The sequence below is a fragment of the Topomyia yanbarensis genome, chromosome 3 (assembly GCF_030247195.1).
Source record: "Topomyia yanbarensis strain Yona2022 chromosome 3, ASM3024719v1, whole genome shotgun sequence".
Classification (NCBI taxonomy): domain Eukaryota; kingdom Metazoa; phylum Arthropoda; class Insecta; order Diptera; family Culicidae; genus Topomyia; species Topomyia yanbarensis.
This window is the reverse complement of record NC_080672.1, coordinates 424,299,268-425,117,683: the sequence shown is the minus strand read 5'-3', so window position 1 is coordinate 425,117,683 and position 818,416 is coordinate 424,299,268. Positions and strand designations below refer to the sequence as shown.

Below are 818,416 nucleotides of genomic sequence, written 5' to 3'. Positions count from 1 at the left end.
TCGTTTAGAGTGACCGTATACTCGTAGACTAACTAAACAACTACAAGTATGCTTTACAGATCGAATAGCGGAGCGAAACCTAATCCTTAACCCTTTTAAATTTCCTACTCCGTAACACCTATGGAAGTGTCTGATGAATCGACGTCGTTCTTCTATTAAGTAACTGAAGCATGAACTCTTCCCATCTACCTCATACTCTATCCTTCACTGTCACGATGTAGATGGGAGTGGCCTGTGATTTGTATTTGCATTTTATTTATTTATTTTAGTCAAGCATATGTAGACTACATAGAATGGTATTATAGTATTTAAACCGCCATAATATCAGTTGTAATTGCCGATCTTCTTCATGAACTTCTATTTGTCGAAACATTTTCTTTATATCGGCTGTTAGCACGTATCTATGACACCGAAATCTCATCAGTATATCGAAAATATCTTGTTGCAATGAAGGTCCTGTCATCATCACATCATTCAATGATATTCCATTGGATGTTGCAGCTGATCCATTAAACACGGTTCTCCATTTGGTGGTGCTACTTTCAGGACTAAGCACTGCATGATGTGGGAAATAAAATATGGGTTCATGTTGCATTATGTGTTGGGCGTCTAACTTTTCCATATGATTCAATTTCAGAAAGTCAGTCATGAACGCTACGTATTCCTTTTGTAACTGAGGGTCCTTCTCAAATCTTTTCTCTATTCTCAACAGCTTGTCCAGAGCCAAACTTCTGGAATCGCCGAGTTGAGTAACAGTCGATTTTAGTGGTAATCTAACATTGAATCTACCATCCGGAGTTCGTGATGTAGTTTCCACAAAAGGTTGTTCACATAGAACCTCTTCCTCCGTCCAGTCTCTGCACAATAAGTTAGTTGTGTTTTCATTTATGAATTTGGTCACTGTGTGGTTCGCATTTATCTGTGTTACTGTTCCTCCTACAACCCAACCTAACGCTGTATTCTGCATGAATGGTAAGTGCTCGTCAATTTGTCTATTTCCACTACGAAGGATATCGAACACTACTGAAGTTCCAAGTAACATATCAACTGGTCTGCTCAGGTGAAAATCTGGATCGGCTAGATTCTCATCTATAATATCCCAATCGCCTATGTCCACGTTAGTTGGTGGTAGAAATCCAGTGATATTGTCTAATACTAGTACGGAAATCGTTTTGAGGTAGTTGCTTAGGCGTGACCTAAATGACACCGCGGCTCTTTCGTGAATCGATTGTGACAGCTGTCCGAATCCAGCTACTTGGCAATGAATGCGATTTGGTCTAATGCCCATTCGGCGTATAAAAGAGTTGGTAATAAAATTGGACTCTGACCCAGAATCAAGCAACACGCGACTTGCTACTGATGAACCGTTAGTCGCAACGACTAGTATGGAAGCAGTAGGTAGGATTGTCTGGGCTAATATATCACTCACTCCTTCAAGTTCTGTAATATAGTTTATTGTACCAAATGCATTATTATAAAGAATTGATCAATTTCCCTTTATACATTTACTCACGGTGTTCATTTCTGTTCCGTTGATTGTATTCAACAGAGCATGTTGGCTGCTTTTCGCGGTGGATAGACGTATGGTGTTTGCGTTCGCATTTTATGCATCCCTTGCTCCAGCATTGCTCGGCATTGCGCCCAGGTCTTAGACAATTGTAGCACAAAGAAGATCTTTTGATGATCTTGACCATTTCCTCGATAGACTTCGCTCTGTACTGACTGCAGCTTCCAATGAAATGGTTGGCTCCACACATGCAACATCTTTGAGAGCCGGTTGTCTTTGTTGTGGTGAATGCTTTGACTTCCGCCCAGAACCTCTTTTGTGTGTTGTTGGAATCAACCGTGGATTTTCGTTTCATAGGTATCGCGTCTAGCACTTGGCACCTATCCGATACGAAATTTTCCAATTGATTGTACAGCGGTGGTGTTGTTCCCGACGCAACCGATTCCCATTCTCTGCGGGTGGTAGGATTCAGTTTATTGGCCATGAGGTGGATTAGCATAGCATCCCAAGATGTCACAGGCTGTTTTAAATTTTCGAGACAGCGAAGATGTTTTTTAGCATTATCAAATAGACTTCTGAATTCCGCAGCTGACTCTACTTCTACCGATCTCAATTCAAACAATTCTCGCGTGTGTTTTTGAACCAGCAGCTTTGGGTTGTTATATCATAGCCAATTGAATAGTTGTCAACGGTTGTCGGTAAGGAATCAATCAATACCGAGGCTGCACCACGGAGGGATAGCTTCAAATACTCGAATTTCTGTATTACAGGAAGTGATTCGCGGTGGTGAATCAAAGCATTGAATTTATCGAACCATTCCAACCAGTTTTCGCCGTGGCCAGAAAATACTGGAAGATCAATAATAGGAAGTCTCACGGAGTCCTTACTGGCTGCACTGCAATCCGTGTGCTCTTGGATGCGATTGTCCGTTCGAATGTAGTAAGGCCATTGATGTAATGAATTTCCACTTCATCGCGATTCTGGCTTTCCTCGGAGTTCCATTTCTCCAGTGTACTTTGCGCTTGATCGTACGATTTATAGCATTCTTTCAGCATATCACGTCGAGCCTCAAGGGCCATTCGATCATCTTGAAAAGTTGTTATTGTCTTGATGATATTAGTTATTCTGGATACGGCATGATTCCTCTGCGCGGTGATACTATCGTATTCCGATTGCATAACGTAGACCATCGGACTGGTAGGTTCAGACGGTTCTTCGATGATACCGTCGAGTTCGTTTTCGTTATCCGACATTTCTGCACCTGTAAAGCAGCAAGTATTATTTACCCTTTTGCGTTAACCTCTTTGTCTTCAATAATTAAATCCCGTAGGAATTTTATACATGTATTGATTATTCATTCATTGTTACTTTCAAACTTCAAATTAAGAGCCATTTTTAGATTTTCTTTTTTTTAGCGCGTCCTAACTCACTTGCTAGACTGCTTACTAAAGCATTGAAATTACTTTACACAGCGTTCATATTGATATCTTGAACTATGTATCGAAATTTTCGTTGGCATTTCTCATTCTGGTCAATTTGTTGAATCGACCCTAGCGTCAGAGCTATCTCAGCCGACCCGCGTGTCAGCTGCATTATTAAATCAACACAAGCATCGAAACTACCCTGCCAACCCACATGTTAGCCATATTGTTTAATAACCACCATAATCTAAAATGGTTGTATCAACCCACATATCGACCATTTTGTTAAATCAACCCAAGCACCAAAACTTCTCTGTCACCACACATGTTAGCCTTATTGTGCAATGAACACCATCATAAATTTTTTCTTTTAAATCACATGTCGGCCATTTTTTTTTTGAGTCGGCCCAAGCGTTGAAGTTATCTTAGCCAACCCGCGTGTCAGCTACATTATTGTATCGACCCAAGCATCGATACGGCTCTGCCAACCCACATGTTAGCAATATTGTGCAATCAACCCCATCGTCGAAAATTTTTCTGCTAACCCGCTTTAGCCAACATCAGAAGCTCTTCAGCCAACTCACATGTTAGTGTTTTACTGTATTAATTCCTATTAGCGATTTCTGTTGCTAACCCATAGCTCACTGTTAACATAGCTGAATCCCTGAAATGCAAATAAATTATTCAACTGAAATTACCTAAGGCGGAGCCCCAATCCGGTTCGAAGGACCAGTGAAAATGTTTTTTTTTGGTTAACCACCTCGGTTCTAGTAACGACTGTTGCTCGATTGACGTCTGAAAGCGGAAAGAAAGAATATCCAGTTCTCTAAACTAGAGAAGCTCGCAGTAGAAAAAACTCCAAGAAAGGCCTACTAGATCAGCTATAATGTATTTCAACGGTTTTCATGCTGTAGTATAATAGGGTGCCCAACTAAAGAGAAACAATACTTCACACAGTATTGAAAACTGCTCAGAATTTGAAGGAGGGAGGTGTAAGGGTAAGAGGGGAGGAGCGATGCAACACTCAACTGCATATTACATTTAAGAATTGGTTTGTGAAATTCGGCTCAGTCATCACCGAAGAACCGTTATGTGACTTTAATTGTGGATTATTCCAGGAATCCTGGACTTCCGGAACGGTCGATAGTGGATAATATATTCAAAGAATGTTTCATTGGCAATCAGTGATCTAGACCAGCGAATCGAATTAATTTAGTGACCTTTTCAATAGATGTTTAGCCTCTGAGGTATTACGATTGAAACGGTTTGTATGGGAAATTCCAGTGAAACCTTACTAACCAACTACTAAACTTCGGAACCAAAAGTCAGAATCGAATAAAATTCAGTAGCAACCAATAAGATTACTGTATTTTTCATTTGAAATTAAGTTTGTGAAAATCGGTAGAGAATTCACTGAGAAATAGGTGTGATATTAACTAAGTAACTTGGCAAGTTCCCGGGGGGCTCAAGAATCGTCATAGGTGGCCAATGTGGTCACAGCTACTTAGATTGATTGTTATTGATCTAGATCCGCAAATCCAAGTCATGTTGGACCCTTTTTGATATGTATTACATCACTAGGGGACCCGGCAAACTTCGGCCTGGCCACATTAGTATCCATGATTGAAATTATTGCGAGCATTCACTATATTAACAAAATGACGAACAAATTACGCAAATCCATCATGCCGTTCTTGACTGATGCGTAGCCTTACGAACGCCAACTTTGTTTTATATAAAATAACCAAAATTAATTTATTCGTCGGATAAAAAATGTTTTTAATTTCCTCCATCTGAGGCATAAATAAATGCCCATAAAACAAACATGCACTAACAAATTGATATCGAATTCTTTGATTGTCCTAACATTTTGTTAATGGCTATTGTAAACGCAAGTCACACCGCAATTTATACACATTAAATTCTAATAGTATGTGAGTTATCATTTTAATGCACGGATGTGTACAATAGTATTTGGCATTAACGTTTTACTGACAATCTAATAACATTGTACAATTTCGGCGGAAAAAAGTTTCGCAGCACTATAATTCGTAAATCGAGTTCCAAAAACAATTGATGTGGAGGTATTCTGGATGTATTCAATGAACTCGAGAACTGATTTTGTTTATTGATTCGCTACCCCAATAAAGTCTGATATCACAATTAAAGCTAAACTTTATGATGTGATGTTACAGGTTTTAATCACTTTTGTCGGTTCTGCTACAAAAGTCTGGAAAATATCCCAAGTAACAATTGAAGTTTTATAGCACGCGACAAGTACAATCTAAGTTTTATGAGTGGCTATAAATCTATCATAAAACCTCAATTGTTACTAGGGATGCCATCTTTGAAAACGGAAATGATCGTTTTTCTCCATACCGTTGGAAACAGTTTCATTGAAATCAATAGGGTAAGGTGGGGCAAATCCGACCGTTGGGTAAACCCGACCCCCTCTGTTAACGAAAATCGGCAGCACAACGCGAACTGATATCAATGTTGTCATATAGAACATCGAAAATAATCATAATTTTTTTTATATAAAACCGTTTATTGCGTTAGTTTAATGATTATCTACATAAAATCTATAGCTTCCTAAATTTATATCCGGTTGTCTGGTTTTTACAAAATACACAAAATAGTCTGCTACTGTGGTTACTAGATATCGTTTCGTGTTTCTGTTGAAATTTCGGAAGTTAGGATAGATAAACTCTTCTGGTTCCAGTCGTGCTAGTCTTCTATCACGCGTAATTAGCTGCTGTCTTTGATAACGCCAGATGTTCCTGCTTCTGGAACATCGAAATAGTTGGTGTACAACAGTTTCTGTTTCTCCTGGGCATATTTCGCAGTTAGGGTTGCCAATTACATTCCGCCGAAAAAGTAATTGCATCACTAAAAACCAATACGACCGCTGTTCAGAGTTGAGTAGTTTGCAGTGAAGGTGCTGGAAACCCGCTTTCCAGTCTCGTTGCTCGGCCGAAACAAACCCAGGATCTGGTAATAGCGACACAATATGTTGATAAAGCACTTGGGATGAAGCAGCATTAATCACAATTTCCAGTAAATGCTGCATTTCCTGTCGGAGTAGGAGCATATGAGTGCAAAATGACGGAATTATGGTATCCGTATTTTCCGCAACACTGCTCAGAAATGGAAGTTGGCGAGTAGAATTTAAAAGTCGGTTTACCAGTAAAGCTTTCGACTTCATTTCAGGACAATGTAAGTTTAATCCACCTCGTTCCTTTGGCAGTATTAGGTTTGTGTAAGATACTCTCTGCAGCTGTTGTCCATGCCATAGAAATTTTCCTATCCCAGTTTTAATTTTTCGAGCAAATCCTATTGTAATTGAGATGTTTGATGCCATGTACCATATTTTGGAACTTATATAAGCATTTAGTAGGATGATTTTTTGAGCAAGGTTCAGCTTTCTTGGTTTATGTAACCATAAACGTGTGCGCAAGCCATTAACAACAGATTGCCAATTCAGCTTTTGAGCTTGTCGTATGTTATCACTGAAAATCACACCTAGTATTTTAACACTATTTTCGATGTTTAGCCATTCTGTTTCCGCTGTTAGATTTACATTGCCAATCATTACACCGACAGTTTTTCGTATGTTGAGAACTGCACCCACAATTCGACCGAATTCCGTAAACATGGCTACGACCTGTAGAAGTGATGACTCATTTCCAAAAAAAACATTGATATGTCATCAGCATAAGCGCTCAGTACAGTATTCGGTAGACTAAATCTAGTAGTGGTTGCAGATAAATCACGAACAGCATCATGGAAAGGGGGTCTCCCTGTCTTACAGATCGATTTATTTTGAATTCATGCGTAAAGCTCCCATTTATAAGCAATTTTGAGTAAGATTGTTCCCAAATTGTTCCAAGTAGGTTTACATAACCTACGTTGAAATTCATTTTGAGAAGTGTTTGTCGTAGAAAACGATGACTAACACGATCAAATGCGTGATTTAAATCAAAAGATACCAGTATCGCGTTTAGACGCCGATGTTTAAGATTACAGATCTCATCAAGAGTTCTGTTAGTGGCTTCATAAATGTTTCTCTTTCCGTTTGAACATTTTTGGTTGTCTGACAGTACGAGCGGTAACAGATTTTGCGTTCTCTGTTTTAGAATTCTAGCTAGAATCTTATAGTCGAAATTTATAAGAGATATCGGTCGATACCCTTTCACGCTTTTATCGCTTCCTTTTTTCTTGACGAGGATAACGATTCCATCGAAAAACTTTCTTGTGGCGCTGCCGTTAAGTGCATCATTTATTATGTGGCTAAATTCCGCTTCAATAATGTGCCATGTTTTTAGGTAGAATTCCTTAGGCAGTCCGTCACCACCCGGTGATTTTCGTGAGGCACTGGTTCTTATTGTGTTGAGAATTTCAGCTGCTGTGACTGGTCGCATCACCGTCTCGTTTTCAACCTCGTTCTCCGGTATTCTTTTTAAAGGTGAAAATTCATCGGAAGGCTCCACATTTTCCGAATTGTAAAGCTGCTCGAAGTAGGATCTGACAACTTCTGCTATCTGAGAGGAGCTCGTAATTTCAGCACCATCATCGGTTTCCAGCGCGGTAATAGTGGTTTTGGTTCTTCTAAAGTTGGTTTGCCCTATATGAAATAACGTGGTTGACTCACCGGCTATAAATGTTTCGTTCGCTTGCCGAAAATTTGAAGAAAAACTGCGCTGATGGCTTAGCATTTGAGATTTGATCCTGTTTATGGCAACTATTTGTTCGGGATGGCCAGGGTATCCATCATAGGCGGTCTGCAGTATACCACGGTATAGTTCCAAAGTATTGCGGAAATCTCGATGTGTGATAGACGTTTTCCATTTTAAGAAAGACACCCCTTTCGGTTTTGTGTATTCCAACCACCAGAGTAACCATGATCGGTAGTTGGGGCGGGATCTGATCCAGTACCGCCATTTTCTAGACAGTTCCTCGATTATCTCTGGGTCAATCAGAACCTGCGGCTGAAGTCTCCAAATTCCCCGTCCCGTACCAGTTCCCAAGCTTGGTAGCACTATCCTGATAATGTATGCTTTATGATCAGAGAAAGAAGTTACTGCAAAATGTGCGGATCGAAGTTATGTTTTCATTGACCTCGATATCAAAATACGATCGATTCGTGACGCTGTATTTGATCGAATGAAAGAAAACTCGACTCTATTCCCATTGAGGATTTTCCACGTATCGTTCAATCGTGCGGCTTCCATGAGACGCCTACACATAGGACTCATGTTGCTGCCGCCGGTGGCATCTTTGCTATGTACCACTGCAATAAAGTCCCCGCCCATCACTATCTGTTGTGTTGAGCGTTGAAGATAATACGCCACTGTCTCATTGAAGAACTCCTCTCTAGCATTCCGGTTCAAAGCTCCGGAAGGCGCGTAGATGTTGATGAATGTCACTGCGCTGATCCGTATCGAGATGATTCTGTTGTCTATACTTTTTTCGATGTTGGTGTACTACATCAACATTGGATATGACGTTGAATCCCGGGATATAAAGAGCTGTGTTTTGGACTTCCTGCATGAAGATAACATCCAATTCAGCTAACCGAATGAACGATCGCAGTGCATCAAGTTTGGTGGGGGATGATATGTTGCACACATTAATTGTTGCAATTTTGTAACCGCATAACGCCATTGAAATTTAAATGTGTATCACTAAACTGATCTAACGGTTCGAGTCCCGACTATACACGATCGTGTGAGTGTATCAGCGTACGCAGCCATTTCCAATATAGCATAGGTGTCAGCTTGTGATGAATGTAGTATATCAGCCGGGCATGAGATGGCCATCTCGATGATAGATTTGTTGTGATCTTCTCAAGTAGTGTCGATAGTATGCATATTTCGGTGAAATCAATTTATCTGGTGAATGTTGAGTTCGAATTAGGGGAGCAGTATCTTGTTGTGCTTCGGTAGGGCATATACTAAGTGTAAAGCTTACCGTGACGATATTATTAAAGTTGTTCATTTTGTCGATATTTACTTCTGCCTCTTCTTTTGGACTCGATGTTGGATGCTTCTGCAAATTTCGGTGATCCTGGTCGTTTGGCTGAAAACTCACGGTTCTTTCCATCGTTATTATGTGTTTCGAGGCGTATTGATCCAGTTGAATTTGTTCTTTCCAACAGGTTGTTGGTTTTTGATGTTTCAAACGCACTTGGTCCAGGAACTTGTGAGTTACCTTGGTTGCGAAAGCGAGGAAGTGAAGGTTCGCGGTTTATGTAAGATGCCGATACTGTTGCTGGAGTTGTTGTTTGCTCTGCAGCTGGAGCCTGATCCGATGTTTGACCTGTTACTCCTATGTTAGTGAGCTTCGTTCTGGCTACTGATGATGATCGATGCAAGCTGGCCGTTTCTGCTGTTCGTCTGTATTTGTCGTGATTCCTTGAACGACTTGTGCTGCGGTTAGTCGTTTGTTTATGTCCACACTTAATTCCTTTCGAGCATCAGCGCATGATCGGCCGATATGCAGTGGGCGTACACAGTATCTACACGTGCGAATTTGATTGCGATAGATTATGTATGATGTTTCACCATCCATGGAAACATACGAAGGAATGTGTTTCCTCAATTTTATCCGCACACTGCGAACTCCATTGCACGGAAACGCTCCCGATCGCATAGCAACTAATATATTAGTCGAATTTCTGAAATCGATTGGTTAAAATTTGGTACAGCTAAACGATTGTTGATTTTTCTAAACTTTCATTTTTGTTTTTGAATGAACAAAACAGTTGCTGAAACAACTAAATCATCTAGTTGAAAATGCGATGCTGTCAGTTAGCAAAGACACACACCATCCGAATCAGCTCATCAAATAGCTGTAACAACTAATATAATTGTCGATTTCAAGATTGGTGCGAGTTGAAACTGAAAACCGAGATGGTTGTTTCAATCAATTGTATTATTGAAAAATATCCCAACCAGTTGTAACAGCTAACGATTTTGTTAATTATAAGGAGGATTTGTTACCCAGTAATAAAAAGCCAAATTATCTTCGAAGAAGTTTATTGCTATCATATCAATGGTTTGATTTATCCAAACGCGTTGCATCACTAGGAAATATAAATATTAACACTGTTCAGCGCCAATACGTTTACATTAATTCTATTTTATAAAAAAATATATAGCATTGACTTTCTATACGAATTATGATTCCATGTTCCACTAGATTCTCTATTTGCATGGAACCATTATTTATGCAATGCATGATAGAATATACAGATCAATTTACTGATGGAGACTAATGTCCTATTCTAATGTCTAACATTTGTTAACATGTGAGAAAATTGGATGGCTGATTTGTAAAAACACACGAAACATACACACCTGGTTCCAGAAGATTTGCTCACGTTCGAACATCAGTCGAATCATGCAATTTGTTGTCTACTTGATGTATTATATAAAAATACTTCCATAAATTCACATATATATCACTAAATTAGGTAGGCACTTCTAAGTATTATAACTGGTTTATTAATCTAAACTTCAAAATCAAGCTCTTTTATGTTAGCCTCAAAAATTTTACAAAATGGACATAGCGAGAAAACTGACGTATCCTTTTCAACTAAAGAAATGGTTAAATAAAATTTGCAAATTTTTGTTTTCTTTTTGCTGTCTTTATTTTCTGAAAACTGACAGCTTTCAAAAACAACTAATTTATTCAGCCAATTGATGATGCGAAAATCAACAGGACAGTTAGTTGAATCAACAATTTTTAGTTGAAACAGTCAAGACAAAAATCAAAAATTGCAATATTCATTTTTTGTGATTGCGGGGTTTTCCGTGTGGGGACTCCAGGAAAATATTCTTTCCATATCTCGTCTTTAATCGACAATACCTCTCCGTAAGAGGACAGGTATCTAGCTATGATGCTGTTCGGTAGCTGAGGAGGCAAATCATGCACCTTAACCTCAATCGCGTTGTCAGCAGTGAATAAAGGGATAGCATATTGTTTACCGTTCTGTTCCAGGCTGTGTTTCTGGTCATGTTGTGTCACTAATTCCTCCGCTAGTTGTGCTGTTTCCATCTCGATGAATACTTGGGCTTTGGCGATGCTGGTTTGGATGTTTTTTACCGTTTTGAAATCAATTTTCATTTGCTTGTTTAGAAAATCGCTGACTTTCTCTAGTTTTGGTCTGATTGGCATTACGCTGAAATCAATTACGAAAGAATTCTTGCGATACTCCTTCATTTTTGTATCTATGTTCGCTATTTCAACGAAATTGCACTATTAAGCGAAATTAACCAAACGGACAATGTCCGAAGGCAAAACTCGAAGAATATTTAGCTCAGCAGGTGTGTTGAACGCGTCTGTTTTGCACGCAAGCTAAGTGTCAACTATAATGGTGGCATGACAGCAACTTATTAGTCTACATTGAGATGCTCAAACGACAATAAGTGTGTTTTAAATTCTTTGATTAAAGTCCTACAAAGTGCATAGATGAATTTGGTCCAACTTTTTTCATTATTTTTTTCAATTAATTCGTAATGAAAAATGACTAAACTAGAAAAACTCTAGAAAGAGAACTGCGGACACTCAATTTTGGATCGATTGGATTCGCGTTTGCCTGTCAAAAAACGAATCCAATCGACAGGCCCGTAGCCAGGATTTTGTTTCGGGAGGGGCTTGAAAATTATTGCATAAATGTATAAATTCTGATGACTTGAGATAGTTACAGTAAACTGAATGTAATTATGAAATGTTCTTAGTGAAAACAATTCCATAACTAAGACAATAGACACTAAAAAACCCTAAAAATATGTTGTCTGTTACAAGAAAAGCTATAGTGCATCGACGAATTAAATTTGATAATTATTAGTTTATAAGTTAGAAATTTCTCTCAAGATTCTTCAAGAGATCAAAGTATTTAGGGCTGATTGAAAATGCTATGCATTCTAGACTACTCGTTTACAAGGTGTAGAAGACGCTAAATTGGAATGAGTACAAAAATATCCAAAAACCCGCCTAACGAAACTTTACACGCATTTGCTAAACAGGAGAACGAAACCAACGTCAAGGTTGTCTCCATGGAAATGTATCAGTGTAAAATTCAAGTTTATCGTTGCCAAGAATGTCCGAACAAAGTGAACTTCAACTCCTATTTTAATGATCATTACTATTACTAGTTCTGTGACTTTATCCGAAATATGCGTTAACTCAACTTTATGAAATTTTCTGTTTAAATGATACTGATCATGTCGTAATTATAACAATCCTGAGAAAAACACATGTTTTTTTCATTTGACTCTCGTGGGGGAATGGGTTAAACACTATCTTCGACAATATTATCAGGTAACTGAGAATAACTATCTATTTATTTATTTAAGTAGATTCTTTTTAGATACTTTTATATCATTGGACTTACGAATTAAAAATATCGTAGACTGATTTTCCTAGATCCCCGAAACTATAGTAAAAGTCAAAATGTAAAGTAAGTGCAAAAAACTACTGATTCCACTACAATGCAAGAATAAGATCATTAGCTCATTGACGTTCAGAATTTTGCAAAACCGTTGGAACTTGAGAAGATTGCATAGATTAAGTAAATATTATATTTGAACATTTGAAGGTATTATTTCGGATTTCATGGGTTTTTGGACAATGTAAAATATATATTTCAATGATTTAATCTACTAATGAAAACTACCCAGAATTTAATCTACTGAGCGAAACTGCTCAGAACTTGTTCACGAATCGAAAGAAAATTACTTAGCACTGATTAGTGAATGCTTCTAATTTACGTACAATTAGGTAAATACACTTAAGTTTTTTTTACGCGGTTTTTTTGCGCGGTTTTTTTTACGCGGATTTTGAAATTTACGCGGTTTTCATTTACGCGGATTTTGAAATTTACGCGGTTTTCATTTACGCGGATTTTGAAATTTACGCGGTTTTCATTTACGCGGTTTTCATTTACGCGGCCTGTATCCCCCGCGTAAAAAAACCTGAGTGTATATCATTGACACCACCAAAATAACTAGAAACTATAAACACAGCTGAGCTTAATAATTTCAGAATCACTTGCTTCCGACACATGGAAGAGAACACATCGCACTTACATCTAATTTGCAAAAGAAGCTTTCTTTTAGAGTTGTATGTTTTCAAATCACAGCAAATTATCCGTTTCCTGTGAAACTTTTGCAAAACTTTATGTCAATTCGTCAATTTTGCCTTTATGTTTGCGAATATCTGATTTCTTCCTTGCTTCTCGCTCCCAATAATTACCCGTCCAGGAGAAAATAGCTGACTAATAACCCGAGCATACTATTTTCTGGTATCATACCAAAACCTGGTATTAGTTGATTATTAATACCTCATTCAGGTAATAGGTAGGTATTGAAGAAACATTTTTCAATACCTGCTTAATACCTCAATGAGGTATAATACTTTATTTTCGTATTTTCATGTACTCCAGTAATTTTTACAAATACCAAATCAATACCTTATTGAATACCTCCATACAGTGAATTTTGTTATTGGAAAGTTGAAAAGGTTTTGTTTTAATTCAGGTATTATAATAACTCGTTTCATTATCAACTAATTATTCGTAGTACATGTCTCAGTTATTATTTCAGGTATTTTACCTCTTATGCAAGGCTTCTTAATGCCTTATTGAGATGTTCAAATATTGGGTACAATATACCTAAATTTGCTATTCTGAAGTTATTTTATTCTGCTCGGGTATCCTTCGAAATGGATTCCATTTCTCCCAAATGTGACATTAATCTGCGAGTAAGCGGTATCCGATCTTGTAGCGGAACATTGATGTTCTCATCGTCCATATATAGGAGGATCTTAATTATAGCATTGTCACACTCAACCATGTGTTTTAAGTTGTTCGAAATGAATGGCTTCGTCTGGGCTAATTTGTTGAGCGCTAAATGCCTGACATGGTAGAACTCGCTTCCGAAAGTCCAACCTCCATTTACACCTTCAGGAAATGTTCCACATTATGAATACTCGGTCCTAAGCGAATCATCAATAATTGGTGGTTAGAAATAGCCTTCTTCAACTTTTTCTCAAAGATTTGTTCAAACCAAATGAGCAACAAATTTTGTTAAACATCGCCGGTTTTTGAAATTCATTTTTGAAAAATTTCGGGAGGGGCTTTAGCCCCCTAGCCCCCCCTCTGGCTACGTGCCTGCCAATCGAGCATTGCCTGGACGTGTTGCCATACAATTCCGGGGCATACGTTGCCAAAAATGCTGTTTTTCTCTCCGCAATTCTCTTTCTAGAGTTTTTCTAAGGTGAACCCGACCGCCTTTTTTGCTAAGAAAATGTTTATTTATCAAATTGAAATATATTTTTATTATTATTGTTTTGTGCAATGCTTCATAATTACACACGAATTTTTTTACGCGCTACTGCTCGTGATTTTGACATTCTAAGAATGACATAACATTCATTGATTTATCATTGAAAAATCAAAAAAATGGATAATATCTGTACTAAATCAACAAAAAACATAGGCGGTCGGGTTTACCCCACCATTTTTGAAAACAACTAAAATAAACTTTTTCGTGAAACGCTTGTATCTCAAAATTTTCCCAGGATTCGAATAAAATGCTATATACAGAAAGTTGCCCAGAAGTCTAACCTTTAATTTGGTATATAAAACGGCTTGATCCGATGTAAAATAAGCATTTTATAGCCAAAACCATTTACTAGGTCGGATTTTCCCCACCTTACCCTAATTAATACACTATCAATTCCCCGAATGATATTCATAAAGATTGTGTGAAGTTCATCGAAAAAACTGCTTTCTTAGTTTTCAACTGAAGCATTCTCAGTTTAACATTTCGTGTTTTATTGAACTTGTTATTAGAAATAAAAATCTGGTTTTGGGCTATCGATTCCCTAGCTGATAAAATAACAGGAATCCTTCCTTAAATCACGATTTAAACTGGCCTTTTAAGGGTTAACACACTTAAAGCATGTACGATAACTTAAATGATATCAAAATTAGATGTCATATTTGATAAACATAAGCCGAGATCAAAATAAGATTTCATTGTGCTACTGATATCAAAATATGGTTCCTATTTGTAATTTCGATATTCGGTCGGGTACGTTGTCATTCTTTAGTGCAAACCCGTATTAACATGCACAGCAATAAAACTAGAATCCAATAGATTCATGAAATTTTTCTGGAAAATTCTTTTGAAGATACTCCGGGACAGTTGCCCCCTCTGACCCTTCCTCTCGTCGGACCTGTTAATCACCCTTGTCGTAAAGGTATTGATTTGTTCTGCGCACCTTCAAATTTTACTGTCTTGCAAAATGGCGAAGACACTATATAGTTTTAACAAAAAAGTTAAATCAATATAGCTGACATAAAATGGCCACCTTAAAGCCGCCAATATCACGTGGATGATTTCGCGCTTTGCCCACTGTTTTTAATAGCAGGAAAATAGAAGTTCTGTTGCGAAATAATGCAGTAAAATGATGAAAATAAAGTGAATTCTAACTCTTAATTCAACTGTAATAATATGACCAGAGAGAGCAGGTTCATGTTGTGATTATACACGGGATCATTAATAAATTACGTAACTCCCCCTCTCCCATGTAACAAATTGTCACAAATTTATCTAATCCCCTCTCACTTATTACGTAACAAATTCTTTAAAAAAAATTGTTTTTCTTCGGTAAAAACATGTTACGTAACGTTCTAGCTTACTCCTCCTCCCCCATATGTCACAATTTGTCGTACCCCCTCTCCCCTAAAAGTGTTACGTAATTTATGAATAATCCCCAAGAGAATATTTTGACTTGCGATTTTTTTTTCATAAAATATTTGTTTAGCATTTCCCGAGCATTCCACACATTAAATGAACCACCACCTAAACTAAAATGTGTCTGTCAGCTAACCTGACCACAGTATAAAACACATTTTGAGCCTGAGTTCTGCAAATTCCATGAAACTAAAAAAGAAAGCTGAATGCAATGGAACGTTTATTGTTTTTTTGTTCTGATATTTTACGGCAACCGCATAAATCATGTTGATGGTTATCTCTATCAATTGCACACTCAAATAAGTTCCTCAGTCACGTTGAGCTAATCTGAAATTTATTGTTTTTTACTACCCCTATTAACCGGTATCCACGCACAGGAACCCTCCCCTACTAGTCTTGTATCACCGGTATCCGAAACGCATCGTTTTCCAGCAAAAGCCACGCATGGCTCATAAATTCATTGGCCGCACTGTTTCCCTCCTGAGCCACGGTTCCCGGCCAAATAACGCACATCAGCAAAAGCGCTTCTGAAAATACCACCGGAAAATCATTACGAATATTTGCTCCTTCTGTCGCCGGGAGTCTGTCTGATTGCCATAATCGTCTGTTAGTAGTGTGCGGGGGTGTCGTGACTTTGTGATTCTTTGGCGGCAGTGGAGCCTCCTCACCATTCGAATGATTCAGCATATGAACAGGAGCAACAGGAGCGGCAAAGCCCGGCCGGCATGACAATCGGAATTCTCGAGCTGCGATGACGTCAACTACGAGTCTGTGCACAGATAAAAGGGTTCAAAACATGCGAGAAACACGAGCGTCCTACGTTACATCCACCCCGTTAACGTGTAGAAAGCCTTCCCATCTTCTGCAGTCGAGTATGTGTATCAGCGATGAACGTGCGGGGAAACTGTATTGTCTACACGACATCGTCATCACTGAGTGGCTTTGATGGCTGGGATAAGGTTCGGAGTGGGAGGGAGACAATTTTCCAGCATTCCATTCCACGGCAAGTCAGGCGGCTAATCGCAAAGGGAAGAAAAACATACCTGCGTGTCAGCAAGATGTTTTTGAAGCTAAGAAGTCAACCAACTAAATATGGTTGGTTTGCAAAGAAGTGTTTAATTCTGTAGAAAATTGAATTAGTGGGAAAAACGTTGTGTTTTTCAAGTTCAAATTATTTAAAATCATAATTAAGAAACTTTAACTGGAAATATCGGTAAATTTCCTTGCTTCAAGCGAATGTATCTCAGAACCAGAAGCGCACAATCGCTACCCAAAGCAGCAGTTAATTCACTCCTTACCACAACGGACCACTGCGGCCGCACCACCGGTTATCAAACCGAGAATAATGAAGTTGCTCCAGCTGAGCATAATTGGGAATTGGTAGCGCCGGGCAATCATGATTATTATTACAACCCGGAGCAGCTTCGTTCGTTCGTGATGGTGATACTCAATTCAACCTGATCCGGTCCAGGCAGCACTGGTTGTTAAACTGTTGCTTCACCCGAATCGGAGGAAATTTTTTGCCTACCTCGCACGGTAGTTTATCCGCTAAATATTACGACACCATTGAGGGCGATTATTTTGGTTGCTCTCCGCCTGACCAAGGCCGTTCGTTTTTGGATTGCTTCGAAGCTCTCCGCCGTTGGCAGTAGCTGTAAACCGAAAGCGGCGATGAATTATTGTGGTAAGCGTAAAATTTATTTCTTTTATTTAGGTCATAATTATTCTTGAATACTCGCTGCGAGACTATTCGGTTGTCAAAAAAATATAAACGGTCACGGATACACTCATTACAATCGTTCCACGCCTGGCAAAAAAAATCCCTTCCTGTGAGTAAGCTTTAAACTTTTCCGTTTCCTGGTGAAACCTGCTGCAACTCACGTGTACAAAATCCGATACTCGTCGCGAAATTCAGCGAAGCCAGCTAATTTTTCCACTGCACAGTCATGTTCCCAATTTCTCCGGCTTCAGTAGAGCAAATTGCCATGATTATGATCCCCAACCTACCAGAACCACCAAATTCTAGCGAATTTCTTCCTTCCGCTTTCCGGAATGTGTAAAGTTTTCCACGGAGTCTCAGCCGCTCGTCACACACATACACACACATATACTGATGATTATTATACGGAAGAAGTACGAGCATACAAAAGGATGCCGAAATTTACTGAACGCGTATGAGAGAGGGAAGAATTCCCGGCTCTATTCGAAAAGGGAAAAGTCTTCTTCCCTACGGTACACTATAGAAGACGTGAGCGCGAAAAGTGCTAGCGTGCAGCCAGGCCGAAGAACGTCTGCCCATTTTTCCCGCTCCGTTGCGAGCATATATAACATAAAACATAATTAAAACATAAAGATAATATTTCATTCGCTCGCGCGTTCGCTTGTTTCAGTTTTTTTCCTTCTCGCGCCGTCGTTTCTTTTTTTGTCGTCTGTTCGACGCCGAATAAGTTTATCAATTATAGTTTATCGATATTGTTATTAAATATTATAATTATTAAAAAGTTTGCCGTTGGGGATCGAATTCTTCGATTTCGGTGAAAGGATTGGTTTCCTCTCGGATGTAAAGGCCACGCCTTGATACGACTGCTTCAGTTTGGATAATCCATAAAATATCTATGGAACACATAAATTTGATGAAATATAGGAGGAATATAAACGAATTTTATGTACTAAATCAATTACGGCTCCAGTTCGTTGGTAAAGAGGGAGCGCTGCGTTCTATCCTGAAGAAACATATCTCGTTCCAGATTTCGGAAATGAAATTTTAATTTCCAAAAACCCTGTTTTTGTAATCAACCAGAAACACGCAGCCTCTTCGTCGCTATTTTTTGAACTTTGCTTTCTTCGAACAAATATGCATGAAGTCTATGTTATGAAGAAGCAATTCAGTTGTTGCCTTGTGAAAGCTTCCATTTCCCGATGGTTTTTAAGCTTCCCGGGATTCGGGAAACAAAAAAAAAATATTTCCCGATAGGCGATTACTCCGGTCTTCTTTTCGATATTCAAATTAACACACAGAATTTTTTATTGCTATTGTCTGTTTGATTGAAATAATCTTGCACGTTCATAACTTGTCACCATAGGCGGCTCCAGCTGGCTGACAAAGGAGGGGCACACCTTTCTGACAAAATATTTCTTATAGACGATTTAGAAATCGCTATTTTTTTATAATTCTTTTATTCGATGCGGTTCATTGAGGTCTCTTAACGGAGCCGAGGGTCTTTTATATATTTTCAAAATGTAACTAAAAACAAAACCAAATGTTATTGAGTGTTCGTCGGATTTCGTACGTGTTACTTTCTATAGCTTCTTTCGCGGGAAACACTTGTCTGGCCGCCTGCTACATCTTGAGGTTCATTTATTTTTATTTTATCATTCACGTAAAGATGGGAAATCCGTTCGCGATCGGTTCAGGAGAACTGGTTCTTCGAACAGAAAGAGTGAACGAGAGGTCCTTTTAAAAGCACAGTTGTACTTACTTAATTTGCTTGGAAACGAAATGGTCAGTTCACCCAAAGCAGGTCGCCAAATTCAAGGGACGATTTTTTAGGGAAACGAATGACAGTGAACTGACCTACCGTCCCACAAACTATCCTGGATGCTCTCTTAATTTGGAACTGAACGAATAATGAAATTCAAGAAGAATAGAAAAATTCCTCTCACTCTCTATTTCTGTCATTCCATCATAAACAACTAACCAACGAATCTGTGTGAACTGTTCAGCTGGCAAACGCTCAACGAGAGTTATAGAAATTATACTGCATGTGTCTTCCGGACTTTCCAGATTAGACTGTTTCGATAATCATTCACTATATACAATTAAAAATTCAACTGAACGAAAAAATGGTTCATGTGATCTAGTTCTTTTTACAATAAATTAGTCTGCCCATCTCTAATCGATAATGCCGTGTTCGTGCTCTCGATCAGATGTTTTTCGTTACCTCTTGCACTTACAGGTGACAAAACCAGCATTGAAGGTGCTGGCTGTTGATGTTGGGGTGCTTGATGCTGTGTTTTCAGTTGAATAGTTGCCACAAATTTGGCAACCTTATGTGGTCCAGGTGATGGTAGTTGGATTGATTTGCCATAGCTAACAATCGGTTGTGAGGTATTCTCCTGACCATCATCCGCACAAGATTTTCCAGTATGTCCCGTTTAATTACAGTACTTGCACATAGGAATGTGCCCATCATGGATGCATATCGTGGTTTGTTCAATTATAGTTCCGTTGTGTTTGAATTGTATAGTCAAGAGGGGATAGATCTTTCGACCCGCATTCTCGCCACAAGAACATCATTAGCCATATTCGGGAAAAGTTACTTCAAATATCAGGTGAAACGGATTCTACATCTCCAAATTATGATGTGCATTTTGCATTTGATTTACGGGGTACGCGTTGATAGCTCAAAGCTCATATAACCTCACCTCTATACTGTCATTTTCTATATACACGGGATGCTGTAACTTGCAGCCACGTATTTCAAGTTGTTCTTCAAAACGAATATTTCTGCTTGGTCTAAAAAGTTGAATGATATCAGTACTGCAAAGGATTTTGATCTTTTAACCGCTAAAGCGACCAAAACGATATCAACCACATTTCATTACAACATCAAGTTTATTTTTCAATTTGCTATCAGACTCACGTACGCTGAATATCAAATATAAACTTAGAATTTCTAAATAACAGCGTGTACTGTTATGTAACTATATTGCTTCCGTGTATCCTGATGTTTTGCTGAACTGAAAAAGGGAGAATACCAATCTACCATTCGATCAAACAAATTCAAGTCACCTTAAATTAGTAACCTTTGCATTCCATTGATTTTTGGCAGATTCCTCGTTCAACGGAATGCAGATACGCGAGAAATTAGAAAATTTGAGCTCATCTCAGCAAGATTTTGCAAGCCTTTTATTTTTTGTAAACACTTTTGCTCGGTCTATTTATTTCAGTTTAAACCAACATGGTGCCGAGTTATTCCTTATCTAGGAGGAGAAAATAACAATAACTATGAACAGTTACTCGAAAAACCTTCAGTGTCGACTCGGGAACTGGCAGTTATGTTTGATTATCCTGAATGTACTCTGGCTCGAGTTAAAAAAAGTACAAGGAATTTTTCAGTAATGCTATTCATTCTCGTCAACTGTGGTTGAAGGTCATTCGAAAAATCAACCCTGATCTCAATACCTGGGATTATGATTTGGCGAAAAAACCTGTACGCCGTTGCTTGGTACTTACTCGATTGAAGTGTCTTCATCGACGATGAAGTCTATGGGAATTTCAAACAAATCGGGGTTCAAACTCTACAAGGCTCCTGCTCACGATAAGGTTCCTAGAAGATGCAAGTTTATTTTCGTGGGTTCACGGAAAAAATGATTTGGCGAGGGATCTGTTCCTTCAACAAGAAAACCGGCTTTTTTGTGATGGATTAGGCTATGAATTTGGAAGTATTCAAAAGGGAGTGCTTCAATAAACGGATTTTTCGCTTCATTAATTTTCATGATGATCCAGTTACGTGTTGGCGAAATCTAGTCAGCTGCTACAGCAGCAAGGACGTGCTAACAGGTCTGTGCGCAAAAAATCCCCAATGGAAGGCAGGGTTTTGATTTATTTTTTTACGTTTCTTAAAAAAGAAAGATACAGAAAGATTATATCCGAGCCGCGGAGGGCCGAGTCTTGCGTATCAATTGATTCAGCTCAACAAATTGAGTCAATGTCTATTATCGAGAAGGATTCTTCAACAAACGTCACTGCCTGCTGGCTCATAGTAGTATCGGATTCTTACTGCAGTGGTTTGTAGTAGTTAAGCCTACCGACTAAACCTAAACCTCTTGTTTATTCTAATCCTCGTTCCCCGGATCCATCGTTAGGTATTACTTCAGGATGGATTGTGCTCCTGCTCGTTTTATTTTGTGTTAATCGTTCATGTTTTGTCTATTGCTACTTTTCTAATTTAATAAAATTGTAATCCCTCTTGGTGCAACTAGTTCCTATTTATATGCTAGTTGGTGCTGAGAATTCCTCGGTGGCGGTATTTCTCTCGATATCGATTCTCGTTTTCGTGAGCCATATAGCTCTCAACTACTCCGACGGAGATATCATCGACAGTGAAATTTCTCCTGACAACGATATCCCAATTTTCTTCGACTTCATTTTGTTCGTTCGTGTTTTTCCTTATCACTAGTTGCTATTTCGCTGACCGACCTTTACTGTGTCTACTCACAACTATTGCTAATATCGCAACTTGTCGAAGCAGGAACCGATCCGTAAATGCACACCAGTTTAACTTACATCCCTTCCAGCTACCCTCGCAATATTTCTTCTTTGATTTCTTTAACGGCTTGTTTCTAGAGTGTCTAAATTCAAATGACATTTTATGTTTCAACTGCTCGCAGTATTGTTTCCTGTTAAGACATTTTTTAAATCCCCGTGAGAGGAGTCTGAGGCCCCAAAACCCTCCCACTGCGCATGGGCTGCATACTACAATTGTACAAAAACATCGAAGTCATTTCATCTCAAACTAGCTGAATCCGCAAAATTGTTACCAGTTCCATCCAATTGATAAATCTTGGGCGATAAAGAAACTCGAACTGAAGATGAAAGGAGCAGTCACCAGTGACGTGGGACAGATGGAGAATTGGTGGAGTCGGTTGGTCGAGGCAGTGACTAAAAGAAGGTGTGCTGATGGCAATGAAAAATGAGAGCATATTTAACAAAACGAATTAATTGTTTCCGTTTTTCCCATGAAATAAGCTCTAATTGTTTATGTTCCTACCTTAGACTGTTTATAGATTGAAGCGTAAAAAATACACGAATTTGAAAGTGTACATGTCTAAAAGATTTAGCCTTTCATGCGTAGCATCTTGATAATGATAACACGGTGCTACAAAACAACAAAAATTGAATGTTCTTTTCAAGTGATCTGGTGAAAGTAGATCTACTGTTGAGTGTGTCATTTGACTACCGTTATTACCGGATATATTTCTGAAGGCGATGGTATTTTGATTCTCGTCAAGTTTTTGCTCTACGTTAGATATATAAAATAGAAATAATTTAATCAAAAACTTTGCATGGTACCGAATATACCAGTACCTACTTATTTTTATTCCGAACCAATATTTCGGTACCAAAAGTGGATCTGTATTACCCGGATTTTTGATGCCGGTTTTACTGGTACCAGTCCTAACAGAAACAATACTTTGCTTATTGTACAAATTCGAAATTGCTTTTTTACCAAATTTAATTAAATAGCTTTTTCTTGGTTAAATAAAGTTTTACAAAAAGTTAAATAAAGTATTATTTAATATTATTATTATTATTTCAAGTTATTTCAAAAAAGATAACTAATAATTTAGAGCATTTGAAAATATTTGCTCAGTTAAAGCGCATTTAATACGCCCTAGTTTCCCAGGACATGTCCTAGTTTTTCACTGAATGTTCTGGTGTCCTGGGAAGTTGAGGAAAACGCTTGTTTTGTCCTGGTTTTTTTTCATGTAAGCCCAACCTGTGGGATCTACCCACAAACAACTCAAAACAGGTAATCATGAAAACCCATACAAAATCAATAGCAAGGACAGCATGGACGAAAACGATATACCGAGAGAAAGCAGACTAGGTGATCCACATGTAACAACAGGCGATGCAGCTAACGGATCTCCAATAAGAAAGAAGATCTTTATGCGAAGTAACAAATCGCATACACAACATCCGATGGATATACCACAGAGAACAGACGTCCAACTCCAGCGTTAAAGTTGTGTAAAAATCGAATACATTTTCAAATATAGTTGAAATATCATCACCAGGTGCGCTAGTGTCGTCATTTCGTTTGGTGGCTGAGTTCGACTGAATTGACAGCGTTCGGAATTCTGAGTAGATTCCAGTTCAAATTTATCAGTGTTTTAACGTATATTTATTCAAATATTTACACCAGTTTTATTAATATATGTATTCGATTATGCATGTCTGTTCTCTGTGGGTATACAACAATATTCGATTTATTTATTTTTATTTACACATTGTAAATATTAAAAGATCCACGGCCCAGGCAAGCTAACGAATTGAGCCGTGTCAAATAAACGAAATAAAAAACTTCCTAATCTGCGATTAATATGGCTTCATACCTGGAAGCTGAACAGCGACGAACACGCCGAGTCTAGCGGAGTTAATCGATGTTTTACGGATTATGTAATGTCGCACTCAAACTGATATTCTATACAGCACCCTATCCGCCAGTTTTCATAAATAATTAAATATACAATTGATAAAATGAAGAGATTTGGAATCATCGGTAGGTTTTGCAGCTATTTCGATCATAGAGATCTGATATCGAGAGATAATGGCTGTCATTGGAGATTGCCAGGCATAGCACAGGGAGGGTACTTGGCACCGTTGATGTTTCAGCTTGCCGTCAATGACGTGTATTTAGTGCTGAAAGCTCCTGCACAAACGATCTAAAAATATTTCATCTCATTCGTTCAATTTAAGAGTGCTGATTCCTCCAACAACAGCATGGTGGTATAGCGAGAACTGCGTGTTTGTAAATCCAAAAAAGTGCTCGGTGTTCGAATTCCCACGAAAGACTTTTTTAGCACTGTTCTCCCTCGCATACCCCCAGAACTTTTATATTGCCGAAGCTCTGCCTGGCAGATCCCAGAATGTTTTAACAGCCAAAAACCTGTAGAGAAGGCACAATCGTTTTAGAGGTAACGGTGGGAGGCAGTCCTCTTTCGACTGTCCTGGGTTTTTACACGTCTGATATGGTCACCCTAATTTAAGATGCAATTATAATTAAAATTTCATTCCTACTGCGAGCAAAAAACGATATACGTTTTATTAAGAGCAAAACCAGTTTAAGTACCAGTCAGAGCAGAAATGGGATAAAAAAAACCTTAGCGCAAAAATGGGTTAACAAGATATACCACTTTTGCCCTGAGAGGAAAAATATGCCATTTTTATCCTAAGAATGGTCTTGTCCAAAATTTTCCCCTTTTGGGAATTTTGCATAGTTCCAGGCGTTTGGTACTTATAACAAAAGACAGTTTCGGTTCATATTCCTCGTCGGCAAACAGAACCTCTGTGCTTACTATCGAGACATCACTCGGTATAAGTCAGGGGTTTAGTGTTCACGCAAGACGTGTGACTTTTTGGAATTTAGTGTCTAACAAGTGCTAATTTGGGTACTAGTTAAGATACATAGTCTAACTAGACACCCAGATGGTGCTAGTTACTGATGAGAAGAATCCGAAACACTAAAACAAAAAACCTATACTTTATGTAAAGTATGTGTTCTTAAGCACAAAAAAATTGGTCTTGTCCAAAATTTTTCCCTTTTGCGATTTTTGCATCCTAAGAATGGTTTCAGAAATTAATTATCACAAATGAATGAAAGCCATTATAAATATGGATGTTATTTGAAATGGAGTGTTCAGCAGACACCGAAAAGGGGTTCAGGTTTCTACAAAATAGTGAAAATATAGGTATCATTGGAAAGAGAGTGGTCAGTATGTAACGATTCCTAGTGCACAGGATGTTACATGTCTAGCGTTGCAATCTTACTAAAACTATAGATCCTTTCTGATTGGAGTTCGTACATAGGACAACATGATATGATATTGAATAGATAACGTATCGAGGACAAAGTGGGTTTAGGCCCAAGTTCTCTCTAGAGGTACCCTGGACTTGGCGACGAGCCCTGGTTCGGAACTCTTTTAATCTTTGAATGTCCCACACCAGGACTGCCGAAGATAACAAAATACCAGATGATCTTTGGGGGCCCTTCGCGATCAACCCCTCGTGCATACGCCTGCGATCTTCAAAACAGGATAACCCTCCGGTGATTAAGTGAACCGTTCAGCACTTATTAATTTTCAAACACGGGGTGTCAAATGTCAAACCTACAAAAGCTCGTGTTCGCACGATCATGAATTGATTACGTCAGTAAGTCTCTAATTTCGGCCTCGGTTTACAAACAATAAATAGCAAAATGTGTTCTTTCGAGCGAAAATAAAGATTTCGCGATTTAGCTCATTTTTTAATGTTTTCTGCTAGTTTCACAAAAAACTTCATGATAAGCCACCTTGTGGAACTGTCAAAATTATGAATCTATAACTGAACCACTTCTGAACATGTCTTTTGGTCGTTACATGACTCGAAATTATTTTTCCAAGTAGAGCAATTCTGAGTGTATGTGTTGAATACTGTTTATTCAAAGCAAAGTTCTAAACGTATTTCAAATGAGACAACAAAGAGAACAACAGTGTAATGATGCTGTAACATTTGTACCTTAAAGCTCCTATATAAAATACTATGCTACTGAACATGGAATTTGGAAGATATAAAATATTAATGCTTGTAAACCTGCTATAAAAATTGCTCTAACATAACTCAATTTTTTCACCCAGAAAAATCTCTAACTAACCCCCGCCGTTCAGTAGGCGCAAACTCAGTGGAGTCTGCCCGTTCTTTAGAAATACCTAGAGAAGCATGTTGTCAGATGTCTTAAAAATACATAAGGTACATCCGAAAAATGGAACGTGTGCCAATAAAACAGAGAAATTATATAAACTTATCATCCTAGGCACATACAAAAATATTTTGACATAAGACGTGGCTGTAACTTCTATGGATATCTTTACACATTTTTTAAAAGTTTTAATAAATCAGTAACAAAAATATAATGTATCGTATCTAAATGTTAATAAAAGAAGAGAAAAAGCAACAATTATCGCGGTATCATATAGTTATTCAAATAACATTAAAATCCCAAGCAACATATGTGCCAAGCCTAAGAAAAGTGAAGTTAAGAATCAAATAAAATAGTATTTTTGACTGCAAATAGTATGAATTACAAAAATATGTCAAAAGTTATTAGGAAAACTTTTTATAGAAAGCTTCTCCATGATCCAAATACACGGAAAAAGTTCCTTTTACGTCTTTAAAACAATAAACATTAGATTTTTGACATTTTATGATGGGATAACACGAATAACGTTTAAAAAGGGCATAGGCACACGAATTAATTGTTCACGTTGGAACAAAATTCCAAATACCTCGGAAACCATTTTGGAAGATTTGTGTTAAATGCATTTTGATTTAAAACGATACTTAGAAATATATTCTGTAATAAAATTACAGTTTTGCATGTCAATCAGTATGGAATTTAAAAATATGTATAAAGTTATTGTTAGAAAAAATTTTATACTGATAAGTTCTCCATCATACAATTATATTTAAAATGTTTCTTTTCTCTTTAAATTTTTGTTGACAAAATATGAAAAATTAGAATAAATGGTTTTTTGTAATTTAAATTTTTAATACAAATTTTTGTTATTATGAAAAATGACACATTTTTTCAGTGTATATTTTATTTCGTGCTGAAACATTTATTCCCTGTAACTCGTTCTCAGAAAATTTTTCTGTGTAAACTACAGTAATCGACCAAACAAATTTTGAAACAAAAGCACGTAGAAATGTATACGCCCTTTTAAAAAATTGCTCTTGTGTCAAAACATTGCAATTGTTAGAGACAATCAAGGAGATTCATAAACCGGACTCATCTTCAAAGTTTCGTTCGAATCGACGATGGTCATATTTTGTGGTCGGCCGATTTCGCAAGGAATCATATGAAAAAAAAAACATTTTGAAAATTTAATTTTATTTCAGAATATAAGTATCATTTTCTATCAAAATTCAATTAATAAAAATCTTCTGAAATGCGATAGTTTTCGAGATATCTGGAATTTTGCTTCAACAAAAACAATTACTTCGTGTAATTATGCCCTTTTAAATTGAAATCTTTGAGGGGGGAAGTAAAGCAGTTAATTTTGGTTCGTGTATTGATTGGGGGGTCTAGATGGTGAAGACTTATGCAATGTTTTCCAAATTTTTATCACAATTAATTTAAAGTGGCTTTACTGCAGATATATGATTTCTTTCTCTATTAATTTGTGTATTAATATCTCGCCATCCTTTGGTGATGCAAGGTTAATGAAACTTAATAGATATCTCTCCTAGTTGATTTGTAGTTTACTCTCAATTAACTTTTAAATACTTCTTTGAAGGGTAAATATTTTCAAAAAGAACATATAGTGTTTAGGGGTAGTAAATTTGAAGCATTGATTTAGTTTAAAGAAGGTCATTGAAGATCTAGGGTCTCGGAAGTCTTTCCGTCAGAATCGCTTACTACAATAGCAGACGATACGGGAAATATCACCAACAAAAACATTGCTTAAGGCGAATTGCAGCGGGTCGTGATTCTGAATGTGATATTCATTGTAGGATTCGGATATGTGCAAGTGTAGGGACTTTACGATCGCGTGCACCATCGCGAAGAGCTCGAGCGTTTGTATATTAAGGTGTTCGATCGTGTGGGCGTTTGCATGTCGCGTGTGCTAGCGTGTATGTAACTAACACGTGAATAAGTTCTATTTGATGACCCTGTGTCCATTCGCATATTCGCTTGTGTTCATGCAAGATCACGCGAGAGCGATGAATCTGATACTTTATTTTCAGTGCATGGTTCAGACGCTAGAGGAAAGTGAGTTCTTCCATATCACCTGTTGTCTAATGGATATAAGCGTCATTTTTAGTGCATTTTTATGGACCTAGGCTGCCAAGACAGAAGCAGGCACGTAGCCAGAGGGGGGAGGGGGAGGGGGCCATGGGCTAAAGTACTGATTTGCCAGTACAGGGCTTGCTTTGAAAATATTTTCATTTAAATAGACTATATCAAAAAATGTGTTAGCATGATGGAATAGAATTGATAATAGTGGCGAGACACCACATCAAACGCTTCTGTGCATCTACAAATCGCCTGCTAAATCAGAACAAAGTCCTGGCTACGGACCTGGACTGAAGGTAGCGATTTCCAGACTTGACCGATGCATTATCGGGCGAACATGAGCGTTTGTAGGTTCCCGTTTGAGACCGCGTGTATAAACTTACTAGTACTAACACATTAACTTAATCATCGGGGTGGTTTCAAGTTTGCGAGACCGCGGACTTTGGTGTGCGTGGATGATCGCGAAGATCTTAAGCGTCTGTATGTTAACGTGAATGTTAATATTATTAGTGTTGTAACCATGGAACACGTTGTTTAGTGGAGTTTTAAAAAAGTCATTGTTTTCTAACAAAAATTAGTCTTGTTTTTCAAGTAAAAGTTGTAGCAACTTGATAACTTCAGCAAAAATGTTAATTAAAAAGGTTTAAAAAGTGCCCAGTACTATGTATTTACACGAAATTGATCCATTGCAAAACATTAGATGAAACCCAATTGTACCAAAATAAAATGTAAATCATAAAAAATGACCTATCAGAGAGAAAAATTTGGTTTCTTTTGTAAAGTTACTTCACATTGATTACTTCACAGTTTTGGAGAAGATTGCACAAATAACCGAAAAGATGAAATTTTGAACTTGTATAACAGATTCAAATATATGAAAAGATCAACTGAAAATATTTCTGATTAGCTAACATGTGTTTTTTTTTTCTGGCAGCACTGCTGCTGACAATCAAATTATACGCAAGTTGTTTAGTTCAGTGGTAAGCCGAGATCGTGGGGATTTCCTGAGAGGTAAAAAATATATGGTCATTTCTTCCTTCGGAAGGTAAGGCTGTTGGTCCCGGTACATGTGTTGATGGGCCGATCACGTTACACATCTTTAATTTATTATTTGATACCAACTACAGTTTCTGAAAGAATATTTGCTAAAAAATAATGAAAACTTCGTATAAATACAGAAATTTTACTAATTTAGCTTATACTTTTAAATTCGATGTGATGACTTACATACTTTCGTACACCAATCAATTACAATTGATACTAGCTACAGTTTTTGGAGGACCACAATTTTATGTTCTCAAAATATATTCACAAAAATACGTAGAAATACAAAAAATTTCACACTTTTACAAAAAAATATTTTTTTTCTTCTATCCCAATATTTAAACACAAAAATCGATATCGATTTGAGAAATACAGAAATTTCATTAAATCAACAAATATTTCAATTAAATGCAGTGTGCTATAAAATTTTATACACCAAATCGATTGGCTATAATTTCCTGTAGATGCGAGCTATAATTAAAAAAGAAATTTTAAAATCTGTGATTTTCTCAGTAATTTTTAGAATTAATACAAGGACCGAATTTGTCAACTCAATTTTGTCAATACAGACTGACAAAATCTGAACCTGTTGTTTCATATTGATTGGGACTATCAAAAATATGAAGTAGATGCACTGAACAGCCTTTAAGGTTCAACTGAGAGTGCCTCAATAAGCGGCCATCTTGGAAAACGAGAAATGCAGTCTCACACCGTTGGGAAAATCTTCATGGAAATTAATCAATGTACTCGGGCCATTAATATTAATGATTCATTTTCAGGAAGATTTTACCAACAGTGTGAGATAAAACTACTTTTTTCGTTTTCCAATATGGCCCCTTATTGAGGCGTTCTCAGTTGAACCTTAAGCGACTCGGCTACGCAGAACGCGGAACAATGGCCAATTGAAGACCACCAAGCAAACGAGAGAAAAAAGTTTACTGTGCAACGATGTTATTTTCGTATCTATTAGTCAAGTGTTTTGTTTTTTGGCCCTAGTAGGCAAGGGAGCAAGTTACTAGACATTTTCACAAAACCTTCATTTTGGCATGATTTTTAAAACTGTTCGTATTACTAACAGAATAAGGTATTTGGATTTACACATTATTCACAGCTTCGAATTGACTGTAAAATGACGAATTCTGCAATCATAAATTTTATAATAAAGAATGTAGATGAAAACATTGTGCGTTTTCATATGTGATTTCAAGCGGATTGTACTTCGTTTCCTTCAATTTAATAATTTATAGAACTTGATATACCCGCCGAGGAAATCTTTCGTAAAAACCCCAAACCACAAACTATTTTGCAGCAGCATCAAAACCCCACGATTGGATCAACATTTATACGCTCGGTCAAAATCTCCTGCAAACTTTTATTTATATGTCCTGGAGGACAAACCTCAAACCGGCAACTCTTCCGCCAGATACCCGGTACAGTTGTTCTGCTCTGTCGAAACATAAATCCAGCAGCAGTAGGCCACGGGTTATGCATCACACTGCGAGTTCAGAGCTGCAGAGTCGACCATTCCGACATACAGACGGCAACTTTGTAACTCCTCCCCCATCCCTTTATCCCAGATGCATGCCCAGAAATTATATCACTTTATCAAATCATAAGTTATATCCCTGTAGTTTTCCTATTTATCATATTTCTGCATGCGAGTTGCAAAGTACGAAGTACAACAAACACCAACTTTCACCTCGGTTGGAGTCGTCTGTGAACTTTTTTTTTGTTTCATTCTCACCACCACCAAGCCCAGAACCGCTCCCTTCGAATAAGTGTAACCATTCGGGCGGTCGGTTCCTACCAGTGGTGTGGCTTGGGAATTGAAATCCTCGCACTGGCTTACATGGTTGTTTGCTATTTATTCATATGAGTCTAGTTGAACACCGTCCATGAAACGTATCGCTTGGTGGGTTGGTGGAAAATGAACCGAGCTTATTTTAACAGATTACCTCAAGTTTAATGAACCGACAATGAGCTTTCGAAAAAAAGGGATTACCTCATCATATATCACAATGTTTTATTCGTTTGATTATTACTGCGAGTTGGTTATAAATGTTTTTTTTGAGCCTACCTAAAATGGATAGAATGACACAGACAAAAAGTCAATTATGTCGACAAAAAACAAACATCATTCATCAGTAGACCATAATTTGTCTTTTATTGTTCACTTTCCCAATTTCCAGCTATCTGTCCGTGACAATTCACTTACTGGTATCGAAAGTTCAATGTCAGGACCGTAGTGAAGCGCACTGTCTGTCAACATCTACAAAAATGACAACTTTCTCTCGTTGCTGAGGCGAACGCTTTCCATCGGAAGATAGGCAGGCTAAATACTATTGATCATTCACCCCACTCAAAAGGCACGTGAGCCATCAAACATTAGCACCGGCAGTGAAGGAAACAAGGCAATTCATTTTGTGATGTTGCAACTTCCAGCGGAGCGTGAATGACTCGGTGGCGAACATTTATCACGTTGACATGGCTCGGAACATCCAATTCTGCCCCAATCGCGTCCCGTCGTCGGGGGCTTCCGACCCGCCCTTAGCCCATCGAACCTTCGAATCGATCCGTTTAACCTTACACCAATCGACCGACCAACCGACCAACGGACCGATGGACCGACCGAAGAACGGAAGGAAGTAAATTGATTCGACCGCTGTTTCCGGCTTGCCACCGTTTGCCGTCGATCATCTGATGGGACGATGCTCTTCGCCAAAGTGGCACTTGGTCGTGTAAATGTTTGTTCTGGGTCAAGTGGCTTTTGGGCTGCGGGGGTGTGTGAAACTTTGGAAAATGGGTGACTGGTGGAAGAAATAAAAAAATATTCGCAAGATTAGTTTCAATTGTTTTTGGCGTCAGCTTGTCACTCGGGGAAATGATAGGCAAAAAACTGAAGATAAAATTAGATAATAAAGAGTAAAGAGTAAAGAGTAAAGAGTAAAGAGTAAAGAGTAAAGAGTAAAGAGTAAAGAGTAAAGAGTAAAGAGTAAAGAGTAAAGAGTAAAGAGTAAAGAGTAAAGAGTAAAGAGTAAAGAGTAAAGAGTAAAGAGTAAAGAGTAAAGAGTAAAGAGTAAAGAGTAAAGAGTAAAGAGTAAAGAGTAAAGAGTAAAGAGTAAAGAGTAAAGAGTAAAGAGTAAAGAGTAAAGAGTAAAGAGCAAAGAGTAAAGAGTAAAGAGTAAAGAGTAAAGAGTAAAGAGTAAAGAGTAAAGAGTAAAGAGTAAAAAGTAAAGAGTAAAGAGTAAAGAGTAAAGAGTAAAGAGTAAAGAGTAAAGAGTAAAGAGTAAAGAGTAAAGAGTAAAGAGTAAAGAGTAAAGAGTAAAGAGTAAAGAGTAAAGAGTAAAGAGTAAAGAGTAAAGAGTAAAGAGTAAAGAGTAAAGAGTAAAGAGTAAAGAGTAAAGAGTAAAGAGTAAAGAGTAAAGAGTAAAGAGTAAAGAGTAAAGAGTAAAGAGTAAAGAGTAAAGAGTAAAGAGTAAAGAGTAAAGAGTAAAGAGTAAAGAGTAAAGAGTAAAGAGTAAAGAGTAAAGAGTAAAGAGTAAAGAGTAAAGAGTAAAGAGTAAAGAGTAAAGAGTAAAGAGTAAAGAGTAAAGAGTAAAGAGTAAAGAGTAAAGAGTAAAGAGTAAAGAGTAAAGAGTAAAGAGTAAAGAGTAAAGAGTAAAGAGTAAAGAGTAAAGAGTAAAGAGTAAAGAGTAAAGAGTAAAGAGTAAAGAGTAAAGAGTAAAGAGTAAAGAGTAAAGAGTAAAGAGTAAAGAGTAAAGAGTAAAGAGTAAAGAGTAAAGAGTAAAGAGTAAAGAGTAAAGAGTAAAGAGTAAAGAGTAAAGAGTAAAGAGTAAAGAGTAAAGAGTAAAGAGTAAAGAGTAAAGAGTAAAGAGTAAAGAGTAAAGAGTAAAGAGTAAAGAGTAAAGAGTAAAGAGTAAAGAGTAAAGAGTAAAGAGTAAAGAGTAAAGAGTAAAGAGTAAAGAGTAAAGAGTAAAGAGTAAAGAGTAAAGAGTAAAGAGTAAATACAGGCATCTGGAAGGAGCCACCCCCTATTTCGCAATCAAGGCCCTTCTCGGACTCTACACCATCAATCTCTACTTCCCGGGCGGGTACGAAGACAAAATACTTTTTCGTACTCGGTCGAGTGTTGTTTAGTCAGATCGCGCGATTTATCGATGACGTTAAATGGCTTATCTTTGGTCCGAAAGTAGAGCATCCGGGGGTCGGTTGTATTAGATATAATTTGTATCGAAAATGAGGCTTATTGGTATTATTTTTGCCATCGGAGATATATTCAAAACGACCCCATTTAAGCCTGAAAAGATGTCGATCGCCGGAGATACCCATTGGCTCACACTCAGGTAGCTTCAAAGCACAGTCAGAAAAAAGCCGACTCGGAATAGTGGTGGGGTATTTCGGTCGTAGTTAAATAGAATTTTTTTTTCCATCACGAACGTCAACAGCAAGGTAGCGACTGCACAAAACATCAACAGTCTGGATCTAAGTCTGAACAAAACATCAGACTTTTGTCTGGATCTAAGCACCAAATCTGGGCCTGGTTCAAGTCCTGACCTGGTAAGGGGTAAAGAAGATAGGCTATATCCAGGGACTGGTCCATTACCGGGTATTGGTCCAGATTCGGGAACTCGTCCGGATCCGGAAACTGGTCCGGATCGGGAACTAATCCAGATCCGGAAAATGATCCAGATCCGGGAGGTCCAAATTTGGGAACTGGTCCAGATCGGGAGCTGTGTCGGATCCGGAAACTAGGCCGGATCCGAAAACTGCTTAAAATTTTTCTTTCACTATCCAAGTTACCCTATAAAAAATCCGTAATTCCGCCTATTTATTATCCTACATCGTCATTCCAACGTTTACTACCTTTGCGGTAATATGAGTTTAATACCGCAATGCGCAATTGCGTGGTCTGTTACCAGAAAGGCAATAGAGTCTTACCCAAAAGTAATAGAAACATGCCCGTTGGATTTTGGGTGTAGTATTCAACAAACACATTTTCACTGAGCTGTCGGACAAACAGCCCTGTTAACAAAGAGTGTTTCCAAATAGCCACCAGATATTATCAGGGAATTTTCATTTTCACTTACACACGCCATATCTGAACTTTCGTCAGTACGAGGAGAAATAACTTCGAATCTTACTACCCACTCGGGAAAAAGGTGTTCCGCCGGCCCTGCTCTACGCCTGTAGTTGTATGCGCCTCATCGACCAAACGTTGATGTCATGGGCTCTGACAGGGCGCTGCAACAAATACCTTGTTACTTATCGAAAGTTTCAGATCCAAACAACATGTGTCGTCATGAAAGATAATTATTAACTAGCATAGTCTGGCACAAAAACTTTCACCATTATCAATTTTACAGCTAGCTTTCCCCATAATGGATATCCTAGCGAAGAATTAACTCTCATGTCTGCCAACCTCATTATCGAACATAACACAGTTAGAAATCGTCCTGAGACGCTAAACTTGCCATGGTTCAAGTTAATGAAACTCGCACGATCTCTGTCTCATTCTCTCTCTCACACACACACACAAATCTCGTTGAAAACTATTCCCCATAAAAGTTCTAAATTTCCTCGGATTATTATGCGTCACTACACCAATTTCAAACTCTCAAATCCCCGTCAGCTCTCCAGGATTGACCTCCTGGATGATGATGATACTGGAGACATAAGTCGCCCGGAAACAAGCTTTACTAAGTGCTAAAAAGCGTTCAAAATTTTCTCCGAATAGATAATTAAATGACAACGAGTAGAGCGACACCATCGTGCTATCGCTGCGAGACAGCACACAGTCAGCGCATTGGGAAACTTCCACGTTGGTTTAATGGGACCGTGGGGAAATCTTCCGCGGATGAAAATTTTATGCAAATTTTTGGGTGAGTTTCCGGAAATTGGTTAAAGCGAACATTTTTGGAATGAGTAAAACTTTTGTTAATATCAAGTTTTGGTGGAAATTTAGCAAAACGCACATCAATTGGAAGAACATAATAATTAATTTCAACTTTGTCGTCGCAGAAAAATGCTAGACTTTATTACCCCCCTCTCAGATCCGATGCTATGCGGTGAAGAAGCAAAACTTTTCAAAGAAATCGCCCAGGAAAAACATCTCCCGGTAGAACGGAGCAACACGGGAAGCATCAAAACTTCAAACTATTCCAAACCCGTTTCCTGTTCCGTGCACACACACTCACTCACCCAATCATTCGTTGGATGACAATTTTCCGGAACAAAACTTTCCGCTCGCCCACTGGAATCGGCTCTGAATGTGCTTTATAAATTCATCGAGAGTCGACACCGCAAAGGCAGACTTACTCTCGGCACCGAAGTGGAACCACTTTCATTTCATAGCAAATGTCTCAAGAGCAGCCAGCCAGCCCATTCCCACTCCCCATTCCTGAACGCTCAGGAACCGAGGCCCGGAAACCGCAAGTTGCCATAGCGGAGAAGTTGGGAACGAATATGTCGTCCGCACTGAAAAAACGTTTCCATTTTACCCCAACGAGTCCTTTACCAGGAGCCGGAGCAGATAAAGCATATACACTAGTGAATCCTCCTCCTTCTTCTTCCAGACCAGGAATGCGCCTCCAAGTCGGAATCACCGTTTGCACTGCATCCGACAATAGTCCGAGACGTCCCGACACAGTAGTGTACGACGTATTCCAAATGCTGCTGCTGCTGCTGCTCCGCCGACATACCACACACTGATCAAATATTTAATTAGTTTCCTTGCAGAAAACCACATTTTTCTCCAATTTTCGCACACATTTCCTCGGTAAAAGTGAGGGGGAGGTACTCGAGTTAGTGTTTGATCGCTGGACGCCCGCGGGGACTGAGGAGGTAGCAGAGAAAGAGAAAGGGAGTAGAAAGTGGCTACAACTAGGAACTTGGTCCTGTTTCTGGCAGTCTGCTGTTGCCTTCGTTCGATGGCCCCGGTAGTGAGTCGGATAATGCCTCTCTCTGTCACGGTGATCGGGGAAAAAGCATCCCAAAAGTGGTGGCGGTGGTGGTCCATTGGAAAGAAGAATCAAACATGTGGTGTGGTGGGAACATATCTGAGGGAAAGGGACAGGGGATAAAAGTTTCCTTTCGAACAAGCCACACCACTAACCTCGGAGAAATTGTTGAGTGATGGCACCGAATTCGACATTTCCGGAGGTCTCCACTAACTGCTGTTGTAAAGGGCCACTCTTCGGAATGTAGATTGTTTTAGATTTACTGGTTTGGTGATTTCGGTTTATTTGTGCCGGGCCTTGGAGGACGCTTCAGAGCTATTTTCAAAATTTTGATATAAGTTGTAGCGAAATTCAGCTTCTTGAATTGAAAATACAGGAGTAATTGACATGTGCCAAGCTCGAAGATCAGTGGTTTTCAACCGGGGGTGAATTCACCCCCAGGGGTAAATTAGCCTATTGTAGGCGGTGAATTATGCGGCACACATTTAACCTTGTTATGCTACCATGCCGTCGAAATTGTGTCTTTATATATTGTTTCAGTGTGTCAAGAATTAAGATGCTTACTCAGAGTGCTCAGAAACTGGTTTCAAACTGGTAAATTATGGTTTTCATCTAAGTGAAAATCATTTTTTTTCTGGGAAAGTAATGATGGTAAACAATTTTTAGAAAAAGGTACACGGAACGAAAAGGTTTGAAAACCACTGTCGTAGATCAATGGGCATAACAATTACACGGCGTTATAGTGATTTTGTATTTTTGAAGTGACCTAGTATAGGTTGTAAATCTCACTAAATGAAACACAAAGCAATGTTTGAAAAATGTAGTATGCCCTCGATATCTTGATTTATGGCAAAAACAACTTTTTTGGACATTCGGCACAAACAAAAATTGGTGACGCTTAGCGTTACGGTACCGGGAGTACCGTTACTGTTAGCGACAGTAACAAGGACTGTGTCCGGCTTGTACGGTGCACCTCTTGGCAAATGAGAAATGAAAGACTGGTTCGGTATATAAACTATATTTTGCTTCCGATTCAACCACTTGTTCAATTTATAACGAAAATTTTCTAGGGAAAACGCCTCCTGGGATCAACTGTGCTATAAAGCAAATCTTAGCTATAATTATTATTTTGTTTTGAATTTTCATGGCATACTTATTTATAACAGTTACCGAAAATCCGAAGAATATCGGCCAATTTTTGGTACTTAAATACCGATACTAAATAAAATAAATACCGGTCTGTTCAGTACAATGTAAAACTTTTGATAAAGCCACCATCTCGAGAAATCTATTAGGTAATAAGGGGAGTCACATGACATACTCATCAGTAGAATGACGCCGTTTATCTAATCTCAATTTATTGTTATTTGTCTCCGAGTCTCCAATTCACGCTGGACGTTGAGAGGTGTTTATAGACATGGTACTTAGAGGCGACGCGAAATTTGTAAGGAATGGATTATGAAGGCAACGCAAAACATAACAGACTTGCGTACAGCAAATGTAACGTTTGCTTCGTCTTTGAGAAAACTGTGAGCATTTGAGTGGAAAGCGAAAACCCGTTAATAAATTCATGAACAAAAAATCACGATTTCATGAACTGAATAATTTACGAAAATCGTGAACAAGTTCTGGAAATTATGGTTAATAAACCTCGTATTCGTTAAGCTGTATGTGTTTTCTGAAAATTAGTTCGCGCAAAAATTTACATGGTGTTACATTGCAATGTTTGATTGTATTCCTGGGGTTGTTACCTGGAAATGTTTAGTTTTCGTTATGATTCGTGTTCGTTCTTTTAAAGTAAACTGGTTTGTATAATTATATCAACTAACATTGCTGACATTTAAACGATGTTTATGACCTTAGGATCTCAGTCACGATATCCGTAATTTCTATTCACGTTATCATGATGTTGTTTTAGTCACAAGTAGAGTGATTTTTATGATTTTAGGACCATAGTCACGATTTTTGATATTTTAGTAATGAGTATTGCAATTTATGTTAATATTTTCAGGAACTTAGTCACGATTTTCGTGATTTATATGCACGTTATAGTGATATTTTATTCTTGAGCCCACTTTCGAATTTGACACGTAGAGTAATGTGACTTATGTTAATGTTTCATTATTATCGGATTTTTTACTCGAAGTTTCGTGACAAAATGAATTGGATCATAAAAGCGTAACTGATTCGCTGTATCTTGTGAACCACATGACGAACACGATATGACACCTTTACAATATAAATTTGGTTCTCAGGGCAGTTTTTGTTTTCAGTCCGGATATCACATTAAACCATATCAAATGAATAATGATGCTCTAGTTGCTAATTGACTTGTTTGACGTCTAGGACACCAACACAGTTGCAATGTGTATAGACAACATACATATAACGAGAGGTTTTCAATTCACCATCTGATTTAACCTTATTCGGCAAAAATTCCACCCGATTTAACCTCAATCTCGCACTAACACAACTACACATGGATTAGTCAATAGTTTTCTTATATTTGCTGCTTGCACCTATTACTAGTCACTCTGGACATAACTATATGATATTTCATGACAAAACCCAAATTTCGTGAAATAGTTCGCGTGAATTTCAAGACCATGTGCAGAGTTGCATGAAATTGAAAATGATTAAATGTTATTCACGAATCCATGAATAACACACTTTTTCACGAGCTGATCTATCGTGAAAATTATACTAGGAATCATGAACCAGTTTTTGAAGACATGAACTACATTTTTTCTTTGTGTGAACTATTTCACGGGCACGCATGGTCAGGTGGATTTCATTATTTTGAAAACTATTTCATGGGCATGAATGGTCAGGCGCTAGCAATCACGAAATCGTATGTGTGGATAATGTTTTATGATTTTGTGAGCTCTTTCACGATCTCGAATAATAAGTTGTGACTATTATACTAGGAGACACGAATATACAAAAATATTTCAAGGTTTTGTGAACTATTTTATGAGCATGAATGGCGAGTTGTGTCTTATTCGCTAGAAATCACGACGATTGAAAGAATTTGTGAGATGTTCTTGGTTTCGTGAGACAGTTCACGAGAAACAATGTTTAGAGAAAGCAATTTAATGATCCTCCATTCCCAAGAGAAATAAATTTATATTCGAACAAGTTAATTTTTTATGCGGTTTTTCATGAGGTAAATTTTTCGATTCGCGGAATTACAAGTTCACAAAAATACGAAAAGATATTGTATGCGGATTTAACTTGCTACATTAGCTAGCAAATGTTGCTAACTAGTAGACTTAGTTTGGAAGCTGAATTAAATTTTTACTTCGGATTCAACCAAACAAACTTTAGTAATTTAGATGAACGTATGCTTCTTAGAATCATTGGCAGCTGCAGGATTGTGAACTGAGAGAACTTCTCTTCATGCTCCCCTTGACATCTAAAATTCAAAACAAAACTATCAACACTATATTTGTCATGAAATGGGCTTATTTTGCACGCAATTTTCTGTTATAATGAAAATGTTGATAAAAGTCGTCAAACATTTTGAAAGGACATGTATTTAAAATAATTGAAAAACATATGTAATTTTTTTTTCATCCCCCGGCCGCTTTGCATGGGATGAGGGGGGGGGGGTAGGTAAATGCTACGTTATTTACGAGGGGGAAGTTAGAATTTTGTGACCAAATGCTACGAGGGGGGAGGGAGGGGTCAAAAATCGCTGAAAAAAGCTACGTCATTTGTGTACGGCCCCTTATTAGTTCCCATCATTCGCTGTGTTCCGACATAATTAGTTTGTGGGGTCATGTCTGTTTTCGGGTTGCAGTTTAATCTTTATCTATACGAGAACCTACTCCGATTTAGTACATAATTAGTTTGTTTTTGGTATCCGCATTACGAAAATTGTAACTTGCTGACAAGTGAAAAAGGCAGTAGCAGTGTATGTAAGAGGAAGGAGCCATGGAGTGCAAAAGATAGGATCAGTCAAACCGTAGAATTCCATCTAGTAAACTGAGGACAGCACATAGATTTATTGTTGAAATAGGCTTTCTAATATCTACTAACTTTGAATTTGAAGAAAGTATTGCCGCTAAAGAGTAATTAAATCTAAAAACACGCCAAATCTTTGTTACAGTTCCAAAGTAAGTGACTTATTAAATATACTTTGTTGGTCAGAATATGTGTTATGTATACAAAATCTGATCAATAAAATTACGATTTTAAACATCCAATTGCAGTATGGCAAAAATCGAGTAGCAGTATTTTCCCGGTACTGCCAGTACTGAGGGTGTCAGTACCGTGGAACTGGTACTCGCCAAAAAGGGTCGGTACTAGGAACCCTGGATGCTATCATTTTTTAACCGATTTTCAATTCTTTAATAGTTCTGAAAAGAAGAAAAATAGACCTTTCCAATTTTGTATTCTTTCATTAAAAATATGTTATTGTAACCAATTTTTGCCCTGAAGATGATGGCGTAGACCTTTGAAACGTAGGCGATAGACAAAATAAAATAATATTTGCTAAAACCGTGACCAAAAGCCATCTCCATCTGTTGAAAACATTGTGGTCATTCTTCCAGTTAGCGAAAAAAAACTAACTCTTAAGGTATTGTGGTACACTATGGGATTCTATAATTACACTTTCCGTTATTTTTTTCCAATTAAGCAAAAAAAAATCGATTTTTTGAAATTTTTATATGAGACCGTCCCCTTAAAAATACATACGGGCAAGTTACAAATTTAGAGAAAAAAATCAATAACTCTGGCATTTTCCAACCGATTATCATGATAAACAGGTTGATAGATTCAGAATTAGATGTTCTCTCTAAATTTTCCTACAAACGAAAATGCTTCTTTTTAAAAATGTTGCGGAATGTTCAAGTGTTTCACGATTATTTATTTAAATAATGATTATTTCATATTGCTGTCCCAAAACTGCGTAGTATTTATAACAAATATAGCAGAGGTCTCTTTGCAATATTTCTAGAACAACTGAAAGATCAAAAACCGGTTTCAAAATGACAGCGTCGCTAATTTTTTAGTGCCGAATGTCCCAAAAATAGTTTTTGCTACAAATCATGCATTTAAGAATATATTAAATTTATCAAACGTAATTTTGTGTAGCATTTGACCAGACCTACAACCTTTACCAGACCCGTTGAAAAGTACATCCATTTTTTATTTTATTGCATGTTATTGTTATGTTAAAAGTCATTCACACACAATAATACGTAGCAGTGACTTTGGAACTAGTTTCAAGATCATTGTCATCTATAAATAGGGTGTTACGTTTAAAGTGGGTAAAGGGTAATTATAAGTGCCATAATGAGGTACTAGACGGGAGTGTGTAGCACGCACGTGAACGCGCCCCATCCGCGATGGGTTGTCGAAATAACGGCAGCACTGGAGCTGTCAAAAAAGCAAACCGCATATTCATAATTTTTCTGACCCGGTGGAGTGCGGACGGGCAGTGGTGAGGAAAACTTGTTGTGCATCTCTGGCTTTTCCCGCCTGTGTGGAGTGTTAACGATCTTCGGACGGTCTCTGTCTCGCCCGGCCGCTCCATTATTAATTCTGGTGTGCTAGTTTCCCTAAAATTCATATTGTGGATTATTGAAATCGGTGGAGAAGTGTACAGCAATCGCCACTGTGTGACAACGGGTTGCGGCGTTCTGTGGGACAACATCGAAGGAGCCATTGAAAATTTTCTTCTTGTCTCTGCTGCTATGGAACGGTTCAACGTACGGGAGGTGGATAATCGCGCGCCCAGGCCGCACGCCGAAACCCCTGCACCTAAGGGACGGACGAGGAAACAAAGACGGTAGAGCGGTAAGTCTGCACAGATTCGCGTTCCTCAGGCACTTTGTTCGGTTTTGTTAGTGGGTCAGCGAGCCTTTTTTCTCTCAAGATATCAAGGGTTAAAAGCGGAAAAAAATCAAACAACCATAAAAACAACATTTTTGGCTGTTACCGTTCAGCTGGAACGCAGTAGGCAGTGTTTGGCAGTAGTCCAGCCGTCTGTTGTTTGGCTGCTTCTCTGTGTTTCTGGTCCTCTTGTACCCAGTTAAACTCATTCCGGAACCGGTTCGGATTTCTGAATGGAGTCACTATGGATTCCAAATCAAATGCAACAACCGATTCCGACTCAGAATCGGTTGTTGCATTTGATTTGGAATCCATACTGACTTCATTCAGGATTCCGAATCAAATTCCGAATGGTTTGACCGGGTAGCAGCTATCTCCCTAACCCTCAAAAAGGTAATCTAAAATTGTGACTTAAAGAAGCATTGCTCCTAAGATACAATGAAATCAAAGGTCTTTTTTGTCGTTTTATCAGAGAGAGAATCGAAAGCCCGAAAACACTCGCTCATTTGTATTTCAAATTCCAAGTTCATTGAAACTAGAGAACTGTAACTATCCGAGCCTCTGAGACCCGTTGCCTTTTTGAGAGTTTAAGCAGCGTTCCATTTTGTTTTATTCAAAGAATTTATTTGACACGGCACGTGCGTTTGTTTTGAGGTACCGGTATATTTTTGTTTCAATTTATTATAGCTAAGGTGAACAGTATGGAAATTTCTTTAAACTAATAATAAATTTTAAGCTATTTGAAGACTGTAGAACTTTAATTTTGGGATGTTATCGGCTAAATCAGTCATAAAAATAATCGAAAACGACGTATTGTCTCTTTATCCGAGAGTCGCCTAAACTGTCGGATAAAGAGACAACACGTCGTTTTCGATTATTTTTATGACTGATTTAGCCGATAACATCCCAAAACCAATAATAAAATTTTAAAATTAAAAAAATAAATAAATAGAATAGTGGAATTAAACGGAAAAAGTCAGAAAAAAGCCTTTCATTTATATTAGCTGAGGTGAATGTAATAAATTTACTTAAAACTAGGTGGACAATATAGATTTGTTTTTTTTTTCGGCATTGGATTAAGCGTAAATAATTTTTTTGTTATATTATAGCATAGACTTATGACCAGATCTAGTAGTATCATAGTCAAAGGGCTCCGAAGTTTCGTTAAATTTGCTGCAACGTCTATCTACCAGATTATTATACATCTTATACATCTACAGCATCATACATCCATTACACTAGTTTACAACATTTCTGAACTCAACAAGCTGGTGGTTATTTCCAATGAAAGTCCACAAAATTGCAGTATAACAGTTTTTGAGTTAAAATATGAATTTCACCTTTAAAATAAAAAGGACGTTTAGTAAAATCCAAATATCTTCGTTTGTAGCGCAACGATATGAAATAATATTATGTTAAATTAAAGGTAAATGAATGTACTTGCGATCGCCTGAACATTTGGTTTTAGTGTGACTAATGGTTCGGGTGCTATTTACGAGTTTTTTTACTTTTTCTAAAGTTTTTCTCATATTTTAAAGCAAAAGAAGCGTCTGGTCAAGATTTTGGGCAAGAAGGAACAATTCCAAAAATTATATTCTTAGGTGAAATTAAAGCCTATTCACCAACGAAAATACACTTATTAGTTTAAATCGGATGAAAATTGTGAAAGTTATTCACAATTGCAATTGCAATTGCACAATGGCACATGGACGTCTGCCCAGGGTGTGTGCATAGGGTTTGTTGAATGTGCATGATAACTTAAGCAGATATGAATTCGAAGGTCAAGTAAGATGCAATAGGTTGGTGCAGCTGCACCACACGAACCCCATTGAGATTTCGTAGAAAATTTTTTCTCCAGGTGTCATTTGTAACGGATTCCGCCTCTCCGTATGTCCACATGAGTTTTTTAATGTACTCAGAGCTGGTAGACGGTGCAAAATCATGTAGGCCGATTTCAGTAATATTCTTGTCAATATAAACGGAGATCTTGGTTTTAATGTTGTATTCGATGTCTTGTTACATGCTATTCACAATACTAGAGAGATCAGCATCGGGTAGCATATTTAATTTTATCAGTATCACATTTTTGTATGATATAGATGGAGGTGTGCTATTAACGTAAGATCGAGGTCCATTTTCATCTTTAACAACTGTTCTACCTTGCACACCATGGGTCTTCTTCTAGTTTGCGCAAAACCGATCACGACAGCATTTTCCCTTAATGGGCGGTTTTACTTCACTCTTCTTGTTCACCGTGGGACAACGGCACCTGGAAGCATAGGTCCAATGCCTTCAGGTAGACCAAACAAAAAATGATGCACATATCAGCTAAACAACACGTTCCATGGCGATATGACCGGGAACTCTATCTCACTTTTTTCTAGTATCTGACCGTACACTGATAATTAAGTATCAAATTCACGATCCGCGCAATCATCCAACAATATACGCGAATATGCGAAAGGCACACGTTTATTATACAAAATTATACACTCGATGTTATGTACACGTTAGCATTCACGACGTACAAACGCACATGCCATCGAAAACGTTAACGTACAAACGCTCGAGCCCTTCGCGATTATACATGCGATCGCGAAGTCTCTACGAACCGTACAATGAATACCACATTCAGAAACACGGCCCGCTGCAATTGGCCTTAACCCTCCGACACTCGCGCCGTTGTGTTTAGTGTAACGCTTTCAGAAACTCTAGAGAAATCTACTTTCTGTACCTGCGGTTTCAGGGAGCCATTCGCGTGAGTGCCGGAGGGTTAAGCAATGTTTGAGTGGGTGACATTTCCCGTTTGCAATTATAGTGTGCGATTCTGACGGTGAGCCCTACCGAGTACCTAGCTCTACAGCTCAAGTAGGACAACTCTCGAAAAAAATTAACATTCATTGATCAATATTATCCAATCAACAACAGAGCATATAGCATGTTGAACGTTTTAGCTACCATTTTAATGATTCGTATGCATGTCATGTGAGGTCAATACTGGAATATTATATTGGTCATAAACTGGGGTTGTGGGGACAATAATGAACAAGGTGGTAGAACAGAATGGCAGAAGTTAAACGAAAGACCCAGCTATTAAGATTCGTTCAACCAGAAACTTAGCTAAATATTGTTTTATGTATTCTATACTAATTGCACTTCAAAAATAAAAATAATATGATACCATTCGATCGATTTACACACATTCTTTTTTGACCTTAACTAAATACTTCGATAGTAAAACATTGGATAGTAAAAGCTGGTCATTTAGTGAATAATAAAGCGGTTGTTAATTTGTATGATACTTTTACGTATTTGATATCAGTGTTGTCTAAACCAATATGAACAACAGAAAAGAATTAGGCCCATCGATAGTTCGCCTTGATTTTCTATTGATTTAAATTTAAATAAAAAAACTTCACTTATATAAATCACCGACACAGGGCATTTCATACGAGTGCGAAATTTGGTTCAATATTTTGTTCGTCAATAGCTTCAGTTCAGTTCGTAGCCGTCGCCATCCCCGATTTTAGATTTGATTGCCTGCCCCATTTAGTACCCATTTTTCGCGTCCGTGATTTACGATCACATCAAAGCAATCCATTTCGTCACGTGTCCATAATCATTTCGTCCCGTTTTAGAGCGAATCAATCCGCTCGAAATGAGTCCGATGCAGACCGGGCCCGCGCATAAAATTTACTGTTGTTCGAATTTTTAATGGTTGCGTTTGCGTTTTCCATTTTTTTCGGAAGCCCATAAATCAAATTGTCCCTTGCGTCGCACACGACACGGCCGGAGGCCCTTCACACAAAGGTAGCAGCACTCAAGCACCTGAGCGTAAATCCTATACCGAATGACCATAAAATAAATAAAAAAGTGGAGCAAAAAAAATTCATCCGAATTTTTATCGATCCAATATTTGGCGCATTCCTGTCGAGCATAATACTGTGACGTTTCGTCGCTCAGCTTTTATCAGCCGGAAGCGAGAAATAGTCCGAAAGAAAATGTGAATTCTCATTATCGTATAATTTTACAATATCGAAATTGAGTCATTAAAAAGTGCTCAGCAGCGACCAGGTTTTCCGCCGTTAACTGTGGATTTGAATAAAGGATGGTTTTACAGCTTCTCGTTTTAGTTTTTTGTTATCCTTTTGATTTTCCCGCCAGCTCAATCTAGCACCAAACCAGCTGAGACTGCTACCTCTACCGGGGGGGATCGGAATGAGACTAATGCATCCTTGGTGGTGTTCCGTGGTGGAAGCTAGGGACGACGAGCATGTGCATGTTTTCGCTGGCTTAGACAAAAGCTTCCGTCCTTCCCGGTGGGGATCTTCTTGCACCTCTGACAGTAAAGATATAAAAATAAACCAGCAAATGTCTTTTATAGGAGAACGTAGAGCATCCGCGCGCAGTGGAAGTGGAAATTTTAGATGGCTGCTGGCCTTGGCTGGGCTTCAGTTCAGCTATTCCATTTTGATGGGTTTTCGATGCCATATACTTGTCGGATGTCGGTGCTGCAGCAGCACCACCAGAGAAGACACCTGTGAAACTCGATATCGATGAAATAATACTTCGCGGTTGTAAAGTAACAAAAAAAAGTATAACGAAGACGCTGTCATGCACGGGGCTGTCATTGGCTCGTCTATCGTAATGGTTCACGTAATTTGAGCTTCCCGAGTTGAGCTTTTTCGTGATTTTCCTCTGCCAGCATTACGGCGGAGGGATTTTCTTTTTACGATAGTGATATAGTGGAGGATATTTTCGTTGATAGGATTTCTGAGTGACAAGCGAATGCAAATATAGTCATTTCAACCGTATAAAAGAAATGTATGTCATTTTTGGATTTTGTGTCTAACTAAGAACGCTACCGATGAGGGGAATCCAAAACACAAAAATCCAACTTTACACAACTTTGGTTTTAACACGATGAATATACACACAGAAAAGCGGTCTGTAGGCTCGATCTTGGTACCCCACTGTCCACGAAAGTCATCTTCATAAACACTCACCTTTCACCATAGCGTCTAAGGAAAACTCTAAACCAGAAGGAAATGATGTGAAAATTTCATTTTTATTACTCTATTGTGTTAGTGCCCATATCGCGGCTAGAGGCACCCACCGTCGTCGATCGCAGCGTGCCTCGACTGACTGGTGGTCATGTAGTGGGGTGCAAATTGACAAGTGATGGCGGTTACTCTGCAAGTCAACCCTACACTCAGGCAAAAAATGCAGCGAATTTCATAGGAATATCGTATAATTTTTAGCCACAAGTAGCACGTATGTAAATCATAAGATTATCTTATGAAACGGCATTTATGTGGTCAAATCGGTTTGCTATGATTTCATGTTCCATAAGGCATCTTTGAATTATCATAAGACAATATTATACATTTCTCTTATGTTTATGAGAATCATAAGATGCTCGTATGAAACTCGAACGACTGGCATATGCAATAACTTGTAAAATGTTAAGGTAATCAGACAAGTCGTATGTTTTTCATATTAATCTTATCAAAACATAGTTTTGTTACTTTTCTACTCATCATAAATTGAATCTTATGAATTTCGCTATGCATTTTGCCTTAGTGTAGAAAGCGTGTTCGCGCGTTACCACGGGCAAAGCCCGCTACGATGCCAAGCAACGAGATGTACGTGACTGGGTTTTTTTTTCGTGTGTTGCTGGACGGTTAAATTCCGCCGCTATTTCCTATCAATTTTATGTTTATGGGGCGTAGCTTCGCTCTCAGGGTGCGTTACTCCATCTTAGGCGCTGTAGAAGAAACGGGTAAAGGAAAGGCAAAAAATATTATGCATGAAAATTCCGCCGAAAATGGTTTCCACATCGACGGCGTACTAGCTATGGTGATATTTATTGTTATGATTATAGGGAACAATTTCGATGATATTTTTATTAGATTTCGTAAGACGATGAGAGAAAAAAAAACAATCAACTCAGATCTTCTTCTCTTTCAATATAATTCGATGAAATAATCCCAAATGAATATCCGAAAATACTCACAAATCTAACACGTTTGTCTCAAATATGACATTTTAATTAGGACGCAATGAAAAAAGTTTTACGTTAGACACAGCATCCCACAATACAACGAAGACTAGAACTAGGAACCAGACATAAAACTGTTCACTAGATAATCTGATATCATTCCCACACTTTCCCAAACTTCCAATGATCCCCATCGGCTACTGCAGCCAGTAGAAGATTTAATTCCGGACTTACTAACAAGATTCAATCTCAGCTTCACCCGACCGAGCCATCTGCCTTTCGACCTACGAGAAGATAACGAATCTTTCTCTCTCTCTCTCTGATAAAGCGGTGGCAAGAGTTTTCCTCCGTCCTGTCGGGGTTGTGTTTTCTTTTATCCTTTCCGAACTGACGGACGGATGGACGGATGGGGATCGGATTGCTGTTTGAATTTTCAGATGGTTAATTAATTTTGTTTGGGCTACTCCCATGCTCTCTATCTATCTCTATCTGTCTCTCCTTTGATATTCTCATACACAAACACCCATACGCAGACCAATCCGGATTGATGGAGACATGTGCTATCGGAGATCAGAGACAGCAGAAACACGTGGCACTAATTAGTTGTTTTCTTCCGAATTGCTAATGCCTGATGAAATTAGGCGGAAATTGTGATAATTATCAATCGTTACGACTAATGATCAAAGCGAGAGACGACTCGGGAAATCGACAGGAAACGGCTCTGGATGTGACTCCTTTAATCGAATCGATGATTGTGTGATTTGTTTTACGCCCAATCCCGGGGCAGAGGTGATAGAAAAGGCTTTTGCGACGTACGTAGATAAACGCGGATCTTCGAATGACGGTTTAATTACAGCCAGTGTCAGAGGGATGAGCGAACGTCACCGATAAGGACGATAGTAATTAATCTGGCAGTTGTTTGAGACTAGATTCTTTCGAGATTCGTGGGATCTAGAAAGATGACTGGCGTCAGTTGTTGGCCGCTTGAAAAATTGCAAATTGGACTTACAGATGAAGCTGATAAAAACTTTGCTGAGAGTGAATTAAATTGAATTATTTCTGGCGACAGATTTCGCAATTAAGACAGTGGGTAGAACTTTGAAACTCATAATAATGTGGATTAGTTAAGCTAGACCAGTATCAGGCTTACCGAAAGTAGCTATCGTTTCCTTTGCACAAGACGGTATCAACCAGATACCAGAGGGTATGTCCCTCAAAGAGCATTTGTAGTGGCTTTGGAACTTTTGTACTTTTGAAAACATCAACCATTATCAGCCTTTTCGTGTGAATACAAGTTTTTTTTGTTTCATGAAGAAGGATCGTGTCTACGTTCCCGTGAGGGTATTGGAGATCGATGGGATAGCTAGTCATTATTCCCCATTAGACTCGTTTCGGATCTACTTTTTCGAACACTGTCAATCCGCCTGTCTGAGTCATTCTGAACTGCCTTCGTTGCAAACAATTGGGCCATACAGTTACCCATTGTAGCAACAAGCCACATTGTGGTAATTGCGGACAGAATCATGAGGATGATTCTTGCAGTAGGGATACTGAAAAGTCACCTAACCGTGCGGAGACTCTGCATGACCTCTCGGCATATCCCACGTACAATTGCACAAAGAAAAACTGAAGCGTGCCCTTAACCTTCCGTCACTCATGCTAGTGCATTGAGTGCATGCCGCTCTGATAATCTAGCAAAATCGTATTAGGGCACCAGCGGCTGCTCGTTCAGTGTAAAGGGTTCAGGGTAAAGAACGATCCATGCGCACTTTGCGAAAATGCTAAAGAAGGCTACGCCACCGACTGCGAATTCACTAACAAGTGCGAATCTGATGATCCCATTATCCAAAGTGTAAACTCTAGAAAGAGGAAAATTATTTCCTCCCCTAAGCTTCCTAGTATAGTCACAGAATATAATAACAGAAGAAAGTGCCTGGTCTCTGTGAAGTTTCTAACGCTTCTTGGGGCACCTAAGACACCAAGTGTTTCTATACTTCAGCCAGAGATTCAACCTAGGCGAAGTGCTGGACAAATGAAAAATCTCGGACATTCTGGATTGATTTGTTAACAGCTTTCAACATTACCGATCCCCCTGTAAGTCTGTAAATTGCTTTTCTCCTATTATGAGAAAAGTTTTGAAGCAACTGACTGCAAAATGATTCCTTCTTACAGCGTATCCTTCTATGCCGAATTCAACAAACGAGGTCACGGATTTGAAGTAAAAGTTGTTACGAATGTGACATTGTTGCAAATCGGTCAAACTTTTTCGATTTTTAAATTTTTCTTTAGCTCCAGCCTGGAGATTTTGGTTGGTCATTATTTATCTAGACTGAGAATTCTAAGTAATTTTGCAACCATTATAATATGTTTTGCTTCAATTTGATATCATGGTGGTACCAGTTAAGGGGGGAAATTGCTGTGTGGCCGCACTCTTGAACCCGTAACTCCGGAACCGGAACTCCGATCGACAAAAAAAATCAACAGCAGCCGATTGCAAGGTTATTTTATTTGAGCCTAAGATTGTGCAAAGGCAGGTTCAGAGAGTAGTTCTGCAGTCACAGAGAGAGAGGGGCGCAAAGCAGTATTTTGGGAAGCCAGGGCCAGGTGAACTTCTCTCGCCGGGGAATTCTTCGTCGTAGTAGGCTAGGCACATCCTCATAGACCAAGTAGTTCGCGAACAAGTCCGGAGCTCATCGAGGAAATGGTGCTAAATGACATGAGAAGCCAACCAATGGGCCTAAAGGAGTTGCGGTACTAAGTGTTACTGGATAGGGCACCAGAGGACTCAGGAAGTGGCGGTGTTGAATTTCGATCGAAGATTACGTGATCGCATTGGTATACATTCTTATCGGTAACGACAATGTTCGTGTGATTATCACGCCAGATACGAGATACGCTATTTGTTCTCCAGGCTGGCTTCCTAGAGAACTAATTGCGATGATATCATGGTGGTACAGATTAATAGGGGAAATTGAGCAGCTCCTGTCGGGCCACGGCTGCATCCGGAATTATCTCCATCGGTTATGGCACGCAATGTTACCGTTGTGCCCAGAGCAAGAGAACGTCAAGGAGACACGGGAGTATGTGGTCTTCGAATGTCCAAGATTCGATGCGACACGCAGGGAGACTTTTGTAACGGGTGGACCGAAAATTATCCCGGATAACGTCATCTACGACAGAGCACCGGGGGGATGGTTGGCTCGACTTCGGTAGCACTTCCCTCGTCATAGTATACTAGGTCTATCATCGTAGACCGAGTAGTTTGCGAGCAAGTCCGGAGCTACGATTTGATATCGAAACATCTGCGCTTATCAACAATGACAGTTGTATCTTGGACATGTACAGTAGCGCAACTCTTCGGCAAATTAATAATGTCATCAACGAGAATGGACGTACACCTCTGCTTTGTAAGTGCCCGGAACTACACTCCATACTGCTCCGCCGCTCCGACTCCTTTAGTCAAGCAGGTGCGCCATCATCCCCCACCACACCTTGTGCTCGCTGGTAACCTTGGAGTGAATTTTGAAGACGTCTCAAGCTCTATCGTCTACGATTTTAAAAACGCTGACTACGACAGCATCGTTAGCACGCTGTTGGATATAAACTGAGACGAAAATCTTAACATTGATGACGCGAACGAAGCAGCGATGACGTTTTCTAATATTCTTAACTACATAATCGACCGTCATGTGCCCAAACGAACAATCAGTACCAATCAACACCTTCCCTGGCAATCAACCGTCCTTATACGATTAAAAACTGCCAAACGAACTGCATTTAAAAAATTCTCGAACCATAAGACACTTGCATTACGAAACCACTACTTTCAACTCAACCACGAATACAAATAGCAAAGCAGACACCAGCGAAAAGTCGAGCGTCAACTGAAATCTAAGCCCGAGTCGTTCTGGAAGGCGAAATGAATCCGGTTTATTATTTTGTATGTCGTTTCATGATGTTTTGGGCACCGACACTAAGGAAATTTGTCAACTTTTCTCCGACAAATTTTCAAGCGTTTTTTCGAACGAGCGCCTTCCACTACAACAATTCGCTGCCGCCGCCAATCTAACTCCTTCTCTAGGACGAACCATGAAACCAAATTTATGCTGCCATTCTTGCAGCAAATTCCAAGCTCAAAGCATCTGGTTCCCCGGGCCCAGATGGCGTTTCTTCTATTTTTGTCAAAAAGTGCATCAGCGGGCTTCTTGAACCACTTTGGCGAGTCTTCGTACTATCACTCACTACTGGAACATTCCATTCCTGCTGGAAAGAAGCGCACATGTTTCCAAATCATAAAAAACCTGTTTTAATCCACCTAGCGGTGCAATTGTGCCTTTCTCATTTCTCTAAACTATGGTTCGGTGGCTGGTTATGTTCAACATAATTGTGGAAATGCCATTCTTAGTACACTTTGCACATATACACAATGGCGAACTTAATGAGCTAAGTGTCGGCGGTGAAACACTTGAAACAAAAAATATCATACTTAGTTAGCCTAATCAGCATTAGTTCAATGTTATCTGCTTGCTAACTCATTTTGTCTTGCGGGGGTGGGTGTGTGAGGAGAGCGAAAATCCCACGAACGAACGGCTCCCCAGCTGAATTTGGTATGGTTTGTGATATAGTGGTGGTTTAAAAATAGTGGGGTTGAAAGGGAGGGGGGGAGGGGTATGAGGACGGGATGGGGTGGTGTTCTGAGGGGTGATTCAGGGGGATTTTAAAGGGAAGGGAGTGAAGAGTAGAGGGGGGAGGGGGTATCACCTGTCCATATACCCTCAACTACGTTCAAATCCAGAAACCTTATGCCAGTCAAAAACATTTTTATTAGGATTAGGTTGACGGTTTTCAGAGTGATTGCATAACCTTTCTATATAAGAAAGGCAAAAAGAATACGAATCGAACATTGATAATTATCAGGAATCTCGTGTTTAAGGCCGTATCAAATCAGAATATATTGGCTCAAATGGCACGTTCTTCGCTGAGACAAGACATGGATTTGTGCCTTATCGTAGCGTAATAGAACTATTCGAGCTGGTTGTTTTAAACTCTTTTCGAGCTGAGTGCTGGTTCACCGGATCGTGGTAAAAAAGTGAACTATATCGATGGTGATATCGTGGTTAGTGAACACTCGCTTCGTTACTGTGACTAATATAAAAAGAACCCCATACGTTTATTTTCCGCGATAGACAAATGCGATGTATCACGGTTTGATAGTTTTATTCAACTGACTCTCCCTGTCCTATTAAACCTAGGTCAGAACGATGAGATCTAAAGGGAATCAAAATCTCCTCTGCTTTGTAATATGCAAAACGAGAGCGATAGATCAAATCTCTGGGTAATTAATTTAAGGTAAACTTTGTTAGTTTACCTTAAATTATGCGCGTCAACATACCGCCCACCATTGAAATTTCAGTTTCAATTCAGCCTAACTCTTTTTGATGGTGTTGTCTAATTCTATCTACTCTAACTATAACTGAACAACTCAAAATTCAAATTTATTCTGATGATATATTATTCGGATCCAGATGCAATTCCTCGACCAACGGTTGTGGGTAGATAGGTCGGATTTAACTATCGGCTGTGGGATGGCCGATCGGTGTGCTTCCATTGCTGGACGCGGGTGTGATGCTAAAGCTGCTACACATCTTCGACCAACGGCTGGGGGTTGATAGGTTGGATTTGTTGAACCTTCCTCTCCTCCACTGACGTCGAGCGCATAGGTCTGACAACAAACAGCAACTTTAGGTCGGGAAACATTTGGTCCAGAAAATTTATGGAAACTTAATACTTAACTTGTAAGGCCCCCTCCCATCCAACTTTGCCTGGTTTTCTGGGACCTCGAACAACTGGAACTAAATTTCGTTATGAGGTTGCTGGTTGTCTTGAATCGGCAAAACGCAGATACGTGTAATTGCCCGTTGATAAATGCCGTCCTTGGTGCGGATGTTGACTACACGGCCGTGTCCGTCGGGTCCGGGTGTTGTGTCCACTATTCGCCCGAAACGCCACTTCATTGGTGGCAAATGGTCGTCTTTGACTAGCTTCCAGAGGCGACGGATGAATTCTTGAATTGTCTGCCACTGCGACAAACCATTGGTAGGGATTTCTTCGTAAGAAAGTTCCACTATAGCAGTCAGTGGACGGTGTACTAAAAAATGTCCTGGCGTTAAAACATCCAAGTCATCCGGATCATTGCTGAGTTGCGTGAGAGGCCTAGAGTTTAGGCAAGCCTCAACTTGCGTTAAAACAGTCTGCATCTGTTCGTTGGTCACCAGGGCATTATTTAGTGTGCGGTAGAGATGTGTTTTCAGGGATTTGACCGCTGCCTCCCAAATACCACCGAAATGTGGTGAACGTGGAGGAATGAATCTGAACTGAATGCCTTCGTCCGAACACAGTCGAACAATTTGATCTCGGTTCTGTTGGGTGTGAAAGAGCTGCAAAAACTCGTTCAAGGTTCGTCTGGCTCCGACAAAGTTGGTCGCATTGTCGCTAAATATGGTCTGAGGGACGCCACGTGTGGCTGCGAACCGTTTCAGTGAAGCGATGAAAGAATCGGTGGAGAGATCTCCAACGACTTCTAGATGCACGGCCTTAGTTGACATGCAGACAAACACTGCAACAAAGCATTTTTGTGGAGCAGCCTTTCGATGCAATGGCCGCAGGTGAAATGGTCCACAAAAATCTACTCCCGTATTAAGGAATGGGAAGATTGGCGATACGCGGACTGAGGGTAGGTCTGCCATTATTTGCTCCGAAAGCAGCGGAAGCAATTCAGGCAACGATGAGTTATGGTACGAGCAAGATTACGAAGTCTAGTAGGCCAAAATTTCGATCGCACTGCTGCCATCAGCAGCTGAGGTCCTGCGTGCAAAAACTTAACATGATAGTGTCGTACTATCAGCAGCGTCAAAGGATGTTTACTGTCAAGAATCATCGGTTGTTTTTGACTATATGGAATTGGAGCATTGTGTAAGCGACCTCGAACTCGTAGTATACCGTCGACGAGAATTGGAGACAGCGATTTGAGCTTTGAAGTTGGTTTCACTTGGCCCGACGATTTTATGCTTCCAATGTCATTAGGGAATGATTCCTGCTGTGATACTCGTACGAGGTTTTGGAGAGCCATCTCCAGCTCTACTGTGGTGAGTAGTCCATTCTGGCGGGATCTTCTGTCCTTTAATATTATATTGACGAGGTCGGTCAATGATGATTTCAGCTTGAAGATGCTCAAGGCTTCGTGCACAATTGGTAGCGAGGTTGCGGGTTTCTCCTCTAGTTGATCTGCGTCGAAGATACAGTCGGATGTCCGAACAATATTTGGCCAGAATCTTTTCGGTTGGTTCAGCCACGCCGGACCTTGCCACCAAATGTCGAAATCGATTAGTAGTGCTGCACTCATACCACGTGAAATAGCATCGGCTGGATTTTCGATCCTCGCCACGTGACCCCAGGTTCCGGGTGTAGTGGTCTGTTGAATTTCGGCTACTCGGTTAGCCACAAACTTTTTCCATCGGTTGGGTGATGCGGCTAACCAATGGACGACTATCATTGAATCCGTCCAGAAGAAAGCACGAGTGGAAGCTGGAAAACTGCTCTTCACTTTGTCATACAAATGGCTGAGCAGTAGTGCCGATGAAAGTTCCAGGCGAGGTAAAGAGATTCTTCGTTGGCCCTTTCCAGTGTTTGCGGGAGCTACCTTCGATTTAGCGGTTAACAAATTTACCGAATCCTATTGCGGTTACAGTCCGAACGTATAGAAAGGCACCGTAAGCGCGCTCGGATGCATCGCAAAACCCATGCAGTTCGATGGTTGCTGGGTTCGCGTAAGAGGCCGCCCACCGTGGAATTGAGAATGTCCGCAATACCTCCAAATCATCGCGAAATTCCTTCCAGGTATCTTGAAGTGTATCGGTTAATGACTGGTCCCAGGAAAGCTTGGACAACCACAACTCCTGCATAAACAGTTTGGAATGCAGAACTGTCGGCCCCACCAGACCGAGTGGGTCGAATAGACGCGCTGCATCGGACAGCACCAGCCGTTTGGTGATAGGCGAGTCCGTGGTCCACCGTGGTACCTGAAAGCGAAAGATGTCCTCGTCAGGTTGCCACAGAAGCCCTAGTGTTTTGACGGATGATGACGAAGAATCCAGTTCCAGCACATTTCGGTCATCTCGCAATTCTGTAGGAATGTTGTTTAAAATGACGGGGTTGTTCGATGCCCACTTGTGCAATTTGAAACCGGCCGATTGCAGCAGACCGATCAGCTGATTGCATTGCTCAACTCCTTCTTCTTCCGTCGTGACGCCACAGAGCAGATCATCGATATAAAATTTTTTGAACAGGATTTTAGCTGCCTTGGGATGTTGCGATTTCCCGTCTTCGGCGAGTTGTTGCAAACAGCGGGTTGCGAGGAACGGTGCCGATGCTGTACCGTAGGTTACGGTCAATAATTCGAATGCTCGAACTGTTTCGTCCGCGGAATCACGCCACAAGATACGTTGCAAGTGTCGATCGGATGGATGTATCCACACTTGCCGATACATTTTCTCCAGATCAGCTACAATAGCAAAACGTTGAAGCCGGAATCGGAGAATCATACTGTATAGGTCGTCTTGTACGACCGGCCCAACCAATAAAGTGTCGTTCAGGGACAGTCCAGTGTCACTAGCACACGAAGCATCGAAAACGACTCGTAGTTTCGTTGTCACGCTGTCCGGTCGTTCAATACAGTGATGAGGCATGTAGTAGGGTTTTTTCCCAGGTGGAAGGGAATCGGTTGTGGGGTCGATTTGTACCATATGCCCAAGTGCAATGTACTCGTGAATGAAAGCTGTATACGCTTTCAGAAGAGCCGGCTTTATTAGCAGCCGTCTTTCCAATGACAAATAACGTCGCAAAGCCGTAGCATAAGATTCTCCAAGGCTAGTGAGAAGGGTTTCCCTTTTGGGCAGTGATACAACGAAGCGTCCGTTCGAATCTCGGTATGTTGTTTCCGAGAAATACGACTCACACTGGCGTTCCTCCGCCGAAAGTGTGTTGTCGGACCGACAGGATTCGAGGTCCCAAAATTTCGCCATTTGCATTTCGAGATCGGCGTTACTATATACCAGCATGGTAGCGAGTGGTTGGCTGGGGAATGTGTCACATTTCCCGGAAACAATCCAGCCAAAAACGGTTTCCTTGAGAATCGGCAGGTTTGTACCGAGTTCAACGAAACCATTCGAAAGTAAACGATAGTACACCTCTGCTCCAATTATAGGGTCAATTCGATTGGGCTCGTGGGAATTTGGATCAGCTAGATGCACCGATGTAGGAATCTTCCAATCTGCGACTGGTGCACGGTTTGAAGGAAGGATGGGTTTTAGTTCAGAAAGAATGTGAAATTTTAAATCGATGCAATAATCTGTGCAACGGGAAAATACTCTTGCCGTTGCGGATTGTTTGGAATTAGCGAGAGCGGGTCCAACCCCTTGGAACGAAAGAGGATCATCTCGTCGATGAAGATCGAGTTTTTGTGCTAGACGTTCACTAAGTAAATTTCGTTCGAACCAGCAGTCCAAAAGAGCTCGTGCCAGATGAGTATTTCCGTGCAAATCTGCAATTCGGACTACTGCCGTTGAGAGGAATACTACGTTACTGGTAGTGGACGAACTTGCAGGAAGGGAAACAGGCGAGCGGCTAGCAGAGGCATTGGGTTGGGTAGGATTTTGTGGAGGTTGTAACGAAGCAGCACAAGTTTGCATTGGCGGTTCTGCTATCTTTGCCGGAGGGTTGGATTGAATCTGCACTGCGGAGGCGTGTTGCGATGGAATCGTTTCTTGATTATGGCTTGATGCGCCATTGGGTGATCGCAAATGTAGCATAGTCTGATGCCTCTGACCACAAACTCGACATGCTGAGCTCGGACAAGCCCAGACCAAATGGGCAGAGGAAAGGCAATTTAAACAAAGACCAGCCTTCTTTACTGCTTCAAGTCTTTGGACAGGATTCATTTTGTTGAAGGATTCGCATTTGAAAGGAGAATGTGACGGTTTTTGGCTTTGAAGAGGTAATTGTCGTAAGTGTGGATTCAATCCTTTGTTTCGTTGGAAGCTTCAACGAATCGTGACGTTGGTCTTGTGCCCGATGTTTGATAGTCGCAAGCGGCTGAAGCGTAGCGAGATGCTCACGCAGAAATTTAACTAGTTCTTCATAATTCGGTGTCTCGCGAGATTTGTGACATCGTTCCCAATGCCTTTGAGTATCTGCATTCAAACGTTTATACAGCAGATGCGCGAGTAAATGGGACCATCCATTGGTTGGAAGACCAAGTTTCTTCAACTGAAGCAGGTTGCGTTCGTACGAGTCGATGAGTGTCACTAAAGTATCATACGATTCCTTCCTCATCGGTTCAGCATCGAGAAATCCGTCCATCAAAGTGCGAGCGATGATCTTCTTATTTTCGAAGCGTTCCTGTAGCATGGTCCAAGCCACCTCGTAATTTGCGGCTGTTACCTCGATAGATTCCACAAGCGTTCTGGCATCTTTAGATAGCACCGTCAAAAGGTAGTGAAACTTCTCAATCGCCGTGAGGGAAGTGTCCTTTTCGATCATGCTATGTCAAAATACCTGTTTTCGAGATCCAAACGAGACTTTTTGTTTGACGCTTCAACATCTAACTTCACTTGCTTTTCCTTAGCGTCCGACGGGTCAGTAGTCAACGCCAAATCTTGTTTCTGTCGTACTTCCATTTTCGCCCGATTTATGCGATACTCCGAGAAAACAGATTATAGTCGTTCCAAACGTGAATTGATTTTGGATTTATCTCTTGCTTCATTGTACTTATCTACAAACGATTCGAGATTAGATAGCGAATCAATGAGACCTCTCGATTTTGGTTAGCTCCCACAATGACGCCATTTCAATCAGAACAATAGCCAAGCTATTAAACCGCCACAAAAGCCAGGTAGTCTTCACCGCGTCGATTGTCGTACTTTATATAATTGATTGTGTACTCACGCTACCAGCCTATTGTTCGCCAACCCAAGCCACGCCGAAATACCCGTGCACTGGAGGATGAAATGAGCAGTTGATGCTCCCGCTAATAGCTCCGTGTTCTGGTCCCAGAATCCAACTTTGGCGTCGACTCGATGGTGGTAACGTTGATCCAAATAGCTAAATTGCTAGCGATGGCGTCGTATCACCGTGGTACTCGATTTGCGCCGTGATTTATCACACTTTTTAATTCGCCTATTTTCGGCCACTATTTTCACAATCCGGTTCGAAGGACCATTAATGTTCGAGCTGAGTGCTGGTTGACCGGATCGTGGTAAAAAAAAGTGAACTATATCGGTGGTGATATCGTGGTTAGTGAACACTCGCTTCGTTACTGTGACTAATATAAAAAGTACTCCATACGTTTATTTTCCGCGATAGACAAATGCGATGTATCACGGTTTGATAGTTTTATTCAACTGACTCTCCCTGTCCTATTAAACCTAGGTCAGAACGATGAGATCTAAAGGGAATCAAAATCTCCTCTGCTTTGTAATATGCAAAACGAGAGCGATAGATCAAATCTCTGGGTAATTAATTTAAGGTAAACTAACAAATTGCGGCATGCGCGTCAACAAACTCCATTTTTCAAAAACGATCAACAACAACCAACCTGCTCTCGTCCACAACATATGTACTCGACGGATTAGATGTCGGATTACGAAACGATGCTATTTACATGGAGAGCTGATTTCGTTCCTACCACAATGGAAGGTAATTTCAAATCAGTTTTAAGGACTATCTATCTGCACCATTTTTCGCTACATCCGGCATCCCACAAGGAAGCCATTTCGGTCCAGTAATATTCCTCGTCTACTTTAATAACGTCAATATGGTGTGATCTAAACAGAATAGTTTCAAACCCGAGTCAATGCTCGATTGTTACATTCACGTGGAAACACCATCCGATTCAGTTTAACTACACTTTCATCGACTCGAGCATTCCTAGACAGTCTCACGTCAAGAATTTTGGAGTTATTATGGATTCAGCACTAACGTTCAAACCACATACTTCATACATCATACAATTCAATCACCGAGCTATGAAAACCGTTACCAGTTAATACACCTCGACATTCTCAGCATCCGAAGGGACTGCTCTCGATCTCTATTCGTATCGGTATTGCTCTCTGCCACAGTGGATTGCTTTACAATTCTAGAGGCCTGAATCTTCAATCCCACAATCGAACTCTGCAACTACCTTTTAGGAGAACAACTACAGTCGCCAGTTTGCAAAAGTCTACGCATTCATCATCTGAGACACCACTAGTTAGCAATCAAAATGGTTACCTAAAGTCAAACTGCTCAAAAAGTGCTTGCTAGCTTAGCAATTCTGCAACTGCTGGTGTAAGTGGCATTTCGACCATACTTCAATTAGTTATAGCAATATATCTTTTGACATATTCTCGAGTGACTTACTTTGAAAAGAAATATTTCAATACACAAATATTTGAAAGCACTTTTAAATTTACACTTTACACTACAATTGATAGTATAGTGAATTTAAAATGAAGCCTTCCCCAAAGCTGTAAGGAATTCATAAAATTCGAAATACAAGTCTTGTATTTCGGAGAAAAATATTTTTATTTTAAATTCCTTTGAATTGATACTAGTTGCTTTGAGCAGTCGTGGACGAACAACCAACATGAGAATCATTATTGATCGATGTTTGTTTTTGTCCTTAATATTTGAAAAACTTTAACCCATTCATGCCCTTGTTGTTTGTGGACAACAACGTTTTAAAACAGTTATAACTTTTGATTGAGGCAAGATTTGTTCACAAAAATAAGTAAGGCTAATAAATCTGACTATTGCCTTTCATTTGAGTATTAACAGTTACTAGGATCAGGTCTAGAACTGAAGTTATTGCAATTAGTCTGATTGGATTCCGATGGAGCAGTGCTGCCAGGGACAGCTTACGTTGATGACGGAAAATGAATTTTTCATATATCTTCCTTATGTTGCAATATTATTGAAAACTGATAAAACTTATCAATTTAGACTGTCTTTGGCTACTTTTTACACCCAAGTGAACTATTATAAATATTCTAGGAGAATTGTAATGACCATTGGAAGGTAAAAATTGAGCAGCTTCTAGCACTGCGAGGGAAGCACCTATCTTTATGAAAATAGGCTTTTCGTGTTTCTAGACACCACCGTTTTCAAGAAAAAATAATTTTGAAACCCTACCTGCACTAGAAAAAAGTTGGGTATGAAAGGGTTAAATAAGGGAGTATGTATCTTCGTCGCGAGCGGTTGACTCTCGTAAAGCTCCCTTCGAGTCGGTTAATTTTCATCATTTTCGGCACAGTTTACTGCCTCCCGATTATCGAAAGTGTGAATAACGGTGCAATTTTACGATTATACAAAGTGAAGTGGCTTATAAAAGCATTTTTCGGCATATTTCCGACTGACGCAAGTTGTGACAGGTTGTGAAAATCGAATTCCGGCAAATGGAAAAAAATCTTTTCCTCACATTACGGACCGTCGATTCCCGATGCAAGGACAATAAAAGTGCACAGAAAACATCTAGAAACACAGTGTAGATCTAAAAATAGTGAAAAATGGTTTGTCAGATAAAAATATTCGATCCGAAAAATGAAAAAAATCGACAATAAAAAAAATTGGCATATTCAAATAGGTGAAACGCCAATCACCAGCGACTAGCGACTGCCAGGTGTCGCCCCAAAATTCTTCGCGCGAGAAATAGGTGACAAACCAGCCAGTCGGTCCTCAGCTAATTTCGTCCGTGTCCCTTGTCACCTATTTTTTATTGGGTGTTTCATCGGCGGTGCTCTTTTTGAAAATGAGCCGCCTTGGATATTCAACTGATTCTTTTTACTTTCTAAAATTTTGGGTGTTACCTTACAGTGCCACAGTGGCACACTTACTAACAACTTTCCCCTTCCCGTGATACATGTGGAGATGCAGAGGATTCCTCGGTCTCTAATAACAACATGTATCGGACTAACATTCCTTCCTTTCCCAGAAGATCTGCATTCGTACGTGGCTGGTCATTGATATTTGCGGACATTGATATTTGCGACGAAACTATTGGCTATGGCACTTTGATGACTTTGAAAAGGTTTCTTTATTTTTTAAGTAGTTTAATATAGCGTTGAAAAAATTTGATTTAAGGGGGTATATACGCAGATGAAAAAAAAATAACTTTGCAAGTTGTTGTCAAAATTAATAGTCATGTATGGAAAGTTTGTAGACGAAATGATTTTATGAAACTTTGTTGAAGTAGCGAAATGGCTATCTGTTAAGCGAAAAAAGTTATTGGTTGAAATTGACGTACAGGTCGGAATACCCCCTTAAAAGTGTTTTTTATTGTAACTTTTTAATTGATTTTTTACAGTTTTTCGATGTTCTAGAAAGTTGTAGATGCTTTCAAAACACACCTTTTTGCGGAATAGACCAACTCGCTATCTTTTCGTTTTTAGGATGTATGCCTGTTTTTTTGGTATTTTTGGGCTAACTTTAAGGGGCTGTGGTTTGTAGAGTAGCAGGTATTATCAGCTAAATTTATTTTTTTTGTTATTCAGCAAGAAATACCCTATTGATACATATATAAATCTTAGGGGGATCTAATGAGATCCCTGGGATATTGAATTTTTAGTTGATCCGACTTCCGGTTCCGGAGTTACGGGTTGAAGAGTGCGGTCACACAGCAAATTCCCATATAAACTGGTACCACCATGATGTTCAAATGATGTAAAACATATTAAAATTGATGTAACATTACTCTAGTTTGCGGGTCTGGATCACTAATGATCAATCAAAGCAGCTTTGACCACATTGGCCACCTATGACGGTTCATGACGCCCCCGGGGAACCCGCCAAGTTCCTAAGCAAATATCACACCAACGAATTCTCTACCGATTTTTACAAACTTGATTTCAAATGAAAGATACAGTAATACCATTGACTGCTGCTGAGTTTCATTCGGTTCTGACTCTTGCTTCCGGAGTTACAGGGGTGTTAGTAAGGATACACTGGAATTTCCCATATAAATCGGTATAAACGTAATACCTCAGAGGCTAAAAACTATTGAAATGGTCACCAAATTACTTCTAATCGCAGATCTAGATCACTGATTGCCAATCAAACATTCTTTGAATATATTGTCCACTATCGACGATTCCGGAAGTCCGGGATTCCGGGCATATTCCACAATTAAGGTCACATCGGTTCTTCGGTGATGACTGAACCGATTTTCTCAAACCAGGTCTCAAATGGAAGTCAAAATATGCAGGTTGAGATTATTCTATAAAAATTAAAGACTGTTCCAGCCATTAGATCGGTTTTCGGTCGCAGTTTTCTGTCTTCTTTCTTCAGATCTTCTCGAATAAATTTAATCGGATTTGATCGCCTACTACAAATAAAATGATCTAAGGGATGATCCATAAATGACGTAGCATTTTTTGAGTAATTTCATACACCCCCCTCCCCCATCGTAGCATTTCGTCACAAACCTCTAAATACCCCCTAGTAATTACGTAGCTTGACGGTAACTCTGCCCTCCCCCCCTTGTCCCCGTACATTTTCTTTAAAAACACTATTCTATTCCCCTTTAAAAAAGCTACGTAGCATGACATGACCCCTTACCCCCCTGTCGTCACACATCATCACAAAATACAAAACTCCCCCATATAATGCTACGTCATTTATGGATGATCCCTAATAAGCAAGGCGGCTTGGTTTAATATGTGACATCTGATGTAGATTGGTAGTACTTAAACTGTATGAAAGAAATATATTTATTTTTAATCTGCTAATGTGCTAAGAAATGAAATATTTCACATTGGTAGTGTAGTCCTACGTCTACAGTTCGTGCAACTCCATAGCCCTTGTAGATTGAAATTTGAAAACTAATTGTTATGACATTTAATTTTTTCATCACTATTTTTATTTGTTATGCAGTTATTTTTGTTTGGAGTTTTTCTTCATCGGCTTTTAATTACAAAGGTTTCGGATAATGTTAGTTTCATGTGCTGAACGCAAATGCAGACCAAATCAAAAAACTGTAAATGAGGTTCATGTCCATTGTCCACTCTGGAATGCAGCCACCGTGTGTCGAACACGGTTCGTTATTTTGTCTTTTGTGTAACTCACTTACCTTCATGCTAACCATGTTAAACTTTGCACTTAAATCGCTTTTTCCCAAAAATATCTGTAAAAATTCGGAACAAGCTTAAACACTCTTACGGAACTTTATTACACATTCTGAGGGATTATTTCTGCTCACGAAACACTCATTAGACCACAATACTAGCAGCTCCGCAGCTGCAGCTAGAAATGGGAGATAGTTTTTTTTTCGTCAGCCCACGGTTGCATTGCCAAACGCTTCCTGTGCGCACTCTGGCGGCAGTATTTCTCGCCCGACCTGTGTCTTGTCGTCCGTGGCTCTTTCCGGGACCATTTCCGGGATAAAATATTCAGTAACATAAACGAATGGTAATGCAACATGATTCCGGGCGAACCGGGTGGACGCTGGTCACCCGGATGACAGGGAAGAGATAGTGTTCCGGCCTGCAGAAGCAACAGCAGTAGCAGTAGCAGTAGCTCCATCAGCCGCCACACGGAAACAGGATCGGAGTTACATCCCTTGTGGGGGTGTAAGTTTAGCATATTTTTTTTTTTCGTGGTTGGTCCCGGCTTTCCGTTCTCAAGGTGAGAGACGGGTACTGCCGACCGGAATTTAATTTTCATCCTACTTCCTTTTGTCATGATAATCAGCGCGCAGTATCCCCGAACGTAAAAAAGGCCGGGTTGGCATGAAACACTCTTCCAGCCAATTGCAGTATGCCTGCTCTCGGTGAAAGTTCAGTGGTCACAGCATCGTCTGATTGTGGCTAGTCAGTGATGCAGGAGTAGGATACTTCCGGGTGTGACTGTTGTAGATTGGAACTAGTGATGAAATTCCGAGCTGGACTCGTCCTCCATGTATGTAAGGGTCGGTAAGTTGATTCTGAAATTCGAGAAATTGGGCTGTCATTTAATTTACCTGACTAACAAGCTTCAGCTCATCGTCTGAGAATTCAGCTTTCGGATGCTTTTGATGATAAAATGGATCAACTTTTACTGTAACGTGATGTTTTCTGTCAAAAGTTATGCTCCTATGGCAACCAATGGTAATAGGGCAAATTGTATGCGGAGAAGGCTGATCCGTTTCCAGAATCAATTATCCTGTTTGGAATTTAGTTGCTCAAATGAAGTTGTTCCAAACTTCATTCCTGTTTTTGATTCTAGTAAACCACAAACACAAAACATTTGGATTACATTTTCCACCTCTTTCAGAAAACCTGTAAATCTTTTGGCAACTTTGGTTGTGTTGAAAATTAATTAACCACCGGTACATACTTCACCGGAAGCCGTGCTGATGCTTGGCGCTGATGAGATGAGATGAACAAGCATCGACACTGAGCTGGAAAGTGGGTGGTAATAATGGGCTCTTGTGTGAACAATGCGCACCACTTGTGTAACAGACAGGCGGCAGCAGCAGGTGATAGCTGCTTGAAGCAGCAAAAAAAAAAGATTATCTGCAGCCCCCTTGCTCATTATTATGCAACTCGCTAATAATGTTCGCTGTGGGTTGGCTTATGCCTTCCGATTCTCACTCAAGCAATCGTATTGATGAACAGCGAGCAAGGGGGGAATTTACCCGGCAGTTGATTTTCTTTTTGATCCCTAGCGAGATAGGGGAAAGCTGTATAATCTTATTAATTAAATGAATGACGTAAGCAGAACTCCTTCAGATACGATCAAACGTTCTATTCATCGTGAGTTTGTCTGGGTTATGGAATTCTATAAATCGGATTTTATAACCACTTGAGAAATATTTAATGATGAGAGTGATAAAACATGGATTTTTTGCAATAACTCCTTAAGAAGATTCGATTAACATTAGATTAAAACTATTTTGTACATGAAGGGCACAATACCAATAACTTTAGCAAGTCATGAATTTACCACGGTGTGTTTGGTATAACAAGTTATTTCTTTAAAACTTCAGTATGTGACACAATTGACTTTGCCCTTTCATTTACTATCAAAAGTAAAATATTCTGTCGGGGGCTCCAGAACGACTTTTTATTTTAAAGACTTTTGTTTGAAAACGTAGGATTTGCAATGAAACTATTTCACAATTTTGCCACTAGTTATTGCTAAAAACATACAAATATTACTAATAAAGTGAGAATCGGATGGGCAATTTCATTGTTTACAACTATGTAGAGAACTATAAATCGATCTAAAATCGTTCGGGTTAGTTATTAAAAATTTGCCAAAGTTTTAAATTTACACGGGGCTATAGATTAATAAGGCAATTTCAAAAAATATTTTAATTTGTGAAAAATGATTTGCTCTAATTGAGCAGTGTATTCAGAGGAATCTGAGTGATGACAAAGTCCCACCTAAAAGCAGAAGAAAACATAGTTCCAGATTTCACCGGTTCTTAAGCATAAATGATATCTTATAACCATGGAGATATATAGCAGAGCAGACAAAATTTGTATTAAATTGGGACTCTTTTCAAAGATGCTGGGTAATGTAGTAAAAAGGAACAGTTTTTTCTGTCAAAACTATATTCGTTCATTCTTTTTCATTTCTTCCCTCGTTCTGGAAAATGGCTGATATAATTTTGAATCAACCTCCTTTTCCATCAACATCCTGTTAGATATATTTGGCTTAAATTTAAACATTTATATTCCAACAAACTCGATTAGATATTATTAACCTGCAAAGCTTTTCCTATACTCCAATCACACATTGGCTATAAAAGGAACACATTTCACATAACTTAGGAAAAAGATGTCAAAGCATACTGTCATATTTCTCATTGAGAAGAAATCCCGGAATAGCTATACGCTGAGCAAAAATCGCAATAGTCAATAAGAAATAAATGTTTTGTCTATAGTACGAAAATAGAGAGCTCAATACAAAAGTAGATACATAAATTACAACCTTTACCCGAAAGTAGATTCTGGACTGAGTTTCCACTTTTGTTGATATACGGTCTTCGCTCTTATATTATGCAAGAAATATTCAAAAAGACATAAGTTACTAGGAGCATTTACTGAATGTATGGTTCAGCGCGATGCTTTCTTGTTCGTTTGCTGTTATGAACCGTGTTCTGCGAGTAACGTTTCCGGAATTTCTTCTTAAAGGAAATTATGTAACTTGTTTTTGATGCCTTTTCCTAAGAAATTGTGAAATGTGTTTCTTTTGAAAATAAAATGCGATTTGAGTGCAAGCGAAACCCTACATTTTTACATTCTGATGAATGGAATCTTCCCCAAAAATTATCAAACATATACCTAAAACTCAAAATCGTTTTTCTCTCTCTCAATCATCTTTCATTATTGTTGAAAAGGACTTACATAGTTTCCAATCAAAAGTTGCAATAAAATCCATCATTTATTACAATGATTCGAATTGTCTGAATAAATTCTTTCAAATAGAAAGTTTTGAATTAAAACCAATAGTATTTTATCATGCAGAATCTGATCAGGAAGGAAAGAAATTTTGGTTACAATAGCCATCCCCAAGCATGGAAATAGATATTTTAAAGAAGACTCGAATACATGATTGAATAAATGAAATCTGTTTACTATTTTAATCAACATCTTTAAAAGGTAAGAGTATCGAATAAATCTAATCAATGTAATGCGAGACCAGGAGGTTCCAAAAGATACACGTAGCGAACGGAGCAGCCATATTGGTAAAAACTTCAAATTGGTACTCAAGGAGCTGGGCTCAGATGATAAGAAAATCAGGCGCACCTGCCCCAGAGAGATGATCCAGGAATTAAAAAAGGATCCGTAGTTAAACAGCTCCGCTTATAAAGAGCTCACCGAGAGAGCCATGGGCGAATCGGTTGTTGTGAAGCCTAATGACCGGAGGCAATCATCCAATGTAAGGACCTGGATGAAGTATCCTCGGAAGAAGAGCTAAGAGAAGCTGTGAAAGAACAGTACAAATTTGGAGATATGCAGAGGACGATCCGACTGAGGAAGGGACTTTTCGGCACGCAAGCGGCTTCAGCTAAGCTGCCAGTCGAAGCAGTAAACAAGTCACTTAAAACCGGGAAGATCAAAGTTGGCTGGTCAGTATGTCCACTGAGTGTCTCTCAGCGACCGGAAGTTTGCTTCAAGTGCAAAGAGTTCATGGCGAGAAATTGCAGTATATCTGACAGGAGCAAATTATACAGAAGGTGTGGGAAAGAAGACCTCAAGGCAAAAGACTGCCGACAGGCTCCAAGATGTCTAACACGTGCGAACGAAGGTAACAACCACATCACAGGAGGCCCACGATGGCTGGCCTTCAAACATGCGGCTGCAACGAAGGTACAGTGACGGTAACGGAAATCAACCTCAACCACTGCGACATAACACAAGACTTCCTGCGGCAATCTGTAGCGTGGCTAAATGCATTGTACCAATCATCTCGGAGCCATACCGTATCCCGGCTAGCGATGAAACCTGGATATCAGATTACGCAAAATCAGCGGCGATTTAGACGACGAGAAGATATTCATTTTAGGAAGTGGTTTATCGGGCAGATGAAGTCTTTGTAATCACCAAAATGGGGTCTTCTTCTGCAGCTACTAAATCCGTGGGGAAACGCCTATAGAGTTGCCATGGCGAAGATAAGAGAGCTGGCAGAACCACCGGATAAGTAACCGGAGAGAATGAGAGCCATCGTAGAAGCGCTATTTCCACAATATGAACCGACGGTCTGGCCAACCACGCTGTACAGCGCTCAGTATGACTACGACGAAGAAGCTCGGGTAACCTCCGAGAAACTGATACTAGTGGAAAAAGCCTTGAGAACCAAGAAGGCCCCGGAGCAAGAACCGTATCCCCAACATGGCTCTGCAAACAGCAATCCTAACGAATAAAGATATGTTTAGAAGCGCGTTTCAAAAGTGTATCGACAATGGTAACTTCCCCGACATCTGGAAACGACATAAGCTGAGCTGGCAAGCTCCCTGAAGATTATTCAGCATACAGGCCGAGATGACTGTTGGATACAGTCGGCAAGGTACTTGAAAGAGTAATCCTCAGCATACACGTAAGGAAAGCTGCCGGAAAGGTAGATCCACTGTGGACTGTAGAGTACGAACGGTCACGGAAGCTATGGAGGCAGCGCAGAAGGAAGCAAAAGAGAAGAGGAATCCGTTACTGCGGAGTGATTACGCTGGACGTAAAAACGCCTTCAACAGTGTAAGTTGGGCTGCAATCGCCGATTCGCTGCACAGACTGATAGTTCCCGAGTACCTCTGTCGGATCCTTAGGTGCTGCTTTCAGAACGGGCAACAGGCGAACTGACGCTGGAAAAGAAGAGTAACCGTAACAGCGGGCTTTCTACAGGGTTCCATACTCGGCCCAACTCTTTGGAATGCTATGTACTTCAACACTCCGTTGTACTGAGCTTCCATAGGGGAGTAAAGATTGTCACGACGTGGTGTTCCTAGTGATCGGCGAATAACTAGATGAAGTAGAAGTACTCGCCACGAAGGCGATAGATGCGCGAGAAGAAGCTGGCGTTCGCTCACCACAAAATGGAAATGGTTTTGATAAGCAACCGGAAGGCAGTGTACCGCACGAGCAGTGGCGGCGCTAAGGGGGGCGAAGGGGGCAGCCGCCCCGAGCGGAAAAATTTGGGGGCGGCAAATGCTGCTCAAAATAATTTAATTATTTATTAGTGATTATCATTGTTCATTAATGGCGATAAACGTAAAGCGCGGGTGAAACGTTTGAATTCATTTTGATTTGGCGCCTGTAGAAGATTAATTGTTGACGATCAGAAGTACGACGGATCTGACGGAACAAAAAAATATATATCTGAACCTGAATCTCAAACGTAACGATCTTAGCAAATGCAAACGCAAATTATTTAAAGAAAATCCTTTATTAACCCATTTATGCCCATGTTGTTTGTGATTTGCTCACAAAAACAAGTAAGACTAATGAATGTGACTATTGCCTTTCATTTGAGTAATAACAGTTACAAGGATCAGCTCTAGAAGCGAAATTATTGCAATTAGTCTGGCTCGATTCCGATGGAGCAGTGCTGGCAGGGACAGCTTACGTTGACAACGGAAAATATTTTTTTCATATATCTTCGTTATTATGCAATATTATTGAAAACTGATAAAACTTATCAATTTAGACTGTCTTTGGCTACGTTTTTCATGTAATTGGACTATTGTAAATATTCTTGGAGAATTGTATTGAGCATTGGAAGGTAAAAATTAAGCAGCTTCTAGCACTGCAATGGAAGCACCTATCTTTTTGACAATAGACTTTTCGTGTTTCTTGGTCTCCCCGTTTGCAAGGAAAAATAGTTTTGAAACCCTACATGCACTAGAAAAAAATTGGGCATGAAAGGGTTAATAACTTAACTAATTCTGAGAAAAAAAATCTGTAATGAAGTTAACAAAAACAAGAATAAAAGTAAATGTGCACTTTATTTCTCACAAATGAGGAACCAGAAAAATGGGTTCTTACTGCTGTAATCGTAGGTAAATTTGATGTTAATTTTTTTCTTATGTTTATATTAACACTGTCTAATTGTGGCAAATATATCCCACACGTTATACGGCGTTTTATTTATTTTCAGTAACCTTTCCAAACTTTTGATAATTTCCAAAATTTACTATTGCAATTGGTTTTTGACAACACCGAGATCTTGGCACTAGCTCCTTTAACTCTCTTATTACCTACCGTACAATATGTCGTCTCTAGCTCACTCCGTTCATTGCCGTTTGTCGCCATCTTCACAGAGCACGAGGACTCCTCAGGTTCCCTTCTTGCTCGTCGTGGCTACTTGTGCTAGTCGGATTAGTTTTGGGAAGCATTTTTACCGGGTTGTCGTCCGCCACTTTAACGACGTGCCCAACTCTCCACAGCCTCGCATATTTTGTTGTGTGAACGATATATAGTTTTCCAAACAACTGTTGCAATTCGTGGTCCATACGCCATGCTGTCATGCTGACTTCCAACTGCATCGGTTCATGGATCGCTCGCAACATCTTACGTTTGAAAACACCCATGGTACGTTGCAACTTCGCCTGTATAGCCTCAGAGCCGTAACGTGGACTTCTGGCGCCCTTGGCGGAGTCTTAGTTTTGTGCCCTGAACGCCACTTGACTATCCTTTTATGTTCGACTTTCGACCAATAATTGAGTGTATAATTGAACATGGCATACTTATCGTGACTTACTTTATGACTTATCCACACATAGTTTATGAAGTAAATTAAGATATCGAAGTAAGTGGACTTTTATAAAAAAAGCACGAAAACTAATTTTTAGGAAATCCTTCGAAAGTGACGCGGAAAATCGAAACCATTAATATAGAGTGCCAACAGGCTACTAAAGTTTGAAAATATTTTAAAAATAACTTCACTACATATTTGTTCTCGAGGTTAGGTGCTTGATGCCAAGTGCCGGAGCATTTTTTCAGGAGACTTTATGACGGACTAACAACATCTAAATGTCGGTTCACATAGTTGAGATCGACGGTGTTGTTTCAAGGACCGCTTTCTCCAGTGATTGAAGATTTTAAATGGCAATTGCACAGGACGGAACAAAACTGTATGTCCCTTCAAACTCGTATCGGGTGACCATTAGCAGTATTGCTGTGTCGATCTTGTTCTATAACAAGGTCGACACCGCGCGTCATGTTTTGCACTAAATAAAGGTAAATAGGCTATTCTAGAATAAAACCGCGAATGGCAAGTGTGCAGAGAATTAAAACCCATTCAAAGCCGCTCTAAGCACTTTTTAACAGAAATACTAAGCAGAGCTACGCCTCACCACGAAAAATCGTTATGCTCTCTTGGCTCAGGAAGACTATGACTCTGACGATCCCCATCGTGAGACATCTGTTACTGCTCCTAAAAACTGTAATCGAGCGAGATTTGTTGTAAAGGTAAACATTTTCCTCACGAGCGACCGAATACAACAGCTATAGGAAGCGATGACACAAAGCTGAAGCAAACAGTTCCTGGTCTTGGAAATTTGAGATAAAAAACGAGCTTCCAGCGTTTCAAGAAACACCAAAAATGGGGTATCTCTTCGCTGATAAGCGATCTAACTTTTTTCATGATATTTGCTACAATTTTAAGGAAGTGGCTGCTTTACTGCCCATGATCAAATATTTGTCCAATATTTGTTGCTATGCAATTATGAAAGCGAGCATTAAGTTTGCAACAATTTTCAATTGGAGGTCATTGCAGTTCGTTATTTAATCTTCTATCAACTTTAGATTGGAGAAGGGACTGATAGGGTTGCAGCGTACTCTTTTGATACTTTTGGTGGAATTTCAGTTTAGTGCTCCTTTTGCAATTTGACTAACGAACAATAATTTACCCACATTTACCCTACTTATTTTAATATTTATCCTTACTTATTTTATACAGCAAATTTCAGCGGCCCTCTAAGCTTGGCGGGGTTCAACCTGGCTAACCGTACACTACGGGTCTGCATAGCCCATTGGCCAACCGGTTCAATGAACATTTTGTAGCTGGTTTGCTTCGTACCATATCGTACTTTGTTCGACTAAAAACCCGAGCCCAAAGTACCTGCAAGAACACATCTCTGAATTTCTCTGCTGGTGTTCTCATCGCCGGTCACCATGTTCACCATACAATCATCCGGTAAAGTCTCTTCCTCTTAAATCTTCTAAATCACCCAGTGGAGTGCCCAGTGGAATACCAATATTTTCTGATCCGTGCTTACCTGCATCGTTTCTGGTTCTCCCTCGTACGGTGCTGCATCATTCTTGCCTCTGCCGTATTCGTCTCTTCATCTCAGTAGTGCTACCAGTGGTGCTTCATAAGTTGCTCCAGCCATCAAGAGTAGCCACACATACCTATTCTTCTGTTGGTAGTGCCGTCTCCAGCTTCTGCACGTATTTTCGCAGCACGATCGTAGCTGCTAGATGTTGAGCCTCGGCATCCATACTCACGAGTGCTGTACTAACATTTGTGTGGCTGTGAAGATCGTTGGCAGAAAACACGACAAGTTGTATGTATTTGTGTTGGAACTTAATTTTACATTGATATTCTTGCTCCAAATATGTGCATGAAAATAAATTTAAAATTGCAAAATATTTTTTTCTGTGTGTCTGTGTCAATTTATTATCCCATCGTGAGCAGCTGTCATAGAAACGCTCCAGCTCGGCCAAAAATGCATCTTTGTCGTTCGCTGGTCTCGTTTTGTGTTAGCAGTGAACGTTTATTATGCGGTATTTGAAGAAACGGACTTTTGCTTCTCACTACACACAGTCTCTCGCTGTTACTGGAACAAGCAAAGGCGAATCTTCTCCAGCACTATAAAACCCAGCTCGTTTGTTGTGCCGCTGATTTGGTAGGCTGCTCGATGTCCATTTTTTCACACCTGCCGAACAAAGTTTCTGCAGTACTACTACCCCGAGGTTGCGAGTTTGCAACTCGTTGTGCAGAATTCGGTCGATCCTCTGGAAACCAAGTGACTTACAGTTCCAAATTTCCAATAGTCACTCTTTTTTTCGTAGCATGACTTTTTTTTTTTTTTACAATGGAGAAGACCTTTATGTCCTAGCCCAGTACACGTGCTAACGGTAGGGTCCAATCTACCACACGGGGTGCACTGGGGGCGTGTCGGACTCAAATGGTGACCAGCCATTAATACCGACTAAACTCCATTGGGCTCCGCCATCATTCCTCCCAGGAACTAGCTCTCGGTATTACTTCTGGGGGGATGGCTGTACTGAATGTACTCATTCACTCTCACTCGCGCGATCATACATCCTGTATGAGGCTTACTTGGGTGCTCTCTCAATCACACTTTGATTCACTCTCAAACACTCCCACATGAGGCTGACTTTTGTGCTCACCTTTTACGTTCCATGCGAGGCTGACTTGTGTGCTCACCTTACTCATTCCTTGCTAGGCTTACTTTTGTGCTCGCCCTACCCATCCATGTGAGGCTGACTTGGGTGCTCACCCTATCACCTGATTCACTCTCAATCGTGCCACTCTATTGTACCTTTGTCACTCCCTCTGGCATCCCATGTGGGACATTTTTCTTAGGCCCCACTTCTGACATACCATGCGAGGCTGACTTTTGTGCTCACCTTTTTCATTCCTTGCTAGGCTGACTTTTGTGCTAGCCTCTACCAACCTGTGAGGCTGACTTTTATGCTCACCCTTAACATGCAGTGTGAGACTGACTTGGATGCTCACCCTTTCACTCCTCTGCCACGCCATGAGGCATCGATAGCTTAGTTCCAACATACTACGCTACGACCCTCCCGTCTTGGCATGAGGCAGTCCACTTATACGCCTATACACTCACTCTTCTGTCTTGCTTCGGGGTGGCTGGGTTTACCCCTTACGCGGTTGCCATTCGCTGCGCCAACCTACCTCGGCATGAACAGACCATTCACTCTCTTATTTTGCGCTTGGCCTTTTTCGCTCCAACTAACCAATCACTAGTTAGCCGTGCCCGCCGTCTGTTGCTCGGTTCGCCAGATTACCTGGCGTAGCATGACTTAATGGATCTGATCCGTACGCAAAGGTGTGTTTCCGGACTTGTTACACTTGCACAAACCTCCTATCCGGTCGGAGGCTTCTCATTTCGCTACAGAAGGTGACGATAGCCCACAGATCATTCGTTGTGTGTCCAACCAAAAGAAAACAGGCCGTCAGGGTACCCGTGTACCCGCAAATGCAAAAGTGTGTAGCTATCTCAATTTTTAACAGTTTTAGACTACTTTTGGATGTTTTGAATTCAGGAAACCATCCAATTTTAGAATCGATGAAATTGAACCCGTATTCGTCGCATTCCCCGCTAATCCGAATTTCCAGAAGGATATTCAAGTACTGAGAAACAATTTTTAAATATACTCAAGTTTTTTTACGCGGTTTTTTGCGCGCGGTATTTTTTATGTAGTTTTTTTACGAGGATTTTAAAATTTACGCGGTTTTCATTTACGTGTATTTTGGAATTTACGCGGTATCCATCAATGAGGTTCCCTTTATCGCGGATTCTTAAATTTAAGTGGATTTCATTTACGCGGATTTTAAAATTTACGCGGTTTTCGTTTACGCGGATTTTGAAATTTACGCGGTTTTCATTTACGCGGCATGTATCCCCCGCGTAAAAAAGCCTGAGTGTACGAATAAAATTCAACAGGTATCAAAATTCTTAGAATTGTCTCGGATGGTTTTTTCTTATCGTTACGGGATCATATGACGATTTAACCTCGGAACGGTTATTCACGGCCTTGCGGGTACCTGCTCCGAAAAGAGCGTTGCGGGGTCAATTATATTATTATACATTTTATATCCCAGTATTGAAACATACTTCCGGAAATCTGTATAACCGTGAATCAGATGCAGATTCTAAAAGTGGTTGAGTTCCGGAATTCAAAACATACAAATGTGTCCAGATTGGATAAAAATTCCAATAGTTATTAGTATTTCGGTTTTGGTGGTACCCGGGTACCCCGCTGGCCTGTTACGGGGTAAAAGAAATCCAAAAACCCATCCTTAAGCCCCCGATCACTATATCATTAGTTTTATTCACTCAAAAGCTATGCTTGGTATTATTCTAAGGTGTCACTAAGTTGAAATTTTCAGTTTGGGAAAGAGTACTGGAATTTCATAAATTAAAATCTGCAAAGGAGTACGCTGTCGGACACATAACGGTTAAATGCGATCTTGTTAACAGAGTTGTAGCCTCACCTTACTCACCGTGATTAATACGTAACGCTGCTGCAAGGCTACTTGGTCAAGTTTGAATGCGTTTTATTCTGTAGATTCCAAATGGATGAAAAAACAAAGGAAATTTCACCTTTTCAATTTTGTCCTGGCTTTTATACTATATATTCATTTCTTTATTGAAAGCTTAATAAAAAACCAAAAAATCGTTTTTAGGTGTAATATATGTTTAGTCGAGAAAATGGCTGAAAAGGGCTTCATTCCGCAAGAATGAAAAATCTGCCAAAAAATGAAATTCGTGGCGACACTATCAAGTTTCAAAGAATCTTTACATTAACCCTCAAAAAGGCAACCGGGTCTCAGAGGCCCGGCACGTTACAATTTTTTAGTTAGAACAAAATGTGTATGCAGTATAAGCTTGGGCATGGAAATTTTGATAAGTAGCTTTGAAATCTATAACAAAAATAAAAAATTATGAAATTTTCATCTATGGAGTGAAGCGCAGCTATGTTTGAATTTTTTACATGCACAAAAAGGCAAGCCGGGCCTGGCAGGCCCGGTGTGCATGCAATATTTACTAGGAATACCACAGGTTTTATACATTAATATTTATCTGAAAAAAACATTTTGATGAGTTCATCTTCATATTAGTAGGAATTTTTTTCATGTTTTGATTGATTTTATCTTTTTACCTTTTCTTATAAGAAAAAAATCTTAAAAGTTTGAGCGAATTATATACATTTCTTATATAAGAAATGTAAAAATAGCATACGATAATGACGTGTGTTATATTTTTTGGGTAAATACTTTTATTTCATCCACTGTGGTCTACTTGACAATTATTTGGATACAACATAACCTAACTCTGTCGTTATTGTCTATTTTTGTTGTCTATTCTTTGTGTTATAGTTGTCGTAATTATTCAAATTGTAGGATCTAAAAGCAACAAACAAATGAAATGGCTATAAGACTATATGCCTATGTTTTCAATCGTCTCAAAGAAATAATGAAAGAAATTCGAGCAAATTCAACAGTAGACGATTCCGAAACTGATTTGCAAAGCGAGGAAGAAGATGTGAATGATATTGCTTCCGACGATGAATCCGATGCAGACTCGGAAGAAAAATCTGAATATGTACTCCGGTTATGCATCAGAAGAAATTAATAGCAACCCAGAAACATTTATTGGTCGTGTTCAAACAAAATGGAGATCAGAACCAATCGACAGTTGACGTGATCTTCCGAGTACTCACCTTTTGGAAAAAAATTGACCTTTTTACATCCATCGCCTTATACGCTGAAATCGGGATTTGCTGCATGTTCGTACTCATCTTCCTGTAATTCCGGAACCGGAAGTCGGATCAATTAGAAATTCAACAGCAGCCAATGGTAATCCTGTACCTTTCATTTGAAACCAAGCTTGTAAAAATCGGTAAAGAATTCGCTGAGAAATAGGTATGACATTATCTTAGGAACTTGGTGAGTTCCCCCGGGGCATCAAGAACCGCCATAGCTGGCCAATGTGGTCGAAGTGCCTTCGGTGGGTCATTAATGATCTAGACATGCAAAGCCAAGTAATGTTGCACATATTTTAATATATATTGCATCGTTTGGACATCATGGTGGTATCAGTTTCTATGGAAATTTGCTGTGTGATTGTACTCTTTAACACGTAACTCCAGAACCGAAAGTCGGATCAATAAAAAAATCAATAGCGACCCATATGCAAGCTTTACCTTTCATTTGAGACTAAATTTGTACAAATCGGTTCAACCACCTCTGAGAAAAATCATACATACATACATACACACACATACAGACATTTTACGATCTCGACGAGCTGAGTCGAATAGTATAAGAGATTTGGCCTTGCGGGTCTCGGTTAAAAAGGCGAAATTTCGACCGATTGCATAACCTTTCTATATGAGAACGGCAAAAAGGGGCTTGAATTTAGACGGGCCTGAGAGGCCCGACTTGCCCTTTAATGTTAGGATTTTAGCTTGCCTTCACAAGGGTTAAGTAATGTTTCGAGCAAATCTATTTGTTTAATTAGTTTTCATAAAACTAACTAATAACATCTAATGTAAAAAAACTAGATAAATTTCAAAGTAATGTTGTTGTTAACTATTCTGTTACAATTTTCATCAACATACGCAGAAAACTGTACTGATGAGATAGTTTGGTTAGTCAGAAATATGTAAGAGGGCGGCAAATTTAACTTTTTGCCCCGAGCGGCAAAAAGTCTAGCGCCGCCACTGCGCACGAGAATTACGGTCGGAGAGTGTATCATCTGTAGAAGTACACAGGAAAAAAAGCAATAAAAAGTGCAACCTATTTCAGAATCTTGAAAGGTTGTTCCCAACGTTAGAATACCCCGGCACAAATATAATCGGAAGACCACTTGAGAAAGCATCGCCTACTGTACCAATGATAGATAACAAGTTGCCTCTAGCCACAGCAACAACACGTTGCCTTCCCACCATCTTTCGAATGTCAAGCGCATGACCTCGCACCTATAAATGATTATAACTGCGCGGAACCCAGCAGCAGCACATAGAACTTCACCAACCACTTAGCAATCAGTGAGCGAACCAGTTACCATTAGCAACGCGCTACATCACCCACCATCCCTGGAACAGCAAGCGCGCGTCCGCGCATTGCTTATAACTGCGCGGAGAAAGGCATTCAGCATCGAAAGGCTTTGCAGATGATGTTATCCTGACGATAACAGGCGAGACCCTTGGGGAGGTGGAGATGCTGGCGGCAGAGACAATAGGCATCGTGGATGGTTGACGTCAAGTTGCAGCTGGCTCACCACCGAGACCGAACAGCAACCGTAAAAAAATCCAGCGTGTCGTTATCAGGATCGGGGGACAATCCATCTCATCGATGCGTGCGCTAAAGCGCCTGGGTGTGATGATCAACGATCGGTCAAATCACAACAGCCATGTAGACTATATATGTGAGAAGACTATATATGCGAGGACAACTAACGCATTAGCAAGGATCATGCCGAATGAGACGTCTCCTGGCGGGTATCTCATCCTCAATACTGAGGTATGGCGTACCGGCCTGGGCTGCTGCGCTGAACTCAAAGTTGAACCGGACGAAGTTGACAAGCACTTTTCGTCTAAATTAGTGAAAGTTCAGAAACAAAATTAGTCTAACAGATGCCTTTTAAAATTTTATTTATAATATGTCAATGAAGTCAAGGAACACAAAGTGCACTTTTAAAGTGAAATAAACGTTCAAAAACTTCTCTAACGGTCCAGATCACATAATCAACTTCGAAGGTTCAACAACCTCGAAAAAGCTTTCCAACATAAAAAAGCGCATCTTTTGATACAATAATTTTGGAAATAAGATCTCCTAGAAGTAATCATGGAGCAGTAACTCTTTAAAAATAGTAAGAGACTTGGTGTCTTCAGCAAAGTTGTTGATAATGTCATTTTAAAAACTTTGTTGTAAATATGAAGGCTACATAAGTGCAAAATATCGAGTTATAAAACGATATTTAAGAAATTTTTCTGAAGCCAACTTTATTTTAAGCTTCAGATACTATTACGAATAGCATGTGAATTTTATTGTTTATACCAAGGTGAACGTCACTTTAAAATAATTGTTATTGCTAAAAAGTTTGGAAAAAATTGCAACAAATCTATCCACTCTCAATCCAATTTTGCTCGAATTCCAACTAATTTGGTGTAACTGACAATTCTGCATGCTCTATTTTCTAATCTTTCAATAATTCTGGCAACAAAATTTATGTTTTTGATTTGTTCGTGCAGTTATACCGCTGGCAATGTTTTCTTTTGATTTCATCGAGCACTGAAACGTGAATTCCAAGCGACTAATTTTTTTTTTCATGGCACATTTCAAACCATCTTCGGCCATTTTAGCTTGAATTTGAGCTTGTACGACCACCCCTGGCTGCTACTCTGTTATTGATCTGGACTAGCTGAAGATGCACAGGGAATGAGTAGATAATCATGCTTGCGAGTAGCGAATCATCTTTCAATGTGCAACTCCTGGTAATCCTAAAATGTTTATTGATCAATATCGGCACCGACCAGGCCCGAACGTAGATCGCGGAAGGAAAGGGAAGGAATGTTAGTCCGATACTTGGTTTTACTAGAGGCCATATATACTACTGCGCATTTCACAAGTATCACGGGAGGAGGATATTTGTTAGTAAGTATAGAAGGTGGATTATATTTCTTCATTACCGACGTCAGAGAGCTGACTCCACCATCTGGACTAGATATCGATCCATCAACTGATGGACCGGGGACCAACGGCTTGGCTTTACTTCGCTTTCAAAGGAAGACGCGATCACAGATTTTTTCACCCTCAGAAAAATCTCAACGACCTCGGCTGGGATTGAACCCAGACCAACTGGAATGAGTGGCGGTCACGCTTACCACTCAACCACCGACGCCGTCACAAACCATCTTCGGCCATTCCCAACCCTTATCAAGTAATGTTGGAAATTCGATTCCATTCCGAAGTAAACAATTGTAGCGGTCATGTCATATTCAGCAATATTTTTCAAATTTAGTAGAACCAGTCTGATTTGTTTGCGCCAAGAGTTAGACAACCTACCGTTGATCAACTCTTGCGCAACACCCTAGCAAATATTCCTCTCCGCGAGGGGAAGAAATTAAATTGCCTGTTGAGATTCTCCTGAAGACGAAAACCATGACGATCCTTCACTTGGAATGCATGATGGAAAGGGACAGATAGAGCCAAGAGTTAGCTGACAGAATAAAACAGCTAGTAGGGTCGTTGATTTCCGAACTTGCCCGAAGAAATTTGCGGGAAAATACGCGCTTCCTGTAAGTTCGTACGAAATTACCTTCCCTAATCTGAGGATTAACGCTGCTAGTCCATTTCGTCCCAGTCCGCCAAACATAGTGAAAGTGCGCGTAGTTTTGTCCGGTTTAGTTTCCAAGTATGTAAAGTGTCGTGATAGTACTTTGAATTAGTCTAAATTTCTTGTCTCTCCCGTTCCATTAGTTGTCTGTAAGTTCGTAACAAACGCTAGCGTGTGGTAAAGTGCGTGCGAATTCAGGAGAAAGGTAATAGTGCTCAAAATTATAGTGCCATTGACCCTCCCCATGTGCTAATGACCCCGTTTGCAATAGCCAGACGGCACCTCTTTATTTGACACAGCTACGACGAACGAGAGGAAGAAGAGAGGAACAAAACCACACGCGCGCAGGTCCAAGCGCATCGGACGAAATTTGAACCCGGCACCGTTACGCCGCCGGAAGGAAGGACGACCCGTCTAAAAGCAGTTCCTTCAATCGCCGGAAAATCAACTGTAACTTTTCCGGCCGATCAAATCATCAACCAGCAACCAACAACCGCTGGTCAGAAACCGGCGCGGCCGATCGACGTGATCGCCCGTCATCGCCCGTCATCGCAGCAGAACGATCGACAGCAGCAGAAACCAACAGCAGCAGAACTGGTGAGTCGTATCGTTCTTGCTAATTAAGTGTGAAGGGTGGCGTCCGGGGAGGACGCCACAGTGATTTAATCCGGAAGAGCGCAAAACGCTCGAGAAGTCGTCCACGGACGGCTAGAATTAGGGACGCGTCCATGAAGTGAGGTTGTGTGTCGGCCATTATCTCGAGTTCCGTTTTTATGAACGCGACACACAACCCTTTAATTAATTAGTCACCCGGGTGCAGAGTGCTAGCCAATAGAGCACTGGATCAGTGAGGTGACGTCACTAAAAGTTTGGGAGAGTTTTGATGGAAAAAGCACACAGTATGGTCAATGAGCACAGTAGGGAAAGAACACGCACACAGACAGAAGCTAGGCCTAGAATTTGAAAACTTTCAAATACAACATGAAATAGAAATAAATCTTTTCGTTCCGTACCGTGAAATAAATGTTGTTTAGTGTAAAGTAATCAAATGTTTGTAGATTCGTGTAGTACTCCCACAAGATTTAGTCTCGTTCTAGTATGTCTACGTCACTTCGTTCTGTAGTTTCGTTCTGTTTCGCTGTCTTCCGCTGGGCGGAATTTGATGAGTGGTGAAAGCTTCGCTTTCAGCGTGTTTGTGCCACCTGGTGAGGAGTGGCTGCAGTTCCAGTGATGATAAGTTAGGTATGGGGAGTTTCTTACCGCGAATTATCTGAGGGTGATGAGGTTTTTAATGATTGCTGCTAGTTGATAATAGGGTCGTCTACCCGACTTTTGGAGGCTGATTTTTGATAAGCCTGTCTGGTTCGACCCTGATTAATTTCTTTTAGGTGAATCTTCTTCAGGGACTCGCCCTAAGAAGAGTCTCATCCGGGCAAACAAATCTTGGCGTGCAGTCTTCCTACGGGAAGTGGCGCATAAGCTGCACGCTTGCTAGGGATCGACCAGGGCTGGCTACACAATGCTAATCTTTATCAAGCCAATCAGACTTTTAAATTATAAGATAATTTCATCAACAAATCATGGAATGTCGTTCTCCTCGGTTTATCCAGAGCAGAAGAGATTTATCAACTACATTAATATTAGAATGACTTGTTTTAAAGGTTTTCTTTTACATATAGTCTAATATATTTCTATATTCTGAATACACGATTTATTCATGTCTTCAACAAAATTAATTATGGAATGTTAGATAAATTTCTAACCCTATGTGCGGGGATTAGGAATTGAACCCAGGTGAACTGTGTATAAGGCAATCGACTTTCCAACTACGATTTGCCCGCCTTATTCAAAAAAGTTGTTTGGAAAAGCATTTTCGAAAACTTTACTGAAGGCATTAAATCTCGAACTAAATTTGTTTGTAGAATAAATACTTTATAATTTCTTCTTTCTTCTAGGAGGATTATCCGCCAAAATTATTTTATTAGAAGAGATGCTCCTTTAGGTTGTTATATTCTACGAAAATACTAAATATTCAAAGTTGACTGTTTCGAAATAATGTGATTGTGACCGTAAAAAAATGTTTTCGAGCATTAATTTTACTTTTCATCACTATTGAAACTTACAACTCCAGAACGAGTCCTCATATACAAAATTATTGCACCATTCAATTTAACACTCAAAGATACATCATTAATGGTCACTAACTTGAAATATTAAAAAAAAAGAATATTTTCAACTCTTTTTTTTCAAATCATTGTCCCGAGTCCATATTTCAGAACATCTCTACAAAAAAGAGCTCATGATAATTTGACAACTATGGACCTCGGCTAATTGATCAGTTACATGATCCAATTCCCACAATTTTTCAAGTGTCCTTATGATGCTCAAAATAATAAGTTCCCAATGTAATGATTAGAAAATATACCTTCAAAATTATTATTGTGCAACATTTTATTAAATTTGTCAGCAAGTTATTTTTTTCAATCCAATTTATTTTGGTTTGGAGGAGTTAACCCCCAAATTACCCCCCTCCCTGGCTACGCCACTGGAATTCACAGTATGATAGCTTCGGCGCCGTGGACTATCCGACTATATCGCGATAAAACTGGGAGCTAATTGGCTCACAAGACAGATATCGGTACCGAGAGACATTCCGCTGCCGGGGAACTCTCAGTCGGAGTAGGGTGAGTTCATTGTCGGGGACTATCGAAGTAGATCGTGATGAAGTTGGGAACTGAATGACTCACAGAAACAGGAGCTAAATGGTTCATGGAATCAGCATCTAAACGGTTTACTGGGGCGAGAGCTGAATGGTGAAGCAATAGATGGAGACGAAAAGCAAGAGAAGAGCTAAATAGCTCAAAGGTCGAGCCATTTTATGAATCAGGACCATTCATAAATTACGTAACGCTTTTAGGGGGACGGGGGACGACAAGTTATGACATGTTGTGGCATATGGAGGAAGGGGAGTTAGCTAGATCGTTACGTAACGTGTTTTCACAGAAGAAAAACTTTTTTTCTGGGAATTTGTTACGTTATAGGGGAGCGAGGATAGAGAGATTTGTGTCGATTTGTTACATGGAGGAAAGGGTGAGTCAATTTTGGGCAATTTTTGCGTTACGTAATTTATGAATGGTCCCCAAGTGAAGCTCCGAGATAGCTGCGGAAAACTCGTGAGCAAAAGAAAGGAGGTGTGATAAAAGCACATCGGGTCCCCCTCCTCCCCCCACGAAGTAATAACTTGATATAGTTCCGTGGGAAAGAAAGGCGAACAAAGGGTAAGGAGTTTTTTAGTGGTTAGGCACAAAAGTGAGTCGTAACCTAACCGTAACCTTAATCTAAAAATACATACAAGCATTGTCACAAATCGTCGAACTGAGTCGATTGGTACATATGACATGATCCTCCGGGCCTCGGATTTTTTTTGTATTCTATGCATTTATTTTTTTCCTTTTCTTTTCGAATATATGTAGTCCCATTTTTTTACTTTTTAACGATCTGCAATTAGCTAGAGACTCTTGACTCCTGCCAGCAGAAGACAAAAGATTAGTCTGTAAGATTTTAAGATCACTTGAGTACTGTGGCTCTAAATTTTCATATCTTTCTCTATTCAGTAATCTCTACATTTCTTTTCAGTAAAGTATTTCAAACTTTAAGTAAGCGATAAATTCATCGTGAAAATTAATCAAGCATAAAAAAATCTACAAGCTTTAAAGGCAAGTTTCAGAAAAGCCTTTCCAATCTTGGCAGTTTACTTACAAGAAGATTCTCAAAATTTCAGGCAATTTGTACGACACTCAGTTCAGTTTTTATTTTTTGTCAAACTTAAGAAGTTTCACAGAATTTCTACGCAAACAATTTCTATGAACAGTAGAGTGCTCATGGTAATCACACATTGTTACGGACGGAATTGTTTTCAGACGATCTTACAAAATGTTAGGTTAACTCACAATTTTAGTCTTTTACGATCTGATTTCCGTCTTTTGAAACAATCTGTGTAGTTTCGTTGAATCTAAGTTATATAATATAAGAAATTTGAAACCTAACAACTTTAGTACACCGATTATTATTTACCAGCGATATACCGCAATATAGTGTGAAAATTTCAACGATCACTAGACCAGGTACCCTGGAGTATCGAAAAAATCACTTCGATCATGTTAAGGCCAAATAAAGCATTAATTTGGCTCATCAGTTCTTCATGTATTCTTATAATTTCATAATAGTATCTAAGAAGTGTACATCACATCTATGTGTTTAATATATTCAGTTGTTGCATAATTCAGTTAGAATGAAGTGGAACGAAATGTACAGTTTTTAGCATCACACTAAGGAAAATGTTTGAATTATGAAGGCGTGTATTTGTAATGAATTATGATGCATCATTGAACATGAATGTTTCAATGTGAAACTTTAGGAATTAATGTGAAACATCATACATGTTTGATCTACTAGTGCCAATAACTGATGCTATTGTCACGACAGCTCACCCACCCTACTTATCAAAAGTAAGTAGAAGTGGTAGTCCAATGGAACGGAAAGTATACTGCTTCACTTTTCAGTTATATCCTCAAGTAATTGCGTAACTGCAAAACCACAATGCTCGTATTTCCATGAAACTTGCATGAATCCCACAAATGCCTCTAGGTCACAAATGCCTCCGAAGAAACCTCCGCAGTTTCCTTTGAACGATCATTGAACAATGTAGGAACACAAATTGATTGCAGCGTAAAGGCAATCAAAACTATGAGCCCATCATCAAAGCAGGCCAGCCAGTCTTCGAGTTGGCGGCCACTGAAGCCACGCAATTTCACGACTGCAATCAATCAGCAATCGTCCGCTGTACGTTGTGCCATTTGGTTGGAAACGTCTCACCGAGAGGCTCTTCAAGCGTTATCCCATTTTGTTAGGGTAGTGCAACTGAATGGATGCTGCATATTTCGGAACGGGCACACTTTGAACAAATGATGTTTCTTTTGACACGAACAACGGCACATTTTTCTTTCTAATAATTTGATTTATTACCTTCTAACATATTAAATAAACATTTTTGTATGTTACAATGGAAAACTACAATATCACCCTACAACCCACTACGCACTTTTCGCAGAATTGAATAGAATCTCCACACAAGAAGCAAACCCAGCAACCACATATGATTGAGCATTCCGTTCTTCCACAATGATGGTTTCATTTCGGCTCGCCGAACCGTTAAATTTCTAATCCAACTTCCGTATGGTTTTCAATACCCATTCCTTAGGTCCGGTCGAAACGAACCAACGAACCAACGCCAACGGCTTCCAATGGGCTACTCGCACATTCACCCCAAAATCGATGCCATTATTGCCTTTCGGGTTACACAGCAGTCGGCGTTGTTTCGCGGAAATACCCCGCCTGCTGTGACAGATGCGTTCCCAGTACAAAACCCATGAGCTAGTTGGCTGCTGTAAATGTCCGCCGAATCGTAATGCGGGCAGATTTTTGCAGCTGATTAGAGACCATTTAGGGTTTTATGTAGGACGGTTCTGGTGAATGGGAAACACTATAGCTTGTGATGGACAGGACGGAAAAAATATTTAAAATCTGATTTCCAAAAATTGGAAAATTTGATTAAACACATTTCAATCAAGCATTTTGCGCATGACCTTCCGTATTCGATATAATCTAATGGAGTTTTTAGGAACCAACTGCGTTTCGTCACCCTAGGAAATTATGCCTCGGTTCAGCAGTTAGGTGCCAAAATTTAGATTGTTTTTACACTTGACTGCCTACCTTATACGGATCCGCGAATTTTCCCACAAAAGGATCACCGGACGGTCTGCTGAAGTTCGACTGGAATAGAATGGAAATTCGTGTGAACTGGACATGGTACGGTAAATTGCAACTGCAGTAAATTGTAGCTCACGTCCCATTTTCCGTTCTCTCTTTTCACTGGCATTGAAGCCTGAATATGGTTGCATCATCATCATCATCATCATCACCGTCATCCGCATACGCCTTCCTGCCGAGCGTTGTAACAAAATTTGTTTAGCATAAATTGAATTTTCTGCATTATTAGGTGCGTTCAATTGAGTGAATTTTAGTTCCCCTAGCTATATGATAAACCGTTTTACCCTATATAGATACAGTATAGAAAGTGGTGGGATGAAATATTGTATTAACTTGATGAATTTTGCATGTATTTCAACACTTTTTTTTGCAAATTCAAATTCAATAGTGCCCCAGTGCTCCAGGGCGATTTTATACACTGTAACTCCAACTGTCAATTCCAGCAGCCAAGTGAATCCGGAAAAACTTGTAAAGTAGCAGGTACAGTTTTATTGAACGAATTTCTTTGTGTATGAAATCCCTTGCTGCCGCCGGAAGTTCGGAACGGAGGGATGAAATCGTTTGTGTTTCCTGTCTCTCTCTCTTTCTATACACTGTAAGCTTGTTGTCGAGTTCGATTCCATGTAATTTTGCCGGCAAAGTAACACTTGAAGCGCTAAAACGGGAAGAAAATGCATTTACCTTTTATTTCGTTTCCAACACCCCTCCGGTTGTGAAAAGCAGGACTATTGCCGGGGCACACATATAGCCAATGTGCATTTCACTTGCAGCTGCATGTCTGGAGAGTGCTTCGGTACTGAATCAGTTGGGGATACACTGAGGGAAAAATTAGGGATATAAAGTTACTCGTAATGAAATGTTCGGCTCGATTACTTCGTTTCCTAGTAAATACAGTTGGTATTCTTGAAACATAAAATTTTGTTAAAGAGTCGTATTTTTTACAGCACACAAGCTCTCTAAACACGATGAAATAAATAGTAGTAATTTCTCAATATTTTATTTACACTTTTCTGTTCACCACCCACAAACACTCCGGATGGTCGATGGGAGGCAAGCTTATATTTATCTTTCGAATGCTACGAAGAAATTCACTGCACAGTGTTAGCTCCGCACAAAAGATTGGCCAAAGCTATTTTCGTCGTCTCATGCTAGTTTCGTCAAAATATAGGCTAGATCATACCTTCCCGTTGTTGAACAATTCATTGAAAAGAACTTTTTCATCTAAACGGTTCATCCGTTTAGTTGATTTTCTATTTTCAACTTCAAAAATTTAGAAAGGCCAAGCCGTTTGATATTGTTTCAAAGGAGTACAGTTCATAATAAAAAAGCAAATCCATACGATTTGCTCTCCAATTATCGTAAATGAATCATCGGCTGCCGGCTGTTCGGCCATTTATGGAAGCTGTCCTTCAATGTCAGCTTCCTTCTCCGAACAGCCTAGATAAGCCGTGTAGTGTCGGTAGTGGTTGTTTCAACCGGCTAAGAATTACACTACGGACCACCTGTTCCGGTGGTAAAACCCCCAAACAGGGAACCCCAATTCCATAGTGTCATGCGACCCGTGCTATGGTTAAAATTATTGAGGGGGTTTAAAATATTCTCAACGGCGAACGGAGCCTGGGAAGTATCGAGGCGAACTCCCCAATATGAAGCCCTTTCTGTATTCCAATGTCAGTGATGCAGTGGCTGTTCACTCTACACACCGAATTTTCTTCGCATAGGTTAGGCAGAATTTTGCTGGGTTTCAACAGTTTGGGAGCTTACTAGGGTTTTCAGCTGATGGAAGTTCGCTGAAGTTTTGCTGAGTTTCTGTTTTCAAATTTCGGTGTGTACGGACGAACCTGTCGTGTTGGCTGTGATCCACTAGTCTAGATACGGGAGCGGGGAAATTAAATAGATCAAATGTGTTGGGGTGATCAGCTGCCGTTGTGTGTGATTCCTCGCTTTGCAGGCAGGGTACGATCACCGTCGCCAGTGGGATAATCATATGTTCTTTCTGGGATGTCACCATACCCAGGGATAGCATAAGGGTTAGTGCATTGGGCCGGAGTCTCAAAGGTTGCGGGTTCGAGTCTCGCCTCTGGGTGGTGAATTTTTTTCACATGATTGCTTAGCTTCACTCACCATTTCCGATCGTTTTTCCCCGTTGGATACCACCAGTCCTGTTCAACCGGGCTAAACGGACTAGACAGTGGGATGAGTATAAAAAATCTCTTTCGGCATATAACCTAGAAATTAGGAAATCGCGAAGAAAGAGTTGGAGGTTGATGTGCGAGCGGGTTGTACAAACTCCCGTCGCTGCAAGACTGCAAAAAACTCTCAAAAGATCATACAAACGGGTTAGGTAGTAGGAAGAAACTGAGAGCGGACCAAAGGGACGAGCAATCGATCGCATTATTCACTCTGTCCGACCACACACCAGCCGCAGCCCCAGTCCAGTAGCCGGATGCTCCTGGCATCAGGATAAATTTCGAAATCCTGCCTCCAAACATGAACAAACGAAGTCACCAACAGCAGAAAAAACACCATCACCAGCACTACAAACACGCACGTTCCCACAACGGCCCTGACCGACGAAGCTGAGCAAAAGGCAACTGAGGGAACAGGGGAAGCAGTGGCTCCCCGAATAAACGAACGGAGCTCCCTTGAACCCGACGACGTCTCCAACCAACGAACACTACATTCTAAAGCTCACGATTTTGGAACACAGCTCGGTCGATTCAGCAAATCGAACACGCACGATAAGCAAAACAGTGAATGGTTTGCTCTGCAATGGAATATCAACGGCATGCGATCCAACTTGGGCGACCTACAACAATTGATCATCAAGGGAGACCCAATATGCATTGCGATACAGGAAACGCACCTGAGTAATAACACAGACCCGTCGCAATGGTTCAGTAATCACTACTCCTGGGATAGGATTGGTGGTAAAAACATATACCAAACGGTGGGTATCGGCATCCGGGCCGACATAGCGACCGAATCCGTCTCAATTGATACCGAGCTATTGGTGGTGGCAAAGAAGATTAGATATCCCAGACAATGCACAGTTGGATCAATATACATACCAAATGCAACGGATGACATCGGCAATAAACTGAGAAGACTTATTAATCAGCTTGGCGCACCATATATTCTAATGGGGGACTTAAACGCCCATCACACCGCATGGGGGTCATCCCGATGCTGCAAACGAGGCAATGAGATTATGGAAGTTGTAGAAGAGATGAATGCCATCGTGATCAACGATGGTAGACCAACATTTATTCGAAATCAGGCCCAATCAGCCATTGACCCAACGATTTGCTCGAGATCTATAGTAAATTCATGCCTTTGGTCAACTTATCCGGACACCTGCGGAAGTGATCACTTTCCAATTGTGATCCAACATGGAAAACGACCACCTACAACTACAAGAAGAAAACGTTGGCTCTACGACCAGGCGGACTGGGCCGCATACGAGGACTTCATCGAGAATCACATTGATCCTGACCGCTTATACGAACCAACCGACATAACAGAAATGGCAGCACAGGCTGCTAAAGCAAGCATACCACAAACGAGTGGTCGCCCACCGACAAAAGCAGTGCCTTGGTGGAACAGTGAAGTCGCTAAAGCACTGAAAGCGCGTAGAAAAGCGCTGCGAGCTCTCAAAAGAACTGCAATCGATCATCCAGAGCGAAACGCAAGAGAGACAGAATTTCGAAGAAAAAGGAACGAAGGTCGCGCAGCGATCCAGAAAGCGAAAGCTGACAGTTGGGCTGCCTTCCTAGACGGCATCGGACCAAACTCAACAACGGCGGAAATGTGGAGGCGAGTCAATGCAATCAATGGCAAACGGAGACACACGGGATATTCCATAACAAGCAATGGTGTGACCACAATTGATCCGGTGGAGATCGCCAATCACCTTGGTCAGTATTTTCAGCAGATATCCTCAGACAGCACTCTACCCCCAAAATTCTTAAAAAAGAAGAAGGTAATCGAGACAATACCAACTGTCTTCGCCCCCACATCCGACGAAATATACAATAGGGCTTTTTCCGCATCGGAATTGTCGGTAGCCTTAAGTACGGCCAGAGGCAAATCTGCCGGGTTGGACGAGGTGGGGTACCCTCTCCTTCAACATCTTCCTCCGATAGCAAAGAGATCATTACTAAATAGCTTTAATAAAGTATGGGAAGGCGGTCAATTTCCCGAGGAGTGGCGCAAGTCACTAGTGATACCGATTCCAAAAAGGAATCAAGGAAACAGAGAAGCGAGTGATTATCGTCCGATAAACCTGCTATCATGCACAGCTAAAATTCTCGAAAGGATGGTGAATCGCAGGCTTGTGACATTTCTGGAGGACAACCAATTCTTAGACAAGAGGCAATTTGCGTTTAGGAAAGGTCTTGGACCAGGAATTCATCTTGGGTCGCTAAGCGAGGTGCTGCAAGGTGCGACGCAGGATGGGGTCCATGCGGATATTGCGACACTCGACATCGCCAAAGCTTATAACAGTGTCTGGAGAGAAGGTATACTGCGCCAACTACATGAATGGGGAATCAGTGGAAACATCGGGCGGTTCTTAAAGGAGTTCCTGAATAACCGACGTTTTAGAGTAGGGATTGGTGGAAGCATCTCGGATGAGTTCTGCGAAGTAAACGGGGTTCCCCAGGGATCCGTTCTCGCCGTTACGCTGTTCCTAGTGGGAATGAATTCACTATTCGCAGCACTTCCAAACGGAGTATTTATTTTCGTTTATGCGGATGACATAATCATTGTGGCCAAAGGCAAGTCAAAGATACTTACCAGGAGAAAAATCCAGGCGGCCGTTAACGCTGTTGGGCGATGGGCCGAGTCCGTTGGCTTCAGCATTGCGGCCAATAAGTGCGCACTAGGGCACTGCTGCGAAACTACACACCTAGAAAAAATAGTGTAAATTTACGTCTCCTGACCCTGACATATACGAGCATCAAAAATGGCTTATTTCTACGCTTGATTTTAATTTTACATGACGTTTAATTTCGTAAATCATGTAATTTTACTCCACATACAGCGTTTGTTCTGAATGGTAGGAAGTGTAATTTTAAGTCATTGCGCATGTAAAGTATATATTTCATGTAAAATTAAACGGAACACGGTAATGTTCCGTCATTTCGTAAATTACGGTTTGTTGAATTGTGTCATGTTTGAAAATACGTTAACGATAAAATTCAGATTTTTTTGGTGTGTAATCATATAGCAACAGATAGACCGGTAAAACTAAACGGACACATCATACCGTTTCGAAAAGAACCGAAAGTGCTCGGGGTGACAATTGACCGAAAGATGACCTGTCTCCCACATTTTCAACAAATAAAAAAAGAATGCGAAAGCCGAAAGCGCTTAATCCGAGTAATAAGTGCACGGCACCCGAAATGTAATCGACGAACAGTGCTTAACGTGTCGAAAGCCATCATAGACAGCAAAATATTTTATGGAATTGAGCTAACCGGGAGAAATCCTGCCGGGATGGAAAAGGTTTTAGCACCGGTCTACAACGGGGCAGTTAGGTCAGCCTCAAACGTACTTCCTAGTACCCCAGCGGAGGCAGCATGCGTGGAGGCGGGTATGCTACCATTTCAGTGGACCGCCGCAATTGCAAGGTTGCGGAGAGCAATTTGCTTTCTTGAAAGAACATCTGGAGATGATGATTGCCTGATGCTAAAGATCGCCAAAGAAACATACAGCAATTTTACTGGAAGCACAATACCTCCTATAGCGAAGATGCACAGAACCCGACCGCGTGCGTGGTCGGATAACGAATTGAACATCGACACAAGCCTGACTCGAAATATCAAAGCAGGAGAAGCACCGGACGTGGTTAGAATGAAATTCCTAGATCTAATTAATAGAAAATATCGGAACAGCAATTGCATTTTTACGGACGGTTCAAAGTCCGAGGAGGGGGTAGGAGTGGGCGTTAGCGGTGCGGGAACTGACCTGGCCCTCAGATTACAGCCTTCATGCTCTGTTTTTTCGGCCGAAGCGGCGGCCATCGCGATGGCCATAGCAGCGAAGCCCGAAAATACACGGACGGTAATCTTTTCGGACTCCCTATCAGTTCTCAAAGCCATTGAGACGGGGCAGTCAAAGCACCCTTTTGTCCAGCACATCGAACAATCGTTGGACCATTTCACCACCATATGCTGGATACCGGGACACTGTGGCATCGCAGGTAACATACAAGCTGATCGACTTGCAGCACAGGGAAGAAAGGCCAAAAAAATGCTGACTAAAGAAGTGCCAGCAGCAGACATCATTAAGGAGTTCGGAAGGAAAGCTATAGAAGGATTCACATCCCACTGGCAAGCAGAGCAAGGGCACCTGCAGAAAATAAAAGAAGCACCAATAAGATGGACGGACCGGGACAAGAGAATAGATCAAAAGATTCTATCCCGACTCAGGGTCGGTCACACTAAGATGACACACGCCCACTACATATCACGGTCGGAGCCCCCACAGTGCCTAACCTGCAAAACACGACTAACAGTCGAGCATTTAATCTCCAACTGCCGCGAGTTCGAGGAACTCCGGAACAGGCATGGTATATCAAGCTCCATCAAAGAGAGCTTGTCAAACGACCCGGTGCGAGAGAATAACATGATATGCTTCATTAAGGACGCGAACCTCTTCGACAAAATATAATGGCTGGACTAAGTGACAATATAATACAAACCTTGAGAACTCTGTGATGAACCATAGCCAGATACAACAATCGCAGACCCCAAGCATACAGAAGCAATATTCGTTCGTTTTGTAAGTTAGATCATATCTGTAAAACATATGACATGTAAACTATATTCTTCTAACAGGCGAATGACCAAGTTGGTTAAAGCCTGCAATTAAATAAATAAATAAATAGTAGGAAGAAGAACGACGGAACTTTCACCATTGATTCCCAAGAAACACTTAGTATCATGATGAAGAAACATTTTCCTGGTTCGTTTCCCATTAATAATATACAAGAGTCTGACTCATATGAAGCTAGTACCGAAGCTCACGAAATAGTCAGTGCTATAATCACAGATGCAAAGGTGGAATGGGCGATCGACTTCTTTGAACCATTTAAATTGCCGGGGATGGTCGGAATACTGCCAATAATGCTACAGAAAAGCAAACAGCACATCATTCCATACCTGACGAAAATGTTTAGGGCAAGTCTAATACTAAACTATATACCCACAAGCTGGAGACAAACAAGGGTAATATTTATACCAAAATCTGGGAAGCGCGATACATCACTTCCAAAATCTTTTAGGCCAATCAGCCTAACCTCCATACTTCTATAAATAATGGAGAAAATGATTGACTTACACATTGAAGCAGAGTACTTGAAAAACTCTCCCCTGAGCGAATTTCAATTCGCTTATCAAAGCAACAAATCAACAATAGATGCATTACACATGTTGGTTGGAAAACTAGAGAATTCTATTGAAACAAAAGAAATCTCACTTGCAGCTTTTTTAGACATAGAAGGAGCTTTCGACAATGCATCTCATAGTTCAATGCGGAATGCTATGAGGAAACATGGGTTTGACATTTACACAATAAATTGGATCAACTTAATGCTTACAAACCGTGAAATAACTAGCACGCTTGGAAACACGTTACTGACTATGAAAACAAATAAGGGATGTCCCCAAGGCGGAGTTCTATCACCCTTATTGTGGTCATTAGTTGTAGACGAGCTATTTAAATCATTAACTGAAATGGGATACGAAGTGATTGGATTTGCAGATGATGTTGTAATCCTCGTGAGGGGAAAATGTGATTATGTTAGCTCAAATAGAATGCAATCTGCACTGAACTTCACTTCGAAGTGGTGTAAAAAGGAAGGCCTGAACATAAATCCCTCCAAAACAATCATAATCCCGTTTACTAGAAAAAGGAAATATTCCATATTAACACTTTTGCTCAACGAAACAGTAATTGAAATGTCCTCTGAGGTAAAGTATTTGGGATTGATACTCAATAAAAACTAAACTGAAATGCGCTCATCGAGCAGGTTATAGGCAACTAGTGCTCTTTGGGTGTGCAGTAGAACAAATGGCAAAAATGGGGTCTCAGACCAAGTATGGTTCACTGGTTATACTCTACAATAGTCAAACCAAGAATAACATATGCCTCGCTAGTTTGGTGGCCTAAAATAAAAGAGACATCAACTAAAAAAAGCTAGGTAAACTTCAAAGGCTTGCTTGTGGAGCGATAACCGGTGCCATGCGAAGTACTCCATCAAAAGCATTAGATGCAATGTTGCATCTCCTTCCGCTACATCAGGTGATACAACTTGAGGCGGAAAAAAGCGCATTGAAAATAAGTCGTCATAAACAATTATTATCTGTAAATTTAACAGGACATCTTGCGGTTCTGAAAGATTTTCCTATAAATAACCTCGTCATTGCAAATGGAGCCAAAACGGTCAACCTGGGAACAAAGTGGCCCTAGTCTCCGCCCAGGCTCAGTAATTTTCGTCACAGAAAAAAGCCTGCTTAAACTAAACAAAAAAGAGCTAAACATCATGACAGGACTACTTACCGGACACGGTCCGAGTAAATATCATCTTAAAAAAATTGGTAAGCGTACAAACGATACATGCCGCGTTTGCGGATTTGAAAGTGAAACATCACAGCATCTGCTCTGCGAATGCAGTGCATTAATACAACGCAGACTAATAGCCCTCGGTAAAGAAACATTGGAGCCTTTTGATATTTGGACTGCAAATGCCAAGCAGGTAATAAACTTCATACGAAGTGGAGTGTGTATCTCAATAACGACAATCACTTATCAATAGTGATATGTCATAGTAGATAGTACACTTAGATTAAGGAAGGGGCATACCACAATAGATCTAAACACTGGTCGCAGTGGTTCGTCTCCAACAAAAAAAAATCGTAAATGAATATATTGATTGTGTATTTTCATCGAAATAAAATAATACACTGCACAGACTAAAATAACTATAAAATAACCATAAAGTAACTATTTTTAAATTTAACCACTATTTGCTTATACTAAAATCTAAAAGATAATAAACTCTGTTGAATGCAAACTAGCAGCAAACATCCAGTGGATTATTCTTACCGCATTCCGTTGTTGAGCGCCGAAACGTTGAAATCAAGCTTTGCTAATAGCGCAGGGGAATCTATACGATCAAGCCAATGAGTCGTTGAGCTAGAGCTTGAGCTTGCTCGACCACCCCCGGGATGCTACTCCGTTATTGATCGGGACTAGCTGAAATTGCACAGATAATCAATAGATGATAATACCTGGGAGTATCACACCAGCTTTCAATGTACAACTCCTGGTAATCATAAGTTTTTTATTGATCAATACCGGCACCGAACAGACCCGAACGTGGATCGCTGTAGGAAATGGAAGGAATGTTAGTCCGACTCTTGCTCAGTGCTGAAATTTCTCCCTGTCAATTGGCAATACTGGGCGACAAAGAAGGTTGCCAGTAAATTACTGTACAGTTTACGACTATATTGTGTAGGTACATATGCGTTGAGTGTCTGCGTACCAGAATAGCTATACGGAACATGCTCTCACAGTCAAGATTCTCTCAAGTTCTCTCAATAAGGTACTCATTAACTTCGAAATATGTGTTGTCTCATTCTCTCGACTTATCTTTCCGGTCACGTTCACGCTTCGTCATAACTCAGTCATTTTTGGTCAATAACAAGATTTTCAATACGATGAGCGGATGTAAGGTTTATGCTACCAATGATCGCATAGTTGTCCTATTTTCTATGGGATTTTCTATCTTTATGGGACTGATATGCGATCATGGGCAGTAGGCTAACGATATGAAATCATTAACGCGGTGATATCCATTACGGGCAATATTCCACTATCTGTATGAAATTGTTATGCTCTTAGGCTGCAAATAAGTTTAAAGATTTTCACGATTTTCGAGTGTCAGATTGTGTGAATATCCCATTCACACAATCTGACACTCGAGAATTTACTACCAGGGTAGCGGTAGTTTTTGTGCAAAACAACCCATCATTTGACATTTTCGAAAAAGTTCTTTGATACTAAACGAATAAGGACGAACCAGTTGCAGCGCTCTTGAAATTGGCTACCAAAATCCTCGGCCTTGGTGTTCAGTAATCGTGGAATATAGGTCAAATATAGGCTTTCTAGTGGTTTTGCATTTTGACGTGAGTACATCATTATTACCACCAAAATTTAAACTTTAAACTACTTTTAGTTCGGTTATCCATGAAGAATAGTTCCAGAATAATGCATACTGTAATTGCCAAGGCAACTAATAACAAAATACACTGCAAAGCATTCTGGTAAGAAAAAAACATTTTTTGGTTATTTCAATTTCAACAATTAGAGGCATTCTCAAACGACTAGTGATAGTTGTCTTCAAAATCGTTTTCGCTTAAAGAACGATTCTAACCCACAGTAGTAGAAAGCTAGTTTACATAAAATTTTGTCCATCTAATATTTCTACTGAAGTTCTTGCTGAATTTACCATAATTCAACAATGCTTCGATATAATGTCGCCATTTGTCTATGTTATAGAAAGGATGGTTAAACTCAGGATGAAAAATAAGTAATGACCATCCTGGGTGAAAATAATCGTTTTCAAATATAACTTCGTAAAAAATTTGCTCTTTCCATTTGCTCTGTTTTTCATTCTCATCAAAAAAGTATTGTGTCAGTAGCGTCTGGCTCAAATGGCACGTTCCCCAAGTTGAGTTATGCTTAGGTATATTGGCGTTTTGGTTTTCACTTGATGTCAAACTTTTCTAACTCAAGTTTGAACGAATGTAGTCGCTGTCTCACCGGTGTAAAACAATGTCAAAAAATAAAATAGAGTACACTTGTTACACCATCGCAAAACAAAAACCGAATGTGGTAATTTTTTGCACGTCAAATTCAATTCCAAAAATGCGCCAGCATCAGCGGACTAAAAATGCCTCGCGCTAATAGCAAAGTTCTCCTGCCGAATGGTATTACCGTAATGATTGTCTGGTTAGCTATGGTCAAGTACCTGCAAATTTGGAATAATTAGAAATGCAAGAATTTTATCGCATACCTTTTTGGATTTCATTGAACTAGATTGACAACAACTTGGTTCAAATAGTTCATTCATTGGTTAGTAATCAAAGCTAATTTATATTTTGGAAGTTTGACGTTACAGGAAAAGAACAAATATATATTAGGGGGAGTCCTAATGTGGCACTTGGTTACCGTACAGTCCTCTTTTTTATAGGATTGTGAACTCTTTAGATGTCATCAAATAATATTCTGGTTAGGATATCACATCACATCGGCGATAAAGCAGTGGGAATATGTGTGGGATTCTACTATATGTCGACTCTTTTGACCTTGGGTATGCTTCCAAATTTCTTCCTCAGATAGGTGTGGTTTATTGGAGTCACACGCCTAGTGATTCTAATGGGCATTCCGTTTGTGCAGATTTCGGAACGTTGGTTGAGGCGAATATTTCTCAAGTATCTAAAAAAGGGAGATTGTTCTCCCAGTCCATATCATGTCTTTTGCTTAACTATAGAGGACTGAAGCAGTTTCAATTTAACAGATAACAATGATTAAAATGCACCATCAGGAGAACATTTTATAGGAGTAGACAAACTAGAGTACGCGATATCACACTCTGAGACAAACATGCACAAAATCTTGTCCTCTTGTCGAGAACCTTGGCAGACAATGGTACGATTTTGCAAAATTCGTCTTGCGGGAGCGATCGAAATGACTGCAGTTTCATCGGATTGCTAAAAAATATGTACTTTGTGAATTGATGGAAATTATTTTAATTCATAGGAAATTTGCATATTTTATTTTTAGGTATACTGACTAATATTAATTTCTATTGATTTTCTTCAGGCGAAGCGTGTTTCCAATCAAATAATGTTGGCATAACTTTTTCGAAAACATCTTTGTTTAACTTAAGCAAAAGAATATGTTCCAGCGTATCTTCGGACAATCCGGTTCTGAGGTCAGAAAGCACTAAAGCTAGGGCACTAATTGCTCTTTCCACAGATACCTGCGTAGCTGGCACAGCAAAAACCACCATGGCTACCGCATGCAGTTCACGATGTGTATGCTTTCTTGACGACCAGTGTTTGAACACATCGTAATTATACGGTTGTCGTGGCTCAGCTGCCAATTGCTGCATTTGTTTTCTAAATGAAGGACCGTCTAAGACGCTAGAATCAAATGATGAAGCACCACCGAATAGTTCCGTCATGTACATGTCCATATCAACCATCTCTCGATTACCAGACTGCCCTGCATCAGCATCTAATTCTGATGTTGATGAAGAACTGGGATCCAGGCGACTGATGCGGTGCCACGTTTGAGTTATGAAATCCTGAAACATGCTGCGTGTGGCGTATCGCTCTGCCTGTTTAATGGGAAGATGGCGCGAACTTTACCAACTAACACTTTAGCGCCATCCGCGAAAGCAGATGTGTTAGCGGTTTTCTAATTAATTTGCCCGGACTCTTACCCCAGGGGGGGACATTCAGATTCGCGCTATCTTTAGGTATTTGGCAATATCGTGGGAAAGCCCAAAACTACCACAAAAATACACCGAAATACCGAAAATCAAGAAACAAAGGAAATATGACTTACCCACGGACCGCCAAATACGTCCTCAAGCGGTCTTTGCACAGTTTCTTCGGCCTTTGCTACGGCCAGGATCCAGAGCTAGGCGAAAATCCGCTTCTAGGATCCACTTCTTCACACTTCACAAACCGAGAAACGCACGACACAAACCACGTAAATTGGAACGGTACACCAAATTTATTCACCGGACAGAACGACGGCCAACGCAAAAACCACAAAAACAGCCAAAGTACTCAAACTGGACTCTTGACTATCCAGCGCAACGATTCCCAAGTAAGAGAGCGATCGAAAGCTTCCCTCAGTCACAGGAAAACTCCCCGTCCTTCTCCTAGTAGCTGTAACCTCATAAAAACCGCGCAAAGCGGCTAGAAAAACGGATATTTTCTTGCACTTTTAAGCTCGGTTCAGTATGTGACGCGTAGCAAGTCATTCCGTACCCCAATGTCTCTCAACTCTCGCGTACCCCAGCATATTCCTGTTAGTAATCTTGAACTCTTCACGACATTGCCATTTATTTCATGCATTTTCCGTTGCAACGCAACAAACATAGAATGTTAAAGTATAAATAAGCATAAGTCAGTAAAGCGTCTACCCAGAATACTTAATATTACATTTAATGATATTGAACTTCTAATAGCATTTTTCCCTGGTGGTACACCGGTGTAGTGTCAAAAAGAGATAGACCTACCAGACCCAAGTTTTATTTTTTTTTTAATTTTCGGAATCACACACATATACCCACTTTCTACTCTAAAGTATCTTGCGATAACTTCTAACAGATTTGCTATGGTAGTTATTTTTTAAAACCGGTCAATATTTGATCATTTTGAATGACAAATCAAGTTTACCTGGACTGCATTTCAATCTTCTACTGATGGAAATACTGTTGAACCAGAAAAATTGAATCGCGGGTCTAAAGAGAGTGATGCTTTGAAAGCCATATTTTCCTTCATTTTTGCCAAACGATTTTTTAAGGCTTGCAGCAAAGGTTCGCAAAACGGGTTGTGAATCTCATTTTCGATAGTCCGCATTATGTTAAGCCATTGTATATAGAAGTCATTCAATGCTACGTGGTGGTTTTGAAGCTGTTTTGTTAATTTGTAAACAGGTGTAAACGCAGCGACGAAGTTTTTCATGAAGAGCCAGTCTTCGGATGAGAATGCTGTAAAACAATGCAAAATCATTTAAGAGCAAACCAACCCCATTGTTATTTGGAATCATTCAACATATGCATATACATACCGATATCTTCATACTGTATGCCGAGTTCGATGTAAAAAGGCTCTTGCTTGACTATTGATTTTACCATTTTATACCTTCCTGCCCACCGAGTAAAGCTCCAAAGGGGAGCTTTGGATACCTGTTTGTGCTCGAAATATAGAGTGTATTTAGTCTTCCTTGTCTCCTTCACTACGTTGGCTACTTTTCGGATTCTCTCGTCATTTTTTTAATCACGTCGGAAACCGCTAGCTGGAGGGTGTGTGCAGCGCATCTCACCAAACTTAATTGATTCGAGAGCTCAGCCTTTATTGATGACGATACCTCGTCGGCCTGTTCATCTTCGTCGTCATCACATGACATTGTGTCTGCACTAGCGATTGTATGTTGGACTGATTTGATAGCAGCGATCATATTCGCACCATTATCCGTTGTGGTGGAGAATACTTGGTTGATGTCGATATCGTAGGCATTCAATACATCCACTATCTTGCCCTTCAGAAAATTACCAGTCTGGCTTTCTTTTACTTCCAGCATACCAGTATTGAAGAAATCGTTAGAAAGCTCAGATTTGACACGGCTTCCTATATTGTCAATGTCTTTTGACATGATTGACAAATCGCAGCTCTGCTCTTGCTTTTACTGGAGGCCGGGAGGTACTACTGTGCACCCCACAAGTGCCACGGGACGGGAGAGAGATTGTTAGTAAAGATAATTATTGGAAATTGTACTGGAGTTCGCGCGCGATTCCAGATTTTAGGAGTCTCTTAGCACCCGGCCACCAGGAGACTCATTAGGTGCTTAAAATACGTTTTAGGAATATCGTAACGTCGGACAGTGAGACAATGTGCACCGAATCGTTTACGCAACGCGGCAACACAATGGAACTCTAGAAAAACGTAGCCAGAGGTACGCACAGTACATGGGCCGAGCCTTGATCATCACACAAATAGTAGCCCCTTTTCTAAATTTCCTGAAGTTTATATAGTAAAATTATTGCTAATTTCAGCAAATTACAATTTCTAACTATCTGTTCCTATTCAGCATGCGATGGACATTATATTTGTATTAGTGTCGCATGGATTTCTATCTTTCTCATTCTTTATTATTCAATTCGTTTATTTGATAAGGCATGGTTTCGTTAGCTTAAAGGTGCCATTTTTTCATTGTTTTACATTTTGATTTTCTTAAAACTAGGGGGTTACACATTTCAATACAAAAAAAACTTTACAGCTGACTTATAGGGGAACCCGAGGCTATTCGGACCTACTTAAGCAAATCGCCCTTTTAGGTAGATGAACATGAGAAAATTTACCGGTCACAAGTCCTAATTGTTAGTTTGAAACATCAGATACATTTTAATGCCATAAAATGTTCATTTGGATAATTCAATGGCAATGCTAGGCGAGGATTTCCAAATCTCTATGTTTTCCATCCTTTTACAATGTAGGGGTAATTCAGACCTCCCTACGGGGCAAATCATACCGTCACTTTTATTTATTTTTTTTACAATAGAATTATGTTTACCTATGAAATATTTATAAGAGACACTCCTTAAGAAGCAAAAAAGAATAAATTGCGTTACAAAAACTTGATCAGAAAAGTCATACCTGTCTATTGGCGGCCCATGTATTTTCTTTGCTGTGGCTTGTGCAAAACACATACATTTTATTTTTTCACTTTTATTTATTACTTTAATCACGGTTTTACCATTATAATGATTTTTGTTTTGAGGATGGCCAAAAAATGAAACACGTTGTATCTCCCTTCTACAAAGAATCAAATTCAGCTCTCAAAATTAATGTTTCAGAATAGCGGTTCCACAAATATGTACGATAGTCAGAAAGTCTTGCTATTTTCTGAGATATCGAGGGGGTCCGAATTACCCACACTGTTTTGATAGCCCCGGGTCCCCCTACATATCAGGAATCAGAATATATTGGCTTAAATGGCACGTTCCCCGTATGTAGTCGGGGATTTGTGCCTTGCCGTGTGTTTTCATCATTTCCTGAGCGGAAGAAAAGGACAAGGAGGTGTGGGAAAGTAGAATTGGAAAGGTGGGACAAATAACAGCACAAAACAAAAATAAACAACAGGTAAGTTAAACTCACAAGTAGTTCAACTTGCCTGCGAATAAGCCTAAAGCTCTTTACCACATTGGATAACAAAAATTTTAGTATGTCTCTGAGTTTCAGTCGTCCAAACATGGCTTCGTCTATATAAGGACGGCCGAAAACTCGAAATCGCAGTTGCGCTACCGCTGGACAGTTGCATACTAGGGATGATCCATAAATGACGTAGCATTTTTTGAGTGATTTTTAACACCCCCCTCCCGCATCGTAGCATTTCGTCACAAACTTCTATATACCATTACGTAGCTTGACCGTAACCCTCACCCCCCTCGTTGTCCCTGTAAAAAATTTAAAAAAATCAAAAACGATGTTAGTTAGAGGAAACGGGTAAGATTCTCGTGACAATGTTCCTCACAAAGATTCTCGGAAGAAACTGAAGTGTGATTTCACACCCCGTGTGGGGAGCAGAGCAAAGCTCGCTCGGGTTATCCTTCACAGCGAGGGTGGTTGGTGCTTTTGGATTCCTTGTGAATAACCGAGACAGTGAATCATTACATCCAACTAAATCAACAAATCTGTTAACAAATGCAAAAACATACAACTAAATGTGAACGACACAGAAAGGTGGAGTCCTTTACCAAAACATTACACTCTACGGTGAATGTGAAGAAAATAAGATATTTTTCCTCCTAGTGCTACGAGCTACATAAGAAATAAAACAGTGCATATTTATTTGTTTTTAAGCGTTTTGGTCAAATGAGTCATCAAAAACTCTTGATATATTAAAAGAATACGAAATTAATCCAAAAGTTTATATTTAAAATTTAATATATTTGGTTTGCCGTTCATTGATACAAAATCTATAAAAAATCATATTCAGATACCAGATGATTCCGAAACATTTTTGTAAAGTGGTGATACTCAAATGACGTAGCTTTTTTCGGCGATTTTCGATTACCAATTCCCCCTAGCAAAGAGGCCAGGGATGGAAAAAAAAAAACTTTTTAAAAAAATTTCAAATGCGGCCTTTTATCAACATTTTCAATATAACAATAAATTGCGTACACAACTAGCCCCTTTCGTGACGAGTATACTATTATTAGTTTTGTTTTGAATTTTATACGTCTTGTAGCACGAAGAGAAGATCTCTCAGTTTACAATCCTGCAGTTGCCAATGATTCTAAGAAGCATACGTTCAACTAAATTGCTAAATTGTGTTTGATTGATTTCGAAGAGAAAATTTAACTCTGCTACCAAACTAAATCAACTAGTTAGCAAGATTAGCTAACTAATGCAGCAAGTTAAATCCGCATACAAAATCTTTTCGTTTTGGAGGAGTGAGCGTGAGATTTTGAACGTCGCTTCCTGAACGTAACGATTTTATTTTTATTTTTGAACTATTTTCTAGAAATCAGTTACAACATTCTTGTAAAATATTTTAAGGTGTGCTAACACACCAACACAAATAAAAGAATACTTCATTTTGTATAGGATTATGAATGTTTTCGAAACTAGCATCGCGTAAAATCCAACCAAAACCCTTATTTGAAATTTGATCCATGTTTCTCAATTTTTTTCCATTTTTTTATTCCTGCATGGGTTGTTTTTTTATTTTGTTAAAATTTCATTGATCTATTTTTTCAAGTTGTGGATTGTATTTGTATTTCTACAATTGTAAGATTCTGCCATTTTTATCTATTTGCTTACTTTTATTTTATCCATCTTTTTACGTTCCTTAATTTTGCTTTTTTTATTGCTATCACTATCACTTACTTTAATTTATAGCTTTTTCTCTGTTACTTAATTTTATTTGCAATTTTTCGAGAAAATTATGCTTTCTTTATTTTTTTCCTATTGTTTCATATTTTAATACCATCCTTTTTTATTTGTATCTTTTGTCATTTCATTTAATTTTTAGAATTTGTATATTTACTACATTTATTCTTGTCATAGCCTTTTTCTATTTCCTTTTTTTCATAATTTTTGCATTTCCAAAAGCAATTTTACTTATTCAAATTCCTTCCAATTTGTCTCATTGTTTAATTTTTTAGCTTTCTCCTATTTTCTTCCTTATTTTCTAGTTTTTAGCTTTCCGTTTATTGTAGTTTTATTTTTTCCCATTGTTCATTTAATACAATTTTCTTTATTTTTTATAACTTTTTCTTAAGATTTAATTCGTTATTGTTATTTCTTCATGTTTTCCATTTAACCTATTTTTAAAGTACTTTTCTGTTGACCATTTTCCTATACGTTAGCATTGAATTTTTTTTTATTTTCAAAAAAAAAACATTTGATTTATCTTTTCTTGACACTATGTGCACTTTTTCTTAATTTTGCATTTAGTTCGTTGTTTGAATTTATTGAAAATTTCATTTGTAGTGCTTTTTCTGTTCTTTAAATAGTATCCATTTTATTCATTTTTTTCGTGTTAATGTCTTCATTTTTGTGTTCCTATAGTATACCATGTTGGCTTTTTTCTACTATTTTTTGTTTTCTATTTTGTCTGTTTTCTCCGTTTTTGTTCAATATTTACAATTTTCTCTACTTTTTCGTCTTTTCATCATTTCAATTTTCCAGTTTTTCAAAATTTTCTGGTTCGTCCATTTTTTAAATTTCTCTATGGTTATTTTATTCTTGTCTTTTATATATAGGTACTCCTCTAGTTTTATTCATTCTTAACGTTATATTTATTTTTTCTATTGCTTTAAATATTTCTTGTTTTTAAAGTTAAATAAATTTTATTATTCTTGATTTTTTCGAGTTTTTCAGTTTTATGCATTTTTTATATTAATATTTGTATTCTTTTTAGTAGTTTGTTTTTTCATTTTCATTGATTCTATTTTTTCCTAATTTTCTATCGATTTTTCATTATTTTCCCCATTTGTTCAATAATGTTCGACTTTTTTAATCTTCGCAATATGTTTTTCTGGTTTCATGTTTTCCTTTATCAATTTTTTATGGGTTTTGTTTTGGTTTTTCTCTATTAAACATTTTTTGACAATTGACATTTGTTTATGTGGTTGATTTTGTTGTTTTTAGCTCTTTTGTACATTCTTTTAATATTTAGTTTTCCTATTGTTTTTTTTGCCGTTTATCGCCGTTTGGATATTTTTAATTTTTGTAGTTACTACATTTTTAATCTTGTCATTTCCTTTCTTTTATAAATCCTATTACAAAAATTACGCTTTTCAAAGTCACCATGACTGTCGAAGAGGGTATTTAAAACTCCCAAAGTATAAAAAACTCCACGTTTTTTCCTTCATTGGCACTACAAACAACAAGAGCAAAAAAATGGAACATAAATATAAAATTTCAGTGCACTATACAGTGAACTCCAATGGATTTCAGACATTGAATTTTTTGCACTCAGGCAATACACAGTGGTGGGGGCCCGTACAGTAGACTCCCCGGGCCCGTATTTTCTCTCTGCGGCCCTGCCCAGACCTCTTGCACGTCCAAGTGCATTAGATCTATCTCTGTACTCGTCATCACTTCAGTTAGATTGCACGTGAAAGGTTGTACCTGATCCTCACGGTAGCGATCATTTGCCAGTGAATTAGGCCTCACGAATTCAATCAATGTTCCTTATGACTTGACACGAAATATTGATTGGAAAAAATACCAATCTTTAATTTCCACTTATCTTGTTTCGGCGGAAGAGCTACCACTAACCGAAGAATATGAATTTCTAGCGGATTTGATTATTGAAGCAGCAGAACAAACCCATACAAAATGCAATCCTGGCATGACAATGGATAGCCGGTCTCCTAATCCTTGGTGGGGAAAAAAGTGCTCGGATGCATATGAAGCTAAACAAGTTACCTACAAAGAAATTATGAAACGGAAAAGGTGTACACGTGCGAACTTTGAAAATTATTCGATTTTGCAAAACAAATTTTACAGTCGTGCCAAAAAATCTAGTTATTGGAGACGCTTCGTTGATGGCTTGTCAAGAGAAACATCAATGAGCACTCTTTGGAATACAGCCAGAAGAATGAGAAATCGAACGTGACTAATGAAAGCGAAGATTTTTCGAATCGTTGGATATTTAATTTTGCCAAAGTTTGTCCAGATTCTGCTCCTGCGCAGAAAATCATTCGCGATGCTCCCACAAGTAACGATTCCATAGATTCGCATTTAACAATGATGGAATTTTCAATTGCACTCCTCTCATGCAACAATAATGCTCCGGGTCCAGGCAGAATTACATTCAACTTGGTGAAGAATCTGCCTGACCTAGCAAAAAGACGCTTTCAATAAACGATTCAATAAACTTCTTGAGCAGAACATTGTCCCGCGCGACTGGAGGCAAGTAAGAGTTATCGCCATTCAAAAACCGGGAAAACTAGCCTCCGACCATAACTCGGATCGACCGATTGCAATGCTATCCTGCATCAGGAAATTGTTGGAAAAAAATATTCTACGGCATCTCGACAATTGAGTTGAGGCGAATGGCTTGCTATCAGATACCCAGTTTGGTTTTCGGAGGGGAAAGGGAACGAATGATTGTCTGGCATGCACATGCATTTTTCATATGGCGATTTGGCAACATTCACAGTAAGTTACATGGGCCTCCCACAAGATTCTTGTTTAAGCCCCCTTCTCTACAATTTTTACGTGAATGATATTGATAATTGTATTGTCATCCCATGCACTCTAAGGTAACTTGCAGATGATGACGTGGTTTCTGTTACAGGACCAAAAGCCATAAATTTACAACAAGCATTGCAAGATAGTTTGGATAATTTATCAAGTTGGGCTTTGAAGCATGGATTTCTCGTGATTTTTTTCAATAAATTTCTGAACAGATTTTTTTCCGTGTGCTTACATAAAAAATAGCACACAGATAATTGCAGAGCCAAATTTCACCTTCTAACGAATCTTCTTGAAACTTTCATTGAGTATAGTTACATTTCGCATTATTTATTTCACTTGATTTGTTTTTCCATTGTGAATGCTCGCACTTTTCTCTTCGCTTAATTCAATAATGGTTATCATTTTTTATCGTGGTCTTTAAAACATTTTTGGGTGCTTACAAAACGTTATTTAGGGAAAATGCTTTAGTTGATATAAGCTCTAGCGCATTTGGTCAGAGAGTGTCAATTTCACCACATCCACAAATCGTGCGCCAGATCAGAAATTTATTGGCCTTTTTTTCATTCAAACCTATTCTGGAACGGCAAACTACATCTCTCCGCTAACGTATTTTGATCCAGGTAGTCAACGTAATTTTCATCAATCATCACGTAGCATTACGATTTGGTGAGCAACTGATTGAAACATTTTGATGCTTGCATTTTGCACTAACATATAGCTGTACAATCAGATTTGGTGTCATTTGCGATTTCTAAATATGTGTAGTTTTGAACGTTTCATGAGTAGCTCGATAAATTAAACTGATATTTCGATTATTTTAGCGGCAAACTCGGGTTTTCCACATACGTAGTAGGCTAGAAGTAAATTGAAGATTTTTTTCAAACTTTCCCCACTGTCCAGCAGTGCTGCACTGATGCAGAGTGGCTACTCTCGAGCTATTTTCGCCTCTAGTTGGGATGATTTCATTGCATTCCTGCAATCCGGTTGCAACAGCATCCCGCAACACTCCCTTCTCGAAACCATATCTATTCGGGCGAAGTGAAAGCAAAGAATATCGCATTATCCGATTTGCACACTCTTGGAGATTGCTGCTGCTGCACATCCTTTGATATAGTACCGAGAGTAGTGGAGTCCAACTTGGTGAAAGTGTGGTTGGTAGCTTGTGAAGGCGATACAAATCTCTTGGAAGGATAAAGTTTGTTCACGACACATCCTGTTTTCGACGTGTACATTCTAACGGAACCCGGAGTGACACACTGGCTTCTATTGGAATACAGCGGAACCCACCCACTCGCTGCGCTGGGGATAGTTGGAGTGGTCGTAGCCAATTTCCGTTCCACTTACCACAGGTCGAAGAAAGCGAACAAATTCCCTTTTGCCGGTAAATTAAAACTCAATCCCATTACTTTAATCTGGTTCATTATTTCATCGGTTCCGATTGCTTGGGTTTAGCTACAGAGCGGTTGGCCAAGCGGCCAAAGAGAATCGGGAAAAGAATCTGTTGTTGACCCGATTAAACCCGCTTTGATCGATGGGGGAAGAACAGATTGGAGCAGCTTCCACACAGAGAGAGAGGAAGATTATCAATCGTTACCAGCGGATGAAAAATGGAATCAATCCACCAGTTCCCCTGTCCCCCGCCAACGGGTACACAGCTTACATAAGAGAAATCCCATCTGACAGGTTATGCGGCAAGAAATGGTTTACCTCCTGCAAATGATAGCGAAGAGCAGAAAATTGCTGCGGATTCAAGCAAAAAACAATACGTGGATCGAGTTGGAACAGTGATTACAAATTCTATTCCCTGAGACGTGAAATGGAGTTTTCTTTCGTCCTCTTTGCCTGTTTGGTGGAGGATGATAGTAAGGAAACTAACATCAAGCAAGTAAGCTTGTCTGTGTTTTTGTTTATGTATTGAGCAGGAAAAACTTGGTAAGATTCAGATTTCTGATGGTGGCAAGAAAAACTTGAGATTGTTGAAGGAAAGTTAGAACAAGCGTGAGGAAAAAGTGTCTGACGAGAGAATGAATTTTCCGCTCGAGGTGGCTAATTAGTGTTAGTTTTTGTAGTTCACGTCCGTTGGATGTCCAATCGAGCGTGACAGTTTCCTTGTTTGATAGAAGTTGTTATATTGACACAAATAAAAGGGGTTTGTCATAATCGGTGTTTACTTTAGTTTCCTGTTCGAAACAATCTCCATCACAAATTTACGATAATCGTCATCATTTTTATTTCAAATCCCTAACCATTTTGCGTTCGCTAAATCAGCATTTAAAACGAGCAGCGTTCCTGGAATGAAATTCGCTTAGCAGAAAGATGCCGTGGCAAGCTGGTTTAAATATATTGTCACGTCGTGTGCATTTTCCGTTCAATTCCCCAGCCAAAAACTATAAGAACACGACAGACCAAGATAGCGATTCGTAAAAGGGCGAACGATGCACGACACAGGCGATATGGATTCCAGATTGGCACATTTTACCGTTATTGGCCATTCGGCCGTTGATAGGATTCCGGGTTCTTTATCGTCCCCGGATTCTCCCATTGCGATAGCGAACGAAGTGGGAAATGTTGGGGTATTGTATTGCATACTTTCCTTCCTTCCATTCCATGCACATTCGATCGAGGTCCTTTGGACTCTACCGTTGACAAAAGCATGCAATCCTTAGCGGAATTGCTTGTTATTTTTTTACGATCCGTATTATTTTGATAGGAAAAGACGGATAGAGAGTGAAGTAATATTATAGACTATCCTAGAAAGATGCAAGTCACTATAATCTTAATGCTTTTTGAATGAAACTGTTTCGAGTAGTGCGTTCGTACCGCATTTACCGTTTACTAATTGGCAAGTGCTATTGCCTATTGCCATATGTAGTGATGTTAAGTTTAAACTGAGAAAGCTTGGAAAAGCGGTCATCTTGAAATACGAAAAAGCATTTTTTTTTTCTCACGCCGTTGGAAAAATCTTCATGAAAATCAATCAGTAATGCTCAACCAATGCCCCGAATACATTGATTCATTATCATAAAGCTTTTTCCACCGGTGCGAGAAAAAAACTACTTTTTTCGTTTTCCAAGATGACCGTTTTTTGAGACGTTCTCAGTTGAACCTTAAGAGATAATAAGAAAGAATACAGATAGCGTTGTCAATGTTCCAGATATATTTATTTATCTATTCTATAAAAAGGTGCACAGCGCTTTCAAGGCTATACGCACAGTTCAGTGTTCATTAACCGGATCAGTAGTACAAAATCAAGTAAACTGAAACTCCATATCAAGCATACTACGGCTTTTCTACTAAAAGATTAGACATAGAAAATTGTAACAAGTAACAGGAACGCTGACTCATAAGTAGGTAAACTACCCGCGCCTCCACAAATTTTTTTTCAAATCGATAAACGTGACTGCGCCTCCACCAATTCCAATTTTCAAATTAAGTGAAAAACTTGCGCCTCCATTAAATTACCAACCGTCGGCGATTTGTACGCGTGTGAAACAGCGAACTCCAGAGTCGGTGTGTTCGTATGAAGTTAGCTGTACGAGAGTGTCGTGACGAACTTTACCAACTAAATCTTGGCTAACTGGCAGTGAACACAAGTTCATCTATCAAACAATATGCCACGCTCTCCTCCCCCCGATTGGAGTGGGGAACCCCCCTCCCCCCTTGGTTGATCTCTTCCCGGTTACATGAACTCCAGAGACGTTATAGACCCGCAGACGCTATTACTGCGTACCGTCAATGAGCCAGGAAACGAGGAACAACGTCTCCCAACTGATCCCTTCCTCATTATGAAATCGGTACAGGCAGTGCTTGGGATCGACCCAAGAAATCTAGTGAGCACAACAAAGAAGGCAAGGGGATCTAGATATGTGCTTAGACAGGGTTCCCAGACCATCATCTATTAATCGACTTTAAAGCCGCGTATGATACAGTTGTCCGCGAAGATCATGGACGAATACGGCTTTTCGGGCAAGCTGATCCGACTAATCAAGACTACAATGGATGGAGCTCAGTGTTGTGTTAGAACATCGGCTGAATCATTCGAATCTCAAAAGTGACATCGTCAAGAGTATGATATCTCTGGCTTAGAACCAGATCTAAGAAAGCCTTCATGTCCCTTAAGAAGCTGGACCAGCTTATAGACGGCCAAAAGGTGGAAGTTATGTCCCATCCAACCCTCAAAATAGTACAGGGCGTCATCTATGACCCTGACACACAAAGACGTTGAAGAAGCCAGACTACTGGAAGAGCTGCAGCCTCAGGGGGTTCGACGTATAACAAAAATGCTTGAAGGTAAACCGATCAATACACCACTGGTTATCCTGTTCTTCTCCAGCTCCAATCTCCCGGAAATAGTTTTTATCGACTGCCGATGATGTGCTTCAAGTGCGGTCACTTCGGGCACGGCAGCCGTTTCTGCTCCAATTCTTCCGCCTGTTTGAACTGAAGCCAACAACACAAGACATTTAAGGAAAATCCCTGCAAATCCCAAAGTTGTCGAGGAGGAACAGATCACCAAGATCAGAATCGACAAAAACTTGACCTTCTTTGAGGCAAGACCTCTAGTAACTAAACGGCAGCAAGGCCCCAGCTACGCAAGCATTATCGAAGGAAACAGCAAGGAAAATGAACGGGACACAGTAATAACCCATCTACAAAAGGAGTCGACAATGCTAAAGGAAAGCATAGCCCAAGAGAAAATCGAAGATCGGACAATTAATTATCAATTAATTAAGCAATGCGCCAAACTACAAAAACAGCTGGCAGCAGCCTCGACAGAAATAGCCAAACTGCGTCACCGAGCTCCACCAAAAGCCGCCTGTCCAGTAGAGTGGGACACGGTAATATGAAAAAAATAAAATTTTGCTCCGAGTAACTTTTTGTGTCGCATTTAGCTCCCAGAGGAACTCTGCAAATTTTAAGCTCGATCGGTGAAACTATATTTTTGCGCCCGCTGTTTAAAGTTTACATGGGATTTCGTATGGGGAAATCATCTTTTGCAAAATAATTCTTCCAAGAGTCGCCCGTTACCTCCTAAAAATATACAGATGGCTGATTTTTATAGAAAATTTATCAAGGAAACAAAGTCTAGAAGACTGCGAAACGATCTGATGCTCGTGGAAAAAGTTATTAAGCAAAAACCGATTGATTCCCTGAAGATTGATGAAACTTTCACTTTTCATAGCATCACTGCTGCTGGCGGTCAAATTATATACAAATTTTTTAACTTTATTTTTTTATGTACAAAAAAGCTTCAATTTATCCTTTAAAAATCTTGTGAAGTGGCCAAACAGTACAGATAATTATTTTAGACACATTAAGAGAAGATCAAAACGAAATTGCATATAATTGGACAACCAATAGCAGTGGTGCTAGAAAAAAAGAATATTTTATCAATCGTCAGAACATCAATCAGTTTCTACTTAATAACTTTTTTCTCAAGCGTCAGATCGTTTTGTGGTCTTGGAGACTTTGTTTCTCTGTTAAATTTCCCATAAAAGGCACATAACAATTTATTTTTAGGAAGCAATAGGAGACTCCTGGAGGAATTATTTTGTGAAAGTTAAATTTCCCATATAAAATCCCATATAAACTTTGAACGGTGGGCGCAAAAATATAGTTTCACTGATCGAGCTAAGAATTTACACAGCTGTTCTAGGACCTAAATGGAACCTAAAAAGTTGCTCGGAGCAGGAATCTAATTTTTGTCCCACCCTACTGTCCACTCCTGGGAGAACACTCCCTCCGACAATACTGCTTCTACGGGAACAAAACCCAAGAAAGGGAACCAGCCCACGCAACCGAAGCCGCCGTTGGTCTGTCCAAACAACCAGAACATAGAAGATCCAGCTGTCGGAAAGAGAAAAACACAGTAAACTAACACTGACAAATCCAGAATCCGCAACCCCAAAACTACCCTCGACATAACATTGCCTTCGCCGATCGCGTGCTCAACCATGTCCTGGTCTCGCTCCAGCTCAACAGCATCACTCAACACGCTATGAACGAATTTCTCGCTAAATCGTATTCAGAGTTGGCAGTACCCTCTCAGATTTTAATGAAACTTTCTGTACGCGAGAACTTTGTCACAAAAAGTCACTTTGCATACTTCGTTTTTTCAAAAATGATCTGGACTGTCTTTTGAAAGGGTCAAATTCTTTTTATCAATTTTTTCAAATGGCTATATGTAGTCCAAAAATGACAAATCCTACAAAAAAATGTTGTAGGAGTGATTTTCACAAAATAAGTTAAGTTTTTTAATAGAAACATTGAAAAAAAACTTCATTGACTCCTACACTGAAATGTGAAAATTCTGGTTTGCAAGCAATTGCGTTCAGGAAAAAATCAAGAAGTATTTGAAAACAACTTTTTTTTCAAACGCGATTATTGGCAACGGTTCGTCCACGGAATAACGGATAGATCATCAGAGAAACAATGTTTCGTCTGGTGGTTAGGGCCTACGTTGTGTATTCGATTCATCCTGTGATTGGAATATACGGAACGTTCGTAATATGATGACAGCTATACATCGCTTTTGTGCTAATTATTATGACAGTAGTGGTGAGTACAATCATAAAAGAGACTGTGCTGCCAACATTCTCTCCACAAAATTGATGGTTTTATATTTACTGCGGATCTGTGGAGAAGGATCAGTGGCCTAAGCGGCAAAAGAAGGCAAAACGGCTTGGCAATATCGGTTAACGATACCCGTACAGTTGAACCCTCTGAAATTGCTAATTCAATCGGGCAACACTTTTCCCTTCTTTCTGGGAACTCCTCCCTCCTATTTGCCTTCCTTAGAACGAAGATGACAATAGAAGCCAACACTATAATATTCAGTCCAGACGCTAGCCTGGATCACAACAAACCTTTCTCTTGAGTAGAACTAGCCACTGCGTTGAGTACTGCAAAGGGTAACTCTGCCAGACTCAACAACGTCGAGTTAAACCATTTGCCCCCGGTTGGCAAGTGAGCACTCCTAAACGGATTCAATAGGATAGGGAAAGGCGGATCCTTCCCAGACAGCTGGTGTACTGCTCTCACGATTCCTATTCCGAAGAAATGCGAGGGAACCAGGAGCCCGAATGACTTCCGACCCATCAGTCTTCTTCCCTGTATTGGAAAAACAATGGAAAGAGTGGTAAACAGAGGCCTGACGACCCTCCTCGAGGAACAACAACTTCTCGACCATCGACCGTTCGTGTTCCGTAAGGGACTCGGCACAGGAATTCATCTAAGATGCCTCGGTGAAATATTAAGGAGCCTAATCTTTTTGGTGTGACTATCAACCGGAAGATGACTTTTTTCCTCCACTTCCGACAGGTGAAAAAGGACTGCGAAAGTAGAAAACGACTTATCCGCACCATCAGCTCGCGTCTAAATTCTTCCAAACGGTTGAACGCAAAATCTCAAATCATCTGCACATCTACACCGACGGGTCGAAACATAGCGAGAGCGTGCGGGCGGGTGTGAGCGAAATTGGAGAGGGCCTCGTCCTAATAATATAAGTTTTGTGCTCTTCACGCGCAAAGATAGTTTTAAACAATTTTTTCCTCAATGAAGAATAAATATATAACTATTTAATAAAGTAGTTAAAGATAGATTAAAGATGTCTACTGAAGCCAGTGCCACGCGCGCGCTCTCCTGTCGAAATGTTTTTGTAGGCTGATGAGCCTACTTATGTTTTATTGGCGCACATGTTTCATATTTCGGATATACGTGATGTGTTTTTATCACTAAAACATCTGAAAACATACTTCTGTAGGTATTTCTAAAGTGCGGGTGGACTGAACTGGGTTTGCGTCCACTGAAATGCGGGTGTTAGTTGGAGATTTTGGTAACTGAGAAAAGTGAGGTATGTTAGAGCAGTTTCAGTTTTGATTTGTTTTCAAGCGATCCTTGGTAGTCAAACAAAAAGTAATACCATCTAAGTGCAAAGTACTGATTAGTATTGTTTTATCAGAGTTTTGCAATCATTAATATTTTACACCTACCAAATTTCTTAGGGCATGTTCAGTAGGTTAGTATTTTCTATGGGAGTTTTAAAGTACAAATGTTTCATTATTTCGAACAGTTCCCTTTTTCGAACTTTAAAACTGGTGTACGCTGTCGTTCTCTTTGTTGCCTCCTTTGAAACACATTTAGAACTGTGTTGTGAATCAAGAGAATTTAGAAAATATACTCCGGTTTGCTCGACTGGGTATAATAATTTCGAGTCAAGTAACGACCTAAGGACATTTTCAGCAGCGTTTCAGTCATAAATTCATCACTACCTATTTTTACTATTCTTAACCATAAAGCTTAAAACTTTAATACTAGAACTTTGTCTCCCCAGCAGCAGTTTGAGCGGCTGTTACTAAAAGTTACTGAGTGCAAATAAAGTTTTTAGGATTACTGAGATTTCACAAGGAAACGAAAGTCGCTGTTTTTGCTATTCGTTTTCATATACTTTGTCTTTAATGTTTTGTTCTGTATGTATTTACTAACGAATGAGGCAGTAAAAAGACGAAGATGAATCCATCGAATTTCACCGTACATTGGATAGATAACAGAATGATTAGATTCCTCTCTATCTCCACGCGAGCCAAAAACACAGTTGGGACTGGCGAGCGTCTCCTCTCCTCTCACCCTCCCTATAACGAATTCTTCAGCAATAGAGGTTATAACTTCACCTGCAGCTGTTAACACTGATGTTTTATTATCTCGTTCATTCGTATAATGCTCCTTTTAGTTTAGGGCTTACAAAAGTTTGACGTCTATACGAAAAGAACGAAGTTGATTGTGATTACATATTCACCTTTGTGTATCACGGCGAAGGGCTCGAGCATTTGTAAGTGAACATGTCCGATGGTGTGGCCATTTGCATTTCTTGAATGATCGTGCGGACCATGAATATGATGCTTAATTTTCAGTGTTCGGTTCAGATGCTAGAAGAGAGTGAGTTTCCCCGTATCACAAGAGTTCCCAGCCTTTTCGCCATGGAACGTGTTGTCTAGTATATATGGCTGATTTTCTTTATTGGTCAAACGGAATGCACGGGCCTAGATTGCTAGGACCGAGGATAGCCTTCCGCGCGTGACTAATTCATAATCGTGCGAACACAAGCGTTTGTAGGCTGCGTTTTTCAACTTATAAGTTATAACTTATAAGTGTTAGTAAGTTTGCGAGATCACGGGCGTAGGTGTGCGTGAAAGATCGCGAAATGCTGAAGCGTTTGTATGTTAATGTGTTGTTCGCATGCATTATTTCGATTTTGTAACCTAAACACAGGGTTTGAGGACCAGTTTTCGGAAGCTGTTGAGGTGATTTGTAAGGTGAAGTACATTAACGATATGTTCTGTAGCGTAAAATCAGAAGGAGACTCGGAAAAGCTCGTGCTGGATGAACGATTTATGCACGCTGATGGTGTCTTCGAGATCTGACGATGGCTGTACAACTCTGTAAAGGTGGTAGATGCCTTGGGTAAACGTACCTCTTCATAGAAGGATTTGATCAAGCCGAGCAAGCTAGTGACCGAGAAAGTCATGGGATATCAGCATGTTCTTCGGAATATTTGTCGCTCAAACGTCGATTGGAAACGTGGTTCAGCGGGTTGAACAATGTGGAGAAAATTTCGTCTGCTCGATGCTACCGAACGTTTGGCGTTTTGCGATCGAGGTATGAACTTCGTTGGGGCCAATCGAGAGCCGAACGATTTAGTTCGCTCCTTGAAACAGTATCATTATTGTTGCCATAGTGAGAACAATTCATATAGATCTCTTAGGTGCCCCATATTGACGGCTATACCAGAAATAAACAGGGGAATTTCGAGTTGTTTCTGAAAGATTTTCTGAAAATCTGTTTTTCCGTTGTTTATTGAAGACCATCGGTTCCAGATTATTGAAAAGAGACCCTCTATATTGAAGGGTCGGTCGTAGTCTCGACAAAACAGTTTATTATAAAATAAGACGTTGACAACCGATTTGACGTTCACAACGCTCACAATTACAAGTCTTTCAACACCGGCAGTATACCCCTAAATAATTTAATATCAATAAAATTTGACATAAAGTGATCTAGTTTACAGTTTATTATTTTATAAACTTTTGCTTATAATTTGAGAAAAATAAGTATCATCAGTACATAAGTTATACTTTCTTTTTCTACAGTATGTAAACGGTCACTCACGTTAGATTATTGTATACCTTATCTATTGTATCATCACCATCATCACTACCTGAATCTTGAACAAGCTTCACCATCAAAAGAAACTCAATGAAGCATTAAGCTGTGGCAAACTACGCAATATGCTCATAATGTTTCCAATTAGATCGAAGCAATCGGGCACGAGACTGTTATTCGTAGTTTAACACACCCATCTTGCCCAGCTCAAGCATTAGCCAGTCCATCGCTTTTCTTAAGCGGTCCGTTTCTCTTTGAACACCTTCCCGGACAGCCTGATAGACTGATAGGATCCGTCCGAGATTTCGCACTTTCAAAGCCGACGACCCGATCCCGATGGAATCCAACATGTTGTAGTATCGAAACTGGACAAATGAGCAACTCATCAGCATAATCATTATTATCACCATCATCATCATCATCAGCTACAACTGCTGCTAACCAAACCGGAGGCTAATGGTCTACGCACCACTACCAATAACTGGAGGCTGGCAGCTGTAATCAAGCAATAGTTCCACATTAAATAAACTACTCGCTTCCGGTGAACCGTCCGGTTGTAATCACCCCATCCCATTCGCTCGGTAACAAATGCGCCACTGTTCGTCCAGCCGTGAAGAGCCGGTCATTGTGTCATACTTTTCCCGTGGGTAATTACGCTGGAAGTGGATCTACTGCGGTGTAAACAGGGTTGTGCGTTTGGGGAGAAGGTTCAGTTGCTCCTTTGTGATTCGATACTTGTTTTCAAAAAAATAGTTGATATCATTTTTAGTAACTTTATAGGATTTTCGGCTTTTACGGTCCGATTAATCAGAACGGGTGATTTATACTGCCCGACGTTTCGGCCACTGGTTATGGCCTTTTTCAAGGGAAACTGTAATTTATTCACGGTTACAAATAACATATTTAAAAAACGGAAATACAATTTGTTACTCACTACTTTATCGTTCTTCGTTTGAGTGTCGTTTGCTGACGATCGGAGGTTTTTTTTTAAAAAAGCTTCAAATATGCCGTTATGGTGGGTAGAATTGTTCAGTTTTCCCATCAGTCTTTTTTAACCACTGTGCACGACTCAAAGACACTTTAGAATATGGTTGGGGCAATGTGAGATGGTAATGAGTGTGAGATCAATTTTGGCTGAGTACGTTTAGGAGTGGGCAGTGAGATGACGGCTTGTCTGTGTGTTGTCTCTGCAATCTGACGGATTGTGAGGCTTTGGCTGTGTAGAGTATTCCAGCGTAGATAGTACTCAAGCCATCTACATCTCTGCGGTAGTTTACGGTGTTGGATGTGTTGGTAATATGACACATCTCCAATATTGGTAGAGCCGTAGTTCGATAGCTACGATCAATAATTTTTGTTTTGGTCAGATCGAAGTTATGTTGTTGCTGTATGATGTGATCAATGAGGGCTGTTTTTTCGCCTGAGTGTGTTGTTGGAATATTTGTCGTGTCGAATCCTATGTTGGATATTTTGTTGATGTTGGATTTGTGTCCATTGAGCCGTATTTTTAACGGGTTCTTTGTCATCCCAATGTAAACCATTGGACATCCCTCACACGGAATGCTGTAGATGACCCGTGACTGTTGGAGCGGTGGTACAAGGTCTTTGGTTGATCGAAGCAGACTGTTGGTGGATAGAAAAGATTTTTGTGCCAGTTTGATGGATGGATAGTCTTCTTTCAAAATCCTGATTATTGCGGGAGTGAGCTGTGGAATGTGAGGAAAAGACCTGTACATGATGTTGTTGCATGCTGGACTGGAACTAGTGGTTTGTGTTGAATGTTGGACTATGTTTAACAATGTAGCTGGATCATCGTTGTGCGGGTTTTCGCTGGGTGTCATACTGGTGAGCGGCTTTGATGCATTGGAGTGTATTCGGTTTATTAGGCGGTTAATTAGAGCTGATGGATAATTATTTTGACGAAGATGCTGGAATAAGATGTGTTTTTGTTGTTCTATTGGTTTGGGTTTCGTATGACAAGTGTGTCCAGGATGGGTAACCGGTTATCTTTTTCTTGCTCCATTGTGAACTGCAAATGTGGGTTATTTGGTTTTTTGGTAGTGCGAGGATAAAATCGTCTACATATTTTCTTAGTATCGGAACTGCAAAACTAAGATTTTTCGTTACTGTGTTGGTTAAATTTTCCAGAACCAAATCCGCTAGAATCGGTGATAATGGGCTGCCCATTGCGGTGCCAAAAGTTTGTTGGTAGTATTTGTTGCGGAAACGAAAATAGCTGCTATCGATGCAAAACTCTGTTTTTTCCAAAAACAAATCGAGGTTAATGTCAGTATGTTGTTTTATGTTGTCCCAATGCATGATGATATCATGGAGTACCAGTTCCTTCGGTATGTTGGTAAAAAGAGACACAACATCAAAGGAAACCAGTACATATTCTGGAGGTAAGGTGATCTGGTTGATGTACTGGACGAATGTAAAACTGTCTTCTATGCTATATTTGCTGTGTATGCTATGTTTGAGAATATTGGCAATCAGTTTTGACAGGTTATATGCGGGGGCTGTTATAGTGGGTACTACAGGACGAAGCGGTAGGTCGGGTTTGTGGGCTTTTTATTGGCCGTAAATCGATGGGCAGATGGCTGAGGTGGTCTGTAGCTGGTTGGCAGTTCTCTTGTCAATTAGTTTGAGACTAAGTAATCTAGAGACAAACGTGTTGTTCTTTCGTTGGTAGGCTGTGGTTGGATCCTTGGAAAGCATTTGGTATGATGGGCTATCCAGTAACGTCAGCATTTTACGTTCGTAATCCTCGATGTACATTATTACCATTCGCTTTCCTTTGTCTGATTCCAAAATGTATATGTTTTTGTGTTCATCCAGGAACTTTTTTGTGCTTTTGGAGGCCCAACCACTACACGGCTCTTCAAACAATATGCGATACACAACACGAAACTGTGTAACATGACAGTGCGAAAAGATTTTCTCATACAATGTCGAAAAAAAGGAGTTTTCCCACCACATATTGTAAATTCCCTCAAATGTATCCATCAGCTCCTGGAAGAAAACAGCCCATATACCCGACAACTACAAATGTCAATAGAAGGTTTCAAAAAAGGTATACTGAATATCGAAATTAAGCATGCTTTCTTCAGGATCAAGATACTAAAACAAGACCGACATCGAACACTACAGCAGATCGTATGCCAAACGAACGTAGGTTTGGCCAACTGCTTCGAGCAAACTCAAAACCTATCGTACGATAGACGAATTAGCTCCCAAAAGCGCAAGACTGATGCCAAACTAAACAAGCTTCTTACTAAGTAATTATCGCAACAGGATGGTGTACCCATGCTGAACGAAAAATCGATACTCAATGTCACTTCCATTACAGTACCACAGGAAGTTCAAGTTCTACTTAGCTTGGGACCAAAATTTGCGTTACCGGTTGAAAACATCCAACCAATCCCTCTATACCACCTCATAGCCGATATAGAGTCAATACTGTCCACTCAAAATACAAAACATATCCAGGATAAAAACCGATGTGCCATAGTCCACCAAGTACAAAACTACTTTTCTCGAACTAACAAGAATCACCCCAGAACACCACTACAAAATTTCTGCTATAGTGCCTCCAAAAGCACAAAAAAGTTCCTGGATGAACACAAAAACATATACATTTTGGAATCAGACTACGAGGTCGAAATCCAGACTGCGCTCAAACCTAGGCTGAAGATATTAGGGTTTTCTGACGATATTAGCGAGGAAAACCTAATTGAAAAACACAGAAAGCAAAATAACATTCTTGAAACCGCTGAAGTAAAAATCATTCGACTGGTAGAACATCAGAAGCAGGATGAAGCTTTAAGATCGGTGATCATTGGAACCGACGCCAGAACATTTGAGATGCTATTAACAGTACAGCGTGTTAATCTTGGCTGGGAAAGATGCAGAGTGTACGAGTATAAAAACGTCCTTCGCTGTTATCGTTGTTGCGAATACGGCCATATTGCAGCAACATGCACGAAACCGTTACGTTGTCCTAAATGCGCGGAAGAACATAATGGAAAGGAATGCACCTCGGAAACCACAAAATGTGTGAACTGCTGAAACGCGAATATCGACAGGAACAATCAGCCTAAGGACAATCAGTTCGCAATTGATCATTCTTCGTGGAGTTCAGACTGCCCGATCTACCTGAAAAGACTGAAGAAATCTAGGCAGCGAATAGCCTATACTGCATAGCAATCAGCCCATCATGTGATTGCTACCAATTTTGAACTGGAAGAGCTAGTCGACACTCCTGCTCTGTCAGGTAAATATATTAACAGTATATGTCCTTCTGAAGCTAGGATTGATTCTGCACCGCACTGTAGTCGAATTGAATTTCAGACTGATCAAATAACGCAATACAACACGACAGGTTTAGATAACTGCAGCAGATTAAAGGAGTTGGCACATTTTTCTGCTTTGTCAGGTAAAGCCAGGGAGGGTATATGTCCCGCCGAAATAACGCTAGGTACTGCACCTCCTCAAAATGAACTCCATTTGCAGACAACTGATGGACACAATATGCTTGATTCCACCAAAGGTTATTTAAACAGTGAAGCCGAAGATCATAATAGTTCAATTTCAGTTTACTCAGGTAAAAATAAACAGTGTATATGTTCTTCCGAAGTTGGACATGTTGATGCTGCGCCCGTTGAAAATCCATCTCCTCCGCAGGTGGATACTACCATTGCTATAAATCGCCCTCAACGTACACGTATGCTGTCGTCAGATGATAATATGTGTGATCAACTTCGAATATATTACCAGAACATAAGAGGACTTCGTACGAAAATCGATCAGCTGTTCGTTGCTGCCACGGATATTGATTATGATGTGATTGTTTTAACTGAAACGTGGTTGAACGATCAAATCAACTCGATTCAGCTATTAGGACCAAGTTACACCATCTACCGCAATGATCGTGACCCATCAAGTACTGGAAAAACGCGAGGTGGTGGTGTTCTTATCGCGGTATCCAACCGGCTATCGTCAAAACGAAACACAATTAACAACAACGGTATTGAACAACTGTGGGTAAATATTCGCATTCAAGATGCCACTATATGTGTAGGTGTTGTGTATCTTCCTCCGAGCTCTGCTGATGACGCTAATGTTATTCAAGCGCATGTCGATACCGCGCTTGATATCACTAACTCTCTGGAACCAAACGCTGTTCATTTACTGTTTGGCGATTATAACCAGCCAGGGCTTATATGGAAATCCACTTATTCTGGCTACGCTTCTCCCGATCCATCTAAATCTACTTTCTCAAGGTCTAGTATTGCTTTGCTCGATGGGATGTCCATACTAAATATGTCACAAATGTGTACAGTTACTAACAAACGGAATCGAACCTTAGATCTGCTGTTTGTCAACGAGGAAGCTTCGAAAAACTGCTATATCTTTGAAGCAGATATTGACTCACATCACCCTCCTCTCGCAGTGACACAGGTCTGCCCCCAGCGGATTTCCTTCGATGAGATCCTTGAAGACTGAAGTTTTAATTTTTCAAAAGCCGATATTCCTGGTCTCAATAACTCACTACAGAATATCGACTGGTTGAACCTGCTAAATAACGCAATAGATGTTGACGTTGCTGTAGATAGGTTTACACTCACCTTAACAGATTTGTTCAGACAACATGTTCCGGCACCTAGTCCTCGCAATAAGCCTCCCTGGTCAAATCGGCGCCTTCGACAGCTCAAAAGTTGGAAAGCAGCAGCACTCCGCCATTATACAAGCCGACGAAACCCATTCACAAAGCAGGAGTTTATTATCGCCAACAGCAATTATAAATCGTGCAACCGCTTTCTTTATTCCAGACATGTTTCAAAAACTCAATCCAATCTTAAACGGAATCCAAAAAGCTTTTGGTTTTTTTTTAAATGGAAAGCGCAAGGAGAATGGACTTCCTTCCAGTATGTTTCTGGCAGATGAATCTGAAAACACACCTCGTGATATCTGCGATCTGTTTGCGAAGCATTTTTCAAGTGTATTTAAGAAGGCTTCGGCCTCCCCAACTGAAATTGAATGCGGTATCTGCGATGTTCCTTGTGATGTGTTGAACCTAAGTAACATTAGTAACATTTGCCGACGAAGATATTCTTGCGGCTATTGGAAAATGAAGTCATCAACTTCAGCTGGACCAGATGGGATTCCTGCTATAATCCCGAAGAAATGTGTAAGCACACTGTGTGCTCCGTTGAAATTAATCTTCAATCAATCGATTTCCCAAGCAGTGTTTCCGCTGGGTTGGAAGAAATCGGTCATGTTTCCCGTTTTTAAAAAAGGTGATAAACAGGATGTGGCAAACTATCGCGGCATCACCTCTCTTTGCGAAGGATCGAAACTATTCGAGATTCTAGTAGGGAATGTACTATTCAGAGCAACTAAAACGTACATATCATCAGAACAACATGGCTTCTTCCCAGCTAGATCCACAACTACGAATTTAGCTCAGTTTACCTCGCACTGTATTAAACATATAGAGTCTGGGGTCCAAGTAGATGCTATCTATATGGATCTCAAAGCGGCATTTGATCGCGTCGATCACTCTGTTCTGCTAGCGAAGGTTGAGCGGCTTGGTGCATCTCGAAACTTCACGGAGTGGCTCAAGTCATATCTCGTTGGCCGATCCTTATCAGTAAAATTAGGAAACCATGAGTCATATAGCTTCATCAACATGTCGGGAGTCCCCCAGGGAAGCAATCTCGGACCCTTGCTTTTTTCCTTGTACTTCAATGACGTTTGCTTTATTTTACCGCCTGGATGTAAAACTAATTTACGCTGACGATCTGAAACTATTTCTCATCATACGTTCCATAGAAGACTGCATCGCACTACAGCGACACTTAGATGCTTTCTATTATTGGTGTACTCGCAGAAAAAATCCAATCCCTTGGAATTATTCGATCTCAGGACAATCACTCGAAAGAGTGTCAGTTGTAAGAGACCTTGGCGTGCTGCTGGTTTCACAGCTGACCTTCAAAGATCATTATTAAAACATTATATCCCAAGCAAATAGAAACCTTGGTTGGTTGGTTCATCATAAGAATCGCAAAAGAATTTACCGATCCGTACTGTTTGCGATCTCTGTACTTCTCTCTGGTCCGTTCTATTCTCGAAGCGTCAGCTGTCGTCTGGAGTCCTTACACGGGTGTTTGGACAAATAGAATTGAAGCAGTACAAGCTAGGTTCATTCGTTACGCTCTCAAATCTTTACCATGGCAAAACCCACTGGAGCTACCACCATATGTCGATCGCTGCCGTTTACTAGACATGGATACCCTTGCCAAAAGAAGAAATATATCTAGAGGTGTTTTATTGGAAAGATTCTAACTAGTAAGATAGATGCCCCAGATATATTATCACAGGTTAATGTTAACGTGCCCCCTAGATATTTAAGATCGCGAGACTTTTTAAGACTTGACTTTCAACGTACTGAATATGGCCAGAACGAGCCCATTAGGGCAATGTGCAATGTATTTAATAAGGTTTATGAATATTTCGACTTACTTTGACGACTTACTTAGCATATAAGATAAACAGGAAGAATTATTTCAAGACTGATTGTTATTTAGTTAAGAAAAATGTAATGTAATGTGAAACTTTGTTAACCATGTGTGTGCTAAAAGATAGTGAGGTTTTTACGCGCATTTGAAGATCCATCTTCAAATGGGCTTTTCCTCCTCCACCTTCATTAAGACCATTATAGGCCAGATGAAGAAAGAAGTTTAAATAAATAAATAGATAAATTCCCAACCATTTTTTTACTTCGATTGTAAAGGTTTTAACCTTAAGGTCATTCGCCTCTTTCATTCGGGTTAGAAACATCTCTAACCCTATTTACGGGGTTGGGAATCGAATTTTAAGTGCATATGAATAAGCATAATCATAAGAGATCGCTACATACGACTGCAAATTTACGGTATCAGGAAAAAATGTAAGGATGCTTACAGAGTGGCCGCGAGAAACTGAGCTAGGGCTGGTACTGACAGTAGGATGCGAGATGCGAGAAACCTGCTTGCAGCATATCAAATGGAACCTGTCAGAGTAAAAGCAGGCAGTCGACGCCGATCCGCTCAGCTTTCACTCTGACAGGCTCCATTTAATAAGCTGCAAGCAGGTTTCTCGCATTCTAATGTTAGTGCCAGCTACCGCTCAGCTTCTCGCGGCCACTCTGTAAGCACCCTAAGTCCTATACATGATGCTGCTAGTGAAGGAGAAATCTATTGACTCTCCATATTTATCACAGGTAGATACCAATAACGTTATCATGTAATTTTTGAGCTGGACAGCCGGCAGTCACGACTTTAAAAAAAATGTATCATTTATTCGATAAATAATGTTCAAACTTGCGTCGACTGTTTCCAATTTTTAGGTTAACAAGGTTTCTGGCTAAGCAGTTTTATTTTTAATCAAAAACAAACTATTTTCTCTTTGTCCGAGGTTTCGATCCGTTCGAGACCTTTTCTCAAGGATTTGATAATTGCTGTTTTGTTTTACAATAAAAAAATTGGCAGCAAAATATCAATTATCAAAACCCTGGAAAAGATACCAAATGGACCGAAACGTAGGATGAAGACAAAATAGTTTGATTTTGATTGAAAAAAAACTACACATCCTGACACCAGCTAGTGAACAAGAGTATTGTTCAGTGGTGGATGTAACATTTATCTGAGTGACCAAATCGGTCTGTCAAACACTGACGAGTAGCGGTCAGTATGGGATCCTTGTTAGGGTATCTAAAGCCAAATGGTCATATCCATCAGCCTATCAGCATTTAATCCCAGCATTGAGATTTTTTTTTGCACTTAGCGTCTTACTGGCGGCCAAGACGCTCTGTCAGGTACTGATGAGACTAAATCGAAACCCAAAACTTTAGTTTCAATCATTCAATTTTCCTCCGAATTATGTTCTCGTTCTTACAACCCCACGGAAAGCCACCAACACAACCCTGAACGAAGTCACCGACACGGGCCAGTTGCCCATTTAAGTCAATGATAATAATATTGACTGACCCACATTTGTCTCCGTATATAGTTAGTGAGTCTATTTGATGAATTTAATTTCGCATGCAAATGTCCTACCGCGTTACCGCGGTCAACGAAATTGACACCCACACTCGCACACACAGCGACCCATATTCGATGGTGGACATTGTTGCTGATCTCCTTCATAATCTATCTCTTTCTCTCTCTCAGGCATTGTATGTTAAGTTCACCTTTTCGGCCAGAATGGATGGCTCCAATCAGCCGTAACCGTTCTGACCACAACCATACGATGAAGAAGGGTTGCGAGGGGGTGAGAAATTGCGGTAACAAAAGTTCATCAATAATTATTGCCATTTAACTTACCCGTCGATCGCAGCCGATCCTGAGGGAAGAGGGCATCGGAAAGGAATTCCAACCGGAGATGCAGGGTGATTGATTGCCAACGTTCCTCCACTCCCGCCCAGCTGCACAGAAGCGCACATTCGAAGGCATGTCATTGAAACGGTCGATCGCTGGTCCATTCAATTCCGATGGTAAGTAACGGCCGTAAATGGATTGACCATAGGTGTAATTATACTGGCACGCTTGATTGGGTTACGGCTGTAACTGACAGGCGTAGCGTCGGTGTAACAGGTGCAAACTCTATCTTCCAATCGAGCAGTGACATCCCTTAAGCTGCTCATTCGTCGTTTGATTAATAATTATGCGATTAATTGAGATGAATCGAATTACGATAGTCATGATTACCTTCACGAATATTTCTCATTTTCGCAACACGATTCAATCATAAAAAATGGAACGATCGATTTCTCGAACAATGGACTAACTAGCTTCCGCTAGACCTTTTTCATGTCAACAGCCTTACGCGGGAATCGCGTGCCAACGTGTCATATAATTGAGTCATTTGAGATAACAAATGTTGTTAATGTACACATGCAATTATTTTCTAAATAATGCATTACTCTCACCCCTAACCTCTAGAGAGGACCCTCCAGGAGGTTGTCCTGATAGAGGCGAGAGCTCAGTAACACAACCGTGACCATCGTCATCGAGAACCGACAGCTCGTATAGTATGTACATGGTTGGTTCCACGGCAGGGTACTGCAAAATAACGCGACTAAACTCATTTTTTTCAAACCTCATTTTCTTCGTCCCGCGGCAAACTGCCACCTATTATGCTAGTCGAGAAGCAAGTTTGCCCTTTCCTTCACTTTTGCACCATGGTCTATTATGGTCTCGCTAACCATATCGCCTTCGGACAATTACCAACATTTTTCACCATTATGACGAGAGAAAGAGGGAGACAGCATATTAAAAATATTACAAAACAACGCCGGGCGGCAGCCCGAGGCGGAACCACAGAAAATTGGACAAAGTTTCATCAAGCCACACCAGGCGTCTCCATTGTGCCTTTCGACGATCAATATTTGCTTGCTCATGCTTGCACTATCACTCTCGTTGATTGCTACGTGTAGGTAGGTGCCAACCTACCAACAGTACAGCTAACAATTTGTTCGTTATTTGCCGCCGTTTGTTACAACGGGCATGTCGAAGCTCACGGAGGAGCTGGCCAGTCACAGTGGTCAAGTATCTCCGGCTGATTCTCGCTGCCCTCGGGCATGGTCATTCGAACAAAGTGCAGCTGCGATGCCGCACGTATCGATAGCATCATCGGAAGGTTCGGTTGGCCAACGGGGCCCGTATCATCCCGTATGAATATGAGCATGAAGATACGTACGTGGCTGCAAGATGGTATGCCTTTTCGGAATTTCAATGAGCGCAGGGTGAAAAATTTGTGGCACAGAGAAGGGTTTCGGGCCAGAGACAGTTCGTCGATGGAATGGCTTTTCGAAATAGCGACAAACAGGTGTTTTAAAGGATCGGCGGGATTTATTGCTGAGCTGTGATAAACGAAAAAATGGTTGAAGGCTTAACGATTTGAGAAATCTTTGGAAAGTGGTTGGTTTGTTTTTCCACATCTCGAAGAAAAGAGTATGGAAGAAGTGCTATAATATGAAACAACAAAAAATTCCAAATTGCCAAGGAGCGACAAAAGAACGGTATGACACAAGTGCATTGGACGATCATAGAATCGGTTACATCTAAGACTAAGCATTAATCGAAAATGATCAAAAATAATTCATTGAAAATGCTTGATTCAATTTCAAACGATTTAATGCACACAGTTACCAGAAACGAAACTCCAATGATATATGGTATGACATGCGCAAAATTGCATATTCCTGCCGTAAATTTTGAAAAAAAATATAGAAAACAATTTGAAATTATGCTGTCGACGTTAAATATTATCTAGACTGAAATATTAAAGTAAACATGCACGCAAATTTGCACTAAATCACCTTATTCGAGTAAGAGGACGATACTATCAAAATCTTACAAATACTTACAAATCTTTATGTTTCTTATATAATTGTCATATTACCTGAGGGTTATATCGCTTAGTAAAAACTTCATTGAGTGCTGTTTCGAAGTTATTTGAGCTGGTGATTATGGAGCCTCTTCAAGCTCCCTGTAGTACCCAAGTAACGATCAACACGGCTTCACGTCCAGACAATCATTTGCTGTGTTTAACATCGTACATTTTTTTTATTCAATTCGTTTATTTGATAAGGCACGTTTGCGTTAGCTTAAAGGTGCCATTTTTTCTTTGTTTTACATTTTGAATTGCTTAAAACTAGGAGGTTACACATTTAATATAATTTTGTTTTTATATAATGAAACTAAAGGAATTTTACAGCTAACTTATACATATACAAGAGGGGATAATATAATATTCGTAAGGTTAGGGGGGGGGGCATTTTGTGTGTTCTTTGTATAGCAATGCGCTTTATGATTTTTAGAAGGGAGATTGTTGGAGCAATTAAATATTAACTAAGGGGAACATTTTACAAGCTTATTAACTAGGAGTGGTTCAATTTTATTAAGATTGGGGGGAATTAATTAGGGCTATTACTGTTGGTATTGTTGGGAATTTCTTAACGAGATTAAAAATTGATCAACTAAAACTAGAAGATAGGGGGACACCTAAATTTTGGGAAGATATTCAGGGGGGGGGGGGGGGAGGTGAAGTCCTACATTTGTGTATCAGTGACATGGGAGAGAGGGTGGACAAGGCTGACAGAGGGGGGGGGGGAATATAAACTTTCAGCTTCCGGCATCTTGAATCAACGGCCAGGATTACAGATTCGAACGGATGCATCATGTATTGGGATGCCGGGCGGTCTTCCTCGAGCCGGCAGGGGTTCCTCCAGACGATTTCGTAGTACGGCTCAGACGCGGATCGGCAACATACCGCGTTGCGCGTGTGATGTTGTGCTGTAGGTCTCGTGTTGTTGGGACATTCGACAGATGTTTTGTCTCGTCTTGGAGTCGCATCATACCATCGTTGGGGTACGATAAGCGGAAGAGGACACTTCTGGGAATGATAAGAGATGATAGGGGCAGTTAAATTTAGATATTGATGATTTTTAGGAACGTGTATATAAGGGACATCTAGAGAGGATCGCGGCTTGCTAGTACATCTCGTACCGGGACATTGGGTGATCTTCCTCGGGCCCGAAGGGAATCGAATAGTTGAGATCTGGCAGAACAGTACTCGGCGCATGCCCAGACAATATGATCGATCTCGTGATAACCGTTGCCACAAGCGCAGATACCGCTATCCACGAGCCCAATACGCCGGAGATGAGTGTCCAGCGTGTAGTGATTGGACATGAGCCGACATCACACGAATAAAATCTCGACCCACATCTATCCCCTTGAACCAAGGTTTCGTTGATACCTTAGGGATTATCGAATGTAGCCACCTTCCCAGTTCACCATTGCTCCTTGAAGTATGCCAACTTTCGAGGGTTCTCTGATGAGTGATACTGAAAAATTCGCTGAAGCTAATTGGTCTTTCATATATATATATATATATATATATATATATATATATATATATATATATATATATATATATATATATATATATATATATATATATATATATATATATATATATATATATATATATATATATATATATATATATATATATATATATATATATATATATATATATATATATATATATATATATATATATATATATATATATATATATATATATATATATATATATATATATCACCTTGTAAAGCGCCCGCCTTAGCTAAAGAATCCGCTTCTTCATTACCTGGAATGGAGCAATGCGAGGTAATCTTGTACGATCTTACAGACAAAGCACGCAGGCGCTCCCAGATTTTCCCCAGAAAATATGGAATGTGCTTTCTAGGTTTCACGGTGTGTATAATAGAACAATATTATGACAAAAAATAAGCATAGCTTAATTGTTCATTATTGCATGAAAGAAACTTTTACCTTCAATTTAAAACTAATTCAGAAATAATCCACCGAGGGATCCAGAACAAATTTTTTTCCGGTTCAAATCTAAATATCATGATTTATGAAACATACTATGTTAGGCTGTCCCAAAAAAAATCGATGTCCGAAAAGTCATGGTTCTCAACTCTATAATGAAAGATAAGCATATTTTAAGCACTTTTGTAGAACAAATCAAGTTTCTAAAAAATCATCTAGAGGTTGCATAAATTCGATTTATGAAAAATGGCCATATAAGTCGTATAAGCGGTTTTCGTAATTTTTTCGAAGTCCGATTATTTTTAAATATTTTTGCCTTTCTCAATAGAAAGGTATTGCAATTGCTCTGAAAACCGACTGTTTAACGGAGGCCCGGAGGGCCGAGTGACATATACCATTCGATTCAGTTCGTCGAGTTCGGCAAATTTCTGTGTGTGTGTGTATGTATGTGTGTATGTATGTATGTGTGTGTGTATGTGCGTCTGTGTGTGTGTGTGCGAACACAATCTCACTCACTTTTCTCAGAGATGGATGAACCGATTTTGACAAACTTAGTCCCAAATGAAAGGTGCAACGTTCCCATAGGCTGCTATTGAATTTCTAATGGATCCGACTTCCGGTTCCGGAATTACAGGGTGATGAGTACGATCACGCAGAAAATGTCGATTTTAAGAAATTCTGCAATGAATGTATAATGGTGAAAATTTTTCCAAAATGTGACCACAACTGCTTCGATTTGTAGTGCTAGGTCATTAACAGCCATTCAAAGTCTCTTTGGTCACATTGGCCACCATCATCGGTTCCGGAAGCCCCGGCGGAAGTATCCAAATTCAGACTAACAGCCACATCGGTTTCTCGGAGATGGCTAGACCGATTCGACTAAACTTGGCCTCAAATGAAAGATGTTGCGTCCCCGTAAATGGCTATTTAATTTCATCCCGATCCGACTTCCGGTTCCGGAGTTACGGGTTGTGGCGTGCGATCACATAGCAAATTGTGATGCAAACCGATACTCCGATGAAAGCAAAAAAGGTAAAAATTTCGCTAAAATGTCTCTCAAACAACTTAAATGTGCTGTTCTAGGTCACCGACGGCCAACCAAACTTTCGTTGACTACATTGACCACCATAGACGGTTCCGGAAGTGCCCGGGAAAAGCGGCCATCTTTAAAAATTTACGAACTCACATCAGTTTCCCGCAGAATGTTTGGGCCGATTTTCACAAACTTAGTCCCAAATGATAGCTATAATATCCCCACAGATGTCTATAAAATTTCGCACGGATCGCTTATATGGGTCCGGAAATATAGACTAAATCGTCCGGTCACATATGAAATTCCCATATAAGCCGGAACTCAATTTTTTTTCAAAGGGGGGACCCCATGAAATTTCAGAAATCGAATTCGTATTTTTGATGCCAAACATCTTTAAAATGCATGAAACGTCGAGATTTTATGTTATCTCGAAAAATTTTTTTTTATGAAAATCGACTTTTTGGGACTTTGCCGATTTTGCACCTTTTTTCAGTTCAATATTACCGTGGCTGTTTTTTCTTTTTCAAAATTTTAGAACTCGAATAATGATTTATTTTCCTGTATATAGTTGTCATGTGATGTATAATAATAAAATGTAATATATACATTTAAAAGTTTTTAATGAATATAAACAACGCACACATTCTCGTGATTCATGATTGAGAAAGGCACAATTGCACCGCTAGGTGGATTAAAATAGGTTTTTTATTTTTCTATGGACCTTGGAGAATAAATTCTATTTAAAAGTTTTTCACAAAAAGTGGTTATATCAATGACAGAACAAAACGATCAATGATTTAGCAAAGCATAAACAATATTTTTCAGTCAATTCTAAAGAAAATCCACACAAATCATTTTTTTTTTTTTCATTAAACCAATGGCATGTATTTGGAAAGTACCATTCATTAAAAAGTTTTCGTGAATAAATATTGTTAAAATTCGATCGGGAGACTGAGATATAGAATTTTAGTAAATGCTTTCAAACCATGAAACTTTGTAATATTTTTTTAATAGATCAATATCTCAACCTTAACTTGACCAGTGTAGGCATTTTGGGTGTCAAATAAAAAGGATTTCTCTCTATCTTACAAAAATTTTCCATATGTGGAATTTGCCATCTTATTCTAAGGTAGACATTTATGGAATTGTGCATGATCAAACTTTTTCGAATAAAAAGTTATAACTTTAATGATGCTATAATCAGTATAACATTCACGATTGATTAGATTTATTTATTAATGTAAATGTATGATAAGTCTTGCAATAAAACACTCAAATATAATTTTAGGAACGTGTCCACTGGAAAACAGACAGAGAAAGAATGACCGGAACGGTGAGACTGAAGAAACGGGGGTCGATAGGTCGGGAATGTGTGATGGCATCATAACAGTTCCTCAATGGCGGAGTAGTTAACGCACTCAACTAGAGACTGAGAGATTGCAGGTTCGATTCCTCCTTGAGGACATATCTTTTCTCAGTGCTTCCAATAAAAAAGAGAATTTTCACCGTTTCTTCATTCTCACCGTTCCGGTCATTCTTTCTCTTTCTGTGTTCTAGTAGACACGTTCCTAAAAACCCTTGAAAAAGGAAAAAACAAAGACTCACGTCAAAGCAAGGAATATAGGGTAATTTGGGGAGAGATGCTGAACATTTCTTAAAATCGATCCTGCATCAAAGTGAACCATTCAATAATTGATGAAATCATTTTTACCAATTTTGACAAGTTTCTAAAATACTGTGAAATGGTTTTCGTAATGAACAAAAGATTCACCAAATTTTCATGAATATTTAACAAAAAAAAGGTCATTGTGGGAGAGATGCCGCATGTGCGGGTAAGATGCCGCACCGTGGTCACAAACTGAAAAATGGTGAACAAAAGTATTTTTTAGCTCTCATTGATGTTTTTGTGATTCAGTGTCTTCAGCTGAGTTTCATGAATTTTGATTGCACCTATAAATCGGTTAGCACCTTCAATTTTCTTAAGGGGGTACTACCATTTCCAGAATCATTTTTTTATTCAATATTTTAAAAATATTTTTCTTTCTCAACCTTGTGTAACGGTTAAGTTGGAGTAACTTAATTCAGGGCCCTATTTATCTATATGTTTGTACGAGCGATATACATATCTATGTGTTAGTAGCAGCTCCTTAAAATCACTGTTTGACTGTTTCTCCCAATGAATTTATACAACTTAGGTTTGTTCTTGAAATATTCATTTTGAAAAAGCATAACTTCGTTCAAATTTTCGCTTTTATCTCAATATTGACATCACTACAAATCAATGCGTTCACGAAAATTAGTACCTGAAACTTTAAAGAATAAACCGAAGTAACTAATACTTAGATACATGTCGCCCATTTAAATATATAGATAAATAGACTCATAATCCTATATGTCACTGTGTTATGTCCGTTAGTTTGTGGATATACCTTATTAAGAACCTCTACCTGACGCAAATGATCTTTTAATGACATTCCGGGGTGAAAAAATACATTTTAGCTATGCAGCCTCTTCCATCAAGTGCGGCATCTCACCCGCAATTTTGATGCGGCATCTCTCCCAATTGTAGGGGAGAGATGCCGCACGACGCCGTTTTCCTCTAAAATTATGGATGATCGTGCTCCTGATCAGAATGCCTTCTAAAAGGTCCCAGTTATTCAACCAATACATGATTTACAAAAAAAATCGAACAATTAAAAAAAACGAAATTTTAATGTGGTGCTGAAAAATTTTCGGCATTCCGTGATGCAACTGAACGCACAAAATCATTAATAAAATTTTCGTGAGTAATTAAAAAGGATGATTTTACATCTCTATAGTTATATTTATTCGAAAGACAAACTCACAATATCATATTACCGTATAAAAGTGACCCCATATACGAGATATAGAAAGTGTAGCATCTCTCCTGACGCGGCATCTCTCCCGGAATTACCCTATCTCTATAATATCAGTTTACCTACCACCAAAAACGAACATTGGGAGGAATTTGAAAAGTTAATCTCTTGTACACCACATCCAAGATTGATTCTGGGTGACTTCAACTCACATGGGACAGTCTGGGGAGAAAACCACAACGATTCACGCGCTTCGTCGATATATGATATTTGCGAAGAATATAACTTATCTGTCCTGAACACAGGAGAAATTACTCGCATTGCTCGCTCTCCGAATAGAGAAAGCATAATTGATCTATCATTATCTTCTTCCTCCTTGATGTTACGGTGTGGATGGGAAACAATTGATGACCCGCACGGTAGCGATCATTTGCCCATACTAGTGTCAATTAAATTAGACGCAGCTCTTCGCCCAAAACAAGCACTACAATATGACTATACAAAAAATATCGATTGGAAATTGTAGAGCACTTTGATTCAAATTTCATTGGAAAATTCTCCGCATTTTACTAATGCTTTATAAGAATATGACCTTCTTTTGAATAACATGACACAAACGGCAACCGAAGCTCAAACATCATCTCCACCGAAAAACGGAATATATAATAAATAAAAGGTAACTGCCTGGTGGGATAACAAGTGCCTGACCTTTTATAACGAACGGTCCAATGCGTACAAAGAACTTCGAACATTTAGGAGAACCGAGAGCTAGACACCTCTATGTCTAGTTTGTGGAAAATGGCCAAATCGATGAGCAACCAATCCTATTCCAATGAGGATAAGGAAATGTCGAATGAATGGATATTTCAATTCGCAGAAAGGATATGCCTCGATTTTGTCTACAGAAAATTCTAAATTTACAACTCACGATCGTTTCAGTTCTTTAGCCGGCCCCTTCACAATGATAGATTTTTTTTTGCATTGCTATGTTGCAATAATTCTTCGCCGGGTTTCAATAATATCAAATACGATCTATTAAAGAATCTTCCTATCGTAGCCAAACAAAGACTACTAGATCTATTCAATTATTTTATTCGTAATAATATGTACCCTACCGCCTGGAAAGAGATGAAAGTGGTTACGATCCTCAAACCGGAAAAATCCCCATTGTCCCATTTCCCTACTATCATGTGACAGAAAGTTACTGGAAAAGATCTTTTACCGACTAGAGAGATGGGCTGAGTACAACGATATGCTGTCAAATACGCAGTATGGTTTTCGGAAGGACCGAAGTACAAATGATTGCTTAGCACTACTCTCATCAGACATCCAACACGCATTTACGAATAAAGCCTATATATTCCAGCAGTTTTTCTGGATGTGAAGGGCGCCTACGATTCAGTCCTGATCAACGTACTCTGCGAACGCCTAAATAAAATGAAAGTTCCAGCGGGTACTTGTAGATTTTTATATGGTTTATCTTCGGAGAAAATTATGCATTTCCATCACAACAACGTGCTGAAAACATTACGGCGAAGTAGTTTGGGACTAGCGCAAGGCTCTTGCCTCAGTCTATTGCTGTACAATCTATGCATAAGTGATGTTGACAGCTGCCTTGAAAATGATTGTGTTCTTATACAATATACCGACGATGCTGTCGTGTACACTTCAAGAAGAAGTATAAATCCTATGCAGACTTCTCTCCAAAAAACCTTTTATAACCTTCAACTTTGGGCAAGTTTGAAAGGGCTTACTTTTGCTAGTAAGAAAACTAAAATTATGGTATTTTCGCGAAAGCGGACTGCACCTAAAATCGAGCTGAAACTAAGCGATGTTTTATGTTTTATGTTTTATGTTTTATGTTTTATGTTTTATGTTTTATGTTTTATGTTTTATGTTTTATGTTTTATGTTTTATGTCTTATGTCTTATGTTTTATGTTTTATGTTTTATGTCTTATGTTTTATGTTTTATGTCTTATGTCTTATGTCTTATGTCTTATGTCTTATGTTTTATGTTTTATGTTTTATGTTTTATGTTTTATGTTTTATGTTTTATGTTTTATGTTTTATGTTTTATGTTTTATGTTTTATGTTTTATGTTTTATGTTTTATGTTTTATGTTTTATGTTTTATGTTTTATGTTTTATGTTTTATGTTTTATGTTTTATGTTTTATGTTTTATGTTTTATGTTTTATGTTTTATGTTTTATGTTTTATGTTTTATGTTTTATGTTTTATGTTTTATGTTTTATGTTTTATGTTTTATGTTTTATGTTTTATGTTTTATGTTTTATGTTTTATGTTTTATGTTTTATGTTTTATGTTTTATGTTTTATGTTTTATGTTTTATGTTTTATGTTTTATGTTTTATGTTTTATGTTTTATGTTTTATGTTTTATGTTTTATGTTTTATGTTTTATGTTTTATGTTTTATGTTTTATGTTTTATGTTTTATGTTTTATGTTTTATGTTTTATGTTTTATGTTTTATGTTTTATGTTTTATGTTTTATGTTTTATGTTTTATGTTTTATGTTTTATGTTTTATGTTTTATGTTTTATGTTTTATGTTTTATGTTTTATGTTTTATGTTTTATGTTTTATGTTTTATGTTTTATGTTTTATGTTTTATGTTTTATGTTTTATGTTTTATGTTTTATGTTTTATGTTTTATGTTTTATGTTTTATGTTTTATGTTTTATGTTTTATGTTTTATGTTTTATGTTTTATGTTTTATGTTTTATGTTTTATGTTTTATGTTTTATGTTTTATGTTTTATGTTTTATGTTTTATGTTTTATGTTTTATGTTTTATGTTTTATGTTTTATGTTTTATGTTTTATGTTTTATGTTTTATGTTTTATGTTTTATGTTTTATGTTTTATGTTTTATGTTTTATGTTTTATGTTTTATGTTTTATGTTTTATGTTTTATGTTTTATGTTTTATGTTTTATGTTTTATGTTTTATGTTTTATGTTTTATGTTTTATGTTTTATGTTTTATGTTTTATGTTTTATGTTTTATGTTTTATGTTTTATGTTTTATGTTTTATGTTTTATGTTTTATGTTTTATGTTTTATGTTTTATGTTTTATGTTTTATGTTTTATGTTTTATGTTTTATGTTTTATGTTTTATGTTTTATGTTTTATGTTTTATGTTTTATGTTTTATGTTTTATGTTTTATGTTTTATGTTTTATGTTTTATGTTTTATGTTTTATGTTTTATGTTTTATGTTTTATGTTTTATGTTTTATGTTTTATGTTTTATGTTTTATGTTTTATGTTTTATGTTTTATGTTTTATGTTTTATGTTTTATGTTTTATGTTTTATGTTTTATGTTTTATGTTTTATGTTTTATGTTTTATGTTTTATGTTTTATGTTTTATGTTTTATGTTTTATGTTTTATGTTTTATGTTTTATGTTTTATGTTTTATGTTTTATGTTTTATGTTTTATGTTTTATGTTTTATGTTTTATGTTTTATGTTTTATGTTTTATGTTTTATGTTTTATGTTTTATGTTTTATGTTTTATGTTTTTATGTTTTATGTTTTATGTTTTATGTTTTATGTTTTATGTTTTATGTTTTATGTTTTATGTTTTATGTTTTATGTTTTATGTTTTATGTTTTATGTTTTATGTTTTATGTTTTATGTTTTATGTTTTATGTTTTATGTTTTATGTTTTATGTTTTATGTTTTATGTTTTATGTTTTATGTTTTATGTTTTATGTTTTATGTTTATGTTTATGTTTTATGTTTTATGTTTTATGTTTTATGTTTTATGTTTTATGTTTTATGTTTTATGTTTTATGTTTTATGTTTTATGTTTTATGTTTTATGTTTTATGTTTTATGTTTTATGTTTTATGTTTTATGTTTTATGTTTTATGTTTTATGTTTTATGTTTTATGTTTTATGTTTTATGTTTATGTTTTATGTTTTATGTTTTATGTTTTATGTTTTATGTTTTATGTTTTATGTTTTATGTTTTATGTTTTATGTTTTATGTTTTATGTTTTATGTTTTATGTTTATGTTTCATGTTTTATGTTTTATGTTTTATGTTTATGTTTTATGTTTCATGTTTCATGTTTCATGTTTCATGTTTTATGTTTTATGTTTTATGTTTCATGTTTCATGTTTCATGTTTATGTTTTATGTTTTATGTTTTATGTTTCATGTTTCATGTTTATGTTTTATGTTTTATGTTTTATGTTTTATGTTTTATGTTTTATGTTTTATGTTTTATGTTTTATGTTTTATGTTTTATGTTTTATGTTTTATGTTTTATGTTTTATGTTTTATGTTTTATGTTTTATGTTTTATGTTTTATGTTTTATGTTTTATGTTTTATGTTTTATGTTTTATGTTTTATGTTTTATGTTTTATGTTTTATGTTTTATGTTTTATGTTTTATGTTTTATGTTTTATGTTTTATGTTTTATGTTTTATGTTTTATGTTTTATGTTTTATGTTTATGTTTTATGTTTTATGTTTTATGTTTTATGTTTTATGTTTTATGTTTTATGTTTCATGTTTCATGTTTCATGTTTCATGTTTCATGTTTCATGTTTTATGTTTTATGTTTTATGTTTCATGTTTCATGTTTCATGTTTCATGTTTCATGTTTTATGTTTTATGTTTTATGTTTTATGTTTCATGTTTCATGTTTTCATGTTTTATGTTTTATGTTTTATGTTTTATGTTTTATGTTTCATGTTTCATGTTTCATGTTTCATGTTTCATGTTTTCATGTTTTATGTTTCATGTTTTATGTTTTATGTTTTATGTTTTATGTTTTATGTTTTATGTTTTATGTTTTATGTTTTATGTTTTATGTTTTATGTTTTATGTTTTATGTTTTATGTTTTATGTTTTATGTTTTATGTTTTATGTTTTATGTTTTATGTTTTATGTTTTATGTTTTATGTTTTATGTTTTATGTTTTATGTTTTATGTTTTATGTTTTATGTTTTATGTTTTATGTTTTATGTTTTATGTTTTATGTTTTATGTTTTATGTTTTATGTTTTATGTTTTATGTTTTATGTTTTATGTTTTATGTTTTATGTTTTATGTTTTATGTTTTATGTTTTATGTTTTATGTTTTATGTTTTATGTTTTATGTTTTATGTTTTATGTTTTATGTTTTATGTTTTATGTTTTATGTTTTATGTTTTATGTTTTATGTTTTATGTTTTATGTTTTATGTTTTATGTTTTATGTTTTATGTTTTATGTTTTATGTTTTATGTTTTATGTTTTATGTTTTATGTTTTATGTTTATGTTTTATGTTTTATGTTTTATGTTTTATGTTTTATGTTTTATGTTTTATGTTTTATGTTTTATGTTTTATGTTTTATGTTTTATGTTTTATGTTTTATGTTTTATGTTTTATGTTTTATGTTTTATGTTTTATGTTTTATGTTTTATGTTTTATGTTTTATGTTTTATGTTTTATGTTTTATGTTTTATGTTTTATGTTTTATGTTTTATGTTTTATGTTTTATGTTTTATGTTTTATGTTTTATGTTTTATGTTTATGTTTATGTTTTATGTTTTATGTTTTATGTTTTATGTTTTATGTTTTATGTTTTATGTTTTATGTTTTATGTTTTATGTTTTATGTTTTATGTTTTATGTTTTATGTTTTATGTTTTATGTTTTATGTTTTATGTTTTATGTTTATGTTTTATGTTTTATGTTTTATGTTTTATGTTTTATGTTTTATGTTTTATGTTTTATGTTTTATGTTTTATGTTTTATGTTTTATGTTTTATGTTTTATGTTTTATGTTTTATGTTTTATGTTTTATGTTTTATGTTTTATGTTTTATGTTTTATGTTTTATGTTTATGTTTTATGTTTTATGTTTTATGTTTTATGTTTATGTTTTATGTTTTATGTTTTATGTTTTATGTTTTATGTTTTATGTTTTTATGTTTTATGTTTTATGTTTATGTTTTATGTTTTATGTTTTATGTTTTATGTTTTATGTTTTATGTTTTATGTTTTATGTTTTATGTTTTATGTTTTATGTTTTATGTTTTATGTTTTATGTTTTATGTTTTATGTTTTATGTTTATGTTTTATGTTTTATGTTTTATGTTTTATGTTTTATGTTTTATGTTTTATGTTTTATGTTTTATGTTTTATGTTTTATGTTTTATGTTTTATGTTTTATGTTTTATGTTTATGTTTTATGTTTTATGTTTTATGTTTTATGTTTTATGTTTATGTTTTATGTTTTATGTTTTATGTTTTATGTTTTATGTTTTATGTTTATGTTTTATGTTTTATGTTTTATGTTTTATGTTTTATGTTTTATGTTTTATGTTTATGTTTTATGTTTTATGTTTTATGTTTTATGTTTTATGTTTTATGTTTTATGTTTTATGTTTTATGTTTTATGTTTTATGTTTTATGTTTTATGTTTTATGTTTTATGTTTTATGTTTTATGTTTTATGTTTTATGTTTTATGTTTTATGTTTTATGTTTTATGTTTTATGTTTTATGTTTTATGTTTTATGTTTTATGTTTTATGTTTTATGTTTTATGTTTTATGTTTTATGTTTATGTTTTATGTTTTATGTTTTATGTTTTATGTTTTATGTTTTATGTTTTATGTTTTATGTTTTATGTTTTATGTTTTATGTTTTATGTTTTATGTTTTATGTTTTATGTTTTATGTTTTATGTTTTATGTTTTATGTTTATGTTTTATGTTTTATGTTTTATGTTTTATGTTTTATGTTTTATGTTTTATGTTTTATGTTTTATGTTTTATGTTTTATGTTTTATGTTTTATGTTTTATGTTTTATGTTTTATGTTTTATGTTTTATGTTTTTATGTTTTATGTTTTATGTTTTATGTTTTATGTTTTATGTTTTATGTTTATGTTTTATGTTTTATGTTTTATGTTTTATGTTTTATGTTTTATGTTTTATGTTTTATGTTTTATGTTTATGTTTTATGTTTTATGTTTTATGTTTTATGTTTTATGTTTTATGTTTTATGTTTTATGTTTTATGTTTTATGTTTTATGTTTTATGTTTTATGTTTTATGTTTTATGTTTTATGTTTTATGTTTTATGTTTTATGTTTTATGTTTTATGTTTTATGTTTTATGTTTTATGTTTTATGTTTTATGTTTTATGTTTTATGTTTTATGTTTTATGTTTTATGTTTTATGTTTTATGTTTTATGTTTTATGTTTTATGTTTATGTTTTATGTTTTATGTTTTATGTTTTATGTTTTATGTTTATGTTTTATGTTTTATGTTTTATGTTTTATGTTTTATGTTTTATGTTTTATGTTTTATGTTTTATGTTTTATGTTTTATGTTTTATGTTTATGTTTTATGTTTTATGTTTTATGTTTTATGTTTTATGTTTTATGTTTTATGTTTTATGTTTTATGTTTTATGTTTTATGTTTTATGTTTTATGTTTTATGTTTTATGTTTTATGTTTTATGTTTTATGTTTTATGTTTTATGTTTTATGTTTTATGTTTTATGTTTTATGTTTTATGTTTTATGTTTTATGTTTTATGTTTTATGTTTTATGTTTTATGTTTTATGTTTTATGTTTTATGTTTTATGTTTTATGTTTTATGTTTTATGTTTTATGTTTTATGTTTTATGTTTTATGTTTTATGTTTTATGTTTTATGTTTTATGTTTTATGTTTTATGTTTTATGTTTTATGTTTTATGTTTTATGTTTTATGTTTTATGTTTTATGTTTTATGTTTTATGTTTTATGTTTTATGTTTTATGTTTTATGTTTTATGTTTTATGTTTTATGTTTTATGTTTTATGTTTTATGTTTTATGTTTTATGTTTTATGTTTTATGTTTTATGTTTTATGTTTTATGTTTTATGTTTTATGTTTTATGTTTTATGTTTTATGTTTTATGTTTTTGTTTTATGTTTTATGTTTTATGTTTTATGTTTTATGTTTTATGTTTTATGTTTTATGTTTTATGTTTTATGTTTTATGTTTTATGTTTTATGTTTTATGTTTTATGTTTTATGTTTTATGTTTTATGTTTTATGTTTTATGTTTTATGTTTTATGTTTTATGTTTTATGTTTTATGTTTTATGTTTTATGTTTTATGTTTTATGTTTTATGTTTATGTTTTATGTTTTATGTTTTATGTTTTATGTTTTATGTTTTATGTTTTATGTTTTATGTTTTATGTTTTATGTTTTATGTTTTATGTTTTATGTTTTATGTTTTATGTTTTATGTTTTATGTTTTATGTTTTATGTTTTATGTTTTATGTTTTATGTTTTATGTTTTATGTTTTATGTTTTATGTTTTATGTTTTATGTTTTATGTTTTATGTTTTATGTTTTATGTTTTATGTTTTATGTTTTATGTTTTATGTTTTATGTTTTATGTTTTATGTTTTATGTTTTATGTTTTATGTTTTATGTTTTATGTTTTATGTTTTATGTTTTATGTTTTATGTTTTATGTTTTATGTTTTATGTTTTATGTTTTATGTTTTATGTTTTATGTTTTATGTTTTATGTTTTATGTTTTATGTTTTATGTTTTATGTTTTATGTTTTATGTTTTATGTTTTATGTTTTATGTTTTATGTTTTATGTTTTATGTTTTATGTTTTATGTTTTATGTTTTATGTTTTATGTTTTATGTTTTATGTTTTATGTTTTATGTTTTATGTTTTATGTTTTATGTTTTATGTTTTATGTTTTATGTTTTATGTTTTATGTTTTATGTTTTATGTTTTATGTTTTATGTTTTATGTTTTATGTTTTATGTTTTATGTTTTATGTTTTATGTTTTATGTTTTATGTTTTATGTTTTATGTTTTATGTTTTATGTTTTATGTTTTATGTTTTATGTTTTATGTTTTATGTTTTATGTTTTATGTTTTATGTTTTATGTTTTATGTTTTATGTTTTATGTTTATGTTTTATGTTTTATGTTTTATGTTTTATGTTTTATGTTTTATGTTTTATGTTTTATGTTTTATGTTTATGTTTTATGTTTTATGTTTTATGTTTTATGTTTTATGTTTTATGTTTTATGTTTTATGTTTTATGTTTTATGTTTTATGTTTTATGTTTTATGTTTTATGTTTTATGTTTTATGTTTTATGTTTTATGTTTTATGTTTTATGTTTTATGTTTTATGTTTTATGTTTTATGTTTTATGTTTTATGTTTTATGTTTTATGTTTTATGTTTTATGTTTTATGTTTTATGTTTTATGTTTTATGTTTTATGTTTTATGTTTTATGTTTTATGTTTTATGTTTATGTTTTATGTTTTATGTTTTATGTTTTATGTTTTATGTTTTATGTTTTATGTTTTATGTTTTATGTTTTATGTTTTATGTTTTATGTTTTATGTTTTATGTTTTATGTTTTATGTTTTATGTTTTATGTTTTATGTTTTATGTTTTATGTTTTATGTTTTATGTTTTATGTTTTATGTTTTATGTTTTATGTTTTATGTTTTATGTTTTATGTTTTATGTTTTATGTTTTATGTTTTATGTTTTATGTTTTATGTTTTATGTTTTATGTTTTATGTTTTATGTTTTATGTTTTATGTTTTATGTTTTATGTTTTATGTTTTATGTTTTATGTTTTATGTTTTATGTTTTATGTTTTATGTTTTATGTTTTATGTTTTATGTTTTATGTTTTATGTTTTATGTTTTATGTTTTATGTTTTATGTTTTATGTTTTATGTTTTATGTTTTATGTTTTATGTTTTATGTTTTATGTTTTATGTTTTATGTTTTATGTTTTATGTTTTATGTTTTATGTTTTATGTTTTATGTTTTATGTTTTATGTTTTATGTTTTATGTTTTATGTTTTATGTTTTATGTTTTATGTTTTATGTTTATGTTTATGTTTTATGTTTTATGTTTTATGTTTTATGTTTTATGTTTTATGTTTTATGTTTTATGTTTTATGTTTTATGTTTTATGTTTTATGTTTTATGTTTTATGTTTTATGTTTTATGTTTTATGTTTTATGTTTTATGTTTTATGTTTTATGTTTATGTTTATGTTTTATGTTTTATGTTTTATGTTTTATGTTTTATGTTTTATGTTTTATGTTTTATGTTTTATGTTTTATGTTTTATGTTTTATGTTTTATGTTTTATGTTTTATGTTTTATGTTTTATGTTTTATGTTTTATGTTTTATGTTTTATGTTTTATGTTTTATGTTTTATGTTTTATGTTTTATGTTTTATGTTTTATGTTTTATGTTTTATGTTTTATGTTTTATGTTTTATGTTTTATGTTTTATGTTTTATGTTTTATGTTTTATGTTTTATGTTTTATGTTTTATGTTTTATGTTTTATGTTTTATGTTTTATGTTTTATGTTTTATGTTTTATGTTTTATGTTTTATGTTTTATGTTTTATGTTTTATGTTTTATGTATTATGTTTTATGTTTTATGTTTTATGTTTTATGTTTTATGTTTTATGTTTTATGTTTTATGTTTTATGTTTTATGTTTTATGTTTTATGTTTTATGTTTTATGTTTTATGTTTTATGTTTTATGTTTTATGTTTTATGTTTTATGTTTTATGTTTTATGTTTTATGTTTTATGTTTTATGTTTTATGTTTTATGTTTTATGTTTTATGTTTTATGTTTTATGTTTTATGTTTTATGTTTTATGTTTTATGTTTTATGTTTTATGTTTTATGTTTTATGTTTTATGTTTTATGTTTTATGTTTTATGTTTTATGTTTTATGTTTTATGTTTTATGTTTTATGTTTTATGTTTTATGTTTTATGTTTTATGTTTTATGTTTTATGTTTTATGTTTTATGTTTTATGTTTTATGTTTTATGTTTTATGTTTTATGTTTTATGTTTTATGTTTTATGTTTTATGTTTTATGTTTTATGTTTTATGTTTTATGTTTTATGTTTTATGTTTTATGTTTTATGTTTTATGTTTTATGTTTTATGTTTTATGTTTTATGTTTTATGTTTTATGTTTTATGTTTTATGTTTTATGTTTTATGTTTTATGTTTTATGTTTTATGTTTTATGTTTTATGTTTTATGTTTTATGTTTTATGTTTTATGTTTTATGTTTTATGTTTTATGTTTTATGTTTTATGTTTTATGTTTTATGTTTTATGTTTTATGTTTTATGTTTTATGTTTTATGTTTTATGTTTTATGTTTTATGTTTTATGTTTTATGTTTTATGTTTTATGTTTTATGTTTTATGTTTTATGTTTTATGTTTTATGTTTTATGTTTTATGTTTTATGTTTTATGTTTTATGTTTTATGTTTTATGTTTTATGTTTTATGTTTTATGTTTTATGTTTTATGTTTTATGTTTTATGTTTTATGTTTTATGTTTTATGTTTTATGTTTTATGTTTTATGTTTTATGTTTTATGTTTTATGTTTTATGTTTTATGTTTTATGTTTTATGTTTTATGTTTTATGTTTTATGTTTTATGTTTTATGTTTTATGTTTTATGTTTTATGTTTTATGTTTTATGTTTTATGTTTTATGTTTTATGTTTTATGTTTTATGTTTTATGTTTTATGTTTTATGTTTTATGTTTTATGTTTTATGTTTTATGTTTTATGTTTTATGTTTTATGTTTTATGTTTTATGTTTTATGTTTTATGTTTTATGTTTTATGTTTTATGTTTTATGTTTTATGTTTTATGTTTTATGTTTTATGTTTTATGTTTTATGTTTTATGTTTTATGTTTTATGTTTTATGTTTTATGTTTTATGTTTTATGTTTTATGTTTTATGTTTTATGTTTTATGTTTTATGTTTTGTTTTATGTTTTATGTTTTATGTTTTATGTTTTATGTTTTATGTTTTATGTTTTATGTTTTATGTTTTATGTTTTATGTTTTATGTTTTATGTTTTATGTTTTATGTTTTATGTTTTATGTTTTATGTTTTATGTTTTATGGTTTACCGTGTAAGAAGTAGTGGCGATGTGGTACATCTCCAAGATGGGGAGAGCGCTGGGTTTGTAGCTTTTGTCGATGATCTGTATATCGTCGCTGTTGTGCTATCTTATGACACGCGCCATTTAGCACATTTCGGGAAAAACGATTTTCAAAGTTTGAGATTGAATATCTTGAAACTTATAAATGGTAAAAACAATTCAAAGAAGACAAATTATGCTTCTATCTATTCTGTATTAAGCTCTCAAATATCACGAAGTTCGGTTGACTATGTTGCGAGTTTTCACTATAAATGTAAACAAAAGTCGCACTCACACGTGTCGTAGGCGTGTATTGATGACAAAATTTGTATGGCGTGTTATAATTGTGCATGGAAAATTTTCCATAGAAAAAAAGCATCAATTATAAACTTTTATTAATATCTTCGGCTTTATTCGGCCTAGAAACAATCAATGAGATGCATTTTGAAGGAAATTGAGCAAGCAATCTAGAAAAAATAGTAATTTTTAATTACAGTGTTGCCAAACATGAAATATTGCCAATTTTAAAGTAAAACTGCATATTTCTCGCAATACATGTATTTTTATTTTGATATTAACCTTGTTAGTTAAATTGAAACGGTCGGTACGGTTGTCCACTACTCTTTTTTTATTCAATTTCTAATTTCTTCATTAAATAAATAGTTGAACTGCCGTAAAAATTGTACTCATCTTCTATATAATTTCTCTGCACAGTTGCCGTCACGTACCATGTGTGACAGAAGCATTAATAAACCTAAGAAAAATTGTAGGTAATCGTCTGCAATTTACCAGGATAGATACATATATCGACTGTGCATGAGAAATATGGACTAGACACGAAATTACAGGTGACAATATAACAATTTCATTTTGTTAATTTTTAACTTATAATTTGTAATAGTATTAAGAGCGATGACAGCAATTCCATGACAAAAAGTTATACGATCTCTCATAATTCTGTAATAATTACTAGGATAGTTCCTTACCGTTGTTGTTTTTTTTTATTTCGTCGTTAGGGTGACCCTTTCACGTTAGATTGGTTAAAAAAAGCGTGATTCTTCAAAAGTTGATTTTTTATATTCATAACTTCTCAACAACTGAACCGACTTTCATTAGTAACAAGTAAAACAAAAGGTGTTTAAGTGTAGTTTCATGAAAAAATGGTAAGCTTTAAAAATATTGAATTTTGTATGATTTGTATTGTAAAATACGCAATAATTGTTTTTCATGATTTTTACTGCGAGGATCCTTAACTACTCTATATTTTTATATTTTTATTTCAAAGATAAGCAACATATTCAAAAATTAGGCTGTTCACTCCAGAGGTTTCGGAGATACAATTCTTTGAAAGTAAAATAATTTTGCACCTCTATATTTACACCACACATGCATGTAAAATAAAATCAATAAAAATGCAAGGACATTTTAAAAGAGGGCATACTTCTGCCCTATTTATTTTTGTTGCAAAAATCCAAAAGCATCATGCATGTAGGTGAGTGTCTTGTCAGAGTTTTCAGCCAGTCCGATTCCCGCAAAAGGATTGAACCATAAGTTTTAAAATCGTTATAACTATTTTTTGAAAACTCGTAGCTAGTTACCGTCTTCGACAAAGTTGTTAACCAAGGATTAAACTATAGTTTTATAAAGCTGGTTTTTCATATTGAATGAAATAGTGATCAATATTAACGTAAATGCAAAATAATTGATTTCCCCATATAAAATCCCATACAAACTTTGAATGCAATGCGCAAACCCGGTAAGAAACCGACCGCTCCCAAACTTTGCACAGGCATTTGGGACCACAAAAGGAACTCAAAAAGTGCTGTGCTGAAAAATGTCATATTCGAGCCTTTCTACTGTACATTGAGCTTTTTTTCAACAACGCGTTGAGAAATGATCGTTGTACTCACAAAATCACGCGACTGTATTTTTTTTATTCAGACTTTGTGTTACCACCTCCAATATTGAACAGTTTTTTGGGCTACATACTTGCAAGTTTAAAAAGATATTAATTAGAAAGTTGTGCGAATTGCTACATAAATACCAAAAAAAAATTGTCCGCGCGCCATCATGTTATTCGAAATAGACTTAGCCTATTGGATATGAGTATTTTAGGTCATGTACGAGCATGAACAAAGATTTTGGAAATAAGTCGTTGAATGCGCAATAGAGCTATTACCTTCCATCTTCTGGTTACACCAACTTCCCAGTAAACTTTGCTAGTTCCGTTGAAAAATTCAGCCTTCTTCAATCCACTCTTTATGTCAATTGTTGGCTGCAACAAACTTTAGTTTCATACATAGACAAGACAAATTAAAATTGCATATTTCGCAAAACCAAAACATTGAATTTAATCTTCTCCGGACCTGTACCGCTACTTGCATGAAGCATAACAGTTGTCGTTTCCCAGCCCGGCAGACGAAACACAAGCCATTTAATGCTATTTTTATGTTCGGGGATTTATTGTCTCTGTGGCCATCTCTGGCTGATAACGCATATCTTCTGTATTTGGTTCCCTCCTCGACCGGAAGCTGCATCCGCTGCCTGCCAGGAGGATGCCTGTATCCATTTTCCGACATGCAAGCGCTTGGTAGCGCAAGAAGCCAGAACGAGAGACAACATTTATTTCAGCATGTCTCTCTTCTGCTCAGGCGTTCGGGGGATTGAGTGGCGAACTGCGACGTCTTGTAGAACAATTTAATGCAATTCTGTCCTGTCATTACGATTGTAAATGGTCACAATATCCGTTTGCTAGGTGTATTTGCTTTTCTCTACGAACATGAACCTGCCTGACTATGGCTGAATGCCGTGGACAGCAATACGTATTAGAGTATGCCTCGGTTGGCGACTTTAAGGGTTATGTTTTATCCGGTCGAAGGGTGGGCACACGGTGATGCTTCAAATAACACACATATAATGTATCATCTCGGACAAGTGCAGTTACAAGAATAACAACAGCAGTAATGGGCAGTTTGTGCATATTTGTCAATTGTCGCAGTCGGGTGGGATTCGTCCGGGAGGCAATCTTTCATATCAGCGCTATCTTGTGAATGTGTGTGTGCGTGAGGGTGTGAGTGCGCCAGTAGGTTTATGAGTGACAAATGGAACTTCGTACCGACGGTAGACAATCAAGCTTGTGACCGGATTGCCGAGTAACATCGGGAATTGCAAATGGACAGATATGGACAATAGCTGGGATATGAATTTACGATGACACATTGCATGCAATGCGATAGCCTGTCTGAATGTGAAAGGGAAGTGCTGATCTAGGAAAATGTTGATTTGAAAGCTGGTGCGGGTTTGGCTCTTCTAACTAACAGCCATCTGTCGACTTGTTAGCTTTACTCTAAACTGATTAAATTGGCGTGTAATCCAATTTGGCTTCATAATTATTTCAAACAATTAATATACAATTTTGTCTTTCTCTATTATGAACAAATATGGTATTTCTACTCAGTAAAATTCATTGGAAATGTTTGCACCAATTTTCAAATGACAATAATTCACTTTCAAACAACTCTAAACTAAATTTTTGTCCAACTCTTCGGTAATCCAAACGAATACATCAGCCAGAGTAATTCAAGATTAGTTAAGGAGTCCAGCGCAGTATATACGATTCGATAGAAAACTAAATCGAAGAAATTAGTTCCGGGATTCAGGAAAACTTTTCCCAGCTACCGTCGAATAGAACTTACTCACATCTCAACCAATGGATGGAATGGATTAAGCATCGTTCAAACTTATATCTTCAACCAATCCCCCAAGACGACCTTCAAGATTATAAAACAACTCCAAACTTACTCGGTTCTACCATTTTCCAAAAGCTCGGTCCACAGCTTCTATATACACCCACCACAGACACACACACGTGCCGAGGTTTGCCAAGACGTCCACTCGTCCATCCTACTAAGTATTAAACAAGTGGAATTCAATCCTCCACCGCTTAGATCCAAAGTGTCGGAAACTAAACACGAGTGAAGGAAAACTTTTCATTCCCCTCAAGAACTTACCGAAAATCACATTCCGTCGGGTTCACACGCTCATATACTTGGACTTGAATTCTACATCGAACAGACAAGCGGAAGAAATGAGCCCGAAGCGAAAACCATGAGTGGGGTCAGAGAGCAGCTTCCATACCCCCGCCATCCCAGTAAGTGCCAAATCCGTCCAATATCTTGCGGTTTGTACTTCCCGGGAATCCGCTCCATCCGAGTGTTGTTTCCCGTAGCTGACAGGTCTGATTTGGAAAGTGTAACTCTCCTGGGAAATATGTAAGCCCCCCGCTGCGTTTTCCAAACAAAAGCGAACCAGACTCTGTGGCTATTCGGCTTCATTTCATATAAGATTTTCATGAGTTGGTTTTAAAGTTTCAACAAAATTCAAGATGCTCCAACTAGCACAACTAGCTTCGTAATATATATAGAGCTCTCATGACTTTGGGGACATGAGTCCCTCATGCTCGCACTCGACCTGACCGAGCTGGGTGTGGGTGTGGGAGTGTTTGGACAGGGGATGAAATGTTTGTGGCAGTGTTCTCCGAAACCGAGCTAATTCACTAGGAATGGCGAATGGTTTGTACGAGGTGTGGCCAGGCAAAACTTTCGGTCGACCAGAAAAAGCAGATTATGGTAATGGTTGGAGACCGCAGTTTCTCTGCGTCAGGCGAAACTAATCCCCTGCCAGGATACTGTCCGAGGCCATCAAAGCGGCTAACTCTCTGCCACCTGCTGGGGGATCCAGTTTCTGACGACGTCTGCCGAATAAACTCGCATAATTATGATGGAAGCGGAAACATTTCTTTTCATTACAACTTTCACCCCGAAGTGCGGTGCTTTCTCCGTGTGTCCGGCTGTTCGACTTTACCGTTTCCGGTCTGGTTTGTAGCGAAAACGGGTGACGCGACACGGTGCGGCACACTGCTCGTACTGTCTCGAATCATAAAGGAGAAAAATGGCGCGACATAAATATGACAGACGGCAGCCAGGAAGCAACGTATGAATTGAATTCCGGCGTTTGAAAATATACGGGAAGAAATATGGCTGAGTCGAATCGATGCAAATACTGACGGTTGGAGTCGGGTGGAATACACTGGTGAATGTGGAAGACGACACGAGTTAAAGCTGGTCATTGCTAAGTGTAATACAATGGAACCGATGCTCATTTTATGTGCTCGTATAGACAGTCGGTATATGGAATTTTAGTGGATGGACAGAATATAAAAAATATGTTATTGGTGCTCGTAGCCAGGATTTTACCTCGGAGAGAGTCGATACAAATTAAGTGAATTGATAGGAGACTTAAAATGATTTGAAACAACCCTTATCGAAATAAAAGAAAATCGTTTTATTAGAATAGTAGTTTCATGAAGTTTATGGATGTTACTGGAAATAACAAGGTACATTCCACATAAAGAAGTAAAAATATTGAACATTTGTTCTATAAGAGTGTAGCGTTACACGAAAAAAGAAATCATTTAAATTTAAAGTGTATATTTGATATTATGTTTATTACATTTATATTTGATCACACCAAACAAATTTTCAAAAAATAAATATAAAAACTGATTCAAGCAATTTTTCATGCGATTACCTCGAAAAATAAATCTAAATCCACGGGTGCTTCGCCAATCGTTGCAGTCCTGTTGTGTACAGAAAACCGGCAACCCTTCCAACACCCGCAAGATGCGATAGAAAAAAAATTGGGCGAACCTCAACCGGAGGATCCACTCCAATAATTTCGTGTTCAAAACCATAGCTAAGGGCGCTGCAAACTGCTGCCAGGTTTCCCAACAGGCAGGGTCGCGAGGGGAGGGGGGGGGACCGGGGTGTTTCCCCGGGCCCGGAGTTCTGAAGGGGACCCGGATTTTTAACAGAAACCAAAATTTTAACAAATACTTTTTCGACAAAAATTTATTTGAGAATGCCATAAAAAATTTAATATCTTGTGTATGAGGTAACTAGAATAGCGAAAATTCTAAACTACTGCATATTTGATATCAACTATGTTTATACCAACGTAAATCTCGCATCGAAACAAGATCAGACTCGAGCGGGCATAGCGGAATTTTTACATTGAATGTCATGTACGCAGCTCACCTGGGTTCGAATCCCAACCCAGCACACAGGAATAAAGATTTTTTATAGGAAAATTCCTAACCTGAATGAAGATGGGAATGACCGTAATGTTAAAATGTCTATAATCGAAACTAAAATATGATCAGACTTGTAAGGGTTAAACAATTAAATGGTTTGATTAGAAGTCATGAGATTGTCTTCAAATTTCGCCAATATGAAATCAATTTTTTTTATTTATTGAATTTCCAATTTTCGAAAGCGTTGGACTAGTATCGAAAGTAATTATTGAAAGAAAAAAACCCTGCTTAGGGTTGCCACACCGGTTTTTGGAGGCGAATTCCGTGTCTTCGTTCAGGTAAATTCGAATTCAGCCGGAAAAATCCATTGGATTATTTTGAAATTTTGCGTTGCCCTTTTCTTTACCAGAAATCGTCTTCAAATCCTCATAAACATTATCCTCGGGTTGCAGGCCCTAATTTTTAAGGAGGGCCCCTCTTGGCGTTGACAAATATTATTTTAAAAGTGCCATTTGGGTTTACTTTACCCCATTGAACCTTCGCTTAAGGGATCATTGTTCCTCACAAAGATTCTCGAAAGAAACTGAAGTGTGATTTCACAACCCGTGTTTGTTTGCTGTGGAGCAGAGCAAAGCTAGCTCGGGTTATCCTTCACAGCGAGAATGGCTGGTGCTTTTAGATTCTTTATGAATATCCGCAGAAGCGAAGTACTACACCCAACTAAATCAACAAAACTGTTAACAAATGCAAAAACATACAACTAAATGTGAACGGCATAGAAAGGTGGAATGCTTTACCAAAACATTACACTACGGTGAATGTGAAGAAAATAAGATATTTTTACTCCTAGTTGCTGCGAGCTACTTAAGAAATAAAACATTGCATATTTATTTGTTTTTAAGCGTTTTATACAGTAAAAAGCAATGGAAGCGCTCCAAACTTCTGTCGAGTGATCACTTTAATTCGAAATTCGAATTGATTTCAACGCATACCCATGTGTCTCTTGAAGTCTATGCCCTGCTCAGTAAAATTCTGCTGGTGAAAGTACCACTAGAGGCGATAACCCTACTTCTAGAGCTCGAGAGCTCAATTGGTTAAATAAGTCATCAAAAACTCTTGATATACCTAAAGAATTTGACATTAATCCAAAAATTTTAATTTAAAATTCAATATATTTGGTTTGCCAGTCATTGTTACAAAATCCATAAAAAATCATATTCAGGTACGAGATGATCCCGAAACATTTTTGTCAAATGATGTAGCTTTTTTCGACGATTTTCGACTACCAAGCCCCCTTTTCAAAGCGGCCAGGGATGAAAAAAAAATAAATACGTTTTACAAGTCTTTCAAATACGACCAATTATCAACATTTTCATTATAACAGAAAATTGCGTACACAACAAGCCCCGTTTATAACGAATATAGTGTTAATAGTTTTAATTTGAATTTTATATGTCATGGAGTATGAAGAGAAGATCTCTCAGTTCACAATTCTGCAGCTGCCAATGATTCTAAGATGCATACGTTTAACTAAATTACTAAATTGTGTTTGATTGATTTCGAAGAAAAAATTTAACTCTGCTACCAAACTAAACCAACTAGTTAGCAAGATTGGCTTACTAATGTAGCAAGTTAAATCCGCATACAAAATCTTTTCATTTTGGAGGGGCCTAAGATTTTGAAGATCGCTTCCTGAATGTAACGATTTTACTTTTATTTTTGAACTATTTACTAGAAATCAGTTACAACATTCTTGTAAAATATTTTAAGGTGCGCTAACACACCAACACAAATAAAGAATAAATCATGTTTTTATAGGATTACGAATGTTTTCGAAACCAGCATATCGTAAAATCCAACCCCAACCCTTATTTGAAATTTGATCCTTGTTTCTCATTTTTTTATTTTTTTTAATTTTGCATGATTTTTTTTATTTTGTTAAAATTTCATTCATCTATTTTTTCAAGTTGTGGATTGTATTTGTATTTCTACAATTTTAAGAGTCTGCCTTTTTATCTATTTCCATACTTTTATTTTATCCATATTTTTACGTTCCTTACTTTTGCTTTTTTTCTATTGCTATCAGTGATAGTCACTTACTTGAATTTATAGTTTTTTCTCTATTATTTCATTTTATTCGCAATTTTACGAGAAAATTCTGCTTTCTTTATTTTATTTTTCTTATTGTTTCATTATTTAATTCCCAGTTTTTATATTTGTTTCTTTTGTCATTCCATCTAATTTTTGGAATTTGTCTATTTAGTACATTTATTCTTATCATAGTCTTTTTCTATTTCCGTTTTTTCATATTTTTTGCACTTCCATGAGCAATTTTACTTATTCAAATTCATTCCAATTTGTCTTATTGTTTAATTTTTTACCTTTCTCCTATTTTCTTCCTTATGTTTTTAGCTTTCCGTTTTTCGTAGTTTTATTTTCCCCCATTGAACGTTAAATATAATTTTATTTATTTCTTTTACCTTTTTCTTAAGATTTTATTCGTTATTGTCATTTCCTCATTGTTTCCATTTAACCTATTTTGAAAGTACTTTTTCTGTTGATCATTTTCTTGTACGTTTAGTTCGTTGTTTGAATTTATTTCTAATTTCATTTCTAGTGCTTTTCTATTCTTTAAATAATTTAATCCATTTTATTCATTTTCTTCGTGTTAATTTCTCCATTTTTTGTGTTTCTATAGTATACCAAGTTGGCTTTTTCCTACTATTTTTGTTTTCCATTTTGTCTGTTTGCTCTGTTTCTGTTCATTATCCAATTTTCTTTACTATTTCGTCTTTTCATCATTCCACTTTTTCAGTTTTTCAAAATTTTCCAGTTCGTCCATTTATTTTAATTTCTCTATGGTTATTTTATTCTTGTCTTTTATATATACTCCTCTAATGTTATGCATTCTTAACGTTTTATTTACTTTATCTATTGCTTTAAATATGTTTTTTTTCAAATGTTAAAATTTTTTTATTATTATTGATTTATCGAGTCTTTCAGTTTTATGCAATTTTTATATAAATGTTTGTATTCTTTTTACTAGTTTTTCTTTCATTTTCATTGATTCTTAAAATTTTTCCTACTTTCTTATCGATTTTTTCATTATTTTCGACATTTGGTCAATAATGTTCGAATATGTTTTTCTAGTTTCCTGTTTTCTTTTATCATTTTTTATAGGTTTTGTTTTGGTTTTTCTCGATTAAACATTTTTTGACAATTGACTTTAATTTGTTTATTTGGTTCATTTTGTAGTTTTTAGCTCTTTTTTACATTCTTTTAATATTTAGTGTTCCTATTGTTTTTTATCTTTTGCCGTTGATCGCCGTTTAGATATTTTTAATTTTTGTGATTACTACATTTATAATCTTTCCATTTCCGTACTTTTATAAATGATGCTTTTCAAAGTCACCAAAACTATCGAAAAGGTATTAAAAACTCCCAAAGTATAAAAAGCTCTATGTTTTGTCCTTCATTGGCACTACAGACAACTAGAGCAAAAAACTGGTACATAAATATAAAATTTCAGTGTACTATACATAATATCAGTAAACTCCAATGGATTTCAAACATTAATTTTTCGTACTCAGGCAATACACAGTGGTGGGGGCCCATACGTTGGAACCCCCGGGCCCGTATTTTCTTTCTGCGGCCCTGCCAACAGGCATCGAAGCATTTTTGTAAGAGACTTTAAAACGTAGGATTCAGGGAAAATTTACACCATTGAATGAATCCTTTGTAGTTTGTTTTTTCATCGCCTTCCTGAATTCGGTATGAAAAAGCTGCTTGACTAAATGACCTGCCGATTACTGCGACCTGGTCAACAGAAGACTGGCGTCCTTTCTGGTGGTAAACAGCCTCGGAACCTGTATTCACCTTGTTCGAAAATTCCAGGCGACCACCAGTGTAATCGTCCGATAGGGCACACTCGATTGACTTGAGCACAACATAGGGTGACCATACGTCCTGGTTTCTCAGGAATTATGGAACCATTTCAGAGGCTAATTTGCCATTGCGAACATCTTACATAACAGGTACTATGTCGCGCTCAAACTGATATTATTTACACCCATCTGCAGCTTTTGATAGAATCAACCACGATATGATAATTATTAAAATGGAGAACTTTGGAAATTATGGCAGTTTTTGCATTTATTTCGATCTTAGCTCACAGATTAAGAAGTAATGGATTCCATTGGACATTGCCAGACATTTTACGTCAGGAATAGCTCAGGGAGGCTACTTGGGATTGTTGATGTTTCTACTTTACTTCAATGACGAGTACTTAGTGATAATGACTCATCGGCGCTCCTGCACAGACAATTTAAAAATATTTCATCTCATCCATTCGCTCAATTGAGAATTGCAGATTTCTCCAACAATAGTTTGAAATCTTGATTGTGGTGTGGCAAAAATCGCGTGTGTATAAATTCGAATTCGCCCGGGTCGCCAAATACGTTAGAGCGAGACGTAATGGAGTCCCTCTTATATTGTCCTGGGTTTTCACTTGCCTAATATGGTCACCCTAGCACAACAGCCATATAACCAGTATATCATCACACATACTACAATAGATCTAAATACTTGTCGCAGTGGTTCGTCTCCAACAAAAAAAAAATCATCACACGACTGTTGCAACACACACCACCTGACCACTGGCCCCGGATTATCTCATCATAGGCTCTTCATCCTCCAACGACAACATTTGACAATGACTTTTCTCATATACTTCCGGCCAGTGGCGGCGCTAGGCTTTTTGCCGCTCGGGGCATAAAGTTAAATTTGCCGCTCTCATATATTTATGACTAACCAAACTATTTCATCAATGCAGTTTTCCGCATATGTTGATGAAAATTTGATATTTGTTTAATTTTTTTCCACTCCATTCTTTTTATGAAAACTAATTTAAAAAATAAATGAGATATGCTCGAAATATTACCTGGTGTTAAGATTCATTGAAGCTTGGTAGCGACGCCACGAATTTCATTTTTTGGCAGATTTTTCATAAACAATTTATAATCTTGCCCAACGAAACGTGGAAATTGCTACTTAGCGACATTTTAGAATATCATGAAGCAAAGCATTTGGGGGAATAAATGATGCAGTAATCGGGAGCATGCGGAAGGTCTTTTGAATTAACCCGTAACACGCCGGCAGGGTATCCGGGTAACCCCAAAACCAAAATATTCATAACTGAGGCATTTTTTTTTATTTTTTCGGAAAACATTGGGATGTTTTGAACTCAGGAACTCCTTTTAGAATCTGTAATAATGCATCTGGTTCCCGTTAATTCGGATTTCTGGAGGTATATTCCAATACTGGGATATTATTTGTGAATTTCAATGAAATATTGGCAATATGGGCGTGAAAATTCGATAATAAGACACAGAAGTTCTACGAGTCGGCGAATCGTTCTCGAAAAGGCTATGTGCCACAAGCCGCTATATTTGAAATGATCAATGGGTGGAAGCAGTGTTATGACGAACATCTAAATGGCGAATCAAGCAGTCGACGACAGATTCCCAACATCGGATCTAGTTGAGGTTCAGAAGGAGATCATATGGTGGAAGAATAATAGAGATCAACTGCCATGTCATGTGACCTGTCCTAACACACAGAGCGGTAATTTGCCTGAGCACTCTACTGGGTGATTTAGAAAATTTAAGAGGAAGAGACTTTATCGGGGATTTGTATGGTGAGCGTAGTTAGAATAGTTAGCACCATTCACAAAAAAGGATTAAAGCTGCGTTGCTGCAACTACCGAGCAATCACATTTCTACCGCCTATCTCATGTAGCAATATCACTTATACGATTGATCAAAGCAAAAATCGAACGAGTGATGTGTTTCGTCGAAGTATCGCTGGTTTTTCAGAATCTTTTTGAATCTCGGAAAAGATTACAGCAAGGTAATACACTTCATTGTCTATTGTTCAATATTGCTTTGGAAGAAGTGATAAATAAACAAATAAGTATATAAATTAATTGATTAATTAATTAATTAATAAGCAAAAAATAAATAAATAAATAAATAAATAAATAAATAAATAAATAAATAAATAAATAAATAAATAAATAAATAAATAAATAAATAAATAAATAAATAAATAAATAAATAAATAAATAAATAAATAAATAAATAAATAAATAAATAAATAAATAAATAAATAAATAAATAAATAAATAAATAAATAAATAAATAAATAAATAAATAAATGATTAAAAAACAAATAAATAAATATCATTCGATCGAGTGCTTAAGTATATGCGCTGCGGTTAGCAAAAACTAGTATACGCGGTATACGCTATCTACAAATGTTTACTAAGGTTTGGTATCTTCCTTCTTATCTTATCTTTGATCGCGTTGATATTGTGGCACGTAGCTTTGAGACGATGGTGGAGACGTACGCCCGATTGAAGGTTTAAGTAAAATGAATTGTACTGGTAATAAATACGTCATAAACAAAGTACATGAAGGAACATAACGCGCCTCACCGAGAATGTCGGTCGATTGATGGCAACGATATCGAGGTGGTCGACGAGTCCGTGTACTTGGGATCACTGATGACCGCCGATAAGCAGAGAAATTCACAGATGTGTTCTGGCAGGTAACTGGCAGGTACTTTGGGCTCGGTTTTACGGTCGAACAAAGTACGCTACGGAGCGAAGCAAACTAGCTACAAAATGTTCATTGAACTGGTTGGCTATACAAGCGAAGTTGCAACGTATCCTTAGTGTTTTCCAACGGTAGGTGTTGCGAACGATTCATGGTCAGATGCAGTTGGAAGGTGGCATGTGGAGATGGCGTATGAACAAGGAATTGCAACAGTTGTTTGGAGAACTATCCATCGTTCAAAACTGCAAATATACGCGGCTGCGGTGAGTTGGACACGTCTTCAAAATGGCGAATTCACCCTTGAAACGGGAACGTCACGCCACCCTTAAATACAGGCTATAGAGTACACCTGCGATCCGTTGACTACGATATGCTGGGTACCCGGTCTCCGCAGGATCAGCGAGAATGAGGAAACTGATTCATTGGCAGCTCGAGGGAGACAGGCCCGAAGATTGCTGACCAAATGGGTCTCATCGACGAATATCATCTCCCACTTCGAAGCAGAACCCATTGCTCACTTTATTAGACACTGGGGGAGCCAACCCGGCCACCTCCAAAAAATCAAAGGAGAACCGGAACGATGCATCGACCGGAGTAACAGGCTCGAACTGAGAGCTCTCTCTTGCCTACGAGTTGGACACACCAAAAACAACTCACGCACATAAGATTACTCGATATCACCCTTTGTCGACCAAATGGACTTTGTCGGCCAAATGGCCTTTGTCAGACAAATGGCCTTTGTCAGACAAATGGCCTTTGTCAGACAAATGGCCTTTGTCGGACAAATGGCCTTTGTCGGACAAATGGCCTTTGTCGGACAAATGGCCTTTGTCGGCCAAATGGCCTTTGTCGGCTAAATGGCCTTTGTCGGCCAAATGGCCTTTGTCGGCCAAATGACCTTTGTCGGCCAAATGGCCTTTGTCGGCCAAATGGTCTTTGTCGACCAAATGGCCTTTGGCGGCCAAATGGCCTTTGTCGGCCAAATGGCCTTTGTCGGCCAAATGGCCTTTGTCGGCCAAATGGTCTTTGTCGACCAAATGGCCTTTGTCGGCCAAATGGCCTTTGTCGGCCAAATGGCCTTTGTCGGCCAAATGGACTTTGTCGACCAAATGGACTTTGTCGGCTAAATGGCCTTTGTCGGCCAAATGGTCTTTGTCGACCAAATGACCTTTGTCGGCCAAATGCTCTTTGTCGGCCAAATGGCCTTTGGCGGCCAAATGGACTTTGTCGACCAAATGGACTTTGTCGACCAAATGGACTTTGTCGGCCAAATGGCCTTTGTTGGCCAAATGGTCTTTGTCGGCCAAATGGCCTTTGTTGGCCAAATGGTCTTTGTCGGCCAAATGGCCTTTGTCGGCCAAATGGCCTTTGTCGGCCAAATGGTCTTTGTCGACCAAATGACCTTTGTCGGCCAAATGGCCTTTGTCAGCTAAATGGCCAGCTAACACTTTATGTGACACTGAGCACTTTAGCAATTTCAAACTGTAAGGTGTCTAGTGTACATTTCCTTTATGATCCTAGTCATAAATGGCCTACCGCTGGAAAAAGTTCACTTTCGAGAAACATTGAAAAAAAACTTCTTGTACAGTTCTGGATGATGACGATGCTCATTGTACCTCGTACTCGTTAATAACATAATATCTTATTTACAACTAGCCACGAATAAAAATATACAAAATAAACAAATCAGTATGGCTGATATTTGAACAACTTTGGTTCTGTAAATATTTTTTCAATAAAGCTCAAACATGACAGTGCTCTGTCCTTCCAACTTTAACGGGTGATACCCATTGCTGGGGAAGCTTGGGTCAAGTGGAGGTTTGTTTTAGTCACCACGTCATTACAAATTATTATTTGATTGCGCGCTTTTGAGTGGTTGACTCTATCGACGGCAACAAGCCCCCCCCCCCTCTTCAGCCATTTTGACTGAACAGGACCGTCGTGATTTTTGATCGTTCGAGAATCGAAACACTGTTGACACGGACGCCTCATTACAGTCCGCACAGAGGCGACAGGAATCCGTCGCAGACAAGCACCCATTATGATAATTATGGTTTGTCAATGTCGATAGTTGACGATGAAAAGACCACTTTCCTCCAGCGTACTTGGTCGAGTGGGAGTGCAGCAAGTGGTGAGGAGCATTAGAAAAAAAAACAATGGAAGTTTCCCTTGAGTGCAGCTTCGAACAAGGATGCGAACCGAGGATGCACCGTTTGGCTTAATTTCCGGTAGTCGTAGAATAGTTTACAAACGGAAGGGCAATAAAAAAAACGGCGAGGGGTCTTTCAATGACGGTAACGGGTGGATTAATAACAGAAAAGAAAAATATTTAATGTGCCCCTTGTTGTAGACTCCCTGGCGGATTATGATATCGTTTCCAGGCGATCAAATCACGGCTGACCAGGGGAAATTATGATTTGATTTGTGTTCGCTTCACCGGGTTCAGAGTTCCAATAACCGATAGCCATGGGGACCAAGTATGACAAAGATAGCAGTCTTGTTGAATAATTGATTCGCGCATGTTGAATGGTTGAAGCTAAAAATGGTAAATATTTCATACATGGAGTGAAAAATGGAACCATAAAAAATCGGTGACATCCACTTTGGTATCCTATATATGGGATTTTCACCGCCAACTCGGATCCATTTCTAATATTTTTTTGTCACCTGCAACAACATTTAAAAGCATCCGAAAATTCACTGCTTTCAAGTCCATTTTGTCAGCTGCTAAGTGCTTCCGATACCTTCTAGTGACACACAGGCACACAATGGATATCCACTCTATCGGATAGACACCCCCACCATAAAAGCAGATGAAATTGGGCAGTAGAATTTGAAAGCTTTTAATTTTTCTCCACTTAAACTATCACATTTCGATAAACAAACTGTCAGTCATCAGTCGGGTGAAATCGATTCCCTTTCATGGGGACAAACCCTTTGTTCGCGACTTCCTAGAGCGATGTCGGGGCAAGCTTTTGGAAAATTGTTCCAAACGAATCTGTTGCACTATCAGGTACAAACCGTCAATCATCCTTCATCGAAATAATAATACATCATCGCTTCTCCCCGGGTTTCCCCGGGAGATGTCCTTAGAGAAACACTTTGCGCCTCGACGCCGAAAATTGTGTTAAACCGTGTGTAACGCGAGGGATAGGGAACAACACCGGCTCCATTCGGTCGGACGGGCTCAGAGCGTTAGTTACGGAAAATTAATGTTGTCCACCGGAGCAGCAAAAGTGCCATCCCTCGTTGCCCCAGAAGGGTGGAAGATATTCTGATGACAGCATCAATAAAAGTCAACCATCACGAGCAGGAATCCTTTCCCCGCTGGTGAACGTTGCCTTGGGCAAACGGCGACGATGATGATGATGAGTCGCCTCTGTATGCCTGAGCGCACAAAAAAGAAGGAGCCCCCGGGTCGCCGCTATATACACTTCTTATCATCCGTCAAATTGATGCTAAGATATGGGAACTCATTTCTGGCGGGGTAGGGTGAGGGTTAGAAAAGCAACACGAGTGAAGGCTTATATCATCTATAACATCAAGATGCTAGGAAAGTTACAGCGATAGTTCAGTCTAATGTACGCATGTCCAGGTGCTGTCAAAAGTAATCATTTACTCGTAGGCCGAAACAAAATTAACATGTTGAAAAGGTCTTGGTGATGTTTGTCGAATGGTGGTCGAAAGGATTGTAAAGATTCTTTACCATGAGTGATATTTTGTGTCATGTAATTGGTTATTGTTACGACTGTCATCTTGCCGCGTAAAAAGGCGGCTTAAACCTCCAAGCGTATAACTCGAACTAAGGACAATTTACCGCAACCAAGCTTGAAATTCAAAGCATCCCTCAATCACCTTCAAGTTGGTGGGATTTTCTTAACTAACCCGCCTTCATTTCAAATTGACGCTTTTTCATACACCAACCAAAGCCACAATCTACTCTGTAGTAGCCAGTTTAGGTTAAATGTTACCATGTTAAGCATTTTCAAGCATACCCGTATAGTTTGAAGCATATTCTGGGTAGTTTTGGGTTGTCTACCCCAGCAGAGAGATATTCACAGGGTCCATGAACTTGAAAATAAATGGAAAATGATTGAATGACTGGGCTGTATGAATGAATGATGCAACAAACAAACAAACTGCCGTTTGAACATAGCAGGCCATGATTTGAGATGTGTTCTTCCTTCAAGTTCAAACAAACCTGTTGAAAATTAGAAGCTCTACTCTCTATAGGTTGCTTGCTGCTTTGAACGATTTGATGTTGCTTCGCTTTCTTGAAACAAAAAAAAATAATGGAAGTTTTACGCATATTTTTGGAAACAACATTAAAACTTTCAATTCGATGATGACCTTCCAATTACCATTTTCAACCATATTTCAATTAATTGACCCAATCTACATAAAGGTTTTGGAGCAAGTCCAATGAATACTGAAAACACCATTTTAAAATTTTTCTTATGGAGGGGGCATATGAAACTCTAAGAACTATGCTATATTTTTGTATTTTTTATGTTGCGAAATTTGGTATTTTGTTCGAATTATGTTCCGAAAAAAACTTCTCTCCCCTAGGTTGAGGGGTTTTACGGTATTGCAAACATCATCAAACATATTGCGTGCACCAATGCTAAAGTGCCTCTGACAGACAATTATTTTAAAGTGGTTATTGCATTACGCCTCGATAGTGGTGCATCGAGGAGACCGAGATGTTTTGTGTTTTTTATACTCTGCACCAACCCACACTAGCACCATTGGCCTGTGCGCGCTGGCGGGTCGACGTGGATTGACTTTTGCTGTGTTTGCAGACATTGTTCCACAGTTTACTGTTGGGGGACGGGTCATTGCGTGTCCATTTATCGGTCGACATCGTTATTGTGCATAAAAAATCTAAGCCTATTAGTGGTTGTTTTGTTAGAATTATAGTCTTTAGTACCGTCGTCCGGGGCTACTTTGCACACTTTAGTTTTTCAATATTTACTAACAGACGCGCGTTTATTAGTTTGTTAGTTTAACCATGTTTCATATGTCTTTTGTCATTTTTCTTAACACTGTTCACCACAACAAACAAAACACTACAAGAGACGATAAAAGAGATTGGAGGCTCGTAAAATGAGACTGCTCAACAAAACAAAAAATCTTAAGTGTACTGAGACCACATACTGATTTTCGGAAAGAATAAAAAATGATGAAAAATGGCGTTTTCCGTTTATTTCTAGTACGTGTAGCATGTTCACCTTTTTCGTAATTTTTGTCATTATTCGTTCACTACGCTCACTATGCCAAAACGCATCACATCAAGAAATATTCAGACGCTTGTGTACAAATATTCCCTTGCATGCAATTTTAGCCTATTTCGGATGAACTTTCAAAATATTCCGTCTCACCGAAACCCAAATGCGCATTAGAATGAAATGGATAAATACGAATGTGTTAAGAGGAAAGAGTATTCTTAAAATTCAAGCGAGAGAAATGGTTGTCGAAAGAGTAGTATTTGTAAAAATACGTACTTCCGACTACGAATACTCGAATCACTTGACGCCTATCTGAGGATCTACAGAACTGCAACTCGTCCATTTCGATCCTGATCGTGGAAGAGGCAGCAGTGTGAAGTTCTTTTTTAGTATCGCGGTGTGTTTTAAAAGGTAGTTTGTTAAAAATGTGAGAAGTTCTTTTAGGATTAAAATTATTAAAAAAGTTCCTTTCCGATAGGCATAGCTAGTGCGGTCAGTGAATTGTGCGGTCAGAAATACAAATTTGAATTCGCTACATTTCGTGCGAACTTGTGTGTGAAAAGAAGGTAAGATTAAATAATTGAGTTGTGTGATAAAAAGCTTCAAAGCGTCGAATAGCCGATCGACGGCTTCTTTTCTTTTATTGCAAAAGTTTGGAGATTTTCCGCCATCCGCGTTCTAGCGACGCATACGCTCGGCACACCGCCCGTCTCGTTTACCACCCTGCTGACCCCACGTTCCGGCTTCGAAAGTTCCCGACGCTTTTGGTAAAAGGTCGGAAGGAAGCAGCAAAACCATCAACGCGCTTCGTTAGAGCGACGGCCATCATCATTATCATTGAAAAGTTGGCCGAATTCAACACCCAGTAGGCAAAGGCCTAATTAGCGTCATCATTGCGACGCCATTTTAGACGCCGTTCGTCACCATCGCTGAATAGGTTTGCGATAGGAAGTCGGTGCCGAAGCCGCAATACCAGTCGGCACCCAGCTGAGATGCAGCTCTACTAGATCGACGCTGTTCCAGAAATAACACATGTGAGTAAAAATAGATCATTGATCCGTGCACGTAGATCCATACACACACAACACTTAAACCTTCGAAAGCTTTCTTTGCCGCTCGAAAGCTAAAGCCGAGCGCGCATTTGTACTGCTCAGCGCAGCTTTATCCGCTAGCAGGAAATTTTGACCGCACATAGGTAGACAGGAAAGGGGAAAGCTAGAAAGGGAAGGAACACGAAAAATGTAAAGCTTAATGAATATATGAAACCTAGGTTAAGAATAAAATGCCGTATTTTAATCCGTCCAATAAAATGTTTTCCTGTTAGTTAGTGTTACCTGAAATGTTTGTATTTTTTATGTTGATTAGCTTTCCCATGTAGTGAATTTGGTTCGAGAAGATTTCTCACGTTTCGCGTCGTTTCCGTAGATTTGAATTTTCTTTGTGTTTGTTTTACTCCGATGGGCTATCGGGAATTAGTCCCCACTACTACTTACGAAGCGAGAGGGAAAGAGTGTTCGACTGAGTTCTGCCTGTGATGATAACTGATCGTTTTTTTAGTGCATGAGCTTTCGAGTTGGTATAACGATCATTTCTCTTGCGTCTTTGCTAAACATAGTAGTGGCTCCATCTATACGCGAAACGGAGTGCATCTTTTCACATTTTGTGTTTACCTACCGTTCCTTTGCGCCATTTCGGGATCAATTTCTATAACCTGCCCTGAGGTTAGGTTTCATGCTGGGCAATTCTAACCTGACGAGTGGTCCTCTTCGGGGGTGGCGCTAAAGCTACTCGTTTAAAACGTCCTGAGGAGCGTTTTGGTAGACGGAAACCGTAAACGGCCATTTGGCCCGCTACATTATGGCGCCCAACGTAAATTTTGGGGTAATTTTTTTCCTGTTGCGCGCATCACATTTTGGTATCCAATTTTAAAAAAAGGCTAAAATTTTGCGAACTCATGTAATGCAATTTGCATCTTGAGTTAATCTAGTGTTGGATTTTTTTAGTTGTGTTTTTGGGAACTGCATTTTCTCAAAAAAATACATAACGATTTCGGGTAATTTTTTTTTCGGATTTGTTGAAATCAAAAGCAAAATTAGGCATTTTTATAACGTTTATTCTTCTGTTTTTATATTTGTACATGCGTCCTGAGTATAATTAAGTTAAAAAAAAAATTATTATTCCTAGTTTCTGTACATATATTTTTCTATTCTATGATAACCTTAAATTTATTGGTACATTTAATTTTTTTTTTAACTTAATAAAAATAAAGCAGTGAAGTTGGTGAGTGAACTTGATTTGAATTACAAATTGTTGAATTTAAAATTTGAAAATGGCTTTGAAATTTCCATATGCGGAACACTTGTCGAATGAAGAAGTGGATTACGAACTATTGCTTCGGAATCAGTTAGAGGAGCGGCAAAAAGACACGTCGTCAAAACTGCGGTTATTACGACGACTATTCCAAGAAGACCAGAAGGAGGGCAGGGAGTATCGCCCCCCATATAGATTCGAGCAGGAAATTGACGTCATCAGGAGTCGGCTACACCAGATAGATGTGTCCTTGCAGGATGGATCGAGCCCCAAGTTGGTGTCTCGTCTTAGACACTATGATTTGCGGGTACATCGAGGTGAAGCTACAAACGAGAGTGGAGAAAGAGTGCGCCAAGAGCTTCTGAAGTACATTCATGAATTGCTTCAGAAAGCTACCAATAAGCTTCAAACACTCCCCGAATATGACGGGAATGAGAGCGAAGCCGTAGGAGGTGAGGACAAACAAGATTTTGAGGCTGACCTGGAGAACCCTAAAGGCTTTAACCGGGAATTAACACTGGATAAAAGCTTTGGAGCGATCCAGAAAACCAACCAGATACCGGCTAAAACTACAAATCGGCAAAATAGTGAGTCGACAGCGGTGCAACCATCGATTGAAGAACTCCTGAAACGCATCAACCAACTCGAATCGCAGTTAATCCAGTGTAAGATGGAAGCAGCCAATAATATATATCCTAGAATGAACGCAACCGAATCAGAACACGGTAACAACGAGCCGGAGAGGAGAAGATCAGTTCAGCTACAGACAGGGCATTTCGCCAGGACGGAACGACAATACCCGGATGAGACGCTAAATCGTAGGATCAGCGGACTGCCGACTCAACGAACCGAAGAAAGCAGCGAAGTTGAATCGGAGGAAGATTTTCGAAGACATAGGGCGACAGACTGGCAAGGGGGACGTCATAGGCAGAACTATAGAGAGGTCAGCAATGATTGGTACGGTTCGGGAGAATACAGTGACCGGGCAAGCCATGGAAGGATGGCGCGTCAGGGTGGAATCTTGCGAGAGAATCGCGAACCTCGACACTACCGGAGAATAGAACACTGGAAATTATTTTTTTCAGGTGATTCTAAATCCGTTTCGGTGGAGAACTTCCTGTATAAACTGAAAAAGATCGCTGGACGTGAGGGAGTGTCAGACAGGAGTCTACTGCGTGACATTCATCTCATTTTGGAAGGACAAGCTTCGGACTGGTTCTTTACGTACGTCGACGAATTTGAGAACTGGAACGATTTCGAGGAGAGGATACGATATCGGTTTGGCAACCCGAATCAGGACCAGGGAATTCGGCAGAAAATCCAGGAACGCAAGCAGCACAGAGGAGAGCCGTTCATTGCGTTCGTGACAGAAATAGAGAGGTTGAACAAACTGTTATCAAGACCCCTCTCACGCAGACGAAAGTTCGAAGTAGTATGGGACAATATGCGACAGCACTACCGTTCGAAAATTTCGATCGTTCCGGTGCGAGATCTTGACCATCTGATTCGACTGAATCACGGTATCGATGCAGCCGACTTCAATCTTCAACAGCCGGAGGCTCGAACCCAGCGGATCGTTAATCACGTGGATTGTGAGCAGTCAGAGTGCGACAGTGACACCCCGCAAGCGATCGACGCAATCAATCCAAGAGCGGAAGCGAAAAGTTGGAGACCGTCAGCAGATAAAAGGAACGCGACGAATCTTCAAAATGCAGAGCACACCCAGCTAAATATCTGTTGGAACTGCAGGAAATCCGGTCACAATTGGCGGGACTGCAGAGAGACCAGAAGGGTGTTCTGTTATGGTTGCGGAGAACTGGGGAGGACGATTCGCACTTGCACACATTGTGCTGCAACTGCTCGAATACAACCCAATCAGAACCAGGGAAACCATTAAGGGGGTGTACGCCGGGGAACACGGTCATCCCTACAAACGGCAAAGTTCCCATTAAACTCGGTTACGACCCAATTAATCGTGTCCACACGATTCAAATCGAAACCAGAAAGTGTCCATATTTGCGAGTGAACGTTTTTGACAGCGAAATAACAGCGTTGTTGGATTCCGGTGCAGGCATATCTGTAATTAATTCGTTGGAGCTCTCTGAGAAATACGGATTGAAGCTTCAGCCAACAAAGCTGCGAGTGTGCACGGCCGACAACACCCAGTACAATTGTCTGGGTTATTTAAACATCCCGTACACTTTCAAAGGTGTTACGAGAGTAGTTCCGACCGTCGTAGTTCCAGAGATTTCAAAACCAATATTAGGTTGTAATTTCTGGAAAAGTTTTGGCATTACTCCTATGGCCGACCTGGGACACGGACCAGAACCAGTAGGTGATTTCGGTAACGTTAACGAGCTCATCGCTTTCACGTTAGAGCCGTTAGGCACGTTGCCACCTCTACCGCTAACAGGCGAGGATATAACGCTGGACGTCCCCACATTCGACGTACCGGATAACGCACAGATCCCAACTGAGGATTCGATCGAGGTTGAGCACGAATTGACACCTAACGAACGTCCAGAATTGGTGGAAGTTGTGAAGGACTTTGCATTCACATCCAGCGAAAAGCTCGGTCGAACCAATATGATCGAGCACGAAATCGTTTTGAAGGAGGGGGCGAAACCTCGGAACCAGCCAACGTATCGCTGCTCTCCTAGCATACAGAAGGAAATAGATGCTGAGATTGAGCGATTTCGGAAAATGGATGTGATAGAGGAATGCTACAGTGAATGGACAAACCCGCTGGTGCCCGTGAGGAAGTCGAACGGGAAAATACGAGTTTGTCTCGATTCCAGAAGGCTGAATGCGATGACGGTGAAAGACCAGTACCCAATCCGGAACATGCTAGAGATTTTCGGCAGACTAGAACACGCGAAGTTCTTTTCAATCATCGATTTGAAAGATGCGTACTTTCAAATTCCGCTGAAGGAAGAGTGCAAGAATCTGACCGCTTTCAGGACCTCGAAGGGCCTGTTCCGGTTCAAGGTCTGTCCATTTGGAGTAACCAATGCGCCTTTCACTATGTGCCGACTAATGGACAAGGTGATTGGCTTCGATCTCATGCCAGCGGTATTTGTCTACCTGGACGATATCGTTATTGCGACCAAGACGTTGAGCGAACATTTTCGTCTCTTGCGGATTGTAGCCGAGAGATTGCGAAATGCAAATTTGACTGTTTCATTAGAAAAGTCAAAATTTTGCCGGAAGCAAATTAAATACCTCGGATATTTGCTGACAGAAAGAGGTGTAGCAATCGATAGTTCCAGAATCGCACCGATTTTGGACTATGCGAGACCGAAGAACGTCAAGGACGTAAGACGACTGCTGGGATTAGCCGGATTTTATCAGCGGTTTATAAAAAACTATAGTCGGATTACCGTGCCGATAACCGACCTGCTGAAAAAGTCCAAAAAGAAACTCGAGTGGACCGAAGAAGCGGAACTGGCATTTACAGAGCTCAAGTCAGTTCTAACGTCGGCACCGATACTGGCAAATCCGGACTTCAACCAGCCTTTCACCATCGAATCAGATGCGTCCGACACAGCCGTTGGAGCAGCATTAGTCCAGAGCATCGACGGGGAAACACGGGTGATTGCATATTTCAGCAAAAAGCTCAGTAGAACGCAACGAGCGTATTCAAGTGTCGAGAAGGAATGCCTCGGAGTGCTGCTCGCGATAGAGAACTTCCGACATTATGTAGAGGGGTCGCGCTTCAAAGTAGTCACGGACGCACGAAGCCTCTTATGGCTGTTTACCATCGGAGTTGAGTCCGGAAATTCAAAACTCCTCCGATGGGCGCTAAAAATACAGTCATACGACATACAGCTGGAGTATAGGAAAGGAGCTTGCAACATTACCGCCGATTGCCTTTCAAGGTCCATCAATCTCCTCGATCTAACGTCCCAGGATGACGAATACGAAAAACTGGTAGAACAGATTAAAGCAAACCCAGCGAAGTTCGCCGAATACCGAATAACGGACAACGTAATCTACCGTTACGTTAAAAGTGAAAGCCGTGTCGACGATCCACGATTCCGATGGAAAATGTTCCCGAGAAAAGAAGAGAGGGTACCAATCATTCAGACCGAGCATGATATTGCGCACTTAGGAGTAGAAAAGACGCTGCAGGCACTGAAGCGTCGCTACACCTGGCCAGGAATGGCTGAAGAGGTAAAAAAATTCTGTCGCGAATGCGTTAAATGCCAGACCTCAAAAGCCAGTAACATCAACGCAACCCCTCCGATGGGAATGCAGAAAGAGTTCGTTGAGTATCCTTGGCAGTTCGTTACGCTGGATTATGTAGGGCCGCTTCCGGCATCGGGAAAGGGTAGACACACGTGTCTGCTGGTTGCCACCGATGTTTTTAGCAAATTCGTCCTGATACAGCCATTTCGAGAAGCAAAGGCGAATTCGCTTGTGGATTTTGTCAAGAATATGATCTTCTTACTCTTCGGCGTACCAGAAGTGATTCTGACAGACAACGGTACTCAGTTCACGTCGAAAATCTTTCGCGATCTGTTGGCAGACTTCAACGTAAACCACTGGCTTACACCGGCTTACCACCCTCAGGTAAACAACACTGAGCGAGCGAATAGGGTAATAACAACAGCGATTCGAGCCACGATAAAGCAGCACAAAGATTGGGCAGACGATCTGCAAACGATTGCATGTGCAATCCGGAATGCGGTTCACGAATCGACGAAATATACGCCGTATTTTGTAGTCTTTGGTCGAGAAAGGGTGTCTGATGGTTTTGAATACCAGAAAATACGGGATCAGCCAACCGCAGGTCCAATGCAGAATGACGAAGCACAGAAAAGAAGAAAAAAATTGTTCGACGAAATAAAAGAACAATTAACGAAGGCTTATGATCGTCATAAAAAGCAATACAACCTTCGGTCAAACTCAGATTGTCCCACCTATGCTCTCGGGGAGACTGTTTTGAAGCGAAACTTTGCGCTTTCAGACAAAGGGAAAGGTTTCTGTGCAAAGTTAGCCCCAAAGTATGAACTCGCCGTAGTCAGGAAAATATTAGGAAAACACTGCTACGAGCTTGAAGATTCTACTGGGAAGCGACTTGGCGTCTTCTACGGGAACCACCTGAAGAAGATGCATTTGCCCAAGAAGTAAAATATTCTCAGCTATGAAAGTCTTCGGAGTGACAAAATGAACTCGTTTCATAAAAAAACACCTTCGGGTCAATACTGAAACATTGTTATGAAGTAACAACACCCTATTCTCAGCTATGAAACTCTTCGGAGTGACAAAATGAATCCGTTTCATAACAAAATACCTCAAGGTCAATACTGAAACTGTGTTGTACAATAACAACACCCAACGATTTCCAGCTATGTAGCTCTACGGAGTGACCACATTACACTTCCAAAGAAAACACCTTCGGGTCAGTATTGAAATCGTGTTGTAAAATAAGACCCACTTCTTCCAGCTATGAAGCTCTACGGAGTAACTACATGCACGTCATAATAAAACACCTCCGGGGTCATTATTGAACAATAAAGAACAACACCACCCATTCATTTCCAAGCTATGTATCGTGAGAGACAAGAACTTCAAAAAACACTTCAAGAAAGGAAACCCACGAATACTACTTGAATCATTTGCTTTGAGATAGCCAAAGAGGAATCTGTGCGTTGATTTCAAGCAAGTAGTAGGATTGATGAATGATAAGAACGAGCCAAGGCGATGACCTGTCAACAGTAGTTAACAAACGAATGTTTAAAGTGAGCCTGGCGATGACTTCGAAAAACAAAAACGTATATGTTTCCTATAAGAGCGAGAATGAGCACGACTCTGAAGCCATCAAAAGTCGATTCTTGGAGTCATTCTCTAGGAAACTTGCTGGCCTTCTTCGATCACAGTAAAACGTGATCAGACCTCACGAGATGGATTTCGAGCTATGTTTACTTCATCTAAAGCAACTAAGAAATTTAAAAAAAAAATCCATCAAAAAACCCAAACGGAGAAGAAATAATCAATCAACAAAGAGGACTTGCTTCCCCATGTAAATACTGTAAATTAGTGATTAGTACGCGCCTAACGCCCTACGTTAAATGTATTGTTAGTTTAAGTTTCTGTTAGTTAATTGTTCAAAGACTCACGATTAATTCATTGTTCTTCTTCTTATTTTTTATCCAAATCATTTGCATGCCTTCAATTTAGTATCTCTTCTCTTCAGTTTTTTTATCAATATTTTCTCTCCGTTGTATTTATTTTTGTCCATGATTATTTGGTTGCATGTTACGTTTTTTGTAGTAGATGTATTCGCATTTTAACCATCGGTAGAACAATTTCCGGCAAGTTACCTGAAAACACAGAGGAAAAATCGCCGGGTTCCTGGAAAATAATTGCTCAAATGAGCAAAACAACGACACGACACATAAATAAAAAATACTTCCCTAAGTTTTCGGCTGGATTTTCCGTGGTTTTCCGACGAAAATTTACGGAAAACCATTCCGCAACAGTCCGGGTACTACAAAAATAAACAAAGCCGCCATCACTGTAGTTCACTTTGACATTTGTTTTTCATTTTTGTTCCGTTTTGTTGGCAATGCACTAGGAGTGAATGAGTTACGGGAGTGAGTGACGATTTGCTCCCAGTATGCGTGTGAGTGATTGAGAAGTAAATTGGTATTGTTAGTTTCGTCGAAAATATAATATTTTCGATTTGACGTTTTGTGTTTATGATAAACAGTATTTCGGATTATTATTTCTGGAGGGTTTTTCATAGCGCAAGACGAATTTATTGTGGAAAATGAATGCAATCAGAGTTTCGGAGTATACTCTGGAGGGATTGCCATTCAGGATTCACAGGTTTATTATTGTGGAGAGTGAATACGATCAGAATTTCGGGATTAATTCTGGAGTGATCGTTATTCAGGATTTGCAGGTTTATTTTTATCATTTATAATGTGGAAAACGTATATGATCATTAATTCGGAATTTATTCTGGAGTAGATCATGATTCTGGATCCACAAGTCGCGGTTTATTTTACAGATTATTGTTTTCAGTGGTTCGGCTAATTCATTGCTGAAGTGAAAACAATGTTCTAGTATTGTTATTTTCTGGAATTTTCATAAATTTCAGTAAAGTAATGTTTTTATAATTGTTGAATGAATGTTTTTTGTTGCGTGTTGATGTTTGAATGAGTTTGCTTGTCATATTTATTTTGGAATTTCATTTCAATAGCCAAATTTTTCAATTCAGTAAAATTAAACCCTACGAAAATTTGATTGAATTTTGCAATTCAATCAAATTTTCGTACAATTAGTAGGGGATGATGTAGCATGTTCACCTTTTTCGTAATTTTTGTCATTATTCGTTCACTACGCTCACTATGCCAAAACGCATCACATCAAGAAATATTCAGACGCTTGTGTACAAATATTCCCTTGCATGCAATTTTAGCCTATTTCGGATGAACTTTCAAAATATTCCGTCTCACCGAAACCCAAATGCGCATTAGAATGAAATGGATAAATACGAATGTGTTAAGAGGAAAGAGTATTCTTAAAATTCAAGCGAGAGAAATGGTTGTCGAAAGAGTAGTATTTGTAAAAATACGTACTTCCGACTACGAATACTCGAATCACTTGACGCCTATCTGAGGATCTACAGAACTGCAACTCGTCCATTTCGATCCTGATCGTGGAAGAGGCAGCAGTGTGAAGTTCTTTTTTAGTATCGCGGTGTGTTTTAAAAGGTAGTTTGTTAAAAATGTGAGAAGTTCTTTTAGGATTAAAATTATTAAAAAAGTTCCTTTCCGATAGGCATAGCTAGTGCGGTCAGTGAATTGTGCGGTCAGAAATACAAATTTGAATTCGCTACATTTCGTGCGAACTTGTGTGTGAAAAGAAGGTAAGATTAAATAATTGAGTTGTGTGATAAAAAGCTTCAAAGCGTCGAATAGCCGATCGACGGCTTCTTTTCTTTTATTGCAAAAGTTTGGAGATTTTCCGCCATCCGCGTTCTAGCGACGCATACGCTCGGCACACCGCCCGTCTCGTTTACCACCCTGCTGACCCCACGTTCCGGCTTCGAAAGTTCCCGACGCTTTTGGTAAAAGGTCGGAAGGAAGCAGCAAAACCATCAACGCGCTTCGTTAGAGCGACGGCCATCATCATTATCATTGAAAAGTTGGCCGAATTCAACACCCAGTAGGCAAAGGCCTAATTAGCGTCATCATTGCGACGCCATTTTAGACGCCGTTCGTCACCATCGCTGAATAGGTTTGCGATAGGAAGTCGGTGCCGAAGCCGCAATACCAGTCGGCACCCAGCTGAGATGCAGCTCTACTAGATCGACGCTGTTCCAGAAATAACACATGTGAGTAAAAATAGATCATTGATCCGTGCACGTAGATCCATACACACACAACACTTAAACCTTCGAAAGCTTTCTTTGCCGCTCGAAAGCTAAAGCCGAGCGCGCATTTGTACTGCTCAGCGCAGCTTTATCCGCTAGCAGGAAATTTTGACCGCACATAGGTAGACAGGAAAGGGGAAAGCTAGAAAGGGAAGGAACACGAAAAATGTAAAGCTTAATGAATATATGAAACCTAGGTTAAGAATAAAATGCCGTATTTTAATCCGTCCAATAAAATGTTTTCCTGTTAGTTAGTGTTACCTGAAATGTTTGTATTTTTTATGTTGATTAGCTTTCCCATGTAGTGAATTTGGTTCGAGAAGATTTCTCACGTTTCGCGTCGTTTCCGTAGATTTGAATTTTCTTTGTGTTTGTTTTACTCCGATGGGCTATCGGGAATTAGTCCCCACTACTACTTACGAAGCGAGAGGGAAAGAGTGTTCGACTGAGTTCTGCCTGTGATGATAACTGATCGTTTTTTTAGTGCATGAGCTTTCGAGTTGGTATAACGATCATTTCTCTTGCGTCTTTGCTAAACATAGTAGTGGCTCCATCTATACGCGAAACGGAGTGCATCTTTTCACATTTTGTGTTTACCTACCGTTCCTTTGCGCCATTTCGGGATCAATTTCTATAACCTGCCCTGAGGTTAGGTTTCATGCTGGGCAATTCTAACCTGACGAGTGGTCCTCTTCGGGGGTGGCGCTAAAGCTACTCGTTTAAAACGTCCTGAGGAGCGTTTTGGTAGACGGAAACCGTAAACGGCCATTTGGCCCGCTACATACGTTAGAATCGGTTTTTATGAGCATTTAAAGGTTTTTGTGTCTTTAAAAAAGTTTTTTTTTAATATCATTATCAACAACTTTACCGAAGATACCAAGTTTCTAAATAATGTTTTGAGTTCATTCTTCGTAATTATTTCCATCAGGGTTAATTACCATACCATGTATAATTTCTTTGAAGACATTGAACTGTTGCGAAATATTGTGATCTTGGCCGCGAAAAAACTGGTTTCGAACCTTCATTTCAGAATTTTATAAAATGCGATAAATGGGTGATGTTTTATTGTTGAAAAAGCCTCTGATATCAGTATGAGTTAACGATATTTCAATAAAAGTAAATAAAACTTGCTAATTCTTATTTTATATCGAATCCAAGAAGTGTGCAAAGTAGCCCCCAGCTAGTCCATATAAAATATTTTTAAACACTATATGAACAACTTTTCTACATATGAACCAATTCTGCTCATATTTGGCATATATAACACATACACGATGACGATAAATCTGTGCTGATATGATACAAATCCATCGATTGTTAAAGGAGTTATAATTCGTCAAAATTGAAAAATTGATAAAAAGTGCGTGCGGTACTAGTGTACTCGTCTGGAGGAGCCCCTGCCCGCTCGAGGAGGATCACCCGGCGTCTTATGATGATCGCATGATGTCTTTATGGAAAAAAATTGTTCCCAAAATCGTGAATAAAGTGTCATGATTTCTAGAACAATCACGCTTTTACTTGCGAAAACAGGATTATGAACAAAAATCACTTTTTTATAATTATGTTTAAGTTCCTTTCAGTAACGCCAGCATAATGCTTTTATTGGTGGAAATTTCGGTTTTTGTTTTGTGAACTTCAGTCAAGGTTTTCGCCCTGTCACTACTAAATCGATTTTCTGTACGTGAACTAGTTCACAACTTTAGGAACATTATTCGTAAGACCAAAGCTTACCTCATGATGTTATTCATATATTTAGGAACATTAGTTCACAAAATCAAAACATTTTGGATAGTTTCTCATGAACTATTTCACAAAACGCGGAATTTTATTCATGAATCAATTCAGCCCTCGTGAACTAATTCATGATTCCTAATATATTTGACACGATCCAATATCACTGCTCGTGAAATAGTTCACAAAATCATGAAATATTATTCACGAATTCGTGAACTGCTTCATGATTCCAAGCACAATAGTCACGACTGTCAGGAATTAGAATATATTGGCTTAAATGGCACGTTCCCCGTATGTAGTCGGGGATTTGTGCCTTACCGTGTGTTTTCATTTCCTGAGCGGAAGGAAAGAAGAAGGTGTGTGGAAGTAGAATTAGAAGGGTGGGAAAAATAACAGCACAAAAACAAAAACAAAGAGCAGGTAAGTTAGTCTCACAAGTAGGTCAACGCGCCTGCGAGTAAGCCTTAAGCACTTTACCACATTACCACTTTAATATGTCTCCGAAATTCAGTCGTCTATGTAAGGACGGGCGAAAATTCGAAATCGCGATTGCGCTACTGCTGGACAGTTACATATCAGATGATATGATAGTCGGATTCACAAAGATCACATGAAAAAGACTCAGCGCGCTGAATAGTTGCCATGTGATAATTGAGTTTGCAGTGGCCAGTTAAAGCCCTAGTCAGCATGCCGCAGTGGAGCTTTGAAAAATGCAGGAGATTTTTCGAAATCGCCGGGTTGTTCTAGAAACGCCTTTGTTAGACGACACGTTTGCAGATCTCGTCAATAATTAAGGTGCTCGTACGAAGCCCGGGACCATATTTTCCAGTATCCAACTTGTCAAAATTGGCAGCGCGGGCTCAGGACCAACGAAGTCAATCGCGGAACCTGAACTGGCCAATTTATCAGCCCATTCATTTTCAGTAATACCGGCATGTCCGGGCACCCAGACAAGGTAGATAGTGTTGACAATGCTTAGTTCTTCGATTTGGGCTCGGCACGCGATCACTAGCTTGGATCGGGATTTGTCTGAGCTAAGGGCCTTGATTGCAGCCTGACTATCGGAGCAGAAGTTTATAACTCTGCCGGACAAACTCAATTGAAGGGTCGATTGTACCCCGCACATAATCGCAAAGATTTCTGCTTGGTATACAGTACAGTATCTACCTAGTGAGTGAGATTGCTCCAATCTCATTTCACGACAGTAGACACCAGCATATCGCTGGGAGCAAGAATATCTTCACCCCGTGTAACCATTTGTGACCACAATCGTGTATGACTGGTAGCAAGATCAACATGGTTACTGTTCCAAAGCCCAGTAACCTTCAGTCTGTATGCACATGATAGTGCTTCTTGTTTGAGGTGTATGTGTAATGATTTGAAGTGCCTCAAGAGCAGCAGTCGGAGTCGTGGTGAAAGCACCAGTCAACGCCATGAGCGCCATTCTTTGCAGATGGTTTAGCTTTGACTGGACTGTCACCACCTCTCCAATAGATCCAATAGATGTATTTAGGTTTGAGACCCCAGGTCTTGCCAAAAGTTCGTCTGCACTGCCCGAAGGCCATGCACGCTTTCTTGACTCTCAACTCAATGTGAGCAGACCAATTCAGTTTGGAATCGAATATGACTCCAACGTATTTAACTTGATCTGCACACAGTAGCTCAGAATCAAAGAACTGCAAGGGACGAACCCCGGTTGTTATTCGCTTCTTCGTGAAAAGAATCATTGAAGTTTTGCTTGGGTAGACTGATAGTTTAACTTGTCGACACCACTGTTCGACAGCTCTTAATGCCTGTTGCATTAAGTCAAAGGCATTGTTCCGATGCAAAATCCAGTAATTAGTATTTGGTAATCGTTAGCAAACCCGTAGGTTGGAAATCCAAGCTCATTGAGTTTCTTCAACAAGCCGTCAGCTACCAAGTTCCATAACAAAGGTGACAGAACGCCGCCCTGAGGACAACCGCAAATACTCAACTTCCGTATCTCAGCCTGTCGCAGTGACGAGCAAAGTATGCGGTTACTAAGCATTGCGTTTATCCAACCCGAGATACATGCAGGTATCTCATGACCGCGCGTCGCTTACAGAATAGACTGGAAGGATGCACTGTCAAAAGCACCCTCAATATCTAGGAATACACCCAAGCTAGATTGCTTGAGCGAGAAGGCTTTCTCAATATTGTAAACAACATCGTGAAGCAGAGTGATCGTGGATTTCCCACACTGATATGCATGTTGCATATTGTGCAGTGGATATTTAACTAAACTAACGTTCCTGATGTGATGATCGATTATCCGTTCCAAAGCTTTCAGAAGAGAAAAACTTAAGCTGATAGGCCTAAAACTCTTGGCTTCTTCATAGCTTGAGCGCCCCCCTTTGGGAATAAATCTAACAGTTATTTCTCGCCATGCTTTCGGGATATACCCGGTAGCAGGACATGTTTAAGAATATCAAATCACTTTTGCAGTAGCACGGGAAGTATTTCATCTATTCCGGGTGATTTGTATGGAGCAAAGCTGTCAACTGCCCACTTAACCGATTCAGTGGAAACCAATATGCGTGCTAACGCCCACGAGTCCGAATCACCAGAATGAGATCTGTGAACATTGTTCAACTCCGGATCGATACAACCTGGAACGCGTGTGTCGAAGAGACAATTAAGAACATCTTTTTCGTCCGTCACATAAACACCATCTCTGGTTTTTAAGGAGCTCATCTGAAAATCATTCGATTTGGAGAGAATTTTATTTAATCTGCTAGCCTCGTTCAGACTAGAGACATTAGTGCATAGGCTTTGCCAGCCAGCTCGTTCTGCAGATCTAAGACATTTCATATATGTACTACGAGCTGACCTGAAAGCCCAGGAGTCATCACGCTGACGCCGGTTCCAAGCTCTTCTCATAACTTTCTTCATTCTTTCAAGCTCAGCTCTCCAACAAGGAGTTTCCCTAGTCGATTTAACAGTACGAAGTGGGCAAGCTTCTTCGTAGGATGCTAATATGAATGATTTTGTCGTATCCACGACGTCATCTAAGTCGTCTAGTTGACTAATTGTTGGAAAATATCCATGAAATTTAGTCGCCAAGTTTTCTAAAATTAGTTAATAAAATAAACAAGTCGAATAAAATCCATAAATTGAAGGAACTGAAAAAATGATTATATAGAATGAAATTTAGAAGTAATGAACAAAGTAAATGAATGAAACGGATTGTAAGAATTTAAGAACTATTGTTTCAGATGGCTCTAAAAGGTTTGTGAATATCCTATAATTCTCGACAAACATATGATTACGGCCTAAAAGCCAACTGTCAAAATCCACTTTGAATGGGAATTCCGGACAAACTGTTACGCGCCAATCACAGATGTTGGTAGTAAACGAAAAAGAAAAGTTTTCTGTTTCATAAACTGTTGTGAACTGTGTTCGGCTAGTAATGGTTTGTCCGGAATTTCCATTCAAAGTGGATTTTGACAGTTGGCTTTTAGGCCGTAATCATATGTTTGTCGAGAATTTGAAAAATGGCTCGTTAATGTACAGTGGACTTTCTAGGGTTTCTATTCTTTTTTGTTTTGAAGGCGTCGTTTAAGATTATCTGGTGTTTCTACTTTATTGAAGGACCTTAATTAGTTATCAAGAACCTGGAATGTTCAATTTGTTTTGAAATTCAAAGATGTCCTTTTGACCATATATTTTCCGAAAAGGTTTTTGTACAGATTAGAATTTTCTGGATTAGAATTTTAGCGCGCAATTGAAAATAGTAAAGTAAGATAAGGTCGCATGTGCTTTCAAGTCTTTAAAACAAAGAGCGTCAGAGAGAGAGAGAGAGAATGCGATTCGTGACAGAGACAGGTAGATATTTCCAAGTATTCCTTTGCATTGAAATAAAAAATTTAGGCTATATCGAGGGGTTGATTACAATGCAGTTTCTTTTCAGTCATCATTATAGCTTACGAATAATATGTAAACGAAATGGTTCAAACTATCAGAATAAGTAAGTAAATTGGATTTGATGTAGTTTTCGATTTTTGGTCACCAGGTTCCCTGTAGTGCAACGTTTCGAAGGGAGATCCATCTTAAGGATTTGAATATTTCATACATTTTGCAAATTTTCCGAAGCGAAGGACAGTTACCTGACTAGTGGGATACGGAAGCTTAAGTTTTCTAACTATAATGTATGCATTGTTTGTTGTAGTTTGACAGTACAACCAAATGTAATAAACTTAATTATTAGTTCGAATAGCAAAAATTTCGCATGAATTCATTAAATTTAATTTTTCTAGTGCATAAGCACATATTACATTTTCTTTTCTTATGGATCGTTTTGTAAATATCCATGAACCATAATTTAACGTTCGATATATGAATCAATACATAGCGTTTCTAATATTTATTTTTTACATTTTCTATGGACCAAGAAAAATTATTTAGCAAACATTTTCATCAAATTTATGGAACTTTTTCTAACATTTTATTGCTCCATTTTGTAATACTGTGGAACATATTTGTCGATATTATGGAACATATCGACGTGTTTTAATGTCCATTGTTAATATTTTATGGATGGATGTCAGCTAATTTATGGCGCAAAATGTACCATTTTATGGAACATTTCCATTATTTGATACTATGTTTTAATTGCCGCAAGGTTCTACTGTATCGATTTTGTTGGCTATTTTCGGCAAATTTGAGACTAAGAGAAACGAAAGCAATGAAATTGAAAGACGGATAGTTATTCTAGAGCGAATCAGTTATAAACTTAGAACGGAAAACTAGAACTAGACATACGGGCATGATCGAAAGGAAATGTGAAGAATTCTTTGCCTTCTGCAGAGTAGGAGTTGGGCGTTGCACCCAAGTCTACCGCATGGTCTATGGTAGAACATAACTCATCATCATGTTTTACCGCCGACGCCGGCACACTGTTTTATGGATTTACAGTTTTGTTTTATGGAACATTGTTATGGATCGTTTTACAATTCTTCATGGATTATTTTAAATTTTTTTTATGCAAAAGTATATTTTCCCATATGACATCTGGTACAGAAAGCGTACAAACGACCCGGCAATCTTCTTTCATAAGATTGTCTGATAATGAAATCATTACATGTAATGCCAGTGAGAGGTGGAGAAAATGAGGAAGATGGTGGAAGAGCAGTGGGTCTAAGGCCAAGTTCTCCCCGGTTGGTGTTAAACTGATAAGCACGGGAAAAGCCTAAGGGTTATGCTCGGGGTCGGTCCTTGTCTTTTAGCTAATGAGGTGAGCTTTGCTTCTTTGTTGAAACCTTCCTAGCCTGGTGACGAATCACCGGATTCTTTACTCCCCGCAAAGAATCCCAGAAGACACCGCAGTGCTCTTCCCAGGCAAGGCCGTTGCCTTATCTGCTTCCCTCTCCTTGGCTTTTAGCTGTAGAGAAGAGCAAGGCTCGTTCGGCTTATCCTCCACAGCGAGAGGGGCGGCGCTTAGGATCCTTTACAATTAGCCGGGGAACGAAAACTTTTTTCCACTTAGCTTCCCCCGACGACGATCCTGCACCACTAAAACTATTGACCGAACCATGGACCGGCAGTTTCGACGGGAATCTCTTCCGTCACACACGCGCACTCCATTCACAAGCTATTGTAGCGGTAAATTTTTCGACAAATAATCGACGTCTGGCTTTCAGAGCTACCGCGATGGCCGCCTTCTCACTCCACCAAAACAAACACAAAAAGCGCACTGTCATCGCTATGTGTAGCATAACCAGCATACTTATTGAAGCAAGAGGAGATCGGTGGCCTAACTAAACCCTATGTTATGTATATACAAATGTTTAACAAAAATTACTAGACCTATCTGAACTAACAAAATCGTTCACAAACAAAATTTTACGTAAAAAGTGAACGATCATATGGAACAGTGGCGAGCATAATTCACGTAAACAATACACTCTACGGAGAGAGTACGCAGAAATAGGTATATTTCCACCTAGTGCTAAATTGTTACCCTGACGGGTTACAGTATAACTATTCGTGTGACGTGACAATTGATTGCCTTACATAGGATTGTGTGCTCTTTGGATGTCATCGAATAGTATTCCGGTTCAGATACCACGTCGCGTTGGTGATAGCGCGGTGGGTATATGGCCAGGTTCCCCATAGGTGGCAGTAAACTGATAAGACACTGCACAGAGTATATTAACTTTTCTTTTTCAATTTTGCTAAGCTAGCAACTGATATCGGGAAGTTAGAATATGCAGGTTTTTTCATATTAAACAATAAGAAATCTCTGATTGGGTAAGGCTTTTAAAGAGTTAGGGGCAGGCACAGGTATGTTTTTTGCTGAGATGGGAGGAGTGGGTACTGGGCCTGTGGCGTTCGTCGTGCCTCATTCTCGTTGGTTCGCTTGATCATAGTTATCGGAGCCCACTTTTGCGTTGAAGTAGCCCATGTAGATCTTGATATCACTTTTCGGAATTTTATCCACGACAGCATTCAGTTGACTGTAAAAGTTATCCTTTTCTTTCATTTCGGCAGCAGGCAGTGTTCTGAATCTGCCAACGATTATTCTCTCATTAATAGGCTCCCACTTCATTAGGGCAGTGAAGGCGTGCGCGCTGAGCAGGAAGCCAACTCCACAGTGACGAGGAGCGTGTTCACCTCGTAGTTCAGTCCTAGGATCTCAAGCTTCATGCGGCATGCCTCAGTGGCAAGTTGTGCCAATTTCCCCTGCTGGGCTAGGGTTAATACATACCAAGTTCCAATTCGTGTCCGATGTTTCATGCTAAAAGTCGTTGCCGTTAAATCAGTTTGAAATCTGCCTTTTTCGGTTTCTAGAACGGTTTTTGAATTTCGGGAGCAGTAGGTAGTTAGCCTAAGGTTCCCTATCACACCGTGATGGGGCTGCCATCTTGGATATAGCTCCGGGGAGAGCATTTCATATTCAGCCGATGGATACCAGAACAGACGCTGTTTGTGCACAGTTTTACTTAGAGTCCCTCGCTGGCACTCGGACGATAATCAGCCGCTCCTAGCCTGGAGAACAGACCTCCTTCCCTGTCAGCGCATGACCAAAGTTCCCACCGGGGTTGGTTAGCCGATCTTCCCTAAGACTGCTCATACCCCAGCCGGCTCCGCGAGGAGGTAGAGATAGGGGTTGCACGGCAGAGGTTAATGACCATTAGAGAGGTCTATAATCGCGTTACCCGCCATTTACCAGCCGATCTGGAACAGTGTTCAAACGAATCGTCAACAGGTGTTGCAACGAGGAAACTATTCAATGCTGTAGATACAGCGTTAAAAACGCCCCCTCCATGCGTTTTGCGGCTGTTCACTAAACTGAGATCGTTTCTAAAAACAGCACATGTATCGTCAAAAAGCGGACGAGAATGAATCCGATCATCTTATCAAGTCTCGGCCAGTACAATTATGTCGTGATGGGAAGAAGATACTGTTAGGAAAACTTCATCGATTTTAGTGCGTAGGCCTCGGACGTTTTGGTAGTAAACCGTCGGACGACCACTCAAGTCTACGTCGAGAGTCAATTCGTCAAATTCCTACACTCCATTGAAAAAGATGATCATCTAAAAACCCGTACGCCTGGAGGTTGTCATTATTTGAGAAATGAGCAGTACCGTTCGAAGCTTCAGCAGTGCATGTACTGCTTCTTATGTCACCTGAGCGGACAGATTTTCTGCGTGATCTTACTCATCACTCTGTTATTTGGGAACTAGAAGTCGGATCATTGTAATTTTCATTTAAGATTTAATTTGTGAAGATTGGTTCAGAAAATTACGATAACTTTGATAACGATCAAAAGTTAATAATCTCACACATGGTGAGGTTTTGACTGACAAAGAGTTTCTGTAGTCAAATGCCAATTTAAATAAATCGTGAAGCATTTGGAAAAAATAAGCCCATAAATCTGGGATTTAAATTTCTAATATTTATTTTAAATCAAAGCTATAAGTGATTTCTACTATAAATTATCCAAGTAACCACAGACCCGTCGTTGTACTTGATAGGTGTCCAGATACCCTTTTCGACTACATAGGAGTCTGATAAACTGCATAAACAGAAATAAATAGAACATTCGCATCCAAAAGAATTATTACTTGTGTTTCCTGCAAATCGCCAGAGCATAAGTGGCAATCGCATTAAATCGTCCTGATTCTCGGAGTAACCATTGTGGGTAATAAAGATATCAAAGTTGCAATAGCAACGACATCATTGTTGTACTACCAGTTAAGTTTGTTCGGTAGATCATAATGAACAGCAAATCCGTAGCAAACCCTCGCCAGGGGAATTACGATTTCCCACAGCAAATGAACTCTCCGGCTGTAATGGACCGAAAGGATTAAAACTCACTTAAATGTGCACACCGAAAAGCAACTTTCCACTCTCTTTGTAAAATGATCCATTCGCCTTTACATTCTTGTTTTCACCGAAACCCCCAAACCCGAAATTGGTATACATGATGTGTGTGGATGTGGGTGGCGAGAATAAACTAATTTCCCAACGGCTCATTGAGATTAAGCTACGCTCGAAAGCTTGCCGCTTGTAGCGAAAACTCAGCAAAACGACGACGGGTTACAGCTCAAACAAGTAATAATGAAAAGCTGGTCAATCTGGTCGGCTCTCCGCCTCCGCTGATCTAGGAGGAGAGAACTCATCGTGCCGTTTGGAAAGCAGCCATTCCCGCTGGGAGAAGCTGATGATTTGTGTGTTTTTCTTTCCCACTTTGTATAAACAGTAAGCTCTCTACCGAGTCTATCCCAGTACAACGTCGGGTAAAACAATAGCTCTCAACGACCGGAATTTGCTGGGCAGAGGGATCGGACTCTGTCTGCATGCCCGTCAGTGACAGTATGAATATGTTTATGTGGCTGTGTGTGTGTGCTTGCGGTCACAAAGATGTCATCATGGCTCGGACAATCCTTGCTCGACTGCTTTAGGGTTCCTCGGGGACATACGACCATCATCAGTTGTTTATTACGTTTAGAATATCTATATTCAGTGGTGCTTGAATGGGATGGTGAGGGGAACCAGTAATTCCGGTTTATTTTTAAATGTTTCGGAAGCAAGTTTTGCTAGTTGTGTCTGGTTCAGAAGGTTCTGTGGGACAGGTGGGTTACAAACAATTTTGAAAGTTTTGAAAATATTCGACAAATTCATTGAGGTTTAGGATTCTGAAATTGGAAACAAGCTACAAATTTAACTCGCAAAAATCAACAATTTAACACACCAACCATTGCATGCTCGACACACTGTGGTTTTAGACAGGATTTATTCCAAAACTTTCGAAAGGACCGATAAACTCTGGTTGGGGTTCCTAATTCAGATTCCAATTCTAGATTGTTTCTGTTGCTGCATGAAAGCATGATACTAGAGAGACAATTCAGGTTAATCTAACTTATATACAAATGAAATAATCAAAACCAAGCATAGTTGGATATGAAAACATTGTTGTTTATCTATTGCTTATAGTATTCAGCTCATGCTGATCCAAACAATCCGCTATCACATTCATTGGTTCACCAAAAAGGATCGCAAATTGCTAGCATTTTTGACAACAGCTAAACTGCAACAAACAATGTAACAAAGTCAGAAGCTATTATTTTAATTACAAATACATCAAGCTCAGCCAAAACTGCCACCAAATTTGCGCGAGCCTTTGTTCAAACAGAAAATGATCACCAACGCGTCGAAAATGCAAATACAGCATCGTCCTGATTTTGGGAACTCCATTAAATCAACATTTTAACTGACAAGCTGTATTTACAATTGAAATTGTCCACTATTTTAATTTACATGCTGATCTTAATTCTAGGCGACTAACAAAAATGTGATAGAATTCTTGAAAACAACGGAACTGTACAAATTGAAGGCTGACGAAATCGGGTCATTAGTGTAGCGCACGATTTCTGAAAATTGAAACCAATGTCCACATAATTTATATTTACGTATAATAGCAAATAATACCCTGGTCGGATTCATATGGATGACAATAATCATTGTTCTACATTGCACTCGTCACCTCCCCGCTCTAATGACATTCGATTTGTTCTGCCGGCAGTATACAATCCTGATTTAGTGCCCACTAGTACAATGACATTCTTTATGGTGACGATTTAAAATGGAAATTAACCCATGTTATTCATTTCTAGGAACAACAAGTCAACTGAACTGATGATGGTCTTGGATTAAATTAAATTCTCTGCTGAGGATCTAACTGATGAAAGAAAGAGATTGTTGAATCCATTGATCGTCTGATGGAGACGACCTGCAAAGGTAGCTGACCATCATGCTGCTGTGGTTTAAAAATGGGTCGGATTGGCATAAACTCCAACTTTCACATTCCTTAAGCATCTTTTATTAAAAAAATCTGCAGTGGGTACTAGAATATCTGTGCAAGTTCTAAGCTCGATCGGTGAAACTATATTTTTGCGCCCACGGTTTAAAGTTTACATCGGATTTCGACTTTTACGTAATAATTCTTCCAAGAGTCGCTCATTGTCTTCTAAAAATAAGACGATGCAAGATTCTTGTAGAATTTTTTTCAAGAAAACAAAGCCACGAAAACAGCGAAACGATCTATCGCTTGTGGAAAAAGTTATTAAGCAAAAACCCGAGTGATGCTCTGAAGATTGTTTAAAATTTCAATTTTCATAGCATCACTACTGCTGACTGGTCGAATTTTAAACAATTTTTTTAACTTTCTATTAGCCTCAATTTATCCCTCAAAACTCTTGTGAAGTGGTCAAACAGTTCAGATCATTGATTTAAACACATGAGAAAATTAAAATAAAAGTTCATACAATTGGACAACCAACAGCAGTGTTGCTAGAAAAAAATAATATGTTATCAATCGTCAGAGCATCAATCAGCTTCTGCTTAATAACTTTTTCACAAGCATCAGATCGTTTCGTGGTCTTCAAAATTTTGTTTCTTTGCTAAATTTCCTATCAAAACTACATAACGATTAATTTTTGAATGTAGTTGGCGATTCCTGGAGGATTTATTTTGTGAAAGTCAATTTTTCTATATGAAATCCTATGTAAATTTAAAATAGTACACAATGGCGGATTTCCCCAATAACCTGGCCAAGGGTCGAAAATGACACGGTCGTACCAGTATAGGGTAAGGTGGGGCAAATCCGACCTAGTAAATGGTTTTGGCTGTAAAATGCTCATTTTACAACGGATCAAGTCGTTTTATATAACGAATTAAAGGTTAGACTCCTGGGCAACTTTCTGTGTACAGGGTGTTTGGTTCATGGTTAAGAACCTCTCGAGGAGTGATTGACTGCCATATTTGGAGAAAAAAATTGTTCTACACATACCATCCTCAACCATTACAAAATTATTGAACTTTTTGTGTTAAAAACTTATTTGTCTTAAAATACCTCTAACTCAAAAAGTATACTTTGTATTTCAAATATTCTAGGTCCACTGGGAAGGTGAGAAAATGTTGCATTGAGTGATGCTGTCACATGTTTCAGTTAATGAGTTTAAGTAGCCTTTTCAAAGTAATTTATTGAAAATTAAACAATTTTAATCGATTTTTCGTTCATTTCTTGAAAATCCTAATAGTTAACCTCATAATTTTAATAATCTAGATTGTTAGTCCTGAGGAGCTGCAAAATTCATTCTTTGACATGATACACTTACCTTTTCTTATTTTCATGAGATTGGGTTATTAAACTTGGATATTTTTATCTCATTTTCACTAATACCAGCTCTAATTGAAAAAGTATGGCACTTATTGTACTTTTTTTTCTTTTTATTCGAAAGCCAGGAAAATTTTACAGAGAAAAATGTATTAATACCTTTCAGTTAAGTGAATTTAGTATTCTTTTAGAAGTAATTTAGTTTAAAGTTAGTGCTATTATTAGCATTTTCGTTAATTTTCTTAAAATAGTAAATAATAAACATCACCATTATTATCAAGGAAATAATGCATCTCAGCAAGTTCTACAGTTCTTTCTTTGATTCCATCCAATTATCTCTTTTGGTTTCGACGCAAAATCGTTGTTATCACATCGTTTCATATGCAAAAATAATGATTTCGAACCCACTACATTTGTGGCGAGGTCATGCTCTGTTAACTATTAAATAGCAGCAAAATGAAAAGAGATATAGACAAAGTGTCAAATAAAAAGATATAGAGAACATTAAGGGGCATCAAATGAACAAGAGTAACGATAAATTTTGTTGATTAATAATTAGAATAATTAAAAACTCTTCAAAAAAACAAGTTTTGTTAGTAAAAAATCATTTAGTACACTTAACTAAAAGATATTTGTACATACACTGATAGGACATTTTCTCAGCTTTTCAATGAAATCTTGTAAATAACGATATGAAGCATATTTTTTAGATTAGAGTATTTTTAATACAGCATCCAAATATAATTATTTGGAAAAATACGAAAAGATGAATAATGAAAGTGTATTGATGTTCTACGTACTATTTCCATATTCCACTTTATTAATAATTTCTAAATTCCGTGCAATATTCGAGTCAAAACAATTTCGCCGTCAAATTGATCGGTAAATGGAGGCCTATCGGTGGATGGGCTCTGCACGGTTGTTGAATTTTATTTATTTGTATTGATATCAAATTCAACTATTTCGTTTATTTAAAGAAAATGTCAAAAACTTTCACGCTTTTATAACAGACGGTTTCAACGCGTTTTTGAAATACTTTTTTTTGTCCACATATGTTCATTATGTTTCAAGGCAAGTTTTGTTCCCCGTAGGATTTTCCATTTGGAACATGTTACAAATCTTGCCCGAATTTGTTCGTTTTTGAGTAATCTTTCGTTAAGTGGACACAGAGAAGGATTATAAAGGTTTTATTTGGTTTCTAAGCTGTATCCTTTAGGGGCGCTATTGTATATGTGAAATATTGCATTTTGAAATTAAATTATCAAACGAAACTTGTGTCTTTAGCTAAATAAAATAGAAAGATATTTTTGTATTGTGCATTTAAAATGATTTATGACAATCAATGCTATTAAGACTGATGCTGATACAATGCTGTGCCTGGGTTTTTTTAAATGTATCAAACGTAAAAGGTTTATATCCCCGAAAATGAAGTGAAGCAAAGCTGAATATCCTGAAATCACTAAGCATTCAATTAATATCACGTGAATAGGAATAATTTAAAATGTAGTGAAAAGATTTGATATCCTTTTTATTTCTCAAGTTGATTGAACAGTCTAATTCTGAATTGATAAAAGTTTTCTAAGTATTTATATTTTAGCTTTCTTAAAATATACTGCATTGATTACTGCCTTGATATACGATAGATAAGCTTTTTAAGAGTTTCTTCATTTATATCGCTGTGGTATTCTTTCAAACAATGCCAAAAAAAGATTATGATTGAGTGGTCGCCTTTTTATCACTTTACAATCCAATACTGATACCTAAATAGTATGATTGATCTGGACAGATCATATTGACCAGCATAACCTGCTGCTTAAGATCATTTACATAGCCCATGATAGGAATGATTTTTGAAACACTGGATGTTAGAAGTTCAAATGTTCATTATTTCACATAAACGCTAGCGCTGATGTTTCGAATTAAACTAATCAATATCTGCATCGCATTTCTCGTGTTATACATTTATCGGAAGAAATAAACTTCCTAGGTACAGGCCCGTAGCCAGGAGTTTATTTCGGGAGGGGCTTAAAAAATTATTGTGTAAAGCTTTTTTTTATTTCGATTATAGAGGTTTTAACCTTATGGTTATCCGCCTCTTTTTGGGTTAGAAAATTTCTTTAGAAATTTTTTTAACCCTATATGTGCGGGATTGATGAACGAACCGTGATGAGCCGCGTACAAGGCAATCGTTTTACCAACTACGCTTTACCCGCCCCTGCATAAAGCTTTTAGTTCTAATTACTTCATATTGTCACTAGAAACTAAACGAAATTTTGAAAAGTTCTTAATGAAAACAAAGCTAAATCTAAGACAATCCATGTTCTTTGTCACAAGAAAGGCTGATGTTTAATTTGATTTTTATTAATTATTTTTAATTACAAGTTACAATTTACTCTCGTTGCAACAATGGATATTCTAGAGATTCTCAGTATTTATGCGCTAACCGAATATGACAATCCTTGACGGTGCTGGAAAACGCAAGGTGTTCTAAGCTACACGTTTGAAAGGTGTAGAAAACGCTAAATCGAAATGAGTAGAAAAATATCCATAAATTGTTCGATCGAAGAGAATGTCGAAATTTGCACAAAATCTTCTGATTTAGCAAACGAATTGTAGATGGTTCAACTTCTATTTTCTTGAACTGGCGTCCTATAACTATTACCAGTTCTAATGCATCATGCTAACATAATTTTTTGGCATACCCCAGTTAGGAAGGAGGATCTTTGGTGATCAAAATATATGGGTCATTCCACGTCAGATTTAGGGGAGAGAGGGTATCAGTGGATCAGCAGGAACTATGAAACATTCGCAATAAAATCACAATGCATGATCGCAATCCTCTAATTCCCTCATATTTCACAATTTCTAATTCTTTACACGTGTTGCTATATTTTGGAAGAGATCTGCTAACTCTATCTCTTTTAATGGATATTTGTTTGTTTTGTGATAGCCAGAGTAAATTTGCAATGATAAACATTATTCCATCTTTATGAATTACCATTCATTGAATAAATGTTTAGTCTATTGCTATTTATAGCAAATTTTATGCTCAACATTTGCCGCGAACAAAGTTTTTTGGTAACTACTCATGGTTCTGTGTGATTTCACAATTTTCATGAATAGACCCATTGGGTAACTGTGAAACGATGGCGTATGGGGAACAGTGATTTTTGTTTGTTTTTGTGGTCTATCTCAAAATGTCAATGGGTTCCGATTTTCCACACTAAATACTACTCATATAGTGCAAAATTAGTAAATTTGGCCAAATTTTGTAGAAATTGTCTCTTATTTCAGGATTGCAGCTAATATGCATATATGGTGGTTCGATGTTACGCGATGATATAGTGGATTCTTTCGTAAACAAACGATTTTCGCCTCAATATAACTTTAATTCAAAGCGTTAGGATCATTCTTCGTCAAAACAAAAGAATAAAATTTATAAGTAGAATATTTCACTATAGACGACATCGTGTTTCATAGTTCCTACCCATGGGGCACACTGCTACATTTTACCACCGACTGTTTATTATCCAAAAAATGTTATTTCCCGTGAATTTTACCAGCTGGAAAAAATATATGTATTAGTTAACAACATAGTGGCACTATGTATCACTTTTGATTACACAAATAACATGTATTATCATCAAAATAAAATTGTAGAAAAAATGTGTTTCATTGTTACCCTCTCTCCCCTACAATCAAAATTTGAATTCCTTCCAAATTTTTTTTCTTGCATTCATTAGCTAAAAATAATTGACACGTATTTTTTATTTTGGCTGAATATGATTTTTTTCAAGCTATTAGTTTTTGAATTTTTGAAGTTTATAACATTGATCATTTTTCAATCACTTATAACTCGGAAACGATTCGATATATGGAAAAAAATATTAAATAAAAAAGTTGTGTACTCAATGAGCTTACTGGAAAAAAATTGCAATTTCTTTTTGTTATATAACTTATGAAATTAGCAATTGTTTGAAACAAATTGAATTTTTTAAAGTTGGACCAATTTTTTACTTATTATTTTCTTTAAATATTAAGAATCATGTTAAAATAATTGTGCAAAAATTTGGGAGTGGATATTAAAATACTTTGCGAGATATTACAATTATAAACTTAAAACAAGGCAATTTTACACCAAACGTCTAGTGATAGGCCTATTGTAATTGAAATATCTCGTAAAATACTTCGAATTTCTTTCTGAAATTTGTACACAATCTTCTCGATATAATTATAAATTATTTGAAAAAACTAAAAAGTTTTTTTTGCTCTCAGGGTATTTATTTGGTAAATTATTTGTTACTAATATTTGCATAATACATAAATTATTTAACAAAAACAAATATTACAAAAAAAAATCCGCCGAGATCTTCCGAAAAAGCAGCTTTTATTATTTAATGCTTTTTTACAGAAATCTAATAATTTCTCAGTTATCAGAGAATGAAAAATGTCCAATTCTATTAAATTCATAAAACTTTAAAAAATCACTATATTATTAAAAGTCGATATTTGTATGTATATGATTTATGGACTCCCAAACGTCTTAACCCATTGCCGTAAAAATTTATGCATAGTAGGAATTTGTTATGGAGCATTTTTGTGTGCTATTGGTGGGGATTATCTGCCTACAAGATGGCGCATCGGAACAAATTGTGGTTTCCTCCTATTTCGTTGAAAGTCGCATCAACGCGCGATGGGTATTAGATAGTATTTTATAAAGTTCAAAAACTCATAACTTGAAAAAAATATCAAATCCAGCCAAAGTAAAAAAATCGTGTCCATAATTTTCAGCTAAAGAATGCAAAAAAATTGGAAGGAACTAAAATTATAGTTGTAAATCGTGGAATGACTCGCATTCTGCAAATTTAAGACTTTTTTGGGGGTATTCTAATGTTAAAAGCAAATATTTTTTAAAATCCCCCGAAATCAAATTTATTTTGATTACATAACTATATTAAGAAGATTATGTGAAAATTTCAGAATGGAACTCGAAGTGTTTTACGAGATATTTCAGTTATAACAGGCCTTTCACTGGGCATTTTGTGTAAAATTGCCTTGTTTTATGTTTATAATTGTAATATCTCGCAAAGAACTCCACTGCCAAATTTTTACACAATCTTTTTAACATGATTTTAATACTTAAAGAAAATAATAAATAAAAAATTTGGTCCAGCCTAAAAATATTCAATTTGTTTCAAGTAATTGCAAATTTCATAGGTTATATAACAAAAAAAATTGTGATTTTTTTTTTGGTAAGCTTATTTGAAAACGCAACATTTTTATTTAATATTTTTTTCAATGTATCGAGTCGTTTTCGAGTTATCAGTGATTGAAAAGTGTTCAATTTTATAGACTTCAAAAGTTCAAAAGCGAATAACTTGAAAAAAATAATAATATTTAGCCAAACCAAAAATACGTGTCAATTATTTTTAAAATGTAAGAAAACATTTTGGAAGGAATTTAAATTTTGGTTGTAAAACTGACGTGGAATGACTTATGTATTTCAATGATTTAATCAACTAAAGGTAACTGCCTGGAATTCAATCTATTCAAGAAAATTGTCCACAAATCGAATGAAAATCACTTAACACCGTTACTACTATCTTCTAATTTACGTAAAATTTTACTAAATGCTTCATTGCTGACAACATAACTAGAAACTATAAATGTGAACAAGCTAAATAATTTCAGCATCTTTTAATTTCGACACATAGAAGGGAATACATCGCACTTACTTCCCCTCGATTTCAATTTATTGATTCCTTTTTGCTTTTTTTCTCCGTGATGTCTTATCATCCTATTCCATAAAGACCAAAAATAAAACGAAAGACTGTAATATAATGAAAACATGAAATCGTAACAATAATCCCACCTTATTGACTTATAGACTCAACTAGTTACAACATTTTAGTCGCTCTCCGTGATAACCTACTGATGTCTGATCAAGCTATTGACACGTCGTTTTCAAACTTACATAGGCATTAATTAGAAACCATCGAAAGCGACTAAAATGCTGCTGGTGGTTGCAACATTTAGTTTATTATGGTTGATTGACTAATTGATCAATTGACATCCGAAGGAAAGTAAGTGTAAAATCACGTCAGTTAGTCCTACCGCTACTGTGTACGTTTCTGTATATCAACAAAATTAGTAATATACGATTCGTGGGTTGATGACACCTCAGGAAAACCGCTGGTTTACCACTTTTTGGCTTGTTTACTTTTTCACGTTTTTCTTGCTTATTGTTCGATTTTCCAGACTAACAGTGTTTCAATACGGCCCGCATTCCCACATAAAATGAAATACTATTGCATTAAAATGATGCGAAAATAAAAAAAAACTATCGTCTCGGCTACAACTATGTCATCAGCTAATTGAAATGTTTTTGTTTAGCACGCTTGAGTGAGATGTCTGACGTTTATATTAAGCGTACAGTGCTCTAATCTATTACAGAAATCCAATTTGCGTATGATTTAACTAACTTTCTTTATTCAGGCCAATATCTAGCATAAAATGAGTTTTGTTAGATGCCATCACTAGCCATAAATGTTAATTTTGGGACAGTCTTTGTACTCAGTTTTCTATGAAACTTCTAGATTTTTATTATACAATTCGTTTATTTGAGTCGGTTCAATGCATTAGCTAAATGAAGCCTTGAGTCTTTAATATATTTCCACGATGTAAACAATGAAAATGATAAAACGCTAATGGTTGTCCAACAGATCTCGTGCGATTGACCTGTTTACTGACTGAGAAATATTTTTCATAACCAACCGCGTCTTGGTGGCAGTTCACATCTATCTTGGACACTTCCGTATTATTATCGTGGTAACTGCCATGTCCATGTTCGCGAATATCTGATTTCATTTTTGTTTTGTCCCCTTACGGGCCACCAGTGTCGACTTCCTCAATGATGATGCTGATTGTTAATTTTGAGATACTAGACGCAGTTTTTGCCGTTAATATTATATGAACAGCAGCCACAAATTTGGCAATTGTTTGTTTTTCAGGTAATCGTATTGGAGACTATGGATGTGCAAAGATGTAACGTGTACAATGATACTATCGCATTGCGTTTTGTACGTGCAGGGTCAGCTAGGACGAAATCCTAGCTGACCCTGCCCGTCTAATTCCTAGATGTGTCCTTTATAATAAATTCCATTTTTTCCAAATGTGACAGGAATCTTTTAATGGCCACGGTTCAAATAAGTTAAATTTGTTTATTGGGGCTTTAACCTCCTAGTCGTTCACCCGCGGTACAAGTAAGTGGTATCAGATCTTGTAGCCGAACATTGATCTTCTCATCATCCATATATATGAGAATCAAATTTGTTGAATAACATAAGTACTGAATGCCTGACAAGGTAGAACTCGTTAAAGGCGAAGTTCGTAAGCAAAACCTCTATTTTCACCTTCAGTAAATATTTCTCACCATGAAATTCGGTTATGCAAAAATTCCGGAAGTCAATAGCCTCCACGTTTGGCTGGAGCAGCACTTCTTGCATCTGCGATTCAATCATCCGATGGATCACCCCAGCAAGAATTAAAGTAACAGTTTCTTTTGTTCTTCCGACGAGTCACACAATATGAAAGGAAGTGTGTTATCAGACTCGTCATACTGAGTAGATATCGTGACCGATGTCTTCGGTGGCTCGAAATAGCAATCTTCCTCACCATTCTCCTATTAATTTGTTGAAACCAAACAAGATACAATTTTTTTACGAGTTACCGAAAAACATGTTGCTTCTTCAATTTATTTTTGAAAAATTTTCGGGGGGGGCTTTAGCCCCCTAGCCCCCCCTCTGGCTACGTGCCTGCCTAGGTAGTCAGAATTATTTGATGGAATAAGCTCGAAATGCAAACTATGTGGGTCGGTTAGGAAACGAGATCAAGCAAACTAAAATACTTAACTTCACATGCGCACTAGCGCCACACACTGACAAAATGCTGACTCAAAATATTTACTTGTCGATCCCTTTTGGATATTAGAACTACTTTGCTAAAGAGAGTTGCTTTGCAGATAAGCAGAATCTCGGGATATAGCATCCTGAATTTACCCTTTTAACGTGATGCTAAACTTTTGAAGTGTTGCAATATTCAGTATGGTTGTTGCAATACTTATTGAAGTGATTCCAAACGTTGTAGTGTTGGTAGTGTAACTCTTATTTCCTTTTTCAGCAAATAGCTGAATCGATCTTATCCAAATCCATTTCAAATTACAGACCTAACACTCAGACAGCACGCTATTAAATTGTTTTTGATTCTGATGTTAGTTTCCAGAGCCCACTGGTGTTTCTATCGCTCCTTTTTAGAGAGGAACTCTTTTGTAATTAACAATGTAATGTGCAATGGTTAAAAGCTTTCTACTGCTCCTTTGTTCACTTTTAGTTAGAATATTCGTCAATTATGTGGACTCCATACTATCAGAATGACATTGAAAAGATAGAAAGTGTTCAAGTTATTACGATATTACTGGTTATCGTAAATATCATAAATCTTCTCCTGTTTATAAAGAATAAACTTTAAATTTTATCCAAGACTTGAGTTTGTGAAGCTCACAATAAAGTCATTTCGCAGAAAACTGGATTCAAGAACATTTCATAAATATCATGTTATAATAGGTACATCCCATTTTTAAGGATATTTTTGTTCTATTGTATTGAAGTATTTCGTAGTTTTTAGGAAATAATGTAACGACTAACGACTCGCCTAAAATTTGGTAATCCTACTCCCATTTAGTCCATGGCTGTTTGTCGCCTCGCAGGGCACGAAGACTCCTCAGGTCTTCTTCAACTTGGTCGATCTGTACTCATTGTATCTGTTGGATTTGTTTATAGAACCATTTTTACCGAGTTGTTCGTCATTCTGACGACATGCCCAGCACACCGCAGTCACCCAAATTTCGCTGTGCGCTCTCCAAGCAAATATTGTATGCCGTCTCCACATTCCGTCTTTCATATGTATCCCATCGTAGATCGTTCTCAACACGGTCCATTCGAAAACACAAAGAGCGCTTTTGTTTTCCGCTAGCATACTCCAGGTTTCTTGATTGCAGAGGACAACCGATCCAATGAGCAATTTGTAGAAGATTAATTTCATGCGGTATCGGGTATAAACGTTCACCTGCTAGAATACGTTTCTAAATTTCACTGTCGATGTCATTATAGGCAGTCATTAGTGAGCCCAAATACACGAACTCATCAATAAGCTCGAAATCGTCGCTATCAATCGATATACTCGGTTGGAGGTATAAACTCTTACTCTCATGTACTATGTCTCACGCATTTGTTAGCAGTTCAATTCGCTTTGCTTCAACTGTCAGTCGGATGTACGTCTCCACCATCGTATCTGAACTGTTTGCCATAATATCGACGTTACGCTGAGCAGACTTCCGGAAAGCAGTACCACTCCTGTCAATCTTCCCTCTTCCTATCGCAGCTTTCAAATCGATATTGAGCTTTATACAAGAGGGCCCATTAGCTTACCGTAGCCCTTCCCGAGTTTCAAAAGGACTCGAAATTATCTCTGATACTCATCGCTACTAATATTGTCTCTTGTCCGGGAAACCGAATTTCGGAATCATATGATAATTTTCTCAACGAACTTGCTTGCTAACGGTGATTGGCGGCGACAAAGAATTTTGGAGAACACCCTCAGCAGATGTGATTTCTTGGTAACTAGTTGCAGCAATCCCACTTAACACTCTTGTTACAGATGGGACACACTAGTCCCTCCATCCGATCTCAGTTTGTTAATTAGGTGGTCTCAAGGATGGCGTTCGTGTCGCTGATGAGGAACTTAACATTCCGCCGCGGGCAGCTAAAATCTACACCCTCCAAACGTACGCAAAATGCATAGTTCTTGGGTCTCACTTCGTGAGGGCAGGGCACGTTGACGATGCTGTAGTTGAAGAAGTGTTCTTTGATCCACACTACACACATCCTTTCGCTGATCACCTGCTACTTGATCACGCTTTGGCGTATCTTTCCCAGCACTATCCCACCAAGCAAAGTTGCTACAATGCTACGGCTGTGAAGTTACGAGTTTTCAGTTCATCATGTCGAACCCAGCGAAGCAAAGTTGCAGTTCGATGTCCCATGTTTCCAACCATAGTCCTTTTTTCATCCCGTGGGTCTTGACCGATTGTTCCGATCAGTATTTTCGTCCTGATTATAACGTGGTGTTTTCTGGGTAACTTATTTGGCTTGACCCAATCTCCTGTCTCGTCGAAGGACAGCCGTGCATGTCTTTGCCACCTCTCGTATTTAGTTCTGTTTACGGTACGTTTATAGTTCCCATGCCCATGTCCGCTCGCACCATCTCATTTCGCTACTACTGCAGAAGGCGGTAGGACACAGTTGATGCTGGACTACAGATTAAATGTCATCAAATAGCACGCGGAATTAGATAGGAGCTTTTGAACACTGGGAAGTATTCACCAAGACCGTTTCGAAATTACGTGATCCTGACCATAAGAAAAGTTATCAAACAATTATTCCATTTTAAAAATGTATGTTCTTTGATTTTATATCAATGATCTATGAAGGTATGAAAACTGTTCTCTATTTTTTTTCTTGTTTGTTGAAGTTACCATTCCTGGTAACTGCAGAAATGTTTCGGTTCCTGAACTTGCAATAATTTATCAAATTTATATTATATTTAAGCATTATTTAAGTGTCGCAGGATAGGATTGGTGTTAGTAGGTAGGGAGATGAATATCATATATCTACTCACGCGCTTTGTATTTTCATTTTAGATCAAAGTTTTCAAGAGTGCGACCTCCAGTAGAAATATGAATGCCGTTGGAATAGGCATTTTAATAATAATTCTTCCGTGGGGCGTTGCATAAAAGGATAAAGCCGCGTGGAATATAATAGAGGTATCTTTTCATCTATAGACAATATGATCTTAGTAATATATACGAAAATTATAACAATGAAGACGGATTTACATTGGTCACTCGTAAGTGCAAGAAGCAGGAAAGAACATCTGGTTGCGAGCACCAAGGCACTTTTAACAATAGTGACCTTGGGGTGGAGGAAAGGAGAGAATTAAATGGTCCCCATGACGCAGTAGGCGAGCCGCGAAAGAAGGTCTCCGCTCGCAATAAAAAGTTTCGCGCACTTGATTCAACGGACAATCAATAATATTTGTTTTTATTTTTATTTTTTACATATTGTAAACACATGAAAGATCCACGGCTCCTTTAAGCTACCGCTATGAGCCGTGTCAAATAAACGAAATAAAAAAAGCGCGAAAGTCGCTCGTAATCAATTTCCGAGACTTCGAAATAAGCAATTTGAACTTCGAATAGCCGGCCATCGGGAGTATTGCTTCTTATTAACACTTCAATGATCATTTCCAAAGTTTGCAGTACAATGCAAGCGTACAAACCCGAACAGAATGAAATAACAAGATTATAACAGAATGCAATTTTCGTAACCTATTGTGTTATTAATTTGGTCTCGTTAGTAGTTAAACTAACAGAAAATTATAACAAGTAACAACGGAAGATATAGTTTTGAAATATTCTTGTGATGTGTTTCTGATCGGGAAGAGTATAAAAGTTATCCCAAAGAAATGTGAAGAAATTCACTGCGAAATGTTAATGACAAGTTGGCCTCTCCACTCTCCCTATTAGACACCTTTACATATTTGGGTTAAATGTAAAATTGCAAACGACATGTTTATTATTCGTAATAAATATAATAAGCACAACGACAGGAGCTCTTGATCCATCGGCGGCGAATTTACGAGGTTTTAGTTTCCGACGTTCCTAGATTTTCTGACAGAATGAAGTTCTGGAGTGTTGAAATGTTTATTACTGTTTAGGAAAGCAAAAGCAGTACAATACTAATGTCAGTCCATCAAGAAGTCACTTTTGGAGGTATTCGTCAATGTAGTTTTGTCGGTAGACGGTTCCAGATTTAACAAAAATTGGCTCATTTTGACACACCTCCAGATCGCTTGCCACAAAAAAAACTTTTTGTGTAATTCGACAGCTTCATCTTAGGGCAATTCAAAAAATTTCCTACTTGAAAGTTTGCTTTTTTGCACACGGTTTTTAAACCAAAGCTTTGAAACTTACTTGGCGTGGAAGAGCCAATATATTAATATATGTTGTTACTTGGTGTAGAATTAGACTTACGGCTTAATGCTTTACGGCTATTGAACAAACATCAGAAGAAACCTAAAACGTTGGACACAATCGATAATAGTGACTCAGAAAAGGTTACTATATGTCAGTGATTCACGCAATATAGAATGGATATAGGCTATGATACAAAACCTTTAGATCCATCAAGGTTAAGTTTTCGGTATGGATCAATACCTCGACCTAGGAACTCCTAGCATGTTGTTAGTCACCTCTTACGATATGAGAGCAGGTTCCCAGTGGTTCTATTCTTAGCTGAAACAGCGCAAAAAAATTTTAGCCCGCCGGACTCCACACGGCTTGTTTTTAATTCGTAAGTCCAATGATACAAAAAATATCAATTTCAAAAAAATGAGATCTGTGAAAGGATCTACTTAAATAGATAAATAAATAGTTATTCTCAGTTGTCTGATAATATTGTCGAAGATAGTCTTTAACCCATTCCCCACAGTCAAAGAAAAAAAACATCCGTTTTCTCAGGATTTTATGATTACGAAATGATCAGTACCATTTAAATTGAAAATTTCATAAAGTTGAGAAAACGCAAAGTTCGGGTGAAGTCTCAGACCTAGTAAAAGTAGCAAGACACATGATCTTGAAAATATGAGTTGAATCATTTTTCCGCATCTACAAATCGCCTGCCTGATCAGAAGATTTAAGGTAAATTTCGACATTCACTTTGTTTGGACATTCTTTACAACGAAGTCATCAGAATTAATACATTGATGCAATAATTTTAAGGCCCCTCCCGAAACAAAATCCTGGCTACGGGCACTTATGTCATACGCATCGCTAGTCTGACTAGCAAACTACGTACTCGAATCCGTGATGATTATGAATACAGACCAAAATCCTTTCATTGAAAAGAGTAAGCGGGCGAATAGAACAATTTTATACAGCTGTATCCAATCAAATGCTGGTGGAGTGATGCTTCTTCCACTCCATGGCGTGGCACATTTTTTATCCAACTTCTTCCTCTTTTGTTTTGTTTTCTTTCCTAAATCGATCTTGCGAAATGGGAAAAGTTGCTGTTTTCTTTAATCATTGTTTACGCAGGCTTGAATAATTGATTCCGATCGGCCGTTGTTTTTGTTTTGAGATTTGTTCAACCAACGAAAGCCTCAAGCAATGCTGGAATCAATACTTTGTGCATTGCATGAAATTGCGAGTAAACCATCAAAAATATTTGTAAGGTTTCCGAGCTCATAACTGACCTAGTTAATATCCTTAAGATCGCGACATTGGAGGGTACGTTATGAGTGGAATCAAAATTCGATTCAAAAGGAAAATGCCGCCGAAAATATGCGTCCTGCCGTACTTGTTCCCAGTTGGGAGAGTCAGATCCATTCGAAAATGAAAAAAACCGTCACCAATATAGATATGCAAACCGTTAATAAATATGTGGGTGGCACGACTGTGAATACGAACGACACTTTGGCTGGTGGACCACACGTTCTTACTTTTCTCTGCTGTCTATTTTTGTTCTACCTCCTCGTTCCCGTGATTCATCCTACATCTACAACGTAATTTTGGATGCACTCAATTCAGACTGTGAACTAGCAATTATGAGCACGTTAGAAATGAAATCATCGCTCGAGTTGCAACAGTCTTTCACATGTAGGTGAATGTTTAGGTCAGTTTAGCTTGAGAAATGGCTGCACGGTTTATTGAAAATAGAATATTTAAATTAGCAGTTAGATTTTTGGCAGTTTCTGTGGTACAATAAAGACACAAATAGACCTGCGGGACGTTCATTGATGGGGCTGTGTGACGATGTAATTACTCTTTTGGCTTGGTAATGAGAAATTATAGCGTTTCAAGCCGATCATTTTAGATGTAAATTTGACCATATTTGCAGTTAACGATCCTTTGTCGTTTCCACTGTAGAATTTTCAAAACGATTTTTGTCGTTATATAGGAGGTTTTTTAAGAAACTGTACATACTTTCACTTTACAACAATTATATGCATCCATAAATTTTAAAGATTACTTTAATTAAAGTTAAATTACAGTTCAGTTTCATCAGCCATTTGCATTTATTGAAACTCCATCCCGCAAGGGAATCTCCTTGAACCATTTATTATTTATTCCTTATTACCTATTTAAAAAAAACTACCTCAAATAGATATAGTAAAATATTATGTATTGAATTTTGTTTAAATGTGGAATAGTATAGATAGATTAAATGAAGATAAAGTATAGAATAGCACTTATAGCATTTTTGCACATTGGCGTGTTAGGCTCTTCTCTAATATCAGTTAGACATCACTTTAATAAAATGATAATAACTTATTCGCATCAACTCAGATCATCTTGCGTTCTTCGACAAAGTTGTTGAGTATAAAATTTCCCATAAGAATTGAATGGCACTGGAACTCTTACAACTCCATATATTTCCAGAAATCTGCGGAAATTTATTTTTTGATGTTGATTCCCATACAAATCTGATGATCTGATACCAGTAAAATTTCTAACGTAACCTATAGACCTATATACCCTATAGAGAAACATTTTCTCTTCCACTAAGATTTCATTATCGTAACCTTCTTCTGGCTTGCAACACACAAAAATTGTTGAGATTCAGATTCCATCTCACAGCATCGCCCGTTGTTGCACGTAGGTTGATCCCCCACCCAATGGATTTCCACTTGTGCATTCGTGTTTTAAATATAGCTCAACAACTTCTCACATCAAATATTCTCAGCTTACTCATCGTCATCATCTGTTTTTTTTTGCTCTCTCTCGCGTGTGTGGGTATCCATTTAACCTTATTCATAAAATCCACCCACAACAAAGAGTAAATCGTTCGTTTGGTGTTTGTCCTCTTTCTGCTGACCGTATCCCAGCGGACAATCTTCAACCACTGAGCTGAATATTTCATGAGGTGTAACAATGATTCCCACATTGATGATGGTAACGGTAATGGCTAATAATGACCGTAGGATAGTGTTCCCGTACCCGACCGTCTTGTGGACCACTGAAATCTGTACGCGCTCCGGTTAAAGATAGTGAAAATCAGCTTTCTTTTGCGTTGCCTCGGATCGTAAACCCCATCGTTGTGGGAGGATTATCAAAGCGTATGACTCACTGTGAAAGTTGTTGAAATGATTTTAATGCATACCTACTTTATGGGAACAAGATTATTGGAAACTGACATGGCATTACCAAATTTGTCTGAAATTTTAGTCAAATTGGCTTGTTTTTCGAACTGCACGTATTCATTAGCCATAACACATTCCCGAAGGGTGGATCAATTAGCTTCAACCTACTTGCACTATGAAAACTTTATAAAATAATACACCCTCCATCTATTCGACGAACTTTGCACTGGATCGAACGGTTTCAATTAAAAGCATTATCACCATTTACTTCGCTTAGCGGCGCCTCCGCCAGGACTTAATTTAGTTTCTTAGTAAAACTTGCTCTTTTCCTCGCTATTGGAATGCAATTTTAATTAGGGAAATATCCCATTTCGATTTTCGCTTGATCAAAACGTTAGAGGTTTTACATGAATGCAACCATTAGCCGTGAAATACGTGCATTACCCTACACAGAGGGCGAATGGTGAGAATTTACGACACACTTTTAAGGCCGAGATGCACATACCGCTTTTCATATCATCGTAAATATTTTCCCATACCCACTCAATGAATGCAGCCACCCACGCGTTCCACTGCACGCCAGATTGGATCGATTCGCTACCATAGTTACTGTTGGACTACTTTGATGGTGACGCACGGAATGACGAGGATGGTACTGCTGCTGCTGCTGCTGCTACTGTTGCTGATGATGGGAGATGATCACGCTTGGTTTGTATACATACTACGGGGATTACGCTCACCACGGGAACGCATGCAGCAAAGTTATTTATCTGGTGCACCCTCGGCAGGGTCTTCACAGTGCTATGCAATCTAATTCGATTTTGATAATAAAATTTAAGAAAGAAAGAAATTCATTCGGTGAAAGTACGTGTCGAATTAAAGAAGATATATTATTTTTCATACATTTTTTCCGCGAATATAATTAATTTTTAATAAAATTATTCAATAAAAATATTTTAGCTATAGTATAAAATATTGATAAAAATAATGTTAAATTGGAAATTAATAATTTAAACACAAGGCTAAGTTTTAAAATTTACACAATTTTAATAACTAAAGCTGTAAACTTTAACGTGTCGGATTTAAGATTAGAGAAGATGCACTGTGTCGATAAGAAATGGCTTAGCATCTTTCAAGACCATATGAAACGAGTTAAAAGCGCTCATAACGAGCTACGCATTTAGGTTGAGGTTGCGGCATGATAATACAACACACTCAGGTCATGGTTGATACATATAGGTGAAAAGAATGGCTGTAAGATGGTTCTTTGATGAAGTTCACTCCTTCTAGGCATGTTACATGTATAATGTATAATATCCCAAGTAGTAACCAAATAACGAAATACGATTTAAAATAATATCAATATCTTGATTGTCATTCGGGAATTTTTCAGCTTATCAGTCGAGGATTGTTTTTACTTCCAGCGTTTCCATGGATTTAATCCACATTGACAGTGGTAGAAAAAATCAATCGAAACGTTTGAATTAGAAACAATTCTATTGTTTTCGCCATCTAATTCACGACTGATAAGTCGGAATATCCTCTTACAAAAAGAACTAATTGAAAAGTTTTCACACCCGATAGATTGCATATTTATTTTTGCTAAAAGGTGTTATCAGAAGATGCCACAATTTCTTATCACTCACTATATACAACCGCAACTCCTTTTTGGATGATTTTCCTTGGGTATACAACCTAAATGTTGGTACGAATGCTAGAATTGCTGGTCCGAAATTAGAATACGAGGAACCCTTTCGACAAAATATTTCTGCATTTCATCGATTCAATTGATGCGTGGATGTGGATTCGTGCATAGTTAATAAAAACATTCTATATACATATAGTATATCCATAGAGATGGAAGATGATAGTTCTACCGTGTACAATGTATACGATAGAGCTTTCGCCTTCCATCTATTTTTTTATAGTAAGGTTTAAAAATCTTCAAAAGCCTGGGACTCACGACTCACTTTCGTGCCTAATCACTAAAAACATTCTGACCTCTCTTTTCGCTCTTCTTCCCCACAAAACTACATCAAGATATTACTTCGTGGGGTAAGGCAGCTCGTTGTGCTTTCGTCGCACCTCTTTCTTTTGCTCACCAGTTTTCCGCAGCTGTCTCGGAGCCTCACTTGATCCATGAAATGGCTCGACCTGTGAGCCATGTAGCTCTTCTCTTGCCTTTCGTCTCCATTTATTACGTCGCCATTTCGCTTTCGTTTAAGTGAACCGTTTAGCTGCTGATTTCCGTAAGTCATTCAGCCCCCAGCCTTATCACGATCCATCCAGTTTCATCCCGATCTATTCGATCTATTTTCCGTCGGTGGATCTAGCCTACTTAATGGACTGACCAGTAGGTGCCGAGATCTATCCAGCGATACTGGGTGGAACGTACCTTCCGCTTCACTGGCACTCCGACAACCCGCTGCTGGCTGTTCGATGCGGTCTACTCGATCTAGTCCTTGGCGGTTGATCTAGTCTACTCACGAGTTACCCTGTAGGGTGTCGAGGTCCGGTTCGTTGGCACCCCGATGATCCGAACTCGGAGCTGCGTCGCATACTACTGAACTGGTCTCCGGCTGTGGACTCCGACAGAAAATTCCACGGCGGTGGAATTTTTCCTGAACCCGATTTATTGTTTAACGACGGCCTTCTATTCGGTGGCGCTGTCAGTCAGCTAATGAATCTTTGGGAAAAGTATTTCAATCTTGCAGAAGAAACGAACATCTTTAATAGGTTTCTTGAGCGTGTCCCGTATTCATCCTGAAAATACCTGGTCACTTTGTGTTGGATGGTAGTCAAATTCAGGGTTACTCATCGTCCTTTGGTTCTATTAAAAATAATTGATTAATTAAAATCACGTTTTTACTTGTCCATATTTTCTAAACAAATTGAAGCTGTGTTTTTTTATAACTTTTACAAATTCATATGTTATTCCGAAGTCCTAAAAGAAGATTCTAGTTTCGAGTTATTTGACGTCCGTGAAACCAACACAATTGCATTGAGAATGAGCATATACAAATGAGAAATTAAAATGCATATTGATCAGAATTAACTTCAATCTCGTACTAACTCAACTACACGTGGATTACCTCATTTGTAAACATAAAAATGACCTTGAACAATACTATAGAATGTGTACTTGCACGACATGCAAGTACAGAGGCAGCTATCACAAGCTAGGACTTTCCCATTCAAGGATGTGCAAAACAATCCTGAACAAACCAAAATACACTTATTCGATTATTAGATTATGTCGCTTAGCCATTGCGGTTGTCGTTGAAAAGTGTCATGAAATAGTAGGGCAATTTTTTATTTTAAAAAATTTCATTAACCAAAAAACTATTGGATACACAGCGTTATTGTATTTAGCAAAATAAATTATTTTATTTTGTTGTAGAGCCTGTCAACCTGCAATCAAAGTCATAAAATAATTCTCACAAGTCTTTTAACTTATGCCTCCATGCGAGTATAAGTCTACTGATAACATTTGTTCCTTAGACCTGCGACAACTGGGTGGTATCACTGTAGTAAAAATGAAAAGTTGATCGGAGATTAGTTCACGGGTAGTAAAAATCCACCCGTGCCACAGGTTATCTATATCTTGTATTTCTCTTCAATGGTCGTTTTTATCGCAATTATTTTTCAAAAAATCCGACTTGAAGGGTATGAAATATTTTCCTTGATTTATAACATTGCGCGTTATCATTACTATTCGACTATATTCCGTGTTTTCAACCCAATAAATATATTTATCGTAGAGAAGGATTAACGAAAACTGTTTAAAACTGTTACAATGTATAAAGATCCGGTTAATCAAGCAGAAAAGATAAGCTTTTCTAGTCAATACTCCTACGGCCGGCTGATTGGAAATTGCCTTTGTTTAGAAAACATAAGTTGCTCTCGGTAACCGGCTGCCAAGAGTTTAAAAACATAAAAAATTAACAAGACTTTTTATTTTTTTAGTGACCATATACTCAAAGTCTAACTAAATAACTAAACAACAAACAATGCTTTACAGGTCGCAACGCTTGCTTGAAGTGCATCCTAGACCTTATAACCTTCTAAATTACTAACTCCGCGACATCTATGGAAGAGTCTGAGTCGTCTAGCTTCCGTTAAGTAGGTAAAGCCTCAACACTTTCCAGCTATCCTATCCTTTATTTTTTCCCATAAACGATGGAGATGGGGGCGGCCACTAATGGTGACATGCTGCTGAGGTTTTAATATGGGTTGAATTGGTATAAACTTCTACTTACCATTTTCTAAGCATTTCCTTTTATTTGATAATTAGTGTGCAATCCTCCAAAATTATCGTCACAACGCAACGTATGTCATGTGAGATAGTTTTCTGGTGGCTTTAAATTATCGTCGATAGCAAAACGAAGAACGAAAAATTTCCCGATTTTATCAACTTCCTCGTTTTGTCAATCAAAATTGTTCGGTTTGTTTGTATAACATGAATTGGATATGTTATTGTAGTAACCTGTAAAAAACAAAATTTTCCATTTACTGCGTTCAAAGTTATACAATCTACTGCTCTGTGAAACAGTTAAAAAATATTATCGGCAATTACTACCCACTTCAAATGTTTAACGATCCATATATTTTCTCTGGAATTTCGAGACCCTGAAATAGTGAAACATGAATTCTCAGTATTCGGTAATACCGGGGAAAGTTAAACTAATCTATAGATCCCTAGATTTTCTAAAATCACTACTTAGATTCGATTTGTAGTCTAATCAAGAATATTCGAAGAACTTAGAGGTCCCGTTTCAGTTTATCCAGCTGCCCCGCCGCCAGGAGGTTACTATCAACGACTATTGCGAATTTATCATCAGAACGTGAGGGGACTTCGGACAAAAATTGACGAGCTGCCCGTCGTTGTTGCAGACGTTGATCATGATATTATTGCTCTGACAGAGACATGGTTGAATGATCAAATCGGCTCGCTGCAGTTACTTGGCACGAGGTACATAGTTTATCGCAATGATCGCGATCCTATAAATGCAGGTAAAAAATGGGGTGGTGGTGTACTCAGCGCCGTCTCTAATCGACTCTCGTCCAAACGAGGAGTAGATAGTAGCGTTAGACTCAAACAATTTCGGGTACATGTCCGTTCTAAAGACACAATTATATGTGTGGGTGCAGTGTATATTCCCACTGAATCCGCCGATGATATAGATAGCTCATATACTCAGCCCTTGAGCTTAGCTTAGCTTAGCTTAGCTTAGTTTAGCTTAGCTTAATTGACCGCCCGTGAGTTTCCCGTGATTGATCAAAGTCTGTTGAAATTGAATATTGAACCAATTGTATGATACTTGGGAGTAGTTCATCATACTCAACGTGCAACCTAAAAAGAGTAAGATTATAGTATGATCAATAACGTCGATGGCCAAGCCCATGCAGGTCAATTTGGGGATGGGAAGGACTTGTGACTATTATGACCGAGGAATTCTCTGCATCATCCACAAGTGTCACAGGATAGGATTGGTGTTAGTAGGTAGGGAGATGAATCCGGATATATCTTGGTAGCGTTATGATTTAGCTAAGTACTCACGCGCTTTGTCTTTTCATTTTAGATCAAAGTTTTCAGGTGTGCGTCCTCCAGTATAAATATGAATCCATTCAAATAGGCATTTCAAAAATTATTCTTCCGTGGGGCGTAATGAAACGATAAAGCCGCGTGAAATATGATAGAGGTCTATTCACCTATAGTCAATATGATCTTAGCAATATGTACGAAGTCGCTCGCGATCAATTTCCGAGAATTCGAAACGAACAATTTAAACTTCAAACAGTCGGCCATCGGGAGTAATGCTTCTTATTAACAATACTAGCAAATACCGACTACCATATGAGCGGTGCAAATTCGAACGAGTGACGTAGAGTACTGCACTGGATGTTTTTAATGAAAGGACCAGGAGTGCGATTTTACGAATTTTAGCTTCCGATGCCCCTACATTTTCTGACTAACTCGCGAAATCGCACTTTGGACCTTCTGTTCGTGAATGAGGAAGCTTTAAATAATTGCACCGTATCTTAGGCACCCGAGCCGCTAGTTGACTTATATCATTTCCCTCTTAACCCAATATTGTTCTCAGTCGCTCTTTTATGGCGAAATGTTTAAAGACTGAGAGTGCAATTTTTCGAACATAGATTTTTGTGGGTTTCAAAATTCTCTGGGCGGCTTTGCTAAATAACACGACCGATGGGACTATTGCTGTAGAAATTTTTTCGCTCTTCATGAAACAACTTTTCAAAGTTCATGTCCCTCTACACCGCTCTCGGCCAAAACCACCATGGTCCAATCGATGCTTACGTGAACTAGAACGACAGAGCAGCGGCACTTCGACATTACACAAACCGACGGAACCGCTTTACAAAACAGGAACTCTCTTCAAGCAGGCATCAGTTACACGTAGATGATGTTATCTCAAACTCAGATCAACTTAAAACATAACCCAGAACAGTTTTGGGGGGGGGGGGGGTGTACAGACTTCCTTCCCGTAAGTTTCATTCAAAACGGAACATCATATGGCATTTGCAACCTATTTTCGCGAAACACTTTTCGAGTGTGTTTAAAATTGATTCAACTCAGGTGGAACATGGTCTTCGTGATGTCCCTCACGACATGATCAACTTGGCAATTATTCGGTTTTCTGACAACGACGTGCCTCAAGGTAGTAACCTAGGATCTTTGTTGTTTTCGCAGTTCTTCAATGACGTTTATGTGACCAGGTAATCTTATATTTCGGTAAAATGCTAAATGCGGTTGATCTAAAGTATTATTATGCAAAACAAATCTGGGGAATCTATTGAAAATAGTAAAAACGACCGCACGAAACGTTTATATCCGTTTTTCCCCAATTCTTCACATAATACACGTGTGGATATATACCTTACTCCACATTTCAAAAAGAGGCTGAAAGTGGCTGATCAAAAGTATTTTTTCTATGTTAAATAGTCCAGGAAATCGAAGATAGTTAAAATGACCGGACAAAAATGTGTATCCGTTTTGTCCCAAATTCCTTTCATAACTCAAGTGTGAAATTAAACCTGGCTGTACTTCTCGGAACAAGAATGAATGCTGCTGACGAAAAGTAGTAATGCTTATGTAAAACAGATCAGGGAATCGATTGAACATACTTGGAATGAACGCACTAAACGTGTTTGACCGGTTTACCCCAATTCTTTCCCTTATACAAGTGTGAAAATATTCTTACCCCACATTTCAGAAAGAGGCATACACTGCATTTAAACTCATTCCGAAAGATATTGCCATGTCTAATTTTCTCTTTTAAGTTTGGGAAAAAATAGGGTAAACGGGTTCAAATGCTCCATGTGGTCAATCTATCTATCTTCACTCGTTTCCTTGGACCTTTTATTGCATGAGTAACACTACTTTTGATCAGCGGAATTAGGTCTAGTTCCGAGATATTGAGTAAAGTTCAAAACTAAAAACCCAACATTTGGGGAGAATTTTAGTTAAACGTATTGAAGTGTTTCATGCAGACCATCCTACTATCTTCTAAAGAATCTTTGGACTTTTTGCATAAGAAACACTAACTATGGTAACCCGCATTCTGTTTTCTTCCAAGCTATATAGCCGGTAATAAAAATAATCACTAACAAAATGGCTTTCATGAGAGCATGATTGCGTACTTTGCGGTCATTTGTAGTGCATACAATCGATTTCCCAGACAATTTTACATAAGGAGTGTGCATTTTCGATAACCGCACTTAGCATTCCAACATGCTATTGAATAAAGTGGCGTTTTGGATACTTTTTTGCCACCGTGCAATGGTACATACGGCCTAATGCCCCATTTGGCCCAAAGACTTATTCAACTGAATAATGTTCGATCAAATGACTCATTCGGCCTAATAACATTCGGCTTTTTGACCCATGCGGCCTAATTACGTTCGGCCTAACAACTTTCGGCCTAATGACCCGACACCAAGTTCCACAAGGCAGGATTTCTTGCTTAGCTAGATTGGTTTGTTGGGTGCAGTTCTTCTATTTTTGTACATCAAGTTTCGTTCCTCTCATTCGGTGTCATTGCGTGCCCTCGGACTTCTTGTCCAGCCTCGGAGACAACTTAGAGGTAGATCGGAAATCGTCGTATATCACCAGTTTGCTCAACGGCCACCGTTTCTCAAGTTTTCAGACCTCGGCATGGTCGCATCGCACGTCCTTGTCAGTGCTACTGTCAACTCGTCCGCTCTACGGTAGACGAGAATGACCTTGTCCTTGACCGACGTTTTGCGCCTCAGCTCGTTTATCTGCGTCCCATGCACGGAAAAAAATCCGTTCATAAATTCATGAACAAAAGGTTACGATTTCGTGAACTGAGCTTGAGCTTGAGCATGTGCGACCATCCCTGGCTGCTACTCCGTTATGGATCGGGACTAGCTGAAGTTGCACAGGGAATCAGTAGATAATTATGCTTGGGATTAGCGAAACATCTTTCAATGTGTAAACTCCTGGTAATCCTAAAGTGTTTCTGATCAATACCGGCGCCGGCCAGGCCCGAACGTAGATCGCGGAAGGAAAGGAAAGGAATTGTTAGTCCGATACTTGCTTTTGCTAGAGGCCGTATATACTACTGCGCACTCCAAAAGTATCACGGGAGAAGGATATTTTTGCTAGTAGAGTATAGAAGTTGGGATATACTTCCTTCTTTACCGACGCCAGAGAGGTGATTCCACTACCTGGACTAGATATCGATCCATCAATTTCATGGACCGGGGACCAACGGCTTTACTTCCCTTCCGAAGGAAGACGTGACCACAGATTTTTTCACCTCAGAAAAATCTCAACGATCTCGGCTGGAATTGAACCCAGGCCAACTGGAATGAGTGGCGGCCACGCTTACCACTCAACCACCGGCGCCGTCAGCAAACGGTCACGATTTCGTGAACTGAGCGATTTACGAAAACCGTGACCAAGCTCCTGAAATTATGAATAATAAACCTCGTATTCATGAAACTATTTGTGTTTCCTAAAAACCAATTCGCCCCGAATATGTACATGGCGTTACATTAGACTGTTAGGTTGGGCTACTGTTGTTGTTCCCTACACATGTTTAGTTTTTGTTGTGATTCTTGTTCATGATTTGGGAATACACAGTCGACAGTCAAACGATGTTCATGATTTCTTAGAGCTTATTCGCGATTCTTGTTGAATTCTCATAACGCTAGCGGGATTAAAGTTCATGATTTCAAAATCTTAGTCGCAATGTTCGTAATTTCTATTCACGTTATCGTGAAATTTTAGTCATGTTCATGAATTCGATTTTCGTAATTTCTGTTCATGTTATAATGATATTTTATTTTAGAGCTTACTGTCAAAGAGTAATGTAACTAATGTTCATGATATCAGCAGTTTTACTATGGAATTCTTAAATTCTCTTCGCCTTATCGTGATCTATTATTTTTTGGTTACTGATGATTTTTCACTAGGAATAACGTGACAATATGAACTGGATTAACAAAATAAGACTAATTCGCGATATTTTGTTCTTTGTGAACTATATCACGCACACTATTTGGGGTTCTCAGTGCAGTTTTCGTTTTCTGTCCGGACACACAATGAACCTTATCAAATGAATAACGATGTTCGAGGTCCCAGTAGGTTTTTTTATATCTTCTATTACTGGTCGTTAGCAGCTAGTGCATGGAACAAAAATGATTCCACGAGCAATACTCCTAATTTTGTGAAAGAATTCACGTAAAAATTTCACTATCATGTTGCATGAAATTGTAAATGATTAGGGATATCTTCTAAATATCACAAGCACGCAAATAGTAGATAGATCGTAAATCATGCCTAGGAATCATTAACCAGTTCACGAATACATGAATAATATTTCATGATTTCGTGTACTATTTTACGAGCACGGATATTGGATCGTGACTAATATGTTAGGGATCATAAACCAGTTCACGAATATATGAACGATATTTTATGATTTCGTGAACAATTTCATGAAAACGAATGGTAAGTTGTGACCATTATACTAGGTATCATGAACCACGAATACATGAATAATATTTCATGATTTCGTGAACTATTTTACGAACACGTATATTGGATCGAATCTAATATATCAGGAATCATGAACCAGTTCACGAATATTTGAATATTTGATGATTATGTGAACCATTTCACGAGCACTGGAATTAGATCGTGACTAATATATTAGGGATCATGAATTAGTTCACGATGATTGAATGGATTCATGAATAAAATTACGATTTTCGTGAAATAGTTCACGAAAAAATAGTCAAAATATTTTTATTTTGTCAACTAATGTTCCTATATCTATGAAAAATCATGAGTCTATCTTGGGTTTTATGAATAATGTTCACAAAGTTGTGAAGTGGTTCGCGTACTGAGAATCGAATTAGAAATAACTTTACGGAAACCGTGACTGAAGTTCACAAAACAAATATTTCCACTAATTAAAGCATTAGCGGCCGTTACTGAAGAGAAATTGAAGATAATTGTAAAAACCTTGATTTTTGTTCATGGTCTTGTTTTCGAAACGTAAAAACGTTATTGTTCCAGAATTCATGGCACTTTATTCACGATTCTGGGGACAATTTTTTTTCCGTTTAATCTGTGATGCTGTACCGGATCGCTTGATAGTCGCCGTGGCTATACTCCCCACACACTCTTCAGTTGATGTTTCCTGTCAGTCAAGGGCTGCAGAAAGTGGCATCGATGATGGATTCCCGGTTCCCTTTGCGGTAAGTGCTGATGGTACCTTTGTTAGCAAGATCTTAATAAGGCTTTGATCACTGATGGTCAATCAAAGTACGTTTGAATACAGTATCTACCCCGACAATTTCGTAAGTCCCCTGTTCTTCCAGAATTGAGGTTCAATTGAGAACGCCTCAATAAGCGACCATCTTAGATAATAAAAAAAAGCATTTTTTTTCTCACATCGTTGGAAAAATCTTCATGAAAATGAATCAATGCATTATGCAGTAGTGCGGATTGATTTTCACGAAGATTTTTGCAACGGTGTGAGAAAAAACCACTTTTTTCGTTTTCCAAGATTGCCGCTTTTCCAAACTTTCTCAGTTGAACCTCAAAGTCTCATCGGTTCCTCTGAAAAGGTTAATTTGATTTTTATAGACTCAAATAGAAGGTTTAATATCCTCAAAGACTGTTGGTAAAGTTCGTATGGCAGCAATTTCCTCCAAAAAAATCGTTCACACACGAAGAGATTTTAACATGTTAAAACAATAAATAAACAATAAATAACAAACACGCTTTAATCTTAAGTAATCCAGCATAATTGGGTGAATTACCCCGACTATTCATTATTCAGTTAGTGCATAATCAATGTGTAATCAGACTTTTGAAGGGATAATATTTATAACTGTTCACGTTAATAAATCAATCATTTTGTATTCAGCATTTTAATCAAAATCTTAACCAAAACTCCTTCGTAATATTTGAAATAGTTCATTCTCACGATCTACCCACGCGATGACATTGCGTTCGTCTCTATTATGATAACACAAACAGACCATCAAACGCATTCTAGGTCAGAATGAAAAACGACAGTCAACCGAACGACCAGTTGATCATTCATTCGCAGTGTGCACACCGACGGACGCACGGTGTGCAGAAATTTTTGCGTGGAAAATATTCTACCCCAACCAAGTGGGAATAATTGAACTGATTCGAGCTAATACTCTAATGAGAGGATGGCTTACCGAAAGCCGCTTGGTTTTTGTAATTGAAAATTAATTAACTACGGACAACTGATTAACATACTGAACATTGTGTGACAACCGATTGGACACGGTTTATGGGGCCGAGGGAATTTGAAATTATTTTCAACTGGTATGACATATCAGGTACACGGAGCGACTGAAATTTTTTACCGAAAAACCCGCAACTCGAAGAAAGTAAGACTTCAATGACACTCAACATTTGCCGACCACCCAACACCGTCCAAAACTGAGCTAATCAGTTCCCAGAACTACCAGTCTGTCGTCAATTTTTTTCCAAATTTAACCCCGGCCGCACGGTTTGGCACCATTCACGTTTCCCACAAACGCACGCCGTCGGACCGGTTGGCAAGTTCAATAAACATATCCTTCCCTCTTCCCCTGTCTGTCCCAGATGACATCTTCCTCCGCCAACAACGAACGAATGATCATTGTCCGTCGATGATCATCATCGCTGTCAAGATCAGCGCAGAAAAAGGGGAAAAAATCTGCATCTCACTCGTACTTTGCTACGCGTGGCACCTACGTGCTACCATAGCAAAAAAGCATTTCCATTTCTCAGAGAACAGAATCACGGTCGTATTCCACCTATTCCACGAGAGAACGTGAGATACAGATCTGGTGTATACTTTTTTGGATCCGGTCCAAGCAGGCGAGAGTGTGGGATGAAGAAACATTTTCGAAAAAGAAAACGACGATCGCCCTCCGCTACACACGATCGCATCAAAACGTGCTAATTTTTCTCCGTTTTTCCGCTTCCAAACGGCAATTTTCATCGCTCCGGCCACTGGTGTGGAATTGTAAAGTGCTTTCGAAGTTTTCGCTTTTCGGAATTTTTTGATTGAGTTTCGGATAGGAATTTACATCCGCAGGATTTTTTATTTTGTTCCCTCCATCGGCAAGTGCGTACTCGTTTCCAGGCTCAAGTGGGCTGTTTTTCCTTCGCGATAAAGTGACCCTTGTGATTTTTGTTCAACTTTTTTTTCCAGCTTGTTCGGTTGTTTATTTTTTTGAAAGCATTTCATTGTGTCGGGTTTCACCAGAATCTCCATGCAAGCAGCTATCGAGTGAAAATCGTGGATCAAATTAATTACTGAATTAATTGAGTGATTTTGAAAAGTGAAGTGTTGTGTTTGTTTTTTTTTACTCGTCAGCTGCTGCAATTTGTGTGCTATAAACACATACCGACGAAACTGTGATCAACTCCAGCGGTAGGACAAGTTTCCCTTCACATCTCAGGTGAGTTAACGATGGAAGTGGCACGCGAAAATTTGACACGACCTCGAAATACCTGCAAATGAGTCGTTAAATATTCAACTGGTGTTCGGTGTTTAAATTTGAGGAGCTCGACAGTGTTGATGATCAAAAGTTTGCCCTGCCGGAGTGGCAGTGGAATGTGTTGGTGGGTGTATGTGTGTGTATGTGTGAACATGGAGACACCTGCCGTTTGGCGATGATAAATGTTTGCTGGTGGAACGAATTGCGCGTGGGATTATGATTCGCTCTAAAAATAAGCGTTCCTGCTCGGTATGACGTCCGTCACCGTGGTGCTGCTGCTGCTGCTGCTGTCTGTGTGCGACACGCGCCCGCCCGTGTGCCGCAACTTTCTACCAGAAAGACTAACGGCTATGTCTTCCATATCTTCCACACGGTGGAACACATCCCGCCCGGCGAACGTGTGGAAATGTGTGCATGTGAGCGAGCAATTTTACGATTTGCTGTAATTACTCCGTGTCAGCTATAAAAAATGAATTCCGCAGAATTTGTTCCGCAACCGCAAATATCGTGCGGAGACGAATTTAATTCAGACTGTTTTTAAGTGCTGTTGAGAAACTTGTACCCGCAAGGATGATGGGTGGCAAAAATTGGTCGGATGTGTCAAATTGAGATAGTGATATCACCTGCCAGAACGGATTGGAATAATTTTTATTTTTCAATGGCGCACCAGCCAAATAACGTCGGATTAGATCTAACTTTTGAATTTTAAAAGCATATTTCTTGGTGTGGTACTATTTTGTGAATATTGTAACAATCTAAAATACTGGATCACATCTGTTTTTCTTTTCATAGATATCAAAGCCTGGCGAAAATTACCAAACCTAACATTCTTGAATGAAATTTTATATCACTATATAAAAAATCAGAGACATATGTAGGTAATTATTAAATATAATTATTGCCCCAATTTTTTCAATTGGGCGCTAAGCGATTTTTGAGGGTTTTCGTTCTTAGATACGATTTGTTGGAAGCACGGAACACCTTTGTTACATCTAAAAAAAGCAAAAAGCATAAGATAAGAAGCGCCAGTTGTCGTTTTTCAGCCCACAAGTGTTAATCGCCTGCTAAACAAAATAGTGGTTTTCAGAAACATTGTCATCTTTTTCCGCTGATCCTGCACATTTTTTTTCTGGTAACTCCCAACCAAGATAATAAAAACAATTTACTGACATACGATTCCGTTTTCGGGCTAAAATGGCTTCAGCCTTTCCTGAACACTAAAATGGCATCTTTGAAAACTGCTATTTGCTAAGGGTAGAGTCGCCCAGTACAAGGCTTGCAATTCAATACAATTACCTCCAGAACTATTAGCACTCAAATGAGCACGACTTTGTGAGACCAACTACTACTCTGTTTGTGACGTGCGATTGGGTTGGTAGCCTTACGTGTGGTGTTACTTAAGGGGTTATATACAAAGTTGTTCCGAAAAAATCAGCTAAGCTAGAGAGTTTTAAAAGTGTTTTGTGAAAATTTTATTTGAAAAAGCGAAAGACTGTTCGTTGGTAGTACTATCGAAGATATAAAAAACAAGTTGAATTAAAAAAATGTTTAAGGTTGTCGGAGTTATGGAAGATCTCCCGAAGTATGTATTTTGGCAAAGGTTTGCGCAACAAGGGTAATATTTATATCAAAGGCTGGGAAGCGCGATAAATCACTTCCAAAATCTTTAGACCAATTAGCTTGACCTCCACATTCCTAAAAATAATGAAAAACTGATGGACCTATATATTTGAAACAATGATGGACATAAGTATTTGAAACAATCTCCACTGAGCAACTTTCATATCAAAATATCAAATCAACAGTAGATGCGTTACATATGCTGGTCGAAAAACTGGAGAATTCTATGGTAACAAAAGAAATTTCACTGGCTGTCTTTCTCGACAAAGAGGAAGCTTTGACAACTGCATCTCATAGCTCAGTGCGGAATGCTATGAAGAAACATGGGTTCGATATCTACACAATAAATTGGATCAACTCGATGCTTATAAAGCGTGAAGTAACTAGCACGCTTGGAAACACGACACTGACTATGAAAACAAATAGGGGATGCCCTCAAGGCGGAGCTGTGTCGCCTTTTTTGTGGTCATTGCACAGTGTGGTCCGAATTTAGGATGACAAAAACATTTGTGACTAAACTACTGGTTCTGGAGATTTCATGTTCTCGGAACAAATAATCTGTGTCAATTGAGGCATCTTTTGAGATGGGTGGTCCTAATTGTTTGTACGATCTGGACATTATGTTCGAAATAAGAAGAGATAGAACAATCAAGTGTACCGCAAAATTGTAGTACAACTTTTTTCGAGCAGCAGTAATTTTAATGGTTTTAATTTTACAGCTATTAGAATGTTGTGTGATAGGGTAACCCTAAGAAATCAGTTTTTCATTATAACATTTTAGCTCCCTACAGGTTGTATTCGAACTCGATGGGTGTGTTTTGCTAGAGTACGATATTACAGAACATCATTCGGTTGTTTCAATACCATCAGCTGGAAAATGTCAAATAGTTGTTCGGTTCCTTATTCTGTTAAACTTTTTAGGACATCCGAATACGACAACCGTGGCCCTGATAGTTATTAGTTGAGCTGATAGTTCACTTCATTGAAATGGAGAGTGAATATGAGTGGTCCAAGATGACTTCCTTGCGGAATACCAAACGTAACGGAGAACAGCTGAAAGTAGACATCACCCATGTTTACACTGAATTAACGGTGAACGAGATAGGATTGGAGCTATCGTAGGAGTAATCCACTGAAATCAAGTTTTGCCAATTTAACAATGGCGATATTTTTTACTTGTGGGGTATATCATCACTAACAGACCCCTTGGCCCCAAAGGTGGTTCGTAGATTAGTTACATTAAGGGATAGACAAAAACTTAATTTCAATCGTATTTCTAGTCCAGTGGAAGACAAATCTATTGCAAACTTACTAAAGTCTGCTAATAGCGCTGTGGAAACCGTAGTTGGTTCTCCTAGAAGATAGCTGCAGGAGAGAGTTAGCACATAGTGCTCCAACGCGGGTTTGAAGATCCAGGCGTTCTAGAATTATAGAACAATCCATTCCAGTAAGTTCGAAATCTGTTTCGCCATAGGAGAAGTCGAAGGCCAAAGCGTATGAACCGGCGTTGGACAACCTCGGTTGTGTCAATCCGGTTCTGATAGTACGTATTCAAAACGGCAGAGCAATATTCTAACGTTGAGGGGACTAACGCACAATAAAGCGATTGTAGACTGCTACTCGGAAGATGAACCCTAACTATTTTGAGGCCTTTTTTTGTTTTTGTTTTTTTTTTTTAAATCACCAACAGGCCCCTTGGCCCCAATGGTGGTTTCTTAAACTAATGACATTTTAAAATTGCCAACATTTTCGCTTTTATCACATTCCGCGTCCGGTTGAAGTCAAAGACCGTCGCCACACTGTTAAAAATTTGCTGGAGTCCGATAACAGCGCTCTGGCAACAATTGTTGGTTCTCCTGTACGGAACTCGCAGAAGAGAGTTATTAGGCCTTGCCCACAATGTATGATCTATCTAGTTTGAACGTTAGTGCCGAGTCCAAGATGACTCTAAAACCCTCTATGTGACACACAGGACATCCAGTTGATTGGCCACTCTTCATCAGTAGTTACCAACATTCATGTAGTTACCAACATGCGTGCGGATATTCTGATTCGGAAAACTTGTTGAGGCTTCAGCGCTGCCTCAAGCGAAGTGCGAAAGAAGCAGTAAGCAGCTTCCTTCTTCACCCGTCAACAGTCTCTCAAGTCATATCCACCCTCCAAATGCTGTATGGACGTCCGGAACAGATAGTGCAAAATAGTGAGTTTTGGATTGGTGGTGCAGAACTTGTGCTGACGCGGCTGAAGGCGGCTGGATTAGACAACCATCTGGTGAACCCAGTGCTGCTGCAGGAGCTGATCGAAAAACTGCCACCAGCTGTGAAATTCAACTGGGCGTTGTATCAGCAGCAAATTCCGATAGTAGATCTGAACATTATATGCCAAAAGCTACGTCTGCTGCTAGCAGTGTAACACTTATGAGCGTAACTACAACGAAGCCCTTGCGAGATGAGCACAAAGGAAACGAGAAAGCTTAGGGACCGTTCATAAACCACGTAGACCGAAATTTGAGAATTTTTAACCCCCCCCTCCCCCCTAGTAGACCTTAGTGGACTTTTACCAACCCCCCTCCCCCCGCCAAAAGTCTACGTAGACTTAATTTTTTTTTATTCGCAGGAAATGTGTATTTAGCAAGAAGCACATTATAATGTTCAATTAAAAATAAGCGTTCAGATTTATTTCAAGCTTTTTAAATATTAAAGAAAGATTTTTCACATTGGTTTTTTGTCTATGATTGATCAAATCAATTAATACCGATTCAAGGTGCTTTCCAACGTTTGTGTAGCGAAATACTTCTTTTCAAGGTTATTCTCTCAAATATATGTAAAAAGATACATTGCTATAACTAGCTTAAATTTTGTCCGAAGTGCAACCTACACCAACAATGCAGAATTGCTAAAAACTTTTTAAGCCTTACTGGTGCATTCAAAATTGTTAAATTATAAGAAACAATTACAAATTAATACTGTCGATGTGTACTATCATCTAGACTAAAATAATAAACCTAAGATAATAAGATAATCTAAATTGCCTTATTTGATTAACTACACTACTGCTTTAACCACCGAAATTACTAAATAAAAATAAAAAAATTAATCTACTTATTGTTAAAAATCGGGTGTTTTGTTGTTACAATGCTTAACTTTGAACATTTTTTAACTTTTTATGGCTCATGCATTTAATGGTCCATGCATGTCTGCTAAGTAGTGGTGCTTCAGATGATTTCACAGTCAAAATCTTCCGACGAGAGGAATTTTTGGCGATCGTCTTTGGAACTGTCATTTTGTATTATTCCCAGACCAAAACTATATCAAAATATACGCAAGAAACAAAAACGTGTGAGGTTGTCCAAAAAAAAATCGTGGGTTCTGGATTGAGTGGTCGCTTAACGAGTAATTACCTCAATAGTGTACTAGCTCTGAAGTTTCTGCATAAATACTGAATAGACCGATATTTTGAATACAACTCTCTTTAAATCCCATTCATAATTAGTAATACGAGAATAACAAAAAATAAAAGTCTACGTAGACTTTTTCAAAGACCCCGCCTCCCCCCTCGTAGACAAACGTAGACTTTTGCCAGACCCCGCCGTCCCCTCTATGAGTCTACGTGGTTTATGAACGGCCCCTTTAGTAAATGCACACTCATCGGAGCGAATTCAGCAAGAGGATATCGAAAATGATAATCAGGATAACGAGAGTCCGCCATCAGTTTCTACTACTCCAGCTCCCGCTGCTACGAGGAGGACGGAGTCCTGTCCAGCTTGCGGTGGCTGAAGCCACCTAGCTAGTCACTGCGCAACATTCAACAAGCTTGACTCTGCGGAGTCAATGGGTGCCAGAAGCGCCATCACCGTCTTCTCCACTATCGCCAGCTGATTCCGAGATGAGTAAATCGAACGCGAATGCCACGGTGACAATTCATCGTCAAGTGACATCATCTACGCTTTTTCGAGTTCTACCTGTAACGCTGTTCGGTAGGATAGGAAACGCTCACACACACGCTCTCCTCGATGATGGATCATCGATGACGCTGATGGAACAGTCGATTGCGGATTCTTTGGATCTATAGGGGAAGACGGAGCCTCTGTGTATCAAGTGGACGGGTGGTATCAACAAAAAAATGTCGGGAGCCCGACGAGTAAGTTTGGAGATATCCGGAGCTGGGAGTGGAAAGCTGTTCAACGTCGCCAAAGTGTACACTGTGGACAATCTTAGGCTACCTGAACAAACTCTGGAGTTCGGCGAGATGGAGAGACAGTACGATCATCTGCGAGCTCTCCCAGTTAGCTTCAAGTCAGCTGTTCAACGAATTGTCATCGGATTGAACAATACACACCTGTTGGCTGCACTAAAGCTTCGAGAAGGCCGTCCGTTAGAACCAATCGCAACCAAAACCCATATTGGTTGGGCGGTTTACGGAAACTTACGAGAGGACACGGAGTCATTTCAGCATCGCCAAATGCATTTCGTCTATGGTGGTCAATGTGGTCAATGAGACTACGGGTGGCCATCAGTGACCTAGAACTGCAAATTTGGAACCCATTTTAGCTACCACTAGCTTTTTTACCTTCTTGATTTTTTCGCGGTATCGGTTTGAATCGGAATTTGCTATGTAACTGCACTCTACAACCAGTTACTCCGGAACTGGAAGTCGAGATAAAATTTAATATCAAACCATTCCCGAGATACCGATATAACCGTTATTCTGAATTTGGATACTTCCACCGGGGCATCCGGAACCGACGATGGTGGCCAATGTGGCCAAAGAGACCTTGAATGGCTGTTAGTGACTTAATTATACAAATCGAAGCCGTTATGGTCACAATTTGGAAAAATTTCACCTTATCACATTCATCGCAGAATACGTTAAAATCGACATTTTCTGCGTGTTCGTACTCATCACCCTATAATTCCGGAACCGGAAGTCGGATCCATTAGAACTTCAATAGCAGCCGATGGGAACGTTGTACCTTTCATTTGAGACTAAGTTTGTCAATATCGGTTCAGCCATCTCTGAGAAAAGTGAGTGATATTTTTGGTCACACACACACATTCTGGCGCATACATACACACATACATACACAAATGAAGCCACAAATCGGGTTTCGAGAGAAATTCCGCCGCCGGGGAACTCTCCGACTGTGTAGACTAGGTCCAACGCCGGGGACAAGTTGAGTAGTACGTGACGTAGCACCGAGTTGGGTTGTTGGGGCGCCTGTGAACCGGACGTCAAGTTACACCGGAATCGCCGAACCGATCTCGACACCCTACCGTGTAGCTCGTGAGTAGGCTAGATCCACCGCCGGGGATTGGACCGAGTAAACCGCGTCGCAGAGCTAGCAGTGGGGCGCTGGTGAACTGGAAGTTACGCTTCACCTGGAATCGCTGGATAGACCTCAGCACCTATTGCATGGCCCGTTGAGTAGGCTAGAGCCACCGCCGGGGACTAGATCAAGTAGATCGGGACGACGAGGAGAGCTAAATGGCTCACAAAAACGAACATTGAGAAATCTACCGCTCGGTTGCAAGAGAACAGGCTAGATCCATTGTTTGGGAATAGACCGAGTAGTTCGCGAACAAGTCTGGTGCTCAACGAGTAAACGGCGCTGAATGATGCGAGAAGGGAATTGCGGTGCTAACTGGCACAAGGGAGCCAAAGGGCTCGGTGAATTAGACAGTCTGAAGTTTGCCACCCAGATTGTCCTCGTAGGGGAGGAGCACTAAGTGTCGACTAACAACCAGCTGTCCGACTGCCATGCACAAATTGCCAGTCTGTGTGGATGGTGGAGAATTGGTGGTGTGTCGAGGAGTGGTGCTGTAACCCTGCGGAAGAAACGAACTAGTAAGTAGTTGAATTAGAGTGTGTGCTATGTACACAAAAACCCCTCCCCGAAGTAATGCCGTAAGGTAGTGCCGGGGAGGAATCAGGTTCTGGGCAAAAGCAGTGGTTTTTTAGCGGGTCGGGTGATGGCAGCCCAAACCCGTTCCCTGAGACATTGGGGTTTTTGTACATTTTCCCTCAGGACTCAGGGTCCTCCTGAAATTTTTTTACTGCTCTCTAAAAAAAACACATACAAACACAGATATTTGCCGTACTCGACTAACTAAATCGAATGGTATATGTCACTCGGCCCTCCGGGCCTTAGTTGAAAAAAAGGTTCATAATCAGCAAAGTCCCAAAAAGTCAATTGTTTTTAAATTTTTTATCGAGATTACATAAAATCTCGAGCGTTTCCAGCATACTACCGATCCGTATGAAATTTTATACCAATCTATAGGGATAATATACCTTTCATAAGGTTTGTGAAAATCGGAACCACTATTCCCGATAAACTGATGGTTTGTAAATTTTAATAGGTGGGCACTTTTCCGGAGCATTTCCGGAACCGTCTATGGTGGTCAATGTGGTCAATGAGACTTCGTTACTGGAATTTGAAGGTAATGTAATTTGATTTCGTACAAAGTCAGAAGCAATTGTGGAAAATGACGGACTGACACTCATGACCGGTAAGTTCAGAAAGGGAGAAGAACAACGGATGGCGAGCATCTATGTAGTATTAATTATGGTGGCATGTGAGTGCACAACAACAAAACACATGGGAATGACCCCCATGATGATGTTGGCGAGTTGGACACAAATATTTCCCCGCCGAGAAAAAATATCGTTCAGCTTAAAAGTACTCCTGCACTGTGGCTCATGAATTGCACTAAATGCACGCATTGTAGCAATAAGACCCGATGGGAAAATATTACAGGACAGCATGAGGAGAATCTGAAGCATTGTCTTTAAAATCGAAAATTGTATTTTACATTTACCAAAATCAGTCGAAAATAACATTTCTAAATCAATAGAACTTTGGGAAAAGGAAATTTGTTTCGCTTTGAAATTGAATTTAGGAAATAAATACTCATTTTGTTATAGGAATAGAATCAAAAGAAGAAGGGGCTTTATGTCTATTGCTTTGGTCAGGTAAAGTCTATCGATCTTCATATTCTACTGTGCCTCGAAGCTACATGAAAAGAAAAAAAAAATATTTCCTCACCTGATATTCCTTGTTAAGACAAAAATGTTTCCTTTAAGGGACCTCCAAATATAACCACACAAGGAAGCGCTACCTTCGAATCAAATAGATCCTTATTTGAACAATGGTGATCAATAGTTCCCAATGCTTTCAGAGACACCACAAACCCCAAGCGTCTCAACACTTCTGCCAGAGATACACGCTAGTACTGTCACTGTTGAAATTCTCTGATATTATTGACCGGATTTTGATATTTTTCAGCATTTCTGATCCTTCTGGAAAATTTTCTCCTTATTTATATAACAATTAGGTCACGGTTTTGATCACTGTTCTACAGTGAAATTTCTGAAGCATCATCCCTTAGATCGATTCTTTTAAACTTTTCAATAAATGATTCGAAATATGGCGCTACAAAATTATGTAAAACATGGCTTACTTCAAAATAGTCATCAGCTTTCACTGGATCGATAACACCCCTGTCGAGTAAATTTAACATTTTTTCGAAATACTGGTTACTGGTGAGGTCCACACAAAGCATTTTATCTTTCGTTTTCATGAGTAGGATCAATTAAATAAAAAGGTGGGTGGGTAATGTCAGAGACATAACCGGAGTGAAGTAGAATACACTTTAGACCGGTAAATTCTGCTCTGGAATAAGCAATTTCTATGCGATTTTGTCGACTTTAGCACATTCATAGTTTTTTTAGAGTATTTTTGGAATTATCAAGTTGACAATTTGCAACATTCTTTGAAAATATTGTTGAACTTTTATTAATGAAGGTACGCAAACGAGCGTTTGACCGTCGTCCTACTACCAGCATCAGAGAAGTAGCAGTAGATCAGCATTTTTCGCTACATGGCCTGTACCAAACAAACCGCTCGTAAGTCCACTGGAGGAAAGGCTCCCCGCAAGCAGTTGGCAACAGCCCCCTGGCAGCCCTATACCATCATATGGAGTTTGACAGGGACCTACATATATGGGGCGTTATAGCTATAAAGCCTCAAACAAAGAATTATGTTCGGCACTATGCTCGGTATTCAAGCATTCCACACGACGTTTTGCATCTTGTGGGATGATTTAATATCATATCATTCAGAAAATCGACATTTTGTAACTAAATACAGCTTCTAATCATTCGGTTCAAAATCAATGTTTTGCCTTTCATGGCAGTGATGCTTGCTGTACAGAGACGTCAGTCGTCCTTGACAGGGGGCTGGTTGGCAACGAAGGCCGTGTAAAAGTGCCCCAGTCACGGTTGGCGTTAAGAAGCCTCATCGCTACCGAACAGAAACTGTCGCCCTGCGAAAAATTCACAGCTATCAGAAATCGAGCGGGCCTAAATTGTGACCCAAAATATACCACAAACCAACAAGTTCTTTTCAGGACCAGCCAATTATAAAGTATTATTATTATAAATGAAATTTTCCATTGCCTTACAACCTCCCTCTCCCTTTCCTTCCGGCTTGAACAACTATCAATCTTGATGATGCTGTGCGGCGGGGGCACTAGTTTTTATTATAGTGTAAAATTTAGGTTTGCGCGTTTTTCCCAAAAGTTTTTTAGCTGTGCTGTTTTCAAGGAAGTTGTAGTTGAATTCAAAATAAAATAGTTTACTTCTATTGTCAGAGGTGGACCTTCCAACGAAAACTAGTCTGGCTCACTTGGAATCGAATTGTACGGACCAACCACTGATTTCACAAAATCCGTTATTTTCAGTAATTGTACATTCTACAGAATTAGTCACAACTATTTCCAATCAGCGCAAAAATCGAAGGTTTTGATTCAATACAACAGCAGATTTTCACGTTTAAAAAAACAGGCAGCATTCTGGCCGAAAATTTTGAAACGGAGCACCTATATCGAAACGTTAGAAAACGTTCCATTTTTGTAAATTGAATCATTACACTAAACTGTCTATAAATCACAAATAACTTTTGATTTTGTGCCATTCTACGTGAAAGCGACGGTATTGTTCACAAGTGGCTCACTTACCCTCCAACGCTCTTGACAAGCCACTTTCTGATGCTTGTAATAACAAAACTTCAATTCGATTCTTTGTCGATAAATTGATGGCCCTGAAAAGGGCCTTTTGTTCGGGCAGTGTTCGAAATTTACTTGGAGCTGGTGTATATGGTAACAGTTTTGGTGCCACTCTTCTGACGGCGTTCTTGGCCACTCTTCGGACAGCAGCAAACGGACGGCGGTTTGAATTTTGCGGGAGATGCTGGAAACGAACTGAGCGTGAGCAACAGCATGCTGAGTTTTTATACCTGACTACAGCACAATGTAAGCTCGTCCTTTTTTGTGTTTTCCTCATATGTGTTCTTCGTAGCTCCACCCCTTCGTTGGTCGACCACATATTTTTGATAAAGAACAAAATTGAAATTGTGTTTCCAATACGGAGATTATCGAACACTCAGGGTAAAGAGAGTAATGTAATACGGCACCTTGGTAAAATGTTTGAGAGTTGAAACCTTTTTTGAATGCGCATAGTAAAAATGTTTTCCAGTTTGTTTCTGACCATATTTGCAATTTGCGTACTGAAATAAATCATAATTTAGGGTTTAACCCAAGTTGCTCTCCAGGGAGAAACAGTCCATGAAACAGAAAATGCAAACTTATTCTTTGAAATGATTTTGGTGGCCCTGAAAAGGGCGTTTTTTATAATGATACAAGTGAGTTCTACCTTTTCAACTTCCAAATCCATACAAAGTGCGTCCCTGCCGCTTCAGAGTATAGACGACATTCATTGCGGTTTTGCGCTTAGCGTGTTCAGTGTAGGTCACGGCACTCGGATGACATTTTTCTGCACACCATCAGCATTCATAGATTAAATCGGAGATGCATTTTACACCACCACGACGAGCCAGACGTCGAATGGCAGATTTGGCGATTCCCTGGATTTTATCACGAAGAACCTTGCGATGACGCTTGGTACGGGAATGCAAACATGATATAGCTCATTGTACCGTCCGGACGAGCATGTTGCTCGTGTGGTAAGCGAGCACCCACTGATACAAAACAAGCTCGCGTGACCTGTATATATAACATTCCCGTATGTAATGAAACGCTTACATGCTCCTTTTTGACGGCTCTGCGTGGGATATGCTGGAAATTTGCGCATTTTCCTCGCTGTTTCCGAAGGATTTTCTGAAAATCCTTGTTTTGGTTTATTTATAGTAGTCGCACTAATTCCAAAATTTAATACGAAATACGTGCACAAATTTCCGATCAGATACAGTGCAAAAATATTGCGATTTCGTCCAGTAGAACGGAAGATATTCGCATTTCAAACCTGGGAACTGAAATTTTTGAAACGGGACCCCATATTGAAACGTTGGAAGTATTCCACTTTAAAAATCGAATTAAAAGGCTTCAGATTCGTGATCTACACGTTTAATTCCCCTAAAACACGTTATATCTATCTGGATCCAGCACCTCGTAAACCAGTGTTATTGTTAAATAGAAACCGAACAATTTAAATTTCCTACATTTAATCTAGTGAAACCGCCTTCCTGTTACCGCCAAATGATCGAATGGTTCACCAACCGTTCCGGGTGAACCCGATTTCTCTAGAAATCCAGGAACAGAGGGGGAGAAATCTAATTTAATCTGACGATTGATATCATCTCCCGTCATTCGTGGTTGGCAGGCAGGCAGGCAGGCAAGCAGACAGTAGCACTGTGCGGCGTCGTCGTCGGTTATGATTAAGGATATATCGAGGGTATGAAATTAAATTTCAAAATTAATTAAATGCATTATGAATCAAAAGCGTGTGAATGTTGACGGAGAGGTTGGCTCTCTGTTCCCACCGGGAATGGTATGGATATGGTCGATATCTTCCACTACAAGTTGCCGTCACGTCGGTGAAAGCCGTCACACCCGACAGCTTTAAGCTTGTGTGCGGGCGGCGGCTTTAGACAGCTCCCGGACCGGTGAGGCGGTGAGCTACTATTTCGAGATGTGCCGTAAATGCTAAACAGGTGAAATGATGAAATTTCAATTCATTGCTTGTGTCTCGGCTCGGTACGCGGTGTCGACGTTTTTCAGTTTATCCCGCTCTCGGTGTTGTTTTGCTTTTGTTGGTGATGTGGGTTGTGATGAGGTAAATTTCAGGATTCGGATGAAGCAAGGTGAAGCATACTCGCATCGTTTGCCGAGCAAAGCGATTCCCGACGATTTTCTAATTAAAACTTATATCATTAGAGGGTGGCACCGCTTACTTTTCATTGGAATGCATCGACTTCTAAGCTTTCGTGGAAGTGACGCTCCATTCGACGTTGGCTAATGAAGTTTCTGTGCTGATTAGATATTTGCTTTGAAGTTGTTCTTCGGCTGTCAGAGTCCTATTTATTTCGTTGTATCACTCCGTAATGATGATTGTCTTTATTATTCTGAGCTAATGGTATACGATCTGTTAAATGCTACCGCGCTTGTATCAACTCGAACGTACCAATTATATTCCGTAATGAAACTGTCCAATTAGCGCCCCAATGAACAGACGTCTTCCATCGAAAACTTTGAAATTATGTCTATCCAAAATAGTTTCTTGGTTATCAGCGATCATCGACGCTAAAGTGGTAGAACTTTACCCATCCTCAGCAGAAGAGCCCAACCAGTCAACTAGCGGGCAGACACTAATTGACATATTTCCCACGACTTAATCGTTGATAATAGGTTCGTTTCGTAGAGCCAAAAACGCCGGCGGCCAGGGTGAAATCTGACAACCATGGCATTATTATATTGAATACTCTTACATATATTACAAATCTTCCCCATGCCCAAGCCCAGTCTATGCCGATAGATGATAGCACCATCAGCCAATGGTGTTTCGACCGTCGTCGTCGTCGCTCGTTTGGTTGGGCCATGGCTTGGTAGCTGTCAGACACGGTCTGCACGGAGAAGTAAATAATGGCAGAAGGAAATGATAGATCGTGGAAGATAGCCGGAGCTCACTGCCGGAGCTAGACATCGTTCGAGACGGTTAGTACCAAGCAATTTATCGAACGGGAAAATTCTACCCTGTGTGCCCTACTCCTGATGGTTTCTTCTCTGTGTATCAGAAAGCTTGTCGCTCAAGGCGAAAAATGAAGATTAGTCAATTTCATGGTTCTATCTTAACATCGCCGACCGCTCCGGAGTGGGAGTCAAAAGCTGATGAACGTCTTTTGACTGAAAAGTAATCGGAATCTTAAGAAGCGGTGTGAACGATAGATATATCTATCTTAGAGATTGTATCGGAGTGGTTCTCCGGGGTCAGTGCTGTGATTGAGATCAACCTTTAAGGTGAATTGATGGGTGAGACGGACAGAAGGTCAGCACTGTACAAGGAATATTTTTCAACTTGCTCTACAACTGCTTTACAACTTGCAGAAGTAATACAGGATTTTTTCGAGGCAAATATTTAGTTGATATATTTTGTTAAAAGGTTTTTAAATATAAATAAATAAATAGGTTAATTTGAAGTTGAACATTGATTGCAGAGTTAGAGTTTCTAATTTCCGTTTTATTCGGAGATTTGTGCCTTACCATGTCGTCTCATCACCTTCCTGATGAGCAAGGGAGGTAAATGAAAAGAAAGGGAAATAAAAATGACAACACAATACAATCACAACTAAAAACAGTAAACATCCCGGACTCTTCACTCCCGAAGGAATAATTAACCCTACTGATAAAGCCTATTGCTATTTACAATACTGGGATAGTAAAAATAGAATATGCTTGAGCTTTAGCTCCCTGTACCCTAATGTATGACAATGATTAATATGAAAAAAAATCTCGCAACCCACACCCCCTAGCGTCGTTCCAAATCATGAAAAAATGAGGCTGTCCAAAATTTGGGCAAGATCGGTTAACTCTAAACCCTCGCTCAAAGAGCTTAAAGTTTGTGTAGGATTTTGGGCCAAAATGTATGGACAAGCACTCGCAGTTCACAAAATCGCCCGTAGAGGTCGCCGTAAACGTCCAAAAACGGACTTAGGAGAGAGTTAAGCTTTCAAAGATATGCCGAACAAGTTTGTCGAAGACTGCAAGACAATCCAACTAACCATTAAAGAGTTATTAACGTTTAAAGTTGGATACTGCTGCTTAACATTCAGAAAGGGCGTACTCCGCTTAGGGACCATCCATAAATGACGTAGCGTTTTTCGAGTGATTTTTAACACCCCTCTCCCTCATCGTAGCATTTCGACATAAACCTAAAAATTAAAAAAATAAGGATGTTGGTATGATGGAACTGGTAAGATGGTCGTGACATTAGGTCAACCCCCCGTCGTCACACATCATCACAAAATACAAAACTCCCCCCATTTAATGCTACATCATTTGTGGATGGTCCTTTATCTCATGTATGTGAAACACGCGTAAAGGTGGGACAAACTCATATGTCTGAAACGATGAGAGACAGAAAGTTATGATGATCCACAAAGTTGTAGAGGAACAAAAGATTTTTTTGTTTTTACTTGAAAGTTTCGGGATTTTTCCGCACGGTGGCGGTAGAGAACCAAACAAACAATGCCATTGCCAGCCTGGGATAAAAACATAAGTAGGCTACAATCCAATTCGCGCTGTGCTTTTATTATTATCAGGATTACCTTGTAAACAAGCAAAGCGCGCATACCAACTGCGCTGCCTGCCCAGTCGGAGGTACATCACCAGATATTTGAATTTTGCTTTGTGCGGATCTTACGGCGTGGGTGGATCGTCTTCTGTGAACACTGCGACGTTGCTGTAAAAACGGAACCGGCTGGATATTGTCATTTTGCTTTGTGCGTTTCATCGCGCATGTTGCTCGCTTTCGCCGCAAAGATGTAGTGTATACTGTAGTGTATACTAAGTAACTCAACAATGATTTTATTTTTAGGACTCCAAAGTAGGACAAAAAAATTGGCTTCTTCTAAAATTGTACCGCGGTGTAACCCTTTATACTAAGAAGTTGTGTTCCATTTTTGTCGTGAAAAACGGCTTACCTTTACGGGTCCATTTTACAATTTCATAAAGAAAGTCACGTAAAGTTTGGAACGCTTATATCTTTTACTGTACTGTATAGATTTAATGAATTTATTTACCATTTTATAGAAAATAAGTCCAACAAGGTTGTATAAAATTTTGAGGTATATATGATATGCATTAAAAGCGAAAAACTGTTTTGAAAAATCTTTCGAAAACTACTCGGACATGATAAAAAATTTCAGCTCATCTCGGTCAGAGTCGTCAATATGGTGCACCAACCGAACACTCAAATGATGGAAAGTTTTAAATATAGGTCCGCTACAGATTTGTTTCAATATCATTCGCGTTGAGCTGTTTGGAACGTACCGGGTGTCTACAGAAATGGGTGTACAATATCAAGAAGGAAATATTTGTGAGTTGTACACGGTTGGTGGATGAATCAGCTTGTGTAGTTACCTGACACTAGCAGAGGTAATTATTTTCATTTTCGATAGTTAGAAAGCAGAATACACAACGAAAAGCCGGATTTTAAAATACCCGACCGAAGCTAGTTCGTGATCAGTTATCGCTTATTTCATGCACCGAGCAGCAAATCTTGAACAAAAATAATTGTGATATTAGTCGGTTTCTATTAGTCAACCTTGTTCAACGACCGGAGACTGCATTTCAACATCGGAAGAAAAGGTGATTATTAGGATTCAGTCGCCTTATTGTACAGCTCCGTGCAAGTAAAAATCTCCCACCCAGAGAATATTTTCTTTTGAAAACATATCAGCCGTTGTCAGCGCTATCAAACCATCAACCAAGAATTGAATTTGTATTTTTTTTTCCTTCATCAACTATTATTTTTATATCCGACGGGTTTAAATTAGCATACATACAGAGCAAAACCCAATATTAAACCATCTGATTGAAGCTCATTCCAGATTTGTTCTCGCTAATTACATGAAGCAAATCTTGAACAGTTTTTGTTCGAAGCTTCACCTCTTTGACTATGGAAGTAAACTGATTTTATTCGATGGCCAGCCCATTTGGCTTCGACACTAAACTGAACCAAATACTGATCGTATGCGGTCGTAGTGGAATATCTCGCCGCCGAAGTAATGGAGCTGGCAGGAAATGCAGTCCGTGGAAACAAAAAGACTAGGATTATCTAGCTGACTATTCGAAATGATGGAATTAAACAAAATGCTCTCCGGCATGACCATTGTCCAGAATGGTGTGTTGCCTAACATCTTTACCATTTTGCTACCAAAGAAAACCGAAAATAATTAAACTATTCTTTGTTGGCAAGCGAAACGGTGTCAAGAAATAACCGAACCTGCCCTTTTCAGGGCGATCATCGTATTCGCAGGAAGAGATTTGATTTGATATCCATTCTATCACATTCGTTGACGTATCATATTTTAATGTAGAATACATTTAAGGTTTCAATATAGGGGTCCCGTTTCAAAATATCGGCTGCGGCGCCGCGTCAGATTTTGAACGTTAATAACTTTTATCATACTTAACAGAATGATTTGATTTTTAGACCAATTTGTTGCAAATATGTTCCTCTATGCTGTATTAAAAATTGAAGTATGTATAACATGTACTAATAACAAAAAAATGTGTTTTGAAAAATCTTTCGAAAACGACTCGGAAAAGTGAAAATTTTCAGCCCATCCCGCACAGAGCCGTCGTTATGGGAGACCAACCGAACAATAAAATAATGAAAAGTTTATATATAGGTCCATTACATGTTTGTTCGTATGGTTATTCGCATTGGGTTGCTTGACGAGAGCACTTGGTGGGGGAAAGACGGCATATTCCTTTGGTTAGGCCATTAGAAGCCGGACGGAAAGGAAAGGCTCATGCACGGCACGAGAACGAGGGAGAAAGCGATAGTAGTGCATATTAGCGCGATTATATAAATATCTGTCGGTCGGTTTTTCTCATCATTCGTATTCGTTCAAGCACTAGCAAGCAGCCAGTCCACCGAAGAAAAGCAGTCGGCGATGACGACGGCGGAAAAAGTGCCCCAGCTACTGGTGACTCATCGCAACCCGATCAGGAACTGTCGCCCTGCAAGAATTTCGCCCCAACTAAAGGGCAACAGAGTAGGCTATCGTTCCAGCGTCTGGGTCGTGAGATTGTGCAGGACTGCAAAGTCGAGCTACGCTTACAAAGCTCAGTCGTAATGATGCCCCGAGAAGCCAACGATGCCTACTTGGTCGGTTTGTTCGAGAATGCAAAATAGTGCTTTCTAGCTCACCGTGTCCGCGGGGAGTGCGTCTGAATTATGCTCCCGCAATAAAACAATAAACGGTTCTTTACAGGACCAATTAATTGTGTTCTAATAAGAGTTAAACTGAAATTTACATTTTATGGTGTATAACAAATAATTTTCAGAAAGCAATATAAGAAATACGATGTGTGGAAAGAAAGAAAGAGAATTTAAATTATCTTCTCTCGCTCGTTTTCGTGCACTGCTTTTCCATTCCTTTCTGCTGCTACTACCATCATAACTAAAACGAATGTGCATGTTCCCCCACCATCTCATGGCCAGTGTTGCCACAATTCCATGTCGCTATAACAATTTGAATTATTTTATTGATCCTCTCTAGTATTGATAAAATATAGAACATGCAAAGTACACTAGTCGCATGCTTTTATTCGAACTTTTTGGCAGCCTCCATTGATTAACTGCATAAATCGATTTGTTTGTGCAGCTCCTTGCTAGTAGCAAACTAAATAGCCTTTATCAGCGCTAACAAATAAAACAAAAGAATTTAAGTTTGTGAAAATCTTTTCCTTCCTTCTTTTCAAATCTGCAACATTCTTTGAAAATATTGTTGGAATGTTGTTATTGAAAAACTGAACATGCAAGTTTGCTAGCACTGGCCACTAGATTGAAGGCGATGGAAAGACAGAATATTCGTTTTGGTTATGCTAGTATTGGTAGCCGAACGGAAAGGAAAGGCACAGGAATGGCACGAAAACGAGCGGGAGAGCGATAGTAGTGCTTTCTTGTGTTTTCATATATGAATATTGGTCGGTCGGTTTTTCTCATCATTCGTATTCGTTCAAGCACTAGCAAGCAGCCAGTCCACCGGAGGAAAGCAGTTGGCGATGATGACGGTCCGCAAAAGTGCCCCAGCTACTGGTGGCCCATCGCAACCAACTACCGATCAGGAACTGTCGCCATGCTAGTATTTCGCCCCAACTAAAGGGCAACGGAGCAACTAATCCGCTGGCTAACATTCCAGCGTCTGGTTCGTAAGGTTGTGTATTACTTCAAAGTCGAGCTACGCTTACAAAACTCAGCCGTAATGAAGCCACTGATGCCTACTTGGTCGGTTTGTGGGAGTGGGCGTAAATTACAATAAAAGCAACGGTTCTTTTCAGGACCAATCAATTGTGTTCTAGTGAGAGTTAAACTGAAACTTTTATTTTAAGGTGTGTAGCAAATTTTCAACAAGCAACATAATACGTTGGGTGGAAAGAAGTAGCTTGCACACGGAACAAAAATTTAAATTATCCTCTCGCTCGTTTCGTGCACTGCTTTTCCATTCCTTTCTACTGTTATTATCAGTATTACCAAAACGAATGTGTTGTTGCATGTGTTTAAGAGAAATGTTGAAGTCGCATGCTTCTATTCGAGCTTTTTAGCAGCCTCTGTGAACTAACTGCATTAAATAATTTTTTTGTGCAGCTCCGTGCTAGTAGCAAACAAAATGGCCCTACCAGTGTCTGATTCGTGAGATTGTGCAGGATTTCAAAGTCGAGCTAAGCTTATAAAGTTCAGCCGTAATGGTACCCGAAGAAGCCAGTCTTGTCGTTTTGTTCGAGGCTACAAAACAGTTCGCCAGGCACGTAACTATCATGCCAAAAATATCCAACGATCCAGCGCATCACCATCAACACCAACGCCGATACCAAAGGTTCTTTTCAGAACCACCATTATTACCATAGAGAATTATTTGAAAATTTCCCATTCAAACGTGATTCTGTTGAATATTATTAGTTTTAAATTAACGTCTCGAATTGAAATCACGACGCTCCGGTTATGTGACAGACATTACCCACCCATCTTTTTTTATTGTGACCACGACACCCCATTTCAATATTTCTGAATGAACAGAAGGTCGAGTTTGGAAAGTTTGTAACTTTCATTGTACTTAACCAAATTACACAATGTTCGCACTAATGATTCAGAAATATGATCAGGAATCTTCTGTTAGATTTGTAAGTATGTATAATTTACATGAATAAAGAAAAATTGATTTTCAGGAATCAATTATTATCTGTTCTTCCATTGTCCAGTACTACGCGACTTCCTCATGCTAACAATTAATTTCATCGTTAGCCATCTCCCTCACCAAGGCCAACAACGCCAACAAAACCGGTCCTTTTCAGGACCACCATCATTTTTGTAAAGAATAATTTGAAATATTCCTCGCCCAAATCAGCTTTTGTCCGAAAATCCTAATGAGTATCAACATATTTGAAGAACGTGTTCCTTATGTATTCTACATCTCTCCGGTTATGTCGCAGACATTACCCACCCATCTTTTTTTTTTCAATTAAACTACAACGTCGCACAGTATCAAGATTGAAAATAATCCAAGTAGGCGGAAGAGCAGGGTGAGTGGGGTTTGTTTGAAATGCAATGTAAAATGAAAATTACAGTTTAATATTCTTACTACAATATGATTGATTAGTCCTAAAAAGGACTATTGTTTCTGTTTTATTATGGGAGACACAATAAGTCCGCTAATGGTGGATCCGACGAGCTAGTTGGATGTCTTTCGGTATGATGGCGCACCATTCCATAGCCTCGAACTAACCGACCAAGTAGGCCTTGCTGGCTTCTTGGGATCCATTACGGCTGAAGTCTGGAAGCGTAGATCGATTATGAAGTTCTGCGCAATCTCACGAACCAGACACTGGAAGGGATTAGTAGCTCCGTCGAAACAGGGCGACGTTTCCTGGTCGGTAACGAGAGCACTTTTTTTGGACTTTTTTTTTAAATTGCAGAGCAGACGTGAAATATAGGGCTCCAAAGATATTTATTATTAACGTAAATTATATTTTGGATACAGAAAATTATCTGCCAACTGAGGCACTCGGTTATGTTTTAAGCTGTTTCGTATAATGTATGTACCATGAATTCTAAATAGTGAAATGATCTGAATAAATGTGTTTATAAAAGAAAATTAAATAATTTTGAAGGTTTATCCTCCTAGAAGTAATTAAAAAGTATTTATTCTTCAAACAAATTTAGTTCGAAATTTAATGTCTTCAGCAAAGTTTTCGAAAAGCCTTAGTGGGCGTAGTTTTTTATTCGATTGCCTTGTACACAACTTACCTGGGTTAGCACACAAGGTTAGAATTTTTTTTAACCCGAGAAAAGAGCCGAAAAACCCTAAGGTTAACACCTCTCAAAATGAAAAAAATGCTTTGTTGAAGACATTTCATAACTAATTTTGAAGAAGACATAAATACTCCGTGTATTCAGAACATCGAAATATATTACACTATATGTGAAGGAAAACTTTTTAAACAAGTTATTCTGATCTAACTGCAATTGATAATTTTTTTCTGCTGTGTATAAACAAATATATTCACATTCAATTCAAGGTAGTCTCTAAAATCTAGTTTTATTGAAAAGAACCGGCTTTAAGAAAATTTCTTCAATATGGCTTTGTATTTCGATGTATTGCATTTATGTAGCCTTCATAATTTCTACAACGTTTTTTAAATGACATTATCAACAACTTTGCTGAAGACACCAAATCTCATACTATTTTTGAAGAATTACTTCTCCATAATTACTTCTAGGAGATTTCATGACCAAAATCATTTGGGGACGGTGGGGAGTTGTGAACCATGGGGAGTTGTGAACACCGTCAATTCCAGCTAAGCTATAGATGATAAAAATATGGTAACTACTGTTAAATGTTTCGACTGTCATGACGTCACTTTCTCATTAGCAAACGTTGCATTAACTCATGTTCTTTATGTTTAGGTAACTAGCGTCTAAATATACCAAACAAAAAGTTTTTTAATCAATTTTGTGGTATGTGGAGTCCCGTTATGCAACTGATTTCAAAGTAAATTAGTGCAAAACATTCCTTGGGTAATTGGTTCTCGTCGACAAAAAATTGGAAGAACTTTTAGTGTGTCGATGGAGAAACGTTTTTTTTTCGAAGATATGTAAAGTGGAGAGTTGTGAACCATCCTTAGTGGGGAGTTGTGAACCGTACATTTCAGTGGGTTATAGTATTTTTTAAGTAGAACAGTATCATAATTCGAAAATCAGAGATGAACCATACATATTATGATATAAAAATGTTCAATTTTATGCGAAGAATAGCATTCTGCCACAATTTTAATTTCCCCGTGCTACAACCGCGGATTCAAGTGGCTTGGCGCAAATCATGTTGTCAATCATTGCGAATGAGATCACTTTTCCATCTCATCTTAAGTTTAGAAATATCTTAAAATTTTTCTTCTATAGCCCCAATAAAAATAAATCACAAAAATATTCCATCTCTTCTACTTTTTGCGATGGTTCACAACTCCCCACCAAATTAAAAAAGGCCGATTCCACGCATTCTGTCATATCTCAAACAAGACAATGATTTTTTTTGAATTGCTTCAGCCTGTGGATGTGTTGAGGTGTCCTTAACAAATACCAGGCCTAACATTGAAAATCGTCCAATATTTATAGTAGTTATGCTCCGAAAACAAAACTATGTTCACAACTCCCTACCGTCCTCTATATCAAAATATGCGCTTTTTATGTTGGAAAACTTCTTCGAGGTAATTAAACATCAAAGTTGATGATTTCGAAATTATGTTATCTTGACCGTTAGAAAAGTTTTTGAACATTTATTGCACTTTGTATTTGCATTCTACAACTTCAATAACCTTTTTTTTATTGAGCCCAAAACCGAAAATACAGTATAACGATGCCGTGTATCTATCGTAATTTTAATATAAAATAAAATGGGGATCCCTACACTATCTTAATAGTAAAGGTTGGGAGGGATTTGGGGAAAAGGAAAAGTCATAGGATACCGACGGTTAGTAAGAGATTTCTGATTTTCACAACCATTTTTCTTGTTCAGCTTGTTGCCTGTGGTTACCTGTTGGTTGGCCATAAGGTTTTCTGAAATTACAAGAGAATTTTGGTGTTCATAATAAACTTGTGGACAGCTTTCATAAAATATATATTCATCGTTCCCAAAACCTCTCGTATCGGTGTATATTTACTGAATCCCTGTTCATTAGACCTCTCCACATTTTGAAAAAGTTTTGAAATATACATCGGTCAGCTCAAATTTTTTTTCTAGGTGTGAATTTAGGAACTTTCGCCAAAAATGGCTTAATTTGGACATGATTTAGAGGTGTCTCCAAACCAAAATCGTGTTTTTGCTGTTTTTCCATATGAAGGTCACTTACACTCTGATTTAATAGGCCCTATATGCCCACATATCATCAAAGGTTGTTCCCTAGACATATCTTAACATGTTTTAACAGACATAACTCTAATCGCAGTAGAAAATTTGTTAACTGGATTTTTATATAGAAAAGAATACCAAAACCAAGAAAAAAAATACTAATTCTTCTTGGTTTTGATATACTTTTCTATATGAAAATCCAGTTAACAAATTTTCTATTGCTATTAGAGCTATGTTCACCTGTTAAAACATGTTAAGATACGTCTAAGGAACAATTTTTGATGATATGTGGGCCTATTAAATAAGAATAAAAATTTGAGCTGACCCATGTATATTTCAAAACTTTTTCAAAATGTGAGAAGGTCTCCTGTTCATGCAAGGCTTTTAACAGTTGTGTCCTAGATTCCAGATAACTAGAGCATCTCCATAACACGTGGTCAAAGTCGGCATATCCTTCTCCGCATGTGCAGATATTAGACGGAACCATGTTAATTCTAAACAGAGGGGCGTTTAATATAAAGTGATTCGACATAAGTCTACTCATATGTCTAATTTCAGATCTATTTATTTTGTGGAACCAGGGCGTGCTTTCTACCACTGGTCTTATTGAATAGCAATATCTGCCAAGCTGATCCTCACTCCACTTCTCTTGCCATTTTTTCATAATAAAGTCTTTTATTTTCGGATAAAAATCTGCGTGACTTATTTCTCTTTCAAATGCCTCTCCTTCTGCCGCCCCTTTTTAGCGAGCTCATCTGCGAGTTCATTACCTTGTACTTGGCAATGTGCAGGAACCCAGAGTAAACTTATTTTGTATTGTCTAGTTTCTAAATTTTTTAAGATATGTTTTATTTTTAGAATAATAGGATTTATCTTCCAAGATATATTTCGGGATTGCAGAGCCTGTAGAGAGCTATAGCAGTGCATTGCTGGGATATTTTGTAACTCTGTATAAACTGATAGATCAATGCGAGGAACATATACATATGTTTCAATATCATGGTCGGTTTTTGGTGAGCAAGTCAGACCTGTGATATCTAATGAATACATAATGTTGTATATCTTCACTAGATGGTAATTTGAGCCCATGTTTACCAGCATATTCAATGATGGCAACAAATTGGAGTCTCGGTAGGAGTGTTGTATTAGAAATCTCAGGTTCAATTCTTCAAAGCGCAGTCTTAAAGGTTTCATGCCAGACATTACCTCCAGTGACATCGTATGTGTTGACATCATGCTCCCCAGGCACACTCTAATTGCTCTGTATTGAATTCTTTCTAGTTTAATGATGTGGCAATGCGCCGCACCACTAAACTAAATGCACCCATATTCAATTACGGATAATACTGTTGTTCTGTATAAGGTTAACATGTCTGTTGGGTGTGCACCCCACCAGGTCCCACATATGGTCTTTAAAAAGTTCACCCGTTTTTGGCATCTACGAACTAAATCTCTGATCTGTACACCCCAAAGGCACTTTACGTCAAACCAAATTTCCAAGTACTTGTGGGTATCATTTTCTTGAATAATTTGTTTATTAAGTGCCAGGTGCAGTGTAGGTTTGCTTGGTGAGAAGTTTAGTCCATTTTCGTTCGACCAGCTTTCTAATCTATCCAATGAATGTTGCAAATGCGTTTGAGCCACTCGTTCTTCTCTAAAACGCACCCATACTACTGCATCATCAGCGAACTGCACTAGTTCGCATTCCTCGTCTATGCAGTTATCGAAATCGCTGACATACACGTTGTACAAAAACGGAGAAAGGCATGATCCTTGAGCTATTCCAATGTAAGCTGTTCTAGTATCTTTGATTTTGTTATTTGCAAAGAAGTGCAGGTTTCTGTGTGCAAGTAAAGTGTACAAAAAGTTTGTTATACCAGGTGGCAATCCTAACCGGTTCAATTAAAAACAGAGTCGATCTACCAACACAGAGTCACATGCGCCAGAAATATCTAAAAACACAGCAGCTAGTGCTTCTTTTTTCTCGAACGCTGGATGTATAGTAGTTAATTTGGCAATGCAGTCCCGAGTGCTCATACCTTTTCTGAACCCATATCGAGAAGGGAATAATAGCGAGTTTTGTACTGCCCATCGATCTAACCGAGTCAGTAGCATCCTTTCAAACGTCTTTCTATCACATGCGATAAGTGAATTCGGTCGATACGAATTAGCATCTAGAGCACTTTTACCAGGTTTCAAAAGTGCTACAACTTTTATCTCATACCAAGTTGGGGGACATACATTCTTACTGAAAAACTCATTATAAAGGTACAATAATAGCTGCTTTGCATTTTGGGGAAGATTTTTCAAAAGAGTGAATTTGATCCGATCGATACCTGGTGCTTTGTTTTCACTTAACATAAGCGCTGACTCGAGCTCCCCGATAGAAAATTTGGTCTTGAGGGTGTTGTATTCTGTGTCATGGGACCTAATACTAACTCACTCCGTAGGTACGAAATCTGGACAAATTTTTCGTGAAAAATTCTCCAACCATTCTTCCGAATACTGATCTTCGTTAGCGTTCACGACATTACAGTTTCGCACTTTCCTGACGGTCGACCAGAGTGTACTTAAAGCGGTTTCTTTATCAAAAGATTCTATACAGTTTCGCCAATAGTTTTTTTTTATTGTTTGAAAAATCTTTTCTTTTTCGCTTCGGTTTTTCGATAGGCAAGATAATCTTCCATGGTATTTGTGAATCTGAATTTTTAAAAGATTCTGAACGTTCTATTAACTTAGCGGAGCAAGCGCTATCCCACCAAATTGCTTGATTTCGCAGGATTATTGTATGTGTCGGGATAGGTTTTGTTTGAGCATCTCTAGATGCCTGCAGAATGTTTGCTATCAGTGTGTTATGGAGTATTATAGGGTTCTCATGCTGCTCGAGACTTTCAACAAATGAGCTTAGGTTTTGAGAATATACGGACCAGTTTATGTGTTTAGTCTAATCATAGTTTTCAACGGATGATAGATCTTGCACGTTAGATTTAATGGAGACTACAATTGGAAGATGATCACTTCCAGAAGGGTCTTGAATAACTCTCCAGCCACAGTTCAGGGCAAGACTGGTTGAACACATGGAGATATCCAGTCGGCTATTAGGCCTTGGTGGACAGGCTATTCTGGTTATCTCTCCAGTGTTTAAAATGGACAATTCGAATTCATCTGTTAATTCATTCAACACCCTTGCTCTACAATCGTCTACTGCTTCGCCCCACGCACACCCGCGAGAATTGAAATCTCCTAGAATCATCATTGGTTTTGGTAACTGATCAATAATTTTCTTCAAATCGGCATATCTCATGGTTGCATTGGGGAGGGGGGACATAAAACGACGAGACGGTAAACTTAAATTCTTCAATGTTTACCAGAGCGGCCAACACTTCAATAGAGTATGACGACCTCAAATGCATTTTCTTATACTCAATGTTTTTTCTAAAACCTAACATTACTTCACCATACGGCGTATCGCGATCATTTCTCAATATGTTGAAGTTGGGGATATACATTTTATTAGCTTCCGTAAGCCACGTTTTCGATAACGCGAACATCTGAATCTGGTTCGCATTGAGTAACGCTCTAAAATTAGCTATTTTTGGCAAAATGCTTCTGCAGTTCCATTGAAGTATCTGGACACTGGCAACGGTTGTACTATTCATCAGCAGTTGATATAAAAGCTAGAAGGGGCAAGCACTCAACGATTTTTTTCCATATCATTTTGAGGAAGGGCATCAGGTTATCGATCATTTCGAGCCAAGGAGAACTTATACTAAACATGTTGCAAATTAGTTTAATCAGATGAGAAAGTGTCATACCTACCGAGTGATGCCCTGTTGCTGTGGGAATCGTGTCGTTGTTGCGAGGGAGGGGCGGAAATTGATTTGTATCTTGGAGGTTAGGGACTTTTTTTTGTTTCGGATAAAGGCTCGGCCATTGTTCTCCCGGATAGCTTTTTTCTATTGTGGTTTATCCCAGCTGAGGAAGTAAAGGTTCTCATTCTCTTCGCAGGAGTGGTGTAACTGCACTGCCCTAGTGAGTCAGAACTTGATTGTTCGGGTGCATTCGCCAGAATATCAAAAGGGTTTTCTGAAGCAATTGACTGTGGTTCTGAATTACTTAACAATTCGGCAAAGGATAGCCGGGATTTTGTCATCAGTTTTTTACGCGTGGTTTGAATTCGTTCTAGATAACTAGGACAATGCTTTACATCAGTGTGGACTGATTGGCAATGGAAACACGCATTACCGTCAGTGGAACAATCTGATTCAGGGTGCAGCTCACCACACTTCCCACATCGCTCCTTGTTGTCACATAGTTTAGCTGTATGCCCAAGCTTCTTACATTTGTCGCAAAACATCACTTTCGGAGAATAAAACCGGACAGGGAGTAAAACTCTATCGATCTCAATATAATCTGGAAGAGCAGTACCCTCAAATGTGATTGGAAATGAGAAGCATGGCACATATGACTGGGAGTCATTCTGTGTTTGTAATGTAACCAACTGATTAACCTCTAAGACTTTCAAGGAAGGGGCCTTCGGGTTCCGAAAGCGACCAACTGCGTTTTCGCGAATATACTGATTAAAGTCTGGCACTACACCATCAATTTCAACCTGTTCACTTAGTATGTACACCCTGTATTGGTCAAACTGCTTGTTCTGAACAATAGCATTTGCTTCTGACCGGTCTGAAAGAGTAACCGTAAGTTTTTTTAGTGACACCTTGCGGATTTCTTTGACAGACTTGTACAACTTATGTAAATCTCCCAAAATTTGCAGTAAACTAAGAGGCTTTTCAAGTTGTCTGAAGTACACTACAAATGGTGCCTTGGCGTTGCTAGGATATACTCTGGTGCTCACTTTGTAACTATCTGCCTGGTCACTAGACTCTTCGGAACTAGACTCGTCCATATTAGGTGGGTTGTTGTCTGCCATTGTCGCTGACCCAGCGACAGCAGCTTATAAGCACTCTTTGTTGGAACACAATCGGATCGGTTATTGCTTTGTATGAACAACAAATGAAGAAAACAATCTAACTTAGCTTATCACGGCCTTGCCTTGTAGAGATTGAGACGTCTTTCAACACGTAAACACTCGATAGCTGTGCTCGAAAAACAGAACCGACTCTGAAGGAAGCCAAACTACGACTGAACTTCATTAACATATTATAAAAGAAATTATAAAAGGCTGGTAGATCAATTTTGTTTTACTACTTTATCCAACTTACATTAAAATTTAGCGTTTTCGAGAAAAACAACGAATTGGATATGCCAGACAATATGCAATCAAATGTGGATTCAATTACTTCAGGGACCCTTATGGAACGTGCTGAAGGTCTTTTCAATAAAACTGTATATGAACCGACAATTTCTACTATATTTCAGTTTTAGTACCTCAGCGTTTTGATTTAGACGCGCACTCCATGTCCAAAACACCAAAACCAAATAAAATAACTGTTTCTGACTAGTTGGGCCTTTTCAATTTATTGGATCATTCGGCACTTATCGACGTATCGAAGTCAATATTAACAATATAGCATTAATTGAATCAACACTTTTGTGATTCTAATCAGAATCCATGACTATTTATGAAACGATAACTTGTTCCTCTAAAATAATGCTTTCAAAATATTCCGCAACTAACTGCTACCCAAATCACATCCTGACTAGCATACCAATAACCTCAAATACCAAGGTAAAATCGACAGAAAGGCACGAGTCGTGAAATTCCAACGATGTGCACAATAGCATTCATTGCTATCTGGAAAATTCATTATCAATTACAATTACACGCATGAACAATCTGACATTTTGACCGAGAGGGCCATCGAGTCGACAATTAAACCACAAATAATGCTTATCTAAGTTCCTATTTCGGATGCACGAGGTGATTTACCAGTGACCACTGAACCTATAGATCAACCATCAGCCAAAAGCCATTTGTCCTTCTCCCACATATCGGCAGCACGGCGGAAGATTCATAATGCTGTGAACCATTATCGGTCTTCCGTGATAATAAATTCCGTATTCATTCTAGCGTTGGTTGACATTTGAACTGATCGCGGGCAGATTAGGGATGCTTGAAACAATTTAGTGATCCAAAACAAACAACCTCACGGCCGCTTTGTACAGAACTTCTGGGAACGCATGGTTGTTTGTAGATTGTTATGTTTCAGCAAACTTGCACAATTCAGTGAGTGAAATTCATTCCACCTCTAAATCAAACATCCAAGTATGCTGCCTCTCTCCCTTGAAATATGTCCACATATTATTCGCTCCGGTGCAGCTGCAAACCGGAATAAAATAAAATAACAATGGAAATCAAGCGACGGTAGCCGGTTGGTGCTTATTCAAGCGAGATCATCCTCCAGTAGAGAGAGAGCCCCCGGGGGAAAGGTATCGCCTCGAATAGCAGAATGGATTTATCTAGCTCAGTGATTTTATGTATACATACAGAAAAATGCTTTACTCGCTTCTCATAACGAGTGGTGCCGTAGCGGATTGAGCGATCAACAAGAGCACGGGACCAGGTGACCCCTCCGGATAATAGAAATCCCTGAAGGCATGCAGGTGAAAAAGCAGCACTAGCCGTATCAAATGTACGCCCATGTGCGCCACACACACGCCAGTCAGTGGCAGGTGTCGTTCGTGGGGATAAATTTGCGTCAAAGGCCAATGATTTATGTAACGAAACGGCTATGGTCAGACCAACTGGAAAAAAAAATAAAAGGCTGAACAGGATGTGTGATGACTGTTGTTTGGCGACTGACCGCGTCGTTGGCGGCTGAACTCCATTCGGTGCTGGTTCCTTTTTGTTTCTGGCCCATTGTCGCCGTGATTTCACCGTCCAATAAGCGGGTTAATTCGAATAATGATCGGTTCGGTGAGTTTTGGCACCAGCTGACCGAAATCGAGTTGCCGCACCCGTTATCCTGCTATCTATTGTTTGCTGTTGATTGATTATTTCACTGTTTTAATTGAGCGATCCAGGCAGCCGATGATCGGATTATTGTTACCGGGAAGTTTCCGTAACTGCCGGCAGCGCAACCGATGGGATATGCGATTTTAATTGTTCGCCATTTGTTCGGCGAATTAAGGAACACGCTTTTTTTGTTCAGAAATACCATCAGCTGCAGCGAGTGTAAATTTACGTAACCTAATCACTCTGATCCTGGAAAATCCTGGACTTTAAAAACTCATTATGCGATGATTAAATTTTTTAATGTTAACTCAGTTTTCCACAAGTCGACAATTTCCCTTTTATATCAATCAGCTGCATTCTTGATTTGTCCCAACTCCTTTTCGAGTCTACATTATTCACCAGCGCGGAAAACTATGAACTCAATAAAAAATTCATCAGAAAGAAATTCCGAATATTTCGTTCTGTCAGGCTGAGTAATTCACCTCGTAACATCGTCTAGGAGGGGAGAACCGGAACAATAATGCACATATAAGTAATATTGCATCATAAATTTATCACAGAAATGAAGAGAAAACTTTCAACCTATAAAAAAACGCAAAATATTCTAGCTATGAACCATTTTACTCGTTTCGTTCGCCTCCTTTACGACTAAGATACCCATGAAAAACGTGCAACCTAAAGACAGGGAGATGACAGGGCTGGGAATAAAATTTCCTTTTGACAGAAATTGGCGTCACACCGCGTGCGTGTATCCATCCATCCCTTCGCCGAAAAGAAGGAGCGCTGCTGAAAGATGCAATTTTGCCCGCTACTGGGAGAAAAAGTTGCTCCTTGGCAAAGATTCCAAAAACAGCCACGAACGATTCAGGCGTGCTTGTTTCTATGGTTATGTGGGTGGGTGTGTTTTTGGATACGTGGATCAAGTAGTGGAAAATGATAAGACTTCCTCGGATACGGATCGGTACGAGAGCAGAATCTTTCGGATCCGGGAAGGGAGTGTTTGTTTGAGCTAGAAGACACAAACTGACAAGGTGATGGCGTGAAATGCAAGTGTAACAGAAATTCTGCAAATAGTAAGTGCTCGGAGGGGTTGAGACAAATTTGTGCTGGAAAAAGGTGTAGAGAAGGAAGAGAGGAAAAGTTCAATTTCAAAAATGTATGCGCTGACAAAGTAGATTTTAAATTCAATTTAGTTACCAGGAGGGATCCGAAGTGTGAGCCAGATTTTGAAGAAAGGCTGGTTGGCGGCATTTCTCACACTTACTTTGGAGGACGACCAAACGAAAGAAAGATTCACGGCGGAAAGTTTTAAGATAGTGCCGAGAATGAGGATGAAATTGGAACTTGTGAACTCGTGCGCAAAATATGCATGTTCTTGGTTTTATTCGCTGGGATGCACTCTTTCGGTAGAAAATTGGGCATATCCGATTGATCACGTAAGTTGTGAGTTTTCCAGGTTTACAATGATGAAAATTAGATAATCCTTGGATGGAACTGAGATTAGGCCAACACATACACATCAAATACATGAACAGAAGTGAAAAAATGGTGAATACTCGTCTGACGAATATGTAGTACTCAACTGTCTTTTTGGCACACAATTTCTAGGCTGACAGCCCCTGAGTTCTTTTCATGTAGTTCTGATTCCTGGGTTTCCGCTCGTAGAATTGTGACAACCGAATCGATCAAATGGGCGATTGAAAGTTTTGCTGCGTATAAGTATCCGGGAAAGGATGGAATCATTCCAGTTCTGCTACAAAAATGATATGAACACTTTGAGCATATTTTGAAAAAGGTTCTTACTTTTAGTCCTTCAACAGAATACGTTGCATTGACCTGGCGGGACTTCAAATTCATTCACTTATGAGGAAGCAAAGATCTTTAGGCCGTTTAACCAGTTTTCAAATCAGTGGAACGTGTAATCGGCCACTACATGCGGGATTTTAGCTTGGGCGAGCACTTGCTGCATGTAATGCAACATGCATATCAGCAGGGGAAGTCTACTACCAACCTGTTACACAACGTTGTCTAAAACAATGAAAAAGCTTTTTCACAAAAGCAGTCAAGTTTAGGAGTTTTTCTCGTCATTGAAGGTGCTTTTGACATCGTGTCTTTCGAAGCTATTTTGGAAGCAGCACGAGGTCATGAAGCACCTTCATATATCACGAAATGGATGCACGCAATGCTTAGCATCCGATATCTGTACTCATCGTTAAGACAAGTAGAGATAAAAAAACTGAGTGTCTGCGGATATCCTCAAGGTAGTGTGCTGACACCACTTCTATGGAACCTTGTCGCCGATGGCTTGTTGAGGAAAATTAATAAGCTTGGGTTTCCGACGTATGGTTTCGCCGATAATTATCATATAATGATCACCGGTATCTTCATTAACACATTTTTGATATGATGCAACAAGCCTTATGTGTTGTTGAGCAATGGTGTCTTCATGTTGGACTACCAATTAATCCAAATAAAACATCAATGCTGCTTTTCACACAACGAAGAATTACAACCGGAGCTCGTCCTTTGCAGTTCGAATTCAGGATCCAGAAAGCTTGCCTTCGGCCAATGTAGACAGATTTTCGGCAAATCTTGGGGACTCAAACCCAAGTACATTCAGTGGATCTACACAACAATTGTTAGACCAATACTGGCATACAGGTGCCTTGTTTAGTGGCAGAAGGGAGAAGTTATGACAATTTAATCAAAGCTAAACCGTCCTCAGAGGATGGTTTTGATGGCGATGACTGGCACGTTCTCGACAACACCTACTGCTGCTCTAGAGGCACTCTTTCTGAAACAAGAAGCACTTTCTTGTACATACCATCTTACGGTTACTCGTCGCTGTTGTGCTATCTTATGACAAACGCCATTTTGGGGTAAACTGAGTTAAATATGCCACATCACTTATCAAAAAATCTCTACAAAGTGGCGTTTTCAGAATTTTAACATTCTGCTTGGTTACTGAGATATAACGAGAAACGTGCTGAGAAATTTTTAATTTTTTGCTTCAAATGACTGTGTCTGGAGTAATCGTGATGTATGTTTTTATGTGTCAAACTATCTGACGTTCGTTTTAATAACACAGTTCTTTTGTTTTATTACAACCTTTTCAGAAGTTATTCGAGTTTCTCCATCAACAATAATAACTTTTTCAAAAGGCCCATAACATTTCCTGTAACTTTCTCTTTAACGGCAAGGTGATATTGTAAACCATTTGAAAGCTATACGAAAACAACCAAAATATGATCGAACTATTTAGTTTATTCATAAGACCCTATGGTTGAATAGTATTTTGATTGTTTTCGTATAGCTTTCAAATGGTTTACAATATCACCTTGACGTCAAAGAAAAAGTTACAGGAAATGTTATGGGCCTTTTGAGAAAGTTATTATTATTGATGGAGAAACGCGAATAACTTCTGAAAAGGTCGTAATAAAACAAAAGAATTATATTGTTAAAACAAAATTTGAAATATCTCGAGAACTACCACATTTCAGAAAATTTTTGTTATTGACATTTTGATTTAAAATAGCGTTTAGAATCATATTCAAAAAGAAAAATGTATTTGTGACTGCAAATAGTATGAATTATAAAAATATGTCAAAAGTTTTTGTTAGGAAAACCTTTTTATTGAAAGCTTCTCCATGGTACAAATACACTGAACGAATTTCTTTTACATCTTTAAAACGATAAACATTAGATTTTCGACATTTTATGATGGGGGTAACGCGAATAACTTTTAAAAAGGGCATAATCACACGAATTAACTGTTTTCGTTGGAACAAAATTCCAAGTATCTCGAAAACTATCGCAAGATTGTTGTTAAATACATTTTGATTTAAAATAAGACTAAGAATTATATTCTGTAATAAAATTACAGTTTTGTATGTCAAATATCCTAAAATTTAAAAACATGTATAAAGTTATTGTTAGAAAAACTTTTTACCGATAAGTTCTCCATCAGACAAAATGTTTCTCTTGAGGTTTTTATTGACAAAATATAAAAAATTAGAAAAAATGGGTTGCTTAACAATTTAAATTTTCAACACAAATTTTTGTTTTTGTGAAAAATGATACATTTTTTTCAGTGTTTTTTTTCGCACATAAATATTCATTCTCTCAAACTCTTCCTCAGAAAGTTTTGCTGTATAAAGTACAGTAATCGAACAAAAAAAATGGCAATTGATGCACGTAGAAATGTTTACGCCCTTTTAAAAAATTGCCCTTGAGTCAAAATAATCTGACTCATTGTGGAAAATGTTTAGTCTTCCATGCCGAGGAAATTTGTAATGTTTCATAGGAATCCAAGATGGTCGATCAGGATTTTAATTATTTTCGGACGGATCTTCGTGGTATTCCTCAAATGTTGCCAAAGATATGAATAAAAATTAATCATTCCATGCACGATTATTACACGCCATAGAAATTTTGTCATCAATATGTGTGAGTGCGACTTTTGATTATTACATTTATAGCAACAACTCGCAACATAGTCAACCGATCTTTGAAGTATTTGAGAGATTAATACAGAATAGATAGAAATATCAATTGTCTTCTTTGAATTGTTTGTACCATTTATAAATTTAATCTCAAACTTTAAAAATCGGTTTTCTCGAAATGTGCTAAATGGCGCTTGTCACAATAACACACAACACTGGGCTCTGGAACAGTAACCCAATAGATCGTGCAACTAGCCATACAAGACTGTGACTCCAAATGGTTTCTTGGGACGAGTACACTAGAGTGACAGAAAAAAAATGACCCCTATCGGCCCATACCTGAGTCGATTCCTAGTCCCACCAGGAGTATTTGCTCCAAATTTGAAGCAAATCGGACAAGTCTAGCTACTGGACTGACGTGCTTGAAGTTTGTATGGGATTTTTCGACAATTTACATGGAGAAAACCCACTTTCGCACATTTTCCCCGCTAGGTGGCACTGTATACATCAAATTAGCACCAAAAGTGAAATTTAAGAAGATAATTCTATTATCTACAACTTTGTTGAAGACTACAAAGCGATCCGACTCGAACAAGAAAAGTTATTAAACTTTTAACGAAGTGATGTCTGAGTCAGTTTTGCATGGGGCCTAGCAGTGCATGGTAGTGTATCAGTACTAGGTTCTAACAAACTAAACATTTTGTGGAATAATGGTTAGATCTAGCTCAATAGTATGTTCGGAAGAATTGTAGTACATACTACGAGTTATGTTTTGGTTAGAACATTTTAGTTCCACCTGTGACCGAATAGATGGCGCCAACACTAACTTTTCAACGGAGACAGATAGAAATTAGGTGTCTTCTACAAAGTTGTAGAACAAGCCATTTGCAGTAATTCATCCAAACATCTCGATATTTTATCTCTCTCCGTTGAAAAATTAGTGTTGGCGCCATCTATGCGGTCACAGGTGGAACTAAAATTTTCTAACCAAAAACATAACTCGTATTATGTACTGCAATTCTTCCGAACATGCTATTCAGCTAAATCTAACCATTATTCCACAAAAATGTTTAGTTTGTTAGAACCTAGTACTGCTACACTATCATGTACTGCTAGGCCCCATGCAAAACTGACTCAGACATCACTTCGCTAAAAGTTTAATAACTTCTTTCAACAAAGCCGGATTAACTAGCAGTCTTCGACAAAGTTGTAGACAACTAAATTATCTTTCTTATTTTCACTTACAGTGATAATACGATGCATACAGTGCAACGTAGCGGCGAAAATGCGAGCTAGTGGGTTTTCTCCATGTAAATTGTCGAAAAATCCCATACAAACTTCAAGCACGTTGTTTCGGTAGCTAGACTTGTCCGATTTGCTTCAAATTTGGAGCTAGTACTCCTGGTGGGACTAGAAATTGACTCAGTGGTGGGCCGAGCGAGTTTTCAAAAATTCTTTTTTTTTCTGGGCACCCTAGAGTACACACTTGCTCCCAATTACCTTGCACTCACATGTAATTTTCCATTTAAAATTTTCATTGCGAGAATTCCTTCTCGCGATGAATGGCTGTGTGGCTAGATGGAGCGACAACTTGGAGAATACGTAGTGACGGATCTTTGTTGGAGGGCCAAGCCGGTGCTGGTATCTATTGTGGTGAAATGATATTAAACCAATCTCTTTTACTTGATAGATACAGTACCGTATTCCAAACAGAAATCTTTGCGATTCTGTGTGGTGTAAAATGTTCAGTTTTAAATGCGCGTCGTTATTCTCCTTACCCCTAACCTTACCACTTCCTAAATTCTTCCCATCTGGGAAATGGCGAAAAGACGATTCATGGCAAGGCACAAATCTCCGATCAACATGAGGAACGTGCTATTTGATTCAGACGCTACTGATTCCTGATAGCACATTTCGGAGAGACGGAAGGGACTCTATCATCGATGTCACATTATGTAGTCCTTCATTGACGGCGAACATGGATTTGAGAGTATGCGAAAAGTATACACATAGGGACCACCAGGCGATTCATTACAGTATCGGTCCGCGGAATTCTGCTGCAGCACGGAGAAGAATGGCCGGCGAGCGAATGCGGAAAATGAAAGCCTTCAACCAAGACCTTTTCGTCGAGGCATTTCGGCCGAACGGCGGGACCGAGAAAATGGATGCGGCTGACCTAACAAGAAGGATTATGGCGGCGAAACACGATCCAACTACACAACTATACTCTTTCTTCCAGTTCGTGGCAACTGTCACGACTCACATCTATCTTGCTATTTCTCAACCCATTTCTAACTTGTGTCATAAGATTTTCTACTAACCTGAAATATTTGGTAATTTTCAAGCTAAATTGAAGTGTGCAATATAATTGTGTAGGATACAGATGACAAAACAGTATTTTGTCTACTATTTCCCTAAAAATAGTTTTTGTATCATAGTATACCACAGAGTCACTAACAAAAACTAATTTAATATTACATCCTACTTGACAAAGATAATATGTGTAGCCCTGCGAAAATTTGCAAAATGTTTGTATTATGAGAATATTTTAACTAAATAATGTTCAACCCTGCTTTCCACTGAAAATTAAGGGATATCTCTTCGAAACGTTGCACTATGGAAAGGTATGGGCTCAAAAATTCAATTCTATACTGAGTGTTTACTTATACTATAATTAAGGAATTCCTTGTGTATCTCAGAAAAATATTCAACTTAAATTGACAAATTGATGCTTGAAGAAGAAAATTTGGAAACAGTCATTCCACGTAAGCTTTTCGTATCTCTATAGAATTTTGAATGAGCTGTATGTTTAAATATGTAATTTGAAAACTTAAATTACCTGTTTTGTTATGATATTATTGGCAATCCAAATTCATTTTATTGGGATGGATGTTTATGAAAAATAACTGATCAAAGTCCAAAAATGTCCAAAAATTAGATACAACAAAAAAGCCTCCCATAGACCCTTGATCTCTCGATGGGATATACATGAATGGCAGCCCTAAGTTTGCGCCGCTAAAACAACACAAATGATCCATAAAAAATTGAAAAACGATCCATAAAAAAGTTGTTCATGTTCCAGAAAACAAAACTGAAAACCCATAAAACAGTGTGAATGATCCATAAAAAGGGTGATTTGATCCATAGATTATGTAAAATTGAACCATAAAATTCTCTGAAAAGAGCACTAAAATAGTAATAAAAGAGCAATTAAAATCAACCCCATAAAAATATTGGAAAGGTTCCATAAAACACTACATTTTACGCCATAAATTAACTGATATTGATCCATAGAATATTAACAATGTGCATTAAAACACGTCGATATGTTCCATAATATCGACAAAAATGTTCCACTGTATTACAAAATGGAGCAATAAAATGTTCCATAAATTTGATGAAAATGTTTGCTAAATAATTTTTCTTTGGTCCATAGAAGATGTAAAAATGAACATTAGAAATGCTATGTATAGATTCATATATCGAACGTTAAATTATGGTTCATGGATATTTATAAAACGATCTATAAGAAAAGAAAATGTAAAACGATCCATTAATATGTGCTTATGCACCAGAAAAATTAAATTTACTGAATTCATGCGAAATTTTTGCTATTCGAACTAATAATAAAGCATATTACATTTGGTTGAAATTCCAAACCACAACAAACAATGCATACATTATAGTTACATTAACCTGAAATCATTATGGACGCAATTTTAACCTAAATAAATCGAATCCGAGAGCGGAAATGTAAAATTATTAACCAAAGTATAGTAAACTGAAAAAATAAGTTGTGCTAAATAATACTCATAACAGTGAAAGTGCTAAATATGCTAAACGTTATATTTATAACTTATAAAAAAATCTAAATAAATCACCCTTCAATGAAAACTGATCATTCATTTCCGTTCCAACCACTTCATCTATCACTCTCTTTGGTTTATTCGGTCTAATGGTCATTCAGCCTTTTGCATTTGGATGAATGACTATTCGGTCTAGAGACCATTCGGCCTAATGACTATTCGGCCTAACGACCATTCGGCCTAATGACCATTCGGTCTAATGACCATTCGGCCTAATGACCATTCGGCCTGATGACCATTCGGCCTGATGACCATTCGGCCTGATGACCATTCGGCCTGATGACCATTCGGCCTGATGACCATTCGGTCTGATGACCATTCGGCCTGATGACCATTCGGCCTGATGACCATTCGGCCTGATGACCATTCGGCCTGATGCCCTTCGGCCTATTGACCCAGCATCATTTTCAGCACGGGGTTGACTAGTACATGACGAAAATCGATATCTATTTTTAAACTTAGACGAATTCCCGATTAAATGGTTAGGGTTATCGAGAACATTGCTCAACCAACGAATTTTAATAAGAATGTGGAGAAAACTTTTTTTACGAGCTAACTCCCAAATAACGAACACTTTTTTACGAACCCCCGGTTTAGTTTGTAAATGGATGAACTAGTTTGATTTATATTTTCAATAGATTTACACTAAGGTTTTTTTTACACGGTTTTTTTTGCACGGTTTTTTTTACACGGCTTTTTTTACACGGTTTTCGCAATTAGCACGGTTTTTTTTGCACGGTTTTCGCAATTAACACGGTTTTTCGCAAAAATATTCTAAGTCCTTTTAAAGGCAAAAGACTTAGACGATTTCTCAACAATTTTTTTTGCACGGGTTTCGCAAAAATGTTCTAAGTCCTTTTGGAGGCAAAAAACTTAGACGATTTTTGATCAATTTTTTTTTTGCGCGGATTTCGCAATTAACACGGTTTTAGCAAAAATCCTTATGAAGGCAAAAGACTTAGACGGTTTTTGACCAAGTTTTTTTTGCACGGATTTTGAAATTTACACGGTTTCTGCTTTTCCATTTTGAATGCAAAGAATTTCGAAGATTTTTGGAAAAGTGGAAGTGATTGCTTTTGGAACAGCATTAACGAGTAGGTGCCAAATGTTCATGTCTGAGGCCATTTAGAAAACCAAGATGGCGACTTCCGGTCCAGTGGAAGTCTCTGAATCCCCATCAATATGGGTATTTTTGGAACGAAATTGATGAGTGAACGTCAGATATCGATGTTTAAGGCCATTTTGAAAACCAAGATGGCGATTTCCGGTCCAGTGGAAGTCTCTGAAACCCCATCAATATGGATATTTTTGGAACGGGATTGATGAGTGGACGTCAGATATCGATGTTTATGGCCATTTTAAAAACCAAGAAGGCGACTTCCGGTTCAGTGGAATGAGTGTACATCTCATTCATCTTAAGGGGGCGTCTGGTGTAGTGGGCAAAAAAATCCACTTCTTTTTTATCCGTTTAATTGTTAGTATTGAGCCTCTAGAATAGTCTCCCGCAATCTCGATAACCACGCTGAACTTTTGTTTAAAAACAGCCATGCATTCCTCGCGCGTATTTGCTGTGACACACGCAGATTTCAATCTATCGGCAACAATTTTCTTAAGACTGACAGCGATAAAAATACAGTGTGAACAATACACTTTAAACTACTTCCACCCAAATTTTTAAGAGAAAATACCAAATGGATTGTTTTCCACGTCATTTTTTCCGTGATGAAATTTGATATGGAGTATCCTTTAATAGCATTTTTTCGAAACCGCGTTTTTCAAATTGGTGAACACGATAACTCAAAAACTAATCAAAGAATTGACTTGATTTTTTTTATGAAAATGCACAATATGTGTAGCCTGTCGGTGAACCACAGAGAACAGAATGAAAAAATTGTTCTCTCTATTATTTTGAAGAAAAGTGCACGAATTTTACAGAAAAATATGAGATTTTTCGGTTTACATGAAGCCATTTTCCTAAACTCGAACTTTTTTTTTGGGTTCATCGAGTAACTACAAGTCTAAGCTTTACAAATTTTACTTAATTTCCTGTGTCAAACAATTTTATCAAGAGTCATCGTGTTAGCCGCGGCGCTCCTCGACGTGGAAATGGTTGGACGTCTACTCTTGGAACGCTCGTATGTGTGGCTCTGCGTGGCTGCCGACCCTATTCTGCGCGGCGTGTGACGTGAGACTACTAATCTCACCTCACTCTACGTGACTTCACCCAATTCTGAAGAGTCACTTCGGGTGACGTGAGACTCCCATTTAACCGCAATGAGGAATCTCACCTCACCCGAGTCGACTCTCAGAATCGGGTGAGAAAAGTCACGTAAAGTGAGGTGAGTTTCGTCGTCTCACGTCACACGCCGCGCAGAATAAGGCCGTGCAAATATTTTTTTCGTACAGAATAAACGTACAAATTTAAAGCTTAACATTACATAAAAGATGCATTGTTTCCTTGCCTTCAAAATCGTAAAACAAAATAACTTTCGGTTTGAGCACTTTACACCAGACGCCCCCCTTACTAATACAGCGAAGACCTGATTTTATTATTTCCCCCTGATTATGTCAGCTTTTTGATTCGACTTTGAGTCTCGCATGAAGATTCGCTCGATGAGCTCTAGCAGACGAACCAACTCAAATTCGAGTAAATCCATTCATGAGCACATTTTTCTTATCTTATAAATGCAAAATATACAAAAATAAATGTATCTTTTTGTTTTACGCTGGATATTTATACTAAATAATCAGAACCATCTTGGGTGTTACAATGACGTCAGACCTCTGGCAACTGCATATTTGTCAATCCAGTTCCAAAACACTCCATGTTGTGAGTTATACAGAATATCGCTAAGCCGATAGTCTCAATGTTGTATTTCAAAATGGCCTCAGACATTGATCTCTATCATGCGCTCATTAGGCCCGCTCGGAAAATATGCATACTGATTGGGTTATTGAAAATTCTGTTAGACCGGAAGTCGTCATCTTGGTATTCCAAATGGCCTCAGGCATCGATATTTGGTGCCTACTCGTTAACACTGTACCGAAAATAACCATATTGTTAAAGTGCGGGACAAAAGGAAACCTCAAGATCCGACGTTTCCACTTTTCCAAAAACCTAAGGAATTGGAAAAAGCAAAAACCGTGCTACTTGCATAATCCGTGCAAAAAAAACCTGTTCAAAAATCGTCTAAGTCTTTTGCCTTCAAAAGGACTTAGAACATTTTTGATCAAACTCCGAAATCATCCCTTTTCCTAAAATCGTCTAAGTCGCATTGAATGTAACGCGGTTTTTTTTGCACGATTTTCGGAATTAACGCGGTTTTTTTTTGCACGGTTTTCTGAATTAACACGGTTTTTTTACACGGATTTCGCAATTAACGCGGTTTTTTTACACGGATTTCGCAATTAACGCGGTTTTTTTTACACGGATTTCGCAATTAACGCGGTTTTTTTTGCACGGTTTTTTTACACGGTACGTATCCCCCGTGTAAAAAAAAACCTTAGTGTATACTAATCATTCTACTCACTTTGTGAATTTAAAACCATTTAATCATTTTATTGGCTTTATTGATTTTTAAATCTCATTTGTTCAATTGATTTTCTTTAATTTATTGAGTTTATTTGAGATAGTTCTCGAGCAGAACCAAAAACTATGTTCATCCCATTTCTAGTTCGGTCTCTACTTCGCATGAGTATTGCAAACTAATGAAAGATCCAACAGTGATGTGTGTAAAAATGTCTCATTTCCCTGTTAGGTGGATAAAGTCGGTTTTACCTGAAAGATACAGAATCAAAGACTACTTTGATTAACTCCATATGTTGGCACTCACGATAAATGTAAGAGCACAGGGTGATTTTACAGATGTCTACAGAATACACCGTATAATTGACACAATTAGTAAACCACACAATGTTTCATGTTGATACGTGACACATTGATTTCAAAGTCCACAAGAAAACTAAAATAAATTGATTTCACAAATTACATACTAGAAAAAATAACTTTGATTAGTTCACTATACTAAATTTTTAATGATATTTTTGCGAGTGAAATGATTTTATCCAGTCAATACTCCATTTCTTGGGAGGTCACGTCACGCTAGACCCATTGTTTACTTTGGAACACACTTTGAAATCAAATCATGCTTTAAACTTCAGCCAAAGTATTACTTTAACATCTGATCCAGTCGATTTTTGGTTGTCGCAACGAAATAAAGAACGAATGAGTTAATTCAACATTATTTTTAATTATTCATATTCAAACATTACATATTCGAACGAATTTCCATTCTGATCCATTGAAAAGAATCATTTTTCGAACGGTCGTACATAGCAAATACACTCGTCAGTCATCACGAATATTCCCCTTTCGCTACAATCACTTGCGTGTCCGAAATTCCCATCACTGCCGATTCCGGCTCCTACCGTTCGTCACCGATGGGGAACAAGAATTAAACTTTCGACTGACAGCGACACGTGCAATAATAATAGCCCGGCATGAGTTGATACGTTCTGACAGCTGCATCGCGGGGTCGAATGTGAAGCTCCATGGGTCAACCTCAGTTTTAACCACACGAGTCTACCTGTGCTGACACCTTGGTTCAAAGTGCATTGTATCACTCTAATTAATTATTAAAATATATTACAGGTCAATATTTTGTCTGGGGTACGACGCTTGAGTACATATTTTGATGCTAGTTTATTATAGATGGGTTGGATCGGCTCGCAAATCGATTTTTCATTTAAATTATATCTTCTAGATTTCTGAGGACCTCGCTCATCCACACCAACATCAATCCGTCGCAGCTGCTATTGAACATTCAACTCACTTACCAATTTGTTTTCTGTCTCTCTTTTTTTCATTGCAGATCCCACATCGCCCTCCCTTTTTTCGACAAGTTTTAATAAAGCTATCTTTATTTTGGTTCCAGTAAATAACTTTTCAATAAGTTTTTCCCCCTCACCTTCAGGCAGTAGTTGTACCGACATCGATCGAATCGAGAGCGGAAGCAAACGAACGAAACCATCGTTCTGTCCACCACCACAACTTGTTTAATTTGAGTGCAATCAAATTGCAACAGTAGAAAAATTATCAATCGAACCAAAGTGCAATAAATCGAACCCGATCCATCCTTCCTCGGCAAAACATGGCTACAATGCAGCGACGCTTGGTGCATAAGCAGTTCAACTCACCGATCAATCTATACTCGCAGCGCAACATCCAGGAAACGTTGGACCGTGAGCTGAAGCAACTCTCCAACGGGGCCATCGGGTAAGTACATTCAGAACTACCATCCACTGGCTGCATCGGAAACAGGGGGGGGGGGGGGGGGTCGAAGTTCAATTTCTTTCAACTTCACCACGAACGAATGAATAAATCACGTCCAGCAAATATTTTTCATTGGCTGGAAAATTTTAAATTCAATGAAACTTGCAGCACAAGAATGATGCAGTTTTGTGCTTCTTTAGCTCTCTATAAAGAAGGAAAAAATTGCCCACGTAAGCTATCTTCTTCCGCCCCTTTGCACTAATCCTCCCAAACGACGACCATCCGCGCCCACGTTTCCCGTTTCTTCGATTCATTTTTAATCAGACGGAAACTTCCTTTCGCTGGCTATTCCCAAATCCCTTCCAAAGAAGCACACAACTGTGAAACAAGTTTCAATCTCCCCCGGTTCGTCCTTTCCTAGCTTTTTTGCCGCCAGGATTGTTAGCTGGGTCCTACCCTAACATTGACTTTGTTTTTTATCTACCCAATATTCTCTTCCAATCACAATTCATCAACTGCATTCTGTTGGAAAAACAAGCCAAAAAAAGGGATGTGAGCGGAAAATCTCAGAAAGCTTCCCCCGAGTGCCGGATCGAATTTTCAGCGGCAATCAGCTTGGGCCGAGGGAAGCAAACACAATCGAGCTGAGTGGTTTGAGTAGACACGGGATATACGGGACACGGGAAAGGCTAGACAAAACAGCAAACATCCGCATTGACAAGGGTTTCATGTTCGACCTCCCCCCCCTAGAATATATTTGGCCTCTGGGAGCGAACGAAACGGACAAAACAGAACTATTTTCAACTGAGGCTGTAAAGAAGCTAGTCGGAAGGCTTGTTTGCTGGGAAAATTTGTTTTGATCACTACTAAAAAAGGAACATTTCCATTAATTTAAACTGTTCGGTTAGGGAAGTACAACATACTGCCGCTGACGAGTCTCGTCGGGAAGGCAACGATGGGAGGACTTGGTTTCTTGAATGCCAACGCAGAGCTGGCATAAATTTCAATCGGTCTGGGTTGTTATTTCGCTTGAACATACGACAACAACAAAAAATGAGCCCCGGAGGAGTGGTACTGGGAAGGAATGTGATTCCTGCAATCAAATCATTTTAGGGAGGTTCACACGAATCAGGATCGGCGGTAAGTGACAACGGATGCTACTGGCTTCGGCGAGAGGAAATAGACAAAAACATCTCGTTAGAGTGATATTTCCTCACTTGATTCCAATCTGGTTCTTCGAGGGGTAAGTGGAGACACTGTTTAGCATACTGTTGGATTAGTTCCAGCACTGATGGGTTTCTTGAATTAATAAAAGGGGTTGATTGATTATCAAATTCTTAATTTTTATGTTTGAAGCTTATCTGTGGGTATGCTATCTACGCTTCACTCTTGTGGTGTGTTTTGTTCAATAAGGTCGATAAGTGGTTCTCCCTGTACAAACACGCAGCCAAAAAAGATTGTAGGAGCCCAAGAATTTTGAAGTACAATATCGGGTTTCAAAACTTCTGCTAGAAACGATGTATCGATACACACTGAAATCTTTTTTATGCAGTTTTATGTGAGTTTTTTATGAAGATTTTCCAAGGTATGCGATTTTTTATTCCGGTACTATACAACAATTCCGCTATACTGGGAAGACAGTATTGTTAGCTGTACCCTGGTTGTATTGTATCCGTGTTGATAGCAAACTGCATTTGGAGGTGAATGATCCAACAGAATTAAATTAAAAAATGCCCAATGAATTCCTGCAAATAAAAATTATTATGTCATATTTTCGTTATGCTCAGAGAACGAGCTGCTAACTGTTGATCGCAAAGTAGTTCACCATAACCATAACCATGAATAACATACCAAGCGAAAGGAATTGAAAAAGTAGATGCGCAAACTACGAGGAACGAGCGATGTAGGAGGAACTGTTAAAATCAGTGTAGAATCTTTGCTCGCGAATTTTCTTCACATGTCAATGTTTCTTACTAAAAGCATTTTTATTAGCGAAGTGCATTTGAGTTACCTCAAACTATGAATTTTATCTAATGTTAGAAACATTATGTTAACAGAGTGAATACAAAAGATGTAAATTATCGGACTAGCCTGAAATTGAAAAGAGATCATCATTCCATGTATAACTCCTGGTAATCCAAATTTATTTCCTGATCAATGCTAGCGCCGGACAGGCCCATATGTAGATCACATCAGGAAAAAGAAGGAATAATAGTCTGACACTTGTTATTATTAGATGCCGTATATCAGCAATTCCATGAAAAAAGTTTCACGATCTCTCACAATTTCGAGACATTTGGAAGAATTGGTCCTTATCGAAAAATATTAGGCCCGTATTTTTTTAAATTTCGTCATTAGGGTGCTGCTTTCCACGTTGGACTGGTGCAAAAAATCGTGACTTTTCAAGAGCTTCCTAACCGATGAACCGAGGAAGTAATCGGTAAACACATGGGTAGGACAGAGTCTGTAATGTCTGAAAATGTGTCTATGTGATTAATGGACGGACCCCAGGCTGAATTGAATGTTTGACATAGTCTGTAAAGTGAAAATTGCCCAAAATTGACTCTCCCCTATCTCCATGTAACAAATTGTCACAAATTTCTCTATCCCCCTCTCCACTATTACGTAACAAATTCTTCGAAATTTTTTTTTGTGCAGTAAAACATGTTACCTAACGATATAGCTTACTCCCCCTCCCCCATATGTCACAACATGTCACCACTTCTCGTAACCCCTCCCCCCCCCCCTTAAACGCGATACGTAATTTATGAATGGCCCCTAAATAACTCATTGATTTTGTTATTTAAAGCTGCTGTGACTTGATGGAGATGTGTGGTGAACAATCATGCGTCTTCATCGTCTCCATGTATGTGAGCTGTATATAGGGAGGTGCAAAGATCTTTTTTTTTAAATTGTATCTCAGAAAGGTCTGGTGCCGCCGGTATGTTATGTAGAACTAAATGATCTGTCAACTAAAATTATTGAAGTATCGAATTTCTAATGTCCATCGCAGTGAAAACCAATTAATACGAAATTTTCAATCAACAACAAATATTTTTGTAAATCAGCCCTCTATAATTATCAGATATCCAATAAATGATAAATTAATATCCAAGTATTTATTGTATGTGGGAAAATGTGTTACGAAATAATGCGACGAATTGTTCCAATTAGAACGCGTACTAGGAAAAGGGAGAATCAGCCATGGTTTGATGCGGAATTGAAGAACTTTAAAAACCGGGTAAGGAAAGCGAGGAAAAGATACCTGAAGTCCAGGAGCACATTGCACAAAGCCGAACTCCATGATTTGGAGGGTCAATACAACAATTTGCATGCACAATGCTATCGCAACTGTATTCAACGCATCGAAAGCAATATTCAACGTGATCCTAAATCCTTCTGGTCGTTCGTCAACAGTCGTAGGAGCTCGAAAGGAATACCCCTTAATGTTCGCTATAAAGGAAGTTCGGCTGCTACGTCATTGGATGCCGCAAACATGTTCTCGACTTTCTTCCAAAGCGTGTTAAGTAATAACTCACCACCTTTGTTGGAATCGTGCCTGAACACTTTGCCGCTGCACAACCTGAATTTATCTCATATTATTTTCTCTCGTGAGGATGTTCTCGTCAAGTTGCAGTCTTTAGATGCGTCCAAGGGAGCGGGACCCGATCATTTACCACCATCGTTCATCCAAAATTGTGCGGACTCTCTCGCATTGCCAGTGTCCGTTATTTTCAATCGATCGTTGACTGATGCTGTTTGTCCTAGTTACTGGAAATCTACTGCTATCACACATGTGCACAAGAGTGGTAGCGTTCATGATGTGGAGAACTATCGGGCGTTATCGATTCTCAGCTGCCTCCCGAAGGTATTTGAACGATTGATATACGATATTGTTTATCAGTTCGTGCGTCATATAATCGTTGAGGAACAACATGGCTTAAATTAAACCTCGTGGAAGTTACGCACATTCAGCTATACCACGTCAAAAACTGTGTTTAAATTACGTTCAGAAATTTAGCACAGGCAGAAATCTTCATTGTAAAAAAATGCAACACGAGGTCGAATTTAATAACACCAGAATCGAGATCCCCTAGTATATGGAAAAAGACATAGTAGACGTTCGTATCCATGATTTGGCACACCGCACTAAGGAATCAAACGAATTATGTGGCAATATGGAGAAATGGAATTATTACGAAAAACATTTGAAAAAAAATTGTTCTTTGATATTCCCAACGACACTAGTATTGTGAAGATGCGAGTAACTGAATCAATACCTTCTTACATGACTATCGAATGCAAATCACCGAAGGGTGGCGTAACCTATAAGCAACCAACGCTGATCACATACCCAGGGCCGACGGAATGCGTGGGTAGTATGGGTAGTACTACCCACTAGAAAATTACCGAGGGGGGGAATTACCCACTCGAAAGTTTGGAACAAACAATTGCATATTTTTATTCAGATACAAATTTCTTTGCTTTATAATTTAAATTTCTTGAGAATAATTAGGATTTGTTTGAAATTTGGAATTATTTATTATATTTATACTCATGGAAATACATTTTGACACATCTGCATCTTAAAACAGTTCAGATTTCAGATCGATGGACAAAAAAGATTAATACACAACTTTATTCAGGGATGCAGTTAGAAATATTTTTAGGACAATATAAACAATTTGTAATTTTTTAACATGAATAATCATTTTATTAAAAATTGAAGCAAAAAGAAATAATCAGTAGCCTTTGTATAAGGAAGGTAAAAGATTGTTGATCCCAACATCAGTAGCAGATACCATATCAGAGAAAAAGCAGAGAAAAATGACAAGGAGAAAAAAAGATTAAACTTGTAGCTGTGCGGCAAACGGAAGATCATTATCAGGACATCATGAACTGGATAAATATAAAACCATAAGTTTTGTGGGGAAAATTCTTAGCGCGAGTATCTTTACTGTCAGATAAATTTGTGTGTTTGAAGAACAATTATTACGTTTATATACATTATTATAATTTCATCGCGAAACATCTATCATTTGCATGTGAATTTACGTGGAATGCTGTTGTCGCCGATAAAGAATTCTTAGTTCCGTGTATTCCGATCAAAGGTCGACTCGAGTAAACGAAGTAGGGCCCAGCTGCTAGACGAAATATTGTTTCTCTCGTTAATCCGTTGACGAACCGGTGCCAATAACCGCGTTTTTTCAGTTTGCATCATGTTTTTAATTTGCGTTTCTAATGTCGCGTATATTCGGAAAAATTTGGGCGATCAGACATTCAAAAAGCCCTCGTAGGACCTTTTCGCATACAATTCTGAGCATTCTCTGCCCCCAACGGAGTGGGAAACCGTCCGCGATTATTCTCGCCAGGTATTCGTTTCGTCTGACCTTTAATCTCAGTGTAGAAAAACAAGCCAGTCAAAACGTTGCACACTGCCACCGGAGGAATTTCTCATTTTGATTCGATTGTTTCGGATATAGTGGACGCGTAGCTCTTTCAGTCAATGGCCACATTGGTTATAGAGTACATCAGTTATCAGCATGAAGACAACCCCACGACATGCCGTGAGAGTTGAAATCTTCTCGAACCAGTTGAGGTGCGATTTATATGGAAAGAATATCAATAAATCTTTGCCTATGATTCGGATTTGACAAGCGACAACTTCAATACCTGGTACCGAGCAAAGGCTAATCCGATTGAAATAATAGCACGTTTTGATCCCCAAAATGCTCCTCAATATTGTTTTCGGCCATGGCGAATAATGCTAAAATTGAGGAAGATCTACGTCGGAAGTAAACCTAGAAAAATAATATGACTAAAATATAGAATACTTGAAGTTTTGAATGTCACATGTGGAATTTCAGACACCAGGAGCCAATGGGTTTTTCAGTTCCTGCCACGGGTTCCAAAAAGGCGAACATGTAGACGAGCTCCGTTCAAAAGAACAAATTTTGGAAGAACAAATCCGGCGAAAGGCTCGAAATGAGGCTGATGGAAGATAAGTTTTCTAATACTCCTCGATTTTTACTGAACACAATTGCTTGCATACCAGAATTTATACTGACTGAAGCACAGGGATCAGGAAGCACGCCCCTATTTCGCAATCAAGGCCCTTCTCGGAGACTATACCATCAATCTCTACTTCCCGGGCGGGTACGAAGACAAAATACTTTTTCGTACACGGTTGAGTGTTGTTTAGTTAGATCACGCGATTTATCGATGACGTGAAATGGCTTGTCGTTGGTCCTGTTGTGTTAGATATAATTTGTATCTAAAATGAGACTTATTGGTATTAATTTTGTCATCGGAGAAATATTCAAATCGACCTCCACTAAGCCTGAAAGGATGTCGGTCGCCTGATATACCCATCGGCTCACACTCAGCTAGCTTCAAAGCACAGTCAGAAAAAAGCCGACTCGGAATAGTGGTGGGGTATTTCGGTTGCAGTTAAATTGAATTTTTTTTATAACCGATGTCAGCAGCAAAGTAGCGACTGCACAAAACATTAACAGTCCTTCTCGTCATGTACGGAAAGCAAGACATATAGTTTGGATTCACGTATCCGATCCGAGAGTCCGGATTCATTGTCATTGTCTGGATCTAAGCACCAAATCTGGGCCTGGTTTAAGTCCTGCCCTGGTAAGGGGATGGGCTAGATCCAGGGACTGGTTCAGATTTGGGAACTTGTCCGGATCCGGAAACTGGTCCGGATCGGGAACTAGTTCAGATCCGGAAACTGATCCAGATATTATCAGGGAATTTTCATTTTCACTTACACACGCCATATCTGAACTTTCGTCAGTACGAGGAGAAATCACTTCGAATCTTACTACCCACTCGGGAAAAAGGTGCTCCGCCGGCCCTGTACATATCCTGGGTAGACCCCAACATGCCAATTCTGTAACCAGACTACGGAAAAACGCGCCGAAACAACTAGTCAACTACAACCACCTCTAACAAGCAGCCACCGAAACTTACAGATAACCTCAAAAACAACAAACCCAATTAACCAATAATGAAGGGATAACCGCTCCCAAACCAACAACTAGCATCACCAATAAAGCAGCCAATACCGATGTAGACGAAATTATAATTACGCATCGTAAGAATAAGAAACAAATAAGAACCTCTGACCGTGAACACAAGAAGTACCTATGATGACATGGACATGAATGATACAGCGAGAGAAGGCAGACTGAATGACCCCTAAGCTGCGACGGATAAGCCAACCAATGCTTGACCGCCAACGAAAACAATCTCAACACGCAGCAGCCTCAACACGTCTAGTGGCCAGCGTTGTCGGGAACCGAGCTCGAGGGGTCTTGGGTCCGATATGCTACTCGCAGACACCGATTATATCCAAAAATGTACCGAACAATAAACCACCGAATATTTCACCAAAACCGCATATCACAAACGGTAGGAACTCTTCTTCCACGAAATTAATTTATTTTCTATAAATGGAAACTCATTTTATTGGGAATTAATGGAGATTTCTATTATGGAGAAACTTTATTCCAGAAACGCGTCTGGTCGCTAAGACGGCTTGGGATCTGAATGCTGACTGTAACAATCACCGCGCGCAATTGTATATCCCCAAGTATGAAGATCTAAACCCACCTTAAACATAAAAATTATATCTAGATCAGTTGTCTTAGCTGCAGTAAAATGCGCACCTAAACACTGTAAGATCTGACAGACAGACGACTTGATTCATGAAAATTACAGAACAAATCTTTACAGTTAGTATGACTTATGGTTTCAAACTCATAAAATAATATAAAGAAAATCTATCAATTTCTAGGTAAACCTTTATTATTGGCAGTGGAGATAAGTTTCAAATGCCTACGAATAGGCTGTTATTTCGGTGCTCAAGGTAGCGCTAAACGTATCATGGAAGGGCCAACTGCATGTTCGAGCTCTTATTCCGTTTAGTAATTATTTAGAGAAGCAAACTTTATTTTTTCGAGAATACCGCAACCTCGACGAACCCTAGAATCTACACAATGGACTACTTTACTAAAAGCTGGGTCAAAATTTCCGGCGTTATCTATGGTATCACCTGCGATGAATCCTTCGTACCTATACTCGGATGGATTGTCTTTAAATCCGGTACCACCAGCAGCTGACCCTGTCCAACAGGACTAGCGTTCTCTGATGTACACCATTCACCATCAGCGCGTACTGATTCAGATAGCTGGCTAGAGTAGCCTGAAATGCGAAGAACAGTATTGCTTCGCTAACAATCTGTGGCTTTCACAAAACCTTGTACGGAATTAGCTCCGATGATATTGCTGTTCGAATAATATATCGTTGCTCGCGTCATGTTATATTTTACGCTGTGCAACATTTCTTAGCCAGTGACAACAACCAGTTTCGCAGCTTTAGCTTCTAAAAGAACCAACAATACCTTTGCCAGTAACAACGACCATCGGTCACTAGCACTCCAACCGCTCACGTAATGCTAAACCATGGTTTTTTTTTGTAAAATCATGTTTATTATTGTCAGTAATATAAATTGTTGTCTTTACATATTGATTCTTATATACTGTCTAATTGTAGCGTGATATTTTGCTCTGTAAGTTCTTCTTTTGGGTAATTCATAACAAATAATACATAGTTGATAAATAGTTTCATTATAACATATTTCGAGCGTCTTGGGACGTTATTATATTCAGGCACTGTTAATGATTCATGGTTCCATTGAGCTTGGTAAACCAATCGCACTCTATTGATTAAGATGCACCACAATCTTTGTACGTCTGGGCAGGTAGACAGCTTGTGTTCAATGATTTCGATGACGTTGTCGCATTCGTTGCAGTAAGGGTTGTCCGCTCGTCCAAATCGATGTAGCAGCGCCCGATGAGGTAGCTTCTGGTGTAACAGCAAGAAATAAGCGGTCCTTTCATTGCTATTGAGAGTTTTACTGTAAATATTTTTTAGAACCTTATTCCAGTTGACAGTTACGTTTCCCATGAACGGAGGGTTTTGCACACGGTCAATGTAGGCAGAGAATATTGTCTGTGAGCTGGGATTGCTTATCACTGTCTGCGGTAAATTACTCAATTCCTTCTGTAAGATTCTAACGCAAGGATACGTAATTGGTAGTGTGCATTGTCGATTTCTGTGATTTTCCAAAAGCTGACTGGCGTATGGTGTGTGATCACGTGATGTCAGATATCTGTTTATAAACAAGGACTTGCATTTGATGGCTGGTAAATGAAGGTTCAAACCTCCTTTTGCCTTTGTTAGTGCAAGCTGTTGTATAGCAACTCTTGGTTGTCTACCCCACAAAAATCCGCCTATATGTTGTGTAATTTTTGCCACACATAAATGATTTATACTAATCACTGAGCTGACATACCACAATTTCGAAGTTATAAAAGTATTGCAGATAATTACTTTTTGTATTAAATTTAGATTCCGCGTTTTGTATTCCCATAACATTCTTGAAACTGTATTCGCTATTTTTACACAATTATCATCAACTATCCGTTTACAGGAATTATAGAGCCAAATACCAAGAATTTTTACACTTTCTGCGGATTTTAGCCAGTCTATATCTGGATTTTGAGTTTCAGAATTCCCAATGTTTATCGAGAGGGTTTTGTTTAGGTTCAAGCGGGCTCCAGACTGTCTTCCAAAAGTTTCAAAAGCACTTCGAATACGAGGAATCTTTTCACTATCACAAGTAATTATAGTTATATCATCGGCATAAGCACATACTAGGTCAAGATCACCATCACATATACCCTGTAAGTTTTCTACGAGAGGATTTAGAAAAATCGAGAATAAAATCATCGAGAGCGGATCGCCCTGTCTCACCGATCTTTGTATTGGAAACTCTCTACTCAAAAGACCATTCACTAACAACTTGGAGTGAGAGCAATCAAATCGCTCTGAGCAGATCAACGAACGCACTGTTTATACCCATTTTCACCATAGTGGAAAACAGAAAACTTCTCTCAACACGATCAAATGCTTGCTCCAGATCGAAGGAAATCAGCTTTCCTGATCGGAGCTTATGTTTTATCTCCACTATTCGGTCTTTGATCGATAGTACAGCTTCAAATATATTACTTCTCCCAGACGCACACTTTTGTGCAGCGTTGATCACTTGTTGGTCTCCAACCACTGATATTAGGCGAGTTTTGAGCACTCTTGAAAAAAGCTTATAATCACTGTTCAAAAAAGATATAGGACGGTAAGATTTCACTGTATTTTCAGAGTCTCTTTTCTTGCACAGAACGATCACACCATCAGTAAAACGTCGTAGAATTTCTCCTTGTAGTGCTTCGTTGATGATAGCATTTAATTCACGGTGAATAGTATCGAATGCCTTTTTGTAGAACTCCGCTGGCATCCCGTCAGGCCCAGAGGATTTCCTAGAAGGGCTTGATTTTACTGCTGCAAAAATTTCGGATGTTGTAATTTCTTCCATCATTGCTCTGTTTGCCTCGTTGGGTTCCTACAATCATACGTGTATTGAGTTGTTGGTGATGATGAATACAGTTGTTCGTAGTAGCTTTAGAAAGTGTTGATGGATTTATTTCGAGTTGGGATGTATCGGTGATAGTGATATCTACGTCTTCCTCCATTTCGTCAGTCTGGTGATTTTTTGCCATCGGAGCTTTAAAGATCGACTCATGTTCTCTCTGGCTTTTAGTGTGAGAGGAACCCAGTTCTTCATTTGTGATTGCTGTGTTAGTGGTTTGGGAAATTTCGCCAGTAATCGTTACTTCAACACTATCTACAATCGTTGGAGAAGTAGTTTGATTACTGGGATTTACTCTCGTTTCGGAAGCTGTGCGGCGTGGTGTTATGATCGGTACCTACTTGAGGCAATTATTTATGTCTTGCTTTTGTTTTAACAGCTTCTTGTTATTTGCACACGAGAAGCCTATATGCATACTATTTCCACAATGTCGGCATGTAGGGGTTTGTCCAAAATACGTTACGTACGTGTTTTCTCCTTCCACAGAGATGTAGGATTTACTCCAGTTTCGATACCCTTGTAAGCAAATTTGTCGGACCAAACTTGGGTCCGAATATTCAATACATCTCCATATTGTTTCATACAGCGAACGATGGCATCGTCTGTAACACATTCAGGGAGATCGTGCACCTTTACGTCTACACCTCCATCCTCCATAAAGAGTAAGACGGGAACGGGCTTCTGGTTGAATAGAAAATGGTGGACACCATTGTGGCGTTTCACAATTTCTTGTGCAGTAATTAAATCCGTCGTTTTCACATAAACACAGTTATTTGTTACGTTCGGCTGAAGGCGCACGACTTTTTCGATTGGCAGTTTTGGAACCTCGTAAACAAATTTGTGCATTGTTTCAAACGTCGGACGTTTTGGAAAGTTGTTCAATCTTGAAAGTATTCTGTAGTGCTCGCAGTGAACCCATTTTCACTGGTTTCTACGGTGCACTGTGACTAGTGATAGCACAGCATCCAACTGTACCACCAAATTTTACGCGTAACTGCGTCGGTAGGTTAATAAGCCGAAAGAACGGCTGAATGATTTTAAAACGACAAGATCTCAACAGCTTTTTGTTTTGTCGACCGTTCAATACAAACGCTGAGATCGTACTGTGGGTTGAATCCTAGCATGCCCATAATAGTCATAATCATCGGAGATACTGCGAAGAACTTTATGATAAGCGGTTACCAAAACTGTGGCTGATGTTCAAGGCATAAACATAACGGCAAAATCGGCATCTAGCACCCCCAAAATCAACTACCAGCCCTATTAGGGAAAAAAAATCAATACAAATGACGGCCGGCTTACACTCGTGAACCGTGACTAAATGAAAGTTGCAACGAAGAACCACTGGAAATGGTTTTAAAACCATGGCGGACAATGACAACCAACTGAAGCTTTTTAATAGCATTAGTAGTGTCAATATAAGGCTTTCAAATTTGACATATGTACGCTTTTGCTATATAATAGCATTAGTACTGCAGAAACGAGCTGTCAATCTCCGCACAGTAATAGCACTATATTTCGCCTTTTCTGGCATAATATCAGCATTAAATAAGTATTTAGGGCTTCACGGCTTTTTAGGACAGCTTTATATGTGGATCTAAAGCAGATATTAGGCTACGTTATAATGCTTATTGGTTACTTGGGCAGCGGAGTTAGAGCAAACTACAAGGTACATCTTTATTACAAGACTTAGCATACATTCACATTAATAAATAAATCTAATCAATCGTGAATGTTACATAGGTTATAGCATCATTGGTGTTATCATTTCTTATTCAAAAAAGTTGTGGATCATGCACAATCCCATAAATCTCTCAATAACTACCTTAGAATAAGATGGTAGATTCCACATATGAAAATTCTTTGTGAGATTGAGAAAAATCCTTTTTATTTGACACCCAATATGCCTACAATGGTCAAGTTACGGCTGAGATATTGAACAATTCAACAAATGTAGCTAAGTTTCATGGTTTGAAAGCATTTACTAAAAATGCTATATCTCAGCCCCTCGACCGAATTTTCACATTTGTTTTGCAATGAATAGTACTTTCCAAAACATGCCTTTGGTTAATTGAAAAATTTTTTATTGACATTCGTTTTGTGTGGATTTTCTTCCAAATTCACCAAAAAAATATTTTTTTTGCCATGATTAAGAGGTTCTATAATTAATATAAGGACTTTTTTTAAACTATTAAATGAGATTTATTCTCTAAGGTCCACAGAAAAAAAAAATATTTAAAAAAAAATTAGGCTTTGAAAAAGTTGCAAAAACCACTTATATACGACAATTTTGCTCAAAAATGATCATTTTTCTTAAATCGCATTTGCGGAACCTCTAGATGATTTTTTAGAAACTTGATTTGTTCTACAAAAGTGCTTAAAATATGCTTATCTTTCATTATAGGGTTGAGCACCATGACTTTTCGAACATCGATTTTTTTTGGACAGCCTACTGCACACCCAATTTCTTGATCATTGCTAAAAGTAAACAAAGGCAAAACGCTCATTATGGATGACCATTTACGATTATTGGAACCGGCGGATTTTAGTAAACATATAAGTTGTCAACAGAATTTTTCTGCTTCTTCCTTATCTTCGGCATCGGGCAGTATATCGTCCATATAGAAAACATTCACTAGAACGTGTGACACGTGAGGGAATTCGTTCAACCTATCTTTTGAGAACCACTGTAGACTCTTGGTCGTGCTGTAAGTTACTATCATTAATACGAATGGGTACTAGCCCAAAAAATTCTTTGCAATTTGCAGTCTGATGGATGTATCCGTATTTGGTTAAATAGCTTCTCTACATCTTTACGATAATCAATCACCTACCTACCATCCACAAATATTAACCAACAAGTCATCCTGGATTACTGGGCCTACTACCAACGCTTGATGTAGAGATATACTGCTATCAGACAAACACCACTATCTGGGACAAGAAACACATTCTTGTGCATACCGTCCTAACGTTACTGGGTTTTGAAACAGTAACTGAATAGATTGTGCAACTAGCCACACAACACTGTGGCCCCAAATAATTACTTTGGATGAGTATATACTTGCACTTAGTGACCTTACACTAACATGTAGTTTTCCTTTTTAAACTTTCAATATGTGAATTCATCCTCGCGAAGAATGACTGTTTTGCTGTCTTGGAGCAACAACTTTAAGAATACGTGCTTTGTTATACTGATGGTTCTATTGGAGCACCGAGCCAGTGCTGGTATCTATTGTCGTGAAATGAGCTTAGACCAATCTCATTCGCTTGGTACATACTGTACCGCACTCCAAGCAGAAATCGTCGCGATTCTGTATGGCGTACAATCAGCACTTCAACAGGGTATTTGCAGTAAAAGAATCTATTTGTCCACTGACAGTCCGGCTGCTCTTAATAAATTAGTTCAGTAGATTCGAGATTGAAATTAGTACTGTCGAACTCAAATCCAGGAACTTTTATAGGTACTCGATCATACCGTATTATTGGAAATGAATGGGGGACGGATTGGTTAGATCTGGTGCTGCGACTGACTTCGTTGGTCCGGAATCAGATCAACCATTCTCGATAAACTGGATAAATCAGAAGATTCGTTGTTCGGATACATTTGAACATGCCACCTATTGACGTAGTTTGTAAACTTGCGTTGAAGTATTTACGGAACCACATATCATTTGATATGTGCCCCGCAGTAATGCAACTGCAACAGTGTGGTAAAGAGCTAAAGGCTTTATGAGTAGGGTAATTTATTCTTACAATTAGTGAAGAACCCAGATTTATTGTTTTGTATTATCATTTTCCATTTCCGTATGGGAATGTGTCAATCCAGGCCCGTGCGCAAGGGGGGAGGGGGTGGTTTTGGGTTTTCAACCCCCCCCCCCCCCCCTTGAGGGTTTTGAATAACTTTTAAAAATTTATTAACTACCTGTTCTGGAAAAAAAAACATACCGCAAACCGTTTTGACACACAACAATCACTCTAGAAACAAGTCAATGAAGGACGAGGATGGCTGGAAAAGGATGTATGTCAAGCTGGACGGCTTCTCTGCAGGATTGGTTCACGTTTCGACAAGCTTCGATATTAGCAGCAGTAGTGAGTAGACAGCAGATGTCGGTCAGCGGGTTAGCAACGGCAGCTAAGGAGGAAAAACACGAAGTTGGCGAATATCGGGATATCGTTGTGTAGAGAAATTTTACCATCGATGATTATTCTGTTGGAGTGGCAGCGAAGTGGATCGCGACAATGAGTATCGGTATAGGGTGAAATACCGCTGCCGAGTAGTTCTCAGCACCAGCTAGCAGATACATAGGAACGACTAGCACCACGAAGGATAAGAAGACCGGCGAAGGTGGTTGTAAACAGATGTAAATTCTTATGGTCGAAACCTCCGGATCGGCTCATGTCTCTACAGGTGACGATATTTGTAGCAGGTCAGATATATCGCGTAGGTTGGGCAGCAAGCAAGGAAAAGTAATTATGGATAACAACATGACGATTAACACAAAACAAAATAAGCAAGAACACAATCCCTGCTAAAGCTAAAGCACTTAATGGTTGCCCCCGATGGATGAGCATTGCGAGATACAAGAGGGTTATGTTTAGTCGGTTGGCTTAACAACCACTACAAACCGATCCTAATCCACCACGAGCCAGCAGGCAGAGCACAGTGGTCGGAAATGCTAAAAAAGTGAATTTAATTTACTAGAGGCCAAACCATCGAATCTATTCACAGCGTGTCTTTGGAGGAATTGTTCGTATGAATATTTCCCACAATCTGATAAAAATTAAAGGCATGGCTTGCTATGATTGAACTAGATAAATTAGCTTTTCATACTGACGAGGTAGAAAGTTTGTGTCTTCGACAAAGTTTTAGAAATGCTCATAATGAAGAATTTTGTTGAACAACTTACACTTGTAGGACCTAAGGTCATCGATTTATAAAGCGTTTTCTAAGGCTTTAGTTTTTTAATATAACTTTTTTCACTGTGACTTTTCGTGAAAACGTTCCAGAGTTGTTCCAGACAAATGTTGAGGTATTGAAACCACATAATATTGTTGAATACTGCATGTAAAAATATTGTTGAAAACTCCATGTAAAATTATTACCTGAAATGAGCGGCGCACACCTCTTGTAAAAATACTCATTCGTTTTAGAGTTATTGCAGAATTTTGAAATTTTTTTAAGCCAAACCAAAATTATATTATGTGGTTTTATTGCCTCCACATTTGTTTGGAACATGGTTTGAACGAAAAGTCACAGTGGAAAAAGTTACATTAAAAAAACTAAATTTAACTAATTCATAGAAAACACTTTATAAATCGATAACTTTAAGTCCTACAAGTTCACGTTGTTCAACAAAATTCTTCATTACAAGCATTTCTAAAATATTATCGAAGACACCAACTTTCTACCTCTTCAGCATAAAAAGTTAATTTTTTTAGTTTGATCGTAGTAAGCCATGCCTAATTTTAATTTTTATCAGATTGTGGGGAATATTCATACTAACAATTCGTCCAAAGGTAGATGTGAATATATTCGATGGTTTGGCCTCTAGTGAATTAAGTTCATGTTTTTGGGGTTTCCGACCACTATGCAGCGGTGTCTTTTGATGACTCCTTCCCGATAACAAACATTTACCCAATTTGTTGAACTGAGTCGTTTGGTTCACAACACTAGGTCTAGGCCTCTGAAAAAAATGTTCAAAGTTTGAGGGTTTCTGTACTTTTCTTTTGAAAAACACGTTACAAAGTCAAAAAATAAATAAATATCGATACGTGATTTGGCCAATAAAGAGAGAACGAGAGTCGGAATGCTACAACGTATCAAGAAACTTGAAGACCTACATAAGCAGAAAATTTCCAAACTAGGCATAGAACAAAAGGGTCAAGAAATTGCATTCGCGAGTTTTGCAGCGTCCGCTTACATGCATTTTGGTGGATGACGAGACCTACGCGAAAGAGGACTCAAAACGCTTGCAGGACCACAATCTTATACTGCCGGTCGTAGGTGAAAATTCAATGGATGCGGACAAGTTGATTTAAGTAGAGAAATTTGACAAAAAATGATCGTATGGCAAGCAATTGATTCCTGCAGTTTGAAGTATACCTATTTTGCACGACCGGAACTATAGATGCGGACAACTATTGATCTGAGTGTCTGCAGAAGAGTTTGTTGCTTTGATATGAGAAGTATAGTACGCCTCCCCTGTTTTGGTCGGATTTGGCGTTGGCGTACTGGCGCTAATGAGTGGTTGTGAAGAGGATCATCAAAAAGACTGGTGAGAAAGATGGATGTATGCAAACGTTCTAAAAATATAAACTGAAGTGCTTATAAATGGGATGAAACACTTTTCCGGATGTTGAAACTCGAAAATTCATGAAGGAATAATATTTACTTCATCTGGCATTCGCAATGTTCACGTTCAATCTCATACAATAAAGGATCAAAAGTTTATTTGAATAAAACTTCATGATTTACAAGATAAATATGTGGATAACTTATTTTTGATATCGTTCTCACAACATTTTTATAAAGCCTAGCGAATTCCTTTTTGAGCATCCGCAGGAGCTCATTTGAGAAGCCTTTTACGCCGTTACGGAAGGGTTAACTTTCTGTGCCGTGTTTCTCGCTTGATTTAATTAAACTCAAACAAAGCAAGTTAAACACTTAGTTGAAAGAATTTCCAAGAGAGATAACTTATTGTAAGTAAACCAATTCTCAAGAAAATGAATAAATTTCTTCAATACACAATACAATTTACATAATGTTCATCCATCAACCATTGGAAAGAGGAAAACGCCAATCACTTAAATCGATTATTGATTGACGTTTACATGGTTAATCATTCACTACCTTAACACGAGCAACATTAGAAGTTCCAAGAAACGTCCAATGCACAGCTAATACCCATCAGAATCACTCCAGCACTGAGAAGAGAAGTACTACCATGACCCTCTTTATTGAGCAACAGTGTATCGGTAATTTCTACTCAAATTCGGTTTCATTGGCACTACTTTTCATCTCTCCTGTCCTGCATCCCTCCCTCCCGACGGAAGTGCTGTACCATTTCGAAGGCAAACAGCAAGAAAAGAACTCGGAAAGCGAAACCAATAAGTATGTAAACACGTCGTATGATGTCTTCTGGTTGGCGGGGTCCTCAGTCCGTTTTGACGAAAACTGCTACTTGGTGGATGTCGGAATCTGTGGCGCCAGCAGCGGTTCTGATGCTAATACATATATAAAAGCACAGACAGTCAGACCGGTATCGCTCCGGATTGGGACGATGATGATGATGATGACGATGATTTTGAAAGACCCTTGAATGAGCTCTGTGCTGCCATCAGCTGCAGACCATCTTCGTGTTCGGGACTCAAGAGGCAAGCATATCGCTAGCATCGTCCCAATAAGCATGCTGCCATTGAATAGAATATGCACAGGCAAAGAATCGAGGAATGCAATTGAGCACATCATCAAATGCAGTTTGTATAGTGGGGATAGAAAGCAAGAATCGGAATAGGAGTGCTGCTTGGATCCTTCTTTTCCGACGGACCGGCATCATCGGACCGTTTCGAGCTGCCCGGGGGCTAATTCTACGGCAGGTCCCAGTGCGCGAAGGCCAGGAGCCAGGCTGAGGATTGTTGTGCAAATTTCATCGGGGATTTAGATTTTCTCCCATTTCGTCCCCCCCCCCCGCCTTCCGGCTTCAGTAGCACAATGCAGTGGCTGCTGCAAACGAGTTGCCAACAAGGATTATTTAAAGTTTATGTTTGAGTTTTTCCGCTGCACGCTCTATTCGGTGCTTGAGAAGAGAAGCTGCACTTGTAGCGATGAGTGAACAATGGTAATAGCTACACTGATATCCTGGCAGATTACTCGTATGTTAATCTTCTCAAACGTTCCACCGACGCACGGGATGCTGTTTGATTGGATGCTTATAATTCTCTTGCTTGGTAGGATCATTTTACAACTTTTCACCGGCGTGGGTGCGTCGATTTGTTTGTTTTGGAATTTATAGCGGAAACTCGGATGTTGTGTTTCGTGAAAAATATGTATCTAATTAATTACGCAGTTTCTATGCAAGTATAATATTTACATTCGACATAAATGAATCTTTCTTGAATTTTAATAAAAAATCAAATTTCAAAAAACCAACGTTTCTGTAGTCCATTCTTCTTATTTGATTTCGATACTTTTATCTCACGATAAGACTACTATTCATAGGCCTTTCGTTCAAATTGAAGTTTTGATCTAATATTCTAGATATATTTCGAAAGTTGATATGTGATTGCGTTTGAAACCTAGTATATTAATCATACTTCACAAGACATAATACAAAAGAATGTCTCGATCCAATCATGCCATTTTCATAAGATTCAATCAATAAACCTTTTCCTCTCTACTCAAAGCCATTCGGTTCCGAAATATTTCGGTCCTAACTTTCCCAAGAATACTACTCTCGTCATATCAGCAGAAAAACCTCTAACAATTTATCGGAAAAAGGACCATCTTTCACGTATGCTAATTAATTAGTGTAGCAATTAATTCCTTTCTTGCTAATTAGATTTGAACGTGAGATGAATGTTGGGCTCCTTTTCCCGTCCCACGTATAGCCTGGTTCTCAGTTCTGTTTCGTTCGACCGTTACTAGAAGACACCTCACCGTCAGAAGCACAAGTTTGTCGTGTCCTTTCATATCGTTCTTGCCATCGGATGCATCCACCAATGTCCCGTTTGTTTTTTTTTCCACTCCTCCCACCCATTCTCCATTCCCACGGCAAGCGATCCGTCTCAATTTCCGAATAAAATAGACCAACCGACGGACAGTGAGCCGGCGATTCGATAATTCATGTAAGGGAGCTGCCTTACTTTTCTAATATGTATAGCAGAATGTCACCACGGTTATCATTAGCATTATTTCAGGACCATTGACTCAGTAAGCGACCAATATTTTGATGTCGTAAAACGGGGTATTCTTGATTGTTGGGGTAAATATGACCATATGACCATACCGTATTGCGCGTGGAGACCCTCTTTCGCGGCGGAGAATCATTTCTTTTCTCATCTGCTTCATGATTGGGATTATTCTCATCTCGCTTATTGTCATTATCGTCATTATCGAGTCAAGGAAGAACATCTGCATACGACAGTTTGTCTTGATGGTCACGGTCAGATGTTCTTCCTTGCCTCTTGCTTTTACGGGTCAGATGGTGAGGGGAATCACCCCGGTCAACCGTTCCACTAGGGCAAATCAATCTAAAACACAGCTTTCAACATCATTATCCGAACCACAAAACGATCTCCAAATTGATGGCATAGGCTAGTTTCGGCCTGACCAGCTGCTAGAAACTTGTCGACCTTTTATGGTTTAGATTATGCAAGGTTTTGTCATGCCGTTTGATTGCAATAGTGGTACATAGGAATCTGCTCTTGATAACGCATAGCATAGTTCCATAGTTCATGTTTTACCGTCGGCGTCGGCGGTAAAACATGAGGATGAGTTATGTTCTATCAATGACCATGCGGTAAACTTGGGTGCAATACCCAACTCCTACTTAGCAGAAGGCAAAGGACTCTTCACATTTCCATTCGATCATGTCCATATGAGCCTGCATAGTTCTAGTTTTCCGTTCTAAGTTTATAACTGATTCACTCTAGAATACCTATCCGTCTTTCAATTTCATTGCCTTCGTTGTCGATCGGGACTAGCTGAAGTTGCACCCCTGGCTGCTACTTCGTTATCGATCGGGACGAGCTGAAGTTGCACAGGGAATCAGTAGATAATTATGCTTGGGAGTAGCGAAACATCTTTCGATGTGCAACTCCTGGTAAATCTAAAGTGTTTTTGATCAATACCGGCGCCGGCCAGGCCCGAACGTAGATCGCGGAAGGAAAGGGAAGGAATGGTTAGTCCGATACTTGCTTTTGCTAGACGCCGTATATACTACTGCGCACTCCACAAATATCACGGGAGGAGGATAGTTTTGTTAGTAAGAGTATAGAAGTTGGATATACTTCTTCTTTACCGACGTCAGAGAGATGATTCCACTACCTGGACTAGATATCGATCCACCTAACTCATGGACCGGGGACCAACTGCTTTACTTCCCTTCCGAAGGAAGACGTAACCACAGATTTTTTCACCTCAGAAAAATCTCAACGACCTCGGCTGGAATTAAACCCAGGCAAATTGGAATGAATTACGGTCACGCTTACCACTCAACCACGTCACAACGAAATTTTTCTGAAGACCAAAAATAATTTTAGTAACTTTTAAGGTATATTATCTAGAGCAATAATAACACGATTTTTGCTAACAGATTTTCAAATATTATGCACATAAAATGTGAGTGCTGAATTCGTTACATTCTGGGAGATACTAAGTTTTGAATGGAATGGGTGAGATTCGGATCAAATACGCCTAGCGAATTTGTTGGAGACTCATATGACTTACAGATCTGGACAAACGCAGCTAAACGAGCCTTTTTTCCTCTATACTTCTTTTGTGAAACTTGTACGAGCAATTAGTATTCAACGTATTGGCGTGGTTCAAGGATTAAGGTCTGACAGGGAGCTATGCTTTATATATCTTGAAGCTCATATGTTGTAATAAAATATATTTAAAATTTAATCGCCTTTGCCAATAAATTTAAATATCCGTTTTGCAACCAAAAAATAAAGGAATAGAAAAACAATATATAATCCTGTTCGGAGAAGAATTGTTAATGGCATCGCGCTCGCGAAATGCTACAATATTTAAAGAATTTATCAATAACTCTCGAATATCCTACAATATTCAGAGGCATCTTATTCCTTTCGGTTTTTTATTACAAATTCAGAACATTTCATCCGAAATTCTGAAAAATCGTACGTAATCAAGGAACTGAGTAAGTCCGAGGAAATGCTTTTTCATGCCATTTTCAACCATTCTGGTTGAAGCAAATCGTTCTTCTAAAACCAAGTACACAGTGATTGTACAGTTTATCATTAATATGGGGATTAACTTAATGATAAATCTTATTTTTGTAAGTTTTCATTCAATATTAAACATAAAAAGTAATATTTTGAAATTTATTTTTGTGATTCGATAGTACGTACATTTCAATAGTACGTACACTAAACGAAGCGAAGGTGTACGTACTATCGAGGTATACCTGTATCATTATTTAAGGACCTTCAACTCAGTAACCCACCCACGGTGTCTTTGTCGAACAACTTTATTAAAAAAAATCGGCATCTGTAAAACTTCGGGATATAAAAGATTGGATTTTTCTCTTTCATTTGAAAGTAAAATTAAAATATTCTGTCGGGGGTCTAGAACAAGTTTTTATTTTAATGTTTTTTGATTGAAAACTTAAGTTTTTTTAATGAAATTAATTCGCATTTTTGCTACTAATTGGTACTATAGACATTCAAAAAATATCAAAAGTGAGAATCAGATGAAGATCCCTTTGTCTACAACTTCGTAGAATGCTATAAAAATCGAAATAAAAAGTTATTAAAATTTTATCAGTTTTTAGGTGTGCGTGGGGCCTATGGATTAAGAAGTCGATTAACAAGGACTTACAAAAAATGTTGGGTTTTAATCAACAGTAAATTCAGATAAATTTCGATGTCTACAAAGTCCCATTCTCAGCAGAAAAAATATATTTTCAGATTTCTCCGGGTCTTGGGCGAAAAAGACACTTTATGAACAAGGAGGTGTGGAAAAGTGTTAACCAAATTTATTTGATAATCGATAGTACGTACATTTCGATAGATTTCAAGATGTTGATTATTGTAGTAACGGATTTTATCATGCCTTTTTCATTTCTTTTCTCGCTGACCCTTCTTCCTGATCCTATCCTGCCTGGTAAAATACCATTGGCTCAAATTCAAAGCTTTATATTTGAATGAACTAAAGTAGACAGAGTCATTGTAATAAACGACGGATTTTATTGCAATTTTGGGTTAAGAATCCTGTATGTCTTTATCAACATTAAAATAAAGATGATTGAAAAAGAAAAAAATCTCTTCGAGTTTTGGGTCCATATTTGTTATCTTTTGGGGTAGATTCATTTCATCAGAATTTATAGATGCAGATTTTTACTTGTCCTCAAATTTTATTTCCAAATCGAACACACTTCACATAATATTTGAAAAAAGAACAAAACCATATTTCATAATTTCCTTTAAGAAGAAATTCCGGAGTCGTTACTCGTTGAACACGGATCACAACAGATATCATAATATCAGGGTGGACCTTACATTCAGTAAATTCTCAAAGTAATATAAGTCGCTATCTTCGTACAATAGATAAAAGCTTTATTTCTCATTTACTATTCGATTTCAATTCCCAAAAGTTAACAAACTTGAACATAAATCTCATCGAATTATTTTTCTATCCTTCATGAAACTTATCAATCAGGATTCTCATTCCAAATCAAATCAAATGACTGAATGTCTAATCGAGTTTGTTCAAATATAAAGTTAAAATTTAGTCCAAATATATTCCACAAGATGCTAACGAGCAAAAAGGTTGATTCAAGATTACATCAAGCATACTCCAGAATGAGTGAAGAAAAAAAGAAGAAACAAATATATTTGTGACAGAAAAAACTGTTTCATTTTGCTGCATTACCCTGCATCATTCAAGAGTATTAATTTCGTTCAAATTTTATCTACTCTTCTCTATATCTCCATGCTCCTAAAATATCATTGGTGCGCATAAAACGGTGGAAGCTGTAGTTATGTTTTTTACGCTTAAAGGTGGGACTTTACTAGCATTCAGGTTGTTCTGAGCACACTGTTAAAATAAGACAATCCATTTTTATACCAATAAAAATGTTTTTGGAATAAAGCTTCTTAACCAATAAGCCCCGTGCGAATCTAGAAACTTCGATAAAAATTTAATAACTGTCACTGGCGATTTTTGATTGCGATGTAGTTTGCTACAAAGTTGTACACAATGAAATTGTTCATCAGATTCTCACTTTTGGGAATATTTGGTCGGTGTCAGACCGGACTAAGTGACAAAATGTTGTTTTCGAGATAAACGAGTTTAAAGTTTGAATCGCAGTATCCTTTACATTATAATTGGAAATTAATTTTTGCCATAATTCTTGTTTATTGTTACATATTTCAAAAACGGCATAAGTCGAATAAAGCGGACGAAATTTTTTATCCAGTGCTATTATTATCTCATTTTTTTATGTTTTGCAACTTAGTCCGGTCTGACTTAACACCGACCATTTGAATGTATAAAGTACTACCTAGAAGCGAAAATGTGAACCAGTTTGATTGAAAACCCTCAAACAAAAAACTTTAAAAAAACCCTCAAACTAAAAAACTCTAAAATATGAAGTTGTTCTGGAGCCTTCTGGATTGTACTTTCAAATGAAAAGCCCATTCTATCACATGCTGAAGTTTTAGCGATGCCAATTTTTTGCGAATAAAATTGTTCTACCAAACACACCATGCTCCCTATTAGACCGGCAACAATTTTGACCCCACATACCATTTGTCAAATATGAGCTTTTTCAGAAAACTTTAGTTCACTCACAAGAATTTTAAAGTTTGTATGTGAAAATATATAGGCAAAAGAAACAATAAATTCACTAAAAAAATGCCAGTATCATCTTGTGCATCTCATAATCTACAGACAGATCAATATTACCGAAGACTGCAAATTGACCCGTATTTGCAGTAAAAAGATATTCTCATATTGTTGTGAACTAAATCCTTGATGGGTTGCATTTGCACCAAATCCAACACTCGCAACGTTTGCTTACGGTGTCGATTTTGTTCGCGGGAATCCGAGAGGCTTGTTCGCGGGTACTAATGAGCTTTCGAATTTTTGATGGGAAGAAAAAAGACGTGGTGTCTCTTAAGCATTTATATTTAGACTAACTAATACAATTAATTTGCTTGCCTTCGTGGCATTTGAGTGCGTAGGTGGAAACCTGCGTTTGCCATTTCCTGCTACCAACCAAATCGCATATTCTTATTTTATTTACACTATTATTTCTAACTAGCTATATCTAAATTCATTTCACAAATAAAACATTTTATTAATTTTTAATTGTTCTTATTTCGGTTTCACAACATCCCGGGGCCCGTTGTAACCCTCCGTTTCAACCACTATTGCTCTTGATAGTCTGCTGAGATGTCGACATTCGAATAACTGCCTGAGTCATCAGCTATTTCTATTGGGAGATGACGGAGTTCCGTAATTGCTCGCTTGTAAAGTCCTCGAGCGGTTTTCATCAAAACAACACGCACCAATCCAGAGTCGCCTGCAAATGTCTTTCCTATCCGACCAAGGTTCTATAGAAATGGTGGTAGATTATCCTGCTTCAACAACACAAGTGCACCTAGCTGAATGCTGTCATTGGGGTTCTTCCATTTCGCGCATTGATGCAGCTGACCGAGATAATCCCTGGACCAACATTTCCAGAAATTTTGAACTGAACGACGCATTTCCTGGAAACATGATAATCGCGTGACCTTGAGATCGGTGCAATCGGGTTCGGGCATCGAAAACATTGGTTCCCCGATAAGGAAGTGTCCTGGAGTTAACACCGCTAAATCGTCTGGATGGTCTGTCAGGGGGGTGAGATTCCGAGAATTGAGTATGCTCTCGATGTGAACTGCTGCTGTCATCAATTCATCTGCTGTGAACGATCGACCACCAAAGATACGGCGGAAATGGAACTTAAAAGACTTTACTCCGGCCTCCCAGAGTCCCCCGAAGTGCGGAGACCGAGCCGGGATAAAATGAAACGTGATTCCCAACTCAAGGCAGTAGTTCTCCCAGCGATCTGTCTGAAACTGTTGTATGTAGCGTCTGCGTAAGTCCTGCATCTCGCGATCAGCACCAACGAACGCAGTACCATTATGACAATGCAACTTAGTCAAACACCCACAACGAGATACGAACCGTTTAATTGCATTTATGCATGCGGCGGATGTTAAATCGGGAACGACCTCGAAGTGCACTGCTTTCACCGCCATGCATACAAATACCGCTACATACATTTTAACGTTGGCACCTCTCCCAACTAACGGACGCACATTGAACGGCCCACAGTAGTCCAAACCGGACTTTGAGAAGAAGGTCTCGGCCTCGAAGCGGCCAAAATCTTTGTCGAATAGTTGCTAATAATAAAGACTGGCCAGAGTGTGCCGTCTGAAGATGCAATGATCGCGCGATCCATTCCCCGAAACGATGATGTGCCGAAAACACCATTGGATACCTGCGGTCCTTGAGGTTTTTTGAACGACTATCAAGTTGCAGCAATCCATATTCGTCCAGTATCAAATTCATGTTTTTGAGAGGCGAATTATTTAATTATTAACAACACTGTGGTTAGATCGAAAGTTTTTCAATTCAAACTGACGAATTTCTTGGGGAAATGCAGTTGCATGGCATAGTCGAACTAGCCTTTTTAAAGCACCTTCAATATCCTTAGAATGTAGACGTTCGATGATGCGTTGTTGTCTTGAGATCCGATAATTGCTGAAAAAAACGAATACACCAAGCCACAACTCTCAGCTACCTTCCAAGCTCCGAGTACCGCTCAAACAAACCATCTTCGAGCGTGTCTGTTGTTAATACGACCATTTCCCGTCGTTCAGCATTTAACTTTCTCTGTGTTGGTGCAGATAGACTTGGCAATATATTTGGCCAGGGTTCGACCATAGAAAGAAAGGTAACAGCATGCCACCATAATGTGTCATTCAAAATCTGGCTAGGACGTGTCCCACGAGACACTCGACCGGCTGGGTTTTGGAGAGTTGTTGTGAGAGATCCGATTAGAGATAAAAACCTTCCAAATTGTAGGGGGAGCGAATCCAATGGAGTACAATCGTCGAGTCCGTCCAAAACGTTGCAGTTCCAGTGAAGTCTGTAGTAGTTCGAACCTTTTCCATCAACTGACTTCCTAATAAAGCAGCGCAAAGCTCTAGACGAGGAATTGTCAATGGTCGTACAGGTGCGACTCGCGATTTCGAAATGAGTAGTCGCGTTATCAGCTGTCCCTCCATGTCTGTGCCCGTAACATAGATACAACAACCGTACCCTTTCGTGGAGGCGTCGCAGAAACAGTGTAGTGTATACTCTCGGTTGATGTTCCCTACGATGCGTCGAGGAATCTTTAGTTGCTGCATCTGTATTAATTCTTGGTGAAGTCCTAACCACCAAATCCGATCTTCCTCGGAAACCTCTTCATCCCAGACAATCTTTTTCACCTAGAGACGTTGCACGAATATTTTGGCGCCAACTACAACTACAACGATGACATTTCCGATACCACCAAATGTTTGGTCACGATGTCCGTCGTCGCCATCAGTGGAATTTTGAAGGCCAGTTCCTTCTGCACGTCCAATCTCCAACTCTGAAGTAACATCCCACAGCTTTTGGGGAACATGCTTCAATGCTGCTAGGTCATTTGAACACCACTTTCTCAGTGAGAATCCGCCAAGCGAAAGACAATTACACAGCTCGGCACAATCTGCTGCGACCTCCTCGATGTAGTCGCCACCAGCTAGAACATCATCAACGTAAACACGCTTCGTAACAATTTGTGCAGCCCGAGGAAAATTTTCACTCTCGTCTTCCGCAAGCTGATTTAAGACCCTGGCAGCACGATAGGGTGAACTAGATAGACCATATGTGACGGTTTTCAGTTGGTAATTCTTCAGTGGTCCGGACGGATCCTTTCGCCAAATAATTTGTTGGAGCTTGCGGTCTTCTTGATGCACCCAGACCTGTCGAAACATTTTTTCTGCGTCTGCCGTGTAAACAAATCGAGGCATCCAAAAATTGATCACAGCCCGATCAGAAACACATAACAAAAAGATTTCAAAACTATATCTCGCGTTGTTACTTGTTATAATTTTCTGTTATTTTAACTACTAACGGGACCAAATTTATAACAAAATCTGTTACGAAAATTTTATTGTGTTATAATCTTGTTATTTCATTTTGATCGGGAGTAGCCAGCAAAGGAGGTTGCACTGTAGGACCACTGTGGAGAATATTATTTAACGAAAGCTTGTCTGCTCCCTTACTGCTACATCAAAGACGACGCGAATTTTTGTCGTGCTACTTTCAGGACGAAGAATGGCATGGTGGGGAAGAAAAAACAGCGGGCCTACAATAATATTGTCATCCGAAAAGCAACGTCGTGAATTGGTTTTGCGCAAACACATGGAAAATTCGCAACTCTCTCATTAGGACACCGGAAAACAACTCAGAATCGTGCAGCCAACGGTGAGTTGTGTGATTAAACGTTACTACCAAACTTTGAGCATGGAACGGAAGGAGAAATGCGGTCAGAAATCACAAACGTGTTGTGAAAGCATTGAAGCGGAATCTCAATGCTACGAACAGGGATGAGGACAAAAGTTGAATCTGATCAAGTCTTTCGTTCTGAAAGCTAAGGACCAGCAGGGACTGCATACAAATAAAGCGCAGAAAGCTCCAAATCGTGACGAACGGCAAAAATAGAATGGGAAAGTCACGGGCCTGGAAACTGTACACCCAGATGCTGATGAAGCCTTATTGTCTCATCATAGATAATGAGACTTACGTCAAGGCGGACTTCCAGCAGCTTCCTGGGCTACTGTTCTCCACCGCCCAGCACAAGTTTGATGTTGCGGAGGAAATAAGGAAGCAAAAACTTTCAAAGTTTGCCAGTAAATACATGATTTGGCAAGCGATCATGTGGTGTGTGATCTACCTCAAGGAGTGTCTACAGAAGCGTCTGCTTCCTCTGTTGAAATAAACTGATGTCTGAGTGAGTTTTGTATGAGGACTAACAGCACATTGTGGTAAGCCAGTCGAAGGCTTCGTGATCGCCGGGATCAACGGCGTATTCGTATATAGCTGTTTTGCTCCCCAAGGTGAACATCAGAGCAGTACAATCTGATGCTGGACGCACTAACCGGCTCCTTAGTCGGACGCACGCCGGTTGTTATAGGAGGAGACTTTAACGCTTGGGTCGTGGAGTGAAGCAGCAGACTGACCAACGCAAGAGGTTACAGCTTGTTGGAAGCCCTGACGAAACTGAATGTACGGCCACCGACTGATCCCAAATGTGTCAGCTTGAGTGCATGGGAAGCATGGTGAGGTAAACTTCCATTTGACGCACTTTTTGTCAGAGCACGGATGCTTTCGGAACTATTTGCTTCGGTTTGGACATACTTCGTCACTCCTTTGCCCAAAGTATGTGAATGTTCATGAGATGCCAGAACAGGGGGTCTTCGAATGTCCTAGGTTCGAAAAATTTCGAAGGGCGTACCTGGCGTGACAGTCGACAATATCATCGGAGAGATGTGCCACAACGAGCATATCTGGAATGTTGTCAACAGAGTAGTTACTAGTATGCTCTGTAGATAAAGTGGCGAAGGGACCAACAAACAGCTGGCGACTTTACAGTCGCTGTTTACAGCCGTAAAACCCGAAATCGGGTTCCGAGAAATTCTACCGTCGTATAGCCCTCCAACGGTGTACACTAGGTCCACCATCGGGGTCCAGTTAAATAGTAGTCTCATTTTACTAGCCTCCAATCCCTTTTATCGACCCTCGTAGTGTTTTGTTAGTTTTGGTAAACAGTGTTAAGATAAATGACAAAAGACATATGCAACATGATTAAAAGATATGACTCTACAAATGTCAAAAATATAATAAATCTCATAAAAGTGCGTCTGTTAGAAAATATTGAAAAACTAGAGTGTGCAAAGTAGCCCCTCATATCCAAAGTAGCCCTGCACAACGGTATCAGATTTTCATATCGTTCAGCTCGATAACAGAACTGACTCAGATAATACTAACATTGTATGTTGAATACAGTCTAATCAACACAATAACTTAATCCTACGAAAGATCTACATTTAGACGACCGCCAGCAGCTCTAAGACAATTTCCGCTGAATTTCATAATGTCTTCATAATGGGTAAGCTTATAGTCAAATATCACAGAACTAATTCTTGCAGAGAAAACAAACATTTTGAAATTGGCCTTTGAAAACAGCACAAATGCAGCAAGTGTTAAGATTCTGATACTTCTGATCGCGCTTCTGTACGGGACGGTCATTTGATTATTCAAACAGATACCACGGCCCGTTCCGCCAGCGAAAGATACCCCGGGATGTACAAGACCAGATAGCTCAAGCTTTGATTGGAATTAATGGAGCGCCCGGTTGTGTCCATCCCGAAGACGACTTGCGGACGTGGGTTGGCTGGGCGCTGCCTGCTGTGGGTGGATTACCGGAATCACCGGAAAGGGAAGCTTTTCATTTATGCAAAACGCTACCGGGCGTGGCGTGTAAATGTGAATAAAGATTGCGAGATAGTCGCCCGCCATTCGCCGAGTCGTCGTCGTTCTTCATGCCAGTGACAATTCAATTATCCTTTTCCTCCTCCTCCCGGAACCGGTTGAGCAAGAAAGTGACACTGAGTTCCGTGAAGGTGGCCATCAACCATCGGGGCAGAAGGCGAGGGGATTGCTTCCGGTGTAATGTTGTTTCCGATTTTTTTCCCTTGGTGTTTTTATTACGACATGGCGGAAACATCGGCAAATTAATCACTAATTAGTAGTATTGGCATGTGATGCCTTGGGGCACGTTTTGTTTATTGTTTGGTAGAAGTTAACTGATTGGTTTGTGAGGCTATCGACTGGGTTATTTCTCTGTTGATTGCTATAGATATGATGAACTCTACTGCAATATAAATGATTAGTGATGCAGTGGAGCAAGGATTTTCATTGTTTTTAATAATCCAAATAAATTCTAATCTGAAAGTTACTTCTTCTAAGCTGCTAAAATGATGAAAAGTCCCTCTTGAAACTGAGCATATGCTAACAAAATTCAACAGACCAACTAAACCACTTGCTGAGACTGAACTGTCTAAGGATCAAAAAGACACAAACTCCAACTCGGTCGATTCATGGCAGTATGCAAGAAGGTGAAGACTCAAGTGTGCAAAATGTTTACGTTACTACTTGATCCCTAAATGCATATCATGTACCCTTTTGAGTGTGGGTGCTTCAACGAAAATTGACGAAGCTAATCTCTTGACCTTCTCTTCCTTTTGCCAATCCGTACAGCATTGCGAGTCTGAAAACCGGTGACTATAAGGACGTTAGGTGTAATACTCACATACACAACACTAGCATCCAATTTTGTAGCATTTTCCGCCGAAAAAAAGGTACATTACGACACCGACCAAGGGCGAAGGATCACAACGCCGCCGCCGTTCGTCATAATGGAATGGAATGAAATATTCAGCAGACTGTAAGTGGCCTCCCCTCAACCGTAACATTCGTAGTTTCTGAGAGCGGGCAGGAAAATCGGATGCCATGCCGATCTACCTTTGCCCGAGAGGCACCGTCTTGCTATCAAAAGAGGTCGCGAAGTCAGCTTGCCGGCTCCAGGAAGGACCGAATCTCTGATGATTCAATGTCTAATTTACGACGGTCGGTAGGCGGTATGAATCTTTCGGGCATGTTTAAAAATCATCACCGGGCTTCCCAGTAGATATCAAAGACATTCCATCTTCAAAGGAACGAAATTTGAATGCGGTAGAATTTTCGAAGAGGTTGTAAAAGGAAGTACTCATCTTGTTTGCTCCTATGAAGATAGTTAAATAATTTGAGTTTTCGAGGAAGTAGTGAAAGTACTACGACTATCAAATCCTCGAATAAAATTCTATTCACATCTCCCGTACAGATGAAAATCTTTAAAAATTGGATCACTTCCCAACCGGGGAAGATTTTCGACTAAGCACACTAAACCGAAATGCGGACCATTTCGCCATTGCCAAACAAAAAGACACCATGATTGCCCTGTCGAGGACAGCACAGAAATTGCTAATCCCCGGAAACAGGCCACAACAGAAACGAAACCAACCAACCAACCAACCTACCAACCAGAGGAAACAACCAGCGTCGTCGTCGTCGGTTGCGATAGTACACCACTATACCGGCGACCCTAGCTGGGGCTTGCTAATCCTATTGAAGTCAACGATTCTTCATTTTTAATCCCTTTAAGCTTCTGTTTTGCTTTTCGCTTTCGAACTTCTTTTAAGGTCAAGTGCAACGAGATATTCAAGCGGAGATAGTACGGATTTAAGTTGGTCCGAAGGAAACGTAATCAATGGAGATTTTTTGTGTTGATGCATTTTGCAGCGATGATTTTTTTTCAAGCAGCCATTTTGTTCCTTGTTTTATTTTTTACATTTTAGTCGTTATTTTGATCACGAAAGTTGATCGTCCATAAAAATCAAATTATTTTCGGAAACCATGTGTTGACACCGCTGCTTGCTGGCTCGTAGTTGTGTCCTATTGGTTACTAATAGTTAAGTCTACCGACTAAACTGAAACCTCTTGTATCTCGCAATCTTCATCCATCTGGTGCAACTGTTAGGTACTACTTCAGTAAGAATTGTACTGTTGTTTTTTTTTTATTTTGTGTTAATCGTTCATGTTTTTTCCATTTCTGCATTATCTTGCTTGCTGTTCAACCTTTGCGATATATCGTCACCTGTTGAGACACGAACCGATCCGGATGTGCCAACCATGAAGCTTTAAATCTCTTTACAACCACCGTTTCTTATCCTTCTTGGTGTTACTCGGTTCTATTTATCTACTAGCTGGTGCTGAGAGTTCCTCGCCAGCGGTATTTCTCCCGATACCGATGCCCATTTTCGCGCGCCTTTTGGCTACTGGCCATTCCGACGGAGAGATCATCGGCGGTGAAATTTCTCCTGACAACGATGTCCCATTTTCTCCGTTTTCGTGTTTTTCATCCTTAGCTTTCGTTGCTAGCCCTCGGACCGCTAATGTTGCTACCATCGAAACTAGTCAAAAGTGTTACCTCAACGATTAGTTCCTAGATTTTATGTATTATGATTAACTCATAAATTCACCATTTGAACTCCCCTATCTAGGCCAGCAAAGAACTATTCGTACTTCATGATGCGTGTAAGGCTATTTTCGTAAACAATGCACAGTGGTCCAGAATGCAAATTTAGCAGGAGTTTTGAGATTTTATTCAAACTAAACAACTTAGCCTTATTAAGTCTTTGGAGAAGTTTTCGTAGTTTGTGAGCCTCCTCTTTTTGTTAAAACAACAGTTAGGGTAGTTCTAATTTTACCAAGATCAAAAAATTAACTTTTTAATTATTCTAGCTAGAGCCAAATCACCTTCAGCGAAGCTGTAGAACGACAAATTTTGAAAAAGTTTGCTAAAGACATATAAGCTCAATCTGTCATACTTTTTATTTTACAACAAATTTAAAGTCGGAGCTTAGGGTGTTTCTTAGAAATACAGTTTTATTCAAATAACTTTTGCTGTATTCATTTAATACTGAAGTAGTCTTCAGACAACTTTAAGACTGTTTCAAGGCGAATAATTTGTTTCATGGCACCATATATCTAACTATTTCCGTTGAAAACTTATGGGCACTTTTTCGCCAAAAATGGGGTTTTTTGGAATAACAATATCAATTATTTTAGGCAAACAAAAGATAACTCTTTTTGAATTATAAATAAGATCATGATTAGAGTTATAATTGAGCAAAAAAATGGCGAACGATATTTTTCAAAATTTCATAAAATTGATTTAAAAAAATCTGTTTTTGAACTATTAAGTGTTTATACCTTCTGAAGAATAAAATCTAGAGTTTTGATGTATTAGAATAAAATGTAAACTGAAAAAGTTATATTAAAAATTTGGTTTTTCATGAATTGAATCTTTGTAATATGTTTAAATTACTTTCACGGTAAACAATATAAAAAATGTAGTTTCGTTTTCATGATAAAATATTGCACTTTACAATACTTTTCTATTATTTTAAATAGTGGGTAGGGTGGTTCTAACTTTTTTAAAATCAGAAAATTAACTTTTTAATGGTTCAGCATAGAGTTTCGCTGTCTTCCAGAAAATTGAAGAAAATGACATTTTAAAAAACTTTGTCGAAGATACTGAAACTCTATGTCATGTACTTTTCATTTTACAAGAAATTTACCAAAAAAATTTAGAGTGTTTCTTAAAAAACTGGTTTTCTTTGTATAACTTTTTCAGTTTTGATTTTTCATTAAGATCATTTTAGAAATACTTTCAGATATTTTGAAGGAGAACAATTTGTCTTAATATATTGAACCTCTAGCTTCACTCGTTAGAACGTTATATATACTTTTTACTAAAAATAAACTATGTTTTAGTTAAATATTACAAGATATAAAAAAATATCGTATTTGTCATTTTTTGGTGATCCATACTACAAAGCATGCTATTTCATATGAAAGCAACGGCATTTAATGTACAGTGTCCGAATCGAATTTGAAAAAGTTATATTTTTTGTATAAAGGTTCTTATAACTCTAAAACGAAAAAAGTTTAGTAGTTGGTGTTTTAAAGCAAATTATGCGCCCTAAAATGATCTTCAAGTTGTCCAAAGAGTACTTTAGCGTAAAATAAAAACTTCAAAAGTTATAGAAATAAAACCGTTTTTTAAGAAATACCCTAAAGCTTACATTTGAATTTCTCGTGCAATGGAAAGTATAAAAGCTAGAGCTTGAATTTCTTCAGCAAATTTGTCTAAAATGTGTTGGTCTACAACTTCATCGAAGACAGTAAATACTAAACTATACTAAACCGTTAAAAAGTTCAAGTTTTAAATATTGCTAAACTTAGAACCACCCTAGCATCGGTTTAGACAAAAAGAAGAGCCTTGCAAAGTGCAACAACTTTGCCAAACATGTTGTAAGGCTAAGTCATTTAATTTTAACAAAAAGTTAAAATTCCTGCTAAATTCGTTTTTTGGACCACTGTGCAATGCTATGTGTAACTGCGTAAATATATAAACATATGTTGTATATGCTATTTTATGAAAATAGAGGCCAATCTTCATTTTGAGGTTGGCAAGCTGACGAATTTCACGCTAAATCATATTCAGAGTTGGCAGTTGGCACTCTCTGAGATTTTAATGAAACTTTCTGTACATAGCCACTTTGCATAATTTGTTTTTCCAAAAATGATCTAGACTGTCTTTTGAAAAAGGGTCAAGCTTGTTTTCAACATTTTTTTTAAATGGCTATAGTCTAAAAATGACAAATCCTACAAAAAAATTTGTAGGAGTGATTTTCACAAAATTAGTCGAATTTTTGATTAAAAATATTGAAAAAAATCTTCATCGACTCCTACATTGAAAAAATCGATTTTTAAAATTTAAAATCGATTTAAAAAAAACATCTTTAATTTGGATGAAATTTTGTTCAACTTATTTAATTATATTACCTACATACCGTCAAAAGTTCAAGTTGGGCACCTTCAAGGAAAAATTACCCAATATGATTTTTTTTTATCAGTGTAATTTTATTCAGGGTCCACAGCCTAGAGACCAGAACCGAGAATCCCAAGGAGAGAACCCAGACTCCAGATTCCATAGCCTAGAGTCCAGAGTCCAGAATCCAGAGGAGAGAGACCAGAATGCAGATTCGCGAGTCCTTAAACCAAAATATTGAGGCGAGTCTAGAGTTCAGAATCCATAGTTCAGTGTCGAGGATACAGAGTCCAGAGTCCAAGCGCAGCGAGCAGAACCCAGAGTTCCGTAAACAGAGCTCAGAGTCCAAAATCCAGAGTTCCGAGAGCAGAGTGCATAGTCCAGAGTTTAGAGTTCAAAGTCCAGAATCAAGAGCCAAAGCCCATAGCTCAGAGACCACAGTCTACAGTCCAGAGCCAATAGGACAGAATCTCGAGGCGAGAGCTCAGAGTCCAGAGTTCAGAGCGCAGAGAACAGAGTCGAGAATCCTGGGTCCAGAGTCCTCAACCCAAGTTACTGTGGCCAAAGTCCAGAGCTGTGATATCAAAATCCGGAGCCCGAAGTATTTAACCCAAAATACTGAAGCAAGAGTTCAGACTTCAGAGCACAGAGCCCAGAACCCAGAGGCCAGAATCCAGAGTCCATAACACGGAATCTCGAGGCGAGAGTCCAGAGTCCAGAACCCAGCCTGAAGAGCCCAGCATCCAGAGTTCAAAGTCCAGAATCCAGAGCTCAGAGTACAGAGACGAGAATCCTGAGACCAGAGTTCAGAGTTCAGACACCAGCGTCCTCAACCCAAAATACTAAGCCCAGTGTCCTGAGTTCAGAGCCCAGAGTCCAGAACAAAGAGCTCAGAGACAATAATCCGGAATCCACAGTCCAGTGCAGATTTCAGAGTTCAGAGTGCAGATTTCAGGATCTAGAGTTTGGATTCCAGGGTCCAGAATCAAACCCCTAGAGACCATAATTCAGAGTCCAGAGTCCATAGCACAGAATATAAAGGCCAGAACTCGGTGTCCAGAATCCAGCGTAAAGAGTGCAGAGTCCAGAGTTCACAGTTTAGAATCTAGACTGACTGGGTATTTTCGGAATTTTCGATTTTTTTTTCTTTTTTTATTTCCTACATTATGATCATGAAAGTAGTTGTCAGCCTTGGTTTTTACGGACCCCCACGGGTAAACATTGAAACAGGACTTGAAATTTGAATATCTATTCGGAAAATACATTTTTCATCGCGGACCCCTCGCAATGACATCACGGCCTCCTAGGGGACCGCGGACCCCAGGTTGAGATTTACTGGTCTGGAGCAAAGGTAATATATTTACTATATGCTCTGGTTAACAGTTCGGACATGAACGATTTCCGAGCCATATTTTTTGTTCTGCGAGGGAGCTTTACGCTATTCTAGGAAAGATAGTTTTTTACTTGGGCTCAAACCAAGTGTAGATTTCTAGCACGATCATGAAGATACATATCTGTGTCTTATGATTTAACCGCAGTTGTTGAAGATTCAATAGAAGTATTGATTGGATTCAATAAATAAAATGACAATTGATTAATTTATTAAATTTAAATTAAATTTAATTATTGAAAAAAATATTATTAGTTCTTTTCCTATTAATTTTTCTTTTGATTTTCGGAAAGACACGGCTGATTGCAGCAGGCCGTGATTCCGATGTTTGATTTTGAGCGCGTCAGATGAAGGCGTACGAAAGCTTCATGATTGCATGGGAACGGGCGTTTTTATGTTCGCACTTGAGCGTGCGGTGCGTGGATTACACTGACAGCATGATTGCGTTTTTACCAGATTTTACTGTAGGCTGTAGAGAGAAATTACGGGCCCGGGGGGTCCTGCATAAGGGCTCCCCAGCATTATAGATTTTTCGAACACAGAAACTGTTAAGCACGAAATCTATCGGAAAAAAATATTTATCTGACATTATGTATAGTGCATAGAAACTTTTGTGGAGAACTATAGGAGAGTAAACTTAGTGTTGTTAATTCCAAGTTTTTCTTTCATTTCAAAGGCTGTTACGGTCAATTTTTTTTTTTCGTTTTTGTTCCGTCGGTCTCTGTTCGCACTGAGTGCCTATACCCGTCGCCATTAGAGGTAACACCACAACCATGTATCGGTTCATTAACACATGGACCAGGACCAACGACTCTACTAACTCTTTCGAAGGAAGGCGTAAAATGAGTTTTCACCTCAGAAAATTAAAACGAACTCGACTGCGTCCATGGTCAAAATTTGATCAAACAACTATGATTAATTTTTCTTATTAAAAATCAATTTTTCAAACTTTCAATTAGTATAAAAATCAGAGAAATAGTCAGCTAAGTTTTCGGTTGAGCGTCCTTTAACTATTGCCGTCAAATTTTGTGCAGCCACCTCGTCCACTTCGTTCGCTAGCGTCAGTTTACTTGCACAGTTTTGGATCTTATCCAGGTTCCGCTTGACAATGGGCCAATAGTCCACGATTGGGCCGAGCTTTTTCATGCACTCTTTTACGTAATTTTCCTTGTTGGCGGGCTCGGTCCAGTGGCTAAGCCAAAAATTTGGTTGTGGGGGGGGGGGGGGGTGGCTTCTAATGAAAACAGTTTATTTTTTCGAAAATGCGTAAATTTAATGTAAGTTTGATAAATTAGTGAAAATTCAGAAACAAAATTAGTCTCACAAATCTCTTTTATAATTTCTTTTATAATATGTCAATGAAGTCAAAGACTTCAAATGCAAAGTACACTTTTGAAGTGAAATAAAAGTTCAAAAACTTTTCTAACGGTCAAGATCAGATAATTTCGAAACTATCGCATTGGAATGTTTAACAACCTCAAAGAAGCTTTCCAACACAAAAAGCGCATCTTTTGAAATAATAATTTTGATGAAGTAATTATGGACAAGTTACTCTTGAAAAATAGTAAGAGACTTGGTGTCTTCAGCAAAGTTGCATTACGTTGCGTTGCGTAAGCACGGTATATTTCGTAGATTGCAGACTGATGACTCTCATTTCCAGCCAGACTACTTGAGGAACATTCTTTGGGAATAACAATTGATCCAGTCCAAGCGAGAATTTCGCCTGAGAACCACCATTGCTGGCCATCTTTACCGTAACCGTAACGACCATCTTTACCGTAACTTGGGATGAGAAAGGAAGTGTTGATGTGGTACTTACTTAATGGAAGGCCCCGACTCAGTGACACTCCCATAAGTACCACGGATTGGGTAGTGGATGGGTTGTTAGTCAGGATTCGCCTCAAGCAAGCGATGCGACTGAGAATATATGTTCATGCATAAGGAGTTTGAATACTTTATTGACTGTAGGATCCGTAAATGTTCTAGATGCAAAGGCGTTTAACTCTGGATAACCGTTTATCGAGTTCATTAAAAACAACTTGAACTCCGGACAGCCGGCTGTCGGGAGTGTGGTCGGCTATATAAAATGGACCATAAATAATGAGTTTAAAACGGTGCGTTTATCTACATAAATTTCAGCAAATTGAAAAAGTGGTATTGTGGGCCATTCATAAATTATGTCACGCAAAAATTGCCCAATACTAACTCTCTTATATTACCGCGTTTTATATCCCCTTTGTCTAATACGAACCAAATGATGCTTTTTTTGAGCACATTACTGTTACTATACGTAAAAGTCCCAATTTATTCAAAGCACCACGTAAGAAATATCAAAACTTATTTTACCCCTTCTTTGAAAAGCGATCGTAAGCTCGTAACTTGGGAATTATTGCCGAATAGGAATGCAGCGAAACCATGTGTTAGGGCCAAGCAGAAAATCAAGTGGGTTCGACGCCCCCTTGTAGTCTCCATCCCGAGAACGATTTCTTTGCAGGATCCGAATGCATTGGAGGAATTCCATAGGGAGTTGCTAAAGTCTAAACCTGAATCTATGACCGGTCCCATCAGCCTCGCATGGGATAAGTATGCTAGGTGGATCCGTAGAGCCGCTGCCAATGTGTTTGAGGAAAAAGGCCTTCCCAAAGATCGCGAATGTCGGGAAGCGGTTGCTTTGGTTTGTAAGTACAAGTTCTGGATGTCGTGGAAGCCCTCGGATCGGATTGCATCCAAGCTATCAAAAGCTGTGACCGAACTCAAAACGTTGATGAAGCGTGCTGATGTTTTTCAAAGATCTCGAAAGGTATCCCTTGGGGGTGCGTATAAACAGAACACATAAGTATTTGAAAAAACATCGACAACACGCCACTCGACCAGTGAGAAACTTCAATATTCCCATCAGTGAATGGCAACGGACACGAGACGTTATAGACGGGTTACCGGAATTGATCTTAGAAACCGACGGTCAGGCAGTTCAGCCTGGCCCTACTCTGATTGATTTACGTCGGTTTTTAAATTCTATGCATAACGGTAAAACTCCTGGTCAAGACCAATTACCAACGGAATACTTGAAGTATGCCGATGAGTCAGCAATCCAAGAGTTTCAGCATCTGATGAATAGTGTTTGGGTCAGCAATGTTATGCCTGAAATGTGGAAGCGAAATCTTATCATCCCCATTCCTAAAATACGAAAGCCTACTTCCGTTGCTCACTATAGGCGGATTTGTCTGACTAGTACCGGGTATAAAATGTACGCCATGTGGGTGCTTGAAAAATTGAAAGAATACGTTGGAGAGCTGGGGTATCATCAAGCAGCGTTTCTATCTAATCGATCGACCACGGACCATTTGTTTGTTGTGCAACGAGTTTTCCAAGAGCGATGGAATGAGGGGGTGCCGCTGATTGCCATGTCCCTTGATATAGAAAAGGCTTTCGATTGTGTCAGTTTAAAAGCTCTGCCAGCAATCCTGAAAGGTAAAATATATTTTCCTTTGATTACGGATGATAATATTCAGTTCCTTTTTTAGGAAAAGGTCTTCCTCATTGGTTGATTAACCGAGTTGTCGAATGTCTGCGCGGTGATATCGAACAGACGCTTTGGAATGGTGAAATGTCTCATCCTTATGCAAGGAATACCGGTGTGAAACAAGGTTGTCCTCTTAGCTCCTTCATTTTTAATTTGGTGATTGAAGAAGTTTTGACGACGGTGGAGGAGATTCTCGAAATATTCACACTGAATCCGACGATGAGAATCCGTTTGCCGATAGTGCTTGTATATGCAGATGATATCATAATAATTGCTGAGAATATGGCTGATCGTGAACGAATAGTCGAATGCATAAAAGAGAATTTAGCATATGTTGGAATGAAGCTGATTGAAGATAAATGTAAAGTTCTCGTGCGAGATCCAAACCAACCCGCTCCGGAAAAACTGAATGTTCTTGGTAGAAGCTAAAATGTGAGGGAAAATTTAAAGTACTTAGGAACTGCATTAACGCCGCGTTTGGACCGACCATTAACCACTAGAATGCGTTGCAGTAATGCCATCATAACATCCAAAGTTATCATGAGTTTTCTTCAAAAACGAGAGCCAAGCTGGGAGTTGGGGCGTCTTATATACGAGACCGTTCTGGCCCCGGCAATGTTGTACGGAACTCAAACAGCCGTACTTACGAAGCGCAGTCGCAAATCGTTGCGGAGATACGGCTTCTCTCTGTTATCACAACGATGATCAGACAGTGAAACGTTCCATAAAACTACTCCTGCGTGAACGAAGCATCAAGACTTGGTGTCTTCAGCAAAGTTGTTGATAAAGTCATTTTAAACAACTTTGTTGAAAATATGAAGGCTACATAAATGAATTATTTCGAGATATAAAACGATATTTAACAAAAATTCGTAAAGCCAGTTCTCCTCAAAAAAACTTTTTATTATAAGCTTCAGAGGCTACCTTGAATAGAATGTGAATTTTATTGTTTACACACAGCAGTAGAGATTTATCATCCACCCAGGTTTTTTTACGTAAAAAACCGCGTAAAAAAACCGCGTTAATTGGAAAATCTGCGTAAAAAATACATTAATTGGAAAATCCACGTAAAAAAACCGCGTTAATTGGAAAATCCGCGTAAAACAAACTTTCAGAAAAAGAATATTTTTGGACGTGTTTTTGCACGGACTTCGCAATTAATGCTGCTGCAAAAATCCTGCAATTCCTTTTGAATGCAAGACTTAGAAGATTTTCGGAAAGATGGAAGAGACGGGTCTGCAAGACACGCCAACAATGTGGGTATTTTCGGAATGGTTTTGAAGAGTAGGTGCCAGAAATTAATTTTTGGCACAATTTTTAAATCAAAGATGGCGACTTCCGGTTTAGTGAAATCCGCTATAACCAAATCAATATGGGTATTTTCGGAATTGTCTTGCGCATATTTCTAATCTATCATCGTCAGATTAATAGGGTTTCACTGTACACATAGCATACGTGCAATCTGTATACCATTTAGATTAGATTCATTTTGTGTAGTTGTAGTAAGCATAATTTACGCTTCTGTTGGCAGTATTGCCAAGTCAGTATATGTTTCCGGTCAGAAAAGGGTTTCCGGTTGAACCAATAGCGTTCGTCCAAAAGTGTATCAGGACTATAAAAGCCCAGCTCACGTTAGATCAGATACGTTTTCACGTTTTCACGTTCTTTACGTTTTATACGTTCTTTCCGTGTCTTTACGTTTATACTTTTTTAAGTTACTTTGTGAATACAGTTTAGTTAGTACAGTCATTCGTTATTCCGTTTCCGTTAGTCCGTCTATACACGTTACAATACAGTCCAAGTTCGGTCGCTAACCGTCCTCCGTGTCTGATAGTCTGCTAGAATCCGCTCCAATAAACAGTAAAAGTGTAAACCAGAAAGTACCAGAGTTTTACTAGGCAGAAAAAGAATCTTCACCGACAAACCATACAGACGCTTTGATGGGCGAAAACAACGCCATTTTGAAATCAAAGATGGCGACCTCCAGTTTAGCGAAATTCGCTGAAACCCAATCAATATGTGTATTTTCGGGAAGGTCTTGACGAGTAGGTGCCAAAAATAAATAAGTCTGCACCTTTCCCGCAAGGTTTTCCATGAAAACTTGATTTTTGGCGTCATTCTCAAATCCCATATGGCGACTTCCGGCTTAGCGAGATTCTCTACAACTCAATCAACAAGAGTATTTTCGGAATGGTTTTGACGAACGTCAGCGTCATTTTAAAATTCTAGATAGCTACTTCCGGATTACCGAAATTTTCACATGAAAAATCTGGGCAATTATCGAAATCATCCTCAAATATAAAAGCTAATCATAAACCAACAAAATGCAAAATATATTCATGTGTTCATCCAGAAGAGTGCGGTGAGAATGGAAGAGAGAAAAGAAAGAGACGTATGTAGTGTTTGTTGGGGGTTTGAATTTATTCAAATTAAACATATTGCATAAATTTAAGTAAATTCAACAGTTCAATTAAAACTATTTGTACTACAACTTCAACTTCCAAAAATACCCATATTGATTGGGTTATAGCAAATTTCATTAAACCGGAAATCGCCATCTTTGATTTCAAAATGGCGTCAAAAATCAATTTCTGGCACCTACTCTTAAAGAGCATTCCGAAAATACCCATATGGTTGGGGTGCGGGGCATAAGGAGTTTTCTAGAGCCGTCCCTTCCATCTTTCCGAAAATCTTCTAAGTCTTTTGCATTCAAAAAGACTTAGAATATTTTTGCAAAAACCGCGTTAATTGGGAAATCCGCGTAAAGGAAGTCTCGTAAAAAAACCGCGCAAAAAACCTGGGTGTAGGGGAACATGGGGAGACTTGACCAGGTTTTCAGCTAAAACTGCATAAATCTGTAAAAAAGCTTTCAATCCCCCAAAAATCATTCAGATATAATGCGCAAAGTTATTGCGCGTCTTCATGATTTTTTGCAGAATTTTTAATTCAATTTTTGAAAAGTTACAAAAGTTTTTCTGTGATCGTTTTTTTCTGGTCAAGTCTCCCCATTGCGGGGAGACTTGACCAAGGCGTGGGGAGACTTGACCAAGAGAATTTTGAAAAATCATAACAAAAAATAGTGACATAAAACATACTGTAATTGTTTTTTCCCTATTGTCGAGATCCTTAAGTAGCAGTAAAAAATATAAAAGAGTTGCATCTGACAAATTTTGATTTTTTTAAATGCATTTCTTTTTAAGGATTAACTGTACTGCTTGCATTGCATGTTCACACGTCACGAAGTCAGTCCTACTATTGCTAACTTTGCATACAAATTTTAAAATATAAAGACTTATGTTTGGGGTGGGATTTTTTTTATGGCGTGATTAACATTAACAGTAGATACCAAAGCATAATAAATATTAGGAATTTTGTATCTTTCTTCAGCTGATCGCCACTTGGTCAAGTCTCCCCATAAAATCTTGGTCAAGTCTCCCCAACATTAGTTATTGCGTTCAATTTCATGCGAATTCTAGTAATAACTATTCCAATGTTCCAGTTTATGTAAAATCATTTCACTGCTTCACAAGGATTAAGATGGTATATTAGTCCTTTAATAGTAATTAGTAGTCGAGTAGATATGTCCATACAAAGTTTGATAAAAAATTTCATCATTTAATGCAGATTTATTAATCACGTAATATTTTCTGCAAGGAAAAAAATTTTTACTCCAAGCTTTCAAAATTACCTTAAGGGATCGAAACAAGTATAAAAATATTTTTGAAAAAAAATTAAGAATCGAATAGAAGACGCCATAGCCGAAAATAGAATTTTGCGCTTGGTCAAGTCTCCCCATGTTCCCCTATTATTAACATTAATATCAGAATATTATTTTTAAAGATTTTCTTTCACATATTGTCTAATATATTGCGATATCCTGAATAAACGGAGTATTCATGTCTTCAACAAAATCAGCTAAGGAATGTCTACAACATTTTTGTCTTTCTCATATAGAAAGGTTATGCAATCACTCTGAAAAACGTCAACCTAATCCCGGCCCGGAGGGCCGAGTGTCATATCCCATTCGACTCAGTTCGTCGAGATCGGAAAAAGTCTGTATGTGTGTGTATGTGTGTATGTATGTGTGTGTATGTATGTGTGTATGTATGCGCGTATGTGTTAAATAATGTCACTCATTTTTCTCAGAGATGGCTGGACCGATTTGCCCAAACTTAGTCTCAAATGAAAGGTGCAACCTTCCCATCGGCTGCTATTGAATTTTGGATCGATCGGAATTCTGGTTCCGGAATTACGGGTTTCAGAGTGCGGCCACACAGAAATTTCTCATATAAACTATAGGAAAAATTAAAAATAGAATTTTTATTTTTGATGCTAAATGTGTTCAAGGTGCATGAAACGTCGAGATTTGATGCAAACTCGAAAAAAATTTGACAACGATTCATTTTTTTGGATTTTGCACATTTTTGCCTTTCTCATATAGAAAGGTTATGCAATTACTCTGAAAAACGTCAACCTAATCCCACCTAATTTTTTTTCGACTCGCATAAGGTTTCTGGATTTTAACAGGGGCGTAGTTGATGGTTTACGGAGAGGGGTTACACCCCCCCCCCCCCTCTACTGTTCACTCCACTCCTTTAAAAATCTCCTTAAATCACCCCCAGACCACCACCCCATCCAGCCCTCATACCCCTACCTTTCAACCCCATCATCTTTAAACCACCACTATATCACAAAACATACCAATTTAATCTGGGGAGTCGTTCGATCGTGGGACTTTCGCCCTCCTCACATACCCACCCCCGCATGACAAAATGAGTTAGCAAGCAGATAACATTGATCTAATGCTGATTAGGCTAATGGAGTATGATATTTTTTTGTTTCAAGTGTTTCACCGTCGACAAGTAGCTCATCAAGTTCGTGGCTGGCATGCCATTGTGTATAAGTGCAAAGTGTACTAAGAATGTAATGGACATTTCCACAATTATGTTGAACATAAAAAGTCTCCGTGCCATAGTTTAGAGAAATGAGAAAGGCACGATTGCACCGCTAGGTGGATTAAAACAGGTTTTTTTTCATTTTGATTATAGATACTTTAACCTTAGGGTCTTTCGGATCCATTTTCGTGTTAGCAAAATTTCTAACCTTATGTGCGGGGTTTAAGACTGAAAGTCAGCTGAGATGCGTACAAGGCAATCAACTTACCAACTACACGTAGCCCGCCCCATTCAACAAAGTTGGTTGAAGTAGCATTTTCGAAAACTTTGCTGAAGACATTAAATCTGGAACCCAATTTGTTTGAGGAACAAATATAGTTATTTCTAGGAAGATTAACCGCCAAAGTTATTTCATTAGAAGAGGTGCTGCTTTACACACCAAAAAAATCTGAATTTTATCGTCGACGTAATTGCAAACATGGCACAATTCAACAAACCGTAATTTACGAAATGACGGAACATTACCGTGTTCCGTTTAATTTTACATGAAACATATACTTTACATGCGCCATGACATAAAATTACACTTCCTACCATTCAGAACAAACGCTGCATGAGGAGTAAAATTACATGATTTACGAAATTAAACGTCATGTAAAATTAAAATCAAATGTAAAACTAAGTCATTTTTGATGCTCGTATATGTCAGGGTCAGGAGACGTAAATTTACACTACTTTTTCTAGGTGTGTATGTTCTAATACTCTTCAAAGATACTAAACAAGCAAAGTTGATAGTTTCGAAGTAATGTGACCATTAATTTTACTTTTCTTCACTATTAAAGTTCACAACTCTAAAACGAGTCCTCGTATACAAATATCATTCAATTCAACATTCAAATATACACCATTAATAGCCACTAACTTGAAATATTTTGAATTGTTTATTTTTTCTCCGAGCATTCCGCTTAGCTGGGCTACCACAGCAATGAAAAGGTTGACGATCCTGATTGCAAATCAGCAACAAACCACTACCGATGCTGACGTTTTCACTAAAATGACAGATTTTTACTATTTTGCACACTCGAACAAGAAAACTTAACAATTTTGAACGGTTCATTTGTTCAGTATAAAAAGTCTACTAAACTTGCAGTATCAAGAACTATTTTTCATTCGGTAAAAAAAAGTGACACATTAGGAAATTGCGTCCAACTTTGCTCAAAGCCTACTTCGATCCAGCACGTTGCGTGTTGCGAATCAACACCATATGAAAGGATAGTGTCGACAAATTCCTCCGAAGACGTTAGTCCAAATGAAACGATTTAGGCGTAATTAATAGATCGCACGATTTTGGCGAAAAAAACACTCTGCACAGGTACAAAAAGCCTGCCAAACCAGATAATTCTGTGTGAACTTCGATAGCTTCATATACTTGAAAATATCCGCCACTATTCCTTCCAGTTGTCATTACGCTGGTGACAGTTGATTTGGTTACTTCTAATGGTGTCTTTAACTTGGCGTGCGAGTAGCTCAGATTCAGGCTATATGCGAGCAAAAATTTCTCTGTGATGCTGCTCTTGCTTGGACAACACTTTTATCACTGAAGATCAAATGACAAAATAAAAAATCGGCATCTTTCTGCACGCAGGCAAATGAGGGTTTTTCAAATTTTTTGAATATCATGTAAAGCAATGCGTCATGTTTAAGTCGACCAAATTTTGATCGCAAAAGTAGCCGATTTATCAATAATTTCATATTTATCCAGATGTCGGTATTGCATGTATTTGGTCGGATTTTTGTCTGATTTCACCTAGAATTCGTTAATGAAACAACACATTCAGCCAAGTAGGTGCGCTACAACATCGTCAACTTCTAAAAATACAACATCTCATTTGTGCGATAGTGTAGCTGACTTTTTTTGGTTTTGGAGAAAACTTGTTCAAGTGATTTTTGCGAGTCGTTTATTTATATGCTTGGTACAATATTATTGGAAAACTCCTAATTAAAACCTTATACAAATTGTGAAAATAGTAGCCAAATGTAAGTGTAATAAATCTAAAAAACATTCAATGGAGGTAGAATTTGAAGAAAGAAAAACAAAAAAGAACAAACAAGAAAATCCAAATAAATAGATGAAATGATACAAAGCAAGAAAGTCAAAAAATGGAATATAAAATAATGGAAAAAGATTAATAATATGCAAACAGTCATAAACCTACCATTATTCTAAAAGAGAAAAAATCAAAGCGGAGAAATTACAGAAAATGTACGAAGAAATGACAAAATAAAACAGATTGAACAATTGAAAATATCAAATTAACCAAAGGAAATGAAAAACGAAATTAGACAAAAATTGAAGAAATAGAAAAATATTGCAAAATGTTTAAAATAGTGAAAAATGGGTAAACATCAAAAAGAAAAAAAAAATACGATGAGCATTAAAAACAGGAAAAACGGTAAAAGGAAGAAAAATGAAATAACAAAATATATAAAAACGAGACTGCAGTAAAGTAAACAAATGTATAAATAAACGAAATGAATCTAATCAGCTAGACGTAAACATAACAATAATACAACATCTTGCAATATAAATATAAGCAACGAAATGAAAAAATGAAATGCATGAGAACAGGAAAATTTGAAAATGTTAAAAATGTTTCAATATAAGCGCAATGATAAAGAACACGGATGGAATAAATATATAAAAATAAAATGGCTAAGAAAAATCAAAAAGTGGATAAGTTATTATTTTTAAATGAACTCATTAAGAATTTAATAAGTACAATGGAATAATAGAACTAGAAATAAATGGGAACAAATGGGCGGAATAGATTAAAGAAAAATTAGAAAACAGGAACAAGTGGAAATAGATCAAAACATGTGAATTCAAAAAGGTTTAAATGGGTAAAAAAGAAAATGCTAGAAGAAATGGAAAAATAAAAGAAAAGTAAAAAAATAATGGGTTATTTAATCAATAAATCTAAATAAAGTTAAAGTGGAAAAAATATAAAATTTTATGAAAGGGAAAAGACAAAGCATTCACAAAACGCAAAAAGATCAAAATAAAATAATGGGAAAAATATTCAAAAGATAAAAATAATAAAACGGAAAACATGCAATTCAATATTGTTTAAATGCGTAAATAAGCTAAATGTTAAAGGAATATAAAATAAAGATAAAAACATAGGAAAATATTGCAAAAATACACACAAAAGAAAAGCATAATTTCCAAACTGATAAATGAGGTACAGAAAAAATCACATGAAAAAGTAAAACGAAGAAAATACAAAAATTATTTTTAAGCAAATGAGAGAGACCTAAAATAAAAAAAATATGGAAAAGGGCTGATATAGAAGTACCAAAATAGGTTTAACAAATTTTTTTTTACCAAAATAACAGAAAACAAAAGTTTAGAGAAAAAACTAAATAAATTTATTGAAATCGATTGAAAAACGCATGAACAAGAGACAAATAAAACGAAAGATAAAATGAAAGATATGAAAAAACATGAAAAGATGAAAATTATTGAGAAAATGCGACAAACACAAATTTTCATAAAAGAAGCAAAAATTGTATAAATAGAAACGAAAATTATGGGGCAAAATATACAAAAAGTGTAAAATAAGATTAAATGAAGAAAATAGAAAGAATGAAAAACCTGGATGAAATACGAAAGATAGAAAGAAAAAAAACAAATTTGAAACAATGGAAAGAGAAAAAATTGAAAACAATAGAAACTCTTGAATTTAGGGTAGACGAGCCCTTATTCATCTCAATAGTCAGGATGTTACACTATTTCGTTGATAATTTGACTTAGAATGACTGGATTGGTATCATCATCTTTGCTTTGTCCCTAAGAAGCAGAACAATTCAATTTTTTGTTAAGAAAATGTGAAACGCTTGCGTTTGAGCGAAGCGTAAAGTCGAGTACAACGTATGCTTATTCATCCTAGCATTTGAGCTAATGCGTTGAATAGAAATAGCAGATACTGCTCTAACTAATGTGTTCAAATGAATGGGATGAATAGAGGAGCTAAGCTGAATTGGGAAGCAGTAACCCTATGCAGAATATAAAAATTTCGAAAAATCCCAAAAAATGGAAAAAAAATTATTTAAATTGAGAAAGTTGAAGATGAAAAAACTTTCGAGTTCTCGTATTTAAACAATATTTTCCAAATGAAGTAATCCCTACTAGTGTTTGAAGGCAACGGACGGAGTATCTATGAAGGATACTGTCTGTCAAAACCAGTATAATAAGGAGACAATTTTTACAAACTGTTACCAAATTGGTGGATTGTTGATTATGGTGCATATCGATAGATTTGCATTACTAGTACGAAAACGGTCATGACATTCCGGTGACGTCCCATATACATCTTTTTATATAAGCTAGTGATCTGTTATTGTTAAAAGTTTTACACATTATTTTAGCCATTTTCTAAGAAAATGGGTAGCATTTAGCCATACATCGAGTACGAATGGGTCTTGTACAAATGTTATTACTGGCGACAAATATTGTATGAAGGATTACCGCGTCTACATACCAGCTCACAAAGTTGAGATCGACGGTGTGATCAACGATTCGAGTTTTTCATGCATGGATGTACTAAAGCACAAGGCTATTAGCTGTTTGAAATACTCCTTTTTCCAGTTAGCTAGAATTTAAACTGGCAAGCGCACAGGATGAGGCAAAATTGTATAGTCCTACAAACTAGTATCGGGTGACCTTTAGTGGGACTGCTTTACCTATTTACCTCTTGTTCTCCAAGATTCGTTTATCTATTCAGTTATCATTTTCCTCTCTCGGTGCAGGAAGTGTTCGACTTTGACAATTACCCTGGCGGGATATTCTGTCTTTTAAATGAGGTAGTCAAAACATTTTTCTTAATGCCATTAAAATTTTGAAGCACTCATAAAAACTTCGCTCCAAAATGATTGTTTTTCTGCAATAGGTGGTCGTACCACATCATACATGCCAGTAGGTGAAAGTTTCGTACCGTTGTTCGGCACTTGCTGTTTATTGAGACTCATTACTGTTACAAAACAGTCTTATTGTCTTTCTGTGAAATTTATTTTTCAAGGTGGTCCATTCCTGAATCAAACAACATCCAACTATAAAACATGCTTTCAAACATATCATGTAAGATCAAAACATTTGTAATTTAATTTGCTCCCTTATCTTCCCAACAATCACAAATCAGTACAACAAGCCACCACGCCAACGTTCCCGAGCAAAACTTTGCCTTGGCATTGCTCGAAAAACTTCCAGAAGTCGGAAAAGAAGATTGCTCCCAGTCGTAGATTGCAAAGTAATTTATGTGTATACATTTTCGTTTGTCTTGTCGACTGTCATGTAGATTATTTTGCATCGCTCCCACACACAAGAGCCAACGCAACCGAACTCCGGAGAAAAGTCCATCTCCGGTTGGTTGCCTTCACTCAAACAATCCTCCTTCAGCCTGAGTGCAAATGGTGTGTGCAGTAACGAGTTAGAATAAAGCTTAGAACGACCCCGCTGCACTGCGCTGATAAGAGACAGATCCCAGCATTGTTCCACTACGTTGCGGGTTTTTACGCGGTGGAACTGGTAGAACATCTGCTTGCCAAATAGTGGAAATGCATCAAATGTTGTTGCGTCAGAATGCATGTTTGTTGAATACGAGAAGGGTTATTCGTCCGTTTTTATTATTTTAGGGAGGTTGTCGCACTATTATGTATTACGTGACCTACAATCGACGAATTTCGTCGAAATTCCTGAAAGCCCCCACTCTGATTTCTCCATTTAAGCAATTATGGTGAACAAATCTTATAGACGCTACTCTGAACCAATTACTTCAAATTAGTAAGGTGACAATAGGAATTCGGCTCAACACCCTATATCCAAAGTATGTGAAACGTTCTAGATATTCCGGAACCAGTGTTCAGCTACTTAGTTGTCGGTCATCGCTCAACTAAAATTCAGAAGATAAGTTTTTCTTTGTTTTGGGGTTCACACACGCAGGGCAACACCCGAATAAACAGAAATTTTCTTTTTTGTTTCGTACTACCCACGGTATTGTAAAAAATCAATGGATTGAATAGGATCTTCGCTTGCTCTATATGTAAACATATTTTAATTGAAAAAACTTATCGTAGATCTGTTTTTAAGAAATTCCTTCTGGAAGCAACCTAACCAACAATAGTTTTTTTTTTCCCGGGCTCTCCTACCATTGCAAAAAAAGTTCGCCTGTGCATTTGGCGCTTGCATCCAAGCGAACCGAAGCACTTCAGCTTCCGGGCGACGAACGGAGTAACACACTGGAAAAACAAACAATCGGACAGGCTCATAAGTGGTACTTCTTTACCCGCCCTCTTCAGTCCGTCAGCCGCAGCAATTGGATCCTATGGCGAAACGAGGACACCGGAAACAAATAAAATCTTTGCCCCCACCTTCCCCCCCCCCTCTCCCTATCCCATCGTCCGGATGTTGTTGTTGGTGTCATCCTGGGAGAAAAAGTGAGCCACTCGGCCTAAAGCCGGTTGGTTTTACGGACATTCCGGATGATTCGCACGGACTGCCCTTGTTTTGTATGCCAGTAACCATCAGACGAACAGTGCCAGTGTGGTATAATCAGGGTCTGGTAAGACTAGTGTATGCTAATGTTGCTGCACTACAGTGAGTCACAAAAGAACAGACGATTCAAAATTTAACAATATGGTGCGAATTTTGGAAGTTTTAGTTTTCGTTGTTTTACAGTTTATATCCAAGGTCCTTCTATATTCCACCAATATTGACAGTAGAGGTGAGATACTGTGAGAGATAGAAATGAAGCGAGTTTTCACAAAAAAATACCTAAATCTTTGATACTGGGTATAATTGTATACTAGTACTAGTCTACGGAAACCGTGCAGCTCATTTCATTAGTTCAAAACAATTTTCCAAATTTCCAGTTACCATACGCTTATTTCAAATATGAACCCAACAGTACTAGGAAAATTAGTGAAATAGCTATTTATATTTGAGGTTTTCTGGAAAATTTACTTACCCGAAATAAAATTTCGACTTATTGTCCTACAAAAATATTAAAAGTGGTGTGTAACTACATCAGATGCGGCGAATACATAAACGAAGATAACTTCTGCTTTCTGCACTCTAAAATCTTCGAAGAGGGTTTTACGAAGCTTGATCTGTCCTTGCGACTTTTTTACCGGACGCTCAAATGTTCTGCGGAACATTGATCTGTTGCTGCAAATTTTGCTGTCAATGTTATGTATACATTACAATTACAGTAATTGATTAATAAATATTAAAACTTCGTTATGTCTGAGAAATAAAAAGGCAACTTACCTCTTGTAGCATCATACCAGGGATTAGAAATGTATTCAAATTTTCCAATCCACTATCTTCTACAGGAATATTTAGTATCAGTATATGGCGGCAGAGTTACAAATATTAAAATTCCTTGGATAAAAATTGATCACATTTGGCCGCATTCATCTTCAATATTCAGTGATGCTACCGAAAACGTCAAATGAACCAACTGCCCATTCATTCAAAGCAGATTATTGCACGAAGCGCACATGCAACAACGAAACAAACGCATCAAAGTAGGCCCTGGTATAATGTAAGCGATGATATATGGGTCATTCCACGCGAAGTGATCAAAAAAAGATGCAATCTTGAAATCGATGTTCACGGATTTGAACCAAATTTGGAGAAATTGTTCATCTAGGGCCAATATATTTCAAACCCAAATTTTTGTGTCAATTGAACCACCCCTCGGGTCATGGGAACACCCCCCGTTTTGACAAATTGCCTAAACCATAGATTTTCGTTTGATCATATCTCCGGTTCTATTTACTCAAGAATCAAACCGCAAGATGACTTTTGAAGAAAATTATTCAAGAATTCTAGAGAAAATTTAGAATAGGACGTAAGTAAAATTGAGAGCCTCTCTTTGTTTACTTTCTCTTTCGATTATTACGGCGCCACTAGAACAGTTTGCATAAATTTACCAGTACATATCGAAATGGTACTAGAATGGTTGGTACTAGAATATTATGCAAAGAGTTGAGTAGTAAATGTTGAAACGACCGAGTAATTAACAGAAGAGAAAGACCCCAAAGAGAATCTCTCATTGTTACTTACGTCCTATTCTAAATTTTCTTTAGAATTCTAGAAAAAATATTATTTTTTTCTATTATGTATTAATATACCTTAGTGCTGTTCATTAGAGTGGCTCGCGGTTGTATGGGAAAACTTCAAAATGATTTAAACTAGCGGGCACAGCACTTTTTGAGTTCCTTTTGTGGTCCCAAATGTCTGTGCAAAATTTGGTAGCGGTTGGTTGCTTCCCGGGTTTGCGCATTGCGTTCAAAGTTTGCATGGGATTTTATATGGGGAAATCAATTATTTTGCATTTTAATTAATAAAGATCCCTATTTCACTGATAATGAAAAACCAGCTACATAAAACTATAGTTTAAACCTTGGTTAACAACTTTGTCGAAGACCGTAACTAGCTACGACTTTTCAAAAAATAGTTATAACGATTTTAAAACTTATGGTAAAATCCAAATGCAGAAATTGATTAGTTTTTCCAACACTGCCGGTGCACCACCGACATCGACATTAAAAACTTAGATAAATGAGAATATATTCATCGCAGAGACTTGGTATCTTTGAATGAAATGTTCAGAATGAATTGCTGAATAAAATAGACGTAGTCAGAACATGAAAAGAAGCGGGGGTGGGGGGGGGGGGGGGTCTTGTGTACTCCCCAGTCCCTTTTTAGATTGTTTTGTATAAGACAAAGAATCATTACGTCCTTGTAAAAGTCAACGACTGAACTTTCTTAAAATTTTGATAGACCCAAATATGAATCATACTACAATCTTTGTTGTGGGAAAAAACATTTACAATATTTAGGATTTACACCTACAAATTTATGTTATTTTTGCTTGATGCAAAAACTAACTCAGGTCTGGAAATCGCGTTGGGTTCTAACCTGAAGTATATTGCTGGTCCACCAAGATCACCTCTGTATTGCGTGAACCTAACTCAATTTCATCAAAAAACGCTTGTTTGAAGTAACTATCCTGGTTTCGTTCCTAGATTCTCAAACGAAAACTTAAAAAAACAATTCCGAGACTTCAAGGAATCTAAGGATATGCATTTTTTTTTAATTCTGACTCTGTACGGCTAAGAAATAGGGTTTTAAAATATGTAAAACTTATAAACCGTTGTACCAATTTTAAATGAGATAACAGTAGAGCCCTTAAATAGTAGCACTCAAACACGTAAGATTAATTTTTAATTCGACGGTACAAACCTGCGTTGAAGATGTGCTCCTTATGTTATACTAAACTATCTAAAAAGGGAACTGGGGAGTACACAAGCCTCCCCCCTCCTTCTTTTTTTCATTTTCTGACTACGCAATTCATTCTGAACATTTCATTCAAAGGTACTCTGCGATGAATATATTCTCATTTGTTCAAGTTTAAAGTATCGGTGTCGTGGTGTACTGACAGTGTTGGAAGAAATAATTAATTTCTGCATTTGGATTCAACCATAAGTTTTAAAATCGTTATAATTATTTTTTGAAAACTCGTAGCTAGTTACCGGTTTCGACAAAGTTGTTAACCAAGGTTTGAATTATCGTTTTATAAACCTGGTTTTTCATATTGAGTGAAATAGCGATCTTTATTAACGTAAATGCAAAATAATTGATTTCCCCATATTAAATCCCATACAAACTTTAAACGCAATGCGCAAACCCGGGAAGCAACCGGCCGCTCCCAAACTTTTCACAGGAATTTGGGACCACAAAAGGAACTCAAAAAGTGCTGTGTTGAAAAATGTCATTTTCGAGCCACTCTACTGTTCATACAATCACGAATTTAGCTTAGAATCCGAAATTATGTAGTATGAGCATTTTCAGTCAACCGATTTCTGGAACGAATGATAAATATGAAATCACCACAGACAAAACAAAACTTTTCCAACGAATATTTGCACATTTTAAAAAGAGCACTTAGTTGTACAATGAAAAAAATCCGAACCAATTCAAATGCCGCAGTTAAAACACGCTATGCAGGTTGGCAACGTGTAATGATACACCCATTTGAGAGCCCCTTGTTGCAACACCACGAGTAAAATGTGTGCATTTTTTTGAAAAAGTTTAATTCAATTGGGGTCCAGAAATTAATGAAATGCAATATCAGGGTTTATAGGACGGGAACATGGTAGGAGACTACTGCTGAATGCAAGCTCGAGAAGACTGTACCCAACACAAACGATAACTATCAAGTGTAAAAGATTATTTCCGCCGGAAATATGATTGTACGAAAAACACAAAGTTACAATTTTCACTAATTGCTTCATACCATCTACATTTTTTCCGAGTTTTGTGACAATTGCCTTAATTTTTTTTGCAAAAGGATTATCTATTACATTAAATTCTAAAAGAATTTTCTTCTGTCCTTGATTTGTTATAAAAAATTAATTAGATATATGATTTTTTTTAAAAAAAGGTCGATTTTTTTTTTTAATTTGTTCGCTTGTAATCATAATAAATATACATTTGATCTACGCATGTCATACATTTTCAGAAAGGGCATATCGTTCGAACTGAAAGTTGTTTGTTTCGATCGGATTCTTTTTGAACGAGATATTGACAAATAACCAAAAATGTGCCCAAAAACATCTTTTTCAAAGAAATTTCGAAAATGCTTCGTTGAAAAAAAACAGACTTTGTTTTCGCATTCAGCGATCCAAAATTGACTTAGGAAACACCTTTCTTCTTAGCCTATCACAATTAGATTCTGGAAATCTGAAACATTAATTTTGCAATAAAAAATTGAGTAAAAACAAAAAAAGGTCAGCAAAAAACGTTCATAAAAAAATCTAATTTCTTTGAGAGAGAAATTGAGTATGATTTTCGTGTTCAGCGACCCAAAATTAATCTAGAAAACACTTTTTCTTATTTAAGTCCAAAAGAGATATATGAAAAACAAAACAATTTTCACTCGGTGCTTAATAACATCAACAGTTTTTATCGGATTTTCGTGATATTAGGCTTAAAATTCACGTGAGAAGTTTGTCTATCACATTAGATTTAAAAAAATTGCTGAATTATTTTCTTATGCAAAATCAAATAAAAATGAATAATTTACCAAAAAATTACTTTTTTTGAATTTGGTTGCTCACAACCCGGAATTTTTGATATTTAATCCAAACATGTTATACATTTTTGGAACGGGCACATCAACACCTTAGTGTTAATGTGCCCGTTGTGGTGAGTCGATTGTGTTAATCGGAAGATTTATTCTTGAGATATCGATCAATAACTGCAAAAAATGCTCAAAATTACGTTTTTCAAAAAATCTCAAAAGCGGAAATGAATATGATTTTCGAGTTCAGCGACCCAAAATTGACTTAGAAAACACCTTTTTTCTTAGCTTCATGCAATCACCCCAAAATGTGTAAACTAGTGTAATTAGTGAAATGAATATTATTCTACGATATTCAATTGAATGAGTTACACGAATTTTTGAATAAATATTTTTTTCAATTCATAACGATTCGCATCAGATTTATTTTCAGCATTCACAAAAGATTTTCAAATATTTTGAACGCTGGCTGGTGGTAGTGGAATTTAAAAGGTATATGAGCTAACGAACGTACACTGCCAAAAGGCGGTGTTGAATAACTGGGCGACAAAAATGACTTTTAAGCTGTACGCACACGAGGCGACAGGACACACGCCACAAAAAATATTCACTGTGGATTTTTTTCTACCTATTCCAACGCGACAACAGCAACAGCGTTGGAATAGCTAGAACAAAATTCATAGTGAATATTTTTGTGGCGTGTGTCCTGTCGCCTCGTGAGCGAACAGCTTGAACGTTAGGTGTTTATTTGGTTCTAGTGTATTCAATTTTCGACAGATTTCAACTAAACCAATTGCAAAGGATTGGGAAATTTTTCAACAAAGAAATCCTGTTTTTTATTCAGTTCATTTATTTAATAGGCACAAATGCGTTAGCTTAGCGGTACCAATTTTTTTTATATTTGGGATATATTAAAACTAAGAGGTTACAATGTACAAATATATATTTATTATTGTATTTCCCCAACGATAAAAAATCATCACCATTTTTTAGTTTTCAGCAAAATTGGTGCTCTACAGGTATGACTCTAATTACGATTAAAAATACGTTATGAACTATTCTTGTTTAAATTAATGGATCGATCATTGTATGCAAGAACTTGCTCTTCAACAACAGGAAAAATCAAAGGCATGCACACTAGAGTGACAGGAAAGAATGACCCCTATCGGCCTACCCCTGTGTCAATTCCTAGCCCCATCAGGAGTACTTGCACCAAATTTGAAGCAAATCGGACAAGTCTAGCTACCGGACCAACGTTCCTGAAGTTTGTATGGGATTTTTCGACAACTTACATGGAGAAACCCCACTAGCTCGTATTTTCGACGCTAGGTGGCACTGTATGCACTTGTTCGATTTTCTTCAAATTTGGTGCAAGTACTCCTGGTGGGATTATTCATTCAAATTCAAAAATTCATTAATTTTCTGGGCAGTCTAATGTACACTCAAAACGTAACCGGTAAGATTCGCTTACATTAATGCAATAAATACGATCGAAAATTGCAAGCGTTTTGGTAACATTGCAAGAAGCTTCCTTGCATGTAATGCAAGAATCAGAAAAAAAAAAAACGAATTTTGCCTATGTATTAGTGGTGAACAATATTCGTTAGATAAAAAGACTGCTGACATTGAAAAATGAGCCCAATACGAGCAGATCACTAATCAATACTTAATCCATCCAACTATGTTATCAGATATTTATGAGTGGATAAAAGTCGTATTTAAGGCTCAAGTTACCTCAAGGCTTGGTAGTATGCGTAAGAAAAATTGTGTTCAGCTTTGCCACCAGATTATCCATTTAAACCTTTTCAAAACTCCAAAAGAAGAATATCAGTCGATTTATTAGATCATCACGATTCAATTCATGCAAAATACCTGCTGGAAAAACCATCGGCTTAGCTGGATGGTGCTTTTGAAAAAGTGGCTGTGACTTTTTATCACACTACCACACCGAGCTGGGGTACGCAACACATCTGCGCAATGAAAAAAACCACAGCCACTTTTTCAAAAGCACCATTTAGCTAAGCCGATGGTTTTTCCAGCAGGTATTTTGCATGAATTGAATCGTGATGATCTAATAAATCGACTGATATTCTTCTTTTGGAGTTTTAAAAAGGTTTAAATGGATAATCCGGTGGCAAAGCTGAACACAAATTTTCCTACGCACACTACCAAGCGTTCAATTCTAACACATGCTTAAAAAAGGTAACTTGAACCTTAAACACTTGAATGATTTCGCGATTAATGAAAAAATAAAGGACGCACTCAGATTTGAACTCACGTCCTTGCGCATCTTAGCACTGACTATAGGCACTGCTCTATCTTACTCGTACAATCAGAACATCCGCAATTTGATGTTGTCTCGTGTGTAATGAATAAGCCACGAAACTGTGTTTAATGATGTTGGTAAGGAATGAATAAAAAGTAGACAGAAAATAAAAACTCGCCATGCGTTGCTATAACACCCAGCGTGGCACGTGAATGTGGCGGTAATCCTTTGACAGTGTGTTGAAGAAACGTATGTACGTATAGCGAGAGATGAAGTGATTGTATATGCTTGCAATAATTGAAAGCGGCTTTCACTGCAAAATTGCAAGCGATGCTAACATTATTTGCAAGTGATTGTCGCTTGCAATTATTGCAACAGATTTTTGTTTTGGGTGTATCACACAAAATAATTCAATAAGCTGATCCTTTCACAAAGAGCATACCTGGATTCATTCAATCAGTGCACATTAAGGTCACATATAGAATAGGCGCGCGTTTGAGTATGAGTGACCATTTTTTCTGAAATCGGCGGCGTGTGTAAAACATCGACGGTGACGCACAGTGGTCGAACGTGCCAAAAACGTGAAGCTAATTCACTAGAGGCCAAACCATCGAATATATTCACAAGATGTATGTGGAGGAATTGTTCGTATGAATATTCCCCACAATCCGATAAAAATTAAAATTAGGCATGGCTCACTGTGATTGAATTAGAAAAATTAACTTTTTATGCTGACGAGGTGGAAAGTTGATGTCTTCGACATTTTTTTGCTGATTTTTGTATGGGAAAGCCAAAAAACACTACTTTATCTTATTTATAGCTTACCCTATTCATAGGGTTCTGGAGTGCTACGGATCAAACTTTCTTATTTTTATTGTGCATAATCTAGACATCTAAAAAGTGCCTGCTCGTGCATTTTGGTTTGCACCATTCTTTCTTTTACGTAGTTGAAGATTGCGCAAAAAATGTTCAATTCTTCAATAACTCTGAAACGAATGAGTATTTTTACATACAGTCTTCAACAATATTATGTGGTTTTAATGCCTCCACATTTTTCTGGAACATTGTTTGCACAATAAGTCACAATGGAAAAAGTTAAATAAAAACGCTTTTAATCCACCTAACAGTGTGATGATACATTTCTTATAACTCTTATCACTTTCTTCAGGTATTATATCGATTGAGAACATTTAGAACTTGATGCTTCGCGATGTTTTCGATAACATATACTACATGGGATAGTGGCAGGACTCAGAGAATCGCTCAAATCAGCATAGGACAACATCAGTGCTAGAAATCTCAAACCAAATCAATGGGAAAGCGAAAAAATGGCCCATAAAATAGAAATACAACCGAATTATTGCTAAAGCTCCGTTAATAACATATATAAGAGAAACAAAAGCAACGAAACTTAGAACGGAAATCTAGGACTAGGCAGGCTTATATGGAGATGATCGAAAGGAAATGTGAAGAATTCTTTGCATTCTGCTAAGTAGGAGCTGGGCGTTGCACCCAAGTCTTTCGCATGGTCTATGGTAGAACATAACTCATCATCATGTTTAACGCCGACACCGGCTATTTTCAAATAATTTTTAATTTACATAATCTTATTAGGAACAGTTGTTTAAAAAACTTTTGTAATATTGTGCAGGAAAAGCTGAAAATTTATGATTTTTCTCTACCTGCACCATATAAACCCTTAAGTATACCAATTAATTTATGATACCCTTTTAACATAAACTATCGCACAAATGGAAATAGGTTCGCCGAATTTTGGAAGAAGTCGATAAAATAACCCCTTAAAACTACCTAAAAATTGATGTAGTTCGATGCAATTGAAATAAAATATTCTCATAAAATGGGATGTACCTATTACTGTGAATAATAATTACAGTAAAGACCCGTTCTTATCATCTCCATGGTGTATTTTAAGCTGACAAAAGGGGACATTGACTAAATAGCGACATTTTTTTCTTCATTATAAACTGAAGCTATTACAATATTCTTCCCTTCCCTTGATGTAGTCTAATAACTATTTCTGATTATTTAGTATAGTCTTCTAGCGCTAAAATGGAAAAAAAAATGTTTTTATTTTTTTTTATTTTTGCGTATTTGCATCTTTAAGATAAGGAAAACATGGTCAAGAAAGGATTAACTCAAATTCAGCCTTTTTTGTCGACTAGAGCCCATCAAACATATTTTCATATGAGACTGATAAAATTGGGAGCTGATCAAATCGGGTTTTCAATGTGTTATAATAGATAGGCAGTATTCGAAGAAGTTTCTTGCGGACGAGTGTAAAACGACTTTGTTTCTACTTACTTGGATTCAGCAGCGTAGTCAGAAATTCGGTTTGATGGGGAGTTGGTGAAAATCTAACTTACTGTCCAAATGGCATAATTACGAAACCGCCATCTTTGAAGGTTTAATATTATGGAGAATCAGTTTTTCAAAAAAATGTAACATAGTTCCTGTCTTTAGCGAATTTGTTGAGATATTAATTTAAAACAACTTTTTTGTAGGCATGAATACTACGTATATGGAATATATCGAGTTATAAAATGATACAAAGTGTTCCTTAATCTAGTTTTTTCTAAAATAACTTTCCATTGTGAGCTTCACAAACTCAAGCTTTGGATAAAATGTAAATTTTAGCGTTTATAAACAATAGAAGAAATTTATCATAAACAGTAAAATCATAATAATTTAATTTAAAATTAAATAGAAATAGTCTAAACTATGTTAATACCTTGAACACATGGAGCCTTCATGTCTTCAACAAAGTGATTTGCAATAGCACTCCCCAATGCTGAAGACAATAAGTCTGGAACTAAATTTGTTTGAAGAGCAAATTCGCCGTAAATACTTCTTGGAGGATATAACGCCAAAATTATTTCATCAAATGGTGTGCTGTTTAACGTTTGTAAAATTAATCGAAGCTACTAAATCTGCGAAATTGGCGGAACGGAAAACGCCATTTTTCATAAATCCCTCTACATTTAGAAGGTGGTTTTCTCATTATTAATTATTTAACGTTTTCGTCTCAACTCGACGCATTCCCAAAATAAAAACATTTTCAGCAAATTTTGGAAGTTATGCAATTTTTCAGTGAGCAGTTCTAAGTTCTTCCTATTAAAAAAAGACCCTAATCCATATTACACACCCCTTCAAAACTGAACTCAATATGATAGGAAATTATGACTATGATTGATTTCAGAACTCTGGCATGAGTTTCTATTGGAAAGTTTTTAGGTAAGTATTTGATATTGATGTTATTATACAACTATGAGATCAAGACCAATAGATCAGTTACAGATCAAAGTCGCATTCCCACATTTTTTCAAAGGTCTTCATGATGTTTCAAACAATAGATTATCAATATACTGATCAGATAATTATCATTCTAATAATGAATTAAATCAGTCTGCATCAATAAATTATTAACTTCAATTCAATTTTTTTTTTTGGTGAGGGGGGGGGGGGGTGTTCCCAAGTAGCAATTGCAACTTGTTGAATGTTTTAAATGTTGCACAACTGCTACACAAAATTTTTATTGTTGGATATATTTGAAAAGAATTTCCACGGGTTTTTAAATTGATTGTGTAACTATGTAACTATAGAGCTGGCCAATAGTGTTAAGTATGCAAACATCAATAACAGTTGTGAAACTATTCAGAAACTTTGCTAACATGCACAATCAGTCTAACAAGTTGCAAATGCCTCTTTGTTTGCCATTCCACCCTAAACAGAACTGCCCAACTAGCCAGTGCTCGTCAAATGGCACAGCTATTGTTTTCATTAATTTGCTGCAATTAGGAACATGTTGCACAACATACAAACAAAGCGCGCTTTTTCCATAACATAGTTGTTACCAAGGGAGTTACAAATACTATACAGTAACAAAGCGTGCTACTTGGGTTGTTTAAACCTCAAAGCATCCTTTTGGCTACACCACTGCTTGGAGTTATTCATTTCGCTTTTCATTTTCCGAGATCATGTTTCAGATCGATCCGATGGTTATAAGTCAGAAGGTTCGCGCAAATGAAATTTTTTGTGCCGATAAGTGATCAAGTTCCGTCTAGACAACTTGGAATTGTTCGGTGGTTATTCTAGCGGTTGTAGATAGAAAAATGAAATTCGTTTTATGGAAATAATATTTGGATCAATTAAATGGATTATTACAATTATATTGAACTACTATATATTGAACAATATACCGGCGACAGAGAGAATTCCACAAACAACAAGCCACAACTTTTAAAGTATTAGAAATATGTATTTGATGTCTTCAGTAAAGTTATTTAAAGTTGTAAGAGCTACATATATGCTGAAGGCATTATTTCAATACAATAACTTCCAAGAAAATTAATGAAAATATCTCACTCTTAGGGGGATTAGTCAGTAAAATCACAATACCAAAAGACAGGGCATATTATATGCTTTAAATTCTCCGAAGATACTATTGACCTAAAATTAGTCATTTTGGCGTTAATAATAGATTACTTGTTTTTGGTCATGTTTCTGGCAATTAGAATTGATAAAAATCTTTCGTCCGTATTGAATGTTAAATATCTCTTTTGATATTAGTCCGATTTCAACAATCAATAACTTGTTCGAAAGGTATTCGTATAAGCTATCTAAAAATATATAAAATAGTAGTCTATGTTGTCAATTTGGACAGATAATAAAAAAAACGGCAAAAACGCCATTTTTGCACTTCAAACATTCATATCTCGGAAACTAAACATTAGAATCAAAAACAAATTAATAGAGTTCTGTCTGGTTGATTGGCCTTTCATTTGAAATTGGTTTGGATAAGATCGGTTCAGCCATTGCTGAGAAACACGAATGAGAGTTTGTCCGTTACATACACACACAGACATTGTCCCAAATCGTCGAGCTGAGTCGATTGGTATATAGGTCTCGGCCATCCGGGCCTCGGAAAAAATCTTGAAAATTTGAGCGAATGTTCATGGGCATAAAAGGAATTGGTAATCACAGCGAATATCATGATTGAAAATCACAAAAATGAACGACTATCTTCAAAAAATAAGGATATTATACAAGCGTTACGAAAGATAAACTGAATACAGTTACAACACACGATTTTTTTAGGGTACTGTTTCCGTTGCTATTAATGGCAATTTATTTACGAATTTGGGAACATGTTTTAACGTGTATATTGGAACAGAATACTGAGCGAAATCAATTATGGATAACAAAGGCATAACCTATCGAAATTTAGCATTAACGTTTTTTGTCGTTGTGTGACAATTTCAAAGATGAACCTAAAAAAGGACTATCTCGTATTCCAAAAGCGCATACACTTATTCCAACCACTGTAACAACTGTCTAATACTGGTTGCATTCCCACTGTACTCTCCTCGTGAGACAGCCTCGTAAGCCACCGAGCCCACTCTCCGCCACTTCCGTGCATGCATGCACTGCAACACTACCCAGTCCGGAATGTAGCTCCGGTTGGACTTTATTTTATCACTGTCTCTCGTAGATTTGAATAAATAATGAAGAGGGGCGCTTTGCTTTTGTTCCGCCCAAACTTCCGCCCCGTTCCTTCCGGGACTGTTTGGGAAATTATTTATGCTGCTACTTGTGATTAATTTTTATCTCGATGTGGATAAAGTTTTACTTTGTTCTACAGTTTGTCGGGACGCAATTACAGGGAGAATTTATTGCCCTAGCTGGAGAGGACCGGTACCGGCCGGCGGCGCGAGTAGAGTTCGATGTTAATCTTGGTACAGTTTCAAATTATAAGTTTGCTCTGGCTCTAGCATCATTCTGCTCGTACCTTTGAACAATGCTTTTTAATTACGTCTATTCATCATATGTTTGCCGTTTCGTGAATACCATCATGACACATCGATGGGAGAAAGGGAAATCCACAGTTTTTCTCACCAGTAAATATAGCAACAGTTTGATCACTGCTGTTAAATGGTCTATTTTAAGTAGATACGTTTTTGCTGAGTGTGCAGTTTTTTTTCTTGTTTCGCTCTTCAATGCCAGTTTACTGTATCTGTCTCGAGTTTCTCGAAAGTATCTCTCGATGATGTGTAGGGTATTGTGTCCATTTTCCGGTTAGCTATTAACAGATAGACACTGAACTCATCGAAAGGTTTAAGTAGGCGGATTGCCACAAAAAAGAATTGTTTCTATTTTAAGATTGATGATTCAAGATTCTTTTTCTTCTATCACTTAATTCGCAAGTGATTGAAAAAGAAAAGCGCACCAACCCGGGGCAAAGTGGGGAGGGCAGTGTTTGTTTACTGTTTACCCCAAGTCAATATTCAATACTTCGAAACACACACAGACAGTTGTCTGTCGATTTGAACAATTCGTCAGAATCAGTACTACGTACGCGTGTGTAGATATAAAACCAACCGTCAACCCAATCCATACGTGACTGTTCGACTTGTCGGTACTAGCCGACCCGTCACGAACGCCGAGATTGATTGATGACCAGGATCATCTCGGGGCGATGTGGCGTACTACATCGAAGAAAGTACAACGACAATTTTCGAGTCACTCAGCCAGGAGATCAACAACCGTGATTCATCGCGCGGTAAAAAAAAAGTTCGAAAAACTCACGGTGAGACAAGACGAGAAAACGAGGGAACAATAGCTACCGACAATTAGTTATCGTAGTAGGTTATGCCTAGACGATAGATTGAATGAGTCATCAGAGGGGCTCGGAATTGATTCGATGTGACTTGACAGATTTCTGCTTGTTATTTTTGTTGTCATGGGTGATGAAGTCTTCAAGGAAGTTGTATCTTCTTGAACTTTTTGAACATGTTCAATTTAATAATTTCAAGCCAATCAGAGCCAGTAAATGGATCCAGAAACTGTTTCCCATCGTTTCATTCGCCGAATGTAAGCTTCACCGCCAATCGTAATAAATTCCATCAACTAATTACACAGATTATAAATTCCAACAGCTGATTCACGGACGACGGGTTGAAATTGTCATTGACCTTCGCGATCCAGCGCTGCCCGTGAGGGAAGACTTAATTGCGGCTTGAGTGACACACTGCCAAATAATTTTTGCACCCCGTTTGACACGGTAAATCTTCACAAATAAAATGTATGCAACATTTCCATTGACGTAGGAGCGGTTCTCGCAAGCGGAAACAAACACAATCACGAGCCAACTTTGCCAAAAGTGAGCCGAAACATATACAAACCGCCAGCTCGGGCGAGAACCTGTCATCGGAGGTATTTACAAACTTAGGATTTAAAATTAAATCACCGAAGAGTGAAAGAGACGAGAGTGAGGTGAGCAAAAAGTGGCAAAAAGAAGCAAAAAAAACATTACCAACAGTTCTGATCAGCTGAAACCGATGCGGATCATTATTCGCGAAACGAGTCTACGATCCGGTTTGAATCCTTATAACGTGCTATTTTGCGCAGAAAAATCGTTCGAGTTTTATTTTGATTTTTGACGAGAACGACCGAGTTTTTTGACGCGATTACACGAAACCTTATAGAGGAATCAAATACGTGAAAACGATTTCGAGTTACGTCGGGAGTTCGAGAAAACATACGAACTGTTTGTGTTTATTCGATTTAAACTATCTTGAAAAGTTGTGTGATTGGTGGTAAATCGATTGTGAAGTGTCTAATTGAATCAAAATGATGGCTTTTCACCAGAGAATGCATCCTTTTAAATCAAGGTAAATGACGTTTTGTATTTCGATCCAAGTAACCAATGAAGATATTAATTATGGAGAAGCGTGGTTCCTCATACGGAGAACAGCAGAATATTAATCTGAAAAATGAGATCGAAACCAACAACTTCACTAGAGCTATCAATGTTTCTGAATTTAGAACTGAAACTCAAGTGAAACAGCCATTAATCGCCAAAAAACGCTCAGATAACAGCGTACCATTAAAACTTTCATCGTAACTGTTATTCATCAACGGGAAGATCATTTTTCACCGAATAAGACACAAATCTCCAGCGCATGATGTAATTTCCCCCACTCTCAAACATTGCAACATGCTCGATTTCGGCATCAGGAACGAAGGATCGAGTTAAGTAGCTAAACTTAATTTTTAAGCCATTCCACACACACACCACAGCACAGCACCGCGTCATGTCTCAATCGTTTACTCTGGAGCTTCACAGCCGGCTCATTTCTTATTCTCCAGCATAGTGTCATGTAAATTTCGTGTAAAATTAAATTAATTACTCAGCCCGCTCTCATGGTACCATCGACAAGCCAAGATCTTCCTTGTAAACCGACATCCCCTTGACGATGATTGCCCCGTTGCGCTGGGGCGGTGGTTGGTAGCAGTGTGGGGAGGATGTAGAGAATCTCCGTTCTGAGCCAACTTCCTCCTTTTTGGCGTGTATATCCAGCAGAGATGATGGCTGGGATGTAATTCGTTTTCCCTCGGCCGATATGCTTGGCAGGCTGAGCAACACGGGAAACGACTCAAGCTTCTTCTTCCTCCTTCTCCTCCTCCTGCGAGACTCCGAGACAACGACGAACCGACCGTCCGACCGGCACCACCGGGGCATCATCACAGTCATAGCTCTGTAGATAAGTTTTAACAAATAGCTTTGAGCGCACGGCATCCGCTTACCGCCTTACGACTGATATTAATCAGTTTAAACGAGGCTCCATCAATTGACACCCGTTGGGGGCTGCCATTCTAGTGTTACCCCCTGCGGTCTGGCAAGTGGCACTGTGAAAATGGAGCGAACTGATTTACAGTGTTTCGAGTCCTACTTATCATCGGAATTGTGGGTTGATAATCGAAGCAAGATCAATGTTCGTTAATGTGATTCTGATAGATTGAGGTTAAATTCCACTTTAATTCGCACTGCTCGAATTATATATTTGGATTCGTGTACATGGTAAAAATCTGTTTATAAATTCATGAAAAAATCACGTTTTCGTTAGGTGAAGTCTCTCAGATTATGAATAATAAGTCTCGAATTCATTAAATTTTACGTATTTCTACAAAACTAATCCACTCCAAAAAATACATGGTATTTCGATTATATACTTGCATAATTATTCATCGAGAAGCGATTTTATAATTTAATAACGATTCGAGTTTCGCGAAACTCAATATCATTTTTCTGAATGTGTTTCGTGTTCATTATAATTCATTCTTTGGTGATGTTTTACCCATATCGACTTAAACAACCAAGATTTAAAAAAAAATGTATGATTTCAGAAAGTTTGTTACGATTTTCCTATTTTTCCAGTGCATTAACGTGATATTTTATTCATGAGTTAACTAACGGGTTTTGCTGCCAGAATAATGTGACTCATGTTAAAAATTTCAGGAGTTTTGTCAAGATTGTCATAATTTCTACTGGCGTTATCGTGATATTCAGAAATCAGGAGTCAGAATAAATTGGCTCGATTAGCATGTTCCTCATGTTATTCGGAGATTTGTGTCTTACCATGTAGCTTCATTTTTTTAGAGAAATGAAAAATGACAACCTACAACAGTTACAAGTCTGAACCCTACTGATGAAGCCAAAAGCCTTTCACCACACCGGGTTAGGAACAATGACATATCCTTAAAATTAAGCTCCCTGTACTTAGGTTTGGCTATGTATGGAACCAAAAACCCAGATACGCAGATGCATATCAGATGATATGAAGTTCCCTAATCGGATTCACAAAGATCACAGGTATAGTACTCAACACGCTGAATAGTAGCCTGTGGTAATTGAGTTTGCAATGTCAGTGCCCGGACTGCAATACTGCACAAAATTCCTTGACATTTGTGGAGTCACATCAAGAAGATTTTTTTTTTCAACGCAAGTTTAGAAGCTGCGCCATTAGTTAGCATATTCGGATGCAACCCAAAAACGAAAACCCTGTGCTTTATCCTTCTAATCGGCAGTAATAAAACCGGTTCTGGACCAACGTAGTCAGGCGCAGGCAATTTATCCTATTCGTCAGCAAATTAATTTGCAGTAATACCTGAATGACTAGGAATCCACCAAAGAGTAGCTAACATTTCAAACGCTGAGTTCTTCGATTTGAGTTCGACATGCAATTACAAAATTCGAGTTCAAATCTGCCTATCTAAGTGCTGTTAGAGCACTGACTGTGAGAGCAAAAATAAATTATTTTATTCATTTTTTTAAATTGGTCTCATCCCATTTTATGACAGTAGACACAGACCCGTAGCCAGGAAAGGGTTTCGAAAGGGGCTTGAAAAATAATTGCATAAATGTTTTAGACCTGATGATTTGAGATAGTCACTGGAAACTGAATGAAGTTTTGAAAAAGCTCCTAATGAAAACAATTCCAAATCTAAGACCATGGTAACTAAAAATCCTAGAAATATGCTCTCTGTTACAAGAAAACACATACATGTTTACATAGTGAAAACGACGCTAAATTGAAATGAGCATGAGCATAATGACTGGGGCCTGGGAGTAGCTATCCCTCCTGAGTGTGCACGTTTCGAGAGTTCTATACTTTGAAATGCCAATAACAGCGCCGGCCACTTCCTTACAGTCGTCGGGGAAGGGAAGAAATGTTAGTGTAACAAACGTTGTTATGGAGACCGTGTATACCTCTGCATCTCCACGTTCGCCACGGGAAGGACTTTTCATTAAGGGGATGGAAGACAGAGTTACACAAATCTGGGTTCACTTTGATAAGTGATACGATCTATGCAACTCCTAGTAACGTTATCATGTGTTTATTGCTCTGGGCAGTCGAATGCCGAGAATTTATAATATATTTATCATTTGTTGAATTAATTTTGAAATGCACGGTTTGTAAAAAAAATGCAACTTGAGTTTGGGACAGGCGAAAGTCGGGAGTGTTGCTTATGTTTAATTGAATCAAACGACAGGTGAACGATTTTATTATTCCTTACTTTTTCATTCTGGCGAAACACGACATTCCAAAACAATGCAATATAATGGAAAGCGATTAGTGTCTCGAGAAATTTGTCGATGTATCTATGTAATTGAAGGTTTTGTAATACAAACATTATTTATCTATTTCTATTCTATTCTATTCTAATCCTTACACAGCCAGTATTGAAGAGCATCCTCGAAAACACTGCAGTTATTCTGTAGTGTTTTACTTGTCAATAATAATATTAATATTTGAAGCACATTTCCATATGTCGCAAATATTAAAACGGCCAGACCTACTGTGCAGAGTTGGGTTTGAAGATGTTTCAAAAATAGACGCCAATTAAACTATTCATTGAATGAATAATTTACTTAACGAATTGTTTTGAATCCTTAAAGAGGAAGAAACGAGGACAACCGTACCGACCGTTTCAGTTATAAGGGGATATAATAAATCGTTGGGAGTGACTTTGCTAAGAAGGTTAATGTCACTCCTTTGGTCCTTTGTGATGGGACAGAGGTATTTTCACCTTGTCCTGGCAAATAAGCCTAGGTTATAGCGCCTTTACTCGCTCTGGATAATACTAAACAATTCATATACTGCCTGTGATCGAAAGTCTGTTCCATAAAGATAGAGAAAATGGGACAAATATGCGATAATGAGTAGTATACTAATAAAACAAAAAAATATATGTGATATTTTATTACCGCCCGTTAGAAAAAAAAAACATGTGAAAGAAAATGCCCAATCGCTTCATTACAACTTAATTCTTTGCAATTTATCCCGATATAAATGTGACTGGGAAAAAATGTTGTAATACAAGCATTATTTATCGTATATAAACTTTGAAATTATTATTAATGACAATTATTTATTGGCCTTTTTCTTCGCGGTCGATTAATGTTTATGTAACAATCATTCGTACATTGTTGATATGTGCGCAGTTTTCTACGCTAATTGCTATAACAAGATTGCAGACCATAATGCATGTACTACTCCAAAGCGTATGCAACTACTCAATACAATAAGAACAATTAATATAATTTATTGAAGATGTAATGGACTAAAAGTAAACCAATGAATATGACAATTAAACATTTGTTATTCGTGCTAACATGGCTGCCGAAAGTTAGCAACTGGTTTTGTGTTCTTCTTGTCAATTCTCAACCATCATACATTATCCACTCAGACAAGACCATGCGTATTCCCCACGCAAAACATTTAAATTTCCACGCGACAAAATATGTGCAATTCATAGTTTAACAAAAAGAAGACTGCCTAATTATTTGCATTAATATAAGATAGGAAGAAATTCGTTGCATAACCGAGGTGGTTCATCTTCAAAGATAGAACTGTTGATGAATCACTTTATATAAATAGGTTATAAGGGACGCGGCCAAAAATAGTGGACCACTGTTGGCGCCATCTATGCGGTCACAGGTGGAACTAAAATTTTCTAACCATAACATAACTCGTATTATGTACTACAATTCTTCCAAACATACTATTCAACTAAACCTAACCATTATTCCACAAAATATTTAGTTTGTTAGAACCTAGTACTGATACACTACCATGCACTGCTAGGCCCCATGCAAAACTGACTCAGACATCACTTCGTTAAAAAATTAATAACTTTTCTTGTTCGAGTCGGATCGCTTTGCAGTCTTCAACAAAGTTGTAGATAATAGAATTATCTTCTTAAGTTTCACTTTTGGTGATAATCTGATGTATACAGTGCCACACAGCGGCGAAAATGTGAGCAAGTGAGTTTTCTCCATGTAAATTGTCGAAAAATCCCATACAAACTTCAAGCACGTTGGTCCGGTAGCTAGACTTGTTCGATTTGGCTCAAATTTGGAGCAGACACTCCTGGTGGGACTAAGAATCGACTCAGGGGTGGGCCGATGGGGGTCATTTTTTTTCTGTCACTCTAGTCCGCAATCTTTAACCCGTACCTACTGTGGATAATGTATCTTTATTATGAGCAATTGCATGCGCTAATCGGTTTAGTAGTTGTTCTAGTCTAGTCAAATCTACACAAACACAGCCAATACATGTAGAGATTCAGTAAAATTGCAGATTGCAATTTTTCTTGTGAAAAATAATGTTTGTGGTGCATATGGTATGTGACACAAGCATTAAAGCGGCCAGGCCAACTGTGCAGCGTACAAAGTGAAAATGATTCAAAATTATACGGCAATTAAATTATTCATTTAATGAAGAATTTAATCAACGAATTATTTCAAATTTTGAATAAGGAAGAAACGTGGACAACCGTACCGACCTTTTCAATATGATAGAGATTTGATAAATCGTTGGGAGTGATTTGGCTAAGCGGGTTAATGTCACTTCTTTGATCCTAGGTTCCTGGGATGGGACAGAAGTATTTAGTCCTGTCTTGGCTAATGAGCCTAGGTTATAGCGCCTTTACTCGCTCTCGCAAATTGGTTTAGCCGTTGTTCAGAACTAAAGCCTTGATGGGTTGCACCACATCCACCGTTTGGGACGTTTACCTTACGGCGTCGATTTTTTTTTTGCGGGATTTTGATAAGTTAGCGGGTACCAACGGGTCTTCGAAATTTCGTTAGAGAAAAAAAGAAACGTGGGAGAAACCCTGCGTAATTTCTCGCTTGTAAAGTCCTCGAGCGGTTTTCACCAACACAACACGCACCAATCCAGAGTCGCCTTCAAATGTCTTTACTACCCGACCAATATTCCATAGAAATGGCGGTAGATTATCCTGCTTCACCAATACGAGTGCACCTAGTTGAACATTGTCACTGGGGTACATCCACTTTGAGCGTTGATGCAGTTGGCCGAGATAATCCCTGGACCAACATTTCCAGAAATTTTGAACTGATCGACGCTTCTCCTGGAAATGCACTCGGGTTCGGGAATCGAAAACATTGAATCCCTGATAAGAAAGCGTCCTGGAGTTAATGCCACAAGGTCGTCTGGATGCGTGAATTAAATATGCTCTCGATATGAACTGATGCTGTCATCAATTCGTCTGCCGTTAAAGATCCACTACCAAAGATACAGACAACGAACTTTTCTCAGGTATTCAATCCCAGCAAAAATACAGTCCAGTTTAACTGTAACGCACCGAACTGAATACTAAAATTTAAAAAAAGCACGATGACGATAGTTCATTAATGAGATCATTCCTTTATCATAAATTTTCAATAATACTTCGAGGAGACTTCTAGAAGCTGTTTCGAAGCTTCCGGGTTATCTAGGTCAAAACTGTATTTTAGATTTAGTTGGAAACTACAAGGGTGGTATAAAATGTCCCTGGACCGAAAACTAAAAAAAACACGCACTAAGACAATATTCATTTATTTTCCAACGTTACGAGGTTCTCAATACATTTCAACCAGTTTTTTCGATACCTTCTGTTCCACTCAAAAAAACATTTTTTCGTCGCAGTCCGTAACAAACTGAGAAACAATGTCTTAGATATTATCATTCAATGGAAATTTCTCTCTAGCGAGGTGCAATTTAAATTTGAGAAACAAAAAGAATTCATACGGGCCATGACAGGAGAATATGAAGAGTGGAATATGTTTCCAAACCGTGGCTGTGAACAAGGGCATTGCTGTGATGGAACAGTATTTACCTCTTCATCAATGGTCCAGTAGCTCGTGTAATATTCCCCATAGATGGGGATCTTTCTCTCTTGCAGGTAATCGACCATGATAATTTCCTTCCGCTAAACGGTTCTCCTTCTTAATCCTCTGCTAAATTTACTGTCATGTCGTTTCTGGTGTATAGTGATAGGTTTTGGTCGGACGGACGGAGCTCAGGACAGTTTCGTGGGTCTTTCGGTACAAGATCCACCGAATTAGGTGCATACCATTCCTATACAAGTTTGAACTAGTGGCATAACGCCAAATCAGGTCAAAACAATGGTTTATGGTGTCTTTTGTCACGTATAGTTGATTACGTTTGCCACAAGTGCATATGGCTTGCCAAATCAAAAACTTCGAAGCAAATTTCGACAGCTTCTTCCGTTTGAAACGGTTTTCCACAGCAAACTTATCCTTGCCCGTGGAATATTTCAATCCCGACAACTGCTTATAATACATTTTGGTGTAGATCTCATTATCAATGACACAGCGCCGGTATTTCATTAGCAGTGTCGTGTGGAGTTTTCGGACGTACGTCTTGGGAGCATTCAAGATTAATATTCGTCCCCATTTATAAAGTTTTGCCTCTTGAACGTTTTCAGTCAGGATCATTTCATGGTCCTTTGGAAACTTTTTTAGCCAGGTGCCGCGTCGAAATGTTCGCATTCCGCTTGAAATGAGCAATCAGCGCTCTTTCGTTTTTCACGCGGCTCCAGCCGGCTGACAAAATATATCTTATACACGATTTAAATATGTATGAAATTTAGAGCGTGGAATCCCAATTCCAAACACGGTTCATATTTACAGAGTGGCGAATAATGAGCCAAATCGCACCGTCCTTAAATGCAATCACTTTTTTCTATAATTCGTTTGTTTAACATGGCTCGTTGCGATGACATGACAGAACCGCAAACATTTACAATATTTCCCATATGAAACTAAAAATATAAATAAGTAAAACCAAATATTAAGTCCGACGGAGCTCGATTACACTTCTTTTGTGATGGAAAAAATTTGTTTAGTAACCTACTCATTAATAATGCTGGCTGTTGAAGTTGGGGTGCTTGATGCTGAATTTGCAGTTAGCGTTATGGCCTGAACAGCTGCCACAGAGTTAGCAGCCGTTTGTGGTTCAGACAAGTGAGTAGTGAGTTTTGAATTGGTGCGCCGTGGATGAGTGGACAATCGATCCTGATGCATTCTCCTCACGATTATGATTCTGCTCTTCATGAGTGCATAACGTAGTTTGTTTAATAGTTGTTCCGTGAGATTTGCGTTTTATAGTCAAGTAGGCAGGAATAGGTCTTTTGATCCACATTCTCACTAAAAGGCATACCCGGGAAGAAATTTCTCCTAATATCAGGAGTAACGGATTCTACTTCTTCGAATAGCGGCATGGATTTTTCAATTGTCTCACATGGGATACGTGCTGATAGGTCATGTAGCCATACCTCCATATTGTCATTTTCCATACACACGAGAATCTTGCTTGCAATGTTGTTTACAACTTCAACTACGTGTTTTAGGTTTCTGCAAAATAAATTTTTCGGCTTGGTATAACCTGTGGAATATCAGTCCTGAATTGCGTAGGTGATGATACTGAAAGTGGCCGACTTCCATAAGCCTAAGCTTCATTGTCACCGACCGAAAATACTCCAACTCATGAAGATTCAGTCGTATAAAAACCAATTTGAAGTCAATGACCGTATTGGGTCGATGCAGCATTATTTCGTAAAAATATATAACCTTTGTTATTGAAACAATGAACACTAAAAGGCTGCTAGTTCTCGTCTCGTTTACATTTTTGTTATGGTCAGTCATATTCAATCTGACTAAACCGATCAGGTTGCAATGGGTGATCTGAAGGATTTCGTTATAGCAGCTCTGTTTGTGCTACAACATCAGGAACTATTTTCAGTGGTTTTAACATATAATCGTGCTGCTTCTCGATCAAAATCAAACATCAGAATTCCAGTAAAACGACTTAACATTTTGGTGTCTTATGGAATCTTAATTTGATGTTGGGTTCGAGTTGTCAAATAAGAGTTTAAATATGTTCTGATATTATTGTTCAAATTTCTTTAGCAAAACATCAAATTTAGTAAGTAAATTTCACGACTTCAATGAGTTTTCAATTTGATTTTACCAATTACAGAAATTGTTTTCTGTTTCAATTCAAGGAGAATTTTTCTGCTTTAGATTCTGAATTTTAAACTTTAAAAATGACCAATTGAATAACAACCTGAATTATCAATATCATCATCATCATCATCATCAGCGTCAGCTTCAAGTTAAGTTTTAAAAGCATCATGATTTTACAATAGCATTCTAATAGCGGAAGTTTCTGTTCCACAATGCCACATCAGAAGCTCTTTCAGGCGGGTGCAATTTTTGTTTGAGTGGACAACAAGCTAAAGAATGCTGTTAATGCGACCGAGGCTAAATACGGAATTCTTAAGTAGTCCACCGCCAACCTTTTTCCACGATGACCATGCGTTTCGTAAAACCGTACAACACGCTCGCGGAGTGCTTGCTGTTTCGACGCCATCTTCGATTGAACTGACAGCACCCGAGCGAAAAGAGTGGAGAGAAAACAATTTACGCTCTTTACTTTAAGTGCAGAAGGAGTATTGAAATCATTCTCAGAATCATCCAGAGAACTCCTATTCTAATGAACAAATGTTTACTTCCGACAAAGCGTTATAATCTGAAACCCTCCCTAATAAATCTACGTTTTTGCTTTAGTGAGCTGTATGAAAAACCATTGATAAATAATAAGAATATCACAAAGCCTAAAGTGCTACCCTGTGCTACTTTTGGAATATTACAGAACCCGTGATAGGCTCATTTTGCATTCTGTTAAATATAATAAAATATATTCGTTTCCGTTTCGAGTACCATGGCAATGATTGTGTGTATGGAACTCTGTCATAGGTAGCAATCAAGGGGGTAATGATGAGTGTGAACCATAGAATAATCCGAATGATTCGAATTTTTATTTCAGATGATAGTAATTTTGTTTACAAATGTGGTACAGAGCTTGCACAACCATTCTATCCAACAAACTTTCAGTAGCTACAGATGCGTACATGGCATCGATAACAAAGTCATTGACTTGTGATTGTTCCACGGAATTCAAAACACAAAATTAAATTATCCACAGAACACATCAATGTCTTCAAAAGTCAATCTGAAATAGAAAGCGATATATTTGGAAAGTTTGGATAAGTATTGTTAATTGAATTCCCCATTTATAGTCATGTCATTATATACTTCAGTGGCTACTTATGCTGATTTAGGTTTTAAATTAGAGTTGCTCTAGTTTTGCTCTAATAGTTGCAAAATTCATACAAATGTGACAGCTCCGACCGAACCTAGAACGATTCGATTCCAAAAACGAGTTCGATAAAGTTTGACAGTTTATAATTCGTATTATAAAATCATGGCAAACTTAGATGCTTTTTATTTTTATTTTCATATCCCAAAACCTAGTGAGAAAACTCACTGATCGTTTTTCCAACAGTGCATTTCTTCAACTTATTGCTTCATTCTCCCTACTGCGTCACACGCATCCTGCAAGCCTCAAGGTAGTGCATGTCCCAACCAAGAATAAACAATAATCAAATTATTTATATACTTCCATGTCGAAATCAATTTCAACCTTACAGGTTCTATTTTCCACGCTGCAACGCGAAGGCTTCAACCTGTCAGATAGCATCAAATCGTGTCTGTTCGCTGGGGGCTCCGACAAGGAAAATAATCTTACTCCTGTCCTGCTTCTTCTACACCTTCTCTCTTCATCCATCAGAAGCTTTGTATATCGGTGCACTCTCAGCAACACGAAACCCGAAACACCAGAGCCCCTCCGGATGGGAAATAGTGACCGTCTGTATCGCGCCAGTGTTAATTATCTCCGGTGAAAGCGGAAAACTTTCAACCCACCTGATCGTCAGTTGCCCTAGTAGCGTCAGGTTCGTTCATAAAATACGACACTTTAAAAAACTACTTTTTCAAGAACTACAAAAAAATCGCAATTTAGAACCATCTTTAAGGTCCTCTTCAACCCAAAACGTGTCGCTATCATTGAGCAGGTCATTGTGGAATGTTTGCACCAACCGTTTGATTCCTGGTAATAGATTGCGTGAGGGGGAAAACTTACATGACCCGAGCTTTGGAAGGATTAATGCTGCAACTCTCGTACTTGAGAGTACGGACAGACAAGACGACAAGCGGACGATGCCCACCGGATAGCCGAAGAGCGTTGTTATCGTTCGATTAACTTGTCCATTCTAATAGGCTCAGGCGATTTTCCATCACATCATTTGCTGCCATCGGCGAATTTGAGCCGGTCGTTCGTCGTAAAAAAAATCTCCATCGTGTGCCTTCATTCTGGGAACTGTATTTGCACGATGCACTGATTTCGGAAGATAGCGACATCCACGCAAAACACAATGTAACCCACTTTAATCCAATTTCAACGGAATGTGATGGGGTTTGGATGAAGATACGCGAATTGAAAACTGCCATAAATGGTTCCGTGGAATGAAACAAGTGAAAAATTTGGAACAAATCCCCGAAAGGCCAGTATGAGCTGGAATATCTTGATCAGGTTGATTGAAAATTTGAATTGAAAAAGATACTAAGTTGACAACATTGACGTACCCTGCGTTGCAGAAATTGTATTTTTCTAAACATTTACATGGCAGATACCCAAATCAAATTTACGTGTGAACCACCATAACCGTACCGGAATAATACAGGAACTGTGCATCCATTCATTTCGTTGACTTGTCCTCAATTCCTAAATCTAATACTACCCAATTTCAACCCGACGAAAAACCGGATGAGGATCCGGTGCAAGCTGAAGCAACAATGAACACCAGTAGGATACCAAAAAGGCAGGATAAAATGTAACCGTTTTTTTGTTGGTTCGCACATCAGAACAGTAGATACAAAACTTTCTCCACGCGGTCGCACGGTAGTCAAAGACAAAGTAGCAGCGGTGGCTTTCCCCGGCGCGGAATCTGATTCGACCACAGTTTCAGCTGTCAAACGTGCGAGCGCGGGAGTGGTTTCCGCGGCGGACGAATTCGACGGTACACGATAGCGTCGGACGGACAGCGTCCCACAATGTAGAGAATGGCTTTCCGGACAGTCGGGACACATTGGAACGGCGAAAATTGAATTCTGCATCGAATGAAATGAATTGAAAATGAAAATAAGTAGATTTTAAAACTCGAGCCGGAGGTCGGAATCCTGTTCGGTGAAGTACCTACTCCCACTGGCCGTTGCTTCCCGAAGGTCGTTCCTTTCTCCGCTGGGTCATTCTGAACTTTGATACAGTGTCACGCTGGATCCCAAGCTACCTATATTGTGCCAATCGGATACCGCAGGTTTGTGCAGCCTTTGGGGTTTTGTTTCGTTATCCCACTGTCACTGTTCCGATTCGGTGGCTCGTTTCGTGTATTGAAGTGATCAGGAAACTGCGCTTCTACTGTCAATGGGTGATGGGAATGATGCTTTAGTCGCTGCAATAATGTCGCTCTTCCATTCGATGCAGATATTTGTGGTGAACACAATTATCCAGACTCTGGCAATGTGGAAGGGACTAACGGTCATCGACATCGAGATAGGTGTCAGAATACAGTTGCAGAAAATTGAATTTGCATCCAATGGATTCATGAAGCTCACTTCAACTCTAGATCAGTTTGTTCTTCTTCGGGTATGTTAGGGTCACTCAGCTGCGTATCGTTTTATTAGCCAATTGGGGGAATTCTAATCGATCAGAACAATTCGTGGAAGCAATATTCAAACATGGTTTCAGTTCTCATTTCCTAATTTACGGGATTTTAAGTGTGTCATGTCATTATCAATCAGGTTATGGAAATGAAAATTTGTAGTTCAAAATAAAAAATAAATACAATTTCTTCTCATTTGTAATGGAAGACAGTAGCCAACCAAGCAATCTACTAATTGTGTTTGGAATAATGAAATTTCCTTGCTTTCTGAATAGAATGCTAAATGCTAAAACATAAACCTAGTAAAATTCCGTTGCTGACCTATTGTGTATGAAATTACATCTATTGAACTTTTTAAAAATTAAGTTTTTAAAAGCAAAATATTAATATCAATAAATTGAACTTATCTTGGGTTGTGAAAGTTTGCCCTCTTATATAATTGTGCAAAAAAGACCTAATGTTTGAAAACTTTTTTTGAAGAAGTAAAATGCCTTCAAGATATGCGCTATCCTGCAAAATGTTTATTAAGGGGGCATCTGGTGTAAAGTGCTCAAACGGAAAGCTATTTTCTTTTACGATTTTGAAGGCAAGGCAACAATGGAGCTTTTGTGTAATTTTAAGATTTATTCATTTCGTGCATTCATTGTGCACGAAAAAAAAATATTCTCAGTCCCGCAGAGCCTCAAATACGAGCGTTCCAAGAGTAGACGTCCAACCATTTCCACGTCAAGCAGCGCCGCGGCAAACACGATAACTCTTGAAAAAATTGTCTGACACAAGAAATTCAATAAGATTTTTAACGCTTAGACTTGTAGTTATTCTATGAATAAAAATAAAAAAAAAAACGAGTTTCGGAAAATGGCTCCATGAAAACCGAAACATATCATATTTTATTGTAAAATTCGTTCACTTTTCTTCAAAATAATAGGGAAATTTTTTTTTATTCACTCTTCTGTGGTTCATCGACATGTTACACATATTGTGCATTATCATAGAAAAATCAAGTCAATTCGTGGACTAGTTTTTGAGCTACCGTGTTCGCCAATTTAAAAACGCTGTTTCGAGAAAAACGCTAATAAAGGGTGTCTCTTGAAACTTTGTAATTTCTCTTGAAACTTTGGGTAGAAGTAGTTTAGAGTGCATTGTTTACACCGTGTTTTTATTGCTCTCACTTTTTCGCAAATTGTTGCCGATAGATTGAAATCTGCATGTGTTACAGCAAACACGCGCTAGGTATGCATGGCTGTTTAAAACAAAAGAAGTTCAGCGTGACCACCGAGATTGCGAGAGACTATTCTAGAGGTTCAATACTAACAATTAAGCGAATAAAAAAGAATTATCTTGAAGATTACACTTCACAGAGGTCCCATAACCTAAAAAAACATGAAAAAATTCATTATAGAAACAAAATGGAGACCACTTGAAAATGGAGTATCGTTCTTTCGCACGATTTTTCCGGTTTGGCCACCTGTAAAAATCGGTAATGATGAAAATATTGCGATTTTGTAAGTTACTGCGTCGGAGAATGTTGTCTTCTTTTAGGCGGGCAAAACGTGAAGTTGAAAATATGGGGGAAAAATATATTGAATGCTATAACTTTTGAAGTAGCACTCAAAAAATTACAGTTAATATCTCATTTTAAATAAAATCACCTTAATATTTGAATGAAGATATTTTTGTTTCTAGAAAAATACGAAGAATGGGGTACTGGATCATTTTATTATTAAAATCGCCTATTTAAAAACAAATTCTGCTCCGTGATGCAAATCATATATTTTTTGCAGTCTTCCTAATATGAAAAAATATCAAAAATCGAACGGAATTTTTTTTGACTTTTGTCCGGATACGAGAAGTTAGGGTTATAGCGGCTTTTATCATTCATATAAAATTTTATCATTTTCTCGTGCATATATCTCTATTATTCTTCAATCAATTCGTATAAGCTGGAGCTTGTTGAACGTTGAAAATTCTAAGGAATAAAACAAAATAGATTCATTACCGGTGTAATTCAGAAACATTAAATTTTTTGACATTACTTTTTAAATCAATTTTTTTTTCATTAAATGTCCTAATACCTCAACTTCCGCTATTTTTCCAGGAATGAAACTTTTCTCATGTTATCCCTAAGCCAATTTCACACTTACAATGGTAAATTAAATAAGAATTTATTGTTAAGTGGAGTTACGCACATAGCGATTTAATGACAAAAATGTGAAATCATGATTAAATTGATGTTTCTCAATTTTGCCGGTAACGAATCTATTTTTATTTTGTTCCTAAGGATTTTCCACGTTCAACAAGGTACATTTTATTCAAATTGAGTGAAGAATAATAGAGAAAAAGATAAAATTTAATATGAAAGACATAAGGCCCTATAACCCCAACTTCTCGTATTCGGACAAACGTCAAAAGGATTCCGTTCGATTTATGAGATTTTTTCACATTAGAAAAACCGCAAAATATGTATGATTTGCATCACGGAGCAGAAAAATTTAATAAAGTGGGGTATTTTGGGGGCAAAATGGCCCAGTAACCCGCTTTCTCGTATTTTTCGAGCAACAAAAATATCTTCATTCAAATACTCCCTTTTAAAACAAGTATGAATTGTAATATTCTGAGTGCTACTTCTAAAGTTATAGCATTTAATACATTTTTCCTCCATATTTTCCCATAGTACCAATTTCAAAAATTTCAAGCGAAGTGGGGGGGGGGGGGGGGGGTGGGGTGTACAATTATTGTCCAAATGATGTGAAATCTTACATCTGAGCTTGCTTTCTCACAAAATGAGAGGCAAATTCAAAAAAAAATTTTCGCGATGCCCTACTGTGCAATGATCCTCGTTCTGCGGTGCCTTCCAAGTAACACAAGCCTGGCAAAACGAATATTTGATCACATCGAAGCACAGTGCGGCCGGGCCGGACAAAACCCCCAAAATTCATTGTCGATTTTCATACCTTTTATATTTTTTTCCTAAATGTACCATACCTACAACTGTACTCGCCAAATTTTTGAGTCAATTGATTGAAAAATATAAGTGCTACATATTTTTTTCAACTGTGCAAGGTCTTGGAAATCTGTAAGAATTTGAGTGACAAAAAGTTTTTGTTCATTCTAATTCATCTCGCTTTAATAAGTACTACAATGATAATTTAACAACACATATGGGCGTTACTAATGGAAAATCATTCGATTTGAAAAATAATCAGTATTTAAAAAGTTACAAATAAAATTAATATAACTACATTATTTAACGCAGACTTATTTACATTTAGAGTGTCATCTCTTTATCGGTAAAAGCGTGTTGAAGGATCTCATCTAGTACATCTGACGTAGAATTTTATCGAGTTTTCAAAAATCATAGTGTCATCTTGCGTCGTTTTACGCCGAAGGTTGATATTTCGTCATTACTTTTTTCATGGAGACGCATGGTATTTTTTTTTGATATCATGAAATTTTGCATTATTATTTACCGGTTGATCTTTTGGTCAGCTATTTTCGTCCGCGTCCCTTATCACCTATTTTATATTCATTTTGATTCATCAGCCGAGCTATCTTTGAAAATGAACTATCTTGGTTATGCAACTAATTTCCCTGATCTTATTTTATTGCGAATGATTAAGTAGGCTTTATTTTATTATTCAGTGAAGACCTGTTTTTATCAGCCCCTTTAGGAATTTTAGGCTGATAAAACGGTGACATTAACAAAATCGGGACATATATTTTTCATTCTTTTTAAGAAACCGTAGCTCTTAAAATATTCTTCTTTAGTCCCGAGATAAAGCCTAATATCATTTCCTGATTATTTGATTTTAATTTCGCTTAAGGGGCAAGACAGCGCAAAATTTTAAAAAAAATGAAATTTTTGCGCATTTCGGATCTCTAAGCAAGAAAATATTCTCAAGAAAGGATTTACTCGAATTCAACTTGGTTCGTCTGCTAGAGCCCTTCAAACTACCAACTATCAATTTTTATATGATGCTGATAAAATCGGGTTAAAAAGCTGATAAAACCGGGGGTAGATAAAATCGGGGGCTGATAAACTCGGATTCCGAAAAAAATAGAGTCTTCACTGTATTCAGGATTACACATATTTTGTCGTATGTAACTTTAAATGTTCTTTGATTTGATGACATTGTAAGGGAACAGGTATCTGCCGGTTGATGCTAATCGAGCTGACATTTCTTTGGACTGATCAAACTAATTTCTTTGTTTGTTTGGTGTTTATTTGACCAACTAGGAAACTAGTCCACGGGGCATTTAATGTGCGTGGGGAATACGCATGATCTTGTCTGAGTGAAATAATGACTGTTGATTCATATATTAGGGGTCAATTTGCAGTAGTTATATCAGCATTGAAGTATATATGGTTTTGCTGGGTCAGACCGGACTAAGCCGTAAAACCTTAAAAAATGAGATAATCATAGCACTGGATAAAGAATTTCTTCTGCTACATTCGACATTCAGCAGATTTGTTACAATAAGCAAGAATTATAGCAAAAAATAATTTCAAATTATAATGTAAAGGATGCTGCAATTAAAAATTTAAACTCGTTTTTCTCGCTATCAATAAAATGTCACTTAGTCCAGTCTGACTTAACACCGACCATATGTTTTATTATCATGTTCATTGACTTACTTTTAGTCTAATTAATTAATTTAATGAAATCAAATTAACTAATTTTTCTCATTGCATTAAATATTTTCAACTTGTCATGTTAACTATATTTCTTATAGCTTGATTATTGAGGTGACAGGTTACTTTCTTTTCGTTCTTATTGTCTCCAATCTTGTACTAGTAATTAGTGTAAAAATTAGCGTCATCAGTTGCATATTCGATAAACAAAGCTAGTCATTTCAGGTATTTCGGTGATGCTTGTTTTATGCCGTTTAAAATGCGCTTCAATTAACGCAAATAATGATAACATAACAATCGGCACCTTTTTCAATTGTTCGCGGAGAAAGAAATCAATATATAATTATCAAACTAAACCATGTCTTGACAACAGTTCAAGATAAAATGGAGGCTAAACCGAACTTCGATATCTCATAGTGGATCGTTGGATGCGGAATGTAGGGGGTCCTATACTGCCTCAAGGTAAAATATCATTCTATACGGATGGTTCTAAAATGGGTGAGCTGCCTGGCTCGGGAGTCTACGGACCAAGAATTAAAAAAGCGATATCAATGGGAAAGTGGCCTACAGTTTTCCAAGCAGAGGTATATGCAATATACACCTGCTTGGAGGTCTATTGGAAACGAAACTACAGATATGCAAAAATCGCAATCTTCTCCGACAGCCAAGCAGCACTGTTGGCATTAAGGTCGTCAAAATGTGAGTCCAAACTGGTTTGGGAGTGCATCACATCTTTACAACAACTGGCAACTCGGAATAAAGTAATGATATTCTGGGTACCTGGCCACCAAGGAATCGATGGTAACGAAGTGGCCGACGAATTAGCCAGGCGTGATTCACCGGAATAAAGAAACAAGGAATAATTAAATCGTGAATATATCGTTAGATTCAATTAAACATGAGCAACACTCCCGACTGTCGGCAGTCCGGAGCTGAAGTTGTTTTTTTTACATACCGAGCATTTCCAACTTAATTCAACAAGCGCTAAATCTTTTTAGGGGTTGTGTTCGGGTTCCGGTCTTTGAGATGTTTGACAAACGGAATATTCACTTGAATGAAAATTAAATATTCCGTTTGTTAGGAGATTCTGGGACTGGAGACCGAGCATAGCCCTTAAAAAGAACTCCCCCAACAGTCGTTAGTTTTCTCATAAAAACGATCTATAATAAATTGTCGGCAGCCAGCTGCCCAGAGCAATAAACACATGATAACACTTCTGAGAGTTGCATAGATTATATCACTTATCAAGGTGAATTCAGATTTGTGTGACTCTTTGCCTCATCCTACTAACAAAAAGTCCTTCCCGCGGCAAACGTGGAGATGCAGAGGTATACACCGTCTCCATAACAACGTTTGCTGCACTAACATTCCTTTCCTTTCCCGATGACTGTAAGGACGTGGCCGGCGCCGTTATTGACATTGCAAAGTATAGAACTCTCGAAACACATTGAGAATGGATAGCTACTCCCAGGCTCCATTCGTTGAGTCGAATGTGAAATTTCGCATGTTTTGATCGGAGTAGCAACTACGAATTGTACGGTCCTAATGCTCAAACTCATACTCATGCTCATTATTTACCGATTGATTTCCTTTTCTTAACGCTGCTTACAAATTCAGGATTTAGAGCGATTTCCTTGATACAAATATAAGTATGCCTTATCCATCTTGCAACTATGGCTCGTGTTTCTACATTTTCACAGTTATCTGCAGTATAGAAAAATACAAAATAAATAGTAGCCAACGATACAACTGTTATATCTTTCCACGAATAATTTCTCTTTTGTAGGTACTGGTCGTTAGCTTTACCGATGACCGGTGTAAGATAAACGCGTGAGTGTGCAAAGTGTTCTTTTCTACTCGATTTTTAGTTAATGGCCAGTGATACAACATTTCCCGATCAGAATGAAATACCAAGATTATAACAGAACATAATTTTTGAAACATTTTGTGTTATAAACTAGGTCTCGTTAGTAGTTAAAATAACAGAAATTTAAAACAAGTAACAATGCGAGATATAGTTTTGAAATATTTCTGTTATGTGTTTCTCAAACTTCCTATTGAATCTATCACAATCAACGATCAAATTAAAAACCTCCCTCCATAATTCACTTCCAAATTGACAAGAGCTTCATGCAATATGAATGATGATATTCATATCATCATTGGAATTGAAAATCAATGGAGAAGTATTGATAGCTTCCATGTCAATTTCTTCGCCGACGTGCCGACGAACTCCGCATCCGTTTCCGTAGTAAATTGATTTCGCTTGGCACCGATATTTTTTCTTCCTCGAAGGACGCCCAGTACCCCCGCCATCATATTTGTACGGTCCTCCCATTTTAATTCGAAAACCCCAATCTGCTTTCACAACATCACTAAATTTGTTTTACCTTCGGTCAGTATAGTAACTTGTTTTGAAGCGCGCTGTGAACTTGTTTCTGAGCGTCCGTCAACGCTCAGGACATAGGTCCGTTCAAAGCCGTGTAGCGACGGAACTAATTCACGCAGCAAAAAACATTTTACTACCATATTCTAGACACTTTCAGTCTTAAATTTATAAAATAGAAAAAAATCAATTTCTTGAAAAAAGATTAGACACCCTTAAATAAATGCAATCGAAGATGATTCCAGGTCAGTTGACCAAAAGCCATTTATTCGAATGCCATTTGACCGATTGGAATATGACCTAGTAGTTCATTTAGCGTAAAGCCGTTCGACGGAATGATATTTAGCCGAATGGGTCATTTGACCGAAAACTATTTGAGCGATAAGGTCATTTGCCCGAAAGCGTCATTTAACTGGATGTGATTTGGTCGAATACCGTTTGACCGAAACCAATTGAATCGATTTTTAAGAATTTATCAAATTATTTCGATTTTCTTTTTTGCTTAAACTTCTTGAAAATCTAGAATAGTGATTAGGATTTGTTTGAAATTCATTATTAAATTAATACATTTGACTCATCTACATCTTAAAACAAGAAACTCAAATCGATATACAAAAAAAATATTAATGCAATTTTATTCAGACTGAAAGATTCAGTTCGAAATATTTTTAAACACTAAATATACAATTTAGAATTTGTTAACAAGAGCGATTATTAGATTAACAATTGAAGCAAGGAGAGACACTTTTAGGGTTTTTATAAGTAAAACAAAAGAGGGGTGGTTCCTACATTAGAGTAACCGTATCAGGAAAAGAGGGCAGACAACAATGATAGGGGAAAGAAATTAACTTGCAGTTTTTTGTCTAATAGAAAATAATTATCAGGACACCATGAACCGGATCGCCGATTGGCCTCCTTGGATCCGCTGGGAACTCTTTTGGGACCGGATTTCCAGATAACTGTTATGTACATGAGATACATAATGGGGAGATCGTGGATAGCCAGCACATCTCGGACTGGAACGAGGCTGAAGGGATTTGCTTAACGGAGATCTGGTTCTTGATCGCTAGGCGCACGACCACACAACATGTTCAATATCACGATAACCATCAAATCAAGTGCAGAAACCGGAGATGGGCATTCAATATATAATGATTGGCCATGACTCGAGGTACCACCCGAATGAAATCGTGACCTTCATCCATCTCCTTGAACCAAGGTTTGTTGATACCTTTGGGATTCCTAAACATCCATTGTTTCACGAAATTTGAAAATCTTCGAGCCTCCTCTGATAAGAAAACTCGTTAAAGCTACGCGATCTTTCATAAATATCAAATTGTAATGTCTAAGTTCACATTACCCGGAATAAATCAATGCAAATTAACTCGATCAAAAATGATCTGGTAGGATTTTTCGGATACAGCACTCAGGAACTCCCATGTTTTCCCCAGAATACACAAGTAGTGCATTACATGCTCCATCGAACGGAAAGCCTGCTCGGAACTGAAGAAAGGGGGGCATGGTCATTGATGGATCAATATAAAACCATCAGTTTTGTGGTGAGATTGTTCACAACACTGCCTCTTTCGTGATCGCCCTCATCACTACTGTCATAATACTTAGCATAGAAGCGATGCATAGCTGACATCACCTGATGAACGTTACGGTTATGCGTACTACAATGCTTAACGTGAGCATATTTGCTGTCAGCTAAATTTGTGTGTTAAAATAACAATCACTACTTTCATATACCGTATTATCATTTCATCACGAAACGTTTATTGTTTGAAAGCGGAATGCTGCTGTCAATGATAAAGGAATCAGTGGTTCTGTGTATTCCGATCAAGTTGAATCGGTTGAATCAAATACGCATCGTAGGGCCTAGCCACTGGACGAAACACTGTTTCTCTCGTTAATGCGTCAACGAACCGTTGCTAATAACCGCGTTTTTTCATATAGTTTTTTATTTGCGTTTCGTATATTTGAAAAAAAATATCGGATGATCCGACGTTCAAAAACCCAAAAAAAAAACCTTTTCGCGTACAATTCTAAGCACTCTCTTCCTACCACGGAGTGTGAGACCGTCCACGGTTGTTCACGCCGGATACTCGTTTCGTCTCACTTTTAATCGCAGCGTAAAGAATTAAGCCAACCAAAATCTTGTAAGCTTCTTTGTTTTGATTCGATTGTTTCGGATAACGTGGACGTGTAGCTAGTAGAGTAGAACTTCGTTTTATTTCTATCGTATTCACGACGGTTGTATTGAAATGGTCACAAATATCATGCAGTAAGATAGATCGCTTATCATAGGTAAGACAACCTCATGGCATTCCATGGGACTTGAAGTTTTCTAGAACCTGTTGCATTGTGTAAAACCTGGGAAAAAACATGGACAATGAAATGGAAATTCCTGCTAGTTTCTGAGATTTTCGAAACCAGGAGCCACTTATTTCGATTTTGTAATACCACCATTCAAGGGACACTCTCAGGCTTTTACGAGGAAGCTTAGGAGAGAAAATGATTTTCCACTTTCGAACATTTATAGACACATTAGAAGTTGTCCCCACAATGCAATGGTCCAACTCTCGCTCTTTAGTGAACAACGGAGCATGGAAATTAGTTGTGCTCGGTGGCGTAGCCCTTTTGAGCCTTTTTCCTGGGCGTTCCTTAAAAAAAATCTTCAAATTTTCCCAGCAATTTGAGAGATCATGCTAAGTCTCCCCACACTTTTTATGATTATCACCGGATTTTTCACAATGCTCCTTGTTTTTGCAACGACGGTCCTTAATGCCTCGCGGCAGGAAAAGGCAAACTACTAGACCAGTCCCGCCCAAAAGAACAAAGATTGGAAGAGCAGATTCAGCGAAATACTCGAAATGAGGACTGATGGACAATAAGTTGAGTTCATATACTCCGCGATTTTTACTGAACGCAATTGCTTGCAAACCAGAACTTTCACTGATAAAATCTTTTTGGGGCCTACCACATACTTCGCAATTAAGGCCTCTGTCGAAGACTACACCATCGATCTCTACTTCCCGGGCGGGTACGTAGACAAGTTACTTCTTCGTACACGACCGAGTGTTGTTTAGTAAGATCACGCGATGTTACATGGCTTCGAGAAAAAGACTTATCGGCATTTTTGCCCTCGGAGAAATATTCAAAGCGACCTTCATTGAGCCTGAAGGAATTTCAATTTTAGCCAACACTATTATGCGGATTTCACTACTCGTGGAAAGAAGGTTTTGCCGGAGGGAACGGGAAATCAATGCAACAAAATTTAAAGGAATAGAGTAATTGGTATTTATCTGTGGAACAATTGCATTATCAGTAACAAACATACACATTGTCGCTGAGCTGTCGGTCATACAGTTTGATAACAAAGGGTGTTTCCCAATAGCCACCAGCTATTATCCGGGAATTTTTATCTTAACTTACACACACGACGTCTGAACTTTTGTCACTCCGAATCTTACTATCCCCACGGGAAAAAAGTGTTACGCCGGCCCTGTATTCTCGTTTATTATGTTTTATTTCTAAATTGAACATCAAAAATCTATTTTTTTTAGTATTTGTCTTTTGTGTTTCTCCACTTCATTCTGGATGTTGAGGATTCCTGAAATTAATATATTATTTCACCGCGTAGATGCTCGAAAGTATTGTTGTATACTCGGCCACCTATTCGCTTTTATTCCGAGCCAATATCACACCTTTTACCAGTGAACTCATAACCGATTTTTACAAACTTGATTTCAAATTAAAGATATAATATTTCTATTGACTGCTATTAAGTTTCATTCAGTACAAACTTTTGATTCCGGAGTTACAGATTCGTTATTGCTGTCTCATAGGAATTACTCATATAAACCGGCACAATCGTAATACCTCATAGGTTTAAAATCCATTGAAATCAAGAGGGTGATTTTTTTTTATTTCAATTATAGAGGTTTTAACCTTAAGGTCATTCGCCTCTTCGGGTTAGAAAAATCTCTTAAGAAAAATTTCTAACCCTATGTGCGGGGTCGGGACTCGAACCCAGGTGCGCTGCGTACAAGGCAATCGATTTACCAACTACGCTACGCCCACCCCCATAAGAGGTTGAATGTTTTGACGTTTCTTTGAACATAAGCTGGCTTTCTGGCTCGGCTAGTTGTCAAAAATGACAGCGAGCGCGCTTTAAGCAACGTTTACATCGCTACGAGCCAATGTTGTTAACTCGACCTGAAACTTATCGAATGGAAACAAACTTCATTTTGATGTGCTTAACTGGTACTCAGGTGATTAAAGCGTTCGGATTTTGTGGAGAAGAAGCGATGCAATAGAAAGCGTGATTTCTCATATATTGTTATTAATTACTTGTTTTGAATCTAACTTTTAAACAGTGTTATACAGTTCATGTGAACAGACCTTGAATATTTGAAACGTAGCTAGCGCTACTAGCATTTGGTGGCAGCTTCAGGCAACAAACAGTTTTCACGGGGCGGATTGAAATGAACATCAAATTACTTCGATTCGGTGGCCTAGATAACTGTTGGTCAGAGCTGAAAATAATCGACGCTCTTTTTTGACGACTGAAAATGAACCTGATGCGGCAAAATCCAAGTTATTCATTCAGTTAAATATCGTATAGGAATATTCATTGCACTAATTATCTAGGTAAATGTTTTCATACGTCGGTAAAGCATATAAATTAATAATTATCATCGCTTATATTGTGCCAGAGCCTACTTCGATGCGTTTGATTCGTTGCTGCACGTTCGCTTCGTGCCATAATCGGTGACGAATGAAAATCTCCATGGGTGAACGGGCAGTTTATTCGTTTGACGTTTTCAGTTGCGTGACTGAATATCGAAAATGAATGCGGCTTAAAATATGATCAATTTTCATTAAATGAATTTGAATATTTGTAACTCTGCTGACGGTAAATCAAAGATTTTTGGAATAAATTATCCACTATCGATAATTCCGGGTTCCGGACATGCTCCGGAACTAAAGCCACTTCGGTGATGACAGAACCAATTTTCACTAAACTAGTCTCGAATGGAAGGTATAATATGAAGTTGGCTGTTGCACCCCTCTCCCCCCGTACACCCCTCTCCCTCCATACTCTCACACATCTCCCCAACTTTCTTACCCCCCTCCCCCTCTCCATAACTCAAACCAACCACACACCCGTATATCGTAAGTTGTTCTCAACGTAACACATAATTTTAGCTCATTACCCGTTGGACTTCGGTGGGTGACAGAGCTGATGGAGACTGAGACTGCTGATTTCTGGTCCCTTACCCAGTTAACAGAGGTATAACGGGAGCGAGCCGTTTGAATTAAATAAATAATTTTTTTTTGGGGGTTATTAAATACTTCATCCCTAGTAACAATTGAGGTTTTATGGTATTTTTATAGCCACTCATAAAACTTAGATTACTCTTGTAGCGTGCTATAAAACTGTAATTGTTACTTGGGATGTGTGATAATCATGCTTTTCCTGGGACGTCATCATAGTCCAGAGATAGTATAAGGGTTTGTGTATTGTGCCGGAGTCCCAAGGGTTGCAGGTTCGAAAGATGCCTCTGTGCAACGGTTTTTTGCCAAAATCGTGCGTTATATTATTTACACGTAAATCGTTTATTTCGGGTTAATGACTTCTTCGGAGGAATTTGTGGACATTTCAAGCCCTTTCGTGGGGTGTTGTGGTTTTCATGATTAATTTCCCTAAAAGAGAGCTATATTTAGCAACTTTCTTGCAAGTACATATATGAAGATTATGTCTTCAGCAAAGTTTACCAATAACTTTACTGAAGACACAAATTTTTATCTTTAATATTTTCAACATTATTACTTGTTGTTTGTGGATGACCCTCTAAAGTAAATTCGATTATAGAATTTTTGAAATATCAACCTGATAAGTTGGGTATTTTCCGCAAAATGGTTTGAACTATCAAATAATCAAAATGGACAACTTTCTATATTACAATATTGGCTAATCTCGTTTATTTTCGAAATATTTCGGAAATTTTTAATAAATATACTGTTTCAAATAGTCATTGAAACGGCTCAGTTTACGCGAATAGAGCTTTTGGAATACTTATCAAAAATAGAGGGTTTCCATGAGAAACCGGCCGACCGCAAAATATGACCATCGTCGATTCGAACGAAACTTTGCAAGTGTGTTCACTGTATGAATCTCCATGATATTCTCTGGCAATTGGAATATTTTGATACAAGAGCAATTTTTCAAAAGGGCGTAAACGTTTCTACGTGTATGAATTTCAAAAAATTTTTGTTCGATTACTGTATTTTATACAGCAAAACTCTCTGAGAACAAGTTACAGGGAATGAATACTTCTGTCTGTCAAAAATATACACTGAAAAAAATGTTGTGTTAATTTTCAAAAAAACAAAAATTTATGATAAAAATTTAAATGGCGAAAAAACCCATTTTTTTAAATTTTTCATATTTTGTTACCAAAAACCTAAAGAAAAAAGAAACTATTTGAATGTGATCGCATGATGGAGAAAAAATCGGTAAAAAAGTTTTTCTAACAATAACTTCGTACATGTTTTTAAATTTCATACTAATTGACATACAAAATTGTAATTTTATTACAGAATATAATTCTACGCACCATTTAAAATCAAAATGCATTTAACAAAAATCTTCCAAAATGCGATAGTTTTCGAGATATTTGAAATTTTGCTCCTTCAAAACAATTAATTCGTGTAATTATGCTCTTTTTAAAAGTTATTCGCGTTACCCCATCATAAAATGTGAAAAATTTAATGTTAATCGTTTTAAAGACGTTAAAGCAACTTTTTAGTGTATTTGGATCATGGAGAAGCTTTCAATAAAAAATTTTTCCTAAAAACAACTTTTGACATATTTTCATAATTCTTACTATTTGCAGTCAAAAATACTATTTTCGTTTTGAATATGATTCTAAACGCCATTCTAAATCGAAATGCTCTTAACAAAAATTTTCTAAAATGTAGCAGTTCTCGCAGTAGCAGTTAACAACACAATTATTTTGTTTTATTACGACCTTTTCATAAGTTAGTCGCATTTCTCCATCAAAAATAATAGGTTTTTCAAAAGGCCCGTAAACTTTCCTGCAACTTTCTTTTTGACATGAAGGCGATATTGTAAACCATTTGAAAGTTACATGAAAGCAACCAAAATATATTTCAACCTTAGGGTCTGATGATTAAACTATATAGTTGAAACATATTTTGGTTGTTTTCATGTTACTTTTAAATGTTTCACAATATCGCCTTCATGTCAAAGAGAGTTGCAGGAAAGTTTACGGACCTTTTGAAAAACCTATTATTGTTAATGGAGAAACGCAACTAATTTATGAAGAGGTCGTAATAAAACAAAATAATTGTGTTGTTAAAACAAAAGTTAAAATATCTCGAGAACTACTACATTTTAGAAAATTTTTGTTAAGAGCATTTCGATTTAAAATGGCGTTTAGAATCATATTCAAAAAGAAAATTGTATTTTTGACTGCAAATAATAAGAATTATAAAAAATATGTAAAAAGTTGTTGTTAGGAAAACTTTGTTATTGAAAACTTCTCCATGATCCAAATACACTAAAAAGCTGCTTTTACGTCTTTAAAACGAGAAACATTAAATTTTTGACATTTTGTGATGGGGTAACGCGAATAACTTTTAAAAAGAGCATAATTACACGAATTAATTGTTTTTGAAGGAGCAAAATTTCAAATATCTCGAAATCTATCGCATTTTGGAAGATTTTTACTAAATGCATTTTGATTTTATATGGTGCTTAGAATTATATTCTGTAATAAAATTACAATTTTATATGTCAATTAGTATGAAATTTAAAAACATGTACGAAGTTATCGTTATCGTTTTTACAGATTTTTTTCCATCATGCAATCACATTCAAAATGTTTCTTTTCTCTTTAGGTTTTTGGTAACAAAATATAAAAAATTTAACAAAATGGGTTTTTTCGCAATTTAAATTTTTATCATAAATTTTTGTTTTTTTGAAAATTGACAATATTTTTTTCAGTGTATATTTTTTTCAGACAGAAGTATTCATTCCCTGTAACTCGTTCTTAGATAGTTTTGCTGTATAAAATATAGTAATCGAACAAATTTTTTTTGAAATTCATACATGTAGAAACGTTTACGCCCTTTTGAAAAGTTGCTCTTGAGTCAAAATAATCATATTACCTGTGGAAAATATTTAGTCTTCCATGCCGGTGAAATGTGTAAAGTTTCATCGGAATCTAAGATGGTCGGTCACGATTTTAATGATTTTCGGACGGATCTTCGTGGAATTCCTCAATAGCAAGAATTGTCATTTGCTAATATGAATTTACAGATTAATTCTCGTAAAAATAAGATCCTCAATTAATTTTTCTGGTATTGAAAATAATCTGACGTCTTTGAAAAAGTTGTTGAGATTCGCAAATATCTTTGCTGATTACACTAAGTATCTTCTTTAAACGCTTAAGAGGTTATAGCTCGTTATATTTGGATGACCCTCAGAAATATTTATTCAACCCCTTCATGCTTATGTTGGACAACAACGTTTTTAAACAGCTGTAACTTTTTATTGTTTCAAAATTTGCCCACAAAAAGGAAGTAAGGCTAATACATGCGATTGTTGCCTTTCATTTGAGCATTAACAGTTACAAGGATCAGCTCTAGAACTGAAGTTCTTGCAATTAGTCTGGTTGGATACCGATGGAGCAGTGGTGCCAGTGACAGTTTAAGATGATGACATAAAATTAATTTATCATACAGCTTCGTTATGGTGCAATATTATTGAAAACTGATAAAAATTATCAATTTAGACTATGTTTGGCTACATTTTCCACGCAATAGGTCTATTGTAAATATTTCTGGAGAATTGTACTCAGCATTGGAAGGTAAAAATTGAACAGGTTGTAGCACTGCAAGGAAAGCACATATCTATATGAAAAAAGGCTTTTCGCGTTTCTTGATCCTACCGTTTTCAAGGAGAAATAGTTTTAAAATCATACATGCACGAGAAAAAAGTTGGACATGAAAGGATTAAAAATCTTTTCAGTTATCATTCCTACGAGTATTATAAATTCTATAAAGTTCCTCCAATTGTCAAAATATATCATTGTTCAGTAACGCTTAAATTTTCCTATTGCGAGTATTTTCGAAGATATTGGACACTTTTTAAAAATGATAGTTTCTTTTTAATTATAACTCTACTGGAGACAACGAGAGATAAATGAAATCCGTTGAGTTTTATAGGATTGATGTAGCATTTCAAATTGCTAGGCCTGGTTGCCCGTCCAAAGGTTATTACTGCTAAAACTTATTTTATCAAAACTTATCCAATAACTTCTGAGCAGCAAGAGATAGTATAATATAGTATCTTGACAAGACAAATAACTTTCTGAAACGTGCTCTACATATGATATTTCAGAAGCTATATTAAAAAAGCCTTTAAAACGTCATTCCGAAAATGGCGATGTTTTAAGGTTATAGAATATTTAAACCAGGATTCGCCATAATTGATTTCGAAATAGTTTAAGAGCTACTGTGCTTTTTCTCTGCTTCAGGAGATTAGAAAACCTTTTAAATCATCCAAAACTCTCCAGGGGCGGAGGAATTCAAGCATTTCTAATCCTCGAGTACGGACGCTTCCCTTGAAAAAAATTTCCATTGCGTTACTTTGCGAACAATTCTTACAAAAAAAATCGTTTGCGTGCCAATTTTACAACTTCTAAAATATACAACAAGTTGATGCTATTTAGAATTTCCTTTATCTTTCTTATGTATGTGTTCAACCATTATTAAATAAAGTTATAATCGTTTATTATAACATAAACACAGTAAACGTTCCTAATAAGCAGAAGTCCTGAAAATTGCACATTCAAAATAGCAAATTCTATCGGATGTTTAACTTCAGTCTCGTTCTGACGAATTTCTTGAAACTTTCATGAAGAAATTGACACAACAATCACGTTGGTCCGCGTTGAAATAATTTAAAGCCTGAATTAAGCCCCCGGATTTGAACTTTAGATGGAAGCCCTCGTACCTAAACCTTAAACCTTCCTTGATGGAATATCACCGACCCGTCGGCCATAATATCACTTCAAAAGTACACAATCTATATTTATGTTTGCACTTTCGTAACTCAAAACGGAACAGAGCAGCACTCCGTTGACAACAAGGCAACCCCGAGAAATTAGCGGTTCGTTTCGTCGCTGCTGCTCATCAATTCGGAAGGAAACGAACCGGAAACTAAACTCCCTAATCGCGTTCGATCCTGTGTACGTGACATGACCGTGGCAGCAGCAACAGCAACACTGTAACAAAATACACGCCTCGCCGATAGCTCATAGCTAGCAACCCCTAACCTCGGCAGTAAAGTTAACGAAGACGTCGAATGAATTCAGCAATCTACCTGAATTTGGTAGACTCACTAATTCTCCCGAAAGCTGTCATAAATTACAATCTTAATCCAATTTACTCAAAGTATTAGGCTGCCGGTGTCAAGGTGGCCATCACTTTTTCCCCCTCCCAGGGAATGTTCGTTACTTCCCAGTTGTGTGATGACGAAGATAAACTGCTTCCTCGTGCAGCTAGAGCATCCTGGCAGCAAACTCTTTCGACTTCGGCACGGCCGCCTTCTGATTCCGATCGAGTCCACACCGGCACCAGATAAATGCTGATGAATGTATTATGGTTATTAAATTTCACTGCGTTGATTAAGGCAGTAATTAAGCTGAACAGTCTGCCTTCTTTGAGCCTCTCGTAATTTCAGTGAAAGTTTAACGAAAGGATTAGCAACGCTTCCGGCTCAGGAACGAACATATGTGTAGCAGTCAGCCAGCCAGCCACCCACTCACCCACAGCATGGATGGTTTGTTGCCGGCTGAGCGAGCCAATCACGAACCACCATCAACCACCGGAATCAGCATGTACGACACGTCAGCACGACAGGTCGACCGCCCGTGATGCCTCTAACTTATCCGGTGGACATTCCGGGGTTTCCGTTAATAGTGAGCAAGGTTGCGCTACAGTATGGGTCAGATTTTTGACAGCCTTTTGGAAGGTTTAGTTTGCTATGTGGGGGTACAATGACGGGTTAAAAAATAAACGGTGATATAAATTTAGATTTGAACTCTAATCGCTTCCTAAAGGTGCTCGGTTGATTGATAATTTTAATGTTGCGCTGTGAAAAAATTGGAGTCTACTTAGACGGGTGATTAGTTTACTGTTTTTCTCCCACTCTGTGAGTATCCAAAAGGGGAACTACAAAGATTGAACTGATAGCAATTATATGATAAAAAAATGGTGGCTACCGGTAGGTTATTTTTAATATACCTAAACAAATATCTACCATACGTTGGCTAGCAGAAGAATTAATTTCTCACAAACTGAAACCCGGTCACCCAAAGCAGCCGGAAACTATCGCCAGCTGACGAGATAACAACATTGCCTCCAGACAAATACATTTTCTCATCATAAAATATACACATGGTGGTCCGGCTTGGAATACACATCGCGTTGGGATGCTGTTGCTTCCGATGATCTATGAGCAGCCCAGAGTGTGTGCACGTGGAATCTTCCCTCAGGGGGGGCGCGGGAGGTAGCTACCGTCCGGCAGCGACCGATGATATCTCATCAACATGACCAACGAGCTGTGTCCTGGCGGAAAGGTAGCCTAGCGAGTGTTATGATTTACGATGCTCCTGAACGTCCGACGAAGGTGATTAAATTGCTCGCAATTTGGTTTCACGGGCGGGACTTTCTCCTTCTGGCTGGGGCCTACCGAGAGAGAGAGAGACAGAGAAGTCCTTTTTGGGTAATCGCGCGGTCCCAGTTCCAATTACTCCAGTGTCCGCCCGTCGTCGTCGTCAGCAGCTGCGCTGGAATGCTACATCCTGTATGCCGGCTCGTGTGTAATATCTAAATGTTTATCTTGATAGATTTATATCTTTATTCTCCGTCATGCCACTGACTCATAATGGCTTTGGTGATACACGTTTTCTTTGTCTAAGCGCAAGTTGGTGGGCTGTTAGGGCCAATTGGGTAATTGTTGTGGCTAGGATATTAATTTTTGAGTATTTTGAAAACGGTTCAAGTTCAAATGTTGTTTTTTTCCCCGGGGGATGTTTATTTCGAATGCTGATTTCGCTTTTAGATCAGAGACACTCTAAACTGTCATTTTTATATAGATTTTGTAAACATTAGAGCGAACCTGGAACGGTTCGAATCAAAAACCGGAGTCAGTAAGAGACTAAATCGTTAACAAAAGAAGATCGCCATTATCACCTTTAGGAACTGTTCCACCAAGCGCACATTTGGGCTAATATGAATTTTCACTTCTGCAGATTTCTGATTTCACTACTCAGCCGATGGAACGATGCTGTACTGTTTGTGCAATGGATAAGCACCAAAGCAGTAGAAATTGATTGCTTGGTTTATTGATAGCTATATCAGAGTATTTTTTTCTTCTGCTCTGGGCGAGATTTGAAGGTAGACTTAAGCATAGGAAAGCTTACCAAAAAGTATATTTTTTAACATTTTTGTCGCTCTGGTCTTTTTTAGTTTGTTTGTGATAAAAACAGTCTAGTAGCGGTACTGAGGGATACAGAACCAGGAAACCGGTTTTCATCAAAAAAGGTCGATACTAGGAACTCCAATTACTGGATATCCATCTTGTGTTGCATTTGGATACTATTTTTTCGTGGCGGAAGATTATTTACTTTCTCGCCTACTATGTCTTAGAGGTCCTTCATATCTCTCTCTCCCTTTCTCTCTAGCTCTTTGACAAGCATGTCCAAAACGGGTGCGCGACGTTTGGCATAAATACGTTAGGTATAAGTACGTTAGGCATAATGAACGTTAGGCATAATGGACGATTGGCATAATGTACGTTAGGCATAATGGACGATAGGCATAATTCACAAAAATCAAAAAATAATCGCAAGGCTTTCGTTTTTATAGAGATTTTGCTTGGTTTTTTTTCCCAGATTAGAAAAAAAGACGCTTTGCTATACCATACCTTCGCATAATTTTAGCGAGAGACTCCAAAATGAAAATACCATGCGAGATATTTAACCCTTGCAAGTGTAGCTTTTTTTACTATTTTTTTCTGTGGACGAGATGAAGATAATATCCCTTCATTTAAGTGAATAGTTTTGGTACAAGCACATTTCAAGCCTCTTAGATTTATTACTAATACAGTTGCATCCTAATATTAAAAAAAACAAAATAATAAAAAGACATTAAGTTTTGGATCCTATGGCACCTGACAGTGTCATGTACAGGATCAACAGTAGGCTACGAATTGTGCGTTTGTGATGATACCTTTTTCGTTTCGGTAACTCGTCAGGATTAAACTTTCTCTCATATCAAAGAGATTCTGTAGTTGTGTATTTGTGGTGGCCTCGAGAATACAACCATTGTGCTTAAGAATATGGGAGATAATCAATATAGAACCAGCAATATTCGTACATTCGATGAATGAATAATAAAATGCAACATTCTTTCTTTCATGAGCTGTTCTTCAAGGTTATATATTTTCTTCTTGGGCAATTTCATCTTGCATGCATGAAAAACTAATCTATGTTAACCCTTTCATGTCCAACTTTCTGTAGTGTTCGTAGGGTTCAAGAAACACGAAAAACCCGTTTTGAAAGATGCTTCTTTCGCAGTGCAGGAAGCTGCTCAATAATTACCTTCCGGTGTTCAACACAATTTTCCTAGAAAATTTTCAATATTCTATATGCTAGGAAACGATGGTCGAAACCGTTCAAATTGATGCGTTTTATCAGTTTTCAATAATAATGGAAAATAATGAAGAAATATCAAAATTTTATTTATCAACGCTACCTGTAAATATCTCTGGTAGTACAGCTCCAGCAGAGTTATATCAGACTAACAGAAATAACTTCAGTTCTAAGTTCTAACAGTACCAGTTACTGGTCTTACTTGTTTTTTTTTTTGAGTAAATTCTGCCTAAATCAAAAGTTTTAGCAGTTTAAAAATGTTGTGTACAAAAATGATGGGCATGAAGACCGATTCTAAACAAGAGCATTAGTCTATTTTGGAGATGTGTAATTTGTTTATTCGTTCATTCGATGTGCATTCGTTCTACATCTTTTGTTCGAGTTAAACTTTTTTGAGGTATTTACAATAGAATAAAATGTTGATCGAGTTCTATCAGCTTCCAGAGTAATTCTACAACATCAACAAAATTTAAACATTTGCGCTCTTACCACCCGATGCTGTCACCACTAAAAAGTTATTTTCGTAAAGGATACTTCAACGTGATAATTTATGCCTATTAAGCCAAACGTCTTTATGCCTAACGTCCATTATGCCTAACGTACGTATGCCAAACGTCCGTATGCCTAACGTATTTATGCCTAATGGGGTACACCCGTCCAAAACGATATCAATAATGCTAAAGCTTTGTTAGGTTTAAATTATCATTATTTACATTTCTGTTTACTTTGCTGCAGGTCATACATTTCAAGTGATTTTATTCCTTTGCTTTTCTACTAACTTTTGTGATTTTTTTTTTTTGGATTTCAATGTATTAGTGTAATTTTTGCTGTTTGAGCTCGTAGTCAGATGGGCTTCCATGATTCTAGTATTTACGGATCAAGAAAAAGAATCGATTGTCTTTGGTATTGGCATCCTTGCTGATTGAGCTGGTTTTAATTTTGGAGGTACTGGACGTAGTTTTCATCATTGCCGGATAACCGTTTGGCGTTTACGGTTTAGGTGGAAGTAGTTTGCTTATTTGATTTGATTGCCGTATACCGGTTTGTCCACGGAATTTGGCTAGAGCTCTTTTTTGCTTCTGAGATTCACTCATCACGACGGATCACTGCGGCTGGAATAAAAACAACGGTTTCAGTGGAATTGGAATGTGGGATTCAATTCATCTCCCATTTTTTCACCCTGGATGGTGAATCGTTATGAAAGTTTACAAAGTCTATTAGAATTTTTTTACAAAAATATCTCAACTTCTTTCAAAAAACTATCAATTAATTGTGTATTCTTCAACCACTATTTTGCTCAATAAAAAATTAAATCCAACTCGTCTATAATTAAAACTATCCACTTCCGCGATTTACGAAAAAATATTATCATTTTTAAATAGAAACATTCATGAAAGTGTTTAAAATCTACTAACTAATATTTTTGTGGTCATGAATTTTTAGATATTCATTGTATCCCTTTCATATATTATTAACATCGACGGGTGCAATATTGTGGAAACGTCTCCAATTCCAAGGCACGTGCTGAACGGTACTCTAATGCTAAGGTAATAATGTTAAGTTTCAATCATCAACTTTTTACACGTCAGTTTGATAAACGTTTTCAATATAACTATTTAATATAATATTTGTACTCAATAAAAAAAATTGATGAAGAAACAAGATGAAAAGAGTCTGCAGTAAAAGTCTGCCAGTACAGTGCTGTTAGGGATCCGTTCTGAAATCGTTTGACAGAAATTTAGCCCAGCTCTGGTATAATGTCCGTGATTGCACTTTGTGATTGACCAAATGCTGACAGAGACCGTGATTTCCTCTGCATCCCCAGAACTATCACGGAAAAATTTGTTAGTAATAAAAGGAACAAAAAATCAGAAGGTACGTCTTGATAGACATTACAATAGTAGCAATATGCACGAAAGTCGTTCGCGACCAATTTCCGAAATTTCAAACCAAGAGTTTGAAACAATTTTGAGCGGCCTAAAATAAGCATTTACTGTATCGAAAGCGTTACTGTGTAAAAGAGATACACTATCATTTCCACGCGCGCGTCGTTTCTTACTCTTCCCTCTCACCATACAACCACAAATCCTACTCGATCTTCACTACACCCTAACCGTCTATGCACTGATAGCGTTTGGGGCTAGAACCCGATTTCGCCCCGATTTCAAGCAAAAATGGCATTATGTGGCTCGAACCCCGGTTAGCACCGCAATAAGCTGATGCAGCTTCTGTGGGAAAATGGAAACATTCTAAATGGTTCGAGTACTTGTACTGTATGGGCCAGGGCAAGGGCAACAACAAACGCAAGGGCAAAGTCATAATAAAGGTAAGGGCAAGGCGAAAGACTAGAGTAAGGCAAGATCGTGTTTGACGAATCAAGTGAAATATGAAACCAAAGTGAAGCTTCCTTCTATTTATGAGGTGAAACAACTATTGAAAATTAGTAAATTAAGCCTACGGAAATCGGTTTTATCCAAACTTGGCTAGATACTTTTGATTCAACTGTATTCTTTGGCACATCCACGAAGGAAGAGATTCGTGAAATCCTGCAAGTATTCCCCAATATACTTTATTATAAGTTCCGAGAAGTCGACTCTGGCAAAATGTCCTACACTGACGAATCAAATCTCGATGGGTTCGCTGGCTTCGGCTTCCTCAATGATAATATCACCGCTTCATTTAAGTTCAATGATCCCGCTTCAGTTTACGTCGCAGAATTGGCTGCTATTCGGTATACCCTTGGGGTTATCTACACCCTACCAACAGATCACTACTTTTTCATTTCGAGCGGCCTTAGCTCCATTGAGACTCTCCGCTCGATAAAGCTTAGAAAGCACTCTGCTGGGAAAAATACGGGAGCTGCTGCGTGCTTTATCTGAAAAGTCTTACTAGTATAGTTTTGATCCTTTCTCTATGTTCGATCCTGGGTAACGAAGAGACGGACGCTAAGGTGGGCGCGATATAAAGAGATATCTACGAATTTGCTTCAATAAGTTTTTCAGTATTGCTCGTCAACAGCTGACAATCCTCATGGAACAATTCGGAACATAGACGATGGCTGCATTCGATAGTCCCGAAAATATCGATGAGATCTTGGTTTGGCGGCATGGAGTGGCTCGTGATTTCATTCGTGTGATGTACCGGATCATGTCCAACCACTTCACGCTGGATGTGCTTCTGTGGCATATTGGGCTTGGTGAGAGTAGTCTGTGCGCTTGTGGTGACGGCTACTACGACATCTAGCACGTTGTCTGGTCATTTGCCGAGTATTGTGACGCCAGATCTCAGTACTCCAGTTTTTTAGTATATAATGAGACTCTACGACACCCGAAAAGTTGCTGGAATCTACGCCTTCAAAACTACCCAACTTGCGATTAATTATTGGTTTGTGGATGCGGTACATACCTATCGTCGCTCATATAATTAAGATAAGTATAATAAGTCTGAACATACAAGCGAAATCAGTTGTCTCCGGGAAGCCTAAGGAATTGATATATACTCACTTAGACCCACAAAATTCATTCACACAAATAATTAAGTCTAACTGATGTTCTAGGTCATCCAACATGTTCTTAGAGTTCAGACCTTACAATCTACATAAATAACCAACGCTGCAAAGCATATCATATGCAAACACTAACCCATAAAAGCATAACAGTCCCATTAGATTTTTTGTCAAAAGTAAGTTATACGGTGGGTTATGTTGGGGATCACCTTAAATTTACACTGCACAATTCAAACTAATACCAGTCATTCCAGTTTGAACCTCTATTCGATCCGGTCATAACACTTCATAGCTTTTGGACTATTTAGAGGTTATGATCATTGAACCAAAAATTGTCATTAAGATTTGAATAATTTCTGGTGATATTTCGCACACATAGGACGTTTTTGCGGGGAAAGAAACTATAGAAAGTTTCAAATACGGGGCCGATTACTTGAAACTGGAATGGTTTTCTTGAGATTCGGATACATTATTTTACTTTTGTGAAACTAGTCCTAATTCCAGCAGCACTGAATTTCTGGGACCAACCTAGAGTATCTATTATTTGTTTGTTTAAATTCATCTGACATATATTGTCTTAATGAATATGTGGCGATTCACCATGGTAACCCTAAGCATCATCACCGTAATCATCATCGCTCTGGTAACTCACTCTCAATCTCACTACTAGCATCATATCACTTTCCTAACTACCCGATCTCGGAAACCCTCACCAAGCTACAATTAACCGATGATCCGATCGATAGGTACCAGTCAACTACACACACACTCACTCCACGTTATAGTGAAACCACCAGGCACTTATCTGTATAATTTGTACATACTAGATTAGTAATAAATTGACCACAGAAGATAAGACACGCGTATCTTCTCACGCACAAGCGTAATCCGAAAGGATCCCCCAAAAATAAAAAAAACTTCAAACTAAATGTCACGAACAACACGAAAAAGGTCCAGTAGTCGCTGATAGAATAAGTTAGACGACGCATTAAATCAAATCTTTCTGCAAATTCGTTGAACCGCGAGCAAGCGAATCGAAGTGGGCCATGCTGACCATATTTCGCATTCCGTATTTCGAAACTTCGCTGCAATTTCGAAGATAAATCCCAATTGTCGGATTTCTTTTGATAGAATATCGTCGGAGTGAAGCTTAAAAGTCATAATACGATCCAGAGTGACACCAGGATTCTTGATGTACTCTAACCACGTTGGAGAGCTTCCGCAAGTATAGTAATCATACACAATAGGAGAACTATTCCGGTGGGAATGAAACGATGCTGCATTGTGCTAATTGCGATGCTGCGATGCTAATTTTCAAGTTTCTGATTTTAAGGTTTATTGTGAAAAAAAATCAATTTTTCGCGGATATTGTCCATTATTTTGACAATGCGACATCTTCGTTGAAAATAACAGGTATGTTTACTTAAGAGTGGATAAGTGCAAGCCTTTGAAAAATATGTCTACTGGTGGGATAAGATGGACGGTCTTGATTAATTCGATTGATTCATCCTTATAAGAATGTCTCACGTATAGACCATGTGACTGTTTCACCCGCAGCCTGAAAAAAGTGCAGATATTTCTACGTTTTCTACTTCTATTAGATCATCAACAACCCCAACAACTGTTTGAGTGTTAGAAATGGATGCGGGATCAACGTAGGATTTTAATTTTAGCGATACTGCGATCAAGACGACTCCACCGCGACTCTTGCAGCTGTTCAGAGGGGACCAATCATTCCTCAAAGCGGCATACAGATGTTCAAATAACTGTGCTGAATAGATTTGGTCATTCAGCCAGGTCATTAGGACGATTATGTCATTCTCAGTTTCCGAAAAATGTATCAATTTTGGTCCTTAATCCGCGTACATTTTGGTAGTATATACGAATACTGCTTCGCGCAGCATTGCTGGAATGCGAGAAATCGCCAGGTACCGCAGGTTCATTAGTACAATTTTACTCGCCTGGGATACCAAACAAGAAACCCATTCTGCCATCACCAGCCTCCGGGCATGGACGGTTAGTGGAGGGTGCGTTTGGTTCAGGTGGCACAAGAGGCTTCCCCAATGCTTCACACCGAGAAAAAAGTGTAAATTTAGGCTTCCTGACAAAAATGTTGAAAACACCGGCCGACGGTTTTTCCTGGATCTAGACAAGAAAAACAGTAATTGAGGAGGATAGTTTAAGTCGATTATCTAAAATTATTTGTGTATTCCAAACAAAAAAATTATGTTTAATTATTCGAAACATACGTGGAAGAAACAAGGAAGTTATTTGTTATTATGTTTTAATTGCCGCAAGGTTCTACTGTATCGATTTTGTTGGCTATTTTCGGCAAATTTGAGACTAAGAGAAACGAAAGCAATGAAATTGAAAGACGGATAGGGATTCTAGAGTGAATCAGTTATAAACTTAGAACGGAAAACTAGAACTAGGCAGGCTCATATGGGCATGATCGAAAGGTAATGTGAAGTATTCTTTGCCTTCTGCTTAGTAGGAGTTGGGCGTTGCACCCAAGTCTACCGCATGGTCTATGGTAGAACATAACTCATCATCATGTTTTACCGCGGACGCCGGTGTCGGCGGTAAAACATGATGATGAGTTATGTTCTACCATAGACCAAATATGTGAACTCTTTCCTACCTTTTGTAATACTGTTCTGAGTCGTACACAATTTTCTGTAAATTTTGTTTTATTTTGCATTCGTAAATGGCTTTTTTGTCGGTTTGGTCAGATGCATAAAATTTGATTTCCCGGCTAACCGCAAAAAAGCCAAAAGTACCCATCAATATCGCCCTGGAAGTGAGCTAAACAAGCATTGCTTTCCTTCATAGCTCACAAGGGTTGCCCAGTAACAGTTTCTCCGGAATATCTGCTCTAAGTGAATTTTGACAGATGAATTTCACGCCTTACTCTTAATTTAGTTGAGAATTAAATGTATAGATTATTGATGAGCATTTTCAACGGCTTCACAATTCCAAGGTATGGCAATGTTAATCTAGTAGATGCTTAGCATTTTTGTCTGACAAGTAAATTCATCGGTGAATAATGTAAAGAGCAAACAATGCAATTATCATAAAACGTATCATTTGAAAGGTATTTAAATGATAAATACCTAAAGGTAAACAGAGACAATGATTTATTAAACGGAATTCAAAAATATGCCTTAGTGACAAAACATCCTAGCGAACCCCACCAGCCCGGCAGGGAAGAAGACTCTTTATCCGCTAGGACATTCATCGGACAAGCAAGTGAAATCTCCTGGCTCCAGATGGACTTGCCGGATACAAACGATACGAATGGAATTGTTTACTTCCCCAGCCGGCCGGAAGTGGCCCGAGTCGAGAGCCCCAAGCATGACGGCTGATGATTTGCAGTAGGGTGTTGGTGCTGGTGTGTGGGGGTGTGATGAAGCGGAGATGGGATGCTTCTAGTTTATGTATCAGGCGTATTACATCTGTGGAATAGAAATTAGACTTAATTCCTGTTTCGTGTGTACGCTTGAACCGAGCTAGATCTACGAGTGGCAAGTTGAGTATATGTACAAGAGACGAAGAGATTTACTGGATTTTGCGCCGGTGTGCGAGTAATCTTATTGGCGAAGTTCAGAGTAAGTGAAAATTTTATGGCGAAGTTCGATGCAGAATTTTCGTTAGGGAATTTTATTGACTGGAAATACAGCAAACTAGACTTCAAATGTTTACCGCAATCTAGTATCCAATTTTTCACCAAGTCATCATTATCTCGCTCAGCCTACTTGGTTCGAAACTAAAGCCATAGTTGACCATCCTGCCTTCCGGGCAACAAAGCAATCAATTAGTTCTCAATCTGTGATCGGGGTCCATTTCGTATAGGATGAGATGAGATGCTGGCGGCTATTTGAACATTGTTGAAGTTGGTCTTTACCCACTAGCTCTATAGACAGAGGCCTTGCTGTAGCACCAATCGATGGCCTATAGGCTGGCTTGTGATGTTTGGGTTCAGGGTGCTAGAACGAGCCAAGAATTTTCCCCTTTCCCTTTCCTTTGGAACCAATTTGTTTTGTGGGATTTTCGATGGTCCTGCTTATGTTTTAACGAAGGCTTATGGGATGTTGCGATTATTTTGATTACTTTTCCGGATCAAGTTTACAAGGGGCTATTCGAGCAGAGTGTTTGCATGCTACTTGGTTAAACAGGGAATCTCTGACATCAAGTGATGGATCTTATAGAGCTACGCTGCGTGGTCGTGTTTGTGGTCAGGTTTTGGTGCCGGATTAATTTCTAAGATTAAAGCTTGAATCGATTTTGTAACGACAGGGGTTATAAAACGGATAAAAACAACAAAATTATGTTTTCTTCAACCCATTAAATTTATTGAATAAATGTTGGTCCAAATTCCAAAGTTTTGATTATTAACCTCAAATAGCTGTAAAATTTTGAGCTATTAGCATTAAAAATAACAATTAACAAACACGAAAATTATAGTCGAAAATATTTAATAGGTTGACTGAAAGACCAATCAAGCACCCCAGCTTCTTTAATTTCATTATCGAGAGGGTATTCAGATGAAAGGAATTTCAATAAATTAGAAAGACTTTTTTAGGGAAAATCGGAGTCAAAAGTACATATATCGTCCTGATAAAAAGCGAAATCGCACAAAAAAGTTCGGTTAATAATTTTCATCGTACAGCTTATACTGTATGAAGAGCAATAAATGAAACCAGTTTTCGTATGTGTTGTCCTCGAGTTTCGCCAATATGAAATCGACTTTTTTTATTTATTGAAATACTTGTCATCGCAACTGCTGGATTACTATCGAAAGTATTTATTAAATAGAAAAAGAAAACTGTTCAACCTTTTGTTGTTATGTTTCATACCGGTTTTGGAGGCGAATTCCAGGTGTTCGTTCAGGTAATTGGAAACTCGGTTGGAAAAATCTTTTTTACCTCTTTTACCTTTTTACTTTCTTTAGCTTATTTATGTTTTTTCTTTCTTTCCCTTTTTAAACATTTTTGACTTTATACCTTTCTGCCTTTTTAACCCTTTTTGCCTTTTTAACCCTTTTACCCTTTTACCCTTTTACCTTTTTACCCTTTTACCCTTTTACCCTTTTACCCTTTTACCCTTTTACCCTTTTACCCTTTTACCCTTTTACCCTTTTACCCTTTTACCCTTTTACCCTTTTACCCTTTTACCCTTTTACCCTTTTACCCTTTTACCCTTTTACCCTTTTACCCTTTTACCCTTTTACCCTTTTACCCTTTTACCCTTTTACCCTTTTACCCTTTTACCCTTTTACCCTTTTACCCTTTTACCCTTTTACCCTTTTACCCTTTTACCCTTTTACCCTTTTACCCTTTTACCCTTTTACCCTTTTACCCTTTTACCCTTTTACCCTTTTACCCTTTTACCCTTTTACCCTTTTACCCTTTTACCCTTTTACCCTTTTACCCTTTTACCCTTTTACCCTTTTACCCTTTTACCCTTTTACCCTTTTACCCTTTTACCCTTTTACCCTTTTACCCTTTTACCCTTTTACCCTTTTACCCTTTTACCCTTTTACCCTTTTACCCTTTTACCCTTTTACCCTTTTACCCTTTTACCCTTTTACCCTTTTACCCTTTTACCCTTTTACCCTTTTACCCTTTTACCCTTTTACCCTTTTACCCTTTTACCCTTTTACCCTTTTACCCTTTTACCCTTTTACCCTTTTACCCTTTTACCCTTTTACCCTTTTACCCTTTTACCCTTTTACCCTTTTACCCTTTTACCCTTTTACCCTTTTACCCTTTTACCCTTTTACCCTTTTACCCTTTTACCCTTTTACCCTTTTACCCTTTTACCCTTTTACCCTTTTACCCTTTTACCCTTTTACCCTTTTACCCTTTTACCCTTTTACCCTTTTACCCTTTTACCCTTTTACCCCTTTACCCCTTTACCCTTGCACCCTTTTACTATTCATCTTTTGTTTTACTTTTTTGATTTTTTTTAGAAATCAGTAACAATATTCTTGTAATATATTTCAAGGTATACACAACTAACACACAAAACAGAAAAATTCATAAAAAAGTTTTCGTTCCAAGTTCGTCTCATCAGAGTCCGACACTAGCTTAGTGACAGGACTAAGCTAGCGTCGCTTTGACGCTAGTTGCAAAAAAACGAAAACACTATTCGTGTTTCTGGGCAAACCCCTAGTCCTACGTGAAGTCCCGCAAGAAAAGGTTCTCTAATCAATCCGGCGCTAGCTTCGTTTCGCTCACTGCTGCCACCATGAATCCAAATTTTACGTTGTCCGAATGAAAAATGAAAGTTTTTTTAGTAATCTACAATTTCGTAGAATATCAAAATGCTCCATTTCTTACAATTGTACAGGTAGGAGTATTCCCTTTAAATTGCTTAGATCACTACCGCCACCATGCGGAGAAATCCTGAAACTTTCAAGTGCAAACGAAAAGTTCTTTTATTCCTCTACAACTTTGTAAAACATCATAACTTTCTATCTCTCATCGTTTCAGAGATATATGAGTTATTCCTAACTTTGCACGTGGTACACATACATGAGATATGTGGAGTACGCCCTTTGCGAATGTTAAGCAGTAGTATCCAACTTCAAACGTTAATAACTCTTTAACGGTCAATTGGATTCTCTTGCAGTCTTCGATAAACTTGTTCGGCATATCTTCAAAAGATTAACTCCCTTCTAGACCCTTGTTTGGATATTTAAAGCGACCTCTAGCGGCGATTTTATGAATTGTTTCCCCACACATTTTGGCCAAAAATCTCATACAAACTTTAAACTCTGAGGGAGTGGTTAGGGTTAACCGATTTTGCCCAAATTTGGACAGTATCATGTTTTCATGATTTGGAACGACGCTAGCGGGTGTGGGTTGCGAGATTTTTTTTTCATATAAATCATTGTCACCCTACTAGTGTTTCATGTTCATGATTGCAAGATGTTAGTCACGATTTCCGTATTTTAATCAATAATAATGTGATTTGTGTTCATGATTTTCAAAATTTCTATTCACGTTGTCGTGACATTTTAGTCGCGAGTAGAAATTTATGTTTATTTACATTCATGATTTTAGGATCTGAGTCACGATGTTTGATCCTTTTTATCACGAGATGTGTGATTTATGTTGAAGATTTCAGGATCTCAGTCACAGTCAGTGATATTTCATTCTAGAGCTTACATTCGAACATTATCAAATGAATTACGATGTTCGAGATCCTAGTAGTTCTCTTACAACTACTGCTCGTACCTATTACTGGTCGCTGGCAACTGGACAATTCATGAAAAAGTGCATGGAACAACAATGTTTCCACCAATAATAATAGGTCGTCAATAATCACCTGGAATCATGAAACAATTCACTAATCCATGAATATTATTTCATGATTTTGTGAACTATTTCACGAGTACGAATATTGGATCGTAACTAATATGTTAGCAATTATGAATTAGTTCATGGTTGAATGAACACAAAACAAAAAAAAAACTATTTCCACTAATGAATGCGTTATGCGTTACTGCACGGAAAAAATTCTTTCCTAAATCGTAAATAAAGTGTCATGAATTCTGGAACTAGTTCACAACTTAATGAACATTATTCATAAAACCAAAGGTTGAATCATGATTTTATGCATAGCTTTTGGAACATTATTCAAAGTCCGACTATGCAACGTGAACTGATTCATGATTTGTGACATCTTGAACATGACGTGGTTTTCTTTGTTGTGAAGTAGTTCACAAAATCAAAACATATTTTCTCGTAAACTACCATCGTGAATGAGCCCTAATATAGTCACGATTCACGTGCCCGTGAAATAGATCACAAAATCATAAAATACCGTCCATGTGTTTGTGAACTGGTTCATGATTCCTAATATAATGTTCATGACTGATCATTCATACTCGTGAAATAGTTAACAAAATTATAAAATGTTATTCATTTGTAAGTAAACTTATTTAAGATATCTGACGAATTAGGCTCAACTCACCAATCATGCTATGAAATATTTTTTGTGTTTTCGTGAACTAGGTCTTGATTAGTAGTATAATAGTAACAATGTACCATTCGAGTTCGTGCAATAGTTCACAAAATCGAAAAATATTATTCATGAATTCGTGAACTGATTCATGACTCGTAGTACACAATTCACAACCTGTCTTGAGTGCTTATTCGTAATCTAGAGTCTCGATGACATTCGTAATCATTTTCAATTTCATGCAACTCGGCACATGGTCTTGAAGTATTCACGTGAATTATTTCATCAAATTTGGGGTTTTTCATGAAAAATCATATAGTTATGTGCAGATTCTAGCAACTTGAAGTAGGTGCGAGTAACTGATGTAAGAAAATTATTAGGACCTCTTTTTGCCTTTCTCAATAGAAAGGTATTGCAATTGCTCTGAAAACCGACTTTTTTTAACGGAGGGCCGAGTAATATATACCATTCGATTCAGTTCGTCGAGTTCGGCAAATGTCTATGCGTGTGTATGTATGTGTGTATGTATGCATGTGTGTGTATGTGCGTCTGTGTGTTTGCATGTGACCAAAAATGTCACTCATTTTTCTCAGAGATGGCTGAACCGATTTTGACAAACTTAGTCTCAAATAAAAGGTGCAACGTTCCCATAGGCTGCTATTGAATTTCTAATGGATCCGACTTCCGGTTCTGGAATTACAGGGTGATGAGTACGAACACGCAGAAAATGTCGATTTTAATAAATTCTGCAATGAATGTATAAAGGTGAAAATTTTCCAAAATGTGACTACAACTGCTTCGATTTGTAGTACTAGGTCACTAACATCCATTCAAAGTCTATTTGGCCACATTGGCCACCATCATCGGTTCCGGAAGCCCCGGCGGAAGTATTTAAATTCAGAATAACAGTCACATCGGTTTCTCGGAGATGGCTAGACCGATTCAACTAAACTTGGTCTCAATTGAAAGGTATTGCGTCCCCGTAAATGGCTATTTAATTTCATCCCGTTCCGACTTCCGGTTCTGGAGTTACAGGTTGTGGCGCGCGATTACATAGCAAATTGCGATGCAAACCGATACTCCGATGAAAGCAAAAAAGGTAAAAATTTCTTTGAACTGGAGTCGACTGTTTCCAATTTTTAGGTTAACAAACTATTTTGTCAGTTAGTTTAAAGATATTGACTGAACCGAATTCAAAGGAAAAAGACGAGCATTTCGATCCCGATAAAACTTTACACGATCGGAACAGATGATCCTGAAAAACCATATGACAATCCATTGTTGTACAACAACAGATCTGACAACAAAACAACAATTATTGAGTCCTTGAAAAAGGTCCCAAACGGACCGAAACGTCGGATGAAGACAAAATAGTTTGTTTTTGCTTAAAAATTAGATTGCAAAGCCATACGCCTAACCCGGTAAAATTTCGGTAAAATGTCTCTCAAACAACTTCAATTTGCTGTTCTAGGTCACCGACGGCCAACCAAACTTTCGTTGACTACATTGACCACCATAGACGGTTCCGGAAGTGCCCGAGAGAAAAGCGACCATCTTTCAAAATTGACGAACTCACATCAGTTTCCCGCAAATGGTTGGGCCGATTTTCACAAACTCAGTCCCAAATGATAGCTATAATATCCCAACAGATGTCTATAAAATTTCGTACGGATCGCTTATAGACTAAATCGTCCGGTCACATATGAAATTCCCATATAAGCTGGAGCTCAAAATTTTTTTTCAAAGGGGGGGGACCCCATGAAATTTCAGAAATCGAATTCGTATTTTTGATGCCAAACATCTTTAAAATGCGTGAAACGTCGAGATTTTATGTAATCTCGAAAAATTTTTTTTTTATAAAAATCGACTTTTTGGGACTTTGCCGATTTCGCACCTTTTTTCAGTTCAATATTACCGTGGCTGTTTTTTCTTTTTCAAAATTTTAGAACTAGAATAATGATTTATTTTCCTGTATATAGTTGTCATGTGATGTATAATAAAAAAATGTAATATATGCATTTAAAAGTTTTTAATGAATATAAACAACGCACACATTCTCGTGATTCATGATTGAGAAAGGCACAATTGCACCGCTAGGTGGATTAAAATAGGTTTTTTTTTATTTTTTTTTTGCTAACTATCTCAAAACACGGCTGGCTGGACATAAGTCAACAATCAACCAACTGGACAACCTGCTCAATACCGGGTATACTTACACAGACTCCCAAGTGATCACTCTCAGAGAAAAAATTGCTCTGTTAAAACACTGCATAGACAACGACCACCGTTTCAATCTCACCACGACGAAGCTAATAGACCACACTTTCAAATCGTCTGTGCTGCCAATTTTAGAGATGTGCCACATTTTTAATTCTCCCAATTCCAATAACAAACGTACTGACGTAGATGGTTTAAACCAAACATACGCAGGACTACTTAGATATGCCCACAGAAATAAAACAAGAACATCCCCACAAACTATTAACCAACACAAAAAACCCAATTCCCAATACCAATCGTACAGACCATTGTGACGTTGCAACCCATAGTGTAGCTTTATTATAATGAGAATTAAATTCACAATTTTAATGCAAAAATTCAGTTCATAACAGCATAATTCTAAAAAAGTAAGCATAATTAATAAATAACATTAATTACAGTAATCAGATGTGCAACAGAGACAAACAAATAGAACATTTATATATTTTCACAAAAAGATCACAGACAGAAAACATTGTGAGTAAAAAAAAATTAACAAACATATTTCAAGCAAAACTTAAAAACGATCGTTGTAGCAATCCCTGAGGAAGACAAAAATACATTGTCGAAACGTAGGAGCGAAGGTAAAAATCTGTCCACAGTATTTTAAAGACTGCATGCCGAAAACCCTTATACATAAAAATCCGACAGTCGTATACACAACCTATAAAGAGAACATTTTGATGTTTACATTTTACATTTATTTACATTCAAACCTATTTTATTTCCATTATTTGCAATTTCTATTATTTTTTATAGACGTACAAAAAGTCAGCAAAAAATGAGTCGTGGTTTTCTCCCAGAATGACAATATGTCACAGATGTGGCAATTTGACCGATCAGGCTGCGAATCGAAACCATGCATCATGAATGAACTCATGCAACGTCCCAACCTGTTGGATGTTCATGACAAATTGACAAAAATGACTCTTTTCAATGTCATCAACAACTTCGAAGAGATATTTAAAATACTCCAATGAATTACCAGCCCTGCAGCCAGATCACGATTTCGTGAACTGAAAGATTTACGAAAACTGTGACCAGTAGCCTGAAATTATGAATAATTAACCTCGTGTTCATGAAACTATTTGTGTTTACAAAAAACTAGTTCGCTCCGATAATATATGCATGGCGTTACATTCGAATGTTTTGTTACGTTACTGTTGTTGTTGTTGTTCACTGGATATGTTTAATTTTTTGCCATGCATCTTGTTCATAATTTAGGAACATACCAATCAAACGATGTTCATGATTTCAAGAGCTTATTAGCAATTTTCGTGATTTCTCATTACTTTGCCGTGCTACGCTATTCATAAGTTTCCCATCGGATTTTTACATGATTGCGGGATCTTAGTCCCAATTTTTGTAACTTATATTCTCGTTATTGTGAAATTATAGTCATGGCTAGTGATTGATGTTTCTGATTTCAGAATTTTAGTCATGATTTCTGATATTTTAATCACGAGTAATGTGATTTATGTTCATGATTTAGAGAACTTTGTCATGATTGCCGTAATTTCTATTCACGTTGTCGTAATATTTTATATATTGTCGCTAGTTAAGATTTATTTATTTTTATGATTTCGGGATCTTAGTCACGATTTTTCATATTTTTGTCACGAGTTGTATGATTTATGTTCATGAATTCAGCATCTCAATCAGGATTTTTCAAATTTCAGTTCGCGTTATCGTGATATTTTATTCTAGGGCTTATATTCGAATTTAACACGTGGAGTAATATCAGCAGTTTTGTCATGATATTCGTAATTTCTCTTCGTCTCATCGCGATCTCTGATTTTTTGTTACCATCGGTTTTTTTTACTCAGAGTAATGTGACAATATGAACTGGATCATACAAGTGTGACAGATTCACGGTATCTTGTTTTGTGAACTATATCATGGTCACGATTTGTAGTGCTCAGCGCAGTTTTCGTTTTCTGTCCAGACATCACACTGAACCTTAGTTTCTTATAACTACTGCTCGTACCTATTGCTAGTCACTAACAGCTGGACATTTCATGAAAAATTTCATGCATGGAACAAAAATGATTCCATGCATGGAACAAAAATGAATGCATAGGTCGTAAATCATGTACTAGGAATCATGAACAAGTTCGCATATCCATGGTTAATTTACGATTTCGTGAATTGTTTCACGAGCACGAATGGTGAGTCGTGACTATAATACTAGGTATCTTGAACCAGTTCGCGAGTGCATGAATAATATTTCATGATTTTGTGAACTATTTCATGAGCACGGATATGGGTTCGGGACTAATATATTAGCAATCACGAATTAATTAAGGATTGATGAATTCAAGAATAAAATTCCGTTCTGAGTTTCGTGAAATAGTTCACTATAAAATAACCAGCCTGTTTTGATTTTGTAAACTAATGTTCCTAAATCTATGAATAACCTCATGAGTCAACTTTTGGTTTTATGTATAATATTAATATAGTTGTAAACTAGTTCACATACATGACTGAAGTTCAAAACACCAAAACAAGTATTTCAACTAATAAATGAGTTATGCGGGCGTTACTGCACGGAAAAAATGTTCACAAGAGAAAATAAAGTGCTATGAATTCTAGAATAAAGAGCTAGGAATTCTGGAACAATCACGTTTTTACGTTAAGTTACAGGGCCATAAACAAAAACCATCTGTTTTATAATTATGTTCCATTCAGTAACGCCTATATAACGCTTTCATTAGTGGAGATATTTGTATTTGTTTTGTGAATTTCGGTCACAATTTCCGCCTTACTAGATAGAATTTCTGTGCGTGAACTAGTTCACAACTTTATGAACATTATTCATAAAACCAAAGGTTGAGTAGTGATTTTATTCATAGTTTTTGGAACATTATTCAGAGTCTGATTATGCGATGTGAACTGATTCGTGTTTCGTAACATCTTGGAGATGATCTGGTTTTTGTGGTTGTGAAGTAGTTCACAAAATCGGAAAAAATTCTCATGAACTATTTCTCGAAACCTGGAACATTATTCATGAATCCTTTCAATAATCGTGAACTAGCTCACCATTCCTAGTATATAAGTCACAATTCAATATTCGTGCCCGTGAAATAGTTCACCAAAAAATAAAATATCGTTCATTCGTTTATGAACTGGTTCATAATTCCTAGTGTAATTTTCACGACTTACCATCCGAGATCGTGCTATAGTTCACAAAATCGAAAAAATCATTCATGTATAGGTAAACTGATTCATGATTCCTAGCGACACAAAATCATAAAATATTCATGGATTTGTGAACTGGTTCATGTACGTGTACACAATTCACAACCTGTCATTAGTGCTTGTGATATTTAGATGGCACCGGTAATCATTTTCAATTTCATGCAACTGAGAGTTGCATAGATTGTATCACTTATCAAGGTGAATCCAGATTGGTCTGGCTCTTTACCCCATCCTACTAACAAAAGTCCTTCCCGCGGCAAACGTGGAGATGCAAAGGTATACACGGTCTCCATAACAACGTTTGCTGCACTAACATTTCTTTCCTTCCCCGATGACTGTAAGGACGTGGCCGGCGCCGTTATTGACATTGCAAAGTATAGAACTTTCGAACACACGTACACATTGAGAATGGATAGTTACTGACAGGTCCCATTCGTTGATTCTCTGTGCAATTTCGCTTGTTCTGATCAATCACGGAGTAGCAATTAGGAATTTATGGTCATCATGCTCATGCTCAAGCTCATGCTCATGCTCATATAACCTTCTCTTAATAAAATTCAGTTGTGATATCGATAGAAGTGAAGAAGACCTACTCGGGGCCCTTATTATTGAACAGGTGTAAACGGATGTATAATATGGTTGCCATGATATGTTTACATATGAGCAAACGTGGCTATTTTAGATAACTAAAGTAAATTTCTCATAATGCGGACAAAATATATAAAAAAAATGTTATTGATTTTGAACGCTGCTCGTTTGTATTGCCATTATTTTTTCTGAGATCTGCTCATAGCTCTAAAGCTAAAGAAAGTCCAATCTATCAGAAATTATGCGTTTCGAACTGAACTAACTGAAATTGGAAATGCATTTGCCAAGGATTTCTTCAAGTACACCATTTGATAACGCCTTATAAGTTTGGTTTAACGTTTCGAGTTTTTATCATCAGCGTATGACAGCCACCTTGATCGCGATGTTGACGTTAAATCCCAAAATGGAAACAGTGACAAATACAGTTCACTAGTTAATGAAATACATAAGTAGCAATAGCACGCTGTAATCTTATCTCGTTTAGATTTGTTTGAAATTTCTTGATTGTGAGCGGTACAACATTCCTGATGTGATAAAACTGGACAGAGTCGACATCCAACTTCGGAAAAAAAAATTAAAACTAGGAGAAACTTTTTAGCATTTTGTGCAAAATATTCTTTGGAAAAACATTCACGTGGAAAATCTATTTTTTTGAAATACATTCCCAACGGGGTTATTCACAAGAGCGATATTCACAAAAGGGATTTAGTAGTATAGATCATATTAGGGTCAGAAAAGAGACAGCGGACAACGATGACAGGGAAAAGATGAACTCAAACTTACACCGTTATGGCACTCGGAAGATTACTTTACTAGACTTCCAGGCCGTTATTAGCATTTCATTTTCGGTAGTGCAGCATTAGATTTTCTGGGAGACTCGTAGTAGAGATCAAACAATGTTAGAAAAAAAAAATGAAAATTTTGGATATTTATCTCCAGCACATCTAGAACCCAAAAGAAATCGTTTAGTTGGGATCTGGCACCACAATACTCCTCTCATGACCAGACAACATGTTCGATGTCGCGATAATCCGTCGTGACAAGCTCAAAACCCGTTTTCTATAAGCCGGGATTGCACATCCTACGCTTAATGATTTGACCCCGTACCGCGTGTTTGCAATAAATATAATAAAATATTGGAAAATGAGATTCCTATCGTTTTTTTAGAGGCCAGCTCGAGGAAGCGCTGACGAAGCTGTAGAAAACAGCTCCTGGTCTTGGAAATTTGAGATAAAAAACGATGCTTGCCTCAGGAACAACAAAAATCCCAAGAGGTTCTACATTTCAACCAAAGATGCATCTTAGGGCAGGACTGGTTGGGTCTAGGTTAGTTGCCGAAAACGTTATGATTTTGGGGAACTTCTTCCGGCACTGAGGAGACTTCAATTCTCACGACACGACAGAACTTTCTTCACGATCTTTTCTACAGCATTAAGAAGGTGGCCAACTTTCGAGGAATAATTTATAACTTATCTCTGGTCAAGATTTCAGCGCCCCTCTAAGGTGGCCAAACCAACCAACCGCACGCTACGGCTGTTGATGCAGCTTCCCTGAAAGCACACTGTTCGAAACTGAATCAAAAGCCTCTCGATATCCAAAAAGACTGATGTGTTTTTCACTTTGCGAGCATTGTTGAAGATTGTGTATAAGAAATGATAAATATACTAGCAAATAACAGTTTCCTATTTATACGAATAGTCGTTTTGAGCTTTAGTTAGTTCACATACATTGTGGCTCTTTTAGTGAAAATTATCTAGCCGAACTAGAATGTTTAAATGTTAATAAAATAGCGATGAGCAGTTTCCGCTTGAAATAATCGAATAATCTGAAGTAATTCCAATAGGAACTCACTTTGATTCCAAGCTATCCAGAGTAATCGAGGAATTTTATAGTAATCGAGTAATCAAGTCGGATTTTCGAAGGAATAATCTTTAAAACCATGAAGTAATCTAGGTATTTTTTTCAGGAGTGACATGTAATCAACGCTGTTGGAAACCCCTTGGGCCACTGTTCCCATGCATAAAGACAGTACTGCAGCCATTCAGGACCTTTTATACCTTCCATAATTTGGCATTCCCGGAAGTTTGTGAACACCTGTAGGCACCACACATGCGTTGGCCTAGGCGACCTGACGGTTAAAAGGCAATATTCCAGTCATCTGCTCATCAACGAAATCCGGGGACGAAGACTCTCCGGCAAATGCGCTGATTATCAAGTCTGCTTGGTCTGGCGAAAGTTGGGCCAGTTCGACGTCAACCAATCAAACCAACGAAGGAAGAGTCTATTGGACACCTCGCTCAGAATGCTTATCTGGTCCCGCCATTTTACCTACCAACTCGGTATCGAACCTTCTGTCCATGCCGGCTGAGGGGGGAGGGAAGCAGTCGGGGCAATGTCCCCGGGCTCGGGTTCTATTTGGGGGCCCAGATTTTGACGTTAAAGTAAAATTGAATGGACGGAAGATGGGTGAAAAATTGTGGTATTCATAGAAGAGCAATAAAACAGTAATTGAAATGTTTTTGTATTTATTAGCCATTAAATTGTGATATGATGAAAGCGGGGAAAAAATTGAAAAACATTTTAATTTAAAAACTTGCAAATTTAAACAGTTATTGTGGATACCATAACTTTATTTGATATTTGAGGTTTGTTAAAATAAATGTTGCCTGCTTTATGTACAATGTTAAATAATCAAGTTTTTACTGCTTGAATCGACGGAATACACTACAAAATATTACGAAGATTCTCTGATTAAACCATCCATTTTCGGTTGATCTGCATAAATGGTTACGTATGAAGGAATCCCTTACTACCCACACGGGCTAAAAGTATGACGCCGGCCCTGTTTACAGCGTATCAAAAGTGACTCCTATGCATAAAAGATGCGATCAGAACATTTTCTCGGTTTTGCTTGCATTCAATAAGAGATAAATTTCTGTAAATTGAAAATCGATTTGATTTTACATGTTTAAACGAGATTTATGGGCCGCGTCTGCTACCTTTTCATCTTGCTTACAATAAGAGTTAAAATCTGCTCCACTGCTACCAGCAATTAAATCTACTCGACACACGCTTTGTCTACACAGCAGAAGCAAAACATCGTGTTCCTACTGTGTCGAACGTGAACGAAAATAAGAAAGGATTACAAGTAGAAAGTGGCCCTATTATGTTTAAGCTGTATTTCTGTTTTCTTTTCGAGATGTTTCATAAAATCATTTGTTCGAGAAGTGAAAAAAATATTAAAAGTGCAAATAGAACTAAAGATGGTCTACAATTTCAACATGTTAGCGTACTGATCATGTTCCAGATCACTAATCAAGCGGATGTGCTCGTTTCGCGAGACGAAATATATCGTTGAATGTGGTAACATGAAATCAGTTCCTTTGTATTTATACAGGCGATGACACAATCGAGGTACGAATACAGGAATTAGCTCCGTGTACGGCTAAAAATGTTGTTAACCGTTTCGTACAGGGTGCAGCTGTATGTATCCTATTTCAACATAAAACAACTTCGCCATTTTCAGCTGATTTTCACAAGTAAACCAGTTTCTTTTGGGATATTTTATGCCATTTATTATAAACCAGGTTTAGAATACAACGTCGATAAAATGACCAGGTTTTAAGTCAATCGCAAAACATAAAAAATGAGATTATGATAGCACTGGATAAAGAATTTCGTCAGCTACATTCGACTTTTGCCAGATTCGAAATATGTAATAATAAACAAGGATTATGGCAAAAATTAATTTCCAATCATAATGTAAAGGATGCTGCAATTCATACTTTAAACTCGTTGTTCTCGAAATCAAACGTATTTTTCATGACATTGGACAGCATTGCGGGCTTAATCGCAACAATTTCAGCTCGTATATTAGCACTGAGCTCGCCAAGGTTCTTAGGTTTGTTAGAATAAACTTTACTTTTCAAGTAATCCCACAGAAAAAAAGTCTGGTACCGATAAATGCGGAGAATGAGGAGACAACGCGTCCTGGCAATTTGTTCTGCAAGAACTTGATTGTAGCGGCTGCCGTTGTGGCAAGGTGCCCCGTCTTGTTGAAAATATAAGTTTTTCAGATATTCATTTGAAAAGGTTATATAAAATATATTATAGAGCCACAAATCGTGTTCGTGATTTAGTTCACCATACAAGATACCGCGAATTAGTAAAGCTTTTACGAACCAAATCTCTCCGTTACTCCAAGTAAAAAAAATCGGATAGTAATTAAACAAGAACACGAGTCACATTACTCCACGTGTCTAATTCGAAAGTGAGCTCAAGAAAAAATATATATACACTCAGGTTTTTTTTTTACGCGGGGGATACGAGCCGCGTAAATGAAAACCGCGTAAATGAAAACCGCGTAAATTTCAAAATCCGCGTAAATGAAAACCGCGTAAATTTCAAAATCCGCGTAAATGAAAACCGCGTAAATTTCAAAATTCGCGTAAATGAAAACCGCGTAAATTTCAAAATCCGCGTAAATGAAAACCGCGTAAATTTCAAAATCCGCGTAAATGAAAACCGCGTAAATTTCAAAATCCGCGTAAATGAAAACCGCGTAAATTTCAAAATCCGCGTAAATGAAAACCGCGTAAATTTCAAAATCCGCGTAAATGAAAACCGCGTAAATTTCAAAATCCGCGTAAATGAAAACCGCGTAAATTTCAAAATCCGCGTAAATGAAAACCGCGTAAATTTCAAAATCCGCGTAAAAAAAACCGCGTAAAAAATACCGCGCAAAAAAAACCGCGTAAAAAAAACTTGAGTGTATATATATATCACAATTACATGAATAGAAGTTACGAAAATCGTGATTAAGATCCTGAAATCGTGAACATAAATTACAGTACTTATGACTAAAATATCAAATATCGTGACTTTGACTCTGAAATCATGAACACAAATCACTCTACTTGTGACAAAATTATTACGATAACGTGAATAGAAAGTACGGAAATCATCAACACATTACTCTACCAGAAAAATTCAACACAAAACTCGTGAATTAAATGCCACGAAAACGTGAACATAGATCACGAGTATCGTGACTAAAGCCCTTAAATCATGCACATAAATCGTTCTACTGTGCCAGAAATGTTTAATATTTAGCGTATGAATTAAATATCACAGTAACATGATGAGAAATTACGAAACCCGCTACTAAGCTCCTGAAATTATGAACATCATTCTGATTGATATACTACAAACGCAAAAACCCAACCGAAAATTGCAATGTAATGCCATGTACATTTATGCAGGAACTAGTTTTTTGAAAACACGCATAGTTTCATGAATTCGACGTTTATTATTCATAATTTCAGGAACTTGGTCACGATTTTCTTAAATCGTCCAGTTCACGAAATCGTGATTTTTGTTCGTGCATTTATGAACGGATTTTTTCCGTGTGAAAGGAAGTTGAACATAATTGAAAAACACATTTTCATGATTTCGTAACGTGAAAACGTGGTTGTTCCAGAATTGATATCACTTATCGTTGATACTGCAAACAAAAAGAACAAAAACTAGTGCATTACTTAAAATTTCAGTGTATTATACGTAATATCAGTGAACTTCAATGGACTTCAACCTTTAACTTTTTGATACTCGGGCAATATAGGGTGGTAAGGGCCCGTAATTTCCACATCAATGAACCGTTAACTTCTGCCCTCTCGACATCACTGGGAAAATTTCTTCAAATACCCATTACTGTAAAAATCTCCAAAACTGCCAGACACCCACTTTATCGTAACGCCCGAAACAAATTACCAGAACAATGTCCATATCACTTTTACGAGCTATTAGAGCAAAATTTATAAACCCTCACGACATGGACCGAACAGGTTACACATGTTTCACCGGAGCACCGTGCAATCAAAAACCGGCGGTCGTGTGCGGGTGCGGGTGCGGGACTCCGATCTCCTTGCTGTGCTTGCTGCACATTTTGTTGTACCATTTGGTCTTCCGCCGGATGGCATCCGACACCATCACCACCGTCCGTCCGTCCGTCCGTCCGTCCGTCCGTATAGGTCGCCTGCTGCTGATCGATTGACTTAGAAGAGCCCTTCTCACTTTTTGCCGAAGCCGTCCCATCAGAGAACCAGGCTGCAACAGCAGCAGCAGCAGCAGCATTACACGGTCCAGTTGATGTGCACTGACTGGGTGGAATGGCATTCCGTTGCACTCACACTTGACACCAGCCAGCAGCTTCTATGTCCATGTCCAGGTCCAGGTCCAGCTTCGTATGAACTCGGATGAAACGCAGCCAAACATGGGGTACCCTTACAAGTGCTTACGCTCGTCGGTGATGTTCCTGGAAGTGTTGCCTGGCCTGGTAAGTGGTTGCAATAACAATAACTTTCCCTCTGCTGGCAGAGTGGAGGAATTTTTGCAATGCACAAATGCTAGGTGGAAGAAGGGCTGCGTTGGTCCTCGCTGGAACGCCGGGACTGCTTCCAAGGCCATCATCAGCATGCTCCGGTGGTATGTTTTGCATTTTCCTCGTTCACTCGCCGTCTTTCAGGGAGTTGTGACAAGAATCCTAAGAGTTTGGTTTGGTAGTGCTTGAAGAAAAATGAGACACGTAGAAAGAATAGCTACAGATGGTGATTATTTGTGACATTTTGTTGCTTGCTCCGACCAGGAGTACTCATAACTTGGGAAAGTGGTGCTAATGGAGAAATGGGCCGGTATCTCGTAGAAACGAACAATCCGTGTCGGGTCCCGTGAGTGACAGTATGAAAATTAGAAAATTATGTGAATTGTCAAGAAAAAATATACTACTTGGAATATAAATTCAATTTAAGGCGAAGTACTTGCTCAAACAGCGCTGAATCCAATGTTCGATTCAACTTTTATGTCACCAAAACCCTCCATTGAATTCCAGCGGCGAATAAAATCCCTTTGTGCAACTGTCTGATTTTACAATAAATGATTTATAGACTTTGAAACTGAATACAAAGGCACTAACTCTTTCGTTTGTTCGCCTTTCTCTGTTCAATTTCAACTTGCAGCGAGCATCCAAGAGCAGAGCAAGGAAACTTTTTCAAATTATTGTTATTCGTTTTGTCAGCTCTCCAGATCTACTCCAGCACAAAAGATACTGTTTCATACTTCCTGCTCGTAACTCCGTAGCACTGTCCTTGAAAGTATAGTCTCCATTTCCCGAAACAAACGACCAGTAATAAGTAGCAACAACCGTACAGCTCTACAGCTGATGGCAGAAGGAAAAACTTTGTCATAAACTCCACGATAATATATCGCTTTACACACTCGATCCTATTTGCATAGGTTGTTAGGGGAAACTTTCTCCTTCGGGAATATTCTCAGTCGTCGCTGGTGCCCAATTTGGGGTAGCATCCGGTTCAGCATTACATATTTGCTCAGTTGGTTGCATCTGTCCTACCTTTCTCCGCCAGCCGGCAGCAGGTTGTAGCAGCATTCAATCATAGCGCACGTGAAGCACCTTTTATACCACCCCCGCATTCAGACTGCCACCGTCTGGGATGGAGTCCGGAAATGATACAGAAAAAAAAAATTGAAAAGAAGCTAGCCCATAAAGTTAGTTGTACGGGGGCATGTGTAAGAAAGAGCTAACTTTACTTGGCGCCAAATTAGATAAGCAAATATTACGAAACTTTTCTCTCGCTCTTCACCGGCAATGACAAACTTCAGCAGGTCGTCTTACGAGTAAGTGCAGTACAGTAAAACTTTTCTGCTTTTATTGTCTGTTTCTGCTTCGTAAAAGTACTTTACACCTTCTTCTTGGGGTTCTGGGCCGAAGCAAGCAAACAAGCAAGCAAGCATCCTTAATAATACGGTTCGGAAGCCTTTCCGGTAACATATCTCGGATGGCTGTGTTGTGTTGCAGTTTTAGAGTGCAGGATTTCGTCCGCGACGGTTGGCACGTGGATGCCCCATCTTGATTGTTAAAGATATGCAGCTCAGTTCTCAGTTTAGGATTGCTACGAGGGGTGACGCGATCAGTGCTTGCAATCTTTCAAATATATCTAGGTAGAGAAACTTTTCTGGGTGATGAAAATTATACCGAATTGGTAAATTAGTCTACTAAGTCAAGACAAGAGTTTAGAAGTTTCTATGGTGAAATATATGGAAAATCAGAAATTAAACATCAAATTCCAATAAAAAATTCCACAGTAATTCTGCATACCTCAAAATATACGGTGGTGTAGCTTATTTTAAAACGAACAGCTTTGTTGAAGAATGCATATTGATTGGAGGTTCCCCGACAAAGTTATTTAATTTTGAAGACAAACGTAATTTTTTGAAATTTCCTATCCTAAGCATGTGCGAGAAAGAGAGGCAACACATAACTTTATATGAGAATAACTTTTTACTCCAAAATAGGATCAATTGGCAGTCTTCGGCAATGTTGATCCTTACACCTTAAGCTATATATTTGCAGATTTTGAGATGCACAAGATGATACTGTCATTTTTTACTGAATTTATTGTTTCTGTTGCCAATTTTTCATATATTTCCACGTACGAACTTGAAAACTCTTGTAAGTAAACTAGAGTTATCGGAAAAAGCTCATAATTGACAAATGGTATGTGAAGCCAATTGCCGTTTGATTTAACAGTGTTCCGAAAAAAAAAGTCAAAATTGTTGCCGGTCTACCGGCGCATATTGCAACTTCAACTCTTTCATTGTATCTCTAAAACTAGGTAGTTTTTTCGGCCGCTTTATAAAGGCTCAAAGAAGTTACAAATATCTTTCTTTCGGGATTAAATTTTGTGATGATCCAAGTAACGACGTTTTATGGTAGTTTTATCATTGCTTTTGCTAAGTATTTTTTCACGTGTAGATTTTAATTGTGAGAATTAACTGTAAATTTGGTAATGTTTTTAACAACTTTGTCAGTATTTCAATAAAAAGCGAAACTTATCTCTTTTTTAATCCATCGTTTCTGTACTGTTTGGCATCATCTTCTACCGGTGCAATTGTGTCTTTCCCATTTCTATAAGCTATGACTAATAATCAATACAATTGTGGAAATAACGAATTTCGCGTCAACTCGAACAAATGTCGGCAGCACCCTCTCAGATTTCTGAAACTTTCTGTACATGAAGACATTGTCACAAAAATCCACTTTGCATATTTTGTTTTTCCAAAAATGATCTGGACTGTCTTTTGAAAAGGGCCAAAACTTCACTGATAACGGTCACCAACAGTTGTTCAAGATAACTATCATTGCCATTCATTATTTTAGATGCCGACCAATTAGTCACAGCGATAAGGACACCACCACCTCGCAAAGCAAAGGGGCTTCTCGCAGGACACAGCTTTATGGTCATACTCGTAGCACTTGTAGCATCGCATAACATCGACCACTTCGATTACGCGACACCGTTCCCAGCCTACGTTGACGCGCTGCAGCTTCATCAAATGATTAAATGTGGAGGCATCGGTTTCAAATATTATCGTTGTTCTGAATATTGTTTCGTTGCTTAGAATACTCGGTTATATTAATACCTTGTTCATCCAATGACGAAGAAGATGATTGGCAGGACACTGATGATTTATTTTTGCCTTTCTCATATAAAGAAAGGCTATGCAATCACTGTAAAAATCGACTTTTTAACCGAGGCCCGGAGGGCCGAGTGTCATACACCATTCGAATCAGTTCGTCGAGATCGGCAAATGTCTGTGTGTGTATGTATGTGTGTGTATGTGTGTGTGTCATTTAAACTCACACAATTTTCTCAAAGATGGCTGAACCGATTTTCGCAAACTTAGTTTCATCTGAAAGGTATAACGCTCCCATATGCTGCTATTGAATTTTTAGTTGATCCGACTTCCGGTTCCGGAGTTACGGGTTGAAGAGTGCGGTCACACAGCAAATTCCCATATAAACTGGTACCACCATGATGTTCAAATGATGTAAAACATATTAAAATTGATGTAACATTACTCTAGTTTGCGGGTCTGGATCACTAATGATCAATCAAAGCAGCTTTGACCACATTGGCCACCTATGACGGTTCATGACACCCCCGGGGAACCCGCCAAGTTCCTAAGCTAATATCACACCCATTCCCCAACGAATTCCCTACCGATTTTTACAAACTTGATTTCAAATAAAAGATACAGTAGTACCATTGACTGCTGCTGAATTTCATTCTGTTCTGACTCTTGCTTCCGGAGTTACAGGGGTGTTAGTAAGGATACACTGGAATTTCCCATATAAATCGGTACAATCGTAATACCTCAGAGGCTAAAAACTATTGAAATGGTCACCAAATTACTTCTAATCGCAGATCTAGATCACTGATTGCCAATCAAACATTCTTTGAATATATTGTTCACTATCGACGATTCCGGAAGTCCGGAATTCCGGGCATATTCCACAAATAAAGTCACATCGGTTCTTCGGTGATGACTGAACCGATTTTCTCAAACCAAGTCTCAAATGGAAGGCAAAATATGCAGCTGAGTATTGCATCAGAGCCCCTCCGCCCACCCCCCGCCTTTCCCTTACATCTCCCTCCTTCATCACTACCGTCCCCTTGGACCACCCTCACGCCCGCATTTCCTTCATCCACCCCGTATACCAAAATAAGATGAAGGATTTCTGACGCATCCTCCACTCCCACTCTACTAACCCCCCATTCCCTCCACTTTCAAACCCATTCCACCAACATTTCAAAATATAATCACATGAAGATAACATTGAACTCATGCTGATTAAGCTAATTAAATACTATTCTTTTGCCTTTCTCATATAGAAAGGTTTCCCTTCACACCGAAAAAAATCCGTTCATAAATTCATAAACAAAAAATCACGATTTCGTGAACCGGACGATTTACGAAAATCGTGACTAAGTACCTGAAATTATAGATAATAAACCTCATATTCATGAATCTATGGGTGTTCTCAAAAAACTAGTTCGCGTAAAAATGTACATGTACATTACAATTTTTGGTTGGGTTGTTGTGGTTGTTCCCTGCTTAGTTTTTGTTATGATTCTTGTTCATACTTTGGGGATACACAACCAGTAGTAGTAGTATATCAATTAGAACGATGTTCATGATTTCCGGAGCTCAGTCGTGATTGTCGTAATTTCACAGCACGTTACTGTCATATTTTATTGAATAATTTTCTTATATCAGCTACTCGCACCTACCTCAAGTTGCTAGAAGCTGCACATAACTATATGATTTTTCATGAAAAACCCCAAATTTGATGAAATAGTTCACGTGAAAATTTCAAGACCATGTGCAGAGTTGCATGAAATTGAAAATGATTACGGTTGTCGGATTTCATAAGCACTCAAGACAGGTTGTGAATTGTATACTACGAGTCATGAACCAGTTCACGAATTCATGAATAATATTTTATGATTGTGTGAACTATTTCGCGAGCGTAAATGGTCGGTCTCGCTAGGATTCATGAATACATTAATAATATTTTTTCGATTTTGTGAACTGTTGCACGAATCCGAATCGTACGTTGTGACTATTATACTAATAATCAAGAACTAGTTCACGAATACATAAAAATTATTTAATAGTATGAATGGTGAGTTGAGACTAATTCGTCAGAAATCATGAATCAGTTTACGTATACATGAATTAAATTTCATAATTTTATTAACTATTTCATGAGTACTAATGATCAGTCATGAACATTGTATCATCATAAACCAGTTCACAAACACATGGACGGTATTTTATGATTTTGTGATCTATTTCACGGACACTGATATTGAATCGTGAACTCATGAACTAGTTCACGATAATTGAAACAAGGATTAGTGAATAATATTCCGGGTTTCGTGAAATAGTTCACGAGAAAATATGTTTTGATTCTGTTAACTACTTCATAGCCCCGAAAACCAGATCAGGTTCAAGATGTAACAAATCATGAATCAGTTCACGTCGCATAATCGGACACCGAATAATATTCCAAAAGCTATGAATAAAATCACGATTCAACCTATGGTTTTATGAATAACGTTTATAAAGTTATGAACTAGTTCACGTATAGGGAATCGATTTGGTAATACCATAGCGGAAACCATGACTGAAGTTCACAAAACAAAAACAATAAAATTACTAATAAAAGCGTTATATAGGCGTTACTGAATGAAAATGAAACATATTTATTATACACACATGATTTTTGTTCATGGTACTGTTCGTAACGTACAAACGCGATTTATTCACTACTTTGGGAACATTTTTTTCCGCGCAGTAACGCCCGCATAACGTATTTATTAGTGGAAATATTTGTTTTTATTTTGTGAACTTCATTAACGGTTTCCACTATGTCAGTACCAAATCGATTTTCTATCGGTGAACTAGTTTACAACTTTATGAACACTATTCATATAATAAGAAACTGAGGTTGGCAAAGCTGTATTATCTTGCAACATGAGGCCAATCTATGTCGCCATTCACCTCTGATACAGAACTCCTATCCCTTACCACCCCGCGGTGCCAACCAGGGTACAGGCCTCCTTTTGTTTTTGCTTTTTTTTATTCATTTCGTTTATTTGATAGGTACAAATGCGTTAGCTTGGCGGTGCCAAATGCTTTTATTTTTACATTTTGGATATCTTAAAACTAGGAGGTTACAATGTTGAAATATTTTTTTTTTTTACAAAGGAAAAGAAAGTTTACAGCTATATTAAGACTAGAAATAAGATTCAATATACAAGAGAGGGCCAAAAGATTTTTTCATGAAAAAATTTAAAACAAGGGATTCACTTTGATATACAAGAGGGGGAGTAATAGTATTTTACGAAATATTTTACGGTTATCTTAAAACTAACAATATAGTTTAGTACACAAAAGGGGGAACAAATATTTATGAGAAACTTCACAGAAATCTTAGAACTAGGGATTCAATTCTATTTACAATATGGAGGACAAGAGTTTCAAAAAAGAGTAAAAAATATAGCTATCTTAAAACTAGGAATACAGAATACTAATTTGAATTTTTTAAATAAAACTTATGCTTGGTCAAGATATTCAGAGGGTGGCTTATTTCCGCATCAGTGTAGCAGCAGTTGTATCAAGGGCAGGGGAGAGACAGTGAAAGAAGAGCAAAACTTGCAACTTTCGCTCGAACAGGGGGGGGGGGGGGGATCAGCGAAACAAATTTGCGCCTCAGTCTAGTAAGTCGTCGAGTACCGGATTGGCATTCTTCGGACCCGCGGGGAATCCTTCAAAAGTCATCGGACCTCGAGTCGCTCTCGCTTCAGTTTCCTTCTATGCAGGCGTAGTGGTAAGGGCGACGGCGGTTACATAGTGGCACTCTGGAGCTGATCGGTTCCACAAGGTAGGAGGAAACTCTAAAAACGAGAAATCAAAAGACAGGGGCTAAATTGGGATATTTATCGTTTTTATGAAAGTATAAATAAGGGACATATAGGGGAAAGCACGAGTTGCCAGCATATCTCGGACTTGGACATTAGGTGGTCTACCTCGGGCCCGAAGGGAATCCTTTAACTGAGACCTGGCGTCCAAATACCCGGCGCATACCCAGACAACGTGCTAGATGTCGTGATAGCCCTCGTCACAAGCGCACAGACTACTTTCCGCAAGCCCAATACGCCGCAAATGCGCATCCATGGTGTAGCGATTGGACATAAGTCGGGACATTACACGAATAAAATCCCGACCCACATCCATCCCCCCGAACCAAGGCTTCGTTGATACCTTTGGGATAATCGAATGTAGCCATCGTCCAAGTTCCCCATTGCTCCACGAGGTTTGCCAACTGTTGAGCGTCCTCTGACGACAAATACTAAAAAATTCGTTGAAGCAGATTGGTCTTTCGTATATGTCACCATTTAATGCGCCCACCTTTGCTGATGAGTCGGCCTTTTCATTGCCCGGGATAGCACAATGAGAGGGGACCCAAGCAAGCTTGTGTAGCTTCCAGTCAAAGTATGAGTTAAGGTTGGAGAGAGAATGGGCCAAAATCGAAAACGAAAAAAGCAGTTTTTTCCACACCGAGTGTTAAATCTTCATAAAAATCAATCAGCTTATGTAAAATGTTGTTACAGTACTGCTGATTGATTTTTATGAAGATCTAACACTCTAACAATGGAATATTTAACGACATAAACTCTTTTAAATGGGATAATTGATTAAGGGGTTACATACCTTTTAGTGATAAAAATGTCAAGAAAGTTTGAAATTGAGTAAAGAAATAAAGGAATGATTTCATTACATCAAACTTATAATATTTTGGTAGCATATTTATCAGTAAAATAAACAAGCATAAGTTTATCTAAATAAATTAATAATTGGCGGAGTTATGGCTTTTCCCCGAAACCCTTTTTTATTTAAGAGGTTTGCGGTGATCACGATTGGAGACCAATAAAGAAATCATCTAAAACCCAAAATTAAAAAAAATGTTATTGGTATATGAGTATTCCTCGAACCTTAACGATTAGTTGAATAAATAATAATTTTTTCCTGCATTCGAGAACGTTTTAAGTAAAAAATCGCTGTTTTAAGCTCTAAAAATTGTATTAAAAAATTCTTCTCCATGAAACAAAAATTTATGAATAAAAAAGGAATTAATTACGATCAATTGAAAAAAATTAAGAAAATTGAGTAGTTTTTCGGTAATCGTGATAACGGAAAAACCATATTTAGTAAAACGACATTTCGAGAAAATCGAGTTTAATTTCAAATTACCACTACTCTTGGTAGACGAAGCACGCTTGGAAGTGCTGTAACTTTCGATCTATTTCTTGGATCTTTATAAAAGTTTGGGAAACCATTCGCAAGGAGTTGTAAATCGATTTCATGAAAAATGGAAAAGTAATTAACCCCTTCATAAAAATATGCTTAGTTGCTAAACTAGACAATATCTTCTCACAAACTGAGTTTTATTGGATTCTGAGATGATTATGACTTTCATTGGTTTAGTTTTCGATAAAAATACACTGAAGAAAAAAAAATCAGTTTGGAGAAGGTAGAGTTTTTTTCAAATAACTTTTTTTCCTCAAAAGTGCCCAACTTGAATTTTAGACGGTAGGTAGGGAACATAATTACCTATCTTGGAACAAAATTTCATCCAAATCGAAAATGGTTTTTTTTTGCAAATCGACTTTAAAATTTTAAAATAGTTTTTTTTTCAGTGTAGAAGTTAATGAAGAATTTTTTCAATATTTTTATTCGAAAATTTAACTAATTTTGTAAAAACCACTGCTACAAAATTTTTTTGAAGGATTTGTCACTTTTAGACTAGAGCCAGTTGAAAAAAAATGGAAAAAAAAGTTTGGCCCTTTTCAAAAGACAGTCTAGATCATTTTTGGAAAAACAAAATATGCAAAGTGGCTTTTTGTGACAAAGTTTTCATGTACAGAAAGTTTCATTAGAATCTGAGAGGGTGCTGCCAACTATGAATACGATTTGGACCGAAATTCGTCAAATGTCTATTATATTCTTAGTATATTATGCACCTACAGTGCGCAATAAAATAAAGTACGAACGCATGTTATGCAAAACTGTTTTTTCTTGTATAAATCTGAATATCGACCACCTAGCTTTATTATGTATTCCAGCAAAATGTTCCAGCACCTGTAATATTTAGAATTTTGAAGAAAAAGTATGTGAGTTATGCCAAATTATAAAGCTTTATTTTTTATATTAGGGATATGATTTTCGAGAGACAAAAAAGTACACATTCGAAAAACAGTTTTCATGTTGGTGAAATTTATAGCAACTAGTATTTAGCGTGGCCTCTCTTAGCTTTAATGAGAGCCTGCAAACCTCAAGGCATACTTTCGACAAGGTTTTGTAGGTAATGACCATCAATTTTGTTCCAAGCTTCTTCAAGGGCTGAAAACAATTTTGCTTTATTTATCTTCTTTGTCAACTTTTTGATCCAAAATAGACCACAAATTTTCAATAGGATTAAGGTCTGGACTCTGGGGTGGCCATTCTAGTAACCTAAATCTGTTGGCACGGAAGAAAGCAGTAGTGTTTCGGTCGGTGTCCTTGGGATCGTTATCTTGCTGGAAGATAAATTTATTTTCCAGACCAGTTTTCAGCAAAGATTCCTCCAAATTTTCAAAATAAAAATATAAAGCTCCTTAATAGAAAAAATATAAAGTTTAATAATTTGGTATAACTCACACACTTTTTCTTCAAAATTTGAAACATTACAAGAGCTGAAACTTTTTACTAGAACATATAATAAAGCTAGGTGGCCGATATATAGAATTATACAAGAAAAACGCTTTTAATCCACCTAACAGTGTGATGAGACATTTCTTATAACTCATATCACTCTCTTCGGATATTATATCGATTGAGAATATTTAGAACTAGGTGCTTCGCGATGTTTTTGATAACACATACTACATGGGATAGTGGCAAGACTTAGAGAATCGCTAAAATCAGCAGAGGACAACATCAGTGCTATAAATCTCAAACCAAATCAATGAGTAAACGAAAAAGTTGCCCATAAAATAGACATACAAACGAATTATTGCTAATGTCTGTTAATAAAATATTTAAATTCCTCAATCAATGCATTGTGGTGGGAAAACTGATTTTTCCTAAAGGGGTTAAATATGTTATGCTGAGTCAAAAAAATCGAAAAGCAAATTTTTCGAATAGATTTGAAGTTCATACTCTCAATAGCGTTTACTCAAATTCCCAACGTGGATGAGAACTAAGCACTGAAATTTCAGCTATTGAAATCTCGCTACCTCTGAAGTGCAAACTTTACTTCGACATCGACTTTTTCTAAAAGTGACTTCCCAGTATCCTAGAGCTTTTGTAACGCATTTGTGTAGGGAAAACTGAATTTTCCTAAAGGGGTTATTTATGTTGTGCTGCTTCGAAAAATTCGAAAAACAAATTTTCAAATGGATTTGACGTTCTTTCTCTCAAAAGCGTTTACTCAAATTCCCAGCGCGGTTGAGAACTAAGTACTGAAATTTCAGCTATTTAATTGTAATTGTTTATTGTTTGTTTACATAAACAGGCAGTTGTGAAGCCTCAATGATGTTTTGATAATTAAAATAAATAACATAGCATTAACATACAGAATGTAATTAAAATAACATTAAAATACAAACAAATAACAAGGTCAATAACAACGAATATCAGTATACCTTAAGTATACCAATTAATTTAGGATACCCTTTTAACATAAACTATCGCACGAATGGAAATAGGTTCGACGAATTTTGGATGAAGTTGATAAAGTAACCCCTTGAAAACTATCTAAAAATTGGTGTAGTTCGATGCAATTGAAAGAAAATATCCTCAGAAAATGGGATGTACCTATTACTGTGAATAATAAATACAGTAAAGACCCGTTTTTTTCATCTCCATGGTGTATTTTAGGCTGACAAAATGGGGACATTGACTAAATTGCGACATTTATTTTCTTCATAAAAAACTAAAGCCGTTAAAATATTTTTTCCCTTCCCTTGATGTAGTCTAATAACTATTTCTTTTTTTTCGAGAGTTGTCCTACTGGAGCGGTAGAGCTAGGTTCTCGGAAGGGCTCACCGTCAGAATAACATACTACAATTTGCAGACGAGACAGGCAATGTCACCCACTAAAACACTGCATTAGGCTAAATGTAGCGGGCCGTGATTCTTAATGTGATACGGTTCAGGTATGTGCGGGCGTAGGGACTCGCGATCGCGTGTATCATCGCGAAGAGCTCGAACAATTGTACGTTAACGTGGTCGATCGCGTGTGCGTTTGTATGTCGCGTGTGCTAACGTGTATGAATTTCGCGTGTATAAATTCTATTTCATAACCGTGTGCCTTTCGCATATTCGCGTGTGTTCTAGAATGATCGCGCGCGGACCGTGAATCTGATACTTATTTTTTTGTGTACGGTTCAGATTCCAGAAGAAAGTGGGTTCTTACATATCATTAGAATTCCCATTCATGTCGCCGTAGAACGCGTGGTCTAGTGGATATGAGCTTTATTTTTTTTTTTTTTGATTGGTCCAACTGAATGTATGGACCTAAATTGCTAGAATGAAGGCTAAAGTTTTCCGGACGTGACCGATTCATGAACGCGCGCGTTTGCGGGTTCGCGTTTGAGACCGTGTTTGTAACTTCGTAAGTACTAAAACGTTCACACAATTGCCGGAGTGTTATCAAGTTTACGCGATCGCGGGCATAGGTGTGCGCAGATGATCGCGAAGGGCTTAAGCGTTCGTATGTTGGCGCGTTTGTCGCGTGTGCTCGCGTGTATGTGACTTAGCATGTATAAATTCGATTTTGAAACCCTGCGGCCATTCATATATTCGCGGACCGTCATTCTGATCTTTGGCTTTCGGTGTACGGATCACATTCTGACAGGGAGAGAGTTACCCCATATCACTAGAGCTTCCGGTCATGTCGCCATGGAACGTTTTGTCTAGTGGATATGGGAGTTATTTTTCAATTTTATTATTTTTTTTTATTAATTAACAAGGACCTAGATTGTTGGTACCGAGGATAGACTTCTGGACGATCCCGAGTCATGATGGCGCGAGCGCGGAGTTTGTAGGTTGACGCTTGAGATCGTGTTGCTAAGTTTATGAGTGCTGAGATTTTCACCTTATCACCGGGGTGTAATCATGTTTGCGGGTTCGTGAGCGTAGGTTGCTTGGAAAATCGCGAGGGGCTCTAACGTTTGTGTGCTGACGTGATTTTGTAACGTGTGTTCTTGAATGGTCGCGCGAACCGTGAGTCTGATATTAAATTTTCGGTGCGCGGTTAGAATTTTGGCAGAGAGTGGGATCACTTATATCGATAGGGTTCCCGATCATGTCGCCATTAGACGTGTTGTCTATTAGGTATGGGCGTATTTTCTTAATTGGTCCACCTGAAGGCATGGACCTAGGCTTCAAGGATCAAGAATAGACTTCCGGACGTGATCGATTCGCAACCGCGTGCGCAAGGGCATTTTTGTAGGTTCCCGCTTGAGACCGCGTTTGGGAATGTGTGAGTGTTAAGACGTTCACTATCACCATCTTTGCTGACCCAGCTGGTGTAGAATGGCAGTATAGGACTCGAAAAGAAGAAATAAAGGACAACATATGAGAGACGTAATAGATTAGATAGGTACAAGATACAGCTGAATTCATGATCATCACATGAAAGACATACATTAGTACTTCAAACTCTACCAATACTTGAATAGCCAACCACCACACATAGCACATCCTTTCTTTTTTTTATGTCGCTAGCCGTGCATTGAAGAATGCCTAAAACTCTGAACTAAGCCCCGTCGAGTTCAGTCCGTCATCTGTCCGTCTCGTCCTGTCGTGTCTGGGGCTTCCAGGTTACATGCATTCACCAGACGAGACTACCTTATGTCAGCTTAATTGTGCACTGGTTTCGTAAAATCGAGGCGATCATCGAAATGATAAATCCTACGAGTGAATGCACTTGGCCCAGTCACCTGTCGAGCATTTGTATATTTGCGAGTTTATATGTTTACGTGTATATGGGAAGTGTTGTGTGTTGAGATATGTGTGTTACCTGTAAATAATAAGTTAATACAAATAATATTTAATGTGTTAAAATAAGACATGTGTAATATGCTACTTGCATTTTTTGGTCGTTCCTACTTATCTGATTCAATTGAGTATGAGAGTACATCTCAATTTTTCTAAAACCTGGTGACGTCTGATGGTAGCGAATAGTCATTGTTGGCAGCAATGTTACCCTTTTTTTGATGAATGAACTAGGAGAGGTCATCATAGGAATGTGATGCATGAGACCGAAAATAAATAAAACAAAATGAAATAACGAGAAGAGTTAGTATTATTATTGAGTATTATTTGAACAACACACATGTAACATGCAATAAAACTACTTGGAATCGTCTAAATGCCAGAAAATGATATATATTTACTATTAACGACAATTGCATTCCGTTACAAATTTCTCATGCTATGCTGACCGGGAATGGATGATTGATGTGCGTCGGTAAATTAATCGTACCTTCATTTATCCAATCCGAATGAGTCGAATCGAATGCACGAATTGAACACCGATAAAAAGTGATCCAAAGAAGGCTTACCCACTATTCTATCATATAAGCCAGTTCTGCATCCATTCCCTGACCCATATGTCATAAATACTCAGACGAACACCTTCACAGATAGACATACGACTAGCACATAACAATTTTACACTAGTACTAAAAACTACAATTATCACAACACAACACAACTAATAGGGTTCAATTGTTATTTTTTTAATGCGCCTGTGCACGTTGACGAGGTCGGCCGATAAATCGACACACAATGACTCCCACTGAGAGCCGTGCTCAAAAAGACAGCCGTTAAGCTGTTGAACAATGGCTGCAAACACAGCCCACAGAAAAAGTCAATCCACGGCGACCCGCCAATCGGCCACGCCAGTGTGCACAGGCTCTTAGCTGACTGTTAGTTTGGGCTGGTGCAGAGTATCAAATAACAAAAAACATAAAAAAGGCCCATAAGTCCTCTCGGTCTCCTCGATGCACCACTATCGAGGCGTAATGCAATAACCATTTTAAAGCAGGTGTCTGCTCAAATATGCTTGAAGAAGCTTGCAATACCGTCAAACCCATCAACCTAGGAGAGGGTAGTCTAATAACTATTTTTGATTATTTAATACAGTCTCCTAGCGCAACAATTAAATTAATTGTTTTTTTTTCTTTTTGCATATATGCATCTTTAAGATAAGGAAAATATGGTCAAGAAAGGATTAACTCAAATTCAGCCTTGTTTGTCTGCTAGAGCCCATCAAACATATTTTCATATGAGACCGATAAAATTGGGGGCTGATCAAATCGGGTCTTCAATGTATTATGTTAGATAGGCAGTATTCGAAGAAGTTTCTTGTGAACGAGTGTAGAACGACTTTGTTCCTACTTACTTGGAATCAGCGGCGTAGTAAGAAATTCGGTTTGGTGGGGATGTTAATGAAAATGTATTCCACCAAATCAAGAACAGAATTACCCATGGTTTTTTCAAAGGGCATTATACAAGTACAAATCTACTTGAGTTCATTAACTACACATTAACAGCAATGAATAACGGAAACCACGTAGAAGCTCTTTATATAGATTTTAGCAAAGCATTTGATCGCATCGACACACCCATGCTACTTTTTAAATTAGAAAAAATAGGGTTTGAGCCAGGACTTCTTACATGGGTACAATCATATCTTACAAATCGTGAAAAAGCTGTTAGATTTAAAGGGATAAAATCAATCCCAATTCAAGTTACATCAGGAGTCCCTCAAGGGTCTCATTTTTCGCTATTCTTTATTTTATTTGTTAACGACATTTCCTTCATTCTAAAAAATGTAAAAGTTCTTATATATGCTGATGATATGAAACTTTTTCTAGAAATAAGAAATGGCGAAGACATTCAGACATCTCAAAACGAAGTAAATATATTTTATACATGGTGTAATAAAAGCCTTCTGAAACTGAATGTAAAAAAATGTAATTCCATAACATTGAGTAGAAAGAATAATATACAGAACAATAGAATCTTATTGGGAAATCAACAAGTAGAAAAGTGTGACAGAAGTTATTATAGATTTCAAAATAACATTCATAGATCATTATAACACAATAACAACAAAGCAAACAGCACACTAGGTTTTATTAACCGATATGTATCCGATGCGGTACCCGGGTACCTTTTTAGGTTTCAAATAATGAAATTCCTATGTTTTGTCCATAGCTGGAAATTGAAACTTTGTGACATCTTAGAACTTCACTAAGTCAAGCTTTTGGGTTAATAATATTGTTGATATAGTAAGGGTGGGAGTGAGGGGGGTTCCTGAATTTTTTTTACTACATAACAGGCCGACGTGGGTGTTTTGGTTTCATGAACTCATCCACTTTTAGACTTGGTAAAAATGAATCGAGTTACTTCATACGGTTCCCGGGAATCCGGATTTCAGGAAGTGCTGCGATACTGTTTATGAACTTCAATGAAATACTAGCAATATGGGTATCAAAATTCTTGGAATCGCATCAGTAGGCTGTATCTGGTGGAAACACTTGGTTATTTGAATCCGGAACGGACGTTCCGGAGTAGGTTCCCGTGGGGCCGTGAGTGGCCATTCCATTCCAATTCCATTTTTCAAATTGCCATAGGGTCCCGTAACAATAAATAAAATACTTCCGAGGCAATTTGAAAAGTTTTGATACTCATATTTCCAGGACATTATTAAAATTTACAAATCATTCCCTAGTACGGGAATATTGCTCCGGAAAATCCGGACTACCAGATCCATTCATCCAGTTCAATTTTACAGAATCAAAAAGTGGACGAATTCCAAAACATCTAAAAGTGTCCAAATCGGTTAAAGGAAGCCACAGTTATGAGCATTTCAATTTGTGGGTACCCAGGTACCCACGTTGGCCTGTTAAAGGTGTTTTTTTGTTGGACACATAACTGTTAAATCATTAGAATTATTATCTGAGAATATCTCTTTACCCTATGTGGATACAATACAGTCCTAATTTTACAGGGTAAGACATTTACAAGGGAGCTTCACTCTAACATTGGAGTAACAACAGTATCAGGAACAAACGAGAGAGTGCGAACAATGTTGGCAGAGAAAAAAAAAAGAAAACGTCCATCCATCTTTATGGTAAACGACAAATCGACGACATTAATGACAGGCTCGAACTGCCGAGATGCCACGCACCAGATTGTCATGTGATCCTTGCCGGATCCGCTGAAAATACTTCATAAGGGGCAAGACATTCAGGGCACTCTTACTTCAAATTAGATTAATGCAGGGCCGGCGGAAAGCGTGGGTAGTATGGGTAGTACTACCCACTCGAAAGTAACCGAGTGGGTAATTACCCACTCTAAATTTTGAACAATTTCAAAAAATTTAGATGTGCAACGCATGTATCTCGCACTACACACATTTGAAAACATCGATGTACCACAATTCCATTTGCATAAACGAACGTGATTTAATGTGAATGTAATGTAAGCGTGTGCATTGCGAAAAGGGAAAAAAATCCTTACTACTGGACCCCTCACCCCACGCTTTCTACCCACTCGGGCGTAAAATGTTTCGCCGCTCCTGGATTAATGCATGTGCAGTAGGGTGTCCCAAAATGACATCATGTTAAAAAAGTCATCGGGCTCACTTCTTAAATGAAAGGTTAGGGTATTAGGACCACTTTCTTCTTCGGAGTGAGTTTGCTAAAACGCTTCCTACTGGTGGCGACCTTTGATTTTTTGAAAAATGGGCCGATTTTAGATAAAATTTTAAATTTATGCCTGTTGAAGTGGTCCTGAACTGTCTTAGATTTTTTTCAGCATTTTTTTATTTTTCTGGAGATCCAAACGGAGAAGTTTGGTTAGTTAGTTTGCACAAATTTGGAATTATAAGAGCGGCAGGGCCATTAAAACTTAGTAAAAAGTGAAATTTTTGGTGTTTTTCAGTATTTTTTCTTCAAAACTGGGTATCTACAAAATTTTAAAAGTACTGAAAACAGTTTATATAGTTGAGCCGAATTCAGGGGTGTAATTTTGCTGAAGAAAGTGTATAGCTACGGCCAATGGGGTATAAGTTATTTACGTTTTTGTTAAATAACCTTTTGACATTTTATGATATTCATAAAAAATAACACTGTTCTACAAAATAAAACAACTTAAGTTGGACTTAGTCCGCATATTATTTTTCGGAAAATAGAAGGAAAATGATGAAAAATGGCGTTTTTCGCTTGTCTCTAGTACATCAGAATCGGTTTTTATGAGCATTTGACGATTTTTTTTAAATATTTTCTATATTAATAGCCACCTAGCGGGTTTGAAAATCACTAAAATTAAACAAATATGTCGAGTTAATGGCAAGTTATGGCGTATATTTGAAGGCTGAATTGATTAAAGTACTTACATTTTGTATATAAAGTCTTATTTTCATGTTAGGAACTTTGAAGTGGAGAAAAATGCAGAAGAATGAGGTGAGTGCTGAAAAACTGATATTTACTGTTTAGATCACATAATTCCGAAATAGTCAAATTTGGGGCAAATATCCTCGAAAAAGTTTTACAACAGAATACAGCGCATCTTCTGACACAATCGTTTTGTTGAAGATGCCTCCTAGAAGTAATTATGGAGAATTAACTCTTCAAAAAATAATTTGAGACTTGGCGTCATTAGCAAAGTTATTATTTTTATGATTTAAGTTACAAAAAAGTCATCAGTTGCTCATTAAACCTCGTCCTGACATACTAAAGACGTATAGAAAACGTCATTATTCATAATATTCCTTCTATTTTTCGAAAAACAATATGTGGTCAAAGCACATTTGAACTGATTTACTTTTTGGAACAGAATTATTTTTGATAAATTGCTAAAAATGTCAAAGGTTATCTACCAAAAACTTAAATAACTCATACCCCATTAGCCATAACTATACACTTTCTTCAGCAAAATTACGCCCCTGAATTCGGCTCAACTATATAAAGTGTTTTCTGTACTTTTAAAATTTTGTAGATACCCAGTTTTGAAGAAAAAATACTGAAAAACACCAAAAATTTCACTTTTTACTAAGTTTTAATGGCCCTGCCGCTCTTATAATTCCAAATTTGTACAAACTAACTAACCAAACTTCTCCGATTGGATCTCCAGAAAAATAAAAAAATGCTGAAAAAAATCTAAGACAGTTCAGGACCACTTCAACAGGCATAAATTTAAAATTTTATCCAATATCGGCCGATTTTTCAAAAAATCAAAAGTCGCCACCAGTAGGAAGCGTTTTAGCAAACTCACTCCGAAGAAGAAAGTGGTCCTAATACCCATGCCTTTCATTTAAGAAGTGAGCCCGATGAGTTTTTTAACATGATGTCATTTTGGGACACCCTAATGTGCAGTGGTGAGGACAAAGACGAAGTGGCGCTTCTAAACAATTCCAATTCAATTCTGGAAGGCGAAACAAAATATGCAATTGTTTAGGCGTCTATATCGGATAACTTTGGACACATGTTTTTGAGTCAATGAATTCAGCAGACGGTTTGTGTCAGTTTTTAAATGAAATTTAAAAAAATCCGTTATTTCCATCCCTAAGAAAGAAAAGTTTGAAAGGAACCCAGCAATTAGTAAAATGAATTGAAGTTATTCAATATATGCACCCGGAAAGAAATTATTGTCGTCCAATTATATTTCTCTATCTCAAAGTACTATTAAACGTTATTGGGCTTATCTAGAATAAGAAAAATGTGGCATAGGATTTGCAAGGTAAAGAAAACTGCTCATGCTACAAATAAGGAAATTAACCATAGAATATTGAGACTAATTTTAAACGCAAAGAATCCAATAATATAGCATTCCTTGATTCAAAAAAGAAAAGTGGAATAATTTTATTTTGTACATAAAATGCACAATTTTTAATTTCAGTTAGTCGAATAAATTGCGTTCCGACTGCATCTGTACCTGATACTGGACATAAAATTTAAAAAAAATCGATAACATTTGATACATACTAGATATTGTTTTTAGTAATTTCTCTATTACGTTGGTCATAGAAAGGCATTCGTCCAAGTAGCACTTTAGACCAAATACCATTCGGCTCAAATGCATTCGACCGAATGACCACGGCTAAACGGCGTTATGCCCATTCAACACAATGCATTCGTTTCCACAGATTGAACGGATTCTTAATGTTTAATAAGGGACGTGAGTCATTGGATAATTGAGGTTTAATTGTGGCTTAGATTGAACAGGTCTGCAATACTAAATGTTCATACCCTTTGTTCGAATTGCTCGTTGTAATTCTCAGAGTAAGGAGGATCGTAGTATTATACCTGCAGTCATCGTAAACGCCACAAGTTCTCCTCATCAGTAACCAGTACTATCTAAGTACCAGTTAGATGCTAAATTTAAACTGACATCAAAATTGGTACTAGTTAGACACTAAATCCATAAAGTTAGATATCGCGCTAAAAGAAAATGGTTCATTAAAAAATTTATTCATGGTTCCAGGTTTTTGGTATTTAAACCAAAAGACGCTAGGATAATTCCGTTTTTCCCATCAGGAAACCTGAACTTCTGTGTTTGACTTCCGAGATATCACTCGAAACTAGCCATTCGTTTATGTTCATGCCGGACGTATGACTTTTTGGTTAATTGCAAAAAAATGCATAACGTTTGCTGTCTTCTGTCCTCTGCTCTTCTGCTCTTCTGCTCTTCTGCTCTTCTGCTCTTCTGCTCTTCTGCTCTTCTGCTCTTCTGCTCTTCTGCTCTTCTGCTCTTCTGCTCTACTGCTCTACTGCTCTACTGCTCTACTGCTCTACTGCTCTTCTGCTCTACTGCTCTTCTGCTCTTCTGCTCTTCTGCTCTTCTGCTCTTCTGCTCTTCTGCTCTTCTGCTCTTCTGCTCTTCTGCTCTTCTGCTCTTCTGCTCTTCTGCTCTTCTGCTCTTCTGCTCTTCTGCTCTTCTGCTCTTCTGCTCTTCTGCTCTTCTGCTCTTCTGCTCTTCTGCTCTTCTGCTCTTCTGCTCTTCTGCTCTTCTGCTCTTCTGCTCTTCTGCTCTTCTGCTCTTCTGCTCTTTTGCTCTTCTGCTCTTCTGTTCTTCTGTTCTTCTGCTCTCCTGCTCTCCTGCTCTTCTGCTCTTCTGCTCCCCTGCTCTTCTGCTCTTCTGCTCTTCTGCTCTTCCGCTCTTCCGCTCTTCTGCTCTTCTGCTCTTCTGCTCTTCTGCTCTTCTGCTCTTCTGCTCTTCTGCTCTTCTGCTCTTCTGCTCTTCTGCTCTTCTGCTCTTCTGCTCTTCTGCTCTTCTGCTCTTCTGCTCTTCTGCTCTTCTGCTCTTCTGCTCTTCTGCTCTTCTGCTCTTCTGCTCTTCTGCTCTTCTGCTCTTCTGCTCTTCTGCTCTTCTGCTCTTCTGCTCTTCTGCTCTTCTGCTCTTCTGCTCTTCTGCTCTTCTGCTCTTCTGCTCTTCTGCTCTTCTGCTCTTCTGCTCTTCTGCTCTTCTGCTCTTCTGCTCTTCTGCTCTTCTGCTCTTCTGCTCTTCTGCTCTTCTGCTCTTCTGCTCTTCTGCTCTTCTGCTCTTCTGCTCTTCTGCTCTTCTGCTCTTCTGCTCTTCTGCTCTTCCGCTCCTCTGCTCTTCCGCTCTTCTGCTCTTCCGCTCTTCTGCTCTTCCGCTCTTCTGCTTTTCCGCTCTTCTGCTCTTCCGCTCTTCTGCTCTTCCGCTCTTCCGCTCTTCTGCTCTTCCGCTCTTCTGCTCTTCCGCTCTTCTGCTCTTCCGCTCTTCTGCTCTTCCGCTCTTCTGCTCTTCCGCTCTTCTGCTCTTCCGCTCTTCTGCTCTTCCGCTCTTCTACTCTTCCGCTCTTCTGCTCTTCCGCTCTTCTGCTCTTCCGCTCTTCCGCTCTTCTGCTCTTCCGCTCTTCTGCTCTTCCGCTCTTCTGCTCTTCCGCTCTTCTGCTCTTCCGCTCTTCTGCTCTTCCGCTCTTCTGCTCTTCCGCTCTTCTGCTCTTCCGCTCTTCTACTCTTCCGCTCTTCTACTCTTCCGCTCTTCTGCTCTTCCGCTCTTCTGCTCTTCCGCTCTTCCGCTCTTCTGCTCTTCTGCTCTTCATCTCTTCTGTAATTTAATCGGATTTTGTATTTTTGTCAGTAGCATAATAGATGATTTATAAATGCTACTTGTGTGAAATAGAACTCATCATTACAATGGATGCAAATTGTTATCGGCTCCTGCAAACTATACATAGCTATCATCTGATAATTTAAAAAAAAAAACTTCACCAATCTAAAAATTAATTTCCACATTACCAATGCACACAAATCCACCATCAACAAGCTTCCGCCGACCCCTCGTAAAAGAATCCTAACAAGAATAGCTGCTAGTTACGAGTATGCTGCATCGAGTCAACCCACTAGCCTACTAGATGATATTTCTTTACAGAATGGGTTGAATTGTGAGTGAAACAAGTTTTCGCCCTCGCTCCAGTCAGTGTACGTTGCCACTTCGAAAGACCACAGTTGAAAAGGACAGAAACTTTTTAATTGTGCCATAAGAAACTGTGCAAATGAGACCACCACCACCACCACCATCATCATCCACAAAGCTACATGCTTATGTAAACTATGCAGTGGCGACTTTTCTTGTTTTACATCCCGAAGCTTTGTAGTGACATTTCTCTGAAGTTAGGGTTATGTGCCGCACTGGATGGACCATCAGGTTGATGCTAATTTTTGCGCAGCCATCCTGCGGAAGGAAACTTCAAACCAGTTGCTGTTTTTGACTTGCTAATATTGCCCGATGAAAAATGAAAGGATACAGGTGTAAAAAGACTAACTGTCGGGCTATTCGCACTCTAATCATAGTTGGTCCTACAGCTGCATCAGAGGATGAGTTCGTTCTCCTTTTTCGATTGAAGTCGGTAGACGATCCGCTCATCGTACTGTTGCTCGACACAATATTGTTAAGGGAATGATCCGTGCATGATGACTTCAGGGTCCGGAGCAATTCCCCCAACAGCCCGATAGGAGTGTGGATAAAAGATGAGATACTGAGGCTATATGCTAACTACATTGGTGGGTTGGTTTTATTTCCACCAGGAACGACCGAACTCTTGTCCGGTTATCCATCTGTTCCGAGAATGGGTTTGATGCAATTTGTACCATTGAGCGTTATTACTCATCATACTTTCCACAGGTCAGCCGGCTCACTGATGGCTGTGGCATCGCTAGAGACCTAGCAAAGTTGGGATGAAAAATGAATGGCATCACATAAACATCATCGCAGCCGAGCATTGCCGCAGCTATGCCCGAGATTTCCAGTTGATGGGTTTGATATCTGTTACTGCGGCGATCCAGTCGAGTAGAGAGATATGAATATATACGCAATCCTATTTGTACGGCAAGCTCAAATCACTGGTGAGCCCTGGAACAGAATGAGATTTATACCCAATTCAAAAACTCATATGGATTCGGTCTCTATTTGGTTACGTTTTGAGAGGATACCGGTGGAAAGTTCACCGTCTGTGCCATGGTGATGCACTTTCAGCATTTGCGAGGAATTTTGAACTATGGATTCGATTTGCGTTTTTGGTTCGCCGAACCGGTCAAAGCGGCTGCAATGAGCAAAGTTGGCAAGGATCAGAGTGACTGTGATAATGATTGCATTTGCGGAGATGGGGGCTTAAATCAGGTGGAAATTTCTAACAGCTGTACAGTTCTTTATTGCTCCAGGAACTGCAATCAATCCTAATCTTGGCTGGTAGCTTAGGGATCTTGTTGCTGGGAAATGGTATTTGTTTCAATGACAACATGATATCCACAATCAAAAGTTACGAATCCTAGTTAGTAGTATAATGAAACGTGATTTCGAACATTTGATGCAGCAATAATTGCATACAATCACTTATCGAATAAAAATAAATGTAGTTCTCTTGCTAAACAGGTGAAAGTATCATATAAAGCCTTGTGATTCTTAGTTGCTCTTAGACACGATGGGAGCTCTTCTGAGAGATGCTATATTGATTTTAGATCCACTTTGCACAGTAAACCGTATCGGAATCATCTGCTTAATTTAAATTAAGCTATTCTATCGTCCCTCACCATTTATATTCGACCCTTTGAATCGATGTTAATCTATACTCTCTCTCTCTCTCGTCCCATTTCATTTCAGAATTGACTTTGAAGATCCGTCGACCACCAAGCCACCGAGCTTGGCAAAGTCAGCCGTCCTACAGGCCCTGGAGGAGGAGGAACGCCAGCAGGCAGGACGAGGCAAGGGTAAGTCCGGCATAGAGCATTTGTGCGGAAACCGCTAGTTAACAGTCGCATAATTGTATCGTAATCAAGAGCCGCTCTCGATTCAGCCACCGACCCGCCATTCAGCAGTATGTAGCTACATTCAACAAACTGAACTGAACAAAACAACATTTCAAACAAACCAACCCACCGACCTCAGATGAGCTGTAAATAATACACGCCGTAGTAGTAGTACCAATTCTGTGTGACAAACATTCGCGTCTAGCTAGAATTTTCCGGAAATTCCTCCTACCAAAAGGGGAGTTTATTGACATTCGTGTTTCGCAAACCGGTTGAACGTAAGACAAAGAGCACTTTCGATTGACGGTCAATCGATTTTCAGGGCAATACCAACTTGAAATATCAATTAAACCACTTCCAATAAATAGCCAACTCAGGCTTTCATCTTTTGGATAAAGTTTGACTTGCTTGGAAATCTATCAGGAATCAATTAAATTCAGGAACGGATTGAGAATAGAGGAATCAAATGCCATCATGGTGAGCTAATTTGAGTGACAAATTTTCTGGATCTCTGCACTATTTTCTATTACTGTATGTTTATTATTCGATTATCCTTGGTGATACCATATTTAAATTAGCACGTCATATGGAAAAAATCAACTAATAGCTATTTGCAAAAAAACGGTTTCTATTTAAATACTCGACAATTATACTATCCCACTGCTCCAATTAAAAGTTTAAGCTTCATTGCTAAACGAAAGCTAATTAAATATCTAATGATTTAAAAAGTAATAATTGCGGTTCTAATTAGCTTCATATGCTCGCGCTGGTGGCCGGTATGTAGGAGATGTTATTGTTACCGTTCGTTGTTTGCCAGTCGATAACGACCGCGAAGTAGTTTAATACGAAGTGCGTGTAATGATTTTGTGGCGCTTATTAATGGTGAATAAGTAGTTCATGGACTATCATCGGATACATCTCACCATGGAGTATTTACCCCTTTCATTCCACTGGTTTTTTATACACGACAACGTTTTTAAACAGCTATTACTTTTGCTTTATGTAAGATTTGTTCACAAAACAAGTCAATGTGACTTTTACATTTCATTTGAGCACTATCGGTTAGGAGTATTATCTGTAGAACTGCAGTTATTGTAATTAGTTTGAATGGATTTCGCTGGAACAGTGCTGCTAGGAACAGGTTACGTTAACCTCGAAAAAATAAATTTTGATATTTCTTCGTTAACTTGTAATATTATTCAATTCTAATGAATTTAGAATGTCTTCGATCAGGTTTTCCACGTAGTTGGGCTATTGTAAATATTCTAGTAGAATCGTATTGAGCATTGGAAGTTAAAAAATGATGAACTTTTAGAATTGCTGACTTTAAAATTATTTTCGAGTTTCTTAACCCCACCAGGTTTAAGTAAAAAAAGATTTAGAACCCTATACTCACTAGAAGCGATCATTATGATGATATCAACCGGCAAATAAGACGGTTTCCATTATTGTTCTCTTTTTCCGCGCGCGGTGGATCTGCTGCTGCTTCTGCTGACCACAATAAAAATTGTCATGGCTACCTATGTTGAAGCGATTGTGCGAAAGAATTGGTACTAAAGATGTACAAGACGACACACCGTTCGAAAAAAAGTATCAAAAACGCGACTTTACTCGATAACTTGATAGAAGGCTAAGTATTGTTATTAAAACTGGATATTTCTTATGTGAAAATGTCTGAGGCATTGATTGCAGGTATTTAAAATGACCTTAAAGTGCGCTATCATGCCCGTTTGCCCCAATTCCCCCTTTTCGTTTGAGTTTATGTTCAAAACTAAATATATAACTCGGAAGAAAGTCGAATACGCAGTGGCGGCGCTAAGGGGGGGCGAAGGGGGCAACCGCCCCGAGCGGCAAAATCAGGGGGCGGCATTTCCTACTCAATAAATTTCCATAGTGTTTTAGTAATTGTTCAAGTTTTATTAATTACGATAAAAATCAATTTATTTCATTTTGGCAACTATTGACGATTAAAAAGGTTGGGGATCGGGATGATGGATGCGATAGAACAAAACTATATACATATTGCAACTTGTAGTGGGAGTATGCAGACTAATTTGTTGGGATTAAACCAGGGAGCTTTATCATATACAGATGGCTTGGTCCATGGTTAAGAATCTCTCATTCTACACGAATAATCAAATTTCAATTGTTACGGAATTATTGAACTTTTCTATGAACTATTTGTTTTTCTTTTAATTCCTCTAATTAATAAAGAATACATTGTATTTTCAATCTTTTAAGGAGAGGTGTTTTCTTTCCTATTAAATTGCGGGTACGGTACCAGCATAGTAGATAAGACTAACGGTCTAATAAGTGTTCTATAGAAGTTTAGCTTCGTGCGGTAGCGAAGGTTTTTCGACCGAAGATTTTTTTTGAGTAAGTGGACCCGGCGATTAGCGAGGGGTAAACAAACCTGCAATTTCTTTTTGTTCAGTGATTTCTAGACGGGAGGTTATGCGAAAGCTTAAAAACGATAAGGTCGTTGGGAAGGGCAGAATCCCGCCTGAACTTCTAAAAATTAGTAGTGACTGGCTGTGCGAAGCAATCCACTGCGTGATTGGGATAATATGCGTGGAAGAAAAAATGCCTTCGGATTGGTTGAATGGCCTCATATGCTCAATCTTGGAGAAGGGCTGTAAACTTCCCAGGCATAATGATCCTCAATGCTGCCTACATGGTAGTTTCTCGTGTTCTGTTGGATAGACTGCGCCCGTTGGCTGAATGCTTTGTCGACGAATATCAAAGCGGGTTTTCGGGGGTGGGCGTAGCGTAGTTGGTAAATCGATTGCTTTGTACGCATTTTTCTAAGCCGAAGAGGCGAATGACCTTAAGGTGAAAACCTTTATAATCGAAATAAAAAAGTGGGTTTCGAGAAGGACAGTTAACGACGGACCAAATGTTTACCCAGCGACAAATTCTGGATAAATATTCCGGGAAAACAATTTGCGGACTCACCATCTTTGTATTCAAGGCGGCATACGACACAGTAAAACAAAACGAACTGTGGCAGATAATGCTTGAGCGTGGTATCCCGACAAAACTGATTAAGCTGATTCGTATGATGCTGGATAGGATAAAATCAAGCGTTACGAAGATCTGATGTGCATAAGAACGAAACCGTCATCACGAGATCTCACATGCCTTTTAACAGGGCAGCTGCAAGAATCGGACTGACGATAAACTCTGACACGACAAGGTACATGGTAGCTGATAGAGAACGTAGTAGTCGTTTTGGTTTCGAGGTGGAAATCGGTGGGGTACGGTACAACGAATTCATATAAATATCTTCAAATACTTACCTTACCTTTCAGGCCTTGTTGTCTCTTGCTGTATGCAGAAGCCGTCTCCACTTCACTCGGCCCATTGCTGCTTGTCGCCAGCGTCACAGTCTTCGAAGGGTCCGCAGGTCGTCCTCTATCTGGTCGATCCACCGTGCTCGTTGTGCGCCCCGTCTTCTTGTTCTTGTAGCGTCGCCTTCAAGAACTATCTTCACCGGTTCGTCGTCCGACATTCTTACGATGTGTTCAGCCCACCGCAAACGTCCTATTTTTGCGGTATGCGCGATGGATGGTTCTTCCAGCAGCTGATGCAACTCATGGTTCATTCGCCTGCGTTACGTTCCGTCTTCCATCTGCACGCCACCGTAGATGGTATGCAACACCTTTCGTTCGAAAACTCCAAGGGCGCGTGGGTCCTCCTCGAGCATAGTCCAGGTCTCGTGGCCGTAGAGGACCACCGGTCTAATCAGCGTCTTGTAGATTTTGTTCGACCGGAGCGTCCTCCGGAGTCCAATGTAGGCACGATTTCCCGCCAAGATCTATCTCTGAATTTCTCTGCTGGTATCATTGTCTGTGGTTACCAGTTAGCCCAAATACACGAATTCGTCGACCATCTCGAATGCGTCACCGTCAACCGAACTCAGGATGGGAGGTTCACAGTGTCGTCTGGTTTCAGCTTTCAGTCTGATGTACATTTCCGACATCGCCTCAAATTTCCGTGCCATTATGTCAATGTCGTTGGCGAAGCCAAGAAGCTGGACGGACTTCCTGAATATCGTACCACTCGTGTCTATCCCCGCTCTCCTTATTACACCTTCTAACACAACGTTGAACAGCAGACACGATAGACCATCACCTTGCCTTAACCCTCTTCGAGATTCAAAGGGACTCGAGAATGTCACTGATACTCGAACAACGCACATCACCCGATCCATCGTCGCTTTGACTAATCCTGTTAGCTTATCCGGAAAACCGTACTCGTGCATTATATACCATAGCTGATCTAGATCGATGGTGTCATATGCCGATTTGAAATTAATGAACAAATGATGTGTGGGCACGTTGTATTCGCGGCACTTCTGCAGAACCTGCCGAATTGCGATTATTTGGTCCGTGGTGGCGCGGGAACCCATGAATCCCGCTTGGGAGTACACCACGAACTCCCTTGCAAATTGTGACAATCGACGGCAAAGAATTTGGGACAGGACCTTGTAGGTGGCGCTAAGTAGTGTGATCGCGCGGCAGTTACAGCAATCCAAATTGTCACCCTTTTTGCAGATTGGGCAAACAACACCCTGCATCCACTCCTCCGGAGGAATCTCCTCCTCCCAAATATTGGCGATTACCCAGTGCAGCGCTCTAGCCAGTGTTTCACCACCGTATTTTAATAGCTCGCTGGGTAGCTGATCTATACCGGCAGGTTTGTTGTTTTTCAGCCGAGCGATCTCCTCTTTGACTTCTTGGAGATCAGGGGCCGGTATCCTATCGTCTTCTGTGCATTCTCCAAGATCCGTTGCCATAACGCCTTCGTCCTCTGCTGCTTCTTCAAATACTAGTTATATATGATAACGATTTTAGCTACAAAGGAAAAAGGCACGTTGTTGCTGCGAGCATGGTTTGCGTAGTCAGCTAAAAACCAATAGCCTAAGAATGCGCGCAAAACTTGATTTTCTTCAAATCACTGATACTCCCTGTTGCTCTATACAACCTTGAAGCTTGGATGTTGAAGGAAGTAGGTTATCGATTACTCGGTTTGTAGAGAAGAATTCTGCGTTCAATACGCAGCAGCACAGTAAAAATGGAGAATGGCGCCAGTTAAGTTATGATCACAGTATTTTAAAGCACATAACACATACTGTTGGGTAGTTCATCTTTACAGAACACAGAAATTGAAAATCGGTTAAAAATGACCGGGCTGAAAAGTTTTTGACGCTGAAGGTCCCGAAAAACACGATTTTTTTTTGCTATGAATCAAAAATGGAAAAGGTAGTCGAAGACAATCTAAATCCCTGACTACATACGGGGAACGTGCCATTTAAGCCAGTATATTCTGATTCCTGATAAGTTCCCGTTGGATGTTCGTCTTCATATATCGTTTCAGTGTGTCATAAATTGAAATACTTACTGAGAGTGCTCAGGAACAGGTTTCTGATTGTAAAGTTAATGTTTTCATTCAATTGAAAATCTTTTTTTTCTGACAGGATTTTGATGGCAAAAAAATTTCAGAAAGAGCTACGTTGAACGAAAAAGATTGAAAACCACTGTTCTAAGAAATCAATTTCAGGTACATTTAATAGATTATCACCAAAATGGATTTGTGATGTGAAATGATAATCCGGAAATATTTATACAATGCAGCTTCCAAACTCAATTTTTGTTTCCAGGTTTTAGTCACCGTTCATGAATGTTACCGTTTTTCAGTTGATATTTTTCGGTGATAATTAATCAAAACCACAGTTTACCGTTTACGTTTCAGCTTACTTCCCTATTTAATTTCAGCCGTCTTCAGAATTATTCACTCACGCGCCTTGCCGTCGCTGGGGGGAAATCGAAACGTATACGGTAAACTATGGTTTTGATTATTTATCACCGAAAAATATCAACTGAAAACGGTAACAAACTGAATTTTTCAACAATCATAGACAAAAAGGGTAAAACTTTTGCATGAAGCGAAAGTAAGAAAGATACATTTAAAAATTTAATAAAATATAAACAAGTGATATATTAATAACAAAATATTGACAATAAAATGTGAAGAAGTGTGAAGATTTTTATGCAGACATTTTCTAATACTTTTATCATATTTGTTTCATATGAATAGGTGGAAAATAATCGAACTCTTAAAAATTCATTATTGAAGAGGCGGCAAATTTAATTTTTGGCCCCGAGCGGCAAAACACCTCGCGCCGCCACTGCGAATACGGCTGACAAAAATTAGTATTTCTTATGTAAAAAAGTCCAGAGAATCGATTGAAGATAATTAGAACCCATTTTACCCCAATTCTCCGAAAAACTAAAGTTTAAAGTTAATCCTGGCTTTATATTTCGGTAAAAGGCTATATGCAGCTGATCGAAAGTGGTAATTCTTAGGTATAAAAGTCCAGGTTATCGCTTGAATATAGCTAGACTGGCCGCTGTGTACCCGTTTACCCCGATTCCTCCCATAACTCCAGTATAAAGTTAAACCTGGTTATGCTTCTTGAAAAAAATGCTGAAGCTGGCTGATGAAAAATAGTAATTATTATGTAGAAAAATCCAGGAAACCGGTTGAAGATAGTTGGAATGACCGCACGAAACGTTTGTATCTGTTTTACCCCAATTATTACCATATTGTATGTGTGAAGTCATGTCTTACTCATCATTTCAGAAACAGGCGGAAATCGGCTGATTAAAAATAACTTTTTTATGTTAAATAGTGCAGGGAATCGATGTAAGATAGTTCGAATGACTGGACAAAATATGTGTACCCGTTTTACCCCAAATATCTCCCATAGCTCAAATACGAGTTAAACCTGTCTGTACTTCTCGGAAAGAGGCTGAATGCGGCTGATGAAAAGTAGTAATTCTTATGTACAAAATTCCGGGTAATCGATTGGAAATAGCTAGTATGACCGCACGAAACGTGTATACCCATTTTACCCCAATACTTCACGTAATGTGTGTGTGAAGTTATACCTTACTCATCATTTCAGCAAGAGGCTGAACGCGAATATTTTATGCATAAGAATTACTATTTTTCATCAGTTGCATTCAGCCTCTTACGGAGAAGTACAACCAGGTTTAACTTCATACTTGAGTTATGACAGGAACTTAGGGTAAAACGGGAACACATGTTTCGTGTGGACATTTTAGCTACATCCAATTGATTCCCTGAAGTATTTAAAATAAAAAATTACTTTTAATCAGTCGCTTTCAGCCTTTTTCTGAAATGTTGGGTAAGTAAATGTTTACACTTGTATAGATAAATAATTGGGGACAAACGGATAAACACGTTTCGTGCGGTCATTCCAAGTATTTTCAATCGATTCCCTGAACTGTTTTTCATAAGAGAAACTACTTTGGTGAGCCGCTTTCAGCTTCTTGCTGAAATGATGAGTAAGGTATAACTTCACACATACATTACGTGAAGAATTGGGGTAAAATGGGTATACACGTTTCGTACGGTCATTCTAACTATCTTCAGTCGATTCCCCGGAATTTTGTACATAAGAATTACTACTTTTTATCAGCCGCATTCAGCCTCTTTCCGAGAAGTACAGCCAGGTTTAACCTCACACTTGAGTTATGGGAAGAATTTGGGGTAAATCGGATACACGTGTTTTGTCCGGTCCTCCTGGATTGTTTGACACAAAAAATTACTTTTGATCAACCGCTTTCTGCTTTTTTCTGAAATATTGAAAATTGGTGTATCACCACACTTGTGTTATGTGAATCATTGAGGTAAAACGGATACAAACGTTTCGTGCGGTCATTCCAACTATCTTCAACCGGTTTCCTGGATTTTTCTACATAATAATTACTATTTTTCATCAGCCAGCTTCAGCATTTTTTTCAAGAAGCATAGCCAGGTTTAACTTTCCACTTGAGATATGGGAAGATTTGGGGTAAAACGGGTACACGAGTTTTGTGCGGCCATTCTAGCTATTTTCAATCGATTCTCCAGAATTTTTTACATAAGAAATCAACCGCATTCAGCCTCTTTCTGAAATACAGAGCCAGGTTTAACTTTATACTTGAGTTATGCGGGGAATTGGGGTAAAACGGGTACATACGTTTCGGACGACCAGTCTAACTATATTCAAATGATAACCTGGATTTTTATATGTAATAATCATCACTTTTGATTAGCCGCATATAGCTTTTTACCGAAATATGAAGCCAGGACCAACTTTAAACATTAATTTTGCTGATAATTGGGATAAAATGGGTGTATACATTTCGTGAGATAATTCTAATTATCTTCAATCGATTCTCTGGACTTTTTTACATAAGAAATACTAACTTTTGTCAGCCGTTTTCAACTTTCTTCACAGTTATATATTCAGTTTTGAACATAAACTGAAACGAAAGGAGGAATGTGGGCAAAACGGGCATGATAGTGTACCGTGCGGTCGTTGTAAATACAAGCAATCAATTATTCAAACCTTTTTACATAAGAAAACCAGCATCCAGCCTTTTCAAAAAAAAAGTCGCGTTTTTGGTCCATTTTTTCCCACTGTGCGACGTGAGAAAGCATTTCATTTGAGCCGTTCGGTTATTTACTCGATCAGTGAGAATGGCACCTTACTGTATATGTTTTTAGGCTGTCAAACAAGAATCGGTGAGTAATCATTGGAACATACGTATGAAGTAACAAACAGTTGCTAATTTTGGCTCTATTGGGGAGTGTGCCACACTATTTTTTTTAAATCAAGTTCTTAAAAAAGTATTACATAAATGTCCTTGAGATAGTCACTAGACACTGAATGAAATTTTGGAAAGTTCTTAGTGAAAACAATTCAAAACTAAATATCCTAAGATGTGTTCTCTACGAAACAGGCAATAGTACATCGACGAATTATTGATTTCAAATATAATTTTAATTATTTCTTTACAAGTTAAAATTTGCTGAGAAATTCCACGAAGGTTCGTCCGAAAATTTCTAAAATCGTGACCGACCATCTTAGATTCCGATAAAACTTTAAAAGTTCAACCGGCATGGAAGATTAAACATTTTCCACAGTCAATAAGATTATTTTGACTCAAGCGTAATTTTTTAAAAGGGCGTAAACGTTTCTACGGGCAATAATTTCAATTTTTTTTTTGATCGATTACACTATTTTATACAGTAAAACAATCTGAGAACGAGTTACAGGGAATGAATACTTCTGCAAGAAAAAAATATACAATGAAAAAAATGTTGTCAGTTTTCACAAAAACAAAAATTTATGATAAAAATTTAAATTACAAAAAAAAACATTTTTTCTATTTTTTTATATTTTGTCAACAAAAATCTAAAGAGAAAGGAAACATTTTGAATGTGGTTTCATGATGGGAAAATTATCAGAAGAAAAGTTTTTCTAACAATAACTTTATACATGTTTTTAAATTTCATTCTAATTAACATACAAAACTGTAATTTTATTACAGAATATAATTCTAAGTATCATTTTAAATCAAAATGCATTTAACAAATATCTTCCAAAATGCGACAGTTTTCGAGATATTTGGAATTTTGCTCCAACAAAAACAATTAATTCATGTAATTATGTCCTTTTTAAAAGTTATTCGCGTTACCCCATCATAAATTGTCAAAAGTCTAATGTTTATCGTTTTAAAGACATAAATAAAAGCTTTGTCAGTGTATTTGGATCATGGAGAAGCTTTCAATAAAAATGTTTTCCTAACAACTTTTGACAAATTTTTTAATTCATACTATTTGCAGTCAAAAGCACAATTTTATTTTTGAATATGATTCTAAACGCCATTTTAAATCAAAATGCTTATAACAAAACATTTCTGAAATGTAGTAGTTCTCGAGATATTTAGATTTTGTTTTTACAGCACAATTATTTTGTTTTATTACAACCTTTTCAGAAGTTATTCGCGTTTCTCCATCACCAACAATTAGTTTTTGTAAGGCCCATAACATTTTCTATAACTTTCCCATTGACATCAAGGCGATATTGTAAACCATTTGAAAGCTACACAAAAACAATTCAACTATATAGTTCAATCATCAGATCATGTGGTTGAATCCTATTCTGATTGTTTTGTATAGCTTTCTTTTCTCTTTAAATTTTTGTTGACAAAATTTAAAAAATAGAAAAAGGGTTTTTTTAAATTTGAATTTTTATCATAAATTTTCGTTTTTGTGAAAAATGACACAACATTTTTTCAGTGTATATTTTTTCCGTGCAGAAGTAATCATTACATGTATTTCGTTCTCAGATAGTTTTACTGTATAAAATAGTGTAATAGAACAAAAAAAATGAAATTATTGCACATAGAAACGTCTTCGCCCTTTTGAAAAATTGCTCTTGTATCAGAATATTGAAATTGCCAGAAAAAAATCATGGAGATTCATAAACCGAACACAAATGTAAAGTTTCGTTCGGATCAACGACGGTCATATTTTGCGGTCGGTCGGTTTCTCATGGAATCCCTCCTAGAGTTACAACAATACATATTCAAGAGAAAGTATTTAGGGGCTAATCGGATATGACAATTCCTGATGGTTCTAGCAAATGGAAGGTATTCTAGATTACACGTTTACAAGGTTCTAACGCTAAATCGACATGAGTAGAAAAATATCCAGTGAATGTTTGAACAAAGAGAAAGTCGAAATTTGCTTTATATTTTCTCTTCTGGCAGGCGATTTGTAGATGCGGAGAAACAGTTCAACTTTTGGCATCCTTCGACTATTACCAGTTCTGTGGCATCACGCGAATTTTCTCAATTTTATGACATTTTAAGTTTAAATGAAACTATATTCAAGACTAGCCTTGGCCCGGCAGATCAGAGGGTGGGGCGATGGCCTCATAAATTACTCGTCGTATGTTTGAGGCCCATAACAATTGTCCTGTATATTGAAAATCGGCTGCGAAGTCTGTCGGAACAAAAAGTCAAGTTCCACTACGAAACGTAGTAGCAAGGTATTGACTTGCATTTTTACATATAAGACTTCTGTGTAGTTTCAATGTTTTCGGCAATATTATCAGACAATTTGATACTTTTTATATCGCAGACCGATTTCGTTGATGACACCACCATAATAACCATAGAAACAATAAACACGAAAGAGAACATATCGCACTTAATTTCTCTTTGCTCAAGAGACTTTTTCTAGATTTCTCTGTTTTAAAATTACTGCAATTCATCCGGTTCGTGTAAAACTGTTTGTATGGACAACTTTCTAGTTTCTTCTGGCAATTGAATTTCCTAAGATGATTTCAATTACACTTTGCATGTCAATTCGGCAATTTGATAAACAAATATATTAACACTAACCTGCTCAGTGATTTTTTTTTGATAAATATAATTAGCTGCTAATTTTTTCCACAATCGCCATTAAGATTAGTAAAGATGTCGTTTTATTCAAACTGAAAGGAGAGGATCAGGCCGCAGCTCAGAACCACTTTAATATAAAAGAAGATCGATGAGGTGATCTGGAATCGACTCCAATTGATTGTTTTTTTTCCTCTCTTTGCATCATGATTCCGGATCATCTCTCTCATTGTACATCACAACGAACAGAGGCTTTTACATACTGAAGACATGAAATCGAAACGATATTCCCAATAAATTAACTTCCTAATAAATTAACTAGTCACAACATTTTAGTCGCTCTCCGTGATTGTCTGTTCTCTATCACGTCGTTTTTGAACGTACATGAACATTGATTGGAAGGCATTAAAAACGACTAAAATGTGTAATATGTAAATGAACTCGCATCCCAGTAAAACCACTGGTTTACCTGTTATTACTCTGTTATCGTTTTTATTGTTTACTGTACGGTTATTGAAAATTTCTCGTCACGGTTTCCGGATTAACAGTGTTTTAGTACGGAACGCTTGGCTCGTATGTAATGAAATTAAACTTGTCATTTACATAACTAACTTTACCCTGGTCATTATGTAGCATAATATCTGAGTTTTGATAAACATGGCAATCACTAGCGGTCATTTTTGAAGAGTTTTCGTGCTCAAAGTTTTCTATTGCTTTATTATATAATTGATTTATTGGACTTGGTTGAGTGCTTTAGCTAAACGGTACCTTTTGTGTTTCATATATTTCCTTGATGTAAACAATAAAAATAATCAAACGAGTTTCAATGGTTATCTTGCAATTCAAGTGTGAGTGACCAGCCATTGCGAACTGAAACCTGTTTACGAGGCGGAAAAATATTTTTTCTTCAATAATTGCGTCGTTTATTCTTACGTGTCACCATCGTGGTTGTTACCTCCATATTCGCGAACATCTGATTTCTTTATTGTTTCTTGCTCTCACGGGTTACGAGTGTGAGCTCGCTCAATAATGGTGCTTGCTGTTGATTTTGAGGTGATTGACGCAGCTTTTGCCATTGTCAACATTTCCCGAACCATAGCAACAAGCTTGGAAATTGTTTGTGGTCCAAGTAATGGTAATAGCGACTGTGGATGAGAAAGAAAGAATCTGTGTAGGGTAAGGTGGGGCAAAGCCGACCTAGTAAACGGTAAGTAAACTGTAAAATGCTCATTTTACATCGGATCAAGTCGTTTTATATGCCAAATTAAAGGTTAGACTTCTCGGCAACCTTCTATTTATAGCATTTTATTCGCAGCTTGGGAAAGTTTTGAGATACAAGCGCTTTACGAAAAAGTTAAAAAAAAAATGGTGGGGTAAACCCGACCGCCTATGTTTTTGGTTGATTTAGTACAGATATTACCGGCATTTTTTGGTTTTTCAATGATAAATCAATGAATGCTATGTTATTGAATTGAATCATGAAGAAAATGGAATTCAATGTCAATCTTGGAATGTCAAAATCACGAGCAGTAACACGTAAAGATATTTGCATAGTAGCAATCGCTCGACGAATACTATATTCATCAAGTTTTTGTGTCTTTCGTTTGTATTTATGAAACATTTTGCAAAAAAAATATAGAAATATATTTCAATTTGATAAATCAACATTTTTGTAATAAAAAAAAAGTATGGAAAAAGTTGGACTAAATTCATCTACGCACTTTGTAAGACTTTGATAAAAGAATTTAAATCCACTTACATTTTTTATGCTATCACTTTAACTGTCAGAAATATCCTGTAGTCAATGATGCACAAAAATCAAGTCAAAAGTTGTAAAAACACACTTCTTGTCGTTTGAGCATCTCAATGTACACTAATAAAATGCTGCCATACCACCATTATGATTATTTTCGATGCTCTACACGACAACATTGATATTAGTTCTTGTAGTGCTTCTGATTTCCGGTAACAGAGGAGGGTCGGGTTTACCCAACAGTCAGATTTGCCCCACCTTACCCTAAAGAAATAAAGGAATGATTTCATAACATCAAACTTATAATATTTTAGTAGTACATTTTTCAGTAAAATAAACAAGCATAAGTTTATAAAAATAAATTGATAATTGGCGCAGTTATGGCTTTTTCCCCGAAACCCTTTTTTATTTAAGAGGTTTGCGGTGATCACGATTGGAGACCAATAGATCATCTAAAAACCCAAAACTCAAAAAAAATTTATTAGTATATGAGCATTCCTCGTACCTTAACGATTAGTTGAATAAATAATTATTTTTTCCTGCATTCGAGAACGTTTTCAGTCAAAAAAATCGCTGTTTTAAGCTCTAAAAATTGTTTTAAAAAATTCTTATCCATGAAGCAAAAATTTATGAATAAATAAGGAGTCGTTAAAGTACGAGAAAAATTAATTACGATCAATTGAAAAAAATGAGAAAATTGATTGAGTTGTTTTTCGGCAATCGTGATCACGGAAAAACCATTTTTAGTAAGACTACATTTCGAGAAAATCGAGTTAAAAATTTCAAATTACTACTGCTCTTGGTAGACGTAGCGCACTTGGAAGCGCTGTAACTTTCGATCTATTTCTCGGATCTCTATAAAAATTTGGGAATACATTCTCAAGGAGTTGTACTTTCAGATAAAGTAATAAAAACATTTTTCCCCCTTTTTTTATTTCGACTATGTTAGTCACATTTTCTTTTTTACGTTTTAACGACATTCAATTAGCTAGAGATTACTGGGTAGGGAAAGTTATGAAACTTAGAGCCATAGTACTCAAGTGAGAGCAAGGATGTGAAGTAAACAGATCGGAAAACTAGAAGTGGCAGGGTCATTAGAACAGGCTTAATATCGTGCGGGCTTAATTTTTGCCTTCTGATAATGAGGGTCGAGCTTAGGCAGAATAACTACGAATCACTCAAGTTCACTATCATGTGTCCTTGATAAAGGTAGACGTATCTATCTTTACCGTGACAACCGGCAAAAATTAAGCCACGCAAGATCACCACTGAAAACCTGTCGACGATTAGCATCAATCTGAATGATGATTGCTGCTGTTCATCTCTGTATGCCTTTTGAATGCCGGGATAGATTTTTATTAGACTATTGTCACTGTTCTCACAGTCGTGGCGGGTTTGCTACATTGTGTAAGGAAGTGGCTGTGTCTACAGCGGCTACCCACCGCTGCCGATGGAATCCCATCAGTTTCTTTTTTCTTTTTTCCCTTTTTTTATTTCGACTATGTTAGTCGACAGGTTTTCAGTGGTGATCTTGCGTGGCTTAATTTTTGCCGGTTGTCACGGTAAAGATAGATACGTCTACCTTTATCAAGGACACATGATAGTGAACTTGAGTGATTCGTAGTTATTCTGCCTAAGCTCGACCCTCATTATCAGAAGGCAAAAATTAAGCCCGCACGATATTAAGCCTGTTCTAATGACCCTGCCACTTCTAGTTTTCCGATCTGTTTACTTCACATCCTTGCTCTCACTTGAGTACTATGGCTCTAAGTTTCATAACTTTCCCTACCCAGTAATCTCTAGCTAATTGAATGTCGTTAAAACGTAAAAAAGTAATAAAAACAATTTCGATTTTATCAAAATGAAAAAAAAAATAATAATAATATTAATAAAAATATGCTTAGTTGCTAAATTAGACAATATCTTTTCACAAACTGATTTTTATTGGATTCTGAGATGATTATGACTTTCATTGGTTTAGTTTTCTATAGAAATACACTGAAGAAAAAAATCAGTTTGGGCAAGGAAAAGTTTTTTGAATTTGTGACTGTAGATAGGGATTATAATTACCTATCTTTGAACAAAATTTCATCCACATCAAAAATGGTTTTTTTTAAATCGACAAAATTTTTAAAACCGTTTTTTTTTTTTCAGTGTAGGAGTCAATGAAGAATTTTTTCAATATTTTTATTTGAAAGTTTGACTAATTTTGTGAAAACCACTCCTATAACATTTTTTTGTAAGGTTTGTCATTTTTAGACTATAGCTATTTGAAAAAAAAATGGCAAAAAAAAGTTTGGCCCTTTTCAAAAGACAGTCAGCAGATCATTTTTGGGAAAACAAAGTATGCAAAGTGGTTTTTTTGTGACAAATTCTTCATGTTCAGAAAGTTTCACTAAAATCTGAGAGGGTGCTGCCAACTCTGAATACGATTTGGCGTGAAATTCGTCAATTGTTTCCTTTGTGCTTGCAACACGCAGAAGAATCCGGCCTTTTTGAATCAACAAAACGTTTAGTTGAATCTGAAACGTGACGAATGACTGTTTCAAACTGAAATGGGCGTTTTTCGAAAGCATGTAATTGGTTTAGTTCAACAAATACTTGTGTTTACACTTTAAATAGAAACATTGTTGAATCAAAATAAAATTTGTTAGATCTAACAGATCCCTTTGTTAAAAACAAACAGAATCTTAAATTTGAGTTGTTCTCTCCTCTGGTTAAAACAAAAGATTTGTTTTTATTTCTTCGAACTTGTTTGTTCGGTTAAATTTATCATGATTTTGTTGTTTCAAACGAAATATTTGTTGAAACTACTGAAAAGCCAACAAATTAATTTGTTGGTAATTACAACCAACAGTATTGATTGAATCAAACCTGAATCTTGTTTGTCACTATATCAAACGGGAAAATTGTCATTTAAAACCAAAATTTGTTTATTTTTACTAATTTTTTTTCAGCGCGAAGGAGGTAGCCATGAACCATGTACTTATTCTCTCGTGATAAAACTGAGTAGGCGGTGTTCAACAACGGATGTGTTATTTCGTTAGACGTGTGATTCCAAAGCAAAGGAAAAGCCCATAATACCCCCATGATAATGGTCACCTTCTACTCAATAGCGTTTTGCTAGTGTTTTAAATGGGAACTCCATTGTCGTGAATATCGGTAGAGACCATATAAAACCATATTTTGGTGTATTTATCGGTTATTGAGGCTGTTTAATGGTGTTTTGATGATTGTGCAACTTGGTACGGACCATATTCATGGTCGTCTAGGGGTTTGTATGGTATCTGAGTTCACGAGAACTTGGAACTGATCACTGATCAACTTCTTATTTTTAGGGTAGTGGTTTCACACCTAGATCCATTGGCATCCTCTCATCCTGCTACTATCAACAGAAGGCTAATAGAACCCAGTCGTCGCCGGTTTAAGGACATTATACATGCGAGCCACAACATAGCTTCTACGCCGCACACACCCCTCTCCCCTGCCTTACCATGTATCTGACATGAGCAAATATAAAAATACGTTTTTCTACACACTAACCTTGCTGGTGTGCCACGAAACTGCTACTTGAGGAAGCTAGAACATCTTCCTATACAATCAACCCGAGTTTTTGACGGAATTCCATCTATAGCTCTTATTTTGTGCGAAAATATCACCCCTCTTCACTTAGGGTCTCTTTTCGAAACGCTTTTATTTTTCTTCTTCTCATTTTCAGAACACTTTTTCAAATGCACTTTTATTAACACACCACTGCAAAAGCACCCGCGAAACTTTAATCGTACACTAACTAAACTTCAAATTTTCTGCCAATGTGCAGATTACCGAAGGAAAATGTCCGAAAACTCTTATTTGTACGTTTGAATTCTCACTTCGAATTCCATTTTCCTCAATGTAAACAAGCGCGTCGGTGCCTAGCAACAAGCGTGCGTTGCTGGCTTCCACATATCTTCACCTTAAGGAATAAATGTCATAAATAATAAACTCACCGTTTGACGACCAAAGGAAGCTCATTATTTGGTTTATTTGAATATCTCAAAAAGAAATAATGGGATCAGAATGCAATCAAAAATTGGCTTAACTTGCCTCGAAATCAAACACGATCCAACTGACCAAACAGCTTATTATTGTGTACCCAACACTTTTATGTCCGAATAAAATACACTATTTGTGAATGGAACTATGAAAAGAATAATAAAGACAAGTCCGAAATTGGGTTTTACGGCACGTTTCTTGCTCTGCGTGATTGGGAGCTAAAGGTTGTATTGTTTTGATTTCCGGATTTTTCTCTCTATTGCTGCCTCACGCTGAATATCCAGCCATAGTTAGTGTATTCCGCCTGATGCCTAATTTACTACTTTGCGTGACAAGTTTGTTTTTTTCTTCAGCATCGTAACGAACGACTAATTGCGACGATTACGAGAGTGGCAGGATGGTAAACTTGCAACCATAAATTCTTTGCCGTGATCGGATAAGGGGGGACATAATTTCAATTTTCTTCGTGACTGATTTATGACCGGCAAATTTTGCCCGCAGCAAATCATTATTGGTACAAATAATTATTTTCCGAATAACACTGGACAATCTGGATGAATAAAAAGAGGAAAAAATGATAGTAAATTTTGTTGGATTAGCGTGTATATTAAACTAACACCTTCCATTCTGGTCAACGTATTTTCCATAAGTGATGATGATTTCTAAAATTATAGAGAGCTATTTTCCATTTTCCATAATTACTCCTGTCCTCGCGCTTCAACAACAAGACCGTTCGTCGAGATAAAACTTTGCTTTCTCGGTTGTAATTGTTGTTATCAAGCGAAAGGCCCGCTTGCGGAAACCGGCCGCGTCAAATGACGGCCCGCACATTGTAGATGACAAGCCGTCCAACCGTCCCAACAATCCTTCGGTTTTTCTTATTGTTCTTCGTTCCTAAAAAACCGTCCTGCAATCGGTAGCCGACGAGTGATTTTTCAATCCACTGCGAAAGTTTATGAAAATGGCCAACAAATGCGACGTGGGATGATTGATAAGCACTTTGGGACTGGAAAAGTTTCGCCACACAAAATATTCCGGCAACGAGCAACAGCAACCCTTGCTTTTCATCAGAACGCCAGCAAGGGTGTGAGTTCGAAAGCATATATCTACAGTTGCTAGGATGAGAAGCAGCCAACCGGGCGAGCGGTAAGCGAAAAGGGAATTATTGCGCAACGTGAGCGATCAGGGGCAATTTAAACTTTTCCCTCAACCAAACGCTGCTGCTGATTGTCACCAGGGTTGCTTGGCAGGGGACGTTATCTGCTTGCTGTCTTGAGTTAGGAAAATGCTGATTAACCATCAGTCAGTGGATGATGTTTGTGCTGTCCGAGCCTTTGATGTCGTCGAGCGGTGATTTGCAGCTAATTTGACGAGTACTGTTCAAGGTGTGAATTTTCTTTTCTAGATATGGTTTATTAAGTTCTTAACAAGTTGATACTGCAATTGATCGAGAGAAATAGTCCAACTATTGAATTACGAGTGGATAACGAAGAAAACCCTTGTTAGTTTGAGTCAGGTCAGGGTTGGTAAAAAAAATTCTGGGTTATTACATTTCCCAACCTTAATTAAGAAGATAGAACCAAATAGATGTGAGAGAAAAAAAACAAAATCGGTCCCCAATTATTTGCTTGATCATGCAATTAATATTGGTCCCTCCAACCCAACTGCGAATGTTCGACACACTGATGGTACCTTAGAAGGAATCTACCCTTCGGGCATGACCCGTTTCGACAGGTTCATTTGCCTCATTCCCACTCGGTTCTCGTAGAGCAATTCTGAAATGGGTTTTAATTTAATCGATCTGCCAAAAACTTTGTCTCGTCCCGTTGTTGCTTTTGTTCTAGGAGTGAAAAATATGGTTAACCGGCAAATGAAGTCTTGCGGAGGATTCATCAATCATTTCCCGATTGCTCGATGCTCCGTCGTGTGGTCAACCCCTTCTCGGACGGAAACCCTCATCAATATCGGAAACAATAGAGTCTATTGGATGAAAACGACCAAAGCATTTGCGGGTGTTGTTGCGTCGAAACGGGAGGCTGACCCTTGTCAAAACTTGGAATATATTGAGCGTATAGTTTAATTTTATTTTCAGTTTGTTCGTTCGAACTTCGTCACTCAATGATGGACATATTTTGGACGGGGGAGTTTTATTCGGTACAGGGACATCACTCACCGCCCGTTGATCGTGTTGTTTATGTCTCTGAAAACTTTCGTCCGTTAACGTAAATCGAATTACTTTCGGGTAGAGAAATATTAGCTATTGATTTACATTTTAATTTTTATCGCGTTAGCACAAAAAGTGTAATTTTACAGCAATTGGAAGCCGTATTGAGCCAACAAATGTGCACTGATTGAGGATTCATTTGAATGGTCAACACTGTCGAACAATTCACTGCCTGCGTTGCAATTAATTTCAGCATAAACCCCGTTCCAGAGTGCGGATCGATCGATTTCGAAATGGTTAACGATTTCGGATCGGACCCCTGCTCGGACGTACAGCATTTATGCCTTAAATCGTATAAATTTCAAAATATTATGATTGTCTGTATTTTATTGGTCCGCGCGTACAAATTGCCACTGGCTGAAATGCGAAACACAGGAGAGCATTTTATCCGTCGGGTTGGAAGCGGTTTTCCGTGCAATCGGAATTTGTTCGCTTGTGATGATAATAATCTGTTGGAATAATCAAGCCCATGTATATCTGCGGTGCACGGTAATCGGTGGACGGGAAGAGGCTTTTCGAATCAGAGTGCCAATTAGCCGATTTTCTTCAGCGGTACGCTGGATTTATTGTTGGGAATGCCGTTTACCGTTTTTAGCAGTGAAAATATGTATTTTTTTTACTTCGGGAAATCGGAAAGTAAACAATTTGAAGTTGTGGAGATAATTGGAATATGAAATTAACACAGTGGCTTAGTCAGAAAGTCATGGATTGTCGTTTTGATTTTGTCTCATCAGTATCTAACAGATCGACTTAATACCAGTAAACGCACACATATTTAATGTTTTTGAATGTACACCCACATGGAATGAGAATGTGTGCGTGAAGAAAGTTTTACCCAAGTTTAGTACTTATCCCTTGAGTAAAGGAGCTAAAGGAAGAACGTTTAGAAAAGCGCGGAATAGGATCATTTGAGCAAGCTTAGAGTTTCCCGGCGACATAATCCTTTGTCTTCTATCGCAGAAGTCAGGATGTTATGGCGTTTAAAATGCGAAACACTTGTGTCTGCGGCATATCCGGACAAGCGGAAAGTGACTTAGTCCTTTATACTGTCGGAACCTACTACTGTTACTGTTAAGTTCAAGGGTCGGCAAAACTGATCACTTCTTTCTTACATAGAATCATTGTGAATCCACTAAGTGCGCATATTCTTCCGTTATGTTAAGGTTCCCAAATGTCAAACTAACCCCAAGATCAGAGCATCATCCAAATTTTATGACAAATAATGGTACCACCTTCTCCAAACTCCCACCCATAGAAACAACAAGGATCCCCTGATTGGAAACCTCAAAGAGTAATAAATCGAACAAAAAAAAATTCGAACAAGGACTTGAAGAATGAAATTGCTGTCTTGTATCTCGTCTTCGTTGACCTTATGAGACATCTCACCGCTACCGCTTCGAGAACTCATTCCTCTGGGCAAGACTCCAGCCCACTTCCACCATAGTTGGAACATCGGCGCCTACCACGTTTCACAAAACTCTACAACGATGCCTTACCGCAACTTGAAATCTAATCAAGCCGTCTAAGGCGAACCTGATCTAACTAGCCTATTATAAGCTTATTTCGGGCAAAGCCATCAATATGGAGCTTAAGTTCGCAGCAGATTTGTCTCTAATATCATTCGAAGTCAGATATTTGAAGGCGACGGATGGAGGATTGTAGATTAGTTTACTGAGCTAATGATTTATTAGGGAATTCAACTCGCCTCTATTATACAATAATACGAAGACTTACTAAAATTTTAGTTCCTTTACCCACCGTTATATTTATTAGGTACCGATAGCTGAAAAACATGAAAAACTCCGATTTCTAAAAAAATCGATCAAAATTCCAAATGTTTGATCTTCACTCATATCATGTAAATTCCAGCCAAAAATCTTGAACCATATATTCAGGAAATCAGTTGACGCTAGGTGTTTGAAAGCGACATCCATTCAGGAGCGTGTATATTTTGTATAGGAAAAAAGCACCCATCGAGTTTTATAAACAGACACACCTTGGAATATTCAAATTTAATTCATTATGAAGTAGCCAGATCTAATGTTAATGTTACCTGGATTTTTTATGATTTATGATTAAAGCTGCCTTTCCAAACTTAAAATTTTCTGAAAATTTTGAAGATTTTTTTAAGCAAAATATCTTAGAAAGGCATGAAACGTCGGTAAGCATTTTTCGGATCTTGTATCATCTCGTGATACTTTTTTAAAAAAGATTACCTCTACATCAGATGTCGATGTTACATTACGTTATTTTCCGATTGAGCTCAAATTTTGCATAGCATCTTTTTTCGATGTGCTATATCTGTATATAAGGACCATCAAGACAATTCTTAGGAACTGTGACCTAGTTTGTGGATTGTTGATTGTGGTGCATATCATTAGATTTGAATCACTAGTTCAGGTGTTATCACGGTAGATAAAATCCACCCATTTTTTACACATACGAATTAAACAAAGATGCTTTTTATGATTTTTACACACACTTCGAAGAAAATCGGTAGCATCAAGTCACAAAAGAAGACAACTGATATTTTTCTTTACTATCCTCTGTCTTTCAATTTATTTATATCTCCCGTTTCTGTCTCTTTCATCATATTTTTTTTTAAATTTTCAGTTTGCTTTGGGCGTCAAGCCCGCACATAAATAAACTCTCCTAAAACCAGTTGTCGCCATCAAAGACATAAATCTAATTATAGACGTTGAACTTGGGCATCCCATATCTGATCTTCTTTCGGATCAAAGCAAATCCACGCAAAAATATTCGATCGTGACAAATATCTCAAAAGTTCACCTTGACAAGCTCAGAATTATGGTATCTGTCTAAAGCAAGTAAATAACGTTACTGGCGACGAGCCATTTATGCAGAACTATCGAGTCTAAATGGCCGCTCACAAAGTTGAGATCGACGGTGTTGCCATGGATTCAAGTTTGTCATGTGTGGATCTACTGAAGCATGGGGTTGGTTGTTCCAAGGTCCCTTGTTCCAATGAGCAAAGATTTTGCATGGCAATCACACTGGACGGGAAAAACGATATGTCCTTTCATACTCATGACGGGTAGTAATTGGCAGAAGAGTCCATATAACCATGCTCCGCGCGCATATCAGCAGAAATACTAAAAAGAACTCACCAAGACAAATCGTTATGCTCTCTTGGATCAGGAATATGACTCTGATAGTTTCCATATGGAGACATCTTTTGCTGCTCCCAGGGCCGGCGTAACATGTTTATCCCGAGTGGGTAATAACTAGTAAGATACGAATAGAGTGTGGGGTATTTGTATTACTACAAATTTATAGCATTTTCGCAATATATACGCTTGCATTACAAACACATACAATCAATGGCTTTGTTTGAATGACGTCGTCATAACCATTCTAGATTTCGACTGAGAAGATTCCTAGTGATAACTAGTGTTCTGATTAATTGGTTGATGAGGTGATTTTTTAAGAATTTATTTTCAATGTTAACCGATTTTCCATACAAATTTCCATATAAACTTTGAAATTTTTGTAGGGTCCGTAGACACAACCGATCGGTACCAAAATTTGCACAATTACTAAGGGCCATAAAAGGAATCAGTAGAGCCTGGTGGAGCTAGAAGTCAAAAATTGAACTAAACTAATTAAAAATACATTTTTTGACATTCTAAATGGGTATCTCTTCGTTTTAAGGATTTATGACTGTTTTCTGCATTTTTTACTCTAACTTTAAGGGGCTATAGTTTGCAGAGTTGCAGGTAGTAGCAGCTAAACTTATTATAATTTTATTAAGCAATATATCGGTACATATATAATTCATAGTTGGTATATCGATTGCCGTGTGCGCAGTTCACCTGTATTCGATTCCCAACCTCGCACATAGGGTTAAAGATTTTTCCACCCCGAAAATGAGGCGAATGTCTCTATAATCAAAATAAAAAATTACACCTTCACTAGGAAAATACGGATTTCCCAAAAAAACATGCTTATTCACGTAATAATCAATAATAAATACTACATTTAGTAGTCAATCGAATTCCCATCATTTTTAAATACAAGTTTCATTCGCTACGGCATTTGTTGGATAAATGAAAGCAATCAAATCATTCTAGGACAAGCTCAAAGTAAAATATATAGAAAATCTTAATGATTACATGCCGAAGCTTGTTTTTCAAAAATGATGGGAGTTCAATTTATTACTAAATGAAGTGTTGATCATTACTTGAATAAAGCATTTTTTGAAAAATCTTGAAAGTTTGAGCGAATTCTATACATTTCTTTTATAAGAAATGTTAAACCGTCATCAGAGAAAAATTTTAAAAAGCGGCTGCAGTGAGCAAAGGATCATATTTAATGGACTGTCGACGATTGTAACATCATTTGGTCGTATGAGGTGAAAATAGTATTATTTGAATCTGAAGGTATCACAAGAAAATGGCGGAAGGCTAATGAAAGCATGAAAAAAGCCTAAAATCAAAATATCTCAAAAACTCGACGTAGGGGTTAGGTATTTTTAACATAGAATGTGTATGTAAAGTTTGAAAGAAATCGGTTAAGTAGCTGTTGAATCACAGGTAACACCGCAAATCATGTTTTTTCCAGAAACTTTCTACAAAAAGTCACCGAGTCGTTTGTCGATATTTTTGCATACAAAAATTACAGCATGTTATTGAAATGATATACTATAATGTACACAAGTTATGATCAATTCGCTTCAAGCAAAAATTCAAAAAAAGTGTTTTTTTCACGCTGAAAGCTTTACCACACCCCCACCACCCCCTTAATAAATTAAGAAGAAGGCGGTGAATCTGAATGTTGGTTCCGGTAAATACAAGCAGAAATGGGCATTTGATTTTGAATTTTCGAAGCACTGACTTATATAGATGAAATCAGAAAGTTTGTAAAACTATCCGACTCCACAGTGAATCCGCTTCATTCGTCGTTTAATGAAGGAATTTATAAAAGAAGAGGAAAGTTGCGTAATTTAAATGTGTTATTACAAAAATCCCTAACGGTGTATAAGTTGAAGCACACGTTGGAATACCAAGAAGAAGAGCTGATTCATCAACGACAGCTGCCTTATGTCGAAAACTTTTCGCTAAACCGATTTTACTTGTGCAAACGGGATGTTTACAAATCTGGCTGCCATTTTCATAGTTTGAATGAATTTATCGTAAGCGTTTTGGATAAATTGTTCGATGAAACTTACACTCTCTACATCGACTACTACCACCTATATTGTATGTCAGTATCTTTACACAAATTCTTATTGTGTATTCCGCGACGACGATTGAAATAATTTAACAGTTTGAATGTCTTCTATTCGATAATTAATTATACCTAAGAAGATTTTAAGTTAATTGAACAATAACTATTTAGCATGTAAATATATTTAAATGCATTGATTCAAAAAATCAGTGGCCTACTATTAACCACACGTTCTTCTTCATGTCAGAAGTTAGAAATGCTTGGGTCAAATTTACCTGTGAACGTAAAAACAGGAAGATGAAAATTTTTAGGTGCGCGGTATGTTTTCTTATGAACTATAAACTTAGTTAATTGTACATAAAATACAATTAATCAGTAAGACTATTAAAAAATAGTATAAGCAAAACTAAACTTAGCATAACAGTATTTTTCATTTAATTTTCTTACTTTTAATAACTTTCAGCAACTTCTATCTCTATTTTCCCTTAACAAATGCTCATTGATATAAAACATTCATGAGTACTGACGACACAGCCTTGCACCGAACACATACATCATCCCAGCAGCCAACAGATCGCCCAACATCCCAAAGTATACTTTTTCTCCATCCACACGTACACACACATACACGCACCAGACCTAGTCACATTTGCGTTCAGTGTGTCTTTGTTCTTGTTCCTTCCTGTGTACGCTTATTCAAAAGATTGATAACCGCTATTATTTTCCCCTTTTTTCTCGACCTATCCTGCCTGATGTCCACGCTGGCACCCATAAATATCGAAAAAAAAACTCAAAATCAAAGCAGGCTGGCAGCAACGTCCCAGCAGGTCGAGGCAACGGGAGCCAATTCCGGGAGCGGAGCGAGCGAAGACACCCTGCATCAACCGTGACACCGTGCTCCTGATCAATCGTCGTTTGCCGAGGCATCGATCTTGCGACAATATCTGGCCGCCGGCAAGGAGTCTTTCTCCCCGCGACAGGAGTCCTGCCATCGGGGCAGCAGAAGGTGGGTCCTTTGCATACGACGGCGCTCGTCGCTATGGCAGCAACGAGAGTGTGTATTTTGACGAACGAGTTCGAAAGCAACACAAAATCGATCCACTGCGGACAATGTTCGACAAGGCGAATGTCGTCCTGGTGGACTGGGGCAGAAAGGGTGACACCGAGCAGCAGGGTCGGAGTGATAATGGAGTTTATGACAAACGATGGCAGGAAAAAGTTTGTGACGATGAAAATAATGCCATCAAACAGGGCGATGGAAGTGAACGTGAAATGCCCCTATCGTTGGATGTTTCGGTTGCTGCGCAAAAAATAGAACCACATGACGAAGCGGCGGTCTTTGGTGTCGAGTGGGAACCAGAACCATCTACGCCGCCACCGCCTCCACCGAGACGATATTTTCTACCGATCGATCAACTTCAGAGTGGCATAGGAATAGAAATTCGCTTACGTCTTCACGAAAATCCGATAAACCAAAGAGAAAATCGTGAGCACCCGGTTTCCACAACTAGTCATGACATAGAAAGGTGTGAACATGTGGGTCGTTCTCATTCGGCTGCTGCTGCTGCCGCTAACACATTCCAGGATGATGTAGGTCTCCATCGTGATGGAATTCAATCAAAGCCCCCATTCAAAACTAGAACAGCGGCATCGAAACGTACGTCCAGCAAACCTTCAACACCTATCCACTCAAGCCACAATGACTCTCAAATTCTCGACGATCTAACCATCACACGGGATGATTTTAATATAAATTCAAATGTGATTTCTAGTTCAAATATTGATTGCAGTTCCAAGCCACCGACTCCAACGCCACTGATTACCGTGACTGATTGCCACCAGGAGAATGCAACTGCCAATCACTTCGACAAACGTCACAAGCACATCCACCATCCACATCAGCAGCACCAGCATACAACGCCGCTAAAAACAAACGACCAATTATTAAATGAAATAATAGATGAAAATCATAATTACAATGAAAAACTAATTACAAACAGCGGTCGACCCGATGGAGGCATCCCTTCCACCACATCACCGGTCGATAAAGCCGATCCCATCCCCGGCCAAATCCTTCCAGGAATCTCTAACGAGCAACATTCAAAATTAAATGTAGCAAATCAGCCAAATCGTAATTGGATTAATTTAAATTCAAATGAAATTTATCCCCACGCTGCCGATTGGGATCAGGCTGCAAGTGCACGTGTGACAAACACACGTGTCCATCGGGTCGATTCGACTGCTGCTGCTGCAACTGTTGATGATGATTCCATCTCTGCTGTCGTAGCCGTAGACTGCCCAGTAGGGACTAATGAAGGCCATCGGATAGCAGCGGCGGGTGGGGTCACGCCCGGTGGCGACGACGACATCCGCAATAATTACGGCAATAAAAGTGTTGAAGGTAATTACTGGGAGCTTGACCGGCTGGGCCTGTCACCGCAGGCTGGTCGCACTGCTGCTGGCGGGATTCGTCGATCCGAAAGTCGAGATTCAGCACGAAGTTTTCGGGTCGAAGATCTACTTGAGTTTCCACCTCCGCCGACGTATCTGTGTGAATGCGGACCCGACGATGGTCGAGTTCCGTCGGGGCGGTGTTCCGAGGATAGTTTTGGGCTCGGAAGTGACGGAGCGGATTGTGGAGGTGAATATATTCCTGTTCGTATGTTTGTGTGTGTGTGTGTTTTTGTCAAGCCCCTTTTAAGATATTGCGGCTTAATGGATGCAGATATCGGATAAATGATGGTGGATTTTTAAATTTAGTATGAGAAGGTTGTGCGGATCGTATTCGACATTAGTTAGCTTATTTTAAGTTCAAGACAACTATAACATACAGCCAAAAAAATCTTAAATTAGGTAAATTAGTTGTGGACTTTGCGTTTCGAATTCGTCTCATCAGAATGCGGCGCTAGCTTAGTCCTGTCACTAAGCTAGTGTCGGATTTTGATGAAACGAAGCCGAAACGCAAACACCATAACTAATTAAGGTGTGAGTTTTGTGCCCTTCACGCGCAAAGATTTTAAACAATTTTCTCCTTAATGGAGGAAAAATATATTTAACCTAAATTTTCCTCCACTAAGGAGAAATATAGCATAGTGCTTAAATAACCCAAAAAAAATGAATTAATTGTTTAATTCGAACGGTGGGTTTCGCTTCCGTCATACCTCTGTTAACTAGGCAAGGGACTAGAAATTGACAGTCTGCGTTAGTTCTGTCACTCATCGAAGTACGATGGGCAACGAACTAAAATCAGACATCAGACGATAATAAAGACCCCGGCCTTGGTATCGAGTAGGGAAATTAAATGTGTTGTCGTTAATACGATAATCATGTGTTCCTCTTGGGGCGTCATCATAGCCCAGGGAGAGCATAAGGGTTTTTGCATTGGACCGGAGTCCCAAGGGTTGCAGTTTCGAACCCATTGTCTGAGGGGATTTTTTTTTTAAATAATTGCTTTTCGTTTAACTCTCACCATTTTGACTTGTTTCGCCGTATGATACCACCAAAAAAGTCCCAACTATAAATATTTAAAAAAGCATTCCAGAGAGAAGCTCTTGCACTGTGAAGATAGCTATCTTCAAAGTACTAGAACTACTCTGGAATCCAACATGCTACAAATTTTGATATAATAGTAAAATAATCAAACAATTCAGTAATTGTATTTACAGGAAATCATTTCAAAACTATGATTCTTCATGCTTAAGGGGGTCCTCTTATATAATTGTGACTTTCTGAGTATGGACGCAAAATAGTGCTATTTTAAATTAGTTATAGGGATGTATTTCGAATTCCTCTCAGTAGAATCCGACACTAACTTAGGGCTAGCGCCTGATTGACGCTAGCTTCAAAAACGAAGACACAACTCGAAACGTATTTCCATAACTAATTTAATTATAGTTTCTGTGCCCTTTACGTACAAACGTGGTTTCAACCAATTTTCTCTTTAGTGAGGTTTATATCTCGTTCCCAAGCTGACCGTTCAGTCTAAATGCATTTGAAAGTAGTTTCAAAGTTTAGCATGGCCTGCAGCCAGCATTCATTTTCAAAAAAAAAGGTTTTTATAGGAAAAGCCTTCTGAATCCAAATATATCCTGTACAATCCCCAGATAATACATGTTTATGACTACATATTTTCAGTAAAATAAAATTGAGTACCTGATGTACCTAGTTGCCTTGCTTGCAATCTGTTCAAATTTTTATCTAGTAATAATTCCAAAGTACTTTATTTCGAAGCACACTGCAAAAATTATTCCGTCCAGAAAAAATGATTGCCTTCTTCGAGTAAATAGGATTATAATTGTTTTGACGGGATTTACTATTAGATGCTCCTGTTTACAACACTTCGAAGTCAAGTTATCACAACACCTCCTGAAAATTCAATCATGTCGTATCCCATTTCAGTTAACCCATTCATGCCCATGTTGTTTGTGGACAACAACGTTTTTGAACAGCTATAACTTTTGATTGAGGCAAGATTTGCTCACAAAAATAAGTAAGGCTAATTACTGTAACTATTGCCTTTCATTTGAGTATTAACAGTTAGAAGGATCAGCTCTAGAACTAAAGTTATTGCAATTAATCTGGTTGGATTCCAATGGAGCAGTGCTGCCAGGGACAGTTTAAGTTGACGACTAAAAATTAATTTTTATATATCTTTGTTATGCTGCAATATTATTGAAAAATGATAAAACTTATCAATTTAGACTGTCTTTGGTTACGTTTTCTACGCAATTGGGCTATTGCAAGTATTCTAGAATTGTATTGAGCATATGAAGGTAAAAAATGAGCATCTTCTAGCACCGCGAGGAAAGCACCTATCTTTATGAAAAAATGCTTTTCGTGTTTCTTGACCCCACCGTTTTCAAGTAAAAATAGTTTTGGAACCCTACATGCACGAGAAAAAAGTTGGTCATAAAAGGGTTATCACCATAGTAAAGATGACAGACGTCCTCCTTAAGGGCATCCCTAGTCTGTTTTTGAAGTTTAGCATGGTGTTTCCAAGCTTGATAGTTAATTCACGGCTTATAGACATTGACTTGAACTTGTCGCACTAATATACGATGGTTATGTAGGTAGGAGGAGATGTGCCTTATTCGACTATTTATTTTCGACTATCTCGATACATATGACTATATATGGTAATTCAGAGCAAAGGGAATCAGCAAAAGGCCAATCCGAAGTCATATAATTTCATGACGCTTGCCTAGGGTTGCTCCAACATATGCCGGTCCCTGTTTAAAGGTCGAACCTTTCAATGTAAACGAATACGATGATCCTGTGGTGGTTGTCATGCGACCGTTAGACGAGTCGCCAATAGTTCAAATGTTGTCGTCGTCTATATCGTTGCATGCAGCGACGTCAGCAGTTACGTTCGTTGTTTTCGGATAGTTGAATATGTCGTAGGACTATCCTTCAGGACTTCAGTCATCGCAAAACGAGCAACATCCACAGCATTCTTGAGTCATCTTGAAGCCATCGAGGTTGGGCGTACTCGTGGTTGAGGGTTGGAGTAGCCATCGCAACTTCCAGCACATGCCGGAGGACGAAAATTAGCATGGGACAATATCATTGCAAGAAATTTCGAAAATCAAATCAAATCAAAGGTAAAGTAAAAAAAACCCACTAACATAAGCGGACAATCAACTTATTACTATTACTTTATGAATAAAATGTTTATGTTCTTCATTCAATTCAATATAAATGGAAAACTCAATTCTCTTCAGGGACTATAGGGTAATTTGGGGAGAGATGCCGCACATTTATTAAAACCAAGTTTCGAAAATACTGTGAAATGGTTTTTTTCATGAAAAAAAAATTCATCAAATTTCCATGAACATTTTTATGAAAAAAAGGTCATTGCGGGAGAGATGCCGCACCATGGTCACAAACTGAAAAATGGTGAACAAAAATATTTTTAGCTATCATTGATGTTTTTGTGATTAGGGGTCTTCAGCTGAGTTTCATGAAGTTTGATTACACCTATAAATCGACCAGCACCTTCATTTTTCTTAAGGGGGTAATACCATTTCTAGAAACATTTTTTATTCAACATTTTAAAAATATTTTATTTTTGCAACCTTGTGTAACGGTTTAGTTGGAGTAACTTAATTAAGGGTACTGTTTATTTATATGTTTGTACGAGCGATATATTGGTATGGGTTCCTTAAAAGCAGTTTTTGGTTGTAATATATTTATATAACTTTGGTTTGTTCTTGAAAGATTCATTTTAAAAAGCATCAATTCGTCGAAATTTTCATTTTCATGCCAAGATTGAGATCACTACAAATCAATTCCGTTTACTAAAATTAGTGCCTGAAGCTTTAAAGAACAAACCGAAGTAACTAGTACTTAGATACATATCGCCCGTTCAAACATATAAATAAATAGACTCATATTCCTATATGCCACTGTTTTAGGTCCGTAAATTTGTGGATATACCTTATTAATAATCTATACCTGACGCAAATGATCATTTAATGACATTTCGAGGTGAAAAAATACATTTTAGCTAAGTATCCTCCGCCATCGAGTGCGGCATCTCACCCGCAATTTTGATGCGGCATCTCTCCCAATTGTATGGAAGAGATGCCGCACGACGACATTTTCCTCTGAAATTATGGACGACCGTGCTCAGGATCAAAATGCCTTCTAAAACGTCCCAGCTTATCAACCGATACACGATTTACCAAAAAAAAATCGAAAAATTAAAAAAAAAAATTTTTAATGTGGTAATGAAAAACTTTTGACACTCCGTGATGCAACTGGACGCACATAATCATTATTAAAAAAAATTGTAAGGTAATAATAAGGATAATTTTACATCTCCAGTGTTGTAATTCTTCAAAAGACAAACTCACAATAACATATTACCATATAAAAGTGACCCTATATACGCGATATAGAAAGGCCGCACTTTCTATATGTCGTATATAGGGTCATGACGCGGCATCTCTCCCGTAATTACCCTATATATTGTGCTTGGGCAAAAAATAAAAAAAAATATTGCGTATATTTGAAGTACATATCATTAATTGCGTTTATTCAAATGTTCATGCCGATCTGAGAACTAGAACTAAAATTGCAGCTTTTGATAACACGCTACCTCAGCGCGATTATTTCGATATGGACTTTTTCTAAACGTGACCTAGCAGTGAGCAACATATTTCGGATACCGTTGGACTCACAATAGCTAGTGATTGAACAAAGGATTTTGATTTGCATCATTATTACTAATCCTAATGCCAAAAAACAAATTAGAAAGTTCCCTGGTAACAATTTTAGTTTTATGATAGTTTTATAGCCCCTCAAAAACACACATTGCACTTGTAGCGTGCTATAAAACTTCAATTGTTACTTGGGTTATCAATAAAGGATTTTTTAAGGAAAAAAATGTTCCAAATGGCTTGTCAGTATCGCACGTAGGGGTTTTTTTGAGCAATTTTTTTTATCGATTTTTATAACATTTTCTAATAATTCTATTTTCCAACAAAATGCACCCTTGTTGGGAAATAGAAGTGTCTAAAAAAACCCTACGTACGTCGATTTCTATTGTTCTAAAGAATCGTAAATTTTTTTGTTTTTTGCTCTAGATCAAAGATTACGGGAGACAGATTTCCAGCCATGGACCAAAAGAACTCGCCTGTTGGAAAATACTATCCAACCGATGTTGAAAATAGTTGACAAATTCATTATTTGTACATTAGAACTTGTATTATAAATCGTAATTTACGGGTACTCGATTCCTCGTTACAATGCGTCAAGTGAAATTTCCGAAACATGCCTATTTTTTCGTGCCCTACACTGGTGTAACCCTTATTAAAATTTTGCAATCTTGGTTAGAGAAAATAACAATTTTTCAGATAGCCTATTGAAGATTCCAACAAACAATATCACCAGAAAACCCGTTTTAACCATTTCTGTAGCACACTAAAATAAAAAATGTATACCGAAAACACATTTTTTTTTAGAAAACCGCAGAAAAAAGTTACGGAAAATAAAATCTTTATTGTATCATTAATTTCAACAAGAATTACGAACTGCACTTTTTCCGCCAATTAGGTATTACAGAAACTAAATAGTCTTTGACTTCGCCTTTTTGTGAAGATTTCCAAGGAAAATTTTTATTTTAGCATTTCCAATGTGATTACAAAAAACACATACATTTTCAAATAACTAGAACTTTTCCTATCCAAAAATCACGAAAACATGTTTTTTTTTGTCTGCTAAAGCAGTTCACCCCCTTAATTGTATCCATTAATTTAGGACACTTTTTAACACAAACTACCCAAACAAACGAACGAATGAGAGAAGAATGGTTAACAATCAAAGTGGTTTATGTATTGTCACCAATACAAAGACAAATAAAATTTGTGAGACAATGGTCCTACAAATGTAACTATAGCCTCCAATCACTAGGTTTTCATTTAAGTTAGGTCTTAAAGAAATATTAGAAGAAAAATTTCACACTGTTAGGTGGGTTTTTATGGAAAATGTGCTCAACATCAATTATTTAAGCTTCCAAAATATGTGCTGATCTCATCCTTTTACATTTCCGAAATAAAATAATAAATAAAGCTATAAATTTGCAGAAGACACCATCTCAATATAATCACAAAGGTCAATGGCATCTTCGGAGAATTTGTTGGATGTAATATGGTCTTTCTTTTGGTATTGTGTTTTCACATATTAATCCCCCTATAAGCGAAATATTTAAAAAATTAAAATATTTTTTAAATATTTCGCTTATAGGGGGATTAATATGTGAAAACACAATACCAAAAGAAAGACCATATTACATCCAACAAATTCTCCGAAGATGCCATTGACCTCAACTTAGCCAAATCCATTTTTACTCATTCAAACAATATCTTAGAAACTAAACATCAGAATCAAAAACAAATCAATAGCGTGCTGTCTGGGTGTTAGGCCTTTTAGTTGAAATTGGTTTGGATAGGATCAGTTCAGCCAATGCTAAGAAACACGAATGTGAGTTTGCCACCTACTTACTCTTGCATATACACACATACACACACAGTCCGAGTAGATGTCGATAAAACTGGAGAGAAATTCCTCCGTCAAAAAACTCAGTGAGGTAGGGTGAGTTCACCGCTGTGGACTATCCTAGAAGATTGTAATAACGCTGGCAGCTTATTGACAATCGGAAATCAGCAGCTAAACGGCTTACTGAGACAAGAGCAAAATGGTGACGTAATAGATGGAGAAGACAAGCAAGAGAAGAGTCAAGAGCTAAATGTACTCAAAGGACGAGCCATTTCATGCATCAAGTGAGGTTCCAAGATAGCTGCGGAAAACTCGTGAGCAAAAGAAATTGGTGCGAAGAAAGCACAACGCCCTCTCTCCCACAAAATAATACCTTGATGCAGTTCCGTGGGGAAGAAGGGCGAACAAAGAGTAAGGAGTTTTGTAGTGGTAAGGTACGAAAGAGAGCCTCACACAGCACCAATACACTACAGGCCAAGCTTTTGAATCTTTTTAAACCTTACTATAATAAACACAGAGAGAGCGAAACATTGACCCAAATCTTCGAGCTAAGTCGATTTGTATATAAGGAAAAAGTCTTGAAAGTTTGAGCGAGTTTTATGCATTTCTTTTATGAGAAATTCAAAACAACATAAATAATAACATGAGGAACGTGCCAATCGAGCCTATATATTCTAATAATACTAGGCTGGCTGACAAATTACAAGATTTTCTATGCCGAATATTATGATTAGTCAACGTACAGATCTTCTCAATCGCAACTATTATTGACTTTCCTCTGTCATCGATTTGTTCTGAACTGTTTTACGATTGATGAATTATAATTATCAGCTCTTTAAAAAATGTTTTTTTCGATTTCTCATAAATTACATGTAGTACAGCAAATTAGCCTTTTCATGTTGCTAGTGGTCTTTGAAAAACGTCCAAATAACACTCAAATGGAAACAGTTTTGCGCTTATATTTACACGTTTACACGTAACGATGAAAAATTAAGAACTAATTCTAAAGTCTCACTTGTCGAGAAGAATATATATTAATTATATATAGCACTATATCAAATCTGCCTAAAATACTATCATCGGGATGTTTAGATTGAATCTAGGTGCAACAAGGATCAATTTTATATATAATTTTGAGTATAACCTACCATGATAATAGTAAAAGAAATGCACAATTACATCACTAGGTGAATGAATCTGCACGACAAACGAAACAGATTCTCTGGCGAATTTGGCAGAAAAAACATATACCTACAAATTTTCACTCATACATACAACTGGTCGTACGACCAGTTTTTAAGCATGTCAAACTACCATACGACTCGACCGGGTTGTACGACAGAGGCGAAAATTGTTCAGACGGTCAAATCGTACGACCGGTCGTACGACCAATCGTATCGTGTATGGCCTGTTTAAAACTGTTTCGATTGATCAGCTTGCTGTTCCTTTGAAGCTCTTGGCGTGATCACATTCGATAAAATTTGGTTTCCCTCTACGAGCAATCAACCGATACAGTGCTGCTATAAATGCTGCAGTTGAGAGTTCGTAGACGAGCTGAACTCTGTATGGATTGCCTTAGTAACAAGGCACACGAATGTTGCTACGAAAGGCTTGATGGGTGATGTTTTTTTTTTAATTTTATGGTACTGGAACGGCCCGCAAAGATCTACCCCGGTGCTGAGAAAGGGTAGTGTTGGACTAACTCTCTCTCTCTCTCTGGCGGCGTCTCCCATAAATTGCTCAAGATTGTGGGGACGACAACGAAAGCAGTTTATTCAGGTATACACCACTTGACGTGCCAAATCGCGGATTCAAAGCGGCCAAAACTTTTCTCGGACGCATGCCACGAGAAGCTGAAGCGTGGATAGTGTATCATGATAGCTTTAGTTAACGGATGTCGCGCTTGCAGGATCATTGGATGTTTCCTATTCTCGGAAATGACTGCATGTCATAGTCGACCACGAACACGCAGAACTCCGTCAACCAGTATTGGGGCATGGGTTTTCAAATCGGAGTTTGCTCCAACCTGGGGATAATATCTTTAGAAACAGGTTTCAAACCGTGCTAATCTAACCAATGTTTTGACGGCTTCATCTACCTCAACCGTACGTAGGAGTCCAAATCTCCGATTATTACCATTTTCGGGTTTGGCGTTATGATGGAAAAGACAAACAAGCGCCACGGAGCGAATAAGAGCACAAAACGACCAGCGTAGTGAAAATATTTCATTTGGTGGCTGCACCTGAACAGGAAGCGATACTGATCTTTCTTCTAGTATGTGTATTGGCAAGTTAACAGCTGTATGTGGAATTAGCGCGGGTTGAAAGCGGGATGGTTGATCAAGCCATGGCAGGAGCGGATCCAGAAAAAAAATTCGGAGGGGGTCCGAAATTTTGATTTTGAAATATTCATTGTACAATATGTGATAAGTAATAACCTCATTTAATTAAAATCAGTTTTTGGTGGTCGAATCTGGTTTGGAATGATTTTGAGTTTAGAACGAATTTAAAATAGAAACTATTTTAAAATTTCTCAAGAAGTTAAAAAAATTCGGGGGGGAGGGTCCGGACCCCCAAGACCCTCCCCCTGGATCCGCCACTGAGCCATGGTGAACCATTCCACCATTTTCATTTCATTTCCATTTCCTTAAGTTAAGCGGGATACACCTATCATATCTGCTGGGTTTTCTATACCTGGAACATGTGCCCAGATGCTACCAGCAGTGAGGTGCTGCACCTCCGACACTCAATTGGCCATAAAAGTTTTCCATCGTGATGAACAGGAACTGAGCCAACGAAGGGTTTTCATCGAGCCAGTCCAAAAAAATGATTTGATGTTGAGTCCGGTGCTAGTTTGGACCTTGTGGTAGAGGTGGCTCAAAAGAAGCATAACCGAAAGCTCCAACCTTGGAATACAGTACAGACACACCTTTACTTTTTCGAGTCCCCAAGAGCCGCGACCTTTGATTTGGCGGCCATTAGGCGCACGGAGATAGTTCCGTATCTTGAAACTGTTCGTAAATAATGAAAGGCACCACATGCCTTCTCGGAAGCGTCACAAAATCCACGGAATGAGTACTGGAACACTGGCGGCGGCTGCCCATCGAGGTATAACTAACGATACAGCGTCTTCTAAGCTGCTACGAAAATTTCGCCAGTACTGCTGCTGAGCGTCGTTCAACGGTTCGTCCCTATTTTTCGATTTTTTTCAAAGTGATTGGATGAAGATTTTGGCTAAGACTACGATCGGTCCGATCAGTCCGAGTAGATCGGCCCAATCAGGAACGGAATAATGGAACATGTCATCGGATGGATGCCACTGCTAACCCAAGGTCGTCGTTGACGGTGAATCGAAAGTAAGGCAAACACGTTCATCTCGCAAACCAGTGGGAATTATTGACAAAATGGTAGATGAGTTGGATGCCCATTTGTGAAGGCAACCGGCCGAACCGGCAGATTTTAGCAAACATAGAAGTTCTCTACAAAATTCCACTACCTCTTCGTCATCGTCGACACCGGTCAACATGTCGTCCATATAAAAATCATTCTCCAGGATTAATAATGCATGGGGAATTTCTTCGACCCATCTCTTGACAGCTGCTGTAGGCACTTCATCGCTAGATATGGAGCAGAGGCCGTACCGTAGGTCACTAATTCGAATGTGCGGAGAGATTCAGAAGATGTACATAGAATTCGTTGCAGTGGGTAGTCCGTAGGGTGTATCCGAATTTGGCGAAACATCTTCTCTAAGTCTGCGATAATCATATGCCGAAGTATACGAACACGGAGTATAATTGCCAACAAATCCAGTAATCCTGGATTACTGGACCCACTATCAATGCCTGATTCAGAGATATGCCGCTGTCAGATCGACATGATGCGTCTAATACCACCCGCAGCGTGCTTGATACATGGACGAGCTTAGGAGTTGATTGTGGGTTGGATCCTATTTTACCTGATGCAACCCAGCCAAAAACGGTATTCTGTAGGATTGGCTTTTCGGGTCCCAGCTTTGTAATACCTTCCAAGAGTAGATCGTAATACATCTCCATTCCAATTAGGATATCAATAGGTGCAGGCTCGTGGAACTGCGGATCAGCTAATACGACATTGGAGCGGATGGTCCATTGTGACGAATCAAGTCATTTCACTGGTAATTCGATTAATTTTCTTCAAAATATGACACCGTGTCTGAGCAGTGAAATCGGTGCAGCAAGAACCTATCAGAATGACAACGGCATAATAGAAGACGACGATTGAGTTACCCATACCTCCTATTTCTTGACGATCGGAAATGCGACGAAGCTTGAGTTTCTGGACTAAGACTCAACTGGGATGCAGAATCTAATAGCGCTCTAGGTCACTGATGGTTTCCATGTGAACCGACGACTTTGATGACGGCTGTCTGTAGTAAAACCGTTGCATCAACATTCCGAGAAAAACCGACTAGAGTGGTGGAGACGAGGCTAGAGGCAGTGGCTGCTGGCGATTGGGATTCAGATAACGGGATAGGCCGAGAGTGCGAGGGAGATTGGTTCGATGAATTGGCTCGGTTGGGTTGCCTGTTCGAGCTAGGTGCCTTCGATTGAGCTACTGACCGCTTGTTTGTTGGTTGGTGGAGCATGGTATTGTGTTCCTGGTTGCATAGTCTGCATGTACTGGATGAGCAACACCGCAAGAGTTGGGATGAAGATAAACAGTTAATGCAGAGATTTTTCTTTTCCACTTGATCAATACGTTGGGCGATCGATAATTTTTGGAAAACATCGCATTTAAAAGGTGAGTGTGGAAGTTTCGAGCAGAACGGACAAGCGTTGATCGACGAACTGGTAACTGTGTGGACTGTATTAATTCGTGATTTAAGCGGTCGAATGGTTCCCGCTTACCAGAATCAGAAGAGCGAGACTCCCATGGTACCGTAAACCGGGGTGACTTTGATCACTCGAAACTTTTTTCGTAGATCGCTTATTAAACCAAAATAGTCTACCAAATCATTTTAGTTTGAAATGATTTTTACTCTAAACTTATGAAATACTGGTTTGTTATACTTTTTAAGTATTTTGTTCGGTTTTTGGATACAAAAACTACAAAAAACCGAAATTTAACTTTGCCTGATTTTTACGAAGCTTCATAAAGTGTCTATTTTTTATAAAACAAATAAATCTCAGATTTGAGCAAGAGTAATAAATTACAAGCGAGATTTTATTTTCCTGTAGAGTGGGATGTACCAAATTTACTTTAAAGAGTTTGTTTATTTTAAATACATTTTTTTTTGAAACTAGTTGGCAATTATTTCAAATATTTTTAAGCTAAAACTCGCAATTTTTTTTATTGTTCAATATTCCAACGTGTTAAAATGGATGAAACATTTTGTACATTGATAAAGCACTGAAATAAAACAATTTTAGTAGTTTTAAAGGTTTCCAGAATCTTTTATTCTAGTTGGATACAAATTATACGAATTTTTGTTACTCGAATTATGCAGCACATTGAAATACTTTGTATAATACCAATTAACAACTATTTAACAATGAGTATCTTTCCAGAATTAGTGTAAACAAACATTTGAATGAAAAACGTTAACATCAATAACTTAATGTGGGTGAACATGCAGGTTATCAAAGTCACCCCGGAACACGAAAACGGACTTCAACTTTAAATCATTTTTGGAAAAATAGCTGCAAGCGGACAACTTTAGGTAAAACCATCCAATCTTGTTCTCCATACATCAGTACATGGTTTAAAAATATTAAACTTGAAAAAAAATGTGTTGTGTCTAAAAATATGTAATGATTACTTACTTGATCAATGTCACCCCGGTTTACAGTAATTTAGTTATAATTTCTGTGCCATTTACGTACAAACGTGGTTTCAACCAATTTTCTCTTTAGGGAGAATCATAGCATAGGGCAATCTGGTTGTCGAGTTGACCGTTCAGTCTCAATGCATTTAAAGGTAGTTTCAAAATTTAGCATGGCCTGCAGCCAGCCTTCATTTTCTGAAACAAGGTTTTTATAGGAAAATCTTTCAGAACCCAAATGTACTGTGCAATCCCCAGATAATACTTGTTTATGACTTCTTATTTTCAGTAACTTAAAATTAAGTCACCTGATGTACCTAGTTGCCTTGCTTACAATCTGCTCAAATTTTTATTTAATAATAATTCTAAAGTACTTCATTTCGAAGCACACTCTAACTACAGTTCCGTCCAGCAAAAGTCTCGATATGGAATAGTGCCTTCTTCGGGTAAATAGGATTATAATTGTTTTAACCAGTACCGTCTTTACGCATGGGCACACTGAGACAGGGCCAGGGGCTTCGGGCTTTTAGGAGCCCTCAACTGAGGATGAATCAGAATGATAAGGCTATGTTCCAAAAAATAGTAGCACTCAATTGTTTATAACTCTTTAGCGTGCGTAACAATGGATCAGCGGATACAGAAAAAAATTTCGGAGGGGGTCCGAAATTTCGATTTTGAAATACTCGTTCTACAGTGCGTGATATGTAATACCCTAAATCAGTTTCCGTGGTTGAATCTGGTTTGGAATAATTTTGAATTTAGAACAAATTTAAAATAGATTTTTTTTTAAATTTCTCAAAAAGTTAAAAATTTTCGGGGGGGTCCGAACCCCCAGGACCCTCCCCCTGGATCCGCCACTGCAATGGATCAGTTGCTCAGATTCGCACATTGCACCTTATCCTATGTGACGTTTAAAGAGTATCAGACAATCTAACGGAGTGATAGTAGCGGTAGGAAACGAGGAACTGCATGACCAGGATGGTATTGGACCAATTCAAACGTTAATCCAACATATCGATTCAAGTTTCAATTCAGTTTGAGCAAAAACAATGAAATATTTTTTCTACAACACGTATGGAAAGTTCGAAAGGCACCAAACAGGAGCGGCAAAATTTTCACAAGGAAGCTGTACAAAAAGTGGAACAAGAATTCTTTGTTTGGAAAGCGATCCGCGCATGTGGCTAATTCCTTCATCATATCGGAGATTGTGAATAGACAAATCTACATAAAAACCTCCAAAAATAACTCCTAGACTTCTTGAGGTCACACGATACTTTCGCGGCCAGATTACGCATTTTACACTACGCCGTCATAGTCTGGTACAGAACCAATTATGTTATTTTGTACGACACTCCGCCTTATCAAAAATATTTTAGGCCGCCAGAATCAGTAATCAGAATATGCTTGCTCAAATGGAACGTATCCCGCAAGAAGACGAGGATTTGTGCCTCACAGCAGCGTGCGTTTCCTATTTCGACTTTTTTACATAACTGATGTGGAAATGATTTTTACTCAAATTTTTATTCATGTTTGGGCTAAAATTTTGTATAATATTGCAGTCTTAGTGGTATAGCATTTGCTTTTCGTCTTTGATGAGCTAAGTTGGTAGATAATTGCATTTCTGTTTGTGGTTGATTATGAATGAACTTCTGATAGTTGTGGTAGTGTACTATTGAAATGAATTGTGTTGCTCATATTAATAGGTTCGAGTAATTTTGATGTTTCATTATGTTTATTTGTTTACGTAACAATGAAGGTATTTCGGTTAGGTACTTTCGAAGGGTGAAAATGCTAATTATTGTTATTATTTAATAATGCCACCTAAGTTCCGGAGCCGTTTTTGAGATACTAATTCGTTGAATATGAAAATGTTAATATTACTTATAATATTTGTTTGCTATCTTCTCCTCGCCGAGCCGTTCACTATAAAAGAAAGCACAAAACTTCTTTCAAAATCTATAATAAAAATCTACTTTACCAACAATTTGTGCACGAAGAGACACTATTTCAAAGAATCGTTCTATTCCTGCAGCAAAAAATGCGAATATCTAAAATGAATAAACATCGAATCGCGCACTTAGGTTTGATATAATTTCGATTGATTTCAATGGCTGCAATATTCAATATTGTCATCTGCAAATGTAGTTGAATTATGATTGAACAAAATGTAATTTTTTTTTAAAGCTGGCAATTGATTTTTTCCAGCTGCATCTTATCAGGAACAGTAAGAAATTGAGAACAACATTATACTAATCAATGAAACTTTTGTAAATCACGTAGTCGTAATCTATTAACAAGTTGAATTTTATTGTTTTTCCTAGGTTATCATAGTGTAAGGACAATTATTGAATGAATCGTCGACATTGTAGTTTCTCATTATTGACGTAGGCACTCTTCAGCCTCAAACAACGTCTTACAACTATGATTATATCATATGGAGAGGGAATAGCGCAGCTGGTAATTCCGTTACACTGTACGCAGCTCACATGAGTTCGAACTCCCACAACTGCATATTAAAGTGAGACACGGTTGCATGAAAAAAATAAAATTTTGCTCCGAGTAACTTTTTGGGTCCCATTTAGCTCCCAGAACAACTCTGCAAATTTTAAGCTCGATCGGTGAAACAATATTTTTGCGCCCACCGTTTAAAGTTTACATGGGATTTCGTATGGGAAAATCGTCTTTTGCAAATTAATTCGTCCAAGAGTCGCCCGTTACCTCCTAAAAATAAATAGATGTCGAATTTTAATAGGAAATTTGTGGAAAAAGTTATTAGGAAAAAACCGATTGATGCCCTGAAGATCGATAAAAATTTCACTTTGCATAGCACCACTGCTGCTGACGATCAAATTATATGCAAAATTTTTAACTTTCTCTAATTATGTTCAAAAGAAGCCTTAATTTATCCCTCAAAACTATTCTGAAGTGGCCAAACAGTACAGATAATTGATTTAGACACATTTGGAGTAGATCAAAACAAAATGTTTAATAATTGGACAACCAACAGCAGTGGTGCTAGAAAAAATGAATATTTTATCAATAGTCAGAGCATCAATCGGTTTCAGCTTAATAACTTTTTTCTCAAGCGTCAGATCGTTTCGTGGTTTTCGAGACTTTGTTTCTTTGTTAAATTTCCTATAAAAGCCACATAACGGTTTATTTTTAGGAAGCAATGGGCGACTCCTGGAGAAATTGTTTGTGAATGTTCATTTTCCCATACAAAATCCCATGTAAACTTTAAACAGCGGGCGCAAAAATATAGTTTCAGGGATCGAGCTAAGAATTTGCACAGTTGTTCTAGGACCCAAATGGTACCTAAAAAGTTGCTCGGAGCTGGAATGTAATTTTTGTCCCACTCCACTGCATATAGTGTGTTAGGCCCTTTGCCACTTTCGGTCAGATTGGTCAGAAATGCTAATATCTTTCTAAGATTTATCAAAATCATATTCCGTTTTTCAACGGTATGTGTACATTTACAATGCCACCTATAGTGAAGGAAATCTAAAACTTTTTCACCATATATTTTGATTCCTACAGTATTTTTAATACTTTAACATGGTTGAATGATCTGGTTTAAATTTGAAAAATAAATCTCAAGGTGGCATAGATGGCTCCCTGATGCCGAGGATCGATTTTTGATCATCCTACTCTACAGCAGTTTATACCTGTTCAATTAAAGGGGCCTCTCGGCTCAGTTGTACCCAGGTCTTAAGACGGCCCTGGTTTTAACGGAATTTACATTCCGGCACTCCTGTTTACAACACTTTGAAGTGAAGTGATCACAACATCTTCAGAAAATTCAATCATGTCGTATCCCACTTCCGTAAATGATTACAACTAGTCACCATGGTAAAGATGACAGACGTCCGCCTTAAGGGCATCCCAAGTCTGTTTTTGAAGCCCCCAACAAACAATTTAGCTGGATACTGGCTATTGTTCAGCTTATTCCCTCGTAATAAAGGTTTGTTCAGTTTTCGTCGTTTGCTAGGTCACCTTGGTGTTTCCAAGTTTGGAAGCTATTTCACGGTTTATAGACATTCACTTGATCCAATGTATTCTGTAAATATGAACTGAATAGATTGTGTATTGTCTTCGTTTAAAATCAAAATAATGATAAAAGTTGTTGAAGAGCTGGCAGCAAACATCCAATGGATTGTTCTGGCCGTATAGAGTGCGATGTGTTGAGCGCCGGAAAAATTATTTTTCCGGAAAGAATCCTGGAACGTTGAAATCAAACTTTGCTAAAAGCGCAAGGGAATCTATGTTATCTGTAAGCAATTCGAAGATGACGGGTCGTTACAAAAAATAGCCTATTTCGCAGCGTAGGTTGATTGATGAAAGCGTGGCAATCTTCTTATGGAGGTAGTAGTAATCGATTTTGCCAGGGTAGCCTACGAAGGGCACACCTAATGAAGAAATTTTCGGCAGTGGTTTTAACGTATTCAGAGACGACCGAAATCTTCACGAATCTCAAAAGAAGTCTGGCGGGGGAGTTCTTATGGGTGTTTCGGCGCAATTTAATTCAGAAATTCTATTCACAGCGAAGTTTAAGGAATTTGAACATGTGTGGGTTAAATCAAACATTGCCGGCGAAATGCATGTTTTTGCCTCTGTATATTTCCCACCAGAGCATGCTAATATAACATCGTACGAAGCTTTTTTCCAAATTGGTGAACAAATTTTATCGGAACTCCCAGCCGAGGTTAAAGTTCACATTTACGGAGACTTTAACCAACGCAACGCAGATTTTATTCCGGACTCTGAAAACGAACATATTTTAATCCCAGTCGTGGGAGAAAACGAAACATTGCAGTATATTTTCGACAAAACTGCTAGCATAGGACTAAATCAAATAAATCACGTAAAAAATCGACAGAATTGCTATCTCGATCTTTTATTTACAAACATTCAGGAAGACTTCTGTGTATCTGAATCTCTAACTCCTTTGTGGAAAAATGAAGCATTTCATACTGCTATTGAATTTTCCTTATTCATCCATGAAATTCAAAAACCCAGCGATTGTGACTTTGAAGAAGTCTTTGAATACCATAAAGCCAATTATGACAATATCAGGCGGAAGCTAAGTAGTGTCGACTGGCAAATCAGCCTTAGAAATGAAGGAAATATTGTAACCGCTGTGGACGTATTTTACAAAAGTATTTTCAAGATAATTCATGAAGAAGTGCCTATTAAGAAAAAAGACGACACGGCAACTCGAAGCATCCCGTTTGGTATAATAGACAAATTATGAGTTCGAAAAATAGGAAGCAAAAAGCCCATAAGCTATATAAGAAAAACCAAAATAATGAGCACTTGGAAAAATATTTCGACATTTGCGATAAAATAAATATGGCCATAGATTCTGCACTTGCGGATTATAACTCAAAAACGGAACAGCAGATCAAATCTTGTCCAAAGAATTTTTTCAACTACGTCAAAACTAAATTAAAATCAGACAATTTCCAATCAACAATGCACTTGGATGACAACGTACGTGATAGCTTGGAAGAAATCTGCAACCTATTTGCAACATTCTTCCAAGAAATATATACGACTTTTTCTGAACAAAACCGTGATCGCGATTACTTCGCTTTTCTTCCCGATTTTCCTCTGGATATTAGTCTCAATCATGTCATAGTAGAAGACATTTTCAATTCTCTAAAACATTTAGATGTATCAAAAGGTTCTGGCCCTGATGAATTCCACCATTATTTATGAAAAACCTAGCAACCGAGTTAACTGCCCCATTGTTCTGGCTGTTTAATATGTCTTTGCAATCTGGACAGTTCCCTAAAATATGGAAAAAATCTTTTTAGTGCCTATATATAAATTTGGCAAAAAATCTGACGTACGTAACTATCGTGGGATAGCCATAATCTCCTGTATTCCGAAACTTTTCGAATCAATCATTAACGAAAAAATATTTCTTCAAATAAAAAACAGAATTTCCAACCTCCAGCATGGCTTCTCAAAGGTCGTTCGACCTCAACAAACTTACTAGAATTTATTAATTATACACTGATTGCAATGGATAATGCAAACTACGTGGAGACACTTTATACAGACTTTAGTAAAGCATTTGATCTCATTGACATCCCAATGTTACTTTATAAATTGACAAAGATCGGCATTGAGCCTGGGCTACTTACATGGTTAGAATCATATCACTCCGAACGTCAGCAAATAATTAAATTTAAAGGAAAGCAATCTAATCCAATTAAAGTCACCTCAGGAGTTCCACAAGGCTCTCATTTAGGTCCTCTATTGTTTATTTTATACGTGAACGATATCTCCTTCATTCTCAAAAAACTGAAAGTACTAATTTATGCGGACGATATGAGAGGCTGAGAGTAAGAGTGGGTTAAAATTTTGTTCAGAGCAAAAGTGGGTTAAAATATTCTGTTAGATCAGAAATGGTATAGTCATCACACCTCAGGCAAAAGTGGATCAAATATTAATTCGCGCAAAAATGGTTCGACAAAATTTTCAGGGCAAGACTGGTATAGAATATTAACCCATTTTTGCGCTAAGAAAAGAATCAGAATTTTCTTATTCGGATTTGTGGGAAATGAAATTTTATTAAATTTTTCGATGCCTTAGAAATCGTGTAATATAGGATCCGTATAGGTCAATAGGCATCGGAAATTGACGATTGCCGCCATTTTGAAATCCAACATGGCGACTTCCGGTTCCCACAAAGTAGTGAGAACCACCATCAATATGGGTGTCATTTGAAAGGGGATGGTGAGCAGACACCGAAAATTGACCACCACCGCCATTTTGAAATCCAAGATGGCGACTTCCGGTTACCATAAAATAGTGAGAACCACCATCAATATGGGTGTCATTTGAAAGAGGATGATCAACAGACACCGAAAATTGACCATTTCCGCCATTTTGAAATCCAAGATGGCGACTTCCGGTTACCACAAAATAGTGAGAACCACCATCAATATGGGTGTCATTTAAAAGGAGATGGTGAGCAGACACCGAAAATTGACCACCACCGCCATTTTGAAATCCAAGATGGCGACTTCCGGTTACCATAAAATAGTGAGAACCACCATCAATATGGGTGTCATTTGAAAGAGGATGATCAACAGACACCGAAAATTGACCATTACCGCCATTTTGAATTCCAAGATGGCGACTTCCGGTTACCACAAAATAGTGAGAACACCATCAATATGGGTGTCATTTGAAAGGGAATGGTGAGCAGACATCGAAAATTGACTTTCACCGCCATTTTGAAATCCAAGATGGTGACTTCCGGTTACCACAAAATAGTGAGAACCACCATCAATATGGATGTCATTTGAAAGGGAATGGTGAGCAGACATCGAAAATTGACTTTCACCGCCATTTTGAAATCCAAGATAGCGACTTCCGGTTACCACAAAATAGTGAGAACCACCATCAATATGGGTGTCATTTGAAAGGGAATGGTGAGCAGACATCGAAAATTGACCACCACCGCCATTTTGAAATCCAAGATAGCGACTTCCGGTTACCACAAAATAGTGAGAACCACCATCAATATGGGTGTCATTTGAAAGGAACAGACATCGAAAATTGACTTTCACCGCCATTTTGAAATCCAAGATGGCGACTTCCGGTTACCACAAAATAGTGAGAACCACCATCAATATGGGTGTCATTTGAAAGAGGATGGTGAGCAGACATCGAAAATTGACCTTCACCGCCATTTTGAAATCCAAGATGGCGACTTCCGGTTACCACAAAATAGTGAGAACCACCATCAATATGGGTGTCATTTGAAAGGGAATGGTGAGCAGACATCGAAAATTGACTTTCACCGCCATTTTGAAATCCAAGATGGCGACTTCCGGTTACCATAAAATAGTGAGAACCACCATCAATATGGGTGTCATTTGAAAGAGATGATCAACAGACACCGAAAATTGACCATTTCCGCCATTTTGAAATCCAAGATGGCGACTTCCGGTTACCACAAAATAGTGAGAACCACCATCAATATGGGTGTCATTTGAAAGGGGATGGTGAGCAGACACCGAAAATTGATCACCACCGCCATTTTGAAATCCAAGATGGCGACTTCCGGTTACCACAAAATAGTGAGAACCACCATCAATATGGGTGTCATTTAAAAGGGAATGGTGAGCAGACATCAAAAATTGACTTTCACCGCCATTTTGAAATCCAAGATGGCGACTTCCGGTTACCATAAAATAGTGAGAACCACCATCAATATGGGTGTCATTTGAAAGAGGATGATCAACAGACACCGAAAATTGACCATTTCCGCCATTTTGAAATCCAAGATGGCGACTTCCGGTTACCACAAAATAGTGAGAACCACCATCAATATGGGTGTCATTTGAAAGGGGATGGTGAGCAGACACCGAAAATTGACCACCACCGCCATTTTGAAATCTAAGATGGCGACTTCCGGTTACCACAAAAAAGTGAGAACCACCATCAATATGGGTGTCATTTGAAAGGGAATGGTGAGCAGACATCGAAAATTGACTTTCACCGCCATTTTGAAATCCAAGATAGCGACTTCCGGTTACCACAAAATAGTGAGAACCACCATCAATATGGGTGTCATTTGAAAGAGGATGATCAACAGACACCGAAAATTGACCATTTCCGCCATTTTGAAATCCAAGATGGCGACTTCCGGTTACCACAAAATAGTGAGAACCACCATCAATATGGGTGTCATTTGAAAGGGGATGGTGAGCAGACACCGAAAATTGACCACCACCGCCATTTTGAAATCTAAGATGGCGACTTCCGGTTACCACAAAAAAGTGAGAACCACCATCAATATGGGTGTCATTTGAAAGGGAATGGTGAGCAGACATCGAAAATTGACTTTCACCGCCATTTTGAAATCCAAGATAGCGACTTCCGGTTACCACAAAATAGTGAGAACCACCATCAATATGGGTGTCATTTGAAAGGGAATGGTGAGCAGACACCGAAAATTGACTTTCACCGCCATTTTGAAATCCAAGATGGCGACATCCGGTTACCACAAAATAGTGAGAACCACCATCAATATGGGTGTCATTTGAAAGGGAATGGTGAGCAAACATCGAAAATTGACTTTCACCGCCATTTTGAAATCCAAAATAGCGACTTCCGGTTACCACAAAATAGTGAGAACCACCATCAATATGGGTGTCATTTGAAAGGGACAGACATCGAAAATTGACTTTCACCGCCATTTTGAAATCCAAGATGGCGACTTCCGGTTACCACAAAATAGTGAGAACCACCATCAATATGGGTGTCCTTTGAAAGAGGATGGTGAGCAGACATCGAAAATTGACCTTCACCGCCATTTTGAAATCCAAGATGGCGACTTCCGGTTACCACAAAATAGTGAGAACCACCATTAATATGGGTGTTATTTGAAAGAGGATGATCAGCAGACACCGAAAATTGACCATTACCGTTATTTTGAATTCCAAGATGGCGACTTCCGGTTACCACAAAATAGTGAGAACCACCATCAGTATGGGTGTCATTTCATACACCTTTAAAATTTGAAGATCCAAGGAATATTAATAAACCCAAAAATGGATTGAAGTGAACCAAAAGCAATTTTATTGAAAATTAGCATTTTTTCGCTTTTGTCCTCATATAACCTATTTTAAAACCACTAAAATTAATATGGAATTGCATATATAATATTTTTATTGATGCGAGAAACAAATCACAAAATTTTAATTTCGCGCGGGTCGATCATTCTTATCCAGGGGGTGGCATCCGTATCTTGATGTACAGACGTTGACAGTATCCAACATATAGTGGGCCCGGTCGCTTCTAGGCTCATACCTCCCATGCTCTTGCGCTTCTAGGCTCATACCTCCCATGCTCTTGCATTGGGTTGTTTTATCTTTATTGTCTTCATGCCTCATCCACGAAGTATGAAGTGTGTGGTGCTGCCTCCATGATGACTCCACCACCTTTGACGTGAGAGTGTCTTGGAGTGCTCGAGTCGAATAAATGGTAGTTAAACTGAATCGGATAGCGTTTCCGAGTGAACGTAACGATTGAGCATTTACTCGGATGTAAAACCATTCTGTTTAGGTCATACCACGTACTAAAGCTCTCCAGTTCACTCTGAAGAAACTCGGAATCGGTTTTATCCCGTATTTGTCGAAAGATTTTCATATCATGGGCGAAAGAAAGGCGGGGTCCTTGTAATTTAATATTGATGTCATTAAAGTAGAGGAGGAAAATTAATGGACAGAGATGGCTACCTATTGAGATGCCGGATGTAGTGAAGAATGGTGCAGATAGACAGTCCTTAATGCTGATTTGGAATTGCCTTCCATCGAGGAACCAACGCAGAAGTTGTCCATGAATACCGAGTTTGTGCAGCTTCGCTATTGCGACATCATGGTTGATTTTGTCGAAGGCCGAACCGATCCATGTGAATAGCATCAGTTCGAAATCCGTCAGTAAATCCATCGAGTACATATGTTGTAAACGAGAGCAGGTTGGTCGTTGTCGATCATTTAGGCATAAAACCGTGTTGTTGCAATGTAATGTTTGCAGTGAAAGAAAATCGGATCTAAAACGGCTACTACTAAACACCCCCTTTCAAACGTTACCCATGTTTATGATGGTTCTCACTATTTTCTGGTAACCGGAAGTGACCATATTGGATTTCAAAATAGCCTAATTGTCGATTTCCGATGTCTACTTTCATTTTCAAAATGGCGGTGGTGGTCAATTTTCGATGTCTGCTCACCATCCCCTTTCAAATGACACCCATATTGATAATGGTTCTCACTATTTTGTGGTAACCGGAAGTCGCCATTTTGGAATTCAAAATGGCGTAATTATCGATTTCCCATATCTACTAACCACCTCCTTTCAAATGACACCCATATTGATGGTGGTTCTCACTATTTTGTGGTAACCGGAAGTCGCCAATACGCCAAAATGGCGTAATTATCGATTTCCCATATCTACTAACCACCTCCTTTCAAATGATACCCATATTGATGGTGGTTCTCACTATTTTGTGGTAACCGGAAGTCGCCATCTTGGATTTCAAAATGGCGGTAATGGTCAATTTTCGATGTCTGCTCACCATCCCCTTTCAAATGACACCCATATTGATAATGGTTCTCACTATTTTGTGGTAACCGGAAGTCGCCATCTTGGAATTCAAAATGGCGTAATTATCGATTTCCCATATCTACTAACCACCTCCTTTCAAATGATACCCATATTGATGGTGGTTCTCACTATTTTGTGGTAACCGGAAGTCGCCATCTTGGATTTCAAAATGGCGGTAATGATCAATTTTCGGTGTCTGCTGATCATCCTTTTTCAAATGACACCCATATTGATCGTGGCTCTCACTATTTTGTAGTAACCGGAAGTAGAGGTGTGCGCCGATGAAAAATGTCGTAATCGGCGGCGTAGGTGTGATTTGGGCCGGCGGCGGCGGCGTATCGGCGTGACGCCGTTTGCTAAAATCATCGGCGGCGGCGGCGGCGCAAAGCGGCGTGGGATATTTTTTTATATGGATGGAAAGTAGTAATTTGCTCAATCATCTTGCTATGTTGACTATTGTGTCTGCGTGTGTCAAAATTAAACCAAATATTGATGACGTAGCGGTGTCATCAGCTTTAAGCATAACACTGTTTTTTTAACCGGGAATTAATTTTATTTGAGAAAATGGAAAAAAATAAAAGTAAATATCCAAAATTGCGATTACTAAAGATAAATTTCAACAACCGCTCCTAATACTTGCAATGCCAACTGTTACGAATATCGATGCTAACACAGTTTCAGAAAGCATGCAAAGTTTTATGCCATTCATTTTAATAAATGTTCCTCTGAGATAAAATAACAATACCTGGTCTTCAGTCTGATTTCTACTTCTGCCTGAGCCAGACCTATACAACCGAGTGAGGTGAAATAGAATATATTAACCTGTTACTTGAAGAAATTTCTTTATGCTGAGAATGCGGATCGATTATTCAACTAAAAATCACAGAACTATTAAATAAACCACGCTTTGTCCCCATAACATGCAAATTCCTACGCGCAAGTATTAACATCAGACGCCACATCGTGAACAATCCTTGCGCAATACAAAGATACATATACAAACGAGAATGCATCTCAGCGAATTGCCGACTCATCGACGATATACCTATTTGAACAGTGATCTCTATACAAATACCTACAAACGGTTCCCAAATTTGTAACAGTTGTTCAGGACATAATGACAACTACTAACCAGCATCCAGCACCCCAAAATCAACTGTTTGCACTATCGGTGAGGATAAAAAGGCGACGTTGCTCACGCGCAAGTGCAAGAAGCAAGATACAACATCCGACCATCGGCACCAATACAGCTTTAACTATGAAGACCTGGACGTCAGACATGAGAGAAGCAAATAATCCCAAAGATACAGCAGACAAGCAGTCAACTGTATCCCCACCGCTAAAGAAGGTCTCCACTCTCAATAGAAAATCACGAGCACGAGATTCTGCGGATAACCAATAATGTTTTTTGCTGAAATATTGAAATAGAAATCAACGGGACGTTTTCTGGGCCACTCTGATCGTTTGATACACCGCACTCAATATTTTGCCCACGTATATCGTTGGAAAAAATCCTTAGCATGATAAAATTACAAAATGGTGCGGCTTCCAATACAGGTTAAACATCGAATCACTTTCGAACAATAGGCCAATATGGTATGGTAGTTTCGATTGCGGCAAAGTTCTACTGTATCGATTTTGTAGACTTTTTCGGTGAATTAAAGGAAAAGAGAAGCAAAGGATAAGAAAATTGAAATGCGGATTTTTCTAGAGAGAACCAGTTGTAACCTTCCATTATGTTGACAGAAGTATGTCTAGCACTAGTTTTTCGTTCCAAGTTTCATTTCGGCAGACTTTGCAGCCAGGTTTTAGGAATGTGCAGTGCTACTGCATGGCTAGTGTTACGAGGCTACTGACTACTAAGAATCCTTCCTGGCGGGGGCTGGCTTATACGACGGGTGGCTTATACGACACCAACGCCTTACCCTCTGAACTACCAGACCAAGGTTAATAGTTAAAAGTCGTACGGCTTGAATTACTATATCGAAGGCATGACGCTATACGAGCTTTGCTTGCGTGCAAATTTGAGTAGAATGGTGATTCACGCGTGCGATGGTAATTTGCAATGTATTTTTATTTAAATATTTACACAGATTTTGTAGAAACAATTGTACTGGCTTATATGTCGGTTCATTAGGTTTTAACTGTTTCTAACCATGAAAAAGTGACATAATTCGTTCGATATGCTATCTAATTCCGCATGAGCCGAATATTTTCTTGCACTGAGTAACTTGTGTCTTTAACTACTGAGAACTCGACAGTAGGGAGTATTATGGTTTCCACAGACTGACGGTTGATTGCTGCGATCCGGGTGACTATGCGGGTAGGAAGTCAGCAAAAGTATTGTCCAGGCTATTTTATTATCATATCGATTGATTGATTAGTAAAACAAGAAATGCTTAGAACAAGTATATTGCTTAACTTCTGAATATCTTAATACCTTTTACCGACCTATTCGGCTGATATTCGCTTGTCCAGTCTTTAAACAGCGGAACACTATATAAATTCACAGTTCATAAGCAAACCGCTCGCAGACACGGTGACAGTTTAATTTCTTGCTGAATTGCCGTGCGGTTCGAAAGCAGCTTTGTTTCCATATGGACTACAATATCCTGCCTCAAGATTGGTAATGGTAAGAATCACACAAAACTATTACAACCAAAAAGATTATCGCAAAATAAACCAAAATTCTTTCACTCAATACACATTCAGGTCAAATATGGACTCGGCGCGAGTTTAAATATGATCGGCGGCGCAGCACAAAAAAGGCAATCGGCGCGCTGACCATTTTTTCCTGAAATCGGCGGCGTGTCAAAATCATCGGCGGCGGCGGCGCGGCGCGGCGGCGCACACCTCTAACCGGAAGTCGCCATCTTGGATTTCAAAATGGCGGTGGTGGTCAATTTTCGGTGTCTGCTCACCATCCCCTTTCAAATGACACTCATATTGATGGTGGTTCTCATTATTTTGTGGTAACCGGAAGTCGCCATGTTGGATTTCAAAATGGCGGTGGTGGTCAATTTTCGATGTCTGCTCACCATCCCCTTTCAAATGACACCCATATTGATAATGGTTCTCACTATTTTGTGGTAACCGGAAGTCGCCATTTTGGAATTCAAAATGGCGTAATTATCGATTTTCCATATCTACTAACCACCTCCTTTCAAATGACACCCATATTGATGGTGGTTCTCACTATTTTGTGGTAACCGGAAGTCGCCATCTTGGAATTCAAAATGGCGTAATTATCGATTTCCCATATCTACTAACCACCTCCTTTCCAATGATACCCATATTGATGGTGGTTCTCACTATTTTGTGGTAACCGGAAGTCGCCATCTTGGAATTCAAAATGGCGGTAATGGTCAATTTTCGATGTCTGCTCACCATCCCCTTTCAAATGACACCCATATTGATAATGGTTCTCACTATTTTGTGGTAACCGGAAGTCGCCATTTTGGAATTCAAAATGGCGTAATTATCGATTTCCCATATCTACTAACCACCTCCTTTCAAATGACACCCATATTGATGGTGGTTCTCACTATTTTGTGGTAACCGGAAGTCGCCATCTTGGAATTCAAAATGGCGTAATTATCGATTTCCCATATCTACTAACCACCTCCTTTCCAATGATACCCATATTGATAATGGTTCTCACTATTTTGTGGTAACCGGAAGTCGCCATCTTGGAATTCAAAATGGCGTAATTATCGATTTCCCATATCTACTAACCACCTCCTTTCAAATGATACCCATATTGATGGTGGTTCTCACTATTTTGTGATAACCGGTAGTCGCCATCTTGGATTTCAAAATGGCGGTAATGGTCAATTTTCGATGTCTGCTCACCATCCCCTTTCAAATGACACCCATATTGATAATGGTTCTCACTATTTTGTGGTAACCGGAAGTCGCCATCTTGGAATTCAAAATGGCATAATTATCGATTTCCCATATCTACTAACCACCTCCTTTCAAATGACACCCATATTGATGGTGGTTCTCACTATTTTGTGGTAACCGGAAGTCGCCATCTTGGAATTCAAAATGGCGTAATTATCGATTTCCCATATCTACTAACCACCTCCTTTCAAATGATACCCATATTGATGGTGGTTCTCACTATTTTGTGGTAACCGGAAGTCGCCATCTTGGATTTCAAAATGGCGGTAATGGTCAATTTTCGATGTCTGCTCACCATCCCCTTTCAAATGACACCCATATTGATGGTGGTTCTCACTATTTTGTGGTAACCGGAAGTCGCCATCTTGGAATTCAAAATGGCGTAATTATCGATTTCCCATATCTACTAACCACCTCCTTTCAAATGATACCCATATTGATGATGGTTTTCCCTGATTGGTAATAAATCATTTTTGAAAACATTCTTAGAATAAAAATGGAATATATATATCCTCTTAGGGCAAAAGTGGTATATCTTTTTAACCCACTTTTGCGCTAAGGTTTTTTTATCCCATTTCTGCTCTGACTGGTACTTAAACCGGTTTTGCTCTAAATAAAACGTATACCGCTTTTGCTCGCAGCGAATTTTTAACCCACTCTTGCTCTCAGCCTCTCATATGAAACTTTATTTGGAGATAAGAAGATATTAATACATTTCTAAGCGAAATACAAATTTTCCACATGTGGTGTCAAAAAAGCCTCTTACAACTGAACGTGAAAAAGTGTAATTCAATAACCTTTAGTCGAAAACGACAAACACCGAATGTTGAGATTACCTTAGGAAATGAGACTGTAGTAAAATGTGAAAGAATTCGGGATTTAGGTGTTATATTAGATTCAAAGTTAAATTTTACTGATCATTATAACACAAATATACACAAAGCTAACAACATGCTCAGTTTTATAAAACGCTATCATTTTGAAGATCCTTATACAATAAAAACATTATATATTGCATATGTTAGGTCGATATTGGAATATTGCAATATTATTTGGTGCCCTTTTTCAAGCAGACATGAAGAACGAATAGAATCGGTACAAAAACAGTTTTTATTATTTGCCCTTCGTAAATTAGGATGGACAGCATTCCCTCTGCCATCTTATGAAGCACGCTGCTTGCTTATCAATATTCAAACATTAAAGGAGCGTCGCGAATGCTCTCGTTCATTAATAATATCGTTTCGCATCGTATCGATTCAGCTGAAATTTTATCCAAATTGAACTTTTAGACACCTTCACGACAGCTACGAAATCGAAGTATATTTTCAATAACTCCTTTTCGCACAAACTATGCAAAATATAGCCCCATAAATCGAATGATGTCTATTTATAATCACTATTGCGACTCAATTGATTTTACAATGTCTAAACTGATACTAAAACAATATTTTATACACAAAAGAAATTCAAACGCGTAAGAGGATGATTCTGTAAAAGCCGAAATTGCTTCATTTATACTAAATTCACGAAATATACACATTGGTAATTAAGAAAATCTGTAGTCTACATCGATTGACGAAATAAATAAATAAATAAATAAATTCTTCTGTACCCGTTCAAGACGATTAATGTGGACGGTGTGATATGGAACCCAAACGGTAACTCCATATTCCAGAATACTGCGTACCAGTGCGATGTATAGCGATTTTAGACAGTAAACATCAGTGAAATCACGAGTGTTGCGCTTGATGAGTCCAGATACAGCGTAGGATTTAGCTACGACAGAAGAAACATGTGCGGTAAACCGTAGTTTACAGTCGAGAGTGATACCTAGATCATTGACGGATACGACTCGTTCTACAGGAGCAGAACACATCAAGTATTCGAAAACGATGCACGATTGTACTCGTGCGAATGTGATGATGCTGCTTTTCTGAATGTTCAAACTCGTGCCGTTTCTGTCACACCAATCCATAACCCACAGTTCACCATAGTTGTTATAACACGGTACATTTTCAAATCATCTGCATATACGACTTTAGACGACAACTGTACACTGCCACGGGTCGTTCACGAAGAGTACAAAAAGAAGAAGTCGAAGATGACTCCCCTGAGGAACACCCGATGTAATGTAGAAATGATCCGATAGAAGTTTTGATAGTGTAGTTCCAAATCACACCGGTTCGCAAGATACGAGGAGATCCAATTAGTCAGCCAGTCCGACTGTCCAGTCCGCCTTAGCTTTTCCACAGCGTAGCTCATCAGGTTAGTAGTAGTGGGGGGTCTTCTTACAAAACCATGCTGGTCCGAAGTGATGATGTGTTTTTATGCGAGGTAGATAACATCTAATAGATTTTAGAGAGGCAGCTCAAGATTGAAATTCCTCTATAATTGGTGAAATTTTGATGAACGATGGTTAAGCCCGTCCGACCCCGGACCCTTTGAACTTGTTATACTTGTTATACGTCTAGCGTAATACAATGTCCAATTTGCTAAATCCATTTGAAAACAAAAAACAATCTTAATAATTGTCGAAGTTAGAGTATATGCACCTGTGGTGTCCTTGAACTCCTTGGTGAGATTTTCCAAAAGAAATTCACTTGAAAAAAGTTATTAAAAAATTCATAACATTAGTATGAAAATTTTGACGAGAAAAAAAGGATCGTTCAAGGACACGGTAGTTAAATTACGAATAAGCTTAACGTTTTTGAGATTGGTTGAAAACTTCATCGGCAATCGTAGTCACCGCAAAGAAGTTTTTGGGAAAACATGATTTCTAGATACTAGCGTTTAAAGTTGCAGGAATAAGCCACGCCTCCGTAAGGGAGCAAAATGAAAAACGCTATAACTACTGCGTCTATAAACATTTGGGATAACATTCTTAGGAACCTGAACTTTACGATAGAAGAATAAAAAAATCGATTTTTTGGCCTACCTCATCATGTGTAACCCCTTAATTCGGATGTTTCGTGATTCACCCATCTTAAAGACATATTCATTGGCCCCGTGTAGTTTATTGAATAGTATGAACGTTTCAGAGAGAAGATGTTACATTGTGAATATGGATATACTAAACATGCTACCAATTTTGAGAAAATATCGAAATCCGCCAATCGATATGTTTGCTCTCACGAAAGCATGACATGAGTAAAAATCCAGGACATTCGAAAGGGGAACTTCCATTACCTCTCTCTTGAACGTGCTTGACAAAACTCATCCGCTACCCAGATTTTGGTAAGTTATGAAAAATCTTTGTGGGTCCAGCATGCAGAACCCTGCCAGAATGTCCCCCGTGCCAAATCGAAGACCGAGCACTTCCCTGGATTTACACATACGCGGCTCCTGCCATACCACAATCAGCGAAGTTATCAAGCTGATGTTTAAGAATTCTGCAAACCTCAATAGAGATCACTAATTTGGAAAAGTCTATCAGTTCTTCATATGCATCGATAGTGGGTGTCCTTACAAACTCATATTTCCAATTCAAAACAATAAAACTATTTCAAACTAACAAACTGATAAGTGCTCTATTGAATCTCGTATCACGATAACATGTTCACACCGTTATAAACTGGGCAATATTATATCATTACCCACAAACAGTACGAGCTGTTATTATCGCAATCCTCTAGCTCTTTGCAATCATAATAATTCATTTAATAACTCTGGTAGATCAGATGAGGTCAACAAAGCCACATGACAGGCATGGAAATGATACACACGCCCTTAACAGCAGCACCATAGCCGCGAAACAGCTGAAGTCCGAACCGGCCAGCGGCCCGAATTTGCCCACTTCCCTTTTCTATTCACATTTCAAGAAAAGGCAGGAAGTATTTGCTAAACTGTGGGCAATCCTCCACGTGAAAACGAAAAAAAAAAATTGATTCCTAAATAAAGAATGTTTGAAACAATCTCACCAGTATTCAAATTGTAACGTTGATACTGCCTCCGTTGATACGTGCCTCCATTGTGTTGCTCCATCAGCTGTACTAGCAGCCTTCCTTTCCAGTTGTATAGTCGAATTGAAGGCGCACTTCCTGCTTGGTTCCACACCAAGAAGTAAACCCTACTGCAACGAAACCGGAATGGAACAATTCTTCTAGTTACATCCGGAACAATCAAAACTCTTCATAATTCTTTAAAACCACGATTAAAATGCGAGAAAACTTAAAATTTTGACGGGAACCCAAACTTCCTGCGTGCTCCGTCAATGGTTGCTTCGATCGATCTCACACATTTGTTTTCATAAAATGTATTGAAAACCTGAAAAAGTGGATTCGTTTTGCATTAAAGTACTCTAAAGGCAGTACAAACATAAATGCCGTTGGGTTTTCAATGGACTAGAGGAAAATATGTTCTCAACAATTAACGTTGTACATATATGTTTCAAAAAGATTTATTATGAAAAGGGGCGTTCCCGGGAATAAAAATTTGTTTGACCAAAAGAACGCGGGCTAGAAAAGAGGCCCGATGGATTTCAAGATGGCAAAGAAAGTTTTGGCGGAACAATATCACCAACCGAACATCCATTATTTCAAAATGAATACAAGGTGAAATATCAATTCATGTTGCATCGGCATTGACAACGATACTTCCGTCAACTCTCTATTCACAGATTGCAAGAAAAAATATCGAAATTGGCCGAAAATTTAAAAATGCGGCACAAGTGCTTAATACGTCACTCCTGGAACAAAAACCGACGGGATGTACAAGAAAGAGTGTCTAAACAAGTGTTTCTTGCCATTTAACCGGGAAGGTATGGTACGAGTCCAACAACTGGAACTCAGCTAAGTGTTGTAGTGGTTATTGAGGGTGTTACGCCCCCGAAGTGGTATTGCGTTATGCGGACGAAACACACGTTACCGCTCCTCGAGCAATCAAATAACACTCCGGTACACCTTATCACTTATAGGAGGAAAACAGAAAAATAACATTATGCTTTAGGTTAGCTTAGCTTAGGTAGGCTGCACTTTGTGATTAATCGAGTGAGTGAAAATGCCACGTGGGATTCCATTGAGTCCCGTTGCTAAGCTTCTCCGGGCAGCCTCTCTATCCCGTGGGGATGTTGAGGGGGATGGGCGTGTTAGTTTAGGACGATTTCTTCCTTTACGGATTCGCTGGCCAGGACGTCGCGAATTGAGGGCAGGATATCGTGTCTTGTTTGCATGTCCTGGAACTCGAAGCAGTTGGAGAGGATGTGTTTTACTATTGTCCTGGTTCCGCATGATTCGAGAATCGCTGCTCAACTAGTTGATTGTAGGCTGAACAGGCGACAAGGACACCTCCAGTGCGGATCGTCAGGGTCAGGCTTGTGTCGATCTGGGGGGATCTGGCGTTCCATGGTCGAGGCCATACCTGGTGCAATTGGGGTAGGGGTGGTGATGGGGATCCGGCGAATTCGGTGTACACCTCTCCGGCTATTCTCATCGTTGCCGAGTCATCATCAGAGTGTCTCAAAATAACATCATGTTTAAAAAGTCAACTGGCTCGCTTCTTTAATGAAAGGTTAGGGTATTAGGACCACTTTCTTGTTCGGAGTGAATTTGCCAAAGCGGTCCCTACTGGAGGCGAATTTTAATTTTTTGAAATATGGGTCGATTTTGGATAAAATTTCAAATTCATGCCTGTCGAAGTGCTCCTAAAGTGTTTTAGATTTTTTTCAGCTTTTTTTCTGTTGTTCCAAATTGAGAAGTTTGATTAGTTAGTTTTTACAAATTTGAGATTATAAGAGCGGCAGAGCCAGTAAAACTCAGTGTTTTTCAGTTTTTTCAAAACTGGGTATTTACAAAATTGTAAAAGTATAGGAAACACTTCAAATAGTTGAGCCGAACATAGGGGCGTAGTACTGCTGAAGAATTTTGGGACACCCTAGTCGTCATCTCTTGACGTGCGCTCGAGAACCTCTTGCGCTTGCTGTAGGGCCACCAGGGCGTTCTTCCACCGAAATGGAAGGACGCCGGCTTCGACGCAGGCGCTTTCAGCTGTTGTACTTGGCAGTAATTTCGATGCAGTCCGGCTAGATCAGTGGTACAGAAGGGCCAATATGCAGCCGCTGACTCCGACTCGGTATTTGCGGTTTACAAGGAAACGTTGTATATAATGGTTGAGGTTTCCATGGATGTCTCAGCGGTCAAGCTGCCGGAGCACACCCTCCCGCAATGCGGTGTTGTATGCTATGTCTTTGTCTAATACGGCGATGTCACTATGTAGACCGGCCCACTCTACCTCCCCCAAAGGTGCAAGGTGGAACCCTGTGGCATTGTCCTTCCGGAAGGCGTGTTGCTGGTGATTTAGTAGCTGGCGTTGCTCAAAGCTTGTGTTGACCATCCGTTCAAGGGTCTTTCCAATTCAGGGGAGCAAGCTCATGGGCCGAAAGTCTGGCCGTCCGGGTTCCCTGAACACATTTGAGGATCGGAACGACGAGGGCCGTTTGCCACGACTTTGAGCGAAGCCCGCCCTCCCATATTCGGTTATATGATTTGAGCAGGGCTCTTTTACCCGCCCGTGGGAGGTTCGATTTCGGTGAGGGCGTCTGTCAGTTCTGTTCAACTCGGGCGATGAGTCGGGGGCGAATATCACGGGAGTGGCTTCAAGTAGGCCTGGCTGGGAACTCGTGTGGCAGTCAGGCGGTCGCAGAGAGGGAAGAAAAATATCGTCTCAGTTCATCGGCGATTTTGCGGGGCTCAAAAGATGCGACACCTCCAATTTCTAGTGAAAATACGGTGGTGCGCCTTTTCCCACTCCTCCGAACTCCCTTACTAACAAAAGAATAATATAATCGCGAAAAATTTAATCGAGCGTAGTAAACGAAATGAGACTACAATAGGAAACTGTCAAATTTATTCATGGAGAAGAAATGAAAAAAGCTAAGCAAAAATAAAATACACTAGCAGTTCACGATACGCTTCTTCTCCTTATCTGGTGGAACCATAGATTCCGCCGGATAATGACTTGTAGACTCTTCCGCTGACCTGATTGAAATCGAAGACAGCCTGATCCTAGATTATCTATCTATCGAGGGCGTTAAAGTTAGTTAGAATTCCGTTACACTGGCTGTAGAGGTACGCTACCTAGTTCCGTTCAACATGCGACTGAGCTTGCCCGTTTAAACACTATGCTTTCTTTTGTGTTGTGCTCGTTTCCAGCACCCTTTTATGTACAATCTCGAACACAATTATTCGCACACAAAATCCCTTGTAGATTCGAGCTCTATTTGCAAATACGGTTTACATAGTGTCGTGGTACTAGTTGTCTCTTTCGCTCTACCCATCATCATCAGCGTTGATTCATTTTGCTTTGTGCGCTTGGGTTCAATGTTTGAGGCGAATGTGTAGGTAGGTATACGTAATTTGTTAGCAGGGTTACCATATTCACAGATTGTTTTTTCACAATTTTTGATCACAGATGGCAGAGTTTTGGCAGTTTGATGAAAATTTCACAGATTTTTGTAAATATTGTGATTTTTCACACATATTTCGGAAATTTATCACAAATTTTTTCCTGTTTCAGTTATCACAGGTGGCAAAAAGATATTTTTGACCTAAACACAGATTTCAATGTGGCATCCCTGTTTGTTAGCGGTACATACCACAAAGCCTATTTATAAATGAATACATTTCCACTCGAAAAACCGTTACAAAAACGCATCAAAGTCCGTATACAGTGAAGCCAATTTTCATCAAAATTAACACTCATCGCCAAATCAATCCTGATAGTAATCCATGGTTTCGATGCACGAACATGTGTACAGACGAAAACCTTCCATGGTAACCTATTTTCAAGTTGTAAACAAATCTGAATCGATGAAAAGCGTAACCAAGTCCGCTTGTTTGCATTCCCTCCATTCATTCATTCCGCGTGATCATTTTTCAATCTGAGTATGCTACACTATCTTCGATTTTTAGCCATTCAGAAGTGAGCCGCCGAGCTCCATAATATTTTCCAAATTCAATCGAAGTGATTGAGACAGTTTTGACGCTCTAATGCTTTAGAAGGAATTTGGAAGCTACGGTTACAGACCATTGCGGTACTAGAGCCTCGGCTAGTACTATATTAATGCCAAAATATCCTCATTTTTAAGCCCAACAGAACTGCAACGAATGCTATTTGATTCATTCATCAAGCATCGAAAGTTATCGATGGCGATGAGAAAACATCCATATTTGCCCGATCTTCCTTCAATGCTGAGTTGCCTCTGACAACACGTAGTACACCATTTATGGACGAATGAAAAGTTCTATTTGGCGCGTTATGTACTTGGATTTGATCGCCTACTACAAATAGAATGACCTGATAAGCAAGGACGATTGGTTCAGTATACAATACTCAACGTTGATATGCATCATTTTGGACCAGCAATATTTTCATCAATCACCATCACTGTCCGTATATAAAATTGTTTTCGATTCTTGTACATTTACAGTTTCTATATATGATTAAGACCACTGCAATCGCTACATTTGTATGCGTACTTTAGGAAAGTTACAATAATGGCAAAATATAACCACAGAGAACAGACATATAAGCTAGAACAAACTTTCCCGAAAAACCTGTGTAAACATTTAAATGAAAAAAATACGTTAAAAATCACCATCGCATTGCATGCGTGAGTCACTATTGTATCTAAGTTTGCACACAAGTCCCGTAGAGCAATTGCTGACCGATCGAAGCGCCAGCCAGTGGCAAGCTGCTACTTGCTGCTTTCATTTCAAAGCGACTGTTTTATTTCTTACACAAGTTGAAAATTTTACTTGTATGTCAGTTATCAGTGATATAACTATAAAGTATGGTCTATTAGAGTGGGACATGGTTATATGAAAAAAATAAAATTTGGCTCCGAGTAACTTTTTGTGTCCCATTTAGCTTCCAGAACAACTCTGCAAATTTTTAGCTCGATAGGTGAAACTATACTTTTGCGCCCACTGTTTAAAGTTTACATGGGATGGGGGCATTGTCTTTTGCAAATTAATTCTTCCAAGAGTCGCTCGTTAGCTCCTAAAAATAAGTAGATGTCCGATTTTTATAGGAAATTTATCAAGAAAACCAAATCTAGAAGACTGCAAAACGATATGATACTTGTGGAAAAAGTCATTTAGAAAAACCCGATTGATGCCCTGAAGATTGATGAAAATTTCACTTTCCATAATAAAAAGACTGGGCTCTTAGGTCTCTAAAAAACTTTTTATTTCTTAACTCTTAGTCTAATGCACTTGATACACTTTAGTTATTCCTTTTCACCGTTGTCAAACCTCTCTCTACACTCTAGAAACTTTTTTTGACGTTCTAATTATATACAAAAACCGCTTTTGACGTTCTAATTATATACAATTTTTTTAACTTTTATGTACAAAAGAAGCCTCAATTTATCCCTCAAAACCTTGCGAAGTGGCCAAATAGTATAGATAAACGATTTAGACATATTAAGAGAAGATTAAAACAAAATTGCGTATAATTGGACAACCAACTGCAGTGGTGCTAGAAAAAATAAATATTTTTTCAATCGTCAGAGCATCAATCGGTTTCTGCTTAATAACATTTTCTCAAGCGTCAGATCGTTTCTTGGTTTTCGAGACTTCGTTTCTTTGTTAAATTTCCTATAAAAGCCACACAACTATTTTTTTTAGGAAGTAATGGGCGACTCCTGGAGGAATTATTTTGTAAAAATTAATTTTCCCATACAAAATCCCATGTAAACTTTAAACAGTGGGCGCCAAAATATAGTTTCACCGATCGAGCAAAGAAAGCATAATTATCTACTGATTCCCTGTGCAACTTCAGCTAGTCCCGATCGATAACGGAGTAGCAGCCAGGGGTGGTCGCACAAGCTCAAGCTCTGGGTAGCCGGCTACCGAGCGTATCCTATGTTTTCTAAACAAAAGCAATTTCAACTTCACACGGCCTATCGTGGGAGTATCGCCTAGAAAAGCTAATCTTATCTGCGTAATGGGCCGGATCACTATTTATTGCGACATTATTTAGATTCATTTCACTATTCCTTCTTTATGATATATTTTTGGGTTGCAAACTACCGAGTGATAACACCTTATACAGACAAAGAGTTATGATAGCTCGAGATGTTATAAATCAACGAAAGTATTTCCTATTTTCCATATCGGATTGTTTGTGAAATACACGTATACGAACGATTATATCGAACATTGAAGGGAAATACAGAGGATCGTTAACCTGATGCACGGGCTTGTTAGCAATAACGGAACTTGAAATTAGATTCATTAAAACAGGCGCGGCGAATTTTCAGTACGTCCAAAGAAAAGTTGGCAGACCGGCAGATACGTATTCCCTTACAGTGGCATCACATCAATGAACACCAAAAATTTACATGCGACAAAATTTCTGCAATCCCGAATATAAAAGAATCAAAACCTCTACTTATTTGCAATAAAATAAGAAAGTAAAAAAAAACAGTTGAATATCCAAGACGGCCATTTTAGATGATAGCACTGCCGATGAAACACCCAATAAAAAATGGGTGACAAAGGAACGTGAAAGAAATTAGCTGAGCACCGACCGATTTTTCGAGCGAATAATTTTGGGTCGACACCTGGTAGTCGCTAGTCGCTGGTGAAACACCAATTATTTGAATATGCCAATTTTTCTTACTGCCGTATTTTTTCACTTTTCGGATCGATTTTTTTCTCTGAAAACCATTTTTCACTATTTTGAGAATGCACACTGTGTGTTCCATAATGGTCCATTTGAAATAACGATAAATAATTTGTTTCAGTTATTTTCGCAAAATCAAATTGGTTACCTTTGTTTCATCCTTACAATCTAACCTTTATGGTTGGTTGCATAGTTTGAACATATGACATAGACATATGGACGACATGCCCGCTAAGGAAGAAAAAATGCTTTTCTGAAAACTAGCACCAATTCCAAACTCCGATTGGTTGCAATGAAAATCGAAGTCTTCCGGCCACAACTGCAGATTCCCTGCCTGATCAACAAGTTACCGCAACAAATTTATATTTCTTGGGAATAGCGACTCCTGACAACATAAAACCTTTGCCCCGGAAGTTGTTCGAAATCCAATTTGACGCACGTTTCATCTTCTGGGAAACAGACAACTTTGTCAACCGATTGCTGACAAATGCTTCTATAACCGACCGTTACACAGTGGTCCAGGAATCGAAATTAGAGTCAAACAATTGATAACGCTTTCATGTTTGGATTTTGAAATTTGGTACCTTAGAAACATTTATTGTGCGTGATAAATTGCATCGTTTGGATGAAACGGTTTTAGGGATGTTCTTCACATGTCAAAGTTGTAGACATTATTTCAAATTCTTGTTGAGATTTGCTACTTTGTATCTCAAACCGTATTCATTTTATAGTGAGTTGCACATCATAACTTATAGAGTGATTCTCAGAAAGCAGTTTTCTCCGCACAGTTTTTAGTGATTTTTCTCTTCAGAGTACTTTTAGAGTATGTTTAGGGGTGACATTTGCTGAAGGAAGCAAAAAAATTGATCTTGTCTGGTTCAAAAGTTGTACATAATTTTCACTGAAAATACGTCCTTTTCAAATGTCGATATCTCAAGAAGCGACAAACGAAAATTGATCATTTTGATTGCATTTGAAAGGTTGTACTTTTGTCTATAATATATTAAAAAATTGGAGAACGCTTGTTTGTATTTTTCAAATAAATCAAATTTAAGTAAAAGCATTCATACGTATAATCCTACAGATTTCATGTAAAAATATATGTTTTACAAAGATTCTGTGAAGTCTTGCTAAGACTTTTCAAGGTTCACATACATTTACAGGCTTTTTATATTGCAGATAGGGCAATGACCCTATTTTGGGCCTATTCGTTAGGGTGCCGTAATATATCACCAATAACTCTACCTATAATTTGCCTCCAATTATTGCCAAGATTTCCCAAAATCAGAAATTTAAACAGAAGAGATACTAATTTCCTTATAAACTTTGAAATTTTTGGAGGGTCCGTAGACACAAACGATCGGTACTAAAATTTGCACAAATACTAAGGGCCATAGAAGAAATCAGTAGAGCCTGGTGGAGCTAAAAGTCAAAAATTGAACCAGTCTAATAGTCACTATACATTTGAAATCTGAAGAGGTCAAGTTTAGTCATAGAATACGGTTTCGCCATTAAAACAGTAGAATAAAAATACATACCAGTAGTTTTCAACCACTCTGGAAGGGTAGTAGTTCGCACGATAATTCCTTTTAGAATTCTACTCAGTTAATCCGACTGAAATGTTACGCATTCATTCTAAATTCACCACGAAAGTGCAATTGCCCATAACTGTAATAATGCTTCGCGTTTTTTTTTTCTCTAAAGTCAAAACAGAAAGTAAACTGCGAGGTAATGCGAGAACGACCAGTATTTTAACGAACTACATTCATCAATCCGTACTACTGATGTAGCAGATTACCGCTGACCAGTGCACATCGAAGCTTTCTCCTAGTCGGATAGAAGAAAAAAAAGAATATTCAAGCGCTGTTTTTGTTGCGAACTCCCGATGATTGCATTTTCAATCAATGTGAATGGTGCTCCATGCTAGCACAATTTCATCCCCATCAGCCGAATAATCGAACACGGGAATGAGACTCGTTTTTCGAGAGTTTTCTCAATTTTGCTGCTGCACTAATTGATAGGTTTTTCGATTGAATTTCCGAATGCTTCATACTTATCCTTTTGTTCTATTCGATTGAGGGCATCAAAGCACCGACACCGCGTGGATTTGAATTCTGGTCAAATAATCGCAGTACTAATTCTTTTTTATTCATATATAGCAAGCCTTGACTTGAATCGTTTTGTTCATTCGATGAAAGTTCTCTTCGAATTGTTACCAAAACAAAGCACAGAGTACGTGATTGTTGCGTGAAAAAATACCTCGGATGTTTATCTACCAAAGTGAAATTCACCATTTTTCATTGCATACTACGTTTTTGTCCACGCCCTCGCAAACAATCGAGAACGCCAGAGAAATGTTAGTGCAAGAGCAATTAAATTATTTCCCCAGCAAAAAAAAAAGAAACACAACAACAGATCGAAATAGCTTGTCCCCGCTCGGAAATTATCCCAACTCGGAATGTTATCTGCATCCATCCTCAATTTGACGTCAGTTTTCCGTCCGGCATTACGTCGTCGGACCCGTGTTGTTAATGTGCCGCTTGTCCCAAAAACCCATCTGTTTGTGCTATCACCATTTCAATTAAACTGAAATTGCCCCATTACAGCGCAAATCTGCGATAACCGCAATACCGACGTTGCTGCCCTGCTGCCAGTCACCGGTCAAACTGACAATCCGACAATTTCCCGAAACTGTCGACGGAACTCAACGCCATCGGCCGCCTCGGCATCAGGCGTCAGGATGGGTGATGTTTTTCCTGATTTCAGTCAACAAGAAGTGCCTGGCGTCAACCGGCCAGCGGATGATTATTTTAAAACAAATTTAACGGATGATAAATTTTTGAGCGAGAGCGTAAATACTGGATGCAATTTAAGCGTCAAACCAAATGGCAACCGACAGATGAGCCGTAGCGATAGTGTTAACAAACATGCTTCCAGCGACGGCGGTGGGCTTCAGTTTGAGCAAACTCACAAATCGATCGGCGGTGGGCGACATTCACCTAATTACAGCTCTAGCGAGGTGTGGCCACCACTACCAGCTGAGAACGAAGATAGCACACGCTACGTCAGCTTCACCGATGGCGAGTATATTTTCGGTCCGTACGATCAAGGTTCGGAGGAATTTCAACGATTTGACCTGTGGAGCAACGAGTCCCATCACCACCCAAACTGCTCCCAGCGAAAGAAGCAATCCCCTGTGGAATCCGATTGCAGCAGTGGGAACACTCTGGTACTACCCGGTGCAACTGGCTGTGGCTGTTCGAAGCGAAGTTCGGTGACTAGCAGTGAAACTTTGAAAGAGCTGGAAGATGCAGATAGTGGAAGCGAAAAAATAGCTAAATTCGAGGAGGATACGGCACCAGGGCGCCAGGTGGAGAATTATGGTGACAAACTGGGAAATGGTAGGTTCGATTTTTTGTTCTTTTCCTGGCAATTGTCTGTCCACATCATAGGAGGCACTGGGAAACAACACATTTTGCAACCAAACAGTCATTTTTCGCCCCGTGAAAACGTGTTGGAAAATAATTGAATACAAGCTCGCAGCTTTACAATGAAACTCCGTCCAGTGCCCGTGGAAAGATGTTTTTCCGGGTTGCTGTCTGCACGCTGGACGGTATTTGATTGATGAGTTGGGAGTCAACGTGCCTTTCCAGGGTGGTTGTTTTGTGTTTGATGTTGGAAATAAAGTTTTTGTGTGTTGATTGAAATCAGTAATGTGTTTTCCCGGACAGCAGCATACCAAAAACTTCTACAATTTTTAATCACTATTCTATTAGTCAACTTGGATCAGGAAAGATAGAAAAAAATATAAAGATTACTCAACCGATTTTTAAAAGCTACGACCAAAGTAAAAAGGAAGCTTCATTTTCTCTTTAAAATAACCGAATTGTTTGAAACCTTATAAACTTGGGAAACCTCGAAAAAGTAGATTGGTACAAGTATCATTTGACGGTTAACCGATATGTGTCCACCAAAACACCTTTAACTGGCCGACAGGGTATTCTGATAGGGGTACTAAAAATAGATCAAATGTTTTGGATGACGGGAGGCGGTTCTGTGTGAGCTAATTTTGGATGTAGTGTAATGCTCACTATCGCCAATGCGATAACCAGCTGTTCTTTCTGGTACATCATCATAGACCAGGGATAGCATAGATGTTAGCGCATTAGGCCGGAGACCCGATTGTTAACAATTAAATCAGAATGCAAAATCCAGTATCTTCACTGGTTGATGTATGGAGTCTTTAAAGCTGCCAACCCCGTGTTTCAAGATATCCGCGCAATTCAAACTCGAATCGGAAACGACCCCATCGATCTCGACTGGATTCGCTGGTACATAGACTCTGTACTCCTTCACAATAGGCACGTAGACAGTAATATCATTTGCCCAATTTAGACTATTTATCAACAGTCTAAGCTTTCCAGGGCAAACTGTCGATATTTCCGTCACAACCGAATATCGTTTCATCAGAACTCGAGAAAAATTCCAATAGATGACGGGTGTTCCAACCTTCACGAATTCTTTATACGTGAAAGCCTTCTCCGCGCATATTTCTAAGTACTCTTTATCCCACCACGGGATAAAGGAATGCAAACCCACCGTGGGGATCAGGAATTACCTTCTACATGCAGACATGCAAACCAACCGCAGCGTTGTTGAGCAAAGTGATAAGTCTAACGCGCTTGGTGTAGGAAACCATGTGATTTCTCCCGTGTTCAAAATAATCATATTGAAATAGTCATAGCGATCGTGCACTAAGGTGGATCTATTAACATCATATAAACAACTCCATACCGTACCGATGGAGTTCAGGTCTCTTAAGAATAGCATTGACGTGGGAAGTAGTTCCGCAATATCGCCGTCGGTGGCCAACCGAGGCTCTAAAGGGAAACTGGTTAAAGCAATGCGAAGATCTTTGCCATGATCGGCTTGGCAAGTGACAACTTCAATTTCTAGAGTCGAGAGGAGGTCCTCCATAGTGTGTTCCTTGATCTAAGTGGATAATATTGAAATCGTGAAAGCTGAGGTCATTTTTCGAAGTGAGCCAAGAATCGATTTTTTAATAAATACTTATGCAATTCCACTGTAGATCAAATCCGTGACCTCGTTCGATAAATTAGCCATAGAAGGATACGATCGCTGCTAGGACAGGCTGTTTTGCAATCATTAATTTTATTGGGATCCGAAATATTGAAAGATGTATATATCAAATCCACGACTTCAGAGAAGTTGATCAGTCCAGCACTAGGTTGAGTCTCTAACTGGGTCGAGACTAGACTGGTTCAATTTTTCTCTTTTAGCTTCACCAGGCTCTACTGATTCCTTTTATTGCCCGTAGTCATTGTGCAAACTTTGGTACAGATCAATTCATGAGAACACTATTTATTTCTAAAGGTATTCTTCAACTGAACACATTCGCGGAACAATTTAGGTTTGTGAAAATTTGCTGAGAAAAGTTATTAGTTAAAGTAGCAGCATGACTTCAAAACAAGTGGATTTTATTATTAATCATAGCAACCCTGTTTGGATAGCTCCATCGTTATATAAGTGTAAACTAGGCATACCACCAACCGCTCCCGTTTAGCAGATGCAGCTATTCAAACAGGGTTGCTATGATTAGTAATAAAATCCATTTCCATACTAATTCCATACTAATTTCCATATAAACTTTGAAATTTTTGGAGGGTCCGTAGACACAACCGATCGGTACCAAAATTTGCACAATTACTAAAGGCAATAAAAGGAATCAATAGAGCCTGGTGGAACTAAAAGTCAAAAATTAAACCAGTATAGTAGAGACACTTGAGGTTTCTGTTATCCCTGGAAGCGGTGGGAACGCCTTGCTTGATTTCAGATTTCCAAACAATTTGTTTCGGTTTTGTGGAAGCGCTTCATCGATCTGTTATATTTGGTGGGAAACCATTAGGCCTTTACAAGGAATCTCAGGTGAGGAAACACTCTTCCTTTTCCTGTAGCTTCTAGGCACAGTAGAAGATATCCCTTCTCGGAGATCGCCAAAGTCGCACTAGTTCTGAACCTTAGCCAGGTGAATAAAATAGAGTTTGTCATGGTTGGTGGCGTAGCCCTCGCGCTACTTTTAGGTGCAATATGTTGAGAGATCTTATAAACTTCCCTCGGATTAGGGACACTTTACAGCATTCCCTCTGCAAGAATAATAGCCATTATTCACTTGCCATACCGGTTTTTGTTGCTAGTGCAATTCAATACCCGTAATGCAAAAAGGCGATCAGACAACTGAACCTTGTCGAAGAGGACGTATGCAATTTATCAAAGCAGATCCGGCGAAAATCAATCGATGCGAATCTGAATGGATATATGTTTTTTTCCCGTCCTGTGTCCTGATCCAGGATGCAATCGCTTTCAGTCTAAATGCTTTACTGGCTGCAGTAGCAACTTTTGAAGCAGTCAATCCCGTCCTGCAAAACATCCACACAGGTCAAACTCGAATCGGTTACGACGCCATTTATCTCCATTTTGTGGGCGGAAAGATAGACATAGAACTCCATCGTAAGTGTCTTGTCTCCAACAATTCCATTCGCCGTCGTTCAACAGGTGAATGAACTTGCCCGAACAATACTATTCCTTAAATAGTCGAGGATAACGTCATTCATAGAAGCATGGCGTACTGGGATCCTAAATATGTCGTCCCAGACATGTGAAGCGCATCCCTCTGTATGTAAATGTTTTGTGTTTTGACTCCGCTACACGTTATTCAAATTTTTAATTGAAAGACCCTTGAATTGATCTATTAAAATCATTTCATTGAAGAAAAAGATCGATATGTGGAAAATTTTGAATATCTGTCGCTAAATAGTTCAGTTATAAGCGCTCAAAACCTAATCACTTTTTGTTACATATTGTTTTTGTTGAATTTGTAAAGTGCACATCGAAAATAATGGTGTAGTCCTACGTCAAAATGAAAAAAGTAGGTTTTTCCGTACTAGTTTTCGCAGAAATTTCAAGTACATCGCGGTATAATTAATTGACCCCAAAGTTTTCACATTTGGAGAGTGTCGTGAAAAATTGGCCTAGACCCAAACCTAAATCAGCAAGCCCTCACACTCCATCGGCATGGTCAGATGGTTTAAATTTTCGGGAATTATTGGACCCCTCAAAATGTACGGACGTTATTCGTGATAAAGCAGCCGAAACAAAATGTTCAAAAGTTGTATGATTCTTGTACTGTGGATAATGGGTTTTTCGTCTATGGTCAAACTTTGCAATGGTTTGATATGAATAAAGGGAACCCTCGGGTTGCTAGGACAGGTGAGCAATTTCATTCATCCAGAAATTGTCGTGCGCTGGTCTATTGTAAGTTACAGCGTTTTGCAGCGCTTTATTTTTTCTATTATCAGAATGTGAAAGGACTGAGGATGAAAATAGACGATATGGTCTTGACAGCGTGTGACAGCATATTTGACGTTATCATCATGACGAGGACTGGGTGTGATCGCTGCTTCTACAACAGTAACAAAACGAATATTTGTTTCTGTGGCCCGGGTCCATCGAAGTAATTTCGTCGAAACAGCTCGTGGTTCGCTTGAACAGATTTTTGTAGTAATATCTATTGAAGGAAGGAAACTGTTCGTGTGTGCCATTTCTATACCGCCAAATAAAAATTGTGAATTCGGTGTTATAGAATATCTTGGATCAATTCGTGAGTTGTGCAACAAATCTTACCGATGATAACGTAATTGTTAGTGGTGGCTACAACTAACCAAATTGAGAAAACAGTGAAAGGGATGTTCAGTGCACTAACAACAATCCACCAAACTCCAGTACAGCACAGCACTGTTGGATAGAATGAATTTTCCTAACCTTTGCAAGTCAATTTTCAGCAAAATCACCTAAATTCCAATCTTTGATTTGGCATACTGCTCTGTCGAGGCCCAAATCCACAGTGAAAGATCAGCTGTGAATACCTCTGTTCTGCTTGAACTTTCGTCAAACGACGCTTTTTGAGATATAATTGCCCAATAGCTCCCTAGTAGGCTTAGTAGACTTAATCGTTGAGCGTTTGCCAATGAAAGAAATAACGGAGCATTTCGAGGCATTCAGTTACATCCTATTAATGTCCCAGCACGTCGTTTGTCTATAAGATGTTGGTGTCTTTTGGAGATCATTGATAGTGAAAAAATTTAAAATGGTCAGCGAATGATAACTTCAAGCATTGCAGTGATTAGATTAAAGCAGAAATACAACTGGCTCAGGTTAATTGCCCTACGGGACTCCTGAGCTCGTTGCGAAAGGAGAGTTAATGCAGCCTCCTATTTTCTCTGCCATATCTCGTATGATTAGGAACAACTGAAACCTGTCTAGCTTGGTAACTGATATCTGGTGGTTGATTTCGTCAAAACCAGCGGATATATCACCGTATACAGTATCGACCTTTTACCGTGCTTGTAACGATGAAAGATGTGTAGGATACAAGATTAGTGGAAGCGGGTCATTTGGGCATAAATCCGTCCTGTGTCTAAGATATGTAGCAAGAGTAGTTGTGAGTGATGAAATCCATCATCACTACATATTCAATTCAAATAAAGTTTGGATACTGCACATATAGCAGCGATCCCACGAGGGTTTGATATATAGTCTTTGTTTCCTTTTTTAAACACAGGGGAATAAAGGATTACTCAATGAATCAGGAAATGTTCCCGAATATTGAATTGAATTGAGATATTGAACGGCATAGAAAATGGTACCAAGAGATTCGATTCTCCTTCTTCAGAAATACAGACGGGATACCATCAATTTGTTACAAAAGAACAAAATCGATAAAAACATGACATTATGGCAATCTCATCATTGTAAAATGAATAAATGATTGATTAGTACCCGTAATAGAAGTGGCTGCGCACGCCGAATCCTGGGCAACACCGTTTCAATTAAACTATTTTTTTATGAAAATTGTTTATTTGCCACGATTCAATGCGTTAGCTTAACAGAGTCGTCAGTATATCAGACATGTAATAGATGGAAGAAATAAAAATTGATATAGGAATATTTGTGGCTGGCCATCAGAATGACTTGCGTCCAACTTGCCATTGCAATTGGAAACCTTTTTGCGGCGTTGCCATACAGTCCATATCGCCATCGTTCATGCTCCCTTGACGCACGTTAATGCTATCATCGTTAATGCTGCCCAGAATCAGAGCTTACAAAAATTGACATCCCTGCGTGAGCTTGAAAGAGAAACAAAATTCAATTCATGACCGCCGTGATGAATCAAATGTTTGGTTTGTTTACCTCGTCTTTCGCTTTTCCGGTACAACGCTTTCATGTTCGCATATGCTTATCATGCAAAAGTGCACCAGATATAGATTACGCAGTTCAGTTATGCTCGAAAATGTTATAGAACTTCTGCCTTCAAACTGTCCTCATAATAGCAAATGAATGCTTTGGTTAGTGAGTGAATTTATATTTCCTCTGCACTCAACCATTCGATTCTGCATAAAATTTCAGTCAATTTGAAAGTGAATGAATGAGGGAAGCGTTGAAACTGAATATTGATTTCAGCAAATTAATCAGAAATAGGGAAACTGAATGTGAAATTTTGCACCGCTGATGCTGCCTTGATTCTTGTTGTTAGTACATGCTGTTGATTTTGAGGTACTAGATGCAGCTATTGCAGTTGTCACTATGACCTGAACGAATTTTCTTTATCGGTTTCTGAACATGGTAAAATCGGTTTTGGAATCAGTGGTTACATTGGCGCTGACATTCAGAGAGAAAACATTCCGAATGCTATGACTGGAATCCAACAGCGAAGTCTGCTCTTAAAAAGACTGCGACAGAGAATTGTGAGAGAAAGAGTTTCAACTTTTGGTGGAAACTAATGGGAAGAATAAGTATCTAGTTAAATTTCCATATTTTTCTGCATCAAATGTGTAAACTGGAACCTCCATTTACGAACCAAGCCAAGCGTTCGTAAATTGAATTAGTCAGGCATTGTAATTCTCTTTCACTCACGCGAGAGGAAGCTTATCCGAGGTCCAACTTTTCCGAGATAAGATGAGTCGCAAAATTCTTCGTCTCCACAAATAGCGTGAGAATGATTTTCCGGATAAAATTTATTTGACTTTTTTCTTCTCACCGGAGAAGGTGATAAAATTTTAATTTCGTGAAAATCAATAAAAACTTAAAAAATATACTTAATTACAAAGAAAAGCGGCAAAGAAATATGAAAGACTTGTTTTTTTCGTGTTTTGGAATAACGACAGCAAAGCAGCGAACGCAAAAAGGATACCGTGATAAACTCATTCTCTCATTCTCCGGCTGTTTAATTTATCCGGAGAAATAACACGTTGTATTTATCTGGAAAAGTTGTGTGAGTGCCAATAACTTTTCGTGTGAAAATGTGAGTTTTTATTGTCGCAGTAGCAAACTATCCGGGCGCATTTACTCATATGAGCGATAAAAGCAGTGCATGGAATTAGTTCGTAAAAAAAGTGTTCGTTTTTTGGGATTTAGATCGTAAAAAAAGTTTGCTACACATTCTTATTAAAAATCGTTGGTTGAGCAACATTATCGATAACGTTAACAATATGGGTATTTCCGGAACGGGCTTGACAAGTACATGGTGAAAATGGATATCTGGTACCTTTTTGAAATCCAATATGGAGACTTCCGATTGAACAATAATCTCGATAACCCCAACAGTTTGGGAATTTTCGAAACGGGCTTGACGAGTAGATGATAGAAATGGTAGCTTGGAGCTATTTCAAACAATTTCTGTATAAACTGTGAGGGTATTTTTAAACGGGTTTTACGAGTAGATTAGCGATGCCTTTGTGAAGACCAAGATAGTGTCTTCTGGTTGAGAAAAGTTTTCTATAAACATATCATCCGCATCACAAATCACTATACCTATATCTATTCTATGATTGTCTTATTTCGAAAATGTCAATATTTTAGGTTATAGAGATATCTTAACTGGAATTCGCCATCTTGGTTTTAAAAATGGCTTCATACATTGATTTTCGTCATCTACTCGTCAACCCCATTTCGAAAATATCCAACTTTTATTAGTAATAGTTAGATAAGAATCTGTTAAATTGTATACAACTTCATACTGTACTATGCGTATACAAACTTTTTTTACGAACACTTTGAAAAACAATTGCGATAAATGAAACCAGAAAGGTTCAATTGCACTGTTAAATGAATCTAATTGGGTTACGTTCACGTACTTCAGGAGACCATTGGAACGATTGGAACGTAGTTGATTGTGGTATATTTGCAGTGTCAACAGAAACAATAAACTTCAACAATTAAATTATAATAAATTAAATTCAGTTAAAAACGCGGGCCCCCAAAACAGACCCGGGCCCCATGGTAGTTGCCCCCCCCCCCCTGATCCCCCCTCTCGTAGGGCCTGCTTGCAGTTGAATGAACAAAACAGTATATGTTATTCTAAGCAACTGCAAAAATGGCCGCATAACAGTCTCATTATTCTAGCACATAGGATATTCCGCAAACCTAGTTTAGTTTTAGTTTTAAACAAATATTTTTTGCCTTTCTCATATAAAGAAAGGCTATGCAATCGTTGTAAAAATCGACTTCTAAACCGAGGTTCGGAGGGCCGAGTGTCATATGCCATTCAATTCAGTTCGTCGAGATCGGAAAATAGCTGTGTGTGTATGTATGTGTGTGTGGGTGTGTCATTTAATCTCACACAATTTTATCAGAGGTGGCTGAACCGATTTACACAAATTTAGTTTCATCTGAAAGGTGTAACTGCTATTGATTTTTTAGTTGATCCGACTTCTGGTTCCAGAGTTACTGGTTGAAGAGTGCGGTCACACAGCGAATTCCCATATAAACTGGTACCACCATGATGCCCAAATGATGTAAAACATATTAAATTGGATGCAACTTGATGTTAATTTTCAGGTCTAGATCACTAATGACCAATCAAAGTAACTTTGACCACATTTCGATCGCTTCTGGATAAACATGTGGAAAGGGCACATCGAAAATGAGAGCCACTCTGTGTTTACTTTCTCTTCCGTCAATAACTAGGCCTCTTTTACGTTGGCCCCTTAACTCTTAGCATAATATGCTAGACGACATCAGAGTCTTTCCATATTTATTGAAACAATAATAAACGAAAGAGAACATAAACACAGAGAGGCTCTAATTTCCGGTATACCCTTTTCACATGTTTATCCAGACTTGGCTCGTTTGTAGCGCTGACTCGAGCAATAGTACAAAATAGTTCTTTCCAGGGCCGGCTGATACCGCGGGTAGAATGGGTAGTACTACACACTTGAAAATAACTGAGAGGCGTCGTGCAGGCGTCTGAAATTATCGGTGCACAATTATTTCATTTTTTTTATTGAGATACAAATTTCTTTCGGCTTACAATTTAAATTTATTGAAAATATGGTATGATTTTTTTAAATCTAAAGATTTATTTGACAAGGCTCAATAAGTAAAAATAAAAAAGTACTAAGAATGTTTGTCTGCCGGATCTTGTTGACGCAGTTTGCTGCTGCGTGTTGAGATCCTTTTCCTTGGCGGTGAAGCCGCTTGGGGGTCACTCAGTCTGCCTTCTCTCGCGTTCTCGTTCCCGTCCATGTCAGCATCGGTACTGCTTTCTTGCTGTTCACGATCAGAGGTTCTTATTTGTTTCTTGTTCCTACGGGTCGCTGTTGTAAATCCGTCTTCATCGGTATTTGCTTTTTTGTTGGCGATGCTAGTTGTTGTTTTAGGAGCGGTTGTTGTACCTGCATTATTGGATAATTGGATCGTTGCTTTTGGTTTATCTGAAGGTGTCGGTGGCTACTTGTTAGAGTTGGCTATAGTAGATGAGTTTTGACTAGTTTCATCGGCGTATGTTTTTCCGTAGTGGGCTGTATGGTTACAGAATTGGCATCTTGGGGTCTGCCCGGGATATGTGATTAGCGTTGTTTGCTTATAGGTCACGCCATCCTTCGGTGATTTGCATTCGATAGTCATGTAATAAGGTATTGGTATAGTCACTCGCATCCTCACAGTACGAGCGCCGTTGGGAATGCCGGTGAAAAAAAAATCTCCAGGTGTCATTCGTAATAGATTCTACTTCTCCATATTGCGACATGATTTGTTTGATGTAATCTTTCTTAGTGCGCGGGGCCAAATCATGGATACGTACGTCCACCATGTCGTTTTCCATATGCACCGGGATCTTGATTCTGGTGTTATTGAACTCGACCTCGTGTTGCATGTTGTTCTTATCAATGAAATTTTCTGCCTGTGCTAAACTTCTAAACGTGATCAAAACACAGTTTTTTACGTGATGTAGCTGAATGTACGTAACTTCAGCGAGATTAAGCTCCATTTTCACTTTAACTAATTGTTCCACTTCCTGAACTTTAGGTCTAATACGTGTTTTATTAAAGTTGAAATTTAAACTTATTTTTTAGTCATACTATTTTGACACATCTACCTCTTAAAACAAGGAATTCAGATCGATATGCAGAAATACTATTAGTGCATTTTTATTCAGACTAAAGGATGCAGTTAGAAATATTTTCAAAGACTAGAAATACAATTTGTTATTTTTTAAGCACGAACTATTATTTGATCAACAATTGAAACTAGGAGAAACACTACCTAGGTAACCAATAATTATGCAAAATGCGCCCTAACAGCTACCTGATAACATTTGTTTTAAATGCTTTTTAAAAGTCGCTTTTGCAAAATATAGGGCTATATTACTGCTGTGCAGTAAAATGCGTTTTTACTTCTGCATTTAGAAAGCAGCTTACTGGCAATAAGTTTTTAAACAGTTTTTTGAATGCTGAATTATAACAGTTATGCATAACGAATGCTAATATACTGCAAAAAGCATCTGAAATGCAAATTAAATGCCACTTTACTGCATACACTAATGCTTGTTGGTTACTTGGGTATTAGACTTATTATAAGGAAGGCAAAAGATACACACAAGTGGAATTGATTTCAACATCAGAGTAGCAAAGACCGTATCAGGGAAAGTGAAGAGAGGACGAGCAAACGGAGGAATACTGCAGGATATCATGAACTGGATCGCGGGCTGCCATTCTTGGATCCGATGGGAATTCTTTTGGAATCCGATTTCCAGGTAGCTGTTAGCATATCAACTAAATGAGAAGAGATAAGTAAATTTGGTTATCTATCGTGTTTAAAAATCTGTGTACGACAGACATATAAGGATATCGAGGATAGCTGGCACATCTCGGACTGGAACGAGGCCGAAGGGATTCGTTTAACGGAGATCTGGTGCTAGGGCACTAGGCGCACGACCAGACAACATGTTTGATGTTGTTATAATCGTCACCATAAGCGCAGAGACCGCTCTCCAAGAACCTACTACACCGGAGGTGCTCATTCAATGTATAACGACTGGACATGACCCGAGATATCATCCCAATGAAGTATTAAGTATACCCATCCACTTCATCCAAGGCTGGGATTCCTAAACTTCCATGGTTCCACGAATTTTGCTAATTTTCAAGCGTTCTCTGACAAAAATCACTGAAAAACTCGTTAAAGCTACGTGATATCACTTTCTAATGTCTAACTGTACGCCTTTTCTCATTACCATTCTAATCTAAGTGTCCACCTTCTCATTACCCGGAATAGAGAAATGCAAAAGAATTCAAACGCGGAGGAGCATGACCCTTACGGTTAAATCCACTATAATAAACAACATCATCGCCAACAAGGACTCAAACTCCGATATGGTTTTTGAAATAAAGAACTAAGGAACTCCCATGTTTCCCCCAAAAAATACAAGGAGTGCTTTCCATGCTTATCATTTCATCGCGAAACATCAACTGTTTGATTGTAGATCTTTATGGAATGCTGTTGTCGTCGAAAAGGATTCTTGGTTCCGTGTATTCCAATCAACGGTTGAATAGAATACAAAACGTAGGACCTAGCCTTATAGCCTTATAGGACATGTTCGTGTACAATTCTGGGTGCTCTCTACCCACCAAGAAGTGGGAGACCATCTACTGCTCGGATCTCGTTTCGTCTGACCTTTAATCGCAGTATCGATAATCAAGCCAGTTAAAACCTTGTATGCTTCCACCGGAGGAATTTCGATTTTTTCGGATATAGTGTAAGATAGATCGACTATCAACGTGAAGACAACCCTATGGCATACCATGGGAGTTTAGGTCTTCTTTAACCTTTGATTCGGACTTGACACCCGACAACTTCAATATCTGGGACCAATGATTACCTCGGGCCTGGCGAATAATGTTAAAATTGTAGAAGATCTACGTCGGAAGTTCATCAAACACATTGTGTTAAACCTAGGAAAACCCTGGGAATGAAATATAGGGACACTTGGGTTCTACGGATGTCCCATGAAGAAATTCCTGTTAGTTTCTAAGATTTCCGAGCCACTTACTTACGGTTAGCATCCATCAAAGGAAACTCCGACGTTTACGAGGAAGCTTAGGAGAGCAAATGATTTTCTTTTTTCAAAAACTTATAGGCACATTAGAACATGTTCTCTCAATGGGATTGTCAGACTCTCACTCTTTAGTGGACACGGGAGCGTAGAAATTATTAGTGGTTCCCACGTTCCTACATTGGAACAAGTAGAGAGCTCCGTTCAAAAGCACAAAGTTTGGAAGAGTAGATCCGGCTAAAGGCTCGACATGAGACTGATTGAAAATAAGTTCTTATACTCATCGATTTTTGCTGAACGCAATTGCTTGCAAACCAGAATTTTCACTGACTAAAGCAAAGGGTTCTGGAAGAAGCCAACCCCATATTTCGTAATTAAAGCCCCTGTCGGAGACTACACCATCAATCTCTTCTTACCAAGCGGGTACGTAGACAAGATACTTCTTCGTAGACGGCCGGGTATTGTTTAGTTAGTTTGCGCGATACATTCTCTAAATAAGAGTGTGTACAGTAATGTTCCTCTATTGTTTCCTCCTGATGTGCTGTTGAACTGAGGAAAGTCGCCAAGACAAAGCTACCATTTTGTCAAACAAATGGCAGTCTGTCAGTAGATTTTTCGTTTCGGGCCACCTTTGAAATGCTAGCATTCCATCGATTTAGGCAGACTCCTCGTTCAACAAAGTGCAGATTTTGCTCATCTCTGCAAGCTTTTTACGGCGTTTCGTAGTTTGCTCGGTTCACTAATTTCACAGTTTTAATTGTTGTGTGTTGTTACGACTGTTGTTGTTTCAGGATAATTTATTCGGCTGTTCAGTGATGTAAATTTTAGCGAACACTAATTTTGGTAATGTCCAAACGCTTCGACCGTTGGTTCCGGTCTTCTTCAGTGGAAATTCTCTAAAATTTACTTGACTGAACAGCTGCCGAATCAATTCCGCTCACAGTTTTAAACTAAAGTGGTTCAGAGATATTCCTCATGCAGGAGGAGAAACCTTAAAAAATGTGATCAGTCACTCGAAAATCCTTCAGTGTTGTTGACTCGTTAATTGCAAACACGCTGGATTATCCAAAAAGTATTGTGGCTCGAGTGATTAAAAAGTACAAAGAAACTCTCACAGCTGCCTGTAATTCTCGTCAACTACGGTTGAAGGTCGTTATGTAAATCCAGCCTGATTATTATTATACTTCGAGTTACTAACGAAACTCGATGGATGTGTCTTCATGCAAAAATCTATGGGAATTTCAAGTAAATCCCGGGGCTCAAATTCTACAATGCTCCGGTAAGGTCCCTAGAATATTCAAGTTTGTTTTCGTCGATAAGTTCACGAAAAAACAATGACTTGACAAGGGATCTGAACCTTTAGCGAGAAAACCTGCCTTTTGTGACAGATAAGACAATGGATTTGGAAGTATTTAAAGCAAGTTCAAATTACGTGGTGGCGAAATCTAGTCACAACAAGAAGGATGCAACTTCAAACTAAAATAGTTTATTCATAGGAAGAAAGATAAAACATGTACGCAAGTTACACATGTCTAAATGACCCAAACTAGCATCTTGGTACTGATAATTTCCTAGATATTTGACAGTAAAAAAGAGATATATCTGATCGCTTTGTACTTTATTGATTACAATCAATCTTATATATCAATATTCGAAATCTTTAGTTTAGTCTGCTACAACCCGGACAAATAATACTTCTGTACACAGTGGAGGTTGATGTTAAGTATTGTCGTATCCATTCATCTGTTCGTGACGATGAAGAACTCTATGTACAAGGACGGTGACAAAAATACCGCAATCAAGAGAGGTGGGATCAATTTCATTTGAGATGTGAAAGTCAATAAAGTGACAAGCTCTAGAACAAGCTACGTGTGTCAGGCCATCACGAGTCAGTACTATTAGTAAACGGGGTATCACAGAAAGCCCTACTACTAAGAATCGTCTAGTATGATCAAAATCGGTATAGTGTTCATCACTTCTAAAATATTAACTTATTTAGGGAGAAAAACGCAAGCAACCTTTTACCAAAACAGCTTCTGCTCCCAATCCTTTATGCCTCTTCCTGGAGTCTATGAAAACCCGCAGTAAAACTGAAAAACATTAGCTTCGGGTTCTGATAGATAAAAGGGAAAGACGAATATGATTATTTTCAAAATCACACGATAAAAAACCATTAAAATACAATAAGTGTCTCCGTAGTAACTTATAAAACGTAATCTGATAAACCAGATTAAATTTATTTACTTTTTCAGATATCTATTTTTTTAAATTTCCTATATGAATGATATCAATATATATCAATATATCAATAATATAAATTCAGAAATCGATACACGTAAAATTTGACAATTAGTTAAAAATCAAAATTTCTAGGTCTACATAAATATCCATCTCATGTCACAGAGTCACTGAGTTAATTCAATGTTTTAATTACTTCGTTAGAACAAGAATATAGTAATCCACTAAGTTAAATTTTGTGTAGTTGGACCAATTTATTTTTGAACGAACTTTACTCAATTCTACAATCTTCATTTGTCTATTACACCGGCAAATAATGAAAATTATGAATGCTGAGCGTGTTTTCAAAATTAAAACCTCTAAATCACACAAAAAAGCAACCACCCTAAAAGAACCAAGGTACGTTTTCCGCACGTTCCCATTATAAATCAGTGGATAAACTTTCCACTTCTCACAACTCAGCGTGTAAAATTTCCACCGAATCCAAACATCCATCTGGGCATTGTAGTAAACCCTTCTGTAGCACCACCAGCTCCAACAACGTAGCCTATAACTAATCGAATCTAATTCAGTTCCAGCCGGATACGATACTCCGCAACCGACAGCATCCGGCTACCGCCGGTGGATACGTTTCGAGAACGGAAATATCTCTCCTCCTCCACCTCCATCGGTCGGTGATAGGTCATCGACTCCGCGGGTTCCAACGCCCTATCCCAGTCCACCAAATGAGCGGGAAAACCACGATATTTTCGATCAATTTACTGCAGCGATGGCAATGGATCAGCAACGTGAGCAACAATGCGAACTTCCGGAGCCAGATTTGGTGGAAAATGTTCCACTGATTGATGCCGTCCTGGACGATTTGCTTACGTTTTCCAAGACACTTGTCCTGGAGCAAGCTCACGCCGGGGATTTGGCTGAACGTGAGGAGGAAAAAATTGTCGAGCTAAATGACGATAATTTAATTAATTTATTGGCTGATGATGACAATAGTGCAACGACAGTATTTGATAGCCTCACCGTGAAGGACTGTGGGAAAAGTTCCCCTCCTAAGCAGGGTGATACGGGAGAGAAAACCAAATGGCAAGATGAGAGCTTCCGAGGACAGACATGTGACAGGAATGCCAATGAGCCACAAGAGCAACCGGCGCAAAATCGTTCGATTGACAATACCGGGGACGTGTCGGACGACTGTTTTAACACGAGACGAAATCAGGAGGACATATTCAACAACGTTGCCATTTTCAACTGGAATCCGATGGATGTCTATCATCAGCACGGTCTGTTTATGATTGATCCCCGTTTTGCACTTGCCGACCAGCGGGCCACCGTATTTCCTCCAGCAGAAACTTTCTCCATCGGACCTAGCCACGGTCAAAGTAATGACCAATATGAAGACCCCAGTTATAACGAGCTTGTTGGAAGGACCACAACCGGCAGCCAGAAGAGAAATGCCACACATTTGAATTTGCCAAAGCGTGAGCGGGCTTCCAATGACGAACGTCGGACGCGCGAAGATGACGATGATGCTGACTCCGGCACTATTGGCATCGTGGAAATAACTGATGGTGCAGATCCGTCATCGGTGGACGTGAATTCATTTGCAACTCAACGAGTCGGAGACACGGCCAACGACTACTTGCTCGAAAGTCATAAAATACCAAACGACAGCCGGACCTGCCCGGCGGTGGACCATTTTTACGACTCAGCTCACGTCGAATATCCGGTTAGACGAGACTGGAGTCCCACCGTCACCACCACCACCACCGCCGCCAAGGAACACCATCAATCGCCGACGGTGGAATCTGATTATGATAATGATGCCACCAGCCAGCAGGGTAACATCATCACCAGCACCAACACCACCTTCAATAGTAGCAGCATCAGCATCAGCAGCCAAAGTCCACAGATGCAGTCCACGGACGGAGCCGCAGGTACGCGCTGTGGTTTCATGTTCGTGAAGTGAATGTTCTATTCGTTATGTGACATTAAAGGAAGCTGTAAGCGTGGTACTTCCGCTCGGTAATGAATGAAGTTGTAACCGATGTCATCAAACGGAAATAAAATTCTGTGTAACTAATTCTTTTTATGTTTGAATCACTTCTAAAAGAAACGTGTCTCTGTTTATGTCTCCATAACGTAATTTTTTTTTCGTGGAGAAACGTGGTTAATTGTAATGTTCCCATAGAAATCATTCTGTCGTGTCGTGTATAATGCGTGTACACTGTTGAAGTTAAATAATTATGTGAACTTTTCGATGAGTTTTTATCTGTTCTATCACAAGTATAATGTGTCAGTAATTAATTCTCTAAACCACCAATTGTTTAACAGTATAAAGCATAGGTAAATGTAACCAGTTACAAGGGATTTTATCTTTCCAAGAGCATCACGTTGGTCAGTGATTGAAACCATTCTCATTAAACTGTGTTACTAATAGTAGTCACAAACAATATCAAACATCGAACATTACCATTCACGTGGAACAGGTTGAATAGCCGATCTAATTAAATGCTGTTGAACCGCCCACATCAAAATAGATCAAAACCACAGCCCCGCAATTAGTGAGAGTAATCAATTGCCAGTCACTGAATTTCCTGCATCCCACACACTGTAACTATTTCAACTATTAAGGAATTTAGTACCTACCTATGCTGGTGATGTTCATAACTGACGATTCTCTAGGTTTGATTTTAAACTATTAGGCTCCATGAACGCAAAAAATTAAGAGGATTTCGTTTCAAAGTGACTTTATGTTTGCTCGAAACTGACATTTTGAAATGGATTTTGTAAACATTAGAGCGAACCAAGAGCGACTCGAATCCAAAACCGAAATCAGCACTAGTATGACATGGACTACGTTTTAACTTCGTCTCGGAAATTTGGAGCGACATTTCACACCTTGAAACGAAAGGTTTGTTGTATACAAGCTTGTATGCAAAAGTCGTTTCGATTTGGTTTCAGGTAAAGATATGTAGAAGCCAGGAACACACTCTTGTTGCTAGGCACCGACGCGCTTGTTTACATTGAGAAAAAATGGAATTCGAAGTGAAAATTCAAACGCACAAATGAGAGTTTTACGAACATTTTCCTTCGGTCATCTGCACATTGGCAGAAATTTTTAAGTTTAGTTAGTTAACGATTAAAGTTTCGCAAATGTTTTTTTCAGTGGTGTGTGATTAAAGTGAATTTGAAAAGGTGTTCTGAAAATGAGAAGAAAAAAATATGAGTGTTTCGAAAAGAAACCCCAAGTGAAAGAGGGGTGATATTTTCGCACAAAATAAGAGCTACAGATGGAATTTCGTCAAAAACTCGGGTTGATTGTATAGGAAAATGTTCTAGCTACCTCAAGTAGCAGTTTCGTGGTACACCGGCAAGGTTAGTGCATTGAAAAACGTATTTTTATATTTGCTCATGTCAGATTCATGGTTAGGCAGGGGAGAGGGGTGTGTCCGGGATAGGAGCTATGTTGTGGCTCGCATGTATAATGTCCTTATTGTGGCCGATAGTTTTTACCTAATTTTCTCATTTTTGTCGCTAGGTGTCACTGTAAGTGAAAATAGGAAAGATAATTTAATTATGAACAACTTTGTCGAAGACTGCTAGACAATCCTTCTTTGTTAAAAGAAGTTATTAAACTTTTAACAAAGTGATGTCTGAGTCAGTTTTGCATGGGGCCTAGCAGTGCATGGTTGTGCATCGGTACTCGATTCCCATCAACTATACTTTTTTGTGAGTTAATGGTTAGATTTAGCTAAATAGTATGTTCAGAAAAATTGTGGTACATGATACGAGCTATGTTTTGGTTTGAAAATTTTAATTCCACCTGTGACCGCATAGAGGGCGTCAACACACACACACACACACACACACACACACACACACACAACTTTTCAACGGAGGAGATAGAATATCGAGATGTTCGAAGAATTACTGAAAAATGCTTGTTCTAAAACTTTGTAGAAGACATCTAATTCCTATCTCTTTCACTATAAAAGGTAGTGTTGGCGCCCTCTATGCGGTCACAAGTAGAACTAAAATTTTCTAATTAAAACATAACTCGTATCATGTACTACAATGCTTCTGAACATACTATTCAGCTAAATCATACCATTAACTCACAAAAAAGTATAGTTGGTGGGCATCGAGTACCGAAGCACAACCATGCACTGTTAGGCCACATGCAAAACTGACTCAGACGTCACTTCGTTTAAAGTTTAATAACTTCTTTTAACAAAGCCGGATAGACTAGCAGTCTTCGACAAAGTTGTACACAATTAAATTATCTTTCTTATTTTTACTTACAGTGATAACACGACGCATACAGTGCTACCTAGCGGCGAAAATGCGCGCTAGTGTGTTTTCTCCATGTAAATTGTCGAAAAATCCCATACAAACTTCAGGCACGTTGGTCCGGTAGCTAGACTTGTCCGATTTGTTTCAAATTAGGAGCAAATACTCCTGGTGGGACTAGAAATCGACTCAAGGGTGGGCCGATACAGGTCAATTTTTTCTTGTCACTCTAAAGTAGACACGATTTCCATTGATGATGCGTCTTCGGATTTCCAGACTGTTATTATTATTAGCCGTTAGCACAGGTATATGAATTCCTCCACTACCTCGAATACATCCCCTTCGATCGTAACACTGCTTCCTAGGAGAGATCTTTCCCGATCGGTCCCTCCTATCAGCATGTACTTTGTTTTAGACGCGTTCACCACCAATCCAACTTTTGCTGCTTCTCGTTTCAATCGGGTGTAAAGCTCAGCCACCGTTTCAATTGTTATTCCAATAAGGTCCATGTCATCCACAAAGCATACAATTTGGCTGGATCGTATAAAAATCGTACCTCGGTTGTTGAACCCGACTTTCCACATAACACCTTCTAGTGCAATCTTAAACAACAGGCACGAAAAACGATCACCCTGTCTTAGTCACCGGTAGGATCCGAATGAGCTTGAGAGTTCTCCCGTTATCCTCACACAGTTTTACACCCCGGCCATCATCGCTTCAATTAATCTTGTGGGCATCTCGGACAAGCCATCTTCTTTCATAATTTTCCATAGCTCTATGCGATTGATGCCATCGTACGCCGCCTTGAAATCGACGAACATGATGTGCGTTGGGACCCGGTATTCACCGCATTTCTGGAGGATTTACCGCTCGCTGAAGATCTGATCTATTGTCGAGGGCCCGTTGATAAAACCGGCCTGATAACTTCCCACGAACTCAGTAGTAATAGGTGAAAAGTGGTGGAAGATAACCTAGGATAGCACTTTGTAGGCGGCATTCATGATGATGATCGATCTATAGTTCTCACATTCCAGCTTGTCGCCCTTCTTAGAGATGGGTCAAATAACCTCTTGCTTCCATTCCTTGGGTAGTTGTTCGAGAAATCACGCAGGACTGCGGATTTGCTCAGAAACATAAATAGTGTTTTCGATTTTGGAGCTAGCGTCAACCCGGCGCTGGCATAATCCTGTCACTAAGTTAGTGTCGGATTCTGATGAGACGAAGTCGAAACGGAAATTCCATACATAACTAATTGGCACTATGAGGAAATAGGAAAAAAACATATATTAACTACTATAACTATTGAAGTAGAACTCAAAAAATTGCGGTTTGTGCCTTTTTCCGAAGCAAACTTACCTATCATATCAATGAAAATATGTTTTTAGAAAAATACAGGAAGTTGAAGTCATACTTTGCTACCATTTTGTCATGCATATTTTGTTATTTTTCTAATGTAAAATACCTCAAGAATCCAATGGAACCTAGATAAATTAAATTACTGCCCTTTATTATTAGTGTTAGCAGGGAATTATGTTTGTAGCAACTTCACAATACTCAGAGCTTCAGATGTTTTGCTAGATGGTAATGAACACTTCCCATCTTGAATAACGAACAAGGCTGTAACAGATCTTTTGTGTCCAAGTTTCGATTTCCAATCTCTGAGTCAATTCCTCCAAGCACTTGCAAAGGTTTGTTACTTTCATAAGCCGGAAAAATCCTTTTACTGCAGTTCCTAACATCAAACTCTGTAACTCCAACGCGTTTTATGATCTTCCCATCAGCCAAACTCAATACATCTTCCTGCGGCTGTCTCCACGAACATCAACCGCAATTGATCGTTTTCCCTCTAGATGGAACAAATAACAAATTTCGACCTTTCCGGTTACATCGTCAACTTCTCGAAAAAAAAATCTGTTTCTTAGTTCGTTGATGGTTTTGATTCTGATGACTGTATAGTTTAACTTCAGGTACGAGCCATCTTGTGGCAACTTTTCCGATCAGTCTTACAGCATCTCGCGAAGTGTTAGAGTTTTCCACATAACCGGCATGATTCAGGGCATGCTGGACGCTTCGGATCATTCCCCCAAATGGTTTCCTGAACATCTGTTATACTTAACCTTCTTTTTATTGATTTGACATGTATCTGCCGAATTAAATGCTGGTTTGTTTCGAAGCTCTTGAGCTTAGTTACATCAGTATCAAATTTTTATACCTAAGCTATAACAAACTCATGTGTACGACCAACCTTCATCATGTCGTCCAGAGGTCTATCGCATTCAAAATACTTGGTACGAAGTTTATCATCTACTTCTGTAGCGAACACTATTTGATCCATACACATATGATCCAATCGATCTCCAAAATCACAATGAACAACTTATGATCGTAGACTAACAACTAAATGGTTCAATTTCTCTTGAGGGTTAAACTTAATTTGACGAAATCTAAACCTCTCATAGCACAGAGCTATTTTGGGTCAGACATAATCATCCACCACTGCCGCACGAAAAGGTTTATCTAGCACAAGAAATTTCTCAAATTTTGCGGTTTGTGCGATTTTCCTCATATCTCATATCACCGAAATGTATGAGAGCTTTATACTTTTCATCATGATTTTCAACTGACTTGAAGGCTAAATATGCCATAAATTAGCCTTTCCATGCTTCCCAGCTAGAACTTGTTCGATCAGCCCCATTTTCCGCGACATTGAAATATAGCTGAATAATAATGTGATTTAAATTGAGTCAGCTTTCCTTTGTTGGATTTTTACTTTTTACTTGAAGAAGTTCAGTTTCAATTTATTCCTTTCACATCTTCTAATTAGCTTACGCATCATAGTAACCATCACATAATTGTGTGTATGTTTTTTGGCAACGGTTGCCAGGAGTTTGTTTCTTTTCATTAGCGTGACGAAAATCGAATCAAACGAACGGATCGTTCTGATTACCGTTGGACCTGAGTCCCATCTTGTCCGATTAAGGTTGCACAGAGAATGCGCAAAATTCGTAAACGAAAAAAGCAGTTTTTTTCCACACCGTATGTCAGATCTTCATAAAAATCAATCAGCAGTACTGTAACAACATTCTACATACGCTGATTGATTTTTATGAAGATCTGACATACGGTGTGGAAAAAAACTGCTTTTTTTGTTTGCGAATTTTGCGCATTCTCTGTGCAACCTTAAGGACATTATATTGGGTATGGGAATAAGTTTCCGTCCTTCTTTACACGAAAATAATATTTATTTAAAACATGAAATACAAAATAATATTATGTGAAGTATGCACCATTCGAAGCGACAACTTTTCCCCATCTTTCAGGCAGCATACGGATTCCTCGAAGAAAGAAGTCAGGGTTTTTCGACTCGATCCATTCGTTGAGCCATTTTTCGATACTTTCGCAAGAAGTGAACTTTTCTCCAATCAGGGCTTATTGCATCGATCGAAAAAGATGGTAATCTGATGGCGCTATGTCTGGGGAATACGGCGGGTGGGGCAAGATTTCCCAATTCACCCCTTCCAAATATTTTTTGACAGATTTTGCAACGTGTGGCCTAGCGTTATCATGCAGCAAAATTAGGCCATTACAAATCTTTTTTAAAAATTATGTCCAAGTACAAATTTTTTTCTGAAGGGGGGGGGGGCAAACAAAAAATAAATATTTATTTTAATAAAAACAATTTTTTTTTCTTTTTGCATTTTCTTTCGATTGTTCTCATGGACATTTCCGCAGGGTGATTTCGTATAGCGGGGTTGAGCTATTTGTTTTACTAGAAAAATTCAAGCAAACATTACTGAATCAATCAAAAGTTCACATAGGAAAGGGATGCTAAAGTTTTCGTTTTAAATAATTTTCCGAACAGTGCAATTTCTAAATTCCCAATAAGAGCTTGAAAGTTCTCTAAGAACTTAAAAAACATTTAAGAGTACATTAAGGTATTAACTTTTGGTTGCTTGAATAGTTTTCGTTCCGTTATGGCGGCACATGGACCGACTGTACACACAAGGCATGGAAATCGGTCAAAGGTGAACCTGCTTGATAACAATGTACAGAAACAGGATTGCAACATTTCACTTATGGACTTTTGGAAAACATTCTGAAATGAATCCAAAGGTAAAGTGTGCGTCAATGGAATTATTTATCTCAGATATGGTTTTCTCTGATATTTTTTCTATTGCGTATTTCATATACAGTAGCCTGGCGAACGTACATCCTGTGCATACTATACTTTTTCGAACTCTAGTGGAAACATCAGCTTTGGTTTATCGCTTGTGCTTGAAGACTTGTAGATTTGTTTGTTTGGTACATGATAGTAATTCGGCTCGGTTCAGTGTACATCTTCGAAATCTTTGCATTTTTCTCCATCTTGTTGCGCAGTAGGTAGCCATATCAGAGAAATTCATTTACGGATTTATGAAATGTATAGCAATCATCAGTTCATTTTTTGCCTTTTTCATATAAGGAAGACTGTGCAATCACTCTGAAACTCGACTTTTTAAGCTACACCCGGAGTGTCGAGTGTCATATACCACTAGATTCAGTTCGTCGATATCTGAAAATGTCGACTGCATCGAAGCGTTATATCGTGGGGAGGCTGATTCAGTCTTAAGACAAAATGATACATTAGAGCGGTTTAGCTCCGAACACATATCCGGCTAATCGCAGTGGTGAACTTCCGTTAGCCATTTGGCTCTCGTTTCTGTGAACCATTTAGTTCCTGTTTTCGCGAGCCATCTCAATTCCTCGTCGGAAGTTCTCCTGATACCGATGGCTTTTGCGCGAGTCATTTAGCTCCCAGTTTTGTCGCAATCTACTCGCATAGTATATAAATCCTACTCAAAGGGCCAACCAGTACTTGGCGAGGGCGGTTCGGCGATACTGGATGGAGCGTAGCTTCTAGTTCGCTGCTTCCAGTTCGTTGAAAACTCGACGACCCACCGCTGGTGCTTCACTCGACCTACTCGATCTTGTCCCTGACGGTGAAACTAGTCTGTTCACATGCTTCGGTCCAGCGATTTCCGCTGGTTCGTGGTGCCCAGTACACTGGCGCCTCAAGCAAAGCTGTGGTTACTCTCACAGCCTTCCCCTTAACATAATCGTCGTGACTTTAAAAGTTCAAGTCGATGATATATTTTCCGACCGCGCTGTCTTTCGGCTGCTAGTCATCACCAACTCTGTTTTATGATGGGCAATCGTCTCCGTGTCGAGTGTCTCCTCTTCTAGCGATTGTCCGATTACTTGGAACACCACATCATCCGTGAAGCCGAAAATCGTTATATCTCTGGGAAGCTTCAGCTTCAATACTCCATCGTACACTGCGTTCCACAGCGTCGAGTCGAGGAACGTCAGTTGTAGTTGTGATTCTCCCTTGTCTGTCTCGTAGATCAGTGTTCGGTACTGAAAGTAGCTCTATAATATCCTGCAGAGTTACTCATGCTGTACAGCGAATGGGCGATGGCTTCCCAGCTAGTACTATTGAAGCATTCTTCACGTCTAAGGGAACCACCACGCAAAAACGATATCCTTATCTCTGCTGTCTCCAAATCTCCCACAACCGTTTGGATGGATTTTACTGCAGACCTGCCTATAAGGAAGCCGAATTACATGAGATGCCGTTCTCACGGTCCGCGTACTTCGTTAGCTTGTCCAGGATTACTCCTTCTCTCTAACATTACCAAGGGATATATTGACTACGCTGAAAGATCTCCATGTTGTCCTGGCATCGGAAGCAACATCAGCTTTTGTCGCTTCCAATTATCGGATCGTTTTGAACATATCCGGGCTCTCATGTATCGCTTCACTTTTATGGCTTTCGCCATCTCGATAATCTGTTTGTTGGTAAATCGATCTTCATCTTTGTGATCATCCTCCTCACTGTACGGCGAGAATAGATTCATGTTGTGGGGAAAACCTTTCGATGGTGACCTCCATCTTTTCCGGGCACCTTTCAAGTGGTGCAGCTGAGCCTTTTATTTTTGTTATGCCAACTTTGTAGGTCTTTCCTAAGGAAATTCGCGTTGGCTTTGTGGCAAGGCTTTCTTGTACAGCTTGACTGCTTTGTTGAGAGCGGTTCTTGCAGCTCGCTTCCCTCGAGGTTTCTGACTTCTTTTTAATTTTAAATATATTTTACACAGCTCAATGCGTTAGCACAACTGAGCCGTGGAGCGCACATTGTGGGTCATTTGGTCCGTCTTCTCTCGCGTTTTCGTTTACGTCCATGTCATCATCGGTACTGCATTCATCTTGCTCATCGTCGGATGTTCTTATTTGTTGTTTGTGCTTACGGGTCGCTATTGTAAATCCTTCTTCATCGGTATTAGATTCCTTATTGGTGGTGTTGGTTGTTGGTTTGGAAACATTTGCTGTAATCGTTGTTACTTCGATGTTGGTAATGGCAGATGGTTTAGTGGTACTGGGGCCGATCGTTGTTGAGCTGGTGTTTGTGAATGTCCGGTCTGCAGTCGTTGGTTTACCAACTGGTTGTGGTTTAACATACGATGATTGTATACCGGCTTTGCTCGTATCAGGTGGAATTTCTTTAGCAGTCTCTGCGCAAGGTTTCCTGTGGTGTAGCGGATGATCACAATATTGACAGGTAGGAATCTGTCCTGGGTGCGTGACTAGTGTTCGTTGAGAATATTCAACATCATTAGGTGATTAGCATGTGAAAGTCAAGTAAGAGGGAATAGGTTTTGTCGGACGCATTCTCACCACACGAACTTCGTTGTGGAGTCTTGGGAAGAAGTTCCTCCAACTATCTTCCTTAACACTATTCACCTCTCCGTATTTTGACAGGATTGATAGCGAAGGAACTAGTACGTGGTGCCAGGTCATGTATCTTTTTTTCGATACTGTCAACATCTATATACGTTGGAATACTGTATAAAATGTCATTACATTCGATGACGTGTTTCGTGTTGTTCTGGGAAGCGAATGATTCTGCTTGACTAATATTTTTTAACATGTTCAGTACCGCATGACGTAAATGGTGGAATTGCACCGCATAAAGTACCGCAAGCTACGTTGAACTTCAAGTTCTCCTTCAACATTTGCTCCCCTTCATGAATTGATGGTATTACCGGATATTTCGTTTAGTCAACAGCAACCAGTGGTGCAAATTTTCATTTTCAAATGCCAACTTTCAGCTCAATCAAACCCAACCATGATTCAAATTCAAAGCCTCCCTTAATCATTCACTTTAAAGTTGGCGGGATTTTCATAACGGAAGCGTACGTCTTCATTTCAAATTGATGCTTTTTCATTCACCAACCAAAGTTGTCATCTGCTCTGTAGAGGCCAGTTTAGGTTAAATGTTGACAGGTTTAGCTTAAATGTTTTCAAGCTTATATGAACAGCAAGAAGTATGTTCAGAGTAGTTTTGCTTGAAAAACTTAGTCAATATCCCAGTACAGAGATATTCACAAGGTAAATGAAATCGAAAATGAAAGGAAAATGATTGAGCAGCTCGACTGTTTGAATGAATGATGTAAACGAATAACTGCGAATTGAACATAGTAGGGCATGATTTGAGATTTGTTCTTCCTTCAAGTTCAAAACAACCTGGTGAAAATTTGCAGCTCTGACAGCAACACAGTTTGCCCGCATCGTGATATACTTTTGCTTGGCATTGTCACTCATTGTTTGTTCACGTATCACACACTAGGCAGAAGGAATCAATTTTTGCCAAGCGTCGCGCGAATAAATTTGATTACTTGCCCTGCTATTGCAGCGGAGCGATTTCTAGCTTCTGAACTGAGCGAGATGAGAAACCGAAGTGATCTCCGACTTCTTCTCCAAGCTCGGAGGCAACTTATACGTAGATCGATAATCGTCGTATTGCACCCGGCGACCGTTTCTCAGTTTCCCATCCCTTGGTATGGTCGCATTACACGCCCTTGTTAGTAGTGCCGTGAACTCGTTCGCATTTAGGTTGAAGAGGATACCCTCAAATTCAAGTTCTTCGACGGACACGTTCCTGTGAAAAATCGCTGTTTTCCATCTTCACTCGTTTATATATCTCCTACATATTCATATTCATGTGTAGTTCATAGTCCTGTTATCAATGCTGTGCCAAATCGCTTGGTGGTCGCTGTGGATATATCCTCGCACACTTTTCAGTCCATCTTTCCGGTTACTCCAAGGCTACAAAAATTGACATCGATAATGGATTCCCGGTTCTTCCTGCGGTAAGTGCCGATGATACCATTATTTGTAAGATCTATATTTAGCTTTGCTAGAGCATTCTTGATCGCTGATGGCCAGACAAAGTTCTTTTGATTCCAGCGTCTATCTCGAAAATTTCGCATGTTTCTGGTTCTTGGAATATTTCAGAATTAATGTCTCTTCGGCTTCTCGCAAAACGGCTTATTCGATTTTCACAAGCTTAGCCTTAAATGGAAGGTTTGGTAGCAGATTTTGATCTGATCAAGTTCATAAGAATCGCACATATGGCTGCGGAAATACGGTATGAATACTACGATCCCATATGAAATCTTTAAATATCAAAAACCTTTCGGTAAAGCTCATGTATATAGAATATTGAACCACATATAAATCTCCAGGAGTCTGATTTGAATTCAGATTGTTTCCTTATCGAAATTATTTTCGAATGCAACGATCGATTATGTCTCGATCGACTGTTGAGTTTAATTTGGAATCGATTCAGAAGTCGGTCTGTATTAGCCTTTCCATGAGATGTTTGTTTGATAATACACAGATGGGTCCTTCCTTCCGCACCCAGCAAACGTTTCATTTGATGTTGGACTGGATCGATGATCTCATTTAAACTTCACATTTACCCGAGAATGGTCAAAATAAAAATTATCATGGGATGGTAATTTCTAAAACTACCATAATAGTTTTCAGTTACGAAAAGCAAAACTCTATGGAAGCTATTTTTATTCTATAAAACGTGACAATTTTTTGAATTTTGGTTATTTTAAAAAAAATTATTTGCCCCCTGATTTTTTTCAGCGATTTTGCAGGGGGGGGTGACATAATTTTTAAAAAATATTTGTAATGGCCTTAGTTTATCATGTCGAGCAGTTTAATCGTATTAGCTGCAGTCTGTAACGATCGCCAGTGATTGTTTCGGGATGGTTTAAGGAGTTCGTAATAAATTACACCACTCTGATCCCACCAGATGCACAACAAAACCTTGGAAGCATGAATATTTTTTTTTGGTGTGAATGGACCCGGTTCACCTGGCAGCCCCCAACATTTTCGTCGCTTCGGGTTATCGTAGTAGATCCATTTTTCATCGCCAGTGATAATGCGATGCAGAAAACCTTTTCTTTTCTGGCGTTCAAGGAGCATCTCGCACATCACCAAACGTCTCTCGATATCCCTCTCCTTCAATTGATGTGGTACCCAATTGCCTATTTTTTGCACAATTCCCATTGCGTGCAAACGTTTACCGACGGTCGATCTGTCAACATTCAACTCATTGGATAGCTCATCCAGAGTCCGACATGAATCTTCATCAAGTATCTGTTGTAGTTGTGCATCTTCAAACTTTTTCGGTGCTCCTTCGCGTTCTTTGTCACTGACGTCATAATCGCCGCTTTGAAATCGTCGATACCACTCTTTACAGCTTGTATTAGATGAAGCATGATCACCGTAAATATTCCTTAATATGCGGTACGTTTCAGCTGCACTTTTCTTTGAAATGTAATAATGCAGCAAAACTTCCCGCAAATGCTGCTTTTTCGGAACGAACGTTGACATTTTTAACGCCAGATTAAAAAAGATGTTCACACTCGAAGCGAATATCAACTAGTGCAATCGAGACCTTACACATACAATTAGAAATGGTAAGTAGAGTAGTTGAGCTAACACAGCTGTAGTATCAATAATGACCTATCTTTCAAGACGGCGGAAACTTATTCCCATACCCAATACATGCGAGCCACAACATAGCTCCTACGCCGCACACACCCCTGTTCCCTGCCTAACCATGTATCTGACATGAGCAAATATAAAAATACGTTTATCAATACACTAACCTTGTCGGTGTATCACGAAACTGCTACTTGAGAAAGCTATAACATTTTCCTATACAATCAACCCGAGTTTTTGACGGAATTCCATTTGTAGCTCTTATTTTGTGCGAAAATATCGTCCCTCTTCACTTGGGGTTTCTTTTCGAAACACTTTTATTTCTCTTCTTCTCACTCTCAGAACACTTTTTCAAATGCACTTTAATCACCACTGAACAAACACCCGCGAAACTTTAATCGTTTACTAACTAAATCTCAAATTTTCTGCCAATGTGCAGATGACCGAAGGAAAATGTCCGAAAACTCTCATTTATGCGTTTGAATTTTCACTTCGAATTCCATTTTTTTCTCAATGTAAACAAGCGCGTCGGTGCCTAGCAACAAGCGTGTGTTCCTGGCTTCCACATATCTTCACCTTAAATCAAACGAATGAATTGTACTGAAAACGGATGGACCAGAGTCCCATCGTCAACAAGGTAATTAAACGAACGAATGGTTCTAATCGCCGATTTTGACACAGGGTATAAATTACTCTGAATTTCGAATATCATATCTTGATATGCACTCTACTTACAGAGGATCGTCTGTCAAAGGGTCACAACTGTTCTTCACAACTTATAATGAAAACTGGACTGTGAGTAAATTCTTGAGATCTTCGTCTATGCTTCGAGCTCTCACTCGTCGCCAATGTAATAGCCCCGACGAAGGACGTCAGTTATTACTGAAATATCTTCACTGAATTTATTCGCAATCGATTTCTTCGCCTACTTGATCTAGGTATCTTTAAACACTATACCTACCGAATTTAAATTTGTTTTTAATCCTTCTTTCTTCTTACAAATAGTGAAAAAATGATACTGCTGAGGCTGCTGCTGCACCTGACCTATAGATAGAGATTTTCATATTCTGCTTCGTGGAAAACCTGACATAGGCTGTCGATCATGTGATTGCAAATCGTTAATGCTGATTCGGCTGCTGCTTTGCTGACAATCTGTGCATGTTGATTGGACAGAATCGGCGGCGAGTATTTGGTAGCCTCGGGTAACGAATATTCTGCTGAAAAGATGCATCACCGGTGATGCTTAAACTGCATATGTACTGCTGTGCTGGATTCTCTTGTTGTTCCGTTTTCAATTAGTACAATAATACTTAGGGTGACCATAAGTCCTGGTTTCCCAGAACATGTGCTGGTTTTTCACTGACTGTCCTGGAAACTTGAGAAAAACGCTTGATTTGTCCTGGTTTTTCTCCTGTAAGCCTATTTATCGATATTGAGTCTACGCTGTATTCACTCTTGTCCAGCTCGCAGATACGACCGACCAGAATACGACAAACAAAGCTTAATACACTCGAATGTCCCAATTATAGTATTCGATGCTATTTTAATCCTTCAAAAATGTCTCGTTTTTTCTCTTTTCAACTTCGTTTTCGTACATAGAAATTGCAATGATATTTGACAACCTAAAAAAATCAAACGGATTCCAGTTGTGGACCAAACTCTGGCCGATATCAATGTCGATGAAACGAGCTTTTTCTCAGTTTAATAGGTCATTCAATCTGGGACCTGAAGAATTTCCTTTGGTCTCTGAGAAGACACATCGACGTTTTGGTGACTCGTCTTTTGCTAGAGTTATCTGGCCAGTGAAATTTTTCGTTTTTGCTGAAAATCCGCGAACATGCTTCCAATCCTTAAAACGGGAAATGGCGAAACATTAATACTTAGCGTGTAATAACTTCATTGAGTGCTCACTCGAACTGGTGATTACGGAACTACTTCAGGATCAATGCAGGCAGTACCTAATCAAGGATTAATATGGCTAAACGCCTGGGCGCTTAATAGCGACTAACATGTTGAGTCTAGCATCACACATAACAGGAGTATGGAATGTCGCTCTCAAACTGATTTGATTTACACCAACTTATCCCCTGTTTGATAACAATAAAAAAAATTAAATTTGGAATAAACGGTAGATTTGTAGCTGTTTCGGTCCTAGCTCTCCGATCGAGAGATAGAGATTGCCACGTACTTATTTTTACATCAGGAATAGCGGATGGAAGCTACTTGAGACCGTTGATGTTTCTGCTTTACTTCAATGACGTGTATTTAGTGCTGAAAACTCCTCGGGTTCAATACAGACAATCTCAAAATATTTTGTATCATCCGCTCGATTCAGAATTGCCGATTTTTTTCAAAAATTCACCTTCGCTGAAGGTGGTGTAGCGAGAACTGGGTGTGTGTAAATCCGAAACGTGGCCGGTGATTGAATTCTAATGGACTTTCTGACCTATCATATCTCAGAACTTTTTAACTTCCGAAAACCTACGGAGAATGCACATTTGATGGAGAGGTAACGGTAGAGGCAGTCGCCTTTCGACTGTCCTGGGTTTTTACTCGTCTGATATGGTCACCCTATAATACTTCCCTGAAACGGAAGCCCCTTGGCTACCATCCTTTGTCCATTTCAATGGAGGAAAATTTGGTTCTTTGATAATAACCATAGTGGCCAAACCAATGTTGTCTCTTTGGCGTGTCCATTTCGTTCTGAGGTACAGATTCGGCAAATAGTCAGTCGACCACTTCTACCACAGAACCCGTGCGAATCGTTTTACCTTTTGGGCTTGGGGCAATGGGATTTTTCTAACAATAACCAACGAGGTTCGTCAAACCAAACATATTGGTACTGAAAATGCGCTGGGTTAATCCCACGCGACACCATATCTGCTAGATTTTCTACACAGCTGTGACGTGATTCCAGGTGCTGGATCTCAAAGACTCGATTTGTAACAAACTGCTTCCATCTTAACGGCGATGATGAAAGTCAGCACTAACTGATCATTGAATCCGCTCAAAAGAACGATTTACCAGAGTTGCGGAGACTTTGTACGACCTTTTCGTACAAGTAAACGAGCAACAGATCTGAAAACAATTCCTAGCGCCTTTTCTTCTTCTTCAAGATACAATCGCTGAAACTGTCCAAATATAAACGCAGGATCCGTAAGCTGCTTCGGAAGCGTCACAAATTCCATGCAGCTCTTCTGCTGCAATGATGTTGGCTACTCCAACCCACCAAGGAATTGAGAGGTTATTCAAATCGGAATCACATATGGAATAGTGCGATTTCGGCTGTCGTCATTGCCGCAACCGTCTTCAGCTGACTAAATCGCCCGACCTGGTTAGGCGGAAAACTTAGCTTAAATGTTCGATTGTCACCCTATCATTCCAGAGCGGAACAAATTTACCGATGGACAGTTATATCACTTCCTGGGGAACCATCCGAGTATCGACCCACATCAATATTCCCTCGTTTTGGGGATAGACGTGAAATTGAGATTGAGACGGGTTGCTTGGCACGTTTTCTTGCCACGGAATCTAGACTGCTAGACTGCCCAACGCTACTTTTCTGTGTCCCGCGAGAACATTTGGAATTCCCGGATTTCTGTCCGTTCTGGCCCACAAAGCACTTGCCAGTCTAACAACTACAGCATTCGGCCAACGATCGTTATCCAGTACATCGTCTCGCGCAATCGTGTTTCTCGGCCAGTTCGGAAATTTGTATCGCGCTTCTCCCAGGTGGAATTCTCACGGCAACTCGAAAAAGGACGGTGATCGAGAGTTTGGATGTAGTGGATAAACTCCGTTTTCTGGTCTGAGTTAGCCGAAAATCGGCGTCAGAGCTCCATGAACTGTTCAAGAGCAGTCACCTTGGAAGCTCACAGTTTTCTGATAACAGTCCTGATAATTCCCCAAATCTGGTGAGCTGCTCTTCTATCTCCACTCTCGAATACACATGTACCAATCAACATGGCTCGCTCTCTGCCCTATTGGGAGCTCTTCCCGAAACTATCCACCCAAACATCGTGCTCTGCAAAGTCGGCTCTAATGACGTAGCCTTCTGTCACTCATATTGCAGCAAGTCCATGTAATACTCAACTCTAATAATCAAATCGACCGGGCTAAGTCCATGGAGGCAAAAAAACAAAAAAAAAACAAACAAACGGAGGTGCCAAACCCCTTCGCTAGAGGTGGTTTGGCGAGGTCTCAACCCCGTGGGGAGAGTAGTGGAGCGATGAGTGCTGCATCTGAAAGCACCAGTGACCCCCCAGCAGCGGTAGGTAATAGCCCTACCAATGCACCGGAGGGGCCACTATCTGCGATGCGCAAAGTAGCGAAGCAACTCGATTCAATAATCGAGTTCACTAGCGCAAAGCAGAATATAGCCAAGGAGTTGAAGTTGAGCCTCCTGGAGCTCCGGAAAGCTGTTCGTGTCGCAAGACAGGAACAGCAGGCCTATGCTAAGAGGGTGGAATGTCGGGAGAGGCCCGACAGAGAAACCCAGACAGTGGCCTCCAATAGGGAGGAAAGAGAGAAGGTCGAGAGAGGTTCACAGACAGTGGCCTTTACCTTCTACGGAGCAGCCACGTCGATCGGTGCGGCGACCGAGTTCCCCTCGAAGGGAAAAGGCAAGGGCAATCGCAAGACGGCATCGAACGCGAAGCGCCCTAGGAAGTCGCCAGGCGAGGGTGCCAAAACCGACACCACTCGGCGTGCAACCGTTAAGGTCAAACGCCGTTTGGGCGAGGTAAGCGAGGGCGAGAGTGACCTCGCTGTGGAGAGCGATGGTACCAGCAACCCGGCACGACCGGGGCAGGGGGGCTCAAACCCCTGGACGCTGGTCACCAAGAAAAAGCCGGCACCGAAACCGTAGGTACCGCGGCCTGCGAAGAAGGCCAAGGACAGAGGCGAAGCCTTGTGGTTAAAAATCGACAAGGACAAATACGCCGATGTCCTAAAATCGATGAAGGCGGCCGAAAGCGTCTCGGCCCTTGGGCAGGATGTGCGTAGCGTAAGACGCACCAACACGGGAGAGATGCTTCTGGTGCTGAAGCGAGGCGCACAATCTAGTGCAGTATACAAGGCCTTGGCCCAAGAGGTCCTTGGTGAAGGCGCCCAAATCAGGTCGCTAGGCGCGGAAACGACTCTCCAGTGCAAGCACTTGGACGAGCTCACGACCGCAGAAGACGTCGTCGCAGCCGTTAAGGAGCATTGCGACGTCACAATCGAGCGGGCCTCTGTGCGATTGAGAGATGGACCCTCTGGCACCCAAGTAGCCTACCTCAGGCTACTGAAGGCGGATGCCAAAAAGGTAACCGAGAAAGGGAAGCTGAAGATCGGCTGGTCGGTATGCCCTATTAGTATACCCCAGCCGCCTTCAGTGGATAGGTGCTATCGGTGGCTTGAGTCCGGCCACAAAGCATACGAGTGCAAAGGCATAGATAGGAGCAAACTATGTCGTCGCTGCGGCGAGGAGGGACATAAAGAGCGGGGGTGCACTAAGGCACACAAGTGCCTTATCTGCACCGCTAAGAAGCAAGCCCATAAACATGCTATGGGCGGACCTTCGTGTCCCTTCGGTGAGTTAAATAAGAAGAAGCCGTGAACGTCACACAGCTAAATCTTAACCATTGTGCAGCAGCCCAACAGCTGCTGTGGCAGTCGGTCTCGGAGTCGAGGACAGATGTCGCCCTTTTATCAGACCCGTACCGCATCCCTGCCGGCAACGGCAATTGGGTGTCGGACGGGTCTGGAATGGTGGCAATCTGTACAACGGGACGGTTCCCGGTTCAAGAGGTAATACACCCCTCCGCCGAGGGTGTGGCGATTGCCAAGATCAATGGTGTGTTCTATTGCAGCTGCTACGCCACACCAAGGTGGCCAATAGAACAGTTCTACCAGATGATCGACAGGCTCTCGTCGGACCTAGTGGGCCGGAAACCCGTAGTAATAGCGGGAGACTTTAACGCTTGGGCAGTGGAGTGGGGCAGCCGCTGTACAAATAGCAGGGGTCAAGCGCTAATGGAAGCGCTTGCGAAACTCGATACTGTGCTAGCTAATAATGGCTCCGCTAGTACATTCCGTAGAAACGGAGTGGAGGCGTGGATTGACCTAACATTTGCCAGCCCGAGTCTGGCTCCAGGCATGGAATGGAGGGTAGACGAAGGCTACACCCATAGCGATCATTTAGCAATCCGCTTTAAGATCAACTATGGTGTGCAGCATCCGAGGGCGGGAGATCCCTGTCAGGTACGCGGGTGGAAGTCCAATCACTTCGACAGCGAAGCTTTCACCGCGGCCCTGGGACTGGAGGCCAACACCGACAGTCTAAGCGGGGATGCGCTGGTAGCTGTTCTATCACGCGCGTGCGATGCCACTATGCCGAGAAAAACACTGCCAAGAAACGGTAGATGCCCGGTATACTGGTGGAGTGCCGAGATTGCAGCTCTACGGTCAGCCTGTCTCAGAGCTAGACGTAGGATGCAAAGAGCTCGCACCGAGGATGCAAGAGAGAACCGCCGTGAAGTGTTTCGAGCTGCGAAATTGGCCCTTAACAAGGCTATTAAGAGCAGCAAGAGAGCGTGTTTCGACAACCTGTGTGAGAGTGCCAACGCGAATCCGTGGGGTGACGCCTACCGGATTGTGATGGCCAAGACCAAAGGGGGCTCCTCACCCCCAGAACGGTCTCCGGACCGGTTGGCAACGATTATCGAAGTACTCTTCCCGTCTCGAGCCACAAGCCCCTGGCAGTGGCCACCTGCACTACGAGACAGTGCGGGCACGGTCGAAATGGTGGCTCCAGTGACGAATGAAGAACTACTCGCAGTGGCTAAATCCCTAGCAATGAACAAAGCTCCAGGGCCGGATGGAGTTCCAAACAACGCTCTCAAGGCAGCGATCATAGCGAACCCGAACATGTTCAGGCTAGCTATGCAGAGATGCCTTGACGAGTGCCGTTTCCCCGATAGATGGAAAAGGCAGAAATTGGTGTTGTTGCCGAAGCTCGGGAAGCCGCCAGGCGACCCATCGGCGTACAGACCAATCTGTCTGATCGACACGACTGGCAAATTGCTTGAGAGGATCATCCTCAACAGGCTAACCCCGTACGCAGAAGGTACGGACGGCCTGTCAAGCAACCAGTTTGGCTTTCGGAAGGGTAAGTCCACAGTGAACGCTATCAACTCAGGCATTCGATACTGTGCGTTAGTGACACTTGACGTGAAGAACGCATTGAACAGCGCAAGCTGGGATGCCATCGCGCTCTCGTTACACCGGCTTAGCCTACCGGTGGGTCTGTACCGGATCCTGGAAAGTTACTTCCAAAACCGCGTACTGCTATACGAGACCGATGCCGGTCAGAAAAGGGTTCCGATTACCGCCGGAGTCCCGCAGGGCTCGATCCTAGGCCCGGTGCTATGGAACCTCATGTATGACGGGGTTCTGAGACTGAAGTTCCCTCCTGGGGTCAAGATCGTCGGCTTTGCCGACGACGTAACCTTGGAGGTCTACGGGGAGTCAATTCCTGAGGTAGAACTAACCGCAGAACACGCGATTAGCACGGTGGAGGAATGGATGAGCGCGAGAGGCCTGGAGCTCGCTCATCATAAGACGGAGGTAGTTATCGCCAACAACCGCAAGTCGGCACAACATGCAGTTATCCATGTGGGAGAAGTCGCGATCACTTCACAGCGAAGTCTAAAGTCTCTCGGAGTCATTATAGACGACAAGCTGACCTTCGGCAGCCATGTCGACTATACATGCAAGAGAGCATCGACTGCTGTTGCGGCTCTATCGAGAATGATGTCCAACAGCTCAAAGGTGTGCGCCAGTAGACGTAGGTTACTGGCAGGCGTTGTCGTATCTATCCTCAGGTACGGCGGCCCGTCATGGTCAAGAGCACTGAGGGTAACCAGTTACCTACAGAAACTGGAGAGCACCTACCGCGTGATGTGCCTCAGAGTGATATCTGCCTACCGCACGATATCACACGATGCATCCTGCGTGATAGCGAGCATGATGCCAGTCGGGCTGGTCATTCGGGAAGATGAGGAGTGCTTTGAGCTACGTGGAAATAGGGGAGCCCGCGAGCGCACCAGGGTGACCTCGGTCGCCAGATGGCAGCGTGAGTGGGACAACTCCTCGAAAGGTAGGTGGACCCACCGGCTGATACCTAGCATATCGAGCTGGGTGGGAAGACCTCATGGGGAAGTTCACTTCCACCTGACACAATTCCTGTCAGGCCATGGCTGTTTCCGTCAGTACCTCCACAGGTTCGGGCACGCGGAGGTCCCAGTCTGCCCGGACTGCCCAGGTGTAGATGAAACTGCCGAACACATACTGTTCGTATGTCATCGGTTCGACGTCGAAAGAAGAGCAATGCTTGACGTCTGTGGCTGGGACACAACCCCTGATACCCTTATTCAGCGGATGTGTCAATCGGTGGAGAAGTGGAACGCAGTCTCGGCTGCTACCATCCAGATTGCCAGTAGGCTACAGGTAATCTGGCGAACCGAGCAACAGACGACGGGCACGGCTAACTAGTGATTGGTTAGCTGGAGCAAAAAAGGCCAAGCGCAAAAGAGGGAGTGAATGGTCTGTTCATGCCGAGGCAGGTTTGGCGCAGCGAATGGCAACCGCGTAAGGGGTAAACCCAGCCACCCCGAAGCAAGACAGAAGAGTGAGTGTATAGGCGTATAAGTGGACTGCCTCATGCCAAGACGGGAGGGTCGTAGCGTAGTATGTTGGAACTTAGCTATCGATGCCTCATGGCGTGGCAGAGGAGTGAAAGGGTGAGCATCCAAGTCAGTCTCACACGGCATGTTAAGGGTGAGCATAAAAGTCAGCCTCACAGGTTGGTAGAGGCTAGCACAAAAGTCAGCCTAGCAAGGAATGAAAAAGGTGAGCACACAAGTCAGCCTCGCATGGTATGTCAGAAGTGGGGCCTAAGAAAAATGTCCCACATGGGATGCCAGGGGGAGTGACAAAGGTACAATAGAGTGGCACGATTGAGAGCGAATCAGGTGATAGGGTGAGCACCCAAGTCAGCCTCACATGGTATGGGTGGGGCGAGCACAAAAGTAAGCCAAGCAAGGAACGAGTAAGGTGAGCACACAAGTCAGCCTCATGTGGGAGTGTTTGAGAGTGAATCAAAGTGCGATTGAGAGAGCACCCAAGTAAGCCTCATACAGGATGTATGATCGCGCGAGTGAGAGTGAATGAGTACATTTAGTACAGCCATCCCCCCAGAAGTAATACCGAGAGGTAGTTCCTGGGAGGAATGATGGCGGAGCCCAATGGAGTTTAGTCGGTATTAATGGCTGGTCACCATTCGAGTCCGACACGCCCCCAGTGCACCCCGTGTGGTAGATTGGACCCTACCAATAGCACGTGTACTGGGCTAGGACATAAAGGTCTTCTCCATTGTAAAAAAAAAAATAAAAAAAAAAGTCCATGGAGCCTATTAGCGTAGAAGCTGCTAGCAACTTTAAATTAGATTCATAAATTGATACGAGGCGCATTTTCAGTACTTTAAAGAGCACTGTTTTGAGCGACTTAGTTTCAGTATCCATCGACACGTGATCGTCGATACTAGTTAGATTAAAGTTGTATTGGGACTGATCTCCGATCAACTATTCATTTTCCCGGTAGTGTTCACACGTCTAGATCCGTTCGCACCATCCTATTTTACTACTATCGGTAGAAGGCTGATAGCACTCAGTCGTCGCCATTCTAAGAACCAAATGGCATCAACGGATCATAATTTTTATTTACGAAGAAAAGAAAACTCTCTGTGCTAGTGTATATGTGCAAATTAATGAGTCTAATGAAATATTGCCATTGAGAATGTGAAATGGCAGCCCTAAGTTTGCGCCGCTAAAACAACAAAAATGATCCATAAAAAATTGAAAAACGATCCATAAAAAAGTTGTCCATGTTCCATAAAACAAAACTGAAAATCCATAAAACAGTGTGAATGATCCATAAAAAGGGGTGATTTGATCCATAGATTATGTAAAATTGAACCATAAAATGGTCGCAAAAGAGCACTAAAATAGTAATAAAAGAGCAATTAAAATCAACAAATGCCCCATAAAAATATTGGAAATGTTCCATAAAATGATACATTTTGCGCCATAAATTAACTGACATTGATCCATAGAATATTAACAATGTACATTAAAACATGTCGATATGTTCCATAATATCGACAAACATGTTCCACGGTATTACAAAATGGAGCAATAAAATGTCAGAAAAAGTTCCATAAATTTGATGAAAATGTTTGCTAAATATTTTTTCTTGGTCCATAGAAGATGTAAAAATGAACATTAGAAATGATTCATATATCGAACGTTAAATTATTGTTCATGGATATTTACAAAACGATCCATAGAAAAGAAAATGTAAAACGATCCATCAATATGTGCTTATGCACTAGAAAAGAATTAAATTTAATGAATTCATGCGAAATTTTTGCTATTCGAACTAATAATAAAGTTTATTACATTTGGTTGTAATGTCAAACTACAACAAACAATGCATACATTACAGTTAAACTTCAGCTTCCGTATCCCACTAGTCAGCTAACTGACCTTAGCTAACCTGAAATCATTATGGCAACTCTTTAAACGTCAGGGTATTTATGATATTAGAGCGCTGAGAGGTTTTAGACCACTGATACGGGCTGGCATGAGTCGCAAATACTAGCTGAATAAATATCTGAAGCGAAAACGGACACTTTATAAACGAACTAATGTGGCTACACCACATCGCTTTCTAGTGTACTGTCCGACTTCGCTGCCGCTCAGTCGGCTTTTAACTAGCTATAGCCCCTATGTTTAAGTAAACCGGGCAAACGAGCGGACCACAGGTTTGCTTGCAATTCCAGCTACGGGTTAATCAATGCCTCGTCCAACGGATCCTCAGCGGCTTTGCGCCGCTTCGGATCCTTGGCCTCGGATATGCGGCCAAGCCGCATCACGCTACCTCCCAGTATAAGCTCACTTGTTAAAACACTGTTACTGTTATGAGAACTATTAAGCACAACTTATTTTCTTATGGATCGTTTTGTAAATATCCATGAACAATAACTTAACGTTCGATATATGAATCATTTCTAATGTTCATTTTTACATCTTCTATGGACCAAGAAAAATTATTTAGCAAACATTTTCATCAAATTTATGGAACTTTTTCTGACATTTTATTGCTCCATTTTGTAATACCGTGGAACATTTTTGTCGATATTATGGAACATATCGACATGTTTTAATGTACATTGTTAATATTCTATGGATCAATGTCAGTTAATTTATGGCGCAAAATGTATCATTTTATGGAACATTTCCAATATTTTTATGGGGCATTTGTTGATTTTAATTGCTCTTTTATTACTATTTTAGTGCTCTTTTGCGACCATTTTATGGTTCAATTTTACATAATCTATGGATCAAATCACCCTTTTTATGGATCATTCACACTGTTTTAAGGATTTTCAGTTTTGTTTTATGGAACATTGACAACTTTTTTATGGATCGTATTACAATTCTTTATGGATTATTTTAAATATTTTATATGCAAAAGTACATTTTCCCAATGTGAAATGTAACTGCATATAATCTCTGTTCGTTAGCACTCACAATATTAACCCATTCAATAGAAACACTATATACTCTGCTACCCAAAAACCAACCCCACTCGAAACAGGTGCCTCGGGTGTCATCCACCCCCAAAACTACCGTACATAAAATATGTCAACTCGATCAATCTTTCATCTAGTCAACCGTAATGAGTGAGTATTTCATTACCCATTGACGAAATAGCTGCGGCCGGTCGGTCGGTTGGTCGGTCGTCCTGAACCCGGTTCTTTCTGTTCCTGGCATGTCCTAGCACACACGCAAATTAAATGAAATTAGATTTGCATAATTTTGACATTTTGCTTATTGGGTCGGTCGTTCCGTTGCCGTCGTCGATGAGTTGCCGTAATTTGGGCTTAAATACGAGATGACCTAACTTTTCGTCATGAATTTTGCACTACTGTACAATTTCAGTTGCCGTAAAATTGGGTTTACACAAGTTTATAATCTGCTTCGAATGGATGCGGACTGCAAATGGGAATACTTGTGGCGAATTTGGAGTTGAATAGGATGTAAATATAATGAATATCACAACCAGCGGGTTGACTTTTGCTTATGTGTATGGTGTGTAATGTTTAAATTAGTAGGGAATAAAGAGCAGTAATTTTGAATGTTTAAGAGAATTTGACTTCTTATTTTTACATGGGAACATTATAGAATTATTAAAGGCATACGGATCCAAGAATCGAACTAAATATAATGTCGACATGCTATGAATTTTTCTTTCGTTCTGTATGGAGCTAGCGTCCGGGTAGTCCTTCGATGTATTAGAGCAGTTAGCGCTCCCATTCATAGTTTTTCGATTGCACATACGAAAGATTGTACCCTAAACAGTGTTCGTCGATGTTTCCCTTGCTAACCCAACAACGACCTGGCACCAATAATTGTCATTTTGGAATCTACAGTGTCGAGTATTTTCTGAAATTTAAAAATGGTCCTATGCACGAAGAAGCTTACTGTGAGGATTAAAGATGTGGAATACAATGCTAATCCAGTCTACGATGTCAGTGATTTTTTGTCCTGTACTGGGTTGATTTTCTTTCTGAAATAGTGAATCATTTTGGGCTTTTAATCACAGAAAGTGCTGGAAGTCTCTATGAAAGTTTTTTAAAACAAACAATTCTCAAGGAACGATCTCAAATATATGCGGGCGGTTATTTTTCCTCTTACTAAAATTTACCAATACGGAGGATGATAGCCTCTACTGAAGTTCTTCAGTTTTACTCCATTGACATTGAGACATTGGGACAAAACAAATTGTCAAGGTGATGGCAATGTTCAGCATTTTTGTAAAATAGAGCTTATAGCGCTCGGCAGTGGACGAAAATACACTCTGTCTGACAATTTGGAACTGATTTTGAAAGGAATTCAAAAAAAGGGTCTTAGCCCAAATGATTTTATGGGTACAGGTTCATTGTTTCAGCGATCAGAGCAAAACATAATTCGACAGCTCACATCGATTTCAGAACTGAGAAAGCAGGCATGGTCTACGGCCAATGTAGGTGGGCTTTCGGCAAATCTTGGGGGCTCAAACCCCAGTACATTCAGAGGATCCACACAACTATTGTTGAACCAATACTAGCATACCGGTGCCTTGTTGGGTGTTAGAAGAGAGAAGTCATGACAATCCAATCAAAAGAGGATGGATGGTTTTGATGGCGATGACTTATGCGTTCTCGACAACACCTATTGCTGCTTTAGTGGCATTCTTGAACATAAATCCACTGTATTTGTTTCTGAAACAAGCACTTCTTTGCACATACCGTCTTAAGGCAACTGGGCTCTGGAACAGTAACCCAATAAACCTTGTCCAGCTGGCTGAAGTCAAACATGCACAAGACTGCGAGATTTCCGTTAATGCGACCGCGACTAAATACGGAACTCGTAAGACCTAAGAAAGGTAATCGGCTTCGCGAAAAACACTCTATGCTCTGGATGTGAAGATGACCCAACAAACAACGAAAGCTGAACAAGCCTTTATTACGAGGGAACAAGCTGTACAAGAACTGGGCAAGCCATTATACATCATAATTATTTGTTGGGGATAGTCGAGTGCAGGATAGCCAACCCTAAGAATTTTTCCGTAGATCTACGAATTTGTGTCCTTTCTACAGATCTCCGGATTAACTCGCGGAATCAACGGAATTTTTGTAACTTCTTTAGAATTCTATAAAAGTTTAGTAAAAACGATTTTTTCAATCAAATTTCTATCATGTAAGCCCAGTAGTTGATGCTCTACTTTCCACTTAACATTGATTCACTTTTCATGATATTCCATCAAATCGGTTGATGGATTTGAGCATGAATAAACGAGAATACCGAATATTATATGTATTGAGCATTTTTTTCGAATATTGACATGACTGGTATTTATTTTAGCATATTTAAATTAAACAGTTCGAAAACAAGCTTGTTCATTTGGAGTACAGACTAAAGCAAATTCCTAGAATGCATGATGTAAGGTTTCGCTCACAAAGACAAATGTGGAATGCTGTTGGGACCTAATACGAGTCTGGTTGCGAATATGGATAATTTCTTCATTGCTAAGAATATAAGCACAATAATCAGACGCGGAAGATACCAAGTTGAATGCATTTCTACAAAACAGCGTTCAGCACCCCCAAACCAAAAGCCAGCCCCATCCGCAGGAAAGCCAATGCCAATGATGGCGAATTTATGATCGCGACCCGTATGTACAAAAGGAAAAGAAGAACAACTTGTTGCGAGTACCAAGACAACTTTAACGATGATAACATTGACGTGAATTACAACATGAGATATTTTAATGATCCTCAATAATAGCATGTTGCATACAAGAGATTCGACTGGCACTCAATAAAGTTTGTTTTTCAACTGCGTGACTGGTAATCTGACAATAATGTTTGTTGCGTAGTTCTCGAGGTACGACGTTTATGTTGATTTGTTCCAAAATATCTGAGGCATCCACACGTCCTCGAAGAGTGTCAGCGATGAACAAAGCTCTTGTGGTATTTCTTTGAACATCTAGGGGTTCTAGTTGAATCAGCTGACACCGGATTTCACAGCGAGGTAGACGGGCATGATCTCTCCATGTCAATCTACGAAGCGCGAAACGTAAAAAGTGACGCTGAACGGACTCTATTCTCTCAACGCCGTTATTGTAGTTTGGACTACAAATTTTAGAGCAATATTTCAGGATTGATTGCGATAAAGAGCTGTAGAGTGATTTGAGACAATAGATATCCGTAAAAGTTTTGGCTATCCTGAAGATGCATCTCAGTGCTCGAGACGCTTTAACGACTGCATCGGAGACGTATTGTTAAAACGTAAGATGAGAATCCAGAATCACTCCCAGATCTTTAATGTGACTGAAGCGTTCAAGGTCTGTTTCTAGTAGACGATAGTTAAAACCAATCGAATCATTTTTTCGTGAAAATGTTACTACCGCACACTTCTTCGCGTTCACGCACATGCGGTTCGTGTTATACCAATCAGAAAAGGCATGAAACTGCTGTTGGAGAAATCTGCAATCTTCAACGAAATATCTTGAGATCACCTGCGAAGGACAATCGCGAAGTCTTCATAACTAGATGTACAGCATTGAAATATAGCAGAAAAATTAACGGTCCCAAGTGGCTTCCATGAGGTATTCCTGACGTAGAAGTGAAGGTGGGGGCCTCACAATCTCCTATGGCAACCGCTATCTCTTGGTATGTGAGGTAGGATCAAAATAACTGCAAAATACTACCATTTTCCCCAAAGCACGACTGGTGAACGTTGGCTGGACTGTGGTGGGGAGATCGAGGGCTTCCATAATACAAGCGGCAGTGAATCCCGATATTCCATTTGCGAAGTCTATCGCGCTTTGGCTGATCGAAATTGAAGCTCAACTCGGAAGGAAATGAAGTTGAGTTTCGTGAGAGTTTCGGTATCCTTCTGGACAAACAAAACTGCTTTGGGTGTATCGCTTATTCCAAGGCATTCTTGGGTCATACAAACAATTTCCTCTACTGTGTGGCTCGGGTCGAGACGGCTCAAACAGACCCCTAACTGCTCCTGCTCATCCGTGCGGCTGTTTTTGATTTCCCGCTGAATGGCTGCAGTGGCGTGAATTTTTGCATTATTCTCGCACCATCGATTCGGAGTGGGCAGATCCCCCGGAAGTCGCTTGACAAACAGTCCCCTTTGAGCTACCGTACCAGAATAAGCCGTACAGTGAGCTTCAATACGACTCGAGAGATTTAAGACGACCTCGTTCAAATTCTCTACAGCCTCACATAATTTTTTGTGTCCACAATGGGAGCAGCGGAATCGGATTTCTGCACCCACTCTTTGAAACAGCGAGCACAATCGTCACACAGCCAGTACCGATTGTTGTTGAAACTCGCCAATAGGTCTAGTGCGGATCGCTGCATACCGGGAATACAGGTGTGGTAGTAACCGATCCCATTAACGGGCTAGTCGCAACTATAACTCATTGTAAATTTCTACCCGCTCTATATCCAATTTTTTTTATTTCGTCCCGCTGTGCGCCAAGTTGAAGTGTGGGGAATACTTTCCACTATTCACGTACAGATGGCGGGGTGAGTGTGTTGAAGTTTTTGGTGGGGAACTACACACAGGTCGAAGTGTCACAATTTCCCCGTAGACTGACAAAGTTTTCACACGGCGAAATAAGGCACTTTCGCACAACAATTTCACTGGTGAGCAGCATACAATTCGAAAAAGAATGTTCGCCAAGCGACTGGAATTTCACTCACTACATTGTTGCCACTTGGCATCATACAACAATATAAACTAAACTTTTTGCAGTCTGCTGCCTAGAAATATTCCATCCAGATAAAGCTCATTTTTGTTAAATAGGTATGCAAACAAACTGCACTGCCTATACGATATAATTAAAAGTCAGACGAGACCCTAGAGACTCCACTGCATACTAAAAAGTGACAGTGTAGTGCCGACCGATCGTCGATGAACTCAACAAATTATTCCAAACGTAAAAGTCGGAAATAGAGTTAGATGACAGTACATTGACGAATAATGCGAAACAAATATTGGAATACTTTGTGCAATCAAAAAATCTTCAAATTTGTGCGATATAAAATTTTCTGATCGCAGTTTAGAAAATCTCAGCGAAGTATATTTTGCAGTGCGTTACTGAATACGACTCCGAAAACCGAAGTTATTAAGATATCGTTATTGAGTTATCCATGCAAAGCCGGATTTTCATTCCTTTTGGACACTCTTGATAGTTGGGTTTTCTGCTATATTCACACGCCCCTCAATTTCGATATGTGCTCCTTCAAAGACAAATGCTGGATCTCGAAATCACAACATACGAATTAATCATCTGGTTGCGGATTTCAAAGCCGTGTACAATTCAAGGCAACAAAATGAACAGTGATGCCAGATAATGCTTGAACATAACTTTCCAGTAAAGTGAATAGGTTGATTCGTATGTCGTCAAAATAGTCAAAAAGACAGTCGTTTGCTACGTTAGATGTATTGAAGCAGAGCTATGCAAATCCTGATTTAATGGTCAAGAGTGCTCAAAATGCTATGCCAAAAGCTGGTGTTCAAAGGAAAAGCACTATCATTACGAGATCCCGCATGCTTCATATCTTCCAGAGGACGTAGACGCCTTTGAAGTCGATCGTGGAGTAGTTGAAGAGGCTTTTATACCTTTTAAAAGAGAGGTTGCCGAAAGCGGACTGACTATAAGCTATTTGATAAAAACCAGGACGATCAAAAAGCGTTGGTACCGACGTGGAAACGGATGCGTTACATTGTTGTCGACGAGTTCATATATCTTGGAACATAAGTGACACTAGTGACATGTGATAACGCAGATATCCACGAGATAAAAAGTGGTTTGCAGTTCTACGAGGGATTTTCTGCTATCCCTTAGCTCAAGGACACGCGCAAAACTTTTTTCCCAGCAGAAGGAAGAAGACAGATTATCGAGTGGTTGGTGTGTACAAACATGCTGGCATCGCCAGGCTTATGAAGCACTGCAGACTACAGTTGGCCGGACAAGCCACTAGAATGCCGGAAGAGGAAACAACTAAAGCTATGTTTCCGTTGTGATCCTGGAATCGGGACGTGCAAATCTCTTTCCTTCAAAATTGAAACAAAACCTTAGGCAGAAATCAATTCACTTCCATTTATCGATAAATTTCCAGGTTCACTAGTGTCATCCCAATACATTGGTCTTGGGTCAGACAGAATCAAACTTATTTTATTTTCCGCATCCAGCAAAGAGTCGATAATCGAGATTATACAAGCAGCAGAGCATTGATGAACGGGACTGGAGACAAGAAACAGGGATTGTTACACGTAAACTGGAATAACCAGCTTTCGACCCCAATTCGTATTGACCGATTGCATTACTATTCTACTACTCCCAGATAATACAAACGATTTGTTATCAAATCTCAATTTGCCTTTTGGAAAGGGAAGGAAACGAACGATTGAAAAACCCCTATGTACACTAGGCAGACACCAACGCACCAGTTCTGCAACCAGACGTCACACTACGGTAAACAATGCGCTAAAACTAAAGCACATGGATCTACTACAATACATACTGACAAACAGCTTTCGACTGCTAAACCACATAAAGCCAGTCAGAATATAACCCTCGATGACTTTAAGCCAACATCCAGTACACCTAGCGAAGGAATAAACAGAAAAGAAGATGGATACACCAAGGTCACTCAGAAACACACAATGCATAAAAAACAACCAAAGGTGAAAACCAAAACTAATCTAACGACAACGACATGGAGAGCGAGCAAACGGTAAAGAGAATAATGATAATAACACTTCGCCCCCAAGAATGATCACCCACAACAGATATACAATCGCAATAATTTTTGCATTTCTTAACTGTAATAATTGGGAATGTAAATTATTTCTGAAAAAGTCGAATGAGCCTTGCGGTTAAAATATTTATAATTATCAAATATCACAACAAATGAATTGTTAGAAAAATTTAGAAAAGTGTTCATTAACATGTCAATGCTTAACTTAAATGATTGAAGTTCGCGATAAGTACAAAGTAATCAAAAATGAGCACTACATGTTCTATTTGCACCGCTTACCGCTAAACAAACACAACACAATTGCATCTGTTTAAGAATTGGTTTCAAAGAGTGCAATCTAAATATTTAAATTTTATTTAAAAAAAAGCTACTACCCAACATTTGGCATAATTCCCAGTTATTCCGTTCGGCTCGGTAAAGAATCAATCTAGTAAAAAAATCCCTTTTTACGCATTCCGCATCAAAGCGTGATTATTTCGGTACCACAATCACCAACGGTCAGAGTGTATAATGAACACCCGTGTAAAATCATATAAACAAGCACCGGGAATGCATTTATTCATTTCAACAATGGCAAACTGTCGACGGGACACCCGAAATGTGGCCCCCACGTGCAACGAATCTCGGAAATGTAATAAATATTGAAGCATCATTTCACATAAATGTAAAGCAAATATTTCACCCGAACGTGAATCGCAAGTGAATGCGCACCAATGAATGCAAAAAAAAAAAATTACCCATTGGAATCCAGCGCAATTGGACTCTGTGTGTGGTGTGTGTATATAGTCTGACCGAAAATCGATGCAAATTCCTAAAGTAGGAAAGGGAACCGGGGAAAAACACGAACGGCCCCCGCTCGATAAAAAAAACGGATTCAGATAAAAGTAATAATGTTAAACTATTTGTTCTGCTTTCTCGCTACTCCATTCATTCGCCCATGCAAATTTACTTTCCATTTCCCACACCTTCATCCCTCACCGGAGATAAACTTCCCGTCTGTTGCTGGAAAATTTACCATCAGACTACATACATATATGGGGGGGGGGGGGGGGTGTGTGCTCTCTCTCTCTCTCCATCGGCCCACCGAACCATGCAGCGTTGAGTTTGCCAAAAGTCTGCGGAATAATGTTTGCTGAAGTATGATTTTTTGAATGATTACGTGTTTGAAATCTGGAATAATAATGGCGCGCTCTGTGCGGACGGATGAAACGAATGAATCCATAGGCCGACGAAAGGGGAGTTTGAGGCGTTTCCGAGAGAGAGAAAGTGGTTACAGTCATGGTGCACTTGGCAGAACGATTTAGTATACTGAATCTAAAAGTGTGGAAGGGAGTGAATTGGTTAGGATTACAACGTTTCGAGGGTTGGAAAGGAAAGTGAACAAACCGAAAGGTGGAAAAATGCTGAATAAATCACGCAACGTTGAATATTGAACAGGGCACACACACACAGAAAAAAAAACGAACGAGAGGAAATAACAAGCTGTGGTGTTAACAGCACAGTGAGCAGTGGGAATGTGCACTGAAAAAAGTTTTCTGGAGTCGTCTTGTGATTTATTGAGAATAGTTGGTATTGCCAAGGTCAAAGTATTCAATGAGTTTCAAAAGCATTCTGTGAATGAAACTTGAATGATTTAGTTACAGTAGAAAGATTATTTTATTTTTCAGTGCAACCAGGAATAATTTTCACGGAAATGTATAGATTAGAAGCCACTACCTAGGAAGCTGTATGAAGATTTATGTAGTTCCACTGTTTCACGGTAATGGTTTGAATCCTGTCGATCATTTGAGACTAATTCGTTGTCGATACGATGAGGTTTGTTGAGGCTTTAGAGCGTGACATTTTGTTAACCTCATTTGAGCGGAATATTGATTACGGTTCTTCGCAGGGCCGCCGAGAGGGGGGTGGGACGGGGTGTTTTCCCCCGGGCCCGGAGTTCTGAAGGGGGCCCGGACTTTTACCAAAAACTAAAATTTTAACAAATACTTTTTCGACAAAAAAATTATTTAGAAATGCAACAAAAAAATCAAAAATCTGTGTATGATGAAATAAGAATAGCGAAAATTCTAAGCTATTTTATTTATTTATTTAAAATATATATTTTTACCAAATCAGACGATCGGACCCGGGCAGGCAAAACGTAGTTGGTACATCGATTGACATGTACGCAGCTCATCTGGGATTTTTTTTTATAGAATTAACCTGAATGAACAAGCGAATGACCCTAAGGATAAAATTTCTATAATCGAAACAAAAATAAGATCAGACTTGTTAGGTTTAAAAAAGTTGTTGTTGGTTGTCTTCAAATTTCGCTGGGTTATTATCGAAATCCATTATTAGAAAGAAAAAGAAAATTTCTCAAACTTGCATTTAAGGTGGCCGGTTTTTAAAAGCGAATTCCAGGTCTTCGTTCAGGTGATTCGGATTTCACCCGGAAGAATCCAGTGGATTATTTTTTGGATCGTCCAGCACACAGTCATCATAAACATCATCCTCGGACTGCAGGTTCTAATCGATAAGGAGGGCCCCTCTCGGTGCCATTTAAAAAGAGTTCACCACCATTGGGGTTCAGCTTTACTTTTCCCCACAAGACCTTCGTTTCAATGGATCATCGTATAATAAGCTCCCCACAAAGATTCTCGAGAGATACTGAAGTGTGCCCCGCCAATTCTTACTGTAGAACAGAGCAAAGCTCGCTTGGGTTATCCTCCACAGCGAGAGTGGTTAGTGCTTTTGGATTCTTTGTGGATATTCGAGGAAGCGAAGTACTACACCCAAGTAAATCACGAAAAACTGTCGTTCATTGTTATAAAATCCATAAAAAAAAATCCTATTCAAATACGAGATGATACTGAAAGTTGTTGTCAATTAATGGGATATACATAGGATATAATGGATTGGCCAGTGATTTGAACTAACACTAATTTGCCAAATGATTCAAAATATTTTTTCTAGAACCAGATTTAAGTTTTTGCTTTTCAGAGTGCTTTTCGATTAAAAAAAATCGCAACTTTGCCATTTGCCAATGGTTTCCCATTAATAGATGCTTACTTGATAAACTTTGAGATTAATATAACTAAATGATTCCGACAGTTGCGATTTCATCTTTCATCAAAATCCCGATTTTTTCAACTTTTTAAAATCTTTTCCTAGAAGAAAATTCTACAATCTTTGATTGGAGTGCTTAGCAAAACCGGTTAATCAGAACTTCATACCGAATCTCAAAAATGATTGAGAATTCAAAACTCGAAAACTCATCCATAAAAATTGTGACGATTGGTCACGTTTGTTGGGTTAAAATTCATCGGAAAGCGTAATATATCTCATTATGAAATAACTTTGATATATAATACATTTAAACTTTCAATATATAACCTGATTTAAAACGATTTTTTATTTTTGTATTTTTGAAATCAGTTACAACATTCTTATAAGTTACTTCAAAGTCTGCTAACACACCAACACAAATAACAGAAAAATTAATGTGTTTCATAGGATTATGAAAGTTTTCGAAACAAGCATAGTGTAAAATCTTCCCACAATACTTATTTGAAAGTTGATCCATGTTTCGGTATTTTTTCCATTTTTTTTTATTTTTACATGGATTTTTTTAAATTTCGTTAAAATTTCATTGATCGATTTTTTTTTTCAAGTTGTAGATTTTTTTTTATTTCTGCAATTTTTACATTCCGCCTTTTGTATCTATTTCCATATTTATATATTTATCATATTTGAATTTGATCCATCTTTTCACGTTATTAATTTTTTTCATTTTTATCACTACCACTTACATTAATTTATAGATTCATTGATCTGTTATTCAATTTTATTTGCAATTTTTCGATAGAATCCTATTTTCTTCATTTTATTTGTCCTATTGTTTCATATTTTATTAACCTGCTTTTTATTTGTTTCTTTTGTCATTCCATCCATTTTTTTTAAATTTGTCTATTCCATTTATTTCTTATCATAACTTTTTCCTTTTTTTTCTCCATACTTTTTTGCATTTTTACAAGTATTTTTACTTTTTTTAAATTCATCCTTATTTGTCTTATTGTCACATTACTTACGCTTTTCCTATTTTGTGCCATGTTCTCTAGTTTTTAGATTTACGTAGTTTTATTTTTTCACATTTTCCCAATTCTTTCATTCTATTTATTCTCCTTATTTCTTCATTTTTTTCAATTTAACCTATTTTGAAAGTAATTTTTCTGCTGACCATTTTCCTATACGTTTACTTTTAATTTTTTTTATTTTCTTGTTTTTTTTTTTGTTATTTTCTTACAAAACATTTGAATTTTGGCATTACCCGTACTTTCTCTTCATTATACATTTAGTTCGTTGTTTGAATTTATTTCAATTTTTTTTTATTCTGTTTTTATTCTTGTTATTTGCTCCATTTTGTGGGTTTCTGTAGTATACCATTTTGATTTTTCTAATATTTTTGTATTTTAGTTTGTCCGTTTGCTTCGCTTTTCATCAATCCATACCATTCCAAATCTCTTTATTTATTTTCGTCTTTTCATTGTTCCAATTTTTAAAGAATTTCCGGTTAGTCGTTTTTTTAATTTTTTATCATTGCTATTTTATTTTTGTTTTTAATGTTTACTACACGAATTTTATGCACCTTTAACGTTTTTTTTCACTTTTTCTATTGCATTGAATATTTATTTTTCTTGATGTTAAATATATTTTGTTATTTTCGGTTCATCCAGTTTTTCAGTTTTATGCATTTTTATACAGTGTTTGGTTCATAAGTAAGAATCTCTCGAGGAGTGATTTACTGTCATATTTGGAGCAAAAAATCGTTCTACACATACCATCGAATCTCAACCGTTACAGAGTTTTTGAACTTTTTGCGTAAAAAAAACTTGTTTATCTTAAAACACTTCTAACTCAAAAAGTATACCTCGTATTTTAAATCTTTTAGTGCCATTAGAAAGGTGAGAAAATTTTCTATTGAATAATGTTCTCATATCTTTCAGATAATTAGTTTTGATTACCTTTTAGTTGTGAAGTAGTTAAAAGTTAGTGTTTTTGATGAGGTTTTTGTTAATTTTCTCAAAATAATGAATTATGATTATAGCAATATCTATTAGGGATCATCCATAAATGACGTAGCATTATATGGGGGAGGTGGGAGTATTGTATTTTGTGATGATGTGTGACGACAGGGGGGTAGGGGGTTATGTCATGCTACGTAGCTTTTTAAAAGGGGAATAACTAACATCGTTCTTTATTTTTTTATATTTTGCGGGGACAAGGGGGTGGGGAGAATTACCGTCAAGCTACGTAATTACCAGGGGAGTATTTTGCGGTTTGTGACGAAATGCTACGATGGGGGAGGGGGGTGTTAAAAATCACTCAAAAAATGCTACGTCATTTATGGATCGTCCCTTATCCAAAAGTTGGGTTTTAGGACGATTCATAATTTGTTCTTCAACATAATATTCCTATCTCTTCTCGTTTCCTTGTGATTTGACTTCTAAACTTTTCCTGTAATCCACTTGCAAGTTCTTAAATGACTCTAATCTAAAAAATGTGCTTTATATCGCTATTATCAGGGCTTCATTGGAAAGCTGAGAAAATTTCGTTTCGACGTATTTACAGATATCTTTTAGTTAAGTGTACTAAATGACTTTTTACTAGTAAATTTGCGTTTTTTGGTGATTTTTGTAATTATTTCAATTATTATTTAACTAAATTCATCGTCACTATTGTTCATTTGATGCCCCTTAATATTATCTACAACTTGTTATTTGACACTTTATCCCTATCGCTTTTCATTTCGCTGCAATTTAATAGTTAACACAGCATGGCCTTATCACAAATGCAGTGGGTTCTAAATCGTTGTTTTTGCATATGAAACGAGAAGATTAAAATGATTTTGCTTCGAAACTAAAAGAGATAATTGAATGGAGTCAAAGGAAGAATTGTAGAACTTGATGAGATGCATTAATTCCATGATAAAAATGGCGAAGTTTATTATTTACTATTTTAAGAAATATCGAAAGTGCTAATAATAACACTAACTTTAAACTAAATAAAACTCCTAAAAGAATACTAAATTTACCTAACTGAAAGGTATTAATACATGTTTTCCCTGCAAAATTTTTCTGGCTTTCGAATAAAAATAAGAAAAGGTACAATAAGTGCCATACTTTTTCAATAAGAGCTAGTATTAGTGAATATGAGATAAAAATATCCATGTTCAATAACCCAAACACATGAAAACAAGACAAGATAAGTATATCATGTCCAAGAACAAATGATACAACTTTTCAAGACTAACAATTTGAATTATTAAAATAGTGATGTTAACTATTAAGATTTTCGCAAAGTGAACGAAAATCGATCAAAATTGTTAAATTTTAAATAAATTACTGTGAAAAGATTACTTAACCTCATTAGCTGAAACATTTGAGGACATTTTTCCGTGGAAAATTTTCTCACCTATCCAATGGATCTAAAAGATTTGAAATACAAGGTATATTTTTTGAGTTAGAGCTATTTTAAGACAACTAAGTTTTTAACACAAAAAGTTCAATAACTTAGTAACGGTTGAGATTTCATGGTATGTGTAGAACGATTTTTTCTCCAAATACGACAATCAATCATCCCTCGAGAGGTCCTTAACCATGAACCAAACACCCTGTATTAATGTTATGTTTCTTTCTAGTAGCTTTTTCCATTTTCATTGATTCCTAAAATTTTTCTACTTTTACCCATTTTTTATTATTTTCACCTTTTGTTCAACAATATTCGACTTCTTTAATCTTTGCAATTTGTTTGCTATTTTCTTTTATTAATATTTTTTATTTTTCTGTTTTAGTTTTTCTCGATTATACATATTTTTACAATTGACTTTAATTTGTTTATTTGGTTGATTTTGCTATGTTTGGTTTTTTGTACATTCCTTCAATATTCAGTTTGCCCCGCTGCCTTTTTTATTTTTCCATTAATCGCCGCGTAGATAATATTTTTAATTTTTGTAATTACTATATTTTAAATCTTTCCATTTTTTTACTTTTACTAACATTATTGACAAAAAATGGCTCTTTTCAAAGTCACCAAAACTTTTGAAAAGGCATTTAAAATCCTTCAAAGTATAAACAGTTCTACGATTTATCCGTGATTGACACTACAAATAACTAGAGCATAAATTGGTACATGACTATAAAATTTCAGTGAATATCAGTTATCTCCAATGAATTTCAAACTTTAGCTTTTTGGTAACCGAGCAATATACAGTGGTGGGGCCCGCATTTCTCTCTACGGCCCTGGTTCTTCGTACAATGTTATATATTCAAGCTCATAAACTTACAAAACAATTAAACAATGTCAAGCCAACAATGCATTCCGTGACCACCCATGCTATCAGTAAAGGTCAGTTTATGGAATCGGTTCAGTTTATGACCGTCATAACCTGTTCAGTGCCGTTCATAAAACAAACAAAATCAACTGTAAAATACGACCATTCAACGCCTCCTTCCAGTGAGGAAGGTGAAAACAAATTTACGATAGCCTCAATTCGTCACACTATTACCTCGAGCACTAACAGTTTGCCACAGGTATTGGCCACTTGCTTTTATGGGATAGCCATTCTTACTTCCAGCAATGGCCAATCGAACTATGTTGAAAGTAGCTCTTGATATTTTCTCGTAAGAGTATTTTATCTGAAATATAACAATTTCAAGCGCCAATATTTTTCTCCACTTTTCCTGTCCCACCTTGTGGGCCAGCCCCGGAATGATTTTAGCAACAAAATCACGTACATCGTTATCCTACAGCGAAGAAAAAGCTGTACAAATATCTTCGGAAAATGTCATAGAAATATAAACAATAGAGGTCAAGTAATAAATCGCAGAGAATATGATTCTCATGTTCTCCCCTTCGGGGAAGTACGTTATTGAACAGCTCCTTAGAGAGAAGCACAAATCGATGGAAAAGATAAATAACAAACATGCCACCAACAGCACGATTTCTTCTCTTCTTTTAATATTGTTGTCAGATTCAACATTTACTCTATGAAGCTCCACTTTCCAGTTTTATAGGTCACGTGGACTCATTCCCCCAATATACTTGATCGTCATCCATAACTAAACCAAGCCATGCTACCATAAAATATATAGTAATCTTGAGTGTAAATAGCAAAACAACATCAACGCAAAAAAAATAATAAACCAATTATAAATAGTAGTTATCACTCATTTTCCGCCCAACCAACTGAATTATAAGAAAAAATAGTTGACGTTAGATAAATGGAAAACACTGATTTCCCCACAGTACCGATTCCCCCGTCAGTGCATTCTGAGTTCTTCAATCCGTGCCACATGCTTCCCCATTCATTACAGTCAACAATGTTGGCTTGATTGATTCCCGCCTAGCCCAACCGCACCGAACATTCAATATTGGAAACCAGCGCCTGCTTCGCTCCACTCTCGGTGTAGTCCAAGGGAAAAAAATACCGCCCGTCTGTCGTCGCAATCCATCCGCTATACCCTGCCAGTGAAGGAAGTGAAGAAACTGCAGCTCAAAGGCTCTATTTTACGACTGCACGATTACTACGACCGACCGATCGACGGCGGCGGCGTGTTGTGGCTTGCTTCCAATCAATGGTTTATTGATTGCTTCATGCTTTAGTTATGACGTCTGGTTGATTGGGGATGGAAACGTGCGGCAGGTCAGTGCGCAAAGTGCTTCGTAAAATATTGATCCAATCCACTTGACGATGGTGAGAAGATAAATGAATTCCGAGAAAGGGATTTGCCCCACTAGTAGGCAGATGGTCTGGGCTAGTGGTAATTGAAATTTGCACCGGCCGGCACCCCGGGACTGGTGGAGGGTCTGTGGGAGACTATGGAATCTGGTTAGGGATTTGCTTGTTTGCTTGATAACATCTGATTAGCGGAATCCAGAATGTTATGCAAGTTTAATTTTAACAGGCGTGTTTGAATTACCATGCTCCACAAGTGGTATGTGGATTTCGCCGGTTATCTAGGAATAATCTAAGCATTTATAATCAATAGGATATGATCATAGTAGGCGAACTCGCCTGTACAACTTTTACGTGAAGGACATTGTCGTGTTCCTCGTATATACCTTCCTAAAAACTATCAATATACAGACTAAATTGCACTCTTTAATTTTTTCATCATTCCCAGAAGTAACCTCTTCCCACTGTACCATACATCATCGATGGTTTTATGCGACTTCAAGATAACACGAAGCATTTCTATCGTCTAATTTAACAAACACGGGACATGCAGCACAAATATCCCACGTGCAACTCGGTGTGTTGCCGATCCGCAAGCCGGTCTACGAAATCGTTCGGAGGATCGCTTGCCGGTTCAAGGAGCTCAGTTATTGATGTCTTCTGCTGAAGGCCGTCCGAGTCTGTAATCGATGCCGTTAATTTCCCATTTGCCCAAAACTTTATCGTTCCCACTGTGATCATTGTTTCCTCCCCTAAATTAAATTTGTAATGTGTAATAAGCTTCAAGCTAACGCAAACGTGCCTTTTCAAATAAATGGACTGAATAAATAAAATGTTCGGATTCCAAGTGGATCCGATTTTAGTGAACCACAGTTCGATTTCCCCCGATCGTAAGGACTAGACTAGAGACGAAACCCAGTATTGATGGGGACACCAGGTACTCTTCAAACACAGTTAGTGGTTTGAAATTATAAACCCTCAAACTAACCATTACTCAGCACGGGTCACACGGTTCCTTGATTGGACTGGATTTAGTCAGTTAAGTAAAAGGTTATATACAGAAAGGTTGAAATCCGCCAACCTGACATTAAGGCAGCTACTCTTCACTGTTTCTGACTGCCTTTTGGCCTTGTCAGTATTATTCTCAACACAACATAACAATCCCAATTTAGAATCTCGCTTCACTCACCGCAACTTTCCCGCTCCCTTGGTTACACAAATTAAGCCGTTATTATATTTATAAATCTGAAGAATTTTCAGCACCGCCCATATCAGTGATTACGTGCAGACCATAGGCAATTGGGAAAAACGGTAAACCCATTCCGAGCCTCCGTCGTGTGGAACAACCACCTTCTGCTGGCTGGAGTAGGTTAATGAGAATTCCAATTCCAAGAAGAAAAGCCACCGAGTTTGATGGAGCCGTGTTAGGCCCGTTTAGGCCCGTAAACGAAACTCGTGGTATCGCACCAACAATTAAGATCCTATCGGTGGGGCTAAGCCTAAAGAGCTGATCCTTCGGCTGGTGGTTTGTTAGTACAGGAAAATCTTTTTTTTGTCCCATTCAAAGAATCAACCCACGATACGGTTTGGTCATCGAACGGGGTGCTTCACGTGCCGGCATTTTCCGTGTTGTTTGTTTTGGTTCATCGCATTTGTACCCTCTGTTGCCTCTGCCGGTAGACGAGAATTTTTGGGACGGAACGCAATGCTGTGTGAATAATATTTTTGATTTATGGTCGTTGATTGTGGTCCGGTACTATGAATGCTTTGGTAAAATGGTTATTTTCGTCTTTGTTTAGCATCATTCTTGGATTGAATTTCAAAAAAGTAAGAAGCATAAAACATAAAACATAAAACATAAAACATAAAACATAAAACATAAAACATAAAACATAAAACATAAAACATAAAACATAAAACATAAAACATAAAACATAAAACATAAAACATAAAACATAAAACATAAAACATAAAACATAAAACATAAAACATAAAACATAAAACATAAAACATAAAACATAAAACATAAAACATAAAACATAAAACATAAAACATAAAACATAAAACATAAAACATAAAACATAAAACATAAAACATAAAACATAAAACATAAAACATAAAACATAAAACATAAAACATAAAACATAAAACATAAAACATAAAACATAAAACATAAAACATAAAACATAAAACATAAAACATAAAACATAAAACATAAAACATAAAACATAAAACATAAAACATAAAACATAAAACATAAAACATAAAACATAAAACATAAAACATAAAACATAAAACATAAAACATAAAACATAAAACATAAAACATAAAACATAAAACATAAAACATAAAACATAAAACATAAAACATAAAACATAAAACATAAAACATAAAACATAAAACATAAAACATAAAACATAAAACATAAAACATAAAACATAAAACATAAAACATAAAACATAAAACATAAAACATAAAACATAAAACAAAACATAAAACATAAAACATAAAACATAAAACATAAAACATAAAACATAAAACATAAAACATAAAACATAAAACATAAAACATAAAACATAAAACATAAAACATAAAACATAAAACATAAAACATAAAACATAAAACATAAAACATAAAACATAAAACATAAAACATAAAACATAAAACATAAAACATAAAACATAAAACATAAAACATAAAACATAAAACATAAAACATAAAACATAAAACATAAAACATAAAACATAAAACATAAAACATAAAACATAAAACATAAAACATAAAACATAAAACATAAAACATAAAACATAAAACATAAAACATAAGACATAAGACATAAGACATAAGACATAAGACATAAGACATAAGACATAAGACATAAGACATAAGACATAAGACATAAGACATAAGACATAAGACATAAGACATAAGACATAAGACATAAGACATAAGACATAAGACATAAGACATAAGACATAAGACATAAGACATAAGACATAAGACATAAGACATAAGACATAAGACATAAGACATAAGACATAAGACATAAGACATAAGACATAAGACATAAGACATAAGACATAAGACATAAGACATAAGACATAAGACATAAGACATAAGACATAAGACATAAGACATAAGACATAAGACATAAGACATAAGACATAAGACATAAGACATAAGACATAAGACATAAGACATAAGACATAAGACATAAGACATAAGACATAAGACATAAGACATAAGACATAAGACATAAGACATAAGACATAAGACATAAGACATAAGACATAAGACATAAGACATAAGACATAAGACATAAGACATAAGACATAAGACATAAGACATAAGACATAAGACATAAGACATAAGACATAAGACATAAGACATAAGACATAAGACATAAGACATAAGACATAAGACATAAGACATAAGACATAAGACATAAGACATAAGACATAAGACATAAGACATAAGACATAAGACATAAGACATAAGACATAAGACATAAGACATAAGACATAAGACATAAGACATAAGACATAAGACATAAGACATAAGACATAAGACATAAGACATAAGACATAAGACATAAGACATAAAACATAAAACATAAAACATAAAACATAAAACATAAAACATAAAACATAAAACATAAAACATAAAACATAAAACAAAACATAACTCGTTGGAAAGCTTATACATCTGGCAACATTTCGGCAATAAGGATTTTATGCATGGCTAAATATTTTTCAAGCTCAATCCAATAAGGCGATGGTTCTTTTTTCAATGTTTTTAAAATCTGGGGGTGCGATAGGTCACTATATTCGAAGTGCTAATAAAACATTATACATGCCCAGGGTTGCCACTATTTTTCAAAGAAAGTCTGGCAGTTCAACTAAAATGTCTGTCAAAATCTGGCACTTGACAGCGACCTCGAAGTCATTGAAATTTGGCATACATTTTAGTTGTCATAGATTGTGCATAATCGATTTTTGTAAAATTTGGGACATTAGTACCCAAATTTTCAAAATGAGTATGTAGCATCTTCAAAATCATAAATATAGATTTGTTATTCTGTTATTCTGTCTGGAAGCTGCTAAAACTGGCTGTACCAGATAAATCTGACATAATGGCATCCCTGTACACGCCTAGAAAATCAGCGGTTCAACTTTTATTTGAAGAGTATGAATGCTGCAGATTATTTAAAAATAATAACACAAATAATAAATGCAAAACCATTGACGTCATTCAGGTAAGAAAATGAGAAAGTGGCAAATTATGTGAAAAATCATGAAACCACGGAAGAAAATGTTGAAAAAGCATGTTTTTTCAGCAGCTGCATCTGACTTTGTATTTGCGAATGACTTCTTCGGTGTTCTCGTCGTCGCCAGAGTGTAGAATTGAAGTTGTGCATTCCGGCTCACGTGGTTGCTTAGCTGTCCGATGATTATGTTTTTTACGCTTATCTACTTCAACAACACCTTAAATTATTATATTTTGATATCTCGCACGACATATTTGAAGCGCTTTCATTGATGACGAGACCTTTCCTTCCACACGAGCACGAAATATTTCGAACGGGACATTGAATTGTTTAGAGACTGATCGAATACTGGCGCCATCTTGAACAGATGCAATTGCGTTCTTTATGTCTTTCTCACGTCGTTTTGGTGTTTTTCGCTCGAAAGTACGCACAATTTTTCAGTCAAAATATATCAAATTTACATTATAGTAGTGACCTATGGTGCCCCCAAGCGTATATTTCATGTTGATGTCCGTATTTTTTTCAATAACAAACATATCAAAAAACCAGTTCAAAACTCATGTTCAGCGTTAATTTTTACGTAAGAAAAAACTTACTTGACATTTTTTGCCATTGATTAAGAGCAGTTTAACTAAGGAGGAAAGACAATGCGTTTTCGTAGAACAACGCGCCAAGACGACGCCGTAACTAATACAGCTGTTCCACGGTAACAGTCGAAATGACAATCGGCAACTATGTTCTCTACCGTGTATCTAATTCATGCAACACGAGCGACTACTGTAATAATATAGCAAAGATAATGCCCTATACCTGTGACGTCTATACTACTTTATTAGCACTGCTCTGAAGGAACCTATGACAGAAATTATCAGCATTCTTTTTAGCTGTAGATTCGTTAGGAACAGTTACGATTAGATAATTAAAGCTAAAAACTACGATTGTCAACGAGAACAGTTAATTGAGGCACGTCATAAGGCAATAGTATTCAAAGCTAAGCCCTGCTAACAATGGACTAATAATCACTAGAGTTGAGAGCAGGGCAATAATATTTACAAAATTTGTTCGAAAAATGCGGGGTCTTCCAAATAAAGAATGTATGAACCGATCTCACCGGTATCCAGAACACCAAACATACCCAACATCCCTTGCTCCAAAATTTCCGTTGATACCAGTACCGCGGGTGCAGGTATCCATTGTAAACAGAACAACGAAGATTCGTTGTTCAACAGAAGCAAACTAGTAACCTACCGTTCTCACAGGACACTAGAACTTAACCGCACACAGAATGCGGAGCAGAAATTCGTTCTAATATATCAAAACTAATCACTTATATTATAGATTGTTAATCCATTATGGTGAAGATATGTAGAAGCCAGGAACGCACGCTTGTTGCTAGGCAACGTCGTGCTTGTTTACATTACATTGTTACAAAAAATGGAATTCGAAGTGAAAATTCAAACGCACAAATAGGAATTTTCGGACATTTTCCATAGGTCGTCTGCACATTGACAGAAAATTTGAAGTTTAGTTAGTAAACGATTAAAGTTTCGCGGGTGTTTTTTCAGTGGTGTGTGATTAAAGTGCATTTGAAAAAGTACACTTAAAATGAGAAGAAAAATAAGAGTGTTTCGAAAAGAAACCCCAAGGGGGGAGGGGTGATATTTTTGCACAAAATAAGAGCTACAGATGGAATTCCGTCAAAAACTCGGGTTGATTGTATAGGAAAATGTTCTAGTTTCCTCAAGTAGCGATGCTTTCGGAGCAATAAATATTAAAAAAGGAAGCATTTTTAGCATATTCGTCCAATACAGCGACTATGCCACAATGCAATTGAACTCACAGTCTCTTTCTGTCTCCAAACCAAGAGTTTTATTTCTATTTAACCTTCCAGCCATTAGCATGTCTCGAATGTTAATCTTTTATTCTCCACAAAATGAACATTCAAACAATCGGTCTGATCATACCATAAAACTTCATGTAGTTTGTTTCTAACTTACGGCACAATTCAGCAACCACCGAGCGAGGAGAAATCTTCAAAATCGTTTAGAAAACTTTCACGAAAATCTTGACAATGGAGAAATCGTGCTCGGTTGACCAAACTATCAAAACTAGCGCTCTTAAATCGCACATGCATGACAAACACCCGAGTGGACAAAATCTAAGAAGCAAAGCTGCCAACCGTCCAGCAAAGAAAAAAAAAAGAAATAAAAATTTTATTCTGTCAACAACAAAAAAGCGCATGCTAGATGCAAAACTTTTGATATCACTCCAACGTGAGTGAGTGGACCGTGCCGAGCAGGATGGTGTTGATGTGTCACGTTTCAAATTCCTATGTTCTGCAGTTTGTTCTTTCCCACCCTCCGGGGTGTCGGTCGGTCTGTCGGTTGGTCGCTCGGTCGGCTGCAGTTTCTTCCCATTTCCATCGCTCACAACAGACGCCGCCGCCGCATGACTGCATCCGGACGGATTTTTTGTCCCGCTCTTCTTCTCTGCACGCGCTCCGGGAAATGTGAGTTGTACGTGTTGCATATTTTCGTCCAACCAGCTCCAGCACAAAACCCGGCCGGCTGGGTAACGTGGGGACATAAAGCGGCCACGGCACACAAACAAACGTTCCCGATGCTGTGGTGCAATTCGTTTCTTGGCCGGAAAATGGCTTCTTAGCGTAGACGAAGGAAGAATGCTGTTGGCCATTAATATTGCCGGAGGTATTCTTTCTGGACATTCGAGTCGGTATGTACGGGCTGCGGATGGTTGCACACGTTTCATGTTGGTTCTGAGATGATTCCTGGAGCGGAACGGTCTGGAATCGGGGGGTCTTTTACTATTTTGTAGGGTATCAGAAAACGGACAAGAATTGTGACAGTATGTTGCGTGATGCTCAAGTCGGTGACTTCATGTTGTTTGCTGTAACACGCTGCTTTTATGTGATACTGGACCACACATCTTAAAAATAAAGTCTAGTTAGATTTCCTGGAACTGCGCCAAAAATATATAGTTGTTTATAACTTTTACTCGATCTAATTTCCATTGACATTGTTGACTTGCTATTTTTTGGTATAATTTTATTTGTCGCACTCAAAAAATGTTTTACTACGTATCTTTGATGTCAGCTGGATCAAAAAAACAAAAACAACATATGGCCCAATGACCAAATTATTCGGTTACAGAAGAAATTTCGACATAATCAGAGATTGAAAATTGTTCAGGGGGGATTATGGAGATTTGATGCAACCTAAAAAAAATTAATTTAATGAAGTTAACAAAAAATTTACACTTAACTGCTTTAGACTCACAATTTGTGGTATTACCCTAGTTTGATCACTTCTAACCGTCCGGCTTAATGGACTTGACAGCATTCCGTGAATATCAATATTTTGTGGTTGGGTAAGCAAATTTCCAACTGCGTTTGGCTCCTATATTTTTCCGTGTCCTTTCCTCTTCTCTGCTATAGACGTTTCTGTCACCATTTTTGGTCCCTTTCCAGGGTAGCTCCAATTGCTATATTAGTGTAATAGTGTAGTAATCATATTTTATGCTAAACTTACTAAATCTATGATTCTTTGTCAATGTGTCGTTTACCAATGATCGCAAGGTCTGTGTACTGTTTTTCATATACATCGGTTCGAAGTAACGGTGGAAATGTCAGTGGGCTATAGAGGGGTTTGTCAATTTTAAAATTTAAACTTACTGGTGGGTAACAATGTTTAGCTTATACAAACTTTTGAGCCACTGTACACTACATCCAGGTTTTCTTACGCGGGGGATACGTACCGCGTAAAAAAAACGCGTTGATTGGAAAATCCGCGTAAAAAAAACCGCGTTTATTCGAAAATCCGCGTAAAAAAAAACTCTCAGCAAAAGACTTTGAATATTTTTGGATGTTTTTTTGCACGGATTTCGCAATTAATGCGGTTTTTGCAAAAATATTCTAAGTCCTTTTGAATGCAAAAGACTTAGAATTTTTTCTGAAATTTTTTTTCTAAGTTCTTTTAAATGCAGAGAACTTAGAAGAATTTTAGCAGTTTTTATTTTGCGCGGATTTCGTAATTGACACGGTTTTTGCATAAATATAAGTCCTTTTGAATGCAAAAGACTTAGAAGATTTTCGGAAAGATGGAAGAGACGGGCCTGCAAGACTCCTTATGGCCCACACTCCAACAATATGGATATTTTCGAAATGGTCTTGAAGAGTAGGTGCCAGAAATTGATTTTTGACGCCATTTTGAAGTCAAATATGGCGACTTCCGGCTTAGCGAGATTCTCTACAACTCAATCAACATGAGTATTTTCGGAATGATTCGGAATCAATTTCTGGCATCTACTCTTCAAGACCATTCCGAAAATACCCATATTGTTGTGGATGTGGGCCATAAGGAGTCTTGCAGAGCCGTCTCTTCCATCTTTCCTAAAATCTTCTAAGTCTTTTGCATTCAAAAGAACTTAGAATTCACGCAAAATAAAAACTGCCAAAATTCTTCTAAGTTCTTTGCATTTAAAAGAACTTAGAAAATTTTTTTCTTTTGAATTCAAAAGGACTTTTTGCAACATTTTTGCAAAAATCGTGTTAATTAGAAAATCCGCGTAAAAAACCGCGTTAATTGGAAAATCCGCGTGAAAAAACCGCGTGAAAAAACTTGGGTGTACTCAACTGTTTTTTACAAGATGGTGAGTTAATGTTAAATGATTGTAAGCCAACCAATTTTGAATCAAATTAACTTGTTGGGGTGAGTGAATTTGATGGAGAATTTTGACATGTCAGATGTTGTTTTCTCTCCGCTCTTATGGTTTTTAAGTTTGAGGTTTTGGCTGAATATTCCTTCGTAAGTGAAACTCAAGCCATTTAAGTGCGGTGATTTACAGTAATTTAGTGTAAGGAATTCGAAGAATTTAAAAATTATCATGTCTACCTGACATGGACTGACCCATATAAAAATTACTGAAATTCAGAAATAGCAAATAACACTCTTCGGAGCTACACCATAAAAGGTGACTTTGAGTATTGTCATATCCATTCGTCTGGTCGAGAGGTGAAACATTCATTGAAGGCGAAAATAGAGCCTACACCTCCGATCACCGTTATTCAGCTTCATCATACAAATAATGCAATACTGAGATTGTTCAGGAACACTTTAGTCAGCTAGTTAAAAGTTTAATAAAAACAGTACAACTGTATGGAAATTCACAATTTGGAAGTGACTTGAAAATAATTACTAAATATAGAAATATTGATAAACGCGGAATAAGAGATCTTCTTCACAAAATCATTTTTGCCAAATTTACCTGACTAAATCATAACGAGGAATGCAATTGACCCATTCTGCCGATTTTCGTACTCTGTGAAGAAAGGATTCTTAATATCGGCAGGATCGTAGTACTATCTTCAATAGGGTTACCATCTCTTTTTTTCTCTCTCTCTCTCTCTCTTTCTCTATCTCTTTAACCCGGAGATTTTCACTGATCTGAATCTGGACTTCACAAGAAACGTAAGCAGGCGCTGAAATTAAATAGAATTTTGAATCGACAATCACATCACTGTGCACTGTGTAGTAAATTACAAAATTTGTCCAATACTCACCCTAAAACGCTATGTTTTGGCAAGATATAATGCTCAACACACCTCCGAACCGTTACCATTTACCTGTAAAACTGTTTTGTTTTCGAAACTGTGATCGGTCAGTTTAGTTAGGTGTAGATTATCACTACCTCGGCTAAACGCTAAGAAGCCAAAAACACCAACCACTCTCGCTGTGAAGGATTAGCCAAATAAACATTGCTCTCCCTCACAGCTGACAACCAAGCATAATAGTGCAGGCATGACATCGGTCTTACCTGAGAATCACTTTAAGGTAACTTCTGAAACTCTTAGCAAGATGAAGGAATAAGATTTTTCTTTACCACAGTTCCTAGGCGCGTTCTAAGAAAGTGGCATAGATCACGTTCCTAGCTAGTAGTGCAAATCCGCTGCATAAGCAGTCTCCACAATACTCGCCGATCAGCAGCAGCAGATAGGCACCATCAAGAGTGGAGTGATTGGGTCAAATAAATGGAAGTTAACTTTTTTGTACTATTTTGAGCGAGTAAGTGACTGTATAAAACATCAATAATTAGAGCATTTTTTGAGATTTTGTTCGGAATTTGGCCAACGTCATGCCATTCAGAGCGATCATTAACCTCAATATTGGCTATATCATCTTGGAGCACAGCAGAGTCGAGCCCCATAGGCAATTGAACGAAAGATTCTCAGATCAGAGTAGTGGATTCAGAGATAGTTGATATATAAAAGAAAGATAAATGGTCCTAGGCGACTTTCTTGAGGAACACCAAATAATGTTTCAAATTTGCTGGAGCATGCCAATCCGAAAAAATCGGATCGTTCAACATAGATAGGAGGCAAGCAACTCGGACTTGGTTCTTTTAATGGATGAACACTGATCAAATGATAGTATCGTACGTTGGCAATGTTTCAATGTACTCTTCCGATAGATAGATAGATAGAAAGGCTGATAAATACATCTCGGAAGTGATCTGCAGAAAGTTCCATCCCAGTTCCAACACTTAGAAACGTCCAGAACTTGGATTGTTTCGTATTGTAGTTCGATTTGACGAAGAATAATTTCATTGTCGTCGGTTTACGACGTATGTATCGCTTTCGTTGTTTCCCATGTATGTGGCGAAGACAACCGAACTCAGAGTTCCACCACGGGAACTTGTAATCTGCTTTCTACTGGCACGTTTTTTAGGAATCCCATATATGGCCTAGGAGAATGCCCAGAATAATCCATATCATTTCCATCCAGCATATCACGCCAATAAAAACCATAGAGTAAAGTCAAATCGTTGAGATCGTCGTAAGTTGTAGAAAAACGTCACCATCGAGAGTACGCGCATAAAATCTTGAAACGAAGGGTTTATGGTGAGGGTTTCGATTATAGATTTTGTGGGCGGAATTAGTTAAGTCGAGAATCCATCCGTTCACATGGGTAAGGGAGCAAATTTGATACAAGTCACCAGCGACCAACGTGTCTTTGATGACCGCATAGTCAGTGAAAATCATACGATAATCTGTTCCACTTATTCACATCCAGCTATTTTAAGCACAATCCAAGTTTGTTTTTTCGCCATTAGAACCCCACCACCGCGACATATATGATTGGTAGAAGAGTTTCGGTGTGAAAAATAATATCGCAGTCACAACAAGTGAGGACGAACAAGAAGGTCTGAGTTTTTATTCTGATTCAACGAACGCTCTGGTAGTAGACGAATGGGAAAATTTTAAGTGGTCGTGTTGGCGGGATGGATAGATTGACGTGAAATATTTCCAATCGTTCTGAATAACTAGTTCAACATGTGCAAAACCGAATACTTATTGGTCATGTATCCGCCGACATGGACATTGCTTTAAGACGAACTGGCCTGTTCACTGTGCTCAACGCAAAGTTCAGCAAACTGTGGCTCTTAGACCCACTCGCTGGTTCCGGCAACTACGCAGCTCGTTTAAAAAAATCATTGCGCATCTACAGGAATTATGTGTTCATATTCACCTATATAAGAAATTTATTTCCTGAAATAATTAAAATAGAAACTTGATGTCTTCGGCAAAGTTGTAGAAAATATTACTACAAAAGAAATTTATGAAGACACCAGTTGTCAAGTTATGGAACATGTTATATGGAAAACCCCTTAAAATAAGTGTTTTAGTCATTCTCCTACGTTCTTAGAACCTTTCACGAAGTTGTTTGCGTTGTCGAATCACATATTTTTGCGGAAGAGAGTAATTTCCTATCTGATGTATTTCAAAAGATTTCCCAAAATTTTGCTATATTTTCGGTTCACTTCAATGAACTGAACGGTCCGGAGTTGCTCACAAAAAAAGAGTTGGTTTGCACATCTCACTCACGACACATATCTTCCGCTTAATTCTACTATAATAATAATAATAATGAAAAACAGTTGCTTTTCATCATCAATCAGCAGCTAGTATTTCAACTATTACTTGGAGTCTTCTTCAGTGTTCATTAGACCTCTCCATATTTTGAAAAAGTTTTGAAATATACATGGGTCAGCTCAAATTTTTGTTTTAGGTGTGAATTTAAGAACTTTCGCCAAAAATGGTTTAATTTGGACATGGTGTCTTCAATAAAAAAAATCGTGTTTTCAATATGCTTCCATAGGAAGATTACTTACACTCTTATTTAATAGGCCCTAAATGCCCACAAATCATCAAAGGTTGTTCCTTAGACATATCTTAACATGTTTTAACAGGTGAACATAGCTCTAATCGCAATAGAAAATTTGTTACCTGGATTTTCATATAGAAAAGTATATCAAAACCAAGGAAAATTAGTAGTAGTTGAAACCCTACTTTTACCGCACCAAACGCTCGACACGGAGGAATTGGCGCAACTCTACCCGCATATCCGCGGACTGCCCATTGAATCATATAGCGAAGCAAGACCACGTATACTGATCGAAATGAAGCACCTAGGAGTCAGTGTAGTGCTTAAGACCAAAAAGGGTGGATACGATGAACCAATTGCAGTGAAAACACGGCTAGGGTAGACCGTTTGCGGCGGATGGAAGCTGCATGAAACCTTTGCTGCTGGACAATGTGCGTTTCATGTGTGTGTAGATGCAGAACACTCCGACGAGAACTTGCATCAAGCTGTGAAGGCCTATTTCGCATTGGATAGCCTAGGCATCACAAAATCCGACAAGGTTATTCTATCTTCCGAAGATCAACGGGCTGAGAATAGCTTGAAGTCTCGTACCCTGAAACTGGTCTACTATGAAGATATCCGTCGACCTGATAGCCGAGAAATGGCTCTTCGTCGACACCAAAGCCTTATTACACGAATGAACAAAGACCCGTTCTTAGCGGAGGCACTCCAACAGATGATTTCCGACTACGTTACGAAAGGGTATGCAAGAAAACTTAGCGACGACGAACTCAGACAAACGTTTCCGCGCATCTGGCGTCTTCCTGTGTTCCCGGTAATAAACCCGAATAAGCCCGGAAAAGTGCGATTGGTCTGGGACGCAGCGGCCAAAAGTTTCGGGATCTCATTGAACTCCGCTCTGCTAAAAGGACCAGATTACCTTTGTTCGTTAGTTGCTATCCTGCTTCAATTTCGAGAAGAGCGAATAGGCCTAGCTGGGGACGTGCGCGAGATGTTCCACCACATCCGTATCCGTGATGAAGACCAACAGTGCCAACGCTTTTTCTGGACAGACAAGGACGGCAATCGGGCGACCTACGTCATGAGCGTGATGACGTTCGGTGCCTGCTGTTCGCCTAGCAGCGCGCAGTATGCAATGACTTTAAACGCTGAACGATTTTCTCACGAGTTTCTTACAGCGGCGAAGGTTATAACAAAGCGACACTACGTGGATGACATGCTGGTTAGCACTAATTCGGAACAAGATGCCATTCGTATTGCAGAGGACGTGCACAATGTACACTGTCGAGGAGGTTTTGAAACCCGCAACTGGATCAGTAATTCCAAACGGTCTTGGGGTGTTTAAAACAACATAAGACCGACGAGAATAATCTGGATCTCTCGCCCGAATTGTCCACCGAGAAAGTGCTTGGCATGTGGTGGTGTACGGAAAAGAATGTTTACACTTACAAGGTTGGATGGAACCGCCATGACAGCGCCTTATTGTCAGGTCAACGATGCCCCACGAAACGTGAGGTCCTCCGTGTGCTTATGACGATCTTTGATCCCCTTGGTTTGATCGCTCACTACCTTATGTATCTTAAAGTTCTGCTGCAGGATATCTGGCGTTCCGGTACCCAATGGGACGAAGAAATCAATGACGATTTGTACAACAAATGGAAAATTGGGTTAACAGTCCTTCCGCAAGTCGAGCACGTTCAAGTTTCACGTTGCTATCAACTACGTACACCTTCAGTTGATAGCGTGGAATCTTCATGTTTCAGGATTGATCACTCAACTTTAAGCTGTGCCAACCAACCTCGGAACATCAATCCATCAATCCAAAACGACAATGGACAAATACCTGTGTACCTCCGTATCATGCATGCTGGAGAAGTTGAATGCCGCCTCGTAGCAGCAAAAACCAAAGTGGCCCCATTGAAGTACCACTCTATCCCTAGGCTGGAGCTTCAGGCGGCTGTAATTGGTGCTAGGCTTGCTCAAGCAATCGAAGAGACACTTTCTATACCAATCAACAGGCGTATTTACTGGTCAGATGTGCTGTGCTGGATACGCTTAGATCATCGCAGATACTCGCAATTCGACGCCTGCCGTGTAAGTGAGATTCTTGAAACTACCGATGAAAGGGAATGGTGATGGATCCCAACCAAGCTTAACGTTGCAGACGACGGAACTAAGTGGACGTGGCAGCCAGATCTAACTCCAGAAGCAAGGTGGTTCAATGGTACCGGGTTTCTGAAATGCCCAGAAGTCGATTGGCCACATTCAACGATTGTGACTAACGCTACCGAGACCGAATCATAAGCATCGTCGATTTCTCTAACTGGAAGCGATTAGTCCGTGTAGTTGCACTTGCCCAGCGTTTTCTGGCGAACTGCCGCCGCAAGCTACAACGCGAGCGAATCCACACAGCACCACTTTCCATGGAAGAACAACGTGGTGCCGAGGAGTATCTCCTGTGTCTTACTCAGCGTGAAGCGTTTCCCGTAGAAAGTGTGGCCACTTTTGAATGAGGTCAGATCCGTAGATTTTGAGTTTACCCGCCATAATCCAATTTTTTAACGTAAATTTGGATTCTTTTTCAATCCCAATTGATGTAGCGTTTTGTTATCTTGGAATTAGATTTTAACTTTCTGGTGTCAATAAAAATCTGAATTGGAGCCCTGAGCCGTTTTTTCAGCAACTTCACTTAACCCTCCGGCACTCGCGCGAATGGCTCCCCGAATGAGCAAGGAAGAAAATTTCGCTAGAGTTTCGGAAGGTGTTGCACAAAATACAACGACGCGAGTGCCGGAGGGTTAATACTTTTCAGTTTTAGATCAGGAAATAGTTGATATTTTGTCTTTGGAATACACTCAGATACAGGCCGCATAAATGAAAACCGCGTAAATTACAAAAACCGGGTAAATGAAAACCGCGAATAAATGAAAACATTCTCTTTATAAAGTCAGTTACATTTCTATGTATTATCGCGAATAATCAAAAGTCACTTCCTGATTTGATTTGCGTATTATACTTTGCATATAAATAACTATCACCGACTCTTTTATAGGTTAAAGTGCCTAGTTTCACCCTATTAGGGAGGGTGCTTCACTAATTCATGAATGCGAAACGCACAGCTGTGCTGCAGAATCAATAGCTGGTATATGCGAGAAACCGAAAATATGGGGGTTCAATTTCTGAGAATTAATTGACTTTAGGAAGAACTCACATCAGCATATATGCGATCTTTGGAAAACAATAGATCAGCGACATGAATGGCAGACCCCGGCTGGCCAAGATATCACGAATATGGACACTGAGTGATCTAGCTCGGACATTTAAGGAATCTTATGACCAAACAACATGATCGATGTCTTGGTAACTCTTGCCCTACACGCATATTTCACTATCAGTGATTCTAATATGAAAGAGATGTGCATAGTGTGTATAGCCAGCGAACGTGGATGATGCGGACTCCTGCGAAAGATCTCTTTCATGGACGTGTATTCTATGCAGAACGTGTAATCTGAATGTGAGAGAAACACACGTAAAGGAATAAATACTTTGCGCACGTGGCTGATGGGATATCCAAGAATTCGATTTCGGGCAAAACACAAACAACGCTACTGTATTCGTTCCACGTTGATAATACAAGTGTTTGCGGCTGAACCGAAACACAGCTGCCATACTCAGTTACAGAGAAGATAGTTATTTGATACAATCTTTTCAAGTTTCAGAGGTAAACATCCTGCCAAGATCAAATTAATGCGCGAATAAAATTAATTCCTTGCTGACATTTAGTCTAACGATATCGGATCCGGATGTCTCTTTTTCAAGTGCATTATGAATCGAACTACCCTTCAGGTACTTAAATGCGAAACTTCAGCGATCATTCTATCCTCTATTAGAAGTTGAAGTTGAGTTGGACCATGCTTCATTGAAAACCAGCTCAATTTCCTTCTTGGGGAACTCGATACACGAATTTCCAGCCAGAGTTCAAAAATGTTCAAAGATACCTTGCATTGTTTTTCGCAAATATGTAGCTCTGTGACAGAAACCACGGCTTATGGAAACAACAATTTATACAAATAGTTATTTAAAATTGTACGAACTTATACGAATAGTTACTTAGAACTAACGGTGAAGTTTATTCGAGATAACAATTGCTACAGAATCCTATGGTCATTTATTGGCCACGAATACACAAACCAGTTGCTCTTTATTGCGTATTCTAGTGGAATTTTTGCCGAAAGCAGCGTAGAAAAATCATTCGTACCCTTCCCGTTGCGAAAGGCAAATTGAATTTTGATAACAAGCCGTTTACCTTCATCCAATTGTCTGGGTGTAGTGTAATGCAATCGACCGATACGAATTGTGGTCGAATGCTGGTTATATATGAATAACAATCAATGTTACATGTCTCCTGTCGCGTGGACCAATGCCTTTCTGCAGAAATCAGTTGTATGAATTCAACTATCGACTCTTTGTCGGATCAGCAGATACTTCAAAAATTCAGTTTGATTCTACCAAGAGCATTATTTTTGCATAACACTAGTGCATCTGGGAATTCATCGTTAAATGTGAGTAAATTATGTAATTCCTCGGAGACATGTCACCCACAATATTCTGCATATAAACGGAGTACTGGCATACCTTTCTAAAGTTTATCTCGTCGAACTACTTCATGCGCTCGAGAAAAGCACTTGTTTGAAGAAATCCAATCATCGTTTCGTTGGCATGACGAATCTTGCCTAAGGTTTTGTTCCAATTTTGAGCGAAAAAGGCTCACCTATTTCTCGAGTGCGGGATCTGCACCAACGACATCCAGGTTCACAACTGAACAAAACTTTAGTTGTTTTCTTTTCCTGCAAACTAGCTACATACCCGGTTATTTGCAGTCTGCTGTACTGTATAAGCCTTGCATGTTTGCATACCAGTTGATAATCAATTTCCGTCAACGACCGCACCTCATATCTGAATAGAGCAACAGGGAGTATCAGCGATATGTATGAAAAGAGTTTTGTGTGCGTCCATAGGCTGCGGGACTTTAGTTGACTACGTAAATCGTAGAAGATGCCATTTATAGCAGCAATCCGCTTTTCTCGCACGACTGTCACTAATGTCACTAGTCTTCCAAGATATATGAACTCGTCGACAACCTGTTGCCGCGTCAATTTCTATCTGGGAACTAACACCGTGCTGGCGATCTGGCTCTCTATCAACTACAATTTACTTTATTTTGCCAGAGTTTATAATCAGACCGATATTGGCAGCCTCTCTTTTAAAAGACAAAAAAGCCTCTTCCACTGCTCTACGGTCGATTACAATGGTGTCTAAGTCACCCAGAAACCAAGAAGCATGCGGGATCTTCTAATGATAGTTATGTTCCTTTCGCACAACTGTTCTTGGCATCGCACTTTCAATCACTCTTGAACAACAAATCAGGAAGTGCATTGCTCAGCTTCAGTACAGCAAGCGTCATAAACGAGTCGGATGTTTAATAGCCAAAGATGTAGCTTGTTTTAACCTAAACTATTCAATTTGTATGGAAGTCAAGTTTTAGCTGCTTTTATTGCACTGAATCATGGACTACATTTAATTCCACAAACAGATGATAAGTTCACAAGTTGTATTCCCAAAATATAGGGTTAGTCTTCTAAAGAGCAATTATTAAAATCGAGAGCCCTTACCTAGTTGTATTGGTTCGTATTGGTGTAAAAAAATCAATATTGAATTTCCGGATGTAAATATAGATAGAAAACTCAATACAGATATTCTAACAACTTCTTCGAACAAGTTTTTAGAGTTGGTTCCAGTAAATGCACAAATTTGAACAAGATTTTTTGGTTCCACAAAATATCGCAATGTTTGTTACAGCTTCAGTCTTCTGTCCTATAAATCCGATTTTCTCGATACGAATAATCTGTTGAGTTTATCGGTGATCTGTCACAATAACGCAAGAAACAAAATTAAGTTACTTGGTCCGATAACATTTTATGAATTTGTTTATCATCGAAGAAATTATTCACGTTTTCAACTCAGAGTTAATATTGGCTCAAAGGTACCAATAGTATTCCCCATTTGACTTCATGAGAGAAAGCCCTCATCGTCCATCATAGGAATTCGCGTTGCTCTGTACTTCAAATGAACGAACTATACGAACTTTAATTTAAATGTTTTAGATTGAATACCAGTCAAATTTTGCAGAAATATAATTCGGGATTCTTGTGTACTCCTACTCAAATTCATCAACCGATTACGACTCGATTGGCTTCGGAATTCAAAACATGCATGATTGTCTATTTGATGTCATGAAATCGAATACGTGTTATTTTTACTAAACTTCCGTAGAATTCTGAAGAAATTTTGAAAATTCCGTAGATTTTACGAGTTAATCCGTAGATCCGTGGAAAGGACAGAAATCCGTAGATCTACGGGAAAATCCGTAGGGTTGGCCACACTGTAGAAGTGAATTTACTTAATGAGTACCCTCAAAAACCACTTCCCAAAGTGAGCCAACTGTACTAACTGACGCCATGGTTGGATGACCGCGGCATAATGCGGATGCGAAGTAGGATCGCTGCTTGCGATTTGGCTACGGAGGATGCTAAAAGTCCAATACTTCTTTCTCGTAATCACCCCATAACCACTCTTATTTTGCAACACTACCATAACAAATACCACCACCAAAGGTGGTTATCCGATTACCGCCCAGAAATTACTAGGAGGACAAAATGGTTCGCCCATACGGAACCAATCGTTGTTGGTGACGTTGTGGTCATCACTGACAACAAACTACCCCGGAATTGCTGGCCCATTGGAAAGATTATCCAGACGCATGCTGGCAAGGATGACCAGATACGATCGGCTACAGTGCTGTAGGCGTGTAAGAGCGACCCACTTCGAAGTTGGACGTTCGGCGCGATAGTAGTAAGCCAACCTGGAGGCTGGCGAACCCGGGGGGGGGGAGTGCTACCCGACTCTACTCGGCTAGGGCACCTTGATATTCCAACACATTGGTCCTCGCAAATTAAATTAATACGCAGATCATCATATAACTCTCCTAGAAATTGATAATAGCTTTTTTACATAATTTATATTTATATTACACTCATCACAGTGGTCGCAATGGTACCAAAACGTGCGTTCAATTAATGGTGCTCTAGGAGTTGATTTTAGCGATTTGGTGTGTTAGGAACATTTTATCAGAATGTAAGCTCTCTTTTTTATGTATATTGAATTGTGAATAATCAACCTAAAAGTGAGATAGACAATTTATTTCCACTAACTTTCGATATAGAGTCATAATGTCAATGATAAATTTATAGAAAATTCTACTACGAGAAAACTTGCTAAACATGCACACTCTCCAAAATGTAATGGTGTTGAGTTTGTGGGAGGCACACAAAAAATCATTTTTTCATTATAACTTTTTACATTTCTTACAAAAGAAATGTATAGAATTCGCTAAAAATTTTAAAAACTTTTTCCGACGCCCGGAGGGTCGAGTGTCATATACCAATCGACTCAGCTCGACAAATTGGGACAATGTCTGTATGTGTGTATCTATGTATGTACAAAATGTCATGTAATTATCTCAGCAATGGCGGAACCGATTTTAATGAAAGTAGTTTCAAATGAAAGGCATAACGTGGCCATTTGACTTTACTTTCTGGGATATGGGTAATTTTGTCAAAACAAAACGTGTTTTAAATAACTTTCGAACAAAGCAATCGCTAACTAGATATAATTAAAAAAAATTAATGAAAATACCTTTCCAACAAGCTATAGATTGTTAAAATCTGTTCACGAGCGGCGGAGATATTAAACATTTTGTATTTTCATTCCTCGCTTACCAATTTCCACTAACTAAAATGAGACCTTTACATACAGAGTATTGCTGTACTGTACTGGAATATCGGGGTATGGAAACACATCTACGTGATTCAAGGATTCTGTAAGCATTTTTGTGAATTACATCGATAGTAAATGAACTATTTCCCCAAAATCAATATGTAAGTTCATTTCAGAGAAAAAATGCTGTATAACTTTTTCTAAAGTTCCTGTATGTGTCCCTTGGGTTAGGCGTTGCCTTCAGCAGTGAGGTAGATGTTGGATGGTATATTAGTTCAAAGATCATCAAGTAATCCACCTGGTAGTGAGATAAAAGATTTCTCATATAACTATACTGCCCATAAAAGCATAAAAGTCCCATATTGAAAACAGCAAGCCGAAAAAACGCTGTTCGAAATTTACATTATCTTTGAACCATATGGATGGAACAACCATATTTTGGTATTTTCTCGATATTTTCTTAAAAAAAAATCTGGTAGGGTGGATGTGCCAATATTCGCGTACTTAAGGAAAACTTTTGCTAAAAAATCGATAAATAGACCTATGGGCAATGTTAATACACTAAACGAAAGCTTTTAATCCCTACTTCATAGAAAAAATATAAAGATGGTTTAATAACCAATTTATGTATTCAAAACCGCTTGTACCGCTATAGGAACACATGCACCAATAGTGGTGCAATCGCTAATTTCGGTTCCTATGGGATAGCAAATCCCATTGATTTCTTATGGGACTTGCAACTATAGGTACATTAGATCAACTATAGGTGCAAGGGAGCTCAAAATTCGAAGACAATCACTTTTTTCAATAGTTCTTTGAACGAATTTCAAGGATAACAGTTTTATTGTCGCATAATTTTAGTGCGATGAATCGATACAAAAATATTAGTTAGGCATACAATCCACTACTGAAACTATTGGTACATCTCAACTATAGGAGCACCCACCCTAATCTTATTTGTGCATTGTGTTTCAGTGGTACAATCCAACAGATAACTCATTTTCAACAAAAATCCATATGGGACTCTTATGCTTTTAAGGGCAGTATACTTATGGCTTCACCGAGAGCAACTGTATTCTACAATCCAAAAAAAAATTTGGCTTCTTTTGCAATATTCAGATCATACTGGTCATGACGCAAAAATTAATTGTTGCGTTATTTATAACAAGGGTGTAAAGAAATAAATATATCGCATAATATGCCTATAAAAATAAGGTCACTGAACTAATCATCATTTGCCATTTCTCACACGCCCCCTATTCCCTTCTCTCTCATTCTCTCGTTCTCTCTCTTGCTCTTTCTTTCTTCGTGTTCGTGACAACTGTCACAACTCACATCTATCTTGCTGTTTCTCTATCCATTTCTAAGCTGTGTGATAAGATCTCCTGCTAATCTGAAATATTTATTAATATCCAAACTAATTCCATGTGTGCGATATAATTGTGGAGGTTTGAGAAGACAATACTATTTTTTGTCTGCTGTCACCCTATAAATAGTTTTTTTTTGCATTTTAGTGTAGGAGAGAGCCACTTGTGAAAACAAGTTAAATATTACATCCTACATGGCAAATAAAATATTTGTGTTCCTGAGAAAATTTGCAAAACATTTGTATTAACTATAGAAGAAAACTATATCTTTTTTTCAATTATTCACACCCTTAAGATGAAAGAAGTATCCCTTCGAAACGTTGCACTATGGGTAGACAACTGACCGAAAATCGAAAACTACATCAACTCTAATTTAATTCAGCTCCATTCAGAGCTTTTACATACACTATAGTTAACCCCCCGGGAGTCGCGCATATGGCCTACTGAACGAGCAGCCGCTGCTGCTCTAAGATGATTTCGCTAGCTTTACAGAGCACTCAGTGCACTAGCGCAACTGTCGGAAGGTTGAGGAAGACTATCTCAGAAAAAAAAAATTTAACCTTACTGGGTAATGTGGATGGTTGAAGATGAAAATTTTCAATAGACATTACACTTGCGTTATTTAAACTCTTCGTATCTCTATTGCATTTTGAATGAAACATGCTCAAATATTTCATGTGAACAGTAAAAATGCCATTTTTGTGATGATATTATTGAAAATACATATTCATTGTATTGGTATGCACTATCATGAAGAATAACGGATCAAAGTCACGATTTAGAACCGGGAACAGAAGTCTCCCAAAGACCCCACTCTCGATGGGGAATGGAAATCCAATGTGTCTTCTAACTTATCGTCGTCCATTTTTGCTCTATACTGAGTACACTTCCATTGATGTTTTAATGGCAGTCGCAATTGGTAGAGAAACGTTGGATAATTCTGTGCACGTTTCGTTTCAGTTCTCCGTATTCTACAAGTAAATTAACGAGGATTACAATCAGCGTTTATGTATTGAACAGATAGTTAATCTGACTACATTTTTACCATCCTGATAGTTTGAACTATTTCTTTTCCATAGTATTTGTTTGTATATGATTCATTTATCCGTATTTCCTGAACGAGAATTCCAAACAACATGCAAGCTATAAGGAAGACTGTATTACAAATCAACTGAATGCACGGTTTTTTTGCTATCGACAAAAACATAATCACTAACAGAGCCTCGGCACTTCACACTAGCTTTGTTCCAGTACGAGGAAGCTACTCCGACGCAAACAGGAGCAATAAGTTTTTGCTCCTTTTTACTCCGGTTTGCTACCCGAAGAGAAAAAAGAGGATAAGAGAATACAGGAACGGTTTTCTACCAGTTTGATCCGGAGCACTTCCAGTTTCTCTTGGGACTGGAATAAACTTCCTATTTACTTCAATGGAAATGAAAGTTTTGAAATATCTACCTATCTCATTTACGAATCGCAGTCTCCCCAATCGTTCTCTGTTTGAAAGCACGTGTGACCTTGTCTCACTTTACTATTTCGAATTGCGCGTATTCACGCATTCTGTTTAAAAATCTCGTTTTCGGGAATATGAGACCAAAAAGGCAACTTTGAATTCCAAAATAAATTGAACGTTCAAGATTCCTGATAACTAATTAAGGTTCATCAATAAAGTAGAAATACCAGATAATCTTAAACGACGCCGTCAAGAAAAGAAGAACGAAATCGAAAAGCTGAAAACGAAAAAGAATGGAAGCCCTAGAAAGTTTATTGTATATATTTCCCATTTTTCGGATAGTGGGATTTTCAAACAACAATTCATAACTTTCTGATACAATTGTTCTCAAATTCATACAATACGGTTCTTTAATTTACTTGATTAATTTTTTTTTTAAATTCATTCTGCATTGTCAATTTTCTCAGATTATTCATTTCATGGATTTCATTCGTCTTGTTTAGTTTATTTTTGAATATTTGAATAAATTTAAGTACATGATCATTGCATTCTAATTATTTTTTTCATTCAGCATTCTTTTTGTTCATTTTGTTCAATTGGGATCATTTTATCAATTTTATTCGTTTCATTCTATGAATTCACTCTGATCAGTTTATTTTTTCGTGCATTTTATTCATATCATTCATTTAATTTATTTTGTTCATTTTTTTAATTGTATTCATTTAAGGTTCAGCTATTCCTTTTATTTATTTCATTAAATTTATTATTTTGTGTCAATTTATTTTATTTTATTAACCTTATAACTATTATTAAATATTTTTCACTTAATGAGCTATGATTATTTTGAATTATATAAATCATTCCACTCGCTTTGTAAATTTGAAAACCATTTATTTCACTTTTGCTTTACTTTTTTATTCATTCGTTTTATTGATTTTCTATAATTTACTCAGTTTATTCGTGCAGGACTAGAGACTGTTTTCATTCCACCTGCAGTTGGGTGCCTTTCTTCGCATGAGTTCTGCACACTAATTCATGATCCAACAGTGATATGTGTAAGAAATGCCTCATCTCACTGCTAGGTGGATTAAATAGGTTTTTTTCTACTATTCAATTGCCTACAGATTCATCCATCTGACATTGTTACATCATAGAAGTTAAAATAAAAGTGGATTGAATCGTTTGCTTTGAGAGCAGCAGATTTGTGTGGCAGAACAAATCGCTTTTGGCTACAATATTCCGAACGATTTTTTTATCTACTATTCCACTGGCATCAGTGGGCGGAACAGTATCATGGGGATGAGCTGCAAAACAAAGAATCTCACAGGACTAAAATTATCGCTCTCAGTCGAAGATAATTATTTTTCCCGCGTAGGGTTTTCACGTCTCATAAAGCATTAGATGCTATTTCGACTCCGAATCACGAGATGGAACTGATGGAGCCCCCTAATCTGAGGAGTAAATATTTAGGTAAGAATTCTGGCGAAGGAACCCGAGTAGTAGATCTTAACAAAAATATGTTTCCTGTTGATACTTTGATGTTACGAATTGTTGTTTTTTGCTGCAAATGGAACCTGTTTTATAACTGAAATGAAAATATTATTTGGTTATATTTTTGGAACTTCTTTTTGATCGGTATACGCACCGAAAAAAGAAGTGAAAGCTTTGGCACTACATTCCTTAGTGGAACTTAACATTCTATTTCAACAGACTTCACAGCGGATTCGTAGTGTAAAGGAAACAATTTCAGAGATAGTATTACGCTTCTACTGACTCGAAAGATCCTTCCTAATCAAGGTCGAACTCGTGTTGCGCTCTGTATCACCAGACAATGGTAAATAGAAGAAATACTTTAAAATGCCATTTGAGAAATTACTCTAGCTATATTTTTGGCATTTTGAAGCAGCGAATCAAGAATGTGATACATTGGGCCCTAATTTGTTGCTACAGGTAATATTTCAATCCAGTATTTATGAGAGCGAACATTGCAAATAAACATAGCTAATAGAGCCGACGTTAGCGTAAGACGCGTGTTAAATTTGTTTATTTAATCGTATTTCGACAATGATGTACGTTTTCGGAATTGTTCGTTACTTACCAAAAAATAAGAAAGAATTTCTAGCTATTCTTCCTTTATTCCTATTTTTGTGTTACCTCTCTACAAGCATCCTTCGCTCATCTTCCCCTTCCTGTTGGTCTAACATTGGCTACCCGCAATGGGGAGAGGTCAAAAACTCATAAAAATATTGGAAACCACCATCAAATTAATGATGGTAATTTTCCTTCCCTAGAGCGATAAATCATAATACTGCTTACCGGTAGCGCACGACATTCACTACGTGTGGCAAGCAAGCGAGGAGCCATTTTCGCGAAGCAACATGGCCAGATCTAGCTGTGGGACTCTTCATAGGACCTCAATCACCGACACTAGAAATCCCCTTCCGGGCGTGGTGTGGCGTGGTGTCGCGTCAGTTGGAGCTTGCGGGCCAGAAGCAGAAGTACGTACCGAGAATTGTAACCGCACAATTCGTAATTCCTGTTTAAATGCAGCTAAATTGAGTTTTAACTCTTTTCGCCGAAGGAACGTTGGCGTCCTTTGGTGTGTGTGTGTGTGTGTGTGTGTGTGTTTGTATGTGTGCTATTATTTGTATTATCGCCGTGTAGCCGGAGGGGATCACTTCGCTGAAGTCGTAAACAAGATTGTTCTGTGGCCACCGTATACACCGAGAAGGGGTTCGGTTGCGCTTTAACGGGTCGACCATTCTTTTTCTTTCCGGTGCTCCCCGGGCGTGGTGTAATCATAATTGTACTTATTTATTTATTATAAAACCGATTTAGATAAGACGGGCAAATTGCACAAGAACTACACAATTTTTATGTAGCTGAGAGGGTCAGTCTTTCTGCACGAGAACCATAAAAGATGGGATCAATATTTTACAGTTACTTGCGGGGCTTTTGGAATATACAGATATCGAATCCGGTATCTTTTTCAACAATAAATAGTCCATCATGAGAGATGATATTAGTTCGAATCAGTTGTGGAATCCCATACTAACCACAAGCGGGCAAGCAGTGAGCAAATCAATTGCTGTTATTAGTTCAGCCAAAACCAACAGCAATTAGATTAAATAATTTAGTGTGATTGAATGCCATACAAATTGTCTAACTGGGGAGGAAGGATATCGATGATTTGTGCAGGGTGATTATGAAATGATGACCAATAATCCACAGTTTAACGTGTTGGTTTAAGTTCATTTTCTTCGTTTATTTCTTGTCCATGAAATAATTCAACCTTTCAATGATGGTTTTAAAATCTTTATTATGACTTATGAGATTCAATAATCAGAAGATGTAAATTTATGCTGGGTTTCTTTATCTACAAGAATTAAATTTTCCTTTATCATAACGACATTTTCATAATTGTTGGGGTATTCTAGAATTCGTGAAATTATCATTGGAGAGCACTTTAGGACTCACCGGCTAGATCAGTTCCCAGTTTCCATAAGAATACTGTATGTATACATCATTCATAAAATCACATGTGTGAAGATTGTCATTGCAAAACTATGATAAAATATCAAATGGCATAATCCATTTATATAGAAAAGATGATCAGCAAGCGCTGCAAAAGTTTACTATCCGTAGACACCCTGTACCCTCAAAAGCACGTACTCGCACTCTAAGTAGGCTCTTCCAATGAAGGTATACTGATATGCACTTTGACGTGACATGAAGCGTCCCGGTGCTAGGTAGGTAGGTAGGTAGCTAGTTCATTCGATGCAATCCCCATATACACAGCAGGGCCATAATGTGTGATTGGTAGGTATTGTACAAAACCCCGCCCGGACGGCATCATCGGCAGGTTCACCTCGGAACGTGTGCTAAAGTCATCGATCACAGCGCGCTTGCTTGCAGCGGGTTTCATAATTCAGGTGCACTCGAGTGCCCACACCGCATTGCACAGTGGTCCAGATCGCTAATTTAGGAGGAATTTTTACTTTCTGACAAACCTGTATAATTTAGCCGTATCAGGTCTTAGGATGAATTTGTGTACTTTAGAAGATGCTTCTTTTTATTGGAATAGTTATTAGGGTGGTTCTAATTTATCTAAAATACGATAATAAACTTTTTACTGATGAAAGATAGAGCTCCACAGTCTTCCACAAAGTTGTAAAGTAACTTATTTTGAATAAATTTGTTGAACATATTAAAGCTCTATCTCTTTTAGTTTTTGTTATACAAGAAATTTAAAAAAAAAGATTAGGGTGTTCCTGAAAAAACGTTTTTTTAGTATAACTTTCGTATCTTTTACTTTTTGTTAACACAACCTTTGAACAGCTTATTGAAAACTTCAAGCCGAGTATTTTTCTCCAAGACACCGAAGGTCTAACTTTTTTCTTTAAAAAGTTATGGACACTTTTCGTTAAAAAAATAGCCTATTTCAAGGCTCAATATCGCTGATGCGGGCACCTAAAATTGAATTCTGTTTCCACCACATGAAAGACCATACTTATTAGTATATTTGAGCAAAAATTGGCGAATACGATATTTTTTTAAAATTTGCAATTTAGATTTAAAGTTTGTAGTTTTGCAGGTTCAACGCATTAAAGCATTTACACACATATCGTTGTATTATGAAAAAAGCCACTTTCAAATATCATTCTCTCATCGCAGCAAGCTTTGCATAAGTGAAACGACTGTCAAAAAAGGTTTCTGATTTTATTCGTTTTAAATAAAACTAGTAAATATGGATATTAGTCGAAGAGAGTTGGCGAATTTGCTTATTGCTGGTAAAAAGACAGATGAACTGCTTAAGTTCATTACAAGTAGTAATCCAAATGTAAAATTGAGACTTGTTAGTGCTCGGAAGAAAATAAAAATCTTCATGTTGGAATTTAGAAGGTTGTGGATTCGGAGTAAGCGCACGCAAATTCGGTTTGAGCTGGAAAATTTTGTGTGGCTTGAAGGAAAGCTAAGATTCGAAGTCGAAGGTAAAGGTAAAGGCCGAAAGAGGAAACCATTTTCCGAAATATGTCGCAGAGCCAAAATAGAAAGATTAGGAAAGTTGCGCGATAAGTATTCCACGGAAGAACTTGGTTTAGCGTCAGCCGTCAACGCTAATTCTACTGGTTTCCGTTTAGTTGGCAGACAAATCGAACGATTGTCGAAAAGTCCCGTCAGATCTACCGTAGAGAATTTAGGATCTATGGCTGTCCCGATTGCAGAAGCGTTTACTGCGGAGGAGGCACTTAGATTTATTTGTGAAAATGATTTTTCTAGGGCGCAGTACCAAAACATACGCAGCTCAGTTATGCAGAAGGGTTTGGACATTTATCCCGCGTATAATAAAATAGTAGAAGAAAAGAAACTATGCTATCCGATCGGTATGTACTATTCTCAAAGATTCGTCCCTGAATCAACAATTTTTTTCAGGAATTTCTGTTCAGCCTTCTTGTGCGTATGTTCCCCTTCAAGCTCTTGTTAACCATACCGTGGAACGACTCATCTCGTTTCTGAATATTGGAGTTCTACCACTGCATCCTGAGGATAATACGTTTGTTATCTTTAAGTGGGGCTGCGATGGAAGCAGCAACCATTCCCGGTAGGCAACATTATTTTTCTTCTAAACTTTGACTGACAGTCTCTTTTCCACTTGAACATAGATACAAGCAAATGTGCGTTGACGAAGATGAAAATGGAGAACTATTCGAGTATAACGATTCGCATATATTTGCTCTATCTATAGTACCTTTACGTGTAGTTAGTCGCCGGAAAGATGAGTCAAGAGATTGCATTCTTTGGAATAATGATTTTCCATCTTCAGTATCCCTGTGCCGACCAGTAAAATTAATTTTCAAGAAGGAAAATCCTGAACTAACAAAGGATGAAGTTGCCGCTATGAACAAGCAAATCGATGAATTAGTCCCGACTATAGTAAATGTTAATATGCGCCAGATTCCGATTAGTTCAAGCTTCATATTTTCCATGGTTGATACGAAGGTAGTGAATGACGTAACAGGCACACCGTCTCAAGCGTGTTATATATGCAAACGCTCCGGAAAGCGATTGAATGATCCTTTACTGGAAGCCAGCGATCCACCGGATAGTTTATATGTTTTTTCACCTTTACATGCATTAATACGAGCAATGGAGTTACTATTGAATATTGCTTACCGTTTAGCTCTAGCAAAACCGCGTTGGCGCGTAGGCAAAAATACCAGCGAGCTTAAGGAACGACAAATAAAAATTCGACAAGCGTTACGTGACCGTTTAGGTCTTCGTATTAGCGAACCTTTGCCAGGTGGCGGAAATTCTAACGATGGTAACACAGCTCGAAAATTTTTCAGAAACCGAGATGTCGTTGCAGAAGAAACCGGGTTGGACGAAATGTTGCTAGAACGTATGTATGTGCTATTAACAATCATCAACAGCAAATTGGGAATTAACGCGGATGCTTACCGGAGTTACGCCGAAGATACACGATTGCTTTATGTACGCCTGTATGGTTGGTACGCTCTCTCACCAACCGTGCATAAACTCCTGGTCCATGGAGGAAGCATTATTCAACATAACATGCTGCCAGTAGGTATGTGCAGTGAAGAAGTTCAAGAAACCAGGAATAAAAGTATTCGCACATTCCGAGAATTCCACGCACGCAAATTCGATCGACTCGTCAATCTTGATGACGTTTTCAAGAGACTTCTTGTTTCATCAGATCCTATAATTTCTCTTAAATGTAAACGTCGAATTCAACGAGCACCGCTGGATATACCTGAAAATGCAATGCATCTACTTTTGAATTAATTGGCATTGAATAAATTCTCCTTATATAAATCATAAATTGTTGTCATAGCCAAATTATTTTTAATGAACACATTCTGTATTGTTGATATGTAAGCAAAACAGAAAAGGAAATACAAAGGCTTTAGGCAATTTCTTTTATGTCGCTATGCGATAAAATTTAAAACTTTGGTTAGTAAATTTAAAATTACATGCTTAAAAAAAATAATATTTTCCAATTTTTGCTCAAATATACTTAAAAGTATGTTCTTTTCTATGGTTCAATCCGAACTTACTTTTATTTGCCCCAATCAGAGATAATGACATTTGAAAAAGGGCTATTTATGAGCGAAAAGTTTCCATAACTTTTGAAAGTATAAAGTTAGACTTTCAGAGTTATGAAAAAACGTGGATTGAAGTTTTCTAAAAGCTGTTCAAAGGTTGTTTTAACAAAATATAAAATTTCTTTCGAACATTAACAAGTCTCAATTTTACATTTGGATTACTACTTGTAATGAACTTAAGCAGTTCATCTGTCTTTTTACCAGCAATAAGCAAATTCGCCAACTCTCTTCGACTAATATCCATATTTACTAGTTTTATTTAAAACGAATAAAATCAGAAACCTTTTTTGACAGTCGTTTCACTTATGCAAAGCTTGCTGCGATGAGAGAATGATATTTGAAAGTGGCTTTTTTCATAATACAACGATATGTGTGTAAATGCTTTAATGCGTTGAACCTGCAAAACTACAAACTTTAAATCTAAATTGCAAATTTTAAAAAAATATCGTATTCGCCAATTTTTGCTCAAATATACTAATAAGTATGGTCTTTCATGTGGTGGAAACAGAATTCAATTTTAGGTGCCCGCATCAGCGATATTGAGCCTTGAAATAGGCTATTTTTTAACGAAAAGTGTCCATAACTTTTTAAAGAAAAAAGTTAGACCTTCGGTGTCTTGGAGAAAAATACTCGGCTTAAAGTTTTCAATAAGCTGTTCAAAGGTTGTGTTAACAAAAAGTAAAAGATACGAAAGTTATACTAAAAAAACGTTTTTTTCAGGAACACCCTAATCTTTTTTTTTAAATTTCTTGTATAACAAAAACTAAAAGAGATAGAGCTTTAATATGTTCAACAAATTTATTCAAAATAAGTTACTTTACAACTTTGTGGAAGACTGTGGAGCTCTATCTTTCATCAGTAAAAAGTTTATTTTCGTATTTTAGATAAATTAGAACCACCCTAATAACTATTCCAATAAAAAGAAGCATCTTCTAAAGTACACAAATTCATCCTAAGACCTGATACGGCTAAATTATACAGGTTTGTCAGAAAGTAAAAATTCCTCCTAAATTAGCGATCTGGACCACTGTGCATTGTGGCGGAAAATCGTAAATTTTTTAAACGATGTGATTACTGGTACATGTACGTACGAAACGGTTCCGGTTTTGTTGCAGGCGGGGAGGGGGGGGGGGGAGGGGGGCTTCGGGTGGCACCTTTTTCTTTGATGACAACATACGAGGTGCTATTGGGGATTTGAAGGAAATGGGACCTCCGCTTTTTGAGCTGGAGTGATGTTTGCTGGTTCACACATTTTAAGCAGTAGCAGCGAACGGTTGGACAGCGAAGTTCCGTTCCAGTTACATGAATCCATCTTGTGAATGTATTAGAGGGCCGTTGGCAAAGTAGGCGTTTTGTGTTTAGTTGTGAATTATGACTGAAAGATCATATCGGGGATTGAATATTCAATGCAGGGTATTCAAAAATGTTTTTTTCACAAATGGACGGTCTTTTGCAATCAATTGAGTGTGTAACTCTATTGTAAATGATGTAATTTCTAAAAAAGGCAAAGGTACCCGATAAAATGACGTATAAACGCTGAAAACTATTACAAATTTTAACACGTCACACATCTTGCACTTTAAGTAAAATTTGAAGCTGCTCAGTTGGGTGTGCATTGTTGAAGAATAATATCCGGACACCACATTGAACCTTATCAAAAGAATAACGAGGTTTGAGGTTCTAATACCTTTTTTTATATCTGCTGTTTGCACCCGTTACTAGTCGCTGGCATAACTATATATGATATTTCATTAAAAAATCCACATTTTGTGAAATAGTTCACGTAAAAATTTCATGCCCATATGCAGAGTTTCTATTCTATTCTATTCTAATCTATTCTAATCCTTACACAGCCAGAATTGAAAAGCATCCTGGAAAACACTACAGTTATTCTGTGGTGTTTTTCTTGTCAATATTAATATTTGAAGCATATTTTCATATGTTGCAAATATTAAAACGGCCAGGCCTACAGTGCAGAATTTGGTTTAAAGATGTTTCAAAATTAAACGGCAACTAAATTATTTAATTAATAAATAATTTGATTGACGAATCGTTTCGAATCTTAAAGGAAGAAGAAACGAGGACAACCGTACCAACCGTTTCCGTTTGAAGGGGATATGATAAATCGTTGGGAGTGACTTTACTAAGAATGTTAATATCACTCCTTTGGTCCTTTGAGATGGGACAGAGGTATTTACACCTTGCCCTGGCTGTTAAGCCTAGAATAAAGTGCATTTACTCGCTAAAATTTCATTCTGCACATGGCACAAAATTGAACATGATTAGGGATATCTCTTACATATCACAAGCATTCAACAGAGATCATATACTAGGAATCAACTCGCGAATACATGAATAATATTTTATGATTTTGTGCACTATTTCACGAGTACAAATGGTCAATAGTAACTAGTTAGATACTACCACATAAAGAGAAAACTAGTTTAAAACTGTCTTTATGCACGAAGAAGTGCCCTACCTATAATTAATGAAGCTGTTTGCTTTTCGATTTCGTCTCTTCAGAACCACTTGATCAATATATCGGGCCCGACGCTAATACAAAATTGAAAACACTACTTGTGAACACACTAAATAGCTTCTAACTTACGATTTTCCATAGGTGAACAGGCATTAATCAAGTGTCGTGGTTCTGAAAAGACGAAGTCGAAACGCACACAGGTTAACTAATTAGTAATAAATTCGCTAGGAATCATGAAACGATCACTATCGGCAATACGATAACCATGTGTTGTTTCTGCGACGTCATCATATCCCAGGGATAGTGTAAGGGTTCGTGCATTGGGCCGGAGTTCTAAAGGTTCCGGATCCAGCCCCTGAACGATTTTTTTTACATAATAGCTTCCGCTTCCCGATCAGAAGGGCATAACTGATTTATAACACCTGGAGTTATTTATTTCAAAAATATTTTGAAACAGAACCTGCTATAAATCCGGCTGGTTAGTTGTTAAAATAACAAAAAATAAAACAAAAAACTGGCTAATGATAACGAAATTGTAACAAATATTGATATGATTTTATCAAAGTTAAAACTAAATGAGATATAATTTTTTTCCAAAAGTAGAAACGTCCTCTGTGAGAGAACTGTATTAGATATAATCTTCTAAGGACAGTGACCTAGTAACATAATAGATTATGTTATAATATTGATAATATAGAAAACTGTCCGCAATCCATTTTCCATTCCGTTGTCTGAATATAACTCCAGTTGTTATAAATATCAACCATAGTTATAATAGTGTTATTGTTTTGTTATGCTCTTCTGATCGGGTTAACTCACCATTTCGATCTGTTTTCCCCGTTGGACAGCACCAAAAAATCTATTTTTAAACGGCTCATGTATACATGCATAATATTTTCCATAAAGGATTCATGAATAATATTCCAAGTTTCGCTAAATAATTCACAAGAAAATATGCTTTAATTTGGTGAACTAATTCACAAACACGAAAATCAGACCGTGCTCAAGATGTAATAAATCATGAATCAGTTCATGTCGAATAGTTGGACTCGGATATGAATGTTCCTAAATCTATGAATAAAATCATGAGTCAACCTTTGGTTCTAGAAATAAGGTACATAAAGTCGTGAACTAGTTCGCGTATAAAAAATCTGTATTGTAATAGTATGGTAGAAACCGTGACTGAAGCTCACAAAAAATACTACATTAATACAGGTATACCTCGATAGTACGTACATTTTGCCTCGATAGTACGTACACCTACCAACAATTTTTTTCTTCGTTTGATTTTGTAAACTTCAACAAAATGTGACACATTTTACAGAAGTTTCACGGGTTCCATGTTACTTCTGCATACTTTAGAGAGGTTATGTAAGGGTTCTGTGCTACTCAGAGTAGTTCTGCGAACTCCAGCAAAGTATTCCAAAGTTTAAGTACTTAGTATGAAAAGAATCCTACGAGCTTTAGGGACGTCCTGTATCAGAGAATCTCAATGAGCTTGAAGAATGACAATTCGCTGGTTGTATAAAATTTAAGAAATTACTTCAAATCTCAGAGAATTTTCATGCACTCAAACATTTTACATAAACAGCAGAGTGTTCACGATATTCACTGATCTTTTACCAAACTCGGGGTAATTCTGCGAACTTCAAAAAATTCTACGATCTTGATCGAAATCTTTAGAACTTCTGGAAAGTTTACGAAATTTCAAGAGTGTTTAAAGGATTTATGGAAAAAAAATTCAAACATCAAGGGGTGTCTTCAAGTTTTACAATATTACTTCAAACAAACAAATTTAAACGAACCTCAAGTAAATTTCTGAAACTCACAGTTAACTTCACAAAATTAGGAAAGTTTGACCAAAAACATTTGCATTCTTTATGTACGGTATGTCTCACAAGTATCAGAGAAGTATTACTAACTTCGAAGTAACCGGTAAAATTCAAAGAAATTTTTCTGAAGACCAAAAATGATTTTAGTAACTTTTAAGGTATACTATCTAGAGCAATGATAACACGATTTTTGCTAATTGATTTTCAAATATTATGCACATAAAATGTGAGTGCTGAATTCATTACATTCTAGGAGATACTAATTTTTGAATGGAATGGGTGGAATTCGGATCAAGTACGCCTAGCGAATTTGATGGAGACTCATATGATTTACAGATCTGGACAAACGCAGCTAAACGAGCCTTTTTTCCTCTATACTTCTTTTGTGAAACTTGTGCGAACAGTTATAGGGAGTATTCAAGATATTGGCGTGGTTTAAACATTAAGGTATAACAGGGAACTATGCTTTATATATCTTTAAGCTCATATATTGTCATAAAATATATTTAAAATTTAATCGCCTATGCAAATATATTTAAATATCCGTTTTGCGACCAAAAAATTGAAGGAATAGAAAAACAATATGTTGTTAAAGGCTCACGGAGATGCTACCAAATTCAAAGAATTTATCAATAACTCTCGAATATCCTACAATATTCAAAGACATCTTATTTTTTTCGGTTTTTTATTACAAATTCAGAATATTTTATGCGAAACTCAGAAAATCGTACGTAGTCAAGGAACTGAATAAGTCCGAAGAAATGCTTTTACATGCTAATTTCAACCATTCTGGTTGTAGCAAACCGTTCTTCTAAAAACAAGTACACAGTGATTGAACAGTTTATCACTAATATGGGGATTAATTTAGTGATAAATCTTATTTTCGTAAGTTTTCATGCAATATTAAACATAAAAGGTAATATTTTGAAATTTATTTTTGTGATTCTATAGTACATTCGTTTCGATAGTACGTACACTAAACGAAGCGAAGGTGTACGTACTATCGAGGTATACCTGTAAAAGCTTTTTGCAGACATTACTAGAGAGAAACTGATAATAATTATAAATCACATGTTTTTAGTTCATAGTTTTGTTTCCGTAGAGTAAAAAAAAATGACTGTTTCAGAATGTATGGCCCTATATTAACGATTTTGAGAACAATTGTTTTTTCGTGTGTTTTGTCGTTTGTCATTTACAAAGACGACGGCGGTTTCAAAAACACAACTCTCGGAAATGGGATATAATGGCACGAGCACGTAGTTGGCAGTTATTACTCCTTCGGTTTGGACAATTGATTGCTACCGAAATCCGAGATGCTTGGACGATTCGCCAACCCGAACCATGTCCCGATTCATCAACATGAACAGTTTTTGAGATCAAACTCCATGCCGATTTTGGTACCGAGCCTTTCGACTGGTTTGATTAGTAGTAGTCGTTCCGTCATGTCTTCATAGATATTAAGATTGTCCGTGTAGAACGAATTGGTCATCTTCTCTAATATATTTTCACAATATCTTATCTAGTAGGCATGCCCGTTTCGACTGAGTGTCCTACACTCAGGCAAAAAATAAAGCGAATTTCATAGGAATATCGTATAATTTTTAGCCAAAAGTAGAACGTATGTAAATCGTAAAGATTATCTTATGAAACGGCATTTATTTTGTAAAATTTGCTGTGATTTCATGTTCCATACGGTATCTTTGAATTATCATAAGACAATATAATACATTTCTCTTATGTTTATGAGAATCATAAGATGCTCGTATGAAATTCGTACGACTGCAATAACTTATACAATGTTAAGGTAATCATAAAAGTCGTATGTTGCTCATATTAATCTTATGAAAACATAGTTTTGTTACTTTTCTATTCATCACAAGATAAATCTTATGAATTTCGCGCTGAGTTTTGCCTTAGTGTACTGAAGTAGTTCATTACCAAACAGAACTGCAATGGAATCGCCTTGGAATATCGCTCTCAAGAAGCGAAGCCTCCTAGAGAATCACGTCTTTCCCCTTTTTTGAGCAACAGCGTTGTCTACCACAGAAATGGAATGACTACTAGATCTATTTTATACATGTCTGATACATTGACGAGGAACGAGTATGGCAGGGAGCAGCATGCCGCACAGTGGCGGGTCTTCAAACAAAAGTCGGATAAAACCTCAAATGTTACCTAATTTGGCTGAAAATCACAATTTAAGCTAATTTTGAGGTGCTGAGCTCATTTTTGATGTCAAAAGTTGTAAAATATTAAATGAATTTTTCCATACAGTGTCATTGAACCTTTCTTATAACTATGATCCCATTTTCATGATAGATTTTCCGTTACTATTCAGCAATATCATAAAAATGAAGAACAATACTTTAAATCTATTGTATAACGTGTTGGTTTACTGTAGGTTGTCTAACTATTTTACACAAAACACCATGCGCCTCCTTATCAGCAACAAAGCTTCAAAATCTTCTTAAACCTTTTTGCGCACCTAAGCGCAGAACGAGACCATGATATTCGAAAAGTAGAGGTTATTTACCATAGAATGTATACTATGTGACCGTTCCGAAATGATTCCGAAATTTGTTCAGAATACATTAGTGTAAAAAGTATTTTTGATCTGACCACCTCAAACATATTTGAACTAAAAAGTCATAGTTCCAAGCAAATCTACTTAATTTATTTTTTTCACTAACCAAGTTCTTTCGTTCCTCTACACAATGACACTAGTTGTGCTAAAATCGGACCAAAATCAAAAGAGCAACATGCATTTGAAGTGAACAGAGCAATGGTGGTGTCGGAAATGAAAATCATTAAAAAGTCCGGACTTTGACTTTAAACTCATGTTAAAAATCGTGTTCTTATCCAATGATCATAATATTTTGAATATACATCATTCAATACATGATAAATTTAGGAAAAATAGAAAATATCAATATTTCAAAAATAAATTTTTGAGGTTTTGGCCAGCCTCCAGCCACTGTGTGCCGTGCGAACAACTTTCTTACTACCCAATTCTCAAACGATTACACGGTGAACAAAAAAAAATGAAAGTATTTTTCAATTGATCGGTTGAAGGTTATAGGTCAAGTCGAATACAACACAAAACCACGTTTGATCAATTGAATATACCGTCAAAATCTTGATTTATAGCACGAAAACTATTTTTCGGGACTTTTGGCCCTAAAACATTTTCTACGCTGTCATTTTTCAACCGATTTTGAATTTTTTGAGTGTTCAGGAAAGAAGAAATTACTTTTCCAACGGTTACATTGAAACATTGTGTCCTTTCTTAAAAAAAACCTGTTTTAATCCACCTAGCGGTGCAATTGTGCCTTTCTCATTTCTCTAAACTATGGCACGGAGGCTTTTTATGTTCAACATAATTGTGGAAATGTCCATTACATTCTTAGTACACTTTGCACTTATACACAATGGCATGCCAGCCACGAACTTGATGAGCTACGTGTCGACGGTGAAACACTTGAAACAAAAAAATATCATACTCCATTAGCCTAATCAGCATTAGATCAATGTTATCTGCTTGCTAACTCATTTTGTCATGCGGGGATGGGTATGTGAGGAGGGCGAAAGTCCCATGAACGAACGACTCCCCAGCTTAAATTGGTATGCTTTGTAATATAGTGGTGGTTTAAAGATGATGGGGTTGAAAGGAAGGGGTATGAGGTGGTGGTCTGAGGGGTGATTTAAGGAGATTTTTAAAGGAGGGGAGTGAACAGTAGAGGGGGGGGGGGTGTAACCCCTCTCCGTAAACCATCAACTACGCCCCTGTTAAAATCCAGAAACCTTATGCGAGTCGAAAAAAAAATTTGGCCGGGATTAGGTTGACGTTTTTCAGAGTGATTGCATAACCTTTCTATATGAGAAAGGCAATACTGTGCGGTTTTGGGAAAACAATAGGAAAATCTCGACTATTTGATTTTTTCATGAAAAATATCAAAAAATGCTAAGCATTTTTATTAAGAAGCGTCTTTTTCAAAAAACAATTTAGATCGATTTTAATTTATTTAATTCCGCATCCTATGACCTATTTATCATCAAAGTCGGGTGAAAATTGGCAGATTTTTTAGTTTATTTCTAAATTAGAAACGTGCTTGTATGAACTTTTAAGGGGACGGTCTCATATAAAATTTCCTTAAAACCGTTTTTTGTTTGGGGAGACGACCGGAATATGATTTATAGGATTTTCGGCTTTTGCGGTCTGATTAATCAGAACGGGTGATTTATACTGCTCGACGTTTCGGCCACTGGTTATGGCCTTTTTCAAGGGAAATACTTTATCGTTCTTCGTTTGAGCGTCGTTTGCCGACGATCGGAGGTTTTTTTTAAAAAAAAGCTTCAAATATGCCGTTATGGTGGGTAGAATTGTTCAGTTTTCCCATCAGTCTTTTTTAACCACTGTGCACGACTCAAAGACACTTTAGAAGATGTTTTTTGTTCGATTACATTAAAAATTCAAAAGCTTTTGTGTGTAAACTTTAAAGATACAATCGAGACAAAATAACGAAAGGTATAAGGTAACGGTGGGTAGGCGCTGTAGACACAGCCACCACCTCGGCATTTGAAAGGCAACCAGCATTTCATTGATGGTAATCGTCGACAGGTTTTCAGTGATGATCTTATGTGGCTTCTTTTTTGGTGGTTCTCACGGTAAAGAGGGACAAGTCTGTCTTTACCAGAAGGCATGTTGGAAGACTTGAGTGATTCGTAGTAATACTGCCTAAGGTCGACTCCTGCTAGCAGAAGACAAAAGATTGCCCCGTTAGATTTTAAGCCTGTTTCTAATGATCTTGTCACTTCTAGTTTTCCGATCTGTATATTTCACATCCTTGCTCTCCCTTGAGTTCTATGACTCTAAGTTTTCATAACTTTCCCTACTCAGTAATCTCTAGCTAAATGAGTGTCGTTGAAAAGTAAAAAAATAAAGGAAGGTATGATAATAGAATTTTTGAGTACACCACAGTGCCTCACTACACCCTTAAGATTTCATCCGAGCATGTTTCTAATTTGGGGAAAAAAGCCGTTTTGGATGATAAATATGTCGTTAGATGCAATATTTTATATTCTCTATCAATTTCTATTAAAACGAAGACGCTTCTATGGAAAAAAAATATTGAACAATTTATATAATTTCTATGAAAAAATCGCAAAATAATGGTTGTTTTTATATTGTTGACCCAAAACCGCATAGTATTTTTTAAAAAAGATCATAATATAGCATACCGTTGGAGCCGCGAAAAAAATTGTGCCTATAGTCCCGAAAAATAGTATTTTTTCCATAAATCAAGATTTTGAGGGTACACAACATTTTTCATACACAATTTTGAGTTGCATTTGATGAGAGAGAGAGAGAGATGTACAACCTATACTAGTTCATTTAAAAGGTACAAAATCACTGTAACACCCAAAATTTAGAAATATTTGGTTTTTGTTTTTTGGTGAATTAGATGCGCTATTGCGTTTCATGAAACTTCTGTTTGCCTTTCTCGTATAGAAGGGTTAGCCAATCGCTCCAAACATCGACCGTTTAACCGAGGCCCTGATAGCCGATTCATATTTACCATTCGACTCAGCTCGTCGAGATCGGAAAATGTCTGTGCGTATGTGGAAAAAATGCTACCTCTGTTTCTCAGAGATGGCTGGACCGATCGGCTGCTATTGAATTTTTTGTTGATCGGAATTCCAATTCCGGAGTTACGGGTTGAAGAGTGCGGTCACACAGCAAATTCCCATGTAAACTGGCACCACCATGATGTCCAAATGATGCACTACATACTAAAATGTATACAACATTACTTGGATTTGCAGGTATAGACCACTAATGACCAATTGAAGTAACTTTGACCATGTTGGCCGCCTATGACGGTTCTTGATGCCCTCGGGGAGCTTGCCATAGTCCTAAGATAATTTATTTTATTTCTTAAAGAATTCTTCACCGATTTGGACAAATTTGGATTTCAAATGAAGCAGATGACACTCCCATTATCTGCTATTGAATTTTATTCAGATCTGACTATTGATCCCGGAGTTATGGGTTGATTAGTGCGGTCACACAGGAATTTCCCATTTAAACCGTTACAATCGTAATAGCTCAGAGGTTCAAAATCTACTTAAATTAACATAAAACAACTTCTAGATCACTGATGGCAAATTAAAGATTCTTTGGAATTAAAATCATATCGGTTATTCGGTGATGACTGAATCGATTTTCACAAACCAAGTATCAAATAGAAAGTATAAAATGCGGTTAGTCGCAGCTCCGTTCATGCTGTGGAAATAGCGCTTCTACGATGACTCTCATCCTCTCCGGGCGCTTATCCGGTGGTACTGCCGCACCTCTTATCTTCGCTATGGCAACTCTGTAGGCGTCGCCCCACGGGATTGAATTGGCGTTGTGGGAAAGCTCCTTTAGGGAGGCTTTCCTACTGAGCTTGGTTTCGTTGTAAAGTGCGGCTTTTGCCGACCTATATGCTGGTCTTAGAGTATCTCTTTCAGCGACGTTGTGGGGTCTCTACTTTTTCCTCCGGGCTCGGTGGCATCATGCACGTAGGTCGGCAATCGCCGAATTCCACCAGAAGGCTGGGCGACGACTGTACCTTCTCTTGAGATGGTTGCATCGCACGCTCTTGCTAATGCCATTGTCACTTCATCTGCATTGAAGTCAAGATGATTGCCCTCACTTCTCAACGCTTCGACGAAAACTCTCTTGTCGAACTTTCCTGTTTTCCACCTCCGCTCGTTTGAATGGGCCACCCGCGCTTCCGACTGTCTGTTGCTTCCGATAGTGTACCGGATCGCTTGGTGGACGCTGTGGGTGTACCCCTTGCATAGTCTCCAATTTAAACTTCCAACCAGCCCGGGGCTGCAGAAGGTAACGTCAATAACTGAATGTCGACCTTCGTGGCGGTAGGTACCATCGTTCGCAACATCTATGTTCAGCTTTCCAAAGGCCTCGAGTAGACTACTCCCCCTTGAGTCGGTGAAGCGACTGCCCTATTCTACTGCCCAAGCGCTGAAATCGCCGGCTATAACGATTGGTTTCCGATCGATAAGCTCTTCTGTCAGCTTATCGAGCATTTCTGTGACTCGATCGTTCGTCCACCGCGGAGGTGCGTAGCAGACTGAACCCTTCATCGGCACGATAAACCACTAGCTGAAATGATATCTTCCCGTCGTTCAAATCGCCGATGATTTTGCGTTATTTGCTATCCAGTTTCCATCGCCGGCCAGAATACGGTAAGGCTCCGAAAAGATAGCTACAAAATCTGTAGACTCCGCTACAGATTGCCGCAGCAAGTGTTGTGCTGTGTCCCAGTGGTTGACGTTGATTGGCGTTACCTCCACTGTGATTTCGTTGCAGTCACCTGTTTGAAGGCCGGACATCGTGGGCCCCCTGTAACATGGTTGTTACCTTCTTCGGTTGCGCAGATCAAACATCTCGGAGCCTGCCGGCAGTCTTTTGCCTTGTGGCCTTTTTCCCAGCACCTTCTGCACAATTTGCTCCTGTCAGGTCCACTGCAGTTTCTCAGCAGGTTGCCGAACTCTTGACACTTGAAGCATACTTCCGGTCTCTGAGAGACACTCAATGGACAAGCCGACCAGCCAACTTTTATCTTCCCAATTTTAAGTGCCTTGTTTGCTGCTTCGACTGGGAGCCTAACCAAGCTGCTTGCGTGCCGACAAGTCCCTTCCTCATTTGGATCGTCATCTGCACTAGCTCGCACTGTTTTGCCATAGGGTCTCTTAGCTCTTCGGAGGGGGATATCTCATCCAGGTCCTTCCATTGGATGATTGCCTCCGGGCTCAAGGCTCTCACTTTCACCGCTTCGCCCATAGCTTTCTCGGTGAGCTGTTTATAATGTCTCCGGTGCGGGTGCGCCTAATTTTCTTGACGTCTGAGCCCAGCTCCTCGAGCACTGGGTTTGTCCGCATTGCACCCAGTACCTCCCCGTTTGAGTCATCGTTAGCTTTGACTATGAGTGCTTAACCTTTGTTTCGTCCCTTGAGAAGCTTTCGCTTTTCGGACCTATGCTTATTGTTCGCTCTCCGTTTTGTGCTGCCGACGACTTCCTATTTGATGTTTTTGTCCACGTTGGTGCCTGCATCGTTCGCTACACGTACCACCACGTCGGGAGCCTCCTTTTGCTTCTTGAAACCTCCTGCTCTCGCATCACCTGGCGAAGCTCTTGGCCTCTTCTGTGTGGAGAGGGACGTCCCCTGGAGATTGCCTTTCGCCTCGCTGCGGCTGCTGTTTCTCCTGGTCGTGCTGTCGGTGGTCGTTTTGGCGAAGGGATTCGCCACGTCTACTTCTTATGTGTAAGTTTCTTGCTCCATTTTTTTGGGTCCCAACTCCGGGCCGCTATCTCCATTCGTTGCAAATAGTCTCTCGTGATCCTATGAATATTTATACAAGCATCAGGGAGGTCATGCAAGGGTTGACACTATCCTTCATAGTTATCTTCAGAGCCGGATCGTCGAAAAATCGGGAGTGCTCCAACCGAACCTAGTGCCACCAACTAAATGGTGACGAGCTTTGAATGTATCCAGAGACCTGCCAGGGTTTTGTTGGGACGGACGGTGTCATCTTTCCTTACTCAGGGAGTAGACAAGCACGCCTGTCAGACCAAAGTCGTCGTCCAATTCGCAATCCGTGTCTTTTTCGTTAAGACTCCTGTCCTTCCTGTCCGTGCTGCCCCCCAAAAACGTACGTGTGTGTCCAAAAACTGTCACACAACTTTTTCAGACATGACTGGACCGATTTGCACAAACTTTGTTTCAAATGAACGGTATAACGCTCCCATAAGACGTTATTGAATTTTTAGCTGATCGGAATTCTGGTTCCGGAGCTACGGGTTGAAGAGTGCGGTCACACAGCAAATTTCCATTTTAACTGGTAACCCTATGATGTGCGAATGATGTAATACATATTCAAATGCGTTCAACATTACTTGGGTTTGCGGGTCTCGATCACTAATGACCAATTTAAGTAGCTTTGACCACGTTGGCCACCTATGACGGATTTTGATGTCCCTGAGCCTCCCCAAGTTCCCGAGCTAATGTTATTTTGCAGCTAACTCTAAACCGATTTTCACAAACTTGATTTTAACTGAAAGATATGATACACCCATTGACAACTATTGACTTTCATACAGTTCTGACTTTTGGTTCCGGTTAAAAATCTATTGAAATGAACATCGATTCACAGGCCTAGATCAGAGATTCTTGGAATATATTGTTCACTATCGATAATTCCTGATGGTTCGGGTTTCAGGCATGTTCCAAAACTAAAGCCACTTCGATGATGACTGAATCAATTTCCATTAACCTAGTCCCAAATGGAAGGTATTATGCAGTTCGGTGTTGGACTCCTGGACCTCCTTCCCCTTAACACTCGCTCCCCTACTCTATCTCAACCCCCCCCCCCCCCCAACCCCTTTCAGATCAATCTCCCACATGCATTCCCTTCATCCACTCCGTATACCAAAATAATTTAGATGATTCCCGATGCATACTCCCCCTCACAATAGTTATACCCCATCTCTTCCCCACCACCCCGCATTTCAAAATATGTTAACATGATGACAACATTGAACTTATGCATATCGAGCTAATTAAATATATTTTTTGTTTATTTCAAGTATGTCAGCGTCTACATGTTGCTTACAAGGTTCGCGACAGTCGTGCACTTATATATGCTTATCAAGTGTGATAGGAATGTAGTAGACATTGCCACAATGTTATATTGAATGTAACCAGGTATTAAATCATAGTTTTTATAAATGAGAAAGGCAAAATTGCACGGCCAGATGGATTAAAGCAGGTTTTTGGGTTTGAGACCACTGTGCGTCGGTTGGACTGGCCGGTTTAAGAAGAAGCAAAAGTGCTGTTTCTAAATCCGCCCACTACAATGCACGACGTGAGGCAATGTTTTATTTTTAATAATTTTTGGCAAGGCCTAGATTGAAACTGCCAAAAGTGTCATTTGACGCAAACATGATTTATTTTGATATGATTGAGTCACCATGGTATATCTCATCGAACACCTTGAGTATCTGAGGGCGTTTGCACAATGTCAATCTCGATCTGGCTGTGCAAAGATAGTAGGCGTGGATCACGAATTTGCTCATCTCTGTCGTCCACATTATTCGACGAATTTAAGTTCCCGTTAGGATGACCGACCATTGTCTCCTAGTCGCTTTCTCTCAGGTACAGCGTTACTATCTGTGTGTCGTCAATGGTCAATATCCAAGACTCTCTTGGAGGCCCGCTACCCTGCTTCCAATCTCTAATTGTTCTCATTGTGTTCCATACTAAGACCAGCAGTAGTTGCGGTGCTCTCCTCGTGCAATTTCATAGTCAAAATTTTACGTGCTCATAGCTCCATTATGGGGTTGTCACAATAAAAAACCTCTGACGTTCCATTTTTCCTGGCAGCACACTACCAAAGATTCCGTCGGAGTTGGACACCCGATCTTCAGTAGGATTGCTCGTTCCTCTACCACATGACAACAAGTGGAGCCACGAGTTGTACAAAGAGAAATATATAGTGATAACAAGTAACTGCCACTTTTGTTTAGTTGAACACATCTATGCATTAAATTTCTCTTTTATGTTCAAGAAATTACTTTTTCTGACGGCGCCGGTGGTTGAGTGGTAAATGTGACCGCCACTCATTCCAGTTGGCCTGAGTTCAATTCCATTTTCCCATAGTACCAATTTAAAAAATTTCAAGCGAAGTGGGCGGGAGTCTAGAATTGTCCAAATGATGTGAAATTTGGCATCTGAGCTGACTTTGACATTTGTCACAATATGAGAGGGAGGGCCTCTGAGAATTCAAAAAAAAAAATTTTTTTGCAATGCCCCAATGCAGAGCCGTAGCATGCGATTCGCCAGGTTGGCCCCATGGTTTTGGTGCTCCTGGAAGCGTTGGAAACTCTTTGTTTCTTCTGACTTGATCAGGTGCTGTTTGCTTCGGATTAGTGGCAGAGCTTTTCCTTGCTGGTATATTTAACGGCCTTTCAAAAGAGAAAAAAAATGCTTGTAATTAGTGCAGTACTGCATGCATGACGCCCGGCACAAACGACCGATCATGCAGTCGATCCTTGTCGAAGAATACGTAAAGCAGTCTCGACACTAGTTTGATGGTCTGGTGCGATTGTCACTCAAAATTTTCGCTCACTGAAGCAAGGAGTCATTGAAACAGTAGATCTACGCATGCCAAGCTTGAATCGATAACTACACTGTCGATCTCAACTTTGTGAGCGGGCATGTAAACGCGTTAGTTCTTCATGAAAATCTTGTCGCAAGTAATGTCATTTGTTTGCTTTAAATCAAATATCACAATCCCTATCTAGGCGAACTTTTGAGATATCTGGCACAGCTGAATATTTGTGCGGCTTGCGGAATATTAGAATACTTCGCGGACTATCTCGGACAGTTCAATATTTTTAATTATAAATGAATCTTTGCCAACGAATCTTGGTCGACATCCATTTAAGAATCATTTGGGTCGATTGAGGAGTACACTTAATATACGGTAGAGTGCCAATATTTGTGGGCTTCCTGAAATTTCAAATCGGACACACCTCAAAAGTATTGGTACCTCGAAAAAATCTTGCATGCAAAATTTGAGCACAATCGAAAACCAATGTCATGAAGCGTCAAGATCTGATGAAATGATCAAAAATGTCTTTGTGGTACAACGACAGTTTTATTTTTTTTTTTGTATGTCAAGTGTTTTAGAAATCAACGAAATGTCGAAATTTGGTGTCAATTCGGAAAAACAAGTTTTTTTTATTATTTTTTAGAAAATCTCAGCTTAAAAATAAAAAGTATCAGAAAAGCAACCTTTTTCAAAACATTTTTTTATGAGAAGATACAAGATCCAGTTCTAGGACATTTGACATAGAAAATAAATTAAAAGCAACCTTTTCAAATCCCACTATCAACTCAAATCCAGAATGTTTCAAGTTTCATAAAGGCTATCTTAAAACAAAATTCAGGGTCACCCTAGATCTCGACATTTCATTACATCCTAAGCCATTAAGCATAAAAAATTGATTCCAATTTTTGAATATTCTAAGGGTCCGATTGAGCTAAACTTTTTTTTGTTGAGGTGCGTCCGGTTATTAACTTCGATGATCACCTATTTTCCATACATGCCATTGGCACTCTAATATACAGTCGTCTGAATTGATGCTCCTTCCGTCGCCTTCAAACACCTAGCGTCAACTGATTTCCTAAACATACAGTAAACGATTTTTGGCTGGAATCTGCATGAAATGAACGACGACAGTCAAACATGAATGAAGTAGGGAGTAGGTGGGCCATCTACATGTACACAAATTATTATTTGAATGCCGAACTGAAAAGGAAAGCCAAAATAAACACCAAAAGGGCGCAAAACTGAGACTCCGAAAAGGGCGCCATAAGACCACGCTACGGCTCTGCGTGTATGTATACTTGCGAATAGTGGTATTGACGTTTGTCCACCAACGTATCGATATTTGTGCTGTCACGATCAAAAACTGTTGATAACATAAACAGGAAATATGTCTATTGTTCGGAATATTTGCTAAATAATGAACCATCACTTTCTGATGATTTCAAAAGGGTTGTTTCATACTGTGACAGAAATGGGTCTCTTCTCATAGTCGGCAGTGAACCTCAAATATCAATTTGGGAGGTACTGAATTGATGGAATTCTTAAGTAGCAGAAATTTGCATATACTTAATGCGGGAAATCGTCCAACATTTGCACAATCTGGCAGGAAAGAGGTGTTAGATGTAACTCGCTGCTCTGACGGTATTACGCCTGAGTTGGCAAACTGGCTCGAACCGTGGATATCTGGTCATAAGTACATCGCCTTCGATTAATTAAATATCGCCTAATATCGTAATCCCGAATCTACGAATTGGGACCTCTACAAAGATTTCAGCTTGTTATCCCAATATTTCCATCGTATTATTATCGATGAAAATATTAAGATAACAAGTTGAAATTTACCCGGCATAATGCACCATCTGCCGTACCCCTGGGGGTGAACTCACCCTCGGTTGAAAAACGCTATTCTAGGGGAACCCTGTGTGGAATACCGAACTTTTTTTTAATTATTGGACAGCTTTAACCTCGGTGGATCATTCGCTCTTAAAAAGACATTCAATCTATATTATGTTTACTTTGTTTTCGCTGGCTATGGGTAGATTCGTCGGTGGGCCGCCAGAAACATGCCCAAAACCCGGCTGAGTGCGGCGGATGGCCCGCCTAGGGTTTTCTCGGGTCCAGTTGCTGGGCCTGTAGGGTGCTGATGGGAAATTCGTTGGACTGAAGGTCCTTTGGGCCATAGGATACCTTTCCAGCACCGAAGGGGTGTGGCAGAGGGCCCACGGTTGATTGGATTTATAATGGTGAAGTTGATTAATGTTGGCTTGTCATCAACCCGGCTGGGATATTGCAGAGAGCCCATGTTTTGATCTTGTTGCCTTCGATCGTGTATCGTATCCTTTAGAAATAGGAGGAGTACCTCCTCCCGGGCCGTGTCGTTGACCAGCACGTCCTGTGTTGATTCCGCTAGGTCATATTGTCGCCGGAGGTCCTCGAGCTCTCAGAAGTTACAGAGGAGGTGTTCGACGCAGAGCCGGGGGTTGCAAGGTATGCAGTTCAGTATTGGTTCTCTGGAGATGGTGTGGGCGTGGGTCACCCTTGTGTGTTCAACCCGGAGTCGAGAGAGTATCATTTGCTCCTTCAGCTGTCGGCAGATCCCTTGATCTTCTGTGTGTGGCTTTGGGATATCTGCCAGTGATTGGTGAATCCGTGCCGCAAATTCGTGTCAAACTCTCTGTGGAAGTCAGTGAGGACAGTTGTTGGTTCGTCTGTATTCCTTTTGGTCATTACGACTGCAATGGAGGCCGCTTCCGCTGTGAACACTGAGCAGGAGAGGTGGAGGCAGAAGTAGCCTGCTCACTAATGGGGTGATGAATTTAGTGATAGATATTATTTTTGTAAAGTTTGATTCAATATTAAACATAAAAAGTAATATTTTGAAATTTATTTTTGTGATTCGATAATACGTACACTAAACGAAGCGACGGGGAGTATTATCGAGGTATACCTGTACTTACATGAGCCTAGCATATATAAATATAAATCCTACATCCCAAAAATCAGTACCAAAGCATCACTGAAAGGTTTTTAAACGTCAAAATTGATAAGACTCATCATCTAATTTAGACTAAGAGAACATCCATAAACAAAAAATTATCAAATTTAATCCAGTAAATAGTGCAATAGTCGCACCTTAAATAACCATCCCCCGTCCAAATCTAATTCCTGACTGCGCAACCAATGTACACCTTCTCTGTGTGTATGGAGGAATGCGGACACCTATTTTTAGCGACACAACTCAAAATAGGAACGCATAACTTGTACATGACTTAAAGTGCCGTGTTCGAGATATTTTTTTTTTAATTTGCCCCTGCTGGTGAAAAATTTATCAACACCTTCAACATTTCGTAGTTGATTCACCTACGAAATGCGAGCTCAGGTTGAAATAGAAAAATAACTATTTTTAGCCTAGAGAAAAGTTCACTAAACTATATTGTAAACCTTAAAATATGGTGCATATTTTACACACGGTTGGCGTAACTAAGTTCTATTCGGAATTGTTAGCCACCCATGAGATCGATTCGGAAGATTAATCTTTTAGTAATCTAAACTGTTTGTCTCGCCTTGATCTCTACAAGTTCATTTGCAATTGCAGTAAAACCTTCCGTTCGAAAATAGACTGCCACATCAGCAGCGGTCTGGTAAATGGACCTCATCTGAAATGTTTTCGATGTCCCCCAGAAAGCAGCACAGATCCCGGTCACGAATGGAGGCAACTTTATAAACAACTGTTTTAAATTATACACGTCAAGATATAATCGTAAGCTTAACTTCTGTGACTCACCTTTTGCTACGACGACGATGTTTGATCTCGTTCCCACGCGGGGGCGAAGGTGGAAAAAATTTTCTTTCTGAGCGCGCGAATCGGAAAATCATAAATTGCGAACGATAATTCTGTTTTCCATTTTTCTTTTCCTACGAATGCCGCATTTGTAATCGAATTATCGACAAGCACCGTGCCGATAATTGACAGTTGTCCCACTTGCGAGGTGTGAGATTTGAAAAATGACCAGGAATTCCTACAAAGTCGACAGCTCGCAGCAGCAGCAGCGGCAACTTTCCGGTCTGTTTGCCAACATTCCTGGGTTTCCACTACGTCTGCTCTAAGCGGTCTTGTTGTCCGCACAGCACTCAAAAACCAACCCGTAGGTATAGGTACGAGCTCAAATGAGAAGTGTCAACGTTCTGACGAATGATTTACTACACCCAAGCTAAGCTGGTCTAACCAAATGCGGCGACTAGACAGGAAGTCTTTCGCTGAAATGCAGATTTAGTATGATGAATGCATAATAAATGAATCCTAAAAATAAAAGTGCCATTGCGCTGTGTCAATCGCTGATGTTCCGGTTTTTTTTTCAATTCGATGAAAAGAACCGAATCCGTTGAATTTTTAGTCTGTTTCGAACGAGTTATTTAGATTAGCTATTCTTGGACGAAATCACAAGAGTAAATTTAGAATATAACCTTTTCGACTTTGGTCCACCCAATTAAGTACATTTCTCATGTTATTACTATCTGCTGAATATAATTTATCCCCATTCTAGTATTCGTGACCAGTCAGGAATGTGGTAGTCGTCAAAACTACGAACGATAGAAGATTTTTCATCAAAAAAATAATATCTGAAAATTCAATTATTTAGTATAATTTTGTTTCGTTATAATGTAATTAAACGAAAAAAAAATCGAAACCCTGAAAAAATCCAAAAAAATCCCACCAACGAAGCGCCGTCATCAAACGCGTTCCCATTCCCGCACACTGCGTTTATATATGGGACAGTCGGCGCAAATAACGCAAAACATGAGAGCGACGACAACAACAACAACAACAACAACTGCTACCACCACGAAGACCGTGGCCGCTAAAATAGTCAAAATACCAGCAGATGAAAAGTAGAATAAACTACACCTGAGCAGTGTGGATGAGAAGAAACCGAGAGTTTTTCCGTGCATATCCCGAAAGCGCCTCAGTTCAGTGCCAAGATTCGCGTTTTATGCACATACACCGCGGGGTCGCGTAGAATTAAAATTTGCACTAACCAGTGTCGTGTCCAAGTATCGGACAATTAAGGAGTTTAGCTGATAGAAAGGTGTTAGTGATCGATAGTGCGGTGCATACCAGTGCGTGATCTATTTTCTGTGACAAGTGTTCTCTGAAAAGCAGCCAAGATTACATCGTTGGAAGAAAAAGGTGGGAGCGACAGCCAATCCAATCCAAAAATTCATTCCAGTTGACTTGACAACGACCCATTAACGCCTACTTGATGTCCAATAAAAAAAATGTGCCACCGTAGAAACATGATTGCGAAAAAAAACGTATAATGGGATCTGAAATCAAAATAAATCGAAATCCATTTAAGTGGAATAAATAAATTAACCGAACGACACAAATTATTCGAATGAACATTTCACCAAATGAAATTACTTCCTTTTACGGGATGACCATCGGAGATGTGTGATTAACGTGCAGCTCGTTACTGATTTTCGATCCAATTTGGACCCACACCACGAAATGCAAAAAAAAAGTAGCGCGCGGCAACAAATTAAATACTCCGGTCAGGACTCATTTCAACCGTTTCCACCGTTTATGGAAAACTTTTCCGAACTCATTCCTCCCTCCAGGCCACGTCAGCAGCGGCGCGATCGGTCCCCGGTACGTGAAAGTCCAGCGAACCGGGAAAATGACCACGAACCAAATCAAATTCTCACATTGCGAGTACACTTCGGAAACGCGGGAAAAATAATTAAAAGAACCAAATCTGTGCACGCTTATTAGCGACCGAAAAAAAAATCCTGCCCCCATTTTGAACTTTCACTTTGGAACTTTAACTACAGTTAATGATTTAATTATACACACGTTGAATAGAAACACAGCGCAACAATTATTATGAAATACTAGCGTCGTCTAAGCCGAGGCACAAGGTGGCAAAAGAGCGTGATAATTTGCGGCTTCCAAAGCTGCATTTCCATTCCAAAACAGTTGGAAACAACGCAGGAAACCATGGAATTTTTTTTTGCAGGCATACACGCCTCACGGAAAATCGTCACGTATCGCGGTAGCAAGTACGAAAGCGAGGGAGAGAGAGAGAGCGGGGAAGAAAAAGGCTTTTGGCAAAACTGCGAAAAACATATTTCGTGAGTTTCTGCTGGTTGGAAACTCATAATGAGGTTTCGCTGTTTGATGCATGTTAAATGGGTTTCAACCGGTTTGAATATTCTGTTCATTTCGGAGTTATTCGGGGATTTTCTTCGGGGTCATTAGTCTAGACAGGTGCGAGTAAAAATTTTTAAATGTACTGCTAGCTTTGCGGAAAGTTTTATCAAGTATTTTTCGTAAATAAAATGTTTTAAATAATTTTGAGTTTGGAGAAAACTTAAGTCCATCAGACGTACTCAAACTTCCTCGCTGTTTTGGGGAATTTTCCAGAAGTTTGTTTGAAATGCCACTCTTGAAATTTGCATTTGTCAGACTTCACTAAATTTGCTAGAGATTTCTTAGAATTCAAAGCACTTCACTGAAGTTTGTGAAACAAAACCTTCATAGAATTTTCCTCACGGCCGTTGTAATTCCATTGAAATTCAGAAAACTCCTGTAAAATGCATAGAATCCCCTGCCGTTAGTAGAAATTCCTAGCATTCAACTTGCAAGGTTTCTAGTAAATATTCAAAATTTAAGTATTTTTTTTTTTGAAATTTAGAGAACCCTTCTGATGTCTTCAGAAATACCCTGTCACCTAAGCTTGGTCGTATAATACGAAAGCTAATAGCAGGGTTGTTACGAAAGACGACAAAATAAAAACGCGCCAAATCCGCGCAAGATTTAGCGAAGTTCTCAAACCAAATAAATGTTGCCTATACATTTACAAAACTTTTTTTTTTTTTTAAATTCTAGAAAAAATTCTCATGTACAGTCCACCTAAATCTTTTATTAATAAGCTAAATAAATTGTGCCTTAAAATATTCCTAGCTTTCAGAGTTATTTTGAACAGTTATAACCCAAAATATTTTCGACAAAATATTTCAATTGTTGTATTAACGAATGTAATTTGAATCGAATCTGACACCCGTTTGATTTTGATTCGTCGTTATTGAAAATTCTGATTGCCTTCTTTTTACTGCACCATGCGATCGTGCATCCACACGCTTCTCATTCAACTCGCGAACGATGAATTAAGCACTTAATACAACAATGCATGCGGAACTAACATATCTTCCCAATATACGATTGAATCACTTAAGCGCACTTTACGGCTCTGCCTGAAATAGACTTTAAAATTTCGGGGGTTTCTGCGTCACTTTTGAAAGTTTTTACGTTATCTTTATTAAAAAAAAAGGCAAATGGTAGCTATTTTTCCAACTGAATAGTGCAAATACAAATTGATTCCGTTCAGTAAAATGAAAGTCGCTAACGTTCAAAAACTTTGCACCCTATTTCTTCCGAAATTTTTGAAATGTTCAAAGTCATTTTAAAAGGTTGAGGGTCATCTGGATATAGTTCGGCTAAAAAAATCTAATTGCTGTACTCTGCGGCGAGTCTGTCTTCGAGAAGGTTACAAATATTTTCGAGCAAGTAAGTAACTCATCCAAATCTTCGAACATCGAACAGTGGCCTGAACTCAGGTCCGAATGCCGTTTGACCGGGTACTGCTGAAACTCGATGAATGTGTTTTGAGTAAAAATAATATAATATAAATCCTGTGGAACAGCCGATTTCAAACAAATTCCCTGGCGCATATTTTTCGTGGATTAAATAGCGAGAAAATTTATGATTTGGCAAGAGAACTGTTCCTGTGACAAAAAACAGCGTTTTCGTAGCAGAAAATACTACGCATTCGGAAGTAAAGGAAGTTCCTCAACAAATGAATGTTAGCATGCATTAAGTCCCACAATAGACCGTCAGGTTTTGGACACACTTAACCAGCTGTCATTACAGCAAGGCTGTGCTACAATGATGTGACAATGGAATCCAGTTCATCCCAAAAGAACAGAGCCACCAAATTTTCCCCAGCTCCGTCTAACAGCGAAGCATTGGGTGATAATGAAGCGGAATCTGAAGATGAAGAGCACGATCTTTATCGACATTGGTCGGATGAAGAATTGGAGGAATCAGCAGGCCAAGACCGTTAACGAAGAAGGTGGAGCAATTAGTTAAAGTTAAAATGAAGGTTAATCTCGCTCAAGTAACGTACATTCAGTTACATCACGTTAAAAACTGTGTTTTGATCACGTTTAGAAGTTTAGCACAGGCAGAAAACTTCATTGCAAAGAACAACATGCAACATGAGGTCGAGTTTAATAACACCAGAATCAAGATCGCGGTGCATAAGGAAAACGACACGGTGGACGTGCGTATCCATGATTTGGCCCCGCGCACTAAGCAACATTACATCAAACAAATCATGTCGTAATATGGAGAAGTAGAATCTATTACTAATGGCACCTGGAGAAATTTTTTAACCGGCATTCCCAACGGCGTTCGTATTGTGGGGATGCGAGTGACTAAACCAATACCTGCTTACATGACTATCGAATGCAAGTCACCGAAAGATGGCGCAAACAACGCTAATCACATATCCCGGGCAGACCACAACATGCCAATTCTGTAACCATAAAGCCCACTACGGAAAAAACAATAATGCAGGTACAACGACCACGACAACCGCTGCCAAACCAACAAATAGCATCGCCAATAAAGAAACAAATACCGATGAAGACGGATTTACAACAGTGACCCGTAAGAACAAGAAACAAATAAGAACCTTTGATCGTGAACAACAAGAAAGCAGTACCGATGATGACATGGACGGGAACGATAACCCGAGAGAAGGCAGACTGAATGACCCCCACGCGGCTTCACCGCCAAGGAAAAGGATCTCAACACGCAGCAGCAAACTGCGTCAACAAGATCTGGCAGATAGACATTCTTAATTCCTTTTTATTTTTACTTATTGTAAAAAAATTAAAAGACCCACAGCTCAGTTGTGCTAACGCATTGAGCCGTTTCAAAAAAATATTCAGATAAAAAAAAACAATTAACTGAAAAAATTATCTCTTATATATTCTCTAACCTCCAGTCTGGGAAGAAATCATCCATCAAGATACGATATCGGATATCTAACCTGTAAGATTGTCGAAGGCTGTAAGAGGCAAAGTCACAGGCTACTATGATGAATACAACGCGTTAGCACTCACGATTAGAGCACTCTAGGTAGAGTGTTGCCAAGGCCAATTTGACATATCCAAATCAGCGAAAATTTTATGTATTCAATTGAGCACAGCTTCTTGTTTTAGAACTACGGGAACGAAGTATTGTTATCTTAGTAAATTACGTTTGAAAATTTTGCGTGTAATTTTGATCACTAGACTGAATCACATTCTGGTTCGAAAAAAAAAATTTCAAATTGAAAGCATGTTTATAATCAATCCACTGCTGGATTCCCTCAATCGAAATATTAATAGTTCTGGAGACAGGCTCAATAGTTGTCCGATAAAATCAGTTCGGTGATACCAGGCCCATGCTCAAGGGAAGGGTTTTAGGGGTTCTAAACCCTCCCAAGAGGGTTTCGAATTACTTTTAAAAAATTCTTAATTTTCTAATCAGGAAAAAACTATACTGTGAGCCGTTTTATTACCTAAAATGCCGTTTGACCTGGGTAACTCTACAAACAAGTCTTTGAAGGAATCAAGTCAGAAATCTTGCGTGAGGTCACTGAAAAGGGATGTATGATAAGTTGGTCGGTCGGCATCTCTGGATCGGTTCACATCTCGACAAGTTTCGACACTATATAGCAACAGTTGTGAGTAGACCAGTTATACAGTAAAGGTCGGTCAGAGAGCTTCCAACGGAACTAAGCACGAAAAACACGAATGAAAAACACAAAGATAGGGAAACTATACCGTCGATGGTTTCTCCATCGGAATGGCTGAGAGCTAAATGCCTCACAATAACTGGTATCGGGAGAAATACCGCCGCCGGGGGACTCTAAGCACCAGTTGGCAGATGAATAGGAACGAGTAGCACCATGAAGGATAAAAAAAATCCTGCGAAGGTGATTGTAAAAATATGAAAATCATTATGGTCGTTACCTTCGGATCGTTAAACTGATCTGTTCTCACTGGCTCCGATAAAAGGTCGACGACATTACAAGATGATTTTTTTTATTATAAAGTATACAGTTGAGTGCTTGAAGATTTTCAAGCGATGCTACCTAGAGAGCTTTACTCACGACGCGTGTAAGGAGTAGATACTGAGCACTAGATTAGGATTGTTGCTGGTATATACAGATTGTCTAAGCCTACGCTGAAAGTTTTTAAATTTTCATTTTCTTTTGCAGGATATAAAAACTCTTTCATTTCATAACAACAACAGTCGAAAAATCTATGCTGATAAAATTCGCTATATTGATTCTATTAACTTCACACTTCATTTTTTTAAATTTTTAGCAGCACTTGAAACAGTGACATTTTCTAGTTTTAGAGCCAGTGTGCTTCAAAAATTTAATGTTATTTAAAAAGATCAACGGTCAAAATTAGACAACAACTTCTGTCAGCTTTGTTTGGATAAGAAAGTGTCATACTTCGGTGATCGATTTCTAAAGTAGCAATGTCCGCCCGTTTCTCAACGAAGCTTGGCATCCACCAGTAATAAATAGCCCAATGATAAGGACAGGAGACAAAAAAGACACTGTTTTAGCGATTTTTTTTTCTAAACCAAAGAAACAACTCAGCTGTTTGAAATTTTAAGCACATAATTGTTAAAAAATATATCAGAAAATTTCCCACTTTTAGATTGAGCAGTAAAGTGTCTCGTGCAAGGATGCAAAATGCCTACCTTTTCTACGGCTGTAATTTTTCTACCTACATTCTCCTTTCTCATATGACGCTGCACAGTGGTCGGAAACGCCAAAAACGTGAACTTAATTCACTAGAGGCCAAACCATCGAATATATTCACAGGGTGTCTTTGGAGGAATTGTTCGTATGAATATTCCCCACAATCTGAAAATAGGCATGGCTTACTATGATCGAACTAAAAAAATTAACTTTTTATGCTGACAAGATAGAAAGTTGGTGTCTTCGACAAAGTTTTAGGAATATTCATAGTGAAAAATTTTGTTGAAGAACTTGAGCTTGTAGGAGTAAAGGTTATCGATTTATAAGGCGTTTTCTATGGCAACCCCCTCAAATCTAGTTTTCTTAATATAACTTTTTTCATTGTGGCTTTTCGTGCAAACTATGTTCTAGACAAATGTGTAAGTAACAAAACTACATAATATTGTCGAAGACTGTATGTAAAAATACTCATTTGTTTCAAAGTTATTGAAGATTTTTACATTTTTTTTACACCAACTTCAACTACGTATAAGAAAGAAAGGTGCAAACCAAAATTCACGAACAGGCACTTTTTTTACTTTCTGAACTATGCACAATAAAGCTAAGAAGGTTTGGTGCGTGGCACTTTAGAACCCTATGAATAGGGTAAGCTTTCTTTATCATGTTTTTGACTTTTTCCATACAAAAATCAGCAAAAAATTTTTTTTCGCTTTTTTTCGTAAAATTTAATAAATAATGGTATGGCATTCTTTTGTAAGCGTTAAATTCATTATGACATGTTTATTTGAGTATATATTAGCTTGGAATCTCCAATAATATTAAAAACTTTACATTTTTGCTCCCATATTTATAGAATCTGAAATATTCAGGTATAAGTGAAAATAATACTTGTAATTGAACATTGAACCAAGAATTTCAAAAATGGGGGGCAAAAAAACTCAAAAAAATTTTTTTTGCTGATTTTTGTATGGAAAAAGGTAAAAAACATGATAAAGTAAGCTTACCCTATTCATAGGGTTCTAAAGTGCCACGCACCAAACCTTCTTAGCATTATTGTGCATAGTTCAGAAAGTAAAAAAAGTGCCTGTTCGTGAATTTTGGTTTGCACCTTTCTTTCTTATACGTAGTTGAAGTTGGTGTAAAAAAATGTAAAAATCTTCAATAACTTTGAAACAAATGAGTATTTTTACATACAGTCTTCGACAATATTATGTAGTTTTGTTACCTGCACATTTGTCTAGAACATAGTTTGCACGAAAAGCCACAATGAAAAAAGTTATATTAGGAAAACTAGATTTGAGGGGGTTGCCATAGAAAACGCCTTATAAATCGATAACCTTTACTCCTACAAGCTCAAGTTCTTCAACAAAATTCTTGACTATGAGCATTCCTAAAACTTTGTCGAAGACACCAACTTTCTATCTTGTCAGTATAAAAAGTTAATTTTTTTAGTTCGATCATAGTAAGCCATGCTCTAATTTCAATTGTTTTCTGATTGTGGGGAATATTCATATGAACAATTCCTCCAAAGACACCCTGTGAATATATTCGATGGTTTGGCCTCTAGTGAATTAAGTTCACGTTTTTGGCGTTTCCGACCACTGTGCGCTGCTGTCTTTCGCTAGTGCAGGACGCCCAGCGCTGTACGGCAGCCTGTAAGCAAAGCAGTAACATGACAAAAAATTACTGCCCCCAGTACAGCCACCAGACGCGAGCGGAACAGCTTCTCTCTCTCTCTCTCTCTCTCCTCATTTTACACTTTTTGATATTTTTAAATTATTCAATATTTTTAATCACAAACGACGACAATGAATTCGGTTCGTTTACGCCACGACCGGCATCAACGCTTTCGTGTGCGGGCCTCTTCCTTTGACTCTGCAGAGAAAAGTGTACAAAGCGAGAGATGATAACGAAAAATCCCAAAAGTGTTGTACAAAGTACAACAGCGCGAGTGCTCGAGGGTTAAGCAACAAATTTGTAAGAAGATTCATGAACTTCAGGGCGTCTCCATATAAGTATTTTCAAAAACATAGATATAAAAACTTCGGCGCAAAAATGAGGCCTGTATATCTTGAAACTACACTAAATTTTAAGTCAGATTCATTATAAGAGACCCATGGGAAACCATCTCAAAAATTGAAATACGTTTAGAGATAAATTACTGATATTATATTCAATTTCTCAATTGATTTTTCTTGATGCAGAACAAACGTAAAAAATTTCTGCACAAAAGGTAACATCTATAGTTTAGCATATTCATTCTTCTTTTTAAAGAACTCAAAATTACTCAAATCGGCCCTATAGGTCTTGTGATATCGCTATTTGAAGTTATACGGTACGAACATCATCAACAACATACGACATCACTTACTTCAACGACATGTTAAAAGTTCATTTTTATCCGATTATCGTAAAATTTTGAGACAATTTTATTCAAAACGAGAGAAAAATAAAAAAAAATTTAAAAGAGAATTACAAGACTTTGATTTTTCGGGTTTTGTCACTCGTCATGCCACTGCTGCGCAGTGATCCGGATCCAGCATTTAGGATGATAAAAACATTTGTGACTAAACTACTGTTTCCAGAGCTTTCGTGCCTTCGCAACAAATAATCTGTGTCAATTGTGGCATATTGTGAGATGAGTGATATTAGGGTGGTCCTAATTATTTCTTTGATCTGGAAATTAATTTCGAAATAAAAGGAGATAGATCAATCAAGTGTTCCGCAAAATTGTAGTACAACCTTTTTTGAGCAACTTTACTGAAGGCTAACTTTAAAGGTTTTAATTTTACAGCTATTAGAATGTTGTGTGATAGGGTATTGCTAAAAAATTCAGGTTTTTCGTTACAACTTTTTAAATATTTTTTTTCCTTCAATGCGTCTTCCCAAAATTTTTAGAGCTTATCGAGACGAATAATATTTATCTAGGCAGATATGAGATATCTCATTTAGTTCAGAGGTTATGAACATTTTTAGCAAAAGAAAACACAACCTTCTCAAATATTGATATCTTAGAATGGAGCAAGTGAAATTGATTTCTCTTTTTTTACATTCGAAAGATTACAATTAATAGTATTATGTTTATCTCAGAACTTATTTTTATTTGGCCAAATTTTATTTTAGTTTGAATATTGTGAATATCATTACTGTTTGTAAGATTTAAAGTAAAATGGTCAGTGTAACCTATCAACTATTTTTGAAATAATATCATTTGTCATCGTGTTTTAAAATTCTCCAAGACCTTCGTTTTGATGATAAAGTTGCAGCAATCTACCCCATTTGCAACATTTTCTGGAAAATATGAAAAACAAGGTAAAGTCTACAAAAATGTTTCTCCGAACATTCTTACGTGACGGAAATTTGCGGATTGAAAAGTTATTTTAGACCAAAATATTAATTTTCTGGGAGAAATTTTTTCGATAACTCAACAGATTTAAAAATAGAATTTAACTTTCATCACAAAAATGGCTATTTTCTCATGCCAGACAAAATATTAGAACATTTTGGAATTCTAGAAATTTATCAAAAAAAGAGTTATCTTGAAAAAGTGATTTTGAGTGGTTGTGTCATAGAAAACGCCACAAATGTCTATCAATGTCAACAGATAGACAAATGATCTCTTCAGCAGAGTCGACTCGTATTATATCCTCTAGAACTTTGTTGAATTATTTTTTTCATAAATGATCAAAAAAGTCATATCGCAGTTTTGGGGAGATTAATCACCGAACTAAAATGGAAAACAAAATGAACATACAAACATTTTTATACAAACTTTGCTGAAAACACTATTGCTCAAAAATCGACTTTCCGAGGTCAAAACAATTTCGATCAAATTTTATTTATTTGGAAACACTGAGCATCGGTACCGAAAGAAATTCCGCTGCCGGGAAACTCTCAGTCGGAGTAGGATGAGTTCCCCGCCGGGGATGATCCGAATATATCGTGATAAGGATAGGAGCTGAATGGCTCACAGAAACAGGAGTTTAATAGCTCATGGAATCAGCATTTAAACGGCTCACTGAGACGACAGCTAAATAGCAACGTAATAGATGGGGACAAGAAGCAAGAGAAGAGTCAAATCAAAGCTCAAAAGTCCTAGGACCAAGTGAGGCTCCGAGATAGACCAGAAGAAAGAGGAGCGACAAAAGCACAACGAGCCCCGCCCCCTGGAAGCAATACCTTGATGTAGTTCCGTGGAAAAGAGGGATGACAAAAAATAAGGGAAGTTTGTTTATGAAAGTGAGTCATGAATCCCACACAGTGCCAGTACATTACAGGCCTGGCTTTTGAAGCTTTTCAAACCTTACTATAAAAAGAAAAAAACAAACACGCATACACACACATACAGACTTTTTCCGATCTCGACGAACTGATTCGAACGGAATATATTATTCGGCCAGGATTAGGTTGAAGATTTACAGAGTAATTGGACAACCTTTCTATATGAAAAACGCAAAAAGGTAATAAATATGCCCATTTCCATCAATTTCAAGCATTTTTGACAAAAACAAATTAATTTTTCAAACTGATCTTAGTAGTTGGTACGTTACAAAGAGTTTAAAAAAACATCAGTTCAAATATTGACAATCTACCGTTGTTCATGGTATGCTTCGAATAAAAACCCGGCTCGCAGATTCCTACCTTTTCTAGCTCCCGTAAATATTTTCGAAAACAAAATATGGAATTTAAAATGTCCGTCTTCCAATGATTGCTACTGCAGCTTCCATTGCTCGTCAGAGCTGGTATAAGTTGTAATCGATTGGTGTAAGAAATTGTGGTCACCGCATTGCATTCGTAGATATCTGTTGGACAAACAATTTTTTTGTATTTCTACGAATTATTGGAATTCATTAAGAACATTTAACATTTTATACTACCAGAAATTGTACCCGGTATCAATTTCAATCTTTTTTTAAAAAACCGATATAATCCACCTAGCAGTGAGATGAGACATTTCTTACACATTTCACTATTGGATTAGTTTGCAGAACTCACGAGAAGTAGGCACCCAACTAGAGGTGGGATGAAAACAGTTTCTAGTCTTGCACGAATAAAATCCCGAATAAACTGAATAAATTATAGAAATCAACAAAACGACCGAAATAAAAAAGTAAAGCAAAAAATGAAATAATAGGTTTTTAAATTCATAAAATAAGTAGAAAAATTAATACAAATCAAAATTATAAAATACACGAATCAAATTAGATTAGGTTATTAAATAAAAATTAAGATTATATTTAGAAATAGTCAAATAGAAATCAAATGAATCAAATGAATCAAATGAATCAAATGAATCAAATGAATCAAATGAATCAAATGAATCAAATGAAACAAATGAATCTAATTTGTGGATATTTTTGGTCTTTGATCCGTTATTTCTCATGAAAGTTCGTACCAATATAACAAATGTGCAGCTGATACAACTCATTTATTCGCCTGTGCCACGTTCCGTCTTCCATCTGAACTCCACCATAGATGGTACGCAACACCTTTCGTTCGAAAAAATAAAATTGCATTCTTCTAAAAATTGTAACTGGTGACAATTGTTATCGATTTTTGTATTAAGTTGCATGGATTTTCAAATTATTTGCTCAAGTGTACTTCTACGAAGTTTTTGAAAATATAGATTCTTCAAGAAATGGCAGTCAAAATCAAATAAAAAGTATACGTGCGTAATGTTGATCCTATGCTATGAAAAAAAGTCAAATTATCAAGTTGATGTCGCCTTATAATCAAACTACGGACCATATTCGAATCATTTTCTACGAAAGATCGAGTCTGGCCTGTACTTCAAAACGCTGTTTTAAACCACTGCACAGTGGTTCCATTCCTTAAGGGAGGCGGCCAGAAATCTATTCAATGCAAATTTTGATACAAAATTACATTTCTTTACTAAATTTGGGTCGTTGAATTCAAATTTCGCAATAAAAAATCGATTTTATCCACCTAACAGTGTGATGTGGGGGTTCTTATTACATGAAGGTTCACATTAATTTTTTTTATTCCAGTATTTTTTTAGTATCGGATAGTACACTGAAACCTCCATTTACGAACCAGACCGGGGGTTCGTAAATTAAATTAGTTCGTAAAAAAAGTGTTCGTAATTTGGGATTTAGTTCGTAAAAAAAGTTTGCTTCACATTCTTATTAATATTCGTTGGTTGAGCAATATTCTCGAAAACCATAACAATATGGGTATTTTTGGAACGGGTTTGACAAGTAGATACTGAAAATGGACAATTGGAAACTTTTCGAAATCCAAGATGGGGACTTCCGGTTGAGCAATATTCTCGATAACCCTAACAATATGGATATTTTTGGAACGGGCTGGCCAAGTAGATGCTGAAAATGGACAATTGGAAACTTTTCCAAGTTCGATATGACGATTGCCGGATGAGCATTATTCTTGATAACGAACAATATGGGTTCTATTTCCGTCATGCACTCGTCAACCCTATCCAGAAAATACCCATATTGTTGAGGTTATAGAGAATTGGATTCCAAAATAGTTCAATACATCGTTTTCCGTCATGCACTCGTCAACCCCATTCCGAAAATACCCAACTCATATTAGTGTCAATTAACTAAGAATACATAAGTATATAACTTCATGCTGTAATGTACGAACTCAAACTTTCCAAAAAGAGTTCGTTATTTCGAATTTAGTTCGTAAAAAAAGTTACGTAAATCGAATATTACGTAAAAAAAGAGTTCGTAAATGGAGGTTTCAGTGTACGAGTTGTGCTGCGCTGGTAAAAAAAATGAATAGTTATTCATTGGAAGTTCTCTAAATTGTTGCTTTTGCTGCGCCATAGAATTATTGCAGTGGGTAGTCCGTGGGGTGTATCTGAATTTGGTGAAACATCTTCTATGCCGCTGTCAGATCGACATGATGCGTCGAATACTAGCCGCAGTGTGATTGTGGTGCTATCTACCTTCTCAACGTCATAGTACTATCTCAGTGTTTGTATTGATCGGTCGACAAACAAAAAGCTGTTGAGATCTTGTCGTTTTCTAATCATTCAACGATCTTTTTCGGATTATTATCCTACCGTCGCGGTTCCGCGTAATATTTGGTGGGACAGTTGGATGCTGTGCTACCAAATATTACCAGTAAAAATGGCTTTATTGCGAGCACGACAGAATTCTTTTAAGATTGACTTGAACAGTTGTTCCTAAACGTCCTACGTTTGAAACAATCCACAATTTTGTTTACGATGTTCTAGAACTGCCAACCGAAAGAGTTATACGCCTTCATCCGAACGTAACAAACAACTGTGTCTATGAGAAAACAACGGATTTCATTACTGCTCAAGGAATTGTGAAGCGCTACAATGGTGTCCACCATTTTCTGCTACCCGTCTTGCTCTTTATAGAGAATGGCGGGGGGAGGGAGTGGACGCCAAGGTGCACGATCTCTCGGAATGTATTACAGACAATGCGATCGTTCGCTGTATGAAGCAATATGGAGACGTTTTGACCCAAGGGTCCGACAAATTTGCTTTCAAGGGAATCGAACCTGGAGTAAAAATTCTAAAAATGATTTTGAAGAAGCCGATCAAATCCTACATCTCCGTGGAAGGAGAAAACACTTACCTAACGTATTTTGGACAGACTCCTACATGCCGACATTGTGAAAATAGCAGGTTTCTCGTGTGCAGAAAGCTGATAAAACAAAAGTAAGACATAAATGTTCGCCTCAAGCAGGCACCGATCATAACTCTTCGCCGCACAGCTTCCGAAACGAGAGTGGCTCCCAGTAATCAAACTACTTCTCCAACGATTGTAGTTAGTGTTGAAGTGGCGATTACTGGCGAAAATTCCCAAATTACTAACACAATAAATAAACAACCGTGTTCCTCTCACACTAAAACCCAGAGAGAACACTAATCGACCTGTAAAGCTCCGATGGCAAAAATCACCAGACTGAGAGCGAGTAAAGGCACTATAACCTAGGTATATTAGCCAGGACAGGGCTAAATACTTCTGTCCCATCACATCCCAGGAAGCTAGGACCAAAGGAGTGACATTAACCCTCTTAACCTTAAGTCACTCCCAACGATTTATCAAATCCTCATCAAATTGAAACGGTCGGTACGGTTATCCACGTTTCTTCCTTATTCAAGATTTGAAACAGTTCGTTTATTAAATTCTTCATTAAATGAATAATTCAATTGCCGTATAACTTTGAATCATCTTCACCTTGTAAGCTGCAATAGTTGGCCTGGCCGCTTCAATGAATGTGTCACATATCATATGTACCACAAACATTAATATCACAACACTTGATGATAGGAGGTGATTTCAACTCAGTTATAGCTAATAAAGATGCTATTGGAAACAGCAACTTTAGTAATGCTCTTAAAAAACTATCCAGCCACTGCATCTCCGTGATACTTGGGAAATTTTTCATAAATACTAAGTTGATTTCATCTATATTCGTCCAAACTCATGTTCCAGGATAGATAGAATCTACATCAGTGAGAGTCTAAAACAGTTTATGCGAACAGCCATAGCAGCCGCCAACTCTTTCAGCAACCATAAAGCATGCATTGTGCGAATATATCTCCCCAACCAAGGTAGGGTGTTTGGCAATTCCACACGAAATGGATTCATTGGACACGGCAACGACAACGATACAGAAACTGGATGAGCTGGTGGATCGAATACACAAAACCACGAAGCGTTTTCAAGTGACAAATGAATTTTTCCGAATATATCACACGAAATTTGAGCTATTACATTCTCGGTTAAGAATGGTGTATGTGGAATACATGACCAATGCCAGTGCACTGCCTAAGCTAAATTTGATTAAAGGAAAAAGGTTAAAATTTCAAAGTGAATTCATTTCCGAGTGAACGAGCGTTTCCTGGCTGGCGAAAAACTATCTGTTCCTCAAATCGGCGATAAATACCGGCACAAGCAAAGGATGATGATAAAAAGTCTATACGTAGTCGAGCATAATATCACTGATGACACCGACGAAATCCAGCAACACTTTCTGAACTACCACGAACAAATGAATTCATCATCACCAACAACTCCGTACACGTATGATTGCAGGAATCCAATTCCTATCGAGAACGAGACGAACAGAACAATGATGGAAGAAATTACAACATCCGAAATTTTTGCAGCAGTAAATTCAAGTACTCCTGGGAAATCTTCTGGGCCTGACTGGATTCCAGCGGAGTTCTACAAAAAGGCATTCGATACGATCCAACGTGAAATCGGTGCAGCGAGATCTGAATAACAACGGCGTGATAGGAAGAGACGACCCTTCCCTCAACAAGTCTCCACAGGTGAGACCTGTTTCGGAAGTAACGCCATCTACCTCCACACCACGAGCTGGTACATAGACTTTTTAATCCGTAAAGTATCGCGTTTGCTTGCTTCTGATTACAAACAACAGCGCGTAAGCAACTAGGCCGAACCTCGAGCAATGCGAATAATACTAAGGGACTTGCTTGATTTGGGCCGAAAGAACACATTCCATGGTCCATCTTTAAACGTCTTCGAACGTAGACCCATGTTTGAATAACAGCCACGTTCTGGGGCATCTCTTAACGAGTTCAGAACACCGTGTCGGCAATCCAAAAGATATAAGATGAAAAGAATTGGGGTACTTAATTTTACCGACGATAAAACGATCCGGCTGCCTTTTCAAATGAACAAAAAGCCACAATGCTGCCATATACAGGTTTTTGTGCTTCACTATTGGTTAGTACCAAAGACCTTGAATTACAAACAAAACAGATCCGAAATTATGAATAAAAGAGTACTACAATACCTATCCTGAGTACTGACCATATGTTTCGACAAATTTCGCAGTCTACGTTAACCGTACAGAAAATTCAGTTATTATGCTACGATCATATTGCCAGTGAGATTCCGTCCGTCCGGCACCTAAGCTTTTTCCACAACCACGGTAATCAAAACGATACCAAACCATTTAAAAGTCTCAAAGCTTAATATATTCTGATGCTTTTCGAAGCACCAAAGGATCAATCTAATGTGAACCACATCCAATGAAGGAGGTTATCAAAGTGAATCATAAAATCATGAAATTTCCAACATTAAAAGGTTTTGAATGCTTTCAATCTTTTATCATACTTCCTGTATTGGGAAGAACACATTACGGGATTCGCTATTATTGAATACAAGACAACGTGTTTGGTATCTTACAGTTGTTGTACAATAAGTTCTGATGGTGAAATATGTAGTGCTCTGATCGACCATGGTTTAAGTAGCACAAATTAATCTTCAGCATAAACGTACAGTGCAGATATCGATTTGAGTGGCACTGCAATAATGGAATACTTAAGTAGTACAAATCTGTAGGAAATCTTCCAACATGTACACGATCTGGCAGTGAAGAGGTGTTAGATGTAAATTTCTGCTCAGAAGGTATTACGCATGAGTAGGCAAACTGGATCGTGTCCAACGCTCTCCAACCGCCTCTTTATATATCGTCACTTATTGTAATCGTCTTCTACCATCCTGTTACACAATGTTGTCTAAAATATTGCAAAACGCTTTTTATCAAAAGCAATCAAGCTTAGGATTTTTTCTGGATATTGATGCTTTTGACAACGTGTCTTTCGAATCCATTTTGGAAGCAGCACAACGTCATGGACTACCTTCATACATTTCAAATTGGATACACGCAATGCTTAGCAACCGATATCTATTTTCGACAAGTAGAAAAAAAAGGAAACTGACTGCCTGCGGATGTTCTCAAGGTAGTGTGCTGTCACCACTTTTAGGGAACCTTGTCGCCGAAGTGTTGTCGGAAAAAAATTAATAAACTTGGGTGTCGGACATATGGTTTCGCCTATGAGAAGGGTTGGTCTTTAAAAATGCTTCAGAGTCAGAATTGTCTTATTCCCAGTGAAAACACGGAGATTCAAAAACCGAACACAACTGCAAAGTTTAGCTCTAATCGGGGATAGTCGAGCTTTGTGGTCTATCTCATGGAATGTCTCATTTAAAATACCATAATTCGGCGATAAAGGCTACGGGAGGTACGAGGGTACATGTTTTCATTTTTTGCTTTTGTAGTATTACGCTGGAAGTCAATCAATATACCGCACTGCTGCATAAACTTGAAGAGACCCTTACTTAAATGAAAGAAGCAGACAGGAAGCTTGTAAAAACAACAACTCAGCTTACGGGTACTTATTTCACATACAATCTATAATCTGTGCATATATCTGAATAGCTTTCGTGTAAACGTGAAACTAAACTTCGAACCGAGCGAACATCCTATGATCAATGTCGAAACACAAAATATTAACCATAGACCTCTCCTTGGCAGGTTTAAATGGGTAGCATGACAATGCAAATACGGCTAAATTCGCCCCCCCCCCCCCCTGTTTCCAATCAATTTCAATTACATTTGGATATTATTGATAACACACAGTTATTATGTTGCAATTGTAGAATTTGTCTTAAAGAACAGCTCATGAAATGAAGAATGAAAAACTGTGTTATTTTTCAATAACAATTACACATATTGGCTGATTTTATGATTCACTATAATTTTTTTTATTCAACTTTTATGACATTTTAGCAATCAAATTGAAAATATGTGGAACCGTTTGCTGATACTAGATATGCTGCTTTGTTTTTAACATCATCATAATACATCATCCGCAACTTTTATTACGTTTCTGTCTTCTTTGCATGATTATTTGCTAAACACTCAAAGTACTTCATCCACCTGCTAATCATTCACATGCGTAGTGACAATAATTTGTCGCCAGACGGTTCCGTGCAACCGCCTCTAGCATATTCCATTTAGTTGTTCGTTGTATCTGGCTTCAATACCACCAATTACCGGTACATACACATACGTATGAGTTATTTCTGTTATACTGCTCAAAGAAATAAATGCCCTACCCGACGTACTTTATCTTCAAGCTATTATACCTTTCCAACGCACCGTGTCTCAATTAAAGCAGTGAAAGATGACAAACATTACTTCAAAGCGATCAAAGAAGCCTACGACTCTTACCCGTGTTGAGCACGCAGTTGTCATTTACAAAGAATAGACCATTCTGGAAGTAATGGCAGAAACACATAATTACGCAACTTAAAGAAGAATCGTATAGAAAGTCAACTTGTGGTAAACTTGAATGGAATGAAATTAATAATGTCTGAGTACGAAAAAAGAAAAATCTTTTTCGACGGCACATAAGAAACGTTGTCTACACAAAGCGCAAAGGGAATACAAAAACTCACTCCGTACAGAATGTCGTTTCTGATGATGTAAATGAAAATAGTACCTGAAAACAGTCGTCGAGTGTGGCGCTTTCGGAGCATTCAATGCTGAAACAGAGAAGCATACTTTCGGCCCCTTGACGATCTCATTCGCTACTCTGGCCGCATTACAACATTAATTTGTGACAACCTTTTCGGAACCGAAAAAAAAAATTCTTTCATGATCCCCCTTTCTTTTGCTTCTTTCAGGTTTGAAGCGTGTTGCCTGGCCACCACCAGCCGAGTACGGTGACGATTACGAGCAGCATCATCCGTCGCAGAACAAGTGCTCTCCTCAGGCTCAACAGCAGCAGCACTATCAGCATACACCTCATCAGCCGCAGTCACCGGCGGCCGCCTATCAACAGCCGAAGCCACAATATCAGCCGCACATACAACCCCAACAGCAACCACTACACCAACAACAACAACAACAACAACCGCGGGAACGTATCATCCCCATTCAGAGGGTAAGCTCATTAAAAAGCAACCACACCGTAAACTCTAATCTATTGAAAACGCTGCATCCAGTGAAAGCTTCTTCTTCTTCTTCTTTTCCCGCTTTCCCGCGACCTCCCCGTTTAACTCTTTTCTTTTGAAATGTTGCTGATGAAAACATACGGACCCGCGAGAGATGTTTTAAAAATTTTGCTCGACTCTTGCACAATGTTGCATACATCTAGGTATCCTCAAAAGGGTGGGTGACCCTTTGAACGGATGACATTCAATTATTCTGCTGCGGTTGGTCGCGCTTTGAAATCGTTTAGCTGCGGAGGCAAATATCTTTTATGTTGACTTCAGACGGGGGAATAATAATCATTACACCTGCATCGATAAGTTGAGGTTGTAACTCGGAACCGTTTTAAAAACACCTTTATGAGCGTGATTGTGATTGAAATCACGTCGTAATTTGGTTTGCTCTTCTACAATCGATTCATGTTGTTATGCAGAGTTTCAACCCTGACAACGAACCACGTTTCTTGTTACCAACGAAAACTTTCCGTGCGAACTGTAGCTTGCTTTGATACATCACAGGCGAAATGTGTACCTATATTGAAAGGAAAGCCGATGAGCGCGAATGCTTAAAAACCACAGGCTCCTTAGAATATTTTCGTTGATTCTCGCTCGAGGGAAGGGTGTTTGCCCGCCTCCGTACGAGCATAGAAACACTGGAAACCTTAGTAATTAACAGATACCTTAGAATTTAATATATTAAAATTAAATTTAAATTTAAATTATTTTTCTTAAATATTTCGTTTCGCTAAGTTAACGTAAATTTTCGTTTCATTTCATTCTGCAAATTTGCGAAAAAACAACTCAACACAAAAGATTATATATTTGTTCAACATTTCATCGTCACGCTCGAAGGAATTTGGCACGCATCCAACGCCTTCCTACCCGGTAGGTTATTGATCCGTTAAAAATCCCTGAAAGCGAGTGACCATTCGACAACCCGACCGTTAACAGAGACTTTCACTTCACCCCACGACGTTGCATTGAAAAAGAACAAATGAATTCTAAATAAATCTTTCAACGATTTAGGTGCGCATTTGCTGTCGACAGGCTTTTCAATTTACCTGTCACCGGCGTCGACAAGGCACAACAAAAAATTACTTTGATCTTCGATACGACCAATCCTCAATATAACAAATTCGGGCACAGGTCAACCAGAAAAATAACCCACCTGTGCCCGATCGTTTGCCCAAAAGTAATAACAAACAACGATGCATACTAATCCAGAATATTTTTCCCCCGTCACGACCATATGACACCTGTATGCACATTTTCCACTTTCAATCAAAATATTGCCACAGATTTTCCCAACTCCCGTTATCTTGTTTCACATGCTGACGATGATGGACTGACGGAATTTAAAACACAGACTCATACACACATAACCAAGCTGTAAGCCCATTTGTTTTTTTTTTGCCCGCTCTCGTGGTTTCCATTTAAAAATTAGCCTAATTTGCAATAAATTTGCCATATCGAAAACGAATACATAATTAGTTTGTGACTTTTCGGCCAGCTGTCGCGCTTTACCGGGTGATAAAAAGTCAACCTTTTTTGCACTCGCTTGGAATTTTTTTCTTTTTTTCGAAACCCGTTGGTAAGTGAATTTTTAAAATTTATTTTCACAAGTGTGTGCTACGTGACCCTCCTGCCTCCCTCCCACCAATTGAATAGCTCAGTTGAAATTCAGCCGATGGAAGCGAAGGTAGCGGGCGGACTATATGGAACAGTTATGCAAACTTCATGCATAAAGTGGCCGACATGGTTCGATGATGACAGGAGAAAGAGAACAAAAAAAATGCAATGCGAAAAGAGTATAGTGGCCAGGACTCGTTCGGAAATAGGCTTTCACTGAATGACGTTGCGAACGAGAATACAATGGGATAATTTTTCAGCGATATACTGCACCGATTCGATATTGCATTTATATTTCTATTTCAATGCGACAATAATGCTGTCATACATGTATGTATGGATGTATGGAATCAGCAAGCAACAATAATTGCAGAATTTGGGTAGCACAAAATCGATTTACTGAATCATTGATGCGAATTTAAGCAATTAAAAAAATGAAATTGCTGCCGATCTTGTCCGGGGCTACTACTACTAGTGCAGAATCATTGGCAAGGACATCACCGGTCAAATCGATATCTCAAACAGTTATGTGACAATACAACAATCCTTTATGCATATTTCGCGAAAATAAGTACCGATGTAAGTATGGGTGTCAACATAAGTAGCATCAGGGCTTTTAATTAATTAAATAACGATTTGTAAACCCGACTCAAATTATACGAAGCTAATAGCCATATCTATACTAAGTTTTGCTTATTTTAAATTAAAAAAACTTTCGTTTCGATTAGAGGACGAATTTAATCCGCATATAGAAAAAGAGTCCGACCTCTTGGGAGGAGAAATTCTGGAATTTATGGAGACTAGCATCTTTTCCGACATCTAGAAAAAGTAAGATACCAACAAAAATGGTCGTTCGGAGTTTTTAAAACGGGTAAACTTTCACAGCTTCTGACAGAGGATGACAGACAATGGTGAAACCAAACGGATGAATCACACAAATCTTACTGCCGAGAGCAACGATTCTAACACAAGCAACAGAAATAGAGAATGATAATTCTGTTTCAAGGATACATCTCAAGCCTGCGATTCCTAAAGCGAAATTCGTCCCCGAATCCCTTTTTTATCAACAAATATGTGAAGTAGGACACGAAAAAGGCCAAACAAAAGAAGCCCGAGGATCGCAATATGGTCTACACGTTTCTTTGAAAAAAATCTCAAATTTCTTCCGATAATAACTCTGATCGATGGTACGTTGGGTGAGGTAATTCCCCATCCCTCTCTGAACTTTTCATTAGGAATAGTGTACGATGTTAACAAGAAAAAACATCGACACAAGACAATACCTGCTAACCTGTTGAACCAGGGAGTTTGTGTAGTTTGGAAAACCACCAAATAACAACACCATTTATTTGAGACGACTCTATGCATCAACCGCTTAAACGAACCGTGAAATTTGACACTGCGTGTAAAACTCTTCTTTATTACCAGGGCACCATTTGCTACTAATCCACTACTACTTGGAGATTACTGACCCCTCTCTGTAGCTCGCGTGTACATTCACGTCGTCTTCGTTATCGCTGTTTCAAGCTTCATTTCTTTGTTACTTGATACTCCGCTGGCGGTTGGTTTCGAGATGCTAGATGCAGCAATTATTGATTGGACGTCTGATTGTGATTAGAGCAGAAGATGTGATAGGCGGTAGATGAAAGTAGATAGCGGCAGCTTTGGTGCATGATTTTCTTTAATTGCCGTCTATTTGCAGAACTCCTACATAAGAATCTGACAGAAGTATGTACGCAGTGTTCTTGCATGACATTTTCGTTGTCGATTTGATTAATATACCACAGCTTCAATTCTTATTTATCTTCAAAAATATATGCTAGTTTTCGAACACTACTTTTTAATAAACAAAACTTTCGAATTGAAATATCATAAAGCTTTACTTATACATATCAATTAAATACTATAATGTCAGCAGTACATATCAGAACTCCTGATCCATAGCAACCAAAAGCTCATCTGCTTAAAAATGAACATAATCCGCTTCACTCTGACACAACATTTATTCCGTAGTAATCGTAGAGTTTAGCATGCAGAACTAGGAACCTACACTCAAAACGAATCGTCGGGAATGTAAATGCATCTGTTTTTTTTTTGCTATCGAACTGCGAGCGAAAAGCTCCTAGATGATTCGTTAGTGTTCAACCAATCTCATACATATGCAATACAATAGCTACACGGTGCTGGCTACAACCTGAATAACCACTTATCAACATCTGCATGCTGTCCCACTTGTGACCGCTGCTGCAATGATGAGAAGTTTATATAGCTCATTCGAACAACCACTATTCAGGTGTCGTAATTGTATTGTATTGTAATGTTTATTGGGGCTTGAACCTCGATAGATCATTAGTCCTCTCTATGTGTCGTGGCCTAGAGTGTAAAAATAAGTTTTAACGAGAAAATGTTTGTCGGTTCTAGTCCTGATGCTACCTGTAAGTCATTTTTTTCTAAAAAGAAAAGTTCTTATCACATACATAAAAACGGGATATAAAGAAAACTGAGAAAATGATGCAAAGCAAAATGCGTTACTGACGATGATGAAAGGCCGGCGGGGGGATGCAAGTGAAATCATCACACTCATCATTAGTGCATGGCGTTATAGCACAGATAGTAAAGAGGTGATTTTAGCGAATAGGTATTTGTCGGTTTTAATTTAAAAATCTGATGACCGGCTTTGTTCTAGAAGTTTCAGATAGTGAGTTATTTATAGCCGCGGAGAAGAGAATGGTACAAAACAAAACGCAGCGCAACGATGATAAGATTCTGTTTAAAGGGTGGAGGAAATGAAAGGTGCGGTGTAGAAGAAAGGGAATTTTGCTGGACTCGTTAGGTACAAATGGCTCTTCCACTGCTCTGTAATCAACGCATAAATGATGTCGATGTCATTCGCGAAATGAAGAAGCAAGTGAAATCTTGTGATGATCGTTCCATTGCTTTACACATCAGATCATCGTATCACAGTTTCGAGCACCATGTTTGAACAGTAGATAAGGAAGTCCCTCGCCCTACTTCAATCCCTTCACTGTCACAAAAGAGTCGGGTGTCTCTCCAGATACTACGATTGATTTTGTCTCATCCGGCGTCACTCGAATCAGCTTAATCAGTATTGTTGGACTTCTGTTCGAGTTTTATCTGCCACAGTTAATATCGTTTCACTAAATCGTATGCCGCCTTGAAACCCGTGAAAAGATGATGAGTGTAACATTTGCATTATTGAAATTTAACCAGGACATTTCGCAGGGTAAACATCTGGTCCATCGTTGATCGTCTTTCCCGCTTTAGATTTCACCGACCAAAGATTCAGCCAACCAGCACAGCCTAATGAAACGACCATGAAAGAGGCGGCAATGAGGCACATTATGCCTCCCTAGTCATTACTCAAGCTCAGTGGCGTATCCAGGGGGGTTTTGGGAGTTAAACTTACCCCCCCCCCCCCCCCACCTATACCAAAATGAATTGAATAGAACAAAAAATTTGGTGGCGACCAGTTTAATTTAAAATTAATTGAATTGTTAAAAAAAATATTTAATGGGATCTTGTAATTGATCTTTTAGTAGCGATCTTATAGTTGACAAATCATGTCAATGTCGTATAAAATTCCTGCATGAAAACAGCCACATAGAAACTTATGAAAAATGGCGTTTTCCGTTGGCCTCTAGTAGGTCAGAATCAGTTTTTATGAGCATTTGATTTTCTTTTGTGCTATCAATTATTTGAATAGCCGCTAAGTAGGATTGGAAATGAAGAAAATTAAAAAAAAACAAGTTAGTGGCTATTTATGATGTACATTTGAGTACTGAATTAAATGGCGTAATACAATTTTGAAAACAAGGACTGGTTCTTATGTTATGAACTTTAATAGCGAAGAAAGGTCAAATCAATGCTCGAAAACTGTTTTAACGGTAAACATCACATAGCTTAGAAACCGTCAGCTTTGGTTTTGGTGAATAATCCTCCCATATGGATTAATGCATTAATTCTTCAAAAAAAATAGTCTTGAAAAACTTGGTGTCTTCAGTAAAGTTTTCGAGAATTTTATTACAAATAACGTGGCTGAAGACATATATTCAGGGTATCGAGAATAGCCAAATATACTATTTGCGAAAGTGAACCTTCAAAACAAGTAATTCTGACATTACTGTATACGATCAATCTCTTCTGCTATTAATAAACAATAAAATAAACATTTTATCTAAGCCATGTGTCTCTGAAGTTTACAGTAATGTTTTAAATGAAATTCTCAGCTCAGCAACTTTGCTGAAGACACCAAGTCTCATACTATTTTTTGAAGAGTTGAATTCCCTTGATTATTTGTAGTAGGACTTATCACTAAAATAATTATATCAGAAGATGCTTTTGTGTTGGAAACTTGTTGCTAAACTTTCACTTTAATACTTTACTTACCAATCAGTCTAAGATCATGTTGTCCTTTGCTCCAGTTCACTCAGTCCATGGCTTTTTTTCGCCTCACAGGGCACGAAGACTCCTCTGGTTCCCTTCATCTTGGCCGATCTCTCCTCCTTGTAGCTGTCGGATTAGTTTATAGAACCATTTTTACCGAGTTGCTAACCATTCTGGCGACATACCTCCAGGTTTCTTGACCGTAGAGGACAACCGGTCAAATTTCATGCGATGTTGTACATTCTTCGATCGAAGGTTTTTCGAAGCCCAAAGTAACAAAGTTCACCTGCTAGAATACGTTTCCAAATTTCTCTGTTAGTGTCATTATTGGCGGTCATTAGTGAGCCCAAAAACACGAACTCATCTACCAGCTAGATATCATCACCATCAATCGATATACTCGGTGGGAGGCGTAACCTCTTACTATCATGTACTATGTCGGACGCATTTGTGACCAGTTCAATTCGCTTTTCTTAAACCGTCCGTCGGATGTACGTTCAAGATTGTGTGCCACAATATTGACGTTACCGGCGATGCTAACAATCTGAACAGACTTCCGGAAAACCGTACCACTCGAGTCAATCCTCGCTCTTATTATCACACCTTGCCGTAGCCCTTTTCCGAGTGTCAAAAGAACACGAAAGTATCTCTAATACTCATCCGTATTTGGGTATTATTTGCCAATTTTCTCAACGGACTCGCTTCCTAACGGTGATAGGCGCCGGCTAATAATTTGGGAGAACACCTTCAGCAATGTGACTGGATGAAGGAAGTAGTACATACCATCTTTAAACAGGGTGTTAAGTGGAATTTCTGCAAACTAGTTACCGACGCTAGCTGTAACTAGATGTACCTGATCTTCAAAACCTCCCAGTGGAGTGCTCTACCCAAAGCACCTCTCTTCCGTGTTTCAGCAGCTCACATGGCAGTTGATCATTGTCAACAGCTTTATCAGTCCTAAACCGTCCGATCTCCTCATGAATCTTAGGTAGATCCGGCGCTGGAAATCTGTCGGCGGCTGCGCATGTCCCTAGGCTGATTCCTGCGATATTTACTATTGCTATTTCGATGTTCGTCATAATACACTTATCGAGCAGCTCACACTCGGTCGTAAGAAGGTCTCCATTAGTATCTCTTCATGTGTCGGCCTGTGGTACATAGCCTTTGCTCGAACGATTTACCTACTCGGAGAATTTTCATAACTATGCACAGATGCTCCATCGCCTCGGTATCCCGATATTCCTGTAGGCGATTTCGAATCTATATTTGCACTGCGTAAGGGGCGCACATTTGTGATGTCGAAGCAAAATTTGCCATTCATTAAAGCTTTGCCGATTTGGTTCTCAGTTTGTTAATCAGGCGGGCTCCAAATGCGCGTAAAATGCATCTTTCTCGTTCTCGGGTCACGCTTCGTGAGGGCAGGGCACGTTGACGATGCTGTAGTTGTGGAAAAGGCCTTTGATCCACACACATCCTTTCGCTGATCGTATGCTACTTGATTACGCGTTGGTGCATCTTCCCCAGCACTACAAAGATAATTCCTAACTTGTTTGTTGTGCCGTCGCAGTAATAGAATGTAACCCCCTTTCCACACATTCTGTCCTGCCAAGCAAAGTTCCTACAATGCTATGGCTTTGAAGTTATGAGTTTTGAGCTCATTATGTAGGATTCGTTCGAACCCAAGGAAGCAAACAGACTTACAGTTCGATGTTCCAAATTTCCAATCGTTGTCCTTGTTTCGTTACGTGGGCTTTGATCGATTATTCTGATCCACCTTGTCTTCCTGATTCTTCGTAATGTGGTGTTTTTTTAATCTTCGTAAAGTGTTTTTTTCTATTTTACCCAACCTCCTGTCTCCTCGGACAGCCGCGCGGGGTTTCTTTGCCACCTCACGTATTCAGTTCTGTCTACAGTAGGGTTATAGCACACATGGCACCTCGCACCTTCTCATTTCGCTTCAACTGCACAAGACGGTAGTACCCAGCCGATACCGGGCTACAGATAAAATGTCATCAATAGACACTCAGGGAAGTATGAGATAGGAGCTTGTGAACACTGGGAAGTATTCACCATTTGACGACTAACCTTCGAAGTTGATGGTTTCGAAATCATGTGATTTTGACCGTAAGAAAAGTTGTCGAACATATATTAAAGTGTTTAGTCTTTGCGTTGCGTTATTACGATGATTTTGGCGGATTGCACACCGACTTCATCATGTTTGACTGCTAATTATCTAATAAGAGTTGCTTAGGAAGTGGTAAGCAGGAATTCATACAAATCCGATCCATACTAAAACCTCAACAGCATGATAGCCATCGTTGTCGGCCGCCCCCATCTAGACGGGAAGTGTTGATGCTTCACCTACTTAACGGAAGGTAGACGACTCATCAGACTCTTCCATAGGTGTCGCGGAATGGGTGGTTTGAAAGGGTATAAGGTCTAGGATTCGCTCCAAGCAAGCGATGCGACATGTAAAGCATGGTTTAAGAGGTAGTAGTTTAGTTGGTTTTCGAGTACACGATCACTCGAAAAAGAAAAGATCTTCTTTAGTTTTTGTTCTTTTTAAACTCTGGGTAGTCGGCTACCGAGAGTATCCAATGTTTTCTAAACAAAAGCAATTTGAGCTCCATACAGGTGACCGTGGCAGCATTGCCCAGAAAAGCTAATGTTATCCGCATAATGATCACTATTTATTGCGACACTATTTAGACAATTTTCGCTATTCCTTCTCTACGATATAGTTATTCGGTTAAAAACTACCAAGTGATAACACGTTCTACATGATAAAGAGTTATGATAGCTCGAGATGTTATAAATCAAGGAAAGTATTCCCTATTTTCCTGATGCATGGGCTTGTTAGCAATAACGGAACTTGAAAATAAATTTAAAAAAAAAAACAGAAAACAGACGCGGTGGATTTTCAGTACGTATTGACCCATGATCATCGATACTAGTCAGATTAAATTGTTATTGGAGCTGATCAAAAATATTAATTGAGGGATGTGTACACAAAGAAAACCGAGACGTTATTTTGAGCTGCCCAATATAACCTTTAATTGTACCGAAAGATTCACGGTGTAAGACGAATACACTAGCAGATACACGCGCGCGTCGTTTGTCCCTCTTCCCTGTCAGCATACGATCACAGAAACTAGCCAATCTTCACTAATGCCACTCCCGCTGGAAACGAAACTGAAACAGGCAACCTGTGGAAGTGAACGAACTGACGAGTTTAACCAAAAAACCGCAAAAGGTGGCCTGTACCCCGGTTGGCACCACGGGAGGTAAGGGATGAGAGTTCTGTATCAGAGGTGAATGGCGACATAGATTGGCCTCATGTTACACGATAATACAGAACATGTAAATACACCACACACAGAACAACTCTACTTATCAAAGTAAACGTAGGGGAACAAGGGGAGACTTCACCAAGCGCAAAATTCTATTTTTAGCTATGGCGTCTTCTATTCGATTATTAAAATTTTTTCAAAAATATTTTTATACTTGTTTCGGTCCCTTAAGGTAATTTTAAAAGTTTCGTTTGAAAAATCCTTTCCTTACAGAAAACATTACGTGATTAATAAATTTGCATTAAATGATGTATTTTTTTATCAAACTTTGTATGGACATATCTACTCGAGTACTAATTACTATTAATGTACTAATGTACTATCTTAATCTTTGTGAAGCAGTGAAATGATTTTACATAAATTGGAACATTGAAATAGTTATTACTAGAATTTGAATGACATTGAACGCAATAACTAATGTTGGGGAGACTTGACCAAAAAAAAAAAACGATCTCAGAAAAACTTTTGTAACTTTTCAAAAATTGGATTAAAAATTCTGCAAAAAGTCATGAAGACGCACAATAACTTTGCACATTATATCTCAATGACTTTTGTGAGATTGAAGGCTTTTTTACAGATTTATGTTATTTTAGCTGAAAACCTGGTCAAGTCTCCCCATATTCCCCTACTCCGTCTCGTGAGACGAGATGTTGAAAAGCTAAAATACTCAGTGATTAGTAAATTCGCGTGGTTTCAATAAAACGGACCGAGTTACAAGCAAAGTGAGAAAAGTAGGCCTTGCTTGTATATGTCGTGAAAAATGTGCAAAATTGTGATGTGATTTTTAACTGCTGAATGAAGAGAAATCTGTAGCTCATTGATATTTCGTGACGCGTAAAAGTTCGGCAAAAATACCGAATAAAAGCAAAATTGTCTGAGTGCGTAGGAGTAAACCAAACAACTTTCAACAATTTAAAGTGTAGCACCATTGAAAACAGCGTCGTTTATTTTTCATGGCTCTTGTATTTAATAGCACCAATTTCCGCGTAAGAGCTGAAATCCCACCACAAACAGCCTGACAGCAAAAAAAATGAAAAATTTACTCGCGACATCGTAACCAATTCCGGGAAGCACCTAAATTAAGCGACCATAAGCGTGAAATCGGCAGCGGTATTGTGGCACAGACGCACCTGACAAAAATATGCTTTATGTGAGTTCTTTCACCTGAGATTATGTTATGCCGCTGAAGAGACAAAACATTAAACGCAGGGAAAACGTAATAATTTCTGTACCGAACAGGGGTGTGACGAAGCGCACTCAGCTAGGCACTAGGTGTGTGAAGAGCTTGTCTCGCCGTCAAAAAGGAATTTTCAAGCCGTAAAAATGGCCCACGTTTCCGCTATGCTTTTTTTTCTTCTTCGAGCAGGAGCCCTCCTATTCCGGCTGAAGTAGAAATTATAGCAAATGACTGCCGCACAGAAAATCGACGGAAATTTATATTTGTTCTATATGTGTTCTGTTCCGCGAGGAATTGAGTCTGCTTTAGTACCTGTGAGAACTGGGCGGATGGGGGGCAAATGCGAACCGAACAAAGTGGTTTATACCTATTTTCCGGTCGTAACGTGAGGAGTGAATCGAGCCGGGGATGGAAATAAAACCGAAAGTAGTAGCTCAGTCGGTATGAACGAAAGTAAATATGGGCGGAACACGTGTGTCGACTAATAACTCATGAATTTGCCAGTCGATGTTCGCTTGAGTGTGAAAAGTGGCGCCTTCTATTTGAAGATGGGATAAAGTTATAGCGGCAGTATTGTTACCGGGCGTTCAACTGCAAAATGAGGCTATAATTTACGCGAGATTGCCAAGCAAAGCTGCGCCAGTTTTGAGTTCAGTGATTAATTTTACTGAAGGCGATATCAATAAATCTCAATTTCAATAATTACAAATGATTCAGATTCCCAGGCGGAAACCGAGCATCATTGTCCGTGATTAGTACAAGTTCATTTCCTCATCAACCTTTTGCAGCGACGAAGGTGATTTCCGTTTCTGCTGGTAGCAGAACGTCGTCACCGTGCTGCCATATAACAGCATTTGATTCGTCTCATTTATCCGCACTATTTTATGCGATTGTGTGAGCTCCTAGGGTGGTCCGAGCAAGTGTGGCCGCCAGTTGATTGAGTTTCCTCGCCGATTCGCCCTAAGCTAACTACCATCTCATTTAGCGGTAGGTACGTCATTGTACCCACGAAACACGCCAACAGCGGATGGGTTATTAAAATAATTTCCATATTCGTCCGGTGCAGCCACTAATCAATGCAAATAGATGGTGGAAATGCTGCTAAAACGGGAATTGTAGTGCTGCTTTTCCCCTGAAAAGCACGTGAATGGTTCGTCGAACGGGGTAGGGAACAGGGCTGCTGCCTGTTGTTCTGGTGGAAATGCACTAATTAATTGCACTCGATGATGATTATTAAGTGCGGTCGCGGAACTGCTGCATATATTAGAAACGTGGGTGGGTTCTTTTCAGGCGCCCGGAATGGAATAGCTGTCAGGGGGGCGAATGAAGGGAAAATTCAGCTCTGTTTAGGTGCGGGAAATTTATTGCATTTATTGCAGTAATGGAGCTACTCTAATAGGAGTGCTATTCGGGAACGAGCATCAATTAGGATAGATCTACTGATTTTATCAGTATGACGTATTTTATCAATTTGGTTCACCTGCGACATTAGATATTGGACGGGAGATGTAACAATCATCTTAAATGATAATAGTTTTTATGCGCTGTCAGGTTTGCTCTGTAGACTAGAAAACATATGAAAATCCCCCACTCTACACTTCAATTGCTTTCTATATCTTATTTGCATGCGTTTTTCAACAATCTATAACGCTTGCATTAAAAAAAAAGAGTTCGCCGAAACTTCGTGAGATTATACCGCCACCTTGCGGTAGGTTCACCGGTTAATCGTCAATACATACAGTGTTTAGTTCATGGTTAAGAACCTCTCGAGGGGTGATGGACTGTCATATTTGGAGAAAAAAATCGTTCTACACATACCATCAAATCTCAACCATTACAAAGTTATTGAACTTTTTGTGTTAAAAACTTATTTGTTTTAAAATACCTCTAACTCAAAAAGTATACTTTGTATTTCAAATATTTTAGGTCCACTGGGAAGGTGAGAAAATTTCGCATTGAGTGATGCCGTCACATGTTTCAGTTAATGAGTTTAAGTAGCCTTTACAAAGTGATTTATTGAAAATTAAACAATTTTAATCGATTTTTCGTTCATTTCCTGAACATCCTAACAGTTAACCTCATCATTTTAATAATACAGATTGTTAGTCTTGAAGAGCTGCATAATTCGTTCTTTGACATGATACACTTACCGTTTCTTATTTTCATGAGTTTGGGTTATTCAACTTGGATATTTTTATTCCATTTTCACTAATACCAGGTCTGATTAAAAAAGTAACTTATTGTACCTTTTTCTTTTTACTCGAAAGCCAGGAAAATTTTGCAGAGAAAAATGTATTAATACCTTTCAGCTCAGTGAATTTAGTATTCTTTTAGAAGTAAATTAGTTTAAAGTTAGTTTTATTATTAGCATTTTTGTTAATTTTCTTAAAATAGTTAATAATAAACATCACCATAATTATCATGGAAATAATGCATCTCAGCAAGTTCTACAGTTCTTTTTTTGACTCCATTCAATTATCTCTTTTGGTTTCGACGCAAAATCGTTTTTATCACATTGTTTCATATGCAAAAACAACGATTTCGAACCCACTACATTTGTGGCGAGGTCATGTTGTGTTAACTATTGAATAGCAGCAAAATTAAAAGAGAGATAAACAAAGTGTCAAATAAAAAGTTATAGAAAACATTAAAGGGCATCATAAGAACAATAGTAACGATAAATTTTGTTGATTAATAATTATAATAATTGAAAAGAAGAATAATCTCCAAAAAGCACAAATTTTGAGTTATTTCGTTAGTAAAAAATCATTTAGTACACTTAACTAAAAGATATTTGTACATACACTGATAGGACATTTTCTCAGCTTTCCAATGAAATCTTATAAATAATGATATAAAACATATTTTTTAGATTAGAGTCTTTTAAGCACTTGCAAATCAGTTACAGGAAAAATATAGTAATAAAATTACAAAGAAATGAAAAGAGATAGGAATATGACGTCCAAGAACAAATTATGAATCGTCCCAAAATACAACTTTTGGATAATGGATATTGCTATAATCATACTTCATTATTTCGAGAAAATTAGCAAAAACCTCCTCAAAAACACTAACTTTTAACTACTTTACAGCTAAAAGGTAATTAAAACTAATTAACGAAAAGATATGAGAACATCATTCAATAGGAAATTTTCTCACCTTTCGAATGGAACTAAATAATTTAAAATACAAAGAATACTTTTAAAGTTAGAGGTATTTTAAGACAAATAAGTGTGTTACACAAAAAGTTCAATAACTCTGTAACGGTTGAGATTTGATGGTATGTGTAGAACAATTTTTTTCTCCAAATATGACAGTCTACCACCCCCGAGAGGTTCTTAACCATAAGCCAAACACCCTGTATAAGTAGGTTTTATTCAGAAAAAAAATGGACAGCTCGATCAGTTCGTTTACAGCAACCATGGCGAAAGCAGTGCAGCAACTACGTTTGAGGGTTTGTAACTATCAGCCAGCTCCTCCTTGAAATGGACATCGTGGCGCACTTTGTGTTGGCCGGATACAGCCGAACGCCGGTGCACAAGATCCTGACGCTCCTAGAGAAAAGTAACAGCATCGATAGCAAGCAGGGTTGCGGCTATCTGACGGTTTTGCGTGACCGGAAAGCATCGGCTGGGGGACGCCTAGGATGATTTTCCAGCGAAACGCGACGTGGTTGTGATCATGCACAACGAGGCGTACCTGAACCTCAACAGCTATTTCACGGAAGGAGGTGAGCAGTGCGGTAAAGTCCATCTTCCACACGAAGTTCCCAAAGAAGTTGCTTTTGCGACTGACAATCAGTGAAAAAAGAATGTCAAAGCTAGTGTTCTTTTCCCTCCATTCCCATGTTGTAACAACACAACGTATTTAAATAGCTGTGTCTTATAGTTTAGACAAGATTTGCTCACAATAACAAATAAGACTATTACATTTCATTAGAGCACTACCAGTTACAAGTTTTACATTTTCCACGCAATTCGTCTACTGGGTGTTCAATACAAAATGAGAATTATTTCAATACCTTTCTGTAATTAAAGTAAAGAGCGTAATTTTTTTTTCTCTCCAAGAGAATTGCTCTCTGGATTCCCTGAAAATGGGTGCCATCTTTCTTTTTGCTCGGGCACTGTCAGTTCAATCGAAGATGGCGTCGAAACAGCAAGCACTCCGCGAGCGTGTTGTGCGGTTTTACGAAACGCATTGTCATCGTGGAAAAAAGTATTCTCACCACACGAACATCATTGCGAAGTTCTGCCAAGAAGTCCCAGAAAGTATTTTTCTTAACACTATCCACCTCACCGTATTTTGACATGATTTGTTGGATAGCGGCGGGACTAGTACGTGGTGCCAGGTCATACAGCTTTATTTCAATACTGTCATTGTCTATATATGTTGGGATGCTGTATAAAATGTCATTACACTCGACGACGTGTTTCAAGTTGTTCTGCGCCAATAATTCTGCTTGATTAATGTTTTTGAACATAATCAATACCGCATAACGTAGATGGTGGAATTGCACAGCATTTATTTCTGCTACGTTGAACTTCGTATTCACCTTCAACAATCGCTGGACTTCACGAATCGATGGTCTTACCGGACATTTCGAGAAGTCTACAGCAACACAGTTTGTCCGCAACGGGATAGAAACTCGCTTTGCATTGTCTTTCATTGTTCACGTTTCACTAGGTAGAAGAAATCAATGCTTTTGCAAATATACCAAGCGGCGCACGGGTAAATTTGACTATTTGTCCTGCTATAGCAGCAGAGTGATTTCTAGCTTCTGAACTGAGCGAGATAATAAACCGGACTGATCGAAGAAGTTGCCGGAGTCATACTGACGACAGCAGTATCACTTTCATCCGCGGTAACATCGGTAACATGGATCCTCGTTGGAGTTATTCTCTTAGTGGTTCATCGGGTGGAAAAGGCAAAGGAGGGTGAGGTGGAGCCTTACGTGTTAAGTTAAACTTTTCCGTGAGCCGCAGCTTTCCTGTTGACGGAGAGATGGCGCAGTAAGCAATGCTGTCAGTGTGATACCGACTGGGATATTCTATCTCGTTACACATCCTCGACGTCACATTCGCCTCCAAATCTATCGCCGGGATGTGTGACTGATCCAGGGTCAATAACACCGGCGGAAGCTATCATTTCCCCATCCAAGTAAACATCAACCGGCCCCACCCAAAACGACCCGATGCAGACGCTGACTCGACAGTACCGACTGGAATGACTGTTAAGGGTCAATAGAAAACCAGCTGGACCGAGAACGAATATACCCGCCGACTGAACTCTCGGACATTATGGCCAACACTGCAGGGAAAAGTATCCCCCGAACCAGCGGAGCACCACCACATCGATCCGTTCAGTGGTGGAGTCCGGAAATAGCCGACAGCATCGCGTCAGAAAACCCTCCGCCTCCTGCAAACACCACAGCCCGAACACTTCCTTCGGGACCAAAGGACGGACAACTTCAGGACACTCCAGAACGCCGCAAGAAAAACGATCATAACAGCCAAAGAGAACAGCTGGAACAACTTCGTCGACGGCATCCATCCGTATTCCACAACGCTCAGCGGAAAACGCCAACAAACCAGCTACTCACCATAGGTCAACGACACCACTATCACCGCTCACGAGGAAATAGCGGACAAAATGGGACGCCACTTCCAATCCTTATCCGCCGATGAAGCCCTACCTGCTGCATTCCTCCAGCGCCATCATCAGCAACCATTCACTGTAATGGAGCTCGCCGCCGTTCTCAGAACCGCGTGCGGTAAACCCGACAACCCCGACAGGGTGGGATACCTAATGCTCCGATACCTCCCTCCCGGAGTTAAAGGAACCCTCCTGGACTCCTTCAATGCAATCTGGAAGGTGGAACGTTCCCAGAGGAATGGGACCTGGCCCACGTAGTTCCCATTCCAGGGCACCCGTACCACTAGCGACGGTGACTGGCTGAAAAACCACAATCTCCTTGACTCACGCCAATTCGCCTTCCGACGAGGACTCGGAACAGGAGCCCACCTAGGATCCCTCCGAGAAGTACTGGACCAGGCCATATTATAAAATGCTACACGCCGACATCGCCATTCTCGACGTAGTAAAAGACTACAACACAGTGTGGCGAGAAGACGTGCTCCAAGATCTGAAACGATGGGGTCTACAAGGAAACCTCGGGCCATTCATCCGAAATTACCTTACCAACCGTCGCTTCTGGGTCTGCATAGGCGGGACCTTATCCCAGGAGTTTCATGAGATCAACGGAGTGCCTCAAGGCTCAAGTCTAGCCGTGACATTATTTCTCATCGGAATGAACTCGCTCTTCGCTGCGCTACCCGGAGGTATCTACATATTCGTTTACGCCGACGACATCATCCTGGTGACCCTGGGGAAAACCGTCACACGTACCCGAATATCACTACAAGCGGCCGTCAAGGCCTTCGGTCGATGGGCACTCGCAACATGATTCAATATATCCGCCGAAAAATGCGCCGGTAGGAACCAGTCATCCTCGGAGTCACCCTTGACAGGAAACTTACATTGACGCCCCACTTCCGACGAATAAAAAGTACTGTGAAAGCAGAAAGCGGCTGGTCCGCACCATCTGCTACCGTCACCCAAAAAAACAACCGTAGAATGGCACTTAACTTTGGACAAGCCCTAATAAATAGCAAAATATTCTACAGGGTTGAACTCACGTGCCGAAACTTAGATGGGCCCTATGGTCACTATACCACAGAGCGGTGCGGTTAGCCTCCGGGATACTACCAAGCACTCCTGCCGAAGCAGCCTGTGTCGAGGCCGGAGTACTCCCCGGCGCTGGGAAGTAGCCAGGGTAGCTCTCAAACGGGCACTAAACTTCCTTGAGAATTCTGTCCATCGTAGGACTTCACCAGCAAGCCCTTCCTGGCACGACCCTGAATCGAACATCGACAACATCTCAAAGTATACACCGACGGCTCCAAGACGGACGACGACATCGGAGCTGGAATCAGCGGACTTGAGAGCAGGCTTCTTCTGCCTCCACCAGGAGCAGGAGCTCAGTGTTCACAGCGGAAGCGGCCTTCATTGCAGTCGTAATGGCCAAGAGGAATACAGACGAACCAACAACTATCCTCACTGACTTCCAGAGAGAGTTTAACACGAATCTGCGGCACGGATTCACCAATCACTGGCAGATATCCCAAAGCCAGAAGATGAAGGGATCAGCCGACAGCTGGACCGACCGAGTAAACCTGAAGAAGCGAATGATTCTCGACTCCGGGTTGAGCACACCAGGGTTACCCACACCCACACCATCTCCAGAGAACCAATACTGAACTGCATACCTTGCAACCCCCGACTCTCCGTCGAACACCTCCTCTGTAAATGCCGAGAGCTCGAGGACCTCCGGCGACAATATGAGCTAGCGGAATCAATACATGTGCTGGTCAACGACTCGGTCCGGGAGGAGGTACTCCTCCTATTTCTAAAGGATCGAAGGTAACAATATCAAAACATGGGCTCTCTGGCACACCTCAGCCGGGTTGATGACAAGCCAACATTAATCAACTTCACCATCATAAACCCAATCAACCGTGGGGTCCCTGCCACACCCCCTCGGTGCTGGAAAGGTATCCAATGGCCCAAGGGACCTTCAGTCCAACGAATTTCCCATCAGCACCCTACAGGCCCAGCAACTGGCCCCGAGAAAACCCTAGGCGGGCCATCCGCCGCACTCAGCCGGGCTTTTGGCATGTTTCTGGCGGCACACCGACGAATCCACCCATAGCCAGCCCAGACAGCGACAGCGAGGGTGAGTTCACACCCAGGGGTGGCAGATGGTGCATTATGCCGGATAAATTTCAACTTGTTATCTTAATATTTTCATCGAACTATTGACTCTATAATATAGAGATAATAATACGATGGAAATATTGGGATAACAAGTAGAAATCTTTTTAGAGGTCCCAATTCGTAGATTCGGGATTACGATATTTGGCGATATTTAATTAATCGAAGGCGATGTACTTATGACCAGATATACACGGTTCGAGCCAGTTTGCCAACTCAGGCGTAATACCGCCAGAGCAGGGAGTTACATCTAACACCTCTTCCCTGCCAGATTGTGCAAATGTTGGACGATTTCCCGCATTAAATATATGCGAATTTCTGCTACTTAAGAATTCCATCAATTCAGTACCTCCCAAATTGATATTTGAGGTTCACTGCCGACTATGAGAAGAGACCCATTTCTGTCACAGTATGAAACAACCCTTTTGAAATCATTAGAAAGTGATGGTTCATTATTTAGCAAATAATCCGAACAATAGACATATTTCCAGTTTATGTTATCAACAGTTTTTGATCGTGACAGCACAAATATCGCGAGTTGTGAGCTCGGATATACGATACGTTGTGAGACAAACGTCAATACCACTATTCGCAAGTATACATACACGCAGAGCCGTGGCGTGGTTTTATGGCGCCCTTTGCGGAGTCTCAGTTTTGCGCCCTTTTGGTGTTTATTTTGGCTTTCTTTTTCAGTTTGGTATTCAAATAATAATTTGTCTGCGTGGAGATGGCCCACCTACTCCCTACTTCATTCATGTTTGACTGTCGTCGTTTATTTCATGCAGATTCCAGCCACAAATCTTTTACTGTATGTTTAGGAAATCAGTTGACGCTAGGTGTTTGAAGGCGACTGTATATTAGAGTGCCAATGACATGTATGGAAAATAGGTGATCATCGAATTTAATAACTGGACGCACCTCAACAAAAAAAAAGTTTAGCTCAATCGGACCCTTAGAATATTCAAAAATTAAATTCGATTTTTTTATGCTTAATGGCTTAGGATGTAATAAAATGTCGAGATATACGGTGACCCTGAATTTTGTTTTAAGATAGCCTTTATGAAACTTGGAACATTCTGGATTAGAGTTTATAGTGGGATTTGAAAAGGCTGCTTTTAGTTTATTTTCTATGCTAAATGTCCTAGAACTGCATAAAACAACGAATCTTGTATCTTCTCATAAAAAAATGTTTTGAAAAAGGTTGCTTTTCTGATACTTTTAATTTTTAAGCTGAGATTTTCTAAAAAATAATAAAAAAACTTGTTTTTCCGAATTGACACCAAATTTCGACATTTCGTTGATTTCTAAAACATTTGACATACAAAAAAATTCAATATGCTTTACCAAACTCAAATCCCATCTCAATTCAAAAATAGTCCTTGTACCACAAATACATTTTTAATCATTTTACCAGATCTTGACGCTTCATGACATTGGTTTTCGATTGCGCTCAAATTTTGCATGGACGCTTTTTTCGAGGTACAGTAAACCGGGGTGACATTGATCACTTTTCGAAGTAATCATTACATATCTTTAGACGCAACACATTTTTTTCGAGTTTAATATTTTTAAACCATGTACTGACGTATGAAAAACAAGATTGGATGGTTTTACCTAAAATTGTCCATTTACAGCTATTTTTTTCAAAAATTCTGGAAAGATACTCATTGTTAAATAGATGTTAATTTGTATTATACAAAGTATTTCAATGTACTGAGCAACTCGAGTTACCAAAACTCGTATAATTTGTGCCCAACTAGAATAAAAGATTCTGAAAACCTTTAAAACTGCTAAAATTGTTTTTGTTTCAGTGTTTTATCAATGTACAAAAAGTTTCATCCATTTTAACACGTTGGAATATTGAACAATAAAAAAAATGTTGCGAATTTTTGCTTAAAATAATTTGAAATTATTGCCAACTAGTTTCACAAAAAATGTATTAAAAATAAACAAACTCTTAAAACTAAACTTAGCATTTTCCAATCTAAAGGAAAATAAAAACTCGCTTGTAATTTATTACTCTTGCTCAAATCTGAGATTTATTTGTTTTATAAAAAATAGACACTTTACGAAGCTTCGTAAAAATCAGGTGATGTCAAATTTCGGTTTTTTGTAGTTTTTGTAATCAAAAACCGAACAATATACTCAAAAAGTATAACAAATCAGTATTTTATAAGTTAAGAGTAAACATCAATTCAAACTAAAATGATTCGGTAGACAATTCTGGTTTAATAAGCGATCCACGAAAAAAGTTTCGAGTGATCAAAGTCACCCCGATGATCAAAGTCACCCCGGTTCACGGTACCAATACTTTTGAGCTGTGTCCGATTTGAAATTTCAGGAAGACTATAAATATTGGCACTCTACCGTATATTAAGTGTACTCCTTAATCGACCCAAATGATTCAAAAATGGATGTCGAACAAGATTCGTTGGCAAAGATACATTTAAAATTAAACATATTGAACTGTCCGAGATAGTCCGCGCGAAGTATTCTAATATTCCGCAAGCCGCAGAAATATTCAGCTGTGCCGGATATCTCAAAAGTTCGCCTAGATAAGGATTGTGATATTTGGTCTAAAGCAAACAAATGACGTTACTTGCGACAAGACTTTCATGAAGAACTAACGCGTTTACATGCCCGCTCACAAAGTTGAGATCAATAGTGTAGTTATCGATTCAAGCTTGGCATGCGTAGATCTACTGTTTCAATGACTCCTTGCTTCAGTGAGCGAAAATTTTGAGTAACATTCGCACCGGACCATCAAACTAGTGTCGGGTGACGTTTCGGCGAGACTGCTTTACGTATTCTTAGACAAGGATCGTCTTCATGATCGGTTGTTTGTGCCGGGCGTCATGCATGCAGTACTGCACTAATTACAAGCAAATGAGTCTTCGTAACATTTTTTTGTCTCTTTTGAAAGGCCGTTAAATATACCAGCAAGGAAAAGCTCTGCCACTAATCCGAAGCAAACAGCACCTGATCAAGTCAGAAGAAACAAAGAGTTTCCAACGCTTCCAGGAGCACCAAAACCATGGGGCCAATCTGGCGAATCGCATGCTACGGCTCTGCATTAGGGCATAGCAATTTTTTTTTAATTCTCAGAATTCTCCCCCCTCTCATATTGTGACAAATGTCAAAGTCAGCTCAGATGCCAAATTTCACATCATTTGGACAATTATAGACTCCCGCCCACTTCGCTTGAAATTTTTGAAATTGGTGCTATGGGAAAATATGGAGGAAAAATATATTAACAACATAACAATTAGAAAATTACAATTTATACCTCTTTTTAAAGGAAATAATCTTAGTATTTGAATGGAGATGTTTTCGTTTCTAGCAAAATACGGAAAGTGGGGTACTGGGTCATTTTGGCCCTAAAATCGCCTATTATTAATAATTTTTTCTGCTCGGTGATGCAAATCATACATACTTTGCTGTTTTTCTAATGTGAAAAAATCTCAGAAATCGAACGGAACCTTTTTGACCTTTGTCTGAATACGACAAGTTGGGGTTATAGGGCCTTTTATCCTTCATATTAAATTTTATCATTTTCTCGTGCATATATCTCTATTATTCTTCACTCAATTTTAATAAATTGTACCTTGTTGAACGTGGAAAATCCTTAGGAACAAAATAACAATAGATTCGATACCGGTAAAATTCAGAAACAACAAATTATCTGACATATAGTCTCGATTTCACATTTTTATCAAAAAATCGCACATATTAACTCAATTTAACCACTAAATTTTTATTTAATTTACTACTTTTAGTGTAAATTACGATTGGAGATCACATGAGAAAAGACTCCATCCAGGAAAAATAGGGGAAGTTGAGGTATTAGGACATTTAATGAAAAAATGTGATTTGTAGAGTTAATATAAAAAAAATTGATGTTTCTAAATTTTACCGCTAACGAATCTATTTTTGTTGTATTTCTAAGAATTTTCCACGTTTAAAAATGGCCATTTTATAAAAACTGATTGAAGAATAATAGAGATATATGCACGAGAAAATGATAAAATTTAATATGAATGATAAAAGGCCCTATAACCCCAACTTCTCGTATTCGGACAAAGGTCGAAAAGGTTCCGTTCGATTTCTGAGATTTTTTCACATTAGGAAAACTGCAAAATATGTATGAATTGCATGACAGAGCAGAAAAATTATTAAAAATAGAGGATTTTGGGGCCAAAATGACCCAGTACCCCAATTTTTCGTATTTTTTTAGAAACACGAATATATCCATTCAAATACTAAGGTTATTTCCTTTAAAAAAAAGGCATAAATTGCAATTTTCTAATTGCTACGTCAAAAGTTATATTATTTAATATATTTTTCCGCCATATTTGCCCATAGTATCAATTTCAAAAAATTCAAGCGAAGTGGGCGGGAGTCTAGAATTGTCCAAATGATGTGAAATTTGGCATCTGAGCTTCCTTTGACATTTGTCACAATATGAGAGGAGGGGGGCCTTTGAGAATTAAAAAAAAATTGCGATGCCCTACTCTGCATGTACGAAGCATTTCACGTTTTGTTGAAAGCTACGAAGACGCATTTAAGTAGCTTCCCAACATACAAGTTTCCTTTATAGAAATACAGCTTTGAGGATAGATTCGTAATTGCTGTAAGTTTATGCTGAAGATTGTGCTACTCTAACCATGCTCGATCACAGCACTACACATTTCATCATCAGCACTTGTTGTACAGCAACTAGAAGATACCAAACATATTGGTTTATAATCAACTATAGCGAGCCTCGAAATGGGTATTAGGGACTTGACTATCATTTAAATCCAAAGATTTAGGAAGAAAAAAACGTTCACCGTATCAGCGATTCGCTTAACACAGTAAAGGTAAAACCCACCTTGACTTGAGGACTCCTGTTTTTAGTGTTTAGGTCGAAAGATTTTAGCCCGCCGGATACCATACGGCTTATACTACATATAAAACGCAATAAAGTTCGAGCGAGAAGATTATGCATCAAATACCAAATTAGCGAATAATAAATTTACTCGAATTATTCTTAAAACATCACACGCTGAAACCAATTCAAATTTACGCTGCATGATCGCATTAACCTACAAAAATTAAACCAACATCATAATTGAATCGCACCAGATGGGCACCACATTTTTGCTCATTATCACAAATTGCGAAAAGGAAACTTTTAATAAAGAGCAGCATGCAATCAAAAATTTCATTGCGGCCCGATCGTAATTTACTCGGCTGATTATTATTATGGAAGCCGCACCATTTGGCTCATTATTCGCGTTCATTAGAAGTAACGATTTCCAAGTGAAGCATCCCCCGGGGTGCAGTTGCCAGCGCAGGAGGAGATATTTTTTTTATACGACACGAGAAACAACAAAAACCATCCGAAGGAACAATTTTAATTGATTTATGATGATGATGATGATACCGCATGTGCTAAAGCGGTAGCTACCGTTGAGCTTGGTGAACCTCTGTGGGAACATTCAGTTAAGATTGGCCGGGTGCACTGTTGTTTCCTACACTGCATTTTGATTAGCTTCACATTAGTACCCGGATTGATAGTGTGTGATTCTTCAATCTGTGTTGCGGTCTGCTTCAGTTGTCTCGTGGGATAAGTTCAAATAATCACACTGGGAACTATGAGCCATCAAACTATCTGCGGCTGCTTCGATGCCTTCTTCTATGGAGACGCGTGGTTGTTAACTTTACTTGAGAAACTGATAATTCGCTTGAAACTTTTAGACGGTTTTACACTTCATAAAATCAAAAGGATCTGCTTTTCAGACTCTTAATTTCAGGCTCGAAACTAACTAACTCTGTGCAGAGGCAAATAGGTGCGTTGTTTGGGAATATGTTCGATCATTTTTATTATTTTCAAATCCTGATTTAATTACCAGCGTTAATGTTTGGATTATTATACAAACTCTAACACACACCTTGCTTAATTACAACAGCATTTTAATTAATTTTAGAAAGTTTCACAAGAAATATTTGTTGGAATTCTCAAGATTCACAACACGAGCAAACATTGTTTAATATGCATGGTTGACGTTCAAATCATGAGTCACCAAGAAAGCGTAAAATTATGATTAATTATTGAAGAAAACCTTGCTTCTGCATTCCTCTCACGGCATGTGAAAGCAGCACTCGCCCACCTAACAATTTCAAAAGAAACGAACAAATCTCTAATACCCCATCGCCGTCGGTACCAAAGCCATACCGTCGCGACCCGTTACCTGACGGTTCAAACGTCATTTCGCTCGAGCGCGCAAAAAAAACCGCGCGTCACACTCATAAATTCTTTCGTTTCGCCATAAATTCTCGAGCACTATAAATTTTCACAACCCATCAGATTGCACCTGTTTATTTTTCACCTGCGAGAATAATCGGCACATCGAAGTAAAACAACACCTTCTCCATTGGAGAAGAAAAACGAATCGCCCCGGATTAGAGAGTATCGTGTGCATCGTTTCGACCGTTCCTTTCGAATGGGATCACGTACCTTGCAAAACCAACCGAACCGGCAGGAGCTGTCACTCGAACTTGTTCCAAATGGGAAACAACCGTACAACATAATCTGTGGTGCAACCTGAGTCAATTATAAAATCAAAGAAGGAGGAAATATATCTTCATTCACCATCCGGTGAATAATTCCAGCAGGATCAACACTTATCGACCGTTCAGCCAAAGGCCGACCTTCCCATGACCTTCGAAAAAATCAGCTTATAATGAGAATTTATTGCTATTTTTCATTTATGTTAGGGATTGAACAATACCGCATTTCAAGCGAACGGGTGTTTAAAAATTCAATGCCGATTATTTTGCCCCCCCCCCCCCCTCTGTTTTCCCCCAATCCTCTACTTCCGCATCCTGGTCATGATTGCTCGCTCTGTCGTATGCAGATTTAGCTGGCCTCCTTCCACAGGTCAAACTGTAGCTTACTCCAGCCCAGCTCCAATCGGGTCGGCCCGGGTGTTGTACCTTCAGTCGCTCGCTTGTACCACAAAATTCCAAAATAAATCAAAATTATCTTTCGTACCTTGTAAACCGCAAACCGCTTTACCGCAATCCCCTATTATCATGGTCACAATCACCTTGCACCCAACCAGTCCCACTACCACTACCACTTCCAGCCCGACGGAAAGCTGGGTGACGTGTCCCGTTTCCCAGTACCGGTCCCACGGAAGAAGGATTTCCTCTTCGTGTTCCTTTATTTTACCTTTGTTCGTTCAGCAGGAGCGTTTTGTTGTCGATGAGTTTTTTTTTCTCTCTCTTTCCCTTTTATCGGTTCACTGAAATGCAAATGAACGGGATTTCGCCGGTATACGGTGTCCGCTTCGTGGGCTTTGATTTTACACTGTTTGTTCTTTCGATCGGTTCTGGCGAGCTCCTACATGTGTACATACTTGTATAGTTGGATTAGAGAGGGAAAATAACACCCTTGTTCATCGCGATTAATTTGCACGACTCGGTTATTTAGCATAGTTTGCAATAAATTAACGAAATATGGGGAAAAAATGATGATTGAACAATTACATTAGCATTAATGAATATAGTTTACATCAGGTTGACGAATAAATATGAAAGTGCTAGAGTAGACATTCTTTACATTTTTTGCAGTAATACTACGCTTAAGGTTACAAAAAACTAAGGCAGTTATTAAACATGTTGTTTTACTTTCTAAGGAGAAAATTGGGTGAAAAGCATGTTTGAACTGAACTACAATATTAATTAGATATATTTCTGGAGCTTTCGTATTATTGACAACTTTATGATTTTCCCGAGAATTCGAATGACTTCATTATTTTTAATTGGTTTAGTCAGTAAGCACTAAGTGTGCGCTACACAGAACTGGTAGATATTTTACATATTTAGGATCGATAAATATTTGAACAAAAATCCAATATGAGTTCGTCGGATTCGTCAGTTTGAAATAAGTACGTGAATCCGATTCTTATCATCGGCTTGATAGCGACTAAGAAATTAACTTAATTGGTGCTTGTGTAGATTTGCGCCCTGTGATGTTCGATGATACGTCAATTCATTTCTGAATCATCTTTAGGATCCTTTCGGCTATGGAGGTCGAGTTGTTTTTCTTGCCACCAAACTTGTGGGGTACATTTCCGAACATTCCTCTTGCCTTACTTTCTATTTAGTTGAAGTTGTTATATTGAACTAACTAACTGTACTAACAGGTTATCGTGCTCAATAAAATTACAAATTAAAACAATATCCTGGAGGGAATGTGCAGAAAGCTGGAGAGCAACAATTACATTAAAAATAGACTACCGCTAATTCGCGATATTTGCTGTCAGCTGTACCTCTTTTTTAGCCACGAAATTATTGAAGTAGATCCTCCGCTTAAGATTTGCTATCGGTCGCCGCTGGGGAACGTTGAAAAGGTTGGCCGTGCATATCATTCATCGCCGAAAAAAAATGTTTTACTTAGCTCCTTCGGCACCTTGTTGCCTTCCTGGATTGAACCTTTCTCATGAAGGAGTCCACTATTCTCTCTATTTTTCTCTTCATTTTACACAACACTTTGCACTCGCGCAACACCGTCTGGCGGTCTAGAACCTGGCTGCCGTTTGACGCACTCGCATTTCTTCAGAAGGAGAAGGATGTTGTAAATACCTGATCGACTATATCCGGTTGACATGAAGAGCCTCACGATGTCCAACTTCTTCGCTGCGAGGTTGGGCTGGCTAAACAAACCAACCATCGAGCGTAGTTCCTTGATTTTTTCGCCTTGGCTGGTATCAATTTTGTTTGTATACAACAGGGTTGCTACGATTGACGCTACATAGCACAGTGGTCGCAATGGTACCAAAACGTGCGTTTAATTAATGGTGCTCTAGGAGTTGATTTTAGCGATTTGGTGTGTTAGAAACACTTTTTCAGAATAAAAGCCCCCTTCTTTTGATGTATACTGAATTGTGATTAATCCACCTACAAGTGAGATAGAAAATTTATTACCACTAACTTTTAAGATAGAGGCACGATGTCAATGACAAAGTTATAGTAAATTCTACTGCGAGAAAACTTGTTGAACATGCAAACTCTCCAAAATGTAATGGTGTTGAGATAAAGCACGTTGTTTGTGGGAGGCACCCAAAAAATCATTTTTTTTTTTTACTTTTTTCTGAGATTTTTGCAATTCTTCAAATGTTCTATGAAGTTGTTGAAATTAAGAAATTGCAGATATTTGTCGAAGACGTCAACATTTTTTATTTCAAAATTTAAGAGTTATTAAATAAAGTGGGCTAAAAATACCGCCATTTTGAATGACAATTACTAAGAGATGTAGAAATATGTGGAAGACATTTCGATTCTATGAGAAAGACAGTGAAAAGTACTATAAGCAAAAATACTACGTTCACGCTACGAGTTAAAATGTGTTTTAACGCTATCTTGATGACGTTGTTCTTGTTGCCAATTATTAAAACATGTTTTAACTCTGTAGTGTTAACATAGTATAACACTAGGTGCAGAGTAATAGCATGAAAAATCTCTCAAAAAAATCCATTTTTAATGCATACGTTATGTGTAAAAAAATTTATCCATAAGACGGCTTTGACCGAAGACAATAAATCTAAATCTAAGACGGAATGCTGCAGAGGTTTTTGTGAGGAGCTTGGTGATCTACCTGCCGTGATCGTCGATACTAGTCAGATTAATTCAATTGGGCTGATCTCCGATTATTTTTACGATAATTTACGTATTTTAGCGACTGGATCCGTTCGCACCCTCTCATTCTGCTAGAAGGCTGATAGCACCCAGTCGTCGCCGGTCCAAGGACCAAATATCATCTACAAGACTTAGACTCGCGTGGAGGCATGAGATAGGAGACTTGTGAGAACTATATTATCTCACCATTTAACTACCTTGAGCATATTTTTGTTGTCTTAAAGAAACAAAAATTAAAAAAAAAATAAGAAGAACCGCTGGAAGACCCCTTTACGGGAAATTTATACCAAAAAATCAGAAAGGGTAATAAAGCTATGTCTAGGGACAATAAAAGAATTTTTTAACAACTGCGAATTACTAAAAAAATATGCCCCGATTTTGTCAAAATCCCCATTTTGCCAGCCTAAGATAAACCAAGGGACCGATAAAAGCGGATCTTCGCTGTATAAACATTAGACCGGCAGCAATTTTGACTTTTTTTCGGAACACTGTTCAATCAATTGGTAATTGGCTTCACATACCATTTGTCAAACCTGAGCTTTTTTCGAAAGCTCTAGTTAACTCACAAGAGTTTTCAAGTTTGTGTGTGAAAATATATGAAATATAGGCAATAGAAACAATAAATTCAGTAAAAAATGCCAGTATAGTAAGAATACAGTAGAATCAGAAGTATCTAGGAAACGAACACGGTTGGGAGTATATGAAGAAGGATTAATGCTCTGTGCCATGTAGTCGAAGTACAAGGCCATAAATCGGGTTTGAGAATTAAGCTCGACGAGCCTCTCGAAGTTTTCAACCACCAACGGGTTCAGAATGCCGCATAGGATGAGCAATCGATATGAGAGTTCCCAAAATCGATTTTTTGGCGGAAGAACGCCCGCCAGCACTTCGAGACTCATCATATGGGTCGAGTGCATGCAACCCAAGGCAATGCGCAAGCAACGATACTGGATTGTCTCCAGTTTGATGAAGTGTATGTTCGCAGCGGAGCGGAAACAGAAACACCCGTATTCCATCACCGACAATATCGTTGTTTGGTACAACTTGATCAGGTCTCCTGGGTGAGCACCCCACCGAATTCCAGTTATTGTTCGGAGAAAATTGATCCTTTGTTGGCATTTACGTTTTAGATACCTAATGTGACGACCCCAGGTACCTTTAGAGTCCAACCAGACCCCGAGATATTTAAATGTGAAAACCTGGTTGATCGTTGCACCCATTAATAGAAGCTGGAATTGCGCCGGCTCACGCTTCCTAAAAAAACACCAACTCAGTTTTCTCCGTGGAGAACTCAACACCCAGCTGAAGAGCCCAAGCAGACAAATTCTCCAAGGTATTTTGTAATGGTCCTTGTAAGTCGGCAGCTTTGGGCCCTGTAACAGAGACCACACCGTCGTCTGCGAGTTACCTTAGCGTGCATGAATTGGGAAGACAATCGTCAATGTCATTCACGTAAAAATTGTAGAGTAGTAGATGTCTAAGTACATGAGCCCTGGGGAAGACCCATGTAGCTAAATCGTGATGTTGTTAAATCGCCATGCGAAAAGTACATGTGCTTTTCAGACAACAGGTTTAGCAAAAAGTTATTTAAAATTGGCGAAAGACCATGCTGGTGCAGCTTCTCTGACAGAATGTTGATAGAAACTGAGTCAAAAGCCCCCTTAATATCCAAGAAGACTGATGCCATCTGCTCTTTGTTAGCATAGGCCATTTGGAGTTCTGTAGAAAGCAACGCAAGGCAATCGTTCGCCCCTTTGCCTTTGCGGAAGCCAAATTGTGTATCTGACAGTAAGCCATTTGCTTCAACCCAATTGTCGAGGCGAAACAAGATCATTTTCTCGAACAACTTTCGAATACAGGACCGCATTGCAATCGGCCGATACGAGTTGTGGTCGGAGGCTGGTTTTCCTGGTTTTTGGATGGCGATGACCTTCACTTGCCTCCATTCATAAGGGACAATGTTACCCTCAAGAAACTTGTTAAATAAATTCAACAGGCGCCTTTCTGCAGTGTCAGGCAAATTCTTCAGCAAGTTGAATTTGATTCTGTCTAACCCTGGGGCGTTATTGTTGCATGATAAGAGAGCAAGTGAGAAGTCCACCATCGAAAACGGTGTTTCGTTCGCGGTATCGTGAGGAGACGCGGCGCGGCACGTTTTCTTATTATTTCTTTATTTTTTTCTTTATTATTTCAAAAATTGATTTTTTCAAATCAATTTTGTGAAATTAAAAAGAAATATTCGCATTCGCATGATAAAATTAGAGCCACCCTAACTGTTGTTGTAAACTACGAGAAATTTTCCAAAGACATAATAAGGCTCAGTTGTTTAGTTTTAGTAAAAACTTAAAATTCCTGCTAAATTTGCATTCTGGACCACTGTGCATTGTCGAATGATATGATCCCAGGTCTTCCTCGCCTAGTCATAAAACTTTCTAGGGCAGCTATAAAGGCCTCGGCAGTAAAATCGAACACCATTTCTATGTTAACAATCACAAGACGCACAAATGGACCATGTAACATTTTACCGGGCCCCCTTCCACTTGACACTTGAGCCAACGCGAACTAATCCTTCAATCAACACGCATGTGCGCATGCTAACCTCGCCCCCTAAAGACGTTTTATCAGAATGTAATCTTGAAGTCGATTTTACTTCGCCAGATGCAGCAAGATCAGCAATCTCTATTGGAAATCAATTTGGGCCACCTAACCAAAGTAGTCAACGCACTTTCATGCTCTTTTGTCATGAGAACCTGAGAATCTGCCCTTATCTTGATCAAAATTCTATTCGTAAGCTTGCAATGGTACGCAAACCGAAGTATGCACGCAGTTACTCGAACCAACTTTAGCAAGGAAAAATGAAGCGAAACTATCTCGTTAGATGGAAAAATTTGTAGCACTGCCGTAACGAACGATTTTTCTTCTAGAATCACAGAATCAAATTGTCGCTCTGGATCATCGGCGATCTTTAGCTAACATGAATTATCTTGCAACCAATTCAAATCCGGTTCACTATTTTCTGCATTCACGGGCAGCTTGATCGTATGACGTTTCCAGTTGCGCCACTGAATATTGAAAATGGATGCTACTGAATATGATTAATTTTCATTCAATGAATTTGAATATTTGAAACTCTGGTTGCATCTCTACTCTACGATTTTCAAAAAAATGTTGTCATGTGTAAAGCAGCAAATGTTTTCCTCCATTCTCAGTGCTGAGAAGGATTTACGTCTCAAAACTGCATCAAAACGCTTCCCTCAAGTAAATAATAGATGAAAAATGTCCCTGCCAAAATTCGGATATGAATTAATTAGGTGCTTCAGCGCCATAACGATAAGAAAAATGACGGAGACAAAATGTTCTTACATTCCAAAACCGAGAAACAACGACAAAGTTTATTCTTAAGAGCTAATTCTGTTGATTTAGACGATCACGTTGCTCTGCTATGGCAAAACTAAAATATTATACCTCTTTGAGAACGTCCTTCAGAAAACAAACCTTTAACTAATATAGTTTTATCCAAGGGGTTAGTCGCTCAGAACAATGTGCCATACACGGGAAAAAACCGTTCCTAAATTCACGAACAAACGATTCGTGAACTGAATAATAAACCTCGTATTCGTGAAACTATTTGTGTTTTCTAAAAACCAGTTCGCCCCGAATATATACATGGCGTTACGTTAGAATGTTTGGTTGGGTTACTGTTGTTGTTCCCTGGACATGTTTAGTTTTTGTTGTGATTCTTGTGCATTATTTGGGAGTACACAGTCGACAGTCAAACGTTGTTCATCATTTGAAGAGCTTCTTGTGAATTCTCATGACGTTAGCGGGATTTAAGTTCATGATTTCAAGATCTCAGTCGCGATTTTCGTTATTTCTATTCACGTTATCGTGATATTTCAGTCATGAATAGAGCAATTCTTGTTCATGATTTCAGGATCTTTGCACGATTTTAGATATTTTTGTCACTAGTTGTATAATTTGTGTTTATGATTTCAAGATCTCAGTCACGATTTTCGTAATTTCTGTTCATATTATCATGATATTTTATTTTAGAGCGTAAAATATGACTCATTTCCGATATCTGGTTCTGTGAACTATATTTTCCTAACAATAACTTCGTACATGTTTTTAAATTTCATACTAATAGACATACAAAATTGTAATTCTATTACAGAATATAATTCTAAGCACCATTTAAAATCAAAATGCATTTAACAAAAATCTTCCAAAATGCGATAGTTTTCGAGATATTTGAAATTTTGCTCCTTCAAAAACAATTAATTCGTGTAATTATGCTCTTTTTAAAAGTTATTCGCGTTACCCCAACAAAAAATGTCAAAAATTTAATGTTTATCGTTTTAAAGACGTAAAAGCAACTTTTTTAGTGTACTTGGATCCTGGAGAAGCTTCCAATAAAAAAGTTTTCCTAACAACAACTTTTGACATTTTTTTATAATTCTTACTATTTGCAGTCAAAAATACAATTTTCTTTTTGAATATGATTCTAAACGCCATTTTAAATCGAAATGCTCTTAACAAAAATTTTCTAAAATGTAGTAGTTCTCGAGATATTTTAACTTTTGTTTTAACAACACAATTATTTTGTTTTATTACGACCTTTTCATAAGTTAGTCGCGTTTCTCCATCAACAATAATAGGTTTTTCAAAAGGCCCGTAAACTTTCCTACAACTTTCTCTTTAACATCAAGGCGATATTGTGAAACATTTTGAAGTTACAATATATATTTTATTATATAAAAAACAATATATATTTTATTTTATACGAGCATTTCGATTTAAAATGGCGTTTAGAATCATATTCAAAAAGAAAATTGTATTATTGACTGCAAATAGTAAGAATTATAAAAAAATGTCAAAAGTTGTTGTTAGGAAAACTTTTTTATTGAAAACTTCTCCATGATCCAAATACACTAAAAAGGTTGCTTTTACGTCTTTAAAACGATAAACATTAAATTTTTGACATTTTTTGATGGGGTAGCGCGAATAACTTTTAAAAAGAGCATAATTACACGAATTAATTGTTTTTGAAGTAGCCAAATTTCAAATATCTCGAAAACTATCGCATTTTGGAAGATTTTTGTTAAATGCATTTTGATTTTAAATGGTGCTTTGAATTATATTCTGTAATAAAATTACAATTTTGTATGTCAATTAGTATGAAATTTAAAAACATGTACGAAGTTATTGTTAGAAAAACTTTTTTACCGATTTTTTCTCCATCATGCAATCACAATCAAAATGTTTCTTTTCTCTTTATATTTTTGGTAACAAAATATAAAAAATTTAAAAAATGGGTTTTTTCGCAATTTAAATTTTTATCATAAATTTTTGTTTTTTTGAAAAATAACACATTTTTTTCAGTGTATATTTTTTTCGGACAGAAGCATTCATTCCCTGTAACTTGTTCTCAGATAGTTTTGCTGTATAAAATACAGTAATCGAACAAAAAAAAATTTGAAATTCATACGCGTAGAAACGTTTGCGCCCTTTTGAAAAATTACTCTTGTATCAAAATATTCCAATTGTCAGAGAATATCATGAAGATTCATACAGCGAACACACCTGCAAAGTTTCGTTCGAATCGACTATGGTCATATTTTGCGGTCGGCCGGTTTCTCATGGAATCCCTCATGAATAAAATTTCGAATTTCGTGAAATAGTTCACGAAAAAATAGCTAGAATATTTTGATTTTATGAATTAATGTTTCTACATCTATGGAAAAAAATCATGAGTCAACCTTTGGTTTTATGAATAATGTTCATAAAGTTGTGAACTAGTTCGCGTACTGAGAATCGAATTTGAAATAATTTAGCGGAAACCGTGACTGAAGTTCACAAAACAAAAACCAATATTTTCACTAAGCAAGCGTTATGCGGGCGTTACTGAAGGGAAATTGAACATAATTATAAAAGCCATGACTTTTGTTCATGGTTCTGCTTTCGTAACGTAAAAACGTGATTGTTCCAGAATTCATGGCACTTTATTCACAATTTTGGGAACATTTTTTTCTGTGTATAGACTAGATCAGCTACGAATACACGATATAAGTAAACGATTCACAGTAATACACAATCATTTCACTCGTTACCACAATGTGTGGAACATTGAGGCACACTTCTGTCAACTCAAAAACAGTCGTTTTATCTAAAAACACACAACACGGAAACACGTCCAATATTATCCCAAGAGCTGTTGTTGCTTTATCTTCCGCTCCACTAGGTTGACGGGTTTGACAGTATTGCAAACATAATTCAGCTAACATTATTAAGCATGTGTGTGTTTCAAAGATCCTCTGACAGACAACTGATTTAAGATGGTTATCGCATAACGCCTCGATAGTGGTGCATTGAGGCGACCGAGAGGGCTATTTGTTTTGTGAACCAGCCCAAACTAACGGTCAACCATTAGCCTGTGGCCGACTGGCGGGTTGTCGTGGATTGCGTTTTACCTACGCGTGCGAATCATCTATTCCAGGTCAGGATAGCATGAAAAAATACTATCAAAATGCAATTGTCATTGATAGTAACAAAATATCATTTGCTGGCATTTAGACGATTTGAAGTAGTTTGAATGCATATTTCATATGTTCTTTTATTCCACTTCATTAGTCTATTTTTGTGGTACTTTAATTAGTTTGATTTTACACTACTCATAAGTACCAAAAATAATATCGATCAATTTATACGGTCCTACTTAACTTTTTTTGTTTATTCGGTTTTTTTCCTTTTATTACTATATCTTAAGGTAAGTTTATACTAACACTAACAAATACAGTAAATTGCATATTCTCTCGTAAACACTTGCGATCTCTCTCATGTCAAACGTACAATCATGACCTTCCCGATAGCACAAGACTGGTCACAAACGCGAACATGCTATTGCAATCATTCACACATACTTACGCCCGCGATCTCGCTAACATTGAAATAATTAGGAGTGAATCATGAATCGGTCACGTCCGGAAGTCTCTACCCTCGATCCTAGCAGCTTATAAAATCGCTTATAAAAAATAAATTATACACGCAAAGTTACATACACGCTAACACACGCGACAACAACGTTAATATACAAACGCTCAAATCCTCCACGATCATCCAGGCATACCTACGCCCCGCGATCTCGAAGACAGGGTAACACCCCGATGACTAATTAAACGTTTTAACACTTATAAATTCACAAACGCGGTCTCAAAAGTGAACCTACAAACACTCGTGTTCGCGCGATAATGAATCGGTTACTTCGGAAAGTACCTATCCTCAGCCTCAGTAGCATAGGTACAATGCCTTCAGGTGGACTAAACAAAAAAAATGGCACTCATAGCCACTAAACAACACGTTCTATGATGACAAAAAATCGAATTTATACAAGTGAAGTCACATAAACGCACAAAACACGTTAACATACAACTGGTTGAGCCTTTCGCTAGCAGCCACGCAACCTACACTCGCGATCTCGCAAACATGATAACTGATAAAAATATTCAAACGCGGTCTCAAGCATGAACCTACAAATTCCTGCGCTCGCACAATCATGAATCAGTAACATCCGGAAGTCTCTATCCTCTGTACCAGAAGTCTAGGCTCCTGCCTTCAATTGGATAAAATAAAAAAAGAAAGTTTTCATATCCACTATACAACACTATACAACATGGCGACATAAACGGGAACTCTAGTGATATGGAAGTACTCACTTCCTTATAGTATCTGAACCGTACAGCGAAAATTAAGTATCAGAACACACGTAATTTTGCGAAAGGACATACAATCATAAAACAGAATTTATACACGCGAAGTTACACGTTCGCATACGCGGTCGGACACGTTAACGTACAAACGCTTGAGCCCTTCGCGATGATACACGCGATCGTGAAGTTTCTACCCTAGCACATATGATTTTCAAGGATGAATAGTTTTGGAACCCTATATCTCATGAGAAACAGTTGAACAGGGAAAAGGTTAATACTGGAGCATTCGTGCATTTTGTACAGATATATAACCATAGACGGAATGAAAGGTTTTATAGAAGGTTAGTCTACTTGTTATCAATTAGTATAGAAAGAATATGAGCTATAGGTAGTACAAAATTTCATATTATCCCAATTTTGTACTTTGGGATGATAAATTTTTGTAATATAATTGCTAGAACACAATCCTCACCAACTTTAGATAAACAACGAATCATATTTTATTAATCTACCCACCGATATGATTCATGGCATAAATCCATTTACCCAAAGAAAAATAATGACCGTTTTGGATAACACTCAAACTGAATTAAAAACCCGGGGCTATAGCATCAGGTAGTGCACCCCTACCTACGCAAAAGTTCCCCTCGACAAGTAAACTCAACAAACCCACCGCGAATAGAAAACATTGTTCAAACAAATCCAACGTATTAGCCGTTTTGCATATTCAAATTGATCCCTGTCTGTCACTTTCGTCCAGTGTTTTCAATTTACGAATCGTACATCGCCCACGAAACCCCTGCCACGTCGTCAGTTCCATTCAGCACAGTGTTTGACTGGTGGGAAACTTTTCTTTTTTTTCTCTCTCTCTCTCCTGTTCAACCATTTTATTTGTTCATCCAATTCTCGCCCTCTGCCATGACCAATATGGCAATTCGCGAGCGTTATGTACACATACAATTCCCTCGCAAGTGCCGCAGCAGCGCGTCCTAGCCATTCGCTTCGTTGTTCACTTTGAATCATTTTAACTTTGCACCACACTCACTGACTGCTATCCGTGCACCGTCCGTCCATCCGTTCGTCCTTCCACCGTTAGTCTGCACCAATTTCACAGCGGAAAATTTATTGCAGAAAGCTGGCTAAGCCGGCTGCGAAAGACCGGGAAATAGAACCAAATCCACTCTTCGACTCCGACTTCCTGGGGTTCGACGGGTGATTCTCGCCTTTCGCCTACTGCCAGTGACGCGTCGTGGTGGTCCGTTTCGGTTGCTTGCTGTTATTCAACGTAGGAACCCGAACATTGAAGGGAAAAGTTTTTTTTTTCGCCCAACAATCGACACTCGGTACTGTGGGAATGGGTGTGAAATGGTGGATAGATTTCTGTTGAGAATAGCGTAGTTCACAAAGGGCGTTTTGAAGCGAAATTTTGGCAGGGGTTTTTGGAAAATTATTCACTAACATTAGTAGTTATTCGACCTACAAGTTTGCTTATGTAAGTTTTCATTTTTTCTAATTTTTTTGTAGAAAGTCTGCATCTGCAGTCCATTTCAAACAGTTAACGCCTCCCCCTCCATACCAACCATCTGCTAAGTGACAAGAATTTAATTTAAGTTATTGAAGTAAAACATGCTTTATTACTGAACACTGCTCTCGTTTCGCAATTTACTGCCAACAAAGGGCAGAAAATGAATCGCTTCGCTGGAAAATACATCCTTGAGTGAGAATTGTGGATGAAATTGTATAAATACAACAAGCAACAGGATTTTTCCTCTACGTTGGCTTCTCTGATGGCCGATTTCTGCGTGGGGAAATTATGCTCCGAATAAAGAAAAGTACAACGTGAAAACGTTCTCTTAAGTAACGCTCAAGAATGTCAATCATTTTTTTATTTACCGACTCTGAGAGCCTTATACTTCTGGTGTGCCTTGGAGGCGAGATTTGTTTATTTCTTCCTCAGGCCGTGGGTGGGAGGAGGTAAAAGAATCGCTCGAGAAAAAGTAAACAAATAGCATCGGGCAATACTAAACCGGCACTATCACAGACAAGCATGGGTTGTAGATGGCCTGTCACTAAGTTTTATTAAAATTGAAATGTCGAGGATTGTGGCATAATTTGATTGTTTTTGTAAAATGGTGTCAGTCAGTGTAAGAATTTATAGATTATTTGATTCGATAAAAGCCAACTAAGACATGTTCGGAATAAAGAATGAATACTGTTGTTGAATTTCGAAAATAGCGAAACGACGCTGAGTGTGAGTCGCCCGCTTTTAAAAAACTGTTTTTAACAGCTCCCCAGTAGTACATCCTCTCGTAAAGATAAACAAAGTCCAAAACGTCAATTTCAATGGTTCATTTCACCTAATAAAGTGCCCACATTCTACCGATTCAAAGCACTTTGATCTAAGTCAATTAATTTTAATTTTTCGCTGGGTACTATACAACAAACCATCACGTTTCCGCCATTATTATGCTTCATGAAACTTGGATCCTGAACTATTGCTGAAAAACACTTCCTATAGAGAAATTATTCGCGTCGAGCCACTGAAAACAACGCAATTATTTTCTGCTGCTCTGACAGCAACAGTATGCCAGCCGAGGAGGCTTTAGAAATTCATCCAGGGGAGCAAATTTTTGTACGGTACGAGAACTAATTGTCAACAAGAGACCAGAAATTGATGTAAACAAAAAGTTATCAAGTCAAACATTAGCGATGATACCTCATCCAACCACCCACCCACCCACACAGCGAGCTGGAACCGTGTGGGGGAAAACAACAAACTCTTCATGATACCTACCTACACAAAGGACAACTGAACAACACGTTCGCAACTTACGAAGCGGCAACAGAAAAGCGCCCGCTCGAGGGTTAATTCGACGACTGGCACTTTCCAGGCAGAGAGCATGTGATAATTTGTTTGCCGCGAAATTCTTCACGGAAACTTTACACCCAACACACCGCCTACTAATGGGTAATGTTTTCGCTTATAATGGGTAGCAATTTCAGCGGCGAAAGCTGCCATCTCAAGACATTAGTGGGGTAGCGGCATACCGCACAATCATCCAATTTCGGGGGGGGCCCGTGTTTTGGCGTATTGATGTAGAAATTTGAACGTTCTTCTTGCGTCTGTTCGGCGGTCGGTGGTGGCCTGGAAAGTTGGAAAATGCGTGGCGCTGATCAATTATGCGTTGTTGTAGGCAACCGATTTTTTAATGTTGCGAAATTACCACGCACCTGTGTGAGGAACGTAATTTATTTGGATGCTGGTACTTTTATGAGTGGATTATTAGCTTAACCGTTATATTCATGAACGATTTGTGGGTTGGGGAAGATAAATGTTTGCAACATACATGTTTTGTAACTCCAGCTAAAAACAACTGCAACCTACACTATGAGGTTTGAATATAAAATGTACCTATGGAATATTTTCATATTCAGCGATATCAAAATGCTTCCAATAGTTGATTATCTACTGGGCGATTAGTTATTTGTTCGATCTTATCAAATTCGTAGCGCTTCTCAGAAAATACTCAAAAATTTTACAAAACTTTGTACATTCAGGATAGCTGTTTAGCCAACCAAAGACAATTTCCTTCGCTAAGATTGCTAAACTCGTAACACATATACACAGATCATTAATCATACTATAGGTATTGAAATATTTATTCAGAAAATAAAATTTCAAAAACGTTTTTAACTGAAGTTTTCCTTTTGCCTTTCTCATACAAAGAAAGGCTATACAATCACTCTGAAAACCGAGCTCTTTCCCAAGGCCCGCAAAGCCGAGCCTCATATACCATTCGACTCAGTTCGTCGAGAGCCGAGCCTCTCTGTCTGTGTATGTATGTGTGAGTCAAAAAATGTCACTCACTTTTCTCAGTGATTGCTAGGCCGATTTTAACAAAGTTATACCTACTCAAATGAAATATTGTGACTCTGGCTCTCTGACATCCAATTAATCCCTCATTGACCACTTTGACCTATTAGGAAGTGATCGAAAGCTTCAAGGAAGTCTATAAATTAAATACACACTTTTTTCCGGGATGGCTGAAAGGTATAGGATTCCTATCAACTGCTGTCGTATTTCATTGGGATTTGGAGTTATAAATTACACATAAAAGTTACACATAAATTCTCTGAAATCATTTTTCCTTTGCTACTACCAAGACAATGTTGATTGACAGGACAAGGATAGCAGTTTTTTTTCCAGAAGTACTGGATGACTAAAATGGTATATATAAGAGCGTTTGAGTGAAACGATGTCCTTCAAGTATACAGCATTGTTTCCCCAGGTAACATAAGAAGCAGTATATGTCCCGCTGAAGCTTCTAATGTCACTGCTCGCCTTTCACGAAATGACACCATTCAAGCATACATCTCTTCGTCTGATCATAATGACACCTCCCAAGTGCACGGATCATCTGACGTTCATACTTGGATCAACGTTACGGAATCAACTTGCAATGCAGGCTCAAATGACAAACTGGCTATTTATTACCAAAACATCCAAGGGCTCCGCACAAAAATCGATGACGTTTTTCAGGCTATCTCTACCACTCATTACGACATAATTGTACTCTCCGAGACCTAATTAGATGATAGGTTTAAGTCTCAACAGCTTTTTGACGATCCATATGCTGTTTATAGAAACGAGCGCAGTTATGTGAACAACCGCAAATCTCAATCGTATCAACCGCATTGAATAGATTCATCGATCTAACACCTGTTGAGGTTTCGCTTGTAAACTGTCCCACACAAATTAATAGCCTTGCCAGTCGCTACGGTCGTATCCTGGTCCATGTCTTATTGAATGAGACAGTACTAGCCGACTGCCGGATCAACGAACTTGCTGAGTCGATCTCTATGATTGATGCAAATCACACCCCTCTCCCTGGAAGTTATTATTTGTCTGTCAAGACTTGTAATTTTTGAGGATGTCCCGAATGATCCCGGTCGTGACTCTCACCGAACTGATTTCTTAGAAGCCGCACTGTTTCATACATATTGGCATTCACTTGAGCATGTGGGAGATATTGACTATGCCGGTGAATATTTCACCGCCGTGATTAATGCCCACTTGGCCGACTATATTCGTCTGTGTAGGCCGGCTTGTAAGCTACAATTACATCTTAAGAGCCAGTTTTTTCAAAAGGTTGCATCCCTTTGTTCAAGAGGACGTATTTTTTCAGCGTTTGGTTGTACATATGTGGGATGAACAATTTTGGAAACTCTTTGCAACAACCTAATTGTGGGTAGGTTTGTATGGATGAATTTTAGAGTAATTTTAGAACTACAAACTTGTGGTAATAACTTTTTGGTGTGTCTTGAAATTCGAGATATATTACATTTTTTCAGACACTTCTTACTTTCAAAATATATTTTTAATCGGGGTTCCAACCAATTTTTCATTTAAAATTCCATCATTTTCAGATCACTCAGATGCCTCAAAATACACTTCTATTGTTAAATAATAGAACTGTATTGTCGGCCAACGGGCAGCTCGGTCTTCCGGGCCCTGCGTTAGAAGATTAGGAGGGGGTCTTCCGAACTCCATAGCATGACCTCGGGTACAATATATAATTTCCTGTCCGTCTACTACCAGAATGTTCGTGGAATGAGAACAAAAACGCATATCTTTTTGCCCACCCACACCTCCTGCGAATATGACAGTATTTTTCACACCGAAGCTTGGCTACACGATGGATATGTTAAACTTCGAGCTTACGCAGAGCTACGACATTTATCGGTGCGATCGCTACTTTTCTATCGGTGATCTATATAGTGGATATGGTGTTGCGATAAAGAAAAATCTCCCAAGTAACCATAAGCTTGAATTAGCACTAATATTGCATTAAAAACCCTATTTCGGTATTCACAATGCCATCGAGCTGACGAATGTCAACAAGGAATAAAGGGTGGTTTCCGATTCGATATTCCATTTATTTGACTTGATTACAATTTTCTTAAGGGGGGATGCTTTGAAGTTACTTCCTTACTTTTTATCCTTTCCCACTGCGCTGCAATCATATTTATTTATTTTTTGGATTACCAGCCAGCGAGGTGTCTGGTTGACATATGTACTCGACCGAAAGCTGAGTGCATAACAGTGTTGCCTGTGCTGACAGATGCATTCCTGTCTTACTGTTCATCTCGTCGTACATCTAGAGCTGCGAGTCTTGTAGCTGGTCGCTCGTAGATCCCGGTATGGGGCCGCACCGCACCTGATCTTACTTGCGTTTTTCCCGTGTTATCAGAAATAATCCAACCCTCAAGCCAGCAGCTACGAGTCGACGAGGACTACAATATCGTTAACCGCAATTAGCTTGACCTCGCCGAACCACCATACTAGGAGAATTCCATCTCCGTAGCATTTCTGGAAATAGGTTTCCGATAACTCCGGTCTTTGCTCAGGGGCGGTGAGGTTTCTTAACAGCTACAGCTTAGCCACGTTATTACAAATAATCCCATTACCAACTAAAATAACTATCATCTTGATCTTTGTTTTGTCAGCGAACAGTTTTCTGGTACATCTGTAGTGATGGCTTCCTCTTCTTTAGTGAATACCGCAGTCCTTTTCTCCACTCTCGATTGGCCAAATATTCTGGAACCCTAAGATATTGTAACAGTAGTTCAAAGTAGTTTAAGGTTACGTTATTGACTGGCACGTTCCGAAGAAAGCTCATCGTCAACAAACCGGCCCCCGTTGGCAGACGAGCACGATGTGATGGTTGAAGTCTATTACGAGATTCCACTTAGAAACTTTTACACCAGTCTCAGCCATGCTTATAAACGAGCTAGTCAAGATCGTTTCTTTCGGTATCAGCAAAACATTTAGCATAATCTCAAGTCGCATCATTAATATTTCTGGAAATATGTGAATGAGCAGCGCAAGGAATCCCAATATATGTGCAGACTTTTTTCGGAGAAATTCGCGAATGTGGTCACAGATGAGGCCTTAACAGTTGATCAAATTGAACTCGCGGTTCGTCAAGTTCCGGTCGTGAGCTATCAATGTCAATCGATGTTAATGAAATGATAATTACTAGAGTTTGTTCTCGGCTCAAATTGTCTTTGAATCCGGGACCCGACGGTTTTCCTTCAGTACTTTTGAAAACGCACATCGACTTTTTGGTTAATCCGTTTCTTCACATCTTTATAGTATCTGTTACATTTTTCCCATCTTACTGGAAATCCACGAATAGGTTCCCAATTAATCAAAATGGGTAAAAGCGAAACGTCAATAATTACCGTGGAATTACTAATAAGATCAACATGGCTTTCCGTCTGGGCATCCGATAGCGACTAATCTACGCAACGTCTTACTCAAACCGATGTTGTTCACACAGATCTATCCACTGTTTTTGAAAAAATGAACTATGATACCGCTAAAATAGAGATATTTGCAATTAACGGTTGTTTCTTCTAGTAATTTCTATCCTACCTTACAGATCGAGAAATAGTAGTTGTCATTAGAGATTGTCAGGCACCTATATTTATTTTTACATCAAGCGTACCCTAGGGAAGTCACGTGGGACGGTTGATGTTTCAACTTTATTTCAACGACGTCCGCCTAGTTCTAACAACTCCACGCTTATCCTTCGCAGACGATCTCAATATATTGCTTCTCATCCGCTCTACTGAAGATTGTTGGTTACTCCAACAATAGTTTGAAGTCTTCGCTTACTAGGGTAACAAGAACGGCATGCGTGTAAATCCGAAGAAGTGGTCGGTGATCTCATTTTCACGAAAAAAGACTCGGTTTGTTTCAATTAGCGTCTGTTATTATCGATATTAGATTCGCAACTTACGTTTAAATAACTCTTTTTCTATACACTCTCGAATGGTGGGATGCATCTCTGTCAAAAATTTTAAGGATATTTATCGTCTCATACTGGAGGCATAGAGCCATTACTGGCCTACATAGAATCTTCATCACTGTTGCTTCTGTTTTCGACTTTATTTTGTCTCGCCAAACTCTGCGTCTTCGGCTGATTCCTTCATTTGCTGTTTAACGTTGTTTTATTTCACTTTATTGTTTTTATTATTTTACCAAAAATTTTGTAATATTTGACTTAGCTATAATTTTAGAATTATGGCATTATTGGGGCTGTTAGTGTATGTAAGACAAATACACATAGTTAAGAGAGAATTCGGCGCAGGCCCGTAGCCGGGATTTTGTTTCGTGAGGGGCTTAAAACTTGTTGCATAAATGTGTTAATTTTGGTGAATAAAGGTAGCCATGGGAAACTGAATGTAATTTTGAAAAGTTCTAGTTCCAAAACTAACGCAATAGATAATATGATACAAGAAAGGCTATAGTACATCAACGAATTATTGCTTGTGAATTAGATTATTATTAATTAACAAACTACAATTTTCATCGTTGGAATTTGCAAACAAAGTTGGTGGGTACCAACTATGTTTCATGCAACTTGGAGCCAACGAATTGGAGCTGTCCAGCGCAGATTCATACGATATGCGTTACGTCAATTGCCTTGGAACGATACGCCGAACCTGCCGCCATACGAAGACCGTTGTCGATTATTAGGACAAAAGTGTGCTTTAGAAGATCGTAGATACTCGTCGCAAGCTACCTTTGTTCTAAGCTTCTTCTGGATGAATATGACGTTCAATATCTCAAATCAAAAATCAACCTCTACGCACCAACCCGCGCCCTCCTCCCTCGAACAGTGCTGCAGACTGAAATGCGCAATACTAACTACGGTGCCTGCATGCCGACATTAGAAATGACCCGTCGATTCAACGATTGTAGCGACATCTCCGACTTCGTCATTAGTTCTACACAGCTTCGTAACCGTTTGTTGGCACGTTAGGTCATTTCTTTTTAGTTTAGTTCATTAAGACTCAGTGTCAGTTGGATTTCAAATATTTAAATGCAAATACAAGAGAATGTCGCTACAAATCTTCTGATCAGGTGCGGAGAAACGGTTCAACTCCTATTGAACGCTAATTTATAATACTTTCACAATAAGTACAATAAGTGCCGGTGATGAAATGTGCAATGCTCTGATCGAACATGGCTCGGGTAGCCCAAATTAATCTTCAGCATAAACGTACAACATCTATGAATCTATCCCGCCTTTTGCAGGAAGCAAAAACTTTCATAAGTTCTATAACCATACTTCCATAAAGGAAACTTCTATGTTGAAAAGCTACTTAACCCCGTCTTAGTAGCTTACAACAAAATGGCATAACAAATCCATGCTGAATGCCTCGTGCATGTAAACTTGTGAATAGTGCTATCGACGCATAGCTTCTATCCGACCTCACAACTCGTGATATTTGTGCTGTCAGTCAACGTGACTGTTGATAACTTAAAAAGGAAATACGTCTATTGTTCGGCATGTTCGCCGCATAATGAATCATCACCTTCTGATGATTTCAATATGGTTGTATCATACTGTGGCAGAAATTGGTTTCCACTCATAATCGCCAGTGATGCAAAGACCCACCATATAATTTGAGGCAGCTCAAATATCTATTTGAGAGGCACCTAATTTAGCAAATCACCCAACATTTGCACGATCTGGCAGAGAAGAGGAGTTAGACGTAACTTTCTACTCTGACTGTAGTACGCATGAGTTGGCAAACTGGTTCGTACCCAACGAGCTCTAACCGTCGTTATCTGATCATAAGTACATCGTCTTTGCTCATTTGAACGCCTAGATGTAGCAACCTCTTGCGGTTCTACTGTGTGATAATACAATTCAGAAACGCACATTGGATTTAATTGTATGGACTTTAAAAGATTGTAAATTCCTACACTTTTCGATTTTAGAATTTTCGGTAAATCGAAAATTGAGACACTTCCCAGCACCTTAGGTGTGAATAATGACAGTTGCGAGAAGCGTACTCCCTCTAATCGCAAAAATTGGGAAAAAAAATTTAATCAAAATCATAGAAAAGAATTACAATCGTAGCGGCGCTCTCTTCAACAATGTTTCGATTCATTGTATATAGTTTTCAAGTACCCACACTCATCGAGTGCAAGTAAGGTTGGAGAAAGGTCACTATTCGATTGCGCTGGAGGATGATCTGTTAAAGATTTTCACGGGTGTCTCTTTTCAATCCCTCCTAACTCATTCATTTCCAGTTTCTGTGCGTTTGGCTTATGAGGTATGGTATTGTGTGATTCTCTCCGGATAACGAAAGAAAAGCTGTACCAGGCTGAAACAGAAATTGGAAGAGATAAGTGGGAGGACTTCCATTTTATTGTCAAGCCATATACTACTAACTCGTACAACCATTTTGCGAAAATCGAAAGGTCTGATCATGGTAGATTGCGACAATATTTAGGCCAGTTCACCTTGATCTCAGAAGGTAGATTTTATATGAGCTCATATAAAAGAGCCACGCTGAACGAATACTCTTCTAGCTAGTATGCTTTGATCGTTGCATACAGGTTCTGCACTGCAAGGTAAAACTCGTCAAAATGTTCCAATTTGTCCATCTTCGACGCTATCGGGCTTTTCATACAACAAAAGCATTTGACAAGGTTCACATTGCTGTTATGGGACTGCAGTGACTAGCATTTCTTCCGTGCTTAGGTTACAATCTACTAACTACAACACCAACTGGAATCCCTCAAGGAAGTCACTTAAGGTCACTCATCTTTCTGTTATTCATCAACGATCGGTGTACCTGCATGAAGTCTGAATAATCTGAAATTTTTTCGTTGAATTGCCCTAGGACTCGACTATGCTGTGCTCCAAGATGACATAGTCAATATTGAAAAGTGGCGCACGTTGTATGGTATGCAGATCCACGGTAAGGTGATAAGCTTTGAGCGCTCGACACTTCTAAGGCGTTGCGAATATAAGCTTCAAGCCTATGTCCTCGAAAGGATTAATTCTCTCTGTGATTTGGGGGGGTTGGATTATTCGACCAAAAACTTCACTCCGCCGACAGCAATAATGGTGAAGACTTTAGCAAAATTGCGCTTTTTGACACGGAACACTGTTGAATTTGTGCGGTTCTACGCACTGATATCTGTGTACTGCGCACTGGTCCGGAGCATGTTGGAGTATCCTTTTCAAGTAAAGAGGCCATACACCGCCATTCAAAGCTACCGGTTGAAATGCTTAACTCCTTAATCTACTAAGAAAAATTCTGTGCAGTTCCATGTAATAGAAAAAAAATCCAATTAGGCTGAATCGGTGAAGTTTCTTGTGGACGAGTTCAGAACGACTTTTTTTGCTACTTACTTGGAATAATCTATTTCGCTTCTCATTTCCTAATAAGTATTTCAGATCTATTCGATGATAAAAAAATTAAAAATTAGCTGTCAGAATATAAATGATAAAGGTACATCCAGTTAACTTTTTCCACTGGTTAAAATATAAAAAATGACGCACAAATTTTTTTCCTGATGTCATCTTTTTCGATTTTATGAAATAAAAAAACGTCTGGTTTATTTAAACGGATCGTTACTGTTATTGAACCAAAATGTCTATCGATACTATATTTGTCTTCGCTCTGAACTAAAATGTTTTGTAGATTTCTGGAAAGTTGCAACGATCTGTTGAAGATGCCCCTTTTAATTACTCAATTAATTAAATATCAGGAGAATTGGGAAAGTTAATGTCGTTAGGTACAACAATCGATGTGCTGATCACATGAAGTATTTGTGCAGAGAAAGTTAGTTCGACCGCATTGAATCAGATCACTGAAGAAACACTTTTTTCCAAATTGCTCTTCTACTAACTTTCTACTGGAACAAAGAATTATTCGTTTACGAAAAAAATTGGATGGTTTGAAACATGTTATCACTAGTTGGGATAGTCTACAGCCAATGATTTCTAGTACATTGTTCATTGAATATCATTCGTCCAATAATATTTCGCAGCACAAAATTCAAAAACGAAACTGATACAATCTGTTACAAAATTTCCATTAGTATGTCCATAGCTCAACATATTATTTGTATCATTTCAACGCTATTATTTGAGTGACTCTAATGCCCTCTACAAACAACAATCGAAACGAAATATAAGCTAAAAATAATTCAACCTTAACTAGTGTTTACACGGCAATCTCCGCAAATTAAATTTATCATCAATTTGAACAAATTGAAAACTGCCATCAAATAAATATCACTCTAGCATTATTTCATACTCATATACAAACGCCAAAGCAAACATCGTCGACAAACAGAAAAATCATCATTTTTAATTTATTTTTCTTCTTTTCTCTTCTTTCGAAAAAAACGAAATATGCTTTTCGCTCATCTTCCCTCACCATCAATATAAAACCATCGCCGCGTGTCCGTCATCAATCGCAATCAAATCATCCTTGAACCGCAGGCCACATCCCACATCTCGCCGGCTCAAACCCCGAAGTCACCGGTCAATCAGCTCAAGTATCCGCCGAGCTACCCGCCACCATCACCTCATACTCTGTCGGCACCTCAGCTCGCCGGCCCTCAGCGCCGTGCTGTGTCCCCACTGGGTGGTTCGACGGTAGCTTTCAGCGGAGGTCGTGCCGTTCTTCCCCAGCAACAGCAGCAACGTCAACCAACTCGACCCGTTAGTGCTCCGTACTATCAACAGCAGCAGCATCATCACCAACAACAACAACATCAACATTATCAACAGCATAACCGCTATTCGTCACCTTCGACCGCTTCGTTGGCCTCGCCCCGCTCGCCCCAGATCATTGGCGGCGGGGGCTACAGCCCACGCGGTTGGTCTCACGTAAAATCACCGGTCCCGGTGTACAATCCTGCACACCAGCAGCGCCAGCAGCAGTACGTTCCACCGCCCTTTCAACCGGAACCCGCTCCGTACCAGCAGCCAACCACCGCTGGCTACGGATACGGTTACGGACCGAGAAAGGTACATAACTGAAAACCGCTTGGCCAAATATTCAGTCTCTCCGCTGCGCTCGCGCAAAACTCCGGTGGGTTCATAGAGTGTCGTTGTACCAACTAAGCGCTCTTTTATTTTTTTTACCTATATATCTACCGTGTAATTGTTTTGTGTTACTCTATCAGTTTAGTGTTATTTTCCTTTTTTTTGTCTAAATTTTACTTAGTCTTGATTTCCGTTAGTATCTATATACGTTGTTTACTTAAAATCGAAAACATGGACTTGTTTTGAGCTTTTACTTTTCTAAATCTGCTGATTTGTTAACAAAGATTGGAAACATCTAGAACTGCTTATCCACTCTTCGTTCATCGTGCACATTCACAGTTTCGAAGCACTAATTAGAATTAGTAAGAATTGTGAGTTGTTTTCATGTACTAAAATCTATTTTAATCAATCGCATTCCTTGGCAGATATGTGAAATAAGTAAGATAAGGTTGATCCTGATCACAACATATTCAGAAACAATCGGGTATCGTAAGTATCCTAAAAATGAGGAAAATTCTCCACTTGAATCTATCTGTCCGTCGCTTACATTTTCCTCTACGACAGCACTATTATAGTGTGGATCCGGAAGTGTTTTGAGTCCTCTTTCACATAGGTTTCGTCGTCCATCAAAATGCAGACACTTGGTCGCTGCAAAACTCGCGAATACAGTTCCCTTTATTGCAGCTTGTTGCTTTTGTTCTGCACTTTGTTTGGCGATTTTCACCTAGCCAAATGTCCAATAACTTTAATTTTCACTTCATTTTCAATACGCTACACTTTGGAAACGAAGAAATGCAAATTGCACAAAAAAGTGAACAAACGAAAGATAACAGTCAAACGCACGGCATACTATGATACCTTTTAGCCATCACAAATACGCGCGTACAACGCGAATAAAAGATTTGGATAACTTATTTTCGGTTGATCTAATCTCCAGGCGAGGGCAATGTCAGCTTCAAATTAAAATTAAATTAGACACAACTTGGCTCACTTCATACTGAAACCAAGACTGCAATACCTGATAAGTTCGAAACAAATCATTGCTAATTCCAACAAATTTGTTGATTCGACAGTTCAATTTGCTAGTCCCGATCTAAGAGTGACTTGTCATCACGCAATCTGCATATACAACCAGCCACACTAAGCATCTACCCGACCAGTGCAGTGGTGAAGATAGGTGCGATGCAACGAAATTCATCACCGAGCGCACAATGATCAGCACTTGCTATTCGCAAACACGCCTAAGCCTATATACCAATAGACCAATTGAATGCAATGAGCTGTTAAGAATCCTCTCTCCGTCAACCCACGCTTTGTTCGAACACAGTCGGGTACTGAACAGGGAAATTATTCACCAGAATGCCCAAACATACGCAGTGCAGCGGAAAACAAGGCACAATTTGGAGAGCGCTCCGTGGGGGATGTTCGAAAAGCTGTTGCCGGCTTTATTTTTAGCCTCGGGACAATAGCTAGTTTGTGCGTGTATGGATTATTATCTTTATCCGTGAGAGCATACCGTCCGTCGCTGGCATGGGGGCAAGAGTTACGATTAGATGTTGAACTGAGTTCGCATCGAAGTGTGCTTTGATTATGACAATACGTGATGGAAATGGAAACTAGTTTTGAGCTATGCTGGGAATAAGTGCTGACTAGATGGATTTTCCTTTATTTCCAACATTGTCAATATCTTTACGGAGCTCTTTTCTCGCTTGTCCCACGTGGAAACCGGAACCAGATGAGCTTTATTTCAATTATCGCTGTACAAGTTAACGTAAGTTTCAGTCAAATTTCCAATAGAATTGAAGCTTGTCATTATCAGCTTAATTTTTGGCTCGATGGATTAAATGACATTCATCTTGTTTACACCACAGTAAGCATGTCACAATAATAACCCAAAACATGAAAACCTCAACAACTCAACTACCTTGGGTAGAAGTAACAACCCTGTAGGTGGGATCCGAGAGCAAAAATAACAGTGGGGAGTATGGGGTCATCCGCCAAATTTGTACTTGTTTATTCGATCTTGTTTTTGGTTCTTCCACGTAACTCCCCTGCCCGATATCCACACGCTCGGAAGGCTTTATCGGCATAGTAGCCCGCAACTGTGTTTATTTGGTATTCGTTTGCCGAATTCATACTGACAGGCCTGCTTTGCATACAACGCTGGAGAGGGAGGGGACGGGGTGTACCTAGGTGTCATCGGTTTTCGCCGGTGTGTGGCTTCGATCAATGTACGCCTGCGGGCTGTTGGCTTGTCCGATGTTTGCGCTCATGTCTGCGGCGTCACGCACGTTACCGGTGCCAGCGATGATGACTGTCCCCCTCGCCCCTCTTCAACCCATCGAAAATATATTGCTTCGGTTGGGCGCTGGGGAATTGTTTGGTAAATATGAACTTCTGCGTGTATGTGTCGATCAGGACGATAACCCCTGTGGATGGTGAATGGGATTTTTTTTTCCACGAAGAGGTTCAAAAATAAAGTTAGTGCGGTCGGGAACGTTCGTTAGTCGCAGTTAGTCACAGCAATAAGCCGAAGGATATGTTCTATTACCAGCTTAAAGATGCCTTTTGGTATCATATTTCTATAATTACCTTAAATCTGGAAAAAATGGTTAAAAGTAGTACACTTTCAATTGAAAAGAGGCATTGAAAATACCAACATTCACAATGTTTATTATAAAGAGCACTGAACAGGCCAATATGAGCACGATACAGCTTCACGAGAACTCAGTGACGTATTGATTTTTTTCTGAATTTGATATTGAATATGCCAATCTTTAGAACCAATAAAGACAAACTGAATGTATGACCGTTTAACAATATCTATCTTTGAAAAGAGATTTTCCAAACTTTTCTGAACCCAAAACAAAAATCTCTTGCAATGATTGCAAGCGGCAATCACTTGCAAATAATGTTAGAATCTATTGCGATCTTGTAGTTATATAATCACAGTGAGAAATGATCTATTATATACCCCGTTGGATCGTGAATGGGCATAATCTCGAAAATGCCAAACCTGAACCTGGTAAGTTTGCTATGAAGAATAGGTCACTTCTAAGTGAACGAATCCCAACAACAGAGAATGTAGAACGCTTGAAAATCTCTTACTAGCTAGAACGACATTAAAGGTTGTCATGATGCTCGAATAGATTATTTGAAAATATATTATTTGATCGTACCCCTACCGTACTACCTGTAAGAAACGATTTTTGGTTTCAAGATAGTGCAACCAATAATTTTATGAGTGAAAAAAGCGACCGGAAGATGGCTATACGGATGTTCGGCTTTTTCGAACGTTTCGGCCACTGTTTTCGGTCTTTTTCAAGGGTAACTGTAAGTGCTATATTAGTGTACTGATATGTATAATATTATTTGATGATAAACTCACTAAATCTATCATTCTTCGTCAATGTGTCGTTTCCATCCATCGGATGGTCTATGTACTATATGCATGGGTGCTAAGTAACAGTGCAAGTATTAGTGGGATATTGGGGAATTTATCAATTTTGAAATTCAAACTTACTGGTGGGTAACAATATTTAACTTGCACATCACACTTTTGCGCCACTGTGCACTAATCAACTATTCTTCGCAAGATGGTGGGTAAATGTTGGATGATTGAGAGACGTTGTGAGTATAGTGAGCTTGATTGAGTGAGTACATTTGATGGGCAACTTTGAGATGATAGATGTTGTTTTCTCTCCGCTCTCGAGATTTTTTATATTGGAAGTTTTGACTGCAATATACCAGCGAAAGTGAAACTCAAGCCATCTACATCTGTGCGGTGATTTATAGTATCTGCAGTGTTGTTTATGTGGCACTTCTACAGTATAGGTGGAGCACTGGTGTGATAGCTTCGATCTAAGATAGTGGTTTTGATTAAATCAAAACTGCGTTGGTATTCTACGATATGATCTATGAGAGCTGTTTTTTTTCCCGACGCTTCCCAATGTTAGTATTTGTGGTTGCCGCAATAATATACCACTTACAGTTACCCTTGAAAAGGCCGAAACCAGTGACCGAAACGTTGGGCAGTACAAAACAGCCATTCTTATATTATAGACCGAAAAAGCCGAACATCCGTATAAGCAACCAACAATTTTTATGAAAATTAGTTTTTTGACGTGCTGACAAAATTTTGCTTTTTAAGAATCCTTTAAAAAAGAATTCTGTGCAGAAGCTATAATTTTATTGGTTTTGTGGTAACTCAGGAAAAAGGTTAAACTTAAGGTGTCGGTTTTAAGCATTAGTCTATTAATCACCAAAGTTCCAAAACATCTTTAAATATTCCGAAAGTCTTAAAATGATCACAAATCACCGAGAAGATGTTGATAAATCCCAAGTAGCAATCGTAGTATTGTAATACCCTTAAAGCTGCTCTAAAAACTTAGATTGCTCTTCTAGTGTGTCACAAAACTTAATTTGGTACTGGGGATACGTCGCAAGACAGGAATAATCACCAAGAATATTTCGTTCAAAGATCCAGACTCCTGAATCGGTTCCTGATTTTTCCAGTTACTTCGAAAACGCCCAGTGCAAGTGTATGGGCACTCAACTTGTCTTCTCAAACGTATTTTTTACGATAATCTTGGTATGAGCATTTCGATCATATGTACTGTACAATGTCTCTCAGATCTAACTCCGACTGTCCCCACTTCCAAATGTATTTTCGATTTATATATTGTCAGGTTTCAATATGGCCAATTTTGTAACTTATGAAACTTGAATAAATTCCCAACTGTTTGCAGTTGATTTGTATTAATTCGATTAAAAATAGAAAAGCTAGAACCAACAACGCTTAAATGCAAGGATAAAAAGTATTTTGGTATTGTAAACACCAAAGGGTGCAAAACTGAGCCTGGTGGACCTGTCAATAAAATTCACAATAAATGGAGTTGCTTTCAAATTTAAGTAGGTAAAAGAATAACGAAAGTGTATGTGTTTCACGACATGAAAACTTCAACCGCAGTGAATTTAAATTTTTCAGTTTCACAGAAATATAATTTGGGCAGATATGAGGCCATGGGCAGTAAAGCAGCCACCTCCTTGAAATGTAGCCGAAATCGTGGAGTAAGCCCATACCATGCCGTCAGAATTGAAGTGTCATCGATACCGGAAGAGCTCCGCGATATCACGAAGTTCGAGATGCCCATACTAGGCCCAACCAGTCATGTACTCATCTCATCTCAATTTTCTAAAGCTAAGAGCTTTTTTTTAATTATTTATTTGGCACGGCTCAATGCGTTAGCTTAGAGGAGCCATGGGTCTTTTATATATTTACAAGAAGTAAAAAATAAAAATAACAATAAATTTTATTTTGAGCCTATAAGATCCCGTGCGCGCAACTTGCTATTGCGAGCGGAGATCTTTTTTCGCGTCGGGAAGATGTTCCTTCTTTCGCCAACTTCGTGGTTACCCATGTTTGTCTCGTTGTTGCTTACGTCGGTATCATCATCTTGATTACTGCCGTGATACTCGCGATCAGATCTTCTTTCTGGCTTCTTGCCCTTGCGGGTCCCGAATGTGAACACTCCATCCTTGGTGGTAGCTTCTTCACTGGTGGTATTAGTTGTTAAGTTTGAAGCTTTTGCAGTTGTCATTATTGCCTTAACTGCAGCCACAAATTTGTCAACCGATTGTGGCTCAGGTAAAGATATTGGGGCTTGGGTGTTGGCATTTTTTTCCGCAACTGAGCTTTCCTTAGCAGTTTCTGGGCAGGGTTGTCCGTAGTGCGCCGTTCGTTCACAGAATTGGCACGTATTAGTTTGTCCCTGATATGTACAAAGAGTTCACTGTGTAATGGTATCACCCCCTTCTATGTTGTACTGCAGGGTAAGGTAGGAGGGAATGGGTTGGTCTACCCGCATTCTCACCACAAAGACGCCATTTGAAATACCTGGGAAGTAGTGCTTCATCTGGTATTCCGCAAGGCAGCCATCTCGGTCCATTGATTTTTCTTCTGTATTTCAACGACGTTAACTTTTGTTTAGAAGGACCACGGTTGTCTTTCGCCGACGACCTCAAGTTATACCATAGAATCCGGAATACTCATGATGCAGCTTTCCTTCAACGCCAACTGGAAACCTTTGCGGAATGGTGCGAGATCAACCGAATGACCCTAAACCCCAAGAAATGTACGGTCATTACGTTCTCGAGGAAAAAAACGCCAATTCGATTCGATTACTGTCTAGCTGAATCCACAATTGACAGAGCGAATTGCGTCAAAGATCTCGGAGTTTTTCTCGATGAACAACTGACGTTTAAACAGCATATCAGCTATATTGTCGCAAAGGCATCACGCTGTTTGGGGTTCATAATGAGAATATCTAAGCACTTTTCAGATATTTACTGCTTGAAATCTCTCTACTGCTCACTCGTTCGATCAACTCTGGAATATTGTTCAGTTGTGTGGAACCCTCATTATCTCAACGGCGTCCATCGAATTGAGGCAGTACAGCGCAGATTTGTTCGGTTTGCCCTTCGTCGATTGCCTTGGAGCAACCCTCACCAGCTGCCAAGTTATGAAAGCCGGGGTTTGCTTATTGGACTCGATACATTGCAAGTGCGACGGGATCTATTCCGTGCTATGACGATTTCGGATATTTTGCAAGATCGAATTGACTGCCCCGAGCTTCTCAGTGCGATAAACATGAACGTTCGCCCTCGCGCCCTTCGCAATAATTTATTCCTCCGATTACCTCTTCGCCGGACTAACTATGGAGTGAACGGTGCCATCATTGGTTTGCAGCGGACTTTCAACAGAGTTTCATCCGAGTTCGATCTTCACATTCCACGTAGCAGATTACAATTTGACTTTTTAAATAGATTAAGAAATTATCATTAGGACCACACTGTGTCTGTTGATATTAATTATAAAATAAAATAAAATAAAAGTAGTTTCTCCACGTGTCCTCCGTAATAGATTCCACTGCTCCATAATGCGACATGAATCTTTTAATTGCCACTTTGCAAGTAAGTGGAGATAAATCATGTAATTTTACTTCAATATTCCCATTATCCATGTATACAGGGATCTTGATTTCAGCGTTGTCACAAATAAGCACGTGTTTTAAGTTGTTCTGCGAAATGAATCTTTTCGCTTGGGCGAATTTGTTGAAGGTTATCGGCACCGCATGCCTGACGTGCTCAAGCTGTATGAAGGTGACTTCCGAAAGCCGAAGCTGCATTTTCACCTTCAGCAGATGTTCCACATCACGAATACTTGGTCTTATGCGAAACGACCTGAAGTCAATGGCCACTGTGTTAGGCCGAATAATCACGTTTTGTTGATGAGACTTAGTCATCTTGATAGATCACACAAGAATAAAAATAACGGTATCCTTTGTTATTCGGACAATGCACACAAGTAACTATTTTTTTCGTTCGCTTTGCACTGGCTCGGACAGAAGCAGGAGCACACTGGGTCTTGTGACCGATGCCTTTGATGGTTGAAAACAGACTGATAAGATCTTTTTGTTTCGGCTTTGTTTCCTCAAGCGGCCTCTCAAAAGCAAAATTTAAGCCTTTACGATAAATCTTATCTCACTACACTAGTTACACTCTTCCTGAACCAAGAAAACATAAATAATGATTTGCCATGATGAGATGCGAAGATCTCTTTTTTGAATTTCAGCAAAAGACTCATAGCGTGTTTTGGGGGAACGCTTAAGATTCCTCGCTGTTTGTACGCGGGGCATGGTAATAGATCATGTGAACTCTTTCCACAATAGGTGCACTTTTCAGCTTTCCCATGGAAAAAAACAAGCTCATGATACTCTGTGCAATTATCACACCAAGCTTTTCCGCTACTATGACCCATTTGCTTGTATTTAGTGAAATCCATGACGCGATGTTTAAATAGACGAACAGCAGACGATCCTTGTCGAAAAAATGTAGTCCCACGCAGGGATGTAATGCACCTTAGAGCAAATAAAGAGAAGAATAAAAACGCTCTTTGCACGTTTCAAGCAAGCCACCACTCTTCTCTTTCACAATATACGTCTTCACTCTGACGTGTGTTGCTCCCATATGCGCATTCTACTCCATGGCTGCACACCTCAAAAAGTAGAAACAAAGAAGCTCTTTAGTGTGAATCTTGATCTCACGCATACGGAAGTAGAGAAGGTAGCCGAAAAACATTTTAAAAACGTTCTTTCGATCAATCTTTATCTGAATTGTAGTTTGATTCACCTTCCTCCCTGTTTGCCAGTGAGGGGAGGCACAAAAAAGAGGCTCTTCAAGGTGACACTTTGTGCGAAATTGTGCAGCTCTTGGTGCACAGATCATTCTCTTTTTCGTTTTCAAGTTCCTCTTTGTGCGGTCGTTCTGCACATCGCAGTGCTTTTATGCCGCTCTTTTTTCCATCGGTGTATTTCGCTCTTTGTGCACATTTTGTGAGCAAATAACAAGCCTGGTCCCACCAAAGATCACCCGATACGAATTCAAAGGGACACGCAATTTGGTTCCGTCCAGGGCGATTTGTCATTTAAAACCTTCGCTCGCTATAGCAAGGAGCTCTTGAAATTGCCTACGCCGTACATCAATAGGTTCATACATGACAAACTCGAATCGGTGATCACATCATTGATCTCAACTTTGAGAGCGGGCATGTAGACGTGGTAGTGATTTATAAAAGACTTGTCGCCAATAACGTCATTTAGGTTCCTTAAACTGAATATCCCAATTTTGATTGCCACGTGTTCTTAACTGAATATCACAATTTCGAGCTTATCTTGGCGAACTTTCAATCTCTGTCACGGCTGAATATTTCTGCGTGAGTCCTTTCAAAATATTCAGAATACTTAGCTTATTTTTGATTTCGAAAAAAGACCAGATATGTTCCAAGCTAGTTCAATGTGTATGATTTTAAAAGGTATTAAGTTTTTGATGATAAATCTTGGTCGACATCCATTTTATCATTAGCTGAGTCTTTTCAGGGTGGTCTATTTATGTAGGGGCTAGAACCCGGCGTAATGTGAAGGAAGAGACAGAAATCACAAAAGATATATTAAAATGAAAGATAAGTCAGAGGATACATACTCAGAAAAAATGAAAATTACATTAGACGTAAACAACATCGCGACGTATTTTACTACCTAATAAATAAGTTTTACATGTTTTGACATGTGAAAAAAAATTGAATCTCTCGAAACTCGATTGAAGGAAATGGAGAATTGCGAAGTAGGCATATTTATACATTTTCTTCAATGTAAATTCAAGTGAATTATTATGCTCCTTTTATGTGCATCTTTCAAGATGTACATATTCTTACGTGTGTAGCAAAGCAACAATGTAGTCACTTTTCTCTACTCGATGTATGACTGGATGAAACAGATTTTCTTAAGAACTGGCAAGAATAATATGTAAAAGCCGTTTTGCGGAACTAAACTGAAACGCCGTGACGGTACTTTGCTGGCGATTCAAATCCAATGCTATACACCATAATCAACAACCCACCAACATTGTTCTTCTTAGTATACTGGTCTTGGTATGCAGTCTCCTGAATAGATGCTCCCTTCGTCGCCTTTAAACACCTAGCGTTAACGGATTTCCCGAAAATACAGTTGCGCGTACAGTCTCCCTGAATAATCCATCATCAAATACCAATTCAAATACCAATGCAACAAGGTTAGCTGATTTCACCAAATGTCTTAAAAAAAATACCATAAAACATCTGACTTCGAATGATATTTATATTTAAAATTTTCCAAAAATTTACTGTTCTGTTGGTGCTTTATATTGATGGCTTTACTCGAAATAGGCTGAGAAATTTTGAATATCCGGGTCGCTTTTAAAAGATCGGTTGCCCCCCTCCAACCGATCTTTTAAAAGAAGAAACAAAGGGGGGGGGGTGTCGGTAGATATTAACCTCCCAGACAGATTAATCGATTGCATAGTCGGCCGATTGTACTAACGCAAGCTAATTTAGTTCGTGGGAAAATCGGGTGGTTTTTTTAGGAGATTGGTGGAACTTTTAAAACGGGGCTTTGACGCTGTTTGATCCTTGAATCATGCAATCTTCTAGAAGAATCTAGAAGAATGGTGTTGACGGTATAACCCTGTCCGCATTTTTTTGCAGTTTACCGCAACAACATCGGTAAAAGCAGCAATGCAAGTAGTATCGAAACTTCGATATTTTACACCACCAAGTAAAACAGATCTTTTCACTATTTTTATTCTTTTCTTGTATTCCTCATGTCTACTGGCGGATCCAGGGAGAGACTCTGAGGGCACACTTTGATTAACACTCGTTTTCATTATGAAGTGTTAAGGTGTTTATGTGGTATCTTGTATACCTTATTGCATCAATAACGTTGATGAATAATCGAGTTAATTATTGTGACATTTTAGATTGATTGTTAAATCGGTTATAGTTATCTAAATGAATCCAATATTTCACAATAGTTCTGTATATGTATTTATTTCCACTTACATACCTTGGTTAAACTTTAGAATGAGTTTGAGTAGACATTTGACCAGGGGCGGATCCAGACAAAAATTTCGGAGGGGGTCTGAAATGTGTATTTTGAAATATACATTGTACAATACGTTATATGTAATAACCTCATTTAATTAAAATCAGTTTTGGTGGTCGAATTAGGTTTGGAACGATTTTGAGCTTAGAACGAAATTAAAATAGAAACTAAATTAAAATTTCTCAACAAATTAAAAAATTTCGGAGGGGGTCCGGACCCCCAAGACCCTCCTCCTGGATCCGCCACTGCATTTGACACCATTGCCACTCCTTTGATCTTCCGTAGTTTGCGCCATGAACATGGCCGATCAACAAATTGCAATATTACGGAGTTCAGGACATTCTATTGGGTTCATATCTTTACTTATACGTTACGTTCATACGTTACTGAATCCTCAGAGATGGGTGGATGAGATGAAGAACGAAAAGAAAAGAGGCCAGTCTTTTGGATTTCTGCCTAAATCCAGAAAATTCTTTAATAGGGCATGTGCCACCAGGTGCATTAATATAACTTTTCAATCAGCGATTTTTTTCGTGAAGAAAATATGAAATAATTTTGAGCGGCCGAAAATAAGCATTAACGGTACTGAAAGCTTTGCTTTAAACGACGGATACACTAACAGTTTCACGTGCGCATCATTAATTCCCCATCCCATATCAGCACACGACTACAAATTTCACCCGATCTTCACTAGGGGGCCATGTATAAAGGATGTAGCATTTTGGGGGTTAGGGGGGAGGGTACGGTCAGAAGTAGTGAGAAATAGCATTAGGTTTAATTGCTTTTAACGGATTTCTAAACCCATTGATTAGAGAAAACAATTCAATGTTCCTCCATGCCTAAGAGAAATAAACTTAAATTCACACAAGTTATTTTTCACGCGGATTTTCATGTGGTAAGTTTTTCGATTCGCGGAATTGCAAGCTAGCAAAAAAAAAACTAAAAGATTTTGTATGCGAATTTACCTAACTACATTAGCTAGCTAATCTTGCTAACTAGTAGTTTGTTGGCTGAATTAAATTTTCTCTTCGGATTCAACCAAACAAAATTTGGAAATTTAGTTGAACTTATGTTTCTTAGAATCATTGACAGCTGCAGAATTGTGAACTGAGCGAACTTCTCGTCATGCTCCATGACATATGGTCGGTGTTAAGTCAGACCGGACTAAGTCGCAAAACATCAAAAAATGAGATAATGATAGCACTGGATAAAGAATATCGTCTGCTACATTAAATTTTCGCCAAATTTGAAATATGTAGCAATAAACAAGAATTATGGCAAATATTAATTTCCAATCACAATGTATTGGATGCTGCGATTCAAACTTTAAACTCGTTTTTCTCGAAATCAATATTTTGTCACTTGGTCCAGTCTGACCTAACACCGACCATATAAAATTCAAGACAAAACTATCAAAATTATCGTAATGAGATGGGCTTATTTTGTACACAATTTACTGTTATAAAGAAAATGTCGATAAAAGCCGTCAAAAACTTTGTAGGGACATGTATTTGAAATTTTTTTGTAAAACATTTTTTTTTTGCATTCCCGGCCGCTTTGCGGGTTAGTTTTACGTTATTTACAAGAGAGAGGTTGGAATTTTGTGACAAAATGCTACGAGGCGGAGGGAGGGATCTAAAATCGCTGAAAAAAGCTACGTCATTTGTGTACGGCCCCTAAGAGATCCGGCTCTGCGGGCCTCGGTTAAAAAGTCGAAATTCCGACCGATTTCATAACCTTTTTATATGAGAAAGGCAAAAAACGACAAATTACGAAAGCAGTGCTTAGAGATAATCCAATTTTTCAACTTTATTATTTGAAAATAATACGTTTGTCGGCTTGGCCAATCCAAGTAGTGTGACGAAACGAGCGAGAAGTGCATCAAGTCCGTTCATTAACAGGCATGTAAAGATAGCATGCCTATCGTTCTGCATCATTCGCGCCCAGGTGAAGCAAAAACTCGAACGGGAATGCTCGCGAGAAACCCAAGCTTTCATCTAGTAGGTAGTGCAATTCCAGGAAGCTTTTCTCGCGAATGCTCGTGCGCTGTGTTACCACGCAAGCGAGAAATGCAGTTGAATAGCACAGGCGAGTATGAGAATGCACAAAGGTCATGGACTACTGAGAGTGTTCTTGCTATTTCACGTGAACGGGAAAGGCTTTTTACGCACCAACGAATGAGAATAGCACCACTGAATCCAAGTGCAACATGAACCGAGGCCGACCAATCATCTACGCATGTGTTTCTCAAACTGGCATTTTTTAAGTTTCCATCTAGCATTTGTGTGTATCTGCTATGCTGAATAGACTAAACAAATTTATTTTTTTGTAATTTATCTTAATCATACATACTTTCAAATTAAAAATATGATTGGTACAACTGTTTAAGCTCAAATAAGGGTTAAATTTAATGAATTCGTTAAACTCAACGTAAGTTATAAATGTTCATTTTCTAGCACAACGTTTCTACCGAAATTTTGAAATAGCATCTTCTCTATGGCAAGGTTTAAGGTATTCTATATGAAAAGACATTCTTATAATTAGGAAAAAGAATCCTGTTTTGTCCGAAAGAAGTACCCATACTTTATCCATGAAGTGGAACCGAAATGAAAATAATTTACGATATGTTGTTAAAGTAAAACCATGTTTTATTTTTTCACAAATTACGATGCTACTTAAAAATAGGTTTGACCAGACCCTCCCCTTGCTCACATAACACTGAGTTCGCCGCTGATGACGGCTTTCCTTCAAATCATCATTCATTCGACATTCGTTGTTCGACTTGCGCTCGGATAAGACGTGTGCTAGTGCTTTTGCAGTTGCCTTCCCCGGCTCAGTTTTTATTGTGTCCAGTGCTCAGTGCAGTGTCAAAGCCAGTTGTGATTGCTAGGCCTTTGTTTCGAAAACAAAGTGTGTCGTGCTGGTATTGTCAGCCAGTCCCAGCAAAGGTCATCGGCATCGAAAAGATAAGTACCTGTTTCCCTTCTACTATTATTTTCTGTTTTGCCCTTGATACATTCCGTTACTGCTCTTTTTATCGTTCTTTGCGCGAAGTGCTGATCTCGCGCTAAAATGTCCCTCGACGGTCAGCCCACCGATGATAATATGGATGATGAAACATCCCCTGATAAGCCTCCTACCAAACCCCCTCGCCTAAAAGCATACCCAGAGAACTCGACTGGGCCATTTGTGGTTTACTTCCGGACCACCAATAAATCATTTGATATTTTGAAAATATCACGTGATCTGACAGAGCATTACTCGGCCGTGACCCAGATTACAAAGGTTCGCGCGAATAAGTTAAAAATTGTTGTTAGCGACCTCGCACAGGCAAACGGGATTGCTTCCTGTACCCGCTTTACGCAGCATTATAGGGTGTATGTACCGTGTGTAGATGTAGAGGTCGACGGGGTCATAACCGAGGCGAGTTTGACATGCGAGGACGTGCTGAAGTATGGGGCTGGCTGTTTTAAAAACCCCCTACTAAAGCCGGTGAAAATATTAGACTGCAAGAAATTGCACACGCTCGCTGGAGATAAAGAATCCTATATACCATCAGCCTCGCTTCGGGTGACTTTCGCCGGATCGTCTCTTCCAAATTATGTCCTTCTGGATAGGGTTCGCCTGCCTGTACGCCTGTTTGTACCGCGGGTAATGAACTGCAGCAACTGCAAACAGTTGGGCCACACAGCCACCTTTTGTGGCAATAAAAAACGATGTGGCAAGTGCGGTGGAGAGCATGAGGATGACTCTTGTGACAAAGACACTGAAAAGTGTGTTTACTGCGGGGGCCCTCCGCATGCTCTTAAATCATGCCCTGCGTACAAACAGCGCGGGGATAAAATTAAGCGCTCCCTCAAGGAACGCTCGAAGCGCTCTTATGCAGAAATGTTAAAGAATGCTTCGCCATCTGTCCTTTCCGAAAACTCCTTTGCTCTTTTGGCTCCTGTTGAGCAAGAATCTGATAATCCACAAGAGGGAACATCTTTTGTTAACCCGGGGGAGTCCAGGAAGCGGAGAAATCCTGCCTCCCCTAGACTGCCCCGTAAGGGTCCCAAGGTGTCCTCCTCTGAGAGTGCGCCAACCACATCTAATAAATCCAACGGAAGTGCTGCACTAATGCCGAAGCAATCTGCTCCTGGATTTGGAAATTTTAATTCAAACAAGGAGTACCCACCACTTCCAGGGACACCAGAAACCCCAAGTGTCCCTCTTTTTCAAACAGACACTCAGTCCAGTAATGGACTAATGAAATTTTCTGACATCGTGGACTTAATTTTCACAGCTTTCAATGTTACCGATCCTCTTAAAAGCCTTCTGATACGTTTTCTCCCTATAGTGCAAACATTTTTGAAGCAGTTGACTACTAAATGGCCCCTCCTTGCAGCGATCGTATCCTTCGATGGCTAAGTCATCGAACGAGGTCACTGATTCGATCACTGTTCTACAGTGGAACAGCAGAAGTATCCTCCCGAAAATTGATTCCTTTAAATTTTTACTAAATAGTTTAAAATGTGATGTTTTCGCATTATGTGAAACTTGGTTAACTTCCGATATAAATCTCAACTTCCACGACTTTAATATAATTCGTCTGGATCGAGAAAACCCCTATGGAGGAGTACTTTTGGGGATTAAAAAGTGCTATTCTTTCAACCGAATTAACCTCCCTTCGACACCAGGCATTGAAGTTGTCGCTTGTGAAATAAGGATCAAAAGCAAATACCTTAGCATTGCTTCCATCTACATTCCCCCTAGAGCGTCGGTAGGGAACCGAACGCTTTGTAATATCACGGAATTCCTACCGGCACCGCGGCTAGTTCTAGGAGACTTTAACTCGCACGGTACGGTATGGGGTGGTCTTCACGATGATAACAGATCAACATTAATCCAAGATCTTTGCGACAATTTCAACATGACCATCTTAAACACGGGAGAAATGACACGGATTCCTACACCACCAACACGCGCAAGCGCGTTGGATTTATCTCTATGCTCGACTTCGCTACAGTTAGATTGCACGTGGAAGGTGATCCCTGATCCCCACGGTAGCGACCATTTGCCTATCGTAATTTCAATTGCCAACGGTTCAAGACCATCAGAAACAATCAATGTCTCATATGACCTCACACGGAACATTGATTGGAAGAGTTACGCGACCGCGATATCCGCTAAAATCGAATCCATTCAAGAACTTCCTCCGGAGGAAGAGTACAGGTTTTTGGCTGGCTTGATTCTCGACAGTGCGAATCAAGCTCAGACTAAACCAGTACCGGGCGCGAACACCCACGGACGATCTCCCACCCTGTGGTGGGACAAAGAGTGCTCAAAACTGTACGCGGAAAAGTCCACTGCGTATAAAACCTTTCGGGACGACGGGTTACCCGATAGCTATCGACAGTACGCGTCGCTAGAAAAGCGAATGAAGTGTTTGATGAAAGCCAAGAAACGCAGTTATTGGCGCCGGTTCGTCGACGGGTTAACGAGAGAAACAGCGATGAGCACTCTTTGGGGTACGGCTCGACGTATGCGTAACCGAAATAGTATTAACGAGAACGTGGAATATTCAAACCGCTGGATATTCGCCTTCGCCAAGAAGATCTGTCCAGACTCTGTCCCGGTACAGAAAACATACCACGCCGCGTCTCCTCACGATACCGCGAACGAAACACCGTTTTCGATGGTGGAGTTCTCACTTGCCCTCTTATCGTGCAACAATAACGCCCCGGGGTTAGACAGAATCAAATTCAACTTGTTGAAGAATCTGCCTGATTCTGCTAAAAGGCGTTTGCTGAATTTATTTAACAAGTTCCTTGAGGGTAACATTGTTCCTCACGACTGGAGGCAAGTGAAGGTCATCGCCATCGCAAAACCGGGAAAACCAGCCTCCGACCACAACTCGTACCGACCGATTGCAATGCTTTCCTGTATCCGGAAGTTGTTCGAGAAAATGATCTTGTTTCGCCTCGACAATTGGGTCGAAGCAAATGGCTTACTGTCAGATACACAATTTGGCTTCCGCAAAGGCAAAGGGACGAACGATTGCCTTGCGTTGCTTTCTACAGAAATCCAAATGGCCTATGCTAACAAAGAGCAGATGGCATCAGTCTTCTTGGATATTAAGGGGGCTTTTGACTCAGTTTCTATCAATGTTCTTTCAGAGAAGCTGCATCAGCATGGTCTTTCGCCGATTTTAAATAACTTTTTGCTAAACCTGTTGTCTGAGAAGCATATGCATTTTTCGCATGGCGACTTAACAACATCGCGATTTAGCTACATGGGTCTTCCCCAGGGCTCATGTCTAAGTCCCCTACTCTACAATTTTTACGTGAATGACATTGACGATTGTCTTGCCAATTCATGCACGCTAAGGCAACTTGCAGACGACGGGGTGGTCTCTGTTACAGGGCCCAAAGCTGCCGATTTGCAAGAACCATTACAAGATACTTTGGACAATTTGTCTGCTTGGGCTCTTCAGCTGGGTATCGAGTTCTCCACGGAGAAAACTGAGCTGGTCGTCTTTTCTAGGAAGCGTGAGCCGGCGCAACTCCAGCTTCTACTCATGGGTGTAACGATCAATCAGGTGTTCACATTTAAATATCTCGGGGTCTGGTTCGACTCGAAAGGTACCTGGGGATGTCACATTAGGTATCTGAAACAAAAATGCCAACAAAGGATCAATTTTCTCCGGACAATAACTGGAACATGGTGGGGTGCCCACCCAGGAGACCTAATTAGGTTGTATCAAACAACGATACTGTCGATAATGGAATACGGATGCTTCTGCTTTCGCTCCGCGGCGAACATACATTTCATCAAACTCGAAAGAATTCAGTATCGTTGTTTGCGTATCGCCTTAGGGTGCATGCAGTCGACCCATACGATGAGTCTTGAAGTGCTGTCGGGCGTTCTCCCGTTGAAAAATCGATTTTGGGAACTCTCATATCGATTGCTCATTCGATGCGATATCTTGAACCCGTTGGTGATTGAAAACTTCGAAAGACTCGTCGAGCTTAATTCTCAAACCCGTTTTATGTCCTTGTACTTCGACTACATGGCACAGAGCATCAATCCTTCTTCGTATAATCCCAACCATGCCCGTTTTCTAGATACTTTTGATTCTACTGTATTCTTCGACACATCCATGAAGGAAGAGATTCGTGGAATACCGGACCATATACTCCCACAAGTGATCCCCAATATATTTTATAATAAATTCCGTGAAGTCGACTGTGACAAAATGTTCTACACTGACGGATCGAATCTCGATGGGTCCACTGGCTTCGGTATCTTCAATAATACTATCACCGCTTCATTCAAGCTCAATGATCCCGCTTCAGTTTACGTCGCAGAATTAGCTGCTATTCAGTACACCCTTGGGATCATCGACACTCTGCCCACAGATCACTACTTCATCATCTCGGACAGCCTCAGCTCTATCGAGGCTCTTCGTGCGATGAAGCCCAAAAAACAATTCCCGTATTTTCTGGGGAAGATACGGGAGTCCTTGTATACGTTATCTGAAAAATCTTACCAGATTACCTTTGTTTGGGTCCCCTCTCATTGCTCTATCCCGGGCAATGAAAAGGCCGACTCATTAGCAAAGGTGGGCGCATTAAATGGTGACATATACGAAAGACCAATCTGCTTCAACGAATTTTTTAGTATTTGTCGTCAGAGGACACTCAACAGTTGGCAAACCTCATGGAGCAATGGTGAACTTGGACGATGGCTACATTCCATTATCCCGAAGGTATCAACGAAGCCTTGGTTCAGGGGGATGGATGTGGGTCGGGATTTTATTCGTGTAATGTCCCGGCTCATGTCTAACCACTACACGTTGCATGCACATTTGCGGCGTATTGGGCTTGCGGAGAGTAGTCTGTGCGCTTGTGACGAGGGTTATCACGACATCGACCACGTTGTCTGGGTTTGTGCCGAGTATTGTGACGCCAGGTCTCTGTTAAAGGATTCCCTTCGGGCCCGAGGTAGACCACCCAATGTCCCAGTCCGGGATATGCTAGCAAATCGCGATCTCCCCTATATGTCCCTTATTTACAATTTCATTAAAACGATAAATATCCCAATTTAGCCCCTCTCTTTTATTTCTTGTTTTTAGAAATTTCCTCTTGCTTGTGGAACCGATCAGCTGCAGGGTGCCACTATGTAACCGCCGTCGCCTTTACCACTACGCCTGCATAGAAGGAAACTGAAGCGAGAGCGACTTGATGTCCGATGACTTTTTAAGGATTCCCCGCGGGTCCGAATAATACCATCCGCCAACCCGGTACTCGATGACTTACTAGACTGAGGCGCAAATTTGTTTCGCTGATCTCCCGTTTGCGCGATAGTTGCAAGTTTTGCTCTTCTTTCCCTGTCACCATATACGTCTTCTCTCCCCTGTCCTCGATACACCTGCTGCTACACTGATGTGGAAATAGGCCCCCCTCTGAAATATCTTGACCAAGCATAAGTCTTCGTTAAAAAATCAAATTTGATTTCTGTATTCCTAGTTTAAAGATAGCTGTAATTTTTACTCTTTATTGAAGCTCTTGTCCTCCATCTTGTAAATAGAATTGTATCCCTAGTTTTAAGATATCTGTGAAATTTCTCATAAATATTTGTTCCCCTTTTTGTGTACTAAACTATATTGTTAGTTTTAAGATAACTGTGAAATAATTCATAAAATACTATTACTCCCCTTCTTGTATATCAAACTGAATCCCTTGTTTTAAAATTTTTCATAAAAAAATCTTTTGGCCCTCTCTTGTATATTGAATCTTATTTCTAGTCTTAAGATAGCTGTAAACTTTTTTTTTCTTGTATAAAAAAAATATCTCAACATTGTAACCTCCTAGTTTTAAGATATCCAAAATGTAAAAACAAAAGAATTTGGCACCGCCAAGCTAACGCATTTGTGCCTATCAAATAAACGAATTGAATAAAAAAAAAAAAATCATTCATTCGACGATTTTATAGTTTGAAACGGTAATTTAAAATAAGCGGTTCCGCCGTCCAACAACATTTATGGGCTGCAACGATGTGTGAATTGGATGCTAATTCCGAAATTAAAACGAAATGAGCTTCGTAACGATTTCATCCCCCGGGTAAGCCAACTAGCAATTCATTCACGCGAAACTAGTCTTCGCTCAAACTATACGGAAAAATCCCTAGGCAGCCTGCAGCTGACACGAACGACCATATGTAACCATTCCGTCAGCAAACGTACCACTTGGTAGCCAACCATACACATGGAGAAGTCGCTCATCAGCAGTGTATACACTACGGGCCAAAACATGCAATGGCTCTTATCCCTTTACCGATTCACGGAACGTAGCTCAGGCCAGCTATGGAGATGTCTGTGTTTCACTTACCTCGCACCGAAAAACCACAACCCCAGCCAACGGAGAGTGGTCATTAAATTTGCAGCTACAATTTAACTATTCAAACATATTCGCTGTAGTTTATAGTTTAGCATAAATAATTCATTACACACAAAACTTCAGGGGACCGAGAAATGCGCGCGCCAACAAGTACGGCATCATGGGGACGACGAGGATGTCTAGTAGAATGCACCTCCTATTCGTGTTGCCAGACCGTCGTGGATGAGTGGAAAACAGAAACAGCTTGAATGCTTGCCGGAATGGCAGAGAAAATTTATATATGTGAACCAACATGCACCGAGAACCCCCGGTGTATTTCTAATATGACGCACTGAAACTATTCATGGTTTTTGAACCTGCTTCTTACCGCAAAAATTTTCTTCTCACCACACACACAAACTGTCTCTAGTCTTCGTTCTGACATTGTATGTGTACTGCAACTATGAGAGACCCAAATCATAAATTGAATTAAATTATATCAACTTTTTTGTGTGGGAAAAGTCCTCCTCCCTCACAATTTTCTAACCAAAAATGGTGAAAAGCTTATCACATACTCATTGTGTGGTCCCTTGAGTAGTTTTCCCCTACCCCCAACCCTTGTGAACTGAGAACACAGTCGAATCCACACCTTCACCACTTTCGTACCACTGCACTCTTTATGGGGTAGCAATTTTCATCTGCGATATACAATTCTTTACCGAATGTGTATGTGTGCAATGTCAGTGTGCTGACTATATTTCGCATAGAATGTAAACATCTAGCCACGCTTCATTAGCCGTGCCGGGTGCACTACATTGTGTGTCACGATCATGCAAGTATTCTACTAGGGGTGTTCAGAAAATAATTTTGGTAGTTACCTGACTGCTGATATGCGTGATCAATTTGACTCCTACAGTTCTAATTTTAATTAAGACATGTAACTGAATATATGGATATCCCTAAAATCAACGATCGGATAACATTGTGAGCATTAGAACACCGTATAGAGAGTTTTCTATAGAACGAAAATCATTGAGCGAACCATTCAATTTTTGTCATAACTTATACCTATATGTTTAATGTACGTACAAGCCCTTTCAAGCGCAACAAAACGTATCCATCGTCGCTGTCTGACTGTCTGACACGATTCTCGTCACATTTGCCAGATCACCTGTCTGTTTCGCTTGACTTGCCTCAGCATTGCCTTTACTAAAAATAATCTCTCCCATGTACCGCATCGTTAACCACCCGACTATAACCCCATCCCATCATCTGCATATTCTCGATTCCAAGCATTGCTAAAACTTTCACTTAATTTAACATTTTACATTCAACGCTCCCGGTGGACCTGCTGGCAGTAGACGAGATCCCGACAAGTTGCGCTCAAATATTCAAAACAACGCAAAGAAAATGTCAACTTTAATAAAGGAGTATAATTAACAGAAATGCTGCTCTTCTTTCGCTCTTGTATCGTACACATTCTTCGCTGGCCGTGAAGAAAGTTAGGCGAATTTTCCGCTCTTGTATGTGTCGCTAAAATATGCATAATCTCTGCGACCTCCTTTACCAAAAAGCGCAAAAGTTTACCTTTCTCCCTTCCCCTTTTTCCATGTGCTATCTTCCACTAAATTAAACGAACGCAGTTAACTTCCGACTCAAAGTTTTCCCCACCCCCCCCCCCCCCCCAAACGATCTGACAAATGATGTTTTCTCTTTCTCTCTGCTATACCGGTTTTTGTTGCAGCCTGACCCGTTAACTCAACATCAGCCACAGTATCAACCACAAGCAACGGAAGCTTTCCAACCAGTAGCGAGCGTGCAACAACAACCACAACAACAGTCACAGCTCTATCAACAGACAGCGGCTATCCCACAACAACATCAACAACAACAACAACAACAACAACCGTACTATCACCAGCCAGACCAATTCCCATTCGTCACAACACTACGCAAGGAACCACCAATGTCACAGGAACCGGCTCCAGTCTATCAAACCCAACCAGTTGCTGCTATTTATCAAGGTAGGTCCGAGTCGCGGTCTGCATGCATGCATGCAGTAAAGTGGGTTCACGTTGCTCGTTTCGAGCGAGAAGGGAATGCGGTGCTATTTAACCTTTCGAGAGATGCAATTAGATGTGCATACTGACAACAGGGGGAATGTGGTTTTCGTTTAGTTTTGATTAGATTCAAATGTTTAATTTCAAAATATGACGGTTGGAAAAGTTGATGTTCCGAATTTATCTAGTCAGTAACTAGCACCAACTTGAAGCCAGTTGGACTAGCACCAAATTGGCACCAGTTAAACACTAAATCCGAACAAGCGCACAACTTGTGTGAATGTCTTTAGCAACATTTTATCAGTGTCCTTTAAAATAGACAAAAAAGGCAAAATAACTTACAAATAAGTGTACAATTGCCACAAGATTAAGGACATTTTATTTGTCTTTCGTTATATCAGGTATTGTTACGAGCGAAATCCACATTTTATTGAAAATAATATTGAATATCATCGAGAAAGGTTAAAATTGTTTCTGAAAAAGTTATCTTTTTATATTACTTAAACATATACCAACATCGCAGGAATGGCAGTTGAAAACCTATTCAATTAATGTATTAATAATTAAAACAATTTTTTAATTAGTCATCCTCAGATAATAAGTTTAATAAAGAGCTTTTTTGTATGTCGTTTTCGTTAGAGCAGGGTCTGTTTTTACGGTTGGATGTTTTCTGTTGCTTTTGGAGCTTCGATTTTGTCAGCCTCACATGAAAATCCGTTTGATGAACAATAGCGGATCTCTCGCGTATTTACTGTAACACACGCAGTTTTCAATCTAGCGGCAACTATTATTTTGAAGAAAAGTGAGCGAATTTTACAGAAAAAGATGAGATTTTTCAGTTTTCATGAAGGCATTTTCCAAAACTCGAAGTTTTTCCAATTTTATTTTTAATTCATCGAGTAACTACAAGTCTAATCTTCCCAAATCTTATTGAATTTCCTGTGTCAGACAATTTTACCAAGAGTTATTGCAATCTCCGTGGCGCTCATTGATGTAGAAATGGTTGGACGTCTACTCTTGAAACGATCGTATGTGTGGCTCTGCGTGACTGAAAATATTTTTTTTCGCGAACAATAAATGTAAAAATGCATCTTAAAATTACACAAAAGATTCATTGTTGCCTTGCTTTCAAAATCGTTAAACAAAATAAATTTCGGATTGTGCACTTTACACCAGACGCTCCCCTTAAATAACTCCCCTTGGGCGTATGGAGGGTTACATCGGTTTTCATGTTTAGCGAAACAATCTTCCATTTTCCTTTTGTTTTTTCTTTGATGTTGCTGCTACTTATCGAGGTAGGTCCGATTCGCGGTCTGCATGTATGCAATACAGCGGGTTAACGTTGCTCACAAGGAGACGAAAGAATTTGAACGCGAAAACCGGAAGAATGTAGGACAAAAAAGAAGAAGCATAAATCGCAAGCGAGGAGATATTCATTCAGGTGATCTGGCAAATGTGACGAAGACAGTCACGTTTTGAATTAAAAAAGGCTGACTACAACGCTTGATTTCATTCGATATGTTGGAATACGATACACGGGTAGAGCCGTAGTGTGGTCTTCTGGCGCCCTTGGCGGAGACTTAGTTTTGCACCCCATGCGCATACCGCAGTGAATATGAAGTTAAGTATCTGTAAGACAATCAAACCGAAAAGTAACCTATATTCCAATGTACCTGAAAGACATAAGATTTTAGGAATGAAATTTTTTAGCCCATTTCGGGCAAAGCCGTCAGTATGGAACACCAACAGAACACTATATTTTTCTGAAATTTTAAATATTAGTTCACTGCAGATTTATCTCTAATATTATTCGAAGTTTGAAGGCGACGGACGGAATATTTTTTCGGGAGACATTAGGAAATCAGTTGACCCTAGGTAGTTAAAGGTGACGGACGGAGAATTTTTCCGGAAGACTGTATGCGTATATTAGTTTACTGAGCTGACATTTTTTTAGGGAATTCGACCCACCTCTGCGGTTCAACGCTTCAGCAACAGTTATATTTACTTCCGATGATTGGAAGCTCGTAAAAATACCGAAAGACCCGATTTAAAAAAGATTCGACCGAAGTTCCTTTGTGATGACTGCCGCGCATTTCATGAAACCATCTATTCAGGAGACTGTATATCAGGGTGCAAATGACGGCACGTATTGGAAAAAAATTACCATTGAATTTTACAACCACACTCCTCGAAAAAAAAGTATCTATGCTAAGTTTCAGCGCAACAAAACAAAGTGCGCAAATTTTCACCCGTGAAAAAACACGAAGAACTCTTTAGATATTCAAAAATCAAATTCGTAGTTTCGATTCAAAATGGCTTAGATGGTCATAAAACGTCAAGATTTAGTGTTACCTCCAAAACTTTTTTAGTGGACAGCCCTATGTGACTTTTAAAATATGGAAGTTTGGAAAGGCAGCTTTTAATTTCTTTTTAATGCAAAAAATCTTAGAAATGAATGAAACGTCGGATCTTGTATCATCTCGTGATTTTTGTATAGGTCTTCACCTCTGGAACTGGTGGATTGTCACCAGATCTTGATGATTCATGCATATCTAAGGCGTACACATAATTAAAAGATGCATTTCCAAACTCAGGTCGCATCTCAATTAATTGAAATGTCATGTCCCAGAAAGGGATTTTTTTCGAGATTGCTCCAGATCTTGATATTCCATGACATTATAAGACATTTTTTCCGATTGATAGGAACTTTTTTTCGATATACTATATCTGTGTATCATGACCAATATATTGAGGAGACTATTTTTAGGAGCTGTAACCTGATTTGTAAATTGTGCATATCATTACATTCGAATCATCAGTCCAAGTGCCATCACGACATTCCGGTTATGTCCCAGATATTATCCACCCATCTTTTTGCCCATTCAAGTGAAACAAAGTTATGACTTTTTCAGCGGTGACAGATATTTAGCCCAGATAAGCTCAGGATTGTAATATTCTGTCTTTTATGAAGAACTATCACGTCTATTAACCCGCTCACAAAGTTTAGATCGACAGTGTAGTCACCGATTTGAGTTTGTTTCGGTGAGCAATGATTTTGAATGGCAACCGCACTGGACGGGACAAAATGTTGTGTCCTCTTAAAATTCGTGCCAGGTAATCGTTGGCAGAAGAGTCAACATAACCATACCCCGCGTACAAAAAGCATCCACCGAATGTGAAGCATTCCTTTAAAAATTGCTCTTATCATTTTTTTTTTTCAGAAATACTAAAAAGAGCTACACCACGATCCCAAATCATTATGCTCACGTTATTCCGACTCTGACTATCTCCATGTGGGGGTACCTTTAACTGCTCCGAAAACTTTGGGCAGGTGAGATTACTAATAAATGTTTAAACTCAAAAGTTTCATGTCATTTCAACCAGAGATTCAACTTAGTGCAAAACTCGTTGATCACTGGCAACTTTGCGATATTGTAGAACCCTTGCTTTTTAGCGGGCTAATAGGATTATAGCTTAGGAGACCTCGGTCCATCCCGCTAGACAAAATTAGCAAAATCAGGCGAATTAGTAACTGTCTGCCAAGTAAACACCGGTCCTCGGGAGGAGGACTAAATTTTGCGCAGTGTGTAACGTCAAGTCCTCTAATTTTTCTAGTCCAATGTACCAAGCTCCAAACAATGCGTGTTAAATCGTCAGTGATGTAATTGAAACTTCGCATCGTTTTCGCTTCTGTCTTGTTCCTGATCTCCTCTTGGGTCCACTAGGTCTGATCAATCGACACTAGCAGATCAATCGACTAATTCAGAGAGCGCTGATAACCGTAATGTCCACGAATACTAATTTCCCTGTAACTATGTATTCTGCCAGTTAATATTCCTGTTCTAGTGTGTATCAATAATTGTTTTGTTTGATAATCAGAAATAATTTAATATTTTAGTGATAACGACTAAGTCACAGAGAACAGACATCGAGTTGCGAACAAACAAGTTTAAAATACTTATTTTGTCATTTGAATAAATATTTGCTAACGATCACTTGGATATGAATACAGAAAAACTCACGCACTAAATGGAATGACGAAAGATCTACCTTTGGTGGTAACATCTCAATTACCTTTGGATATGCCTTCTACTCAACTTTTACACTTGCGATGGAAGTCTGTTCTTTGTGTCGAAATTGACATTTCTTCTCCGTTTTGCACGACCCAGGGGAACTTGGCCATAATCCTACTGCTCTGTCATCGATATTAAGTGATATTCGTTATAGAATATTGTTTGTTTGGCGTCCATTTATAAGCAATGTCTCGCTGAAAAAAAAATCTAAAAAATGTTGTTGGTTTTATTAACCCCGCTCCACCAGTACGTCTCAAATTTTTAGTTTTTCTCTCGGTACTTCAGGGATTTTCCCTAACTGCCAATACGCGACACCATTTATGAACGGCCCTTGGTAATATCTTTAGAGCATACAATCCAATGAAAAATAGGATTGACAGTATTTTTGTGCATTTTTAGCACCTTGTGTTACATCTTTATGTTTGTTATACATGCAAAGAATACCAAATCATATGAATTGATGCCCCTCCCCCCCTTCCCACCAATTTCTTTTTCAGTTCGATTTTTAAACAATAATTTAGTATGTGCTTGGGATCTTGGCACTTCACGGATTGGAGCCAGTTTTGAAGAAATCGTTCGTCTAGAGCCAATATATAATAACCCAAATTATTGTGTCGTTTGAACCACTCCTCGGTCCATGGGAACACTCTTAATTTTAACAAATTGTTTAAAAAAATAGTTTCTCTTCGGAGTATATCTCTGGTACTGTTTGCATTAGAATGAATCAGCGAGGTGATTTTTGAATGAATAGTTCAATGAATCTATAAAAATTACTAGTTTTTAACGGCAGTGTTGCCAAATATGCAACTTTTTGGCTTTAAATTAAAAGCACATTTTCCTCAGAATACGCATATCGGCTACTGCAGGCCTTTCGGACAAATAAAATGTCATTATAACAACTTTACTCGGTCGTTTTCTTGCACTCTCTTAGAACAATAGTGACATGCTTCTCATGATTCTATTTGGATACTTTTCAGTAGAGGTTGAAATATATGCTCATTTTCACGATAAGCAGTTTATAGCACAAACCTTTTTCATCCATAGTAGGCAGGGACCTTTCAAGAAATTGCGAAAAGTTGCTGACAATGCAGTAGGGAAGCAAAATAATTTCGCAGCATTATTGCTCGTTTTTCTATTGCTCATCGAAGTAGGTGCAATATCGCTTATTTCCGTTCAATTTCAAACTCTGCTTTCCAAAACTCTGGTCGTAGTTTTCTTAGCATTCTAATGGAATTGATTTATGAATTTCGATTGAATAGTTATATGTGTTTCTACGGTTTTTTCTGTAAATTTTGATGCAGGATTTTAGAGAAAACCTCAACCATCATGTTCCTATTTTCTATGAAATCCGGTGTAAAACTCTAATGAATATCCTGCTCTGAGTTCAGGTGGGCTTTGATACACTATAGCTCTTCTTCCATTATCTTCTTCAACAATTGAGTCCTGCTCAGAATTTCACTGGCATCGTTAACCCCCTTCATGCCCATGTTGTTGATAAACAACCACGTTTATAAACGACTATAACTTTTGGTTTACACAACGTTTGTTTACTACGATAAGTAAGGTTAAATATTGGGACCAATATCTATCATTTGAGCACTAACAGTTATAAATATTATCAGTATAACAGAAGTTATTACAATAAATCTGTTTGGGTTCCGCTGAAGCAGTTTATGTTAATGGTGAAAATGAAATTTTGGAATATTTTCGTAGCCTTGCAATATTATTGAAAACTGATAGAACTTTCTAATTTAGACTGCCTTTAACTAACTTTTTCATGCAATTGGGCTAGATCGGAAGGTAAATATTGAGCAGGCACTGCGAAAGAAACACTTATCTTTATTAAACCAGGACTTTGGAATCCTATAAGCGGTAGAAAACATTAGTGAAGAAATGGTTAACAAGATTCTGATAAGAAACCCGGCAGTCACTGGAGACGATATCAATTCTGGGGTAGCTCAAGCGAAAATGGTTTTGTAAAGAGAGCGCCAGCAGCATTTCTCGCTGAAGCGGCCGTGAACCTATCATATGTGACACCACCACGAAAATTAAACTAAAGTCAAGAAACAGACGACCCCCAGCTTACTTACTTACTTTATTGTTCTCTAGTATACGAGTAATCGAATCAATTACACCGGAAAGTCGAAGCCCAGGGTAATCAAGTTTGGCCTGTATTGCAAAAGACACACCTAACTAAAAAGTTTGTCTTAGAATTCTTGCCCAAATAGCCATAAACAACTGATACATACCGTTAATTCGTTATCCATATAAATATGTTTCGTTCTAGACTAGATTCAAATATTTAATTACGTAATATGGCAATGGGATTTTATGTGTCGAATTTATTTCGTCAGAAACTAGCACCAACTTGGGGCCAGCCATCGAAGTGTCATCCTTAAAGATGATTGAGATTCTCTGAAGTATGACAAATAACTATGAATAATCAGAATTTTGAACAAATTGTCTAAAATTCTAAGGATCTCCTTACAAGTTAGCAAGCTCCCGAAATGTATAAGACTTTCAAGATACTTGTAGGACGTCCTTAAAGCATATAGGATTCTTTTCATGCTTGATAAATTTTCATGATGCATTTGTGGTTTACTTAAACTTTGGAACACTTTGCTACAGTTAGCAAAAGTACTCTGAGTAGCACAGATCTCTTGACATAACCTCCTAATGAAACCTGTAAAACTTCTATAAAATGTTTCGCATTTTGTTGAAATTTGTTGGTAGGTGTACGAGTATCGAGACAAAATGTACGTACTATGGAGGATACGTACTATCGAGGTATACCTGTACCTTGATTGATTTTTTGACCGGCGATGGACAAAATTCCAACATCGCAAACATCCGCAACATCCAAAATTCATATCACAGATTGTATTCAAATCTTTAGATATAGAATAAGACATAGATAGAAGAAAATATTTTTAAAATACAAAATCGGCAGATTTTTTTTTCAATTTATTTGAACTAAAATTACGAAGACAGGACTTTTTTGGTAGTATCCAACAAGGAAAACAGATCTAAATGGTGAGTTAAACGAAAGCAGTTATGTGAAAAAATCCTCCCAGAGGCAGGAATCGAACCTGCAAGCCCTGGGACTCCGGCCCAATGCACAATCCCTTATGACGTTGTACGTTATTTTCATTTCTTCTAAGTGTGAGACTATGCAATTACTTCGAAATTCAAATTGCTAACCAAGAACTTGATCAAAATACAGTAGGAGTATATCGTCAGAGTTGGGTCACGACCGCTTATAGTTTATGATTTCAGCGTGAAATTTATATTTTCAATAACAGAAAACTTTTTAGAACATTGCTTGTCACAGAGATTATCTGTTAAAAGCTTCGAACTGTCAAAAAGTTAGTTCGAAAAGTTTTGAAATAACCGTTAAAAACGATACAAAACTTGAACTAAAACGTTGTTACCACCAAGGTAAGTATACATTTCTGCTATAGGGTTAACCGCTAACAATTTCTATTTAGCGATTGAAAAAAATCTTGTTGTCAAGATTTGGGCAACTCGTGTAGTCAGGTTTGGGCCACCACATTTTTTACCCAACAAGTAAGATAACAGTCTTGAATCAGTTTTTCACACCGAAAAGCAATGCAATAATTCATTGCCACAATAAAAGTAATGTTTTATCAATAAAATCAATCAATCAAAATAACAAGCGCGACACCTCGAAGACGCCCCAAAAACATTCAATCTCAACTGCGAGTGAATCAGCCATGAAAATACGTGCTAAACAAGGTCACCCACCGAAAAAAAACATAGTATAAATTTATAAAACAATAAAAAAAGATCCATTATCGTGCATTAAAAATACTTTAGTGCACATTTCGCCGAATTCACTAGTAGCCCATTGACTACATTTTTAGTTTTTTCTTCTTTTGGATTTTTTGTTTAAACTTTTTTGTTTTGAAACGCAGCAATTCATTGCACGTTTCTTATGACTGTCTAGACTATCAGATAATATGTCGACATTGAGCTTATTAAAATACAAACAAAGGATTTAGCGTAAAGTAAAAAAGTGGCCCAACCCTGACGACATTCCGGTATGCATAAGATTCTTGAATTTTCACATTCTTGCTATTGCCTGTCGAGATTTCCTGTTACTTCCTTCATTGGCTGCGGTAGTCGTGGAACTCGAGATTGTTGGCACTTCATAGCAACGGGTCACGAAATTTTTCCCTTGACAACCCGTTCACTGCAAGCACGCACTTAGTCGCTGTTGCTAGTAGCAACCAGTTGACGTGCTCACCACGCACAAATCGGTCCGTTGACGGGTCGTCTGCTACGTTGGTTGGATCTGGGATTAGGAATCAGAATATATTGGCTCAAATGGCAAATTCGCCGTAGGTAGTCGGGGATTTGTGGCTTATCGTGTCTTCCACTCATTTCCTGAGTGGAAGGAAAGGAGATGGAAGAGGGAGCAAATAGAATTGGAAGGGTGGGAACAATAATAGCACAAAAGTAAACGCCGGGTAAATTTAACTCACAAGTAGCTCAAATCACCTGCGAGAAAGCTCATTACCGCATTGGATCAGGAACTTTGGTAAGCCTCTGAGTTTCAGTCGTCCAACCACGGTATCGTCTATGTAAGGACAGCCGAAAACTCGAAATCGCAATTTCGCTAGTGCCGGACAGTGGTTTATTTTGTAATATGAGGTTCCGTAGTCGGATTTATAATGATTACTGAAAATGACTCGACGCACTGAATAGGGAAGAGTGGGTACGCTTGATCCCACTTTTGTTTTTTTCTCATAACTTTTCAATGAAATAAAAATTTTAACTGCAAAATTCGCCATCTTGTAGTCAATTCGAATTGTAAAAGCTATGATTAATGTGTTAATCCAAATACTATGTCCTGTCAGTAATATGAACAATTTTTAAAATCATGCCAAAATGAGGTTTTTGTAAAAACGTATGGTACCTTGATCCCCCGCCTACTAGAGCTAAAGAAACAAAGCACACTATGACCTAAAAACGCGAAAGTCCAGCTAACCACCTATCCTGACAAATTCATTAATAAGACTACCTTTTTATATGCACGACAAACTTTAACCACAGTAGATAGTTATGACAAGAATTTGCGGTAAATCAGTGCTGTTTAACTGGCTTTTCCAACCTTTAATAACTTATATCATCATTTGTTCACGGAAAAACATTTCAGATCAATTAATAGTGCCAAGTACTTTATGAAAATGATGTTTTTCTATTTCTATAATTTCGAAAGTATTTGAGAGAACAACTGATAGGGACCAAGGATACCCAGTGTTACAGGGAGCAAAGATACCTGTAGTATGAGGTGAACAAAATTTATTTTTTTTTGTATGTCTTGTGAGACTTTTTATTCGAAAAACATGTTTTTCTATACAAAAGCCCTTAGAAAGTAATCGTACTTGAAAATATTCATAAATAATTAGTTCGACGATCTCATAGAACCGTTTAAAAAAAATTGTGAAAAGATCTTCGAGATGGATTTAAACCCATATTTTCTAAAATATTATATAACTTTTCCAATCATATTTCTTTTTTAAACATCATAAACGACCAAATATTTCATTTTCTTTTTATATTGTGCTAACTTTATGCGTGTAGATTATGAGATAAGACCAGGGAATCAAATAACCCCAAGGATCAAGTGTCATCACTCTCCCCTACATAGTTGCTATGTGATAATTGAGTTTGCAGTGGCCGGTTAAAGCCCTGGTCAGAATGCCGCAGTGGAGTTTCGAAAAATGTTGGAGATTTTTCGAAATCACTGTTTACAATTAAACATAAGATCTCAACTTCCGGTCACAATTTTACTTAAGATCCTTGGTCAGAACAACTTTTTTTATTCAGAGATTGGTGAAGATGCGATGTAATGAAATAAAAACAGTAAAGTACCGCGGATCTCTTCTCCATGTTATACTATAACTTTTATTATATTTTAACTATCAAAACAATTATTTACTTATACCCACTGGTTTCCCATTTTGGACTAGTGTGAATCTGGTACCTCAAGGGCCTTTTCTTATTTTTTCGTGGCAATGAACCTTTGATACAATCAATAAATTCGCATGCGTTCAGAACGAATTATAAAAATATTTTTTGTCATCCATCTAGTTCGAATGTCAAAAAACCGATTCTCCTAGAAAATACCATCATTGAAATGCCTGAAACTATTGTGTCAATGTGAAAGCGCTATTCACTGTAGTCACCCCAAAACCTGACCAGCTCGGCTCCAAACTGAGAAAATGACAACACAACACGCCCAAACTTCAAGTGTCCACAGACGGTGGCAAAACAGTTGTTCATCATGCAACACAATGCCACATCGCGAGCAAATATTTGTACACATGCACATTCACTTCGCACGTCCCAGTTTTTGCTTCACCCGACCACCCAACCACGATTCTCACGAACAAGCCAACGGGATTAAAAACTCACCTCTGCCTCAAGGTGTACTTTAAATGCTCGCTTCTTCTCCTGGCCCATCATCGCAGAACCTGACCGGTCGTACATCATTTCCACTGCCTATTTATTCGAGAGTTGTCCTCGTGGTGCTCCCAGGAGGAGAGCTAACCGGGAGCGGTCTGTCGAAAAGACAGCAAAATGTGCTGCACCAACAACACACACCATATTTGCGTGACATATGCGATGAATGAAATGCACACACGGTCGCCACGCCACCCAACCCCGATCCCATGCGGAAGAGTGAGCCCTCTGTCGGTCTATTTGACTGCCTGCCAGAGTACGAGTCGAGTGTGTATGCGTTGTGCTCATATGGCGGTGAAAAATGCTATTATCTGACGATCTCATTCAGACTGCCTTTCCAAAATATATACCTACATAGAAAATGAGAAAATTCAACCTGCCTATTAAACAGAATAATTTATATGCTAGCTTCACACAGTCTATCCGTTATGAAAGCAGACTAAACTTGAAAACTGCAGTTAAAATGAATAATCTTGATTTGATGTGCACTTTTTGGACCGAGTCTGGCAGCAGCAGCACTCATTGATATGCGTTACTGTGTACGGAAAGAATACAACTTCGTCGTCGTGCTTCCAACAGGTGACCCGCATCGCCGTTCATATGCCATAGCCTACTACTATCATCGATACACAGACGCGTCCATATGCGTTGTGTATCTAGCATGCGTGTCACCGGCGACCAGGATTGTGTGTCCTTTGGCACCTCGTCTCAGGCGTACGTGCATATTTTCGATCCAATGTGCGTGTGTGCATATATTTGCATTTTGTGCTTTTCATGTTCGCATTAGTTTATGATTCCAAGTCAGTACGGAACACAAGAAACGTGGTCAACAACGGAACACGTTGGTTTTTAAATTTTGTTTGCCGATGAAAGATCAGTCGTTTCGTTAGGATTTAGATTGCAGTTTTAGATATGATGCAAACTTTAAAGAGAGCGTGAGTGGGGAGTTTACTTCAGACATGTATCCTTTTTCAGATAACTACTTCTGCGCTTAAAACTATCCGATACTGAACAATAGTCAGACAGCTAGCGTCAATAGCAATAGGATCATTAAGCCATGTGCTGTTTTTATTCTTTTGTAACATTCATATATTCATATCATGTCCATTATCAATTTGCTGGGTCAAACAAGTAATAGTTTACATTTTCGTAGGAAATCAAATAAAAATTCAGAATATTTCAGAGTTAGAAAATATGTTGTTGTACTTTTTAAGCGAAGCTCCATCAATGTACGAAATAGAAGTAAATCTTTATTCTTTGATTAATAAGCCGATTGTTTATGATGTAAAGAATAAATTCGTAAAAAAGTGTATGCGTTGTTCAACTGTTTGCAAATTCGTTTTTGATTAAAAATAGGTGTAATGATGACTGAAAGCAGTTTGAAAAATCAATTGTAGCTCTTTCGAAGCTTTCCAGCTCTTGTCGTACACTATACGTTTAAAAACATTAAAAAAATTCAATTTGACGTGCTTGAGGAGGGGATAAGAGTTTTTTGCGAATTGATCGAAACTTTTAGACATTATACTGCATCATATCAATAACATTCTGTAATTTTCCCATTTAAAAATATTGACAAGCGATTCGGTGACGAAGCTGTTTGTAGAATATCGCTGGAAAAATTACAGAGTCTTATTAAAATGATGCAGCATAAAGTACAAAAGTTTCGATCAATTCGCTTCACCCGGATTCCTGAAAAAATTCACCAAAAAAGTGTTTTTTTACGTTGAAACTCTTACCTCCTCTTAAGAACGTTTGAAAGATTATGTACGAATTATCATCCAAAATGATTAGTTTTCTATTCGCAATGTGTTTACGGTGAAGTGTACAACAGCAAATTGACATTTTTTCGAGTTGCTTGCTTTATCTGCTTTCAGCAGTAAAATGAACACTTGAATTCAGTCTAAGACCTATCCGATGTGATGTTTACTTTGGCTGAGTATCATCAAAATCGGTCGAGAGGTTACAGTCATTGCTTCGAAACACACACGCAAACAATGTTTGGGTGCTCATTTCAATAAAGCAAACGTCACTCATCAATGCGTCCGTTAACAGATCAAAATCGCATATTCAACCATATCCTATGTGATCAAGAGGCTCAGTGCATATAAGTAGTGACAGAAAGGGCTGCACGACAGATCATAAGCAGGCAAGTATGGCACTAAACCAACTTATGCGTAGACCCTATACCTAGTTGCAGAATGTAACAAAAAAGGCGTTGGCCAATTTGTTTTGTGTAGGCACAGTGAAATATACTGAACTACACTCTCAAAACTCACAAAAAAGTTCTTGTCTGGCAAGCAATCTGACGGTGTGGTAAAATCTTGCAAATGCATTGCTATAGACTGGACACGTACCGAAAACTGTGGTTGATAAACAGCCGTAGATTACTACTCCATTCACATGTTACACAAAGAGCATTTTTTGGAACTTGTTGTTAAGGGCCAGCTGGTGAAATAATTGAATAGTAATAATTTTCTGATTCCGGAGCAATTGGAACATCGAGCGGAGCACGCTCGCGAATCCGTTTGGAAGCTAGTTCGAGCGAACTCGATGTTTAAGAAACTATTTGTGTTATATTTTTGAATCTAAAGCATCCTTTTCAAAGAATATTAAGACAATGTTAGTGATTTTCGGCTAATTGAAGACTAAGTGAAACAAAAGATTTGAAAATCGAACGACGGATAAGTATCTAGAGTGAATCAGTTATAAACTTAGAACAGAAAACTTGAGCGAGGCTGACTCATATAGGAATAGTCCAAAGGTAGTGAATTTTTTTTTGCCCTCTGCTGATAGGAGTCGAGCATTCCATCTGAGTCTACTAGTATGGTCGGTGGGAAAAAAATGACTAATCGTCATATTTTACTACCGATGCCAGATTCTTAACAAAACTTCTCTTAGAAACGATCACACGATCATTATTCCCATATTAAGTTTTGAAAAAACCAACTCCAAATTTCAATTTTTAAATTGGGATAGTTCGGAGCTTCATTTTCGAAGGTCCAAGCTCCAAACTTTATGCACATAGTATCAAATATTGAATATTGAATATTGAAGTTCCAAATACCAACAGTCTAGCTACAAGTTCCAAATTCCAAGTTCCAAATTTTAAGTTCCAAATTCCAAGTTCCAAGTCCCAAGCTGCAAGCTCCAAGTTCAAAATTCTTAGTTCCATGTTCCAAATTCCTAGTTCCAATCTCAAAGTTACAAATTCCTAGGTCCAAGTTCCAAAATCAAAAGTTCGTAGTTCGAAATTTCAAATTTAACAGTTATGTGTCCAACAAAAAAAACACCTTTAACAGGGCGACGTGGGTACCCGGGTACCCACAAATTGAAATGCTCATAACTATGGTTTCCTTTATCCGATATGGACACTTTTAGATTTTTTAGAGTCAGAAACTCGTCCACTTTCTGATTTATAAAATTGAACCGGATGAATGGATCTGGTGCGTGATAATTCGGATTTTCCGTGTAATGTTTCAGTACTAGGGTATGATTTGTAAATTTTAATAATGTCCTAGCAATATGAGTATCAAAACTCTTCAAATTGTCTCGGAAGTCTGTTATTTATTGTTACCGGACTCTATGGCAATTTAAAAAATGGAATTGGAATGGAATGGCCACTCACGGCCCCACGGGAACCTGCTCCGGAATGTCCGTTCCGAGGTCAAACAACCAAATGGTTCCAAAACCACGAGATACAGCCTACTGCAGAGCAATTCCAAGAATTTTGATACCCATATTGCTAGTATTCCATTGAAGTTCACAAGTAGAGTGTGGGCGTAGCGTAGTTGGTAAATCGATTGCCTTGTACGCAGCGCACCTGGGTTCGAGTCCCGACCCCACACATAGGGTTAAAAAAATTTCATGAGAGATTTTTCTAACCCGAAGAAGCGAATGACCTTAAGGTTAAAACCTCTATAATCGAAATAAAAAAAAAGTTCACAAGTAGTATCCCAGTACTGGAATCTGCTTCCGGAAATCCGGATTCCCGGGAACCGAATGAAGTAACCCGATTCATTTTTACCAAGTCCAAAATCGGATGAGCTCCTGAATCCAAAACACCCAAAAGCATCAACATCGGTTGAAAATTACCTTAGTTATTGGTATTTCAGTTTTGTGGGTACCCGGGAACCCACGTCAGCCTGGTACGTAGTAAAAAAATTCAGGAGCCCCTCCTAACTCCCCCCCCCCCCTTACTATATCAACAATATTATTACCTCAAAAGCTTGACTTAGTGAAGTTCTAAGATGTCACAAAGTTTCAATTTCCAGCTATGGATAAAACATAGGAATTTCATGAATTGAAACCTAAAAAGGTACCCGGGTACCGCGTCGGACACATAACGGTTAAAATTCCAACCTCCAAATATTTAGCTCCGAGTTCCAAGTTTCAAACAAGTCCCAAGCTCCAAGATTGATATACTAAATACCATATTTCTAGTTCCAAACGTGAATCTCCAAATTTCAAGTTCCCAATTCCGTGTTCCAAATTCAAAGTTTCAAGTTCTCAGATGTTTCAAGTTTCATGCTTCAGCTTCCTTCCGAGTAATATGTTTTAAATTATTAGTTCCAAATTTATAGTTCCAAGCACATTTCGAATTTTTTTACGATTGCAGATTCTTTTAAAAACAGAAAAGTGTACTTAAATTGGGGAAACCAAGGCATCCATTAAAAAGACAGTTTCTCATTTTGCTTTATATCTTCTTATAATTAACATTCAATTGCGAAAAATAGGGAAACATTGAGACCTATTGACATCAGACAAAGGCCGGTTTAGAAATATTATGGACCAAGTTCGTTAGAATGTACGGAGAACAACTGTCGAAATTCGCTAAACAATTCCCTGTTTAGCAAGCGATCTGCGGATGTGGCAAAATAGGTCAAAAACACTCACCACTGGCCGGAGCCAAAACTTTACGCTACTATGTCTGACCCGTTCAAAACTACGTTGGTGCTCCGAAACTTTTTTTATCGAGCAATTTCGGGCCCTCATGAATGCAAACCTTTGTAAGACCACAAAACAGTTTGAAAATTGAAAAATATTAATTCTGCAAAATAAATAAATATTCATTTATTTATTTTGCTAATTAGGTTTATTAATTTATTGATTTATTTGTTCATTAATTTATTCATTTATTTATTTATTAATTTAATCATTTATTCATTTATTCATTTATTCATTTAATCATTTATTGATTTATTCATTTATTCATTTATTCATTTATTCATTTATTCATTTATTCATTTATTCATTTATTCATTTATTCATTTATTCATTTATTCATTTATTCATTTATTCATTTATTCATTTATCCATTTATTCATTTATTCATTTATTTATTTATTCATTTATTCATTTATTTATTTATTTGTTCACTCTTCTGCTGTTGTCATCTCAGTTTGTCAGGAGATCCTATAAAATCAGCTCCACCCCAATTCACACGAATTCTGTGATTTGCAGATACTTTATGCCGCTGTACCAATTATTTTGACTCTCACCACCACCATCACATCTTAAGAACCATTCACAAATTACGTAACGCAAAAATTACCAAAATTAACTCCCCCACTCTCTGTAATAAATTTTCACCAATTCGATCGTCCCCCCACCCTCCCTAGTACGTAACAAATTCATTCTAAAATTCTCCAATTAAAACCAGTTACGTAACGTTCTAGATCACTCCCGCTTCCCCATATGTCACAACATGTCACATTTTGTCGTATCCCTAGCCTTCTCCCTAAAAGTGTTACGTAATTTATGAATGGTCCCTTATCTGCGCTCGCTCGATTAGCACACGATCACACTTTCGGGCAATTTTTTGCGTGCTCCGTTACCGATTACTATGATTCATTCTAAGGCACCAGATTTACGCGACGATTTGTCGTATCGATTGAAATAAGACACTTTTAAGTAATTTTGGTACGCTGAGTTCGTTTTGGATATTAAAATATATCAAAAATAGACATTTACTATTCATTAGGGTGGCTCAAAAATATTTATTTTACTGTGACTGCTTATAGAAATTTTGAAGATTAATTTTCGATCGCTGATTCGTTTTTAATATTAACTCTTGTTAAAAAAAACCTTCATGACTCATTAGGGTGGCTCAAAAATAATTAAATCGTTGTGAAGATGCATATTTTTTCAAAAGAAATTTTTGCACGCTAAATTCCCATTTTGATTATAAGATATATTAGAAATTCAATATTCTACTTATTAGGGTGGCTCAAAAGTATGCTAAATGTATTTTCAATGTTGAAACAAATTGATTTACATCTCATTATGGTGCCTCAAAAATGATTATTTAGTTTTAACGGGTCAATTAAGATGTGTTCGAATAATTTTGAAACGTTGAATTTATTTTAGGATTACTTGATATGAAAAAATATATTTACTTCAATTTTTAAAACTAAACTTTTTGAGCGACTTAGTGCAATGTTTAATTACAAGCACTAGAATATTTTTCGAAATGCGTTCAATAGTGTGCTTTCTTCCCACCTTTTAGAAAACATAGTTTAATATGCACTCTTCAACCATATGATTCATTCAAAAGTGACCTCGTTTTATTGAGGAAATATTGCTTACCCTTAAGATGAATAAGCTCAATACAAATTCTGAGCGAAACATTTTTACCAAATAAATAGAAGTCAGCTGTGTTCACTCAATATGACAGTTACTGTGTAAGTTATTAGTTCCAGAAACATTTAATGACAAATTTCAATAGATTGAAAATATGAACTGAATTTTAAACAATCTGAATACCTTCACTATCTAAGAAACTCTCTTTTCATTCGACTCCACTCTCTTGTAAACTAGTAAAACTCTCGTAGATCATACTCTCAATGTTGTTTGAAAGTTGTGCATGTAGTCGCTTTGTTATTATAGCCATAACGTGATTATTCAAATATAATATAAGTAATTACCATGCGTCTCCATTGACAGTTTTTTTTTAATTTTTACTGCTTATTGAAAGTATTTGCAAAACTAGCATAAACTAATTTCGAAAAGAAAATTAAAAGCTTTCGAATGAGTAAAGTGTGATCGCGGGCATTTGTGGGGGCCGTTGTTGTTATCGCATTAGAAGTTCGTTAGAAAAGTAGTAAAGAAGGAAGATCCATGATACTTCATTATTTCTATTTCATTACATCGTGATCTCTGAATAAAAATCAGACGTTCTGGTCGAGGATCTTTGGTTATAGTATCCTCATCAAGACTTATTTCATGGAATTGTCGCCCTTTCTACTGTTAATTAGATGTAATAAACACTGGCATGATGACACCTTTCCACAAACAGCATTTAGTATCAAAAAGATCTCACAACAATTCTGCAGGTCGCATCTCCCGCCTTGCAATACCCCTCAGCTTATCAGCTTCTACCATTTTATTTTACGATTACATAAAATTCCCGCCCTCCCCGTCCTAGGTCCAGTCCAAGGTTAGTTAAACAAAGCGCAACCGATGACAAATGATAGTGTCATCTCGCCTATTGTTGAGTAACGCTCGCTTTGTGGGGAAAATGCGAAAACAGATAAAAAAAAATAAACCCAGCATAGGTTCGACACGTAGTGCACACAGTGTCCCCAGTCCGGACAAAAAAGAGCCACTGCAACCGCAGAGTTGCGTCCGTCCCCGGGAATTATGTGCTCACGGCGTGCCACATTACGCTTCAAGTCCCTCGGATGCAATTTGTCGCGTTATTATTTATAGATATGCCACAAAATACGACCGCCCCATAATCTTTCTGAGCAAGGTACGATTTTTTTTTTCGTAAATTTTCGCAATGCTCGCTCTCCGATAGCCGACGATGCCGGAGCGTCGCCATGTTCCGTTCCGAGCCGGTCGCAACAGCTGCAAAAACGAGACCCACAGCGATGATGAATGGCCCGAAGGAAGTTTTTCATTTTATAGTCTGCTGAGTTTGTTATTGATGCCGATCGGAATAATGTCGTTCCAGGAGCGGAAATAGGCACAAACACACACACACAGAAGTACGTAACGGTACCGTTTAGAGCTAGTACAGTTTCCGGAAAATTATTCGTTCGTGCCGTTTGCTTCAGCCGTGTTGCCTTCGTTTAAGTAAAGGAAAATTTAATTTGAATCCGTCATCGGCAGCGGCCTTTGTCAAGCATTCGAAGAAACCTTATTTCGATGGTAGCACATAGCAATTTCCTTTCAAACGCCCATAATAATCGATCCGCCAGTAAAAGCACACACACGTTCCACCATTTTAAAGCCGGCTCATAAATTGTTCAAATAAATTCAATTTATTGATGGAAAGTTCATGCCAACACATCAAACATTCATTCTCACGATAACAAAAATGGCTCACGAATCCAACCGAACCCTCCATCACCGGATTTATTAACCTGTTCAGTGGAGCGAAGAACAAGGGAAAAGCATTCCTCAACTCAGGGATATCGGCAACGTGCTCACGGTTCTCCTTTGCCTTCGATCAGCATCATCTCGTATGTAGCCTTCAGTAAATAGGAAATTCCTCGGCGTGGGCTGAGCTGGAGCCGTAAAAATACCTTAATAAAAAGACTAAATCAAAGATGAAGCTGCCGATGGCTGTGAAATGGTTTCTGATCCGGTACTCAGATCGGCCGATAGGATGAGATATATCTTAGCGGAATACTCAATGAACGTATGTAACTTGGAAAATTTTGAAATGATCTTTTCATGAATAATAAAGTTTTTTAACACGAATCAGCTATCAGCTTACAGTACTGGAAAGCTCGCTGAACAGAAGACGGGTGCGTATTTCCAGCTCAACAATTCCAGCAATCGAAAACACGATTTTCCATTTTATTTTCACCCTTACGCTTACTTCCAATGGGTGAGCCGAAGAAAGTCATTCAGGTGTGAATTTTTATTTTATAGTCTGACACGAGTACCTACGCCAAATTCCATCTCACAACGTTTTCGCCACAATAGATGAACTTTCCTGATCTTTCATCGGACAAAACCGAACGACACGCGGTGTGGCACGACGGCAGTATGGAGAGGACACAGCGAGGACAGAGTGAGAGAGAAAAATCTGGAAATACTTTCCATATCATTTTTACCTTCTGGTGAATAGGGCAAAACAGTGCCGGAATGGAGTTTCTGCAGTACTCGATGGGGCGAAAAATGAGTCAATTCAAAGAACTTTGATCGGATCTATTAATTAAATGGTATTTATCAAACACATGATGACATCAGAAACTAAGCAAATTCTGTAACATTTTCTCATATATTTTAGTTGAAAGAAATTTATTAGTTAATCTCTTGTGCGGATTCTTATGGTTATTATGGCACAAGAGATCGGCCGTGTTTACGGCTTCGTTATGGACCAGAACCAATTGAGATTGCAAAATAATGATTTGAAACAACTTGCCGGGGAATAACATTCTCTGGTGCAGTTACTAAAGTGCATCCCCGATAGCTTTTTACTAACTATACTTTTTATCGTTCAATGGCCATGACATTATTCCAAAACCCGAAGAGTTCTTTAATTTTTGCTTCTTCTATGAAATAGCTACATTTTTTTTTAGTATACAGATGAACTTTTTCAATAATAATTACCTTGATATACGTGGATACTTTCTCTTCATCATCACCAGGTTGAATCAAGCTCAGACTAAACCAGTACCCAACGCGAATACCCATGGATGGTCTCCCACCCCGTGGTGGGACAAAAAGTGCTCAGAGCTGTACGCGGAGAAGTCCACTACATATGAGGCCTTCCGGAAAGACGGTTTACCCGCTAGCTATCAACAGTACGCGTCGTTAGAAAGGCGAATGAAGAGTCTAATGAAAGCCAAAAAACGTAGTAATTGGCGCCGGTTCGTCGACGGGTTAACGAGAAAAACAGCGATGAGCACTCTTTGGGGTACGGCTCGACGTATGCGTAACCGTAATAGTACCAACGAGAACGTGGAATATTCAAACCGCTGGATATTCGCTTTCGCCAAGAAGATCCGGACTCTGTCCCGGTACAGAAAATGTACCGCGCCGCGTCTCCTCACGATACCGCGAACGAAACACCGTTTTCGATGGTGGAGTTTCACTTGCACTCTTATCACGCAACAATAACGCCACAGGGTTAGACAGAATCAAATTCAACTTGCTGAAGAATCTGCCTTGACACTTCACAAGTTTCTTGAGGGTAACATTGTCCCTCATGACTGGAGGCAAGTGAAGGTCATCGCCATTCAAAAACCAGGAAAACCAGCCTCCGACCACAACTCGTATCGGCCGATTGCAATGCTGTCCTGTATTCGGAAGTTGTTCGAGAAAATGATCTTGTTTCGCCTCGACAATTGGGTTGAAGCAAATGGCTTACTGCCAGATACACAATTTGGCTTCCGCAAAGGCAAAGGGACGAACGATTGCCTTGCGTTGCTTTCTACAGAAATCCAAATGGCCTATGCTAACAAAGAGCAGATGGCATCAGTCTTCTTGGATATTAAGGGGGCTTTTGATTCAGTTTCTATCAATATTGTGTCAGAGAAGCTGTACCAGCATGGTCTTTCACCAATTTTAAATAACTTTTTGCTAAACCTGTTGTCTGAAAAGCACATGCACTTTTCGCATGGCGATGCAACTTGCAGACGACGGGGTGGTCGCTGTTACAGGACCCAAAGCTGCCGACTTGCAAAGACCATTACAAGATACCTTGGACAATTTGTCTGCTTGGGCTCTTCAGCTGGGTATCGAGTTCTCCACGGAGAAAACTTTCTAGGAAACGCGAGCCGGCGCAACTCCAGCTTCTATTAGTGGGTGAAACGATCAATCAGGTCTTCACATTTAAATATCTCGGGGTCTGGTTCGACTCTAAAGGTACCTGGGGATGTGATATTAGGTATCTGAAACAGAAATGCCAACAAAGGATCAATTTTCTCCGGACAATAACTGGAACATGGTGGGGCGCCCACCCAGGAGACCTGATCAGGTTATACCAAACAACGATATTGTCCGTGATGGAGTACGGATGTTTCTGTTTCCGCTCCGCTGCGAACATACACTTCATCAAACTGCAGAGAATCCAGTATCGTTGCTTGCGCATTGCCTTGAGTTTCATGCACTCGACCCATACGATGAGTCTCGACGTGCTGGCGGGCGTTCTTCCGCTAAAAAATCGATTTTGGGAACTTTCATATCGATTGCTCATCCGATGCGACATTCTGAACCTGTTGGTGATTGAAAACTTCGAGAGGCTCGTCGAGCTTAATTCTCAAACCCGATTTATGTCCTTGTACTTCGACTACATGGCACAGAGCATTAATCCTTCTTCATATACTCCCAACCGTGTTCGTATCCTAGATACTTCTGATTCTACTGTATTTTTTGACACATCCATGAAGGAAGAATATTCGTGGAATCCCGGACCATATACACCCGCAAGTGATCCCCAATATATTTTATAATAAATTCCGAGAAGTCGACTGTGAAAAAATGTTCTACACTGACGGATCAAATCTCGATGGGTCCACTGGCTTCGGTATCTTCAACAATACTATTACCGCTTCATTCAAGCTCAATGATCCCGCTTCAGTTTACGTCGCAGAGTTAGCTGCAATTCAGTACACCCTTGGGATCATCGACACTCTGCCCACAGATCACTACTTCATCATTTCGGACAGCCTCAGCTCCATCGAGGCTCTTCGTTCGATGAAGCCCAGAAAGCAATTCCCATATTTCCTGGGGAAGATACGGGAGTCCTTGTGTACGTTATCTGAAAAATCTTACCAGATTACCTTTGTTTGGGTCCCCTCTCCTTGCTCTATCCCGGGCAATGAAAAGGCCGACTCATTAGCAAAGGTGGGCGCATTAAATGGTGACATATACGAAAGACCAATCTGCATCAACAATTTTTTTAGTATTTGTCGTCAGAGGACACTCAACAGTTGGCAAACCTCGTGGAGCAATGGGGAACTTGGACGATGGCTACATTCGATTATCACAAAGGTATCAACGAAGCCTTGGTTCAGGGGGATGGATGTGGGTCGGGATTTTATTCGTGTAATGTCCCGACTTATGTCCAATCACTACACCTTGGATGCGCATTTGCGTCGTATTGGGCTTGCGGAGAGTAGTCTGTGCGCTTGTGACGAGGGCTATCACGACATCGAGAACGTTGTCTGGGTATGCACCGGGTATTTGGACGCCAGGTCTCAGTTAAAGGATTCCATTCGGGCCCGAGGTAGACCACCCAATGTACCAGCCCGAGATATGCTGGCAACTCGTGATTCCCCTATATGTCCCTTATTTATACTTTCATAATACCGTTAAATATACCAATTTAGCCCCTTTCTTTTATTTCTCGTTTTTAGAAGTTTCCTCCTGCCTTGTGGAACCGATCAGCTCCAGAGTGCCACTATGTATCCGCCGTCGCCCTTGCCACTACGCCTGCATAGAAGGAAACTGCAGCGAGAGCGACTCGAGGTCCGATGACTTTTTGAAGAATTCCCCGCGGGTCCGAAGAATACCATCCGCCAATCCGGTACTCGACGACTTACTAGACTGAGGCGCAAATTTGTTTCGCTGATCTCCCGTTTGAGCGATATTTGCAAGTTTTGCTCTTCTTTCCCTGTCACCATACGCCTTCTCTCCCCTGTCCTTGATACAACTGCTGCTACACTGATGTGGAAATAAGCCCCCTCTGAATATCTTGACCAAGCATAAGTCTTCGTTAAAAAAATCAAATTTGTATTCTGTATTCCTAGTTTTAAGATAACTGTAATTTTTACTCTTTATTGAATCTCTTGTCCTCCATCTTGCAAATAGAATTGTATCCCTAGTTTTAAGATATCTGTGAAATTTCTCATAAATATTTGTTCCCCTTTTTGTGTACTAAACTATATTGTTAGTTTTAAGATAACTGTGAAATAATTCATAAAATACTATTACTCCCCTTCTTGTATATCAAACTGAATCCCTTGTTTTAAAATTTTTCATTAAAAAAATCTTTTGACCCTCTCTTGTATATTGAATCTTATTTCTAGTCTTAAGAAAGCTTTCTTTCTTTTCTTTTGTAAAAAAATGTATATTTCAACATTGTATCCTCTTAGTTTTAAGATATCCAAAATATAAAAACAAAAGAATTTGGCACCGCCAAGCTAACGCATTTGTGCCTATCAAATAAACGAAATAAATAAAAAAAATCTGATGCTTATGCTTGCGAATGAAAGTGCAATTTACAGCCTCCGTACCTTTTCCTCGCGCAGAATATCCAGATGATGTTGTAATAACGGATGTTCAATAACAAAAAAAAAGAATGATTTCAATACCTTTCTGTAATATAAGTAAAGAGCGCAAATTTTGTTCTCTCCAAGAGAATTGCTTTCTGGACTCCCTAGAAATGGGTGGCATGTTTCTTTTCGCTCGGATGCTGTCAGTTCAATCGAGTTCAAAACAGCAAGCACTCCGCGAGCGTGTTGTACGGTTTTACGAAACGCATGGTCATCGTGGAAAAAAGTTTACGGTAGACCACTTTCGAGACGGAAACGTGCCCGTGAGGACAGTTTATCGGATCCTGGCATCCCTTAGCGTGGAGCGGAAGGCCGGTAGCGGCCGTCCGGTGAAGATAATGACGAAGAAGAATAAGGAAGCGTTGAAAAAGCTGTTCGACAACAAGGACGGAACGAGTTTGCGTAACGCCGGCCGAAAATATCCCATACCTTGATTCACCGAACCCTAAAGATGGAGGACATCATCTGTCGGAAGAAGATTCGGTCCCCCGGGTACACGGACGAGCAGATAGCGATCGTGAAATCGCAGTGCCGGTGGATGACGAAGAACTACCGCGGGACGTCGTTCCAGGAAATGACAGCTACTATTTCAGCGACAAGTCGGCAACATCCCCCGAAATAAAATATAAGTTTAAGCATAAATTTGGAAAAAAGATATGCTGTACATCGCCGCCATATCTGACAGAGGGATTTCAAAGCCGTGGTTCAAGCCGAGCGGTCTGGCCATCAATCAACGAGTGTACCAGAAGAAGTGTCTTGAGAAAATCCTTCTGCCGTTCCTAAAGGAGCATCATGCGGATGAGAAGTACGTCTTCTGGCCAAGAAGACGCTGGAGTATCTTGGCCCGAAAAAAGGAACCCGACCAACTTGCCCCAGTGCCATCCCTTTGAGGATTTTTTCAGCTCCCTCAGTGCTCTAGTGTGTGTGTGTGTGTATGTGTTTATGATGGGTTGTCTACCATCATAAACACATAAACACACACACTAGAGCACTAAGGGAACTGAAAAAATCCTCAAAAAAATGACATGAAACAGTCTCACCAGCTCTGAATAAATAAATTCATGAGATTTCTGTGAAGAATTTTCCTCCATCCGTGAAATTGTTGCATCAGCTACTCAGGACCAAGTGGCGCTGCAGGTGCTAAGCGGAACGAACGGACGTTATTTTTCGCGTCTTGCTTCACATACTTCAACGGCAAAGTTGTGACGACAAATTTCTATGCAAAATCATCACGTGATATTTCAACCTACTAACATGTAACTCAACAGGAAAAAATACCTACTAAACGATTGACTTCATTTTCCTATTGAATATATTTTAAATCACTGAAAAGCTTTGAAAAATATTGGACGTTAACGACAACACGTCCGGGCGATTCGCCAGTGCTGCCACTTCACCTTCGGCTCCCTCAGTGCTCTAGTGTACAAATATAATTGGCGGGATACCACGCAGTTTACCACCAGGATCCGGAAGATGGACGTTAATGCCGTCCAGCGCTCTTGTGAGAGCTTCGCGACTAAGTTTCGTCATACGGCTGACCAGGGCCCCTTCTCCAATGTTCGTTGACGTTTTTTGAAGAATAAACATCATGTTTTTCATAAAAAATACTGAATTCGCTGAAAATGTTTTTAATTTTTTAACTACATGATCAGCGGCGCCTCCCCCTCCCCCCAATTTTATATTTGCTCCTGAAATTAATTTATTTAAAAGCTCCGAAACCTTCATTTACGCCATTTTGTAAACCAAGATGGGAACGTCCGGTTTAGATAAACTCTTTATAATCTCAACAATATAAATATTTTCAGAACAGCAAAATTATGTAGAAGATATATAGGTATAGATATAGTGATAATATGGTTATAGAAAATTAAGTTCAACTGGAAGTTGCAACCATGGCCTACAAAATGACGTCAATCATCGATTTCCATCATCTACTCGTCAAGTCAATTTGAAAAATACCTTCATCATAACCATTATGACCATAGTGAATTTCGCTCAACTGGAAGTCGCCATCTTGCCTTTCAAAATGGTGCTAAGCATCCGTTTGCATCATCAACTCGTCAAGCCCGTTCCAAAAATACCCATATTTTTTGTTTTTTTTTTTTTTTTGGTAGGAGATAATCCTCAACGACCAGTGCACTATCGACTATAACATATCACTATTGATGAGTTATTGTCGTTATTCAGATTCCCATTTAAAAATAACCATATTGTTAGGGTTATCGAGCACATTGCTCAACCGGAAGTCGCCATCTTGGATTTCAAAATGGTTATATAAGGAAATCAATTTTCATAATCTATTTGTGAAACTCGTTCCAAAAATACTCATATTGTTATGTTATATTAATTAAATTTTATGCTCTGCTCTGACGAAACGATTTTAATATGGATATGAATCGAACTTTTTACTAACTAAATCTCAAATAAGGAACACTTTTGTTACGACCTAATTCAATTTAGGAACACCCGGTTTAGCTCATAAATGGAGGTTCCAGTCTAGAGTACAACTGACCATGTTAAATTAAAGACATTAGTTTAAGGACAAACGAAAGGCTAATTATGAGCCACTGTGACACATACTCGACATATTTTCTATTCCTTCTATCATCGAAGATGGATATAGAAATGAGTTGTACTGCTCAAAGTCTAAAATTTCCTACGTCTTCTGAACCGGTCACAATAAATGAATGCACAAAATATCGAAATATCTAATAATGAATTGAAGTGTATATCAATCTATCGTAACAATTCGTGGAAAAAGTAATATAGCAAAAAAATCCAGCAAGGAAATCATTGAATAAATATATTCGCCGAATTTTCCATTCTTTATTTCATGAGCTGTTCTTGAAGGCAGATATTGATTGCCAATTGACATTGATATTCTAGTCATTCTAGTCATGATTCTAGCACCGCCCTTCCCTTTCGAACATGTAGCTGTTAGGACGCAAAGGAGGGAACTCGATACGAGATTCCGTTTCGCTTTTACACATTCGAGATTTCGTTATTTTTATTTTACCTTTTAACCCCAGTTCTGTTATTATCATGTTGCTTGGGGTAAAAACAAAGAGATTGGTACCAATATGTGTGCAATTAATCGCTTATATGTCGGGTAATTATCGAAAGCTGAGAACCGATTAGTCTGCTACTGTTGTAAAAATTTATTCAAGTTGTGTGGGATGTGATCCACTAGAAGGTTGATCACATTATATCTTTCCCCGGACCAAACCAGCCATTTGCAGTTTCAAGTTAATATCCGACGCAGTGGAGATTTGTTTTCCCACAAATCATGTGATTCAAATGATGAAAATCTCCCGAAATCCGTCACATGAATTTACAGAATACTCAAACAGGGGGTGGGCGTTGCGTAGTTGGTAAATCGATTGCCTTGTACGCAGCGCACCTGGGTTCGAGTCCCGACCCCGCAAATAGGGTTAGAAATTTTTCATAAGAGATTTTTCTAACCCGAAGAGGCGAATGACCTTAAGGTTAAAACCTCTATAATCGAAATAAAAAAATACTCCAACAGCACAAATCTGTATATACTCAAAGTATGAAATTGTTCAACATTTTTATGATCTAGCAAGTAAGAGGTGTTAAGTGTATCCCTCTGCTCCGACAGTATGACGCCTGAGCCATGGGCCTAAAACGTCAATATATGATTGTAGAAACATCATCTTTGATTATTTCAATGTCGCGTTACGTAACGTCACATATCGTAATCTAAAATCTACAAACTGGGATCTCTACGAAGAGGACTCGGTGACTACGTTTCATAGGCTTTTACCAACGATTGAATACTTTTTTTAAATTTTGTGAAAAGGTTGGTCCCAAACTCAGGATAATAGATATTTCCGATGGATGGCGATTTCTCAACCAACCAACCACCCATAGACCATTGCACAGACCCCTTTTACACGTATCGTGGACATACGTGCCTGTTACGAGTGTAGACGGTACATTGCGGAAAGCCACACACAGAAAAAATCATCTACGGCAATCAAATCCAACATATAGTCTTCAATACCATCCTCTGAACCATCGGTTACCAAATTTATTACTCTTCAGATAACAATTTCAACTAGAAAAGCTGCACCCAGTACCTCCAAATCAACAACCCGCATCACTAGCGAGCAAGCAAAAATATCAAAAACGGTTGGTTCAAATTCATAACTATTAAATGCCAGACGCAAGGATCACAGACTGAACTCGGGCACAAAAGCTGCATTGACGATGAAAACATGGACGTCTACGACAACGAGAGAGAAGTGAAAGCAGATGCAGCTTTGAGGCTACTTCTGTTCGTTATACAAATTTTAAATTTCCTGAATCCATTATAGTTGGAAAACATGTACTTGTCGGAGGTACAACTGTTTCCCGGCCCTGAAAAAAAGATATGGCGAGCATCCAATAATATTCACTTTATATTTTTATTTGATTTAAATTGGAATACATATAAAAGAGCCAGTGTTCCGTCACGTTACCGCACTGAACCGTGCCAAGTAAATTAATTATAAAAACATCGTTAAACACTCTTTAAACAGTAATATGCACTATCACGAGTTGTTTCGAAATCCTCATGCTCATGTTAACCTTTAACAGTAGGCTTGAAGGAGATTCTACGAAGCATGATGTGCCCTTGTAAATTTTATTATCGGTTACACATTTCTAACATGGTGAAACTGAATATATAAGAACAGTGATGGTAGGTTTTGAATTACGCTCATTTAGATCCAATCGTTGCTGCCCATTGAAATGGAGATGAGACGTCTTTATGATTTATTTTGAATGTTCTTTTTACGTACTGTTCTTTGTATTTGCGCGTTGTGCGTTTATTGTTTATTGTCACAGGCAAAGCGCTTCTTGAACTTAATAACTGTCAACTTTGATAAGAGCCCCTTTCCTATTTGGAATTTCCTATATAATTTACAATTTGAGAACCAAAATTTTCAACCTATTCATTTAGTTCATTTTTAATTTATTAACGAGACACATTCCTAACGTAACTTTACACGCCTACGCGGTCTTAGTATTAGTAATCTATGCATTCGCTCCGTAGGCAACCTAAGTAGAACAAAAATAATAATTAACAGCACGTTTCTTTGTGCCCCATCAATTTTTAAAATCCGACCCTGACGCAAGCTGTTCAATGCGCAAACAAACGCGCGAATGTGTGCTTGTAGCATTAGTAGGTACATCCATACCAACCCATCCAAGCAAGCAGGCGTGCTAAGCTGTCACATTTCGATGTAGGGTAATAGCAGGAAGTTTTGACTTTCAACTATTCATTCTCTTTCATGAAATATAGCTAGCTTTGAAATCTTGGATACGATAATCTCACGATTATGATGATGATGACAATATCGTCTACTCTTAAACTGCTCTTTAGGGTGGGCAAGATTTTCTTATCTCACCTTACCGTTCACCAAGTTCGACCAGTTTGCTTCGATCCCATGCTTGTGACATCCCCTTTGTACGTTCGAAGCGTATAGGTAGAAGCCTGCAGACAGCGTTTCATCAAGGTGAATAAAATATTATCATAATGTGAAATCGCTTCAACGATCAAGGATCGAGTCGGAGCACTAAGAAGCTTGAAAATTCATTCATAGAAAACATGGTTGAGGGATTTTTTTTAACTGGAAAAGTTACAAATCGTTGCGAGACGATTTCCCGGATGAAATTCTTGATAAATGTTTCTTTGACATTTGTATGTGGAAGATGCAATATCCAAAAAACAGACAGTATTTTACCCTGATAAGTGTTTATTAATTTATCATTATCTGACGTTTATATTATTTGGAATAATTGCCAAATATGAGGCATGAGAATCAATTAAGAAAATGGTGCAACCTAACCAAGCAGTAAATTCTTGAATTATTATAAACCGTTTTAAAGTATGTTGATGGAAACTGTAACAAGACTGTAGTAGAAGAAATTTTAATTGACACAAATCTAAATACATAAATGCATCGAACATTTTTTGTTTTATTTTATTTAATATCATATCTACATGTTCGGCTAAGCGGGAGGATGACGGAGATTACCTGTAAAAGATTACCAATCGTGGGTGAATTGGCCATCTGAGAGCCATCTGATTGCACTACTCATTTGTCATGACAATTCTGTATCAAGAACTGTACTGTAGATAAGGGATCGTCGGCAAGGATTTGAATTAAAATCCCATCTAGCAGTGTAGGATTGTTTTCACGGGGTTCAATGTCCGATATTCTTCTACTTGTTCATTTTCAACATTTTTTCTTGTTTTGAAACAATACAACATTTCACTGATTTTCTTTAACTAAACCTGCTACGTCCCACCTGAAACATCATAATTTATTTCGAAAGATTTGGCAACTGCATCTCGCTGTATAAAACTAATGCAGAAATAAATCACTTACACTGTATAATTCAAGATACCTCCACCCCTCTAAAAGATTCACGAAACCAACCGAAAGCTTCGGTAATTTAATACTTTCAAAATATTCAAATACTCTAATGAGCACCACAAGGTACGCCCTTCTGTCGAATTGCTCCGAAAGTATTGCCATTCCTTTCAAAATCCACGTGCAGCGAGCAGCCATCGCGCAGTGCCATTATTTATAATGAATGCACTTTCCGCACCTCGTGGAAGCAATCACAGCCGGCATTCAATTCAAATGCATCTTCCGAGCGATTGATTTGTGAAATTTTCCGAGAAACATCACCTCGCCGATTTGCCCGGCGGTGGTGGATGTTAGCAACACAGTTTGCAAGTACCACTTTTCAGCTCGTTGGCGGCGGTGGAAAAGTTGAAAAGCTTGTATTTAAATTTCGCTCCATTCAATATTTATGCATGTGCCTTGGCTTGATGCGAGACGCGATGCCGGTGTTTGCTTCCATTGCCACCAGAGAGTCCAACCTGGATAGCGCGCAGAACAGGGTTTTGAGGGAATCAGCGCTGTCAGGCGCTAACGGCGAACGGTGGATTTGATTGTGATAAAATAACTAAAAATCATGAGATGATAATTAAATTAATTAAATACATTTCAATAAAGAGCAACAAACACATCGGAATGTAAAATCGGTCAGTTTATCCATCGTCGTTAAAATGAAGACATTTCAAGTTTAAAAAATTATAAAATATGTGTATCGCATAACTCAAATCAAACACCGACCTCTTGCTGGTTAAATATCCAACAATTGCTGACTTCAGCTGAAAACTGTAAGCTAAATCATCCACCCGTTTCCTTTTAATTGATTTTCATTAACAATTATATTTTTACATTTCTTATAAAAGAAATGTATAGAATTCGCTCAAACTTTCAAGATTTTTTCCGAGGCCCGGAGGGCCGAGTCTTATATACCAATCGACTCAGCTCGACGATTTGGGACAATGTCTGTGTGTGTGTGTGTCTGTGTGTGTGTGTGTATGTAACGGACAAATTCTCATTCGTGTTTCTCAGCAATGGCTGAACCGATCTTATCCAAACCAATTTTAAATGAAAGAACTAAAAAACAGTATGAACGCTATTAATTTGTTTTTGATTCTGATGTTTAGTTTCCAAGATATGAATGTTTGAATGCGTAAAAATGGCGTTTTTTGCAGTTTTTTTGAATTATCTGCCGAAATTGACAATATAGAATAGCAATTTATATGTTTTTAGACAGCTTTAACGAATACCTTTCGAACAAGCTACAGATTGTTGAAATCGGACTATTATCAAAAGAGATATTTAACATTAAATGCGGACGAAAGATTTTTATCATTTCCCATTGCCAGAAATATGACCAAAAACATGTAATCTACTTTTAACGCCAAAACGGCTTATTTTAGGTCAATAGTATCTTCGGTGAATTTAATGGAGGCAATATGCCCTTTATTTTGGTATTGTGCTTTTGCTGATTAATCCCCCTATGAGTGAGATATTTTCCCAAATTTTCTTGGAAGTGATTATATCGAAATGATGCCTTCAGCAAATTTGTAGCTCTTACTTTTGCAAATAACTTTACTGAAGACTTCAAATATCTATTTTGAATACTTTAAAAGTTATGGCTTGTTGTTTGTGGATTACTCTTTGTCGCCTATTTATTGTTCAATATAGTAATAATCCATTGAAATAAGCCAAACATTATTACGATAAAACGAATTTTGTATTTCATTTTTCTATCTACAACCGCTAGAAATAATCACCGAACACTTCCAAGTTGTCTGGAAGGAACTTGATAACTTATCAGTGCAAAAATGTTCATTTGTGCGAATCTTCTGACTGCAATTTTTCTAATTCATGACCATCGGATCGATCTGAAACATATTGGAAAATGAAAAGCGAAATAACTAACTCCAAGCAACGGTGTAGCCAAGAGAAGGTTTTGGGGTTTAACACCATACAACGCCCCCCCCCCCCCCACCACACCCACAAAAAAAATTGGATTGAAGTTGAAAATTTATTGATGCAGACTGATTTAATTCAATATTACAATAACAATTATCTGATCCGTACATTGATATTCTGTTGTTGCAAACATCATGAGGACTTTTGATAAATTGTCGGAATGGGGTCCTGATATGTAACTGATCTTTTGGTCTTGATTTCACAGTTGTCTAATTGCATCAATATCAAAATCTTGCCTGAAAACATTCCAATAGAAAATTCCAGAGTTCTGTTTTCAATCATGATCTTCAGATTTCTTTTCAAATTGAGCTCGTTTTTGTAGAGATGTACTGTAATAAGGGTCTTTATTTAATAGGAAGCGAAGTAAAAATTGATTTAATGTCTATGAAACATAGAACTGCGCACCAAAAAATGCATAACTTTCAACATTTGCTAAAAATGTTTTTGCCTTTCTCATTCACTCTAAAATTCGTCAATCTAATCCCGACCGGGAGGGCCGAGTTTCATATGCCAATCGACTCAGTTCATCGAGATCGGAAAATGTCTGTGTGTATGTGGAAAAATATGTGACCTCTGTTTCTCAGAGATGGCTGGATCGATTTGCACAAAGTTAGTCTCAAATGAAAGGTACAACCTTCCCATCGGCTGCAATTGATTTTTTATTGATTGGTCTTCCGGTTCCGGAGTTACGAGTTGAAGAGTGCAATCACACAGCAAATTCCCATATAAACTGAAATGAAAAATTTTCAAAATCAAATTTGTATTTTTGATGCCAAATGACTTTATAATGCATGAAACATCGAGATTTGATGTAAACTCGAAAAAATAATGTTTGACAAAAATTGATTTTTTTGGACTTTGGTACATTTTTGCCTTTCTTTTTTTATTTCGATTATAGAGGTTTTAACCTTAAGGTCATTCGCCTCTTCGGGTTAGAAAAATCTCTTGTGAAAAATTTCGAACCCTATGTGCGGGGTCGGGACTCGAACCCAGGTGCGCTGCGTACAAGGCAATCGATTTACCAACTACGCCACGCCCACCCCCTTTTGCCTTTCTCATACAGAAAGGTTATGCAATCAATCTAAAAATCGTCAATCATACCGGCCCGGAGGGAGTATGCAGTGAGTGGTTGCTACTTTAAAAATAAAACTAGTTTAAAATTTCTTAACAAGTTGAAAATTTTCGGCAGGACCCGGACCTCCCGGATCTTACTATGTGATACTGAAACATCGCTTGAAACCAGCGGCGGTCAAGCGATGTTTCAGTATCACATAGTATCTCAAGATCGTGGCTGTCGATCCATTGTATGTATGTGCAAATCGTACTGAACATGAAATATTCATTTCCACCATTTTATTGAACATAACCATCGTAGTCTGGACAAGTGAGACAAGCACAATTGCACCACTAGGTGGATTAAAACAGGTTTATATTTTGGGAATGCGTCGAGTTGAGACGCAAACGTAATATGATTAATAACGAGGATAACACTTTCCGAATGTAGAGAGAAATTTATGAAAAATGACGATTTCCATTTGATTCTAGCAGGTCCTGATCGATTTTGATGAGAATTTGATTTTTGTTGTATGACCAATTATATGTATAGGTCAAATGTTCAAAAACAGTAATTTAAGGTCAAGATAACATCATTTTTAAACCGCCAACTTCGGAGGTTTAGTATCTTCGATGAGTTTTACAAACGTTAAACAGCGCATCATTTGATAAAATAATTTTGGCGGTATATCGTCCAAGAAGTATTTATGGTGAATTTTCTCAGGTTAATATTCATGACTACAATAAAGTCTCAACAAATTCGCTAAAAACACGAACTCTGTTACTATTTTCTGAAAAATTAATTCTGCATAATTTTAAAACTTCAAAAATTACGGTTTCGGAATTATCCCGAGCAACACCAGTTGTTGACTAGCAGTTTCAGCAACATAATTCGTTACATAAAGGTATATGGCAACCATTATTGCGCTGGTTTAGCAACCCAAAAAGCGCACGTGTAAAAGCCTTTGCTTATGCAACCAATCGCCGTCGTTGCTTGTTACAAGTGCTGCTTGGGATGCCGTTTGGACAGTTAGATCGATTTTCACCAAACCCCCACCAATTGTAAAATTGGTATTGTAAAAAAAACGTAAGGGCGATACTTCAATGCTGATAGGTGGGACCGAAAAAGTAAACAATCGTCAAAGGGGCGATACTATCATTTTGTCAATTTCAATAGCAAACACAAATTTTAATTTAATAATTTCAAATACTTCATGAAGTTTTGGGTTTCGATCACTGAATCATGCAATCTAGGATGTAAAAAACACAATAGTTCTTAAATAGGAAATAAAACCAAGTCTGGAAATATTCACTGTTGATTTTCTTTGAATGGTGTCACTGCTAGTGTCGCTTTTTTCCAGAAAAAGCGTTGATTTTTAGGTCTCAGTCGCGTTGGAAATTTGAGTAAAGTATAAACTTCATTTCGATTCAAAAAAAAATCAATTTTTTGGCTCAGTACAATATACATAACCCCTTTAGGAAAATTCAGTTTTCTCACCACAATGCATTGATTGAGGAATTTAGATATTTTATTAACAGAGCATTAGCAATAATTCGTTTGTATGTCTATTTTATGGGCCATTTTTTCGCTTTCCTATTGATTTGGTTTGAGATTTCTAGCACTGATGTTGTCCTATGCTGATTTGAGCGATTCTCTGTGTCCTGCCACAATCCCATGTAGTATGTGTTATCAAAAACATCGCGAAGCATCAAGTTTTAAATGTTCTCATACGATATAATATCAGAAGAGAGTGATAAGAGTTATAAGAAATGTCTCATCACACTGTTAGGTGGATTAAAAGCGTTTTTTTATGTAATATAAGCTCGTCTCTAACAATTCTTGACCTTTATTATAGTCCACTGCGAACAATTCCAATATATATCTAATGGTAATATACGCCATCATTGTTCATACCGCAAAGTAGGCCGATCATAATTTGCACAACACAATACACAACACAACATGGTACCCAGTACCATGATCGTAACCGATTCCTGCATGGACACTGAAAGCAATCATCTAGTCATCCGTGCAACGACTTTGCGATAATATCAAACCACCCGTATGTCCAAGCATCTGGCCATATCATCAGTGATATCACGGTAGAGATCGGCATTAAAATTCCATATGGAATTAACGCTAATAATTGCAATTGCGATTATGTGCCATTCTCAATGGATAGCTGGACATGTGCAAAGGATTGAAAATATGGGGACCTGCACGTGTTAAAGACATTATAAGCGATAATCAGAATTCCGAACTGGATGGATTGTCTGATTTCCCTTTCCGGGCATTCGGAACGGCCAGTCTAAGATCATCAATACTGTAACGGGGCTTTTGTTTGCTCATTACCCATGAAATAATGGATAACATTGGGTTGCAAAAATACTGCTTCTATATTTGTTCAACACAAATCTAATTGATGTTCAGCATTTTAACGTAATTTTGCTGTGGGAACTTTGTATAATTTAATTTAACTTATTGCTAGCAGCAACTTGCGTCCAATAGCGACACCCAACTTTATTAATTTACTGAAATTATAACGTACTCGAATGACCAGTTTAGGTATACTTGAAAAACGCGAAGGTATACTGCATGATGCGATGCTATGTTTTAATTTTTATCAATGTTTTGCACGGCATACTACGATTTTGGTAAAATTGGCATGTCGCAGAAAGTTTACCATCGATTTTCGACATAACATTTTAATATTCGTTACTAAAACATGTAACAAATCGTCCGGGTGGCGGAGTTTCGAGACCGACCGGATTTTGAGACACCACGGATTCCAGTTTTTTATATGCCACAATGGCGATCAATTTTATTCTGTTCGTAAAGCCAGGTTTGTTATTTGCTCACACAATTTGCCACAAAGAGCGAAATGAACCAATGAAAAATAGAGTAGCACAAAACACTGCGATGTGCAGAACGACCGCACAAAGAGAAACTTGAAAAAGAAAAGGAGAAAGATCTGGGCACCAAGAGCTGCACAATTTCTTGCAAAGAGTCACCTTGAAGAGCTACTTTTTTGTGCCTCCCCTCACTGGCAAACAGGGGGGAAAACGAATAAAACTACAATTCAGATAAAGTTTGATCGGAAGAACGTTTTTAAAATGTTTTTTGGTTGCCTTCTCTGCTTCTGTGCGCGTGGGACCAAGATTCACACTAAAGAGCCTCTTTATTTCTACTCTTTGAGGTGTGCAGCCGTGGAGTAGAATGCACGTATGGGAGCAACACACATCGGAGTGAAAGAGAAGAGCGGTGGTTCGCATGAAAAGTGCAAAGAGCGTTTTTTATTGTTCTCTTTATTTGCTCTGAGGTGCATTGCATCCCTGCGTGAAGCTTACTGAGCGAATAGATTTAACAATTATTGTCAAATATGGCACGTAAAAGGCTTTCGATTCGCCAGTGTCGACTATGATCACAAAGAGAGAGAACCGAAACATATGACCGTTGGTATATTTTCTACTTTTCCTAGAAATATTCTCTGTTTTCTTCCTCCAACGTTTCGGTCCTTATTAAACCCTTTCCAAGAATGTTTTATGTTTTATTCTCTGTTTGTTCGCGCTAAACTACATCGCTGTTATATTTTCCTGAATTTATCTGTACGACTACCAAAGCCAATCGTTATAACGATTGGCTAATTTGGAGATTCATGCTAGAAAAGTTAGTTTGTGCAGTTCAAACGATACTCAGGGGTATCTAATTTGAATAGCTCTAAATAAGCTTAGCCAATCTGCAAGTTCTGTTCACAGTGTTTCAACATCGTCTGATACTCAATTGCCAATAGCTACAAATAAAAGAAATGGAAAAACGACCAAATAGATTCGGTAGACAAAAATTTCGAAGGACAGATGTCTTCGTTTCATTAACAACATTAAATAAATAAGTCAAAAGTGTTTTTGCATATTTCGAAGCATCATTAAGAAATGGAGTCATTCAAGGTAATGACGAATCCGTGCCATAGTTGTATACCGAATGTGAGGGCTAAACACTTGTTCACAAAAAATTTCGTTGATATTCGATCAAATTTTCCTGGATGATAATGGATGACAAAGTTTAGGACGTAGAACACATAAGCCAGCTTTATGGCATGTTTTTTCTATACTACTATGCAACGGAATGCGATAAAGTAATTCCGAACAATAGAGGATCCTAAGTTTCCCTAGAAACATTCGGTTTGGCAGGTCATCTGCAACAGAGGATGATTCAGTAACAACTTTCGTACCAACAGTGAGTTGACTAATTGACTAATTTTGTGAAGCTCTGCCATGGTCACTTGCATATGTTATTGCTACTTGACACTGTGTTCCCTGAGTTCTCGTTCGAACTTTCACTGTCATCTGAACTTTGCGCCTTGTTTTCCTTCAGGGTTGTTGACTCCTATTCTAGTTGGGCTATGATTACGTCCCGTTCGATGTTCTTTGTAGTTCCTTTGTCGGCGATGGTATAGCTGAGGTCTTGTTGCCGTATAGATATCCAAACTTTGGTCTCGGGAAATATATCTGCTCGTCTTCGATAATCTTGGGACACTGTTGTGGTACGGATAGAGTGTCCTTGTCCAAGTTGATGTGAATGCTTGGGTTAATACAGAAGGCTTTCTTTCCTTGGATGTTGTTAACTACCATTCAAGTAGGCGGCGGAGTTGGGACAGAAAGGACTACCGTACCCGAAGGGACCACACTTAAAGCATATCATCGGTAGTGGGCGAATACAGGAGCGACGTCGACTTATAACCACGTATTCTGGAAAGATAGATCCAGAGAAGGCGAGGCGAACATTCGTGCTGCTCTTCCAGGATTCCGGTTTCTTCCACATCTTAGGTAGTAGGATCGTAGACTACGTCCTGTAGTATGTTAAGGGTTGCATGGAGGATGATCTCCACCTTTTGACCGCCTATGAGCTGATCCAATTTCTGTAGCGCTATAAAAGTGTTCTTGGTTAGGGCTCTCAATGCATATCTAGAACAGAAGGGAATCATTTGTTTTGCTCACCAGGTTGCTGGGGTCTATCGCAAGTATTACCTGTACCGATTTCATAATAAGAAAAGGATCGGCGGGGATGTGTTGTTCCACACTTTCTGGCTTGTTGATTGCTTTTATTGTTTTATGCGCTACAAAAGCCTAAGAGGCACGATTGGTCCTACTAGAGGACCAGTAAGACTAATTCACCTTCGTGGTGACAGTCGCAATGATATAGCGGTACTGGGTTGGGGTCATTTCAGGCGCGCATACAGATTTTCCGAATCCAGTCTTCCGTGTTTAGGGCTCGATACTTCACACGAGTACAAATAGTTCGGCACGATGATGGAGGCGCAAGTTTTTCACTAAATTAGACATTTCTACTTTGAAAAGCCGTTGTATGCTTGGAATTGGACTAGTTTAAGTATGGAACAGCTCCTTGACGGCTTAGCCATCTAACCGAAAAGAAAATCAGGTAGAGTGCATTGAGAATTTGTTCACTTGAGTGAATTCAAGGCCAGACCAAACAACTATGCCCCGAATACTCCGAGTCGTTGGTACAAACCGACGTACATTTTAAAACTCTAGGGTTCCCCGCTAAAAAACATAGATTCAAGAGCTATCTATGTGACAAAATTGAATATGTTCGCTTACTCTCAAAAGTCTTACATATTTTGGGAAAATATTTCAGAAGGTTTTTAGGACATAAACTCCAGGAACTATTAATTTTGTCTCGCAACACAAATCCCTATGAATGCAGAAGTTTCAAACAAATTGCTATATTGCTCTCTCGCTTAATTTCTGTAAATTTATTATGTAATAAATTTCGACTCCATATATTCTCCATATATCTGTTGTCCACGTGCTTTATAGAGATCGAGCGAGAGAGCAATAGTATTGCCACATCTTAGAATCCAGTAGATTTAGTTCCTACCGCACATCTTTTACTGTATATTTAGGAAATCAGTTGACGCTAGAAGTTTGAAGGCGACGGAGGGAGCATCTATCAGACGACTGTATACTAGAGTGCAAAGGACTTGTATGGAAAACAGGCGATCATCGAATTTAGTAACCAGACGCACCTCAAACAAAAAACCCTGAATTTTGTTTTAGGATAGTCTTTATGAAACTTAGATTTGTGTTGATACTGGGGTTTGAAAAGGCTGGTTTTAATTTATTTTCTATGCCAAATATCTTAGAACTGCATGAAAAACGGTTCTTGTGTCTTCTCATAAAAATTGTATTGACAAAAATTTTCTATCTGGTACTTTTGATTTTTAAACTGAGATTTTCAAATAAAAATCAAAAAACTTGTTTTATTCCGAATTGACACCAGATTTCGACATTTCATTAATTTCTAAAACACTTGGCATACAGAAATATTTGCATTGTTCCATTTCAATTCGAAAAAAGGCCTTATACCACAAAAACGTTTTTTCAACATTACATCAGATCTCGTCGCTTCATAACATTATTTTTTGATTGCGCCTAAATTATGCATGGGGACTTTTTTGAGGTACCAATACTTTTGAGGTGTGTCCGATTTGAAATTTTAGGAAGAACTTAAATATTGGCACTCTATCCTATATTAAGTGTACTCCTCAATAGACCCAAATGAATTTAAAATGTATGTCGAACAAGATGCGTCGCCAAAGATCCGAGCTTCCATTTAAAATCATAGATAATAAACTGGATTCGACCGTATCCGATGTTCTTTCGGATCATAGGTAGTCCGCGATGTATTCTAATATTCAGCAAAACGTAGAAATATTCAGTTGCGCCAGATATCTCGAAAGTTCGAATAGATAAGCCAGGATTGTGATATTTTGTCAAAAGTAAACAAATGACGTTACTGGCTACAAAACTTTCAAGAAGAACTAACGCGTTTACATACCCGCTCACAAAGTTGAGATCGATGGTGTAGTTATCGATTCAAACTTGGCATGCGTGGATCTGCTGAAAGACGAGATTGTCTGTTTCCATGACCCCTTGCTCCAGTGATTTTGAGTGACAATCGTACCGGACCTTCAAACTAGTGTCAGGTGACCTTTTGACGAGACTGCTTTGCGTCTTCTTCGACAAGGATCGTCTGCATGATCGGTTGATTGTACAGCGCGTCATGCATGTAGTGCATATTGCACTAATTACAAGCAAATGAGTCTTCGTAAAAATATTTTTTCTCTTTTGGAAGTCCGCTAAATATACCAGCAAGAAAAAGCTCTGCCACAAATACGAAGCAAACAGCACCTGGTCAATTCAGAAGAAACAAAAAATTTCCAACGCTTCCTCGAACACCAAAAGCCATGTGACATTTCAACCAGAGATTCAACTTAGTGCAGGCTTGGTTAGACCTAGGTTGCGAACCAGCAACTTTGTGATATTACGGAACTTCTCCCGGCATCAATTTTCATGGTACGGCATGGGGTTATTTTTTCGATGATAATTGATCTAGCTTACTCTGCGATCTTTGCTACAGCTTTAAAAAGGTGGCCTGCTTTACTGACCACGACCATATTTCCGTTCCCCTTGTTCCTATGAAACTGAGAAAACCCGCGGAAAATGCTTGCAATATTTTTTGGCTATTTTTGTTTAAATTTGAAGTCTTTGTCTTGTTTGTTGTTTATTCTGGGCTAATAGGCAGTGTTCTTACGCCTTCGGTAGAGTCTCAGTTATGCGCCTTTTCGCTGTCTGCTTTGGCTTCCATTTTCAGTTCGACTTTCAGACAATAATGTGTACCTGGAAATGGTATTCCTATCCTGACAAATTTTATGACTTAAGCTCACTTATTTTAATAAGCAGATCCAGATTTTAATGCCTCCTAAGGATGCGCCCTTGGCGGAAGCCAACCACACGCACCGGTTCTGCCTCTTGTATCTCGCAATCCTTATCTACCTGGGCCACTATTAGGTACTACTACAATAGGGAATGTACTTTTGCCAGGACGGGCAGCGGGACACTCGAGTTGGCGCCGGCACCTGAACGAGGCGACATGTAGCGGGCAGCTGAACTTTCGAACAAGCGAGCACGGATGGCATCGAACGAGATAGCAGTGGAGCCGGGTCGGGACACAGCCGTCCAACAGCGACACCTGGATAAACCAGCTTCGGTGGAAGTGCCGATTCACGACACTGACCTGCTAAGGTATGCTGCAAATATCGTCACCTGTTGAGATACGAACCAATCCAGAGGTGTCGACCATAATGCTTTACATCTCGTTATAACGCAGCGTTTCTTATTATTCATAGTACCATTCGTTCCTATTTATCTGCAAGCTGGTACTGAGATTTTTTGGAAGCGGTATTTCTCCCTATACAGATGCCCATTTTCGCGAACTATTTAGCTACCAGCCATTCCAATGGAGAAATTATTGACGGTAAAATTTCTCCAGACAACGATATCCCTCTTTTCTCCGTTTTCCTGTGTTCCTCCTTAGCTCCCGTTGCTGGTCCTCTGACCGACCTTTGTTGTGTAACTGGTCTACTCATAATTGTTGCTAATATTGAAGCTTGTCAAAACGCGAACCGATCCAGAGAGGCCAATCAACTTGACGTACATCCCTTTCCAGCCTCCCTCACAAGTCCTTTGTGTCCTCAACAGCTTGATTCTAGAGTGACATTTTACGTGTTAAAACGGCTTGCAGTATATTTTTTTCCTAAACTGGAAATACATATCTAGAGAAAAATTTTAATAGGACGTAAGTAACAATGAGAGATTCTCTTTTCTGTTCATTACTCGGCCATTTCAACATTTACTACCCTACTCTTTGCATAATATTCTAGTAAAAACCGTCGGCTTTCGATATGTACTGGAAAATTAGTACAAAGTGTTGTAATGACGTCGTAATAAACGAAAGAGAAAGTAAACAAAGAGAGGCTCTCAATGTTACTTACGTCCTATTGAAAATTTTCTCTAGATATATTCTAAAAAAATATGCAACACCCTCATGGGAGGGGTTTGAACCCCCAAAACCCTCCCCTTGCGCACGGGCCTGCTCGAGTGTTCTAAAACTCAACTGCAAGCAATTAAACGAGGTTCCTTAGAAGAACACAAGCATTCCGAATCTTATTGAACCTTATCCATGCGAAAACTCCACTGCTATGAGAAGAAATTTACGGGAATAAAACTGAGGTTTTAGTAAGCTTAGTTCGCAAAGTTTTAAAAACTAGTACGGAATGATTTTTGGTGTTGAGATTCGTTTGTAAACTCGTGATAAAACTTCTCCGGATACCCCGAGAATTCTTGAAAATGCAAACAACCAAACGAGATTATCTGGAAGAATTATAAGATCTCTTAAGGTCGAGGAATTATTAAATCCAAGGCTACCTTGTTTTTGGGAAAACTACCTGAGGTGCTTCCAAAAGACGGACGCTAGGTAGTAAAAAGCTTGGTCCGAAATATTTTTCAGTTCCAGTCACTAGGGATTTTTGATGTGAACGCCATTGTAATTTCCATTCTTAAAAAAACTGGTATTGTTGTTTGTATTGGTAAGACAAGCAGAAAATTCTTGTGCTGATAAAATAAAACAACTTTAAAGTTCACATTCAGTTTTGCTTTACTAAATCTCAGTTTAAAGTCATACAGCGTACGCAAAGGCATCTTTAGGTTCACATTGCCGTTCACTCGATATGTTTTCTATTTCGACGGTTTTAAGTGATTGGCATTAAAATTGTACCGCACGTATTAAAAGGATCGAGTAATTTCGATATTTCGCCATGAAAGCATTTTAAAGCTTGTTTATGTAACAATTGGGGAGTGAGGGCTTCAGCGTGAAAAAACACTTTTTTCGCGACGTTTTTTTTTTTTTTTTTTTGAAAATTTGGCTGAAGCGAATTGATCAAAACTTTTGTACTTTATAACGTACCATTTCAGTGACAATTTGTAATTTTTCTATGTAAAAACTTTGACAAGTGATTCGGTGACGAAGCTTTTTGCAGAACGTCTCTGGAAAAAAACACGATTTGCGATGTTATCTGCCTTTCATAAACTACTTAACCGATTTATTACAAACTTTGCATACATATTCTTTGTAAAAATACCTATCAGGAATCAGGAATTCAGTTCAATTAAGAGGGTTTATTAGAAATCTAAAAACATGTTTTTGCCTTTCTCATATAGAAAGGTTATGCAATTGCTCCAGAAACCGACTTTCTAACCGAGGCCCGGAGGGCCGTGTCCCCTATACCATTTTCTCCATACGCCTCAGGTATTTTGATGATATAGAAGAACCATACTAAATATATTGTAGAAGCAACTAGGCATTTATATGGCAAAAGTCCTTTTTGCACATCAAAAAAAATACTTTCTACCGAAATATAAAAAAATCAAAGTTTGCGCAATTAGGCCACTAACTACACTGAAGTCTTTTTTATGCGGTTTTTTTTATGCGGATTTTTTTATGCGATTTTTTTTATGCGGATTTTCAAAGTTATGCGGTTTTTTTAATGCGAATTTTCGAAGTTATGCGATTCTATTTATGCAGCTTCCTTTTAATTTCTAGGGCATCACCTGAAGCGACTTTTATCGAAAGATAGATCCTCGTGAATGCACATGCTGAAACAAAAGACATAAGATGGGGGTGGGCGTAGCGTAGTTGGTAAATCGATTACCTTGAACGTGGCGCACCTGGGTTGAAGTCCCGACCCCGCACATAGGGTTAGAAATTTTCCATAAGAGATTTTACTAACCCGAAGAGGCGAATGACCTTAAGGTTAAAACCTCTATAATCGAAATAAAAAAGACATAAAATGTTCATATTTTTATTTTAGGTTATAAATTACTAGTCTTTGGGTTAAGGATATTAGAAGCATTCTTGATGCAGTGAAAATAAAAACAGAAAATGACTGAATACCTTTTTACCTTTCTCATAATAAAACTTATGCAATCGGTCGGAATTTCGATTTTTTAACCGAGACCCGTAGAGCCGAATCTCTTATACAATTCGACTCAGTTCGGCGAGATCGGAAAAAAGTTTCTGAGCGTGAATTTTTTTAAAGCTTTTTAGCCGACCCGGCACACGTTCAGTAGTTAGACCATACTACCGATTTCGTCCATCGGTGCCAGAGTGAGGGACTCTGAATAGAGAAGATAACTCTGAACCCTATTCCTCGAAACTCCACCAAGAAGTCCGACATTTGCCTGATCCCCCGGATTCCATTTGAAATGACTACTTTGGGGAGAGGCGCGCTAATGCACTTCACTTGATTCCAGGTTTAGCTGGTCGTGCTAGATTTCGCTTGTCTCGTAACCGCCATATCAGTCCTGCACGGTATGATATTCTTCCTCTCTACGTTGACCAGTTGGATGCCGTGGTTGATCTGGCGATGCCGGTTGGAGGGTGGCTTCCGGTTCACTGGTGCCCCAACGACCAGGGTCTGTCGCGTTCGGTGCTACCCGGCGTAGTTCCCGACGGTGGAGTTAGCCTACCTCGGCGGAGAGTTCCCCGTCGAAATAATGTCTCCTGCAACCGTTGACGGACACGTTATTCTTCCTTAGATGCAGTCCGGCAGAATGCCGAGGTCAGTCCAGCGATTCCCGGTGGAGGATTGCGTCTGGTTCACTGGCGCGCCCCGATGATTCAAGCCGGCGATTCGCTACGGACTACTTGGAATAGTCCCCGACGGTGAATCTTTCCTACTCCATCGAAGAGTTCCCCGGCACTGGAAGATCTTCCAAAACCGATACTACCCGGGCAGATGCCGAGGTCGGTCCTGCGATTCGAGGTGGAGTGTGACTTCCAGTTGACAGGCGCCCCGACGAGCATCTGCCGGATCTACTTCCCGATCTATTCGAATTAGTCCCCGGCGGTGGGCCTAGTCTACTCCGACGGAGAAATTTCCCGACGTTGAAATTTCTCTAGAAATCGTTATCTCGATGCTGGTCGGTTAGGTGCCGAGGTCAGTCTTACGATTCCAAGGAGTCACGGTTCCGACAGCATAAGTCATTAAGTGACTTTACGCTTGTCTGGACATGCCACAGACTCAGGTGATTCGCATTTAATGCCAAAAAATCCTGACTCCTGCGTTGCAGAAGAAAAAGAGTTAAGTAGCCGGGAAACTATAAGCTTGCTCATATGACCCTACTCCACGCTTTTCTCTAAACTTTCTTACTTCAAATCGTTGCTCTTCCTTGAGTACTATGGCTCTTAATATTGAAAAATATTTCACACCTTATGTGTTTTTTATGCGGATTTTCAAAGTGATGCGGTTTTTTTCATGCGGATGTTCAAAGTTATGCGATTTTTTTATGCGGATTTTCAAAGTTATGCGGTTTTTTATGCGGAACGTATCCCCCGTATAAAAAAAACTTCAGTGTAGTTAAAAAATGTCTTGATCAGTTTCCGAAATTAAACCTTCCATATATTTGACAGCTGATTCTTATCATTCAGTAAAATACATTACTTATTCTAAATAATAGTAAAATAGTTATTATGATATATTCGGAATAACTTCAACATATTTTATCATATCTTTTCTACCCAGCTCATGTGCACCACAGAGCGACCCCCTGGTCATTTTTACTTTTACACCATATAAAAAAACCAAATTTTCATGATAAACCAACACCTCGAAACGCCGCTCCGAATGCAACCTGTTCGCCGGGAACGCGTGTGAATCAGAACTGCACTCTCAATCCCTACAGGACCCATCGCAATTACAGCAAGAATGCCATGGCAAATAGTAGCATGGTGTGCAGTTGATCAGAGTGCTTTGAAGATAGAACAGAACCGACGTTCAGGTCACAAATATCGCGCAGCAAGAAAAAACACAAAACTTCTACCACATTTAAGCGTAAACGTTCCTTTTCAAAAGCCATCATCCGTTTGACACCGTCGAGCATGTTTGGGCAAGTCATCATAAAGATGAATAATGGTTCCCGCTTGCGAACATCACTATAACAAACAGCCTGCCTTGATACAAATCAAAGTGCAACGAAGGCATAACGTCCGTCCATACGCCCTTTGGGAAATTCAGTTCACCAGGAATGGGGCATCTCGTGGTGCAGCTGCAACAGTAACAAGCGGACGAAATTGAAAAAGAGAAAAAAAAACGACAGATTTCTGGGAAAAGCAATCACACCTTACTGTTGAACGAGTATAAGGACCCGGGAGATAGCTCCACTTGACTAGTTTCACATTCACACAATTATAGTGAAAATTTCACTTCTACTCTGTTCGTGCACTGTGTCGTTGGTCGGTCGTGGTTTTTTTGTTATTCTTTTATTCTACTCCCATAGACAGGAACCTGGAATCGGGATGCTGAATAGAAACTGGATCACTCGAACTGGAAAGAAGTGCAAGCAACAAAAAGCTTTTGCTTTCACCTTGGAGTAGAATACTAATGCAAATACTCGTTATACGAGGGTACATCTTTCCTTTGTCATGCACATTTCTTCTTTTGCGATTCAAAGTAATGCAAAAATAGTCACTTCCACTGCAAAGAGATACTCAAAGATCATTTTCGTTGTGCAAATTGCTAACCCTGCTTTTTTTTTCTCTTACTTTTCAATTACAGGCGGTACCAACATGCGCGGCGATCAAAAATGGCCACCGGCCGAGTACAAGAAGCAAAGTGAACTGGACAACGAGGAGCGTTTGAAGCTTGCCCAGCAGCCCGCGTTTCGTCCGAGAAAAGTGCAAAAAGTGAGTAGTGCTTATAACCTGCCGAATACATTCTGCAGACCAGTCGATTAAAAATGATTGACCGTCTAACGATAACAACTTCAAAGGGCAATATTATATCAAACCACAGCGTTTCAACATCGTAGTACGTAGTTACAGTCTCTCTATCGCGTAACGTTCACCCTACACAACTAAAGTAAAAGAAAATACAAATTATTTTTGTCAATATAAAAATATCACTTCTTCCTCGACAGGAACTGAGTAGATTTTTCCTTCAATGTGTCACATTTTAATGCTGCCTTTCTGCATCTGTGTAGAGCAATTACATTTGACTTACTTCCCTTTGCAGTCACAATCGCACTTTTCATGCTCCGAATAGTTGGTAACCGACTTCATGAATACTCGTGGGGTAATAGTTACATTTTTAACATCTTCCTGTTTGACCGTGGCAATCAATCTAATATGTTTGAAATAGATTCATCACCTTAGGTATACACTTCAGTGAATCGAAGCTTAACTTTCATATGCAGATGGAGCGTGATATATTGTATCCTTTTCCGGCCAAAATGGAAAACGAAAGATGATACAAGTAACAAGTTACAATGCAATCTACTTCAAGGAACTCAGAATTACTTGTAAAATTGAAATTTCCGTTTTGTGAATCTATTTCACTATTCAGTTCCCGTTCAGTTGAGATTTTAGATTCGTTTTTTAATTTATTTTTTATTTTATTTTTTTCAGTTTGGTTGAGTCTCGTCGATTTTCACATTTCGTAATACAAAAAAACAGAAAAGGGTGGAATGGTGGAATTATATTGTTATATAAATGGAAAATCTATATTTCCTTTTGAAGTTCCGTGACTATAGAAAACCAAAACAAACATGTAATTGGGCTTCCGATGTCACCATTGCGAATTGTCGGGCTTTACGTCCATCAGACATTGAACACTGAAGCCTCTATTTACCAATTCTTTTTTTACGTAATATTCTATTTATTTAACCTTTCTCACTTGAAAGGTATTGCAATTGCTCTGAAAACCGACTTTTAAACGGAGGCCCGGAGAGCCGAGTGACATATACCATTCGATTCAGTTCGTCGAGTTCGCTAAATGTCTGTGTGTGTATGTATGTTTGTATGTATGTATGTGGGTGTGTATGTGCGTCTGTGTGTATGTGACCAAAAATGTCACTCATTTTTCTCAGAGATGGCTGAACCGATTTTGACAGACTTAGTCTCAAATGAAAGGTGCAACGTTCCCATAGCCTGCTATTGAATTTCTAATGGATCAGACTTCCGGTTCCGTAATTACAGGGTGATGAGTACGAACACGCAGAAAATGTCGATTTTAATAAATTCTGCAATGAATGTATAAAGTTGAAATTTTTTCCAAAATATGACCACAACTGCTTCGATTTGTAGTATTAGGTTACTAACATCCATTCAAAGTATATTTGGCCACATTGGCCACCATCATCGGTTCCGGAAGCTCCGACGGAAATATCTAAATTCAGAATAACAGTCACATCGGTTTCTCGAAGATGGCTAGACCGATTCAACTAAACTTGGTCTCAAATGAAAGGTGTTGCGTCCCCGTAAAGGGCTATTTAATTTCATCCCGATTCGACTTCCGGAATTACAGGTTGTGGCGTGCGATCACATAGCAAATTGTGATTCAAACCGATACTCCGATGAAAGCAAAATAGGTAAAAATTTAGCTAAAAAGTCTCAAATAACTTAAATTTGCTGTTCTAGGTCACCGACGGTCAACCAAACTTTCGTTGACTACTTTGACCACCATAAACGGTTCCGGAAGTGTCCGGGAAAAGCGGCCATCTTTCAAAATATATTTATTTCCATTTTTATTTATTTATTTCCATTTTTCATCTGACCCATGTTGGTCTACATGAAATTTAATGTTGTTGTATGGGAAAAGCCCATTTCAAGGTTCACTTCAGAAGCAGACCTCGAATGCGCGTAAAAACCCATAATCTTTTCGCATGTTTTTCCTACAATAACAATGAACTGATATTACAAATTAACAAAATTACATACAAGGTATACAGCATTTCAATAACATTACAGAAATATTTTCACATAATCTTATAAGCTAAGTGAATCTCTCCTAAGTCCATTCTTGAAACCATCACTAGAAACATAAAAATCGAAACGGTCATACACACTATTGAAAACATTACACATCGCCCTTATGGGTTCGTTCTGACCGTACTCGGTGCGCTGAAAGTCTAGTCTTAAAAAGTCACGTGATCTAAGGTTTCTGGGGGGTACGTTAATGTTGATTTGTGAGAGAATATCTGGGGCATCCATTTGGCCAGTCAATATTTTCCCAACAAATATCGCTCTGGATGTATTTCGCCTTTTAGCCAGAATTTCCATATCGAGCAGACGACAGCGATCAATGTATGGTGGTAGCTCTGTTGGGTTACGCCACGGCAAAGTTCTAAGAGCAAAGCGGAGAAATCTTGCTTGTACTGCTTCAATTCTGTTAGGTTTCTATTTCCCTGTGCTATAACGTGAGAGTGATGGTTTCTGAATGTCAGTTGCGAGTCCAGGAGTACACCAAGGTCTCTGATAACTGACACTCTCTCTAGCAATTGGCCGGAGATGTTGTAGCTCCAGAGAATTGGATTTTTTCTGCGCGTGAAAGATATTATAGAGCATTTGGACACACTGAGAGCCAACAAGTTGCGATTACACCAGTTACAGAAGCATCTAGATGTCGCTGAAGTTCGATGCAGTCCTCTATTGACAGCACAATGAGAAAGAGTTTGAGATCATCAGCATATATGAGTTTGCACCCTGGGGGTATAACATAGCAGACGTCGTTGAAGAATAAAGAAAAAAGCAACGGTCCAATATTGCTCCCTTGAGGTACACCCGACAAGTTGATGAAGCTATATGACACGTTACTTCCTAATTTCACAGACAGAGAACGATCTACGAGATATGATTTAAACCATCCTGTAAAATTTGATGGAGCACCCAGTCGCTCGATCTTTGCCAGAAGAAGAAAATGGTCTACGCGATCGAAGGCAGCTTTAAGATCAGTGTATATAGTGTCTACTTGTGATCCATCTTCGATGTTTTTAATACAGTACGATGTAAATTGGGCTAGATTGGTGGTTGTTGACCTGCTTGCAAAAAAACCATGTTGGTCCTTCGATATGTATGCTTTGGTCTCACGAAAGAGTATATTTCCTACTAGGATCTCAAACAACTTTGATCCAGTGCAGAGCGAGGTTATACCACGATAGTTCGCAACATTTTGCTTATCACCTTTTTTAAAAACGGGAAACATTACTGATTTTTTCCAACACACGGGAAACACTGATTGCGACAGTGATTGGTTGAAGATTAGTCGTAAAGGTGTACACAATGCGCTTGCGCATTTTTTCAGTATAATGGAAGGAATCCCATCTGGCCCCACCGATGTAGAGGACTTTAACTTGCTTATGGCAGCCATAATGTCTTCGTCAGTAAATTGAATGTTTCCTAAATTGATTACATCGCGAGGGACATCTTGAAGGCCACAGTCCACCTGAGTTGAGCTAGCCGATTCATTTTTAAACACACTCGAGAAATGTTTTGCGAACAAATTACAGATACCGCTTGGAGTATTGGACGTTTCACCTGCGAGGAACATACTGGAAGGAAGCCCATTTTCTTTACGTTTCCCATTTACAAAGGACCAAAACTGTTTTGGGTTTCGTTTTAGGTTCGATTGGGTTTGTGCTACGTGTCTTGAGTAGAGAAAGCGGTTACATGTTTTGTAGCTGTTACTGGCTATAGTGAACTCCCTTTTTGTGATTGGGTTTCTTCGAATAGTGTAATGTCGGAGCGCAGCAGCTCGCAATCTTTTCAGTTTACGTAGCCGGTTGTTGGACCATGGTGGTTTTGTTCGGGGACGAGGTGCAGGCACATGTATACTGAAAAGCTGTTTTAACACCAGTGAGAGTTTTTCTACGGCAGCATCTACATCGGTCGCGAAATTCAAGAAAGTCTCCCAGTCGATTGTTCGTAGTGAGTTATGAAGCCTAGAGAAGTCAGTCTTCGAAAAGTTGAACTCCCTGACATCCTCCATCTCGTCATAGAGAACCAGCTGCGGACAAATCTGCGTTACCAGAAGTGGAGGATGATGTGCGTCTACAGCAACTAAAGGCTCAAGTGCCTCTGATACGGTACAGTTCATTGAAGCTTCTTCATTTATAAACAGGAGGTCCAGGATTCGATTTCGTCTATTATTCACTGTAGATATTTGTCGCATGTTCAGTAGACATTCCGTCCAGTAAGATAGTACTCGCCCTCGAAAAGGTTGATTCAGAAGGGTCTGGGAAAGCATACCTGGAGGGAGTGCTCTTCCAAAGAAGTCCAGGCTGGTTGTAATCACCAAATAGTAGATGTGCCGTGTTGGGTTCAATGGAAGTTGCAATGTCAAGTGCGGAGTCTATGTGCTTCTGAATAATTTCTACATCACTTGCGGAATCGGGGGGAATATATACAACACCCACACAGAGATTAGTATAGGGGCCACGGATATTTACCCAGAGTTGTTCGAGATTGTGAGTGTCATTTTTGTGTTTGGATGAGAGTCGGTTGGAAACTGCAATGAGCACACCACCACCACGTTTCTTCCCTGCACTATTAGGATCGCGATCGTTACGCTGCCATAACATCCAAATTCCATGGCAAACAGATGGGAGTCGGTGATGGAGTCAAGTTGATTCCGTTCGTTGGCAAACTGCAATTGTAGACCAAATTCAGGGCGCGCAGTATCTCGAATAGCTTCGGGAGGACATATACCCTCCTTAGCTTTACCTGACCGGGAAAGATCGCTGCTATAACATCTATGTTCCGTGCCAATCATATGGGCGTCGGTGGCAGATTCTTGCTGATTACATCGGTCGGAAAACTAGGCGGCTTCGCCGTGTTGCACTAGTTGCTATGTACTGTAGTCAATAATACGGCGTGACTGCCTAAGTCGAGTTTGATACAGGGGGCACTCAGAACTCCAGGAAGCATGATCAGATGGCGTTTGATCTTCAGGATTTCTTGTCACATTTGCATTATGACAATTAATGCATTTTTGGATGCCTGAGACACACTGTTTGTGCTCATGCCCTTCGGCGCAAATCGGACAGCATGGGGACTTCTTGCATGTGGCAGCTCTATGGCCGTACTCCGAGCAGCGATAACAGCGGAGCACGTTTACACATTCAGAGATCTTGCAGTGCATCCAACCCAAGTTGACATGTTGTAGTTGCATCAGCTTTTCGAATGTTTTGGCATCAGTTTCAATAATGGCAGACATCGGATTATCTGTGTGTTTTTCGTTTCGCACAATTCGTATCACCGTCAGGTTGGCAGGCTGAGGAAAATTATTTTGCTGAATTAGTTTTTCCACGAAGTTTTCCGCAGTTATATCGTCAGTAAAACCAGCAACTTTTACTCTGGGTTTTAGAGCTTTCTGGACGTCGGCGTTATACTTCTCAGACAGATTCGCTTTCACTGTATAGAGCAATTTAAGCGCTGATTCACGGGAGTCACATCTAACAGTTGCTTCTCCATTGGGTCGGTAATATACTTCTTTGACACCCAATGAAACTGGGTCCAGCTTGCCTTGAATTTCCTGCTTTGTAACAGTCGCAACTTGCTGCTCGTTTGGTTTAATGATGACTGTTCGCTCTCGCTTCACAATTGCATTGGACTTAGCTGGATGTGTTTCTGCAAAGTTACACAGGGGTGCGCTTTTGACCGTATTCTCATTGCCAAGGTTATCACTGCTAGGTGGAATAGTCAAAAATCGACGTTTGCCCGACCGAAGTTGACCTACTTGCATGGAGTCGCAATTAGAGTTTGACTGTTTGTGCACCGGAAGATCACCTGCAGTCATGACGGCAGCTTTCCTCTTTCTAATTGATGCGGGGTGGCCCACACTGGCTTGAACGACGTCAGCATATGAACGAACATTTAAGTTTTCGCCGGAGTTAACATTCACGGACGCTTGTTTGCTAGACTGGAAAAGGTCCGCAAGTTGGTGCTTGATCCCGCTTTCGATTCTACTCACGCATTCATTCAACAACTTGTTGGTCAGCTCATGTTGTGCCTTCTGCAGTTCAGCAACCGCGCTCTGTAGTTCTCCGCATTTTTTCAGTACATCATTCAGGCAAGACTGTTTTTACGACAGTCAAAACACACATATCGTAGCGCATTATTGCTTTTAAGGGCACTTGCACTAGCGGTATTGAGATCCGCACATTTGTAGGATATGATCGCAGCCGCCGAAACAATACACACGATCACTTGCTGACGAAATTTTCAAGGCACACGCACTGCACAGCACAGTACACGCAGAAAAAATTAGCATATTCAAACCAAAAATATGTGTTATTGAATCCAATCATTTATTGTTTATCACTTTAACAAACAAACTTATTGGTTTGAAAATATTTTTTTATTAGAGCAACAACAAATTTTTGCTTTCAATAAATACATTTTTAGTATCAATTATTTTTCTTTTAATTTCAATAAAATAATTATTGAAAAACGGAACAATAATTTTGTTTTATTGAAACAATAAATAAATTTTATTGAATTCAATAAATAATTTTATTGTCTCCTGACCAATAATTTAATTTATTGAATTTAATGCATAATTTTATTGAACCTACAAATCTTTTTTCTGCGTGTAGTCATATCTGACTATCGGTGTTTCACGTTCTTCTTTGCTTCGCCCCGCGACGGGCCAACGAAGCAATAATAAGCCACTGATCACTGGTTGGCTTTTGTTGTGTCTGACCGGTGGCAAAAGCAAAGTTCAGTTTCCCGGAAATGGTTGGGCCGATTTTCACAAACTTAGTCCCAAATGATAGCTATAATATCCCCACAGATGTCTATAAAATTTCGTACGGATCGCTTATATGGTTCCGGAAATATAGACTGAACCGTCCTGAACTGAACATAAGAAAATCCCATATAAGCCGGAACTCAAATTTTTTTTCAAAGGAAGGACCCCATGAAATTTCAGAAATCGAATTCGTATTTTTGATGCTAAACATCCTTAAAATGCATGAAACGTCGAGATTTTATGTTATCACGAAAAATTTTTTTTTTTATAAAAATCGACTTTTTGGGACCTTTTTTCAGTTCAATATTACCGTGGCCGTTTTTTCTTTTACAAAATTTTAGAACTCGAATAATGATTTCTTTTCTTGTATATTTTTTATGTCATGTATAATAATAAAATGTAATATATGCATTTGAAACGCAAACAACGCAAACATTCTCGTGTTTATGATTGAGAAAGGCACAATTGCTCCGCTAGGTGGATTAAAACAGGTTTTTACGAACTAAATTTGAAATAACGAACTCTTTATTTAAGAACCAAGTTAGTACAAAAACTTTAAGTACGAACAGTGCCGTGTAAAGTTGTACACAATTTAAAATATTCTTAGCCAACTATTACTAATAAATTGAAGTATCTATAAACTCAACGATATTGGTATTTTCAAAATGAGATTGACTAGTAGATGATGTAAATCGATGATTTAGGCCATTTTCAAATCCTAGATTTCGATTTCCGGTTTAGAAAACGCTCTATAACCTCAACAATATGGCTATTTTTGGAATGGGATTGACGAGTCGATGTCGAATCGATGTTTTCGGCCATTTTGAAATTCAAGATAGCGATTTTCTGTTCCGGTAATCCCTTCTTTTAACTCGTAAAATTCAGGTGCAAAATTTAAAAATAATATTTTAATTTTTGAATTTTTTTTTTTTCATTTCAACTATTATGTAATCATATTTTCTTTTTTACATTTTAAGGACATTCAATTAGCTGGAGATTACTGAGTAGGGAACGTTCTGAAAATTTCGAGCCATAGTACTCAATTGAGTCCTTATACTCTTTACGATGAGAACCGACGCAGATGATTTCCGGTCAAGCAACGTTATTGATGTGCCTAACATTATTAGTATTTTTAAAATGGGATGCAAGAATTAATGTCAGAAAGTGATTTACGATGCTATCCTACAATCTTAAATGGCGGTAAAGCAAAATTATCTATGGCCCTAACAATATTGTTATTTTTAAACTAGCTGGATAACTTTCGGAATGCACAAGTCAATATATGACACAACTTGAAAATTAAAAAAATTACCCGTAGTGTAATGGTTTTAGCAAATTTAACACGACCGGAAGTCGCCATAATGGATTCCAAAATGAAGTCACTCGTCGATTTCCGTCATCTACATTTCACGCCCGTTCCAAAAATACCCATATTGGTAGGGTTTTGGACAAGTTTGTCCAATCGGAAGTCGCCATCTTGAATTTCACAATGACGTCGCTCATCAATTTCCACAATCTACTTTTCATGCCCGTTCCAAAAATATCCCATATCCGTCATGTACTCGTCAACCCAGTAGCGAAAATATTTTGATTTTGATCGATTCATTTTATATGCTATTCTTTACAGCTGTTATGCGTATAGATCTTTAGACCTGTGTTCAAAAACGGCCTTAATTATGTTGTGACATCGGTTGAATTTCATAGAGCATTATGTCATTAAACACAAAGAACACACAGAGCGAAAAAAAAATCATCAACATTCTACTTATTACGCTTATTGATCTTAAGTTCCGTATTCCAAAACGTTCTTGAATGACCATAAATATCAATTAGACGCAATACCTCATTGAACTTTGTATTATGACCCTCCATTAGTACATACCGCATCCACATACGATTGAAAGATAACTCTTGTAGATCTTTAGACCTTCACTCCAGGGAATTCTTGGAATACCTAAGACATATGTAAATATAAGCATACCTACCTACCTATTTGATACAAAATAGTTTTTAAGTTATATAATAATTCAATTTTGTAAGCTGCTTTTACGAAAGGAAATTCTATAAGAATGTAAAAAAAAAATTTTACGGAGTGAATCACAAATAACAAACATTTTTTTACGAACCGATTCAATTTACGAACTCCCAGTTTGGCTTGGTTCCAACTATTTGCTAACTGTTCTTAAGGTTCCACTTGCCAGTAACCCAATATTTTTCGAAATGTTGTGTATACGGAGTATCACTGTAATCTTATTGACGTTGATCCGACTCGTTTCTTGACTCTTTGCACTGTTGTGTGATATCTACTATTTGTTGGTTGCATCTCTACTGGATTGCGTTTAAAAGTGCTGGCCACTCTTCTTCCAACTACTAGCAGTCGTCATAAACTTACCAAACATTTAATGCCGTTCGTCCCCCCCCCCCCCCCCGTCGGTTTGGCCTCTTTCAGCGATTTAGCCAAATCCGCGTGAGAGTATGTTGGATTTTACATATGTGTATGCTCCGTTTACTACATTCACAAATTGCTTGTCTGGTCAGCAAATACTCTGGAGCAAGCTTGGGGATAATCATACCCATTTCACTAATTTTTTTTTTTCTGAACCGCTTGGAAGCTGATGGAAGTGGACCTGTAGGTTTCATGGTCCATTACAAAGCAACTCAATATTGTAAGCAATCACGAATATGGATTTGTACGTAGTAGGCGTGCCGGAACGTTTAGCAGTTTCATGAGCGAAATAGATTGATGAATTTAAGTTTTTAGCGATATCTCGAATCAATAAGTGATCACTTGATGCTTGAATTGGTTGATTAGTTTGTTGGATTTCTTCAAATTTATTATCTAATGCTTGAATCTTTCTATTTGGTAATTGGACGGACTTGGAAAATAATAAAAGTGATTAGATTGAACATATAAGCTGGAAACACTATACACTAACAAGATTTTTTTAGCGAAAATTTTTCATCTACTTCCAGACAAGTGCTTCTTCACTTTTTGGAAGGCTTTAGTCAAAATTTGAATTCGAATTTGAGCAAATTGAGCAAATGCGGCCAAAACATTCCAGGGATTATGTACTTCTCGAATAAATCCGGTAACATCATCTGCAGACACTCAAATCGATAGATTATAACACGTATAGTTCCGGTAGTTTTGAACAATTTAGATTTCAAACCAGCATGTTCACATTGCTTGCTATAAAACAACTTTTGATCAAATTTGTCTTCCTTTTCGCATTGCTTACATCCTCCCCTATAACTGCTGTATAATATTGTGTATCAGGAAAGGCTTTGAGTCCTCTTACACACAGGTCCAGGCGTCCTTTTACACATATTTCCTGGCCCTTGTTGCAGCCCGTTGCTTTCTTGATACGTTGAATCATTCCAACGCTCGCTCTAATTTTATTGACCAAATCACGTATCGACATTTGTTTATTCTTACTAATAAGAGATGCCACTTTCTTGTCCAGCTTCGGGTCCGAAGTCGCTGGTTTTCGGTCTCTTCCTAGCAATACATCCAAAGAATTGTGTTCTCCAAATTTGATTATGGTAGATTCGACGCTCGCGCGATGAGTTTTAAAGCGCTTTACTGATTTTTGCATAGATACACCCTTTTTACTTAACCATGTGTGCAAGTCCTTCATTTTCATTTCATTGCACGACATTTTGGACACGAAGAATTTAAACCGTACAAAAAAGTAAAGTAACGATAGATGACAGTCAAACGCACAGCATGCTGCGATGAACGCATTGAAACAATCACAAATATGTACATACAACGTAAATGTATACGGACAGCTTATTTCCGATACAGTGCTTAGTTTTACAATCGGGGCTTCTGGATTTGACAGTGCCAAGATGGATCTTCTAAGCTTCGGTTGGATGAGCGGGCCAACGAGGGCTACTGTCACGGGGGCTACTGCGATGAATTTGGGATTTATTCCTGTATGGGTAGTATCGTTTTATTTGTTATGTATTGCAAGCTGACAAAGAAGGTGTGCGAATCTAGACCGATTATTTTGAAAAATATTGTAGCCTGGCTCTTATATGGTCAACGTGCCTCCTTACTTTACGGTATAGGCTTTGTAAGCAGAGATGCTGTCATCAAAACTCTCGCACCTGCATACAATAGAAATGATAAGGTTAGCACCCGGAGCATACGTCACCAGTCCAATCTTAGCCATGATGATTGACAGTTACCTTGGTGATCTGCTGGTTCTTCCGTTAGTTGAAAAAAAGGAATAAATCAGGCGTCCCCCTGGTGCATCGAATTTCAGATGGTCTGTACAAGGTGGTAGGAGTCCCTCTTCCAAATTCATAAGAAATACGTACGATTTACATGCTTTCTATTTGTAGCTTAAAGTATACGATATTTTTACGCAAATCACCACATTTTTTGGCTGCCGCACGAAAATTGATCATACAGATGGCTCGAAAAATGATACCAAAGTAGGCGTGGTAGTATTCGCAGCAGTTTCCAACGATCGATTACTCTTCGAGTAATATGCATTACATTATGGACATATCCGTTTCTGAGGCAGACACCGTTAGTCAAAAAAGTTAGGAAAGTGAAATGGTACGACAAGGTGAAGTGGAGAGGAGCGCCACCAGTTTGCGACTGGTGCGTGGTAACCATAGAGGTCCGTCATGTTATTTTTCAGGATGCATAACATCCATTGGACGATTCTGCCAGTGGCTCAAAATGCTCTAGAAATTCTTTGATCGTTATTATTTTGAATTGTAATTCATACTGCAGTGTAAAATTTAAAAAAAAAAAAAAGTGCCCTGGAGTGTCGTTAATAAACAGTAAAGTGTCGTTAGTAAACAACAAGCACTGTCATAGCTCTCTTAATACATTATCTCACTATTTAGTATTTTTCGCAGTGACAAATTTTATATCCTAGACAATTTTTTTTTTGCATTTATTTGACTATATCATATGTTAATATTTCACTTAAATGGAACAAATACCAATTGTATTTTCTATTTTTCTTCATATTTTTAATTTTTTCGTGAATATGAATGTGCTTATTTTTTAATTCGTCCCATTTTTGTCCCACCATTTCACTCTGTCCCAATTTTTCGTTTTGTTAATAGATTTCTGATTTTTTCATGCCCGTGTTTCCATCTTTTCGTTTGTTTATTTTCACTTCGTTTTACTTATTTTCTCAATTATTCTTTTAAATTTTTTTAACTATTCTTTATTTCTATTTCTTCATTTTTTTTAACCTATTTTGGCATTTATTTTTCTGTTTGCCATTTTCTATATTTTTCGTTTTTTCCTTTTATTTTGATTATGAAGGTTTTCTCTTTCACCTTCGCCTCTTTTTTCAGGTTAGCAAAATCTCTAACCCTGTGTGTTGGACTGGGAATCGAACTGCGTACAAGGTAATCGATTTACCAGCTACGCCAAACTATGCTATTGTAAATGTTCTCCACGTTTTCATGTTTTCCATTTGTCTATTCGATTCTTTTATTATACTTTTATTCAAGCCGTAACCTTCAAATTTCTCCATATTTCGTCTCTCTTTTATTTGTCGTATTTATCTCTTTTCGTTTGTCCTATTTTTGCAACGCATTCCATTCTAATTTTTGTTATGTTTCATATTTTGCTTTATTTAATATGAAGTATCTTGGTTCTTTAAACTCATAAATTAAAATAACGAACAGAAAAAGTGTGATATACGCTATCACAATATAAATTCATTTTTCTAATTTTATACATTTTTTCTGCTCGTTATTTCAATTTAAGAGTTTAAAAACCAAGATACTTCATTCTCAACATTTTTTTTATTTCGATTAAAGAGGTTTGAACCTTAGAGTAATTCGTATCTTTTTTGGGTTAGAAAGATATCTGTAGAAATATCTTTGACCCTATGTGCAGAGTCCGAATTTAACCCAGGTGAGGTGTGCACAAGGCTTACATTTGTAAACTACGTTATACTCGATCCTAAACATTTCTCTTATTCTCAATTTTTCTATTATTTATATCCATTGGTTTTTTTTTGGTTCAGTGTATTCCTACCGATTGGTTGTTTACATAAATCGCTCCAACTATTTTTACTTTTTGACGAGATTTGTGAAGTGTTTATCGTTCTTTATCGTGTTAATCGATTCAGTATTTTGTTTTTAACATTGTTATTGTGCAGTGTAAAAGTGTCTCCTGTTTGCTTTTGTGTTGCGAAAAAATCAGCGAAGAACGTAACTGAGTGAACTTCTGTGACTTAACCACCAAAACTTTCCACCGAACGCAGCGCCATCTATATTTCATTGTTCGCATTCTCAGATCGGCACACATGGCAAGTGCATGCGATCACTGTGCGAAAACCATCAAATCGGATGACGACTTTATTGAATGTAAGGGTTTTTGTAAAAATGTGGTACATATGCAATGTGGGAAACAACTTAACAAGCCGTTTTTGGAAAAACTTGCGGAAAACCCAAACTTATTTTGGATGTGCAATGAATGTGTCAAGCTGATGAAGTTTGCTCGCTTTCGCGACACCGTTTCTTCACTTGGATGTGTTATCGCTGGGAAAATGGATGACGTCTGTGCTGAACTAAAGGCCGAGTTATCCAAAAATAACCAGCAAATTTCGCGCCTGGCTAGAAAGGTTTCAACAGCTACTCCAGTCCGGCCAAACTCCGGTACCACCTCAGAAACGTCGTCGCGAGGATGGCCCTGATCCGAGCAATATTCTTGTTGGTGGTCGAAAGCTAGTCGATAATAGCAACATTGTTACGGTTCCACCTCCCGCGCCGTTGCTCTGAATGTATCTTTCCCTCTTTCATCCTAGCGTTAGCAAAGAGACTGTCGAAAAAATGTCTAAAGAAGGACTAAATTGCAACGAGGAGATAAAGGTTATTCCGCTTGTTAAAAAAAAGGCATAGACGTCAGTACTTTGAACTTCATATCCTTCAAAGTTGGAGTTCACCCAAAGTACCGTGATGCAGCTCTTAATCCTGACACATGGCCGCAAGGCATACTGTTCAGGGAATTTGAAGACAGCCGTACCCAGAACATTTGGAGCCCGCCGACTGATTTTCCACCGCCTCCAGAAGAAGCATGTACCTCTCTAATGCAACCCGGCCCATCAATGGTCCTGCAGAGGACTCCGCAACAATTGGCCATGCCACTATACCAAGCCACACCGCCCTTGTGAAGGAGTATCGATGCCGATCGCATACTGGGATGCAACGCAGTTGGTACTATGGAAGCCCTCGATCCCACCGCTACAGTCGAGCCCTTGCCCCCAGCATTCATCAGTCGTCCCGGTCCTGTATGTGTGGGTGGGGAAAGGGTCTTCCAAGCCGCCTTTCTCGGCAAGTATTATAAAAATTGTAACGATACAACGGTTGAACCGATTCACGCTTCTAGCTCATCGTACGACTCTCGTCGCAAGCTGCTACCACCCCGTTCCTGCTCTCCGCATTCCGCCATCGGGTTCCAACGCATACTGGGACGCACCGCTGCTGGCACTATGGAAGCCCTCGATCCCCCCGCCACAGTCGAGAACTTGCAGCCAGCGATCATCAGTCGTCCCGGTCCTGTGTGTGGGATGGGTGAAAGGGTCTTCCAACCTGCCGCAAATGGCAAGTATACATCTGTTCCGAACACGTCAAGCGCTGATGTATTCTTCGCTTCCAGTTTTTTGCCTTTTGCTCCGACATCTTGTTATCAGATGCCAACCATTTCTCTCGACGACGACGATAGTCTATTTTGGGGCGCGACGCAGTTGATTCGGGATGCCTCGAATCCCTCACCACAGTCGACCAGGCGACCGTGAAGCGTTCCGATACTGTTCGTGGGATTGACGAAAGGATCTTCCTACACGGCAACATGGCTTCGCTCTCTGCTGTACCTGATCCGTCCTCCAACAACATCGAGGTTTACTACCAGAATGTTGGTGGCTTAAATTCATCAACGGACAGCTATTTGCTCGCTACCACGGGTAGCTGTTACGACGTTATCGCCTTGACCGAGACGTGGGTCTTTGGTTCAACATTCGATGTCTACCGCTGTGACCGCAATGCCCTCAATAGCCACAAGACATCAGGCGGCGGTGTGCTTATCGCCGTTCGCCGTGGTATAAAAGCCCGAATGATCAACGATGACCGGTGGGCGAGCTCCGAGCAAGTGTGAATATCAGTGAAACTTGCCGATCGCAATCTGTTCCTGTGTGTTGTGTATTTTCCACCTGACAGAATTCGTAATTCCAGCCTGATCGATATACATCTTTCCTCCGTTTCTTTTATCGCCTCGATCGCCGCCCCGCCTGATGATATCGTTATACTGGGCGACTTCAACTTACCTGGCTTGACGTGGTGCCAAGCAAGCAGGTTTTCTACGATTGGATATCGAAAAATCTGCGCTTATTAACAATGCCAGTTGTATTTTGGACAGATACAGCAGCGCAACTCTTCGACAAATTAATAATGTCACCAACGAGAATGGACGTACATTGGACCTCTGCTTTGTAAGTGCCCAGGACTGCGCTCCGTACTGCTGCACTGCACCGACTCCTTTAGTCAAGCAGGTGCGTCATTATCCCCCACTACATCTTGTATTCGCTGGTAACCTAGGAGTGAATTTTGAAAACGTCTCAAGCTCTATCGTCTACGATTTTAAAAACGCTGACTACGACAGCATCGTTAGCACGCTGTTGGATATAAACTGGGACGAAAATATTAACAATGACGACGCGAACGAAGCAGCGATGACGTTTTCTAGTATTCTTAGCTACCTTATCGACCGCCATGTACCAAAACGAACAATTAGTCCCGATGAACACCCTCCCTGGCAATCAACCGTCCTTAGACGTTTAAAATCTGACAAACGAGCTGCATTTAAAAAATTCTCGAAGTATAAGACACTTGCATTACGAAATCACTACTTTCAACTCAACCACGAATACAAACAACAAAGCAGACGCGCCTTTTTTAGACACCAGCGAAACGTCGAGCGTCAACTGAAATCCAAGCCCAAGTCGTTCTGGAAGTATGTTAACGAGCAGCGAACGGAATCCGGTTTGCCATCTTGTATGTCGTTTAATGGAGTTTTAGGCACCGACACTAAGGAAATTTGCCGACAAATTTTCAAGCGTTTTTTCCAACGAGCGCCTGCCACCACAACAAGTCGCTGCCGCCGCTAATTCAACTCCTTCTCTAGGACGAACCATCAACCGAATTTGTGTCGATAATGCTGCCATTCTTGCAGCAAATGCCAAACTGAAAGCATCTTGTTCCCCGGGTCCAGATGGTGTTCCCTCGATTTTTGTCAAAAAGTGCATCAGCGGGCTTCTTGAACCACTTCGGCGAGTCTTCGAGCTATCACTCACTACTGGTACATTCCCTTCGTGCTGGAAAGCAGCGCACATGTTTCCAGTTCATAAAAAGGGAAACAAATCGAACATTGACAATTATCGGGGAATCTCGTGTTTAAGTGCTGTATTAAAACTGTTCGAGCTGGTTGTGTTAGATCCTATTTTCTTTCACTGCAAACACTACATTGCAGATGACCAACACGGTTTCATGCCTAAACGATCGACAACGACAAACCTGCTCTCGTTCACAACATATGTAATGGATGGATTCGCTGACGGATTGCAAACCGATGCTATTTATATGGATCTATCTGCGGCCTTCGACAAAATCAACCATGATATCGCAATAGCGAAGCTGGACAAACTCGGCATTCATGGACAACTTCTGCGCTGGTTTCGCTCCTACTTCGATGGAAGGCAACTCCAAATCAGCATTAAGGACTGTCTATCTGCATCATTCTTCGCTACATCCGGCATACCACAAGGAAACCATCTCGGTCCAGTAATATTCCTCCTCTACTTTAATGACGTCAATTTCACATTACAAGGACCCCGCCTTTCTTTCGCCGACGACATGAAAATTTTTCAACAAATACGGGATAAAACCGATGCCGAGCTTCTTCAGAGGGAACTGAACAGCTTTAGTACGTGGTGTGATCTAAACAGAATGGTTTTAAACCCGAGCAAATGCTCAATCGTTACGTTCACGCGGAAACGCCAACCGACTCAGTTTAACTACCATTTCTTCGGCTCGAGCATTCCAGGACAGTCTCATATCAAAGATCTCGGAGTCATCATGGATTCGGCATTAACATTCAAACCACATACGTCATACATCGTGGATAAGGCATCAAGACAGCTTGGGTTCATCTTCCGAATAGCGAAAAACTTCAGGGACGAAAAGATGTACGCAGTAGTGACAACATACAATACTACAACGAATTTCACATAACTCGCCAAAAGGCGGAGTTGTACAGCAGAGAGATAAGTACTTTATTTTTTTTCAAATTTTAATTATTTGCGATATTTGTTTTCATTTTGTTGTTATATTTCTGTATTTTTTCTCCGTTTATGATTTGTCCAGCTTGTATTCTTTATATTTTCTAAAATTTATTTCATTTCCATTTTAGGAGAGGCATTGAATTAAATGTGGGGTTTCAAAAACTCTATTCAATTTCGCTTATTCTCATGAAGAGGTATTGAAAACAACTTCAACCCTAAGTATATTAAAATCTGGGACTTTCACCGATTCACTAAAATAATAAATTAGCCCGATGATGCTTCGACTAGCTTAACAGTATCCAGATTAGAGAAAATAATTTATTGTTTTGCACACCATGTTTGTGTTGTACATGTTATAAATATTTGTGAAAAACGATTTTTTCAAATGAAGCTCTAGATGATTGCTTGGCATGCCTTGTCAAAACAATCAGAGTGTTCCTAGAAAATTTTCACCGTCAACATATTTTCCTCCGTTGAATTATTTTCTCACACATTTCAGGTTATTTGGAACTTGTTTTTTTAGAAAATCATTTTCATTTCATTCATCTATCTGTCTATCTCTTAATTTGACCGGAGAGTGCCACTTACTTGTTGGTAAATGGTAATCGTACAATCAACTATGAAAAGACTTTGATGTCTTCCATGTACAAATTGTCTCTTACGAGTGGAGAAGCATACCTCAACAGAGCAATTTATGCGTACGCATGGTTATCACAAACTATGTAAAGCTTTGAAACGACTTAATCCTACTTCTACGATACACAAGCGAAAGTGCTTCACACATTCATTATGATAACAATTTTACACAATTTTGCCACCGGGAGGAACAGGGATTTGTTGGCAAGGCTCGGGATTGGTTGATGATATGCGATTGGGTGTGTAGTTGAAGGATGAAGGGATGTCGATGATACGACATAAAAGTTGTTGACTGTGGGTTTATGCTAGCAGGATGAGAGGCTCAGTATATCATACTAAGCCCTAACTAGAAATGCACACATGATTGAAGACAAGTTGAAAAGAGCAACTAACAATGGATTTATCGATGATTAATAATATTTTCGGCTGCATCTGCAACAACATAAACCTACTTTTATCTAACCGAATAATGTTTTAACTTTTCACTTTCTCTTACGTTCGAAGGGACAAACTCTACACATCGTTGATTGGCAGTTGCTCATAGCAATTCCCTAAAGTCCTATCGACCCAATTCTCCCACGTTCAATAGACTGGTCTAGGGAAGTAAAATTTGGTTTGGCCGTTTGGTCCACCAGATAAAAATATGTGCTCCGAAGAGAAGTTACATGAGCCTTCAATGGGAATTCAAACAGGTGCGAATGACAGAATGTTCTGCAATGTTCCGAAATGTTGCATCCAAGAACTCGACTCCACAGCTTACACAGCCCACACGCAGAACCGAACCGTATTGAATTAAATAAAGCTCGCGACGTGAACTTTACCAGTTTGGCTGCGACACATTCCGGCGATGATGTCCTCCAGGTTCGTGCATCGTACCAATTGACGACGGACTTTTTACCGGTATAGTTTCCCTTTGACTGATCGGTTTTTGCAGTTTGGTTCCGGTATATGAGTGGAATTTTTGTTTGTGATGCAATTGTATTCGGGTGGTACCAAAAACTTGCATAAATTGTTATTTTAAACCTTATAATGTCATTATTTCATGTTTGAAAAAGATAGTGAAACTAAACTAATAATTTGATTTAGCAAATTGTGAAGAATGCGAACAACAACAAAAAACCCCGTGAAGAGTTTAATCCAATCACTGATGAAAATTCGAAAAAATACTGGTCGCAACATACCCATCGAGTTTGGCTTGTCTGGCTCCATAGGCTTTGCACGGTGAATGCATTCAAAATTGAATTCGTTCGTTCCAGTGCACCATCGGTACTGTGCCGAGGGTGGCGACGATGATGGAACACACCTAGAAATCATGCAAACAGAATACAAAAAAAAACTCGTTCATCCGCCAATATCCCGTAACTGAGCTGGGGTATGAGCAGATGCGTAACAACGTCATCGAAATAATCATATTATTTGGATTCTTGATTATTAGAGCGAACATTGACGAGTTTACCCCCACCCCTCCCCCTTCGTCATTACGGGATGACTCAATATGTCAGAAATAGAAATGAATAAAGGGATTTTTTGTCCATGTTGCAAGTTATCTTCCATAGAATGTATGTAATGCAATTTACACCCGGAATTGGTGCTATGGAAAGTAGCTTGAAAATTTATGCTCAGTTCTTCGTTGTGGATACTAACTGATGTTCGGCGGTAGTAAAACCGTTTCGTATGCTTACTGTTCCTAATTAATATCTTCCGTAATAAATAGCAAATAATAACTCTACTCATACGCTTAACCTGAACTACGAGTGTAAAAAAAATGCATCGAAAACAAGTAAGCAACCTGCAGTCAGTCGCTTTCCAACATCATCGACGGGTTCTGCGAGTGGACAACCGTACGGCGAAACCAGCCCGGCATGTGGACTCAGCACTAAGCATCACAGGATTAAAGTCTTATCATCCTAAGTCTAGCTTTCATTCATTCGGTCATTTTTTGTTGTTGCGCGACGTGTGCTGTCCTCCAGTGTCGGTCGGTCGGTCGGTCCATCCGCCCGCCAGGATGACGATACCAGCCAGCAGGGATTCATTCCACATTTCTCGAATCAGATTGCAGACATCATTTTGGTGGCCAGGAAATACGTAACATCATTGAAAGACTCTAAAAGCTTGTGATTAGTTAAAAAATAATTTTGGTGACGTTAGGACAAGTTTAAAAGTACGATCCCCGTCTTTGTTGAGAGAAAGGGTCGTTCGTTTCCGATACTAACATGTTGCGAAACCTCCAAATACTCAATCCCTTTTTAAAATCTAAGATTTGGTGATTTCAGAAATTCACAAGAATGTGGCGTAATACCTGAATGGTTTCCAATATGTGCGCAAAAACATGATTAGCTGGGACGACAAGTGAATTGATTTAGACTCTGTATACCTTTCTCGTTCTGGATTTCTAACACAAGCATGACAAACGAAACCTGTATGCTCTCGAAAATTCGTTTCAATAGATCAGTGAAAAGTATAAGCATGCATGGTTTGTGCTATGATCTACAGTTTTTGATATGCGATATGGAGTCAATGGCGAGATCCGTATTATGAGTTACGAGGGATTTTATAATATGTGGAATTATAAAAATGCTACTGTCGATGACCTTAGGTCGATTGCAACACTGAGGAAGGAATTTGTCTATTTTTATCACAATAATCAGAGTGCCATATTACTTCAAGGATTAGGATTATCAACTTAGAATTTTACCGTTCAATTTCAACTTTGTCAATATTTAATAAGGTTCTGGAAAAACTCCTAGTCGAAAGACCAATAGATTGCCTCAAGGCAAACAATGTGCAATATAATTTTCAGTTTTAGACTAGGAAACAGCTCAACAACCACTGTTACCGACCTAGTTGATTGCCTTGGTAATGAAATTGACTCAAAATGAAATTGACTGAATTTGACGACATTCTACTGCTCTAGCTCAATTATTACGGTAAAAGAGGTGTGCCAAATGACGTTTTCCGTAACTATTTGAGCAATAGACAACAATTTGTCAAAATAGAAGATGCCTGTAGCTCACGTCACCAGATAAATGTTGGAGTACCCCAGGGTAGTAATGTTGAACCTTTGCTTTTTCTTCTCTACATAAGCGACCTAGGGAAGCTTGACTTGAAACGCATTTCGAGAATGTTCGCAGACGACACTGCGCTTTTCTACCCGTTTGAAAATAGTTAACTGGTTAAAACACGAATTAGAGGATGTTAATGTACTTCTTCAAGGTAAACTGGCTGACACTAAACATAGAAAAAACCAAATATATGGGTTTTCACACACCAAGAAAAAAATTATAAACCACTCTAATCCTATCTACAATTGCAAACCTCTGAAAAAAGTTAACAATTTAAAATAGTTGAAACTGTATCTCACTTTCCCAACACTTTGTGTATATATAATAATTATATCTAACGGAAATCAATAGAAAATTTGATTTGAGAACCGATTCTTAATTCTAAATGAAGCTGTCGAATTTTGATGCAAATTGGCCGTATTTTGAATCAGCTATTAACATGAGGACGGATTTTAAAACAAATACCACATTAAATTTAAATATTTATTTTTAGGACATTCGATTAGTTTTCGACAATAATTCTTAAAAATAACATGATTAATTATATAAGAGACGATATACACGATATTACAGAAGAACGCTACTATTTATTTACATACAGATGGTTTCGAGCTATCGCGGTACTGAGGTGAACTGCATCCTCAATTCTTTGCAATAATAATTGTAACGTTATTTTAGCAAGCTAATTATATTCCGAATAAGAGAAAATATTTAACTAAGATCGCTATTTTACTATTTTTCCGCTCTTCCCGTTATTGTATTGCTCTCATATCATTGGAAATTCGTCGCTGTTGTGCTATCTTATGACAAGCACCATTTAGCACACTTCGAGTAAAATTAAGTAAATGATTTTTAAAGTTTGAGATTGAATATCTTGAAACTTATAAATGGTATGAACAATTCAAAGAAGACAATTGATGTTTCTATCTATTCTGTATCAATCTCTCGAATATTACGAAGATTGGTTGGCTATGTAGCGAAGTTTTACTATAAATGTAAACAAAGGTCGCACTCACACGTGCCATAGGTGTGTATTGATGACAAAATTTGTATGGTGTGTCATAATCGTGCATGGAAAAATTTCCATAGAAAAATATCATCAATTATTAACTTTAATTCATATCTTTGGCTTTATTTGGTCTATAAACAATCGGTGAAATGCATTTGTGTGGCCAAATATGCTATATTTTCAGCTTAAAACTGCATTTTTCTCTCAATTCGTGTATTTTTGTTTTGGTGAACAGGCAAGTAGTTTTGTTTTCTGACGGGAGTTCACAAAAGTGTCATTAAATAGCCTTAAGTTATGCGATTAGTTGGTTTTCAAAACGATTTTACTGTTTTCGATTAAAAAATCAGCAAAATCAAAGAAGAGGGCATTTTGCCCCCGATGGAGATTTAAATTTAGCAAAAAGTGAACTATTTAGTAGATTTTTGATATACAGTACGACAGAATATTGAACTACGGTATAAATAGAACTGGAATGCACTGATACAATAGTAAAACTAGGGTTCGTCGCGGTATTTACCGCACCCGTACCGCAAAATCTGCGGTGCGGTGGGACACTTTTTCCAGCAGATGCAGTGCGGGAAAGAGCTTTTACCGCGCGGTTTTACCGCAACCGCACCGCAAAAAATTGATTATTTTTATTATTCTAAATTGATAAACAGCCTGCTATTACGAAAGAAAATCTAGCTGTGTCCGAAATATTTTGACGCTATTATTTTTACTACATATTTTGGACTAGTTATTTTATACTTCTAAGTAAAACTTCACAAACTAACCATTTCAAATACATAAAATGCAAGATCCAAATAGAGACAAAATTATTAGATCATTTAAAAACAATAAATTTGTACTCTTAAATCCAATTTAAAAGTGCATCACTTCTCCCGATTTCTGTTGGTAATCGTGGAATTATGAGTCGTTTTCGATATGCATTTTACAATTGCGAATTTTGACTAATTTAAAGGAATTAGGGATGAACAAATTATGCTGGGACTTAAACACAACCCAAAGAATATAATTATCTTCATCAAACCAAACGAATTCGGAGTAATTCGCAGTATAGGATACAAATGTATGAAAGGTTTCAAAATAAGGAAGTCCAAATTAGGATGACTATTCTATCATTCGTTTATCAACATCGTATTTCTATCTTCTTTGATTGCTGTGTAAATTCCATGTGAATTTTTCTGCAGTCAATTTTATTGGACTCTCTCAAAAAGTATGCTACATAACTTTTTTTCGCGTACTTCCATTCAAATTTACTATAATTTTCTACCAAATTAAGTCCTAATATTTTTTAGTTCAGACTATTTTGTAGCTTTTTTTAAGTTTTTTTGACAAATACCACATAGTTTGACTGCCGTTCACTTCAATTGAAGTTTTTGCTATTGGCTCTTTGGGAAAATATTAAGAAAAATACATTAAATGCTTGAACTTTCGAACTAGCCTTTAGAAAATTACACTTTATGCATTTTTAAAGGGAGCAATCTTAGTTTTTGAATGAGAATACATCTGTTTCTTGAAAAATGCGGAAGTTAGTTTTGGGATATTTTGTCCGTAAAACCCCCTATTTTTAAAAATTATTTCTGCTGTATGCTACAAATCATACATTTTTTGCAGTTTTTCTAATGTTCAACAATTCTGTACCGTTTGAGACCGGACACCTAATTAGATGTAGGGGAGCCCGGGGCTAGTTGGCGGTTGGGATAAGTTGGCGGAATCCCTTATTCTCTTTTTCTATTAGACATATAACGCTGCCTATTCTTGTGTACCTCAAGTTATGTGAAACCCGATATCCAATGTGTTTTGTTGCAAAATGATTTGTTTGGTGGAAGTTGTGGGTGATATTGTGTTTTCGAGCATACCAAGTAAATTTTCTAAATTTTAAATACTTTGCGTTATTTAGGGTGATTTTCAATCTATTTCCCGAATAATTATATTTTTCGATAGCGCGTGAAAAGAACTTTCAGTATCCGTATAGATATTACATCTATTCAAAAACAAAAGTTATTTTGTAAAAAAAAATTAATAAAATATGCGGTTGGGGCAAGTTAGCAGTACTATTTACAGTGCAAAAAAGTCATCAAAAAATTTTATTTCTAGAATTCACTCCAAAGTAAGAAAATCTTTTTCTTGTGTATCTCGCCAATGTAGGAGACATTTATTCCGACCAATTGCATGAAGAATTTCGAAAATTTGCTTTTGAATAGGGAGTACGCGTCAAAGTCAAAATGCCGGGAACCGGGATATTGAAACTGAAATATAATAGCAAATGTCGGTTAATATACAGTTTTCTCAAAAAGACATTCAACACGTTCCTAAAGGACCCATGAAGTAGTTGCATCTTCATTTGATTGCTTAGTTTTTGGCGTATTCTCACACACAGCCAACTTACCCCGGGGCCGGGGTAAGTTGGCGGGTTTTCCGCGTCACATATTTTTGTCTTTAAAAATGGAGACAATGCATCATAAACTTTAAAAAAAAATCAGAGATGTTGCCAACAGTCTGCTCTTTCATGGCGCGTGTTCTATTTTGCAAAGCGGTAAAAATTGAAAACTGAAAACACCGCCAACTAGGCCCGGTCTCCCCTAATGTATAGAGCAATTTTTTCGTCAAATATGGCGTCGTTCTTATTGATGAAATACAATATGTTTTTATTTCACGGTATTAGAATATATGCGCTACTATATAGAAGTACTGGTATTTCGACTTCAAATTTTTTGGTGAAATTTCTTTAAAAATCAACGGTGGTTTTACTACGTAAATGCGAAAATCATCCATTTCATTTTCATATGTCAAAAACATTGAAAATATGAAAATTTAAAGAAAAAAATATGCAACTTCATTTCTTATTACATTTTTATTCCCCTTTTTTCAATTGTATGAAGGGGTGCTAAAATAAAAGTTTTCCTATTACTGCAGTAGAACGTTTTTGAATGTATAATGTTTGCCCTAAAGTGAACGGAATTTTATTAATAGAAAATGCAAAAGTTGATTTTTTCATAAACATTACATTCTGAGGAGTCTCTTAAAGTTAAATTTCGTGTGAATAAGAATAACCTTTTATTATATATTGTTACACAAATGAACAATTTTTCAACACTATTTTTAAAAATAGAAAAATTTTACCACATTACCGCGCGGTGCGGTGTGGTAAATAAAGTGCGGTTGCGGTAAGCGGTGCGGTTTTATTATTTTTTTGCGGTTGCGGTGCGGACAATCCATTTACTGCCCACATCCGCACCGCGACGAACCCTAAGTAAAACAGTATCATAAGAGCTGAAAATCCATTGTTTTTTGTTTATTTCTCGAGCTGCTATTGATGTACGGTTATTAAACTTTGACAGTGTATGTTTACTATAGCGGACTTTCAACTAGTGTTACCCTTTTCTATAAATTTTCCCCCGGAGTTGCGTTTTACCCCATCTTCCCCTACATCTGAGTAACCAAGCAAAATGTCAAAATTCTGAAAACTTTAAAGAGATATAGAGAAAGCAGAACAGCGACGAAATGTTAACTGTGAAGACATATAGTGAAAAAGACTGAAAGAACTCAGGATTCTCGAACACAATGTTCAAGCAATGAGCCTCATAGGTGCTCATCGCTTTTTTGCTATCGAAAAAATGAACTTGATTGTAAAACTTCTGTGGTCATATTCTGTTCAAGTTTATTTACATATTCAAGTAATTAAAAATTACCATATTTAGCTGATCGCTCCCTTAACAGCTTCTTCACAGATTATTCATAATGGCAACGTGGAACATTGTAAGTCTGTGAAAATTCGCTGAGAAAAGTAATTAACTAAAGAAGCAGCATGACTTCAAAACAGGTGGATTTTACAATTAATCATAGCAACCCTGTTTGCATAGCTGCATCTACCATACGAGTGCTGTCGATGGTAAGCCTAGTTTACACTTGTATAACGATGGGACTATTCCAACAGGGTTGCTATGATTAATAATAAAATCCACTTGTTTTGAAGTCATGCTGCTTCTTTAGTTAATAACATTTCTCAGCGAATTTTCACAGACTTACAATGTTCCACGAATGTGTTCAGTTGAAAAATACCTTTAGAAATATATAGTGTTCTCATGAATTGATTGAAGAAATGATTTTTTAAGAATTTATTTTCAATTTTAACCGATTTTCCATACTAATTTCCATATAAACTTTGAAATTTTTGGAGGGTCCGTAAACACAACCGATCGGTACCAAAATTTGCACAATTACTAAAGGCCATAAAAGGAATCAATAGAGCCTGGTGGAGCTAAAAGTCAAAAATTGAACTAGTCTGGCGTACACCGTTGATGCCCATGACAATCTGACGTGGAACGCGGCAGAGCACTTTGTATGGTGTTTTCCCGAGTTCGCTATTTCTATGACAGTATGACAGAATTAGGTATTCTACTCCTACACTTGTTTTTCGTTGTTTATGATTATAAAACTTTTGTCCATTTGCCTCTTTTACCAGCTACGAGATTTCCCAAAACTTAACTTTATATTTAGTCGTTTCATTGTGAAAAAACACTTTTTTGCGAATTTTGTTAGAGCTTTGCGTGAAGCGAATTGATCAAAAATTTTGTATATTATAGTGTATCATTTCAATAACATGCTGTAATATTTCTATGCAAAAATATCGACAAACGACTGGAAAAAAACATGATATGCGGTGTTACCAGCCATTCAAAAACTACTTAACTGATTTCTTTCAAATTTTGCATACACATTCTATGTTAAGAATACTTAACCCTTACTCTGAGTTTTTGAGATAATTTTTCGATTAGGGGGTTTTTCCTCATAAAATGGCGGAATTTTTCGTGAAAAACAGAAATTTTTATTTAAAATGGGTAAAAAAACCCTTAAGGCCATTACAAATCTTTTTTAAAAATTATGTCACCCCCCCCCCCCTTCAAAATCGCTAAAAAAATCAGGGGGCAAATAATTTTTTTTTCTAATAACAAAAATTTAAAAAATGTCACGTTTTCCCTTTCTCATGTAGAAAGGTTATGCAATCGGTCGGAATTTCGACTTTTTAACCGAGGCCCCTCTTATACCATTCGGCTCAGTTAGTCGAGATCAGAGAAAGTCTGTATGTGTATGTGTGTGTGTCTGTGTGTATGTATATATGTAATACATATTATGTATATATGTATGTGTCAAACAATCTTCCCGATTATTCTCAGAGATGGTTGGACCGATTTGCAAACTTTGTCTCAAATGAAAGGTACAACCTTCCCATCGGTCACTATTGAATTTTTTTTATTGATCCGACCTCCGGTTCCGGAGTTAAGGGTTGAAGTGTACGATCACACAGCAAATTCCCATATAAACTGGTACCACCATGATGTCCAAATGATGCAAAACATATTAAAATGTGTGCAACATTACTTGGATTTGCGTATCTAGATCGTTAATGACCCATCGAAGTCGCTTTGACCACATTGGCCGCCTATGATGGCTCTTGAGGCCCCCAAGGCCGGTTCCGGGATTACAGGGTGATGAGTACGAGCACGCAGCAAATCCCGATTTTAATATATACGGTGATGAAAGTAAAAAGGTGAATTTTTTTCAAAATGTCACCACAACTGCTTGGATTTGTAGTTCTAGGTCACTAACAGTCATTCAAAGTCTCTGTGGCCACATTGGCCACCACTGATGGTTCCGGAAGCCCCACGGGATGTTTTCAAATGCAGAATAACAGTTACATCGATTACTCACGATACCACGATAAAAGCAATTTTCCCGGAAGAATGGAAAATTCCAAATTAAAAAACTCACATCAGTTTCTCGGAGATGGTTGGGCCGATTTTCACAAACTTAGTTTCAAACGTAAGGTATATTATTCTTATAGACTGCCATAAAATTTCGTTCGGATCGGTTGTATGGTTGCGGAAATACAAAATGAATCGTCCGGTCACATAAGAAATTTTTAATGCCAAATGTCCTTTAAATCCTAAGGCTAATACAGACCGCTTTCTGAATCGTTTCCATTTTAAACGCAACAGGCAGAATCGGTTGTTGCATTTGAAAATTATTTTAAAAGGAAACAATCTGAACAAATCAGACTCCTAGCGATTTATATGTGGTTCAATATTCAATATGCATGAGATTAACCGAAAGGCTTTTGACATTTAAAGATTTCATAGGGGATCGAAGTGTTCACACTGTATTTCCGCAGCCATATGTGCGATTTGTATGAACTTCACCAGATCAAAATGTGCTACTAAACCATTTAAGACTAAGCTTGTAAAAATCGAATAAGCGGTTTTCCAAGGAACCGAACAGACTTTAATTATGAAATATTCCAAGAACCAGGAGCTTGCGAAATTGTCGAGATGGATTCTGGAATCAAAAGGACTTTTTTTTCCATACGTTTATTTGACACGGCATTTGCAAAAGCTTTTTACGCCAGTTTCTTTTTTTACATAGCACGTTACAAAAATCCTTAAGACTAATTTTAACTATACTAGTAGATCAAAAGGACTTTGTCTGACCATCTGCAATCAAGAAGGCTCCTACAAAGCTAAATGTAGATCTTACAAACAATGTTGCCATCAGCACTTACCACAGGGAGAGCCAGGAATCCATTGTCAATGTCAATTTTTGTAGCCTTGAAGTGACAGGAAAGATGGACTGAAAAGTGTGGGAGGATATACCCATAGCGACCATCAAGCATTGGCAACAGGACACAGTTTGAGATATATAAACGAATGAAGGTGGAAAACAGCAACTCGTGTCCGTCGAAGAACCTGATTTGAGGTCATTCTTTTCAACCTAAATGCAAACGAGTTAACGGCAGTACTAACAAGGGCGGGTAATGCAACCATACCGAGGAATGGGAAAACGAGAAACGGTCGCCGGGGGCAATACGACGATCGGTAATCTTCATATAAGTTGCCTCCGAGCTTGAAGAAGAAGTTAAAGGGCACTTAATGACACCGAAAGAGGGAAACGAGCTGCAAGAACCGCTCTCAACAAAGCAGTCAAGCTGCACAAGAAAGACTGCATTGGTGAGCTTTGCCACAAAGCCAACGCCAACGATCGAAATTCTCGAGAAGACGCCTACAGAGTTGGCATGGCAAAGATAAAAGGCCCACCATCTGAAAGGTACCCGGAGAAGTTAGAGGTTACCATCGAAAGGTTTTTCCCGCCACATGAACCAATCTTTGCCGTACAGTGAGGAGGATGATCACGAAGAAGGACCCAGGACCAGGCCCAAACATGGTGCTGAAAACAGCGATACATGAGAACCCAGATACGTCCGATAACTGGAAGCGACAGAAGATGATGTTGCTTCCGATGCCGGGAAAACATAGAGATCTTCCAACGTACAGGTCAATATGTCTCTTGGTACTGTTAGAGAGAGTAATCCTGAACAAGTTAATCAAGTACACGCACCGTAAGAACAGCATGTCATGCAATTCGGCTTCCTTATAGGCTTCCTTGTTTACCCCCTCCCCCTTCAGAAAAAAATTGTGCTTGCACATAATTTTTAAAAAAGACTTATAATGGCCTAATTGGAAATGTATCTCGAAAACTCAACATAGGGGTTAAGTATTTTTTAAGAAATCGGTTGAGTAGTTTGTGAATGGCAGCTAACACCGCAAATCATGTTTTTTCCAGGGACGTTCTACAAAAAGCTTCGTCACCAAGTCGTTTGTCGATATTTTAGCATAGAAAAATTACAACATGTTATTGAAATGATACACTATAATGTACAATAGTTTAGGTCAATTCGCTTCACGCAAAGTTTAAAAAAACTTCGCAAAAAAGTGTTTTGTTTTTCACGGTGAAACCGTTACCCCCCCCCCCCCCCCCTTCCTTAAATTGTTCGCATCTAAAATTTCGCTGGATCTAAAAGAACCTGAACACATAGTTAATTAAAAAGGGTGTATGCATGTAAACATTAGCCAAGCATTGTGGAATTCATCAAGCGTGTGTAAAATCCATCATAAATACGTTTGGAAAACATTATGAATGAACTTCTAGGAAAACCCAGATCTTCCAACCAGAAACTAGATTAGAAAGTGGTAAATATCTCTAATTAGGAAGAATAAATATTAACGGCGATGCGTGTTTTGGCCAATAATGCGGGAATGACCGTTGGAATGATCCAATGCATCCACAAGATCACCAAACAAAGTGCAGAACGAAAGCAAGGTGCTATTACAAGAGCCTGAAAATTGCATTGGTGAGTTTTAAATCGACCGGATGTGTGCATTTCAATAGAGGGCGATACATACGCATAGGAGTACTAAAAAAATCTTCCAGATCCACAATATTACACTATATTCGTAGTGAAGAATGTAAGCGATACAAACCCGGAACTATAGAATCATTCCCCAACTGCCCGGACCATAGTATAATCATATGTTGGCCTCGCAACCCCGACCCTGTCGCAGGCTGCTCCTGGATCCCAACTCGATTCTACTACAGAAGCAATGACAACCGAAAAAGCCTCAGCTGCACCTATTAAGACATTTATGCCCCGGTTAGCAAGTGAGCACTACTAGGCGGATTCAAAGGAACCTATATACCCTTTCCAGACGACTGAAGTATCGCAGTCACGATTCCCATCCCAAAAAAGGCGAAGTAATAAGAAGCCTAAATGAGTTCCAAATGAGCCTCTGCATTGAGAAGACGGCGATAAGAATGGTACACGGACGCCTGATAGCCCTCCTCAAGGAACAAGATCTTCTCGACGGTCACTAGTTCGCATTCCGGAAAGGATTCGGTAGTGGCATTCACCTAAGCTGGGTTCGGAGAAATAGTATAGACTTTCATGCGGACATCACCATCTTAGATTTCGCCAAGGCATACTACCAATTCGAAAGGGGATACCTCAATGATCAAAGTTTCAGGGTAGGTATTGGAGGAAATCAATCGGACCTGTTTCGGGAGACTAACGGGGTCCCCCCAAAACTCAGTGCTGGTAGTTACACTATTTTTGATTGGCGAGAGATCGTTATCTCTTCGACACAGTCCCGAAAGGCATACACGTGTTTGTTAACTCCGACAATATAGTACTGTTAGTTATCGGCAAAATGATGGGTCGTACAAACCTTGAACTAGAAAGCAGCTGTCACCACAGCTCAGTTGACATACTCGGAATGGGTTCTGGAGAGATTTTTTTAAGCCGAAAAAGAGGCGATTGACCCTAAGTGTCGTGGATATCTGCGATCGGTATTACGTCAACGCTAATATGCGATCGTAGTTTTGTGAGATACACAAGTTAGATACCAAAAGAGATATAATTCTTGTTGTTAACTTTTGATACAAAATTCAACTTTTTACTAACAAAAAGGTACAATTTTTCTGCGAAAAAGTACAGAGAGAAAAGCTTTTTCAGTACACAACAAATATGACAACTCCGACTGCTTCTAATTTCATCAAACACCGTGTCAGTGTGGTAACTAATTCAATGTTATTTTTCTCCATTGTAGGATTACAGTAGTTTCTTCGCCAAGAACGCCCTGAATCAAACTTATCCGGCCTACCGGGCTCCGCCGGGCACTCAACACCACGGTTAGACGCACAAACGCCAAGAATCGAACACAACACACCGAAACAACACTGTCGACGATCCAGTTCACTTCTTGCGATCTTGTACTATGTCATAAGAGAGAGAGATTATAGAATATTCACACACACACACACAAACAGGGAACGAAAAACTTTAAATATATAGCTAAATAAAAACACACGGTTTGATAAAATTCAACGAAATAAGCGCAATACACGAATCACAGATTATAGTATACAAACAAATTTGAACAAATACTGTTAAGCATGAAAGATTGTAACTAATTTTATTGTTCTAAGATGTTATGAATGAATTACAGGAACAATTATCTTCCCTTGCAAAACTACTATGCTACTTTTGGACACTGTTTATCCTACTGTTTCGATTTCAGTATACAACACCTATCTAACGCTTAATTACTTTTTAATTACTAATAGATGAATAATCAAAACAGGTTAAACGCAATCGTGTTACGCTAAAATATTTATACAATCAGAAAAAAAGGGTCGAAGCAACAGTAGCAGCAAAAAGTTGTTAAACGAGAAACACAAGTGTTAAAAGCAATTATTAATCAAATGTTCAATTGGTAATGAGTTTTTAGTGATGAATAATGGAAAGTAGCAAAGGGCTGGAAAGGAGGGAGAGAAAGAGAAAGCATTCAGGCCAGTAAGCACCACTTCTCGCCTGCAGGACGAAACAACGATAAAACAATAATCAAGAGAAGATTGCATACCGGCCTGAGCACTGGGCGGTTTGGGACAAAAATTACGCAAGTTGAGCAAAAAAAAAGAGAACCAACCGGAACCAGTGGGGTTTACATTTCATTTATTCATAGGCGGTCATTGTTGATATTGTTGGTGGAAACTTTTGTGGCAGACCGGACGGCAGTGGTACTGTGGCAGAGGACACGAAGAAAATCCGGGTTGAATTTCACACCAGACGCATCCCTGATTCTGCTGTCTGCCAATTTCGCAGCTGGTGGTCGTCAACTGAGAAGCGAAGCAAACCGAGAGGACACCCAGGTACCCACCAGGATACAGAACTTCAGCCTGAAAAGGGCGAAAAAAATTCCGGGCTGGTGACAAAAAATAATTATTTTGATCATTCATTTATTTACCATCCACTCAAGGGGGCACCATCGGGTGTTTACAGAACATTGAATTATTCATGAAATTTTCTGGTTCTTAATAATTCACGTTATTGCGAAGCATTTGATAGGGGTACATTGAGTGGCGGTATAATTTGAAGAACAAATCACATGTAATTGAAGGGCGTTCGAAGTTAATTGCCACGATACATAACACATTCAATGCAAACAATTCGCCAATGATACGGACTGATAAATAACACCCTGCAAAAATATGGCTGTTAATTATAAACACGAGGCAGAACGCAAAACATCACTCCACAGTTTATCATCGGCACAGAAATCAATGAGTGGTACTTTTAATATCAACAAACCATTAATTGAAAATAACATATCTATCCTGTTCATCGTTCAACCAACAGGAGAAAAAAAAGCTGTAGTACAAATCGACAACCCAATAAATAACTCGGCAACTCAACACCAATGTCCGAGCGCGTGTTACAACAAAGTGGGTTATCTCGACCGGACCGCCCCCACCCCCAAACAGGGGAAAAACAACAACGCGTTGACACAAAAGGATTATGATATTGTATTTCAAAAATTCATTTGCATTATAAGTGCTACACGTTGTTTTTTTTCGCTTTGTTTTCAATCGATTCAAAGCCCGTGAAAACATCAGTTCACTCAGCAAGCTAATACTCAAAAGCTGGCTGCTGATTGCCACCACAAGAGTACATCCGAATGAAAAAACAGGAAACCGAATCTCGCAGCCGCATATCGATGAATTTTACAAATTGTTTTTTTTTTTTTTGGTCTACGAATTCAGCTGATCAGAGAATGTGGCACAAATAATAGAATACTAAATATTTGCAATTGGTAAACGCATGGCTGAATCGAACGAAAAAAAACCACCCGTGGTTTTCCAGCTGATAAACTCTTCTCTCTCTCCTTCTTCACTGTGGAGGTCCACTTGAACACAGACACCGTGAGGTCGGTTTTCACTATTTTCATTATTCAAATTGATCAGATTATGGAGAGCTGCAAAAAAAAATCTAAAACAAAGTTATGGTGTCGCTACTGAATTGCGCTGAACGTATATGTATTACTATTTATTATTATTGTTATTATTATTACGATTTTGTGAAGAATTAAAATGTTGTCGGGAAACAGCCGATACAAGCAGAACCACATACCCTAAATCACGAGGATTTGAAATGAAAAATAAATATAACGAATCAAGTTTGTGCGCTCGCGTAACGAAAAGCTATAGAAACGGCCAAGGCGGCGAATGTTTCACTTACTAAAGCTACCGAAAATTGACACTTTGAATTTAATTAAACGGAGGCGCGTGATATCTCGTAACTAACTTAGTTGTTTAATGTATGAACGATAACTATTCTAGGGAAAACAGATCTTTCCTAAAGGGTCATTATAAAAAAAAGCTTCTTGTCCGTTCAGTCTAAAACTTGTCACCCTTAAAGTAATTAAATCAAATACAAATAAAATACTCCAAGGACTCATACAAAGGATCATTACTTATTGTCGCACAGAACTGACGGTTTGCCGACCTTCAGTTGATTCACCCTTTCTGATTGGAAATAGCAAACCGTATTGAAACTGGCAACGCCTCCGAATCAAAGTACACTGAGCGGAATTGCTACATCCATATTATATGACATTCATATAATTCAGCGCTATTGGAGTTTCCAATGATTGCTATATTAGACTCTCAATGGCATATCAAACTTATATGGTTATCATGTTAAAAGTTGCATTCCTCTCAAATTCAATTCTATTAGATTTCCATATAACATTTAAATTCCAGTGTCAGACCCAAATCTATCAGCGCACTTTATAATAACTATCTGATAACTATCATATTAAAAACATTAGGCGATCCTATGAAATGCATGTGAGTTGTGACACTTTGTTAAATATATATGGAATGTTTAATGTGTTAAAGCATATGATGGTTTATTAAATCTATAAGAAATGTTACTTATTAAGATAGCTTTTTCCACGTAACAATTATATGAATCTCCAATGATTGTTTTCGGATGTGTTCCGAAATAATGCAGTCATTATCTGCACTGTAATGAAACAACTGCAATCTAAATAAACAAAAAACCTTAAATATTTAATAATTCAGAACATATTTGTACATATGTTACGTTTGGTTGAAGAAAATTTTTGCAGTTTTATCGACGCTCCAAAGCTTTCGCATGCGATAGCATGAAACGCGTGCGAATAATTATAACATTAGAACCGTCCACGGAGAAAGAAACCAAAACATTATTTTCATTAATAATAATACCAAAGTCCATAAACGAAAATTATGCTTGTATTACGCAACCTTAAAATGGGTATATCGACAAATGTTCAGAGATACTAAAAGGTTTTCATTATATTATATTATTTTTGGAATGTCGTATTTCGAAGAAGAAATGAATAATAATAGGGAAAAGATCAGTTGACAAACAATACTTGAGTTTCAGTTCGATATATTTGTTAGGAAAGCTTACCTTCTTACTACATAGTTCATTCCAAATTTCTGAATTTCGCTATAGATGCCGGCAATGGAAAATATTAAAAGATTCTTTGTTTCATGATTGGACCCTGATAAGGGCTAATATAAACAAGATAATAATTCGATCCCCCACCCCCAAACTTCCAGAATATGTAAATTTTCGTTGTTAACTAACACGACACAAACAAATGATTCTACTACAGCATTCTTTATTGATCAACGCTGAACACACAAGTTATGCTCTACGAACCATACCCATATTCCATCAAATAACAGCATAGAAAGAGTACCGACCCAGTCAAGCCATTCGGAATTTGATTCGGGATCCTGAATGGAGTCAGTATGGATTCCAAATCAAATGCAACAACCGTTTCTGAGTCGGAATCGGTTGTTGCATTTGATTTGGAATCCATAATGACTCCATTCAGAAATCCGAACCGGTTCCGGAATGAGTTTAACTGGGGAGTAGTGCACTGTCGTTCTACGCATGATTGTCTCAGATTTATGGGGAATCCCATAGAACATGAAACAATTCTGCTTATAGCGGCAGTGTATGAGTGGGAATTTATTTTCCAAAATACGAAATGAAAATTTCAATTCTAATACTTACGGGAATGGTTTTGTGGTTCTAATAAGGACCATTTTTTAAGGACTAGTGTTTCATACAGCTCCTTGCTTCCTAACCAATATCAATGCGGTTTTTAACACATCTCATGGCAGGAGCAATTTTGAGAGCGCCTTTGGTTAGCGGGGAGCATTCCTTCTAGGAAATAACGAAGCGAGGGAATCCCGCTTATGTTTCTTATGAAATCTAGCGCAGGATTTTGATAAAAAATTCTTTCCGGTTTTTGACACATTTTTTCTTTGAACTCTTGCTATTTTGATGTTATCCTACTCTATCAGACCTGAACCGGATTCAATAGACCTTTCTCGTCAAGAAATTTTATATGCTGGAGCACTTCCTTTTTTATCCCCGATTCATTACTGAATATTGCCGCGATGATTTGGTACCTCTAGGATAATCAACCAATTTGGGACCCCTAGAGGAAGTGAAATTACGTTAACTTCAATAATATTTGCTTGCATGTGTTTTATAATGCAATACATGCACGAGTTTGCTCCAAAATTACTGTTCTTGAAATAAAAATATCAATGGATGTTTTGTATATTGACACACGCAGAAAAAAATATTGTAAAGGAAATCAATTCTTATTTCATGTCAAACAAATTTTCATGTTATATATGGGCTAACCAAATTTTGGATTAATTATAACCAATTGAATTGTCAGATCAATTTTTCAGGTATCGTTAAAACAAACATAATTTTTGATTGAACCAAAAACAATTTTTATTGGAACAAACTTTGTCTACTATTAAAGTGAACGAGAGTTTCATACATACAAGTTACAGCGATCAATATCATTTGCTTCAATGGATGTTCCAACAAAATATTTGTTTGAAATATTTTTTTCTTATGTCCACCTAAACCCGAATGTTTATAGTTTCAATAAAAAATAAATTGTTTCACTTAAAGGATCAGTTTGAAACAATTACCAAATATATTGGGTTAAAAAAAACTTTGGATTAAGTTTTTATATTCACTTCTAACGCAATTTTCTTTGATTTAATAAGAAATCAACATTGTTTTAACTCAAGGACCATTTTAATTAAAAAACAAATCAGTTGAAATAAAAGTTTATTTTGCTTGGTGGCTCAATGTAGAGTAAAGTAATTAGGATTGAAAATATTCGTACACCATATATCACAGCCTGACGACACTAAGTACACGGACGTAGCGAAGGGTCGGGCCAGCGGATCACTCTTAATTGTTACATACATGCCCAAGAAGCTACTAAACAGGTCGTTGACAGTAGAGCGATATTCCTTGCTTGCAAACAGTACAGCAACTGGCGCTTCAAGAGTCGAGAACTGGCAGAGAAGTCGATCAGTTGGGTTAACACCGACATCTATAGCGGATCCTCGTCCGAGCGCTGCTGGGTGAGGGTTGCAATTACACATAATCCACATTTCCTGGATTCGTTTGGACATTTATTGCTGGCTGTCTAGAGACTTGAACGTAACGCAGGCAGTGTGAGTTCCAAGTCGGCGATATAGGTATCTTTCGTCCATACTTACCGAACGCGAGTGGACACTCCGACTACGGTGGCTACTGAGTGATGCTACCTGTTGATCATAATTGGCCCCTTGAGCAAATACCTGAAATTTGAACAAATTTTATCGGACCACACTGTCCATTCAACCCTTCCGATATTTGATTCACAATTCCGGCCGACTTTTGCGGAAATGATCCAGGATACCGAATGGGTAAAACTTATGCAGAATTGTACTCACATTTTCCTTAGGCTCGCGATCTTCTCGATGAAAAAGGTTTCAGGTTCTAAAAAATCCGACGCGTTCTTTTTTCTAACTGAGAAGAAAGCGAAATCTTCGAAAATGATATTTCTTTTCAGCATGAATTTTTCACATTTCGGACTCTTCCATAATAATTTAGATAAAACAGTAGGAAAAAACCTTGTCAAACACCAAAAAGGCATAATACCAAATCAGACAAACTAATAGAATCAATAAAAATATTACAATTGCATATTTAAATCTAATTTGAAAATGTCCACAGGTTCCTTCTTTCTATCATTGAAATATGAAACGTTTTCGGTGATAGGTATATCCAAAACTGTGGATTCTGTTTAATTTTAAACAATTACGGCCAATTTCTTCACTTGGATGAAAACCGGTTTTCGTTGAAAACCGGTTTTCGGATAATTGGCTACCAGCACCCCAAAAACTGGTTTTCAGTGAAAACTGGTTTTCATCCAGTGAAGAAATTGGCCATTAGAGTAGAACTAATGATATTGAAACTTAATAGACTACCCAAGCATTGTAATTGTTGCATCAAATCAAACAAATGTAGAGAAGCCTGGCAGTGCAGGAGGCAAATACATTAACAGGGTCCAAAATGTATAGGGTCCAAAGTGTATAGGGTCCAAACTAGGTTGGTGTCCATTACTATTGAAAGCATCAAAAATAGTGCGAACTGCTCATTTAACCCCATATTCTGCATTCCTAATTTGCCTTGTTCCCTCATATTTTTACACCATTTAGAGGAATTTCCTGCGGTGAATACTAAAATAAAGTGCTTCGCTTTGGCCATTTCAGAAGGATCCGCCTGACTTTCTTCTGAATATTTGATTAGCAAGAAAAGCTCAAAATCCTGAGCACAATTCTGAAAGGGTTAGAAAGATTACGTCAAAATAAAGAACAAAAAATCCCCCAGAATTCTGAACAGGGTTTTCATTAGAATATTTGACAGAATTTCACTATAGAAACAAGAGCACGATTCCATCAAAATTCTGAGCAAATCATAATATTTATTGTCTCCAACAGCACTCTAAGAAGCTTTTCTTCATAAAATACTACCAGAATCGATCGGAATTCTCAGCAGCATATCATCCGAAACTTGAGTAAGATTCTAATAGAATTTTGAACGAGTTCCGAACAAGTAAATACTTACGGCTAACCCTAGAACGGTTTTGTGGGTTACATTTGTACGCAAGAGCTATTTACAATCTCTGTTATTCCGTTACGGTTTAACTACAAGTAATCTTTATCAAAAATCAATTTTATTATTAAATTTTTATAAAAGCTGGTACAACATATTTCTTTCACTTGATCAACAGTACCCACTTAAAGTTTGTCAAACCACGTAATCATTGTACGTACCTGTATTTACTAGTGATTTTTCCTGTGGCATTAGCCAGAGAACTGCTCCCACAACGGAGAAAAAAGTTGTTAAAAAAGTAGTTTGTTTTAAAGAGCAACAAATCTTCAAAATTTCTCGTTTTTTCCAAAAGCTTGCGTCTGATTTCAAGTTATGAGCTACTCAAACTTAAGAGTTGCTCTTGGTCAGCCATTTCGTTTTTTTTTCTTGTCAGACTTCATTCCCCAAACCAGTAGCAATGAGACAACTAATATCATTAGCTAGTCATATAACTTGAATATGCTATTCTAATTTTATTTATATTGACTGCGCAAGATTCAAACCTATTTGATATCACTGAGTTTTAACATGAACTTTTAGTAACATTCATATGGGTTCATATCAATTTTACATAACTAAGCGAGTTGCGATCTATATGAGAAATCTAATGAATACAAAAGACATTTTCATTTCAGTGTAGGCAATTCTATCTTTAGTTTTTGTTTTGGTTTGGTCATTGTCAGCGTGAAAATGTTATATTTGTGAAAGCGGGGTAAGACCTAGGTATATATTTTCCATTCAGAATTCAATTAATAATAAAATTAACACTTAAACTATAAATTTCAAGTAGTGAAACATGATGTTGCAACATTAGCCTGGAGTTGTCCTATCATTTAAAGGTTTTTATAACACAGTATGTCCTCGTTGACTGACGAAGTTTTATGTTGGAATACGGTACTTATATTACTGATGCTTCAGGTGCAAGGACTTCGGACATCAGGCGAGGTACTGCAAAAGCCCTGGCAGGTCTGCATGTGTATAAAAAGCGGAAGACTACGACCACGTTGCTAAAAACTTCAAAAAGCCATCAAAGTGCCAGATATCCCTATTATTTTGCTATACTCCTCAAACTCAGCCCCCACAAACTGTCCAAACTGTAGCGTTGTCTACAGGGTCCGGCACTCGAAGTGTAACCAACTTCAGACCGTTCATGCAGCTGTCGCACTAAAAGAGATCATAACTATTAGAGGTCGCATGTCGCTGCTAACCCTGAAAATTTATCATCTCGCTCTCATATATGCTAGGCCCATTAGTTTGACATCTCTTGCCCCGGGTACACACATGTCAAAATAACATGCTAGAGCGAGACCCCATGTTTCAGTCCGTGAATACATGGAGACAGTAGCGCTTTGCTCTCTCTAGTCACAGAGAACAGACATATAAGCTGGAACAAAGTTTCCCGAAAAACCTGTGTAAACATTTAAATGAAAATACGTTGCACATCACCATCGCATACAGGTTCGCATGTGTAAGCCAACATTGTATCCAAGTTTGCACACAAGTCCCGTATAGCGGTTGCTAGCCGATCGAAGCGCCGACCAGTGGCAAGTTGCTACTTGCTGTTGTCATTTCAAAGCGACAGTTTCATTTCTTACACAAGTTGAAGACTTTTTTTTTTTTATTCATTTCGTTTATTTGATAGGCACAAATGCGTTAGCTTGGCGGTGCCAAATACTTATGTTTTTACATTTTGGATATCTTAAAACTAGGAGGTTACAATGTTGAAATATTTTTTTTACAAAGGAAAAAAAAGTTTACAGCTATCTTAAGACTAGAAATAAGATTCAATATACAAGAGAGGGCCAAAAGATTTTTTTATGAAAAAATTTAAAACAAGGGATTCACTTTGATATACAAGAGGGGGAGTAATAGTATTTTACGAAATATTTTACGGTTATCTTAAAACTAACAATATAGTTTAGTACACAAAAGGGGGAACAAATATTTATGAGAAACTTCACAGAAATCTTAAAACTAGGGATTCAATTCTATTTACAAGATGGAGGACAAGAGTTTCAATAAAGAGTAAAAATTATAGCTATCTTAAAACTAGGAATACAGAATACTAATTTGAATTTTTTAACTAAAACTTATGCTTGGTCAAGATATTCAGAGGGTGGCTTATTTCCGCATCAGTGTAGCAGCAGTTGTATCAAGGACAGGGGAGAGACAGGGAAAGAAGAGCAAAACTTGCAACTTTCGCTCGAACGGGGGGGGGGGGGGAGGGGGATCAGCGAAACAAATTTGCGCCTCAGTCTAGTAAGTCGTCGAGTACCGGATTGGCGGATGGTATTCTTCGGACACGCGGGGAATCCTTCAAAACTCATCGGAACTCGAGTCGCTCTCGCTTCAGTTTCCTTCTATGCAGGAGTAGTGGTAAGGGCGACGGCGGTTACATAGTGGCACTCTGGAGCTGATCGGTTCCACAAGGCAGGAGGAAACTCTAAAAACGAGAAATAAAAGAGAGGGGCTAAATTGGGATATTTATCGTTTTTATGAAGGTATAAATAAGGGACATATAGGGGAAATCACGAGTTGCCAGCATATCTCGGACTGGGACATTGGGTGGTCTACCTCGGGCCCGAAGGGATTCCTTTAACTGAGACCTGGCGTCACAATACCCGGCGCATACCCAGACAACGTGTTCGATGTCGTGATAGCCCTCGTCACAAGCGCACAGACTACTCTCCGCAAGCCCAATACGCCGCAAATGCGCATCCATGGTGTAGTGATTGGACATAAGTCGGGACATTACGCGAATAAAATCCCGACCCACATCCATCCCCCCGAACCAAGGCTTCGTTGATACCTTTGGGATAATCGAATGTAGCCATCGTCCAAGTTCCCCGTTGCTCCACGAGGTTTGCCAACTGTTGAGCGTCCTCTGACGACAAATACTAAAAAATTCGTTGAAGCAGATTGGTCTTTCGTATATGTCACCATTTAATGCGCCCGCCTTTGCTAATGAGTCGGCCTTTTCATTGCCCGGGATAGAACAATGAGAGGGAACCCAAACAAAGGTAATCTGATAAGATTTTTCAGATAACGTACACAAGGACTCCTGTATCATCCCCAGAAAATACGGGAGTTGCTTTTTTGGCTTCACCGCACGAAGAGCCTCGATAGAGCTGAGGCTGTCCGAAACGATAAAGTAGTGATCTGTGGGCAGAGTGTCGATGATCCCAAGGGTGTACTGAATTGCAGCTAACTCTGCGACGTAAACTGAAGCGGGATCATTGAGCTTGAATGAAGCGGTGATAGTATTGTTGAAGATACCGAAGCCAGTGGACCCATCGAGATTTGATCCGTCAGTGTAAAACATTTTGTCGCAGTCGACTTCTCGGAATTTATTATAAAATATATTGGGGATCACCTGCGGGCGTATATGGTCCGGGATTCCACGAATCTCTTCCTTCATGGATGTGTCGAAGAATACAGTAGAATCAGAAGTATCTAGGAAACGGACACGGTTGGGATTGTACGAAGAAGGATTGATGCTCTGTGCCATGTAGTCGAAGTACAAGGACATAAAACGGGTTTGAGAATTAAGCTCGACGAGCCTCTCGAAGTTTTGAATTACCAACGGGTTCAGAATGTCGCATCGGATGAGCAATCGATATGAGAGTTCCCAAAATCGATTTTTTAGCGGAAGAACGCCCGCCAGCACTTCGAGACTCATCGTATGGGTCGAGTGCATGCAACCCAAGGCAATGCGCAAGCAACGATACTGGATTCTCTCCAGTTTGATGAAGTGTATGTTCGCAGCGGAGCGGAAACAGAAACACCCGTACTCCATCACCGACAATATCGTTGTTTGGTATAACCTGATCAGGTCTCCTGGGTGAGCACCCCACCATGTTCCAGTTATTGTTCGGAGAAAATTGATCCTTTGTTGGCATTTCTGTTTCAGATACCTAATGTGACATCCCCAGGTACCTTTAGAGTCGAACCAGACCCCGAGATATTTAAATGTGAAAACCTGGTTGATCGTTGCACCCATTAATAGAAGCTGGAGTTGCGCCGGCTCACGCTTTCTAGAAAAAACAACCAACTCAGTTTTCTCCGTGGAGAACTCAATACCCAGCTGAAGAGCCCAAGCAGACAAATTGTCCAAGGTATTTTGTAATGGTCCTTGCAAGTCGGCAGCTTTGGGCCCTGTAACAGAGACCACGCCGTCGTCTGCAAGTTGCCTTAGCGTGCATGAATTGGCAAGACAATCGTCAATGTCATTCACGTAAAAATTGTAGAGCAGGGGACTTAGACATGAGCCCTGGGGAAGACCCATGTAGCTAAATCGCGATGTTGTTAAATCGCCATGCGAAAAGTGCATGTGCTTTTCAGACAACAGGTTTAGCAAAAAGTTATTTAAAATTGGCGAAAGACCATGCTGGTGCAGCTTCTCTGACAGAATGTTGATAGAAACTGAGTCAAAAGCCCCCTTAATATCCAAGAAGACTGATGCCATCTGCTCTTTGTTAGCATAGGCCATTTGGATTTCTGTAGAAAGCAACGCAAGGCAATCGTTCGTCCCTTTGCCTTTGCGGAAGCCAAATTGTGTATCTGACAGTAAGCCATTTGCTTCAACCCAATTGTCGAGGCGATACAAGATCATTTTCTCGAATAACTTCCGAATACAGGACAGCATTGCAATCGGCCGATACGAGTTGTGGTCGGAGGCTGGTTTTCCTGGTTTTTGGATGGCGATGACCTTCACTTGCCTCCATTCATAAGGGACAATGTTACCCTCAAGAAACTTGTTAAATAAATTCAACAAGCGCCTTTTTGCAGTGTCAGGCAGATTCTTCAGCAAGTTGAATTTAATTCTGTCTAACCCTGGGGCGTTATTGTTGCACGATAAGAGAGCAAGTGAGAACTCCACCATCGAAAACGATGTTTCGTTCGCGGTATCGTGAGGAGACGCGGCGCGGCACGTTTTCTGTACCGGGACAGAGTCCGGACAGATCTTCTTGGCGAAAGCGAATATCCAACGGTTTGAATATTCTACGTTCTCGTTGGTACTATTACGGTTACGCATACGTCGAGCCGTACCCCAAAGAGTGCTCATCGCTGTTTCTCTCGTTAACCCGTCGACGAACCGGCGCCAATAACTGCGTTTTTTGGCTTTCATTAGACTCTTCATTCGCCTTTCTAACGACGCGTACTGTTGATAGCTAGCGGGTAACCCGTCTTCCCGGAAGGCCTTATATGCAGTGGACTTTTCCGCGTACAGCTCTGAGCACTCTTTATCCCACCACAGGGTGGGAGACCGTCCATGGGTATTCGCGCTGGGTACTGGTTTAGTCTGAGCTTGATTCGCACTGTCGAGAATCAAGCCAGCCAAAAACCTGTACTCTTCCTCCGGAGGAAGTTCTTGAGTGGATTCGATTTTAACGGATATCGCGGTCGCGTAACTCTTCCAATCAATGTTCCGTGTGAGGTCATACGAGACATTGATTGTTTCCGATGGTCTTGAACCGTTAGCAATTGAAATCACGATAGGCAAATGATCGCTACCGTGGGGATCAGGGATCACCTTCCACATGCAATCTAACTGTAGCGATGTCGAGCAAAGCGACAAATCCAACGCGCTTGCGCGTGCTGGTGGTGTAGGGATCCGCGTCATTTCTCCCGTGTTTAAGATGGTCATGTTGAAATTATCGCAAAGATCTTGGATTAATGTTGATCTATTATCATCATGAAGACAGCCCCATACCGTACCGTGCGAGTTAAAGTCTCCCAGAACTAGCCGCGGTGCCGGTAAGGATTCCGTGATATTACAAAGCGTTCGGTGCCCTACCGAGGCTCTAGGAGGAATGTAGATGGAAGCAATGCAGAGGTCTTTACCTTTGATTAAAACTTGACAAGCGACAATTTCAATGCCTGGTGTCGAAGGGAGGTTAATTCGGTTGAAAGAATAGCACTTTTTGATCCCCAAAAGTACTCCTCCATAGGGGTTTTCTCGATCCAGCCGAATTATATTAAAGTCGTGGAAGTTGAGATTTATATCGGAAGTTAACCAAGTTTCACATAATGCGAAAGCATCACATTTTAAACTATTTAGTAAAAATTTAAAGGAATCGATTTTCGGGAGGATACTTCTGCTGTTCCACTGTAGAACAGTGATCGAATCGGTGACCTCGTTCGATGACTTAGCCATCGAAGGATACGATCGCTGCAAGGAGGGGCCATTTAGTAGTCAACTGCTTCAAAAATGTTTGCACTATAGGGAGAAAACGTATCAGAAGGCTTTTAAGAGGATCAGTAACATTGAAAGCTGTGAAAATTAAGTCCACTATGTCAGAAAATTTCATTAGTCCGCTACTGGACTGAGTATCTGTTTGAAAAAAGGGGACACTTGGGGTTTTGGATGTCCCTGGAAGTGGTGGGTACTCCTTGTTAGAATTAATATTTCCAAGTCCTGGAGCAAATTGCTTCGGTTTTTGTGCATCACTTCCGTTGAATTTATTGGTTGTAGATGGCGCACTCTGAGTGGACGACACCTTGGCACCCTTACGAGGCAATGTAGGGGAGGCTGGATTTCTCCTCTTCCTGGATTCCCCTGGGTTAACCAAAGATGTTCCCTCTCGTGGGTCGTCAGATTCTTGCTCAACGTTAGCCAAACCAGCATAGGGATTTTCGGACAGGACAGATGGCGAAGCATTCTTTAGCATTTCTGCATAAGAACGCCTTGAGCGTTCCTTAAGGGAGCGCTTAATTTTATCCCCGCGCTGCTTGTACGCAGGACATGATTTAAGAGCATGTGAAGGGCCCCCGCAGCAAATACACTTTTCAGTTTCTTTGTCGCAAGAGTCATCCTCATGCTCTCCTTCGCATTTGCCGCATCGTTTCTTATTTCCACAATATGTGGCTGTGTGGCCCAACTGCTTGCAATTGCTGCAGTTCATGACCCGCGGTACGAACAGGCGAACTGGTAGGCGAACCTTGTCAAGGAGGATGTAGTTGGGAAGAGAGGACCCGGCGAATGTCACCCGAATCGAGCCTGATAGAGAGTAGGTAGTCTTACCTCCCTCGGTGTTTGCGGTATACAATTGTTTGCATTCTAAGATCTTAATCTGTTCAAGAGAGGGGTCCTTAAAGCAGCCAACCCCGTGCTCCAACAGTTCTTCGCATTTCAGGCCCGGTTCGGACACTACCCCATCGATTTCACAGGCCACACAAGGCACGTATGCTTTAAATTCCCGCGTAAAGCGCTCACAGCAAGCAATCGCGTTTGCCTGGCCGAGATTACTCACTAGAACACGTATCTTGTTTGCCCGAACACGTGTTATCTGAGTTACGGCCGGGTAATTAGCAGTCAGATCTCGAGAAAGTTTTAATATATTAACCGGTTTCTCTCCGGTCCGAAAATATACCACCCATGGCCCAGAGGAACCTTCTGGGTACTGCTTTATACGGGGAGCAATGCGAGTATTAGGGGGATCAGGGACTTCCATGATTACATCAGATGGTATTTCGCCCTCGGCCATTTAAGCACGAGGGCAGAGCGTTATATAAACGGGAATGTGTCTTATTATTTGATTACAAGGTAGAGTAAAAGTAGGGAAAAGGAAAGAAAGGAAACGAGGAAAAAAAAATAAAGCAAAACTTATCTGTAAACAACGTCGATTGTTCCGCACCAGCGAAAACAATGTACTGGATTTACTGCCGGCACCAGCAGAATGGTAGCTAACGAACGAACAAAGGATGACCTTGAATCACTGAATTTACACACCGAACACCACTGTGAAATATAACGATCCGTTCCGTTCAAAGGTTGGGAGACGTATATGAAGTTGAAGACTTGACTTGTATGTCAGTTCTCAGTGCTCTAGTAGTTAATAATCTCTTTTGTCGCACTCGAATCATTTGGCTGGATGACAATTCGAAGTGTTCTTTACAAGTGTAAAAAAGCATTTTGCCAAACGTGAACGCAAAAAAGTGATAAAGACCCTCCTTTCAAGATGGTTTAACCAAATACAAATTAAATACGCCAAGATCTCATACAAAAGCGTCTTCACTTTTTGGCTCACCGTGTATACAAATTAAGCTACCCAATTGCTATGTTTCGCCTTGACAGGTACAAGTTACTGAATCATATTGAAACTGGAAACGCTCCCTGATCAAAGCATGCAATGGATTTTACAATTTTGACCTAGGCGACGCAGTAAGCTGGATTGCAGCATGATGTTTCGATTCAATGTACAATGTTTGCCTAGTTGTTAAGAAGTCAGCTTTCTTTTGGTAACGAACTAGTTGCGGCTGAGAACACAATGTCGAACAGACAAGCGAAGAATAGCTTCGGATTTTTAAGCTTCCACATCTACATACATCGACGTTCGTAACCGATTATCCATAAAACTACAGCTGTGAAAGAAGAGCTCATTACTACTTGACTCGCGAAATACTTTTATGCCTAGAAGATGCGCTCGAAATAGCGAATATAGCTAGTTTTCTTTATAACAGTAAACTAAAATGTTTCCAACTGTCAGAAAACAATAAACAAGTTCTGCAGTGCAGCCAGTTTTAGCACTATTTCATCAAAGTACCCTGTCACTTTGACAGTGTACCTTCTGGTGTACCTGGGTACTCAAAATGTGTCCACGAAAAATCGTCAGAGCATTCCGTATTAACATATTTGTATTAGGTTTAACTGTGATTGGATTATGGTGGCTTCTCCCTTCCAATAATTGTTGTGTAGATTTATCGAATGTACTTGGGCTTGAGTCCCCAAGATTTGCCGAAAGCCATGCAAACTTATTTGACTCTGAAAACGATGTGAGCTGACCAATTTAGTTTTGAGCAAGGGGTGAGTCGCTTAGCACAAATCGAATTGTGCTCACAAACAAACAGCGTGGTAGCTTGTGCCGCAATGTGCATGTGCCATGGTGTTCAGTAAAACTAAAGCAATGGTTGCTATGATTATTCAACTACACTTTATTGGCAGTTTTGGAGTTGTCAAAAGTGTGCCTCATTGTGCCACACATTGTGGTAGCGAGTGAAACGATCGTGTATTACTGTGAATCGTAATCTTATATCGTGTTATCGTAGATTATGCAGCGTGTATGACACATTGTTCTAAGCGACTCACCCCTTGGTTTTGAGTCAAGAATTACCCCAACGTATTTAACTTCATCTGAGACAATAATTTCAGAGTCAAAAAGCTGCAACGAACGAGCTCTGGTTGCAAAAGCACCATTGATGTTTTAGTTGGATTAACTATTAGTCCAACATGAAGACACCATTCATTCGTAACCCAACTTTGTACCGGGAAACAAGTGCTTTTTGTTCTCTCCGGTGTGGTTTAGTTTTTTCGGTAGTACGAAGGTGCTTGCTGTGGCAGAGGCTGCAGTAAAGCATTACTAATAAACAGTCCCGCGATTGATAATTATTACCTGCGATATCGGTGAAGATAGTGCAGTGAAGTTACTAAACAGTTTTCTTGCCTGAAAGACGGCTTTGTTTAGACGAGCTATATCAGCTCTATTGTGTGAAGGTCACGCGGGTCACGGATAAAACAAACGAAGGATCAATTCACCTACCAGCTCGTCAGGAACCAACTGGTGAAGTGTTTCGTTTTTTACTTTTCTTATCGATTTTTTTCTCTTTATATTGCTTTTGATTTAAGTTAAACAGTGCGGTCGAGCGTGTTGCTCCCGCAACAAAATGGAACAAACAGAAGGATCACCCTCCGAAGACGAATATTATGGGGAAGAAGAACGTATATCTGATACTGAGACAGATAATGTTATGGTCGATCCACTTCCCCCCAATGTCTCACAGCCCCCCCGAGTCAAGGTTTACCAGGATGGATCCACTGGTCCTTGGGTGGTATACTTTCGGCCCAAAAATAAACCGTTAAACAGCATAACTGTTGCACGGGAGCTGACAAAACGTTACTCGGCCGTAACCGAGATTAAAAAGGTTCAGTCAGATAAACTGCGCGTAGTCGTTACTGACTTGAAACAGGCCAATGATATCGATAGCAATAGCCTCTTTACGCTGGAGTATCGCGTCTACATCCCTTCTCGTGATGTGGAGATCGACGGTGTGGTAAGTGATGCGGGTCTAACTGTCGATGATCTGATAAATGATGGGGCTGGCCGCTTTAAGGACCCTAACCTTCAATCAGTTAAGATTTTGGAGTGCAAGCAATTGCACTCAAAGTCCATCGAAGATGGTAATTACTATCCATCAGGCTCGTTTCGCGTAATCTTCGCCGGATCTGCACTTCCGAGCTACGTTGAAGTGGGAGGAGCTCGTCTACCTGTACGCCTGTTTGTACCGCGGGTCATGAATTGTTCCAATTGCAAGCAGCTAGGTCACACGGCCACCTACTGTAGCAACAAGCAACGGTGCGGTAAATGTGGGGAACGCCATGCGGATGATACTTGCAGTAGGCCCGCTGAGAAGTGTGTTTACTGTGGGGAGAATCCGCATGCACTTTTGACATGCCCAACGTACAAACTTCGCGCGGATAAACTGAAGCGATCCGCCAAAGATCGCTCCAGACGCTCTTACGCAGAAATGCTTAAAAGAGCTGTTCCACTTATCTCCGAAAACCCATTCGCTCTCTTGCCAACTGACGATAACGCCTCTAACGACCCGTGCGAGGGGCATTCTTTGGCTCCGCTTGGAAACTCTAGGAAAAGACCTAATCAAAACTCACCTGAACTTCCTCGTAAGGGTCCTAGGTTGTCCCAAACAAGGGTACAAAATAAAAATAATTCATCAACTGGAAGTGCTGGTACAAATCCGAAGATAATACCTCCTGGTTTTGGGAAATTGAGATACAACCAGGAGTTCCCAGCACTCCCCGGGGCACCAAAAATCCCAAGTGCTCCAATTTTACAGTCAGAAACTCAACCTAAAACGGGATTCCTTAAATTTTCTGACATTGTGGACTGGATATTCACAGCTTCCAACATTACCGATCCTATGAAAAGCTTGCTGGTTGCTATTCTACCAACAGTAAGAACATTTTTAAAACAGTTGACTGAACAATGGCCTTTCCTTACAGCGATCGTATCCTTCGATGGCTAACTTATTAGACGGAATCAGGGATCTGATCACTGTTTTACAGTGGAACTGCAGAAGTATTATCCCCAAAATTGATTCATTAAAACACTTGCTAAATTACAATCATTGTGATGCATTTTCCCTATGTGAAACATGGCTAACTTCTAATATAAACCTCAACTTCCACTATTTTAACATTATCCGCTTGGATCGAGAAGACTCATATGGGGAGGGGGTACTTTTAGGGATCAAAAAGTGCTACTCCTTCAATCGAATCAACCTCCCTTCGGCGCCAGGCATTGAAGTTGTCGCTTGTCAAACAACAATCAAAGGCAAAGATCTTTGCATTGCTTCTATTTACATTCCTCCTAGGGCCATGATGGAATATCGAAGATTCTCCAACGTGATTGAACACCTTCCCTCGCCCCGCCTGCTTCTTGGAGACTTTAACTCTCACGGTACGGGGTGGGGCTGTCTATACGACGATAATCGATCTTCGACAATTCAAGACCTTTGTGACAACTTCAATATGACAATTCTGAACACAGGGGAAATGACACGGATTCCTAGACCACCTGCGCAAGCAAGTGCACATATCTTTATGCTCGACATCAATACGGTTAGATTGCAAGTGGAAGGTAATATCTGATCCCCACGGTAGTGACCACTTACCAATTGTAATTGCAATCACCACTGGTTCAAGACCATCGACACCAATCAATGTTCCCTATGACCTCACACGAAACATTGATTGGAAGAGCTACGCTGCTGAGATATCCAAAACTATCGATTCAACACAGATACTTCCCCCGGAGGAAGAATATAAGTTTTTGTCCAACTCGATTCTCGATAGCGCGATTCAAACTCAGACGAAACGAGTACCCGATGTGAACACCCAAAAACGTTCTCCCAACCCGTGGTGGGACAAAGAGTGCTCAGACGTGTACGCGGAGAAAGCTGCCGCGTATAAAACCTTCCGGAACGACGGGTTAGTTGCTAGTTATCGAGTGTACGCGATATTAGAAAAGCGAATGAAAAATTTAATGAAAGCTAAGAAACGCAGTTACTGGCGCCGGTTTGTCGACGGGTTAACAAGAGAAACATCGATGAGCACTCTTTGGGGCACGGCCCGACGTATGCGAAACCGAAACAGTACTAACGAGAGCGTGGAATATTCAAACCGTTGGATATTCGATTTCGCCAAGAAGGTTTGTCCGGATTCCGCCCCGGAACAGAAAATCTACCGCGCCGCGTCGCCTTACAATACCGCGAACGAAACACCGTTTACGATGGTGGAGTTCTCACTTGCTCTCTTATCATGTAACAATAAAGCCCCGGGGCCAGATAGAATCAAATTCAACTTGTTGAAGAATCTGCCAGACTCTACCAAAAGACGCTTGTTGAATTTATTTAATAGGTTTCTTGAGGGTAACATTGTCCCACATGACTGGAGACAGGTGAGGGTCATCGCCAACCAAAAACCAGGAAAACCAGCCTCCGACTACAATTCGTATCGTCCGATTGCAATGCTGTCCTGTATCCGGAAGTTATTCGAAAAAATGATCTTGTTTCGCCTCGATAATTGGGTCGAAACAAATGGCTTACTGTCAGATACACAATTTGGATTCCGCAAAGGCAAAGGGACGAACAATAGTCTTGCATTGCTCTCAACAGAAATTCAAATGGCTTATGCTAGCAAAGAGCAGATGGCATCAATTTTCCTAGATAATATGGAGGCTTTTGATTCAGTTTCTATCAAAATTCTTGCTAAACAACTTTTTGCTAAACTTGCTGTATGAAAAACACATGCATGCTATCAAGGATCATGTCTAAGCCCTCTTCTCTACAACTTTTACGTGAATGACATTGACGAATGTCTTGTCAATTCCTGCACGCCAAGGTAGCTTGCAGATATCGGTGTGGTCTCTGTTACAGGTCCCAAAACCGTCGATCTGCAAGGACCACTGCAAAATACCTTGAACAATTTGTCTGCTTGGGCCATCCAGCTGAGTATCGAGTTCTCCACGGAGAAAACTGAGCTAGTCGTATATTTTCAAGGAAGCGTGAACCAGCGCAACTGCAGCTTCAATTAATGGGTCAAACTATTGCTCAGGTTTCAACTTTCAAATATCTCGGGGTCTGGTTCGACTCTAAAGGAACCTGGGGATGTCACATTAGGTATCTGAAACAGAAGTGCCAACAAAGGATCAACTTTCTCCGTACAATAACCGGAACATGGTGGGGTGCCCACCCAGGAGGCCTGATCAGGCTGTACCAAACAACGACATTGTCGGTGATGGAGTACGGGAGTTTCTGTTTCCGCTCCGCTGCAAACATACATTTCATCAAACTAGAGCGAATCCAATATTGTTGTTTGCGTATTGCTTTGGGTTACATGCACTCGACACATACGATGAGTCTCGAAGTGCTGGCGGGCGTTCTTCCGCCGATTTTGGGACCTCTCATATCAATTGCTCATCCGATGCAATATCTTGAACCCGTTATCAATCCTTCTTCGTATTATCCCAATCGTGTCAATCTCCCTCTGCTTGTGATTCAACTGTATCCGTCGACACATCCATGAAGGACAAGATTTGTGTAATCCCGGATCACACACGTCCGCAAATGATCCCAAGCATCTTTCATAGTAAATTTCGAGAAGTCGACTGCAACAAGATGTTTTACACCGACGGGTCAAGCCTCGACGGCTCCACTGGCTTCGGTATATTCAATCAAAACCTCACCGCCTCATTCAAACTCAATGATCCTGCTTCAGTTTACGTCGCAGAACTTGCTGCTATTCAGTATACCCTTGAGATCATTGATACTTTACCCACCGATCATTACTTTATTGTCTCGGATAGCCTCAGCTCAATCGAGGCTCTCCGTTCAATGAAACCTAGAAAGCACATTCCATATTTTCTGGGGAAAATCTGGGAGCGCCTGCGTGCTTTGTCTGTAAGATCGTACAAGATAACCTTAGTTTGGGCTCCCTTGCATTGCTCCATTCCATGTAATGAAGAAGCGGATTATTTAGCTAAGGCGGGCGCTACAGAAGGTGACATATATGAAAGACCAATTTGCTTCAGCGAATTTTCCAGTATTACTCATCAGAGAACCCTCAAAAGTTGGCAAACTTCATGGAGCTATGGGGAACTAAAAAGGTGGCTACATTGGATAATCCCTAAGGTATCGTCGAAACCTTGGTTCAGGGGGATGGATGTGGGTCGGGATTTCATTCGTGTGATGTCTCGGTTCATAGCCAATCACTACACGCTGGACGCTCATCTTCGACGTACTGGACTCGCAAATAGCGGTATCTGCACCTATGGCAACGGTTATCACGATATTGAACATATTGTCTGGGCTTGTGCCGAGTACTGTTCTGCCAGATCTCAACTATTGGATTCCCTTCGGACAATGTCCTGATAGGAAATGTACTGGCAAGCCGCGATCTCCACTATATGTCCAACGATGGTTTGATGCGACTCCAAGACGACACAAAACATATCTGCGGAATGACCCAACAACCACGAGACCTACAGTACAACATCAGACGCGCAACGCGGTGTGTCGCCGATCCGCATCTGAGCCGTACTACTAAATCGTCTGGTGGAACCCCTGCCGGCTCGAGGAAGACCGCCCGGCGTCCCAATACACGATGCATCCGTCCGAATCTGTAAGACTTTGGCAGACGCATACGTCTTGCAGAAACAATTAGATGTGTTCGGCGAATGGTGTATCGATAATCGTATGATCCTAAATCCCGCTAAATGTTCAGCTATCACCTTTTGTAGGAAAAGAGAATCTGTCAATTTCGACTATAATTTATCAGGATTGCTTATTCCTCGAGAGTGTTCCGTGAAGGATCTTTGAGTGATAATAGATTCTAAACTCAATTTCATGCAACACGTCTCATATGTTGTTGGTCGTGCATCGCGAAACGAAACAGCGAATGCGGCCTTTACGGAATTACAACGCATTTTTAATCGTGTGACACATTTTTCCTTTATTGTGAATAGGTCCAAGATTATGATTTTGTTAAGAGTGTTTAGGTTAAGATATCATTATTGGGGTCGATTGCGGCCTTTTTATGATTTTCGTTCATTTATAAAGTTTTGTTCGTTTTTAAATGTACATTACTTTTCCGAGGAATGACCCGCGTGGTTGCCTGAAAAAAAAGAAATAAATAATCAATAAATCAACCATCATCTGTCTATGGTTCTTTCCGACATACCATAAAACTGCTGACAATTGTTCATCAAAACAGAAGTCACCCCGTGTTTGCATAGCGCTTTGATATCTTATACAAGAGGTTGTAACATTTAACAGAATACAACATCATTTTACATCATCATAAAGTTTATTCCTCAATATTCGATAGTTAGGATTCCTCTAGTTTATAACCATTATTTGTTATCTGTAATAATCAAATATCTCACAATTTTTTTTTTCGGTTAGCAAGTATTCACTATCGGTTCTGTTATAATATATATATTTTTTCACCCTCAACTCAGTGTATCATTCCCTCACTGGTTCCGTCAGTGAGAAAAGACTGCTTACTGACGAAAACTAGAAGGCCCTAAAATACAGTCCTATATCATATAACTGCTCGCCTCGGCATCTAACCAGTTTTTCAATAGACGTTAAAAAGTAAAATATATATGCCTTTTACTTCTGCTTATACCATTACACAAAAATAGAACTAGAAAAGTGTAATAAATTAGTTAACGTTAAAACTCTACCTTCTATTCCATTCTGTTTGTCTCTGTTCTAACTCACAAGTTTGTTTGTTTTTTGTTATTTATAGGGGAAAAAATCTCACACTGTCAGTTTTGTCACAAATCCTTCTGTTCTTCTATTGGCATTATAAAGCACAGCTACGACGATAATGCATTTGCTTTTATTTTCTGATAAGTTCGGATTTGTATCTACTTCCGAATAGGCAGTTCTTGATAGATTTATTTTTACTTGACTTTTTTTCCACAATTAAAAGCATTTTTTTTAACTTTTTCTGCTGCAATAGAGGTTGGCATTCTTCTAATGATTTTTTCTCTAATTTTGATTACTTGCTTTCGGGTTCATCAATAGACGCTGAAGGTTCAAAATGCTTTTTTAAAATTTTTATTTTGATGCTGGTTTGCTTATACTTAGTTTACTTCATTCATATTCTATAGCTAATAATATACGACTTGCTTGGATTTTCTAATGAATATAAACACTTTCTATATTACGTTACAGCGCATTAGTAAATTGTTTTTGGATTGCTTCGCTTTCTTGTTGTTGTGTTATTCAGTTGCATCAACTATCATTTGTTTAAACGTTGTTTGGCTGACTGTGTGTCTGCGGTTTTGGTAAATGTCTGCACTACCTGCAAGATCAACTATACGAGAACGTAGTTTGCTGAATCGCAACTTAAATCTGTTCCAACTGAGAAATGTATAATCTACACGCTCTACAACAGCATAGTTAAGCAACAATTGTAAGCGGATAAAGTTGGTAAAATGGGAAAGGTGGGTTGACATTTGGAGTGTAGAATCCGCATTTATCATTCCGAATGATTACATGATCCCGGGTCTCTTAGAGTGGGGCTTACAACTCAACTGTAATTATATGTAGCATAACAATAATTTCAGAAGGAACTATTCTGTAGTTTCGTTTTGCTTAAAACCTATCGTAAACCAAAAGCTTAATGAAATCTTCCTACTAAGATTCGTGACTGGGGAGAAACAACTGGACAGCAAATCAGATGGAAGAAACAGATTTAATATAAAATATAGCAACTGTTCGTGAAGCGTATCATTATTATTGTTAAAATGAGGTTTCTACAGGTTGGCCTTAATTTTCAATTAAGTTTCTGATAGAATCAAGACTACCTCAACCCGAAATCTTCTTTTTTCAACCTAGATTTGTTCGCTGTCGTTGAAAACTAGAACAAATCAAAATCTCGAACAATTACGCTCAATTTCGGTTGTTAGTTCACCTCACAATTGATGGACAACACAACCGGAACTCGATATTAGAACAGATGAAACACAAATCTTACACAAAACATGGAAAACATAGTTAAAACGACCGAAATGATCAATATAGAAGATATAACTGACTTCCGAGTGACCTGCCGTGTTTCACCCAAACTGGATTCACAATCCGCCTCGCAATTTGGGGATAACACGCAAATCACTTACAATGTTAGGTTATTTTTTTGTGCACAAAACATAAAACAAAGGAAAAGAAAGAGAAAGGAAAAATAGTATCAAAAAATCCGTTAGTTGAGTTTTTCTATTTGTCTCTATAAAATAAATGCAAATGAAAATGATTGAATGTGCATAGAAAATTTACCCAAAATTTGATCGCAATTTTTCATGTTGTTCCAAATTGTATACATAAATATATTATTTGTCTGTACGCTCAAAGCCCTAAAACAAGCGTATTAGATCGAGACCAACTTTTCCCCACGATTTTCCCCCCCACACAGAATGGAAGATTAGCTCCTAAACCTTATCGGCTGCGTCAATACCTGCCATATGTGGTCTGCTTGTTCCCACGCCGTTCTTCCGGTCGATTTCGTCCTCCACCTCCATCTGCTGCCCGTCGGTGATTTTAGTGCTACCCAGGGCCGATGCCTGTGATAGTGACGCATCATCATCATCGTCATCGTCGTCATCTTCGTGCTCCTCCTCGATCAGCTTTCTGGCCAGTTTGATAGCCTCGAACTCATTGTAGTGTGCTTTCCGGCGACGTTCAAATTCAATTTTTTTCTTTTTCTGCTCCTCGGTAAGCTGTTCTTCCTCTTCGGAAGATTCGTCGTCATCGTCGGAAGCGCCATCAGTGCGGTCGGCTGCCACGCGAAGCCTAAAAAGAGTTGATAATCTCATTCGCCGTTTTACGCTAATCAATTGTAAGCACTTTTTTCTTGAACTGAAGGTCAACTACAGGCACTCCAGCTGTTTGGCAAGCATCAACACAGTAACATCGCCATCTAACTATATACTTAGCGTATTCCCATACACTTACGTCAGTCAGTACGTACGGTCACTCTTCAGTAACGAAAAAAGTGACTAGTTTCTATGTATTGATAGACATAAAAATACTTACTTTTCCGCCAGCAGCTCAGCATCCAGCTGATCAATCTCATGTTGTTCGGCATAATTGTACGGGGTCTTCGGTTCATCCACCTTCATGTGGCCGTAGTCCTTATCCGCGGGATGATACGTCTGCAAAACATTCAGCTCATCGAATTTGGCGCTTTTCCGATGACTACTGCTAGAAGTAGAAAGACATTATTTACACCAAAGCAAGACCCGTCAAACCAAACGTCCGAATCTTACACGGAAGCGGCACCCGATTGATGCGTCGTGTGTTTATCGAAACTGCTGGATGACTTCAAAATGCCTTTGCAAGGCTTTTTCGCATCCGGCGAGTCCGTGTTGAGGGACATTTTACGCACTCTCGAATCTGAGTTAATTTTGACGGATTTCTTCCAAACTGTTTACTGTAAAAAACAAAAGCCGACAATGCATAATCAGAAACCAGTATACACACCTATGTCGATGATTTCAGAACAAATTCTTATTAAAATACACATTGAGTCAGAACACGTTACCGCCCTCACACTGCACATATCGAAACAAAAATCCGGAAACCAAACTAAACTCAGTACTTTGTTATTATTGTGCAACATATTTCAAGCTCAATGTCACAATACACACAACCATTATGATAACGAACAGTGGTTGTCATTTTGTGAATCTCACCAAAGAAAAACTGGCTCCTTTTGCGGCCTTCGTGCGTTGCACCAAACACGGGGCACCCTTACAAGCGCTGGGTTTTTGCGTTCGTTCGCTCCTCTGCAGGCAACAATGGCCGGAAATCCGTTTCGCCTGTTCGATGGTGGTTAGGATCGAGAAAATTTGCACTTCTTTCGACTGCAGGAAAAACGTAACAGGAAATTTATATTCTTCACCAACTTTCACTGCTTTCTGCTGAAGGTTTTCCTTTGCTTTCACCTGTGCGGAGCAAAACTCTCGGTCTCGCTTTTGGGAAGTCGGCAATTTTTGCGACGATATTTTTTCGATACTTTTCTGACAGCTCGGTGGGCTAAGTTCAACGAAGGATTCCGCTCCCGGTAATGCTACTTTCCGGAAAAATCTGCAAAGATTTAAATTATATTCATTATACGTTTATCTCGAAATAATCTAGCGTTTATCGAGTTATTACTTTATGGGAAACACTCGAGGGCAAACGAAATAAAAACAAACGCATAAACATTTTCACACATGTGCTGATGTGAATTATATGAGCGCGTAATTCCGCACATAGCTGAAAAGTGGTACAGTGAATTTGGAATTTAGAAAAGAGAGAGAGATTTTGAATATGTTTTACTGCCCACTGAGAAGCCCAAAATATTGACCCCTTCCTCTCCCGACGTAGCATTTTGTCACAAAATTCTAATCTCCCCCTTGTAAATAACGTATAGTAGGTCTGTTCCAGTACCAGGAGAAACTGGAAGTACTCCGGAGAAAATCGTTCCTGTACTCTCTTATTCTTTTTTCTTCTTCTAGTAGCAAACCGGAGTAAAAAGGAGCAAAGATTTTTTGCCCCTGTTTACTCCGGAGTGACTTCCGTGTACTGGAACAAACCTAGTATTTCCCAAAACGCACTCCCCCCAGTAACTCCAGCCAGAAAATTCTGGCTGGCTCTAGTTAGTATTCCGGCCCAGATGATACAACCGATTCTAATTAGAAGTAAGCCATAATTTCCTCTGATTTTCTGGCTAGACTTACTGAATGATCGAATAAAAGGACCACTCAAAAACAAAAATTCTCACAGAATATATTCTGAATAAAAACTATAACTTAATAGTCAACCGTCGCAATCAGATACTTTACTTTAAATATTAGCCTATCCTTTACCACTTAAAAACAAAATCATGGTGCGAAAAACTTTCAACTTTTAATGTTGAAGTATGCATGCAAGCTTTGGCATCACAATCACTTAGCGAAATTTTTGATTTCAAAACCGATTCTTAGTGCACACAATCGATATTCCCACTTAATATATTGGGGTTTTTTGAGAACCACCTGGCAAGGACGTTGAATGAAAACTTCACTCTCCACATGAGATAGGGATTTGATCTCTACCACGTGAACAAAAAAAACTTCGTTTCAATCCCCTCCTCCCCTCCGTGGACAAGCATGGACAATTCTTGTACCCCTACCCCTCCCTACGATGTCCACGTGGACTTTATAATTGTTTTCGAGTAATTTCATAAAAAAGGTTTTTAAGGAAATTTTCCTATGTTCTATACTATGACGAATTTCAACCACAAGCTTTCAAATCCAAAATTACGGATATTTGACCAAGTTATAGATGATTGAATCAAATGATTCAGTCATAATTTTTTTTCTCGGATTTTGTTTCGCACGATTTCCTCTGATTGTTTTGATAATAGTTGCCATCGATGTTATCAATTTTCACACATGCATGCACACTCATTCACTATGCTGTTATAAGCACTTTGACTATTTCAAAACCTTGAAAAAAATTTAAGGTGCTGCCCAATGACGATACAAATTTGTTTCCTTTTTTAAAAGATAAAAATATAACGAGAAGTCCGCGTGGATATTTCCAACACGCCCGCCCCCCTCCCCATGGACAAGCGTGAACGTTCTCGTGACCCCTACCCTCCCCAAAATAGTCCACGTGGTATATGGATAGCCTCTTAATGGAATGATGGATCAGAAAGTTTAGTTGAATATGAATATCTTCAACGAAATTTTTAAACAATATATCACCAAGATGAGGATTTAACTTAGAAATGGGGAATAATTCAACATTTATCAGCAGAATAATCCCACGCAAAAAGTGAGTGACTCATTAACCGTTGTGTGTCCGACGCGGTACCCGGGTACCTTTTAAAGTTTCAATTAATTAAATTCCTATGTTTTATCCATAGCTGGAAATTGATATTTTGTGACATCTTAGAACATCACTAAGTCAAGCTTTTGGGTTAATAATATTGTTGATATAGTAAGGGTGGGAGTGAGGAGAGGCTCCTGAATTTTTTTACTACGTAATAGGCCGACGTGGGTACCCGGGTACCCACAAAACTAAAATGCCCATAACTAAGGTAATATCCAACCGATTTCGATACTTTTGGCCGTTTTGGATTCTGGAACTCATCTACTTTTGAACTTGGTAAAAATGAATCGGGTTACTTCATTCGGTTCCCGGGAATCCGGGTTTCCGGAAGCAGGTTCCAGTGCTGGGGTACTATTTGCGAACTTCAATGGAATACTAGCAATATGGGTATCAAAATTCGTGGAATTGCATCAGCAAGCTGTATCTCGTGGTTTTGGAACCATTTTGTGATTCGACCCCGGAACGGACATTCCGGAGCAGGTTCCCGTGGGGCCGTGAGTGGCCATTCCATTCCAATTCCATTTATCAAATTGTTATAGGGCCCCGTAATAATAAAAAACAGACTTCCGAGACAATTTGAAGAGTTTTGATGCTCATATTATTAGGACATTATTAAAATTTACAAATCATATCCTAGTACTGGAACATTACTCCGGAAAATCCGGATTACCATAAGCCAGATCCATTATTCCGGTTCTGATGTACAGAATCAAAAAGTGGACGAGTTGCTGAATCCAAAACATCTAAAAGTGCCTAAATCGGTTCAAGGAAACCATAGTTATGAGCATTTCAATTTGTGGGTACCCGGGTACCCTCCATGGCTTGTTAAAGGTGTTTTTTTGTTGGACACATAACTGTTAACAAATGTTAACAGTCTATCAGCAATTATGTCGAACGCATCCACCAGCACCCGCTTAGTAACATTGTCCGTTCCCGAACAATTTTTAAGGTCCAAGACGATTTTTTTTAAGTTTAGGCATATTGATAGGCTTGAAAACACAAAGCTGATTTTCGGTTACCTCGCTTTCCTCCACTAGTCGCCATGTAGGTGATGGAATGGCTTCAACGCTTTTGATAAAAAAAACTTATTAAGTTTTTCTGCCGTAATTTCGTCGGAGCACACCTCGTTCGAACTATCAAAAATAACCTTTTAATTTTTCCCATCTCCAGGTTTCAGAAGAGCTTCTAAACATTTCCAGAGCCTTTTGGAGTTGCCTGCACATTCATTCGTTTCTTGCTGAACCGATAGGTTTTTTGCTAAACGAAGTTCACGCACATAGGTGTTGCGGCGGATTTTATAAGCCTGCCAGCTCTCGGAGCTTTTTGTTTCTTGAAATAATCAATACGCACTATCTCTTTGGGATTTGTTTGGGATTGATGTAAAACGAGGTCCAAACCATTTATTTGGTCTGGAGGAATTATTTACACGAACTTCGGTTAATTGAGCTACTGCACTTGTCAGAGCGGAACTAAGAACTTGACCTTTTCCCTCCACGTATTGTCGCTTCTGAGAATGCTTTGTAGTTTTTGTCTAGAGTACACTTTCCATGATACATGTGTGCTATTACGATCTAGCAAGTACAACTCTCGACAAACATATGATTACGGCCTAAAAGCCAACTGTCAAAATCCACTTTAAATGGAAAATTCGGACAAGCCGTTACACGCCAATCACAGATGTTGGTAGTAAACGAAAGAGAAAAGTTTTCTCTTTCATAAACTGTTGTGAACTGTGTTCCACTAGTAAAGGTTTGTCTGGAATTTCCATTCAAAGTGGATTTTGACAGCTGGCTTTTAGGCCGTAATCACATGTTTGTCGAGAACTTCGGAGAACCAATAAAAGCTACTCCGATTGTCTCATGGTCAGTGATTTTTCAGTCCTTTATTATTTTAGCTTCGCGCTCCTCAATATTGGAGAAAATCAAGTCAATCAAACTGCTGCTCCTGAGGCAAACGCGGGTATGTTCTCGAGAATAACAACGTTCACCCCACTGGATATTTAAATCTCCACCAACGATATTTATTTTCTACTCCCAAATAATTTCCTGTAACCAATCTTCAAACGCCTCCAGGAAATCTCGGTGGTTTCCAATTGGTGAATAGTAAACTCCTCCATAGATACTCGGAAAACTAGAATTAATTTCTACTGCCAAAAAACAGTTATCGCCGACTGTTTTGTTGAAAATTGTTTCGAAGTCTAGATAATCAACTATGTACATCAAAACCAACGTTGTCGTTGTCAAAACCCCTACAGTATGCAGCTAGGTGCATATCACTTGTGATGCATTTTTAAAAATCAGCTAAATTAAATGCATATCTTTCCATCAAAATAGAAATTCGTAATGTATTTTGCGTTGCGAGCAATGTATTTTGCGTTGCGTGTAAGACGTCAAAACCCTACAAAAAACTAGCCCTACATTCAACAAAACGTCGAACAAAGTGAATCAGCGTAGGACGTTTGTTAAACAAACTTTTCAGCGAGGGAGTGCAAAGTTGATGCAAAAATGGAAATTAAATGCATTTTTTCTAATTTGATGCAAATTTGTTATACATTTCTTGAGTGATCTGCCTATAGGTATGCACCGATCTGGAAAAAAACAACTCACCAGTTTATATCCTGAGATTGAAAACTTATCCATATCTCGTATTTGAGTCAAATGGGCACCTACTGTTAATGTTAATCACTTCATAAAAAAATCCCGCCTTAATCATTAGTCTATATCTTTTAATACTCGTAATCAAAGTTAGCAGTAAAATGGCTGAAAAAATAAAAGCATTAAAAATGTAAATTTATTAATTGCAACCCTTTTATATTTTTGCCTTTCTCAATAGAAAGGTATTGCAATTGCTCTGAAAACCGACTTTTTAACGGAGGCCCGGAGGGCCGAGTGACATATACCATTCGATTCAGTTCGTCGAGTTCGGCAAATGTCTGTGTGTGTATGTATGTATGTGTGTGTGTATGTATGTGTGTGTGTGTATGTGCGTCTGTGTGTGTGTACGCGAACACAATCTCACTCACTTTTCTCAGAGATGGATGAACCGATTTTTACAAACTTAGTCCCAAATGAAAGGTGCAACGTTCCCATAGGCTGCTATTGAATTTCTAATGGATCCGACTTCCGGTTCCGGAATTACAGGGTGATGAGTACGATCACGCAGAAAACGTCGATTTTAAGAAATTCTGCAATGAATGTATAATGGTGAAAATTTTTCCAAAATGTGACCACAACTGCTTCGATTTGTAGTACTAGGTCATTAACAGCCATTCAAAGTCTCTTTGGTCACATTGGCCACCATCATCGGTTCCGGAAGCCCCGGCGGAAGTATCCAAATTCAGAGTAACAGTCACATCGGTTTCTCGGAGATGGCTAGACCGATTCGACTAAACTTGACCTCAAATGAAAGGTATTGCGTCCCCGTAAATGGCTATTAAATTTTATCCCCAACCGACTTCCGGTTCCGGAGTTACGGGTTGTGGCGTGCGAACACATAGCAAATTGTGATTCAAACCGATACCCCGATGGAAGCAAAAAAGGTAAAAATTTCGCTAAAATGTCTCTCAAATAACTTAACTTTGCAGTTCTAGGTCACCGACGGCCAAACAAACTTTCGTTGACTACATTGACCACCATAGACTGTTCCGGAAGTGCCCGGGAAAAGCGGCCATCTTTCATAACTAGCAAACTCATATCAGTTTCTCGGAAATGGTTGGGCCGATTTTCACAAACTTAGTCCCAAATGATAGCTCTATTATCCCCACAGATGTCTGTAAAATTTCGCACGGATCGCTTGTATGGTTCCGGAAATATAAACTGAACGGTCCGGTCACACATGAAATTCCCATATAAGCCGGAACTCTAATTTTTTTTTTCAAAGGGGGGACCCCATCAAATTTCAAAAATCGAATTCATATTTTTGATGCCAAACATCTTTAAAATGCATGAAACGTCGAGATTTTATGTTATCTCGAAAAATTTTTTTTTTTATAAAAATCGACTTTTTGGGACTTTGCCGATTTCGCACCTTTTTTCAGTTCAATATTACCGTGGCTGTTTTTTCTTTTTCAAAATTTTAGAACTCGAATAATGATTTATTTTCCTGTATATAGTTGTGATGTGATGTACAATAATAAAAGGTAATATATGCATTTAAAAGCTTTTAATGAATATAAACAACGCACACATTCTCTTGATTCATGATTGAGAAAGGCACAATTGCACCGCTAGGTGGATTAAAATTGGTTTTTACTGTTACGTAAGGATCCCCGACAATATGGAAAAAAATTTCATTATTTTTTGTTCTTATTTTTCAAAATTCTCCCACTGCGGGGAGACTTGACCACAAAAACGTTCACAGAAAAACTTTTAATACTTTGAAAAATTAAATGAAAAATTCTGCAAAAAATCACGTACACGCACAATACCTTTGCAAATTATATCTCAATGACTTAATATGAAGGATTGAAAACTTTTTTAGAGATTTAGGCAGGTTTAGCTAAAAACCTGATAGTCTCCCATGTTCCATTACCTGGACAAAAATAAAAAAATTTCACTAATGCGGAAAAACACAATTGATTGTGCTTCCGCATAAGCCAAGTGAAACGACAACAGAGTAGGAGATTTACTTTGATTATCTTACCAGTTGCGTTGATCCTCCTGCTACCGTTTTTTTCTCCTATTTTTACTTAAGCGAGTTTTCTTTTATTGAGGACGTCTGGAGTTTAGAACTTTGAAACTTTATTTATTCAGAAAATATTTACAAACGGGAAAATTTATCCCTTTTAATCCAAACGCGGTTACACAAGTATACGGTTACATTTGTACCGCTTTCTAAGATTTTATTGCTATCCTAACCGCAGAGAAAGTGAGAAGGAAAAACCAAAGCTAGCTAGTCGGACTGCATATTGCATGCTTATGTAAATTAGGTGCGGGAGGCTGGTAAATAGTCAGAGTGATCCCTTTTCTGTGTTCTTTTCATTCCATTTTCGGGATTTTAAGATCAACATCAACCTTCCCTATGCGATGCATCGATGCATTTTTTATACAAGGATGACAATGAATAACAATATCGTTTGCGCGGCAACACCAAGATCTTCTTCTTCTAAACCAAATAATAACTATATTATAAAATTTATTGGTTTGAATTTAACGTCCTACTTTGAAAGATCACATTGAAGGAATCCAAGCAAAATGCAACAAATATATTAAATGTGTATACCCTCTTATAAATAGGAACTCTGGGTTCTGTCTGAAGAACAAAGTACTAATTTATAAATATGCATTGCCAATTTGGGCAAGTTGCGCTACTAGGAAGAATACGCTTCAAAGGATTCAGAACAAAATTCTGAAAATGATTTTAAAACGTCCTGACTGGTTTAGCACAAACGAATTGCATAGACTCGCAAACATAAAAACATTCAAAATTATGACGAACAGTATTATAAGCAGTTACCGACAAAAATCGTTGCAATTACCAGTTGCAACGATTAGCACTTTTTATATAGTTTATAAGTTAGTATATAAGATTTGTTTAGCTTAAAACCTATTTTTGTTGCCGTTCACACAACTTGTGTAATACTGAGTAACTTTCCGTCAGAATTCATGACCTGGCTCATATCAGAAATTGAAAAGGGCACCGTAACTAACGGAATAAGTTGATTCAATTTGTACATTCCCCCCGTAGTTCGGAGATTAGATAGCACGGGTCCAAACCTTTTTTGAGTGTTTTGTACAATAAGAATGAATAATATGGGTAATTTTGAATAAAAATCAGCATTTTGTTGAATGCGAAATACTTTAGCTCCATGCCAAGTAGGTTTAAAACTTCCCACGATAGCGATGAAAAGTGCCCGCTTGTGGCGGAACACCTAATATATTGAATTAGAAATGTAATGCAAACTAAACAATATAGCCACATACAAAATAAAATTAAAAAAAACTACAAGGGGCAGCCCTATGGGGTTGCACGAACTGTAGACGTAGGACTATACTACTTAATGTAAAATATTTATTTTCTTAGTACTTAGTGTGTGGGAAAAACACCCGGACCGGTGAAGAAAAATCAAATTTTAGACAATATAATCACATCGCATGTATAGAACAAGCTTTCTAGTTGCTCTCGAACAGATCCTAAAAGTTTAAACACCCATGGATAACCCCATGTTTGTAGATGTGTTTCGATGCCACAGGATTGTAAAATGGTTAATATTACCTCATGAAAATTCAATTCATCCGTGACAATTTTTTTTGCCTGCAAAATGCCCTGTGTGTATGCAAAGCTCATGATTTGTTGGGATATTAGCATTGATCGGAAAATGCTTTCCAACGCTGCGCATTGCATACATACAGGACATTTTACAGGTCACCAGAAGCTGTTCATTTTACCACCGCCACATGTTCATTTTACCCACTCGCTATAAACATGTCTCATTTTTGGACATGTTTAGAAATCAAGAATCATGTTTGAAAAAATGTGTTTATGACGAAGTATTTTTACCGGATATGTACAAAACGGTTGTACGTCATTTCGCGGAATACCATTACCCAGTATACCATATTCCGGAAAACCATATCCCAGAATGTACTATTTCCCGGAAAACCATTTCCCGGAATGTACCATTTCCCAGAAAACCATTTCTCGGAATGTACCATTTCCCGGAAAAACCATTTCCCAAAATGTTCCATTTCCCGGAAAACCATTTGCCGGAAAACCATTTCCCGGAAAATAAATTAAACCACGTACCTTGCCATCACTCATTTTGATTACACTTGCTACGCAGCAAATGTCAAACAAACTACGAAATTCTCTCTACTTTAGAACATAAAAAAAAGTTTGGAAATATGTTTGGAATTTTATTGATTTTAAATGTAAGTTAGATATATTTATTTTGGGATTTTTATGGATTATGCATCTAAAAAATCTGCGGTTTTTCTTTCTTATACATGCATGCTTCCTTGTCGTTATTTTTGGCATGTTTTTGATTTATATGTACTTTCTACTTCTATGTAGTTTCACATTCTTTTAAGTACTCTTTCAAAATATTCTTGGTGTTTTATTGGATTTAAGTACTAGTAGGACATACCTTCCTCCAAGGAAAATTTGACCGTTCATAAATTTCACAATTGACCGCCGAAAACGGGTGCTTCGAGGTCGACAGATTAATTAAACGACCAAGTTGGGTTTCGTCGGTGGACAATTTTTGTCACAATATTAATCGCCAGATTTAATCTGTGTGAATCTGGTTCCAGTTTTAAACTATCAACTAATCGATCGATTTAATTGGTTGAAATAGACCGATTTCAACAGATTTCGTCTGTCATATTTAATCGGTTGTCGCGTCGGCTGATGTCCATGTTAAACCCCCATAAGAGTCGGTGCAACAATCGACCGATTAATTGGTAGCATAGTCGGCCGATTGTGCCGACGCAAGCCGATTTAGTCATTGGGAAAATCGGGAGGATATTCTATGGGGTTATAACTTTTTGAATTATAATTGTTATTCTATGAGCTTATTCGCCTTCTTTTGGAGATGAGCAAATCATGAAAAATATTTTTGAATTTGTCTTTTTTAAAATTTGAGTACTTTTTTTTGGAAATTAATAATTCATAACAATCTTCTTTGAGACTGCCTTTTTTAAGCATAATCTGTTTTCTGGTACTTTATTGGTTTATGAGAGCTTGTTTTTTTTATTAATATGATCAGAGAGCAAAGATAAGGTGTCAAGCGAACCAAACAAAAACTTGGAATGCAGAAGAATGTCATCATGTTTTATTCCAGCACACTCAATCAATATCTATAATGTTTATCATATCTTGATTGTAAATTATATTTGTCGCGGAATAATGTGAAATACAGAATAGAGGGAATAGGTTAGTTTAGTTTAAAAGTTGGTAGCTCTCTCGGTGTTCCATCTAAATATACGTAAATGGAATGACTCATACAAAAGGAAAAATATTTCTTTTTCACGGATTCCTTGTTAAAATAATTGAACAAATCCAAGATTACTCTTCTGTAACGGCGAAAATGAAATCCTTTGATTTCGACGATAAATTTAACCCATTCCTCTGGATCTCGAAGACCATTCACGAAAAAAGTGGTTAATTGTAAACGCTCGTGATAATTAAAGTTTTTAGAAACCAGAATTCTCTCTATGTAACCAGGCCACGTGTATGCAGGTCCACAAACATCTTGGAAGGTAAAAATCACATGATTCGTTGGGCTGTTTCTATAAACTCAGCTCAAAATCTCTTGTGGATTGTTCATGATATTGCCTTCTATAAAATGATAAGATTTTGAATGCTATAGAATACCATATATGGGTCATTCCATGCGAAGTGATCAAGGCACGTGTAATCGACCTTCACGGATTTGAACCAAATTTGGAGGAATTGTTCATCTAAGGCCAATATATAAAAACCCAAATTTTTGTGACAACCCTCGGGTCAAAACGGTATAGGGTGATGAGCTTATTTATGCCATGTTTCTATTATCACCCTACCCATTTGAAGCCGTTGGTTAGAGCAGTGTCTGCCATCTTTGTTCAACGCATCGAGTCAAATGGTAGCGCAGCAATAGGGGCACTCGATTCGAGTTTTCATTGTGCTCAAACACGAGAATTTTACGGTTTTCAACGCATTTGTGTTATTATATTGGTTCTTAACAACGAAGCAAAGCGGTTGATGTCAAATTTTACGCATTCTATTGATTGTAAGGCAAGAAATTATCGAATTAGTGAGGCACCTTGCTTAGTATGGTGAAAATAGGCTCATCACCCTATCTCAGGATGCGCTCATATTATATTGGGATGATAAGTGTTTTTTATGTAAAAATTTCTGAGGAACGCGATGGCATTAAAATTTTCAAAATTAAAATGTATTGAGAGAAAAACTAACTTTTAATATTTAACTGAAAAAATCGCATAGTTGGCAGCACTGCCGGCAAAAAATAATATTATTTCTAGACTCCTTGAACAATTTTCTTCAAAAGCCACGGTTTGATTCTAGAGTAAATAGAACCGGAGATATGATCAAAAGAAAATCAAGTGTTTTGGCAATTTACCATAACGGGGGGTGCTCCCATGACCCGAGGGGTGGTTCAATTGACACAAAAATTTGGGTTTTTATATATTGGCTCTAGATGAACAATTCTTTCAAATTTGGTTCAAATCCGTGAAGGTCGATTTCAATTTTGCATCTTTTTTTGATCACTTCGCGTGGAATTACCCATATGTAAGTCAACATAGCTCTGTATTTGTTCTTAAAGTTCAAATTACACGTTTACTTTAGATTTCAATAGTATAAATAATTACCGAGAAAAAGTACATTCCGGGTAATGGTATTCCGGGAAATGGTACATTCCGGGAAATAGTATTCCGGGAAATGGTTTTCTGGGAAATGACATTCCGGAAGATGGTTTTCCGGGAAATGGTAAACCGGGAATCGACGTACAATCGTACAAAACATGTCTAACAAGAAACATAAGGTGATAACTCATTCACTTATTAGTTAGAAAATAATGACTTTGCTTAACGTGTTCATTTTACCGCCAGTTCCCTTACCTACACTCAAAAAAAAGTAAACGTTATGCCTATTGATTTTACACATAGATTTTTGCAATTAACGGAGGCATATAGACACTATTTGCTGGCACATAAACCTAATGTGTGTATTTACAAGAAATATTAATCTTACATTTACATTTCATAACTATTAGACTCATAAAACCCCATTCTATAACAACATGCACATATAACTTATGTGTGTGCATACATAGCTTATACAGTTGACACATAGAAGGTATGTGTGCGCTTGATAACAATAGCATTTCTTCTTCATATTAATTTTAAGCGGTTTGAAGCAAATAGAATTAACGTTTGGATTTTTTTCAGTGTACCAACACATTCGCCGCAAACATTGAACCCAAGCGTACAATGCAAAATGAGTCAACGCTGATGATGATGGGTAGAGCGAAAGAGATGACTAGTACCACCATTACACTATTAGCGCGTTTCACCAAAATTCCACGCGGCCTTTCCCGATTGAAAGGAACGGCCGCGCTTAGCCCATCTTTCATAATATCGTGATTTTGCATAGCGAAGGGCTGAATGATTTTGTTCCAAAAAACAGCCCTACGTTATGCAACACTTTGCGCAGGTTTATTATACCAGTTGCAAGTGGGGCCAAATTCACCAAGTTCCGTAAAATTCCTTTTAAATAACAGAATTAGTAAAATTGCTTAGATGAGCTAAACTAATTAACCAAATCCTGTTTTAAAAACTGTCCTTGCGTTTAAACCAAAATGGGAAGCTTATTACTACCACTACATTACTTAATTTCAAGCGCAAATAGCAAATACAACCAAAAATTGACTGGCAACATTACAGCGGCATTTAGGAAGCAGTTGGAGCGGTCGCCTGTTGGACGACACAGGGTAGCGTCCCTCCACACCCAGTGTAACGGACTTCTAGCTCAGCTACACTGGCTGTAAAAAACACAGCGCAGTGATCTGCTTCGCCAGCCGTTCAACAGTGAACTGAGCGTGTCCAGGGTTGCCACTATTTTTCAAAGAAAATCTGGCAGTTCAAATAAAAATGTCTGGAAAAATCTGTCACTTGACAGCGAGCACAAAGTCATCGAAATTTGGCATACATTTTGGTCTTCATAGAACATTGATCGATTTTTGTTTTGGAAAATATGACCCAGATTTCCAAAAATTGTGTGAGAGGTTTACCTTTCTGCTAAAGGCTTAAAAAACTCTAGCTGTGCCAGATAAATCTGTCATAATGGCATTCCTTCTGGGGTTTAACGTAGAATTCCGAATATCTGGAAAAATCTGGCAAAATTTAAAAAATCTGGAAAAACGTCTTGCTTGAACAAATGTCTGTTCAGTTAGGAAAAATCTGGAAGATTCCAGATAAATCTGGAACATTGGCAACGCTGAGCGTGTCTGACCAAGTCCGTTCTTTAAATAGTCGATGATGACGTCATTCATAGAAGCGTTGCGCGCTAGGTACACCAATCCGTCGTACAGGGCTTGGGAAGCGCTGTCTTCTGTGCGTTAATGCGCGATATTTTGACAAGTTTGTATATTATTTAATTTTTTAATGCTATGATATCAAAAATCTTTGGGTTTATCTATTAGAATCTATTCTTAGAAGTATTTCGGGGCGATTTGCGCAAAAAATTTGAAATTTTTTTGTGAGATGGCTGAATTATATGTGTTTAAAATTGGACCACTTTTCGTTACATACCATTTTTGTAGAATTTGCAGAGTGCACCCCCATATCGAAAACAAAGACGTAGTCCTACGTCAAAATACTTAAATGAAATCCCGGTGTCCGATACCCGAGTCGGCTTCTCGGTAACCGGCGTGATTCACGTGCTTACCGAAGAAATTGGCAGCGATTGCAAAACATTCGACTCAAAACAAAATAAATTTTTATCCTTCCCTTTTGAGCATGTTCATTAATTTTATATAAATCCTGTTTTAGCTTGGAGGCACAAAAATCTGTAATATAGTTCAGTATGTTGAGTAGCTATGTGGTAAACCAACAGAAAATTATTTTTATCAGAGGTAAGGTCGAATAATTTTAAGAAACGAGTTTAATTGTGGTCACGTTTCTTTCGCCAGATCAGTTAGGAATCGAAAACACATCCTGCAAAATCGTAACCAGATGGCTAAAGGAACAGAAAGGTAACGATGCCGTTCTAAGCACCGTCGAATCTCTGACAGAACAAACTGCATTTCTGTTTGCGCGCATATCCAAGCTATCCAGGACATACGAACCTTCCGAGATGTTTCGTTTTGTCGCCGGCTGCAGAAAAAACAATTCGATTCAACATCTGTTTCTGTGGGCCACTGAAAAGAACATCCAGCCGAGCTTTCTTGTACCCTATCTGGAACACATGTCCGATCTGATAGTGACCATCGAGGATGACAAGCATCTGTCGATATTGACGAAAAAGCAGGGAGGTTCTATTAGCAACAAATTTTACCAATATCAGCTTCTGAACGGAAGTTTCTCGGTGAAAGAATCAAAGAAACCGGATCGGACGAACGCTGTCTCAATAGTTGATGAAAGACCTGCTAGCATTGATCCTGCCTCGCTCGGTACGTTCAAGATTGGTGATCTGAAGAAAGAGGAACAGGAGGCGAAAGATTCTCTCACGTTGCCGTTCGAGTTGTAAGATTAATTTTTGGGGTATGTTTGGGAACCATAGCAACGGCATGTTTTCTCTTTTTTTAGCTACAAAACAACATCCGAAGGAGGTAAGGTTCTGTATCATCCGGATGCTGCGGATGACTTGGACGAGGAAGATCCCGATGATGATTTGTTGATATGAAACAGATTTTGTTTTTTTTTTATTGAAAATACATTATATTTCTCTTTTACTTTCAACAATCGAATGCCTTAAAGTTTAAAACATAAAACTGCTCACAATCTTGCACTGGATAACACTAGTCTCACGTAACTGGTTGAAGAATAAAGCAGATTTAAAAGGGATGTTTTTCATTTTTGGTTAATACTTTCACGCGATCATTTTTTTTGTTGTCAAACGAAGCAACTATTTACAAATGTTTGTAGATACACGCACGGTTGTGTTCCAATATTTTTGGTATTCAACTAAAAATAACCCTAAAAGCGTTATTGTTTGATACACAATTCAAGCGGAAGAGATGCTTGTTATAAATTTGAGTTGTTCGAGATAAAACTTAATACTAGTCTCGGTTAGGACTGAGAAGGAATCTTAGCTGTTCTATTTGATCAATTTGATATGGAAGTCTAATTCTTATTTTGGGCATGCTTTAACTGTATTTTTAGTGAAAAAACAGCTATTTAAAACATTTTTACTGTAGTTATTGTAATAATCATCAAAAACCGTAAATATTATTGGGGAACTAAACGAATGGAGAAAAGTTCATGTCACATTTGAAAATGGCACTAAATGATCGAATTTGTACTCTTACCCCGAGAGTACTCTGTAATAAATTGCTTTATAAATAAATGCTGAGAGTTTTCGCATACTTTACGCAACTAAATACTAGGATTTCAATAAAATCTAAGAAACTCAACTGATAATAATACAATTATTGTTCATCTTAACTAGACCTAAAAATGCATTCCTTTCAACTCATAAAAATTCCATCCCCTCGGGATACCTGTTGGCAGCTGTGTTGATATCGCTCTTTGGATCCGGTGTCAAACTGCTCCAACCGGTCACGCTGCACTCCTCCAGTGCTTGTGACGATTCTTTCACAAACCCCGGTAGCCCGTTTTCACCCTTCCCCACCCAGCAAGTCTGCTTAATGGTAAAAAATTGTGGAACTAATCTATCCAGCTTTGCTTGTTCCTGTTCTTTGGTAGTCTGATTGGTACCTGCCACTGGTGCACTGTCACTCACCAGAAATCGGGTAACTCCTAGCAGTGTTTTTTTGTGGACCAACTTCGCAGTCCATATACCCGTAAGCAGCGGTTGCCGTAGATTGGCCGCTTTGCTGAAGTGAACCAAACTCTCCGGTGGACCGGAAGGGCTATCCTCAATGGACATCTCGGCACTGTCGGCTAGCTCTCCGCGGGGGTCAATCCACAGTACCGCCAATGTGTGAGTGGTCGTATTCTTTTCCGTTCGAGATCCTGCCAGTCGAAAAATCAATACCAGTTTGCTCTGACTACCGATGATTCGCTGGAAATTACGAGAAATTTGTTCTTTTTGGTCGAAATCGGTACTAACTTCGAGTTGGGTTAGACGTCTTCCAAGAGGAGCTGATTTCGATACTTGTGCCGAAATATTCGGCTGTGCTCGCGTCTCCAGAAGAACACGACGATCACCGACGGTAGCTTCATACAGAATTAGAAATCCTCGGTAGTTATCGCGATCCAAGTAGTGATTGAGCTCTCGTATCCGAAATGGTTCCTGGAACTGGTTTGATCTGGCATTGGCATTTATGCGTAGAATGCTGTAGGCCACATTAAGAGTAGCTTTATCCGGCTCGCTCGGATCTTCGTAATGGTAAAAGTTTTGCCAGTACGAATGAAGATTAGGGTAGTCTGCCGGATATGGACCATGAACCCATTCCTCGAGTTGCAAAATGACTTCCTGATTGATTATTGGCTCAAATTTTCTAGCAAAATAAAACTGTTTCGCTTCGGTTCCCTGCAATTTAGACCAATCTTCCGGTTTGAAATCATTCGGACTGCACCCACACCAGTCTACTATCTGTTTGTACTGACACTTGCAACCCAGTCTCCGCTTCCAGTTCGTCACGTGTAAATTATTGTCCACATAGTTATTACAAAACTCGGAATTGCGCAGAACCGTATGGAAGAATGATTCCGCTGGCAGTATCGTCTGTCTAAAAATCACCAACAGGCCCTCGATCAGTTCGTTACCAACCCGTCCTTCCGTCACGTACTTTGCAAAACCGCGAGACAAGCAAATCCAATCGCTTCCACCGTCAATCTGTACCCCCAACGGTAACGCCCGATCTCCTATCCGCCACATGTGATTATCACACTCCACAAACGTCCGATCCAGTCCTTGCTTTTGAATAAATCGCTGAACCTCCCGTCCGTGACTTCGTACGAAGTTTTTCCCCTGATTCGCACTTAGAAATCGCTCCAGCTTGTCCAGTGTCTTAACGGGGAAATCACTCTCGCTCAGATTCATCACAAAGTCCCACTTCCAATGGGGCGTGTCTACCAGCAGGTACTCCATTGACGAGAGCAACATCTGCAGCAACGATGCACCTCCCCAAATGGTGGAGTATCTGTTGCGCGACAAGCGAATATTTGGATAATTTGTTTCCAGTTTCAGTAGCTCTCGGTAAAGATATTCTTGGCGCTATCGTAAGAGTAAAAATTGGAAATTTATGCCAAGGATTCAATAATATAAGTTAAAACTTACCGAATCGATATGGATGAAATAATAGTGCCTAGGACTATACAAAGTCTTCAATAGACGATGAACCTGTCGCAAAGCTCTTCCATTCAATGTCAGCAGAAATGCTATTCTAGCCGGCTCTTCCCCAACTTTCGGTGTAATCTCCGTTGTTTGGGCGCTGAATTCTAAAAGAGAAACATTTATCACTGTAATCTTAGTCTAAAACATCGCACTCTTACTTGCAATCCCCGTCTCATAAACGTTCGTAGTAAAATAACCACCGCAGGCCTGTCTCGGATCCCCGGAACATTTCATGTTACAACTAGAATCGGGTAGCTTCGCAGAAGCCTTCGGTAACTCATCTCCACAGAAACATTCCGTGCTGAAATTTTAATAGCATATTTAATTACTCAATACCATTAAAAAGAATCAAACTTACGAGTATTGCACCCCGGCGTACAAAAACCCCGACTGCAGACACAGCTGAATACATCTCTTCGGGGAGTTACTCGTTTTAAAGTTCGTATAGTACCCCGGTAAAATTCGAAAATTCTTCTCATCCTGAAAGCATCCCAGCGCTCTATTCGGCACATACTGCCCATTTGGGCAGTAATTCGGCAACCGCTTCGGATAAAAAGTCCCAGCTTGTATCGCACAAGCAATGTCCACAATTTGCTTCTTACACGGCTGACTCGTTGCCCGATGAATAGCCGAGATCGTCTCTTTGTTGTAAATCTCACAGGGCGGTACGAAGCTTAAATCATTCAAATTAAGATACGTCCGACCTGACTCTTTTCGTGCCTCCCTCGGTTCCTTGACGTGACCTTCACCCGCCAGATGCTGCTGCTCTCGTTGTCCTGCTGGATCTTCATCATCCGCAGACAGATTAGAACCAGCTACCTTTTTGACATACTTTTCGTACAGTCGTTTGCTAAGATCCCGTTCCTCGCTACTATCCGTCCCGGAGACGGGAATTTTCAGCAACTTATAGGCAAGAAAGACCTGTGCACCCACAATCAACAGCCCAATCAGGAAGAACACCTTGTACCGACGGAACCATCGCAGGGCTAGCGTTTGTAGCATTTCTAGCCACTAGACAATCATTGGTACCATCGATCCGCGCTAACAGCACATCGGAGTGTGGACGGAACGAGTGTTTCTTTTTTGCTGACACAGTTCGACTGAATGGAAACGCGAGAGCTACCACCTCTCGCCTAATTGAATCAGTATCAATAAAACGTTTCCGGTCTTGCTCAAAGGTTGCACGAAAGAAAGCCGCAGAACAATTAGGTATTATGCACACACAACAGATGGAAAGCTGATTCGCGCACAAAATATAAAGCAGGGAAGTTAAAATTTCAACTAGCAGGCAGAAAGACGTGCGAAGAAATCACGCAATTTTTGACTAATATTTCAGTATTTGACGTTTCTCGTATTTGTTTTGATCACACGCGTCTTTGACGTGAGTACTGTGCAAATGTGTGAGTAATTAGGGTTGGCAGGGTGTGTGGAGAGTTACTATTGGAATAATTTCTGACCTATTTTTTGAAAACAGCCAAACAGCTATGTTGACTCTGTATTTTAAATTCCGGCGAGTGTTTTCTAATGCATTTGATGACGGAATGAGACAAACTTCAACTCGAGTATTTCCATGGAGGGCCGCCTTGGGGAGATCTGATTTTTCCAGACCTTGTTATGCTTTTCTTGCACTTCAATTTGTTTACCAAGTGGTTTGCCCATCCTTGCCCGTTTAAAAGTTATCGGTATTGGAAAAAAGCTATTTTCAATCAAGAAACGTGAATATCTTCACACCTACTACCGATAGCAAGTTTCCGTCTTCGGCAAAGTAATGCAGTTTAACAGTCCAAATAATGTTCTATAACATTTAAGAAATGGAAAAAATCGCGGCTAAATTCGGGTAGCACCTATAAGGCTTGCGTTTGTGAGAATCGTATTCTAATAAACAATAATAATAAATTACAATTTCCAAATACTACTACTTTTTTGGGAAATATATTGTACTAATGAAGCAAACTATGATTTTTGTTTGGAGAACTGTTTCTATCATTCGTAAAATCTTCGAGCATTTCGTTAATACCGAACATTTCTAAAGGAAATTAAATCCAAAATAGAGCAAGGCTATTAAAGTGCTACAGATTTTGCAGGCAGCTAATAATAATGGAAAGATATCGGCGTGTGGATCTTTAAGGAACTGACCGATCACTTCATTATGTAAAAAAAATAATTCGCACACCGGCCGAATGACTTTTTTCTATCGATCTCTCCAATCTGTATTGGCAGCCGCAGGATGAAAACGAGAACGGAAAAGTAATTTTCAAACAGACACTTTCGGTATACTTTTTCCAGTTGCTACCCGCCATTCTTTACCACTTCAGAAGGATGTGCTCCTCTCTCTTTGATGATTTTGTTTTATCTGCCCTTCTCTTCGCTCTCATGTTTGTGCGAGCAGAACGATATCCCCAAACGCGCCGTGTGCATTGAAGTTGCGCAAAGGCAATAGGGATCTTTAGGGGTGTGCGGGTTAAGGCATATTCTGATGCAGATTAGTACCGTGAGTTAATATCTCAGTCCTTTTTCAATTTTTTGGCCCGAAACTATTGAAAAAAACATTTTTTAGTTTGTTTCCTTTTAGGACAATAACACATCCAAACCCATGCGACTTGCACGACCCTATAGGTTGCCTTATCAGATCTACCATAGTTTGCAGATGAAACTTGGGATGGCAGGTTGCTAGCGGATTGACAAAGTACCAGATCATGCTGTGTGGGGTGCTGTCCCGGTTAACAATGAGGCGAACGAGATATTTTCAGATACGTCATTTAGTAGGACAACTGTCAGTTTGCTGGTTGAGTTTAATTTGGTTTTTTTAAATTTAAAAATCATAAAAGAATAATTAAGGTTTAAGAATGATATGAATGTACTCGTAAGGACACCCGCTACCAATGCATATGAAAAACTGGCACAATTTTTCCAAATTAAAGATCCCTATTGGCGATTCTACGTTGAAACAGCTCACAGATAGCGCAGGAAGCAAAGTGTTGCTGATTTCATTCTGTTCTGTCATAGTGCATATATTTTCTGTAAGCATTGGTAAAAAATAACTTTTAAACACCAAATCACCGAACAATTTCTTGATAATTGTTTATGAAAATGAAGGAAAACCATCATTTTATAAGATGAAGAGTAAACATCTTGCGAAAAGAGTGTAAAACATGGTGATTTCTAATATTATTCACAAAGCTATATGTGTGCTGTTCCGAAATGTAATTTGTTGAGCACCGTAGCCGCCGCAACATCATTTTCCGTTCCTCTTAAGTTAAGCTAAACCTTTATGAGATGGTGTAAATTCATGAAACTCTCCAGATCACGCGAGGAAAAATATATCCGGCTAATAGGAGCTTTGTATCATACACAGCCGATCCTTCTCTCTGATAGTCTTCACTGAATCTCCTACGTATTCCAAAATATGAAGGAGTTTGGCATTGGAACTGATTGGGTCTCGGTTTCGAGTTGGAACTCTATTTACAGAACGATTTTTTATAACCACAATAATACCCCGATTACATTTCGAAGAAATGTATGAGCCAAATAGTTGCAAATGGCTGTTATTTCAGAATAGTTGCAAATAAAACTAAATTTCTTACTCGTTTCATTCATATTTTGGCAGGGGTAAGCTTTTTCCGAAAAGAAAATGAAGTTTTAGTAGTAAGCTACGACTCACTTGCGGGTGAAAAAAAGCAAACTGTATCACTTTGCCAGTTCATGAGGTGAATCATAGGTGTCGCATGACTAATTTTGGTTTTGCCGCAAATCGCCAATAGTTAATCACTTTCTGTTTGGATTGAAAAAATACGAAGTCATTTGGACAACAAATGGGAACATTGGTTACATATAATGAAAGGAGTTGAGAATTTGCGGAGCCAAGATGTATTCTTAATAAGCAAATCAGATTCATAATTAGGATCGATTCACAAGTGTTTTATTGTGGACTAACTCTGACCACAGAAATTACAACATTTAGCAAAAGTAATTCAATAGAGTAGGCGAAAGTCTTCAGTTAACAACAGGGGGAAAAGTTCCTACAGATATGAAAGCAACGAAGGAAGAACCAACATCTAGCAAAAGTAATTAATTATTGTTAAAAAAAAATAAAAATAAAAAACTGGTCCTAAGTTTTTGTTAGAGCCTGAAGTGCAATGGCCAAAGTCCAAATGCTCTAAAGAAACCAGGGAGAAAATAAAATGTACCATAGTCAAAAAGATGGGTGGGTAATGTCTGCGACATAACCGGAGAGATGTAGAATACATAAGGAACACGTTCTTCAAATATGTTGATATTCATTGGAATTTTCGGACAAAAGGTGATTTGGGCGAGGAATATTTCAAATTATTCTTTACAAAAATGATGGTGGTCCTGACAAGGACCGTTTTTGTTGGCGTTGTTGGCCTTGGTGGGGAGATGCGCTGGCTTCGATTTTCGTTGGATGCTTCTGACTTCTTACTATTTCCGGGCTTAGCTGTTGTCCAGGAGGTGATTCTGACATGATTGGTGTAGGTGTAGGTCGTCAACCGGTTATAATTTTTCAAGCGTTGTTTACATTTGAAATTAAACCACTGGATCAATTAAAAAAAGTATTGGTCTGTGATATGAAAAGTACGAAATATATCTTCGGGTTTCTGCATTGACGTTTTTGACAAATACAAGATCAATGCATGTGCCTGCAAGTGTAGTTGCTTGTGATGGATCAGAGATCAAACGAAGCTTGAAACATTCATTCATAAAATAAACAAATTTCAAATTCTCTTGTTTTGAAACATCTATGTTGAAGTCGCCTGAAACGACCATTGGAACATTCTGATTTCTAGACTAAATATTCTACATTAAAAGATGGGTGGGTAATGTCTGCGACATAACTGGAGTGTCGTAACTACACTTGTGACTTTAATCCAAATCTAATGATATGCAACGAAATTACGTTTGCATGTGAAATTTTCAAATGATTCGTTATAATTATGGTTAAAAATTCTAATTGGGAATTCTTTTCCATCACCAACTATTTTTCTTTTTTTCGAATCTACAGCATTCTTTGAAAATATTGTTGAAATGTTATTGATGAAAAACTGAAAATGCGTTTGGCAACACTGCTCACTAAATGGATGGTGGGAAGACGCACATTCGTTTTGATTATGCTAGTATTAGTAGCAGGAAAGAATGAAAAGGAACATAGCCCGAAAACGAGCAAGCGAGAGAGCGATAGTAATTCGTATTCGCTCTACTAAACTAAAAAAAGATGGGTGGGTAATGTCTGTGACATAACCGGAGCATCGTGACTTCACTTCGAGACGTTAATTTAAATCTAATGATTTATGCAGTTAATCAAAGGAGGCTGCCAAAAAGTTCGAATAAAAGCACGCGACTAGTGTACTTTGCACGTTCTATATTTTATCAACACTAGAGAGAATCGAAAAAATAATTCAAAGTGTAATAGCAACATGCAATTGTGGCAACACTGGCCATGGGATGGTGGGGAACACGCACATTCGTTTAATTTATGATGTATTAGCAGCAGAAAGGAATGGAAAAGCAGTGCGCGAAAACGAGCGAGGATAATTTAAATTCTCTTTCTATCCACATATCGTATTTCTAACCTACTTGCTGAAAATTGTTAAACACCTCAAATGGATATTTCAGTTTAACTCTTATTAGAACACAATTAATTGGTCCTGAAAAGAACCGTTTATTGTTTTATTGCGGGAGCATAATTCAGACGCACTCCCCGCGACACGGTGAGCCAGTTTAATATATTTGGCCTGAAAGTTATGCGTTTGGTGCAGTATTTTGCATTCTCGAACAAACCAGGCGCACTATTTTGCATTCTCGAACCAGTAGGCATCGTTGGCTTCTCGGGGCATCATTACGACTGAGGTTTGTAAGCGTAGCTCGACTTTGCAGTCCTGTACAATCTCACGAACCAGACGCTGGAACGATAGCCTACAGATTAGTTGCCCTTTAGTTGGGGCGAAATTCTTGCAGGGCGACAGTTCCGATGAGTCACCAGTAGCTGGGGCACTGTTTCCGTCCATCGCCATTGCCAACTGCTTTCCTTCGGTGGACTGGCTGCTTGCTAGTGCTTGAACGAATACGAATGATGAGAAAAACCGACTGACCAATATTCATATATAAACACACGAGAAAGCACTACTATCGCTCTCTCGCTCGTTTTCGTTCCATTCCTGCGCCTTTCCTTTCCGTTCGGCTACCAATACTAGCATAACCAAAACGAATATTCTGTCTTTCCATCGCCTTCAATGTAGTGGCCAGTGCTAGCAAACTTGCATGTTCAGTTTTTCAATAACAACATTCAAACAATATTTTCAAAGAATGTTACAGATTTGAAAAGAAGGAAGGAAAATATTTTCACAAATTTAAATTCTTTTGTGTTATTTGTTAGCGCTGATAAAGGCTATTTAGTTTGCTACTAGCAAGGAGCTGCACAAACAAATCGATTTATGCAGTTAATCAATGGAGGCTGCCAAAAAGTTCGAATAAAAGCATGCGACTAGTGTACTTTGCACGTTCTATATTTTATCAATACTAGAGAGGATCGATAAAATAATTCAAAGTGTAATAGCAACATGCAATTGTGGCAACACTGGCCATGAGATGGTGGGGGAACATGCACATTCGTTTAAGTTATGATGGTATTAGCAGCAGAAAGGAATGGAAAAGCAGTGCACGAAAACGAGCGAGAGAGGATAATTTAAATTCTCTTTCTTTCGTTCCACACATCGTATTTCTTATATAGACGCTGGAACGATAGCCTACAGATTAGTTGCCCTTTAGTTGGGGCGAAATTCTTGCAGGGCGACAGTTCCGATGAGTCACCAGTAGCTGGGGCACTTTTTCGGACCGTCGTCATTGCCAACTGCTTTACTTCGGTGGACTGGCTGCTTGCTAGTACTTGAACGAATACGAATGAGAAAAACCGACCGACAGATATTTATATAATCGCGCTAATATGCACTACTATCGCTTTCTCGCTCGTTCTCGTGCCGTGCGTGAGCCTTTCCTTTCCGTCCGGCTTCTAATGGCCTAACCAAAGGAGTATGCCGTCTTTCCCCCACTAACTGCTCTCGTCAAGCAACCAAATACGAATAATCATAAAACAAACATGTAGTGGACCTATATATAAACTTTTCATTATTTTATTGTTCGGTTGGTCCACCATTTTGACGGCTCTGTGCGGGATGGGCTGAAAATTTTCACTTTTCCGAGTCGTTTTCGAAAGATTTTTCAAAACACAATTTTTTGTTATTAGTGCATGTTATACATACTTAAAATTTTAATACAGCATAGAGGAACATATTTTCAACAAATTGGCCTAAAAATCAAATCATTCTGTTAAGTATGATAAAAGTTATTAACGTTCAAAATCTGACGCGGTGCCGCAGCCGATATTTTGAAACGGGACCCCTATATTGAAAGCTTAAATGTATTCTACATTAAAAAATGAGCATAACGAAAGTGCCGATACAAGTCTTACAGCGTAGCACTAAGGGATTTGTGATGGTATAGTATATAAGTAACGACATATAATTAGCAAAGGACTGGAAGGCGAAGTATTTTTTCAAATATTAAGAGCCATAGTACTCAAAGGAGAGCAAGGATTTGAAGTAAGAAAGTTTAGAAAAGCGTGGGTAGGGTCAATGAACAAGCTTAGAGTTTCCTGGCGACTTAACTCTTTGTCGGGACGCCGTGTTCTATCAACACACAGTGACTATATGCACAACTTGTTGAGGCAAACACGAGTCGATGAAATAAAACACCCCGGCACGCAATTAGTGAGGGCAAAAACTAACTCATTCAATGAGTTTCATCGTCGCGCAATGCTTAGGGTGGAAGTTTTCCGTGACTTAACTTTTTGTCGGCTCCGACAGCATAAGTCATGAAATTGACTTTACGCTTGTCCGGATGTGCCGCAGACTCAGGTGATTCGCATTTAATGCCAAAAGTTCCTAACTCCTGCGTTGCATAAAACAAAGAGTTAAGTTGCCGGGAAACTCTAAGCTTGTTAATTGCCCCTACTCAACGCTTTTCTAAACTTTCTTACTTCAAATCCTTGCTCTTTCTTGAGTACTATGGCTCTTAATATTTGAAAAAATACTTCACCTTCCAGTCCCTTGCTAATTATTTGTCGTTACAATATAAAAAAAGGAAAAGGATTGACTCACTATAAGTCGTTAATAAAAAAGGAAAAAAAAACATTGTTAAAAACAAACATTGTTAATAAAGTCCTTTTACTGGTAAACCATTCTGAAAGCCCTTTATAGTAACATAGGTCTTCACTTGCAGTGAGATACTACACACAGAAAAAAAATGTTGGTAAAAATAAGAGTTTTTCGCTCTTAGCAAAAAACAACCAACGTATAGTCTTAGATTAAAAATAAAACTTTTATTTTGAGTACTATTCTTCATTTGCTTAAAAGGAAAACTTTTACTTTGATTATTATTCTTGATTAATTTAAAAGTTTTACTTTCAACCTAATAGTTGGCGTTGGTTGTTTTTTGCTAAGAGCGGAACACTCTTACTTTTACCAATATTTTTTTTCTGTGTGTAGTCTTGAATTAAACGTCTATCTCAGTGCTAAAAGGACTGTTCCTATATTTATATCATTTATATTATTTTATTTCAGTAAAAGAACCAATTCCACGAAAGGACGTCGCTAGGTGCCAGTTGCCAATCGTTTCGTTTCCGTTTCCTTCGCGCGGACATAACAATCGTGATTCGCTGCTTGGGCCACACCATCTGTCCAACTAACGAATTTAATTCGCTTACTGGACCGATTGACAGGCGTCAAAACTCCAAAGGAGACGTGCTTAGTGTAAATGCACCTGCTTACATCTCTAATTCTTGACAGTTTGATCAACGTCGTTGGTTTGATTGTCAAAGTAAATTTGACACAGGATTTTGACATTCAGATGGTTTTTAGATAGGGGCAGATCACTTGTGAGGCGTTTTTGACGTTTGTTGAGTGTAGGTCTAGTTTCTGAGTAGAGAATGGAAATGGAAATTATACACATGTTTTGTGATTTGATGCAAATCTGTTATACATTCCTAGAGTGGCCTGACCCTAGGTTTTTAGTTGGATAATGGTCCAAAACGCGGAGGTTCCAATAAAAAGCGGTCCAGTTAAAAAGTGACCAACCAGCGTATCTGTAAGAGACTGTCAAAAGTCTGTAAAATACAGACATTTTCTGCACATCCGGCATCACTAAATCAAAGAGAATAGGGAAAGAGACGAACAGTGTGAAGCCAAAAATACCTTATTGTGCAGACCAATCGTGCAAATCAAATAAACATAACTCATGCCTGGAGTTAGAGGAGATGAGTATTGTACATATATCAAAAAAGAAATGTTATATATTCACCCTACTATATGCCATCCCTTGTATATTACACCTTATTGATACTGTGTATACCTTCATATAGAAGTACATTGTGCTTCCCGCGCTTTATTAGTTGTATCTCTTCTTACCCTAACAAACAAAACGAACACGAAAATTAAAGTTGTTATCGGAAAGTATTCGAAGTGGTTTTACCTTTTCTCGGTCCCCTCAAATTCTCTCGGTGGTCACAACAGTTAATCTGGCGACGAGGATGTCAGATGATGAAAGTGAAGAGGAACGAAGACCTGGCCAGCAAAATCCTCCTGCTCCGCTGGTAATACAATCGAACTTCACTATCGAACCATTCGATCGTTATCGTATGAAATGGTCCCGGTGGGTCGAGCGATTGGAGGGTGCTTTCTTGCTGTTTCGAGTTCCAGATGATTTGAAACGTCCGATGCTGCTCCATTACATGGGTGGAGAAAATTATGACATTGTTTCGGACAAGTTGGCTCCTGTTAAGCCACAGACAAAAACGTACGATGAAATCGTACAGTTGCTGGAGACTCATTTCAACCCTCGCCCGCTCGAAATCTTGGAGAATTTTCGATTCAAATGCAGGAAGCAAGGTGACGAACGAGCGGATGAGTCAATTGATGATTACCTGATTTCACTGCAGAAATAGGCAATTACGTGTAATTTTGGAGACTACTTAAATTCTGCCTTACGAAACCAGTTTGTTTTTGGCCTGAAAGATCGCGGAATTCAGGCAAGACTCTTGGAAGTGCATGATCTAACGTTGGATAAGGCACGTGATCTGGCAGTGGCCATGGAGATGTCAGCGAAAGGCGGGCTGGAGATTCAGTCCCGGGTTAAAGCAGACGTGAACATGGTCGAACATCCGGCAAACAAGAGTGGTAAATCGACATGTAAAAGGTCAGACAATGCTAACCTGCCACAACACGGTGATTCTAAAAAGGGTTCATGCTACCGCTGCGGAAACAAATCATTTTGCAAACAAGTGTGTTCATGTGAAGACGATTTGCAACTTCTGCCGCATAATGGGCCATATTGAAAAGGTATGCATAAAGAAGAAGAGTATCTCTAACACGAAGAACAAAAGTGATTTCCACCAAGTAGAAGAAAGTGTTGGGGAATGTCAACAGGAGGAGAAAGAAGTTGTTTACATGGATGAAGTATGTGGTGTTTACGACTCGAAGAGCCAAGTGGACAAATTCTGGATACTACTCTCAGTGAATGAATCGAAAATAAAATTCGAGGTCGATAGCGGTGCACCGGTCACGATAATCAGCACTATTGATTATGAAAAGTTGCTGCCGGATATGAAATTAGACGCACCTGATCTATCGCTTGTTAGCTACAGTGGAAATTCGATTAAATTACGTGGTATGTGTACGGTTACAGTGCAGTATGCAGGTAAAGGTTACCGATTATTGTTGTACGTGGCGGACAATCGAAAACATCCACTACTCGGAAGAAGTTGGATGAATGTTTTGCGACTGGATGTGAGCAAATTTTACGAAGAAATACATGCAGTGACAGACAATGTTGTGAGTTGCGATGAATCCGTGAGGAAGCTTATTACCCGGTATAGTAGTGTTTATACTGAGTCCATGGGGACGATTAAAGGGGTTACTGCTAAGTTGCGATTGAAGCCAAATGCTCATCCGGTGTACATAAAAGCGAGGTCAGTACCGTTTTCTTTGAGAAATGTTGTGGAACAAGAAATTGAAAAGCTAGTGAATGATGGAGTGCTTGAAAAAGTGAACCACAGCGATTGGGCGACACCCGTTGTGCCCGTTATGAAATTGAATAATAAAGTGCGATTGTGGTGACTACAAGATCACCGTTAACCCGAATCTGGTGGTGGATGAGCATCCCCTCCCCACTATCGAAGAGCTGTTTGCAAATGTGGCCGGCGGAGAGAAATTCTCGAAGATAGATCTTTCACAAGCTTACCTGCAGCTAGAGGTGGATCCCGATCAACGAGAAATACTGACGCTGAGCACACACTTGGGCCTGTACAGGCCGACACGTCTGATGTACGGTGTGAGCTCTGCACCTGCGATATGGCAACGGTTAATGGAAGAAGTGCTAAATGGAATACCAGGAGTGACAGTGTTTTTGGATGATATACGCGTGACTGGTCCAAATGACAAAGTACATTTGCAACGTCTTGAAGAAGTGCTTAAACGTTTATGCCAATACGGTATGCGAATTAACTTGGACAAGTGCGTATTCTTTGCGGACCAAATAGAGTATTGTGGTTATATTGTCGACCGCCACGGAATACACAAAGTGCGACAGAAAATCGACGCGGTACAGAGAATGCCCACTCCCTAAAACAAAGAGCAAGTTCGATCCTTCGTCGGCTTAGTGAATTATTATGGACGTTTTCTTCCTAATCTGAGCACGATGATCTACCCACTGAATAGACTATTGCGAAACAACGTGCCTTTCCAATGGTCGAAGTCGTGCGAAGAAGCCTTTAGAAAAGTGAAACAGGAGATGCAATCTGACAGCTTTCTGGTGCATTACAATCCCGAGTTACCACTGGTGTTAGCAACCGATGCATCACCCTACGGAGTTGGAGCTGTGCTAAGCCACGTTCTGCCGGACGGATCAGAGCGGCCGATACAATATGCGTCACAGACTTTAAATGAGACTCAACGGAAATACAAACAGGTTGATCGAGAGGCGTACTCAATTGTTTTCGGAATTCGACGGTTCCACCAATATTTGTATGGACGTAAGTTCGTTCTCTACACGGACAATGAGCCTGTCAAGCAGATTTTCTCCGAAACGAAAGGACTGCCTACTATGTCGGCCTTGAGAATGCAGCACTACGCCACGTTCCTGCAATCTTTCGATTATACTATCAAATTTCGCCCTACTAAACAGCATTACAATGCGGATGCATTCTCGCGGTTGCCGCTAGATACAAAGCAACCAGATAACGTGGTAGAAGAAGCTGACATGTTGGAAATTAGCATTATCGAGACGATGCCGCTTACAATACAAGACTTGGCTAAAGGAACTTCGGTAGACGGTTCAGTCAAAATTCTGTACCAGGGACTGAAAAATGGAAAAACAGTTGATGCCAAAGATCGTTTTGGAATCGATCAGAACGAATTCTCATTGCAACAAGGTTGCATCTTGCGAGGAATACGGGTTTACATTCCTGCTGGATTACGGACAAAGGTGCTCAATGAACTGCATTCCACCCATTTTGGGAGTACGCGTATGAAGTCACTTGCCAGAGGTTATGTCTGGTGGGAACGAATCGACAGGGATATTGAAGAGTTGATCAATAACTGCGCTTCTTGTCAGGTTGTACGTCCAAATCCTGTGAAAGCACCGTTACATTGCTGGGAACCTGCTACACAGCCATTCGAACGAGTACACGTTGACTTCGCTGGACCGTTCATGGGTAAATATTTTATTGTTTTTGTCGACGCATACACTAAATGGCCAGAGGTAAAGATTTTAAGGGACATAACGACTGCTACAACTATCAAAGCCTGCAGAGAATTTTTTTCAGTCTACGGAATACCTTGCGTGTTAGTCAGCGATCGCGGTGTTCAATTCACTTCAGGTGAGTTCCAGAAATTCCTAGAATTGAACGGTGTTTTCCACAAAATGGGCGCACCATACCATCCAGCAACAAATGGCCAGGTGGAAAGGTTCATCCAGACCTTCAAATACAAAATGAAAGCCCTTCAATGTGACAAATCAAGAATGCACGTGGAACTTTGCAACATTCTGTTGACTTACCGCAAGACAATCCACCCTTCTACCGGCAAGTCCCCTTCTATGATGCTCTTCAATCGCCAAATTCGTTCTCGCCTTGATTTGATGCTGCCTGGTCCTACGTACTCGGAGAAGATTGATCCCAAAGTACGAACTATTCCCGAGGGAGGAAGAGTTGCAGCTCGTGATTTCTTAGATAACGAAAAGTGGAAATACGGACGTGTCCTCGAGAAGCTAGGAAAACTGCACTACACGGTGCAGTTGGATGATAACCGTATATGGAAACGGCACATCGACCAACTACGTGAAGTAGGTCCGAACTTGCAAAACAATCGCAGTCCATCAGAGATACCAAATTTTCCAAACGTGCCTCGACAGTCCGTTACCGTTACTACTGTCCCGAATAGCATTACTGTGCCGACTTCCCACGAACCGTCCACAACAACGAACTCAGGTCCACCAAGCTCGAGGGTCGAGCCAGCTGCGTCGCCTCCATTGTCAGAGCTGATATCAACTGTTCCGGCTGCGGGTGAAACAACCAAGCCATCTCGGGCCCTATTCTCAAAGTCACGTCACCTAGTGACTAGAAGAAAATTTCCTTCTAGTCACTAAGTGACGTGACTGTGAGAATAGGGCTCCTCTTTGATTCGAAATGGACATCATTTGCAAAACAAATCCAACGATCACTATACGATTTTTTCCGAAATATAATATAGGAGTCATTTAAGTGCTGACTGTGGAAGCGGTTGCCAGAATGCTAGAGTTGAAATCGTCATAAAGGGAGTGTTGCCGTTTTGACTGATTTTCACTATTCGTCTCTCTCCCCACAGTGTGTTGACGATTCTACGTTGAAACCACTGACAGATAGCGCTGGAAGAAAAGTGTTGCTGATTTGGTTCTGTTCTGTTATAGATCATATATTTTCTGCAAACTTTGGTAAAAAATAACTTTTAAACACCAAATCACCGATCAATTTGTTGATAATTGTTTATGAAAATGAAGGAAAACCATCATTTTATAAGATGATGAGTAAACATCTTGCGAAAAGAGTGTAAAACATGGTGATTTCTAATATTATTCACAAAGCTATATGTGTGCTGTTCCGAAATGTAATTTGTTGAGCCTCGTAACCGCCGCAACATCATTTCCCGTTGCTCCAAAGTTAAGCTAAACCTTCATGAGATGGTGTAAATTCATGAAACTCTCCAGATCACGCGAGGAAAGAATATATCCGGCTAATAGGAAAGTTTCAGCTTTGTATCCATACACAGCCGATCCTTCTATCTGATAGTCTTCCCTGAATCTCCTACGTAGTCCCAAATATGAAGGAATTTGACATTGGTACTGATTGGGTCTCGGTTTCAAATTGGAACTTTATTTATGGAACGATTTTTTTCTAACCACAATAATACCCCGAAGAAATGTATGAGCCAAATAGTTGCAAATGGCTGTAATTTCAGAATAATTGCAAATAAAACTAAATTTCTTCCTCGTTTCATTCTTATTTTGGCAATAGTAAGCTTTTTCCGAGAAGAAAATGAAATTTTTGTTGTCAGCTACGACTCACTTGTGGGTGAAAAAAAGCAAACTGTATCACTTTGCCAGTTCATGAGCTGAATCATAGGTGTCGCATGACTAATTTTGGTTTTGCCGCAAATCGCTAATAGAGAACAGTTGTGCAAAGAGTCAACTTTTGACTTTTTTGCCTATACCCTGTAAAAAAAATCGGACGAACATGCGCACCTATCGAGCACAATTGGAATCCATCTTTGATACCTCTGCAGCAAAGTTGGATTCTAATTTTGCTCGATAGATAGACTTTTTTTGGCTTCACTTTCTGCACACTCCTTGCGTACCTTTATAAGGTCTTTGTCTCTCCCTATTCTTTCTGGACTAAGTATTCACCCTTTAACCTTTCTCAATAGAAAGGTATCGCAATAGCTTTTCTGCGACTCATGTACGTACACTTCACATGACACAAATACTACATCACTAGCTGGTGGAAAACAATAAACAAAGACGGCAAAAGCAAATGGGATTGTTTTCAACCAGGAAACTGCATTAGTGTTCGTGAGACCAGTCGACAAGAGCTCAATTTCTCTGAAAACCGACGTTTTAACGGAGGGCCGAGTGACATATACCATTCGATTCAGTTCGTCGGGTTCGGCAAATGTCTGTGCGTGTGTATGTATGTGCGTCTGTGCGTGTATGTGACCAAAAATGTCACCCATTTTTCTCAGAGATGGCTGAACCGATTTTGACAAGCTTAGTCTCAAATGAAAGGTACAACGTTCCCATAGGCTACTATTGAATTTCTAATGGATCCGATTTTCGGAATTACAGGGTGATGAGTACGATCACGCAGAAAATGTCGATTTTCATAAATTCTGCAATGAATGTATAATGGTGAAAATTTTTCCAAAATATGACCATAACTACTTCGATTTGTAGTATTAGGTCACTAACAGCCATTCAAAGTCTCTTCGGCCACCTTGGCCACCATCATCGGTTCCGGAAGCCTAAGTATCTAAATTCAGAATAACAGTCACATCGGTTTCTCGGAGATGACTAGATCGATTCAACATGGTTGTGGTGTGCGATCACATAGCAAATTGCAATTCAAACCGATACTCCGATGAAAGCAAAAAAGGTAAAAAAAATCGCTAAAATGTCTCTCAAACAACTTAAATTTGCAGTTCTAGGTCACCGACGGTCAAACAAACTTTCGTTGACTACATTGACCACCATAGACGGTTCCGGAAGTGTTCGGGAAAGGCGGCCATTTTTCAAAATTAACGAACTCACATCAGTTTCCCGGAAATGGTTGGGCCGATTTTCACAAACTTAGTCCCAAATGATAGCTATAATATCCCCACAGATGTATATGAAATTTCGTACGGATCGCTTATATGGTTCCGTCCGGAAATATAGATTAAACCGTCCGGTCACATATGAAATTCCCATATAAGCTGGAACTCAATTTTTTTTAAAATGCATGAAACGTCGAGATTTTATGTTATCTCGAATTTTTTTTTTATAAAAATCGACTTTTTGGGACTCAGCCGATTTCGCTCCTTTTTTCAATTCAATATTACCGTGGCTGTTTTTTTTCTTTTGCAAAATTTTAGAACTCGAATAATGATTTCTCTTCTTGTATATTCAAGTCATGTATAATCAAATTGTAATGTCTCGACAAACATATGATTACGGCCTAAAAGCCAACTGTCAAAATCCACTTTGAATGGAAATTTCAGACAAACCGTTACTAGTCGAACACAGTTCACAACAATTTGTGAAAGAGAAAACTTTTCTCTTTCATTTACTACCAACATCTGTGATTGGCGTGTAACGGTTTGTCCGGAATTTCCATGCAAAGTGGATTTTGACAGTTGGCTTTTAGGCCGTAATCATATGTTTGTCGAGATGTATACATTTGAAAGCTTTTAATAAATATAAGCAACTAAAAAATTCTCGTGTTCATGATTGAGAAAGGCACAATTGCACCGCTAGGTGGATTAAAACAGGTTTTTCATCATTATCTGGGTGTAAAATATTAACAAGTTTTGTTTTATTACGCATAGGATATGTTTATATCGGGAATTTTGCAGTTTCTGTCAACAGTTTGTTGTTATAGTTGTTATTAATAGAATGTTTTTACGATTTGATTTTCTAGTTCGAATATTGCGAATATGATACAATATGATACAATACAATCGTGTTTTCTAGAATAGTTGAAAACCAAAAAATTGTGATCGTGCTGTGGAGTAAACAACAGTCATGGTAAATATGGCATATGATCTGGCTAATCATTCCATGTACGTACGATGTTTCAAACTTTTAGGACCACTTTTGGAATTGCCTTTCAAAAGACGTTGGCCGTATCTCTGAAACAATTAGACATACTCTGGAAGTAACCGAATACATCAACGCGGCCCTGGCATTCATCGGTAATGAGGAAATTGCCGCCATCGAAGAGGATATTCGTCGCCTTCCGGAAATACTGAACATACCAGCCGGAGATCTTTCGTTGAAAAAATACCATGGCAGATTTCTGCAAAATCCGGAACGTTTTCGGTTCATGGCCGGAGAAAGAGCTATTTTAAAATTGATTGCATCGTGCGTCCAGCGGAAGGGAATCAACCACTATCTACGCTATGCTGAGAAGCGTGAAAAGGAGGTCATTGTACCGGGTAGTCTAGAGACGAGTGCTGCCGAAGTGAGGCGGAAAGTTATTGATTTTTATAACGAAAGGTAAGGAGGTTGTCCATAGCTTCCAAGCAAATATTGTTTACTGAAACTCAGGCAGAATCACAAAGGGTATGCGCCCTATAACTTTGGCAATTATTTATGAAACTTGCGTTTCGACTTTGTCTCATCAGGACCTGACACTAATATAGTACCAGGACTAAGCTAGCGCCCGGTCGAATTAACTAGTTCGCACCAGCTTAATCAGAACTCCTTTTCTTGCAGTACATCACGCTTGATTAAGAGTTTGCTCAGGAACACAAATTGTGTCTTCGGAGCTTGGGTCGGTTCGGCGATAGCTTAGTCCTGGCACTAAGTTCGTCTCGGATTCTGATGAGACGAATTCGAAGCGCAAGCTCTATAACTAATTTAGGATTAACATTATCGGGAACTTACTATACTTAATATCGTTGCAGATGTGATGGAACCGCAGACCAGATCGATTTCTGCAACCGCATAACCGCAATCCGAGTAGATGTGTCAGAAACCGACGATGGCAGCTTAACAGCAAGGATTGGATGCTTATTCTGCCCGGGAGACAATGTCATAACTTGTCGCCCCGAACGGACCGGTGGAAGCTGGAAGGTGTCAAACTTTTTGGCTCACATTCGCAATGTGCACAAGGGACTAAATGCACCAACGTCGGCCCCAAGGACAGCAACCGGTTTCCATCAACCGAGTACTTCACCACCTGTGGAGTGTGGTGGGGAAGGGTCAAATCTCAGCAGTGCCAGTGGTTTTCAGTACGACAGCTGGGCCAGTTCGAGTGATGTTACATCTAGCCACGAAAATACTTTGAAACGAAAGTATTCCGGCAATTCGATGGAAGAGTTTGGGTTTGTGGTTAAGGAAGAGAGGTTCAATTAATATGCTAATATATTTGCTGTGCTATGAAATAAAGAAAACTAATGTAATTTTTGTTAGCTATTTTTGGCAAATTGAATAGAGGTTCTAGTGTGAATCGCTCATAAATTTTTACGTTGTGAAACGGGAGCTAGCCAGGCTAATATGGGCAGGATCTACAGGAAACGAATTTTTAACGCCTCAGGCAACAACACTCTCTCCCTTTATTAATCGTCTTGCGCTTAAAAGTCGTTTTTTTCCTTTGCTGTTCCACTGTAACGTGACAGGCTAAGGCCAGGAGTGGCTCATCTCGCCTGACTGTTGTTACGGCAGTGTTGTCGGTTTTGCTTGTTTGCAATTAAATTTGAATTTTTGCTTCTGTTAGGAAGCGATGAATCTGTGTCATACTAGTTTCACATTCTTCTATGAGAATTTTTTCAAGAGGTTTGAAATATTCTAGAGCTGGATATTTGCTTCTGATGGTGTTGAATTTTGTGCAGTTGTACAGTATGTGTTTTATGTCTTCTACCTCGTCGCATATGTCACATCGATCTGTATCCTCCCATTTCCAGTGGAATCTCCTATCTTTGGTGAGCATGTGTCCAGAACGTATTCTGCTTAGATGTTTAATCTCCCTTGCGTTCACTGCTAAGTGTTTGAACCATGTCGTCTTGAGTGGTTGCGGTTGTATGGTTTTATACCAGCGTCCCTTTTCTCGGCTCATTTCGCTGAACAGGCGCGACCAATCTTCCCAGGTTTCTTCCTTTGCTATTAACGTTGCATCTAAGTCGTTTTGAATAGCAAATTATGTTCTATAAAAATCTCTACACATCCAGTCGTTTGACAGCTGAAGGCGTGCATAAACAAAACGCTAGTGGAAAGAGAAGAAAGAAAAACAAAGTTGTACCTTCTTTTGTTCGCGATCAACCCCTGCTGGCTGCGGTATTCGTATTGCAGGCAGTCGCCGTAAAGTGATTCATCGTTACAAACGTTTTTTTGTCGTTAAATTGTTGAAAGAAAATGTCCTCTTCCAACGTCCTGAAATCGGTCCGAGAAGACGATTTTGTAGAGTACTTCCTTTTTCCGTCTGCACTGGACCAGAACGATGTCTCGTTGGAGAACTGTGAGCCTCAGCTAGAGGGACTTCGGTCAGAGGTCATCAAACTGGCGGAGGACTACTGCCAAAGGTACATCTGGCATCGGGATGGGTTCAAGGTAGTATTGCGCACGGGCGATCTGCAGCAGCGCTTGCTGATTGAGGCTAGCAACATGGAGGAGGAGAATGGTGAGTTTTTTCTGTCATGTTTCCGTTTATTGATCATTATTTTTAATATATTTTATTAGCTCAAGTCAGTGTTGCCGAGTTTGTTATTAATATGCTTTATAATTAATCTGTGTTTTATTTTTAGTTCGATTGCCACCTCACCTTTATGGGATCACTCACTACGGGGATAATGTGCAGGACGAATGGTTTATCGTGTCGTTGCTGCTTCACCTGTCCCGCAGAGTACCGGGGCTAGTAGTACGAGTAGTAGATTCGGATGGTGAATTTCTTCTAATCGAAGCTGCCGAGCATTTACCTAGCTGGGCCAATCCGGAACGATGCGAAGGTCGTGTTTTTATATGCGACGGTGAGATTCATCTGGTTGGGACCAAGGATCAGAAGGATCCGTTTCCAATGGATCGCATTCTTCTGGAGTTGAAGGATGAATCTCGAACTAAGTGGGTTGTTTCGAATACCATTCAATCGTGCATTGCCGAACGGATCCGGGACTTTCCGAATCATATCGAAGACAATCATCATCGGGCGACGCTGTACGTCCCGGTAGGAGTAGCGGCTGTTTTGGAGGAAAACCCTCAACTGATATCGGCAGCCGTACTGGCGTTTTGTAACCGCGATCCTATTGACCTAAAAGTTTGTCGTGCGATGCGTTACTTTCCTCCGGAAAATTGTGTTTATGTGAGCGCTGTGTTTACCAAATGTCTTTATGCCATGTTGCAGCACGCTCAATATTTACCTGATAGAAGGACGGGATGGAGTTTACCAATGCCCAGCGATCCCAACTATAAAGCTCATATATTAGGGTTAAAGCTGGCTTGTGGCTTTGAAATACTGACCTCACAAGCGAAATCGTCTGCCTCGTTGGAAACTGACAAAGGTTGGAAGCACTACTTTGAATCACTCAAGGCGAAGGGTTATTTTCAGGAGAACATTGAAGGGTCACAGGTGAGTTGATCCATGGGCTACCGTTTTCGGAAAATTGAAATTTCGTTTCCTTTTCTCAGGAATATACGCGCCTTTTAGGCGTAGCCAAGGACTACTACCAACAGAACTGCGATTCAATGAAGTTCACCCCGAAGATTGGTGATGAAATAATAACTATTCTGAATCGCAATGACTATGACGCGGAAGAGCTACGTAAGCAAGGCCTCGAACTACCCACTCCGGATGATGACAGTTGGATGAACATCTCTGCTGAGGAATTGGATGAAATGCTTACTAAACGGTACGGCACACGAAAACTCTTTTCACTCAACGGCAACACGAACTCGGAAGAGTTCACCAGCATGGTCAACGACTTTCTGGAGCAGAAAAGTGAATTTGATGGAGTAGACCAGGAAACTGCAGCAGCTCAATTAGATTTAGGACCTTATAAACCGGTCAGACCAAAACGTACCAAAAGTAAGACCAAAGCGGACACACAACCCACTTCGCAATTGAATCAACCAATCGATTTCGATCCGGATGCTTTTGGAGCACATGTCAAGCACTTGCTGGATTTGGTAATCCCCGAAGATCGCTGGGATTCGTCGGATAATTCCGACATGAGCGATTACGCGGAGGAGGATTACGATAGAAACATCGAAGAGATGTCACCGACGAGAACCGGACGGGCAGTTAAGAATGAGATACAGACGTACATGGAACAGATGGATCGGGAATTGGCTCAAACGACGATCGGAAAAAGTTTCGAAACGCACATTAGCGCACAAGAGGGTGAGACCAGGGGCGAAGCCGATGATTTTGATGACATTGAGAGTTTCAAACCGGTGAACATTGATGTCAATACGTTGAAAAATATGATGGAAAGTTATCAGGCACAAATCGGTGGACCTGGCCCGGCTGCTAATCTGCTCGGTTCAATGGGACTTCAGATAGCGCGAGCTTCCAACGGGGAGTCGTCCGGTAGTACCCAGCAAACCGATGTGTGAAGTGTGTCCTCAGGTTAGCGAAGAACCGTTTTTGCTGCCATTTTTTACTTACAAATAGCTTGAAGCTTCCCCATGTCCAAAACGCAATCGATTTAGGGTAGGTAATGGTATATCTCAGAATATATTAGTATTTAACTATTCATCAACCAGTTTGGTCTACCATTTTAAAAGTATTGTCCTATAATAATAGTTGTGTAGTTATCATTGACAAACACCGACGTTTCACTTCATGTTGGATAGGAAACTAGTTCTATATTTTGCACACGTACTGTTAGAAAGAATGGATGCCATATTCTAAGACAAATTTAATGTTACAACAAAAAACTATGACATGAGATTTTAAGAGCTTGTTGCTGGAGCAAATTAGGAACAGATGCATTTTACGCATAGGCTAATAAAGAACTGCTTGAGAGTCCTCATAAAATAATGGAATTTACTAGGTAATAATTCAAATGAAAAGAAAGTCCCATGTTTTTTGCATTTAAATTTCACCGGAACTTGTAACTTCAAAAAACTTCGGAGACCTAAAATTGGACCTTGAGCGCGCGTTTTTTTTGTTTTTTGTCGAACGGGAAAAAAGAGTCTACTGTCGACTTGGCACGTGGTACAATCGGATTCATTCTGTTCTTTTTCCAGTGCGCCTAGCGGTGAAATATAACCTTCTTGAATCTCCATGTACTCATCCTTCCGGGTTCGCCTTTGGGTATTTCTTAAGCCACTTGGCTCCTCTGCGTTCAATGAGCCATTTAGCTCTATGCTTCATGGAGTTGCCCAGTTGTGTCTACTCCACTCTGACTGAGAGCTCCCCGGCGGAAGAATTTCTCCTGATACAGACTCTCGTTTCTTTGATCCATTTAGCTCCCAGTTTTGTCGTGATCTACACGGTTAGTTCCTGAAATCCTCAACTCTCCCATCGGGACATCGGAAAACATTTTGGAATCGTGCATTTAACGGTGAGTCGAGTGATTAAACATTACTACCAAACTCTGAGCATCGAACAGCAGGAGCAATGCGGTCAGAATGGATATTCTATTAGTGATCCGGATCACAAGCGTGTAGTGAAGGCGTTCAAGCGAAATTTCAATGCTTCGATCAGGGATGTGGCCAAAAAGTAGAGAATGTATACGTACAATGTCCAGAAGGCTCCAATTCGTGCAAACGGCAAAATACGGTGGGAAAGTGACGAACCTCGAAACAGTACACTCAGGTTTTTTTTTACGCGGGGGATACGAGCCGCGTAAATGAAAACCGCGTAAATTTCAAAATCCGCGTAAATGAAAACCGCGTAAATTTCAAAATCCGCGTAAATGAAAACCGCGTAAATTTCAAAATCCGCGTAAATGAAAACCGCGTAAATTTCAAAATCCGCGTAAATGAAGACCACTTAAATTTAAGAATCCGCGATAAAGGGAACCTCATTGATGGATACCGCGTAAATTTCAAAATCCGCGTAAATGAAAACCGCGTAAATTTCAAAATCCGCGTAAAAAAAAACCGCGTAAAAAAATACCGCGCAAAAAAAAACCGCGTAAAAAAAAACTTGAGTGTACACCCAGATGCTGACGAAACCTCATTGTCTCATCATGGATGATGAGACTTACGTCAAGGCGGGCTTCCGGCAGCTCCCAAGGCTACTGTTATTCGCTGCTCAGCACAAGTTTGATGTTCCGGAGGATGTAAGGACGCAAAGGAGGACTTTCAAAGTTTGCCAATAAATACATGAGACAAGCGATCTGCTCATGTGGCAAACGGAGTACGACGTTTATGACTACAGGGACTGTAAACTGGGAGATCTGGGGCCCTACCATCTGACCAGATCTAGCTTCATGCCACTATTCAAATTTTGTCCTGGAGTGGTACGAAACCAACGGGGGCACCTTCGTACCCAAGGATATTAACCTTCCCAACGCACCGGAACTAAGACCCAGACCGTAAATATGCAGTCCTTCTTCTTGGTGTGTGTCACTGCTGGACTTTGGTGTCTGGCTCGTTCCGAAGCCTAGCACTGCTTGAGGATCCTGCCGCTCTCTTTGACGCTTATCGCTACTCGAACTCAAAGTTTTCTACAGAACCGGTTGATCCTGTTTATAATTCGAAGCACCCAAGTTAACACTCGTAACTCTTCTTTCGCCCTTTTCCCCCGTGGAATAACATCAAAATATCACCTCATGGGGGAGTTGATTGTACTTTCATCGCACTTCTCGGTTATGCTCACGAGTTTTTCACAGTTTACTCGTAGCGTCGTTTATTCCATGAAATTACTCGAGCCTTTGAGCCATTTTAACTCTCGACTATCCTCTTGCATTCCGCTATTTTCGCCGTTTAGATCCCCTACGTACTTGAGCCAGTTAGCTCCGAACTCCACTCGGATATTATCCAGTGGTAAATTTCCGCAAACTATTTTACTTCTGTTTTCGTGAATCTTTCAGACCTCGTCGCCATTTACCCCCTGGTTCCCCTGAACCATGTTGATCTCAGTTTTGTCGCGATATCCTCGCTCTAGTTCCCTGCGGTGGATCTAGCCTCCTCACAGGCTACCTGGTAGGTTGTCGAGATTGGTCTGGCTATTCCAGGATGAGCATGGCCTCCAGTACAGCGGCGTCTCGACGACCCACCACTGGTGCATCGACACGGACTACTCGAGCCCGTTCCCGGCGGTTGATCTAGCCTACTCCACAGCAACCGGTAGGGTGTACTTATTCGAACTGCTCTGGTCATTAGTGCGTTAATTTCTCTGCAGCCCCAACTACTCCACGACTTTCTTGTACGACATTTTCTGCGCTTAGTCGACAACTCGCTTCGTCTTTCCTCGAATCTTGGGCAACTAAATACCACGTGCCACGGCGATACTTTCTCACTCTCGCACTGCGTAGGTGAACGCATGTGACAGAATCGATGCAGATACTTCCTAAAACAACCGTGACCTAATAAGAACTGCATTAGGTGAATGTCTATGCCTCAGCCGACAGGTCCATCTTCCGTTCTCCGCATTATCCCGATCACGTTCCCACGTGGCTATCGAGACAGCTCTTCCCAACCTCGTCGCTCCTCTCGTATCCCTCCGTTGATAGCACGCTCTATCCTTGGATAGAGTAGTTTGGCTTGGTCTTCAGCGCAACCCCCTAGAATGGAACACCGTTCCTCAGTATCGAAGACGCCACACCAGTCTGAAGACGCCTTTTACTGCCACCTTGTCACAACCATAATCGATGTAGGTATTGAGGTTAAGTTTCAGTACACGTTTTGATGGTATTGATATGTCTTCTACGGTGATCTGAGCCATCTGAAGCGTATTTCGGGTTGGTTCTGAAAGTAGTTTTTCGGAATGTAGCACATTGGGGGACATTTTGTGCAATAAAACTAAATAGAGCCTCCTGGCTGGCAATTTTGAACGCTAGGAGTTTTTATTCTCAGGTAATACGATCCTCAAAAACGCCGATCAGCCATGTTGGTTTTAGAAACGACAGCTAATAACACTGTTTACTAGTTCTTTCCATATGTTTGCCTGGATTTCAGTGGGTAAACAAAGTTTTTCGCTGTCATTTTTCTTCCCCGCTGTCTGCTGCACGCTTACCTCACTCCTCACCTACTGGCAAAGACAAATCACCTTAGAACTCTAAGCACAGACTAACAGACATAACACTTTAAAACCAAGCTTCGCACGCTTTAACGGTCATTTTAAATATGTTTGTAGTTGGGACTGTGGCCACATTTGAAATTATGGCGCCACTGTCATATGAAGAAGCATATGGGGGATAGACCACTAGTGAAAAATTACTCCCAAACCTGAGGGCTAACCCACCAGTAAATGAGTGTTTGGGACCGTGAATAAAAGGTGGAGCTAGTGTTTTGGGAAAATTGCCGGGTCGTTGTTTTTGGAAGGAATTCCCTCATAGTGTTATATCTGTTAGTCTGTGCTCTAAGCACCTTGGTTGAAGGCATTCTTGACGTCTATTGTTACAACAGCGCAGTACCCATCAACTCTCCTCTTGTGTTTGGACGCCTACTTCGCTCACCCTGTATGACTATCCGGATTGCCTTCATCGTCGATCTTCCTTTCCTGAATCCGAATTGTTTGTTTGACATACTGCTTTCGAGCTCCGTGCATTTCGTCACCCTGGTCAGGATCCTTACCAAAAGCTTCCCGGGGGTATCCAGCAGACATATGTGTCTGTATGATGTTAGATCTGTTGATAATACCGTAAGATAACACAAAGTATTTCTGTAGGTAGGTTTGAGATAACTTTATTTGGTTGTTGTTCGTCAAGTTATCGATCGATTGATATTTCATGCACTGTTTATCATAGTCCCTTATTGACTACTGTCCCTACCCTGTCATACCCTCTGCCTATTTTTAAAGTCACGTAAATAAAAAAACGAAACGAAACGATACCCTCTGTCTATAGTAAACAACACATCCATGCGCGGCGTCCATATGCAAAAGCTCAAGTTACCCACTTGAAGCTTTTGTCACATGACGTCTCAGAGCTTTTTATAGCACGTTCCGTATGACAGTTCTTACTGTCAAGTGTCGTTCTGTTTGAATGGTAAATTCTAGAGAAAATTTAGAATAGGACGTAACAATGAGAGATCCTCTTTAAGGTCTTTCTCTTCTGTTCATTACTCGGCCATTTCAACATTTACTACTCTACTCTTTGTATAATATTCTAGTAAAAACCGTCGGTTTTCGATATGTACTGGAAAATTAGTGCAGTGTTGTAATGACGTCGTAATAAATGAAAGAGAAAGTAAACAAAGAGAGACTCTCAATGTTACTTACGCCCTATTGAAAATTTTCTCTAGAATCGTTTACAGTCGTGATTCGCTGGTTGTGCCACAGCCTTGTCCAACTAACGAATTTGATTCGCTAGTTGGACCCTAGGATAGGATCCGCCAGCTGGCTTCTTCTTATATTTTACTAATCCCTGTTGAAAACGACATACCCCCACTCGACCAATGTTGCCAAAATATTTGATTGGCCTACTATAAGGTTGAAAGTAAAACTATTAAATTAATCAAGAATAATAATCAAAATAAAAGTTTTCCTTTTAGGCTAATGAAGAAGAGTAGTCAAAATAAATGTTTTATTTTCAAACTAAGAGTATGCGTTGGTTGTTTTTTGCTAAGAGTGGAAAACTCTTATTTTTACCAACATTTTTTTTCTGTGTACCAAAGGAAGAACAAGAAGCGACTTCCGGGATAACTTTCTCCCTGTTTGCTCTGTACTTCCAATTTACTCGGTACTGGAACAAAGACAATTTTTACATGAAGCTCAAAATCTTTTAATACTTACGCTACACAGCCTGTTGATTTCGAAAAGAGGCTGGCTGGCGGATTTCCGCATTATTCCGCACACAGAACAGAATCCACGATAACCACGCTACCGGATCTCTCGGGAACTTCAGTTCTGGATAATATGTTTGATTTCGTCTTCCAAATAATGCCTGCACTTCATAATTACAGACGGATGTTGTAGAAAGAAAGCGGTATCTCTAGAAAATAAAAAAATCAACA

General features: G+C 38.7%; 10 protein-coding genes across 20 annotated transcripts; 5 read left to right on the top strand and 5 right to left on the bottom strand.

The window, feature by feature from the left end:
• Positions 1 to 53,946: 53,946 nt before the first annotated feature.
• Positions 53,947 to 54,840, bottom strand: LOC131688407 (uncharacterized). Its single transcript, XM_058972612.1, has one exon. The coding sequence runs from the start codon at positions 54,838 to 54,840 to the stop codon at positions 53,947 to 53,949; it is 894 nt and encodes a 297-aa protein (XP_058828595.1).
• Positions 54,840 to 55,646, bottom strand: LOC131688406 (uncharacterized). The gene has a single exon (XM_058972610.1). The coding sequence runs from the start codon at positions 55,644 to 55,646 to the stop codon at positions 54,840 to 54,842; it is 807 nt and encodes a 268-aa protein (XP_058828593.1).
• Positions 55,647 to 55,800: 154 nt separating this feature from the next.
• Positions 55,801 to 57,960, bottom strand: LOC131688405 (uncharacterized). The gene has a single exon (XM_058972609.1). The coding sequence runs from the start codon at positions 57,958 to 57,960 to the stop codon at positions 55,801 to 55,803; it is 2,160 nt and encodes a 719-aa protein (XP_058828592.1).
• Positions 57,961 to 216,141: 158,181 nt separating this feature from the next.
• LOC131692479 (uncharacterized) lies at positions 216,142 to 750,789 on the top strand. 9 transcript variants are annotated; one of them, XM_058979544.1, is made up of 9 exons: positions 216,142 to 216,256; positions 259,979 to 260,280; positions 406,384 to 406,490; positions 431,795 to 431,998; positions 599,378 to 599,637; positions 647,784 to 648,314; positions 669,911 to 670,190; positions 716,915 to 717,042; positions 748,350 to 750,789. In XM_058979544.1, exons 2-9 carry the CDS (start codon positions 260,156 to 260,158, stop codon positions 748,434 to 748,436), a joined length of 1,722 nt encoding a protein of 573 aa, XP_058835527.1. In that variant the 5' UTR covers positions 216,142 to 216,256; positions 259,979 to 260,155; the 3' UTR covers positions 748,437 to 750,789. The 9 variants fall into 9 exon arrangements, with proteins under 9 accessions (XP_058835527.1, XP_058835528.1, XP_058835529.1 ...); XM_058979545.1 differs by having other exon boundaries at positions 216,174 to 216,358; positions 259,983 to 260,280; XM_058979546.1 differs by having other exon boundaries at positions 216,174 to 216,358; positions 431,798 to 431,998.
• Positions 750,790 to 770,959: 20,170 nt separating this feature from the next.
• On the bottom strand, positions 770,960 to 774,671 carry LOC131690062 (protein phosphatase inhibitor 2). Of its 2 annotated transcripts, none has more exons than XM_058975538.1 (4): positions 774,373 to 774,671; positions 773,947 to 774,110; positions 773,714 to 773,881; positions 770,960 to 773,470 (listed from the first exon to the last, which is right to left on the bottom strand). In XM_058975538.1, exons 2-4 carry the CDS (start codon positions 774,054 to 774,056, stop codon positions 773,110 to 773,112), a joined length of 639 nt encoding a protein of 212 aa, XP_058831521.1. In that variant the 5' UTR covers positions 774,057 to 774,110; positions 774,373 to 774,671; the 3' UTR covers positions 770,960 to 773,109. The 2 variants fall into 2 exon arrangements, with proteins under 2 accessions (XP_058831521.1, XP_058831522.1); XM_058975539.1 differs by having other exon boundaries at positions 773,714 to 773,878; positions 774,373 to 774,670.
• Positions 774,672 to 787,933: 13,262 nt separating this feature from the next.
• LOC131689999 (elongator complex protein 5) lies at positions 787,934 to 788,929 on the top strand. Of its 2 annotated transcripts, none has more exons than XM_058975431.1 (3): positions 787,934 to 788,114; positions 788,172 to 788,724; positions 788,788 to 788,929. In XM_058975431.1, exons 1-3 carry the CDS (start codon positions 788,066 to 788,068, stop codon positions 788,882 to 788,884), a joined length of 699 nt encoding a protein of 232 aa, XP_058831414.1. In that variant the 5' UTR covers positions 787,934 to 788,065; the 3' UTR covers positions 788,885 to 788,929. The 2 variants fall into 2 exon arrangements, with proteins under 2 accessions (XP_058831414.1, XP_058831415.1); XM_058975432.1 differs by having other exon boundaries at positions 787,975 to 788,114; positions 788,177 to 788,724.
• A 679-nt stretch (positions 788,930 to 789,608) lies between these two features.
• On the bottom strand, positions 789,609 to 792,835 carry LOC131689998 (xylosyltransferase oxt). The gene is made up of 4 exons (XM_058975429.1): positions 791,862 to 792,835; positions 791,662 to 791,804; positions 791,447 to 791,607; positions 789,609 to 791,383 (listed from the first exon to the last, which is right to left on the bottom strand). The coding sequence occupies exons 1-4, from the start codon at positions 792,503 to 792,505 to the stop codon at positions 789,674 to 789,676; spliced, it is 2,658 nt and encodes an 885-aa protein (XP_058831412.1). The 5' UTR covers positions 792,506 to 792,835; the 3' UTR covers positions 789,609 to 789,673.
• Positions 792,836 to 803,266: 10,431 nt separating this feature from the next.
• On the top strand, positions 803,267 to 805,134 carry LOC131688403 (uncharacterized protein K02A2.6-like). The gene is made up of 2 exons (XM_058972608.1): positions 803,267 to 804,910; positions 805,009 to 805,134. The coding sequence occupies exons 1-2, from the start codon at positions 803,267 to 803,269 to the stop codon at positions 805,132 to 805,134; spliced, it is 1,770 nt and encodes a 589-aa protein (XP_058828591.1).
• A 3,084-nt stretch (positions 805,135 to 808,218) lies between these two features.
• On the top strand, positions 808,219 to 809,751 carry LOC131689568 (uncharacterized). The gene is made up of 3 exons (XM_058974761.1): positions 808,219 to 808,381; positions 808,443 to 808,852; positions 809,263 to 809,751. The coding sequence occupies exons 1-3, from the start codon at positions 808,379 to 808,381 to the stop codon at positions 809,711 to 809,713; spliced, it is 864 nt and encodes a 287-aa protein (XP_058830744.1). The 5' UTR covers positions 808,219 to 808,378; the 3' UTR covers positions 809,714 to 809,751.
• Positions 809,752 to 810,589: 838 nt separating this feature from the next.
• LOC131690943 (protein ecdysoneless) lies at positions 810,590 to 813,334 on the top strand. Its single transcript, XM_058977031.1, has 3 exons — positions 810,590 to 810,974; positions 811,099 to 811,916; positions 811,976 to 813,334. Exons 1-3 carry the CDS (start codon positions 810,710 to 810,712, stop codon positions 812,900 to 812,902), a joined length of 2,010 nt encoding a protein of 669 aa, XP_058833014.1. The 5' UTR covers positions 810,590 to 810,709; the 3' UTR covers positions 812,903 to 813,334.
• The last annotated feature ends 5,082 nt before the right edge of the window (positions 813,335 to 818,416 follow it).

What these genes read in the sequence shown, in the direction of transcription:
- LOC131689999 (XM_058975431.1), top strand. Translation starts at nt 788,066, where the DNA reads ATGTTGAGTAGCTATGTGGTAAACCAACAGAAAATTATTTTTATCAGA. An exon ending in GAAAATTATTTTTATCAGAG is followed by an intron (nt 788,115 to 788,171) that starts GTAAGGTCGAAT and finishes TTCTTTCGCCAG; the next exon opens with ATCAGTTAGGAATCGAAAAC. An exon ending in CTCACGTTGCCGTTCGAGTT is followed by an intron (nt 788,725 to 788,787) that starts GTAAGATTAATT and finishes CTCTTTTTTTAG; the next exon opens with CTACAAAACAACATCCGAAG.
- LOC131688406 (XM_058972610.1), bottom strand. Translation starts at nt 55,646, where the DNA reads ATGATAGTCGTCCATTGGTTAGCCGCATCACCCAACCGATGGAAAAAG.
- LOC131688407 (XM_058972612.1), bottom strand. Translation starts at nt 54,840, where the DNA reads ATGGCAGACCTACCCTCAGTCCGCGTATCGCCAATCTTCCCATTCCTT.
- LOC131688405 (XM_058972609.1), bottom strand. Translation starts at nt 57,960, where the DNA reads ATGCTACATTTGCGATCACCCAATGGCGCATCAAGCCATAATCAAGAA.
- LOC131690062 (XM_058975538.1), bottom strand. Translation starts at nt 774,056, where the DNA reads ATGTCCCTCAACACGGACTCGCCGGATGCGAAAAAGCCTTGCAAAGGC. An exon ending in CAATCGGGTGCCGCTTCCGT is followed by an intron (nt 773,882 to 773,946) that starts GTAAGATTCGGA and finishes TTCTACTTCTAG; the next exon opens with CAGTAGTCATCGGAAAAGCG. An exon ending in GCTGAGCTGCTGGCGGAAAA is followed by an intron (nt 773,471 to 773,713) that starts GTAAGTATTTTT and finishes AACTCTTTTTAG; the next exon opens with GCTTCGCGTGGCAGCCGACC.
- LOC131690943 (XM_058977031.1), top strand. Translation starts at nt 810,710, where the DNA reads ATGTCCTCTTCCAACGTCCTGAAATCGGTCCGAGAAGACGATTTTGTA. An exon ending in CAACATGGAGGAGGAGAATG is followed by an intron (nt 810,975 to 811,098) that starts GTGAGTTTTTTC and finishes TTTTATTTTTAG; the next exon opens with TTCGATTGCCACCTCACCTT. An exon ending in AGAACATTGAAGGGTCACAG is followed by an intron (nt 811,917 to 811,975) that starts GTGAGTTGATCC and finishes TCCTTTTCTCAG; the next exon opens with GAATATACGCGCCTTTTAGG.
- LOC131689998 (XM_058975429.1), bottom strand. Translation starts at nt 792,505, where the DNA reads ATGCTACAAACGCTAGCCCTGCGATGGTTCCGTCGGTACAAGGTGTTC. An exon ending in TTATGAGACGGGGATTGCAA is followed by an intron (nt 791,608 to 791,661) that starts GTAAGAGTGCGA and finishes TTTCTCTTTTAG; the next exon opens with AATTCAGCGCCCAAACAACG. An exon ending in ATTTCATCCATATCGATTCG is followed by an intron (nt 791,384 to 791,446) that starts GTAAGTTTTAAC and finishes CTCTTACGATAG; the next exon opens with CGCCAAGAATATCTTTACCG.
- LOC131688403 (XM_058972608.1), top strand. Translation starts at nt 803,267, where the DNA reads ATGATCTACCCACTGAATAGACTATTGCGAAACAACGTGCCTTTCCAA. An exon ending in ACATCGACCAACTACGTGAA is followed by an intron (nt 804,911 to 805,008) that starts GTAGGTCCGAAC and finishes TGTCCCGAATAG; the next exon opens with CATTACTGTGCCGACTTCCC.
- LOC131692479 (XM_058979544.1), top strand. Translation starts at nt 260,156, where the DNA reads ATGGCTACAATGCAGCGACGCTTGGTGCATAAGCAGTTCAACTCACCG. An exon ending in ACGGTTACGGACCGAGAAAG is followed by an intron (nt 648,315 to 669,910) that starts GTACATAACTGA and finishes TTTTTGTTGCAG; the next exon opens with CCTGACCCGTTAACTCAACA. An exon ending in GTCCGAGAAAAGTGCAAAAA is followed by an intron (nt 717,043 to 748,349) that starts GTGAGTAGTGCT and finishes TCTCCATTGTAG; the next exon opens with GATTACAGTAGTTTCTTCGC.
- LOC131689568 (XM_058974761.1), top strand. An exon ending in ATTGATTTTTATAACGAAAG is followed by an intron (nt 808,853 to 809,262) that starts GTAAGGAGGTTG and finishes ATATCGTTGCAG; the next exon opens with ATGTGATGGAACCGCAGACC.